Here is a 1153433-nt window from a genome sequence, read left to right on the forward strand (position 1 = left end):
GAGTTGAAACAGAAAAGCAGAGGATTGTCACATTGGTGTAAATGTTAGAGTGCATATAAGATTGGCGTTAGTACTGAGAGAACAAGACTCTTCTCTATAAGAACTCCCCACTGTGAAGTGGAGCATTGCTGATTTTTTTTGTAATAGCCCTGCAGAGGCAAAATGTTAATCAATTAGAGGAGCCAAACTAATTAAAAAGCATGCATTATACATCTCAGAAAACATATTCTTCATTACCATGGAGTCTTCCATTATAAATTCACGTCCCACTGCATCACGAAGGGCGGATTTAAAATAACAAGCTTTCTTCCTCTTCCTCTCATCTTCATTGCACTGACCTTAATCCTTGACCAAGCTCTCCACTGGAACTTAGAATATTAGAATTAGAATATTATCTAATACATTCAAAAGGAAGTGATGATCTGGAACAGTGGTGGGATTCAAATAATTTAACAATCAGGTCTCTGTCTAATGACCAGCTGAGTAGGCATGGTTCAGTGGTCATGTGACTGGGTGGGCATGGCCAACTCAACATCACTCAAGCCAATGAGCGCTTTGCCTTAGTTGTTACAATGTAATAAGGGTTAACCAGAGAGGCAGTTTCTCTAAGCAGGGCAATAAAGATTAAACACACCAGAATGTTTCCTTCCTGCCTTCCTTACAGGATTAGCCCTGTAAAGGGAAAAAAACACCAAAATGAGATTTATTCCAACAGCCAGTTCTCCAAACTGCTTAGAAAGTTAACAACTGGTTCTCCCAAATAGGTGTGAACTGGCTGAATCCCACCACTGGTCTAGAAGATAAAGTTAAAGTGTAGTTGACTTATTACAGGTATTTTGTTCCTTCAAAATTCAGAAAATCATGGCTGACTTTCCAGGAAATCCTGAAGATGGGGGTTAGGAAGGAAAGGTCAGAAAAAGTAAAATTGGCATTGTGATGGATGATACCTTTAATCATGCAGCTTCACACATTTGACTGTTTTGACAGTGCCCTCGGCCAAGAACTCCCCTAGCTGTTCTCCCCAACTCTTCTCCTATTATCATCTGCATTCCCATGAAAGGTTGTGATGATACAATGGCTGGGCTTAAATGCGACACACCAGTGGTAGGTTTTCAATTCTTTTACTACTGGTTTGCTTGTGCATGCACAGAAGTGTTGGGGTAGGTGGGCAGAGCCTCCTGCCGCTGCTACTACAGATTCACCCAATCTGGGCCAAACTGGGAGCAACCCACCTCTGCCACACACCCTCTACAATTCACTTAACTAGATACACTCAGTTAATCCAATGTTCTGGGTCTGTGCAACACAGTGAGCTAAAATCTGGTTGGCTAGTATGTGGTTTAGTGTGTCTTGTAAATTCAGCCTGTCCCGAGATTTGCAAGTTCCAGGAATAGAGTTATCAAGGTAACTGTGCCAAAATATGTCTAGCAATTTCCTGAAAGTTACCTTATCCCTTGGAAAAAAATTCACAATCTTTAGGTGTTCTTTAAAAAAAACTTTTGGGGAAAAATTGTGTCAAATGCTAATGTTCTAGATTGTTTCCATCTTCATATTCCATCCTAGTTCAATCCTCCAATCAATTTGCAACCCCCCAAATGCCAAACTTTTGAAAAAGACTCATGGAAAGTATTCTCTCAAAAATTTCTTCACCTGAGTTTTCTTTTCTTTCTTTTTACAGGAATGAAGGGAAATGGTAAGCTTTCTGCTTGCTGGAGAGATGATACCATAATGAAAGATGGGATGATGTGTGCACATACCTCTCTGATGCCTAATCGGGAAAGAAAGCGCAAGAACCTTATGAGAATTTTCTCTTCATTTTCTTCACTGTTGGGAAAACAATCTGCAGCCAATTTCTTTTCCATCAACTTCAACATGAGCGTTCAGAACACTGGGGGGGGGGGGAACCACCTGTCCGGCACAGCTGAAGTTAAAACTGTTCTTTCAAATAATGAAGTCTGATAAGTATAGGAAGGTAAAGTGGAAGGATCGCAAGGGGGCAGGATGCAGGATCAATGGGAGGGACAGACCAATTGCTGTGGTGGTACTGCTATTAAGGAGAAGGCACAGTGGTACAGTTGTTGATTATATGCAGGCTGTGTAATTATTATGTAAGGATTTACAATTATGCAAATACTGGGCCTGATCCTTATGGCCCCGCCCTCTTGCCCTGATTGGACAGGCTAAATACTTATATCTGTAAGAGAGTTTCAAATACAAATGCAGTTGTTGTTTTTAGATATCAAGTGGCCAAAATAGCGGATTTCCCACCCACCCTGGTTTTGTTTCCTTGCAGCTTCTGTTAGCGCAACTCCTCCTTGCTCCCCCTACTGCACTGAACTTAAGTATCCAGGAAACTATGAAATATGAGAAAGATCAAAATACTAGGAGAATTTTGAACAGACTGAGTTTTCAAATGCTAGAAGTAATATTTGGTGGGGTTCTTCCAGTAGTGGGTTCCGGCCGGTACAGCCCAGTACAGAAGTACTGGTAGTAGCCAGGAGCAGCTGATAGCATACCAGTATGGTGGCTTGTTTCACCCACCTGCCCGCCCATGTTCTATACCGGTTTTTAAAGCAACCGGCCATTTGTGCACGTGAGCACAGTGTGTGGCACCTGTGCGAGCTCCAACAAGCAGCTGGGTGTCGCAGGGGTGGTGGAGTATGCATGTGTGTGCAGCACATGTGCACAAAAGGACACACAGCCCCCTGAGCACTGTACCGGTAGTGATGGGGAGAGGAACCCACCACTGGGTTCTTCCATGCATGGTGCCCAGAGGTGGGCTGCACTTACCTTAACAACTGGTTCACTGGTTGTGAGTGTGCGCAGCCCACCACTGATGGTGCCTAGACAAGAAGTCCATCCACAGGGGAATTGGAGAAAGCCATTGTGGTGGTTGAAACTATGTGATTGAAGATTCACCCCTTTTCAATAAACAGTACATGGACAACTCATGTAAGAGAGAGAGAGGGAGAGAGGGGCGGGAGGGAGGGAGGGAGGGAGGAAGAGAGAGAGAGGTGGAGCTTTGATTGGGTGATTCTCTTTGGATGGATGTTCATTCAACCCACCTCCTTCCCTTGCCATTCAGCCCAACATGGTAGAGAAGCTGATGGGGCAAAGCTTGCATAGATGAGTACCTAGCAAACAGTGCTAGCCATTTTGGCCCAGAGAAATTCAGAGGAATATGCATTGCTTAGGCTTTCTATGCAGGAGGCAGCAAAAGAGAGACAGGCAAGATCATCCATGATCAACATTTAGTGGCTAAAAACCATGCTTACAATTGGGCCAGCTGCAAATCCACAGCCAATTCGGTTTGCACCTCAATCTCAGTAAGTCTAACTACCTAGCCTGAGGACCTCTGCCACCCAGGTCAGTAGCAAAGATCTAGTAAAATAAAATCTCTCCCCATTTAATAGAATCCCATTTGCAAAGTGACAGCAGCATTAATGGGGTAGTGCATACAAGAGTGAATACAATAAGACTGCCGTGGAAGGAGTTCACTGGAGCGGCCTGCGATAGGAATTAGGGGAATTCACCTAAAATCAAAAGTGTACAAAATGATGGTCCAGCCACTTTCACCATATGGCCAACCACCAAACGTTCTCAGCCTTTTACAGATGCACGTGTTCCATTGGGCATTAGGCATTTGATTTCTTGACCACATCAGCAATGTGGCAGCACAAAGGCTTTGCCAATGCAGGAAAAACATTTATAGAGGTATGGATATGTTTTTTGAGTAGCACCATTGCTTGTACTGCCTACTATTTTAACACTGATGACCAACACTGCATGGAAGACCAAAGCAAAGATGGCAGGACACAACTAACACAGACAATCATCAAAGTTACAAATGCATTGAAAAAAAGTAGCTTATGACTGTTTTTTACAGTTACGGACTTTGTAGCATTCCCATAATCATGTGAACAAAATTCAGCTGCTTAGCAAGGGGTTCGTATTTTGACCGTTTCTGTGTTGCAAGTTCATGTGGTCATCTTTTACGACTTTCTGACAAGCAAAGTCAAAGGGGAAACCAGATTCACTTTACAACTGTGTTGCTAAGTTGACTGCAGTCATAAATTGGGGCACACAACTCACTTTACAACATAAATTTTGGACTCCATTGTGGTCGTAAGTTGAGGACTACCTGTATAGGTGTGTGTGTTTAGGAGGGGAGGAGAGCTCCCTTGGTTTAAACAGCAAAAATAAGCTTACAGCACCATTTTTATTTCTTTTCTGTTTCCAAATGCCAGAAAACTGTTTTCAGCAGCAGGTAGAATTAGAAGTGGCTTCATGGGCTGCAGTAAGAAAACTCGGGGATGGGAGTACAAGTATCCCTGAAGCTTCAGGCTGTCATATCTGACCAATACACTAGAAGATAGTCACAAAAATTCAGTTGCAAGAAGTTTCTACACAGGAGTAGGTTTCCCACTCACCCAATGAAGTATGACTCTGAGGTAAAATGGTCACTTGAAATTCTAAGATTCTTGTGAAAGCTTGCTTTGCAGAGAGGAATGCTGACTGAGATCTGTAGCAATGGTGGGTTAAAAAAAACTATTAAAAAAATTAACTAACGTTGAGGAAAATACAACGAGGGCCATCTTTAAGTCGAGACAAGAGAAATGCAGATTTTGAATCTTCTCCAAAATCTCTTACTGCCTGTAAATGAGATAGACGGGATATAAATGAAAACAGCAAAAAATTACAGCGTGGAAGATTCATTGCTCTCAGTGGGACTTATCTCTGTCTAGCTATGCACAGGATTGCACTGTTGAAAGAGGAAACGAGAGAAGGGGGGAAAATAATATTTTGTAAAATGAGAGCAAGAAATAACACTGCTATTACTACCTGTTTATGTTTGTAAGTAGTGCCTACAAAGGAGGATTCTCTTTCATTTCCCCCTTACCATTCTTACCTGATGAAAGAAAAGTTGTTTTTAATGTTTTTTTCCCCAACAAAAAGAATATGGATAAATGAAGCATGATTTTCTTGTGTTTGTGGTCTTCTTCTATCAACACTTGGGTTGAGACTGAACATCCATTTGTCCATCCAGGTTTAGGGTTTCCTGCTTGAGGAGGGGGTTGGACTAGAAGACCTCCAAGGTCGCTTCCCAATTCTGTTTCTCTGTATATAAATACCAGGGAAAGGTAGCATGAAGGGTTTATTTCACTGGACTTTTTCAGACTGGGAAGTATAAACCACCAAGGAGGTTTCATAATAATGGACAGAAGTTTGTGAGAAAGCAATCCGATTAACAGCAGCAGCACCCTCTGTATATTCTCCCTCCTACACTAAAGTAAACTTCAAAGAAATTCTAAACAAAAAAAGCAGTAAAAAGATGACTCTTGTTGAACAGCAAAACTTCTGAGAAATTGTGAGGCAGCTACTGGGGTATAATTATTTACAAATAAGGAACACAATCTGCTTTCTTCCAGTTTGGGGTATCGGGAGATTTCTCCCACAGGACTATGCAAATTACTAAGGTGCCATTAATGTGCTTGGGTGCTTAAAATAATAAACAACAAAATAAGAGGACTGAAACCACCCCAACTTTATAATCCTTAATTTGACAAGGAGGAGAGAGACACAATGTGGGAATTCCATGATGTCCAGAGATAGTGGTTGTAATCTTTCTCTTGGAAGTTCAACAGGAATACTAACCTTACTATAATCCAGTGGTGGGTTCTGGATCCCGTTGCAACCAGTACGGTGCAACGGGGCCCAGCATCCACCACATGAATGTGCACAGCACGCATGCACACAAACCTTACCTCCTGTGACGCTCTGCGACACCTTGGCGACGCTCCAGCTGCTTGGTGGAGCGTCATGCAGGCGCCGTAGGCTCTGTGTGCATGCGCGGAAGTGCCACAGAGCTTAAATACAGGTAAGGAGGGTGTGCATGCGGGTGGGCCCTCCGGAACACTGTACTGGAACGGTACCCGGTGCTTCCGGCAGGCACCAGTACACCTGTACCCAGGGGTACCTCCTACAACCCACCACTCCTATAATCCTAGAAAATAACCAAAGGTGAAAAACATGGATTGTCACAACTTTTTCTGCAATTAATCGAGTGGTTTAGATAAGGGTTTTCCAAACTATATTTCAGGGAATCCTAGAGTTACATAGAACCTGATGGAGCAAGTGAAGAAAACATTTACACAAAAGCAGCCAATATATCATGACTAGAGTTTTATTTCTTGATAAAAGTTTTCAAGTATTTTTTTTTTAAAAAAACAGTTCTACGGACTGAAAAAAAATGGAAAACCCTTGATTTAAATTATGTGAAACTCCATCAACTATAAAAGTGAAAAGTGCTCTTTTTCATTTTATTTTGTTAGCATGGAATAAATGATTATAAAGATAGCGGTTCCACCACAAAACCGCGGAGTACAAAATCACGCTCGACGAAAGCATTCATTTGACATCATCACAGCGCGATGAAAATATCGCGCTGTGATCGAAAAATGTAAAAATAAAGCGAAAACCTTACCCTAACCCCCCCAAACCTAACCCTAAACCTAACCCTTAACCTAACCCTAAATCTAACCCTAAACCTAACCGTTAACGTAATGGTAAACCTAACGCTAACCCTTAACCTAACGCTAAACGTAACGCTAACGCTCTAACCCTAACCCTTAATCTAACCCTAACCCTAACCCTAACCCTTACCTTTATGTGAATCGGCTTGCTTTAATTTTAATTTTATTTCAATGTTTAATTTTTTCGTCGCGCTGTGATGATGTCACATGCGCGCTTTCGGTGATCGCGATTTTGTCCTCCGCGGTTTTGACGGGTCACGAAGATAGCAAGTCAGAAGTGGGTTCCTACCAGTTCGAACCAGTTCAGCCGAGTAGGTAATAACTCAGCCTGCCATGCCCCCAAACTGGTTCTATCGGTGGCGCAATAGGCGCCACCATCTTGTTTTTTGCTTCTGCGCATTTGCAGAAGCATTTTTACTACTGCGCATGCGCATGTAGTGTGTGTCCAAAGCGCATTCCTGAGCGAACCGGCAGTAGCAGAAGCCGGAACCCATCCCTGGTGTATATACTTTTATTGCTACCTTTATCTGGGGAAACTATTGTAGCTCTTTGTTGAAAGGACACTTGTGGAATATAAAAGGTAAAGTTGCCTTTGAGTTGAACTTGAACCCCACCTGGATACACAATGTAGTTTTCTGGGAAGTTGTATGGAAATGGCTTTTCACTTTCTTCATTGTTTGAGTTTACATAATGTTCAGATGCCCCATCTCTGTCAAGATTATCATCCTCTTTTCTCTCTTCACCAGTATTTCTTTGGAAGCTTTAAGATATGTGGACTTCAAACCCAGAATCCCCCAGCCAGCAGTCAATTCTGGGAATTGAAGTCCATACACCTTAAAGCACACTGACTGGAAAATTTCTGGGAGCTAGTCCATGCATCTTAAAGTTGCCAAACTAAAAGATATTGTTGATGTAGGAGGAAATAGGGACCGTCCAAGGCAAATTCAACCTAATGTATTTACCACATGAGACAGAAGAAAAAGTGACAGTTTTTCTCTCCAAGGGTAGCCACACATTTTTGCTCCCTGAAGTAAATTACTTCACAAGTCACTTTTTCCTCCTAAGGAAGAAACACAATGGCTTTAAAGGGCCTCAAAATAATGCTTCTGAGTGGGAATGTATACAAGACACCTATTTGTTAAAGCAGCCTGAACTTCTTTTTTTCCTGGACATATCTGAGATCTTGGAAAAAGCCACATTACATAGAACAGTTTCCTAGTCCCTTCAACACATTCTGAATCTTGTCTTTGAAAGAATTTATTTGTACTCTATGACTATGATTAAGTGTTGTACCTTATGATCCTTGACAAATGTATCTTTTCATCTCTTTTTATGTACGCTGAGAGCTTATGCACCAAAGACATGTTCCCCGTGGGTCCAATCACACTTGGCCAATAAAAAAATCCATTCTATTCTATTCTATTCTATTCTACTTTGGTTGTCTGTAAGAGTATTTTACTTTAGGACCTCTGTTTGGTTTAAGATTTTTATCTGTTTTTATGGCTTTTTTTCTAGTTTTGTATATTGTTCAGAGTTCATTGGAGTTGGGTGGTTTATCAACTCAACTCAACTCAACCTAACCCAATTCAACCCAACCCAACCCAACCCAATCAATCTTACAGCCCTAATAAACATAACAAAATCACTAGATAATTTTGTAAGAATTTGCTAGTTATTTTAAGGCACCGAATATCTGTCACTGAGACAGTCCTCTTACTTTGCCTTATAGGAGAGCAAAGCCCTTATGCTATATTCTTATTTTTATTATTATTTTTATTATTGTGGTTACTCTTGTGGCAAAATAGGAGGAGGAAGGTATGTTGGATATGTTTACTGCCTTGGGTTATTTGTAGAAATAATAAAGGTGGGATACAAATATACTAATTCCATATGTCTGATGTCTTAATGATTCTTATTCAATTAGCTAGAGTGGTAGGGAATGCTACATCCCTAAATGTGTCATGATTTTCTCAGGAAAAGAAAAACTAATTTTCCAAATCCAGAGTCTAGTGTGAGATCTACTGAGCTGTGTAACATCTATTCAGTTGCGTGCCTATCTGCAGATTTGAGTGTCAGGCCCTTTGATCTGGAACAAAACCAGGACTGCTGAAGACTTGCTTTATGGAACAGGGCACAGCAGCTTGGCTATCATCAAGCGGGACAGTTAAAACAGAGAGATTGCATTAATAATGCATGCTGCATGGTAAAGATAACAAAACAACACTGGGGGGGGGAGATGAACCTTGTCAGTATTTACCATGCAGATGTTTAATTGGAAATCTAAATAATGCATTAGGTTCTCGGCTTTAGAATTTGAAGCTGCTGCTCGGCTGATCGCTTTTTGGATCAGCGAAGGGTGAGATGAATTTCCAGAAACAAAACTGCAAAATTGCTTTGCTTTAACAGGAAGGCAGCCATTGTTAATATTGTGCTTGTTTGTTAGAACAACTGCAACACTGGCCCTCACTCTCGAGGGATGGGGGTGTCTGAATGTGATCATGTTCCAAGACAAGCTAAAATAAAGAAAGAATACAAAGACAGACATATTAGATACTTTGCCCTTTTGATCACACATTAAAAGATTTCCCAGGGAAACAAGATGTTAAGAGTCTGATGCTCCGATGGGATTTATATCATAGCAAAGAAAGAAAAGTGGAAGAGAAGAACAGGAGGGAAGAGGCAGAGATGTTTGCATGTAAGCTAATAAACAAAACAAATAAACAAACAAACAATCAAGGTAATGTTTCAAACAGAACAAAACCTTTTTACATGCGCTGAAAAAAGGTTTCATTGCATATTGACATTTTTTTGACCTTTCCTAGAGATATCCTAGGAGGGAGGGATGTGAGAGAAGGGTGTGTGTGTGTGTGTGTGAGAGAGAGAGAGAGAGAGAAATACTGCAGCATCCCTGAGGTCAGTCGTACGGATGAATGGCTGCATGGGAGCTACAGCCATCCTTACTTTGAAACAGGGTCATATGTAATTTTAGAGTTGTCTCTTGTAGCTTGGAACATTCATGAAATGACCTGTATCTAAAGTGCAGGTGAGCTGCACTTCCACATTCCCTAGTTCTGATATGTGATGTGTGTCCGAATATTTTCAAGAATATTTCATTACAACTGCCGTAAATATGGGTCAGTTGCTCTGTGTGTGTGTGTGTGCATTTGTATCTGTCTGTGTGTGTGTGTCTGTGTGTATACACACATACATATCAGGGGGGGGTTGCTGCCGGCATTACTGCTGGTTCGGTGTGCGCACATTTTTGCCCATAAATATGTCTGCGCATGTGCAGAACATTTACAAATGAAAAAAAAACCTGCTACACAGACCAGGGAACCGGTTTGGAGATGTGGCAGGCCTGGGTCGCTGCCTGTTCTAGAGACCCAGGCCAGAAAATCACTACCAGTGCAGCCGAAAAAGTCCGAACCATTAAGAACCCACCTTTGACACATACTGGTATGTATGTATGTATGTATGTATGTATGTATGTATGTATGTATGTATGTATGTACGTATCAGTGGTGGGTTGCAGGCAGTACGCCCCAATACAGGCATACTGAAGCCTGCTCGGAGCACCGGATACTGTTCCGGTATGGTGCTCCGGAGGGCCCACCCGCCCGCCAAGGTCCTTACTGATCTTTTAAGTCTTTGGCTCTTCCACGCACGGTGCATAGTGCCTGCGCAATGCTCCACTAAGCAGCTGGAGCATCACGGAGGCTCATAAAGGCGCTAAGACACATGTGCGCACTACACACGTCCTTGTGGATACCGCCGGACCCGTTCCAACCGGAACAGGATCCGGAACCCACCACTGGTATGTATGTGTATATGTAGCAAAGGAGAGGGAGGGCGACCCAGGCTGGCAAATCACTACTAGTTTGGCTGAACCAGTCCTAACTGGTAGGAACCCACCTCTGGTCTCCAACCTTGGCAACTTTAAGACTTGTGGATGTCAATTCCCAACGAAGATGACTGAGGAACTCTGGGAGTTGAAGTCCACAAGTCTTAAAGTTGCCAAGATTGGAGACCCCTTCTTTAGAGGCATGTATACCTCTCAGACTCCTCCGCAGTGGCCTTGCTGTAGGGAATTGTGGAAACCCCAAAACATATGGAGATTACCCTGATTGGGTTAGGCTGTAAGGAAGCAACTACACAAGCAATTTTATTTTATTTTATTTTGCTTTTCAAAAAATTGGCACACCGACACATAAGAAAAATGATGTCATTTTTATTAATCTTTATTTTTGTAGCAAAGGTTTTTTTTAAATTTTTGCATTTCAACTGATGAAATTCATAACCTTGTTTTCTGGTAAGACAATTCAAACATACAAATAAATAACAACAATGTGCTTTTCAGCTTTTTTTGTTTTTGTCATTTAAATAACCAACAGTTTTTGAAGGACATAGACAAAAGGGCTTTAAGCAGAACGATGGTACAATTAAAACAGTTTTTAGTGAAAAGCAAATGCCAATGGCTGAAGGTGAAGATGATGAAAGATTTCAGATTTTAGAAGGGCTGAGTATATTTTAAAAAAATTGGCAAAGACTGGATTTAAAAAAGGAACATTATGAATGTCAGAAATATTAATAATGATAATTCTTTCCCAGAGGAATTGAGAAAAAATATTTTTTACACTGAAAAAGGATAATTAGTGAAACAAATGGAGAGAGTGAGAGAGAGAGAGAGTGAGAGAGAGAGAGAGAGAGAGGGAGGGAGGAGAAAGAAGAACCCCTCACTAACGAAAACCAATCAATGTATCCATGCTAACTTTTTTACATACTGTAAGAAAAAATGTGCTTTATATCCCTTCCTTCCAATGACTAATTTGGTATCATATAAACATATGCTATGCTGATGCTTTATTCCAGAGGTGGTATTCAACTGGTTCTCTCCAGTTTGGGCAAACTGGTAGCAGCGGCTGTGGGAGGCTCTGCCCACCCGCCCTGATGTAATGTGCGAGAACTGTATATGCGAAGGTGGTACGCATGAGCTCACATTTGCGAACTGGTAGGGAAGGTAAGCGAATCCCACTGCTGGTTTATTCCTTAGCTAGTTTTCATCTAAATATTTTCCCCTTAGACAATAAAAGTATGTTTCATAACATTTGAAATGTTTCAGTACACCATGACTCTACTGATTTATTTTTTTAATTTTTCACCTTCCAACTGTCAGCAGTAACGGGGAAATCATTTAGCCAAACTATTCCTTAAAATGTCCTCCTAGAGTCCACACAGCAGTGGGTCCTTCCCTATGAAGTTCCTCCTTTCTTTGCCATGCCTCCTTTGAAGTTGAGGATTGGCCAGTTGTGCGAGTTCTAGAATGCCTCAGAATTGCAGACTGAACACAGAATTTGGACATCAGAATTTGAGCATCATCTTCAAAATGTACTGAAACCTGGTATCAAATTACAGTACTCTTTGTCTCTTTCTTTTGCTAATATTCTTGTACACATCCATGTACCTAAGGATGCAAAGCTATGTATTGTGAAGCAAAAGCAGTGCATTAATCAAGTTTTGCCCCTGAATTATGGAGAGGCTGGTATAGGGAAATTACTATAGTTTCATAGTGTGGTAAATTACTTTTAAAGTTATAAATTATGGGAGTCAAAGTCCACACATCTTAACATTATCAAGGTTAAGAAACAGAGGCATATCTGAACCAACTGAATGTACTACTTCATGTATGTAGGTACATACATACAGTAGATGTTAAGATATGTGGACTTCCTAACTCCCATAATTCTCTAGCCAGCAAGTTGAAGTCCACAAGTTTTTAAGTTGCTAAGGATAATAAACCCTGAAACAGATGAATGGGCTTCAAGACTGTACCGCTTCAGAACACACATGTCCGAGCATTAATTTAAAATAAGTTATTTTTAGCAACTGTTTACAACTGCCGGTACCCTTCCCAGTAACCTCAATCATGCCTTTTCTGATTATCTCCTAAAACTCATTATCTAGGCTGCAACAATTTGGAGAGCTTGTAGATGTCAGCAAAATGTTAGAACTCTCTGCATGGCTTTGCTAGCATCTAATGGAAAGTCCAGAATTTAGCAGCCCCAAAATAGTAGTCCTATTTCTCCAGGCTGGAATACTGCAATGTGCTCTACATGGGGCTGCCCTTGAAGAGCATCCGGCGACTTCAGCTAGTCCAGAATGCGGCCGCGCGAGTGATCGTGGGCGCACCACGGTTCGCCCACATAACACCGATCCTCCGTGAGCTGCGCTGGCTACCTGTTGATCTCCGGGTGCGCTTCAAGGTGCTACTCACCATTCATAAAGCCCTCCATGGTAGTGGATCTGACTATTTGAGAGACCGCCTTCTGCCAATTACCTCCCTTCGTCCCATCAGATCGCATAGAGTAGGCCTCCTCCGAATTCCATCCGCCAGTCAGTGCCGACTGGCGACTATGCGGAGGAGAGCCTTCTCAGTTGCAGCTCCGACGCTTTGGAACGATCTCCCCGTGGAGATTCGCACCCTCACCACCGTCCAGACCTTCCGCACAGCCCTCAAGATCTGGCTATCCCGTCAGGCCTGGGGATAAGACCCTAACCTTGCCCCACCCGAATGCTGAATGAATGTTGTGTTTTACTGGTTTATTTTTTTTTCATTCACACGTTTTTTTTCTTGTGTTTTGTCTTGCACCCCCTTCCTATTTATTGTAAGCCGCCCTGAGTCCCCTCAGGGAAAAGGGCGGCCTATAAATGTCATTAAAATGAAAAAAAAAAATGAAAATGAAAATTTTATCAAACATCACCTGAAAAATCCATAAGGGATTTACATTGTCTGTCATATTTTATTACCTGTGATATTAATAATTTACATTGTTGTTATAATTATAATTATCTTTGGTGCAACACCTTCGGAAAAATAGTTCTTGGAACCGGGACAGAAACATCCAAACTGGTGAGTATCTTCCAATTTAAGAAAAGAGCGCTTATAAACAAAAACCAGCATATCAGGGAAATGGCCCTGGTATAACTTTTTCCAAAGGCATGAATTCTTTTTTATGTGCATATAGTTTTTATGATTCGCTTTGAAACATTGAATTCCCCACCCACAACACTGCATTACAATTTTATCACCCTATTTCTTTTTCAGTTGAACTGGGATATAGATATTTTCATCAAGATTGTACAAGCTTCAGTTGGCCATCTAAATTAAATTAGTTTTATGGGTTCTTTCCCCCTAACTTTAGGTGTGGCAATTTGAACAGGCATCCTTTTTGAAGGAGAACTCTGTTAGATACCTACCTGATGAAGTAGGAGAACTCTGTTTCCCTGTTTTTTCATTTAAGGCAGAGGTAGGAAAGCTTTACATAGCCAAGGACTTTTCCAGAGAGGACAAAGGCCACAGTGAGTAGAGCAGGGATATCAAGTGGATCTAAGATGCACATCTGGGTCAACCCAGGATTTTTAATTTGTTTCCTACCCCCGCCCACTAGATTTTGAAAGGGAGTTTTTTTTTAAAAAAGTATTTAAATAGTTCTTTGGTTTTCTAAATAATACTTGAAGATGAAAGGTCTTGTGGATTTTCTAACTCAAAATGGCAGGATATCACTCCATCAGCTTTGGGCAATTGAAGGGTTGTGCAAAATACAAACAAAAGGAATAAGAGGTAAAGGCAGGTAAATGTGTATTCCCTGCAGCATCCTGGCAATTGTTGGAGAACTCTCCACTTCCCTCAGCACTTGCCTTTGATAGTTCTTGCTATTTTCACCACCTCGTTGAGAACTCTCAATTTCTATGCCTCTGTGGATTGGCATCCCAAAGGGGAAGCAATTTGAACAAGATGGAGCATGACCAGACTAGAACAGTAAATGGATCTACCTGAACAATCAGGAAATAAGTACATGTATTAGCCCTTCTGTCTTTTTTTCAATTTGCACTGGTCCCTCTAGTACACAGGTCTCCAAATGTGGCACCTTTAAGATTTATGGACTTCAAACTCCAGAATTTCTCAGCCAGCATAGCATAGCTGGCTGGGGAATACCTGGGAGTTGAAGTCCACAAGTCTTAAAGGTGCCAAGTTTGGAGGCTTCTGGTCTAGTACAATCTTTTCACTGAATAATAGTAGCTCTGCCAGAGTTCAGATGAGAATCATTTCCCTGAGCTGGTCTGCAGATACCAGGGTATCTGCAAAATCCAGTTTCCATCCCTACTAAGTATCATTCAAATGTACATGGGTGAGGGAAAAACAACAACCAATAATATCTCAAATTTCAAAAGGTTCTTTATCAGGTCTAGATTTTGAATGGCTCTTTAGAAATCTGGAATTTCAATCTGAGGTATTATTATCATGGTAATTGGGCTTTAATTAATTAGTTTTCTGGATTTCTATCCTTCCTTTCAGTCAAGAGCTCAAGATGGTATAGACTACTTCTTCCTCCTATTTTTCCCCCCACAGCAATTCCTGCAGGGGGGAACTATGGCTCTTTTATGACATGTGGACTACAACTCCGAGAATTCCTGAGCCAGCATAGCTGGTTTCAGGAATTCTGCGAGTTGAAGTCCATATGTCATAAAAGGGCCACAGTTTTCCCACCCCTGCCTTAAATGTTAAAGGTAAAGGTTCCCCTCACACATATGTGCTAGTCATTCCCAACTCTAGGGGGCAGTGCTCATTTATGTTTCAAAGTGGAAGAGCCAGCGCTGTCCGAAGACATCTCCATGGTCATGTGGCCGGCATGATTAAACACTGAGGGCTGTTATCTTCCCACCAAAAGTGGTTCCTATTTTTCTACTTGCATTTTTACATGCTTTCGATCTGTTAGGTTGGTAGAAACTGTGACAAGTAATGGGAGGTCACTCTGTTATGCGGTGCTAGGGATCCAAACTGCCAAACTGCTGAACCTTCTGATCAACAAGCTCAGTGTCTTAGCCACTGAGCTTCCATGTTCCCTTGAATGTTAGCTTGAGCTTAAAGAGATTTCTGGGCTCAAAGTTCTCCAATGAGCTTCCATGGCTGACAGTGGATTTGAATCTAGGCCTCCTCATCTTATTCCAAGATCTTCATACCTACACCACATATGTTCCATATAGTACATGAAACAACTAACATGCCATGTACATCGGTTCTAATTAAAGTACTTTCAAACCAGGGGACATGAAAAATTAGGATCTTCCTAAAATCACACTGGCATTATACTTTTGGCACTATAAACTGGCAGTCCTCAGAAAAATGTCAATTGCATTCAGCAGAAGATTTGTGTGGAAAAGGACCATTGTGTGTGGAACTATTAAATATAAGGGAAACAGAATTTGTTTCTAATGCAAATTAGAACTCTTAATTTCTAGTTTACCAATAATCATCCCATATAGTCCAGAAATAAATTGGTATAGCCATAAATATATTAAGATCAAGCCAAAAAATACAAAATGCTGTTTTTGTTTTATGGCAGTTAGTCAAAGTTGACTTTAAGCAAAATTTCAAAGTAAATCAGCAGTTAAAAAAAATAGTAGTGTGAACGAGGCTTCCTACCTTTGACTGTTTTCTGAGATTTTTAATAATGCTTGCATTTTACTAACATTTTGTGAAAACAATACAAACTCCAGAGTAGTGAGTTACTGTTGAAATGCATTATAAAAAGACACTGCATTTGAATGTAGGGGAAAATTAGGTTTGAATTTTTGATAAAGTAAACTGATCAAGAAACAAATGTATAAAAAATAGGGAAAAGTAAGTACAAGTGAAGCAATGCAACTCTATAAGCATTGAGTGAGATTTCCTGAGAGAAGTAAGATGTTTGCGAGGCTGGTATTTATTTTTTAAAGCAGTCACACAGCCATTTCGAATTTCACCATTTAATAGCAAAATCCAAGCCCTTTAATCCAGCCTTGTAAATAAACCTACCAAAATGATTAGCCTGCAAACTAAAATTCACAAGATTGGCAAGAATCCATGGAGCCAAATAGAAGATAAATCTACACTCTTTAAGCCAGCAAGTTGCTAGTTTAGGAAGGTAATAGATTAAATATAGTATTTCTTTTAAATGAGTGGGACAAAGGATCAATAACTCACCTATTCATTCTCCAAGGAAATCACCAGGGAAATTTAGCAGCAAGCAGAATATAAATGAAATATCCCATTCTTTTCTCTATTAGCCTGGTCATTCACCTATATGGAATTCTGGGTCATTTTGGGAATTAGGAAAATGATTAAACAGAAGATTTGGCTTAATTGCAAGCAGTGAACATTTGTCCATTGAGAAAAAAACATGAGCAGCATCTGTCAATGATGGAGGAACAGTTTCACCACCAGAAGCTCAGGAGGAACATGAAAACAATTGCAAGTGTCTCTGACAGCTGGATGGGATTTGCCAACTTGGGTGTCATAAACCATAGTTAGGATGGTAAACTCCACTGGGGGAAAAACCTGAATGTCATTTTTCTTACATTCCTAATCACCAGATGAAATGATAGAGAGAAGCCATCCCATAGAAGGGGTAATTATGGTGCCATATATGTTGAAAGGATTTGCAATGGACATGATAGAATCTTTATGGTAGATATTTGAAACAGGAGATTCGGGCTTATTCAAAAGAAGGAGCAAGACTCCCTATCATTTTGAATTAAATGAATCTTACTATGTTAAGAAGGGAACTCTTATGGAATTGATAAGTTTATAATTACTGAGTTGTACCATGGAGATGAAATGCTAGTGGAATGGAAGGAATCGCTTCCTTTCCTTGTCCTAGGACAAAAGCAAATTAGCTGATCTGAGATATTTTATGAGATCCATTTTGCAGATGGGGGAGACTTGTGGGGTTTTTTTGGAAGGGGGGAGATGGGCAAGAGGCGTTTTAGAATAGACAGTGTCTTGTGAAGTACAAATTCCCCAGTTTAAAACTGTGTTTTGTTCCCAAATCTATCAAATGTGTATGTAAGCCAGAACAGTATTATTGCATAATACTGCATAAGTAGTATTGTGCAATATGCATTCAATTGGCATCATTGCCTATTTAACTCAAAGTTTATTAGTGGGCTTTGTTCTTAATTATGGATCGTCATTAAACAGGGGGGTTCTTATGGGGTGTACAGCATGTGGGACTTGCTGTAACTGCATCATCACTGCTCAAAATAATGCATTCATAACCACATTTAATCTTTGAATTGCAACCTAGATAACTTCTAAAGTCCCTATGGAAATACAATCGCTTATCATTTCTTGTTTATTGCTTTGTAGTTTAGTCTGAGCTCATCACATCTAGCTTCATCTAGAAATTGATAATTGGTTTTGTTGATATTTCTACAAAGCATGCAACCTCCAGTAGCAGATCCCTGGCAGAAAGATGTGCCAATGATATATATCTGCCATGGGCTTCATTTCTCTTCCCAGCATGGTAGCCATTAGATTTCACATCCCATTATACTTCATATAGACAAAGTGTAGAGTTTAGGGTTTAAAATAGATAATACGACAGCACTCCCAGGGAGTCCTAGTGGACAATCATGAGGATAAATATGAGCCAGCAGTGTGCTGCAGCTGCCAAAAAAGCCAATACAGTTCTAGGCTGCATAAATGGAGGGATAGAATCAAGATCATGTGAAGTGTTAATACCACTTTATAATGCCTTGATAAGGCCACACTTGGAATGCTGCATTCAGTTTTGGTTGCCACAATGTAAAAAAGATGTTGAGACTTGAGTACAGCAAAGAGCAACAAAGATGATTAGGGGACTGGAGGCTAAAACATATGAAGAACAGTTGCAGGAACTGGGTATGTCTAGTTTAATGAAAAGAAGGACTAGGGGAGACATGATAGCAGTGTTCCAATATCTCAGGGGTTGCCACAAAGAAGAGGGAGTCAAACTATTCTCCAAAGCACCTGGGGGCAGGACAAGAAGCAGTGGGTGGAAACTAATCAAGGAGAGAACTAAGGAGAAATTTCCTGATAGTTAGAACAATAAATCAGTGGAACAACTTGCCTCCAGAAGTTGTGAATGCTCCAATACTGGAAGTTTTTAAGAAGATGTTGGATAACCATTTGTCTGAAGTGGTGTAGGGTTTCCTGCCTAAGCAGGGGGTTGGACTAGAAGACCTCCAAGGTTCCTTCCAACTCTGTTATTCTATTCTAGTTCTAAACCAGCCTTAATTCTTCCCCAACATCCTTGTTCTCTTCTTCCTCTTTTGTGAATTCTATTTACATTTAAACTGTGCATTTTAGGAAGCAAACCAGATTGGTATGCAGAACGTAGGATTATTACTAGATGGCAGCAGGGGACTAACATTCTGGCCCCCTAGAGTTTGCTTGAATTTTTGCAACCCAGATATATCACTCTAAAGATTAATGGCATTACTTCACATCGGATAGGATCCCTAGCCTTCTGAAATTGCCATGTTTTCATGGATGTTATACAGTCTTCTAAAACAAGAATAGATAAGAATTTGTGCAACAGAAGTATTTGGGAGTTTGGCTTCTCTTCTTGCAGCTTTGTGGTTAATGGTAAATGTTATTTCCAAATGAAATTCTTCAGAGGCTCTTTCAAATGTACAGCCATTTCTTACAAAGTCAAAGCAATCACTAAAATTGCATTAAGCAATTGGTTCTTGTAAATCAAAAGGCTATTTCCTTTTTCTCAAATTCTTCTAGATGACACAGCTTGCTCTTCTACTCAAAGAAAAGAATTCTCCAGGAAACATAAAAGGAGATACATTGAATATCTACAAAACAGGACAGTCTTTTTTTAAGGAGGAAAAGAATATTCGTTTCTTAGTGACAACCAGACTTTGCATAATGGGAGCAACCTATTAGTCAGTCAGCTAATAGCCTCAGTGCACAGCTAGCGCTCAAGTCTTGCAATATTATCATATTTATCTATTTTAAGACACAACTTATGCAATCCTCTGTGCTTCTGGAATAAAATAAAACCATAAATTTGGGAAAAGAGCATCAAAGAGTAAATGTTCCCTTTCAAAGCAATGAGGTAAATAAGCATTTCCAGCTTGTGATTAAAATTCCAACTAGCTAAATGAATCCCTCAGGTATCAATTACCAAACCAACTCCTGCAATTAAAATACGGACCCCCATATACTCAGGCGAGATCCTACCCAATTTGGCAGAAGATTTATGTTCGCTTTTTCATTGATAGGGGGACACAGGCTGGCAGTATCTGGTTATTCTATCATACTTTCATAATTACTGAGACAAAAACCCCTCACTGCCAAAATGCTCTGCTAGTCCTACAGGGAAGGAAGAAAGATCCTGCATTTTCTAGCAACTGAGGTAGCTCCTTTCACATATTTGAAGAACCAGGAAATGTGTTCATACACAAGAGGCCCACATCTTTGTGTTCTCTACCAAGTTCCTACTAGGTATGGAAGAATGCAGCAGTGCCCATACTCAGTAGTTGGATGTGATATTGACACATTAGACCTCTGTTAAAGAAGCTACACTAGTTACCAGTGGTTTCCAAATAGATTCAAGGTCATGGTTACTACCTAAAGGTAAAGGTAAAGGCTCCCCTTGCACGTAAGTGCTAGTTGTTTCTGACTGTAGGGGGCAGTGCTCATCTCCATTTCAAAGCTGAAGAGCCAGTGCTGTCTGAAGATGTCTCTGTGGTCATATGGCTGGCATGACTAAATGCCAAAGGCGTACGGAACACTGTTACCTTCCCACCAAAGGTGGTTCCTATTTTTCTACTTGCATTTTAACATGCTTTCGAACTGCTAGGTTGGCATAAGCTGGGACAAGTAACGGGAGCTTACTCCGTTACATGGTGCTAGGGATTCGAACTGCCGACCTTTCTGATTGACAAGCTCAGAGTCTTAGCCACTGAGCCACCGTGTCCTCTTTGACTTATAATTCAAAAAATATACTACAATTAAAGCAATAAAACAATTTTAAAACAATAAAAAACTATTTAAAAACATCCAAAATAAATATACACAGCAGCCAAGATACATGGCCAGTTAACAATAAAGCCCTTAGCACATTCAGTTCCCCAGGGTTAAAAACACAGCCAGGTTTTTCAAATTTTAGGAAAGGCTAATAAAGTAAATAAACTCATCTTAATCTTTGAGGTGAGGCTATTTCACAGAGCAGAGTGACTGCAGAAAAGGCTTGTCTTCTCGTCCTTACGAGTCGACACTCATGGCCAATCTTCTAGATCAAAATGGACAGGTAGAAACTCTTGGGAGGAAAAAGATAACCCGGTTCCAAGCCATGAAGGGCATTAAAGATGACAATCAGCAACCTGAATTGCACCTAGAAACATATATAGGTCACCAATGCAGCTCACGTAGTTGTGGTCTTACATGTGCCATGTATCTGGCACCCTTTACTACCCGTGCAGCTACATTCTGCATCAGCTGATATAAAATGGAAAGCGCATCCTTTGTATGAGAGGCATGAATTTTCTCTTTACCATTTTGCATATTATGCAATCAGCATGTTTTGGCAGTTGATTCTGTTAAGGACTTTTCTTTTCTATGAGCTAGCTCCCAACCCTGAAAGATTCCTGTTATATGTTATACAAGTATCTGCTTGTATTACATATGAAAAAAAGTGTGTGTGGGAGAACCCAAACCTTCTATCTGCAATGTAAGGTGCCAAACAATTAGGCATGGAGGCCTCAGCAGTGATCTTGTTCAGGGTAGCTGTGAAAGGTACAGAAAATTCTTCTCTCATTCAGAGAACTTCTCGAAGCCAATCACATACATAACATTTTGAAGGTAATGCATTTACAGACTAGTGTGGTTTTTCTCTCTCTCAAAAATGGCCACAATCTCAGTAAGTACTGTTGCTAAATAAAAAAAATCAGGGCAGTAAAACATCACGATACTAATTGAGTATGTACTTCCAAATCTACAATTCAGACCTGAGATGTATAAAGTTTCTTATTTTGTTCTAGGAAAGGAGAAATTACAATGCAAATGCTTGGTGATTTTTCAACACTTGCTTAAAGTTTCCTCTTCCACAAAAGAGACCAGGAAGTCCATATGTATAAAAGTATATAGGTATGTAAATCAATATGTATAAATGTGTATCAGGTACATGTACTAGAGTGATGTATGTAACAAGAGCATTAATCTGTACCAAAGTTTCCTATATCTTGCTGCAACAACTATACAATGAACAGAATAAAAATAAATAAATCCATTCTATCCAGTAGTGGATTTCATATTTTGTTACCACTGGTTTGCCACATGCACATGTGCTCGCTCCACGCATGTGCCTGGCTTTCCACGCATGTACCTTGCTTGTGAGTGCACCTTATGCACATACACCCGGCCTCAAAAATGTGCCTAAATAGGATGGCTTATCACCTCTGATGCTATCCTTTTCACACTATTGTTTGAACTCATGAAATCTGGGAAAGGATATAAAGGTTCTGTACAGTACAGTACAGCTCTTTACATCACCCACGTTTGTACAGAATGCAGAAATACCCTCCACTGAGACAACGAGTCCTAGAACAGACCATGACCTAGTGATGTAAAACATGTCCAGACCTTGGCATCTCTTAGCAATTTTGGAGAGCCTGGAGGAATTCTCAATCTTGGCAACTTTGAGATGTGTGGACTTCAAGCAATATTGGCTGGGAAATTCTAGGAATTGAAGTCAATTCATCTTAAAGTTGCAAAAGTTGAGAAACGCTGCCTTGGAGAGTTAATGCTTGTTAGTACAGTAAGACTGAGATGGATGGAACAAGGGAAGTTCATTTAAAGAAGGAAATTACCTGTTTTGTTTAAACCCTTGGTCCTAAGCAACTCAAGAGAAGTGGTCTCATGATGAATTAGCTTCTAGAAGTAACTAGTAGCGGCTGCTATGTCCAAAACCCATTTATTATTAAAGTTTAACAGACCCCAATTTAGCATAATTAAATGTAATGTACAAAAATGTGTACATAAAGTAGTCTGGATAATTTATGCAAATTGCACCATTTGCGGAACACATTTGTTTCATTATATGGCTATGTACTGTATATAATGTCATTTTTGTCAATTATCTCATTAGATAAGGCCACTAATGACCTATACTGACATGAAATTAATGCAAATAATGATAAACCATATTTAACAGATATTTGGATGTAACAGACATCCCCTCTTCTCAAATAGATCATCAAATCACTTCCCCCCCCCCTGTAAATTTCTAATAACAGAATTAGGAAAAGTTATCATAAAATACTGCTTTGCATACACTATATACTCTCCAATATAGTGATAAACCAGCTAGCATCCAAGCAAAGATTACTTAACAGTTACAAACGTGACAACGTTATACTGTTTTGTTAAGTTTTGATTCTGCCTTTCTCAGATTTTGAAACAGGCACTGGAAGCTATGGGTAAAAAAAATGCTTAGGTTGGCTAAAGTGTCAGGAAAGATGTATCGGCACATGAGAAAACTTTTAAACTAGTTAAAAACACAACCACTCGGAGCCATTGCCTGAGATGGGTGGCTATAGAAATTGAAATAAATAAATCAATAATATCATCTGAATTAACACTGAGTCATCCAGCCTGTAAGCAAAATAATCCCTACTGCTTTGTTATCAAAGGACTTGATGATTTCTTTTCTTTCTAAAGATTGGTTGCCTGTTTCTTGAGCATTTTCTCTATCATTAAGTGATTCTCATTTTGGTTCCCATCAATCAGTGTTCCTTTTGTAATCTATCACCTGCATTACCAAAATGAAAGGCAAAATATTTAACAAAATATTTTGCAGTTGATTTTCATTTTCATCTAGAAAACTACCGTATGCAATGGGCTGCAGTGATGCAAACCAGACCAGATACATAGTGGAATATAAGCCAGTATAAGCCAATGATGGTGAATCTATAACAGGTGTGTCCTCTTTCATACACCATAATGGTTTGGGTGACACCAACATGTAACAACTATTTTTTTTGAAAGCATGCCTCCTTCTGGCACAATTTTCATAGGCTGCGTGAGAATGGGGTGTGCTCTTGCCTGACCTCTGAAAATCGCGTGAGAACAGGGTGCACATTTGTGTGGTTTTCAGAGGCTGCAGAGGTTGTGAAAGCGCATCATCCAAAGCCGTTTGAAGAACAAAGGCCTTGTGCAATCTGGAACACGTCCAGGTGTGCCACTGATGTTAACAAAAAACAAATACCATTTGTGGGTGAGCAGTGCCCAGCAGATCCTGGGGAATGCTGGGTGGGCATGGATAGCCATGCTGTTCCCCAAACGCCACACACCTTGGGGAAAGTCTTATTCAGTGGCAGTGGTGGTGTAAGGTAGCGGTGAAATCCTCTGAAGTCTGCTACCAGTTCAGTGAGTCTATGAGTCTACTACCCAATGCATGAGGTATGCCCATGCAGCGCTAAAAAAGGAACATTTTGAAGCCTTCCGAATCTGCAAAGGTAAGTAGAACCGGGGGGGGGGGGGAGAATCTGCTGTGCCATGCAATTTAGATTAGCTAGAAAGTAGGAAATCTGACAATTCTAGCTAATATAAATCGTGCATCACAGCTGATTGTCGGAAATACCGGTTCACCCGAATCAGCAGCATTTTTTTTTACTACTGGTTCATGCGAACCAGTCCAAACTTTACCCCTGGTGTAAGGGGTAAAGAGTGGCCCGGGACGTGTGTGCTTGAGAGACATACCAGCAGGGCCAAATTAAGGGTTTTCCAAATTTTTGACATTGAGTTTCAAAGTTCACCATCACTGATTTTTTATTTTTTTTTAGTATTTTATTGGAATTTATAGGCCGCCCTTTTCCCTGAGGGGACTCAGGGCGGCTTACAATCAAAAAAGGGGGGGGTGCAAATACAAAAACAAAAACAATAGGTGAATAAAATAAGACAATAAAAACACAACTTGTATTCAACATTCAACACTCGGGTGGGGCGAATTAGGAACTTATCCCCAGGCCTGACGGGATAGCCAGATCTTAAGGGCTGTGCGGAAGGTCTGTACGGTGGTGAGGGTGCGAATCTCGACGGGGAGGTCGTTCCACAGGGTCGGAGCTGCTACAGAAAAGGCTCTCCTCCGCGTAGTCGCCAGTCGGCATTGACTGGCGGATGGAATTCGGAGGAGGCCCAATCTGTGCGATCTAATTGGTCTGAGGGAGGTAATCGGCAGGAGGCGGTCTCTCAAGTACTCAGATCCACTACCATGGAGAGCTTTATAGGTGGTCATTAGTACCCTGAAGCGCACCTGGAGGTCAACAGGTAGCCAGTGCAGCTCGCGGAGGATGGGTGTTATGTGGGCGAACCGCGGTACGCCCACTATCACTCGCGCAGCTGCATTCTGAACTAACTGCAGTCGCCGGATGCACTTCAAGGGCAGCCCCATGTAGAGCACATTGCAGTATTCCAGCCTAGAGATCACAAGGGCTCGAGTGACTGTTGCGAGGGCCTCCCGGTTCAGGTAGGGTCGTAACTGACGGACCAGGCGAACCTGGGCAAATGCCCCCCTGGTCACAGCTGACAAATGATGGTCAAAAGTCAGCTGTGGGTCCAGGAGGACTCCTAAGTTACGAACCCTATCTGAGGGGTGTAAAATTTGACCCCCCAGCCTGAGCGGTGGAACACTGGCCAAATTGTTGGGAGGAAAACACAACAGCCACTCGGTCTTGTCTGGGTTGAGTACCAGTTTGTTAACACTCATCCAGTTCTTAACGGCCTCAAGGCCCCGGTTCATCACGTCCACCGCTTCATTGAGTTGGCACGGGGCGGACAGATACAATTGAGTATCGTCCGCATATTGGTGGTATCTTATCCCGTGCCTCCAAATGATCTCGCCCAGCGGTTTCATGTATATGTTGAATAGTAGGGGGGATAAGACCGAACCCTGTGGCACCCCATATGTTAGGGGCCTCAGGGACGATCTCTGCCCCCCGACCAACACTGACTGCGACCTGTCCGAGAGGTAGGAGGAGAACCACTGCAAAACAGTGCCGCCCACCCCCACCTCCCGCAGTCGTCGCAGAAGGATACCATGGTCGATGGTATCGAAAGCTGCCGAGAGGTCAAGGAGAACCAGGATGGACACATGGCCTCCATCTCTGGCTCTCCAGAGATCATCGGTCAATGCGACCAAAGCGGTTTCTGTGCTGTAACCAGGTCTGAAGCCGGACTGGAAGGGGTCAAGGTAACTAGCTTCCTCCAAGGACCGTTGGAGCTGGAAGGCCACCACCTTCTCAACAACCTTCCCAACAAAGGGGAGGTTGGGGACAGGACGATAATTGTTTAAAACGGCTGGATCCAAGGATGGTTTCTTCAGGAGGGGTCTCACCACCGCCGTTTTAAGTACGGCGGGGAAGTGCCCCTCCCAAAGGGAGGCGGTCACAACCGCCTGGATCCAGCCGAGTGTCACCTCACTGCTGTTGGCAACCAGCCAGGAGGGACACGGGTCCAGTATACAGGTGGAGGCGCTCACAGCTCGTATGGCCTTGTCCACATCCCCAGAGGTAACATCCTGAAACTCAACCCAGAGATGGTCTGCCAAGCTATCACCCTGTGTCTCGGCTGGATCTGCAGAGGTGGAGTCCAAGTCCGACCGAAACTGAGCAACTTTGTCCGCTAAGAACTGGGCATAGTCCTCAGCCTTACCCTGTAGGGGGTCCCTCACATCCCTCCTATTTAGGAGGGAGCGGGTAATCCTAAACAGGGCGGCTGGGCGGGACTCAGCGGACGCAACCAAGGTAGTGATGTGTGTTCTTTTGGCTGCCCTCAATGCTCTGATGTAATCCTTGGTGCATGTTGTCAGAAGTGCTCAGTTCGATTCGGACTTATCGGACCTCCACAAGTGCTCTAGGCGTCTCCTCCGGCGCTTCTTCTCCCGGAGCTCCTCGGTGAACCAAGGAGGTCTCCGGGATCCGCCGACCTGGAGGGGCCGTAGTGGCGCAATCCGGTCGAGAGACTCCGATGCCGCCGAGTACCAGGCAGCAACCAGAGTCTCCGCCGAACTGTGGGCGAGAGTATCAGGAATAACCCCAAGCTCCGTCTGGAACCTCAGAGGGTCCATAAGTCGCCTGGGGCGGAACCACCTGGTCGGCTCCTCCTCCCTACAGTGAGGGTTTGGCCTCCGGAAGTCAAGCCTCAGTAGGCAGTGGTCTGACCACGACAGGGGTACGATCTCATTACCCCTCAGACCAAGATCACAAGTCCACTGCTCCGAGAGGAATACGAGGTCGAGCATGTGACACGCTGAATGGGTTGGGCCCCGAATTACCTGGGTCAAGCCCATGGCTGTCATGGAAGCCATGAACTCCTGCGCTCCATCAGAGTGTTCACCGAGCGAAAGCAAATTAAAGTCCCCCAGAACCATGAGCCTGGGGAACTCAATTGCTAGCTCGGCGACTGACTCGAGGAGCGAGGGGAGGGCTGCTGCGACGCAGTTGGGAGGCAGGTACATTAGCAGCAAACCCACTTGACCCTTGAGGTCCAACTTTACCAGCAGGGACTCACACCCGACAAGCTCCGGAGCAGGGATCCTACGAGGTGCTAAAGACTCCCGAATAACAATAGCCACCCCCCCCACCCCTTCCCTGAACTCTCGGCTGATGAAGCACCTGAAATCCTTCTGGGCACATCTCTACGAGGGGGACTCCTCCCTCCGGGCCCAGCCAGGTTTCAGTAATACATGCCAGGTCTGCCCCCTCGTCTAAAATTAAGTCCCGGACGAGGGGAGCCTTGTGAACTACAGACCTGGCATTTAGCGACAACAGCCGGAGACCAGGGTCCTGATTACTCGTGCCATCTGGCCTTGGAGTGGGACTCATAGGGCTGGAAGGAGGGATCTCTGTAATGTAGCGAGCCCTCCTTCCCCAATGATGGCTAGCCCTCCCGTGTCCGTGGTCCCCCCAACCACCCCCATAGCTCCCGCAACCCCCGACAGGTCCTCTGAGTCAAACATACTCATTTATCCACTCAAGCAATCCCCACGTAATCCCCAACTCTTTTCCTCCAGATAATGTAGCTCGGCATAAACATATCTATAGATTTGTATATCTAAATAAAATGTTTGCGAGGGGAAGGAGAATTGTGAAGCAAAGGAACAGTCAATCTCAACAGTGATGGAAAGCATCTTTTGTAACTAGTAAATTCAAACAGGGGGGAAAGAAAAGAAAGAAAAGAAGCAAGAGACAGCCATTGCTATTTCCCGCTGCTAAATTACATGAATGGCTTATTGTTATTAAAATTAATGGTTAGAAGACTTCCAAATTGTCAAGGCGACTTTGAAATACCCTCTTATCATCTTTAGCAACCAGTTGTATAATTAATCCTTCTATCATTAAAGTAATGGTAGAACATTCTCAACAGTATTTATCTGGTCTTTAACCCTGTGTACAATCAATCACGCCTGCTACAATTACTGTCTTGCAATATTTCCAGCCCCAAAAGGCTTTGATGAAGTCTGTGATAATGAATGTGTAATTAGGGAGGATCCAATGCCAGCCTGGGGGGGAGGGGTTTGAGGGGAGGAGTATCAAAAGGGAACAAGTTGCGACTATCACAACTTCAAAGTACTCTTCAGATTCAAATACTTGTGCCTAAAGGTCCAATGTGACATTCAGCTTCTGACAGAATGTGACCGTTTGCTGCTCTCCAAAAAGTTACAGGCTCCAAAAATTCTACTAGAATGGGCACTTAGGCACCAAAAAAAGGAACCTCTTTCTTTACACAATTTTGTCTATTCCAACTACATGCCAAGCAGCCAATAGTGTGCAGAACTCTACTCTTAGTTAAATATTTCACATGGAAAGCTCTAGACACACATGGTTTACAGTACACAGTAGAGCAGGGGTCACCAACCTTTTGGATCTCAGGGACCACTAAATTCATAATTTTAAATCCCGCAGACCACTAATATGATTTTTTAAAAAGATAAATAGTATTTAGTGCAATATAAAAAAATGCAAATAATTTTTCTGCGGATCACCAAAATTGTCTTGCAGATCCATGGACCACCAGTTGGTGACCGCTGCAGCAGAGAATACAGTAGACACCTGTAGGTTAGTGAGTTATTTTTATTTTAACTAGGGAAATATTTCTCAGCCTAATTGGGGCTACGGCAGAAGACACTTAGCTTACCAGTCAGCCTGGAGGCTGCTAGGTTGAAATAATGGTTGTCTACAAAGACTTTCTAAATCACGCTCCCTTCCTGAGGAAGCTTATCTAAAAATGAATTAGGTTAGGTTTCTTGGAGTAGAAAAGAAGAGGATGACCAGCATTAAGGTGGGTAGACTCAGTAGTAATGGATGAGTACACCATTCAAAGAGTAGAAGAATCAGATTAGAGACAGACCATCATGCAGAACCTTGATCTATGCAGTGGCGCAGTGGTTAGAATGCAGTATTGCAGGCTAACTCTGCCGACTGCCAGCAGTTTGATCCTGACCAGCTCAAGATTGACTTAACTTTCCATCCTTCTGAGGTTGGTAAAATGAGGACCCAGAGTGTTGGTGGCAAGATGGTGACTCTGTAAATCGGTTAGAGAACAGTGTGAATCACTATGAAGTGGTGTGTAAATCTAAGAGCTATTGCTATCATTTGATCTGTCAGGGTCTTTGAAGGAACACAAAAAGTGTGCCTTCAGAAGGGTTATATTAGTCCAGCAGCCTGAAACTCAGGCCTTCCATAATGGCTTTTTTAATTTGCCTTCCTTTCTCTCCCCATTTTCCCCATCCCTTCTGCACTGCTTCCTGAAAATCTTGCCAATTCTTCCCATTATCTTTTAGCCTTCTCTCCTTACCAATCTCATTTGGAAGGAGGAGTTTCACCTGCCACAGCTTCTAGAAGAGAGTTTGAGATTGATAACTTTCTCTACTAATAACAACAAACATTGCACTGTATTCTGAAAAAAGAAAGAACACGAGAGAGCAGAAAGTTTAGGATTTCTAGGTGAAAGCCCTCCTTTTTCTCCTGTGTTGTTTCTCCTATATCCATTTTTCACCTCCTTTCACTTCCTCTTTTTGCAATCTGCCACTGAAACCAGATTTTCATTGGACTGAGAAACGTAACACTGACTGCAGTATTTTTTTGTTGGGTTTTGATGCAGATGTCAGGGAGAGAACATGGTGTTATGTGAGAGACAGTACTACAAATGCATGTGAGAGGTTGTGTGTCTTTGTAAGTGCAGATGCACATGTGTGTTTGTGTATATGTACCAGTGATAGCGAACCTTTTCAGCACCAAGTGCCCAAACTAAAATGCCGGAAACCTGAAGACCAGCTGGCTAGCGCACGCATTCCTGTTTTTTGGCCGTTTTTCAGGCCATTTTTGTTCCGGCCTAAAACGACCCTGAAAATAATCTGAAAATGGCCTGAAAAATTGCATGTTTTTTGGCCATTTTCTGGGCCATTTCAGACCATTTTCTTGCACTCCAGCACCCACTAAGACCAGCTGGCCAATGCACATGTGCGTGCCGGAAACCAAAAGACCAGCTGGCGACAACGTGCTGCCCACAGAGAGGGTCCTAGTACACGTCTGGCACGTGTGCCATAGGTTCGCCATTACGGGTATATAACTTTACTTATCACCTAGGTTTACTCTGTTTCAGCTGTTCAACTTTGGTGTATTGACTGGTGTACAAAGAACAAGACTCAACTGGTTGGCTTAACAGGTACTATAAAATAAAGCAAACAATTGTTCACAGATGTATTTTATAGCTTGCTTTAAAAAACAAACACATGGGTATAGTTTCTTAACTAAACTGAACATTTCTTGAATCAACAGAAAATACATAATACAGAAATAGATTCTTGCGAAAGAAGGGGAAAAAAAGATTGGAAATAGGCCCACTTCCTTATTTCTCATGGATGTTTACGAAAATAAATTGGAAACAAACAGGGAAACATCTGATATTTCAACCATCATTGTAATATGTTTTAATCCATTTTAATTTTCAGTAGAAATTCTCATGCCACAGAAGCTTCATCTCGTCTGGTTTAGCAATTACCCATTAACCCCAGATGCAACACTGGTTATTACTGACAGAATTCTAACAGTCTATGAACCTGTGTGAGTTTTCCATTTAAAAAGTGAAGAAAAACTTATCTGCTATTTGGAATTAAGTTTGCCCCGACAATAATTTCAGCAGAAATAAACTCCTGCTACCTAAAAGGATTAGGTTAGCAATAGAAAAAAGTGTCATTAAAAAAGAGTAAGAAAAAAAGAATTATTCATAATTCAGTTGCTAATAGATCATGATAATTTCAAGGAAGAAATCAATGCAAATGTCTTCAATGGGCTATTCAATGCTATTTCCACTCTTTTGTTTATTACTCCCATATACATGGAAGTAGAAGGGATTTACACAACTTATATCATTCTTGAAAGGCATATCTGATCTGCTTTGGAGTTAATGAAATTCTGCAGTTTTTATAAAGACTAGAAATATATAGCTACTAGGGAGAAAAAGTAAGTGAGTTTCCTGAATCCTCTACTTTCTTTTCTGATGTTATTGATATTGGGATGAATATAGTGTATTAAAAATCTCATCAGGCTTTGAAGTAATCCAGGATCGTGACCGTTCTGTTTCATCAATCATTTGTTTCTGAATGGGACTTCACTGAAAAGCTAAGCCTTGGTAGAGCAATATTGAAAGCAGTTACAGATTTTTCTGGAGAAATAGGAAGACATGCTAATATCTGTATCTCAAGTGTTTTGGATTTACTTTTATTGCCAAATTCTTATAAATTTCTTTGTAGGCATATGCTGATATTGCCTTAAGCTCCGGAGTTCAGAAATGCTTGTTCCATTTTGGACCTCACAGAAGGAGCACAGCAATATAAAGTGTGAGATATATAATTATCCTGTCTTTTGCAATTCTGTAGTGTCCAAGGTTGCTCAAAAACTAGTAAATGCTCACTCATCCAACAACTTGAATTCCTGGCGCTGTTATGAGACAGGATGTGGCAGGTGTTTCAGGCAGCTAAGGTTAGTTAGTTACTTTGGGCACAGTAGGTGAGATGTTTCTCTGTTTTTTTTTCTGCTGTATGTGCCAAAATAATTTGCTGTCTTTGGAAATATACCTTGACTTGAGTGGAGCTGTTTTAAGATGTCCTCATTCATTTTTATATAATTTCTTTCTGAACTGCTCTAAATGTTTTAGATCTATTCTTTTCAAACCTGGCAACTTTAAGATGAATAGGCCTCAACTTCCAGAATATCTCAGCTAATGTGCTTGCTGGGGAATTCTGGGAGTTGAAGTCCACATTTTTTAAAACTGCCAAGTATGGAAAAACACTGTTTTAGATAGAGAAACAAGTGGCTTTTGATACTTTTCCTGCTTCCTTCCCTGCTGAGTGATCTGCTGTACATTAACAATGAAATTGGGGCTAAACCTGCAATTCTAATAGCTAGATGGTGATGTGCAGATATGTTTAATGACATGATTTGAAGTATTTAGGTATAATGACCATGGCCATATCAAATGGGTTAATTGTATTATTAAGTCTGTATTCAAACTGTTCCTATGGCACACCATAATCTAAAACCCTCTCCATAAAAAAGTTATGCTACAACAAATAACAGGACACTTTGGGTATCTCTGAAAAGGGAAAGATGTGCCAGTACTTCTGCAAAGGTAAACATATCAGATGTAACACCATCATGATAGCAAAAATCTATTCACTGATTTGAAAATATACATCAAGCATTGCTGATTTGTCTTCCACTGATAAGGTAACCAATTGTCCAAATGCTGCTGAACTGATTTGAAAACAAATAGTGCAACCTATAATTTGATTTTATTACATTCTAAATCCAATGGATTTAATTAAAACACATATGAAATTGAGTGGAAATGCACTGCAATTGTTTCAGAATCTCAACTGTAGGCAATATATTAAGCTATTTACATTCCTGGAAAAATCAGAGCTAACATTTAGATACATATTTTTATAGATGTGTTTTAAATCCTACTCATGGCTTTTAAAGATCTCATCGGCTCCTCGTGTGTTGTAGTTCACCACAGAAGCATACTATTTTAAATATTAAATATTTTAACATTGGAATAAAGGGCGGAATAAAGATTTGAAAAACATGAATGTATGAGAACAGCCTTCTCTAGCCAATGTCTCATAAACCTGTTGGGACCACAACTCCCAGAACCCCCCCAAATCATTATAGTGACTGTAGGAATTCAGGGAGTTGTATTTCAACAAGCAACAGAACACAACACCTCAATTTTGTCATACCACTATTAACCCATAGTGCTTCTTTATTATCTTGAGAGAGAGAACACAGAAATCAAAACAAACAGCTAACACATAAATAAAAATAAACAGCTCAAGAAAATTTGCCTTGTACATATTATTCCCAGGTTCCAATCTATTCCTGCCCGTATGGACTTCCACACTGGGGGGAGGGGGAAGGCAAGTAAATGTAAGTAGGCAATTGGCAACATGAACAATTAAAGAGTGATGACTTTCTAACAATAATTAACACAAATTCAAGGAATGAAGCCTTTGCCTTTCTAAAGCTAATTCACACAGTAGTTTTCCCCCCGCTTTGCTTGATTGCCCTTGAACCTGTGGCAGGAGGAGAAAATATCGTAAACCTGTACCACACATGGCAGTTTCCCGAAGGAATATTTAGTGGCACTGAGGACTTGGCCCCTTCTGCATAGTCTAATTTCTGAACCACCAGCTTACCCTGAATGTTTCTTTTCTTCAGCAATGGCAGCCATGTTCTTCAACAATTCTTTTCAGCAATGGCAACCATGATGTTCGACAATATCAAGTAGCAGACATGATTATTCTTTGGGGAAAAATGTCTCTTTCTCTGTCTCTCTCCATACACACAATAAAACCCATTATAAATTCCCATTCCATTGAATGGTGTATATAATTGGAGGGGCACCTTTGTTCTTTCTGCCTTTGGACTACTTCCATCAATTAGTGTGTCCCCCCTGAAAGGAATTGTGGGAGTTACCTTGCAGGCAAATGCTTCCCTACCTCTGCTTTGAATTTTAATACCAAAGGCATACATCATTTTCCTTAGCAGGTGCTTATTCACACTGGGTGTATGACTCTCGTATATGTATTGCAAGGGATTAAGTATTAAAAAAAAAAAAAAAAAGCAAAATGCTCTTAAAATTCATTCGGTTGTGTTTTACATAACCCAAAAGAGACTTGATTCCCCACTCTCAATTCTTTGCTTTACTATATTGAAAACAGAAACAGTACCTTTCTGGTTTGTTTTTTCTTACAGGGTCAAGTAGCCAGGACATCTTTGCATGAAGAAGACACAGCAGGAGGACTCTGTTGTTCAGCCTTCACCACCAATAAATACAAAACTGACATTATAGTTTGGCAATAATGTGGCCTGAACAAAAGTGAATGGCATCTCCTGTTCTTATACCAAATTTAGTTTCTTGGCATCAGGGAGGGCCTATTTCTATCCCCCCAAATTTTTGTACATTTTTTTTTCATTTGCTTCCATAAATGCAACACTGACAGGTTTTTTTCCTAAGGAAGTGAAAATACACTGCCCTGGTTCATTTTCCTAGGACATGTTCACCTTTTCTAAACGATAGATCAGAAATTGAAACAGATGTGGCAATGGTGGTGGATGAAGGTGTGTTTGGCAGGGCATGATAAAAAATAAATAGAAGGGTTTGTCCTTCAGGTGTGATCTGCCAGATTTTATGCCTCCAAAAGTGGTCAAGGTTAGATCTCCACCTTTTTACAGTGAACTGTTCTAGTGTGATCCCACGTCTGTATTTTTAAAATCCATTTTGTATTAAAATTAAGTGTGTGCCTTGTCTTTACATGAAGAGAACCACAATAGTGTTCAACAAATTCGTCTGATTTGGTTATTTCCTTCATGTCTTGGATGTAAATTCAAATCTCAGACACTATTGTCTCTAATTGTTTCAGAAGTCAAATTTTGAAATTTGGCTAGAAATTTGGGATGAGGGATGTCACACTTGGATCAGTCACTGTGGATGGAACAAAATTTCTCACCTGTATTGCTTTAAACTATACATAGTGTGTGTGTATTACTGTACTACATACACACATATATGTTATGTTACAGTAATACATTGATTTTTGCAGTGTTGAACCAACTAGAAGGTAAAGATGCAAGGATTTAGCAAATGAGCTATAGATGCAAATTTTTACTGCAGAGTAGGTTGTAAACAAATCCATCTCTCTCTTTCTTTCTCACATTTAAAATATGAAATCCTATACTGTAGGGATTCTTTTTTGTTTGTTTGCTTTATAGTGATAAAAATGTTTCCAATAAGTGTCCAGGAGCCAACCGTTTGTTACTGAAATCCCCAGAACGCCATAAAATTTGCAATGCAAACAATTAGTGCTGTATGCCAAACTCTGCAAAAAATAAAAAGGAAAAAAAGGAAAAAAGCCCTCCCACTCACACTGCCTCGAAACATGAGGCTCTGCTGTACAATCTGAGATAGTCTCTTTGATTTCCATCTACTGCTTGACACGGCGGTGGCCAAGCGGAGCCTGCCTCCAGCCTGGCCTCCTTACTTGCCAAGCGTGTTGAATTGGTTCGAATGCCACAGAAGAAGGAAAGGGGCAAAATTAATAACGCTAGAGCACAACCATCAAATCATTTTCATATTGAACCTGCGTGGTCCTGAAACTTCCCCTTCCACCACTGCACCATTGTTTTTACGGGGCACGTACTCGAGGTCGATGGTGGTTTTATGCTTGCCTTTCCCACGGCTCCAGACAAAAAGTAGTAAGAAACAAAATAAAACCACCCCAAGGAAGGTGAAACAGCCCATGGCTGTCGACACCAGTATTGTCTTAAGGTCCAGAGCAAATGTATTCACATTGGTTCCATTGGAACTGGTGTCATTGGAATCTGTCATGTACATAGGAGTCCTGTTGGCATAAAGAAAACGATCTGAGGCAAACCCCTTGACGGTGAGGGTGGCTGAGGAGGTGTCATTTCCAGCAGCATTGCTGGCCACACAAACATAAATCCCACTATCTTGATCTTGAGCAAACCGGATCTCAAGTGTACCATCTGTGAGCACCGTTGCTCTCCCGCTGGATTTTGCAGTGACCAGTCTCCGTCGTGGTGTCAACCAGGCGATGGTCGGCTGAGGATCTCCCTCGGCATGACACGAGAACTGCACCGTCTGCCCTTCTTCAACCACCAAGTACTGCAGCTTCTTTTCATATATCCTGGGCTTCTTGCAAGTGAAGTAGAAAGAAAGGGCAGTGCTGTGGAAGTCTTTAAATGGCCTCTCTTTGACGCTGTCTGGACCAGCACACATGGGTTGCCGGCCACCAAACTGCAGCATGGGTTGCCTTTGTAAGATCCAGAGCAAGCGGCAGTCGCAAGCCAGGGGATTGTTGCTTATGCAGAGAACTTCCAGGGATTTGACAGAATGGAAAACATTCTCTTCCAGAGTTTCCAACAGGTTTTGGGACACATTTAACACGCGGAGGAATCGAAGGCCTTGGAAAGCATGAGGTTCAATGGCGTGCAGCTGGGCTCCTACTATGTGCAACTCTTGCAGGCGCAACACATCTGCAAGCATGCCAGATTCGATTGTGCTGATGGGGTTGTAGGAAAGATTCAGGTGGGTCAGGTAAACCAGGTGCTTCAGAGCGACATAAGGGATTGTGGACAAATTGGTATTGGTAACGGAGAGAGAAGTGAGGTTCAGGCCGTAAAGACTGTTGGCAGGGATCGTGTCGAGCATAGGCCAATAATCTATTTCTAGGTTTTTCAGGTGGAACAATCTCTTAAAGGCATACGCAGGCAACAGGTTGATGTTGAGATGTCTCAGGTGCAGGCTGATGAGGTTGTGAAGGTAGGAAAGGGCTTCTGTTGGTACAGCAGTTAGGTTGCATTTTTCCAGAGTGAGGTGCTCCAGACTGAGCAATCCATTAAAGGCCCTGTGGGAGATGTAAACCAGATCGTTATCCCCAACCTCAAGGGATTTGAGGTTGTGCAGGTCCTGGAACATGTAATCCAGCAGGATGACAATCTTGTTCTCGCTAATATCCAGCTTTGTTAAGTTTGACAAGCCGGTGAAGACTCCTAAAGGGACCAGCTTCAGACGATTCCCTTTCAGCCGCAGAGAACGCAAATTAAATAGGCTGTTAAAGGCCCCGGGCTCAACATTGCCCACGATGTTATCGCTCAGATCTATCTCTTCAAGCAAAGGGAAAGCGGTGAACTCCTCCGGATTGACACTCTTTAGCCTGTTTTTGCTAAGATCCAAGATTTTGGTCTCTATGGGGATGCCCTCAGGGATGGCAATCAGGCGTCTCCGGTGACAACTGACAGACTTATTCTGTGCTGAGCATTCACAGCGAGCTGGGCAACCTAGGGTGGAGCCTATGAAAAGTAGCAGCACAGCCAGACTTAGAAATGGCTGCCAGCAAGATATGGCTGTGTGAAGCATGACTCCACTAATGTTGTCTAATCCTCCGTCACAGGCCTGCCAAGGAGAGAAATAGAGAGAGGGGGGGGAGGGAGGGACGGAGGGAGAGAGAGAGAGAGAAATGACTATTAGTTAGGAAAACTGACAGGTCATGTTCATTTTCAGTGAAAAGCTACTGCAGCTAAATGAAACTTGAACTAATATTGAGGGATTGCATTGAAATCAAAAACAAAAAACCTGTGACCGTCCAGATGTTGTGGAACTACATGTCCTTGGAGCTGTTCTAGTGTGGTTAAGCAGCATCAGAAGAGTTGCAGATTCCCCAATCCTGACCCCCAATATGGGTTTTATGCTGATTCTCCCTCTTCAACAAAACATAATAATGCTTAAAACCCAGGCATTCTTTCAACAGAAGAGAACTACTATCAATTGATTTTCATGGTTAATATGTCAGTTATGCATTTTCTATTTCAATTCTTAAGGGGATCCTATCAATTGCTACAGTCAGTTGCTAGGAAAAGTTGTATAATTACTAGCACCATTCTGTAGTTGTTGGGGCAGTTCCTCGAACTGATTTTTGTAGCACTAGCAAACATATAAAAGGCTGTGATACACTCCTCCAGCAATGCCTCCCACACCCCTCCCGCAATCATAACTGCCTTGTTCCCTCTTTGAAAACAGGGGAATATCCTCTGGCTGAAGCTTGAATGGCATATAATTTAACTTTCAGCTCCCTAATTTTAATAGTTCTCAAATAGGTACATGAGTAGCTGTAGTTGTGGCCCACCAGGGGCCAGTGGATCTGGCAGCAGATTCTTACAGTGAGAAAGTTGGGGAGGAACAAGGACCAGTCTGGAATCTGGGGAAGGCTCTGACAAGTGCTTTCCATCGGAGGAAGAGATTGAGCCAGAGCCATCTGACAGTTATCAGCTGCCTTTGAAGTTGGACAGCAGTGGGGCAGAAGAACAGCTGGATCCTGTTCCCAGTGTGACCATGCACAGAGCTGCCAGGAGAAGGGAACAGCTAAGGAACAAGGGTCAACTTGAGAGTAAAGCCACAGGTGGATGGTGAATGGCCCCTCCCATAGGGAAAAAAGAGGAGCGAAAGGGGAGGGGAGTTTGCAGGAGACAATTAGTTCAATTCATTAGAGTGAAGACCTGTTCCTGACTTCTTTCCAAGTATTGTCTGCTACAGAGTGGCGTTTGAAAGATATCGGCCTGGCAGCTCTTCAAGACTGATAAAGGTCTGCAGTTGTGAAATCCCTTGAAAGACTGCTGGCTGGGACTTTGCTGGAGAGGAATTCAACTAATCAAAATGTGTTTTTTCAGGATGAGGAACCGGCTTGTGCTTTTGGAAAGCCTAGGTCAGAACAACTGTATTATGAAGTGCCAAACCCTTCCCTTGAGATTCTTTTATACCAGCTCCCCCAAACACGACATTCAATCCAAATTATGTTCAATTACAACCCAAACCAGCTTGAAAAGACCTTTTGTCCAACATACTTGGAAGGCACCAATTTGCGCAAGGCTGCTATTTGCTACCAATGTTTTTACTGTGTTGGTTTTGATAGACGATGGTGGGCTAAATACATGACTGGTTACTCTTTCATATAGGTACAAAATTTTTCTCATATGCACAAGCCTCTAGTCTTCTCTGCCACTGAATTCATATATGCTGGTTTTGAATTTAATGGCATTAGGTAATAAGGAATAGCTCTAGGTGGAAGCCTATTTGGGTCCACTTCAGGTAGTCCTCAACCACAGTTGAGCTCAAAATTTGTGTTGCTCAGCGAGACAGTTAAGCATGTTTTGCCATTTTAGGACCTTCCTTGCCACAGTTGTTAAGTGAATCTGCAATTGTTAAATTAGTAACATAGATGTTCAGTGAATCTGGTTTCCCCATTGACTTTGCTTGTCAAAAGGTCACAAAAGGTGATCACATGACCCTGGGACAGTTCAGCTGTCATAAATATGAGTCAGTTGCCAAGTGTCTGAATTTTGACCTTGTGACTCTGGGGATGCTGCAATGGTCATAAGTGTGAAAAACAGTCATGTCTCTTTTTTCAATGCTCTTGTAACTGAATGGTCACTAAACAAATAGTTGTAAGTTGAAAACTACTTGTATACAGGCAGTCCTTGACCATAATTGGGGCCAGAATTTCTATTGATAAGGTCATAAAGCACAATGTCCTGTGAGTACCCCACTTAGTGACAGCAATCCAGGGGCTATTAAGTGAATCATTAGCCAAGGAGACACTCAAGCTAAGTCAGTGTGGGCTTGGTCCCTCCGACCTGAGCCTTGATATGGTAAGGATTCCACAAACAATTCCATCAACAGACACTTTTGACCTACAACCAGCCTACGGACCCCCCAGAATCCAAATCAACCACACAGCCAGTCAGAGACAGCACCAAACCTTAACCAATTCCCACTGCCCAGCAGTTCACCTCCCAATAACTCTGACCCGTTAATCTCCTTATCACAAGACCCATCACAAAACTCCCTGATGCTGACCCATCACAAGACCCTCCCTTGACACACCCATACCCGAAGCCCTTATAAACAGAACACAGACACTCACATCCCCTAAACTCCACTGAAGATGTTACATAGCCTGGTAACGAAATGTTCGGAAACCAACCCACAAGCTCGGAGACTGAACCTTAACCCTCACCCTACTCCTGAGCTACAGATATTCGCCACTATTGTAATGGTAAGGGATTGCCTCCAACTCTCTCCACTGTGCTGCAGCTGACAAGCATCCTGAAGAACAACTGGTTCTGGAAATGCTTGCCTTGCTGTGGCTCTTGGTGCAGTGTGGTTCAGGGGCTGCAAAGAGTTCCTAGCCACAGAGAAAAACCTCTGCCACTTTTAGGAGCCTCAGCCCCCTCAGTGCAGTTTAGCAGCATGGCACCATGCCCAGGGAAGCCCCAACAATGTGGCATCAGGTTGCAGTATCATGAGAAAGCCCAGACCAAGCCCGCTTGGAGCAAGAAGCTGCCAGGATCAAGAAGAGAGAACAGAATCACACAGTTGGAAGGGATCTTGGAGGTCTTCTAGCCCAACCCCAGTTCAAGCAGGAAACCCAAAGGTGCTTTTTCAAGAGGTAACTGGACTTTCTGGTTTCTTGCTTCTCATCCGAGAGCTTCTTCAGCTCTGATTGGATGGAAGCTTCTTGGATGAGAAGCAAAACGTCTTCAAAGAAAAACCAGAAAGTCCAGTTGCCTCTTGAAAAAGCATATTTGGGACAATTGAGAATCTCCATCGACATTCAAACAGGAAAACCTATACAGGTAGTCCATGACTTACGACCACAGTTGAGCCCAAAATTTCTGTTGCTAAGTGAGATTTTGTTAATTGAGTTTTGACCCATTTTACCTTTCTTCCCACGGTTGTTAAGTGAGTTGTTAAGTTACTGACATGGTTGTTAAGTGAATCTGGTTTCCCCACAGACTTTGCTTGTCAGGTCGCAAACAGTGATCACATGATCCTGGGACACTGCAACTGTCATAAATATGAATCAGTTGACAGGTGTCTGAACTTTGGTCTGGTCATTAGTTACTTTTGTCAGTGCCATTGTAACTTCGAATGTTCAATAAATGAAGTGTTGTAAATTGAGGACTAACTGTACCATTTCAGACAAATGGTTGTCCAATCTCTTCTTAAGTGTCCAATCTCCAGTGTTTGAGAACCCACAGCTTCTGGAGGCAAATTGTTCCACCGATTAATTATTCACACTGTCAGGAAACTTATCTTTATTTCTAGGTTGCTTCTCTCCTTAATGAGTTTCCACCCATTGTTTCCTGTCCTGCCTTTGGTGCTTGTGGCAGCCCCTCAAATATTGGACCACTTCTATCATGTCACTAGGCCAGGGGTCGGCAACCTTAAACACTCAAAGAGCCACAAAGGTCCTAACTGGAAGCCCCCCATTCAATTCTGGAGCCGATTGGAAGTCCGGTACCCCCACCATAGAGTCTCCCCCCCCCTGCGTGGCATCCTTTTTCCTCTACCTGTGCTAACCGAAAGTCCTATCAATTGTGGAGATGACCTGAAAAACCCGCCCCTTGCCATAGTCTCTCTTCCTGGCGCACCGTGCTCCCCCCAACCAGAAGTTCCTCTCAAAATTGTGGCACTGACCGGTGACAGGGAGCCACAGCAGAGGGATGAAAGAGCCACATGCAGCTCCAGAGCTGCAGGTTGCCGACCCCTGCACTAGGCAAAGTGAAAAGAAGGACTTTCACAGAGAAGGTTAGCTACAGAAGTAGGAGCTACTGGGGCCCAAAAGGCATAGATGGAGGAGAGATAGGTGGTAGGGGAAAGGTGAAGTAACCCTATGGTGTTAAGTGCGTCTATCAGTCTGCCAAGTGCCCAAATTTTGATCATGGGGGGTGAGTGGGAGCTGCAATGGCTATTTCTTTTGGGTCTTGTCATAAGTTTCTTCCGTCATCACTGCGTAGCATCGAGCAGTTGCTGCATAATGATCATACATTGAAGATTACTTAAAACTAATTTTCTCCAAGCTCTCATTCTGATTTTTGGGCATTCAGTGGATGTTTTTCAACCACTTTCTTTCTCTCAAAAAGAATGAGAAAAGGGAAGAAGCAAGATAAATTAGATTGATTTCTCTACTTTTATCCCCAGCATGAATGCTGATTATGATCTGCATTCTTGTTCGTCGAAGGAAATGGTATTGTTAAGATCTAGAAACATCTAAAGAACTGCTGACACATTTTCTTTATGAGTACCAGTTATTTTTATAATTACAAGTCACTGTGGAGAAACAGCTGGGATTGGAGTGCAGAATTTAATAAAGACACTGAGCATTACATTTGGAGTACTGCAGGTCTCTGTCATTCTTTTTTATTCTCTACTGAATACTAAAATAAAAACACAAGAATAAAAGCCATCATTCAAGCCTTTTCTTCCATTCCTGTGTGGTTTCAAACTATGGCAACTGTACTAAACCAAAAATGGTTTATTTATTCATTCGCATACTTCAAGCATTAGACTAAGCTAAAATCCTATTATCTACCTACCTACCTAATCCATGGGTGTTAAACTCACTATGTCACATCCCTGTCATGTGACGTATCACGTTTTTTCCGTTCATGGAGGTGGGGTGGGCGTGGCCTGTGTGTGATGCATCTGACCTGAGGGCTGCCAGTTTGACACCCCTGATCTAACCTATCTGTCTGATCTTTATTTATCTATTTGTTTCCTACCTTTATTATTTTACAAATTACTCAAGGCAGTGAACATATTCAACACACCTTCCTCCAGAAGTGGTATTTAGCCAGTTCGGGTGAACTGGCAGCGGCGGCTGTGGGAGGCTCCACCCATATTTGCAAACTGGGAGGGAAGGTAAGTGAATCCCACCATTGCTTTCCTCAACAACTTTGTGAGATGAGTTGGGCTGAGAGAGAGTGTGACTGGCCTAAAGTCACCATATTATGTTTTTCGGGCCAATGCTTGGATGGAACAACGCCTCTTGGCTGACATGACAAAGGTTTTGAACTGAATTCCACACTGGAAGGTTAGACTGGGAAGAATAGAAAAAAAAGTCTATTCAGAGGCATAGGGACATTACTTCCATCTGTTGCCTAGAAAGTTATGAAGTCAAATATGGTTGAGCATACAATGAAAATGTCTTTCCTTTTTTAAATCAATTACAAATATAAACTTGGTTTGTTGTATGAATGTTTCCTGGCTTGTTCCAGATTTCTTTTCAGTTCTATATCAGTTTCTAAGCATTCCGCAAATTAACAAGACATGCTTGGTGAAAAACTTGTTATTATCCCCCCCCTCACTATGTTCCTGATTCAATTTGAGGGAAGGGGTGTTCAAATATCTTTCAAGGGAGAAGAAAATTTTAGTGAAATTCTCATCAGTATATATGATATTCTTATACTTTTGCAGAAAAAGATCCATTTGACTTGCATTAAACGATGATCTCTCTGGGGATCTACGACTTTCTGTGCTTCTCTTAGTTTCTTTTGGAGTTTCTCAGATTGTGAGATGGGGCAGCCCAGCCAGTATACATCAGAGGGATTTAAATATCTAAAAGAAAACCAAATAGCACCCCTCCTCCCCAAATCAATCTCAACATGGAAGTAAAGTCAAAAGCACTACCATGAAAAACCCTAAATAAATTCTCAAGCATTTAAATTAGGTTGAAAAACAACCCCCCTCTCTCACCCTCCCTCCCTCCTTCCCTCCCTCCCCCCCTCTCTCTATCTGTGTGTGTGTGTGTGTGTAATAACCTATGATAAACCACAGGGTATTATTCAGGCATTAATGAAAAAGAAACTCAATGCTGTCAAATATAGTTACATTGGTGGAGATGGTGTGACAATATTGAATCAGCAAAAAAATATGAGGCTGCTATCAGCGAACAGGGCCAAGACATTTTGCAATCTCCACTAAAACTGTTCTACCTCCTTCCTGTATGGGATTTCTGATAAAGACACACATCGACACACAAAGAAACATCACAAACACTTCTTTGTCCTTTCTGGGTTATAAAAGCCCAACAATAACAAATTAAATAACTTACACATTGGATTGTTTATCGTCATAAAAACCCTCCTGTTTAATAGATCCTCAGGGAGATAGATACTTTTGGCAACATTACAAACTACTAGGACTTTATTACTTAAAGTTTATAGATGTGATTTAGAAAAAGGAAAGGCTGAGATCGAACACAGAGGTCAATTTATAGGGTAAAAGAAGTTGGGGAAATTAAAAGTAATAAATTATTTCTAATGCTAAGACAGGCCTTTTGGAACTTATGCAAAACAGTCCACTCACAAACATGTAGTGTAACTATTCTAAGCAAACAATGGTACGGAGGAAAATAATAAAATAATAAACTGAACTAATTTAAGCTAAACTAATAATAAACCTATTCACAGCTGAATATAGTTGGAGAAATTAAGAAGCCATATGAAATTGCTCTAGATTCATTTTCTATATATCGCTCTAGTATTCTGATTGATGGCTGTTACTGTTCCTATTGTTGTTTCTCCCACATGAATACAAGATCCATTTGTTTTGTGCTGTGCATACCTAGTTCTTAAAGTGAAGCTCTCAGTGCATGATCTGACAAGTTTTGTTTAATCAGTCAGCTTTTCACAAAGGCTGATTCTGGGTAGAGCTCAGAAGGAACAACTAGCCTAAGATTATGCAGCTGTCTTCAGTGCCTAAAGGGGGAAGGGGGAGACTACAACCTGTGTCTCCCTGCCAGTAGTCCACCATCTTCACCACAATACCGCATTGGTTCTCCTGACTAAAAGCTCCTCTTGAGTCTTGTTTTTCACACCACCATGAATCTTTTCAAGAAAAGAAAGAAATCTGATAGGGAAGGACATTCTTCCAGATTTGAAGAAGAAATGGTGACCATTTGTTGGCAAACAGGCCGTACCATTTACTTCTCATCGACCCTACAACTCTGGTATTCCCTTGGTGGATCTTGTAACCACATGGAAGATAAACAAATACTACAACCCTGGAACGGAAGTGGTAGTTTGGAAAGCCAGATGGCTGGTTCAAAATTCTCATCTGAATAGACGTATAGGGCAGTGATGGCTAACCTTTTTTGTTGTCGCGTGCCAAGAGTGTGCATCCCCGTGTGACAGTGCTTGTGCATTCCCACACCCATAATGCAATGAGTGTGCGACCCACACCCTAAGACCTGCTGCACATGTGCATGTGACTCCCCTGCAATCCCCCCCCCCCGTGAATGTGTATGCAATCCCCCCTGTTTTGGGACTAGAAGGCCTCCCTGCAGCCTCCTGGAGCAAAAACAGGCCACGGAGCCCCCCATGCTGCCCACATGCCCACGCATGCATGTATGCCCCCTTTTGCATCCGCATGCATCTCCCACATGCACCCCATGCCTGCGCGGCAGAGACCTGAAAATCAGCTGGCTGGTGGGAGGCATGCGCAATGGAGAGGAGCTGGGGCGACAGCTTGCGTACCTGCAGAGAGGGCTCTGCGTGCCACAGGCTCGCCATCATGGGTATAGGGCAGCCAATTGCTCAGATGCTTCATTTTGGGGAATCTATATACAAAAACTTTGGGTGGGAAAATGTCTGTTTCTAAAGTGACCAACCTCTGTGGCCCCACCTGAGAAGCCCCAAAGCCAATGGAGGCACTTGGCTATCTGGCACAGTTGCCTGTTGAAATCTAGCTTTGATAACAATGGAAGAATATGTGGAATAAAGATTTAAAAAGTACATTAAATTATAATTTAAAAGAAAATTTCTTTTGATGTACGATGATGTATCGTTGCCATTTAACTCCAGATTAATTGTCAAGCATGCATAAAGGTATTTCAAATGAATGTTGGAAATGTAAATGTAAATGAAGGGACTTTTTATCATTTATGACGGATGTGTGATTAAGGCAAAGAAATATTGAAGTGGAATTCATATCCTAGTACAGAAAATTCTTATAGTGAATATAGAAAGAAAACCAGAGACTTTTCTTTTGGGTTTCATAGAAAAAGTCTTGGGAAAAAATGTTGGAACTTCAATGTTATATATGTTGACATCAGCACGACTATTTTATACACACAAATGGAAGGTCACCTCGATCCCCATAATGGATGAATGGCTGCAAAAACTGATGGAGTTAGCAGAGATGGCTACATTGGCTGCTTTGATCAAAGAAAAAAATACAAATACCTTTATTTCTACTTGGAAACTACTTCTAGGCTTTGTGCTTCAGGTGGAAAAAAAATGAAACTTTGATTTTGGGTTTTACAGATTAGATTAGATATATCTGTTGTTATAGAAATGGCTAGTTATACTATTATGTAAAAGTAAAAAGTTGAGGTTGGATGTTAATTTCTTATTCTACTACACTGAAGGAGTCAGAAGTCATTGCCTTTTTCTTCTTTTTTCCTTACTTCCCCTCACTATCCATTTCCCTTCCCGAATTTCCCTACTATTTACTTTTGTATTCTCTTTGTAGGCTATGTTATAAACTAATAAAAATTGTATAATAATAATAATAATAATAATAATAATAATAATAATAATAATAATAAATAAATCTAGCTTTGATTACAAAAAGGCATTTGACTCACTGCCACATAGTTGGATCATAAAATGCTTAGAAACAACTGGCATTAGCAAAAATATTACATCCTTTACTGAAAAGGCAATGAAACAATGGAGAACTGAGTTGGCAGTAGGGAATGAGAGCTACGGAATGGTTAATATCAAGCGAGGAATTTTCCAGGGTGATTCACTTTCACCTCTTCTCTTCATCATCGCAATGATCCCACTATCAGTAATCTTAAAAAAAATGAAATTAGGCTACCAAACAGCCAAAAAAGCTGAAAAAATTTCGCATTTACTATATATGGATGATTTGAAACTCTATGGAAAGTCAGAAATAGAAATCCAATCATTGACAAATACAGTCCGAGTATTCAGCACCGATATTTCAATGCAGTTTGGCATGGAAAAATGCGCCACTGTATCCATAAAAAGGGGCAAAATCACTGCATCTGAGGGAGTTGAAATGCCCAATGGCCAACTAATTAAATGCAAAGAAAATGAAGCCTACAAATACTTAGGCATTCTGCAGTTGGATAACATCAAGCATGGAGAAGTAAAAACTATTGTCAGGCGAGAGTACACCAACAGAGTTAGGAAAATTTTGAAATCTAAATTGAATGGTGGAAATACAATCAAAGCCATAAATACCTGGGCAATACCAGTTATAAGATACACAGCTGGCATAGTTAACTGGACACAAGCTGATTTGGACCTTTTGGACCGAAAAACCAGGAAGCTAATGACAATGCACTACAGTTTACATCCACGTGGTGATACTGATAGACTATATCTGCCCCGAAAATCAGGTGGCAGAGGATTATTACAAGTGAAGCAAACAGTTGAAGAAGAAAAACATGCACTGGCTGATTATTTAAAAGAAAGTCAAGAACATCTATTAATCGAAGTAAAGAACAAAAATGTACTGAAGGCCCAACAGACAAAACAAGAATACAGAAAAGATGTGATAAAATCAAGAATGGAGAGTTGGCAGAACAAAGCACTGCATGGTCAATTTCTGGAAAAAATAAAAGATAAAGTGGACAGTGAACAAACTTGGTTATGGTTAAAAACAGGTACATTAAAGAAAGAAACAGAGTCACTAATCCTGGCTGCGCAAGAACAAGCTATCCGCACAAATGCCATTAAGGCCAAAATCGAAAAATCCTCTGATGATACCAAATGCAGACTTTGCAAAGAAGCTGACGAAACTGTTGATCACATACTCAGCTGCTGTAAAAAAATCGCGCAGACTGATTATAAATTGCGGCACAATTCAGTAGCACAAATGATCCATTGGAATTTGTGCAAAAATTATAATATTAAAACAGCAACAAACTGGTGGGAACATCAGCCTGAAAAAGTCACCGAAAATCAGATGGTCAAGATCTTGTGGGATTTCCGTATACAAACCGACAAAATACTGGCGCATAATACACCAGACATCACACTGGTTGAGAAAAATAAGGTCACAATCATAGACATTGTAATACCAGGTGATAGCAGGGTCGCCGAGAAGGAACATGAAAAAATCGCAAGATACCAGGACTTAAAAATCGAAATTCAACGACTATGGCACAAACCAGCAGTGGTAATTCCAGTGGTAATTGGCACACTGGGTGCTATTCCAAAAGCACTGGAATTACATTTAAAACAGTTAAAAATTGACAAAATCACCATCAGTCAAATGCAAAAAGCCGCACTGCTTGGATCTGCACGCATATTACGAAAATACATTACGACGTCCTAGGCCCCTGGGTGGGGCCCGACTAGTAACCAATGCCAAGTCCGGCGAAACAACTGGCCGCTGTGATACAATTGTATAATAATAATAATAATAATAATAATAAATAAATCTAGCTTTGAGAATCCTCAATGTTGTGAAGCAATTCTTGAAAACTGCACAGACCTCAATGCCCCAAGGAGTTTTAGAGAACAAAGCAGCAACACACACAACTTTAGGAAGTGCAGGTCGCCCTCTCAGGGTCTTTAGAAAAAGGCATTATGGGAAACCAGTGACAATGGCCATTTGGATTGTAGTGACATCACTCTCACGTAACAGAAAAAGGAAGGCAATAATAGAAAAAAGGCATGAAGTTACGGAGTGAGTTTCTCTTGTGTACTGCTGCTAAGGTCCTTCAGAAATTGCACAAATAACTCAACTGACATACATAAAGGTATTTTCGAATTCTCTGTTGACACTTGGAAGCTGAGGAAGCAATGTATCAGCTTGCTTATCCTCAATACACCTTCATGTAGTTATGACATGTTTCTTACGCTGTCATCATTTCTCAAAATTATCCCTTTGCACCAACAGCACTTCAAGAGGCTAGCAATACACATGGACAGCAATAATTGACTTAGAACCTCAATTAAAAATAATATATAAATCATCATGAAGAGCAGAACAAAGAAAGCCACAAGAACAAGCTGTACCTATCCCTAGCAGTTTAGCAGTCAATACTTCACTTATGCCTCAAAGGCCTGCCTAAATTATTATTTTTACTAAGCAAAGCAACAGAGGGAGCTAATCTGACCTCATTTGCTATATACAAATGAAGCCAGTCAATCTTTATGTCTTTTTATATTGGAAAGTGTGTCCCTTACTTAGGGGGGAAAAAACCCCAAATCCCACTCTTTCATTTTTTCTTTTTCTAAAATGCTCAGTAATGTATTTGTTTGTTTTCTTTATGACTAACCTAAATTACCTGGCATAATAATTGCTAAATATCCATAGGGTAGAGATATTGCTGAGGTACACATTTTAAAGAACAGCAGGTACGTTGCAATGTACTCCTTTGGACACACATATTATCAATCATCTATCACCTCTCTCATCTCATGTCCAATCTACGCATAATCTACAAGGATTATTTAATTATCAGCTCAGTATGCTGGAACATTTCTGAATAGCATGGGTCTTCCAGCTCCCTCTTTTTCTCTGTTAATCATTTTATCAGAGTGTTTCTTGCAGTATGGCAGGGTTTGGCACTTCAAAAGTCCTCATGTAACAGCCACAGAATCCTAGTGACATTTCTCATGAGTGTGGCAACTTCAATAAAGCAAAGTCACAATCAGAATAATTATCAGTAAAGTAACTACTTCTATACTGAAAGATGAATTGGGTCAATTGTAATGTCCCCTGACTGATTTTGGCAGCGTGGAAAAAGAGTGAGAATAGCAAAGCTCATATGTTACAGAGACAAAAGCTCTCTCTAGTCTATTTATTTATTAATTTAGAAAATTTATTTCCTGCCCATCTTACATCCAACGACTCTGGGCAATATATAGCAATGAGGCCAAGGGATTAGAGTGTCTATGGAACACTGCTTACTACAATTTGCCCATTATAGTTTATTCAGTAAATATACTACAGGTAAATATGTGTCCTATTCATATTTTACAGTATAATCTACAAGTAGTCCTCTACTTACAACAATTTGTTTATTGACTATTCAAAGTTACAACGGCCCTGAAAAAAATACCTGTTTTCACACTTACAATCGTTGTAGCATTTCCAGAGTCCTGTGACCAAAATTCAGAAGCCTAACAACTGACTCATATTTATGACGGTTGCAGTGTCCTGGGGTCATGTAATCATCTTTTGAAACCTTCTGACAAGCAAAGTCAATGGGGAAGCCAGATTTACTTAACAACCATGTTGCTAACAGCTGCAGTGATGCATTTAACAACTATGGAAAAAAAGGTTGTAAAATGGGACAAAACTCCCTTAACAACTGTCTCGCTTAGTAACAAAAATTTTGGGCTCAACTGTGGTCATAAATTGAGGATTATCTGAATTATGTATATGGATCCAGTTTATTCCAATTCAAGAATGTGATACCATATTGTGTGAAATCATAACTAAGAAACAAGTTGATTATAAAAATAGAGGAATGCCATCATTTGCTCATTCAGACAACCATTTTATGCTCTATACCCATGATGGCAAACTTAAGAGCCGAGGTGGCGCAGTGGTTAAATGCAGCACTGCAGGCTACTTCAGCCTCTCTGATGGCACGTCACCCCAGTTCAGCTCTGTTGAGCATGCGTGCACACCTCCCCTGGCCCACTGGTGTTTGGGTCTCTGCCATGCACTCATGCGTGGGGCAGGGGGCATCCAAGGGGGCCCTGCGCACATGTGTGGGGGAGGGCGCGTGCAAGGGGACTGCATGTGCATTGCATTTTTGGAGTCCAGACGCACATGCTTTGGGCACTCAGCCTAGAAAAGGTTAGCCATCACTGCTCTATACCGATACGTTTCAGGTTGATTCCAGAAATCAACATAATCTTGAACAAAGCAGTTTCAAATTGGTTGGAATCATTATATTGATTGTGATCAATATAAGGAGGAGAACATAGATGTATTTTCCCCCCACACAGTGATGACTTACTGAAATGAAGTTTTTGGGAAGATAGGCAAGGTGGATGTACTTGGTTACAGAGGCCATGGATGCATGATTGAAAGAGTCAAAAGTTCCATTGAGGGGTGGTTCATCGTGGAGGTAGCTAAGAGCTGACATTTGGCACATAAGCAAGCAAGCAAGCAAGCAAGCAAGCAAGCAAGCAAGCAAGCAAGCAAGCAAGCAAGCAAGCAATTGATCAATGGCTAGAGGGCAAAACGTAAGAAGATGACTGAAGGAGTCAACACAATTCCAAGTAGTTTATACTGCTTTGAAATCTCTCTTAACTTCTTATTCTGAACCACTCAGATTGTTTCTGAGTAGTTTTTAAATTGCTTGTCCAAGATGATAAAAAATTGGCTAGCTGCCTGTTTATATCTGTTCTGCCAGCTGTGGCCCTGTGAAGAAAACATTTTAAGTTATTTTAGAGAAAATTTTAGGAACTAATTTCTGGACTTGATATTCTCCATTCATTACATAGATTCTATATCCAAATTTTGTCCTGTATAATCCAACTAGTAAGAACAATTATATAAACCCGAATGCTTATTTACTACCAGGGATAAACATAATGAATAGGCACAGGAATCAATGGAAATTTATTTTAATATAGTGAGGATTATAATATATTTAATATAATGATGATTATAATTTATGGTAATTGATATTTTTCCCTGGGGCTGGGTTGTTGTTTAGATCTAAAGTGTTTTTTTTTCATTTTTCTAAACAATGCAGCTTTGGTCAGAAAACATACATTGTGAATCAAGCCCAGTTTTCATCAATGTATTGAAATTTTCTGCAAATAATGTACAATAAGTTGTATCGGCTAGAACATTACTTAGAGCAGTGGTTCTCAATCTTTTCTTCACCATGAATCACCTTTAAATACTTTTTGTGGTTATGGACCCCAAGACGTAACTCAAGATTTAAATCATAACATTTCTTCATGCCTTCGTGGACCCACTATGACATTGCAGGCCGGGGTGGGTTCCAGCAGTCACTACTGCTGGTTTGCTCGTGGATGCATCGTGCATGCGTGTGCTTGATGCATGCATGCCCAGTGCAATAAAATTGCTCTGCTCATGTGAAGAAACAAAAAACAAGATGGGAGTGCTCCCGCTGCCCAGAGAACCAGTTCGGGGGCGTGGCAGTCTTGGGTCACTGCTGGTTCCAGCGACCCAGGCCACCAAACTACTACTGGTTCAGCTGAACCAGTTTGAACCGGTAGGAATCCACCACTGTTGCAACTGTCTATGGAACAGAGGCTGAGAACCACTGACTTAGCAGATTGATAATATTATGTTCATAGAAAACATATGCAGTCATTTTCGAACCATCAACATAACCCAACACTATGCACATTTGCTAGCTAGACCAAAGCAGTGGTAGGTTCCAAATCCTGGTGCAACCGGCACGGTGCAACGGGGACCGACGGCCACCACATGAATGCTTGCAGAGTACCTCCTGCGATGTTCCGTGACACTTCAGCTGCTCGGCAGAGCGTTGTGCAGGCGCAACGTTGCGGAATGAAAGTGCCGAAGAGCTCAAATACAGGTAAGGACGGTGGGCGGGCAGAGCACCGGAATGGAATGGCACTCAGGGCTCCCAGCAGGCACCAGTACGCCCGTACCGGGGTGTACTGCCTGCAACCCACCACTGGTCCAAAGTCTATGGTTTCCTTCAAGTATTTATATTTCAAAGGCTTACAGTCAGAATGAATTATCCATGAGACTGATGCCAGTCCAGTAGCACAGCATCTGATTGGAAGTGACTATAATACCAGTGTCTTCATGGGGAATGAGAAATAATAAATTGATGCTTTTCAACTGATGCTGGAATCAGTTGAATGATCTTTGAATGATGGCAGGTTGTATTCTACCACACATTTCTTGGGATACACACAAGTGGCCTGTGTGATTTAAGACACACCAAGTTATACAGTTACCATAAGATAAGAAAGTGTTAGGTTGGCGACAAATAAAGAAACTAGAAAATCAAGAGAGAAAATACCATCTGAAAAGAGCAATATTTTTTCTTCCTTTCTTTAATGCTGAACCAAGAGTAGATTTTATTGTTCTGTTGCCTTTGAATATCATCAGTGAACAAAGCCGCCCTCTGTAACTTTACTTAATAAATTGATATTTTCTCTTTCTTGTAGATAAATAGAAGTGGGACAGTTGATCTATTTTTTGATCTATTTATTTTTATGAGAAGTCATACATCTTATTGCAGAGGGAGTAAAGAATAGTTGGGGTGGAGTATGCCCAAATATATACGTAGTTGCTCACAATACTTACATTTGCCATTCCATTTGAAGAATTAAAAAAAAAATCCTATCTCTGCTAGATCACTCCATCTTAGTCCAACATTTTGTTTGTTGCTGTAGCTAAGCAGATGCTTCTGGAATGCTTGCAAACAGAAGAATGAAGCATGTCCTAACTTGCTATTGTTCTCTAAAGGTAAAAGTTCCCCTTGCACATATGTGCTAGTTGTTCCCTACTTTAGGGGGTGGTGCTCATCTCTGTTTCAAAGCTGAAGAGCCAGCACTATCCGAAGATGTTTCCGTGGTCATGTGGCCAACATGACTAAATGCTGAAAGTGCATGGAACACTGTTACCTTCCCACCAAAGGTGGTTCGTATTTTTCTACTTGCATTTTTACATGCTTTTTAAATGCTAGGTTGGCAGAAGCTGGGACAAGTAATGGGAGCTCACTCCATTACGCAGTGTTAGGGGTTCGAACCGCCAAACTGCTGATCTTTCTGATCAACAAGCTCAGTGTCTTAGCCACTGAGCCACCACATCTCTAATATTTGGAATTTGGATGCAAGTTTTCCATAACCTGGAGATAACATCAGCTAACAGCTCACTATAGACTGTCCTTCATAGCAATAAGAAGCAACACCTATAGGGGTTATATTGTCATTTAGAAGACATCATTGAAGTAGTTAGATCAGGGTTGGCAAACTTGTGGCTTGCAGGCTGGATCCGTCACAAGCTGGCCACGCCCATGCCCAGTTTAGTAAAGGGGAAAAAAGTCCTGATATATCACATGATGCCACTGTGACGACGTGAGTTTGACACCCCTGGTGTCTGGTGTCTTAGATGATCTCTATCCTCTGAGACTTCTGAATTTTATCTTCTAGAAATCTCATATAGGATGGTAAAAGAAAATAGGTATCAGGAACTATAGTTGAGAACATCTGGAGGAGCTGTAGCTCAGATATATGTGATTTTAGCTTAGCAAATTTCCCTTAGATTCAACAATCAATTATTTTTAATGCATTGACAAGAGTGTTGCTTTCCCCCTCCTCCTCTTTTTCCCTCTTTTGTCCATAAAATGTGCCTTCAATAGAAAATCTGATAGCAGAGGAAAGGAAAAGAGTTTTAAAAAAAATGAGCAGTAAAATAAAACTAATCTCATTACCGAAAGCAGCTGGTGAAGGGGGAAAAAAAAAGAAGAATAAGAATGAGAATCAAACACCTGAAGGACTATCAAGATACAGTTTCCTACTAATTATCACTAAATGAAAAGATTCCAGGTGTAGAATAAAATGTCGCTGGCCAGCATATTTTTCCTTTCTTTAAAAAAGAGATCAGAGAACTATGCTGAATTACATAGCTGAATTACTTTGCCAGCCACTAAGTGTTCAGCTGAAGCTTTATACATAGTTCCAACTGAGTGTGTGATAAGAGTCCCCCATCTGAAGTTTTATTTTTGAAAAAAATAAGCAAGCAAAAATACCATTGTTTTATTCTTGTTCTGGTGGGGACTTTTAGGATAGCAATAGCACTTAAACTTATATACTGCTTTACAGTGCTTTACAGCCCTCTTTAAGCGGTTTACAGGGTCAGCCTCCAACAATCTGGGTCCTCATTTTACCCAACTGGGAAGAACCTTGAGCTGGTGAGATTTGAACTGCCAAATTGGAGGCAGCAGGCAGTCAGCAGAAGTAGCTTGTAGTACTGCACTGTAATGACTGCACCATTGTGGCACACAACATAAGTAAATTATTTAGGGGGCAAAGAAATCAGAAATAGTTCTTTTCTGAAAGCCATCAAATGCATTATAAAGTGGGACTTGTTAAGTACAATAATAATATTTACTCAGGAAAAGGACAAAAGCCATCTCAGATTGCAAGTTGTTAAAAATCAATTTATGCACTGGGGTCTTGAGTGACAGCTTGATATACTGTCATTAGAAGCTGCTGAAAATGCTCTTCATGTAAAAATGCTTCCATGTTGCAATCTTATACCACAGATCAGGCTATTTATTTATGCTTGTTAATGGTTTCTCAATGTCAATACTAGATAAATTCTGCTTCAAATAACACTTTACTCCTCTTATCTTTCTTCTATCCAATGGGATGTTTCTCTCACTGTGCCTGTACTTTCAGCAAACAAATACAGCGAAAATTCCCTCAAGATGAACTTGGTAATCTTATTAACATGTCCATTTAAAATAATTGGCAAAAAAAAAAATTGTCCAATGCCACCTTTCAGAATAAATTTTTCACTTTCCATTCTATTTTATAGCTGTGATGTTTCTTGGTGGTGGCTTTTTCAATGACTAACTTTGCTTAGTTATGTTAATGATTAGTTTATTAATGTTTTAATTAGTCAGCTACACAATGCCAGCTGTTATGACAAGCAAACCAGAGTTGGTATTCAGCAGGTTCTGACCAGTTCTGGGGAACCGGTAGTAGAAATTTTGAGTAATTCAGAGAATCGGTAAATACCACCTCTGACTGGCCCCACCCCCATCTATTCTTTGCCTCCCGAGTTTCAGCTGATCTGGAGGAAATGGGGATTTTGCAATATCCTTTCCCTGAAGAGGGGAGGGAATGGAGATTTTACAGTATCCTTCCCCTGGAATGGGGTGGGAATGGAAGTTTTACAGTATCCTTCCCCTACCATGCCCACCAAGCCAGGCCACACCCACAGAACTGGTAATACATTTTTTTAATCCCACCACTGAAGCGCTGATTGATGGTCTCTGGAGAGCCAGGGATAGGGGCCATGCCTCTATCCTAGTGCTCCTTGACCTCTCAGCGGTCTTCGATACCATCGACCATGGTATCCTTCTGCGACGGTTACAGGAGGTGGGAGTGGGAGGCACCGTTCACCGGTGGTTCTCCTCCTACCTCTCGGACAGGTCGCAGTCGGTGTTGGTCGGAGGGCAGAGATCAACCCCTAGGCCCCTCAAGTATGGGGTGCCGCAGGGTTCGGTCCTGTCCCCCCTCCTATTTAACATCTACATGAAGCCGCTGGGTGAGATCATACATCGGCACGGGATTAAATACCACAAATACGCGGATGATACACAGTTGTATCTGTCCGCCCCGTGCCAACTCAGTGAAGCGGTCGAAGTGATGTGCCAGTGCCTGGAGGCTGTCAGGGTCTGGATGGGAACGAACAAGCTTGTACTCAATCTCGACAAGACCGAGTGGCTATTGATGCTCCTTCCCAAAGAGGAGAGAGCATTACTCCATCTCTCAGGCTGGGGGGTGAAATTATATGCCCCTCAGGCAGGGTTCGCAATTTGGGAGTCCTCCTGGACCCACAGCTGACTTTAGAACACCATTTGTCGGCTGTGACCAGGGGGACTTTTGCCCAGGTTCGCCTGGTGCACCAATTGCGACCCTACCTGGACCAGGAGGCCCTCTGAACAGTCACTCACGCCCTCGTGACCTCAAGACTGGACTACTGTAACACGCTCTACCTGGGGCTGCCCTTGAAGAGTATTCGGAGACTTCAGCTTGTCCAGAATGCAGCCGTGGGAGCAATTGTGGGTGCACCCCAGTTCACCCACGTCACACCTATCCTCCGCGAGCTGCACTGGCTGCCCGTTGGTCTCCGGACGCGCTTCAAGGTGCTAGTGGTTACTTTTAAAGCCCTACATGGTATTGGAGAGGTACTTGAGAGACCGCCTCCTGCCAACTACCTCCCATAGACCTATTAGATCCCACAGGCTAGGCCTCCTCTGAATTCCATCTGCCGGCCAATGTCGACTGGCAACTCCCCGGGGGAGGGCCTTCTCTGTGGCTGCTCCGGCCTTCTGGAACGATCTCCCCATTGAGATCTGGACCCTCACCTCCCTTCCGGCTTTCTGCAAAGCAGTTAAGATCTGGCTGTTCCGGCAGGCCTGGGGCTGCTAAATCTTTCAGCCCCATTCGAAGGGTATGACTGTTGCTGCTTTTAAAATGTGTTTGTCTTTTTATTTTTTATTTTCATTTTGTACCCCCCTTCCCTTTTTGATTGTTAGCCGCCCTGAGTCTCTCGGGAATAGGGCGGCATACAAACCGAATAAATCAAACTAATAATTTTAGGTGGAGGCCCTGCATGCTGCTTCCTTTAGAACAGGGGTCTCCATCCTTGGCAACTTTCAGATTTGTGAACTTCAATACCCAGAAGTCCCCAGCCAGCTATTTTGGGAGTTGAAGTCCACAAGTCTTAAAATGCAAGTTTGGAGACTGCTTCAGAATAATAATCTCCAGAATTCCAGCAAATGCATTGAGACTAACAACTCTCAGAATTCTTAATTGTAGCCAAAACACATGCAAAAGCCAAACACTCTAAAGAAAAAGAACCAGAGGTGATATTCAGCAGGTTCTGACCAGTTTTGGAGAACCAATAGTGGAAATTTTGAGTAGTTTGGAGAACCAGTAAATACCATCTTTGACTGGCCCCGTCTCCATCTATTCTCTGCCTGCTGAGTCCCAGCTGATTGGGAGGGAATGGGGATTTTGCAGTAACCTTCCCCTGGAGTGTGGTGGGATTGAGATTTTACAGTATCTTTCCCCCGCCACGCCCACCAAACCACACCCACCAAGCTCACACCCACAGAACAGGTGGTAAAAATCTTTGAATACCATTATTGAAAAGAACCATAATTTGAAGACATACTCTCAAGACAACTGATCAATATTTACATTGCTCTTTAGTGAAACAGCTGCATATTTTTTCAGAAAATCAGTATATGTTTGTGCACGTAATAAAAGGCCACAGATTGGATGATTTCATAGCTCAAAATATAAAATATGAACATATTCAAAAATCTATCTACCTTTATGGCAGATTTTTTGTCATTTCTAGTTAAAAGCCTGACCCAATTAGCCATTTTTCAATATGTTTCATAATTTTTGAATTCTCTAATTGCAAGGAACTCTATTGATGGCGAGTTAAACAGTGAGGAACTCCAGTAAATCTGTCATCCTCCTTCACAGCAAAGAACTTTAGGACATGTTTGGTTAAACACAACCAGGAAATCAATGGTAAACAGTAACTCATCTAAATTATGAATCGAGTTAAGTTTGGTATCAGGAGAATTCTCTGCCACCGCTGATGTTCACACTGAAAATGTTCCTTAAACTTTAAAACAGTCTCATAATTAATTATGTGGAATGTCACTTGAAAACTGTGTGGGTTAAGTCCCATTGGTTAGTGTTCTTCATGATGTTATTGATACTGTGATGATAAATCATTACCAAAGTCTGCAGGTGTGTTCATAACATCTGGCAATTGTCAATCAAGGATTTAGTATATCAATATTTTTCACTTTTCTGAATTGTAAAATTGTGAAATATATGAGGAAGAAATTAAATTTTTATATATAATATCTTTCTAAAGATTACACCAAAATCAAGTTGTCAGTTTAGCTGCAGCTGAACTGTCCATGAAATAATAGATACCATTAAATCTTTGAAAACAAGAAGGGCTCCCATTGGAGTTTCTTTGAACCAGTGGTTTTCTAGCTTCCTTTAGAGAAGCCAAATAAATTTAGTTTTAACGCCTGGTAAAAATCTCACTGACAGTGCAAGTTATGGCCCCATTTCCTTGTTAAATATTGATATTAAACATTGGCAATACCCCTGGCATAGATTTTAAAAGATACATCTGATTATTCATCCTGCACAAATATGATGCATTAGATGATTGATATTTTATATATATTTAATATATAATATTACATCTATAGTGAACCATTGGTTAATGAATGCAGCATCTGCTTAACAGCCACAGTGGCCTTTTTAGTTGAAGCCTGGTATTCAATAAATGGGTCGATCAACAAGTGTTTTGATTTGGAACCAGCCTACAAGCCTGTAAGAGTCAGATTAATCAAGCAATCAACCAACTATGGTATCGTCTACCCCTTCACTAGGTGATATTCACATTCATAGGTACCTTGATCTATATACTCAATAAATGACCCATTGGGATCACCATGTCAAAACAACTTACCTTATGTGTGGTCAGAACCACAAAATAACATTTAACACAGTACAGTACTTAAACTTTCATTTTAGACTGTATTTTATTCCAATTCCATCTTAACTTTCAACTTTAATAAGATTTGTATGCCACCCACTCCCTTGGGACTCTGGGCGGCTCACAACAAAAGTAAAAACATAAAAAAATTAAAAATACAATTATTAAAATTAATCTATCATCCATTCAATCAGGTGGGGCTGGATATTAATCAACAGCCCCAGGCCTGCCGGAACAGCCAGGTCTTGGTAGCTTTACGGAAGGCTGGGAGAGTGGTAAGGGTCCGGATCTCTGCGGGTAGCTTGTTCTATAAGGCCGGTGCAGCTACAGAGAAGGCCCTCCCTCGGGGAGCTGCCAGCTGGCATTGTATTTTATTCCAATTCCATTTTAAATTGTATTTTATCAAATTTCATTTTAAATTGCTTTTATCAAATTTTAGTAATAATTTGTTTCTGGAACTTTACACTTTGATCTGGCCTAAGGTCTAATCAATAAAGACTCAATGTCAGTGTCAATTTGGAACCAGCCTACGAGCCCGTAAGGATCAGATTAATCAAGCAATCAATCAACTATGGCATCGACCCCCTCTTCACTAGGTGACATTCGCATAACGTGAACAGTCGACTTTGTGACCAACTAACCATGAGACCAATAACAGCAGAGGAGAACTGAAACAAGACGCTTCTTCAACCAAAATTCTCCTGCTGATGTTATCTATCTTGGTGACGAAACTTTCGGAAGCTAAAGAGCAAGCTTGGAGAACAAACCTCCATCAACTACAAATATTTTCTATCATCTCAAATTAATTTAACTGCCACAAAAATGTCATAAAATTGAGTCAGTCACATGACAATTCACTTTACAACCCTCACAAGTTACAATGTGAAGGGCAGACTCTATTACAGTTGTAACTCAAGGACTACCTATAGATGGTAGATACATAAAACTTTGTATCCCAGAATCCTCCTGCCTTCACATCCCAGCCTAGTGGTGTCAAGGAGCTACTGAAATTGTTCCATTTTTCAAACACTGAAAATGCATCTTTTTAGTTGCATGCTGTGATCAATCGATCCATATATGCTGATAAATTCCAAAATGTTGATATATAATTCTAAAGTATATTCACATCATTTACACTATATTGATCTTTGTAACATTATATTTAGACATATTTGGTTTGATAGATCTGTCAATGATATGTGTACATTTTCTACCCATGAATTAGGTATCAATCAGCACAGTGGAAAGTGGATCAATATTATCCCAGGTGATCACAGTTCAATACGTTTAAACATTGGTTAAAATGTATTTAAAAACTGACTAAACAGGACTTCTGGTGGGCGGATGTCCAGCTGCTGTTTAGCAGTTTGTTTACCTCTCCTTCAGATTTAGAAGGAGGAGGTGAGAAACTATGCTTGGGCAGCGCCCCAACTAATCCTCCCAGTCTAAAAATCTGGGAGGAGGGGGGGGCACCTGGCAGCATAGCACCTCCACGTCAAGATTTATTCTGCCTTTTGCTGCAGAACAAAGGTCTTTGCTCATCCTCAGTACAAAGACTGATTTACTGCTGACTTCAAAACGAGCTGAACCAATACTTGTGAACTTCTAATTGTATGTATAAATCCTTAGCTCCATTTGTAAAGAATTCCTCCTGACAATTATTTGCTGAAAATACAAAAAGGCGCCAAGCAGCTATGTAGGAGGGGTTAGACTCTGATAGCATTCTTACGGAGCCCAGAAGTGATTTATTATCAAACTAAACAGCAACTGCTGTATAATTGGTTTGCCTGGACTTATTAATTGACTAAAGAAGATTAAACTTGATAGACAAAAGCAACTACCAAGAGATATTGTGGTGTATTTTGCTACTAGAGATATGAGGAATACGATACTACAGGAGTCTTACAAAACTAAGCTTCAAATTGGGGGTCAGGAGCACTGTTCCCTCTAAGGTGCGCGGCCGCGCACGTGGAAAGTAAACACTGTGCAGCAGTTTCTGACTGCCGCCCAGTGTCGTTTGCCGGACACGGACTGCAGTCTGCAGAGCGGCCGCACTGTTGTGTATTGAAGAAAGTCCTCGCTGTTACGAATGACAGCTCGGAAGCAGCCAGGTGCGTCTTAGCCAATCAGACGTGCCTGTCAGTTGCCGAGCTGTCATCAGCGCGAGCTGTAACACGAGCCAGGTGCTTGCAGTTTAAAAGGCAAGCCGTTTAAACAGTTAACTGTCTTGTTAGAGCAACAACCTTGCTGATTGCTCTATTGTTTTCAGCTGTTCCTGCAGCCGCCCAGCCGGCTTCGTTTAATACATTGTTGCGAGTTTTGTTACACTACTTCAGCTACTGAATAAAAGGTTACAGTGTTTTAAAGGACCTGCCTGGTTTTTTTTCAGTTATAATACTGGCGATGAAGACTGGGGACCTGTAACCTGAAGAAAATCAACTGCAATTTTCTTCTCTCAGTTGTTTAGAGTTCTCCTCACCGTCATGGCTGGTATGCCTACTTTTGCACCTTTTGGAGTCGGAGGTGAGACTTGGGAAGCATTCCTGGAAAGGTTTGAGTGCTTCCTGATCGCAAATAACCGCCAGGGTTATTCTCAAGCACGAAAGTGCGGATTTTTTCTTACAGCTTGTGGTCCGGAAATGTTTGCCACCGCAAGGTCTTTTGCAGCCCCAAGAGCGGTTTATGACCTCTCGTGGCAAGAGCTCACAGATGGGCTTCAGGCTTACTATGCCCCTACCCCCTCCCAAATAGCAAGACGTTTTGCTTACCGCAGGCGCGTCCAAAAGCCTGCAGAGAATGTCAATCAGTTTTTGCAAGCTTTAAGAGTTGCTGCAGCACAGTGCGATTTCCCTGACTTAGAGGCTAATCTTGCAGAACAATTTGTCTGTGGATTAAAAGACATTTTCCTCAGACGCCGGCTTTTGGGCAAGCCTAAAGTCACGTTAGTTTATGCCATAGATGAGGCTCGTGCTGCGGAGTTGGCAGATTCGTCATCCAGCGAGATAGAACGTTACCTCGCGCAGATGACAGTTGCTGGCAGTTTACCAACGGGTCAAGCCTCAACTGCCTTGGTTCCTCCTCCACTACAACAGCCAACGTACATCACCAATTTAATTGATGAGCTTGCCCCTCTTCCAGACTATTTACTTAATTTACAGGTGGACAGGATTGGGGCACAGCCCCGCAGACAGCAACCGCGTCAGCAGCAGTCTATCAGCCGTCCACTTTCTAATTCAAATGCCTGTTTTAGCTGCGGTGGTCCGCATGCCAGGGCTTCCTGCCCCTTTAAGGCTGCAGAGTGCCGCCGTTGTGGGAAAAAAGGACATTTGGCCAAAGTTTGTAGAGCTGCTCAGCCTGCTACAGCTGCATCGTCTGCTCCTCCACCTCCTTATGGGACAGCTGCTTCAAACAGAAGTCCTCAGCCCCGCGCGTCTGCTCAGCGACAGGATAATTGCTTCAACGTCAAGCAAGCTGGCCTGCCGTTTCCTGATGTCTCCATCAATTCTTCCTCAGAGGGTACGAACAAGATAATTGTCACTCCATTGATCGAAGGTCAACCTTGCAACATGGAAGTAGACTCTGGAGCTTCCAAATCCTTGTTATCGTGGGACAAATTTTCTCTTTTGTGCCCCCATGTTAAACGCTGTCACCTTTCTCCTCCTGACTCTATCTTAAAGGACTATCAGGGGTCTAGCATTTCTATTGTTGGTTCCTATAATGTCAGAGTTTCTTATGGGCAGCATTGTACAACTTTGCCTGTTTTAATTGTGCTTAAGCCCTTGCCATCCATTCTAGGTTTGGATTGGTTCAGCCCACTGGGTCTCTCAATACATGGAATTCATTCCATGACAGACACTTCTGCTGATGTGGCATTAGTTTTGTCAGATTACGCTGACATTTTTGATGGCCAGCTGGGCCGGTACAAGGGTAACCCTATCTCTCTCAACTTGGATCCCCAGGTTGCTCCCATCAGACTGAAGGCCCGCAGGGTGCCTTTTGCTTTAAGGCCCAAGGTTGAAGCCGAGCTCGACAAGCTCGTGGCACAGGGCATACTGGAGCCAGTCGACCATTCACCGTGGGAGACCCCAATTGTCATTCCAGTGAAGCCCGACGGCTCCATTAGGGTCTGTGCCGACTACAAATCCACCATCAACCTCGCCTTGCAAGCAAACCCATATCCAGTCCCTGTTGTACAACATCTGCTCCATTCCCTGGGGCAGGGTTGTATTTTTGCCAAACTGGATATGGCGCAAGCCTACCAGCAGCTTCCTGTGGATGACGATGCGGCGGCTGCCCAAACCATCGTCACCCACCGGGGGGCTTTCCGTTGTCGCCGCCTACAATTTGGCGTATCCGTTGCCCCGGGGATTTTCCAGAGTCTCATGGAGCGGTTGCTCCATGGGCTTCCAGGAGTGGTACCATATTTTGATGACGTCCTGATCGCTGCAAACAGCCGATCAGACCTCATCAAAGTTCTAAGGAAAGTCCTCGACCGTTTCAGGGGCGCGGGACTTAAATTGAAACGCAGCAAGTGTTTCTTTGCTGTTCCCCAAGTGGAATTTCTGGGCTTCACAATTGACGCCCAGGGAATTCACCCTACCCCTTCAAAATTGGCAGCTATCAGGGACGCACCTGCTCCAACTTCCAAGGCGCAGTTACAATCGTTCCTGGGGCTTTTAAATTTTTATGCACCTTTCATTCCACACAAGGCATCACTGGCCGAGCCCCTGCATCGGTTGCTGGACCGATCAGCGCCTTGGCAATGGGGCAGCCGCGAAGCACAAGCGTTCGCAGCTGTCAAATCCCTGCTGACGTCAGATGCAGTCTTAGTCCAATACAGTGACAAGATGCCTCTGACTCTAGCATGTGATGCCTCGCCCGTGGGTTTGGGAGCCGTTCTGAGCCATGTCCTGCCCAATGGTTCAGAAGCTCCCATAGCTTTTTACTCCCGGACACTGACATCAGCAGAAAGGAATTACAGCCAAATTGACAAGGAGGCTCTAGCTGCAGTGTCAGGAATTAAAAAATTCCACGATTACTTATACGGGCGGCATTTCACCTTGTTTACAGACCATAAGCCACTCCTTGGGCTTTTGGCAGGTGATAAGCCGACCCCTCCTATTCTATCCCCAAGAATGACACGATGGACGGAATTCTTAGCGGCGTACTCCTACGCCTTACGATACCGTCCAGGCAAGCAGATAGGGCATGCAGATGCCCTGAGTCGCTGCCCACTTCCATTGAAGGAAGTTAAACCAGTTCCTTGCCTTTCAGTTTTGGCAATTGCAGAGCTAGAATTGCCTTTGTCTGCTACAGACATAGCAGCCCACTCTCGGTCTGACCCTACTTTGGCAAAACTTCTTAATTGGGTCCTGAGAGGTTGGCCTTCTGGTACATTACCACCTCAATTCAAACATTTTAAAAACAGACAAGCAGAGCTTTCAATTCATTCCGGCTGCCTGTTGTGGGGCGACCGTGTGGTCATCCCAACGGTCCTGCAACAACAGATTTTGCAACGCCTTCATGAAAGTCATCCTGGGGTCAGTAGAATGAAAGCTCTTGCTCGCAGTTTTGTTTGGTGGCCAGGGTTAGATGCCGACATTGAAGCCTGGGTTGCCAAATGTGAGACATGCCAACAGTCCCGGCCTTCTCCTCCTTCCTCTCCCTCCCGGGAATGGGAGATGCCTCGAGGGCCTTGGTCTAGGTTACATATTGATTTCGCTGGTCCATTCCATGGGCAGGTTTTCCTTATAGTTGTGGATGCGTACTCTCGATGGGTGGAAGTATTGCTAATGCACTCCACCACATCTGACAGCACGGTGCGAGCTTTGCGACGGTTGTTCGCAACCCATGGGTTGCCAGACACAGTGGTGTCTGACAACGGCCCGCAATTTACAGCCACAACTTTTCAAACTTTCCTGGCTGAACTAGGGATACGACATGCGCTGGTTGCCCCTTACCACCCGGCAAGCAATGGCCGAGCGGAAAGGGCGGTTAGATCGGCCAAGGAGGCTTTGGGCCGGCTAAACCGTGGTGACTGGCAGGCTAGGGTGGATGCTTACTTATTGGCACAGCATTCCACACCTTGCCCTCTGACACAGAAGAGCCCCGCGGAGATGTTGATGGGCAGGCGCCTGCGGACCACCCTGGATAGATTGCATCCCGTCTATTCAGGAATTCAGTCTGGCAACCTGGGGCCTCCAACCCCATCCCGTTCTTTCCAACTGGGGGATCTAGTTTGGGCTAGAAATTATGGAGGGGACTTGAGATGGGTTCCAGCAGTTATATCACAAATAACAGGACCCGTTTCCTATAGGGTTGACTTATCCGATGGATCCTCATGGCGAAGACACCTGGATCAATTGAGGAAACGGAAGACAGCAGCCGTAGCTTCTCAAGCGGATGTTCAAGGGTTTCAACTGCAAGTTCAACAAAATCTAGCCGGTGTAAATGCTCCTCCCATTCCAAGGGTTCCAGATCCTTATATACATAGCCCAAACCCCTCAGAGGCAGACTACCAGCCTCATGCCCCTCCAGCATCATCTGCCACCATGTCTCATCCACACACTTCACCTTTTAGTTATGCAATTCCTCCACAAGTACCACAAGGACATCGTTGCCAGGATCCGCCTGCAATAGAATTAAGGCGGTCTGAGCGAATCCGTCGTTCCCCTGCTTATTTAAAAGACTACGCGTGCTTGCGCACAGCTGGGGGGGAAGAAGTGTTGTGTATTGAAGAAAGTCCTCGCTGTTACGAATGACAGCTCGGAAGCAGCCAGGTGCGTCTTAGCCAATCAGACGTGCCTGTCAGTTGCCGAGCTGTCATCAGCGCGAGCTGTAACACGAGCCAGGTGCTTGCAGTTTAAAAGGCAAGCCGTTTAAACAGTTAACTGTCTTGTTAGAGCAACAACCTTGCTGATTGCTCTATTGTTTTCAGCTGTTCCTGCAGCCGCCCAGCCGGCTTCGTTTAATACATTGTTGCGAGTTTTGTTACACTACTTCAGCTACTGAATAAAAGGTTACAGTGTTTTAAAGGACCTGCCTGGTTTTTTTTCAGTTATAATACGCACAATCGTGATTGAAACTCCCTCCAGCTAAACAGGAGTCTTGAGGTGCAGCAGGGCAGCAGAGTGACTAGGTTGAGGGCTTGTGGTGGCTCAGGCTTCCTGGAACTATTTAGAGGGAACATTGCCCACAGCTGCCTACGCACAAGTTTAAGAGGGCTAAATTTGTCTCGTTGGGTGGTGGGGGGAGGGAGTGATTGGCCGAAACTCGCTGAAGAACGTTCCATGTCTTTCTGACCGCGTGATTAATTCAGCCTCTGAGATAAACGTATTGTGTGAAATCAGCTGGCTTCCCTTCCTCTCCATTATCCGTGCCTCGATTAACACATAAAAGCCCACAAGGGGTGGGGATGGGGGCTGGTCGTGAACTAAGAACGAGCTAACTAATCCGAGCGTGGGTTGCTCTGCAACGAGGTAGAAAGTGAAGGCAGGAGGCTCACTGCCGCCGTTTCTCTCGAGGCTACCCACCTGAGGCTCGCATTGGCAAATCCAGGGCGGTGCAGCAGCGATCCTAAATTCCCACCTAAAGTGACTGTGCCACAGAATCCAAATGCAAGAAGCAGGGTCTGTTTCCTCGCTCATCTCTCTCTTTCAGAGAAAGCCTTCCTTGTTCTACCTCTCCTGGCTGCAATCTCAGCTATCTTTGAGTCTCCCGCCGGCCAAGTGACATCACATGATATTTGATAACTCATTGAGATTTTCAAAGTCATTGAGAATAGTTTTGCTTTTAAGCTAATTAAACTTCCTATCTGTAGGTTTATCTGTGCAATTTTGTTGGATATTTTGGGTCACTAGTTACTATCACTAGTTATATGCAGAATTGTCTCCCAGAGTTCAGTAGTAGTAGGTTACTGAAACCACTTGTATAGAGAGGAACAAATTGCCACAATTTTTTAAACAATCAGCAAGCATTGTTGAACAGACAGGCAATAAATCCTTGAGTTTACAAATTAATGATGGAAGAAAACTGTTAGATGTGAATGAGACTTTATGCAATGGGATTTTAATCATTTTACTCATTTAAAATAGCAAATTGCATATAATACATTAAAATGAAGCATATCAAGTGAAATTCATTAAAATGAAGTATATCAAACATTTACTATTTTAATATTACCAGTATTGTGCCATTTATATATTCATTTCAAAGCTCTTTTTTATTTAATCCAAAATGAATTTGAAAAGATAATTGTAGTAAGTTTGCTTTTGAACAAATATTTCTAAATTTATTTGTTTACAATTTTATTCGTTTTAAAATTTTATTAGTTTGATTTGATATAACACCTATTTCATTGTTGTCTTGGGTGACATCTGTGAAAAAAATTCAGGTGCTCAGTTATGAAACACTATACTTTTCCACCCACACTGAAAAAAAATTAGAGGGAACATTGGTCAGGAGGTGACTGTATTGAAAGAGATACCACCTAAAATATTGAGATCTAGGAAAGACTGTTTTTTTAGTCAAAGAGCTTAAAAATCGCCAGATACAGTTTAGATGGGATGCGCCAGTCGGCCTTGCACTCACTTATCTTGGACAAAGATACAGTCTTAATTCAGTATGGAAGGCCCAAGATTTCTACAGTAACATATTGAAGGCTGGACATCCCCCCCTCCTAGACCCAGAGAAAGAGAACAAGGAGGACATGATAGACAGCAAATCACTCAAGCATCAACAAGGGCGGATCAACTTCCTCTCTCAGAGGTACAAGAAGCTAAGGAACAAAGACAAACCCGCGTGATTACCAGGCGAATGGAACAGGAACTAAAGAAGCAACAAACACATGCCACCGTTCAAGAACCTACAGGTGTTACTCTAGAAGCAGTGGGAGGAGCCAGGCCAAAGATTAAATTCCAAGATGTTCAGATGGCTCTTAGAAAGCTTCAGGGAATTAAAGATGGCAACTAAGTTCCTAACTTGGAATGTCAATGGCTTAAATTCCCCATAGAAAAGGAAGAAAATAAACCATTATCTTAAACAATTCAAGAATGATATAATTTGCTTGCAAGAAACTCATATTAGATCAACTGATCAAAAATACCTGATTAATACAAGACTTGGACAACATTTTATAGCTTCTGCCCCAGAGAAGAAAAATAGTATAGTTATTTACTTAAGGAAGGATTTGAAAGCTGAATTAATTGAAGCAGATTCCCATGGAAGATATATTGCAATAGATTTGGTATTAGAAGGGAAAAAGACACTGCTATTGGGAATATATGCTCCCAATCAACAACAAGACAAATTTTATAAAATGCTTCACGCTAAGTTAGTACATTGGGACTATAGATCCTGCATATTACTGGGTGATTGGAATGGCGTTATGGATACCAAGAAAGATAAGAAGGCTCTCCGCCAAAATACCCAAACGCGAGCAAAACTACCTAAGTCCTTCTTTGATATGATAGAGAATTTTGAATTGAGAGATATCTGGCGAGAAAGGAATGCAGAAGAATATGACTTTACCTTTTTTTCTGATAGACATCAATCCTTTTCCAGGATTGACTTCATATTAACAACCAATGATTTGCTTTCTAGGGTAAAGAAGACGAAGATATGCTCCAGAGCCTTATCAGATCATAATCCGGTTTGGATGGAGTTGGGAGTTGGGATTCAAGTAAGAAGGTCTTGGAGACTGAATGAAAACTTACTTAGATATGAGAAAAACATTAATGAATGTAAAAAGTTGTTAAAAGAATATTTTGTTTTTAACATGAATAAGGGCACATCTATGGAAATGGTATGGGATGCAAGTAAAGCGTATATGAGAGGAGTTATGATAAATATGAATAAATTACATAGACGCAAACAGGGGGAAAAGAGAATTGAACTTGAAAATGAAATTAGGAAGAGAGAACAGGAGCTAACCTTAAAACCAGGAGACAAAAAGATCAAAGATTTGGATTTGGATTTGGATTTGATTAGTATTTATAGGCCGCCCTTTTCCCTGAGGGGACTCAGGGCGGCTTACATAAAATAAGGAAGGGAGGGTACAGACAATAGACGCAAACAATACATAAAAGTAAAATAGTAAGCAACATTCATTCATCATTCGGGTGGGGGCATATTATCTTTATCCCCAGGCCTGACGGGCTAGCCAGGTCTTAAGGGCTGCGCGGAAGGTCTGGACGGTGGTGAGGGTACGAATCTCCACGGGGAGATCGTTCCAAAGGGTCGGAGCAACTACAGAAAAGAAACAATCACATTATTGAAAGAGCAATTTAACATGTTGATGGCAGACCAGGTGGCTACCAATTTGCTATATGCAAAACACAACACTTTCTGTAATGCAAACAAATCTGGTAGATGGCTAGCATATTTGATTAGGAAAAAACAGAAGTCTCGTAATATATCGAAATTACATTTTAAAGGGAAGGAAGTGTATCAACAGGAGGAGATTCAAAGGGTTTTTCATGAATTCTTTATAGGATTGTACATGAATGATAAAATCCAAAGCTTAGATATAGATAGATACCTGGATAAAGAAAAAATACCCATAGTTAAAGAGGAGCAGAGGGAAAGACTGAATCAACCAATAACTTCGGGGGAAATTCTCCAGGAAATTAAACAGCTAAAAACAGGGAAAGCACCAGGTACAGATGGCTTGACGGCGGCTTACTACAAAAATTTGCAATTAGAAATGGTAGAACTGCTTAAGGAATTATTTAATAAGATCCAAGTGGAAGGGAAGGTACCCCCATCTTGGAAGACAGCCTTTATATCCTTGATACCCAAAGAAGATCAAGATCTTACTCAACCAAAAAATTATAGACCCATATCATTACTCAATATAGATTATAAAATTTTCACTAAAATACTAGCGAATAGGTTAATGTTGGCTATTCAGCAAGTGATTCATAATGATCAAACAGGTTTTATTCAAGGGAGACAAATGAGAACTAATGTAAGACTAATTCTCAATACATTAGAATACCTGGGAAAGAACAACCAAATTCCTGCTGCGCTTATATTTTTAGATGCTGAAAAAGCCTTTGATCGAGTGAATTGGCAATTCCTGCTGAAAATATTGCAAAAAATGCAAATAGGAGACCACTTTTTACAATCAATTAAAGCAATATATCAGGAACAAACAGCTCAAATTATAATTAATGGGAGTCTAACAGATTCATTTAAAATTGAGAAAGGTACAAGGCAGGGTTGTCCCTTATCCCCATTATTGTTTATTATAACTTTGGAACTATTGTTGAATAAAATATGGGGTTCAGGGGACTTACAGGGAATTAGGATTAGGCAGCAAGAATATAGAGTACGTGCTTTTGTGGATGATTTGGTTATAACATTAACCCAACCACAGGAATTTAGTAAGGTTTTAATGAATATGATTAATCAATATGGTCAAGTGTCAGGATTTAAAATAAATTTAGGGAAATCAAAGATACTAGCTATAAATATGAATACTAAACAAAGGGAAGAACTAGAAGGAATGACAGGATGTGAAATAGTTAAAAAGGTCAAATATTTAGGAGTTTATATCTCAATCTCAAACGGGAAGTTATATAAGTATAATTATGAACCACTATGGCATAGTATACAGACAGAGATGAAAAAATGGGAGAAATTACAGTTATCTTTGCTGGGAAGAATAGCAGCAGTGAAAATGAAGCCAAGAGTAAAACTAAAAATAATGCAAGATGTGAGTGAAAGAGGAGGTTTGAAATGACCCAATTTAAAACTATATTATGATGCAGTAGTTTTATCTGTAATTAGTGACTGGATTAACTTAACAGATGATAGAATACTTAATATTGAAGGGCATGATTTGGTATATGGTTGGCATGCTTATCTGCTATACAACAAAAAGGTGGATAGGATTTTCAAAAATCATATTTTAAGGTATGCTCTACTGCGGGTTTGGAAAAAATATCAATACAAACTAAACAATAAGATACCCATGTGGGCTATTCCCAGACACGCAATAGAAAATATGAACATAGTACAAAACCAGGATGTAACTACTTACAGACAGCTTCTTATCGCAGAAAGAGGTGTACTACAACTGAAACCCTTGGATGTATTAAAAGAGGAAAAGGTAATTCAAACATGGTTTCAGTACAGGCAGCTACAGGCTAGATGGAAAATAGATAAAAAAATTGGCTTTATGCAAGTCGAGGATAATTTACTTAAACAAATTAGAGATCAAAGTCCAATGCATATAAAGAGATTATATAATGCATTAATAGAAATTGACTCAGAAACAGAACTAGTTAAAGACTGTATGATAAAATGGGCTCAAAATGTTGAAGAGCCAATAATGTTGGATACATGGGACAAGATTTGGGTGAGAAATGTAAAATTTACACAAGCCCAAAACTTGAGAGAAAATTTTTATAAGATGTTTTATAGATGGCATTTAGATCCTAAAAAAATGGCTTCTATGTATTTGAACTTACAACCTAAATGCTGGAGATGTGATTGTGTGGACGCTACATATTTTCATATATGGTGGACTTGCAAAAAGGTTAAAGCATTTTGGATAAAAATATGGTGGATTATGCAAAATGTTCTTAAAAAAAGGATAAAGTTTACCCCTCAGTTATTTTTGTTAGGCATAATTACTGATTGTACAGTTGTAGAGACTAATCTGATATTGCATTTAATAACTGCAGCTAGATTGTTGGTGGCGCAATACTGGAAGAAGGAAGATTTGCCTACTATTCAAGAATGGACATTGAAAGTAACAAACCTAGCCGAGATGGCCAAAATATCTGCATATCTTAAGGACCATTCAAACAAGAGATATAAACTGGAGTGGAAAAGATGGATTGACTATACTCAAAATAAATATGGGACTAAGAAATTCCAGATAGCTTATGATTAGAGATCAGGAATTATAAATTATCTAGAATTAGTCCAGCAAGGAGGAGCTAGAGTTCAATGGAAATATGTTATTAACTATCTTTTTTTTTCCTAACTGTACCTTAGATTCTCTTTGTTAAATATTTATATCCTGTATTGGTTCTGGGAAGTCGGGGGGAGGGGGATGGTTGGGGGGGGGAGGGTGGGGGTGGGAACTAAACATTTGTAAAAGTTTATTTTTTAAAAAAATGTTCAATAAAGAATTTGTTCGGAAAAAAACCTGACTAAACAAAAGCAGTTAAATGTGGTGTCTGAAAAGAAAATAGCACAATAGTACAATGTCGTACAGCCCATAATCTGGCTGAGTGACACAAAGACAAGGAGGTAGAGACCTCCTGGACTTGAAGACATTCACAATTGCGCAGTGCTACATGTTCTAAAAGAGAATCCTTTGTCTCCTTGTTTAAATTCCTTTCAAACGTTTATCAAAAATTAACTTGGAAGGGGAAAATGACACTTATTTTGTCCTCTTTTTGTCCTCAAGTTGACAGGAAAAGACTGCTGGCAGAGCAGGATAAAGAAATTTCATGGGATTTGCAGCTTTTCAGCGGGGAGGGCTAGAAATAGGAGATATATTCTGTTCTCCCTTATTTTTGTGTGCTCATTTAATGAACTCCTGAAGTCAAACTGTTCACATGATTGGTCAAAAATGCCAAGGGAGCACTTGAGACATCATAAACCAAGCTTCTGGGTGGAGAAGTGGACAATGTAGCAAACATAAAAATATGAGTGTCAAACATTTTTTTTTTTTTTTTGCTATCGATTCTTTGAGCTTGGTGGCTGTGGCAGGCGTGCGTGGCGTGCTTGGCAGTGGAAGGATACTGCAAAATCCCCCACTCCTGGGGGAAGGATACTGTAAAATCTCCATTTCCACCCCACTCCAGGCCAAAGATACTATAAAAACTCAAGTCCACTCCAGGGCAAGGATACTGTAAAATCCCCATTCCCTCCCCACCCTATTACCTGCTTTCCAGTTGCGTTTTCCTGTGCAGGGCAACAGAAGAAGACCCAGCTCATCAGCTGGGACTCGGGAGGCAGTGAATAGATGGGGGCAGGGCCAGCCAGAGGTGGTTCTTTCCGGTTCTCTGAACTACTCAAAATTTCCACTACCGGTTCACCAGAACCTGTCAGAACTGGCGGAATACCACCTCTGATGTCAAAGTGTGTTCAGGATTCTCCTTTGCTAAGGGAGGCGGTCTTTATTCAGCTGAATAAATGCTTAAAAGGCTTATCTAGGTAAATACCTACACTCTGTTTTCTCTATACCACACCACACTCCTGAAACTGTCAAAACAGTTTCCATCACATCATCACGGATACCATTTTGTCTGTTTTGACCATATCCTGAGGACACCCCTGAGTCCCGCAGCAAGTTTCCAAATTCATACTCTGCATAATCATCTGTCCCAATTTTGGAACTCCAGCTCTTTCTTGGTGATTTTGTTTTATAAGGACATCAGCCATTTCTCATTTTTCAGAGCAGGCATTTAATGGTTGTTTCAAAATTAGTTCTATATACTCCTGGAAAGTTACAAGACTGAATATAATAATGAGGAAAGGCAGCAAATGCCAAGATAAAAATTGCAGGCAGAATTCTAAGTCAAATCCTTCTCAGAAATGAGTTCTTGAACATTAATTTGGTTGAGTGGCATGCTTGGGGACTTGCATGTAACTCCAATAGAAGAACACATGGACAGGTGATCAAGGGCAGTTTCAACAGACGGGCCTCTTATTCACTTCCAGCTGCCTCTTTTCGGTCTCTTCAAACAATTTGGCTCTGGTAATGGAAAAGACTTCTGATTTGCATACAGGGTAGCCTTGGAATAGCTTCCCCGCAATCTTTCTGCTTCACAGATTCTGCATCTCGTTTAATAATCTCAGCAATCTCCTTCCCTTGTTTACGACTCTTAATTTCTTTTGATGTATTATCCTTCTCTCGAATGTGCTGAAAAGTGGGTGGGGGGAGGGAGGAGGGAGGAGGAAAGCCGTATGGAAGCCAGTGGGAAAAAAAGAGAAGAGGAAGAAAAAGAGGTGTCACTGTTTTAGACTGTGGACCAATGCAAACTACCACTTCTCTTCACATTGTAGTTGCTTCTGAGAATTGCATCTATATCAGCGGTGAAATCCTCCCAGTTCGGCCCAGTTCGGCCAAACCTGTAGGGATGATTGTCCTGGGTTCTGCGAACCAGTAGTAAAAATATAGCTTCCAACAATCACATGGCTCACGGCTGAGCTGTGCGATTGTCGGAAACTATTTTAAAAAGCTTTTAAAAGCATTTTTTTTTCCTGACAGTTCACCCGAACCGGCAGGGAAAAAATGCTTTAAAAAGCTTTTAAAAAAGCTGAAAGTGAAAAAAAAGTTGGCCATGCCCACTTTTAGATTTCACCACTGATCTGGTGGCAAGAAGTGCGCACACATGTATGGTGGAGCTGAGTGGGGTGATGGCTTCCATGCTCATAGAGAGGGCTCTGCACGCCACCTGTGGCATGCGTGCCATAGGTTCAACATCACGGACCTAGGTTTTGACACAAGTTCCCCATAATAAATGTTTATGTATATTCCTTAAGATAGATTTCTCTTTGACGTTGTTCCCCAAGAATCTCCTTGAGGTTATTTTGTATCACATACATTTTCCCAATGCATAGTTTTTAATATCCAGGATTTGACAGTATAAGCTTTTTTAAGGTATAAGTTCCACATGTTGTGTGTAAGATTTGGAAACATTATGATGCAACTCTGGATTTTGGATTGGATTGGAGAAAGAGATTATATTGCAAATGATGACAATGTCATAGTCCAATCCATTTTGACATGTTCAGCAAAAACTGTTTCCCATAGAAATCAGCAATAGCTCTCTTTTATGTTCCTCATTGCAGGAGATAATATATCTAATATAGTCTCTTAGTTCAATCAGTCTTTGTAAAAATCCTCACCAGCTTCTTTTCTGTATTCTTCCAAATAACTCAACTATGTCTGTTTACCTGACATATTACATGACTCAATCAGAGCCTTGCAGAATTCAAACAACAGGTAAATTATATGAATAAACAAATAACACATTAAACACATTCACTTGACATATTGGTTTGTCCAAGGCTAAACTCAAGATAGGGTATCTGTATGTGGACTCTGCAAATAGGTCATGCTCAGTGATGCAATTTTTGATACTGAGAGAAACTTAAGGTTTTTAAGTAGTGAAGAGTATGCTGTTACCTTTGACGATATAAGGTTTAATCAATGAAATTAACTAGAAGCATATACCCTAAACCTCAAGAGCCACCTTTGCAAGCAGTCAACTATCCAGAGTTGGGATGGTAAGCGCTTTGTTCCGGCGTTTGCTGTAACTCTTTAAAAGGCAGAAGTAGTCCCTTTTCTCATGCCCCAGATTTTTAAATTATAGCTGTGTGCTATAATGAAATGTGCAGCTAGTTTTCCTAGGCAATTACCTCACTGAAGTGGAGAGTCTTTAATTGAGAATGAGGTTCTAATTACATTTTCAATTGGGGTCAACATTTTATAGGTCTGCATTCTATGCACCTTCCGCAAGTTAGATTTTGCTAGACTGCGAGAGAACAGGATATATCCTCCCCTTATACATTTGTGGATTGTGTCTGCATTAAATGTACATTTTAAAAAAAGGAAAGAAACAAAGGTTAGAAGGAAGAGAAGATTGAGTTGGTTGATTAGTGGCAGCAAAACATTCAGATATTTGATATGACTTTTCCTGTGCTCGCTGATTATTAGTCTTCCTTCCTTCCTCGATTCAATCTTGCTCTTCTGCCTATACAACACTGTCCCTTTGGCTGAAAAATTCAGATTTTTATAGACCACTCTCATTTCTTACTTTTCCCACTGAAACAGGTTTATTAGTTTGGCTGTACATACGGATTGATCAATTGGAACTATCTGAGTCTTAGTGGCAACTTACTAAGGATGAAATTGTGTTTTCCTCTCTTATATTTTTCAGTCATGGCCCTTGATACATTTCTTGGAGCCATGAGGGAGTAATGAAATCCGTGCACTATTCAACCAAGGGAAGATGGGCATCCAGAGAGGGGGAACAAGGAAGGGAAAATGCTGAAACATCAATTGTGATGTTACAGTGCAAGGTCTATCATTTTTGTACGCATTATTATGGTTCGTTGCACAGTCAGACAGATGTAGAGACTGGATTTGGCATTTTTGTCTACCTATCAAGCCCTTTCCAAGGACCTGTGATAAACAGATCTGGGTGTTTGATGGATGTTACATATATCGTTGCAGGGTATTATATACTATTGTTTTATGTAGGCTATTTCATATTATTAAAAGGGATGGTGCCTCCATTGTAGGTCACTATGTACATTTTGCGTGGTGATTAAAATATAGTATTTCACGCTGACTCTGCCCTTGTCAGGAGTTCAGTCCTGACTGGCTCAAGATTGACTTGGTCTTCCATCCTTCCAAGGTCGGTAAAATGAGGACTCAGATTGTTGGAAGCAATATGATGACTCAGTAAACCGCTTAATGAGGCTGTAAAGGACTGTGGAGTGGTATATAAGTCTAAGTGCTATTGCTATTTTAACTTAATTTTTTTGAATTTTTAGATGTTATTGTAACTATCTCGATCCATTCCAGTCTGGCTTCAGGCCTGGCTACAGCACAGAAACCGCTTTGGTCGCATTGACCGATGATCTCTGGCGAGCCAGGGATGGAGGTCATGCCTCCATCCTGGTACTCCTTGACCTCTCAGCGGCTTTCGATACCATCGATGATGGTATCCTTCTGCGACGACTGCGGGAGGTGGGGGTGGGAGGCACTGTTTTACAGTGGTTCTCCTCTTACCTCTCGGACAGGTCGCAGTCGGTGTTAGTCGGAGGGCAGAGATCGACCCCTAGGCCCCTAACATATGGGGTGCCGCAGGGTTCGGTCCTGTCCCCCCTACTTTTTAATATCTACATGAAACCGCTGGGCGAGATCATTCGGCAGCACGGGATAAAATACCACCAGTATGCGGACGATACACAGTTGTATCTGTCCGCCCCGTGCCAACTCAATGAAGCGGTGGACGTGATGAGCCAGGGCCTTGAGGCTGTTAGAGACTGGATGAGGGCTAACAAGCTTGTGCTCAACCCAGATAAGACCGAGTGGCTGTTGTGCTTCCCTCCCACTAATTTGCCATGTGTTCCATCTCTCAGGCTGGGGGGGTCAAACACTACGCCCCTCAGACAGGGTCCGCAACTTGGGAGTCCTCCTGGACCCACAGCTGACTTTAGAACACCATTTGTCAGACCAGGGGGACATTTGCCCAGGTTCGCCTGGTACACCAGTTGCGCCCCTACCTGAACCGGGAGGCTCTCACAACAGTCACTCGTGCCCTTGTAACCTCTAGGCTGGAGTACTGCAATGTGCTCTACATGGGGCTGCCCTTGAAGAGTATTCGGCGACTTCAGCTAGTTCAGAATGCGGCCGCGCGAGCGATCGTGGGTGCACCTCGCTTCACCCACGTAACACCTATCCTCCGCGAGCTGCACTGGCTACCTGTCGATCTCTGGGTGCGCTTCAAGGTGCTACTTGTCACCTACAAAGCCCTTCATGGTAGCGGATCTGGGTACTTGAGAGACCGCCTTCTGCCAATTACCTCCTCTCGACCTATTAGATCCCATAGATTAGGCCTCCTCCGAGTTCCATCAGCCAGTCAGTGTCGACTGGCAACCACGCGGAGGAGAGCCTTCTCGGTGGCAGCTCCGACCCTATGGAACGATCTCCCCATGGAGATTTGTACCCTCACCACCCTCCAGACCTTCCGCACAGCCCTCAAAACCTGGCTATCCCGACAGGCCTGGGACTAAGGACCTCAACCCACCCGAATTGTATGAATGTTGTGTTTTTAACGATGTACTGTCTTATGTGTTAATTTGTATGTCCTCCCTTCCTTGAATTGTAAGCCGCCCTGAGTCCCCCCAGGGAAAAAGGGCGGCATATAAATAAAACTACCATACCATACCATACCATACCATACCATTGTAAGGATGTCATAAGCGAGGACAGCTTTGGCTACCAGCCATCTTAGTTGTCATTATGAAACCCAGTTAAGTGCCTGTACATCTGGCAGTTTATTTATTTAACAAATTTATAAGGCTACTTATCTACCCAAGGAATTTACAGTTCCTCATCCCCACACGCTTTCCCCTGCACTTCCTCCCTAAACAAATAATTCTGGGCAGTTAATATCAATGCATAAAAAATAGTAAAAACCACTACAAATAAAAAAGTGTAATTAAAAACATAATCTTAATACAATAACTAAGGCACTGCATAATTAATAACCAACAACACTAAAATATGCATATTGAGTTGTACTAACTTGTTTTCCATTCTTTTCCCTAGGGGAAAAAAATAGATCTTCAGAGCCTTCTAGAAGGCCAAAAAGGCAAGGTTATCTAAACCAAATGAAATTATTTTAAAATTCCAAGCACATATTGTTTCTAGAGATAAACTTCCATATTTAGAATGTTGTAATCTCAAAAAGGATTGTCCCATATCCATAATTAGCAATTACATGCCACATTGCATGCGCCAAAGACAAATTCCTTGTGTGTCCAATCACACTTGGCCAATAAAGATTTATATTCTATTCTATTCTATTCTATTCTATTCTATTCTATTCTATTCTATTCTATTCTATTCTATTCTATTCTGTTCTGTTAAATGTAGTATGTCATTTGGCTTTACTTTTCACTTTTTGAGAAATCGCAATAGTATGTATGTATGTGTGTATGTATGTATATATATATATATATATTTGGAGGCACGGGATAAAATACCATCAATACGCGGACGATACACAGTTGTATCTGTCCGCCCCGTGCCAACTCAATGAAGCGGTGGACGTGATGAACCGGGGTCTTGAGGCCGTTAAGGACTGGATGAGAGCTAACAAACTGGTACTCAACCCAGACAAGACCGAGTGGCTGTTGTGTTTTCCTCCCAACAATTTGGCCAACGTTCCATCACTCAGGCTGGGGGGGTCAAAATTTATACCCCTCAGACAGGGTCCGCAACTTGGGAGTCCTCCTGGACCCACAGCTGACTTTTGACCATCATTTGTCAGCTGTGACCAGGGGGGCATTTGCCCAGGTTCGCCTGGTACGCCAGTTGCGGCCCTACCTGAATCGGGAGGCCCTCACAACAGTCACTCGAGCCCTTGTGATCTCCAGGCTGGAATACTGCAATGTGCTCTACATGGGGCTGCCCTCGAAGAGCATCCGGCGACTTCAGCTAGTCCAGAATGCGGCCGCGCGAGTGATCGTGGGCGCACCACGGTGCGCCCACATAACACCGATCCTCCGTGAGCTGCGCTGGCTACCTGTTGATCTCCGGGTGCGCTTCAAGGTGCTACTCACCATTCATAAAGCCCTCCATGGTAGTGGATCTGACTATTTGAGAGACCGCCTTCTGCCAATTACCTCCCTTCGTCCCATCAGATCACATAGAGTAGGCCTCCTCCGAATTCCATCCGCCAGTCAGTGCCGACTGGCGACTACGCGGAGGAGAGCCTTCTCAGTTGCAGCTCCGACGCTTTGGAACGATCTCCCCGTGGAGATTCGCACCCTCACCACCGTCCAGACCTTCCGCACAGCCCTCAAGATCTGGCTATCCCGTCAGGCCTGGGGATAAGACCTTAACCTCGCCCCACCCGAATGCTGAATGAATGTTGTGTTTTACTGGTTTATTTTTTTTATTCACACATTTTTTTTTCTTGTGTTTTGTCTTGCACCCCCTTCCTATTTATTGTAAGCCGCCCTGAGTCCCCTCAGGGAAAAGGGCGGCCTATAAATGTCATTAAAATGAAAATGAAATGAAATATATATGTATGTATGTATGTATGTATGTATATATATATATATATATATATATGTATGTATGTATGTATGTATGTATGTATGTATGTATGTATGTATGTATGTATGTATACACACATATATGTGTATGTATTATTTTATAAAATAATTGATGTATGACAGAAAGTACATATAACACTAGACTTTTTATTTCTCTTTATCATATATGTAGGAACGAAGTCATTACTTAAGAAGAAATGACTGTAATATACCTTGAAATGTATACTTCTTACATGTCTCAGAGTTATGAATGAAAAGTAAAATTATTGAGATACAGATATTATGTGATCTCCAAATGCAATTGATACACAGATAGTTCAAATTGCCATTCCAATTCTTTGAGACAGAAGCCATAGACTCTTTAAAAAAATCTTTAGTATATTTTTTTAGTATATGCAATATTGATCTAATTAGACTTCAATTTATAAGACATTTTCTGTTTTCACCACCAGCAGAAATCTTGTTAGCTTTTGCAAAATGTGTTCTTCATTTCTTTTCAACTATTAATGGGAAATACTTTTTTTTCCAAAAGGAAATACAGTTATGGTAAAAATCTCATGCTAGCTAAGAAGTAACTGAAGGGGATGTGTGAGTATCTTGTTTTCATGGTACAATCTCTCTTGATAAATCTATAATAGTCTTCCTGGTTTCCCACATTTTTCAGGAATTTCAAAGGAAGATATCATGAAGGATTTCCTATAATAGATCTTTTCCAAATCATGAAAGTGGTGTAGCCAGAAAAACCAGAAATGGGGGACCCAAAGGTGCTTTTTCCAAAAGCCAACTGGACTTTTGTTGCTTTTCCTTGAAGAAGTTTTGTTTCTTCTGAAAAAGTTTCTTGGATGAGAAGTCCAGTTGTGTTTTGGAAAAAGTACCTTTGGGACAACCATGATCTGGATGACTGAGAATCTCCACGGACATTCAGAAATGCATGACTGAAAACCAGTAGTGGGTTTCAAAAATTTTAAGAACCTCTTCTGTAGGTGTGGCCTTTGTGGGAGTGGCTTGCCAGCCATGTGTCTGGGTGGGCGTGGTCAACTTGTAAAATGTGGTGAAACTCACTTAACAACGCTCTTGCTTAGCAACCAAAATGTTTGCTCAGGCATTGAGGGGTGCAAGTCTTAAAGCTTTCAAGTTACAAGACCCTTGTACCCCCAACCCTTTAGAAAAAAACCCCAGGGGTGTTCAAACTTGACAGTTTTAAGACTTGTGGACTTCAACTCCCAGAATTCCTCCTCTCGCTCTTCATCTTGATGATGTGTGGACGGGCAGGGGGAGGGAGTTGGAACTGGTTCTAAACGGCACTGTAGATTTGTGAAATCTCTTCTATAGAAGAGGTTAGAACTGCCAGGAACTCACCCCTGCTGAAAACAACAGCATCATTTCCTTTTTTTGCAATATGATGTGAAGTTAAAAAATTAAATGAATCATCCTAAGATGAGTAGCATTTAAATACTACTTTTATAGAAGAGGACCCCCCCCCCGCCCAAATGTGGCAGATTTTGATGCAGGATCATGTTCATGTTTTCTTATTATTTTTAAGATTTATGACATGAATAGCAATATATGTAAACAATTTCAACTCCTTATTAATTCCAAGAGTGAACTGAATGTTTGTTGATTACCTGGTATATTAATTGTACCTTAAAATATTTTTGCAGCTTTTTATATAATCCATCCTTTTAATTTAAATTATTTTTCTTAAATATGTTTTGTTAAATATATTGAGGTGCTTTATTTTCTAACTTACAAGGATAGTTTTGAAAGCCATCAGAAATATCAGGACATCAGAAATAATTATCTCTTGTTGTTATGCTCAGTATGGCGTCTATCTAAATATAACACCGATGCCATATTAACACTACAGTTTTTATCAACACACTTGGATCTTTTTATAATATAGTGATGTGCTTTGAATTTCGTTTTGTGGTATCTAGTTAGGATGATGGAAGAAGCTTGCAGGCACTTAGTATATCACACATGACACAATAGGTATATATTAGAGCATTCTACTAAAGCCAGATCTCCATATAGCTCCATGCTCAGCAACTTTCGAAACCGGGAGCAATCTAAAATTTTAAGTGCCTTTCTCTTCTTCACATTTGCTGTGTGCTAATAGCCTTCTGCTTACTCACACTTTTCAAAAGAAAAATAATTTGAATACAGAAAGTATTCTTTGTACTCACAGTACTTGGCTGTATGAATCGCATTGGGAGACTATGGCATATTTTCTGGCAATATGATGTTCTCTGCTTAATCTAACACTTGTTCTACTACTGATTGATAAAACAGAAATGTTTATTATTTGTGCATTGCATGTAATTGCTTAATATGTTGGGAGCTCAAGCGTTTCTTTCTCAATTCCATTGATATCAGCAGGTTGAAGAATTTTTTTCTCCAATCCCTAAGCCTCTTAGACCGGGAGGAATAAGAAAGCAGTTAAACTGTCAAGAATCAATCAAGCTGGTTTTGCTTGATCATTGCACTCAAAAGTTTATTAGAAGGATGAAAACACACCTCCTGAATATCAAGATGAGCACTAAAGGGGACATGCTAAAGAAACATTATGGAGTGGTACATATTACATGAAACCAGTGGGTAGGAACCAAAAGGTCAGTGATGCATTTAATTAGTGTAACTAAAGAGCAAACTCTGCCTGTTGTTTTCTCAGAAAATCACTCTTCTTCTTGGCTGAAAAATCAGCAAGAGGGCACTCTTTACTTCTGCGCACAAAGAGCATTTTAAAAATTTCACCTTTGCTAGCAATTTACAGACCCCTTGCATCCTGGACATAGATTATTTCAACTCCTATCCTCAAAACAATGCACACCAAGACAACAGTTTTTTCCTGAATGCCATCACTCTGCTAAACCAATAATTCCATCACCACTGTCAAACCATTCATTAAGGCTACATTACTATTAGTCTTCTTATCATTCCGATCATCCATCTCCTCCCACTTATGATTGCATGACTGTAACTTTGTTACTTGTATCCTTACAATTTATATTGATATTGATTGTTTCCTGGTTGCTTATGTGTACCCTATGAGCTGTGATGCTTATGATTCATGACCAGTGTATCTTTTCATGTCTTTTTATGTACACTGAGAGCATATGCACCAAAGACAAATTCCTTGTGTGTCCAATCATACTTGGCCAATAAAGAATTCTATTCTATTCTATTCTATTCTATTCTATTCTATTCTATTCTATTCTATTCTATTCTAGAAAATATCAACCATGGTCCTCATCTGTGAATAACCGGCTAATGCACCCAGTCCATCATCTGCAATTTGAGATTAACCAAAAAGTCTGAAATGTATTCTTCTCCCTTCCTCTCTCCCCTTCTTTATTCTCTACCATCTGTAACATCTAGTCAGGGAAAAGTTCTGTTGAATGAAAAAGCTTGACCATTCTTTCTGGTGCTATTTGCTGGATCCCAAGAAAGATATTATTCAACTACTATCCAAGCATTTCTTCAGAAACCATCATAGCTATGTTTGCTTTTCAACTGGATTTTGTATCCCCTCTCTTTTGTTGGCATTTTTATTTCCATTGATGGAACATATTCTCCAGCGGATACGCTCGTTCTCAATTCATTCCTTGAAATGGTTGACAAATACGCAGTTGCCTATGCTCCCTTTGGTGCCATGTAGCACAAGGTTTTGTTTATTTACATAAAGGAGTTGGGAGAGCTGTCTAGTGGTGTCTTATCTTTGCGCTTTTGATCCTGCCTGAGAGCAAAGGCTTCTCTGTGGCTAGAAGCTTCTTTTTAGAAAACGAATACACCACTGATCCATGTTTTATTTATTTCATTTCATTTCTGGTCTTGGTTGAGTGCATTCCTTTCTCTTGTTCCTTCTTGAACTGCCACGAAAGCAACATGGCTCCAAACACAGGACAACCCCTATGTCTTCCTGACTGAAGGGCTTTACCAGCAAGCTACACTAGAGGGCGCTACACATATTTCACCAGATTATTACAAATGGATTTATTGAACCAAATTGCTTTACTTAAGGACGGTTAGGTCTCTGGAAGTGGTGGCGGAGGCAACAGCAGCATCATAAGGAGGCTTCTGCATGTGATGATAAGCAATTATTGTCAGAGCAAAGAAAGTCTAGATAAGGCTCCAGACTATCAGAGGACAAAAAGGATTTACAATTTATTTTTTTGTATTATCACTATTTCATTACCGACAGCTTCTGAGAAATGTGCTTTTGGAGCTTGGAAAGTATTTATCAAAACAAAAACCTGAATGCCAATTGAAAAGTTTACATGAGGAAAAGAGCTCTGGCTGGCCTCCACAGACCCACAAGGAGCTGGGTGTCATTTTCAAACAGGGCAGAAACAAATCTTTCCTTTGCTTGATTTTTTTTAAAAAAAGATGGACATTGATATTCCTTGGAACAGAAGCCGAAATACAAACACAGAGACATGAAAGAGGAAAGGCAAGAAGCTCACTAGACTACTGAGAATCCTTTTAGCAATGATTTCAGATTCATATTCTTTATGCAAACCATTACTCTGACAACAGCTACAAGCAGAGGCTTTTATAGGCCTGGTTTTTTAAAAAAACCATTTGCATTCTATCAAAGTGGTGTCAGTTGGTTTGGGGACCTCAGCACAGTGTTTTTGTGATTAAAAAAAACTGGCTGTAGAAGAAAATGCATTTTGTTTTTTTACAGTGGAGAATACTGTATACGTACCTGCTTAAAACAACGACTTGCTTTAAATGGGGGCTATCAAGTGGCTTTGTGGGGAATTTTTTTTTCTTTTGCCAATAAGGTGGTGTGGGATTAAAATACTGTAAGCATATACGTATTACCTTGGCTTTTGCCTCTGAGTGCAGAATCCTGTTCCAGGATAAATTATGGTACGTTTTGGCTTTGCCATTTGTTGTGTTGCTTTTGTGACCTATTGGCTGCTAGCCCCTCCAGCAGCAGAATCAGAGGAGGAGGCGGCATCGGAGGCATCGGAATCAGGGTCAGCATCAAGGCAACCCCGAAAACTCAGAGGGGAAAGAGGGAATGGAGCTTGGAGAGAGAGGGAGGGAGGGAGGGAGAGACAGAAGTGGGGCGTGAGCCATCCGTCAGCCCTCATATGGAGAGTCAACAGCCCCCAGGTCTGGAGGTGGCTGATGAGGAAGAGGAGGAACAACTGGGTCCAGTACCTGACGCGTGGATGCACAGAAGGCAGAGGAGAGGAGAGCAATGGAAATCTGTGGGCCGAACCTTGGGTCGGAAGACCCCCCCGCTGCTAGCTTCCCCAGGGAGCATTGATGAACAAATGTGGTAGACAACTATTCATCTCCCAGCCAGATGGACTTGTTAGCCTGCGGTGAGAGAGGAACTTTTTTGCCGGGGCTGCTGGCGCTCCTAATAAAGGGATCTTTGCATTAACTTCAGAGAGTTTGTTGTGTTTGGAGAGCTAGGTTAGAAGAGTTGCATAGTTTCTTCTGACTGTCATAATATTCCATCAGTTGGGATCAAGAAAACAAGCGGCACATTGTATTTCGGATCAAGGCTTTTTTATAGCAACAGATGGTGGGCACCTGACTTGGCATGTCTGCTTTTCCAACATTTTAGTTGAAAATGCTGGGGGCTGAGCATGGAGCCCTGACAAATACTAGCATAATTTTTCTTGTCCTTTCCATGATCACTGATGCAAAGGTTAATAGTTAATGTCAGCTAGACCAAACTGGAGGCTTCTGCTCCAGTTGTATAGTAATTCTCCATGTTAGATTTCATACCTAACTTTTTTTTGGTAATAAAGCTGGTGTATTTCAGATTAATTCAGATTGCCATATGCCTCTTCCTCAGGCATATTAATAGTTCTCTCTGTGAAGCTAGTAATTCTGCCTTTCCCAACAAATTAGCTTCCCTTTCTGCTGGCCAGTCTTGTGTGTTTAATTCCATGTCAAGACAGGGGCTCTTATATTTTCATTTGTTTTGAATAAAAAGTATAAATGAAGACTTACACTTATTTTGGTAGTGGATTGCGAAGATTGTTTTTAAAAAATCATCTAATTTAAAACTTTAAATTAGATTTTATTTCTCTTTAAATACACATTTGTTTACCCATCTGTTTTCCTTTATGTTATTTCTTTGAAGAAGAACAAATTGGTGTTGTAGAATTGGACCTCTTTAGCAAAGAAATATGAATTAATTAGGGCATCTGTCGGAACCTTGACAATAACTTGTTGATGTATACCAGGTTTGGCTAATCTTTTTTTCTTCTCTAAATCCTGGATTCCACTTTTGGTTTGGATCTTGCCTTAGATTCATAAAGAAGTGACTGATGAGATGATATCATTAAAAGGGATGGGGTTGAAATTTTCAGACCCAGAAAAATATTGTTTGTTTATTTATTTATCAAAATTGGAACTGCAATACCTGCAAAGGCTTAATCCATTCATTAAGGACATTTTAATAACAACAACAACAACCTGGACTTAACAGTTGTCAATAAGAAAGACAAAAAAGTCTGGATAGTGGATATGGCAGTGCCTGGAGACAGCAGAATACAAGAGAAAGAACTGGAGAAGATAACAAAATACAAAGACCTACAAATAGAAATAGAACGACTATGGCAAAGGCAAGTAAGGGTAGTATCAATTTGGGTGCAGTCCCAAAACAACTGGATCACCACTTGAACACCAAAGGCATTGACAAATTTGCCATCAGTCAATTGCAGAAAACAGCTTTACTTGGAACTGCTTCCCTCCTGTGACGATATCTGTAACACCATCAAACATCCAGATTTGCCTATCCCGGGTCCTTGGTAAGGACTCCATAGGTAGACAAAAATGCCAAACCCAATCTGAACATCTGGCTGACTCTGCGATGATTAATAATAATAAATGTCTCTAATAACAAAGATTGTTGCTCTGGCTGTCATACTACTAAAGATTCTACTGTATTCTGTCTTTGTTGGCTACATTTTTGTTAAACTCTGCAGCAACGTGTCATCACAGATTTAAGAGCCAAACAAAGGTGATTGACAAAATGGTATTGTTTGACTCCAACAATATAATTCACAAAACAATGTCATGCAGCAGCTGCAGGTATAAAAAAAAACAGGCTGTGCACTGACTGTTACTTTTCTGTTTAAGCACAGGCATTAATATGCATGTGTATTAGAGTAAGTTATGTTGGCAGATTGAAGCTCCCAATGACTTGAATATTGATCATAGCTCCAGCATTATTTAGAAGACATCCCAAATGAGGGATGATGCAGGGGCAATATTTTACCAACAGAATCTTTGAAAGGGAAACTGTCCATAATAAAAAGATAGGTAGTGTTCATATATTCATCTTTTTTATCTCTTCATCATAGCTAATTTCCTCTGACGTTTTGCTTTCTGCTCAGCGTAAGTCCTGAAAGTTTTACCGTCATCCTTTGCACAGAATTAAAACAGAAGGATTCTCAGGCATAAATATATTCTGAAAAAAAAAATATCTATTCAGAAAGAATGGGAGTTGCAACATCCTGTACAGTTACCAAGGACGGCCCTAATTTTTTTTTTCTGAAAAGAAAACAAGCTGTAAAATATTCTTGCTAAGTAGATAGAAGGCGCAACTGAAGAAAATATGGCTGATTTTTTTCCCCAATAGGGCTCTAATGACAAGTTCAATTGCAACCAACACCTAGACCTCAGCCAAATGAACAGATTCAGCTCAAATGGAATTGAAAAGCTGGCTTTCCCTGGGAGCTTAATCAGCACTGAGTGAGGTGATCATTCTGCCCAAGGAAGCAGTGAAGATTTAAACACAGCACACAGTATCTACACAATCATTTTTCCAGATACGGTATGCTGATGCAGCACTGAGGACATTATTGCCTTCTGACTGGCCCCTGGTTTGTTGTTATCGTTAGATATCAAAGCTGAATTAAGTTAATGGGCATTTATTAAGTGTCCAAATCTCAGAACACGGTTATGTTTGCTAACTATAATGACACAGAGGCGGCAAACAATGTTCCACAATTCAGAGTAATATGCCACCATAGCATTGGGTCCAGCCAAAGGAACAGAACAGCCTTTGCTTAATGCGATCTAAAAGCTTTTATTTGTAGCGTCTGAACAAGAAACAGGCTCTGTAGGTAAAATGGAAGAGAGAATACAAGTGATTACAGAGCTCAATACAGAAAACCAAAGAAAAGAGTATCTACTGGTGCTCTTTTCACAATGCAACGTGGAAGCTTTTATATTAGCTATAAGTAATACCAATAAAGGAGACTATATGTAGCTTAGTTGGCACAGTGGCTAAGATGCTGAACTTATCAATCAGAAAGGTCGGTAGTTTGGTGGTTTGAATCCCTAGCGCTGCATAACGGAGTGAGCTCACAATACTTGTCCCAGCTTCTGCCAACCTAGCAGTTCAAAAGCATGTAAAAATGCAAGTAGAAAAATAGGAAATTTGGTGGGAAGGTAACAGTTTTCTGTGCGCCTTCGGCATTTAGTCATGCTGGCAACATGACCACGGAGAACATCTTTGGACAGTGCTGGCTCTTCAGCTTTGAAATGGAGATGAGCACCGTCCCCTAGAGTCAGGAATGATTAGCATGTATGTGCAAGGGGAACCTTTACCTTTATATGTAGCTTAGGGTTGAAATGAGAAGTCCTTGATGCTCTCTGAGCTTGGTTCTTTTCTTGAAGACATTTCATTACCAAAACAAGATAAGTTAGTTAATATTTCCTAGTCTGGGTAATGAAATGTCTGCAAGAAAGCAATTAAGCTCAGAGAGCATCAAGAAACCCTCATAACTACAAGTGAATATGATAGCTAGAATGGGATAGTACCTTCATGAAAATGTCCTATCTTTTGTATCTTCATGAGATAATAATAAAAAATTCCGTCAATTGCTTATCAAACATCTAGTCCAGATCTGACTTTCTTCAGATGTGAGGGACTACAATTACCAGGCTGACTAGGAATTCTGGGAGTTGCAGTTCTGGCATACCTGAAAGGATCAAATTTGGAGAAATTTAATACTCATTAGTCAGTTGTCAGGACAACTGGTTGGCAAATCTAAGGCCCAGATTAATGAGCTTGTAGAACCACTTCAAATTGAATTTAGTTGTTTATTGACTACCTTTTAAATATATAGTGTACTTTTGTGTTGGAGCAAAAGAAGGACGTGAGCCATAATGTTAGCAACTGAAGGAAAGAAGAAAAATATCTCAAAATGATGGGTCTGATGAAATTAAATGAAATTATTTTTTGAGCTAGTTTAGTGCAGTGTTTAAAATTACAAGAAACCAAGAGACTATGAATACTGCTTGTGCCTTAAAGCATGAAGCCAGCTGAGTGAACTTGGGCCAATCACTCATTCTCAGCCCTAGAAAAAATACAAGGGCAAGCCATTTCTAAAAATGTTGTCAAAAATGGTAGGGATTTGTCAAGACTGACATGAAGGTACATACAACCCTTGCCCATTATTACTGAGTAAAGGTGATAATTCATAAAAAATTCACTGTTAATAATTTCTTGAATAAAAGTATAATGTAATAATGTAAACTGGCTTCACACACATAACTTAATTGCCCCCAGAAATCTTTCTTAGCTAGGCCCATTTCATATATTTTGCTCCATTGAAAACTGCTTTTAAGTTCTTCTGTTTTTTTCTCAATTGAAACTCTTGGTATTCAAGTAGTACTACACTAGCACTTAAAACTTATATGCCACTTCATAGTGCTTTTACACCCTGTCTAAGCGGCTTACAGAGTCAGCATCTTTCCCCCAACAATCTGGCTCCTCATTTTACTGACCTTGGAAGGATGGAAGGATGAGTCAACCTTGAGCCAGTTAGGATCGAACTGCTGGCAGTCAGCATATACTGCATTCTAGCCTCTGTGTCACCATGGCTCCTTAAACCACAGGTGGTTTAACAACTTTCTTTACTAAGAATGTCAAAAACTGGCCAGTGTTAAAATATAAATTTAAATATAGGCCGCAAACATCTTTTTAGTACCTTGTTTTGTGACCACCAGTTTTTATTTTGGCCATAGCTGCTGAAAATTGATGGCATCAAGTCTCATTATTCAGAGGCAATTTTAGTATCCAGTCATGACAAGATTAGGATTGTTAAAAATGCTGGGATGGGAATCAGCAGTATTTCCTTTGTACTGGCTATAAAGCCACTGTCTTATGAATAAAAACACAATACAACTGTTCTCATGCCTATAGCAACACAGTTATGACAAGCTGACTGGATTACATGACAGAAACAAATGGCGAAGTTTACAGGGCTCTTTGACAGCTTGGCTAGCTTGGTTTGTTAGGCTGCATTCGGGCAGGTGCAGCGTCTCATGCTTTGGCCATGTCAGCATCATCTTATAAAGCGAGTCCACAAAGTGGAAAAAATGATTTTGACGTATAACTTCAATTAAATACCAAGGGCAGGGTAGAAGGTTAAATAAAATGAAAGACATTACTAAGTTACTGGGCACGGACTGCGACATTGGATGATGAATTTCAACTACATTCACATTAGCAATTGCAGTGAAGGTCCTGTGGGTGTTTTAGGACTTCTTCTGGCAATTGTAGCCTCTCGCCGGTCTTCTACAACTATCAACTGTAACTATACAACTATATTCTATTCCCTTCCTGCATTTTATTTGCTGCATGTATGTGAAACTGTGTAGTTCAGGGGCGGGCTTCACAATTTTTAGCAAGGGGTTCTCTGCCCAGCTGCTGGATGGGTTTGGCCATGGCAACTGTGGCTTAGTCGGCCTCATGCACCACACCTGGTGGGGGGAGTGTTTGCCCTTCTCGGGCTCCAGGGGATTTCCTCAAGCCTCTGGGAGGGCAAAAATGGCCTCCCCAGGTTCCTGAGGCTTTTTTTGCCCTCCCGAGCCTCCTGGCGAGCCCTGCACTTACCTGCATCCAAACCAGCTTGCGTGGGGACTCCTGGGAGAGGCGGGGTCAGCCAGGAGTGGGATTTGGGGGTTCTCCGAACTGCACAGAATTCTAGCTAGATTCCTGAAACCATGCGCATCCCCAGCAGCCCACCCCTGCTGTAGTTGTAAAAGAATGTTTATGGAGATTCTCAGTCACCCAAAAGGTGCTTTTTCAAGAGGCAACTGGACTTTCTGGTTTTTCTTAGAAGATGTTTCACTTGTCATCCAAGAAGCTCCTTCAAAGAAAAACCAGAAAGTCCAGTTGCCTCTTGAAAAAGCACCTTTGGGACAACTATGACCTGGATGACTGAGATTCTCCATAGACATTCTTCTGCAACCACACAGTTTCACATACATGCAGCAAATAACATGCAGGAAGGGGATATTTTGTAAAGGCAGCTTTTACACTGAGCTGGATCAACTTTTGTAAAGCCTTTAGAAACAGTCCTCCTACCATGCAACAAATTCCTGTTGCTTTCCCCCAAGTTTTCACAGAACAAAGCTATCTCTTTTATATTTATTTTTTTAATCCCACTGTTAGTTCTGTCAATAAAGGAGAACGTTTGTAGCTTAGGCTTGAAATGAGGGGTCCTTGGAAACAAGCAAGCTCAGAGAGCACCTAGGACCCCTTATCATTTTTATAAATTATAAATAGACAGTCAGCAACATACCTAATACTCCTTATTATTATTATTTTCCCCCACAACAACTCTGTGTTGAGTTGAGAGAGAGTTATTGGGCCATTTGAATTTGGCGGTTCGAATCCCAAGCGCTGCATAACAGAGTGAGCTCCCGGTACTTGTCCCAGCTTCTACCAACCTAGCAGTTTGAAAGCATGCAAAAAATGCAAGTAGAAAAAATAGGCACCACTTTGGTAGGAAGGCAACAATGCTCCGCATCCCTTTCGGGTTTGAGTCATTCCGGCCACATAAACACGGAGACGTCTTCAGCTCTTTGGCCTTGAAACAAAGATGAGCACTGCCCACTAACTAGCACATTTGTGCGATGGGAGCCAACCATTGGGCCAAAGTTACCCAGTCAGTTTTCCAGTCTGAAGTAGGACTAGAACTCTCAGGCTCCTGGTTTCTAGCCTGGTGCCTTAACCACCAAACCAAATTTGTTTCATTCTTAGCTTAATATAATGGTAGGAATTACAGAGACAACAGCATTTTCCCTTCCTCCTAGCTTTACCCGAAAGTGTTTTTTCAAAAGGTAACCACACTTTCTTCTCTTTTTTCCCTTTGAAAAGCTTCTTGGATGAGAAGAGAAATATTTTCAAAGACAAAACCCCCCAAGAAAGTCCAAGTGTCTTTTGGAAAAACACCTTTGGGACAACCATGACCTGGATGATTGAAGAAGCTCCATCATCTCCTAGCTTTACAGTCTTTTCTTAGCTTCATCATATTTCATTTCAGTTTTTCCTGAAATGATGTGATTACATGGAAGGCATTCTGCAATTTATGACATTCATGACATTTGATAAAGGGAATGTATTGTGTGATGTTTTAATTTTTGAAGGTTACGCAAATGGTAGGTTTCTTTTAAAAATGCACGAGTTATTAAAATCAAATCCATGTTCTAGTAAAATCAACATTGGCTCCATAACCATTTGTGAAATGAAAGCGCATCAGCAGTTTGCTAAAGAATTATTCACCGGCCTTTCTTGCCGAATACCCATCCATTCTCATTTCATCCAGCTGTTCCCACTGTTTCTGGTATCCATACCGTGAGCTTTGCAGCTCATAATTAAACTCATAATTTTGCTTACCCAGCTGTTCTTAAACCATCACCAATAGTGCAAGCTTCACATTGCTGAGGTCAGCCATTTGGAGAAGGGAAGTAGGGACAAGCTGTGCTAGTATCATAACTGAAAGATATGCAGATTGGTCATTTTCCTCTCCATCCTTTTTAAATGTTTGCAACTCTTTCAACATATCTTAAGGTCTTCTTGCCTACAGTTTATTCCTCATCAACCAATTTAAAACTCTACAACTCATTTATAAACTTAATAACAGGTTTCCACTTCCAATACGAAGAACTCTATGGTAACCCATTATTTTGTTTTCACTACACCAAATAAGACATATATTTTATTAATTGGTCAAGCAATATGGCAAGATCTGATTGACACACTGCAAACATGCAAACACAGTCAAATTATCCAAAGGAAATATATGGTTTACTAAGTTTAATGAGCTTTTCATTAGCCAAACTTCTGACTTACCAAAGTGCAGAGAAGGGGGGGGGAACAAAAAGAGAATCTCTCCCTTTTGATATGGGGTGTTTGAATTATAATTGCTTATATAGTTTCAGACAAGTACTACTTTTTTTTGCTAATGCTTGTTCTTGATTGATTAGATGCCCCATTTTTCAAACTAGGCAAAGGTGCCCATAGACAAGTAAAGTATTTTATAATTGTGCAGCAAGAGCAGAAGATGTCATCATTTGCCAACCACTTATTATATGAACACCTATATCAAATGATAAAAGCACTAATTAGAAGGGCTACTCTACTATTGTGTAGTGCTTTTAGAAAGTGAGCCACAAGTTGCAAAAGATAAAAAAGAACCATAAACTTACTCCACTACAAAAATGTGTGTTCTTGATTTTTGCCTGGACTTTTGAAAGCTTCAATTGCTGCAGAAATCAGAGGTGATATTCAGCAGGTTCTGACCAGTTCTGGAGAACCGGTAGTGGAAATTTTGAGTAGTTCGGAAAACCAATAAATACCACCTCTGACTGGCCCCAACCCATCTATTCTCTGCCTCCCGAGTCCCAGCTAATCGGGAGGGAATGGGGATTTTGCAGTATCTTTCCCCTGCCATTCCCACCAAGCCACATCTTTCCCCTGCCATGCCCACCAAGCCACATCTTTCCCCTACCATGCCCACCAAGCCATGCTACACCCACAGAACCATTACTAAAAAAATTTGAATCCAACCACTGCTGCAGATGGCAAAAGTCTGAAAATAGTAGAGAATGACAGAACATTTAAAAAAGTCCCACTGGATCCAAACTAGGTTCATCAGACAGTGGCCCACAAGATGCATCTAGGAAGCTCACAAATAGGATATCCTTGTCCAATTATCTCTCCCTTACATCTTGGCAAGCAATCGTGAACCTGTGACACGCCTCAAAAGTGACCCAGCACACCATTTTGGGTGCACACCAGCATTTGCTTACACTCAATAATTATTCTCAAAAGCACTATCCATTCCCACGTGTTTTTCAGAGGCTGTGGAGGCCCTCAAGAGAGTTGTGCTCTTGCACAGCCCCCGGAGCCTCTGAAAATTGTCCAAGTGCTTTCATGTGATTTTCGGGGGCTGCAGAGGCTGTGAAAGAGATTTCTCCAAAACTGCTTCAAGAACAAAGGCCTCGCGCGACCTGGAGCAGCTTTGGGCATGTCAACAAAAAGTGAACAACGCCTGAAGATTAACAGCATGCAGAAGATCATGGGATGTACTTGGCCAGTGGGATAATCGTACCACTCATAAAAGCTGGTGTTTTTTGGGGAATGGCACCAGGCAGTCTTTTTGAGTGGCAGCGGTGGTGCTAGGGCTGAAGATGAAGGCTAGGCCAGCCTCAGTATTGCTTCTGAGCGCTACTCTTCAGGGTGACCTACATGGAGAGGAAGGGAAGATAAAGAATTCCTTATCTTTTATTTTGGAAGGGAAGAGTTGAGACACCAGCAGAATCAAGTTAGGCATTTGCTGAATTTCTGACACACAGAGGGCAGAAGGCTTGCCATCACTGTTTTTTGGGGTAGAAGTGGACTTCCCTTATGCCTGGAAGCAACATTTAATTGCCTAGGCTATTGATGAGAATCTGTCTACTCCCTTTCTGAAACCATACAAACATTTCATGCATGATTGCACGATTCATGAAGAAATATTTCCTCTCATCATGTTTAAATGTTCTGTTAATTTCATTTGATGGCCTTGAGTACTGGTACAGTAATATGGGAAACAGGAAAACATTTCTTGTTAGCCCTTGCTTTCTCATAAATACTTTAATTCAACTCAGTCACATCTCCTCAAAGGAACCTTTTCTCTTAAAAATCCCAACCATTGCAGGTTGTCTTCATTCACATTTTAGTTGCTCTTTTCTGCATCTCCTGAAGAAACACTGTTTCCTTACTGATTGATTGATTGATATATATGGGCACTCATTTAGGCAAATCAGACAAAACACTGGTCTGCTGGAAAGTTGACAGCCCACATTCGAGACCCCAATATTGTGCAATGAGTTGAACTCCTGTTCCTGCCCCAGTTCCTGCCCACCTAGCAGTTTGAAAACATGCAAACGCGAGTAGATAAATAGATACCAGTTTGGTGGGAAGATAACAGTGATCCAAATGCCTTTGGCATATAGTCGTGCTGGCCCTATGACCACAGAAATGGATAACACTGGTTCCCTTGTCTAAGAAACAGAGATGAGCACTGCCCCCTAGAGCCAGATACAACTGGACAGGGGAAATCTTTACCTTTATCTCCTTCCCAAAATTATATGCAAGCATTGCACAGAAGGAGGCACCCATGTTTTCAGAGCAGCGGAGAGGTGTTTAAGGCACCTGCCCCATTCTATACCACATTTATTTATTTATTTTACTAATCAATGATCTGCTATATGTAGATTTTAGATAGCAATTTTTTACTATCAGTGATCTGCCATGCTTATGCGTTACAAAATAAATCAAGAAAAAGAGGTCAAAGGGGAGCATATATTTGCATAACATTTGGATTTAATTTTTTGTACATATCAGCGCACTTATTCTCATTATTTCTTTTCTCTTATTTTTATTCTCTTTCTAAAGAGAAATTAAATTCATCTCGCTGTAATGGAGAAAATTATAACCAGTTACCGTTGATAGTTCTTTGGTTTATTGTTAAGGAGCTAATTATGGATGGCAGTTCTGAGATGCTGGCTGTCAGTTCTTAGTTATTTTCTACTTGGATTTGGAACAAGCAGCCTATCAGAGAGGTTGCCTTGAATCAGAAACTATTTTGTGACAGCTCTTTGGAAAGCACTCCATTCTCAGTAAAGATGGATACAGGGGATGTCAAGCCCCCCCTCCCCAATAACAGAGAACAAGTTCCTTCTTTATATCAAGAATGTATTTGCCTATCTTTCTTGCTATGTTTCAACACGACCACAACGAGGTGTTGGACATGAACCTTGGGTGTATTATGACTTGACAGCCATGGGGCCCAACAAACATGAACATTGTCTTGAAACACTGAGAGCAATATTTCCCAGCTTGTCTACAGAGTACAAGGTTGACAGAAGAGAGATATTTTTTGGCAGACAAATAAATGTGGAGAGTATTTCACACAACGCCGAAGGAAGGGAAACGTCTGATCAGTTGTTGCAGTGCATATTTAAAATGCCATGTCTGTGACCAGGTATCCTGATGGATGACAGCACTGCGACAGCCATTTAATCTTTACCAAAAAGTCAACAAGTACAACATCCAAATGTCTGTGCAATAAGGAAGACGTCATGACCATTATGCCTTGCTCCCCCTTCTCACATCTTCACTCCTCAACAGCTGATCCCATGATTAGATTATTTACCAGGAGGCCAGTAAATACTTCCTAATGGACCTGAATCTGTCCATTAAAGTAGGCCGCTCTCATTTCTTCTTCTGCTTGTAAGAACGTCATTATTTATCACTGCTTAAAGACAGTAATCAAATTCCATAGTAGACGGGACATGATTTTTTTTCAACTTTCTCTCATGCTTTAGGTTGCTGATAATATATAATCATGCAACAATTACTTGCACCCCATAGATAATGCTCAGAGCAAAGATTGTTTTAATTACAGGTAGTCCTTGACTTACAACAGTTCATTTAATGACCGTTTGAAGTTACAATGGCACTAAAAAAAGGGACTTATGACCATTTTTCCTGCTTATGATTCTTGCAGCATCCCTATGGTCATGTGATTTTCATTTGGATGTTTGACAATTGACTCACAGTGTCCCAGAATCAGGTGATTCCCCTTTTGAGACTTTCTGACAAGCAAAGTCAATGGGGAAAACCAGACAACCACTTGACAACCATGTTACTAATTTAACAACTGCAGTGATTCATTTAACAAATGTGGCAAGAAAAGTTTTAAAACAGGGCAAAATTCACTTAACAGATTTCTTATTTAACAACATAAATTTTGCGCTCAATTGTAGTTGTAAGCTAAGGACTACCTGTATCATTATTTCTATTCACTGACCTTTCTTTCTTTCTTGTAGATGTTTCATTACCCTAACTAGGGTAATGCTGCATCAGTGCACTGATTATGTTTTGTAGTTGGGGTAATGAAACGTCTGCAAGAAAACGAGCAAGCTTAGAGAGCACCAACTACCCTTTATTTTAACCCTGAGTTGCAAATATTGCCCTTTATTGGTATTTCTGACTTTGAGAAGGCGAGAATGAGTGTCGGTGTATTTAATACAAAGGGAAGAAACTCCAGCACATTAATCGGTAGTCATTTTCCTTTCCACAAACCAGAGTGGAAGTAAATCACACATGAAACTTACAGCACTCTCATAAAACTAGGAAGAATCAAATTTATCAAAGCATAAATCAGACATGAAGATCCTTCTGTGAACATATACATGAGGACACTACTGCGTCAAATAAGCCATTCTACATTTGAATTCCAGATACTGCAGAGCTGCCAACATTCTGACTCCTTTCTCCTATGAATTTACCAGCATTCTGAGCTGTAGAAACCTATGAAATGTAACGGTATGTGGGAATGACCTTGGGACACAGGCGGAAGAGCTGCAAACTGGACAAACATTGTGTAAAAGCTATCTCAACTCACAGAAGGAAGGAAAGTTTGAGAAGTGTTTCAGAAGGGAACCTCCCTAGTTTTCTGGAGAATACAAGGAAAGGAGAGAAGACATGAATCTTGCAAGGTTCTGTTAATGTAACCTTATAATAAAGATATATGTAGTTACTCTTGGTTGTGCTTTTTGTCTGGAGTATTACTTAGAGCTAAGGGATATGGTGGCTCAGTAGCTAACACGCTGAACTTGTCAATCAGAAAGGTCGGCAGTTCAGCAGTTTGAATCCCTAGCACTGTGTAACGGAGTGAACTCCCGTTAATTGTCCCAGCTTCTGCCAACTTAGCAAGTTCGAAAGCTTGTAAAAATGCAAGTAGAAAAATAGAAACCACCTTTGGTGGTAAGCAGTGGTGGGTTCCGGATCCCATTGCAACCAGTACAGTGCAATGGGGCCAGGTGTCCACCACATGCACAATGCTCTAGTTGCCGTACACTCCGTGCGTGAAAGCCGTGATTGACTCAAATACAGGTAAGGAGGGCGGGCGGGCAGGTAGGCCCTCCAGAGAACCCTACCGGAATGATACCTGTGATATCCCACTATTGGTGGGAAGGTAACAGCATTCCGTGCGCCTCCGGCATTTAGTCATGCTGGCCACATGACCATGGAGACGTCTTCAGACAGTGTTGGCTCTTCAGCTTAGAAACAGAGATGAGCACCGCCCCCTAGAGTTGGGAATGTACGAGGGAAACCTTGAACAGAGTTCACTTCATTTTGGGATGGGAGGAAATATTCAGTAAGGTAGCGTCCATGGTAGAGAAGGAATCACTGCCGGGAACTTACCAGTTATAGTTTCCTAACAGACAGAACCTTCTCTGCCAGATATGTTGGGATGGGCAGATATAATCAGTTTGGAAAATTCAAGCCATATTTAAGTGCTATTATTCCATAGCAAAAATAACTCTTCAATTAGTGATTATGAATTCCAGCTCTTACCATTTTTTCTCTTCTTATCCATCCCCATCTTTCCTTTCATTTTGGATAATTGAACAATTTGATTCACATAGTGAAAAAAAACAAAAACTTTTTCATAGAATTTCTAGCCAGGACAAATTAAATTAAAATCAAGCAATGTAAAAATGGCTTTTCAAAAATACATTTTAATTAGAAACAGGTACGTGAAAGTATTTAAATGACAGGAGGTTGCTTTTGGGGGAAGAAAGAAACCTTCAGCTGTTTTCAAATAAGGATATTTGGTTAGTTCATACATGTGGCCCAAAGGTTAGAGTAGCAGACTTGAGAGATTCAGGTGTAATTCCCAAAGATTTTCTAACTTGTGTTATCATTCTGGGCCAGGTATTCATGTTATATGTGGGTTTACACCATCTAGTCAGTCTTGATTTTTGATGAGGGCATACAATTATCTTGGCAGCAGATAATCATAGAGCCAAGGTGGTGCAGTGGTTAAATGCAGCACTGCAGGCTACTGCTAGATCAGCAGGTCAGCGGTTCAAATCTCACCGGCTCAGGGTTGACTCAGCCTTCCATCCTTCCGAGGTGGGTAAAATGAGGACCCAGATTGTTGGGGGCAATATGCTGACTCTCTGTAAACCGCTTAGAGAGGCCTGAAAGGCCTATGAAGCGGTATATAAGTCTACTGCTATTGCTATTGCTATTGCTATTGCTATAACTTTCAGAAGTGGTTTGCCGTTGTTTCCATCCTAGTGCTAGGAAAGAGTGACTGGCCCAAGATCACCTTGCTGGCTCTATGCCTCAGGCAGAAATAGAATTCTCTTGGTTTCTAACCCATCATCACTTCACCAAATGTCTTACCCTAATTTATAAAGCTGCTATCAGATCTGCCATCTTGACTTTTTCGCTTTGTTGGCATCCTGCCATAAACTGCAAGTGGGGAGGAGGGGGCAATGGAATGTAGAGTAGTGGAGGTGAGAATAGGGAAGGTAAACAATTGGTGGTAGGGAGAGGATTACAGCCTTGATGGAGACCAGAGGTGCCACGAGCGGAATACACTGGAATCTTCAAGGACACCTAGCCTGAGAACAGAATGCGAAACTACATTGAATGGCACCAAATATTCAAATGTTCCCAAAACAGCTAAACAGCGTGCCATTGATTAATGGTAGACTGGTCAAGGGGAGAAGGCCAGGGAAGGGGAAAAGGTGTAACCTTTGCGCTGAGATTTTCAGATCTAGCTATTCTTTGGCTGCAACCAGTAGACTTTAATAATAGAACCTATCAGTTCAACCAAATGGAGACAAGGGTCTTTCTTTCCTAAAGATCTGAGCTTGGGCAGGCTTGACAGTTGTAAAGATAAAATGGAATAAGCCAGTGTGCTGCTTCAAGCTTCGGAAGACTAGGCAAGACATGAATGAATGAATGAATGAATGAATGAATGAATGAATGAATGAATGAATGAATGAGGTGGTTGTAGGGGGAAAAAACAAGTTTTGAGAGCTAAACCCATCTGTCAGATCGTCATGCATGGAAGAGTTGAAGCTGTCTAGTAGAGTGCTAAGGCTCCTTTACTGGGCAGGAGGGAGGTAGTAGGATTCTGGATCCTGCCCTTCTTCTATTGTCCCATCTTCTTGGATTGGGCATTGCTAGCCATTTGTGGAATTGTAAATTGTAATTGTAAAGCAATAGAAGAGAAGCTGTTCAACTTTACTGGGAAGCACCCACAGACCATGCCAATGTTATCTGATTATCTCCCTTTTTTCCTTCTTCTGTTAAATATTTGGTAAGTGGGGGTAGCACTTTTAGAGAAGCCTGAACAAGGACTGGATGGGTTAAATAGAAAAGGGGTCCCCAACCCCCGGGCCACAGCCACTATTGAGCTGTGGTGCATTTGGAACCAGGCTGAGCAAGTGGTGGGTGTGCATGCGCAGTTTCATTTGCATGAGTGGTGGGCGCTTGCAGAAGTGATGGACAATTGCACAAGCATGTTAAGATCTATTGCACGCCCGCCACTTGCACAAATGGAAATGTGCATGAGAGCACGTGCACCTGCCACTCCCAACAGAACCATCTCCTGTCCTCCCACCAGTCGGTCCGCCAAGCTGGAAAGGTTGGGGACCACTGATATAGTGAACCAAGAACAGTTCACTATATCAGTTGTGGACCGCTGATATTGTGAACCTGCTTCACTGTGCTCTTATCACGGTCTACTGTAGAATCAGTTTCCTATCCCAAAGTCTGAAAGGCAAGATAAATGATAGGAGAGGACAGTCATGAAGAAAGTCATGTGGTTATTGGGAGTTGAGAATGGCTGCATAACACATAATTAGTAATTCGGATTTTTGAGACTTGGTGACACAGTGGTTAGACTGCAGTACTGCAGGTCATTTCTGCTGACTATTGGCTGCCAGCATTTTGGCAGATCGAATCCCACCAGGCTCAAGATTGACTCAGCCTTCCATCCTTCTGAGGTGGGTAAAATGAGGACCCAGATTGTTGGGGCTAATATGCTGACTCTGGGGAAAAAAAACTGCTTAGAGGGCTGCAAAGCACTGTGAAGCAACATATAACTCTAAGTGCTATTGCTATTTTGGATTACTTGATGTGGGCACAGTAGAGTTCTCTAAGTTTTGGAGTCTTTAAATAACAGCACTGACTTTGTGAACTTTCAACACTGTGTATGGGAATTACAGATGGCCAGAGAATTTTATTTTTATTTAATCACCCTTCTGAAGTTAAGAGTGTGTATTTAGTAGATGCATCATCTTGTGGCTCACAAAATTTGTTTTTTATATTTAGGTTTTCGGAAATGGTGACAGAGAAACAGCTGCTGCTCATAAGAGAATGCTGCTTTCCTCATTACATTGGTGCATCCATCAGGGGAACCAAGCATTCTTCTTTGCTAATGAATCCATCTGTACCTTGCTCGATTAAAAAAAGAAACAACAAAACAAGACTTAACACCTCCCAAACCATCCCCTTCCCAATTCAGTACAAACAAAAAAGCCCATTTCCTCCAGCAAACCCAACCTGAAATGTTTGTAGCAGAATTTTAAGCAATGGCTGCCTTGCTCCTTATCTTCTTGATTAAAAAAAAACCTTTCAAAGCAGCACAAAGATTTCAGCACATCAATGAAGTTTTCTTTCAGAAAAAAGGGGGGAAATGCCACTATAGTGCTTAAGAAGGGAAACTATGAGTCATAGGTTGTTGTTTTTTTCAAATCCAGTGGCAATCTGATCTGAAATGTATTAGAGAAATAATCTACAAGAAATGTTTAGGATAAGCAGCTAGTTCATTTATACAACTCTAGGCAAACAACAGACTTAGGAGAAGATATACCGTATTTTTCGGACTATAAGATGCACTGGACTATAAGACACACCTAAATTTACAGGAGGAAAACAAGGAAAAATAGTTTTTGGCCTCCGTGCATCACATTTTCGCCTTCCCTAGCACCCAGTACTGTGCAGCGTTCCGCATGTCCTGTTTCGCCAAAAACAGGCTTGTTTTGGGGCTCTCAAGCACTCTGTGTGTCATGTTTTTGCTCTCCCAGGCCCCCAGAAACACTCTGCAGTGCTTCTCATGGGAGCCTGAGCAGGCAAAAATGTGACGCGTGTAGAGCTTGGGAGCCCCCAAACAGGCCAATTTTTGGCAAAAATGGGCCTTATGAGCACTATAGGATGCTTCTGGGGGCTGGGGAAGGCGAAAACGTAATATGTAGAGGTTTCCGGAGGCCAAAAATACCTGTATTCGGTCTATAAGATGCACTTAAATTTTCACCCACTTTTAGGGGGTAAAAAGGTGCATCTTATACTTCAAAAAATATGGTAGTAGCTTGTGTAGGGGAAATTCCCTTTTGTTTCCAAACTAAACAACAACAACAAATGATAGTTTAGGGATATTTCAATTATATCTCCTGCCTCTCGGTGAACTTTGACTTGTTCTAAATCAGACCCTTTCAAGATTTTGGACAGTGCAAAATGTATTCTGCATCTTTATCATCTTGCACTGTAAATAATACCCCGCCTCCCCCACCCCAAGTACCAGTAATTACACGGAGTATCATTTTGAATAAAATTGTGAAGATAGTGTTAATTAAAGAAATATTGCTGGCTGTCATCTGAACAGAGACGGGTGAGTTAATTATATGGTTCAGTAGCAAGAGGGGAGGGGAAGAGAAACTACATTAGAAAGCTTTCTTTTTTCTTTTTACAAAAATTCCTATCAACTAAAGATTCAGTAATGAATATATGGTCCTATGTTTTCTCCAGCAACTCACAGTTTTAATTTAAAGCTTCCAGAGCACTGTTAATGCAAAGTTTTGCTTCTACACCCAGCAAGGTTTTGTTATGTAATGTAACAAAAGGGTCTGTTCTGTTTTATCTATCCTTTAGGCCTTTTGGAGCTACCAAAAGAATGTCCAGCATCTGTTTTCTACAATGCCAATAACAAGTCTATGAGAAACCTTCATGTGAAACTGGAGCATGGTAAACACTCAGTTATAATGGGCCGATGTAGGAAATGATCAGGCTGGGCCCGAGGGAGGGGTCAAATGCATCATAACTCATGAGTCCCTGCATGCCCTCAAGAGATCTTAATCCATCCCACCTTGAATGCCTTATTATCTCCCACTCATTTCCCTTGACCACTAGTTGGTCAGATTCTTGCAGAGAGCTTAAGCTTGCAATAAATCTTTACACTCATTTGAACTGCTGGAATCACCTGATTTCCCGGGCGCTTGACAGCCTCAAGCCTTATTTCTGTTGAGGAGTGCCGGACATGTGAGTGCATTGGATGATCCCATCACACTCCACTGCTGCTACTGCTGAATGTCTGTAGTAGAAAAGTGTTGTGCCTCAACAGTTGCACATCCTTTGGCCTCAATCTGAGCCGATGCACCAGTGCTGCTGGATACATTTGTGCTGAATTCAAAGACATTGCGTGAGTCATGTTGGCTAGAACAGCATCACCTTGCTGTTGAAGGCTAAGATATGCAGATAAAGAATGTGTGAATGGAACACCTATGCTGTCAGTATTTGAGCCAGTCTTTCTATCAAGCATCTTAATGTGACATTTCATCTTTCAAAGAACATTCTGTGTCTGAAGCAGGCAATGATCAGCCCAACTTGAGCCACGTCTATTGTAGTCTAAAATTCTAATCAACACATCACACTGATTTTGTGGGTAAATATAAATATCAGCATCTTCAAGTGAAGTCTAATATTCAGTAATCTGTTCAGCAGTGAAGAAAGTGCTTTTTTATATTGGCAATCAAATTAGAAGAAAATGTTATCTTTTGGATTTAATAATTTTGTATGATGAAAGCAGCTTGGGGGAGAGGGGGAGACAAAAAACACACAAAGAGGAAAAAATAATCTTCGGTCACCAATATAGAGGAAAGTTTTTTTTTACGAATTTCCCCTCCTCCCCCAACTGATTGTGCATCAAATGGGCGATCTAAAGCATCTTTGGCATTAACACAAAATATGAGTTTGTTAACATGGTACATGCGTTTCCTAAACTTGTTGAAATTATACTGTCCTTGAATTTCTAGAGTAGGCATGTACAACCCGAGGCCCGTGGGCTGCATGTGGCCCTGGACAATTAGTAATGTGGCCCAGTACAAGGACAATTCTTCTTCACTCAATGCAGCCCAGGTAAGCCAAAATGGTTGAACACGGCTGACCTAGAGGCTGTTTCGATGATCTGGTTCTACTTGGGAAGGAAATAGATTGCATAATATTAAGTAGAATGAAGCTGATAATAGCATACCAAATCAAATTCGGACTTTACAGGTAACTGGAATTTTGTTGAGCTAGGTTGAAACAGTGGTTAAGATGCTGAGCTAAAAAGCAAACGACTGGGAATTCTAGACCTGTCTTAGACATGAAAGCCAGCTGGGTGACTTTGGGACAATCACTTTCTCACAGAACAACCCAGGGTTGTTGTTGTGGGAAAAATAGAGGTGGAAAGAGTGTTAGGTCTGTTTTCTGGCATTTTAAAAAAGTGACAGATATAAATCTAGTAATACTAATAAGGTAAAAGTTCCCTTCGCACCTATGTGCTAGTCGTTCCCAACTTTAGGGGGCGGTGCTCATTTCCGTTTCAAAGCCAAAGAGCCAGCACTGTCTGAAGATGTCTCCATGGTCATGTGGCCAGCATGACTAAATGCTGAAGGCGCATGGAACGCTGTTGCCTTCCCACCAAAGGTGATTCCTATTTTTCTACTTGCATTTTTACATGCTTTCGAGCTGCTAAGTTGGCAGAAGCTGGGACAAGTAACGTGAGCTCACTCCATTATGCGGCACTAGGGATTCAAACCGCTGAATTGCCGACCTTCTGATCGACAAGCTCAGCATCTTAGCCACTGAGCCACTGTGTTCCTGTAATACTAATAATGAATATCAAATACATTAAATATCAAATAAATAATAATAATTGTGAATATTTTATATTATATTATACGTTGATCTACTAGCCTCTGTTCTATCATTTCTCAATCTGCATGTTGTTCTTTCAGAGCATTATTTTCAGATATTCTCTTCTTGTTGGACTTGATTTTTATAACATTACAAAAATATTATTTGTTTTTGGTCTTTGTATATTTGCAACAGATAAGCAATTTTTCTTCAGTAGACTTAGTCTTTTTGTCATTGCACCGATTCCCTCTGTCAACAATACTGAATAAGTCAAGCCATGGCTATTAAACATAAAAAATATCTGCCAGACAATTCCACTTCCTTTTCAGGAATGATTAGAAGCATCATATGAAATAGAATTGCTGCTCAAAACTATCTGTAGTTACAGCCAAGATATTGCAATGGAGTTTGAATTGGACAATTTGTGCCACACTCATTCTGAACAGGGAAAAAAATAGTGAAAATTGCCCTATGGAAACAACATCAAAAAAGTCTGGATGATGACGATCACTACAAATACCCAGACATCCTTCAAGCCGACAAGTAGAAGGCACACTGAAGTTAAGAAAAGTTTAGAGGTGAATACAGCAAGAGAGTGAAGAAGAACTTAAAGATCAAACTCAATGGAAAAAATAACATCAGGACAACACCTGGGCAATTACAGATGTTAGATACACAGCTGGAATAGTGGACTGAATTCTATTTAACCATGTTTTCTAAGCTGCACGCATGTGTGCAAGTTGCACACATGACCAAAGCACATGTGTGGAAGGCCATACGCATGCACAGAAGGCGCACACACGCTCACATTTTTGGTGCATGGCGAACCGGTGGTAAAAATATGTGAAACCCACCTCTGTATAACATGATCCGGCGATAACTAAGAACAGTAAGTTTGAAGAAAGAGTCATTAGGGTTAATTCTAGCTGCCCAAGACGAAGCCTTAAGAACAAATACATACAGAATTGAGAAGACAGCAACAAACCACAAGTGCCGCCTGAGCAAAGAAGCTGAAGTAATGGTGGATCACCTGGCTAGCTACTGCAACAAAATTGCATAGACTGACTACATACAATGCCATGACAAAGTAGCAACAATTATACATGGAAAGTTCTGCAATAAATTCTTGCAAGCAAGAAGTAGTGGAACCACAAAATAAACAAAGTAATAGAAAGTGAAAGAGCCAAAGTCTTTTGAGACTTTAAAATGGAAATAAATAACAGCCCACATGTAATAATTGTCAATAATGAACAAAAAACAGTCTGGATAGTGTGTGACTGATCATACTAATCAGCTGAAGCTGTACTTTTAGTAGTCCACTAAAAGTACCATGCTGGCATTGTGATTTCACATTGTTATGTACATAATAAGAATTTGAGATATCTATTTAACGTACAACAGCAATCACTAACCTAACTCAATTCTCATTTTTGATGTACAAAACTTGGTACTATATATTGAGAATCACAGTCCTTATATTTTGAGGGACGAAAATCGGGTGAAGGCTATCCTAGAGCAACTCTCTTAACAAACCAACACATTAATTAGGATTTAATCAGGCTACCTTTGAATCATAAACTTGATATTATAAATCAAGTTTATAATATGAGTCTCTTGGAGAATTCAGTCTGTCCTATTAGGCACATTCACTGTGATATGATGGCTTCCGTGAATTTATGATAAGTCTTTTATGACTCTATCCTGTTTCATGCATTACTGTGGCGGTAGGAGGAATAAGGAAAGAATAATTAAAGCAAAGAGGAATCTAAAAGGTAACTCATCCCTGTCACTGCTGCCTTGTAGCACTATACATTGATACAGTGTTCTTAAAAATTAAATGGGTAATACTTGAGGGTTGGGGAGCTGCAACATGGCTTCCTCATATCTTCATTTCCCAACTTTAAACCTCCCCACAGTTTGAAAAAGTCTAAGATTAGGACTCAGAGCAACAACATTCAATTTTGTGGGGGGATAGAGGTAGGCGAGTATTTAATTTTGGAGAAAAAAATGAATTTCATTGACATTTGGCCACTTATTCAATTTTTGTGACGTGCTGAGGGCAGCCAATGAGGTCTTCTTATATTCATTTACCCAATTCCTCCTAGGCTTGTTTGGAAATATCTGTTTAAACTTGTTGTCATAAAGATAGGTTAGCAATTAGCCCCGGAACAATCAGTATTGATGCCTCTTGGTCATTACAATGGACAAATTATGTACATTAGGTTGATTGGCAATGTTTTGGAAGTGATTTGTCTTTGCCCTTTACTTCCTAATGCTGACAAACAATGATTGACCAAGGTTACCCAGCTGGTTTTCCATGCCTAAGGTAAGACTCAGTCTCCTGGTTTTGTAGCCTAATTCTTAAGCACAATGTCAAAGTGGCTTTTGAAAGCTACATTTGTTACTGTTAATTTCCCACCATACTTATCACTTTGAGACCATGCAGTACGTACATGAGAGGTAAGTCAAATTATGTTCCCTGCAAGAGCAGAACAGCACAATTGTTACATGCAGTAACTTTGAGCTCTAATATGTAGGCTAATTGAAGACTCTGACACGTAATCCCTTAGGTTTTAAGTACGAAAAGTACAGAGGAAAAATGTAGCGCACAAGGAACATGTTATTTCTTCAAGATAAAATCAAGGACATTGCTTTTCTGAGCTCCGTTTTTCTTTGTCAGCTTTAATCTACTGTGATTTTCTTGTTTGTTCCTTTGAGGGTTATGCTGCTTTGTACAAATGAATTTACACCAAACCTTAAAGTTATTATGTGTATCTTTTACACATCCTTTATAAAGAGGAGCATGGCTTTTCCTGGAGAGATGAACTAACATTTCAATTTAATCTTGATCTGAGTAAAGCAAAATTCCAATACCATAGTACCTCCCTTTGGGAAATATATATTTTAATTAAGAAAAGTTCCCAGTAGATCAGTGGTTCTCAACCTTCCCAATGCCGTGACCCTTTAATACAGTTCCTCATGTTGTGGTGACCCCCCAACCATAAAATTGGTGTGTCGGTTCCTAAGACCATCGAAAATACGTGTTTTCTGATGGACATAGGCGACCCCTGTGAAAGGGTCGTTTCACCCCCAAAGGGTCCTGACCCACAGGTTGAGAACCACTGCAGTAGATGTTCCTTAAGTCTTGCAGGATTACTGTTTTTTTTTAAACAGAAAAGTATATTTTCAATCAGATTTGGGAAGCCTTTTATCATCTAAAACCATATACCTGGTTTTAGATGGGTGGTTTTGAGTCAGGCACTCTCATTCACTTCAACTCAACTCAACTCAACTTACAGTTCTGAACTGAAGAAGCTTTTTGGATGAGAAGCGAAATGTCTTCAAGAAAAAACAAAGAAAATCCAGTTGACCAGCCTTTTGGTCAAAAGCACCTTTGGGACAACCAGGACCTGGATTACTGAGAATCTGCATAGATACTAGAAGTCCAGTATTAACTCTGGAACCTGGGATCTACAAACCCGAAGACAGTGTGTACAGCTGAGCAAAGCCTTCGTAGTTATTTTATGTGAATTAGGAAGAATATGTGGCCAAAACAGAGCAACCAAAAGAGTATAATATAAAAACAGCAACAGCAACCTAAACTTTGCAGAAATGACTTTAACCCCCTCCCCCCCCAAAGCAGAAATGAAACCTATAAAACAGCTGATGTTCAGTAGCATCATGGAACAGTGTTCGCGAGTTGGGAAGAAAATGCAATTGGGTATCAAGAAATTATTAATTGAAGAGAAGCAATTTACACTGCGATGTTTTTTCACCTGAGTTTTGCTTTTTTTCTGTGCTAAATCAAATGATATTCTGGCTTTTAAATAACAACATTTCCATGGGAGAAACATTATAGGAGGAAAGCTGTGATAGTTCATGAGGTCAAAAAAATCAGGAACTTGATAGCACCATTTCTGACCAGTAAGTTTTATTAAAAGGCATAAAAGGTTATGCTTCTAATAAAATTTGTTAGCTGGAAAAGATGCTACTTCCACTCCTGATTTAAAGTCATGGGATAATGTTTTGTCTGTGTCTATGTGCTCAGATTTATAATGATTGTGAGAGGAAATAGTTAAAGCATGGATGGAGAATCTGAATCCCTAATATTACTGTTCCAATAGTCTCCATTAACAGACATTTTGAAGGGGGAGGTTTGTAAAACTTTAGAATTTACCGGTTGAAGACCCAGCATTGCTCGAATATTTATTTATCCTAATCCTGTATTAGACAGGAAAATTCGGTGACAATTAAATTAGTTACAAATGTTTTCCCTTTGCCCCCAGATGCATCAAGAAAAGTGATACCACCTTCATTTCTAACACTGGATTTTCCCCTTACCAGAGGGAGCCCCCTTGTGGAGTACTGTGAAGCTGTTATCATGGTGATTCCACTGTGCTGCATAGTAGAAGCCACTTTACGGCAGTACCATAGAAGCCATTGTAAGGCACAACAGGCTGTATCTTAGCAGAAGGCACACCTCTAGAGGTGTTAGGGGTGTCTTAACCCCACAGTATTTGTTTCCAGAGGGTAAGTAAACTGTGTACTAAGTTTGATAGAAATTGCTTGAGGTGTTCCAGAGTTATGCTGGAACACAAACACACATATATACATATACATACATACATGTGTGTATGTGTGTATATTTGTATATACACCCACATATACATATACATACATACATGTGTGTGTGTATGCATATATGTATGTACACACACACACACACACACACACACACACACACACACCTGGAGTGCTAGTTTTCCTTGCCCTGCATTAGTTTTTTTTTTCCTTCGGAGCTCTTTCCTGCTCTCTCATTCTGGCAGTTGCAATCCTCCCATTACTGGAGGGCACCTGGTTGGGGAAAACTGCAGCAGAGATGCACTTGTACAGAAATATGCATAGACTGGATGCATAAATCTGAGATTATAGAATATTTAAATATAGAATAACAGAGTTGAAAGGGACCTTGGAGGTCTTCTTGTCCAACCCCTTGCTTAGGTAGGATACCCTACACTCCTTCAGACAAATACTTCAGGCAAATATCCAATCACTTCTTGAAAACTTCCAGGGTTGGAGCATTTACAACTTCTGAAGGCAAGTTGTTCTACTGATTAATTGTTCTAACTGTCAAGAAATTTCTCCTTAGTTCTAAGTTCCTTCTCTCCTTGATTAGTTTCCACCCATTGCTTCTTTTCCTGCCCTCAGGTGCTTTGGAGAATTGCTTGACTCCCTCTTCTTTGTGGCAGCTCCTGAGATCTTAGAACACTGCTATCATGTCACCCCAAGTCCTTCTTTTCATCAGACTTGACATACCCAGTTCCAGCAACCGTTCTTTATATGTTTTAGCCCCCAGTCCCCTAATCATCTTTGTTGGTCTTCTCTGCACTCTTTTTAGAATCTCAATATCTTTTTTACATTGTGGCGACCAAATTTGGATGCAGTATTTCAAGTATGGCATTACCAGGGCATTATAACATGGTATTAATACTTCATTAGGATACTAAGTTTGAAATAGCATTTGTAAAAATATTGGGCTATGGATTAAAATATTCCTGACTGCTGCAACTGAATTAACCTGGAAGATTATTCATAGCTTCTACAGTAGGAAGTACAGAAGGGTGGGAAGGAGTTTTTTTTTTTAGAAAATTGATCCATTTGTAATTAAACATTCTACGACATTGATTTCCATGGGGAAGATTAGAAAGTGGAGTTATATTCAGCAATCTACATTACAATATTACTACAGATCTCCAGAACTGCTTAATCCAGATTACATTTTTACTGCTGAGTTGGTATTGCCTGATTTTTGCTTATTAAAGCAGATGGTGCCCCACTAATTGTTAGGTGAAAGACATTTAAACCATGCATTTGTATAGGTTTTCTGATAAAAGCTGTAAGCATTTTTTGTCTAAGAACAGATCTCCTGAGAGATTCCTGTCTGTTTCCATATGCCCCGCTGTAAAGTGATCTATTATTAACAGATAAAAAAGATTGCTGACAGAGCTTATGTTATAATGGCTGTAGGTTTTCTCTCTCTCTCTCTGAATCTCTATTAATAGGCTTATATTTGTTTTATATTTATCATGAACAGCCCAGGTGCAATGCATTGATATAGGTGCTTTTTCAAGAAACCCTTATAAGCATCTTTTAGCCATTTTACTGTAAATCCAAAAACTGGATGTAATCAGTCATCTCTCTTAAAATCTGTAATCCTCCCCACGTTTTTAAGCTACACTTAAACCCCAGGAGAAAGGATCATGAAGTCACAGTTTCCATGGGAGTTTTTCAGACCAGGAAATTCAGACACCTGGGAAAGATACAACATAATGGAGACATTTTAACAGAAAAATAAATAAATAAAGCCTCCTTAGCCAGTACCTGAAAAACAAAACAAATGCAAAAGAAATTATCAAGCATCGTGAAACAAAGATATGAAATTGTTACTTGGCAGGTAGCAAAATTTGTCAGAAAATCGAAGGATAATGAAAATGTGACATAAATGTGATATTTTCTAAATAATAATATTAATAATATGGTAATTCAATGAAAGCAACCAGATAGCTCATATATGAGTCAGTTGCTGCAGAAATGAATGCCATATCAATAAAGTGTTAGAGTTGAAGGGAAAGTCTTGATAATGTAAACAGTGGATGGGAATGAGAAACAAAACACATTCCATATCTCATAAGACCTATTACAGAAAACAAAGAAGAAAACAAATGTGGACCTCTGCTGGTTCTTAGACCTAGAAACTCAATGTATCTGAGAAGGTTACTGAATAGGTAATTGCTTCTCTTTAACAATTGTCCTACCCTTTTTGGTAGATCCTACCAAGAAGGTCAAAATGATGGCAAAACTGCACAGTGAAAACTCTTCTCCAGGTTAAAAAAAAAAGGGGGGCAGGGCTTAAATTTAGCACCCCCAGCTGGTATTTTGATCCCAACCAACAGTAGCCCTTGGGAGGCTGCTTTTATTTAAAATAAGGGTCTATGTGTGTTGCCCTGATAATCAGATTTTGGACATTACCTCATCTGTTTAATTAATCACTGGAGGTCTAAGTGATGTGGCTTTTCTGATGAGGTAATAGCTCCATAAGGTGCAATTAGTGCCCAGGTGAAGCAATGAACTCGGTATGTAATATAAACAGTTTCTAGTTCTGAATGGGGACTCCCTTTCTAATTAACCATTAGAAGACGGAACAAGTAGATGGTGCGGTATTTTTTTTAAAAAAATCCCTCTTTGCTGTTATAGCCATACATGTCAATCAACATTAGTGTTTATCAGAGAGAGTCCTTAAAAGCTCTGGAGGAATATCCCACTACACTGGGACTGTATCATTCCTACAGATACCATGGGACCATGATGTAATCTGCCTGAGCATTCGCCGTAACTCAGAATTCCAGAAATAATTTCTAGAGGGGAAGTTGTGTTTCCTGGAAATGTTGCAGTCATTTCATCACCAATGATGCATTATTTGCTTGGGGGCAGAAAGTATCAAGGGGAAAAAGTCCCCAGACTACTATAGGTAGTCCTCAACTTATGACCGTTCGTTTAATGATGGTCTGAAATTTTGATGGTGTTGGAAAGGGTGGTCTGTAAAACATTACTGGCTATTGCCAAAAGTTGCACCACCACTCCTGCAGTCACATGAACTCAATCTGGGTGCTTGGCAACGTGTTCACATTTAAGAGGGTTGCCAAGCACCCTGTGACCATGTGAAAGTTGCCATCTGCAACTTTCTCTGCCACAGGCTTCCACAGAAAGTCAATGGGGAAGCTGGCAGGCAGGTTCTGTCATCTGCTGAGAGGACTGTCTGGTTGAAAGAGCTGCTTAGTGAAGGTTGCTGAATTTCTTTGGTGCAGAAATGGTGCAATTGCTCTTCTGTGTAGGGAGGGGAGCTGAACTTCAGTAGGCAGATCTTTTAGCCAGACTCCGGAGATAAGATAGAGACAAAATCTAAGCAGAGATTAGAGACACAATAGAGTCAGGTAAAGAGTGCAGGGTGCCACAGACAGGGATGGGAGACCCTGGTAGAGAGGGCTATAAAGCACTATGAAGCAGTATATAAGTCGAAATGCTATTTCTATATTTGAAAGAATGATTATGCTTGACTAATAGTGCTTACATTGATATGTCAGAATTAAAAACACATGCCTTAAGCTTAATTTAGTGGGAAAGATTTTTTAAATTATTCTTTTATTGCTTTTAAAATAATGAGAAAAAAATGGGAAGGGACTCCCAAAGATAGAAATATGTGGATTGTCAAAGAAAAAAAAAGCAAGTAAAAATACAGCAAAAGAAAAAGGAAAAAGATATATCATTTTAGCTGTAAATACTTAAAACTCTTCACATAGCTTCTTAATAGAAATATTATTCAAGTGCATTAATATATTTATATAACTATCATATTTTAACCGATTGTATTTTGTTTAAATGAGTCCCTTATTTCATTGTCCATACAAAGTTTATATCAATAAGCAATCCACTCATAGGTGGCAAATGCAAACAATCTTCAATCCATTGGTAAAGGGGGCAATACATTTACCTTTCCAATATTGTAAAGTGCAGAAAATCAATTTACATTGTCTAGTCGTCAAATTCTAAGTACTAGGAATGTGGTTGAAAAGAGTATTACCATCTGAAAATTTTGGCTTTTGTTGCACACAAACAAAAGTATTTTAAAGTATTGTAATCCAATACTTTCTCCCCAATGTTGAATATATTAAAAAACATGTGTTTTAAAGAAGCATTCTCCCTATCAGATCGCCAACAAAATGCTTTTCGCATCTTTTTCTATAACCATAATAAAGTCCAAACAAATTCCAAATATCTTTTTTTATATCAGTTGTAATTTGAAGTTCATTGACAATCTCGCTTTAGAAGTTAAAACACTCTCCAATTGTCTAGGCAATATAGGAACCTCTAATTTTTATTTCATTCATTTACTAACATCTCCATATCAAATTGATTAATAGATAACAAATATGTATAGAAACTAATATGTTTTTTTTAATTTTAAATGATTTAGCAAGTTACTCTAGTATCTCAATGTCTATGAAGATTCTCAGTCATCCAGATCATGGTTGTCCCAAAGGTACTTTTTGTTAAACAAATAAATGAGTGAGTGAGTGAGTGAGTGAGTAAGTAAGTAAATAAATAAATTTATTAAATAAATGGCTGAATTGTGGGGAATGGAAGGATGTATACCCTTTACAGACAGTTGGTCATTTACATTTTTTTAGAGAGGCATTGAGGCCACCTGGAGGTTTATCTGTATTGTCAAAGTCATCTGAGTAGTGCAAATGGATGTGTAGCTTTCTTGGAACTGTTGAAGACTGTGTTACAGACTGGACATAAATGATGCCATATCCCCCGCCCCTCTGTTGAGAGAGAACTGTTCAATTTGGACATAGATGGTCTTTTTGACTCCTCTTTTAAACCAGCAGTCTTCTCTGTCCAAAATGTAAACTTTGCTGTCTTCAAAAGAGTGCCCTTTGTCTTGCCAAAAATGAACAGTCCTCTCTCAACAGAGAGGGGGAGGGATACAACATCATCTATTCCAATCTACAACACAGCCCTTTCAACAATTTCAAGAAGGCTTCATACCCATTTGCACTACTCAGGTGACCCTGATGACACAGACACAGGTTGTCTCAACGCCTCTCTAAAAGAATGCAAATGACCAGATATCTGCAAGGAATATAAATCTTTCCATTTCCCACCATCCATCCAGAGCTGAAGAAGCTTCTTAGATGAGAAGCAAAACGTCGTCAAAGATAAACCAGAAAGTCCAGTTGCCTCTTCAAAAAGCCCCTTTGGGACATTCTAGTATCTCAGAATCTGAAAATACTGCTGGTCCAAACAATGTTGTTAAAAAATGTTGTAATTGTAAATATTGTCATTGGGTTACATCTAGTAGATAATATTTAATATTCAGGTATGTTAAAAAACACTCTTTACTTCATATATCTATCAATATGTCTGAAGTCAATATACCCATTTTCATCCAATTTCTCCATATTATCTTTTCCACAATTTTCATATATTTGAATAAAATACACATGTACTCACATCTCTAGATTTCACTGGTATAAAATATAGATGGCATTTTAGCATATATTTATTTAATCAGTCTATTCTATGCCTTTCTCTCTGCGTGTGGTGGCTGATGGCAGTGTATTTATTTCCTTCTTACACTTCTTACAATTACACACATTTCCCCTTTTGTTCAGGAGGAAAAGAAAATAAAGGAAAAGAAAAGCATACCCAACTAGTTGCACCAATCCTATTCACTATACCTCCCTAGAATTTTCCATCTTTGCAAACCATCCTTGTTTCTACCATGTTCATGTATTAAATTGCCGCCTAAACGATGCTTTCTCAAAGTACTTCTTATTGATTTCAACAGGAATTCCTTCTAATCAAGTATGAGATCACAATTTAAAATAGTCATTATTTTTCTTGAACTTTCTCAAGCAAGAGAAGGTTGGTCCTGTCTGTTCTTATTTTCAATTTGTTGCTTTTTAGTGAAAAATTCTATCTTACTTTTCTAATGCACATGAAATTCGGTCAACTATGTCTTGAGTTTTTATATGACTCTCCTCTATTATTGTTTAGGTCTTTAAAAACATTCTGCAGGAATCATAGCTATCTCTTCCAAGTTAGTAATCCAGGAATAGTATGGAAAATATAGTATTGCACTTAGATTAAAAAAGTTGTCCATGTGCTTGCTGATTTTGATATTTTGACATATTGGACAAATTCCCTCTCATGGCACATTCATTGTTTAGTTCTATGAAAACTTTTCATGGTTTAAAATCTGGATTGTCAAGTAGAAGTATCTACTGTATGTTAGCAGATTTCAGCAATTTAAGGTGTCTAGGAGGTGTATTTCATACTGGGGAGCTGAGGGCTACTAAGTAGGTGAAGCCATACTATTTATTGGGATGGTAATACAGGCAGTCCTTGACTTACAACCACAATTGAGCCCAAAATTTATCTTGTTAAGTAAGACATTTGTTAAATTTTACCCCATTTTACAACTTTGCTTGGCACAGTTGTTAAGTGAATCACTGCAGTTGTTAAATTAGTAATATGGTTGTTAAGTAAATCTCACTTTGTTTGCCAGAAGGTTGCAAAAGGGGATCACATGACCTTGGGACACTGCAATCATCATAAATATGAGTGAGATGCCAAGCATCTGAATTTCGATCGTATGAATACTTTAACAGTTGTGTGTGAAAACAGTCAGTGATGTTGTGACTTCAAACGGTCGCTAAATGAACTCTTGTAAGTCCAGGACTACCTGTAGTGAAGTTGTGTAAGTCTTCTCTACCCTTTTAATAGTTATAAGGTGATATAGTTGTAATGTACATTATTTCCCATCTAAAAACCACCATTTACTGCACTGTCAACTTTCAGCTTTTATTGGACAAAAAAAAAAAAAAAACCCTGCCTGAATGCTATAATGAAGATGTGTAGCCAAACTCAGCATGGTTAGTTATTTAGAGAAATGAAATAGGTTTTAAGAATCTGCTTTTCCTACCAAAGATTTAATATCTGTTTTATAAGATTAGCCATAAAAGATTGAGAATGTGTGTTACGATTAGTGAAAGCTGATTTCCGATGGCTGCTGAGATATTACACTTCCATTGGAATTTGGCCTCAGTTGGATATAGAATGCTAGATTAGTTGAACCCTTGATCTGACCTGGCAAATAATTATTTCTTTCTAAATTCAATACCTTTTTAAAAAGTATTAAAATGTTATTTTGGTGCTCTGTTTGTCTATCAGTCTTTCAGTGGTGCTTTTTTTTCATCCTCAGCATAGTTCCGAAAGAGTATATCTTTCATGTTAGGTCTCTGGGGAGTAGGCCATCCAGTGGAGTTAATCTGGGTAATGTCATAGATCAATAAGGGAATACTTATCTCTGTAGGCCTTTCTTAAAGCAGTGTTCTTTCTTCACAGCTGCACAACTGGCCATAAAAAAAAACCTCTGCAATGTAAATCTCTGAGTGGGATCATTGCAGCAGCCTTACTTTGATTTATTCAACTTGGTATGAATTCATCATTGGGTTATAAATGCAATATTCATCTGTTATGCAAATACAGTTAAGCCAGGATAGTTCTTAATTATCTATAGTTTCCCAGTTTATCAAAGACAGAGAAATTATGTTCTTGTTTTGTTTTTTGAACAAGCCCTGACATTAATCCAATTAGAAACCCATTCTAAACTATCCTAGCTTATTTCAAAGCAGGCGATCAAGTTTCCCCACTGAGATAAAAAAGACAAATTATGGCCAATTAAATATTTTCTGGCATAATTGCAACTCCAGCAAGCAAAGAAGCTGTACAGATGAGCAAAAGGTGTAATTACGCTTTGGCTTATTAAGCTGACACTTGATTGTCTGAACTTGGTATTTTCAGTGGTATGTTCTAGGTATACTTATTCAAATTCTAATTTTCAAATCAAAAAAATAAAATATGGAAGGAATATTACATTCCACATTTAAAACATGATTCAGCCACTAATGCAAAGCTCTTTATTTTTCCAGTGTCTTATAACAGAAGGAAACTATTCAGCTCCTCAAGTTATATGTCTCCAATATCATCCCATGATTGTACTGTTGATTTCCAGCAAGCAATAATGTATTATTCATATTTTTTTCCCAGAGTTCATCAATGTCTCAGCTTATTATTCTTACCATTCCCCAGAATAATAGAGCATAGCAAGGCAATTTATCTTCAACCAGAGCCATGTATGTGGGTAATGTAGACTATTCAAGAATATTAGGAAGATGAAGAAAAAAATACAATTGTATTTAATCACCATCATTTCCTGAGAGATTTGGGACACCAGACAGCTCTCTGCAGCTCTCCTCACTTGCCAGCTTTAAAATATAAGTTATGAGTAGAAATCTTTGGAATCCAAAGGCTTCAGAAAATGTAAATTTAAAATTAGAATTGTCGGTAACTTTGAGGAAGTCACTATAATATAGCCTTGGCTTCTTAAATAAAAAGATGATGTTGAATAAAATATTAACAAGGATGGTTTAAGTCCTGAAGTTGAGAAAGGTCATCTTACCACATCATGGCTTTGTGACTCTGTCCAATCTCTGGCTCTCAAGTTTTTATATCATGATTCTTTCCCAACATAAAGGACCTGGCTGACTGACACCATTGAAAAAACAAAAATGTTACAATCTGAGAAGTATGAGAAGAAAATGGTGGGTTCCCCCCCCCCTTTCCCCTCCCACTTCAGGCCTTTTTATGTCTTTTTTAAACAGTCTTGTTTTGATCAATTCTCATAAAAAATAAACCGAAAATCTCTCTAGTCTACACCAGACAGATGTAGGTTGCTGTCGGTTCGCCCTGTATCAGATGAACTGGTAGTGGCGGCGGCAGGAAGCTCCGCCCATCCACCCAGACTCTTCTGTGCATGCGCAGACGCTTCATGCAATCACGTGATCATGCACGCGGACCAGGGGTGGGTTTCTCGCCCCGTTCCAACCAGATTGGTTGGAACGAGGCCGGCGGCGTCCTCACGCGTGCACGCACACGGCGCGCGCATGCACGCACGCGGCATCCTTGCGCACGCACGCGGCATGTGCGTGCACGCGCGCGGTGCGCGCATGCGTACTAGCGTCTGCGCGATGCTCCAGCTGCTCCTGGAGGATCGCGCAGGCGTTCTGCGCATGCATGGAAAGCGCGAAATTCGAAAAAACCGGGTAAGGAGCGGGCGCGGGTGTGCGGTCGCGCGCAGTCACGGGGGGGGGGGCTTCGCCGTTCCGGAAGTTACTTACTTCCGGGTTCGGTGACCAACCGGATCGCAGGGACCGGTGCGAACCGGTCGAAACCCAGCCCTGACGCGGACACAAGCGATTTGATAGTAAAATAAATTGCAACCCACCACTGACACCAGACCATTTCAATAGCCACAACTGTTTTTATTCAGAAAGATACTATGTTAGACTTTTCTCCGAGTAGCTAATAAAGAGGGGAATGGGACTTTTAGACCTACATATCTGGCAGCTATGCCCTTACTCTGGGGTCAGACAAATCACACAAGTGTATTTTTTATTCTCATCCTATTTGTTAAGAACTATGCAAATCTTCGTAGATTTTACCTCAAAATCAATCCAATAATTCCTTGATGAATACAGATGTCAGTAGAGGTACCATTATAGATTTAGGAGATAGAACAAACTTTCACTGGGAAATGGAGAAACAGAAGATTGCTATCACAGTACAAGGCTCAATTCTGGATAGATTTCAAATTAAATGGTTAATAATGATTACAATGCTGTTGCGTTTCTTTGATACACTTTGTAATTACCACAAAAATATTTGTCAACATGCTATTTAAAATTATTGCTTAAGCTCCTTCAGTGTTTGAATGAGGTTAACTATTTTTGCTAAATGCATATGAATATTAATAAAATTAAATCTCTTCACATGGTATGTGCTGGAATTTCTTCCTGTGAGAAATATTAGTGATAAAGAGATCAATTATTTATTCATAAGATTATTCCACATTGATCTGTATTAAAAAGATGAAAATGACATTTTAAACTAAATTCATAAGTATGTTTCCGCTCATATTTCTATGATATTACTTTTTAAAAATTCTAATCTGATGGTAAATTTCTAAAGTGCAGTTCACAGACTGCACAAAATCTTCACATAATCCAAAGTAATATTATTCTGTAAATAACTTCACAAAAGTTTTTAATGCTACCTGCCTGTTTTTTTAAAGCAGCTCATAGTTCTTTGGTTAAAAGAGAAGAAAGAACATTTCTCTTTGACTGTTTCAGAATAGTTGTATGATAAGCAATGCTGGTTAACGCTCCAGGATTGTTAGAAGTGTAAACTCAAGATACAAGAAGAACAGTTACTGCTCTTGGATTCTGTTGTGATTAAGACTCATTGTGCAGCATCTCCCAAGAATGCCTGTTGTAGTACAGCAGATGTTGAACTGATGCCCTTTTCCGCTATAGCAGTTACGGTATGGCATTGGCTGAAGAGGGAGGAAACTTACTTTCATGGCTTAAAAAGAAAAAAGATGCAGGCAGAACAAAGCCGGTTATAATAGGAAATTATACAGTTCTGCCACAAATTTTCTTTTCCTGTTCTTCTGAAATACACCATTGTTTCCGCAATTCTAAAATGCAGATAATATGAGGAGCACTTTGAAAGGATTTTTCCCCCAAGACATGTGTGAAGCATGACAGGTCAACTGTTAAAAAACAACTACAGGAAGGTGGCTTTTCTTTGTACAATGCACAACCCTCCCGCTTCCCCTTTTAAGGCTACCCTTTCTCTGGGTGCGACATGAAGCATTAACAGCATAAGTATAGACTGACTGAATGGATTGCATTGCATTAGCTCAGGTTGCATTTCGGCATTTACCTTCTGCTTCTGCTTGAGACAACAGACAATCCAAGATAGAGGCAGGGATTGCTGAGGACCCCACATTTGACAGCTTTTTCCAACCATTCATCTCACGACTCTCAGTGACAGGTTTTCTTGCTTTAATCAAGAAAACAGAAACCAAGCTGCATCGCTTGTGCCTGAAATGGTAATCTCTAGAAAGCCTCCACACATCCTTATTATAGACAGAGAAGAGAAGGACGTACTTCTCTATACATAACAGTATTTAACAATCGGATGAAATCAGCTGTACCTATGAGATCATTCCTCCTGAGAGAATGTGCTAAATGAGGCAGGCGCCAAGCCTTCGAAGAGATATTTCTTGGAGAACTAATGCATAAACAAAAAAAATCATATAAATACAGTCACATTTATTCTCTTCGAAGCATTATCCTATCATGTAAGCTCATTGATTTATACAGGTTTGTTCCTGTAATGAGAACGATTCATCTAGAACTCCTGCTAGGGTCTGCTACATTACAGTAAAGAATTTCCTCTGATTTGGATACCTGTAAAATGGCTTATTCCAACATAGATGTTTCAAATATTGGACGTAAAATCCTTGCGATGCAGTCAGGTATTTAGCAAGTGTAGCCTTTCAAAGCATTTGTTTATGACTCCTTTTAAGGTTAAGATACAGAGTTGGTTCCTGAAATGGGTGAAATCAGACTTGGAAGGGTGGCACCAACCTCAATGTTACTTTGCATGCAATGCAATTCTTCTCGCCCATAATTTGATAGTGGAAGAAGAAGCAGACTAAGTGTGTATACCTCAGACCTGGAAGGGCCAAGATGGGGGGAGATTTTCCTTTGTCTACCTGGGTTTCATCTTTGGCATCAGGTGTGAGCCTAAGATAGGTTGGAGTAGGGTGTCAGTTGCTATTTGTAGAGAGTAAGGAAGATGATATTGTGGAGATATGCAACTCAATGACTACTCAAGTCAACTTAACACTGATGATGTTACCTAGTTTGGGTAATGAAACGTCTGAAAGAGAAAAACCAAGCTCAGAGAGTTCCAAGGACCTCACACTTCAACCCTGAGCTTCAAATATTCTCCTTTACTGATATGCAACTCTGTTACCAGGATGACAAGCGGTAAAACCATGATAGACAGGTAATATTTGGAAGAAGCCAGACAGATATCTTCCTAATTCATCAAATTATAATTAGGAGGAGAAAATATAGAATAATCAGACTTGCAAGATGGTTGTCAGACCCAGTACCTAGAACAGATCAAGAAATCAAGTCAATAGGAAATCTAAAACTATGTTTATTAAGATTGGCTACAATAAAAGAAACTTGCTGAGAAGGGATGGCTATCAGGAGTAATATTCTAGCTAACTCTGTTAGCTTTTCAGGTTTTTAGGTTTCATTCACTGTATTTGGATTCTGTCTCAACTGTATTATTCCAGATAGCCTTCTCTCCAAAATTACTCCAATTTTTGTTTCAACCATAACTTGTAGAACAAAATATCTAAAATGTTAATATGTTAAATTATTTTTTCCCTAAACTGTCCTTCATGCTTAAAGATACCAGGGTAGGAAGAACACAATCCCAGCTCTATGAAGAACACAATAGTTATACAAAATAAAATAAAATAAGCAGTGGTGATTAAAATTAAGTCATACAGAAGAAATGTATAACAAAAGAAATGCAACATAGGAAGTTGCCTTGGCCAGAGTCAGAATAGTCCAGTAAATTAACACCAGAACCATGGCTTAATATGATCTCATCTAGCTATATACCGTAACTGCAAATTCAAGGTTCAGGATAATCCTATCTATTATAATATTCCATATGGGATGCTATTGAGGTACAAATTCATTGGCTAAGATAACCGAGATATCCCTGTCCACATGATCAATGACAATGATGACTAGTATTGTAAAGTGCTCTCAAGATACCAATTCTTCTTATTGAATATAAATAATCCAGAACAATCTTGAGGCGTACAAATTTTCCTGGATATAAGAAGCCCTTGTCCATAATTATTCGATTCATTTATTTGCCTACACCTAGTTCATGACCAAACCCCAATTTCAGTTAGCATCTGAACACATTGACCTGTTTCCGTTATTGATGGGCCCTTAAAAAAATCTTATTCAGGAAGGAAATGTCAGTGTTGGGGGTAAGCGTTATTACAAGCTTCTACCTCTCAAGAGGGTTCCACAAAACTCCAAAATATTTTTACCCGGAGTCTGGCTATAATAAGGCATTCATAATAGGAAAGGTTCTGATAGGTAGATATCTGCACATCTGAGGATGCATTGGTTGTGAAGTAATTTAATGACCCAAGTTCAACACAAAAACATGTTCTTGCTTGTATTGGTCATGGTTACTTTGAAATTTGCAGTAACTGCATCCTATAGTCTGTATCTCCACTAAATTAATTTGGCTTTGTGGAACTGGAAAGGATGATTAGGAAGAATTATGTTGGGAAAGTTCCAGTAGTGGGCTGTTGTGTGGTTGCGCGGATTCAGGTGAACCTTTAGCTTTGATTGTTGGCTGGGGTCGCCCACCTGCCATTGTGCTAAGCTATCTATTTATAACTGACTTTCTGGCTTGTTCCCTCCGTCCTCGCTGCCCAGCTGAGTTTCGTGCCACCCTTTTACTCCACTCCTTTACTCATTGGAGCTGCCTGAGTTGATTACCTGCTTCTTTGAAGCTCTGTTTCACTCCCAAAGGGGGGCATGCGAGCGCACCAAAACTAGTGAACCGCTTGTGAATGTAAGTGCAGCCCACCTCTGGAAAGTTCTAGACTGTATTCCATAGTTAGACACGAGTTTGGTAGTTCAATGGCCACGTGTATTAGTTCTTGTAGGAGAAGGAGTAGGGGCAGAGGCAAAAGAGAAATCAGCCTGGAGTCATTACGTTCCCACAAGAGATCTAAGTTCAACCTCTATTAAATTCTACTAACCCTTATCTAGCACCTAATTAATGCATAGCCAATTAGATCCTCATGCATTGGCATGAGCAATAAATTAGCTTAATTGGAACTTAAAATGTGGTTTTGATCTTTTGTGCCATATCACAATTTACCTTCTATCCAACTCTCATTGTCAATCCATGATTTACAATTGTTCCTACATTCCTGAAAAAAAATAGCAATCCTGATTAATCATTATCATCTGAGCAGGTGCTGCGTCACACTGTAATGTCATTTTAATCATAACACTTTCATCAAAATAGAATTTGCTTCTGCTGCTCCATTAACATCTTTAATTAGGAAAAACAAAATGTTCTAATAGCAATGGATAACATCTTTTAAATGCTAAAAATAATAAAGTGAAAATTACTACCATATATATATCCCTAAGTAATTGTTGCCCACTTCAAACTGTTGAAGCAACATGATACCATTTCTAGGGGGTATTGCTTCTTCTTGTACTGAGGTTGATAAACCTATTTATCATTAGCCTCATTTGGGGATCTTCTGAGCTTCAGGGCTCTTGATTTTGAACCCAAAATCCAGCCTTTTAAGAGTTACAAAACTTGCATCCTAAGGTTTTAAGTCACCCTGGGCTGGATGAGAAATGGGCAGAAGGATGGTAGAACAGCAATAGACTCTCTCTCTTTAACCTCTAGCCCAGCATTAAGCATGTAATAGAAGCTCAAAAATTGATGGGTTTTTTTGCTGAAGGAAATAGATTTCTTAAAGATGATAATAAGATATGGCACCTGGATGATAGCAATTACCTTTTGCTCTCCAGATTAAATAGTCTGCACTGTACACCCAGAGACATGTACCCTAGCAGCAGGAGAGGTACAGAGACATATAGCGGTAGAAGATAAAAACCAATGGGAAAACCCACGTACAATCTAGACTAGGACAGCTGCAAAAGCAGGCATATTTTATTGTTGCTTAATACTTATTCAAAGTCTAAGATCCCTCCCCTTTTCAGCATTTTCTGGACATCCTCGAAGAAGTAAGGTCTACAGTGGCTTCAACAATATCCCAATCTGGAAGTGTTGCGACAGCAAAAGGTTGTGTGAGATTCTTTTCTACAATATTGTTAAGCTTCGACATCCCTTCGAGGAAAAGTTATAGGGTGACTAGATGAGAGTGATATCACATTCTTTCAAAGATATGCTGATAAGGCTACTCTTGAAGAAGACTAAGCCAGAGAGAGAAGTTGAAAGTAGTTATAGGCCAGTTGTTAACAATCTGTTCCCCAATGAATGGCTTCAACTGATCTGCTTTAAACACTAAAACTGGGTTTCTTGATCTATATCAGGTCTTAGTTTGAAACAAATCTGTCTCAGCTGTCTGCAGGATGCCTCACTTTAGGGAAAGTGCAACCCTGTTGATTCTCTTGGGAATCTGTGAGACTCTCCAAATGACTTTCAATGACATCAACTAAGCTATCCTCAGGTCTTTTGAGCTGGGATATGCAAGCACTATCTTAAAATAGTTCTCTTCCTCCTCCTTGCATGATTCATTTGAAAGAATGCTGCTGGGAGGGTTTTGCTCTGTTCCATAGCAATTAAGCTATAGACTTCTCCAGGACTCTGTTTTACCCCATATGCTTTTAAACATCTTATTTAGAGTCCTGAAAGAAGTTAACCACTGACATGTTGTTCACATGACCTGGTGTGATATGATGTCACAAAATGGGGCTGGTCTTCAGCATTACCTCTTCTTTCCACCTACAGTATTTTTCAGACTATAAGATGCACCGGAGTATAAGATGCATCATGATTTTGAAGAGGTAAATTAAAAAAAAAGTTTTTGCACTCTGCAGGCCTCTCAAACTTGTTGCATGCCTCGTTTTTTTGCAAAAATGGGGAGGGGGTATGTAGAGCTTTGGGAGGCTGTTAGAGTGTTCCTGGGGGCTGGGAGGGCCAAAAATGAGCAAAAAATGGGCCATGTTTTTCAGAAACAGGTCATTTTTTTTTTGCAAAAGAAAGGCTTTGGGAGGCTTGTAGAGTGCTCCTGGGGGCCGGGGGGGGGGGAACAAGCAAAAACAGCCCATTGTTTGCTATTTTTGCCCTCCCCATCCCCCAGGAACATTTTGCAAGCCTCCCAAACCCTCTGTACATCCATTTTTGCAAAGGGGGTAAGGTTTCGGTAGGCCAAAAATGCTGTATTTGGTGTATAAGATGCACCCAGATTTCCCCCTCTTTTGGGGGGGGGGAAGGTGATCTTATATTCCAAAAAATATGGTAATATGGCTGCTGCATTAAATGAGAATTTGTGCACATAAATGGATTTGACCAGGCCAATAAATGATCCAGTCAAGATGAAACATAGTATTTTCAAATAGATAATCTGCTGTGTTAGAGTATGGTTACCAGATTTTTAAAAAAACCATTTGTGTGTGGTTTTGCATGACATTGAATAAGATGCATATTGATTTTCATATATTTTTCATCACTTGGCTCCTACTACCTCAGCCTGTTGTTTTGATGGGGTTTTCTATGACTTATTTTCCATAACACATAATACAGGTAGTCCTTGACTAATGACTATAATTGAGCCCAACATTTCTGTTGCAAAGCAAGGTAGTTGTTAAGTGAGTTTCGCCCCATTTTATGACATCTCTTGCCACAGTTGTTAAGTTAGTAACAGGGTTGTAAAAGTGAATTTGGCTTCCCCATGGACCTGGCTTGTCAGAATGTCACCAAAGGTGATCACGTGACCCGGGACATTGCAACTATCTGAACTTTGATCATGTGATCATGAGGATGTTGCAGCAGTCATATATGTGAAAAACGGTCATAAGTTCACTTTCCATATGAAGTGAAATATTCTTTACATGTATTTCCATTGGTGGGAGACACTCTAGCTTGCACAGAATGTAGCATGTTTGAGGTAAAATTTAACTTTGGTTGTTCAGTTGTTTCTTATAGGCCAAACTGTGCCTATACTAACCAATATTGCCCTTATGTCAGTAAAAACGTATCACATTGAATGTTAAATTTATGTTTTACCGAGAAATAAATAAAGGGAGACTAGTATAGATATATTTCAAGCTATTTAGCTCTCATTAATAGATTTATACTAGTCTGCCTTTATTTCTTTAAAACATAAATTTAATACAGAAATGGTTTGTTGTGAAAGCGACTGCTTGCGAAGGCACCTGGATTGGGGCTGAAAGGCAAAAATGAAAGCAGTACACTCCACCCCATAATTGGGTAGACCAGATTACCCTGATAGACTGGTCCCATTGGAGAAAAAAAAAACACTTCATCACATTACATGGTTAAAACTAAGACGAAGCATCCAATATATTATGTTTCTCAAAAATATGTGAAATTCACCACTTTACTCAAACCATGTTGTGGGAAAGAAGTTAATAGTTATGGAGTCATCTCTTGACAATGCTGTAGGCCACACAGAATATTGTGATTTGTCACATGATAGGAGTAGGTAGGAAAGACTGTGCATTTATTTTTATTCAAAAAAGCACAACAAAGAATGTTCTTTCTGCACCAACTCAGGAAGCTCAAGCTGTGCAAGGAGCTGCTGATCCAGTTCTACAGAGGAATTATTGAGTCTGTCATCTGCACCTCCATAACTGTCCGGTTTGGCTCTGCAACCCAACAAGACAGACACAGACTTCAGAGGATAATCAGAACTGCGGAAAAAACAATTACTGACAACCTACCTTCCATTGAGGACCTGTACACTGCACAAGTCAAAAAGAGGACTGTGAAAATATTTACAGACCCCTGGACATAAATTGTTTCAACTCCTACCCTCAAAATGATGCTATAGATCACTGCACATCAAGACAACTAGACACAAGAACAAAGGCAGAACTTCACGTCGCGGTTATACGACAACTTTTGCAGCTTCTCCGGATAGCCATCAAATTCGGATCGCCTGGACAGTCCAATCCGGACCTAAACCATCCTGAAGAGACAGTGAAAGGTAGGGGGAGATCCTGTGGTCCCATAGACACCCGCAAAGTCTCTGGTGACCCGGGAAAAGCCCCTTTTGCCAACGATCGTGAGTCAGCCTCAGGCTGCTGAAATTGCTGACAGCTCCTATATGCAAATGCAGGAGAGAAGCATGTCCTTTTGGTGAGAGTTTTTAAATCTTTTTTTCTGTTGGAGAGAGAACACTCTAAATTTGGAAATCTAATTTAAAATAAAGGCTGACTAAAGAGAAAGCGATGGATTTAAGATGGCCAATTGAAGCTTTTCTTTTTTCTCTTTTTATTTTTGGAAGCCAGGTTGGACTTCAATCACAATTCAATGTTGATTGGCTTATTGCGCTTTTCTATACTTTTACTTTTGGACTTTGTGGGGACACTGAATATATTTAAACTCTAATTGTTTTGAAGATTCTTTTTTCCCTTTTTTTGGCTTTCCTTTTCGTATTTTCTATTTTCTGTTTTTTTTTTAAAACTTAAAAATAGAGCAGGAAAAAATAAGCATTGACAGTTGATACAATTAACACTGCCACCTAGTGAACTTGAAACATTGTTACTAAGTTTTACTATCTGAATTGTTTAGAGAGAAGCTGTTCTCTTGAAGGCTATTTGGTTAAGAACTGATAGGGGCAGGAACACTGTTGTTTATACAGCTGTTTCCTGTGGAAACTTTCAGTATCTGGAAACCTACTTTGGAACAAACAGAAGCTCTAAGGGAAAGCTCAGAGTGACCTTGGAAAGACTTTCACCTTAAAAAAAATTGAATCTTTTTTTTTCTAGCTTTGGTGGCAGTGCTTATACCATCTTGCTGGGGAGGTGGTGATTTTTTTTTCCTTGTCTCCTTGATTCCTTTTTTTCTTTGAAGTTTTGAAGTATTGATTCCTGTTTTTTCTTTGCTCTCTTTTCCTTTCGAAGATATTGGAGACATATGGATGGCTTGTTTTAAAAATTTGAGTGAATTGGACTGAATTTTTTTCTCTTTCTTTTTTTAAAGTAAGAGAGCTTTTCTTTTTCCCCTCTCTTCTCTTTTTTTCATTTTATCCATAATTCTGTATTTTTATAGCTGATGTTTAATTTTTTGTGATACTCCAGTGGTTATTTGGGACATTTACATTACTTGATATTAATTGGACTAGAATACAAAAAGAAAAAATTTAGAAGATGGGTAGAAAGATAACACCTGTTGGCTCTACAACAACAACCCCTGCCTCCTCACCTGCAGGAGGACAAAGCTCAATACAGTCAATGCTTCAACAAGAAAAAGAGAAGGGAATAACCCTAGAGGAAATTATGCAAGCGATACAGAAATTGTAAGCAGGAGCTGATAGCAATAATGAAAAGTTAGACACCATTGTAAAGAGGACTGAGACTATAGAAAAAAGAATTGAGACAATAGAGCAATGAACTGAAAGCATAGAACAAAAAACAGCTAAAACAGAAGGAAAAATAGAAGATATGCAACAATGGATCATGAAATACAAGGACAGATTCCAAAAAATTGAAGAAAAGGTTCAACAAGAAGAGAAGGCTGAGGAGTTTGACAGCAGACTGAGCAACGCGGAAAGGGAGAGCAGAGGAATATTAGGATGGGAGATGGATAGGTCTGAAGTTTCCTTAAGATTTCAAAACATAGAACAAGAAAGAGGAGAGAACCTTGTACAAATTATATTTGAAATCTTGACAAACATATTAGAGATATCCAAAGAGAGGATGATGGATGGCATAGATGAAGCATTCTGAGTACACACAAGATATGCAATGAGAAATGCCCTCCCAAGGGAAGTCCACATAAGATTTACTAAGAAAGCAACCAAGCTACAAATATTACAGAAAACAAGAGATAGAAAAATAGAATATAAAGGCAAGGAGATTGTAGTTCTGAAACAAATTCTGAGAAGAGTGAGAGAGAAGAGACTATCAATTTTTGACTAAAATTCTGATTTAAAAAGGTGTTAATTATCGATGGCTCATACCGGAAGGTCTATTATTTGCATGGCAAGGACAAAGATACAGAGTAGATACAATCAATAAGGCAGAAGCCTTCTACGCAGAACATTTCAGAGGAATGACTGAGAAAACTGGAAAAGAAGAACTATTGGTACAACTACTGGAGACATCCATAATTGAGTTTGAAAAAATAGAAGGTGCTGTAGGCGGAATTGATAAAGAAGAAGGCGCGGTGGGTGGCATAAATCCCAGAGAACAACAAGAACCTAGATCAACTAGAGCCATAAATCTTGAATATAAAGTATAAACATGGAGGGGAAAAATGGTTACAATCAATATAAACGGACTTAACTCAGCAATTAAAAGAAGGAAAATATTTCACAAATTAGAAAAGCTAAAACTTGACATAATCTGCTTACAAGAAGTGCATATTCAAAAGAGACATGAATATCTACTAGTACAACCAAAGCTTGGAAAAATGTTTACTACATTGACAAATTGTAAGAAAAGAGGAGTGATCTTCTATATTAAAGATAATATTCCAGCGAAACTAATCTATGCAGATGAAGAGGGAAGAATCTTGGTGGAAATTATGGATAATATTAAAAAAAATACTCTTAATCGCAATTTATGCACCCAATGAAAAACAAGATGAATTTTACAAAAAACTCCACAAAAAAATTTCTGACTTGGACTATGTTGATATTTGTATGATGGGAGATTTTAATGGCATTGTAAACCAGAACATGGACTACAAAACACACAAAACAACAAAGTTAAATAGAAAATTGCTTCCGAAATCCTTTTTCAGGATGATAGATGAAACAAATCTAAAAAATATTTGGAGAGAAAGAAATCCTACAAAAGAACAATATACTTTTTATTCAAATAAGAACAATTTTTCCCCAAACACCATCATTCTGCTAAACAAATATTTCCCTCACCACTGTCAAACCATTCACTAAGGCTGCATTACTATTACTATTAGTCTTCTCATCATTCCTATCACCATCTCCTCCCATTTATGACTTCAGGACTGTAACTTTGTTGCTTGTATCTTTACGATTTATATTGATATTGTTTTCTGATTGCTTATTTGTACCCTATGACTATCATTGTGCTGTACCTTAAGATTCTTGAAGGTAACTTGTCTTTTTATGTACACTGAGAGCATATGCACCAAAGAAAAATCCCTTGTGTGACCAATCACACTTGGCCAATAAAGAATTCTATTCTATTCTATTCTATTCTATTCTATTTATGAATGAAATGAAATGAAACGAAACAAAAATAGTTGTGAAAAAATTGTGAAACTAAGTGGAAGGGGAAGGAGGAAAAAGTTCTGAATAAATATTGTCTGAACGTATGGAGTTGATTAAGGGAAGAAAAGATGTTGGTTTAATAGTGAATTGGCTGGCTAAAATATGTGTCAGAAAGTTTGAACTGGTGTAATTTGATGGTAATGGCGGTGCAACAAAATAGGAATTCAGAGAATGGCAATATTTACATGTTTTGCTCCTGTTAATGATAATAAAAGCAGATATGAATTTGAGGAAGATCAATTAGGGATTTTAGGAAACATTTTGGGAGGAGAGTATGTTTTGTTAAGATATGCCAAGAGAGGGATGGGAATGAGACGAAAGAGGGCGTAAACAGTGACTGGGCCATTCAGAGTCCCAAGAATGGTGACTAGTGAATATTTGCTTAGAAAAAAGCTTGTTGCCTTAAATAAATCATTTAAGTGGTAATCTATTAATGGGTTTACTTAGAAAATATGTGATTGAAAAAAAGCATGATTGATTTGTTTATGAGGAAAATTTCAGAGAATTAGAAAAGGATATTCTTTTCTCTCATGCCTTCACTTTCCTTTAAAAAAACCTAGTTCTTGCTTCTTTATTATGCTTTGCACAAAATTGCTTGGCACACACTGTACATTCATAGATGTACAGTAATTAATCTGCCATGTAAGTTTTGAGTTTATAACTCTACCATTTAAGAGATGATAGTTAAAATATAAATGTTCATACTGAATATTGGGATTTGAGTAAGTGGTTAATAAAACATTCATTATAAAAATCACGATACATAGTACTTTGCTCTTTTTATTTGCCTTTTTCTTAAAAGCACAAAAACAATTCCTGTTCCTTTTGTTGTCGTTTTTTATTATGTCAAAATAGTCCTAGCTTTAATTTTCTTCCTCTGTACATTTAACATAATGTAATGTATTTCTATATAAATACACTATTGTTAAAAAGGCATAGATGGCTTCGGAAATTTATGTAGAGATGATGGAAACAGAATTCTCTTTACAACTTTTGGATAATTTTATTGCAAGCATATTTGTTTTAAAATGAATAGCACATCTTAGAGAGGTTACAGTAATTCTTTTTATTCAAACCACGAAATGTATAGAGCTTAAAATAATGGGTAATTTTATGCAAAAAGCAGCATAAGAGTGTGTTTAAATTTCTTTCAATTGTGCAATTTTGTGTGATGCTCTGATCCCCAAATAAAACAAAATTGCCCAAAGCACACAAATTGGCAAAACTCATGAATTTTCAACATTATTACCTTCAAATTTTTTGAGATCAAGGTTGGCCTTCATTCAGATATTCTAGAACTCTTATGTAAGATGTCATGAGATTCTACAATTTTCACTGGATTTTTAAGAATAATAAACTGTCTTGAAGTTTGCAATTGCATAAATTACCACTGTTATCAATTTCAATTTAATTTGTGAGATTATGGATATCGAGATAAGGTGAATGAAAAAACCATTGATTAATTAAAATAGTCATAATCCATCAAAGATGAAAACATCTTAAAATGTGTAACATACATTGTAAACAATAACAACATACGGAAATAATAAACTACAACCTATTGAGGCTTGACTTTCGGAGGCCAAACCCCCACTGTAGGGAGGAGGAACCGATTAGGTGGTTCCACCCCAGGCACCTTATGGACCCTTTGGGCTTTCAGACGGTGCTTGGCGTTGTTCCTGATACCCTCACCCGCAGTCCGGCGGAAATCCTGGTTGCTGCTTGGAACTCAGCAGCGTCAGAGGCTCTCAACTGGATTGCGCCTTTACGGCCGATCCAAGGCAGTGGATCCAGGAGGGCTCCTTGGTTTACTGAGGAACTCCGGGAGATGAAGCGCCGAAAGAGACGCCTAGAGCACCGCTGGAGATCCAGTAAGTCCGAGTCAGACCGAGCACTATTAAAATCCTGCATCAGAGTTTACCTTCGGGCAATTAGGACGTCAAAAAGAACTCATATTGCCACTCTGATAGCTTCCGCTGAGTCGCGCCCAGCCGCCTTGTTTAGGATAACCCGTTCCCTCCTGAATAGGAGGGATACGAGTGATCCTTTGCGAGGTAGAGCTAAGGAATACGTCCAATTCCTCGCGGATAAAGTTGCTCGGCTTCGGGCGGACCTGGACTCCAATTGCGCAGAGCCAGCCGAGGCACCAGGGGAGAATCTGGAGCGACATCTCTGGATTGATTTTCAACTCGTTACCCGTGAGGAAGTGGACAAGGCCATGGGAGCTGTGAGTGCCTCCACATGTGTGCTGGACCCGCGCCCCTCCTGGCTGGTTGCGAATAGCAGGGAGGTGACACGGGGCTGGATCCAGGCGGTAATTATCGCCTCCCTTCGGGAGGGGTTCTTTCCCCCCGCTTTAAAGGCGGAGGTGGTGAGACCCTCCTGAAGAAACCATCTTTGGATCCAGCCGTCTTAAATAACTATCGTCCTGTCTCCAACCTCCCCTTTGTGGGGAAGGTTGTTGAGAAAGTGGTGGCCTCTCAGCTCCGGCGGTCCTTGGATGAAACCGATTATCTAGATCCCTTTCAGTCGGGATTTAGGCCTGGCTACAGCACGGAAGCCACTTTGGTCGCACTGACCGATGATCTCTGGAGAGCCAGGGACGGGGGTCATGCTTCCGTCCTAGTGCTCCTTGACCTCTCAGCAGCCTTCGATACCATCGACCATGGTATCCTTCTGCGACGACTGCGGGAGGTGGGGGTGGGAGGCACCATCCTTCAGTGGTTCTCCTCTTACCTCTCGGACAGGTCGCAGTCGGTGTTGGTTGGAGGGCAGAGATCGACCCCTAGGCCCCTGAATTATGGGGTGCCGCAGGGTTCGGTCCTGTCCCCCCTCCTGTTTAACATCTACATGAAGCCGCTGGGTGAGATCATTCGACAGCACGGGATAAAATACCACCAGTATGCGGACGATACGCAGTTGTATCTGTCCGCCCCGTGCCAACTCAGTGAAGCAGTCGACGTGATGTGTCAGTGCCTCGAGGCTGTTAGGGTCTGGATGGGGGGTAACAAGCTTGCACTCAATCTGGATAAGACCGAGTGGCTGGTGTGTTTCCCTCCTACCAATTGGCCAAGTTTTCCATCTCTCAGGCTGGGGGATCAAACAGTACGCCCCTCAGACAGGGTCCACAATTTGGGAGTCCTCCTGGATCCACAGCTGACCTTTGAACACCATTTGTCGGCTGTGACCAGGGGGGCATTTGCCCAGGTTCGCCTGGTGCACCAATTGCGTCCCTACCTGAACCGGGAGGCCCTCGCAACAGTCACTCGTGCCCTTGTGACCTCAAGTCTGGACTACTGCAACGTGCTCTACATGGGGCAGCCCTTGAAGAGCATTCGGAGACTTCAGCTTGTCCAGAATGCAGCCGCGCGAGCGATCGTGGGTGCACCTCGATACACCCACGTTACACCTTTCCTCCGCGAGCTGCACTGGCTGCCTATTGGTCTTCGGATACGCTTCAAAGTGCTAGTCGTCACTTATAAAGCCCTTCATGGTATTGGACCTGGGTACTTGAGAGACCGCCTGCTGCCAATTACCTCCAACAGACCGATTAGATCCCACAGATTAGGCCCCCTCCGAATTCCATCCACTGGCCAATGCCGATTGGCTACCACCCGGAGGAGGGCCTTCTCTGTGGCTGCTCTGGCCCTCTGGAACGAGCTCCCCATGGAGATTCGGACCCTCACCACCCTCCAGGCTTTCCACAAAGCCTTAAAAATCTGGCTGTTCCGACAGGCCTGGGGCTGATGTCCCCGCCCGAATGGTGTGGCTGTTGATTGTTTTTTAAAATAGTGGTGTTATGTTGTCCGTTGTCTTTCTTTTTTCTTTTTTCTTTTCGTTTGTAAACCCCCCCCCCCCCCCCGATTTGGTTGTGAGCCGCCCTGAGTCCCTCTGGGAAAAGGGCGGCATAGAAATACAATAAAATCGAAAAAAATCGAAATACAATTATATCAATCCAGATGAAAACTAATCAGTTGCTATTGTAGGAACTGTTGTTTCAAAATAGGATCAGGGCTTTATGCAAAACGTGACTTGGGGGAAGGAGCTGTAATTGTTAAAAGGCTTACCTTGGTAAATGTCAGTGGCTACAGAAGGCAAAAGTAAATAAAATATTTTAGTTTCTGAGTACCAGTTGTGGGGAAGAAACAATAAGAGAGTGCACTCAGTCTTCATGTCCTACCTGATTAAGATGCCAGATAAAACAGATAACTGTCATAATCTAAAAGGCTTTTATATCTGTATATTTGCAATATTTTATATTTGCATGTTTGCAATATGGAACCCCTCCCATACTACCACCTCTTACAATACTAGACAATACTAGACAGTATCAACAGTAGAGATCTTCAAATTTCTAGGTTCTATTATATTCCAAGACCTAAAATGGACACCTAACATCAAAAATGTCATTAAAAAAGCACAACAAAGGATGTTCTTTCTGCGCCAAATCAGAAAGCTCAGACTGCCCAAGGAGCTGCTGATCCAGTTCTACAGAGTTATTATTGAGTCTGTCATCTGCACCTCTATAACTGTCTGGTTTGGTTCTGCAACCCAACAAGACAGACACAGACTTCAGAGGATAATTAGAACCCCTATCCTCAAAATGGCACCATAGAGAGACTTCCGGTGACGTCATTGGCTATGGCGGCAGGCTTGGAGATTGCTCTGAAGCCTAGCTGACAAACCAGGGGCCTGGCGGCATAAAGAGCGGCCGTTTTCTGGTCTCGGAGGACTCGGTGAAGCCGGGGGTGCTTCTCTGCAGGTGGGGAGAGGTGCGATCTCCTCGGCAAAGCAGAGGCTTAGTCCTTATCCCAGACGTCTGAAGAGGGACGCACGGCAGCCCCAAAGCCATGACACAGCACTTTTGTTGGCGTAGGATTTTTGATGTGAATCTGGATGCCCTAAATTTTCTTGAAGAGTAAGTTGGATTTACTATTTGGTTACTGCATCTCTGGCAGTTTCCCCCCCCCCTCTTTTATGGGACTTTTAGCGGCAGTGGTAAGCAAGAGCGATTACAACAAACAGGAGCAAATAAATTAACAATTGAAGAAGGATTAACATCATAAAGAGTTGTCAAAGGCGGCCCAGGTGGTGGAAACAGAAAGGAAGGAGAGTGAAGTTTTACCCTGAGGCACAGCTGGTAGATATCTGCGGACTTGTCCTGCCTGCTCCCAAGATTTTTGGAGAACTTTTGTGCTGCTATAGGAGACTTAAGACTCCATTTGAGACAGTCAATATTATATCCACTGTGCGCATTGTTTTCTTTTTTCTTTTTTCTTTTTTGGAGCCGGAGTTGGACACTTGAAAGGGGAATATTTCGAGCTGAACTTCCCTTTGTTTTTCTTCTCTTCTCTTTGAGGTTTGATTCCTTTTTTTGTGTTGGTGTATTTGTCCCTCCCCCCTTCTTTCCTTTTTTTCTGATATGAGCCCCCTCTTGTATTTTTTCTAGATCTCTGTATGGAACTATATTCATATATATTTTTCCTTATAGATAGCAGCAAAATAAGTTGGAACATTGCTTAAACTGGTAGCAGATAGCTTATGAAACAGTGGGATAAGCTTCTTAACCTAATTGATATGAGCTGGGCAAAGGGGGGGGGGAAACCTCGACACTACCTACTCAGTCGTCCCCACAACCCCTCCAACACTACACAGAATTTTAGACAATATGGCTGGGGTAGAGAAAGCACCCAAATTGCAAAATATACAGACAACTTTGCTATTGATACAAAATAATATAGCTAGGAATCAGGAGGTCACCGAAAAATCCCTGGCCGACATTAAAAATGAAATGGGAGACATGAGGGGAGAAATGAAACAGCTGTATTCACAGCAAAAGGAGATCTGGGCAAAAATGGAGAAACAGGAGGATCAAATTCAAGATTTAGGAGTAAAAATGAAGGAAAGTGAAGGGAATATGGCGAGGTGGGAAATGAGGCAGCTTCATATCAATAGAAGGTTGGAAGATGAGATTGCTATGTTGGAATTAGAAAGGTCAGCCTTCTTTCTCAGATTTCAAAATATTCCAGAGGAAAGAGAGGAGGAACTGAAGGAAATTATGGTTGAAATGATCGCAGGGATTGTCCAGAAGGATAAGCTGATGATACAGAGTGATATTGATGACGTCTATATGGTCTATACTTCCTATACTAGGAGACAGAAACTGCCACGTGAAGTGCACGTGAGGTTTAGCAAACGATCTCTGAGAGAAGAAATTTACCAGAAGGCACGTGACCAGAATACCATATACACAAGGGAGATGGTGACAGTACTAAAACAGATACCAAGAAGAGTGAGGGAAAGGAGGCAGAAATATCAGGACCTAACAACACAACTGAGGAAACTTCAGGTGATGTATAGGTGGCTTTTCCCAGAAGGGTTGTCCTTCCTCTGGCAAGGCCAGAGGTTTTGGATTGAATCATTGCAAGATGCACAAGACTTTATGGAAAGTCAGTTGAAGAGGGGAACTCACTTTAACTTTAACTTTTAATAAATTTATATGCCGCCCAATCCCGTAGAACTCCGGGCAGCTTACAGAAACAAGTTAAAACAAGGAGTTAAAATAAAAGAAACAATTTAAAAAGAAACAATTTAAAAACAACGCACTATGCACTCAATCTGGGTGGGCTGAACCTCATTCATGAAGTCAACAGCCCCAGGCCTGCCGGAATAGCCAGGTTTTAGTTGCTTTTCGGAAGGCCGAGAGAGTGGGAAGGGTCCGGATCTCTACAGGTAGGTCATTCCACAGGGTCGGAGCAGCTACAGAGAAGGCCCTCCTCCGAGGAGCCGCCAGCCGGCATTGTCCGGTCGATGGCACCCATAGAAGGCCCAGTCTGTGAGTTCAGAGTAACAATGGAGAATTGGATAACAAGAGCCGAGGAGAGGAGCGAAAGAATAGTGCCCCGGGAGACGAGAAAGGGGGAAATGAGAATCAAAACAGAGATGAGAGACCACAGACGAGGCAGACAACAAAATCCAAAGCCTTACACAAATAAACATGGCGGATGAACTCCCTTAATTTCTTTAAACATAAATGGTTTGAACTCACTAAGAAAGAGAAATAAAATACTGAATGCTTTACAGAAAAAGAATTGTGATCTGACATGCCTGTAAGAAGTACATATAGTGAACCACCAGCAAAATGTGTTGTGTTACCCCCGGCTGGGTATAATACATACAAGTTTAGCAGATGAAAAGAAAATGGGCATTGTGCTGTATGTTAAAGATCATATCGATTCTAAATTGGTGTATACTGATGGGGAAGGGAGACTTTTAATGGTTGAATTGAAATTTGGTCGATATAAAATTTTGCTGGTGGTCATATACGCGCCGAACGATAATCAAAGCACCCTTTTTAGAAAGTTGCATCAAAAAATTGCAGAGTTAGGCTATGACCGCATATGTTTGGTAGGTGATTATAACACTGTGGCAGATAGGATAATGGACTATAACCCAGGAAACATTCAAAAGGGAGGGAAATTAAGAGAAAGGAGGAGAGCTCTCCCCAAAACTTTTGAAGACATGAGGGAGGAATATGAATTAAAGGATGTATGGTGTGAACTCCACCCACAGAAACAACAATTTACTTTCTTTTCACATAGAAATCAATCCTGTTCTAGGATCGACATGGCTTGGTTGACACCAGAAATTGGGGATCTGATTAAGGAAGCAGCAATCGAGGTTAATACCTGGGCCGATCATAATCCAATCTTATTGGTGTGGAAAGGTGTAAGGCAGGGGAGGAAGCGAAGGTGGATGATGAATACAGAGATAGTGAAAGAACAAGAATTTCAACAAATGTTTAAAAGGGAAATGAGGTGGGTTTTTTTTTGAAGAAAATAGGAAGGGAGTAACCCCACAAATACTTTGGGATATGGCCAAATGGGAGCTATTAAATATACAATAGGCACACAGAGGAAAAAATTAGAAAAGAGGGCAAAATGGGTAGCCAAATTGGAGGTGGTGGAAAAAGCCTTGCAACAGGACCCACTAGATGATAAGAAAAAAGAAGAAATGGCTAGAATTAAGCATGGGATATCTCTTCTAGACCAGGAGGATGTTGCTTAGAAACTTAGGGGGATTAAGCAAAACTTTTTTGAGCATGCTAACAAACCATTGGCTCTCTTATAGACTTCGGAAAGAAAGAGAGAGCAGACGAATAGCTCAACTGCAGAATAGTAAAGGGGAATTAGTAGAAACCAAGGGGGAGAAACAGGAAATTATTCAAGGTTTTTTTCAGCAACTATATAGTAGAGAGGAAATTTCTGAGGACCAAATTAAGGAATTTTTAGATAATGCAAATCTGCCTAAGATCTCAAATGAAGCGAAAGGGGTACTAAACCAAAAGATAACAATAGATGAATTAGAAAAGGCAGTCAAAAAAAATGGAAAACAACGAAAATGGAAAACAACAAAGCTCCTGGCATGGATGGTTTGCCAGTTGAAATCTATAAAATGTTTTTGGAAATCTTAGGAGAATATTTAATGCTGTCTTGACGGATTCTATTGCACTGAAATTGTGGGCTGAGGTCTATATAACCCTTTTGCCTAAAGCTGGAGCTGACCGTACTCAAATTAAAAACTATAGGCCCATTTCACTTTTGAATGTGGATTATAAAATCTTTGCAGCTATACTGGCAGATAGACTTAAATTCTTCCTTAGCAAATTTATATACCCTGATCAGAATGGCTTCCTGCCGTCAAGGCATTTGAAAGATAATGTTAGAATTATTTTGGATGCCTTAGAATATTATGAAGCCCATCCGGACAAACAAGTGGCCTTTATGTTTCTCGACGCACAAAAGGCTTTTGATCAGGTAAATTGGAAGTTTATGTTGTCACAATTAGAAAATATGAAGTTTGGAGAAAACTTCTTAAACGCAGTTTGGGCAATTTATGTACGACAAACTGTGACATTATTGGTAAATGGAGAAGAGGCGGGTGATATTGAGATTGGTAAAGGCACAAGACAAGGATGCCCGTTATCCCCCCTACTGTTTATCCTTACATTAGAACCCCTTCTTAGAATAGTGAGGAGTGATATACAAATTAAAGGGTTACGAGCTAAAGCTCGGGAATTTAAGGTCTAGGCTTTTGCCGATGACCTTGTTTTTATTCTGGAGGATCCTATGGCTTCTGGGATACAACTTTTACGTAAAATAGAGGAGTACGGTATGATAGCGGGGTTATGTATAAATAAAGAGAAGACAAAACTGTTAATTAGGAATATGACTTTGAACCAGAAAAGGGAAGTACGAAGCCTGTAAGGGATTAACATGGCCCATAAAATACAATACTTGTGAATTTGGCTCACAGAGAGATGTTCCTCTATCAAGGTAGATAATTATATGAAATGACTACAACAGGTATCTAAGGATATGACTAATTGGAGTGGTAAACAACTGTCTTTGATGGGCAGGATTGCGACAGTTAAGACACATGTACTACCAAAATGTTTGTTTTTGTTTCAAATGGCACCGACTAAATTGGACAATTTTTTTTTTAAATCCTTGGAGACAATAGTGGCTCGATTTACATGGCAAGACAAGAAAGCATGAATTAAAGCCCAAACGTTGCAAAAACGTAAAGAACTGGGAGGCTTCGGAGTACCCAACTGGGAAGCATATTATAATGCAGCAATTATGACATGGGTGAAGGATTGGGTGACGTTGAGTAGAAGGCGCCTATTGGCTATAGACGGACATGACCTCCCTCAGGGATGGCATGCCTCCCTCTGGCAAGAAAGAGACACCCCCCATAGGCACTTCATGGGACATTATATTCGGAAGATTTTGATGGGGGTGTGGGAAAAGATGAGGAAAAAGTACTATCTTAGGGTTCCGTGCTGGTTGGCACCGTTGGAGGCCTTAAAGCATCCCAGTGTATTTAATTGGACAAGAAACATAACATATAAAGACATTATGACAGAAGATGGCAACATGAAAACAAAGATGGAATTAGAGCAGCAGGGCAGGAATCTGGAATGGTGGGAATATTTACAGATTAGAAATAAGTTTAAAAGCGATAAGGTATGGTTTGGGATCTACTCAAACCGTCAGGGGCTAGATAAGATTTTGTTTGGTGGAGATAAGAAAATGTTATCGAAGATTTATCAATTTTTGACCTGTCAAAATGCTAAAGAAGAGATGGATAAAAGCCTTCTAATAACACGGGAGAGAAACTTTGGCTATGAGATTGAAATGGGCAAATGGTGGGATCTATGGAGTAAGACTATTAAACTTACAATATCTACAGCGTTAAAAGAAAACATATACAAGGTGGTTTATAGATGGCACTTCCCCCCAACGAGGTTAGCCAAAATGTTTCCTGGGTTATCTCCATAATGTGGAAGAAGGGATGGCACACTCTACCATATTTGGTGGTCTTGTACTGAGGCCACGAAATACTGGAGAAGGATTCAAAACTGGCTAAAAGAGGTTACCGGGGCAAGCATGGAATGGAAACCCGAGAATTTTTTACTAAGCATAAAACCAGAAAACATGAGTAAATCTGTATGGCATTTGAGCCGACATATAATTGTGGCCGCAAGAATAACTTATGCACAATTTTGGAAATCCACTACCATACCATTGGAAGATGCCATAATTAAAAAGATTTATGAATGTGCAGAAATGGACAGAATGACGGGTTGGCTGAGGGACAAAGGAGAAACGGAACATTATCTTAGCTGGAACCTATGGTATATGTGGGCGACAAGGAGAACAGCAAGGACTTAAAATGGGGAAAGTTAAATAGCAGTTGTTAACAATGAGAACTAAAAGTGAACATGGGTATTGTAATAGATCCCTGAACTTTATAACGAGAAGATGCTGCTTAGAAACTAAACAATGAGGAAGGAAAAAAAAAAGTTGGGCTGTGAATGACTGTCACCGCGGGGGTGGTGGTTGTATGTTTAAAGTTGTATTTGTATTTGTATGTCTTATTCTTAAAAAAAATGTATAACCAATAAAGATTATTTTTTTAAAATGGCACCATAGAGCACTGCACCCCAGAACAATTAGACACAAGAAGTTTTCCCCCGAACACCATCACTTTGCTAAACAAATAATTCCCTTAACACTGTTAAACTATTTACTAAGTCTGCACTACTATTAATCTTCTCATCGTTCCTATCACCCATCTCCTCCCACTTATGACTGTGTGACTGTAACTTTGTTGCCTGTATCCTTACAATTTAAATTGATTATTTTCTAATGTGATTTGATTGCTTATTTGTACCCTATGACTATCATTAAATGTTCTACCTTATGATTCTTGACGAATGTATCTTTTCTTTTATGTACACTCAGAGCATATGCACCAAAGACAAATCCCTTGTGTGTCCAATCACACTTGGCCAATAAAGAATTGTATTGTATTGTATTGTATTGTATTCTGTTCTATTCTATTCTATTCCTGCAGCCATTAGTCCCAAAATGATGTGCCTTTTATTTTACATTCTGCTGGGATCCTTAGCTGTTGAACATGTGGGAAGCCCCCCACCCCACGCTACAGAATGAAATATTTTGGGGGATATTAAAAGAGGCAGAATATTATACTATATTTCCACAAAGGAGAAATGGAGAAATATGCTCTTAAAGGCAGAAAGCAACCCCACTCTTCCCGCTAAAAGAAAACTCAAGCTGTCTCAAGCAGAACCCTGAAGTCTTTAGAGATGTATCTTTTGTGCCATCAAGAAATCCAGGCCAGCCTATTCATAAACAAAATTCCTTCAGCCTAGGTCCCCCAGGGTGGAGCTGATGGGATTAAGACTTTACAATCCGCCACCCAAATTCTAAGGACAGGACATGACCTTTAGGACATAATAGGATTAACCCGCCACTATTAACCTGAAATAGTAAAAGACACAAGGCTACATTGCACAACCCCCTGAAGCAGGGGTGTCAAACACAAAGCCCACAGGCCGGATCTGGCCCACAATGTAATCAAATCCGGTCTGTGGGACTGTCCTGGAAAATATAAGGGGCTGGCCTGTGTCACTTCAGTCGGGTCTACCCAATGTGAAGAGGAAACATCGGGCCAGCATGAATTCGGCTTGGTCTACCTAGTGTGAAGAGAAAACATGCCAGCAGTTTGGGAAGTGGCATCAAACTGGCCACGCCCACCCAGTCGGCCATGCCCAGTAAGTGGCGTCAGGCTGGTCACACCCACCCAGTTGACCACGTCCTGCTGCCCCCCGAGGCCAACCACTACCCTGATGTGGCCCACAATGAAATTGAGTTTGACACCCCTGCCCTGGAACATCTCAATCACCAAACCCTAGAATTCTATAAAAATCCATCCATTCATTCAGCCATTTTGTCAGCCATCCGAGAAACATGCTGTTGTCACTCATGTTTCTGGAAACCAAATAAACAGAGACCTTCTTTCCTTGTAGCCAACCTCCATTTTATTTCCAGTGATTTTCTCCCGACACTGAGCCATTGGATTTTTCTTCTCGCAAACATTTCAGCAAAAAGTTGGCTTTAAGAATGGTTTCCCTTGTTCATCAAAATTAGCTTAGATTTTATTTTCTGTGTTAGCAATAGACATGGCACTTCCAATGTTTGTTTTTATCTTATTCTCCTATATTTTCATAAATATGGCATCCTTTGTATCAAGTTCCAATCAAGTCATACCTGTGTCTATGGCACATGGACCTATACATGTATTGCATTTATCGCAAGTCAGTTTGTCAGCTATGCATTTTGGAAGCAAATTTTCTACCATAAGGCAACTGTGAAAATTATGTCTTGAACCAATCCCTTTTTGTGCATCCTATCTCTTCAAATGGATAATTCTATGTATGGGGATTAATGTTTAAATAACAACAAAAGTAGGACAATTATCATTCCACTGGCAATGACCTTGGTCCACTTGACCAAGAGTGGTTCACAAACACCACTCTATGTTTGATTGTTTTAGTTTTACTTCATGAAATTCATCAGTCCTTCTTTTGAAGAAAAAGATTGAGTACTTTTTCTTCCCTGCATGCACTTAGTTTAGTCAGAGTATGTAATTGGAAACAGCACAGAGACTATCAAGCTATTCCTAAATGGGACTAAAGAATAAGAGATTAACATAGGATTTACTAATAAAATAGAAATAATATATTGAATTACAACTCCCTGCTGTCTCAGTCAGCACTGCACAGAGATATTGGTGTTGTACTACACCTGGACATTAACAGATGGACATAAATTTCATTAATCAGACTTCATTTCCCAACAAAATAATATTTGAGGAACCTCTTTTGATACAATTATTTGCCTGTGAAGAAATAGCAATAGCATTTACCATAGCTTTAGATTTATATATCACTCCATAGTGCTTTACAGCACTCTCTGAGTGATTTACAAATGTCAGCATATTGCCTCCAACAATCTGGGCTCTCATTTTACCAACTTTGGAAGGATGGCAGGGTGAGTCAACCTTGAGCCAGACAGGATCAAACTCCTGGTAGTGGGAATGTAGAGTTAGCCTGCAATATTGCATTCTAATCACTCTGCCACCATGTCTCCTAAACCAATTCAAAGGTTTTTTTTACTACAGGTTGTGTGGGCATGGCTTGGTGGCATGGCATGGCTTGGTGGACGTGGCAGTGGAAGGATGCTTTAAAATCTCCATTCCCTCCCCACTCCAGGGGAAGGTTATTGAAAAATCCCCATTCCCTCCCGATCAGCTGGAACTCGGGAGGCAGAGAATAGATGGGGGCGGGGCCAGTCACAGGTGGTAGTTAAGGTTCTCCGAACTACTCAAAATTTCCGCTACTGGTTCTCTAGAACTAGTCAGAACCTGCTAAATACCACCTTTGTCCTCAATCCCATTAGGAAATTGTGGAACATGTTCTAAAGACCATGATTTGTTCTTCCAGATTTCTGGTCTATAGTTCCTGGTCGCTGTCTGATATGAAATGAATGTGCTCTATAGCAGTGTCCACATAGTGCTGTAGCCCTGTGCATTGCAAAGAAATGTGAAAATAGTGAAGAAGAGGTCTTTCCAAGAAGACTGCCTAACTGAAGTGCTTACATTTAGAAGTCAGTGATAAACTCCACGGATTGTAAAAAGTAGTGAATCACTAATGTTAACAAGTTAAATCTTCTTCTTAGTCTGGCCTCAGAGATTTCACAAACCAATTGGTGAGTGAGCGAGGAACACATACAAACATCAAAATGTTTCTTACTGAATGAATAAGGGGGGGCAGAGTATCTGCAGAGTGTGATAAAAATGTCACAATAGCGAACAAAGCTACGCAGTACTCATAAAAAAAATATGGGAAACTTTTATCACACCATTACAGTCACCATTTTGACTTTTTTTAACCAGTTCTCTACAGATAGCCCTGTAGAATTAGCATGCTAATATTAAACATATGCAGTACTGATTAAAAATACTTCATTTTTATTTTTAGCTGCAAATACTGTAGCAATAGATCCCACGTGACTGCAAATGTTCAGACTGGTGATAGCGATTCCTACAGTATATTAAGGCAGAAGGCATAATGCTTACTAAGATGTTTCAAACTACACCATCCAATATGTATTTCATTTTCTTGCTGCTATACACATTCAAACTAACAGACAAAAAGATTATTTATAACACTCCCGAGGCACTATCCAATCACAATCAAAATGAAGAAGTACAAGCTAACAACAGTTAAAATCACACAAAAGCAATAAAATTGATAAACACCATGATAGATTTACAGTCACACTAAAAAGAGCATTTACTCCACAATAAATTCTAAGCCTATAAACCTGATACCCCTATCACCTAACTTTACTAAAAATTTATAACAAAACCATCCTAACCTTTTAATGTTCTTGCCATTCTGATTCCACTTGCAAATACTTCTACCGACAGTATTCTTTATTACACAAAGTGAATTTTCAAAATTCATTCTGTTTTCTGTTTTGAGCACGAGAGGACCAGATTGAATGCGCACAAGAGTTTTTCCTTTGCTTTTTTACATTTGTGTCTTGATCAAATCAAAATAAGTCACTGATATCATCTGCATGTTAATAGTGGGAGTTATACATTGTTGATGTCTTACTTTGTTTAAGCTAGCACTAAACTATTATTTACTCAGAAATGATATGCATGAATATGTATAAATAAGCCCTGTCTTCTGAAATGATTATGGCTACTTCAAAAAATCAGAAATCTTGCACTCATTTAATTTACTTCTCAGTAATAGGATACAAGATCCAGCATTTTATTATTTGCAGGAAATAAGACCCCACTGAGTACACACCAATGAACGGAGCTACCCCAACTTGAGAATTATTAATTCCATGGGTAGGTTTATATTTCATTATAGTATTTCTTCTCCATACTACATATCAAAGTTTATAGTCTTCTGTTCCAAGTTTGATTTTTTACCCCAATTCCTCACTTGTTCCATTTCTTTAAAAAACATTATAAATGCATTCTTATGACTACTCTCACTAAAGAGTTCTGAAGAGAAACATTTATACAACTAGGGAAAGAGTGAAATCTGTTTCTTAGACTACAGCGGGAGCCTTCAAAGCTGATCATCTGAGAATAAAGTCATGTTTAACCTTGGTGTGTGAGGCCACAAGAAGAGTTTTCTAAGCTCTTAAGGATACTAGTTATCTTCCCTGTGGCAGTGGAAAACAGCAGGAGAAAAGGAGGATTAAAGAGGTGCTTGCCATTGTGGAGAATGAAGAGCCACAGCAAATCACTGGTGAAGGCAGCAAGGCCTCCAAGAACTCCACTACTACTGTAGTAGTAATAGTAATGAGTTAATAATAATAAATTATAATTAGTAATAGTTAGTTAGAAGTAATAATAGTAAGTTATAGTAGCAATAGTAAGTTATAAGTAGTAAGTCCCTTCTTCCCCTTCTCTTAGGTTACCATTGCTGCTGATGTTACCAGTGCTAGTAGCTCTTCCTTTTCTGTTCTTGTCTGATTTCCAAGGCCTCACTTCTGTCACTGGTAGTAAGTTACTGGTGGTTACTGGTGGTGATAGGTTATTGGTTCATGTACCAAAAGGATAACAAGTTAACTTGATTGGTTGTCCACTGATTGGAATAATGCTGGCATAAGGAGCCTTGAAGGACTTGGCCAAATGAAATGTTGTACAGAAACATATTATAGGACAGTGATGGCTAACCTTTCTGTCGTCACGTGCCCATAATGCAATGTGCATGCGACCCCTATGCATGCACATATGACTCCTCCCTCACACCCCATGCATGCTCATGCATCTCCCACATGCCCCCCCCAGGCATGCGTGGTAGAGACCCAAAAACCAACTGGCCCAGTGGGAGGGGCGCACGCATGCACGATGGAGTTGAGCTGGGGTGACAGCTCCCGTGCCTGTAGAGGGCTCTGCGTGCCACAGGTTCGCCATCACAGTTATACGATATGCTCATTTGTAATAGTAGTCAAAAGAGATATAGTTTTGGGTAGTGGTTAAAGCATCATGCTAGAAACCAGGTGACTGTAAATTCTAGTCTTACCACAGGCACAAAGGCAGTTAGATGACCTTGGTCTAGTTCCTCCCAAGTTTGGGAAGAAGACAACTGCAAACCACTTCTGGAAAACCTTGCCAAGAAAACTCCAGGAACTTGTCAAGTTTGTCTACAACAGTAGTTCAAACTTGATTTTATTGAGGGCCACATTAGGGCTGTGTTTGACCTCAGGAGGCTGGAGTGGGCGTGGCCAGGGTAGGCATGACCAGCTCGACATCACTCATGTCGGCGCCTATGGTGGCCCGAGTGCTCTGCCAGCGAAAAAGGTCTCCTAAGTTCCATTTCCAGCTGTTAGAAATGGCTTCCTGCAGTCCTTTGCCAACAAAAACAGAGCTGGCCCACTGTGGACTGGTCCTTCACTGTTTCCAGGGCAGCTCCACGGGCCACATTTAAGCACCCCGCAGGCCAGATGTGGCCCCCAGACCTTGAGTTTGACACCCCTGGTCTACAAGAATCAGACATAATTAAATAGAAAAGAAAAAAAAGTAATAATAACAGTGTCATCAATCTATAATCAGAATTGTTGATTTGAATGCTCATTTTGTTTTCAATAATTGCTAGCCCTTAAGAGTTATGTACAAGTTGTCCTTGACTTTCAACCACAATTGAGCCCAACATTTCGGTTGCTAAGTGAGACATTTATTAAGTGAATTTTATCCCATGTTACAACCTTTTCTGGCCACAGTTGCTAAGTGAATCACTGTAGTTGTTAAGTTAGTGACATGGTTGTTAAATAAATCTGGCTTCCCCATTCACTTTACCTGTCAGGAGGAGGCAAAAAGTGATCACATGACCAATCACATGACCATGACATAAATATGAGTCAGTTGCCAAGCATCTGAATTTTGATCATGTGACCCTGGGGATGTATCAACAATCATAAGTGTGAAAAAGAGTCATAATTCATTTTTTCCAGTGCCATTGTGATGTTGAACTGTTGTTAGATAAACTGTTTAAGTCGAGGACTATCTGTATTGACTTTGAGATGGGCAATGAATGAATGTATTCCTCCTTCCAACATTGTAGTTTGAATCTGGGCTTTGGCCTAGATAATAATTGTACATTTTTCTGAGCGAGTGAGAGGGGTTGTTCATTTTTTATCTACAACCTTTTATTCTTTGTGCCAAAAATCCTGAAGCTGCGGGAGATAAGGAACACCTAATGCTAAGAACTTGGGGCATATAAACAAATCATTAATAAGGGAAGGCAAGAGGTATTCCTGTTTTGGCTGTCAGGTAATAAGAGTGACTCTTCTGAACAAACCCTAATGGTTTGAAAGTTGGATGGCTGTTCTGGAGCTCAAAACTTGAAAGAGAACTTAGGCAGGAAAAAAAAAATTCCAGAGGCTGGAAGGAGAAACCTCTGCAAAGCAGTGTGGACTTTTGAGAGGAAAATAATCTGAGGAAAAATTTGCCAGGAGGAGAGAAAGAACAATTCTGACACATGGCTTGCCTCCCACACCTCAAGCTTTTCCAACAACAGACTCTTGTGTTCAACCTCAACGCTCACTTTGCTCTTCTTATGCCTTATATTAGTAACAGTCCTTGCTTTATTGTTCATTCTGAATTAAGAACAATCAGGCTCTATGGTTGTCAGAGTGATGATTTATCTACCTATATGGCTTTTAAATGCAAATAAACAAAAAAGTAATTGTTACAAGGAATTATGTCTTACTGCAGGCACTTGAATGAGCTGCAAGCATACAATGCAATTGGGATAAACTAAAAATAATATGCCTGATTATGGGCTTAATAATCATGTGAAGTGGATCTACAAGGATAAAAATATTAATCATTTTGACAACTCTCGGTCTGTGTTTGGAAAATAACATAACAAGAAATAATATTATTAATAAAGGAGAGGATCATACACCTACTCCATTTATTTTTGCAGAACATAATGGACATGACCTTTGCTGAAAATATGTTTTTCAATCCTAGTGAAGTGAATTGTTTAGAGACAGGAAACAAAAACTGAGGTAAAAAAAGGTAATGGAAACAAATGAATGGTGAATAATCATAAATATCAGAGAAGACTAATGCATAAGTGTTGTGCTTTTTTTTTTATTTAAATCAAGACTTACTCCTCGTGCTGGGTAGCCTAAATGAGGCATTTTTCTGTTTCCCCTTGTTAGGAAAGAATGCTATTTATAGCTGATAACCTAGCTGATAACTAGCTGATAACCTGGCGTTGCCTGGGTATTTATTTATAGGGAGGAAATGTCCAGACCAAACGTAATTTCTAATGCTGTATTTTCTCCCTTACCAATAGCAATAGCAATAGCAATAGCAGTAGACTTATATACCGCTTCATAGGCCTTTCAGGCCTCTCTAAGCGGTTTACAGAGAGTCAGCATATTGCCCCCAACAATCTGGGTCCTCATTTTACCCACCTCGGAAGGATGGAAGGCTGAGTCAACCCTGAGCCGGTGAGATTTGAACCGCTGACCTGCTGATCTAGCAGTAGCCTGCAGTGCTGCATTTAACCACTGCGCCACCTTGGCTCTTGGTAGAAATGAACTACCAGAAGGAACCCCCTTGTGGAGTACTGAGAAGCCGTTACTATGGCAACCCCACTGTGCTGTACAGTAGAAGCCGTTTATGGCAGTACAGTAGAAGCCGTTTGAAGGCACAACAGGCTGTATCATAACAGAACACTCCCTCCAAGGCGTGTTAGGGGTGTCTTACCCCCACAGTATTTGTTTCCAGAGAGTAAATCATCTGTGTAACAAGTTTGGTTGAAATTGCTCAAGGTGTTCCAGAGTTATGCTGGAACATGCACACAGACTAGAGGTGGGTTGTTGCCAGTTCGGCCCAGATCAGGCGAACCGACAGTATTGGCCAAAAACAAGCTGGACAAAACCTCAACGTTAGAATAGAGGAGAAGAATGAAGTTATCAATATTACATTCTTAAGAAATGAACTTATTTGAACTACTGAGTTGAACCTTTTGGTATTGCCAACTTTTGACTACTAGTAGAACAATGAGCACATATACTTGCTATCCAAAAGCACATAATTGTGAAATTTAATCACCAAGGTTTATGCAATGCTTATGATATTGGCCTGATCTTGCATGAATAAACCGAATCTTTTGGAAAATGAGTGGGGGAAAGATAGAATGCAATGCAGCGGAAGGAAACAATATTGAAACAAATTGGAAAGCTGAACTAGAATTCTAAAGTATTATTCCTTTAATCATGCTGTGAGTTCCTACTCTTTCATAATGAGGTGGGGGGAAATAAAGATGCCAATAAAACAAATAAACTGAAACCGTTTTTATTGGGTAAGGTCAGCTGCATCTTAAAGAGGGGAAAAAAGATAATAAAATATATTAGTTACGATTCTTTCATGCTGTGAAACAAAATGAAATAATTATGAGGTTACCTAAACTGAAACGTTTGCTGAGTGGATGATTATAAACCATGTAAGCTTTTGAGGAGAAATTTAAAGAGCCAGAGGAAGCCATGTGAAATCATTAGACGAGAGATCACACCATACATCAATCTATGAAAGGATGTGAAATAAGAACAGTCTCCCCAAAAAAGTGTTCACTATATGTAGGTACTTTGATTCAGTAAGACATTAGATTATTTCACTTGGATCCTGAGTTTCCTTCCATCAGGGCAAAAGCGTCTGTTGTTCATAAAAGTCTTGCAATCAAGTAGACTAAAAGGATGGATGTATGGAGGAGTGAGGGACAATGGCTAATTTCGTCTTCATGTTGGAAAAGTTCTCCCCATTTACCAGAACAGCATTTGTTGGAGAGCAAGGGTTTAAAAACAGTGGAAGGATATATCTTCTAGGCCATCCCATGAGTAAAATACTGATAATGGCATGCCCTCACTACAGAAGACATGACCCAAATCATCACAGACTCCCATAGAAAGGATCACCCTTAAACCTAGGACCGTGATGGCGAACCTATGGCATGTGTGTCACAGGTGGCACTCGGAGCCCTCTCTGCAGATAGGCAAGCTGTCATCCAGCTCAGCTCAACCGCGCATGCTTGTGAGCCTCCTGCTGGCCAGCTGCTTTTCAGGTCTCAGCTGCGCATGTGGGAGATGTGCATGCATGGGGGGGGGCAGGGAGTCACACACACATACACAGGGGGTGGGGAGGGTCATGCGCGCATGCACAGGGGGCAGGACACATTGCATTATGGGTGTGGGCACACACATGTGCGCTGTCACGCATGCACACAATTTTGGCACGTAAGGAGAAAAAGGTTAGGCAGAGGTGGGTTTCTCCTGGTTCGGCCTGTATCGGGCGAACCACTAGCAGCAGCGGGTGGCTCCACCTACCTAGGCGGACGCTTCTGCGAACGTGCCCGAATTGGTAGTAAAAAAATTGGCAACCCACCACTGAGGTTAGGCATCACTGACCTAGGAGAATGCATTACACAAAGCACATTCATTAAAAAGCATACTTAAAAAGCACTTTTTAGATAGACAAAGGAAGATGTTTGGTTTCTCAGGCTAATTGCATAAAAATAGAGGAATGATTTCACAAGATCTGAAGTTGCTATTTGTCATCTTCTCTTTGCAGCAGTAGTTCTCAACCTGTAATCCACAGACCTCTGAGAAGCCACAACGTCCACACAGGGGGTCTCCAAAGGCCTACAGAAATGTTATGATTTAAATAATAAGTCTTGAGGGTCCATGACCTGAAAAGGTGTTTAAAAGGGGAACATGGTGAAGAAACGATTGAGAACCATTACTTTACAGTGTTTTTAAGGTTTTGCAGTGGCATATGAGCAATATTTCTGCAGGAAAATGACACAGGATGAAAAGATTCAACCTCCTCCTCTCCAATGCTATAATCTTTAGCACAATCAAGGCCCACACTTCATTTCAAAGGAAATGAAGAATGTGAATCAGGACTTTTTTTTTTTACAAAAATCCATTGTGTATAGTTTGATCCTTAAATGGACTATTTTCAAACATAATCCTCTCTTTTTTGATCAGAAGCATGACTGATGAGAGTATGAGAATCTTGATTTCTTGGTTAGTCTTAGGAGTTTGGATATAATTTTGAAAACTGTGTGTGGATTTTGACACCACCACCATCACCCCTTTTAGGACCATGTTAGTCTGGGTCCTCTTTGAAGATTTTGAATTTTTCCTAATTAGCCCTTGATTTAAAAGAAAATTGGCACCCTGTTATACAATCAGAATATTTATCTGTTCTTATTCTGCAAGCATCTATTTGATTCCCAGGCTCAAAGAATGCCCTGCACAAATATGTAAAGGGTACTGGAGGGTTGTGAAACACATTTTGTCACTTGCCACACTACTTTGGGACCTCTTGGTGAAATGTACTGCTTGCTGCTCTGCCATGGGAAGGGATCCCTCTGACATATGATTTCCCTTTTATTATTTTCCTTTTATTGCAGCCTATAAATTAAAGAAAACCATCTATCTGTTGGAAAGGCAGTTTCCCTTTCTGTTCCTGTATGAAAAAATCCCCACCCCTCAAATGATACACAACAAAGAGACTTAAGCCTAGAAACCATGATGGACTCTATGGGGCTGAATGACCAAAGCAACTTTTGTTGTACACTGTTTGTGGTTCTCTTTCAGCCTTAAAATTTTAAGGAAAATCAGAGCAGAGGCTTGTCAAACTGATCCCTCCCCAATTTTATAAAGTTAATGCAGTGCTTTTATCTCTTCTTAAGAAATGGAGGCCAGCAAGGTTGCTGAGTATGCTACTTTTCACCCATACTAACTGCTAGTAAAAACAACATGAGGTAGATTGCAAAAGTAACTATTCAAGTCTAAGTGTTTGCATGGCAGGACATTGAAATTATTATTTTCCTACTATTCTGTTTTATACTTTCTATTCTTAAAATTGCCCTTGCAGCATATTTTGTAAGAGACACAGTTTATAACCAAAGGTAAGCTACTGTACGTGGTGCTTGCGGGCATCAATTAGTTCATTAATGTCTCAACTGGCACCAATCTCACCACCTCATCTAATTTTATTATTTTAATTTTAAAACAATTAAATGAGAAGAATTGGGAACGCTATCTCTGATCTGCAAAAATCTAGGTGAGTATTACGTAGCAACAAAAGGATATAAACTACTGTGCCCCTTCTTGTGGTCATCTAGCTTTTTTAACCTAGTTATAGTGCCTATTACCTTTGGCATTCTCAAAAATTAAGGTGGCAGATGGCAACTGGTTTTTAGAAAGGGGTGGGGTTTTGTTTCAGAAGTGACCAGTTAACCTGATCAGAAAAAAGAGTAACCATGGAAGCCAAAATGGTAAATAGGCAGAGAATTCCTCCTGTCAGCCATTTTGGATAGCAATAGCAATAGCACTTAGACTTATATACCGCTTCATAGTACTCTCTAAGCGGTTTACAGAGTTAGCATATTGCTCCCAACAATCTGGGTCCTCATTTGACCCAACTCAGAAGGATGGAAGGTGAGTCAACCTTGAGCCGGTGAGATTTGAACTGCCGAACTGCAGCTAGTAGTCAGCTGAAGTAGCCTGCAGTACTGCACTCTAACCACTGCACCACATTGGTGCAGAATGGATAGCACCCATACTCATAATTTTGGGATTAAGAGAGCTGCAATTACCTATGCCCCAGAGGTGGGTTCCTACCAGTTCGCACCTATTCGGTAGAAACGGTTCATCAAATCTACCGAACCGGTTAGAAGAGGTTCCACCAGTGGACCCAGAAAGCAGGCCACACCTACAGAAGAGGTTCTAAAAAATTTTGAAACCCACCACTGGCAAGCATCTTGTAACTTGACAGCTTTAAGACTTGCATGCTTCAATGCCAGAGTTTCTGAATAGCTACTTGGACCGACCTAAGTACTAATTCATAATTTCATATCTGGTCACATGGACGGCAAGCCACTCCCACAAAGGAGGCCACACCCACAGAGTAGGTTCCAACAATTTTTGAAACCCACCACTGCTATGCCCACTAGATAGCAGCCAAAAGTTAGAATTTTATATATCACTTTCCTGCCACAATTCTGCCAGCAATCCTTTGGATTGCTATAACTCAAATCTATTAGCCCAGATCTATGTCTTTGAGCTGAAAAAAAAAGACAGTTTGCCCGTTATGTAAATTATCTCTTAAAAAGAAGATACCTTGATACCTCAATTGCTTTCTAAATTGAGCAATATCAGACAAAGAAAGGTAATTCTTTTGCTGCTCCAAAAAAAGGATTGTCCTGGCTCTTGCAGGAGCTGTGTGCTGGACTTGAGAAACCAAACTTCTCATAGAGACTGAAGATGCCTAAGTGACCACTTCCAATAGTTGTGCTCTTACTAATGATTACAAATTAAAAGAACAAGCAACTCCCTCCTGCACAGTCCTGTTTAATTCATTGCATGAATTCATAGAATTCGTTTAATTCATTGCATGAATTAAACGTCTCGATTTACAACCATTCATTTAATGACCATTTCAATTTACAACAGCACTAAAAAAATAAGACGTATGACCGTTGCAGCACCCTCATGGTCATGTGATCTAAATTCGGATGCTTGTTATCTGGCTCATACTTATGATGGTTGCTATATCCCAGGGTCATGTGATCACCTTTTGGGATTTTCTCACAAGCAAAGTCAACATGGAAACCCGATTTACTTAACAAATTTGCTACCAACTAAAACAAGTACATGTTAAGTGATTCACTTAACAATTGTGGCAAGAAAGTTTGTAAAATGGGGCAAAACTCACTTAATTGTCTCGCTTAGCAACAGAAATTTGGGGCTCAATTGTAGTCGTTAAGTCAAGGCTACATGTAGATGCATCTTGAACCTATAAAGTATAGCTGTTCAAATCTTTCGTAATAGATGTTATGGAGTATGTGCAAGCAAAGTGAGTGACATCTACGACATCTTTGAGATTTTTATTACCACCTAGAATAAGAGGACAGGCCTGGAAGAATGTTGTCCATGGGATCGCGATGGGTCGGACACGACTTCACAACTAACAACAACAACAGAGTAAGAGAGCGATAGTGACCTTGGAGAAGATCACAACCTTTCTCTGTCATATTTTTTGTCTTCCATTCAATCATGTCCGATTCTTAGAGACTACGTGGACAAATTCCTGGAGCTTTCTTGGCAAGGTTTTTCAGAAGTGATTAGCCCCTGCCTGCTTCTTAGGGTTGAGAGAGACTGGCTCCATGCCTAAGATGGAACGAATATCCCCAGTCTCCTGGTTTGTGACGTAATGCCTTAACTGCTACATCAAATCGGCTCTCTCATGAATATCAGAGAGAGAGAGCGCCCCTTTTTATTGCCAGTATCTGTGAGTTTTTAGGATTTCTAGGAGATGAAGTGACACATATCTAGAGCGCTGTGTTTGGAAGATAAAAAGCAAATCTGATCAAAAATGAGTGAGAACCTTTGCACTAAAGAACATCTTCACAAGATGATTAGATAAATCTAGTATGTCAAAAGAGAGCGACAAAATCTCTTTCAATATGAGGCTAGTTTTTATTTTATTTGCAGGAAGTGTTCTTTTTCCATGACACAGAAAATCTTTCTTCATTCTTAAGTGCAGTAATACCTCAAGACCAGGGATGAAACGCTACTGGTTCGGACTGGTTTGCCCGAACCAGTAGTAAACAATGCGACTGGTTTGCCCGAACCAGTAGTAAACAAAATGCCTGAACTGGTAGCTCCGATGATCAGCTGTGTGATGATCAGCTGTGCTGCATAATTAGAAATCACGCAACACAACTGATTGTCGCACAGCTGATCATCGGAGCTACAGGTTTGCCAGAACCGGTAGCACTTTTTACGTTCTGACGATCAGCTGTGTCGCACAATTTATATTCCCTAGAAAGCAGGAAATCCTGCTTCCTAGCGAATCTAAATTGTGCGGCACTGCTGTTTCTCCCCCTCACTGTTCTACTTACCTTTGCCAGCTCAGAAAAGGCTTCTTAATCCTCCTTTTTCAGCACTGTGCGGTAGCACCTGCGGTACCCATGTACGTGAAGTGAACCAATAGCGATGCGAAGCGCTAGGAGGCTTCAGAGCACTTCACCCCTGCTTGAGACTCATTTTTCTGACCCGGAGTTCTGTCTTCTCAGAACTTCAGCCTGTTGTACTTGGTAACCCCAATTATGAAAATTACTGTTCCAGCTGAGAAGCTACAGGTGGGCACTAAAAGTCTGTTGGTTTTTGCAAGCAAAATAATGTGGATTTTTTTGGGGGGGAGGAGAGTTTATTGGCCATGGAAAATCTCAAAAGGGACACTGTCTCTGAAGTTAGGGTTTAATTCTCTAGTCCAGCTAAATTATTGTGTGGAATGGAATGATTTTATTGCAATGCAACATACTATGTTTCATTACTACCAGCGCTTTCAGACTGTGCACTATTCCCCAGGAGCATGTTTTGTATTCTGCAGATTTGGGCAGTAAATTACTGGCAGTAAATTACTGAAGCATCCTGTGGTGTCCTAGTTACTGCTTCAATCAAATATAATATGATGAGTGGAGATGAAGTCTAGGTCTGTGCAAGCAAAAATAATAAAAAAACGCTATGGAACAATTATTTTTCTGTGAAAGGAATAGATTACTTTTATTTATTAAATTACTTCTTCATGAATATCTGACCTGATCTTGTCTCCTCTTTCCAATCTTACGTTACAGCTGTTGATGTCATCCTATCTTTTTGTTAATCTTCCTTATGTTTTTTTGTTCTTACTTCATGTAGGGCCCGGAGTGAAAATTCCCAAAGTAATGGCAAGAACCGATTTAAGAAAATTAATTCTAGCAACCCAGCTGAGAAAAAGGCAGTCCAAATGTAATATCTTAAAGCACATCACATAGGAGACTGGGTCAGTGTACTCTTTCATTTTCTATGAGTTATATTTAATACTTTTTCTTGGTAGAACAGAATAACATTTATGTAAAATGGCAGAGTTAAGTGAGGTTGGGAGCCTATAGCCTTCCAGATTTGCTGAAAAGTCATCATATAAAATGTTGAGTGATTCTAGGAGCTGTAGTATAGCAGCTAAGGTAAAGGTTCCCCTCGCACATATGTGCTAGTCGTTCCCGACTCTAGGGGGTGGTGCTCATCTCTGTTTCAAAGCCAAAGAGCCCACGTTGTCCAAAGATGTCTCCGTGGTCATGTGGCCGGCATGACTAAACACCGAAGGTGAAAGGTGGTCCCAATTTTTCTAGTATTTTTACATGCTTTGAACTGCTAGGTTGGCAAAAGCTGGGACAAGTAATGGGAACTCACTCTGTTACCTGGCACTAGGGATTCGAACTGCCAAACTGCTGACCTTTCTGATCGATAAATTCAGCATCTTAGCCACTATGTCCCCAGCATAGCCGCTACCGTGTGGCTAAAAACATGCACACATTCACAAGGATGGGAATTGTTTACAATGGAAATTTGAGGATACAAATAACGTATAGCCCTCTTTCTTTCTTTTCAATAACAATGAAATGCACTTCATGACAGCCATATGAATGTAAAGAATGGAATTGCAACATTCCGAAGTGGGTCATAGAAAGAATCCAAATAAAAGATAAACCTTTTGCGGCTGGGAGCTGCAACTGTGAACTTAAGGCCTCTTATGGTTCCAGGGTGTATACTGGAAACATTGCGACTTGTTTCTTTCTGCCCTTTGGGGAAAATATGGTGGATATCTGGTTTTACTTTTTTAATAAGTATGCCTTCTTGCATTATTTTAATATATTCTTTGACTAAAAAAGGTCAGGGATTATGTTGTATATATACAGCGGTACTTTGATACTCAACTGCTTTGAAACTCATCAATTTTGGTATGTGATGAGTTTTGATGTGAAAATTTTGTCCCGATATTCATTGGTACTCAACACACAAGCTAGAATATATCAGTATTCAAAGAAAAACAAGTCCTATAGATTTTTGAAAAAGCACCTATGGGACAACCATGATCTGGATGACTGAGAATCTCCATAGACATTTGGTACTCATTGTTTTTGGTACTCATCATACCTCCCAGAACCAATTAACAATGAGTACTGAGGTATTACTGTACTAAAAAAGTAAGAGGGCTGCCTTTCCCTCTGATACAGCTGCTGGACTGTCATTTGACATAAAGAACTAGCAGTGTAGAATGTATGAGACAAAAAACAGAATGCCACCTTTAGAGTAAAAGTTCTTAACAAGTGGCCACAGATAATTTATGAGTCTGTGAATAGATTTCAGAGTTTCTATGAACTTGGATCAGAAAAATATATATATTTTCTCTGAATTCTAATTGAAATGTAGCTTCTCATTCAACAATGGACCTCAACAACAAAGTAATTTATAATAACTAAAAGTTAACTTCGATATATCCCACTGTCTAAAATTATTAGACCCTTCGAAAGATTATTGAGTTGTTACTGACTTAATAGATTAATAAAGAAGGGCATTCATCATTTGTTATTCTTAATAACAGGTCCCTCGATTCTGCACAGAAGCACAGGGGATTCATTGGAAACACGTGATTAATCCACCATAGCCATTTTATGCAACTAATGTAGCAAAACTCTTTTGCATGATTACTCTTTTGCATTTTAGTATTTTATGACTGGACCTCACAGTTTAAGGATTAAATTATAATATAGCATGTGGATGTGTAACTGACAGATGGGATGCCAACTTCTGATTTTAATGTAGATTTTATCTGTTATTTATTATTTTATTCTAGAATTTTTAACTGGATATTCCTTGAGTGTTTTTATTTGTTCTCATCTCTGGCCTCTGACTGTAATAAATTTGATTTGATTTGATATTCTGATAAGTGCATTTGAGGCAATGCAGGGATGAAATGCTACTGGTTTGGATCGGTTCACCTGAACCGGTAGTAAAAAACAGCTACCGGTTTGCCCAAACTGGTAGTAAAAAAATGCTACCGGTTCAGGTGAACCGGTATTTCTGATGATCAGCTGTGACACACAATTTATATTAGTTAGAAAGCAGGATTTCCTGCTTTCCTGCAGGATTTCCTGCTTTTTAGCTAATCTAAATCACCTGGCACAGCGGATTTCCTCACCTTGATGTTCTACTTACCTTTCAGGCGCACTCGGTTGCAGGCTCCACCGACTTGCCCGGAAATTATCATGTCTGTTTTTGAAGCTCTGCGCATAAACCGGTAGCAAAGGAAAGTAGATTTCACCTAATGATTTTCCTTTGTAACACAGTTAATATCTATGTATTTTATTACATGCATTTAAATGCATTTTTTCTGAGAAAGAGCAGTTTTAGGCCCATGATACACAAAAGAGAACCCCTGATCAGAAGAATATTTATTTTGCAAGAATAGAAATGATGCTTTGCACAATTTGCTAAATGTATCTGCACACCATCATCTGGAATCTGGCATACACTTTGGACTCAGTATAGGACAGCGATGGCGAACCTTTTTTGGCTTGCATGCTATAAGGCGGGGAGCACACGTAGGTGTGCCACACCCATAATGCAAAGCGCAACCCCCCCCGGTGCGCATGTGCACATGAGAGTCCCCCATTTTTCCATGCTTTTTTCACCCTCCCCATGCTTCAGAGGCTTTATAGGAGCCTGGGGAGGGCGAAAACAGCCTCCCCTGCCCCCCGGAAGCCCTCTGGAGGCTTCAGGGACCTTCAGGAGGCTTCCCTGAAGCTCCGGAGGACTAAAAAGGACCCTATGAGCAAACCCAAATGACTTTCGGTTTGCTCATCAGATGGTTTTTAGTCTTCCAGAGGCTTCAGGAAAGCCACCCGAAGGTCCCTGAAGCCTCCGGAGGGCTTAAACTGACCCTCCGAGCAAAAAAGAAGCCGCTTCTGGTTTGCTTGTAGTGTCCTTTTTAGTCCTTCAGAGGCTTCAGGGAAGCCTCCTGAAGGTCCTTGAATCCTCCGGAGGGTTTAAACCGACCCTACGAGCAAACCAGAAGTCCATTCCTGAACTTCCTGCTTGCCCATAGGGCTGGGTTTTTGCCATCCGGAGGCTTCAGGAAAGCTCCTGAAGCCTTGGCGGGCCTTCGGGGGGGGGGGGGAGCAGTAGGCAAGGGAGCTCTTTTTGCCCTCCCCAGGCTCCTATAAAGCCTCTGGAGCTTGGGGAGGGCTAAAAATGGCTTTAAACACAGCTGAACTCAGCGGCCCAGCGCAGGACAACACCTAGCATGCCTTGACAAATTGCTTCGCATGACACCTCTGGCACATGTGCCATAGGTTCGTCATCCCGGATATAGGACAATATCTACTATACATAGCAGACGGTATCCATTATAGCAAAGTAGGGCATGTATCATAATACTCTACCAGATATCAGTGTTTCTGAAGAGAAGAGAAAATATGTAAGATTATTTTGTCACTTTTTAAAAATTCTAGCGTTCATAAAATAAAGTCTTGTGTTTAGATTAAAGGTGCTGATCTTTGGGTGCAAAGAATAAGATGTGGGTGGAGTCAAAATAACTACTTATATTTTGCTCAGAAAGAAGGCTACGTCCTGCAGTGTAAGATGTGGCTTCATGGCTCAGTGGAATAAATCAGCAACAGATCGACATATACACCATGCCAACCTTCCCTCTTTTGCTGGAAACAAGAGGGAGTTCCTAATTTGCAAATATTGGCTTTGTCATGTTCTGAATAAGCATCATCCTTGAGGGAAAAAAAACTGTGCTTCAGCAGCCCACATTCTATCAGAGTTAAAAATTAAAACAAATGAATAAATTAAAAGGTTCTCAACAAAGTTAAGGTCATTTTTAAGAGCCTAATTCTAAAAAGCGATCAACAGGTCAGAAAATGTGTGTGTGTGTGTGTGTGTGTTTTAATCCAGTCTTGTTTGGAGAACTTAGCTCAAGAATTCTACATCAAATGTCAAAGGATCCATTGATTCTGAGTCCACAGAAGCTCTTTCAGTTGAGATTGTCTTGCTGATTTTGGTGAGCAAAGGGCTCTTTGGGGCAGCCCTTGAAGATTGTTCGGAGACTTCAGCTTGTCCAGAATGCAGCCGCACGAGCGATTGTGGGAGCGCCTCGGTACACCCACGTTACACCTATCCTCCGCAAGCTGCACTGGCTGCCTATTGGTCTCCGGATACGCTTCAAGGTGCTAGTCGTCACTTATAAAGCCCTACATGGTATTGGACCTGGGTACTTGAAAGACCGCCTCCTGCTGATTACCTCCCAAAGACCCATTAGATCTCACAGACTAGGCCTCCTCCGAATTCCATCTACCGGCCAATGCCGACTGTCAACCACCCGGAGGAGGGCCTTCTCTGTGGCTGCTCCGGCCCTCTGGAACGATCTCCCCATGGAGATTCGGACCCTCACCACCCTTCAGGCTTTCCGTAAAGCCGTTAAGACCTGGCTGTTCCAGCAGGCCTGGGGCTCCTGAGTTCCATCCCCACTCGAATTGGTGTGCTTGTTGAGACCTTTTAAACTTGCTCTGTACTGTTGTTTGTCTTTGTGGTTTTTTTCCCTTTTGTATTGTGTCCCTTCCCTCCCAGTTTGTTAGCCGCCCTGAGTCCCTCGGGAATAGGGCGGCATACAAGTTGAATAAACCTCTAAACCTCTTTAGCTAAGGCAGTTCATACCATTCATGATTGGCCAGAGTAAAAAAAAAATACAAAGGACCAAGCAGTAGAAGAAGGTGACAGAGTGAATAAAACAAAGGGAAGGAGGAAAAAGCCACATCTCTCTCCATCCCTTGCACTCTTCTTGGCTCACACTACATACCCTCTTTCATTTGAGACCGCTCAGCCTGGATGCCCCATAGAGCATAAATCAGGTGTACTATATTTATCAGCAGTGCCGTTAGGAGCAAAAGAAAATCCTTAAAAGAAGATTGCATGGCGCTGCATATTATTCACATGTCAGTTACTACAGATGAACCTTCAGAAAGCAAAAGGTGGTCAATAGGAGCCAATATCCCATTTTCTTGACAGATATTAGCTGGTTGACTGGCCAGCTTCCTACTGATCAAAATATCACAACTCTCTGTCGGAAAGATTTGTAATTTCCTATAGTACAAATTCCAATTTTAGGTTAGAGAAGACATAGAAAAGCTGAGATAATTTCTGTGTGTGTGTGTGTGTGTGTGTGAGAGAGAGAGAGAGAGGGAGGGAGGGAGGGAGGGAGGGAGGGAGGGAGAATGAAAGTGAAAAAACATTATTTGATATTACTTGGTTACAAATAATCTCTTACGTATATTCTAATACATTATACATAGGGCTATCTTTGAACAGAATTTGGAAAATGCAGTTGGTACAGAATGTAGCTGCCCCTATTTGGGTGGGTGGCAGCTATCAAAGTCATGTGATAATTTTTGCAATGGTGCCTTGACCATCAACTGATTTCTGAGTGCTGGTTTTAACCTACCACATGTTTGGTTCCAAGGTGCATTATGGACTATTTCTCCTGAACTCAATCAGCCCATCCAAGGACAACAATCTGTTGTGGCCTGCCAGTGGCCAGCAGAGCTGGTGACAGACTTAGACAGTGAGGCGGTTGAGGAGGAACATGGGCCAGTCATGGTGTTTGGGGAAGGCTCTGACGAGGGCTTTGCATTGGAGGCAGAGATGGGACCAGAGCCGTCCAACAGTTATCAGCTGCCTTTGGAGTCAGATATAAGCGGGGCATAAGAATAGCTGAAGCCTGTTCCTGATGTGCGCATACGCAGAGCTGCCAGGAGAAGGGAACAGGGCCGACTCGGGAGTAAAGGCAAAGATGGATGGTGAATGGCTCCTCCCAGAGGGAATAAAGAGGAGTGAAAAGGGAGGGGAGTTTGCAGGAAACAATTAGTTCAATTCATTAGAGAGAAAATCTGCTCCTGACTTCTTGCCAAGTAATTGCTGCTACAACCTGGTGAGCAAAAGGTATTGGCCTGGCAACTCTCCAAGCCTGATAAAGGTCTGTAGTTGTGAAATCTCATGGAAGACTGTTGGCCAGGACTTTGCTGGAGAGGAATTCCCTTTAACCTAAATAAAAGAGCTTTTATCAGGACGAGGAGTTTGCTTCACGCTCTTGGAAAGGCTAGGTCAGAACACAATCCAGGTGGGGTAGTTTCAGGCCCCTTCTACTTGTGAGACTTTTGGGGAGAAGCTGAGACAAAATGTTCTTGTTGTTTCCAATACAAGTAGTGCTCACTCAGTGTTCACTCCATTGCTTAGTGACAGTCGCTAAGCAAAACATCACATGACTTTGACAGATGTATAGCTTCACTTCCTGTTTCGCTGTTAAATCAAAGATCAAGGGTCCATAACTTGCACTTTTATTGTCAACATCTCCATTGACTTTGCTTGTCGGAAGCTGGCTATCAAGTGCACACATCTCAAACATGTGATCACGGGATACCGCAAAGGTCATAAATATACATCAGTTGCAAAACACCTGAATCTCACTCATGTGATCATGAGGATGTTGCTATGGTCGTAAATACAAAGATCAATCATAAAGTTACTTTTCCAGTAACTTTATATACTTCTGTAACTTCAGTCGCTAAATGCAGTCATTAAATAAAGCCAACCTATACTCCTACCTATGTTCCCCCCCCCCCCCAATATCTAGTTGGCTGCTTATTATTGTTAGACAAATTAACAAATCTATTTCCTAGAGATTATAAAGCCATTGTTGGGAAAAGTAGGATTCAGATGTTCCTTAACTATCTGATTTCTTATTGCTTCTTATGATTTTACAATAGTATGCTTTTATTGTTTTAATGGATGTAAACTGCTGAAAGTTGTTTCAGAGTTGGTAGTACACAAATCGTATAATTAAAAGTGCAGTTTTTTAATCCTGCTTTTATTATAGATAAGTCAAGATGGTGAACATCCCTAATGCTTCTTCTTCCTTCTATTTTCCCCAAAACAATAACCCAGTGAGGAGAGCTGGTCCTGAAAGAGAGTGACTTTTTGTTCAATTAGCTTGGTGTCTTAACCGCTAGACCAAATTGACACTTTCATAATTGTTCAATCAGCATTAATGGCAGTTGGAAGTTATTCAACAAGAAGACTTGATTGCACAAAGTAGATTTTTAAAAAAGGAAACCCACAGGGTGGAAAGAAGTGTCACTTTAGACCCACACCTTTGCTTATCAAGACTGAAGCGAAAAGCACAACTGTTTCTTGAAAGGTACATAATGCCTACATTTTCACACGCCTCATTAGAAGAGCAAAACAGAGAGGCAACTTTTCAAAGCATCCTTGATTTTTAAAAAAGCTTGACTTTGACATTCTTGATTAACAACGCCGCCAGTGGAAGGAGAGTTGTCAGAAAAGGCGATGGAGGCTTTTTCCTCTCAGTAAACAAATAGCTCATTTACAGATTGCACTTCGTTAGGCTGATTCAAATTAATCCAATTGTTGATGGCAAAATGTAACTAATGCTGCATAATTTGGATGGCAGTACCAGTAAAACTTAATTTTCCTTAAAATCATATCTTCTCAAATGAGGATTCTTCCATTTTCTCCCCTGTTCTACAAAAAGAAAAGAAAAGAAACCACCCTAAAAACAAACATTTTAAACTATCTCTAGGCATGAGAGACAAATGGTGATACAGAAGATTATAAACTCCTCTAGAAACAATCTGATTTTATATTTGGTATTATTTTTCACCAAAAGGCACCCAACATATTGTGCTGAAATTCTTGGACATAAATTGTTAATGCTAAATTAGTTTTCTGACACCAAGCTAAATCTAAAGAGACAGAACTTCATGATCGGTTTTAACAGCTGGGACAACAAGAATTTCTGAAGTGAACAAAAATGGGACATATCCTCAACAGTGATGTAATTTTCAAATTTTATCTCTGAGCCATGCAGAGATCAGCAGACTGAACAGAATTCTGAAAAAGCTGAACTGTTATTCTGCCAACTTCACTGAGAGATTTTGTATGCAGTAATAATATAACAGAGCAGAAGGCGGAAACCACATTCAAAACTGCATTCAGTCCTCAAATTCCCTCTTTATACCCCCAGCAGTTTCTTCCAGCCGCAAATGCTAAAAAATCGGGGTGGTATGTTGTCTAAGATAGAGGGAAAAAATCATAAGCCCTAAAATGTACTTAATATCAGCCCATCAACAAACCAAGAAACCAGCAGGAATTATTGGAATACTATTGTTAAATGGTATAATAACATAGTATTGATATTTGGCAGAGATGATCTAATCCTTACCTGACCCCACCCAATATAAGAGGTGGTTGTATATTGATTGTTGAATTTATTCTTCCTACCCTTCTCCTATATACCATCCTATCTAAATTTTAAACTGAACGTGGCTGACCAAATTATTTTCTTTAAACCATGGAGCTGAGCCAACCCATGGAAAATATGAATTCTCAAAGAATTTTTAATGAATTCTCCCCTGAGTTAGATAGGGGGATGTTGAAATTTTCCATCAACTTCACATCATACGAATAAGATGCGGGGTATATGCATGGAAGCAAGGATAAATGTGGGCTGAAACAATGTATATCAGTGTTGCTAAAAACAACAAAGTACATGGTTTTGGTCTTTATCTCTTCATCTGTCAAGAACAGCTAGCCATATTGAGTTATGAAGAGTCCTTAATCCTCTCTTAGTTTGTTTGTTTTCTTACAGGCATTTCATTACCCAAACTAGATAACATCATCAGTGCCAGTTTGATGCATATTGAGTTAGCCAGGCTACTCAGTATTTACCAACCCTGAGAGAAGTCGGAGGGCTGCTAGCTGAAACCTCTTCTCAGTGATGTAACCTAAGGATCTTCTGCATGCTGGGCATGTCAGCTTCTGGTGAGCTATGCCCCCTTCAGACTGAACCTACCAGATCTTCACCTACTGGAATGCTCAAGCTTTGGCAAACAGACATAATGCTTTGTTCTTGAACTGGACTCTTCTAACATGAGCTTTATTAAAAGCAGAAAGATGTGTTCTTGCTAGATTTTTATCCAAACCATCTCTGAGCCTATTACAGAGAAAGGCAGATAATGACTCTAATAGCAAGGAAGTTTCAGAGGTAGGGTGAGAAATTATTGGTTTCGCTCATTCAATGAATCTGATATGACAGAAGGTTATTACTACAATTTGCACCAGAAGCTGATATGGTTATCACCCCATTCTCACATTACTTCTGTGGCTTTACAGAAATATACATAGGTATAATTTGCATTCTATAATGGTGGGAAGCTACATCCTGTACTCTCCAAGCAGTTATTTCTCATAATATTTGCATTGAATTACCAGGTTGGTGCAGAACACTGCATCTAAGTATTACCATATCCCAGTGAAATTATTGTACCTTATGTTTTATGTTTGTAAAAGGTTAGAAACATGATTCTCTTGTTACCCACATTCGTTTTGCACAGAAGGAGCCAAACTCCCCCTTTTTTTCAATCATCCTTGAAAGTATCCTTAAGCAGCCTTAAGGCATTTCATGACATAAGCTTTAAATATCTCTTGGATGTCTTTAATTTGTATCCCTCCCTAAAAATGCCCTCTAATAATTCTAAAAGTTTGCCAAACAAAGTTAAAAGATGTCTTATTTATGCCTCTATAGCATCCTCGCTTTAGAGGCCTTTGAAAAAGAATTCTCAATGCTTTCTGAGAAAGAAAGGATTGAGGCCTTTCAACTGTGGTGCTGGAGAAGACTTCTGTGAGTCCCTTGGATTGCAAGGCGATCAAACTGTTCAGTCCTAGAGGAAATCAACCCTGACTGCTCTTTAGAAGGCCAGAACCTAAAGATGAAATTCAAATGAGAGTTTGAGTTCTACCTAATGAGCCACCTAATGAGAAGGAAGGACTCACTGGAGAAGAGCCTAATGCTGGGAAAGATTGAGGGCAAAAGAAGAAGGGGACAACAGAGAATGAGGTGGCTGGATGGAGTCACAGAAGCAGTAGGCGTGAACTTAAATGGACTCCAGAGGATGGTAGATGACAGGAAGGCCTGGAGAAACATTGTCCATGGGGTCGCAATGGGTCGGACACGATTTTGCAACTAACAACAATAACAAGCATCCTCGCAGTCCAAGAGAGACTTCAAACAATTTTGCAGGCCATACTACCCATGTGGAAACATGGGCTATTGTATTGCAGCTGTTCTAAAGATATGGATAGCAAATTCTAAAACCAGATGTTCACATGCATTTCTGGTACATGCTTTTGCCAATAAATGCATTTCAAAATCTATAAATGCAGGAAAACCCTACTTAAGAACTGCTCTATTTAACAACCATTCAAAATTACAGCAGCACCAAAAAAGTAACTTTATGACCAGTCCAGGCATTTATGACAGTCACAATGCCCCCATAGTCACATGATTAACATTTCAGTGCTTCACAACTAGCAGGCATTCATAAATTTTGCAGTGCCTTATGGTTATGTGATCACCATTTGTCTGCTTTGCAACTAGCTTCCAACAAGCAGAATCAATGGAAAAGCCAGCAGTAAAACCATAAATCACAGACACATGATGTTTTGCTTAATAATGTACCATAACTCACTTAACAAGTAGGAATGGGAAGTTATAAGCAGTGCAATGTTTTGCTTAGGAACCATGTCCCTTAGCGATGGAGTTGCCAGTCTCAGTTGTGGTCTCTAAGCGAGGACTGCCTGTATTTCCTGAGAATTAATTCTATCTCTTCTGGTAATGGGGAGACTGTTTTTCCTTGTACTTTAAGATTTTTCAATGTCTTTGAATGCTTTTTATTTTTAGTTGTCCCTGCCAAATCTGTGACACATCAGTATGGCTTTTGATAGACATTATTTAATCAGTAGAAATTTAGGGTAGAATTTGTGAAGTCGTCAAAATAAGTTGTTTACAAATTGGCCACATATTTGTTTTCAAGCAAAATAGTGTGATCAGTCAAAATGGAATCAGCTACAGCACAGATGGACATATAGTTTACAGATTAAGCTAGTGCCCGTTTCAAAATATTTTACTTCTTAAAGGTTGTGTGCAAAGTTGCACATATTTCAACAAGCTGGAGATAAAAAGTGTACGTGTAACTAGAAAAAGGCATAATTTTGAATAGGTTGCACAGAAAAATAATACAAATGCCTAGTATTTTTGCCCTAAATTTCTTTTCCCTTACCTTCTTTTAATTAAAAGAGAGAAGAATGGAATGTAACACATTGTGTAAGGATCAAGTTTATCAGGATAGCAATAACACTTAGACTTATATACTGCTTCAAAGTGCTTTACAGCCCTCTCTAAGAGGTTTGCAGAGTCAGCATAATGACCCCCCAAAATCTGGGTCCTCATTTTACTGACTTCGGAAGGATGGCAGGCTGAGTCAACCTTGAGCCAGCGAGGCTCGAACTGCCGAACTGCTGGCAGCAGAAATAGCCTGCAGTACTGCATTCTAACCACTGCGCCATCACAACTCAGGATGCTTTTGTTCCCCTGTAAACCCAAGATAGATGGATGGGTGGGTGGATGGACAAATGGATGGATGAATGTATACACATTTTACATACCACATTTATTTAAATAATATCAAAGTGGGATTGTCAGATTATTTGCATGTTTTCTCAGGAAATGGCTGTATCTTGTTGACTGTAATATTGTGTCATAAATTGGATAGCTCATGTTTTAATATTCCTGAAATTCTTTCCAATTTTTCATCTCTTATTCATGCCTATATTTATGAATATTTGTTTTGGTTGTATTCATTGTGTGTTATGATACCATGTGGATTTATGAGCATAAGCTACCTCATATCATTAATTAAGATGATCAATTAATCTGATTAGAACAGAACAGAATAACGGAGTTGGAAGGGACCTTGGAGGTCTTCTAGTCCAACCCCTGCTTAGGCAAGAAACCCTACACCACTTCAGACAAATGGTTATCCAATATCTTCTTAAAAACGTCCAGTGTTAGAAGTTATTTCACTGATTTATTGTTCTAACTGTCAGGAAATTTCTCCTCAGTTCTAGGTTGCTTTAATGCATCTGAATTTTTTAATTTGTATTATGCAAAATAATAACAAAGTACAAATACATACAAAACTATTAAGGGAACAACATAGCTATAACATTGATAAGTGTAGTAATAAAAGATGGGAAAACAAAAAGAAAATGTCCTGGAAGTTAGGTAATCAATATAATAAGTCTTAAACTTTGACCAAAATTGTTAAGAAACATTGTTTGTCTATGAGAGAGAGGGGAGTGAGGGAGGGAGAGAGGGGGGGGGGGGAGAGGGAAACAATCTACCACTACAAACCAAGGGATATTGCTAAAAACAACACAGGAATTCTTATTACACAGCAATAGATTCTGAGCTTATGATGGTTTATTGACAGCCCCAAATGCAAGAGTATTATGATAGGACAAGACCAAATCATGCGGATTAATGTTCCTAATCCAGAGTTACATTTCTAGTAACAAGGTGATTGTAACCAACCCATTATTAAACATTTTATGAGGCACGGTATAATAGAAAACTAATTGCATGAGATTTAATGTAATCTTCCATTGATTTAACAGAACAATAACATTACGGTTATAGAATGCTTTCTTGGTGGAAGTGTGTTTGGCTTTCTTTATCCCAGTATTCAAGAAAATGGTAGAATACCTCTCTCTGTCTCTCTCCTCCAGATTTTTAACCAATAATTGGTTTTTATTGTAAAAGTATTGATATCACTACCACATTTTACAGCTAGCAATCCTTGGTGCTCTATGTCTTCCTGAATGCTTTTATAAAAAGAGTATGAACATCAGTGATGATTATAATGGTGCCCTTTTTAATGTATGAATTTCATCAATTTTAAGCAAATAAAACTACACACACAAAATATAGCTTTATAGAATTCTGCTTATAATGTGTGTGTGAGAGAGAGAGGGAGGGAGAGAGGGAGGGAGGGGGAGGGAAAGAGAGAGGCAGACCCATATCCAACCTGTTATTATTTTTATATGCTGCTACTGTGCCTTTAAATCTGAAATGTTATTGTTTTAGCTTGGAATTAAATATGATTGTAGCTCCAGACTTGTTTCTGCTATTTTGATCAGAACTATAATTCTCAGTATCCTTTATTAACTCAGAAAGCAGGGGAGGGGGAAAATCTATCTTCCAATGAGAGACCTAGGTGTAGGGTGACAGGATGAGCATTAGATTACGATTTTGAAAAAATTAAATTTTTGGTAACATTTATATTGCTCTTGTGAACTGGATCTTATCTGCTTTGGCACCTTTTAGAAATAGCCCAGAACTGGAGAGAAGAATGTTGTGGTCCACTGGTGGCTTGTGGAGCTGGCAGCAGAGTCGGACAGCAAAGAGATTGGGAGCAGCATGGCCCAGTCCTGGAGTCTGGGGAAGGCTCGGATGAGAGCTCTGCATCGGAGACAGAGAGAGGACCAGGGCCATCTGGGAGTTATGTGCTGCCTCTGGAGCTTCCAAAGTCAGGCAGCAGAGAGGCAGAGGAACAGGCTCCCCACGTTCCCAGTGTGCACATGCACAGAGCTGCCAAAAGGCAAGAAAAGTAAAAACAGAAGGGATGACTTGGGAGTAAGGCTTGGAGGTAATTGGCCCCTCCCATAGGACATAAAGGAGGACCAAAGGCACATGAGCCTTTGCAGGAAGCAACTTGGTTCATGCTGGTCAGTTTACTTTCTGAAGCCCTGTTTTGACTCTTTGCTCCTGTGGCCTTGCCAAGCTAATTGCCAATTAATTCTTGGCAGCTTTTCAAGGAAGATAAAGGTGGGTGCTTATCAGTCTTATCCCGAGAAAGATTTTGGCAACCTACTGTAGGACTCTTTACAACTATTTGTGACCTATTACGGGCTGTGAATGAACATAATTCACAGTCTTTGAAATACAAAGAGGCTTTTGGGGACCAAGTGTCTGCTTTTTACTATATCAGGAAGCCTAGGTCAGAACAAAGAGGACAAAGGGACAGATCACTTCAGGCAAGGAAAGGAAGGACGATCTCTTGTTTACTTAGATAAACCATGGCTGCTATCAGACAACAAGCTGCAGAGGAGATGTCATTGAGATAAAGAGAATAGAGAGACAGATTTGCCATCCAAGCGACTTCCTGAGAGAACAAAGCGAAATCACCACTAGGTATCTCATATACTGTGAGCAATAAACTGTTAGCTACATGTAAGACAGTCCCGTTTGGGGAAAATCCTGTAATTATTAAGATATAATGGAAAAGACTAAATACTCTAGTTAATATTTTAAGGGACAGATGCCACTTAGCAAATTTGAAATCAAGCTTATTGTCTATACCCACAAGTAATTTAGTAACATATTTGGGGTATAATTAACAAACTGTAGTTGTCAACACCGTGTACAGGTAATCCTTGACTTACGATCACAATTCAGTCCAAAATGTATGTTGGTAACAGAGAAATTTGTTTTGTGGGTTTTACCCTATTTTACGACTTTTCTTGTCACGTTTGTTAAGTGAATCATTGCAGTGGTTAAATTAGTAACACAGTAGTTAAGTGAATCTGGTTTGCCACGTGAGCATGGGTGTTAGGAATATAATCTAACGGTTGGGTTGGCAATATATAAATCATGTAACAATGCTGTACCTGTTTCTTTAAATCATGTTGTAAATGTGATTGGTTGCTGTTTCCTCAATCGGCCATAAGATGGAGCCAGAATCACTGTTAGATGCTGATCTGATCTGAGTGTTTGGAAGCTGGCTGTTAGAAGTGCTGTATAGTGATCAGCGTGAGCTATTGTAAGTTTTGCAACTGCTAGCAAACTTTGTGTACCGGACTGTTTGTATGATTATGGACTATGTTATTTGGATTATCCCTTAACTGAAAGACGTTGATGACTGACTGTCTTAACCGTGTATGACTTGGACTGTTTGATGGACTCTGATACCTCTATTTCCACAAAAGTAAAAGCCCATTGAAACTGCAGTGTCTCTGTATGTTGGTTTGTATGTTCTCCAACACTACTCTCACAATGCTTCTCTGAATGCACTCGCTCTCCCAACGGGGAGCTTACCTAACAATGGGCATACTGCAATGGTCATACATGTGAAAAATGATCATAAGTCACTTTTTGCAGTGCCATTGTAACTTTGAACAGTCACTAAATGAACTGCTCTAAAATACCTGTAGTATTTTATGGGCTCCGCTGCTGGCAATTGTATTTACAAGAGTGCTGAGAAATGACTGATCTGATCTACAAGTATTTATGCCTGTATAATAAATATAATTGTTGTTTTGAATATCAGGAGCTGAGACAATGGTGTCATCCAGTGGTGGGATTCAAATTATTTTTATATTTCTGGTTCTGTGGGCATGGATTTGTGGGCATGGCAGGGGAAGGTTACTGTAAAATCTCCATTTCCTCTCAATCAGCTGGGACTTGGGAGGCCGAGAATAGATGAGGTCGGGGCCAGTCAGAGGTGGTATTTACCAGTTCCCCGAACTACTCAAAATTTCTGCTACCGGTTCTCCAATAGCAATAGCAATAGCAGTAGACTTATATACCGCTTCATAGGCCTTACAGGCCTCTCTAAGCGGTTTACAGAGAGTCAGCATATTGCCCCCAACAATCTGGGTCCTCATTTTACCCACCTCGGAAGGATGGAAGGCTGAGTCAACCCTGAGCCGGTGAGATTTGAACCGCTGACCTGCTGATCTAGCAGTAGCCTGCAGTGCTGCATTTAACCACTGCGCCACCTTGGCTCAGAGCTGGTCAGAACCTGCTGAATACCACCTCTGGTGTCACCACAGCACACAGTACTAAGATGTATTGTCCATGTATGTATAACTATTTAATATGGATTAAATCAAGTAAACAGAATCTGCTATGAGATTCTTTCATTTGGTTTTGCATATCCTAATGCCAATTGTTGCACAGTTAATTGTAACATATTCCGAACTTCTTTTCACTTATTTTTTGGGTTGAGGTGTTACTGATTATCTGTGGATGCTCATTAAATCAGAGGGGACAAAACTCTGTTGATTGACATAAAGGAGGATGTCACCACACAAAAGAGATGACAACTAATTCTGAATGACATTGTGTAAATTGAGAACTAGCAAAAGGAGGCTTCACATACTTTTATCAATCTTTCTTTTTAGACTTCACCTTTAGGAAATATACGAGCAAAGTTATACATGGATTTCTAATGATCCAATAACTGCACAATTAGTTTGTCAAGTTTTGGACATTTTTGGAAATGTGCATCCCAATATTTGGCATAAATCAGATATATAGAGTTAGTAGTACATGGAGCTTTGATCAAATGTAGACACCTGCCTTCCAGAATAATCATATCCAACAATGAAGAACTTTCATTGGGAATTATCTGTGTAGTTTGTGTCAATACTATAAGCCATGATAGCCTCAGGCATAGTATTCAAATCTGCATAAACAAATGTACAATAGGGACGGCTTAATTAATATGCCTTTATTGTACACACAAAAGATCTCCATGAAATATGGAATTCCTATCACACATAGTTTCCAATTGTTCTTTCTTGCTAACTCACATCACTCTGCAGTAACTAATGTTAGGATGTAGGATTAATGGATTGAAAACAAAATTATTCATGGATCTCAATATGGGTATAAATTTTGGAAGGAGCTAATAGGAATTTGGTGTTGTACGTTCCCTTTCCTCAGTATCTGAGCTGAGTTGCATTTATGTTTGTTTCTAATTTTATGATGGCACATGTCATTCACACATTTGCTTAGACTGAATATTATCAATTATAATTTTAGCAAACTCAGTTTTTTACTGCTTTAATTTGAAGCATTAACATGGTTTTGAGAGTCACTCAATGTGATCTTTTTCACGTTCTCATTTTTAAGTCATTACGGATAACAATACACAAATAGTCCTTGACTTATGATAGTTCAGTTAGTGACTGTTCAAAGTTACAACAGCACTGAAAAATGTGACTTATGACCATTTTTCACACTTGCAACCATTGCAACATCCCCATAGTGACATGATCAAAATTAAAATACTTGGCAATTGACTCACATTTATGATGGTTGCAGTGTCCCGGGGTCATGTGATCACCTTGGGTGACATTCTGACAAGCAAAATCAATGGGGAAGCCAGATTCACTTAACAACCAAATTACTAACTTACAAATGCAATGATTCACTTAACAACCGAGGCACGAAAGGTCATAAAATGGGGAAAACCTCATGTAATAACTGTTGTGGCCCAGCAGGAGCCGTTGGAGCTGCAAACAGACTCTGACAGCAAGGGGCCTTATCAGTCGGCTCTGGAAGAGGTGGAGGACCCTGGACAGGGTTCCGACTCCGAGCAGGGCGCAGAGAGGCTGGTTGGCCACCAGGAGGCGCTTGAGGCATGGAGCAGCGGTGAGAGCCGAAGGGAGTGTGCTCATGACGTCTGGCCTCGGAGTAGTGACGAGGAGACAAGGAAGGTGGTCCTGGATGCCAGGCAATGCCGGGCAGATCAACGGAGAAAACAGCTATGCAATTACAAAAGATAATTGGACTCAGCTGGTTGTAATTAGGCTCCTCTCAAGATTGTATTTAAGGAGGGACTCAGGGAGGAGTCTGATTTGCAGGATTCAACTTCATTCATAACACTAGAGAAGCTGTTATCTGTCTATGTCGAAGTCTGAGTTGCTACCAAGGTTCTTATCTGTTTGTTTATGCTTGGGTTTTAAGCCACCGAAGTTTATGTTTCCTGTTAATTAAAGTGCTGTGAAATTCCAGTTAAGCTTGTCTTGGCATTTGTTACTGGACGGAGGAGAGGGTCAGAACAAATAACTATCTTGCTTAGCAAAATAAATTTTGGGCTCAACTGTGGTCGTAGGTTGAGGACTATCTGTATAAAGAAGCCATGATGAGCTTCCAAATTGTGTTGGAAGTGACATCTTCCTCACTTCTTTATAACCTCCCTTTACACAATTTTCCACAGCATGATAGTTCCACATCTATCCTCTTATTCTCAGATGTGTATTTTGAAATATGTCATACTTGAAAGTTTTAAGAACTTCTAAGGAAGTTTTGATCCTTAAAACAGATTGATAAAGTTACTGCATTGACAATAAGTGTACACCAAAGAGATTTGCTTTATCCATTCTTTTAAAATGCATAGTGGAGTGAGAAGTTTGGTTAGAGGAGGATTCGAAACTTGACTAAAGAAAGCATAATCAAATAAACAATGCTCTGTTTCTTTTTTTGTAAACACATTAAACAAAATACTCTCTGAATCTTATCTGAACTTTGTTTATCTGCCAGGCTGAGAAAATGAAATTGTGTTTGGATAGTATTACTGTAGGGTGATGATGGGAAACTGACTAACTACTTGTAGAAAATTAACTTTAGGAAAACCGTTTTCAGCTTGGCCCTTGTCATCACTATTTTATTCTTTTGAATTCTTCATGTTTGAGGAAAGAAATGGTAAACTGTTCTCTGCTTAGCAATATCCTAAATTGATAAAGTTCCTAAATCTCTTTCCCCAAAATGGGTTTATCTTGGTGTCCATATTAATTTCCCTCATTGCAATGGAGCGGAGTTAGGCAATCTTTTGAATCACTTGGCATATTTAGAACTTTGAGAGCATGTTGTGGCAATCTTATAACACAGTATTATGGACGTGAACTCTCAACCATTCACATAAAATTGCTACCATAGCTGGTTGGCCAATCACAGTCCACTTATTTAGCAGAAGTCAAGTAGGTTCAATTGCTCTAGTCCAAAGCTCATTTCAACTACTTCACCTTAATCTTACCTTTTTCTCTCCTCCAGATGAGTGGGCATGCTTCCAAACAAAGCGTAGGATTGCAGTAAAGCAATATTTTTATTTCCTGAAAATGCCTTGGAAGCATTTGTGAAGAGGCATTTTTTTTTTTGTTAAGACAAGAAAATGCTGAAGACTGGCACTTCGCAACAAGCCATTTACCAATATAATTAAATTTATTTCAAATAGTATAAAGGGAGTTAAACAAATTAAGTTCCATTGAGGCAGGAAGTCTGATAGACCCCCAGAGAAAATACTGTATTTACAGGAATTGAGTTGCCTCTTTTTACCTAGAGTTAAGACATAGCTGTTGTGGTCTGCCGGCGTCCTGCAGAGCTGGCAGCAGAGTCAGACAGTGAGGAGGTTGGGAAGGAGTGTGGGCCAGTCCTGGAGTCTGGGGAAGCCTTGGATGAGGGCTCTGCATTGGAGGCAGAGAGGAGACCAGGGCCATCTGGGAGTTATGTGCTGCCTCCAGAGTTAGACATCAGTGAGACAGAGGAACAGGGGGAGTCTGTTCCCAGTGTGCGCATGCGCAGAGCTGCCAGAAGGCAAGAACAGTTAAGACAAAAGGGATGACTTGGGAGTAAGGCTTGGAGATGATTGCCCTCTCCCATAAGACATAAAAGAGGAGCAAAGGCCTTTGCAGGAAGCAACTTCGTTCGTTCTGGTTGGTTTAAATTCTGAAGCTCCGTTTTGACTGTGCTCCATGTGGCCTTGCCAAGCTAATTGCCAATTAAGTCTTTGACAGCGTTTCAAGGAAGATAAAGGTGGGTGCTTATCAGCCTTACCCCGAAGGACTGTGGCAGACTTCTGTTGGACTCTTTACAAACTATTTGTGACTCAATACGGGCAGTGAATGAACATAATTCACAGCCTTTGAAATAAAAAGAGGATTTTTGGAACTAAGAGTGCTTTTTACTGTATCAGGAAACCTAGGTCAGAACAATAACTATACAGCACAGGTTGTAATTGTTAAATATGTAGTCTTTAGAAAAAAATTGAATTTAAATACTTAAATGATATAATTAGGTGAGCAATAGACAGGTAATCCTTGTTTAAACCATTTAAAGTTACAATGGAACTGAAAAAAGTGACTTATGATCATTCTTCACACTTATGACCCTTATAGCATCCCCATGCTTCAAAATTCAGATGTCTGGCAACTGACTCATATTTATGACAATTGCAGTATCCTGGGGTCATGTAATTATCTTTTGCCATCTTCTCACAAGCAAAGTCAATGGAAAAGCCAGATTCACTTAACAACCGTGATACTTTAACAACTGCAGGGATTCACTTAAGAACTGTGGCAAGACAGGTTGTAAAATGGGACAAAATTGGCTTAACCAATGTCCCACTTACCAATAGAAATTTTGCGCTCATCTGAGGTTGTAAAGTCAAGGACTTACCTATATTTGGTGAGCTATGTATTAGGCAAAAGTGCAGTGCCCTTGTTCTGATACAGGCTTGCCCAGTAGCACAAATCCAAGTCCTCGTCCTGATAAACCCCTTTTATTTAATTTACAGTGAATTCTTCTCCAGCAAAGTCTTTCCTCTCCCACCGTCTTTCAACATAGTTCACAATTATTGACCTTTATCAGGCTTGGAGATATCGGCCATAGTGATGTAATACTTGGCAAAAATGAAGGAATGAACTAATTATCTCCTGCAAACACCCTTCCCCTTACAATCCTCTTTTATTCCCTATGGAATGGGCCCTGTCCACTTGTGGCCTTACTCTCAAGTTGACCCTTGTTCCTTAACTTTCCCTTCGCCTGGCAACTCTGCCCATGTGCACACTGGGAACAGGCTCCAGCTGATGTCTGATTCCGAAGGTAGCTAATAACTATCAGATGGTCCTGACCCCATCTCTGCCTCTGACACAGAGCCTTCATCAGAGCCTTGTTCCTCCCCAATCTCATCACTGTTCAAATCTGCTGCCAGCTCTGCTGGTGGGCCATAGCAGCCCTTTATAGAAAATAGAAGTCTATAGTTGTTCAAAGCATTCAATGGAGGAAAATGTGTTGGCATCTGGGGAACAGCATCTTCCAAAACACAACTGCTTGGAGATCATGTCCATTGGATTGCTGCAAAGCTGACTGACTGACATGGCTGTCTCCTCAGACATTGATGACTTTGTTCCCTGCCCCTTTAGAGACCTTCAAAAAGACTCAAATGTCACTGACCTATGGTTGGGGCAATGCTACATGTTATATAGCAGTCATGAGTCCTATCTTTGGAATGCAATTTAAATCATGACTATTTTTGAATGTACCTTAAATCTCACATTGTTCTAAAATGTCATCAGAATTAATTCTATAAGCTCTTACTGTGTAAGGAGGTATTTATTTTGAAGCAGATTATGCCCTAGTAATTGGGGCTTAGGTGCCAGCATTATCCAAAGCAGTGGAAATGAAGCAACAAAAACTACTTCAATTCCCAAACAGATAAAACCAACTATTTCCAATACTATCCAAATCCAAGCTCCCAGAATCAAGGAAAGAAATCTCCTAAGGATTGTGCATTTTCAGCCTGAAATGACTGATCAAGAAAACAATGTTATGGACTTCTAGATATGAAATTAAACCAAGTAGCACAGCCGGCAATGTTCTCAATACATATGCATGTTTCAAACAATGTCAGTTTGGGAGAGGCATATATATTCATAATGTTTTTATCAATGACATTGTTGTCAGCAAGTAGGGTAGAGAAACTTGTTGAATGAATTTTCATTACACGAACTAGTTTTTAATTTAAGACAACAGGGGCGGGGACTCTTCTACTTTCCATTTTTTTCCCTTGAGGACACAAGCCCACCTTTTCCTCCAAATGAACCCCATCCAATTAGGAATAGCAAAATGACTGTTATCTAGATTCTAGAGCAGTGATGGCAAACCTATGGCAGGCGTGCCACAGGTGGCACGTGGAGCCATTTGTCAGGGCAGCTGAGTTCACCCTTTTTTAAAGCCATTTTTCACCCTCGCCAGGCTCCAGAGGCTTTATAGGAGCCTGGGGAGGGCGAAAAGAGCCTCCCACGCCCTCCAGAGGCCCTCCGGAGGCTTCATGAGCTTCCCTGAAGCCTCGGGAGCGCAAAAACAGGCCCTACGGGCAAACTGGAAGTTCAGGAATGGACTTCCTGTTTGCTCGGAGGGTCATTTTGACTGCTCCCGAGACTTCAGGGAAGCCTCCTGAAGGTCCCTGAAGCCTTCGGAGAGCTTAAAATGATCCTCCGAGCAAATCGGAAGTGAGAGCAACGTGCCTCCAGAAGTTGTGAATGCTCCAACACTGGAAGTTTTTAAGAAGATATTGGACAACCATTGTCCAAATGAAATGATATAAGGTTTCCTGCTTCAGCAGGGGGTTGGACTAGAAGATCTCCAAGGTCCCTTCCAACTGTTATTTTGTTCTGTTCTGTTCTGTTGTCTAGGTGACCTAGTTCACTGTGCATTGCTAAATGAGATTAAGAGCCAGGTATCTTTTTACTTGAAATATTAGTCAACAATGAATTCAAAATGAAAAAGACATTGTAAATATAAAGGCACTGATCATGAATGATGAGAAGCAGGTGCAATTTACTCTAAGTGACAGATTTAAAACCTATTCGGTTATGCTCCCAGCTTGATTCCATGCTGTCTGTTAGATAACAAATATATTTTTTCACACTGTCCCTTGGCTTATGGATACTTTAGTGATTCCTGGTAGATAATAATAATTTCTCAACTGTGTGCCAGGGCATTTTATTGTAACATGGATAAATTATTATGTCACAAAATATAGCAGTGAAACCATTAGGCCAAAAAGTCAATTTGCAAGGGATTTGGGCTGTTGAAAATAAAATGGCCCAGTGTTACAACAAAATATGCAATAGCTTATGGTAGAATGTAGCATGTTGCACTATTTCCTTTTCTTCATGAAGGACTCCTACCTGGAAAAAGTTAAGAAGGAAATCAAAGTAATCATAACACACACACACACACACACGCACACACACACCGAGAGAGAAAGAGAGAGAGGGCGCTTGTGTTTCACAGTAGCATTTAAATAGATTGGTGCTATTACCAGAATAGAACAGTATTGTAAGGAATTGTCCATTTGCTCGAATAATCTCTTTCATATAAAGGTTAGTTAACTGGGACCTTTTTAAAGGTGACTATCTAAACACTTGGAGAGATACAGTGATTTAGATATTTTTCAATTCAGGAAAAATGTTCTAAATATAAAGTACTTAAAAAAAAACCTACTAAATCAGCAATTTTTAATCTATCCCTGTCCCGGAAGATACAAATATGCCTCAAATGTAGGATGTAAGCAATGTATCTAAATTGGTCTCCTTTCAGTTATTATGAACTACAAGTCTGTCAATCCAGTTAATATGACCAAGAATTACAGATCAAGATAATTTTAGTTTAAGAAAATTAGGCTAGATAGCACCATACTGAATAGGTGCACCTCTTTACTGAAGACCAAAACTTTCCTGAAGGTGCTAGGAATTAAACCTGGAATTTATGCAAAGTTACACACTTCTTGTATCTCTATGTCTCTAATAAGAGTATATGCTTCTCCCCTCTTTAATTTCTGTTCTTACCATGCATCATCATCTAGAATCATCAATAAGATCTAGAAAATTTACATCTTATAGAAAGACTCTTGGTAGCTAACAACAATCAACAGAAATTAATATAGTAACATGCCTATAAATGGAAAACACAATCAAATAACCATAATATAACCGATGTAACACCCAATTCACAACATAAACTGCACCTATATTGGGCTTATGTAGCATCTTATCCCAGCATCTGGGAGGAAAAAAAACCCAAGACTTCAGAGCCTTCCAGAAGGTCAAGAAGGTCAGGCACCTCTGGATTTCACATAGGCACTTCTAAGAAGGCACAACCCTTACTGCTGTAAAATGCATCTATCTATCTGGTCAACACAGGTGGGACAGGTAGAGGCCATTGAAGATAGGCACATAACCTAGCCCTCTGCTATGTAGCATCCTGAATTGCACCTGGGAACATACTGGGAGCTAGTGCAGTAGCACAAACCAGGTGAACTTCAGTGTACTCAAAAGTATGCATGTTGTTGTTTTCTGGATCAATAGGAACTGCAAGGGTAACTCTGTGCACAGGTCATTGCAGTGATCCAACTGGGAAGTGACTAAGGCATGAACCCAGTGAACAGCACATTCCAGTCCTGGAACAGGTGCAACACCAAGACAGATTAATGCAGATGCCCCCCCCCCCTTCTCCTAGTATCTACGAATCCAGAAAGAAGCGATCTCAATAAATACTTGAAGTACTGCCAATGAGTCACAATCAATTACAAGCTTAGTGTAGGCAGTGGGGTACCACAATGTTCCGTCTTAAGTCCAGTACTCTTCAATATCTTCGTAAATGACTTAGATGAGGGAATAGAAGGGAAACTCATCAAATTTGCAGATGACATTAAGCTGGAAGGAATAGCCAGCACCCCAGAGGACAAGCTCAGGACTCAAAAAGATCTTGACAGATGAACAATGGGCCCTACCCAACAAAATGAAATTTAATGTGGAAAAAAGCAAGGTTTTATACCCAGGCAGGAAAAACCAAAGGTACAAGTACAGATTAAGCGAAACCTGTCTCAAAAACAGTAACTGTGAAAAGGACCTTGGAATCCTAGTGAATGATCACTTAAATGTGAGCCAGCAGCCAAAAAAAAGCCAATACAATTCTTGGCTGTATAAACCGAGGCATAGAATCAAAATCATGTGAAGCATTAGTACCGCTTTATGAAGCCTTAGTAAGGCTACACCTGGAATACTGCATCCAGCTTTGGTCACCACATTACAAAAAAGATGTTGAGACTTTGGAAAAAGTGCAGAGAGAGCAGCTAAGATGATTAAAGGCCTCGAGACAAAAACATATGAAAAATGGTTGCAGGAATTGGGTATGGTTAGTCTAGACCAGTGGTTCCCAAACTTTTTTTTTTGGCCATGCCCCACCTAACCCTCTCTAAAATCCTGATAACCCCACCCCACACATATAATTCTTACTTTACTCAAAAAGTGAACTCTACTTACGTGGAGGAAGCGTAAAAGGCCATTAACTTGGTTTAAACAAGGTTCAAATTTACCCCATTAAAAATCAAATTGCCCTCCTGTGGGGCATGGTACTCACGGTGGGAACCACTGGTTTAGAGAAAGGAACTGGAGGTGACATGATAGCAGTATTCCAATATTTCAGGGGCTGACACAAAGAAGAGGAGGGGGTCAACTTATTTTCCAAAGCATAGGCAAGGCAAGAAACAATGTATGGAACCTAATCAAGGAGAGAAGCAACCTGGAATTAAGAAGAAACTGCCTAATAATGAGAACAATTGACCAGTAGAAGAACTTGCCTCCAGAAGTTGTAGGTGCTTCATCACTGGAGGTATTTTGTAAAAAGATTGAACAGCCACTTGTCTGAAATGGTATAGGAATAAGGTCTCCTGCTTGAGCAAGGGGATTGGATTAGAAGACCTCCAAGGTCCCTTCCAGCTCTATTCTGATTGATCGAATTACTTCATGGGTTCTGCTTTCACCCAAAATTGTACTTGTTCTCCTTCAGAACTCTATCATGTGCCTGCTATAAAGGGACACAGAAATAGGAGAAATGTTATAAATGAAGAAAAATGGTTCCTTTGTGATTGTTCCTTTTTATAGATTTTCAGACAAGCCTCTTCTCTAGACCGAAAACAATGGTCCGGGGTGTATCTTTAAGACTGATAAGGACAGGCCTGAAGACCACTCTCCCTTAGACTCTTTCTCTATAAACTTTGATCCCTGCTTAAATATCTTATTGGGATGAAATTGGCTTTTAGAAAAATAAAAAGGGTGAAATATATTTATGCTGGTGACCTGCTCTTCAACTCTATCTAGCCACCTCACCTTGCAAATAGCTTCTTTTGCCTTAAGCATTGATGGAGCAAAAAATGATTGATTTTTCCAGGCAAGCTTGACAATTTTTATGCTCTGACCTGTTTTCTGAGTGAGTTTCTTAAACAATAAAAAAAAAAACATGTTGTGGCAAAACTCAAGGTGATGACTTCATCCTCTCATTCTGAATTTTCTTGTCATCAAAAGTGAGAAAAGATGTTCCAAAGACTTATGAACAATTCTAAACTAGGTAAAGAGTCAGCATGCTTCTAAATTTCAAAAGAATTCTGACTCCATCTGTGTCTTTGGATGAATACGAGACCGGAACATTGTTTTGTATTTTCTTTCATATTTATGAAGCAATCTGATGCAATTCTTGGCAGCTTAAGCATATGTTTATTTCATGTATCAGTATATGAATATTTGAAGACAAAAGTGTGTTCCTAAAATTACATGCTTAACTATGCATTCAGAAGAGATAGTTTTCAGCTAGACAACCTGTGACTCATTCGATGTTTATTTCAGAAATATTTCCTTACTTAAACTTAAAAACAAAATCACCATGGATGGGTAAAAAAGCAGTGGGAGTGGACTTTCCCTGTAAATTTTCCCTATGGGAAACTGGCAGGGACTATGGAAATGAGTATCACATGACCATGGCTGACTGTGGATACACAGAAAGCACAGTAGCTGTCATAACTCTGCCAAATTTCAATCCCACAGGAATCATGGCCCCCAAATTTAAGGTGCATTCTTTAAGTTAGCCCATTTGAGGTACGTTGATTCAAAAATTGTTGCTCCTGTTTATGGAGATTCTCAGTCATCAACACAGGAGAACAAACCCATCAGGACAAGATTTAGCAGTCCATCTGCATTTAAAAGACAAAGTCCACTCTTTTGAAGACAACAACACATTTTGGAGAAAAAGGTTTGAAAAAGCTGATTTGAAAGAGGGGTCAAAGAGGCCACCTATGTCAAAATTGAACAGCTTTCTCTCAACAGAGGGAGATGGATATGTTAGCATCTATCTTCAGTCTACAACACAGTCCTTTCAGTTTCCACACTGATTTGCACTACTCAAGTGACTCTGATGACACAGATATACCTCCACGTGGACCCAACGACCCTCTAAAAGGAGAGTCTGCAAGGAGTATAAATCCTTTCATTCCTCACCATCCAGTCAGAGCTGAAGAAGCTTCTTGGATGAGAAGTGATATGTCTTTAAAGAAAAAAAAACGGGAAAGCACTTTTGGGATAATATGAGGCACCGTTTTGCCCAACTGAAGGTTACAAACTGACAAACAAGAGTCTTTAAGAAGAATATTGATATAACTGCAGTTTTATGAGGAAATATTGGAAAACAGGAGTAACAGCAATAACAGAAAAATATTGACCCCTTCCCAACAATCCATTCAATGAATTTCTGCCATGTTTTTCCAGCAAATAATGGGACTTCAGAGTTTTTGTCAGCCATTTATATGGCACAATTCCCATCGAAAGTATCATTTTTTAAAACTGAAAGCATAATTTAATCCACATTTGAGATTATTTTTGTTATTATACGGTAATAACTAGAGATGCAGGTGTGGCTTTTGAATAACGTCAAGCTGTTCAAGAAGTAAAATTGCCCCCATGTCTAATTCATTCAGTTTTTCCATTGCTTTCTCCACCCATCTCTTAGATAGCTTGAGTCATGTACAGGATTTCCCCCCCCCCCCTATTCATTTGTTTGGGCCATTGTGACTTATAAAGGAGAAATGTCTTATGTCAACTTTCTTGCAGAGCGAAAGCTTGGAGAGAAAGCTGAAGAATAAGTGCTGGCCATGATCCCAAATATCTCCTCCACCAGCAGGATGAATTACAGAACTATGTGGAGGAGTAAGTTTACTTTTCCCCTATAAAGGCACAGGAACTGAGGATTCTAATTCTGAATTGTGCTATTGTAATGACTTTTGATCAATTCTAATGACCCTTGTTTTCTCTAAACAAGATTGCATATATCACTTCTTTCACAAGGTCACTGACTAAGAAGGCCTGATTATACCCAGTTGCTGCTATAGCAGAATGTATTACCCCATTGTTGAGCATTTGACATAACTGTTTGGGGTGGGAGCCCCAGACACAAGCTTTTCATCATCATAAGAACTTCTCAGCTATTCAAGATTACTCATCACTAGGGACAATATTGTGTTCAGACATTATATGGCCATCCTCATTCACATATCGCTGCTGGTGGAGGATATATTTGGGATGATGGCCAGCAGTTATTCTCCAGCTTTCTCTACAAGTTTACACTCTGCAAGAAAGTTGACATAAGACATTTCTCCTTTATAAGTCACAATTTTCATTGTATCTTCTGGCTGATAGTTGGCATTCATGGATGCATTCTACTAATCCTCTGCTTGTTTGTCCTACACAGTGACTATTGCATTGCATGTTGTGGATGACTTTTGTTTTTTCTTCTGGGCTGCTGGGTCTTTTGGTTTACTTACTTATCTAAGTAAATCACAAGATCTGGCAGCCCCAGAGGAAAACAAACAAAAAAACTCAGGAGTCATTTACACACAGAGATAACAACAACAACAACAACAACAACAACAACAACAACAACAACACGGCTATGGATGAAGAATGTAACAGTGATACCCATTGTCATTGGGGCACTTGGCACCACGTCCAAGAATTTTGCAAGATACATTTGAATTTGAATTTGAATTTGAATTTGTTTATTTATAGGCCGCCCTTTTCCCTGAGGGGACTCAGGGCGGCTTACAATCACAAAGGGAAAGGAAGTGTGGGACAATAACAAAAAAGAAATGTGCACAAAGTAAAAATTAGATAATAAAACTCAACATTCACTCAGCATTCGGGGGGGGCAAAATCAGATTATCCCCAGGCCTGACGGGCTAGCCAGTTCTTGAGGGCTTTGCGGAAGGCCTGGACGGTGGTGAGGGTACGAATCTCCACGGGGAGATTGTTCCATAGTGTCGGAGCTGCAACAGAGAAGGCTCTCCTCCGAGTAGTCGCCAGTCGGCACTGACTGGCGGATGGGATACGGAGGAGGCCAACTCTATGCGATCTGATGGGACGCAGGGAGGTAATCGGCAGAAGGCGGTCTCTCAAATAGCCAGATCCACTACCATGGAGCGCTTTATAGGTGGTGAGTAAGACCTTGAAGTGCACCCGGAGACCAACAGGTAGCCAGTGCAGCTCACGGAGGATCGGTGTTATATGGGCGAACCGTGGTGCGCCCACGATCACTCGCGCGGCCGCGTTCTGGACTAGCTGTAGTCTTCGGATGCTCTTCAAGGGCAGCCCCATGTAGAGCACATTACAGTATTCCAGCCTAGAGATCACAAGGGCTCGAGTGACTGTTGTGAGGGCCTCCCGATTCAGGTAGGGCCGCAACTGGTGCACCAGGCGAACCTGGGCAAATGCCCCCCTGGTCACAGCTGAAAGATGGTGGTCAAAAGTTAGCTGTGAATCCAGGAGGACTCCCAAGTTGCGGGCCCTTTCTGAGGGGTTTAAATTTTGTCCCCCCAGCCTGAGTGATGGTATGGTGGTCAAATTTTTGGGAGGGAAACACAACAGCCACTCGGTCTTGTCTGGGTTGAGTATCAGCTTGTTTGCTCTCATCCAGTCTTTAACGGCATCCAGTCCCCGGCTCATCACGTCCACCGCTTCATTGAGTTGAGTTACATCAATAAACTGCACTACTCGGAATATCTTATATTTTAAGAAGGTACTTGGTTGATACCTAGGACGCTGGCAGTAAACCGTATCAACCATTAGCACCAGTCACTGGTATCTGTAATGCATTTTTGAATGTTCAGTTGGCTGAGTTTCATGTTTAATGAATAAAGTATATTATAATAATAATAATAATAATAATAATAATAATAATAACAACAACAACAACAACAACAACAACAACAACAACTCCGCCGTTGCCGGCCCCAAGCCCGGATGAGAAAGAAGGAAGGTTGGGATCAGGTTGGCATCTGGTCCCGTAAAAAAAACCCCGCCAACCCATACAATATGGTGAAAAAAACGAATAAGAATTCCATACCGCATCGGTCGTCGCGCGGGTTAACAAGGGCCGCGGCGGATGTTGGGGTCCCTGGACATCCGTCGACAAGTGGGCTACAAGTGGACCAGCCAACAAAACGACAAAAATATAGTGCAGATGAAAACCGTGCCATAATGGCCTGTTACTACAACTCAGAGCCAGAAAAAAGAGGATATTTAAAGCGAATGTATGAATTATGGAAACAACAATATCCAGATTCAAATGTTAGCGAACAACGACTAGCAGATCAAAGGCGATTTATTATACGGAATAAAGTGTTTAGTGAAGTTGAACATGAGGAAATTCAGGCAAATTGCAAAACCCAAAAAACAATATCACAAGCGGAAATAACTGATATTCAAGACACAACTAAAGACACTATAGTAGAACTCCCAGAAGAAGCTCTCGGGGAGGAAATAACATCACCACCACTAGAACCAGTTATCACTGAACCAACTGATGAACTAACTCAAAAACAAAAAGAATTGAAGGATAAGATCATGGAGCATTTTCTGCTTAATGAGGAAAGGCAACGTTTACCATCACTAAAAACTGTGCCTAAGAAAATTTTGGCCCCTATCATGAAAATGGTTAATGCAGTGTTTTCAACAATTGAACCGGGATCCATCTTGGAAACAAACCAGTTAATGTACAGCGCAGCTGTAATAGTCACTAATGAACTAGGCATTAAAATTAAAGTACCTAGTCACACAACAGAAAAAGCATCAAAGCCAAAGTGGAAAATCCGTCTAGAACAAAAAATCAAAAAATTAAGGGCAGATGCTAGTAACTTAAAGAACATGCATGAGCAACGGCTTAAAAACAACAAAATCATAGATCGGCTAATCAGAAGATATAGATTGGATACAAGAAACATCAATGAAGCTGTAGAGATTGTAAAACAGCAGATAACAGCAACAGCTAGAAAAATTGAAAGATATGAGGCACGAATCATCCAATATAAACAAAATCAGCAATTTCGATCAGACCAACGGCGTTTTTATCAAAGTCTTAATGTGAATGGTGACACCAAAAGTGAAAAACCAGAAAAGCAGGCCACAGTTGAATTCTGGAAAGAATTGTGGGAAAATGCAAAGGACTACAACAAGGAAGCAAAGTGGATACATGACTTTGAGAAAAGCATTGGCAACAAACAAATGCAAGTATTAGAAATAACAACTGAGATGACCAAAAATCGAGTTAAAAAGGTAAAGAATTGGACATCACCTGGAAAGGACCAATTACATGGTTTCTGGCTCAAATATCTGACCAGTTTACATGCAATATTGGTCAGGCAACTGAATGAAATTTTACAAAAGGGCCAAATTGATGAATGGTTGACAACTGGAAAAACATACTTGATTCAGAAAGATCCAACTAAAGGAACAACACCTGAAAACTATAGACCAATAACATGCTTACCAACAACCTTCAAATTACTCACAGGCATTATTGCAGATAACACGATGGATTATTTGGAAACAAACAACATCTTGCCAGTAGAGCAAAAAGGCAACAAAAGAAGGAGCAGGGGCACAAAAGATCAGCTTCTAATTGATAAAATGATATTAGAAAATTGTAAGAACAGAAAAACGAACTTGAATATGGTCTGGATTGATTACAAAAAGGCATTTGACTCACTGCCACATAGTTGGATCATAAAATGCTTAGAAACAACTGGCATTAGCAAAAATATTACATCCTTTACTGAAAAGGCAATGAAACAATGGAGAACTGAGTTGGCAGTAGGGAATGAGAGCTACGGAATGGTTAATATCAAGCGTGGAATTTTCCAGGGTGATTCACTTTCACCTCTTCTCTTCATCATCGCAATGATCCCACTATCAGTAATCTTAAAAAAAATGAAATTAGGCTACCAAACAGCCAAAAAAGCTGAAAAAATTTCGCATTTACTATATATGGATGATTTGAAACTCTATGGAAAGTCAGAAATAGAAATCCAATCATTGACAAATACAGTCCGAGTATTCAGCACCGATATTTCAATGCAGTTTGGCATGGAAAAATGCGCCACTGTATCCATAAAAAGGGGCAAAATCACTGCATCTGAGGGAATTGAAATGCCCAATGGCCAACTAATTAAATGCAAAGAAAATGAAGCCTACAAATACTTAGGCATTCTGCAGTTGGATAACATCAAGCATGGAGAAGTAAAAACTATTGTCAGGCGAGAGTACACCAACAGAGTTAGGAAAATTTTGAAATCTAAATTGAATGGTGGAAATACAATCAAGGCCATAAATACCTGGGCAGTACCAGTTATAAGATACACAGCTGGCATAGTTAACTGGACACAAGCTGATTTGGACCTTTTGGACCGAAAAACCAGGAAACTAATGACAATGCACTACAGTTTACATCCACGTGGTGATACTGATAGACTATATCTGCCCCGAAAATCAGGTGGCAGGGGATTATTACAAGTGAAGCAAACAGTTGAAGAAGAAAAACATGCACTGGCTGATTATTTAAAAGACACTCAAGAACATCTATTAATCGAAGTAAAGAACAAAAATCTACTGAAGGCCCAACAGACAAAACAAGAATACAGAAAAGATGTGATAAAATCAAGAATGGAGAGTTGGCAGAACAAAGCACTGCATGGTCAATTTCTGGAAAAAATAAAAGATAAAGTGGACAGTGAACAAACTTGGTTATGGTTAAAAACAGGTACATTAAAGAAAGAAACAGAGTCACTAATCCTGGCTGCGCAAGAACAAGCTATCCGCACAAATGCCATTAAGGCCAAAATCGAAAAATCCTCTGATGATGCCAAATGCAGACTTTGCAAAGAAGCTGATGAAACTGTTGATCACATACTCAGCTGCTGTAAAAAAATCGCGCAGACTGATTATAAATTGCGGCACAATTCAGTAGCACAAATGATCCATTGGAATTTGTGCAAAAATTATAATATTAAAACAGCAACAAACTGGTGGGAACATCAGCCTGAAAAAGTCACCGAAAATCAGATGGTCAAGATCTTGTGGGATTTCCGTATACAAACCGACAAAATACTGGCGCATAATACACCAGACATCACACTGGTTGAGAAAAATAAGGTCACAATCATAGACATCGCAATACCAGGTGATAGCAGGGTCGCCGAGAAGGAACATGAAAAAATCGCAAGATACCAGGACTTAAAAATCGAAATTCAACGACTATGGCACAAACCAGCAGTGGTAATTCCAGTGGTAATTGGCACACTGGGTGCTATTCCAAAAGCACTGGAATTACATTTAAAACAGTTAAAAATTGACAAAATCACCATCAGTCAAATGCAAAAAGCCGCACTGCTTGGATCTGCACGCATATTACGAAAATACGTTACGACGTCCTAGGCCCCTGGGTGGGGCCCGACTAGTAACCAATGCCAAATCCGGCGAAACAACTGGCCGCTGTGATACAATTGTACAACAACAACAATGATAATAATAATAATAATAATAATGATAATGATAATAATAATAATAATAATAATAATAATAATAATAATAATAGATATTCATTTTAAAATCTGTCCAATCATGAATTGGTATTTCTAATAATAGTTTTCATAATACTATGCCATGTATTTATCTAGGTGGATGCATAATGTACAATCAGCCAGAAATTCCACTTGCATGGTACAACATGAGTTTTAGTACACATAGGTAATATGTGTTTTGGGAAATTCTGAAAGCATTCTACTCCAAAAAGAGAAAAAGAAGAAACATGACAACTTCCAAACATCCATTACTGGAAGTTTTCAAAAGTAGACTTGTCAACCATTTCACTAGGATGCTATAAAGCTTCTGCCTTGAGCAGTGAGTTGGATTAAAAGACCTCCAAGGTCCTTTCTAGCTCTATGATTCTATATGACAATTAAAATGTTTGAATTGATAACTGTATCAATTTGCAAAACAAAGTGCTGAAAACAGAGATACTTACTGAGATACAGATAATCCATTCCATTCTATTAATCTAGAATAATTTGTGATTAGAAAAAAAATGTCCAATATAATTTAGGAATGTTTAATAGACATTTTTAAACCCAAAAGAACATATCTAGTACACAATGCTAGTATATTTAATAATATGGGTTTGTTTACTATTGTTTTGTTTGTTTATACTGGCTACATGCTATACACATAGCACAATATATTGTAAAATATTAAACCACATTATAAATGCCTAAACTTTATTAAATTCCCTTTATGATTTAAACAATTAATAATCAGCTACAATAAGGTATGTTTAATAGCTTAGCAATAAAGCTAAGCCTTCTTTAATTAAAATTTTAAATTAAAACTGAAAGGCATAATCATCAAACTTTTGTGAAGCTGGATTTAGAGACCCTTTCCAATGAAATTTATAAACTGATATTGGAGTGAAATTTCTCATATATGGTCAGGGTTCAAAATCTATAGCAATGCTTTTAGAAATCAACCGTAAAACAGAGCAAAACTAAGAAATGGTCCACAGAGTGACTCCACTTTATTACTTGTAATTCCCTAGAAAACAATTTTCTCATTAAAAAAATTTTTTTTTGCACAATAATTGTACAATGAGCCATCGTGGGGAATGTGAAATTATAGAAAGCAGAAGATATATTCTGAATCCTATTTCTTTGGGGAAATGCTGACGTCTAATACAAATTAAAGCGAACATGGTCCATCATTGTCTGTGGCTATAAGATACACAGCAGTCTAAATCAGAGGTCCCTAACTCCTGGTGGGAAGCCTGGTGTCGGGCTGCAGCCCATTCAGAACTGGGCCACGGAAGTGGTAGGTGAGCATGTACACGAAGTTATATTTGTGAAACCAAAGCTGCATTTGTGAAACCATCCCCTCTTTCTTCCAACCACTGCTTCCACGGGTCCACTAAGCCAGAAAGGTTGGAGACAGCTGGTCTAAAATGAAATTACAATTGTTAAAAGTAATAAAGAACAAATCTATCCAGATTTTTTGTATCTTTTAGTTTGAAACGAGCTATCCTAAGGATTAAGAACTAGATCAAAAGCACTTGCAAAAATCAATATTTCTCAACCTCAACAACTTTAAGGTTTGTGCAATATAATTAGAATAGAATTCTGTGAATTGAAGTCTGTGCATCTTGAAGTTGCTTATATATATATTTTTATGTAGTGTATGGCATTTACAAAGGTTATGAAATTACTTATGTAAACACTAATAAAACATATTATACATACAAACACAAACATGAATTTAAGTAAAGCATATATCTTTTTGTATACAGTGGGACCTCAGGTCACGACCACAATTTGTTCCACAATCTTGGTTGCAACCGATTTGGTCATGACCCGAATTTAATTTTCCGATTGGATTGCATGTAAATACTATCAATCTGTTCCAGACCCTTATGAACTATATATAAATAAAAAAAGATTCTTAAGCACAAAAAATAGTTAATTATGCCTTAGAACTCAGAATGTAATAGTAAAATGTAAAATTCTTTAATAACACTGATAGCTACTCCTGCCTTCCTCTTGGCTGTCTTAGGGGCCTGGCTCTCCCACAACCTGGGCAGGAGGGCAGGAGGGCTTGGGCTGGGCTGGCTGGTTTCTGCAGTGCTCCTCCTGCCTTCCTTTCTGCAATGAAAGGAAGAGAAGTGGCCAAACACACACCCTCCTTCCATGCTCCAAAGCCAAGCACCAGGCCTTTCTGTCGCTGGCCTGCTGAGGCTCTCTGCAGATCCTGGAGGACTGAGAGGATGGGATGCATGTCATGGGGGAGGAGCCTGGCTTCCAAGCTGCCGGAATTCCCAACTGTAGAGCTAGTTCCCATCCCTTGCCATGCGCGCAAAACAACAGTAACAAAAAAGCTGTGATCAAGGCTTCTGCGGCGTCACGTGGGTCTCCCAGGAGGTAGGAGAGGGAGAGAGAGGCTGCCTGGCTGGGGAGAAAGTTACTTACAAAGCAAGCTAGAAGCCAGTGAGAACGAGATTAAAGGATAACTTTAACATATGGAATGGCAGACAAGTTTGTTGGGCGAGATCATTCGGCAGCATGGGATAAGATACCATCAATATGCGGACGATACCCAGTTGTATCTGTCCGCCCCGTGCCAACTCAATGAAGCGGTGGACGTGATGAACCGGGGCCTTGAAGCTGTTAGGGACTGGATGAGGGCTAACAAGCTTGTGCTCAACCCAGAAAAGACCGAGTGGCTGTTGTGTTTCCCTCCCACTAATTTGGCAAGTGTTCCATCTCTCAGGCTGGGGGGTCAAACACTACACCCCTCAGACAGGGTTCGCAACTTGGGAGTCCTCCTGGACCCACAGCTGACCTTTGACCACCATTTGTCAGCTGTGACCAGGGGGGCATTTGCCCAGGTCTGCCTGGTGCACCAGTTGCGACCCTACCTGAACCGGGAGGCCCTCACAACAGTCACTCTTGTGACCTCTAGGCTGGAGTACTGCAACGTGCTCTACATGGGGCTGCCCTTGAAGAGCATCCGGCGACTTCAGCTAGTCCAGAATGCGGCCGCGCGAGCGACTGTGGGTGCACCTCGGTTCACCCACATAACACCTATCCTCCGCGAGCTGCGCTGGCTACCTGTCGATCTCCGGGTGCGCTTCAAGGTGCTACTTGCCACCCATAAAGCCCTTCATGGTAGTGGATCTGGATACTTGAGAGACCGCCTCCTGCCAATTACCTCCTCGCGACCAATTAGATCACATAGATTAGGCCTCCTCCGAGTTCCATCTGCCAGTCAGTGTCGACTGGCAACCACGCGGAGGAGAGCCTTCTCCGTAGTAGCTCCGACCCTGTGGAACGATCTCCCCGTGGAGATTCGTATCCTCACCACCCTCCAGACCTTCCGCACAGCCCTTAAAATCTGGCTATCCCGTCAGGCCTAGGGCTAAAGTTTGTAATCCACCCCCACCCAAATGGTATGAATGTTGTGTTCTTTTTAATTATGTATTGTTCTTATGTGTCATGGTTTGTATCCCCTTCCCCCATGAGTTGTAAGCCGCCCTGAGTCCCCCCAGAGAAAAGGGCGGCCTATAAATAAACTTTCAATTTCAATTCAATTCAATTGTTCAGCAGATCAGGACTTTCTCTATGGCAGGAAAGGGCAAATCAGCTGCAGCCGTGTTTGATTGCCACCCGAGTGTGTGTTCACCACAAAAGTAAAAAAATTGCAAATTTTTTGGTCGGAACCCAATTTGGTCGTGGTCTGAGCTGTTCATGACCCGAGGTCCCACTGTGTGTGTGTGTGTGTGTGTGTGTGTATACGTATGCGTATGCGTATGCGTATAGGTATAGGTATAGGTATAGGTATAGGTATAGGTATAGGTATAGGTATAGGTATAGGTATAGGTATACATATACATATACATATACATATACATATACATATACATATACATATACATATACATATACATATACATATACATATACATATACATATACATATACATATACATATACATATATATATATATATATATATATATATATATATATATATATATATATACAGGGACGTGCAGTCACTAGAGGCAAGGGAGGCGGGGCCTCACCAGTCTCCTCAGGGAAAGGAAAGGATTTTAAATAATTTTCTTAAAATAATTAAAGCCAGGGTAGTTGCTATCAGATTTCAAGTCACAGTGGCTTGGTGTCTGCTCTCAGTATTAACTAGGAGGAGGCCAGAGAACTAGGGGCCTCTTTTGCATAAGGATTTTTTCGCCTTTTAAGAGTTAAGCAAGGGTTAAAAAGGGAAGAATTTCTTATGCAAATGAGGCACGTATTCTCTCGCCTCCTGTAGAGGGCATTTTTGGAGGCTTTTTAGAGTTTTCTAGGAGCGACTAGCTCAGTCTGACTTCAGAGCTCTGGCTTTTCAAGAGGGCAGGGTAGGGCAGGGAGAAGCAGAGTTGAAATCGTCTCTGAAACAGCTGGAAAAGGTCCGTGTGTGGGGAGGGGGGAGGAATTCAAAAAGTTTGATCGGAAGGCAGCAGGGAAAGGGGGTGGTATGGCAGAGGAGCTGCTTTCAAGCCTTTGGAAAATATATCCAATCCAACTTCTGTGTTTGTGTTTGAGAGTGAGTGAATGAGAGCAGGATCGAAGTTCTCTGTCTGCGTGTGTCTGTTTGAGAGAGGGGGAGGGAAAGAGAGAGGGAGAAAGGAGGGGGAGGGAGAAGAAAAAGAATGGGAAAACTTATTTTGCAAGAGGGAAAAATGCTGTCGCTTTAAATCGGAACTTAGCATGGCTGGCTGTGGAATTCTGGGAGTTGAAGTCCACAAGTCTAAAAACAGCCTCACCGGGGCTAAAGCTGACCGCACGTCATTGTATATATATATATTCTCTAGGCGGTTTATAGAGTCAGCATATTGCCAATCGGGAACAATATGGTTCCTCATTTTACCAACCTTGGAAGGATGGAAGGCTCAGTCAACCTTGAGCTTTTTCAGGATCAAACTCTGGACAATGGGCAGAGTTAGCCTGCAATACTGAATTCTAACCATTGTGCCACCTTATATTTGAGATAAAATATTAAATAAAATAAAGCCATGATAAAAATCACCATAATATGGTGCCATAGTCACAATAGGATAGATGTTATAATTCAGTATTGCTCGAGTTGGTGAGGTTGAGAAACATAGAAAGTTGAACGTGGCAAGGCAGGAGGAATTTGACAACATCTGATGTACATTTGCTGATGGTAATAAAAGCCCAAGAGCCCCTGAAAAAGCCTAGGAACAGAGGAAGAAAGCAACAGATTCTTCTTTCAAAGAAATTTCATTTCTTAGGTGTTTGTGTTTTTCCCACCTACTGCCCCCTGGTGGCAGCTTCTCACTACGATATCTACAGTTGAGTATTTAGGCCACGAAAAAGATAGTTGTCTATAGAAATGAAACATGCCTGCCTAAAATACTCAACCTTTTGAATAGAGAAACTCAACCAGATAATTGGTTTATATGCTCCTAACCGCCGCCTCTCACCCAGCCTTTTAATCTGTAATGATTCAGAGAAATTCATAGAAATATATATTGATATCATTTCCTTGCCAGAGTTAATTCTGCCCTAATGATATTGCAACACCCACTGGCACAGAGACTTTTATATTCAGTAATGAAGGAATTATGTGGGGTTGCCTATGAGGTTTTTTTTATTTAAATTCAAAGTTCAAAAATTGCCATTGAAGAGGTTTATGTCTCACTGGAAACTTCACAATTAAAAGCAATTCATGGGGGATTTATTCAGGGTTGATAGGAAAAACAAAGAAGGGGCATTTTTTACATGCTCAAAGACATATTTCTGTGATGCTCCCCCATGCTAAGATTACATTCCAAAGTTACAAACTCAGCAAGCCACTTAACTATCCATCGTGGGACTATTCCTGCATCATATTAAAAATCATACTACTCCATTCAGCTTGCTGCTTTATTTAAAGTTGGGTAATAAACATTTAGCTTCCTGGCATCCATCAAACACAGCAGCACAATATCCTTGCCCCATCAGCTCATGTCCTATTTTGTGTTTTGTAGGTGAGGTGCCAAACAATTAATGTCTGTGGGCCTCTGCTAGAGTGCGATAAAAGAATATGTATTTTGAAAGCCTATTTTACAAAGTTGCGCCATACAGAAAAATTATCCTGCAATTTTATTACTGGTTCTCATCCCATTTAATGAAAGCAAATTTGTTTTCAGAATTGTTTGAAGGCAAAGAGAGCGAGAGGGAGAAAAAAGAACCAGCAATGTTTCCAAAAGTGGAATGCAGGGCCAGCAAGATGGTGCTATGATGAAAAAGAAGGATTAGGGATAACATGATAAGCAGTGTTCCAATATCTAAAGGGCTGCCACAAAGAATAGGGGGGCAACCTATTCTCCAAGGCAAGACAAGAATCAATGGTTGGAAATTAACCAACGAGAGGAGCAACTTAGAATTAAGGGGGAAAAAATCCTCACAGAACAATTAATACAGATAGTCCTCAACATACAACTACAATTGGGACAAAAATTTCCACTGCTAAGCAAGGTGATAGTTAAATGTCACACTTGGTGACTTTTTTGCAATGGTTGTTAAGTGAATCATGTGGTCGTCAAGTAAATCAGCTAGCCCCAACCACTTTGCTTGTTGGAAGCAGCTGAGAAGATCGCAAATAGCGATCATGCAATCCTAGGACATTGCAACTATTGTAAAAAAAAAAAAAACTTGTCAAGCCCCCGAATAATTACGTGATTGTGGGAATGCTGCAATGGTCATAAGTATGAGGAAGTTACTCTTTCAGTGCTGTGGTAACTTCAAACAGTCTCTAAACAAATGACTGAAAATTGAGAACTACCAATAATTGAGGCTTGCAAGATTCTGTTGCATATTTCAAGCTATATGTATATTTTTTCATGCTATAAGCTTTGTGTACACTAGGCTGAACATGTCCATACGGAACATATGATATTTTAACTTTGTTTACGAATAATCTTCCAAAAATTCTCTAACTGCCCATGGTATTTCCTTAAAGCATTTCCTTTGCAGACTACAAAATATTGTACAAAAATAGTTCCACTGAAAATAAATGTAAATAAAGCTGACAAGCATTCTTAAAAAAAAACCCAAAGCTTAAATTGCATAAAAATAAATTGAAATTATATTGAATCTATTCACAGACAAAATGATGATATCTGATAAACAGTGTCAATCCAGGTGAAGAAACTCAAAACAAAAGAAAATAAAACGAAATTCAATCATTCATTCCTGGGCTCCAGATTGTATCATTTAATTTTATTTATTCCATTGAGATATGTTTATGCTCCAGTCAGTAAGAAACCCAAATATTGAATTTATATTTAGAAATTTTTGGAAGCATCAGATTTTATATCAGGTTATATATACTATTTGTCCATCTAGCTTAGCACTGACTAGAAGTAGGTCAGTGGACACTGCTCTTCAGCCAAACTCTTTCTGCTCTTTCTGCTCTTTCTACTAACAACAAAGAATAATGAGTCATAACCCTTCAATACCACAACAGATCTTAATTAAATATTACAGTTTTAAAGGGATGGACCCTGGAAAAATCATCTAACCTGTGGGGTTAGTATTATTTTTTGCAGTACATTTGATAGTCAAGGCAGAATTTCAATCTAGAATGCAAAGCAATTTTTCGGAACTAATTATACTGCTAGAAGTTGTTAAGACTACTGGCTAACTGAAAATTGGCCAGTGGGAATCATGGCCCTTGTGGCCTGAAGGATTTTTTTTCCAGTTTTTTTAAAATAAGAACAATTATAATAACTTTGCATAGTTTGTGGTTAAATTGGACAAAGCTCTTTATCTTGAAATATGTTGGACCACAGAATTTTGTTTCATAAGTTATGGTTTATTTAAATAACGGGGTGAACAAAATTAGGTTGTCCAATGGAGCATATTTCAAGATTAAGAGCTTTGTCCTAATTAATCACAAGCTATGAAGAATTCAGGGATGGAATAATAACAACTTTCTTCTACAAATAGGGCAATCATTTGGAATGGGACTCCATTTTTTTTTCATCAAATGCTTTTTCAAATATCCAGTTTTCTAAATCTGGTTGACCAACTTGGCATCTTCCAGATGTATTAGAAAAATTTCCATAACTCACAGCCTCATGGCCAGTATTGGCTAACAATACTGAGATATGAGATTGCCCATATAGAGGAAACTAGTATTAACAAAGAGTGAGCAATATGGGAGAATACAATACAGTACTGGGCTCAGATTTTCTATAAACTAAAAGATACCATATTCCACTTCAAATGAAAATTAAAATAAGATATGCAAATATTTGTTTGAGACAAAATATCACCCAGAAGCTAAATATCTTTTGAATTTTAGCATAAAACAAATCTAATTTTAGCATAAAACTAATCTAAGTAATGTGAACAAATGTATCTCTAAAAACGCAACTAAGGAGTTTTGAAGAAACTAAAATATGCTAAAAGCAACCCTTTGTCAGGTATTTAGCATTGCCACTGTTGGAGATATTTTGATCTGTTTGCTCAATTATCAATTTCACTAATATGTGGTCCCATTTAAATGAGAGCAAAATGGGGGAAAGGCTCAAAATCTGGGGGAATTATTCAGCACCAATTTCCATATTATTCACATCTTGGAAGCCAGGAGCCATAGGAATTTAATAAATACTTTTTAATATCACCTTCCTCTTTTGACAGATAATAGGATCAACTTCCCTGGAAAAGTTTTTCAGAGGATAGAAAAGGCTGTGGTGTGTCTATGTGTATGTAAGTGCAGGCGTGAAACAAGTGTGTGAGCTTGTCCATATTGGAAACATCATTGCCTTCATTTACATGTTCATTTATCCTGCCATCCCAAGATCACCAAGACGAATAAACTGGATATACTAGACAATGAATAAAGGAAGGACTTATAATACTACATATGTGCCAGGGAATTGGGCAGCAGGTGTCCAAATGGAGTCAGAGACGCCGACACAAATTTGTAGTTTTATATAAATAAATATATTTTATACATCTATAGAAAGAGAGAGAGCGCAAAAAAGATAGTCAGCACACAGGAGCATCATGAGGTAAAATCACAGAAAATATAGGACACTGAAGAAAAAGGCGGGGGGAAAAGTGAAACTCCCCCTCCAGACCCATAGCAACAAATCACAGCACAGATTGCCTCATGCAGAAACCAGCACTCCTGCATAGTTAACCAATCAACTATAACTGTGTGTTCTGTGTGTTTTACAATCCCACTGCTCCAGCTACTTAATTTAAAATATCTCAATGCTGTAACCCAGGGGTGTCAATTTCATTGAGGGCTGCATCAGGATTATGTTTGACCATGGGGGGCTGGGGTGGGTATGGCCAGCTCGACATTGCTCATCACACTCTGCCAGTGAAAGTGGGCTCCAAAGCTCCGTTTTCTGTTGTGATGGCCTCCTGCAACTCTCTGCCAGTGAAAATGGAGCTCGGGGGAGCTGCACATGGCCCTTGCGAGCTCTGTTTTCGGCTGCAACAGCCTCCTGCAACCCTCTGCTAGCAAAAATGGAGCTTGGGAGGGCCACACATTTCTGCTGGCAGAGGCACTGTGGGCCAGTCCTTTGCTGTTTCCAGAGTGGCCCCATGGGCCAGTTCTAAGCACCCTGCAGGCCGGATCCGGGCCCCGGGCCTTGAGTTTGACATCCCTGCTGTAGCCTAATACTGTAGCCTAACTGACCACTGCATTGCTACAAACAGTATGAAACATTTAGCATTGTATTGCAACAGTATGCAAGCTTTAATTATGCTATCCTATCTCAGGATCTTACATAAAACTAGGAATCGGGGAGCAACAGGCTTTGCAGTGTTTTAAACTTATTACACTGGCTTGCAATTCCAGCACAATGAGCAATATCTACATAATCAGTGATGATTAACAAATAAAGCAATTATAGTGAATGCTTTCAGCCTCAGAGATAATTGGCAGGAGAGAAAAGGGTTGTATAGCAGCCATTATTTTGATTATTTGGTTCTCCTCAATCTTTCCTAATGCAACACTATAAAATTAAAATAAGAAGCTTGGAACTTGATACTTTTGAAGCGTATCAAAAGCAAATCTCCCTATGTTCACAGAAAGTCAATGTAAAGTCAATGTAAAAAGGATAGAACTTTGAATTGTCCTAAACCAGTTAACCACTAGTTTTTATTAAATGCAGTTATTCATACATTATCCTAGGCTTTAAGTTCAAAATATAGCAGTGAACAGAATCTGACATAATATATCTTTGCTTCAGTCCCTTGGAACTGCTGCCTTTGAGACAAAGAGGGGTGCACTCTCTCTCTCTCTCTCTCTCTAGCTTAGCTGCAAACATTACAAAGAAAGTCAAAAGGACTTCCAACATGTGCTACATACGTCTAAGGATTTAAAAGAATCTCTTTGCAATCTCATTCTCGATAGTTGTCTCCCCATTTTATTCATATATTCATAGTATGGTTGCCAAATCTGTCAAAAGAACACTCCTTAATTACAGTTCATGGGTACACATTAATTGAAGCTTTTTTTTTTTTTAGAATATTGCAAATGAGCTCTGAAAAATTCTTAACATTTCAGCTGGTTCAAAACGCTGCAATCAACTTGATGAATGGCACCAGCATCACTGACAACTGTATACTTTGGTAGCTAGCTATGCTGAGATCAAACAGTGGGTTTCCTCTTCCCAATGTGACAGCTGCACTACTTCCCCATTTTGGCCCTGGCTCCTCACAAGCATAGATAAAAGGAAAGCGATTCTAGATACATAGGATGCCAGATTGCACCATAGATCTAATGAGATTAAACCATGTGAGTCTCTGAGGGCTACTCAGCTGATACACCATGAAAACAAAATATTTGGATTCACATATCACATTGTGCCACTGGTTTGTTTGCAGTAGACTTAGCATGTGTCAGACCTCCTCTGTCACAGCATGTTGTATGAACACTGTGAATTATAGATGATAGTTATGGGTGAACCTAGCCAATTATGCCTGAGTCAACAGAACAAACCACAGTTGAAAAATAAATCTGACTGAAATCTTATTCTTCTCCAGTGCCAGCTTCAGATCTGAAGAATCATGCACATAATGGCCATTTGGGAGAACTGTCTTACCTTAATGGACCTTGCTGGTTTTATTTATCCACTTAATACCCTGCCAGCTTCAACTGACTCATGTCAGTTGACAGTAATAAATTAACACAACACATAGTAAAACAATAATGACATAATTAAATTATAAAAAGTGCAACACAGTAAAACAAAAAGAAAAACCCACACTTCCTAACAACATGTATCTTCTAGGCACCAAATGTCTTGTAAGATAGCTTTCTTTTCTAATAGGGCAATTATTCAGTGATGCCAGATGCTGTCATGGACCTGGTCTTCTATAAAAGATTGTCAAATGTGTGTATGTATATGTATATGTATATGTATATGCATATGCATATGCATATGTGTACACACACACACACACATTCCACCCGGATTCATACACATATCTCTAATATGTATACTGCCCTAAGCCATGTTTCTTCAGGGACTTAAACCCAATCAATTGTGGTACAGTCAATAAACCCTAATTATTATTATAGTCAATAAAACTATGTTTCAGCACAAAAGCTGAAGCCAGCTATTTTTTCCTGTTTTTTGAAAAAAAACTTTTTTAGTATTACTGACTGAACTATAACCTAATCTAACTTATAGATGCTTACTTACAATTTTCTTTCTATTCCTGTTTTGTTCACTTTTGAAGTACACACTTCTCTTTTTCTGTGTAAAATAATTATAGATTTAGACTGTTAACAAATACCCTGTTTTCCCGAAAATAATACCTCCCTCGATAATAGGGTCAATCATACTTTTGAGTGCATGCGCTAAAATAAGCCCTCCCCCAGAAATAAGTTATCTCTGAGAATATTTAAATACATGCGTAGCCTGTCCCCTGCCATTTCCTCTGATTGCTTGCCATGCAAACAACACGAGGGGAGGAGGCAAGGGTAGAGGGGAGGAAAAGGGAAGGCGGAACATGCCCCATGCACCCCACACGGCCTTACCTAACGGCTGCTCCCACAACCCTAGCCACCGTGCCCCTCCTGTCATGCTAATGGCTTCCGTAAAAAGAACAGCAGGTCCAGCAACGTGCAACACAGCAGCAGCCATGAGTTGACCACACCCGCCGTTTCCTGCACCTCAAAACTAATAAGACCTCCCCAAAACTAAGGCCAAGCGCTTATTTCAGGGGTCAAAAGAAAATAAGACCCTGTCTTATTTTCGGGGAACCACGATAATATCATTATTTTTTCTACCAAGGCATGCAAAAGAAAGATATGAAGGATTGCAAAATTCTTGAGAGAAGAAATCTAGTATTAACTCTCAACGTAAGACAAATGAGTATAAACCAATATTGCAGAATTTTGGACTTTATTACTTTAGATTCAAAATGGAAGCTTGCATATGAACTTCCAGAAGAGACAGAAAGGTTTAGCATTGTCTTCAATGCCATCTTATTTCATTTCTTGTTTTATTTTATTTCCATAAATGCAAATATTAAGTTATGACATTCATTTCTTACTGATTCACATGGTAAAGTTACGAATTCTACCATTTCACTTTGCAAAAACATGTCCGCACTTGCGCTTTAGGGACACCAAATATCTCTTAGGGGTGATAAGTATAGATGTGCTGTGAAAGGACCTTTGCAAAATGTTTACTCTTCATAATAATTCCAACACTAGATTGTTTCAATGTTCTAAACTTTATTATGTCTGCCTCAAAGCTACGTGAATATAGTCATCCCAACAAAATATTTTCAAACACAAGAACAACTTGTAAGAGCATGTGGCACCATTACTGTAACACAGAGAGCCGTTCTCGGCATTATGTACTATGGTTTGTCCTTGTACGTTTTCATTTGCTTAATGGTATTGTGGATTTCAAACTAATGTTTCAAGGTCCTTGACCAGATTTTTCAAGGCTAGATAATTAACTGTGGCATACATATAAATAGATATTTAAAAGATTTTTAAAAGAAGATAAAAATTAATTAATATAGAGTAGAAAAAAAGAGAAACAGGAGCTAAATGTGCAAAATGAAGGAGAAAAGATACATAGTAGTAGTTTTTGATCTCCTTTATGGTAGTTATAAGTACAATTATAAATTTACCTCTTGATATATAGCTACAACATAACTATATTTTTCTAATCATCAAAACCATAAATCAAAAATTCATTTTTTCTCTTTCATGCAAAAGTTCTATTAGGGGCTTCCAGTCTGTAATAAACATAGATGCTAACTTTTCTTTGATCAAAGAAGTCAATTTGGCCATCTTAGCAAATTCCATTATCTTCACCATCCATTCCTCCAACGTGTGTAGTATTGAATCTCTCCACCTTTGTGCTTACAGTAATTTGTTGCAGTTACCACAAAGTTTTATGGTTCCACCACAAAATCGCGCTCGACGAAAGCGCGCATTTGACGTCATCACAGCGCGACGAAAACATCGCGCTGTGATCGAAAAATGTAAAAATAAAGCTAAAACCTTCCCCTAACCCCCCCAAACCTAACCCTAAACCTAACCCTAAACCTAACCCTAAATCTAACCCTAAACCTAACCGTTAACATAACGAAAAACCTAACGCTAACCCTTAACCTAACGCTAAACCTAACGCTAACGCTCTAAACCTGACCCTAACCCTTAACCTAACCCTAACCCTAACCCTAACCCTAACCCTTAACCTAACCCTTACCTTTATGTGAATCGGCTTGCTTTAATTTTAATTTTATTTCAATTTTTAATTTTTTTCGTCGCGCTGTGATGACATCACATGCGCGCTTTCGTCGAGCACGATTTTGTCCTCCGCGCTTTTGACGGGTCACGAGTTTTATGACTCTCTCCCCACTTTTCTCCATCAGCCCCCCCCTTTCTTTCTTATCTACTGCTCATTTCCCTTGACCGCTAGTTGGTCAGATTCTTGTAGAGAGCTTAAGCTTGAAATACATCTTTATACACATTTGAACTGCCCGAATCTCCTGATTTCCCTGGTGCTTGACACAGGGCTTGGAGAACAATATTATGTATAGAAACTGAAACACAGATAAGAAAGCTGGAAGTCAGGATCAGGGTAAATGGTTCTAAAACAAATTTGTTTATTTTAGTTTCTGAACATGATAGAGAATTGGAAAGCCTATAAACAGTGAGATCTCTGTGGGTGCTTGATGGGATTTAGATGCCATTTTCTCAATAGAATTGAAGAATTAGCCAGCTATACTTCATCCCGAAACCACAGGATTACTATGAAAGGAAGTTTCATATGTCAGCATGGTTCTATTTACACAATTAGAGAAAACAGAAGCATCGTATTCAGCTCAGTAAGTGGTGATAGTGGCAGTCACCATGGAGTGAGAAAGATTCAAGTCCAGTATAATTTTTATGCTGGCATATAGCTTTTTGTAGTGAGTTCAACATCCCCACAAATGCAAGTAAGTATTTCTTATATATTTCGATGCATATTTAGATCATAGAACATTTTACTACTATTTTTAATCATGGCGTGCATGTTATAGTTCCAACAGAAGGTGATGTAATTACTGTAAGTAAAGTATCTTCAGATTTCAAAGAGCTATTTTCCTTTACAATTAACAAATAGATAGGAACTTTTTCTAACAGTGGCATTTTTGTGAGTGTTGTTCTTACAATGATCCAGGTACATGTGAAACCAATTTCAGGGACACCCCTCTAGGAGGAAAGACAGAGCAATTGGGAGACTTATAGATTCCATAGACTTTGGACAATCCTGTATTCTTAGAAATCTTACTATACCTTACAATTTCTACTTTTCCTTAATAAAAGCATTCCTGGTGCAAGATGACCAAGAGAAAAATCTGGACAGGTTGACAATGAGAGAGCTATGGTGAGTTTTCTCCTTGTAGATGGCAATGAAGGAAATAAAATAAGAAGGAAATGAGGAAAATGCCATCCCTATAAAAAAGATGAGTTGTTTTCCCAAATGTTGGTATGGCTCATCCTGTTTTGGAGATAAATGTATTCTCTTTCTACCATAGTAATTCTAGCAATATTGTAACTAATGCTACAATGTGCTCAATGGTTACATTTGTGTCACCTTCATATCTTATTGTTCTAAATGCTCCAAAATGGATAGTAATAAAGTAGTAACAATAAAACAAAATGCCTTCCTGTGGGAGAGATTAAGAATCATTATGGGCAGCCTAATATACTTATTAATCTAAAGATTGCCTTAAAACAAAGTCTTGTTTTTAATTACTATGCAGTTATTATGCAATATTATGGCAAAAGAAGAAAAGGATGGCAGAGGATGAGATGGATAGACAGTGTCATTGACATGAAATTAGGCAAAATCCAGGAGAGAGTGGAAAACAGGGAAGCCTGGCATGATTGGTCCGTGGTGTTGTGAAGAGTTGGGAGATGACTTAGCGACTGAACAACAGCAACAAATGGAATATTGTGGCTTGTTTCTTTGAGCACTGGAAAGACACCATTATAAACAGTACCTCATTGTTGTCTTTTTTCAATTTTCGAACAGACTTCCTCCTGAAAAGGTTTTTTTTTTAAAAAAAACTGCAATTACAACTAGAAACAAAATCTGGGAAATCTGTTTTTATACAACAGATTTAGAATTAAAATAATGAGGGAAAGACAAAAGTAAAAATACCAACTTTTTAAAAAGAAAATATCTTACATATATAGCTGGACCCATAACATTTTACACACACACACACACACACACACACAGAGCAATCATGATTTGTGATTTTTTGGGGGGGGCAGGGAGAGTGGAAACTAGCTTTTACTTCTGGTATCTGATAAAACACACCCATATTGGTTATTTGTTTAACATTCACAGTGTTCGCTTAACAGCTGATGCAAAAAAGGTCATAAGATAAAGCACCCTGCTTAAGAACGTATATGATATATGACTATAATTTAACACAGTTACCGTTCTAAGCTGAGGACTCTCTGCAATACAAAATACCACTGTTGTGGCCCGCCAGCGGCCAGCAGAGCTGGCAGAGATTCAGACAGTGAGGAGGTTGGGGAGGAACATGGGCCAGTCCTGGAGTCTGGGGAAGACTCTAATGAGGGCTCTGTGTCGGAGGCAGAGAGGGGGCCAGAGCCGTATGCCAATTATCAGCTGCCTTCAGAGTCAGACATCAGTGAGGCAGATGAACAGCTGGAGTCTGTTCCCAATGTGTGCATGTACAGACTTGCCAGACGAAGGGAACAGCTAAAGAACAGAGGGCGACTTGGGAGTAAGGCCACAGGTGAACGGTGAATTCCCCCTCCCAGAGGAAATGAAAGAATGAAAGGGGAGTGGAGATTGCAGGAGACAATTAGTTCGCTTAATTGGTTCGTGACTCCCCAAGACTCCTTGCCAAGTTTTGCAGATATCGGCTTGTCAGCTCTCCAAGCCAGATAAGATCTGTGACTATAAATCCTCCCATGAAAGACTTTGTTGGATGTGAATGAGAAGAATTCACAGTAAATTAATAAAAGGGTTTTTTGTCGGGACAAGGAATTTGCTTCATGCTCTTGGGAAGCCTCGGTCAGAACAATCACTTCATGGTGCCTTAGTAACAGGCCTTCCATTTTCTGGGCTCCATTCTCACTCTAGCCCAACATTTAGGGAAAGAATAAGTTCTTCATAGCCTGGCAGAAAAGAGGAATCTTACAAGGGAGGAGGCTCTTCCACAGGTCATGAACATCTGTGTACAAGGCATACCTCCTAGCTTCTACCAGATGCCAACATTTAAGGGAAGAGACATGTCAGTTTTCTTACAGTAGCTGAACTGAATTTAATGCATTTTAACAGCATCGACAACAGGGTTTTAGAGAGGGATATGCCCCCCCCCCCCCAAAAAAGGCTCAATGAGGAACAGGCACCCAAACCATTTTCAGCAGCCAGTCAAAAACATCACTTTGATGTGAAGGATTTCTTTTCCTCCACTTTATATTCAAGACAGATGAATTCAAAAGGAAGGTAAGCTTGAGAAATAATAAAGCACCAATGGACTGAGGTTTCTTCTGCATCTACCTCACAGATAATTGACAGCTGCTCTGGTGTTAGAAGCATCTGTTTTCAATTACCACTGATTAAAAAAGAACAGAAAAAGTCCAAGTAAACTAAAAAATTAGTGCCAATTTCAGGTATACCTCCCTGTAAAATTATACAATTGGAGAAGCAAACTTGAAAAAAAAACTTTTGAACAAAATGCACTCATTGAAATATCTGTCTCAAAACCTCCATTTTTTCTTTGCTGCTGCCACTGTTCTTCATTCACCACCACCACCTTTAAACCCAATACACATAAACTTTCCAAGAAGTTTACAGAGAGCGTGGGAGCTGCTGCTGCTTTTGCTTGCTAATTGCAGTTTATGAATTAACTGCATTTGTATTATGAAGGATGGCAAGTAAATAGACAAAATCAGAACGAAAAGGTTGCAGCCAAACTAAGGATTCAAGAGTTAGAACAGAACAGAATAACAGAGTGGGAAGGGACCTTGGAGGTCTTCTAGTCCTATCCCCTGCTAGAGCAGTAAATCCTACACCACTTCAGACAAATGGATATCCAACATCTTCTTAAAAATGTCCAGTGTTGGAGCATTCATAATCAATGGAACAACTTGCCTCCAGAAGTTGTGAGTCTTATACACTTCCAGTGTCAGAACTGAAGACGTTTCTTGGATGAGAAGCAAAATGTCTTCAAGAAAAAACAAGGACGTCCAGTTGCCTTTTGAAAAATCACCATCTATCTATATCTATATCTATATCTATATCTATATCTATATCTATATCTATATCTATATCTATATCTATATCTATATCTATATCTATATCTATATCTATATCTATATCTATATCTAATCTATATCTATATCTATATCTATATCATCTATATCTATATCTATATCTATATCTATATCTATATCTATATCTATATCTATATCTATATCTATATCTATATCTATATCTATATCTATATCTATATCTATATCATCTATATCTATATCTATATCTCTGTCTGTCTGTCTGTCTGTCCGTCCGTCCGTCCATCCATGATTTTATATGTGTGTGTGTGTATGTGTGTGTGTGTGTCTGTGTGTGTGTTTGTGTTCATGTGTATGTGTATGTATATGTATGTGTGTGTGTGTATATATATATATACACACACACATACATACACACACACACACACACACACACACACACACATATATATATATATATATATATACATATATATATATATATATATATATATATATATATATATATACACATACATACATACATACATACATACATACATACATACATACATACATACATACATACATACATACATACATATATATATATATATATATATATATATATATATATATATATATATATATATATCAAAAGATTACCCGCCACTATTTCAGCAAGGCTGAGCGTGTCTAAGCTTGGAACCTAAGCAGCATCAGTCCTGGTTAGTACTTGGATGAGATAATATTAGGAAACACCAGAATATGCAAAATAGACTGGAAGGCAATAGCAAACTATTTTTGCACACTTGTTAAGAAAACTAAATGGATGTATTCATACAAGTAGCCCTTGACTTATGATTACAATTGAAATCAGTATGGCCATTACTAAGTGAGGCAGCCATTAAATGTAATCATTTTACTATCTTTTTGTCCTTGATCATTTAATTCAGGGGTGTTAAACTGGTGGCCCGCGAGCCAGATGCACTACACGGAGGCCACACCCACCCCAGATCTGCGAAGGGGGAAAATATTGCAAAATGTCGCGTGATGGCAACGTGACATGGTGAGTTTAATACCCATGATTTAATACATCCTCATGGTCATTAAATGAATCATATGCTTGTTAAGCAAATCTTATTATAATAGTTTCCTCTGTTGACTTTGCTTGTAGGAAGCCGGCTGGGAAATAGCAATCATGTGACCCCTGCATGATCTAGACATATGTGGAAGTTTTTTTAAAACATATTCAAACGAGCACTGGGAGAATATGAGTTCTGACTCTTAAGTAGTTACATACATGGTAATATCAGAATTTAAGAAAAGAGAAAATACAAAGAACTGTAGCAAAAGTATAAGGGCCAGGATATTATTTTCTCTGTTTTGTACAATCTGAATAACTAGAGACAATATATTGAGCAGGCTGTAAAACTGCCATGTTGGTTGGATGTATAAACATCAACATTATTTTAAAGTGATTGATTCCATCTAAAGCAGCTAAAATAAATAACTATGGACTTGGAGGCTACAATTTACTGATTTAATGAATTCAGGTCTTGCAAAGTCTAATAGGCCTTGACCTTAGTGAATAGAATGCCTTTCTGTTGTTGGAGCCAGTTAAAAATAATTGATCAGTTTCTTAATAAAATATTAACAGCTCTGTTGTATGAATGTAAAGGTTTAGCATGGAGAAGAGTACAGGCAGAAAAACGATAACATTTATTCCATATTTTTTAGAAGCAACTCCCAACTTACTCAAATGAGCTTCATATTTTGCTCCCTTCAAAAAAGTATTTCTCACTTTTATGCACAAACATGCCCGTCCCTGTATGTATGCTCTATGGTGAATTGCATCCCATTTGAAATTTAAAAAAACAAACCAGCAAGCTAATCTCAAACAGTGAGCTGAAGCCTAAAAGTTCACATAAAACTGATCCCAGCTTTGATATAGCCCATCTCTGCTACTGACTGAAAATGCGACTCAGAGGTAACTGAATTCTGTAGTGAGCTTATTTAAATGGATTAACATACAGAATGGAGCATCCTGCATTAAGGTTATAGTTGTTGAATATCACCTCTGATGGGAGATAATGGGCATGTTTTCAGGATATTCCCAATTTCACCCCCAATTTGTCTTTCTCACACATTTTTCTAAATTGATATTTTTTTACTTGTAGCTGAAATACAGTTCTTAGAAATAAGAGCACGGTGGCTTGAGTGGTTGGAACACTGAGCAAGATGTTAGCAAGCCTATGTTTGAGACCCCAAACCTGCCCTGGGATGGGGTTGAGCTGTTGTTGTTCACTTCTGCTACGGCATGAAAGGAGTCCCCAACTGGGCATTCCCAGGACAGCGGTGATGTCACTGGCTAATCCTTTCAGCCTGGAAGTGCTTCAGTGTTTCTGACACAAGTGCAGCAGCAGTTCTTGGAAATATAAACACTTTCATACTGATTTATAAACATTGAGTTGGACTAATTGTGTATTGGTCATCTTTGACAACTTGTTAACAAATATATAGGTGGACATTTTTGCCTGTGTTTCACATCAGCTTTCAATCATTAATCCATTTTTGCATATCAGCTGTCAAAATATATGGAGACTCAATGGCTAAGATGCTAAAATGAGCTGATAACAGCTGAGTGGATAGGTAGGGTTGAACAAATCCTTGCAAAGTGAGTGCTGGAATATGTGGGGAGGTGGGGCTCAGGCCCATATGATATGGCTCATTAATGAGGGGAGGCTTTAGCAGATTACTTGGAGGGTCTCTATGGACTACCGATGGCCTACAGACCACACTCTGAGAAATGTAATTTGATTTCAGTTAAGGCTTAAATCCAACCATCATCATATATAAAATATAACTTATGGCTTAATGTGATGTGTGAACCCAACCAAGTGGGGCTTTATAAACAAGCTGTGGTTCAACAATCATGGCTTAGAACAATCTCCAGACTTTTAAATATATTTAATGGATTCAAATAATGCTCAGCTGGAGGAACTCTGATTCCTGTTTGCATAACATATTCTATTCCGAAATATGCAAAGGGATGGAGAAAGGCTGTTGACTTATGTCTTAGTTCTGCAGTTGTGAGAATTATTCTGAAGAATTATTAATCTTAAAAAACACTTTCAATAAATATCTTTCTATCTCAGTGTATGATATCATCAAGAATTGAAATGGAAATGGGCCCGTCACATAGCAAGAAAAACTGATGGTAGGTAGACCAAGGCAGTCATAGAATGGATCCCACTTGATAAAAAGCATCCATAAAAGAGACTTAAAACTCTGTTAATCTGTTAAAGATGGATTGATGACATCAGCAAGTATTTCAGGCCCAATTGGCAAAAGAAAGCTCAGGACCGTATAGGTTGGAAACACATGGAAGAGGCCTTCATCCTGCAGTAGCTAGACAATAGCTAGAATGATGATGATGATCTCAGTGTATAAAAGAATCTTTTGCTAAAACCAGGAACAATTAGAGGTTATTTTCTCACCACAATTAAAGCACAATTCAATGCCTTATTTTAGGAAGGTATTATAGATTTTGTGGCTCTGCAGAGTCTCTCCTCCCTTCCTTTTCTAAGGTCACATAAATGTCTGTCACCTGAACAATGCCTTATATGTCTTATATGTGTAGTCAAAGTTCAAAAATGCTAAACTGCCTCTAGCATCTGTGAAGGAAGTGTGTACATTGGTTCACACTGCTTGCGCTCATTGCTGACCCCTTAAAACAAACATCTACTAAGTGGGGGAAATATTCCTGGCGAAAATCAAGAGTCTGAGGCTTTAAATAGCTCCTGCGTGTACGAGGACAGAGAGCAACTCAGGGGAGAAATCAGTGGATCAATGTTTGCTTTGATATTAAGCAGGGAGGATTGATTTCTGCCCACCAAGCTCGGTGGATAGTCTAGTTTGCTTAATTTTCTTTTCTTGTTTTTCCAAAGATTCCCGCACAAATCAAGAACAGCTTGATATATTCATATTTCATTATGGCTGAGAGCCATTGACAGAAGCAGGCTACTTAGATGTTTTACTGCCCTTTGATTTCGTGGTTGAATATTTGCCTTAGTGCACATGAAACATGTTGATTGGAATCTACCCGCCACCCCCAAAAAAGGACCCGAGATGTGTTTGTTGTGCAGAAACGCAACTTACTGGTTTTCTATGCTGTTTCTGGATACTTAACAAACCACTGGTTTCAGTCTACACTGGACTTAGGGAAGGCGGGAAAATTCACTTAGAGAAAATTACTTTTGTGGGGTGAGAAATTATAATATCGACAGGATGAAAAGCTATTCTCCCCTTACATTTATCCATTGAAAAAAACAGACAAAACATACGCAATAAATCCCCTTCATGGATTACTGCCTTGTCATGGCATTGGGTAGTTCAGTGTAGCTATGAGCTATGCCATGCAGGGCCACCCAAGAAAGACAGGTCATAGCAGAGACCTCTGACAAAATGTGATCCACTGGAGAAGGAAATGGCAACCCACTCCAGTATCTTTGCCATAAAAACCCCATTGAAAGTACCAAAAGGCAAAAAGGCCTGGAGTTGTCCATGGGGTTGCGATGAGTCAGACACGACTTTGCAACTAACAACAACACACAATAAATGTCACTGCTTCCGTCTCTGCGCAAAATCTTTAAATTTTATCTGCACAACTTCAGACTATATTTCCCATACATAAATAAAGGTGAGAATATGTTTCCTATTACAATTGTGGTTATCCTCCAATGCTGAAATTTCTAAGGATAAAGCATCATTTTTTTATAATTATATTAACAATAATATGTATATTCTTGATATTCATTATCAGGTTGTTCAACATTTGACACTGCCTAAATCGTGTGAACTGAAATTGGAAAAGTACTGAGGCTGAGGTGATAAACACAATACGGAAGTGGTGATAAAATGAGATTTCTACCTGTGATAACTGACCTATGATAGCTCATTTACACATCCCATATTTTGTAAATGAGGAGCACACACATGTGAATCTTCCTAGTCCAGTTTCATAAATCTATCACAGTTGGGGGACTGTGGCTGTTAAAGCTGTTTTGATCATCACTAGTGCTGTATTCCAGTCTTAAGTTTTAAAATAAATTAGATGCATTCAAGTTTCTGAATAACGCTGGGAGATGTTACACCATCATGTTGGCTTTTGCTGCCAGCATGTACCTGTTAGTTGCACATTACAGATACTCCGCAACTTACAGCTTTCATTTAGTGACTGTTCAAAGTAACAATGGCACCGAAAAAAAGTGATATGACCACTTTTCACACTTATGATTGTTGCAGCATCTCCACCGTCCCATGATCAAAATTTGGATGCTTGGCAACTGGCAGGTATATATGACGGTTGCAGTGTCCCGAGTCCACCTTTTGAGACCTTCTGATAAGCAAAGTCAATGGGAAAGCCAGATTCACTTAACAGCCATGTTACTAACTTAACAAGAATCATAATGTTTCTAAAGGAAGTTTATAAAATGGGGCAAAACAGCAACTGTCTTGTTTAGCAACAGAAGTTTTGTGCTCAACTGTGGTCATAAATTGAGGATTATTTGTACTGATGTAGAAGAAGGTAAGGAGAGGGGATCCTGCTTACAAGGGCCAGTGTTGCATACAACAGTGCTGCTTTTTGATATACAGGTAGTCCTCGACTTACAACTGGCCACTTAGGTTAGAGGTTATGATGGACAGTATAGCTTCTGGGTGGTTTTCAAGGGCAGCCCCATCTAAAACACATTGCAATAACCAAGCATGATTTGATTTAAATCTAAGCATGAGGTGACTAGAGCACGTATGACTGTCTGATGAGTCTTCTAAATATAGATTTATAAAGAGATTATCTAAACCCAAAGGTGCTTTTTCAAGAGGCAACTGTTTTTATTTTGAAGACGTTTCACTTTTCATCCAAGAAGCTTCTGAAGGGACCTGAATAAGCTTCTTGGAGGAGAAGCAGGGGTGAAATTCAGCTGGTTCTGACAAGTTCTGGAGAACCAGTAGCGGAAATTTTGAGTAGTTTGGAGAACTGGCAAATGCCACCTCTGGCTGATCCCAGAGTGGGTGGGAATGCAGATTTTGCAGTATTCTTCTGCTGGAAGTGGGGAGGGAATGAGGAATTTGCAGCATTCTTCCCCTGTCACACCCACCGAGCCCCACCCACAGAACCGGTAGTAAAAAAATTTGAATTTCACCACTGATGAGAAGCAAAATGTCTTCAAAGAAAAAAACAGAAGTCCAATTGCCTCTTGAAAAAGCACCTTTGGGACAACCGTGACCCGGATGACTGAGAATCTCCATAGACATATTAACTAAACGCACACATTTCTGTATATACAGTATGTAACCCCGAAATATGCACACATCATGCACTTTGGTGCAGTTTTTAGAACTGTAGCACCAGATTCATGGGGAAAGATAGCCATATTAGAGTTCACAGATTATTCCTCAGCTATTTTATTTAACAAAAATAAAAACTTAAGTAATCCACCTCAAAAACAAAGACAAACTAGTGAAATAGTGATTAATGCGATTGATGTGACCAAGTCTCTCTTTGCCTTAAAAAGTGAATTCATGGTTAGGAAATCAGTAATTCTTGTATTCAGACAAGAGTTTTAGTTATATTTCGATTAGGTCATGGCTTTCACATACTGCAAATCTGCAGTTATTTAAAACCATAAAAACAAATAGGAAAGACTCTTATAAGACGGTAAATCTTTGTTTTCTGCAGAGCATGCTACATTGCAGCTTATATATGATGTGTAGGAAACTAATTTTCCTAAAGGTGAGATCTCAGTGTTACAAAAATCTTGTCATATTGAATGATGTCATTATGAACAATAAGGCCAATTTTTAGTAACTCTGTAACTCAGACAGGCATTCAAATAAACAAACAGTTACGATCACTACTATTGCCTTTTTCAGCAAGTATTATTCCAGTTAAAATTAAATGCCAGCATGAATAACCTTTCTATCAAACCACAGTTCATATTTGAGGACAACTGTTCAATGTAAGTCTTAGATTCCACTGATCTCTGTCGAGTACTCAGAATAGATTTCGATCGATTGTCAAACATACCCAGTTCATCATTCCTGCTATGGATTAATTTTTTCTGCTATTGTCTGCAAGCACCTTTCTTTATACCTTATCCATATAAAGCTGGGTTAAAAGAAGATATGTATCAAGCAAGAGATGACAAATTCTATTTATTTTTTCTTTATTTATTCAATCCAATTTATATCCCGTCTTTGTTCTAAGCAGTTAACATGGCTTCCATGGAGGTCTTCTTTCATTTTACCCAGCAATCTTGTAAAATAGGTTGGATTGAAAAGGAAAGCAACCAGAATTTCCATGAGTATGGAAATGTTTGTGGGAGAAGCTGGGTCCAGAACAGGAGGAAGCAAACGCAGCATGGTGTTTCTGCTTCCAAAACAGGGGCTGTGCACAAAAGGTGAAAGGTCAATGCATGGAAATGGAAGAGAAAGCCAGTTGGGCACGGATTTGGGACGGCCAAAAAAGTTAGGTGGATGATATTCAGGTGGGAGAGTTGAAGCACCCCTGTGATTCTGCGAATAGGCTGCCAAGCATCTAATTTTGATCATCTGATTGTGGGGACACTCCAACAGCTGGGCATGGATCATAAGTCTAGTTTTCAGGACCATTGTAATTTCAATTGGTCGCTGAATGGTCATATGTTTAAGACTAATTGTATATTAGATCCAAGAATATGCTGGGAGATAACATTTAGGCAGTTGTGAATTCTTCCTTGAGAGAGGAAGTGGTCCTCCCAGTTAAGGGAGGAAATCCACCTTCTTGAGAAGGTTTGATGTTCCCCCAAGAAGCCATTACTGGATTGGCATCAATTTTTGTCTGGCTGACAACCTTCTTTTTAGGAGATATTTATGAGAAAGTCATGAAGCTGTGGCTTCAGAGAACTTTGAAGGAATATAATAGACAGAAGGGTTAACCCTTAGGAAAAAGAGAAACAGCTGCACCAGGACAACAGTCAAATATAAGAAATTTGAATCTGGGGCAGGAATGTAATTTGAGAAAGCGTGTCAGACTTGACCTGCCCTAATTTTCATGAAGGTGAAAAGGGAGAGAGGGGGAAAGCTTATTCATACTTACAAGATTTTACTACTATAACATAGTATTAGCATTCATAATTTTGGCTTCCGAGTCCAGGAGCCGGATGTACTAACAGTTGATGGACTAACAATGAAACAGATTACTTGAACCCTTTCCAGTCAGGCTCCAGACCCAGGAATTTAGCTTGAGAAAGGGAGGAGGAAGATATCAAGGTTAAAACTAAACATTCCTCTCTCAACAGAGGGGGAGGGATAGAACACCACCTATCTCCTGCCTACAACACAGTCTTTTCAGCAGTCCCAAGAATGTTCCACACCCATCTTCATTTTGATTCAGGTGACCTTGAGGGTACAGAGTGGCTTCAACAATTCTGAGAGAGCAAATGACCAACCTTCAGAATGCTAACCACCAGATGACTGCAAAGAATATAAATCCTTCCATTCTCTGACAGTCGGTCAGAACTGAAGACACTTCTTGGATAATAAGTGAAACATTTTCAAGGGGGAGTAGCTCTTTGAAAAGCATTGTTAGGACAACCATGACCTGGCTTACGGAGAATCTCCATAGACAATATCAGTTTTCTGCACAGATAGCCCATTATGACCACAATGGAGATCAGAATTTCCTTTGCTAAGCTAAGTTAATTGAGTTGTGCCCCACTGCACCACATTTTTACTGCAGCTCTGAAGTGAAACATATGGACATGAAGTGAATTCAGCTTCTCCCACTGACTTTGCTTTTTGGAAGCCAGATGGAAGGTCGCAAGTGGCGATCATGGGAACCCGGATGCTGCAACTGTCCTAAACGCATGCTGGTTGCCAAGTGTCCAAATTTTACCATGTGGTTACATGGGAATAAGTGCGAGGACTGGAAATGATTGACTTTTTACAGTGTTATTGTAAATTCAAATGGTTGCTAAACAAATGATTGTAAATCAATGACTACTTGTATTTCTTGTTAGCATCTGTAGAGGGACCATCCAGATTTTTGCAGGCCAGTTCTAGTAGCTCTGTTACAACATAGAAATAGCAACAGCATTAGCACTCAGACTTATATGCCGCTTCACAGTGCTTTACAACCCTCTCTACAGAGTCAGCATATTGCCCCCAATAATCTGGGTCCTCATTTTACTGAGCTCAGAAGGATGGAAGACTGAGTCAACCTTGGCCCAGTCAGAATCAAACTCCTGGCAATGAACTGCATTCTAACAACTGCGGCACCATTGCTCCATCAGGAGTCCCTCATTTCCTTTTTTACTAGTAATAAGGAGTAATAAAGGGAGAAGAATGTTCACCAATCTCTATATCAGCCAAAATCTTTGGCTGATTGTCCATCCCTCAACATGAAGACTAATTCTTAACTTTACTCAGAGGTGAGTGTTCATTGTTATTTTCCAATGATTCTTTGAATTCCTATCCTCCCCCGCCTCCCCCCCCCAAAAGGAACAGGTAAAATAACTCCAGCTTGCATATACATCCTCTTCCACACTTTCAAAGAAAGATTGATTGGTAAATTAAGAGTCCACCGAAACATACATTTTCTATAATCAGAAATGACAGACTACTGGATAATCTTCCAGTCTACCGACATTCACAGCAGTTCTTCTGCTTCTCTGAAGCTTTGTCAATAACACATCGTATCTCCAATCAGGCGTTTTTCTTATAGAGCTTTAAAAACTCTGTAGGAGCATGGAAACAACCTGTGGTTTTGCCTTCAATACAACAAAAACTATTGTGTATACAAGCAAAACGTAATAGCAGGGTCCAAACAAATGGCTTTATTGATCTACATGAAAAAAATCAAGAGTGCGGTTAAGTAAGTCACAGAGAAAGAAAGAAAGTAAAAAAGAAAGAAACCATTGTTGGCATCTCTGCTATTAAGTGACACAAATCTTTACAATCTACGTAATTTTTAGCCTCCCTGCTTAGCAGAATACTTTGTTGGAAAAGCAATGGCAGGGGATCACACTAAGGAGCCAATGAAGTATCAAGAGCACCACAAGATTGCTAAATATACACTAAAGGGATCACAAAGAGTGTAATTGATCATAGCAATACAGGAGGGGAAAGAGATCTCCAGAAGCCTAAATGTGGAGCTCCATGAAACTCAGAACGGTGGTATCTTCTATTCTCAGTTGCCTATGTTTCCTGGAAACCTGGACCTCATAGGAAATTTTACATAACAGTGCTTTCTACGTATGTGTCTATGCCCTCCCTCCCTCTATCATCCATCTATCTTTATTACATTTATAAATAACTCAAGGCTGCAACATATCTACAATGCTTCTTCCTCCTATTTCCCCTCTCCACAACAAATACTCTGTGAGCTGGATTGGGCTGAGAGAGTGACTGGTCCAAAGTCTCCCAGCTGGTTTTCATGGTTAAGGTGGGACTAGAACTCACAGTCTCCCAGTCTCTAGCTTGGGGCTTTAATAGACTGAACTGGCTATACATGTTTTGAAAGTGTCAGCATATGTATGAATGTACAGGTAGTCCTCGACTTACAACTGATCACTTAGTGACCATTCAAAGTTACATCATCACTGAAAAAGTGACTTATGACTGTTTTTCATACTTTTTCACAACAATTGTAGCATCCACATGGTCATTCGGATGCATGATGACTGATTCACATTTATGACAGTTGCAATGTCCAGGAGTCATGTAAGCGCCTTTTGTGAGGGTCTGACAAGCAAAGTCAATGGGGAAACCAGATTCACTTAACAACCATATTATTAGTTTAACAATAAGTGTAATGATTCACTTAACAAATGTGGCAAGTAAAATGGGGTAAAACTCAATAAATTTCTCACTTAACATAAATTTTGGGCTCAATTGTGGTTGTGCATGTGCAGGTGGTGAGGATATTTTTTAAAAAATGAAATGGGGGACTCCTGAAGTATGGACTGGAGCCATGGTGGCACACTGGTTAGAAGGCAGTATCGCAGGCTAATTCTGCATTCCACTGCCAAGGGTTCGATCCTGAGTGGCTCAAGGTTGACCCATCCTTCCAAGGTCAGTAAGGGGGTGATATGCTAACTCTGTAAATCACTTAAAGAGGGCTGTAAAACACTGTAAAGCAGTATATAATTCTAAGTGCTATTGCTGTGGGAATCTTGGGTTCTTCACCCTAGAAGATTTAGGAATGCATCTGTAGTGGCCTGTCAGCTGCTGGCCCCTCCAGCAGCCGAGTCAGAGGAGGAGGGTGCGTGGGAATAAGGGTCAGCATCAAGACAACCTGAGAGCTCTGAGGGGAAGAAGGAATGGAGCTGGCAGAGAAAGAGAGAGCAGGCGGAGCCTGAGCCATTGGTCAGCCTTCAGATGGAGAGTCAACAGCTCCCAGGTCTGGAAGTGCTGGTGAGGAAGAGGAGGAACAGCTGGATCCCGTGCCAGATGTGCAGATGTGCAGAAGGCAGAAAAGAGCAGAGCATTGGAAATCTCTGAGCCAATCCTTGGAAAGGAAGAACCACTGCTGCTAGCGAAGCCCCACCCTAGCTCTGGGGATAAAAGGCAAGGGGCAGAGATGAATAGATGTGGCAGACAACTATTCATCTTTAGGCCAGATGGACTTGTTAGCCTGCGGTGAGAGAGAAACTTTTTGCCGGAGCTGCAGGCACTCTTAATTGAAGAATTTTTTGAGTTAATGTCAGAGGCTTGTCATGTTTGAGGAGCTGGGTCAGAACACCAACAGAATCTCTTACCCCTGGATTACCAGTAGGAAAAAGTTTCTTCTACCTGTAGATTTGCAGCATGCTCAATTCTTTGCACTTGTCTTTTGGTAGTTTTGTGCCCTTTTCATTGTGCAAATAAAAGTGGGGTTACTTGGATTGTTTTCCATAGACACATGCCTTGACATCGATGACTCAGAGAAATCACTATGGAAAAAAAAAACCCACTATTTCCAGAAATGTACAACTTGGATTATTATTTTGTACCACATACACCCTATTGTTTGTCTTGGTCTTGACGCATTTAAACATGATGCTCTGTGCAGTCTGATGTAAATATAAATCTCCGAGCATCCTATGAATTATAGGTTAGGCTGTGCAGTGCTTTACAACCCGAGCTGACAGATTTTTGTTTGGCTTTAAATGGGGAACTGATGATAACATTTTGTCACCATCTGTTGACAGCCTGTTCAATAGCCTGTGCAGGATATTTATCAGCAATGGTGGATATTCTTTTATCACTCCCGAAAAGAAAAATGTGGCTTTTGAAGTCGCTGATATCAAGTTCATCTTTAATACTATATCTGTAAGCAACTCTTATCCCCATTCATTCATTCATTCCTATCTATCTAGACTGCCCTTCCATAGCAGTTTACAAAACTATAATTTGATTGTTATCTTTATCTTCCACGAGCATGGTTTATTTGTGATATTTTTGTTTTGTTTTGTTTTGCAGAATGGGCTCTTTATCATTGTGTGTACAAATGGAGATTCTGAATGCTTATTTTCTTTTTTCCGTCCAAGCCCAACAGGCCTTCGACGTACATTGCAAGGACACCTCTTTTTATCTGCAACAAACGTACACATCAGCTGGAACATTATTATGTGTCACATAATATTTTCACCCTGACACATTTAAAGTAAGGTAAGTAGCAATACCATCACAGGCAAAAGCAAAGAAGCCTGTCCCACTCCTCAAAAAAAACACAAAAACCCAGCAATCAAAAACAGCACAAAAGCTAGATCTTTCTTTGCCAAAACCTTTGTCATGGTTTTTGTTCTTATTACGTGCCACGAGGTAACAATATAGATTTTTGAATGGAGCTTATAGGAAAACAAGAGAAGCTTTTATCCGTTATCCTTTTATTGTTCTGAAGGTGGAGCAGATATGATGAAAAGAAATGGAAAGCAGTAATTAACCCACACAATAATGTAGGGCAGACTTTCTCCATCTAGCTGACATGGCCTGTTTCAACTGGCGGCACCATTCCAGAGTTCCAAGCTTTGATTTCAGACCTTTGACACTATACACAGTCAGATCCCTTTATGGGTCTCCTTTCCCACATTCTGAAACATATTGGGAAGAAAGTTACTTGTTTCAGAACCTCATTGTGTGGAAGAGATATCAATGAAGCAAAAAAAAAAAGTGTTGACTGAAAAGACTCAAAATATTTTTTTCTTTCAGCTTTTTTTTTTTCAGCTTCACAGGAAGTGGATGGTTTCTGATCATCCATACCTATCAATACCTTAGTGATACATACTGTCAAATAAGTCCAGTTCTCTAAATATTTAGGGAGTGATTCTCGTCTTCTGAAAAATGAATGACTTAAATAATGAAAAATGGCATTCAAATCAGTTGTTTTCTTTCATATTTTCTAGGGTTATGCAAGAAGAATCTGTTTAATTCCATATCAGGTGTTTGCTGTTTTATATAGACAATAAACCAGTGGTGAAATTCAAAAGGATTTACTATCGGTTCTGTAGGCATGACTTTGTGGGCTTGGCAGGGCAAGGATACTGCAAAATCTCTATTCCCTCACCACTTCAGGGAAAGGTTACTGCAAAATCCTCATTCCCACCCCACTCTGGGGTCAGCTAGAGGTGGTATTTGCTGGTTCTCTGAACTACTCAAAATTTCCGCTACCATTTCTCCAGAACCTGTCAAAACCTGCTGAAATTCAGGTTCTAGAGAACCAGTAGCGGAACTTTTGCGATAAACCCACTCAGGTCCCCATGAACTCAGAGAGCAAAATGGATGTTGCCAATGAATTTGAAGCAAATCATTATGCTTAGGAGGGGGCTCAATTTTTGAGCCCACCTTTTCTATCTCTCCATGTTAAATACATGGGAAAATCCCATTGGTGGGTAAACCCACTTAGGGTTAGGTCACCATGAAGTCAGAGAGGATGTCGCTAATGAAATTGTAGTAGATCGGTATACTTAGGACGTGGCTGAGATCTTCAGCCCAGCTTTTCTGCCTCTCCAAGTAAAATACATGAGAAAATCCCATTGGTGGGAAAACCCACTTAGAGTTAGGATGCTATCACCAATGAATTCGCAGCGCATCGGTATGCTTAGGAAGGGGCTTAGTATTTCCTCCCATGTTTTCTACTTTCCATGTTAAATACATAGAGGGCAAACCCAGTTAAGAGTTATGGATAAAGTCAGAGAACAAAATGGATGTCACTAGTGAATTTGCAGCACATCCATATACTTAGAAGGGGGCTGAGATTTTCAGCCTAGCTGTTCTGACTACTCAAATTAAAAACATAGGAAAATCACACTGGATGGCAAGCCCACTTAGGGTTAGGTATCAAAGAACTCGGATAGCAAAATGGAGGTTGCCAATGAATTCATAGTCCATCGGTATGCTTAGGAGGGGGCTCAGTTTTTAGCCCAGCTTTTCTAACAGTCCATGTTAAATATATGGGAAAATCCAAGTAGAGAATCAGTTCAGATTTACAATAGAAAATCTCTGAGTAGGATTAGTTAAAAATATTATATTGCATTTCTGGGCCCTTTTTGCTTATCGGATGCTCCCTGAAAATGGAATGATTCTAGGTATTGCAGTAACTTTCAAAGGAAGGAAGGAAGGATGGAAGGAAGAAAGGGTGGGAGGAAGGGAGACACAGAGAGGATTTTGATGCACATAAAAGTGTTTAGTATCATTTTGCCCATTGTCTATCCCATACAGGATGAAGGCCTCTGCCACATGTTTCCAACCAATAAGGTCCTGTGCTTTCTTTTGCCAATTAGGCCCACACCCATACTTTCTGATGTCATCGATCCATCTTGTGTTAGTTGTTGTTTGTGGATGCTTTTTATCAAGCTCAGTATAGAGGAGAGAAATACTGCAGCATGAAAAAACTTATCACTATGGAGAATTATGCGGGCCTAATCTAGTTTATCAGTAACTACCCACTGATTCACTAATAGCTGAAAGAATACAAATAGTTGAATCTCTTTTTATTTCTACACTAGATTAAATTTTGCTACAGGATCACATTATTCCTTATATGCTACTAAACTTTTCTGTCAGATGTTTTAAACTAAACAATCGCTCTGCTCTATCCCATAATGTCAGTATAAGGAATCTCATCCAAATTATGTACAATTTTGGGTTATGTTGCAGTATTCTCATTACACATAGCAAACCTGCAGCATTTTGGTCATTAAAAATTATCTATTACTTCATTTTTTAATTATTTGGTAGAGTTGTTTGCCAATCCATGCTTTGGACTGGACAGCTCTGAGATAGGGTTATAGAGGGAAATGAAATTATCTAAGCGGAAATTTATTCCTATATCTTGGATATTACCTCAGATTAAATCGAAGGAATGTTTTAACAGAGATGTAGAATCATCCTCATAAACAATAATAATAATTGACACAATCTGATTGAAATGCAATGGACCATGCGAGATGCACAATAGTAAAATACTTACTTAAAACAAACAGAGCTTAATAGAGAATCATCATCTGAAGCGCAACAGTATTAAATATGCTGGACAAATTATACATTGAATATTTAATGAGATGAAAAACATAAATGTTTTAAATCTATTTTTCCTATTACGTTAGATAAAAACTATAATTATTTCCCTTGAACATATACACTTCTTTACTGATTATAAAATTAGCTTTTTAAAATGCTGCATTCCAAAACAAAAAATCAGCTTGTTACTACTCACAAAGAAAAGGACACAAACTTCTGTTGAAGCAGAATTTTAGCACGCCGCCTTCCAAATATTATTACAAAAACGGAAAAGCGATATAAGCTGTAGCTAATGATGCTGTCACCAACATCTTAATGCTGGCATGTAAACTAGGGAAGTATGTCTCTTTCTTGTGCCATTGAATAAGCAACATGTGATTCTCAATTTGCAGCACTTTTCATGTCCTGATATTCTGAAGGTTCATGTTTATATTAGAACTCCAACTTCAAGTCATCGGAATTCTATCATCATCTAGGTGGGATTAGGAAGAGTGAATCTGGTCCATTTTTCACAAAACATTAAGTAGGGGGTTCTTACTGTACTTCATTTTGGTAATCTCTCATGTTCATCATTACAGTGGTAATGGTGCAGTGGATAGAATACAGCATTGCAGGCTAATTCTGCCAACTGCCAGTTCGATTCTTACCGGCTCAAGGTTAACTCAGCCTTTCATCCTTCTGAGGTCAGTAAAACAAGGATCCAGACTGCTGGGGGCAATTTGCTGACTGTGTAAACCACTGAGAGAGTTCTTTAAAACACTGTGAAGCAGTATATAAGTTTAAGTGCTATTGCTATCCTATGCTACTTTTTGTCACATTTAATTTTTCCACTTTGATCTCCATATCAGTCTTTCAAACATCCCCAGCTTTTCTCCTCTATGTTCAATTAAGGCTTGTGGTCCAGGATATTGACAGAAAAGCTCCCACACGGGGATCAATTTGTTGCAGAATTTTCCTCTGTTTGGAAAGGCAAATCCCCCACCCACCCCCGCCTATAATTACACATTGTTTGATTTGGGTAAGTCAAACTTTACATAGTATCAAATACATTGTTGGAAGCTGCTCTTTTTCATGTCACTAAATATGGGAGCACCTATTAAAATCTTCTGGTAAGATTAAAAGAAGTAACAAGCAGAAAATTGCCACCACTATAGGAATTATTATGAGCAGTGGTGGGATTCAAATAATTTAACAACTGGTTCTCTGCCCTAATGACCAGTTGGGTAAGTGGGGCTCAGTGGTCATTTGACTGGGTGGGAGTGGCCAACTGAATGTCACTCACGTCGATGGGCGCATTGCCTTAGCTGTTACAATGTAATAAGGGTTAACCGGAAAGGCAATTTCTGTAAGCAGGGCAATAAAGATTAGGCTAGAAACAACACCAGAATGTTTCCTTCCTGCCTTCCTTACAGGATTAGCCTTGTAAAGTGGAAAAAAAAAAATGGGATTTCTTCCAACTAGTTCTCCGTACTGCTTAGAGAGTTAACAACCGGTTCTCCCGAATAGGTGCGAACTGGCTGAACCCCACTACTGATTATAAGCCAGATATCCAACTGGACAATGCTCTTCTAAATCAATTTACTAAATTCTTAATGGGGCAGATTACACAAGGAATGATAGATGTCAATGACTTTGATACATGCCAAGAAATTGACTCATCTAGGAGCGGAAGGTCCTACAGATTGCTGGTATTACTTGCTGAAAATTTCATTTTTTTCCAATGGTGGAAGCAAAACAGTGGGGTCAACTATCCTGGACCACTAGATGTTTGTGGATTGAAATAGAGAGGCATTTAGTGGTAATATCTTGTTAAACATGATAACTGCAGAAGAAAAAAAAAACTGTAAAAAAACCCAAATTCTTCAGATTTCAGAAATATGTTAAATGAATCCAAATGAAGAATTGATAGAATATTAGGGAAAGGCAATAAAAAGCGTAAACAAAAGACAAATGATCCTAAAACAGGGGTAGTGAAAGTACTGTTTTAAGAGTCTGGTATGGAATGACAAGAGGGACGTGGTGGCTCAGTGGCTAAGACGCTGAGCTTGTCAATCAGAAAGGTCAGCAGGTCAGACCTTATTTCGGGGGTCAAAAGAAAATAACACCCTGTCTTATTTTCAGGAAAACAAGTTAACTAACTATGTATCTTGCACAAACAAAGTCCAAAACATATATGGCAGTGGCTTCCAAATATCTAAAAGATTTCAGATAACAAAAATTATGCAGTCTTGTTCTCTGATGAAATAGAGACAAATTATATGGTGGGCAATTCAGGCTAAATATTAACAAGGATTTCCTGAGAATAAGAGTTGTCATGATGCACAGTAGAAGAATCTGTTTAAAACACTGGTTACCCTGTGGTACCACTGGGGTACCACTGGATACCCCTTCTTTGAGAGTTTTAAACAGGGATGGGGTGTTTATTTTCTATGCTTAAATGAAATAAAATGCTTAACAAATAGATTTGTGACAGAACAGAATGTTCCCACTTGTTCCAGGCATTAGAAGTTAGAGGCTAACTTTTGGAAATGTCAAGAGATTTTGGAAAAGATTACTTTGAGGGGCATTTTGCAAATAAAAGTTTGGAACCTACTATACGAATAAATGCGAATTCAAGACTGATATTTTTGTTTGAAGTTCAAATGGCTTTTCAAGGTAAATTAAATGAAAGGTGTTTCTTTTTTCTTGAAATTTAAAGATAATCTAGTGCAGTAAAACAGAATCCAAAGAGATTTTACTGTTTTCTTGAAGCTCAGTGGCTTTTTATCAGCTCCCCATCTGTTCTTCCACACATCTATATTCTATGTTCTTTGATGAAAGCAGCCAAAGATGAAAGAATGGAGTGATATGTGTTTATTTCACATCAGGCAAAGGAAATGCCATGGTAATTGACAATGGAAAAGGAAAGCTATTTTATATTTTGATTCAGCTGATACTTTCCAGACATACTTCAAAATCCTATGGGATGGCATGTATTGTTGCTATCACATTACCTTTAAATGGAAAATCTGGCTACAGAAGATGAAAGATAAGCAACTCCTCTCCTTTATCTTCTAAGTTGGAAGCCTGAACGGCCATCCTACTAAATGACAGAAGTGGTCTTAATGCTATCCTCGTATGCAACTGTTCTACAAAATGTGAAATAATTTCATATAAATCAAGGAACATGATTACTGGACAAGTTTCACTGGCATATTCATATAATGCAGAACAGTGGTGAAATTCAAAAAAAATTATTAACGGTTCTGTGGGTGTGGATTGGTGGTGTGGCTTGGTGGGCATGACAGGGGAAGGATACTGCAAAATCTCCATTCCCACCCCACTCTGGAGCCAGCCAGAGATGGCATTTGCCAGTTCTCCAAACTACTCAAAATTTCCACTATCAGTTCTCCAGAAGATGTTAGAACCTGCTGGATTTCACCCCTGATGCAGAGGTTCCACCTTTTATACATAAAAAAACATAAGCGTTCCAAGATATAAATATATAACCCCAAAAAACAATATATGTAAAGACACATCAGCAAGAACTGCTATAGACCCAAATTCAAAAGTTCAAAAAGTTTTCCTCAGAACTATTTTTAAAGCTCTTACACAGACCTATTTGATTAACCAATCAGTTGAGCAACTGCAGTTGAATTGAACCCCTGAAACTTTTAAAACATTAAAAATATCACTATGGCAGAGAGAGAAATTTGAACTTCTAGATCTTACTATTTTTCCTCTATGCATAAACAAAACTATTCTTTAGGAAACTGTTCCTCCTTCGTATTTATTTTCACTGACCCACAAACCAGAGGTGGGTTGCTCCCGGTTCAGCTGAACCAGTAGTGGCGGTGGCAGGAGGCTCCGCCCACCCACCTGGATGTTTCTGTGCATTTGTGCGCGAGCACGAGTGAACCGGTAGTAAACCAGTTAGCGACCCACCACTGCCACTAACCATATCCAGGCTTACACCATTAATATAAATATAAGTAGTCCTTGACTTATATGTTCATTTACTGACTGTTCAAAGTTATAACGGCACTGAAAAAAGTGACTTATGACTGTTTTTCACACTTACAGTATAACCATTGTAGCATCTCCACAGTCACATGATCAAAATTCAGATCCTCATTTATGATGATTGTAGTGTCCCAGGTCATGTGATCACCTTTTGTGACCTTCTGACAAGCAGTCAATGGGGAAGCCAGATTCACTTTTTGACGTTGGTACTAACCTAACAACTGCAGTGATTCATTTAACAAATTTGGCCAAGAGAGGTTTTAAAATGGGGCAAAATTCACAACAACTATTTCACCCAGTAGTATAAATTTTGCGCTCAATTGTAGTTGTGAGTCTAAGACTACTTATATTTAAAGTAATTAATTATTTTTATCACATATTTCTCCAAAAGGCTTGAGATAGGGAGAAGTTGTTTTATCCTTCAAATAAAGTGAGAAAAAAGTGTATATACACAAACAATTTGTTTTGAAAAAGAAAATGAAGCAGGTTTTGAGTTATTTCACTTCTTCCTTATTCTTCAAATTAATCTCTTCACCTTTCCAGCATTTGGACACATTGATTTATATTCAATTCAGTTTTACACCCATGTAAAATTCCAAGTAGACATAACAAGAGATAACAAGAACACCAACCTAAAATTAAATCTTCAAAGAAATGTTGCTGAAATGACTTTATTGAATATGTTTGTCACATGTTGACCGATAATAATTTCATGCTGTAAAAAGAAGTAACTATTGATATATGAAAGCACTATTCTGAGCCAAAGCATGTAATTATACCGATTATTTTCTACTCCTCTCTTCTGTCTCTCTCACTGCCAAAATATATACATTACAAGCTTCTCATGTCAAGAAACTGCCCCTTTCTATTAATCTGTAAAATACTAGGCACTTTGATATGCCAATGAAATGAATAGTACTATTTTTTTTTAAAAAGTGGCTATGCATCTAATCCAATCTATATCTATGCAGAAATCAGTTCTATTGAGATCAATGGGACTTACTCTCATGTAAATGCAGAGGAAATTGTAATCTAAGAAATACATGCACATTTCATGTTATCTAAAGTAAGTTAAACTTGGGGAAGATATATTTTAAAGAAAAAAATACAAGTTACTATTTAATTTACAACACCAATAACAAGACACAATTGACACTGCTTTTTATTAAGAATGCAACTACACACCCTCATGCTTCTAAATTATTTTAGCATTTTCATGAAAACAGTTTTTGTGCAACTTTACTGTTACCTAAGGGCTGTTATTTTTCTTTTTAGTTTAAAAGGGTGCTCTTGTTCAAAGTTGAATCAACCACATTCTCTAGCTATTATTCCACTGCTACTCTGGATGCAAGTGGTTTACTTTTGTGGCTAATAAGTAGGCTTAATGCTCACTAAGCTAGTTGTTGGCTTTAAAAAAATCAATTTATAGGCTGTTGAGAAGAAATGCAGCACTTGCTTAATACTGCCTTATGGATTCTTTTGCTGACTAACATCAAATTGTGGAAAATAGAGTTGTGGGGATGTATTCATAGTTTCAGTAGCCTTTTCATCTGGCAGATCCATTTTTTCCTTCGTTGTCTAACATGTGAAAGTGCATTAATCCAGCAGACAGTAAAATGAAACAGTTGAAATCCAATAAAAATCTAGAGTCCAAGAAGATGGAGTGGAATACAAAACAAAAAAGATAAGATAAAAGGCAAAATCAATTACCTTAACCATACCCTTTCTTTGTAATACCTTTCTACTGATAGTAATGTGCAATGACTTCAATATTTAACAAAGCCGCATGGCCACAAAACTATACAAGGTCCACAGAGAAGCTCTACTGTATAGGATAATTCCCATAGGTATCCATGGAGGCAGAGGCAAATGGAATACAATGTTTTTGGGAGATAATGAAGCCAACCCTGTGACTTCTAACACTCTTACAATACTAGACAACACAGTATCAACAGTAGAGATCTTCAAGTTTCGGGGTTCCATCACCTCCTAGGACTTGAAATGGATACCTAACAACAAAAATGTAATTAAAAAAGCAAAACAAAGAATCTTCTTCTAGCGCCAACTCAAAAAGCTCACACTGGCCAAGAACTGCTGATACAGTTCTACAGAGGAATTATTGAGTCTGTCATTTGTACTTCAATAAATTCTGGTTGGCACAGCAACCAAACAGGACAGACATAGATGGATAGATAGGATTGCTGAAAAATAACTGCAACCAGCCTGCCTTCCATTGAGGACCTGTATACACACAGGTCAGAAAGAGGGCTGAGAAAATATCTACAACCTCCTCACATTCTGGACATAAAATGTTTCAACTTCTTCCCTCAAGATGATGCAATAGGGCAGTGATGGTTAACCTTTTTCTAAAGGTATGCCAAAACTGTGTGCTCTCCCCACCTGCGCATGTGTGGGTGACCCCCAATGTGCATGTGTGGGTGACCCCCAATGTGCATGTGTGGGTGACCCCCATGCAGGAGGGGTGATTTTGGTCATCTCTGGGCTCCGGAGGCTTTCCTGAAGGCTCCCCAGGCTCCGGAGGTTTTCACTCTCCCTAGGCTTCAGGAACAAAGTTCTGGTTTGCCATTGAGCCATTTTTCACCCTCCCCGGGCTTCAGGAAAGCCTCTGGAGCCTGGGGAGGACAAAAAATAGGCCCAACGAGCCAACTGGAAGTTCGTTCCCAAACTTCTGGTTGGGTTGTGGGCCTGTTTTTTGTCCTCTCTAGGCTCCGGAGGCTTTCCTGAAGTCTGGGAAGGGTGAAAACAGCCACACCTGGCTCTCCAGAAGGCCGAAAATCATCTAGCCAGTGCATGCATGCACACCGGAGCTGAGGGGTGCTGAGGGCTGCCGTGCCAGCAAATATGGCTCCCTGTGCCACCTGTGGCACATGTGCCATAGGTTCGCCATCACGGCTATAGGGCATTGCACACCAAAACAACTAGAGACAAAGACAGTCCTCCCCACCATGCCATCATGATACTAAATAACTAATTCCCACAACATTGTCTTATGTCCTAGGATATCAAACCATGTAAGGCTGCATTACTATTATCCTTCTCATCTTTCCTATTAACTATTCATTTAGCATCTTATCACTATCACTTTGTTGTTTGTATCTTATGATTTATGCTGATTGTTTTTATTTAGTATCTTATGACTATCACTGAGTGTTGTATCTTTTGATTCATGAAGATTGTACTATGATTATGATCATGATTTATCACTTGCTGCTTGTGTGTACACTGAGAGCTTATGTGCCAAAGACAAATTCCTTGTGTGTCCAATCACACTTGGCCAATGAAGAATTCTGTTATGTGCCTGTGTCCAACATTTATGTATCTAAAACTGGAGGTTGATTTGTCATCACTGTTACTTGTCCCTATGGGCACAACCAAACTAAATAATAGCTCAAGTGAGAAACATCCCCAAAGATTCCTTTCTCAGTTTTTTTTTCCGGTTTGTCCTATGAACTCTTGTGTAATGCATGATTTGTATCTGTCACAAGATATGAAACCTTTGGATTCTAGGTTCAATGAGCTAAAAGGCACAATTATTTGGTCTCAGAGGCAGTCCCAATAGAAATTCTTTGCATGAAAAAGGGCCTGCAAGGGACCATACGGAGGCAGAACATTCAGACATAGCTACCCCAATGCTCTAAGCTATAGTCTTGGAAACATTCACTGCAATAAAATATTGTAAAAGTTATATACATGGAATTCTTAGCAAAATTACTACTCGCAGGATTCACAAGATTCAATTTATGAATGTCTGCATTTAATCTGAATACCCTTAGCAGCAGATTTAGTATTTTATGGTAGTATAATGAAGTTTTCTGTAAAATGTTTCATTATTAAAACTGCTTGATATCCAAATAAGCTAATTTAACAGGAATCCACCCCATTTTTTAGACATGCATTAGAGATTCTTTTGTGAATAGGAAATGTGGATTAGAGTTCACTCTTTCCTCTGTGTGATTTCCTTTCAGATAATTAAAGACTGCTATCGTATTCCCTCTTTTGGTAGGCCAGGAATAGGTAACTTGTTGAAGAGCTTATTCTCAATGAAATGCTTATCATTAGCATTCATGATGTAATAGAATTATTATTCCTCTTCATGGATTATTGTTGATCAAACCAGTCAGTTCTAGAGGAGATCAACCCTGACTGCTCTTTAGAAGGCCAGATCCTAAATATGAAACTCAAATACTTGGGCCACCTAATGAGAAGGAAGGACTCACTGGACAAGAGCCTAATGCTGTGAAAGACTGAGGGCAAAAGAAGAAAGGAATGACACAGAATGAGGTGGCTGGATGGAGTCACTGAAGCAGTCGGCATCAGTGTCAGCCTGGACATTCAGGCTGCCAACAGGAGGGTGGTGACTCAACCCCAGCTCAACTAACACACTAGGAGTATGGCCAGAAGCTAGTGGAGATGGCAGAGGCTGGAGTGGTCATGATTGATGGGAAGAACTAATGGGGGGAGGGTTTTCTAGGGACATTAGAAGGTTAGTTGCTTAGTAATTGGATGGAATAACTAATTGGTTGCTGGGGGAGGGGTTTAACACGAGGAGCCTGGATGGGGCCAGGGGAAAGGTTCATAAGATGGTGGGGAGCACGGAACTTTAGCTCCAACAATTTTTTCCATTGTAATCACAGTGAGTACCGGTTACATAACCAAGGATTAGATCCAGCATCAGTGTCCTGTTTTTATTTCCTGGAACCTGACAGTGAGCTTAAAAGGACTCCAGAGGATGATAGAGGCCAGGAAGGCCTGGAGGAACGTTGTACATGGGGTCGCAGTGGGTCAGACATGAGTTTGCAACTAACAACAACAAGAAGAAGAAACATCATTGAGATTTACTAAATTACTCATTGTATCTAAACCAGGAAACTCTTTTAATATTTAAACACCATGATAACCTGTTTTGGGTTTTATATTTTTTACCTTGAAATTATATCATCACTTCTCTGTATGGATTTAATAGGAAATTCAAGTTTAACAGGAAAGAGAATGAGAGAAGATAAGAGGAAATACAAAAGCATAACACTTAGTCTTCATTTAATAAAGAAAGGATTATTAGATGAAAATGATTTACTTGTGTAGATAACTATAAGCTGTGTTAGACATGAAACTATATCTTTAAAATATATTTTAAAAAATATAGTCATCCCTTTTGTGCAAAGAGTAATATTTTATAATGAAGAAGGATTCAGTGATATGAGCCAACAGCTAACAGTCCACATATTTCTTTATCATCTTCTCAAGAGTAAAGCTAAACCAATATATTTATTTATTAATTTAAATATTAATTTAAATATTTCTATCCTATTGTGTAGTCACAGAGTTCTTGACAAAGTACTATCAATAAAACAAAACAAATTATAAATAAATCTATAAAAATATAATAGATCATAAAAAATGTGTTATAGCTAGTAAGTAACTCTCCACACTGAATGAACAGGAAGCTTTAACACTACAGTAGGAGTAGAAGAGGCAGCATGTGGGGGTGTAGTCAAGAGCGAAATCAGTCTGGAGTCCTTATGTTCCCACAAATCCAGCCCCCTTTAATTTCATTAACCTTTATCTAGCACCAATTTAGTATGAACTGTTAACTGGAACCGAACACGTAGTCTTAATTCTTTTTGCCTAACAGGCTCTTAAATAAATATAAAATTGATACCATTTTTTTAAGCAAAAGATCTTTCTGTACTGGGGGTGTCACAGTCGAGAATGCGTTCCGTTCCATTTCTATAAGTTATACCATGATTAGAGCTTTTAAAGAAATACACACACACACACACACACACACACACACACACACACACACACGATTAATTGATTGCTATTTTTCAAGTAGAAAAAATTGATGCCTTGCCTCCCCCAACGCTATCTACTCTTCTTTTTATTAGGGCCATGCAAAGCTTCAATATAACATTTCCCTTAATTAATATTTTGAACAAAATATACTCATTCCAAGCTGCTTTAAAAAACACAGGCCTGCTCTAAATATCATATTCATAAAGCATTCCATAAAGTATATTATACAATTTTTTTTTAGTTTTGTTATCAAAGATTATAGGTTAAATTTAGGGATCACAAATCCGGATCCTTTGTTTTCTTTGTTTAAAAAGAGCTATAGAGATTAGAGCTAGTGAGAACAACGAGCCAGCAGAATATAATTTTATTTCATGTAAATCACCTTCTCCCCAAACTGCTGCTGGATGCCTTTTAGGTTATAGTATTAACTTTCCTGCTATCAAGGGCCTCAGTCCCAACAGGAGGTTTCCTAAATTTGTTTAAAATTGTACTTTAAAATTATATGAAGACTTGTACCTCGCTCATGTGTAAATTGCATGTATATGCATCAAAGGTGGGTTGCTCCCAGTTCGGTCTTTATCGAGTAAATTGGTAGTAGCAGCAGCAGGAGGCTCCGCCACCCGCCCGGACGCTTCTGTGCATGTGCAGAAGTGTTGTGCATGAAACTGCATGAACCGGTAGCAAAAAAAGTGGCAACCCACGACTGATGTGCATATATGTTGGTCAGGAATGAAAAAGAGTAAACATATGGCAATACAGTCCAGGATTCTGATTCCAGAAACAGAGGACCATCAGATATAAAAGGAGAGGATGGAAAGGATCAAGATCAGGAATTGCTTCTAACATTGACCTAATATTCTGCAAACTTTGGAAATTCTTTTAAGTATATGGATTTTTTCTTCGTTGTGTCAGCATTGCCATTTTCAGGGCATACAGATTCCTTGCTTGGAAGACACAATTGTTATTATTTTAGGTTGATGTGGGTTATTCTGCCTTATTCTGAACTAGACCAAAGGATTGGGTGGTTTACACTATAAGCATATTAAGCAAACATAAGAAAAGCTCACGTCTATCATAAGCAGGGAAGAAAGACATAATTCTCTCCCTCAGTTGTGCAATAGCAACTGGTTTGGAGGCTGAAATGAGACAACTCACACCTGGCCATACCAAGTCAGCTGCGTCAAGTAAATGTTGTGCTGGGTGTGCTGTGCAGGCCATGCTCATCCAGCCACACCCACCTAGTTGCACCAACCTGACTGTGACCATCCAGCCACACCCACCCAGCCACATCCAACTGGCTGCTGTGAGCCATCATAGACCCTTTGGAGCAGTGGTGGGTTCCTACCGGTTCAGCCGAACCGGTAGTAGTTTGGCGGCCTGGGTCATTGGAACCAGCAGTGACCCAGGCCTGCCACACCCCCGAACTGGTTCACCAGTTGTTTTTTTGCTTCTGCGCATAACGATTTTTATTGTACTGTGCATGCGCTCATGCGTGCAACACTCCCACTAGTGAACTGGCAGACTTTCTCCAAGACTCCTGCAGTAACCCACTCCTACTTTGGAGGCAGACTATCTCCAAGACTAGAGATGGCATGTTCAGTAGCCCTTGATAGATCTCTGTCCCATGGAAATTAACTAATCCTGTTTCAAACATGTAAGTGAAAAGTCATCATTAGATCCTTTGGCAATGAATCCAAGAAGTTACCCCTTTCTGGTATTAGGTTGTGTTTCCTTCGGAATGTTTTTTTTTTAAAAAAAATATTCTATTGTATATTTATCCAAGAGGGGCAACTTAAAATGTGCACAGTCTGTATGCAGATGTGACACAGACTTGGGTAAGGGAATTGCTTTCAACAGCCAGTGGTTGTTAAAATATATTATTAGCCTAGGAGCAAAGAGACCCAGGTCCCAATTCATCCTCAGCCAACTTAACTACAGGGCGCTCCGCAATAAAGTAAGATGAGAAAGTATCACATGTGTCTTCTTGAATTAAAGATGGGACATAAATCTCATACATAAATTACAATGCTACCATTTTTACTTTAAATCTGTTTCCTAATTATTCTTAGCATAATTCTGTACATTGCACTATCTAGTATGACAAGGTTTTTTTTCCTTGCTGAATTATATACCAATCAGACTCTATCAGTGTGCATTTGAAGTTAGGGGATTTGCCTCAATGTACACTATTGTTAGATTTAGTTCAAATAATTTGCACATGTCTAGATAAAAAAGATATTTCTGGAGCTTTTCACATTACTTTGGATTTATTTATTACCCTGAATAATTTTGTATTATCTGCAAACAGGGACATGAACCGCTTATCTCTCAGCCAAGGTGGCTTATGAACAACTTAAAAAAGCACTCGTAATATCTCAAGAAAGAAGAGTTGAGCAACTTAATGTCATTACTTTGTATTTTTGGTACAGCATTATATTTGAATCAGATCAATGTGTGGAATAATGGTTATAACACATTTTTTTAAAACTTCTGCTCAAATGTATTGTATTATTGGATACTAATGGATAAGTCCCTGAAATTTTCTTGGCAAAGTTTTTCCGAAGTGGCTTGTCATTGCCTCCTTCCTAGGGTTGAGTGAGTGATCTAGTTGGCTTCATGCCCAAGGCAAAGCTAGAACTTTCAGTCTCCCAGTTTCTAGCCTGATACCTTTACCACTACATCAAACTGGATTTTAATTTGTTAGATCCTAGATGGGTCATACTTCTATCCAATTAGAATTTTGCTTACTTATTTCACATCTTTGTGTTCTGTTTTTTAACCAGCTAGACAAGTCCTTTTATCCCATGAAAATTTAGTTCACTGAAGAGACTTTAGTGAGGATGTCAAATATCACCCATACGTAAAGAATCTGATAAATTTCAATGCATCTCAGTTTCCCTTTTCTTTTTCTTTACTTATAGCATTTGGACATCACCAATGTTCCTTTATATCTACTACAGGCAGAACTCACTTAATGACTGCCCTGCTTAATGACTGTCTGAAGTTACAACAGAGTGGGAAATTTTATGACCAGTTCTTACACTTCCGACCATCATATTGTCTCTGTGGTCACATGATTGATATTTGGGCAGCTCCCAACTGGTGGGTGTTTGTGATCACCATCTGCCCGTTTGTCAACTGCAGTGGTGTCAAACTCAAGGCCCGGGGACTGGATCCAGCTGGCAGAGTGCTTAGATCTGGCCCGAATCACTGTCCTGTAAACAGTGAAGGACCAGCCCACGATTCCTCTGCCAGCGAAGGGTTGCAGGTGGTCACAGCTGAAAACAGAGCTCAGGAGAGCTGTTTTCACTGGCACAGCATTTGGCTACCACAGGTGCCCCCAACACAAGTGACATTGAGTTGGCCAAGCCCACCCTGGCCTTGTCCACCTTGGCTCCTCGAGGTCAAATACACCCCTGATGCCGCTCTCTAATGAAATTGAGTTTGAAACCCTTAGTCAACTGGCATCCAACAAGCAGAGTCAATGGAGAAGCCAGAAGTAAAATTGCAAGTTGAAGTCATGGAATGTCTCGCTTAACAACCACAGAGTTGCTGGTCTTAATTGTGGTCACTAAGAGAAGTCTACCTGTATACTGAACCTCAGCATGCATATACTGTATCTGTACATAAGTATCGATGGAGGAGGAGGAGAGAGCAGGATTCTATCAATTCTTAATAAGTCTGCATTAGTACCTAAGTTTTTCTCTTAGCAGCCTATTTTAGTAGTATGTATTGTGCACAATTGTGAAAGAGATAATGAGCTGCAAGTGTTCACAGCTTGAAGGAATTAGGAATTAGACAAGAAGATCATATCCATTTATAGTCTGATAAGGACCAAGTCCTTAAAAAGCAGCTATTTTTGCCTCAGGGCAAAATAATTGCAATAGGAGACAAATAGTAAGGGCAGAATTGAAAAAAAACACATTAGATTGAGGTAGAAAAGAAATACATTCTGATTTATACTTGGATCATCTGGGGACATTACTTACAAAATAGTTTCTGGTTGCCCAAGCTGTTTAAACATGCTTTTTTTAGGGGGGGGGCATCCTCCAGAGGAACATCTGCACCTATTTAACATGTTGGTATAATGTTGCTTGCTTGCTGTAGGTGTAGCATAGAGGTTTCCAAACTCTCAGCTTTCGACTGTGTGAGAGTTGGCGGGAATATTATTTTTTTAATTTGTTTAATAAAGAACTAAAGTAAGAGATTACAGGGGATACTCACATAGGTTCATAAACACATTGATAAATCCTGACCACTTGATACATATAACCAGGCATGTTATGTGATCCATGCTTGAATCCATCATTCCTCAGTTCAAATCCATCTCTCAAAAGCTCTTCAAAAATGTAAGTGTAGCATACATGGCTACCAAGATGCTCTTTTCTTTCAAATGTGGAGTTAGTTCTAAGTCAGCCATTTCTAGCACTTTAATCAATGAACAGCAATTACTCCTACTTTATGATTTCTACTATTTGGTGGTCTTTCAGATACAATGATTAACTGATGTTATATTTTCTGTGCACTTCAAATCCAGACTGCAATCTCTCCTTTCTAGCAATTTCACAGCTAGTTAAATATTGTTTACACAGTATTTAAAGGTTAAAATGCACTACAGTTGAACTTTTAACCTCTAAGCAGTTATGGCATTATTTTCCCTTTTCTAACCAGGCACAATATTTTAAACATCCCATCATCTTGAACACCTTTGGGAATTATAGCCATTTTGTTTTTCATTACTTCAGGGTAGGGTGAAGAAAAAATGGGCATTGCAATTTAATTGTTGGATGATCAACTCAAATATGGGTAAAAACTGAATACAGGCACTGTCTTTTCTAGTGTCTTCTTCCTCAATTCCTTAAAATTGCAAAGGAACAATCCTAGGTACCTATCATTGGGGGTATGGGACAGTGGTGGGTTTCCATTTTTTTTTACTACCGGTTCGCTTACGCATGCATGTGCAGAAGCTTCCGGGTGGGTGGGCGGAGCCTCCCACCGCCGCTACTACTGGTTCAGCCGGTCTAGGCCGAATCAGTAGCAACCCACCTCTGTTGTGGGGGAGATGGACATCAGACCTTGAATCCAAGTCATAAGCTTTTTAGGGTCTGTTGTAACTTCAAAAGATCGCTAAACAACTGGTTGTAAGTCGACGATTATCTGTATTTTGAAATCTTCAGAATTTACATTCTCATTACAATATATGTTTACATTTTTATTAAAGTCTATTAGTAAAGCATACCTCTGTTCTCAACAGTTGCTTAAAATGCAAGATGTCACACTTGAAATACATGTCATATCTAAGAATGCATTTTGCTTAAAGCAGCTCAAAACTGCATTTTCCCCCTTTGGTAGTTCCTCAAAGCTTGTAAGAAGAAAGATGATAATATCTTATCAACTTTGTTTGGTTTAATGTTGATTGCCAAAATAGAAAAACAGGATTTGTTAATATATGGATAATGCCATCTTCAGTGCTGCTTAGCTTTAAAATGACACATGTTAAATTATGAAGAAACCATTTTATTTAGTAATTATCACTCTCTAATTCCTTTCTCTTTAACAACATATATTACACTGATATAATTTATTACTTACATCTCAAGTTTTGAAGTCAAACTATATATCCCCAAAATAGAATATACTTGATCTTCAACACAAATATATCTAGATTATCTGTTAACAGTTAATTAATGGTAAAATGCCCTGAAGATATTTTATTTACTTCTGTGTACTTCAATTTGATATAATTGTTACTAACTCATAGGCCTCTTCCTCCACACTATTAACTGTTTAATTGCTGATGGGAGATTTAATATACTGCAAGACCCAGAATGAGCCAACGGAATAAGTCAATGGCCGCTAAGAATTTTAAAATTAATTTCTCCAGCCAATTTTGCCTTATCTGGTTAGATCTAACAGAGACAAACTGCTGCAAATGTACCCAACTTTAGGGAAAGCATATAGTCATATTGGTCACATGGCCACAGAAAGGATCTTTGGACAAGACTGGCTTTCTAAGCTAAGAAACTGAGATGAGCACTGCCCCTAGAGTCGATCATGACTGGATGGGGCAACCTTTACCTTTACTAATAATATGTACTGCATTAGTGACTTTTAGAACAACCCATGCTGCCAAATCACTACCAGTTCTCCCGTACGGTCTGAACCGGTAGGAACCCACCACTGATACACGCAATGCTCACATGCACAAGTGTGTGCACACTCCAGCCAGTCATTTGTGTGGCCCAATTCTAGTTAGGCCATGGCCCGATAGTAGGCTGCAGCCCAGGGATTGGGGATCCCTGTTCTTGAGGACTTAAGAAGCTCCTTCTCATTTGCTCAGAGTATTTGATCTTTTTTTTTCTCACGACAAATTGAAGAACCACATACCAAATTATCAAGGATGCTTACAACATTTCACTTTACTTGCTAACAGAGAATTCTGTTTATTAGCTGAAGTCCCTATTTACAAAGTCAAGCATCAATCAGAGGATGAACCACTCCATTTCTACCCTTTGTAGACATGCAACAAAGCACCTCCACAGATTGAAGCACCTCATCAAAGCCCCTTGCAGCTAATCCACACAGGTCTCTAGCTATCTCAAAGGATTAGAATTGGGAACAAAAAAAATTATAAAAAACAAAATTGTATAAATGCAAGTGCTCTGAATTAATTTTGCAGTTAAAAGTTAGAAACATCAGAATTAATCTACTTATATTTTAAAATTATATGTTTTTCTTCTTTTCAAATGCCCTACTTGATGAATAAATAGGTTGTCTGGTTTTGTTTTGTTTTTTGTACTAAAAATATCATCAGGAAATTAATACGGGAGTAAGTGCATCTTCAAATACCTTGCTTTAAATCTTACATATTTAGGTGAAGGTTTTTACAATTCGTAAAATAATTTTAGAAAGGAATGCTAAATAATCTATTCCTATTTTAAAACAAGCAAGCAGTATATAATTAACTGAGGACAACTGCTTGGGGCTGAGAGCCATAGTGCTTAGAATTCTGTGAATTGCATTAAATAAATAGTTGTGGTTTGAAATAGAAAACGACTTTTGCAGAGCAGAAAAATATTTAAGGGACTGCAACAAAAAAGACAGGGTCCACTTATTTTCCAAAGCACCTGAAGGCAGTACAAGAAGCAATGGAGGGAAACTAGGAGAGAAGCAACCTAGAACTAAGGAGAAATTTCCTGACATTTAGAACAATTCATCAGTGGAACAACTTGCGTCCAAAAGTTGTGAATGCTCCACACTGGAAGTTTTTAAGGAGAGATTGGACAAACATTGAAGAATTTGTTCAATAGATCATAGCTGTTCATTTGGAAACTGCTATTATTTCAAATATATAGTTTGGGATTTCTTAAAAAGTATATTATTTGCTTGGCAGACCGTGAACTGTAGCACAAATAGAGATTTTTTTAAAATATTATTTTTTAAAAAAAATGTATTTTTAACTCATATGGAATGGCCTAATATACTTATTGTCCTAATATACTTATTTTCCTGTTTATAATGGTATGAGGAATGTCTTTATTATTAAGGCAATTCCATCCACAGGCATCTTCTTCATTATATTCTAAGCCCTCCATTTTTTGTGAAGCCAAGCTTCTATGTACTGGAGTAAATCTTACTGTATATCTCTGTCATTTGATGGAACTGCATTTCAAGTTAGAGAGAAAGAACACATCCTTCACCCTCTAAATCCCAACTAAAGGGTGGAAAATGTCCTTGATGATTAATCAAGATTCATCTAAGGCTCATCATGTGGTTGATAAGGAGAACTGTGTGTGACACTAAAGAATCATATTGTTTGCCCGCTCTGTAGCAATGCAGAGCTCCTAACAATCTTGATTCAGTTCAGACCACAAACTGGAAATGAATCTTTAAAGTCTTCATTAACATTGAGGTAACTTTTGTCCCTCTTCTCTAATCCTGATTTTGAGATCTTCTTGGATAATCTTCTATTACATTCTACTTTTGTTCAATTGGCCAAAGCAGGGAAGCCTGGAATTATGCTCTGCACTGCAAATAGGCAGTTTTAATTTTCTTAGGACCTGGAACTTAGGTCCACCAGTTATTTTAAATTATTTCTCATGTGAACCCTAGTTATTAGTTGTGCAATTTGGGGCTACTGTTCTGACCCAGGCTTCCATAAAAAGCATGAAGCAGAGTCTTGGTCCTGGCAAAACACCTTTTATTTACACAACTGTGGATTCCTTTCATTCACAGTCAGCAAGGCTTAGCAAACAGTCTTTCAGAGGAATGTTTATCAACACAAACCTTATCTTGTTTGTAGAGCTGCCAAATAACTAGTTTTCAAATGCAGGGCAAGGCAAAACTTGGCACAGAGTCTCTTATAGTCACAAACAGAACTTTCCACTCTTGCAAAAGCCCACTCCCCATTTGCTCCTCTTTTGTTTCCTATGGGAGGGGCCAATCACTTCCAAGTGTGGCTTTACTTCAGAGTTGACCCTGCTTTCTTAGTTGTTCTTGTCTTCTGGCAGCTCTGCGCATTCGCACACTGAGAACAGACGCCAGCTGTTCTTCTGCATCACTGCTGTCTAGCCCCCTCTCTGCCTCTGATGCAGAGCCCTCATCTGAGCTTTCCTCAGCCCCCAGGACTGGCCCATGTTCCTCCCCAACCTCCTCACTGTCTCACTGTTGCCAGCTCTGCTGGGTGCCGGGGGGCCACAACAACTATAAGAATGAACAGAGTTGTCCATTCCTGAGCTATGATATTACAGAAATAGGGACTTTCCAAGGATGGGTAATGTTATACCAACAGTGAATCAGTTGAAAAGCAATGGGACATAGAGAATCAGAAGATGTGGAGGAAATGGCAGGATGTAAAAGAAAGTAGTAATCTAACTAAGCAACAGTAGCCAGGAATTTTAAGAAAAATGACGTGCCTGATCATTAGAGATAGATCAAGGCAGGTTTTCTCAAGTTGTAGAAACTATATGGGAGCCAAATTGGCAGAAATATTGTGAGTTCTGCAGCTCCACCCAGTGGAGATCACCATTAGCCCAGAAGGCCAACAAATTAACCTATTCAACCAGGATTAAATGATGGAGACCATCCTTAGGAACCTTACTGGTGGGAATATTTTTTATGCTGCTTTCTAAACTGGTCTCAAAGAGAAATTATCTAAAAATGAGGACGTGTTATTCTCTATTTTCTTTCTCTCAGATGGAGTAGATGATATAATTATCTCCCGTGGCATCAGCAAAGCTCTATATCCCATCTTTTAATTATTTTTCATTAAATAAGGATCCAGCTTGCTGAAAAACACCAGCCTCAAGCATAACTTTCATTAGAAGAATGTCTTGGGGATACATATAAGCCCTAGATATTGCATGGCAGATTAAAAATGATGATGGCTTCAACCCAGTTCCTTGTTTGGAAATATGCCTACCTGCCCAGAAAAAAGTGCTCAGGTAAGCTGGCTTGATAAAGAATTAGAAGCTATGATGGGAAGAAACTTCAATTTGCCTTCTGATGAATAAGTAGCAAAATTCCCTCCCGTGGAAACTGTTTAATGAGTGAACCAAAAACGTACCCGTGAAATTCTAAATATATCTTTGGCATCAAGAGGGTGCCTGTTCCTGTTAGGAGAGAAAGCTGCAAAATACATTTCAAATAACATTAACTTGCATTAAAAACCTAAAAGTACAACTGTAACATGACAGGTCCTATATACTATCCTCCGAAACCCTTAGAAACCTAGCTAGAGAAAACTCACTTTTCTGCTGCTTAATTTTTCTTTTGTGCTCAGATACAGATTTTCAAGATGGCATTTTAAATGTTCCAACATGACACTGATTTAACCACTGGCATAGTGTTTGGAAACAATCAAAATAGTGGCACAAAGACTGAGCAAGGGAGGGGGAACCACTGGTGAAGACCAGGCCAACTCAAATCTTTTGAATTCTAGAACTAAAGTGAAGATTTTTCAAGCAAAACATTACCCATCCAGACTTAGTAATGGAACAGTGGTTGATTAGCAAGGCCAACAAATCTTCTACACAATGTTAACATGGTGCTTCAATTAATTTTATGGGACAATGCATCCAAATTCTAGAGATTCACTGAGTCTGAAGCAACTTTCCCCCTTGCCTGCCAAGCTTCTTTGAAAATTGTAATATAATGATTAATGAACATGATAAAACAATGAATAGACGCTATAAGATCTAAAAGAGAAAAATAATTCCAATAGAAAAATTAACTGGAGATCCTGCCCGCTTTTAATCGAAACGTATTTCAAGAATGAAATGAAATGAAATGAAATTTCATCCAAACATTTACTAAGGGAATTTTAAAGACAGATGGTTGATAGATTATTGACTGATATGGCCTACCGGACATACAGAGAGACAGACAAACAAACCCAACCACCTTCTTTTATAGGATCTTTGCAACACCAACAAAAAAGAAAGAAAATAAATTTGCAATCAGATTCTAAATTAATTCGCTTCTTATTTAGTTAGGTTTATTTCCAGATAACAAACTATTTTATCTTTTACAATCTAGTAATCTTTCCTCTTTTATAGCAACTTACCTGGATCAAATTATGCCTGTGTTTCTGAAAGCAAGAAGGCTTAAAATGTTTGGCACTGAAACAAAAGACTGTCTTGGCAAACCATATCACTTTTATGGATCCCTTTCATATTCCAGAAAAGAAATATGCTTCAGGACATGTGTGTATTTAGCATTTTCCCCCCATTACCCGGTATGTGGTATGTGGAAAGCAAGGCTGCTACTTTGAGAAAGCAATTTTAGATGCTACTTTTTATGTATTTAATGGAGCTTGAGAACCAAATTTGTAGTTGCAGGTAATGGCCAATTGATTTTGCTTCTTGCTTAAGATGGACAAATGTCTGCTCATTGAGTACAAGAGGGAAAAGTACAAGAAACACAGTAGATGCCTTAGGAACATCCCAGTGTTTGGATGACCTCAGTAGAAAGCTATCCTTAGTCCCATCTTTCCTGAACATTTGGTTAGTTGTAGACTTTTTGGAGTTCAAAGCTGCCATCTTTATTTTTTTCCATGCAATCTCTAAACTCCACTCAAAAGATATCACCAGAGAAAAAACATAAGAACTATTCATTGATATAAGCCATTGTTGGTGACCAGCCAACATTGTTGGCGACCAGCTTGAATGAGTTGACTAGGTTCTGCTTTCCTTCTCTCTGGACACACACAAAAAGACTATTCAGCAATATAAGGCTATCAAACCTCAGTTTTACATTGAGTTACTGGCAAAGTAAGGGATGTGGCCATTTTTGTGGGACATGAATGCATAGACGTGGAACCAAAAGAAGAAAGAGTCATGAACCATCTTAGGAAGAAAGTCAGCTTCTATTAATGTTTATAACAAGCTTGTTGAGTAGCTAGGTGATATTACTGTTCTGGGGCTTCCTCCTTTCACTATTTATGTATTATTCAATCCTATTCAAGCATAAAAATTATACAAGTAGTCCTTGACTTCCAACCACAACTGGGACCAGAACTTTCTGTTGCTAAACATTGAGGTTATTAAGTGAGATATGACCTTTTTTGCCATGGTTGTTGTTGAAGTTGTTAAGTTTGACTTCCCTGTCTTCATTGTCTTCACTTGTCAGAAGTTGACTGGAAGGTTACAAATGGTGATTACCTGATGCACAGATGTTGCAACCATCTCTATTACATATTGGTGGCTAAGCATCTAAATTGTAATTCTGGGAATACACTGTAATGGACAAAATTATGAGGAACTGGCCATAAGATAACTTTTTTTCAGCACTGTCCTGAGATTATTTTATTTACTTCTGTGTACTTCAACTTGATATAATTGTTACTAACCCATAGGCCTCTTCTGCCAAACTATTAACTATTTAATTGCTGGTGGGAGATTTAATATACTGCAAGACCCAGAACGAGCCAATGGAATAAATCAATGACTGCTAAGAATTTTAAAATCAAATTTCTCCAGCCAATTTTGCCTCATCTGGTTAAATCTAGCAGAGACGAATTGCTGCAAATGTACCCTGCTTTAGGGAAACTGTATAGTCATATTGGTCACATGGCCACAGAAAGGGTCTTCGGACAAGGCTGGCTTTCTCAGCTAAGAAACTGAGATGAGCACCGCCCCTACAGTCAGACATCACTGGATGGGGCAAACTTTACCTTTACCAATAATAAGATACTATTAGTGACTTTTAGAGCAGTGGCCCCCAATCTTTGAGGCTTGATTGTCCAGCTTGGGGGGGGGGACTGGGCTGCATGAGTGGCAGGCCAGCACACATGTGTGCAGCTCGACTTGTGCGAGCGGGGGCCATTGTGCATACACGCAATGTCCACAATTCCACAGCTTGTACATGTTGAACTGCATTGCAGTGTGTGCATGCTCCATGCAGCCATTAATGTGGCCCAATTTTAATTAGGCCATGGCACAATTGTAGGCTGCAGTCGGGGGATTGGGGACCCCTGTTCTTGAGGACTAAGGGAGCTCCTTCTCATTTTTCCCCAAGCTCCAAGTCCTGGCTTTTCCCTTTTGCTACTCCTTGCTAAATGGAGAATAACTTTGCTGCTCATCCAACAAATAGTTATTCTGAGACTTTGAACACGCTGTAATGGACATAATTGTGAGGAACTAGAGATAGGATACTTTTTTTTTCAGCACAGTTGTAACTTTGATTGGCCATTAAACAAATGGACATAAGTCAAGGACTACCTGTGCAAGACACCCTTTACAATTTGCAACTTTTCAAATAGGCTAGAATCGCAAATCCTAGAATTTACAGCAGTGGTGGGCTTCAAATTTTTAGAACCTATTCTGTAGGTATGGTCTATTTTGTGAGATGGCTTGGAGGTCATGTGACCGGGTGGGAGTGGCAAACTTGTAAAATGTGGTGAAACTCATTTAACAACGCTCTTGCTTAGCAACCAAAATTTGGGGCTCAATTGTGATCATAAGTTCTCTTTCTTTTTATTTCCTCCTTCCTTCCTTCTTTCTTTCTTATATCTCTCTCTCCCTCTTTCTTTCTTTCTTTCTTTCTTCCTTCCTTTCTCTTCCTTCCTTCTTTCTTTCTTGTCTCTCTCTCCCACACTTATTTTCTCTTTCCTTCTTTCTCTTTCTTTCTCTCTCTTTTTTCTCTCTTTCTATCCCTCTTCTATCCTTTTATTTTCTCTTACTCTTTCTCTCTCTCTCTCGCCCTCCCTCCCCCTCACACACACATCTATCTTCCAATTGGCGAAAAATTCTGTTTTGCCAGTTGGGAAGCTGGCAAAGAAGCCTTGTTTTCCCTGCCGCCTGCAGCTCTTGCAGAAAGGAGGCAGGGAAGCGAGCCCCGGCCTCATCTCTGCCTCCTTCCTCGAGAGCTGGTTTTGGGGGCAGCCAGCCTCTCCCGTCACTGCACCCTTCACTTGCCTTTCACCCAGAGACCCTGCTAGCAGGGCACCTGCCATTTCACCTCCCAAGAGAAGCTCGGGAGAGACACGCAAACGGCAGTAACTCGAGGCTCCCGAGGAGGTGGTGGCGGTGGTGCCCACTGCTGCTCCTTCTGCTGCTCCTAGTAATGCAGGCTTCTTAGAGAGCATTAAGTTGCAGGTGCAGTGGCGCACTGATTCCAGCAGCTGCATTTTCCCTTATAATTTGCTGTCCCGGCAACCCAAAGGGGACTCCCCCAGCAGAGTTGCAGGCGGTCCTACCCTTAGCCCGGAGGGAGTGAGGACAGCTGGGCGTAGTTTGGTGCCTCACAGCTCCCCTCAGAACATCAAGGGGCCTCACGTACCAGCTCGCTTGCATTCCCTGCATGCTTCCAATGGGAATGGGAACCGCGAGGATCTTAATGTAGTAGGGCGGAGGAGGCTGGAGCAGAAGGTTAAACAAACAAATTTGGCTTCACTTCCTTGAGCGGCAAGAGAGAAAGTTGCCTGAGACACCGGGGTTCCAAAAGGTATGCTAAATTTCACAAATGGGTTCTAGCATACCGATGAGAACCCGCTGAAACCCACCCCTGATTTACAACTAGCATGTTCAGAATTCTGGGAATAGCAGTTTAGAAACTTTTAGAGGGGGGAAGCTGAGACTGCAACTCTAAGAACTTTATATGGGATAAGAAAAGACGGGGAATCAATCTGCTTTTCATTTCCATATCTGCTTCTAATTGGCCAATCTACCTGCTGTCTACAATTCTTAGATATCCTACTTCTGGAATACCTGGAATGTCTGGAAGTCATTCCTGACTTCTAGACATGATATCTTGACACAAATGTCATTTATGTTTGACCCAGATTTTAGCAATGATAATAAATAATAAACTATTAATAAACTGCATAGTAAGAAAGCAGGAGTCTAATGCATCCTGAATTGTATCATCCTGCCTATTATACAAATTCTGGAAAGCATGATTTTCCATATTGCTTGAGTTATGGTAAAGAAAAAAAAGAGCTTTGAATATGATCAATTCTATTCATACATTCCATCTTTCATCCTCTATAGTAAAAAAATTATGCATTGTAGAAATTAGAATTTGCTCTGATTCTTGTTCAAAGGAACAGGATTCAGGGAGCCCCTGATGTACAGCGTAGGAAAAATTTGAAAGAAATTTAAGATAATTTTGAAAAATTATGGATGGGTTTTTTTTGAGCTATAACTGTTTATTAAAATGTTTAGATTTTTTTCCTGATATGGATTGCTGCAAAATAGACACAGTATCAGAGCTCAGACCAACAACCAACCCGAGCTACTAATATTCAAATACATTTCAGACACACCATTAGCAAACCCTGACATAATCCTTAAACTGAGGGAAATGCTGCAGATGGCACTGTCAGCCATCAGAGGGAAAACAAAATCCTACTCACTGTCCAACAGGTAGGCAAGATTGCTTTAAAAACAATTAAACTAGAGGAGCAGGTGGCTAGCCTTACCACCTCACATAAATCCCTGATCACAAAGAAGAACAAATGTATGAATTCTGCATTTACCAGCTTGATTGATTTGACCTTTTTTAAGCATTTGTGATGTAGAACAGGAGTCCTTAATCTGGTTCTTCTCCCAGATGGGCTGGGCTACAATCTTCATAATCCCTGAGCAATAATGGGAGTTGAAATTCAACATTTTCTCCAAGAACAAAAAATAGAGCATGCTATAAAGGAAAGTTAGAGAACTGGCAGTGTTTCTAAGTTTTGAACTACAGCCTCTGAAATTCACTGTTTTTGCCATGTTCACTACATCTGGTGTCAGCCAATGTTGAGTTGCCAGTTGAATGCCAAGCACTTAAATTTCACTGATGCTGATAAGTATTGATGATGTTACCTAGTTTGGTAATGAAATGTCTGCAAGAAAACCACCTTGGTTCAGAGAGCCCCAAGGACCCCATTTAAATTTCTCAGTAGATTTTTCTGATCAAAGGGAAATAGGTGTCAGAGTAGAATAGAATAGAATTCTTTATTGGCCAAGTGTGATTGGACACACAAGGAATTTGACTTCGGTGCATATGCTCTCAGTGTACATAAAAAGACAAGATACATTTGTCAAGAATTGTAATGTACAATGACAGTCATAGGGTACAAATAAGCAATCAGGAAACAATAAATATCAATATAAATTGTAAGGATATAAGCAACAAAGTTACAGTCCTGCAGTCATAAGTGGGAGGAGATGGGTGATAGGAATGATGAGAAGACTAATAATAATAGTAATGCAGCCTTAGTGGATAGTTTGACAGTGGTGAGGGAATTATTTGTACAGCAGAGTGTTTGTAAAGGTTTGTAAAGAATAAAAGAATGAAGACTTCAAGGTTTAATTTATATTTCAAGCAAAAACATGCAATTCTGGAGATCAGTGGCATTGGAATAATATGAGAGCCTTTAACATAAACCTGCAGAAATCCCACTATTTCTATTGTTATTATTAACTTCAAAGCAAAAGAAAATATAGAAATTCAAATTAAACAAAGATGTAAGAAGTTAATAAAGCAAGCAAAGAAAACCCAAAATAACATGTATTAATATAGTTACTGTGTGTAAAAATGACCACAACTCATTTTTTAAACAATAAATTGAAACTTGACCAGATGGAACCAGATTGTTTAGTCTTTCCTTACCCAGTTGAAGAGCCAAGTCAAAGACTCAAAGGTGGCATATTTCATCAAACCATTTTCTGGCATCAAGTATACAAGTATCTTTCTAGAACATGATTTTTTTTTTAAAAAAAATCACAATCCAGGCACATGAAATCCAAAATTCCTCATATGTAGATACATAGACCAAATTCAGATATGGCTCCTGTTCACAGAAGATTGTTCTTATATAGTCAAATACACATTCTCTAACATGTGAAACTAGCCTAATTCACCTCTACTGAGGGCCTTCCAGAGGTGGTATTCAGATGGTTTGGATCAGTTTGGGTGAACCGGTAGTGGCAACCTTCGGGTAGGCCTGTGTGGGCCTGCCCGGCCTACCCACCCCGGCTCTAGGTCGTCCAATTTAGCCACATTTTCTATGCCGCGTACATGCATGCAAGCCACACCTGCAAGCAAAGTGTCTGCGCGGAGGGCCATGCACATGCGTGGAAAGCGCGCATGTTCATGAAGTGAGCAGGTGTGCGTGGAGCGAGCCGGTGTTAAACTTATGTGAAAACCACCTCTGGGGGCTTGAAATTGGTTAATACTGACAATGATCAGAAGCTCATACAGTCCTTGGATGTTTGGAGAACTAAATGAAAACTGAACTGAATTTAATTCAGAGAATATGACATGAAGTTATTATAGCTTATCTTATATAAAGTTATTTCTTAAACCTTTTATAGCTTCAGTCAGAGGACTCTGGGTAGATTACAACATTAAAAAGTGAAACAAGACAAAACAATAAATAAATTCTAACACTCTCTCGCAAAATGGATACCTGAAACAATTAGTGTGGTAGGAACCTCTCTATGTAAAGAGGTGTGTAGGGCAAACAAGTAGTTTCATGTGCCAAAAGGAAAAATCTGGACAAACCAAAGGAAGAAGAAAAATAGATTAATTGTTCCCGCCTCTTTAAGGCCTCAGGAACAGAACTTTCAAACAAGTCGTCTTAAAGTTTCAGTCTGTCCTATGATTAAACCAAATTGCAATACCTTACTAAAGAAATAAGCCATCCTGGCAGGAGTAGTTTATGTCAAGCCTGGAATGCCAGTTCGAGCAATACAATGGAATATTTGTAAATAGTTGTTTTTCTGGACAGCTCTTGAGGCAATACTTCAGTTCTCTCTCAAGAAAATGAGGCCCCTCAAGGCTAGGCATCTTTGAAAGTTTGGGAGGATTTACAGATTTGATCAAAGAAGTCTAACAACAGGTCCTTCTCTTTTAGTGTATCCTCAATCTTTGTTTTTGGTTGATGTTTCTTTCCCCCCGCTTTTTTAATTTTTTTACTTTTCTACTCTTCCTTTCTCAGACCTCTCCCTCACAGGCTTGAAGCTCAAAGAGGTGGAAATATTCAGCTCTTGATGATGATTACGTTCCTCACTACAATCAACTAGGGTTAAAAGCTCTATGGAAGGGCTGCATTGTTATTTTTCAAATATCATATGGACCTCCGAGAATAGAGAAGGGGGATAGAGAATGGGGGCATAATAGAAAAGGCATGTTAGTCCATATCTTGTCCACTGACATAGATCCTTAGGGGGCCTTCTCAAAAGGTTCTAATTGGATGACAATGATTGCAGATTTTCTTCCAGGGCTGCCAAGTGAGGTGGTTTTTCGCCAGTAGGGGCTGTGGTTTTTTCATCCTCCATCTCACTTTTAGAAACTTCTCTTTTCCCCCAAACTCCGAGTACTTACTTTTCCCTTTTGCTCCTCCTTGCTAAACAGAGAATTGCTTTGCTGCCCATCCAACAGTGTATGGCTTGGCTTATTTATTCTCTTGCCACAGGAAGTTAATGGAGTGAAGGCAAGAGCCTCTGATTTTGGGCATTTCCGCATTGTTGGCTTGTGAGAGTCATAAACTGCTTTAATGGATACTTGAGTTGTAGTCCAAGAAGAAAAGTGTGATTGTATCCTTAGATACCATCACTTGAAAAAATAAGTGTAATTATTAGTAAAGTTAATAGTAAAAGAAAAATCACATCCAAAAGGACTGGGTTACTTTATTCAACCTTAAAAGGCCGTTTTCTAGGCAAGGTCTTTCATTGGATGCTTATTTGTAGCTGAGTACGGAGTAAGATCCTACAAGTAAAAGTCCTTGAAGAACTTTTCTTAACAAAGGTCCGGTCAAACAGTGCTTGCATACCAATATCTCCTTTTTCAAGAATATAAACTTGGGAAAAAGCATTTTGATGAATTGACAATAGGCAAAATGAGGAAATAAACACACCTGGACAATTTGAAATCTGGCCATAATTTTTAGACAGTATACTGTTCTGACCCCCCCCCCCCCATCTGTATGGTGAGGCATGTTGACACAAGATTACTGCTAGACAATTTATTCACAGTAAATTAACACACCGACAAGACTTTGGCAGCAACCCAGACTTCCACAGATAAGAAATACACACGAGAGCTTCTCCAGCTTTAGTATATTAGTTGTGTCCTGCAAACAGCCTCCTCCCAAAATCTCTTCTTATATACTCTCTTGGGAGGAGCCTAATCACAACCACCTGGCCCCAATTATCTTCTGTATCTCCGTAGTTGCTGTTGGTGCTTATCTGCCCGTCTTTGCCTGGTGTCTGGGACTAACTCCCTTAGCTCCTTTCCACTGCTCCAGGGCCTGACGTCAGGGACAAACCCCCTTTGGCTTTCACCGCTACTCCATGCCTCAGGCACCTCCTGGTGGCCAACCAGCCAGTCTGGTCCCTGCTCGGAGTCTGAACCCTGTCCAGGGTCCTCCACATCTTCCAGAGTTGACTCATAGGGTCCCTCGCTATCGGAGTCTGTTTGCAGCTCCAATGGCTCCTGCTGGGCCACAACAGTATACTATAGGTTTTTTTCTCTTCTTAATTTTGCTAGCATTAGAGGGAATACAAATCTAATTTTAGAAGATAATATACCTACTTAGAGAAGTGCTTTTTTATTGCAATCAAATAAAAAATGTTTCCGGGTCAATACTATACAAAGTAATGGATTATATGTTATTTTATATGTTCTACCCTATCTGAGAAAAGTTTATGACTATTCATGGATATAAAATGTCAGCCTTATTTAGAAAAACAAGTTCAACATATAACACAGTTCATAACTTCAAAACACTGAAAATCCTAGCCACTAACAGTGTAATACGGTAACCACTATGACAAAAGAAATTTTATTTATCTTGTTTTTTGACAAATTCTACTCTTATACACCTTCCATTACACTATGATTTTCCACCAATATAAAAGTAACTAATAGTCAAATGCATAGAGTCCAACCATATTTTTATAAGAGATAATTAAAATTGTGGCAAACTTTCATTCTGAGTCATTTTTGTGTGTGGATCATATCCTTAACATTGTAGAGAATATTAAGTTGGACTTTGCACTTTTGGCTCACATACATTATTTAATTTTTCAATTATTTTCAAAGAATCTTTAAAGTACTACAAAAATGGATTAGTAGATTTCCACAGCTGACCCCAAACTTTTATCAATAGAAGCATTTTTAAATACCATGCAGTGAATTCAATTTTTTTTAAAAATCAGCACTATAACCTAAAGTATTTACTAAGAAACAGAATATAGGTTACGGTTTCTCAAAATAGGTACAAGGGGACAATAACAAGACAGGCAGAAAGTAGAATATATACGCAGGTAAAATGAAATATAGGCTACTATAAAAACAAAGATATCCCTTTTAAAATAGTGAAGCAAGAAAGAACACATTTAAGTTCATAATGTAAAATGCAGCCCAGGTAGCTAAATCTGCAGAGATTTCAGATATATAATTCTGGCCCCCCAAAAAGGGAAAGAAATTGCATGATTTAATCCCCAGGAATATGACTATTTTTACACATTATGTTATGTAAATATAAGTTACCACCATAGGAACAAACTCATGGCTCAGCTAAGCATCTGCTGGATTCTGAACATTCTAAGAAACAGGATAAAAACCCTCCTACCTTGGAGAGGTAGTTCAAACTATAATGAGCTCTGAAACAAGATGTGTTGCAGAGGCGGGTTCCTACTGGTTCAGCCGAAACGGTAGTGGTATGCCGGACTGGGTCACAGAACCGGTAGCGGTCCAGGCTGGCCACAGCTCTGAACTGGTTCCCTGGTTGCTGCAATCATCACCACCATCTTGTTTTAAAGTTCTGCGCAATTTCTACTGAACTGCACATGCACACACAGCATACATCCAGCATATGCGAAGTGCGCCTATGAGCGAACCGGCAGTAATGCCGGCTAGAACCCACCCCTGATGTGTTGGAAATTTTTCAGGAGGGGCGAGTGGAGGAATAGTGTTAGATTCGTGTATCCTTGAATCAGAATATTGGAGTCCAGGTATGGTACAGCTGCAGTGATTGGATGAATGAGGAAGCAGAAACAGATTCTAGCAATTTTAACTAATGATCAGAGGGGGGGGGGGGATTTGTGACCATTTCTTGTTTTCCTGGTTGGGAGGGAAATCACTGTAAAATAAAAGGTTGTAGTTTTAGTTTTCTTATTTGCATAATTTGTGGTAGGAGGCACTGCCAGTTCTGACAATTAAAAAACAAGAAAGATACAGGCTGTCATCAATACAGAATTTCCTTTAAGGGACAGGGAAACAGTAGCTACCACCACAATTTGAGCTGTTGTTGGCTAAACAAATGGATTCTCTCACCCTCGCAGGAAAAGATGAAGGAGGAATAGCAAGCTGGTCCCACTCATTATGATACACTCAAAATGAAGTCAGTGAGCTGCAAAGATTTTTCTTCTCTCCTTGAACATATTTGAAATGCTCTCATCAAAACCCTCTCCCTGAGAATAGAGTGGGAGGGTTGGATCACTCTGTTTTCTATGTATCTCTGTTATTTCAACAGCGTCACATTATCTCAAAATAATGATAACCGATTATCTCCAAAAGACTGTGTAATATAATCTTGATACTCTCTGACTGTAATATGTAGAGCACTGGCAAAAAAAAAAAAGGGGGGGGGGGACAGCTCTTGATCTCCCTATTCCAGAGGTGGACTGCTACCAGTTCGTACTGGTTCATGAGAACCAGTAGTGGAAATTGGGACTGAGTTTCCGAACCGGTAGGGATGACAGGCTGACCACACCCCTGAACCAGTTCCCTGGTCGCTCATGCCATTGCTGGCATGTTTTTTTAGTCATTTTATAATGTTCTGCGCATGTGCAGAAAAATTTACTACTGCGCATGCACAAGCAACACATGGCATGAAGCGAACAAGCAGTAATGCCGGCAGCAACCCACCCCTGCCCTACTCCTGAGATATTTACCTATTTCAGGCATATATTCCTGGACTTTTAGAATCCCAGGTGTGGCCACAAGAAAAACACTTAGTACCGTATTTAGGATGCTATGGATAATGTCTGTATCTGAGCATCATCTCAGCACTTCTCCGACAATACTACATTGTTCAAACATAAATAAATATGATAATATAATGTTATTATCAGTGTTCGTATTAATTTATTTTATCATATTCCCCGAAATTTTACAAATGCTGTTAAATACTCCCGATGTGAAATCACAACTCATTCTCTATATTTCAAAAATAAACAAACAAACAAATCTTTTTTGTGAGGGTACAAATATTGCATGGTAAACTTGGAAAGAATATTTCAGAATCTCCTCTTAATGAATTATTTAAAATTCAAAGAAAGCAAAATAAGGGCGGATGAACTGAGAGAAGCACTAAAAAAAAGGAAACATAGAAGGCAGATAAGAACAGGAGTTCATAGTTTTCTAAAACTGATTATTTGATAATGGTATATTTGAACTGATTCTTTTTGGCTCTGGAATTTGGTATAACGGAGACTGACAATACAGAAGACATTATTTGGTATGCAAACTATCTAATCTGGCTAAAATACAACACAATAAATAAAATTAAATAGCCCAAATGAATATTTACTTTGTCATTGTATGAGACAGTAAACAGAGACAGTAAACAGAAGAATTGTCAATATGTCCCTGCTTACAATTTATTGTGATGTTGATGTTTTATGAGTATATCTATTGTAATTACAGATTTTATGTAATTAAACATTTCTGTATCCAAGGATTAGAAGATCCACTTAACAATTGCTTGTTTTAGATTTTACAGTTACAAATGCAAAACTTTTATTTTTTGCCAAATCAGATTTTTATATATTAAGAAATAAATAAATTTCTTTCTGAAGCCTTATAAAGTTGCCAGGAAGGGATTCCAGAGGCCTTACCTGTTACTCTTTCTTCAAAAGTCCAGTCCTTGCTGCCAACCATGCAAAACTTTTGGCCACTGGTTGAAAGCAAAATGGAGTGTTCGACCATGATAATCCCAACTTGTTATGGATGATAGATTCCTTCAGGGCAGCATATTCTAGCTTCTTGAAATATATCCTATAAAATATCAAGAAACCGTACCATATTAATATAAATACACAACCCCTTAGTCCAAGGAGATCTTTTGATATTTTTATGGACTTGATGTAACAAATTAATCAAAGACAGCCAAAACAGGCCCAAAACCTTCTCAACAATCTTCCTTCCAGAACTTTAACTGGACTGTCTACTTCCTCAGGTCAATAATGCTTCCTGTTAGGAATATAATCTAATGGTTGGGTTGGCAATATATAAACCATGTAACAATGTTGTACCTATTTCTTTAAATCATACTGTAAAGTGTGATTGGTTGCTGTTTTCCTCAATCAGCCATAAGAGGGAGCCAGAATGACTGTTTTGTTAGATGCTGGGCTGATCTGATCTAAGTGTTTTTGGAAGCTGCAAGTGCCGTGAGCTATTGTAAGTTTTGCAATGCTAGCAAACTTTGAGTACCGAACTGATTATATGATACTGGACTATGTTATTTGGATTATCCCTTACCTGAAAGACATTGATAACTGACTGTCCTATCCATGTATGACTTGGACTGTTTGATGGACTCTGATACCTCTATTTCCACAAAAGTAAAAGCCTACTTAAACTGCATTGTCTCTGTATGCTGGTTTGTGTGTTCTCCAACACAACTCTCGCAATGCTTCACTGAACGTACTTGCTCTCCCAACGGGGAGCTTACCTAACACTTCCCAGAAAACCTTGCCAGACCATACACCTCAGTCAATTCAATTGCAGCTGCATAGCTGAAGTCTAACTCAAAGTGAGCTCCCACAACTTTATTCAACCGATAGCTTAAGTAATCCTTGCATCAGCTTTTTACATAGTTTTCTGACCTATCTGTCCCTAAGACTGATTAGGTTACTTTAATAGAATAGCAGAGTCAGGAGGGACAGGCTAGTCCAACCGTCTGCTCAAGCAGGAAACACTATTTCATTTCTGATAAATGGTTGTCCAATCTCTTTTTAAAAATCTCCAGTGGTGGAGCACTCACAACTTTAAAAAAGACCACTAGATATAGCACTTTATTATTTTCAGAAGAACTACACTGCCTACAAATACCAATCCATTCTCCCCTCCCCCCAAACACTGGGGCTATAATTTTTGCATATCTTAATCGCAGTCAATAGAAAGAATACTTTAGTTTTATGAAATGAAATTTGAACCCATAGGGATAGTATAAGCTTTGAATTGATTCAAGCTAAATCATCCTAGTTTATCAATCAACTTAATTAGTTTCTATATTGTGGATGGAGCACAATATTATTATGAAGCCTGCATTCATTATAACCTTTTTATTAATTAACAAGACTTTAATTTCTAAAAAAAATTTAAATTAATTAAAAGCTTATCAGAATGTGTCTAATTTTTAATATGAGATGGGAAAAAGCAGCAGTTAGGGATGCAGCCATATAGAGCAGCAAATTTATATCCAAGTGAATTTTCTCTCACAAAATTTCAAAACCACGAAAACTGATGTGAAAAATCTATGGTTGACATAATTAAACCCAAATTTCTGAGGAATACCTTATAGAATAGAAGCAAAAGGTGACTTATTTAAAATGAAAATAAACACAATACAGGTACTCCTTGCTTGCCAGGTCCCTCATTTAGTGACCATCCATTCACTAAAGTTACCACAGTTGGCAATAAAAACCTCTATGGCCAATCCTTGCATTTACGGCCATTCCAATGTCCCTTGAGCATCTTGATTATTAGTTGTGAATTTCGTAATTGGCTTCAAACAAGAAGAATTAATAAAGAATGAAGAAGTGAAATTGCAGCTCCAACCTATGGTGTCTCATTTAATGACATGTGGGTTCACTTAATGCTAGAAGCAGAAGCGAGGTTTTAAGTCAGGCACAGTCAGATGTTTCACTTAATGACCTTATCACTTAGCAATGGGGCTGCCAGTCCTGATTGCAATCAATAAGAAGGGCTATTGTAAAATATTTACTTGCACAAAGAAGCAAATTGGATTAGCATATAGGATAAAACAAAAGAAGGGGCGATGAAATTCTCTATGGTTGTTTCAAAATTGCTCCCATATGAGCAAGACAGCTCATTCTGTGTCAGATTACCTTATTTCTTTTTCCTCTCCTGTTTTAGTTCTGGGATAATTTAGAAAGATCCTTCACCGAAAGGCAGCGTATTAAAAAGAGAACAATTTTTGTCCACGGAGCTTGGAGATTTCCGCATTAGCAGAAGCCTTTTATTAGGCTTAGGTGATTTAATGTAATCAGTTTCTTAACAAAGCCCTAAAGAGGCTCAGTTATAATAATGATTGAGAACAGCAGAGTAGAAATCCAGGCACGTATATCAGTAACGAAACTGCAGATACCAGATTGACTTGTAATATAACCATCAATACTGAAATGGAGCCAAGAAATGTAATACACATCTTTTCCTGATCGCCCACCCCTTTTTCAATTCTTTGTCTGAATACTGAATAAAAGCCAGCAGGAAACATTTACCTGGCTGGTCTAAAAGTTCACCCAGAAACCCAACAACCAACCATTTCTTTTTGTCAAAATAAAACACATGATATTCAGTTACAGTTTTGGCATTTCTTTTCTCCTGGAAATGTGGCCAAACGTATTATGGCGAACAAATGCTCACAAAGAAAACATTTCATTTTCTTTACTTATTTCCCAGTGATAATTTCCCCTTATAAAATACAACAAAAGGAAAAACTGTTATCACAATATATAACTGCAGATTTCCCCCTTCTTTAAAACTTTCTGTATTGTCTATTTTTCTGTTTGTTTTTGGCATTCAAGTAATAAAAAGCATATAAAATTAAAATGATTTAGTATATACTGATGGCAAAAACAGTCACAGAGTAATATTTGCTAAGAGACTAGGTAAGAATCAAGATCCAGTTTGTGTAGTTTATGTGTCATTCTCCCGGTGGTGAGATTCAAACAATTGAACAACCACTTCTCTGCCCTAATGACCACTGGGTGGGCGTTGCCAACTCAACGTCACTCATGTCAATGGGTGCTTCACCTTAACTGTTACTATGTAATAAGGGTTAACCGGAGAGGCAGTTTCTGTAAGCAGGGCAATAAAGATTAGGCTAGAAACAACACCAATGTTTCCTTCCTGCCTTCCTTACAGCAGCAGCCCTGTAAAGTGAACAAAACAAAATGAGATTTCTTCCAACAATTGGTTCTACAAACTGCTTAGAAAGTTAAGAACTGGTTCTCCCGAATAGGTGTGAACTGGCTGAATCCCACCACTGCAATCTCCCTTCCCTCTCCCTGGATTGAAGACCTATTGTTCTTTGACAAAAGAATGAGGAGGAAAATCATAAGCAATTTTCATATGGGGAATATGAAATTTCATAATTTGTCTCCACATCTCAGCATTCTAGATTACAGTCTCAAAGCTAATATCTCTTAGGAACTCATCAAGATGTGCCTTCAACCACGTCTGCAATTGAGAAGAAGTAATGGTGTCTACACATACTTCTGGATGTGGTGTTTTTGGCAGAAGTGAGCAAATTGGTTTCTTTTGCATTTTTTTTAGCAGCGCCCCCCCCCCCCCCAGCCTGACTGGTGAATCCCCAGGCAAGGATTGTGTCAACATATCATTTTGGAGGAATCATGCCACTAGTTTATAAAAGCAAATATTTGAGCATTGTAACATAAATCTCAGGTAGAAAGAAAAAAAACATGAAGTAGGAGAATTGGGAGAAGATATTCATACTTCTCTTCTTTAGCAGTAGTTCCATCTAAATTCCATTACTCAGATTACCTTCAATGGATGTATGCCAGGGGTAGTCAACCTTTTTACACCTACCGCCCAAGTTTGTATCTCTGTTAGTAGTAAAATTGTCTAACCGCCCACAGGTTCCACAGTAATGGTGATTTATAAAGTAGGGAAGTAACTTTACTTTATAAAATTTATAAAGCAGAGTTCCAGCAAACCCCTACCGCCCACCATGAAAGCTGGAACGTCCACTAGTGGGTGATAGGGACCAGGTTGACTACCACTGATGCATGCCATGTGAAAGAATAAAACTGGGGTTGCTATCTGCATTAGGGAAAATTTGCCGCAGCCAGATAGAAATTCTTCCCACCCACCTACTTTCCCAAGGATTGGCTCAGCTCTTCTCAATCCTTTCCCAAGGATTGGCTCAGCTATTCTCTTCTGTCTCCTCTCTTCTCTTCAGCAAAATCTGTTAGCTGATGATGTAAAATTATTTAACGCCACCGACTATGCTGCTGCCCAACAAAGAGACCTCAACCATGTGTCAGAATAATCACGCATTTGGCAACTCCAAAACTCAACTAACAAATGGTCTGTCATACACATTGGCAATAAAAATCAGAACACCAAATCGGGCAGAAACGACCTTGTAGACAACCCTCACTCTGTCAAGGACCTAGGAGTACTCATGTCAAACGATCTAAGCCCAGAGCTTACTGTAACAGCATTGCCAAAAATGCATTAAAAGTTATTAACCTAATTTTGTGAAGCTTCTTCTCGGGCAACATTGTACTGCTAACTAGGGCATACAAAACCTTTGCCAGACCTATTCTTAAATACAGCTTGTCTTCCTGGAATTCACACTGTATATCGGACCTTAATATGATCAAGCGAGTCCAGAGGTATTTCATGAGAAGTGTACTCCAGTCCTTTGCTCACAATAGAATCCCTTATACCACAATAGAATCCCTTATGCCAATTTTGGCCTTGGACAATCTGGAACTGTGCTTCCTGCGGTCGGACCTAAGCATAGTCCACAAAATTGTCTGCTACAACATCCTACCTGTCAACGACTACTTCAGCTTCAACCACAATAATACATGGGCAAACAATCGATACAAACTCAAGGTAAACCGCTCCAAACTCGATTGCAGAAAATGCAACTTCAGCAACAGAATGGTCTACGCCTGGAATGCTCTACCTAATTCCGTTGCTAATTCTCACAGCTTCAACCTTAAAATGTCTACCGTGGACCTCAACCCATTCCTAAGAGGTCCTCAAAGGGGGCATGCATAAGCACACCAGTGTGCCTACCACCCCTGCCCTACTGTCCCCATTTATTTGTATTCATTTCCTTTGTTTGTGTTTATGTTCATACTTATACCTGCTATCTTGTACATGTTTGAAAAACACATACATACGTACGTAAAGTTTACCACCCCAGAAACCAGGTGGAATTCTAAATTTTCAAGATCTTGTTTTTCTGTGAATTTTTATTTTTTACTTTTGCTTGCGGTGGTTAAAAGAGTAAAATAGGTACAGTTAGGCCTTTGACCTGATGCTAGAAAAAGTGCAGAGAAGAGCAACAAGATGAATAGGGGATTGAGGCCTAAAATATATGAAGAATGGTTGCAGCAGTTGGGTAGTCTGATTTAATGAAAAGAAGGACAAGGGCGACTTGATAGCAGTGTTCCAATATCTAAGTGGCTGCCACTAAGCTGGTGGTGGTGGTGCTGGTGATTGTCAATCTATTCTCCAAAGCACCTCAAGGCAAGACAAGAAACAAAGGATGAAAATTAATCAAGGAGACAACCAATCTAGAACTAAGGAGAAATTTCCTGTTAGAACAATTAATCAGTGGAACAACTTGCCTCCAGAAGTTGTGGGTGCCCCAACACCCAAGAAGAGATCTGACAATTAGTCGCAAACATTATAGAGTTTCCTGCTTGAGCCGGAGGTTGGTCTAAAGACCTCCAACTCTGTTATTCTGTTACTCAGATGATATCGCTTCCTCTTGCTTCAAAGTATAACATAAATAAAATCAAATATTAATTAAGGACACACCTATGGAGTGTAACTGCATGCCAACAAAAAACCCAGTGTGGCTTTTGAATTGGCAGGGACTGCGGACCTTATATGCTATGCCAATATGGAAGCAACTACTGGAGAAGTATTCCAGTTGTTAGCCAGCTGCCTCATGGAATTCCTGACCCCTTTCCAAAGCTTCAGATAATAGTTGTTTCAGGACTGCAGTGTTGTGATACTGTATGCCTGTCTTCGTCTGATAATTGCTGAATTCTACAGATCATTTCCTTCAAACAATTCGTGACTCAAATATTTCACCACTTCCAAAGTGAAAATAGAAAAATAAGGATGGTAGACAACTGCTCCTTTCAAGTGATGCCTATTTCATTTCTTACAAAAAACAAGAAAAAGAAAGAGAGACAGTGAATACATAACAACAAAGATACTTCAAACAGCTTTATGTTAACAATGTAAATATCTCCTTACCTTATAGCCTACAAGGGAAGTCTGTTATATGAAAGCCAACCAACCATAGTTTGACTCCTGGATTTGAACCCAGTAAAAAGAGACTGATGAGCTTCCCTTAACTCTTACAGTTATGGATGTGCATCAGATTGGTCACCGAGAGACTGCAGGTCGACTGTCTCCTAGAAAATAGGCTTCTTTGTACCATGGGAAAAACAAATACCTTGCAGCTTGCAAAGTTGTATTTCCAGTGATTCCACACAATATCATGTATCTGCTGTATTTAACTGCTGGAGCTGTTAAGTAAAATCTGCTGTTGCCAACATAGATGCTGATTTAATGGGTGACAGAAAAATGACTCACTGTCATTATTTGGGCTAAAACTCATATTGAGGGCATAGAAGGATATAAAATCTAGATTTCTGTAGATTACTCAGTGGTTGAATAATTTACACAATGACTGGACAAAACACTAGAGAATTTGCTCTCGGAAAAAGCCTTGATTTCATGAAAAGGATATGCGTTGTACAGGACTGCTTGTACATCAGCTTTCATTCCTTCTCCACCCCACACACAAAGACATTTTCTTGATTCTCAAGCTATAGTAAGGGAAGAAACAAATCTAATTGCTATGTTTAAATGCTAAAATTAATATGAAATGAAATCTGCTTAAGATCACTACCTGTCTTGCTTAGTTAGTTTGGTTCTATGCACTTTGCTATTCGGGTATGACAAGACAGGCGACCAACAATCTCTTGTAACATTTTAAAAAGCTGCAGTGAAGGTGAAGATTTATTTATTAACGATTTAGCCCAATTTTTCCTGAAGAGCATAACAAACTAAAGATAAATCTCCCTCCCTCCTATCTCCCCCTACAACAGCCAACCAAGAACTGTTTGGAAGTTAGCAATAGCAATAATAATAGCAGTTAGACTTATATACCGCTTCATAGGGCTTTCAGCCCTCTCTAAGCGGTTTACAGAGTCAGCATATTGCCCCCACAGTCTGGGTCCTCATTTTACCCACCTCGGAAGGATGGAAGGCTGAGTCAACCCTGAGCCGGTGAGATTTGAACAGCCGAATTGCAGAACTGCAATCAGCTGAAGTAGCCTGCAGTGCTGCATTTAACCACTGCGCCACCTCGGCTCAGTTAGGCTGATGGGTTGAACATCATCCAGAGAACTTCCGTGAGTGACTTAAGTAGGCCCCTTTAAATTGTACTTTGGAACGGTGGAGAATATTTTTGTGAGTCAGTATAGAATAGTGCAATGCTGTCCAAAATTAGCAACTTTTAATACTTGAGGACTTGAATTCCCAGAATACTCCAGTCATTCTCGGAATTCCACACCTCTTAAAATTGCCAAGATTGGACACTACCCAGGGGTAGTAATTAAGATGTTGGCTAGAAAGCAGGAGACTATAAGTTCTAGGCCTATCTTCAGTATGAAAGCCAGCTGGGTGAGCTTGGGCCAATCACACTGTCTAAGACCAAGACTTTTCAGGATTGTTGTTATGGAAGATACAGGAAGTAGAAGGAATATTAGGAAAGTTAATCATCTTCACCATATCTATATAATAGGCATATATACTTTTTTATTCTTATATACATATACATATATGGCAGAATGAAAATATACTAATAACCCTAGCAACAGCACTTAGAGTTAAATACCGCTTCACAGTGCTTTACAGCCCTCTATAAGCAGTTTACAGATTCAGCATATTGCTTCCAACAATTTGAGTCCTCATTTTACCCACTTCAGCAGGATGGAAGGCTGAGTCAACCTTAAGCCTGGTGAGATTTGAATTGCCAAATTGCAGTCAGTGGAAATATCCTGCAGTACTACATTCTAACCACTGCGCCACTGTAGCTAACAACAACAACAACACCACAAAAGAATTTAGCCAAGACATTGGTACGCAGTTTGGAATTGACAAATGTGCAACAATGGCAACCAAAGCAGGCAAGGTCATAGAAGATGATGGAATAGAACTTGAGAATAAAGAAATGATAAAGGCAGTAAAACCAGAAGAAGGCTACAAGTACTTGGGGATTTTAGAGGCCTCTGACTTAATGCATAATAAAGTCAAGAAATTAACTTCAGCCAAGTACATTCAATGAATTCGCAAGATATTAAAGTCCAAATTAAATGGAGGAAACATCATAAAAGCCGTAAACATCTGGGCTATATCTGTGATCAAATACTCTGCAGGAATAATTGATTGGACCCAGATGGAGTTGGACAATTTGGACACAAAAATAAGGAAGCTTATGACAATGAATCATGCTTTGCACCCTAAAAGTGATGTTGAGGGTGGTCGAGGACTCCTACTAGTAAAACAGACTGTGGAAGAAGAAAAACACAGTTTGAATGATTACATCCAGAAAAGTGAAGAACCAATGATTAAGGAAGTAAATAAAGGAGGCCTTTTAAAGACAACTAAGTCAAAAGCTGAATATAAGAAAGAAGTAATTGAGAAGCGAGCTGAAAATTGGAAAAACAAAGCTATGCATAGTCAATACTTGAAAAGTATTGAAGGCAAAGCTGACCAAAAGCTAACTTGGAACTGGTTACAATCAGGAGCACTGAAAAAAGAAACAGAAGGCTTTATTTTGGCAGCTCAAGAACAAGCCTTAGCCACAAACTACATTAAGGCAAAAATTCAACATGTTACCACCAACAGCAAATGTCACCTCTGTAATGAGAAAGACAAGACAGTCGACCACTTGATCAGTGGGTGCAGCAAAATTTCACAAACTGACAATGCCATGACCGCGTTGCTAAGATCATTCACTGGAAATTGTGCCAAAGGTTTGGATTTGAGAACAGCAAAAACCACTGGGACCATCAGGTTGAGAAGGTTTTAGAAAATGAGAAAGTCAAGATCTTGTGGGACTTCAGAATTCAGACTGACAGGCACTTGGCCCACAACACACCTGACATAACAATAGTTGAAAAGAAAAAAAGTATGGTTCATTGACATTGCAATACCTGGAGATGCACGAATTGAAGATAAACAGCAAGAAAAAATCACAAAGTACCGGGACTTGCAAATTGAAGTTGAGCAACTGTGGAAAAAGAAATTGTCTGTTGTCCCGGTTGTAATTGGAGCCCTTGGAGCAATACCTAAAGGGCCACCTCGCTATTTGGAAAATTTAAATTTATCACACTTGAATATTCTGATTCTACAGAAAAACCGCCCTACTTGGAACAGCTTACATCCTTCGACGTTACCTTAACAGTTCCTAGGTCCTTGGTTAGGACTCAAGCTATTGAGCTACCAACCAGCCCCAAAGGTTGTGAATCTCACCAAAGATTAACCACATAATAATAATAATACAGGACTGGGTGTCAACATTAGAAAACCAAAAGCGAAACCATTTGTAATCCCAAAGTGGAAGGTTAAATGCTAACATAAGATTTAAAAAAATTAGGATCAGAAGCAAGTAATTTAAAGAACCTGAAAGAGCAAAAATGGAAGAATGTAAGGATCAAGACAAACTGAATGCAATATTGGCTTAACACCATAAAAATTAAAAAAAGATTTGAAAATCAACAAATAAACCAACAAATAACAGCAACAGCTGAGACAATTGAATAGTATGAGACACAATTTAAGCAAAATGGATTATATCAATAAGACCAGAAGCAATCCTACCAATATATAAATGGCAATAGAAATTCTGAAAATGGAGAGAAAAAAAGTAGGAAAAGAAAAAGAAAGATCTAGGGAAACTAAAAAAGACTAATAAAAATGCTGGATGGATAAAAGAATATGAAGTTATTAAAAATCAAATGTAAGACTAAGAGCAACAGCAGAAATGTTTAAAAACCTAGTGAAAAGGACTTCACTAAAAATTACCCTGTTTCCCTGAAAATAAACCCTCCCCGGATAATAAGCCCAATCAGGCTTTTGAGTGCATGCACTAAAATAAGCCTTCCCCTGAAAATAAGCCCTCCCTGAAAATATTGTAACAAAGCAGCAGCCATGAGGTGACCACACTCGCTGCCTCCTGCACCTCAAAAATAATAAGACCTCCCCGAAAATAAAAGCCAGGCACTTATTTCGGAGGGTGGGGGTGGGGGGTCAAAAGAAAATAAGACTCGGTCTTATTTTCTGGAAAACATGGTAGGCATCTCTTACCAATGATCTATCAAATCAGAAATGTTTCTATCAATCCATCAATGGATCAGCCTACAGCTGATAAAAAAGAAATAGTACAGTTCTAGGCAGAGCTATGGGACAACTCAAAGAAATACAATAGGAATGCAGTTGGAATAAAGGAGGTAGAAAATGAGGGAGGGGGAGCTGAAATGAAAGAACTTGTAATGACCAGAGAAATGTTGGAGAAAAAGGCAAGGGGGATCAAGAATTGATCAGTGCCCACTCATTGCCTTTTCCAAATCCTTGGAAGGACTCAGTAGGTGATAACAATGCCAAATCCACTCTAAATGTCTGGCTGACTCTGTGACCAACTAGAATATATTTACCTAAGGTGTTTGGAACCAAAAGGAGTAAAGTAAGAAAAACAGAGAGGTGCCCCTCCCCCCAAAAATGGATGATTGAATTCAAATTTGGTCCAAATGTGCAGTTCAGAGATGAAATTTTTCTTTTTTAACGCTTGTCACTTTTATTCCTTCTCATTCCCCCTCTTTTTCATTACTCTACCTGTGGCACATAATGAATCTAAAAGCTGACACTGATCCTAGAGTGAGAGAAGAACACAGTAGGAGTTGCATTGATAGACCAGGCAAGAGATATGTTTGGTTCACTCTTTTCTATGAAGAAATTTGAGGTACTGAAGGGACATCTTAATTTGGCCAATGGAAGGTAATGATCGGTTAAACTTTCATCTATCAGAAATAACTATATTAATTTTCCTCCAGCCTTTCAGGTAGGCCAAAATAGATATTTCTGAGCCAAAGCATTCTGCAGAGCATTCAGTTAGTAAAAAGCTTCTCATTGACCCATCCTTGGTCTCCAGGGGGAATCCTTTATTGGTTATGTCTTTCTAAAGTCTTCCTCTCATACATTTTAGTCCCACTATTTATAATATGGAGTTAACATATAATACTGATTGAACTTTCAAGAAATAAAATCAATAGATAATCTTGAATATCTGAAAGCACTGTAGAAACGACCTCCTCCTCTTCCCCCTCCCCCTCCTCCTCATTCTTCTTCTTTATAAAACACTCACAAATCAGACCTAGACATGACAGCCCATGATAGAAGATCCAATTCTTATTACTGAATGGATGATTTTATTAGATTCTAAAGAACACAAAAACATTATTGATATATATTAAGTGTACCGAACTATTTTGTTACATTAACTGCACAACTTATAACATTCAAGTTATTCCTTTCATTTGCCTCTCATTAAACAAAAATCGCAGTAGGAAATTTTTTTAATCAATCAAATAAATCTCTCCAATGAATGTATTAGAAATTTTAAAATAAAAAAATACCCTATTTACTCTTTTGGCTTCAAGATAAACAGGGCAAGCTATTTAGCCACACACAGAAGGTATCTAAACTTTATTTGTTTTAGAAACACAGAGATAATTTTTTCCTTGTGCTTTTAGAATCAAACAAGCTCATCCCTCAAAAGGAAATACTGAAATAATCTTTGGTATTTCTTTCTGATTGGAAAATGCCATGTTTACAATACATATGTCCCAAACAGCAGTGAATTGGGGAATGATAATATCACAGGGAAAGAAGAAGCAATGATTGGATGTACATTTTCTGCAATTAAGCTAGTTATGATAGTGATAGGCAGCAGTAATTTAGATCTATACTATATTGTGCAGAGAAGTCATGCTTTTTAATGGGGGAAATAATGCACAATTTAAATAGATAATATGCTAATTCAACAAAAACAAACAGTGATAATAACACCAATTAAGGCAATTGTGGATAATTATATGTAACTGATGCACAATAACAATTTGAACCTAAACTGCAAACAGTCTATATCCATTTTTCTGGAAGAATGCCCACAGCATGCAATACCATAAAAATAATAATACTAAAGGACAGATTTAGGCAGACGTAGAGAATCTGAGAATTCTAGAGCTGAAAGTATCTTAAAAAAACTGGGTTTTACAACTTCCTGACTATAATTGACAAAAATTAATTCATTTTAAAACAGGATAGCACTAGCACTTAAGACTTATATACGATGTTATGGTGCTTTACAGCCTTCTCTAAGTGGTTTACAGAGTCAGCATATTGCCCCCAACAATCTGGGTCCTCATTTTACCCAACTTGGAAGGATGGAAGGCTGAATCAATCCTGAGCCGGTCAGGATCAAAATGCTAGCAGTCGGCAGAGTTAGCCTGCAATACTGCATTCTAACCACTGCGCCACCACAGTTCTTCTGGCTACAAACAAAACCCAGCATTATATGCCCTTAAGTACACTTACCATGATTATTGAAATAAAAATAATCCAAAGAAAATTCCACCAAGTTTATTTACTCATCCTACATGTAAAGCCATATTACTTGGTATCTAGTCTATTGTAGAGTTTATATTCGTGTATATTTTCTGCTTCAAAATGCTGGAAAAGAGTAGATGAAGAAGGACACCAGAACTAAAAGCAAAGATCAACAGGCTGTATATGACTTCAGGTCTCAAGTTGGTTTTTTGGGGGGAAATGTGCATTTTGAGTTAGAAATAGAATGCAAGAAAAACCAGAGGAACTCCAAATATTCATCCACGAAGCAAGCAACCTCAGCCATGTTTCTCAACGTCAGCAACTGCAAGATGTGCAGGTTTCAACATGTAGTATTCCTGATGCTGGCTGGAGAATTTTGGGAATTGAATTCCATGCCTCTTAAGGTTGCTGGGATTGAGAAACATCGAACTAGAAGCAATCTTTATGAACTTATTTTTCTGCTATGGGAGTTGGGGGAAAAAACACCAGGGTGGAGAGACTAAAGCTTGTGTTGCTCCCTTGAATTCACTTCATTGAAAAAATGTGAGACCAAATTAAAAAGTGAGCACTGTGAATATTTACCCTCCCGCTTCTTCTTTAATCATTGGGAAGGGCTAAAGGGAGACATTGACTTACTTCACAGTCAATGTCCCTTCAGACATCGACTGAAGGGAATTTTCTGTGTTGTTGCTTTAACCTGAAAACCCCTTGACCAACTAAAAACCCATGCTCTCACCATGATGAGGGTCTCACCATGAAATATCTATTGTTTATAGATCTTTCTAGGAATAATCACGGGATCACAGAACTTCCCACTGTCTTCTGATGAACTCCAGAAGAAAACAGTATCCTGCAGCCCTGTGAGTTGCAGCAGATAAAAGTAAAACAATGTTATGTGTATGCACTAAAATCAAGCAGAATTTGATTTTACAATTTTGGATCTCATCCTAACTCCCCAACCCCTTCTAGACATTGTGTGGCCATCTCTGAGCGTGAAAAGCAAACAGATAAAGCTTTATTTTTTTCCCCACCTAAAGATCTCCTTTGCCAAGTTCTCTTGGCCCCTCTTGTAATTTCTGAAAACATTCTACATATTCTGTGACAAGGATGGGAAATCCCCCTCTGCCCCCCCCCCACCGGCTAAAGGCGTTTCTATATCTTGGAAACAAGATTCTGCCCAGCATGATACGCTTTAAGAAAAAGAACATAATTATATATTCCAATCTTTCAATCTTAGCGCCTTTGAGAAATGTTCACATCCCAATAAAATCAGATAGCCCAGACAAAAGACACATCTGGAGGGACTTACGCTGGGAAAGGATGCTTTATAAAGCAGTGTTTTTCAAACTCGGCAACTTTAAGAGATGTGGACTTCCACTCCCAGAATTCCCCAGTTGTATGCTGGCTGGGGTGTTCTGGGAGTTGAAGTCAACATCTCTTAAAGTTGCCGGGTAAATGTAAATGTAAGAGGCTATATAGTTCACATTGCATTTTGGAGAAGGCAGGCTCAGTACATAATCTATATCCTTTCATGAATTCCCAAAATACATTATTTAGAAACAATATAGCATATTTGAATCTAATTATTTTACTGTAATTGTTTTACATATTCTACTGTGGTAAATCTGCTCTGTGAAAGAACAAACCACCCTTCTTGCATTCTCAAATAGCCCAGAAAATGGGTTGTGCTCCACTGAGCACGATGGAAAGATCACACTATATCAGAGTTAGTTGAACTATTTATTTTAAAAAATGAAATTCCCTGAAGTCCTCAAGTAAAAACAATTAGTGGTGTAATAATGAAGGCATACTCTTCACAATTATTATGGAATAATCATTATGCTTGTTTAGTGACTGATGAAGAAAGATGCTGAATGGAAATTTAATCACTGATTTCCTATCCTAGAGTGAGGTGCCTAATGAGATCACATAATTACAACCCAATGAATTTGTATCTTTAGTTGATACACAACTCTGATTACCTAAGAAAGGGGTTGCATAATCTTCCAAAGAATTAATGGGAAATGCTTTGAACATATACAGTGATCAGAATATGCTACCTGGGAAAGCTATAGAGCACAGGAAAAGAAAAACCGCCTATGTGCCGCTCATTTTAAAAGAATATAAAGATGATTCTCACTTAACCACTTTTAAGGCACAGTGTGGGCTTAGTGGTTAAGACTCTGTGCTTGTTGGCTGGAAAGCGCGCACATGCTCATAACCAGCAAACTAATGTGCTGAAGCTGACCAGGCTAAGGAGGCTAGCCAGATGAATATCTGGTAGGCAGAATTTTTTCTCTTTTCCTTTCCAAAAACTAAGGTGTATCTTATACTCCGGAGCGTCTTATGCTCCAAAAAATATGGTGACTTCACTTAACAATGCAGTTGCCGGTTTGTGAGGCAATGAAGGTGAGTTGATGTCTAGGCTGTGTAAAAGCAATCACAGCCAGGTAGAAACTCTATGTAATCACAATTTTGCTCACAACTAGCCAGTGTGTTCCTCCTTCTGATAGTAATTGAGCTACCCTCTGGGGTTTCCAAAGATGTGCTGATATCTAGAGGCAGCTTCACTCCATCCAGGCTCTTATTATGTCAGAAAAGTAAATGCTAAGTCAGAGTGAGTGCTGTGCATTGCAGAAAATGAAGTAAGAAAATGGCAAGCAATGTCTGGAAATGGACAGATCTTATAGATAAGCCGGAATCAGTCAACTGCTAGAACCGCAAACTACCTTGAGCCACATATCCTGCTGGGATTCTGGCTTGGAGCTTTGTAGCAATTAGGAAAAGATCAGATATCCTGAGGTAGCATCTCATCGCAACTGGTGCAATAACTTTGGAAAAAAAGACAAAAGCTGTATGCTACTTTATAGACTTTGAGACTTTTATTTGAACTGAGTATTAAATGACTGAGTATTAAAAATGTATTTATGTGGAAATACATCCTGGCCATCAAGAAATATGACCCTCTATTCCTCATGTCCATCCACGAAGACTCAAAAGGACACAAATTTGATATAACCGGGACCAAGTTGTAACCCAGAAGAAATCAAGGAGATAAAGGGGATTTCTGGAAGCCTGGTTTTCCACCAATAAATCAATAAACAGACACATTAACATCGACCCAATCTAACAACCACTTAGAACAAAACATCATCAACTAGGATCCCAAAGGCAGCATATAAAGACCAATGAACAATCACGCTGCAAACGAAGTTATAACTCAACAGATCACAAGAAATCTGACCACATCACAAACAGCTGATGAAACCGCCCCGAAACCAGACCATGACATCATCAGAAGACATCCAAACAACACCACTTGCACTAATTTACATAACACGGATGGTACTTAAAATCAAGGACAACTTGTTAGTTGTGAAGTTACGTCCGACCCATCGTGACCCCATGAACAATGTACCTCCATGGCTTCCTGTCCTTTACCATCCTCTGGAGTCCATTTAAGCTCATGCTGATTGCTTCGGTGACTCCATCCAGCCACCTCATTCTCTATCGTCCCTTTCTTATATTGTCCTCAATCTTTCCTAGCATTAGGCTCTTCTCCAGTGAGTCCTCCTTCTCATTAGGTGGCCAAAGCATTCGAGTTTCGTCTTCAGGATCTGGCCTTCTAATGATCAGCCAGGGTTGATCTCCTCTAGGACTGATCGGTTGGATCACCTTGTAGTCCAAGGGACTCGCAGGAGTCTTCTCTAGCACCAGAGTTCAAAGCCCCCAATTCTTTGGCGCTCAGCCTTTCTTATGATCCAATTTTCACAGTCCTACATTGCAATTGGGAAAACCATAGCTTTGACTATACACACTTTTGTTGGCAGGATGATGTCTCTGCTTTTTACTATGCTGTGTAGATTTGCCATAGCTTTCCACCACAGGAGCAAGAGTCTTTTAATTTCTTGGCTGCTGTCCCCATTTGTGGTGATCTAAAACCAAGGACTATTACAGCCAGCCAATCACACAACCCAAATCAGACCAGGACTCAGAAAGATATTTAAAGGCCAGTATTTCCCCAGACAAGTACACTGAAGATGTCTCTTTGAATGGGGATGAAATGTTTGCAACCAAATCGCCAAGCTCAGAGCTCAAACCAACAACTTAACTACCAACCCAAGCTATTAATATTCAAAGACATTTCAATTTACATGGAAACTTCACCTGGTAACTCAGAGCCATAGCCTCTTGCTGGGGAAGGTGGTTTTGTAGGGCAATAAAACATTGTGTACAGATTTTCTATGCTATGTTCCTCTGGGTCCTTGGAAAGCAAAGAACCCTCACAAGGTTCCAACTGTGCTGTGGTCACTAAATGAGGACCATCTGTATAATGTATTCAATTACACACATGAAATAATTGCGTGCTTACGTCAATCGTGGGTTAAGTCCTTTCTAAGAAACTAATTTGAGAAAATGCCTAGAGAGGCTTCTCCCCAATTCACATGAAGGTAAATTGAGGTGGGTAAGGAAGCACATTTGAGCTTGCAATATTCTGTTAGTAAAATTCTGTTCTAATAAAAGTAGTTTTAGACCTGTAGGGCATTGGTGTCTTAGTCTATAGGGTAGACAGTGTAAAACAAAATAAAACAAGTTGTTCCACTCTCTGAGAAACATCAATTCCAACCCTTAATAAACAAATGAATAAATAAAACCGTCACATTCATAAAGTTGCTTACAGCAGTGTAGTATGATACATTCAATCAATTACAAAAGCACAGGTTGTATCACACTGATCAATCTATCCTACTTTCGGTTATCATAAAAATATGGTTAAAACTACAACTTTTTCTAATAGAATTTATCAATAAATGCAGCCCCCTAGACTCATAGGACAGAGCTTGGCTGTATTATTAAATTGTGGTTTCAAATTGTTGTCTTTTGTGATCTTTTTAGCAATAACCAATAACTCATTTGGATTTTTAGCTCTAACAATGAAATTTCCACTACTGTAAATTGTTTAATTGCACACATTCATCACCCAGCTGGTACTGGTAATCAGTTTGTTGAGGAATTTAATTTCAAGGCTTCTGGCATTATCAGAGTCAGCTTCTCTCCTGGTGATTTAGGGAGATGTTAACATCCCAGACAAATCTTCCTTTTTTAGTACAGAAATATATTTATTGTTATCTTCTATATTGCTATCTTCTATATTAGTTCTCTTGAGAAATTCACCTTCTTTATGTTCCAATATACATCACTGTCTTTCAGTTTACTTCTACTTAAAAGTATTCTTTCTCATTTTAATTTTTTATCATGTAAATCGTTGTATTAGTTTATAATATAAAATACAAAAATACTAAAGCAAATAATAGGAAAAATAGGAGAGGGAAAATGGACGAGAAAAGTGTGGAGAAGAAGGGAAAAAGAAAGAAAAGGCATTGACTCTTGACTCCCTTTGGTGTAGTAGAATAAGAAGTAACCTCAACTTTTTACTTTTACATAATAGTATAAACTGGTTTATATAGTTTCTAATTTCTGTAACAACAGATCTATCTAATGAGTAAAACCCAACATCAAAGGTTTATTTTTCCCCCACCTCCAGCACAAAGTCCAGAATTGGTTTCCAACTAGAAATAAAAGTGCTTGTGTTTTTTACTTTTATCAAAGCAATCAATTTAGCCATCTCTGCTAAAAGTGTTCTTTTTCAATTGCTTCCTTATCTTACTGTCAAAACATAGGTTTCCATTTGAAGCTATCTTCCAAGTTAGCACTGGCTTATTTATTAATGTCTCACTGGCGGTGCAAAGAAAATAATTTAACTTCAGTGCCTTTCTTTTTTTTTCTTAATTGCATTTATTTTTATCATGCCTGTATAATTCTTACAAATAAATCATGGCGATGAACATACCTAATATTTTTCTTCCTTTTTTGCCCAATGCAAACACTGTGTGAGGTAAGTTGGGCTGAGAAAGAATAAAAACCAATCAGCCACATTTGATATTTTAGACCAATGAAAAACTATGTGCAACCCGAATTCCCAGCCATTGGCACTTTACACCAATGATTTCCACTACACAATCTTTCTGTACTTTTTCTGTTATGTATTTTTATCTTTAAACATGTTTCTTCATCATTAATGTTGCTAAGGGTTCAGTGCTGCATCATCTTTTTTTTTTTGTACCATCTTCCTTTAGTAATTCTTTTCACCTTTCTTCTTTTCATCCTAATTACCCCATTTGCACCAATGATGCCCAAGTATAGCCCTAAATCCTGGACTGGAGATGATTTGTCCAAATCACCCCATTCCTACCTCCTTTTTTGCCATTTGTGAACCAGATTATTAGGGGACTAAAACATATGAAGAACAGTTACAGGAGCCCTTGTGGTGCAGTAGTTAGAATGGAGTACTGCAGTATTATAGGTTGACTCTGCCCTCCTGACCGGCCAAAGGTTGACTCAGCCTTCCATCCTTTCAAGGTCAGTAAAATGAGGACCCAGATTTTTGGGGGCAATATGCTGACTCTGTAAACCATTTAGACAGAGCTATAAAGTGTTCTGAAGCAGTATATAAGTCTAAGTGCTATTGCTATTGTTACAGGAAGAATGGCTGCAGGAATTGGATATATCTAATTTACTGAAAAGGAGGGCTGGGGTGACATGATTCAATATCTAAAGGAGCTGCCACAAAGAAGAGGGGGTCAACCTATTTTCCAAAGCACCTGAAAGCATGAAGCAATGGATGGAGACTAATCAAGGAGAGAAACAAATAGAACTAAGAAAAAATTTCCTGACAATGCAGACAATTAACCAGTAGAATGGCTTGCCTTCAGAAGTTGTTGATGCTTCATCACTGGAGGTCTTTAAGAAGAGATTGGACCATTTGTCTGAAATGGTGCGGGATTTCCTGCCTGAGCAGGGAGTTGAACTAGAGGACCTCCAACATAGGGATAAGAAAGGGGGGAGTGCAAGATAAAGAAAGAAGGAAAGAGAAAAAAGGTGTTGACTTTCAATTGTTTCTAACACAGTAAATGCTAATACAATTAAGACTTCAACTTTTTATCTTACCTATAATTATTACAAGTCAGTTTTACAACTGCATAATTATTAAATCTTCAAACCAAATTCTAAATTTCATTTTTTTCTTTTTCATGCATTAAAAAAAACCAGAAGCAATATCCCAACGGAAATAAGACCAAATAAACTCTCTTGTGTCAGGCATAAGAACCCAAACTACAAACGTCCACAAAATTGACGGTAGATAAGAATCAACAGAATTCCAGAAGTTCTGGATTCCAAATCAATGTCACGTTTGACCCCTCCTTCATATTCAGATTGGTCATCTCCTACAGCTTTGTTTAAAATAGTTTATATTGCCATCTTAATCAAATGCATTTTTCTTTTTTTCACCTTCTTGTGGGAAATTATATATTTCTATTTACACTTATTAATATTTCTAAATATCATAATCTATATTAGCAAAAATCACTATATTCTTTCAAATTATTTAACCTTAAAGTGAAAATTCTCTGCAACTCTTCTTTTTCAACTGTACTGGAAATATATAATTAAACCATCTTTATAATAGATACTGTTGATGTCAGATTTATATTCCAAAATTACAATTAACTCCTTTGTATTATCAGATGCTTGTACAGTAGCCTCAGTGGATTCTGCACCTGGTTACCAGTACATCTCTGGCTTACTCAACTTTCTTACAATGATTTGAGTAATTTGTCTCTCTTGCTCCTCTTTTATGAAGTTTTTGGAACATAATTGATCAATAGAGTGAATTGTTTTGTTTAATAATTTCCAAAATATTTTTTTTCAATCTCTATTTGGTTTAGGTGCGTTTGATGTTGCTTCATCTTCTGTTCATTTGCTCCCTCTTGTGATCAAACAATACATCTTTTTTTAAAGGTTTTTATAGATCAGCTGGTTTCTCTTGGCCAGTCAGAATCCACTAAAATTGGAAAACTCCAGCCTCCCATAATAAACAATCCAAAATTACAAATTATAATTCCCAAGGTCAAATTAAGGTGACAAATTCATGGAAATGACAAAATAAAATCACAACCTTTTACCTCCTTATGTTTTTCTACCAAAATTAGAAAGAAAAAAGTATCCCACAGTTCTTTATTTTAGCTCATGCACGTGCGTGGCTTGTACAGCACCTGCGCGACGCTCCAACTCTCTGGCAACCCTCCTCCTCATTGTTCAACAATTACAATTTCCCAAAAGTGACACAGATCTTCAAAAGGGAGTAATTAAAAAGAGCCTCTTTTAGCTTAATAAAAATAATAATCAAATAAGTTGTTTAAGAAATGAAAAGCATGACTTTCTGCCCATTTGAAAACTAAATTCCAAAATGGCTGCTTTTTCAACAAAGAAGTCATTGCAGTCCCAACTCTCAACTTATGAACAACTCATTGGACCACTTCAGAATGCTGTTCCAGAGTGTTCTTGAACTGGTGCTGTATGAGGGATATTGTGGGATGATTCTGGGACTCTCCCTAACCCAGGAGAGTCGAGTTAGGGAAATCTGTTTGTAAATTGAAAAAGCTTTGATGAGGAAGAAAGTTTTGCAGACTGGCCAGATGTCCAGCTTCAGTGTCCTGGGCCTCATCAGTAATGAGGAACAGAAATATAGATTGATATGGAGTTTCTTGAAAGTTCTTAATTGAAGGCTTTTGGTTGACAAAAAATGGAGAATTAGAATCTCTGAAAGAGCAGAGACTCTGCAACAGCAATGACCAATGGACTGGTTGGAAGCTCAGTCTAATAGAACTCATATAGATAATGACAAGATTTCTTATTTGTATTCCAGAAAACTGCTCCTCATAAGGAAATAACAGGCTAATGATTATCTCATGGGTCTGAGCCAGTGGTGGGTTGCAGGCAGTTCGCCCCAATACGTGCGTACCGGAGCCTGCTCGGAGCTCCGGGTACTATTCTGGTATGGTGCTCTGGAGGACCCACCCACCCGCCCGAGCTCCTTACCTGTTCTTTAAAGCCTTCGGCACTTCCGCGCACGTGCTTGGCTTGTACAGCACCTGCGTAACGCTCCACCGAGCAGCTGGAGCATCACGGAAGCTTGCGGAGGCGTCGCTGACAGGTTTGATGCATGCGCACACTGTGTGTGCATGCATACTGCATGTTCATGTGGAGGACTCCGGGGCCCGTTGCAACCATACCGGCTGCAATAGGATCCGGAACCCACCACTGGTCTGAGTAATGGGTGATAAGGAAAGCTAACAAGTTGTCAACTGTGGTGGGGTCTTTAAGGACAATGGGTTCAACTACCTTATTTTCTAAACACCTTGGATTTACAATTATTTCAGTTAAACTGGTCTTCCAAATAAGTTAGTAAAACTAACTTGGTCAGTTTTATGCCAAAATGGAGGAATAGCTAACTAGCAGAATAGAAGAATATAAAACAAATTTAGCAAAATTTAGAAAAAAGCTAAATAAACATTTATTTTAAATATGTTTTTAAACAGTTTAAAACAGATGAATTTGGAATATTAAATCTTTTGCTAAGATTTTTTTTTAAATGAACAAATAAAACATTTCTATGGAAACACAGATTGTTTAGTCTATCAGGAAAGATATTATTGGCATGAGCGGAAAACAATGCAACTGAAACCTGATAATTCATGAACATAGAAATGGCCACCAGAGGTGGCTAAAGTTACAGACAAGGAAAATGACAGACCTTAAAGGTCTGTTCCTTGAGCCATTTCAAATGATTTTTTGAAGAATTGGGAGAGAAACTTATAATTAATTTAACAAAAAATTTTGCACCTGAAAAAAATATATAAAGAAGTGAACAATGTGGTAGAAAACAAAATGTAAGAATGTATAGACAGACAAGATGAAGAGAGAATAAAAATTCTAGCTGATGAAGAAACATAGGAAAATAAAGAAAATGAAAATTAGAGAGGACAGTCAGAATAGAATTACAAAGGACAAATCAAGAGATGCAAAATATTCTGAACCAGGGCTTATTTTTGGATTTACTAAAGAGGGTTTCTAAAACCATGAAGAAAATTTGAATTGAGTTTCAATCCTACAAAAGCAACATCATGAAATAAAGTCATCCATCCATCCATCCATCCATCCATCCATCCATCCATCCATCCATCCATCCATCCATCCATCCATGACAATGATTTTTGGATTTGTGACTGGATAAGAGGAAGGAGGGGAATATGAGAAGAAATGAACCATTTATGTTATTTCATAGGGGTGGGGAATTATTTATTTATCTGAACTTGCTGAAAGGAAGATCAGGAATTGCTTCTTTCTTTCTTTCTTTCTTTCTTTCTTTCTTTCTTTCTTTCTTTCTTTCTTTCTTTCTTTCTTTCTTTCTTTCTTTCTTCCTTCCTTCCTTCCTTCCTTCCTATCTATCATCATCTATTTCTTTTTTTCTTTACTTTATATTATTTCTTTTTCTTCCCTTCTCTTTTCTATATCCATTTGCATTATTTTTAGTATTGCAAAACCTTTAATAAAAATACATCTTTTTTAAAAAAAAGACATTTCCTCACTAAAAAAGCCAACAATATTTTATTTAAACAATACAATTCAAGGATTCCTCACTGCCAAACAAGCAAAATAGCTGATAAATTCCCTGATCAAAACATTAGAAGAGTATGCTTAGCAGATTACTTGATGCTTCTTCCTATTTAGTCCAGAACAGGACTGTTTGCTGCACCTCCCCCAAAGCAGCTGTTCTGGTTAGCTGTTCTCAGAAAGTACCTGTTTCAGCTACAACACTGACTCATCAAGCCTGAACATACCCAACTATCTGGAAAATATGCTTGTGGTTTATATGCTTGGGTAATTTTGTAATCTAATCAGAACAGACTGGTGTGAGATTTAAAAATTAGTTCTCATACAGATAAAAGTAGGCAGTCTCATAGTAGGTCAGTGAATATTTACAAAACAAGGTCCAGATGGAAATTGACCGAAACAGATTCACTTCCAGTCTTGTTCACAGAGTGGGTGAAAGAAAAAAGCACAAGAAATGTTGACCACTGACTCAACAGAGCTGGCATTTGACTCAAACAGTTCCTGGAATTACTTTGTAATGGCTTCTTCATAGATTCTCTACAACAAAACTACTTATCTATGCCTTAGGAGTTATCCATTTAAAATGTATTTAGAAGTTTCTCTTTAACGGGCCTTTATAAGTCATTGATATTTCATCTCTAATATTTTTATTCTTTAAATGTACTTGCTAATCACTATTTTAAATGCTAGGGGTCATTCAGTTTACTAATTTTATGTTTTAAGATGAGATCTTAACTTGGTATATAGTGTATTGTATATTATTATATACAATATATACACATACATACACATACAATATTCAATACAGTATAATGTACCAGCACATCTAGTTTGTATTTTATCCTTTTCTTCAGTTAATACTTACATGAAAATAAAACTACTACTGGAATGAAACTATTACTGGAATTACTGATACAACATTGACATGACACTACAAATAAGCAGAAACTTCCTGTATCACAAACAACAAATCAGTGGAAGAGATTTCTGCCTAAATTACTAGATGTTACTAGAAGATGTAAAACACTGCAATCTGATTTTAACCTTGCCATTAACAGAAAGAAATAGCAATAGCACTTAGATTTATATACCCCTTCATAGTGCTTTTACAGCCCTCTCTAAGTAGTTTATAGAGTCAGCATATTACCCCCAACAATCTGGGTCCTCATTTTACTGACCTCGGAAGGATGGAAGGCTAAGTCAACCTTGAAACAGTGAGGATTGAACTGCCAAACTGCAGGCAGCTGGTAGGCATGTAATCTGCAGTACTGTATTCTAACCACTGCACCACTGCAGCTCAGGTAGATGAGGTAGAAATTTCAGTGGCCATTAACATGAGTGATCCAAGTTCATCAAAACTTTCTTAGAACTCAAAAATATGTTTAAGAAGTACAATTTAATCACTGTTAAAGTCATTAGCTTATATGAAGCTCTAGTACGGATGCACTGGAATAACCTGGTTCATTTTAAATCTTGAGAAATCTCTAAAATATTACCAGAACGCAATTACCAGAATGCAATCTATGCACCATTATAACTTATTTATTTGTTTTTCATTCCCATTTGTATTATTTTTTAAAAATAACTCAAGGTGGCTAACATACTTAATATTTCTTCCTTCTTTTATTTTCTGCATGACAACAATTATGTGAGGAGAGCTGGGCTGGCTCAAGTCACTCAAGCCGGCTTTCATACCTAGGGCAGGACTAGAACTCACCATCCCCTGGTTTCTAGCCTGGTGCCTCAGATACTCAGATACAAGAACATCAGTAATAGCAATGCTATGTGTTTTTTCTGCCGCTACCTTAAGATCTGCTAGAGTAATTGTGCTTTCTGTTAACATTTGTCATGTCTTTCATTATGTTGCTGGAAAGTTTATGTTATGGAGTAAAAAAAATCCTAGAATAAAATGCTAGAGGAGGAAGAAGAAAAGAAGAACTTTATCCCTATCATTTGGAGCACTGTAAAATTGCCAAGACAAAGATATATGCAGAGATTACTACTAGTACCAACATGGTCCCGCTCCTCAGATAAAATATTGCCAACAAATAATTATTATCTTATATTTTCTCAAACTTTTTGTTTTCTATCCTCAGCCTTCGCAAGAACGGAAACCAGTAATTATAGGGTAGGTGATTACAGATACAGTATAACTTAGGAGAACTGTACAAAACAAACAGGTAGTTGAGTAAATAAATTCCAGCAAGGAATAGATGATAAAACTACTTTCATATATTAGCTGTGTCTATTAAAGTTCAAGTCAATTTCTGACACAGAAACATGGCTGGAAATGTAATCATTTTCAATATATTGGTTATGAAAGAAATCATTATTTGCTTCTAAAATTAATATCTGGATAACAAGTCATGGAAAATAATGAACATGAAGTGCTTTAACATTATATGTTAGAGGTCCAAAGATATATTAGACAATCATTTATGAATCTCTCTTTACATTTCAGAATCTGTGGTCCAAAAAAGTGAACATTAGCATATACAATTGAACTTTTCATTCTTTTCTCACTATTTCCCAACTTAGAACAGGATATGAGTTGAAATTTCTCTCCTTTACTAATTCCATTGTCTTTTATTTTTAGCACACTGTACCAGATTTTTCCCTCTCTTAAAAATTAGATGGTATGATTAAACTGAGCTTGCTATATTTAAAACTTTGTCTCGTCAAATGTGATTGCTTTGTAAGGCCTTAGAATACGGTGTCAAACTCGCAGTGTCACGTTTCCATCACGTGACTTTTGCAACATTTTCCCCTTTGCGGAACTGGCATGGCCGTGGCCTGCACATGACACATTCGGCCAGCGGGCCACCAGTTTGACATCCCTGCCTTAGAACATCATAAGGTAAGGTAAAAGCTAAAGATCTCCTCGCACATATGTGCTAGTCGTTCTCAACTCCAGGAGGAGCTGCTCATTTCCGTTTCAAAGCCGAAGACCCAGCGTTGTCTGAAGATGTCTCCGTGGTCATGTGGCTGGCATGACTAAATGCTAAAGGTGCACGGAATGCTGTTACCTTCCCATCAAAGGTGTTTCTTATTTTTCTACTTGCATTTTTACGTGCTTTTGAACTGCTAGGTTGGCAAAAGCTGGGACAAATAACAGGAGCTCACTCTGTTACATGACGCTAGGGATTCGAACCACTGAACTGCCGACCTTCTGATCAACAAGCTCAGCATCTTAGGACTGAGCCACCACATCCCTTTTAGAACATCACACTGTGGTCTAAATAAAAATGGTGCCATCTCTTGCTGATCCTGAATGAACACTGTCAATTTTTGTTCCAGTAACATGATTACAAGAGACCAGACAGTTACTTCAGCAGATTATGGTAGTAAGATCTCGGTTTTTATAATTAGTTTATTTTAGTATTGACAAATTGGTCTAGTTTAGTATCTGATTTTTGGGGTATCCATTTGTATTTGCTTATTTACGCTATAGTCTTGGAATGAAACTAAAATATTATCACTGCATTGTTGCAGATAATTAGTAATATTTGTAAGGTACAAGATTTTGAATTACATTGTATATACGTATGATATGTATTGTTTTGTACACTTGTACAGAAATGCACCGAAGCAGCACAGATGTCCCCTATGCAATTTAATCACCAAACAAAATCAATATCTTGTATAGAATCTGTGTGGATAATGATGATGTCATTACTTTCAGACAACCATTTCTGATCCATATGAATATCAAATGTATATATGTATGTATTTAAAAAAAACATAGATGGGTGATATGTGTCTTCCTCAATCTCACATCCTCTGCCAGAGACCTGGAAGTTTGAATATTCTGTATAGTATCTTAGCTATTTCTAATACTGCCCTCTTCTGTAAAGAGAGCTTTTAGCCTTATGGTATGGTAGATACCTGTTGTGATTTGAATGCCAGTCTCCTATCAAGGGTGATGCTGTAACCACTATGTTATTCAGCTGCTTCATAACAGAGGGGGGGGGAGGCATGTGTGTATGTGAATTATTCTGGGGATGATCAATCTCCCTTTTTTAATAGTTCTTTAAAATGCTTTTAAAAATAATTTGTGGCAAAATTGTGATACTATGCATTTGACAGTGACATTGGTAATCTTTAAACATGATTTCCCCTCTCTTTATTTATTTATTTATTAAAAAAAATAACATCACAGTCTCTGACTGACAAAGCAATAGCTAGAAGAGAAGCCCTTGTACAGCTGTCAGAATATGACACAGGATGCCTGACAGAGCAATTAATCACAAAGCTTTTCTATGAATAGCTCTCTTTGGGGACAGTCACTAATACACACAAATGTACACATGCTTATTTATATCACCCACATACAAAAAAAGACTGATACTATTGTTGGCTTGTAAAATTGAAAATCAACTGAGCATAGTATGAAGTGCATTTTCATTCCTGTAGGAATAATAAAATGAAACATGTTTAAAGGGACAGCAGCTTTTTGATACAGGTGAATAAAATCACCTTGGTACTACTAGCTCCATCTGTAATACGTTTTTGCTAGAAAACAGAACTCGTGCCGTTGGGCTCTAAAGATTGCTCAGCTGAGGAAAATTCTCTTCAAAGTGATATACCGTATATTCACAACTGGCTTGTGAGCATTTTGGTTGGTGAAGGCTGGAAACAGTGCAGGTTTAAATGGTGTTCGCCCATAGCTTGGAGAATAAGGTCTTTTAGATAAATAGCAATAGTAGTAGCAGTTATATACTGCTTCACAGTGCTTTACAGCCCTCTCTAAGGGGTTTACAGAGTCAGCATATATGCCCAACAATCTGGGTTCTCATTTTACTGACCTTGGAAGGATGGAAGGCTGAGTCAACCTTGGGCCTGGTGAGATTTGATCTGCCAAATTGCAGTCAGCTGGCAGTCAGCAGAAGTAGCCTGCGGTACTGCATTTTAACCACTTCATCATCATAAAGATGCTACACTGATAATTATTGCAATTTACAGTCGATGGAGGTAAATGGAGTCATGATACAGCTAGTCCTCATCTTACAACCATATGTTTAGTGACCAAAGTTACAATGGCATTGAAAAAAATGACTTACGACTATTTCTTACAAGTGTGACATCATTGCCAATGGTCATACAATCAAACTTAAGCTGCTTGGCAACAGTCATGTATTTATGACTGTTGCAGAATTCCTGATTGCCATTTGTGACCTTCTCAGCTGACTCCCAACAAGCAAAGTCAATCGGGATGCCAGATCCTCTTAACAACCATTGAATTTACTTAACAATTGCAGTGATTTGCTTACCAGTCTAATATCTTGGATGTTGCTTTCTGGACTGGTTACAGATGATAAGTAAGATTTTGTCTGAATGGCTCTGATATGCTCATAGAACTCTATACATGCAAAAGTCTCTATCTTACAGAATCATAAAGTCTGAAGGGACCATTCAACTTTTCCCCATTGCAGAAATTGAAATCAAAGCAGCTCTGAGAGATGCTTGCTTTCCTCTTCTTAAAGACATCCAGGGAACAAGTATCCATTAGAACTCAGTGTAATGGATTCCACTATCAAACTACTATTACTATTAACATTCTACATCTTCTCTTTTAAAAAAAGAGAAGCATGTGCAACATTACACCATAGTAATAGAAGTACTGTAATGGCTTCTCTCCTAACTTGAGAAAGTAAAGACTCTTGAAATGGATTATTTCAAAAGGAACCTTTAATCAATCAGGATGGAAACCATTAGAAGAAGCAAAGCAGCATCTGAAACCCTGTAGGCAATGCAAATGGGATTAAGCTGATAATGACCCCTCCCCTTTGTCTGAATGCAGATTCTAACCAATACACAAGTGTGAAGATGTTTCCTTAACTCTTCTGCCCTGAGAGTCAATAAAACACACGTTCCCGTGGCTCTCTCTAGTTAGACATTAAAGTAAGTTATCCCACATGACTGTCATAAACATCCCTCGAGAGATGCTGGGACCTTTAGTCTTCCGGTGACAGGAAGCCAGTTGTAAAGTTGTAAAACTCAGTTGTTACAGATATGCTAGTGATTTAACTCCAAGGCCCCCCTCCTCCCAACTGAATGGCAGTATCACTTTTAGGGATCTTACAAGTACAATAATCCACCATATGAAGAAATAAGTATGAAAAGCTCACAATGAGGAGGGAATTGATGTAGCTCTTGTCTCACAATCAGGAGGTTGTGAGTTCAATTCTAGGTAGAGGCAGATGTAGAGTCTCCTGCTAGGGCAGGGATTGGACTAGATGACCTGCAAGGTCCCTTCCAGCTTTGTTAATCTGTTACTTCTTTCTGACTTCCTTCAGAAAGAGGTCTGCAGGGGCGCTGAACTCGTAGTCTGGATGAATAGAGATGTCGTTGAGATTGGAGATCTTGAATTGCAGAGAGGTGTACCTGCATTGAAACTCATGAAAGCAGAGATCCCACACCTGAACCAAAGTGGGAGTAGGATTGTCACATTGTTGTATTTCCTTCTCACTTAAGACTACCCTGTGCAATTCCAAAGGGATGTCACATTTCTAAGAAGACCATAATCTGTTGTCTGTCATTCCAGGGAGGGGATACAAGTTATAGTGTGGTTCTTTGCAGTTCAAGAAGTTAACATAAACTTTCTGATAGTAAAACCAATTCAGCCAATTGCCTACTGAGTGGTACACTTCCCTTCACTGGATTTATTCAAAGCACAAATAGACCAGTATCTATTGGGGATTCTTTAACAAGATTTCTTGGACTGAACAAAAATGGCCCTTTCCTATTTTGTAATTTTATTATTCTCTACTCTGAACCTTAGACAGGCTCTAGAGGACCTTGTGTATATCTAATTTTAGACTACGACCAATCCATGCAATTGTAAGTAAATTTGCTTAAAGGAAATTAAAGTGGTTTCAAGAAAATTTAGTATTGCAGATGAAAGATGTAATCAAATTCTTAACAGTTTTCACCATCATCCTTTGAAAGTTATATTCCATAGTCATTTTCTATTCTGCTTGTGCTCATAATGATGTTATTTGAACATGTTCAAAGCTGAAAGCCCTATTCATCAATAGCTGTATTATTCTACATCTCCACAAAATTAGGAGAGAACAGAGAAGAAAATAAATTTGGATTAATTTGCAATACTAATTAGGTTGAACCACGGTTTAATTCAGTTTATGCCATTTACTTATTTATAAGGCTTTGAGATATCAAGATATATCTAAAAATGTCTTCTTTAAAAATTCAGAAATTTGTCTTGGAAACAGTGAAAGGGTTCTCACCTTATGGATTAAGGTGGAGTTTGCACTTTCCAGAAAAAATTACAAAGTATATGTTATATTAAAACAGATGGAATGAGGTTTATGATAATTTAGGGCATTATTTATAAATTGGGTTACTGTTCTCAAAGAGGCCTTTCACCCTATGGATTAAAATGGAGTTGCACTTTTTTTTTACCAGAAAAAAATACAAAGTATATGCTATATTAAAACATATGGAATGGGGTTTATGACAATTTATGTGGAGTAGGAAAATAATAATGCAGAAGACATAAAAAGGATGGCAGCTGTTACTAAAGTAATAATGACTATTTAAATAGGGGGAATGCAAGTTAATGTAGACTGATTAGATGAAACAGATTTATAAACCTCAGAGATTAGTGGAAGTAAATGTTTACTTCTATATTGCAACTCATCATGGTATTTCTAGACGAACAGATCCTGGGCAAATGAGGAGAAGCCATAAGGTAATTATTTTCAGTCTGATCTTATCCAGGGAAAATCTATTAGCCATAGCAAAAGGTATGGAGAAAAACTGGATGTCAGAGTTCTGTGTGATCATAAACATCTGTTTAAAATGTTTATTTATTTATATTTATTTATATTTCCATCTCTATTAACTCATGAAGGTAAACACCTACCCTGTTTCTTTGAAAAGGAGACCTCCCCGGATAATAAGCCCAACCGGGCTTTTGAGCGCATGCACTAAAATAAGCCCTCCCCTTAAAATAAGCCCTCCCTGAAAATATTGCAAAAGAGCAGCAGCCATGAGGTAACCATGCTCACCGCCTCCTGCACCTCAAAAATAATAAGTTCTCCCCGAAAATAAGGCCAAGCCCTATTTCAGGGGTCAAAAGAAAATAAGACCCTGTCTTATTTTTGAGGAAACAAGGTAATACCCCTTTTCTTTCCTATTTTCTTCAGAACAACAATCTTGGGATATGAATTGGACTGAGACAGAATGGCTGGCCCACGGTTATCCCACTGATTTTTACAGCTAAGGCAGGACTAGCATATATCTTATTTATCTGAAATGAATTTTCCAAGTATCTCGCAAATAAACCAACGATCAAAATTCAGTTTATCTGATAAATTAAAAAAACATTAGAACAGCAACCCTATACAACAAATTAAAATAACAATTTTCTGAAGCAGATAATAAAACAATAGTTGATTGTAGGCAATTTTGGTTTCCTTTTAGCTTAGTGTCTTAACTGCTAGTCCAAACTAAAAGTATGAACAACAAAGTTGATGACAAATGCACATGCTGCATGAATGGAAAAGCTGTACCTTATATACTTTAAAGGTGCCACTCATTTTCATAGAAAATAATTATGGTGTTCCTTTACTGTTTGCAATTCCTGCATTAAATAATTGTACTCCATCATTTTAATTTGGTATTGGAGAGTTCTCTCAACATTTTATCCGATTTCTTTCCTTGCCTGATGCACTCTGAATGTCATTGACTACAATTTCCAACAACATCTTCTTTCACTTCCTAGTTATGTTGGACCACAAATTTCATCAACTCCTTTTGCCTCCATTTTAGAATAGAATAAGAGTTGGAAGGGACCTTGGAGGTCTTCTAGTCCAACCCCCTGCCTAGGCAGTAAACCCTACACCATTTCAGACAAATGGTTATCCAACATCTTCTTAAAAACTTCCAGTGTTGGAGCATTCACAACTTCTGGAGGCAAGTTGTTCCACTGATTAATAGTTCTAACTGTCAGGAAATTTCTCCTTAGTTCTAAGTTGCTTCTCTCTTTGATTAATTTCCACCAACTGCTTCTTGTTCTACCCTCAGGTACTCTGGATAATAATTTGACTCCCTCTTCTTTGTGGCAACCCCTGAGATATTGGAACACTGCTATCATGTCTCCCCTAGTCCTTCTTTTCATTAAACTAGACATACCCAGTTCCTGCAACCGTTCTTCATATATGTCAGTGGATGAGATGAACCAAACTGCTTTGCTTATTAAATACTAAACTTTAGTGCTGTATTGTACACTTTTATATAATTGAAATTAACTTTTAAAAATAAAAAGCAGTATGTTGTTCACAACAACCAATTCACCAACAAACTGAAGATAGTATTCAGACTTGGAAGTTTGAAACAGATGCTGGATGTGGTCACATTGTGTGAACAAATTACAGAGAGAGGATATAAATGCTGATTTCTGTTTACAAATCATTTTGTAAATGATTTACAATCCTCTTATTAAAATGGATGCAACCTCCCTCTTTATCACTGCTAAAAGGGAAAGGGAACCAAAAGCCATTTCTAGCTCTCAGAACATCTTAATTAGATCATAATAAATGTATTTTTTTAGGATGATAATAGTTGCTGAGACCAGAGAAATGTGATTCTATGAGCTACATTTTCCTTTTCCTAGCTGCAAGATGTTTTTGTCCATTTTTGCATCAGTGTGTGAATCCCTCTTCTCTCTCCAAAAGTTCAGCAAGAAACTCCAGCTGCATTTTTTTTTGCACATTTCTTCTAATGTACACCATTTGTAATTCAGGTTACTGCAGTCCATTATTTCTAATACAGTGCATTTTTAATAAACATTCTTCTCAAATGCATATATTGTTGTCTGCACACAGAATCAATCCCTTTATTGTGCATTTTTCTCTGTTGGGAACTGCATTATAAGAACATTTTGAAAAATTTGGGTTTTGGTCTTAAAGTGTGTTTCAGTTTGCAAACAGCTGTGGAATCTGCAAATTAGTGGAGGGAGGCTAAATAAAAATCCAGAAAAAATGAACTTCTCTTCCATCTATATTTGAGAAAGTTAACACTGATGAAGTTATAATTCAAAAGCAAAATGGAGCAAGATTAGAGTTTGTACAGATGTAGCCATAGGTAGATCTGCAAAATCTCTTTTGCCTTGAACTTGACTACTGCTGACTGACTATTGTCCATGAAGTTTACTTGACAACAATATGGAACTTGTCTGCTGTCATGGCTGACTCGCTACACACCCATAGAACAGAAACAGGGAAGGGAGTGGGCAGGTTTGGAATGCAATGGAGGCTTGGGAGAGAATTGTGGAACACAAGAGAGTCGACTGTCACCTAGCAACATCCTAGTGCCTGGAGGTCAAATGATGGGGAAGCTCCAAGGCACACAGACCCCATCCCTAAACAATTTGACTGTAATTGACAATGAACAATGGGTGGCCCGGGGCGGGGGGGAGTGGATTTTACCTGTGCTTCTTCCCACGTGAAAACTTCAGAACTGGCTTTGCTTTTTCTGTGCCTAAGTGAAATTATCAGTAAAGTTACACTCTTGGCAAAACAATGTCCCAAGAATTTATTTTGCTGCACATGCCAGCAGGATATTTACATTTGCATTGTGTTATTGCAGATGCTTTCAAATTCTCAGTCCAGTCTGCCCTCTTGCCACTGTGCCACCTAATAATATTCCCTTATAGTATCTAAATAATAGTAGAATCTGATCCTGATGACCTTCTGAGCTCAGATAACATGCTATCAACTGCTATGAGTAGACAATACTTATTTACTGAAGAAATGTCGGTATTTGTTTAGTATTGGCCCTGCTAGTAGATGATTATAAAAACTGCAGTGTAAAAAACTACCAGGTTCCCTTTCCTGTTGTATTGGAAGACAGAACAAATTTGTAGTTGTCACTCTGTCATCATCAGTATTTATGGTATTACGTTACATAGAAACAACAGACATACTTTAATTCAGCCACTCTGATTTCTACAGTAATGTATTATTATCAAGAGCAGCAGAACTCATACTCAGTAAGGTTAGCAGAGTAATATTTTCTTATTAGTGTCTCTGATTATTTCAAAACTGCAGCAGAAACTCATGGATATCCATTAAACGTGCACTCTTCATTCATTATTGACACTATGCTCTTTTAACTACATTTGGACTTGACAGAGAGAGGAGGAACAGCAATGACCTTCACTCAAAGTGCTTGTCAGTTTTCAGGGTGAAAATAAGGACCTTTTCACAAAACATAAAAAGGAAGACAAGAAATAACCTATATGGAATCCTCAAAATTTGAGTTTCCATTGGAAGTTGCATAAACCATTGTACAGTTGTTTTATAGTTATCAGAACTTAACAAAATTTGTCATATTTGCAGAGCTGGAAATTAAATGTCCATTAAAATTCAGGTATCTGAATTCTGAAAGCTGAAACATAATGTTAACCACGAATATCACTATTGAAAATGTGTATTTTATGAAACTATCTTTGATAGAATAGTAGTTCAATCTTCTGTTTTCAAAGATGAGCTTGGAACTGGCCTTTCTATATATCCATCCATCCATCCATCCATCCATCCATCCATCCATCCATCCATCCATCCATCCATCCATCCATCCATTTTTTTTAATCCACCACAATCAAAACAGTTGATTTTTCAATCCAGATTTACTGATTCTATTTTGAAGACGAGGCAGACTTGAGATATTTTCTGCTCCATAACAAAGACAAATATTTTTCCCCTTTCTACATATAAAAGCTGACCGATTGGTGGTTCTTGATGACCGGACTCCATTTTCTATTGAATCTGAAATAAGATTAAGTTAGGGGATACTCAGCAGGATACATATCACATTATGTTTTCTGATGATTGATTAGTCCTGCTTGGAGGACAGTATAAGATTTTACTAAAGTTTACCCATTTGGAAAACTTTTCAGTACAAAACATATATTTCATCACATAAGACAGAATTTCTCAAAATGTGAGTTGTAACACTAGAGTGTCACAAGATACTAAATGAAGGTTTGTCCTAAAATACAAGCAGACTTATCAGTTTGATGCACAAAAAGGTGAATGCAAAGTCCTAATATTGTTCCAGAGTTCCAATGAAGCCAGAGTATTTTGGGGTTGTTGCTGTTGATAAGGGTCTAGGACAATTCACTGTGGGACAATTCAATGCTGTATTAATGTTTTTATCGGAATTATGTAACTCTATGTTTCGGGATTGACTTGTTAATTTTAATATTATTGATGTTTACATTGAAGTTAATTTAACTTTTGTATTTTGTTGAATTGTCCCACAGTGAGTTGTCCTGTGGGAGATGGGCCCATGTGGCGAGTTGTCTGTGGTGGTGGACGTGTTTAATAACAATGTGTTTTCTTGAAGAGGATTAAAATTAAGAGGAGAAAGAAGGGATTGCTGTGAGGAAGCAGAAAGGAAAAAAGAGGATAAGATTAGGGAGAAATTTACAGGCAGTGAACATTAGGGTAGAAGGGAAAGAAGATGGCAGGGTGGTTATCTCAGTGTGGCTTCCTGGGAGAGACTGACAAAAGCAACTTATAGCCTGCCAGCATGTTTCAAATGGCAGTATTTCAAAAGAAGTTTAAAATAAGATGATTTAAGGCACTGAAAACACCCCTTCCTTTTCTTTTGTTTCCTCACCTTTTTATCAATAAAAATGGCTGTTTTCAAATTGAAAGCCAGATTTGAGGAAGTATGCTCATCCTACTCATTAAAATGGGTTTAATTTTTTATTTGACATTTCTTTATTTCCAATGAAGCAGTTTCGTTTTAGAAAGTTGAAAAGTTCTGTTGTGGTTTTGCATCATATATTGATTAAGATTTAATTATTAAAGTGATGTGGTATACTCTGCATATTTGTTTTCCCAATCCTAACCCTTATAAAAATCACTCATTTTATTCATAGGCAAGGGAGCTGCACTAAGACATTTGACGTGGTGATGAGATCACAAGGTTATACAATGATAAAGCCAATATTGTTCAATTCTTGATCATGGATGGATATAATCGGTAAAAAAAATGCGAAGTTGGAAAACCCCAAATCCTAACAATTCAACTTTGACCTATGCATTTTTGGTTCAAGGTTGACTCAGCCTTCCATCCTTCTGAGGTGGGTAAAATGAGGAGCCAGATTGTTGGGGGCAACATGTTGACTTTGTAAACTGCTTCGAGAGGGCTGTAAAGCAATGTGAAACAGTATATAAGTCTAAGTGCTATTGCTATTGCTATTCTTCATCATCGCAGTCAAACCAATACACCAAATGTTTTCATTGCAAAAAGTTAGGAAAATCTATAGAATAGCCTAAATATCACTTTCAAAATTCACAATGTTCTCTTCAAAATATAATTTGATCCATTTGATGCTGAGTTTTCACAATGAAACAAACATTGGGGTGGAGAGAACTGTGCAGGTGGGGATAAATTGAAAAATATATTTACGATAAACTGCCACAAAATATAGAGCTGTATTTGTCATTTAGAAGGCGATCCCAAGGAAAATGACGGAGACCAGGATATATAGAGGAATATAGGGAGGGATCCATAAGGGATAAAAATCAAAAGATACCAGTATATGGAAGTACAAGTAAAAAGAATAAGAAGGAATAGCATAATTGATTAAAGTTCTTATGATAACCATTTGTATGTGGAGTAAATGTATTAGGACTCCATTACGGGTTCCTGTGATTGTAAGTGAAATCAATCCTTTCACAATTATAATACAGATGTACTAACATTCAATGTACAGAGTTAAAAAAAGAGGATGATGTCCTCAATAATTTATCAATTCATTTTCAGTATATCTATTATGTTGGAGCAAGAATGTCTCTTGCCTGCATTGAAGGAAAAAAAAGAGGATTCTTGAATATGACATGAAAAAAGGAATACTAGAAAAGGAGATCATGAATTATTACATTCCCTGTTGACTCAGATCCATTATTTTGGCTCTATTACTGGCCTGTAATAGAGCATACAACATCAAAGAGATGTTGCAAGAATGTAGCTCTCAACAGCTAATACTGAAAGCTGATGTACCTCTGATGTTAAAAAATAAAATCTTTGCTTAAGAAAACTTAAAATAGGCACTCAAAGAAATATAATTGTTGCTTTTGACTAAGTATAGAATATAGTTGTTTATTAGGGAAACAAGTTAGACTAGATAGTGAATGATCAGTTTCAATATGGCAATTATCAGACAAGAATTAGGAATTAGCAGAGAATAATTCCTTTAATGAGCATTCAAACTTTACAATGGCACTGAAAAAAGGGACATGTGTCTGTTTTTCACACTTATGTCCTTTGCAGCATCCCCATGGTCACATGATCATAATTTGGAAACCGCAATTGGGATATGTTTATGATGGATTGCAGTATCCTGGGGTCATGGGATCCCCTTTTGTGATCTTCTGACAAGTACAATCAACGGGGCAGCCTGAGTCCCTTAACAACTGTGTTACTAACTTAATAACTGCAGTGATTCACTAAACAACCATGGCAAAATAAATTGTAAAATTGGGCAAAACTAGATAGCAAGATAACTGCTATCTTGCTTAACAATGGACGTTTTTGGTGCAATTGTGATTATAAGTTGAAGACTACCTATACTGCTTATTTATAAGATTGCCTATGAATTGATTCCCATGCTATCCATATCCATCTTCTGTACTAGTCTCAAACTTTACTAATTCAGAAATACATCCTTAGTGAATAAAGTTGGGAAATGTTTTATTTCCTGCGTATTCATTAATAAATGTACATTTGAAATCTATCTATTTGTTTTCGACAGAAAGAGAAAAGCTGACGAGGTTAACTATCATTAGAGGGGTGATGAAAGAGCAACATAGATTATCCAAAAGGGATGGTATTACCAATCTTGCTGTGGTAAATTATGGGTTTTAGCATTCGGTGGAACTAATTTTAGCCTGAAGCGCATTTTCAATTGTGTTTTTTAGTTCATTACCTTAGCCATGTTGTTTAACTCTGACACTACCATTGAATTACATTTCGAGTTTTAAATTAGGAAATCATGGTTTCACTCATGCATGTTTCTGATTTAAGCTTAAAGTATGGATGACAGGCTGACCAGGAAATATGGATGATTGCCAGAGTGTCTTATATCGACTGTAATTCTATTCTGTTTCTGCATTAATTTGCTCTGTTCCAAATGCCAAAAATCCTCTTAGGTACACATTAGATCATATAGGCCATTCTATCATTTTTTCACCTTGTTTTTCAAAGTCCCACTCCATTTCACATCTACAATAATCTCTTGATGCGGACACTGTTCACCAAATATGAATGGGAGAAAGCATTAACAAACAGAAAGCAGAAAACATATGGAAATGTGGAACATTTAGAAAGCAAAGAATGAGCCTTGAACTGCTATGGTTTCCCCAAAGGTTAGATTTGTCTCACTTACTTTTTCAATAGTTCTGAGACTCAAGAAGCTAGAAATGAAAATCTGGTAGATAATGCATACAAAATATATAGATTTTATTCAAAACAACAACACAATCTTTGAAAAAAAAATCCCTCAGCAGAAATGCAAAATGCAGATTCAAATACATTAAAACAAAATGGTTGCAGGATGCAATCTGAGTCAGTCACCGGGACCAAAGATTTATTCTTCCAAACTTTCAGACTCATGCTGGAACCCATCTTCAGGGAACTATTATATACCATCACTATATGAAGGATTTTTATTTTTATTTCTGCAGATCGTCCTCCTCTTACGATCACAATTAGAACCAGAATTTCAGTTGCCAAACAAAGGGGTTGTCATGTGAATCGTGCCTAATTTTACCATCTTTTTCATAGTGGTTAAGCAAGTCACTGCCGTTGTTAAGTGACTCTGACAGTGATTAAGTTAATCCTATTTCTCCCATTAACTTTGCCTTGTCAAAAGCTGGCTGGGAAGGACCCCAAGAGCAAATGACATGACCCTATGATTCTGCAATCGGCCTAGATGCATACTTGGTTGCCAAGGACCTGCATTTTGACCTGCGGGGATGCTACAATGATCATAAGTGTGAGGATTGGTTGTAAGCCACTTATTTTCAGGCTGTTGTAACTTCAAACAGCCTCTAAATAAATGGATGTTAAGTTGAGGGCTACCTCAAGCAAAACTTGACTCAATTAATTGGATTAGAGTTCATGCAGGCATAACACATATTAAAGGTGTCTTCAAGAAATAGGTCAAAAAAATTCAACATGGTGGACCTACACAGCTGACTGAAGTTCTTTCCTTTTTTAAATGTGTCAGCAGTCAGCAAGCAATGAGACCGAACATTAGAAATAATTTTCTTACTGCATATCACTATTTGAGATGGAACAGATCAGTTTAGAACATAGCAGATTCTCCTTAGAGCCTGAGCAAAGGCTGTATGATCGTTTATTCAGATGCCGAAATTGTGTCCTGCTTGAAGCAGTAGGCACTAATAAGAGTTTCACAACAAGGTAATAATGAAGTTTAGAGATCAGATTTCTGATTAGTAAACCAGCTGGTTGTAGGGTTTTGTGGATCTAGCGGCTAGCAACAAGCGACACTGTGCCTCAGCCAATCAGGGCGCCACCTGGCTTGTTGCTAGCTGCCAGGTCGTAAGTCGAGGACTTTCCGAGTCCTCAACATAGGGCAACAAAAGATCAAAGCCAGATGGAAAAACCATATGCCATATCTGTTTATTAAAGCAATATTCTGCAGAAGCATGAACACTGCAATTTAAAGCAGGAGACTACCCATATCAGCAAAGAGATGTTGGTGACAGTGTGGTGTGTGCCTTTGTGTGTCTACATGTGTACTCTCTCCCTCCCTCCCACCTCTCTCTCCATGTATACATGCATACATAGATGCTTACATGAAATTAATAAATTAGGTTCCTACTTAATGTCAGGCCATTCATATTCCAGACTTTTCAAGGGAGGGTGAAAATGATGCTTTGATTTTCTCAAAGTGTCTCTGAGATGTTACTTTTATCTTCCTGCATTATCTCGGAACAGGTAGCCTGCCAAGCTCTCTCTACTTTGATGCAGCCACTTGTTCAGCTGTAGGCCTGAGATAAGGAACTGTTTCCAGCTGATTCTTCAATATTTTCAGTCAAACGATAAGCAGCTGACATTTGAGGTTCACATCTCAAGAGAATGGAGATCTCTCGAAAGAAGGCTGGGCCTAAAGATTCTTTTTGAGGCCCTTTCTAAATAGAAGATGCTCTGTCGAGAGGTATCAGATTAAATTAAAAGCCATTTAAAATTGTAATTGCTTTTCAGAAAACGGTGGCTGTGTTAGATTCTGTACAAGAAAAAAAATATATACAAGTGTTTCTTAGGATCTGCTGTTGTTCAAGCAGCTGGAGTTAGTTGCCATGGGGACAGAGTATGAACATGGTGTCATAGCAAGAATCTCTAGAAGATTGGTTTTCTGCAACAAAATCTTTCTGATAAGCAAAACAATATAGAAAGAGGCTTAATAATTTATTACATGATCCAGAATGCTAACACAACTGGCAGTTCATCGTCTAAGAGGAAGAAACCACAAAGCAGGGTTAATACTTCACTCGGAAAAAGAGAAAGAGATTTATTCTGCTTTTGCATTGGAGTTGAATGGATAGAAATAATGTATTGGTAGTATTTCCTAAACAAATTGAATATTTCTTTTTGTTGGTTCCTTGGTGCTCTCTGAGCTTGGTTATTTTCTTGCAGATATTTCATTACCAAACTAGGTAACATCATCAGTGGTATCAGTTATCTAGTTTGGTAATGAAATGTCTGCAGAAAAGCAACTAAGTTCAGAAAGCACCAAGGACCGATAGTTTAACTCCGAATACAAATATTCTCTATCAGCTTCCCCTTTTTAATTAAATTTATTCTTTAGATCCTTTGCAGGCCTCAATATAAATCTAGTTTTGGCATAGAATCTGTCTTGGGTGAACTGCATAGGGTGAACTGAATTCCTTGTCAACTTTCAATACTATTGATTACTACATTGTATCAGCCAGCTGGAATGGTTATATGTAGCCCTTCCCCTTGATGATTTCACTCCTATTGTGAAATGCAAATAGTGAGACACAGGAAGTTCCATTATACTGAATAATATGCTTTTGTCTTCTTAATAGGAGCGTCAAACTGGCGACCCGCAGGCCGGAAGCATCATGCGCAAGCCACACCCACCCCAGTTTTGCGAAAAACATCGTGAAACATCCTGTGACAGCAACATGATGCAGTGAGTTTTACACCTGTGTCTTAACAGGACTGTTAGTATATTGACTGTAAGATTTTAGACTGAGTCCTTTGATAAGGAATGATGTTGGCAAAACAATTCCCAGGCTACAAAGAACATTATATCAATAAAGGTTAGGTATCTCTCAAGGGTGGTAACATAATGGCTATGTATCTATTGAGTCAAAAAATTGGGAGGAAGCGGCCTAGAATATGGAGAGGGTAATTTGAAACATAGGTTTTGAGTCCAGCATACTGTAGTAGGTGGTTTTTTTTAAATGTATTCTTATCTGCAATAAAGAAACTAATCTAGACATATCATATTAGAGTGCTAGAAATTCAATTATTGAATATTGGAGTTAAGTGTCTGGAGAGTCATGATTTATACTGACATGTCTCTCTCACACACACCTCTACAACAACACACACTCTTCTCATTCCCACTAAAATATCATGGAACTTATAGAATAAACTTTTAGAGCTAGTTCAGTAACAGTTACTGGTTTGCAAAATGAGAATTAATTTGCATCAGAAAAAAGTGGAAGAAATTCTTACAATCTAGATGAATTTGTTTATATTTTCCTTGAAGAAACAAATAATGTGGTAGCATTCATTGATTCTTTCCAAAGTTTGACTGGCAGAAAGTGCAAGGAATTAACCTTTGCCGATCTCAAAAAAGCTGAGCAGGGTTGGATCTAGTTACTGATGCCACAAAAAAATAATCTAGGGCTGTTATAGTAATAATAATATAGTCAATATTACTTTGTTGTTTCCTACTCAGTTCTAAAGGCCGAGTGGCTATTGATGCTCCCTCCCAAAGATGGTCCAGCTATTCCATCTCTTAGCCTGGGGGGTGAAATCATATGCCCCTCAGAGAGGGTTCGCAATTTGGGAGTCCTTCTGGATCTGCAGCTGACGTTAGAACATCACTTGTCGGCTGTGACCAGGGGGGCCTTTGCCCAGGTTCGCCTGATACACCAATTGCGACCCTACCTGGACCGGGAGGCCCTTCGGATAGTCACTCACGCCCTCGTCACCTCAAGACTGGATTACTGTAACGCGCTCTACATGGGGCTGCCCTTGAAGAGTGTTCAAAGACTTCAGTTAGTCCAGAACGCAGCTGCGCGAGCGATTGTGGGTGCATCTAGGTACACCCACGTTACAGCTATCCTCCACGAGCTGCACTGGCTGCCCATTGGTCTCCGGACACGCTTCAAGGTGCTAGTCGTTACTTTTAAAGCCCTACATGGCATCGGACCTGGCTACCTGAGAGACCGCCTCCTGCCAATTAACTCCCAAAGACCGATTAGATCGCACAGACTAGGCCTTCTCCGGATTCCATCTGCCAGCCAATGTTGGCTGGCGACCCCCCAGGGGAGGGCCTTCTCTGTTGCAGCTCCGGCCCTCTGGAACGAGCTCCCCATTGAGATCCGGACCCTTACTACCCTTCCGGCCTTCCGCATAGCTATTAAGACCTGGCTGTTCCGGCAGGCTTGGGGCTGTTGAAATATCCACCCCCACTTTAAGTTATGAATGTTGCTGTACTTTTAAATTGTTGTATTGTCTTATATGTTCCCCCTCCCTTTTTTATTCTAAGCCACCCGGAGTCTTCCGAGAGTGGGCGGCATACAAAACTAATAAATTCAAATACAAATACAATACATGGAATTTCCTTGATGCTGTGCCGGCCCTCAGGTACTGCATTCCCACAAATATCTATTTGACTCCCACCAGGATGATCTGAAAGTCTCTGAAAACTTAGCTTTTCTCTCAGACCTGAAGGTAGGATAGTTGTTGAGGCCCATCAGTTTTTCTTTGGTGTGTTATGTTTGCATCTTCTGAACATGCATGCATTTTTAAAAATGGCTCTTTATTTCTAATGTAGGGATTGTTTGGGCAGCCCCAAAATGTAAATAAAGAAATCATAAATAGCTGAGTTCTCCTAAAGGTGCTTTTTGAAAAGACAACTGGATTTTCTTGCTTTTCTTTTGCTTCTCATCCAAGAAGTTTCTTCAGTTTGGATAAGAGCTGAAGAAGCTTCTTGGATGAGAAGCAAAACATCTTAAAAAAAAAACCAATAGCCACTTGAGGAAGCATCTTTGGGACAACCATGACCGGGATGACTGAAAATCTCCACAGACAAATAGTTGAGTTCAACTCAAAGAAGACTTTACCTTTGTTAACTGTATTTTTATCTAGAAGAAGGATACATAGTTTCAGTCAACCATGCTGTTATTTCCATACTGAATTATTGGTAGACACCCTCTCTGTAATTGTGGCTGAGGAAATATGGCCCAAAATATGGTTTATAGTTTTTATATCAAATTTACAGGCTTCTGTTTGATTCTGATCGAGACTGAAATGCATATTGCAGCCTTAAAAAGCTCTACACAGTTTAGCACCAGGTTCATTATGGACAATTGGCTTCTAAGCAGACCAGACTGGGAATTAAATTGATGCTTTTTATTGCCTTAGGAAATGCAGTTAAGTAAGCATGAGAGAAAGCATCTTGTCTGTGGTGATGCCATATTGTGGAGTTTTATTTCAAAATGTAATCTGCCAGCCTTCTTTGTGTGTATGTGTCTTTTGCCAGACTGATTCTTTTCTCTTTTCTTTTCTCTTTTCTTTTCTGTGCCTTATCTATTTTAATAGTTGTTCTTTTTAATTTGTTTTCTTTTGCTGCTAGGCTTATGTGTTGCTTCTTTAAAGGGATTGTTGCATTTTGTCATTGAATTGGCATTTTATTGACTATTCTAAGCTTATAATAATATTATAAATTTATAAGACATTTTAAAAAGAGAACAGGATATAATCATCTGTTTATATTACTACTATTACTATAATTAGATTCCTTAAGACCAGCAGGAGTTCTGCTCATGGTTTTCACTGGTGGGATGATAGACATCAGTGCTGTTATTTTGCTCTTAATTCTCAACGTTGTCTGGCATACTTTTCTTAAAAGCCTCTGAATATTTGGGAATAGAGTTCATGGGGCAGATACACAACTACATGGAAAAAGACAGAATTAGAAAGCATCATCTTCATCCTCATCAAACCATCTGCTTCTCAACACAGATTACAAACCAAAGTACTAATTATTATATTTGAAATAGCCTTTATTTTTAAGGCAAAATTTAGAATGAAAATCTGCATTTCCTCTGGCAGAATACAAAGATATATCTAATAAGCTTCTTATGTTCAGTTCTAATACAACAATAGGCATCATTAATAAATAATTTAAAAGTACAAATTTATTACATGTCTTCTTTTATGAAATATATGCATATATATATATATATATATATATATATATATATATATATATATATATATGTGTGTGTGTGTGTGTGTGTGTGTGTGTCTGTCTGTCTGTCTGTCTGTCTGTGTGTGTCTGTGTGTCTGTGTCTGTGTGTATATGTACAGTATCAAATACAGCATATAATAATAGTATTTAATAGATATTTTCTGCTACTTCAAACATTGTTTAAATATCAGCTATTGAACCATTGGATCAGTGGTAAAATTCATTTTTTTTTACTACCAGTTCTGTGGGCGTGGCTTAGTGGGCATGGCAGGGAAAGGATACTGCAAAATCTCCATTCTCTCCCCACTCTGGGGCCAGTCAGAGGTGAAATTTGCCAGTTCTCTGAACTACTCAAAATTTCCGCTACTGGTTCTCCAGAACAGAATCTGCTGGATTTCACCCCTGCATTGGATGTCAAATACAAGCAGGACAGATTTGCTGTACATTTGATCATTCAGACAGTATTGAACATCAACATGGGGCTTCTGGGGAAAAATAGTGGGCTGAAGATGGCTTTGTGAAAAGGAGAGGTGGAAACACTGGGGAAATGAAGAGCCAGAAAAAAAGGCTTTATGATAAGTCACACACAAGTGCTCAAGACAGCTGCTCCTTGCAAGGAGATTACAATATAGCAGTGTTCAGTGGGTTTAGTGGGATGAGGAAAACGCCATCTTGCTCAAAGCCTAGTCAGCAATTTTGGATACTTTCCTAATCACTGTCAGAAATCATTTGTTAACTGCTTTTTGGCTATGAGGAACCTTTGGATCAACAAGTTTGAAAGCACAAGGTGAGTTTCTTTCAATCCTTAGTGAAAAGCATTTAATACAAGTTTAAGATTTTTTTTTTAATGCGGAGGGGAGGCTAAACAGGCTGATTAAAACTTGATTTTAGAACATTGTAAATGGACTTAGGGTTCAGATAAATAAATAAATAAATGTTGGAATTAAAGATAAGGAATATTTCCTGTAGGAAAATGCTTTTGCTTTGAAACATAAGATTTTCAAAACTGAACACTAGACAAAGTTAGAGAGAACTGAAAATTACAATTAAGGTAGAAGAATACTTGATATACAATTACAAAAACAAAGTGCTTTAATATTAGATGTACTGAAAGATATTTTTGAACAATGGAGCAAAAATTTGCTTTGAACAGTGTCTGTCTCTTTAGACTAAAAGATGTTATGGAAGAGGAGCAAGTTCTATCTGGCAAGTGTGAAATTGAGTTGAAAGTGGATTCTTACAAGAATAACATAGAAAAAGTTGTTAACTAGGTATACAAAAGAAGCTAGCTGATGTCATAATAATTAAAAGGGATATCCAAACCCACAAACTAATAATGGCTTGGATAATTTTCCTATATTGGATTTACAGAAGACTGTTAAATTTTTGAAGACTTCTCTGAGAAGAGACAATAGAAAAAAAAATGAAAAGAAAGCAAGTTTAGTGACGATTTGAAAGGACTAAAGATGAAGATTGTTGGAAATAAAAGGAAGGAATATAAAGTTGGCTTATTTGATCAAGGTTAAAATAGATATGTTATTATCTCTGTTAACCCCTAAGGGAGTTCTGCTGGCATCAAGGCTAAAGGATGTTTATGAATTTGTTTACAGATAACAGATGTGATATAGAAAGAAGAGATCAGTTTTTGTACTTTAAGAGAAGGTTATAAGTTATTAAAATTGTTTATACTTGTGTTGAAGGTGTGAAGTCGCCTATTTATATATTTATTTTCTTTTCTTACATCATACTTTTTCTTTTCCATTTCTTTGTTTTTTTTCTTTTCTGAACATTCTATTTTCTTTTCATTCTATTTTTCCAGTTTGCTTTAGTTTTTACTATTGTAATTATAATCTTTAATAAAACTACTATTAAAAAGAATAAAACATAAAACCAATGTTTATAAAACCAATAATGGAGTGGGAACAGGGGTGGGGACAGCAACCATTTGTCTGCCTCTTAATATTTTTTAAAATTTTCATGTACCAGTTTATTTTCTAGAGCTGTTACTTTCAAACAAGCTTCTGAAGCTTCTTGAAGTCTCAAGTTTTCTTTGTTCTTTTGTTAATTTCTCCCAGTTTCTAGGTCTGGAGTTTTCTTTACCGTAGGGAAAAAAAATACAATTATGGTTAAAGCGAGGATGGGGGATCGAATGTAAACTTGTAATATGTGAAGATTTTCTTAAAATTAGATGGCAGATGCAGTCAGTTCAAACACACTGTTTTGCAGGTTTCTGCTATTACCTAACAGACCTGGCAGAATGCAGTTAAGGTTTCATCTTGCATGCCACAGCTATGATAAATGAATAGAATTACAGCATTTTAACTTCTTTCTCTGCGAAGAATCCCCCAAGTTGTAATTCTGTCTGTCTACATTAAGTCAGTCTCCAGCACAGGAGCAGGTTTAACCTGCCATTTGCAGGGAACTTAAACAGTGGCAAGAGGCTGCGTTCTCTGATTGCACTGCTGATGTAACGTCCCTGCTGTACTGGGAACATGCAGAGCATAAAGCTAATGCAGCAACATCTTCAGCCAGCTAATTAGGCTGCTCCCAGATGTGTTAGCATTCCCGATATGTTTCACAGGCAACACTCGCCTTGTATCTGTCTCCTGGTTGCTTTTATACACAGCATATCACATGGCAGGGATGTCTCCTCTTTTAACCTACATAAGGAGGAAATGTAATCTCCAAAGGAATTCAAACAGCGAGTCAAGCTGTTGAGCTAAAAGGCACTTTTGTAGCATGTTTAATTATTAAGCAGGGAAAAGGCCCTTTGTTTTTTAATTCCAGATGTGGCCTGAGGCACATCTGGAAGTATGGCTTGAGGAACTCTCTTTGAAAGTCACACTATGGGGATGGCAGTTGACCCTGGCATTTAGAAGGCAATTTTGACTTCAAAGCTGGAAGTGCCAGTTCAGCCCTCATTGCCAAAATTTATTCCTTTCTGAAATGGTTAAGGAAAACTAAAAAAAGAAAAAAGATTTTCTATGAAGGTTAGAAATCAGATGGGAGAATATTCTGCATTTGGATTTAAACTTTTGGGGTTCAGCCAAGAACGGTGCAACCGTAGTTTTAAAACACAGATGGACCTAGAAAATTTTGATACTAGTGCAACATTTGGAATTTGGAGAACACATTCTGGATGCTGTTACAACATGGTTTGTAATGTATGATGACCATATTTCTTGGGAAAAGATAAAGGACAAGACTGAAAAATGGCAAATCTGAAAGAGCTTCCAGAAGTACTAAAAAAAATATGTTTGTTAACTTTGCTTTGCAAATGAAAATTCAAAAGCAAAAGCAAGAAAAAACTGTACAAAAATGCACACTTCTATAAAAATAGCTAAAATCAACCAGTATATGTAAATTTACCTTAAAGACAATTCATTGTTCATGTTTTTCACATGAAGTGAAAGATTATGCATTAAATGGTACCATTTATAGGTAAACGTTAAATGACCAAAGCAAAAGGACAAAATGAGCTTTTGAAAAATAAATAAATGTAAGGGATAGCTTTGTGAAACTTAAGACTACCCTTTCTAATACAAGATGTATTTTCACTGTATTCTACTGGAGCTTAATCAGAGGTGGTATTCCGCCAGTTCGGACCTGTTGCCTGAACCGGTAGTGGAGATCTGCGGGTCGACCTGCCCACCCGACCCGGCTCCAAAAGTTCCTATGTAGCCTCGTTTTCAACGCCATGCGCATATGTGCACACCACAGACATGTGTGTATGCCCCACATGTGAGCAAAGCACATGCACAGAGGGCTGCATGCATGCACGGAAGGCACATGTGTGTGTGTGATATGAGCACAGGTACTCACATTTGCAAAACCATGACAAACTTATGTGAATCCCACAACTGGGGTTAATTTTGAGAATTATTACTGTATTTTTTGGAGTATAAGACACACGGGAGTATAAGACGCACCAAGGTTTTGAAGAGACAAATTTAAAAAAAGTGTTTTGCACTCTGAAAACCTCTCAAAATTTTTCATGAAAACGAGCTTATTTCCCCCCCAAAAAGGCATGAATAGCCTTTAGGGGGCTTGCAGAGTGCTCCTGGGGGGATGCCCCCAAAATGAGCAAGGAATGGCCCATTTTTTGTGAAAATGGGCCCGTTTTTTGTCAACAAATTGCATGCATAGTCTTTAGGAGGCTTATAGAGTACTCCTGGGGCTGGGGGGCAAAATTGAGCAGAAATGGGCTGTTTTTCACTCATTTCTGCCTTCCCCAGCCCCCAGGAACTCTCTGAAAGCCTTCTACAGGCTCTACACAGCCATTTTGGTGAAGGGAATGGGGTTTCGGGAGGAAAAAATGCTGTATTCAGTGTATTAGATGCACCCAGATTTTCAGTCTCTTTTTTGAGGGAAAAAGGTGCGTCTTATATGGTACTTAAATCTGCTTTTGCCTTAGAATTTAAGGGAACTTGAAACCAGCAGAATTTTTTAAAATCTATTTTTCTAGAAACCCCTATGAAAAGATGTATGAAAGGGGTACTGACTGACTGAATAATGAACAGGTTATATTCAGAGTTCCTGGCTGAACTTTTGAACTCAGCTGTTTATATCTTTGAACCAAGCCAATCATTTCAACTGCACCATTTATTCTCTTCTTCTTGTTTTAAACCTGCCGGTTCCTGCCTATTTGTCATTAAGCTTTACTGAATGATTCAAATGTCCTTATACTGTTCTATACGACCAAGAATCAGAGCTGACATTTTCTTATTCCACTGAGGAATTTTGAGAATTGAATTCTCAAAATTTAGGAGTTGAATCCAGCCAGTTTGGGCGAACCGGTAGTTCCGGTGAGCATTTGGCACCCCGCACCTGCTCCTGTGCTTTCCTGTCCTATATTTCCCTGTTTTTTAGTTCAGCTGATTCACGCGGCACAGCAGATTGCCACGCCAGAGGTTGTAGCAGCGACAGCCACCCAGATGTCATCAGGGATGCTCTGCTCATGCACACTTGCGCCGTGTGTGAGCTCCCAGTTCCGAACCAGGAGCGTAGGTAAGAGAAAACCATTACTGTGCCATGCACCAGGCACTGATATAGAAGGTAAGTTTTGAAGCTTAAAAAGGTTGTTTTTCGAATGCTGCACACGCACTCAAAGCACACACTCACCAAACCGGTTGTTAAACCAGCTGCATCCAACCACTGAATTGAAGACTACATATTTTCAAGCTGCCAACTTTGAAAAACACCCATCTAATAATCTATTGTAATATTTTCAGCCAAGCTTATTTTTCATTCTAGAGCAATGATGGCAAACCTATGGCACATGTGCTACAGATGGCATACAGAGCCATATCTGCTGGCACATGAGCTGTTAACTCCAGTGCGTGGGTGCACACTAGCCAACTGATTTTCGGCCTTCTGGAGGGCAGGGGGATGCTGTTTTTGCCCTGCCCAGGCTTCAGGAAAGCGTCTAGAGCCTAGGGAGAGCAAAAAACAGGCCCAACGGGTCAACCCGATGTTCAGAAATAATCTGTTTCCAGCTTCTGGAGGGCCTCAGGGAGGCCACGGAATGCCGTTTTTGCCCTCCCCAAGCTCCAGGAAAGCCTATGGAGCTTGGGGAGGGCGAAAAACAGACCCAATGGGCCTACCAGAAGTTGGTTTCCAAATGTCCGGTTGGCCCATTGGGCCCACTTATTACTCGCCAGGCTCCTGAGGCCTGAGGGGGGTAAAAATGGCCTCCCCCGCCCCCCTAGAGGAAATACCAAGCTCAGCTTGGAGGTGAGTAGTCCGGAATGCATGGGGGGAGCGTGGGGGGGGGGTTGTGCATGAATGGGCATGTGCAGGGGGCTTTCCATTATGGCTGCCAGCACATAAGTGCGCTATTGCATGTGCACTGTCACATTTTTGGCACCCAACAAGAAAAAGGTTAGCCATCACTGTTTTAGAGTAACAGGAAACAATGTATTATGCCAAATCCATTAGAAAAAGGGGGGGGGAAGAGAAGGAGGAAGAGTTAAATCTTTGAGTTTTAATACAGATTTACTTGGTATTCCCAAGCATGACACAGGGTCGTATTGACATTTGGTAACCATGGAGCTTCCACAACTGATTTTGTCCAAATTGCTATTCCTGAGCTGCCCTACGCTTATAAGATTAAAAACCCAAGCCTATGATAAGTTATATCTGGAAACGGGAGCTGTAACCTGGAATATTCAAACATTTCAGAATGAGACTGGAGAGAAGGAAAGAGTGGCAAGTACATAGAGTCACTTGAGAAAGTGTAACCCCCTTGATAACAGAGGATTTTGTATTTAATGAAACAACACAATTCAATACACATTTTACTGACAAGCATCATTAATAAAATACTGCTGCACTAGCCCTTCAGGGAACTCGGTCTGTTGATAGCATATAATTGCTTTGAAAAGAACCTTAGAGAAAGCAGAGGCTGAAGAGCTATTTCTGCTAAGGGAGAATTAAGGTTATAATCAGAACTAGAAAACAGTATGGCTACTTTCCCCCCTTCTAAGCATCTAAGAATCATCACTCAGGGAGGATAATGTACTTTATGTTATCTAGTGTAATCTTACTGCTATGTGGAACACAAGGAAGAACAGTTTTGGCTGGGTTTTTTTGAGCGTTTATTCTACAGAGTCTGCATGTTTTCCCCATTGCTTGTGTAATTCTTACAGTGAAGCCAAGAAATGCATGATGCAATGAAAGGTTTTGGTTTATCAGTCCGCCTGTTGTACCATTGCACGTCTGTATTGAAAGAGATAAAGCTCAATTTGTTTATATCTTAAATGCCCCAAAACCCATCAAAACTGATTTTAGAGCAACATAGATCAATGCAACTTTGTCATAATTATAAAATGAAAGCAAGATAATTTGATGAAAATGAATGCCATCATATATTTTGAAGTTTTTACAATGCCATGATAGTTTTATGTGGTGCAATGGATAGAATGCACTATTGAAGGCTAACTCTGCTCACTGCCAGAAGCTTGATCCTGACTGGTTCAAAGTTGACTCAGCCTTCCATCCTTCTGAGGTGGGTAAAATGAGGACCCAGATTGGTAGGGGCAATATGCCAACTCTGTAAACTGCTTAGAGAACTATAAATCACTGTGAAGAGATATATAAGTCTGAGTACTATTGCTGAGTTGCAGCAGATTAACTTTAGTACCCTCTCCTAAAAGCAATACAAATAAAATGGAATAGATACCCATATTTTGCACTCAATGATATCCAAAATCACCTCCATTCCCCGCATGAACATAAAGAAGCAAACCCAAAGGTGCTTTTTCAGGAGGGAAGTGGACTCCTGAAAAAGCACCTTTGGGACAACCATGACCTGGATGACTGAGGATGCAGACAACTGCACATCCATTCATTATCTCCAAAGATATGCAATTCTTAGAGTAGGATAAAATAGTACTATACAAATCATATTGAAATTAACAGTTGCACCAATGGCATTCTGCTTCATGATACAATATAATGAATTTTGCACCAACAGTACTCCTATGGTGGAACAAACTTACCATTTTCTGATAGAGAATTAAAGTAAATGTTCATAAAACAGATATGTATCCTTAATGAAATGTAGCTGTTTTTTAGACCATAGTCTAAGGAACTACCTAGCATGCTTTTATATAAGAATTCAGTTGTGAGGTCAGGTCAGCTTAATACTACAGGTTGTCAAACAATTGTCCAGGAGAAAAGATTGGGGCAACCCCTTACCATTTTTGTATATAAGACAGATGGTCTTCTCTTCATATCTATTGGATGGATTTTTGGCTATGATTATACTGCAAATGTTGAATATAGAAATGTATTGGAACACCCCTGGGAAAGAAAGGAATGGAACATGACAATGAAAAATAAGTTTGTAAATGTCACTATAAAGCAAATGTGAATGATCACTCCTTTAAGTCAAGCTTCAGTTGCATCATGGAGTTTTCTTGGCAACAATATGGAAGCAGCTTGTCTTTGTCATCTTCTGGCATTGTTGCTTTGACTTCTCACTCTAGCCTACAACTGTGTTATTCCATGGGGATTTCCTACTCAACTACTAATCAGACCTGATCCTGCTTAGTTTTGAAGCCAAGACAAGATTGGACTGGTGCTGCCACCTGCTGAAACTCTGCAATGCAAACAGTCTTCTAATGTTGGCAGTTGAATATGGGATGTAAAGATAGGCCTTCCCCCCCCCCCCCAATGGTTTTATAATACTTAAATCCCTCAAACAATACTGCTGGGTGACACTCAATGAGATTCCAGACTAAGGGAAGGAATCTTGTTTTGATTGATGTAAGGCTGTTCTAGCTTCCCAATATCCTTCAGTACATCTTCATTTAATATGTTTATCATAACATTAATATTTATGCTCCCGATTCTGTGTATTTCCACTCTGATTTTCTCTTGAGGAGATAAATAACATAATCTAAGAACTAAATCATGTTTAGCTTTATTATTGAAAGTTGCATGGATCTTTAAAAAAATGTGGAAAAAAACCAAACTCCCACTTTATTCACTAAATACATCAAGCTGAGACTGTTGTGCCAAAGTCTCAATTCGCAGGCAGTATGAATGCTTCATTACTGAATTAGTAGCACTCATTGTGCTAAAATCCCTTTGTTGTTTCAGCTTTCCTGTTTGACACAAGTCAAATGTCAGATCACTCATTATATTTGTTAAGTACATGCAAAGAGCTCAAGGTTTTGCAGGTAATAAGCTTAGCCTTTACTGAACCCACATCTATAAACCTTCCTTTTGCAATAAGACCGTATTAAAAATTTTAATGGGTCAACAAGAATGCTTGGCTAATCAACTTCCTTGTATTCTCCTGGAGCAAACTACTGCAAAATTGGAAACAGTAAATTACAAGAAAGCCAACGAATTAGGTTTTTTTTTCAATTGTTCAATAGCAGCAATGGAAACAAAAGGAACCATGCTTCGTATTTTCTAAAATGAAAAGCTGATTTTATGAAATTATGACAAATTCTAAAATGTTCTTTGGATCATACTTGCAAACAGAACTAGAGCCTCTATTGAACTCTTAAAATCACAGCCACTTCCATATATCCATAATAGTTTCCAGTGGGGCCACCCCATTTTTTACATGCTTTTTTCACCCTCCTCAGACTCCAGAGGCTTTATAGGAGTCTGGGGAGGGTGAAAACAGCCTCCTCCGCCCCTCCCCCCAAGTTTGGGAATGGACCTCCGGTTTGCTCGTAGGGCCATTTTTAGTCCTCCAGAGCCTTCAGAGAAGCCTCCTGAACACTCTGGAGGGCTAAAATTGGCCCTATAAGAAACCCGGAAGTGACTTCCGGTTTGCTCATAGGGTAGTTTTTTGCCCTCTGGAGCCTTCAGGGAAGCCCCCGGAAGGTCCCTGAAGGCTCCAGAGGACTTAAACCAGCCCTACGAGCAAACAGGAAGTCTGTTCCCGAACTTCCGGTTTGCCCGTACGGCCATTTTTTTGTGCTCAGGAGGCTTCGGGAAAGCTCCTGAAGCCTCCGGAGGGCCTCCGGTGGGGGGCAAGGGAGGCTGTTTTTGCCCTCCCCAGGCTCCTATAAAGCCTCTGAAGCCTGGGGAGGGCGAAAAATGGCTTTAAAAAAGGCTGATCTCAGCTTGCCAGAGTGCATATGTGTGCTGGCCAGCTGACAGGGCAACGCCTCACATGCCCTGACAAATGGCTCCATGTGCCATCTGTATCAGGTGTGTCATAGGTTCGCCATCCCGGGTCTAGTAGAATGACCCCATTTGATTCTGCTAGCTCTTAATCTACTGACCTGAATATAAAGGCAATTTGGCACCTTTCAAATGACTTATTCCTTCCTGCTTCAGAAGAGAACTATTCTTTCATATTAAAGCTCATGTCATCCTGTGTGAAATTTCTTAGTTGTGACTGCCATAGCAGATCTGGCTTTTAACGCCTCTTTGCCATAACAAGCTCTGTTATGATCTTATATGTCTCTTTTCTGCAAACTGGTAATATACAAGGGGTATCCAATGTCTTTCAGCCAGCGTTTTAGCTCATTCTGCCTGATCATTTTTTTCTAGATATCTAGCGGGTTATTTCAGCAAAAAAATATAACATTATTTGCATGTGTGGGCTTTAAGCAATCTGAATGTATAGTAGATATCCTTCAATAACAGGTGTTCAATTTTTAAATGTGAGTTAAATTGTACCATACAATTCATGCCTATGTAGCACTGGAAAACAGAATAATTATGATAGCGGTGGGATGAGTCCTCCCCTGAGGGAGTTTGCAAGCTTTTAGAAAATGTTTTCCTGACTTTCTTCTCAATTTTTCTGTATGCCTTTTAAAGGAAAGGAAAGTGATACAGGGTCACTCTTGGTCTACCATTTTCATGGTATTCAATTATGTTTCCTTTCAGTTACCACTCAGTTTCTGATTAGTGTCTTAACTGGGCAAAAAGAAGAGGGTTAGCTGAGCCTTATTATATTTTATGTAGCTTGACTGGCAACATAATTGGCGGTCTGTTCCACTAATGCTGTTGCTACTGTCTTTTTTTTCCCCCATTTGGTTTAAGTTGCCTTCACTGCATTGCTACGACTAGATCTTGAATCAAGAGGGGGCGGGGTTGGCTGACAAATCGTTAACCCTCTCAATGCCATATCACCAGATGCCCCTACACACCACTTATCCCCTTTCAAAACAAATCAGCGGAAAACACAGAAAGCTATGAATATCTTGTCCTCTTTGAGGTTGTCGGTCTTTCTGAGAAATTTATATATTTATTTAAAACATTTATGTGGCTACCTGTCTTAGGCAACACAATTTATTTACAGAGGAAAATAAAAAGAATGTGGTTTGTGAGGCCTAGAACATTTATGTTTTCTGCCCTAGGCCCTGTCCTATGGAATATTCTCCCTCTGGAGATTAAAGGTAAAGGTTCCCCTTGCACATATGTGCTAGTCGTTCCCGACTCTACGTGCAGTGCTCATATCCATTTCAAAGCCACTGTCCGAAAACATCTACGTGGTCATATAGCTGGTATGACTAAACGCCAAAGGGGCACTGAATGTTGCTACCTTCCCACCAAAGTGCTCCCTATTTTTCTACTTGCATTTTTTACATGCTTTCAAACTGCTAGGTTGGCAGAAGCTGGGACAAGTAACGGGAGCTCACTCTGTTATATAGCACTAGGGATTTGAACCGCCAAACTGCCGACCTTTCTGATTGACAAGCTTAATGTCTTAGCCACTGAGCCACCGTGGCCCTTCCGCATCCCCTCTGGAGATTAGGATGGCTTTAACCCTGCTGGCCTTTGTAAGGCTGCAAAGACCTGGACTCTGTGCCCAGGCCTGGGGCCCTGAGTGTGTGCAGGGGCCCATCGCCTGGCTATAGAATGATTGCTGTGCATTTCTTGGCTGCTATGGATTTTAATTTTTGTGTTATTGTCATTTTTATTTGATTTTTAATTTTGTTGGTTGCTCAGTGTCACTTGTTGAGACGGGTGGCCATACAAATGGAATAAAATCAATCAATAAAACCAACAGAAATCTACTAAAACCTCCATACTTCCACAAGAATATTACAGGGCTCCAGCTTGTATCTCAAAGACTACCCCAAAGTCTTTGGGGAAAGGTTTTCAAGGCTTTATGGAAGGCCAGGAGAGTAAGAGCATTTGGAAATAATAAGGGAAAAGTGTTCTAAAGGATGAAAAGATTTCAAGTGAGAAATTTACAGGAATTACAATTAAAAGCAGGGAAATATACCCAAGATACAGCATGGAGCCCTCCACTCCATTTCTGTTGGTGATCTGAGCGTCATCTACTTCTAGCAATGCAGAAGTAGAGACAAAATAGCAAAAGTGACATGCTGCTCTGCCCCCCCCCCCATCGCAAGAAGAAGTTTCTCATATTTCTTCTGCTGTTGTACAGATAGTCCTTGTTTAATGTTAATGGGGACTGGTCATAAAAAGTTAGTGATACTTAGTGACAGCAATCCTGGCAGTCGCCTTTGCCATCATTAAGCAAGAATTACAGGTCATTAAGCAAGAACTTTGTACGTTCCTGCCAGCTTCCAACAACCAAAGTCGGTGGGGAAACTAGCAGGAAGTTGCAAGTCCCAAGTGTTTCACAAAGAGGCCCACGGACAGGTAACTGGCATGGGTGAATGAATCTGTGTCAGGGAGCAACTACTGTTGGACGGGAGAGACTTAACCTTAGTGACTTGTGACTTTTGCTGTACAAAGCAAATGGTACTCATTTTGTGGGGCACTGCAACAGTTGTAAATGTGAGCCCATTGTTTAGTGATCAGGTGGCTATGGGGGAAATGCAACAACCAGAACTTCAAGGAAACTCATTTAGTACCACTGCCATTTCAAATGGTTGCTGAATGATAAGCAAGGCCAATCTGTAATAAGTTGTGAGTATAACCTTGGGGAACAGGAGGAAGAATTGCAGTCAAGATAACAGCCAGGTAAAATAAGTCTGAGTCCAAAGCAGGAATGTAATTTGAGAAGATGGCTTAGACGTGACTTTCATAGTTCTCTTTAGAACAAGAATAAAGAATAAAGTCAGGGGAGTTGAAGGCCCATTGAGACTTGTAAGATGGACATCAGCCCTTCAAAGCAGATCAGGGATGGATGTAAAACCTGTCAATACTAAAACTAGTTTTGTTACAGGGTTACCATAACAGAATCTTGCAAATCTGAATGTGAATGAATGTGCCTTCCCCTCCCCTGTATTTTTCAAATTACATTCCTGTTTTGGTGTAATGATATGGGGGAATGCAGGGGTAGGTTCTGGCAGGCACTATTGCTGGTTTGCTCATGGGCATGCTTTGCGCACATGTACAGTAGAATAAAAATTGTTTTGCACATGCATAGAACCGAAACCCAAGATGGTGGTGCCTATGGCACCACCTGGAGAACTTGTTCAGGGGCGTGGCAGGCCTGGGTTGCTGCCGGTTCCAGCGACCCATGCCGCCAAATCACTACTGGTTCAACCAAACCAATCCCAACTGGTAGGAACCCATCACTAGGGAATGGCTTCAAGAGACTGGAGGAAGAACCAGAGTCTCAACAATGGTCTGATAAAAAAAAAACCTGAGTCTGAATGAGAAGGGTGATGGAGAAAGCAACTCAGAAGGGACCCTCCCTAGTTTGCAAAAGAGTAAAGGAGGGGAACAGTACTTTGAGACTTGCAAGATTGATGTCAGCCCATTGATGCAGTATAGAAAAGAAGAAGCACCAACCCAGAATACTACTAAACCTTTACTGTAAGGTCACAATAATAGAATCTTGCCACCCTGAAACTACTGCTCCTTTTCTCCTTCTTCCTGCAGTAAAGTTCCAGTGAAATCTTCTTACCAAAGATCCAAATCAAACAACATTAGGAATCTTTATGACAAACTTGATTCCACAGCCCTGGTGAACCCTTTGTTGATTAAAAATGCTCCAATAAAGGCAAGAGACTCTTGTAGGAAGAGCAGTATCTAGAGCAGAACGATCAGATTTGAAATTCCAGCTTGGTCTCAAAGAAATATACTCATGTGCAAATTCATAATTTGCATATTCATAATTTCCAGCATTTAAGCTCAATTTTCCCCCAGTCCTTTGATAGAACTTTATTTATATCCTCTTCATCAGTCATATATTCACATAATTAAGCAACTTTCTCTTGATTGGGAAAGAAGAACCTAGCATTTACCATTTACTATGCTAAGTCTAATCTGCTTCCATACTTTGTTTTTTCAGGAATTTATGTATATGTAGCTCTGCAAAATTATCAACAACATGGCATTGAATTTCTTAGTATCACACAATTAACTTAGATGTTAAGACAGCAGGGAGAAAAACTCTCTTTCAAGACTTGCCTCTTGGTAAATTCATGGATAGATCCATAGGTGTTTTTATTTTGGTAGTAAAACAAAACCCACTGCCTTCTCTCAGTCTGCTGTTCCAGTTTCAAATTCTAGCCTAGGTCACTAGTGTTTCTTTGTAGTCACTCATCCAGTGGCGGGATTTAGCCAGTTTGCACCTATTCGGGAGAGGCAGTTGTTAACTTTCTAAGCAGTTCGGGGAACTGGTTGTTGGAAGAAATCTCATTTTGTTTTTTTCTACTTTACAGGGCTAATTCTGTAAGGAAGGCAGGATGGAAACATTCTGGTGCTGTTTCTAGCCTAATCTGTATTGCCCTGTTTACAGAAACTGCCTCTCCGATTAACCCTTATTATCTGTACATTGTAACAGCTAAGGCGAAGTGCCCATTGAGTGATATTGAGTTGGCCACGTCCACCCAGTCACATGACCACCAAGCCACGCCTATCCAGCTGGTCATTAGGGCAGAGAACCAGGCCAGACCCTGCTTAATTTCTGAGTGCAGAGAGCTCCAGAAGCTATCAAACACCTTTCTTAGAGAAACTGAAGAATTAGAATTTCCTTTCCAATCTCAAATTAATTTTTGTAAGACTATAGAGTTTTAAAATTTGTCTCCATGAAGAGACAAAGAGGGAAGGGGAAGGGATAAAGGAGACCAGAGGACATGGTAATGGGATTTTGTGAAAAAGTTGAGCCAACTGTGCTCTCTGACAGGAACAGCAAATAGGATTACTTGCCAACTGAACTGAAAGTGACATCATTTAATTAGAACACCAATTTACTATCTACTAAAATTAAAAGCGAGTTAAATAAAATCCAATACTCGGTAACACACTTCCAGTTTTATAAAAATAATATTTCTCCCCGCACACTCATTGGGGAACAAAGTTTAGCTGAAGAAGATTTATAGGACCTTTGTCTTGCATCATACAGATTCTAGGGTCACATTCATGCAACATTTATTGTCATCTTGTCATGTGTGTTGGCTAGCCTCACATCTGATTGTCCATCTGTAATTAGAATTATTCCTGTGGGGATCCAGGGGAGGGGCTTGCCGCCGACGGTAGCTTAACGAAGCTGCTCTCAGAGTTTTGGTTCGTATATCTATTTAAAATCTTAGATATCTCTTTTTCCAGGCAAGGAAAAAGCAGGGAGGGACCCCAGCTAGTTAGAGTCCTCTTTGATGTTCACAGTCTTTATTTTTTTTGGCTGTGAATGAAAGAGAGTGATTCAACGGAAAGCTGAGTCATTACTCCAGCCAAAGCTTCTCAGCTGTCTTTTTTCAGCTCAAGGCGAGTTACCCCCCCTCTCAGTACAAGATTTTGTAATTAACTTGTTAAAGATAAATCTGAGCAGCGACCATACCGGTGAACCTTTTTTTTCTATTTAAAATACCAGCTTCAATTTTACAAAAAACTCCTTTGTTTAATTGTTTTTCAAAATGACGATTTACAACCTTCGCAGTCGATATATGATATATTTAACCAACCCTGTTCTCCTGAAGATCTCTCTTTATTAACTGCCAAAATTTACTGAAAGTATTTTATTTCAAATCAAGGTGCGCAGAGGCTTTGTTTGTTCTCTTTTTTTCTCTTATCATGGCTCCCAAATCAAAGCAATCGAAACGTTTTTTTAACAATGCTTCCCAAGTAATCGCTATAAAGCCACAGTCTTTGTCTTCTACGCCCCCTACTGGAGATTTGTTAACGAAAGAATTTCTTTTTGAAACTCTCAGAGAATTTAAAGAGGAAATGATGCAATTTATTTCGGAATTATGTGACAAACTTGATGCCAAGATTGCTCAAACAAAGGAGGATACCATCGGGGTTATAAATGTGATGACAGATTATATTGCAGGAATGGAGGATAAACTGGAAGTTTTGGAAGAAGCCAACTCTAATCTGACATCTAAAATTGAAAAGTTGCAACAGGAATTTGACAAGGCAGAGAGACAACTTGTTATGACAAACTATAAAAAAACTGCATTTGCAATAAGAGTTAGGGGATTGCGTGAAAACGATCAGGAGAATTTGAAGCTGACCTTTTCTGAGGCTCTCAATCGTTTGATGGGAAGTCCGGGACTCAACTTTGATTGGCAGATCCAAAAAAATTACCGCCATAATTCGTGGACAGCAAAACAGAAACAGCTCCCGAGAGATGTAGTTATATACTTTGCTACAAAAGAATCCAGAAACGCGATACTACAAGAGCTTTACAATAATAGGCTGCGAATTGATGGACAGGACCTGATTGTCTTTAAAGAAATGCCCCAGATGTTAAGAGCCAGGAGAGACTATGTCTTTTTAACTAAAGAACTTAGAAATAATCAGATACAGTACAGATGGGAGGTGCCATTTGGTATTACAGTTACACTTGATGATCAAAAACATCACCTTAATTCACCTTGCGAAGCTCGAGACTTTTACAATAAGATCTTAAAGGCGGGACCTCTTGAATTACCCGGACTTGTACAAAGACAAGGAGAAGTAGAAGAGAGACAACCAACCACACAGCTACAAGGCGGGAGGTGTTGTTTCTCCCCTCCGGAGGGGCGGAGGAACAGAGAATAAGTACTTAGTTATGTTTCCAAAACATTTGCTTAATTTTAACTTGAATAACTTTGTGACTCTGTCTTGTATAAAATGGTATAGTGGTATACCAATGAAGAGACATTAAGGCTGAAAGAAACGATGCTGATCTCCTCGGAAATTATATTGTATGGGACTTAAAAAAAAAGATTTGATGGACAACTTTGAATTTTCATATAAACTGTTTATGTTTTATTCTCTAGGGTGAGGAAGGCGGAGATTGTGATGCTTTTGGATTGTGGTTTTGGTCGAATTGAGTTGGGAAGGGAGGCGTAGACGGGAGGGTAGTGAAGGTTTAATTAGAGTTTATTTTGAGCCAGAAAGCAAGTTGATCTTTATAGAAATTTTTATTTGAATATAATGTTTGGAAGGATATACTCAGGGGGTTTGAAGGAAGGTGGAGCAAATATGAGAGGAGTATGGATGATAATAAAATACATATATGGACACGGGTAGAGGCAGGATGAGAGGAGTTGGAACAGAAACCGAGAGAAATATTTGAGGTGTTTAAGTTGCTTTATAAGGGACAAATTAAAAGTTTGGACATTTAGATAAAGAGACAAGACCCCTAGTTAGAGAATTCCATTTGATTAACCTACTTGGTTTCAACATAGCTTGAAATCCTGCAAGTAATAAATGAAATGAAATTAGGAATGATGCACACTGTTTAAGTTTTAATAATGATGGGAAGCTGAGCTTAATGTAGAGAGTTTATTGATTTTTTCCTGTTTTCCTTTTTTTTGTTTTTTCCTTATTCTTTTTTTTCCCTTTATCTTTTATTTTTTATTTTTTAATCTATTTGGTTTTAATATACTCCAGACTGTGTTTGATAAAGAGTTATGCCAGGTATGGGACCTGGGAAGTCGGAAGGGGATTAGGGAGGGGGGTTTATGGGGGGGAGGGGGGGAGGGTGGAAATATAGTTTCAACTTATAGAATAAGAAGAATGCACTCGTATACTGTTGCTCTTTTTTCTTTTTTCTTTTTATTTCCCCCCCTTTTTTTTCTTTTTTTTAATTTTAGTGTAAGATATAAATTGAATAGATTAATGAATAGAGAAATACACCAAAGTGAGAAGTAGAGGGAAAGAAGAGGGAGAAGTAAAGAGGGAGAGAGAGGGGAATGTAAGGAGGGCGAGATGGAGGGAAGGGGAGAAAGGAATGTTTGAGGGGGAAGGGAAGTAGAAGAGGGGAATGTTGGAAGGGAGAAATGAAAGTTGGAGGGGGAGAAGAAAGGGTGTATGGAGGATGGAAGTGCTATGTTGGTTTTCCATGGTGGAAGATGAGTTGTGTTTACTGCTTTTTTTTTTTGCAAATGCACAGTATATAAGTGATTGTATAAAATGAAAATGAAAATGAATTATATATATATATATATATATATATATATATATATATATATATATATATATATATATATATATATATATATATATATATATATATATATATATATATATATATATATATATATATATATATATATATATATATAGAATTATTCCAAATGTACTTCAGATAGCAGGACATTTTGAAAGCGATACACCGGAACAGGGCTCAAATATATACGTAACTGTGGGTGATCAGGGCTGCATATTATAATCCCATAATTCAAAATATTTATCTAAGTCAAGTAAGGCCACAATACCAGATGAGATTCTGCAATGAGTAAACTATTAAACAGAAGCACAGTTTAAGCACTCTGGACATCCTTAACTGAAATTCTATCACATTGGACAAGCTGCCGCTACAAAAATGTTTCATTTTAAATTAATTTTCTTCAGTTATATATTCTATTTAACAGATTATAAGGACAACACCAAAAACATTGGTATATCATGATCTGCCAAAAGGGTGCAGCCTTAAGCATTCAAACTGAACAGAAAAGCAAAACATACATGAAGTAAATAAATATAATTGACACGGTCGGGCTTTCCCACAAGCAGTGAAGAAAGGAAACCTAGAAACTTCATAGAAAAGGGTATTTTGCAAATGACTTTGATGGGTTGCATTAAAGAACACTTCAGATGAGGTGAAAAGATGGGAAAGAATAGGATATGCAATCGACCTGATTTGTGATCCTCAGGTCCAGTCATGTTGGAGATAAATGAAATCAATCATATACATTTCTCCCAGTGGGGGAAAATCATTTCAAATTAGATGGTTCTTAGATGGTTCAAAATGGAGATGAGGAACCATGTATTATTTCTTCCTATCACTGCTTTTTATCATCTGAAGCTGCTCTAATGTACCAGAATAGAAAATGTAAACATTTAACTAATTCAATTTTAAAATTACGTAGCCCTCTAGAAAATAAGACTTGTCAGAAGTAACTACAGTGGTAATGAATTTCCAGCTAAGGCACCCTGGTTTAGTAGTATAGTCTTTATTGCCATTGTACAAAATAAATACAACGAAATTGGTTTAACCTGACTGGGCTCTACATTTCATTACTATTGAATTCTACGATGAACAAAGATATTTCTATCAAGTTTTAGAGAGAGGACAGAGCCACTGATATGAGCAAAGGGCATTATTCCAACAAAAGCTTGATAAATGGATATAGATTGATAAAGATTGGCTCCTGAATATAGCTGTTATATTCATCCTTTATACTGCTCTCTCATATATGCTTTTTTCTCCTGATATCATCCATAAAATTCCTCATTTATTTACAGATCATTATTTAAGGACCCTCTCTGCTTTCATTCCCTTTTTAGTAGCTATATGCATTTCCTAAACAGATGATAATGATAGCAATTATTGGTATTATCTCTGAGTCAATAGTAATAACACATTGTTATGAGTCGAGCCGAGGTGGCGCAGTGGTTAGGGTGCAGCACTGCAGGCCACTTCAGCTGACTGTTATCTGCAGTTCAGCGGTTCTAATCTCACCGGCTCAAGGTTAACTCAGCCTTCCATCCTTCTGAGGTGGGTGAAATGAGGACCCAGACTGTGGGGGCGATATGCTGACTCTGTAAATCGCTTAGAAAGGGCTGAAAGCCCTATGAAGCGGTATATAAGTCTAACTGCTATTGCTATTGGTCTCAACTGATAGCACTTGGTCTATGAAATGAGTGAGCTCCCAGCATAATCAGACTCCTTCCTAATCAAAATATGCTGTTCAAGATATTATTTGCTTGGAAAAGAGGACATATTCCCCAGGAGGGTAAATAACAATGGGAAGCTATATTGAGAATAAAAATGGCAAATTAGATTAAACGTGCCACTAATCTAGGGTGGGGGGTAGTATTGTAGCTATCAGTGATTGTATTTCTGTAACAAAAGTACTGGTGGCTGCATTTATACATTTACATAACCTTTGGTCTATGAGATTCTACATTTACTATTATAAAAGTTAACATAAAATAAAAAAGGAGTGTGTAGCTTTGTCTCACAGTAGAATATTTTCTCCAAGGAATTTCTAGAATCCTATATCATCACTGGGAGAAATATATGTTCTTTTGTAAAATTGTTCTTTCATATTGGATGCTTTAAATTCTGCTTAACCAATGTGGAATAGTACATAATTTATTTAATTGCAGATTGCATCAACTCTGTGCAACTATTCATTATTTTGACCATTAGGATAGAAGGCAAGAGTGAAAGATTAAAGGAAGCACCTTCACATACTTTCTCTGTGTTTGTTTCTCATCTGGCAAGGATTCTCTATTTAAGGGCTGAAGTTTAGGATAGAAATGAGTAGTCCCCCCCCCCATCCTCGTATTTTTAAAAAATACATCTACTATCTATATCAGTGAGACCTGGTGTCTTAGTGGCTACGATGCAGAGCTTTCTGATCGACTGCATAATGGATTGAGCTCCTGTTACTTGTCCCAGCTTCTGCCAACCTAAAGTTTGAATGCACGTAAAAATGCAAGTAGAAACATAGGAACCACATTTGATGGCAAGGTAACAGCGTTCCCTGCACCTTTGGCATTTAGCCATGCCGGCCACATGACCATGGAGACGTCTTTGGACAGTGCTGGCTCTTCGGCTTTGAGACAGAGATGAGCACTGCCCCTTAGAATCGGGAATGACTAACACATAGGTGCGAGGGGAACCTTTATCTTTTATTATCTACTTCAAAGACAGTAAATATCACCAACTGGCTATCAAACAGCATGACCCAAAGTCTCTGGTTGCCAGTCACATCGACAGCAAACAACACCGATTCAATTGGGATGAAGCAGAAGCTTCATTGAAGACTGGCATTCTACTAACAGATCCATCAATGAAGACAATGACTTAGAACCAGAGTGCAAACTAATAAGGAAGCGGGCCATCTGAACCATCAACCACCGACAGAACCGATCACCCCCTCATCAATTGAATTCCGTGCCTTACAGCAACCAGTCGGAAATCACAAGACCAAAATCAGTATTGTAATTCAATCAGCCTTGTGACTCCATGAGTCTCATGATTCAACCACTTGCAAGACCACCAACTGACCCACCCAGGGCCTACTGCATATAAACAAACAAGATACTTCACCCCAAAACCCCACTGAAAATGTTATCTAATTTGGTAATGAAACATCCAGGAGCTAAGCAGCAAGATTGGAGAACAGACTCCTACCAAAACCTATAACCCAAGCTATGAATATCCTCAACAATTTCTAATTTCTTCACATTTATTGACATCTTGGTTAAGCCCATCCACTGCATCCAAGACTCTTTTATGAACACTTTACTCTCTTAATGGGCATTTTGAAGTTTATGTATTCAGGTTTGGTTCAGCATTCTGTTTATACTCTGGAGCAAATCCTCTAACAAGACCTTTTCAGATGCACAACAGATAATTATTTATCATGCACACACTATGTCAAACGAATCATAAAATGATTATTAATTTATTTTCCTCCATATATCAATGCACCTTATTTACATATGAAAAAGCGAAGAAAACAGGAAGCACTATCAACACCGACATTTATAAAGCTTCCTGCCTAATCACCAATATCTATTGCTAGAGGAGATCAAATGGGCTGCTACTTGCCAATCTGCAATTACTTTTCCAAAAGATGTTACTGAGGATATTGCTGTGGCTGCTGGTTTTTTTTTTTTTTTTGTCTATGCGAAGGTGTTTTCAGAGTTTGCTGGTCACAGACAGTAAATAAATGGCAATGCAATGATACAACAGCTGAAGAGAATGAAAGATTTCATGATTATTTCTCCCTGCAAGTGGTGTGCAGTCAATCGTTCAAGCACACCGAAATTATGGATCAATGCAAGATGTATTACACAAACATCAAATATTACAGACAATGAAGGAGGGCTGTAGCTTTCAAATCTGTTCTTTCAAGACTCTTGAAAAATGTGCATTTGATATAGTTTATGAAAATCCAATTCTCTAATCCCCTTGATCAAATTCTTCTAGTTAGACTGACAGCCAAATCACATTTTGGCACTCTTGCAAGAAGTGGCATTTCCATTAGGCTATGTGAGAAAGCTTATATAAAAGAGTAATCATGAAAGGCAAAAACCTGCTCATTTTTGCTTTTATTATGTATTTTTACCATTATTTCTGTGTGTGTATATATGTATGTATGTATGTTTGTGTGTGTGTGTGTGTATATATATATATATCAAAAATGTTTTTTGCAACTCCCAAAAGTGAAAATTTCCATTGCACAGTTTACTCAGATGTAGGGCTTCTAGAAATTCACACTCATCTTCATGTCTAACCTCTCTTATGGATCTAGGACAAATATATCTTCTCATTGATTAAAAACAGGGCGTCTGGAGTTTTAGGAACAAATGATAACCATATGAAAGAACAAGTTGAAGAGATGTTCAATTTCTGCACAATATAATGAACAGAGGAGAAACAATGCACGGAGAAGTGCAATCTCATCTGCATTATGATGCAGTGATACACTGTGATGAAGTGTCCATTTCACAACCATTGGGGGCAATTATAGAAAGAACTAGATCAAAGAATAAATAAAGGCAAGATTTTAGGAGAAGCAGAGTAGCTGTCATTCCAACAAGGTAGACTAAGTGATCAGTACCATCTTGATGAGGTACTTTTATTGTAAAAGCTAAAGTAACATAATCTTGCAAGGCTGAATGTACTCCCCCGCTCCTTATATTCATGTGAATTAGAGAGAGGGGCTATCTGTTTAATTTATTGACCTCTGCTCAAGTCCCTTTTACATGCCCACTGCCTTGGTTGCAGCTCTTCTTTCTGTTTTTTGAGATTATTCCTTATTTCCCCTATAGTAGTCCAGAAAAACTCAAGCAAAAAAGACAGAGCTGTCAGTCAAATTCATTGGGAGCTATTGATCAGCCTGAGAACTAACTATCCCTGTTTTTACATACAAATTGGTTAGGGAAATTGGATGAAAACCATGCAGAGAAGATCCATACTCTTCACCTGAAAAGCATCTATTTTAAGGTAAGGCAGAGAAAAAAAATGAGCTGTTCCAGATAGTTCTTTTCCTAAGATGGTGCAGAAACTTACTGGTGACGAAGATGAACCTTCCAACTGTCCCTATTGATCTGGCACCCATGCAGACTTTTATCATAGCTCAAATAATTGTACTAGGAATTTCATGCCAACTATGAGTCCAGTGCAACAGAGGGTCAAAGACATCCTGATCTTAAGCCATAGGATTTCACATGGGCTCTCAGATGCAGCTCACTCAAAGGTGACTTTGTTTCCCTAATAATTCCTTCTTGGACTCCAGATGATTTCACAAACCAAGATATTGAGAGAAAGAAGAAAGCACTTAAGAGCAAAAGTGACAAGCACATGATCCATCTCTGTATTTCCTTTATTAGCCAGGACGTTTATAACATTACAAGACATAATGTGAGGAATTGCCAGTACATTCATTGAATCAAATGAATAATTGTAATTGGCTGTCTACCCCTCCAAACACTTACTCCAGCCATTGTTAATACTGAACAAGAAGCATCCTGACTATGATCATAGAGTTACATCTTCATTTTGTATCTTCTGCTTTGTATCCCTTTTATATGCAAATTTCAGGGAGGCCATGAGCAAACATGGATTTGGAGAAGCCAGGATTGTATGCACATCCTACCATTTGTACTATATATGGAGATTCTCAGTCATCCAGGTCATGATTGTCCCAACGGTTGCTTTTCCAAGAGGTGACTGGACTTTATGATTTTCTTCTAAGACATTTCACTTCTCATCCAAGAAGCTTCTTCAGCTGAAGAAGCTTCTTGGATGAGAAGTGAAATACCTTCAAAGAAAAGTAAGAAAGTCCAGGCGCTTCTTGAAAAAGTGCCTTTGAGATATCCTCTGTACTCTCTACCCATGTGTTGTGGCCTGCCGGCGGACTGCGAAACTGGCAGCAGAGTCTGACAGTGAGGAGGTTGGGGAGGAACATGGGCCAGTCCTGGGGGATGAGGGAAGCTCAGATGAGGGCTCTGCGTCAGAGGCAGAGAGGGAGCTAGATAGCAATGAGGCAGAGGAACAGCTGGAGCCTATTCCCAGCGTGCGCATGCGCAGAGCTGCCAGAAGACAAGAACAACTAAGAAAGCAGGGTTGACTTGGTAGTAAAGCCACACCTTGTAGATGATTGGCCTCTCCCAGAGGAAACAAAAGAGGAGTGAATGGGGTGTGGAGTTTTGTAAGAGTGGAAAGTTCTGTTTGTGACTATAAGAGACTCTGTGCAAAGTGTTGCCGTGCCCTGCGTTTGGAAACTAATTATCTGGCAGCTCTCCAAGTGAGATAAGGTTTGTGCTGATAAACATTCCTGTGAAAGACTGTTTGCCAAGCCTTGCTGACTGTGAATGAAAGAAATTCACAGTCATGTAAATAAAAGAGCTTTTGCCAGGACCAAGACTTTGCTTCATGATTTTTAAAGAAGCCTAGGTCAGAACACTGTGTAAGTAGACTCTGAACACTTGCCAAATGTTTAACCAGCAGATTAAACATTCTGCTTGCAAGGCAATCAGAATCAAACTAATAATGTAAGCCACACTTCAAACAATGTATTATTTAATTTTTGATTCTTCTTTTAATAGATATATAAATTATGATGTCATTTAGTCTGCATACTGGCTTTGGAACCTCATTCAGTTTTCCAGAGTTTAGCCTCCTGTTTGTCACCAATAAAAATCTCCAAAGAATCACAGAGCAAGCCTGTAATTTGGTTTGAAAAGAGCCATTTCAACTTTGCACAAATATTCAATAGAAGAATCTTGGAATGACTTTGTAGGTCAATGGATTCTTACCTCCAGCCTTATTTTGTCAGGCATCATACCTTCTCTCTCTGTATCTTCTCTCAGCTCAAATATTCCTTAATTCCACCAGAGAGATGTCAATAGAAGTCAGTACACTAAGATTTTATGACAGGAAAGAACCTGAATTATAATTTCATTGTCCAGCAGAGTAAAAACTGAGCCTCTGAAGAAAATTCAATAGAGACAACCAACAAGTAAATATGTAAAAAAATGTTTAAAAACCTTGAAACTCCATGGATATTGTTGAAATAGGAAAAGCTAATCTCATTTCTCAATTATTTCTCAGTTCAAAAATAAAAAGTGATTCCAGTAAATAATGTAGTTGCAGAGGTTTACTGAAGACTGAAAGAAGCAAAGCCCCAAAGTCTATTTTTCTGTGTATGTTTTTTTTTTTAAAAAACTAGGCATTTCTGGCATTTTTCTTTATTGTAGCCTACAACTCTGATTTTTTTTTTCTGGAGATATGCTGTGCAAGTACTGAAAAGGCCCAATCCTGCTTAGTTTCTGAGCTCAGATAGGAATGGCCAGATGTTTTGCCATATAAAAAGCAAGGGATACTAAATAGCAATAGCAACAGCAATAGCATTTAGACTTATATACCGCTACACAGTGTTTTTACAGCCCTCTCTAAGTGGTTTACAGAATCAGCATATTACCTATACCAATCTGGCTCCTCATTTTACTGACTTCAGAAAGACGGAAGGCTGAGACAACCTTGATCCTGGTGAAATTTGATCTGCCAAATTGCAGACAGCCGGCTGTCAGCAGAAGTAGCATGCAGTACTTGGATTCTAACCACTGTGCCACCATGGCTATTTCTCATGAAACACCATGCGATTTTGATTTGAGTAATAAATTTATGAGATTGTACTGCTTAGCTATAAGACTAAGAATATTTATTTGGAATCATGTCCCATTGCAAACCACAGACAGACCTCTCCTGAACTGCTTGGATCCAAGCTCATTCAGGATGCATAGATTACCGTAGTCTAAATCCAGATGGTGTTAATATAGGATTTTCTAAGTTAACCTTTTCTGCAAATTATGTTAAAGAGACTGTGTATATGCTGTATATCTTTTCCTAGTGAACACAACATGGTAGGTAGCTTTCCTTATGATGCTATTTTATCCCATTTATCTCAGATACATTATTTACTTATTTATTTATTTTAACACAAAAATGAGTCCTGGTTCATTCAAGTTAGCTGGCATTCTATTCTATTCTATTCTATTCTACTCTAGGGGTTCCTGTATCTATCACTGTGCATTTCCAACTCCTTTCCTATTATATTAATCACCAAATCTTTATGGTATCCATTTCCCAGATATCAGCCATTCCTCCCTCCCTCCCTGCTACTGGTAGTCGTTCATTTAGTCACCATTCAAAGTTACAACAGCACTGAAAAAAGGAACTTATGACCGATTTTTGCACTCACGATTCATTGCAGCATCTCCATGGTCATGGGGTCAACATCCACAACTGGCATGTATCTATGACAGTTGCATTGTCCTGGGGTCATGGGATCACCATTTGTAACCTTCCCAGCTGGCTTTTAACAAGCAAGGTCAGTGGAGGAGGGCCAGATCCGCTTAACCACTGCACAGGTCACTTAAAAACAACAGTGATGCTTGACAACTGTGGCAAAAAGGTCATAAAATGGGACTTAATTTTCTTGATTAACAACAGAAATATTGAGCTCCAATGTGATTGTAAGTTGAGGATTACCTGTACTTAATTTCTCTCTCTTGCCTAATTGGCTTCTCTTGCTGCATTCTGCTAATATCATTACAATTAAACAGAAATTGACCTCTAGGTTTATATTTATTTTCCCAGTTAGTGCTATAAGAACCAATAAATATTACCACTAAAAGGCAGCAGTTCTGTCCTATCAACAGAAAATTCTCTTGGTGTTAGGGTTGGTAAAATCACAACTTTATTTTATTTGTTTTTTCTTAAAATGATCATTATTGAACAAGTCATTAAACCATTGTGTTATTAGAAGTTTCTCTGGGCTACACATGTACAACAAAAGAGATTTTATTAGCCAGGCTCGCTAATAATAATGAAAAAAATGCTGGCTGTGGAGAGTGCCAGTTAGTGCAAGGTGAGAATGGAACGAGGTGAAAAATAATTATAATAATTATGCTGTGGATTCACTTGTTTTGTAAGATGGAAAGAGCAGTTGAGTAGAAAATTTACCAATGAAAAACACTCCAGTGCTAATCATTTCCAGTGAATGCTGAATGTGGGATTACTTGTCTCTATGCATTGTATTGCACGAATTCATCAATGGAACTTCATGACCAAAACATAGTATTTGACAAAGGCCCTATGATTAAAGAAAAGAATAAGAGGGGAGGGAGAGAGAGAATTAAAATGGCACAGTTACGATGGGACCAGTCAAAAGGTGACATTTTTGGATGTTTAACTGGTTGATCTTGGATTAGTCACTGAGTGGGTTTATTAATCATTCTGAGCATAAAGTTCTTTGGTTTGATTTCACACGATGTATGAATCCTGGCACTGTATAAAGGACAGTCTGTAGCTTAGTGGATATATGAACCTAGATTCTTGCGGCATAAGCAGCAATGATGGAATAGAATATGACTATCTGTATGCTTAAGTCATTCCATACAAGATCAATCAAATCCACAGGTATGCTCTGAGAATAAAATGTGAGCAAAGCTTCCTGGATGTTGTGGCCAGCCAGTGGCCAGTGGAGTTGGCAGCAGATTTAGACAGTGAGGAGGTTGGGGAGGAACATGGGCCAGTCCTAGAATCTGGGGAAGGCTCTGATGAGGGCTCTGTGTCGGAGTCAGAGAGGGGGCCAGGGCTGTATGCCAGTTATCAGTTACCTTCAGAGTTAGACATCAGTGAGGCAGATGAACAGCTGGAGCCTGTTCTCAGTGTGCGCATGTGCAGAGTTCTCAGACAAAGGGAACAGCTAAAGAACAGGGGTCGACTTGGGAGTAAGGCCACAGGTGGACAATGAATGGCCCCTCCCAGAGGAAATAAAAGAGCAGCAAAAGGGGACTGAGTTTGCAGGAGAAAATTAGTTTGCTTAATTGGTTCATGACTCTCCGGCCAAGTTTTGCAGATATTGGCCTGTCAGCTCTCCAAGCCAGATAAGATCTATGACTGTACATCCTCCCTTGAAAGACTTTGCTGGATGTGAATGAACAGAATTCACAGCAAATTAATAAAAGGTTTTTTTGGGGGACAAGGAGCTTGATTCAGGCTCTTTGGAAGCCGAGGTCAGAACACTGGAGAAGTGGGGGAGACAGAATATACAAGAATACAATAAATAGAAATAGGAAATAGAAATCACATCCCCATATAATTCTGGAGTGTTTGTTGGAAGTTAGCATGATATGCTAATTTCAAGCAAGTGTTCACGGAAAGAAAACTGAAACCAAACTTAGAAATCATAAATGTAATTACTCTTTGCCCCGACAAATGGCATCATGTGTTTCTGCATCTGATACATTGTTAATACTTGCCCAGCTACACATACCCAACCATGCCCCACTGTTGAATAGTTGGATTGCGAAAGCGTTGAAGAATGAGTTATTTTTTTTCTCCTGCTGTATAGTATTAATGGACTGTGGCAGTTCATTACAATTGCAATCATTTTTAATTTAACATCACTGCACTGTGCGCTATCCCTGCCCAATGACAACAGTGGGCTAGGTGATGCTGAAATTCGGCTTAGGGTTGTACAACTATCTATTCTATGTGCTATTACAAAAACAACTTAATCATTAAACACAATGCATTATCTTTTCTATGAAACACAGTAAAATTTGGATCTGGCAAAACAGATGTTGTATTAACTAATTCAACAGTGTCCATGGTTTGGGTGTATTAGAAACTCCTGAATGACATCTGACAATTCTCACTTTGGACTATGAAGTCTTGGGTTACTGCGAGTTGTATTTTAGTGTCATCGGGAGAACTACCTGTTGTGTACTCAGAGGCTCAAGTCCTATGAACCTTTCCCTTTCCTGCTTTTCACAATGGGTGTGTAGATACTTTAATAGCAAACTTTCTAAACAGAAGTTCAACAAAGTATATGACACTTTAAATGATATATTAAGGCCATTTTAAGATGTGAAATAAGGGGGACAGCAGATGAAGGGCAAGTGGAAAACTGAAACAGTGAAAGGTGGTGAATTTTTAAGGTGCATACAATAAAATGAAGCTACAAGCATGCTTTTATAGAAATGAACATTAGATGCAGGAAATGTCTGTTGCAATACCATTTATATAGGCATATCTAGAGAAAAACTTTTCTTTTTCCATCTTTCTTTCTTTCTTTCCTTTCTTTCTTTTCTTTCTTTCTTTCTGCTGCAGTAGTAACAGAGCTGCCTAATTTGGTGGAATTCAAGCATTTTTGAACTTTACTGGAACCAAGCATTTGCCTTAATTGTATGAATTGGCTGTGGTGCTGCTGACACTTGTAAATACATTCACTAGCATGTAACAGGTGATAGTGAAAGTGTAAATGTAGCTGCAGTATATCTGGGAAGGAGAACAAAAGAAAAGAGTTTTTCTATTTTAGGAAGATCAGTAGAACAATCCTCCAATACTCTATAAAAGTACTAGAACTTTTTGCAATTTATATTTTGACCACCTGTATTTTTTAATGTCCCCTTTTAAAGTATCCTATTGTCTTTTTGGGGGGAGAGGGGAGGATAACATTAATATTTGTTTGCAGGGCCTATATGTCATTCTAATCTGCCAACTCTTGTACCACTCTCCAAAATATAATTGGGATTACACGAGATACAAATAAGGTCAGAAAGACACATGTCAGGAAGTAAAGGCCGCACAGGTTAAAGAGAAATCGGAAAATTAATTATAATTATACTCTGAAAACAAGAATCATAAAGTCCCTTCAAGTATAAAAATAGGACTTGAAATGCTATTATGTGACACAACGTAACCTGGATAAAGACACACTGGAACATACCCTGAGTACAGTACTTAAATGTAATTTTTTACTGCCTACAACTTGGAACTATGCATATATATCCATAACCAATTTTTGAATGGTACATGAAGATGTCTGAACAGCTATAATTAAGTTCAAAGTTTTAAATATCCATCTGACATTAGTGTCTACTGGCAACCAGTATGAAATATTTCTTACAGACTAGTAAACCTTCCTATGTCAACATTCACTGGGGAGTTGAGTCAAAGTCTCATATTTGAACCAATTGCTATGATAGTGTAGAGAGTCAATAGTAATAGCAATAGCACTTATGACTTATATACCACTCCATACTGCTTCACAGACCTCGCTGGGTGGTTTACAGAGTCAGCATATTGCCCCCAACAATCTGGGTCCTCATTTTACTGAAAGATGGAAGTCAACCTTGAGTCCCGTCAGAATCAAATTTCAGGTTGTGGGCAAAGTTAGACTTCAATATACTGCATTTTAACCACTGTGCACCAGAGCCCCTAAAGATTTCCCATGAATCATAGATGGTTAATATTATTTGCTACTGTTACTGATTATGCAATTTTTATTTGTATTAGCATATCCCAGCTTTGTACACCATGAAGAAGGCTTGCCAACAATATATAAACACACACACACACACACACACACATACACACACACATTCTTTTAGCACCCAGTTGTTGGGGACTGCTGGCGGGAGTCGGAAAGTGAGGAGGTTGGGGAGGAACATGGGCCAGTCTGGGAGCTGAGGGAAGCTCAGACAAGCACTGCATTGGAGGCAGAGAGGGAGCAAGACAGCAGTGAGGCAGAGGAACAGCTGGAGCCTGTTCCCAGTGTGCGCATGTGCAGAGCTACCAGAAGACAAGAACAACTAAGAAAGCAAGGTCAACTTAAGAGTAAAGCCATACCTTGGAGGTGATTGGCTCCTCCCATAGGAAACAAAAGAGGAACAAACAGGGTGTGGGCTTTAGCTGGAAGCAATTAATTCATTTGGTTGTGTCAAGAGTGAAAAGTTCTGTTTTTGACTATAAGTGACTGTGCCAAGTTATGGTTTGCTCTGTGTTTGGACACTATTATCTGGCAGTGCTTCAAATGAGAGAAGGTCCATGTTGATAAACATTCCTCTGAAAGACTATTTGCTAAGCCTTGCTGACTGTGAATGAAAGAATTCACAGTCGTGTAAATAAAAGAGGTTTTGTCGGGATCAAGACTTTACTTCTTGCTTTCCAAAGAAGCCTAGGTCAGAACACAGCCAGGGTAGATCCTACATGTTAAATTTAATTGACCAGGATTGACTAGGGTTGTTAGGGTTGAATATATGTTTTTGTTTTGTTTCATTTTGCTTTTTCTCTTTTATAAAAAAAACAATATATAAACATTCATAGATACCTTTACCATGTAACATGGTAGTTGGTTGGGGGTTTTTTTGGTTGTTGTTTCTTTGTCTGACTGCTATCCTCTGCATATCTTGTTAAAATGAGGAACAACCCCAAAACATTACCTTTCTTTCTTGCTGATTTTCTTAGGGTGTTAGATTCATTTATGTCAATTTACAAGTTGAAACCTAGTTTATTTATATAGTGAACACTTCCAATTTTATTGGCTCTCCTGTCTCTGTTTACTGTTTTACTCTTTGGAAAAGACAGTGTTATTGAAATTCAATTCAGTTATATGTTTTTCAAGATATCTTGTGCCATGCTCCCAATAATTAAATTAAGCCATTTGAAAATATATCTACCTAACAAAGGTGGAGAAATATGGATGCCTAATAGAACTTGATACTCATCTAGTGTTAGAATATAAGCATGCTGGTTGTTAGCCTAATCATAGCTTATCATAGTCACATTCATCCCCAAAACTTCCATTCCTACAATAAAAATAAAAATAGTGATTTTCTCCTGGTGCTAACAAATAGAAAAGCACCTGTGTGAAGATAACTATAATGGCAGAATGATAATAGAATTAAGACAACATGGCATTTTCTGGAAAGCTAAACACTCGACCAGTTAAATGAAGGACAGAGAAAACAGGTCATAGAGATGGAGTGACCTGTAACATCTCTATTGCATGAGGAAAAATAACCAGGACTGATTTAGATGTATTAGCACTTAGAATATCCATATCATAATGGAATTATCATATATATCTATACATATATGCATATATAATGTTCTTGTTTGACTATCTGCTTTCTTTTGTATTTATTAATACCACTTGTTTCATTTTTATTTGTCAGGAGATGTGTTTAATCATTTAAGCCCCTTTTAACTTTGCTTTCAAATATTCTTTTTGATGGTTATAGCAAAGATAGTGGTTTCTTTCCATTTTCTGTCAAAGGATTCTAAATTGTTGAATCATTTCAGGGTATTTTTTTAGAAAAAACAAAGCAGACTGGAGGTTGCTATTCTCAAGGTTATATTTAGATGCAGTAATATTTTCAGTATTCTAAACCAAAATCAGTGAGAAATTCTTATTGTCTGGAAATATTCCGGGAAAGGAAAATAGCATCTGTTATGAACCCAATAACTAACATATAGTAAATGTATAAAGAAAGAGAGAAAAGCAGAGAGAGACATTCAGAATATATTGGTTAATATGAAAAAGGAAGGATTGTAAATAAATTGTTTCTGTTAGTTAGATTAAAAAGACTTAACGTAATTGTATATGTTCCCGTCAATGTCAATGGACAATGGGTTTTTTTAAAAGAAATGTTTTTGAAGAAAATGTTATGATAGAAAGAAATGAGTGCTTAACCTGAAAATGAAATATCATCTATTTCTCTATTATTATTTAATTTAGCTTTGGAAAAAGAATGTAAAGTATAACTTGGTTAACAAGAGAACTAAAGACATGGTATTTAAACAATGGTAGTACTGTCCTTCGCTAAATTGTCACAAAAATCGTGGAAAGTTATATGGTAGAGCAACTCAGCTTTCCACCTGAACTAAAAAAATATGCTTTCTTACAAATAATACAGCTAAATCCAGATGAACCATTTAATCCTGTTCTTCATACATTTCATCTTCATAAAGCAATCATGACAGATGCCCCCGGAGTAATTCAACATATCAAAAGCAATTTAGAAAGAAGGAATAAAATAAGCATGAACTGTGTCTGCCTGTTTTAAATCTAGAAGGGTGTGTGTGTTTGTGTTGTTATTGTTATTGTTTTTAAAGCTATTTGTATTGCTATCTTTAATGGCAGACATTTTACATTTTACGTAGGAATAACCCTGAACTTAAAAAAAGGGGGGGGGGGCTTTGAAGACATTAACACCAAATTGTACTCCCATTGAACTTGTTACTTAGCAGCAATTTCACTATGTTAAAAGAACACAGGAAAGAGAGAGGGGATGTGTGGAGGGGGGAGAGACACGTAACCTCACAAAATGGAATTCAATCAATTTTTTTGCCCCAACATGACCTAAAGAAAGCAGAAATGTGATTGACAAAACGCCACACCATCTTGTTATTTATAACTGCATTTCAAAAATATTTTGAGAATAACACTGCTTGTTATATTCCTGTCTCGGAAAGAAGGTTGCAGGAAATAAAAAAAGAAAAAGAAATTCTTTGTAAAATAAATGCCCACATCTAGCAAAGAAATTTTGACCTGCTGCTCGGAGTCTGAATGGTATATGGACATGCAGATCCTGCCCTAAAAAGGAAAAAAAAATAACAATGTGGCTTCTTTATTTTGGGCAATTCAGAGAATCTCTTTTTGTGAATTATTTTAAGAATTCAAAAGGCAAGTAAATTATGGTTGAAGTGCAAAATAAGATTGGGAGAAGATCAAAACGTGCCTTATCTGAAGATAGCACTTGCTTCTGAAGCTAATAATTTATTTACAGATAGTCCTTGGGTTATGATGGCAATTGGGATTATGAATTCCATCACTAAAGGAATGTAAGCATAAAACACAATCTATTATATAGATGACATCTCCATTGTATTAAAAAAGGGGTACAATTAGAAAAGACATATGAGACAATCCACAGGGTAGAAGAAAACAACAACACATTATCTTTCCGGGATACCCTCATCAAGCAGAGAAATGATGGCAAATTAGAAATGCAAGTCTACTGAAAAACATCCCACACTGGACTTCTGATGAAGATTCCTGTCAAATTACGCATATTTGAAGGAGTAGGGATGGCATTATGGTAGAGATTGGTATCCAGATGACAAATTCTGCATACCAAGAATCCAGCCAAGTATCTCCAGAAAAAGTAGAGATAATGTGATTACCCACATGCACCCCAGATAGTTGCCAATCATGAATAGATTGTAGGAACTGAGATTTTTGTGATCAATGTGTGAGTGAGGTTGCTAGGAGTTGGGGAATTTCAACCAAGCAGTCAAGGAATTTCAACCAATCACAGGCCAATAGCCCAAGAAGAAGAGAAAAAAAAGGAGTCATCTATAACACTCAGTATAAAGGCTGAAACGGTTACTATGTTGGAAAGGCAGACAAAAGATTAGCACAGCACATTCAGTAATCAGAAGGCATGATGAAAAAAATAATAATCTCATAACATAGGGACAGATTCAACTGGAAATTCCTGGAAGTTTGGCGCTTAGACAAATCAGCCATCAATAGACACATATAGATAAACCCTATTTAAATATCTTTCCAACAGACCATAAAAAAGCTAAGAAGTAAACAAAAACATGCACTCCAGCAGGCAAAACCCAGATTATCTGGGATGAACATCAGACAAACAATCACTTAAAAACCAATACCCTAATCAAGGAACTACCAAGAAGAAAAACACCACCATCAAAACTTGCAGGGAAAACTAACATATAGGGAGCAGAATCCACACTTTCGTATTGATGATTTTACCTACCGTGTTTCCCCGAAAATAAGACAAGGTCTTATTTTTTTTTGAACCCCCCCCCAAATAAGCACTTGGCTTTATTTTTGGGGAAGTCTTATTATTTTTGAGGTGCTGGAGGCAGCAATTGTGGTCACCTCAGGGCTGCTGCTGTGTTGCAATCTTTTTGGGGAGGGCTTATTTTCACGGGAGGGCTTATTTTAGCGGATGCGCTCAAAAGCCCGATTGAACTTATTATTCGGGGAGGTCTTATTTTGGGGAAAACATGGTAGTTGAGTTATGAAACATCATTAAGCAAACAACAAAACTCAGAGGACATCAAGGAATATAAAATGTTAAACTTAAACAATAGTTCTAAAATTGTCTGGTGAAAGAAATGTGTCTGTACAGATTTGTTTTTAAAATGCTGTCCTGAGAAAGTGGGAAAAACATTTTAAAATCTGGGAATGATACAGAAGGCTGTCTCTTGTGTGCCAGAAACCAGAGACTTAACACCTATAAAGATTTACAACAAAAGAGCTGTTTCCCTGGGTGGCTGGATACTAAACTGTTTAAGATTTTAATGCCAACAAAGCTTTTAAATGCCCATGTTGCACTAATGATGACTTTTAGATACTTTGCAAACGTAGCCTGCATAGAGTCAAGAAGGGCGGTAACCATGGCATGCATAACTGTTGTCAAATCAACTTGCCTTGTGAAGCATCACAGCTGGCATAGCAACTGTAATTATGCACATATGCAACTTAATTGTACAAATTAATTGAATACAGTCAACACGATTATTCCCCATGCCACTAATAATTTTCTTTCTCTATCACATTTTCAAAGTACAGTTCAACATTTTAAAAGTACAATTGAAAGGACTCGGGGGCTTGCATCGAAGATTTGAAGGCACTGAATCTGGCTTCAGGGACTTGGTGCCTTAGGCAACTTTGTCTTTTGCTGCAATACCCTTTAAGCTATCTGGTACAGAAGGATACAATCTCAAAGAAAGTGCTTGAGTTTCTCTTCAGCTTTCCTTGGCTGTTCGCTTAAATACAAGCAGCATGGGAAGTTCAGAAATACATCCATCTTATGCTTCTTCTCCCCCCCCCCATGTTTTATTTATATAACATTCAATTTCCCTCAAACAGTGTGTGATCTGGCTAGTTATTTTTAAACAATCATAAACCATATATTTGTTGTATTCATCACAATAATATTGATAATATAATAATATAATAACAATAATACTTAATACCTTCTTTGACAACTGTACACATTAATAGTTACTCTTTTTGTATCTCTTCCTTTCTGACTTCTGTTTCTATTGTCTAGTCATTGATAAAATACATCCCATATCAAAAAATATTCAGTTTTTTCTTTATCCTTAATAGTGAGTGTTAATCTACAGTGTTTGGCCTTATTTTTGGGGAGGTCTTATTATTTTTGAGGTGCAGGAGGCAGTGAGCATGGTCATCTCATGGCTGCTGCTGTTTTGCAATATTTTCGGGGAGGGCTTACTTTGGGGGAAGGCTTATCTTAGCGCATGCGCTCAAAAGCCCAATTGGGCTTATTACCCTGGAGGTCTTATTTTCAGGGAAACAAGGTATCAATTTCTGCACATTCTAATTTTTTCTTAATTACATTCTCATCTGACGGAATCTCATCATTTTTCCATTGCTTCGCAAATACAATTCTGGTTACGATTAGTATATGTAAAACCAGATATATAGTCTTTTTATCACATTTTTAGGTATAATGCCAAACAAAAATATATCTGGTTTCATCCATCTTGTCCTTCTGTTTCCTTTTACTTTTGCAGAGTCAAAATCAATTCCCCAGTTTTTATTAGTATTTAAAATCTAACAATGAAACTAGGTAGTTTTAGAAAGTCTAGTTCACAGTGATCTGGAAATTCAACTTTGACCTCAGCTTACTCCTGTGGTTGAGAAGGACATCAACCTAAAAATCAGAAAACTTTTCAGACTATCAAATTTTCATGTTTTATACTTGCTCTATAAAAACAAGAAACTTGTGGGGTGTGAGAATACCAACAGTTTCTAAGGAAAATGAAGAGCAACTTTGCTACTGCAAAAGAATGCTCTATTCCCCCCTCCCTTCTTACACTGCAGATTTAGTCTTGATTGATTTGATAACCAGTTGGAATGTGCAAACAATAAAACCATTCACGTATGTTAATGTGATTCCACTAAAGGGCAGCTTGAATGCTTTTAGAACTTTCATTTGTCTCATTTTCAACACATTTACAGTCACATTAATTATAGGTGCATAATAGAAAAATGCTGTTATGAAATACATTTTAAATGTATTAATAGAACTTTTGAATTGTAATCTTTATGGTGCTTATATTTAATTCAGATTAATTTGGTTTCATAAAAGAGCCCAAGTAACTGCAGCCTCCCAAGTACATTCCCCATTTATTTTATAAACTAAACATGCTTCTGATCAATCAGCTCTATTAATGTAAAAAGTGTACTTGGTGAACCTCATTTATAGCAAGACAATTAGTGTAGCAAATTGACAAAGCTGGGGAGTTTTAATCTTCTTCCATGGTTGTGATGGGCTTGACAGAACTGTTATGGAAATGTTCCTAAGTACCCAACATCCTTCTGACAATTATACATATGACATCATCCCTCAAATTTTAGAAAAAAACTACACAGTACTTCTCCCCACATACAAGGATATCATTCTACAAGGGAACATCATTATAAATCAGTAGATGTTTTATTTATTTTATTTAGTAAAGGAACTAGACCATTGAATCTTTACTTCAAACAAAATGCATAATATTGTAAAAATACAATATGGCACGGGTACTCGTCGGCAGGTGCCAATTTGTGTGTGTGTGTGTGTGTGTGTGTGTGTATGTATATATGTGTATATATATGTGTGTGTGTATACATACATACATACATACATACATACGGCAAATACCACTCAATCATCACAAAATCTCCAGGACTATGAAGCCTACAAACTTGTAATTTGGTACGTATGTTCCTCTTGGTTTCTAGGTGCTTGCTAAGAAAGGATTTGTTGAAATGACCATCAGATCCTTAGTATTTCTTATACAGTAATTAACACGCTTTGATGCTAAGGGGTTCTACTCCCTCTTCCCACCTGAAAAGAACTCCTTTCCAACTTCCAGTTGCCTCACATTCCGTTACATCAGTTCAAACTAGCAGGCGTTCTACTCATTCACTCAGGAGCAGTCTGGGGCTCCTTACAGTACTAAATGTCGGTACCTCACCAAGATATCTATGCCTTCCACCTATGGTGGGTTTGTCTTTTGCTGCAATACCCTTTAAGCTATCTGGTACAGAAGGATACAATCTCAAAGAAAGTGCTTGAGTTTCTCTTCAGCTTTCCTTGGCTGTTCGCTTAAATACAAGCAGCATGGGAAGTTCAGAAATACATCCATCTTATGCTTCTTCTCCCCCCCCCCCATGTTTTATTTATATAACATTCAATTTCCCTCAAACAGTGTGTGATCTGGCTAGTTATTTTTAAACAATCATAAACCATATATTGTTGTATTCATCACAATAATATTGATAATATAATAATATAATAACAATAATACTTAATACCTTCTTTGACAACTGTACACATTAATAGTTACTCTTTTTGTATCTCTTCCTTTCTGACTTCTGTTTCTATTGTCTAGTCATTGATAAAATACATCCCATATCAAAAAATATTCAGTTTTTTCTTTATCCTTAATAGTGAGTGTTAATCTACAATGTTTTCCCCCAAATAAGACAGGGGGAATTTATTTTCTTTTGACCCTCGAAATAAGTGTTTGGCCTTATTTTTGGGGAGGTCTTATTATTTTTGAGATGCAGGAGGCAGTGAGCATGGTCATCTCATGGCTGCTGCTGTTTTGCAATATTTTCGGGGAGGGCTTATTTTGGGGGGAAGGCTTATCTTAGCGCATGCGCTCAAAAGCCCAATTGGGCTTATTACCCTGGAGGTCTTATTTTCAGGGAAACAAGGTATCAATTTCTGCACATTCTATTTTTTTCTTAATTACATTCTCATCTGACCTCACCAAGATATCTATGCCTTCCACCTATGGTGGGTTTGGACACTCCGCAGCGCCTAGAGAATGACCATTCAGGTAAGCTGGTCTTTCTCCTAGGTGCTGCTTTGGGGTAGGAGATGGCGCCCTAGTGTCAGGGGCCTTAGGGCGTGAAACCTGGCTGGCAGTGGTTTTGGGCACCACAGAGGGCAACTTGGCCGCTAACTGCAACATGCCATCAGAAATACCCTTTGATATAGCTCGAGCCACAACCTCCTCCATGGCCCTAGATAAAATGGCCTCCTGACCCTGTGGGGGAGGAGGCTCCAATTTAGAGGGGGCCAAGGATTCCTCCTCAGCACTGGAATCTAGGTCTGCCAGGGAGTCCACAGCCATAGAATGAGCTGGTGACCCCAGAGACGCCCTAGGAGGATTGGGGGAAAACCCAAAGTCCTCACTGCCTGGGCCTAAGGGTGATTCCCCTTGCTGGAAGTCACTTCTGGGAGACCCACCCCCAGATTCACTAGGAGTGGGGCCCATGGGAGTCTTGCGCTGCACGGCCTGGGCCTTCTGGAATTGTTTCTCCAGGGCCTTCTGGTGGCGCATCGCCATTTTCTCCTCGGCCTTAGAGGCCATCCCAGCTTTAGGCTGATTCTCCCTGGGGAAAGAGCCCACCACAACACCCTTGGCCATTGGATTGGGCCTACTTCGCTTGCTGGGTGTGGGCCCGGTCTGGCTGCCTCCTTGCTTCCCTTCGTTGCTGCGCTGAGGGCTGATCTCCTTCTCCATGCTGCCAGCAATCCGAAGGAACAGGCCTGATGATGGATGGGCCTGGGCCTCGCATCGGGCCTGAGGTATTAGGCCTTGGATGACAGATGAGGCCTTAGTGGAGCTGGCTGCTGAATCAGCCAAGTGCCTGCAGATCCCTTGAGGCAGGTAGTAAGGCTGGCTAGGCCCAAGTTCCCTGCGGCCGCTGGTCCAAGATAGAGCAGGGCAAGAGTCTGTCTGGCCACCCAGTGCAAGACCCTAGGCTTAGGGCGGCCCTCCGTGGTGATCTGTGAGGTGGGACAGGCTGCGCGGCAAGGCAGGAGCCAAAAAGAACGGAACATGCCAAATTCAGCAATCCAAAATGGCGGCCATTCGCGCGCGTGTGAACTGAGTGGCAACGGGGCTTTGGGGAGCCTAGCGCTCCTCGTGAGGGGATCCCTGGCTGCCTAGCTTGCCCCTCAGGCTCAAGGGGCTGCTGCCCCGACCACCCCGACCTTACGTTCGCCCAGAATAGTGCGTGGGCTGTCAGCGTTGCAAATAGCCTGTCCCGGTGCTGTGGAGGCAATCAGAACGATTGGAGGCTTGATAAGTAACAGAAGAACTGCAAAGCTAAATTCTAAGCTAAAAATGAAGAAATAAAATAAAAGGAGCTACACTAACTCTAGGATCAGGGGTCCAGCTTGCTGTACAAGGACTGGAGCCCCAGAAATATGTCCTATAGGGCGACTGAGTTTTTTGAAACTGAGCCTCTGAGGCAACCAAGAGGCGGAGCTACAATCAATTTTAAAACTCAGTTCCTTGGGCAGCAAGCTGAAGTTAACCCGTGCTTGGACACTCCAAGCAGCGCCTAGGAGAAGCATGATATTGTTCACATTCCCTATGCAATCCCTGATTGAGTGCAATCATGCAGTGAAGAAACTTTCGGCATTTATTTTCAGAAGCTAGAAAGCTGCCAAAAAAAAATCAAGGAAGACATGCCTATAAAATGCACAAAGAATTTTTAAAAAATAGAGCCTAGGTTTTTCCCCTTCAATAGGGGCATTTTTGTTCTATTGACAAGGCACTTTTTGCTTCAAAAATTAATTTGAATTTAAAAATTGAAATTTATCAACAGCTGTGGTTCATATCAAATACAATTCTATTGTACCTGTTCAGTACAGGGTCTCTATGCTATCATGTTATGTTTAGACCTTAGACTTAGAAAGTCACGTTTTTAGATCATGTCATTAGTGCTCCTGGCTTACTGTCTAAAAAGAAATTCATAACATGATATTTGCATGCATCCACTTGCAAACATTTGAATACTGCCTTTTCTGTTCCATTCAAAGTATATACGGCATTACCGAGTACATTATCCTTTTCCTTAATTATACATTTTTAAAAATGTAAAATTTACAATTAAAATATATACTCATATTGCTTATTTAAACAAACTAATCCTTTCTTGGTTAATCTTGAAAAGCATAAACACTTAAAATTTTTGGCATGATAGTCCTATACTATTTAGATTTCACTTTGAAAACTTCTGCACCACCATTCTTCTAACCATTCCAATCCTTGGAAATAACGTTAATAGTAAGGGGTTGAGTTAGAATTGTTTGCTAAAACATCTGGCTAGATTTATATTCATTTAGATGTTTTATTAAACAAACAATACTAGCCACTCTGATAAATTGTAATATTGCTTTTTTCTGGTTATATCAGCACAGTTCTGTGATGCTCTGTTTTTGCTCCCCAAATCTCAGATTTAACTGGGTTCTCATTTTTGTAGAGTCCAAATGAAGGAAAGGAACAGATAGATGGTCATTTGTCAGAGATACCAATGAATCCTTCACTGAGCAGTGAGTTGGACTTGATGTAGCCTAAGATCACTTCCTATTCTTTGATTCTATTCAAAGTGACCACTGATACTGATGTTGAATCTGTTACATTGAGATAGGCGAGACTGTAGAACTGAAGAAATCAGCAGAAAAGACTTACTATCTTTGTTGGCGCTGAGTATGACACTACTATTATCACCTAATTTGATGCCATTGCAAACTCAATCCCAGCTCCATGTGCCTGTTTGAGGAGAGGAACGAGGAGGGAAAAATCAAAGTATCGCTGCATCAATGTATTTTATTGACAGATGTCATGTATTTTTCTTTTAAATTAATCAATCATCTTTTGCAGTTTGCTTCTCTGTTTATCTACGGCATTTACTTTTCTTTTTACTTTATCAAACAAAACACATTCCAACATGACATGTTGCTTCTGAACATCTTTGATTTTATATGCTTCCTTCATCATTACTAGAAAGCTTTTCTGATTATCTGATGTTTTCTTTATCATGCTCTTTAACAGATATTCATTTGATTGTCAACATCTTTTTACAGTTTTGGATGGGATCAATAAATAGCAATTTTTAAATTTTTAGACTTGACAATAAAATCAGTTGACCTTCCTTGCCCATATACTATCCTATTGTCTCTTCTTTTTCATAGATATAATAGCTAATTTTCTAGTTCTCTGAGGAAGAATTTTGGAAAAAGAAAAACACTCAATCACTAAAGAGTTTTCTTCCATTTATCTGTTTTTCTCTTTAGCTATTTAGCTCTATTAAATATTTACTGCAGTCTTTTACCTTTCCGTATGTGTCTGTGTGTGTGCTTGTACATATATGGGTATCAGAGGTTGGTTGCCAATATTTTTACTCCTGGTTCGGGTGTGCTTCCGCACATGCACAACAGTTTTGCGCATACATAGAAGTGTCTGGAGCATCCCACTGCTGTTACTACCAGTTTGGCCAATCCGGGCCGAACTGGCAGCAACCCACCTCTGATGTGTATGTATATGTACACACACATAAATACACACAAACGCACACACACACACACACACACATACTATTTAGAAACTTATTTAGCTTATTTCTTTCATTATCTTTCATTTGTGCCTTGAGGTCTTCTAAGTTTTATGATGCCATTGATTTTTTTTATTTATTTTTTAAATTTGCCTTGATTTGGAAAAGCCATTTTCTTTAAGTTAATTGGATTTCCTTGTAATGGGAACAACGTAACCTCTTGCCAGTTTTCTCCGTTCCTCCAAGTATCTCTAAAATCTGCAGCCAAATTCTATTTATGCTCTTTTTAAAATTCTCTTAAATGTCTAATTATTCCAATTGTATCCAACAGATTTCCATCAGAATACGGAAAATAGTTCTGCAAGGCATTTATAGAAAGAACGGGGCACGACTAAAAGGTTTTTAAATGCAACAGGAATTTAATTTAAATTTTTTATATACAGTATTGTGTATACAATAGACATCTATCCAAAACAAAGCAATCAATTATGATTGTCATTTTAAGCATAATTATTTAAGTATGCTGGGAATTGTTTCTAATACTAAAAGTTACTTACAAATGTTATGTCATATTGGGTGCTTATATCTATTTATACAGTTATCAAGATGCTGAGCATTTTATGTTAAAATTGCATTATTCTTCCACTGATTAAATTGTTCCATTTGTCCACCTCTTCTCTTAAATATTTCTCTGAATTATCTGTAGATATAATCCTTTCACATATTGGGAAAAATGTTGTTCGGGTGCAAAATTGAGTTTGATATGCAAATAATTTCCATTTTAATATTAAGCACCTTTACATACTCGTAGATATTTATGTAGATATTTTTAATTAGACTAAAAACCAACACTTTTTGGAAGATAAGCCCTCCTTTCTCATCTCTCAGGAAAAAAAAACACATTCAATCACAGTGTGGGCCAAAGGTAAAGAATATTACACAACTTGCAGATTGTATTTTCCCATGGGGAATGTTTTGAGAATTTTACAGACAACCCAGAAACTACATCCAGTGTAGAGAACATTGATCCTCTTTCCTCTTATGATATAAATCATTTATACGAAATCACTGGGGGAGCCATCTTTTGATTTGGAGTTATCTATCATGTTGAGACTCTAGAAAGAGTGCAGAGAAGAGCAATAAAGATGATTAGGGGACTGGAGGTTAAAATACATAAAGAATGGTTGCTAGAATTTAGTAGGTCTAGTTTAATGAAAAGAAGGATTGGGGTGAAATGATAGCAATCTATCAATATTTGAGGAGTTGCTCCAAAGAAGAGGGAGTCAACCTATTCTCTAAAGTGCCTGAAGACAGGACAAGAAGCAATGGATGAAAATTGTGGGAAAGGGAGGGGGAAGTAGAGATAGCTGGGGTGCTGTAGCCAAAATAAAATACTTTCTCTTGGGAACCAAGGAAATTCCCATAGGTATCCAGAAGGAGGGGATTGGAGTCATCTAGCAACTGGTCTGTATCCTGATTGTACTGTGTGACTGTTTAGAGAAAGTGAAAGAACTTTTACTTTTAATTAGGTGAAAGCCATGGGAACATTTAGAGTTGGTTTTCACCAGGTCATGCCAATATGATATATCCAAGAAATCTATTCTTTGAGGAACCCAACTGCCTTGGAGTTTTCATTGTTATGGGTGTGTCACTTGGAACCCTGACAGGTAGCTGCTACATTGTGTTACTCTGTGTCCGGACCCTAGAAATGATAGATGACATAGAATATGTCGTCTAAAAACAAGTATACTATAGGTATCTGAATACATTAGTCCAAAAACAAAAGCTTCCTGCAACATAATAGAATGGTGAATGATTTCCTCATAATATTCTTATTTTATTAATATTCTTTGTTCAGGGCTGTATAAAACTGATTAAGTACATTTATTACAATAATGTTTTACTGTCTTTTGATGCCATGGATAGGTACATATATAATTTTCACTGCACCTTTGTATCTCTGTAAATATATTTTAAAGACATTCAGAGTAACAAAAATGTGGGAGATGAGGCAATCTTAAATTCATTTACATTTCCCTTCCTGCTCTAAACTATTATTTCATGAAAAAGCAATTTCACAAGCAGCTGACAATATCTAATCCCAAAATTTGGGAGCACCATGCCAGAATTGTAATACTGTCTTTATAAGATATTTCTGCTCCAAATAATTGTGAGAAATTCACAATAGCAGAAAAAGAAAACAGTAAATCTGCTTGGGAGAAAAACTGAGAAACTCATGTATGCCACAATTAACATCATCTTTTAGGTCACAGTGTGATGAAATAATGCTGTATGGGTTCAATAAGGATGTGGTCACCATTTCACAGAACCAAACCCAATTTATTTCAGCACACAAAGCAAATTACTGATATGATAGTTGATCACTTTTTAGATGTTTCTAAACCAAGTCAATGACAGCCCACGCAAAATGTCTGGAGTGAATCAATCAAGCTCTTTCCTTGCATGTTAGACGTAAGTTCATTGTGACCTTCTGCAGTTGTTTTGTAAGCATGCGGGCTCTACACATGTGGAGGTTGATCAGGAAGAGGTGCCTCTATCTCCATCTTCTTCTCATTGCCTTTGTTCTCTTCTGCGCTTGTAGAGAAGAAAACCTTCCTCCATTCTCAGAGACTCTCCATGCAATCGAGAATCCAAATTTATCAACCACATACCAAACATCCAGAGGTAGAGAAGGCTCTCTGCTATTCACAGTCGATTCTCTATACTAAAGACAATACAGAACGCTGGAGGGAATAAGCATGCTTGTTCCTGCTTGGTCCTCCTTATACATAGAACTAGCATTTTTAAAACAACTGAAGAAAGCTTCAATCAAATCACATCAGACTCCTAGAACTTTGGCTCTTTTCTTGTAAAACATGTACCCAGCTGTTTCTTCATGTTTATATCCATAATATGAGAATCTAGAGCTTTCTTCACTACTTAAATTTTACAACATCTTTTAAATGCATGGCCAGATATCACCTCGGCCTACATCATAAGTAGAGCATGAAAACATTCTTGGTTAAGGGATTCCCTAAAGAATACAGGGATTTCTTTAGGGCAAAGGTTCATAATGCTTTTTAGTTGGAGAGGAAGAGAGTTTCTTTTCTCATCCTGTCTTGAAATCTAAAGTTGATATGGATTTTTGTTGGGAAGCAGAACATCCTTAACATCATCTGTCTGTATTGTTCAGGGAAGATGAGGCACAAAACTACAGTACCTCCAATTCTTTTTCTATTAGGAGCCATTTGACACAATTTTATTTCAAACCACTCCAAGCCATATACAGAAACAAAAGACAGCTGTAAAGTATTTATCATTGTCTATAAGCTGGGAGATTGCTTGTGAGAAGTCAGTCCTTCCATACCAAGGAGAAGAAAGCAAGGAAGTTGTAAAGAGTTCTGAAATCAGTGTAACTTTCTTTTCCTGGTATGATCTTCAATCGTGGTGGTGCAGTGGTTAGAATGGAGTATTGCAGGTTAACTCTGCCGACTGACAGGAGTTCGATCATGACCAACTCAAGGTTGACTTAGTCTTTCATTCTTCTCAGGTTGGACCCAGATTGAGACTGATATGAATCTTAGCTATCAGGAATTTGTCCAATACAGGTGAGGCTGTTTGCCTTATGAATCATGATCCTATAAAATCCCACATAATCATCTCATGACAAATCCATTAAGCAAAAATAGATCAGTTTAACCAACACCAAAGTCTTATGTACCCATCAATAGTGTTATCCTACTGGCTAATGAACCCTTATTAAATTATAATATATATTTAAATATTCAGCATGCACAACAACTGCTTTTTCACTTTTTAAAAAATTAGGAAAACATTTATGATTATTTGGGGAAATAAAACATTGAGGCTTGGTTGTACAACATGGAGAAGTTATGCTTCATGTGCCAGCTTTACAGGAAATACTTTTCTACCAGTCTTCTTGTTGATTCTGTTAATATTTTTCTCCTTCCTGGAAGAAACAGGCTGATAAATGCACATATTTTATTATTATTATTATTAAAGCATCAAATAGCTAAGCATTTATTTTGGGGAGAAAGTAGCAAAGTGCACTTTGCTGAGACTATTTTATAAGACAAATTACAAAGTGCCCTCTAATTACTATTCCCTTCTCACCTTTCTTTTTCTATTCTTCAACAGATAGAATATGTCTATAGAAAATACTATTCTAGGGAAAATATATGAACTGACAGATGAACAGAGTACCGTGAACACCTTCAGTCATGGTCTACAGCACATTCAAACTGCAAAAGTCAAACATTTCTCAAGTGTAAAAATTATAGGAGCTCAATTCAACAGTTCAACTTAGGTGAAATATTTGGAACTTGAGCTAAATTATATCTAGCATCTGAAACATGACAGTCAGTTTCATGAAATCAATAGCATAGCTTTCTTAAAATGAGCACCATACAGCAGTTTGAGACCATCTATTAAGTTCTATGCATGCAGGGATTTTTACTGTCATCCCCCCACCATAAAATGAAAATAATTGGAGCTTTCCATGGGAAATACATGAATGTGACAGGACGTTTTCATACATGGAATGTATGCACACACATTAGACAGACTAAGATATGACTATGAAATATTCACTCATTTTTATGTCCCTTGTCTGCAACCAGTTTTCAAAGAAAGTTATTTTAATGGGTACAGTACATAGGGGGCAGTGTGTCTCAACATTGGCCATTTTAAAAGGTGTGGATTTCAACTCCCAGAATTCCTATGCATGGCAAATTGTGCATAGAATCTTAAAAAAATTAATCAAATTTCTTTAAGAAGTTGTTCTACCTAGCCCAGTGCTATCTTCACTTGTTTGCAGCTAGTCCTTAAGATATGAAATAGAACTTTTACCAAAGATAACAAGGATTGAACTTGTGTCTTTTAATTTTGGGGTGGGGGTGGGGGGTGGGGACAGTATTGAGCTAGAAGCACTTGGATGTTTACATTCTGGAATACTGCTGGTTCAAAGTAGAACTACTTATGTTCTGACTTTACTCATTCTTTTTTCCCCAGTTGTGGAAAGTTTACCATTTGGAGAGATTTTCCACATACAAGAAGGTATGAAAGGTCCATTGTATGGTGGTTAAGGTGCTGGACAGGCACAAGAAGACTCATGTTTAGTTTAGTCTCCCAAATTCTTCTCTCCTTCAGGCTCCTTTTACTTTCGTGGCCCAACCGCTTGAGGATGGCTTTGGCATCACTAGTCCCCCTACAGCCTTCCCCACCCTGAAATGCCTCATGTGCACTTAACGAGCCACGCATTTGATTAGCAATGTGTGGGCGAAAGAAGGGAGTGATCACATTCAAGGTACGTGATTCACTCCCATGAATCTTCGGGTTACAAACAGAATGGGCAGGCTCCATTACATTCATAACTCGAGGACTACCTGTATTCCCAGCTTCCATTGTTCACTTTGACTTTAGAGATATTCATCTACCCAGCAGTATTTTGCATGGCTTGCTTCACTTGGGCAGCTATAGAAATCAAATAAATAAACAAACCTCTGCCTTTGTTCAAGACCCTTCCCCACACTCTCCATGACAGGTGTCATTGTTCAACTGCCTCTTTTGTCAAAGCATTAAGGTGACAGGTCAGAAAATGGTCTGTTGGTCAAAATCATACCATTGATTAGAACTACTTCCTCTTTTGACAGAATGATTTGTCAAAAGTGTGCAGAAACAACTCTGAGTCTAGTTAATGTTAGTGAAGGTTGACCAAGAATGATATATGACATACTAGATTGGAGAGAAATACAATATTTTAGGAATAGAACACAAGGATAGAAGATGTATATTAGGTTTCTAATCACTCAGCTGGCAATGTAGTGCCTCTGGGCTAAAGACAGCTTTTTGAGAGGTACAGCTTCACTTAGCAAACAGATTATTATCAAGTAGGGATATCAACTAAATCTTTCTAACATCTCTAGTTTTATTAAAACAAATAAATAAACTCCCAAGTTATTTTTTTACTCCATTGCAAGGTAACTTGAACTACATTTAAAGAAAGACATCGTTTTAAAATAAATTGGAAACACCGGAACAGAATCTCCTTTTAAAAAGGGATCAAACATGTTCCATATGTTTATTAATTCTTAAGACATATTTTCCATCGGTTCATGAAGTAAACTCTTACCTTTTCTCTGAAGTAAATATGAGGTAATCTCCTCTACCTCATTATTTAAAATATTTTAAACTATGAAGGAAGGAATGAAAGAAGGAAGGTTTGAGTGGGAAAAAATCCCTCCCATTTTCACATGTGATTTATTTATCTAGCTTTTTATGGAATTCAAAGGTATTATGGTAAGGAAAGAGCAAATTTTTACATTTTTGCAAGCACAGACCCTCAATGTACTCTATTAAACTAGTTTTTAGAAATATTTTTGTTTATCTTTGAAATTCTTCAGATGTCAGAGAAGCAGAATGCCCAATTTTTTATGCTAAGATAGATGATTTTTTAAGAATTTAAGTTTAAGAATGATAGACAGGAAAGAAAGGAAGCTTGGACACTTTATTACTGTTATAATGAAAAGGCCAACTGCTGGCAGTTTACGATATAAAATAAAATTCTAAAAACAATGAAAATAATAACAACTGTTGACACTAAAAAACAGAAGAATGTAAATACAATTCAAGCAATTATGATTATCAATTGAAAACTCATCAGATATTTAGAATGGAAAAAAAATGATGGAATTAAGCAGGTGTCAAATGTGTACTTTGAGAAAAAGAGAGATTTAAAGTTCATACTTTGGCTCCCACAATCTAATGTCATGAAGAAAAAGGGAATGGATTATTTTAGGGCAGGAATTTAATATCACATGGTATTTATGATCAGACCAACTTTCTGTTTGGCACTAACAATTTGAATTCAACAAAAGCATCCCACTGCAAGTTAATTTCTAGAAATAGGGCACGACTGAAGAGCTTTTAGCCTTCCAGATGTTCTTTCACAATGAATCACTATGTCTGAATCTATTCTGCGATATAAAGGAATACAGTTCTTTTACTAACTCGGCCCATCACATTATTACTGGAGTAGGATGGGAGTTACATTTCTGCTGCTGGATTGTTTATTTTAGGCAAAGAGGGATGAGGCATTCTGAAAGTCCTGGAAATAAGATGATATGCAGAAGCAACTCAGAAAAATGTCTCCTGATTTGACTGGTGTATAAGAGAGAGAGAGAGAGGATGTGCAGCACAATCAGATTCGCAAAACCATGCTATCTCAATGAAATGAGTTTTTAGCCTTCCGGTAGAGTTGGTTTTATTAGTCTAGTTTACCTAATAGGACTGACATATGTTTACAGAAACTTTGGATGCAATAATCAAAAAATGTGGTTTGGAAAGAAATTTGAAAATTTGAGGAAACAAGAAAACATTCCTTTTCCATTAAAAAATAAAGACTTCCTGAACTCACAAGTAGGTTTTTTTTGGCAGCAAGACAGAAGTAGTTTATCACTGTCTTTTTGTGAGTACTGTAACCTACAGTCCCAGTTTCTCATACAAGTACTAACCAGGTTTAACCGTGTTTGTTGTTAGTTGTGAAGTCATGTCCAACCCATCATGACCTCATGGACAATGTTCCTCCAGGCCTTCCTATCCTCTATCATCCTCTGGAGTCCATTTAAACTCACACCTAATGTTTTGGTGACTCCATCCAGCAACTTCATTCTCTGTTGTCCCATTCTTCTTTTGCCCTCTATCTTTCCCAGCATCAGGCTCTTCTCCAGTAAGTCTTTCCTTCTCATTAGGTGGCCAAAGTACTTGAGTTTCATCTTCAGGATCTGGCCTTCTAAAGAACAGTCAGGGTTGATGTCCTTTAGGACTGACCAGTTTGATTGCCTTGCAGTCCAAGGGACTCGCAGGAGTCTTCTCCAGCATCATAGTTCAAAGGCCTCAATTCTTTGGCACTCAGCCTTTCTTATGGTCCAATTTTCATAGTCATACATTGCAACTTAACCCTGTTAGTTTTCTTAAAATTAGTCCAGATCATCTTCTCTGGAACTTCCTTATAACTCACTCACACACAAGCATATATATCTCTCCTCTTTAGATTTATATTTAAACTTAAAGTAACAAACTTTTCAGCTTTGTACTGTCATTTTATTTAAATCACTGCTTTACAACACTGACAACAAAAAAGCAGTAAGTCATAAATCACAGTTATGTGCTCAAATGGATTTTTTTACGACATGATGGCTATTTTATGAATACCATCAGTCATTGGGTTATCATAAAGCATTATTCTTTCTCATTTTAATAATAGTAATAATAAAAGTAAGCAGTTGAGAGGACACTGAAGCATGCATCAAAGGCTATATTTTAAGTGGTCATTTGGAAAATGTTAAATAAACCGTATTATGAATCCACCTATAAAGCAACATTTTATTTTTGCTTTTATTATTTTTAGTTCTTGGTATATTAGGTAAATCACATAATTAGCCTGCTAAAGTGCCAAATGAAAGAATCACTGCTGTCAACTCATTTATAATGACACAAGCCTTCTTCCATGTCAAAATTAATAACTTTTATAAGGTATGGAATTAATGGTTATACCTTTCTGATTCTAAATTCTATGAAGTCTACAATGAATGCATGTATTTGTGCATTTTTATTCTTAGTTCTTTTTTGGGGAGATATTTGAAATGAAGCCAAAAAAAAAAAAAAAGAATCAGACGCCACACTAAACTGGAATATCTACATGAAGGAAAAATACCTGAGGGGGAAAAAAGTATTATATGTTTCTTGGACTTTGCCAATTAATATTAAATGAAGGTAGAGGAATTGCTCAGAATCTATTCTGCAAATGTTCAAAGGAATGAGATAAAGCCTATGCTTTTTTCAAAAAAGATATCCTCCCCTGATTCAGTCTGATACTGTTGTCAGATGAAAGGCTGCATTTGAACTAGGGGCATCTGTGGTTGGTGTGTGTGTGTGTGTGTGTGTGTGTGTGTGTGTGTGTGTGTGAATAACATCAAAATGAGGGGCACAACCAGGTGAGATTTTACATGGATGCAACAGTTGTACTATATATTAACTGGAGCAGGGCTTTGATACACATTGCAAATGCCCTTAATCTGTACTTTGAATGTGCTGCTAAAAGCATTAAGATCCCAGCAATTCATGTGATTTTTTTAAAAAAATCTGATTTGTTTCAAAATGCTGACATCAATTCTGAAAAGCCTGATAGAAATTCCCTTTTTCCCATGATTATATTGAAGAGAATCGAGGAAAGGCTAAATTAAGGTGACCAGATTTTAACATTGGTAAAGAGGGACACCATTGACGTGGGGGTGGGGGGTGGGGGGGGTGTTTGATTAAAATATTTTTTAAAAAATCGGGACTTTTTAAAAACGCTGCGGGACATGGGACAAATTGTAAAAATCGGGACTGTCCCACCAAAAGCGGGACGTCTGGTCACCTTACCTAATGGAGAAGCCCAGATTCACTTAACAGCCATGTTCCTGACTTAACAACCACCATGATTCACTTAACGTGGCAATAAAAGGTCGCAAAATGCGGCAAAATTCATTTAACAAACGTCTCCCTTAGCAACAGAAATTGGGGGATCAATCCTGGTCGTAAGTCAAGGATTACCGGTAGCCAATTGCAAAAGGCAACTTTACTTGGAACAGGTGAGATTGTGCCTGGATACCTTTCATGCCAACATCCCATCCTGTCCATGGGGAGAACTCCACAGGCGGACAAAAGCCCCCAATCCCCTCTCAACCTCCACCTGACTCTGCCATCTACCATAACCACACATGACATTTAGATGCCCCCTCAAAGGCAAAACTCAGGGGGCTGAATTCTACAGGGGGAGAAGTAAAGGTGGGGGGATTTGAGGGGCAGCCCAAAGCATCGTCTGTCTAAATTTGCATCAGGCAGGCAGTAACATTTTCATAGACCATGATCAGAGGAGCAGCTGATCCTATGGAGAGACTCCTCCTGCATTCAGTCCTAGGCCTACAAGTGGAAATACCCCTTCTTTCCTTCCTCTTTTCACCTTCCTTCCCTCCCTCCCTCCCTCTTTCTTCCTTCTAACCTTCCTCCCTTTCCATTCTTTCTTCTTCCTTCCTTCCTCTTGCCTATCTACCTTCTGTCTTTCTGCTCTTTAGATCTCTCTTCCTCCTTCCTTCCTCTTTCCATCCTTTCACCAAAAATCAGGATGTTTTATTAGCATCAGCATCATTCTGCTGAAAATGCCAGATTCTGTGGTACTTCTGGATGAAACTTAGAAAATTACAGAGGCATGAGGAACCATTATATAAATTCACTTGGCAAAACTCTGATTAAAATAATAGCAACAAAGTGTAAGGTTTTTTAATTTTAAAACTCTAGCAAAACATAGATTTATTTCCAGTTTAGTTAATTAATGTCATTATAAAAAGGAATGCATGCATTCTTAAAACTGATACCATGTAATTTTAAAAAGCAGGTGACTAAGTACACTAAAAAAACATGTTTAATTATTTGCTACTTGAGGCCAATAGCAATGATGAAGAAATTTCTACTAGACTGTCATCCTCAGTGACAATATTTTCAGGGCCCAAAAATAAAATTCTGTATATTGGATATGTTATCCATTTCTTAGCCTTCAATCAATCAATATAATTATTTCCTTCAAAGAAAGCTTAAAAGTAGTGATTAAACAATAGCACTATAAAGAAAAAATCATTTTAATGATTTTCTATGAATGTGTGCATAGCATTTTAGCATACCGTTATTAATAAGCTAAAAACACTTAAAACCTGAGCTAAGAATAACCTAAAATAAAAGATAAAATCATGGCATTGTTGAAAGACTATGTCCCTAATGAAAACCAAACAGGAATCTGAAAACATTCTCTGATATCATTTTTCAGTATTGTTGAGAATTATTGTTCATAATTCAGACTCATTGAGTATTATTGTTCACAATTCTCTGGTTTAGTAAAAGTTTACATTTAGAGCCTCAGGTAACACTACTTGTATCCCTTCAAATATTTGAGAATCTCTAACCTCCGTTAGCACTCCCATTAACTTTCTTTCATTCCAACCTACCCTGCAGGGTGGTTGCTGCAGGGAAAATTAGAAGGGAGTTCAAAGTTCATTGCTTTGAGCTTTTGAATGAAGGGAGGATTAAAGGTCAAAGATTAAGTTCATTTCCTCACTAATGAATTATAAGCCTTCAGGGTCATCCACCCAATTTTGAAGAAATATAAACTCCATACTCATTACTGATCTTTCAAATTTATTATGGGATGACTCTAGAAGACATTATAAACTACCAGTGGGAAATATACTTAGTTGCATAACTAAATAAAACAATTTTAAATTTAATGTCATGTATTCCAATTCACAGGCATATAATACTGCCGCGAACCTGCTGTTCATGCGATATGTTAAGACCACCTTACTATATTTGAGTTAAAAATGACCAGTAAGCACCAGCAATCTTTAAAAGAGTTTGCTGTATGCTGCCGCCTTGCCGACCTGGAATTTTCGCACCCTGCAAGTCTCCATCTTCATAATTTGCTAGAGTTCATCAGAGGATTTTATTTCCACAATTCAGAGTTTCATTCCAAATCTGGAGGCTCACTGCCGGTGTTTCTCTCGAGCGTGGGTTGCTCTCTGCGGAGCAACCCACGCTCGGCTTAGTTAGCTCGTTCTTGGTTCGCAACCACCAGCCCCCCATCCTCACCCCTTGTGGGCTTTTATGTGTTAATCGAGGCACGGATGATGGAGAGAAAGGGAAGCCAGCTGCTTTCACACAATACGTTTATCTCAGAGGCAGAATTAATCACACAGGTCAGAAAGACATGGAACTTACTTTCAGTGAGTTTCAGCCAATCACTCCCTCCCCCCCCCACCCAACGAGGCAAATTTAGCCCTCTTAAACTTGGGCGAAGGAAGGCAGCTGTGGGCAACGTAGGTGGGAGTTAGGATTGCTGCCGCACCGCCCTGGATTTGCCAATGCGAGCCTCCGATGGGTAGCCTCGAGAGAAACAGCAGCAGTGAGTCTCCTGCCTTCGCTTTCTACCTCGTTGCGGAGAGGTAGAAAGCGAAGGCAGGAGGCTCACTGCCGCCGTTTCTCTCAATCGTGGGTTGCTCTCTGCGGAGCAACCCATGCTTGGCTTAGTTAGCTCGTTCTTGGTTCGTGACCACCAGCCCCCACCCCCACCCCTTGTGGGTTTTTATGTGTTAATCGAGGCACGGATGATGGAGAAGAAGGGAAGCCAGCTGCTTTCACACAATACGTTTATCTCAGGGGCTGAATTAATCACACGGGTCAGAAAGGCATGGAACTTACTTTCAGTTAGTTTCAGCCAATCACTCCCCCCCCAACCCAACGAGGCAAATTTAGCCCTCTTAAACTTGTGCAAAGGCAGCTGTGGGCAATGTTCAGTCTAAATAGTTGCTTCAGGAAGCCCAAGCTACAACAAGCCCTCAAACTAGTCACTTTGCTGCCCTGCTGCACCTGTTTAGCTGGAGGGGGTTTCAATCGCGATTATGCGGCCGCTCTGCAGACTGCAGTCCGTGTCCGGCAAACAAAGGCAGTTGTAAATGCTGCACGGTGTTTACTTTCCACGTGCGCGGCGGCCTACGTCATCAATGCGCGATGGACACCAGGCTATGCGGTGATGCCTCCAAGTCCAGATAAAGGGGAAGGAATACGCCTAATAATATATTGTTAAAATCACAAGATGAGACAAAATATGGGCACTTAATGATGTATAAGTATATAACAGTATTATGATAGAGGGAAATTTGAATCCGTCTTGCACTGCGTCCAAAAAAGATGTTGTTACATTGGGGGGGGGGGAGAGAAAACTGTGGCACGACAAAACCGCGCTAGTCAAAAGAGCGCCGACAAATACGCGTCGACAAGTACGCGCCGTTATTAGCGCGCCCACTTTACCGCGTCAATATCAGCACGACGACGGCAGTGCGAAAAAGTGAATGCTTTGAATTAACGTTTGTTTTAAGCGCAGTAAAATGCAGCTTTTGAATGCTAGGAAAAGTTAACGTTTGTTTTAACCACAGTAAAAATTAACGTTTGTTTTAAATGTAAAATGCAGCTTTTGAATGTTTTTTTCAATGTTTGTTTTAAATGTAAAATGCAGCTTTTGAATGTTTTTTTAAATGTTTGTTTTATATGTAAAATGCAGCTTTTGAATTTTTTGAAACAGTGAAATGTAAATAAAAGTTTAGTTTGTTGCATCAAATCAATCAGTTTTGTTGACTAGTTTTATTATTATTTATTTATTATTTATTATTAAGTTTATTATGTCACTAAATAAGTTAGGTTTAGGGGTTTTGTTTAGGGTTTAGGACTAGTTTTATTATTATTTATTTATTTATTATTATTTATTATTAAGTTTATTATGTCACTAAATAAGTTAGGTTTAGGGGTTTTGTTTAGGGTTTAGGACTATTTTTATTATTATTTATTTATTTATTATTATTTATTATTAAGTTTATTATGTCACTAAATAAGTTAGGTTTAGGGGTTAGGTTTAGGGTTAGGTTTAGGGGTTAGGATTAGGTTTAGGGTTAGGTTTAGGGTTAGGTTTAGGATTAGGATTAGGTTTAGGGTTAGGTTTAGGTTTAGGATTAGGTTTAGGGTTAGGGTTAGGTTTAGGGTTAGGTTTAGGGGTTAGGATTAGGGTTAGGTTTAGGGGTTAGGTTTAGGGGTTAGGATTAGGTTTAGGGTTAGCGTCGCATTTTGTTGATAGATAGCTTGGAAAGGTGTGGATTTGCCCTCCGCCCTTATGTCAGGGCGGTAAGGTCGATTTCGCTTCAGCGATTCGGACGGCGCGGATTAGCCCTTTGCCCTTATGTCTCCGCGGAGAAGGGCTTCGCGATATTGTGGTGGAACCACAATATGTTTTCTCCAAATGGAATTCGTATAAAGGTATACCTTAAAAAGAAAAACTAACAATGTGGAAAATAATCTTTTTTTTTCCTTTGGGAATATAATTATTAATGCCACTGCTAATAAATAGGGTTTGCTAAAAGACAGAAATACACAATGTAAAATAGAGAATGGAAGGGAGATAAAGAGAGGGAAAGAGAGAGAAAGGAGACAGGAGAGAGAGAAGTAGAAGGGAGAGAGAAAATAGAAGAGAGGAAAGGTGTGGAAAGAGAGGAGAGGAGAGGGAGAGAGCAAGCAGAGGTAGTGAAGAGAGAGAGGGCAGAGAGAAGAAAGGAGGTAGGGAGGAGGAGAGAGGGAGAGGAGAAGAGTGGAAGATGAAATAGACTATAATATGGTGTATGGAAAGCAGAAGAGCAAATAAAAATTGAAGAGGCTTAATGGCAAGGGGAACTGATATATTATTGAATATTCAAAAAATGTTTGTTAAGATGTAATGGTTTATTTTGGATATTATATATATGTTAAAAAAAAACTTTTGGCAAAAAATATTAACTAGGGTAGTGATAAGTGTAGCTGATTGCAAAACCAGATTGGAAGAAGAAAACAGCATTGTTGTGGATCAGGGATCTCCAACCTTGGCAACTTTAAGACTTATGGACTTCAACTCCCAGCATGGCTGGCTGGGGGATTCTGGGAGTTGAAGTCCACAATCTTAAAGTTGCCAAGATTGGACAGCCTTACTGTAGATCTTCCTTACTTTCCTTTTCTGAATCCATTGCAATTTCCTTAAATCCTCCTTGAACTGTGCTGCATATAATATTCCATGTGGCATTTGTCCTATGTGGAACAGTGTTAAATTATTTCTTCCTGTAATCTGGAAGCTATAATTTTGTAGATGAAGTATAAAATTACCTTTGTTGCAGTTTTGTTGACATTTAGATGTAGATTATCATCTACAATTTCATTGTATGTAAAAGCCCATCCTAAACCTGAGATTTCTTTTTTCCTAAGTGAAGAAATTCATTTGTCTCTATGAAGTGGTCTTTTGTTATTTTTAGTTCATTTCTCCAATTTACCAACTTATCATATTGGATTTTATTAGGCATTAGCTCTCCCATCCAAATTTTATAATATGCAAATTTTATATGCTTCCTGTCTACTCATTTACCCATGTAATGAATAAAAATGATAAAGAGTATATTTTTGCCCAGACCAAATCTATCAGCACCCCACTTAGTACCTTCTTCCAGCTGATGACTGATGTGTACAGTCTGAGTAGTTTCGAGCCAGCAATGGATCTAATAATTATCATGCCATCCAAGCCACATTTAACTTGCTAATCATAATACGAATGTGTGTAGTTGAGAAACATATCAATGGAACCAATTTATTTGTCTTCATTCTTAAATACTGTTTCCAGATTTTAATGGACTTTAGAGCAGTTGCAAAATCTTAGTGCTATTGTTTATGTATGTTTTCATACATAAACAAAACAAAGTTTGCTTTGAAAGTTACATTGTTCTAATACAATTTAGGAGTAATTTCCCTCCTCTTTACATCTCTTTCTCTTTTATTATCTGCTCCACTATTAAATGTTGAATTGTAAGCTGCTCAGGGGCTTTATTTTACTTATTTTGCTATTACCAATTTACTCTAATGGATTCTCTATTAATAAACTTACCACTATTTTTTTAAACACCCTACCTAATCTTCTCTAAAAGATTAGGCATTTTTGAGTATATTTTTAAAGTTTCACTATTTATTTCTCCTGTGCATGTGATTGACAGTACTGGAGGAGCTGGTCAAAAGTTACCTAAAATAAATAAAGTAATAACTTTGCTGTTGAGCCTTATGTACCATGTAATGCTTCTCGTGTCATTGTACTCTGCTGTTGAATCCAGAGGTGAACTGCTATAACCATTAGGTTTAATACCAGGAGTTTGAAGGTAAAAAGACAATTTGGAGGGTGCAGGAGGTGCTAGAAGAGCTGTGCCTTTTCTCAGAATTAAGAGGCTGAAGCAGGTGTGCAATCCCAGGAAAAGACCTGTGAAGTTGAGGAAGTTATCTTTCCTCAGGAACCCAAAATGGTTTCTACCTTCAAAGCTCAAACTTTCTGCCATCAAAGCACAAGGCTCATGCAAAGAGGAAGTACAGGTAGTCCTTGCCTAACGTAATTCTCTATTGTTCCGGACCTGCTAATTTGTCAAGCAGGATATCTCTAGGGGTGAGCTGCTACGGGTTCGTGAGAACCTGTAGCTAACGTTATGGCGGGTTCAGAGAACCTCCAAATCCTTGGTTGGCCCCGCCCACCCTTCCCAGGAGGCTTCATGTGGCCAGTTTTGGATGTGAGGTAAGTGCAGGCCTCACACAGAGGCTCAGGGAGGGGGAAGAATGGGCCTCCCAGAAGCCTGGGTAAGGAAGTTTTCACCCTCCCAGAGGCTCGAGAAAAGCCTCCAGAGACTGGGGGAGGTGAAAATGGTCCCCCTGCCATGGTGCAGGAGGCCAACTAGGCCATGCCCACCATGACCATGCCCACCCAGCAACCGGAAGCCTATCTCTGGATATCTCTTGTCTATCTAATAACCTAGAGCAGATACTTGGATCTCCTCATCATGCCACTCTCTCACAACCTCTGTGAAAACAAGCCTTTTTTCACCACATTCTGTATGTCAACAGGATCACCAGCGTGAGAAATTTCAGCCTCACTCAGTTCTTTACTAGAATATGCATCCACCTCAAATAACAGTCTTTGACTGTTCCAACATTAACATCTGTGTGTCGTGATTTACTGCAACTGAAGCACATGATGACAGAAAAAACACCAGCGAAATTATATTATCAAAAAATGTAATTTCCTTTTCCCACTTAACACAGAATCTTGGTCTTTGCCATGAGATATAGGCAAGAAAGGGGTAATTAAATGTACATGCCTTGGATTAAAGCATCCTCATCTGCTTTCCACTTAATCTGTTGGGACTGTTTTGGCATCAAAGGACAACATTGCTTGGAATAACTTAGCTCTTGATATTGCCTGGAAGCAGATCATGGTGTTGCTAAGGGATGGGCCACAGTTTAGTGGAAAAATGCATGCTTTTAGGACTGACCTTAAGATATTATGCATCACCATTCTTTCCCTCTTGGTCTACAACAAGAATGCAAAGACATTATCTCCTCTAATGGTGTCAACCTTGAGAAGTAGGCCTGGCAGGAAGTATGCTCAGATGAACTAATTATACTTTATTTGAAGGCTACATTAACAGAACTCTGAAAAATCTGAAAGTACATTTCTCGCCTGTCACCTTTACAGACCACAAAACTACGGAGGGTTTCTTCGGCGATGTTTCCTATTCCCAGATCCCTTTTGCAGTTTAAACTATCTTTTATCTAACTGGGTCCCCAGGCTATGGCTCCTCCCGCTGTATAATTCCCACAAATCAGAGGTAGGTTCCTACCGGTTCGGACCGGTGCAGCTGAACCGGTAGTAACTTGGCAACCTAGGTCACTGGAACCGGTAGTGACCCATGCCACACCCCCAAACCGATTCTTCTACAGGGCCACCATCTTGTTTTTCGGTTCTGTGCATGTGCAGAACAATTTTCAGTGGAAAATCCCCCCCCATTTTTAAAGGTTTTGCGCATGCACAGACCTTTTTATTTGCAAATGTCCACACGTGTGTAGCACACGTGAGGCACTGAACTGGCAGCAATGCTGGCAGCAACCCACCCCTGCCACAAACCATTACAGATGGCATGTGATTTTGCAGGACCAGGGTGCATAACCAGTTACAGGAGCCCTGCTGTTATTTTGTGACAAATTTTTAAAAAATGATTTGATTTTTCCACCCTCTGGAAAAGAAGAGGGAATATTCTGACAGCTCAACCAGGATCATTGTACACCTTACCAACCATGTTTCTCATGGAAAAGAGACACTGAGGAGCAAGAACTAAAAAAAAAAAAAAACCACGATTGGCCTCAGCTAAAGCACTGCCATTTCTGCTACTTAGTAGTAATGCACCTTCAATCGAGTTTATTGCCTACTCATAAGGACAGTGGTTGGCTTTCAGGATATCTTCTCTCATGTCAAAGCCTGTTTCAAATGTGCCAGCTGGGACTTAAGATCTCACAGTTCATGATATTGCTGGCCTTAATGAAGCTTTGCAGGCACAAGCTTGGGATTCAATTGATTATTCATTACATTTATATCATGGTTTTTTTTCCTGGAGCTAACACTATCCTCATTTTTCCTAAAGTATACATTCGTGTGTGTTTGTGTCTTTAACCCTGCAAAGCAATTCAGGTGGCAACTACAACAGAGAAACGTTTGGTCCTCAGGATTTAAGAGAGACATAATGCAAGCCTGGAATAATCTGGTGCATGGCACCCTTACTTGTATCTGTTCTGATCTAGGCTTCCTGAGAAAGCATAAATCACAATCTTAGTCACGAAAACCCTCTTTTATTTATACAGCTGAAAATTATGGTCATTAACAGTCCGCAAGGCTTCACAAACAGTCTGTGAAGGTTCCGACAGATGTCTGCTCAAGTTGCCACAGTCTTTCAAGGGAATGTTGATAAACACCCACCTTATCTCCCTTGGAATGCTGCCAGAGACCTAATTGCCAAATGCAGAGCAAGGCCAAACGTAGCACAGAGTTAAACAGAACTTTTCAAAGCTTGAACCGACCAGATGAACTAATTGCTTCCTGCAAAAGCTCATGTCCTGTTTACTCCTTTTTTATGCCTTATGGGATGGGCCAATCATCTCCAAGCCTTACTCCCAAGTCAATCCTGTTTTCTTAATTGTTCTTGCCTTCTTGCAGCTCTGCGCATGCGCACACTGGCAACAGGCTCCCGTTGTTCTTCTGCCTCACTGATGTCAGACTCCAGAGGCAGCAAATAACTATCAGATGGTCTTGGCCCCCTCTCTGCCCTCGAAGTAGAGCTCTCATCTGAGCCTTTCCCAGACTCCAGGATTGGCCCATGTCCCCCCGCCGCCCCCGCAACTTCCTCACTGTCCAAATCTGCTGCCAACTCTGCCGACCACTAGTGGGCCACAACAGTATCCAATATTTGTGTAAATGCTGGTCTCCCCCCTCCACCCCATTATGTATGGTAAAAGCAGCAAGGAGCTACCTGACTTCCAAAGAGTCCTAAATTTTTATTAATGTAATATGCTATTGAGAAGTAACATATGGAGACTGTCTAACACCAATCTCATTACAACACAATCAGGGCAGCATTTCTGGCACAAAATAAGAACTGGTGCTTACATGACTTAGACAAGTTCCCATGTCCTGTGTTCCTAAGTAACACAGGTGACAACGCAGAGGGACACATCCCCAAGACAAGGAGGGAGATCAGTTTTAGTATCCTTAGCACAGAGCAAGATTCAGGCTATTATCTGAATATTTGGTTTATTGGAAAAGGTACTAATGACACTCGCAAGTCCTAAGCATTCTTAGGTCTTTACATAACTCCCAAGCATCCTAGGATCCTTTATTACCTGGAAAACTCAACACATGAGCATTGTTCTTGAGCCCATCTGCCCAAAAATCATTTTAATGGCATTATCTGCAATAAGTACTCCCCTGTTGAACATAACTGTCTACAGCAACAAAACCTCATGTCTACAGATGTATGCACCCTGATTTTCCTGGCAGCAGGACCCTGCTTTATTACAATCCTAACTCACATAGACTTTGGCATGATTTTCCTGCTGTAGGGCTTCCCAGTGATTATGCAAACAATGACAATTATTGGATTGGTATTGAGGAGGGTAAAGAGATATAGAACTAGGTTTGGAATATGATACATTGTGTTTTCTTAGTAAAAAGAATTTGGAGACTATTCCAGAATCAAACAACATGCTAAGTCATAGTATTTTTGTTAACTTAATACTGTGGTTCTCAACTACAGCCATTTTAAGATGGATGTTTCCAGGCGGGCTGGAAAACTCTGGGAATTAAAGTTGTTGAGGGTGGCAAACACAGCTTTAATCTATCACATCCACCCAACCAATATGGCTTCTAAACCATTGTATATGACTCAACATTTCTAGTTAGTAAGTCTAGTTAAACAAACTAGGGTTAAACAAAGAATGGCTTTGTACAATAGTACAATATAGGAGTCCAGATCAATATATGCAGCAAGCACAGAAGACTGCAGTGAGATTGTGAATAAGAAGGTTGTTTTGAACTTTTGAGCCTAGACCTTTAATTGAATATTTGGGAATATACCTACCTACCTGAGAACATTGCTAGGACACAGTAGTTATAGACCGAAAAACAATAATAAAGGGGATGGAGAGGATAGAAAGACACATTAAAACTGGAAAGAGGTGAGCATTAGAAATAATCTAACAAAAAAAATAATACAAGTGATGCTGTTCAGAATAGCACAAACGAGGAATTAAAACTGCCTAATGTAACAGCAGTTGTTTTTTTTCTCCCCCTTCCAATATTTGTCTAGCTGTAACTATTTCTACTCCAGCTGGTATTATAAGAACTGTAATTTTAATAACTGTGGCCTCCTTCCTCTACTCATCATTTCTCAGTTATTTTTTTTCCCTAATGTTCTGTCTTGCAATGTAGCTATTAAGGATGTGAAGTGTTTTTAAGAAAAGGTGGCAACCCCAATTTAGCACCACAAATAAGGCTAAATATATAGAGATTGGAACTTACATTTTTAAGAATGAAGTACTCAGCCTTAATTGGAAGGGCACATCTGTCTGCTTTGTGTCTCCCATTTTTTATTCTTTTTTCAATTTGATTAAAAGAAGCCCGTGCACTTCATAATATTTATGTGTAGGTTTATATACCTACGTATACCTAGGTAACTACTTCATAAAAACAAACAAACGCAAAGCAATCAAAATCCTCATCTGTCTGTAATGATTACAGGGTCGGTGTGTCTTTTTGGCCCATCCAAGAAGTAAGCCAATAAAGATGTGGAAAGATCTAGAACCATGAATCACTTACCAGTTCATGGGAAAACAACTATATGGTTCTGAAGTGAATGGGAATATTATCTCATTCAGAAGTAACTAAGGTAAATAAAGATTTTTTTAAAATGGACAGTACCAGCCTCTCTTCCAGACAGAGAGAAATGTTACTGCCACAACACTGGATTCAGTTGACAAAAGGGGAGGGAATCTTTCCAGACCTATCAAATTAGTTTCTAAAAATCTAATAGTAATACACAGAGAAGAAGTCCTAATAGCTAGATTGACTGGAGATAAGTATGAAAGAGAGAAAGAATACATAAGAAGTAAATTGTGAACCAGAATTTCTCAGCCCTAAGTGGCATGAACATCAACCATTAATAGCTTTAAGATTACCAAGTGCTGCACAAAACTCCTAATAATTTGTGGGAAGGGCAAGAAGAAAAAAGTTTTGAGCCACAGGGATATAAGCTATTGTTTTCTCTGGCTTTGTTCTTGTTTTTAGTAAATATGTTTATTAAGCCAGTTGTGTCTGTGAGACTGTGGCTGTTTTCTAGTCAGGAAACAAGTGTATCCATGTAAAGTCAGAAAGTTTGTGATTTACTGCCAAGTCCTGGTCAGGTAACTCAATAGAGCTCCAACAGTTCTTTCTCTAGTTGAGGCTTTATGAAGACACAACAACAATAGCCTGAGAAGATAACAGTCCTGATTTGTCACAGCAACATGACGAAAAAGAACCTATGATGCCTCTAACTCATCAAACTATTCTTGTCAGAGATTCACTGATGCAGGAGTTAAATTGTCCTCTCAAATTGTTGCGGTACATCCCTTCAAAAGAGGGGACATTCTTCAGGTAAACTACCCATTTTGTTGAGCTAATTCAAATAATTGACGTAGTAATCTAATTTTAGAAGTCACTACTGAAAGCTTTGGTATATGCATATGGCTCAGGAATGCTGTGAGTTCAGGTCCAGATAGTTTAAAGTACCCAGGGTTGACAAAAATTGGAGTAATTAAATGGTTAATTGTTCTCAATGTAAAACCATTTTGCCACTGGACAAGATTGGTATATTTCCAGCATTCAAGAGAAATCATATGTGATTGTGTCTATGCTACGAAGAAACTTTCATGTTCCCTGTTCTAAGTAGAGGAGAAACCATAACCTCAATATCTTATTTGAAGAGATACTTATTTAAGCTCTAAGCAATTTTAAGGAATGGCCACATCCTGTTTGCTCTTACAGGAAAGTAACAGTTCCTTTCTTTCCAAAGATACTTGAGGAATTCATTCTTTTTTCAGTTCATTATGAGTAATCTGATTCAAATCTCTGCACTAATGAACATGTCTCAAGAGGCACTTATCTACTGGATAATGCAATTCAGACATTAAAAGCCTATCAAAATGCACAGAAGGCTGCAACCTTTTAGAGTAAAACAAGAAATGTGAAATGTGGAAGTAAGTTTTAAAAATACAGATTGTTTTAAACATATATTCAATGTCTTTTAGAAAATATATTTGACTCTGAACACAGTTCTGTATGACACAGAAATGTAATAGCATTTCAACTATTTGCTATTAGATATATTTTAATCTACAAATCAATGCAGAACAAGGCTGGATTATTGCAACGCGCTCTACATGGGGCTACCCTTGAAAAGCATTCGGAGACTGCATTAGTCCAGAATGCGGCCGCGTGAGCGATATTGGGTGCACTGAGGTACACCCACGTTACACCTGTCCTCTGCGAGTTGCACTGGCTACCAATTGGTCTCCGGACGCAATTCAAGGTGTTGGTTATTACCCTTAAAGTCCTACATGACTTAAGGGCGTTTTTTTTTTCCGTTATGTGTTCGTTATGTGTCTTTTTTTCTCTTTTTTGTAAGCCGCCCAGAGTCCTTCGGGATTGGGCAGCATATAAATTTTATAAATATAAATATATATATATATATATATATAATATAAAATAAATATAATATGAATGGAACAGATTTATAAACACATGGGAAATATAGACCAGAAGCAAATTGTTCTGACCTAGGCTTCCCAAAAGCATGAAACCGACTCCTAGTCCCAATAAAACCCCATTTATTTAGTTTAAAGTGAATTCCACTCCAGCAAAATCCTGGCCAACAGTCTTTCAAGAGATTTCACAACTACAGACTGTTATCAGGCTTGGAAAGCTGACAGGCCGATATCTTCCAAACACCACTATGTAGCAGACAATACTTGGCAAGAAGTCAGGAACAGATCTTCACCCTAATGAATTGAACTTGTCTCTTGCAAACTCCACTCCCCTTTCTCTTTATTCCCTATGGAAGGAACCATTCACTGTCCACCTGTGGCTTTACTCCTGAGTCAACCCTTGTTAGCTGTTCCCTTCTCTTGGAAGCTCTGTGCATGCGCACACTGGGAACAGGCTCCAGATGTTCTTCTGCCCACTGATGTCCAACTCCAAAGGCAGTTGATAACTGTCAGACAGCCCTGGCCCCATCTCTGCCTCCAACGCAGAGCACTCGTCAGAGACTTCCCCAGACTTCAGGACTTACCAATGTTCCTCTCCAACCTCCTCACTGTCTGAATCTGCTGCCAGCTCCACTGGCCACTGGTCGGCCACAACACAGGAAATAATCTTGAATGTATATCAATAGAATTACATATACCACCTTTAATGTTCACTAGGCTCCTCGCCTTATTTTTTTCTGCCTTTTAATTAAAGGAAAACCTAATCCAATGTTTTCTCAACCTTGCCAGCTTTCAGATGTGTGGACTTCAATTTCCAGAATTCTTTGCCAAGGTTGCCAAGATTGAAAAACACTGACCTAGTCATTGTGAAAAGTTGGTACAGTATGAAATGTAGCACCAGATTTAGAATCAATCTTATTTCTAATATTATTCTAGATCTATTTAAAAAGAGAGAGATAAAGAGAAAGAGAAAGAAAGAGAGAGAGAGAGAGGGAGAGGGGGAGAGAGAGAGAGAGAGAGAGAGAGAGAGAGAGAGAGAGAGAGAGAGAGATCAAAGGTGAAAGAATAGAGGAGATGGCAAGCAATAATTTTATTAGCTCGTGTTTGAGAATATTGATGGTTTCTAAGGTTTATTTGGTATTTTGGATCTGCGTCCAAAGAAGTGTTTTGATATTAATTTATGCCCTGGTGTGTTAAATGTAGCACTTCTGTGCATATTCTCAAGATCTCACAGTCAAATGGAAACCACCATGCCACAGGTAGTGTCATTCTCGAAAAAGGCACAGCTGCTCTAATCAGTCTGCATTTGTATTCCAATGTATTTCTTAAATATTTTGTTAAAATTTACTGCAAAGCTTAGATTTGTGCCAGGTCAATCCCACTATGTCAACCTTTTTATGAATGTGCAAAATCTTAAGCAGTGATTTTATAAAAGGAAAATGTACACCCAGGCTTCCAACAATTAATTATCCTGGAATTAATTCCTACCTTCAAGTCTGTTTCTTCTGCAAGTTAGAAATAAGTAGTTGATGTTATACTAATTTCAAATTTATTGAAGTATCCTTAATTTTTTGCCTTTTGCAGAATAAAATAAAATTTACAGGTAAATAACACTGCTATGACAGAATCAAACCTGTCAGATTTCACAGAACTGGTAATAGACTTTTCAAGCTGCATTCCTTTAAATTTCTTTTTTAAAAGGTGTAGGTGACTTTTATTTGCTTTTGTTTTAGAACTGAATGTGGTAAAGTTTGAAGCTCCTATTGGGAGGAGTATGTGGCAAATTTCAGAGACAGTGATTAAGGAATTTTGAACAAAGCAAAGTATGTCAATAAGGAATAAAGTACTTTTTTGAATATGAAGCTGCCTAATTTTGCTTGAGAGTGGAAAGAAATATAACAGATTACCTCTTTTTCCCCCAGATAAAATAGCTCTCGAAATAGCAATAGCAATAGCAGTTAGACTTATATACCACTTCATAGGGCTTTCAGCCCTCTCTAAGCGGTTTACAGAGTCAGCATATTGCCCCCAACAACAATGCGGGTCCTCATTTTACCCACCTCGGAAGGATGGAAGGCTGAGTCAACCCTGAGCCGGTGAGATTTGAACAGCCGAACTGCAGTCAGCTGAAGTAGCCTGCAGTGCTGCATTTAACCACTGCGCCACCTCGAAACACTGCCATCAGAGGTGGGTTGCTCCCGGTTTGCCCGAACTGGTAGTAGAAGTCAGGCCTGAGTCGCAGATCCGGCAGAGACCCAGGCCTGCCACGCCCCTGAACCAGTTACCTCGCCGCTGCTGGGCTGCTGCCATTTTTGTTTTTAGTGACTGTGCGTGCACAGTTCACTGTAAATTGTTCTGCGCATGCGTGGAGAACAATTTACATTGAACAGCGCACGCACACACACTGGTAGTAAAACCGGCATCAACCCACTCCTGTCTGGCATAGAACCAGCAAAGATAGAGACAAAAAAGCAAAATAAGTCAAATTCAACCAAGAATCACATATCATCATTTTATACTAGTAAAGACTTTTATTTTCTAATCTCACTGCCCAATTCTTTAGTATAGAAGTTATTGTCACACCCAAGCTAACAAATAAAGACTGCAGCTTTATAGATTTTATTGAGTTACCACAATAACAGCCATTTGTCCTGCTTTTAATGCATTGATGTTCCGTGTGTGTGTGTGTGTGTTTGTGTGTGTGTGTGTTTATGAAAATCCAAATGTTCACAACTGTATGTCATCCACACACATACAAAAGGAGGAGGTCTGCAATTGTGCAATCACCATCTCATTTTTTTTTTTAAAAAAAAACTTATTTTGGCTTAGATAAATAAAATGTTGGCCTTAAATTTCCTTGCTTAATCTGGTTCTGGCTTCACTCAGAATTGGAGAAACAGTCCTACTGAATTTACTATAGCAACCAGAATGTGGAGGACCTGAATTATTAATGTGTACATTTGACCTAGAACTGTCCTATTTGGTCTAAAGTGAAGTCTTGATCCAATTTTGATACTCTTTCTTAAAATAAATAGACGTGTAAGGTCTGGTTAAAATTAAATTTTGAGTTGAACAAAGATGCTTGCTGTGAGTAAAATTAGAGATGAAGTAAGATATTTTACTAAGGCCACTTAACATTGCTGGAGTGGATTCTTTTCCACATTATGGCAGAATGATAAGTAAAAAAAAAAACATACAGAATTTCCCATATTTGATCAATGAGTACAATTAAAGTTGAGTATATCAAATAAACAGCTCTGATATATAATATTTCTATATCTGAATCAATATTCCGATATTCATTCTTGTGGGTAAGGTCTTTAGTTGTGTACAGGTAGTCCTCAGCTGGTGACATCATACAGCCCAGAATTTCCATTGTAAATCATGATGGTTGTAAGTTGAAACACCCACATAATGGTTCCGATTTTATGGCCTTTTTTGTTTTGTAATGATCATAAAGTGAACACTGTGGTTGAAAAGCAAATCCCATGATCATAAAGTGAATCCATTCGTTCCTTTTTGAGGTTTTTTTTTTGTATGTTGTTGTTGCTAGAAATCTGCTGGAAAGGCTGAAAACCAGCAAAAAAAAAACCCATCATAAATCAAGGTCAACAACACAACTGGCCATAAAAATGAGCTGGTTGCCAACTGCACCTAGAAATGCAGTTATGCGACCACAAAAGTGGGGAGGGATGCTACCATAAGAACTCTGGAACCAGACTGTAAGTAACTTTTTTGTGGGGGGAGTACTATCATAATTTCAAGAAACCATTTGTTAAGTGAGGATTACCTGCAGTTAAAATTACTGATGTGAGATTTCTGAATCATTTAACTCTACAAGTAATCAGTATTTAGCCCTCTATCTATCTATCTATCTATCTATCTATCTATCTATCTATCTATCTATCTATCTATCTATCTATCTATCTATCTATCTATCTATTTATCTATCCATCCATCCATCCATCCATCCATCCATCCATCCATCCATCCATCCATCCATCCATCCATCTATATATAAGATATATAGAACATGTAACTTTTTCATATATTTAATACCTTGCAGGAGAAAATTCCAATTATTTTCTGGGATATATTACAACTTTTAACCTTTCTGCACAATTACCAGCATCCAGATAGATAAAAATGAAGGTTTAATCCATAAACCAGATGAAATTTCTCTCTGCAAACACCATTGACAGTCCCATGAATCCTATTTATTCCTTAAGGAATAAATTAATTAATATTATTCACCGACTCTTATAAGGCCTGCTTCATACTTCCAGAAATACAGAAATCAAATTCATTAAATGCTTTAGCCTCTGAGCTCTGCATCAGTAACCATTTTCTTCTCCTTTTCTTCTTTTTCCTTCTCCCCCTAGGTAGTTCTAGAAGAAAACTTTCCAAAACACTTCCATATTTCAACAGGAAGGGAGATACTTATAAGTTTTTCCCCCTTAGCTGAAACATATCTAATTCTCTGTTAGGTCAGAACAGGTATATGAAAAATGGAAGAGGAGGTAGACACACAGAGGTGAGCACCAGATGTGGCAAAACCTTGTGTTCATTTTGAAATGGAACAAAGATTAAGTGCTTTGAGGCATTAACAATAAACAGGTGAGTGGTATGAAATTATTTGCTCTGCCTGTAGATTTTAGCTTATTTGTTTGTTAACTCTGAGTTCTGCTCTTCTTTGTAGAAACTCAGTTTGCCACTAAAAATAATTTAATTAACCAAAAATTCATACAGGCAACATGGATAATTTCTGAAGAAAGAAAAAAAAACTCAAACACAATTCATCTTTCTATCCAATATATTCACAACAAAATTAATGATGTCCATATGTACTTAGAAAAAACTTTTTTTCAGAAACAGTAAAAAGTGGTTGTATGAATCAGTTTTGAGAGTGAGATTCACACTCCTTAACCTATAACTCACTCAGTCTATTTCTCTCTCCGCATTTCCATACTATACTCCAAGCAAAGTTACTAAAATATTCATTGGCAAATAGATAGCCTTTAACTTAGAGAAGGTATCTCCATTTAGATTTATAAAATAAGAGATGACATAAATGATTTCTCACCCGTCTTCTTAGTATTCTTACATTATGCATAGGCATGGCGGTTGCCATATTTTAAACATTCTAATTATTTTTAAAATTATTCTTCTGTGAAAGCTCCCAAGACAATGTGCAATAAAAACACAATCAACATAATAGAAAGATTTCATAAAGGTGCTTTGGGGTAGGGAGGGAGGGAAGAAACAAAACTGCTAATTACATATTTGCTTCATGTCACTGCACATGTCATCATTTTGATATAATGTTAATTTGCAACAGATGCTTGTGACATCATAATAATAGATTCAATTAAAGCTGCTGCTCAATTTTTTTAAAGTGCCACATAGAAACAGGATTGAAGAAAGTTAGAAAGACCATAGAGTCTTATTCTACTTGTCATATTTTAGGATGTGAGGACACATGTGAGGAGGAGAAAAAGGAATCTCCTCAAAATTACAGGAAGAGTTTGTGGGATTATGTCACAAGTCTGAGCCACCTCAGAGCATGTTAGCTATTACTAGTTCCAAACCAGTGGTAGGATTCAATTTTTTTTCCTACCGGTTCTGTGGGTATGGATTGCTAGATGTGGTGTGGCTTGGTGGGCATGGTTTGGTGGGCGTAGTAGGGGAAGGATACTGCAAAATCTCCATTCCTCCCGATCATCTGGGACTCAGGAGGTAGAGAATAGATTTGGGGGGGGGGGCAGTCAGAAGTGGTATTTACCGGTACTCCAGAATTGGTCAGAACCTGCTGAATACCACCTCCATTCCAAACCAACCTGAAGATTTTTGAATGCTTTATGCTTGATCATTTATAAAATCAATAAAAGAGAAGAAAGTTACCTACTAATATAAAATGAATCAGTCATGCTGCTCGGATCCCTTCTCCTGTGTGTCAGTGAATGTTCGCTTTGGGGTCTCTCCTGATCAAAGACAAAATAATAACATACTGTTAGAACAAATAGACAAAATAGAGAGAATACCAGAAAAAATTCCAAAGCAAAACATCTTCCCAATGATAATTATGCTTGTATGGCCAGACATTCTGCTACTTCCTGAAGGGTCCTGAAGTTATTGACAAGTTTAGCCTGACCTTGTTATATAATGGATCTCTTTTATGTATCTTACCAAATAATAAAAGATATAATGCAAGACACTTTGGGGTCAAGTAGAAGCTAGCATTCAGGTCTTTAGTAGCACTGCCAGAAATGATCCATCTTGAACTTATACTAATTTCCCTTTTCAAACACTCCAAGACTGAAACATTATCTATATGACCATTCTTCAAAGAGAAGAGTAAGTTAGAATGACATTAGCAAACAGTAATGCATTGTGTTTCTCAAGTGATCACCGTAACGGAAAACACGAGGGAAGACCGGAGGGCGGTTTCCATTAACAGAGAGCCTGTCAAAACAATTATCTCCAGAATGCACAGTTGTAACAATAAGTTTGACACATCACACACGTGGCAAGCACACACACCTTGAGAGAAAAGGAGGGATTGTACTTATTAGACTGAATACTGAGGCATTCCCAGGATACTGAGTGTGCACCCGCCAGCAACCCACTTAACATGAGTAAACAAGAACTCTGCATAATGTAAATATAGAAAGCACTTTTCATCTCATCAGAAGCAAATGTTTAAGTATGGAGAGGATGGCTAGATTAGCAAAAGCTGCAAGAAATAAAAACTCTCCTGGCGATCTCATTAATTAACCAGGTGTATAATAGCAAAGGAGATATCTCCAGGCTTTTCAATCCTTGCAAGCCATTCCGCTCCTACTACAAACAATATGGCTCAGTGCACCGACTGTTGTATTTAAATATGACAGATAACAGATTCTGTGGAACATGGAGGAAGAAGCAAGACCTTTACATTAAGTGTAAGACCAGGACAACCTGGTCTATCTAATCATGGGATGGAGCATATGGCTTCTGTTTTTGCCTTTCAGCCCCAATCCAGGAACCTTCACAGGGAGTCACTTTTGCGAGAAATTATTTTTATGTTATTATCAAAGGTGGCATTCAGGCGGTTCAGGTGTACCAGTAACATTTTGAGTAGTTTGGAAAACCAGCAAATACCACCTCTGGCTGGCCCCACCCTCCGTCCCTGCCGGTCCCTGTCCTATATTCCCTTGTTTTTTTAGCTCAGTTGATTCACACAGCAGAGCGGATTGCCATGCCTCAGCTGAGCTAAAAAAACAGTTCAGCTCACCAGCGCTGAAACCATGGGTGATCTTTGCGCTTGCGTGCAAAGCCGCTTGCGAAGCACGTTCTCATAGAACCGGTAGGGAAAAATTTGGAATCCCACCACTGGTTTTTGTGTTTGGGGCTGATAGGCAAAAACTGAAGCAGTATGCTGTGTCCCATAATTGGGTAGACTAGGTTGTCCTGATAAAAAAAAAAAAAATCTTTCCCCTGGTATAGCCAACAAAGGGAGCAGAGCCTGTGGCTTAGAGGTTAATACATCTACTTAATATTCAAGTAGCCTGGGCTTGAATCCCAGAAGCCTCAACAGCTATGGCTAGCTGATGAGAGTGAAATAGCTTGAAATAGATCTATACTATTATCTCCCTTTATTTTTTTGTTGGTAAAACATAAAGTCAACACAAGCACTTTACAGGAGAGAATTGGATTGTTACAGAAAAGATTCCTTTATAGTCTAGGGAAGGGGAGAAACAACATTCAGAGTAACTCTGCTAAATTATGCTAGGTATAAATTGATCAACAGAATTTTTCTGATAAGCTCTCAAGAACATGTTGCAATTATCCTCATAATTGTATAATTATAATTTTTCTAGGAACCCAATTGTTCTGGTTTCTCAAATGTGTCTATTTTGAAGAGTTTGATAATAAATTTCTCGCCTATCTTTTTTTAAGGAGTTCACCAACTTCATCCAAACATAATTTCCCATTAAGAAGTCCATCACACCTCTTTGATCAATTATAGCCCATTCAAAGAAGATGCCCCATTTCTAACACCCAATCAGAAATCTGTGCAATATGTGACTCTCTGATCCATATATACTGTTTTCCCCAAAATAAGACCTCCCCAGATAATAAGCCCAATTGGGGGGGGGGGTATTGAGCATATGTGGTAAAATAAGTCTTCCCCGAAAATATTGCAACATAGCAGAAGCCATGAGATGGCCACACTCGCCGCCTCCTGCACCTCCCCGAAAATAAGGCCATGTGCTTATTTTGGGTGGGTCAAAAGAAAATAAGATCCTGTCTTATTTCTGGGGAAACGCGGCAGCTCCATCTGCAAATCCATTAATCTTCTATTTTTTTTTATCACCTGATTTTAACTGTAAGACAGAGAGGTGTGGAAAGAGAAATATTGTTGGGTGCTACAAATACCACAATGTATGATTGGAAGTATAGCATTAGTCTTGGGGAAGGATACATAGTGTGTAGCTAGTTTTAACACTTAGTAATAGCCTTATGGATAAAAATCGATGATTTTTTTAAAAGGTTTTTTTTAAATTTAAATTGGATTTTTTTATTTTTATCAAATTTATTTTAATAAAATGCTTTTGGAGTAAAAATCTATGTAAACTAGTTTTCTATTTAAGATACATTAATAATTTAGTTTATTCTGCATGAAATAGAGCTTACTATGATATAGCAGGAGGCTGTATATTCTGCAATATTGGGACTGTCAGTGAGTCAACAGCAGATCAGAAAAAGAGTCACTGCGAGACAGAGATGACATTTGTCCTTTAAAAATTATGATTTAAAACGAGTAGATTTAAATCAAATCCCTGCTTATGAACATCTTTCACTATAAAAAGTATGGAGGTGAAATACATGTATGTGTTTAGAAGAATAGCAGGCGCTATATAATTCTTGCAAACAATTAAGATACAGATCAGAAATAAATAATCCACCTATGTATGGTTAAATCCTCTCTCCATTAGTTATATTCCCATCTCCATGTGTTCCTGGTATTTCCTTTTATTGGCCTCATAACAATCAGATTATACAGTTCTTGTTTCACATATTTAAATAGCCATTCACTTTTACTTTCCCTCCTTATCCCGCCAAGGACAGCCTTCAGTTTTGAACAGTCACTGAGCTTAATGCCTCTTCAAGAAGTGGCAGCAGCACCCCTAATAAACTGTAACAGCAACATGGCAATTCACATGCAATGGTGTCATGCTCAGGCTGTCATTGCATATTTGCATCAAGTTGTGACATTTGCATGACAGTCGCCCATGTGTGACTTCGACTGCCACCCTCCTTCTATGCAAAGGCCTCTTGCAATGGCCTTCTCTGGAGGCTTTTTAAATAATGGTTGACCTGGCAATAGCATTCAAAGCACATAAGATAGCCAATGACCACAATTTTAATTTTCCACAATTTCACGGAATTACACTACATTGCATGTGTGCTATTTGTTGGGAATCTGGGTTAAAAGTTCAGCCTCTCCGCAAGACTGGTATTATTCAAGGATCTCTTCTCTGGTTTTGGCACCTAACCGAGATTTGTTAAGCCACCAGACCACAGGTGGGATTCACTTATCTTCCTGTGCAAGCAAAGTGAGTGCTTGCATGCTCAGTTTGCTCGCATGTGCCTCGTCTGCACATGCACACCACCTTGTGTGCATGTGCAGTGCTCGTGCATTATGTCAGGTGGGTGGGCAGAGCCTCCCACAGCCACCATTACCAGTTCACCCGAACCGAAGAGAACTGGCTGCACCAGACTAGAAATGGGAGACTGTGAATTCTAGTCCTGCTTTAAAGTAGGATGTAAAGTGAGATTTGGACATAAGAGTGAGATGGTTCAGGGTCAGATTAGATGATCTTTAGTCATTTTCTTTAAATGTTTTTATTTTATTTTAATTGAACAAAAACATAAAAAAGAATCATCTTTCATTACATCTTGTAGAAAGCGTGTCTATTGGTTACAGATAACTTTCGTGCATTTCTTTCACAGTCATTACTTATAGTTCATATTAGATTATTCACTTTGAATCAAAAATCTTTGTATATCTTACTATCAATGTACCCCAATTCTCATTTGACTACAATTATTTGAACATGCTTTTACCTCAAATCATTCATACTTAAAGACACAACCACATACTGGCATTCATTAGCTATTTCAAAAAATTCTCCAATAACATTATGCCATCTTTTAAGCAAAAGTCAATTAATAAAGTTTCTAAACCTTTCTCCCCACTTTTCCCCCCAATTTACTAACAAGAATTTATATCCAAGTTACTTTTGCCAATACCATAGCATGAATATATTGTTAAACAATGTCCATTGACATTTCCTTGTTATTATAATTGGCTAAAAATCATTTACTATTTATGTCCCATCTCCTCCCGTCAACCCCCCCCCCCAAAAAAAACCCCTTACACCTTTATAACAAGATCCAAATAAAAATTTGTTAATAAAATTTATAGGTCTTTTCCCAAGTCACAATTTGCAATTTATATCCAAATTTCTTTTACTAGATTGCCAGTACATGTATATATCATTAAGCTATATCCGTTATCATTTCATTATTGTTATTATAGTTAATTATTTATTAATAAATAATAAACATTTGATAACAATCTAAAACAATCTAAGAGTTACTAAATTCCTTTTTATTAACCACCAAAATCAACTAATTATTTATTATCAACTTTCATTGTCAACCTGTGTCTTTCCAGTAACAAAACAGTCTTATCTCTCTTGCCAATTATGGTGTCAATCTTTTTTTTAATCTCCTTAAGGTTTTTATAGACTTCTCTCCGCACTTTGTTGCTTGAAGGATCTCTGAGGTAATCTCGTTGCCCACCAGCTGCTACTAAAATTGTCTTTGGTTGTCAATCTTGCTTCTGAAAAAAAACTCTTCTTAAGTCCATCATCATTACTATTTTTTTTCTTTGTCTTCCTGATTGCCGTCTCTACGGGATGGTTTAGGACCATCCAGTGGCAAAAGTGGCAACGGCGGTCTCTGAGTATCGAGACCGCACATTGTGAGGTGGCTCCTCCTTCTCCGATCTTTAGTCATTTTTATCTTTGCGCTTTGTAAGGTACAAATAGCATCTTTGAGACAGAAAGCTTGAACTCAGGAAGTTTAAAATGTCAGACCACAGAGCTAGTTTTTCTCACCTAGCCAAACCACATAAGTCAATATTTCCTGCATGATAATCAGCTTCTGCCTAGCAATAAGGAACTTAGCCAATAGAAATGTTTTAAGATATTTCCGTGCTAACTGTTTTGAGGAAGGTATAAGAACATGCTTCTCCCTAAGTACCTTGTTCAGGCAAAGACGTGAGCCTTTTGGCCAAAATAAAGCTTTTCTTGATCTCGAAGTCTGGGTCCCTTGATTTTCTCCAACATTTTCAGCCACAAAAGCCAGCTGGGTGACTTTGGGCCCCAGTCACTCTCTCTTAGCCCTACTCACTTCACAGATTTGTTGTTGTGGGGAAAAGAGAAGGAGGAAGGTGTGTGGATGTTTGCCACCTTATTTGTAAAAATAAAGTAGGTGGGATACAAATAAACAAATAACAAATAATTTATTCCTGCCCTTTTTCTTTGTCTCACCAAACAAGTGCTGAAAGAGTTTGCTTCGTATTTAAGGTTTCCAACACAGATTTGCATACAAAACTATCTATGCAAACAGCTGAATGAGAAAAGGGAATTTCCCTGCTTTGGGACTCTGTCAAAAGTATATGGATTACTTGCCCACTATCAGATGCTGCCTCTTCTTTTTATGTCTTAGTATTGAGCCCTTTTGTTTTAAATAAATTTAAACTGTCTGCCTTCTGCCTGTAGAGACTTGATGTTTAGTAAAATGTTTGATATTTATTAGGGCAATGAAGAGTTTGATGTTTTTATATGAGTTTCTATTTTTAGTGGGATTGCTTTGGCTGACTTATAGACATAATCTAATAGAATGATTTCCAATTTGGTTCACAAATGAGTTTGCAGATGATTTTATTTTTATTTTCTCAGTAACATTAATTAGTGGCACTATAGATAATTCTCTTATAATTCAAGGAACATTTAAGAATAATGGGCTCTTGAAGAACAGTAACAGTTTTACTGATGAAATGGATTTTGCCAGTTTTGGCTATTTAGCAAATGCCCATTGGTTTTAATTATTAAACACATTTGTATACTTTTTCTCATCAAGCATTCGCTGAGCATTGTATCTATGGAGAAAATTATGTTTCAGTCCTTTAAATCTGAGGTTGCACTAAGGAACATAGTGATTCTCAAAAAATTACCTACAGCATTTTCTTTTTCCGCCATCTTCCATTTTTAATAGGATTACCTTAATTTAGAAAATAAGAAAGTTGATGATGTGTTAGATGTATTTAAAAGTCCACAGGAACCATTATCACTAATCCTCACCACCTTTGCTTAGAAGGTGCATCATAGTATTAAATGAAAAACAGACTTGTACAACTAGAAAACTCAAAGAAGGAATAATAGATTAATATCTAAATAAGATAAATTAAGTTTTTTTTCTATAGTAGCAAAGGCCTTCCGGGAAGCACCTTACTTACACCCACCCACCCACGCAACAAAGTTAGCAATTTAAAACAACATAGGTGTAGTCGTACTGCGGGTGGGAGGTAACTAGTCATTAACAACAATCCACACAGATTCAAATAATAAGCTTCTATGATGGCGTTTTGAAGAAATAACTCTTTTAAATAATGGCAAAGTTGATATAGATCCTTTTTCCAGAGAGTTGGTGCTAACACCAAAACATATTTCCTAGATCCCAGAAAAGGAGACTATTTAATCTATGGTGCTTTGTTCAGTCTTATCAGGTGGACAATTATAATTAGAAATATGGATCCTGTAAACAACCAGGCATCATGCCATGTACAGATTAATATGAATCTTGAATTGCAATCTAATTGTAATATACCAAGAAGTATAGGTAATCCTTGATTTACAAACAGTTCATTTAGTGACCATTCAAAGTTACAACAGCACTGAAAAATATTGAGTTTTTTAGCAGTTAGACTTATATACCGCTTCATAGGGCTTTCAGCCCTCTCTAAGCGGTTTACAGAGTCAGCCTATTGCCCCCAACAACAATATGGGTCCTCATTTTACCCACCTCGGAAGGATGGAAGGCTGAGTCAACCCTGAGCCAGTGAGATTTGAACAGCCGAACTACAGAACTGCAGTCAGCTGAAGTAGCCTACAGTGCTGCATTTAACCACTGCGCCACCTCGGCTCTGTTATGACCATTTTTCACATTTACAACCATTACAATATCCCTATGGTCATGTGATCAAAATTCAGATGCTTGGCAATTGAACTGGCTCATATTAATGATGATTGCAGGGTCCCACGGTCATGTGTAAGAGCCAAGGTGGCGCAGTGGTTAAATGCAGCACTGCAGGCTACTGCTAGATCAGCAGGTCAGCGGTTCAAATCTCACCGGCTCAGGGTTGACTCAGCCTTCCATCCTTCCGAGGTGGGTAAAATGAGGACCCAGATTGTTGGGGGCAATATGCTGACTCTCTGTAAACCGCTTAGAGAGGCCTGAAAGGCCTATGAAGCGGTATATAAGTCTACTGCTATTGCTATTGCTATGTGATCACCTTTTGTGACCTTCTGACAAGCAAAGCCAATGGGAAAGTTAGATTCACTTAACAATCGTGGTTATTAACTTAACAATTTCAGTGACGCACTGAACTGTGGCCAGAAAAGTTGTAAAATGGGGAAAAATTCATTTAACAATTATTTTGCTTAGCAACTAAAATTCTGGCCTCAATTGTGGTTGTAAATTGAGGACTACCTGAATTCATCAAAGCTCATGCTGCCACATGCTTGACCAGCAATTTACAAGAGTAGTTCCAAGTATTGAGGTAGTTTATATATGGGAATCTAATCCCTTAGAGTGAGGGAGGAAAAGTTTGTTCCAGGGCATATTTCATATTAAATAAAATATATTTCATTTCATTCTAACTGGCAATGCTATGCCTAAAAATGTTTGGTCAAACAGTACAAATATTTCATAGACTTCGATGCAGCAGAATCTTTTAACAGTGTACATTCATGGAAATTGAATATTAAGTTTATAAAATCTTTAAAGATTTTCTCAGAAGAAAATATGCCAAAATAGATATAAAAATATTGTTTCAAGGTACTATTTTCAATATGGAAAAATGTACCTTAATCTTAGACAGGTCCCTTTTGATTCTATTAGAGTTATTTCAAAATAGTGACTAAAAAGGACTTTGGAATTTAAAAGATTTTACATGCAGAATTTATATCTAAATCCCAAATGGGGTTTCTACAACAAAAACCCAATTAGAATATAATTTAGATTAGCTACCATGGGTATATCTGAATTCTTTTTTATTGCACCCTCATATAAAAATTCAAGTTCTTTAAAATATTAGCCTTTCTGAGCAAGTAATAAATGCTTCTTAAACAGGACCTAAAAATGGTATATCAGAATTAAATAGGTTGATACCTACTTCTGAAGAAGAGAATGAGGAAAACATTATGTGAAATGGGCTTAGGGAATGAAGCTGAGGAAAAAATGTCTATGTCTGTGTTTATTGCTTTAGTATAAAGAAAAGAAGAAATAAAAATGACAATTAACAACAAGCAGTTTGAAGAAGAAAAGTGAAAGGAGGGGAAAAAGGGGAAGACTTATTAAAATACACATAAAAACAGTGTTTAAACACAGAATTAAATATTAATCACAGTGAATAAATTAGATCACATTTCCATTACATCACTAAGGAGCCAGTCTATAAATCTGGAAAATGGTCTTCTTTGAAGAGTAATAAGTTTTGTAGTATCCCATGGTTCACTGAATCCATAGTTTTTAATATAACAATAAATTCTGGACGTTATAGATCACCTTATTCTTCCACACTTTGTATTAACAAACTTGCAAATAATAAACAAAATGCCATAACATACACGAGTGTTTTCCCCATTATTCATCTCTGCACCACAATGAAGCAGGCAATCAGGTAGATAATAAACTTTTTAAAAATAATATTTTGTTACAATATTCTCATTTCAATATTAATATTCTTTAAGACCACTGATTTGTTACTCTACATATAAAATATTATTATATTAAATATATAAATAAATATAAATATAATTAATGTTAATAATATTAACATTATTACACCATACAAACAGATCATAAATAACAACATATACAGTCACCAAAATTATCCACTGAAGCGTCTCCAAACATTATCATGTGCCACTAATGAAAACTAGTAAGAATTTACACAGTAGTTGAAAAAGTAGTCAGAAATTAGGAGCTTAAAATATTGTATGATTTCTGAATACAAACTGATAAAGGCTTGGCACAGAACATACCAGTTTTAATTATGGTTGAAAAGAAAAAAAAATGTAGGCAATTGATTTGCCAATATCTGGGGATAATAGAATAAAAGACAAAAAACTGGAGAAGATCACAAAGTACTGACCTTCGAAAGTCAACTTTGAAAGATTATAGCATAAACCAGCAGCAGTCTTCCCAATGGTTATCGTCAAACTGGGTGTCTCAGCAAAAAAATCATTCTTGGGAAGAACTTGATGGCATGAAGGCTAACATTAACTAAAGAAGCAACTGTGATTTTATGTATATATTTTGTGTATATAATAATAACAATAATAATAACAACCAAGACTTAATGTTTGTTGATAAGGCAAAAAAACTGGACAGTGGATGTTACAATACCCTACCTGAATAGGAAAGGAAGAATGGGAGAAAAATCACAAACCATAAAGACTTGGAAATAGAAGTACACTGACTACTGTGGTAAAGGAAAGAAAAAATGCTACAAATAGTAATAGGCAACTTGAGTAAAAAAATCCATATATTTTGAGCACCACTTGAGCACCATCAACCTATCCCAGGTTCCTGATATGAGGGATCCTTGATGCTCTCTGAACTTGCTTGTTGTCTTGCAGATATTTCATTACCCAAACTAGCATTGATGATGTTACCAATGAAATGTCTGAAAGAAAACAAGCAAGCTCTGAGAGCACCAAGGACCCCTCAGGTCAGCCCTGAGCTACAAATATTCTCCTTTCTAAGGACTTGATAGGTAGATAAAAATGTGAAATTCAGTCTAAACATCTGGTTGAATATGCAAGCAGCTATAATAATAAAAAAACTAATGAAGAAGGGGTTTTTTGAACATGGTGGGAGGCCCAAGAAGGTAAGGGAGTGAAAAATCAGTTGTACCAATAAGTTGGGTGTAATATTTGAATATATTTACTTTTTATAAAGCTTACTCAAATAACTGCACTTATTTTCTTTAATCATTATTTCATTTAAAATTATATGTGCTCACTTGAGTACTTAATTGTATTATATTATATTTTATATGCATATGCACCTACTTTCATAGACATTTCTCTTTGACCTCAAAAACATTAACAGCACCCGCATAAAAAGATCCCAAACTCAGAAACATCTGCATTAAAAGACACTATAGGAAGTTATCACCCAGCCTTTTCCCAGAAAAATGAAATATCCTAGGAAATATTGAAAAGGCAGAATATTTCTCTGGATGTGAAAAGAAAGAAACAGAATAGCTCCCTGTAGCTTCCTGCCCATCCCCACTTTGTCAATGGGCCGTTAAGAAGGCCAAGCTAGTCCACTTTACATAGTAAAGACTTCTCCACTTCAGCTACAGGAAAGCATGATAATATTGGCCCCAACTGACCGCATGGCATCTGAGAACTCAACCACACCTGGATTCAAAACATAGCCCAGAGAGTTGCCCCTGCATAGCCCCATGGGAGTCTGACAACCAATCAGAATACATTTCTTACACAGGAACAGGAAACAGAGAGGTGGGACTGAACAGGTTATAAAAAGCCTAGCAAGCCCCTCCCTCAGCCCTTCTCTTCTTCGTCACCAACATTGAAGCATGTGATCACCTTTTCTGTTCAGGGCTCAAGCCATGTGGCCCTGCCCAACAATAAACCATCTTTCCAAGCAGCCTCCATGTCTCCAGTGTCTTTTTCCCCACTTGGAGCCGAACCCAGAAGGACATTTCTTTCATCAACATTGAACTGTATCAAGGTGGTGTTTGAGATGTTTATTTTATCTTATCTTACTTTATTTAGCACATTTCTACACCATCTGTCTCATCTAAGTGATTCCTTATATGAGCAGTAACGTTTTTCAGGATAGTAATGTTGATTATGCCAACAACCAACAGTTGCCTGGGTACAAGGTCAAGATTAAAAAGGTATTAAATCATAGGAAAGGGAGGAGAAAAAAGAAATAATTGTAATTAAATGGGCACTTCATGGTCACTAAGGCAATTAACTGCTTAAAGTGGCATCATTCTCATATATAATACAAATTCTTACTTAGCTATGCTATGTAAAGTATCTGGAAAGTTTCTGCTAAGTTTGCAGCCAGCAGCTTGACAGGAAGACCTGTCTGAATTCTAGTAGCAGCTTATTGTCCTGTCTAAGCTCTGTCCCCAATGGAGACAAGGTAGAACCTTATGGGAATCTGACATGACAATTCCCAAGAGATCAAGCATATAACTGTATATCTTCTAATACTATTCTCTGTTTATACATGGAAAGATAAAACAAGAATTCCTTCAAAGTTTCAACTTTCCCAAGTGCTCAAAAACAACAGCGAGAAATTGCGGGAAAGCAGGGGACCAATCAGGAGAAAAGATATGTCAGAGGGAGCATCTACAGGCTGAACTGGGTAAAGTGATTCAAAGGGAATCTTCATTAATTAATTTCCTATAATAACGGAGGCTGGGGATTGCTAGACAGTTTCCAAGATTCTGCATTTATTCAAAGCTAGGACTAACCCTTTGGTGAAATTCAACTCACTATTGTGACATTGGTCTTGCTAGCTTTGTGGAGTTTGACGTCAACAGAATCCAAAGGTACTGAAAATATCGACAGGATTATATTTGTTTGCTACCATTACAGATCATCTACCATGTTTTCCCAAAAATAAGACCTCCCCGGATAATAAGCCCAATTGGGCTTTTGAGCGCATGAACTAAAATAAGCCCTCCTCCAAAAATAAGCCCTCCTAAAAATTTTGCAACATAGCAGCAGCAGGTGACCATGCTTGCTGCCTCCTGCACCTCAAAAATAATTAGACCTCCCCAAAAATAAGGCCAAGTGCTTATTTTGGGGGGGGGGTTTGTCAAAAGAAAATAAGACAGGGTCTTATTGACAGGGAAACATGGTATCCAGAGAAAGAAAGTCTAGATAATTATTCTTTTTATTTCTTGGAGCTCTCTTCTTTATTACTTTGGACAGCACCTTATAGCAGCTAAAAATGATCAGATCCAGAGTTACCAATGCTTCGTTTAAGGTTATTGGGAAGTTGTAGTGGTTGGTTCACAGACCAAATTTCAAGAGCCATTTTATAAACAGCCACCCACAAACTCTTCTACTACCAGGGAAGACCACCAAGATGTCACTGATCCACAGAATAGCTATTTACAAATCTCCACTTTAAGTTATTATGGGATAAATTGTTTACAAATTAGAAATAGTTCCATTGCTAGCATTCTTGTAACACTGTTCTTTATATCTGAATAAATCTTATTAAAGAAGATTATGAGAGAATCTTGTTTAGTTGTGGTAGCTGCCAAAGAAGTCTGCCATTTGTAGAGACTGATTAGACCTGACAAAATCTGATTCAGTGATATCTACTTCCTAACAAAACAAATAAAAAAAGGCTCAGAAAGATGCTAGTATTATAGACAATACTGTGGACACTACAATATAGAATTTCCTGCACCGGAGGTTTGAGACCAGATTAAGTTAATTTGATCTCAGAGGTTAATTGAATTGATTGGATTTCTACTCACAATGTAGTTTAGAAGACACAAATTAGTGTCAGTTAAAGCCCTGTAATTAATAAACAGTCCTGAAGTTTTTCACTGAGTTTGTGAATGCTGTCAAAACTAATGCGTACTGTATGATTAAATAAAATATTCTGTGAGATCAGACCAACCAAATCTGCCCCCCCATCTCTGAAGAGGCCAATTTGATACATCAGCACAAACTTTTCCAGTTAGCAAACTATCTATGGTAAAGGAAACATTTTTGAGGTGATGAATATTGATTAACCCTTCTAAGTTAAAAAAAAAAAATCCAGATTGAAAATACGTTCTTCCTCATAAGTAGGTTTCTCAACTATATGAATGCAGTAGTCCTACATTTACAACCTCAATGGAGACTAAAATTTTCATTGCTAAGCAAGACCGTTGTTAAATGAAGCATACGGCTGTTAAGTGAATTTCGCTTCTCCCATTGAGTTTACTTGTCGGAAAACAGCTGTGAAGGTTACAAATGATAATCACATGACCCGAGACCATGTAATTGTCAAAAATACATGCTGTATCAAACACCTGATTTTGATCACAGGATCCTGGGGATACTACAATGATCATAAATCTGAAAAGCAATCACAAGTCATTTATTTCAGTGCCATTGTAACTTCAAATGGTCATTAAATGAATGGCTGTAAGTCGAGGACTACCTATATTGCATTAGAAAGCAAGACTTGAATCAATGAACTATAAGATTAAAGTGCATGCATACATAACACACAATAACGGTGTCTGCATGTAAAATCTATGGGAGACGTACAGTTTATGAAATTCTAAGCACACACTCATAAACAACACAAGTCACTTAATTATATATTTTTTCAAAAATATAATATATATATATGTTCTATATAGGAGGACATTTATATTGTCTGTTGTATACCACAAGAAAATTGAAAACACAAGTCATTTAATTTATTGTATTTTTTTGAACTATAATACACACTCCCCCCACCCCCCCAAGTGGGTGGAAATGTCTGTGCGTCTTATAGAGCGAATACAGGCCTGTTTTGGGCCTTCCGAACCCTCTGCACATCTAGTTTTTGCCCTCCCTGGTGTCCAGAAGAATTCTGCAGGCCCAAGTGTTTCTGGAGGATGGGGATGGCAAAAACTACACACGTGGAGGATTTGGGAGGCCTAAAACAGGCCCCTTTTTGGCCTGCAGAGTGCTTATGGATGCCAGGAGGGCAAAAACTGGACGTGCAGAGGCAAAAAACTTTTTTTTCCTTGTTTTCCTCCTCTAAACCTAGGTGAGTCTTATAGTCCAAAAACTATGATATATTTTTTTCAAAAATCTAATCTATGTATGTGATCTCTGTAGGAGGATATTTATATTGTCTGTTGTAGACAAAAACGAATTGGAAACACAAGTCACTTAATTACATTTTCTTTCAAAAATCTAATCTATATATAAATTCTCTATAGGAGGATATTTATTTTCTCATTTTAGACAAAAGACTAATTGAAAATGCTTACTGGGACAAGTCTCCCAGTTCGGACCAGAGGAAACATATCCCAACTGATCTCAAAGGAATATTTATATGCCCATGAATAAATAATCCATAATACATACATCACCCCCTCAATAGTGCCTGCCCATAGAACAATAAATAGTAACGGTACAGCTGAATAACAACCCTTATCTTTCTGTTGCACATAATCATGATGTAGCAATGTCTGTGATCAAATTAAACTTAATATTGGATTTGATTAATCTTGAAGATATACGTGCGGTGCAATTCCCGTTTCTGATTAGCAGAGCCTGTTGTTTCAAAGCAGACAGTGAAAGTTTTTATCTCTCACCTAATTTAGGTGCTGCCACTATATTAAAGAACCAAAGGAAACAGAGAATGTTTGAAGCTTACAGAAAAAAAGGATGGATTTAAAAAGTAAGTGCAAACAAAGGAAAAGTAGGTCAGTTTCTCTCCAATCTAAAATGGAGATGGTGCTCTTTGGAAAATAAGAGAAGGCTTTGAGAATCTCTGAAATACATTAAAATAATGGATACACTCAAGCTGATTTACCTACTATATCTAGAAATATATTAGACTGATCTTTTGATTCATAAAAACTCTACATCAGTTTGGAGCAGGTCCCACTTTCTCTTCGTCTTTCCTAAAAAGACTCTAAAATACCACCATTGGGAGCCGAATTCCATTGTAAGTTGTTGTATTGTAAGTTGAGTAACCCGACTAATCACCGTGATAATGTTAAGTGACCAATGTGGCTGTATGTGAATCCAACTTTCCCAAAGGGGATTTTTTTGCCAGATACCAGCCAAAAAAAAAAAAAAAGTTGAACATCACAATTGTAATGCTGCAACCAGTTGTAAATGAAAGCTAAATTGTGATGAAGTGATCACATTTCTTGTGAATTGGGTAGGGTGATTGTTTATCCTTAAATGAATAATGATTTTGAGGATTATCTTGTATTTGTTGCTAAAACTTCAAAAAGGAGTGACAGTGATGTTTCCATGGGAATATAGCAGTGGTGGGATCCAGATCCTGTTTCAACTGGTATGGCTGGAACAGGCCTGGCATCATCCATATGGACTTGTGCTGTGCCCATATGCATGCGCACAGCACGCATGTGTCTTGCCGCCTCTGCGACGCTCCAGCTGCTCAGCGGAGTGTCGCGCAGGTGCTGTACGCGCCGTGCACATACACATAAGCACCGAACACTTAAAATTCCGGTAAGGAACTCGGGCAGGCGGGCGGGCACTCCGGAGCACCGTACTGAAACAGTATCCGGTGCTCCAGGCAGGCTCTGGTACGCCCGTACTGGGGCATACCGCCTGCAACCCACCACTGGAATATAGTCAAGTATCTATCCTTGTTTATTTCTTGGTTATTTTGGTTTCTTGGTTATTAGAAAGGGAAAGTATGAAGTTATTGTCATGTGAACATGTGTTTTATCCAGGGCCGGGTTTCAAAAATTTAGCAATGGGTTCTATGTCTGGTTACTGGGTGGGAGTGGCCATGGGGGGAGTGTCCTAGTCGGCCTCCTGCACAATAGCAGGAGGCCCATTTGTCACATACACCCCCAGGCTCCAGAGGCTTTCCTAGAGCCTATGAGAGGGCATAAATGCCTCACCCAGGCTCTGGATGCCTTCTGGAAAATGGGCCCGTTTCTGGCCTTCCACAACTTCCACAACTTTCCTCCTTCCTTGAGCCTCTGCGTAGGCCCTGCATTTACCTCACAATCAAAATGGGCCACCTGGAGACTCCGGGGGGGGGGGGGGGCTGAGCAGGTCCAGCCAGGAGTGGGATTTGGAAGTCTCCGAACCAGCCATAACTTTAGCTATGGATTCTTCCAAACCAGGATGAACCTGTAGCAGCCCACCCCTGGTTTTGTCCTAATGAGAGCTTCTGAAGTTTTTTTTTTTCTAAAAGTCCTACTACATTTAGAAAGAGCAAAGCAAACTATGCCGCAGAAGAGAGCTTTGAACAGATTGGTTTTATTACTGAATGAGACCTCTCTGTATCTAAATAGAAGGATGAATGGCAAATCCAATTCCCAAATTTCTTTCTCCAGCCAATCTTTCCAAAATACATGGATTTGTAAAAAAGTTTTTTAAAAAGGGGGTTATTCACTTGTACATCCAATTTAAGCACCATTCTTGTAGAGGTTTCTTTCCCGCCTCATTAATCTTTAACTTCCTTTAACTAGGACACCAAGTTTTTTCAGAGATATTTTTGATTCCTTCAGTGCGAAAAATCACTTAATCAGTGTAAAAGTTTTTTTTTTTAACTTTTACTCCTTAAACAGAATATTTTTAATATTCGTCTTTTCAGCAAACTAAGCAGGAAGTAAGGTGAGGAAGGCATTCAACATTACCAAGCACTGATTGCTGATAAGTGTGGGTAAATAGAAAATGTCTGGTTGATTTCCTTTTTGTTTTATTAAGACTGCTACAACCTAAGCATTTTATCTTCAGACTTGTTTTTCATAGGTAACTATGAAAGATAGGATAGCAATAGCAATATCACTTAGACTTATATCCACTTCATAGTGCTTTACAGCCCTCTCTAAGTGGTTTACAGAGTCAGCATATTTTCCCCAACAATCTGGGTCCTCATTTTACCCACCTTCGAGGAATGGAAGGCTGAGTCAACCTTGAGCCTGGTGAGATTCGAACTGCCAAATTACAGGCAGCTGGCAGGCAGCAGAAGTAGCCTGCAGTACTGCACTCTAGCCACTGTGCTACTGTGGCTCAAATAGTGAGGATAGTAAGGATTGTTGAATCCCTGGCTCAGTTGACTGTGCTTACCAATATCCTGATATGGATATGAAACAATATGTAACCAACTTTCAGTCTTTGAAATATTTTATGTGTTCATTGATCTTTATGATCCTGCACATCGCCGACTAATTGTCATCTGGAAAATTAATGCAAGTTTCCTTTCTTTTCCAATTGCCAATGTTTCTTTCTGAAAGGGTATTATCAGATACCACGTTCACCCAATACCAATAATTTTTGGAAAATGTGGTTATGAGTAGGTCTTGACTTGTGACCACAATGTCTGATGCTAAGCAAGGCAGCTTTTAAATGAATCGTGCCTAATTTTATGACCTTTTTGCCACAGTTCTTAAGCAAATCACTGTAGTTTTTAAGGGTCGTAAGTCACTTTTTTCAGTGCTAAGATAACTTCAAATGGTTGCTAAAGTCAACGACTGCCTATACCTCTGAAAACCTGCTTCTCTCAAAAGCTAACATACTGTAGCTAATACCCTCATTTGCTGTTTAGTGACTATCTTCCATTCCAACAGCTTTGTCATTAAACGGTCATTAAGTGAACACTAGTCACAGAGAGAGAGGGGGGAGAGAGTGGAGTAGAGGGAAAGAGATAGAGAAAGTGAGAGAGATGCTGCAAAGACTCTTGGTTGTTGCCATATCATTCAGTTAAAGTTTTCTCATACAGCTACACCAGTGATATTCTCACTCCATTATGCACTGTTGTCAAGTTCATGCAGTGTGGATGTAAATGCACACCTTGGTCACAAAATTATTTTTATTACTAATGATTACTGCTGTATTTGCAAATGGTTGCTAACCAAGGTAGCAGTTAAACAAGCAGTGGTGTGCTCTGACCAAATAAATGTTTTGCATAATTATGCATTCTCATCTACAAAACTAAGATTTTAATGTCCTGACTGCTGCCCCACTGATCTGACAAACCTGGGCAGTCATGTCTTGGGGGTGATGTTTATCTACTAGAGCAGGGGTGTCAAACTCAAGGCCCTGGGGGCAGATCCGGCTCGCACAGTGCTTAAATCTGACCCGCAGGGCCGCCCTGGAAACAATGAAGGATCTGCCTGCAGTGCCTCTGCCAGAGAAAATGGAACTCAGGGAGGCCACACACAGCCCACCTGGGCTCCGTTTTCAGCTGTGATGGCCTCCTTCAGCCAGTGAAAACAGAGGCCCGGGGAGGTCACACGGTCCATTTTCACTGGCAGAGGGCTGCAGGAGACAGCCACGGTCAAAAATGGAGCCTCAACAAATGAGGCCAAGCTGGCCACGCCCACCATGGCCATGCCTCCTGACCATGCCCCCCCCTGGTCCCCCAACATCAAACACAATGTGATGTGGCCCTCAATGAAATCAGGTTTGACATCCCTGTACTAGAGGGATTTTGGAAACAGTTTTCGGATCCAACTAAATGAGTTCCACTGTAAGTCAAGAAAAGCAGAGGAATTGCATCGATATTTCACATAGTTAGCTCTGCTGTGACCTTATTCTCCCTTGCTTCTCACAATTGATGTGGCATATTAAAGGCAGATTCTAATAACACAGCATCCATCATGAGGCACATACATTCAATTATATTTGTATTACATTTAAAGATGAGTTTTGACGGCAAATATTGGGAGACAAAATCAATCAATATTTTTTTTAAAAAAAGAAGGACCTTACTGCCAAATCCTGGGCACCAATACACTCCTTCCCTGATTATCTTACATAATCAATAATGGGATATGCTTCTCTCTCTCTCTCTCTCTCTCTCTCTCTCTCTCTCTCTCTCTCTCTCTCTCTCTCTCTCTCTCTCTCTCTCTCTCTCTCTCTCTCCCTCCCTCCCTCCCTCCCTCCCTCCCTCCCTCCCTCCCTCCCTCCCTCTCATGTGGTCCTTATCTCAGCACATTATTTCAGGACTGAATAACTGAAATCTTTCCTTTCCAAACACAACTTCCTCCTCCTGCTACTTGTGCAGTAATTCTAATAGAATCTGGGCTACTTGATATCTCTGCCTTCCATTTGTGAAACATCTGCATTATTTATACCCAGAGAGACAGCTTCTGCTACTTAGCTTAGGAATCCGAGGGGGGGGGGAGAGAACTGCCGAGGCAGCAAAACTTTATGGAATTGTTTCTGACATGGAAAAGTTTGCAAGGCTTAGTGGGGGTTGAAGTCATTCCCTTCTCTAAGCTTCGCCTCTGGGGAGCTGTACGGTGATTTCCTTTCAAACTCTGCACTGCCACAATGCATAATTACCATCAGCTCAGTGGGTAAGACAACTCCACTCGCTGCTTTTCCCAAGGATATTTTTGCATTGTCTTTCACCTTCCGCTGGTGTAACTGTCCTTGGCATTTCTGTAAGAAGCTTTCACATCGCAAACATCTCTCTACATATTTGGATAACAGATTCATCAAAATTGCTGGTGTATACCAAGGGAGTAAAAATTGTGAATCTTCCTCAAAAGGAGACTTTTATCAACTCCATTCCCAACCAACAGCAAACAAACAAAACTTGTTTTCTTGATCAGGTAATGCTAATGATTTGCAAATGAAAGCGACTGCAAGCAAGGCTATAATTTCATTGCAATACAGGTAGTCTTCAACTTATGACCCCAATTGAGCCCAAAATTTCTGTTGTTAAGTGAGACATTTGTGAAGTGTATTTTGACCCATGTTATGACTTTTCTTGTGACAGTTGTTGATTGTGAATTACAGTGGTTGATAAATGAATATGGCTTTCCCCATTGACTTTGCTTGTCAAAAGATTGTAAAAGATGATCACATGACCTTGGGACACAGCATTGGTCATAAATATGAACCAGTTGCCAAGCATCTGAATTTTGTTCACATGATCATGGGGATACTGGTAAAATTGTAACTGTGAAAATCAGTCATAAGTCACTTTTTCCAGCGCTGTTGTAACTATGAATGATCATTACATGAACTGTTGTAAACTAAGGACTGTCTGTAGTCATGGCTTTCTGACTGCAGAAGCAGACTTTTGAATTGCCATTTAATCTTTGCAGATACCATGTGATTTGACCTAGGCTTCACAAAACCATGAAGCAGACTCCTTGTCCCGACAAAACCCTTTTTTATTAAGCTAACATGAATTCCTCTCATTCACATCCAGCAAAGTCCCGGCAAACAGTCTTTCAAGGGTAAATTTACAAACACAGACCTTATCAGGCTTGGAGAGCTGCCAGGCCAATATGTTCCAAATGCAATGCTGTACAAGAAAATGGCAAGGAGTCTCTGAGAGTCAAGAACAAATCTTTACACTAATTAAGCGAACTAATTGTCTCCTGCAAACTCCACCCTCTTCTCACTCCTCTTTATTCCCTATGGGAGGGGCCATTCACTATCCTCCTGTGCCTTTAACCCTGAGTCAGTCCTTCTTCCTTAACTGTTCCCTTCTCCTGGCACCTCTGTGCATATGCACATCAGGAACAGGCTCCAGCTGTTCTTCTGCCCCACTGATCTCCAACTCCGAAGGCAGCTGAGAACTGTCAGACGGTCCTGGCCCCATCTCTGCCTCTGATGCAGAGCATTCATCAGAGCTTTCCCCGGACTCCAGGACTGGCTCATGTTCCTCCCCAACTTCCTCAAGGTCTGAGTCTGCCACCAGCTCCGCTGGCCACATGCTTTTGGAATATATATGCCAGACAAGCTGATGCTGCGCACTAAATTTCACCAACCAGTATCTGATGCATTAATTAAAGTTAACTAAGCACCTGGATATGATCTCTGCTAAGGCCATGATCTTCCTGTCACAGCCTTGTTAGTTACAGTGATTAAAGTAACAAGAACATTACTCTGGAATTAAAGAGCTCTCTCTTCTCCAAAGCTGTGAGACCCCCATGCAAACTTAAACTGTTGTTTTGAAAACTTCTCACGCCATCTGATGTATTGGTAGAAAGAAGAATTGATAATTCTTCTTTAGCTTGGAAGCCGTCTCCAATTCGTCATTCACACATTTGACACCTCCCTGAGCAGGTCCTCCACTCTTCAGGAGTTTCAAACTTCCTACCTTGCCTAAGGCAAACTTTTCGTATTCCCTCCATAGCTCTGCTTGTCTCATATGGCATTAGCTTTATTAAGGCTGCCAATCTTGATATGCCTACTGGCTTTGCTTCTCCAACAAAGGCCTCCTTACTGTGAACTAGTAAGACTAGAGTGACTTTGGATATAGTAGACAAAATCTGAGTATGTCTATAAGACCTGAGAGTGGCCCTACTCTCAATATGAAGGGATTGTATTCCCATCAGGTATCTTGCAAAATTTGGATTCTACGCAGGGTGAACTTTAAGAAATATTATAAATTCTAGCCTTGCTTCACCGTATTAGGATAACCCAAAGTAAAGCAGCATTTAATGATTTTTGCTAATACTTGCTGGCACCTTGATTGTTTTATGCCCTCAGCCAAAAATTATAGGAGCAAAACTAAAGGATGAAAAGTGTCTCTCTTCCATGCTGAGAAATGCTTAGGGTTGTTTATGCCCAATATTTGGTTTTCGTTGTAAAGATACCTGGATTTTGTGAGGCGGTTATCAATTTAAACTATGTCCCAGAATATACCATTTCCTGAAAATAAGACCTCCCCGGATAATAAGTCCAACCATGCTTTTGAGTGCATGCGCTAAAATAAGCCCTCCCCTGAAAATAAGCCTCCCCTGAAAATATTGCAACACAGCAACAGCCATGAGGTGACCACACTCACTGCCTCCTGCACTTCAAAAATAATAAGACTTCCCCAAAAATAAGGCCAAGCACTTATTTCAGGGGTCAAAAGAAAACAAGAACCTGTCTGATTTTGGGGGAAACATGTACTAAACAGGTCCCAGATAGTTTAGGAGTAGATGGGATAATTTTCAGATCAGTTACTTTTTAATCTAATGGAAACTCTACTCCAACCCCCTGCTGAAGCAAGAAACCGTGTACCATTTGAGACCAGTTGGTGGTCATCCGATCTCTTCTGCTCACATGTCCAAAATATATGATTTTGTATCACCCCAAAAAACAGACGGTAATTTTCATCTACTTAATTCTACTATCATTTAGAGTTTGAGACATTCTTCCTTTGGTTATACTGTATTCTATAGTAAAACTGCTCTATGATGAGTCACACCATTGTGTTTCAAAATGTAATCTACTCTTCAGTTATGATCCTTTTTGTGGGAGTAGATTTATGCAGTAGAATATGGATGCCAAGAGGGGAAAAATAATTCACAGATGGATTTCTGAAGAAATGTGTTTTTTTTAAAGAAATCTTTATTAGGAAAGTATCTTTAAGACTAAAGATCTAGCTACATTCTAAAATAAATAAATAATATGTATTATTTCTTAGAACATCATCCTAATTTGTAGAATATGTTGGGTGATATTAAAAAAGCATGGAATCATGTTTCATGGGAAATGGAAAAATTATAAAATTCATTCCTAATTAGGCATTTTAACTTTTTGAATAGCCCTTCCAATGATGTCACTGAGCTAGTCATCTTGCTTCCAAGATTATTATATAACTGGGCGTATTTAGCCTAAGGAAGAAGGGCTAAGGAGAGACATGATAGTAGACATCACCTGAAGGACTGTCACAGGGAACAGTTTGGGGATTTATGGATCATCAGTCCAAAGGGTAGATTAAAAATCAATGGGTGGAAGTTTTACAGAGGAACATCCAACCTCATGTAGAATGTACATTAACTGAATCACTTTGTATTTGCTTACAGTGAACGTAACCTCAGCAAACCTGACCACCAAATTGTTCACCAGAACCATATAAGAAAATGTAAAACTATTTTAATTTGGACTCTCCTATTTTTGAACGCCTCTCCAATGTGAAACTTATCTACTTATTCCTAATTCTGTGACCAGTTACCAATCCATTGTAGCCTGAGTCTTCTTATTTTACAGCTGCTGAATTCGCTAGGAAATATGTTTTTGTGTGTGTGTGTTTTTAAAAGTCCAAATATGCAGTGTTTAAGATTAAGGTTCAACTTGTTATACACTGGTTCCTATTCCAGAGTACCACTGTTCCTCTGGATTTTATAGATGGAGTAGAAACAGATTTTTATCGTTACACTAGCTGTTAAACTGGTGTTGCCTAGGTATTTGTTTATCCCAATCCTATATTAGACATTCACAAATGTCCAGACCAAACATAATAATGTTGGATTTTCCCCTTTTACCAGAGGGACCCCCCTTGTGGAGTACTGTGAAGCTCTTTCCATGGCAACTCTTTTGTGCTGTACAATGAAAGCCATTTTAAGGCAGTACAGCAGAAGCCATTTTAAGGCACAACAGGCTATATCTTAACAGAACACATAAGGGCAGTGGTGAAATTCACATTTTTTTACTATTGGTTCTGTGGGCGTAGCTTGGTGGACATGACAGGGGAAGGATACTACAAAATCCCCATTCCTTCCCCACTCCTGGGGGAAGGATATTGAGAAATCTCCATTGTCACTCCACTCCGGGGGCAGCCAGAGGAGGCATTTGCCGGTTCTCCAAACTACTCAAAGCATTTAAGCAATGCTTAAATGGATGGTGGTACAAACATCAACTCCATCAGGATGCAACTACACAGCCAATAAACCTGCTTACAGCAACAAAGCCAGCACACCACCACCACCACCCCCAAGATTCATAGAAAGACGACAGCTCCGACCACACCTTACTCACACAAGTACAAAGCCCAAAACCCAGCCTGAAGATGGTGAGTGGGACCTCGTCAAAATGTTGCCAAAACATTCTCAATCTTACATGGGAAAAGACCCGAATACAACAAGACCAACATACCTACACCCGTAAAAATCTACAAATATATGCTCCAGCTTTGTTCTCCAGATGTCCCATTAATGATTTTCTATCATGGGAGAAAAATAACCACCGGCTGTTCATAGACATTGTCCTGCTCAGAAAGATTGAACCCACCAGAATATTGTTCTTCCTAAACCAAACCTGGCTAGGTAATCCAAAAATATCACTTTGATGGTAAGGAATACTGCTAAAAAATCCAGAAGAACCAACTGGGTTATTATCTCCCAGCACAAGATTTCCATTAGGAATCTAAAGGGTATTTATCTCCCCAAATCAAAATCAAATTGAATGCAATGCTCTAATTTGTACCAAGGACTGAGAAAGTACCACCATCCATTTAAGCATTGCTATACATCCAAGAATACAAAGAAATAGCGTAATAAATTACCCTTGCTAGTGGATCTGCCTCACAAGGGCTTTCATTATTTCCTTGCTAAGGGTGTGTGTGTGTGTGTGTGTGTGTGTTGATGTTACTTCCTAACCCAGAAAGCCATTTATCATCCCTAGGATACTACCTTGAAAGATTTTAACACCAAGAAAGGCAAGAATACAAACCAGGTATCTACCAAGTCAGCAATTAACTTGTCCACAACACTAAACTGCACAAACTGGATCATTTATAACAAGATCAGACAGTATCTTAACTACATCTGTCTCTGTTTATGGTTACTTTCACAGGGACATTTTTTTCCAGTGTCCAAATTCTCAGAATTAGTTTGAAAGCACATTTGGCCTCACTCCATTGCCCTTAAAATGTTGAAGAGAACTGATTTCTACTCTCTCCAGGTACCCAACTGGAGAGGACATGAAATGTCATGCAGTTAATGCCCTGCAAAATCCATATAATTAATTTGGGTTCCATTTATTAAGTGCTGAGGAGGGAGCTAGAAAATGTATCCTCTGTTCAGTTAGAAAGAGTGATATAAGGATAGAAGAGTACCATATTAATCTCTACAGGATGAGAAAGAGTTCAGTTAGAAAGAGTGATATAAGGATAGAAGAGTACCATATTAATCTCTACAGGATGAGAAAATAATCCATGTGGTGAGGTGAGAGTTTTCACAAATGTAGAAATGCCTGATCTCAAGTTCCACTATTTCTTTACAACCACAACTCAGCTGGAAGTTAACCAGCTAGTTGCCCAAGACTAACTATGACCTGAGAATACAAAGCAGCACAAAATATTAATGCAGAAGTACTATTTGTCAAAACCATAGCTTCTATTTTAAATTAGCATGGATTTTAATAAACGTTGCCTATAAAACAGAAATTCTCACAGCAACGTTCAGGAGCTCTGTTACCTGTACATGGCACCCATATTGTGCAGACAACACCCACTAAATCCCTGCTACCAACTATATAGTGTGTCTGTGCAATTTCTTTGCATCTTCAGCAACTTAACTATAGGTTGGAATCGTATGGAGAATGGCTCTTTTGTTGTATTTTATTGGATCCTTCCTTCCTTCCTTCCTTCCTTCCTTCCTTCCTTCCTTCCTTCCTTCCTTCCTTCCTTCCAAATACCTATTAGTCAATATGGTTATATGATCTCATCACTGATATTCTCTAGAATGTTATCTGAGTCATCCAGGAAGTGGGAATAAAGGAAAACATGATGTTGTCATAAAGATACAATACAGTTTTATTCAAGTGCTCTTAAAGGCTTTGTATTTGACTTCTGTTGAAAAGAGTGAGCCTAAAGAGCCACGGAAGTTTAAAAACAATATTGTGACTAAATTATTAAGAATACACACACGAGCATACCTTGACATCCTGGATGAATGAAGTTAGCAGAAAAATGGACCCCCCTCCTCTCGATTGGTAATTTTTGTATATAAAAATAAAAGCAACCCCGACTCTCCTTTGGCACTGTTCTGACCCAGGATTCCTTAACAAGCAAGAAGAGGAGTCTTGGTCCGGCAAAATCCCTTTTACTTACACAACTGTGAATTCCTTTCATTCAGTCCACAAGGTTTAGCCAACAGTCTTTCAGAGGGTTGTTTATCAAATACATACCTTATCTCATTTGGCAAGCTGCCAAATAACTACTTCCAAATGGAGGGCAAGGCAAAACTTGGCAGAGAGTCGCTTATAGTTACAAACAGAACTTTTCCTCTCTTGACATGACGCAATGAACTTATTGTTTCCTGCAAAAGCCCACTCCCCATTTGCTCCTCTTTTGTTTCCTATGGGAGGAGCCAATCACCTCCAAGGTGTGGCTTTACTCCCAAGTCGACCCTGCTTTCTTAGCTGTTTTTGTCTTCTGGCAGCTCCACGCATGCACACTGGGCTCCAGCTGTTCCTCTGCCTCACTGCTGTCTAGTTCTCTCTCTGCCTCCGATGCAGAGCCCTCGTCTGAGCTTCTCTCAGCTTCCAAGATTGGCCCATGTTCCTCCTCAACCTCCTCACTGTCCAACTCTGCGGCCAGCTCCACAGGCCGCCGGCGGGCCACAACAGCACTGATGATGATACCTAGTTTGGTAATGAAACATCTGCAAAATAATCCCGAGAGCACCAAGGACCCCAGAGTTCAACCCTGAACCCTGAAAGTTGACTCGTGGCAACTGGACTGCTTTTGTTTTGAGTTTGAAACATTTCATTGCTTATCCAAGTAGCTTCTTCAGTCAGACCAAGTTGGTTTAGACCCCATACAGTATATGTCCCTCAAAGTGTTTCATTTGTTCATTTCCAATCTGAACAGGCTTGTTAGGTCAGTAGGCAGAGAGTCATTCTCTTTTATTGGTATTTCCCCCCCCCCCAATCAAGTGTTGTGTTGCATTTCAAGATCAAATTGCTCTCTCATTCAAAACACTTGTACATGACAAATTATAGTTGTAGGAGCCTCCTGCTTCAGTGATTCCACACTTGTTTCTGCGTCCCAAGGGGCCAGAAACTTGCTTGACTAGGAAATCTGGTGGACTAATTGGCTTGAACCTAGGGGACTGGAGTGTGAGCTTGGGGTCTCGCAGCTTAACATGACTTTGCCTCGAAATGGGTTGCTGTTGAATAAAATTCTCATTAACTACCAAGAGGCACAGAAACACCACAGAAGAGGCATCTTGCTTTTTGATTTGACGTCAAGATACTCTCCCCTTCAAAACGGAAGTGCTGGAGGTGAGAAAGGGAGAAGGGTTTTGAAATGGACAGTGAAACACCTATAGGTTGCTCCTGTTGTTATTTATCTGTAAATCTGCCTTTGGGTGAAAGTGACTGCCCTGCAGAAAGATTTATCTATAATCTATCTATCGTGTGTGTGTGTGTGTGCGCGCGCGTGTTTGTGTGTGTGTGTGTGTGTGTGTGTGTTCCAGCATAACTCTGGAATGCCTCGAGCAATTTCAAACAAACTTGGTACACAGATGACTTACTCTCTGGAAACAAATACTGTGGGGGTAAGACACCCCTAACATCCCTTGGAGGGTGTTCTGTTAAGATACAGCCTGTGGTGCCTTAAAATGGCTTCTACTGCAAAGCACAGTAGAGTTGCCATGGTAACGGCTTCACTGTCTTTCACAAGGGGACTTCACCTAGAAATGGTTAAAGAAATAGTTGTGCCTTTTTAATACTACACACTTTTATTGTACCTTACAGTGCAACAAGGTATTAAACACAAGAACAAGCAAATGTTGGTTACTTTGGGATGGTCCAACTACAGAACTTTTAGCACCATAAAAATGCATTTTCTAGATACTAGCACATTATGTTTAAGCGAAGCTCTTAATTAGATAGAGTGAGAAAATGACGCATGAAAGGGAGATATAAAAACCTTCTTAATAGTTCCTGTGCAGATAATGTAGGCCGAAGACAATCAGTACACATGCCTCATTTACTTTATATCTTGCAGCTCCTAGAGGCACAATGTTAGTGGGTTTTTTTGTACTATTGGGCATTTCAACCTCCCAACATTAATGAAGAAATGGATTTGCATAAAACAGTATAATCTAAGAGAAACGTCTGATCAAATGTAATCCAATAAAAACTTCTAGTCAAGCACAGGCTCTGACTGATGCTTAATAGGCAAGAGAATACTTCCTTAATTACTTCATGTTCATGTACTAGATAATAAAGAACTACAGTATCTCAATTGTTTGGTCAGGGTTGTCCAATCAGAGGTGGTATTCAGCCAGTTCTGACAGGTTCTGGAGAAATGGTAGCGGCAATTTGGAGTATTTTGGAGAACCAGCAAATAGGCTGGCCCACCTGCGCTACCTCCCAGCCTCCCTTCTTTTGTTGCCCTGAACAGGAGAACGGAGCTGGAAAGCAGTTTAGTGGGGTGGGGAGGGAATGGGGATTTTGCACTATCCTTTCCCTGCCACACCCACAAAGCCATGCCATGCCCACAAAGCCATGCCCACAGAACCAGTAGTAAAAAAAAATTGAACCCCACTACTACGTCCAACCTCGGCAACTTTACGACTTGTGAATGTGAACTCCCAGAATGCTTGCCTGGGGAATTCCGGGAGTTGAAGTCCACAAGTTGTACAGTTGCCAAAGTTGGACACTTTAAGTTTCAAATCTTGAAGAGTTTGTGTATGAGAGAGATAGAGAGGGAAAGACAAATCGCTCACCAGGCACATATCTCATTTAGAAAGAAGTATAAAGAAACAAAAACTTAATGCTGAAGAATTAAAATATGATGTGGATAGTTTGGTAAATGTACAGTTTGAATAAATTCAGTAGAGGAGGTAGGTATTAAAAGATCAAAATTAAAAGACAACGTAAAGTACTAGTACTGCTTTATAAAGCCTTATTAAGACCACACTTGGAATATTGCATCCAGTTTTGGTCAGCAAAACTATTGGTCAGTATAAAAATGTTGAGACTCTGGAAAGAGTGCAGAGCAGAGCAACAAGGATGATTAGGGGGCTGGAGAGTAAAACATATGAGGAATGATTGCAGGATATGGTTTGGTATGCCTAGTCTAATGAAAAGAAGAAACTAGAAGCAGTTTCCTGACAGTTAGAACAATTGACCAGTGGAACAACTTTCCTCCAGAAGTTGTGAATGCTCCAACACTGGAAGTTTTTAAAAAGAGACCAGAAAACCATTTGTCTTAAGTGGTGTTTCCTGGACTAGAAGACCTCCAGGGCCCCTTCCAACTCTATTATTCTATTTTAAGGACTAGAAATGACATGATAGCAGTGATCCAATATTTGAGAGGCTGTCACAAAGAAGAGGGGCTCAACCTATTTTCAAAGCACCAGAAGGCAGGACAAGAATGGATGGGAACTAAAAAAGGAGAGAAGCAATCTAGAACTAAGGAGGAATTTCCTGACAGTTAGAACAATTAATCAATGGAATGGCTTGCCTTCAGAAGCTGTGAGGGCTCCAACACTGAACGTTTTTTAAAGAAGAGACTGGACAGCCATTTGTCTGAAATGGTACAGGATCTCTTGCTTTAGCAGAAGACCTCCAAGGTCCCTTCCAACTCTATTATTCTGTTCGGTTCTGTCTTATCACTCTTTTGCTTGTTTTATACTGGTCTACGTTCTGATGACCAGGAAATTTGACTCACAATTATAATAGGTTTTTAATTTAATTGTGACAGCAATATATATAGTGCATCATTTTCAAGCCATATATAAATCTGTCTGTTTACTTCTGCAAACTGACATAGCCATTGCTAAATATAGTGCTAAAGAGATAGCAACTATTAATTCTGTTGAGTGAAGGGTAACATTTCCCAAGGGCAGCCTGGAACTATAGGTGACATTTTGTGATGCAGAATCAGGCTGCCTGTTTTCTAACTCCTGGACTTGTCTTCACAATGGGCTGTTCCTCACAACTATATTAATATGTATCCTTCTGGTCCTTAAATTGGCAGAAAATTATGAGCCGTAAATTAGATTTGGAATGAAAAAAAGAAGAAGAAAATCACCAGCAAATTGGATGGAATTCATTACAGTGGTAATGATTGCAGTGCTGGGAGACTGAGGATCAGGTTGGAGAAAATCCAACTACATGGTTGCTAAAAGTTGATACCAGCTTGATGCAAATCCATCCATCCATCAATCAATCAATCAACTGCTGATGGCCCAGCCCTACCTCCACAGTAACAGCATAAATATGGACAAATTAGAGGAAACAATTGGTAGAGTTTCCAAAGTGAGGTGTGGGAGGAGTAACACATGGGTATTAACCCAGCCCTTTTGCCCTGGAGACTGAGGTAATCTTTGAGGCCATACCTACGTTCCTCCTTCTGAGCTCCCAGATTAATCTCAGTCTACAGCCCAGAAGGAGTGTTTTCCTGACTCTCCCTCACTTAGGAAGACTAGGGTTTTTTTGTGTAAGTTTTTCCCTTCTAGCGTTTTTTCCTTTTTACCTCAAGAAGCATCGGATTGCTGCATCCCTCCTTGAGCGTGCTCTGCGCTGCTAGTGAAAGCTTGCTGCCTTGCTAGCATGCGCGCACTCCCCTGGCGGCCGGCCGGTCGCATAAGAGGGAAAGGAGCCTCCGGACCGATTGGAGTGTGTAGAGAAGCCCTTCGGCCTGCAGCTGCTCGACACAGGCCTCCGGAGAACCGGGGATCTGGCAGGGATCGCCCCAACACTCCCCAGCTTCAGGAGAAGCTCGAGCCGCAGGTCGGTGGTCGCCATCTTGATCTGCCATCTTGAGCACATGGGTGAGCGCGTGACTGGCTACCATCTACGGTAGCCGAAAGCGCTCAAGAGGCACAGAGGAGGCCGGAAGAGGCCAAGGGCGGCCCCCACTCTGCCGGTGATCTGGAGAGGGGTCTGGAATTCGGTGCAGGCCGGCGCTCGAGCCGTGGGTCGATAGCTGGACAAAGAAGCGTGAGCAGAGGACCATCACGCAAAACAGCTGAGCTGGCAGAGAGCGATGAGGGGTGATCGGTAGAATTGTAAGTGCATGGCGGAGGTGGCGAGGAGCGGTGGTGCTGGGCCTAGATCCCTAGGAGACCCAGATCCAGCCGAAAGGACTTCCAAGGGAGTTTCCCAGGCCACCAGAGGGAGGTCCCCCACCAGGAGAGGCACCCCCCAGGGCATGCAGGAAGGAGACCCATACTAAAGGGGGTAGAGCTACCAGGGCCTCCACTAGAAGATTTAGGGCGACCATCAGCCCATCCCCTTCCAGGTCACGCTCCCCCCGCAGGCCCCCTATGCTGGCAGAGGCCCAGGAGGCCCACCCTGACTCCCCCAGGAGCTCAGGCAAAGGGCACAGCTCCATTTCGCCCCCCCCCACTTTTCACCTGCTCACTCATCTGAGGCGAGGGGAGATCCCTTTGGTCGCAGGAGGCTCAGCCCTGCAGGGCACAGGCTGGCACCACAATCACCAGAGGCAAGGGACTGCTTACAGCCTCCAGAGCTCCGTCCCTCTCTCCCAGAGCTCCTGGATAGCTTTCAGGAGGTTTTAGCCAGGCCATAGCTCAAGGGATTGCCTCTGGGATGAAGCATCAGTCCCAGGGTCCCAAACATAGATCTTCCCGGGACCAGCCCAGGGATCATCAGAGCCTTTCCAGAGCCTCTGTTGCCAGAGAGCCCAGGTCTCCCTCCCCTTCCACTGCCAGTGAAGCCTCAGATTTAGAAGAAGGGGAACTGAAGGAGGTGGAGTTTTCAGAGGATGAGGATGCCCAGGCTCTGGAGGCCCCCAACATCACTGGTCTCTTTCCCCCCTCCTTGTTTAGTTCCTTACTCTGTCAGACCAGGGCCACAGCAGACCTGGATGCTGCCACGCCTAGCACCAGCAGGAGTAGCAAGAAGGGTCCCTTCCATAGACCCCAGGTAGAGAAGGAGGAGATTCCCACTCCAGAGATGTTCCTTCTTAAATCCCAGTGAGTTAAGCCAGGATCTTTTCCCAATCCGGGGGGAAATGAGTGGAGGTTCTATAACCTCAATCCCACCTTTGCCCAAGCATTCCAGCTCCCGGAGGTAGACAACCCAGTCGCCACCCTAGCCTCAGCCTCAACTGTGGTGACAGGAGACAATCCCAACTGCCTTAAAGCAGAGGATAAGAAGGCAGAGACCGTTTTGCGTAAAACATTCCATGCAATAACCTGGGCCATTAGGGCGGCCGCTTCTGCATCTTTTTTCAACAGATCTACTGTGCTGTGTGCTGGAACAGCTGAGAAACAGGACCCCAGCCACGAAGGTACAACTGCTGCAGGACATCTCGAAGGTGCTGGCAGCCACACAATTCTCAGCTGACACCACACTGGATGCAGTTAAGTATGCGTCCCGAGCCTTATCTTCCTCTGTAGAATCCTGATGCCTGCTGTGGTTGCACCACTGGGGTGGAGTCCCGAGCCAAATGGCACTTAGCAGAAGCAGACTACGCTGGGGACAAACTCTTTGGTGCCTCGCTGGATCCTCTTCTGGTGGAGGACAAAAACAAGCGGAAGGTTCTCACAGCCACGACCAGATGGTCGGATCACCGACACGCCCCCTACTCAAGGAGAACATCTTACCGCCCGCCTGAATCGGACACCCAGATTCAAGGTACCAGACCCCCAGGTTCCACAGACAAGGGGATAGACAGTTTTTTAGGGACAGGTTCAGGGACCAGCAGCAGAGCAGCCCTTTCGAGGAGGGGGCGGTCACCCATTCCACAGGTTCAAGTGACCCGTCCACGGATCACCTCGTAGGCGGCCGCCTCTCCCTTTTCGCGGATGCTTGGGAGCGCGTCACCTCAGATGAGGGGGTCCTCCAGACTGTTAAGCTCGGGATACAGCTGGAGTTCTGCTCGCAACCCCCTAACAGGTTCCGCACCTTCGCCTCCTCTGCTGATCCGGCCAAATCGGCCCTTAAGGCTAAGGCCATCAAACACCTATTAGACATCAGGGCCATAGAGAGGGTCCCAGAGGGGGAGAGAGGTTCCGGATTCTATTCAAACCTGTTTCTGGTTCCCAAAAGTTCAGGTGGGGTGGAGAGCCATCCTGGATCTTAAACTACTCAATTCCAGGGTGGTCTACCGTAGGTTCAAGATGGCTTCTCTGAAATCCATCTTAGAAGGCATCCGACAGGGCGATTTCCTGGCCTCCATCGATCTCACGGAGGCCTACCTTCACATCAGAATCACCCCGGTTTTCCCATGAGGGCAATCACTTTCAATATAGGGCCCTACCCTTCGGGCTGGCCTCAGCCCCCAAGACCTTTACCAAGGTAGTGGCTGCAGCCGCAGGTCACCTGCGCTCCTTACCCATCTGTCTGTTTTGTTACCTAGATGACATCCTCGTCCTAGCCAGGTCCCCAACCACGGCCATGCAGGACCTGGGGACCACCATCGACACTCTCAGGTCCCTGGGGTTCTCTATCCACTTAGAGAAGAGCCAGCTGGTCCCATCTACTAGGCTCCAGCACCTCGGATCTATTATAGATTCGGTGTTGGGGGAGGTTTTCCTTCCCCAGGAGCGAAAGGACAGCATTGTGCAGCTGATTCATGAGGTTCACAAATTACACTCTGTCCCTGTAGTTCTTTCCAGGCTCCTTGGGAAATTCAACTCTAGGGATCGTGCCTTGGGCTCGCCTACATGCCAGGGAGCTTCAGTGGTTCCTGCTTCAATACCAGAAGGCAGAGATGAGCAACGCCAGATTCAAGGTTTGAGTGTCGCCCCAGGTGTTGCTCTCGCTCCGTTGGTGGCTGACCCCAGTATTGGACAAAGGATCCCTCTTTAAGGAACCAGCAAGGAAGGTACTCTCGATGGACGTGAGCCTGTTCAGCTGGGGAGCACACCTGGAGGCTCAGATAGCCCAGGGCCACTGGACTCCAACAGATCTGCGCAACAACATCAACTGGTTGGAGCTCAGGGCCATCCACCTTCAAGACCACGGTGACCGGACATCATGTCCTGGTCCTGACAGACAATGTGGCAGCCAAGGCCCACATGAACAGGCAAGGCACCCACTCCAAGGCCCTCCGGTTAGGAAACTGGGCAGAGAGGCATATCCAGTCCATCAGAGCGGAACATATCTCCGGGACGGAGAACCAGCAAGCAGACTGGCTCAGCAGGGAGACGGTCGACAATGGAGAATGGCAGCTCCATCCCAGTGTCTTCCGGCAGATCTGTGAGAGGTTTGGGTGCCTGGCAGTAGATCTCTTCGCGACCCCAGCGAATGCTCAACTGCTGAACTTCGTATCGAGGTTCCCATCCAGAGGAGCCATGGACACTGACACCCTTCACTGCAGATGACCACCAGGTCTACTCTATGCCTTTCCCCCCCTTCCCCGGGGTTCTGAGGAGGCTGGTGTCAGAGGGAGCAGAGATGGTACTAGTGGCTCCCTTCTGGCCACGCTGCCCCTGGCTAGCAGACTTGGTGGAGCTGTCCTCAGCTCCCCACTAGAGGATCCCCCCAGGGGAGGCGTCCCTACACCAAGGGTCTCTGGAGCATCCGGATGTGGAGTGGCTCCATCTGACGGTCTGGCGATTGAGCGGGAACAGCTGAGAGGAGCCCATTTTTCCTCAAAGGTCATTAGGACCATCGAGGCGTCCAGGAGGCAGTCCACCACCCGCATCTACAACGCCTCCTGGGTGGCCTTTGCTGATTGGTGTAAGGCAAAGGACATAGTTCCTGCCTCGGCTTCTATACCCTAGGTTCAGGACTTCCCACAGGAAGATCTGTAGAAAGGTTTGGCCCCCAGCACCCTTAGAAAACAGGTCTTTACTCTCTCCACGGTCCTGGGGGGGGAGTGGATGCTCCACTCTTGTCCCAACATCTGGTCCTAAAGCGCTTCCTTAAGGGAGCGGCGAATCTGAAACCCCCAGTGGTCCATCGATTCCCTACCTGGGACTTACCCACGGTCCTCCAAGCATTGACGGAGGCACCATTCGAACCCCTGAGGGAAGTTTCCCTACAATTCCTGACCCTTAAGGTCATCTTCCTGGTTGCCATCACCTCGGCCAGGAGAGTATCTGAGATCAACGCTCTCTCCAGCAGAGTGGACTTCTGCACCTTCTTAGAGAACCGGGTCATCCTCAGAATTGACCTTGGGCGTTCATGCCCAAGGTCAATTCCCCCTTCCACAGGGCTCTAGAGATAGTTCTGCCAGACTTCTGTCCGCAGCCCTCCAGGGATAGGGAAAGATCTTGGGACAGGTTGGACGTCAGAAGAGCCTTGCGCATCTACCTGAAGTGCACAGCACCCTTTAGGCATTCAGAAGCCCTCTTCGTGTCATATCAACCGTCCACCAGAGGCACTAAGGTTTCCCCGGCCACCATTAGCAGGTGGATCAGGGTGACCATTTCACAGGCCTATGAGGCACAGGGAATTCAGGTTCCAGAGGGCATCACAGCGCACTCCACCAGAAGTGCGGCCACCTCAGCAGCCTGGGCCACCCAGGCCCCCATAGAGGAGATCTGCCAGGCCGCTGCCTAGTCGTCTCCTTTGCCGTTCATTAGGCATTACTGACTAGATGCTTACGCCTCCGTGGAAGCAGCCTTCGGTAGGAGGGTTCTGCAGGGAGTCTTAGACTCTCGAGGGGCTCAGGCCCATTGATCCCTCCCTAGGACATTTAGCTTTGGTATATCCCATGTGTTACTTCTCCTACACCTCACTTTGCAAACTGGCAGTTGGTCTTACCTGAACTGCATGTTTAAAAGAAGGTGTGGGAGGAGTCACTTTCCTCCCTTTGTTAGGGCGCCCCGCGCCAGGGGCCTGAGTTAGCTCAGTGGTCAGTCAGGGCCAGACAGGAAGGATGTGTGCTTGTGCTGTTTTTTGTTCCTTCCTTCCAGGTGCTCTGCTACAACCATCGGTTAATCTGGGAGGTCAGAAGGAGGAACGTAGGTGTGGCCTCAAAGATTACCTCAGTCTCCAGGGCAAAAGGGCTGGGTTAATACCCTCCCACACCTTCTTTTTAACATGCAGTTCAGGTAAGACCAACTGCCATTCCCTCCTCCTTTCTTATCTAGCAAGCAACAAGATCCACCAATCATTTTTTGCTATCATAGGATATAGATGAAGTTAGAGAAGGGATGTCAAACTCGATTTCATTGAGGACCACATCAGGGTTGTGTTTGACCTCGGGGGGCCAGGTACGCGTGGCTAGTGTGAGTGTGGCCAGCTCAACATTACTCATGTCAGGGGTGCCTGTGGTGCCTCCTGAGTTCTGTTTTTGCTGGTAGAAGGTTGCAGGAAGCCATCACAGCTGAAAATGGAGCTCAGGAAGATGTGCATGCCCTCCCAAGCTCCGTTTTTGCTGGCAGAGGCACCTCAGGCCAGTTCTTTGTTGATTCCAGGGCTGCCACATAGGCCAGATCTAAGTACCCCATGGGTTGGATCTGGCCCACGAGCCTTGAGCTTGATTCCCCTGGGTTAGAGAGACAGATTTTATCAATAATGCATTTAAAGAGATGCATTTAAAGAGAGACTATGAGTTGATACACTCTCTTTGGACCAGAATGTAGATCACCTCCTATGTTACATCCATGTACTAGATCTATGGGGATTTCTTGATGAAACAGAAAGGCTTCCTGTTTCAGTGTGTATCCCTGACTTGCTCATGGCCATGGATTTTTCTGTGCCAACACTGCTGGATTCCCACCAATAAGTTAGGAAGCTGGATGTCTACCTTGACATGAAAGCTCAAGAAGTACTTTAGAAAAGAAGCACTCTTTCCTCCCCAGAATATTTAAAAATGACTGTAGACTTCTAGAAATAGTGAACTGAAGACGGTTTTCCCCAAAAAGTAGAGCTGCCCAACGGGGAAGTATAAAGTAGACTGGTTCTTTCTCCAGACAAGGAGAAATCACCCACAATTACTCCAGACAGCTGCTCTTCATAAGGAGACTGTAAGACACCAGATTTAGAGTTCTGGGAGACAAGAGAATAGCCATTTTGCTCAAACCACGGTTGGTACTTAAAAAGGACATTGGTTTACATATTTCTTTTTCCAATCACTTCTAGAATATGCCTGTTAACTTCTTTTCAGCTATTAAAAAATTTCAATTCAATACATTTTATACATTTTATAGTACTGAATGAGTTTCTGCCCATCTTTAGTAAAAAAAAAAAGTGTTAAAAACAAGTTTAAAGACTTCATTTTTTTTCCTGGAATAAATAGCAGAAGTTGATTAAAGCTTTGATTTTTGAAATGAACTAAGGATCCAGATAAATATGAAATATAATTTTGGATTTGATTATGAAGAATCTCACCCATAAAAATGCCTTTGTTTTGAATTCTTAAAAAAGAATTTAAAAATTGGACACTACATAACAATTAAAAGTAAGAAAAATTATAATAAAAAGAGAGAAATACTAAAGCTTAGCTTACTAATACAGAATGAAAAAAATAGTTTATAACTAAACATATTGAAGGATATTTTTGAACAATAGGCCCAGAAGTTAATTTTAAAAATGTCTGATAGATACATTTAGTTTAAAAAATTGCTATGGAAGAGAAACAAGTATTTATGGATATGACTGAGACTGATTTGAATGTGGATTTACAAATGACAGGCTAAAAAATGATATCTAAAAAGATGTTATACTGAACGAAGAAACTCGCTGATGTCTTAATAATTAAATGGGATATATAAATAATCAGCAAGGAGAGTTATCTGGATAATTTTCCTGCATTGGATTTATAAAATAGGCTAATTAACCTTTGAAGAATTTTGTTAGAAGGGCAAAAAAGAAATAAAAATAATTCAATTTTTAGGACTTTATTTGAAAAGACTAATGATCAAGTTCTTTATAAGTAAAAAGAAATAATACCTGTGTTTCCTCGAAAATAAGACTGGGTCTTATATTAATTTTTGTTCCAAAAGACGCATTAGGTATTATTTTTCAGTTTGGTCTTATTTTCAGGGAAATACAGTACTAAATATGTCCACCTGGTTGACTATCTTAACTGGGCCTTATTTTGGGGGTAGGGATTAATTTATGAGCATCCTGAAAAATCATTATATATATATATATATATATATATATATATATATATATATATATATATATATATATATATATATATATATATATATATATATATATACATACATACATACATACATACATACATACATACATACATACATACACACACACACACACACACACACACACACACACACACACACATATATATATATATATATATATATATATATATATATATATACACACACACACACACATACATACATACATACATACATACACACACACACACGCACAAATTATTTATTTGATCAAGATTAATATAGAAATATTGTTATTTCAGGTAACTCTTAATGGATTTTTGGGTGACACCAAGGCTGAAATGATGAAGCTTTATGGATTTATTTATAGGTAAGAGATGGGATATGGGAAGAAGAATGTGTTGTTTAGGAAAAGGTGATAAGTTATGAAGTGGGAAGCCACTTGTTTATATATTTCTTTATTTTTCTTTACTATAGTTTAACTTTTATTTCTTTTCTATTTCTCTATTTCTAATCTTTTTTCCCTGCATCTTCCTTTTCTTTTTATTCTTCCACCTGTAAAATATTTTTACAAAAGTTTGTATTAAGTTTCTATAGTTGCAAATTGTCATGTTTAATAGAATTACTAAAAATGCCACAAGACAACTGTAAATGCTAGGTACCATTAAGACCAGGAATCTTAGTACCAAGCAACAAATCCAGGGGACAAAGCAAGACACGAGAAGGTAATATTCAGAGTCCTAGGTATGACACAGCAAGGTAAAGGTAACAAAGCCCAGCCTTGTAAAGCTCTCAGCATCTGTTCCCAGGGAGGGAGGCCAATAAATCCACTATGCTGAGCTTCCACTGGACAGCCATCTGCAGCAGTTTACATTTCAGCATTGGCTCCTATGTAAACTTTCTTTCTTTTTTTGACAGTCCTCTTTGATCTATAGAATTCTGCTCTCTACTGTTGAATTTTTACTACATATTTCTGCTTGGGACAGATGGTTGGACTTTAGAGTCTGAAAGGTTTCAGGCGGTGGTGGGCACAAGAAGTCACGAGGGCTTGCTGGAACATCAACTCCACCACCAACTTGAAATGTCCTTGCCAAGGCTGTTGTCCCTAGATGTCCCTGATCCCGCTTCCTTCCTATCAGAAGATGTGTCCCGTATTGCACCAGGAGAAGGGCTATCCAGTGAAGCATGGTAGAGGTTTAAGAGAAGCCTTCCTTCACCCTGGAGTAAATATACACATACATGCCATTCTCCACAACTTTTCTTTTTGCTGCCTGTTTACAACAGATACTGTTGATTTGTTTGCCTGCATGCTTGCTTGCTTTATTTTTCTTTTCCAAATCATAAATACTGTAGGTTTTGGAGCCAAGGAAGCCAATAGTTGAAAGCAAACTAAGACTAACAGAAAAATTCAGATGTGGAAGACAGATATTGCAACTGACAAAAACAGACTAATTAGAAAAGCAGTGAGTTGAACAAAAGTGAGAACCTGAGCTAGAAAACAAGACATGAAACAGAATGCTTTAAATTTGGAGACCCTTCCTAGTGCTCAGCCTTAGCTAGGTATCAAAACACCATTGTGGAGAGGAGAAAACAAGTTTTGGATTTATTCCTACTGTTGTGTCATGTGCGGAAGACTCAGTAGCAAAATAAGCTCACAAATATAATTTGGATTACAAAGACTTCAAAACGAAGCTTCAAAGTTCTAGAACCGTGATGGCGAACCTATGGCACGTGTGCCAGAGTGGCACACAGTGCCCTCTCTATGGGTCCACAAGCCACAGGTGGCATGCAGCACCCTATCTGTGGGTCCACAACCCGTAGCCCTAGTTCAGCTCCACCATGGATGCACCTGCACCTCCTGCCGGCGACCTGGTCATTGGGTCTGCACATGCACAGGGGTTGGGGCATGCGTGGGTATGCAGGGGGCATGTACACATGTGCAAGGGGCAGGACACATGTGCAGGGGCACACATTGCATTTGGGGGGGTTGGGCAGACACATTCACGCATGTGCGTACTTTGGGCACTCCATCCAGAAAAGGTTAGCCATCACTGTTCTAGAATAATATCCTTCAGCTGAAATTGCTGTACTGGTTAGTGCATGATATCTGGTTGAATTCCAGGTGCTCATGATGGGACATCCTTGTACAGCTTTGGCTGTTATAACTCATGGAATGGTCTATCTTGTTTGGTTTGCCCTTGACTCTTAAATCTTTGATGGGACATCACGAATATACTTCAAATCCATAAATGATTCTGCTTTTTGCCTAGACCTTAGAATCTATCAATTGTGGAAGGTGAAGCTGTCTCTTCTATTACTGTTTAAAAGAAATCATAAAATATGCCTCCCTTACTCAGTTCTTTTACAGTCTCTAGAATTTTAAATCTGGGTTTAATGATTAATCTGAATCTAATTTCATCATGTTTTTTTCTCAGTTACACATTTATGATAGTGCTGAAGTATGGATAAGCTTTTGCAAAGTAGGTGATGCGGAAGACTGCCAGATCACATTTCTGTTGATATTTAGTTTGGTTAATGCTTGGTTTGGAATACGAATGCATTAATACTCTAACTGCTTTTTAGTTTTACTGCAGAATCACACTGAGATCAAACAAAGGGTATTTTCTTTCCAACAGAGTTTGTAAATTGGGGATGAGTCTTGCTCTCTCTTTCTCCAAATTGTTTTAGTACGATTGCCAAAAAAACAGGTAAATTTGTTCCTCATTTGTTCCTCCAGTACGTCTACAGTGAGAAAGTATTGTTTGATGGCTGCTAACGTTTATTGACCAATATTGGTATGATGTCAAGACAAGGAAGCCACAAAACTCAAAATTTGCATTAACGTATTGGTACAGAAGGTATCCTTTCTCAGCAAAAATCATTGCAACACAAAGTGCATCAGAGTGCAAAAATAATAACTATCTATTTGCAACCAAATAACTTCTATTTGTCAAGATCTAATAAAGCCTATACAAGTTGTGTGAGATCCCAGTCTCCTTTTGTCTCAATTATTCCACTTTAGGACCTTTCTCAATACTGTCATTAAAAAGGAACTGCTAGATGGAAGGCAATGCAGCAAAATGCCTGCATGTTGTGGGAGAAATCCAAGGATTTTAAAGCTCTTTATTCTGAATAGATTTCTTATGTTTGTTAAGGAGGAAGCCAAAGAAAAAGAAAGCAGAAACATACTTCCCCCACTGTCCTCAGGTTCAAAACAATCATTCAAAACACATATAATTGCATTAAAAGAAAGATATAACAAATCTTTAGAAATAAAAAGCTTATGCACCACAACTGCAGAATCAGTTACAGAGTCAGTTTTATCTTAACTGCCCTGTGTTTTATAGAGTGGATTTTCTTCCTTTTTTGAAAGCATGGAGTGGTAAACTTTCTTGCATGGGGTTCACTTTTAATGTTATTATTATGGTTAGTTGGCAGAGTCAGCCAGATGTTTAGATTGGATTTGACGTTTCTGTCCACCTATCGAGTTCTTCCCAGGGAAGAAATAGGTGGGTGCTTTCAATAATATTATTTAATAATATTATTTAATAATATTATTTAATAATATTATTATTAATATTATTAAATAATATTATTAAATAATATTATTTAATAATAATATTTAATAATATTATTTAATAATATTATTTAATAATATTATTTAATAATATTATTTAATAATATTAATAATAATATTAAGGGACACAGTGGCTTATTGGCTAAGATGCTGAGCTTGTCAATCAGAAAGTCGGCAGTTCAGCGGTTCGAATCCCTAATGCCGTGTAACAGAGTGAGCTCCCATTATCTGTCCTAGCTTCTGCCAACCTAGCAGCTTGAAAGTATGTAAAAATGGACCCAGTAAGGTTCCAGACGGAGCTTGGGGTTATTCCAGATGCTCTCGCCCACAGTTCGGCGGAGACTCTTGCTGCGGCCTGGCACTCGGCAGCATCAGAGTCTCTGGACCGGATTGCGCCACTACGGCCCCTCCGGGTCAGCGGCCCACGGAGGCCTCCTTGGTCCACCGAGGAGCTCCGTGAGATAAAGCGCCGGAGGAGACGCCTAGAGCACCTGTGGAGGTCCGATAGGTCCGAGTCGAGCCGGGCACTGTTGACAGCTTGCACCAAGGAGTATATTCGGGCTCTAAGAACAGCCAAAAGATCACACATTGCCTCCTTGGTAGCATCCGCCGAGTCCCGCCCAGCCGCCCTGTTTAGGATAACCCGCTCCCTCCTAAATAGGAGGGAGACGGAGAACCCCTTACAGGGTAAGGCTGAGGAGTATGTACAGTTCTTGGCGGACAAAGTTGCTCGGTTTCGATCGGACCTGGACTCCACTCCTGCAGATCCAGCCGAGACACAAGGGAATGATTTGGCAGACCATCTCTGGGTTGAGTTTCAGGATGTTGCCTCCGGGGATGTGGACAAGGCTATGCGAGCTGTGAGCGCCTCCACCTGTATACTGGACCCGTGTCCCTCCTGGCTGGTTGCCAACAGCAGTGAGGTGACACGAGGCTGGATCCAGGCGGTTGTTACCACCTCTCTTCGGGAGGGGCATCTCCCCACCGCGCTGAAGGCGGCGGTGGTGAGACCCCTCCTGTAGAAACCGTCCTTGGATCCAGCAGTTCCTAACAACTACCGTCCAGTCTCCAACCTCCCCTTTGTGGGGAAGGTTGTTGAGAAGGTGGTGGCCTTCCAGCTTCAGCGTACCTTGGAGGAAGCTAACTATCTTGACCCCTTCCAGTCTGGCTTCAGGCCCGGTTACAGCACAGAAACCGCTTTGGTCGCATTGACCGATGATCTCTGGAGAGCCAGAGATGGAGGCCATGCGTCCATCCTGGTTCTCCTTGACCTCTCAGCGGCTTTCGATACCATCGACCATGGTATCCTTCTGTGACGACTGCGGGAGGTGGGGGTGGGCGGCACTGTTTTGCAGTGGTTCTCCTCCTACCTCTCGGACAGGTCGCAGTCGGTGTTGGTGGGGGGGCAGAGATCGTCCCCGAGGCCCCTTACTTGTGGGGTGCCGCAGGGCTCGGTCTTATCCCCCCTACTATTTAACATATACATGAAACCGCTGGGCGAGATCATTCGGAGGCACGGGATAAAATACCATCAGTATGCGGACGATACACAGTTGTATCTGTCCGCCCCGTGCCAACTCAATGAAGCGGTGGAAGTGATGAACCAGGGCGTTGAGGCTGTCAAAGACTGGATGAGAGCTAACAAACTGGTGCTCAACCCGGAAAAGACCGAGTGGCTGTTGTGTTTTCCTCCCAATAATTTGGCTAATGTTCCATCAATCAGGCTGGGGGGACAAAATTTATACCCCTCAGACAGGGTCCGCAACTTGGGAGTCCTCCTGGATCCACAGCTGAGTTTTGACCATCATTTGTCAGCTGTGACCAGGGGGGCATTTGCTCAGGTTCGCCTGATGCGCCAGTTGCGGCCCTACCTGAACCGGGAGGCCCTCACAACAGTCACTCGAGCCCTTGTGATCTCCAGGCTGGAATACTGCAACGTGCTCTACATGGGGCTGCCCTTGAAGAGCATCCGGCGACTTCAGCTAGTCCAGAATGCGGCCGCGCGAGTGATCGTGGGCGCACCACGGTTCGCCCACATAACACCGATCCTCCGTGAGCTGCGCTGGCTACCTGTTGATCTCCGGGTGCACTTCAAGGTCCTACTTACCACTCACAAAGCGCTCCATGGTAGTGGATCTGGCTATTTGAGAGACCGCCTTCTGCCAATTACCTCCCTGCGTCCCATCAGATCGCACAGGGTAGGCCTCCTCCGAATTCCATCCGCCAGTCAGTGCCGACTGGCGACTACGCGGAGGAGAGCCTTCTCAGTTGCAGCTCCGACGCTATGGAACAATCTCCCCGTGGAGATCCGCACCCTCACCACCGCCCAGGCCTTCCGCACGGCCCTTAAGATCTGGCTATCCCGTCAGGCCTGGGGATAAAAAATCTTAGTTCGTCCCCTCCCGAATGATGAATGAATGTTGTGCTCTATTTTTAATATTATGTATTGTCTTATGTTTTTGTCTTTGTACCCCCTTCCCCGTGTTTTGTAAGCCGCCCTGAGTCCCCTCAGGGAAAAGGGCGGCCTATAAATTATAATAAACATTCCAAACATTCCAAGTAGAAAAATAGGAATCATCTTTGGTGGGAAGGTAACAGCGTTCTGTGCAGGTTCACTATTTAGTCATGCCGGCCACATGACTACGGAGACGTCTTCGGACAGCGCTGGCTCTTTGGCTTTGAAATGGAGATGAGCACCGCCTGCTAGATTTGGGAACAACTAGCACATATATGCAAGGGGAACCTTTACCTTTTATTTTTATTAAAGGTATCATCATATTAGCGGTCCGTGTTTACCTGGGCGACAACAGATCCAATATATAGGATTCTTTTTTCTGTTTTTTTTCTCCTTATTAAATGGCTGATGGATATGATTAGTCTGGCACATCTGGCTGATGTGGGTGACTCTTCTGATAGAATACACTACAATGAGTGTAGCTCTCAACCTCATCAGAACCTCAACTGTCCTTCCCCCCACAAGTAGGGATAGCTACAGAGGGATTGTTATGGTTTGTCACACACTTAGATATATGTTTAAACTGGATTTGGCATTTTTATCCATCTAGTAAGTCCTCCTCAAGAACCTGGCATAGCCATATGTTGATGTTTGATGATGTTAGTGGTATCATCGTAGAATGTAAGCTGTTCTGAATAAAGCTGTCTTTTGCAATTTATGGATGGTGAGCTTGTCAGTGCTGATGATGTTCAAATGTTGTTTCTGTTGTTTCCGAACTGCACCCAAGTGGCCTATTACTACTGGTACTAACTTTGCTTCCTTTTGCACAGTTGTTCTATTTCTATTATTATTATCATCATAGTTGGTTGTATAATCAATAGCAATAGCAGTTAGACTTATATACCACTTCATAGGGCTTTCAGCCCTCTCTAAGCGGTTTACAGAGTCAGCATATTGCCCCCAACAACAATCCGGGTCCTCATTTTACCCACCTCGGAAGGATGGAAAGCTGAGTCAACCCTGAGCCGGTGAGATTTGAACAGCCGAACTGCAGTCAGCTGAAGTAGCCTGCAGTGCTGCATTTAACCACTGCGCCACCTCGGCTCTTACCAGATGTTTAGACTGGATTTGGCGTTTTTATCTGCCCAATGAGTCCTTCCTAAGGACCTAGGATAGGCAGATGCTGTTGTTTAACAATATTAAAGGTATCATTGCAGGATGTAAGCTATTCTAAGTAAAGCTTCTGCAATTGACTGGTTGCAATTCTGTCAATGCCGATGGTGTTCAAATGTTTTGGGATTGCATCTCAGGTGCCTATCGCTATAGATATTATCTTTGCTTTCTTCTTCAGAGAAAGTAAAGACCATGTTGTTTTGCCTAGGTTGGGACTAGAACTCAAGATCTCCCAACTTTTAGACGAATGCCTTAACTACTATGCCAAATTGGCTCTTTGGAAGCTCTAGTACAGGGGTGTCAAACTCAATTTCATTGAGGGCTGTGTTTGACCTTGGAAGGGTGGGGTGGGCAAAGGCAGGTGGGCATGGCCAGCTTGATGTCACTCATGTCAGGGGTGTCTGTGGTGGCCCGAGCACTCTGAAAGTGAAAATGGGCTCACAAGCTCTATTTTTGGCCGCAACAGCTTCCTACAACCTTCTGCCAGCAAAAACGGAGCTCCGGAGGACAGCCCGCAGCCTTCCGGAGCTCCGTTTTTGCTGGCAGAGGCGCCACAGGCTGGTACATCACTATTACCTGGCTGGCCCCGTAGGCCAGATCTAAGCACCCCATAAGCTGGATCTGACCCATGGACCTTCAATTTTACTCCCCTGCCCTAGAATATTACAATTAATACAGCCAGCAAGGTCTCATCTAAAAGTTATGGAAATTCTCAGTCATCCAGGTCATGGTTGTCCCAAAGATGCTTATTCAAGAGGCAAGGGGAGACATCATCTATCTCCAGTCTACAACATAGTCCTCTCAACATTTCCAAGAAGGCTCCATACCTATTTGCATCACTCAGGCGATGACACAGATAAACCTCCTGGTGGCCTTAACAACTCGCTAAAAGAATGCAAATGACCAGCTGTCTGCAAGGAGTATAAATCCATTCCCCACCTTCAAGTCAGAGCTGAAGAAGCTTCTTGGATGAGAAACGAAACTTCTTCAAAGAAAAACCAGAAAGTCCAGTTGCCTCTTGAAAAAGCACCTTTTGTCTCATCTAAAAGTTGCTAAGTCAACATGTTATTCCATCTAAAAGAGTAAAAGAGTGTTACAAACTTCATGTCCTTGCATGTCTATTTAAATCAAAGGAAACATGCTTTTGTTTGTTTGGTTTGTTTGTTTGGTGCAGTTGCTGTTTCTGAAAGTGGTTATGGTAGCAAAAGCAAGATGCAAAAGATGCAAAAAAAGATGCAAAGTAGCAAAAGCAAGAGATGATGGGAATTTCTGGGGGGGTGGCGAAGGAAACTTTTAGGAACATAGTTGTTAACCTTCTATATTACAATTCTTCCTCTTGACTAACAAATGTAACAAACCAATGGCTTTCGACAAACAAATTGGAAAACCACTTTGGTCTAGTAATTAAGACATCAGGCTAGAAACCAGGAGGCTGTGTGCTCCCGTCCCACCTTAGGCAGGAAAGCTGGATGGGTTACTTTGGGGTAATCATTCTCTCTGAGCCCTACTCACTTCACAAGGTTGTTGTGGGATAAGGAGGAAAAAGGAGGAGTATTAGGTATATTCGCTAGCCTGAATTACTCATAAAAACAATAGAGGGATTTTGAAAAGAAAAAAAAACAAACAATGAGAAAGTACATTGCATTTCTTCCTCAAAATACAGTATAACTCTCAACAGTACTTATCTCCTTAACTCAAAATATTAGCTGACTAATAGGTGGCCACAGATGAATAGAACGGAATTGCATTTTTAAAGTTTTTTGCTGCCTTTGCAAATAACCGTCCTAGAAGAGATGATCATGCAACAAAACTGGCAATAGCATTTTTAAAATCATGGGCCAGATACAAATGTTGCATGGTTGGGTGAAGGAATCAGACTGAAGACATTGTCTCTCATGTGCATATTCTATAAATGCCAACATTTTGAAAATTAAAACTCAGGTCTGCAGAAGCCCGGATCATCTGTAGCAAATGAATGCATCTAGATCAGTGGTGGGTTCCAGAAACCATCACAATCGGTACGCTGCAACGGGGCTGGGTGTCCATCACGGGCATGCACGCTGCGGACACATGCGCACTTACCGCCTGCGACACTCCAGCTACTCGGCGGAGGTTGCACAGGCGTCGTATGCTGTGCACGCATGCACAAATGGTCCGGTTAGCTCAAATAAAGGTAAGGAATGAGGGCGGGCAGGTGGGCCCTGCAAAGCACCATTCCGGTACGGTGGCCGCTGCTCGCAGCAGCCACCTAGATACCCCCGACTGATTATTTACTGAAAATTGTAGTAGTCACATAAACAGATGCAAACACTAAACATAGTAAGGGGAAAGGAGAAGAAAATAGACAGATGGCCCAATCAGAAAGATAACATTTGATGACAGCATGTCCCGTGTGTCGTCCTCTGCAAATATACTTTGATGTCCTGTGTTACTACTTGTTTATTGTTGTCACTGAAGATGATGGACTTGAACAAAAGGATGAAGTGATGCTAATTGTTCTACATTAAGCCATGACAATGCTGTCAGTCAGAGACCCCATAGCATTTTTCTCCTACCTCCCAATGGCCTGACACTTCTCATTTTATTAATTTATGTCTGAATTTTCAGGTCATATGCTTTGTCTCTGAACATCTCTCAGACAATCAGGGTGCCACAAAGATTTCAAGGAGGGAAGCAAAATGTGCTTCCCTTTCCCTTCTCTCTTCTCCTGCCAAATACTTAAAACACTTGGAGTGACATTAGTACAAGCAAATGATCAGCTAGTTTACAAGTGCGGATATAACTGGAATGCAAAAAGGGAAAAAAGAACCAGCATTTACAAGACTGTAAATGCAATGTTGCTTCCAAGTTCTTGCTGTGGGGTGATAAACACTGTCTTAGTTAACACTACTGTACTAAAATAAGTTAGAGGACAGTGTGCCAATTCACAATTACAAGTTATCACTTCTATGAAAATCCGTTAGAGGTGCTGAATTCAAGCAACTATTTGCACCATGGCCTTTATACATTCTAGGCATATTTTAATTCGTTGTTGCAGCATGCAAGTTATTTGTCTGTCTGTGTGCGCGCGCGCAATTGCTGACTTTTAACATTTTAAACCACAAATCTAAATGTTGAAGGGAGAAAGATTATAATGAATATCAAAGGCTGGCAAAGAAATGAACTAGTGTCCCAGGGAAGGTAAGAGTGAGAAAAATTAATAAAATGAGATTAGATGGAAGTTCCTCATTTTCAGAGGCTGTCTACAATAGCCATGTGGTTGAAATGGTGAATGAATGCATGTCTAAATTAGATCTAAAGATTGCATTTCAGGTGGCAGAAGTGAACTTTATTATACAAATTCCTTACAAGTAGCATTTTGCAAATCGAAATTAGGTATAACTCAGTGGTGGGTTTCAATTTTTTCTAGAACTTCTTCTGTAGGTGTGGCCTGCTTTGTGGGAGTGGCTTGCTGGCCATGTGACCATGTGGGAGTGAATTGCAGACTATGTGACCTGATGGGAGTGGCTTGCCAGCCATGTGACTTGGTGGGCTTGGCCAACTTGTAAAATGTGGTGAAACTCACTTAACAACGCTCTTGCTTAGCAACCAAAATGTTGGCTTAGAAACTCTGGCATTTGAAGCATGCAAGTCTTAAAGCTGCCAAGTTACAAGACCCTTGCACCCCTAACCCTTTAAAAAAATTCAGGGGTGCTCAAACTTGACAGCTTTAAGACTTGTGGACTTCAACTCCCAGAATTCCTCCTCCAGTCATGTTAGCCCAGGAACTCTGGCATTGACGTGTGCAAGTCTTAAAGCTGTCAAGTTACAAGACCCTTGCACCCCTAATCCTTTAGAAAAAAACTCCAGGGGTGTTCAAACTTGATAACTTTAAGACTTGTGGACTTCAACTCCCAGAATTTCTCCTCTCGCTCTTCATCTTGATTATGTGCGGACGGGAGGGGGGAGGGAGCTGGAACCGGTTCTAAATGGCACTATAGATTTGTGGAAACTCTTCTATAGAAGAGGTTAGAACTGGCAGGAACCCACCCCTGGTATAACTCCACCACAGTAATGTAGTCAAATTCAACGAAGATTCATTTTTGCCCTAAAATCAAAATATATACTTAGGGTTTAGAAATCTTCCATCAGTTGACATATAGCTAATTCCTGCTCTTTTGAAATAGAGCTATTTACTTAATTTATTTACTTAATCCTATTCTTATTCTGCTTTACTCCCCCCCCCAAAAAAAAAGCCAGCCTGTGATCATTTACACAGAGGCTCTTGAGAACAACAACTTAGCACTTATGGAAGTGTTAATAAAAAAAGATAGAAAAATCAATGTAAGGAAGTTTGGTATTTTGCCAAAATCTATATTTTTTTGTAGCTTGATCAGTCCATGTAGATCAGGTCCATTTGCCATGATGGCTCCTGAACTGGAAAGTAAGTTATAGTATTTCCTAAAGGGTTTCAATGAAGTCCAAAAACTGGTTTGACAATAAATAAAAGTGTTTTGTTCCAAAGAATACTCTATGGGCTTGATGAGCTCCATGGGTAAAGGAGTCCAACAATCAAACCTGAGAAGGGAGGAAATGCATCTGGAGGATAACACTTTAGCCTTCACACAGAACATTTCTCTTTTACTTTGGTTTATTTCACAGCTGAGCAAACAAAATCTCAGGGTAATGAAATAAGAAAAAGCCATTGGGTTTCTCTGTCTTCTTTCCAAAAGGCAGGAACAGCCATCAAGCAAACTGCAAGCTCTGTACCCAAATACAGAGAAGACTGGATATGTTTCAGAACAAAAGACTGTGGGACAGAAACTGCCCAAGAAAAAACAAATAATTGGTCAAACAGGTATCAAATCCATCTTGTTTGCTTGCTTCCAGTTCCCTGTGTTATTGTGCAAAGCCAATTGCTGTGGTATACAAAACATGGATTTCTCTTTTCATAAGTTGGGTAATCAATAAGCCATGGTGAGCTGTCACCCTTGTTCACCTCCATTGCGCATGCACATGTGTCTCCTGCCAGCCAGCTGGTCTTTGGGTCTCTGCTGCACATGTGCAGGGACGGCTATGGGGGCCATGCATGCATATGCAGGGGCATGTGGGGCAAACATGCATGTGCACATGTGCAGGGCCTCACGTTCATGCACAGGAGCAGGTCACTTGTGGAGTGGGGTTCGCATGCATTGCATTTTGGGAATTTGGGGACACATGTGTGAGCTTTGGACACTCAGTCCAGAAAAGGTTAGCCATCACTGGCTTACAACAATGTGTGTATCCAGTCATGTTCATCAGAATGTAGACTAATGTGGACCACCTGGGACTTGTATTACTGAAACCTGGCTGGGCCATGAGGGAGGAGTCCCCCTCTCAGAAATGTGCCCAAAAGGGTTTCAGGTGCTCCACCAACCACGACACCAGAAGAAGGGGTGGGGGAGTGGCAATTATTATCCAAGGATCATTACTTCCTCGCAGGATCCCTGCTCCGGAGACTGTAGGGTGTGAGTCCCTTCTCTTGAAGTTGGACCTACGGGTTCAAGTGGGCTTGCTTTTGACGTACCTACCTCCCAGCTGCGTCACAACAGCCCTGCCTGCGCTCCTGGAGTCAGTAGCCGGGTTGGCAGTTGAGTTCCCCAGACTGATAGTACTGGGGGATTTCAACCTGCCATCCTTAGGCGAATGCTCTGATGGGGCCCAGGAGTTCATGGCTTCCATGACAACCATGGACTTGACCCAGGTAATTCAGGGTCTGACTCATAGAGCGGGACACACGCTCGACCTAGTGTGGAGATGTGATCTTGAGTTAAGGGGTATACAGATCTCGCCCTTGTCATGGTCAGATCACTTCCTGTTGAGGTTGATTTTCGGAAGTTACTCCCCCACTGCAGGGAGGTGGAACCGATTAAGTGGTTCCACCCCAGACACCTGATGGACCCGTTGGGATTTCAGAAGGAGCTTGGGGAGATACCTGACTCTCTTGCCCACAATCCGACGGAGTCCTTGGTCGCTGCCTGGAATACAGCGGCGATTGAGGCACTAGACCGGATTGCACCTTTGCAGCCTCTCCGTGGCAGTGGATCCAGGAGGGCACCTTGGTTCACCGAGGAACTCCGGGAGATGAAGCGCCAAAAGAGACGCCTAGAGTGATGCTGGAGGGCTAGCAACTCCGAATCCGAACGAACACTACTAAGAGCCTTCACCAGGACTTATTTAGTGGCGATACGGGTGGCAAAATGTGTACATTTTCCCACTCTTATTGCATCCGCAGAATCTCGCCCAGCCGCCCTATTTAGGATAACCTGTTCCCTCCTGAAAGGGGGGGAAGCGGGGGATGCCTTACAGGGACGGGCTGAGGAGTTTGCCCAGTTTCTGTCGGACAAAATCTCTCAGATTCGGACAGACCTGGACTCCATTTGGACAGAACCAGCAGAAATGCCGGGGGGAGGGTCTTGCTCAGATTTCCTGAAGTGAGTTCCAGCTTGTCACCCCTGATGAAGTGGACAAGGACATGGGAGCGATGAGTGCCTCTACCTGTTTACTGGATCTGTGTCCCTCCTGGCTGGTTTCGACCAGCAGGGAGGTAATGCGAGGCTGGCTTCAGAGAATTACGAACGCTTCATTGCGGGAGGGTTCTTTTCCACAACCTCTGAAGGAGGCGGTGGTGAGACCCCTCCTCAAAAAGCCTTCTCTGGATCCAGCTATTCTTAAAAACTATTGTCCAGTCTCCAACCTCCCTTTCTTAGGGAAGGTTTTTGAGAAGGTAGTGGCCCTCCAACTCCGACGGACCTTGGATGAAGCAGATTATCTAGACGCTTTTCAGTCTGGTTTCAGGCCTGGTTACTCCACCGAAACTGCTTTGGTTGTACTGACCTATGATCTCTGGTGGGCCAGGGATAGAGGACATTCCTCTATCCTAGTGCTCCTTGACCTCTCAGCGGCCTTCAATACCATCGACCATGGTATCCTTCTGTGACGGCTGGAAGAGGTGGGAGTGGGAGGCACTGTTTTATGGTGGTTCTCCTCCTACCTCTCCGACAGGTCGCAGTCGGTGTTGGTTGGAGGGCAGAGGTCAACTCCTAGGCCCCTTAATTATGGGGTGCCACAGGGGTCGGTCCTCTCCCCCCTCCTATTTAATATCTACATGAAGCCACTGGGTGAGATCATTCGCCGGCACGGGATCAAATACCACCAGTATGCAGACGATACACAGTTGTATTTGTCCGCCCCGTGCCAACTCAGCGTAGCGGTGGAAGTGATGTGCCAATGCCTGGAAGCTGTTAGGGTCTGGATGGGAGTGAACAAGCTCGCACTCAATCCTGACAAGACCGAGTAGCTGTGGATGTTGCCTTCTAAGGACAGCCCAGCTAGTCCATCCCTAAGCCTGGGAGAAGAAAATTTGCTCCCCTCAGAGAGGGTCTGCAACTTGGGGGTCCTCCTGGATCTGCAGCTGACATTGGAACATCATCTGTCGGCTGTGACCAGGGGAGCCTTTGCCCAGGTTCGCCTGGTGCACCACCCGGATACCTACGAGACCGTTTTCCGCTACACACCTCCCTAAGACCGATAAGATCGCACAGGATGGGCCTTCTCCAGGTGCCATCAGCTGGACAATGCCGACTGGCGACGCCTCGGAGTAGGGCCTTCTCTGTTGCTGCTCCGGCCCTATGGAATGAGCTACCCCCACAGATCCGGACCCTACCCACTCTCATGGCCTTCCGAAAAGCTATTAAAACCTGGCTATTCCGGCAGGCCTGGGGCTGTTGACCTCTGGATTGAGGTCCAGCCCCGCTTAGATTGGGTGCATGTTGTGTCTTTTTTAAACTTATCGTGTTTTATCTGTTTTTAATCTTTTTTAATTTTTGTTTCTGTAAGCCGCCCGGAGTCCTCCAGGATTGGGCGGCCTATAAATTTAATAAACAGTTAAACAGTTAAACTTAGGCTCATGTGAGTATATAAATTGGCCTTTACATATGTACATTGAAATATTAAATATTCATATGGAAGATGGAAAATTACAGAATGCTCACATGAAATACCATTAATTGGGAATAAATATAAAACAACCTGTTCAGGGGACAAATGACAACGCAGAGAATCAATACAGGTAGTATTTGACTTACAACAGTTTGTTTATTGATCGTTTAAAGTTGCAATGATACTGAAAATTGACTTATGATCATTTTCCATTGGACGCTTGGCAACTGACTCATATTTATGACGGTTGCAGTGTTCCGGGGTCATGTGACCCCCTTTTGGGACCTTCTGAGAAGCAAAGTCAATGGGGCAGCCAGATTCACTTAACAGCCATGTTATTAAGTTAACAACTGCAGTTGACAAGTAAAATCATAAAATTGAGCATAACCCACTTAACAAATGTCTCACTTAGCAACATACATTTTGGGTTCAATTGTGGTTGTAAATCAAGAACTACCTCTATTTGGCCCTTACCTGCAGCTTGTGTTTTAATACAGATAGTTTTCATTTACCAACTACAATTGGTAAGGAACCGGCAAGTCCATGGTTAAGCAAGTAGTTATTAAGAAACATTGTAATGTGACCATAATTTGCAACTTGCATCTTCCTAATGGCTTCTCATTAACTTTAAAGACCATAAGCTGCAATCACATGACTGAAGGATGCTGCAACTGTCTAAATGCACACCAGCTGCCAAACATCCAACTGTCATCACAAAATCTCAATTTTCAGCAGTATCATAAATTTGAACCTTCGATGTCTGACTAGGTGGTAAGTGAGGACTATCTGTAATAGACTTTAGGAAATTGATCTAATAAAATGTGGCTTTGGAAATACTATTGCTTTCTTATTCAGATAGTTTGGACCAAATCCACATAGTATCTTGATTGTATCATTCATTACAGAACCAAAGTTTTGTAGCTTATCAAACAATATCCCTAGGTCTACCATTATCTGACTTTATGTACTCATTAGTGTGTTGTGAATTTGTGATTTCAGGGAAGTCTGCTGTAATGCTATCAATGAATTAATGTTCAATAAGCAAAACTCAGGGTTGTGAATTATCCCCTTCCCTCTAATTTAGCTTTCACTGTGTCTGTTTAGAAATTGGAAATGTTTATGAATTAACCACTGTATATTGATATGAGTCTGTATCCTTCAATGAGAACAAAGCATCTAGATTTTGATTATGGTTTATATTTCTAATATTTATACTAAACAAGGGTGGTATTGTGTATACAGTTGGTCTAAGCCATAATACTTGGTTTTGGCTCATTGATTTGCATAAGTCAAGCCATGCGGTTTTTATAGCTTTGAGTTATACGTGCAAAGGCAATTGTTGTTTATTCAGCAAATTATACAGTTTACTTTAGGAAGTCCATTTTCTGATTTGGAGAAGCAGGCCACAGTTAGTTGAAATGGAAGCAAAATATTTAATCACCTTCTGGTGTCAAAGCAGAAGAAGAGAAGCCCTATAGGCTTTATATTCATTTAATTCATCATAGTTTAATATTATGTGCCAACATACTTAAAGTCTTTTAATAGTTAAAGTCTAATTAATCTGTGTTAAGGAATCCTAAAATATTAAATTGTTTAACATGCTAATTGCCTCATCCTCAACTAAGATTAAACTCCACCTCTTCCAAATTCATTGCAAGAATTCCAGTAACTCAAAGGGCCAAGTCAGAGATGTACCTTTAGCTACCAGGGACTGAAGTGATGAAGGTAGGCAAAGTTTGAAGAAAAGCAAAATGTGGCGACCTTGAAATGAGGGAAATGTCATTAATACGGTTCTTCTTCACGTCTACAATAATTTGTCCTTGGTGCCAGAAAAAAAGCTACATTTCAGCAGCCATTTTTAATTCAATTAGTTAACCCAATTTATAACAGCATTTAAAGGTTATGGGGCTCTAGAAACCATATTTGGAGTTTATGAACATGAAGTTCTGTCATTTGATGGATTGGTTCAAGGTCCACCAGAATTCCAAAAGAGACTGCCTTCTGCCCAAGCTCATTACACATTTGCTTGAGGCCCAAATACATGTTTTTGTTATATGCTTTCCTGTCACAGACTGTACCCAAAGTTCTCCTACGCTGATACATTAGTAAAGAAAGTGTTGATTGACTTAATACAGTACATTTTTCAACCTGACATAAAGCATGTTTTAGAGTTCTGATTCAAGCCACATACACTCACTGAGGAGGCCAAACACAGGTTAGTCCTTGACATACAACCTTTTGTTTAGTGAGTGTCTGAAGTTACAACAGCACTTAAAGCAGTGACTTATGACCAGCCTTTACACTTATGACCATTACAACAATCCCTCTTCATATGAACAAAATTTTTGATACTTGGCAGCCGGCATACAGTATATTTATGATGGTTCCAGTGTCCCAGGGTCATATAATCACCATTTGCAACTTTCCCAGATGACTTCTGATAAGGAAAGCCAATGAGGAAAGTGGGATTCACTTAACAACCATATGATTCACTTAATAACTGCAGTGATTTGTCTAACCATGGCAAACAAGGTCATAAAATCAGGCATGGATCATTTAACAACACTTGCTTAGCAATGGGGATTCCACTCCCCATTGGGATTGTAAATCAGGGATTACTGTATAAAATTTTAGTTCAGGAAAGATTTATTCTCCATTTCCTATTTGACTTATTTTAGAACTGAAACATATTAATTAGAGCATATAATTGGGATTGTTTGTCTAGAAAGGCTCAGTCTAAACTTGATGATTCCTAGCCAGCTGAATATCATAATATTTGATGACTTAGCCACTATTTTAGTAGGACAAGATAATCCTGTCCATTTCTATATCAGGGTCACAATTTTCATAAGAGTTAGTTGGATTCCAGTGTAATTCTTCAGAGGACTATGCCCATCATAGTGAATCAGAGCTGCATGTTTCTACAATGTGTCACTCTAGCCAAAGGTACATGCATTTCTGTTCCCTTGGCTCTCTAGATCAGGGGTTCCAATTTTGGCAACTTTAAGATTTGTGGACTTCAACTCCCAGAATTACATGCTGGCTAAGGAATTCTGGGAGTTGAAGTCCACAAGTCTTAAAGTTACCAAAGTTGGAGACACCTGCTCTAGAAGCTACATGCCTACCCCTATCAGGGAACTTGCCTTTTTCTCTACGTCAGGGGTGTCAAACACACGGTGTCATGACAGCATCATGTGACATATCGTGACTTCCCCCCCCCCCTTCACTAAAGCAGGCATGGGCATGGCCAGCATGTAATACTTGCCCTGAGTTTGACAATCCTGCACTACATAAATGGGTCCACCCAAACTTTCAAGGCAGGTTTATCCAAGGTGCTTTAAACAAGCTACCTTTAGATGGGCTCAGATAACCTACTCAGCTGTAAAGTTTGCTTTACAGATCACAATGGTTGGGCTAACAGAAAAAGGTGAGCTAAAACCAAACCAAAGATGTATAATTTGTCAACCCAACCAAATAGAGAAAGAGAAAATGGAAAAACTTTCCATAACGTACTGAACCACCTTAACCCAGTGAAGATCAGATGGAACAAACTGGGGAAAAAACCTACATGGATTCTATTAAGTTTATTTGTGTGTTCCTCCTCTGAATAAATCCAATTGGAAACATCCATGGTTGGTGGTGAGCATGTTATGAAACCAAGGCCAAGACAGAAAATCATTTTTAATCCCCAAAATTTAAAAGAGATTAATTCAATGCTGGGTCAGCTACAGGATTTTGCTCCTTTCATCAAAATGACAAATTGGTATGAGTCCATTGTATTGCAAACTCTATCCTTTCTGTGTGGGCTTGCAGTGTCATGACACATATAGAAAATGGATGGGGCTTTGTATCATGAATGTCTATGGATTGCACACACACACATTCATGCTCCAGGCCAACTTTCTTATGAGTCAATACTCCTTCACAGGAAAAATGTCCTTGCCTTTGCCAGTAGGAAAAAGAAAAAGGGATAAATAAGATGAATATAATTTAAATAACTATCAACAGTAAATTGTCAATTTAGAATATCCTTCTCAGCAGGATCTGAATTACTGCATGTCAGAAGTGTTCACAGTTCAACTTTTTGATAAGAGCACTTTAGATAAATGCCTGTTTTACGACTTAATACCAGAAAGTACTGATAAAATAGGGCTTAGTGATTTTTTACTGCTTGAAAGATACCCATAATCTTATCTTCATAATGTAAGAATAATATGGAAATAGAATGAAGATACTGATGTTAAGTTGCTGTTAGTTTATCAGCCTCCCGTGTTTTCTACTGCATGTTAACTGTTTTGCTTAAATGGTACAACTGGCATTTCTGTTAACTCCCAGTGACCTATTTTTCTGATCCCTTTCCTCCCCCCCCCAGTTATTTATTGTTTTTTAGATCTGAGCATATACAATTATTCTTAAACTGAAAAAAAAATCCAAGCATGGTATAAATTTGCTTATATAAAAAGCTCAGTTCATATCTTAACTTCTGTGATGGATAAATAGAATCAGATAAATAATTTGCCACTAATCCTGAAAAGTGGAATTTTTTAAAACTAAGGAGGCATTTTTAAAAAAGGCATCAATGTGACAGACAAACAGACGGAAATGTCCCCATCTCTGTTAAATAAAATAGATGGGAATCTACTGAAGAACTGAAGTCAGCTTTTTTTTTTTTTCATACTGAATTCACACTTTGCTTCAGAATGGTCCCTTTGACTTTGGTCTAGGTCAGAGGTCCCCAAACTTAACAACTTTAAGATTTGTGGACTTCAATTCCCAGTATTCTCCAGCCAGCATGTCTCAACAAGTCTTAAAGTTGCCAAGTTTGGGGACTACTGGTCTAGGTGACTCCAGACCTTATAATAAACACACACACACACACACACACACACACACAGTATTGTATACATTTCAAGAGCTGTACTTGGCCTTTAAATAGCTTTGTCGTGGATTATCAGGATCAGAACTAAATTTGACTGTTCTAGTTATATTTAAATAGGATTAAAAAGTAGCCAATATGATTGTTCTCCAGGAAGGATGTTCAGCTATTTGTATAGAAGAACAGTGTGTGAATCCAACATGGTGTTATATTGAACCTATCAACATCTCCCTAAGGAAACTGTGCCTTTTCCTGATCTCTCATAGTAGCCATGAATTCCCATGGAAAGGATATAATTTTTTAAGGAGAAATTGATAGACACACTGACCTGCTACCTTCCAAATATCTTTCTCACTTCAGATCTTTTTCACTTCAGATCCAAAGAGTACACATCCTTATTTCAGTCTCACATTTCACATTTCCCTTTCTATTATTTACATATATCTATCTCTCTCACACACAGACAACTTTTGGAGATCCCTTTTAATTGTTCAACTCAGATTTCTCTGTGCCCTGACCTTCCTTGTCAAAATTTCAGCAGAAGTCATAAACTTTCATTCCACTCCTGACTTAAGTGTAGACTCATCCATACAACATATCTACTTTCTAGATGCCGCTGGGAACCAATATAATGAACATTATCATTACCTTACATTAAAACTGTGCATTTCTATATGCAACTGTCCAGGACATAACCCAATACCTGTTCTTTGGAATGTGATGAGTAAGATCCCTTTTTACCATATGGAACTTTGGATCACAAGATGCAACAAAGACTGAAGTGAGCAAGATCATTATTGTCTGTGATGCACTGAAAACAAATTTGTGTGAAGGAAACTGGAATTGCTTAGACAACAGCTGGAAAGAGCTTTGCCTATCTCTATATCTATCTATCTATCTATCTATCTATCTATCTATCTATCTATCTATCTATCTATCTATCTATCTATCTATCTATCTATGATTGTAGTTGAATGTGTATTATTAACAAATAATGAAAGGAATATTTTTGCTGTGCTCACATGTATTCTGATGGTATAATCAATGTTTCTAAATTATTAATGTATTTTCAACAGAAGAATCTCTCTCAAATTCTCTTGTGGAACTCCACAAGATGGCAGCATAGAATCCCATTCATGCTTTTTCTTAAATATCATCACCATTCTGTAAAATCCTGACTAGAAATCTGACAAAAGTTCTTTTATTCTTTAGACAAACAAATTTGGCAATAAAGTTAGTAAATGTGTTGAAATGAAACATTCTTCCGTCATTAGTGCCTTAAAACAAAGATATTACATTAAGAGCTTTCATTACCATATTTGAAATGTGCCATTGATTTTAGTAAGAAAATATAACAATCTGGTTAACAGGACTTAATAAATACAGTTTTCTGCTGCAGGCTATTTTGCGACAGAACACGCTGAAATCCTTAAAAAAAAGGATGAGGTAATCTGGGGCAATATTTCCAGGTTAGTTTCGGAGATATTGATAAAGTTAAAGAACAGCAATTTTTTTACACTCCTTATAGTAATGTATTCACTACTCGTTTATGCCACTTAAAAACTGTAACAATAGATGACATATTTTCAGTGTTCATATATTACCAATGGAGACCTAAGCTGAGCATGAAAGGGGAATCTTCAATTCATTTTTTTTTAATATAGTCCCAATCCAAACTGGAGGCAGACATACCTGCAATGTATACTATATAACAGTGTTGGCGAACCTTTTTGGCACTGAGTGCCGAAAAGGGAGCACTTCGCACATGTGTGGTGCGCCTTGGGGGCCGCAACCAGGAAGAGTTGAACTTCTGGTTTATGATGCGCACATATGCACCAGCCAGCAAGTCATCCAGTTATTGTTACACATGCACATGTGCTGATCAGCTGGCCAGCGCACATGCTCACGACAGAAAATAGAAGACCAGCTCTTCTAGTTTCCAGCACTGTTGCACGGACCAAGGTCAGCTGATTGTCGTGGGCGCATGTGTGCCAGAAACCCAGAAGAGGAACAGGCAACGCCGCATGTGCCAGGTGCCACTTCGGGCACGCCTGCCATAGGTTCTCCATCATGGCTGTATACTGTTAAAGAAATAAAGCTGGGAGGGGTGATTTGGAAGACTGTTACTCAGGGGAGTAAATTCTAACATTAGAATCCTGACCCAAACTGGGTCTTCTGCACTCAGTTTTATATTTAAAGGTGTGGGAGATGCATAATAACTGTCTCATCAAAATACAGTGTTAGTTGACCATTATCCATGTGTGAATGCATGCATAAGTATGTATGGATTTGACTTCTTCCAAGTGCCCAAGATAGCTTAATATGGGGACCTTCCTCCATTTTATTCTCCTAATAGGAAGCCTATGAAGTACGTCATGTCAATTTGAGTGGCTTTAAATCACTCAGTAAGCCACCATGGCTTAGTATGGCCTTGAATATGGGTGCTCCCAATGCCAGTTCAACACCGTAACCACTGTGTTGATGAAGATGCTCAATCATCCACTACCTTAACCATTACTCCACATAAACTACTTTAAGGATATTAATTAAACTTCAGGATATTTAATTAAAATTAATTAAAAACATTAAACAGTTAATGTTTCTATGTTGCCCTCCTGGTGGTAATGATCCTTTATTAGGATTTTAACACTGTCAGATGGCAAGGGATTCTATCTCACTCCTGTCATCTTATGATTTAAATGACTTTTGGGAAACCAAGGAGAATTTGGGATGCATAGTCTTTGGTCACCACTGTGATGCAGAAAACACAGCACTATCTCTGTATGATTTCCCCAATCCCACATCTCCAGCTTGTTTCCATGACTTGAGCTACCCTTCTAGCATGTACTACCTTGACAGGTAAAGGGAAAATAAAGGAGACAATTTGCATCATGGTACACCTGTCCTCTTTATGGAAGTAACCAGAGCTAGCAAAGCATGCAGCAACAGGCGTCTGTTCCCCACATTCAAGGGATTGACAGACCAAGCCATTGTATGCCTGATATATGTATATTACATCGCATTCTCTCAAACCCATTCTCTAGAATTAAGATGATTTAAATCTTAATATTAACATCAATCTAGTTTTAACTGCAGGTAATCCTTGACTTACAAACACAATTGAGCCCAAAATTCTGTTATTAAGTGAGACAGTTGTTAAGTGAGTTTTGTCCCATTTTATGATCTTTCTTGCCACAGTTGTTGAGCGAATCACTACAGTTGTTAAATTGGGAACACGGATGTTAAGTAAAACTGGTATCCCCATTGATTTTGCTTATTAAAGCCTGGGACCCTGCAACCGTCATAAATATGGATCAGTTGCCAAGCATCTGACTTTTGATCATATGACCATGGAGATAAGTGATGTGAAAAATGGTCATGTCACATTTTTCTCTTGTAACTTTGAAAGGCCACTAAATGAACTGTTGTAAGTCGACGGATACCTGTATTCTTGGCCTTGCTTGTATATTATTATTTTAAAAAGTCAGCTAGCAAAAGGGATGAGTAGCAAGATGTTCTGAAATATCCACAAAGTCATTCAGGTCTATGTTAAGCAGCTGACATTTTATCACATCTCAGCTTCACTTTTCTGGGTATACTCATATTAAACAATTCATGTAAAGGGGAAAGGCTTGCTAAACCTGATCTTAATGACTACTTTCATAGCCAGGGGCAAAATTTTACAGTTCAGCAATGAAGGAAGTAATGTAATGTAAAGGCTCACAGCTTTCTACGCAGAGTTCAGTGAAGGTCAAAGCTAGAAGGTGAAATGAAGACTAAAAACATGATCAAAAATAGATGTGGAGCTCAGGATGGAGTGGAAGATGAAACGACAAGGAGCTATTGAAATTCAGCTTGATTTTTTTTCTTCTTAACTTTTTGAAAAATATTCTAAACAAAGTATACCATAGTTCTGCTGAGGGGCCAGAAGACTGCCTGACCAATGAAAACTGAAGTATTCTTTTTATTTTAACTGAACCTAAGAAGAGAGTATTTTTTATTTTTATTTTTTTTTAAAAAAAAACTTCAGAAAATACCTGGTTTGGTGCATAACAATGGTCCCTTTCTCAAGTAAATTAATTTACAGTTTAGTAAATGTAAGTTAATTCCACTCAAGTACACCTACATACCATATTTTTCGGAGTATAAGACGCACCTCCCCCCCAAAAAAGAGGTTGAAAATCTGGGTGCATCTTATACACTGAATACAACGTTTGTAGCCTCCCAAAACCCTTCCCCTTTGCAAAAATGGCCATGCGTAGCCTTTAGGAGGCTTCTAGAGTGCTCCTGGGGGCTGGGAGGGCAAAAATGAGCGAAAAATGGGCCATTTTATGCTTGTTTTTGCCCCTCCCCCAACCTCCAGAAACACTCTATGAGCCTCCTAAAAACTATGCGTGCACTTTTTTTTGGCAAAAAACGGGCCGTTTTGGGGAGGTCTGCAGAGTGCAAAAACTTTTTTTTAAAAAATTGCCTCTTCAAAATTTTGGTGCATCTTATATTCCGGTATGTCTTATACTCCGAAAAATACCATGCATACAATATAAAGGTTCCGGTTAAACAAAAAAGGAGAAAGAGATGAAGAGAGAGGAGGGGAGAGAAAACACACACAAACACACAGACCAGCTTTATGCAAAACGACTGCTTTCATAAGAGATCATAGTTAGCTTGATTGGTTTGGTTCACATATCGAGTGAAGATATAAGTCATGATTTACAAATTATAATAGCTGGATATTGTAAATTAAAACCAATCATGATACTTTGTACAGTGTAATTACAGCCATAATGTCAGAAGCTACCTGGACTACAGTCTACATTACAGCTATGGATAAAAAAAAATGACCTGTGACGGTGGTGTTGGTTTAAAGCTGGGAGAAAATGAGATATCTGGGTTTGTTTGAGGGTCTAGTTTCCAAGTTAGCATTATTGTTCTTATAAAAATGACATAGTGTAGAGCATAGGTGTCCAATGTTTTGATTTGACTGGGCTACATTGATTCAAAAGAAATTATATTGGGATGAATACTAAATATATATTTAATGTGTATAAGTCAAATAATAATGTTAAAAGTTTATGAAAGTTTACTGGCTGTCCAGGGCTGCACGTGGCCTGTGGGCCATGGGTTGGACATGCCTGGTGTAAACATGGCTGTAGATGAATGATTTGGTGATATGCTCTGGATAGACGCTGGAAGCATTAGATATACATGGCAGACTGTAGATGTTTTTTTTTTTTAATGTGATGTTTATCTATCAATTGTGTAGTTTTACTGTGATATCAAAAAGTGGACTTATCCTGTAGATAGGTCAAGGCTGAAGTCTATGCTGGGGCTGAAGTTGTTGGGGTCACAGTGGAATTAACTTTCCCCCAAAAAACTAAAAATATGAAAATATTATCAATGAATCTTAAGTAAAGGAGCGGTTTCAGAGAATGAGAGTTGTGTAAGCATCATTCTAGGCGGTCATGAAGAGGATGGTATATTGTGGAGACATGCATGGGTCCATGGCTATGTAGCAGTTATGGGTGAGTATGAAGTTATATAGTCTGATTGCAAGATATTGGCATCAGTGATGACATTCTTGATGGCTTGAAGACCATATTTGTAAAGGATGCTTATATATAGTACCACAACATCCAGGGCAACTAAAATGTTGATGGATTTCAATCTTAATCTGAAGTCTTTTATGTCTCCTGTGTAGCTGGGAATGCTGGTAGCTTCCAGCTATGGTGGTTCTGAGTCTTGAGACAATGGGAAAGGCCAGATGGCCAGGTGTGTATATTTTGTGAAGTAGGTCAGAGGACTGGTCAGGACTCTTAGGGTGTCTCCCTATAGATACATCTTATATATCCTTGGGAAATTGAGATAGTGTAGGGTTTTTTGCTGCATTGCCATGGGATCTAAAGAAGTTGGCAGAGTTGTTTTCAGCTTCTTTGATATAGTATCAATGAGAACTGCCCCTCTTTTGTCAATTTATTTATTATGGTATCATTGCTGTTTCTGAGGCCTTGAATGGTGCTCATTCTGACCCACTGAGATTGTTGCATAACAGGAGCTTTTTTTAATTGATGATTGTAGCTTGAGCATGTTGGTAAAAGCTTTCAATGTAAAATGCAATTTGGTGTTATATCCATCTAGGGGCATACCTGTGGTTTATTAATTATGCATTTGGATTGATGCGGTAGCTTTAGTTGCATGTTATTTCAGGATGTGTTGAGTGGACAATGGCTGTATATTTGTGCCATGTTTCCTGTTTGAAAACATTCCTTAAATCTCAGTGAAAAAAACCCAGTTCAAACTCCCAGAGCCTGGGTGGATTAGCTGGGGCAAAAGGATAAGCTCTGCACATGAACTGACTTTTCAGCTTAGCTGAGTATACAGCTAGATAGGTGCACAATATCAGGGGGGGGAGGTGTCTCTGTGGAGCCCTCCCATTATAATGAATGAATCTTGTAGACCCTTGGCCGGTCTGTTTTATTTCTTTTTCTTTAAAAATGTCATTTCTGTACTTTGGTTTTGTTGTCTTGATGAAAACCTAATATAGTTGGGAATCCAGAGTAGATAAAACTTGGGTGTTTAATTTCATCTTGTTGTAAAGGATTCTGAATTGATAGTTTAGGGATTTCTGTAGCATATTCACTGTGGCACAATGATGCTAACATTAGCTCATTTGCCTCACCCTAGCTCACTCGCCTGGTCTCTCCACGCCATACCACCCCTCACCTTGGCTGGCCTCACAGAAGCAATCACAGTGGCGGGGGAAGGGTAGGCAAATTGTAGTGGCAGCGTGCAGAAGTGATCACAGGGAGGATAGTGCTGAGCAAGCAGCAGAGGCTTTTGAGCAATAACTAAAGTTGGAAGCTTTAGATTCAGCTCTGCCCTTGTCTTCTGGAGATAAAACTGTGTTAGGAGAACTCTCCTATCATTAAAAATGGGCAAGCCATTGCTGCCACATTTGGGATCCATATGGAGCCTGTGCTGTTCAGAGCAAAGCCGCAGGCAGGCAGGGCAGGTTTTAGCCTAATTTTCTACCTAGAAACAATTCAGGGGCTTCATTTAGACACCCACACCCACATCACTTGCTCACATTGCCAGAATCAACTGTCACACTGCCAGAATCATATCACAGGCTGGCACCTCACTGTTTCCAGGGTCGCTGCGGGGGCCAGATCTAAGCACATCGTGGGCTGGATTTTGGCCCAAGGACCTTGAGTTTGACATGTCTACTCTAGATTCTATGTTAGCTAAAGAGGTCAAAAGAATTAATGGGCACAACTTTGACATCAGGACTCAAAACAAGGCCAAAGTAATACTAACTGTCCAGAATTTCAGGGTTGCTGTTTTAAAACAGTACAATTACACTAGGATGAATAATAGACTTCTGAACTCACATATTTCAAAAGGTTTCAGGCTATTTCAGAAGATCTTAACAAACACACTGGTTTTTTTAGCACATTAAAATTGCTAATTGATGAGGTATTTGCAACCTTGCCATGTGCAATCTACATCTGCTTAAATTATCCTTTTTCTCCTCTTTACCTCCTCCCCTTTTAAAAGCCTACATCAGTTTAACCACTCTATACATCTGATGAAGTGAGTTGTAGTGCATGAAAGTATATCTCTTTTCATAATTTTTTTTTGTTGGCTAATATGCTTTCAGAAGCCTGATTTTTGGCCTTCATACCTTAATGTGCCTTTTTTTCTACAATTTTCATCTCAATGGCTTTTAACTAAGACAATTAAGTAAGAGTCAGATAGGTGAATAGGTGTAAAAAAGTGACTTGTGATTGTTTTTCACACTTACAACCTTTGCAGCATTCCCATGGCCACATGATCAAAATTTGAATGTTTGGCAACTGGCATGTATTTATGACAGGCCCAGTGTCTGGGGTCATGTGGTCACTTTTTGAAATCTTCCGTCAAGAAAAATCAATCGGGAACCCAGATTCATTCAACAACTGTGTTAACTAGATTAACAACTGCAGTGATTCTTTTAACAACTCTGGCCAGGAAGGTTTTAAAATGAGGCAAAACACACTTAACCAAAGACGAGGACTAGGTGTATGTCTATGCTAGAAAAGGCTTTTAAGTCCAAAAAATATTATTATCTTCAAAGAATGTAGGTGACAATAATAATGAAATAATAAAACCTATGTGTGGGTTATTAGCAATCTATTGGAAGACTCTACTATAAAGAATTAAGCAATAAAAATGTAAACCACATAGGGGAAGGTCATTCTCTTTTCAAGAGGACAAGAAACATCAGACAGTTGATGACTCTTGTCTACTGGCAGTGTTTCAAGGAATATCTTTTGCAAAATGATCAGCTTTATATTTGTATAAAAAGCCAAACTACTACATAACCTAAACTTAACAGTTGAGAAGCTGCATATAATTATGAACAAGCATACATGCATTCCTCTTTACACAGTTCAATGTGCAATCCTAAAACATGATTTGTAACTACTGGCATCCAGAGGCAAGTGAATCCATGATGTCATTGTAAGCATGATGTGTGTTACCTAATTTATAACACTTGCTTGCTAACCTAAAAATGATGTTTATAACTAGTTACTGTATCCAATGTGAAGCACAGAGGTATTAATGCGCCGGCATGGAATTCCTTTGATACTCACCAAGCTCTCTCACCTCCTTGATTTAATAAAAAAAATGAACAAAATTATTTTAATGTAAACAACAACAACAAAATGCCCCAAGTGACGAACAAGGCATGCTGCAGAGAAGGCATGCTCCATTATCACCTTTATTTCCAAGAATCCTCTTGGTCCTGCATGGAAACCATAGGCATTCTTAGAGAATAAAAACAGCAGGTAACTGCACTCCAGGGTTTTGTATAAAAGTATGCCCTACTTGCTCTGAAAGACAGATAAATGTTGTAAAGAAGCATCTTGGAGGACTGGAAAACATGATTGCAGCAATGCTCAGTATATTTTATGACTGACTGTGCCCAACACAATTCTCTTGTGAATGGCATCTGCCCTATGCCCCCATGGCAGCCATTCGAAGAAAGTACATTTTACTTGCTCTCAAAGTTCTAAGAATGCCTGCCACAAAAGGATTTGGAATGTTTTTTTTTCCTTTCAATGTTGTGTTCAATTAAACACCAGGGCTGGTGTGGATTCTCTCCCATCATACCACAGCCAACCTCTCCTTCTGCCCCCCCCCTACATTTCCTTCTTCTCAGTTGGCACCAGAGAAACCAGAGACTTCTATTTTCAAACTCATCAAGTCCCCCTGTTTTATCTGAATGTGTGGAATTCAGGTTAATATAAGAAGAATTACTGCCACAGAACTCTCCAAGGAGTCTGTTAGAAAAGTGGCATGAAAATATCCGGGGGTGGGGGAAATTCATGTGTACGTAACACAGTTTGATTCTGGCCCACCTGAACTAACTACTATTGAAATTTTTCTCTGAGTTTTAATATAAAGAAGGAATGTCAACATTATATGCTTTTGGCTTTCTCTTCTGCCATGTGTCAGGATTTTTATCTTGTTGAGATCTATGGGGGAATTTGGATTTTTTTTTAAAAATGTCTTGCACAAGATAAGTAAATGGTTGTACTAGGTGACACAACTATCTAAAAATCAGTGGCAGCATTTTTTGTACTCTGAATGTTACTCTTTGTTTTTTACTCGTGTACAGAAAAAAGAAAAAGTGAAATCCACAGTGAAAGGGGCCAATTCTGAATCTAATTCAGCTTTCCCCAAATGGTTACCTTTCAAATATTTTCCTCAAGTGAACACTTTTCAAATGTTTCAAACTACAGTGGTCATAGCCAAAACAGTCACTGCTGAGAGATGTTGGGGATTGTATACCAAAACATCTGGATAGTTTGAGCTTGCCTAACTGTAGATCAGGGGGATTTGATTTAAATCAAGTTGATTTAAATAGCTAGTAAAAAGGCTTGATTTAAATCATAATTTTTAAAGAGCAATTGTCATCTCTGTCCTGCAGCGGCTCCTCCTCTGACCCACTGTTGACTCGCCAACAGTCCCTTTCACTTTAATGGGATGGCTGATGCGGTAATGACACAACAAGATGAGGGACGTGGCAGGCAGCAGGTGAGTGGATGCCCGCTAACAGGTGTAGCCATTATGGATCTGAAATGACAGGTGCTCTTTAATATTATATTTATAAGCTGCTGAGAAGGTTTCGCTTTCATTTTTACTGCTTGCCCTTCCTCCTCACACTTAGAGCCTGGTGGTACAATTGCATTTTGCTTCAAACAATCATACAATTTGTAGTGTACATGGATTTGCAAAACAATGGGATAAAGGAATATTCCTAAACTTTGTTTTATCATTTATCTTATGGTTACTGTGAAATTGTGTGAATGCACCAGTGCAGAGCATTTTATGTCAGCTTACAGAGCATTGAATGAGTTTACCAAAAATGTAAATACTGCAGAATATATAGCCCCATGCTATATAACTAACTTCCATTTCATGCTGAATAAACTAAAGTATTAATGTATTTTAAACAGAAAACTATTTTTAGATATATTTTTACTCCAAAAGCATTTTATTACAATACATTTGATTAAAAAAAAATCTAATTTAAATTTTAAAAATCCGATTTTTATTTGTTATGTCCAACACCAACGATGTCTCTCCAATGGAGAAAATGAGTCATGATACACACACACACACACACACGCACACACACACACACACCCACAGAGCGCTAAGCCAAAAATAAATTGGCTTGGGTTGTTAACATTTCTGACAGAGGTAGATCTGGTCTAATTTAAATGGAATTGAATATATGAGATGCAAAGAGAATGCAATTCAGTTGGAATTTGGAACTAGAAATTTTGAATAACTTCAAGATTTGACTTTTTTTTTTTTAAAGTATGCCATGGGGAAGCAGCAGGAATTGAATGATTTTTTTGCTTGCGGTTCTTGGCTTTCATGAGGTGCCTAGAGAATACCCAGCTGGCTGACAAGTATGGCTGCTAAAAAGAAGCCCCCCACAGTTGGCAAAATGTATGTAAGTATTTATACAACCTGCTTAACAAGTCATTAACCAATTTGTAGCCAGCCAAATACAAAATAGAAACCAAATAAGTAGCATTTAAAACAGGGATATCAAACTCAAGGCCTGCGGGCGGAATCTGGTCTGTGGGGTTGCTAGATCTGGCCCACAGGACCACCCTGGAAACAGCAAAGGACCAGCCTGTGGTGCCATTGCCAATGCAAACAAAACTTGGGAAGGTCGTGTGCAGCCCTTCTGAGCTCTGTTTCTGCTGGCAGAGCACTCGGACCACCACAGGCACCTCCAACATGAGTTATACCGAGCTGTCCATGCCCACCCTAGCCATGCCCACCCTTCTTCTCCCCCAAAGTCAAATACAATCCTGATGAGGCCCTCAATGAAATCAAGTTTGACACGCTGGTAGAGGGAGATTCCATACCACCCAAAGAGGCAGGACTCAGAGAAAAAAAGCTGGCGCAGCAAAACTGGCATTCCTAGCTTATTCTTAAAAAGAAAAGAAGTTTAGGTGAGTCCTTTCAAAACTTACCCCAGTATTTCTTCATCTTTTGTTGAGAGATGTGCCCAAAACAAGCAGAATTAAAAAGTAAATCCAAGTATGCCAGGTTTAGACTTTTTTCAGAATACAGAAAACAGTTGAATTCTCAACTGGGACCAATAGAGATGTGTAATACAGGTGATAACCTTGACTTATGACCACAATTAAGACCAGAATCTCTGTTGTTAAATAAAAAGTTAGTTAAGTTGAGTCTCACTCAATTTTATGAAGGTTTTTTTTTCCACATGGGTGTTAAGCAAATCACTGCTGTTGTTAAGCAAATTATCTACTTAGTGTATCTGGCTTGCCCATTGACTTCGCTTGTCGGAAGCCAGCTGGGAATGGCTGCAACCATCATAAATATGTGCTGATCGCCAACAGGGGTGAAATCTACTTACCTTCGCTACTGGTTCACAAATGTGAGGATGCACAGGATCTTCCACGTATGCGCATGGGCATATGGCAGAGCATCAAAAACGGACGTGATGACATCCAGGCGGGTGGACAGAGCCTGTTACTGAGCGTGCCTGCAAAGGTAGGTAGAACAGTGCGAGGGGGGGGGGGATCCGCTGTGCCAAATGATTTAGATTTGCTAGAAAGCAGAACATTTAAAATAAATCATGCATCATAGCAGATCATCAGAAATACCGGTTCGCCTGAACCTGTAGCATCTTTTTTTACCACCAGTTCGGGTGAACAGGTAGCTTTTTTTACTACCGGTTCAGGTGAACCGGTAGCATTTTACCCCTGGCTGCCAAGTACCTGAATGTTGATCAGGTGACATTGAGGGATGTTGCAACCATTATAAATACGAGGATAGATTGTACGTCTTTTTTCCCCCCAGGTCTGTTGTAATTTCTAACAGGTGCAAGTGAATGGTTGTAAATTGAGGATTATCTGTATTTCATTCACACAAGAGAGGAAAATTATGCCTTGGCAAAGTAGATGAAAGCTATTCTATCTCTAAAAAAACCCACAACTCTATGGAAGGTTCAATGAGATGCTAAACCTCATTGGCCAGCTACTCACATCAGAGTCAGAGATCTATCTTATCATTCACTGAGTCAAACTATTCACTAAGTCTGCATTACTATTAATCTTCTCATCGTTCCTATCATCTGTCTCCTCCCACTTGTCTGTATGGCTATACATTTGTTGCTTGTATCCTTATCGTTTATATTGCTTGTTTCCTAGTATGATTTGATTGCTTATGAATATCATTGTTGTACCTTATATGATTCATGACAAATGTATCTTTTCTTTTATTTACACTGAGAGTATATGCACCAAAGACAAAGTCCTTGTGTGTCCAATCACACTTGGCCAATAAAGAATTCTATTCTGTTCTGTTCTGTTCTATTACCCCCCTTAACATTCTATACAAGACTGGAGATTTTTTGATAACAGCCCCGGGAGCAGTAGAAAAGGGCTCACATCTGCAAGACACTTCAAGATCATAACTAGAGCTCTGAAGCCAGTTGATTTGAGTGGCCTCATTGAAGACAGTCTTTACTTTGATTTAGGAATGTGCTTCCATGGATGATTTGCTGCTCAAATCAAAGCTCTGCATGGCCCTAGTCTGGAGATGTTTCCAAACCAGCATAGACTCATGGTAAATGTCGTCAGTATCTTAAGAACAGAGACAGAAATTTCTATTGAAATTTCCAGAAAGGCTTCACACATCTTTGTGAAGGTCAGGATTAGGAAACTGTTAATTTAATAGCTAACAGAAACACGAAGGAGAAAATGTGTTTCACAATAGGGCAGAAAATTAATACAGAAGCAGCAATTTGAGGAGGAACCTTTTATAAGGGCATTAAAATAAAACGGCTCTGCCATCTCCCAAGGATCCTCCCAACTTGCATGATTTTAATGAAAGCAAAAAGCATGAAAAAGGGGGTTGTCTTGTTTAGCTAAGCCTTTAATGCAAGAAGGACGAGGTGATCTTCAAATTCTGTTTGCAATATGATTATGTTACTGTCTCTTTCGTATTCCACAGGAGCAGCATCTGGTGAGCATGCATTCTGAATTACAAATTCATTGTGGACATAAAATTAGCACAAGTTCAGGAGAGATGGCAAGAGCAACAGGGAAACAGCAATAGAGCTAAGTAGATTTATTGGCATATTTGCAGCTCACAGAGACCACCCAGCTCAGCAGCATCTTCCTCTGTGCCATGTAATTTCATGCTGTCAACATCTGAGTGATTCTAATAATAATAATCATTAAACAATGTAGGGACTAGTGTATGGAAAGGAAGTTAGCATGCATGGCTTTCTCTTGAAAAGTGTCCTCTCCTTTCTAAGTTCTACCGATGATCTCTGCTTATCCTGAAATTTTCAGGCAAGGAGTTGGGTCTACCCCAGGGGTGTTAAACTCATGTCATCACAGCAGTGTCACATGATGTACTGGGACTTTGTTCCCCTAAACCAGGTGTGGGCGTGGTCAGCATATGATGCATCCAGCCCATGGGTTTGGCAGCCCTGATCTATCCTATTAGTAGGAAGAGGGAGACCGATACTGCCTCCCTCTATATATTTGTTTTTCTATAATGACATTTAGGATGTCTCTTCTAGTGTGAAAGTAATACCAGTGCATTTAGATAATTTTGGATTCAATCATCAATAGACAATATCCAGCTTTACATCATCATTCTTTGAAAGTGATAATTTTAATGTTTACTCAATAAACTAAACAAAAATATACATTTTAATCAATTAGTCTAGAGTCCTAAAGATTTGTTTGTTATATATTTTTGTCATGACAATGTAGAAAATCAGTTTACTTAAACCCTGGTTTAATTAACCAGAGATAAGCAAGTCTCATGAACAGTGTCATAAAAGTACTCATTTCAAAACGGACTCTTCCAGTTCTGCTCTGTTTAGGATACTATGGGGTATGTCCTGCTTGATAGCACCAATAAAGCCACCTTCATAAGATGGCTATAGGATCCAAAGGCTGGACATGGTTTCTTCCTCCTCAAGGAGCATATCTTGGTATGAGTCGGGGAAAAAAGGACAATCTCCTTTCCTAAATAGTCTTAAATCTAGAACAGGTGAGAAAACTTCAACCCAATTTTAACAGGCCTGGTCGAACAATCTCCTCTGATCACTTGCTTAAATCCTATGTTCTTCACCTGGAAGGCTACCCAACATAAAGGGGAAAAGAGTAAGAGAAAATAGAAGCAAAAAACAGAGCAAAATGATGGTTTCATCCATCATTATTATGGCATCTCTGGTTTATCTTCACAGAAATGCAGTGCTTGACAGAAGAGGGGGGGGGAATCACCATTCCTATTTTAAGAGACATGGGTTTTCTTGAGTGGATTTAGAACTGACAAAATAATGAAACGGGGTACACTGCCCATTGTCTAGAGTGGAAGAACACTCAAGAGCTGCTGGGGATTGAAGTTCAGTAACATCAGCAGATCTGCAGTTTCTTCACCTCTGAGGTCAACATTCCAGATGTTTAATGATACAAGAAGAGGAGTGGTGGTAGTCCCAATCACACAATAGAGTAATAATTTTTCTTTTCTCATACAATTGCCCAGTGTTTCTCAGCCTTAACAACTTTAAGATGTGTGGACTTCAACTCCCAAAATTCCTCAGCCAGCATGACTAGCTTGGGAATTTTGGGAGTTGAAGTTCACACATCTTAATGTTGCTAAGGTTGAGAAACACTGTAATAGAAATATATAAAGAGTGTGACAATCCCTTTCCTCGAGCTTATTATCTAAAATAGGGGTCCCCAATCTCTGGGCCGCTATTCGTAACCACACCATGGAAATGGTGGGTGAGCGAGTGTGTGCATCCCCAATTGCACGAGCAGTGGACAATAAAGGCTTGGTTTGAAGAGCCAAGTTAAAGAGCACAAAATCTCAGCAAATATTGTTGCTTGTGAATTAAGTCTTTTTCTAAATAAATCTGATTACATTAATGTTGGTTTGGAACGCAGACCCAGTACCAGGTCTGAAAGAGCAAAATGTAATCAAAATGTTAAGAAGGAGAAAATTCAAGAGAATTCTTGCATTTAGCTCAGGAAAAGGCATGGCTTGACGAGAAACTTTGGACATGTATTATTTTATTTTCTGATAAATAAGACAATGGAATAGCTATAGTTATTATAATTAGTCTTGGATTTATGTGGGTGGATAACCTGCAGCCCTTTAGATATTCGCTGAATGGTTCTTAGCTATTTTTGCCAATAAAGCTAGATTCTTGGAGATGTGAATCAGCAATTATGAGATTTATCTCATATGAGTGTGATTTGGAAAGAAAAAAAAAACATCCACCCATCACTCACAAATACACCTATGGTTGCTCTTTCAAAGACATAAAGGCTGCATTCACAAACCACACTTAGCCAGATACCTTTTACAGGTCTAGTACAGGGGTGACCAACCTTAGCAACTTTTAAGACCAGGCAGCATGGGGAATTCTTGGACTTGAAATTAACAAGATTGGACACCTCTGATCTAATATGCAGCATACAGAGAAACTGCAAGTTAACAGACTCACTTGAGGGGTGGGGGAAGGGTATCCACTGATTCCCAATTATCAATTTAACTGAAGAGTACGACATGGTGACTTAACATCAAACTGCAAATTGTTTCCTATGCCTCATTTGCATCGTGTCACTATATCAATGTTGCAAATTGACACAAATGGCATTAGCCATCCCATTTACACAAAACCAGCGTACATGGTTGCAGAATTTGATCTTCCGCATGCAAAGTCTACTGTACTGTAGTTCATGAGTTGTGGTTTCACTGTGTTAAGATGGGTTATTTTTTTGCAACTCAGTGTTGTTGTGCCAACCAAATCATTTGATTAGTTTATGGTTCAAGGTACTCTGTGATCTTTCCACGTAGGTAAATTTAGTAACTGTTGAATGTGTCATAGAAATGTAATAACTAAGAGGCCAGCCTTAGTTATTTTGGGGAAAAAAGAAGAGAGAAACAATCCTGAAAATTTGTTTCTGTACTCTCACACAATTCTGGTCATAATTCAATTTATATGTGATGGAACTGAACTATTCAATTCCCCTTTTTAAACAGTAAGTCTGGTGGTTTCCTTCTGATGCCCTCTCCATTTCCTCATCCTTGTATTTTCTCCATCCCAGTTCTTTTTATGTATCATGCCTTATGTTAGGGGTCCCCAACCTGTGGGCCAGAGATAGGTTGCTGCCGGTTCGTCCTGGTTCGGACAAACTGGTAGCGGAATTCAGGCCTGAGTCACAGAACTGGCAGCGACCCAGGCCTGCCATGCCCCCATACTGGTTCCCTCCCTACAACTTGGCCACCGCCATTTTGGATTTTAGTGACTGCACATGCACAGTTCACTGTAAATTGTTCTGCGCATGCGTGAAGAACAATTTACATTGAACAGTGCACATGCACGCAGTGCATGTCTGGCATGTGTGCATTGAGAACTGTCAGTACCGCTGGCAGCAACCCACCCCTGCTGTGGGCAATAGCCTATTGGCCATGGGGCCACATGAGTAGCTGGCTGGTGTGAGCATGCAGTCCCACTCATGCAAGCATCACAGATGCTCACAGCCCCATTTGCATGGGAGCTCGCAGCCCCACTTGTGCGAGCATGTATGCACTTGCCCCTCCCACAAAAACATCCGCTCTTTGCCTATCTCCCCGCTCTGGGCCACTAACCCAGAAAGGTTGTGGAACTCTGAGTTATCTAGCTGCAAAATCCAAGGAAGCAAGAGTCACAGAGTTTTTAGGTAGGCGTCTTTAGGTACCCCAGGTAGGTGTTCAAGAGTAAATATGTAATCTTAAAAACTATAGTTGAGTTTCCTAGTCTTAGTTATTCTGAATTAAATAAAACAAAATTTATTTGGATAACTTTTTGCCAGACCACTTAGCACCTGAACAGAGTTTCTTTTTCTCATATGGACATCCAAGTAACTCACTCCTAACCCTCCCACCCATTCTCGCCTTATGCTCTAATTCAGACTGATGGAAAGAGCTCTCTGGCTGAGAAATTACCAGCCAGTCTGAAGCCTGATTATGTACCATTCGGCGCTATTATCTCCACACTGATATCTCTGAATGTTCTCCACTTCCCTGCTCACCCTATTGGATTTTAGTCAGAGCCTCTCTGTTTATTCTGGACTCTTTTCTTTCTCTCTCTCTCTCCCTATTATTTCTCTTTACTCTCTTGGCAAGGCAGCTTAGGTGAAAAGCAAAATAGGCATGAACTGAAAGTGCACGAGCAGTAGAAACAGTGCAGCATACAAGAACCTTCTACATTTTTTCTCCACAAAGAGAGTACTTTACAAACAAAGAAATAAAACTAAACTCAATTGGAATACCAGTAGTTAAAAGTACCATGTTAGATTTTAGCCCATCTTAGACATGGGGTCAACTGGTGACTTTGGGCTAGTCACTTTGTCTAAGAAATTCCCAACTTTTTTTTCTCTTTTCAAGTCACTTTTTAAAAATCTCTTGTTGAATATCTGGGCTCGTCCCTGTAGTTTCCTTGGCAACATTTTTTAAAAGTAGTTTGCCATTGCTTCCTTCCTGAGGCTGAAAATGTGTGGCCTAAGGTCACCCAGTTGGCTTCATGCCCAAGGAAGTATTAGAACTCACGCTCTCCTAGTTTCTAGTCTGATGCCTTAACCACTGCACCAAACTGGCTTTAAAATGACAAATTCAGGGGTATCAAACTGGCACCCCTTGGGCTGGATGTGTTACACATGGGCCACACCCACCCCAGCTCCACGAAGGGGGAAAAATGTTGTGATACATCATGTGACAGCAACACAGTGGTGGGTTCCAGATCCCGTTGCAACCAGTATGGTGCAATAGGGCCCGGCGTCCACTACATGAATGCACACAACACGTGCAGACACATGTGCATGTACCCTTACTTCCTGTGACGCCTCTGCGACGCTCCAGCTGCTTGGCAGAGTGTTGCACAGGCACCGTACGATCCATGCACAGAAGCACCAAAGAGCTCAAATACAGGTAAGAAGGGTGGACGGGCAGGCGGGTGGGCCCTCCAGAGCACCAGAACGGAATGGTACCTGGTGCTCCCGCCAGGCACCGGTACGCCCGTACCGGGGCATACCACCTGCAACCCACCACTGTGGCAACATGACACTGCAAGTTTGATATCCGTGGGATAGATTCAGCAATTGCAACAAGTTTTAAAAAGCAGCACATGAATGGAAATTGAAATATCTGTCATTTTTCTAGACATTCAAGAATAATAAGTGGTGTTATATGAGATAAATAAACTGTGTTACAGAATGCCTATGTATGAAAGGTTGTATTTAAACTGTATGAGTTCTGTTTAGCAAAGCTGATGATCAGCCTGAAGGAGATATTTGACTGAGCCAATATATCCTAACCATTAATTACAGGGCAATACTGTTATAACATAGCATTACACATTCTTTTTTGTGGAACTATAGTCCCTTCTGAATGCACAACTAAATAAACAGGTCCAGGTTCAACCTTCCTCCAGCCATTTTGGAGAACAGTGAGAGGAACAGATGGGGAAATAAGGGCTCCATCTTTTCATGTGCAAAACTCTGCTTTTTCCTGTACGGGGATCTCTGGCACTAAGCCAAGCATTAAAAAAACACAGAAAGTTTGAAAGTGAACCATTCCTAAAAACAATTCCAGTTAACTCTAAACAATATGAACACAACAATTCAATAATATTTTAAAATTGAACGTAATGTGAATATGAAACAACATGAACACAGCAATTCAATAATATTTTAAAATTATTTTCCTTTTTATTTATGTGTTGGTTGTGTTTTTTTCTATAATCTTGTCTTTCAATATTCAGGGGTTCAATTAGTTGCCTTTAAAATTTAAAGTTTCTTTTTTTTTTTAAATGAGACACAAAACATTGCAAGGAAAGAATATTTTTCTTAAATGAAATGAAAAAAAAATGTCTCACTTTCAGCGGGAGTGAAATAGAATGCAAACTTTGCCATTGAATCATTTCCTTTTGCTTTATATTTTTATTACACTCTTCCTTTCCCTGATGCTTTGCACTTGTTCTAATCAAAACTGCAAACACATATAACTAGACTTGGATTCTGGAGAGAGCAGGACACTGTGAAATGTTCCAAAACATCCTCGGCCACAGGTTTTTGAAAGAAGCCAGTCCATAACCAAAAATAGCCATGGTGAATGACATTGCCAATCAATATAGCTCTTTTTCTCACATCTTGCTCCAAGGATCTTTCTAAGGAAGTACTTTGGACTTCAGTGGGACCTTGTATAGTAACTCCAGTTCTGATGTTTCAATCTAAGGATTCCTAAAAGCAAGACTCTGGTAGCCACCCAAAGAGACTATAGGAGCAGATATCCTATAGTGTTATCAGTGCTGCACTGATACTTTGTGGTTACTTTTTCATCTTGGCTCCCTTTCACTTGCAATCTTTTTAGGAATGGAGGTACCGCTGGAATTTTAAGATCATTGTGGTGCCCTTCCAGAATGGCTGACTCAGGGACCATGGCCTGGTAAAAGGCTGAGGCTCCAGGGTGCTTTTTGTTACTCCGGTTCAACCTTGAAGGTGCACAATTAATTGCAATTTTAGAAGTTGAAACATTGATTTCCCCATCAGATCATTTTTTTTATCCAATATCTTTTATTAAACTAATCTTTAAAAAAGAAAACCCCAGATTAGAAAAAGAGCCTGATTCACATGAGGGAAAGATATAAGAGCAGAATGATATATATTGGTATTGAGATGTTATCTAATGTAAGCAATTCAACTCATGTATTCTCCAATACGTATAACTATTTATTAGTTGGTGCTAGCTAATTGACATCAAACATGTTTTTTTTCAAAATTTATGGTGATAATTTCTATGGAAAAAATATGGAATCAGGTAAGGTAACTTTCTATGAATGTAGCCTTCAAACACCACTGACAACAGATAAATTATTGAAGACATCATCAAATTTCATTGAAAGATGGACATACCATTTTAGTGTTTAAAGTCATGAAGCCACTGATTTCTTTTATTAAATTTTGAGGAGTCCTACAAACTTGAAGTATTTGTTCAAAAGGGCAAGACCTGTAACAAATGCTAACTATGCTTTTCTTACAATGTTGGAAACCAGAGTCATTTCTTGATTAAAAAAACAGTATGCAAATTTCAGGCATAGAGAGGAAGAATTAGATTCCGCCACAGCTTCCTTCTACCTATCAATCATCCAGATAATGTAATGCAGGAAGCATTGCCCTTACTATGTTTGCTTTGATTGCACACAATCAAAACCTGGCTAGCTTTTCTGATGGTATTACACTCACAGTGTGCTCTTTAATTTGCTATGATGATACCACAAGCTGAACAAGAAACAGCTATGAAATAATTGTCAAGAAGGGGAAATGCAAAATCAAGTTGTTGGTTTCAGGAGACTTAAGCCCCAAAACACCATTGTCATGAATAAAACAATTTGCCTGCAAATTGTCCCATACAGTTCTTGTCAAGATGGTTTTCATACATTAGAAGGGGTTGCATTCTCTAAATATGCTTGCTCCAACACCAAACATTTTCTTCTCATTTTCTGTAAAAGGTGATATGCTTGGACCTCTTTATATTGTATGCCACACAGACTAATTACACACTGTTTGAAATTAGCACTAGAAGTACTTGAAGCTATGAGCTGCTTAAAGCATGCTTGGTTTGCATAATCTATTCTGCTTCTTCTAATTATGAGAAGAGGCAAAGATAAGACAACTCACTAGAGTCCTATTCTTGATCATCACTTAGTTCCACTTATCTTCTGCTTCTCCAAATAATGTCAAATTTGTCTCTTTGAATTAAAAACTGAGATACAATGTTCTGTTTCCTACTTCACACATTTCTATCATTGATGTAACTGTAGTAAAACAAATAGAAGTTATCTAATGTATGTAAAATAAACTGAATTATCAGGATTAGTTGTTCTAAAATGGACTGTTGATGATAGAAATAAACTAAGGATACATTTACAAGTGTAACTAACAAGCAAACCACTACATTAGTAAGATACCCAGGTTGAAGTCACATATTGCACCAACAATATATGGTGATTGATTTTGTTTTAGATATTATGGATTTGAAGTGATTGCTGCTGGCTTACTGCTATGTATAGTGCAGTCTATAATGGCTTATTCTACAAAATATGATTGTAAAAGAACAGCTTAATGCAATAAGCAAACCCAACCAATTTGTACTAGGAAATGAGTAAAAGAATGGCAGTAGATCTAGCAGTTATCCAAAATAAGCACTTGGACATTCTTGAAAATATTAATGCTAATTTCAACATGCTTGAAGAAAAGACTGAAGGGGAGAAAAAAGAAAAGAAAAGCTCTACTAAGCACAACTCCTCAGATGCAGCATGAATGAAGAAATATGCCATATTAAAATTGTCAGGGGAAAAAAAAAACTTTGCCTCCAAATTCAAGTACAGCTCTCTAACTGGCAAGCCCATTTATTATTTTAAAATCATTTTGCTGTGTCTGCAGCTCTAGAAATCCTGGAAGAAAATCACATCCTGTTTGAATGACTTGAAATTACAGCTTAAAAGGACTTATGAAAACTGCTGATGTTCCTGTTTCCCTCTTTTTCTTTCTCACACGTACACATTTTTTTCAGAGAATGAGAAACTATACAATCTCTTCTATAATCTTATGGAGGGCTGTGTTACTAAGTAATAAAAAAAGTTCTTTCTCAGGGATATGTTCTCTTTTCTTCCTGCTTTCCTCTTTTAAGTAAAAAATAAAAGAGATGGAAATAAAGTAGCCTTGCACATTGTCTGAATAAAGTGAAAAGCAATTATCTTTTTTCCCAGTCTTTCTCTTATGGTTGTATCCTGCCTTGCCATTAATGAATCTGAGATGGGCGACAGGAGGCTGTCTCTCATTTTAACCTCACGAAGCTTCATAGCCTATGAGGAAGGCTATGCTGAGAGAAAATCAGTTCAGGATTGTGTAGAGCCATGAACTGATTTTCTCTCAGTTCTGCCTTCCTCACAGGTACCCAGACTTTGTATCTGACATGCCAGCCACACTGTCTGCCTGCCTGTCTGTCTACCTATCATAAGAACTAGCCATCTCCCTTACAGAGGGATTCTGGGCTGAGTACAATGAAATATTAAAAGCATAAAAATGATATATATATATAAGTTAAAAGATGCATGGAATGTTAAAATTCATTAAAAGGCACATTAAAAGGGAGACCTTTCAGGGCTCTAATTAGCACAACCGGGTGTACCTCTCTGCGCATCAAGCAAGGCTGAAGTGCTATGTTTTTACCCTTTCTAGAAGGCCAGAAGAATGGGGGGGTCCATCTCACTTCCATGGGGAGAGTGTTTCAGAAGATGGGGTCAATGGTAGAGAAGGCTCTCTTCTTGCACCCTGCCAGTCAGAATATTTTGGACGACAAGGTCCACAATATAACTTCCTTTCCTGACCAGATATTGTACCACTATAGTACAACTGAGTTTAACTGAGCTGCTCAGTTAAGAGTGTGATTGCAGCAGAGCATCGAGAACATATGATATGGAATGAAAGAACTTCATGGAAGTGCCTCTAAGGCAGGAGTGTCAAACTCAAGGCCTGGGGGCCGGATATGGCCCACGGGGTGCTACGATCTGGCGCATGGGGCCACCCTGGAAACAGTGAAAGACTAGCCCATGGTGCCTCTGCCAATGAAAACGGAGCTCTGGAGGGCCCAACCCAGCTCCATTTTCTCTGGCAGAGGGTTACAAGAGGCCATCGTAGTCGAAACCGAGCTTGGGAGCCTGTTTTCGCTGGCAGAGCACTCAGGCCACCATAGGTGCCACCGTCATGAGTGATGTTGAGATGGCCACGCCATGCTCACCTTGGCCCTGCAAGGTCAAATTTAACCCTGATGAAATAGAGTTTGACACCCAAGCTCTAAGGGCTAGCCGGCTAGCCTTGTGTCTGCAAAATTAATACACCTACGTATTTATATACATTTCCAGCTTTAACATATGTTGCTGCAAAGTTAGCTCTAATACTCTCACTTTGAGAGGTAAATGCTGCATTTGCTTTTCTATTGATTTCACTTTAAAAATGTGCCTCCAGGATATATATTTTTGTAGAACACAATATTACATATCTATTATTAAAAAGGGCAACTACAGCTCAATCATATTAGCCATAGTAACATACAGGTTTTGGTTACTATTGCTGCAAGACATTTTCCATTGGACAATCATACAAGCAAACAGCTAAAGTTATGGTGACAAAAAATTACAACTGAGTGAAGTTTAGAGCAGACTAGGGAGTATATATGTATCACTGAGGAAAAAAGACAAAGGTAAGTTATTTCATCTCTAACTCCCACACCTGAGGAGGCTTTCCTGAAGAGTTCAGGGCCAACCTGAAGGACCAGTTAGAACTGCTAGGTAGGCTTATCTGGAGAACAGATAAGAGAGTCATAATAGTTGTCTTCAAGTTTAAATGGACTCTCGTGGGCAATATTTTATTTTATTTTATTTGTTTTGTCAAGCATGTATAAGATAATAGATATAAGTATATACAAGATTATGAGTACATGAAATGGATATGACTAAATGGGGTTGTTAGGACAGGGATGGTATGCATGCCTCTTATAGACCTCTTAGGAATGGGGTGAAGTCAACAGTAGACAGTCTAAGGTTAAAGTTGTGGGAATTTGGGGAAAAAACTACTAAGTCAGATAACGTATTCCAGGCATTAACCACTCTGTTGCTGAAGTCATAATTTCTGCAATCGAGTTTGGTATGGTTTACCCTAAGTTTGTATCTATTGTGTGCCTGTGTATTGTTGTGGTTGAAGCTGAAGTAATCATTGACAGGTAGAACGTTGTAGTAGATAATTTTATGTACTACGTTTAGGTCAGACCGAAGGCAGCATAGTTCTAAATTGTCTAATCCCAACATTTCAAGTCTGGTGGCCTAAGGTATTCTGTTGCGAGCAGAGGAGTGGAGGACTCTTTCCATGTAATATCTCTGGACTCGCTCCATTGTGTTAATGTCTGATATGCAGCTTCTGATAACATTAGAAGCACTTGTGGATGAGACACAGTCATTCATGAGTGCATGCACACACACAATGTTGTTGTTGTTTTTTGCATCAACCGTCTATAAAGTAATGTAGCTTCAAACTTTGGTATATATTCAAAATGAAATAAAAAGATTAGAAGCAAAATACTAAGCAATAACAAAGAAAAATATGAATTATACAGCTTCATCTTTCGTTCAGTCTTTTCAAAACTAAAACTGTGTTCCACCAGGAAATTGTAAAGAGCAAGATGAAGATCAGATGCTTGAAAACTATAGAAATATGAACAGGGGATACTTATTTGTTATGAATCCTTTTAAATTCCAGGGACAGAAGAATTGTATTCATGGAAAGAGTTAGTCAACGGCTTGGTTGAACCTCTTCTGTTGTCTTGGGAAATCCTGAAGAATGATGATGCATCACATGATTGGATATCTTATAGAATTCTATTCTTTTCAAGAAATGAAAAAAAAATCACCCAGGAAACAACAAATCAGTCAGTTTGACATCAATATCTTGGATGTTTCTAGAACAAATTGAAAAGAGATTGATCTGATACTTAGCAAACAAGCACTACTTGCAAAAATCAGCATGCGTTTTCTAGATTTTTTTTTGCCAATTTATCTTTAATTTACTTTTTGACTGGATAAATACTTTCATAGATTGCAGGAATGCTGCATACAAAATATATATTTATTTCAGTCAAATATCTGACATGCTATTTCCATGATATTCCAATTAGTAAGCTAGTTGTGCTGGATGTCATGTCAATTGTGATATGTCTATGGTCTTAGTAATTGGTTCTCAATAAACAGGAGATAAATTAAGCAATGATTTTTTTTCTTGGGTTCTGAACTGTTCATTGTTTTACAAAGGACTTGAATGAAACATGGAATAAAGATTTAATCTGATCTGAGTGAGATAACTAATACATAAGACAGGAGGAAAAAAATTGAAATATGAACTGATGAATTAGAAAAATGAGGATAAAGTAACAACATGAAATTTAACAGATATCAAACTTATTCTCTTAGAAAACAGACATTAATGCACATGTAAATATCGTAAGGTACTTAGGAAAAATATCTCAATATAATCATTGATTATAAACTGAATTTTAACCAGAAATAATGATGTGGATACAATAAAAGGTAAAAACAAACATGATATGTATTAACATAAAAACAGTTCCAAAAACCCAGGAAAAAAAGAAATAATCAACTTCTTTCCCTTCAATGGTCATTTCTTATTTCAAGTATATGTCAAATTCTGAACACCATATTTTGAAATGAAAATGAAATAGGTGGAAAGATGGGGAAGAAGTATATACAATGAACTAAAATTAAGCTCTCTGAATATAAACTGAAGAAATTTCAGTTTAGTCTAAAAATATGTTTAATCTTGAGAACAGATTAGGTGGAAGTTATAATACATACTCTTAAAATACGTGAAAGGAAATCACACAGAAGACTACTAAGATCTATATTTAGCAGAACAAAGAGGAATGGATTTAATTTACAGGCAGGCAGATTCCAATGGACTGTTAGTAAAAAAAACTCCTATCAGAGAAGTTTCATATCGGAACTAATGATCCATTAAAGTAGTGTGCTCTCCTTCAATGGATGTTTCCAGAAGGAAGCTAAGCAGCCATCATTTTGGGATTTCTGTAGTGAGGAATGGTAGTACATACTATAATGAGCACACAATGTCCTGTAGCATATACAAAGTCCCATAGTCCTGTAGCGACTGTGGCTTGTTTTAAACTTGTTGAAAAACTTTTGAACATATGTTTGGTTGCACATGTTGAATGCTCAAAGTGTTTCAAGATCATAAATTCTAAACACTCAAAATGTTTCAAAGTCAAAACTGGTGGCACCCCACTGAATTGTAAAGCTGAACATGTGAAGAAGATTCACATGCGAAGAAGATTGGATATGCTCTTACTCCTTCTTTCCCCTGGACAAGGCATGGAGAAGATGAAGAAATGTGTAAAATTTGTTCAAATGTTAGATTTGCCCCTTTCCTCTTTAATATAGTCAAATTCCAACAATAAAAAAGAAAATGTAAGCTTATAGTCTATACATCAAACCCAAGCTGAATTATTCAGCTGTTGTTCTTTTTTTATTACATACACATATGATCACTCAACCCTTCCCCCACAACATTTGAGAGATCCTACAGCTTTCAATCACTTGGTTATGTTTCTTAAATTTGTCAGAGAGATAATAATCTTCAGCCAACTCACATGTAAAAGTAATAAGCTGACATTCTTAAATTTCACTACTTCAGAGAAATTAATGGCTCAGTGACATTATGTGTGCCTAAAATATTAAATCCCACCTGAATACAAATATGTTTGCCTATTTTCTTTTGTGATCTAGTGTTAATTCTGATGGGGAGAATGAGCTAGCAAACACATTTTCATTACATAATTAATAATTCTGACCAGTGGCAGATTAAGGCTCACTGGTGCCCTAAGCACTGACAACTCTTGGTACCCTCCCTCCTTTGTACATATTATACAAATCTTCATTGGTTTTTTCTTTCTTTCTCAACTTTGTGGTGCCCCCTTTGGGCCTGGTGCCCTAATCACATGCTTGGTCTGCATAATGGTTAATAAACCACTGATTCTGGCACATACAGGAAAGAATTCTGGGGTGATTCTTGCAGTAGCTTTAGACAGTAAAACACATAATAACACACACACACACACACACATGTGTGTGTGTATGTATGTGTGTGTGTATGTATAACCTGGACCTTTCTCTGCTGCACAAAGTATGTATTTTATATAAGAACGGCCCTCTTTAAAAGCCACATAAGGATGGGCTGTGTCAATATGAGTCTGATTTTTTAAATCTTTTCTTTTAAGCTGCAGAAGGAAAAGACAAGAGATGGCAACAACAACAAAAACCCTCCAGAAATTAAAAAAAAAACCTCTTTTGAGAATCCAGTTTAATGTGTTCCTCAGAGCTGTGTAACTGATCAAATTGTGCTGTGTTATTGCAAGTGGATTTGTCATTTCAAAAAGAGAAATAACACCAGCTCATGGTATTCTGATCGTTTATCTCTTATTACTTCTTATAGCCTTGCTAGTGAATTTGACTTCTCTAAAGGAATCATGTTCAGTTACTCCAAAGCTCATTGTCAAATAATACTGCTGGGACCATTCATTATGTAGCCTAAAACATCCACAATATATTCTGTGGATGGGGTGTTACAGAGAAGTCCTGGTGCATTCACAACCTTCCTTTCATTCAGGAGCTCTGAGTGGTATACCTTGCCCTCCTTTTATTTCTCCATAACAATAACTCTCTAGGTAAATTGTGTAGAAAGAAATGATTAATCCAAAGTCATCTGCTGAGCTTTTGAAGCTCTGGGTAGACTACAACCTGGGTTTCCCCAGCATTAATCTTATACAGTGTTTCTCAACCTTGGCAACTTCAGTTAATTTAGTTACTCTGGGTGGAATCTATGGCGGAGGGTTATGTCCTCATTATAGATACTTGTGTACATTTTCATTCACATGAAAATTCATAGCCATTTTTCTCATGCATTTTTACTTCAATGAAAGGTGTAATCTGATCAAAGGTGCTGTACTACCAAGAAAGTACAAAGTAAAATCCTCATAATTGATTCCGGGATGAAAAAGACTGTATATATTACGTGCTATGTACAAGTTGTTACCTTGTACTAGAAAAACAGTGTTAAAAAAGAGGCAGTAACCCTTATTCTGTGCCACAGCCACAGATGAATGAACAAGCATTTGAATCTAAACATTTAGAAAAGCCATCAATGTAGATGAGTTTGTCAGTTTTGATTTCCCTCACATTCTATTTGTTAATGTCAAATTGTTTCCATCACTCTCATTAAAAAAAAAAAAAAAGATAAAAAATATTGGTTTGTTAAAATATAAGCATAAAAAATTCTCATTCATTTGTAATTCCCACCTGTTAGTCTTTGTTTCCTTAGCAAACTATTCCATCTTCTTTGGCATATGTATTATGCATAGAAAGAAAGAAAACCTAACGGTACATTACTTTCAGAGATGGAGGTTCTGCATGGCCAATATGCTTCTTTCAATCTAAATCTTAATTTTCAGTCACTCATAAAATTCACTCAACCCAGTAGAGCTCAGACTCAAATGTCTCATACTGGGAAGCTAAATCAGAGTCCAGGTATTCTGGGAAGTCTTTAGAAAATGTTTTCATCGCTTAGCATCAATTGACATTGTAGATACTTGGTCCCCAAACAGAAGACTCCCCCCCCAGCTTTGTTGAAAAATATTTTTATGTTGTTTTCTGCTTTGATAGTTGATGGGGTTTTTTTCAGTATCTAACTGAGAGTTTTTGTCCACAGATTAATGGAGGGTAGGGATGTGAAGGAAAATTGTCCACTCAATTACGAGAGGTGCTATATTACATAGCAGACCACAATCTCATTGTGAAAAACATCTTAGACTTAACCTTTGTCATCATCTAAAAAAGCTGGGAACATCCTATTTTTTTTAAAAAAAATTCTTTACTAAGTATTTTCACATAACTAAAATGTAATCATGAAACTATATAGAGTGAAATTAAGAAAAACAAGAAAGTTGAAAAGTTGAAAAACAAAGAAAAATGAATATTTTTAAAAAAATAACTTCCCATCTTTATTGCAGTTACAAACAAATTAATTATCACTCCTCTGCTTTTAAAGATACAGCATAGTTCTGTCCTTCCCATATTAATAATAATAACAGAGTTGGAAGGGACCTTGGAGGTCTTCTAGTCCGACCCCCGGCTTAGGTAAGAAACCCTACACCATTTTAGACAAATGGTTGTCCAAACTGTTCTTAAAAACTTCCAGTGTTGGGGCACTCACAACTTCTGGAGGCAAGTTGTTCCACTGATTAATAGTTCTAACTGTCAGGAAATTACTTCTTAGTTCTAGGTTGCTTCTCCACTTGATTAGTTTCCATCCATTGTTTCTTGTCCTATCCTCAGGTACTTTGGAGAATAGCTTGATTCGCTCCTCTTTGTGGTAGCCCCTCAGATATTGGAACTGAGATATTCAACCCTTTTTAATCAGGAACTTCATCAATTACTTTTTTTTTCATTTTCAGCAAAATTGGAAATCTCTTATTAGTAAATATGAACTAAATGACATTAAATGGTCCAATAGTCTGGTTTCATATAAAACTACTTCCTATGCACCTAGCAACAGCACCTGTTAGCTGCATGCTTTCATGGAAGAAATTCTAGTCCAAACTCAGTTTATTATCAAAGAACTTTCAAACTGAAAACAGGTGTCAGCAGGGAAGTCTCTCAATTTGATCATGCTCCCAATTTTCAACAAAGTCATTCCGATATTTATATTGCATTAGATAAACCATTTGCAGGGTTCAGCATACCTTGAAGATTATTTTATTATCATATGCCCTTCTTTATCAAGTCAATTTCAAGTTCTTGCCCTTGACCTTGTAACTTGCTAACTTTATCATGTGTCCACATTACTGCACACACAAACACACACAAACTAACACACACAGAGACTTGAGATTCTCACAAAAATCATTTAAGGGACATGGGAACAACCAGTCCAAAACCTGCAGTTATCTCCCCCTCCCCAACCGAGGAAAGACAAAGAAAAGAGGCAAGAATGAGAAATTGTGTTGGGACATAATTTGTCATTCAGTTTTGAGGGAAGATCCTCACTCCAAAGTTTTATAGTCTTGGAGAATTCTGCCAAACCTACAAACAACAAGGAAACAAGTTCCTCATTAACGAATACATCAATGCTTTAAATCAAGATGCTCAGATTTACTATTTTAGTGACAGTGCTAAGCTATAAATAATGCCTCCCGGCTTCAGAAATCAAGTCCCATGGAAAGGAACTTGAGACAAAATCCTCTATTGATGGTTCCAGCAAACAATGACACAGGGAGGCAAGATTTCAGATTCTCATCATGGAAAAAAGGAAGATAATATATGATAATATACTTTATTTCCAATAAACTCTGCTCTGAAAGAGGCTACCATCCATTCTAAATTTCAGAGTTTAAGTATGTTCATAAACTTCATCTGAAGTACGTTCATCAAAGATTAGGCTGTGCTGATGAATAATAACAGAATATGAATGGGTCTCCTCCTTGCCTGAAATGCTGCTTTTGGACAAAGACACAACTTGCTTTTCATGTCTCCAAGTTAACAACTGGAGGGAGAAAATTGGTAATAAGATGTGAGGATAAAAGTGACAGGTACAGCTCAACACATCAGAGGTGTTCTGGTTTCTTTTTTGGATGTCAGGCTGGAAGTGTGAAACAAAGCTAATGACATACCTGCCGATACATCTTCTATGCAATATCCTATAAATAGGATAGACCATGTTCAAAGTGGATTAAAATGATCTCCTAATTTGATTTCAAATCCCAGAAAACCAATATGTTCTTCAGATCATTTCTAAAACCAATAGTCACATGTTGTCATATTTCTGTATCTTGGGAATTCTAAGAATTCTCAGACCACTCAAGCATTTTGTATTTTGGGTGAATTCTGGGGATTATAGCCCCAATATATTCACAGCAAGATTGGTAATACTAGCATAAACTATAGTGAACTAGATTGATCAATGCCACCAATTCACATTTTAAAAAAAAGTATAATTTCATGCCATGGACAAATTTGTAAGACACAGAGTCTACAACTCATAAAAAATGCAAGCATTTTCTCTAAAGACAACTGGGGAAAGGTCATTTACGTTTACTAGCCTGAGGACTTGGGTTGATCCTCTTCCCTCCTAACCAGAGGGAAAAGGAGCAGACACAGTTCAGGGCACCAGCTTCACAAAATGCATATGAGTGAAATAAATATTTGAGGAAATCCATTTTAGCTTTAAAGCTTTTATCAAGACAACTCTCCAGATGAAATCACGTTGGGATTGACAGAAACATATGAATTGGTACATTACTATTCTGAACAAAACCTTATTTTTCCACTAGAGTCTGAAATAAACATCACAATGAATTTAGCAACATACATAACTATATGAAGTTCATTCTCACAATGGTAACCCATTTGAAGACTTTTTCCCCCTCCAGAATAAACTTTACTCAGAAAAGCTGCATCATTAATATTTTACTGCCAAGCCCTTCATTCTAAACACCTGGAAAGTTTATGGGTATCTCTATGGCAGTAAGTATCATAGCAAAAATATTTTGGGCAAGAATAACAGAAACAACCAAATTGTTTTGGACTGGGTTTGCCATACGAAGTGAGATATGTCCTTGCAATTTTTATCTAAGAAATGTGAGGCTTCAAGAGCAGTAGCTTATAGAAATAAAAGAGGTGGGATATTTCCTTAGTACATCATTACCAAATTCATCAGACTGCTCACCAGCAATATCGCTTATGCTAACAGTAATGAACAAGACAAAACAGCAATTACATTTAAGAGAATTTATTTTAAACCATCAATTATTACTTCCAACCCCAAAGTGAGTAGGCATCTCATATTATGTTGTGGCACGCCAGCGGCCAGCAGAGCTGGCAGCAGAATCAGACAGTGAGGAGGTTGGGGAGGAGCATGGGCCAGTCCTGGAGGCTGGGGAAGGCTCGGACGAGGATTCTGCATCTGAGGCAGAGATGGGGCTGAGGCTGTCTGGCAGTGATAAGGTGCCTTCGGAGCTAGACAGCAATGAGGCAGAGGAACAGCTAGAGCCTGTTCCCAGTGTGTGCATGTGCAGAGCTGCCAGAAGAAAATAACAACTCAGAAATCAGGGTCGACTTTGGAGTAAAGTCACAGGTGGAAGGCGATTGGCCCCTCCCATAGGAAAAAAAAGAGGAACAAAAGGGGAGTGGACTTTTGCAGGAAACAATTTGTTCATTTGGTCATTAGATTCGTTTCAGGAGTATGAAGATCTGTCGGTGAATCTCAGAGACTCTCTGCCCAATCTTTCCTTGCACAGCACCTCATTTGGAAAATTTTTACACCGCAGCTTTCCAAGATAGATAAGGTCTATAGTCATAAATATTCCTTTGAAAGACTGTTTGCCAGCCTTGCTGATTTTGAATGAGAGGAATTCACATTTGTTTAAGAAAAGGGGTTTTGTCAGGACCAGGACTCTGCCTCCTGCTTTTTGGGGAACCCTAGGTCAGAATAGACTATGTGTTGATAAAAATAGCCATCAAACATATCAAGAAAATATAATAAATCTTAAGAAGAGTTCCAGTCAGCATAAATCTACTCTTAAGTACAATATTGAACAAATTAGTAAGGCAAAGTTCTGTTTCTTTTTGAAGAATTATTTTTGAAGCCGTATAATTCATATCTTGACTTTGAAGAGCAGGATAGGAAAAGAATTGAGGTTTACTATGAACAGGCAAGAAGACAGACTAATGGATTATCAAACAAATCTGCTCAGAGTTCTTATTGGAGGCATAAATGGCCAGGCTCAAAGAAATTCTACTTTAGACATGTTATGTGAAGGCTGAGCTTTTGAGACGACGCTCTAATGCTAGGAAAGATAGAAAGAAAGATAAGAAAATGGTGATCAATTGGATTACAGGGATAATGTATACACAGATGGCATATCTGCAAGACCAGGTTGGGAATAGGTCATCAGGGAGAAAATCTATATATGTAATTGCTATTAGTTGAAAACTACTTGGTGGCACATCAATAATTCACCTCAATTTCTCATTTTCAACTTTCCTAACATATGACGTGTTTATATACAACTTTGGTTGATGTATGTCTGTATTTACATGATAAATTTAACCAGGTCATTTGAGACATTTTTTCTGATGCCCACCCAGGCTTTTCTTGTAAATTTGATGAAAATTATTTTTTTCTACTCCAACTGTTACTATTTAAAATAGTCCCTAACTTTCAAAATGTCTTATTTTAATAGATAATCATTTCGTACCAAGTCCATCATGACTTCAGCAACTTCTACCTCATTATCAAGTTTAGGACTTAAAGCAAGGACAAAGTCATACTTCATTCTGAACATACAATTACACATTTCCTGGTTGCTGTTTCAGACAAAAAAACTACAACAGCATTATAGAATAAGAGACTTCTGAACTTACATATGGCAAAAATTTTCCAGCTATTTTGGAAGGTCTTAACAGATACAATGATTTTGACACATTACAATTGTTAACTGATGAGGTAGCTGTAATCTATCTTAAATGTAACCTGCATAACTACCATTTCCCACAATCTCACCTCATCTCTATTTAAAGACATCAGTTTCACCACTCCATGCCTCTGAAGTGATGGTTTCAGGCTGTAATACTTTCCAGATGTTGTTCTTCTAGTTGTTAATTGGTATTTGGTATTGGTATTTATTCGATTTGTAAGCCGCCCTATTCCCCGAAGGGACTCAGGGCGGCTGAACAAAAACCAGGGGAAGGGGAAAAACAAATACAAAAAGTAAAACAACAGGACAGTGATACAACAGTTTAAAAAAGCACAGCAAGCACAGCAAATTTGAGTAGGGGGGGGGAACTCAACCCAAGGCTTGCTGGGACAGCCAGGCCTTAACGGCTGTCTGGAAGGCCTGAAGGGTGGCGAGGGTCCGAATCTCCACGGGGAGCTCGTTCCAAAGGACATAATGGACATAACTGATTAAAAAAACTGCAATTTAATTTACTAAGGAATAATCCAGTGGTCATTCAAAAATGAACAGAACCCAATTTTCAGAAAAATCACATTCTTTTACAAATATATTCATTTTTTCCAGTGCATATTTTTCACTGGGGAAAGAGGAACACCAAAGGAGTCCATGGGATGTGTTTTGACAGATTTTGCAAATCAGCTTCCCTAGCAAACCCATGGAAGATTTCCTTTACATCTCTAGTTGTCAGCATTAAGAGACAGCAGTGATCTACAAAGAATGCACTAGAGGAATGGGGCCAACGTTATGGGTGATCTACGGAAAAAGGCTTTTAAAATGCCAGAAGGCACAGCTGAAAGCCTCTGTCTTCTAAATATTAGATGCTGGCAGGCACATTACAAGTAGATTTTGAGCATTTCAAAACTATTCCATTTTCGGTCTGTCAAACAAAATGCATGTCCATTCACAGATTTTCTTTTTTACTTTCTTCCCCCCTTTCTTTTTTTAATACCGCAAAAGCTTCATCCTGCAATATTTTGCTGGCTCACCAGCTCATTCATCCCCTGCCTCCTTGTAAGCACCATGTCTTATGTTCCTTTTTGAGGGGGGAACTTCAAAGTAGCTCAGCTGCCCATGAAGCTAGAAAGGCGGCAGGCGGATGCTGGTGGGAAGCAACCACGAGGGAGAGAAAAAAAGCAGCTTTTTCCATTTGAAGTCCCTAGAAAGTTCCTCTTAGCATACCATGGGGGAAAAAAAGAGGAAAGGATCACATCTTTTTCTCCCAGAATACAGGCAACTTTTCTGTGCTCTTCATATGCACCAATGTGTTTAGTAGTAACCTAGTATGCAGTACAAAACAAGACAAGCAACGTTACTTGTCTGTTTGAAAGAAAGTCTGGGAATTATAAAGGAAACTTGCTGCTCTTTGGATCTTCAGGAAAAAAAAAAGAAGTATATAAAAGCCCTCTTTAACTCCTCACTTTTCCGCTTTCTCACCAAATAGAATTACACACAGGCCACATTCCTTTCCTGCTCAAAGCGAGCTCTCAAGCTCACATCCTAAGCAGGATTTCAGTTTACAAGAGAAGCCTGTGACTGGTACCCAGTGAGTGTGCTTTGAAAGACCATCCACTATTTTGGACAAGTTTACTCATTGAAGAGTCTGGCAAAGACCCAAACCTTCTTAACCCCCCCCCCCAAAAAAAAAGTCTGAAAAATGCTGTGAAAACCTAGGGTGAAGGATGATCCTCCTGCAAACCTCATTTCCAAAACTGACATAAGGAAATGGTAAGAGAACAGGAGGGAAATTGTCAAAAAGTAGCATTGTTTTTTTCAGGGAATGGGGAAGCAGCTGAAATCTAAAAAGATAAAGAGGGGTGTTTTCAGCAGCTATCTGTTACAGAATCTCTAAAAAGTCATCCCTAAAAACTGCCACCTGTTGTAATGGAAGAAGTTTTCTTTTAAAGGGCCAACCAGTCAAAACCTGAAAGAATCGTGATGGTGCATTGGTTAGAATGGAGTATTGCAGGTTGATTCTGCCCACTAGCAGCAGTTCGATCCTGATTGGTTCTAGGTTGACTCAGCCTTCCATCCTTCTGAGATCAGTAAAATGAGGATGCAGATTGTTGGGGAAAAGTGGTGACTTTATAAACTGCTTAAAGAGGGCTATAAAGCATTGTGAAGTGGTATATTAGTCTAAGTGCTATTGCTATTTTAAGAAAGGAGTACGTAATCATCTGGAAAGCAGAGTCGTCAGTCTGTTGGTAACAGCGTTTCCCCCACATTGTGATGCAAACATTTCTATTTGAATTGTTTTTCCTTATGTAGCTATGGATATCTGCAGACAATATGAACATCTGCACCTTTTGCTGTCTTACGCAAATTCATGTTCTTGATTTCTATTTGGTGGCTCATTTCTCATTTTACATAATCATCCAAGTCTGATGGCATCTTCAAAAATAAGCAAAGGCAGATCACACTACCTCTCTTTTACACGGCTAAAACTGTAGGATCTTTATTTATGTATTTAATATATTTGTAAATTGCTTCCCATTATTGTGAAACTTGAAGCAGTTTATAATAAAACAATTAAAGCACAATGATACAACAGTGAGTTAAAATAGTATAAGAGTAGCACATTCAATTTAAAAGGTGGAAGTGGAAAACAAAAAACCATTATAAAATAGAAACCATTCATGCAACATTTATGTAAAAATGTCCAGGTGATGAGGTAAATCTCTACAAGTGCTTAAAAGAGATTATATTAGAGATTATGAACTTCAGAATATTCTGCAGTTAAGCAGTCATCACCCTTGAATAACCACAGGATAATTTTCTGTGGGGCATCACCCAAGCGGAAGGAAACTTTCTTAATTATTTTTCCAAATAGTGGTCAGATTTGCAACCATAAGGATTACCTTTCAGATATTCTGTTCCAGATGTATGGTTTTGAGATAATATGTAGTATTGTATTATTTATCAAGAGATCCAGTTTGGTATAGCAGTTAAAGCAGCAGGATAAAAACTGTGAGAGCATGGGTTGTAGCCTTTATTTTGGGTAATCTTGGGCCAGTCACTCTCAACTCTAGGAAGCAGGCAATGGCAAACAGTTTCTGAAATCTTGCCAACAGAACTGAAACAACTTGTCCAGGCAGTTGGCGGGAGTCAATACTGACTTGAAAACACAAATGCATGTAAATGGACACACACACACACACACACACACACACACTCACAGGAGTCTTGAACTTGCTTAGTTACTAACTGTCATTGGTACAGTTGCTTCAAGGGTGTAACAAATCAGTAGCTGGCTAAGCAACCTGAGTTTCATTTTTGCTGGGATAAGCACCATGGGCCAGTCCTTTGCTGTTTCCAGGGTGGCCTCATAGGCTAGATCTAAGCACCCCATGGGCCGGATTCAGCCCACAGGCTTTGAGTTTGACACCCCTGATAGAGTGCTTTCCTTCTCCTGCAGAAAGAGTATACAGCACGGGTGTCAAACTTTCAGCGTCACGTGGCTGTTATGTAACATATCACAACTTTTTCCCTTTGCAGAGCTGGATTGGGCGTGTCCTGTGGGCCACATCAAGAACAAAAGCAGAGTCTTGAGATAGGGCAGATCCATTGCAACAGCAATGAAAAGATACTTAATGCTCCAGACAAAGAGGAAAGACCAATACAGTCTCTTCAGATGCTACTGAAGGACCAAGAGACATCACATTCTAGCCTTTAGAGGGTTATATACAAAATTCCATAGTTTGCAATTACTGGTTTTCTTCTCTAATTACAGTTTTATTTTCTAATATCTTAAATCAAACTAGTCTATCAATAACTACATCTGTGAATTTATGCCTTAGTTTTGTTCTGAACAAAGCCTGACAAAAACAGCTACATATGACAATATTAAAATAAAAGAACACAACCAGGCAAGAATTATTAAGTAAGCAAGTATTAACTATCAACAATTCACTAATCTGACTTCTTCATGTTCAGTGTGATACTTTGTTATCACAATGGAAAGTTTCTTAAGATGGGATATGTGAAATGACCACAAGATCTGAAAGAGAACAAAAGATTTTAGGTCAACTTATGAAAGATAAAAGATGAATATAGGCAGAAATGTTTGTTCTGTTAACTAAAAACATAACTGCCTTATTACTCTGAAACATGGTAGCAGTGGTGCTGGAAAAGAGCACACAACTGAAATAATTTTTGGAAACAACCAGGTGCTGAAATTTCCTGAGATCCTTAAAAAAGAAAAACCTAGCCTGGTACAGGAAGGGATCTACTAGAAACAGAAGCCCTAAATAGATCTTTCCATGCCTGATGAGGATCAAAGTAGGAAAATGAACTTCCTTTTAATATCATTGGAAAAAGTCAGAAAGATTTGTATTAGATGAAAGCTCCTCACGACATCCACGGTGTCTTCTCTGCTGGCAGCATTAGAGGCCTACTATTGCCCAGGGCACAATGAGACAGTGGAAAGCTATAAATTGTTTACAAAAAATCAGCAGACAGGAGAAAGATTGAGAACTTTAGCAAGCAGATGAGATTGTGGAGCTTGAAGATTCATTGATAAGGATGGAATTATTTGTGACATGCTGGAGTCCCAGGTGGAAAAAACATCTGACATAGCCAAACACTTGGATACTGCATACAACACAGACAAGCTAAAACATCTCAATGATCAAACAATTTTTCCATGGTAGCAAGAACCAAAAGAGTTTTTGTAGCAGTATAAAACTCCTTATAAAGAGTTTTTCTTTCTCATTGGCTCAAGGTTGACTCAGCCTTCCATCCTTCCTAGGTTAGTAAAATGAGGACCCAGATTGTTTGGGACAATATGAGGACTCTGTAAACCACTTAGAAAGGGCTGTAAAGCACTGTGAAGTGGTATATAAGTCTAAGTGCTATTGCTATAAAGGTAGCAATAAGGATTATCATTACTATAAATGAAACTAACATAAGCAGAACTCTCATAGAAAAGAAGACTTCAGGCAGATTAAAGACCTGCATAGGACCTAACCCCGTAATGGCAAACCTATGGCATATGTGCCAGAAGTGGCACACAGAGCCATCTCTTCAGGTACACCAGCCATCACCCGTTGCTCTTCCGGGTTCCAGTGCACACATGCACGCTGGCCAGCTGGTTTTCACACATGCTTGCACACACACAGGAAAACCAGGTGAGTGGTGCACATGTGCATGCCAGAAACTGGAAGCTGAGCTTCATGGTGCATGCATGCACCCCGGGGAACTGCTCTTCCAGTTTCTGGCGCTCCCCGTGCACGCTCTCCCGTCTCAGTGCCAAAAAGGTTCACCAACCTGACCTAGCCCATTGAGCCCGCCACTCAAACAATGTCATTTTCCTGTGTCTACGGTTGTTGATATCCTACATAATATTTCCTAAGGATGAATATTTACAGGCGGCAACATCATCAGTGGTTTCTGGCCTATAAAATTTACTCACACCAACTCACATTTTGCATTCTTACTCCAAGACTAGAGAGATAAGCCTTCTGTTATCTCTTTCCCTGGCATACAAACAAGTTCAAAGGAAATTAAACCAAATACCCAAAGACAATACCTTGATTTTTGCAAAAGGGGCAAATGATTTAAAGGCAGAAAAGGACTCACAACTGCAAGGTAAGGTTCTTTCTCGGTGTTGCAAAGAGAAGAACATATACTGGAACCAGAGAAAATGAAACTTGGTAGTCAGACCCAAGAGACATTCACAAGGCATGTATTGTCAGCAAAAGAACTACACCTCAAGGGAACCCAGTGGGGGTGAAATGCTATCAGTTTGGGCTGGTTTGCTGGAACCAGTAGTAAAAAAATGTGACTGCTTTGGGTGAATCGGTATTTCCGACGATCAGCTGTGACACATAATTTATATTAGCTAGAATTATTAGATTTCCGGCTTTCTAGCCAATATAAATTGTGTGGCATAGTGGATTCCACCTCCCCACCCCTTGGTGTTCTAGTTACTTTTACAGACTCAGAAGGCTTCAAAAGGTTCCTTTTTTAATGCTGTGCAGTCGTGCCTCATGTGCACATGCACGCTTGGTAGCAGACTTTGGAGGATTTCACCTCTGGAACCCATGCAATTCAAAATATGTCATCATCAAAAGAGGTGGCTTGAATATTGTGCTTCAGGAAATGATAAAGTTCTTGGGGGGGGGGAATCTGTCTACATTTGCAACTATAACAGGACTACTAACTGTCCTGTAAAACAGACAGTAGAATAGGAACAATCAGATTCACAGTAAAATGTGTTCAAAAGATTAAAACAGCTATTCATTAAATGCCTGTCCTAAAAAGCTACCAGGCGAGAAAGACTGTAAATGGTGTGATGGATCTTAAAAAGTACTGGATGGGGTGGTCTTTTCTAGGAGCCACCAGCTGAATATATAAGCAGAAGCCTGTCAGCATTGAACAGAAGAAAAAAAATGCTGCTGTTATAATGTTTGAAATAGAGCAATTTACCAGGTACATTTATGAGCAGTCAGAAACCCTGTTTTCAGATCACAAGCAACTAGGAGCAATTATGACTAAACTCTACCTTAAAACACCGAGGGATTCCAGTGCATGCTGATGCATTTACCAAAATATCATACTGAGAACAGATACTGTCCAGGAGAGTCTCAATTACGTTGGCAGGCTCTCCGAGTTGAGCCTTCCTACTCAATACTGGAGAAGCTTTACAGGAACATTCAGCCAATAAAATTTCCCAAGGAAAACAACCCAGCTACAAGAAATTAAAGAGGCCACAGAGTAGAATGCACAACTTCAAGTGCTCAACTCATAATTTTGGAAAGATGAACTGGATATAAAAGCCAAGTGTCCATAGAAGCAGAAGTGCATTTTCCTTTTAAGAACTTAGTAGATCCTCCTACCAGTGGTGGGTTTCAAATTTTTTACTACCGGTTCTCTGGGCATGGCAGGGGAAGGTTACTGCAAAGTCCCCATTTCCTCCCAATCAGCTGGTACGCGGGAGGCAGAGAATAGATGGGGATGGGGCCAGAGGTGGTATTTACCGGTTCTCCAAACTACTCAAAATGTCTGCTACTGGTTCTCCAGAACTGGTCAGAACCCTCTGGCTCCTACGTATCATCTGAGACACTTGCCATTCCAGCCTCATTGTGCTCTGCAGGAAATAAAGTACATATTACACTAATACCATGGGAGCTGAGAGCTGTTTTTATTGAGTTCAAGAATGTGATATGGATCTGAGATGGACACATCGCTAAATGTGGCATATATGAAGAAGTTGTAAAACCTGCCATTCTTGAGAGAAATATTAACTGAACAAAACCTTAAAATGACATGGAATTCAAAGTAGGCCAGATAAGATTAGCACAGAGTTATTTATCAAGTCATATTATACACCTGAAGATTATTGTGCCAATTTCTGGTACAATTGATTGTCTGTAAGATCCGATAGCCAGAGAGATGTGATCCAAAAAGTAAAGACACACTGTTCAGATAATGACATTCCTTACCCATTTTTCAATGACAACTGCCCCCACTCCACAATTGATGATTCAAGCTTTTTTTTTTTTTTTTTTGGCAGCAGTGGAAATCTGACTCCCAGTGAAAAATAGCACTGGGCAGCACAGTGAAGGCTGTATACGTGCCACTCTGAGTCCCATTACCTGCTGGAAAAGAGATTTAGAAAGGAATGGTCAGCAACATTCTGAGCAGATGGCCGCTTCTTTTTCCCACGGGGGCGCACCGGGGAATATTTTTTTTCCTGAAATATTTTTTTTCCTTTACAACCTTTGGTCTGTTTTGTTCAGCTTCTCCCCTCAGACCAAATTTATTATCTTTCTCTTCAGTGTTTCCCTTCTGATGGAGAGACAGGCAGAGTCTGGAGCCTCTTCCTTAATATTGTTGTTGGATTGAAAAGAATGATGAAAAAAATAAGCCTATCATGTATGTACGTGGACAGGTATATTAACTTGAAGATTCCAGAAACTTATTGGATAGGAAGCTTTCAACTGTGGGAGATCTAAAGCAGAAGTAAATAAAATCCTTTATAAGTAAAATCTTACAAGTATTTTATCATAAGAAAAAAAACCTATTTATTTGTTTGTTTGTTTATTTTTATCTCACCTTTTTATAAATAACTCAAGGTGGTAAACATACCTAATACTCTTTCCTCCTCCCATTTGCCCCCAAAACCAATCATGTGAAGTGGTTTGAGAGTAACCAAAGGTGGGACTTGAACTCACAATCTCCCAGTTTCTTACCTGGTGCTTTAACTGACTGATTGTAATCATCAAATTAAATTGAGAAGACATGGGGCCAATTCTAAACAAGGTATCCCAATTCAACAATCTTATGTTGTGCTCTTGAAATATATTTTGCTTCAGTACAGCATCCCAGAGATCAGACATGGGTATCATTTTCATTTGTCACTCTTGTTCTTATCAAGAACAATTTGTCTCTACAAATCAAAGAAGAATTCAGATTGTTGCTAGTCATGGTATAGATTAAGAGTAAATTAAGGCTTCATCAGAGATCAGTTGATTAGATTAAGCAACTAAGGGATCCAAGAACAATGAGGAACATGTGTGTGTGTGTTTTGCAGACTTCATGTCAGTCATTCTGATCTGACGGTCATATAAGCAAATAAATAAACAAGTAACAAATAAGCAAGAAATCTAGATCGTTTTTTCTGATGTCACATTGCAGTGATGCCTTACTGAACCATGATAATACCATCAGTGATATTTTTACATAATCTTAACTCTTATTTTATTTTTATTTATTTATTATTTGTCAACAAGTATAAGGAAACAAGTATGAAAACAAATGAAAAAAATGGCACAAATAAATGGATATAAATAAGCAAAACATAGCCATAAACACATAATCTGATTGGCATCACAGCGAAGAGACTTGCAGAAACCTATACTGGCATAATCTACAAATGACAATGGCTGAACAGCGCTGTTAGAGAACCTGCATGCACTATTCAGTTGTCAATTCAAGAAATGCACGAAGACATTCTCTATTGTAATCAGGGGTGAGATCCTACCGGTTTAACAACCAGTTCGCTGAGTGCGTACTTTGCACACTGAGCACCCATGTACTGTTTACAGATAAATCACCTTCCGCATTACTGCTGGGGAGGAAAACAGCTGAGGCAAAAATCTATTCTGCAGCAGCTGTCAGCTGGGCTTCAGAAAAGGGAATACAGAAGAGTATAGTGCAGGGGCAAGCGGACGGGCCCAGCTGAAAGTCAGAGCGAACCGGTTCACTGCCAGCTGATAGTCGGAGCTACCGGTTCACCCAAACTGGTCCGAATCGGTAGAATCCCACCCCTGATTGTGATGTATTGAGATTCAGATTGCTAACCTTCCCGGAGGCTTTCATAAACCATGGATTTTCCCTCCAACTTGGGACCAGGAAGTTGGGTAAATGTAAATGGTTTGGATTGTTGAACATGTTGGATCTGGCCTGTTTTATGTTGCTTTATGTTTTGCTTTTTCAGTTTTTAAGTTCATGCTTAACTTTTTCATATTCTTAATACTATGTTGGCTGCCCAGCATTGTGAGATGAGTAACCATATAAAGTGCAAAAACAAAACAGGAAAAAAAACCCACAAAAATGTTAACAACAAATACAGGAAGTCCTTGACTTACAACACTTCACTTAGGGACTGTTCAAAGTTACAACAGCACTGAAAAAGTGACTTATGACCGTTATTCATACTTACAACTATTGCAGCATCCCCATGGTCATGTGATCAAAATTCAGTTGCTTGGGACTCACATTTATGACAGTTGCAGTGCTCTGGGGTCATGATCCCCCCCCCCCCGACAAGCAACGTCAATGGGAAAGCCAGATTCACTTAACAATCGTGTTACTAACTGCAGTGATTCGCTTAACAACTGTGGCAAGAAAAGTCATAAATGGGGCAAAATTCACTTAAGAAATGTCTCGTTTAGCAACAAATATTTTGGGCTCAATTGTGGTTGCAAGTCAAAAACTACCTGTATTTGCAGATATCTTTATATATTTATTGCAGTTCCATAGAAGCATAAAAGCTTGGAATCATCTCGCTATGGACTTCTCACCGGTATAACAATTAATTGCAGTAAATATCAAGAATTAAGAGGTTTAAATAAAATATGCAAATTTCAGCATTTATCATTAGAGCAATTTCTGGATAACCATTGCTGGGGAAAAAAAGATAGTGTTCCCTACTTCCAAGCTCCAGTTGTTTTATGATGACTGGTCTTGTCTCTTTGACAATGAATTACAAAGAAATAATTTGGTATGGAAGGAGCGAGTATCCCCTCACTTCCTTTCTGCAAGCCAGATACTTAAAGGGTAAGCTGCGGTATATTTAGTTATGGGTTTGCAGCAACTATCTGAGGACCAAAATTTTGTTTCAGGTGAGAAAAAGTGAGAAACGGAGGCTAATGAGGCAAGGTAAGTGACAGACCATACATATAATGTATAACCTAAAATAGTAACAACGGCAAAAACAACAGCAGCATAAGTGAGCAAATAAGTAACTTGAAAAAAAGAAGTGTTAACTCGCAGGACCACTTATTACACTACTACATTCAGGTGATGGCACGATACACACAGATGTTTTAATTCAAGACTAAACAGGCCTAAGATACTTTCACAAAAGTGTAGATGAAGTCTCCTGTGGAGGAAAAAAAAAGGAAATATCCTAATGCCATTCATAAAACCTGCCCCAAATATTCTATCACTGCCTGTTTGCTGAGGCCCTTGCCTTCCAAATCATTCTGCTTGTCTATCTATCCAACCAATTTGTTTTGGAAATCAGAAATAGTACTTAAAGTAAAATATGAAGACTTAAGGATTAATTGCTAAAAATTAAAGAACAGAAATTTAAAGAATTTGATGAGGCAAAGAGATAAAAATCTTTAGCCTTTGTGGGTTACAGTGTTAAGGTGATCCAGTCAGAATTCAGAAGTAGTGTAATATACTTACCTTCTAGGTTTTAATTCAAAACATATCTGTCTTCTAACCTTTAATGGGGTCCATTATTCTAATTAGTCCTCGAGGTACGAAACACCTGAATTTTGATCATATATTTGGGGATGCTGCAAAAGTCATAAGAGTGAGGATGGGTCACCTTTTTCAGTGGTGGTTCAACTTTGAACGATCATTAAAGGAAATTTAGAACTACTGACATTTTCATAGTTGCTCCACATCCATGAACATGGAGGATCTCCCATGAACTCCTTCCCTTTATGTACTTAAGTTTCATAAGAGGAACCCTACAATTACAGACTTCACCATCACTGGAATTTTGTCTAGATCAGGGGGGTCAGCAAACTTAAAGACTCGAAAGACCAACAAAGGTTTCTAAATGGAAGCCCCCTCCTCCATCCAATTCTGGAGCCAACTGGAAGTCCAATTCCACCAGTCTCCTCCTAGCACGGTGTCCTTTTTCCTCTCTGACCCCACCAAAGAGTCCTTCCTGGTTCCCCCACCATAGAGTCCCTCCTAGCATGGCATCCTTTTTTCTTCTACCTGTCCTAACTGAAAGCCCCATCAATTGTGGTGCCGATCGGTGACAGGGAGCCACAGCAGAGGGATGAAAGAGCCACATGCAGCTCCAGAGCCATGGGTTGCTGGCCCCTGGCCTAGATCACCCAGAATCTTTGGTGATCCCTTTGTATGTGGTACCCTTTTGCATATATATATATATATATATATATATATATATATATATATATATATATATATATATATATATATATATATATATATATATATATATATATATATATATATATATATATATATATATATATATATATATATATATATATATATATATATATATATATATGAAAGATCACTGAAAGGCTGCTTCATGGCCTGTTGAAGTGCCTCAAGAAAGCAAATCTGTTCTCTGATTCTCTTCAGCAAAGTGGTCTCTTTGCTTCATTGGATCACTACAACATCCATTTGTGTACATCGTGTCCAATGAGATACATTCAAACAAAGCAAAGGTCCTTGTTGGAGTGACTCACTGAAAGTGTGTCTATGTGAAAAAACTGCTGGGTTCTGCACTACTCCAAATAGCTGGGGGGAGGGGAACTGTACCCAGAATGAAACAGTCCATTTTCTAAAGATGAAAAGCCAGAAATAAAACATGAAACCTAGTGTTTTGCTCTTAGCACAGCTATGTGGAATACAGTGCATCCTAACCTCAGAAGGGAACAAATAATAAGGCATTTACATAGTGCTTTTTATCACCATGGCAGCCATAAAGGAAAATAACACAATTTCTGAAAACAATCTGAATTCACATTAAATATTTTTGCTACCAACCACTATTTTAAAATGCTCTTAATGATACCTCAAATACAGGTTGTCAGCTACACACAGAATGTCAAAAGGTTTTGTATACATGAGGCATGGGTTTGGGAAACGTAGGAGTTACTTAATGCAAGCTAAGTGCAAGCTAGGTGTTTTAAGACTCTGTCCATAGGCGAGCTATTGTCCTCCAGGTATTTAGATTGTTATAACTTCCAGTGTCCTGTCCTGACCAAACTGGCTGGACCTGAAGAAGTTGTAGACCAAATTATCTGGTTTGGACTATCAAACAAACTAACTTAGTTGCAGGTCACTTTGTGATAACAGCACTTCATGGTCAGACTCTACAATATTTAATCTCGAGCCATTCTGTTACTAGTTTGAGGGAACTACCTTCAACCCAATTTTTCCCTAGCCAATTTTAAAAACAAGAACTTAGACATTTCTGTTGCCTAGAAAATGTTTCTGGAATATTTGTTCACATTGACAAACTTTAGGCATTTTAACCTAAGGCGGTGGGAAGAGGAAATGTTTGTTAAATTGTATTATCTTGTAGAAGCTACGCGGGTATGTCTTTCCTTTCCCCCCTTGTATATTCTTATTGTAGCACAGGTGTCAAACTGGTGGCCCGTGGGCCGGATGTATCACATGCAAGCCATGCCCACCCCAGCTCTGTGAAGGGGAAAAATGACACGAAATGTTACATGACAGCAACGTGACACAGTGAGTTTGATACCTGTGTTCTAGAGAGTCATGTGATTTGTACTGGTCTGGGCCTCCTGCTAGAGCAGGGGTCCCCATCCTGCTCTGATTGCCACCATGGTGTGTGAGTGGCTGGCTGGCACATGTATCTCCGAGCATGCATGACCCCACTCACATGAGCCTTGTTGCAGGTGCTAATGGCCCCACTTGCAGAAGCTCTGTTGTGGGTGCTTGTGGCCACACTTACACAAGCATCACTGTGTGGGTGCAGACACGCATGCATACCTGCCTTTCCCACAAAAGCACCCCTCTTTCTGAGCTATTATAAGCCTAGTATTTTTCAATGTCTTCATAAATGACTTAGATGAGGGAATAGAAGAGGAACTCATCAAATTTGCAGATGACACTAAGCTGGTAGAATAGCCAACACCCCAGAAGACAAGCTCAGGGCCCAAAAAGATCTTGACAGACTTGAATAATGGGCCCTATACAACAACATGAAATTTAATGTGGAGAAAAGCAAGCTTTTACACCTAGGCAGGAAAAACCAAAGGTACAAGTACAGATTAGGAGAAAGTTAGCTCAAAAACAGTAACTGTGAGAGGGACCTTGGAGTCCTAGACCTAGTGGACTCCACTTAACAGCAGAAAAAAAAAGCTAATATAGATCTTGGTTGGGTAAACAGACACATAGAATCCAAATCACATGAAGTATTTCTAAATCCTTAGTAAGACCACACGTGGAATCCAACATCTAGTTTTGGTCACAAAAAAGATGTTGACACTTTGGAAAAAGTGCAAAAAGGAGCAACTAAGGTGATTAAAGGCCTTGAGACTAAAACATATGAAGAACTGTTGCAGGAATCAGGTATGTCCAGTCTAGAGAAAAGAAGGACTAGAGGTGACATGATAGCAGTATTACAGTATTTCAGGGGCTGCGGGGTTCAATCTACAGTATTTTCCGAAGCACCAAAGTCAAGACAAGAAACAATGGATGGAAACTAATCAAGGAGAGGAGCAACCTGATATTAAGGAGAAACTTCCTAACGGTGTCATAATTACGTAACCAACAGAACAGCTTGCCTTCAGAAGTTGTAGAAAAGAAAAGTAGAAAAAAGTGGACAGCCACCTGTCTGAAATGGTACAGAGTCTCCTGCTTGAGTAGGGGGTTGGACTAGAAGACCTCCAGGTTTATTCTGATTGATATTGGTATTTCATTTGTTGTACTGTTTCAGATTGTTACCTTAAAGGAGCTCATCCTTTATTCCACCACAAAGATAGCCACCAATAGCTATTACTGAGGACATAAACACTTGCCATCATACCTAACATCACCCCTGGACTATATGAAGGCACCCTCCACCAATCTTTCTTTGTTCTGCTGCAGAGATTCCACTTCTGCCAATACAAGCCACATTAAGCAGCAAATATTTCCAAAGTAAAACTAGAGGAAAAGAGCCTGCCCTGTTCTGACTTGTCACCTGAGGCTATTACAGACACACCGTTCTCTGGCCCTGAACCACTGATGTTTCAAAACTACTGACTCTCAGCCAATTGTCTTTTGGCAGAGGAAAACCCTTCCTCCCTGACACTTTTTTTCACTTCCTATTTTTCTCTCCAATACATAGATAGCAAGAGAACTGGTGAAGTGATGGGAAAAGGAAAAGGGTATTGTGGTGTTAGTTCTTCAGCTCCAAAAGGTCCACCGTACCATAGGTTGGATGCCGGTTAAGGCAAAGTGTCAACTCACAAAGCATCCCTGGCCTGCTCTCGAGTTGCCATAGGAAAGGGGTGATGCAAAACTGATGAAATGGCATGGCAGCAAAACACAGATGCACATTCCAGACTTATCTCTCTCAAGGCTATATCCCAGGGTTACTTACAGCAGCCGTAGGGGAGTGGTCTCTACAACCCGCAAAACTGCCCCGTTGGTGAATGTGGAGGATGGGAGGGGAAAACAGGGTAATGATTGGGCCGTAAATTATGTGGGGTCAGAGCTGGCTTCACTTGGGTACGTGCCAACATGAAGCTCCTAATAAATGACTGGATTTCTTTTGAAGCTTGGCTCGAGGCTTATGATTTAATTTAGGCATCTGTCGGAACTCTGACACAGAGTATAGTTGGCCACCATTAGCCAGTTTACATATGCCTAGTGGATTGAAAGGTTCTGACATGCATCAAGCTCCAGGGATGTTTTTGGCTTTTTTTATTTTATTTTCCCTATGAGACGACAAATAGAGGAAACCAACTTATTTCCCTGCATTCTTTCTTTCACCTTTCTTCCTCCATCCCTTATTTCTTCCTCCGCATTTTGCTGTTGGTCCTCTGATACCATGGAATGATTAATTCTGTGATACTGAAGAACTAAGAGCAGAAAAATCACAGCACTGTCCACGTACTCAGCAGAACTCATTCCCTGCGTGATGTCAAGGCAAAGTAGGAACTGGAAGTGCAATCTGCATTTCTTTTAAGCCAGTGTAGTTTTCTGCAGCAGACCAGCACTTTAATATTGCTTAGTTTATCAGCACCTTTTGCCTTCCATTTAAATCACTGTATTCTGGAGACTATAAGAATGGATTTTCTATTCACAAGTATACAAGTAGTCCTCCACGCACAATTACAATTGAGCTCCAAATTTATATTGCTAAGCAAGACAGTTATTTAGAGAGTTTTGCCTCTGTTATGACCTTTTTGGCCACAATGGTTAAGTAAATCATTGCAGTTGTTAAGTTAGTAAACAGTTATTAGGTGGATCTGATTTCCCCATTGACTTTGCTTGTCGTCAGTTTGCAAGAGGTGGTCACATGACCCTGGGACACTGCAACCATCCTAAGTATGAGGCCAGTTGCCAAATGTCTGAATTTGGGGTGATGTGTGAAATATGGTCATAAGTGACTTTTTTCAGTGCCTTTGTAAGTTCGAAGAATAACTAAATAAATGGTTGTAAGTAAAGGACTATCAATATGCAAGTTTCCCTTTGTATAATTGGACCCCAGGATGCGAAAATCTTTTTCACATATTTTGCATAGATTTATTCACTAAGCTCTGACCAGTGGGGATTGGCTCTTTCTGATGAGAATGTTCTGCGTTACCAGTTTAACCACAAACAGTCACCTTCTGATAATGACCCCAAAGTATTTATTGCTGTCAAAAATCTTTTACCAAAGTAACACAAAAGCACACTGCAAACTCAAACGTTTTCTGTGTAGAAAACAGGCACGGGAGCTTAGAGCTGCAAAAGCGGTCCCCGGAGACAAATCTGGAGTTCAGGAAGATACAAGGACAGTCACTTCCCAGCACAAAATTTGAGGTATTCCAACAGCAGTGTACAGCGAGATACACAGAGAGCCACTCATCAAAGCCATTTCTTTTATACAATCCTGACGATTAACTAAAGTGATTGGCTGAATCACGCCTCTTTCTTTCAAATGCATGGCTTGACTTCCTGTACTCTTCCTCTCATGATTTGCTCTTCCTTTCATGATTTGTGACAGGGTTGCTGGGCTTGGGATTCTACCTAGCTCAGTCCTAGGTCAGCTAACTCAAGTGGTGTCTCTTCAGGTAGATCTGGGTTGCTGCTCCGTGGAAGGTCCTCTCCTAGAAGATTAGAATAGTCCCAACCCTTTTAGTCTTTTTTAAGGCTTTAAAAACCTGGTTGCGTTCCCCAGCCCAGGGCCTGAATGTATTAAGGGCCCCATCTCTTGGGTTTACTATTAACTGGCTAATGGTCTACACTGCTACGTATATTTATTTTGGGTGGTTTTTTTTTCTTGTTCTTAAAATACTTTTTATTCTTTGCTTTTATAGCAATAGCAATAGCACTTAGACTTATATACTGCTTCATAGTGCTTTCACAGCCCTCTCTAAGCGGTTTACAGAGTCAGCCTACTGCCCCCAACAATCTGGGTCCTCATTTGACCCACTGCGGAAGGATGGAAGGCTGAGTCAACCTTGAGCCAGTGAGATTTGAACTACCGAACTGCAGCTAGCAGAAAGCTAAAGTAGCCTGTAGTACTGCACTCTAACCACTGCACCACCTTGGCTCTTTTATACTTTTTGAATTGTAAGCCGCCCATATTGAGAATTGGAATTGAGATGGGAAGCTAGAGAAATTGAATGAATGAATGAGCAAGTGAGAGAGTGAGTGAGTGAATGAATGAATCTTACGGTGAAGGACTGGGCTGGAGCTAAGGCTGGACAACCTGTTCAGCTTCTGAATCTGAACACTCAGATTGATCTCTAGTAGGGAACAATTATATCAAAATATTAAGTCCAAAATAGACCTTATTAATCAATCAGACATACTCATACTACAAAAGAGAAAAGTAGCTTAAGTCAGTGCATGCATAATATCCTAATACAGAGATAGAAAAAGATTTGGGGGTCTAGATGAAAGGAGTCCCAACTGTTGAACGGTGGTGTACTTTAAGGTTTTAATTGCTTTTTAATATATTGTGCTGCTTTTTTTGATTTGTATTTCCACCCAGAGTCATTTTGCTGAGTTAGGCAGTCATATAAATATCCCAGCAATAAATATGAGACATCAATTGGGAAAATGACTGTTTGCCAAGCTAAGAATAAAAAGAAGTACACTGGAAATGGAGGCCAGAAATTTCTGCGCAACAAAAACAGCGATGAAAATAGTGAACCCTGGGAAGAAATGAGTAGAGTTAAAGAGGGAATGGAGAAGAAATAGAGGATAAGTGGTTACAGTTGGTTATACTATTTCAGTATAAGAGGAAGTCTTCAATTCTGGAATGTGCGTATATTGTTAAAAATACAATGGCACACATATCTCACTTGAGACACTCATCTCTCGGTGGTGAATTGAAAGAAGTCTAATCCTCTTTGCAACATATGAGAATGCTGCTAGATGGTGCTATCTCCTGAATGATATCCCTCCAGACAGTTTTGACATAACAAGTTCCTACAGCAGAGATAGAGACTGAAAAGAGACTAACTATTATTAGGGACCCTGGAGTAACAGCAATTTTGCAGCAAATTGTATTTAAAGGGTTGCCAAATGGCTGAGCTTGGCTTGAGATCTTTTGGAAGCAGCTTCCCCAAATTGCTAAATTCCCTGTTCGATCAACATAATTGCTGGCTTGAAAAAACTAGCAATGCATGGATAATATGGTCCCTTGCAAGACATCATGGTAAGAATAAAAAGCTAGCAGTTTCTGCTGCATAATAGACAGAACCAAAATTGGAGTGCAAGGTGAGCTTGACAAGGGATGCCTCTTTTCTGTCTTGGAACGCAAATTGTCTGTCTAGAAAAACATGATATGAAGGGAGTTAAAGAAAAGAAAGAGGATTACTTCTGGCCTGGAAGGATGGATTAGATCAGGGGTGTCAATGTCGTGATATGTCATGTGCTGGCCACGCCCACACCCGGTTTAGCGAAGGGGAAAAAAGTTGTGATACGTTACGTGATGCTGCTGTGACAATATGAGTTTGACACCCCTGGATTAGATGATGATGATGATGATGATGATGATGATGATGATGATGATGATGATGATGATGATATCTTTATCCTGCTTTTAAAAAATATCATTCAGTTCAGGTTGGTGAATCTGTCACTCCTGCCTCCTATGTTCCCCAGAAGAGCAACCCTGTAAGGTGGGTTGGACTGAGAGAGAGAGCGACTGCATAAAGTCACCCAGCCAGTTTTCATGCCTGATGTGGAACTAGAACTCACCATCTCCTGCTTTGTGGGCCAGTGCCTTCACTATTGCACCAAACTCATTTAGATGCTAAACTATGTCAAAAATACTAGAAAACAATCAAAGGGAATCAACTATGACCGTGATGGCGAACCTATGGTACACATGCCAAAGGTGGCATGCAGAGCCCTCTCTGTAGCCACAAACACCAGGGGTTCCGTTGCATACATGCACTGGTTGAGCTGGTCGGCTCACACGCACGGACGAGAACCCAGAAGAGCAGCTGGTGATGGTGCGTGTATGCACACTGGCCAGCTGCTCTCTTCCAGGTTCCAGTGTTCTGGCACATGTGGTCCAGTTTAGACACTCGGTGCCAAAAAGGTTACCCGTCACTGAACCAGGAGATCAAGCAAATCCTATTATCATCCTTAAGCTAAAAAGGTAAATGTTGGGAGCCAAGGAAGTACAAAATAGAAAAAAAGGACAAATTATATCTAAATTTATAAACTATCCAAGAATTCAATAGTTTTCATTTTGAGCATGAGCTCAGGATGAAGAATGAGGAAGGAAGTAATAATTCCACTTTATGGCTTGAAAGAACAGTTTTTATCTACCTGACTAATTAGATTTGACTGACAAAAAGCATGTAACAAAGAATAAGGAAGTTGCCATGAATAATGGCCAATCCCTTGTCTAATCAGCTAATTGGTTTTAGAAAATTTGGACTGTTTCACGATTGAGCTATTTTTCGGATGGTTGATAAACAACAAGGACCTTGTGTGGATCTACTGGTTGAGAAATGACTTAGCATCATGTGTGTAGCACATCTGCAAAAGTAAAAGAAGGCAAATAACAGATGTTTAGATAACTAGCAACTTGAGTTACCAAATTGCAGTTTATCCAGTGGTTTGAATGCTATCTTTCAATGGGCAGTTCTTTGCCTAGATTATATTTAAATAGGTAGGTACAAAACTTACAATTCTTTTTCCAGACTACATTACAAGTACAGGTAGTCCTTCACTTACAATGACAATTGAGCCCAACATTTTTGTTGCTAAGTGAGACATTTATTAAGTGGATTTTGCCCCATTTTATGACCACAGTAGTTAAGTGAATCACTGCAGTCGTTAATTTCCATGGACTTTGCTTGTCAAAAAGTTGCAAAAGGTGATCACATGACCTCACAGCACTGCAACCATCATAAGTACATGCCAGTTACCACGCAGTCTGAATTTTGATTGTAAGGCCATAGGGATGCTGCAACAGTCTTAAGTGTGAAAAACAGTCAAAGGTCACTTTTTTCACTGCTGCTGTAACACAATAATTGGGAGTTTATTTTCCATCCTAAGCAGTGCAGTCATAAAGCACAATGTCATGTGACTACATCACTTAGTAACAACAATCCTGACAATTCCTGTTCCCTCATTAAATGAGGACCTTTAGTGCAACTTCCTGGCAGCTTCCAACGAGCAAAGTCAATGGAGAAACAGGCAGGAATTTGCAACCGCCAGGCAGCTGGTTGGTGGCAGGTAAGTAAATGCTGTGGGTGTGGGAGGTTACAGGAGGGTCCATGAGGGGCAGTTACAGCACGAAGTGGCTGCTGCAGGATATTCACGGGCTGATGCTGCATGGCACCAGTGGAGTGGGACATGTGGAGGTGGCTGCGGAGGGTGTTGTTCTGACTAGGGTTTCCCAAAAAGCACGAAGCAGAGTCCTGGTCCCGACAAAACCCCTTTTATTACACAGATGTTAATTCCTATCATTCACATTCAGCAAGGCCCGGCAAACAGTCTTTCAAAGGAATACTTATGACTACAGACTTTATCTACCTTGGAAAGCTGCAATGTTTTCCAAATGAGGTACTGTGCAAAGAAAGACTGGGCACAGAGTCTCTGAGATTGACGGACAGATTTTCACACTCCTGAAACAAATCTAATGACTGAACGAATGAAGTGTTTCTTGCAAAAGCCCACTCCCCTTTCACTCCTCTTTTATTTCCTATGAGAGGGGGCAATCACCTTCTACCTGTGACTTTACTCCCAAGTCAACCGATTTCTGAGTTGTTCTTTTCTTCTGGCAGCTCTGCGCATGCACACACTGGGAACAGGTTCTAGCTGTTCATCTCGCCTCACTGCTGTCTAGTTCCATAGACACCTGATCACTGCCAGACCGCTTCGGCCCTGTCTCTGTCTCCAATGCAGAGTTCTCATCTGAGCCTTCCCAGCCTCCAGGACTGGCCCATGCTCCTCCCCAACCTCCTCACTATCTGACTTTGCTGACAGCTGTGCTGGAGGGCTACAACAGGTGTGGGAGAATGCACAAGGGGCCAGCAAGATATGGCACAAGTGCAGCAGGACTTGGAATGGTTGCTGGAGGATGGTAGAGACTTACCTGGGTGTCTTACAAAATTCCCTGCTAGTTGCCAAATGCCAAGATCATGGTCACATGACTGCAGATATCTTGGGATGGCTGGAACTTTGAGCTATGGCAAGAACCAGTCATAAGAAACTCATTCAGCACTGTCAAAACTTGGAATGGTTAATGAACGAGTGGTTATTGACCAAGGTCTACCTGTAATATGGCTGCCAAAGTATACTATGAACTGTCATCCTCCATTAAAAATTAATATTCTGGCACAATCAGAGTTCCATAGCCTCAGTATTGAATATAGGGACATTCCGTTCCATCTCCGCATCAATTGTCAAATGTCTTTTAACAGACCCATATATCGTTATGCATTTCAAAAAGTTTTGCTAAAGCAATTTCCAACTGTAATTTGATAAACTTTTGCCCAAAGAGCTATCATGAAGGCCAAAATGGATGGTAGCTAATATTTGCATTAACTTGAAAAACAAGAAGTATTCCTCTTGTTAAAATTAACTATACATCATTACACAGATGATGTTTAGTTGTTTTTAAAATAATAACAGTGATATTACTACTTTTCGGATATAGTCTTTGCCATTTTCCTTATTTGGAAGAAAGGCAGGTTGGTGTAGCAGTTGAGGTGCTGGCCTAGAAAACTAGGTAACTGAATTCTAGTCCAGCCTTACGCATGAAAACCATCTGGGTTAGTTTGGGCCTCTCTTGGTTTCTCTCTCTCCCTCTCTCTTTCTCTGTTTCTCTCTGTGTGTTCTCTCTCTCTCTCTCTCTCTCTCTCTCTCTCTCTCTCTCTCTCTCTCTCTCTCTCTCTCTCTCTCTCTCTCTCTCCTCCCTCCCTCCCTCCCTCCCTCTCTCCCCTCTCTCTCCCAAACTACCTAATAGGTTTGTTATTGTAGGGAAAATAAGAAGATATAGTAAGAATATTATATGAGTTCATCACCTTGAATTATTTATATTTTTAAAAAAAGAATAAAGGTGAAATGAAAACTTTAAAAAAAAACAGTTTTGAACGGTTGCTGAACTGAAAGAGGGACATATTTAAATTTCAGTAAGTGAATACAAGTGCACAAAAGAACATTTATCCCTTCTGACTTGGGAGCTGACTACTTTTTTGTCATCAGAATACGGAGCTTCCTAACATCAAGACACTTTGAGGCAGATCAATATCTTCTGTCAGCTCTCGGCTTTGGATTTACTTTCCCATTGCTATGCTGAAATCCTTGCTTTTTCTGGGCATTGGACTTTAATGAAATTAAAGCATGGAAAATAACAGGTGCACTTTCTTTTTATGGTCTCAGCTTTCAACTTGTTAGGATTTTACATTAAAATAATTATAACCCCATGAATATTGCTGGCCTGCTGGCATGTATTGCTCATAATTTGGGGCCCTCAAATGGGTCTGGGTAATTTTGCTTCTATTTCAGAAGTATCTTTAGGCACACAATAACAATTGATTGCCAAACATTTCTCCAGATATTCCATAAAATGGCTTGTATATAGAAAACAGAGCCCGTGGGACATATTAATTTACAAGCCTTTGTCATATGCCTATTGATTACAGAAAAGCCAATTAGAGGAAAACCCACTCCATCAATGTAGGTGTACTTTTCATGAGAGTTTTGTCAATAAAGAGCTGCTTTTGGGGAGGGAAGTGGTGCCAATGGCTATCCCAGTCCTGTGGATAGAACATGTTGCATTAAGTAGTCACCCACACAGAACCGGTTTGTGGGTCAAAAAAAAAACATTCTTGAAATTCAATAGTGCCTATTTTATGTTCTTATTATTTGGTTATATAGGTGATGTTCGTCCATCATGTTCGAAGAAGACCTTGACATCTAACAGGTTGTGGGATGTCCACGATGTGTCCGCAAGTGGCTGGTAAGGCCTATATAGGTACAAAATGTTCTGCCACATGTCGGGCAGACATGGGTGGGTGTTGTGGCCCAGCAGGAGCCGTTGGAGCTGCCACCAGACTCCGATAGCAAGGGGCCCTATGAGTCGGCCCTGGAGGATGTGGAGGACCCTGGACAGGGTTCCGACTCCGAGCAGGGCACAGAGAGACTGGTTGGCCACCAGGTGGTGCCTGAGCCTTGGATCAGTGGGGAGGAGACAAGGGAGAGTGATCCAGAAACCAACAGTGAGTTGTTCCGGGATGCACGCCGTCGAAGAGCTACTCGGCGTCAAGAACAACTACGTAATTACAGGAGGTAATTACGCTCAGCTGATGGTCATTAGGCTCCTCTCCAGACTATAAAAAAGACTGCTTGTGCCACACCCTTCTTGCAGAAGTCAATGCTTTGACTAAAGAGAAGCAAACTTGGCAGGCTGGATTGCTACCACACTTTGTCTGAATTGCTGCCAAGGTTTGTCGGACTTGCTGCCAAGGTCCTTATCTGTTTGTTTACTTGGCTTTCAGCCACCGAGATTCTGGTCTTGTTATTAAAGAACATTCCATTTAAGCTTGTCTCGGCTTTCGTTACTAGACGGAGGAGGGGGTCAGAACAGGTGGGGCACCAGTGTTGCAGAATTTGCAGCTCTGGCTTGGTGGAGTGCTCGCTTCTCTTGTGCTATGGTTGTCTATGGATATATATGTATGTGTGTGCACATATACATCAGGAGTGGGTTGCTGCTGGCATTACTGCCAGTTCGGCACGCAAAAAAATTTGCAATGAAGATTGTTCTGCACATGTGCAGAACCGAAAATCAAGATGGCGGCCCCGATGAGAGAACCGTTTCGGGGCATGGCAGGCCAAGTTACCTACTTGGATGAACCAAACTGGTAGGAACTCACCTCTGATATACATATATGCATACATAGAGGCATGCATGCATATTCTCACTCCTGACAACTGTCTGGACCAGTTGTTGCAGTTTTCTTCCCATTTTCCAGGAGTGGTTTGCCATTGCCTCCTAAGGCTGAGAGAGAGGGACTGGCCTAAAGTCACCCAGTTGGCTTCATGCCTAAGGAAAAGCTAGCACATACTCTACCTAGCGCCTTTATCACTATAGAAAGTAGAATCTCGTGCATTTCTATATGTGTGCATGGGTATACCGTACATATATGTGTATATGCATGTGTGTATATGCACACACACATATACAAACAGATACAGTACATAGACCGAGAAACAAATAAGTTCTCCACATCTAGCTTTAAAAAAAAACTATTGTTACATGGGTAAGATACATGTAACACAAAAAGAGTCACTCAGGAAAGATGGGTAACCTGGCAATCTGATAAATAAATAAAATTGCAAAAGTAATAGTAGTAAATAAGAAGCATTGTAAGTTAGGTTTTCTTTTTAACTGTACAAGAGCTCTTTTGTCTCCATTGTCACCCAGGTGTTTCATTTGCTCTCCAGTTTTTGAGTTATTTCAATCTCTGCTTAAATTGTTTGACATCATATTGATTTATCTGTTAAAATTCTATGAATTCTTACTTCGTGTCAAAAGTGAAACTCCACTAACACCATTCATACTTTGCCAAAGGGTTTTAGTAGTTTCAAAAAAGAAGAAAGAAAGAAAGAAAGAAAGAAAGAAAGAAAGAAAGAAAGAAAGAAAGAAAGAAAGAAAGAAAGAAGAAAGAAAGTGTCAGGCGTGCCTCATTCAGTATTCAAGAAAGAAAATCCCCAACTCCATTTTAGTAGCGATAAAGGTACCTTTACTGGACATGAAATGAAAACAGCTAAAGTGAAGCAAGATCTGAAGCAAAAAGGTGCAAACTTGTACATATCAAACATTTGCCCAAAACTCCCCCCCCCCAGTTACCTCAACCCAATGTCCAATCTCCAGCTCCCAAAGGTGTCATGTGGAGTGCATCTTCAGGAGGCCTCATTCAGTTGGTATGCAGAGACAGTTGACCTTGGCCAAGTCCAAACACGAGTCATCAGCATGCAGAGAAGATGGTGAGAACAAAACTCCCTAACGATATCTCCTCCAGTACCTAGTAATTCCCTTCCTAAATACCATTAGCCACCATCCTCCCTGTAACTATGGCAGTCAATAGCAAGCAAGTAAGGTAGAGGCTGACAGGGAGGGTGAGGGAGGGAGGCAGAGAGAGAGAGGGAGGGAGGGAGGGAGAGGGAGGGAGGGAGGGACTGAGACTTTTGGGGTTGAATCCTTACACATCTTTGTACCATCATAGAAAGAATGTCAACTTTCACAGAAGATTTTTCTGTGAGGCATATCAAGCATACTTTTTTTGTGGTTGATTTAATTTTTGGTATATCTTATTAGTGTTTTTAAAAGATTGTATCAGTGTGTACTTATGTCGGTGGATATGCATATTGTATATGACAGAGTAAAGGAAGTGTGATTTGGATAAGGGTAAATGGAAATTTTACAAAACCATTGTAATGAAGTTAGTAATATTTATGGGAACACATTAAAATCTGAATGTTTGTTTCAAGAGATAAATGTAAAAAGAAAACACATTTATTTTGTTTTCTTTTTTTAATTATCCCCACCTCTTTGCTTAAGATCTCCACTCAAGGTCTTAAAAACTTAGTAAACATGAAATTAAAACAGAGGTCAAAAATGAACAAGAGCACAATAAAAAGCTATTGGGATGAACAGGTTTTCACCCCGTGGTAGAAAGAGAGTGTTTTTGAAAGGTGATTCCAAAATCTGGGGTTGGGCATGAACCATAAAATCCTTGTAAGGCTATTAAGTCTATATGTAATATTTCATACAGATGCAGAAATAAATATAAATAAATATCAGGATGAACACTCCAGTTTAGAAAATAAACAAACCAGAAAGCTTGAACTTATTCAGATTGAAGATCTAATAACTAAGCATGTTCAGCAAAAGAGGTCACAGATATTCAAACTGACTGGGGCTTCCTGTGTTGCAAAGTTATTTACACAACGACTGCTGCTGTTGCTCTATTGGCTTCTTTTTTAATCTTTTAAATCTTGTCAGGGTGTCTTTTTTTCCCCATAACAAAATAGTTTAAATCTCAGAACTAACCTACATACTCAACACTTCTACTTCAGCCATGTCCTTCATTTTTAATGCAGCCTATTAAATATGGAAGATAAATCTCACCAAGCAGCATAGAATATTCTACATGCACATTGCGCTCAGCTTTCAGTAAGTGTCTGCAGAGACCATCCATGTGCATATTCTCATTGATGCCCAACTACTAGGAGACAACATTCATTTACATCAATGGCACCGAGACTGGGTTTGAACATCTCAGCAGCTGTTGAAAATGAAACCATGCAGACTCTATTCCACTCGGGAAAGGATCTGTATGAAATAATTTGCCCGGCGAACACCCCTGGATTAGATCAAAAAATCCATCCGCTCCAGAATAATTTTCCGCCTGAGGCAATGTTTTTAAGAAACTCACAAGAATAAGCACTTAAAGAATAAACTGGCCCAAACTTCACCTGGTTGCAATGTTTCCTACTGCAGAAATATATTGCATTTCTGTTTAAATTAAAAATTTTAAACCACTGTCAAATGCAATGGAAGAGGGTTTTTTTTGGGAGAAACCAGATTAAGAACAAGTTAAGACCCTACGGGAACGTCTATGGAGATTCTCAGCCATTCAGTCATGGTTGCCCCAAAGGTATTTTTTTCAATGAAATTGAAAGACAAAGGCCACTCTTTTGAAGACAACAAAGTCCACATTTTGGACAGAGAGGACCACTGGTTTGAAAGAGGGGTCAAAGAGGCCATCTATGCCAAAATTGAACAGCCTTCTCTCAATGGGGTGGGGTGGGTGGTATAAGACGTCATCTATCTCCAGTCTACAACACAGTCTTTTCTTCTTCTTTTTTTTGTAAATATTTTTTATTTCCATTTTCATTTTTATAACACACACTCACATGTATACTATACATAGCCCGTATCATATAGTATTAAATAATAATTACATCAGTTCCTCTTGTCAAAAATGCCCAGAAAAATAGAAACGCATTATAGCTCTTCTGCTCTCTATACACCTCTTTCTTCTACCACCCTCCAACTTTCTATCTTCCCTCCATCATCCTTTCCTACTCTACTTCCCTTTCCTTTCTACTGCTCCTCTCTCTACAATCCACTCCTCCTTATCCTTCTCATCTTCCCCCCTTCCCCTCTCTCCTATCCTTCTCTTCCCATCTTTCTTCTCTCTTCTGTTTCCCACTCCTCCTTTCATTTGTGTATTTCTGCTACATGTCAATATGCTTAACATATCCTAGTTTTAAAGAAAGAATAGTAATAATAATAGTAATGAAAATATAAGAAAAAACAGTATACATGTGGAGTCAAATTACATTAAAATCTAACATGTCTCGTCAAACCTGATATATTTTTTGATCTGTTTTCCACCTGGCCTGTAGCTGTCCATACTGGAACCATGTTTGAATTACCTTTTCCTCTTTTAATACATCTAAGGATTTTAGTTCTAATACACCCCTTTCTAGGGTAAGAAGCTGTCTGTAAGTAATTATATCCTGTTTTTGTGCTATATTCATATTTTCTATTGCGTGTCTAGGAATTGCCCACATGGGTATCTTGTCATTTAATTTGTATTGATATTTTTTCCAAACCCGCAGTAAAGCATTCCTTAAAATATGACTTTTAAAATTTTTGTCCACTTTTTTGTTGTATAACAGGTAAGCATGCCAACCATATACCAGATCATACCCCTCGATATTAAGTATCCTATCATTAGTTAAGTCAATCCAATCACTAATTACAGATAATGCTACTGCATCATAATATAATTTTAGGTTGGGTAATTTCAAACCTCCCCTCTCACGCACATCTTGCATTATTTTTAGCTTTACTCTCAGCTTCTTTCCTGCCCATACAAATTTATTAATACCCTTCTGCTATTCTAGCAGTTTCGCATCTTTTTTAAGTATAGGTAGCATTTGGAAAAGAAATAAAAATTTAGGTAAAATATTCATTTTCACTGCTGCTATTCTTCCCAACAAAGATAACTGCAACTTGTCCCATTTTTTCATCTCTGTCTGTATACTATGCCAAAGTGGTTCATAATTATACTTATATAATTTCCCATTTGAGGTTGAAATATTAACTCCCAGGTATTTGACCTTCTTAACTGTTTCACATCCTATCATTCCTCCTAGTTCTTCCTTTTGTTTAGTATTCATATTTATAGCTAGTATTTTTGTTTTCCCTAGATTTATTTTAAAGCCTGACACTTGACCATATTGGTTAATCGTATTCATTAAGATCATACTAGATTCCTGCGGTTGGTCTAATATTATAACCAAGTCATCCGCAAAAGCACGCACTCTATATTCTTGCTGCCTAATCTTAATTCCCTTTAGACCCTCCAAGCCCCGTATTTTGTTCAGCAGTATTTCCAAAATTATAATAAACAGTAATGGAGACAAGGGACAACCCTGTCTTGTACCTTTTCCAATTTGAAAAGAGTCTGTTAAACTTCCATTGACTATAATTTGAGCCGTTTGCTGTTGATATATTGCTTTGATTAATTGTAAGAAACTTTCTCCTATTTGTATTTTTTGCAGTGTTTTCAACAGGAATCGCCAATTAACTCGATCACAGGCTTTCTCAGCATCCAGAAATATGAACGCGTCAGAAATTTGATTGTTCTTTCCCAAGTATTCTAGTGCATTAACAATTAATCTTACGTTACTTCTCATTTGTCTCCCTTGAATAAAACCTGTTTGATCACTGTGAATCAATTGTTGAATAACCAACATTAACCTATTTGCTAGTATTTTAGTAAAGATTTTATAATCTACATTAAGTAATGAGATAGGTCTATAGTTTTTTGGTTGAGTAATATCTTGGTCTTCTTTAGGTATCAGGGATATAAAAGCTTCCAAGATGGGGGTACCTTACCTTCCGTTTGAATCTTATTAAATAATTCCTTAAGAGGTTCTACCATTTCTAATTGTAGATTTTTATAGTAAGCCGCTGTCAAGCCATCTGTACCAGGTGCCTTCCCTGCCTTTAACTGCTTAATTACCTGCAGAATTTCCCCCGAAGTTATTGGTTGATTCAATCTTTGCCTCTGCTCTTCTTTAACTATGGATACTTTTTCTTTGACCAAGTATCTCTCTATATCTAGGCCGTTAATTTTGTCACCCTTATACAGCTCTGTAAAAAATTCCCAGAAGGCCTTTTGAATCTCACCCTGTTGGAACACTTCCTTCCCTCTATAGAGCAATTTAGTTATGTTTCGAGAATTTTGTTTTTTCCTAATCTGATATGCTAACCATCTGCCAGATTTATTTGCATTACAAAAAGTATTATGTTTTGCGTATAACAGACTAGTGGCTACCTGGTCTGAGATCAACATGTTAAATTGGTCCTTTAATATGGTAATTGCTTCTTTAATCTTTATATCTCCTGGTTTTAAAGTTAATTCTTGCTCTTTCTTTCTGATTTCATCTGTTCTGTTCATTTTACCCCTTGTTTATGTCTATGTAATCTATTTATATTTATCAAAACTCCTCTCATATATGCTTTACTTGCATCCCATACAATTTCCATAGGTGTGCCCTTATTCATATTAAAAACAAAGTATTCTGTTAGCAATTTTTTACATTCATTAATGTATTTTTCATATCTGAATAAATTTTCATTCAATCTCCAAGACCTTCTTGCTTGTGTCACCCCTCCCAACTCCATCCAAACTGGATTGTGATCTGATAAAACTCTAGCTGAAATCTTTGTCTTCTTCACCCTGGAAAGCAAGTCATTAGTAATTAATATAAAATCGATCCTAGAAAAGGATTGATGTCTATCAGAGAAAAATGTAAAGTCATGTTCTTCTGCATTTCTTTCTCGCCAAATATCTCTCAATTTGAAGTCATCCATCATATTGAAAAAGGACTTAGGTAGTTTTGCTCGCATTTGAGTATTTGGGCAGGAAACTTTCTTATCTTTCTTAGTGTCCATAACACCGTTCCAGTCACCCAGTAGTATGCAAGACCTATAATCCCACTGTACTAATTTGGCATGAAGTTTTCTATAAAACCCATCTTGTTGTTGATTGGGAGCATATATTCCCAGTAGCAATGTCCTTTTCCCTTCTAATACCAGATCTATTGCAATATATCTTCCATGGGGATCTGCTTCGATTAATTCAGCTTTCATGTCTTTCCTTAAGTATATAACTATACCATTTTTCTTCTCCGTAGCAGAAGCTATAAAGTGTTGACCAAATCTTGTATTAATATTTTTGATCAGTTGATCTAATATGAGTTTCTTGCAAGCAAATTATATCATTCTTGAACTGTTTAAGATAGTGGAATATTTTCTTTCTCTTCTGTGGAGAATTCAATCCGTTGACGTTCCATGTTAGAAGCTTAGTTGTCATCTTTGGTTTCCTGAAGCTTTTTTAGAGCCACCTGGATATCCTGGAGTTTAACCTTTGGCCTGGCTCCTCCCTCTGCTTCTAAGCTGGTAACTGTAGCATCTTGACCGATGGCAGGTGATTGTTGGGATTGTTGCTTTTTTAATTGTTGATCCATTCATCTGGTAATCACACGGTTTGGTCTTTGTTCCATGGCTCCTTGTGCTTCTAAGAGAGAAAGATGATCCATCCTTGTTGATAATTGTGTAGTTTGCTGTCTATCTTGTCCTTCTTGTTCTCTTTCTCTAGATCCAGATGGTGCGGGATGTCCAGCCTTCAAAATATTATGGTAAAAATCTTGAGCTTTCCATACTGAATTAAGACGATATCTTTGCCCCTCGAAAGTGAGTGCTAGGCCAAATGGTGCGTCCCATCTGAACTGTAGCTGACGATTTCTAAGCTCTTCAACTAAAAAGGCATAGTCTTTCCTGGATCTTAGCATTTGAGGTGGTATCTCTTTCAGAACAGTCAATTCCTGACCCCCAATTTGAAGCTTGGTTTTATAAGACTCTTGCAATATCATATTCCTCATGTCTCTTGTAGTAAAATATATCACAATGTCCTGTGGGAGCTGCTTCTGCTTCGCCAACCAAGAATTAGCATGGTAAACCTTATCAATTTGCCAATCAAAGTTACCCCCTGGTCTTCCCATCAGACTATCAAAAGCTTCTGAAAGAATCTGTTTCAAGTTTTCCTGATTGTTTTTCACGCAAACCCCTTACTCTTAGTGCAAGTTCCATTTGTCTATACTGTATCATAATAATGTCTTTTTCAGCATTTTCAACTTTTTGTTGCACTACCTCTGTTTTCGATACCAAATCAATGTTGGCATCATTAAGATCTTCTAGCCTGTCTTCAATTCTGGAAACATGTTCTGTCAATAAACTAACAATCCCCAGCATATCATCTCTGATCTTTTGAACCCGGGTCTCAAGTTTATCAGACAGATCCTTATATGCAACGGATATCTCTTCTTTGAGTCCTTCTTTGAGTTTTGTTTCCATCGTAATTGCCTGAGTTTTAAAAGCCTCAGCCAGCTCCTTCAGAAAAAAATCTTTCGTTAATGACTCACCTATAGGGGGAGTAGGAAGCAGTGACTGCAGTTTTGTGCCAGGTGCGGGCGAGGTGCCAGAGCCTTTAGGAGCCAGGCCGGGGGGGGGGGGTCTTTTGAGTAGGGTTTTGCTTAGAAGCCATTCCAAGTTTCTTCTTCAACCAATTAATAAAACTCTGCTGGCCAATTATACAGCTGTAAAGTAAAGTGATAAATCACTCCTTTCCTTTGAAGTTTTAAAACTCCGTAGAAATTCAAAACATAAACAGTGTTACGAAGCAGCTCGGCGCCATTTTAACTGTCTCTTTAGTAGTTAAGTTATCGGAAGGAGTTCTTGTAAAAATGAAGCTAAGATTTAATACAAACAATTAAGGGTTCACTTGTACCGGTCCGCTCGCCTTGGACTCAGTTAATCAAATTTTGTTCTGAGGAAGAGAGAGCTGGAATTCGCAGCTGGAATTCCTGGCATGGAGACAATTCTGCCCTCAGCTGGCCAAACTGCGAGGGTTGGATGGCACGTTGCTCAGCAGAACGGCTCACCTTATCTTCTTGCCCGAAGAAAAAGGTAAACAAACTGTCGTCTGATGGATTTGTCATCCGACAGATAACGCGACCAGGGATTCAGGAGCTGTAATGAGCAGCTCCCATCAGCAAGCCCCTCCCAGCGGAAGTTCCTACAACACAGTCTTTTCAACAGTTCCAAGAAGGCTCCACACCCATTTGCACCACTCAGTGATCCTGATGATACAGATAAACTTTGAGGTGGCCTTAATGACTCGCCAAACAAATGCAAAAGACCAACTCTCTACAAGGAGTATAAAACCTTCCATTCACTACCATCCATCAGAACTGAAGAAGCTTCTTAGATGAGAAGTGAAATGTCTTCAAAGAAAAATCTAGTTGCCTCTTGAAAAAGCACCTTTGGGATCCCATGGGAAGACTTGCTCCATAACAATGAATGTGCCTCATGACAAGGTTTCTGCATTGCCTAGCACTTTCTTCACCAGGAAGCCAAAGAAAGAAATCCAGAATGGCAGGAGAGTTCTGTAAGCATCGTGGTCTCCTTCTAGAACAGTGTTTCTCAACCTCAGGAACTTTTAGACGCGTGGACTTCCACTCCCAGAGTTCCCTAGGCAGCATCTTAAAGTTGCTGAGGTTGAGAAATATATATACAGGATGACCTTAATGGAGAGAGGAAAGATCCATTAGCAAGGCAATGAGTAGCTAAGCACTGAGGAGGACCAGCGGGAGGGTTATAAAACTGTCTCAGGCAAGCATCACCCTAATTTACGACATAAAAGAGAGTAGAGGGGAAGCAATATTTGCAAGATTAGGTTACTATGATCAATCCTAATAAATACAGGTACTCCTCAATTTACAACGGTTCATTTAATGACCATTTGAAGTTACAATGGCACTGAAAAAAGTGACTTACAATGATTTTTCAGAGTTAGGAAACTGAAAAAAGTTGCAGCATCCCCATGCTCATATGATCAAAATTCAGATGCTTGGCAACTGGTTCATATTTATGACCATTGCTATGTCCCAAGGTCATGTGATCACCTTTTGCAACCTTCTGCCAAGCAAATTCTATGGGGAAGAAGAGGCACTCAACAACTTACTAACTTATGACCTGCAGCATTTCACTGAACAACTGCAAGAAAGATCGCAAAATGGGGCAAAACTTGCTTAACAAATGTCTCCCTTAAAAACAAAATTTTGGGGGTCAATTGTGTTTGTAAGTTGAGAACTACCTGTAAAGTAGTTCTAAGCCTACGCTCCTTCTGCTTCTTCATCAGGTCTACTTTGTAGGGGTGATCCTCCTCCTTTGTAGGTAATATTGTCTGTCTCTTTCTCAGCTTGTACTCTAGCATGAGGCATCTTAAGACAATTTAGGACGATACCAATATTGACAAATGGTCGTCTCTCTGTCTCTGTCTGTCTCTGTCTCTCTCTCTCTTAGCTTTTCCTTGTGTGTCCAATCATACTGGGCCAATAACGAATTCAGTTCAATTCTATTCTATTCTATTCTTTTTATATTTCAAAGACTAGAACAGAACAAGCTAAAAGAAGAAGAATGTCCTATATGTATTTTGGCCTTCCTGACTAATCAAGCATACCAAGATCCAACTAGTCTTATTGTTAAGAACACTAAGCAATGATATCTCACCTCAATTTTTCCAGGGGAGTCTGCAGTGAAGAAATTGGCCAAATAATGCAGGATTTCCCCTTTTGTACGTGTAGACAATGCCAATGCATGAAATGGATGCCTGAAATGCCACTTGTCTGAAATGCTATAGGGTCTCCTGCTTGAGCAGGGCGTTGGACTTGTCTAGAAGACCTTCAAGATCCCTTCCAGCTCTATTCTGATTGAATGATTGATTGATGTGACAAAGGGCTGGGACTTCAATTATGCTGTTATGACTGCCTTTTGGCTTTTTAAAAAAAATCGCCATCCCAAAGATACCACTTACCCCTACAGTCTTTTTGACTCCTTTTTAAAGAAGGGAGTTATAACATCTGTAAATGAAGAAGCTTGCAGTATTGTTTTCAAAAGTACGCTCTGTGTTCTTATGGATGAGTATGTTTTTGATTGTTTCATTTAAAAGTAAGTAAACATTTACTTTGAGGCATTTTACCCCATATTTAAACATATAAATCATTTACTAGGTTTTTTTTTTTTTTGCGGCTTAAGTGTTTCCTTCCAAAATTGCAGGTATTTAACGTAATTGTTCTTACCTGTTACATAAACTCTGTGCATCTGAGGAGGAGAAAGACGTAACTAATTTCCCTCTTTCAATGACTCTATTTGTGAAAATAAATGAATGCTATTTTCTCTTGAAAGCAATAATGTACTGCATCGCTGCACTTGGGTGACAACTGAATTGCAAACTCGGATGCATTCTTAGTTACTTACTGAGCCCTACTGAGAGTGTTTGCAAGAAAGCCTATTTTAAATACTTTAATTTGATATTGATGTTTGATGTTTGTTCTATCTCTTTACGTTATTTTAAAGCTCTATTAAATAACATACTCGTCGGTTTTGTTTTCTTTGGGTTTAATGATGCTTCAAATAATCAGAATAATTTTTCAAAGCTCCAATGGCTTTAAAGAGCAAAGCTAGTAACTGACCTCCTGCTAATCAATGGAGAAGTCTGATAAATTAGACACATTCAACTTAAAAAGGATTTAACCATTAAACTTCTAATATACATTTTATCCATTGAAACTGTGGTCTAAGTACCAATTAAATAATGCAGATATTATTTTGGATTAGTAAATGGTGTCCATGGATCCCAAGGAGTGAATGAATGCATTCTATGAGCCTGGATATTATGTATGAGACAGTGATGGGATTCAAACATTTTTACTAGTGTTCAGGGTTCATGGCTTGGTGGGTATAGCATGGCTTGGTGGGTGTGGCAGGGGAAGGATACTGTAAAATCTTCATTCCCACCCCATTCCAGGGGAAGGTTACTGCAAAATCCCCATTTTCTCCCAATTAGCTGGGACTTGGGAGGCAGAGAATAATGGGGGCGGGGCCAGTCAGAGGCTGTATTTACCAGTTCTCCGAACTAGATTTGTAGATTTGTAGATTTATTTATTTATAGGCCGCCCTTTTCCCTGAGGGGACTCAGGGCGGCTTACAATCAGAAAGGAAGGGGAGTGTAGGACAATACGAAAAAAGAAATGTGCACGAAGTAAATTAAACAATAAAACTCAACATTCACTCAGCATTCGGGAGGGGCGAAAATAAGATTATCCCCAGGCCTGACGGGTTAGCCAGTTCTTGAGGGCTGTGCGGAAGGCCTGGACGGTGGTGAGGGTACGAATCTCCACGGGGAGATTGTTCCATAGTGTTGGAGCCGCAACAGAGAAGGCTCTCCTCCGAGTAGTCGCCAGTCGGCACTGACTGGCGGATGGAATACGGAGGAGGCCAACTCTATGCGATCTGATGGGACGCAGGGAAGTAATTGGCAGAAGGCAGTCTCTCAAATAGCCAGATCCACTACCATGGAACTACTCAAAATTTCCTCTACCGGTTCTCCAGAACTGGTCAGAACCCACTGAATGCCACATATGATATGAGAGGAAGAGGATGAAGACAACCACTCCTCCCTAACAGTTCAAAGAATATATTGTAGATGCAAATAGTACAATCTTGAGTCTGCCAAGGTTTTGCCTATAGGTGTGAAACAATAAAGAACTCAGCTTAGAAAAGAATTACCTTGTGTTATTGTTTCTTTTAAGACCTGACAGATCTGAATAGAATCACGTCAGGATTCACTTAGTTTCAAAAAATCTTTTGATTTTAGTTTGCGACATTTCGTATGTAAGCAATTTGATTTATTTAATTAATAATAAGCTAGCCATTCCTCTTAGACTGTGATTTAATTTTGCAACTTGCTCTGACTATGCCATAATGTCTGCAGCTATGCGTAAGCTTAGTGTTTTGCTCCTGGTATGATGAAGTATCAACTATATTTGTTGAAGTTTGGATTCATGAATAATAAAGAGGAGAATGAAAGGTTAATTGGGTATTTGAGGCAATGAGTCCCATATATTTCTGCCCTTCACCAGATGGGCAAACCATTCCTAAAGAGAAACTATCCTCAACCAATTTCACCTTTAAAAAGCTGTTTGACTACAGCTTTCTGGAGCTTAGTGTGACGCAGGGGCCTAACAATAGATAGTCCTCATAACAGAATGCAGAAATTAAGAGTAACATGTAAGTAGGAATGTCTAGCTGAGTGGCAGGAGGACCTAAATAGACCTTGATTCTCTGGAGCAGAAGAGGATTCAGAATTAATAGTGACCTTTAGCATGGCATCTTTGGTTCGCAGCTGGCTGTAGAGATTAAAGATGAAAGTAGTGAATATAAGCCAGATCTGGTCCCAGAGCAACAAGGCAGGAAACTGGACTCTAGCCAAAACAATCTGAAGAGAAGAGGAAACTATTTAGACAGATACAAAAGAGTATCAGGATCACTAGGACTTTGGAGTCCCAGACAGCGATTAAATATGATCCAGTAATGTGTGGCAGCAGCCAAAAAATCTACTACAATCCTTAATAGTATTGAGAATCAAAATCATGTGAAGTATTAGTACTGCTTTATAAAGCCTTAATAAGACCACACCTGGAATGCTGCATCCGGTTTTGGTCATGTTACAAAAAATATATATTGAGACTTGGGAAAAACTACAAAGAATAGTAACTAAGACAATTAAAAGCCCTGGAGACTAAAACATATAAAAAACGGTTGCAGGGTTTGGGTTTGGCTAGTCTAGAGATAAGAAGGACTATGGGTGGCATGATAGCAGTACTCCAGTATTTGAGCAGCTGTCACAAAGAAGAAGGGGTCAACTTATTTTCCAAAGCATCAAAGGGCAATACAAGAAACAATGGAGGGAAACTAATCAAGAAGAGAAACAATATGGAATTAAAGAGAAACTTTCTAACAGTCAGAACAATTAACCAGTGGAACAGCTTGCCTTCAGAAATGGTGGGTGTCCATCACTGGAGAGGGGGGGGGGCGGAGCTGCAGCCGGTGCAGCTGGAGCGTGTTTGCAGTAGTGCCTCCCGGTTTTATTTTATTTTATCAATTTTTAGTACTCCTACTCGATTCTTTTTTTATTTAATTAACATTTTTGGTGGAGATAACAGCGTAGAACATAATACAAACAAAAACTTTTGTTGCTGCCGAAGAATTAAATAAGCATGGGAAAAAGAAAGAAACGCCATGGCACCAGCCCAGGATCTCTCCCTCCAGTGAAGACAGCAAAACAACCACAAATTGAGGAGCTCTTTGTTGGCAAGAGATCTGTAAGTAAAACTAACCCCCCCATCTCCAACAATCTGGAGAGATTAGAACAGGACCAGCAAAAAGATATGGCAAATCAGCATTTACTAGACTTCTCCGATCTGGTGGAGGGGGAATAAAATGATTGCCAGCTCTTATCACAAACAACTAGTCCAATAACTTCCTTTATGGAGTCTAAGTTAAAGACTAATAAGGCAAAGAACAACCAGATAATTCAGAGTATGGAAAGTTTACCCTGGGAAAATTCAACCGAGTTTATGGCAAAGCAATGCCTTCTCACAGCGCAAACGGTGGTTTCAATATTTGAATTGAATTGAATTGAATAGGTTTATTTATAGGCCGCCCTTTTCCCTGAGGGGACTCAGGGCGGCTAACAACTTATAGGGAGGGGGGTACAGACAGTAACATATAACATAACACGTAATTAAAAGTAAACAACATTCATCCAACATTCGGGTGGGGGCGGATCAAATCTTTACCCCCAGGCCTGGCAGGATAGCCAGTTCTTGAGGGCTGCGCGGAGGGCTGAAGGGTGGTGAGGGTACAAATCTCCACGGGGAGCTCGTTCCAGAGGGTCGGAGCTGCCACTGAAAAGGCCCTCCTCCGCGTAGTAGCCAGCCGGCACTGGCTGGCAGATGGCACTCGGAGGAGGCCTAATCTATGAGATCTAATCGGTCTCGAGGAGGTAATCGGCAGGAGGCGGTCTCCCAAGTACCCAGATCCACTACCATGGAGGGCTTTATAGGTGGTAAGAAGCACCTTGAAGCGCACACGAAGATCAACAGGTAGCCAGCGCAGCTCGCGGAGGATAGGTGTTATGTGGGTGAACCGAGGTGCACCCACAATCACTCTCGCGGCCGCATTCTGGACTAGCTGAAGTCGCCGGATGCTCTTCAAGGGCAGCCCCATGTAGAGCACGTTGCAGTATTCCAGCCTAGAGGTCACGAGGGCGTGAGTGACTGTTGTGAGTGCCTCCCGATTCAGGTAGGGTTGCAACTGGCGCACCAGGCGAACCTGGGCGAATGCCCCCCTGGTCACAGCTGACAGGTGGTGATCAAAGGTCAGCTGTGAGTCCAGGAGGACTCCCAAGTTGCGAACCCTGTCTGAGGGGTGTAAAATTTGGCCCCCCAGCCTGAGAGATGGAACGCTAGCCAAATTGTTGGGAGGGAAACACAACAGCCACTCGGTCTTTTCCGGGTTGAGTACAAGCTTGTTAGCCCGCATCCAGTCTCTAACGGCCTCAAGACCCTGGTTCATCACGTCCACCGCTTCATTGAGTTGGCACGGGGCGGACAGATACAGCTGTGTATCGTCCGCATATTGATGGTATCTTATCCCGTGCCTCCGAATGATCTCGCCCAGCGGTTTCATGTAGATGTTAAATAGTACGGGGGACAGGACCGACCCCTGCGGCACCCCATATGTTAGGGGCCTCGTGGTCGATCTCTGTCCCCTGACCAACACCGACTGCGACCTGTCCGAGAGGTAGGAGGAGAACCACTGCAAAACAGTGCCTCCCACCCCCACCTCCCGCAGTCGTCGCAGAAGGATACCATGGTCGATGGTATCGAAAGCCGCCGAGAGGTCAAGAAGAACCAGGATGGAGGGATGGCCTCCATCCCTGGCTCTCCAGAGATCATCGGTCAATGCGACCAAAGCGGTTTCTGTGCTGTAACCAGGTCTGAAGCCGGACTGGAAGGGGTCCAGGTAGTCGAATTTGAACAATTAATAGCCATCCAACATGATGTAGAGTCATTGAAAAAAGATTTAGCTGTTTTTCTTCAAATGCAATATCGGGCCCCAAGAACTCCCACTAAAGTTCTGGCAGAAGATTTGATTAACTCCCATTCGCAGGATAAGGAAAAGGAAATAGAACAAAGAGCCAGAGAAACAGTTAAAGAGACAGATAAAAGGAGACAGTCCTCTCAAAAAAACAGTCCCCCCCCCCCAGACAAGGCATAGAGAGGAAAAGGTATCAATAAAGAAGAAATCAGGAAAGAATCCCCCTCTCAATTACAACAATCAGATCGCTTGCTACAAACACAAAGGATAGCTTTTAGAATCCATTTGAACGGACTTAATTATGGACGTTGGGATTCCAGAAGTGCAATATTAAATTCCCTAAGCCAGCTTCTTCACTGTCACAGGGGCATGATTGATCTCCGTGCTGTGGAGTGGTTACCTGAGGCCCCAAATTGGAAGCGTATCCTTCTGTCTTTCAAACAGCCCACCATACCACAGATGTTATTCAAGATGAAGGCATTTTTAGCCTCCTTCCAAATCTTTCCCATCAGAGTATTTGGTGAGGAAAGGGTTATCCCATTAATAACTAACATGCGAGCCTCCAAGGTGAATGATACCACCTCATTTTAAACCTTGGAAAAGAAAGAGAATGATAGTGGGAGTCAACCACTCTTGCCTGGAGAAGAGATACTTAACAGCACAGAAGCTGGCCTCATTAACGCTTTTGGTGCTCTCCCAAAGAAAGAACAAGACAATATATTATTCAAGCTAGAAAATTTAAAGAAATCCTTATTGGTCACAATGGACACAGCAGAGCCACTTATAGACCTGGTTTCCCCAATAATTGAGCCTCTCACTTCCCCCCCAGAGGACAAGAGATTGCATGAATTCAAGATCATAGAAAATAGAACCCAAGACCCAAAGGGGGTATTAGAGACCCCAGTAGAGATGGAGATGTTTTCATCCCTGTGTGAAAATTCCATGACACCTTCATCACCGCCAGCTCCAAACCAAGATACTGAGAGTCGACTCACGAAAGAGCCACCATTGCAAAGAATGAAAGATGACCTAATAACGCCTTGCCCTACAACCAGAGAAGGGGCTTCGGAATGGCAAGCTCTGCTAGCTGGTGCTAAAACCTCTTACCCTGAACAAGTTTCTCAAGAGTCTACACATGACCTAGACGGGTCGTCCCTATTTTTAAAGAAGACCAATTCAGTGTGCAATGACACCTCAATCCATGGTAACAACCAGACAACTTCCCTTTGTATAAATCAAGTTTCCCGATGAGCTCCAAAAGTTGACCCACTCTCCCTTATAACCTGGAATATAGCAGGTTGGTCCGTCCCATCAAAAGACCAACTCTTTTTTGACTATATATCACAATTTGACATCCTCTTCTTGCAGGAAACCTGGGCCTCCGCAGAGATTCAGTTAGATGGCTAGATGTCAACTCAATTCCGGCTGTCCCAAGCAAGGTGTGGGGGAGAGTTAAAGGGGGTATTGTGACATTAGTTAATACATCCTTGCATTTTAAATGTGTACCACTGCCACCTTTCCAGTCATGGGTTGTAACTACATTACTCTTATTTAAACAGGTGGAGATTTTGCTTTTCAATATCTATATTCCTCCACTTAATACGAATAATGTGATTAACAAGATTTGGGACAGCATAGAAGATTTTATTCTTGGCTGTTCAGCCAAATTCCCCAAAGCTGCAATAATTATAGGGGGGGACTTAAATGCTAGGATGGGTCCAAATGATCAAGCATTATATAAGCAGTTTAAGATTCACTATGATGAAAATGTAACAGATGAATCTTTGCATGCCAGACAATTTAAAGACCCTAAAGCTAATCGGGCAGGCTTATGTGTAAGACAAATGACTGAACGTTTGGATCTGTGTATCCTTAATGGGTCCCCATGGGGCGATTTCCCAGCAGAATATACTTACTGGGGAGCAGGAAGAAAATCCACAGTTGACTACTGGATAATATCATATGACCTCCTGAAGTTCTTACAGAAGATAGAGGTAGACTCGCGATTGGAAAGTGATCATAATACAATACTCCTTAGTCTCACATTGCACCAGAATTCTCTAAGGGCAGGCACAGCCTACCTACCCAGGTTAGAAACTCAAAATACCCAGGTAAAAATTAAATGGAATGAGAAAAACGCTAAGGAAGTTACCAAATGGATGTTAGCCCCTGAAACCATAGAGTTATGTACATCTCTACCGTGACCCGTCAAAAGCGCGGACGACAAAAGCGCGATCGACAAAATCGCGCCTTTGACGTCATCACAGCGCGACGAAAAAGATCGAAAAATTCAAATAAAAATTAATAAAAATTAAATTAAAGCAAGCCGATTCACATAAAGGTAAGGGTTAGGGTTAGGGTTAGGGTTAGGGTAAGGGTAAGGGTTAGGGTTAGCTTTAGAGCGTTAGCGTTAGCGTTAGGGTTAGGATAAGGGTTACCGTTCCGTTTTTCGTTACTTTAACGGTTAGGTTTAGGGTTAGGTTTAGGGTTAGGTTAAGAGTTAGGGTTAGGGTTAGGTTTAGGGTTAGGTTTGGGGGGGTTAGGGGAAGGTTTTAGCTTTATTTTTACATTTTTTCGATCTTTTTCGTCGCGCTGTGATGACGTCACAGCGCGCTTTTGTCGAGCGCGATTTTGTCCTACGCGCTTTTGTGGTCGAACCCATCTCTACTAAGAAATAACTGTGGGGGATCTTACCTAGAGGGGTTTGAATCCTTAATTGTAAACTTGAATTCGGTTCTCAGTAACAGATCACTAGTTCACCCCAAAATGCTAGTTTCAAAAAACAAAAAATGGTTTGATAGAGATTGCGTTCAACTAAAAAAGATATATAATGAAGAATATAAGAAAAGTAAAGGTGCCCCCTCCGAGGAGCACACTTACTACTTAAAGCAGCTGAAAACACAATATAAGAACCTTCTAAAAGAAAAGAAAAGTGCGGCCCTGAAGGAGTCTTGGCATAGACTAATTACGGCAGTCAGGACAAAAAATACATCCCTTTTTTGGTACATCACCAGGGGACTGGAAAAACCTCCCCTACCCCCTACAAATCAGGTTCCAATTCATGCCTGGGAAGCGTACTTTAGGGAGCTTTATACAGATCCTGACTATGTAACCAAGGAGAGCCAAGCTAGTTCGGACCACACTCCTCACTGGGCCCCTGTTACACCAGAAGAGATATCCCGGTTGATTGGAGCACTAAAGGCTAATAAGGCACCCGGAGCTGATAATGTCCTGCCAGAAATAATTAAAAAGAACGCCAGTTGGTGGGCTCCACTTTTAGCATCACTGTTTACATTTATCGACAACACAGGCCATATGCCTAGAGATTGGGGAGTAGCAATTATCATACCAATTTATAAAAAAGGGAATAGAAATGACCCAGGTAACTACAGACCCATTAGTCTTCTAAGCATTATTAGTAAACTGTATGCCAAACACCTAAATTATAAACTTCAAGATTGGCTAATTTCAGGGGGGATAATCAAAGACGAACAAGCCGGTTTTAGAGAAGGAAGATCGACAGTGGATCATATCTTGGTATTCCACCATTTAGTACAAAAATACACACATAAAAAAATACTCTCTTTTTGTGGCCTTCCTGGATTTTAAACAGGCCTTCGATTCAATATCCAGGATCATCCTCTGGGAGAAGTTAAAATGCAGCACTATCGATAAACGCCTCCTCTTCCTCATACAAAAATTGTATAATTCCACCCTGAAAGTGAGGTGCAATCCCCAAGGAAGTTTAACCGGCTCAGTAAGGGTACAAAAAGGGGTACAGCAGGGTTGCATCCTGTCCCCCCCTCTTCAACTTCTATATTAATCCCCTGATTGAGCTTTTACAGAACCCGGATTTCCATCCTCCTAACCTAGCACAACGCAAAGTGCCAATTCTCTTATATGCTGATGACGCCGCTATCATTTCACAAACCCCCATATGACTGAAGAGAGCAATTAGGCAACACTTGGCTATTGCAGGCAAAACAAGCTGGTCCTTAACTTCGATAAATCAAAAATTTTAGTTTTTGTGAATGGCCACGCCAATACTCCTGGCATATAGAAGGATATAGTTTGGAACAGGTTAGAACATTTAGATACCTTGGTGTGGTTTTCCACTCACTAGGGACATGGAAGGCACACCTGGATCACACATTGCAAGTAGCCATTAGGTCCTCAAATGCAATCAAACATTTCTTTTATACAGGTGGAGGTCAGTTAGTACCTGCTGCCTTAAAACTTTTTGAGGCCAAAACATTGGCACAAATTCTTTACAGGGCACAAACAGGAATCCTTGCAAAGAGAGACTTGCTAGAAACCATTCAAACAAAATTCCTGTGAGCCATCTTAGCTGCTCCCAATGGAACTCCAAATGCCCAGTTAAGAATTGAGACAGGCATGCTTCAAATTCAAGTAAGAGCCTGGAAGATGATGGTCATTTATTGGCTTAAAATGCATTTCTTTCCAGAGGGACTGTCCCCACTAGTGTTGACTGACAATTTCCCTTCCCCCTGGAAATAAGCAATTGATCACAAACTAGGCTCTTATGGGCTTTCACCATTATTCTTAATGTCCCTAGGCTTTGAGAAAGCAAAGCAAGTAGTAATCAATAGAATGAGGGACATGGAGTTCCAAGAAGAACTAAATAGGTTGCCTTTCCACAGTAGGGACAGAATCAAACAGGGTGTGTGGGAATCGGCAAGATATCTAAATAACCTGATCTCTCCAAAACAAAGAATAGCTTTCTTCAGAGCCAGATTTAACATTCTTCCTTCAGCACTCCTCCAGGGCAGGTATAAGAGAATACCTATAGCAGAATGCGTTTGTATATGTGGTAAAGGAGAAGTGGAAGATAATTCACTTGTTCTATTACACTGCGAGCTATACAGAGCTTGTAGGTCTGCACATATTTTCCCCTTATTAGAGAGATTGCCAGGGAGGGCAGACCATTTTTATCTAGGCTTTCTCCTCCAGGACACTAACCCGGTTACCGCATATGCAGTGGCAAAGTTCTGTGCTGCTGCAATGTCCATAAGAAAAAAATTGGCTACAGTATAGTGCCATCTTGTACCAATTATCTGGACATACCTTTAACAATCTTTGGACCATAATGTTATTATCCACTTTTAATGTAAATACTTTTAATTATATTTTAATGTTAGTATTTTTAATATAGTGTAAAGACAAATGTATATCGCTGGTCTTTGACTATAATAAAGATCTTACTTACCTCACTGGAGATTTTTAGGAAGAGACAGGAGAGCTAGTTGGCTGAATGGTGTAGGGTCTCCTATACCATGAGCAGGGGGTTGGACTAGAAGACCTCCAAGGTCCCTTCCAATTCTATTCTGACTAAAGGGTATGAGGAGTAAAATATGATCAAACTTACAAATTTATGTTACATTATATCATTAAATAGTTTTAGATTTCCCTAGGTAGACCCTGTTTCATGGTCTGATCTATACGATGGGCCTAACATTGGCACTGAGATTGTACCAAGAAACGTTTCAATTCTAAATGCAGAACTTTCTTCCTATTTATAGGAAGACTTCATATTTGAACCTACCTCAGTCTGAAGTCTTTGGATGGTGGACAACAATGTGAACAGTGAAAGAGCATTACACCCTCTTACAATTCCAATAAATGGGTAACTAGGCCAGTGTTTCTCAACCTCAGCAACTATAAGAGGTGCGGACTGGCTGGAGAACTCTGGGAATTGTTAAACTTGTTAAACTTCCTGAAATTGAGAAACACTGGTCCTGTTAGTCAAATTGGATTAAATACATGGCAGAATAAAACTTCTTTTGCATTATTACAAACTGGCAGGATGAAGTCCATGGCATGGATATTTGGAAAAAAATAAGTTCCACAACATAGGGAGCACTAGAGCAAGGTCTGCCATTTTGAAACCTTGTGAACTTCATATATGGGAGGGACTTTTAGCAGGATTTCATGAGATGTTTATAATTCTATTGTCCTCTAATATAAATAAAAACATAGGCCAATTAATAACCTTGTACATTTCATGTCTGCTGCCTCTGCATTTGGCAAGTTGCAAGATCATGAATCTTTTTCTCAACCCAAGGAAATAACCACAAATGCTTTACAAGGTAATCAGATCCGAGATACATTTTATTCCCAAAGTCTTGAAGAAGATTTTGGAAATAAAATATATTTATGATCCAATTTCATTTTAAACTCTTTGTGTTTTTGTCTGTTTGGCTTGAGTCAGAAAGATTTGTTTTTCTCTGTGTGTGTGTATGCGCACACATAATGTCATTCATTATGTCTCTTAATGATATAGCATTCAATTTACCTTCACATTTTTGATTTACAGAGTAAGCAAGCAAAGTAATGATACTGATTAGGATTAATGTACAAAATCTACAAAGTATTAATCCTCAAATGCTTCTTTTTGGATCTTTCTCACAATATTTTGTTTTTCAAAGGAAGGTTAACAGAATCTATTGGCACAAATACATTTTAATTTTTTTAAAAAAAAATTGTGCATGAAGTTTGTTCATGGAGGAGATTTCCCAAGAAAAAAAATGTGACTTGTAGTTTGATGTCTGTCTTTCTCAATTCATACATGGTATTCCTAATCCAAAATCCTAAATGTTTATAATTAGGCTACTTAGTGAGGTGTCATCAAATCAAAATTGACTCCTAGTGACGCTATTTTTCACAATAATTTGTTGCTCTTTCAAGGGACATTTCAGTAATTGATTTAATGTCTTTTTACTGAATGACTTCCCCTTCTTTCCCCCCCCCCCTCAATCCTGCCAAGTTTAATCATTTTTTCTAGTATCTAGTATCAAACGCTTAACTTGAACATCTTCTCAAGGGAACAGTCAGCCTTTATATGGTGCAGGACAGACTAATTAGTCTTTTTAGCACTCTGTGGTACTTTTAATAACCACCTCCAAATATATCACTCAAAGAAGTCTATCTAATTTCTCTTGCACTTTTTCGGAATACAACTTTCCCAGTTGTAGGTCACCAGCGGAAAGACAAACACTTGACTTACTCTGAACTTTGTTTTAGCTGAAATGTCCTTATCCTTCATAATAATCTTTTCCAAGTTTGTCATTGTGTTGCTCTCTAGAATTAATCTCTTTATATCTCCAGCGCACTGTCTACCTTATCTTTTCTTGAGTCAAAGGAAACAAGACTATCCATCACCTTCACTTCTTCCGGGCCAACTATAAATTCACCAAGCATGTGAGCTGACATTACTTTTGTCTCCTGAGCATTTGATAATTTTGAAAAGTAAAAAAAGGGAGGTGGGGTGGTGGAAAGGACCACTTATATTCTTGTTTGCAATTTGCAAACAATAGTAAATGGTGAGCTGCATGCCTCAAAACTAGCCAGGTGCATTTGAGTGGGACCCTCAGGTTGGATGTGACTTCAAATTATCCACCGACATGAGCTGAATAATAACAAGCAGGAGAAACTCTCTCACTAGAGTGCAAGGCCCATTTTCCTCAGTAGGGATCATGTTTGAGGTAAACAAGGGGAAACCTTTCATTAAATTTGTACATTTATTTATTTATTTTATTTAGTTTGTCAAACATGTAAAAGATATAAGTATAAACATAAATATGAACACAGGAAATGGGTATGAATAAATGGAGACAGTAGGACAGGGACAGTAGGCATGCTGGTGCACTTATACACGCCCTTTACAGACCTCTTAGGAATGGGATGAGGTTAACAGTACACAGTCTTAGGTTAAAATTATGGAGGTTTGGGGATGTAACAATAGTCAGGTAGTGCATTCGAGGCATTGACCACTCTGTTGCTGAAGTCCTATTTTTCTGCAATCGAGTTTGCAGAAAATACAAAATAGAAAGAACGTAGGTCCTTACCTGAATGTGTCTTTTCTGTAGAATTAAGGGAGGGGCTACGCGTGGGTATTCTCAAAGCCTGATTGGTCCAAAGACTGAGGGAAATTTCTTTAATGTTCACCATTCCCTGTTGGCTCCCAGTTTCCTCGAAATTGAATGAAGAAATCTGCAAATCACAAACAGACCACAGGACCACCCGACTTTCCACCTGACTAGCTACCTTAGCATAACTAGGCAGAGATGTACCCCTCCCTCAATTCTATAGAAAAGACACATTCAGGTAAGGACCAACGTTCTTTTTCCAGTAGAATTGAGGGAGGGACTACACATGGGATGTACCCAAACTCAGTCCGAGGGAGGGGTACTTAAGACCCAGGGGGAGGAGTGGTCGCTACCTGCTGGAGACCCCTGCGCCCAAAGGATGCCTCCGCACCTGGAAAACATCCAGGTGATAGTGACAGATAAAGGGAATGACCAAGTGGCCGCCTACCAAATGTCCTCTAATGGTGGCCAACACTGCCATAGTAGCGGCGCTCCACATAGAATGGGCCGTGACCCATGAGGGAGGAGCCTGACCTGATGCCTCATAAGCTTCGATGATGGCCTGTCTTAACCACCTGCCAATTGTGACAAAAGAGACTCAAATGTGTGAACCCCCGATGTGTGCCTGAGATAAATGCGCAGAGCGCGGCAGATGTCCAGGAGGTTTCAAAGGTATTCCCTCTCGTGGGAGGGAGAAGGGAAAAAATTAGGTAGAACGATCTCCTGTGCTCTGTGGAAGGGAGAATTAACCTTCGGGAGGAAGGTTGGGTCCAGGCAAAGGACCACCCTATCCTGGTGAAATTGGCATAGATCGTCTTTAGAAGTTCGTAAATGCGCTGAGAAGACGTCACGGTAACTAGGAATGCCACGTTCAGGGATATAAACCTGAGGTGGACCATCCGCAATGGTTCAAAGGGAGCCCCTGTCAAAGCCCTGAGAACTAGGGGCAGGTTCCATATGGGGAACCTATGCACCAGGGAGGCCTGTGGTTTACAGCCCCCTTTAGGAACCTTTTTATCAGAGAGAAGTGAGAGAGGGGAGAATGGCCCTCCCCGCTGAGGACTGAGGACAGAGCCGACACCTGGTGTTGCAGGGTGTTGTGGGATAGGCCTCCATCAAACCTCTTTTGTAGGAACTCGAGTATCTGAGCAACCGAGGCCTCGGTTGGACACATATTGAGGGGCCCGCACCATTTGACAAATGCCGATCACGTGGAATTGTAGATCCAGGTGGTTGATGGTTGTCTGGAAGCTTCAATGGTTGCAATGGTCCAAGAGGACAGGTTTGTGTTCCTCAGGAGGCTCCGCTCAAGTGCCAGGTGGTCAAGTGGAGCCACTGGGGCTCTGGGTGGATTAGGACCCCCTGGCACAAGGAGATCTCCTCCTGAGGAATCCTCCACAGGAGATAGATGGATAACTGGACAAGGTCTACAAATGAGAGCTGTCTGGGCCAATGAGGAGCTATCAGGATTATGTCTGCCTTCTCTACAAATACCTTTCTCAGGGTCCCTGTAATGAGTGGGAGAGGGGGAAAGGTGTAAAGTAGGCCTGGCGGCCATCTGTTCCTGAGGGCATCCGTGCCTTCCACTGCCCGGGCCAGGAAGCGCGAGAAGAGTCTTGGAAGTTGTGTGTTCGCTGGAGTGCAAACAAGTCCACCAGTGGAGTGCTGAATCGGTGACAAATCTTTTGGAATAGTTCGGGCTGGAGCTGCCACTTGCCATGGTCGACTGTCATGCGGCTTAGCCAGTCAGCCTGGTGGTTAGCTGTGCCCGAGATGTGCTCCAACACCACTGATGCTATGTGTCTGAGTGCACAGATCTGAGATCATCCATCAACCCTGTGCTTACTTGGAGTCCATCAGGGCCCCCCAACTGAACAAGTTCATGTGTGTAGTGATTGTAACTTGGTCCAGCTTCCAGAACTCGGATCCCCATTGCAGGGCCAGAGATAGCCACCACCGAAGGGGCAGCCATACTTCCGCTGGCAGGGAATTGCTCATGCATTTCCGCTGGTACAGAATGAGTGTCCACTGGAGTGTTTGGGAGTGGAGTCGGGCCCAGGGCACTAGTCCTATGCACAATACCATCTTGCAGAGTAACTGGGCCAAGATAAGGATGGAAGCTGGTCGACTTGTGCGTACCTGGCGTGTCAGCATCTGGAGGCTGACAAGATGTTTTGGAGAGTGACGAACCAACCCTGCAACTGACTCTATCACCGCCCCTAGATGAAGGATCCACATTGAGGAGAAGAGGTGACTTTGGGGGAAGTTGATGGAGAACCCCAGGGATTATAGAGTCTGGATGGTCAAATGGAGGTCGAGGACTGCCTGAGCATGTGATTGGGCTGAATGAGCACATCATTGAGTTAACATTGGAGTCTCAATGGGGAGGAGTGTATACGAGCCACCAATGTTGCCAGGACCTTCGTGAAGGTGTGTGGGCTGAGGTTAGGCTGAAGGGAAGGGCCCGGTACTGGTAGTGGTGCCCCTTGCGGGAGAATCTCAGATATCTGTGATGAGATGGCAGAATCGGGATGTGAAGATAGGCCTCCGTTAGGTCCACAGAGGCCAGATAGTCGTCCCCCCCCCCGCCTGATCAGCATAGATCTGAGGGAGGACATCTTGAAGCGCCTGTAAACCAGGTACAAATTGAGGAGCTTGAGGTCCAGACAACAAACAGGTTAGAGTAGTGGCCCAACCTGTGTCCCGCCTTTGGAACCAGCTCCACCGCCCGAATGTCCAGCAGATGCTGAATGACTAGATCCATTAGGCTTCGACAGGCTGGATCCCGAGATTTTGGAAAGGTCCTGAAGATTAATTTGAATTTAAGCCAGTTAGACGAATTAAGAATTTTATTTATTTATTTTGAACAATTTCCTCCAACGGAGCCAAAGCAGTGCTTGGACCAAAGACTGAGAGGAAACTGGGAGCCAACAGGGAATGATGGAACATTAAAGAAATTTCCCTCAGTCTTTGGACCAATCAGGCTTTGAGAATATCCACGCATAGCCCCTCCCTCAATTCTACTGGAAAAAACCGCTGTCTTTACCACCCATCTCCACATAATTCAAGCTTATTTTTGCTAGTTGCAGGAAAAATAGCAAAAAAGAAGAAAGGAAAACTAGTAGTAAACAAACAAACAAAAAGCTAAAGATGCAGAGAAGCCCTGTTTTATCTCAGAAAGCTCTGGGTCACACTCAGTATAGTTTTAGATAGATTTTCTTTGTCCTTTGGGGAAAAAAATCCTAAAGAATCCTTTGATTCATAAATGCTGATATCCAAAGAATAGAAACTCAAAGAGGGGATTCAGAAGAGGAGATAATTAAAGATCCTATCTTCTAGTTTTAGTTCCTTACCAAGACATTTTTTATTGAATTATTAGCAGTTTCTGGATTATCCTAAACAATAACCTTTCTGATATAGAACATACTGGGTGCTGGCTTTTAATTATGGAACCGTGTACCACAGAACAGTTCTATTAAAACTGGAAGAGAATAGTCAGTGGCTACTGATCTTTTATGATTATGACTTTCTTCTAATCTTTCTTTCTTCTTCTTCTTCTTCAAGATAAATGTTCACATTATTAATAGTACATTCAACCCCCTTTATCTGGCTATGTCAGCTTTGCAGAACAACTGCAGGACCAATATTCAAACCGTCTGAAATCAGGAAACATATCTCTTCCTGTGATTTTGTGGCTTGCAATAATAGGAAAATATCACCAAAGGGTAATTGAGTATCTTCTAGTTGTGTTTGGAATAATTGAAAATAAAGTTTACAGTTTGTTTTGTCCCAATTCAACTTGACTTCACATCTACACCCACATTTTTAAGTGATACAAAAAGTGAATCAAGCAAGTGCTTATTAACCTCTTAAATTTTAAGCCCCTTCTATCAGTCTACTGCATCAAAGAACCAGAATCCCACCAAAAATCCATGTTTTCAAACCACACACAACACACACACACACACACACAAGCACAGATGTGTTATTATATTTAACAGTTCCTTAAAGTGTACAGTCTATTGACAGTACTTTAACATTTTTATTTTAAATTGCTCAGAGACCTTCTTTGAGGGAGATGGGAAGTCCAGAAATGTAAAAAATAAATCAATAAAAAATTTCTTTACTGATACAAAAATATGAGTGAGATCTAATCGAACTTTAAGCAGTAGCTGGAATTGAAGCATATTTTGGCCATGCTACGAACTAAGCAACATATATATAAAGTGTGGCCCAAAGAAACAGCTAAGAGTATAATATGTTTTATTTTGGAAGTGGCTCTAAACAGAAACTTTAAGAGATCTCATAAAAAGTTCAGTTCCTTTACACTATAGCACGTGCAGGAATCTAGCAGCTCTAAAATCCTTCTGTGCTTTCAATTCCCCCAGGCACCCACTGCTCTGTTTAAGGACCCACAGGATTGTTTAACAATTGCAACTGGGAGAGTCGGGATTGCAATCATTAACCAAAGTAGGCACGTGGGCATCTTGCTTCACAACTGTTTTCTTCAGCAACTCAGATTCTGGCCCCTATCACAGTTGTAAGTCAAGAACTACTTCTATGCTAGCCCCTAGACAAATGAATACTGGAAGTCTTCCAACACTGGAAGTCTTTAAGAAGATGTTGGATAGCCATTTGTCTGAAATGGTATAGGGTTTTCTGCCTATGCAGGGGGTTGGACTATAAGACCTCAAAAGTCTCTTCCAACTCTGCTATTGTATTCTTCTTGAATAAGCAAAAAGAAGATACTTCTGTAATGGCCTGCAATCATACTACAGCAATTTTTCTCAGTGGCATCAAAATCATGTATGCTAATATCTGAACCAGAAGGTTCATAGGAGGAGATTCAAGAATACAGCTCTTGATAAGATACTTTTCTTACAAACTCAATAATACATCTTGACATCTAAAATTCTTGAATTCTAATGTAGCCTGCTCTGAAATAACATCTGCATAGAAAGATGGTTGGGATTTTTTTCTTTACTGCAGATTTGGGTTAAACAAAATGCAATGACCCTTCTGTGCATCTCCGCATTGATGTCTTTGTTTTATTTTATTTTTCTTATATGGTAACATTCTTTGTTAACTTTTATGAAGTCTGAGTACTTTTTAATGTTCTATCTCCTGAGTGGGATATGTTGGAGAAGGGAGAAAGAAAGTTAAGAGGATCGTCAAGGTGAATCCTTTCTCTCTCTCCCCTCCCCACTCACAACTCTAAAATCTTAATCATAAAAGAGCTGTAGAGCATAGCTGATTCATCCACTCAGAGTCCCAAAAGACAGTAAAAGGAACAATAATGGCAACCTGAGGATCTGATTCACAGGCATTTACCCCTGAGATATTTCCACTGGGCTGAACAATAATTTACATGGTTACATTTTTTAGTTAATCCACCTGTTGTTAAAATCAGCATTTCATATGGCTCACTTTCAAACTCAATTTCCCCTTCATTCAAACCTGAAATGTGCAAACAGGGATAGGAGGAATATTGAAATGAACATCTGAATCTAGTCTGTGACTCTTAACCATTAAATAGTGTTTAGATTCTGAGTTTATGCATGCTTACTATGCAGCAAGCATGCCTGGAGTAAGTGGAAACTACTTCAAAGTAATGGCACTTGAAGATATGCTATAACATTGTATTTTCTTTCCACTTAATAATTTTAGAGAGTTAGTACTTTTTCTTGGTGTCAACTGCAGTCTATAATCCACATGAATCATACAACACTTTTTTTTGTTGTTCCAAGTTTACTTTGCTCTCCCTTTTTATGTTTTGTGACATTTAGAGATTAAAGCAAGAGTGTCAAACTTGATTTCATTGTGGGCTGCATCGGGGTTGTGTTTGACCTTGGGGGAGCAGAGTGGGCATGGCCAGCTTGACATCACTCGAGTTGGGGGTGCCTGTGGTGGCCTGAGGGCTCTGCCAGCGAAAACGGACTCCCAAGCTCCATTTCTGGCTGTGACAGCTTCCTGCAACTCTCTGCCAGCAAAAACAGAGCCCAGGAGGGCCGCATGCAGTCCTTGCAAGCTCCGTTTTCAATTTCAATTGCCTCAATTTTTCCTGGCAGAGGCATCACAGGGTGGTCCTTCACTGTTTCCGGGGCAGCCCGGTGGGCCAGAATTAAGCTCCCTGTGGGCCAGATCTGGGCCCCGGGCCTTGAGTTTGACACCCCTGGATTAAGGCATCTCTTAAAAACTCTCAGTTTACCCAGCAACTGGACCATGGTTTTGTTTTGTTTCCCCCATTGGGTGAAGTAAAGGGGGGAAAACGAATGCCTTAACCTTCTAGGCAAATAGTTTGACTGAAGCCTATTTTGGTTATATCATAATTGGGGTGAGAAGGTGGGTATATGATTGTCATTGCTATTGGTATCCCAAACTCCCAAAAGTGATATAGTTATCTCACCTTCTTCTTAGACTCCACTTTCTCAAGGACACCAAATGAGAAGTTGGATTTTTCAGACATACCCATTTGCGATGTCATCACATAGTCCATGAGACCTCTGGAGGCCAAAGTGACTTTGTAAATCCCAGCTACAATACCCAATTTGGTCTAGTGAGTAAGGCACCTGGCTAGAAACCAAGAGACTGTGAGTTCTAGTCTCACCTTAGGCAAAAACGTTGGCCGGGAGATATTGATCAGTCCCTCTCTCTCTCAGTTCCATCCACCTCACAGGGTTGTTGGAAAAATTGGAGAAGTATAAGGTGTGTTCATAGCCTTGAGTTAATAATAAAAGTGGGATATACATAAATAAATACATTAAAATTAAGTCTACCATACCACATACTTGCTAAAATGGCTATCTTATGTTTCAACAATCTAATTACAATCATAGATTCATTTCAGATTCTTGATTCAACCTTCTTCCCCCTTTTTTTTAATTTTCTGAATTGATCTGGAGGGGGGAAAAGACCTTTGTTCACTTTTAAAATTTGTGCATGCAGTTAAAACTGTCAAATAAATTTGCAGGCGTATCATTTGGAAAGTTGATTTAATTTAGAATTGAATCACTAAGTTGAAACTTCTTGTAGTTCTAATATATGTAGCAAAACAGAGAGGAAAAAACCGTGATATTTTACATTACACTGTCACCTAGTCATAAAAATTTCTTATGAATTATCAGGAACTCTGTCCACCAATTCTCACCTTTATCAAAACAGAGGAAAAAAACAAACATCAGATCCCATCACATTTGTTATAAGTGAGCTTTGGCCAGGTTTCAAACAGTGTTCTTGCCATAGAGGCACCACTTTTCTTCTCAAACATTGTCGAAGAAATCCCACTGCAGTGTGAATTACTTTATTGAAATGTTTCCTTTTTTTATTTATAAAGCACCATCAATAACATTTCACGAATCAACGGCCATTTGTTAGTGCTGCTGAATATTTCATAAATGGTTTTTCCCCAAACAGATCCATCCCTTGGACCAGAGATGGTATTCAGCAGGTTCTGACCGGTTCTGGAGAACCGGTAGCAGAAATTTTGAGTAGTTCAGAGAATCGGTAAATACCACCTCTGACTGGCCCCACCCCCATCTATTCTCTGCGTACCAAGTCCCAGCTGATCAGGAGGGAATGGGAATTTCACAATATCCTTCCCCTGGGTGGGGAGGGAATGGAGATATTATAGTATCCTTCCCCTGCCACGCCCACCAAGCCATGCCCACCAAGCCACACCCACGGAACCAGTAGTAAAAAAATTTGAATCCCACCACTGCCTTGGATTGCCAAATGGCCCTCGCTGTTCTTTAAATATCTTAGCAATACACAACAAACTGGAACCCAAGATTCTGTTTTAACTTCACCAAGATCTTGGAGCATAGAGTGTGATTGCCTGATAAAGTTCATCTGTTCAATTGAATTTATACAAAATTGAATTGTTTCCTAAGTCATCATTCTTCTTAATGGTTTCCTAATCCAATTGGGTAACAATATTGGTGAATGTTTTACAGTGCTTTTCTAGTCATTCTTGCTATAAGAAGCCTAAACTACTTAATATAACTAAATAAATGTAGCCTTACTAGAGCCATCCAAATCCAGGAAATTGTAAAGGGAAAACTTTTTTTAAAGAGAGAGAAACACACAGAGAAAGAGAGAACTTCAAAACATTATTTTCTGCCCCTCTGAAGCAAAATTCTGAAAGCTCAGCAAGTGTGTGTTTTGACATTAGGAGACAGTCATTTGTTATTGAAAGTGCACAGGTTTTTTTTCCTATCCCCATCCATCTTCCAAGAAAGGGATTTTTTTAAACATCTCATTAGGATTACACTCAAGTGGACTGTACCTAGTGATCCAGAAAGTATGTTCATGGGACACAGTTATCCTGTTATCCATCTACCTGGCTGTTGTTCTCAGAGGTGTATTTTGCTGACTGCAGCAATGACAAATATTCCATCACATTTTACTTGTGCACAATGCAATCCATCTCGGTGAAATTAGCTTTCATAATTAAGTCTTTGAACAAAGCTGAAGTATAGCGAAATGCAGGGAAACAATGCTGAAATTTCATCAAGGAGAATCTTTTAAAGAAAAAAAAAATCCATGTATAAAAATAAGTGAGCATGAAGAAGTCCTTCTTATAGTATAGCCTTTATTGTCATTGTATATCATGTATAGAATGAAATTGGTTTGATGGCTCTTCCCATCAGAAAGGCTGAACGTAATTAATTGAAAGTAACATCTACAGCTGAACAACAACCCCTCCAAAAAAATCCCTCCAGTTCTGCAGAATTGACCTATTAATTAACAACCATCAATATTTCTTTCAACTGCTAGACAAAGAAAGAGAAAAAGAGAGCAATTGCTACTTCTTCTAAGCAATGAATATAGCTATGGTTCTGTCCTTTCAAAATTTCAAAATATTATTATTCCAAACATAATAGATACAGGATTGTGGTCTCCAGTAATTTTAATGATTGGGAGGCTTGAAAAATGCAGTTATTGTGAATATGTAACAAATGTAAAACAATCCTGTACAAACCAATGAGCAATTTATGAACCAGCTCTGATTCTACCCAGGTGATTTTTAAAAAGAAAGTAGTACTAGTAACTAGCAGAGGAATCTAAAACTCATAAAACAGCCACACTAGCCTCTTCCCGCAACTTTTGGGAATAGAGGCAATCATCACTTACTGACCACCCATTCAGTAACCTTTCAAAGTTATGAGTGAATGTGGAGATTTATGACTGTATTCAGTCATCATAGTATCCTTGCATTCATGTGAGCACAATTTAGGTTCTTGGTAACCAGCATGTGATTATGACAGTCTCAGCATCCCTTCTCACAAACAAAGTCAATGGGGAGGACATCAGGAAATTGCAAGTCACAGTCATGCGACATTGAGCTTAACAACCATGTGTGATTCACTTAGCAACTGCAACCACAATTGTCAGAACTGCGATCATATATATCAGGGGTGTCAAACTCAAGGCCTAGATCTGGCCCACAGGACTGCCCTGGAAACAGCAAAGGACCAGCCCATGGTGCCTCTGCCAGTGAAAATGGGCTCCTGAGCGCTATTTTTGGCTGTGATGGCAGCCCTCCTGAGCACGTTTTTTGCTGTCAGGGGGTTTCAAGAGGCTGTCGCAGCTAAAAATGGGAGGTCAGGAGCCCATTTTCGCTGGCAGACTGCTCGGGCCGCCATAGGGCCACAAGTGACAAGGCGCCCCCAACACAAGTCGCCATGCCCGCCCAGCCACACACCTGTGCCCCTCCGAGGTCAAACACAACCCTGAAGAGGTCTTCAATCAAATCGAGTTTGACACCCCTGATATATTCATGTGATATTTTTTTTTCACCTTATGGTCATGTTGCTTATTGAAAGAGTTGCTGGTCCCAATTATCATCTTTAACTGAGAACTGCTTTAAAGGAATGCCTTTGATGATGAAGAGGTAACCATGGGAAATCAAGAAAATCTTCTTGATCAATGGGTTTTGGAGCTCAGAAGGCTTTATAGCTACTTCCTTAACTTCATTTAGTGGAAAAGGATGGACACAGACAACCATTGGTCTGGAGTAGAACAGTGGTTTTCATTAAGGAACATCTCACTAGTTATACAACATTTATACTAGTTGTACAAGAAGTCCCAGTCAAAGGGAGAATGATTTTAAATAAACTGATATAGCTCTAGGACAGGGGGGAAAACATCGGCAATCTTATAACTGTGTGCCAGTGTGCAGTGTGTATTGCCACATTGGGGTATGAGTGAAGCATGAAGAAATTTCAAAGAGGCTTCATTGTTTTACAAGCCACATGATGAAATGACTCCCACTATCTGTGATTTATGGAAATGATCTGACAATGTTCCCCAAAGGAGAAGGCAGAATCTGAAAGCTGAATTTGTATCTAGTGCAGGGGTGGTTGGGTGGGGTAAGCATTAAAATAAGGTTCTCTGTGTAGCTGAATAATGGATGTAAAGCACACTATCCTGCCTCATTTGAAATTTAAATCCAAGAAATGACAAAGCAATGCCAATTATGTTGGTATAATAGTGATCTACAGAGCAAAGTCAGAATGGAGAGATGTAGGGCCTCTGCACTGAAGGACTTTCATTGATTCATTCAACATAAATTTGATTACTCTGTTAGGTAAATTAATGTCATTTATCACAATCTATCTAATTTAGAGAACAGAGGACATTTCTCAAACAATGATTATACAAACTGCCTTTATTATGTAAGGTTACAATTTTTAAACAGAGCTCTGTGGGGAAAAGGCAATATATACAAATTAGAAAGGTTTTCAGATAATCAGGGCTTGAATATGTGGGAAGAGTGCCATTTTTATGAATTGGAAGAGCTCTGAGTGTATATGTGTAATCAATTTGTATCAACTTTTACAATAAAGATTCCCATCTTTGGAAGAGTGAGGAAGGTCAAAAACTGGGAATCATAACAATAATATATTAATATCACACATTTCAAGCATCCAGAATTTTTCATACATATTATCTCACTAGGCAGACCATTTACGATGTTTCTATTGCTATTTTCTGCCAAGTTTATTTCCAGTATCTCATTAATTTTGAGAGTTTTAAATCAAGACATAGTTGAATTTGTCAAGGTTAAGCTCACTCGATTCCTGCTGTTTCTAATTTAAGTTTATTCATCTCATTTCCACATGGGTACATGGGTTTTTTTTTAAGTCCACATGACTTAAATGCACTTTCTACATTTCTATAAATTATAAAGTACAATACAGAGCAATTAAAATATACCCACAACTGCAAAAGCATAAAATTGCATTATGTCAGAAATATATAGATCCAACTGAACAATTGCATCTAAATTAATGTTTAAGTTCAGGAGATACAAATTATTAAATCAGAATTAAAATTTGGTATTGAACAAATTTCTGACCAAATCTATTCAAAGGCTTGCTCAAATTATTTGGCCTAAAACAAGGTTTTTTGGTCAGGTAAACGGAGGTTAGGTTTTCAAGGCAACAAGCACAATCAATGCTTTCCATAGGAAAGCAGATGAGCTGAGTAAAACACCAAAGAAACAATTACTAGGTTTTCATCTAGTATTTTCAAATCACATCCTTGATGTGCCTTGACTATTGTAGACTGAGAAGACTTTCAACTGTGAGTTTAAACATAAAAGCCTTATCAGTATATCTCAAAGAGAGAAGCTCCTAGCTTATCTTATTGCTGAAAGGTATTGATGCTAGCTTTAATCTGTTATAAAAGGACAATAAACTGTGGGGGTTTTTGTAGCTACATTCTTATTTATTTAATGTTAGGCTACTTTATCTATTGTCTTTCCATTTCATGACCTTTGGTGCTAATGTGTTAATAATCATACAAAGAACAAAGTGAAAATATTATACATACATACATACATACATACATACATACATACATACATACATGAATGGGAATGTATATCACACTAACAATGAAGGAATAACAGTAAGGTCAGCATGTGTGCTATTGATAAAAGTTCAGTCGACCATTGTCACCTTTATCAGAGTGTAGATGATAATAAAGAAGTGGTTATCCATAGGTAAGACTTTTTGTCCATAGATATATAGTCCATAAATAAGTATAATATGCAACAGATCCTGTTTCAAATATTCTAGTATTAGCAAGGCTCTTAATGATTACGTACCAATTTCAGATCAAGCTGGTTTGAAAAGTTGCTCTTTCCAATACCCTAACTACAAGTCATTTCAGGTTTCTGAAGCGAGGGGAATCAATATTTTGCTTTGTGTTCAAAAACAAAGTACAAACAAGTGTGGTAGTGACAAAATTGGTGCTAAGCAATCCTTAAAAACACAGAGAAGGCAACCATCTGACCACTGCATTTTACATGTTAGTGTCCAGACATCTGTAGGATGGTGTTAACATCATCTCAAAGTGGTCACAAATTTAATGGGGGGAAAAACAACCCATCTTCTTGAATGAGATATATGGGTGACCTTTCAATTGAAATGAAATAAAAACATTCTTGGCCATTGCTGTCACCTTTTTATACTTACTGTTTACTTCTGATGTTTTGTCAAGAAAGGAAATCATTGTTGGTTTTATCTGTGAATTTGTATAGACTCTATATTGGAAGGTAGTGGTAAAATGTATATATGATTACAGTGTAGGGCAGGGGTGTCAAACTTGTGACAAGACATTGTCATTGCAAGATATATCACAATTCCCCCCCCCTTTGCTAAACCCGGGGTAGGCGTGGCCAGCAATTGGCGTGTCCGGCCCGTGGGCCATGAGTTTGACACCCCTGGTGAAGGACAATCTACCTTTTCCAAATAATAGTAGTGTACATGTTGAAATATTGTTCTGGGCTCACACATGTAGCTTGTCCATTCTTTCTTGTAGATATGATTTATACCTCAGATGTAAAGCTCCAGATATAAAGGCAAAATACCTTAGATGTAAAGAGGAAGAGGACTACTCTTGTCTCAAAGTGTGAAAAAACAGTCAAGCCAAAACCCTTTCTCAAAAGATTCCTGTTAGCTATGTATTAAAATAATTCCCAAAAGGTAATGTGATATGAAGAAAGGGAAAAAGAAATCACAATCTATGTTTCCTGGGTTTCCCCAAAAGGCCTACAGAAAATCCTTGAGGGGAATTTTATATTATTGATAGAGTTAATCACAGAAGTGGGAACGAAGGAAAATGACATAGGTTTTAAGTCCAGTGCAGGCCTGCATCTTATAGTGGTTTGAATGGTCTGTTCATTAAAATAAAGGAAAGGAGCATCAAAACTAATTTCTCATCATGGAAAAACAGAAAAAATGCAAATACAACCATTCATTACCCATGGTAATGTTTCCTAAAAAGTCAAGAAATTAAAAAATTTCCCCATTGCATTAGGAGTAACAGAAAATGAAAACTTAAACCCCCAGCCATTAGTAGACATATAGAGATAAACTGTATACACAATGAGAGCTCTTTGTATTCCAAGGACTGGATATACCACAGCATAGAAGTTAATTATACAAAGTACTTTATTGCAGCACATACTTTTCCTGTTGCCCTGGGTTTAAGGCCACTGTTCTAGGCTATGAAAGTTGATGTAGCCGTGAAAAAAAAGACTCTGAAGAGTAGTGCTTATAACAAGTAAAGAGCATACCTCTGCCTCCCTCCAAGAGTTCTTACACTTGTTATTGATTAGGTGTTGTTCAATGTGGTTGCTCTTCAAAAACTGGTAGGGCAAGCTACTATGTCTTAAACAGACAGCAAACCCCAAACTCACTCACACTGACAATGTTACCTACCTGGGTAATGAAATGTCTGCAGGGAAACAATCAAGCTCAGAGAGCACCAAAGACTCCATCTCAAAGTAATCCCATCAGGGAGTCCATTTCCAACAGTCTTAAAATAGAAGTTGCATGTTGATGTCAGTGGGTACTGATTCAGAAAGAATATTCATAAATTCACAAGCTCCAGTTCCCCCTGCTCTTTTCTAAGTTTTCCCATTCATAAACATCTCCCTGAGTTGCTGGAGGCATTGTCATTCAGTGAAGAATGTGACTTCCTTTCTTGATAAGAAACGTAAGGACATGGTGACGGTGTCTATGGGTTTTGATATTGTGAAATTTTAATATTAATATGTCGCCCAAGGTCACCGTGTATGAGTTAGGCAGCAATATAAATTTGTTGCATAATAATATATAAGAAAGTTGTAGCCTATGTCCTATAGCCTGTAGAACAAAAACTGATTTGGCCTGTTGAAAATCACCTAGAGATTTTCTTCCCCACTGGGAAAGCCAATACCTTTTGCCAACTGCATTTATTAATGATTGTACTGTACTTGAAAGTCCCTTTTCACTTAGCACCATTTCAGATTTTCTTTTTTTTTTTTTTTGGGGGGGGGGGTCAGTAGGCAGAAGAAGACTGGTTCTCCTACAAGGAATTCATTTAACCTATGATGCCTGAAGAAGTCATGCAGGTCTGTTTATTGATCACTCTTTTTTAATGGACTCTAAAAGCTAAAACCACAAGGAATGAATTAATTGCAAATAAAAATACGGTCAATAAAACAACAACATCAAAAGTAGGTATAGATAAGTAATCCATTGTTGTAGGTTCCAAATACTGACTAGTGAATTTTTCAGCTTCAGTTGCTCATTCTGCTAATCTTACAATTCTGCATTATTATTTTTTAAAACTGGGATGAAAATTCCTGTTTATTCTAATACACATATTGCTGCGGTCTGCTTTCTTAACACGGCTATATTCATTATACGATTTTTTTTCGAATTGGAGAAACATATCACCAAATGTGGAGTAAAGAGAATGGAAGATATGAGATTTTTTGATTACGTATTAGTTTAAGAATAAGATTAGGTAGGTTCGCATTAAAATGGAAACCAAACAAGTTTCTCTCCTAATTGCCTAATAATATAAATTATTATTAGGGAGAAACTTTTCCCTGATAATTGCTTCCTGAACAATTAACATCAGTGATGGATGTCTTAAATAGTCACAAGTAAAATTGAACTGTGAAAGACTGGGGACTCTGGAAATGGAAGTAAATCAATATAGGGCAGGAGTGTCAAAATCACAGCCTGCAGGCTGGATGCATCACAAACGGGCCACACCCCCGCCCGGCTTAGTGAAGGGTGGGGAAAGTCTCAATACATCATGTGATGCTGTCATGATGACATGAGTTTGACACCCCTGATTCATGCCACACCCCCTGGCATAAAAGGGATGCTTTCTTCGTCATTCAAACAAGATCTCTCATCTGACAAATAAACTGCCTTAACAGATCTACTGTGGGACTGCCATGCCCATCCAATTCCTGGGCTCTGTACCGTGGCCAACTCGCAACAGACAACTTGAGTGGGACAAGAGTTACACTAATATCAAAGAAATGGTGGAATAGAAACATTAAAGAAAGGATGCAAAAGAAGAGACAGAATGAAATGTGAATGACAAAAATTAAACCAGGATAGGCCCAGGATACCTGCGAGACCACCTACTGCCACCGGTAGCCTCCCACCATCCAGTGCGATCCCACAGATTTGGCCTCCTCAGGGTGCCGTCGGCCAGACAGTGTCAGCTAGCGACCCCCAGGGGGAGAGCCTTCTCTGTGGGAGCGCCTGAATGAGCTGCCCCCGGAGCTTCGTATAATCCCTGACCTCCAGTCCTTCCAACGCGCCCTAAAAAGTTGGCTTTTCCAGCAAGCCGGCCTGGCCTGAACAAAATAAAATAAATGATTGATTATTGTTAATTTTAATCTATTTTTTTAAATGTTATTGTTAATCTTAATTGGGTTTGTTTTTGGATACTCTATCTAATTTTTTAAAACTTTTGTAATATGTGTTTTTTTTTTTATGTTGTACGCCGCCCTGAGTCCTTTGGGAGAAGGGTGGCATATAAATCCAATAAACAAACCAACAAACCAGGTTTTTTTATTTACTTTAAATAATTGAAATTAAATTGGTGAGTTGTTCTGTGATAAGTTGGCTGCAGATTGGTTCTTTGCTTTCATAACCTATTCTTTTTTTTGGGGGGGGGGTGAATGGGGAAAGGGTGAAGCTCAGAAATGTTAACATTACATTCATAGTCGACTGAAGATGTGATTTCCAGAAAGCTGATATTCCCATTGACAAGCAAACATAAAACCAAAAAGGTATTTTCTTTGCGAAAGGGGTTGCGTGGCTGTCTTCTAAATATAGTGTTCAAATTGCAATTGCTACAGGAATAAAAAGTAAGGTTTCCTTTACAAATGCCACCCCTGAAAGGAGACCTTTGATTTTTCTGAGTACACCAATCCAGTATTAATTTAGCCACAGCCCATTCAAAATGGGAGGCAATCAGTAGCTCTTGTTGGAACTCTACAAATGATTTGATTTGAAAATGCCACAGGTTCTTTCACCACTCCCAAAGTGGCACTTAAAAGAGCCTTTTGTATTATATAGCTTGTGCCATTCTCTATTAGTTAGTAAAGGCAAGGACCTCGTTAACAAGGAGCTTTCCCTGGGGGATGCTTGTTAAGCTGACGTTTCCTTCTTGAGTTGGAAAACTTTCTATTATGGAGACTTAAACTGCTCACTGCTTCTTCCTGGTCTTTGGGGTTCCTTGTTCCCCTCAGCGATTTTGGAAATCATATTTTCTAACTCTATCATGCTGAAGCAATGCTGCCAGGGACCTGGACCCAGCAGCCCAAAATAATGAAAAATCACCTACATTTCTCTTTTTCTTTTCAAAATGATGGAAGAATTCCCAGGATCTTTCCCGAGACAAATGTATTCTCCAAAAGAGGAATATTACCTCTGGATCCTCCAGGACTTAAAGAAGATCAAGACACTGGGATCCTCAGGACAACAGACATTTATAGAATTATGTATACAGAACACCCAAATATACCCTATTGTACATATTTTCTCCAACAGATGACTTGGGGTCAGAGGGAATCAGACTGCAGAGACCCCACTAATCATTTCCTGAACATAATTTGCATAAATTGTTTAGCTTCCTTTCTGAAGTGTAGTAAAGTAGGTTCTTATATTGGCATGTTTTCCCCCTACCTCAAGGATGCAATGACCAAGATAACATGGTTATGAGGAAGAATCCTATATTAGGTTGACTGGGGATCCTTTCACTTTTACCTATGTTGCTTGTGAATGAATTATCCTATTTTAATTGTTTGATATATACAGCTCTATGCTGGACACATTTACCATATTTTTCAGAGTATAAGATGCACTTTCCCCCCCTAAAAGAGGGTAAAAGTTTGAGTGTGTCTTATACACCGAATGTAGCCCTACTCACCCACTGGCCCCCACCCTTAGGCCTCTGCCTCCCAGCAATTTACCTCCTTGCAGTAAATGGGGAAAATGGGGCTTGTGGAAGTGGTAATAAGCTATGGCAATCCCTGCAGCCTGAAACAGCTGATCATGGGGAGGCCGGTGCTGAAACTGAAATTGAACATGAAATGGACTGTTTGCTGCAAGGAGACAAATTGATGGGAGACAGAGGCAGACTTTTTATTCTTGTGCTAATCAGGCTAAACTGAAGCAGGCTGTTTGTTGCAAGGTGGTAAGTCAATAACTATAAATGCCTATAGAATGTTCAAATTATTAGACTTATTTTTTTAAAGATTGCTTTATTATTGTTCTAGACAACTTACCAAAATGAAAAAGCTTTTTAAAATAAATGCTTTATCTGAAGGGGTCCAGTGCTATTGTATCTTCTTTTAAATAGCAAAGAATAATGTATACTTCCATAAAGCCACATCAATTTTAACAGCATCTGTACAAGTATAGTCTGAAATGTAACACCACAAACAGTATATATGCCTGTACTGTTTGCTGTTTGCTGCAAGGAGGCAAATTGCTGGGAGGCAGAGGCAGATTCCCCACCCCTTGTTTTCCTCCCCAAAAGCTAGGTGTGTCTTATACTCTGAAAAATACGGTAAACATTGTTAACTACCATTGTTACAGTAAATGCTATGTTTAAATGGCCATTCTGACAGACGCAGATATTGAAAAATGCACCCTAATTTATATAACACAAATACTGAAATAGGGGGAAAAAATAGATCAAATATCTTACTTTGAAGATTTGGAATCCATTGAGACGGGGACAAAAGGCGAACTTCTAACTAGAACTTCCTGGTCCAGTTATTGCTTACTGAAAGAAACAAGAACAGAAATGATTCAGAAAGCTTGAAATCTTAATTTTCACAGAGACTTGGACTGGAAATGTTTTCATCACACTGTATTTCTACAATTAGCAACTGACATAGAATGAGAAAGCCCTATCAAATCCAAACAATACATCCCGTGAATGTAATAAAACTTTTAAAACAATATATCATCTGTCTGTGCTAAGTACTAAAGTTCCATATACCAAACAAACTTTCTAAAGAGGTCAATCTACATACACTATGTCAGTTTCAAGTTGTATAGTTGAATTACAGCTCTCTAAAACCATTGAAAGTCCTGCAAAATATCTTCATTAATGTTGTAAGTGGAACACTCCAGATCTCACCACTGTGTAAGTGGAACAAGTGAGATCCTAAGGAGAATTATAAGCTTTCCAAACTTGCATATCTAGTAGTTATATCCGAATTATATTTGCCTATCAGGAAAAGAAAACCATGCTATCATGAAGCAACTGTTCAAGAATTTTTGACCAACTTTTGACCAATTAGAATCACAGATGTCTAAAATACACTTTATGGTGGCTGTGATAAACAAAACATTCATAGTTGCTTTTCCCTAATGTGGTGGATACTGAATTCAGGAAATGCCATTTTCATTACATATATACCCCATATCTCTGTGAAGTCTTCTCTACCTTCCCAATGGAAGTTCTGGATACAACTTAATAAAGAATTGAATGCTGAGATGATGCTATGGAAAAAAATAACTAAAAACCTAAACCAGACAGGTAGTATGGTCATGTTCACAAATCTAATTCAATATCTTTGTATGTTTGATTCCCTTAGAGCAGGGGTGTCAAATATGATTTCATTGAGGGCCGCATCAAGGTTGTGTTTGACTTCAGGGAGCCGGGGTGGGTGTCACCAGGTTGGGTGTGGCCACCACCATGTCCCTCATGTCAGGGGTATGCCTGTGGGGGCCCAAGCATTCTGCCAGTGAAAAAGGCCTCCTGAGCTCAATTTTAGGCTGTGACAGCCTCCTGCCACTCTCTGCCAGCAAAAACGGACCTCAGGGAGGGCCACACGCAGCCCTCGCAACCTCAGTTTTTGGCTGGGATGGCCTCCTGCAACCCTCTGCCAGGGAAAATGGAGATCAGGAGGGCTGTGCACGGCCCTCACGAGCTCCGTTTTTGCTGACAGAAGCACTGGAGGGCAGTCCTTCACCGTTTCCAGGGTGGCCCTCTAAGCACCCCGCGAGCCATATCCGCCCCCCGGGTCTTGAGTTTGACACCCCTGCCTTAGAAAATTCTGAAGATTTATTACAAAAAAAAAAAAACCCAAACAAAAATAGATATTATTAGAGCAGATTTGTTTACACATTTTCTGCAATGAGTAATGTGAGTCAGGCACCGCCCACAAGAATTTTGTAAGCACAAGTCAGACAATCAAATGTACAACTTCTTTCAGGTCTTTGTGTTCAAGCAGAGGCCATTTGTGAACTTTACATCGCTGGAAGCTCCTAACTAATTTCTCATGTCCCTCAATTAATTTTAATTAATTCAAGCCTCTGGCAGGAGAAGTCTATCATAGTCTGCTATGGGCAGAAGGAGGACAGAAGAGGAAAAATGTTAGAAAAAGTGAAGAGAAAATTGACATGTCAAAGAAAATGGATGGCTAAACCCATGTCTATCTTTTCCCCCCGTTTCTCCTTGCTTCTGTTCCAGACACAACGAGCATGCAACCATTTTACAGAAATCTCTTAAATGAATGAGGAAAAAGCAGCTCACCTCGATACTAAACATGGGAAGCCCTATAAAGTACATGTGAATTCAGGGGTGTTGGGAATTGGGATTGTGAACAGATGCACATACCTTTCTAGTTTTGGCTTATATTTGATTATGCTTCTCTATCAATCTGCAACTCTTTCTGACTACCCCTGAATCCTATTCTTTAAAGGACCATTGAAAGGAGGAGAAATTTTCTCCTGATTTCTAATCTTGGGTTTGATAGAAGTGTAAAGTAATAGGAAGGTGGAAAACAAGTTGGGAGATCTTTATACATTGGAAAACAGGATACTTTTGTGCAATCTCATCTGCTCTGGCACTCAAGTATCATGAGATAGATTGGTATTATGATTCCCCCAAATTCCAGGACATAAAACCTGACCTGAATTAGCACATTCCTAAAATATCCTGTATAACCTATTAGTACAGTGGTCATTTCAGTGTTTTTAATCTAACTTTTACATTCTGTTTTCTGATAATTCTTCTGTGCAGGTCACATATATAAAGACTTTTCTCAAGGTAATGGAACAGCTTGGGCTACAGCTTGAGAAGCAAAAGGGAGAACAAATCCCTGGGAACATTTCCCAAGATGTTATAAGGCTATATAAATCCATAGAGAACAGTCTGACTGAAGAATGTTAAGTGACCATTCCTTCAATATCTCTCTGTGACAAGACAGAAATAAACCCCTGTCCTTAATAGTGAACTTGTCACGCAATGGACAGCTTGCACTTGTTTCATCGAGCTCATTTGGGAACATTAAATGTATTTCTTTGAAATGTTTCTTTATCCCTTATTCCTAGATACAGTCCTTTTAACTATGTAATTCCTTGTTAATGATGCTCATAGATCTTCTTCTCTTGCTTTTATCTGTTATCTTATCCTCCAGTCCTTGGTGGGCAATCAAAAGTGATAAATCACAAGGGAATACAATAAATCAGTATGTTTCCTAGTTTAGCTAGAACCAAAAGTACATACTGGTGAACTAAGAGGCTGTAGAGATAACTCACCTTGAGTGAGAGTTCAAACCAACCTCTCAGTTCTTATGGGGAGAAAGTACAGGTAGTCCTCAATTTATGACCACAATTGAGCCACAAATATGTTGTTAAGTGAGGCATTTTAAAAGAATTTTGCTCCATTTTGCGACCTTTCTTGTCACAGGTTATTAAGTGAAACATTGCCATTGATAAGTTAGTAACCTGGTTGTTACGTGAATCTGGCTTCCCCATTGACTTTGCTTGTCAGGTCATAAAAGGGGATCCCATGACCTTGGGACACAGCAATGGTCATAAGTATGAACCATCTGCCAAGCATCTGAATTTTGATCACGGGATCATGGGGATGTCACAAAGGTCGTAACTTAAAAAAACAGTCATAAGTCACATTTTTCACTACCGTTGTAACTTTGAACAGTCACAAAACTGTTGCAAGTCAAGAACTGCCTGTAATATGGGGTAAGGAAAGGAAGGAAGAAAGCAGAGGTGGTGTGGTTTGTTGTCAGTGTCAGACAAAAGTGTACTAATACTACTGCCTAGAAGTATAGTGAATGCACTATAATGCATTTGACAAATGCATCATTCTCTTGTTCGTGGTGTTTGGACACAGACAAAGTGCATTCCTGCATAAAAGACAGCATGACCCTATTTACGGTAAATGGGTCCTCAAAACTTAACTGTTTCCTCAGGCTTTTTGTTACAATAGACACTAAACCTCTTGTGTGGTGTTTTGGCTTTTTAACTGCGGATCTTTTTCTGGACTCTTCTGTTTGGGTTTTGAACTATTGTGTGTTCTAGCGTTTCTGTAAGTTGACAAGAAACTTGGCAGTGTGAAGTGGCCAAATACCCACAGTTCTTCTAACAGCCCATACTATGAGTCTTAGTTTTCAAAAGCCGCGGTGGCACAGTGGTTAGAGTGCAATACTGCAGGCTACCTCTGCTGATAACCAGCTGCCAGCAGTTTGGCAGATCAAATTTCACTAGGCTCAACGTTGAATCAGCCTTCCATCCTTTAACACAGTGGTGGGTTCCGGATGGTACGCCCCGGTATGGGTGTACCGGTGGCAGCTGGGAGCAGCAGCCACCGTACCAAGAATGGTGTTTTGGAGGGACCACCCACCTGCCCACGTTCCTTACCTGTATTTAAGCCAACTGGGCCATTTGTGCACATGCGTGCAGCATATGGCACCTGCGCGGCCTCCGCTGGAGCATCGCAGGGCGGTGGGTACGCATGGGTGCACATGCGTGTACAGCCTGCATGCCCGAGGTCAATGCACGGTCCCGTCGCAGCATACTGGTTGTGATGGGATCCGGAACCCACCACTGCTTCCGAGGTGGGTAAAATGAGGATCCAGATTGTTGGGGGCAATATGCTAATTCTGTAAACCGCTTAGAGAGGGCTGTAAAAGCACTGTGAAGCGGTATATAAGTCTAAGTGCTATTGCTATTAAAGGAGATGAATAGACGCATTAGTTCTCCATTCAAACCACCTTAAACAGGGCATAGAGAATACCAAAGGAAGACTGAACATGATAGTTTAGCTAACATTGACAATAACATTGGACCATGCCTGGGAGTCTCCTGTCATGTCAAGTCATGTCATGTCAATAACATGCCTGGGAATGTCCTGTCATGTCAAGTCAAGAAGTTTCACATTACTGTGAAATGTCAGTAAATAGGTAACTTCTAGCAAAATCACTGATAGATAAAAAAAAAAAAAACGTTGCTGATGCTTTGCTTCAGCATCAGAACTAAATTATTCTCCAGATGGTCAGTCAAATGATGAACCAGATGAGCCAATAGGTGGGACAAAGTCTACCACAATTGATGGAACCCTTTCCAGTTCTGTTCCAAGCTCTTTCATGTTGAACTAAGAATGACATCCGAGAAGTCTGGTGATTTACTGTTGAGCCAAGATGTAAATTCTAACAAATACACTCAGTAGTGTAAGTACTTCGTTCTCTGTCCCAGGATTTCTAGTATTATGAAGCAGCTTTTACTGTGCTTGAATCAATCGTTTGACAAAGTGGCTGCACATGAAAATAGCAGGGTATCTTTGCATTAAAAAGAATCAAAATCAATATGTGGTAGTTGACTGACTTTTGAAAAGTGAGGAAAAGCTAGCCTCTGAATAATGTAATTGCCAATACATTTTAAATTCAGATGTCTGGGACAAAGAATATTGATTCTAAACAATACATGCACATCTTATATTTTCCTAGGACAACTGATTGGTCTTACTGGCTCTCTGGATTAAAAATGGCTGTCTTAAGAATTTAATTATATTTTCTTGTCTCTGGAGCAGATATAGAATCAACAAAACAAAAGGGAAACCAATTAGCAACTCTGTTGATTTATCCTCCTGAGCACCAGAGGCTTACTTGAGGAGATGTGATATTTGTTACATAGATTTAGCCAAATATGACTGGAAATTCTCTTTATAGTCCATTGTAAAAATGAGTGTCCAAAGCAAAAGTTAAATATAGCAAAATATTGTGAAGAAAGTAATGTGATTTTTATCTGTCATTTCCTATCTTCCCCTTTTAACCCTTCATGTATTATTCAAGGTGGTAATTAAAGTGCTAGATAAGGGGAGATTCAAGTTCAAATCCCAATCTGCTGCTGTTGTTCAGCCACTTCCAAGTGTTCTTGACAGACCAGTAACTGCTTCTTTCAGTTGTTGTAAGTTTATGCTTGCATCATTTAGCCACATAGTCTTCAGGGCTCCTATAACTACCATGAGATAACAGTTACCAAGAAAGGACAGAGAAGAAAAACAGAAAACTCTAGCTCTTTGTGGTTGTGTGGATTTGACCAGCCCAGATTTTGTAATCTTACCACTAAGTCATGAAGTTTAATATAAATTAGATCAAGTTAATTAGATATGTGTTTATTGTTAAGTAAGTTAGATGTGTGTTTATTGTCCCGTACTGTAAACTAGGTGGTTAATTCTGAAAAAAAAAAACTATGAGAGGATGCTATATGTCCCAACTTGAAATGCGAGTAGTAGGCTACATACATGCAACATACTAATTTGTTAACTGCTGATGACTAAGTTAGCATTGAATGGTTCCAATAATTTCTAAAAAGATATGTTTCATACTGGGGAAAATGTCCTCATCATGGATAGAGGATGAGGAGAATAAATATACACAAACCACACAGAGATCAAACGCAAAGTCCTACTAACCTCCATTTATTTACTGTAATCTTTCTACTTGATCTTATAACTATACCATAGGTATACCTGTGTTTAGAAATGCATACATTGGCTTGGCTCATACATTGGCAGCACAATCATGTGCTTCTCCCCCTTAAAAGCAAGTCTTGAGTTCAGGAAATGTAGTTTGCATATTTTGTAACCTAAGAAAACACAATTATATGCAGGATTTGAGTTCAAAAAAGTTTCAAAATCTAACAGAAGGGAAACAATCAGGAAAACAGAAATCCTAAATGATAATTTTTTCCAGAATGCTGCAATGGCTATTCAAACCATACTAAAAGAATACTAGTTAGAATATATTTCAAATATCAGAATATATTTTGTATCAACAAATCCTTGCTCAAGAATGTACTTGCTTAGGAAGAGTGAAGTTCCCCGTTCAAGGAAATTGTAGCTTTTATGAGCAACAGAAGTGGCAGAATTCCAACTTCTATGCAAAAGGGCATGATTGTATGGAAACAGACATGAAAAAAGCAAAGAATTATACATCACATTACATTCCCCTCTATCCCAGAAGAGAATGACACAGTGTAGAGGAAAATGTGATCCCTAACAGAAATGATGAACTGCCATCTGCCACTGATCTGTGACCCAAGCAAGGCCATAAATGCTACACCATACGAATAATGGCATGGAAGGAAGCCCAGCCTAGGACTCATTCAAGTGTTCGATTCTAAGGTTTATGCACCAAGAGAAGGGAAGAGAAGGGAAGAGAATCACAGATGCAAGAAAAGAGTGAAGAGTGAACATTCACAGTTCTGCAAGGGATGAAGGATTGGAGTTCTCTCAGCCCAAACTCTTAAGAGCACAGCATCACTTATTTGGAGGAAAGGAAAAATGGAAAACATCAGACCTTGTTTCCCCTCTCCTGATAAGCAACAAGTTATGGGCTTTATCCCTCACCCAGAATTCAGTAGCAAGCTGGAGCCAGAGACTGAGATACTACAGTCTAGATAATCAGAAAGAATTATGCCCCACCCCAGCCAAAAAAAAAACACCTTTATCAAGAGGGAACAGATAAAAGAGACTTCTCATAGGGTGACATTGAGAGAAAGTCAGCTGCTGCATCTATGAAACAGAGAAAAACAAGGAAAGAGCACTCCAAAAGAATTATATTCCTTTCATCCATTGAAACAGAGGCTGTATTTGTAGCACAAGAATGCCAGCAGATATTTAAATGGACTTTAACACAGAGGAGCCAAAATCAACAGCTGTAGATGCTAAGACATTCTATGCAAGTTGCTTTAAAAAACAGACATCCCTAATCCTCATTTCAGGTTTGATTTTATCTAGGCAGGAACATAATCAAATGGCTTCCCATGACCCTTTGCACCTCCCTCCCTCTCTCTCATTCTATGTCTCTGTCTCTGTCTCTGTCTCTTGTGTGTGTGTGTGTGCATAGATCTGTAAATGTAATTCTCAACACACAACCATGTGAAAGTTAATAGGAAAATTCTGAGCATAACTAGAGAATTATAAAAATGGGTCTTCTCTTTTATTTTTAATGCTATATATGAGTAATAGGGGACACAATGGCTCAGTGGCTAAAACACTGAGCTTCTTGATTAGCATGGTCGGCAGTTTGGCAGTTCAAATCCCTAGCACCACGTATCGGAGTGAGCTCCTGTTACTTGTTCTAGCTTCTGCCAACCTAGCAGTTCGAAAACATGTAAAAATGCAAGTAGAAAAATAGGGATCACTTGGGTGGGAAGGTGACAGTGTCCTTGCACCTTCGCCATTTAGTCATGCCCATGGAGACATCTTCGGACAGCCCTGGATCTTCAGCTTTGAAATGGAGATGAGCACTGCCCCCTAGAGTCAGGAACGACTAGCACATATATGCAAGGAGAACCTTTACCTTTATCTTTATGAGTAATAAATTAATTTGATACCTGCAGGAAGTGGGTTACATTTTGGACAATCCCTTTCAATTGCCTGTTTTTAAGCAAACTAAGGTTCTGCAAGAACTAGGCTTCCTTACTGATAAATCTTCCATACCCACAATGCACTATTTGTGTTTAAAAAATGGAAGAGCAGGATCCATTTAACCTCTCTTTGCTCGATACTGGCTGCATAAAGAGTGAGATCCTTACCACATTATATGCAATTTCTAATTTAACTCACAATTGCCTCACAGTGGGAAAACAGTTTATCCAATAAGTGAATGTCATTGGCACATTTTTTTTCAACTGGGGTCTCTGCAATTTGGCAGCATTTTCTACTCAAAAAGGCATTTGGGGGATTTCCAGATGCTGTGATTGAATTCTAGCACATTTCCAATTTTATTGATAAATGCTTCAGAAATGCCAACTGACTTTAACTTATCCTTACTGCAAACACCTGGCGTGGTTGTCTTTCTCCCTCTAAGTTATTTCTCAACACTAATTTGATCTCTTGAAAATAGTGAAGATACAGTCGTATAGAAAATATCCAAAGACAAAGACTCATTTTTCAGAGAACACTTCTATTAAAAATACTGAAGCATTTAAACCTAAAAAAAACCCTCACAAAAACATTTATTACTAAAGAAATAATTCTTGCATTTTAATTATTTTATTTGTTTTGAAAAGTTTTTAAGAACTGCCCCAATTGAAAAAACAAAAAATCACAACAGAAGACAAAAACAAAATAGACCCCCCCCCCCAAAAAAAAAGAATGAGGGAAGAATTACAAACTTAATATATCACATCTACATCAAAAATAAAATATTTTTAAAAGTCTTGATTAAAGAGAATCAGTTATAGTACATTACTATTGCACAGAGTATAAATGTAATTCTTACTAATTTGCTGCACAAAAATGCTAATATTTCATCACCAGTCTGCATTGATGTTGTAAGATTTTAGGGTTTATATGATGATATGATTGTGTTGAATGTATGTTGATAGCATTTATTAGAGCTGTGATTTGATTTATTGGATAATTTTTGAATTATTATAATGTCATATATAAATATACATACATACATACATACATACATACATACACATACATACATACATACATATATATCGCTGCTTAGAATCAAATGATGAACAAAAACATTTGTAATGATTACATAAATTTAAAGTTAGAATAGTGATGATATACTAATCATGCAAGTGTACTTCATATAAGTGTACATAAGAGTACTGATGGAATAAGTATTTATTACATAAGTATACAAAGCCATTATGGCACTATTCACCCATAACATTAAAGAATATTCCATGGTGTACAAATAATTAGGGTAACTGTTCGATTGGGTAATGGATAGGCACATACAGCTTAACGGTAACAACAGCTCTTTATTGAGTACAACAAATGAGAACAATCCAGCGAAGGTTGAATCTGACAGCAGCCCTTTTATAGGGAGCTGTCAGACCCTTCGACCAATAGGATTAAACCTCCGTTCCCGCTGGAAAAGAGGACCTTGGTGGAAACTATTGTAGTTAGAGTAAATATCTAACAGTAAGCTCAATAGCTGGCTTCATTTATCACACTAGGCCTTAAAAAACATTATAAATTGATACAAAGCATGTGTCTGGTTCTCCCGCATGTGCACACCAATATCTAATTTCACTTGAGACAGAGAGACAGATAGATAACAGATAAATAGATAAATTAGATAGCTTACAAAGATTAGATAGACTTTTAGCTAAGTAATATCTAGCTGTCTGCCTGAACAACCAGACCCCTCAGTAAACAAGCTACTTTATTGCTCAATGACTATTTCACAGGAATCTTCCCAGAGCGCCATTTCTCCAGGCAAGACTAGATAAAGTTCAATGGCAATCAGATGGGGGGGGGGGGAGACATTACACAGTGCCTTTTGTGCCTACATAACGATTCCAGACTAATTTCCTGCTTGACTCCTCCTCTCTTGGCTCCTGGCCAGTCTCCTTCCAACAGGTTCCTTCCCACAGAAAGTGTCCAAATTGTTTTAAAATAGCCCAAACTACTGTATAAATAATCTGCTTGGGTTAAAGCATCAGCTAGAAATAAATAGATTGAGATTGAATCCCGCCTTAGGCACAAAGTCAGCTGGGGGCCCCTGGGCCTGTCACTTCTCTCAGCCCTAAGCAGTGGCAATCCACTTATCAAAAAGCCTTGCCTCAGCCAGTCTCTGAGAGGCTGTCATGATTGAATGCAAGAATACACACAAACACACACACACACACACACAAGAAGCTAGAAGTATTTTTAAACACATCCTAAACCAGGGGTCAGCAAACTTAAACACTCAAAGAACCACCTGGACCCGTTTTCCACAGAAAAGAAAACACAGGGAGCCACAAAGGCCCTAACTGGAAGCTCCCTGGAGTTAACCGGAAGTTCTGTTTCCCCACCATTGAGTCTCCTCCTAGAGCAATGTACTTTTTCCTCTTCCTGTCATAAGCAAAAACCCTTGTGGAGACAACTGGAAAACACTCCCCTTGCCATAGAGTCTTCCCCATGACGCACTGTGCTTTCCCCCCCCACCCCCCAGAAGCTCCTCTCAAAATTGTGGTGCCGACCAGTGACGTAGCTGTAGCAGAGGGGGGAAAGAGCCACAAGCAGCTCCAGAGCTGCAGATTGCTGACCCCTGTCCTAAACTATGGATGCTTTTTATGTTCTTATATGTTTTGCATTGATGGCTGCATTTGCTTATTTTTTGTGCCATTGCAGACATATCCAGAAAGAAGCAGGAAAACATATTTGGAAGGATATGAAGCGATTGGAAGTTGAAAATTAATAAGCTCCTTGGAGAAAACCAGTCAATAGTTGTAAACAATCAAGCTTTTATAATCAACTGCTGTTTCCTTGTTCTCAGTGCAAAGAGCTATTTTCTCTAAGAGGGATAATTTAATAAGTAGCCCCATCAAAAAGCACATTGAAACTGGGACAACAGAGAAATGATCAGCACTAGCTATTGCAGAACGGCTGCTGCTAACAATCTCAGGCAGGAAAGCAGTATTATAGCTGATATGAACAACTCCCTATTTGAGGAAATCTGAGTAGGTCTATTTATTAAACACAATTTAAATTACACTTTTTGTCTGAACCTCAAATATTTCTCTCTTTCTCTTTTAAAATATAAAGAGGGTTTCGCAAAGTTTAAAATGTGTAATCCACACATATATGGATAGAAAGACAGATAGACAGCCACCCCTAAAGATGAAAGTCATTCTGTTCCACTGAAAGGATTTCTGATTGAAGACCAGAAATCTCAAGTTAATTGCTTGGTGTAATTATGCTATTATATAAATGACCATAACGGTAGATCAGTGCAATATGCCTTCATTATTTTAAAATGGTCTCTGAAGAATAATTGTAGATTGAGTAATCAAAGTTTATGAACTCCCTGACCCCCACATTTATAATATAAAACAGACTCTATGATTATTCAGATGAAACGTTTGCTTTTCTGGGAAATCAAGGATCATAAAACCAAGTTTGATATAATAATAGATAAGGAAAATGAAAACAAAGAGGGAACAAGCCTATTCTTATCCCAAATTGGTGCATATGAATTAGGAATGACACTCTTGTTGGGAATCTGGGAGCTGCAGTCCCAAAACAATCAAAGATTGTCAGAGAGTTTGCAAAGGAACAACGAATGAAACAAGAATCATGAGTTCACAGCAAAAAATCAGCTGTTTTTGTGGCCTCATTGTAATGTTATATGCTAATAAAGAAGGAGTATCACAATGCACATTTTTTATCATTTTAGCTTGAGACAATATATATTGCCACTATAGTCTTTATTCTCAAGAATTCCAATTCTTTTTATTTATATATTTTCTTCCTAGTTTTCTTGTTTGGTCCTGAAGAATGAAACCTTGTTGTTGTTTATGAACACAGGAAACTACAGATTGTGGTCTGAATTTAGGAAAGGCAAAGGATAATTTTGGAATATTCTTCAGTCCATCGGCCTGCCCCAAAATGTAAGGAACATTTGCAAACAGTAATGTTTTGATTTCTAATACTGCATTTAAACCCGAGAGTGTAGTTTTTGCAATAATTATAGATACAGATATTCCGAACATAATGAGGGGATTAATATTCTTTAACAAGCTTTGAGATTTATAGCTGATTAGGCTTTTCAGCATGTTTGTTTTTCCTGAGAACATCTGTTTTGTGTGTCTGTGCATGTACACACACACGTGCGTGCACACGCACACACACACACAAACATACACTAGAGTGCTTTATAGCAAGCCTCTCTTCACTAATAATTCTTGTAAGGATCAACTCTATAGTTAAAATTATTTTTCCTCAGAAATAATATAGTAATAGAGTCTGCAGATATATGTCTAGAATTGGAAAAGGACCTGGCAGGATAATCTACACTAGCAGTAGCTGATTAACTGATTAAGGCTTTAATCTTCAAATGTTAGGATAGTCCCCTAGGGGTTATATAATATGTCAGTTTCTCTGCTTCAAGGGAGAGATAGGGAAGAAAGTCTAATATACCTGCCTCCCTGTGATTTCTGCTGGTAAAAATTACAGAAGCTCAAGGGCAGGCTTACATTCCCTGAAACATGTAATATAAAAGGGAAAGAATAAACATACACAAATATATTTCCATGCTTATATCTATCCTCTCTAGGTGTTGCTAGGAAAGTGTTCAAAACACTGAGAATTATTTGATATTGGAGCATAGTCCCTGACCCAAGATTAATATTACTCGGAGATAAGAACCCAAGACGTTGTGGATTGCTGCCTCTTCATCAAACGTCGGATAGAACTGTTATCTGACACACCTGACAAAGTATATCTGCGGATTGCAATTCTAAATTCTGCAGGAGAGTCTAATGAGTGGCCTATCACTTAATTCCTGGTACTCCATCTTAAGAGGGAAGAGGAAGATCCTTAAGCTCACAAAATAAAATGATGAAGCCTCTGCAGATAGCGGCTTTATAAGCTTAGGCCCCAACCACTCACCCATTCGAGGCACCTACTAAGATCACAGCTGAAACTGCCCAACAGATTTTCAGATACTTGCCAAGGCAGTCCCTTACCAAGAATTAAACGGATATGTCAGTAGAACCAGTCCAATTTAGATATGAACCACAGGATAATTTCCTTCCTATTCCAAATGCAAGAACTGGTGATACTGGCTATTGAACTGTACTGCTCCACTCCCCTGTGATAGCAAATGAGTTTTGTATATCTTAACTGTCAGCGTTCCAGAAGAACCGAACTCCAATTAAAAACTCTGTGACAGGCATTTTCTCTTCAAAAGTACAGGTAGTTCTCAACTTATGACCACAATTGAGCCCAAAATTGCTAAGTGAGAAATTTGTTAAGTGTGATTTGCCCCATTTTATGATTTTTCTCAACGCATTTGTTAAGTGAATCACTGCGGTTGTTCAGTTAGTAACCCGGTTGTTAAGTGAATCTGGTTTCCTCACTGACTTTACTTGTCAGAAGGCTGCAAAAAGATGATCACATGATCCCAAGACACTGCAACCATCATAAATGTGAGTCAGTTGTCAAGCATCCTAATGTAAATTACGTGACCATGGGGATACTGCAACATTTGTAAGTGTGAAAAATCGTCATAAGTCATTTTGAATGGTCACTAAGCAAACTGTTGTAAGTCAAGGACTATCTGTACAGCTTCTGAGCTGAAGAAATCCAAAGGACTCCTCTTGATTGAAAAATCCAAATGCTGCCATCTAGTGTTTGTTCAGGTTTTGCAGTCTAGATAGCCATATATTAATTACTACCCACATAGCTAATAATACTTCAGGCCATTATTTCATTACAGATAACAATCTCTGGTGGTATCACTCAATGGGAGTTTCATGAAATGTTTGGGGATCAGGCTTAAAAATATATATCTATACACACGCACACAAACACACACACAGGGAGAAAGGGAGGAAGGGAGGGAGGGAGAGAGAGAAAAGAAAGAAAGAGAGAGACAGGGAGGGAGAGAGAGAGATAGAGAAAGAGAGAGAGAGAAAGAGAAAGAGAGAGAGAGATTCTCCAGAATGTGAATGCAAGTATTAGGTAACTTCTGCAACCTCTCAATAGCCCCTACATTTCAGCCTTCAAACCATTTTAGAAAGATTACATCCCATTGATTTCATAAGTGAGTAAAATAAAGCATAGTCAAGCACAGTTAGCTGAGATCAGGCTATCAGCACCTTGAGGCTTTTTCAAAAACATAAATTGGCATGCCTATTAGTTGTAGAGCACTACAGTTCAAAAATGACTAGCCACCCATGTGATTCATTCATTCTTTATTATGATTTTGGGACATAGGCAAGGTCAGGTTTAAAACTGTCTGCTCACATTTTATCATCTGTCAAGGGGAAGAACATAAGAAAGCCTTCCAAATGTTTGGGGATTATTTCTTCCAGAACTGACAGGTTAGCTGGGATTTTAGGAGTTGTCATTCTAATATATTTGAAAAGCTGGCAATGAAATGTCAATGAGATGGCATTAATGAGCTGGCTTTGGCAGAGATTTTGACTTTATCTAAACAGGAGCAATCACACTGAATGATATGAAACACCCTTATGCGAGACCCCTTTCCTACTCCTGAATGATACATCCACATCTCCTTATTGCTTTTGGAATAATGAAATATTCCTTACCAATTGTAAGTATGTCAAAATAGAGAGCTTCTTACTAAGATTCTCTTTCCTTTACCTGAAATTCCATCTATAGTAATTCTACCTGATTGAGTCAGGAGTGACATGGTTGATTGAGCCCAGCCCTCCTAGCTCAATATTCAAGCAGCTGCCAATATCTGGTTCCTTCGCCACTTGGATTGTTCATCATTCCAGATGATCATTTTCAAGAATTACTACTTAGCTGACTAAGTGGACCTCCTTCCTTCATATCCTTCCCTATTTCTTTTTTTTTCCCATGTCCTTTAAACAAGAGGCAGAGACCGTCTTATTTTTATTCTGTAAAGAATCTTCACTATCTTTAAAATATTTTAACAATTTTAATTAAGAAGTAGCAATGAATAAATTCTCCTTTTTGTTATAGGATTCATTCCGATACCTCAGAATGTTACAGTTGCTAAGTAAACAGAATGACCATTTATGTTCCATTGCATTTGAAACAGAAGTCCATAGGTACCTCTAAGCTTAAAACTGTTGTGGCCCACTGGCAGCCAGCAGACTGGCAGCAGAGTCGAACAGTGAGGAGCTTGGGGATGAATATGTGCCAGTCCTGGGGGTTGAGGAAAGCTCAGATGAGGGCTCTGCATTGGAGGCAGGAAGAGAACTAGACAGCAGTGAGGCAGAGGAATAGCTGGAACCTGTTCCCAATGTGTGCATGTGCAGAGCTGCCAGAAAACAAAAGCAACTAAGAAAGCAGGGTCGACTTGGGAGTAAAGCCACACCCTTAGGTGATTGGCCCTCCCATAGGAAACAAAAGAGGAGCGAACGGGCAGTGGGCTTTTGCAGGAAATAATTTGTTCATTCAGTTGTTTCAAGAGTGAAAAGTTCTATTTGTGACTATAAGATTCTGTGCCAGGTTTTGCCTTGACCTATGTTTGGAAACTAGTTATTTGGCAGCTCTCCAAATGAGATAAGATTTGTTTTGATAAACATTCCTATGAAAGACTGTGAATGGAAGGAATTCACAGTCGTGTAAATAAAAGGGGTTTTTCTGGGACCAAGACTTTACTTCTTGCTTTTTAAGGAAGCCTCAGTCAGAACAAAAACCCTGAAAATGTGGATGGAGATGAAAACTCAGTTTATTAATTACAACGTATCTGAATGACCTTTGAACTTTGTGACTCTGCAGCATAGGCAGGTGAAGGGAAATGTGTAGTCCTCATTTACCAACTGCTTTGTTTAGCAACCATTCAAAGTTGCGACAATGTTAAAAAAAAACCACAACCATAACAGCTTTGTGACCAATCCTCACATTTATGTCCATTGCAGGATCCCTATCACGTGAGTGCCATTTGAGTACTTCATAACTCCTGCACGTTTATGGTCACATGATCAACATTTGGGTCCTTCCCAACTAGTTTGTGTCAATCAGGAAGTTAGGGAGAATGCAATAGTAAAATTATACATTGTGATCCTCTAGTGAAGAGAAGGAAACATGATAGCAGTGATTGAATAGTTGAGGGACTGCCACAGAGAGGAGGGGGTCAAACTATTTTCCAAGGCACCTGAAGGCCAGACAAGGAATAATGGATGGAAACTGATCAAGGAGAGATTCAACCTAGAACTAAGGAGGAACTTTCCTGACACTGAGAACAATTAACCAATGGAACAGCTTCCCCTCAGGAGTTGTGGGAGCTTTATCACTGGAAGCTTTCAAGAAGAGAATTGATTGCCATCTGTCAGAAATGGTGTAGAGTCTGCTTGGGGTGAGTGGGGGGTGGACTAGATATTCTACAAGGTTCCTTCTCTTAATCTGTATCTGTATCTATTAATGTGCCCATTGCAGTCATGTGATTTTCTGCTTAGGGATTGTGACATTTAACAATAGCAATAGCAATAGCAGTTAGACTTATATACCGCTTCATAGGGCTTTCAGCCCTCTCTAAGCGGTTCACAGAGTCAACATATTGCCCCGACAGTCTGGGTCCTCAATTTACCCACCTCGGAGGGATGGAAGGCTGAGTCAATCCTGAGCCGGTGAGATTTGAACCGCCAAACTGCAGCTAACAGTCAGCTGAAGTGGCTGCAGTACTGCACTCTAACCACTGCGCCACCTCGGGTCTTATAATGGAGTTGCTGGTCCCAATTGAGGTCACTAAATAAAGACTACTGTAAATCAGCCTAGCAAAAACATAATCCAGTAATCAGAAAAATATGGGTTCCATGAGTTTGAACAATTGAAAATTTATATGCTGGAAGCAATGAATATATGGATGATATTTAAGCTATTTCAGCATTTCAGTGGCTCTGGGAATATTGATCACAAGGTCTTAGGTTTCTGCTAAAGAAACAAGGATATCTTTCTTCCATTGTGAATATATGTGTGTGTCTGTGTGTGTGTGTATAGATAGATAGATAGATAGATAGATAGATAGATAGATAGATAGATAGATAGATAGATAGATAGATAGATAGATAGAGATAATACATATACACATACATACATACAAAATACATATGCACACACACACATACACACAAACACATACACACATACACAGTTACTTGCAAGAAATTTCTGATGCTAAGTGAGGCCTTTGTTAAGTGAATTTTCCTCCATTTACAAAATTTCTTGCCACAATTGTTAAGTGAATCATTGTAGTTCTTAAGTTAGTGACATGGTTGTTAAGTGAATATGGCTCTCTCGTTGGCTTTGCTTGTCAAAAGGAAGCAAAAGGCGATCACATGACCCTGGGACACTGCAACCATCATAAATATGAGTCAGTTGGCTAACATCTGAATTTTGATCACGTGGCCATGGGGAGGCTATAATGGTTGTAAGTTTGAAAAAGTTATAAGTCACTTTTTTCAGTGTCTTTTTTCACTGTTGTAAGTAGAGGACTATCTGTACTTATGTATGTGAATTGAAAACTGCAGCAAAACCGGTATGTTTAACCTCAAGATGATTGTGACTATTATTAGAAAAAATCCAGATGGAAAAGTTTACTACACAGGTGACCACTCACCCACTCCCAGGGTCACATGGTCAAAACTCAGACTCTTGGCAATTGATTCATATTTATGACAGTTGCAGTATCCTGGGGTCATGCGATCCCCTTTTGTGACTTTCCAAAAAGCAAAGTCAATGAGGAAGCCAGATTCACTTAACCAACATGTCACTAATTTAACAACTGCAATGTTTTACTTAATAGCTGTGGCAGGAAAGGTTGTAAAATGGGGCAAAATTCACTTAACACTCAATTAGCAACAAAAAAATTGGGGATCTATCATGATTATAAGTTGAGGACTATCTGTACTTGTCAGAAATGCAAACTTGGATTTATTTAGTAAAACCTATTGCACAAATATTTGAAATTGATGATGATGGCCAGAGAAATTCTTCCTAACTTATGATTCAAATTTCTCAAGTACAGACCATTACATTCCTCTTTATAATTGCAAATACAAATGACAAAAAGTTACATGTAAGAGATTAAAGATTTAGATATTAAACGCTTAAGTCTCTACACAACACTTTATTTCCCAAGTTGGCTATTCAATTAACTCAGTTCTTGATTGCTTATACATAAATTCACTTAGCAAAAGCCAGTAACACTATTAAACCAGTAAAACAAAAGTGCCTAATATTGTTACCAAGATTATGCAAAATCTTTTTCCATTTCAACTTTGGGCTTTGGGGATAGTGAGAGTGCATATATCTTTCATGAAACATAACTAATGGTTAAGAGAGCCATATGTTTGCTGAAGGCCATTGCTTCCATCTGCATGTGAATCCATTCTTTCCCTCTTTCCATTTGGGATAATATTAAACTAGTATCCCTCCACTAAGAGAAGAGATCTGTTTTGAATGGCATGCAACTATTGTTTATTCTATGTCTCTTTTGATAGCCAATTTGTCTGAATCCAGGACCTATCTTAGATCTCATTTTCACCTAACACTCTGGCCTGACCACTATCAAAAGGCCCTAATACAATCTGGTTACAGGTACTACCAATCCCTGATAAGTGGATAATACTCCACAACAAGTATATTCTGAAGGCCTGGCACAAGTAAAGCATCCCGGTGATGCTGGTGATGCAGTGGTTTGAGTGCAGTATTTCAGGCTAACTCTATTCACAGACTGAAGTTCGATCCTGGCAGGCTCAAGGTTGACTCAGCTTTCCATCCTTCCAAGGTTGGTAAAATGAGGACCCAGATTATTGGGTGCAATATGTTGACTCTGTAAATCACCTAGAGAGTGCTGTAAAACACTATGAAGCAGGATATGAGTTAAAGTGCTCTTATTATCCAATTTGAGTGACATTGTCTGACAGATGCTAAACAAATTCTTCTTCATGCCCTGCAAGCAGTTCTACCCAAGACAGCATGTATCTCCTGAAATAGGTCCATCAGATAGCTCTCTGCAAATGCAATAAGGATGGAGAAGTACTGATACTCCCCTGGTCCTTACGAGCACACGGTAGGCCTTAATAGCAGTTCTAACCCATCTTTGGTTGAGTCCATTCCCGGTAGAACGCCACATCTCTTTCATGCCCCTTAACTCCACTCTGATGCAGGGTGGGACAGGATTCACAAGAGGGAAGAGATTGCATAGGTGTGATCTGATCCTAAACCTCAGCTGCTGAAAGGGAATCTCCCAATTCTGGCAAGATTTTTCTAAATAGGTTGGCAACAATAAAGAAGCAGCTTTGATCAGCTCACGGTTTTTTTCTGGCTCCTTTTGCTTGATATGAATCTCAACAGGCTCAGTACCTTCTCTTGATAAAGACAAAGGCTTCAGAAATTTCTGGTTGGGTGTGTTAGTGGCCTCCATCACTTCCTTCCCTGCAAAGATTCCAAGCTTGCCAGTCTTTTCACTCCTGTTCCTAGTCCAGCTGGAGATTCCACCACATCTGCCAAGTTATTCCAAGTGGTAACAAAGGCATCGGATGGACCATTCAGCAAATCAGCAGGAACGATCCCCAGTTTTCTCTGAAAACTATCTAGGCCCATCTAGTCAAGAGGGGAATGTCTAAGCTAATGAATCCAGCCCCACTATACTACAGAAGAATCTCATGGTAATCAAGGTATGATCTAATCAAGACAAGGGGGGCACCAAAGGATTCCCCGATTTCAGATCAGATAGCCACTGCTCTGTCAGGAATGCCAAATCTGATGTGTGACACAATGCATATAGATATACATATACATACACACACACAAATATATATACTCTCCGCATGGAAAGTTTCAATAGCCAGTATACTCTCTGAAATGTTATCTGCTCCTTCACTAAGCTGATGAGATATTGCAGCATAAGCAAAAGATATTATCAGTGTAATGATTCAGCAAATAAATCCTAGACAGTTAACTGATTAGCCAATTAACTCCAATCAATTGGTTGCCATGCTCAGAATATATCATGCACTTATAATTATTATCTTTTAAAAATAGGACTGCTATCCAGCCTGTATTATTAAATCATCTTCCAGTCCTTCTCCGATTTTCCATTCTGCATGCCATCTATGTTCCATATTTACATGAAACTATTTCCACAAATAGCTGGTAATTGATTTCAGATTTTACAAGGGCACATTTGCCTTCAAAGTAATTGCCATCCCACTGTTCATGACAAGATTTCTTCTTGTTACCATATTTATTTTTTAATTTACGGAGCATCACTTTCTTACTCTCTCACACAGTTGTCACTTTTCAGAAATGGGAAATGTGGGATAACTTTTCATCTTATCACTCTGGTATCACAGGCCTTAATTATTGATTTCCAATTTGAATGCTATGAAGCTTATTGTTGAGGAAATCACACTGGCTAAATCTGGTACTTCAAGACTATTTTATATGCTTTATTCCAGTGGTGGGATTCAATTTTTTTTACAACCGGTTCTGTGGGTGTGGCTTGGTGGGCATGGCAGGGGAAGAATACTGCAAAATCTCCATTTCCTCCCAATCAGCTGAGACTCCGGAGGCAGAGAATAGATGGGGGCAGGGCCAGTCTGAGGTGGTATTTACCGGTTCTCCAAACTACTCAAATTTTCCGCTACCGGTTCTCCAGAACTGCTCAGAACCTGCTGAATACCACCTCCACTTTGTTCTGATGCTAAAGGGATGGCATGGTTTAAATCTGAATGGGGGCGTGGGGGTTGGAGGGGCAACTAAATAGCACGATGTGTTATTGAAGTTTTTGTGATAAATTTTAAACTCTACAATGAAACTAAATTTTTAAAGTTACATTGCAGTTGCCAAAGTATTTGGCTCAGCCAAAATATTTATACTGATTTGGACTCAAGGAAGGGAAAATACCCCATAGCAGTCCTGACAGGAGAGTTGGGCTGAGAGAGAGAGACTAACTGATCCACGGTCATCCAGCTGGCTTTTTATTTTATTACATGTATCTGTCCACAAAATATATAATGATGGCAAAAAAAATTGATTATGTTAAATAAGAGAGAACCTTGAAAGCCTGCTAGAATTTCCTTTCTCTCCACTTAAACCAAATCAAATAGAACAATTAATCAATGGAACAACTTGCCTCCAGAAGTTGTAAATGCTCCAACACTTTAAGTTTTTAAGAATATGCTGAAATCAAGACTGTGTCATGTTGATTCTGTTGAAATCAAGACTGTGTCATGTTTGATTGTAAGCCGCCCTGAGTCCCCTCAGGGAAAAGGGCGGCCTATAAATAAATAAATCTAATCTAATCTAATCTAATCTTAAGTTCTTTGTCATTCCATCTTTTTTTTCCAGGATTGAGTTATCATTTTTCCTTTCTTAATATCCCTTCACTCCTTCAGCGAGGTTATCTCTACATGTCACAATAGGAAATGTAAGCTTTTAATGCTTATTTTCTCCGGTGTGCCCTGACAGAATATGGAACCAAAATGGCAATTTTGTGGATATTCTACTATAGACTCACAGCACCTTTGAAATTCTTCAATGGATTATTTATTGTGCTGCTATGAACCCTCAGTTTCTGTGGCTCTAAGAGACACCGCACCCTTAAACATGTGGTATTTAATATTTTCCCCCTCAATGTCCTTTTTAGGGAGCTAAAAAAACATCACTGAATTCACAAAATAATAGAAAGTGGGAGCCCAGAACAATTACCATAGGAAGAATCTTCATCTCTTTCATAAGGAACATTTGTTTTTTAAGAAATTAGTACTGTTATTTCTTTTCTTTTTTTAAAAAAGCAAACTTTTAATGTTTTTTCTAACTTCTTCCACAAAAACTTTAGACCAATTTCTGGCAAGTTCTCTTACATCAGGGTGCTGAATCCAGATCTATGATTTGAAAAATGCCATCTTAGATAATTGGCCCAACCTGTCCAAAACTTGCCTTCTTTCAGAGGCTTTGGAATTTTAGCTAGAGCTTCACCTTTGAAGGCTGAAGAGTGGCCGGTTGTTAGCAGAAAAGCAAGCTAGGATGAAGTGTTCCACTTGTCCGACATCTGGATGCAGACATCTGAAACCTTTGGTGAGGATCAGAGGTGGTATTCTGCCGGTTCTGACAGGTTTGTCGGAACCAGTAACGGAAATGGTGGATGGCCCTGCCCACCTGTCCCAGCTCTACCGCATCCCATTTAGGCCCTTTTTTTAAGGTAAAGCGCATGCGTGGAAGGCGAAGTGCATGTATGGATGTGGCGCATGCGGTCACATTTGTGAACTGGTAAGGAAGGTAAGTAAATTCCACCTTGGTGAGGATCTTTGGCTAACCCACATTTCTTGCTTATCACATACAAATCTCTCACGCTGCTTTCATCCCCTCCTTCTGATGTGAGGCTACAGTACATTTCTGAACTGGGAACCTAGAAATGTTTTAACATCACAGAGCATTGTCAGTTACCATAGAGAGGTTGCACATAGTGGTCATTACACCATTTGGGGCATTTGTATATTTGTTTCTCCCAGCAGGGTCCAACCTATTAACACCAAGAATCTAGAATAAAAGTACAGCTTGCGGACTCTCTGCAGTCAGAAGACATATTAAAATAAGTGTGAAGGGGGGGGGGGATGGTAAACAAATGTGTTGAAAATGCATTATCTTAAAAATAAGGAAGAGGTAAAAAGCAACTCGGTGTGCAATTATGTGTCCACCAAGCAATAAAAACAATACCCTGCATTTTAAAGGCTGTTAGCTGCAGTCCAGCTAAGAAAAGATAATGCAGGAGAGTCAGCGGTATTTTTGCCTTTTTAAAGTGGACTCACAGCGAAATGAAGATTTAAAAAAAAAAAAACAGCCATTCATTTTCAAACCCTTGGTAGTCCTTCCAGTGAGTGGGGGGGGGGGAGGCTTTCTTGCAGGTACTGCATGGACACTGTATCTATTGGTTGAACTAACAGCAGAAAATGAAGAATAATATGTATGAGAAGGGTCCCCAATCCCTGGGGTCCACTCCCAGGTCATGGCCTGTTTGGAACTGGTGGGCTGGCACACATATACACGCACAGTTTCACTTGCACAAGTGGTGGGCTGGCACGCATGCATGTGAAGCTAGATTTGCATGTGCGCCCCAGGCCACCGCTCATGGAAGTGAAGCTGCCTGCATGCCTGCCACCAGTTTCCCTTCCCCCCCCCCAAGGCTGAGCCACCAAGTCACAAAGGTTGGGAATCGCTGATGTATGTACCCTTCTTCTCCCCTTAAAATGAAAATCTTTTCAATGAAAATGTTCTCTAGTAAAGGTAAAGTTTCCCCTTGCACATATGTGCTAATCGTTCCTGACTCTAGGGTGTGGTGCTCATCTCCGTTTCTAAGCCGAAAAGCCAGCACTGTCCAAAGACGTCTCCGTGTCATGTGGCCAGCATGACTAAACGCCAAAGGCACACGGAATGTTGTTACCTTCCCACCAAAGGTGGTTCCTATTTTTTCTACTTGCATTTTTATGTGCTTTTGAACTGCTAGGTTGGCAGAAGCTGGGACAAGTAATGGGAGCTCACTCTGTTACACAGCACTAGAGATTAGAACCGCCGCACTGCCAACTTTTCTGATCGACAAGCTCAGTGTCTTAGCCACTGAGCCACTGTGTCCCAAAAATGTACCCTGAAGTAACCCAAAAGGTCAAGGGGGGGGGGGGAGAGAGAGAGAGAGAGAGAGAGAGAGAGAGAGAGAGAGAGAGAGAGAGAGAGAGAGAGAGAGAGAGAGAGAGAGAGAGAGAGAGAGGGGCTATTTTAATCTATAAACATAAAAACACAAGAACTCTCTTTCTTTGAGAAGACCTGAGGGTGACAGATCTGACAAATATTAGGAACAAAATATGTTAGAGTCAGTTGACAGAAATATTATTTAATCCATTTAGCCAACCCAGTGTCCTTCCCTAGGGTGCTGAAATCAGAGATGGGCAACCTGAGGCCACAGAGGTACATGAGGATTTCCAATAGACTCTGCCATTTGAGTTACTAAAAATGGATAGCTTCCTGTGATTTTCATCATTTTTTGACATAAAACCAGCAGCGTAATTCTAAAACAGTTTAAGCAAGTCGGGGAAAAGAAAACACTGCACTCAACTCTTGGCATCAATGGATAATCTTGTCTGCATCTTACTTACCTGCAATACAGGTAAGTCCTTCACTTACAACAGTTCATTTAGGGATCATTCAAAGTTACAACAATGCTGAAAAATGTGACTTATGACTGTTTTTCACACTTATGACCTTTGTAGCATCCCCATGGACATACAATCAAAATTCAAATGATTGGCCACTGGTTCAGTGTTATTTGCAACCTTCTGATGAGCAAAGTCAATGGGAGGCAGATTCACTTAAAAGCTGGGTTACTAACTTATCAACTACAGTGATTTACTGAACAACTGTGGCAAGAAAAGTCATAAAATGGGGCAAAACTCACTGAAGAAATGTTTTGCTGAACAGCAAAAATTTTGGGCTTAATTGTGGCAGTAGGTTGAAGATTACCTGTAGTTAATATCTCCAAAATATTTCATGTCCAATGTCTCCCTAGTAAAGAGCTCACCGACCTAAAGGTAATTAGTTTTACAATCCTAATTACTTAGATGTAAGTCATTTTTCAATCAACAACATAAGCAGGAAATCATATGGGCATCATCCCACAGGTTCTGTACTTGTACCCTGAAACCTGATGCAATCAGATCTCACATAAGAAAGTCATAGCATTTGTGTGTAATGTCATCATATATATGTTTATTGCCCCCCCCCTTGCTATGGACCCTCATAACTTGAAAATAATTTATAGCATTGTGTTACACAGAGAATCATACAAATATGTTCACACGTTTTAGTTTTTCTAGTTTCTGCTAATATACTTTAATGTATATCAATAGGTTTAGATCTTCTAAATACACTGGAGTATCTTAAATAACCATGCCAACATGTGTATTTTTCAAGACCTTGAGGCACAATTTGCTACCCACAAACAACAAAAACCTGCACGCAGCTGTTCATTTTAAGCTACAAATGTGCTAACCTTGGAGAAAACTGCATTATATTTTCAGCAAAAACACTTTGAAAAACCAGGCACATTATGAAAACTTCATGAAGACAAAAATGCATGCCACAATATTGAAATGCATTTACATATTCCTGGAAACTTTGAGGGCCCTATATGGACTGATGCAAAAACAAAACTATAGCCCACATGATAATATCAGCATATGGAGGACATTCAAGTCATATCTAGGGCTACTTTTACTTCATTTGAAGTAAAAGAACTCTATCTGTTCTTTCTTTCAGTAACAGCCAGATTTGCCATCATAGAGTTTTCTGTTGATGGGTTGAGATTTAACTAGTCCAGCCCTTTGGTCTTTCAGGTTGTTAAAAACATTCTAGATCTCATCCTCTAGACATGGGAAAGGTTGGTTTCAGTTCTTCATCCCTAGCCTAGAAGATCATCTTGCCTTGATGTTCAGTGAACTACACTGGAATTAAAACTGGTGAAAATGGCATTTGAAAAAGAGCATTATCCAGTGGCATTACCATTCATGCAGGTTAATATGGGAGTAGGAGATCAGAGGCTGTTTAGTATCAACCAGTGGTGAAATCTAAAAAAAATTCCTACCAGTTCTGTGGGCGTGACTTGGGGGGGGGGTGTCAGGTGAATGGGTAGGCGTGGCTATGTAGTCATGTGACTGGGGGGGTTTCAAAAGACAGAAACTCATTTTAACAAAGTCTTGTTAGAGCAGGAGGTTGGACTAGATGACATCCAGGTCCCTTCTAACCCTGGATTTCCCTCCCTCCCTCCACCCCTCCCTCTTTCTTTCTTTCTTTCTTTCTTTCTTTCTTTCTTTCTTCCTTCCTTCCTTCCTTCCTTCCTTCCTTCCTTCCTTCCTTCCTTCCTTCCTTCTTTCGCAGCCCTGCAACCCATGTTTTTCGCCTAGCAGGACTCAGGGAAGCCTCCTGAAAGTAAAAAAGCTAAAATGCTAAAAAATAAAGTTTTAAAAAAGTTCCTACCATCGCACAGCACAGCTGATCGCCAGAACTTTTTTTTACTTTGTTAAACATTTTTTTTACTACCCGTTCAGGCAAACTGGCCCAAACCGGTAGCATTTCACCTCTGGTATCAACCCTTTTAACTATCTGCAAAATATTATTTAACACAGTATGTGTGTTTGTGTTTAAATGGTGAGATACAATTTTCTGCCAACTATACAATTTCTGCAAAATTCAGGTGCTTGTATTCCGCACTAACAGAAGATTTTGAACAGGTCTCAGGTGTAAAGCATTGTGCTAGTCCTAAAATCAATGTGCCAGGGCATCGTTAATTTAGATCAGTCTAGTATAAAGCATTTTATGTCTATGCCTAAAGTTTCAATGTTTATTTATCACAGTTAGACGTGATCTATAAATGCAAAGCCTTTATTCAGTCACCAAATAAAGCAAGAATAAAGCAAGCAAATGTCAGCAATGACTAGGAGAACACCTTTGTTCAGAGTTGAGTTCAAGATCATTATGGTCTTGGTGACTAGTGTGGTGGTTAAGGTCTTGCAGAAATTTAAATACACAAGACTTGTGTGCAAGAAACACCGCACACAGAAACATTTTGTATTCTAGTCACGATACCCCTAGTTGCTATTTAGGTAATATATTCTTGTAAATCCTCCCTCTTGCTCTTGACACTGATGGTGAGAAAATGGTCTCTTAAGCCACAGTCAATTGATTTAGGCAATTTTCTTTCCTTATGTGCCCATCACCCTCTCCCGAAATTTATCTTGTATACACAATTGATTCAAAAAGAGTAGAATTGCATAGAAAATGACAGAATAAAACCCTCTGCAGGCATTAGCAATAAGGATAGAGACCAGAAATATAAAATAAAAAAGAAGGAAAGAATTCTTTTTAAACATGTCTTTTATTGAAGCACACAACTGTTCCTTCTTCTTTTTCAAGGGGCCAGTAACTTCTGTTTTCTGGTCTTCTGGCTTCCTTTAGCCTCAGCTGCTGAGGGCACAATGCAGCATTTGACAAGGTTAAGGACTTTCAACTTTTCAGCTTATCCCCGAAGCAATGCCTATGATACGATTTCGAATTAGTTTCCCCCAAAGGAAGCTGAATTGGAGAGGTTCAGCTCTTGATGAAATATATTCCATATCTAGGCTTGCAAAGTTCAGAAGAGAAAATGGAATAGTGAAATAATAGAACTAGCATCTTAGTGTGAGCTACAATGGGGGAGGGCAGGGAAGGGAAAGAAACCATTCATTCACCTTTCTCCAAATACTTTTAAATTCACAGCAATTCTACAATGTAATATAATGTTCATGTCCTATAATGGGCAACTCATCCAATTGTGCATGAAAAATCACTTTGCCTGTTGTCCATAGAGGAAGGGATAAAATAATGGCTGATAAATATCAGGAAACTACAAGTAGTTGCCATTTAGAGCCTACAACTGGAACTGGTAATGCTGACATTAAGTGAAGCACTTGCTAAATGAAGCCACAACCATGCTTACAATCTTACTTCAGCTTTCCTTTGCTTTACAGACTATGTAGGTTGTAAATGTGAGGATTGGTCGTAAAGTTATTTTTCAGCATTTTTGTAACTGCAAATGGTCACTAAACAAAGCAGTTGCCAAACAAGGACTACTTGAATGTTAATGAATGTAAGATTATTATTTTTTTTACACTTTGTTTTGTGATACCTTGATTCATGGGAAAATTGCTCATAGCAGAATTTACTTTGTGTTAAACAATGGAATCTCTTCTTAAGCTCCATAGGCAATTTTTAAATTTTGCCCAGCATTTTGTACTGTTTACTTCATCATTTTAAGGAATATAATAATCTGCCACTTTGGTTGAATGGAAAAGAGAAGTGAGGTTACTGAGTTCAGCTTAATGGGAAAAAATAGAGCTACAGTATTTCAGAAATGGCTGCCCAATGTGCCCCCCCCCCCAATCTTTTCAGAGAAACCAATCATTGGTTGTACATTGTATTGGTAACTAGGGAATACAAAACCTTTGCCAGACCAATTCTCGAATACAACTCATCTGCCTGGAATCCACACTGTATATTGGACATTAGTATGACTGAGTGAGTCCAAAGGTCCTTCACAAGAAGAGTACTCCACTCCTGTACTCACAATAAAATTCCCTATGCCATCAGGCTGAAAATTGTGGGCTTGGACAATCTGGAACTGTACCTCCTGTGGTATGATCTAAGCACAGTACACAAAATGGTCTGTTACAATGTCTTACCTGTCAACGACTTCTTCAGTTTCAACCTCAATAATACATGAGCAAACAATCGATACAAACTCATAGTAAACCGTTCCAAACTCGATTGCAGAAAATACGACTTCAGCAACAGAGTGGTCAACTCCTGGAATGCTCTACCTGACTGCGTTGTAACATCCTCTAACCCTCAGCTTCAACCTTAAACTGTCTACCATGGAACCTCACCCCATTCCTAAGAGGTCCGTAAAGGGGCCATGCATAAGCACACTAGCATGCCTACTGTCCCTGTGCTACTGTGCCCATTTATTTGTATTCATTTCTTTCATTCATTTCTTTCATTCATGTCTATGTTTATATTTATACCTGCTATTCTGTACATGTTTGACAAACTAATAAATACAAATATTTAACAAACAATAAGCACACAGGTACAAGATACAACAGAACAGCCTGTTCTTTCAATCTGGGAAGAGCAGCAGCTGAAAAATGGGTGTGAAATCTCCAACTAGCACTGGCTGCAGTGTATGGAGCAATTTATATATCGTGCAAGAGAAAGTTAATGGCCAATGGCTTTCAAGTCTAGATTAAATCAAGCATTAATATTTGCATTGGAATTAAGTGCGTGATCGTGCAAAATTTAAGGAGTTATATGTAACACCAAAGAATGCTGGAAAACGTACAAGTGAACAGCACAATCCTTAAGCTATTTACTTCCATGCATCGGATGAACTCTTGCAGATAATGGACATTTGTTTGTGAAATGAGCATGTGCATTCAAGGTCATGAGCAATTTTACCTCTGAGTTTTCCCTAGTGCTTGGTAGCGTGTCCAGGATTTCTTCTTCTTCTCGAAACACATTACAGCTATCACGAATGTCAGGTTTTGAAAGGCACCATGAGACTACTTCTCTTTAGTCTACAGTCCACCTGGACACATCTGATATGATTGACTGTGGCATAGAAACATTTTCCAAGCAAAAATTAATTGCCTCCGTTTCTGCCTATTATGGGATGGCTGAATGTGACTGCTCCATTGGGCCAGTAATGAATACATAGACCATATTCGTGCATTCTGGTTATAGGTGGCTGTCCTTCCTCGGTCTTTTGAAGGGTTCTGATGGCTGAAAGGGATGGACAGTCTTAGTGAAATAAAAATAGGTGGCATTTAAATGCAACTTACAGAATCCTAGAGCTGGAGAAGGCCACTTAGACCATCAGATCAGCCCTTGTTTACTGCAGGACTCTAATCCAATAAACAGGAGTCCACCATCCATCAAGGGAAGTGGTTCCACTGCTTCCTGAAAGTCCAGTTGGTCTTATATCTTTTTTTCTAACATTCAGTCCCTTCCTTTCTGCTTTACATTGCTTATTTGGTGTCCTAAAATCAAAATGATGGAGAACAACTCTTGATCTTCCTCGAGACTCCCTTTTCACTATCTGACAAGTGCTATCACAATCTCTCAATGTGTTTTTTTCTTCTCAGAACTAAATGTATCCAGCTGTTCTTTCTTCTTCACAGACATCTTTTCTAGTCCCCTGACATCAGTAGTAAAATTTATTTTTTACTACCTGTTCTGTGGGCATGGCTTGGTGGGCATGGCAGGGGAAGGAAACTGCAAAATCTCCATTCCCACCTCACTCCAGGGAAAGGAAACTGCAAAATCTCCATTCCCACCCCACTTCAGGGGAAGGAAACTACAAAATCTCCATTCCCACCCCACTCTAGGGGAAGGAGATTGCAAAATCCCCATTCCCTCCCCGCTCCTGGGGAAAGGATATTGCAAAATCTCCATTCCCACCTACCTCTGGGTCCAGCCAGAGGTGGTATTTGCCGGTTCTCCAAACTACTCAAAATTTCCACTACCAGTTTTCCAGAACCTGCTGAATTTCACCCCTGCCTGACGTCCTTCTGTGAATCTGTTTCCGTTTGTCTAAACCCTTTCTAAAATATGGCATCCAAAGGTGAACACAGTACTTGAATCACTTATGACCAAGGCAGAATAAAGTGGAATAGTTACTTACCATCATTTGAAAATTACACTTCTGCTTATGTAGCCTAAAATTGCATGTCCCTTATTTTGCTATTACATCATACTATGGGCTCAAAATTATTCTGCAATCAAATATTGCTCCAAGCACTTTCTTACAAGTGCTATCACTAAGTCAAGTGTTTTCCCATTCTATATCTCTGCCTTTGATCAATTTTAATTTGATTTAAATTTTAGAAGTGAATACATTTGCACTTGATTCTGCTATATTTCAGTCTGTTACCTTTAGTCAATTCGTCTAACCCATCAACATCCTTTTGATATTTTTCTCCATGTCAGGGCCAGGTTTAACTGTGAGAAGTCTGAGATCACTTCAGAAGATCACATAGAATAGCAGGCTTTCTCAGAGAGAAGGGAGGGAGACATCTGGAACTGATTTGGCTTTCAGAACATGGCAAGCAGATAGAAACAGTAGGGGATGAAGGACCTCCTGCTATCCCTAGCATATATAGTATCAAGCAAGGAAGGACATTCCCACTAGTTATTGCCTGGACCTGGGGGCTCTGTTTGAAAACTATTGCTAGCTTGAATAGCAAGCAATATTTAAGCAATTTCTCATGGGGGGGAACCCTCCATTTATCAAAAACTCAAAAATCAATCATGTCTGTGGTATTCTGAATGCCTGCTGATGGAAACACCATTCTTTAGGCTCAAATTGGCTGACGTCCTACCAACAATGCTACTTACAACCTCTGGCTGGTGGCCTGATGATCCTTGGGCTTGATCCTTGGAAATCTGCTTATTGGGAACTTGCCTGTAAGGGATTTGGTACTGTGTGAGACTGTGCATGCATCTACATATACAGTATATATCCAGCTTCACCTGCTGTAATTGTTCAAACAGAGTAAAGTCTTTTGAACTAGACTCATTTGTGTGTGTGGACAAAAGTGTGTCTAGCCATCCTGTCTTCTAGGATATGATTTGCCTGATCCAATGTTGTGTTATCTGGAAGTCATTTAAGCATTCCTGCTATTTCAAGTCACCAATAACAACAATGAAAAGAAGGATCCGGGATTTATCTTTGTAGCCTCATACTTGATTTGTCTCCTGTATTTGATACCAACCCACTGATGAGCAGCCTCGGAGCTTGCTTTTTACAGCAACAATGTTCTTTGTTCTTTGTTCTCATGCCACCTAATGCATATGTAACTAGAATGTTATTCAAAATATCATAAGATATTTTGTCTGATATTTTGCTGTAATACTATGTCTCTATCATTTCTTGACCCCCATCGAGGAAGTTTTCCAATCAGAGAGTAAAAGAAAACATGTTGGCAAAATTAATTTTTGACAAATTTATGCTTATACTCTTCTGCCAACCTAGCAGTTTGAAAGAATGTAAAAATGCAAGAAGAAAAATTGGGACCATCTTTGGCAGGAAGGTAATAGCGTTCCATGCACCTTCGATATTTAGTCATGCCAGCCACATGACCACAGAGATGTCTTCAGACAATGCTGGATTTTCGGCTTTGAAACGGAGATGAGCACTGCCCCCTAGAGTTGGGAAGTACTAGCACATATGCAAGGAACCATTACCTTTATCTTTTATGCTAATACTGCCAATTACTTTCTTACTTTAAAAAGTGCATGTTGTTTGTTTGCTTTATGAACTGATCTAGAATTTCCCTTGGTATCAATGTCAGACTAGTCTTTTGCTCGCTGGAGCCTTATATATACATATATATCTTTCTCCTTTTGAAAGTACACATAACATCACAAATTCATTCACATTAAACACGTATCCCCTGACTATATGTTTAATAATTTCAAACTTCAATCTGGTCTCCCCATCTTTTCATAATTGCCTGGTGGGAAAAAAAACCAAACCAAAATAGTTCAATAACTCTGCATTTTTGTTTGTTTCTTGTTAGCATTTTGCCATCTTCACTGAGAAACTGGTATATCAATTTTTTTCTTTTATTTTTGATATATCTAAAGAAACTCTTAATATTCTTAGCATGTTTTGCCTAGAATCCATGTTTACAGTTCAGAGCTACCCATCAGTATTCTTTTTAGTAGCTGGCTCATTAAGCTGTTGTGCAAGCTACGTTGGTTTCTTCTGCTATCTTCCATTTTTTTCTCATTGGAATTATTTGCAATTTTGTTTGTAGTATCTTTTTCTTTACGAACTCCAACCTCACCATAAACTTTTCCCCCCCATCAGTTCTCCTCCCATAGTCTCCTACTTTTTTTCTGAATTTGTTAAAACTACTTTAAAAAATGAATACATTGTTTTATCTTTTTTTAAAAAAGAAAGGAATGAAGTTCAACAATACATGAACACTTTTGTCAAATTTTCTTGCAAATCCCTTTTCCTCAGCAAACCCTTCCATGTTAGTTAGTCAAGGATTGCACAGAAATTTAGGGGTGACTTTGGGGAAGGTACAGTATTCAATATCCATGAACAGAGGAAAGAGAGCATGAGCCTTGAAGAAAAGATTACACTGTCGATTGGAAGAAGTATGAGAAAGGAAGTCAAAATAACCTGCTGTATGTCAGGTGCAAAGGATCAAAACCATACATTAAGCTGCTTTAATGCTCAAGTCAATATGCATGAATCTAGTCAACTAAAGTACAACACTAAATTGGTGCCAAATAAGGTTCAGTAGAATTCAAGACAATTCATGGCAATGCAATGACTTTAAGCTCCCCCCCCTACCCCCACCCCCACCCCCACCCTCTCTGCCTATTCTTCTATACCTTAATTTTGTTTAGTATAAGACGGGACAAAGAGAAATTTGGACGGGCTTTTAAAATTCAGTTTGCTTAAAACAGTTGTATATTTGCCCATCTTAAAACCAAGGTCTGGATACCTTACAATTCAGCAACAAAACAATACATTGAACTATGAAAACAAAACAAAATCCATAAAATCAAAACAGAAAAATCTGGTGCCACGGCCACATTTAACTGATGGAATCCACCATACTGTCATCTTGTTCTGACCTCATCCCCATCCCCAGGTCTTGAGTACTCTCCAAAAGGTTGAAAGGATCTATCAGATCTCAAGGGAAAGGGTGTTCCATAGGACACAATGGGAAAGGGACAATGTTTAAGGGATGACAATGTTTAAGGGACCTATACTATGTTTTCTTTATCCAGTCTGGAAGGACAGGCAAATACTCTCAGGGAATAGGTGGTTCCACAGATAATCTTGTGTTATCTCTACAAGAATAAAGTAGCATCTTTGGAACCCCCACAGTGTCTATTTCTTGACCCGGCCTGGCGTGAAAGAGCTAAAAATAAGAGTTGATTTCTTGTGTCTTTCATGGCCTCTAAAGGGGGAAAAATAGTATCACCAAGTGAAGTCAGGAAGTTCAAGAATGGCAGTATCCAAACCTTCCTTCGCTTACTGACTCTCAGAAAGCTTTCAAGTAGATTTTTCTTAGTATGAGCTACTTCAGATAGAGCTGCAGAGGTATTGAGACAAAAGCCTAAGAACTGATCTACATACTTCCTGGTTTATCAGATATTTATTTGCCAATAATATGCAAAAAATACCCATAGAGTTGAACCAGGAGCCGGGGGTGGGGAGGGGAGAAAATGGAACATTTTACAACAGCCTTCTTTTCAGTACTGTAGACAGCCAGACACATTATGTGTTCTTTATTATCCTGTATTAACTCGAAATTGAGAGACATATTATTTATGAACAGAGAGACAAGTGTAGTAATTTATTTATTTAGTAGATTTTCTTATGATTGCCCATCTTAGATCAGATAAGAGCATAACAACTACAAAAAAAACTTAAAACCATAAAAGATACAAGATGATAAAATACTATAAAAGTATATGAGATGATAAATAGTAAATATTGAAAATGTTTTCTCTATGAATCTGCCTAATGTTTCTTCCAATATGTGGGCTAGTTGCCAATATTTTAACAGGAAGTTCTACAATAAAGTAAAATTTAAGTAAAGTTTAGTTTTAGTACTAGCTTTAAGTAAAGAAGTACTTTACTTAAAGATTTTGGATTTCCCATCAGTCAAATTATTTGAATGATCGTGTGTGTGTGTGTGTGTGTGTGTGCGCGCGCGTGTGCAGAAATATCTAAAGTCTACTTTTTATTTATTTTCTCCATATCATGAATGTTTCCACATATTCATGATTTTAAAAAACTAAAAAAAAGTTTTGTGTTACAGCTGTATCTACAATCTTTGATTATTTCAATTCCTTTTTTCTGTACATTTTCCAATTGGTATTATTTGGAGATTTAAAAAAGACCACCATAATTCACACTATATCAAGAATGTATCATAGATTTGTATTATCAGATTTGTATTTTAACAACGCCTCATTTTCTTAATTAGGATGTATAGAATACCAACAGGAAGATGGATCATATAAAGTTTCCACGTGAAGTAGACACGTCATGGAAGTAAATCAACAGATTCTCCCATTGCACCAATCAATGATCCAGTTTCAACTGAATTGCCTGTTCAAGATAATTGCCATCCTTTAAGATACATGCTTCACAAGATGCTATTCATTTATATATGACACTTAAGAAAGGTTCATACTATTGATTCATACTAAGATGGAATTCCCAGAATTATGCTAATGGATGTTTTCAAGGGAGAAGCGTATCCCATTGGGACTTTGTACAAAACTCAATATCCTTCCTATGAGTTACAGTCAGTTTCCTGACAAGGAACAAACCCCATGGCGATCTATTCCATCGGTCCTTTAAAGTGGAATAAATCTCTGGCTAATCCCATTATTATCTGCCACCAATGAACATGACTATAAGTTCCATAGAGTGCCTAAATGTTCAGAACTGGACTTCATAGGCCTGCAATCTCAAGAACTTGGGAACCTGGAATAAGTGGTAATGTAAGGAACCTAATGTAGGGTAGAATACACTTTCCATGCTTCAGGATGATTAAGTACTTCCAGATGGCTTTGGAGAAGGGATTAAAAGAAGAGGTGGCTGGAGGGAAGGAATCTGACAAGCCATTACAATACGTCCAGCTAATGTGACTCAACAGAACATGTTACATCCTCAAATCCTCACAGCTTCAACCTTAAACTGTCTACCGTGGACCTCGTCCCACTTCTAAGAAGTCCGTAAAGGGGGTGTGCCTAAGTGCACCAGTATGCCTACCCTCCCTGTCCTACTGTCCCCATTTATTTGTATTCATTTTCTTCGTTCATGTTCATGTTCATACTTATACCAGCTATCTTGTACATGTTTGACAAACTAAATACATAAAATAAAATAAAAATAAAATAAAAGGTACACCAGTATACACTCTTATTCTCTGATTATCAGCTATAAGTCTTTCATTCACCTTGAGCAATCCTACTTACACATACAAACATACACATACACTTGCCCTCACCCTCATCCACCCATCACACTATTTCCTTTTGGAGTAAGCAATATTATGAAAAGGGCAGGAAAAGTGCTAGAAATGGTGTGCATACAAATTTAAAGACAGGAAATACAGAGTAAAGGAAATGTAGCTTAATCTAATGTATATTCATGCAGTTCCCTGCATCATTTCAGATCTTCGCATCTGCACGCACCGTCCTTGCTTTCACTGTAGCCTTACACAAATGCACGCTACCTATTCTTTAAACTTCTCACATCCTCTTTTGGATGTTCTCATCAGCTCCATGGCAACCATGGCTTTCTTGATCTCCCCCTTTTCTCAGCAGATACATACTTTTGTTTGCTTTGTATCAGGTCTTCATTCATTCCAAATCTCCCACAACCAGTTTTGGTACAGCCATGGTTTTTATTTTTATTTTTGCATTCGGTTCACATCTCCATTAATTACTTCTTCTTGACCACACATGCTTCTTAAGCACTCCATTTAACTGACATTTTTTTCCCCTAACCTCCCCAGTTCTCACTTTAAAAATTTGACCACTTTTAAATATCACACTATGGACTTCCTGCCCAGTTATTTTAGCTCAATTGTGGGATCCTACCGGTTTAACAACCGGATCGGTGATGGCACGCTGTGCGCACATGGGCAGTTTTGATAAAACTTACCTTCCGCATTACTGCTGGGGAGGAAAACAGTTGAGGTGTGGCAATCGGCTCTGCAGTGCGACTCAGCTAAGAAAATAAAGGACAGTAAAGTTCAGGGACTGGTGGGCGAGCCCATTTGATTGTCTTAGCGAACTGGTTCACTCCCAGCTGATCATCAGAGCTGCCCGTTTTAGCTTCTTGCAAGAAACGTTCATATTGCACAACACACCACACACCCTTATATACAGTATATATGAGGTACATGGGCCCAACACCAGATTTGTGGTTGAAACTTTATCATGGTTTATGTTGATATATATTTTTATGGAGAGGTTATTGTATTAGTTCTCATTACTATTAATATAAAATAAAGGAAAACAAGGAAGGAAAAAAATAGAGAAATAAATAAAAGAAAAAGCTAAAAGTGCCTTCCCTCCAAAAAAAATTAATAGGAAGGCAAAGAAAAAAGGAAAGAGGTAAAGTAGAAAAAACAAGAGATAAAAAGGGATATAAGGAGGTAGATTTTTCTTCACAGCAGTTGTAAGTACAAGTACCTCTTAAGGTTATATCATGATTCTGTTCTTTTTATAGTCTTTCCTGTATAGTAATCAAAATTGTAAGTGAGAAATTCATTTGTTTTCTTTTTCTGCAAAAGGTCCATAAGGCGTTTCCAGTCATAGATAAATGTAGGTATCATTTTATCTTTAATCAAACATGTCATTTTAGCCATTTCAGCAAGTTCTGTCATCTTCCCCAACCATTTCTCCATTGTCCGTATTTCCAGATCTTTCCATCTTTATGTATAAAATAATTTTGTTGCAGTTATCATATTTTAAAACAGTGGTCCATGGCACTTTTCTAACACTTTATCCATCATTCTCCAATGGAAAAGTTCTGGTTTCAAGGGCATATTAATCTTTAAAATTATCTGACTCACTGTATGTATCTGACTCCACAATTCTCTAGCTTTTTTACACGTTCACCAAAAATAAAATGATCCTTCTTCTTCCCCCCCAATTTGCAACATATATTTCAAGTACCTTTAACACATTCCACATAATTCTTCTGGTGCCAAATATCAATCATTTTATAAAAAATCTTTTTAAAATGGATGACAAAATGTATATTTTACTGCCATCAACCACATTTCCCCATTGTTACTGCCTCTTTCTACCAGCAGTTGCATGTTTTAAATTTTGCTTAATGGATGTTTCATCCATTTTCACAGCTTTGATAAATAGTCTGTTGTCAGAGGAGAAAGATCAGGTCCACATATGAAGGTCAATTAAACTAAATTACTTCTAATCATGCCTATGCACAAGAATCTTTTCTACTATGAGTTAACACCTCCTTGTGGTTAGAGATCTCAACTTATGGAACATAATTTCCCTGGAGATCAGATTAACCATGACTCTGCTGACCTTTCATAAGACCTTGAAAATCTTAGTTCTGTCATCAAGCAGGAAGCCCCAGATCTTTAGTTGAGCACTTATCATGGTTGTGTTGATTGTTATTATTCGTTGGTTTTTCTTGATTGCAATATATTTCTTTTATAATTTTCAGTATGCTTTTTATCTCATTTTAAGTACCTTTAGCTGCTCAGAATCACGAATAGGAGAAGGGCAATCATACAAAGTGAATAAAGAAATCTTGTCTGTGCACTTTGCCCGGTAAAAAATCACTCTGCACTTCCTACATTTTACTCATTGTCACCACCTCTCTCCCAGTGGTGGGTTCTGGATCCCGTTGCAACTGGTATGGTGCAATGGGGCTGGGCGTCCACCACATGAATGCGCGCAGCGCAGGTGCACAGGCATGCAGCGTACGCATGAGTACTTACCCGTGATGCTCTGTGACGCCTCCATGATGCTCCAGCTGCTCGGTGGAGCATCGCAGAGGCACTGTACGCTCCATGTGCGGAAGCCCTGAAAACCTAAATTACAGGTAAGGAATGCGAGTGGGGGGGTGTGGGCCCTCCAGAGAACAGAGAACTGTACCGGAACGGTACCTGGTGCTCCCGACAGGCACTGGTACGCCTGTACTGGGGTGTACCAGTCGTAACCCACCACTGCTCTCCCCCTTCCATTAGAATTCTGCCAAATGTTTAACCAATTCCCTACAGCCGTGATGTTGAACTTATGGCATGTGTGCCACAGGTGGCACGTGCAGCCATATTTGCCAGCACCGCAGCCCTCAGCAGCCCTCGGCTCCGGCGTGCATGTGCATGCTAGCCAGCTGATTTTCGGTTGATCACATGGCCAATGGGGATGCCGCAATGGTTTTGTGAAAAAAATGGTCGTAAGTCACTTTTTTCAGCGCCACTGTAATTTCAAATGGTCACTAAAAAAAACATTGCAAGTCGTGGATTATCTATATTTGCATTCACTCTTGTCACCATTTTCCAGTAAAAATCCAGAGTCTAAATACAAGGGATCCACACTCAGAGTTATGGGAACAACAACCAAAAAACCCCACCATGCACGAACAACACATTCAAAAGTAAATGTTTTATACTGTATTTATCAAAGATAGCTAGGCTCACTACCACATCTCAGTAAACAGTTCTGCTTCTAGCCACTGATCAAGCAAATCATAAACTCCTTAAGGCCTGGATGCAAAGACAACAGTCAGCCTTAAACTGCAGATGGGAAGTAATTGACTGTGTTTGTTCACTTACCATTATCATGTTGAGTTTGCCCTTAATTGACTGTGAAAAGGCTGCACTTCTACCACCAGGAGGAAAATAAATCCTCCATTGTAAAATGGGCATCAAATTAGCATGCTCTAAAATTTAAAGACAAATAAATGTTTTGGAAGAACAGCAGGGAACTATCCAAAGTTTACAGATTTGTGAAGTGTGGCCGTCTTTGGGAATGATAGTGGATACAAGAAGTGAAATCAAAAAGTAAAGAACAAAAAGCTGAGAAGGCTACATAAAAACCTACAGAGAATAAAGAAGATGACCTTGACAGATTTGGGACAGATCTGTTACTAAAGTTATGAAAGGAAAAAAATAGCTTAAGTCCCAAACAAGAAGAAAAGGGGGAGGTAAACTTTTCTCTGTCAGGGCCGTATCGAACTATAGTAGGTGATGCTTATCCACATTTCTTAGCCGAAGGAGCCAGCGTTGTCCAAAAACACTTCTGTGGTCATATCGTCAGCATGACTATACACCAAGGTACAACATTACCTTCTGACTGAAGTGGTGCCTATTTATCTACTCGCATTTGCATGCTTTTGAACAGCCTAGGTTTGCAGGAGCTGGGGCAAGGAGCTCACCTTGTCACGTGGCACTCAGGTCGCAAACCTGAACTGTCAGCTTTTCCAGCTGACAGGGCAGCATCAAAGGCACGGGTGTCAAACTTGATTGTGTCACGTGATGTATCATGGTGGTTTTTGCCTTTGCAGAGCTTGGGGGAGGGGTTTAGATGCATCTGGCCCGCGGGCCACCAGTTTGACACCCTGATCTAAGGCATGCAGAAAAATCTTAGGTAGACACCCTCCTAACTCACACCAGGTGTAAAAGAACCCCTGAGGATTTTACTCTGCTAGTCATTGCCAACTTTAGGGGGGGGGCAGTGCTCATCTCCATTTCACTTTCATATAAAAGGGGGGGGGAATAAAGCATGGCCAGATTAGCACAATTATGTTACTATTAATATTAAGGGGGGGGGGAGAATGGCTTTTGTGTAGAATTGATTTCTTGGTTTGGTCTATATAGTGGGGCTGAAAAAAAACCCAAAAGAATGGAAGAAGCAGGATGTCCAAAAACCTCCAGAGAGAAGAAACTGCAGGATGCGCCAGTGTATGTATGCACATAAGCTCTACAGGGTGACTTCAACATTTTGCAATAGTTGTAGAGAGGAGAACAGAACATTGTTGACAAATAGAGAAGAGTTCCAAGAAGGAACAGAGCCAGGAGGGGGGAAAAAAGGTTGATCTTCTCCTCCACTTTAAAATGCCAAGAAGTTGCTGCTGAGAAACATTGCGGGGGAGACAGGGGACAACTTTCTAGGGATTTTAGAAGGTTAGCTTGATCCTACTCCCATCCAGTCATTCAGCACCAATGGTTAGTCATGCCAACAAATGCCAGTCATACCAGTAGCTCTCCCACCCAACGAGAGAACCACAGAGATTACAAAGGCCATGCCAGATTTTGGAGGAGTCAGAGTGAATCAAATGCAGTGTGTTTTGAATAAATGTATTTATTTATTTAGTTTGTCAAACATGTACAAGATAACAGGTATAAGTATAAATATGGACATGAACACAGGAAATGGGAAAAAAATAAATGGGAACAATAGGACAGGGACGCTAAGCATGCTGGTGTGCTTATGCACGCCCCTTACAGACCTCTTAGGAAAGAGGCAAGATGACAGTGAATCCCATCTTAGCCAGCTGACAAATCAGACCAATTTTAGTAGTAAAGATAGCCAAGGGAAAGATGACTGGTGATAATTGGAACTGGAATTAAATTAGATACAGTTAACATAGGGTTAAAAAATTAATAACAGGATATAGATTATTAGAATATTAGGTCTAAAAATATCAGAGCTCTCTAGGCAGAAGGTAAGAGAAGACAGATAATTAGAAGTTAGATAAGGCTACAGGATAAGACATGAAATAGAAGATAAAATACAATTAAATAAAAAAAAATAGAATGAAGTTTAGAAGATTGAAGTAGCCTCTAGAAATATCAGATACCACACAAGATAAACAAGCAATAGTTAGCTTTTCTTTTGTAATAAAAGCAATGTATTTTTATAACAAAACCACTTTTCTGAAGGAAATTGATGCATGGGCATTCTGCCTGGATTCCCCACTTCGATCCTTGAACCCACAACACTAATTTATTTGTTCACATGTGCTTTATAAACTCAATGTAATAGTAGTATTCAACCATCAAAGCATTCCTACATAGTGTCCAAATAGAAGACATTGTACTTGTGGCAAGGACAAGTAAGAACGTATACATTGCACAAATATTAAGCATTATATTATGTTTGCTGTTTGGGAAAATGATTGAAGATTGCAACTGGGAATATCAGCGGTGGGTACAAAAGATTCCCTGACCAAGGATGAGAAAAGAATGGCAGCAATTGCCTCTTTGTAGAATTCCAAAAGCCAACAATTTTAATTGCTGCGTTTCCATACCAAACATCACTCCCAAAACTCTCAGCTCACAAAATTACTGCAACAGCTTACATGTAATTAATTCCCTGATTGTCATGAGCAGAGGCCATATTGCTAGCCAGGGAATTGCCCAAAAAAGATTAATGAAGGCAAATAAAATAAATGGAACTTTAATAAGGGAGGACAAGCTAAGCACAAACTGCCAGAACTAGCAGACTGCAGCTCATCTTCCTGAGCCATGACAGTAAACATTTATCAAATGAAAAGAAAATCATATGCCAAGAGCAAAATGAATTCTTCTTTTAGCATTCAAGGACAGGCGTTCCAACTAGTCTCTTATAATTAACTGGAGTTAACAATAGAGAGTGGTTGTATCAACAGCAAATTTGTCTCCACTACTTCTTCAAAATCTAGAAATGCCATTAAGCTGTCAGGGCGCATCAATACTTACATGAATAAACAGATGGACAGATAATAAACTACACTTAGAAATGACATGATATGACATAATGGTCCTGGAAGTCCACCTTAATGATAGACCTTCAACATAAAGGGAGGCAGTAAATCAAAACCCTAATTAAATTAGCCAGCTTTGCCCCTGATTTTTCTGCCAAGTGAGAGAATATCACATTCAAAAACAGGAACTCCATGAGACATTTTGGGAAAGTTAATGATATTCGCTGTGGAAAGACAGGAGGTAAAAAGCTGTAGATAATATTGCTGTCAAAATGTTACAGGCAAGACGATATGTAGAAACTTAGAAAACTGTACTTTTGTATTCCAAAGACAATTCTGAGATTGAGGGAAATCGGGAGAATTTTATATGTGTAAGGAAAGGACACAGGTTTATAAAGTTAAAGCCAAGCTGAACTGCATCAGGTTTAGGACTCATGATAAGACTATCAGGGTTCCAAATAGTAAATCAAAAGTAAATCAGAGTCCAAGGCAAAGTATTGCTCAAAGTTCCAATTTATTAAGAGAGCCATGTTGGCACATCTGGGAAAACCTGAATCTGAAAGCTTCCCGGTTTTCCCCACGCAGATAAAAGTTTAAGATCTTGGCCCCACACCCACAAGTTCATCACATGGTCCAATCTTCCACTGCCATGCTGGCAGTTCCACCCATCTAGTCCTGGTCATGTGCAGAGGTGCAAAGTCAAAGGATGACCTTGGCTTTTTAGAAAGAATTTTGTTATGGCTACATAGCATCTAACTCTATACAATCCCCCTCCCATTTTCCCACAATAGAAAATGCATAATAGAATAATAGAAAGTGTGGCAGGCCAAAGATCCAACAAAAAAGATGGCTACAGGCCTGACAAAGATGTGATATTTTATTATACTTTCTATTGCCAGGCAAACTTATCAGTACAAGAACTACAAACAAACAAACAAACAAAAACTCAGCAGTATTATTATTATTATTATTATTATTATTATTATTATTATTATTATTATTATTATTATTGATGCTGTTTAAGTATTTCATACAAGCCACCATCACAAACTGCTATTGTTGTTTTTTTTTTAAAGGCTGTTGGGAATTGTGCAGTCTTTCTGCTCCACAATGCAATTGTATGTCCCTTCTTCCTAGGGCTGAGAGAGTGTGTTTGGCCCAAAGTTACCCAGGTGCCTTCATGTCTTAACAGAACACTAGAACTCACATTCTCCCAGTTTCTAGCCTGGTTCCTTAGCTACTATACCAAACTGACTCTTACATTTCTCTGTGGCACTTTTTCCCAATCTGGGCTGTGCCTAAAAGACTGAGGCATATTTAAAAAATTACCAACTTCAAAAACATTTCTGGTGCCGCACAACACCATTATTAAGATAGTTCCTAAACTCTATGACCACATAATCTTTTGAAATTATGAGTGGATTTGTGAAACCCTTCCTTCAATGAAGAAAACAAAACAAAAACAAACATACAACTGCTGTGAGGACCCATCACTTAGAACAGGGGTATCAAACTCACGTCGTCACAGCGGCATCACTTGATGTATCGGGCCTTTCCACCCCTTCACTAAACTGGATGTGGGCATGGCCAGAGCATGAAACATCCAGCCCATGAGCTGGAAGTTTGACAGCCCTGACTTAGAACCTTCCAGGTGGTTTGTTCTTTCCTTGCTAGGAAAAGTGGTAAGAGGGCTTTGACAGCTCTCCAGTTTTGCCTGATCAATCTTTTTTAAAAATAAATCCACTCTTCCTGGTTGCTTGAGATCTCTTGAGGTCATAAGTCATAGTTAGAGAATTGATGCGTTAACACATAAGCTTTAGCTTTATAGCACTGATAGGTATCTTTTTTTTAAATTACTGTATTATGGGCTAACACAATAAATCAATGAGATTAGCTACAACTGTAATAATATATTAATGAGTAGAAAGATTATACCAACAACAAACTTAAAAGCACTTCAACACTTGTTATAACAATCCTTAGATGTTTAGAATAGCAATTAATAATATGGTTTCATATTTTGTTTCATCAGCATATAAATCATTTTCATTAAATAAAAAGGACCTCAAGGATGACATTAAATCCTTTTGAGGTCTCCTTGATGCAGTTACATCATAGGAATAAAATGACAAACTAAATTGTTTCATGCTGTCTTAATGTCTAAAGGCAGAATCCCTTTAAACCTGTCTTTGGACACAACTGCTTGTCAAAAGAAATCAAAACACAAGCAAAATCCATTAGCACCTCCAGCAAAACATTAAGCTAGATTTTTTTCTACCTGACATCACATGTTCTATTTTCAAGGTAATGATATGATTTTTTTAAGATGGGGAGGAAAATTTCATCATTTGAATCTCCTCTGGTTTGAAGTGGTAGAGGTCAAACAGAGTGCAAAATAGTACTGTATAAGTGAAAAAGAAAAAGTAAATTCAGAGGATAAAAAGGCCTACTGTATATTATAGCATTTTTTACTAACTATGCAGTTATTAACAGTTAATAATTTATTAAATATATGCCACCCAACTCCCTGTAACCTATTGTAAATGTTCTCAAAATTTCTGAAGATAATCAATATCTTCAAAAATGCTGAAATGTGAAAAATATTCTTTAATAGCTTATTAGTAGTGACTAATAAATTTTAAAAAATTGCAATTATCTTAAAATTGCTATACAATAATTCGTTCTTCAGAAATTATTAAAGATCTACAAAGATTTACAACTTAGCCTGTCACAAATGGCCTCCATTACACTGTAGCACCATTTTAAAATAGTCATGTTTTTAGTAGAGAGATTGAGCCCTGGTTGCTCCCATCAACTCTAGGATAAATCTTACAATACAATCTGCCAATTCCTTTCCCTCCATCCAGCACCCCTAAAACAAAGATGGTTGAAGACATTCTCATATTGCAAACAAACTCAGTTTCTGTTTTCGTTACTTCTCTCTGGGTGTTTTCTTTCTTCCCCACACAGCAGGTGTGGGTTCCTGCCAGTTCTAACCTCTTCTATAGAAGAGGTTCCACAAATCTACCGAGCCATTTAGAACCGGTTCCAGCTCCCTCACCCCGCCCACCGCTCACTGATTGGCTGGCTCACCAATCGCCCCACCCGCCTCTAAGAGTCCTATCTAAACCTTAAAGTCTTAAAGCTGTCAAGTTTGAACACCCCTGGGTTCTTTTTCTAAAGGGTTAGGGGTGCAAGGGTCTTGTAACTTGACAGCTTTAAGACTTGCACACTTCAATGCCAGAGTTCCTGAGCCAACGTGACTGGAGGAGGAATTCTGGGAGTTGAAGTCCACAAGTCTTAAAGCTGTCAAGTTTGAACACCCCTGTTTTTTTTTCTAAAGGGTTAGGGGTGCAAGGGTCTTGTAACTTGTCAGCTTTAAGACTTGCGTGCTTCAAATGCCAGATTTTCTGAGCCAACATTTTGGTTGCTAAGCAAGAGCGTTAAGTTAGTTTCACCACATTTTACAAGTTGGCCACACCCACCCTTGATATAACTATGAAGCCACTCCTACTCGGTCACATGGTTGGCAAGCCACTCCCACAAAGCAGGCCACACCTACAAAGGAGGTTCTAAAAAAATACGAAACCCACCACTGACACACAGGTACACCTTTTGAGGTCCTTTTGTCATCTTTTGAAGTCCCTGTGTATGTAGGACTCAGGATGCATTTAGGGCAACTCCAGACAGCCAGTTAAATATACTTTCCTCTTGTAGATGAGATGACACAAAATGCATATCAGAATAATTTGCCGTATCAGCTGACTCTATCAGTAATGTGGTTAGGAAGTGGTGCTCTTCTTAAGACTTAAGAAGAACATTGGGTAGATTTCCTATCTTGAGGTAGGACATGGATCTGCAACCTTAAACACTCAAAGAGGCATTTGGACCTGTTTCCCACAGAAAAGAAAACATGAGGAGCCACAATACCTGGGTGGGCTTGCCAACTCAACGTCTACTCATGACACACACACACACCAGCAATGTGTATCTAGGTTTTGTGTTTTCTGTGGGAAATGGGTCTTCTCTCTCTCTCTTTCCTTCTCTCTTCCTCCCTCCCTCTCATTTATGTTTTTCTTTTTCCTCTCCCCGTCTATTTCCTTCCTTCCTTCCTTCTTTCTTTCTTTCCTTTCTTTCTTTCTCTCCCTTCCCTCTCTGTTTCTCTCTCTTTTCCCTCTCTCTCTCCCTCCAGCTCTCTCATTTCTCTCTCCCTCTGTCTCTTCCCCTTCTCTCTCATTTGTTTCCCTCTCTCATTCTCTCTCTCCATCAATTTCTCATTTCTCTCTTTCTCCTCATCTGTTTTTCTATGTCTCTTTCCCCCTCTCCCTATATCCACCTCCCTCTGTATCTCTTTCCTCCCTCTCCCTATCTTCCTCTACCTCCCTCTTCTTGCGACCCCCTGGCTGGCTCTGGCAGGGCCAGGAGGGCGCACATGAGCAGAGAGACCCTGCTCAAGGGAGAGGCACCTGCCCCAAGGGCGCCTTTGTTGTGCTTTGGCTGAGCCTGGGCACTCACTTAAGGAGGTTCTCCGCACTCAGGAGCACCATCTTGGCCCCGCCACAGCTGGCCAGGGGGTCGCAAGAGGAGAAGGAGGGTCACCCGAAGGGAAGCCTCCAATGCGGCTCATGCTCGTTCCTCAGCCAGCCCGGATTTCCAAAAAGTTGCCAAGAAGGAAGAAAAGGAGTAGCAAAAAGCCACAAGGAGAGCTCACCAGCTTAGCCCAATCTCGGCTTTCCGAAAGAATGAGAGAAAAGAGACACAGAGACAGACAAAGGTAGAGAGATATATACAGAGATACACACAGGGAGAGACATATACATACATACATACATACATACATACATACATACATACATACGTACGTACGTACATACATACTACATACGAAGACAGACAGACAGACAGACAGAGGGGGAGACAGACAGATGGGGAGACCGGCTGATGGGAGAGAGTCTTTGGTGAGGGCACTGCAGCTTTCTCCGAAACCTGTTGTTTACTGTTTATTAAATTTATAGGCCGCCCAATCCCGGAGGACTCCAGGGGGCTTACAGAAATAAAAATATAAAGAAGAAAAAACAAATAAAACACAACAAATTTAAAAGAAACACAACAGGCACCCAGTCTAAGCGGGGCTGGGCCTCAATCCAGAGGTCAACAGCCCCAGGCCTGCCGGAATAGCCAGGTTTTGATAGCTTTTCGGAAGGCCATAAGAGTGGGTAGGGTCCGGATCTCTGGGGGTAGCTCATTCCATAGGGCCGGAGCGGCAACAGAGAAGGCCCTACTCCGAGGCGTCGCCAGCCGGCATTGTCCAGCTGATGGCACCTGGAGAAGGCCCATCCTGTGCGATCTTATCGGTCTTAGGGAGGTGTGCGGCAGAAGACGGTCTCGTAGATATCCGGGTCCTAGGCCATGTAAGGCTTTAAAGGTGATAACCAGCACCTTGAATCGTGCTCGGAGACCAATAGGAAGCCAGTGCAGCTCGCGGAGGATAGGTGTAGTGTGGGTGTACCTAGTATCGCTCGCGGGGCTGCATTCTGGACTAATTGTAGTCTCCGAACACTTTTCAGGGGCAGCCCCATGTAGAGCACATTACAGTAATCCAGTCTTGAGGTGACGAGGGTGCGAGTGACTGTTTGCAGTACCTCCCAGTCCAGATAGGGCCACAACTGGTGCACCAGGCGAACCTGGGCAAAGGCCCCCCTGGTCACAGCCGACAGATGATGTTCCAACATCAGCTGCGGATCCAGGAGGACCCCCAAGTTGCGGACCCTCTCTGAGGGGAGCAAATTTTCTCCTCCCAGGCTTAAGGACAGACTAGCTGGACTTTCCTTAGGAGGCAACATCCACAGCCACTCGGTCTTGTCAGGATTGAGTGCAAGTTTGTTCACTCCCATCCAGACCCTAACAGCTTCCAGGCACTGGCATATCACTTCCACGCTATGCTGAGTTGGCACGGGGCGGACAAATACAACTGTGTATCGTCCGCATACTGGTGGTATTTAATCCCATTCCGGCGAATGATCTCACCCAGTGGCTTCATGTAGATATTAAATAGGAGGGGGGACAAGACCGACCCCTGTGGCACCCCATAATTAAGGCTAGCCCTGTAGCTCCCGTCATACCTGCCCCTCCCCATCATGGCCGGAATCTTGCGGCCCGCCCCCATCCCCGTAGGCCCCCTCCCCTCTCCCATGGCCCCCGCTTTTACCGGCAGGCCATATCTTTCATTCATTCTAGGCTGAGAGATAGGCCTGGGCCCCCTACCACTTCTGCTTATGCACTCAGTGGAGGAGACACCAGGCTGCGCCCTCAGTCCTCTCATGTATACCCGCAGTCACTCTCTCATACATACCCCACTATGGTCAATTAAAAGCGAACAAAATACAGTAGGTTAATAATATAAAATTAGTTAAAATTAAGTGGGTTTGTTCATCAACAATCACACCATACACACTCCTGACCCCTGGGTGGGTGTGAGACATTCTGCAAGGCCAGCCCCCTTTTCCCGTTGCCCTAAGCTTTACTCCTCCAGCAGAACGTTTTAATTGAAAAGCATCCTGGGGGAGAGTGAGTTCCCTCTGCAAGTTTTAAAGTTGTGGCTGGGCGCTGTGGGCCCATCCCTCTTTCCATTGTCCCACCCTACCAGATCCCATTCCCATCCCTCCATCCCTCATGTTAGCAAGGCCTGCATCAGTCGCAGCCGGGTTGGGCCAGTGTCTCAGGGCAAAGACCAAGTTGCGCATCTCCGAGGCACGCCCAGCACCAAGCAAGGGCTGCAAGAAACTCCAACATGAGTGAGGCACTGGAAAATCAGTCCCAGACGCTTCTCCATCCCCCACCATCGCCGTTACCTTCTCAGGCTAGGCGAGGAGTGAATGGGAGGGGAGGGCAAGGGGCAGAACCAGCCTGTGCTGGGATCATCTGACAAGGAGCTACAGCAGAGGGCCCAAAGAGCCACATGTGGCTCTGGAGCCATGAGTTGCCAACACCCAAGGCGTGGCACGACAAAACCACGCTAGTCAAAATAGCGGTGATAAAACCGCATCGCTAAAGCCGCAACGTCATCATTGCGTGTCCTCACCGCCGCGACAACAGCGCGGCGACAGAAGGGCGCTTTAAAACAGTGCGGCGGCAGAAAGCCGATTTAAATTAAGGTAAGGGTTAGGATTAGGTTTAGGGGTTTGCTTTAGTTTAGGGTTAGGGTTAGGTTTAGGGTTAGGTTTAGGGTTAGGTTTAGGGTTAGGTTTAGGGTGCTGAGTGCTTCGGAAGGCGCGGATTTGCCCTCCGCGATTATGTCATCGCGGTAGGGTCGCGTTGTTCCTTAGCGCTTCGAACGGCGCGGATTTGCCCTCCGCACTTATGTCGGCGCAGATAAGGGCTTCGCGGTTTTGTGGTGGAACCCACCCAAGGTAGGATGAGGCTGGGCTTGGGGAAGAAAATAGTTTTGGTAGACATCTAGTCTCGTAGCTTTAGCCATCTGGTAGTCCTAGATCCAAAGTTGTGAGTATGTGTCCCAGATCCAAAGCTCTGTGTGTGTGTGTGTGTGTGTGTGTGTGTGTGTGTGTGTGTGTTTCTTTTTTAAAGAGAGATTAGCAGGAATATAATAAAAAGGGGCCTACCTAGTTAAAAAAACCAGCAATGGGATATTCTGAGGCTTTGAATTGATTAATATCCTTCATGATGGCCATTTTTGTAAATGGACACACTCCCTGGTAGATATATTGTGACAGCATCCACAATACATTCTTAAATTCCACCCTGCTTTCTAGTCCCAAAGGCGGTGGATCCCTTATTTTGTGGTTGAAAAAGTGGTTTACTGTTTCCATTCTCTTTATGTTTTCTGATATTGACCTGATTAGTGTCCCATTATAACCTGACATTTAGTTAAGCACTGGCTCAATTAAAACAAAGTCTAATTGAATTTACTTATCTTTCACCCTTTTCCTCTCTTATTGAATAACTGTAGATGTACCATAATTGGAAGAACAAGACCCACAGAGAGATGTGAAGTTTCATTAAATGACCTGGTATGGCGCCCATTTTCCTCTGAGATGATTCTGAAAGCTCTTATTAGGTTTACAGAGAAGAAGCACCTCTCAGCAGGTCATTTAACCATTAACAATGTCCAGGTCCAGACTACTTATATAAGTGAAAGATGAAAATACACATGTTCCTAATAACTGAGAAAAAAATCCAAGCCCTGTTACACTAATCAGATGTGAAGGGTTACATAAGTAGCAAGCAATTGGCCTTCTCAGAACTACAAGATTAATGTTTGGCAATAGGCCTCAGGTCAGTTTCCCAAATATTGGTAATATTGGTTTTCCTACTTCTTGCCAAATATTGTAATTTAGGAATTAGCAGGCACAATTCTGACATATTTTGGCTTTCATTGCAGGAACACACACACACACACACACACACACACACACACACACACACACACAAACACACTCATTTTCCCTTAAGAACTGCCCCTCTGGAAATGCACAATTTGTTTGACTGGCTCCTTTGCATTTAAAAGAGGGCTTATGGATTATGGATATGAACCAGCGCTGCTAAAAAGAAAATGAATACTGCTGCTACAGAATGCTCTTTTCTCTTAAATTTCTCCTTGATTAGCCTTCATGCCAAACACCAAAAACGACTTGTAAAATTGTGCTTTGAAAAGCAGAAACAAAGTCCAATGATGTACAAGGGGGGGGAAAACAGATGTGTAACTCAAAAACAGATAATCACAGTTTAGGTGCATAGAATTCAGCCCGCTAACCCAGACTTCATCCATTTGCTTCTCCGTTGATTTCCAGGTTTGATTTGAGCTACTTTCGTTTTAAGTGAATCCCATAATGTTGGGAATAAAAGGTTCATGGCAAGTCTCCCATTTTCCTGCTCCTTTTAAATATTGCTTCTCAGATGAATTATTAATTTATTAGATATCATTCCACAGTCATTATTCAACTGACACAAATGGAAAAGCCAGAAGGACCTCTTAAGTCTCTGCACATATGTTCATGCACAACAGTATAAAGCAGAATCTCATTTTCTCCCCTATTCCCAAATGAATGCAAGCCTTCATGCACTCATGCAGGCATACCATATGCCCTATACCAAACTATAAAGAGAGATGACTCTTAAAAGCAATTTGTCCTATGGGATGAGAGATGCTGTTGAAGGGGAGGGGGAGAGAGGAAAATCATTTCACTGGGCTTGCTTATATATTCTGACCTAGCCTTATCTTTTAGATTCAGGTTTATTTATAAACATTTTGTTAGCTGAAGTCAAAAACTTTCCATGGGAGCCTTTTAATGGATTTTTCTTCTTTTATTTATAAGTATAATTGAATATTCTAATTTTGTTATTCTAAGTCATAATCTCGGAGCAGATAATTCTATGGTCTTAGTTTGCAAGCAGTGGTGGGATTCAAATTTTTTTTACTACTGGTTCTGTGGGCGTGGCTTTGTGGGCGTGGCAGGGGAAGGATACTGCAAAATCCCCATTCCGTCCTCACCCCACTAACCTGCTTTCCAGCTCCACTCTCCTATTCAGGACAACAAAAGAAGATCAGCTGGGAGGAAGCAGGGGCAGGGCCAGCCTATTTGCCGGTTCTCCAAACTACTCAAAATTTCTGCTACTGGTTCTCTAGAACCTGTCAGAACTGGCTGAATACCAATTCTGGTTGCAAGTCACTTTCTTTGTAGCCTCATATGCCTACAAGGATATGCCCTTGAAATCTGGTGATTGGTTGGTGACTAATGAAGGCCAGATTTTCTGAGGTTTGGAAACAAAGAAATAGTAAGGTAGCTGTGTTAAAGCTCTGATAAGGTTAACATGGCTATTTTTCTTTAAAAAAATATTCCACCTAGTTTCTTGTAGTGCCATGATGGCGAACCTATGGCATGAGTGCCACAGGTGGCACACAGAGATCTGCCAGCACGTGAGCCGTCAGCTCCAGCACAAATATGTGCACCAACCAGCTGATTTTCAGCCCTCCAGAGGGCCAGAGGAGGGAAAAACCAGCAGTTTTTGCCCTCCCCAGGCTTCAGGAAAGACTCTGGAGCCTGGGCAGGGAGAAAACTCCCCCTGTGTGTGGGGGGGGGGTGTCGTGCATGCATGCATGGAGGGTGGCACTCACATGCACAGGTGGGAGGAAACCCATTGCATTGTGGTGTGGGCACGCACATGAATGCACTATCATTCAAACAGAGACAATTTTGGCATGTCTTTACAAAAAGGTTCACTATCACTGTTCTAGTGGTTGCATAAGTTCCTTTATACCATCTCTGTCCTTGGTTTAGTCAAGACAGCACTAAAAAAAAAAAGTATGGCCTGCCCGTGGCTATTTTCTTTTTTCTTTTTAACTGCATTTATTTATAGTTTCAGACCAGTAAAACACAAATGTTGAATTTAAAAGACCGAAATAACAAGAAAGCACACATTTAAAGCATGGGACAAAAGTGAAAATTTAATAAAAGTGAAGGAATTAATAATGAGAAGAAGATATTTCCTGGTACTTACACGTCATAGTTATTGCAAGAAACTTGGTGACATGTGGAGTGGTGGTTTAAGTTAGGCCTTGCAGAATGACAGTTAAAATTTCTTGACCAGGAAAGATCACAAATCTTCATGATAATTTGGTTTATGAGTGCCAGACATCATAGGTGGTACAATGGCTGGCGTAGCAATACATGGGTTTACTGATTCTATTGATTTGAGCAGAAACATATGTGATTATTATATATGGTATATTTGCCTATCATTTCTACAATAGGTTGTCAAGCCCCAAGTAACATGTTCCAAAAAATAAAGTCCAAAACATCCATCTTCCTTTTCAAATCCATTTATTAGGAATACATTAAATTGGCAAGGACTTGCTGTAATTCCGACTCTGAATCAGATCAGGGATTACATCCAATAAAAGCAAAAGTTTGAAACTTCCACCCGAGTCACAATCTCCACCAACAGCCTGGTGATTCCAAACTCCACCTTCGGCTAGCTGCAGGCATCTTCTCTCTTCCCATGGGAAAGAATGCTACTTAGATACTACTTTCTCCCTTTATCTTTAACCCCCCCCCCCCACCTTTCAACAGTTATTATGTGGCAAGCCTGAAATATTTTTTTTTAATTCAGTTACTACAAACCTAGAAGCTAATAGAAAGAAATTACAAAGGCTACAACAAAATATGGCTACACATATGTCATCTTCAGGGTCGACATAGGTAGTGTGCCAATTCAAGCCTACTTTAGATTTTGCCACCCCAGGTTTTGACGGAAACAAATCATAAATTCTTAGGGGCAAATCTCTGGTCCATCTTATTCTACTGGATAGGTTTTCCTCATACCTGAGGAGAAAAATTGCTTTCAGTCTAAAGTATTATTGGCATCTCACTCCAGGGAATAATGTCTCTTGGTCCAAGCAAAGCTTTAACTGAATTCAAACAGTTTAGAATTTATATTTACAAAATGGTAGGGCCAAAATCAACCATCCATATTGTGATGCAATTGTAGGTTGTCCCATGGACAATTGCCAGCTACGCCTATAACATCCTGAACAACTCACAGAGGAGACAGTTTTCTTAACTATTAATTAAACTGTCTAGTCTCCACCAGGGAGGAGTACAATTTATCTCATGGGTAAATGATTGGGGGGGGGGGGAATACTATAACGGTTTTAAATAAAACTAAATCAAAATATATAAGAGAATGAGGTAGCTGGATGGAGTCACTGAAGCAGTAGGCATGAGCTTAAATGGACTCCAGAGGATGGTAGAGGACAGGAAGGCCTTGAGGAACGTTGTCCATGGGGTCACAATGGGTTGGACATGACTTTGCAACTAACAACAACATATAAGTGACAACCACAACTGTAATATTGGCTATTATTTCAGTGTTTGGGAGTGTGCCCTTGGATAAGACACTGCTTTCTTTCGATCCTCCTAGCTTCTGATACTTTTTATGTGTTGTTTTTTTTCAGTTTCTCTCTGTTAGACCTTTAAAATAAAACCTGTCACAATTGTGCTTTCAAAACTTATTTTGCTTTCCACAAAATGAACAATTTTTCTGACACTTCAATGAGCCGTGAGGTATGTGATAGTTAGGTTACACTAATACATATGCATATTTTGGAAATTCACTATGACATGCTACTGTGTCCCGTCAAATGAAATATGAAAAAGTGAGGATCACATATCATCTGCAAACCTTTATTTCTGTTTTGTTCCTCTGTGGAGAATACAGGAGAAAATGTGTTTACTGACAACAAATTATGGCAAAAATATATCCATAACTATATAAAATGTAGGCCGCTTCTTCGTCAAAGTGACCTTGGGAAATTGTAGCTTGCAGAGCCACTTTGAAGAATGTAAAACACATGCTGGTGTAGTTTCATGTAAATGTTTCCGAGGTCAAATTGCATATTTCAATACATCCCTAAGTTAAAAAAAAAAAATAACGACACATCATCTACGTGGTACAATCTTAAATGGTTGGCAAGGTGTTATTTTCTTCAAATGTTTCATCCATTGTTCTCCAAATGTGTCTTGGGTGGTTTTGGCTAAAGTTTGGCAAGGTGTTATTTTCTTCATATGTGTCACCCACTGTTCAACAAATATGTTTTTGGTGGTTATGACTGGAGTTTATTTTTTTCTTTAATCCACAAAGTACTTTGTTCCAAAATGCTTTCATTCTTATCAAGAATCCCTTTTGTATATTTTAGAAGATTACAGTACTTTTGTGATGAAATGAAAGATAACGTTTGATAACTACATCGTATAGATGTTAAGGTAAAGGTAAAGGTTCCCCTCGCACATATGTGCTAGTCGTTCCTGACTCTACGGTGTAGTGCTCATCTCCATTACAAAAGCCAAAGAGCCAGCATTGTCCGAAGACATCACCGTGGCCAGCATGACTAAATGGTGAAGGAACACGGAACTCTCTTACCTTTCCACCAAAGGTGGTCCCTATTTTTCTACTTGCATTTTTACATGCTTTCGAACTGCTAGGTTGGCAGAAGCTGGGACAAGTAACGGAAGCTCACTGTTGCGTGGCACTAGGGATTCAAACTGCTGAACCTTTATGATTGACAAACTCAGTATCTTAGCCACTGAGCCACTGTGTATACACAATTATCCAATATCAGTTAACCTACGTGTTCTGTTTATAGAACCAACCAGTTTTGGGGGAAATTTAGCAAAGACTTTTATTTGTATTGAAAGCAATATCTCATGATGAGAAAGAGGGAGGGAGGGAGAGAGAATAAGGCACTAGGCTAGAAAGCTGGAGACTCTAAGATCAAGTCCTACCTTAGTCATAAAAGCCACCTGGGTGATCTTGGATCAGTCACTCTATCTCTCTGCCAAACCTACCTCAAAGGATTGTTGTTGTGGGGAAAATAGGAGGAGGAAGATGTGTTGGATAAGTTTGCTAACTTGGGTTGTTCATAAAATTAATAAAGGCGGGATTCAAATTAATGTTGAAAAGAGGTTGAGTTCAAAGTAACAATCCAAAATATACCTCCAAACCAACCATTAAGTACTTTCAGAAGGATAACGTTTTGGAATGGCCTTCACACCCCTTTAATTGCTAACGTATTGAAAATCTGATGGGAAATCGCCAGCACGAGGAGTATGTAAGAAATCTAAAAAAAATATTTCTGAGCTAGGAGAGTCCTGCAAGGAAAAGTGGAAAGAGGAAAAATCCAAAATCCAGAACTGAAGTATTCTTCACTGGCTATCAAAAATTTTGGAACCTGTTATTTTTCTCAAAGAAAGTATTGCAAAATACTGGGGTGTGTGTGTGTGCGCGCGGGGGGGCCTGTGTGTGTGTCTCAATATAAGAAGTGTGTGTGTGTGTGTGTGTGTGTGTGTGTGTGTGTGTGTGTATGCACCTGTGTGTGTGTCTCAATATAAGAAAAGAAATAAAATTGCAATAATGAAACAGTATTTCATTACTTTGTAATAATATACAGATCAGGCAATAAAGAAAAAAGCATAGAGGGAAATATTTTAGAAATGCAGTACTCTTCCTAATAAATTCTGTGTACCTTAGAAGAAATCAAAAAAGGCATAAGAATATTAAATTAATCAAACTAATCCTAAAATAATGAAATACAAGATACAAGAGAAATGAACAACATCAGTCTTGATGGAAAAGCAAAGAGTGGGGTCATAAAAGATAACAGTCTTGCCCTTTATTAGTAAGGTTTTAAAACATGCCTTTTCAAGTGGTTTTGAAATTGAGCAGCACAGAGAGAATCAAAATCCAGTTTTTCAAAACTTTGTCTTTTTCAACCTTGTGACAGAAGATTCTAATGACTGGAAAGAATCTCTGTCTCTCCAATCTTGCAGAAATTGGAGATTGAATAATCAAGTAAATTCATGCAGAGCATCTATTCTAGGTATGGATTATGCTTTGGATTTGAAGCTGAAATAGGCCTGGAATTTATGACTACTTAAACAAGTAGTGACTTCTTCTGGACTTGCAAAATAGTTCTACTTTTTCCGAAAAATATGTTAAGAAAAGTCTACAGGGTATGACAAGATAGTAGACCAGTGGTGACCAACCTTGGCAACTTTAAGACCTGTGGACTTCAACTCCCAGGATTCTCTAGGTACCCATGCTACCTGTGGAATTCTAGGTGTTGAAGTCCTTAAGTCTTCAATTTGCTAAAGTAGGACACCCCTGGTGTAGATTCTGTGGTCTGGTGCACCTAAAGGCTATGAATCCTGATACCAGAGTATAGCTGTAAGTCCCTTCCTCATTGTGTAAATGTCAATAGTTAAAACAGAAAAAACAGATATTCTGAAATAAAGTTCCCTGTGACTCTTTAGCACTTTATTTAGGTCAAAGAATGCATTTGTGCAGAATGTTTGTAATATAGTCAGGTTGGATCCGAATATTCTTATCAAGCCCTATGATGCAACCATTCTTGGACTGAATCAAAAATCAAGAAACTACAAAATATTTATGCTGGGGTAGAGAGAGAAACAGTTCATTCCATTCCAATTTTTCCCCAAGATGGGAAATTACAACCAGGATAAATACTAGCAAGAATATTCAACAGCATCAACAAAAGAAAATGCCAACAAGCATGTGCTTGTCAAGCTTGGGCAATGCTTAGAATAACAATAATCCTGACAAATGATCAATGAGATTGATTATTCCAGGAAAGATTTCTGTGGCACAACTAGTACAAACCTAATAATTAAATGTTATGAAATAATTAAATTAAAAGGTTTCACATCAACATGTTAAGAAATATCTATATCTACAGTACTGTACCTTTAGAAATCATTCAGTGTTGCATGTTTTCCCTTCGATAACCTAATACATAATAAGAAAAAGCAAAAACAGTTTTATTTCAATGCTTTTAATGCATCATAAGGACATCAAAAAGAAAGAAGATGCTAGAAGAGATTCATGCTGGAGGAAACAATAATTTAAGATTGGATAGGAGAAACACAAAAAAATCCCTCAGTCTAATCAATACTATGCAGAACAAAATTCACTTGAAAAGAGAATGTCAACGCATCAATCAAAGCACAGAGAAAGCAAACACAAGTCCTCAACAGTCCAGCAATTAAGTCCAGCATTTTCACTGCTAAGCAAGGTAATTGCTAAATGAGTTTTGCCTCCTTTTACCACCTTTTTTTGCCACAATTGTTAAATAAATCGCTGCAATTGTTAAAGTGAATTAGGACATTGTTAAGCAAAGCTAGCTTCCCCCATTGACTTTGCTTGTCAGAAGCCAGCTAGGAAGGTTACAACTGGTGATCACATGCCCCAGAGACAAATGTCATAAATATATGTGCGAAAGTGCCCAAATTTTGATCATGTGATGCTGCAATGATCCTAAGTGTGAAAAAATAACTTACGTTTTTCAATGCTATTGCAACTTCAAATGGTCACTAAGGGAATGGTTGTAAGTTAAGGACTACCTGTATTGATGGGTTGAGGAGAAATAGTTTTATGCTACTGAAAACATTCTGTACAACACACACAAACACATGTATGTATTACATGTGTATGTTGTATAAATGAGCAATGTTTATAAATAAACAGCAAGCTTCCTATTTAACAGGTTACATGTAATGTGTCCCAATGTATTTGATTTCACTCAAGCTGAACAGGAGTGCATCTACACTTCTGCAGGACTTCAAATATCCATAGGCATAAATACAGACAAACAAAAATTCCTTAAAGCACATTTCTGTTTCTCTGCTTCCATGGGTAAACCGAGTCAAGACAATTCAGGCTGAAGTAACATTTTGGAACTACGACAGCAATTTTGCTTCTAAAAAGGATTTTCCACTTTCCGGATCAATCAGTGCTCGAAACTGCTCATGTAATCATCTCCTGATTAGATGAGCAATTTCTAGCACTGATTGATCCAGATTTGCAAAGCAAATGAAATGCAATAAGATTCAGACAATTCCGCCTCCAGCTTCAAACTGACACCGAGTGAAGCATTTTTAAAGTAATAAGAATGCAACTTGTATATCAAACAGAATGTCTTTTGGCTTTAAAAATCTCTTAGTCTAAATTTGTCACTAGACAAGGAATATTGTTGTTTCAAATTATGAAACAAATAATAATCCATACAAGAGGGAAAAAAACATTCATTCACCATTCAGAGAAAGCTAGGTAAATTAGCAGGCAGCTCAAATAGGATATAGTGCAATGATGGCGAACCTATGGCACTCGTGCCACAAGTGGCACATGGAGCCATTTGTTAGGGCATGCGAGGCATTGCGCGTGCTGGCCATTGCGTGACTTTGGCCTTCTTTTGAGGCCGTTTTTCATCCTCCACAGTCTCCAGGAGCCTTCCCTGAAGGCTCCGGAGGACAAAAAATGGCCCTACAAGCAAACTGGAAGTCTGTTCCTAAACTTCTGGTTTCCCATAGGGCACGTTTTTCACATTCTGGAGACTTCAGCGAAGCTCCTGAAGCTTTTGGAGGCCCTCCAGGGGGGGAGGCTGTTTTCATTCTCCCCAGGCTCCTAGAAAGCCTCTGGAGCTTGGGAAAGGCACACCCGTGCATGAGCCCCCTGCGTTCCCCCCGCTTTTGGCACGCGAGACAAAAAAGGTTAGCCATCACTGATATAGTACATTACAATAATTCAGATAGTTCTCACTTAGCAACAATTTTTGGGCCTGGCAAACATGGTCATTAAGTGAAGCAGTTATTAAGCAAAATCATGACTATGTTAACAATTTTACTTCACATTTTCTTTGCTTTTTTAGGTCTGAATGTTTCAATCCAAAACACTGTGAACTTAAAACATAAGCATCCAAAGTAGCAAAGCGTTGTTTTGAATGCAAAGGGAACAATTAGAGTCATTTAAGTAGTGTCTCAAGCTGGGGAAAAACTCTCATTTTATTGCCCTAAAACATTTAGCCGTTTTCCAGAAATAATCAAAACAGCCTATTTCACCTTAGACACTGGTCACTGTCTGACTATATTAAGTTTGTTCTGTTCATTACAAACAAAGATTTTGCACACTCAATCACAATTTTGTGAGATCTTCAGAATTCTTCTGGAAGCAGGATGAGAAACAAATGTAAAACAGGAAAAGTCCCAAATGCTCTAATACCTGGGAGAATCCATTGTTCTCCACATGTGCCTCTAATTCTTTTCTGAATCCTCAAGAACTCTGCAAAATCAGCAGAAAGGTAGAAATTGGCTGTGTGAATTCCTGCCAGAATTAGAAAGAGGTTTTATAGCCTTGAAACAGTAGGAACCTCCCCTCCAGAGATGACAGCAAGGAGGTAAGAGGGCAAATAGAATAGAACAAAAAAGAATAACAGAGTTGGAAGGGACCTTGGAGGTCTTCTTGTCCAACTCCCTGCTAAGGCAGGTAAACCTATACCACTTCATCTTCTTAAAAACTTCCAGTGTTGGAGCATTCACAATTTCTGGAGGCAAGCTGTTCCACTGATTAATTGTTCTAACTGTCAGGAAATTTCCCCTCAGTTCTATGTTGCTTCTCTGATGGATGCAGAAATATACCATCACTTTGTAAGATTCATATGTGCATCCTGGTATCACAGGCACATATGAAAGGGGAGGAGCTTGTCTCATGACAATACGGTATCCTTTTTTTTTCATTTTGATGAAAACCTTCAAACCTCTGCTCACTGCCAAAATAGCCCCCATATCAAGAACTTCCAAATTACTTCTATCTGCTTGTGGGACATCACGGTATCACCGCTCTCCCTCAGTCCCCCTCCCAAAGCTTAAAAATCTACATAAAGCCCCCCCCCAAAAAAAAATTTCCCAGGCTTTTATGAATGTTTCAGATGACCTGTGCCAATAGACAGATTAATGACTCTGAGAAGCTGAAATGGTTTAAGTCTGCATCTACCAGTCTCAAAAACTTTGATTATAAAAAGGAAAAAAGAACCACGATGGGAATTCTCCCCTTTCTGAAATCCAAATGCCACTTAGAACTGAATCAGTCTGCTTTCAACTGTATCCATCCAAAAAATAAGACTATTGAACTAGTATAATCAGTGTTTAGAGTGAACGTTGGTTTTCATCAGAACAGGAGTATATTCTATAGCAGATCCAAAGATTAATGGATCAATTCATTCGAGCTGATTTTTATGTTTCTGAGCATGTATTTGCTCTTTGGTTTCTATAACTGGGTTAATTCTACTTGCCTATAAAGAAACTCAAAGTTGATTGAGTAGGCTCATTATATAGAATATATTAGGAATCTCCAAAATCCACTTAACTGGTACTCCACTGCTTCAGTGCTATTTTTCTTTCTCTATTGAACTTTTTCCATGGATTTTGTTTTTCCTCTGACTTCAAGGCAGAGATGAAAGCCCTAAAGATGAACTAGTTTCTAAATAAAGATGGGCTGAGCATACAAAATGACAAAGATAAAACACTACTGCATTTCTAATATCTCATTAAAAAGCTTAGCAAGCAAATGGCTGACTTTATGTTCTGTACATAGAATTTTTGCAAGCTATCACTTGGCTTAATTGTTTTTATATAATTTAAGTTTGGTATGTTTTGAACTTAATAATTAATTCTTAGTCATCCATCAACATAAAGCTCTATCTATTCTTAAATGGGAAAGATCACAATTTTACACCTGTGTTCAGTTCCTACTCTTTTTAAAGTCATGTTTGTTTCAGTTTGTTTCATTAATAGCTTGCATTTTCTTTAATTCATATGGACTTAGCACTTCTCTCATTATGTAGCATTTTCTACAAATGTTTCTGTAATATATTCATTGCAGGGCACACATTTCTTGCAAACAACTCCCCTCTAACATAGTATATTTTTGTGTGCACACTTTTCTAATATATTCTTTTATTTACACATTAAAAAAAATCCTGCTCGTTCCAGAAATAATAGACTTAAAAGAATAACTGCATACTGCTTTGCATTCAAATTTATAAAATGCAAATAAGATATCACCACATTAAAACAGAAACTACATATATTTCTTTTCTCTCCTTACTTTGGTAGATCTTGCCCTTTAAGCACTGATTTATGAGGCAGGATGAAAGTTGTCTTAATAAATAAATATTACTAAAGATGTAATCGTCCACAAACAGACTGCATTTTTAAAATAAGATCCTTTTGGAATATCTGAATGGGCTCTATTGCATCTTATAAATAGGAAAACATCCATGATCACAGCTGTCACTTCTGATATTGAAGGGCTATCTCTTTCTTTTTTTCATAAAGGTGGTTAAAAATGCCAATTAGAGAGAAGAGAAATTCTAGCAAGTAGTCCAAATCAATCCTCAAGGTTGAGAGTCATAAGTATAAAAAGTAGCTGTATGGAACACAGACTGCGCTGTCCAACTGAAGATAATATGAAGAAGATTGCAATGTTAACTTATCCACAATATGCAGTGATTCAAACTTGGTCTTGACACATCCAAACAAGCCCCAGTCTTCCTTTCTTCAAACAAGCTGCAGGTGATTTAAATTAGGTAATACTCTGGATCACAGGTGACAAACTCGCAGCATCACATTGCCATTACGTGACGTATCGCAACATTTTCCCTTCACGGAGCTGGGGTGGGCGTGGCCTGCATGTGATGCATCCGCCCCATGGGCCACCAGTTTGACACCCCTGTGTCTGGACTATCACATCACGTTTATTATAAAATATAACTAGCTTTGAGTCAAGACAATTGGTCTGTCTTGCCCAATAATATTCATGTTAAACGGGATTTGCATTGTTATCACAGAAAACTGAAGATGGAATAAGGAAAGTGTGGATGCAACTAGATCTTCTCCAGAAGAACGTACCCAGCCATCTCATCTGAACTCAGAGATTAAGAAATTGCTCTCCCTTTAGATTACTTATTTCTTTAAAAGGAGTTTATGACCATATCTTTACTTGATATAAATATGCTTAAAGAGCACAAAACTAAAGCCACACATGGAATCTGGATCAGGCATCAAATATTCCAGGTATGAATAAAAATATTACTAGCTGTAATCACATATTTATTCTGAACATTGCTAAAGGAAATACTGTATTATTTCCTTGTTTACACTGCATTTAACTTGAAGAATATCCCCCCCCCCCAAATCATGATATTCTGCAATTTATATTTAACAGGTGTTCGGAGGCAATTCTTCCAAGAGAGAGTGATTTAATATTTGTAAGGAAATCATAATACAATCAAGACTCATGTGCATGCCAAATAGGTGTTGGTTTCCTTCGTGAACAAAATTAATAATCATATTGTCCAAAATAATAATTTTCGCTAAAGTATTGCAGTTGATAAAAGCAAATACCACAAAGGAATAAATGGAAGGATGTGAAAACTGCTGGCTTAACAGAGATAACCAATGAGATGTTGTAACAGGTTTTGGGTTTTTCCTCAATGTGATTTGTAAAGCTATTAACCACTCACAGTGCTCATGAATTTATTATACTCTCTGGCAACTTTCTCTGGCAATTTGTCTTTTGATGCATTTAAAAAAAAGTAGAAAGTTGGGTTGTAATCTGACAGAATCACAAAGCGTATTCTAGATGAAAGACTAAGCGATGTAAGTGGGGAACACACAGCAACTGTAGGATTCGGAAAAATGGTGTTCTGGGAATGCAGCTGTAAAATCACGCCAGGAAACTGAATCCACAACAGTCCACTTGAATACAATAGCAGAAGCACTGAGTAGGAAAAGGATAACACCCGCTATAAAAACAGACAAATGGTGCAAAGACTGGAAAAAGTGCAAAACAGGAGCAATTAAAATGATGCAGAGGCTACGGTATTTACTGTGTGAAGAAAGGAAATGCTTGAGCGTAAAGCAAAAGTGAAGTAGGAAAGCCACGATAGAGGAAATATACCCATGACCCACGACTGAGAATCTCCATAGACCTTTAGCTAGGCACTTTGGGATGAACATCCTTCGAATAGTGTGGGAGTATGAGTGCATTTCCAGAAAAATTGCAGACTACAGGAACCATTAGCACTATTCAGGTGACTCTGAGGACACAGATAAAACGCCAGGTGCCTCAACAAACCCTCTAAAAGGATGCAAAGGACCTGCTATCTGCAAGGAATATAAATTCTTCCATTCCCCACCATCCTGTCAGAACTAAAGAAACTTCTTGGATAAGAAGAAAAACGTCTTCAAAGAAAAAAAAAACAAGAAAGTCCAGTTGCCTTCTGAATAAGCATCTTTGGGGCAACCATGACCTGGAGAATCTTACAGTGTCAGGGTTCCCACAAATGCCTTAATTAAATGATGAGCATCAAGCCAAGCATCGAAAGAAATCCAATTATTTATTAGGAGCATTAGAACATGTCGGCTTTTTCCCAAGTGAAGCCACATCTGACCCCACATAATTTATGGCCCCAATCATGACCCTGTTTCCCTCCTCCCCTTTCCTATGGCAACTTGAGTTGATACACAGACTTTTAGCTTCCCCATTAACTTTGCTTGTCAGAAGGTCACAAAAGATGATCACAAAACCCAGTAATACTACAACCGTCACAAATACATGGTCATTGCCAAATGTCTAAATTTTGATCACATGACAATAGGGATACTGGAATGGTCAAGTGTGAAAAACAGTCATAGTACCTTTTTTCCATGGTAACTTCAAGCAGTCACTAAACAAACTTATTGTAACTCAAAGACTACCTACACACAGGGAAGCTCAATGTAGACATTACAGGACTCACTGTAATGTCTAAGTTGAGCCTCCCTGTGTTTTACAACACCTTCCACCCTTGGAGAAGGGTGTGAAACTAGTATAATTGACTAATTTAACATGAGCCAAATAAGATGTGCTTTTTTGCCTGTCACATCCATGAATTTAAATTTGCAGTGGAAGTTAGGGTGGATGGGTTTCCAGATACACAATGGGACACTTCCCAACCCAGTCAACTACTAGACTGATGAGTGAGACCTCCTAATTAGCTGTTGCAGCAGGACATTGCTGTCGTTTCTCTTCCAATAAATTATGCAAGACTCCATTAAATGCCATCCACAATTCCTCTTCACATAGGTAAAGGTAAAGGTTCCCCTCGCACATATGTACTAGTCGTTCCTGACTCTAGGCAGCAGTACTCAATTCCGTTTGAAACCAAAGAGCCAGCGCTGTCCAAAGACATCTCAGTGGTAATGTGGTCAGCATGACTAAACGACAAAGGCACACGGAATGCTGTTACCTTCCCACCAAAGGTGGTCCGTATTTTTCTACTTATTTTTCTAGGTTGGCAGAAGCTGGGACAAGTAATGGGAGCTCACTCCGTTACACAGCACTAGGGATTCGAACCGGAGAACTGCCAACCCTTTCTGATCAACAGGCTCAGTGTCCCTTCACATACCTACACCTAAATCAGTCATGTATCTGTACAATCTGACAATCTGTATGAAGGGAGAGCAACCAAACATAGTTGTTATTGAAGGAACATAGGAATTTTCTCAACAATTTGTTGGTGGCTTTGGAGTAAAAAAAAATCATATGTTACAGCACAGAAACCGCTTTGGTCGCATTGACCGATGATCTCTGGAGAGCCAGGGATGGAGGCCATGCCTCCATCTTGGTTCTCTTTGACCTCTCACCGGCTTTCGATACCATCGACCATGGTAACCTTCTGCAACGACTGCGGGAGGTGGGGGTGGGAGGCACTGTCTTGCAGTGGTTCTCCTCCTACCTCTCGGACAGGTCGCAGTCGGTGTTGGTTGGGGGACAGAGATCGACCACGAGGCCCCTAACATATGGGGTGCCGCAGGGGTCGGTCCTGTCCCCCATACTATTTAACATCTACATGAAACCGCTGGGCGAGATCATTCGGAGGCACGGGATAAGATACCATCAATATGCGGACGATACGCAGCTGTATCTGTCCGCCACGTGCCAACTCAATGAAGCGGTGGACGTGATGAGCCAGGGTCTTGAGGCCGTTAGGGACTGGATGAGGGCTAACAAACTTGTACTCAACCCGGAAAAGACCGAGTGGCTGTTGTGTTTCCCTCCCAAAAATTTGGCTAGTGTTCCATCGCTCAGGCAGGGGGGGGCAAATTTTACACCCCTCAGACAGGGTTCGCAACTTGGGAGTCCTTCTGGACCCACAGCTGACCTTTGATTACCACCTGTCGGCTGTGACCAGGGGGGCATTTGCCCAGGTTCGCCTGGTGCGCCAGTTGCGACCCTACCTGAACCGGGAGGCTCTCACAACAGTCACTCGTGCCCTTGTGACCTCTAGGCTGGAATACTGCAACGTGCTCTACATGAGGCTGCCCTTGAAGAGCATCCGGCGGCTTCAGCTAGTCCAGAATGCGGCCGCGCGAGTGATTGTGGGTGCACCTCGGTTCGCCCACATAACACCTATCCTCCGCGAGCTGCGCTGGCTACCTGTTGATCTCCGTGTGCACTTCAAGGTGCTTCTTACCACCCACAAAGCCCTTCATGGTAGTGGATCTGGGTACTTGAGAGACCGCCTCCTGCCAATTACCTCCTCGAGACCCATTCGATCTCATAGATTAGGCCTCCTCCGAGTGCCATCTGCCAGCCAGTGCCGGCTGGCAACTACGCGGAGGAGAGCCTTTTCAGTAGCAGCTCCGACCCTTTGGAACGATCTCCCCGTGGAGATTCGTACCCTCACCACCCTCCAGACCTTCCGCACAGCCCTCAAAATCTGGCTATCCCATCAGGCCTGGGGGTAAAGATTATAATTCGCCCCCACCCGAATGCTGAATGAATATTGCTTATTTTTAATTACATGTTATGCTATATGTCATTGTATGTACCCCCTCCCATATAAGTTGTTAGCCGCCCTGAGTCCCCTCAGGGAAAAGGGCGGCCTATAAATAAAATAAAAGAAAGAAAGAAGAAAGATATGTGCAATTCAAGTTGTAATTAAACATGCCCTGAGGAAATTAAAACATGGATAGAGGGCTGTGGTCTGTAGATACAATGGATGAAATAGCATAGGAGTCGTAGTGGTGCCGTGGTTAGAATGCTGTATTGCAAGCTAATGCTGTCCATTGCCAGGAGTTTGATTCTCACTGGCTCAAGATTGATTCAGCCCTCCATCCAAGATCAGTAAAATGAGGATCCAAATTGTTGATGTCAATATGCTGACTCCATAAAACAGCTGGGGGAGGGCTGAATTCAGAACTTTCAGAACTGTTTATATCAAACTACACGTTATGTGATCTACAGTATCCTGCGGACACTATGATGAAACTCTCATTTTTTCAGAGGCAATGCTAATTAAGTTAACAGCAAGAATCTTGTAGCATGAAAGAATTTCTCAGAGTCTTGGAATGGCCACAAGCAATAAACATAACTTGAACTAGTGAGTGTAATTAATGTGGAAGCAGCTTCTGTACTTCTTCACTTTCCTTCCCTCCTCCCATAAAACTCATGGAATTGTGCCCTGCTAGAATGGAAAAGCCATTCAAACCGAGCATTATTTTCAGCTCATTCTCTCATAGTTGCTGAACTGTTCCTTTGTTTATCTAACTCACCTACTCAATCATCTTTTATCCTGCAGTATCAGCTCTTGGTCTCTCTCTTGCACCTTCTTCCTGTGTCTCAGTTTACAGAGAATGAAGAATATGGATGGACTCCAAAGAATTTGGACTAAAAGGGGCAAAACTCTGACTACAAGCCAAGCTGTTGCAAGAGCAACAATTATATGCGCCTGCATGAAAGTACAAGTGAAACTCGAAAAATTAGAATATCGTGCAAAAGTTCATTTATTTCAGTAATGCAACTTAAAAGGTGAAACTAATATATGAGATAGACTCATTACATGCAAAGCAAGATAGTTTAAGCCGAGATTTGTCATAATTGTGATGATTATGGTTTACAGCTCATGAAAACCCCAAATCCACCATTTCAGATAATATTCATCTTAGAATATTACATGCAATCAATAAAACAAGGATTGTACATAGAACAATATCAGACCTCTGAAAAGTATAAGCATGCATATGTACTCAGTACTTGATTTGGGCCCCTTTTGCAGCAATTACTGCCTCAATGCGGCGTGGCATTGAAGCTATCAGTCTGTGGCACTGCTGAGGTGATATGGAAGACCAGGATGCTTCAATAGTGGCCTTCAGCTCTTCTGCATTGTTCGGTCTCATGTGTCTCATGTTTCTCTTGGCAATTCCCCATATATTCTCTATGGGGTTCAGGTCAGGCGAGTTTGCTGGCCAATCAAGCACAGTAATCCCACGGTCAATGAACCAGGTTTTGGTGCTTTTGGCAGTGTGGGCAGGTGCCAAGTCCTGCTGGAAAATGAAGTTAGCATCCCATAAAGCTCGTCTGTGGAAGGAAACATGAAGTGCTCCAAAATCTCCTGGTGGACAGCTGTGTTGACCCTGGACTTAATGAAGCACAGTGGACCAACACCCACAAATGACATGGCTCCCCAAATCAACACAGATTGTGGAAACTACACATTGAACTTCAAGCATCTTGCAGTTTGTGCCTCTCCATTCTTCCTCCATACTCTGGGTCCTTGGTTTCCAAATGAGATGCAAAAGTTGCTCTCATCAGAAAAGAGGACTTTGGACCACTGAGCAACAGACCAGGTCTGTTTTTCTTTAGCCCAGGTAAGATGCTTTTGATGTTGTTTGTTGTTCAGGAGCGGCTTGACAAGAGGAATACAACATTTGAAGCCCATGTCCAGGATCCACCTGTTTGTGGTGGCTCTTGATGCACTGACTCCAGCCTCAGTCCACTCCTTGTGAAAGTCTCCAACACTTTTGAATGGCCTTTTCCTGACAATCCTCTCCAGGCTGCGGTCATCCCTGCTGCTTGTGCACCTTTTTCTTCCACACTTTTCCCTTCCACATAACTTTCTATTAATGTGCTTTGATACAGGACAAGAAAACTTCCAAGGTCTCTTCCAACTTTGTTATTCTATTCTATTTTACCCTGATTATGGAATATTCTCATGCATAAAATGTTAGCTTTCTGATCCTAGGAGAGAAGATTTTAGCCAAGCCTTTTCAATAAATGTGGTTCTAATTGTCAGGAAATTTCTCCTTAGTTCTAAGTTGCTCCTCTCCTTGATAAGTTTCCACCCACTGCTTCTTATCCTACCCTCAAGTGCTTTGGAGAATAGCTTGACTCCCTCTTCTTTGTGGCAGCCCCTGAGATATTGGAACACTGCTATCATGTCTCCCATAGTCCTTCTTTTCATTAAAGTAGACATACCCAGTTCCTGCATGTTCCCCATGTATTTTGCTGCCATATTTTGCACTAATTAAAAGTTCTGAATGGATGGCCTACACAGGACACATTGCAGTGGTCAGGTAAAAATATGTGTAAGCCATGGTCAATTGCTGGTGGGTATGACTATTTAGCCTAACTGTAAGGAAGATTTGTAAGGAACTAACTGAAAGACTAACTGTAAGGAAGATTTCTAAGGAAGAAATGTAAGGAAGATTTGGTGGTTCAAATTCCTAGTGCCGTGTAACCGAGTGAGCTACCGTTACTTGTCCTAGATTCTTCCAACCTAGCAGTTCAAAAGCACCACCTTTGGTGGGAAAGTAACAGCGTTATGTGCGCCTTAAGCATTTAGTCATGCCGGCCACACAACCACGGAGACATCTTCAGACAGGCTTTGAAACAGAGATGAGCACTACCCTCTAGAGTCAGGAACAACTAGCACATATGTCTGAGGGGAACCTTTATCTTTTTTAAGGGAAGATTACAAAATTAAACATGGTTTAATATAAGCATCAATAAAGGAGATCAAATTCTTCCTTGGAATTAGAGGCCAACAAGCCAAACAACTGTATGATAGAGGCTTATTGATGACTCCAAAGACATCATCAGATGTTCTTTACCCAGCAAGGAAAATCGTTTGATCATGAAGAAGTGAATGTGTTAGAGCAGGAATATCTAGAGATGCACCTAGGTATTTCTCTTTCATGAAAGCATGCTGTGAAAAGTATAAAAATGATTAATGGGTTCACATTTGCTCTACTATATGAGTAGGTCAGAGGTATACGTAAGCAATATCAAATAAAACAGGCTCATTCAGATTTTATCAAAAAATAAATCACTATGAACCATATATCATTATTTATTAAGAAAATAATAGGGTAATGTTAAAGAGAATGAAAAAAAGAACAGAAGAAACATTCATAGATATGATTTAAATATGAGATAAAATATATTATAAATTAATTTGAAAAGATATTCCAGGATTAATATTTCCAACTCTAAAAGTTTGGCTTCTCTTCTTAAAAAATTAGGTCTGGATCTCCCCTAGATTTCAAAATAAGTCCTAAATCTCTTACCATATTCAGATACAAATTGAGGGGTCCTTGGTGCTCTTTAATCTTGGTTGTTTTCTTGCAGACTTTTCATTACCCAAATTAGGTAACATCATCAGTACTAGCACCAGTATGCCCAAGTTCAGAGAGTACTGACGACTCCCTCATTTCCACCCTGGGCTACAAATATTCTCCTTTATTGCTATCAAATAAAAATTATACATTTCAGGCCAGTAAAAAAAACTAAAACTACTGCACTCATTGTCAGCCGTGGAGGCCATCTTTTTCTTGGATCTTCAGGGCTGCCACACTTAATGCCGTGGGAAACTGGGAGGGGGAGATTGCATGGAACTGCGGGGATATCTAGCCATAATAACATTTCTTTCTCGGAGAGACAATGACATTCGGCCTGTACCTGAAGTGGCATAACTGGGAGGCATCTCCAGTTGGGATGGTGCATTGATTGGACCGACTGATGGACATGTGGTTGCTGGGCAGGGACTTGGGCTTTCTTTTGGGTGGGGAAATCCTGGAAGCTTTAATAAAATCTCTAATAAAATGGAATTTTAAGGAACTTCTAGCCTTGGAGTCTTCCTGTGTTGGGAGTGTTACTTGGAACCCTGACACCCAGCTGAGTCAAATCCAAATAACAAAATAAAATGATTGGAGAAGAAAGAATATGGTATATGATGGAAGTAATGGTGCCAAAACACTATGGCAAAATTTGTGTTCCTTCTACTTCTTTTAAAAAGAGATGAATCTTAGCTCAAGCAATTGAGATCAATAGGTGGCAGATAGTCGGACAGCTTATGGATATGCATTTGTTATGCAATGTAAATGGGATATATTCCAATTAATAAGCCCACAAGTCAGTGTCAGAAGGATGTGGTGAACTATGGGGGAGAACACAGAAATTCAAAGATGACTTTGTATGAGGTTGAATATGGCTCACCTTAGAAATCTGGCTACAGGCTGTCATTGAGTCGGTACTGATATAAGCCAAAATGAAAGGCAGAAGAGGGGCTTATGACCAGACAGCCAAAGGCAGGATGGGAACCATATCTACTGGCTGAAGTATTGTGAGGAAGGAAGCAATAGCAAGTTACTTTTATATACCAAGAAAATTCATGAAAGAAGCTCAACTAGAAAAAATATTATGAGTCTGCCTGGTCTAGAGGTAACTATTTTAATACTGGGGGTAACCAAAGAATTAGATATGTTTGGATCAAAGCCTTTAAGAAGATCAGCTGATGATATAGCCAGAATAAGAGAAACTTATTGAAAATCTATCCACAGTAAACCAAAGAAAGGTTGATATTTTAACCCAGAAATGGTACAGAACAGCATTGAAATTCTAAATAAGCTAAAATGAACTGAGAAATTGATATTTGTAATAAAAAAGCAATTCAAAAATTGCTTTTAGAAATAAAAGTCACTAAAAAAGCAGCTATTATTGCCCCCAAATATCACTGCATATATAATGGGAAATACCGTAACCAAATCAGTTATTTTTTTAAAATTAAAGTTTTACATCAGGATTCAAGGACAACCACCTAATTTTATGATGATATAGAATAGGTACCAACAATGGAAACTGAAGGGGATGATTAATTCAATGGAAGACTACAAAGTTATATTCTGAGAAATAAACAAATTACAAAAATATTCCTATTTTGCATCAATGTCATAAGCATTGAAAAGAGTAAAGGAATGAATATAATGGGGAGAGGGGGAGATAGAAGGAATAGCTATACAAGAAGACCAAAACATGTGTATTAAAATATTGAATAACTAGCTGAATACCTGTGCTTTCCAACAAAACTATGTGATCGGGCTATGCAGGAGAAATTTAGTTCACAATCTGTTGGCTCCGTGATGTCGGTGACTGAAACACATAAGGGAATATCCCTCCTGCCACCTTGAGTCTGGAAGCAGTTCCATAGGTGGAAGGCATAGACATTTTGGTGAGGTACCGACATTTAGTAATGTAAGGAGCCCCAGACCACTCCTGACTGAAGGAGCTCCATTCTGCCAATCTGCCAGTTTGAAATGAGGTAATGGAATGTGAGGCAACTGGCAGTTGAAACAGAGTTCTTTTCAGATGGGGAGGGGGAGTAGAATGTCTAACTCCTTAGCATCCCAGCATGTTAATATACAATATACAATATGCAATATGCAATATGCAATATGCAATATGCAATATGCAATATGCAATATGCAATATGCAATATACAATATACAATATACAATATACAATATACAATATACATACACTGTATAAGAAATACTACTGATCTGATGATCATTTTGAAAAATCCTTTCTTAGTGACCACCTAGAAGCCAAGAGGAACATACGCGCCAAATTTCAAGTTTGTAGGCTTTACAGTTCTGAAGATTCCGTGATGATACATGAGTGGTATTTCACTTTTATATATATAGATTAAATGATGAAGGATTCTATACAGGGTGGAGCAAATACCAACTTGTCAACAACTTTAATTTTAATATTTAGAATAATTATTAGAATTATGTGTGTATGATTAATGTAACTGATATTATCAATATTATTATTATCATTGTGTATCAAAACTAAAAATACCCAGATGCCACATTGTTCATATATTCAATACTTATGTACATTTTAAAAGGGAAGAAGAAAAAGATCAAAACAGACCAGGAGAGAAAATTGTGAAGAGGAACCAATAGTGACTGAGGAAGAAGTCAGATGGGGTATAAATTAACTGGCAAATAGTAAAGGCTCAGGGATGGATGAAATCCCCCTAGAGCTCTTGAAGGAGGTCAGTGTGAAAATAATAAATATTATGAGAGCCTTGTGACAATACATATGGGGGCCGGGGGGGGGGGAGAACAGAATGACCCAAATACTAGAAAAGGCCTCCTTATATCCCAATCCCGTAAAGATTGGTCATACCTCTTCAGTCTGTATAGTGAGCACATCATAATGGCCACAAGTCTGGAAGTACTTAAAGCTGCTGTCAAAAGCAGCAGAAAGGATATTGTTATCTGATAAGTAGATGACACTACTCTGGTTGCAAAAGCTGAAGAATGTGTGCAGCAGCAGCCAAAAAAGCCAATGCAATGCAACAGCAAAGTTGCATTTACAGAAGTATACAATCAAGATCAAGTGAGGTACTAATACCATTCTATAAAACCCTAGTAAGACCACACCTAGATTACTGCATCTAGTTTTGGTCACCACACTATAAAAAAGATGTTGAGACTCTAGAAAAAGTGCAGAGAAGAACAACCAAGATGATTAGGGGAGTGGAGACTAAAGCATATGAAGAACGGTTACAGGAACTGGACATGGCTAGTCTAGTGAAGAGAAGGACCAGGGGAGACATGATAGCAGTGTTCCAATATTTGAGAGGAAGGGGTCAAGCTATTTTCCAAAGCACCTGAAGGCCAGACAAGGAATAATGGATGGAAACTGAATAAGGAGAGATTCAACCTAGAAATAAGGAGGAACTTTCTGACAGTGAGAACAATCAACCAATGGAACAGCTTGCCTCTGGAAGTTGTGGGAGCTTCATCACTGGAGTCTTTCAAGAAGAGATTGGGCGGCCATTTGTCAGAAATGGTGTAGGGTCTCCTGCTTGAGCGGTGGGTTGGACTAGATGACCTATAAGGTCCCTTCCAACTCCGTTAATCTGTTAAGAATGACCATTTTAAAAAGTTAGAAAAGCAAAAAAAAAGATTATGTCAAATGGAAAACTGAATGAATGTAAGGTAAATAATGAAACAGTAGAGTCAGTTGGCAGATATAACATCCTGAGCTCCAGAATTAACAAAGTTGATTGGTATGCTGAAGTATTTCACAGACAACTGGGAGGAAAACCCACTGTGGCTTAGATAAACTCATGAAAGTTAACTCAGTGTTATTCCCTTCTACGATGTACAGAAAAGAGAGCTAGATTCTGCACAAAAGCAGGTGGAAAAATATTGACTCCTTTGAACTATGATGCTGGAGAAAGTTGATTTGCATTCCTCTGATAGCAAAGACAACCAACCATTCAATAATATAGGAACTCAAGCTAGAGTATTCATTGGAAAGAAGGATTTTAAAAAAATGATCAAAAGCTATCACACTTTGGATACATCATGTTATCTATGAAAAAGATAATATTCGGCAAGTTGAATGTAAGGAAAAGAGCACATAACACAGGTGGTTGATGGATGGACTATTGTTAGCTACCAGAATGCACCTGTCTGAATAGAGTAATGAAACAAGAGACAAGAGAGCATTTATCCATAGAGTCACTAGGAGTCAGCCACAACTTGACGGAACAATGGAGCAAACTTTCTGTCTTTAGTGTCAGTTTTGCTTTTTATGTAAGTGCAACTTTCATGAGTTACACATCAGCTATGCTTGTGACCATAAAAGAAGTGCAATTGTAGTAGGCTACGCTTGGAAGGTTTTGATATATTTTCAACCCATTCTTACAAAAATGAAATATAATAAAATCCAGTAATATACATCTACATCTGTGAGCCTGAAGTTACTAAGTTTTCTCCTTTGATTAGTGTGTCTTCTTTTCTTCATCCTTGTCAACCACCAAAATGCCAAGGTGTCACAATGTCAGTTTGACTCAGTTCCAGGCAAACTCGCACAAAGCTATTCTAGCTTTTGCATCACATCAGTGGGTATTCGGGCTTAACAAATGTAAAAGAGAAAATCCTGGAATAAAAGTAAATCTCTTCAATAGGAAGCCTCCCTTTCCTCTTGCCATATGGTGATGCCACAGAAAGACCTTTAACTGTAGCCTTTGGTTTGCTAGTTAAGCCTTCCCTAAGGATTCTGGGAACTGAAATCTCAACAAATCCAAATGACACCAAGGCAATGGTAATAAATTGCCCTCAGCATATGCCAAGCATTAATGTCTAATCAGAACAGAAATGCAGTGATCTTAAACCCCATAAATTCACAGAGGAAGGACAATGAAGTAGATCAAGGCAGCAGAAAGTCCTTTACCATTTACAGATTCTACAGGATTTACTAACAGCCAAACTATCTCTGTAAAGAATCTTAAGAAATACTCATTCATAGAATGGGACACATGTCAGAGACTCTTCTCTGATCTACGTCAATAAACAGAAGCTCATCTATTACTTACTTAGCTCAGTGTGATGAGCAAAGTAACTGAGAGATACTGTATGGTATATGGCAGTGATGGCGAACCTTTTTGGCACCGAGTGCCAAAAAGATCGTGCAGAAACATCGGTGCATGCACACACTTGTCGAGGCTGCACTATAGCAGTTAGCAGTTAGACTTATATAGCGCTTCATAGGGCTTTCAGCCCTCTCTAAGCGGTTTACAGAGTCAGCATATTGCCTCCAACAACAATCCGGGTCCTCATTTTACCCACCTTGGAAGGATGGAAAGGCTGAGTCAACCCTGAGCCGGTGAGATTTGAACAGCCGAACTGCAGAACTGCAGTCAGCTGAAGTAGTCTGCAGTGCTGTATTTAACCACTGTGCCACCTCGGCTCCAGCACTAAGGCAAAGCCGAACTACTGAGTTCTAGTGCGCATGCACGCTGCCGGCACACATGTGCAGGTTTTCGGCATTGCCATGCACACAAAGAGATTGCGCTTCAGAAAAGCTGAACTTCTGGATTCTGGTGCGCAAGCACACCTGACAATCAGCTGCCCAGCATGCATGTGCACCAGAAACCCAGAAATCAAGCAGGCAAGGCCATGCATGCCGAGTGACCTGGGTTCATGTGCCACTTTGGGCACTTGTGCCATAGGATCACCATCACATGTATATGGAAAAAAACAAGTTCATGTCCATCCCCAACCAAGAATGCTCATTTATGACTCTGGGACAAATAAAATGTCTCAACAATTCCTTGGGGAATTTGGAGTTTTTAATCAAAATCTATAATAGGTTGTAATTCTACAATCAGGTCATATTTTTGTAATACATTTTTCCCTCTATGAAAATATTCCTTATATACACGTCTGCACAATTTTTCTTCCATTTTGCAAAAGCAATTCTATTGTATGCAAGTTGTACAAATACATGCTAAGGCTAAGATAATTTTTCTAGGGAAGATTGATAATTCATAGTGGAGTAAACTCATTGTTATGTCACAGCAGAGTCGATTTTTACAGACTAAGCATTTCAGTGTAATAGAAACGGGATAGATTTCTTTCCAGTCCCTAAACCTTGTAGACTTGCTTTGAATAGTTCAAACTTATTTCTAACTAGATTACCTCCACCAGTTTTTATGTATAATGTCCACTATCAGTGACCATTATACATGGCACCTAGATGTGATTAATATTTTGGTTTATAACTAAGGTCTGTGAAGTGAGTTATAATCGGTAATTCATTTTAACATTACACAAACGGCAAACTCAGTAGCTTCACAATGCACGATATTACTTACTCCAGTTCATCAACTGCAAAAGATAAGAGATTTTAGTTTTTAATGCAATTATCATTGAAAGAAATCTTTAGAATAGCAAAGGCTTCCACTTCCTCTGGGGTTAAATTAGGTCAATAATAAGTACTATATTCTGCATTAAATTAATTCATATTATACCTGCTGAAAATTAATTATCACTTGAATCAATTTAATATATAGTAATTATGAATTCTTCTTTTTGTTTCCTGCAATTCTACCTTTGGTTTAAAAAGGGAGAGGGATAAAATTAATTATGACCAATAGTTTTAATTCAAAGGGGAATAATTATAAGGCAATGCTGGGTGTAGATGATGGTCCTATTTTCTAGTTAACTGAAGCATTTAAAGATTTGCTATCCTTCTTTGAGCCTAATTAAACCTTCCTAGTAAAATGCCCATGAAAACCACAATTTTTCCATCCAATGATCAAGAGCCTGATGGCGTTTAAGAGTCCAAACTTGCAATCAACATTAATTAGTGGAAACATTTCAGGATGTTAAAGGGAGGTATGATGATTATGACAATTAGCATCCACGTGTCATCAGGATTCGATCAGATATCTTGATTACCCCAATGCTTATTATACTGAGTCTGCATTATGGAGTTTTATGGAGTATGTTAATATTCAATCATACAAGAGTAATGAAATACCAAGGTTGAATAATCTAATACTGTTTGCTCCTTATAAGAGATATAGATAAGATTCTGTTTTCCATGTTTTGCCCAATTGTCTCACAATGTTATTATTCTCTGCACAGTTCTTTATGCAATGTGTTTCTAAAATACTGGGCCTAGGGATAGCTGAGCACACATTACTCACGCGTAAGATGTACTATATGACAATGGCCCAATAAACATCACTCAACCTTACTGATTTCACAGGCCACCTATGTAGATAACATTTAGAAATATAGGTCTCTTCATTCATTACGGGTTAAAAAAACCTTGCACTTTTGCCTTTTTTTTTCTTTTGAGGAAAGAAAGGGAAAAGAAAAGCACGAGCCGTGGTGGCACAGTGGCTAGAATGCAGTATTGCAGGCTAATTCTGCTGACTGCCAGGAGTTCAATACTGACTGGCTCAAGGTTGACTCAGCCTTCCATTTTTTCAAGATCAGTAAAATGAGAACTCAGATGGTTGCGGGCAATATGGTGACTCTGTAAACTGCTTAGTGTAAAGCACTATGAAGCAGTATATAAGTCTAAGTGCTATTGCTATAAAACTCTCTGAAGATGGCTGGTTCTTTTCATTTTGGAAGAGGGAGGGGGAAAATGAACCAGCCTTATTCTTTATAGCCCAAATCATAATGTTGACTGCTTGTTTCAAGCTTCATCATGGTGCTTTTCTACTCTATGTAACAGAATCTAGCTTGTTTCCATTATGAATCCTTGCAAATGGGAATAAGAATAATACCAGGATATTACAACATGCTATAAATATTTTTTTTTAAAAAAAAAAAAACCTTTTTTGGGCAACTTAATCATATAGTACTGTGATGGCAAACCTATGGCACGGGTGCCAGAGGTGGTACGCAGAGCCCTTTCTGTTGGCATGCGTGCCATAGCCAGCTTGTCAGATCCCTAAAAGTGATACTGCCATTCAATTGGGAGGAGGGGGGCCTCGGAGTTAAATCACTAGCTGTACCTGTAACAACTGAGTTTTACAACTTTACAACTGGTTTTCTGTCACCAGAAAATTGAAGGTCCCAGCACCTCTGAAGGGATGTTTATGATGACCATGTGGGATATCTTACTTTAATGTCTAACTAGAGATAGCCATGGGAACTTGTGTTTTATTTGACTCTCAGGGCAGAAGAGTTAAGGAAACATCTTCACACTTGTGTATTGGTCGGAATCTGCATTCGGACAAAGGGGAGGGGTCATTATCAGTTTAAACCCACTTGCATTGCCTAAAGGGCTTCAGATGCTGCTTTGCCTCTAATGGTTTCCATCCTGCTTGATTAAAGGTTCCTTTTGAAATAATCCATTTCAAGAGTCTTTACTTTCTTAAGTTAGGATAGGAGCCATTACACAGCTTCTCTTTTGGTTTCTGGTGTGGGCATGTGAGCTGCCCAGCTGGTCTTTGAGCACACTGAAATGCTGGAAACCCGAAGACCAGCTGGCCAGTGTGCATGCACATGCCAGCCAGCTCGTCTTCGGGTTTCCAGCACTCCGGCACATGCACTTGGTGGCAAAAAGGTTTGCCATCACTGATATAGTAACTTTGTTTTATGTCCAGCCTAAAGTAGGTCACCTATTTTGGAAGAGTCACTAGGTGGACATATAAGCATTCATTTTTGCAGTGGATTAAGTCTTACCTGAACAATCTTGGACGGATTCATATTTCCAGGCCTATTAAAGACAATCACATTTAGTTAACACTCCCTATGAAATGAACAAATATGACTGCAATCTTTTTAAATAGTTTCAGTAAATAGTTGCCTAGGAAAAATCATATTAAGACAATTCTAACAAATATGTTCAGAAAAGTTCTGTTTATCTATTATCTCAGGCCTGTGGATGGTTTAGATCACTGGGACTGGATTTGACAGCAGAAGGAATTTTAACCACATAGGAAGTTTTATATTGATTTAATTGTCAAAACAAGAGTTGAATCAAGAGTTTCTTCACACATGACCCTCACTCATTACTTGTACATTTATTTTTTAAAATTATTTTCTCTGCTACTTCTTAAATCAACACGAGCTCCATGTTAATTTATACTGGTTTCTTAATCAGTCTTCTTCTCACTTCCCAACAAAGATAGTTTCTCCCCATCTCATTCAATTCCTAAGTCTCCTTTTAATCTAGACGAGTGATTTTTATGGATTCTTCACACACGTTCAGAGTGAGTGACATTTTAAACCACATAATCTTTTCATTTCATTTCATGGAATGAGTTTCATATTTTTGACACGACTTGTCACATCAAGCTTGTACCAAATATTTATATGGGTCAATTTAATTCTCTTTAAAATTATAACAAATTATCAAATCTTATTAAAATCACTCATGGCTGACTGCTGTAACCATATATCAAAGCCAAAACAAACAGCATGAGTAAGTCTTGTGGAAGCCAGAATCCCTGGGCTGCCATCTCTGTCCAATGGAACCTGTAATATTGATACCCTACTCTGAAATTCTGTATTAGTACAACAGTAATTTGATATTTGAAAATATCAAATTATTACTAAATGTATGTGCCCAGAACAATTTGATTATGTGTACTGGTAGTCCTTGACTTACCAGTCAATTGTAAAGAATGATGAGGACTAAAACCATGACCAAACTATGAGCAATAGCTATGAAAAATGCAATTTTTGTGTGCTATAGACTGTTAGAAAAAGAACACAAAAAGTCATATTGCCAGTACTTTGAAGATGTTACATAAATTTCTTATTTGTTCCCATCCTCTTGAAAAGTACTCAGTTCAAAAAGGCAAAACTCATGAACATACACACACACACACAGTGGGAGAGAAGGAGGGAGGGAGAGAACTCATCTTTGAATTTTCCTCCAAGAATTTGTTAAACAATGAGTACTATTATGATTGCAAACACAGATATTAGATTTACAGGCAATGTCCCAGATAGGCTTTACAGTAGCCAAATGCTGATACAATTGCAATGAATGATAAATGTTGAAGTTGTTTTCCATAGTGGAGTTCATGCTTCCTGCTTTTTATGCTGCCAACTGCTTACAAACCAAGATTGTCTTCCTGAATCTGACTAGGTTCTCCCAGAGTCAGGATATCATCTATAATACCAAAACTGTCCTAGAAAAAACTGGATGTCCATTTCCTATCTAATTCTAACCAGGACATCACTGCTTAGCTTTCTAAATCAGCCAAGATTGTGCCACTTTCGTTCCTGAGGTGTCCTTAGTGCTCTCATCTTGGTGCTAACATGTTATTGTTTCCAATGTCAAAATTATGGTTAACATTTAATAACATCACCATCAATTTAAAGAGAAGTCTTCACAGTACCATTAAATCCATTCCAACGTTACCTGCCAGTATCACATTATTGACTGTTAATGGTTCATGCTTTACTATTGGGTATTCAGGAGGGCCACATGACAGATAGGATGCTACTTTAGATGGGCTACTGTGCAAGAACGCACTTTTTATATTCCTACATCACATTATCTTGATATCATTTTTATACCAAGCAAAACAGATCCATACCAATATTTAAGGATATGGATTTTGCACCTCTTAGCATTGAGAAGATGTACTGAAAGCTGCATAAATTACTACAAATACTACTGCCTATATGACAATGCCTTGACACAAGGTACACAAAATCTATTTTGATTAATTACTAAAATTACAGCATGGTGGAAAGCCAATCAGTACTTTAAAACCTTTCTTTTATAATGAAGTCACACCAGCAACTGTTTAAAATTGAGAAAGATTAATTCTCACAGTAAGAATGTCCTATCTGGACCAAAACTTGGTTAATAGTCACTCACATCTTAGTCACTTTCTGGCTGGATTACTGTAATGTGCTCTGATCATAACGGCACTTATAGAACACTGAAAATTGACAGCTGGTTCATAATGTGGGGGCATACATGGTGTTGGGTACCTCTTGATTTTCTTTGCACTTCACCACTGTTATGTAAGCACGTTCTCACTCTTTTTCTAGGTGCAATTCAAAGTCCTGAAAGAAACACAATTAAAGCCCCACATAGCATGAGGCCAGATCAGAGGTGGTATTCAGCAGGTTCTGACCAGTTCTGGAGAACTGCTAGCGGAAATTTTGAGTAGTTCCATCTATTCTCTGCCTCCCGAGTCCCAGTTGATCAGGAGGAAATGCGGATTTTGCAGTATCCTACCCCTAGAGTGGGGAGGGAATGGATATTGTATAGTATCTTTCCCATGGAGTGGAGTGGGAATGGAGATTTTACGGTCTCCTTCCCTTGCCATGCCCACCAAGCCACACCCACCAAGTCAAGCCACTCCCACTAAGCCACGCCCACAGAACCGGTAGTAAAAAAAATTTGAATCCTACCAGTGGGCCAGATTAGATAAAGTAGAGGGAAGAGGGAATAACCTTGAGGGACAGAAGATGCTACCAAGGCAAAATGAACTGAGCCTGGGCCAAGAAAATAATGTGAATAAATATCTCAGATAAGCCCGTCCCTAGTTCCCAAAAAGTTAGAGAGGGAAGGGAAAAGTGCATTCAGATGTGCAAGATCAATATTTACTGATGCAGTAAAAGTACTAATTTGCATAGCATTCATTTCTTGCTCTAGTCTTCCATGAAGGACTGACAATAGAGTGAACAGGTTTGAAGTGTCTTCCCTTAAATATTGCCATCAAATGGTACCTAGGAACCGTGACTTTTCTAAGGGTGGGGGCATATGAAATGCACCCACCCCACCCCCAAGATCCAACAGGCTTCTACTTCTTAGTCTTCCTGATGGCTATAAGGAGTTGGATTTTCCACAAGTGCTGGGACAGGTGAGGTTGGAATTGAAATGGCTGTGTTGAATGCATCAGAATATGTTGATTGAAGTGACAGGTTATTGTTTAATTTTTATTGTTTTTATTGAGTTTTAATTTTCATTGCTGGTGTGAACTGCCCAGAGTTATGGTTTTAAAGATGGATGACCCTATAAGTTTCATAAATGAATAAACAAACAAGGCTCGTTCATTTAATGTCATTATCTATTCTCAAGCACATTTTTTTCAAAAGAATTGAAATGTTTGTGATGATCTTTTGTTAGTTCTGCTATATGTCCCGAAGCTGATCAGCAGGGCAGATAAGAAAAGACTTCATGGGGGGGCGAGATATATATATATATAACATAAATATATTAAATATCTGCATGCATTTAGCAGAACATTGCATTTGGTGCTAATGATTCATAATAGGAGACAGAGACTTAAATGTCAAGTTGTTAATATATGCAGCAATAATAGAGATAGATGGCAAAATCCACCTGTCGGCTGCCCTATTGTTAGATCAGTGGTGGACAACTTGCAGCCTTTGATCTAATTTGAATAATTCTATGGAGGAGATGAACAGAAGCTAGCTATCTCTGCTTGTTAGGGAACAGAAAAGATAGTCTTAGAAAAAAGGAGACGGTGGTGGCATCAAATCTACTCTACTGCTAGTCTCAGATTTATCATACAATCACACACACACTACAGTTTTCTCCTTAGGATCATAAAACTGAACTGCAAAATCCTGTATTGGCTGGTAACAAGGATGTTTCATATGGCATGGCAGCAACTGCGGAAAGATGAACAGCATTCAATGTTAAAAAGATAACAGCATCCACTACCTGACCTTGCTGTCTACTGAAGTTCACCAGTACTGAAATAAAACTCTAATTGGGTTATGTATATGAAGTGAAGACTGATATGGAAGGGATATTTGCCTTTATTCCAGAAGAAAAATACCACTGGCCACCCCTAGTTACTGCAATTAATGTAGCCAGATCCTCCACTCCCTTTAAAATTCATAGGATAGAGCCGTGATGGCAACCTATGACACAGTTGGCACACAGAGCCCTCTCTGCGGGAATGCCAGCTGTCGCCCCAGCCCAGGCCACCACACATACGCCCACACCTCCCACCAGCCAGTTGTCTTCGGGTCTCTATTGCGCATGTGCAGGGACAGGGACTTCCCTGATCTCCACAGTTCCCCACCCCACCCACAGCGTGCCCTAGCTTTCTCCTGCATTTCTGCTGCCCATGCCTTCTCCAATCTCCGCAAGATGCCTCTCCATGGCAGGAATGGAGGAGGAAGGTAGGATGCGCTGGGGAGAGAAACAGCAAAGGTTGGGGAAGGCACAGGAGGCAGGAATGGAGGAGAAAGCTAGTGCACACTGCAGGGAGAAACTGGAGATCGTGAGCCCCCCCCCCCCTCCTCGCCCCATTTTGTGCCTGGAAAGCCTCCTTCACCTGAAAGCCAAAATGTGGGCTGGGGGCCAGGGCAATATGCAGGGAACCTGTGCGCAGGAGCGGGGCGCATGTAGAGAGGGCATTTGTATTGCATTTTGGGGATTGGGGCAGACACACTTTGAGCACCCGGCACCAAAAAGGTTAATCATCGCTGGAATAGAGAATGAGTCTAAGAATGAGGTATTATTCTCAGTAAACTGAGCATGAAGAAAGTCAACAGAGGTGTTGTTTTTTAATCAAGCAGAGGAAACTTTCATCCCTGTATATTATGAGGGACTGATCTTTCATTATATACAATAAAAAAATGTGGGCAGGCTGGGAGGCTGGGCATGATTGGAGCCAAACTCCCACCTGACCTAAGCCATTTCCTTTTGCCAAAGATACACACACTGGCTCATCACCCCTATCGGAGGGGTCCTGAGTGGTACATTATGGCGTACTTGTGAAGTCTGTTGGAGAGCAGACTTCCTCACCCAGAGGAAGGATTATCTTGGCTGCCTCAGGAGATAGCACTCTGCTGAACTAACTGCAGGAAAGGGATCAGCAAAACAAGTTCAGATTTTAGGGAGTCAAAATTGGCTTTATTTGAAAGCTTACCAAAATGCTGCTGATGGATAGTAATGTCATTTCAGTATGCAGTCTCTGATAGTATTATAAAAATAACCCCAACTATTTCTTTTTCCGGAAAAGCTGTGGGATCTCCTAATCCTCATCCCCACCCCCACAAAAAATGGACCGGGGCTATTTGGTAGATAATCTATCATTTCTCTGCATATTTTTGAAGACAGCCTAGAGTCATCTAAGTGTCCTTGACAGCCTACTTGGAGACTGGAGGGAGATTTGAATTTTGAATTTGAATTGAATTTTTGAATTTGAATTTTGAGATTACCATCGATATGGTCAGAAATAGCAGGACAAAAAGATGGGTGTGATTTGCCCAGCATTTCTTAATGGTATTTAGGATTCACAGGAAATGGCATTTCCAAAGCAAAGAACCCACATGTCCAAAAAGCTAAAAGATACTGTAATATACAAGCTAAAAGGCAGAGTGCAGAATTAAACTATAACATATCCTTTTACTGCTAATAATAAAAACCATATTATCCCGACACATCCGCAGAAGAGCAAAAAATGCCCATCTAGAGAGAAGTTATTTTTACACTTACTTGCCCTGCCCTGCAAGTAAGTCTGCCTCATAAAATCAAGAAACTGGAAACTAAGGCTGACATCTTAACAGCTGTGTGTCACAATTAAGAATAGATTTGTACTATGTTACAAAGTGTGCTTGCTCACCAATTGCTCCCCATGAAGCCACACATACTTCCAAGCAGAACCATATTTAGACATAAGTGAAACGAGTTGCAGCCTTGATGTCTGAGGGGGCCTCGCAAAATTTAAGGATTTTGTTTTTCATTTGTTATTTTGCATTTTAATTTGCTACAGATAGACCAGGGGTGTCAAATTGGAGGCCTGCAGGCCAGATGCATCCCACTCAAGCCACACCCACTCCGGTTCTGCAAAGGCAAAAAAAAACCAAACCATCACAATGTGCTGGGCAACTGACGTCATGGGTTTGACACCCGTGCGGTAGACTGAGCCAAAAATTTCCATTACTAAGCAAGGCAATTTATAAAATGAGTAATGCCCCATTTTACGACTTTTCATGCCATAATTGTTAAACAAGTCACTGTGTTGCTAATGGTTGTTATCAACATGGTCGTTAAGCAAATCTGGCTTCCTCCATTGGCTTTGCTTGTTGAAAGCCAGCTGGAAAGATTACAGATGGTGATCACATGACCATGGAATATAGTCCAACTGATATAAATACATGTTAGTTGTCAAGAACCTGGATTTTGATAATGTGACCATTGCGATGCCGCAACAATTGTAATTGTGAAAAAAGTCCATACATAGCTTTACTGACATATATCGTTGCAATTTTGAACCATGAAATGAATGGTTAAGTCAAGGACTGTCTGTATCATCATCTTTTAACGACCCTATAATCTCTTGTGGGGTGAAGTCTGGGCAACTGAATGGAGCTAGCATGGTGTTTATTGGCCGGATGCCCTTCCTGTCACCAATGCAGAATTTTGTTCAGCAGATATATTCTCATTGTGCCCAGAGAGAGAAATATCTTCCTCTACCTAGGATCGAACTCACAACTTCCTGATTGTGAGGCGAGAACGCCACCTCTAGGCCACCATATCACTATCTAGGACTGCGTGTATATCAAAAGTAAATTAAGCTCTCCTGCTTGCTTGCATGACCCTTACCAACTGATAAAGATATGCTTTTATTCTACATCTAGTCATACCTTCTATTCAAACCCCATCATGGGTTTGTGATGTATTTTGGCAGCATTGTTGTAACACTGTCACCTTCTCTGTTAGTATTTATCAAATAGAACCCCCTACGGTTTTCCATAAATTGAGTCCTCATCATATCTAATTCCAGCCCAACATCCAGGCCTCACACCCAAAGGGGACAAAATGATATACCTACCACATGCCTTCACAGTTTGTGAATGGAAAGATCAACGTGGAACACAAGTCCCTAAACACAGGATAAATGGCATTCAGTTGAGTCAATAGACAGAGTGTAGTTTAATTTCAGATTAAAACAAAAACCTAGGGATAGTCAAGTGGCATTCTGTGAGGTGAAAAATCACTGGAACGGATCCAAAAGATACAAATTTGGATTATATGCATCACAGTCAGTCTGTGTTTCATGAAGATGCTTTAATCTGCCTCTTTGCAATATGTCAGCTACAATGCCTCAGCGAAGTGCCAATAGTTTTCACTAACTGGCCATTTTGTTCTGAAGTTCCTGACATGATTTCTCCTATGGATTGCTCATCTATAGAGGCCATTTTTGCCAAGTGCCATGAGCAGTGGTTTGTTGCTGTGGTTTGTTGTTGTTAGTCACGAAGTTGTGTCCGACCCATTGCGACTCCATGGACAATATTACTCCAAGCCTTCCTGTCCTCTACCATCCCCCAGAGTCAAGCTCACGCCGACTGCTTCAGTGACTCCATCCAGCCACCTCATTCTCAGTCGTCCCCTTCTTTTGCTCTCAATCTTTCTCAGCATTAGGCTCTTCTCCAGTAAGTCCTTTCTTCTCATTAGGTGGCCAAAGTATTTGAGTTTCATCTTTAGGATCTGGCTTTCTAAAGAGCAGTCAGGATTGATCTCCTCTAGGAACTGATCGGTTGGATCGCCTTGCAGTCCAAGGGACTCGCAGGAGTCTTCTCCAGCACCATAGTTCAAAGGCCTCAATTCTTTGGCACTCAACCTTTCTTATGGTTCAACTTTCACAGCCACACATTGCATCTGGGAAAACCATAACCTTGACTATGCATAGGGTGTTGGCAGGGTGATGTCTCTGCTTAGAAATGGCCAATTTCACTGGACTGCTTAATGAAAACTTCAAAGTTCCCTATCAAAGATATAACCACAAAGCAGTGGTTTCCCAGTTTTCTTTATCCCTCTTGGATAGCAATAGCAATAGCAGTTAGACTTATATACCGCTTCATAGGGCTTTCAGCCCTCTCTAAGCGGTTTACAGAGTCAGCATATTGCCCCCACAGTCTGGGTCCTCATTTTACCCACCTCGGAAGGATGGAAGGCTGAGTCAACCCTGAGCCGGTGAGATTTGAACCGCTGAACTGCTGAACTAGCAGTCAGCTGAAGTGGCTTGCAGTACTGCACTCTACCCACTGCGCCACCTCGGCTCTCCAGCAGTTTCCAATCAATAGTCTCCACATAAAACCAGAGTTAAAACAGATAGACTTTTAAACATAGCTGACAGTGATATGCATATGATTTTCACTGGATGGCAACAAACAAGAGTGTGGGGGGAAATTGTAAAGGTAACATGATTCAAAAGTTGGCGTATGGAAGGACATAAGACACCAATTAAAAAAAAGAACAAATTGCAACTTCCCTCAGACTGTCAGAATCTAAGAATATGAAAACAGCATATGGACAAAGGTGCTCTTTTTAAATTTAGTTTCACAGCAATCACAACAACAATGCTATGAAGCCACGAAATGCACATATTAGAATACTTGTTATTCTGAATTGTCTAAAATAAACAATGCCAAGATTTGACAAGCTGCATTTGCTATGCAAGATTTCCTTTTTCTGAAGCTTAAGACACTTATCATTCAGCTATCATTTGATTTTTCTTGGGAGGGAGGGGAAAAAAGCTGTAGGCTCGATGCACTGAAAATATATGCTTGTTTATCTGGGATTTGCACATAGCCTGAAAAATCCATTTATTCTTTTGATGGCTTATTTTTCGTGTCCCTTTTACATCGTGGCCAGGTTCAGCCCGGAAAGGAGTTTAGGATCAATAGAAAAGAAAAAAATACAACCCTTTAATGTTTTCAAAAAGCAATGTTGCACTCAAATTCTATGCACCACAGCAGAATGGATTGCTGCTAGGCACTCAGCATCCATCAAGTAAATGCACTCTTCAGAACAGGAAACCTGACCAAGATGTGTAGAATATTGATGCGCTGGTCTTATACGGCAAATTGAACAACAAACACACAGAGGAAATAATGATATCGATAATAGGCATGCCACAGGGAATATTTGCAGTTTGGATGTGTAGATCAGGATAAACCTTGACCGAGGAAGACTCCCTTGTGTTTATACTTTTCTCTGGTCCATCCCATTCTTGGCTTTTCAGACAGAAAATATATCTAGGGCTGCTATAGCTAGCTTATCATTAAAAATATGGTTTTATTCGTAATTGTACCCTAATGTCTATTTTTAAGGCAGCATCTCCTAAAATACACTTTGCACACTTCTTTGGCAAATATATGCTGCTTTGTATGAAAGTTCTGAGCTGTGAATGACGGATCTTAGCAGATGCCATTGCACTGCTGCCATCTGTGCTGCAAAGGAATCTGTACTGTCAGCCACGCCACAGAATTGTAAAAGAAATCCATGCTGGAGTACTTTTGGATTTCTATTTGCAATGCGAGTTATGGAGGAATGACCCGACATTCCTCACTTTCTTTGAAAGGTACACTTTATTTGAAACTAGCTGATAACCCTGAGTTGCCTGGCTATTGATTTATAAGGGGAAAATGTCCAGACCAAACTTAATTTCTAATGTTGGAATTTCCCCCTTACTAGAGGGAGCCCCCTTGTGGAGTACTGTGAAGCCATTACCATGGCAACTCGGCTGTGCTGTACAGCAGAAGCCATTTTACAGCAGTATAGTAGAAGCTGTTTTAAGGCACAACAGGCTATATCTTAACAGAACACATATCCCGAGGGATGTTAGGGGTGTCTTACCCTCACAGTATTTTTTTCCAGAGAGTAAGTCATTTGTGTACCAAGTTTGGTTAAAATTGCTCGAGCATTCCAGAGTTATGCTGGTGTACACACACACACACACACACACACACAATGCAAAAGAAGAAATCCAGATTTGCGTATAAATATAACATGGAAATGCATTCTATCTTGCTTCCAATTTCTAATTTACTTTACAAAAAACACACACACAGCCCTTTTTATGTATATATAGACAAGTGGCTTGCTAAGCCTTCTCCTGACTATGGTCATAGGTATGCTCCCTACTACACATCAGTCCCACATTTTCCAAGACCGAGTAACTGGTCTTCATTACCCACAGACATTATTGATACTGCAACTATTTTCTTTTTACTATTATCTCCATGGTTAAACAGCTAACAAAATAGCCTGTTCACATTCCAGTTCACTGCATACTTTACACAATGCAAAAGAAGAAATCTAGATTTGTGTATCAATATAACATGGAAATGCATTCTATCTTGGTTCCCAATTTCTAATTTACTTTACAAAATATACTGAGCACCTTTTTTATTTATTATTTTTACAAATAGCTCAAGGCCGTGAATGTTTCCAACATACATACACCTTCCTCTCCACAGTAAGAACCCTGGAAGGTGAGCAGAAATGAGAGACAGTAACTGGCCCAAGGCCACCCAGCTGGCTTTCATGGCTAAGGTGGGACTAGAAGTCAGGTCTGCTTTCTAGCCTAATACTATTAATAACCCAGGAGTGGTATTCACTTACCTTCCATAGCAGTTCGCTTGCACGTGCAACCTCCACACATGTGTACAGCCTTTTGCGCATGTGCTTTTGGTGAAAAAAAGAGCCTAAATGGGAAGCCATAGAGCTGGGGTGGGTGGGTGGAGCAACCCAGAATTTTCGCTACCAGTTCGGGCGAACTGGTCTGAACTGGCAGAATACCACCACTGTAGTAACCACTAAACCAAACCAGCTCTTTTTCTCTGAACTTTTTATAGTTTACTATAACATAATTCTATATAATTTAAACTTTTAAGTTCTAATGTAATTCAAATCTTTTCTCCAAAGCAGCTTTGATATACGTATCTGTTGTGACTCAGCAGAAATCTCCTGTGAGTTGTTTCGGAATGCTCACAGGAGAGGATAACAGGCAGCTGTGGCTCGTTAAGGATCTCCTCCTCAGGATAAAAGACTGATGGTGCCACGCCTTAGTTGCAGAAGTCAACGTTGTTCTTCTTTCGTGTGTAACCATTGAGAGAAGCCTTTAGCTAAGTGTCTGGATTCACGTAACTCTGTTTGGTATTTAGTTTGAGAGAAGACTTTTTGTAAGAGCCGTTTATCTATGTTTATTTTGGGCTTGCAGCCAGCTTGAGCCGGGACTGATAAAGAGATTCCTTTACAAGCTTTGTGTGGCTGTAGTTTCTGAACGAGCAAAGAGGGGGGTCAGAACAGTTTGACTTCTGCCACGACAAACCTCCATTCATAAAAATAAGGAACAGCTTTACGCTGAAAACGCCAGACTGACCCAGCAAATTGCAGTATTGGCTGACCAGATTTCTCAGCTGCAGAGAGCTGCAAAAAAAACCCAGCCAAGGAGGAAGTGCCCAGTAGCCATGCTGGATAAATTTGATGGGAATCAGGCCATGTTTGCTGCCTTTCTGGGACAATGCCAGCTGTTCCTGAGTTTGAGAGTGGAAGACTTTCCCTCTGACCGGATGAAGGTGGGATTTATTAATAGTTTGCTCTCAGACACAGCTGCCCGTTGGGCTACCTCCTTGTTAACTCAGCCGAGCCCTTTGTTGGATGACATCCAGGGTTTTTGCCAATACTTCAAGCGTACGTTTGAGGATTCCATTAAGGGGGAAACATCAACCAGACGTCTGAAGTCACTGCATCAGGGGAGTGGTTCATTGCAAGACTATGTAAGTGAATTCAGGCTATGTAGCCAGGATTCAGCGTGGAATGAACCAGCTCTGATGGACACTTTCCAAGAGGGATTGTCTGATGCCTTGCAAGATGAACTGGCGAGGGCGGACAGGCCACCGACGTTCGACGCGTTGGTCCACTTGTGCCTCCGGATAGACGCCTGGCTGCAGAGGCGAAGGCCTCGCCATGCATTCCAGGAGACCACTATCGTGCCGGTTCATCAAGAGACTGCAGTGGACTGGGAGGAGCCCATGGAGTTGGGTGCTGTCAGACCTCGAGTGTCACGTACAGAGATGGACAGACGACGTGCTGAGGGGTTGTGTTTCTACTGTGGGGATCTTGGACACCTGGCGGGGAGTTGCCCCAAGAAGAATAGAAGGGTTGCGCGGACTGCAGCCATCCCTCAGCAACGAACTATCGTGTCAGACAACCGGCACGTTTGTGCGGCTGTGATACCCCATTGGCACAACGTAGCATGCATTTGTGGGGTGTGGAATCCTAGGGCGGATGCCCTGCCTAGGAAATCGGAGACCCTGCGGACTCGCTTCCCCCTCGGACTGTTCTACCCGTTGCATCCTGTGCTGCAGTTTATCATCCCTTCAGCATACAGTCTCTGATACGGGATGCGCAGCGGGGTGACAAATGGGTGGAGCGACAAAAGGCAGAAGTAGGGCCGGCTTCCCCGTGGACTTTGGAAGGGGATCTTTTGAAATATCGGGGCCAGCTCTAAGTTCCCGCAGGGCACATCCGTAGATGGGTGCTCTTTCAGGTTCATGGTGCTTCTGCAGTGAGACATTAGGGGGTTTTCCGGACATTGTGCCTGGCATCCCGTCAGTTTTGGTGGCCCCATTTAAGAAATGACATGCGGAGGTGCGTGGAGTCGTGTGTCCAGTGCTAATGGGCCAGGTCTGCGAGGAGGGCTTCACCAAGATTCCTGCCCTTGCCGACTCCGGTCCCCGCAGCACAGGACTTCGTTCCTAGGATCCCAGCGGGATCCCAGTGTCTGGGACTGTGTTCCGTGGAGGCCGTCACCAACCCTTCCGGGCCGCACCCCGAGCGTCGGAACCGGGGGAAGGGCCCTGCAGTGGGGGATAGTGTGGTGGCCCAGCAAGTCAGTGGAGCTGCCGCCAGACTCCGACGGTGAGGGGTCTTATGAGTTGGCCTTGGAGGAGATGGAGGACCCTGGACAGGGTGTTGTGGCCAGGTCGGAGCTGCTAGAGCTGCCACCATAATCCGACAGCACGGGGGCTGGTGGGTCAGCCTTGGAGAGGGTGGAGGACCCTGGACGGGGTGTCAACGCCGCGCAGGGTGGGAAGAGACGTGGTGGCCACCAGATACCTGGGGAGCATTGGATCAAGGGGAATGTTCCTGCAGGTATTTGGGAATTACGAAGGAGGAAACATAGGAGATGAGTGCGGGCCATCTTATGGATAATCCATTCCGACCGCATCCGGACTGTCAGACCCGGGGGAAGGGCCCTGCGGTGAGGGATAGTGTTGCGACTCAGCAGAAATCTCCTGTGAGTTGTTTCGGAATGCTCACAGGAGAGGATAACAGGCAGCTGTGGCTCGTTAAGGATCTCCTCCTGAGGATAAAAGACTGATGGTCCCACGCCTTAGTTGCAGAAGTCAACATTGTTCTTCGTTCGTGTGTAACCATTGAGAGAAGCCTTTAGCTAAGTGTCTGGATTCACGTAACTCTGTTTGGTATTTAGTTTGAGAGAAGACTTTTTGTAAGAGCCGTTTATCTATGTTTATTTTGGGCTTGCAGCCAGCTTGAACCGGGACTGATAAAGACATTCCTTTACAAGCTTTGTGTGGCTGTAGTTTCTGAACGAGCAAAGAGGGGGGTATCTAAATATTCCTGGCAGCAAACTCAGAGGAAGATTATGATTTAGCCATACTAGAGCCAATGAACAGTAAAAATATCACCTGTGCAGATGTGTGAAAAATCATTACACCTTACATCAATTCTGGCAATGAAAAAATAGTCCCAACATACACAGAAACAGTGTTCTTTTTTATGATTTGTGAACTAGTAGATTTCTAGTCCATTCCTAGTTATCCTTCCCCTTTACTTTCATTTTGTAAACGTTCCCTTTTTCAGGTCTTTTTCCCCATCTCTATCCTGCTTTTGCGGCTTCTACATGTAACAGTGGAGAATAGTTGATATATACAGCCGAGGAAATCAATTTTATGATTTTTTAAAAAAAGAATGAAGTATCTTATCTTACAGGCAGTTCATTTTAATTAGTTGTTAATTAACTTAGATTTATTTTCTCTTCTTCCTGCCCTTTTCTTTTTTGGAATGAGGCCTCCAGGAAGAATTGCCATTACTGTGTATTCACTAGTACCCTAAACGGATACACTACCACTGTAAATCAATGACGTGCGGTGAAGCTTATGGCTGGTGAGGCACGGTGCTGGGCCGGCTGCAGGCCGGGGCAGCAGGCGGGCGGCAGCATTGGCGTCGTCGTGAATGTCGGCCTCGGCGGCGGTGTGGCACTTTGCATCGCGGGAGCCACCAAGTGCCTTTGCTGCAGACCTGGGCCAGCCCAGCACCATACCCGGGTCTGCAGCAAAGGCGCTTGGCGGCTCCCGCAATGCAAAGTGCCCTGCCGAGGCTGACATTCACGCTGCCGCCGATGCCGCCGCCCGCCCGCAGCATCGGTGGCGTGAATGTCAGCTTCGGCGGCGGTGGGGCACTTTACATCGCGGGAGCCGCCAAGCGCCTTTGCTGCAGACCCGGGTCTTGGCGGCTCACGCAATGCAAAGTGACCTGCCGGACAATTATTTGGAATACATTCTAACATCTTATCATTTTCCATAGCCATAGCTGTATGAATACTTTGAGAATCATTCTCTGCAAATATTAATTTAAACTAAAATAGATATTGATATATAAAAAAACTTGTAAAACAAATATTTCAGTACAAATTTAAATGTATAGTAAATGTTAGCTAGTTAAAGATATTGCAGGTTAATCGGGAAATAAGAGACCTCTAAGTCTTCTGATGGTTCTGCTCTTGGCGGCTCCCACGATGCAAAGTGGAGAGTTGAACTTGCTCACACAGGCGCGTTTTACAAGCAAGGCTCCTACTGCTAAATTGCGCAGTCGCTCAAGTGCAAGGCATGATTCGCTGCTCCCAGATCAGGAGGCGGGAGAATCAGTGCCTCCTTTGCATACGAAATGTTTCGCTTTTTAACTTTTAAAAGGCGAAAAATTCCTTATGCAAAAGAAGCCCCTAGTTCTCTCGCCTCCTCCTATATTTAACACTAAGCAGACTCCAAGCCACTGTGACTTGGAGTCTGGTAGCAACTACCTTGGCTTTAATTATTTTTAAAAAAATTCTTTAAAATTCTTTCCTTTTCCTGAGGAGACTGGTGAGGCTCCGCCTCCCCTGCCTCTAGTGACTGCACGTCCCTGCTGTAAATCATGCACAAACATCTACGGGCCAGGAGTAGAGTTAATAATCTAGGAAGTCTAGCCCACTGCATAGAACCCTTGCCGATGCTAACCATGTCTACTCTACTACTTTTCTTTTGGTATAAGTCAGAGAGTGAGAAGTTGGGGAGGGGGAGAGAAGGAAGGAATCATTTTATACATAGTGTTGTCTTTGTAGTTATATGCAACTTTCTGCTGAATGTCCCATTTGCTCCTAATTAAATCAGTGAAAAATAAATCATTCTTGGAAACCGATGGGCATCATCAAAATTTATTAGGTAATCAGAAAGAGCAACAAGAAATTACAACAATTTTAGATGCCTGAGTAACCTTTGATCTGTGTGTCTAAAGACTACTACTGATATTAATCAGGCAGCCCTCATGGAGACATATTGATTCTAGAGTCACAAAGCAATAACCAAAAAGGAACCGTAAGGTAGCTAACTCAATGTAAGCGCTGCTACATCCTCTGGTGAATCAGCACTACTTAACTTCTCCACGCACACATGCATGCGCGCGGGCACACACACACTAAATTACTGACGCACTAAATTACTCCTAGCTCTCAGGAGAAAGTAATTACTCATCCAGGGAAGAGGTTATCAGAATACCCTGGGAACTCTGTTTTAGGTCTGAGAAGAACTTCTTTTTCAGTGAATTTAATGGATACACAAAGTACAAGTATAGAATTTGCATAATGCTGCTCTACTTTCCTTCTTAATTTCTTTAATTGTAAAAGCACGTGGCCCAATCCTAGTCATCACCAGTGTTCATGGGATAGGAAAATCATTTCTTTCCACCAGAGGTGGGTTCCTACTTGTTCGGACTGGTTCAGCCAAGTAGGTAGTAATTTAGTCTGCCACGCCCCCTAACAGTTCTATCGGCGGCAGCACCATCTTGATTTTAGGTTCTGCGCATTCGCAGAACAATCTTCATTGCAAAAATGACATTTTTTCCCTTTTCTAATGTTGTGCCCATGTGCAGACCTTTGTAGGTGCAAATGCGCCCGTGCACTGAACCAGTAGTAATACCAGCAGCAACCCACCCCTGCTTTCCACCAGTCCCTTGGTATACTTTGTAAAGGTGTGCCCTACGTGGGAATGTTTCATAAAATATCCTTCAATGCCACAAGTGGGTTGCATTGGGTGGGGGTTCAATACATGATACAATTGGGTTAAAAAGACAAAGGTTCCCTTACTTCATGTGCAGCTGCTGTGATCTGACATGATCCACTTTTCCTTTTCCTTTAAAGACCTGACATCCACAGGTAGGCAGGCAGAATGTGAATTCTACCTATTGATTAGTTTGCCCCTTAGTGATTTACCTCGACAAGATTTTCTCCAACACAATTAAGACATTTTCACATCATGCCCTCTCTAAGGGCCTAAACAGAATGCTCCCCTCTCGTAGAGCTTGTCTGTTTGAAGGTAGTCTACCTACCTAAATTACTATAAGACCTAGACAACTAGGTTCTTAAGCTCTTCCGCCTCAGAAAAATTGTAATTTGTCTCTCTGCCTCTTCCCTTATAGTTAAAATAAAGTGCAATTGATCCATCTTTATAAAACGTTGCTTTGTGAATTTAAAATTGATCCCGGAGGACTGTTGGAATAACATGTCCCATATTCGTGTACTGCAATTGACATAAATAAGAAGCTCACATACTGAGTTTCATTGAACATCCAAAATTAGTTTCTCAGAAAATAGAAATATCAGTTAGCCCTGGATTGCCAGACAGCCCAGAGCTGCCATTCGGGTGGGGGAGAAGTAGATGCATGTGCACCGGTGGCAGCAACCCATACTGATGGGGAGGAGACACCACCAGGACTCACACCTATGGCCGTGTCATTCCTCTCCTTCGTTCCACCTATGGCCACACCACTCTGGTCCAGGGCTGCCACCCAGCTAGCGACACCCAGACTGTACCTGGCTGCACACTCCAGCATCCATGGGACAGCTGCCTGGCTAGCAGGAGCCAAGCTGAGTGCAAGACAGCTGATCATCGGCTTGTAGAAACAGCTGATCGTCAGAGCATGGGCGAGCGCAGCAGAAGCGGGATTGGCCAAGATGGGTGACTAGGGGCGTGGCCGAACTAAGGCCAGCGTATCAGGAGCAGTCAGTCAGTTGGAGAGGGGTTTACACACAAGGAGGGTGGAACGCAATATAAGGGTCAGGTAAATTAACCACAGTAGCAAAAACTTTGATTCCCTTTTGGATGGTCACTTCATGCTGGGTCTGCCTTTTCAGTAAACAGTCAATCATCAGATCTGTGTTGCTGGGTTTTTCCTTCCACAGGACACCGGAACGTGACGATATCCTTAAGAGCTGTGCTTCATATTTTGAACAATTCCTACAGTACTCGGCTTCAGAACTTACATTTAATGTCAAACATCTCAGAATACCTTGTGTGTTAATGTATCACAGCTTGTGTAATATGTGAAAATGCTTAATAAACAGTTATAAAAAGTAATAGCTGATGTGAAGGTGGATGTGCAAATTGACAATGATGAATCACTTCCATAAAGTGATCTTTATTCTTGCCAATGACGCTATGATAGCAGCTGTTCTACAGATCATACTCCAACTGAGAGTTTGAAATCTATTATGAAGTTGGATACTAAATTTACCTTGCTCCAAAGAGTCACCATCTCCTAGTAGCTCTTGGTACAACTTCCAGAGAAAGACAACCTGATATTTCAGCTGGATTTAGAATTTCTGACCTTTTGAATAACTGTTGATGTTCCAGGAGAGGCATTAGAAGGGAGGCATAAATCTAAACTTTGCTTTCAATGTTTGGGAAAGTTCTTTTCATCCACATAAGTCTGATGGAGTGATGGGATAAAATGCAACTTTTGGAAGAAAAGAGATTAGGGTTATAATATATATTTAATGCAAAAATCCGGAGAATCACCAGATGGCAATAAAGAGACACTTAAAACTATTTTTGCTGCCTTTCTACGGGTCACCAACCTTTCAGACCTCAGGGATCACTAAATTGATCATTTTAAATCCCCCAGACCACTAATATGATTTTTTAAAAAGATAAATAGTATTTAGTGCAATATAAAAATGCAAATATTTTTTCTGCAGACCACCAAATTTTTCCCAGGGATCACCAGTTGGTGACCACTGATCTAGACTTTGAAAAAACAGATGTGGTAGCTTAGAAGAAATCATTTGTTGTTATTGTTGATTCTTTACTTTCCTATAATACACCTCTTGAAAATTTGCTCTGGATAGTTATGCCATTCTCAAGAAAAATATAGGAGGAGAGGAAGGAGAAAAGAGTAAATGCAAAAAACAATCACTCAACTCCTTTGTCCCACCTTCATTCTATTGATAACATATTTTTAAAGCATAACTCAAGATAAAAACTGTGATGATTGGCAGAAAAAGTCCAATCATTTCAGAAACTTCTCATGACAGAGGTGGGATATATGTTATGCTTAGTTTCCATGAGTTCAATTAATAAATGCATTTTCTCTGAGAACTCTTCTTTACTCCATTTAAGATACTATGTGCTACCCAGGGATGTTTTCATGTGACAGCATGCTTATAAGAATTGTAGTCTGAATGAGACAAAAATCAGTAAATTGTGACAAGGGATTGGAGCATAAGAAGTATGACAAGGATATTATAAAAAACTAGAGTACTGAAAATCAGAGGAATGGAAATGTTTAGGAATATTTCTATTTCTTTTTCTTTTTCCTCCTTGAGCCCCAATATTTGTCTATAATGCAGTGTGATGAGAACTGTCAAAAGAGGAAATCTGAAACATATATAATTTGCTCTCAACATGACACATTTCTTATTTTATATCATTATCCACCATAGCCTTTTAAGAAAATACATGTGCTTGAGTGGGAGAAAGCTTCTATTATGAAAGTTATAGAAATATCACAATTCTTGCACCAGATGTTCACACCACTGCTTAGAATATTATTATTGTTGTCGTCAATATTACTGACATTGAAACTTCATGAATCATCAATCTAAAAAAATTACTTAAAAACCCAAACAATTCATTAAAATTAATAAACCTTATTGCCATGTTAAAAAGAAAATTTCAGTTTTTTAAGTGCTGGTTCAGATTAGCAACATCTTACAGTAGTTACAAACTTCAAGATTGTTTAAATAGAATTCTTTAAGATAGGCAAACAAATTGGATTTTGGTCATTAAGAAAAAGAGACAAACAATGTATGGTACTGGCAGTGCCGGATTTAGATGAAAAGAGGCCCTAGGCTATTCCACTTATGAGGCCCTTTCACCTCCCATTTTTAAGTTTGTAAATTACATGAGACACAATAAAATACATCATTACTGTGATATATATCAATATATATATATCAATATATATAGCTGGCCTCCCGACGGAGGGCGGCTCTGCTCTGCGGCAAAGGCAGCGAGGCGAGCCACCTCCCCTGCTGCACTCAGCAGCCTGGCTCAGCCCCCTCGCCCTCACCTGCCTGGCCGCTGGTGGGCTCTGCGTCGACAGGGCGGCTACTGGGAGCGGCCGCGCCTCTCGCCCAACCGCCGGTGCCGGGAACGTGGGCGGGCTCCCCAACTGCTGCGGCGCTGGAACGATCTTAACCAATACATTTTTATGTTTGTTTATTAGTCATATGCGTAGTATTTCTCCTTATTTTCGGTTCAGTGTTTTAGTGTTCACTGTTTTTAGAATAGTGTAATTTTAATTTTGCTAACAATTTGAATGTAGGCCCCTCTTGATCTTGAGGCCCTAGGCTGAAGCCTAGTTAGCCTATAGGAAAATCCGGCCCTGGGTACTGGAATCTGGGATCAGCCTACCAAAATCTCACATGCAGAGAGATGAAAATCCTTAACTTGTATTTATACTAATTAGGTTAGATTTAATATCAATGATGCAATTAATAGCTCTACATCTTAGAGTTTAAAGTTTTACAAGAACTAGGTTCTACGTGGTTCTTCATATATTATCCATTTTTGTGGGTTAGTAAAACAAAAATAAAAATAAAACATAAACAGGACTAATCTGAAAAATGTTTCAAAAGCTTTCATCTAAAATCCTGTTAGTAATTTTTTTTTTTCAAAAAAACTAGTGGTAGAAAAAATTATATAACAAAGAATAACACCAAGAGAACTTGCATTAATTATCAAGGAACTCAACAATGTACATTTGCAGAAAATGTGCACTGGAATTCTAAGTGGTAAGGGGTATTTTTTCCAGTGGTTGACCTTGGACCAGCCATTCTCTCTCAGCCCAACTCACAGAGTTATTGTTGTGGGCAAAATAGGAGGAAAATATGTTGGATATGTTTGTTGCCTTGAGTTAGTTGTAAATTATTTTAGTTGTAAAATAATAAAGTCAGGACACAGACAAACAAAGAAATCAAATTTTTAAATAGTTCAGGCCATTATTTTCAAAGACAGCTCTATTCTGTCTTACGCTTTCAAGAAAGTTTTCATTGTACTTCAGATATATTTAAACGCTCACTTAAGCCTATTTTAATCCCCAGAGTTAGGTATTGAAGTGACACAAACCTCAACTCCCTCACTTAATCTGCATTGGATGGTTAATAAAGGCTACTTCAGCAAGGATAGTGGAGAATTGGAGCACTCTGTGGTGCTCTCTGACTTCTTCAAACAAACCACACAAGAAGGTAAAGTATTAACACAGATATTATAAACAGTAATTCCGAGTTGCCGATAAGCCCCATTACAAGTATCTTTAAAGTTCCATAATCTTCTTTGAAGCCTATACATGTTAATTGGATGGTGCACAAATTCATCAAGAGCCTGGTTTCAAAGAGAGAAAGGTAGGAAAGCTGAAAACAACAATAAAAACAAAAGTGGAGTTCACTGGCCTACTTTAGTTTGTGGAGAGAGGAAAAGAGCCCTGTTCTCTCAGAAGGATTCTGCTAATAACAACCATTTGAAAGAAGTAATCTCTTCCAAGGGTGTACTTGATCTTTAACTCCAAAAGGGATCACATTGCATTCACAGTTCATGTACTGGGCTCTCTTTTCATTCCCTCCTTTCAGGATCACTGACTGCCTAAAGGGATTTTTGCAAAGGTAAAGTCAAGCTTAAGACTTTTTTTCTTGGAGCATTCAGGATGATGAACTCTTTTTAAAAATGGTGCTCTAAAGGAAGGATTCTGAAAGCATCAGGCCTGGAATGGGGTTCGCTGTGATATCCTTTGAGTTGTTGCTGTTGCTGCTGCTGCTGTTATTTTTATAGGTAATCTAATTTGATTCACAGACAATGATGGGTGGAAACTTAATATTTCAAGTCCTAATCAAGGACCTAAGAATTAGTAATGTAGTATCTGAGGATATAGACACTTCCAATCAGGAATTGGGTTATTTGACTGTCACTCTGCTTGATCTCAGAGGTGGGTTTCACATAATTTTACCAGTGGCTCGCTGCGCACCGAAACTGTGAGCGCTTGCACGCATGTGCATGGCTTAGAAAACATGGCTAAATAGGACTGCATAGAGCCGGGGCGGTGGGTGGACCAGGGCAGGTGGGCAGGCCCATACCCACAGGTCGCCATTACCAGTTCACCCAAACCGATCCGAACCAGCTGAATACCACCGCTTGATCTCTGCAATAACTACAGCTCTTTGTTTCTATTGTTCTACAATCTCTGCAATTCTTTCATTTTCCTGGTTGTACTTCACACACGGGGTAATTTTGCTTTTCTTATTCTTCCAATCCCCTTACCTCAAATTCTTCAAATAGCTCAAATCCATGTGGATTTTCTTTACCTTCAATTCAAAGTAATTTTTCCATTTAAATTTTCTCTTCTTAATGGCTTCCTTCCTCTGCATTTTAAGTCCCAGTTCTTTAATAGTTACAGCAAATATCAGCTTGTTTGTTTGGATCAATGTTTCAGTTGTAATAATTTTGACAGCTTTGTTAGTATTCATTACCGTTTTAGTCAAAATCTTCTTGTTAACTTGATTCAGTTTTAGAAAACATACTCTTAATTTCTTAATCATTTGGTCTTTGATTTTTTCTCCCAACCAGTTCTTCATTAACTGATAGTGCTTGCATTTTTTAGCAACTTTAGTTTTTTCTCCTTGTTATTTTTCATTAATATCAATAGTCTCTTACTTTCTATGTTCATTGTTCACTTTGCAAATTAGCATTATTATTGGTAGTTCTAAATCAGGGGTATCAAACTCGATTTCATTGAAGGTTGTCTTTGACCTCGGAGGGCTTGGTTGTGTGGCTGGGGGGGGAGGGAGGCATGACCAGCTCAACTATTTCCAGGGCAGCCAGATCTAAGCACCCCATGGGCCGGATCCAGCCCGCAGGTCTTGAGTTTGACACCCCTGTTCTAAATAAACCTGAAATTTCACTTGTTTTTCAACTGCTTCCAATTCAGCATTGGTAAAGAATGTGTGTTTCAAAATCAGATGACATCACTCTATAAGTCTATACTCATTGATTTCTGAATCAAGATGTCTTTATTTCCAAAGCCGCTCATTCACTTTTGAAATCCACATTTTGATTAGTAGAAACATACCACAAGGGAGTAATTTTCTTGCTTTTACCAAATTCTTAATTTTCATTGCCTTCCAGTAGCCTGCCAGCTCCACGTCCCAAGCAGTACATTTCTCAATGGATGCCCAGGTGCCATAGCATCTGATGTAACTCTTGTTAACCTGGGTGACGCTTGATCCAGCATGAAATTTGAATTGCATATTCTCATATTGAATGGGATTATTGTGGTTGGTCACAGAGTCAACCAGATGTTTAGACTGTAGTAGAATTAGTAGAATTAGTATTTCAATTTAGAGGCTGCCTTACAGAGCAACTCTGGACAGCTTACAATAACAGGGAACGTGGGAGTAATAAAGGGAACCGATATTATGGTCAGGTCTTTTTGAGGAGAAAGAGGAAATTGAGGTGGGACGTATAGAGATAATAGTCCTGCAATTCCAGCAGTGCTGATATCAATTATTATGGATTATGGGTGAGACTTAAGCTCCCAGGACTTCCTGCCTGCACCTACTGACAGTGTCTCAAATCTAAAACTCAGTCACCCAATCCAAGCAGAAGTACATAAAGAAGCAGGGGACTAATCTCCACAGATCAGATAGATTGCCCCAAAATTAGGACAGTACCCTCTACTGTGTATGATACCTCAGTTGTGCATTCAACCTGCATATTTATTGGCCTCCTGCTCTGAAAGAAACAGCTTTTCAAAGCTTCAATTCTGCTGTGTTTACCTTGCCATGCTTTGAATTCCAGATTCCACCTCACCGTAACTCCAATCCCCCCCTTGAATTGTTGCTTATTTCTTGGGAGTCCTGGTCCCAGCCCGGACCAAGCCTTTCACTACATTTGTAGTTGCCATCTTAAGACATTGCTAAAATATAAATATAAAATAAAATAGCACGCGATGGCTCAGTGGCTAAGACACTGAGCTTGTCGATCAGAAAGGTCAGCAGTTCGAATCCCTAGCATTGTGTAACAGAGTGATCTCCCATTACTTGTCCCAGCTTCTGCCAACCTAGCAGTTCGAAAATATGTAAAAATGCATGTGTCTGTGCATCTTTGGCATTTAGTCATGCTGGCCACATAACCACGGAGACATCTTCGGACAGCACTGGCTTTTTGGCTTTGAAACGGAGATGAGCACCGCCACCTAGAGTCGGGAATGACTAGCAGATATATGTGAGGGGAACTTTTACCTTTACCTTAAAATAGTCTCTTTTATTCTAAAAGTGTTGCCTAAGCTTGTGCTTCACTGGGATGTGCAGGCAAGCAGCTAGCTATCTTGTTGGCTGACAGCCAGGAGTCCTAGTGGTGCCATAGGGCAAGTGCTACCACAGTGAAAGTATGCCTCTGGGGTCTGTAAGATGATATTCAATCAACAGGACTTAAAGCATGCTCAGTCTGCTTGATTTCACTGGACAAGCAATAAGATTTGGAAACAGGCAATCTCTCAAATAGGCTTTGATGAGGTTTAGAAGGTTTAGAAGGTTTTATTCGACTTGTATGCCGCCCTATTCCTGAGGGACTCAGGGCGGCTAACAAAACCATGGGGGGGGGAGGACAATACAAAAAGGAAAACCACACACAAAAAAAATACAAAACAGTCTAAAAGGTCTCAACACACATATCCATTCGAGTAGGGGATGGGACTCAGCAGCCCCAGGCCTGATGGAACAGCCAAGTCTTGACGGCTTTACGGAAAGCCTGAAGGGTGGTGAGGGTCCGAATCTCCACGTGGAGATCGTTCCAAAGGGCCAGAGCAGCCACAGAGAAGGCCCTCCTCCGGGTGGTTGCTAGCCGACATTGGCCGGCCGATGGAATTCGGAGGAGGCCTAATCTGTGAGATCTAATGGGTCGGCAGGAGGCGGTCTCTCAAGTGCCCAGGTACAATACCATGTAGGGCATGTCATGAAGGGCTTTATATGTGATAACCTTGATTTGCACCCAGATAGCAATTGTGAAGAGGTGAAGTCACATCAGTATATCATGATATGCTCATACCAAGTCTTCTGGACCAGCTATCTGATGATCTTCAATGGCAACCCCATTGAAACCCAAATTATAGTAGTTCCTGAAGCAAGTTCAAAAGAGTACTGTGAGCAATGATATCAAAAGCCACTGAGAGATCAAAGACAATTCTGATAGATACCATCTCACCACAGGTCATCAGCACATGCAATCAATACTGCCTCTGAACCCTGGCTTGAATCCTGACTGATAATCTGTTTCCTTCAGGATCCTCCAGAGCTAAAGCCTGAACACCCTCTCCATCAACCTCTGGTTGAAGACTGGACAAATACTGTCCATAGTAGTTGGGTCCAGAGAAGGTGCACCATAGCTTTCTTCATGGCTGAGGGAGATCCCTCCCCTCTTAAGGAAAAGGACTTCATTCCACAGGGTCAATGAATATTGCAGGAGATACCTGTCTCCAACAAATAGGGGGCTGAACTCACAAGCTGAACAAAATCCCAGCATCTACTTCTTGATCAGTAAGACAAATTTCAACTTTGAACTTTTCAGTCTGAAAGTTTATGGAGATTCTCAGTCATCCAGATGATGGTTGTTCCAAAGGTGCTTTTTCAAATGGCAATTGGACTTTTTGGTTTTTCTTGGAAGACATTTCACTTCTCATCCAAGAAGCTTCAGAGCTGAAGAAAATTCTTGGGTGAGAAGCGAAACATCTTCAAAGGGGGGGGGGGAAGTCAATTTGCCTCTTGAAAAAGGGATTTTCAGTCTGAAGGCCGTTCTTTTTCTCCATAGGTCACCTTGGCATCTATGCTGGTGGGACTAAGTTTGAGAAGCAGTTTAGAGCTTTTCTTCCTTCCTCAAATTGTTCTACGCCTGTTTTAGGGCTGAAATTATAATTTTCATACGTTCCCTATCTCAAAGCAGCAGGAAATTCTCTTCAGTTTTCAGAAGTTATAATTAGAAAAAGCACTGGGGACCCATATAAAGAGTACTCTTGAGATGCAGATTGCTCATCCTTGTCATAAGCAATGTGAATATGGAGGGTAAGCAATCCTCCTCCCAGCAGCTCATTCTCAAAATATCCTCCATGGTGATCATCTGTGGCTATTTGAAACAAAGGTACTCCTCACATATAAATTATAAATGGCATAAATTCTACAATAAGGTCACAGTAGTAGCAAGCCTAATGGACGATACATTAAGAATAAGAACGTTAATAGCATTCTAACAGTTTTTTGTAATCTCTTTCAGAAAAGAAGAACTTGCTAAGATCCACCCACCACCCGTTTAGCAGATTTATTTCTGGATTTGCTGTCCTGCATGCCAATTCAGGAGAACCTCTTTGGAATACCAAGAAGCTCCAAGAGATGAAGCAGCAGAAGAGATATATGGAATTCAACAAAGAGCAAATATAGCTGAACATTGCTAAGAGCCTGGATGTAAGCCTACTCCATTGCAGTAATTACAGCTAGCATCAGAGTTTCTCTATCCTTATTACTTAATAACTGTGATGGTGCAGTGGTTAAAATGCAGAACTGCATTTTCTGCTGTCAGTTCAATTCTCACCAGTTCAAGGCTGACTCTGCCTTCCATCTTTCCAAGGTCAGTAAAATGAAGACCCAGATTGTTGGGGTAAATTGCTTAGAGAGGGATGTAAAGCACCGTGAAGCGGTATATAAGTCTAAGTGCTATTGCTATAACATTTTAAATTATAGTTCAGCAACCTTAGTCAGAGGTTACTTAGCAGTCTGAGCAGTCTCAGACCTTATTAGGGAAAGCAGCAGGATGGTGACAGAAGTCTCGCTGTGGGTGGAGATTAATACAACTTTGAGTGAGGAAGTTATGCCATATAACTTGAAGGAGGCAATGGTACATCCCATCCTTATGAACCTATCAAATGAGCTATATATTTTAGACAGCAAGCTTCTTCGTAGAGAAGATAATGGAAAAGGTGATAATGTTGCAATCCCGGAGAGGCCTGGATGAGATGTTTATTCAGTCTTCAGTTGAGACACAGGTCTAGTATGGGATTGACTTTTTTATTACTCTTGCTGATGACCCATGAAAGATTGGGCTGGGGAAAAAATGTGCTTCTGGACCTCTCAGTGGTGTTCAACTGATCATGGTATCTTTTTGGACTACTAGCAGAGGTCCGGAGTAGAGAATTGTATTTAGTGAAGCTTGTCCTGAGTGAGTAGTCCAGGCAGCAGTGCATATATAAGAGACTCTCTGCAGACTCTGTGTTATTATTTAACATCTACATTAAGCTACTGGGAGAGGTCATCTGTTGACACAGGTTGAGATATGATCAATATGCATATGAAATTCAACTGTCTTATCTTCATCCTAGGCCAAACAGGAGATGCTGAGGAGGTTCTTTCCCATTGCCTAGAGTTTGCTAAAGTATAGATGGAAGAAACAGGTTTAGACTTAATCCTAGATGAAGTAACCATGGATTTTGAAGCTGTCATATTTGAGGAATAGTCTAGGTGGGCACTTCCTCATTTCTTTGTAAAGCAGCTTTGAGACGGAGAGCTTTGTTAAAGCAGCACGTCTCTTTAAAGCTTTGCACAGGGCTGGCGCACATATCTGGGATGTACTAGATATTAACTTTTCAAGAACTAGCACACATTAAAGTCTGCACTTTGGCCCATTTTTCTTTTCTGCTGCTCTTAAAAAAAACAAAACAAGACAAAACAAAACACAAGCGAGCTATTTTAGGCAAGCAAAGATATTTCCACAAGATAACAGGAAGACACCTGGAGGTAAGCTATGGAAACTGCTGAATTGGCACTTCTAGATAGGCTATCAGCTTTGAAAGAGAAGAAAACAGCTGCAAAATGGTTATGTGACGGAGAAGAAAAGGTGGCTGAAAAGCTGAAGTTGTGAGTAGGCGGCAGTAGCAACAATAATAGGAGCAGCAACAATAAGAAAAGAACGGTGTTAGAACAGGCACCAAATCATTCCTGAATGCAAGGAATCTGGGGCATGCTATTCTAGAAAAAAAAAGATAGTTGAGGGGAAAGTCTTTGAGGATAGCCAGTTCTAATACAACTGCAGGAACTCTTTACTTGACTTTGAAGTTCAAAAGTTGAAGACAGAACAGGCAAACATGCCAGAAATTCTTCTTTACTTAGCCCTGGGGTCTGGAGAAGATACTGTGAGAGACTCCCAGCTGAGAGATTAAATATTTATAGGAGGGAATAGTCTGCCAGGAAATAAAAACATGTTCTTTAATTTTTTATCATGCAACTAACAACATTACATGTTTCATAACGCCCACTGCTTCATGGGGGGAAAAGTCTGATCCAAATGTGAGCTTATAGCAATGAATGCCTTTACATTGACCAAAGAGGCCAATGAAGGCTATTTACTGTTCATGTAAAGCAGGGGTCCTCAAACAATGGCCTGGTGGCAAGATACAGCCCGCCTGCATGGGACCACAAGGTACCCACACACACACTGACCCACCTACCCATTGGCCTCCACCTATTTTCCTGAGGCTGGGGAGGCCAAAAACTGGATGCACTGAGGCTTTGGGAGGCCAAAAATGGCCCTGTTTTGGGGCAGCAGAGTGGTTCTGGAGGCCCGTTTTTGGTTTCCACAGCCTCCAGAAAAGGGGAGAGGAAGAGAGTGAGAAGGGGGAGGGAGGGAGTGATAGGGGGAGGGAGGGAGGGAGGCACACAAACACAAACACACACATACACACACACAAACAGAAATCCCTCAAACACACCCCAAGGTAGCCACATCCCTTCACTAACCTGCTTTCCACCACCAGTAGCATAACAAATTACAGTTTAATTTGTGTGTATAGTTTAATGGACTGCTAAAGTGGCTATGGCCACCCAGTCACATGGCCATCTAGCCACACCCACCCAGCCGGTCCAGCTCCCCAACAGTTTGTGGAACCATGAATTGGTTCCCTGTTTAAAAAGTTTGAGGACCCTTGATGTAAAGCATAGTTCATTAAGAAGAAACTACCAAATTCAGTAGGGTGTACTTTTTATCCCCCCCCCCAAAAAAAAACCCGCACAGACATTAATCTACAGGCATATCTGATCACTTCACAGAGCTTTAGTGGCTCTTCAAAATGGGGAAAATATTTTCTTAAAGTAAACGTAGAAAAACTGCTGAATTAGTGATGGTCTGTCTAATCTACCTTTTTCCATGAAATGTCCAGCAAGGCACTTTAAGGAAACCCATTAACATAAAGGATCCTTTCTCTTGGAACTCCAATCAAAATTCATGGCAAAAATTAAAAGTAAGGTTTTCTCTAGGAAGAACACATTCCCTTCAATTCATATCAACTTTTCCTATCCACTAATTTCATTGTTTATTTTGCTCACTTATTTCCAAAATCAGAGTAAAGACTGAACCAGTCAAATCCATTTCAGCTGCAACTTGATTTTCCCATGACTCTCGTATTTTTTAAGGCTGAAATGAATTCCTTCCAAGTTCACCACAGAATCAATTAATATGCAGACTAATTACTTACAGGTGGTCCATTGATTATTATTGCTACAGATTTTTTTTTTGTAATAAGGCAGGAAGAGGGAATTACCTGGAATGGAAGTGGCTGCTCATTTATTCAACTCACTGTTCAAATACATTTTCATAATACACATTTCACCTCTTATAAACTGCACCCCTTTTTAATAAAATTCCTTAAACAACATTAGGATTCCCTGTAAGAGTTAGCAGTTCTGCCATTGTTCAATGTGATAAGACTGAAGTTTGCATTTTGAATGAGGGTAATTTGATCGTGGACCTTCATGTTGCCATGTAGACCCTAAATACGCCAATACTGAAAGGAAATTGAAACTTGAATTGATGTCTTGTTCTTCCTTTACTTGGCTTCCAAAGAGTTATTAACTCCTTGAAGGTAAATGATTTTCTGGGCATCTCTTGTGACTTAACGTTGTTGTTTCTTTGGTCAACAACACCAATTCCTGAATTTAGGCTCAAGGAAGGGAATGAAATGAAATGCATGCTGAAGTAAAATCCAACCCAGACAAAGGAAAGAATTAAACCAGATATAATCCTATACCAGATGATTGCAAAACACAGCAAAAATCCTAGGTTTTAATTGCCCCTAAATGTGCTTTTTACATAGAAGACATAAAAAGCACAGGAGGTACTTTAGAACAGTGGCCTCTAACCTTTTGGGCACCAGTTCCGGGACCAGTTCCGTGGAGAGAGGTTTTTCCGTGGACCAGAGGGGTCCTGCATTGTGTGCTGCCTGCATCCCCTGCATGGGGGCTTCGCTTGTTTGGGTGGACTGGTTGCTAGCATGATGGGGACCGGTGCCAGTCCACAGACCAGGGATTGGAGACCCCTGCTTTACAAGTTACTTCTTGTAAAGATGTTAGCAGACCTAAACAATAGTAGCCTACTGAAACCAACCCAAGAAGGATTCCCCAGAATACAGCTGAACTATCATACCCAGCCTTCCTTTTACCACTAAGTCTGCTGGCAGGATTTGTTGGAATATGCAGTTTTGAAGCATCTGGAAGTTCTCCAGAAAGTCAAGGGAATAAAACCCCAACATTTCAATGGTTGAAGGGAAAAGCATAGTATTTAAAGCAACTAATAAAGGGGCATTTCTTCCTACAAATGAAATTGCCCAACACTTTTGTATCAAATATTTTTTAATCACAACTGACGATATTTGTTCTACATTCATTAAGATAGCCCTTTGCTGAAATATTTTTTAGAAATACATTAATGCTAATTTGACAACCAAGTTTGTCTTGTAGGCACGTTTTCTCTCCTTTGCTTTTTAAAAAGAAATCTGATTATGCAGCTTTGCCCAGACTTTTCCCATGCTACATAGCTAAGACTTAACTCATTCCCTTGCTAAGCCAGGTTTGTTTATTTATATAATATTTGTTTGATTAATTAGAAATGTTGGGATATATATCAGTCAATAAAATAAATGATCTTTTTAGTACCCAAAAAATATATCCAGCTACTACATATTCTCAATGCATTTTAAAAACTATTTTTGTTGCAAAAAATTCTACATTATTAAAACCCAGCTTCCAATAGAATATTTTAAGCTATTTATAAAATGGAATATAGTGGAAAATAACTGCAAAGTGAATGAAATCATTTTTTTTTTAAAAAAAAGAGGGGGATGAGGATCTTTGCAGTCAATTATAATCTGGTTAGTTTGGGTAAATACCTTAAAATTTATTAAATACATAATTATTAAATATACAGGTTTCTTTTTTTTCTTTTTAGGGTTTAATATTTTTATTGAGTTATAAAATAAAATAAGATACAAAATACAAAAGTAAATAGGAAAACGGTGGGGAGGAAGAGGAGAAAGAGAAGTGAGGAAGGATAAGGAAAAAAGAAAAAGAAACATTGACTTCCGACTCTCTGTTCCAGTAAAATAAGACATTACCATCAAATCACAACTTTTGGTTTTTTTTTTCATAATAATAAGAACAAGCCAGTTCTATAAATACCTATCAATCTAATCAGGAAAACCCAAAATCAAAATTTCATTCTTTTCCACTTCAAGCAGAAAGTCCAGAAACATGCAGGTTTCTTAAAGAAGAATCAGTATAACCTCTGCAAGTCAACTTAAGTTGGGCCGCATACAACTTAATTATTAATGTGTTATTTTAATATTAATCAATTAATTAATAGCTTTGGGGAGATATTTTAGAATCCCAGCAACCCATGAGTATGGATAAATGAATGAAATAGTTCATTACATACTATTGTGCAACACTGTGGGCATAGCAGGTTTATATGAGTACTGTGACAGTGGGAAAAGAACAGCTGCTTAGAGGAGGGCTTGTGAAATTTGTCAACGAAAATAGATTTTTTTAGATTTTTTAGATTTTATTGAACATTTATATGCCGCCCTTTTCCCTGAGGGGACTCAGGGCGGCTTACAACAATGGGGGGAAGGGAGTGCAAGACAAGACTTAAAAGAAAAAGAAACGTGAATAAAAGAAATTAACCATAAAAACACAACATTCACTCAACATTCGGGCGGGGTGAGAATAATCCTATCCCCAGGCCTGACGGGATAGCCAGATCTTGAGGGCTGTGCGGAAGGCCTGGACTGTGGTGAGGGTACGGATCTCCACGGGGAGGTTGTTCCATAGTGTCGGAGCTGCAACTGAGAAGGCTCTCCTCCGCGTAGTCGCCAGTCGGCACTGACTGGCGGATGGAATTCGGAGGAGGCCTACTCTGTGCGATCTGATGGGACGCAGGGAGGTAATTGGCAGGAGGCGGTCTCTCAGATAGCCAGATCCACTACCATGGAGCGCTTTATAGGTGGTAAGTAAGACCTTGAAGTGCACCCGACGATCAACAGGTAGCCAGCGCAGCTCACGGAGGATCGGAGTTATATGGGCGAACCGTGGTGCGCCCATGATCACTCGCGCGGCCGCGTTCTGAACTAGCTGAAGTCGCCGGATGCTCTTCAAGGGCAGCCCCATGTAGAGCACATTGTAGTATTCCAGCCTAGAGATCACAAGGGCTCGAGTGACTGTTGTGAGAGCCTCCCGGTTCAGGTAGGGCCGCAACTGGCGCACCAGGCGAACCTGGGCAAATATCCCCCTGGTCACAGCCGACAAATAGTGGTCAAAACTCAGCTGTGGATCCAGGAGGACTCCCAAGTTGCGGACCCTGTCTGAGGGGTATAAATTTTGCCCCCCCAGCCTGATTGATGGAACGTTAGCCAAATTTTTGGGAGGAAAACACAACAGCCACTCGGTCTTTTCCGGGTTGAGCACCAGTTTGTTAGCTCTCATCCAGTCTTTAACAGCCTCAAGGCCCCGGTTCATCACGTCCACCGCTTCATTGAGTTGGCACGGGGCGGACAGATACAACTGCGTATCGTCCGCATATTGGTGGTACTTAATCCCGTGCCTCCGAATGATCTCGCCCAGCGGTTTCATGTATATGTTAAATAGCAGGGGGGACAGAACCGAGCCCTGCGGCACCCCATAGGTTAGGGGCCTCGGGGACGATCTCTCCCTCCCCACCAACACCGACTGCGACCTGTCCAAGAGGTAGGAGGAGAACCACTGTAAAACAGTGCCGCCCACCCCCACCTCCCGCAGTCGTCGCAGAAGGATACCATGGTCGATGGTATCGAAAGCCGCTGAGAGGTCAAGGAGAACCAGGATGGACCAAAGCGGTTTCAGTGCTGTAACCGGGCCTGAAGCCAGACTGGAAGGGGTCAAGATAGTTAGCTTCCTCCAAGGTACGCTGAAGCTGTAAGGCCACCACCTTCTCAACAACCTTCCCCACAAAGGGGAGGTTGGAGACTGGACGATAGTTATTAAGAACTGCTGGATCCAAGGACGGTTTCTTCAGGAGGGGCCTCACCACCGCCGCCTTAAGCGCGGTGGGGAGGTGTCCCTCCCGAAGAGAGGCGGTAACAACCGCCTGGATCCAGCCTCATGTCACCTCTCTGCTGTTGGTAGTCAGCCAAGAGGGACACGGGTCCAGTATGCAGGTGGAGGAACTCACAGCTCGCATAGCCTTGTCCACATCCCCGGAGGCAACAAATAAAGTATAAGCTCACTTAACTAGCTTCCTAATCATGATTAAACAGACAAGAAAGTTGTAAGGGACCTTGAATAGTAATAGCACTTAGACTTATATACTGCTTCATAGTGCTTTACTTTACACAGGCTATCTCCAAATGGTTTACAGAGTCAGCATGTTGCCCGCAACAGTATGAGTCCTTATTTTACCGTCCTCGGAAGGATGGAAGGCTGAGTCAACCTTAAGCCAGTCAGGATCGAACTCCTTGCAGTTGGCAGTGAGTTAGCCTGCAATATTTCATTCTAACCACTGGGTCACCATGGTTCTTATCCTGGATGTTAACATCCTGATGTAAATAGGGCACAATGGCTAAGTTATAACGTGTCCACATACTTGAGATATGCAAGCTGCATTTGATGTAGCATAATACATAGACCCAGTCTCCAGTTGTGGTAGTACTATAAAACTATCAGTAGTGCTAGTAGCATTATTATATTACTAGTAGCATTAATATAGTATTATCACTCATAGAAATCTCATTCATTCTAAATGTATTAGTTTTCAAGTTGTTATTAGTAAAGATAAAGACTCTCCTTGTGCATATGTGCTAGTCATTCCCGACTCTAGGGGGCAGTGCTCATCTCCATTACAAAGCCAAAGAACTTGTCCGAAGAAGTCTCCGTGGTCATGTGCCCAGCATGACTAAACACCGAAGGTGCATGTAATGCTGATACCTTCCCACCAAAGGTGGTTACTATTTTTCTACTTGCATTTTACATGCTTTCGAACTGCTAGATTGGCAGAAGCTGGGACAAGTAATGGTAGCTCACTTGGTTACGTGGCACTAGGATTCAAACAGCCGAACTGCCAATCTTTCTGATCGACAACCTCAGTGTCTTAGCCACTGAGCCACCATGACCCTTTTAAATTGTTATTAAATTGTTTAAATACAGACAAGAGTAAGTCCTGAAATATTTATCATTTCTAGTGAGAAATATGGGTTTTTAAAAATGTACTTTACAACTGTTTTAATTTGTTCATAATGATTGAGAGTCAGGAGTGAACTGTGAGTTTACTGTTGACAGATTATTTAGAGAGGGAAGGGAGACAAAAAGAGGCGGCAATCTCAAAAAGATCTCTGCAAACTGGTGAGACAAGTGTTAAAATGTGAAAATAATTCTGTATAATCAAGGACTGCATGAACTGATACAAATTATGAACAAAAAGCCTAACTTCACATATATTTGAGATCATCTGAAGCAACGCCAATCGACCAGAAAAAAATGATCCTGGGGCGTGGAGGTTGGTGCAATGAGAATGTCAGCTTAGCATATAGTTATTGAGAAAATAGCAAACTCCACACTGGGAATGACTTTGAAATACTTCAAATATAAATTGCCAGTAAAAAATTCCTTCTCCCCACCTCCTGTTTTACAAATCTGTTTCGCAATCAGTACAATTTCACAATACCTCAAACAAGAATATCATAGTTTGAAAAGCTATAAAACAAGCCAAGGGAAATAATGAAAGAGATGGAGCGGGCGGTGAAGAACACTGTAAAAGCAACAACTGCTTCCTCCATCTCATTATTTCTCTTGGCTTTATTATCCTGCTCCTTGCCTGTTATCTTTCTCTACCTGCTACTGAGATTGGAAACAAGACCTAGAACTAGCATTCTGCTAAAACCATTCAGTAGGAGATTTCATCAGCTCTCCAAGTATAATATATTTACCTGGAGAAATGAGATCATTGCCAAAGGGCCAATTCCAAAGATTTTGGGAGGCCCATTAGTGTGATTCTTAATGGGGGAATATATCTCTATATCAGGGGTTCCCAAGTAGTGGGCTGCGGACTGTTTGAAATCAGGCTGCATGAGCAATGGGCAGTTCCACTCTCACAAGGGGTGGGATATTGTGCTCACGTACGAAGCTTCAGTGGAATGGAGTTTCACAAGGTGTGGTTGGAGCAGTGCATTCACGCGTTTGTCACTCAAATGCTCCCTCCCCTCGTGCAATGTGAGGCTGCCACAGTAGAAAGGTTGAGAACCGCTGCTCTATATAGTTAGGATATCGAAAAGGAGCCAAGTTTTGGTAGAAGTCCTTTACATCTTCTAGTCTTACAATTATTTGGGGTTGCAAAACATGTCAAGAAAATGGGGACACTCAGAAATGAAACTTATCTTGGGGACAAATACTGAGTTAATAACAGGCAAGTTGTCATCTTAGTTGCCAGTATTAAATCATAAAAAGCTGAATTGACCCAGCTTTCTGGACAATGATGATATCCCAGCTGGATTTCATACAACTCAAAAATCATTTATAATACACCTGTCTCCTTTTTTCCTCACAACAACTTGTACAGTGACTTGGTCTGGGAGACAGTAACTGGCCCAAGTCACTAGCTAGTTTTCATGCCTAAGGGAGAACTAGAATTCACAGTCTCCCAGTTTTTGGTTCAGCATCTTAACCACTTCACCAAACTAGTTTAGCCTGATGTCCTGGTATGCCTCATTATCCAATGCTAACCTGATTAGTTTTCAAACCCAGACAAGGTTGTACAGAATTCAATTTAAAAATAGCATATTTTATTTGTTTATAAATTCAAAAAGAAGACAAAGGTGGTAACACTAGCACAGTCATTAAAGTATAGACTTTCAACTCTGCTATTCCCAAATGTGCAGATCCCAAAAGATTTATAGACCAACTGTAAATCTATACATGCTACTTTCTTTTATATTAAGCTTCTTTTCTTGAAAATATTGTGCTAATTCACTCTTAATAATGAAAACCAGATTTTCATTAATAACCATATTTTTAGACACTTTTCCCCAATGTGTGCATTTCTGTTCCCTTTGTTCAGCCAATTAAACAATAGGAAGTCAGTGAAGTTATTTCAGCTAAGCCATCAAAGGATCCCTGTCCCTTGGATTAATTAGCAGGATTCAACTAATAAATATGGTTATTAATGAAAACGTTGCAACAAATGAAAATTCTGGAGGTTTATTTTTTTCCACAGTAGTTCTGTATAGAGAGTATTCAAATAGTCAAATGTTAATTCGAAATCTTCTTGGAGAACATCAAAGGCACCAAGTTTCACATATTGGCAACACAAGAACATTTGCATTTCAGTGAAAACTGAATGAATTCTTCACCATCTTAAATTCGTATGATGTAAAAATGAAGAATGGCATTATGATCGAACTAAGAAACACACGCCTTTCTGTTTAATCGCAGATTAATTTTTTAAAGGTTTAGGCTACAATCAAAGCTAAGAATATGTTGCATGTTGATTTTACAAAACACCATGTGTTCAAAAGCATAAAGTAATTACATTTTAAAATATACCAATAGTGGGTTTTAATAAAAATCAGAAGATAGCAATAGAGCAACCCACAGTTCTTAATTTGCAGTTTCTTTTTAGATACCAATAGACAACTTGCACTGTCTCACTGCTGTTTTAGCTACGTATTTTGTTGCTTGACTAGCATTTCTCTGCTTCTGCACAGCAAGCTGCATTCTTTCTTTCCAGTATTATAAATTACTAGCCATGAGAGCTTCACTTCTCAAGGAACAAAAATGTAGGCCTCGTAATAGAGCACGGCACGTACTTCATTAACAACAAGGGTTGTTATTTCATGTGGCATGCTTTATACAAAGCAACCATTTAAAAATAACGGTGGCAAGAAATATATCAGCAAAAAGACTTTCTGTATTAAAAAGAAATTTTCACTTTATGTACCAAGCCACCTGCAACAGACTAGATCCTGTGTATTTTTGCTTGAAAGTACATGGAAGTGGGTGACATACAGTTGATAGGCGGATAAAAAAGCACTCCATTCTCCATCCTACAGGTACTTGTTGTTGTTGTTAGTTGCAAAGTCGTGTTCCCCCCCCCCCGCCATGGACAGCATTCCTCCAGGCCTTCCTGTACTCTACCATCGCCCGGAATCCATTTAAGCTCACACCTACTGCTTTGGTACCTCCATCCAGCCACCTCATTCTCTGTCATCCCCTTCTAAGTGCTTGGCCTTATTTTCGGGGAGTTCTTATTATTTTTGAGGCGAGTGTGGACAGCACATGGCTGCTGTTGTGTTGCGCTGCTGTGGCAGTGAGGCACAAGACACATCACTGGGCCTGCCACTCTTTTTGTGGCAGCCATTAGCATGACAGAAGGAGTGTGGTGGCTAGAGTTGCAGGAGTGGTCGTTAGGTAAGGGCATGTGGAGTGCATGAGTAAGGTTCCCCCCTCCCTTTTCCCCCCTCTCCAGCCTCACCTCCTTACCTATTAAGCAACCAGAGGAAATGGCGGAAACCGCCTGCGCATGCATTTAAATATTTTTGGGGAGGGCTTATTTTCAGGGGAGGGCTTATTTTAGTGCATGCACTCAAAAGCCCAACTGGGCTTATTATACGGGGAGGTCTTATTTTGGGGAAAACAGGGTACAGAGTATTTGTTTCTTTAAGTTAATAATGGCATTCTATAGGATAGATTGAACATGAGCCTTAATCCTGGGCAACAATAATAAGCCTGTGGGATAATATGTAAAAATGTGGAAAATTACCATGGAAATCATATGTTGCAGCCAACAGTACAACTCATATTTCTACTGGAATAACTACCATAAGGAAAATGCACAAACAGCATGGGATTAAATTTGAAATTATAAAAGCCAAATATGATGTTTATAATAAATTCACTATGTTTCTCAGCACAATTATAAAAATCCACTATATAATTAAATCAATTGTGCTGAAATTCTGAAGGTAGACAAGAAATATACAATATGTCATAATAGTGGTAAATAACAATTAGTATTGTAATATTTTTTTCAGCTAGACCTGTGGAGTTGGATAAATAATTATTTTATTTGTTTGCAGTAGATTTAAATTTTTAATATTCTATATTTTATACTTTTCTAGACTGTTAGCTGACCCAAATACTTTATGAAACCATAAAGTACAATTTGCTGATTTCTACTTTACAATATATATACCATGTTTCCCCGAAAATATGACCTGTCCCGAAACTAACCCCTTGCCACATTTTTCGCGTGGGCAAAAATATAAGCCCACTCCTGAAAATAAACCCTCTGGACAACCTGCCCTCTCTGGCCAGGCAGAGCACCACTCACCGACCTAGCGGTATCCCGAAGGCACCAAACCGCAGGAGCCGGGAGGGAGGCACTCACGTTGCTTGCCGCCTTTGGGATACCGCTAGGTTGGAGAGTAGCGTTCTGCCTGGCCAGAGGGGGGAGTTGCCGGGCAGCTGCCCCCTTACGAGCAGACTCCGCTCGCCACCGCCACACTCTGAGCATAACTTCCAAACTCCAAGCATCAGCTGCTCTAGGAGTGCTCTCTATGGTGGACCGGCTCTTGGAAGACTGTCCGGAAGACTCTCTGTCCGGAAGACTCTCTGTCCAGCAGCCGGCCCACCATAGAGAGCACTCCTAGAGAGGCCAATGCTGGAAGACTCGGCAGCTGATTTTTGGAGTTTGGAAGTTACGCTCGGAGCGTGGCGGAGGCGAGTGGCGGCAGTGCCCTGGGAGAACTGCACAAGGGCTTGGTGAAGCTGGGGGCAGAACAGGTGCTTACGTGATCCCCTCTCCAGCTGGGAAGAGCTCCTTACACTGACCTAGGGAGTATCCCAAATGTGCCAAGCTGGGGGAGCTGGGGAGCAGGCAGAGAGCCATGTGGCTTGGTGCCTTAGTGATACCCCCCTAGGTCAGTGAATGGCGCTCTGCTCGGCTGGAGAGGGGATTTGCTGCTCGTGAGCATGGTTACCTCATGGCTGCTTCGCCCCTGAGGCTGTGCCCAGCTCTTCGGGAGCTCGCTTGCAAGGGAGCAGCCGCCTAGAAACCCCAAAACAATTAGCCCTCCCTGATAATAAGCCCAAGGCCATATTTCATGGGGCAAAAGAAAATAAGACCCTGTCGTATTTTCTGGGAAACACGGTAGATTGTCTTTAATATTAAAAGAACACTACTTTCTCTTATTCAGGTCATGTTGATGTGGAGATATAGAAGTTGTTAACCAACCCATTTGAAGAGTACTAAGCTGGGGAACACGGTGGCGCAGTGACTAAGATGTTGAGGTTGTCGATCAGAATGGTCAGCAGTTGGGCGGTTTGAATCTCTAGAGCCATGTAACAGAGTAAGCTCCCGTTACTTGTCCCAGCTTCTGCCAACCTAGCAGTTCGAAAGCACATAAAAATACAAGTAAAAAAATAGGAACCACCTTTGGTGGGAAGGTAACAGCATTCTATATGCTTTCGGCATTTAAACATGCTGGCCACATGACCATGGTGACATTACTTTGGACAGCGCTGGCTTCATCTTTGAAACATAGTTGAGCGCTGACCCCTCGAGTAGGGAATGATAAAGGGGAACCTTTATCTTTACCTTAAGCTGGGGAAAATGAGTTAGTTCACCCTTGGGATGAACAGGGATGAACAATGGGAAAGCAAAGATGTTTATAGAAGTTGAGAGCTACAAGGTGGGAAATCCTAGGAATCTCATTGGCTTGAGATTTGGGGAAGGCTAGGCAGGTCACTGTCAGTGCACCTGAGGTGAGTTCTCTGGTTAGGCAAAATGTGCTTTACAGGAGGGCAGAAGGACTGGGGATGTCCATTGTTAAAGGAAGATGGAATGTTGAGGTCATCAGCTGATACAGGATGGAAGGTTGGAGTTGCTCTATCTTCAGTTTCCTTCTTAGGACTCTCCTAAGGAGGCTTCTCTTCTTTGGTTTAGATGAGATTGCCAGGGGTGGCTAGGTGGATGGGTGTTCTGGGGAAGGGAGGGTCAATGTCAATCTTTTAGGCAAAAAGATAAACAGAATTTGACAGAGAGGAAAGGGTGCAACCTCAATTTTGTTTGCTTGGTTCAGAGTTTATACATAAGAAATTATGTCTACATTAACATGTAGTATCATAAACATAATGCAGCACAAGGAGGAACTTAAAACTGCAACCAAAGGGATGAAAAGTTCACATATACACACCTCTACTTGCTTTTATCGCTTACTGACTGGCATCATTTAAAGAGAGTTAGGAAATCAAACCTGGATCCTATATGAGCACTTAACCAAACTGGGAAAGCTCCCAATGAAATGATTGACATTCATAGATGGATACGAGAAAAACTCAACATGTTAAGTCCAATGCCTCTGATACTCAGTGCAAAACTATTCATAGGCGTTTCCTTAGCAGCAGATTTACCCCATTTAAATGGCAGCTTAGGGGTCCTGCTGTTTGCCTAGACTTCTCTGAATACATACTGCCAGTTACATTGTCTGCATTTTCAGAACTTTGACAGGTTCACAAGGGAGTTTGGAAATTAATTTTATTATTCTCTTAAAAATCCTCACGGATTTTTCCTTCTTCTGTTGCTTTGAGCAGCCCCTTCCTCCCCCCCCCCATCTCTCTCTCTGAGCTGGCAGGCTGCCTCCGAAGCTGTCCAAGCTTAGCCCCTGCCCCTCCCCGGGCTGCTGCTTCACCTCGGCTTCTAAATTTGCATTGTGTGTTGTTTGGGGAGGAGATTACTGGAAGGAAAAGTCCAGAGAGAACTATGAGACTGAGAAAGTGGTAATTGCATAGAGAGAGAGGACCGTTCACAAAAAAATGGGTGTGTCATAGAAACACAGCGTATGTCTCACGTGGCTGATAACCTGGTCTCTATTGAATCCGAAAAAGTGTTAAGTCTCCTAATTAATTCTGTAGGGAAGTCTGTATTCGTGACCTCTTTGTTCTAGGATTGGCATCTTGAGATGCATTAGGGAGCTGAACTGATTTTGGGATATTGCATTTCCCAGGTTTTTAAAAAAAGTTTTTGAAAGAGAAAGGCAGAGAGGACATTGACAGAAGAGCAGGTGCATGAAGCATGCAGTTACTGGGTCTTGTACTAGATTTTTTAGAGTAGCAAATAAGATGAAATTAGTATTGGAATCTGCTGCAATCGTGTTGCATCTGTAAGACTGGGAGACAGTATTGGTAACTGTTAGGTCTGCTACTGCAGTTTTCATTGCTTCTACTGCAGAAGTGTACAGTTGATTTCCATTGAATTAAGCCAAAGGCTGCCCTGTACTTGCTTTCCTGAAGTGCATATTTCTCATAGACTCCCTTTCACAGCAGATCCACTCTCTTTATGTTGCAAACTAAGTCAGCTTTGTCTTCTTTAGTTTTGCAGTTAGCCAGAGCCCTTGAATCATACTCTGTTGGCTCTTGTGCCTTTGAAGGCAGCACTTGTGGCTATGAAACGGACATCACCACTCTTCCGTGGATTTTGAATGAGAAAGGTAAGAAAAAGGTTTTTCTAGCATGTGTCTTACTTTGTGAGAAACTAATAATTGTTCGACTTGATTGAAATCCGGACTGATTATAAAGCTGCTCTGCTTCTTAATGTGAGGTTCTGAGGTATTTTTCCACCCATATTAATAGAACCGTTTCACCTAGTATCTTTTTTCCCCTACTGGCTTACTCTTCCTGATACCTGGGTAATTCCAAACAAAGCAAATAATACTGTAAAATTACTTTTATGACTAGCGTGGTTTTGAAATAGTTAAAATCTCTTGCTGCTCTGGAGTTTTATGGGGAATATTCCATTATTGCATATATTAGATTGTTAAGAAGAGAGGGGGGAACCATCAGCAGTTTCTGATCTTCTTTACAGCAATTAAAAGTCCAGCTGTGGAGGCTATGAGAAAGTAACCTGCAATAAGAAAGTGGATTTGATATGGAATGGGATATTTGTTTTGCATATCTTAAACCCTACTAGTATTATTCTTCATCCAATTCATTTTTCCATTTCAGACTAAGAATCAAAAGAAGGAGCGAGCATCTGCCCAGCATTGATCTCAGGAGGAATATGGCTCTGTGCCTCACTCCTCTGTGTTTCATCGAGGTCGCATTGGTAAGAATATACAGCAACTCATCCAAGATGTTCGGGGAGTGATGGAGCCTTTTTCTGCTACCAGCCTCAAGGTGAAATTATTAAATGCCATTCATGTGGTTCATGGAAATAATTGCTTTGCAGGTAGTGTTTGCTTAATAATCACAATTGGGACTGGAATGTCGATCATTGATATTGGGGTCATTTTCTAAATTCTATTTTAACAGTTGAAAATAATCTTTCCAAAAGCAAATATTAATTATGTAGATTTACATGTTTATGGAAACAATCATGTTATACAAAACATTTTTACGCTTTATTCAAGTTATGATTGCATTTTATTATCAAAGCAGACTATAAAATGAGGTGGGGACAGCACTTAAAAGTGTGAGCGACTGTAATAGAAGAAGGAAAACAACTTGGCTAAATATTGTAACATCACAAAGGCAACTAGGCAAACCAATCTATTGTTCAGTCCATTTTTGCAATGCTATTTGCTTCTATTAATGAAGTAAAATTTAAATATGTTTTATCCTAGATTTTGTCCCCAAAGCACGCCAGGCAGTGGAATGGCCCTAGTCACAGTTGTGTCTTTTTTAGGTGCGGAAGAAGAATTCTTTGAAAGATTTTGTGACAAAATCTCTGGGTATGACTCATTTCCTGGTCTTCACAAAAAATCCCACCAGCATCAACCTTGTAAGTGACATATGTTTTGTTTTAAGAACCTATGACCCTGGTTGTCTGTACTAACTGGTCTAATTGGGCCTCTGTTCAATTATATATATTGGAGAGGATTTGGAGCGTCCCGTGGCGTTTTTAAAAAGTCCCGATTTTTAAAAAAAATTTTAATCAAGACCCCCCCCTCCCCCGGTCAATGGTGTCCCTCTTTACCAATGTTAAAATCTGGTCACCTTACCTATATGGCCTTCTTTTCTCCCCACTTCAAGCCCTCTTAACCTGTTCTCCACTGTTGACAAACAGTCTCTGAATATACTTTGAGAAAAATGCTAAAAAAAGGAGTGCCTTAGGAGGGGGAACACTGCTGGAAGTATCAGAAAACATCAATCTAAACAAAAACAAAACAAAACACCCTGCATGACTTAGTCTCAGAAGAGTGTCTTCATTCTCTAATATTTACAAAACTTTATTAGCTGCACCTGGCATTGAACTACCTGCTAATAGGGGCACTGTGGAATACCAGACTGGACAGTGGTTAAATCCATTAAGAATCCATATCAAGCTTTTTCATTCTGAAATCATCATAAAATGCTTGTTGAAAACTTAACTGATTTAGGATAAGAATGTAGGTAATCATGTGTTTTAACACCCTCACAGACAATATTTTAACTGTCATATTTGTGTCCTGACAGAGAGGAAATCATGTTATTAGTGCAGCCTACTAATGATGTTTCTGCTATGGTTCTTTTTTTAAAAAAACTTTCCAAACCAAAATAAAGCAATGATTATCTAACTTACTGTAGAAAAAGAGGGATAAATAATTTTTTAAAGAATATTTTCCCAAGTATAGATTTACAATTTACAAACCCACTATTATGAAAAGAAATACTTGATGCTATGTGCAAAAAAGAGCCTTTTAGATAAGGGAGTCAGATTTTTTTTAAAACTCCTAAATTCTTTGTTAGATGAGACAACTATGATATATTTACAGCAGTACATCACGCAAATTCTGAAATGAAAGTGTCTTTCTCCCCTATTCCAAGGTCAAACAAAATGGAAGTTCTACCAGATTTATGAAAAATAAAAAAGAATCATGTGAAATTTTTATTGATTTTGTATCCAAGCCAACAAGGGTGTTAGTTGTCACTCTTATTTATTTGCTTATCACAATATAGATTTAGACACCCATCTCAGCTCTAGGTGTTGTACTAATCCAAAAAACACAAATAATTGTTTGTAAAAGCAGATAACTTCAGGAAAAAACTGTTTAAACCTATTATAGATAAAGCTGTTATATAAAGGCTGCTACAAGATTTTTCCTAGGGCAGTTATTTTTGCCCAATTACCTTCTTGTGTTGTTTGTTAAATACTGATTCAAAATTCCTGACTCTAAAGATCGCATGAACTTACCCTAAAGCAACATCGTTTTCATCCTCCTCCTTCAAGCAGGGAAACATTTTGAGAGACACTCAAGAAGCACAGTTCTTAATTTGGCAGTATATTTTCTGCAAGGAAATAAAAAATAACAGAATCTTAAGAATTCATACTACACCATATAAACATAACTTCACGTTGATTTGACTCAAGCCACGCAAACAAGAAATTAATTTCTCTCTGCCCTCCAAACTTAGTTTGGCAACTTTTTAGGTATTGGATGCTCTATGCTCCACTCTAAAAAAAAATCATACAAACATTTGCAAAATCATCACATCCTGTTAAATGTCAATGATTTTGCTTGAAATTTCATTAGATGTAATGATGTAAGAATGTTGCCTTTTTAAAAGGTATAGATAGATTCTGTTTCTATGTATGTAAAAACTGCAGGAACTAGTCCAGGAAGTCTCCAGAAATTAATAGGGACTTGAACCAGTGGTGGGTTCCGGATCCCATTGCAACCGGTATGCAGCACATGTGTAGCATGCGCATAGCATGCACATGCATATTTACCACCCATGATGCTCCAGCTGCTCGCCGGAGCATGGCGCTGGCACCGTACGCTCCGTGAGCAAAAGCCCTGATTGGCTGAAATACAGGTAAGGAAGGCAGGTGGGCGGGTATGCCCTCCAGAGCACTGTACCAGAACGGTACCCGGTGCTCCCAACAGGTATCCCACACTGACTTGAACACGTCATTTGTAGTTCAAAACTGTCTGGTCTGGTCAATGACACATTTGTTAGCAGGAACAGTTATTCCCTGGGTGAAATATTATTGCTGCTCTTCAAATGCTAATCCTTTACCAAAGATTCAAGGCAATTAATCATCACAATTGAAAATAATATATAGAAATGTAGTATGCAATAAATAGAATTAGTCTTGAAATCTCAGAAACTTAAAAAACTCAAAGCAACCACTTTAAAATACATTGAGAAATCAATTGTCTATAATTATACGGTTCTTCGGCAGAACCCCTCCTTCCCCTTCACAGCTCCAATGTGGCAATACTGAAGCTCCAAGATGGCTTCAGTCAAGTCAGCTTCAGGGTTGACACTTGCTCTCTTACACTTACATATAAAGCAAAAAGTAACTGTAACGGTGTGTGTATCTATGCAGACACAGAGGATATACAATAGTTTTAAAAGAACCTCACACTAAACCAGGCTATTTTGGAAAACCCGTTTTATTTTGAGGTATTGAAACAGGATTTCTCTCCAACTGCAAAGCTGAATTGGTATCTTCACTAACCTTTTATGTGATGTCTATTATATAGACAGAAAAGCACACAGGCAGGAAAGTTTACATCACTCCTGAGTTGCAATCAGATTTATTTGTATCAGCAAAAGTGACTCATAACTAGAAAATTTGTAAATAGAAAATTCCATGAAGTCTATATCAGGAGCTTTTCTTGAGAGAAAAATATCATGGAGGAGTGAAATCTGATTGGAGAAGGTAACTTAAGAGATATCTAAGTGCCAAGCCATAAAAGCCTCTAATAGGTTAAAATCCACATTTTGAATTGAAAAGAAAATGATTTGATCAATGATCAGAACAATTAAGAGAATTAAACTACAAAATTATACAACAGTAATAAGAGCATAATAAGGTTACGTAGATTAAAAAAAACACTCTGGTTTCTCTTGAAATCATATAAATGTAAAAACTATAACCGAACATGTAACAAAATTTAGAACAGGGACAAAACAATTTCATAAAATAGTAGTTTATAAAAAGGGAAGATTTATGCATTTGTAAAAGCTTTATAACAATTACTTTCATGCAATTGCTGCTAAAAATGGGTAATCAGACCTACTACACAATGATGCTTTTTTCCATTATCTCTGCTCACATTTTCTTGCCAAACAAATCTTTATTTTTAAAAAATCTTCCAAAAACTGTTGAAAACATTATTTTTTAGTTCACTTTTTAATGCGTAATTCCATAGTGGTCTCTTTCTCCAAAACAAATGGTTGTTTTATTATTTTAAATATTGTTTATCATTGCAAGAGTGGCTCTTCACTATTTTATTGCTTTATGTTCTTACAGTTGCTAAGGGCACCTTAGAAATATACCGAGCAATGGGTGGGACTTTTTAATGTACACTATACATTAGTAAAGTATTTCAATCACTATTCATTGAAGCATATCTTGAAAGAAGATGCAAAAGGTGGTGCCTTTTAAGAGCCGAGGTGGCGCAGTGGTTAGGGTGCAGTACTGCAGGCCACTTCAGCCGACTGTTATCTGCAGTTCAGTGGTTCTAATCTCACCGGCTCAAGGTTGATTCAGCCTTCCATCCTTCCAATGGGTGAAATGAGGACCCAGATTGTGGGGGCGATATGCTGACTCTGTAAACCGCTTAGAGAGGGCTGAAAGCCTTATGAAGCAGTATATAAGTCTAACTGCTATTGCTATTGCCTTAGTAGCAAGCATTGTAAAAATGTCTGGGTGTGATGCACCAAAGAGATCTGGGGTAAGATTATAGACACTTTAATATAAGTAAAGGCATTACAGAGACAGGAAGAAAATTAAAAAGAGAGACTTGGATGTTGCAGAGGTACAAAGTCAGAGAGACATACAGTTAATATTTTAACAGAGATCTATAAGGTGTTGAATAGCTGAGGAAGGAAACTCACATAGAAACAAATAGAAAACATTAACTCCCTTCACACAATGCAGTGCAGTAGTATGTAGAGAGAGACAGTTTTGATAGATTGCAAAAATACAGATTTTTTTTTCTAGCCTTGCCTAGTGTTTGGAGAGATGCCAAGCTTCTGAAGGGTCATCCCTGTACAACAGCTTCATAACTGCTCTAGAAAAAAAAAACAGGAAAACTTGCCAGCTGCTAACTCACAGAGAAACAGAAGGATGGCTGAGAGCCAGACTGCTAAATTGCTGAGTGACTGATGGTGCTGGAATGTGGAAATGTGATGGAGGTGTCTAGAACATTTGAATCTAGAACAAATTCAATTTCATTGAGTTCCGCATAAGGGTTGTGTTTGACCTCAGGGGGCCGGGGTGGGCATGGCCAGCTTGACATCACTCATGTAGGAGGTGCCTGTGGTGGTCCGAGCTCTCTGCCAGCGAAAACAGGCTCCTGAGTTCCATTTTTGGCTGTGAAAGCCTCCTGCAACGCTCTGCCAGCGAAAAGGGCTGCACGCTGCTCCTTTGCTGTTTCCAGGCTGACCCCATGGGCCTGTTGTAAGCACCCCGCAAACCAGATCCGGTCGCAAGCCTTTAGTTTGACCCCTCTGATCTAGAAGACAGAAGTAGTCCTTGACTTACAACCATTTATTTAGCAACCCTTCAAAGTTACAACAGCACTGAAAAAAAGTGACTTACAACCAGTCTGCACATTTACAACCTTCGCCGCATCCCAATGGTGACGTGATCAAATTTGGGTGCTTGGAACACGTATTTACAATGGTTCGCGTCAGAGGTGGGCTGCTGCCGGTTCGGATTGGTTCAGGTGAACCAGTAGTTCTGACCACTGGCTGGGCCCGCCTACCTGCCCCAGTACTAGCCTGTCCTATTTATCTCACTCTCTGGCTTTGTTTCCCACCCACGAATCCTAGCTGATTGCCGCGCCTCACCTGCTCTATTCAACATGGCTGCCTGATAATATCTGTTGTGTGTTTGAAGCCGCACAAAAGCAAGCATGCTCACATGTATGTGCAGCACACCTCTGGCTCTAGTGTCCTGGAGTGATCACCATCACTGGAGGTTTATGACTGGGAGGCTATAAGGCTCCTACCTTAAGCAGGGGGTTGGACTAGATGACCTCTGAGGTCACTTCCAGTCCTATGAGTCTATGATTTGCAACTCTCTCAGTCGACATCCGACAAGCAAAGTCAGCGGGGGAAGCCAGTTTTGCTTAAAGATGGCATGATTCACATAACAATTGCAGTCATTCGCTTAACAATCACAGCACAAAACGTTGTAAAATCAGGCAGGACTCAATGAATGACTGCCTTGCTTAGCAATGGAAATTCTGATCCCAGTTGTGGTCGCAACTCAAGGACTACCTGTAACAGCCTCTTAAAATATTGTGTGGGACAGCCTGGAAGGTAACTCAGTCATCATGGGACAGACAGAAAGCAGAAGAATTCAACTCTCAGCTGAAAGCTATATGCAACAAAGGAAAAATGGTGTACTGTCAGTCATAAGAGGTGACATTTACATCTAAGGAACTCGTCCTTCTGAAATCTCCAGAGAGGGAAAGCGAACTCCTATAGTAGGCTAACAAAATATTGAAGACACAGACCATGCAAGTGACAGCAGTTTAACATTTAAATAAGAGGGGAGTCAAACCAAAACTTGGATGTTACTTGAAGTTGATTCACCAAGCTTAGAAAATGTTCTATGTAAATTGACAGGTTTATAGAGAAACATCTGGGATATATGTTAAGCTTTAAGGCTTAAGGCTTTTTATATGAAAATATAGATGCTACCTGTCTGTCTATGAATAAATTCAACCTTTCAACACTGTGCCTATCCTATCTATGCCTTGAACTATAGACTTTTGAAATCAGGCATAACAAAAGTTTATTTGGTAATGGATTAGCTGTTCCTAAACCAAAATCGAACTCTGAAGGTATTTAATCCTTAGTTTGCTCTATTTGCTTTTTATTTCTAATACAGATTCCGAAACCAGACTTGAAATGGTATCTTCTATCTCTTGCATTGCTAATTGAAACAACGCTTCTGAATATGCTTGCCTCTACTCCAATTAATAGCTATCTATATACTACTAAAGCTCTTGTGTCTGTCTGCTTTTAACCTTCAATTGAGCAAAACTGGATGGTTCAGGGCAAGAATTATTGAACCAGTGTAATCCAGATCACTCTTACATAATTCTGAGACAATGACATTTGTGAAAGTTGTTGCTGCTTCAGCTCCACTGCACTGCTACTGTTTAACACAGCTGCCACACTGACAAGCTCAATTTGCAGTCACATGATCCTCATTTTCGAAATTCCCTGATGGTTTCCCACAAATTGATAGGAAAGCCAGAAGGAACTGATATGATTGCCCATGCTCCTTCGCTCCTTGCCACCTTCCGCACTTGACAAAATCTTCTCACTCCCTCATAATCCAATTAATTTATAATAAATATGATGATCAGGAGAGTACACTTAACACTTGTCTTTCTGATATATGCCAGGAAATTTGAATTATATACTTGCTTTTTTTTCTTTCAGTTCATTGCTGTTAGCCATTTTAACAAGTAGGCCGTTGCTGAACACATCTTGCATTGCATATAAAATGTTCTTGGTTTTAACTAGAGATGTGTAGAACCTCCTGAGGAATGCTGGCAGCCTTAGCAAAACTTGGTTTGAGTGTTTGACATTCCTCTGATATTTCATCCAAGCAGCAGTCTCCCATTTGTTTTGAAATTTTGCCATCCGTGAAATTTTGCATGAAAGATAAAGTACTGGTTAATACTAATTGATATCATCATTCTTTTAAAAAATATTGAAGGTGATATAACTACAACAAAGCATCAGACAAAAAAAAAATTCTGAGAGAGACAAAAACCTAGTAGTTGCTGTACATCCCTTAAGTCAAGGATTTATACAGGAAGAATGTCATCACATAGAGAAACATATTAATCTAAAACTGAACTAGGTTCAGTTCAAATTATTTTTTTCTATTAGTGATCTCCTGGAGTATACTCCAGCATGCAATAGATTAAACACATAGCATGCTGACAACCTTTGTTCATTATTAAATTAAGAGGGAGTTTAAGTATTTCCTCCTAAGGTACTAAAATAATTTGATTCTCCTATACACATTTTTTTAAAAAAAAAAAACACACACACCTCATTTTGCCATTGAATTTTTTTTTTTAATTCTGCTCTGGGAAATTCTGATCGTTCCTTTTTCATATCAAAAAGCTGGAATGAAAGTCAAAACATGGTATTTGTAGAAATTTCAGTCAAAATGGTTTCTTTTTTGCATGTTTTTCCAATGATCTTTCTTGCTGTCTTTTTCTCTCAAGAAAAAAAAATCATAATCTAGGACAGTGATGGCTAACCTTTTTGTTATTGGGTGCCAAAAATGTGAGTGCAAAGTGCGCCCCACATGTGCATGTGTGCACAACCCCCCCCCCTGCTCCCCCCCCGCATGCCACACTGTTCATCTCGAAGCTGAGCTTGGTATTTCCTCGGGGTAGGCTGTTTTCGCCTTCCCCAAGCTCAGGAAAGCCTCCGGAGCCCGAGGAGGCCAAAAATGGCCTCTCCAGAAGGCCGAAAATCAGCTGACTGGTGTGCGCATGCTCGCTGGAGCTGACAGCTCATCTGTCGGCAGTTATAGCTCCATGTGCCACAGGCGGCACATGTGCCATAGGTTTGCCATCATGGATCTAGGTTTTGTCAAAACTAGGGAAGCCAGTACATAACCTTCTCTGGAATGTTTGGATGCATCTCCCATAATCCCTAATTAAAAGTTGTGGCAATAGAAATTGGGAAACCCATATTTTTGGAAGGTATTTATGAAATAGTCAAGAAAAGGGCAAGCTCCTCCTTTCCAAATGTTTTGCATAATTCCTATTAGCACTTGCAATAAAAAAGATTTATGAATTGTGGTCCAAGAGAAACTGGAAGACATAGATTACATCTGAAACAAAGTGTTCCTAGCATTCTGAAAAAATATATGGACATAGTCACTAAAATTTGCAAAGCTTTTAGTAAAAAAAAAGGGAGGGGATTCAAAGGAAAGTACTACAGTAAACAGTATCTGTATAATGTCATCCCTATCTAATTTCTCCTCATGCAGCTTCTTATTGGCTATATTCGCATTTGACGTAATCTGCTGATATCTTCAACATTTTCTTCAGTCACATGCTCTACCCTTTTCTCACACTTAGAAATCTTTTACATCTGTGTTTGTAGTGTGAAAAATTCAGGTATTTCATTACCATCTATATACTACAAAGCTATATCCATTTTTTTTTTCATCTTGTGAGCCTCTGATTCTTTTTTGCTTTCACATACCCTTTCTAGGATGTTCTCTTATTATTCCTCTTCTGTCAGTCAGCTTATATGGTGAGCCCGGAGGTAAGAAATTATCTTTCTTTTTAGAAAAGTATTCTGGAGTGCTAGTAATTTTAAGCTCTTCAAAAATAAAACATGATGTTCTGATGTTTAATGCATAATTTTATAAAACAGCTATAGTGTAGCTTGCCAGATATATGTTATTTGACGCAGTTTGATATGGATATGCCACATGTCATTTCTATAACTTTATTCACATTAATGATTTTTTTTATAAGGAGTTTGCCAATTAACTGAAAAACAAGTTCCACAGGTCAGGGTAGATTTCATGATTTATATAAAAGTAACTTCATTAGTTACTCCCATCCAGTCAAAAGGTTGACTTTTCCAACTTCATAGAATTCTGCTAATTAGTTATAACTGATTAATGAGAGTCAGTACCCAAAACATTCTAGTTTTAATTACTCAAGCTCTGAAATATAGTAAAGAAATATAGTAAATATAATAACACCATTACATCCAACTCTGATACACAAGAATTGTTTACATTCCTTTGCAATTGAGTGAAAAGATCAGATCTTAGTTTATGAAACTCACTGGATAAGTTTGAGCCAGATATTTCTCAGCCCAACCTATCTCACAGTCATATTTGGAGAAAATTAAGAGGGAGTATTATGCATGCTGCCATAAAGTATAAAATATTTGAAATGCCTCGAATGTGAAAGCTACTCAATGTTCCATATCTTTTCACTCTCAGCTGATTTCTTTCTTCACATCCAAATCAGACGTTTGTTTATATGATTTATGTAGTCACTCAGCTCAACTTTTGCAATGTATTAATGATAAAGTGCTTAGCGTATAAAACTACCTTGCCACCTTATGTCTTAAATTCTCCCGAAAACGAATCCTGTTATTTTTGTGAGTATTTATATTTGGATGAAGGGCATCAGTTATGTTGTAATTTCCCTCACTTGTAAAAAACAAAGAATTGAGCATACAATATGGGGTATTTTGATTTATTTATTTATTTATTTATTAGTAAAATTTATATGCCGCCCAATCCCAAAGGACTCCGGGCGGCTTACAAAGGAAAAATAGAGAGAGAAAAGAATAAGACAAAAAGGCAGTATAAAACCACAAAAACCACATGCATTCATTCTACCGGGGCTGGACCTCAACAATGAGGTCAACAGCCCCAGGCCTGCTGGAACAGCCAGGTTTTTACAGCTTTCCTGAAGGCCATGAGGGTGGGTATGGTCCGGATCTCTGGGGGCAGCTGATTCCAGAGGGTCGGAGCAACCACAGAGAAGGCTCTCCTCCGGGGGCCCGCCAGCCAACACTGTCTGGCTGACGGCATCTGAAGGAGGCCCAATCTGTGGGATCTTACTGGCCGCTGGGAGGTATGTGGCAGTAGGCGGTCTTGAAGGTACGCTGGCCCTAAGCCATGTGGGGCTTTAAAGGTAATAACCACTGCCTTGAATTGTATCCGGAGACCAATTGGTAGCCAGTGCAGCTTGCGGAGGACAGGTGTAATGTGATTTATTTCAGTAAAGTGTTTTGAATCCATTTGATATCCTAGAATTAGACCGAATCTCATTAAGCTCATTCGGATGTAAAATGTATCTTATACTATTTGCATAAAAGGTTCATTGCAACAAAGAATAAAAACATGGAGTGTTACATTCAAATTATCTGTATGCATGCATGTATGCATATTTCCTGCATTAGCTTTCCCTGCATTAGCTTTCAAAACTTGTTTCTACCCAGAGGTTCTGGTAATACATGTTCCAGAGTAACTACTCAATTATGTAATTAGCTTGCTGCCTGGGATTTCCAGGAAATGTAGCCTTTACACACCTGGACAACAACAAATCGAAATGGCTTTTCTAGCAGATCCCATATTTCTACAACAAATCCCATTGCAGACTGTATATTTGCAAAGGCATGATTTTGGGTTGCACAGTTGGTGCTCCTATTAGATATTCTGGCGTTTATGAGTAATGTCCCATACAAAGTGCCAGTTTTTACCATGAAATTCATACTGGAAGGGAAAGGAAGAAGAGTGGAATCAACTAACTTTCAAATCTTCCATATATCTACCGTAGTGGCTTTTGTTCCTGAGCAATCAGTGGCAAACATAAAACCAAAAATCGCTCTTGCATGCTGCAAACAAATTTAATAAAGAATAAAGCATTTTCCTCTGCAGTAGCAAATGCTAACATTGTATTATTAATGTCAAAGAAGTGGGGCTACAGGCATTCACTTATTAATCCATTGATGCTGCTTCTATTTTTAATTGTAATTAAGCATAGTTTCTGTAAATGCCTCTTGGAGTCTTATGCATACAGCACTGTAAAAGAGACTCATTAGACGCTGCTCTCCCTAAAGCATTACACTCTTCCGACCCAATTGCATGAAAGCCAATTAGCAAAGATGTTGTTCCTCATGTTCAGGGGACTAAAACTATGATCTGAAAAGCAGGCATATAAATATTAATACCGTCAACTTGCTAGTCTGACATTTTCATAAATATGAAACAATAGATCTGACATCTTAGACCAGGCAAACCTCTTTCATGCTCTTAAGATTGGTTGATAGATTGAGTTTAGGTCAAAATCCAACTAATAATGGCTATTAAGATTCTTGCTTTCAATTAACTTTAATGTTTAAAGAAATCTAGACATGCCGCGAATGAAGTTTGCCTGTAGTATAATTTACAAAATAAAACAAATATTCCCACCCACTATTGTGAAGCTATCACAATAATCTTTCAGTTATTAGACATTCTTGCCTTTTCCTCCTAAGGTGAAAAATCTAGCTGACATATTTGTTGTACGAGCACATTTGTGACTGCCTCATTTAATGACTGTTCACAGTTATTATAAAAAGTAACTTTATGTCTAATCCTCGGATATATAGTATGATCTCTGAAGGCCTGTAAAGCAAAACAAAGCTAAAGATAGATCATAAGGCACAGTCTGGTTTCACTTAGCAACTGCTTTGCTTAACAACAAGAGTTGTGGTTACTAAGTGAGGACAACCTGTAAAGACAAAATTATTACTATGATAGTAAGCTATTACATCAATCTGTTTCTGAACTAAGATGAGCTAAAATGGTCAGCAGAAATCAAGAAATGCAAAGGACACATCATCTGCAAAGTTGACTAAGATCATTTATTTCTTCCTCATTCACTTCTACCTCACATGGCTGCTTGGAGCTTGTTCGTAAACCAGAAACCATCTTTAGCATAAACCAACACCCTGACTTTCTTGTACAGGTAATCCAAAAGCAAATCCAATTTGCTGAAGTGAATGCTGAAATCATGGGGGGATCTGGAATCAAGCTGTTGAGAGGGTTCAATAAACTCTTCTCCCAAAAGATTAGAAGTTGTCATCCGCTAGATGTCACTGGATGTTGGTAAATGTGATTCTATGTTAAATACTGCTTTATCTTACAAAGAATATTAAAATATATGTATTCTTTAAAAATATAATGAAGAATAGTCTCTTGCTGAGACATCTTCTCTACATTTTCTCCTTTCAGGGAACATGGAAGCCAATAATGATCAGATTCTTCAGATATTATCAGATTCCTTACCCACACTAAAGGAACGCTGGAAGAGGACAGAAAGCTTTCTCCACAATGAAGCAGGATCAAAATTGGGACACCTGTAATTTTTTTTGTATTACAGCTGCCTTCATCCACTTCCATTTTTCCATTCCCATATTGTCATTTCTATAGCAATTTCAGGCACCAAGGAAAGCTTTTTGGTGTGCCAAAGGAATATTATTTCAGCACCGCATTCTCTAATAAGAGCATGCTTTTAGTGTGGGCTTCAAAGAATTCTACCTGCTCCTGCTACAAGCACCAACTGGCTAATTTACAGAAATTGTCCTATAGGAAGAAAAAGAATTTTTAAAAAGCCCTAGATGGGATGGGAATGATTGTCTCCTGTGGTACTTTAAAAAAAAATAGTGCTGTTCAGTTCTCCAGAAAGTAGAGCTTAGAAACATAAGATCACTGTGCAACTAGGACTTTAATATTTGCTTGTTTGTAAAAGCTGTTAGTTAAAAGAGCTGTAGGCCAAAACCCATCAAATTGAAATAATTAGTGTTTCACTGAGAGCAAAACTCATTACCCAATGTCTGAAGCCTATTTGAAAGAGAAGAGGGAGATTGTCTGTATAAATCTAGAATGAATGTTTCCATTTCCCACTGAGGGAGGAAAAATAAATGCTTTTCCAGCACTTTTTTGGAACTTCCATAGAATTACAGCTGAGAACTAAATCACAACCAAATAGTGAACTACCTCTAGTGGAATGGGTACATTGAACAGATCAAATCTCCCTTAATCCTATAGCTACTTCTTTTCTCAAGGATGAGTCGATGACTGAGCAGACTGAAGGGTGTCCTGGGTGCTGTGGAAAAGACAGTTGGGTGAGTGTACGCATATCATTGAATGTAATTCTTTCTCAGTCTTGCTTTTCATTTTGCTTATTGCCTGCCTGTCAATAGAATCAAAGTTCAATCAAGATGACTGATCTAGAAGACTATTATAGGAATCATATCAATATTGCTCCTATGGATGAGCACAATGAGACAAAAAAAAATCTCAGCCCATTCATGATTGGTTGGCGCTAATTGATTGCAGATATGAGAATGCCCAGCTTTCTCCAGCTTTTATGATTCTGGCCCACAAACAAATTAATTTTTTCCATATACAAAAACATGCTCCTACAATTTACCAATCTCAGAGAAACTCCCTAGACAAATTAAATAGGAAAACTAAGGTCTATCCTGGGTACCAATTAAAGAGGCATAAAAGAAATGATTTAGAAGGATGAATTAAGCCAAGGTGTCAGCGGACTCAAGTTTTATATCAACTCTATTTATACAGGCAGGATTGTTACATGCTAAATTCCTGACAGAAAAATCACAGGCACAGAAGCCAGATTGTTGAAATAAACACCCATTTTCAAAGGAAACATGAGTATTTTCAGACACACAATTAAAAAAAAAACTTAGTTTCTATTAGAAAAGCAACAAAATACAAGTAACCTGTTTAGAAATATATGGGCCCATGAACACATGTTCTTTAATACTGAATTGTTATAGCCAATTATATTCATTTAAAATAATCCTTTAAAACTACTGGCCACCTGGCAATTCTCTTTGCAAAAAATGATTTGGGATTATCAAAGCATTTATGAGATACCAAAAGATTGCATAAGAAAATACTTGTTTCATTTCATGGCTCTATTCACTTTTAATATCCCATGAACTGTCAATCAGTCACTTTTTTATTTTTATTTTTGAATTGCATAGACTGTATTTGTGGGTGATACACACCCTGACATTTGTGGATGTTGTGTTGTCTATCGAGAAAGAGCAGGTGGGGGGGGGGAAGCATCAGGGAAGAAGTGATTCTATTGAATCTCAAAGAAACCCTTCCATTTGCAGAAGGAGCACTATCAAACTAAACTGTTTCATACAGTGGTGAAATTCAAAAAATGTTACTACTGGTTCTGTGGGCGTGGCTTGGTGGGCGTCGCAGGGGAAGGATGCTGCAAAATCCACATTCCCTCCTCAATCCTGGGGGAAGGATATTGCAAAATCTCCATTCCCACCCCACTCTGGGGCTAGCCAGAGGTGGTATTTGCCAGTTCTCCAAACTACTTAAAATTTCCATTACCGGTTCTCCAGAGCCTGCTGAATTTCACCCCTAGTTTCATATCTATACATGTTACTATTAAATCAAAGTCAAATCAAACTACAATAACTTTCTGAGGAAAAGAGTGGGGGTTTTTTGGGGGTGGGGGGAGAGAAGAAGTATCTGAGCATATGCCAGACAAGCAGCTGTCTTTGAGCAGCTACTTTGTTGCATACTAACCTCACTTGTACAGAATCTAATTTTACATTCCAATGTGGAGAAGATTGTTGGGGGGGAAATGGCACAGAATTTGTTATACAGTCAGTCATTCCAAGTTGGGCTAATTTGTATTCCAAACCAAGTAAGATGAAATCTCAAACCATCAATAATGAAGGGTATAATGTAAACTGTGCATAAAAAGTAGCCTATAAGACAAAAAGACATATTAGAACTCAACTCTCTGCTACATTTTTCAGAAGAGGGAAAACAATCCCCCCCCCAGAAGAAATATTGGAGAGACACCTGCATCTTTCTAGGGAGGTTGGACAAATGATGAACCAAGCAAAGCTTTATAAATTGTGTCTACCAATGCTTTTTTTTTTTAAAGTGTATAAAGCAAGTATCCAAAAGCGTGGCCACAGCAGCTATATTGGCTGCCCAAAGAAAGTCACATATAACACCTGTTCTGACCCCCCTCCGTACAGTGAAGCACGCTGACTCAAGATTACTGATAGACAGTTTATTCACAGTAAATTAACACACCGACAAGACTTTGGCAGTAACCCAAACTTCCAAGATAAGAAATACACACGAGAGCTTCTCCAGCATTAGTATATTAGTTGAATCCTGCAAACAGCCTCCTCCCAAAGTCTCTCCTTATATACTCTCTTGGGAGGAGCCTAATCACAATTCAATTATCCAATTATCTCCTTAATTGCTGCTGCCATTTATCCGCCCGCCTCTGCGGGGTATACGATACAAATTCCCTCTGAACCTCATCACTGCTCAAAGGCCTGACGTCTTCACCACTGCTCCAGGGCCTGATGTCATGGGCACACTCCCTTTGGCTTTCACTGCTGCTCCATGCCTCAGGCACCTCCTGGTGACCAACCAGCCTCTTTGGTCCCTGCTCGGAGTCTGAACCCTGTCTAGGATCCTCCACATCTTCCAGAGCCGACTCATAGGGCCCCTCGCTATTGGAGTCTGTTTGCAGCTCCAACGGCTCCTGCTGGGCCACAACAAACACCTATGCTCTGCAAACTGCATATGGTGTTAGTTTGCTTCCAGATGTAATCCAAGAGGTTAGTTGTGATTTATAAAGTCCTACATAGCATAAGGTCAGACTGCCTGCACAACTGGCATTGACCCATTACATTGGCCTATTGTACCGAAACAGACAGGGAAGGTATGTTGCAGATACTGTCAAGTAAAGAACTCCAACTGACGGGGTCTAGGAATAGAGCTTTCTCTGCCATAGTCCCCACTGGAATATTCTTACTCCCAGAAGTTAATTTCCAAAAAAAGGGGTTAAAACTGGGTTCTATGGCCCAGAGGAGCACACAGCTGTGAGGCTTGCTGGTGCCCTGAGAGATCTCCCTTTGCCTTTTTATGTTTATTCTTGCTACTTTCTAAAAAATAATTTTGAAATTTTAATGTTAACATTTTATTTTTTATATACATGCCTTTTTATATTTTGACATTTTATTGCACACCTCTTTGAGGAAGATGGGCAAGTCAGAAATGTGAAAAATGAAATGAAATGGGGGAGGGAGGGAGGGAGAGAGAGAGAGAGAGAAAGAAAGAAAGAAAGAAAGAAAGAAAGAAAGAAAGAAAGAAAGAAAGAAAGAAAGAAAGAAAGAAAGAAAGATTACATGAAATCAACTCTGTGAACTTTTAAAGCTTGTTGAAAAACACAATCTCTCAGCTAAATCTGAGGAATTCTAATTTAAGGACAGAAAAGGTGGAACCCATTATTTATTGTTCGTGTAATTTAGTCCCCAAACTTGTTCATTCATTGCTATTACAGACTTCTCCCTAATATTCTTGTGCTTTCCAATGAATAGTTGAAACAAATAAAAATAAATAAATGAATAAATAAATAAATAATTTCAGAAAGTCTTTCCTCTGAATTAGGTAATCAGTGTTTATACACAATTTGCATACTTTATTAGAATATATTGCAGTTCTGCTTTTTTGTCATTATCCCATACCTATGGGTTCATAATTTAAGCAACACATTAAGCATTCATATTTATATACTGTCACTTGCCTAGCTATCAATGCTAAGGGTATATCATTTTTCTGTCTGTTTGAAAGTAGGTGTCAGTATGAATTTCCATTATCAGTGACAATAAATTCCCCATTTGCGATTCCTAAGATTAAACCTTCAAAATCTTTTTCTATTGATGGATATAACTTCTGATCTGACTTTTTCTAGCTTTTTACATCCTCCCACTTCATCAAACAATTATTTAGTTCAAGTATTAATGAAATCACAAAAATCAACAAAAGTTTTTTTTTTAATGTGCGGGAACTCTTGCTAATGTACCCTATCATATAGGCATCCAGAATCATCAGAATGCATGATATCCAATTATGCACCCTGACCTAGGCTGTCAGGTGATGCTCCCACTGCTTGGAAGCTGTTCAGTTCTAGATGAAGATGACAATCCTGACAAGACTAAGTGGCTGTGGATATTTGGGCATCCTACATCTGGGGACTCTTATCTTTAAGCTTGGATGGAGTAGCATTTCATCATTCAAGCCAGGTAAGGGTCAGCTTGCACTCACAGCTCTTGCTTGACAAGCAGAAGGAACCTTTGAACAGATCCATCTGCTGTGACAATTGCATCCGCTTCTAGATGGTCACTCTTGGTCTAGTCACTTAACTGAATGGAATATTGCAGGCTGTCTATGTAGAGTGACCTCTATCACTGCCCATAAGCTACAGCTGATCCAGCATATGGAAATGATAGGAAAACCACAGTATGCCCATGGATATGCCAGTTGGTGGTTATTACCTATAAAAACCTTCAGGGCATAAAGTCTGGTTATTTAAAGCTTCACCTACCTCTAATAGTTTCTTTCTTCCATTCATGGCCCTTGGTTAAAGTCTGTTGCCTTTCAGGACCAAGGAAGCATAACTGTCTCTTGCATGGTGTTTTTGACCCACAAAACTCCCAACCAATAACATTCTGTAATCTGGGGCAAATTACTCTGAAAATCTAGTGTTTTTATGCCACTATCTGGCAAGGATCCCCAAGGTTATTTTTTTTACCTGATTTTTGACAGCATTAAACTCATTACATACAGTAGAGTGAAGAAGCAACCCACAGAATGAATACTCAGCAGGATATTGAAGGGGGTTCAAAGTTCTGAAGAGTGATAGGACATTCCATTTCAAAGATAATTGCCTAACTACTCCTTTGCCTTCTAGCTCAAGGATGACAGTCCTGCTCTGTAGTTTTAGTAACACCCTAAAGAGTCCTTTGTCTATACCCAATTATGTAGCTAATGACACCTTCAGAAACAGTCTGCTGGGGCCATTTTAATCTAGTTGCTTGCCCCTGCATTATAGCTAGTCCTCAATTTATGACAAATGAGCCCAACGTTTCTGTTGTTAAGTGTGACATTTACTGAGTGACTCTTGCCCCATTTTCTTGCCACGGTTGTTAAGTGAATCAGTTGATACAGTTGATTAGTAACCCAGTTGTTAAATGAATCTGGTTTCCCCATTGACTTTGCTTGTGAGAAGGTTGCAAAAAGGTGACCACGTGACCTTGGGACACTGCAACTATCATAAATATGAGTCAGTTGCCAAGTGTCTGAATGTTGAACACATGATCATGGGATGCTGCAAAGGTAGTAACTGTGAAAAATAGTCATAAGTCACATTTTTCAGTGCTGTTGTAACTTTGAATGGTCACCAAATGAACTGTTGTAAGTCATTGACTACCTGTATATCCACGCACAACCTGGGCAAGTGAAGAGGCATCACAACTATCTAGGGGAACAAACTGGTTCTTTTCAAGGCTTGAATGCCTTCAGGGGTCATAGCCACTATCCTGGCCCCATCGGAGCCTGAATTCATGGGAGAGGATGAGCCAGAGCTGTGGCCAATGGAGACTGAGGGGATGGCTTGGTTGGCTTTGGAGGAACCGAAGGAGGAGCAGGATGAGTCAGCCCTGGGCCCCTCAGGCTTGGGATGGCTTGCCAGCAGGGAGGAACAGGGGCAGGACAACCAAGAGAGGGAAGGCAGTGGAAATAAAGAGCAACGGAGCTCAGGTGATGAGCCTCCTCCTGATGCCCGAGCATGAAGAGTGGAGAGGAGGCAGGAACAGTGCGGGCCGACCCAATGATTCAGGAAGAGACTGCCCCGCCCCTCTTTACAAGGCATACCTGGGGACTGAGATTTAAGGAAACACAGTGGGGGAGGGGCATTTGGAACAACCGCTGAATTTGTGGAGTTTTCTGTGCCATTGCTGATGCTTGGAGTTTCCTGGACTTCTTGCCTTCTTCCTTGCTTCCTGGACTAATTGCTTTGATCCTTTGATTCCTGAACCCATTGCCTTTTCCCTTTGCATCCTGGACTTATTGACTTATTCCTTTGCCCTGCTGGATTTCTTGCTTTGAAGCTGTTGTGCTAACAGCGTTTTGCTGGACTATTACAGCCAGAGGCTGCTGGAGATCTGTGTGTGAGAGAGGGGACGGAGCACTTTGCTCTGGGATTTGCCATAAATGTGGGAGCATTTGGGGGAAAGTTGGAGTAATAAAGGGGTGTTTTGAACTATCAGCTGACTGTGTTGCCTCCATGCCTTGCCTCAGGTCATTACATGTACCCAGCAACATAAGAAAGAAGAAAGTTTCAATACTTAGAGATTATTTTAATCAATATCAAAGATATTATGAGTTAACACAAGTCAGTTTCTGTAAATACAGCAATAGCAAGCTTTGATGAAGAACGAAAATTAAAATCTGATATAAAAACTAACACCTCTTACCCATAGTTATATATTAGAAATGGAATGTCAGTTCAGTTCTAGCAGAAAAATGTCCTTTATGTATGCAGGAATGTGTTTACTAAATTCTTGAATAAACGCTACTAACTTACATGGATTTGTACAGCTTTAAATTACACTGTGCTGATGAAAAGCTTAAAGATGCTGAATTATTATGCAGCGTCCAAGTTTTAACTTCTCCATGAACCTCCTGCTGAATGGCTTAGTATAAAATAAGAACTTCTATTCTTTGATTATCAAAAGAGACTAAGTCAGATGCATCCATTATCTAGTCACTAGCTACTATTGAAAAGACGTTGCTTTTCTGCAAAATCCATGCAATGTTTAACTGTTACACCGTTTCTAAGGAAGGTTTTTTGAGCAGCATGTATTTTAAGAAATGGAATATCCACTTTTTAGAAACAAATCATGGAATATCAGCTCCTACCACCTTTCTTAAAAACTCAGTTGTCTACAGGCACAGTTATTGCTAATGAGAGTATGCTCCATAAGCTTAATTTTGCACTAGACAAAGTTTTAAAAATGTCTTAAATGAAGCCTAGATTGACAAAGCTCCTTATGAGTATTTAAGCTACATACTGTATCTGCTCCCACTGATCTCTCAATAAGCCAGCAGTGCAGGCTGATGAATCTATCTAATTATGCTTATCTTATTAGAACATTACTCTCCATTCTCAAATGATGCCTATGGTTCTGCGCACAAGGTTCTATAATCCCTACTGTCTCCCCATCTGTTGAGAGTAAACCTCTGGATCAGTTTTTGTTTCCCTAAAGGGATGCTGCATAGTTTGGAATTCTGTATATGTGAATTCAAAACGTTTCTTATCCTTCTTTGCATGAGAAGCTATAAGCTGAACATATCTAGGAACGCACTAAACAGGAAACATCACAACACACATAAACATAAAACAGCCATCCGATAATATTTCAGGCAAGATGACTTACATCAAAAATATTCAGGATCTGTGATTACATGATAATTCCAAGATAAGCACCATATTTACTACAAATGTACTAAATACCATAAGTTTAATCCGCTCCCAGTTCTTTACTTCATATATATCTGTGGTGCCTATTTCCACAAACCAGTTCAACACAATAATGCTGCAATTTTGTTAAGAGAATAAAAAGTATGCAAAATATTATGGTGAAGCTATATTTTAAAAGGAAAAATTGTATAGAGCAGGAGAGATTTAAAAAAACCTTAAATTTCAAGTTGATTCAGAAGCTTGATGGTCATAAATAAATTTGTTTATTTATAAATTTGTTTATTGATAAACAAATACATGTAAAATTGACTCAGATGTATTTATTACATACGAGACCAAAGTTCATATATTGTTCACCACCTGTACACAAATGCATGGGGTGAAATCCTGGTCCCATTTCCCACATCTTATATAAGTACATACCAAATATAAATACCACTAGTTCGACAACTTCTACTAATATTTTATTTCTTACTGAGGAACATAAAAGTGTTCCTTTCTAATCCACACAGATAGAAATCTATAAGCATGGTCTAGGAGTGTGCAAGTTTATCATTTATTTAAGAGCACTAGAATCATGGAGCAAGATTTGAAGAAACAAAAACACAGCAATCTTGATTACACTCTTTCTGCACCCAGTTAAGTAGGCTAAGTAGATATCTGCACAAAAGCTAGAAACATTAGGGAAGATGAAGAATGCAAAATTTCATAACCATTCGTGCAGAGATTTTGAACTGCATTCATTAAAATACTTTTTGTGAAATGTTTGTAACTGGGCAAAGAATAGGAAGGATTATACACAGCAACTTCTATGACAGACAATATCCACATAGATTAAACAAGATACTTTAGGTAAGTGACTGGATTAAAGGAAGAAGTAATCTTAAGGAACAACGATGCCATTGTCTGAAAGATAGTAGAGCTGATTATTGTAGGATGAGATAGAAAAGTGAACTTATTTTCTTTTACGTTAAAAAAAATTGCTAGGCTAAGTCAAGCTTGCTAATGAACTCACAAAATGTCACACGAGAGATTGGGCAACAGTGAGATGGGACTAATGATAAAACTAAAGATCTTATCAGTCCTCCATGACTTTTTCTAATCTCTATTTTTTGGGGAGCACAGAATTATTATTCTTTTTTTTTCTTCTGCATCTAGAAACTCACTTTTGTGCTGTGGAAATTCTGCTACTTCTACACATAACTCATGAGAATGGAAAAGTTGTATGCAAGTATTCACATTCGTGGAAATGTAAGCCAACATACACTATATAAATAAGGCTATATTAACATACTTTAAATTGCTTCTGGGATAGAAACCCCAATCCTTTACACAGTTCCTTTTGAGCATTTGAGATATCTCGAAGCAATGGTAATATTTTTAAATAATTTTAAAGCTTAATTTTCACAGCGTTAAGGACAATATTCTTACCTTTTCCAAAGTGGAACAAAAGTTATTTAGTATAATATACTCTGCTCCAAATATCGTATTTCCATATGTGGGTGGACCTACTTCAGATTCTCCACAATCAAATATCCTTTCTTTAATGTGGCCTGGACGAAGGATCATTGCCATTTCTCCTGTTAGGTGAAACTGACAATGCGGTGCCAGCAACACTAGATGGCGCCCAGTGACCTCCAAGATATAGAGATAGCTAAATGCCTGAGATCTTCTGAGATCTCTGATAAGAGATTGGCCATTAAATTCTTTTAACATTTTTTACCTTTTGGCACCTGTGACATTGTGTAAAATCACCAATTACCAATGCCCACTCACGGCCTGAAAAAAATGTCACATCTCTTTTCTGATCAGTCATGGAACTCCCTGCATCAAGCCAATCCTCTTCTTTTTCAGTCTTTCTTTCCATCTGGAAGACTAGGAATCAATACATGGGCATTATCACAAGAACCAACCAGGTAAATTCTCATCTCAGAAACACTACTCCTGATAGGTGAATGCTACATATTGATAAAATTAAAGCAACAGTTATTTAGCTGCTAATAATTCATCATCAGTTGTTGTTTTCTAGGCAGCAGTGGCAATGCTTCTCACATATTTTACCTCTTAAAAGACAAACCTCCAATATGAAGGGCAAAAACATTCCCTTTATTTTGATCTAGCTTCATACAAGGTAACAACATAACCCAAAAAAAGAGAACATAAACCAGAAAATAGGTCATGGAATTTGTTTACAAAACTGTGTTCCCAGGAGCCAAAAAAATATAGTCACCACCACTATATAGGCCATGGCATATGTGTGAACTGAACAATTCTGTGTGCTTCCCTCCCTTAATCACCCGCTTTGATTTCAGCAAAGTCAATACTGTTTTAGACCAGTTTCAGAAGCAGTGCCTGGTTTCAAGGAAATAAACATGTGAAGTATGAAAAACTGAGAAGCAAGATCAATAATTCAGTAATCCCACTAAATCTCAAGGTTGAGAGGTGGTTTTAGGATTGTATGAATGTATGCATGCATGCACAGATGCAAACTCCTCTAAGTATGTATACACATACATGCAGAGAGATCTCTCATTAAGACAAACCTGAGCAATTTTGAATATATACCCAGGGCAGATTATTATATCATAAATAAGAGAACAGGGAACAAGATGGAAGTCCGACCTCTCTTCTTTCATTCTAGTGATGGGATTAAAAGTCTAGGGTTCCCCAGCCACAGCAATCTTGAACAGGACCATTAGAGGATACTTATCTTGAGTCCTTTACTTAAAGGACTCAAGATAAAAGTTTTAAGTCCTTTACTTAAATTTTTTATCTTCCTTCCATCACCTCTTCTTGGGCTTACTAAGTGTTCCTTACCATCTGGTTTTGAACTTTATCCCAGAATCTTGTCTCAGATCACTGAATTCCTGCTTCCTGAAAAGATGTCTTAATGCATTGTCTTCTAAAGTGTAACAGTACTTCCCGGAAGCTCATTAACTAGCTAATTGCTGGGCAGTTCAAGATTGGCATGCGGTTGTGAAGAGCTCAATCCTAATTGACACAGGATATTAACCATGTACCCAAATATAAAACAAAGTACCTAAATTTTGTATCTTGATTTTCCTAATCAAACTATTCACTCAATCACTACTATCATTATCAATTCCTAATTTCCATTAATTAAGAGATGGAGCAATATGGACTTGTTTAGTCTATTTTCAACCACGGTCGTCATAGTGAATTTTCTACTGGCATTTTAACAATCATCCACCCTCACATTAATCTGAAATCAAGAGAGTACCTACACCTGGGTGGACAAAGTGATCAAGCTAATTGGTAAGTAGATAAAAACCCAGCCAGCAGAAATCGGACATAAGTCTTCATTTCTATTACTTTCTTCAATAAAATATGAAACAATCAATATAAATGAAAGTGGTAGGCTTGCTTCCTTTTTCAATCAGCATGACAATAAGTACTCACTCAGAATAAATTCTTATTTATTATTCTATTAGAGTAGAAACCAGTCTATGGGATTTAGAAGGAGCAAGGAAATTGCAATAGAGAGGGCAAGTAGCTTTTGTTCCATTGCCTGATATATACATGAAACACATGGGGGGGGGGGGGATTGACAGAGGCTTCCTTTACATTTCAATTACTATTCCTTTTGCATCCAGGTAATAATACAGGCAAAATATGCTAAGGCTTATCTAATGTCAGAGTTAGTGGACTGCCCCTTCCATTTCTAATTGCTTATTTCAATGTGGATGATGACTAGCATCAATTATTTTTGGAAACTGGAGGAAATTGTTTGCAAAAGTCCCACTTGAGAGGCATGGAGCTGAGCAAAACAATTGCGGGTCCTTTAATCTCCTGAGATAATGCCCAGCTTTACGAGGCTGGCAAGCTCAAAAACAGGAACTACTCTTAGTTCTGGAAAAAGAATTATTGCTAATTGGGCAGTGTAACAGAATGTTGAAGGCATACCAAAGCAATTCTTCCATACAACTTGTACTTAGCATAATTTCTCATTCCTTGTCCACCCCTGGAAAAAAGGATCTCTTGTAATGCCTCCATTGCTTCCTTAACTGCCTCCTCAGTGTTTCCAAAATTGGCTACACATTCCGTCACAGATAACAAGCAAAGTATTTATGGAAGGAGGAGGACATTTGGGATAAATGACATACAAATTTCAATTTACAATGCAATAATAGCTTGCTATCCCTCATACCACTAATGGGAAATGAGGGGATAGAAAGACAACCCAATCATTTTCCTAGAGTTCCCAAAATAGTCAATCTGGAAGTGGTCCAGTCTGATCCAATGCCAAAATCAGTAATAACATTCTAGGGGGAAAAGAAGGGGGAGGAATCCACAAATGTTTTTAAATTCAATTAGATGAAATACAGAGAAAGATTCAAACTTTAGATGACAGTGGAAAACTCAACATTTGATTTAAAAAATGGTTAAAAATGTAATGACATTTCCAAGAATAGTGGTTGCTATAATGGGGAACATTCATGTGTCATTTCAGATCGAAACACTGAAGGAGCCTAAAAGATGTACTGTCATAGAGTGAAGGTGCTCCTTGAACATAACAGAGTTGATTGTCAGAAACTGATGCAAAAATGTATGGGATGAACAAACTACACTATATTGCCAAAAGTATTCGCTCACCTGCCTTTACTCGCATATGAACTTACTGTAAGTGACATCCCATTCCTAATCCATAGAGTTCAATATGATGTCGGTCCACCCTTTGCAGCTATAATAGCGCCAACTCTTCTGGAAAGGCTGTCCACAAGGTTCAGGAGTGTGTTTATGGGAATTTTTGACCATTCTTCCAGAAGCGCATTTGTGAGGTCACACACTGCTGTTGGACAAGTTTACGTGGACTACCACTTCGTGGCTGAGTTGCTGTCATTCCCAAACACTTCCACGTTTTTATAATACAGCTGACAGTTGACTGTGGAATATTTAGGAGCGAGGAAATTTCATGACTGGATTTGTTGCACAGGTGGCATCCTATCACAGTTCCACGCTGGAATTCACTGAGCTCCTGAGAGCGACCCATTCTTTCACAAATGTTTTTAAAAACAGTCTGCATGCCTAGGTACTTGATTTTATACACCTGTGGCCATGGAAGTGATTGGAACACCTGATTCTGATTATTTAGATGGGTGAGCGAATACTTTTGGCAATAGAGTGTATTTTATTCTAATGAATTCAAGTTAAGAGACCTTTAAAAAAATTAAATGGATGAAAAGAAAATATGAAATAAAAGACCATCTCAATAAATTAAAATCAAATAATACATTCAATGGAAAATTAAATACATCAACAGTAAGACTCTCACAAGTCTTTTCTATAATTAAGTCAACCACTAAGGCAGATCAGCTAGTCAAGGCAACCATCCCTCCCCCTTAATAGATTGTCTCACTTGATGGGGAAACATATTGAAATAAACTTGATTCTGTCAGTAGCCAAGTCTATAATAGCTTCCTTTGTTTTTGTGACAGCCACATCCAAATGGGATAAGCAAAGGCTGTTCCAGCAATATTTGTTCTTCAATGTCTTGTACAATACTCCATCAGTCTGTCTACTAGCTCAGCAAGGCTGCCAAGAGACTGGAGATGAAATACTGCTAGCTACTTCTAATTACTTATAGGGAAGATGAACACAAACCAAAACCATGCTAAACTAAAAATGAAGCTCATAGCCTCCTTTTCATTCTGGTGGAAAATTCTGTTCATGATACTGATTGTGTATTCTGAGAATTGCAATGTCAACATATTGGAAGCTCACTACGTTGTACATTCCTAGCTTCATTGAAACTGAACTGAAATAGATAGGTTGGACAGTGAAGCTTGGCATAGGATACAGCAGCTGCAAACTTAATGGACATAAGCTAGACAGGAAAGCTTGACTGGCAAATAGAACAACTGAGCACAGAAGCTGAGAAATTCAATCTCAATTTATCATAGGCCTGAATAGATGCCCAACATGTCAATTAATTATGATTTTTTTTTTACTTTATACAACTGAACACAGAAACAGAGAAATTCAATCTGAGTAAATGCCCAAAATGTCAATTAATTATGCTGATTTTCTTGGTCTACCTATCACCTTTTGTTACCTAAATATTCCGGTCTGCCATTTAAAAGCAATACATTAAGCCCTTTCCTTCATGAATTTGTATGAACTCAAACAGAAGTAAATCAATATTCCCATTTACTGTTACTGCACCATGCTGCATACCAAAGATATCCATTAGAGGCTATCTATAGGGAAGAATAATTTGTGAATGGATGCATTAAAAAAAAAACCTAATGAAACCCAAATTTAAACCACCATTCAGAATTATCTTCCCAGCGGAGAGGAAAAACTTATTTAATGGGCAGAAATTACATCATGCTTCTTTTTTTAAAGGATACTTAGTAATGCTAAAGGTTCTCCATTACTGCCACCTGCAAATAGAAACATTTTTGCAAATTCTGTTTGCAAAAATATTAATTTAATACCAAGACTATTTAAATACAACCTTTCATCAAAACAAATATTTTGTTAACATCTAGAAAATATGGATGGGTGTATACATCACTTCAGGTCACCCAATTCTGATACTGTGACATTTACTTGCCATCAATGGAGATGATATCTGTGGTTTCATGAAACTTGGTCAAAGGAACACTTTAGTCTTATTTATTATCAGATAGGCATTACATAATCCATTTGACCAAAAGTTCTGTTGTCTTTCTTTCTCTCACTCACTTAAGTATTCTAGTTCTTACCCTTCAAGTTTACTACAGTGCTCACAGAAAAATTAAGTTTCATAAAACAGTCCAACGCAGGATCAAAAGCATTATATCAAAAGAAAATGGAAAGCCACATAAAAGGCTTAAGAAGGCTAGCAGTTTGATCAAGTGGTTAAGGCACCAGGTTCAAAAGCGGGTGTTCCATGAGTTCTGATCCCACTTTAGCCACGAGTGCAGTTCAAGATGTTGGTTATGATCGCTAAAGCCCTTAATGACATAAGTCCATGCTACTTGATGAACTAAATTGCCCTGTTAAAACTTGCCTGTCCTACTCAGACCAACAGAGAAGGCCTATTGAAGATCCCATCAGTCAAAGAACTCCAACTGTCAGGATCCAGAAGGATCTTCTCTGCCTTAGCACTTGTCCTTTGGAACATCTTTTCCCCAACCTCCTATCATTTCATAAGAGCGTTCAGACCTGGCTCTGTAAATTGGCCTGGAGACCCAATGGGGGAGTTCAACTTTGGAGGTGGCTGCTAGATTGATAGCAGACACCACCTCTCCCCATTCACCCTGGGATTCTGCTCCCCACTTGCCCATCTTTTGTTTACTAATCATATCAAAGTATTTTACTTCTTTTATTTTCCTTTGTTTTTATTTTCCTCTAGTTATTTTATTGTTCTATTTTACCTTTGCTTTGTTTAATCTTCTTTTAACCCTTAATCTTTAATCTTCCAGAGAAAAACAATAGAAAAACAAAATAATAGATGTTTCCTAAATTTGGTGAAAACAAATTACAATGAAGAGCTGAGGTGGCACAGTGGTTAGAGTGCAGTACTACAGGCTACTTCTGCTATCTGCCAGCTGCCTGCAATTTGGCAGATCGAATATTACCAGGCTCAAGGTTGACTCAGCTTCCATCCTTCCGAGGTGGGTAAAATGAGGACCTAGATTGTTAGGGGAAATATGCTGACTCGGTAAATCTTTACAGAGGGGTATAAATGCTCTGTGAAGCGGTATATAAGTCTAAGTGCTATTGCTATTGCTATCTCAGACTATTACCAAGCACAATGAGAAATTCAGATTCATTCAGGAAATTCCATTTGCACAAGAGATCTCTGCTACAAGAAGAAAATCCTTGCAATTGATACTATGATGTGACATTATCAATGCTTTGGTAGGAAGCAGTAACCACTTACTGCAAGACTATGAAGCCATGTTTACTAGCATGGTTAGTCTAGTGGCTCTCAAACCTTAAATCATATCTTAAAGTTTTTCACAGTTTCAATGCCCTTGCTACAGTACTGTACTGGTAAGGCTAATTAATAATGCTCTCTTATAGCATTTTTATACCTTGTTCCATTTTATATTTATAATTAAAGTAGCTTTACAGATCTTGACATAACTGTCATTACTTTGCCTATTTCTCTCAAAGATGCTTCTTCACATTGCAAAATTTCTTCCTCTAGTTTGAGGCTTGAATATTAGAAAACACATTCAGCTGGTGAAAAATGACCCATAAGTACATTAGGAATTTTGGTGGAGGACTTACATAAAATGGCTGTCTATGAGTATGATCAGTTATAAAACACACATTTGCTAAAAGGCAAAAAACTTGGATGACCATTCTTCCTCTTGCAGTTCCCTAGACGAGTAGTTCTCACTCTTGCAAACTTTAAGTAGTCTGGACTTTAATTCCTATAATTCCTTCACCAGTGTGTCCTAATTCCCCAGCCAGCAAGGAAGCATCCCAGAATCTGGGAATTGAAGTTCAGATTTCTTAAAGTTGACAAGGTTGAAAAAGGTTTAGGTTAAGTTTAGGTTTATTGGACTTATATGCCGCCCTTCTCCCAAAGGACTCAGAGCGGCGTACAACATAAAAACACATATTACAAAAGTTAAAAGAAAGATTAAATAGAATATCCAAAAATACCCAATAGACATTTACAATGACATTTAGAAATTAAATTAAAATTAATAATTAAAATTAATAATTTATTTTATTCAGGCCAGGCTGGCTTGCTGGAAAAGCCCACGTTTTAGGGCACGCCGGAAGGACCAGAGGTCGGGAATTATGCGAAGCTCCGGGGGCAGCTCATTCCAAAAGGAAGACGCTCCAACGGAGAAGGCTCTCCCCCTGGGGGTCGCCAGCTGACACTGCCTGGCCGACAGCAGCCTGAGGAGGCCAACTCTGTGGGATCATACTGGATGGTGGGAGGCTACCGGTACCAGTAGGTGGTCTCACAAGTACCCTGGGCCTAAGCCATGGAGCACTTTAAAGATCATAATTAACACCTTGAATCTCATCGGAAGACAACCAGCAACCAGTGCAGGCCGCCTAAAAGTGGTGTAACATGGGAGCACCTAGGTACCCTCATGACAACCCACGTGGCTACATTCTGGACCAGCTGAAGCCTCCGGGTGCTCTTCAAGGGCAGCCCCATGTAGAGAGCATTACAGTAGTCCAGGTGAGAAAGGATGAGGGCGTGAGTGACTGTGCACAAGGCATTCCGATCCAGGAAGGGGTGCAACTGGCGAACCTGGTAAAAGCTTCCCCCCCCCCCCCTGGTCACAGTCGTCAGATGTTATCTGGACAGTTATCTGCGGACGTGATAAGAGCAGAAAAATGTTGCCGTTTTGCCACTTTTATTGCCACTAAGTAGGATTTAATATGAATTCTTACTAGTGTTCGGTCGGATTCGGACCGGCTGGCCCTCCAATCACTTTCTAGGCAAAATATCCCCTAAATCTAGATCATTCACCCTCTGTCCAGAGACAAAAATCAGGTCGAGTGTGTGTCCCCTGTTATGAGTGGGGTCTTGAATTAATTGAGTTAGGTCCATAGACATCATGGAAGCCATGAACTTCTGAGCTGACTTAGATGTCTCGTCAATGGAAGGCACATTTAAATCCCCCAGGACCATAAACCTGGGGAAATCAACCATCAATCCAGCTAACACATCCAGTAGCTCTGGCAGAGCCGATGAAACGTAGCAGGGAGACAGGTACGTAACAAAAAGGCCCAACTGGACTCCAAGGCCCCACTTCACAAAAAGGGACTCACACCTGCCTATCTGAGGCACAGTGACCTCCTGAGGTCCAAGACTTTCCCTAATAACCACCGCCACCCCCACCCCCCGGTCCCTGAGAGCCCTGGGCTCTCAGCTGGTGAAATGCCCAGAAGCCTGGTGGGCATAATTCAATGAGGGGAACACCCCCCTCATGGCCCAACCAGGTCTCCATAATGAACATCAGGTCCGCTCTCCCCTCTTGTATGAGGTTGTAAATGCGGGGAGCCTTATGTACCATGGACCTGGCATTAAGTGATACCAGCCTCATACCCAGGTCCTATAATCCCGAGCACTCAGGGGTGCGAGAGGGGCAATGAGGGTCGGAGCACATGATTGCTCTTAAACAGCAAACCTGCATCCCTCAGACATAATTTGCATCAAGGAGTACATCAGGGCAATTAAGACGGCAAAAAGATCTTACATTGCCACCTTGATTGCGTCCGCTGAGTCCCATCCAGCCGCCCAGTTTAGGATAACCTGCTCCCTCCTAAATAGGAGGGAGACGGGGGACCCCTTGCAGGGTAGGGCTGAGGAATACGTCCAGTTCTTAGCGGACAAAGTTGCTCGGTTTCGATCGGACTTGGACTCCGACTTTGCAGATCCAGCCGAGGCACAGGGGGATAATCTGGAACACCATCGCTGGGTTGAGTTTCAGGATGTTACCCCTGGGGATGTGGACAAGGCCATGAGAGCTGTGAGTGCCTCCACCTGTGTACTGGACCCGTGCCCCTCCTGGCTGGTTGCTAACAGCAGGGAGGTGACACGGGGCTGGATCCAGGCGGTTGTTACCGCCTCCCTTCGGGAGGGGGTCTTTCCCTCCGCACTTAAAGCGGCGGTGGTGAGACCCCTCCTGAAGAAACCATCTCTGGATCCAGCCGTTCTTAACAATTACCGTCCAGTCTCCAACCTCTCCTTTGTGGGGAAGGTTGTTGAGAAGGTGGTGGCCTACCAGCTCCAGCGGTCCTTGGAGGAAGCTAGTTATCTCGACCCCTTCCAGTCCGGCTTCAGGCCTGGTTACAGCACAGAAACCGCTTTGGTCGCATTGACCGATGATCTCTGGAGAGCCAGAGATGGAGGCCACGCCTCCATCCTGGTTCTCCTTGACCTCTCAGCGGCTTTCGATACCATCGACCATGGTATCCTTCTGCGACGACTGCGGGAGGTGGGGGTGGGAGGCAGTGTTTTGCAGTGGTTCTCCTCCTACCTCTCGGACAGGTCGCAGTCGGTGTTAGTTGGAGGGCAGAGATCGACCCCTAGGCCCCTAACATATGGGGTGCCGCAGGGTTCGGTCTTATCCCCCTACTTTTCAACATCTACATGAAACCGCTGGGCGAGATCATTCGGCGGCACGGGATAAGATGCCATCAATATGCGGACGATACCCAGCTGTATCTGTCCGCCCCGTACCAACTCAATGAAGCGGTGGACGTGATGAGCCGGGGCCTTGAAGCTGTTAGGGACTGGATGAGGGCTAACAAGCTTGTGCTCAACCCGGATAAGACCGAGTGGCTGTTGTGTTTCCCTCCCACTAATTTGGCTAGTGTTCCATCTCTCAGGCTGGGGGGTCAAACATTACACCCCTCAGACAGGGTTCGCAACCTGGGAGTCCTCCTGGACCCACAGCTGACCTTCGACCACCATTTATCAGCTGTGACCAGGGGGGCATTTGCACAGGTTCGCCTGGTGCACCAGTTGCGACCCTACCTGAACCGGGAGGCTCTCACAACAGTCACTCGTGCCCTTGTGACCTCTAGGCTGGAATACTGCAACGTGCTCTACATGGGGCTGCCCTTGAGGAGCATCCGGCGACTTCAGCTAGTCCAGAATGCGGCCGCGCGAGTGATTGTGGGTGCACCTCGGTACACCCACATAACACCTATCCTCCGCGAGCTGCTACCTGTCGATCTCCGGGTGCGCTTCAAGGTGCTACTTACCACCCATAAAGCCCTTCATGGTAGTGGATCTGGATACTTGAGAGACCGCCTCCTGCCAATTACCTCCTCGCGACCCATTAGATCACATAGATTAGGCCTCCTCCGAGTTCCATCTGCCAGTCAGTGTCGACTGGCAACTACGCGGAGGAGAGCCTTCTCGGTAGTAGCTCCGATCCTTTGGAACGATCTCCCCATGGAGATTCGTACCCTCACCACCCTCCAGACCTTCCGCACAGCCCTTATAATCTGGCTATCCCGTCAGGCCTGGGGTTAAAGAATGTAACTCACCCCCACCCGAATGGTATGAATGTTGTGTTCTATTTTTAATTATGTATTGCTCTTATGTGTTATTGTTTGTATTCCCCTCCCCATGAGTTGTAAGCTGCCCTGAGTCCCCCCAGGGAAAAGGGCGGCCTATAAATAAATTTTCAAATACTCAAATACTCAAATAATTTGGCCCTAGGCCCCCACTGTATCTGCCCCTCCCACATACAGTAGAGATGGCAAACCCCCCACCGGAATGGTTTACTGTCTCCCCCGGAATCCCAACTTTATCCCATTACTTTTTATTCTTCCTTTTTTTACAAGCGCAAATATATTCACTTTTAAATAAACTCTATCTTTCCATGAAAGTTGCAGTTCTTGTTACTATTACTATTTTAATGTATTACAGCCACTCACTCTTAGAGACTCCTGTATGTTGGATCCAGAGATGTTTTCATAATAATAATTTTAAAATGAGTCTAGCATTTTTCAGTAAGCCACCATCCCATTATTTAAAAAAATAAAATCAGTTGTGGAAAAAAGTCTGATGGGGATCATATTGAGTTGACAGAATTACATGATAAGCAACCTTTGCCAAGTATGAATTGTGCCACCCATAACTGTCCTTGTCATATCTAAACAACACCAGTGTCATGTTGCAATCTTCTCAAGTGAGACTCCCATGAGGGAAAGGGTCACTCTGCAAATGAAGGGAGAAAACATTCTTAAAAAGTAAAATAATATAAAACATTTACCAAGCTTTTCTTTTGTTATCATCAATGTAAGCCAAATTCTCACTGGATATAATAGTCCCAATTTCTATCATTTTTCCCTTCTGGATTTTGTATCGTCACATAAAACAAAAGCAGGAAACCTATCATGGAAGCTAACTACCTCAACAGAAACAGAGATTTCACAACACAGAGAAAGCTTCAGAGTAAAAGTTACAATTCTGCCACCATACAGTTTGAGATACCGGTCACAAAAGGAATGATGGTTTCTGCAAACCACTTTATCATTACCTAAAAAGGGGTCTTTCTTAGGATTATAGGCCTTCCAAAAGGCTGGAATGACTTGCTTTTTTGAATAGCTGCAAGGCACGGTTCCAAAAGTGACTGCCACTTTGTCCTACTCACAAAATGGCAGTCACACTCGGGTCGCCGCCATATAGCCTAGGGACAAACCGCTTTATTTTGCTGCCTTAGCAAATTTGAACAGTATTACATTAGTTTTCTGCAACATTCAAAGCATGTGTAGTACTGCGGAGATTTCCCTGAGGTAACAGAATGAAGCAGCTTGATTGGCAGCTGCCATTTTGTCTTTGACATGCAACTATAATGGCAGACTCCAATACAATCATATCTCAAAAGTATCTTGAGGACTTCCTGTATTTATGGGGCAAATGAGTGGGGACAAAATGGTGGTTGCATTTGGATCGCTGCTGCACAGCCCTGGGACAAACTGCTTCATTTTGCTACCTTACCCAGGTTTGCAGTGCTTCAGAAGCTTTCTGGAATGGCAAAAAAAAGCAGTTTCTCTGGTGGCTGCCATTTTGCCCCTCCTCACAAACAGTCAGGACAAACGGAATCTTGAAGTCCTAATGCACAACCATTTAAATATGAGCCAGCAGTGTGCAGCAGCTGCCAAAAAAGCCAACACAGTTCTAGGCTGCATAAACAGCGGGATAGAATCAAGATCACGTGAAGTGTAATACCACTTTATAATGCCTTGGTAAGGCCACACTTGGAATGCTGCATTCAGTTTTGGTCACCATGATGTAGAAAAGATGTGGAGACTCTAGAAAGAGTCCAGAAAAGAGCAACAAAGATTAAGGGACTGGAGGCTAAAAAAAATATGAAGAATGGTTGCAGGAACTGGGTATGTCTAGTTTAATGAAAAGAAGGACTAGGGGAGACATGATAGCAGTGTTCCAATATCTCAGGGGTTGCCACAAAGAAGAGGGAGTCAAACTATTTTCCAAAGCACCTGAGGGCAGAACAAGAAGCAATGGATGGAAACTAATTAAGGAGAGAAGCAACTTAGAACTGAGGAGAAATTTCCTGACAGTTGGAACAATTAATCAGTGCAACAACTTGCCTCCAGAAGTTGTGAATGCCCCAACACTGGAAGTCTTTAAGAAGATGTTGAATAGCCATTTGTCTGAAATGGTATAGAGTTTCCTGCCTAGGCAGGGAGTTGGATTAGAACACCTCCAAGGTTCCTTCCAATTCTGCTATTGTATTGTATTGTAAAATGGCACCAACATTTGGATTGCCGCTGCATGGCCCAGGAACACATGGTCTGCCCTTCTTCCACAACATCTGCTCAGGAAAGCTTCTGGAGGTAAATGTGGGGTAGTAACGGGCATGTAGAGAAGAAGCGCAAGTGTTACAGGGTTCTAGCGAGGGTGGGGGAATAGAAACAGGAGAATGCTGCAGTGATGCTGTGGTAGGTCATAAGGATAAAGTGGAGAAGAGGTGGGGAACGATGGCCCCTTTATGACTTGTGGACTTTAACTCCCAAAATTCCTGAACTGGCATGGCTGGCTCAGGGATTCTGGGAATTGAAGTCTGTAAGAAATAAAAGGGCCATAGTTCCAAGCCCCTGCCATATGGAGCCATATGTAGATTGGGGGAGGAGGGCCCCTAATATAATTTCGAACATTCATTAAATGATCTCTGTATCTTGAGGATTACCTGTAAGGGCTTTCTGGAATTCAGCAGCAGCATCTCCTTCCAATTCGCATTTCTCTTCTTGAGTTGATGTTCCTTCAAAATAACTCTCGGGCTTGTGCACTTCTTTTTTTCAAGTAGATCTTTTTTTTTCAAAGGAGGAAAGTTTGCTTTGTAAATTCAGTAATTAAAAGCCTGCAGTTCTCTCATCCTAGATTTATGTGTGGAAGAAAAGAGAAAATTGCTTCTTAACTTTCCTTCAATATAATTTTCAATTCAGATATTTGCTGGGTTCTGCTAGCCCTTGCTAGGAAAATTTAGGAAATGTTTAATATTCAGAAAGAGAATATTAGTTAGTACGCACTAGAAAGGCAAGCAGGCAGATTGTAGCTCTTTTCTTGCAACAGTTCCCACTAGGGAGCATTAAAGTGTGTACATCAAAAGAAATGTTTTTTTAAGTTATTAACAGGCTGCTTTTATGCTATTGTACAGGACCCAAATCCTCCCAAAATTCACTGGTTTGCACTCATGACAATCCTTGGTTGTAAAAATAGAATCAAAATCATGTGAAATATTAGTACCGCTTTACAAAGTCTTAGTAAGGCCATGCCTGGAATACTGCATCCAGTTTTGGTCACCAAATTACAAAAAAGATGTTGAGACTTTGGAAAAAGTGCAAAGAACAACAACTAAGATGATTAAAGGCCTGGAGACGAAAACATATGAAAAATGGTTGCATGATTTGGGTTTGTCTAGCCTAGAGTAAAAAAGGACTAGGCGGAACATAATAGTATTCCATTATTGGAGAGGCTGCCACAAAGAAGAGAGGGGTCAATTTATTTTCCAAAGCATCAGAGGGTAGGTCAAGAAACAATGAATGGAAACTAATCAAGGAGAGAAGCAGCCTAGAAACTTCCTAAAAGTGAGGGCAATTAACCAGTGGAACAGCTTGCCTTCAGAATTTGTGGGTGCATCATCACTGGATGTTTTTAAGAAGAGACTGGACAGCTATTTAGCTGAAATGGTATAGGGTCTCCTGCTTGACCTGCTCTAGAAGACTGCCAAGGTCCCTTCCACTTCTATTCTTATTGATGACACTCTGTTTAATATTCATGTCTTAGTTTACTTTTCTGTCCAATCACTTACACTGCAGCAAAGCAATGTAAGTTTGAAATCACTGGTGTCCCCCCACCCTCTGTTGTGCCTAGAAGCCAAGCAGAGGGACCACCAGCACTGCACTTGTTCAACTGTTCATAAACGTCTCCATCACATTTATGAAATTGCTGAACCACATATTTTAATGACTGACCACCGTACTCCTCGACTTTAGCAAATGGGCTACATTGGTTGGGCTGCATTCAATACCTCAGGAATCCATCACCTGAATGTTTTGCATTTTAAAAGCAAAACCTGGTAATGCCTAGAAATGAACTTGTCCTTTGTAAGAAGAGGACAAAAATAGCAAAGTAAACAAATAAAATATTAAAAATTGTTGACAGAGTAAAAGCTAGGCAAAAAAAAAATATTCAAGGAAATTCTACTACTTAGTATGCATGCATGCGTAAGGTACACAAGGTGAAAAATTAGTGTCTCCTAATGCTCACTGATAGCTGAATCCTCTAGATAAAGTTGTACAACATTTTGTGTATCAATGTATGTTTTTCACTTCCTTGTAAAAACTCCCACAGTTATTAATCTTCTTGGGCTACAAAGACTCACTCTTGGTTTATGTCTGGATAAACATTAAACCAGAGTTTTTCCATTTCTAGGCATATACATACACCTTGGAGCAAGTATCACAATTTTTAGCAGAGCTGCTTCCTTTTCGGTTGGTACAAACAATAGTATAACAATTAACTTGTGCTAAAGAAACAAAGGCAGTTTTATGCTAACAGAAGAATTTTAAAATATATATTGTTTAAAATAGCATACTAGAATCCATTTTTATCATTACAAAACATTCTTTGTGTATGTCTTTTTTTTAAAAAGAGATATATTATAAAATACTGTGCCCCCAAGACAATTGAAAGAAATAAGACATCCTAAAGACTGTTTATTTTGAATAATTCCATTATATTTGACACAATAAGTTTCTTTTTCATGTTTTCTTGTCTTCTTAGACTGAGCTCATGTTTTTCCAATAGTCTCCATGTACTTTCTCCAATAGCAGAACTGCCTTTTTCTGCATAGCTTTGTTATGGAATGGGGCAAGAAAGTATTTTAAATACTTATTTCTTCTTGTAAATGTTAAATGTTACAGGTACTTATTAACGCCATGCGCTGAAAAACATGACTATGGCTTTTCAATATTCTCAGCTAAACGCTTCATGCAGTATATCCAAAAGTTTTCAGAGAAGATGGATTTTTGTTTATATTTTATGCAGTTCTCAGAGTGAAAGTATATCAGAATGCCTTATGGACCAGTTTGGGAATTATAGTCTTAATAGATTAGCTGTTTACTTTACTCAGTACATCCCAATTTTAAATACACTTCACAACTCTTCTGAACAAATTAAACAGATTGCTTTTGATTACTTTGCTAAATTGGTACAAACAGGGACTACGAGTTTTTCAGTTTTATTCCTTCCTTGGTCCAGTCAACACTAAGACAATGTCTGGGGGCGGGGGAGGGCAAGATTAATTCACCAGGACATTTTTGTAAAATAAATCTAATATGCACTTTAATTCAATTAATCTGGAGGATCCTTAATTAATATGCTTCATCAATTTATGCTGCTGCTAGCAAATTATGCTAATGAGATTGTTTCTGAAAACAACCTCATACAAAGGTAAAAATATCTTTCTACTGCCTTCATTTAGCCTACTGTTGGTCACATCTATTTTTGTAGCACATACTTTATTGAGTTACATATTAAATGAAGCTGTTTCTATTTAGCTTTGGTTGCTATTGAGAATTTGCCTTGGAGCTGATTTTATGATTTAATCCCCATTGGGCTGGTCCTTTTACTTGATGAGAGATGTAATGGAAGAGGAAGGAGTGACAGACTCCCTAATTGTTCACTACTGTTTAGCACCCAAGACAAACATACAGTTGCAAGAAAAAGTATGTGAACCCCTTGGGATTACATGGAGTTTTGCATGAATTGGTCATAAAATGTGCTCTGAACTTCATCTAAGTCACAACAATAGACAAACACAGTCTGCTGAAAATAATACTACACAAACATTAGATGTTGCCATGGTTTAATTGCACATAACATGTAAACATTAACAGTGCAGGGAGGAAAAAGTATGTGAGCTCCTAGCCTAATGATGTCTCCAAGAGCTAATTGGAGCCAGGAGTGAGCCAATCCTGACTCCAATCAGTGTGATGATATTGAATGTGTTGCTGACAGCTGTTCTGCCCTTTAAAAACACACGCCTGTTGTGGGTTTACTGGTTTCAAGAAGCACTGTCTGATGTGAACCATGCCTCGCAGAAAAGAGCTCTCAGAAGACCTACGATCAAGAATTGTTGACTTGCATGAAGCTGGAAAGGGTTACAAAAGTATCTCCAAAAGCCTTGATGTTCATGTGTCCACGGTAAGACAGACTGTCTACAAATGGAGAAAGTTTAGCACTCTTGCTACTCTCCCTAGGTGTGGTCGTCCTGTAAAAATGACTGCAAGAGCACAGTGCAGAACGTTTCATGAGGTAAAGAAGAATCCTAGAGTGTCAGCTAAAGACCTACAGAAATCTCTAGCACATGCTAACATTTTTGTTGACACATCTACAATAGGGAAAACATTAAACAAGAATGGAGTACATTGGAGGGCACCACGGAGGAAGCCATTGCTGTCCAAAAAAAAAATATTGCAGCACGTTTGAAGTTTGCAAAAGAGCACCTGGATGTTCCACAGCACTACTGGCAAAATATACTGTGGACAGATGAAACCAAAATTGAGTTGTTTGGGAAAAACACACAATACTATGTGTGGAGAAAAAAAGGCACAGCATACCAACATCAAAACCTCATCCCCACTGTAAAACATGGCAGAAGGAGCATCATGGTTTGGGGCTGCTTTGCTGCCTCAGGGCCTGGACGGATTGTTGTCATTGATGGGAAAATGAATTCCAGAGTTTATCAAGACATTTTGCAGGAAAACTTACGACCATCTGTCTGCCAACTGAAGCTCCACAGGGGATGGGTGATGCAACAGGACAATGACCCAAAGCATACAAGTAAGTCAACACAAAAATGGCTTCAACAGCACAGAATACGCCCTCTGGAATGGCCCAGTCAGAGTCCTGACCTCAATCCGATTGAAATGCTGTGGCATGACCTTAAGAGAGCGATTCACACCAGACATCCCAAGAATATTGCTACATTGAAGCCGTTTTGTAAAGAGGAATGGTCCACAATTACTCCAGATCGTTGTGCAGGTCTGATCTGCAACTACAAGAAACGTTTGGTTGAGGTTATTGCTGCCAAAGGAGGGTCAACCAGTTATTAAGACCAAGGGTTCACATACTTTTTCCTCCCTGCACTGTGAATGTTTACATGTTATGTGCAATTAAACCATGGCAACATCTAATGTTTGTGTAGTATTATTTTCAGCAGACTGTGTTTTTCTATTGTTGTGACTTAGATGAAGTTCAGAGCACATTTTATGACCAATTCATGAAAAACTCCACATAATCCCAAGGGGTTCACATACTTTTTCTTGCAACTGTAGATCCTGGGTTAGCAAGAGTGTTTCACTGCCTTATCAGCTACCAATCCATCCATTAAGGACAGAGCGAATGAAAAAGTTGCTGTCCCGATGTACAAGGAAGCAGTTAGTGAGTCCAGAAGTAGATGTTCCAGCTACAATTACAAATATCTTTGTGTTGCTCAGCTGCTCACTTCAAGCTTGCTGGTGCCACAGTGCCTGCCTGGCAGCTTTAGGTCAAATAAGCGGCAAGCAAATGCTCACCAGGGGGATGAGCAGCTGGGAGCAGTATTTTGCATTCCACATAATTTCCCTTCATTATCTAGTGGCATATTTTTCAAATTGTTTTGAGAATGATTATGGCAGATATGTGTGTGCGTTTAGGTGTTTACATGGGAGAGGGGAAACAAAAATGATTAGGGTTTGTTTGTTTTTTTTTTTTGTTTTTTTTACTAACAATGAATATGTGTTGTTTTAGTGATAGTGTGGGTACATATTTTTATCCCATTTACCAAGGGATGTAGAGTCTGGATGCATCAGGCTATAATCAATGATAGCACATTATTTGCAATTGTACACTGAACTGCTACATTTCTTCATTTCTCTCTTTAAGTTGCAAAACTACGTCCAGTGCTCAAATATTTGGCATTCCTGCCTAGACATAGCCTTTATCTCTTCTACTTATTTGGGATCTAAGCAGATTTAGTTCCCACAACAAAGCTTTACTAACCAAATATGATTTACAGAATGCAATATGCAGGGACAAGATTTACGTTTAACGTTTGGTGCACTGAGAACTATACAAAGTGAATGGAGAAAGGATAAATATATTTTGGAACAGATGGTTTCAAACTCAGCAAAAACCAAATGAAAAATACCTTTTCCTAACGTCTACTTTTCCCAACCCCCGCTTCCCCCACCCCATTTGAAACTTTGTCCCCAAACTTCAGGGATAAAGTCCACAGATAGGATAGGTACCAAGGACTACATGAAGGTACTGAGGTAAGCACATCTGGCACATTTTCTACTTCATAGTATGGAATTTATATACACAAATTTTGACTAACAGTGTAATCCTAAATCTGAGAAGCAAGCATTATCTTTTTAATCTTCCAAACACTGGCTTCAGTTACTTCCACATTTCCATTATGATATTTTGCAATCTTCATTTTATATAAGTATGACCAAGATATTCTAAAATCCCAGCAAAATCTTATTTTTCATAATTAAACTAGTAACATGAATTACATAACAACAACAATAATAATAATGGAGATTAATAAATATTATTTTTTCTTATTAGTGTTTGCTTTACTTGCTTTTTTTAAATCACCTATGACATCAAAAAATTGTAATTTCTCAGAGAAATTATTTGTTATCTTTAACAAATAGGACATATTCTATAATGAGATATAAATTACAGATCACATCTTCATAGCCACCAATACTACACATTCTAAACGAGTTCCAGCTTTTATAATTCTAGTTTGATTGTACTGTTTCTGGCAACTGGCTGTTACTCCAACTGAGCAAACTGGGAACAATTAGAGCTGTATGGCTATGCAATGCTTCAAGGCTTTAATTTATTAAAGTTTTGACTAAAGAGATTCCCAGAATCTCATTGAAGGAGATTCTGTTGCAAAGGAATGGGCTGGAATTTGTTTAAAGAGAAATCCAAGTAACGTTTCTGCCTGCTCTTTGGCTGACTGAATCACATCAAACTTGCCTTGACACTTCTTAATACAATGCCATGTTCTCATCAAGGTGAACTGACCCACTGTGGTGGATTGCTGCCAATCCACACATCTACCATAGTTAAACTATGCTTTAATCAGCTGTGAATAAGACATGTATGGACTTCCTCTCTTCTTCTCATCTTTGGAAAAAAGATCTTGTTATCTAAAACCTTTTAAGTTCAGACTAGGAACCTATGTCTGGAAAGCTTCTGACAAAAAGTTTCTCATCAAATAAACTTTATTTGATGAGAAACTTTTGGCAGAAGCTCTCCAGACATACGCTCTTAGTCTGAACATAAAAGTTTTAGACAGTAAGAACTTTCTTGCAAAGATGAGAAGATCCAAACAGAATCTGGTCACAAGAAAAAAGGAACCGATGTCACAACGATATGGACGTGCAATCTCGGAGCTCCAAGAGCGCAGCCGATAATTTTACTGCTGGGTGGTCCATCTGGACCTAAACCATCCCGAAGAGATGATGACAGGAAAGAGTATGTCTTGCTGATCACAGGGACATCTCAAAGTCCCTGATTGATCCAAGAGAATCTCTTCTAGCCAAGCTGCTGAGGTCGGGACAGTTCCCCAACCGGAGGAAAGCGGAAAGAGAAAGTGTGTCCATCTGGTGAGGAAATTTTATTTTTGCAAAAGAGACTGCCCAAAAAAGATTAAAACCAAATTAAACTTGTAAAGAAAAGAAGAGAAAATAAGCAGCGAATTTAAGCTATTTTGGACAGTGTGTTATCCTTTTTTTAAAAACCGTCTTCTATGGATGGAAATTTTGCAAACACTTCCTACTTTTTAAAATGAAAGTATTGGCTTTTCTTCTACTACTTTTTTTTTTAACCTATGGATTAAATCTTTTTTTTTAACTTTCACAATATTGGCTTGGATGGGGGTTTTTTCTTTTTATTTTGTTCCATTTAAGAATCTTATTTCTTTTAAGCTTGAAATATAAAGAGGATATAAAAGGAATATAAAGAGAGCAGTAATATCAGAAGGAAAAGAAGTTACACTGCCACTTGGAGGTTGGAGGCTGAGTTCTGGAAATATTTTTCTCTCTCTTTTCTTTTATCATTTTGACCTTGCACTTCAAAGGTTTTAGCTTGCAAAGATATAAGATGGGTTGTTTATGCAGGTGCCCTTTGGATGTCTCTTTGGCGGTGAGAGAGAAGTGAAAAACAAAGCTTTGTTTTCCAACTAGAGTGGCAGTGTTTATAAATTGGACAATGACACAATACCAAGAAGAAACCATAACATTACAACAGATTACGTTTGAAATTCAAAAATTATTAGAAACATCAGAGAGAATTGAGAAGAAATTGGAAATTATAGATGGTAATATAGCAAAAATTGATGAAATTGAAGATAGCCAGCTAATGGAAAAAGTGGAGGTTAGAATCTCAAAAACCCAAGGGAAAAATGAAAAAGAGGCAAGATAACTGTGGATATTGACAGTGATTTGAGCGTGGTTGGAAATGGAAAGAATGGAACATGGAAAGGGAAGAGAGATGGAATGGAGCTCTATCCCAGATTTCAAGGTATAGAAGGAGAAAAAAGAGAAGAATTGATGGATTTAAGGAGAGGAACTTTGACAAAAGCACTACTGATAACCAAAGATAAGCTGATTAAAGAAACTGATGGAGGGTTTCGAGAATTTATAAGACATGCAACAAGCAACAAGGTGCGAAGAGAAGTCCACACAAAGTTGATTAAGGAAATAACCAGAAGATTAATCCCACATAAGGCAAAAGAAATAAGATTGTACTACTACTGGAAAGACACAGGTTGAGATATGAAAACTATTAACAAAATACTAGTTAAATAGATAAAATTTGAGCATTATGTTAAAAATGAAGTGATAATGGATATAGCTAGCTAGCTAGCTAGCTAGCTAGCTAGCTAGGTAGATAGAGATAGATAGATGATAGATAGATAGATAGATAGATAGATAGATAGATAGATAGATAGATAGATAGATAGATAGATAGTAAGTAAGTATTGGTTTGACAAGAGAAAATTTGGTATAAATTTTTAAATGGTGACCATGAAAGGAAGTTTTGAAACTTAATTATGTATGAAAGCCTATAATATTGAAATTGGATATAAATTGTAAACAGTGACTAAGAAAGGAGGTTTAGAAACTTTGTTATCAAACATAATTAATTTTTATTTAGAATGTTTCATAAAGATAGAAGATAGTTGTTGGATGATATTGAAAATAGACAATGGAATGTCACTATGTGGTTTTGCTTTGAATTTTGGAATATTTGTTATAAAGAGATGTTAAAACAACTATAGTCATATGAAGAATAAGGCATGATGATAGTAATATATATAAAAATATTTGATGTAAAATATATAATTTGATATGGATTATAGGTGATGACTGTGGAAGGGATGCACGAAAGTTCTTTGTAACCAATTGACACACTTTTTATAATTTGTAATGGAATATGTTTTATGGTGTTTGTTGTGTCCTGTTTGTGTTTATTCAAAAAAAAAAGAATATGTGGCAGGGTAAAGTGCCTGGCGGGAAGAAAATGGTCAGGTTTGTGCCAAAGAAAAGCATTGTTTTCATTTATTTATTTATTTTAGAGAAAGCAGATGCCAAACCAAGAACATGTAGCCAGAAAAATGGATAGTGCTAGAATGTGCCTACAAATATAGCTAATATAAAAAAAATGATAGGAAAGCAGGGAAGCATGGGTGTTATATTTCAGATGCTGCAGGATATATTGCTGGAGAGGACATCGCCTGGTTAACATGGAGTAAAGTAGAGGAATGATCCAGCCTGCCCAAGTTCAGAGATTCTTGCTTTGGGACATGAAGGAAGACTGGGAAGAACAGCCTGGAGAAGTTTGTGAATGTGGAAAGTTTAGGAATATGGACTGTGTTGCATATGCAGAGATTCAGAGGCTGGACAGTGGAATTCTGTGAGTAAAAGGCTTTGCTGAGCAGTGAGACAGCCAGGAGAACACTCAGATATTCCAGTATCACTGATTGAGATAAGGACAACCACCAAAACACAGAGAGAACATATATAAAGAACAGATATGCACCTGTTCTTTGTTCCTCAAACGTACAAGTAACAGATGCAACTCTCCTAATTAGAGCCTCACTGACAGGGTGACCCACAAAGAAAACTTGTAGACCTTCACAGAATTCATATAACCTGGAGAGAAAGTGTGTCTGCTTACCTTGTTTATTTTCTTTCTCTCTGGCTTCGTAAATCATAATATTTTGTTCCCAAGTATTTGTTTTGAACTTAGCTATGCTCCCTGAAATTCTGGCATTAAAGTTTTCTGAGTACTCTACCTAATTTCTATACTAATATTCTGCAGCACCTTTTTTTTTTTTTTTTTTTTTTTGCTATTAAAGCTGATAGCATTTTCAGTTCAAAGGCAAAAAAATAATCTGTCTGCAGTTCTTAAACCGAACATAGGACCATACTACAACTATGGAGAGCAGCCCAAGTTCCTTTCAGATAGTCCTCTACTTACAACCACAATTGGGACAAGAGCTTCTAAGGAAGATAGTTATTGAGTTGAGCTGATTTAACAACTTTTTTGCCAAACAAATCTCTGTTGTTGTTAGGTGAATTATCTACTCATTAAGTGAATCCAGCTTCCCTCATTGACTTTGTTTGTTAGAAGCTGAGAAGATTGCAGATTGAGATCACATGGCCAGAGACGCTGGAACCATCATAAATGCATGTCAGTTGCCAGGTACACATATTTTGATCACATGACCATGGGGATGCTGCAGTGGTCAGAAGTAAGAGGACCTGTTGTGAGACATTTTTCTCAGTAACCTTGTAACCTCAAATGGTTGCTAAATAAACTTTGTAAATAAACTTCTCACAAATGCACTGCATTCACTAAACAGAACAAAAAGGGCTGCAGAGAAGTTGCAAGTGTCCTTTAAGGGCCTGTCCAACCCTTGACTAAGCACCAACAGAAGAGAAAAACAGAGCTTTGTCTGACTCCATTTTATACCAAACTTTTGGTGGCCAACATTTAGTATACTTAGAGAACCTAGTGGTAATAATGGATATAGAGGTGGTACAAAATGAACGGATCACATTCATGAATGAAACATTTTACTAAAAGGGTTGTTGAAGGTGTTTATGTTGTGTCCCGCCAGCGGAGTTGGCAGCAGATTCACACAATGAGGAAGTTGGGGACGAACATGGACCACTCCTGGAGTCTGGGGAGGGCTCTGATGATGGCTCTGTGTCAGAGGCAGAGAGGGGGCCAGGGCCATATGCCAGTTATCAGCTGCCTTCAGAATAGGACAGTGAGGCAGATGAACAACTGGAGCCTGTTCCCAGTGTGTGCATGCACAGAGTTGCCAGATGAAGGGAACAGCTAAAAAACAAGGGTCAGCTTGGGAGTAAGGCCACCAGTGAACAATGAATGGCCCCTCCCAGAGGAAATAAAAGAGGAGCAAAAGAGGAGTGAAGTTTGCAGAAGACAATTAGTTTGCTTAATTGGTTTGTGACTCTTTGAGACTCTTTGCCAAGTTTTGCAGCTATTGGCCTGGCAGCTCTTCAAGCCAGATAAGGTCTGTGACTATAAATCCTCCCTTGAAAGATTTCATTGGATGTGAATGAAAAGAATTCACAGTAAATTAATAAAAGGGTTTTTTTTGTTGGGACAAGAAGTTTGCTTCATGCTCTTGGGAAGCAGTTTATTAAAGCTCAGCTAAGCAAAGGTCTTAGAAAAATTCAGGGGTGTCAAACAGGCCACACCCATCCCAGTTCCACAAAAGCAAAAAACATCATGATATGTCACGTGATGTGATTGAGTTTGAGACCTGTGTCTTAAATTAAGTTTGTTCAACTTCCCTCACCTAGATATGGTTTTCCACATTGCAATTTTAGAAGCTGAAGTCAAAGGAAGCTCTGTGGGTTGAAAAGTGGGCTTGAGGATTGCACAGAGCTGTAGGGTGCAGCTACAGGCTTCCTTTTCCTGTGCTGCCCAAGTTCCCATGCATGCTTATTCCCAGCGGAATCAGGCCCATTACCTTTTGCATATGAAAGGTTTCCAAAACTGCAGTTTTGAATGAACAGGCATAATGGAATTGCTCGTTCCATTTGGAATCAACAAAGGACGTTAATGTCATACAGCCAAGTATTACTCTGATAGCAGGAGAAGGGTTTACCTTAGGGTCCAATCACCTAGGAGAACAGACGGTTTAACACAAGGCTCTGCCTGATTTGACTGCACCAAGAAAACCACTGATTAAAACAAGAAAAGTCTGCAGGGCTTTGATAACATTTAGCTCTTTGTTGCAAATTGCAACATATATCATAAGCTGGGTGTAGCTGCCTTTTCCTTCTCAGTTTTTCTGATCCTGACAAGCATTGCAAAACCAAACCAACCCCTTGGTTGTTTGTTTTTTTAACTCTACATGGTTCACAGTAGTTGCCCAGAATTTTAGTATGAATACCTTTTAAATCAGAAGCAGAAAACCTTCAAATTTTTAGGCCCTATTTTGCTTTTGTTTTAAATATTGTGCAAAAAAAAAAAATCTTTCATCCCCTCCTCCAAATTCTCATTATATTTTCTGGGGGGTGTAAGCAGCCTGTCATTTATTGTACAATTGCCTCTCCATGGTCTGCAGCTATTTTGACTTCCATGCTTCAATTAAATCCCTAGATATATAATTGATACGGAAGCTAATTTTATTGTTGGAGTGTGATGGGGAATGCTGATATTATTTCAAGGTGATGGAAAATGTTTGCTGTTCCTTCTATCACCATGCAATAATATTAGCATCCTCCACTACCCTGCAACAATAAAGGTTTACCACCAGAAGACATTCTAAAGCATCCTTAAAATATCAGAAAAGAGAAATTTATTTTGCAAGGGATTAAACTTTTAAGAAACTGGTTGACTGATGCAAACTACAGGGGATACACAAAGGTGATCCAAACTTAACCAGAGTTTAGTACCAAGAAATATGTGTCAAATGCATACAAATCACATTATGCAGACTGTTTACAAACTGTGCATTGCTATACTTTGTTGTTGATATTCAATTGTTTATTTAATCATTTGTCCATTCCACCTTAGCCAATACAACACCATGGACTGTTATTGCTTATATTGGGTGCAGAGTACTCAAGCCAAACAGTAGTAATTTAGTAGCAAACCCAGGCCTGAAGACCAATTATAGGCTCTATTTTGTTGTTGGAAAGAAAGGATAAGGGTTATTTTTTTGCAAGTGGCCAACTGTGAATGGACTGTTCCTCCATCTTTCTGGGGCCTGATGAAGCTGCATAGCCTACAACCTCCTTAAACTAGCCTGTAAAGTGGTGAGGAGGATATCTAACCACTATCAACTTATAGATACTGTACAGTTGTGTGACAACTCAGTATACCACATCCAAAGCCAATTGTTCATTCTCCTGATATGTTATGCTACAGTGCTACAGTCACTGGCTCACATAACCCAAGTCTTGAATGCCACATATAAAATCAGCCACTTCATAGAAGTAATGTACTCTGGGAGCTCTATAAACATTGTACTGCTCTATCCATTGTATATCCTAGATGCCCCCTACACACATACACACACACACATACATACACAGACACAGACACAGACACACAAACACACAGTATCATCTAGGTGAAGGTGGATTCAGCCATCACCTTCTAGCTCTGTATTTTCAGATGGACTTCAATGGCTCGCCAGTCTTCACACTAGTCCAGTGATTTCATTGCTCGAGTGAGTAACCTCAGAAGCATGCTGATGTAGTGGTTAAAGTCTTGGACTAGAAACTAGAAGACTGTGAGTTCTAGTTCCACCATTGGAATGAAAGTCAGTTGGGCCAGATATATTTTCTGCCAAACCCACTCATGGCCTGGTTGGTCTCGAGAAAATAGGTGAGAGCGTTTTGTATGCCACCTTATGTTATATAAATAAAGGCAGGTTATATAGCTAAATTGTATAATAATAACAACAGCAACAGCAACAGCAACAGCAACAGCAGCAGTAACAAGTGGCTGGGACAAAGAAGGTTTCCAGTTGTGAGCATACATAGCAATTTTGGCATTATCAATTAGGAGCAACTATACTGAAAGCAGACATCAGCTTAGATAAGAGAAAAGTATCAGTCATAGATTCATTTCTGCCTATCAAATTACTGCTTGGCTTTAAAGTACTATTTTCAATTGGAAAGTTAGATAAAATTAATTTTTGTTACAGCCTTATAACCAGAAAACACAATATACATCAAATATGTATATAATACATAGACCTAAAATCTATAGATATAATAAAAGGTAAGCATAAAATATAATAAAAAATAGAGAAGAGAGAGAGAGAGAGAGAGATTGACAGGCAAAATAAATAGTGGTGATCACCAAGATTAATACTCTTTTTCAATCACAAGGAAGGCAAATAGAAGCATAAAATTGATCAATATGGGAGGATACATCAGAAATGAAAGCTAGACAGAAGAAATGACAAATAAGCCAGTATACGTTCAGCCAAGATATTCTTCAGAATGAGATAAATATCAGGAGACATTGCCTGTTAAGGTAGCACAGAGGACTATATACGGCTGAAGGACTCCATGGGAGTCCTTCATCTATACAGCAAAGATGGGTTGCTACCGGTTCGCACCAGTTCAGGCGAACCGGTAGTGGAAATTAGGATTGTGTCACCAAACCGGTAGGGATGGCAGGCTGACGACGCCCCCAAACCGGTTCCCTGGTCACCATTGCCATTGCCAGGAGGTTTTTTTTTTAAGTCATTTTATAATATTCTGAGCATGCGCGGAAGACTTTACAAGCAACTGCACACGTGTAATCAACGCATGGTGGGCGCGTGCAAGAAGCAAACCGGCAGTAACACTGGCAGCTCACAGACACACACACACCACTATACATGCATATGGATAAAGATTTTTGACTCTATGGGGCAGTGCTCATATCCTTTTCTTAGCCGAGGAGCCAGCGTTTTCCAAAGACAGGAATTAAAATAAAACACAAACATTGTCAAAGTTAAAATATATGAGAAATAGCAGCCTGAATCACTAACATAGCCAAGAAGTAGGTCTGGGCACACAGCCAGGTCTTTAAGACTTTATTAAAGGTCAGCAGAGTAGGTAGTACAGCAGAAAAGGTACATCTATGCCTTGCCAAAGATACATCTAGGCCCTGTGAACCAATATTCTTTGTATTTTGTTCTAATCTCCGGGGGGGGGGGGGGACTACCAAAACAATTGTGCACTGGTGAACCAATGATGCAGAAGACAATTCAGAGATAAGAACAAATTATCTTATATGCACCATGAGCTGCATTGCGATTCCCTGCAGATGAGATCTAACATAAAATTTCTAAACAACAGCTACAAAATGACTGGGTTTTAAGAAACCCAGCTAGTGGTTAAGGCACCAGGCTAGAAACCAGGAAACCGTGAGTTCAAGTCCCGCCTTAGCCACGAAAGCCAGCTGGGTGACTTTGGACCAGTGGTTCTCCCTCAGCCCAATTCACTTCACATAACTGCTGTGGTGGGAAAAATAGGAGGAAGAATAGTTGGATATGAGTTGGATAGTTGCACATATGTGCATTGCTTTGAGTTATTTGTAAAAATATGAAAGGCAGGGTATAAAGAAAAGAAACCAAAAAACAAAAACAAATTAATACTCCTATGAGATTTTGGATATGTACTAGCCCAAAAAAGGTCATGGTAAAAATTGTTTTAGTTACAGTTTAAAGGAATAAATAGTAACTTAGCATCAGCATTTTGAAGTCCTATTATTTCACTGTTAGATATTTGTGTTTGAGGATAATGTGCATATGGGTCAGCCAAATTAGTAGGCATAAAGTATTGCTATATTTTTGTTACCAATATGCTACTACTATAATCAATCCCCTTTTGATCTATACAAATCAGCTGGATATCTGGTTAGACTTTCTGCCTGGACTTGATTTAAGGGACTTGTGCAAAAAATTTAACAGCCAACTCTTGAACCTTGAATAATACATTTTCCCCCACATCATCCATTTCAAAGTTTGAAGATGGGTAGCAATCTCCAATAAAACAAAACCCTTCTAAAGTACAATATAACTTGTCATAAATTACAATAATCGATTCCAGCCCCTACAAGTCACCAGCAGATATGAAGGATTTGCACCCCATTATTGGAAAATATGCATAACCAACTAATATTTCTTCAGACTTCTCAAAAAATTACCTTTATGTCTGAACCATTCTTCTGACAGTGAATCAAACAGATGAAAATCAATTGGCTGATGTGCAATCTATTCATGTCTGCTCAAAAGTACCCATCAAGTTCAATGGAATTTAGTTCTGCGTAAGGATGCTCAAACTGCAGCCACACACTTGATTTCCAGACTTGTTCTCGAAATTCAATTAGCTATTACTTTGTCCCAAAACACATAACAGGTTGAAATGCAGGAAGTCATTTCTGTGCTGTGTTCTGCAGGCTACCCACATCTATAGTCCCAATACAATTACAATCTTCTTTTGAAACTTTAAAAGCCAAGTGCCATTTTCAAGAGGACTGGTGAGATACACACTCAAAGGATTTTTTTAAAGAAGTGGCTTAATATATGAAGTTCCCTACAGATCTGAAAACATGTCATTATTCTGTCTTCCTTGTCCCTCACACCCAGAGTCCTATAAAAAAAATTAAACATGCTGGCACAGCAGTCATAAGTAGCTGTTGAATAAAGTAGATCAATTGTACCTAATATAGACAGGGAAACAGAACAGTTGTCATGTTGGACGCAAGCTCACAATTTATCACAAGCAACAGGAAAATAGATGTTAGCTAAAAAGGTGCTGTGGGAGATCATTATTCCACCCAGATGATAAGAAATCACTTGCCAGAGTAATTATAATGAAAGGCACCACTTGCTTTGGTACTCAATGTCCATACTGGGGATTCTGGGAGCAGTAGTCCTAATATATCTGGAGGCCATGAAGTAGAGAAAATATGCCTAAAATTAACAGGAATAATGACAAAATAAATTAAGGCTGGACATGTTTATTTGATCTTCCCTTGGATATGCAACTGGGATATCTAATAGGCCTCGTTAAATTCCAAAACTTTTGTAATGAATTGCTAACAGAGGCAACATGAGTACTCACTCATACTCCAAAATTGCCTTTTCTCTTTCCAAACTGAAGCACTGCTTGCCTAATAAGCATGTATTAAATTGCAGTCACATGATAAGTGTTCTTTTTTTTAAAAAAATAAAAACTTACTTTTTTTTTTAAATATTCCTAGTGCAGATTTAAAATCAACATTTTTGTGGGCAAAACCAATTACGTTCTGAAGGTATAAACAAGGAATAATGATAATGCTGCATGATATATGAGATTATATAAATGTTGTATATTTGCATGCCTTGAGAGAGAAATGCATTATCAGTAACAGTGAAATAAGCAGCTGAAAGTACAGAGCAAAGAAATTTCCGATGTTCATCAATTTACATAAAACCTAAGTTATATAACCTAATCGGATTATTTCTATGTTGATAAATGTCTATAATATTGTTACATTATCATCTGGGACTGGATTTCATAACTGCCATAGAGCAATTTGTGGCTGGCTCTAATCCCAGCCATAAGATGCAGCCCTTGGTTCCACAAAAAGCACATCAAAAGTACAAATAAATGGATGAAATGATGAATTGAATGAAGCACTTCAAAGTGAATAGTGTAATGGTGACAACACTGAAGTGTCAAAAGACAAAGGTACCCTTGAGCTCAAACAGACCTTACAAATTAAGTGATCCACAAATAGACCAATTGTTAGACTTAGTATGGTGTGGTTTTTGGTCTCTGAGATATGGATCCAACAGAAAAGAATTAACTTTACTTCTACCTAGACATAAGGGATGCGGTGGGTCAGTGGCTAAGACTCTGAGCTTGTTGATCATAAAGGTCAGCAGTTTAGCCGTTCGAATCCCTAGCACCACATAATAGAGTGAGCTTTCGTTAGTTGTCCCAGCTTCTGCCAACCTATCAGTTCGAAAGCATGTAAAAAACGCAAGTAGAAAAATATGAACCACCTTTGGCGGGAAGGTAACAGCATTCCGCGTGCCTTCGGGATTTAGTCATGCTGGCCACATGACCAGGGAGATGTCTTCGGACAGCGCTGACTCTTCAGTTTTGTAACGGAGATGAGTCAGGAACGACTAGCACATATGTGCAAGGGGAACCTTTACATTTACCTTTTATCTAGACATCAGGGAATACATTTTTTTCCCAATTGTGTGAAAGAACACTTTTTTTTACTTAAAACCAAAGTCTTAAGGAATAATAAATGTATTATCTAATTTAGATCAAAGATATACCCTATAACCAGAGACTACACTATACAATCCAAGACTAAGATACTGATGAAAAATTCTGGAGCCATGTGTGGAAGACAACTTTATAAAAGAGAGAATACCATATTTAAATTCCTGCTTCTGGATATTTCTTTGTTTTCAAATGGCAGGTGTTTTGCTAGTAAACCCTTGTCTATCCTTAATCATTCTTTCAAAAAGGTATTTCATTAAACAGTTGTCCAGAAATATCAACATATAAACACAGATCACCAACACATCATTTTAGCCATTTGAACAAATTTAGTAATGGGCATCCAGTTATGTGATATCCAGCAAAATGAGTGATTTCAGCTGAGGACATTTCAAGATTGTTCTTATTGAATAAATAAAATCACTCTATATCACTGTAAATAAATACATCTCTGTAACAAGGAAAAAACCTTACTACCAACCACAACGCCCAGGGAAAGAGATGAACAATATATTACTACAAAGACAGATAATTAAGTGACCATTTGATCTTTGGCTATTTCAACTCTCTCTGAATGAATTTCCTTCTTCTAAGGTGTGTGTCAAAAATTGCTTTTGCAAATACGGTAGTTTGTTTGCACATTATCACCAGAACCTCAAACAGAATTTTACTCTGGTTAGCTGATAAATATAAGCAGAAAGTAAGAGGTAGTTTTGAACTAGTATAGTTTCAAGTTTCAAGTTTATTAGAATTTGTATGCTGCCCACTCCCATAGGGACTCTGGGCGGCTCACAACAGACAATAAACTTTTAAAATTTAAAAATAGAAATAAAAAATAAAAAATACAGTATTAAAATTCACATCACCCATTCCATCTAAGCTGGGCTGGATATCAATCAGCAGCCCCAGGCCTGCCGGAACAGCCAGGTCTTGACGGCTTTACGGAAGGCCAAGAGAATGGTAATGGTCCGGATCTCTGCAGGTAGATCGTTCCACAGGGCCGGCGCAGCAACAGAGAAGGCCCTTCCCCGGGGAGTCGCCAGCCGGCATTGTCCGGTTGACGGCACCCGGAGGAGGCCCAACCTGTGCGATCTTGTTGGTTGTTGGGAGGTAAGTGGCAGGAGGCGGTCTCTCAGGTAGCCAGGTCCTAAACCATGAAGGGCTTTAAAAGTAACGACTAGCACCTTGAAGCGCGTCCGGAGACCAAGAGGAAGCCAGTGCAGCTCACGGAGGATAGGTGTAATATGGGTGTATCTAGATACACCCCATATCGCTCGCGCGGCTGCATTCTGGACCAGCTGTAGTCTTCGAACACTCTTCAGGGGCAGCCCCATGTAGACCGTGTTACAGTAATCCAGTCTTGAGGTGACGAGGGCATGAGTGACTATTCGAAGTGCTTCCCGGTCCAGGTAGGGTCGCAACTGGTGCACCAGGCGAACCTGGGCGAAAGCCCCCCTGGTCACAGCCGACAGATGGTGCTCTAACGTCAGCTGTGGGTCCAGGAGGACACCCAAATTGCCCTCTCTGAGGGGTGTATATTTTCACCCCCCAGGCTAAGAGGTGGAATGTCTGGACTAACCTTGGGAGGCAGCATCAATAGCCACTTGGTCTTGTCTGGATTGAGTGCAAGCTTGTTCGCTCCCATCCAGACCCTGACAGCCTCCAGGCACTGGCACATCACTTCTACTGCTTCGCTGAGTTGGCACGGGGCGGACAGATACAGTTGAGTATCGTCCGCATATTGATAATATTAGATCCCGTGCCGCCGGATGATCTCACCCAGTGGCTTCATGTAGATGTTAAATAGGAGGGGGGACAGGACCGAACCCTGCGGCACCCCATATTTGAGGGGCCTAGGGGTCAACCTCTGTCCTCCAACCAACACCGACTGCGACCTGTCCGAGAGGTAGGAGGAGAACCACCTTAGAACGGTGCCTCCCACTCCCACCTCCCGTAACCGTCGCAGAAGGATACCATGGTCAATGGTATCAAAGGCCGCTGAGAGGTCAAGGAGCACTAGGATAGAGGAATATCCTCTATCCCTGGCACGCCAGAGATCATCGATCAGCGCAACCAAAGCAGTTTCTGTGCCGTAACCAGGCCTGAAACCCGACTGAAAAGGATCCAGATAATCTGCTTCATCCAAGGTCCGTCGGAGTTGAAAGGCTACCACCTTCTCAACAACCTTCCCTACGAACAGGAGGTTGGAGACTGGGCGATAGTTGTTTAAAATGGCTGGATCCAGGGATGGTTTCTTGAGGAGGGGTCTCACCACCGCATCCTTTAGAGGATGTGGGAAGGATCCCTCCAGAAGAGAGGTGTTAACAATCCTCTGGAGCCAGCCACCTGTCACCTCCCTGCTGGTCGAGACCAGCCAGGAAGGACATGGGTCCAGTAAACAGGTGGAGGCACTCACCGCTCCCATGGCCTTGTCCACTTCCTCAGGAGCGACAAGTTGAAACTCGCTCCATAAAATCCGATCAGGACCTTCCCCCGGCGCCTCGGCTGGTACAGTCCAAGTGGAGTCCAGGTTCATCCGGATCTGAGCGATTTTATCCGACAGAAACTGAACAAATTTCTCAGCTCTACCGTGTAAGGGTTCATCCGCATACCTCCCTTTCAAGAGGGAGCGGGCTATCCTAAACAGGGCGGCTGGGCGAGATTCTGCGGATGCGATAAGAGCGGAAAAATGTGCACATTTTGCCGCCCATATCGCCACTAGATAAGTCCTAATAAAGGTTCTTAATTGTGTTTGGTCGGATTTGGAGTTACTAGCCCTCCAACATCGCTCCAGGCATCTCTTTTGGCGCTTCATCTCCCGGAGTTCCTCGGTAAACCAAGGAGCCCTCCTGGATCCGCTGCCACGGAGAGGCCGTAAAGGCGCAATCCAGTTTAAAGCCTCCACCGTCGCTATATTCCAAGCAGCGACTAAGGACTCCGCCGGACTGTGGGCCAGAGAGTCAGGTATCTCCCCAAGTGCCGTCTGAAATCCCATAGGGTTCATCAGGTGCCTGGGGCGGAACCACCTAATCGGTTCCCCCTCCCTACAGTGGGGGATTGGTTTCCGAAAGTCGCGCCTCAGTAGGAAGTGATGTGACCATGACAAGGGCAAGATCTTAATGCCCTTCACATCCAGATCACGTCTCCACTGCTCCGAGAGAAATACGAGGTCGAGCGTGTGCCCCGCTGAATGAGTCGGACCCTGAATTACCTGGGTCAAGTCCATGGCTGTCATGGAAGCCATGAACTCCTGTGCTCCATCAGAACGTTCACCGAGCGACGGCAGGTTGAAATCCCCCAGCACTACAAGCCTGGGGAACTCAACCGCCAGCTCGGCTACTGATTCGAGGAGCACAGGCAAGGCTGTTGCAACGCTGTTGGGAGGTAGGTATGTTAGCAACAAACCCATTTGACCCCCAAGGTCCAACTTCACCAGAAGGGACTCACACCCGACAATCTCCGGAGCAGGGATCCTACGAGGAACTAGGGACTCTCGGATGATGACTGCCACTCCCCCACCCCTTCTGTGGTGTCGAGGCTGATGTAGCACCTGAAACCCTTCTGGGCCTTAAATAGTGGTTAAGGCACCAGGCTAGAACCCAGCAGATAGAGTTGCAGTCCAAACTTATGTAAAAGGCAGCTGGGTGACCTTGGGCCAGTCCCTTTCTCTCAGTCCCAAAAAGATGTTGGCAAACCACTTCTGATAACTTACCAAGAAAACTGCAACAGAAGGCAAAACTCACTCGAAGGCACATACAAAAACGAGGTACAGGTAGTCCTCGACTTACAATAGTTAATTTAGTGACTGTTCAAAGTTATAAAGGCACTGACAAAAGTGACTTATGACTATTTTTCACACTTATTACCATGGTAGCATCCTCATGGCCATGTGACCAAAATTCAGATGCTTGGCACATTTATGATGATTGCCGTGTCCCAGAGTCATGTGATTGTGACCTTTTGACAAGCAAAGTCAATGGAGAAGCCAGATTCACTTAACAATCATGTTACAAACTTAAGAACTGCATTGATTCACTTAACAACTCTGGCAAGGAAAGCCATAAAATGGGACAAAACTCACTCAATAAATGTCTTGCTTGGCAACAGAAATTTTGGGCTCATAGTCGTCGTATGTCGAGGATTACCTGTAATTTAGTTGCTCTTAGAAGAAAGTAGACATGGCAACTCAGCTATCACAGATGGAATCTTAGACAGGAGATTAATGTCAAAAGGTTGTTTTTGGAATGAGAAATGAGCATGACTCTTGAGATGGATTGGAAACTGTATCGCTGGATGATTCCCACGCAGGGGCAGGTTCCTCCCGGTTCGCCCCGGTTCACGTGTACCGGTTGGTCGGTGAACCCAGAAGTAATTAACTTCCGGGAACGCCGGTATAGGTCCTGGCCCGTCGCTGCAAAGCGCCCTTTTGCCGGCACCTCGCAGCTTGCTCGCTCGCTCCCATGCCCGTCCGCACTAAGCCCAGCCTGCCGCTCACTGATTGGCTGGAGTCCAGCCAATCAGTGAGCAGGCTGGAGGCGAAGCGTTTCGCACTTCACCTCGCCTTCACTTCACCTTCCCTTCCCCTTCAAGGAGCTTGCTGCTTCCTGTGACAGGTAAGCAACTAAGCACTGGCAGTGGAACTCGGGATGCTAGCGGCGGGACTTCGGGTGGCAACAGTAATGGTGGTAGCGGCGGTAGGAAGCTGCGTGGGGGCGGTAGCGGCGGTAGGAAGCCAGGCAGTGGCGGTGGCGGTGGCAGCGGCGGTAGCGGCATAGGTTTCGTGAGGAAAGGCCTGGCGGCCTTCCCTCGCGAAAGCCGTGGCCTTGCATACGACACACATCTGCCTTCAGGTGGGGGGGGGGGCGGCAGCAGCCTAGCTTTTGCAAGGGAAGGCCTCCAGGCCTTCCATTGCAAAAGCCGTGGCCTCATGTACGACACACGGCCACCTTCGGGTGGGGGGGGGGGGCGCGGCGGCCTAGCTTTCACAAGGGAACCCCCCCACCTCCCTCTCTAGTCTCACCTGGCTGGCTAAGCCTGCCAGGTGACCTAAGTGACCCTAGCCTTGTCCCTCCAGTCCAGTATCTTACCTGTTCCTGCTGCCTGCCTGCTCCCTGTTACTTCCATCCATCGCAACGAGGATCCATCCATCGCATCAGACTGCTGCTGATTTTGCCTGCTGGTAAGTGACCCCCTTTTTTATTTTTTTAATGTATTTTAAAATAATATTTTATTTAATGCATAGAATTTTTTATAATAGTTTTATTGTAATTTATTGTGTATGGAATATTATTAATGGTTTCATTTTAAGTTATTGTGTGTGGAATAGTTTGAAATGGTTACAGTATAAATTATTGCTGGTGGATTGGACTAATAGTTACAGTATACTATGGCTGGTACAATACCTTAAAATAGTTACAGTATAAATTATTGCTGGTATAATACTTAACAATAGTTTTTAAGTATTTCTTTTATTTATAGAATATTTTTTAATTATTTTTGGGGGAATTTTATTTTTTAATTGTTTATAAAATATATTTACCACAAGAAATGTTGTTCCTTTTTGCAAATGTTTTCTTTGTAATGCAATATGTTGCTTTTAAGTGTTCAGACCAGGTTTATGTGTCTCAATGTGGCTGCTTTTCTATGGGCTTTTCTCAGGTTGGTGCAAGGCAGCTTTGCCAGATTTAGTGTGTTTCACCCTCATTGTTTAGGTAATTCTGAGGTGGTTGATGGTTCTGTGAGTGCCTGTCCTTTATAATTTCCCACAATGTCTTGATGGTTTTTATTCCAGTGTCTTTGTCTTTCCTGTGCTTAGGCTTAGGAAAAAAAACTGGTTTCATTTGCAGTCTTTGGGGGGGTGGGATTCTTATTTTTGGGTGTTTTCCATCATAGTTTTTTTTGTGTGTGTGTTTGTGTGTGTAAGTAATGTCCCGTAATTATCTACGCATTAGCTAGTAATACTTCCTTATACATTTTAGGGACCTTTCCTTACATAATTGGTGTTTTCTTTCATACTTTTGGCTTTCTAATTCCTGTTTCCATTAGTTGGCAATAGCTAAAACCAATCACATGTGAAAAAGTATTCAAAGCCTTCTTGATTTTAATTGTCAATTTATTTATTCCTGCACATTGTAATATTTATTCATTTACATATATCTGTTTTTCCACTGTCGTGCAAACACAATTCCAGCAGCTGCTAACATGTGTAAAATTAAATATATACTATACTCCCTTTCAAATAGCCAACAAAATATTTCTGGTTTTAATTCCATTTCTTCCTTTACGATTGCTTCTAACCACTAACTTCTGAATAGCTTCTTGGACCAACCTAAGTACTAATTCATAATTTCATATGAATTCATATATTCCTGTCTTTTGGAACTGAGAACTAAATTTCAGAAAAAGGAAATCTGTATTGCTCTGGGAATATGACATTCATTCTTGAACTATTTTCTTGGATGATACGGTGGTGTGCAGAAGACTGGCAAGCCAGCGATGCTTCCCCTGTAAATACCTGTCTTTATTGCTGGGTGTGGTGTGGTCTGTGTTGTGTTCCTCCTTGAGATAGTGAAGTGCCAGCAATTAAAGTGTTGCTTTCTGTGTCTTTCCTTTGTGCAGGTTTTCTGAGCAAAGTAAAGCCAATCAACCTCAACCTAAATGTAATACGGTGGTGTGCAGAAGACCGGCAAGCCAGCGATGCTTCCCCTGTAAGTATCTGTCTTTATTGCTGGGTGTGATGTGCTCTGTGTTGTGTTCCTCCTTGAGATAGTGAAGTGCCAGCAATTAAAGTCTTGCTTTCTGTGTCTCTCCTTTATGCAGGTTTTTGGAGCAAGGTGGTGAGGCGGTAGTGCAGAAGACGCAAAAAAGGAGAGTAATTTTCCTTTTCTATTATTTTTTGTGCTGTTTTCATCCCAATGCAGTGCATGCAATTAAAGTCTTGCTTTCTGTGTCTCTTCTTTGTGCAGCCCATTCATTGGAGTCTGTGATACTGAAGACTGGCAAGAACAGGCATCTTCCATCTGTAAGTAGCTCTTTTATTGTTTTTGTACTTATTTTAATCTTATTGTAGCTTATCAATTGGGGCAAAGAATTCAGTGACATCGTCTTGGCCACTCCCATCCGGTCACATGGGCGGCAAGTCACTCCCATCCGGTCACATAGGCGGCAAGGCACTCCCATCCGGTCACATGGGCAGCAAGCCACTCCCACAAAGGAGGCCACGCCCACAGAGTAGGTTCGAACAATTTTTGAAATCCACCCGTTCCCATGGGTGTACAAAAGTAGGTCATCAAAATGAAAACATTTTTTTTTACTGAAAAGCTCTTATCTGGCCATCAGTATGGAGTTCTAGTTAGGTGATGACATACCCATTAGGAATACTATGCCAAATACTGTTATCTCTGGGGTTTCTATGAAACAATAAGCAAATGTTATGTGGGTGTTTTAGATTTATTAACTGCATGTTGATAGAAAACCCAAAAAATATGACTGAGAAAAACACGTAGCAGGATACTCCTTGTTGGCTGGTGTTTATTATTAAATGTGATGACAGTTATTAAATAATGAATCTTGTTTTAAAGAATTATTTTAATCTTAATTCAAGAGAACAGAATTCAAAGACTTTTATTTTGGATTGCCACTTATTATAGCTAGAAGCCAATTCTTTGTTTCCCAAACTAATAAGTGTGCCGTTTTTTGTTGTGAAATCAAATTTTCAGACAAGAATGCCCATTTCAGAAGCATCTTATCTATTGCTATTGCAGTGACAGTAAACAAGGAATTTTATTAAGTTGATTGCATTAAGACAATACTGTATGCATACCAAATTGCATTACAACCAGACTGAGTTTTTTTTTCCCGAAGCAGAGGGATGATTACATAAATGCTAATATAGATAAACAAGTAAGTAAAATGTTTACCTAGATGCAAACCTCTGTCAAACTGTTCTAGAATCAAATGATAGAGGTTACGTGCTGCAATAAAATACCCTTTTGAGAAGTAATCTGTATGCAAAGATAACTGCTTTACTTGCTACATTATGAAGGAAAGGCACTTCCAAGTTAACAGCAAGAGATCTGAGGCCAATTTGCATTGCATAGTTGGATACTACAAAACCCCATGGATTTGCAAATGATATGAAAGAAGAATAAATCAGGCACCCTAGTAAATTAATACATTTTAAGCCAATGCAAGGGACTCAGATTCCTCCATCTGCAAGTTCTGACTCAGTGCAAACATTTTTTTTAAATACCTATTTAGAAAGAAAGTAGCTTGGGAAAGAGCAACTCTTGTTTTTCATTATTTTTAGTGCCATCTTGTATACTGGACAAATGAGACGGTTGTTCCCAAAGGTGAAGGCAGCAAACCATCAATATATCCTAATCCCTGAGAAAATAATGTTTTCACAGGATACTTTTCATTTAGTGAAGCGGGGGGGGGGGGGGGCAACCCCTCAATATACTGTGGGGAAGGTGAATGTAACATTGATGCTACTGGACCATAACTGAAATGAAATACATATATACAAATATGAATTGTTAGAGCTGCGGTGGCGCAGTGGTTAGAATACAATACTGCAGGCTACTTCTGCTGCCTGCCAGCTGCCTGCAATTTGGCAGTTCGAATCTCTGCAGGCTCAAGATTGATTCAGCTTTCCATCCTCCTGAAGTCGGTAAAATGAGGACCCAGATTGTTGGGGGAAAGATGCTGTGTCTGTAAACCGCTGTAAAAGCACTGTGAAGCGGTATATAAATCTAAGTACTATTGCTATTGGTATTAGGCATTCAAATGTCTCTCCCTCCCATGTTTACTACAGAAGGATTTCACCATTAAGTAGATTCTCCATAATCAACAAGAGGTGGGACAAGCCCACCTTTTCATAGAATTGTATTGTTTTTCCAGCACCATAGCTTCAGAAAACAAGGAGCTTCATTTTCATATTGGCTTCATTATCAGTGTACAACATGCACTTTTGTCCAACAATTCTGATTATTGTATTTCAAAGATTTTGAATGTGATTTTATAATATTATAACTTAAAAATAATCTTAAAACTAGTTTTAATATTTTAATGTCAATTTCATATGTTCTTTATATATGGATTATATTAAACACCACCCAAAGGGCCTCTCTGAGATGAGTGATTTAAAAATAGGAAATCTAGATAAATAAAGATTATAAATACAAATATTGAATTCATGAAAGAAACTGACTACTGGGCTATACTAGAATCAGACCAAAATCCAAATTATGAGATAAAATACCATCAAATTTGCCCTGCATACTTAAGGGCAGCTTGTCCATAGATACTATTTAAGAAGACACTTTTTAAAGAATAGAAACAAAAACTAAAACTGAAACAAAAAACTAACTAATTCCATGCTCAAGTGAAGGATTATAATGTGAATACTAATATATAACATCCCCGACAAATATCCAAGGGTATTTTGGTTGTCTTCTAAAAATACAATTTGAAATAAAATGTATGTATGTACGTATGCATGCATGCATGCATGTATGTATATGTATGTAAGTATGTATTTAACAGTTTATTTTAAAAAAATATTTAAAAATAAAAAGCATGGATTCCAGAGCATTATTTTAACAGTGTTTTCCCTTAAGGCATTTCTGACTTAATAACAGTAAATTATTTACATTTAGCAGATATTTACAATTATGGCCATTTATAGCAGCTGCAGTTGAACATTTTTGGTTTACAGCTATTAGCTCTAGGATAGTTTTCATCTCAAAAATATCTGTAATTCCCTTCTCCAAACCCCCAACTGTGTCTGAATTACTAAAGAGATTTTAATAATATTTTTACTTGTTTAGAGTCAAGATTGTCATGAAAATAGTCATTAATTAATCAACTAATTGTCATTCATTAATTAAATTGTCATTAAATTGCAAAGATAAAGTTCAGTTTTATCTTTCATAGACAGAAGAGCACCAGTGATTCCACAATTTTACTACCTTTAAATTAAAAGTTTCATTGGGGAGAATTCATTTTTTCAAACCAATAATTACTAATTAACAATTCTAGTGCATGGCTGTTATAAAATGTTCTTCTGAAAATTCTATAGTGTGCAGATATTATACGGGTGCTAATTAATTAGATTTGCTATCTCAAACTGCATAAGAACAAATATCAAATGGAGAACACATTTCCATCTAATATTTTTTCTCTCTACATAACTACAGGGACAACGGAGAATATGAAGATGAATACGGCCAGGTGACCATTGATCTGTAGGTTAATAATCCAATGTAATAATCTTGTGCTTCACCATAGCATAATACTGCAAAGAAAGTTTTATATAAATAAATAAAAATGTAATTGTGAGATGTATAATTTGAAAATATGTGGGTGAAACATTTGTATATATGTCTCTAAAAGTGGTGGGATCTTTTAAAAATGACCCCAAAAATAGAAAATATGTCAATAGATGCAGGTCAGGTGCATCTTAACAGAAATGTGTGCAAATTTCTAAGGAAGATTTAATACTGATGGCTCTGATGTCTTTGTCTCACACTTAGTGGAATTTACAATGCTGAAAGTTAATTATCAGCAATTTGTGGCCTTCTCAGAGCAGTTACCTTTGATACGTTCCTGTGTGCCCTAAGATCAAGAGTTGATGGGTTTTCATCATAAATGAAATTGGGGTCAAACAAGACTGTTCCAAAGCTGAGGGATATGGATGATTCACTGTAACAGATTTAGACAGAGAGTATCTTACAAATATTTAACACATTAGGTAGACTCTGCAGAAGAGCTGTGGTCAGCTTCTCTGAACAAAGAATGGTAGCAGATAAAAAATCAATACACAATAGAAACACAAATATTTAATTGGGGCTTTAATTGTTCTCTAACAGAGTTTCCCAAACTTGGCAACTTTAAGATGTGGTGGACTTTGAATGCCAGAATGCCGCAGCTAGGAGGGGAAAAAAGCATCTTATAAAATACCGTTAAGTGGAAGCTATTGGGGGGGGGGGACGGACGGACCCAGCCCCAATTCAGATGCTTCCATTTCTCCAAGCAGGCTTACTTTGAGGGAAAAAAAATTGCAGTATTCAGCCTCTAGCTATCATACGCTACCTGACTGTGTATTAAACTACATTACCTGAGAGGTGTTATATGAACAATTAACCCCGAGTCTCAAAAGCATTCATACTTAATGAAGTTTTAACATTAAAGTAACTATATCCTTATGAAAATTAGAATTGTGGTTGGGTCATGTTCTTTATGACATTTTCATTATTATAATGACTCAGCAAGGGCATTTTCCAGCACAGTTCATTAAAATTATTGATTTTATGGTCATCCAATGGCATATAGTTGGAAGTTAATCCAAATAGGCATTTAAATAAATGAAAAGCATTTCAGGAGAGACAGGCCACACACAGCTAATAATAAAAGTTTCGGTCAATTGGCTATATTTTCAAGAGGGCTCTATTATTTCAGTATCATACGGTTGTGTCTTTAAAAGGTAATTTATGGAAACTTGTTTGCTCCTGGTTCTAAATGATCTACTCCTAGTCCTCTAGGAAGGGTGGGGATGAAACCTCATTCTCTATATTTGGGTGAATCATCTGAGATCGCAAACCGTGTGAATGCCCAAAGCCTTGGAAGTAGCTTCCAGAACATTTCAAGGTGTCATTATCCTGCAATTTTAATAGGATAAAGATAGAAAATCACCTAATGCACAGAAAACAATCACATTGACTGTGCTATTTAATTTAAAATTCCAATTAAATTAATGTCCATATTTGTCCTAACCATTTGCACTTTTCCAATCTTGACTGAAACTACTTTTCAGAATCGGGCCTCAGTGTATCTTTCAAAGGCTGAATTAGGTTTACAACCCAATAAAGCAGCTCTTCCCAACTGTCTCCTTAAGTTAGACCATGCAAGATTTTTGGGGGGGATATCAAGAAGTAAGTACATGCATGCATTTATATGCAATTTGTATGCATATAAAAAACATTCAGGCATTTGTTTGTTCAGAGTTACAAAGGCTCCCTGTGAGTTCATTTTATATAATGACCTTACACTTAAAATAAACAGGAGGAAGCTAATGGAAGAGATTTTCTCCTCCTTCCCATTGTTGCCTCCTATGACTTTCAGAAGCAATAGCTGTGGTAAAAAAATGTAGATTGAATCACTGGAAATTGTCTAAAACTCAGGCAGATGTCCAGATTTTGAGCAATGTCCTTAGAAGCACAGATTCAAAATGCCTACAGCAGCCTCCATAGGATTATCAGAACGAAGGGGCAGTTACATTGCAGGAATACAGACGGTAACCATCTTCATTTTAATTCTTCTCCCTTTCTATACAAAACCAGCCAAATAATAACTATTTCTTTTTAAGTGGAGGGTTTGAAGCCAATAATAGTTTGCAAAACCAGAATGCTTCTCCTCTGTGTGACATTTCACACCCTGAGAGCAACATGTTTGACCCTGATATTGTGATAAGAAGCACCTTTCCTTTCTTGAGAAATGAAACTTTTATTAAAATGAAATGTGCCCCTTCCTGGCATTTATAGGCTTCCAGCATACACGCAATAACTCATTTCTTTTCTTTTAGACCAAGCACCTAATGTAGCTTTCCAACACATGTGGGTTTCTATAGTTTATGACTCTCATTTTCATGAATTCATTCATTCATCATATGGCAATAAACTTTCATGGCCCCATCAGAGCTTGGGTCCAAGGAGGCGGACGAGACGGAGCTAGGGATGATGGAGGAATGACCAGAGGAGCAGGACAAAGCAGTCCGAGGTCCCTCGGGCCTGGGAAGGATCGCCAGTGAAGGAGAAAGGGTACAAGGCTCACCTGGGGAATGAAATTTAAAGAGATGCTGTTGGGAGGGGTACAACGAGAACAAGTGTTGCCTTTTTCCAGTTTCACGTGCTGTTACCGACATCTGGATACTTTGCTTGCCTTGTCCTGTTTGTCTTGCCCTGCTTGCCTGGCTATGTGTGTACAACTGGGTTGTACTTGCTGGGGTAACCATTTTCTGAACATGCTAAATGTCTGTGAAATTAACATTTCACATTTGAGTTGCATGAAATTTACTGCACATAAAGCTGGGGATTCGGAGCATCAGGGATCAAACTCGATGCAAAATGCTTCAGTATGAAACAGACGCTTAAAGATGCAATCTATGATACAGAAAATTAAAAAGCTGCTCATATATCATTTGCTGGCCACTTTTGAGGCAGTAATGATGGGTTTCCAGAATCTGGTTTTATTTGAAGTTGAATGAGCAATAGAAGAAACAAAAGGCTCTAACAGAAAGAAAATATTGTCATCCCAAGCTAGAATCTACAGAACTAACTCTCCAATCTTAAGTTTGACATATAGAAAATGGCTACGAACCAATAATAAATTCTGACATTAATCTTTGATGGAGGGTAGGGTTGATATCCATTTCAGACTGACTCCAATGAATATCCAGGCAGGATTGTGTATTATAATTTCAAAGATCCTGGATATATATTTATTCAACTTCAGATTCAAACTTTATCCGATGTTATCAGAGTTGCTTGATAGTAGTAACATGGGTGGCATATACATGTAATAAATAAGTAATAAACACATGGAAAGTATTCTTAAACAAATGTAAGATTTCAATTAGCCCTTATTACTACAGCTGTAATGAAAGACATCAAGAACAAATACTCATATAATGACCATAAATGGTGTAGTGGAAAATCTACTGGATACTGACTGAGAAGCAGTTAGTGAGTTCTTCTTATAATAGTTTGGAAACAAAAACAAAAACCCATCCAGTTGCACAAGATACACTAGGTGAAATACAAGCCTGCCAATAGACTGGAAATATAGAAGGATACATAGAAGTTGACAAGGATGTTCTTTGACAGAGCTTCTACCACATTCTTGGGCTCTCCCTAAAACGGAAAGTTGCGACCTTTTTAAAGTACAACACTCTCAAGAGTCTTTTTAGCAAAATTTGGTCAAAAGGCCCCTGCCTTTTGGGTTACAAAAATATCATATTTCCCCATTTTCTGTGAACAAGCAAATAGTTGGTTTCTTCTCTTGTGATTAAAAAAAAACAACTTGCAGTTGGCTGTTTATTAAATTGTCCCCTTTTATTTAATATAATAAAATACAGTATTAATTTGGTTGTTAAATTTTAATTTAATTTGTAAAATTTTATTGTAAATATCAATTGGGTTTTTTGGATACTTTATTTAATATCCCTTTTAATTTTTGTAATATGTGTTTTCTTTTATGTTGTATGCCGCCCTGAATCCTTGGCAGAAGGGCGACATATAAATCCAATAAACCTCAACCTTATCAGATTCAGAATAAGTCATTACATGATCCAATAGAACTTCATTAACAAGATATCACAGATCCAGGCTCAGAATCAAAGTGATTTCTGAATGAATGTGATGACAGACATGGAATTTCTATTTACCTGTTTCTACCTTGTTTCAAGTAGCTCCTCATTTGAGACCCCAAAGAAAAGCATTCTGTCCGGGGCCAAGAACATATTTTGGTTATCACAGGATGATGAAAATGATGATCAACCTGAAAGGCTACATCCCCATTTCTCTATTTTACTGGATTTATGGGCCCCACTCTTATTTCTGGATCAGTTGTCTGGGTTGTTTTCCTTCCTCTGGATCAGCGGTCACCAACCGGTGGTCCATGAGAAATTTTTGGCGGTCCACAGAAAAATTATTTGCAGTTTTATATTGCACTAAATACTATTTATCTTTTTTTAAAAAAAATCATATTAGTGGTCCACAGGATTTAAATGTTTGAATTTAGTGGTCCTGGAGGTCCGAAAGGTTTGTGACCCCTGCTCTGGATGGCAGTTTTAGGCTGTAGGACCTAAGCCAGAAGGGTTAAGGCCAATTCCAAGTTAGAAGCTTATTTCAGGAACTGCCATCTTTTTTCCAGCTGATAAAAGGATAACATCTACATTCCATAAAAATGGCCTTGCTTTGAGAAGACTGGTTTGGAATCCCAAAACATAAGGTTCCACTGCAGACACATTCAGGATATTGTCTTATTGTGTTGTCCAACCGATGCTGGTCCCCAAAGATGTAACATTTAAAATAATTCAGTGATATATTCAAGCCTACATCATTACTCTAGAGCAGGGGTGTCAAACTTGCAGCCCACGGGGTGGATGCATCGCACGCTGGCCACATTCACCCCTGGTTTAGCAAGGAGGGGAGTTGCAATACGTCATGTGAGGCCATGAGTTTGACACCCCTGCTCTAGAGAGAAATTGATAATTTTTGAGTTTCCCAGTATGCCTGAAAATGTAAATCACGCTTGCAAAGAGATAAAAATGCACCCTGCCATGCACACAGGAAACTAAATTCAACTGAATCAAGAAAATGATTTCCATTATAAAGGCACAGATGTGAACTTTGAAAGAAGGAAATTGGGGTCTGCCTGGCTTACATCCAATCCATTATATCCTCCAAATCACACTTAGGATATTCTCTCATTCTCTATTCTGGACAAGTCTGCTACCTATGTGTAGCCCCCACGAGGGTCAGCTAGCCATTCAGAACTCCCCTATATTTTCCCAACATTTAGAACACTCATTGGTACAGAGAATAACAAGTGATTCACCAAAGATAATCAATCTATATCTGTTTTGATTTTCAATTTATATGTGTTTTGATATATTTTTTCCATATGTTCATGTCAGATTATGGGACAAAACATCCTGCAGAATTAAGTCAGGAGTTCAGGCCCCTCACTGAAGAAGTAGAAACTCAGAATGTATATCATATTCCTTCATCACCTTTAAGAAGCACCTAGGGGATTCTCCATATAGAACTACAATGATTCTTACTTATAACTGAGTCTTTTTTTGTATTTATAAGTAAAGGCAGTGAAAAAGACCAACCAAACAATAATAGAGGGAATTTCTAAGAGTTGTGTTTAGAAGTTACATGTTACAGGTTAATAAAATGTTTGATGGCTCTAGAAACCTATGACAAACTAAGCCAGATGACAAGAAGTGCATTTTTCTTTAGTTGACTCTCTGGACAGCTTTGATTTCAATGAGTTTTAATGCTATCAATTGGATTCGGAATGGAAGGCACAGAGATGCTCTCCATGAATCTTCTCCTAAAAACTATGCAGAAACCTCAGCTGGCCCAGATTTAAATTATTTATTTATCTATTTAAATTTAGTTGTGATCTAACTTCAACTGACTCTAAAACAAAATGGGATCTAGTCATTCTATACCAGGGGTGTCAAACTCAAGGCCCACAGGCCAGATCTGGCCCACAGGGTGGTTAGATCTGCCCAGGGGGCCAGCCTGGAAACAGCAAAAGACCAGCCCACAGTGCTTCTACCAGGGAAAATTAAGCTTGGGAGAGACTCCATTTTTGGCCACGACAGCCTCCTGCAGGGCTGGAGTGAAAAAAAGTGCCCCCTCCCTCCAAACTCCTTTTTCACTGGCAGAAGGCTGCAGGAGGCCATTGCAGCTAGAAATGGAGCTCAGGAGCTCGTTTTCACTGGCAGAGCACTCGGGCCACCATAGGGCTCCTAACACAAGCGATTTCTAGCTGCCATGCCCACCCTGGTGACACCTACCCCAGCCCCCACTCCCCGAAGTACAAATACAATCCTGATGCGGCCCTCAATTTGACACCCCTGCTCTATACAGACATAAACATAACAGAGATAAACCAAACAAAGGGCCCCATTGTTCAATCCAAGGCAACAGAGAGCAACCAGGTCTTCGGATCCTTACAAATCACCTGCAAGGTGAGAACCCATACAAATCACCTGCAAGGTGAGAACCCCCCCTGAAATCTCATTCCAAAATGCAGGCAACATGACAGCAATGAGACGACAATGCTTCATTATTCCCATGCAACTCCACTATTTTGCAAGCTGCAATGACTGCCAATATTTTTTGAAGCAGCCTTATATAATGGGACCTGGGACCCTTCTCTGTTGCTACACCTACCATGGCAATTAATTCTCTCCCTACAACATTTGGATGAGCCTGATCTTATTAGCTGAAAGATTTGGTTCTTCTCCTGTTCAGAGGTAGAGATGATAGATGAACACATTGTGATACATATGCATGTTTTTTTTATTTTATTCCCAGCCTTAATTTAGGTTAGGTTTAGGTTTTTTATTTTGTTGTGCTGTTGGAGGTTTCTATTATTTGTATTCTTACCTTTCTTTCTAAGCTGCCCAGCATTACAAATTGTAAAGGAAATGGCTTTATAAATCTTTTAAACAAATAATTAAATGAAATAATTATGTCTTGTGGGCCAGGTTCTGTAGGGGGCTCCCTTGATGAGAGGAATTTTTTAAGTATCAAAAAGACAGAGGGAGCAACCAAGGTCAATGGCTTAGAGAAAAGGAGGGAAAGGCGTCCTGTCTTCTGCGGCTGATTTGGGAACTGCCATTTTTTTAAAATTCCTCTAGCTTTAATTTGTTTCGTGAAGCTAAATTACTCAAGAAAGAGAGACTATATTCAGTGACTGTTACTCAAAGTAGGAACTATTCTTTCTCCAAAACAATAGTTTTTACTAATTAAAATTAATTGTCTACAAAATAAGGTAACCTGTGTAGAAAGTTAGCACCCACCCCTCTCCTAGGAAAATGAGGTATTTTAGGAAATATTAAAAGGGTAGAATATTTCCCCTAAAAGGGAGGCAGAAACTCAGCTCCTCCTCCCCCACCATTGTCAATGGGCCATTGAAGCCTGGGCCAGCCTATTCTACATAACAAAGATCTACCACCTTCAGGCAGAGCCATAATAGGAATCCAAAAGCCCTTTCATTACATCATCACCCAGCAAGAGTCAACTCAGGACAGCCTACAGAGTTGCCCCTACATGGCCCCATGGGACTCTGACAACCAATCACAATACAAGCTCAAATTCAAAAGCCCAGAGAGGGCATAAAACCCAGGCACTCTCAGCATCTCTTCCATTTTTTTGCCCAAGCCAAGAAGGTTCATCAATAAACCTTCTTTCCAAGCAACTTTCATGAATCCAGTGTCTTTTTCCCCAATTGGAACTGAACCCAGATGGACATTTCTTCCAACACCTGTTTAGAAAATTGTTTCCTTATATGCATGGCTCCTTTGCTTCACTCATGCAAATTACTCTAATACACAGAAACATGCACAAAGAAAGCCTTTTCAGTAGTAATATCTGCAGTAATCTGCCCCATAACTAATTCATTTCCATTATTTCTATTCGACTTAGGGGGAGACACTGTGACATTTCAATAGCTACCTTGAAAACCTGGATGTTCTTACAGACATGGGAGTCAGAAGCGTAACTGAGCTCAAAATGCTGGTGTCCGGCACATCATGTTCAACAGCTTCACGTTTACTTGGTTGAGAAATGTATTTTTAACATATTGCATTTACATTATATCAGCCACCCAAAGTCACACTGTGAGTTGGGCAACCATGTAAATTGCTTTAAATAAAATAAATACATACTTCTATTCTTATTTATCGTGTGGGAGGAAGACTCTTGGAACTGTGTTTGATAGAGGGGATGGAAGTAAATTAAATTAATTTCTGTTCTCTTTAATTTCATATTGTTGATCAGTCATATCATTCATCAGTTAACATACGGTTGGCACAGACTGAACTTTATGCCATATGCATACTTTTGGCATTGTACGTTTGCTCCTAGAACAGAAGTTGTGCCTTATTGCAACAATAACAGTAACAACCATAATGAACTTTAATAGGATTAGAGAGCCTCTTTAACATGCAGTACTGTTGACTGAGATGCCTGTTAATTTGATTTATTTATTTATCACATTTATATAGCTGCCCAGATAAACCTTAATTGCAACAAATTACCGGTAATACACTTGCTCTATTCCTTCAAGGGGATGTGTCATAGCGATGCGGTGGCTCAGTGGCTAAGATGCTGAGCTTGTTGATCAGAAAGGTTGGCAGTTCAGCGGTTTGAATCCCTAGCGCCACGTAATGGAGTGAGCTCCCTTTACTTCTTCCAGCTTCTGCCAACATAGAAAGCATGTAAAAATGCAAGTAGAAAACTAGGAACCACCTTTGGTTGGAAGGTAACAGTGTTCCATGTGCCTTTGGCATTTATTCATGCCGGACACATGACCACAGAGACATCTTCGGACAATGCTGGCCCTTCGGCTTTGAAACGGAGATGCCCTAGAATCCCCACCCCCTAGAATCGGGAATGACTAGCACATATGTGCAAGAGGAACCTTTACCTTTACCTTATTCCTTCAAGGGGGTAAACCTGTAAGAGATGACCAGGCTGAGCACAAGGGCGGAGTCAAATACATAATCTGTTTGGAGTCTGTATACCCCCATAAGAAACCTAAGTCCAGCCCACCTTGAAGTTTTTTGACTCTTTATCTGCTGACAATTCATCTTGATCATTAATAGTTCAGATACCATTACTAGTTCAAATATATGGGTATATAGGTTTGTTCATAACATGAAACGAACTCGTAGTACTTTTGAACTCTTTCTTGGCTCCTGACATCTTGCTCCTGACAAAAGCTGAGCTGGAGATAGCTTCTACTCATGACTGAAATTGTCTTTCTAGAGAAGTTGTTTACATCCTACAATAGTCTTTGAAGTCAATCATGGAATAATTGTTTTTTTTTTAAATCTTAATTCAGATGCAGGTCAAGAAATTGCTAATTTCCTGAAGTGATATTATAGAGGCAGAATAGTAAAGGCAGAATAAAAATAAAATCATCAACATTTTTCCTTTTCCCCACCTCCAAACCTGCAATGCTGTTTGGTTTAGCTTGCATCCTAATCCGATGCACTGCTTTCTAGATATAATCAACAATTTTCTTTACATCTTCTGAATACAATTCTGAAAGATAATGAAGACATATTGTAAAAGGAAAGGAAAAGCATATTTGCATTGTAAACAAATACATCGGGAATCCCTATAGCAGCGATGGTGAACCTTTTTTGGTTCTTATGCCTGAAGGGGGGAAGTGCAGGGAGGTCATGCACAGGAATGCCGCACCCATAATGCAACGCGTGACACACACACTCGAGTGCGCATGCATGCATGAGAGGCGCTCCGCCCCCATTTTTTGCATGCTTTTTTCACCCTCCCCAGGCTCCAGAGGCTTTATAGAAGCCTGGGGAGGGCAAAAACAGCCTCCCCTGTCCCCCAGAGGCCCTCCGGAGGCTTCAGGGACCTTAAGGAGGCTTCTCTGAAGCCTCCAGAGGACTAAAAACAACTCTACGGTTTTCTCGTTTACTCGTAGGGCTGTTTTTAGTCCTCCAGAGACTTCAGGGAAGCCGAACTTCCAGTTTGCCCATAGAACCAGTTTTTTTGCACTCTAGAGGCTTCAGGGAAGCTCCTGAAGCCTCCAGAGGGACTCCGGGATGGGTGGGGGAGGCTCTTTTTGCCCTTCCCAGGCTCCCATAAAGCCTCTGGAGCCTGGGGAGGCCGAAAAATGGCTTTAAAAAAAGTTGGACTCATCTGGCCAGCCCATGCATGCGCGCTGGCCAGCTGACAGGGCAGCACCTCGCGTGCCATGACAAATGGTTCTGCATGCCACCTGTTGCACGTGTGCCATAGGTTCACCATCCCGACCCTATAGTTTCTAATGAATTCCATTGCTGTTAGACCAAACCTCAATCCCCATATGCATAGACATTATCTTAAAAATAAGAAGAATTCAAAAAGATTCTGATAGACTCTGCCTATTCTTTGATCCTATAACATCATTATCTGGAAGAATTGGGGAAGTTACTATGGAAAATTTGCTTTAAAAAGCCAATGTCCTGCTTTTTAAAAAGCATCAATAATGACATCATACCTCATCTTTAATTTTCAGGATACCATTTTCAACATTTTGAAACTTTTTGAAAAATCTTATATTTTCAAAAGACCAACGTAGAAATATGATCAATTCCCATCTTATGATCAGGAATAGCACTGTGTCCAATTATAGCTACCTACTTTTTTTAATGAGACAGCAATCATTTCCTATCAAAGATTAAAATAAAAAGATCATCCTCTCAATAATTATTGTCAATAATTGCTAATACTATTTATGGAGACTTTCAGTCATCCAGGTGATGGTTGTCCCAAAGGTATTCAAAGCTGAAGAAGCTTTCTGGATGAGAAGTAAAACATCTTCAAAGAAAAACCAGAAAGTCAACTTGCCTCCTGAAAAAACAACTTTGAGACAGTTGCCAACACTGTTGATTTATTGGCTCAAATGTGAAAAAGAGAGAATAGGACTAGTTATGAATGTGGCACTTCATATAGATTCTAGATCAGAAATGGCGGACACCGAGTGCCCAAACTGCACACATGTGCATGTTCAAACTGAAAGGCGCATGCGTACTCCACAGGTGGGTTCTGGCAGGCACTACTGCTGGTTCGCTCGTGGGCACACATGTGTGATTGATGAGCTCTGTGCGCACATACGCAGTGCAATAAAAATTGTTCTGTGCATGCGCAGAAGCAAAAAACAAGATGGCTGTACCTATGCGCCTCCCGGAGTACTGGTTCGGGAGCATGGCGGGCCTGGGGCACTGCCAGTTCCAGCAAACCAGGCTGCCAAACTACTACCGATTTGCCCTGGTAGGAGCTCACCACTGCTGTGCATCCAAATACACACATGCACAAATGTGTGAGTGCATGCACACGCATGCATGAATGTGCGCATGCCTGTTCAGCATTATTATAACTTTGAACAGTTGCTGAATAATGGATGTAACCTTAGGATTATCTGTAACATTGGAAGAGCAGGTTCTTCCTGATTCATGGGATATAAAAGGAAGGGGAGAAAAAACTCAGACTTGTAAGAGTCTGAAAATAACTGATCTCAGTAAAGTATAACTCTAATCTTCTTGTATAATCTGTGCCCTGAACTGGACAACTTTGGAGGTAACTAAACACTTGCATTCCTTATGAGATTCCATGATTCTAACTTGATTATTTAAGCATCATAGAAAAGGCCTATTGATATGTTCCATTCAAGATAACATGCAGTCATGAGATATCTTCAAGCTACAGTAAATAAACAAAATGATTAATAAAGTCCAACACTGCAAAGAATCTCTCAGAATAAGCTTTGTTTATTCACCTAGTAAAACACTTCTACTAAAAATCTACTTTTCAGGGTCTCGGTCAGGGCACTCCTATGAGATATTAAGCAATTAGGGAGAAACAGGCAAATTAGGTAACTAATTAAATTTAATACTCTGCCCTTTTTGCATCTACAAGTCAGACAAGTTAACTGGGAAAGAAATACTGTAAAACTACAATTTGCATTCTCTCGTTTGGCGGAAGCTGAACATATGCTTGAATCTTATTTAGATGCACATATTATTACCCCAAACTAGTGAGCTGGTGACCCATGATAAACCTGAGCAAATTTATTTGCACTATATTCCTAAATTACATTAAAATTGGCAATAAAAAGTATGTAATGTCCAATAATAGCATCACACATTTAGTTTATGGTTAAATTGTGTTTCCAATTTTGTGTCTCAAAAAACCTGGAAAATGTGGGCAGACTCTTGATTGTGGATGGATTATAGACCTGTTAAATAGCTGTCCAAACAATTAGGACAGTAAAATTGGTTTTCAGAAAGCCCTAAGCCTTCTTGAAATATTTCAGGAATACATTCTGCAGGAGCTGAACCTGTTGATGTCTGCCTAATGGAATCTTTCACTAGCTCCAAAATAACCTATGGATGCAAATTCTGTGGCTTGCAAATTCATCACTTCATAGCATGAAAAGGTTTTACAGCTTATATGATATGCATTGTAAAATACACGTTAGGTTCCAATAGACAGATATGTGGATTAAAGTGATAGTTAATAACTCTCTGCAGGAAGAGGAAGTAGTAGCTGCCTTCTAAGAGGCAGTAGCCCACCTTTCTCTCAAGGAGTTTACCTTGGCTCTAACGCTGAAGCACAATATTTGTCTTATTTCTAACCCTGTCTCTTGTGGAACACTTACAAACAATTCAGGATGAAGTGGATTATGAGGACCTATCATCATTTCCTTGATGAAATAAAACATGGCATGGATGGAAGATTCATGACCATATTTAGGTTAACTCAGCCTTCCAGCCTTCCGAGGTCGGTAAAATGAGGACCCATATTGTTGGAGGCAATATACTGATTCTGTAAACCGCTTAGAAGCTGTACATAAGTCTAAGTGCTATACCTATTTATCCAACCAAACCAGTTGTGGGTTGCTAGCCAGTTTACTACCTGTTTGCTTGTGTGCATGCTTGTGCTCGCACAATGCTTCAGTGCATGTGCAGAAGCATCAGAGTGGGTGGATGGAGCCTCCTGCCACCATCACTACCAGTTTGGGCAAACTAGGCCAAACCGGGAGCAACCCACCACTGTAATAAACCCTTGAAGCCATTCACTATTGTTGATCACTGCATCCTTCTAGACAACCTGTGAGGGTTAGGGGTAAGGAAGGGTGGGGGATTTTTTTGTATACCTACATTTTGGACTATTCCCTCCCCCAACCAGGAATTCAACTTTCTCTATGCTAATGGATTTCCATAAACTACTCAAAATGGAGCTTTTTCCAGAAAGATAAGTATTGACACCATCACTGTCACCTTGTACAGCATGGTGCATGTTAGGATTAATTTATTATGTTCTTTTTCTGATTATTTTTACCAGGAGGATTTTTTTACTACTTTGAATTGATGGATGCTGTAGAACAGGAGTTATCAAGTATTTCAGACCATGTTTTTTTAAAAAAAAAATCCTCAAAATTCTGATTAAGAGGCAAAGCTGTAACGATAGAAAATTGGCTTTGTTTGAGTCATCTTTTCTTTTTTCTTTTCTTTTTTTTTTTTGCTCTTACTCTCTCATGAAACCCCATCAATTTCTTGAAGAACCCCAGGGTTTTATGAGAAAGTTTGAAAAGCCACTAAGAGTCTCTTCAATTACATTTCAGATCAGTCAATCCATCCATAGATACTTTGAGTGGAAGAAAATGCAGCAGCCCGAGTGCTCACTGGAGAATCTTGATATTGCTCTAACAGCAGCTACACTGGCAGGGGTGAAATCCAGCAGGTTCTGGAGAACCAGTAGTGGAAATTTTGAGTAGTTCGGAGAACTAGCAAATGCCACTTCTGGCTGGCCCCAGAGTGGGGTGGGAATGGAGATTTTGCAGTATCCTTTCCCTGGAATGGAGTGGAATGGAGATTTTGTAATATCCTCCCCCTGCCATACCCACCAAGCCACACCACGCCGATCAAGCCACGCCCACAGAACTGGTAGTAAAAAAAAATGAATTTCACCACTGTACACTGGTCTCTTGCTTCCAACTGTAGTTCACAGTGATACCATATTTGCCAGACAGACATATTCCCCCAATCCAGATGAATTCCTGCGCAGAGTTTCCACACATCCAGATAAATAATAAAATGAAAGCCAGCTAGGTGACCTTGGGCCTAGCTATCATTTTCTCACAGTCCAATTCACCTCACAGGGTTGCTGTTCTGTAGAAAATAGGGGGGAGGTGGTGTGTTGGATATGTTCACTACCTTGAGGTTTTTGTAAAAATAATTAAGGTGGGGTAGAAATAAAATATAAATAAATAAATAAGGAGGCTAGAGGTGGGCATTCTCCATTGGGCCTCTACTGTTCTGGAATAGCTTGTTTCCCTCCCCTCTGCCCAAATTGTATGGCTTCCACCATCATGGTGTTCCAGACACTTGATAAAACTTGGAAATAGTTAAGTCAACAAAAACAGAATGGGTGTTATGTAGTGATGTTACGAACCAATCACTACTAAATATTCTGTCAATCTTTTGTTTCTTTATTAAATTTTATGTCGCCTCCCTTTTATCAATAAAATGATTCTAGGTGGCTTAGTAAATAATACATCTTGTTACTGTGTATTGTTTTAGAATTTTATTGAATAAAATAGAGATAGATGATAGATGATAGGTAGGTAGGTAGGTAGGCACTTAAAAACAACCCTGACAGGGGAAGAGATATCCCAGAAAAATAATTTTTCTGTGACAGGTTATTTTTTCTATCAAAACAATTGTAGAAATCTAGCCTTCTCATAAAGCTATTTAACAAGGGAAAGAAAATGAGCAATCATTTTCTACTTAAATTATTCCAAAAACAAGATGTCTGTGTAAGGTTAAGAACCTTAATCACACAAATGAAGTTGTATCTTAACTGTCACCAAAACTCTCAATTTTCTATTAATCTATGAAACCTGGTTTCCAGTGTCTGACTTACACATCACTTACAGCAGTCTAAACTCCTCCACCAAATAATTTATGACTTCCTATTTCTTGCTGCCATTGGCATAAAAATGACCACTTAATTCTCATCAGGTAGACTACCCAGACAGTTATCTAAAGAAGTTGCTCATTAAAGAAATAATGAACATAATTGAAGTAAAATTAAAATCAAAATCGTCTGGATTTAGCAAATCAGTTTTGTGTTTCAAAAAAAAATTGTCAATCAAGCCAAGACAAATGTAGTATGAATAAGAGGTTTGCCAACAGAAATTCCAAACATGTCCTTTACTTCTCAACATTTGAAATAAGTATCTAAATTTTCTCAAACTTCTTTGCAATAACAAATTATAAGGACCAAATGCCACTCCTACCAAATGGAACAGTAGGACATTAAAGAGGAATCTTATAAAATACTTGGTGGCTGCCAGAAGCTCTCCAAAAGCTACTTATGACCTGGTTTAATGGCCACCCCCTCCCACAGTCATATGACTGCATTTCGGCTGTTTAGCAACCAGCCCACATTTACAATTATTTGTAATGCATCATGTTTACATGGCTGCAATTTACAACTTTTTTGCCAAAAACTAAAGTTTACCTCCAGTTTTCAGTAAGGATGTCCCATAGCAAACAATGAGGATGCCAAATGACCACAGTGTTCATTTAATAACTGTACCCCCAAAAGGTAATAAAATTAGATCAGTCTATAATCGATCTACTTTACGACTGTCATGAGTGACAACCATATGCTCCATTATAGACATAAGTTGAGGAACACCTGTTTAGGCAACTCACCAAGCTGGGGCTTTCTTAAAATATAATACACAGATGTGAAAGGAACAAAATCATTTGCGCCAGTCAGAATAAGAGAGTTGAAAGAGACTTTGAAGTCTTTTAGTCCAACCCCCTGCTCAGGCAGGAAACACTATACCATTTCAGACAAATCACTGTCAAGTCTCTTCTTAAAAACTTCTAGTGTTATAGCACCCACAACTTCTGGAAGCAAGTCCTTCCACTGATTAATTGTTCTGTCAGGAAATTTCTTAATTCTAGAGGTTGCTTCTCTCCTTGTTTAATTTCCATCCATTGCTTTTTGTCCTGCTTTCTGGTCCTTTGGGGAATAGGTTGACGCCCTCTACTTTATTGCAACTCTGCTATCATGTCACCTCTAGTCCTTCTTTTCATTAAGCTAGTTATAACCAATTCCAGCAACCGTTCTTTATGTTTTAGCCTCCAGTCCCCTAATTATCTTTTGTTGCTCTTCTCTATACTCTTTCTAGAATCCTATAGCCAAAATCTGTAAAAGGTATCATCTACCTTTGATCCCTCAGTCCATGTCCTAAGAGGGAATATCTAAACGATATGCTTCCAATTGCTGAAACAGAAATAGACTTTCTCCTGGCCTCATCAAAAAGTAGATAAGGCCAGGGCAAACTTGATTTAATTTTACTTCTAATTAAAATCACATGAAATTAATTTAATCCTTTAACTTCTCTGTTTTTAAATAACTTCAGCATCAAAAATGACAGCATAATGGAAATCTTTTTCAGGGGCATTCGGGGAGAGGGAGGTGCAATTCAGTTATTTTGGAAGCACATGTAATCTTCAGCCTCAGGCGATGCCTGTTTGTCATAGATGTTCCCATGTCAAGCAAGTTAGTAAAGGTGGAATCATCCAATTATAGCATATACCCCAAATGAAGCATCACTGTAAAAACTAGCAGATTTATTTTGGCATAAGCTTTCATTAACTAGAACTCACTTTGTCAGATGCAAGATGAAGATCAGTGTTAACAGTTACAAACTGCAGAACCACAAATTACAAACTGATGCCACAAATTAAGTTAAACATTCAAATTAGATTACGGAGTCAGAGAAAACAAATATTCACATTTGATTCATCAGTTGGTAAATGTGCAATTCATTTCCTTCTGAGCTGCAATGTACCAACCCTAATAAGATTATTTAAAGCCTATAATCATTGATCACAGTTTTCTTATTGAAACCAAAACTTTGAGTGTCACACCAAAATAAGCTTACAGAGCAAAATCTAGCAGCTGGCTTGTCAGTAAGGAACAGATTTCCAATTGACTGAGTAAGATTATACCATCTTCCATCACTTTCTTTCTTTCAACCATACAGAATTTTTCAGTTTTTAAACATGTTGAATGCACTGCTATTTTACCATGAACTCTTGTCTCTCTAAAATCTTTTGTTAAAAATATGAGACTGGACCAAAATCCAACTTTCTTTTTTTAAAAAAAAATAATCAAACTTTTGGCAGCTGCTAAAAGGGTAATTTTGGCAAGTGAACAATTAGTGATATTGCTGGATATAAACATTCATTTTGTTTTTGTAGAAAACAATGCCCTTAGTGTAGATTTGATTTATATATCTGTAATAATACCATTGTGTCATTATATCCCATCATCCGCACTAATACCTGATGGTTTATATCACACAATAAAGAAGTAAGTTAAAGAAGAAACTAAAAATCAATAAATGGTTTGCTACTTTATTTGATTTCTATCTGCAGGCTCTTACAAATAAAACTCTTTTAAGACTCTTGGTGACTTACAAATAAAAGATGTTAAAAATAAAACCATTACAATAGAACCAAAAACCATAAACTAATATACTTAACTAGATAATATGATCCCAAGCAACCTAATGTCACATCCAAAATGTGATCAGGGCAATGTGGCCTTCTACTTCTTCCGGAAAATAATGAAGGTAGGGACTAATATGATTTCATAAAGGATGTCATTCTGGAAGGCTACTGAAATCATCACCTTTACCTCCGAGAAATGGGGGAAAAGTAGCTGCTTATTGCAACATAACCAGTGGTAACCTAAAATGTAGAAAAAAACTACAATACAGTGTAGAACATAATTTAAGTATTAACAGAAAGAACCAATTAAAATTACAGGATTAATTTTTTCCCAAATATTTTTATTTATTTATTTTTGTTTATTTATATGTGCCTTTCTTATTTTTACAAATAACTCAAGGCAACGAATCGATCCAAATCCTATTCTCCTCACCAAAACAGCCATGTAAGGTAGGCTGGGCTGAGAGTGGTCAAAGGTCACCCAACTGGCTTTCATGGTTAAGGCAGGACTAGAACTTACAATCTCCCTCTTTCTAGTCTGGTGCCTTAACCACTACACCAAACAATATGTTTTGAAGGTAGTCCTATGGAAAATACATTCTAATAATTGAGACATGGGTCACTTGAACTAAATCTGCCTTTTCCTGTCATATATGTAAGCATCAAAACAGCAACATCATTTTGGGTACTTAGGATCCAGTTCAGTCAAGCCCCCAAACTACAATCTCACAAGGAGAATGCTAAGACAAATTGATCACGCTAGCTCTACTGTTCTGAGACACCTATAGTATAGGTAAAGGTTGCCCTCGCACATATGTGCTGGTCATTTCCGGCTCTAGGATGGTGCTTATCTCAGTTTCAAAGCCGAAGAGCCAGCGCTGTCCGAAGACATCTCCGTGGTCATGTGGCCGGCATAACTAAACACCGAAGGCACATGGGACACTGTTATCTTCCCATCAAAGATGATCCCTGTTTTTCTATTTGCATTTTAGATGCTTTCGAACTGCTAGGTTGGCAGAAGCTGGGACAAGTAACGGGCGCTCACTCCATTACGCAGTGCTAGGGATTCAAACCGCCAAACTGCCAATCTTTCTGATCACAAATATGACACCTATATCTTAGTTTAGTTTAGTTTAGTTTAATAACATTTATATGGCGCCCGATCCCATAGGACTCTGGGCGGCTCACAATACAAAAAAATAATAAAAAAAGAAATAAAATAAGATACAGGGAAGAAAGATAGATATAAAATACAACACATCATGCACTCCATTCTGAATGGGGCTGGACTGTATTTTGGGGTCAACAGCCCCAGGCCTGCTGGAACAGCCAGGTTTTAATGGCTTTCTGGAAGGCTGAGAGAGTGGGAAGGGTCCGGATCTCTGCGGGTAGATCATTCCACAGGGCCGGGGCAGCTACAGAGAAAGACCTCCCCCGAGTAGTCGCCAACCGGCATTGTCCGGTCGACGGTACCCGGAGGAGGCCCAGCCTGTGGGATCTTATGGGTCGTTGGGAGGTATGTGGCAGGAGGCGGTCCCGCAGATATCCAGGTCCCAAGCCATGTAGGGCTTTAAAGGTAACGACCAGCACCTTGAAGCGCATTCGGAGACGATCTTGTCCAAATACAATTTCAATTATTAACTCTATCAAGTCTATTTCCACTTCCAAGCTGCTCAGTGCATCTACAGTCAATGAAGAGAGGAACTTGTTTATGTATTCATAAAATTTATGGATGGGACATCCATTTCCTGCCCAGCCTCCTTACGTTGACAGAGAAGGAAGGCAGGATGTAATCATATTTGGTGAAACACAGATATAATCCTCCATTGGAGCACAAACCTTAATTCCATCAGTTCATATTCCCAAAGGTTATAATTACATCCAGCAAAATGCAGTTACAGTCTCTCTACCGACTTTTTTTGTCAATACAGAAAGGTTGAAGTGACAAAGTTGCAAATTTGACTTCATTGTCGGCCTCGCTTTCCTTTTTCCATGCACAAAGACAGCTACACCATTATACACACTGGTGACACTGAATCCCAAATCCAATATGACCTTCTATAACAATTTAATGTCATCTTAAATATCACATAGGAAGTGAGAAATCCCTGGAGAAAGTTGGTAAATGGCCAAATTATCCTTTATCCTTCTGACCTTCTAAGAATGACTTACTACCATGTCGACATGGTATTTGACATTTGTTCATAGTTGGGAAGGAAGGAAGGAAAGAAGGCAGGCTGGCAGGCAGGCAGGCTTGGTTGTCTATTAGGAAGATTTTCATAATTGTCAGAGCATTAAACAATAGAATAGATTGCTGTGGGAAGCGGTGCACTTTCCTTCACTGGAGATGTTTCAACTATGACTTGGACAGCTATATGTGCCCAAGCCAACTGGGCACTATAACTATCTATGAAATAATAGCTCGAGACAAGAAGTTCCTCAAATCACCAATTTATTAGAAGAGCCATGTTGGCACATCTGGAAAAACCCAAATCTGAAAACTTCCAGGTTTTCCCCACCCAGCTGAAAGTTCAAGACCCTGCCCCAACGCCCACAAGTCCATCAAATGGTCCAATCAGTCACTGCTGTGAATGAAGATTCCTCCCATCCACATCCGTCCAGGTGCAATTCCACATCCATCCAGGTGCAACTCCCCTCCCAGTTTCCCATAGTAACTATGTTTGAATATGTGGCATGCTTGAGGCCCTATCCCCAACTGTCCAAGTTATAGTAGTAGGTTCCTACACTTAGTGGAGGGTTAGGCTTGTTGATTTCCAAGATCTCTTCCAGTACTCAGTTTCTCTGCTCTTCTCCAACTCCCTCCAAGAATTATAAAGGAAATGAAGCACAAGCCATCAATCTGTGATTCACAGTATAGGTGATATGAGGAATAGAAAGGATAGCTGAAAAAAAACTGTAGCTACCTTATCTAGCACTAAAGTATTTTAAGAAGCCACTTCTAATTTCTAGTCAAATTAATTTCCAAGGAACTTAAGTGAGCCATTGTCTGCCTGGGTGGAAATTCTGGAATCACATCAGCAAGCAATCAAGACCAACAACCAAGCAGCAAAGCATATCCCAATCAAGGAACTGCCAACTCTGGAAAACAATCAAACAGTAAACCGCAGCCTAATCAAAAAAACTACCAAGAGCACTCTGACCAACACTGAAGGGCAGGCCACTTGCAAGAGAACACCTCACTGATGAAGTTACCTAGTTGGGTTCATCCATCATGTTCGAAGAAGACCTTGACATCTAACAGGTTGTGGGCTGGCCACGATGTGTCCGCAAGTGGCTGGTAAGGCCTATACAGGCACGAAACATTCTGCCACATGTTGGGCAGACATGGGTGGGGCACCATTGTTGCAGCATTTTCAGCTTTGCAGAGTTCTCGTTTCTTTTCTGCTACGGTTGTTCTTCTGTCCTCAGAAGACTGGCAGCCTTGGTGGATCAGCGTGCGCCATGTCGATCGATCTTGTGTAGGGTTTCCCAGAGGTGGTGTCAACATCCAGGGACTTAAAAGAGGCTAGTAGTTGGGTAATTAATGTCTTGCAAGAAAACAACCAAGCTCAGAGAGCTCAGAAGGACCCCATAGTTCAACCCCTACAAATATTCTCATCTATAGGTAATTTGCAAATCCCAACTTTTGTGTGTGTGGGGGGGGGGGGAATAGAACTGAACCAAAGAAGTGCTGGGTGGTTAGGGCTCCGCTCAGACTCTTTTGAAATTCAATAAAGCTATTTGACAGTGCTTACAATGCTGACAATTCCCACTTGAACTTTAGTTTTTTGCAGTGCGATCTAGCTCATGGCCAAATTGAGTGCTAATCCTATGTATTAGCACAGCCTACTCGTAAATAACGGATACGCTTTGCAGTAAACGTTTCGTAAGATGACAAACCCATCTCAATCTGAGTTTCTGCTCCTATCAAGAATCTGTCTGCACCATTTGTATGCCAGGGCTACAGGCTTTATTTTCACTTCCAGATTGCAATCTGGACAGGTGCTGTTCACATTTTTCTGTCTCTGTGCTTCCCATGCAGTCTCTACATTACAATTTCCCCATAGGCTGACATCAACGAAGAGTTTTGAATTAAAACAATACTTCCTTACAGAAATTTTGATTCAACTTGAAGTATGTTTTTTTTCTTTTCTTTTCAGCACTACCTGGCATTTCTACCAAAGCATGACAGTTACTGGATATGACTTGAGACAGCCAATTAAACTGTCAATCTTGTAACAATAAGCACATGTATCTCAGTGCATGTCTCTCATATAATGGCAAATTTATATTTGTTCTATGATCTAGCATACTACCGTACATTCAGGTAAATGCCACGAAAGAGAGATTCAAGAGATGTCAGTTTATCAAAGTATTTTTCCTTCAAAGCTCGTATATTGAGACAGATGGGAGGAAAGTTACTGAATTAACTGAACTGGAGAAAAGGGGGGGGGGGACTTTTGGATCAGTTTGCAGAATGGACCTCAATGGTTTGTTCCAAAGCTTTGGAGTTCTATACACAATGATGAAAGTGATAAATTTTATGTATCAATGGGATATGTTCCACAAAGATCAAAGCCAAAATAGTGCCCAAGAAAGAAGAGAGGATCATTAGCACATTTATGGACACAAAAAAAAATCAAAGTGGAAGCCATGTCTGTATGACTGAAGAAGACACAATTTTTTTTAAAGTGCCAAGGTTTTATTAATGGTTGCTCCGTTATGTAATTTCCTCCATATGGAAAGCGAGATTACCCAAATGTTCAGTTGGCTAAGAGAGGCAATGGAACCATTCCTATACTAGTTGACCAGAGGTGGTATTCAGCAGGTTCTGACCAGTTCTGTAGAACTGTTAGCAGAAATTTTGAGTAGTTCGGAGAACCGGTAAATACCACCTTTGACTGGCCCCATCTATTCTCTGCCTCCCGACTCCCAGCTGATCAGGAGGGAATAGGGATTTTGCAGTAACCTTCCCCTGAAGCGGAAAGGGAATGGAGATTTTACAGCATCCTTCCCCTGCCACACCCACCAAGCCAAACCATGACCACCAAGCCCCCAGACAGAAAACCAGTAGTAAAAACTTTTGAATTCCACCACTGTAGTTGACTATAAAGTTATTTTCAATCCAGAAGTAACTGTTTATAATTCCACGCCTTTCATTTTAAAGTCTCATTAAAAAAAAAAAAAGTAGTTTCATTACAAAAATTAAATTGGCATGTACTCTTTGCAATTGAAGCTTTTTAGAGTTAGCATCATTTTCAGTACATTTAAAATTATACCATATTTTCCCACATATAAGATGACTTTTTAGGCTATAAAAATCATTCCAAAAATCAGGGGTTGTCTTATATGCCAAGATTACGGCGAGCTGAAACCGTCCTTCAGCCAAATGGTGGTCCCCGTTTGTTTTCCGGGACTTTCCTGTGCCTCTTTTCCTCCTTTCCCCACCCCACATCTTTGGCACATGTCCCGGGGTAGAAAGAGCTAAGCTACCCAGTAAGTCATCTAGAAAGACTATCCTTCCTGTCCCCCAGCCCCAGTTCTGTCTTGTCGCCTAGGGTCAGACCCGATGCAAAGCACACGTAGCCTCGGCGCCCCAAGTCCAGGTTGCTGTAACGCTGTCCAGACACTCTCCAGGTGAGCAGTGAACAGTGTGGCTTTTGTAGTGGGCCTGAGCTGGGATGCTATTAAGATAGTAACGCATAGCACTTCTCTAACATTTTAACTCTAGGACTTTTTTAAAAAATCTGATTGTGAATAGATTTGGAAAGGATGTTGTGATAAATAGCCCCCTCCACACAAACAGTATATCTCTGAAAACAAGACAGTAGGAACAATCCTAATTGTTCTTTAATGGAGTTTTAGAAACATTTGCCTACAGGATTCTGAACAAAATGATCTTTTGATCTTATCTAGTGGGGTTCTTGTTTGGATAGTTTAAAGAAATTATTCTATCAGGGGAACAAATAAACTAAATGACATACATATCATATATGTGTTTTTCTTTCTTACTCTATGACATCAACCTGTGATGTGAAACGGCATTCTAACCAAAAGAAAGTTCAGTTCCTACGTGTCAAAATTATTTAATTTTAAGGAAAGTGTGGTTGATCAGGGCGATTGCATTATTAAGTCATTTATCTTAAACAGTGAGATTAGTGAAGAAAAAAATTGCAAAGGGATTGGGGTTGGGGTTAATACTCCCTGGCTATTGCTCATCTGCTTCTTTCCATTTGGGAGAACTGCCAGCTGAATCCACATAATGAATAAACTACTTCTGTAGAAGTGCAGGGTAAAAGGGGGGAAAAGAAAGACATGGTGAATGAGCTATCTCTATTGTTTCTCATCTTCCCCCTATCATCATCAGTTCCAGTTTGGTTGACAGCTTAGAAAACAAACAGCATGGCACCCCCCTGGGTTTATCATCTTATCCTTCCTTTCAGCTTTAGAGTGAATTAGAAAAAGTTTAATCCACTTGCAATGCTTTATATTACATGTTTCATTACAAACATCCTTATGTTTATAAGTGAGTTTTCCTGATAAATACCTGCATGTCATAACCATTTGAATTAAAATTACCATATTGAAATTAAATCTGATGTTTTTTAATTTTTATTTGGTGTGCCTCAGAGGAGTGGTAGTCTTATACAGTGAGTATAGCCCAAAGCCTATATTTTAACAGGAAAAGTAGGGGGTCGTCTTCTACACCCAGACACCTTATATGCCAAAAAATATGGTACATAGAAATATGTTTGCAAAATCAGTATTCCAGAAACTAGAGCGAAATGAAAATATCTGTCTAACAGCAGACCTGAGGAGTAAATCATGAAGCATATATCTCCAAGAATAAGTCCCCAGTGTAGTATTAGATATAGGCAAGTCCTTGAACGTTAGCGGGATTTCAGGTAGGTGATTTACGGAAATGTTTACAATCCTGAAGAAAAATAGGAACAACTGTTGCTGGAACACTTTTTTTTTCTTTTTTCAAAAGGTAACTTAAATGAAAGGAGGTAAATATAGATGATCAAATAACAGACAATTAATGCAAAACAAAATGCAATTTTCCTGACAGTCTGTAATTCATGACTTCACAGAAAATAGATTATCTCAAATGATTAATTGCTGCAATAACTGTAAGATCAAAAGTTTATCTAATAGAACTAATACCATTGGGAAACATGAATCCAGCATTGCAGGAAGAATGTATAGATTCTGCTACCAATGAAAATTTATGGAAATAGTCAACCAGATATTTCTGGAGAGTTCATACGCAGGATATAGACATGCCCCCTCTAGAGGTAATGTATAAATTATGCTAGGAGTTAGGAGTTTCCCACAGAAAAAAAATGCTGATCACATCAACAATCCACCTAGCGCTAAGTCCAAGAAACACAAAATAAGGTACCTGTAAGCCATAGGAGAGATGTTCCTGATTTAAAGTAGCAATAGCAATAGCAGTTAGACTTATATACCGCTTCATAGGGCTTTCAGCCCTCTCTAAGCGGTTTACAGAGTCAGCATATTGTCCCCAACAACAATCCGGGTCCTCATTTTACCCACCTCGGAAGGATGGAAGGCTGAGTCAACCCTGAGCCAGTGAGATTTGAACAGCCGAACTGCAGAACTGCAGTCAGCTGAAGTAGCCTGCAGTGCTGCATTTAACCACTGCGCCATCTCGGCTCAGTACAATGGGTATAAGAGAAAATTGCATTTCAGTATTGTCAGAAGACAATCAACTGTTTAATGTGACTTCTTTCTGCAATGCAATAAAGGTTTTGTTAAAGTTGCACCATATTAAGTGTCTGAGAAATTTTTGCTGTGATTGAGCTTGGGAATCAGAGAAATAAATATAAAGCTTTTGATAGGCTTATTGTCTATGAATTTATCCAGTTCCATGTATTTATTTATTTAACTGCCTTTAAGGATTCTGAAAAAAATAAGAATTATTTCTGATTCTATTTTCTGTGATTGTTCATGACCTGAAACTTCCTTTTATACACTGATCATGGCTAACATGTTTCTATTCAACCTAACCCGGGTGCCATTTTCGGCCACGATGGTCTCTTGCAGCCTTCATTTCACAGAAGTGATGTCACAAGTGATATTGAGCTGGCAACAAGTGACGTTGATATGAGCCTTCATTTCAAACGAGTGACGCCGAGCTGGCCATGCCCACTCTGGCCATACCTACCCCAGCCATGCCCACACCAGCCCAAGACCAAACACAACCCTGATGCAGCCCTCAATGAAATTGAGTTTGACACCCCTGCTCTAAATCTTCTGCACTTATGTCTAACATGTTTTCCCAGTTGTACATACTTTTTTTACTCCTACTTTTTTTTTCTCTTCAAGACCATACATACCTACATACATCATCAGGATTAAGTATTTCTAAATACAATCCTTTCTCTATTTCATTAATGCCATTTCTACTCATTCACTCATGTTTTCCCTCTGCTTCCTATCTTAAAATTAGGTGTTTACAGTTAGATTACTTCCATCTAATAAAAGTAGGAAAAATTGCCCAAATAATTTCTCATTAGTAAAATAAATTATTACATCCCGGTGTTCTTTTATTTGTGTATGTGTAGGAAAAACATATTTTAACACAAGTTTCAATGAATTTTCTATTGCTCTGAATATAAGTGCTTTTTTTAAAAAAAATTAACAGTTCACTATCATTTAAAAATTATCATGTGAATTTGAGCTCCTTCCTGGTAACTATTCAAATAATAAACCCAAAGTTGTAAAAGCTTATTGAATGCCTGGCACTTCTCCATTAAAAAAACTTTTTAGACCAATTTCAGTTTATGAGCCAGTGTGTGTGCATGAAATGCACAGGTGAGTTTGACTGCCAACGTGTGTTTCCATACAAATTGTTTAGGAACAAAATTTGATTTTGCTATCATTGACTCCAATCATAAAAGTGATGATTTATTCCTCCTCCAATAAACATAAATAATTTTATTTTGCTTGAACAAAAATCGGAGAAAAGAGCGGCGCTATAAAGATACTGATGTGCTTGTACAAATAATCACAAAGTGTGTAACACATTTTGTGCTTCACTCATTTTCTTTAGAGTTAGCAAAAGCTTATGATACAAAAAAGAGGTGGAGGCAGGGAACCAATTTCTTCAGGGCCAATGTATCTAAAAGATGAGGTGACAGAAACACTGAATGTGAGGGAAGCTTTGTGGTTGTGTCAAGTTCTGAAGATAATTATCAGCAAGAGACTTTACATTGATTAGTAGCTGTGTGAACAGAATCCTTTTCATTTTCTCTTCCCTCTGGTTGTCTCACTAGAAGCTATCAATCCTTCTAAAGAAAGCTTGATTTAATGGTACCAAAATTAGCAAAAACTAGAATGTTTGTAATGCTTTACATACCCTGAGGATATACAGTAACACTTTTAACTGAAAAGGCTTGTGGTTTCTCCAGTGTGTGATTTCATTCCCAAAAGTTTTCCTTGCTCAGACTGAAATTCACACATATATAAAGAAATGACTCCAAATTAAGCAGTAAAGAATACAATTAATTAAATAAATAGAACCACAACAGAATGTGAAATGAGTTTTTGTGTCATACTATTTCTTCAAGACTAATATACCTCTACATTAGCTTCTTATTATAACAGTTCCCATTCTACAAAAAGGTAGGTAAAGAGATAGACCAGGTGTCTTCAGCAACTTTCAGAAAGAGTGCTAACAACAAAATGATGCAAGGAATATAATAAATCCTTCCATTCCTCACCATTCAGAACTGAAGAAGGAATATTGGTATATATATGAATTGAATATATAGATTTATAACAAAGTAATTGATCATTGGTATATATATGAATGGAATATTTAGAATATTTTGTTTAAAATGAAGAAACAATAATTGTAGTTGAATATATGAGATACAATAATAAAGATGTATTTATATATATTGTATAGATATTTTATGATTTTACATTTAACGGAAAGTAATGATACACAAATATAAAATGTTGGTGAACCTTTTTTTATATACTGCAAGAAATACCAGAATAAGATAGATGATACCATAAAGATATGTTATTATTAAATAGATTTATAATGATGAAACAGATAGCTAGCATACATATGAATACAATCTTTAGAATATATGTTTAAAAAGAAGAAATTATAAGAGTAAACTGAATATATGATTTATAATGATAATCAATGTATTAATGTATATTGGGTTGATAACTGTTGATTTTATACCCAACTGAAATTGGTGATGCACAAATGTTTGTGACCAAATGACATGCTAAATAGATATGTAATTGATATTTTTTAATGTTATATGTATGTTTTTCTTTGTTTTAAAATAAAATTACTTTTTTTAAAAAAAAAAAGTTCCTTGGGTGAGAAATGAAACGTCTTCAGGGAAAATCAATATCCAGTTGCCTTTTGAAAAAGTACCATTGGGACAACCATGACCTGGATGACCGAGAACTTCCAGAGACGTTTATGAGTGTTCTAACAATCATTTGCTTTGTTACTCCATGCAGCTTCACAGCTAAAACTTATATCTGCTTCTACTTGCTTAGGGTTGTACACAATCCAACATTTTTAGCTAGGGATGAGACTAAAATAGGGTGAGTATCCTGATACTTGTACTTTCCTCCTCTTAGAAAGAGCTTCCTTAGGGAGAGGGTTAATTTCTTAACAAAGAAAAGTGAGCTGGAAGTAAGACGGAACACACTGGAACAACATTGCCTGAGGTAATTAAGTTGTAATTGTTAACTTAATTTCAACAGTCAATATACCAAGGAATTTTTCTCATGGCTCTTATTTCTGTTAAAACCCAAATGTGGTTTAGCTCCAGATTTAGCAAGGTTAATGTGATCCGACTGTAGGATTATTCCCAATTCATCAGTATTTTTCTTCATATTTTAAACCAATCACTACATTGTTGCATCCTGGGGAGTATTACCAATTTCAATTACTGGTTGTATCTCTGCACCATATCTAAAGGAACACCCAATAATTCAAATAACAAATCTATTTCATGTTCCTATGCACTTGGCTTAATTGTGCAATCACAATTAGGTTGGTTCCCCCCCCCCCTTATACTGAAATGATCATTTTGCATTGTAGAGCCTTTCCCCCCATCTAGATCTAAACTTTAGAAATGACTTTCCTTTGAATTACATTTGATATGATACAGAGGAATATTATGGACATGTTGATTTTCAGCAATGCTATATACTGATTATTTTACTGTTCTGTGGTTGATATTGTTTTACATATTATTTACCCGTATTATGCTTAGCTATAAAAACACTGAATTAAAAAATATTATTGTGACCTATTTTTTCCTCTGCCCCAGTTAGAGAATATTATATTAAAATAGTCTATTGATGTTAGTGAATTTGACACTTCAGTGATACCGACATATGTAACCAAAAATAATTCTCTACTTTTGCTGGAATAAATGCAATGAGAGGTGTACATCGCTTCATTTTTTGTTACACGTGCCTGATGATTAGAACTTTGAGGAATTTATAGAAGTAGTCAAAATCATTTCACATTTATTGACACTGAATATTCAGGATATTGAATTAGCTCCATAATTAGCATTGCTAAAATATTCAAATAAAATAATACAAAAATAAATCTACAGACTTTCAGGTTGGTGGTTCAGAAAAATGGAAACTAAAATTGAAAGTTTGGGATTTTATTTTTAGATGAATGGTAGCCACAGTATCAACTGTCACTTTATGCTTGCTTCTGCTTTGCTGCTATTATGGCGACAAACTGCCATGAACTGTGGGGAGGGGTAATGAAAGGGAAAATACTTGGGAAATCAGAAATAGATGCTGTACCTTCTCAAGAAACTGCTTCAAGGTCACCAGCTGGAAGAAGGGAGAAGGAGCTGCCTTCCAAAGCTCATTTGGATTGACTATTATGAAAACCATTTGCGCAATCTGGAGTGAGGTGGGCAATAAAAGAGTTAAGGAAGGGAAAGTAAATGTAGGGATTTTGACCGCAGGATTCTCAATTCTGGCTATGTATTACTGTCATACACTTGATGAAACTATACCTTTCTCAACCAATGGAGCCAAGGATCATTTCTTCTTAGAGGTTTAAATTGTGGAAGGTTTTGCACACAGTGAAGAAGTTAACTCACTTGCTACATTTTCAAGCACAACAAACTAAACCATATTAAATTGGAGGATAAGGAAGCTATGGTAAAGAATTGCTTGCTTGCTATATTCAGTTATGAAAAAATATGCATTATTTATGGCATGGCCTATTTACACTGAGATAGATAACTTTGAAGATGGAAATCAGGATGGGGCCATCTGTGTGAGTATTTGGTATCAGGCACGTATTGTGTGATACCTACTGCCATGACTATGAGCGAGCTGTGGATGTCTAAATGGATTTTCAGGTTCTTGATTACAAAAAGAACCTAGAAGTATTAAGTTATTTTCTGCATATATTACAAATTTCAACATCCATATATAATGGAACAGAACATCTGGCCAAACTCTGAAATAATAAAAGCAGGGAGAGATGTGATGAGAAGGAACATTTGACTATATAGTAGGGTAATTAATAAAGTCTCCCATTCTCTTAGGCTGCAGTCTAACCAAAAAATTTAATGCCAAAGTCCATGTATCTCTGAACCAAAAAGTCCTGCTCTTCAGTGCTAGGTCAGTTGCTGGTAAAACATGTCATATTAGAGATTAAACTATTGATTTGGCATTTATCCTGAACATCTAGCTAAGAGAAAGAGGAAAAAATCCCTCTACACTGCCGATTGATGGCCTAATGCAGCAAGATAGGATTAGTTGCTGGTGAAGAAGATTGGCTGTAGTTCATCCTCCGACAATATATTTGATAATCTTCAATCAGATCATCCTATGGCATTTTGGTGGCCAGAGTAAGGGAGGGGGCTGTACACAGAATGTTCATGTTCTCTAATTTTAGAAGGTGTATTGCTTACTTTCCATTTCTGCATATTATGCTTTTGTTTTATGCTTTTACTATGGATGTTTTAGTCTTTTCTTACATTAGGCACTTAATTTTGTTTGCTTGTGACTTCATCTTTTAACAGAAATTTAGGAAATATACATTACAGTCTTCAATTATACTTTAATAAGTTTAATAATATAATATAATATAGTATAATACCAATATAAAATACCATATTTCCCCCTCCCAAAAAAAAAGGGTGAAAATTTGGGTGCATCTTATACACTGAATATAGCACCCGCCCACCCACCAGCCCCCAGCTTTGGCTTCTGCCTCCCAGCAATTTGCCTCCTTGCAGCAAATAGCAAACAGTCTGTTTCAGTTTCAGCTTCTGCACAGCCTGATTAGCACAAGCATCTGATTGTTGGTTGGATCATTGTTGTTTCAGACTGCAGGGATTGCGATTGCCTATTGCCACCTCTGTGCACCCCATTTTCCACCTATTCTGATCCCCGCACCTGGAATGGGCCGAAAACAGGACAAGCAGAGGCTGAAAATGGGAAGTGGAGGCCAAAAATTGGGCACACAGAGGCGGCAATAGGCAATCCCTGCAGCCTGAAACAGCTGATGGTTGGGAGGCTGGATCATCAGCTGCTTGTACTAATCAGGCTGTGCTGAAACTGAAACTGTAACAGGTTGTTTGCTACAAGAAGGCAAATTGCTGGGAGGCAGAGGCAGATTTTTTTTCCTCCCAAAAGCTAGGTGCGTCTTATACTTCAGACCATCTTATACTCTGAAAAATACATGTAATATAATAATATAATATAATATAATATAATAATATAATAAATATAATAATATAATATAATATAATATAATATAATAAATATAATATAATAAATATAATATAATATAATATAATATAATATAATATAATATAATATAATATAATATAATATAATATAATATAATACAATACAATACAGTAATGTAATGTAATATAAATATAATATAATATAATTAATATAATATAATATAATATAATATAATATAATATAATATAATATAATATAATATAATATAATATAATATAATATAATATAATATAATATAATTAATATAATATAATATAATATAATATAATATAATATAATATAATATAATATAATTAATAATACAATACAATACAATACAATACAATACAAAATAATGTAATGTAATGTAATGTAATGTAATGTCATATCATATCATATCATATAATAATTTCTGCCTTTTTAATATTTACCAAAATATTTCATTCTTCTAGGAGGGCAGGGCTTCCCACAGAAAGAAAATGGGGAAAAGAAAAAAGGCACTGATTTCCAACTCCCTCTGTTGCAATAGAATAAGGCATTAACATCAAACCTCAAGTTTTTAGTATAAACTAGCCATTTCTATAATAACAAATCTATCTAATCGGTAAAACCCAAAATCAAAGTTTCATTTTTTCCCACCTCAAGCACAAAGTCCAAAAGCAGTTTCTTAATATTTGGTTGATCCATTTTCAATAGAAAACAAACGAAAGTACGAGTCTTATAGAGTAAAAAATACAAATAAAAATGTTTTCAGCCCATTGTTTAGAAATCCCCTCAGCAACTCGTTTTGCAGTATGAGAAATCTTATGCGCAAAAGAAAATGTGAAATTTACATTAAGCTCAGAAACCCATGAAACTAAAAGATATCCTTGAAGCCTCATGAACCATCAATTTCCTTGTAACGAACACCTGAGAGTTTCTTAATTGTAAAGAGACATTTATTCCCTAAAAAAAGAGGCCAATTACTAGTGGAAATGTTATACTCTGGATTTAAATGTGGCCATAAATGACAAGAAAAATACCACAATTACATGGCAAGGTATGCACTTCATAAGCTATTTGCCTTGATTTACTTCATGCATCTGCAACTGAGCTCTATAAAAATAAATGATTAATGATGAACCAGATGACTTTATGGCTTTTGTAAAGGACATTATAACCTTTTAAAAAATCTACAGAAATAGCAGCACAGCTAAACGAACTGCATGCCAGGTTCAGAACAAAATAAATTAACTCGGAATAATACACCTAAGTTGAAATTCACTGTACGCTGCTTAGATTTTCAACGTTATGTGCAGTAGAAATGTCGTAGCCTTAACAATATGCAAGATGGTGATAAAGGTGTTGATATTATGGCTCAATGTTTAAAATAACGTTTAAAGTTCTGACTTGAATTTTTAACATCCAAAATTTTTGAATTGACAGTAAATAAGTGATTTTTACTGACAGCTAGCAATATGATTCTAGTTTATGTGCACAGGACATATGCTACATCAGCAAGGAGCAATGTTGGAGGGGTCAGGACAATTCAAATGATTGTAGCAAGCCATTTAATGACCTCAATATATTCACTGTAGAGGAATTTAGCTGTGGCCTTCAGAAGAGAATGGAAGAGGAGAAATGGTTAGTCATAACCATGGAAAAATAGAAAGCATGCAAGATTCAGAACAGTCTTGCCTTGAACTTGAGGAGCCCCGATGGTGCAGTGGTTAAAGTGTCCACAGCATGGAGTTCAATCCTGATAGGGCTTAAGGTTGACCCGGCCTTTTTTTCTTCCAAGGTTGGTAAAATGAGGACCCAGAATGTTGGGGAAAATATGTAAATAATGCTCCTACATTGTAAAGCATCCAGAGATTGCTGTAAAGCACTATGGGGTGGTATATAAGTCTACAGGTGAAACTCGAAAAATTAGAATATTGTGCAAAAGTTCATTTATTTCAGTAATGCAACTTAAAAGGTGAAACTAATATATGAGATAAATGATTAATGATGAACCAGATGACTTTATGGCTTTTGTAAAGGACATTATAACCTTTTAAAAAATCTACAGAAATAGCAGCACAGCTAAACGAACTGCATGCCAGATTCAGAACAAAATAAATTAACTCGGAATAATACACCTAAGTTGAAATTCACTGTACGCTGCTTAGATTTTCAATGTTATGTGCAGTAGAAATGTTGTAGCCTTAACAATATGCAAGATCTCATATAAGGTCCGATATTGTTCTATGTACAATCCTTGTTTTATTGATTGCATGTAATATTCTAATTTTCTGAGATGGTGGATTTGGGGTTTTCATGAGCTGTACGCCATAATCATCACAATTATGACAAATCACAGCTTGAACTATCTTGCTTTGCATGTAATGAGTCTTATCGCATATATTAGTTTCACCCTTTAAGTGGTATTACTGAAATAAATGAACTTTTGCACGATATTCTAATTTTTTGAATTTCACCTGCAAATGCTATTGCTATTGCTATTGACCCTGAAGGTTTGGGGCAGGCTTACAAGATTCTGTCAATTTCCTGAAGTTCTAATGGTGTTCTTTTGTGGCTTAACTCAAATCACCAGAACTAGCAAGGCTGACCAACATTCAGTCTTCTTGTTCGTAATTAATAATAAAGATGGAAGGCATCAGTTTCCATCCATTAGTCCAAAGTAGCAATGAGTTGTAGGTTATTTGTGAGCTTTTCCCACTTATCTACAAAGTTTGAAAAGAGGAGCAAGGATCTTCCAATAAAGATCCTTCATTTTGAACATAAAGCAAATAATTATTCAGCTGATACACAGTCTTTTAGGGGTACAAATAGGAGGCAGGAATGAAACATGTTGACTATTTGGTGCCCATTTCTTTCTACAAAATGTGGCAGAAATATTTTCCTTTGTGCCTATTTTATTTAGATCTTCACTCCAATCCTCACAATTGGTAACATGAATACAGAAGAAATGGCATTGGAGTATGCAAGAGCATCAATACTTTGTAAGATGTCTTCATGTCATTCAATATTTCAGTGCAGTTAATGAACTATGATCCTGGACCTTATACTAGGAAATGTTAAATTAAATTCTTTATATGTTGAACACTAAACTAAAACTTCTTTTTGAACTGAATGAAAATTTATCTTGTGAAAGAAAGATGCGTTTGGACCACTTACCATCATTGATTGAATGAGAAATCACATCATATATGTCTACAGTACATACATACATGTAGTTTAAGGCACGGCTGTAATTTATAGAGATGGACAAAATGTTTCAGATGAAGATTTTCACTGTCTCTTTGAAGTCACTGTATTTTTTTCATTTGGAACCAGACTAGCTGCTGTGATGTAATAATAACTTCAGATTAAAAAGTGGTATTTATTTCATAGATTGACATAGCTGCCCATATCAAATACCTTTATGTGATTTTAGGTTGCTTACATTAAAATAGTAATGGAAATGTTCCAATAAGATCCCTGTTAAGAATATCATATTGGATATTGTATGGCATTCTCCACTTTTACTGTGATGTTTACAACTTCACACAATTAGAACCCATATAGTAGAGAAGCTTTAGAAAATGTGCCCACGCAAAGTTCGAACTATCAGATTATTTCAAAGGTTTGGTTTTTTAAAATGAATGTTTCCAAACGAAAGTTTATCTTTCACCGTTCACTTATTTTTCAATGAACTTTTCATTTAGGTTAAGGTATTTTAAAGGGGACATATCAACAAAGAAAGAAAGAAAGCTATAGAACAATTCTGTTATGGATTTTCTTAGGTTAAAGGCAGACTAGGGTAAAAAGGTAGAATTCAATAAAGAGGAACAATCTTCTTTGAAGAGGCATTTCAGTTTTCTCCTCCATCATAACCATTGAGTCGTCTTTCATATTCTCTACAAGGCATAATTTACTAGATATTGTCAGATTGGATAGAGATCGGGTAAAAATCTTAAAAAATAAAAAGCTTGAGATTCCATCTGAGGATCACGTAATATACAGTAAGATGTTTTGTCCTACCAGATTTTATGAATAAATCTCCTATAAAGTAGCAAGGGTTGACTTTCTTATTAAAAAATATTCTGCATGATTAAGAGCTTGTTCTTCCATCAATTCCACTGTGAAGTTATGCAACTACTCTAATGTTTCAAATATTTACTTCAGGTGTTTTTAAACTAGGCCATTCTATAAAACATCTATGTATATTTTAGATAGGATTAAAGAGATGCCTCCATAAACAAGCAACACACAAACAAATAAGGACCACACAAATTCCAAGGGTGAAGAAAGAAAGAAAGAAAGAAAGAAAGAAAGAAAGAAAGAAAGAAAGAGGGAGGGAGGGAGGGAGGGAGGGAGGGAGGGAGGGTGGGTGGATGGAGTTATTTCTAGAAACTAAAAGATAAAGAAAAAGAGAAAGGGGAGGGTGGGGTGGGGGAAAATTAGAATAATTTATCCATGGAACAATTTGCCTCCAGAAATTGTGGGTGCCCCAACACTGGAAATTTTTAAAAAGAGATTCGACAACAATTTGCTTGTCTAATTGGTATAGGGAAGTTGTCTCAACCTGTGGTCCACAGACTCCTTGGGGGTCCCCAGTGTCGTCACAGGGGGTCCAAAGGAGTTATGATTTAAACCTTGATTTAATTCTTGGGGGTCCATGACCATGGTCTTTGGTCATAAAAGGATTTTAAAAGGGGGCTATGGTGAAGAAAAGGTTGAGAATCACTGATATAGGGTTTCCTGCCTAAGCAGGGGGTTGGAGCAGAAGACCTCCAAGGTCCCTTTCAATTCTGTTATTCAGTTATTCCGTTAAAGAGAGTCAACCGATATGAAAGAGAGAAAAAAATTACACTATTGTAATTGTTACAAAATCATCTGTTTTAAGTAAATGCTGTGGGTTAATTACTCTTCTCATGGCTTGTTATAGGCTGAATGTGACCAAATGCTTCTGATATTCTGAATGCAGTATTTTTGTTCTAATCATCCCCTACAGAAGCAGTATTTGTGAAAAACAGCTCAGAAACGTGCCTCAGCCATCGTCTTATTCATGTGGAATCTTAGCAGCCAAGAGCTGATATTCATTAGAGATTCACAATTTTACTCAGATGTTGTTATCATCCATCATAACTTGACTTCATATCCCCAAGGGGACTACTAACACAGTTTTCAGAGACCAAATATACTTTACAGAAAATGAAAAACGCTTGTGCTACCACATTTCATTTTAAAACATATCTGATTCTTGCCAGAATAACAACCAGCATCTTGTACACCATGTTAAATCTAAAAACTCTTTACTCAGGACCAGTGTGTAAAATTTTCCCCAGTGGGGGGGAAAAAAGTGGAATGCCAAATATTGGTTCAATTTTTCTCCAAGCTATTCTTATGCAGGTTCATCGGGAAAATGCTTTCCATTCAGTGTCTGAAGGAGAAGAAAATGTCAGTGAACTTTTTGTGGTTTGAATTTTTCATTCTTATACAGGTAGTCCTCAACTTATGACCATGATTGAACCCAAAATTTCTACTGCTAAGAGACATTTGTTAAGATAGTTTTGCCCCTTTTACCACCTTTCTTGCTACAGTTGTTAAGTGAATCATAGCAGTTGCTAAATTAATAACCCAGTTGTTAAGTGAATCTGGCTTTCCAATTGACTTTGTTTGTCAGAAGGCTGCAAATGGTGATCACATGACCCAAAGGACATTGCAACCATCGTAAATATGAGTCAATTACCAAGCATCTGAATTTTTATCACATGACCATGGAGATGCTGTAATGGTTTTAAGTGTAAAAAAATGGTCATAAGTCACTTTTTTCAGTGCTGTTGTAACTTAAGACTGTCATTAAATGAACTGTTGTAAGACAAGGACATACCTTAGTTATTAATTAGCCAATGGCCATGTGAGAACCATTCATACAACCATAGTAGGAGTCTGCATCATGTTTTACCCTTATTGTGAAAAATAGCATGGAAAGATTTTGAAGATCTTCCCTTAAGATTTGGCTGGGGAATGGAAGCCTGGTGAATAGTTGCACATTAAATGCTAAGACATAGGTACATGGTCATTTGCACATACTTTACTCCTTATAATAAAGATCCACATGAAACTACATTTGATGTATGACATTTAAAAAAATGAAATATTTAGAAATATTTTAGATCTGTGGTGGCACAGTGGTTAGAATACAGTATTGCAGGCTAATTCTACCCACTGGCAGAAGTTTGACCTTGATCAGCTTCAAGGTTGATTCAGCCTTCCACCCTTCCTGGGTTAAATGAGGACCCAGATTGTTTGAGGAAATATGCTGACTCTGGAAAAAACACTTAGAGAGGGCTGTAAAGCACTGTGAATATAAGACTAAATGCTATTGCTATTTCTCTTTTTTTTTAAAAAAAAACAATTCTTTTTGAAATAGCAAACTTTGCTTCAAGCTTAAGTTTCATCATACACTCTTATGCCAGTGTTAATTATGTGAATAAACATCCCAAGAGTGTTTGACAAAATTATCCAATAGTCCACATCCTGCCATAAACATGTTTTCTCTGCTGAAAATTAATTAATTTTTCCGCTCCCAGGATTATTTATCTGACTGATAACTGATAAAATACTTGTGATACAAAATACTTGTGAAACAAAAACCCCTGACAAGTTCAAACTGCTTTCGACTGTTACTTAGAAACTCATTTCAACTTAGTAGAGTATTAGTATTTTTTAAATAAGCACTTTCTCACTGAAGTATCTGCTGATTGATTGAAAGGGAGCTAGCAAGGTGACAGTTGTGAATATACAAATGGATATTGATTAAGCAAAAGGGATGTGATGCTGTCTACAAAAACTAGCTAGTCCAAGAACTAAAGTTCTATTACATGATCCCTTTAATTAAAATTGGTTGAAATGAAATAACATTTCATTTCGGAGAGTTCACAATAACTTATCTTGTAGCCTCTGCTTTATAACATTGGAATAAAATGTATCTGCTCTACAGCTGAACATTCGGGCAGTTTACAACCTTGTATTTGCAGCATGATGACATAAACTATAATTAAACACTGCATAATTACAGAAGCCATGAACTGTAGCTGCATTGTATTTCATTGAAGAATCTGGCATCAGAGTAGAGTCTGAAGCACTTCTACAGCCCATTCATGCTTGCTCTCTCCTTCCTATCCAATCAGAGAATTAAAGAAAGATGCTCTCATAAGGTTTTCATGGAGAACTGGATAGGAGTGTCTCTTTCCAAACTGTCACTGCAAATATTTCAGTATTGGTCATATAGAGCCAAGGTGGCGCAGTTAGAGTGCAGTACTGCAAGCTACTTCAGCTGACTGCTAGCTGCAGTTCAAATCTCACCAGCTCAAGGTTGACTCAGCTTTCCATCCTTAAAATGGGTAAAATGAGATTGTTGGGGGAAATACAGTATGCTGACTCTGTAAACCACTTAAAGAGGGCTGTAAAGTGGTATATAAATCTAAGTGCTATTGCTAGTGCTGTCATGGTCAAAAATACAGGTAGTCTTTGACTTACAACCAAAATTGAGCCCAAAACATATGTTTTTAAATGAGACATTTGTTAAATGAGTTTTTCCCTTTTTTGACAGTGTTAATGAATCTTTGCAGCTATTAAGTTACTGACATGGTTGTTCAATGTATCTGGCTTCCTCATTGACTTTGCTTGTCAGAAGGTTGCAAAATGTGATGACATGAACCCAGGACACCGCAACCAGGGATGGGATTCAGCCGTTTCAGAGCAGTTTGGGACAACCAGTAGTTGTGGTGAGCAGTTGGTCCCGCGCACCCACCCCTGCCTTTTCCTGTCCTATATTTCCCTATTTTTAACTCATTTGCAGGGCAGAGTGGATTGCTGTGTGTCAGCTGTTTTGCTCACCAGCATTGACATAGAAGGTAAGTTTTTAAGCTTAAAATGGATGGTTTTTAAACACTGTGTGCGCGTGCAAAACACCCATATGTGCGCTCATCAAACCACTTGTTAAACCGTTTGCATGCCACCACTGACCACACCAATCATAAATATGAACCAGTTGCCAATTGTCTGAATTCTGATCATGTAGATGCCACAATGGTCATAAGTGTTAAAAATGGTCATGTCACTTTTCTCAGCGCGGTTGTAACTTTGAATGGTCACTAAACAAACTGTTTTAAGTCAAGGACTACCTATAATAGTAGCGTGGAGAGAAAATGTTAATTTACTCGGTTTAAATGTATGCTTTTCAAAATCATAATATGCACCAAAACCAAAACCCAGTGCATGTTGTTTATTTATTTATTTATCCAATCGATATGGCCTCCCATCTACCTTAGAAATTGGGGGGAGTGAACAAAAATTGTTACTGCTTATTGTAAAGGTTTTGTGGGAATATTCTGCTGTGTGGACAAACATCAAGATAATGCTTTCTAATTGGAATTAATGAAGAAAGAGTTGAACTATCTCTGAAGAAAAACATATTTCATCTCACCTGAGTTAAACTGTCCAACCAGAGGTGAACTGGGAATGTCATGTCGCACAAACAACTGCCCCTAAGTGAGAATTATAACCAGCAATTTCTCTGAAAGACTCTATGAATGAATGAAATTTCAGTTTTTCTGGAATACCATGGTCCTTGTTAAATCATAACTCCAAGCTTTCTCCCACAGCTGTCCATCCTGGGAGTTAAACATAATCTGGAACCCATTGGTTGCCTACTACTTTAGGGGTACTTATTTGGGCCACAAAAATTTAGACGATCACTGCATGGATGAAAAAAAATGCAGTGCAACAGTGGATGTGAGCTGCAACTATCAACGAATGCCGCTCACATCCTCTGGACTTCCCTGATTGAGTTGAGGAGAAGGGCGAACAAAATTAGGGTTGGCCTCGACTGCTATTTGAAATTTCTCTATGAACAGTGACTGATCTAAATTTAAAGCCTCACTCTTTTGACTATTAAAGCAATACATTCCCAAGTACAATCCTGGGCATCTCCAGAGAGAACCCCAAAATCTTGTTGAAATCTCTGTGGATTTTTGGGCTTCTTGATCCTAATGAGTTGTTCCAAATGAGCACCAGAAGCACTGGATGAACCACAATAAAGACTAGGCTGAACCCATATTTGTTATATTTTTCTTTGTCAGTAGAGGTAGAGTTTGGAAACTTGATGATATCTATATGTCAAGAGAAAGACAGTTGTTAGAGTACAGTACTTAGGGAGAAGGTCTGAAGCTTAGTTACAAAGTAATGTATTTTTCAGACTATAAGACGCACCTTTTTGTCACCCAAAAGGGGGCGAAAATTTCTGTGCATCTTAGAGACCAAATATTGCTGAAGCCTTGGCCACCCGCCGGCCATTTTTTGGCCTCTATACACCCTGTTTTCAGGCTTTTTTGGTCCTTTTTTGAGCCTTTGTTTTTTAAAAAAATGGCCCCAAAAAGCCCCAAAACAGCCTGAAAAAAACCTCAAAAATGGGCCAAAAAGCCTCAAAAAAGGGTAGAAAAAAGGCTGGAAAAGGCCCCCAAAAGGTCCCAAAAAGGGCTAAAAATGTGGCACGCAGAAGCCAAAACCCTTTTATTTGTTGTTTTCATCCTTCTAAATTTAGGTGTGTTTTTTTAGTCAGGTGCATTTTATAATCTGAAAAATACGGATGATAAAAAATTCTTTTTTAAATCCACTTAGAAGTAAAAGCTCCATCTAACAAGGAACACTATGCCCTTTTCTACTGCCAACCCCCCTTCCCAAACTATACCTTATCACATTGCATCTTAATGACATTCTGGCCTCACACTGAAAGCATTTGGTTGTGCTTCCTAGCTGCCTAAGTAGCTTTTACTGTATTTTTTTTAGGGGAGTGGGGCATAGATTTGGGCTATTACTCTAAACTTGAAGGACTATTCCTGTATTTTCTATTTCCACCTATCAGAAAAGAAGAATGCAGAATGAATTTAAAGAGATATGGAAGACACAGGACATCACAAATAAGGAATGGGATTTTTTTTAAAAAAGACATTTGACTAATTGTTTTAGAAAATATAATTGCTAAACATGATTTGCTTCAAATTCTTTGTGCCTTGAAACGTACTTCACGTGAATTAAGTCTCCTGTCTTCAGATACCTATGAGTGGTTTCAATGAAATAATTGGGTTTACTCTTCTTACTCACAACCTGGGGCCTTCACCAGTCATTAAGAGTCATAATTTTACAGCTACGCACTTCACTTTTCTTTTTTTATCCACTTTTAAATAGGGCATTAAAGTACTAATAATTTCAAAATCGTGCCATAGGTGTTTCATTGCTGTTGCCCATAGCCATTTCTTAATCAAAATCATAGATAAATATAATTTATGAAATTCAGCGAAACAAAATAAAACGCTCCTGCCCATATAATTTTTCTTGCTACGTAACATTTATTTACATCTGTACAAAAAGAGGAGGAGGAGGAGGAGGAGGAGGAGGAGGAGGAGGAGATTAGCATGTACTAACAGCAAGAAATTGTAGTAAAAACACTGAAATTATTTTTCTTTTGGTGTTAGATTTCCATGCCATACAATTTGGGGGCAGACAAAAGTCAAAGACTGCCAGTAAGTTTGGTATTGACTTGTTCAATGGAAGGAGGCAAAGAGAAATATTGCTGTGTTCATATAAATGTTGGGAAGAACATCTTGAGGAGTTCTCCCCAAGTACATAATAAGATATAAAACTTATAAATGTCCTGGAAGGAAAGATGAAGTGTCAATCAAGATCCCATTATTATGGGAAAAATTCTCACTATAAATAAGGAACCCAAGCAAAGCATTTGGTGATAGATGCAACAAAGTATATTTTATTGACATGCATGTCCTGTTTCAGGTTTCAAACACTCACAGTTGCTAGGTGATGATAAGCAACTCACTCAAGGCTGAGTAGACACAAAAAAGAACATAAATCAGTCTCTGAAGATAAAGATGAGTGCTTTGACTTTCTATAGGACATGCAGAACAATGGTCAAGATTCAGTCCAGAGTTCAGAAATCCAAGAAAGTTTCATCAGACAGTCAAGGATCAAAGCTTCAGGTTTCTTATAGGAGCAGAAGAGGCAAGAATGACAGAACAGAAAAACAGATAGTTGTTTCCAGCAAGAAAACATGGGTCAGGGCTGTCTCTTAAATCAGACTGCAGTCAGACGTCTTTAATTAGGGAATGGCATGCCGTTGCTTGGCAAGGAACCTCACTGAATATGTTTGCTCTGTTCTCTGCTCTATCCACTAAGTCTTATTATTTGACTGATTCACCTATTCCGATGTAGCAGCTTCTTCAAACTTAGAGTTAGCTGAATTCTGGCCCATGACAATCCACAACTACAGTGATTATTGGGATTTATTTATTTATTTAGTCAAACATGTACGACATAACAGGTATAAGTATAAACATGGACATGAACCCAGGAAATGGGTACAAATAAATGGGGGCAATAGGACAGAGACGGTAGGCCCACTGGTGCGGTCATGCATGCCCCCTGCAGACCTCTTAGGAAAGGGGTGAGGTCCACACTAGACAGTTTAAGGTTAAAGTTATGGGGGTTTGAGGAAGTAACAACAGGGTCGGGTAGTGCAATCCAGGCATTGACCACTCTGTTGCTGAAGTCATATTTTCTGCAATCGGGTTTGGAGCAGTTTACCTTTAGTTTGTATCTATTGTTTGCCCATGTATTATTGCAGTTGAAGCTGAAGTAGTCGTTGACATGTAGGACGTTGTAGCAGACACTTTTGTGTACTATGCTTAGGTCAGACCTTAGTCGGTGTAGTTCTAGGTTGTCCAGGCCCAAAATTTCAAGTCTGGTGGCATAAGGGATACTATTGGTCTGGCAAAAGTTTTGTATGCCCTAGTTTTCAGTACAATGTTACCGGAGAAGAAGCTTCACAAAATTAGGTTAACAACTCTTAATGCCTTTTTGCAATGCTGTTACAGTGAGCTCTGAGGCTCAGATCATTTGAGATGAGTACTCCTAGGTCCTTGACAGAGTGAGAGTCGTCTACAAGGTCAAATCCGCCCATCTTGTATTTGGTTTTCTGATTTTTTCTGCCAATGTATATGAGAGAACATTTGTTGGTTGAGATTTGGAGATGCCAATTGTTCGACCATACTGACACATAGGTCATACTTTGTACGACAGAAGTATTATCGGTGGTGTTAAATAGTTTTACGTCATCAACAAAGATTTTGGCTTCTGGCCTAAAGGATGCAAACAAGTCCTTAACTAAGCGAGATTATGTGCTACATACTCCTAAGAATTGCTACAGAGGACTGATAAAGAAAGCAATGCAAATCATGAGTTTTATAGTCAGTATTGGGGTCTTGGAAAAGTGGGTGGGATAGTTCTATGTCTACAGAGATCAGAACTGTGCAGGGAATAGGTTCCCTTGCCACACTCTCTAGAAATGAAGACTGTACTTTGAAGAAGCAAGATAGAAAGATTATTGACTCGTTTGGTGTTGAAGAAGACATTATTGAGAATATAATGGAGAACAATGAAAACCAACAACTGGTTCATCAAACAATTCAATCCAGATTTTTCACTTGAGGCACAAATGACCAGGTTTATATTATAATATTTTGGACACATTATGTGAAAACCTAGTTCTCTGCAACAAAAACCTGTAATGCTGGAAAAGATGGAAGGAAAGGGCAGAAAAGGGTGACCATTAACAGGGTGGATACATTTTACTACAATGGTAACGGGTATACGGATTGGCTCAATGGCTAAGACACTGAGCTTGTCGATCAGGAAGGTCGGCAGTTCAGCAGTTCGAATCCCTAGAACTGCATAACAGAGTGAGCTCCCGTTATTTGTCCCAGCTTCTGCTAACTTAGCAGTTTGAAAGCATGTAAAAATGCAAATAGAAAAATAGGGACCACCTTTGGTGGAAAGGTAACAGCATTCCATGCACCTTCAGTGTTTAGTCATGCCGGCCACATGACCACGAAGATGTCTTCGGACAGCGCTGGCTCTTCAGCTTTGAAACGGAGATGAGCACCGCCCCCTAGAGTCGGGACTGACTAACATATGTGTGAGGGGAACCTTTACCTTTACTCCACTGGAAGACTTGAAGGAGCAGTCTGAGGACAGATCATTCTGAAGATCTGTCTATGTGGTTACTAAGAGTTGATACTGTCATAATGGCACATAACCAATCAATCACCATCAATCTATAATCTAGTAGTATCTAAAAAGACCCCAAGGAGGCTTTTAAATATATATAAGATATTTTTATATCTCTTCTTTTCAATGAGCCAGTTTGCCAAAAAAAAGTCTCTTTCCTCTCAGTCACCATGTATTACTCCTGGAAAAGATTTGCAGCCATTAAAATTAATAATGAAAGACTGTCCATGTAATAAGCTTTTATTTCCTTGGGATATCCACGTAAGTCATAAAATTGAGGAATGAGACAATCATTCTCCTTTTGTAGGCCATTTCACAGTGTCTCAGGATTACAGAAATCCATTCTTTTCCATTTATAGTCATCACTGATAGTGCCAAATCAATAAAACTATAGTTGCATCCATGGTAAGGGACAGAAATTCAAAGTAAACCCACAGATTTAGAAGTGAAGTTTGTCTGTTAAGTGCTGGAATAGTATACTCATTGATATGAATCTTGGTATTCCAAATATAACCCAAGACCTTAATACTGATCAAGTTTAAAAGTATTGATGTAATCTCACTCCTCTTAAGGTCAGGGAACACAAATTGCCTAATTAATTGCAAAGTATCTGCTCAATTCTTTGTAACCAGAAATCAAGAAAAATTAAAAGGTCTTGAAAAATTATCAGTGATAAGATCAATAAATATGATGAGCTTCTCTTAAGGACACTAAACTATTGCTGCAATCTAGAAGGCCTGATCCATATTCTACATGAAGAAGTATCTTCCCAAGGACAAGGATCAAGACTTTTTTCAGTGCATAAATTTTCTATGAATTTGGATTTCAATGATAAAGAGGCCACTGTACAAAATATTTTACAAAGACAGAATCTTTGAAGACTGCTTTGCTACAAAATGACAATATCTCACAAAATCCTTATTAAAAGAGTTGCTGTTTGAGAAAAACTCACAATTCAGCTTTGTTCCAAAATCCATTAATCACCTTAAACCAGCAGCTATATAAAGGATTTTGACAGGGTATCATTTTAAGTAATATTTATTTGCATGCTGATGTTATCAAAAGTTATTCACACTGGGAAGGTCTGCATGTATTAATTTTCCCATCTCATTTTCTTCAGATGTAAGTTACTGTGCCATAAGGCAAAAAGAACCTGAAATTAGCCACTTTTTTGTGGCTACTCATCCATGGCATAGGGAGAAAGCTGAAATAAAGTCTGTCTTCATGAGTCAACTTTGGGGGTAAAGGTACAAATAATAATTTACAGTTTGATAACCTCAAGCATGGATAAATTAAAACCCTGATTAGTAAAGAATATGTTTGGTGAGTAAGAAAATTGCTAACAACAAAAATAAACAACCGAAACACCATCAAAGGCACACCTGTGATATGATACTCTGTTGGAATTATTAACTGGAGGCAAGCTGAAATGCAGTGTTTGGACTGAAAAATGAGAACATCATGACTACTCCCTATGCATTACATCCCTGAAATGATATATTGTAACTGCCCCATAGAAATGGAGATAGAGGTTTACTTCAAATCAAACAAGCTATGCAAGAAGAAAAGTGTGGCTGTGTAAAAGACAACCAAGAGTAAGGACTAATGCAAGTTAAAAATTGAGATTACAGTACAGTAAATAAATTATGAATTTTGAGGTAATTTAATAAATACCCGAACAGTAATCTGGCAAAGAAAAGCATCACATGGTCAATTTCTACTAAAAAAGTGAGGGAAAAGTGGATAAAGATAAAATCAGCTTATAATTAGAACATTAAAAAAAGAAACTGAAGGTGTGATTTTGGCTGTGCAAGAGCAAGCTCTTTGAACCAATGAAATCAAGGACAGAACTAAAAAAAAAAAAAAAAAAAGACCAGGTGAAGCAAGCAGTGGGCACATGCGCGAAACCATCTCCTCCCTCCCTCACTGCTGCTGCCGGTCCACAGAGTCACAACGGTTGGAAACCAGTGCCCAGGATGACAGAACCTGTCCCTTTAAAGGTTAGGAACAACATCTTGAATTGGACCCACAAGCAAACTGACAACCAATGCACGTTGTACAGAATAAGTATAACATGAGCTCAACTGGAAATACACATAACTGCTCACAGAGCTGCATTTTGTATCAGCTGAAATTTCTAGGAGCAGCCCCTTGTAGAGCACATTACAGTAGCCCCAATTGGGGTGTGGCCAGAGCATGTATGACCATGACCAGAGCCCCGTTCTCCTGGAACTATGAAGAATGCAAAGTTGCACACAAGCCTCCTAACCAAAATTGCTATCTCCTCCTCAACCTGAAGCTTTGAGTCCAGGATTCCCAAATTGAGCAAAGGGTCCATTCTGGTAGGTACCAAGATATGAAAATAATAATTTACCTCTGCTGCCCTACCAATTATGGCATACCAGAATGAAAAAAGTGGCTGCTATTTTGCTTTGGAATCGTGTACTACCATATTTTATTTACTTACTAGTTGATAAACTGGCATTGCCCAAGTATTTATTTATAGGGGGAAAATGTCTGGACCAAACTTAATTTCTAATGTTGGATTTTCCCCCCTTACCAGAGGGAGACCCCTTGTGGAGTAATGTGAAGCTATTACCATGGCAACTCCACTGCGCTGTAGAAGCCATTTTATGGCAGCACAGTAGAAGCCATTTTAAGGCACAACAGGATGTATCTTAACAGAACACAGGGTGTTAGGGGTGTCTTACCTGCACAGTATTTGTTTCCAGAGAGTAAGTCATCTGTGCACAAAATTTGGTTGAAATTGCTCAAGGCATTCCAGAGTTATGCTGAACACACACACACACACACACACACAGCCATTTGTGTGTGTGTGTGTGTGTGTGTGTGTGTGTTATTTACTTATTTATTTATTTTATTTACCATATTATACTTCATTTAAGTTATAAAAAACATTATTGGCAACATAAATTACTTTCTATGTCCAAAAGGTTAAAAAAAATCAAATGGGATAATTTGACCAGTGATGCTTCTGAAATCTCAGTGTATTGAAGTTAATGCTTACCCCTCTTTAACCAATAAAGATAAAGATATATTTTCCTTCCTCTTTCCATTACTGAAATCTTAATACTCCCACATAAACCAATAGAACGAAGTCAGCATTCAGTTGCGCTTCTGTATGCTATATACTTCACCATCTGGATCGCTTGAGAGTATGTTTATTCTAAAAGCAACAAGAGAGAAAAAGGATCATGTAACTCCCAAAGCTTTTGTTTTCTTGTCAGTCTGGCTGATTTGTAAAATGTTCCATCATTTCAATTATACTGTCAAATAATGTACATGAGGAAAAGATGAAGTCCTAACAGCTGTTGCTCAGAGCAATAAATCATTTTAAGAAGCCCTTATGTGTAATTATAACTTCATATTGTTTTAATGCTATTCGTCTCTTAGTCACAGATTCCTATTGTTCCAGTCAGATATTGTTGAGACCCAGGTGCTAAGCTGCAAGCCCATCTGGACAATTATCTTCCAAATCTCTGTTATCAGCCACTCATTTCCTTTACTCTTCTTCTTCTTCTCCTTCTTCCAAATAAATAAATCTGGAAAGAAATCTTTTAAAGTTGAAATCTTTTGAAGTTGACAGAAGTTACAGTTTTTGTAACTGTACATAGGTGTGCATTTGTGTTTGTGTATGTACCTAAGCAGTGGCTCAGTGGCTAAGACGCTTAGTTTATCAATCAGAAAGGTTGGCAGTCAGTGGTTCGAATCCTTAGCACCGCGTAACAGAGTGAGCTCCCGTTACTTGTCCCAGCTTCTGCCAACCTAGCAGTTCGAAAGCATGTAAAAATGCAAATAGAAAAATAAGAACCACCTTTGGTGGGAAGCTAAAAATGTTCTATGCGCCTTCGGCATTTAGTCATGCCAGCCACACGACCACAGAGACGTCTTGAGACAGCACTGGCTCTTCAGCTTTGAAACGGGATGAGCACCACCCCCTAGAGTCAGGGACGACTAGCACATACGTGCGAGGGTATCCTCTATCTTTATGTACCTAAGCACAGATTTCATTCTTCCACACAAAGTATTAGCATACCTGGGTATAAATGTATGACTGTTTGCACTGGTTATCTCATTAATTGGTCTACTTAAATAAACCAGGTTTTAAATAATAATTATTATTATATTATTCTATAATAAGCTCTACCAACTTCTACATAGAATAAGAAAAAAATCTTAATTTTGCCTCTGCTCACCAACTTTCCAGTGTAATGTTGCAAGGGTATATGTTAATAATCATGCCCTGTTATTTTAAACTTACAGTGAAATAAACATTCCTTTACACATAATATTAATGCAAATGTATTCTTGTTGGCTAAAATGCAGAAGGACTTATCCCAGGTAGCTTGCCTTGCTTAACAGTGACATCTTATCACATTGCATTAGTGGCCAATAAATTGATGCAGAGAAAAAATGAAAAAAAAAAAGGAATTTAACTTTTTCTAAAGCAATCCTCTCTCTCTCTGACCCTGTCCAGGTATATTAAAATTGTAAGACTCAGAACTTCTAGATACATACACATACACTCTTTTTTTTCTTTCAGGAGTATTTCACGGGTAGGCTCAATAAATATTAATGATTTCTGTTTTCTCAGTTTGCTGCTGTAGAGGGTGAAAATACATATTCATAGTTTCTTGGATTTAAAAATAAAGCTATAGTGCATCCACAAACACAGTGGCTCATTGATTGTAAAAATGATCTAGAAATTGCAGCCTGTTCAAAACTTGAAGATTTGGCTGCTAATGCAAGTTAAGCTACTGAGCAGAGTAACACCTGTGCTATGGATGCTGCACCAGTTTCCAGTTGGTTTGGAGGTCTAATTCAGAGTACTGGGAAAGTCATACATGGCTTGGCACCTTTATACCTGCAATCTCATCCAGTTAGATTCTGGTACCCGGAGCAATCATCTAGAAAATAAGTGATTAGAGGCTCCCATAAAAATATAGGAAAAGCTGAGGGATAGTAATACATTTTCAGTGGTGGCTTTAATAGCTATTCACTCTCATGGCCCAGGAACTGGTTTCAGATTCTGAGTCCAAGTCTGAAGCTGAAGAAGTTGCTTCAGCTGAACCTGTGAAATGTCAACCTTAGGAAGGACAAAGCCAGACATTACAGGAGGCTAATCAATCACAGGCATCACTCCAGCAGCTGGACCTGCCATGCAGAGGTGGGTTCCTACCAGTTCGCACCTAGTCGGTAGAACTGGTTCGTCAAATCTACCGAACCGGTTAGAAGAGGTTCCACTAGTGGACCCGGAAAGCAGGCCACACCTACAGAAGAGGTTCCAAAATTGTTTGAAACCCACCACTGGTCCTTGGATATGATTATTTTACACTATCATGCCCATATTTATAAAACTCAGTGCCTCTGTGAAAGGTAAGGATGACTACTGCGTTTGTGGTGCAATCAGAACATTGCGTGTGTTGAAGTTGTTTTAACGCAAACCAAAGATGCCTTTTAAAAAACAAGTTTACATCATATTCTTATGCATGCCACTGCTGTGTGTGAGGTAATTTAAGGTGGTTCAGACAAGTGTCGTCGGCATCTTCATATCCGGTCACATGGGCGGCAAGACACTCCCATCCAGTCACATGGGCGGCAGGACACTCCCACAAAGGAGGCCACACCCTCAGAGTAGGTTCGAACAATTTTTGAAACCCACCACTGCTGCCATGTGAGGATGATATAAGGCAGGGGTGTCAAATTCAAGGATCTGGATGCAGCCCGTGGGCTGCTTACATCTGGCCCTTGGGACCGTCCTGGAGGGACTAGTCCACAGTGCCTCTGCCAGAGAAAATGGATCTCAGGAGGGCTGCGGGCAGCCCTCGCAAGCTTCATTTTCGCTGGCAGAGGGTTGCAGGAGGCCATCCCAGCCCAAAACGGAGATATGCTAACTGCAACAACAGACCTTATCAGTCTCTTGTGATAATTGCAAGGCCATGAGCTCCCAGCTGAAAAGCTACAAATTAAGTTCTGGTAAGCAGTCTTTGTGGCATGAAACACAATGAGCAAAATCTTCAGAAATACAAACTGTTGTTCTTATGACAACCACTCCCCTTTCCTTCTATTTATTCCCCAGCCCGGGAGGGGCCATTCAGAGTCCACATGCTTTACTTCCCGAGTTGACTCCTTGTCCTCCGTGGTTGACCTCTCCTAACTGCTCTGAGCATGCATGCATGCGTCTGGAACAGGCTCCAGCTGTTCTTTCTCCTCAATCATATCAGCTTCCAAAGACAGCTGCCTCTGCGGTGGCTGGGAAATGTCGGACAGCCCTGGCTCTACCACTGTGTCCAACACAGATTATCCATCAGAGCCTTCCCCAGACTCCAGAACTTGCCCAAGTTCCTTCCCAACCTCCTCATCGTCCAAGTTTGCCGCCATCTGTGCTGGCAGCTGGGGGGCCACAACAGACCCAGTTATCATCATCATCATCTTTTAACGACCCATAATCCCTTGGAATCTGGGCATCTGAATGGAGCTAGCAGAGTGTTTAATGGTTGGATGCCCTTCCTGTCTCCAATGTGGAGTTTGTTCAGCAGATACAGTATATTCTCAGTGTGTCCAGAGAGAGAAATATATGCCTCTAACTAGGATCTGATTGTGAGCTGTGAGCTCCACCTCTAGGCCACCACATCACTCCAGTAAAAGACCCAACTATGAAACCCATAAAACATAAAATCATAAAATATGAACAAAATCTGGCCCTTTGGTTATCACCTTGGGATGTTCCAGCAAGCAACTGAAATTGGATGAAATTTGGGTCAATTTGTATATTCTATTTTACATTTGTTTTATGGCATGTATTTTCATACCACAAGCCTAGAAAAAGACATAGCTGCTTACAGTCTTCCTGACAGATGCTTATATGTGTGTCATGTGTGCTCCAAATCACATAGTCTTATTCATTATATGTCAGAATAATTAACAAGTAGATTTTCAATTTTGCATCCTACTCACAAAGCTGCTCCATTGTGTATATCACACATTCCTGTTCTATTTCCACATGTTTGTTCTTAATAAAGACATCAATCTTGCACTGATTTCAGGCAAAATGAAAAATATAGAGTGAATGGATTTCATTTAAGTCTATAATCTTATATGCTTTTCTTAACCATGAAAACAGCAGGTATAAAAGGTTATTTTTTTTTCAAAAGAGTGTGTTTTATAGCATTGGTTGGGATACAAATAGTAGCTAAAATAGCCAGTTGTGCAATTCCTTCCCAACATGGTACCTTCTAAGATATAAAAAATAATAAAATTCCTAGCTGTCATCCCAAACAGTGGGGCCAATGATCAACAACTATAAATCTATCATCCAAAATGGCCACCATAATGGTGTCCTGCCTCTAAAACCCCAAGAAGTAACTTTTAAATCCCTTACCCGTGGCCGGGAGCGAGCCACACCAAGGGGAGGCTTCCAGGTATCAGATGGAGGCAAGGGGAAGAAGGCAGGGAGAAGGAATTTGCAGGATGGCACTGGATTGTTTTTGGAAGAATCAGGAACCAAAAGCAACCTTTCTTTCTTCGGCAAGACAGAGTTGAAACTGGGAACCAGAAGCAAGGAGCACAGAGGCGTGGCTTCAAATTAACTCTGTCTCGCGGCCAATTGGACATCACAATACCCAATCCTGGCTAATCCTACAAAATTCCTCCGGAAAACCATCAGGCTTGGTTCCTGCATGAAAGAAAACTTGTCCACATGTTCATCCAATCCCCTAAAACCTGTCTGGGAAATTGGAAGATATTCCTCAATGGTGTAGGATGGGGCATAGTTGGCAATAAATGAACAGGAAGTCTCCCCAAATTATCACTGTTTTATAGATTACCAGACTCCTTATGGTTTACACTGCAAGAAGTCAAATAACAAGACATAACACACAATTCATAAAACATCCACACACCCCAGCACCCATTAAGTAGCAGCAAGGTTAAGATTAAAATTATAGAATAAAAGTTCTGTGGGACAGTTTTTTTATTATACCTTACAAAATGATCCCAGGAAGTGGGTCATCTGGATATTTGGGTGACAGGTATTTCATGGGGGTGAAACTAAAGAGGAAAATGTTGTTTTTCCTAAAATAAATACAACTAATACATGTTTCACCTTGTTGTAAGTTGAGGGCTACCTATATTTTAAACCCTTTGCTATTCATTTATTAAATTTATCTGAATTTATTTGAATTATTACCTGAAAAAATGATGATTGACCCTTTGAATGAGATATCTCATTCAAAGGCTCAATCATCATTTTTTTCACACAAATGAAAAACTTCATTTTTCATATATTTTCAGATTTGAATTAATAGCACCCAGTATGTAATCTTCCCATTTGAAATAACTGATAGTAAAATTTATTTAATGGAAACCTATCCCCATCAGCTACCCTGAAGTTGATATATAATGAATAGACTTCAATAACAGACTTTGATGCAATGAATGCAATTTCCATTGCAAGGTATATAATTTGCCAGCAACACAATTCTATACAAATCCATTTGTCCATAATTCTTGCCTATAATGCCTATAATGCCACATCAACTATGTATCTTGAGGTATAAATGAAATAGGCCTCAAGGTGGAAAAGGTATGTAATCCCTAAAGGTAGTCTGAACTCAGACCACAAAGAAAATCAGCAACAGTTTGAATTGTAACAAGAAATAAAATGGTAGTCTTTGCAGGACAGGTTAACTTGGGGGGGGGGGGAGTTTGCAGAGGTGGGTTCCTACCAGTTCGGACTGGTTCAGCCTAATAGGTAGTAACTCAGCCTGACATGTGACCAAACCGGTTCTATCCTCGGCGGCATCATCTTAATTTTCTGTTCTGTACATGCGCAGAACAATCTTCATTGAAAACATGTAATTCCCCCCCCCTTTTTAACGTGTGCATGTGCAGACCTTTTAAAGTGCAAATGTGCCCACGCACGCAAAATTTTCCAGGTGCCGAACCAGTAGTAATGCTGGCAGGAAGCCACCCCTGGGGGCGTTGTGTGTGTAAACAGCAGAGGTTTACATATCACAGGTTTTAGGACTGTTTCATCTATAGATTCCATATTTCTATATGAAAAATTACTGTGTTACCAACTTTGAAAACATCTCAGTTCATCAACCTAAATTATATTCCAGTAAGAAATACCACCTTCCTTGCTTTGTGGGCTTAAACCATGAAATAGCAATAGGAGTAATTTATAACAGAAACCTTCACAGGCCCTTAAATTATGATATCTTGAACAGGAATCCTATAATAAAACAGAATGATTAAATCAGGCAGGTTCAGGTGAGATGCAGTTAATTATCAGGAAGGCTGTTCAATTTTCATATTTGTATGTAATTAGATTTCATGTCTCCTGCTTTTTTATTGAAGCACTTACAGCCGCGTATTATGCTTGAGATCCAATATGTCAAGAAATACCAAGACATAAAGTAATCAGGAAGTGAGTTATTAAATCTAAATCCTATCCGTGTCAGCAAATTCTATTGAATTCATTGAAGTCCGGTATTATGACAAGCTTTTTTGGGGGGGAAGGGGGATCTGTAATATGGAAGATTTAAGTCCAGTGCCAATAAATCAGTCATTTTACCAGGATGCTGGGATCCAGCCGTCACATATCAACCAGTATGTAATGCTTTTTCTTTGGACAGGCATGTCAAACCAGTGGCATCTTGGCAGTGTCACGTGACGAATCACAACTTTTCCCCCCTTTGCGTTTTTCCCCAAGCATAGGCATGGCCAGCGCATGATGCAGCGCATGAGATATTGTTAAATATGGCAGAAAATCACCAAAGACTTGTAGGATTTGACACAACACCACTGATTTCAGAGTGGCATCTCAAGCAATTACAATGTTATTTAGGGCCTGGACACATTGCTAACTCCTGCTTTCACCACGTTTCTCATTTTCAATAGCTCAGGGACAATCCTAAAATTCTAATCTGGTGTTCCTATCACAAGAAGAAATAAGAATATATGTCAGTTGATAACTGTTCCTCAAGATATAGTACATTTTTTGTGGGCTACATGTCAGTTACGAATGGGTTGAAGCAAGTGGATTGAAAGAGGCATCAAAGGGGCGTTCTAAATTACAACCCAACAGTCCTCTCTCACAGAGGGGGAGGGATATGACACAACCTATCTTCTGTCTACAACACAGTCCTTGAAGCAGTTCCAAGGAGGTTCCACACCCATTTGCACTATTCAGGTGACCCTGAGGGCACAGATAAACGTCCAATGACTGTCAGAAAGAGTGCTAACAACCAGATGATTGCAAGGAATATAAATCCTTCCATTGTCCATCATTCATTCAGAACTGAAGAAACTTCTTGGATAATAAGCGAAAGGTCTTCATTGGATCATTCATTCCATGTGTGTTCAATCTTTCTCTTTTAAAGTATAGGCTGTGGAAGGACATGCTACTTTTCCCAAAGTCCTGAAATAAAGGTTTTAAGTTGTTTTTACAACCAGATGAAAGTTAAATTAAGGGTTGCATGTGATCCTAAACTATAGGTAAACCAACCCAATAATAATAATAATAATAATAATAATAATAATATAATAATAATAATAATAATAATAATAACAACAACGACAACAACAACTCCGCCATTGCCAGTCCCAAGCCCAGATGAGAAAGGAGGAGGGTTGGGGTCAGGTTGGCATCTGGTCCCGTAAAAAAAAAACCCGCCAACCCATACAATATGGTGAAAAAAACAAATAAGAATTCCATATCGCATCGGTCGTCGCGCGGGTTAACAAGGGCCGCGGAGGATGTTGGGGTCCCTGGACATCCGTCGACAAGTGGGCTACAAGTGGACCAGCCAACAAAATGACAAAAATATAGTGCAGATGAAAATCGTGCCATAATGGCCTGTTACTACAACTCAGAGCCAGAAAAAAGAGGCTATTTAAAGCGAATGCATGAATTATGGAAACAACAATATCCAGATTCAAATGTTAGTGAACAACGACTAGCAGATCAAAGGCGATATATTATACGGAATAAAGTGTTTAGTGAAGTTGAACATGAGGAAATTCAGGCAAATTGCAAAACCCAAAAAACAATATCACAAGCGGAAATAACTGATATTCAAGACACAACTAAAGACATTATAGTAGAACTCCCAGAAGAAGCTCTCGGGGAGGAAATAACATCACCACCACTAGAACCAGTTATCACTGAACCAACTGATGAACTAACTCAAAAACAAAAAGAATTGAAGGATAAGATCATGGAGCATTTTCTGCTTAATGAGGAAAGGCAACGTTTACCATCACTAAAAACTGTGCCTAAGAAAATTTTGGCCCCTATCATGAAAATGGTTGATGCAGTGTTTTCAACAATTGAATCGGGATCCATCTTGGAAACAAACCAGTTAATGTACAGCGCAGCTGTAATAGTCACTAATGAACTAGGCATTAAAATCAAAGTACCTAGTCACACAACAGAAAAAGCATCAAAGCCAAAGTGGAAAATCCGATTAGAACAAAAAGTCAAAAAATTAAGGGCAGATGCTAGTAACTTAAACAACATGCATGAGCAATGGCTCAAAAACAAAAAAATCATAGATCGGCTAATCAGAAGATATAGATTGGATACAAGAAACATCAATGAAGCTGTAGAGATTGTAAAACAGCAGATAACAGCAACAGCTAGAAAAATTGAAAGATATGAGGCACGAATCATCCAATATAAACAAAATCAGCAATTTCGATCAGACCAACGCCGTTTTTATCAAAGTCTTAATGTGAATGGTGACACCAAAAGTGAAAAACCAGAAAAGCAGGCCACAGTTGAATTCTGGAAAGAATTGTGGGAAAATGCAAAGGACTCCAATAAGGAAGCAAAGTGGATACATGACTTTGAGAAAAGCATTGGCAACAAACAAATGCAAGTATTAGAAATAACAACTGAGATGGTCAAAAATCGAGTTAAAAAGGTAAAGAATTGGACATCACCTGGAAAGGACCAATTACAAGGTTTCTGGCTCAAATATCTGACCAGTTTACATGCAATATTGGCCAGGCAACTGAATGAAATTTTACAAAAGGGCCAAATTGATGAATGGTTGACAACTGGAAAAACATACTTGATTCAGAAAGATGCAACTAAAGGAACAACACCTGAAAACTACAGACCAATAACATGCTTGCCAACAACCTTGAAATTACTCACAGGCATTATTGCAGATAACATGATGGATTATTTGGAAACAAACAACATCTTGCCAATAGAGCAAAAAGGCAACAAAAGAAGGAGCAGGGGCACAAAAGATCAGCTCCTAATTGATAAAATGATATTAGAAAATTGTAAGAACAGAAAAACGAACTTGAATATGGTCTGGATTGATTACAAAAAGGCATTTGACTCACTGCCACATAGTTGGATCATAAAATGCTTAGAAACAACTGGCATTAGCAAAAATATTACATCCTTTACTGAAAAGGCGATGAAACAATGGAGAACTGAGTTGGCAGTAGGGAATGAGATCTACGGAATGGTTAATATCAAGCGAGGAATTTTCCAGGGTGATTCACTTTCACCTCTTCTCTTCATCATCGCAATGATCCCACTATCAGTAATCTTAAAAAAAATGAAATTAGGCTACCAAACAGCCAAAGAAGCTGAAAAAAATTCGCATTTACTATATATGGATGATTTGAAACTCTATGGAAAGTCAGAAATAGAAATCCAATCATTGACAAACACAGTCCGAGTATTCAGCACCGATATTTCAATGCAGTTTGGCATGGAAAAATGCGCCACTGTATCCATAAAAAGGGGCAAAATCACTGCATGTGAGGGAATTGAAATGCCCAATGGCCAATTAATTAAATGCAAAGAAAATGAAGCCTACAAATACTTAGGCATTCTGCAGTTGGATAACATCAAGCATGGAGAAGTAAAAACTATTGTCAGGCGAGAGTACACCAACAATAGCAATAGCAATAGCAGTAGACTTATATACCGCTTCATAGGCCTATCAGGCCTCTCTAAGCGGTTTACAGAGAGTCAGCATATTGCCCCCAACAATCTGGGTCCTCATTTTACCCACCTCGGAAGGATGGAAGGCTGAGTCAACCCTGAGCCGGTGAGATTTGAACCGCTGACCTGCTGATCTAGCAGTAGCCTGCAGTGCTGCTTTTTAACCACTGCGCCACCTTGGCTCTTCCTAACAGAGTTAGGAAAATTTTGAAATTTAAATTGAATGGTGGAAATACAATCAAGGCCATAAATACCTGGGCAATACCAGTTATAAGATACACAGCTGGTATAGTTAACTGGACACAAGCTGATTTGGACTTTTTGGACCGAAAAACCAGGAAACTAATGACAATGCACTACAGTTTACATCCACGTGGTGATACTGATAGACTGTACCTGCCCCGAAAATCAGGTGGCTGAGGATTATTACAAGTGAAGCAAACAGTTGAAGAAGAAAAACATGCACTGGCTGATTATTTAAAAGAAAGTCAAGAACATCTATTAATCGAAGTAAAGAACAAAAATCTACTGAAGGCCCAACAGACGAAACAAGAATACAGAAAAGATGTGATAAAATCAAGAATGAAGAGTTGGCAGAACAAAGCACTGCATGGCCAATTTCTGGAAAAAATAAAAGATAAAGTGGACAGTGAACAAACTTGGTTATGGTTAACAACAGGTACATTAAAGAAAGAAACAGAGTCACTAATCCTGGCTGCGCAAGAACAAGCTATCCGCACAAATGCCATTAAGGCCAAAATCGAAAAATCCTCTGATGATGCCAAATGCAGACTTTGCAAAGAAGCTGATGAAACTGTTGATCACATACTCAGCTGCTGTAAAAAAAATCATGCAGACTGATTATAAATTGTGGCACAATTCAGTAGCGCAAATGATCCATTGGAATTTGTGCAAAAATTATAATATTAAAACAGCAACAAACTGGTGGGAACATCAGCCTGAAAAAGTCACCGAAAATCAGATGGTCAAGATCTTGTGGGATTTCCGTATACAAACCGACAAAATACTGACGCATAATACACCAGACATCACACTGGTTGAGAAAAATAAGGTCACAATCATAGACATCGCAATACCAGGTGATAGCAGAGTCGCCAAGAAGGAACATGAAAAAATCGCAAGATACCAGGACTTAAAAATCGAAATTCAACGACTATGGCACAAACCAGCAGTGATAATTCCAGTGGTAATTGGCACACTGGGTGCTATTCCAAAAGCACTGGAATTACATTTAAAACAGTTAAAAATTGACAAAATCACCATCAGTCAAATGCAAAAAGCCGCACTGCTTGGAACTGCACGCATATTACGAAAATACATTACGACGTCCTAGGCCCCTGGGTGGGGCCCAACTAGTAACCAATGCCAAATCCGGCGAAACAACTGGCCGCTGTGATACAATTGTATAATAATAATAATAATAATAATAATAATAATAATAATAATCATCATCATCATCATCATCATCATCATCATCATCATCATCATCTTGTGGGATTTCCGTATACAAACGGACAAAATACTGGCGCATAATACACCAGATATCACACTGGTTGAGAAAAACAAGGTCACAATCATAGACATCGCAATACCAGGTGATAGCAGGGTCGCCGAGAAGGAACATGAAAAAATCGCAAGATACCAGGACTTAAAAATCGAAATTCAACGACTATGGCACAAACCAGCAGTAGTAATTCCAGTGGTAATTGGCACACTGGGTGCTATTCCAAAAGCACTGGAATTACATTTAAAACAGTTAAAAATTGACAAAATCACCATCAGTCAAATGCAAAAAGCCCCACTGCTTGGATCTGCACGCATATTACGAAAATACGTTACGACGTCCTAGGCCCCTGGGTGGGGCCCGACTAGTAACCAATGCCAAATCCAGCGAAACAACTGGCTGCTGTGATACAATTGTATAATAATAATAATAGATTGGCAGCCCAACTGAACCACATCTTAAAAACACCTGAAAATGATGAATGGATGACAATTGGAAGGACATTTTTGATCCAAAAAGATAAAGAAATAGGAAAGGATCCTGCAAGCCCTTTACTGGCATCATTGCAAACCAAATTTATGGATACTTGGAAAGAAATAACTTGGTTCCTGTAGAACAGAAAGGATGCTACAAAAATTCAAGAGGAACAAAGGACCAACTGCTGATTGACAAACTAATCCTAAAGAATTCAAAGAAAAGACGAACCAACTTGTTCATAGCTTGGATAGACTATAAGGAAGTATTTGATTTGATTCAGTTCCCCATAGCTGGATCAAGAAATGCCTGAAAATCTTTGGCAACAGCAGCAACCTACAAAAATTCATGGAAACCTCAATGAACCTCTGGAAAAAGAAGCTTATAGCTAATGAAGAAATACTGGGTGAAGTTGAAATTAAACGAGGCATTTTCCAGGGCGATTCCCTTTCACCCCTACTTTTTATACTCTCAATGCTACCACTGACAATCATTTTGAATAAAATGAACTATGGATATGAACTTGCAAAGAAGGGACTGAAAATTTCATACTTTGGTATACATGGGTGATTTGAAGCTGTTTGGTAAAACAAAAGCTGAACTGCATTTATTAATTGAAAGCATAAAAGAATTTAGCCAAGACATTGGTATGCAGTTTGGAATTGACAAGTGTGCAACAATGGCAACCAAAGTCATAGAAGATGATGGAATAGAACTTGAGAATGAAGAAATGATAAAGGCAGTAAAACCAGAAGAAGGCTACAAGTACTTGGGGATTTTAGAGGCCTCTGACTTAATGCATAATAAAGTCAAGGAATTAACTTCAGCCAAGTACATTCGACGAATTCGAAAGATATTAAAGTCCAAATTGAATGGAGGAAACATCATAAAAGCCATAAATACCTGGGTTATACCTGTAATTCGATACTCTGCAGGAATAATTGACTGGATCCAGATGGAGTTGGACAATTTGGGCAGAAAAATAAGGAAGCTTATGACAATGAATCATGCATTGCACCCTAAAAGTGATGTTGACCGATTATATCTACCAAGAGCAGAGGATGGCCGAGGACTCCTACAAGTAAAACAGACTGTGGATGAAGAAAAACATAGCTTGAATAATTATATCCAGAAAAGTGAAGAACCAATGATTAAGGAAGTAAATAAAGGAGGCCTTTTAAAGACAACTAAGTCAAAAGCTGAATATAAGAAAGAAGTAATTGAGAAGTGAGCTGAAAATTGGAAAAACAAAGCTATGCATAGCCAATACTTGAAAAGTATTGATGGCAAAGCTGACCAAAAGCTAACTTGGAATTGGTTAAGATCAGGAGCACTGAAAAAAGAAACAGAAGGCTTTATTTTGGCAGCTCAAGAACAAGCCTTAGCCACAAACTGCATGAAGGCAAAAATTCAACATGTTACCACCAACAGCAAATGTCGCCTCTCTAATGAGAAAGACGAGACAGTCGGCCACTTGATCAGTGGGTGCAGCAAAATTTCACAAACTGACTACCTACAACGCCATGACCGCGTTGCTAAGATCATTCAATGGAAATTGTGCCAAAAGTTTGGATTTGAGTACAGCAAAAACCACTGGGACCATCAGGTTGAGAAGGTTTTAAGAGAATGAGAAAGTCAAGATCTTGTGGGACTTCAGAATCCAGACTGACAGGCACTTGGCCCACAACACACCTGACATAACAATAGTTGAAAAGAAAAAAGTATGGTTCATTGACATTGCAATACCTGGAGATGCACGAATTGAAGATAAACAGCAAGAAAAAATCACAAAGTACCGGGACTTGAAGTTGAGCGACTGTGGAAAAAGAAATTGTATGTTGTCCCGATTGTAATTGGAGCCCTTGGAGCAATAACTAAAGGGCTACCTCACTATTTGGAAATTTTAAATTTATCAGACTTGAACATTCTAATTCTACAAAAAACCAGCCTACTTGAAACAGCTTATACCCTCCAACGTTACCTTAACAGTTCCTAGGTCCTTGGTTAGTACTCGAGCTGTTGAACTACCAACCAGCCCCAAAGGCTGTGAATCTCACCAAAGATTATCCACATAATAATAATAGGCAAAACTACTGAGAATTTGAAGAATCTGATTTCTAATGAGGCAGGAGTAGAATAACTATCTGAATGAAAATGCTCTAAGTTCAAGTGAAAAGAAGCAAAATAAAATGCCAACATCAGTGGATGTCCGAATAAATTAAGCATGTTTGCACTGACAGCTGAAGCCTCCTTAGATATGTTGCCATCAGGAGTATCCTAAACTCATAATACAGCAATCAGTAACATTTGCATCAGGCAAAATATAGAAGCTTTTCATATATTTTTAAATATTGCAATTGTCTTTTCAAATCATTACAAAAAACTTAAGCATATTCTATTAAACCTTAATTATGATGTTACAATGCTGCAGTATGATTGTCTATGTAGGTACCTTGACAAATAACTTATGGTAACTGTGGCACAACATAGGTGGAGGATGTTAGCTTAAAACAACTTCTATATTATTCTAGGCAATAGCGGGTTTGGAGTAGTAGTTAAGGAATCAGGCTAGAAATTGGAAGACTGAATTTTAGTCCCATCTTAGGCACAAAGCCAGCTAGGTGACCATGAGCCAGTCATTCTCTCTCTCAGCCCTAGGAAGCAAGCAAGGGCAAAGAAAGAAAAGTACAGTGACTTGACAAGGCAAGATGACTTGAAGAAATCCATATGAAACAGAATTAACTAGTTTCTGTTTTGACCTTGAAACTTTAAAAGCATTACTGTGTTTTCTTTTGACCCTCGAAATAAGTGCTTGGCCTTATTTTTAGAGAGTTCTTATTATTTTTGAGGTGCAGGAGGCGGCAAGCGTGGTCACCTCATGGCTGCTGCTGTGTTGCAATATTTTCAGGGAGGGCTTATTTTTGGGGAGGGCTTATTTTAATGCATGCGTTCAAAAGCCCAATTGGGCTTATTATCCGGGGAGGTCTTATTTTCAGGGAAACAGGGTACCAAACTTAGAGAGACTACAGTGGTACTCAAAAAACTGACAAAAAAACAAGCTTTATGAAGTACTGAATGCCACAAAAAAAATCAACTCGATATCTGATAGGACCTGATTTACTAGTTTGAAATCGAGTACCCATCTTACTGAAAACTGTAGCTGATGCAGACATGACCTGAGCATAAGACATTTACTCCTCCTTTCTTTGTTTTCCGTTTTTATCTAAACAAAGAAATAAAAGTTGCCTAATGAAGAATGTTAAAAACTGAAAGTTTATGCAGGTGGTTCTTGACTTATAGGACCACAATTGAAGTCCAAAATTGCTATTGCTAAGCAAGATGGTTGTTAAGCAAGGTGCCCATTTGCAACCTTTTCGCCACCCTTGTTAGGTAAATCGCTGCAGTTACTAAGTGAATCATGCAGTTGTTAAGTGAATCTGGTTTCCCCGTTGACTTTGTTTGTCGGAAGCCAGCAGGGAGGTTTATAAATGGTGATCACATGACCCTGGGATAGTGCAACTGTCATAAATGCATGCCAGTTGCCAAGCACCCGAATTCCGATCATGTGACCATGGAGCTGCTACAACAGTCAAATAAGTGTATAAACTGGTCATGTCACTTTTTTCAATGGCATTGTAACTTGGAACGGTTACTAAATGAATGTTGTAAGTGGAGGACTACCTATACCCGTGATGGCGAACCTATGGCACGCGTGCCAGAGGTCGCACGCAGCACCGTCTCTATAGGCATGCGAGCTGTTGCATCAGTTCAGCTCCACCACGCATCTTTGTGTGCCTCCCGCCGGCCAGCTGGTCTTCGGGTCCCTGATCCGCATGCGTAAGGGGCCATCTGTGGGGGCACATGTGCATATGCAGGGGGATGTGTGCATGCACAAGGGGCAGGCGTGTGGGGGGGAGGGACACGTGTGGGTGGCTGCATGCATGGGGGGCACACATTGCACTTTGGGTGTTCGGGTATGCATGTGTGCATTCGCGCATGCTTTGGGCACTCGGTCCGTTAAGGTTTAGCCATCACTGATCTATACATTATTTGGCAACCCTAAATTGGCCTATTAGGTTTCTTTTCTTCCCTTCCCACCATGACAGCTTTTGCATCTTTTTCAGTATTCATCCATGAATCCGTGTTGCTCCCACTTGTGGGCTTATTTATCTATTTAGAAATAATCCCTACACTGGATGAGATGGCCATGTCAGCCAGAGAAGACCCATACTTCTGTTGAGGCAATCCCAATGGCCATCTTATGGGGTCACATTATCCCTACTTCGTTAACAGATTTGGAAGGCAAACAGCCATTCTCTTTGCACAAGCACATTTGGTTATGTATTACTTATTTACCTAGTTGTTTTGAGTACAAGCTTTAGGAAAATATCATGGCTCTATTTTGAGACTGGATCTCAGAGGAATTCATGAAGCCTGAAGTAATCAGATCTGTGAATATTTTTAGGTCTTCTAAATCGCAGTCTACAAGACCCAACTGAGACAATAAAATGGGGCCACTGCTCATAACCTTTTGTATTATTACCAAGAACCAAAAGTTGATATTTGACCTGCTATTATATGATGTCAGAAAATGCTCTGCTTATCTGTCTTTATTTATTTTCTATATTGCAGCCCTCTTTGGTAGGAAAACAGTTAGGAGTCAAGAATTCTCTTTCTGTGGACAAGATCTGGGTGATAGTAATACAGGTAGTCCTTGACTTACAACAGTTCATTTAGTAACCATTCAAGTAAATTACAACATCACTGAAAAAAGTGACGTAAGACCATTTTTCACACTCAGAACCATTATAGCATCTCCCCATGGTCACATGATTTACATTCAGATGCTTGACAATTTACTCAGATTTGTTACCTTTATGTTGCAGTGTCCAGGAGTCATGCAGTGTCCAAAGTCAATGGGGGAAACCAGATTCACTTAATTACCATGTTATTAATTTTTAATAACTGCAGTGATTCACTTAACAAATGTGGCAAGAAAATGGGTCAAAAGTCACTTAACAACATAAATTTGGGGCTTGATTGTGGCCATAAGTCAAGGACTATCTGTAGTTAAGGGAGACAGGGGTGCACGGAGAATGTTGATCCAGTGAGTGGCCCAAGGTCCTTAACAGAGTGCCAAAAGGGTTGCATGGAAATGTCACATGCGTGCACTCTCTCGTCGGGGCCGCACACTGGAAATGTCAAACTTCCGGGTTCTAGTGCACATGAACAGCCAACAATCAGCTGGACGGCACGCATGCACAGGCCGGGTTTCAGCACTGCCACTTGCACAAAGGGATTATACTCCGAAAAAGCCGAATTTTTGGCGGACATGCGCACCCGAGAATCAGTTGACCGGCATGCATGGCAACACCGGTTTTCGGTATTGCCACACCTGCGAAGGACAGCTGATCATCATCCGTGCATGCGCACCAGAAACCCAGAAGACAAGCAGGCAAGGCTGCAGGTGCCGGGAGACATGGCTTCGCATGCCACTTTGCCATAGGTTTGCCATCACGGTTCATATGTTGATTTCTAAGAACCATCTTCCCCATGTTGAGGTTCCAGCAAGGAGGAGGTTTGATTAACTATGTTATAAGTGGGAACAATGATGAGATTACCATAAGATCAATGCAGCAATAATCACAGAGGAAGAACACAGAGAATGAATGAAACTATTGGGAAGGATTAATCGCAGGCTTGAAATCAATAGTCATCATTATGCTGTTCATACTAAATTATATTTCTTCTCTGTGAACTTGAGCTTGAGTACTTTCCCTGTGTATCTCTGGAAGATCAAAGCTGGAAATAGGAGAACAAATTGAAAGCCAATCCTGACAAGAGTTTTTGGAGAATTCTCTATTCTAGTGGAGCAGCAGTCATCCAAAAGGATGTATTTATTGTCTTGGCATGCCTCTGGATCCAATACTGATTCTGGCTAACCATTGAATACCGGTCAAATGAGAAATTGAGTCTCAATCTGGATGAAAGACCTAGCTTAGTAATTTGCATTCTGGTCCAGAAAAATTGTCCAGAAACAACACAGAATAACAGAATAACAGAGTCAGAAGGGACCCTGGGGGTCTTCTAGTCCAACCCTGCTCTATTCCATTTTAGACAAATGGTTGTCCAATCTCTTCAAGTGTTGCAGCCTCCACAACTTCTGGAGACAAGTCATTCCACTGATTAATTGTTCTAACTGTCAGGAAATTTCTTCTTAGTTCTAGAAGACTCGAAGGCAACTGTGGGCTCAGTTCCCTGCCACTGGCCTGCATATATTCCTGGGATGCACCCAACCTCAACTTTGGACTGGCTAGATGGAAGTGAGGGATAGGCTGGGAAGGGGGCGGTGATGTATTCCTGCTACCTGACTGGCTGTCCCCTCTGTTTTCTTGATAACAAAAACCACTGTCATGGAAGCTGGCCTCCACAAACCACTCCCTCAGACAATCCATCGTCTAGCTACCCAAGGCAGTAGAGTAGCCTCTTCATCTTCAGTCACCCTCCTTTCTCTCCACTGAATGAGGTGATCCCCCCTGGGGAGAAGGCACAGGTAGTTCTGAGCTGGTTGTTAACCACGTATACTTCCACCACTCATTCACTGGCACCACTGGTTGAGATATAGGAATAGCCCCAGTGGCAGAGGCCTGGTCTACCATGGGCCTTACAGGTTGAGATATAGGAATAGCCCCAGTGGCAGAGGCCTGGTCTACCATGGGCCTTACAGGTTGAGATATAGGAATAGCCCCAGTGGCAGAGGCCTGGTCTACCATGGGCCTTACAGGTTGAGATATAGGAATAGCCCCAGTGGCAGAGGCCTGGTCTACCATGGGCCTTACAGCTACTTCTGTTTCCTCCTCCTGTGTTGGAACAACCAAAGGAGTGGCCTCAGGTAGGACCACTGCTGCTGCCTTGGCTACTTCAGACATCATTCAGACCGAACAGGAACTATGCTAAGTGAAGTATTGATGGTAGAGAACTGACTTATGAGTGATGGTGTTAACTTGGTTAGAACTGACTTGGGTTTGCTTATCTTTGCATCTTAGTGCTGGTTATCACGTAATATTTTTCAACAAACAAACTGACTCTCTGTTTGTATTCAACATGAACACCAGAACATAACAATTGCTTCTCTCCTTGATTAGTTTCCACCCATTGTTTCTTCTCCTGCTTTCAGTTGCTTCAGAGAATAAGCAGACCCCCCGATCCTTATGACTGCCATATGGCAACACCTTAGATATTGGAACACTGCTATCATGTCACTTCTAATCCTTCTTTTCATTACACTAGACATACCCAATTCCAGCAACTGTTTTTATATGTTTTAAGTCTCCAGTCCCCTAATCAACTTTATTACTCTTCTCTGGACTCTTTCTAGAGTTTCAACATCTTATTTACATCATGGTGACCAAAACTGGATGCAGGATTCCAAATGTGGTCTTACCAAGGCATTATAAAGTGGTATTAATATTTCACATGATCTTGATTCTAGATGTAGGAGCATGAGTAGCAAATGATAGGTGACTGGAGCAAATGGTAGGGGACTGGAGGCTAAAACATACGAAGAACGGTTGCGGGAACTGGGTATGTCTAGTTTAATGAAAAGAAGGACTAGGGGCGACATGATAGCAGTGTTCCAATATCTCAGGGGTTGCCATAAAGAAGAGGGAGTCAAACTATTCTCCAAGGCACCTGAGGGTAGAACAAGAAGCAATGGGTGGAAATTAATCAAGGAGAGAAGCAACTTAGAACTGAGGAGAAATTTCCTGACAGTTAGAACAATTAATCCGTGGAACAGCTTGCCTCTAGAAGTTCTGAATGTCCCAACACTGGAAGTCTTTAAGAAAATGTTGGATAGCCATTTGTCTGGAATGGTATAGGGTTTCCTGCCTAGGGAGAGGATTGGACTAAAAGACTTCCAAGGTTCCTTCCAACTCCGCTATTGTATTGTATTGTATTGATGCCTCCTAATGGTCCTGGATAGGCCTCATGTGAAATAACTTCGCTGGCTACAGGTTTCTTTCTGAACCTTATTAAAAGTGTTTACAGTGCTACATAATACTCTACACAGCTGAGGATTAAGCTATTAAAGAAACGGCCCATCCCCCCCAACCTATTTTGCTTTGTGCAGAAGCCATAATATAGAGAAAACTAACAACAGAGTTAAAGCTTATCACAATTTAGAAATATACAATTGTGTTTCCCCAAAAATAAGACTATATCTTATATTAATTTTTGCTCCAAAAGATTCATTAAGGCTTATTTTCTGGGAAATACGGTACTAAATGCATTTGTCTGGCTGACAATCTTAGCTTATTTTGGGGGTAGGGCTTTATATTACAAGCATCCTGAAAAATCATGCTAGGGCTAATTTTGCGGTTGAGTCTTATTTTCAGGGAAACACAGGAGTTTCTACAGACCTTTTAATTTTAAACATTTCATTGTTTAAAAATATGCAATTTTAATAATATTTTAAAAAATTGTTTTAATTAAGTTTATTGTTTGAAACATATCAAAGTCTTCCTGGGGCTGTTAAGGGAATGGGCAGCATAAACATTCTCTAAATAAATATTTAGTAGCTGCTATTTTCCAAATTTTCACACATACTTCATAATATGTAACGAGAAGTCTAGAAAACAAAAACTGTTTAGGAGAACACAAACACCAAGATCTCCATTATAAGCATTTCAATCCTTTTATACATAACAATCTCTCTCCCACGTAATGTGGAAAAACAGTGCGGCTCCTTCTATGGAGAAAGGAAGCCAGAATGTAAGCAAAGTTTCATTTTATTCATATTTTAAAAGCAGTAATGAGAGTATAAAAATACAAATAGAGAAATAAGCAAACTTCAACAGCTCTTTCTCGCCAGCCTAACACACAATTCATAAAATCACTTCACTAAGACCATCTCATTAAAAGGGGTTTCTCTGGAGATTTTACATGGGAAGCACTGGGGAAATAAAGTACTTTAAAAAAAACTGCAGCTCTCTGAAATAGTCATAAATGCAATCTGCCTCTTTAACTATTTGTTTACATACACACACACTTTCCCCTTCAAGAGTCACTAGGCAACTATTTTTAACAAACAGTTCTTAGTTGTTTCGAACATTCTATTTAAAATGGCTTTTCTTGTGTGCCAAGTATTTTTCTGGATTTTGCAGGAGATTTTCCTCAAGCACCATGCAGTGTATGTAGGTGTAATAGCAAAGGGAACTAACCCTCCACTAAGAGGTACATTCTCAAAAAATAAAAAAGAAAGGAGGAAGGGAAGCACTGCCTTTTGCAAATGTTCAATAATAGAAATGAGGCAGATGAAATGCAAGATATTTGGAGACCTGGAAATTTGAAGAGACCATCCCTAATGATAAATAATCCACTAAAATCAGGGATAAGGGGTGGAGGGAATTACCCAGATTTCTGTGGCATTCCATGGCAGAAAAAGCATTCATTAGTTTTAAACTGCCAACTGGACATGAGGAAAACCAGCTCCATTTTCAAATTGTACTTTTTTTGAAACTCAACATTAAGAAAACTACGATCATGGCATCCAGCCCTCTCAATTCCTGGCAAATAGATGGGACAGAAATGGAAGTAGTGACAGATTTTATTTTCCTGGGCTCCAAGAATACTGCATATGGGGACTGCAACCAAGAAATTAAAAGATGCTTGCTCCTGGGGAGGAAAGCTATGGCAAATCTAGACAGCAAGTGTGTATAGTCAAGGCTATGGTTTTCCCAGTTGCAATGCATGGCTGTGAAAGTTGGACCCTAAGAAAGGCTGAGCACCAAAGAATTGAGGCCTTTGAACTCTGGTGCTGGAGAAGACTCCTGCGAGTCCCTAGGACTGCAAGGCGATCAAACCGATCAGTCCTAGAGATCAATCCTGACTGCTCTTTAGAAGGCCAGATCCTGAAGATGAAACTCAAATACTTTGGCCACCTAATGAGAAGGAAGGACTCACTGGAGAAGAGCCTAGTGCTGTGAAAGACTGAAAGCAAAAGAAAAAGTGCAGAGAATGAGGTGGCTGGATGGAGTCACTGAAGCAGTGACCTTAAATTGACTCCAGAGGATGGTAGATGACAGGAAGGCCTGGTGAAATGTTGTCCTTGGGGTCCTGATGGGTCGGACACGACTTTGCAACTAACATTTTTTTTATACCCTCATTGTTAAGCATGGTTACACTGATAATCTAAACACACAAACAGGAAGTCAATAATTAAATTTCAATCCTTCCATTCTATGAGCAACATTAAGAACACTTCATTCCAATTTGACTTTGTTATCAATAGCTGCTCATAAGACTACAAAAGCAGAAGAAAAATAACTCACTACCAAAGCATCCACATTTCTGTCCTTAACACTGCCTATAAAATATATAGAGATATAAATATTAATTGTGAATGCTAGATGCAAGCCACTCTTAACTCTGTTTGTACCCTGCAGTTGTCTTGTTTGAAATTAAATTTATCACCATCTGGGACATGAAACCCTTCTTGCAAGACAGGCGTGCGCAGATTTGATTTCTAAAAGTACTATCACTAAAGAAAAATATGGTATTTGCTCTGCAACAGTCTGCTGTGAATAATTTAGATGACACATAAAATATGAAGCATTCACTATTCAAATATAATAAATCAAGATGAAGCATGAGGTGAATCAAGAGTAAAAATGTAGGTTTGATCGCAGGGTAACACTCATTAGAGGAATGGTTCTCATGAAAGGCCCACTGATTTTAATTTAAGGCAGGGGGTGGTCAAACTCGATTTCATTGAGCATCACATCAGGGTTGTGTTTGACCTTGGGGAGGGGCAGTGGGTATGGCTGGGGTGGCCATGACCAGGGTCACCAGGGCATGGCCAGCTTGATGTCCTGCAACCATCTGCCAAGGAAAATTGAGTGTGTCAAGGCCATACATGGCCCTCCCTGGCTTTGTTTTCATTGGCAGAGGCCTGGAGGCTGTTGCAGCCGAAAATGGAGCCTGTGAGGGCTAAGGCAGCCCTCCTGAGCTCCATTTTCACTGGCACAGCAACCGCTGGTCTTTTTTCAGAGCACCCCTGCGGGCCAGATCTAAGCCCCATGTGGGCCACATCCGGCCCGCGGGCCTTGAGTTTAACACCCCTGGTTTAAGGTAAGCAAGAGTTATAATAATATGCCTTATACCAGTGATGGCGAGCCTTTTAGACATCTTTTAGACACCTTTCAGACACCCAAAATTTGTGCCCGTGCATGCTCAAACAACCTGCACAGCAGAGCCCTGAAGATCACCTGCCCGACAGGAGGCAGGGCATCCCAACTTGGCAGTGCAGCAAGAAATAAGATATTTTTATTTCATGAACTTCTGTTTCGTCGTTTGGAGATCTGACAGCCAGCAGAAAGGGCTCTGCATGCCACCTCTGGCACACGTGCCATAGGTTTGCCATCACAGTCTTATATTATCTTGAACTATATAGCCATCCACCTAATATTAAAGATACACTAAGGAAAACAGTTCTACATGATCTCAAACAAACAGATTTCAAAATGACTTAGGGTGACAAGACGAAGAGATGCTATGTAGGGAATGGTCAGATAAGAGAAAGCAGAGCCCACAGCTTCAGAATGGATAGAGGAAGAGACTTAGGAGGGACCCTAAGTTATTGGGCTGTAAAGGTGATGACAGACATTTGGGTAGTCCCCAACTTACAACCACAATTGAGCCGAAGAATTATGTTGCTAAGCAAGAGAGTTGTTAAGTGAGTTTTGCCCCATTTTATGACCTTTCACACCACTGTTGTTAACTCAATCACTACAGTTGTAAAATTAGTAACATGGTTGTTAAATAAATCTGGCTTCCCCACTGATTTTGTCAGAAAGTTGCAAAAGGTGACCACATGACCCTGGGACACTGCAATGGTCATAAATGTGAGTCAGTTGCCAAGACTCTGATTTTTGACTTTGTGACCATGGGGATGCTGCAATGGTTGTGTGAAAAATGGTCATATGTTACTTTTTTCAGTGCTGTTTTAACTTCAAATGGCCACTAAGCAAATTGTTGTAAGTTGAGATACTACCTGCATTATACTTTCAAACTTGCAAGATTCTGTTTAAAGTAGAATTATGGAGTCCTTGGTTCTCTCTGAGATTCATTGTTTGCTTGCAGACATTTGATTGCCTAAGTGTGGGGTAGTAGATATATAAACAGTGTCGCTTGCCCTGCCAGTGTTGATGGAGGTATCGTTTTCTCCTTGGTAAGGTATTATTTTCTGCTTGACTGGCTGCTTAGCTGGGTTTTGACTGTTGGAGAGGATCTCTTCCCCTCTTAGTTTTCTAACTGTCACTTTGGAATAGTGTGTAAATGTGTTTATCTCCATGTATCCATTGATGACTAAGTAGAATAGCAGAGAAAAGGAACAATGTCCAGTGCACTTCTACAATCCCACTGGTTTTTAATTCACTGCAATGAGGAAAAACAAGCAACCATGACACATGACGATACCAATTTTTCTTTTACTTACTTTTTCAACAAGGTTTTTGTTTCCAGTCTTCTCTGACATGTTTTAAGAGTTGTCTGTCAAGACTGTTTTTAGTTTGTCAAATCAGTCTTGACAAATTAGTCTTGGCTGAACCAGTCCTTGCAAATTTCTTAGTAAACTTTTTAAAAGTAGTTTGCCCTTCCTTCCTTCCTAGGGATGACTGGCCAAGATAGCTTTGTGCCAAAGGCAAGACTAGAACTCAAGAGTTTCCCATTTCTAGCCTAGACCTCAGCTACTACATTAACTGGCTCTTTTTCAAGGCCTATTAGGGAAAAAATCATGTAAAGTTTGAGAGGTAAGGTCTTTTAAAAATATTGGGGCAATATTTACATGAGGCAAATATAGAGATATAATAACTTTTACACATTACAATAAAAATTCCCTTGCTGTTTAGTCTGACATTATAAATATTTATTCCACAACTCTTCAGGAATGACCACTTTATGATAAATTCTCAATTTTAGTGTCATAATTCTTTCCCTAGAAAATGTATAACCTGAAATACAATTACTTCCCTTTGTGAGCAAACTAGCCTATGAAAAGGAAGTTAAATCAGCCCACTGTTGTCTGTGATGTTTTCCCAAAAACATTTTCCATTCCTGACCTTTTAGGTAATTTATTTTTATCTTACACATTTATCACCCTAAAACTCATCTTTATAGTAATAAATGCTTCAATAATAACATGGGTTGGTATTTTTTGGCTCAACTCATAACATACAATATTTCAAAAATATTTTTTCAGGGATAAAAGTAAAAAGATTTACCTGAGTTGAGAAACAATTTATTTATCTGATTTTGTTTAAACATACATTATTCAATAAAGCTTTGAAAATATGTTTAACAAAAGGAAACAAATAACTATGCACAAGAAAAAATAATAATACATTAATTCAGTCTTATACATATATTTCATGTTAAGTATGTTTCATATTTCTATCAAGAAAGAAATGTGTATAAAGATAATTAGGCCACTCTATGCAGAGATAAATAAAAAATGGAAACCAAATGTTAATATTTTAAATTATTCTACTTTTCATTTTAAACAAAGCTCTTTCACACATTTTTCTATTCTTTTTATAAATAGAATATACTGTAAATCAAATAGGAAATAAAAGAGTCAGTTTGTGCCTTGTGATTTTAGGCCAGCATAACTCACAAGACTATTGTTCTCAGGAAAATAGGAGGAATATTATGTATGTATGCCACCTTGAGCTGATGTGTGTAAGTGTGTTTTAAATGTAACCTTCTATATCCGTGATGGTGAACCTAGAGCATATGTGCCAGAGGTGGCACACAGCGATTGCCCCAGTTCACCCTCTTTGATGGCACACAAGCCATTGCCCCAATTCAGCTCCATTGTGCATGCGCATGTGCCTCCCGCCAACCAGCTGGTCTTCAGGTCTCTGCTGCGCATTCACCGAAGACGGGGCACATGCAGAGGGCCTGTGCATGCATGCGCAGGGGCGAGGTACATGCGCTGTTGCTGCACACACATTGAATTTTGGGTGTTCAGGTGCATGCATGCTTTGGGCACTCAGTCCGGAAAAAGGTTAGCCATCGCTGTTCTATACAGTAACCCACACACAAACACACACACAAAGAATGCATGATTTTCTTATAGTGTACCAGTAAATTCAAAATAATGTTTTTTCATATTTTAAAACCATCATCTACTTTTGAGAATGTTATTCCTTAGTTTAAACCATTTAATATAGGCTACATTACAGTTGTTTTGGCTTTCTTTAGTATTGCTATTCCTTTTGAATACCTTTTTTGGGAGTATAAGATGCTCTGGAGTATAAGACGCACCTTAGTTTTTTGGGAGGAAAATAAGAAGAAAAAAACCTCTTCCTCTGCCTACCAGCATCCATTGTATTCAGCTGACAAATGGTAACAAGGTCAGCCAATGAATAGGCATAGCAACTAAGTCAGCCAATGAGGGCTATTTGGACTCTGGAATTTCCTGTGTGAACAAGGAGACAGGAAGGACCCTAGCTTAGCAAAAAACTGAAAGTGAAACTGCTTGTGTTTTGCTTGTATTTACTGTGACCTTGGGAAACCTGCTTTTGGTAATGTATTGTATATTATTATTATTTCGAATCCTGCTGAATCAGTTACTGTGCTTTCTGAATGTGATTGCTGCTACAAATTCTGACCAGCCAGGTCAGCTTTAGCACTCATTGTAGCCTGATTCAGCACAGCTGATTGGCGATGGATCGGACTGCTGGAATCCCCCCAACCAGCTGTTCCAAGCTGGAGAGATTGCCACAGACCATCGCTGCTGCCATGCCTCACGTTTTTGGCCTCTGGTGGTGATGGGGGAGCTACATTCGATGTATAAGATGCACCCAAATGTTCACCCTCTTTTGGGGGGGGGGTGGAAAGATGTGTCTTATACTCTGAAAAATATAGTATGCAAAAATTAATATTTTGTCTATTTAAACATTAAAATTTAAACACCAAAATGTATAAATATTAAAAGGTTGATTAAAAACATGGATTTCCACACTGGGTTCTGCTTTAATTTCTTAACAAATCACAACATGACTTAGTGCAATGTGTGACTCCTGCTTTCTTTATAGCAATAGCAGTTAGACTTATATACCGCTTCATAGGGCTTTCAGCCCTCTCTAAGCGGTTTACAGAGTCAGCATATTGCCCCCCACAGTCTGGGTCCTCATTTTACCCACCTCGGAAGGATGGAAGGCTGAGTCAACCTTGAGCCGGTGAGATTTGAACCGCCGAACTGCAGCTAAGCAGTCAGCTGAAGTGGCTGCAATACTGCACTCTAACCACTGCGCCACCTCGGCTCCTCCTTTCAGTGCAGCCAAGAAAGAAATATGACCCCATAGGTTTATATACCTTGTGCAATTCAACATGTTTTTAGGCCACCACCCAAGGGCAAGTAGTTATTATAGGGTTAGTTCACGGTGTTAGTTTCAACAGGGTGTATATTCAATACCATTTTCAGCTGAAAGGGGAAAAGAAATTCTGGACACTATCTTTATTCGAAAAAGATTAATAGCAGTACATTGAGCATCTTAGAGCAATATAAATACCACCATCTCAATTCATAACATAAATAATCCTCAACTTACAATCACAACTGGCACTTGAACTTCCATCATTAAGCAATGTAGTTTTTAAGAGAGTCATGTCCAATTTTGCAACCTCTTTTGCCAGGGTCATTAAGTAACTCCCTTGGTTGTTAAGCAAATTCAGCTTACCCCATTGACATTTCTTTTTGGAAGCCCCGTAAAAAAGTTGCAAATGGTGATCATATGAGCCCAAGATGCTGCAACCATCATAAATGCATGCCAATTACCAAGTGAATTTTGATCACACGAATCCAGGGTCAATTTTGTCAGTGCCATCATAACTTTGAATGGTCATTAAACGATTGGTTGTAAGTTGAAGACTACCTATACTTTCCTGGAGTTTTCCACATTTATAGCAATTGGTGTTCTGATGCAAAGAAAATTAAGCAGTATAGGAAGAAAAACAGAATCCTTAAGCAGATAACTGTTTTGGGTTCAATAAAGATAACATGATAAAAAGGGACTTTGAAGTGTCCCTTTGAAGTGTTGGACATTAGAGGAAACCAGATAAAATTAAAACTTATTTAAAGGAGAAAAACATTCAGATTAGACATGCTAATACATTATAACAGTGGAAGCTTTTATGGACATTTGAGTCTCATGGACTGAGAAATTAATTTTAAGAATACCTAACATCACAGACAGATGGTGGACAAACACTATTACAGAAGCTACATCAAATAAAACTGGATGTACAAGTGAAAATGATTAATGTCTTCACATCTGAAAAGGACATACAAGTATTAATTCAGAAGAATGACATATATATTTTTAACTAGATTTAATAAACATCTCTGTTACAACTTTGAAGGATTTGCCAAGAGATGACAAGGAGAAGATAAAAACAATCAGGATCGAGGACATTATTTTTAAAAAGAAAAAATTACCTCTAAGATCATTCAAAGTACAGTAAAGGAATTCAGATTGGGCTTGTTTGATCAAGTTTAAAATAGTCGTGCAGTTATCTTTAGTAGCATTTAATGGATTTTTGTTAACTAGGAATGAATGTTAAGACTTTAAGGCTTTGTTAATAGTTGAGAGATGAGAAATGGGAAGAAGGGTTCCACCACAAAATTGCGGAGGACAAAATCGCGCTCGACGAAAGCGCGCATTTGACGTCATCACAGCGCGACGAAAACATCGCGCTGTGATCAAAAAATGTAAAAATAAAGCTAAAACCTTCCCCTAACCCCCCCAAACCTAACCCTAAACCTAACCCTAAACCTAACCCTTAACCTAACCCTAAATCTAACCCTAAACCTAACCGTTAACGTAATGAAAAACCTAACGCTAACCCTTAACCTAACGCTAAACCTAACGCTAACGCTCTAAACCTGACCCTAACCCTTAACCTAACCCTTAACCTAACCCTTACCTTTATGTGAATCGGCTTGCTTTAATTTTAATTTAATTTAATTTTTTAATTTTTTTCGTCGCGCTGTGATGACGTCACATGCGCGCTTTCGTCGAGCGCGATTTTGTCCTCCGCGCTTTTGACGGGTCACGGGGAAGAAGTGCATTTGTTCTCTCTTCAGAGATAACGATAATTTAGTAGACTTGTTTGATTAGTTTTTACTTTTTCAATTGTAATCTTAATACACACATTTGGGGGGGGGGGAATTGAAATGTTCTCTGAAGGCAGCCTCACCAAGACTCTGCAAATGTTACACTTTTTTAAGTAAGCATTGGGAAGGAGGGGAATCTTGAGAACAAACAAACTGATGGGAGCCATTTTGCATGTTGTCATCACCTATTTTAACTGTGAATGCAGCACACAGGTGTTTGTAAACATGTGTGTAAAAAATATATATACTAATTAGAAATCTGAAGCTCCCAAGAGAATGTACACTTACAAAAACCTACTTTTTGTTGACTTCCTATTCAATAAACTCCCCCAAAATGGGGAAGTGATATGGAATAAAGTTAACATTGTTAACTTTAACACCGAAGAAAATTAGGCATCCAGCTTCCAAGCAGAGAAGCATTTATCACTTGGTACAACAGCAGTTTGAGATTGAAGCCATTTACTTGATGTTCTCTGGAAGTCTATATTATTGTCCTTGAGGAATTAGTGAGCAAAGTGAATTATGCAGGTTTTGGCTTATTGGAGCTATATGGTAATTTAAAGTCTAAAATTGCCCAAATGAAGGCGAATACGTTTGTAGCCGTGTCTGCCCTGTCGGATTATACCGCTGAAATAGAGAATAAATTGGAAAGTTTGGAGGAGGCTAATTCTAATTTGACCACTAATATTCAAACTTTACAACAAAAAATTAGAGATACTCAAGAACAGCTCGTTATGATAAACTTTAACAAGAAGGCATTTGCAATAAGAGTCAGAGGATTCCGCGAAAAGGAGCGAGAGAATCTGAAACAGACCTTTGTTGAAGCCTTCAGCCATGCGGTGGGAAGCCCGGGACTTAATTTTGATTGGCAGATTCGGAAAATCTATCGCCAGAATTCGTTGGTAGCGGAACAGCGACAGCTCCCAAGGGACATAATTATATATTTCTCCACAAAAGAATCCAGAAATGCGATCATGCAAAAGTTTCACAATAATAGTTTGCGAGTTGATGGCCAGGATGTGATTGTCTTCAAAGAGATACCATCCCAAATGTTAAAAGCAAGAAGAGACTATACTTTCTTAACTAAAGAGCTTAGGAATCATCAGATTCAATATAAATGGGAGGCCCCAGCCGGCATTACGGTCACATTTGAGAATCAAAGACTTCGTCTCAATTCTGTTTCGGAGGCTCGAGATTTCTATTACAAGACTTTGAAGGCGGGACTTCCTGACTCACTTGGAAAAGAGGAAAGACAAGCTGAAGGAGAAGGCAAGCAACAGACCACATGGCTGCAAGATGGAGGGGGTAGCTCTCCCTCCCTCGGAGAAGTAGAAAAGCGGAGAGCGAGGATTTAGACATTCTAAAATATTTGTCAAAGTTGTGGATTGAATGGGGGTTTGCGACCTCTCTCCGGTAGAAAAAGCGGAATTGGATATTGGTGGGGTGATGCTGAATGTATATATGTAAAATGCATGCAGAATGATTTACGCTGTTTAAATTCTGTTAGAAGGGAAAGTTTGATGAGATCATCTTAAAATAGAAGGTAAACTGATTCTTGCTGAAAGTATTATTTGAATATGTGGAAGGATCCATGCTACTTAATTTTTATTAGAAGGGAAAGCTTGGTGAAATTATTTTGAGTTAGATTTTAAACTAATGTCTGCATAAATTTGATAGTGGTAAATATCAGAGAAGCAAGGGATGAAGGTAAAATGCATGCGGAATGATTTACGTTGTTTAAATCCTATTAGAAGGGAAAGCTGGATGGGATCATTTTAAGATAGAATGCAAACTGACTTTTGTGAAAAGTAATATTTGATCCACGCTGTTTAAATTTTACTAGAAGGGAAAGTTTGGTCAGACTATTTTGAGCTAGATTGTAAATTGATGTCTGCACAAATTTGTATAAATTTTGACTCTTGTGTGAATTACTGTTTGAAAATAAGGTTAAGAAAGATTATTTGGAGGGATTATGGGAAATAGTGGTAAATATTAGAGAAGCAAGGGACGAGGGTAAAATGCACGCGGAATGATTTACGCTGTTTAAATCCTATTAGAAGGGAAAGTTTGATGAGATTATTTTTCTGAAAATTAATATTTGAATGTGTGGAATGATCCACGCTGCTTAAATTTTACTAGAAGGGAAAGTTTGGTGAGATTATTTTGAGCTAGATGGTATATTGATGTCTATACAAATTTGTATAAATGTTTATCTGAATATAAGGTTAAGGAAGAAGAACTGGAGAGTTTACAGGAGGTTGGGGTAAATAACAAAGAAGCATGAGACGAGAATAAAAAACATATAGAATGACTTACACTATTTAAACATAAATAAAGATGGGGGGCTGAGCTTAATACAAAGAGTTCTTTTCTTCTTTTTTTCTTTTCTTTTGTTTTTTTTCCTTTTTTTTTCTTTTTTCCTTTAGATAATTTGTATTTTCTTTCTATCTATTTTTTTTTAATATATTACTTTTATTTTTAATCTATACGATCATAAGATACTTTAGACAAAGGGCAGTGCCAGGTGTGGGCCCTGGGAAGTCGGGAGGATTAGGGATGGGGATTTATGGGGGTGGGTGGGTGGGTGTTAATATAGTCTCAATAAGAAAAAGAATGCACTTGTATACGGTTGTTCTTTTTTTCTTCTTCTTCTTTCTTTTCTTTCTTTATATTCTTTTTTTCTTGGTTTATTTTATTTTTTATCATATTATATTAATAAACAACAGTTGAATAAAGGAATACACCAAGGAGGGAGGTAGAGGGAAAGAAGAGGGAGGAGTAAGGAAGGAGTAAGAGGAATGTAAGGAGGGTGTGCTGGGAGTAAGGGGAGAAGGAAGGTTTGAGGGAAAAGGGAAGTAGGAGGGGAGTGTTAGAGGGAGGAAAGGAAAGTTGGAGGGGGAAGATGGGGTGTATGGAGGATGGAAGTGTCAGGTGGGGTTGTGAATGATGAGTTGTGGTTTTTTTTTTATTTCTGTTCTTATAGCAAATATCCAGTATATAAGTGACTGTAAAATGGAATGTGAAAATGAATAAAATATATTTGAAAAAAAAAAAAAAGATACCGCTAGGTCGGTGAGCGGGGCTCTGCCTGGCTGGAGGGGGGTTGTCCAAGGGGTTTATTTTCAGGGGTGGGCTTATATTTTGCCCACGCAAAAAATGTGGCAAGGCGTTAATTTCGGGACAGGTCGTATTTTCGGGAAAACAGTATTTCTAATCACCATTGCAATGTACAATTAACTCAAAACTTCATTGATTGATTGATTGATTGATTGATTCATTCATTCATTCATTCATTCAATTTGTACAGCCACTTGCAAAAAAAAAAGGTGATGTGAAATATTGCAAATAGAAATAAATAGAGATATTGCACATAACAGACTATGGGGAAGAATAAGAAACAAAATTGGGATCAAGATTTCTAAAATTATGGCTTACACCCCATTTTTTTTTAATCATAGAAACCAGACTTGTTGCTTTGAGAATACTGCATTTTGGAAGAATTTAAATTAGGCTACTATAACGATTCCTCCACAGCTATACTAGGGAGAAGAACAAACTAAAATAATTTATTCTGGAATTGTTCAATTTTGTCTCCGTTTAGAACATTCAAATAATTAGGTCTGAAATGCTCGTTTTCCTAGGAATAAGCTCCATTAAGCTCAAGGGAAGCCCTGACAGGCTTCAAATTGGTTCTAGTAAACATTTAATGTGCAGAGTTCTAGAATGTGTAATTAGGGGGAAACAAGGAAAAGGCTCTTTGGCTCAAGTTGAATTGTGGGCTTGTTACTTTTGATGTGTTTAAGTGCTCTGCAGTGCATTCTTTGGTTCTTTTCCACCAGCTCTCATTGGTCTTGCTTTCTAGGTCTTGAATGTAATGCTGAACTAAGCTTTACTTTGAAGAAAGAGTTGCCCTAAACTTCACTGAGAAGAAAAAGAAAAATATTTAACTACCGTAAATCCATTTCATCTGAAGTGGATTTTTTTTTTTGGGGGGGGGGGGGTAGGATTTTCCTGGGCCTAGCTTACTAGCAGATATACTATTATGCACTGAATTAAACTAACAACTATGATTATTACACTTTTCTCAAATGGACTAAACAACAAAAAAAATATTGTTATAATTTTATCTTTTATCTTTCATCAGATAAGATGAAAGTAATTCTTATCATCACAGTAATTAGTGGTAGTTCTGATATGTCTTGTTGATGGCACTCCCCTTCAAAACAAATTCTGATTTTAATCTTTTCTAATTGAGATGTTGTTTAAAATTGTGCTTTTCAAAGTACATACAAAAAACCATTTTAGGAGTGAATAAGGGAAGTAAGCTAGAAACATATAAGCAGTACACAGAAAAACTGCCAAGATTGAAATCTTGGCTCTTCAAAAATCAAGCAAAGGAAAATGACAATATTAGGAAGCAATCTATTTATTTGTTTGTTTGTTTGTTTACCAATCATGTACAAGATAACAAGTATAGGTTCTATGAGTTCTATTGTTCTAGGACAATACATTCCATTCTTAGTGGAGTACAGGTAGTCCTCGAATTATGACCATTCATTATGACCTGCTGAAGTTATGACACTGCTGGAAAAAGTGACTTTTAACCAGTCCTTGCACTTACAACCACTGTAGCATTCTTTTTTTTTTTTTTTAAACAGAACTTTTTTATTTTTCTTTAAAAAAAACACAAATATGTCATTTGTCAATCATTAAAACATTGAAGTACAATTTTTTTTTTGTTGTGTGTACCCCAACCACTGTAGCATTCTTGTGGTCACAGGATCACAATTCAAGGGATTGGCCACCAGCATATATTACACAAAGGCTGCACTATCCCAGGGTCATGTGATCATCATCTGCAAACTTCTGACAAGCAGGGAAAAGCTGCTTGTTAAGGACTACCTGTAGCCATGAAGATCTTGGAAAAGATATTCAGATGTCACAAATGATCCATATCTACAAAAATCAGAATTTATGCAGGCTGTTTTTCTCTGTTATACTAGATGGAAAAACTAGTAGAACTAAGGTTCTACATTTAGGCAAGAAAAATGAAATGCACAGGTACAGTATAGGTGGTACCTTCCTCAATAGTAGTAACTGTGAGAAGGATCTCGGAGTCCTAGTGGACAACCATTTAAATATGAGCCAACAGTGTGCAGCAGCTGCCAAAAAAGTCAACCCAGTTCTAGGCTGCATAAACAGAGGGATAGAATCAAGATCACATGAAGTATTAATACTACTTTATAATGCCCTGGTAAGGCCACACTTGGAATACTGCATTCAGTTTTGGTTGCCACAATGTAAAAAAATGTTGAGAGACTCTAGAAAGAGTGCAGAGAAGAGCAACAAAGTTGATTAGGGGACTGGAGGCTAAAACATATGAAGAACGGTTGCAGGAACTGGGTATGTCTAGTTTAATGAAAAGAAGGACTATGGGAGACATGATAGCAGTGTTCCAATATCTCAAGGGTTGCCACAAAGAAGACGGAGTCAAACTATTCTCCAGGGCACCTGAGGGTAGAACAAGAAGCAATGGGTGGAAACTAATCAAGGAGAGAAGCAACTTAGAACTGAGGAGAAATTTCCTGACAGTTAGAGCAATTAATCAGTGGAACAGCTTGCCTCCAGAAATTGTGAATGTCCCAACACTGGAAGTCTTTAAGAAGATGTTGGATAGCCATTTGTCTGAAGTGGTGTAGGGTTTCCTGCCCAGGCAGGGGGTTGAACTAGAAGACCTCCAAGGTCCCTTCCAACTCTGCTATTGTATTGTATAGTTGGACTCTGAAGAAGCAGGATAGAATATTGCAGTTTGGAATCAACCCAGATCGTCAGTCAGGATCTAAATGACTAGGAGAAAATTATCATACTATAGACACATTATGCAAAAACCTGGCTCTCTGGAGAAGTCTATAATTCTGGGAAAAGGAAGAAGACAAAGACAAGCAGCAATGTGAACTGACTTGATTACAGTATGATGGTATTTTCCCAGCTAGAATGAATTTGTGTACAAAATTGCATTTGTGGAGTTAGAAGGCCTTCCCTTTAAGCTATCCATGGTGGTGCAGTGGTTAGAATGCAGTACTTCAGGCTACTTCTGCTGATTGCCTGCTGCCTGCAATTTGGCAGTTCAAATCTTCCCAGGCTCAAGGTTGACTCAGACTTCCATCCTTCCGAGGTTGGTAAAATGAGGAGCCAGATTGTTGGGGCAATATACTGACTCTGTAAACCACTTAGAGGGCTGTAAAGCACTGAGAAGCAGTAGATAAGTGTAAGTGTTATTGCTATTGCTATCCATCCTTTTGGATAGTGCACAAAGATTAAAATCAACAGTTGCAAATAATAACTCCTGTTGCCTAACAAAGAAGCACACCAACAGCAGACCCCACCTAACCTCCCAGCCCAAATCTCCTGGAAAACAGCCAGGCCTTACAAAATTGAGTCCATCCAAATCTTAGGGGGGCAGGGGGGGAAGAGCTATTACACAAAGCAGATGCTGCCAGTGTTTTCCACAGACAAAAAAACTATCTTGGTGGGATTAGGACAGAGGAATTTAGGAAAGAGACCAACATAAAAAATTAGAGAAATGCCTTATTTTTTGGAAACTGGTCTATGAGAGATAATAAAGCACCAGTGGAGATTAAGAAAATGACTTACATAAATACTTTTTATTAAGTGGAAGATATGTCCTTGGTACACATTAGTCCTTGAATTACAATTTATTTAGTGACCATTCACAGTTGCAATGGCACTGAAAATTTGACTTATAACAATTTTTCACACTTATGACCATTGCAGCATCCCCATGGTCACATGGTTTACATTCAGATGCTTGACAACTGCTTCATATTTATGACAGTTGCAGTGTCCTGATCATCTTTTGCGACGTTCTGACAAGCAAAGTCAATGGGAAAGCCAGATTCACTTAACAACCATATTTCTAATTTAACAACTGCAGTGATTCACTTAACCAAATGTGGCAAGAAAAGACGTAAAACAAATTTCTCACTTAGCAACATGAATTCTGGGCTCAATTGTGTACTGTTGTTAGCCAAAGTGACTATGGGAAAGCCTTTGGATCTAAAATGTAAAGCCTATTACATTTTAGATTTATTTATTTTTGTGCCTAGAATGTCTGACTGTGGATCCTCTATCAGAGATGACGTTTTCAATACCTAGAAACATTTATTTCAATTGCTAAATGCTCACATTATCACCATGGCCATGTAAATATCCATCGTATTTCCATTCTTGCTGAAATAAATCGAATTCCTGCAATTCCTGTCTGAAGCAATATTGTGTAGCACTTAATAGAGAAAATACAAACCTAATTCATTTATTATCAGAAAGCTATTTGTTGCTTTAGAAAGAGACTGTATAGTTCAAGTCACCAATAATTCAGTGAATTTCCAAGAATCAAACCAATAGACTAAAGTATTTGTAAGCTTGCACAGTACTCTCTACCATATCCAAGATTACATTGTCACAATACAGGTAGTCTTCAACTTACAATCATTCATTTAGTGACTGTTCAAATTTACAACAGCACTGCAAACAGTGATTTGTGAACATTTTTTAGACCGTTATAACATCCCTATCGTCATTTGATCAAAATTTGGCAACTGACTCATATTTATGATGGTTGCAATGTCCTGTGGTCAATCACCTTTTGCAAACTTCTGATAAGCAAAGTCAATGGGGAAACCATATTTACTTCTAAGTCTCTGATTAAAAACATGCAGAAGACTCGGGAGATGGGTTTTTCCAGCATGCAAAGTCACAAACCCATCACCCTATAATGGATAAATATTTGGAACAACAAAACCTAGAATAGAAGAAAAAAATAAGCAGAAAAATTACTTTAAATATAGCTGGTATTATATATAACCAGTATATTTTTATTTATTTCACAAAACTGATCTTGCTTAAACTACCATACTGAACTACCACCTTTTTGGCTTTATCGTTGGCCAGAAACAAATCACTTTCAGTACATTCTCCTGGTAATAATCAACAGATTAACAAATGGGAGGGATTCTGCATCTTTCCACATTCACATACTGTTGTTCTTCTCCCCCGAATTTCCAACCAGTATATGAAATGTGTGGAAAATAGCAAATGCTTTCTGAACTAATTCAGAGTAGAGCTGTTAATCAGAAAAGGGGTCTTTGTGCAATCACTGAATTTCTATTAAAATAGATAATTTAAAAAACATAAAACATTTTTGTGACGTTCAAAGGTTGTGAAAGGATGCAAATACTACTATATACCTCAGTGTTATGATCCAAAGTGAAACATTTAATGAAGATGCCATAGAAAATCATTTCTAGGTAAAAAGTACTTTTGTTGGTTATAAGATAATGGACAGCAATGCAATGAAGATAACATTGTGCTAACATAAAAGAAATAAAAAGTGCTGTTTATGAGCATCCCTGTTGCTCAAAGAATAACATTTGATTTTTTTGTCAATATTCACAGGCTTATACTTACATTTTAACAACATAATTGCTTAGCAGCATAATAAAGCATACATTATTAATAACAAATCCAATGGCATTAAAATGTTGATTTCAGAGACATTGTGTTGTTTCTTCACTTTTTTAAAAAATTAGCAACTCATTTGATCAAAAAATGGAATTATATCTGAAGACAGGTAATATTTTGACATTTCTGAACAAAAGAGAGGCATTGAGTAGATTTCTAAAGGATGCTTCTTCAAAAATACCTATTGATTCAACAAGTGATTACAAACTTGGATTCACCCAGATATTCCCCCACCTGGAATTCAACAGAGTGAAAAATATGATAATTCAAAAGCTAAAACTACTGAATTACACAGATCAGTGCTCTTCCATTATTACTGAAATCATAATGAAAGTGCTAAATCTGGAGGTTCACCAGCTATTGCTGAAAAAAGAGATGAAGAGGAGATACTGAAACTTGGAAATTTGAGAGATATTGAAGGAATGCTGTGAAATGTGATTCTTTTCAGCAACACTCTTGACTCAAGACATATGCTAGCTATAGGTAGTCCTTGACATACGACAGTTCATTTAGTGACTGCTCAGAATTACAACAGCCCTGAAAAAGTCACTTATGACCATTTTCCATTTATGACCATTGCAGCGTCCCCATGGTCACATGACCAAAAATCAAACATTTGTCAACTGACTCATATTTATGACAGTTGCGGGATCCCAAGGTCATGTGATCAGCTTTTGTGACCTTCTGATAAGCAAAATCAACAGGGAAGCTGTTTCCTAGGGCTAAGAGAAAACAACTGGCCAAGGTCACCTAAGTTAATTTGTGCCTAAGGTAGAATACGAACTCATGGTTTACCAGCTTCTAGCTTTCACCACTACACTAAATAGACTCTAAATAAACATACATACATTTCTGACACATCATAATGGTGATAGTCATACAAATTTATGTATTTGTTTTACCAGAAAACAGCATGCACATTACTCCTCTAAGTTATAGTGTAAAGATGGAAGTTATTCCCATGCAGCATAAATTTTACAAGAAACAGTCTAATGAAATAGCCAGCAGCGCATCAATAAAAAGAAAGAAATTTCTTTGCAAAGCAGACAGGATTCAGCTTCAGGATTCAAAGGGAATTCAAGATTAGTTTCTCATCAGAAGCACTTCTCTGATCAGTGTGATTGCAAATATTATTTCAAACGTTGGTTTCTGGGGAAGAAGGAAAGGAACATAAACAAAACAAAATGGCTGGCATTCTGGTGACAAGAATACAGGGTTACTAAAATGTCATTCAAACATGCCAAGAACAATTTTGCGCATGAGGCAGAAAAATCAAAACAGAACTAAGCTAGTAATCAGATGAATAACAGTGCAGGCCATCTCCACACAAAGTATTAGCCAGAGGGCCACAGATCACAAACAATACAAAAATAGGTGCAGTATTAGTATCTAGACCACAATAAGACCAGGGCCCACTGGGGCTAGACCAGTGGTTCCAAACGTGGGACCCATGCCCCATAGGGGGGCAATTTTTAATGGGAGCAACGTGAACCTTGTTTAAACCAAGTTAATGGCCTTTTAGGCTTCCTCCACATGAGTAAAGTTCACTTTTTGAGTAAAGTAAAAATTATAAGTCTGGGGGGGGGGATCAGGATTTTAGAGATGCTTAGGTGGGGTAAGGTCAAAAAAAGGTTGGGAACCACTGAGTTACACAGTTCAGTAAAAGATCATCGCTTGCTTAAAAAAAAGTATTTTATCCATTTTATTTTTGAAGCTATGTAAATGCTGGACAATTTATAAATAGGAAAAAAAATGTAAACCAGAAAAAAATGCAAAGCACATTAAAAAAGAGAACAAACCCAGAGAAGAACAAAGAAAAAGAATAAAGGGGTATAAATTGTTATTATTAAAGGTCTGGTGAAAAGCCAGGTCTTTGAAGGCCTTCAAAATTCCAAAAGGGTGAAGGCTGTTTGAACCTTGGAAGAAACTCATTCCTGAGTGCAGACATTACTATGGAGAAGCCATGCTTCTGGGGTCCTGATAAGTGGTAGTGTTGAACTGATGGAACCTGGACAAACTGGCCTGGCAGATACAATAGCCAGACCAATACAATGGGAGACAAGTGGTCCCTCAAATAACCAGGTCCTATGCCAATTAGGGCTTCATAGGTAGCAACCATCACCTTGAATCACACTCGGAAGCAAACTAGCAACTAAATATGAAAACAGCAGCTCAAGCAGTTTATAGGTTGCACATTTATTGTTATGTGAATTGGTGAGAAATTCTAGATGGAATACAGCACATGAAGAAAACCATTATACATTTTGTATATTTACATAATATTATAAATATTATATATTAATATTTTTTAGTGATTGGCTTACTGGCAAGTTCTTGTTATGAGAAAAAACTGAGTGTTATTCCTTGAGCATTGTTTCCAGAAAGTATATGTATTTTTAAAACAAAAGTAAATGATAAACTACAATGATAGAATATTGTTTTCTCTAAAAACTAGAATTGGTTAAAATATATGAACTTAATGGTTCAATTAATTACAAGTTTCCTCTCCCAGTTTGGAGTAACAGTTGTCTTCAAAAACCGGAAACCAAAAGTTTTGGGGGGAAAAAATCCATAATCCTTAGTCAACATGGCCAAAGTTACAGCTCGAATGATATATAAATTGATGGCTATCACAAAGTTAAAAAAGAAATTTCTGGGGGCCCCTCCAAAAAAAATCCCTCTCAAAAATCAATCTTTATCATTCATGAAGAATAATATATTAGGAATAAATGAGCTCTACAGTATAAACATGTAACAAAAGAAGTTATCTGTTAAGCTTGTTGAGAAACAAACTAGGCTCTATTAATATACATGTCCCAAGCAACAGTTTCACTTTACAAAAAAAAAATCCCACTTTGTAAATATCACAATAGAAGAGAAAACAAATGACTAATGTATGTAATGTGCAAAATGGTAGATAAAGGTTCAATTTACAACTTCATTGTAAGAAATTACTGATAAATTCCCATGTTAAAGATAAAAACCTTACCCTATGCAACTAGGAACCTGCCATTTATAATGCAGAAAATATGAATATGTGTTCAGATAAAATTAAGTACATAGAAAGATCAAATTCAAATAACATATTTTATCATAACTATTCTTTCAATAAATGTAATGCCATATGACTATTTCCACACTTTTCTCACAAATCAATATGATCAATCAAAATTACTTCAGATTCATACACAATCTCATTTAAGCTAATAAAAACATTTCAGCATGGTAGACTCCAGTTTTATACAAATACATTTTTGTGCTAGGTAGTTTTTATAAACACAATGCCCACTATTTGACTCTATTTCCTGAACTCATTTATAAAATTAAAAATCCTCCATAACTGATCTGTGTTTGCCACCAAAACTGTTACAAAAGCACGTTTCTGGCTTACTTTATTTCGATCAAAGCAAGGGGACTCAGATGTAAATAAATTATATTTTAAAAAATCTAAATTGTTTTATCTGAAGAAACCAAACATATAACCAACTTCAATGTACAAACACTATGCTTTATATATTTGAATTATTCATATTTATAGCACAGTGGAAAATGTATGACTACTAGCTGATAACCCGGTGTTGCTTGGGTATTTATTTATCCCAATCCTGCATTAAACAGGAATGATGATGTCAAGTGGCAACATAAGTCTGGAATAGGCTGTCTTCCCTTCTTCCATGAACGTTGCTGCAATTCCTGAAGAGGCGACGGCAAGAGCGATTTCTCCCTGAGCCCTGATTTCGGTAACAATTAAATTAAATTAGTTAAACATATTTTCCCTGTGTCTCCAAAATCGTAATTTCTAATGTTATATTTTCCCCCTTACCAGAGGTAGCCCCCTTATGGAGTACTGTAAAGCCGTTGGGGTTAGGGTTACCTACACTGTGCTGTACAATAGAAGGCATTTTAAGGCACAACAGGCTGTATCTTAACAGAACACACACCCTGAGGGGTATTGGGGGTGTCTTATCCCCACAGTATTTGTTTCCAGGGAGTAAGTCATCTGTGTACCAAGTTTGGTTGAAATTGCTCAAGGCATTCCAGTTATGCTGGAACACACACACACACACACACACACACACACACACACACACACACACACACACGTTTATATATATATATATAGATTATATGTTCAGAAGAATAACCACTACTGTTTCAAAGTTTTTCCAAGTTAGAGAAAGCTACTGCACACCAGTAGCTTTCAAACTCTTTGATGCTAAGCTATTAGCACTAATTCTTTACAAGCTCAGTGAGGCCCTCTGATTTTTGCCCCTCTAGATGTCATTCTGTCCTCCAGTTTTTTTAAAGAGCTGTTTTTCAGATAACTCCCTGTCTCTCAAATGTTGGGCTGTGACCGTAGGCAGTCCTGGTGAAAGTCAAGATATAGTCATCCATACTTAATTTGTTTAAGACTATATCTTTTTTCAACAGACCTAGATATGGAAACATGCTATTTGCTACTTGGCTTTTCTCCTTCACATATTTTTGGAGGATGATGAGTAGGCAAGAACTCTCCTGAGACAGCATATAATGGATATAGAACAATAATTTGATCTTGCATGTGTGCCAAATCTTCCTTTTAGTGAAAGTTGAAGATATTCAGTGGTACTTGGAAGTTTATCACACGTACATAGATAAATGTTCCAAGGCACCCCCAGGTCTCCTGAAATTGTTGAAAAAAAATGTTTCATAGAATTTTCCTACCTTGTGATTAGAGGACAAATTGAAAGAAGCACCTCTGTCTGCCTTCGCTGTATATCTTTTAGAAGTACTTCTGACCCATCATTCCCAAGGTTATTAGCCTGTAAACATCAACTTTTTTTTTTTGCTGGCCCATTACTTCTAGATATCACCTCTTCCACAATTCATAAAGTAGCCAAATTTGGTGCAGAGCATATAATATTGGATGGAATTTTAATAACAGTCTATGTTAACTGACCCAGAAATGGTCTATATTTATATTCTCTATTTTCATCTTAGCTGTTTTATTTTAGCTTTGTGATGTCTTAGTTTTACATTGCCTTGGATAATAATGATCATTTAAAATTAACACATAATTACTAATTAAGCATTATTTTAATTAGTTCAATTCTATAGTGTTTTACAGATTTGAATCATTCTATAATATGTGTGTGGGGCATGTTTGTGTGTATATACATATATAGTCTTGAAAAGATTTCACATGATAGCTGGTAAATTTGTGTAGCTTTTGTTGTACAATATAATGATAAAGGACTAAAATATTGAAATAGTACATAGAATAGTAGAATAGAATTGGAAGGGACCTTCTAGACCAACTCCCTGCTCGAGCAGGAGACCCTATACCATTTCAGACAAATAGTTGTCCAGTCTCTTTTTGAAAGCCTCCAGTGATGCAGCATTCACAACTTATGAAGGCAAACTATTCCATTGGTTGATAGATTTCTGGAATTGCATTTAAGTGAGAATCAGTATATTTATAGAACCAGCTGTGCATTTTTTAAAAAATCATCAACTTTGGTCTATAAATAAATGTTAATTTGGCGCCATGCAATCTTCTAATGCAGCTTTGGTGTCCTCTAAATGCCATAAATTCTCCCAGGATAGTCAAACAGCTCAACTTGCATATCTGGAAGATACCCAGTTTAATAAAGATTCAACTCACTTTGAGTTGTCCCCATTTATTTGTACTCATTTCCCTTGTTCATGTCCATGTTTATACTTATACCTGTTATCTTGCACATGTTTGACAAACTAAATAAAATAAAAATAAATACTTTTGGGTGGATAATCACTTTTTTGACAGATAGGAAGCAACAGATGAAGTTACAGAAAACTACATCTAGAACCTGGGCAATGAGCACCGGTGCCCCTCAGGAATGTATACCGGTACTCTCTCTGTTGCTCTTTTCTCTCTATATCAATGACTGCACCTCAAGGGAACTCTGTAAATTCTGGAGTTTGCAGATGGTGATGAGTGTGCCCATAGGCAGAAGGTTGAACAACTGGCCCTGTGGTGCAGCTTTAACAAATTGGAGCTGAATATGCTTAAAACTGTACAAATGAAAGTGAATTTTAGGAGCAGCCCTTCTATTTTACCATCTCTTACTATGTTTGAAAGCATAGTATCAGCAGTAGTGTCCTTCAAATTTTGAGGTTCTATAACATCCCAGGACTTGAAATGAATATTTAAGATTAGAAACAGCATTAAAAAGGAACAACAAAGAATGTTCTTCCTGTGTCAACTCAGGAACTTCTGACTGCCTCATAAATTGTTGAAACCGTTTTACAGAGGAGTTATTGAGTCTGGCATTTGTATTTCTGTAACTGTCTTGTTTGATACAGCAACCAAACAGGACTGGTACAGATTCCAGTAGATAGTTAAGACTTCAGAAAAACAACTGCAACCAGCCTGCCTTCTATAGGTGATCTGTATAATATGCAGATCAGAAGGAGGACTCAGAAGATATCTGCAGAACCCTCACATCCGGGACATAAACTGTTATCTACTCTTCCCCTTGGGATGGTGTTACAGAGCACTACAGGTCAAAACAACTAGACACATGGACAGTTTTTCCACTTGGCCATCACTGTGCTGAACACCTAATTCTCACAGTGCTATCTAACAGCTATGTGTATTTACCACGTAGAAGAGATGTAGCCTTATTTTTCATCCTTATCTATTATTCCCTCTTCTCTTTCTTATTCCCCGCTCTTATTGGGATGATGATGATGACCATTATTCTGTTGCTTTGCACCTGAGACTGCACCGGAGACAAATTCCTTGTGTATATAATCAAACCTGGTCAAATAAAGTATAGTATTCAATTCAATTGTATACTGTGTGCCGATCCACTTTTGGGCAATAACATGAAGGTGCATTCTTGCAGCAAAGAGACCAACTTTCTTCACCCATCAAGATTATGCAAGAAAACCCCTACTAGTGATCAGAGAATGGCTGCTATCCGCAAGTGGAAAGAAATCTTATACCATCCTCATATGGTATACATCACAAAACATAGCCTTGGGTTAGCCTGCTGTGCTCAGTACCATAAAACATACTAATTATGGTGAGAAATAGTGGCCAGTCTGATTGGTTCCAGCACACAACTTGTGCACTCCATTTTGCCTCTCCTTTCAGGCAACAAAATGTCTTAGGAGAGCCTTAAGACCACATCCATTATAGTTTACAACTTAACAATGTTGTCCTGGAATGTTCAGTTTAATTCACTGGTACCTGTTAAATGGATTATAGGGCTTAGAGATAGCTTAGATGTCATAGAAGAACATCTCTTGTAGTTTGTATTTCCTCTGTTTTTTCTACACAGGAAAACATTTCCACCTAGAGACCTTTCATAGAATGTCTAGACACAAAATAAATGCAGCAAGATGTATCATTTTACTGAAGCAACACAGACATATTGCATCTTACTCATTTACCTAAACAGCAAAATAAAGAATAAATTGGAGGAATCTGACTAATTTAAAAGCAATTGCATGATCTTAGCCAACATCAGAGCATATGACAGACGCTTTTAAAAAAAATCATAGATAAATGAAGTTCCTTTTCTTCTTAGAAAACAAAGACTGCCAAGTAAAATAATTAATAGCCAACTCATAACACTGGGAAATACATATGCCTCCATTTTTCCCATTTGCTATGCCAAAAGGCCATTTTTCTTATTGTGCTCTCTGTAATGGGTGTCGCCTTAGCACAGCACTGGCAATTGATAGTGAAGACACATCCTGATTTTTTTTCTAGAAAGATTGCTCTCTTTCCCTCAAGCTGCAACTATAAGAATACTTCTGATAAGTAATTCTCACTGAAATGCAATTAAATAAATATGCACAGGAAAGTGACTCTGTATTTTCTTACTCCTTTCCTTCCTTCTAAAACTGGCATTCTACCTAACTTGTGCTTTACCAGAGGTATTCTCTAGTTATCCACTCATACAATAGGGAACCAATTATGCAGCTTTGAGGTCTAATTCATGTGGTTTTCTTTTTTCCCCCTGAAACCACTCCAGAAGCCCATTTAATTTTTCTTTGTTAACAATAATACTTTATTTTAGTTTATAGTTATCTCCATATGATGAATTTCACACTTAAGACACTAAAAATGTATCAAAATGAAAACAGCCTTTTCTGCCCACTCACCCCTATCTCTCCAAGTTTTGTGGCAAGACAAAGTTTCACTATATTTGTATAAAAATGATCCAGTAAAATTTCAAATAAAATTGAGCTTTAAAAAAAGAGAGGGGGAAACCCCTCTTAAGTTCTGACACAAATATTTTAAGAAAGCAAGTCACAAAATTACTTCAGCTCATCTGTTGCTGTCTTTAAGCCTTTTATCATAAAACAGCAGACAGCTTTCTGATAAAGGCAATCAATAATGTGATTATTATACAGCATACAAAATTATACGTCACAAGGATCTCTGAAAATTAAAAGCTTTTCAAGCCTGACTGATTGAAACTACTGGTTGAAACTACTGGCTTAAGATTAAGCTGGCCTGGTCACAATGTACATCACATATATCAAAGACAGTATTAGTCTTTATTAATACCTTCTCCATATTAAGATATGCTATGAAGATGTGCTATAGTTATACAAGTTAATATCAATTAAACCTTTAACTCAGAAAAAAGGTCAGTTTTTATAGAGTATATTAGCCTCCCTTATATGTTAGATGAATGAGCTTTAAGCATGCATGGTATTTCATACAACACATGTGAATCAGATTAGATACTACAAACATATCTTAAAGCAATCATCCCAACCATTATTAGTATAGTAATATGACAGTCCTACATATCTGCATTCATCGGTCAAGTCTACTAAATTCAATGAGGCTTGTTCACATGTTGAATCTCCAAGAGTATAATCTTCAGGCTCTGTAACCTATCAAGCACGTTTAGTTATAATAAAGCAAATTTCTGGTCTCGGTATAAGTGAAAATAAGGCTTTTAGCAATGCTTCATAACACAGTATATATGTGCATGTGTGGGTGTGCATCTGTACATATAGACAACTTTTAGAACTGGATTAATAAATCAGTTTGTTTTTCCCAACTTAATCACTCCTGGATCATTTCAGTTGACCCTATCACCTGTCTAGACACAAGGAAGCTGAGCCCTTTGGAGAAAACCTATTTTTTTCTTGCCATCTCTATCCAGTGATTTTCATTTGGGGTTTCCTGGCAATCCTAAAGTATTTATTAAATGTTGGTACAATGATTTTCTTGCAGAGAAACGAAAACCACAGAGTGACATAATACTGGACATTGGAACCCACATTTTCTTATTTGGGGGCAAAGCAAAAGAAAAGTGCCAACAGCTTTTGGGCACCAGAGCTTCATGCCGAATAACCAGAAGAAATAAAAGATTTCAATGGCTGATGACAATATGCCAGCATTTGGTTACAAGCTGAAGATTCTTCAGAATTTTCTTAACTCACACTCTTCCCCATGAGTGCTACCACTAGTTTAGGGCACAAGACTTTCCTTTATAGTATGCTTGATTCCATATTCAATTTCATTCTTGGATGCTATTCAGCCAACATTGGGAAAGCATTTGTGGGCTTCTGAGAATGAAGAAATCAGAAAGGGTTTAATCAAACTCCCTATGTGTGGATTGCATAAACATCATAGCAATGTGGCAGAAAAGGAGCAAGGGGCTGGGCCAGTAGATCAAGATCACAGAAGGAATATTCTAATCAAATAAAAATGTGCAGAGGATTTTAAAAAAAGCATTCACCAAACTGCCCATCTGTTCCAATCTATGGGATGGATGCATACAGATTTGTTTTCTCTCTGCAAAGAGACAGCTAGGGAGTAAAACCAAACTCTCTCCTTCTCTCCTCCTCACCTTTCCTCCTGGTACTCCCAAGTATATTCTACCATGTTAAAAAAAAATAGGTCACCCTAAAATGCTCTTTGAGAAAAATTAACAAATATCACACCTAAAGTTAAGCCATTATTTCTAAAACATTAAGCTGCCCCTCTGGTCAGAACCTGAGAGAAATGCCGACTACGGATGGGGTTTACCTCCGACGCCCCCCCCCCCAAATATGAAAACAGCGAGCTTTCCAGAGTAAATCACAGAAGTGAAAGCACAAAGCTCGCTGTCTACGCACACACACACACACACACACACAAACGTACGTATGTACGTACGTCTCCCTCAGCCCCAGTTCAGAAATGAGAAAGGGGGGAGAGGAATAGAGAAAGCCTTAGAGACCCCACATTGTGGGCGCCGTTCTCCCCGAGGTGAGGCTGAAACGAACCCTATTTCCCGGGGGGGGGGGGAATTTCTCCCTCCGCGTTCTCAATCCCGCGCTCCCGGGGAACCTCTAGCGGACGAAAAAGGATGCGCCACGATCCCCAGCCGATTCCGGAGTGCAATCCCAACACAGACAGCCGCGTTTTGACTTAGGAGCCGCTGGAACCTGGGCCACGGTGCCTTCCTTCCCGCCCTCCTCACCCACCCACGCTTGCTCCTAAAACATGCAAAGGCTGGGTTGCCCATGCTTCCCCTCTCTGCAACTGGGGTACAGAAGGCGCCAAGGGAAAACGCGCCAAACATTCACAAGCCGAAATTCAACAACCCCCAAGTACATTTTTCTTTAAAAAGGTGGGGTGTGGGGTCCCTTCTCCTCCCCTTCTGTCTCCATTCAGCCGTTTTCGCTTCCCTTCCAATAGGCGAATTCGGGTCCACCTTGACGGAGCCAGTAACTTTCCCCTCTACTCGGATCCAAAACGGGGCTGGTGGTGAAGAAATGGAAAGAAGGCGCCCAGAGATGGACTTTTGAAGGAGAAGGCAGGAATCCAATGCAAGGTGCCTTTTAAAGCGAGGGGGGAAAAAAGGGGGGGGGGGAGAGGGAAATCCAAGGGAAAAGGCATCTTTCTTTCCCTTACCTGCACGCCGCCTGAATTCTTCTCGGCGCCGTTTGAAACAGAACCAGCCGGGTGTCACGCAGACACACACGCGAGATCGGTGATCGGCTTCTTTCTAATTCCACAGTGCCTTTGGATATTGGTCGCGGAGGGGAAAAATCAAGGCAAACCCAGAGAGCGATCCTTAACACTGGAAACCCACGGACAACGTTGGAGCGGATGGGAGAGAGCGAGGAAGGCGGGGGTCTCCCCCCCGCTTTCCAAGTTGGCTTGGTTCTCTTAGTTGGTTATTCTCCACAAATAAATCCCCCGAGATGAATGGTCACTAAAAAAAAAGCAAAGGGGCGGCGGTGGTGGTGGTGGCAGAGAATGAAATAAAAGGCTTCCCGCGATCGAGAGCCGTTTCCCCTTTTCCTCGTTATCCGACAATCCTTCAAGAAAGGGGGGTGGGGTGGAAAAAATAAAAGGGGAGAACGGGGATTTGTCTCTTCTACTCCAGCGTCTCCTCTTCCTCTTTTTGGGAACGGATCTTTGTTAAGCCGAAATTCGGACGCGCCCCGAGAAAAACGCTTCTCGCCAGAGGTTTTGTAGCGCTATCCACTTGCACAGATGCTGCTTCAGGCGGAGGAAACTTTCGGGTGCGGAAGGAAACAGCAGCGCCAGCAATTGCATCTAAGCAAGCCGAGCAAGCAACCCTGGATCTAGGTGAGGATGGGCGGGCGCGCGTGTGCACGAGCGGCTCCTTCCAGGGCTTGAACACGCGCCGCGAAAGTCCCGCAGAAGGGGATGGGAGGGTTCAGAGGAGAGCGCGGGGGGGGGGGGAATGAAGCAAAAAAAAAAAAAAACCGGCAAACAGTATGCATGCAATATTGCATGCAATATAGCAGATCAACGAGTCTTCTGGAGTTGGGGCATCGCAACCAGTCTTCTCTTCCTTTTTCTCCCGAGTCAGCCAGCAATTTCACCGCTGATCCCCTCACCGGAGGAAAGGCAAAGAGCCGGCGCTTAACTCGTTCCTAGCCGCCGCCTCCTCCTCGACGAAAGCAAGAAGCCGTTGCCGCCAAATCGCGTTGAAGGCTCAAGGGAGGCTCGCCTTTCTCGGAGTAAGCATAGCCCAGCAGTAGCAGCTGCCCCCTCTTATCCTGGGGTGACCTGATTAGCAACGGTAGGGAAAGGGGCGCGGGAAACCGCCTCGGCGATAGGCACGAGCGCGAGAGTCCTGGATACGTGCGTCCTCTTCTCGGCCGCTTTCACTTTTTGCCAGCCGCCGCTATTCGGGAATGGGTGGGAGCAGGTGGGATGCTCAGCCGGCGTAGGGAAAGGCAAAACCCAGCATTTGGGAAGCAGCCATGTCCAGGGCCGTGCAGTTGCCACCCGGCCATAGGCAGAAACATATTCGAGATGCGGTATAGGATCGGAGTGCGTAAGACTGAAGCTTTTTTGCTTTGCGAAACGACAGGATGTCGGAAAATCCGAATCGGGTTTTTGGTTTTGGTTTTTTTTTTTTTAATTCCCGCAGATAAAAGGAAACCGACGCACCAGCGGATTGGTTTCTCAGTGTTGGAGAAAGTCTGGCTACAACCCTCTTGCCTGATCCGAAGTCGATCCTGAAAGCCGCCCGGGTGGGGCTAATCAAAGAATTTGTTACTCATCCTTTGAGTCCAGCTGTTCACGGGAACGCAGAATGTTCTCCCAGATGTGCTTTCACTTGCGTCTTTTCCAGCTCTAAGAAGTCTTCCCTGAAGCCTTTAGCTAAGTGCACTTACTTGAGAGTAAATTCAGTTCACTTTACCAATTATAGTTCTTCTTCAGAGTAAATCTGAGTAGGTGAACTGAGGTAGCAAAAGTAAAGGTCCTGATTAACCTTCGATCCCCTAGCGGTGAGATCCCTGCCTTGGACTGCTACTTGGACACCATTAGTTTTCTGAGTAAAGGAGAAAAAATGCTCCAGGTTTGGATTTTTTTTAAAAAAAATTTTTTTTTTCTGAAAATGATAATTGGAGGGAAGTGCTGCAATCAGTAAATGTACTTTCCAGATGCTTTAATCGTTTGCATCTGGGTTGGTCATGCTGATTGCAGCTGATGACGATTATGATAAACCATTAGAAAAGGAAAAAAACCTAGAGAATAGAGGTTCTTCTGGACCTTCAAATACTGCTGATTTATAAGTGCCAGCAATCTTCATTATTGGACACATTAGCTTGGTCTTGGGGGAGTTATAATTCAGTGATATCTGGAAGGGCACAAGCTTCCAATTTATGCCTTACTTAGGCAGGAAACTTTTTGGTGTCTTGGTTCAATGGATGTGAGATACGTTTATTGATAGATTTTGGTACACAATCGTGTACCACAAAGGTGTGGACTCTTAGCACCACATAACTTGGATAATACTAAGCAAGGAGAGAAGCAACCTAGAACTAAGGAGACATTTCCTAATGGTGAGAACAATCAACCAGTGGAATAGCTTGCCTCCATCACTGGAGGTTTTCAAAAAGAGACAGAATAAACATTTGTCTGAAATGGTATAGGGTCTCCTACTCAAGCAGAGGGACCTCCAAGGTCCCTTCCAACTCTATTATTCTATGTTTGTCTCCAATCTTATCCTTCAGTTCTTCCAAAAGTCACACATTGTAGCTATCATCCAACCTACTGCAGCTCTTATTTTCCTTCTACTTTTCCCAACATTATAAACTTTTTTTAAGAGTGCTAGGGCTTTCACATGTGCAAATATGACAATATGATGTCAGGCCTGGAAGCCCTCTTGGGCATTGAATCTTCAGGCCTGCCACATTTAGTGCTGTGGAAAACTGGGAGGGAGGATTGCATGACGCTGAGGAGATATATAGTCAACATTCCTTTCTCTGAGAGCCAAGGCCACTCTGCCCTACACCATGAGGGGTGTGACTGGGGAGTATCTCCAGTTAGGACAGTGCATTGATTGGATCATATGATTGACCTGTGGGTGCTGGGGCAGGGACTTAGACCTTCTTTTGGGTGGGGAAAACCTGGAAGCTTTCAGATTCGGGTTTTCCCAGATGTGCCAATATGACATCTTTAATAAAGTAGAACTTTGAGGAATGCTTAGACTCAGAGTCTTTTTTGTTGGTGGTGTTTCTTGGAACCCTGACACTGACCCTGGTTTTACATGAGAACTCTGAACTAATTTGTTCTATGAGCCCGTTGTTTCTAAGTTGTATGTGGCATTATCTCTAATCCTGGAGTTCAAAGGCGCATGAATATTCTGTTTCTTCAAAGCCCATCTTTCACTTCCGTAGAGTAAAGAACAAGTAAAGAAAGCCCTTCCCTATACACTTCTGATCTTTGTAGGGATAGACACATTATAACATTTCAATAGCTTTTCCAAGACCTTTATTCCTACTCTGTTGTGTGCTAGTTGTGGCATATTTCCTGGCCATGAGGTCGTTTAATGTTGATAGTGAATCCTAAAAGACAGAAGTTACCCACCTCCTTAATATTTTCATTGTCAACACAATATGCTTACTCATGCTTAGTTTAAGCACGATTTATTTAATGATATGGGTGTGCATGACTCACTGAATCATAAATTAACTGTAGGGGTTGAGTTTACACAATATGTTCAACTAAAACATGGCTGTTAGTTATGGTTCGGTGTGTCATGCAATCAATACCTTCAGACTAACCTCCCCTTGTCCTCCCTCCTCCTCACTTTATTTCTCAAACCATCCTCCTAGCAACTAGCTGCTAGATCCACAGCTGTAAATACAATACAACACAACTGGAATTCTAAGATATAAAATTGTTGGGTATTTTTTGTTTATAAAACTATATTTTACATCCAGCGGTGGGATTCCAAATATTTTCCTACCAGTTCTATGTGAGCACACTTGTGCATTCACACAGCATTCAAAGACTGTCCTCGGCGTCAGAGCTGGTGGTCTGAGCTGTTGTTTAGCTCAGCTGAGGGGCGGCAATCTGCTCTGCCCTGCAAAGCAGCTGAGCTAAAAACCAAGGGAATATAGGACAGGGAACGGCGGGGGTGGGAGGTGGGTCCAACCAGAGGTGGTATTTGCTGGTTCTCCAATCTACTCAAACTACCCCTACCGATTCACCAGAACTGGTCTAAACCAGCTGAATACCACCTCTGTTCACATCCCGGCATAAACAATGACTTTGAGCATATGCAAAGCTGTTTGTCTTTAAAGTTGAGTAGTACATTAGCAAACAGTAAATGAAAAGTGTTGGCTTAATTTAATTTGAGAGATTAGAAGCATGTGTAATCCTTCTGAGACTCTGATATCCTGGCAGCTTCCATTTTAAACCCAATATTTGTGGAATAGAGCTGTGTCTCTCTATTATGGTGAAGAAACAATCCCAAGTAGTGCTCGTCTTATTTACTGACAGTTCAAAGTTACAATAGCACTGAAAAAAAGTGACTTATGACTGTTTTTCACTCTTATGACCATTGCAGCATCCCCATGATCAAAGTTCATGGGGACTCAACTGACTCAACTGAAGATTGCAGTGTTCCAACATCATGTAACCACTTTCATGACTTTCTGACAAGCAAAGTCAATGGGGAAATCAAATTCACATAGCACCTGTGTTACACTCAGACTTATATATCGTTCACAGTGCTTTTACTTGGTGATATATGCATACAAACATGTTTCAAGCGTATACAATTCAAGCCTGCTTTTTCCTCCAGAATCCCCTTACTTTCTGAGAATTCTGGAATTCATAATTCCAGCATCTAAGGGACCTGCAGTTGGAGAAGGTACTACAGGGTGTGTACGCATCTACTAAAATACAAAAGTTGTATGCACCACAGATTGCCTTTCCAAGTTTACAATTATCTCCTAGTGGTTGTAGAGTGCATTCAGACCCCCTTCAATTTTGTTAAGTCATTTCTAAAATTCTGTTTTCACTTTGTCAGTATGGGGTACTGAGTGTTGATTAATGAGAGAGAGAAAAAGAATTTAAACAACTAGAATCATGCTGCAGCATAACAAATTTGAGAAAAGTGAAGGGAGTCTCAATATTTTCTGAATGCATTGTATTTACCTGTGCATAGTATGTAAGGTAAAGGTTCCCCTCGCATATGTTGTTCCTGACTCTAGGGGGTGGTGCTCATCTCTGTTTCAAAGCCGAAGAGCCAGCGCTGTGCTAAGACATCTCCATGGTCATGTGGCCAGCATGACTAAAGGCCAAAGGTACACACAACGCTGTTACTTTCCCACCAAAGGTGGTCCCTATTTTCTTACTTGCATTTTTACATGCTTTCAAACTGCTAGGTTGGCAGAAGTTGACAAGTAATGGGAGCTTACTCTGTTACGCGGCGCTAGGGATTCAAATCATTGAACTGCTGACCTTTCTGATTGACAAGTTTGAGGAATAGAAATTCATATATAAAATGTTTATCCTGATTTTAAGGTCAAAGTCTGTGACTTAGGGAAAAAAATTATTTGCCTAACTTTCTTATGTTCGCTTTCTCTAGGTACTTCTCTTTAAATCCCATTCACTTCTGCTGTATGAAATACCATGGAGGAAAAAAAGCTAAAGTGCAGAGTATTTCAGATACATTTGGCTATAATTCTCATCACCACAAGCAATTGATTATGCTTGTTTGGCGTGGTCACAATTATAATTAAAGTAACTGGTTTTTAAACAGGTTTAAAAAGTCTACCTAGTTTCAGTAACTATTATCCTTCATTCTCTTTGGATCATAAGTTAGAGTACCCTAAGTCCAATTTTATATAAAATATAGAACAAGAAACAAACAGAATTGATTGTTGTTTTGCTTGTAGTTTTGTTAGAATGAAAAAATATATAACAGCATTTGAAAGTTTACAGTATTTATTTTTATCTTCAGTAGTGCCTGTAAATTTGAGATGAAGGGCAATATAAAATTGTTTTAAATAAATGGAGACCAAGAGATGAACTCATTTTATTTACTGAAAACAACAATTTCTCTGCTGAATGAAATATGTCTGATGAAGTACCACAGTGCCTGAATTGAAAAACGAAGTGATAATTTAATGTTAATTCCCAACATACCCCAAATGATCTCATAATCAGTAGGTGTAGGATAGAAAAAGACTCATTTCAAATCACTAAATGCATTTCCTCAACATCTTTGAGCTCATAAATCAATTTAAACACACACCCTGAAACAACCTAATACAGTTTTTCATCTCTTCAGCTCACTGTGGAAGCCAAACAGATTAAGAATATGTAACCTGAATTCCCCATATTGATGAGTGTCCTGTAACTAAAGCTGTTCACCATTTTGGTGCACACTTTAAAATACCAACTGCAAATCATTCAGAATACTTTGATTGTTTCTCATGCAATTGCAAACAAAGCAGAGATTATGTGACCTCCCCCAAAAATATTGCTCCTATGATACAAATAAACAGTTGTGTCAATCTAAATCAAACAAACAAAAATACATTTGATCTAAAATAAAAATCACATGCTTTAAGCTGTTTTTCTCCTCTTTGAAGAAGAATGTATATTCTTCAAAAATGACTCCAATTCTTGTCCAAGAACACCCACTGGTTGAAGCAATATCACTTTTTTTAAAAAATGAATCTTAAGTAATCAGGGCAGGGATTAATTTCCAAAGTCTGCCCATTTCCCAGTTACAATTCCAATAAAAAGTATCATCCCTAGAATAAGCAAGAGATAAAAATTAATATTATTGGAACTGTTTTCTAAATGTAGCATGGAGAAATACATTTTCTGAAGTTAATAGTAATAGAATAATCTAAGTTTCCTATGCTAAAAATAATGACGCTAGGCCCTTTTTCTGGGTATAGTATTAATTGGTTTAAATCAGAATTAGTGTTTTGGGGCTGTATTAAATTGTCAAAACTGGTTGTTTTGGTCAATTTCAATAATGTCTGAAAGTGATAACTTACTGTTCTTTGGTTTGAAAAAAACTAGTATATCTTGAATGATTGTATTGAATTTAAATACATGTATTTAATGTATTTATTTATTTATGCATGTAAATGTATTTATCAAAAACAGCAATAGATTTGGATAGATGAGCTGAACTTAAATTGTGTATTTGGAATCAGAATGAAATGAATGTTTTGATTTGTGTTACTTTTGTCATAAATTTTATACACACACATACACATCAATTAAACAGAAGTTTTATAAAATTATCTGTTTCATTTTTCACTCAGAAAATCCAATTGCCAGTTAAAGAAATTATTTTAATTTTCCAGATTTAAGTTTATAACAAGCAGCGTAACTTTTAGAGCAGGTTGATGAATGGTAAGTTTGTCCATTGGGAACTTATTTTAATAGGATATCTTAAAATCAAAACCTCTTATAAATCAGAGTCCAATTGATTTGGAAAATATGAAATCCCTCCTTTTATATTAGTCACTAGAGAGGTATGCAATAGAATGCCAATTCTGTTTTCATCCTTAAGATCATGCTACATATTTACATAGAAGTGAAATTGATTTTCAAAAAGCAAAGCAATTTTGTTTATAGCAAACATGGTTAAATTCTTTATCTGCCTGTTCTAGAAGGTTTGAATAACTAATTTTATCCATATCTGAACACACAATCCATCACTGGTTGTCTCAACATAGACATTTGGTTTGCCTGTTTTACTCTATGTTTGTCCATGAGTTTGCCTCTCCTTTGAAGTTAGGTAAATTAACTTAAATGTGAACAAATGAATTGTGTTTTCTATATTTGTCATTTTATTTATAGTACTTGTAACTGTGAATTCCAAAGGGCTGTCAGTGGTAACTCCATCAAATAAAAACTAAACAAAATATCTAAATGAAAATAATGTAAAAAACAAAAATCAACCTTGCTCAGGCAAAAAACTAAATTATCCCAAGATAATGCTATGCTGCTAACTAAGGCATACAAAACCTTTGCCAGACCTATACTGCTCACCTGCCTGGAACCCACACTGCATTTCAAAACGTTAGAGAGGGTCCAGAGGTATTTTACAAGAAGAATACTCAACTCCCCTGCTCGTAATAAAATTCCATATACCACCAGGCTTAAAATGTTAGGCCTGGATAGCATTGAACTACACCGTCTACATTCTGACCTGAGCTTAGCGCACAAGATAATCTGCCATAACACCCTACCTATTAATGATGACTTTTACTTCAACTGCAATAACCCAAGGGCTATCAATAGATATAAACTAAATGTAATCCGTTCTAATCTTGATTGCAGGAAAAATGATTTCAGCAATAGAATAGTAAATGTATGGAACTCCCTAACTGATCCTGTTGTTAGTTCCTCTAACCCCATACCTTTTACCTTAAGCTGTCTACCATGGACCTTACGCGTTTCTTAAGAGGTCCCTAAGGGAGTGTGCATAAGTTCACCAGCATGCCTAATGTCCCTGTCCTACTGTTCCCATTTATATGTATTCTTTTTGTGTTTATGGCTATGTTTTGCTTATTTATATCCATTTATTTGTGCCATTTTTTCCATGTGTTTTCATACTTGTTTCCTAGTATTTGTTGACAAATAAAATAAACAAATAAATAAGATAAAGTCTAGTATAAATATCTGTAGTGAGTCAGCTGGGACCAAACACACATTGAAATAAAACAAATGCAACTTGATTGCAGAATTAAAGTAAGCAGGGGCTACACAAACTATGACTGAGAACATATGTCACTCTTATCCACATTCTGCAAATCTCATGAAATATATATTTCATATTTAATAATTGCCCATGTCCCTCAGAGTGGTATATATGTATAGAGGAGGACTTTAAGGAGACTGAATACTACAATTCTTAACAAGGCTATTGGAGCAAATAAATTCAATTCAAATCGGTTACACTGTAAGTTTTATGTTCAGAGGAACTGATTTGAAAATGATCATTTTAGTGAGAGGCTATCATCTTTACCTAAATGGGGGAGAGTGAGTAAGAGCCAGGAAAAATTCATGATATTTGTAAATGACATAACATCTTACAAATTACATGGTATTATAATTTAAATTTATAATTTATCTGTGATGGACAATTACACTTAGAGAATATGCCCTATAGATGATTAGACATCATAATACCAATCTGGACATCATATAACTAACACGACATGGTCACATTTGCTACCTTTAATAATATGTAATGTATTAGAAGGCTCTTTTCTGGGTAGATATTGGTAAGAAATTTGTCCAGTTCACATATCAGTGTATTAAGTGTATTACATTCAAACTTCTCATATGCAAACTAAATACTGCATACAGATAGAACAATATCACATTTCAAAGTGAAGTTTGGAACTAAAAAAAAGGGAAGCATAAAAATACATCTATTAGGGAAAGTAGGCATAAAGCTGTATTATATGAGGAAATTCACCTGGAAGAAAGTGGTATTGGTTAAAAGATGTGTTTACAGGTATAAATATTTCATGCAGACTTTTTTAAATGGTAAAGAAAAGCAGTAATAAGCTTAGACTGGGAAAATGAGGAAGTGAAGAAAACTAAATTGACGACTATTAGCTTGTGCTAAAATAACTAAAATTGCTGGTTTATTGTTTAGTTCAACCAATTTTGACAGACATTGTCATGCATTTATAGTTCATTTTGAAGCCATTTCCCAATCTGTCCTGGAAGGAAAGATATATTAATATCGTTTAACCTCAAGTTCACCAATGCAGTATCTTTCTTTTAAAAATAAAGAGCTTCACAGCATCAATCATTTTGTCCATTTATTTATTTATTTAATAAATATATAATTTGGCTTCTAAAAGAAAACTAGTACAAAAACTAGTACAAGAAAACTAGTGGAGTTTCTATGAGCCTCAGCAGGCAGTAGTGCCCAGCTGACTTGTCTGAGCTCAGATTTTGATTAGAATCCGACTTCATTGATAATTTGACAGATAATTTCAGAGTTCCTAGACATCATAGAAAAGGATAGAAGGTCTTATTTCTCTCCTTATCTCCTGCTTTTTTTCCTCCTCTCCTCTTAATTCTGTGTTGATGTTCTTGCTTTTCTTATTCATTCTTTTCCTGATCTGGGGGTACCCTAAATGTTGGGTGGAGTCCTTTATTTACTCAAAGGACCAGTTAGCTAGGAATAATATTGAACAGAGTAGGAACCACACTAACAGGACAGAAGTTCAAAAATAATGTTAACAAGTATTACTTCATAGAAAGAGTAGTGGGAGCTTGGAACTAACTTTTAGCAGAGGTAGTGGGACAATCATCAGTAACTGAATTTAAACAATCTTCTGATAAACACATCTATCACCCAACATACATACATACATACATACATACATACATACATACATACATACATACATACAGGGTGGGGCATAACCTTTTCCTAGGGGGTCACAGCAACACTTGTAATAACAACACAAATAATTCATACACCATTCGAAAGCCCATCAAAAACTGAGTTTATTGACACGATTTAATAGTCAGTATGACCACCATTAGCCCTTCAAACAGCATTCAAACGAGGTGGATAAGAACACAACAAATCTTCAAACAGTTCCGTTCGATTTTCCAGATTTTTCAACACAGTTTCCAAATTCATTCTCAAAGTTTCAACCGAATATCGACACCTCATTTTAAAGCCCATAAAAAACTGAATTGAATGAGCTATTAAATGTTAAATTTGTTTCGGTTGAAACTTTGAGAATGAATTTGGAAACTGTGTTGAAAAATCTGGAAAATCGAACGGAACTGTTTGAAGATTTGTTGTGTTCTTATCCACCTCGTTTGAATGCTGTTTGAAGGGCTAATGGTGGTCATACTGACTATTAAATCGTGTCAATAAACTCAGTTTTTGATGGGCTTTCGAATGGTGTATGAATTATTTGTGTTGTTATCACAAGTGTTGCTGTGACCCCCTAGGAAAAGGTTATGCCCCGCCCTGTACATACATACATACATACAATGAAATAATAATAATTACAAAATAATAAATAAAAAAACTCAAAAGGGCAGACTCAATGGACCAGTGGGTCTTTCTCTGCCATCAATTTTTATGTTTCTAATAAAAAGTTTTACTGAAAAAATCTTATGAATAATGAGCACATGATACCTGTAATTTGTCCTTAAAGAGGTACCTCAACAAATTCCTCCTTCTTTGATTGCAGAATGATTTATTTCATCTTAAGGGTTACCAGTGTCTTCCTTTCCTTTTCCTTTATATAGATTATATCTTCTTTCTCCTGTTTTTATTCTTTCCAACCCAGCAGACTCTGCTAAAGAAATTATTTAAAGGAGCACAGGGCTCTCTCTCTCTCTCTTTCTCAACAGAATAATTCTCCAGAACTAGAAAAGAATTGCCCCAAATTTCTGGTGGTGGTGAACAGGAAATGAAAGTTTGAAAATGGCCGACCTCAGATCAGGGGCTGCAGAAACCAATTCAAGAAAGAAAGAAAGAAAGAAAAAAAGAAAGAAAGAAAGAAAAAGAAAGAAAGAGAGGGGGGGAGGGAGGGAAAGGGGGAGGGTGGGAGGGAGAGAAAGAAAAAAAAATCTCCAATAAATCTTATTGGAGAAGTGGACTTGGAATGTTGCCAACTGCTCCATTTGGAATGGAGCAGGCTCCTTTCCCTTGATGTGAAGCGATGCCACTTTTAGTTGCTTTTAGTGAGAAGCTCTGCTTGTATGTAACTCTTTTCAGCACAAAACAATTACTTCAAAGAGGGTTGAACTCAAGTTTGTCTGTGAGTTAACTCTCCAAAAATAGGGCAGGACCAACTTTGGCATGTGTGGGGACTCAGAAGCTGGCAAAAGATCAGGGCAAAACAATAAACTGAATCAAGCAGGAAGCTGTAGATTATTCTAGAAATAAGTATTTCTAGAAACAAATTCCTTGACACATCTCTATGGTAAAGAAGGTCAAAGACTGGTTCAGAATGCTTCCAATTGCTCCATTCTAAGAAGACTCCCCCCTCCATCTTTTTTTCCCTTCTTGGTCGAAGAGCAAAGCATATTATAGGAAGCCAGCCAGCCCCTCTCCCAGAGAATGAAATATTTTGGAGAATATTAAAAGAGGAAGAATATTATATTTCTCCAAAGGAGATATGGAGAAAAATCTTAACAAAGGCGGAGAGCAGCCCCAAATCTTCCTGTTATAGAAAAACAACCTCAAGCAGAAGAGACTGGAAGGGAGATTTTGTATCCATTCAGAAAAATTGGTTCGATCTATTCATAAACAAAATGCCTTCAGCCAAAAGCTCCCACAGAAGGTTGGAGCTGATGGGATTAAGAATTGACATTCCCCCACCCAAATTCTAAGGACAGGACATAATAGGATTAACCCACCACCATTGAAATAGTAAAAGACACAAGGCTACATTGCACAACCTCCCTGGAGCATCTCAGTCACCAAACCCCAGAACCTTATAAAAATCCATCCACTCACTCAGCCATTTTGTCAGCCACCTGAGAAACATGCTACTGTCACTGAAGATTCTGGAAAACCAAATAACTAGAGACCTTATTTCCTTGTAGCCGGCCTCCATTTTATTTCCAGCGTTTTCAGGCTTGGAACCAGACTGGATTTTTCTTTCTATAATATCCTATACCAAGGGCAAACGTATTCGCAAATGCAACACCATCCTACCTCAGATATAATACAACGGTCCCCTCTGGCCATAGCTGCTGGAGGGGGGGGGAAATCAAAAGCCATATGCTGCATTCTTTCCCCTAACTTGTCTATTTCCTTCAACTCTCGTCTGCTTCCCATTTCTCTTCCTCCTTTTCCTCTGTAAAGTTCACAGCTTCCCAGCTGCTTTCTTTAGTAAGACGTCTTCTGTGAACACTTTTACTTACATTTTTATGAGAGCAACAAACTACATTTCATCAAAGGGGCCTCACTGGGATTTTATGTTCATCAGAAATACTTGAAAGACAGTCAACATATTAAAAAATGGTTTGAATTGACCACATATATTTTGTTTAGTCCCAAAGAAAATTGGGTATTTGGAACTAAATGTATCTCCCTTTCCCAGAATCAAATGATATGAGTTAGACCAATCTGAGTCAGTTTTGTACAACATTTCTTCCTCCTGGGATCCATTTTAGCAAGCAAAACAGGAGTATTTTGTCCTAAAGATTCCTGAGGGTGGTGGTAGGCCAGTGATGACTAAGCTTTTCCAGATCGAGTGCCCAAAGCCCCAAAGTGCAATGCATGTTTGTGTCCCCGTGCATGCTCCTCACCCCCACATGCGTGTGCACCCACACATGCACCCCACACACCCACGCCTGCATGACAGAGAACGGAAGACCAGCTGGCCAGCTGGAGGCATGCACGCAGGCATGGTGGAGCTGAACTGGGACAACAGCATGCGTGCCCACAGAGAGGGCGCTGCGTACCACCTGCGTGTCATAGGTTCGCCATCACAGTGTTAGGCAGAAGAATTCATATCTGAGCAAGAGGATATAGAGCGGACACATATAATCAAGCTCCTCCTCAAGATTCTCCAACTATTACAAGGGAATGTTAACATGCAGAACAGGAATATTACTTTTTAATTTTTCAAGAAAATCTGTTCATAATATTTAACCAACTAAATGCAAAATGGTGGAACCTCAGCATGCAGTTAAAAGAGGAAATTTGGCCACAAAAATGTATATTCCTGATCCAGAACAATAGATATTACTACACTGTAGTAATTTACTGCACGTGCAACACATTTTAGATAGTCAGTTAAGTCAACTGCTGAAAACCAGTACTTGGAAATGCCAGATCTGATGTTACTTTCCTATTCTGCAGCATTAAGATAATCAGACTGTTCAACGCATGGTGATTCTGAAAATCTAAATCCATTTGCATTTACAATTACTTTGCTTCACCTGTCTCCAAGAAAAATATCCCTGAAATGGCACCTTTTAAGAGATATGCAGATTTATCTTGCTCGTATATTTCTTGGGAGTCAAGAGAATAATTTGTCTTGATAACAGTTGTACATATTCAGAAAAATCACACCAAATTACAAATGTTCATGTATTCATATAGAACCATACAGTAATTTAATCTGGAAACATGGATAGTATCTGTTTATTATGCAGTTTATTGCACTTTTTTAAAAAAAGGCTATAAAATGAGCAAAGATTTTTTGAAAAGGCTATAAAATGAGCAAAGATTTTTTGAAAAAAAATTGTTGACTTGGATCTTAGTTTCAAATAAATTGTAGTTAATTTAGGTAAACAAAAGTCAAGCATGTCCACAAAATACTGCAAGTAAAAATGAAAAAGACTTCAGTTAAAAAAAGTAATGAATGCCACATCAAAGATACGTATTTCATGCTGCAAGCTATAAAGCAAACAACACTGCTTAACTTGAAACCCAAATTCTATTACAAGTAGTTCTTGACTTACAACCATTCATTTAGTGACCAGAGTTACAATGGCACTGAAAAAAGTGACATGACTATTTTTCATACTTATGACTAATGCTTCATTCCAATAGCCCCGTGATCAAAATTTGGAGGCTTTGCAATTGGCATGTATTTATGACTGTTGCAGCATGTAGACCTTTTGTGACCTTCCGACAACCAAAGTCAATGGAGTAGCCAGAATCGTTGTAATATGGGGTAAAACTCAGTTAATAACTGTCTTGCTTAGCAATGGAAATTTGGGGCTCAAATGTGAACCATAAGTTGAGAACAAATCAAGAAAAGACTGGACTGCCATCTATCAGAAATGGTGTAGGGTTTCCTGCTGGGTGGGTGGGGGCTGGACTAGATGACCTACAAGGTCCCTTCCAACTCTGTTATTCTTTTATTCTGTTAAACTACCTGTTGGGGTGTATGGGGTGTTCAGAGAGGGGTAGTACCTCTGGTGTAGGGGCATGTTGAGTCCTTTTAGGGAAGCTCATTTTAGAGCAGCTTTTGGGGCAGCTTCTTACACTTTTGGTCCCCACCTGTCACTCAGCTCTCACCTGTGGCTCCTCGTAGCTGTAGCATGTGCAGCAGCCACACTCCAGGCAACAGCTTCAACAGGCTGTCCAAACCAGGTTGAGATAGCTGTTGGGTCACTGACCTTCAGTGAGATAGAGACTTGTTTATCCTGAGCATGTGAAGACAGATTCTGGCAGATTGAGAGGATGAAACCTACTAGAATAGGACAATGGTCATGAAGGCAGTCTCTGCAAGCAATGTGGCATGATAAGAGCATGGCAAGACACAAAAGATGCCCTGGTCAACCACTGCACCCAGCCCATCTCCAACTGTCTTGACTCTTGTCCTGGAGAAAGATGAAATCTGGAAAGAGAGAGTGAGGCTGAGAGGGCATATCTCCTTCACTTTAATCCAATTCACGTGCAAGTCTCGTCATCCCAGATGACAAGGTCCTATTCGAATACGACGGACGAACATCATAAACTACCTGTTGAATACTCCAAATGAAAACAGTCATGAAAAGTGTGATATATTTTCTACAATATACCAGACAGTTATAGATCAAGAGGAAATGGAGTCTTATCTGATAGTGGTTATATTGCTGGAAGAAGGTGGAAACTGTGGCTTAGGATAGACAAGGGGAAGGAACTTAACTAATTTAAATGAATCCAAGCCTCCAGGGCCAGATGGGTTGCATCCCAGGGAACCATAGGAATTAGCGAATCACAGGACCATTCACAGTAATCTTTGAGAACTCCTGCAGGACAAGTAAAGTTCCAGAAGACTGGAGAAGAGACAATTCCATTGCCATTGTCAATCTCCACAAAATCTGCTCCCCTCCAGCCTTTAGGAACCCAACTTTAGTAGTGGGGTAAAGTACCATATTTTTCCAAGTATAAGGCGCTCCGGACTATAAAACTCACCTTAGTTTTTGGGGAGGAAAATAATAAGAAAAAAAATTCTGCCTCTGTCTACCAGCATCCATGGTATTCAGCTAGCAAATGGTAACAAGATCAGTCAGTGAATGGGCATAGCAATTAAGTCAGCCAATGAGGCAGGGGTGGGTTTCTCGCCCCGTTCCAACCGGTTCGGTTGGAACGGGGCCGGCGGCGTCCTCGTGCACGCGCGCGGTGAACGCATGCGTACTAGTGTCTGCGCAACGCTCCAGCTGCTCCTGGACGATTGCGCAGGCGCTGTATGCGTCCTGCGCATGCGTGGAAGCACAGAACTCGTCAAAACCGGGTAAGGACCGTGGGCGGGCGGGCGCGCCCTTTGCCGTTCCCGGAAGTTACTTACTTCCGGGTTCGGCGACCAACCGGTTCGCAGGGACCGCCACGAACCGGTTGAAACCTACCCCTGCAATGAGGGCTATTTGGACTCTGAAATTTGCAATGTGAGCAACAAAGAGACAGGAAGGAGTCTAGCTTAGCTGAGAACTGAAAGTGAAACTGCTTGTGTTTTGCTTGTATTTACTTGGAAAACCTGCTTTTGGTAATGTATATTATTATTATTTTGAATCCTGCTGAATCAGTTACTGCACTTTCTGAATGTGATTGCTGTTGCAAACTCTGACCAGCCAGGTCAGCTTCAGTACTTATTGCAGCCTGAATCAGCACAGCTGATTGGTGGGTGGATCAGACTGCCGGAATACCCCCAATCAGCTATTCCAGGCTGCAGGGATTGCCACACACCATCGCTGCCTCAATGCCTCACGTTTTTGGCCTCTGGTGGGGGTGGGGGTGGGGCTACATTCGGTGTATAAGACGTACCCAAATTCTCGTCCTCTTTTTGGGGGGATAAAGGTGCATCTTAAGACTCCAAAAAATATGGTAAGGTGTTCTTAAGGCCAGTTCGGGGTACATACAGAACCCAGAATGTGTAATAAGAATGTCCCAATATCATTGACAGAGGGTTCATTAAGACAACATCTCTTTGAATACTTTGAAATGCTTTCTCCCAGATTTCTCTGCAGCAAAGCTGAGTTGTTATAAAATAAGCGGACAACTGGCTCGCCTGCTATTTCTTGTCTTTCTTCTCCAAGCCTCCCCACAGTCTCTCACAATCATCTTTTAAAAGGAATAGAAGAAGTACCCAGGAAACTACAAACTGTCAGCCTGATGTCTAGACTGGGCAGCATTTCAAAGAAATAATCAAGCAGGATATTTGTGAGCATTACCAGCACACTATAAACAAATTGTGCCAGATTAACCTTCTTTCCCCAGCTGATAGCTTTATTAGTTTAATAGATCTGGATAATGCTGATGTAAGTGTTCCTGGACCTCTGCAAAGAATGCCTTACGATATTTCCCTTCATAAAATGGATTAAGTGATACTATCACTTGATGGACTTACAGTTGATTGAATGACCAAACTCAAAGAATATTCATTAATGGCCCCACTTCATTTTTTTTTAAATGCATCCATTCAACATGGACAGAGGCAGGAGTGGGATTCTACTGGTTCAGACGAACCAGTAACTCAGATGATCAGATGGGCCCACCTGCCTGCCCACACTATTTTCCTACCTTTATCTCCTCCACTAATTCACACAGCAGAGCAGATTGCCAAGTGAATCAGCTGTGTTACTTCTCTGAAGAAACCTGGAAGTGAAAATTTCTTCAAACTGTGCACGCAAAACATGCACATGTGGGTTCAAATTGTGCGATCACAAAACTGGTTGTTAAACCGGGAGGATCCCATCATTGGACAGAGGTATCAACAAGCACCACAGGCTGCAGATGTCACAAAGCAGAGTAAACTGGCTTTAGGTGAAAGAAACAAGCTTCAAAAAGATCTGTATGGATGACAGGATAGCAGAGTTCAAGTACCTGAATGCAACTAGGTATTTTGCATCCAGACAGAAATTCTTTATTTCTCCAGAGGGCAGAACCAAAACCAGGATTAAAAACTATAAGGGAACAAATTCAAGTTAAACATCAGGAGGAACTTCCTTATTGTATGAGCTGTCAAACTGCCTCATGATGTGGTAAGTTTTCCTTCCAGGAGTAGAGTTGGAGTATGGTCCATGGTCACTTCCAACTTATTAGTCTATAAGTCCATGATCATTACAAAAGGAATCAGGTTGCCTATATATTGATCTCCCACAAGAAGAGATCAATCTCCAATCCCCATAGCAGATATGTTTTTCTCTATATGAATTCAACTTTGGCATAAAGTCAAATACAACCAAAATTAGAGTCATGACAATGAGCTATCATATATAACATGTATAAATGCTGTGGTTCAAATATTGTGATATTGGTTTACGTTTTAGATTTTGCTAAACCCTGCAAATAAGACTTAGTTGTGTGGTTCATACATTAAGTTACACCTTAACAATCATTTTTAAACAAGGCTGCATTGTACAACTTACATTTTTAAATGTGTATTACAGTGGTAGGATTCAAATTTTTTTACTACCGGTTCTGTGAGCATGGCTTGATGGGTATGGTGTGGCTTGGTGTAGGGGAAGGTTACTGTAAAATCCCCATTCTCTCCCGATCAGCTAGGACTCCAGAGACAGAGAATAGATGGGGGCGGGGCAGTGGTGGGATTCAGCCAGTTCGTACCTATTCGGGAGAACTGGTTGGTAACGTTTTAAGCATGTAATGTATAAACCAAAGATTGCTCCCATCTTCTATGATAAACCGTAGATTCTCTCTCTTTCTCTCTCTCTCTTTCTCTCTCTCTCCCTCCCTCCCTCCCCCCAAACAGTGAGAACCCCCCAAGCAGGTCAGAGAACCGATTGTTGGAAGAAACCTCCTTCCCCCCCCCCCCACTTTACAGGGCTAATCCTGTAAGGAAGGCAGGAAGGAAATATTCTAGTATTGTTTCTAGCCTAATCTTTATTGACCTGCTTACAGAAACTGCCTCTCTGGTTAACTCTTATTACATTGTAACTGCTAAGGCGAAGCGCCCATTGACCTGAGTGACCTTGAGTTGGCCAAGCCCACCCAGTCACATGACCACCGAGCCCCACCTACCCAGATAGTCATTAGGGCAAAGAACCGGTTGTTAAAATTATTTGAATCCCATCACTGGGAGGGGGGCAGTCAGAGGTGGTATTTAACAGTTCTCTGAACTTCTCAAAATTTCAGCTACTGGTTCTCCAGAAATTACATTATTAAATTATTATTAAATGTAGGTCATATGTATCATTCAATCTTCTGATAACTAGAAAATATTCACAAAATGCATTAAACTTCGCAGTTTGTTTGGGGGGAGGGAGGGAGGGAGAGAGAGAGAAAGAGAGAGAGAGAAAGAGAGAGAATCTACGGTTTATCATAGAAGATGGGAGCAATCTTTGGTTTATACATTACAGCAAATGGCAGCAACGTGGCTGATTTTGAAAAAAAAAATAGAGAACCTGGCCTGGTTAAATAATTATGACCAGAAACCATAGACAAAACTGAAAAGTTGAAGAATGTCCCAGAAGAAGAAAAAGCAAACTATTTTCATAATATTACTAGAAAAATTACATGAGTTTATATAGTTCCTAATAAAGGAGAACTTATTTATCTCTTATTGGTTTGTTCAATTTATCTGTCAATATAGAATTTTTAAAAAGATGAATTAAGGAGGTGTCTCATATTTAAAATAGGATTTTCAGATGTGTAAGTGCTCTTTGAATTGCCTTTTTGACCTTTACAGGTTTTTTTTTAATGGTACTACTTGTTCTGAAACATATAAAAGATAGTTAATTTTTTGCAATTATTTCTTCTTGCGCAGGTTTTTTAAAATGTGGAATAGGTCAAGATATTAAGTGCAGTACAACAACATAAGTACATTGGAGGCGTACTCGTACTCATAAGATTGAAATAAATATTAAATTATTTGAATATATTTTATGATATACAGTAGATGAGATACAACAAACCTTGGTTTCAGGAATCACTTTTTCCTATTTTCAGCCCTTGTAGAATGAGTTTGGAAGTTTCACTTATGGGCAACAGTTCCTTGATTGGCAGATTAAAACAGTGAGTAACCTTAACTATGGCTTATTTTAAAGCAAGTCAAAATAAGATGGTTTCTGAAGTTATCTGGTTGCTCCTTGTCTCTAAATTATTGTTCCAGATGTGAACAACAGCAAACTGTTTCTACTCCCACTACCCTTTAAAATAGGAAAATGTGCCCCCTGGCTTATCATAATAGATTTGACTTACCATCATGAACCGGGATACATAAATATTTATTTTTCATAGCAAGCTAGATGATGAAATAATATGGAGAGAAATGAATACCACATCTGCTCTGAATGTCTTTCTTTAAAAATATTCTTTAGATCAATCACAGTTTCCAGGCTATCTGAAAAGGTAGAAGCAGGCAAAGGATTTTACAGTAATCTGACCTGGACATTTTTTTGCCGAACTTTTGGACTCATCCCTGCAATTTTCTTGGCAAGTTTTTTTAAAGAAGTAGTTTGCACTTGCCTGCTTCCTAAAGCTGAGAATGAGTGACTGGCTCAAAGGTACCCATCTGGCTTTGTGCCTATGAACTGGAAGTCACATTCACCAGTTTTTAGCCTGATACCTTAACCCCAAACTGGTTGGTTCTCTAATGGATATTAACATTCTCTCCTAACTTTACCAGTGAATTTCTAAATATATAGCTTTCCGCTGATAGCCGATATAGGCTGTAGCTATAGAGTATCATTAAGAAGTGGAAAAATTTGGCAGCTGATTAAGCCAAGAAAATCTAAGTAAACCACCGTTTTATTCCATCTGATTTCTAATGTAAATTTCACATTGCTCATACCATAGTGCAGCACAGCATGCAATCCCACACTTCAGTTGCTCAAAAACAGAAACTGAGATAAAAACCATTATTTATAGATCATTTTGGAACAACTGTATCCAGGCAACTTGTATTATGTTAAGCAAAATATCAATAGCAGGTAGGCCATGTGTTGTCTGTAACTGAAGGGACTCTTGATATACTGTTACCAACACCTCCCAGTGGCTTGGTTGGAATAGCTCAGGAATAGAAGACCACCTGGGAATTAGAAGAGTAGGGGGGAACAATCTCCCCAGTCCTCATCCTGCTAAATGGGTCTGTTGCAAGCTGTGTGTCTACTTGGGTTGCCGTCTAGTGATTAAGCAAGGTATCCCATAGCAGCCATTTTGTGAGATCGCTTATAACATGCTCCTCAAGTTCCCAATGTATCATTGGTCAAATAATTATCTACTCATCAGACCAAAGAATGGGAGAAGGAATCTATTTGATATTCTGCATTTTAATTCTAAAATTCGAAAATCCATCCCCTCATACAATTACTTTCTTACACTTTACATTCAAATCCACCTGATTGATTTATGTGCTACATATTTCCTTGCTGTGTGTTTTATTCCTAAATCCAAGGATTGGTAATGACTACCTCCTTTTAGCCATATATATCCCCATATAACAATTGATTTCATAGGATTAGTCTGTCTAGCCTGGAGAAGACTATGGGGGGATACGACATCAGTGGTGGTATTCAGCCGGTTTGGACTGGTTCAGGCAAACTGGTAGTGGCGACCTGTGGGTGGCCTCCCACCCGCCCTGGCTGTATACCACCTATTTAGACACATTTTCTAAGCCATGCACATGCGTGCAAGACATGCTCACGAACAAAGCACATGGACAGAAGGCTGTGCACATGTGCAGAAGGTGCACACATTCACAGTTTCAGTGTGTGGGGAACTGGTGGTAAAATTATGTGAAACCAACCTCTGTACAACAGCTATCTTCAAGTATTTGAATTAGACAGGATAAACTAGAGTTGCTCCAGAATATCAGACAAGAAACCATTGATTTAAATCACAAGGAAGTCTATTTTGACTGGATTAAAAAAAACACGTTTCTTTCAACCCTAGATAGATTTTCTTGGGAAGTGATCATTCTTCTCTAGTGGACTATATGTTGGGCAGATTGTAGTAGTGGATTCTAGCACTTGGTGAGAGGTTGAATTAGATGCTCTCTAAGACACCATCCATCCTTTCTGTGGTATGATTAGTTATTTCCTTTTTGTACATACTGTAGCTATATGCATATGGAAGCAAGGAATATTCAGATACAAAGGCTTTGTTTCTGATTGCCAAGCTCTAGGAGTACAATTTATTTCCACTCTGTATGTATTTGGGGCATAAATTATTGTCCAACTAATATCACTCCTGCAAACAGCCTCAGTTCAGATTCTATACCCAGCTAAAATATTGGATGAGATTGTTGCATTCATGACTAGATTCTGAAAAATTGCTATTTTCTTCTACCAAGAGTTGCCATATGGTGATGCTGAGAAAATAGTGTTTTGTTGTAGTTTCCTTCCTGGAAGCCAGATGATGTTGCTAAGGCTGCTGAATGATAAATAAGATGGTTCCTTGCTCCTATGGTGCCTTCAACATTCCCTGATCCTGTCCCTCAGAAATCTTTTATTTTTTGAAGCTGATACAAAATGAATTCAGATTTTTAAATCCATGTACTCTCATGAATGTCTCTAAATCCTCTAAAGAAAACTGTGCAAGGTTTAAAGCTGGAGAATGTCAATCACATTATGCCAGAATTGGGGGGAAAATGTTCTGTGTAATTTCCCACAGCTGAAAGACACAAGTGGCTGACCTGTGTTCTACTAGCCACATCCAACCTTAACTGTGGCCCACCACTCTGTGAATCAGTAATGTGAGATTACTTTTACAGCAGTGGTTCTCAACCTGTGGGTCGCGACCCCTTTGGGTGTCAAATGACCCTTTCACAGGGGTCACCTAAGCAATAGCAATAGCAGTTAGACTTATATACCGCTTCATAGGGCTTTCAGCCCTCTCTAAGCGGTTTACAGAGTCAGCATATTGCCCCCAACAACAATCCGGGTCCTCATTTTACCCACCTCGGAAGGATGGAAGGCTGAGTCAACCCTGAGCCGGTGAGATTTGAACTGCTGAACTGCTGATCTAGCAGTCAGCTGAAGTGGCCTGCAGTGCTGCACTCTACCCACTGCGCCACCTCGGCTCTTCTAAGACCATCGGAGAACACATATTATTGAAAAAAATATGGAAAACATAAAATAATTTTATAGTTGGGGGTCACCACAACATAAGGAACTGTATTAAAGGGTCACGGCATTAGGAAGGTTGAGACCCACTGTTTTACAGGAATTGTCTGATGACTTGAATGGTGACTTTAATGGTGTGCAGGATTATCATGTGAAAGTGGTGCCTGGGAGTGACTGTTGCATGGGCATTCTTCCAAAATCTAGCAAATGTTTGGATAGGAATGTGATTGATGGGGAGAGAAGATAAGTCAGACCATTGCTGTAAGCTGCTTCTCATAAATCATTACTTGCAAAATTCCAAAAACAGATACCATCGGTAGGTAGGTGGGTGGGTAGGTAGGTAGGTAGAGATAGGAAAATACGTAGGTAGGGATGGATGATAGATAGATAGATAGATAGATAGATAGATAGATAGATAGATAGATAGATAGATAGATAGACAGACAGACAGACAGACAGACAGACAGACAGACAGACAGAGATAGATGGTAGATGGTAGATGGTAGATGATAGCAGGTAGACAGACAGACAGACAGACAGACAGACAGACAGACAGAGATGGTAGATGGTAGATGGTAGATGGTAGATGGTAGATGGTAGATAATGGTAGGTAGGTAGGTAGGTAGGTAGGTAGGTAGGTAGGTAGGTAGGTAGATAGATAGATAGATAGATAGATAGATAGATAGATAGATAGATAGATAGATAGATAGATAGATAGATGATAGAGAATATGCAACTGGCTATGGTGATACCACAGTATTGAAACATGGTGTGCTGTTACAACAGAAAACCCTTTCATATTTGCTTTTCAAAGTTTCCTCCCATAGATGCCAATAGTCACCTGAACTTTTGGAAAGTAATAAGGTTGTTCACCCTGCTGTAAATTGGAATGTTGAACATCATAACATTCTAGAAGCTGGTAAAGAATATTGTAAAATGATCTTAATTGTGCCTGTACTAGTGACATTTATTTATACTTACCATGATTATCCAATGACAAATGTGCAAGACTCCCTAGCATTTTCCAACAACTTCTACCAACATGGTAAAGAGGATAGGGATTATGGACTAGCTGGCTACCCTTGTAATTTTATGATTTGTTGTGTTGCGGGAATATTTTGGGTTGGCACTTACTAAGATGGAGATTGGAGTTGATTTTTGGACTGTTCAGGCTGTTTCCTAGAGGAGCGAGCTGGAGGATGGAAAGCAGTTGCGCAACAGTTCCATAGGATCTTAGATGAAGTCCTTTTCATAAAGAACCTTAGGTATTGGATGGAAATGTCAGTGGTCATGTTTTTGACTGATCTCTTGTGAGGAGGAATGGGGATTACACATCTATCCTTGCCTTACTTGACCTTATTGTGGCTTTCAGTGCCATTGACTATGGTATCCTTCTGAACAAGCCCAGAGGAAATGGAAGCATTTTGTTGTGCTGGCTTGCCTTTTTTCTTCAGGGTCAATCTCAGTGGTGATTGGAGGGGGGTGCCCCTATTTTGGGGGGTTCCACATGGTTCAGTGCTCCCTCTGCTCCTATTCAACATCTACAGGAGACTGCTGGGTGAGCTCATCCATTGCCATTGAGTGGGGTCGTGCATCTCCACCCCAGTGAATCAAACAATGTTGTGACCATCTTTTCCTGGTGTCTGGATGGGGAACAACTGTGATCAGCTGAACCCTGGCAAGACTGAGTTACTTTGTGTTTGGGGGCTTGCTAGTTCTAATACCATCTTTGATGTTGCATGGAACTGCAGCTCCCAGACAGTGTGGAACCTGGGCGGGTCATCCTGGGCTTATGACTGCTCAAAGCTGCATGACAGGGTGCTATTTTAGCTAAGTGAACCTTGGCACAGTTTGATATTGTGCTCCAGTTGTGCCCATTCTTAACTGGGAGGCTCTGCTTACAATCACTCCAGAGGTGGTATTCAGCCAGTTCTCTCTGGTTTGGGTGAAATGGTAGCGGAGGCTGCAAGAGGCTCCGCCCACCCTCCCATACATGAGTAACTGAGGAGACACAATGTGATTGCAGCAAAGCTGAATAATGGTATGCGGGTGAGAGAGACTTACCCAACCAACTTGATACCTTCCCTGCCAGCTTCCCTGCTGACTTAATTTGTAGGAAGCCGGCAGGGAAGGGTTCAAATCATGATGCCCAGATTGCAATCCCATGTCCTTTGGAATGCTAGGATAGGGAGAACTTTAAGACTGATCATAACTACCATCTTGTTCAATGCCATCTTAGTTACATAGCTATCTTTTCCCAGAATCTTCCAGGAGTTTGATTTGACCGATGTGACCAAATGCTCTCTTCTTGGAGATCTATAATTTATTCACTAATACTCTCATTGAGATTAAGCCATGTGATGATGATTTCTCTGTTTGATCCCAAATAAATTTTCAATCAATAGATGTGAGAAAAATATTCCAGATATAATTTCTACATACCAAAGAAGCGGTCAAGGAGGCTATGGTCAACAGAAATCAGCTATTTTATTACACCTGCGCAGGTGGATTCCCAAGCAAATGAGAATACATACAAGGTGCATAGGCGCACCTTAAATACACAAGATGACGTATTATATGCATCATAACTTGGGTACAAAAAATACAATTGCAAAAAATATAAGTGCAAAGTACATGGAAATTCCCCAAATGTTCCGGAACTAAACAATAAGGTAATTACCAGCTTCCTGAAAAACATGTCCTGTTACTCCATGTTACAAAGGGGAGGGATCAGACTATTTCTGATCAGGTCACTGTAACTTTCTGATTATGCTCCAACCTGTGATTTTCCAGAAAAGCTTACTTGCTAGTAAGATATTCAAGATGGAGTCCATCAGGTTCCTCAAATAACCTCGTTTAATTTACCCAAATATTTCAGGGTTCTAGCCTTATTCTCTCAATAGAATATTAATAAAAATTATCACTCTGAGTTGCTGGAAGTCAGGCAGCATATAAATTTAATTTAAATTGTTATAGTATCAATTATTTACAAACTGTAATAAAGTCTATTGCCATCTATTATTAAATGCCAGCAATAACAGGGCACATTTGGGGGGAATCTTTCTTTTATATGTTAATATAGTATTTTGCATATAATTCACTTGCCAGAAGAAATTTCTGAGTAATCAAGTTCATTATACTGTTAAAAAAAACCTGAAACCTGATGCCTTTTCATAGCTGATTCATATTCCCAAATAATTAAGGATAGGATTCTTTCTAAGATCCTACAAGTTTGTTTCATTTTTATTTTCCAGTTTTTCCTCCTAATTATTATATGTCATGTCCTTATGATTCTAAGGATTGATTTGATTTGATTTATTTGATTCTATTTCCACTGCTGCTGTTGCTTTCTCAATTGCCAGGAACCAGAACTTAACAGGAGAGCAAACCATTAATTGTCTCACAGATCTGATTTTTCATTCTGCCAGGCACTCTTATCAAATATCATTCTACTCAAATTGAATTTCCTAACTGGCTTGTAAATGCATCACTCTACTGACTCAGTCGGCAGACTATTTGTGCCAGACTTCTAGAGTTTAGATCCATTGCTTGTGACTTAAGTGAGATAAAACTGGCTTAAAGTCAATTGTTCCCATTCAAATGGCTTTTGGTTTCTTATTTCCTGATATAATCACACATCAATAAGCTAAATTCCCTTTTCTCTACAACCCAGAAACACACTGAACATTTTTTTACAGAGAAATAGCTGGTCAGTCCAGCTCTGTACCATTTTCAAAATTGTGCATCATATGTCTGTCTGCAAAAGGTGAAAACAAGGTGAGCATTTCAAGAGATGACACGGTGAGATTGGATCTATGATTTTTATTATTATTCAATAATGTATAAGTTCCTGCACTGGTTTAGAAGCATATACTGTACATGCTATGAATTTGTATCTCTGAGAAATATGTATTCAAAGCTTAAGCAGTCCTGAAAGAGAATCTTTGTTATTAGATTCATGACTTGAGACATGGTGGAATGTTTAGCTGTTGGAAGAGATTTTTTTTTTGTCTTCTTAACCTTGAAACTTTCCCATGCTATACTAAATGGATCAGATGAAGAAGAGCCTTACCAGAGATCCCAAAGAAACTTACTTGTAGAAGAAATAAAATTGGGATAATGGTTGGACAGTTACATTGTTCTCTTATACATTCGTTTCCATTTCAAGGTGCTGGTTGTCACCTTCAAAGCTCTATGTGGCTTGGAACTAGGTTATTTGAAGGACCGTCTTATCCTGATCATATCCACCCAAACCACCAGAGCAGGGAGGCAGGGAATGCTACGGGTGTCCTCTGCTAACAATGTCCATATGGTTGGACCAAGAAGTACCTTCTCCACAGTGGTTCCCTCCCACAGAGATTACAGTGGCCCCCACTTTGACATTCTTTTGCAAGTCCCCAAAGACCTGGTTTTTCCAAGAGGCCTAGGGACCCTAGAGTAGAATAGAGCCCATAAAGTGGCTCTTTTTATTGTTGTCACCAGGGGGATGGGGTTTTGTTATTGTTTTTATATTGGGTTTTTATTTTTGTAAGGCAACCAGAATCGAGAGTAAGTTGGGCAGTCATATAAATTTTAACGAATAAATAAATAAAATTAGACTAATGGTAGCCTCCAAGCTTTTCCCTGAAGAACATCTATAGGGCAACCTTCTCCATCCTGATACTTTCCAGGTGGTTTGATTTCCTATTCATCATCCATAGCCAGAAGGGTATCATGCATGAATCTTCCAAAAGTCTTGTGGATATCGCAAGCTGCAAAGAGTTAACCAGGCAGGCTCCAGTGAAATATACACAGTATTTTATCCAAGTTGATAATGTATGTAAGATATTCAACCACTCAAGTTTGATATTTGCACAATGTTGTAAAAACTCAGAAAACCCTGAAGATGATATTATAATCAAAAAAATTCTGGAATGTGCAGAAATTGATAGGTTAACCCTAAAAATGAAAGGAAAAGACGATTCAGACTATTTCATAACATAGAAACTGGTGGTGCTCATCTCCATTTCTTAGCTGAATGTTGTCCAAAGATCTTTCCATGACTATACATCGAAGCACACAGAATGCTGTTATCTTCCCATTGAAGTGGTATCTATTGATTTACTTGCATTTGCATGTTTTCGTATTGCTCGGTGGGCAGGACCTGGGGAAAGTAACAGGAACTCAACCCATCCCACAGCGCTCGGGTCTCGAACTGGGCTGTCCATCTAACAAGCTCAGGGTCTTTAACCATGAACCATCCTTCCCTGTTAACATTGCAAAGCATGATTTATTTAACAAGCCAAATGCATCTGCATAATACTCTATGTCATCATCCATAGCTTACTAAACATGCTGGCTGGGTTCCCATAATATAGTACACTATGCTATGGCTTATGAGAGCATGTAAAACCATAGAGGGAATAAGTTTCAAAGAGAGAATAGGACTTCATGAGAAATCACCAACATTGTCAGAAGAGCGAAGCTGAGGCAGCGGTACTTAACTAAACTGAATTTGAAGCAGCTGCATTGTAAAAGGTGGCTTTTAAATGTCAAAAAGTGGCTTTTAAATATAAATTTTTCTACATAATTGGAACAATGCTTAAGGCTTGAATATTACATTCAGTCAAATTTAATCTGCTAGGTTTTTTTGGTTGTTGTTGCAGGATTACTTTAAGGTTTCCAAAAGTTGCATAGAAAAGCTTTTGGAATCACTGTAAGAAAAATGCAATTGTTTTTAATTATCCACATTTTAGCAATAATTGGGGAAGCTAGGAATAAAAAGTAAAGTGTAAGGCTTCAAACAGCTGCAATTCAAGCTGTCTAGAATGAGTAATTTTCAGAAATATCTTGACTTTGCTGTTTCCTGTAGCTGTAGATGTGGCAGATTTAACAAGCCTACTTTCCCCATCAACAATACGTAACTCATATCTCTGTAAAATGTAGTGGAAGTTATTGGTACATTTATTCTAAAGCAGTGAAACTTTATTGTGACATTTGATGTTGTGGCAATATCTACAGATATATTTGCAGGGGGAGGTAACAGAAAGATCAGAGCTTCCTTTTGATGTATGTCATGTGTATCAGACATGGCTTTGATTGTATTATTATTTTTTCATCCCCCTGAAGACTCCCCTGACTATTCAATACAAGGACTATATACATATGTAAAGCATTAAGCTTCCTGCTTATCTGTACTATTTCCTATGCAGTACTAAAATACTACAATTACCTGATCAAATAAATAAAATGGATGAAATGAAATAATGAAATAAATGGTAAAATAATAAATGAAATAGAAAGAGAGCGAGAGATAAAAAAAGAAAAAGAAAAAAAGAAAGAAAAAGAAAAAAGAAAGAAAAAGAAAAGGAAAGAGAGAGAAATAAATAAATAAATTGTGATTTGAATGACAGCCATTTTAGACAGGCATGGTTTTATTTATTTATTTAAAACATTTGTGTAGTTTGTCCGCCATATCAAATTCTAGGCAGCTCTCAATCTGGCAGCTTGCTATAATGCATTTTAAGTGTATCTGGTACTGATTTTATATATATATATATATATATATATATATATATATATATATATATATATATATATATATATATATATATATATATATATATATATATATATATATATATATATATATATATATATATATGTGTGTGTGTTATGTGCAAGATTTTTATGTTATCTTTACCTTGGATTGTCACATTTGAACTACTGACATTTGAGCTTAACTGCTGAACTGTCAAGATAAATTCATTAACCATAACTATTATACTTGCTTTTAAATCCATTTGTCCTGTAGAAATAGTAAATATTATAGGTTTTGTGTTTTGTTTGTTTCAGAAAAAAACTTATGTTTTTATAGGACAAAGTTGGCAAACCATGGTCCATAATATCAAAAGGGCAACTGGATTACTGTGCTCTTAGATTTCGCTTAAGCTTCACTCGAAGCACTTAGATTTCAAATGAAAATAAAATACTCTGAAATAATACTTTATCTTGAGAGAATATGTGACAATAAAACTATAGGCATTAATACTATGGAACACTGAATGGTAAAAATGATCAGACATACTTTGAATCCACTGACATGGTGCAATATCCCAGAAATTACAGTGTCTGTGTGGGAGGGAAGGGGGGTGGTATGGGTGTTCGCGCAGATACATATCTCAATGTATATAACTCAGTTAGAAGTTTGCTTGTATATCTCAATTAGAAGTATGCATATTAAAAGCATATTTTAAAAAGAAAAGTTTAAAGTCAGAGAAGTTTTAACTTCTACATATTTTTTAAAAAGTCATTATCTTCAAATGCCAAACAGCTGTGTACCTCCTCTCCCAGGTAAGACATGGGCAGGCCAACTTGCAAATATACTTATTTTATACTAAGACTGAATTTACAGAATTAAGTGACGAGAATATGAGTCTCTTCCACTGACAAATGAAGACTAATTGGATTCATACATGAATTAATAGATCACATTTACTCAGATTTGAGGCATTAGCGTTTACAATATTCTCCATTAGTTCTCAGAAGTTTTCTTGCCTTATGAAGGAGGTTGCTCTTTTTCAGTCTTGTTCTTGAGTGCTTTAAATATTTTTCAATTTTGCCTTTGTGTGAAACTTTTGAATATTAACAGTTTTGCATAATGGTAGCAGATGCTGATCATTTATTTTCATATATATATATGAAATATATATATATATATATATATATATATATATATATATATATATATATTCAGTATACACACACACACACACACATATACATATGCATATATACATATACATATACATACATACATACATACATACATACATACATACATACATATATATATATATATATATATATATATATATATATATATATATACATACACACATGGGTACAGGTATGCAGGTCTTGGCGTATTCGGATCTTTTCCCTTGTAAGATTGAGAATATCTTGGCGACATTTCGACAAGGTCCCACTCGCCATCTTCAGGCTGGTGTACCAACTGCTGCATCCCCCTCCAACCCCCACAGAAAGCAAACTGACACACGCCATGAACACATGGTCAGACCGCAAACTCGGAGCCAAACCAAAGCCCAGGATGTTACATCACAGCCATCTGCTCAGGACATTACATCACAGAACTTAGGAGGTTACAACACAAAGGCTCAGGATGTTACAATGCAGCCAACCTACCAGGATGTTGCAGCACAGGACTCAGGATATCACTACACTAGAGCTCAGGATGTCATCACACAGCCCATTACCCAGGTCGTTACAATACAAAAGACTAATGGGCATACAACTATTGCCTCAGCCACATAGGATGTTATGAAACAGCTGACTAATCTGCATACATCAACTCAATCAACTAATCAAGATGTAACAACACAGCCAACCAACCCACTTACAGCAACAAAGCCAGCACTCCACATACCTCCAACAATATTTATAGAAAGAAGGCAGCTCCGATCACGCTTTGCTTACACAAGCACGAAGCCGAAGGCACCTGCCTGAGGATGGCGAGTGGGATCTCGTTGAAACGTCGCCAAGATACTCTCAATCTTACACGGGAAAAGCCCGAATGTGCCAAGACGTACGTGTGTGTGTGTGTGTGTGTGATGTGTATGTGTATTCCAGAATAACTCTGGAATGCCTTGAGCAATTTCAACCAAATTTGATACACAGATGACTCACCCTCTGGAGAAAAATACTGTGGGGGTAAAACATCCCTAAAACCTCTTGTGTTGTGTGTTCTGTTAAGATGCAGCCTGTTGTGCCTTAAAATGGCTTCTACTGTACTGCTGTAAAATGGATTGTACTGTACAGCGTAGTGAAGTTGCCATGGTAACAGCTTCACAGTACTCCACTAGGGGGCTCCCTCTGATAAGGGAGAAAATCCAACATTAGAAGTTACATTTGGTCCAGTCATTTCCCCACTATAAATAAATACCCAGGCAATGCCAGGTTATCGGCTAGTGGTCAGGTAAGAAAAAGCATAGCCCACAGCTACATAGTTGGCAGAGCAAGAGGCTCAAGAGAGACCCTCCCTAAATTATCAGGCTATAAACATGAGAACTGTACTTTTGAGAATTAAAATATTCTGTTAATGTGGCTTTACAATAAAGTAGTATTAACTTATCCAGCCATGTTTCTCATCTGGTCTATTTGGTAGGGTTGACATACATCACTTTGCAGCCATTCTGATTACGCATGTTTCCAGATTTAGAAAACTCACGAGAAAGAATTCCCCAGCTTGTCTTCTGGGACTGAACTGAAGTGTGGGTGCTGACTGTGATTAACATTCAGCAAAGATAAGGTATATTGTTTTTCATCAAACTGAATGAGACTGTTTGGAACAGCTATAGAATCTATTTCTGATAATGCGCTGCTTAGAGTACGTGGTTGATAGCTTGGCCTTAGAATTCTAACATCAAATTATGATTCTGATTTCTTAAATTTATATGTTATCTGTGAGTGTCATAAATGCACACTAGTTGTCAAATGCCCGGATAACGTTCAGGTAATTGTGGAGAGTCTGTGATGGTCCCAAGTTCAAAGACTGTTTGTAAATCTTCCTTTTCAGTATCCTTGTCGATGTGAACAGCCATTGAAGAAGCAGTCAGTAAGTGAAGACTACCTGTCTTGATTTTAGAAGACAATTTTTGCTGTTTCTGGTTCTCTGATTCATGACTAGGATAAAGCTTCAAAATGGGGAAAATGGAAGCAGTTCTGTCTGGGAAAATATATAGAGAATTTATCTGGCATTCATCAATTCAATTGCTCTTTCTCCTCTGATATCAGTTTGCCAGCTTCACTTAGAAGTCATCCCTGGGTAGAGGGTGCAGCTGCCTATAGGAAGGAAGAAGGAAATGAAAGATTTATCAGCTATAAATCTATAGCTATGTATCTCTTGGCTTGTTTCCTTCATTTTATGCTTTATAACTCTGTTTCCTTTATCTTTTATCAATCAAGGGGTGGGGTGGTACTGAATAGTCATTCTGCAAGCATCATTGGCTCTTTACAGCCATATAATCCCTATTTTATATCCAACGAAGTGTGCTGCACTCTATAAAAATGTAACCCCATACATCTGTTAATCTTAATGGTCCAGCAAGAATTGAAATATGGTCAAATTAAGCCATTGATCCAGTTAGTTCAGTATTATCTTTACTGACCACTAGTAGCAGGTTAGTCTTTGCCAACCCTAGGTAAAGCTGCCAAAGTTTCACGCTTAGCTTTGTATGCAATTGTGTTGGCCTTGACCCAATATTTTTAAAAAAATCATACATCTAGATAAGCTATGTGTAGTTAAAAGGGTTTCTCTTTCATAATTAAAGTGTAGTAACCTTGATACTGCTTCCTAGGAAGACAGGGAAAGAGAGGACAATGGCTCAATAAATATTAGAGCATCTTAAGGTTACGCATTTCATGAGCCATATATAAAAGAATGCATTTGTGTGTCTTAGTAATGGTGTAATGATTGACCAAACCATACATTAAATGCTATTTTCTTCCAGAGAAAATGTAGACATAAATTAGCAGAAGGAAAGAAATAGCATACAAATAAATGTTTAATTTTCAAAGGAATCACAAAACCTGTGTAGTTTCTGGAATTGTATGAGGTAGAAATCAGAACTGAATCTCTTAAACCAAGGAAACTTATAATTTAGATGGATCCTTTTATTGTGGTATTCACAAAAAAAAGTTCTTCTATGACTCCTCCAAGATATTTGTCTTGATTCTTCTGCTTATGCCCAGTGCTTTGTGCACTTCAGTAATGTTCAGAAATCCTTCCAAGTAAAGATATAGCCATCTTTTATGCCAAACAGCTAATTCATCATCATCAGATTCAGTCAGGCGATGATGGAGTAGCCCAGGGAGAAGGGGAAGATAAAAAAACCAGAAGTTTACTAATCATCTTAAATCCAAGAAAGCATAAAAGGTCAGCACAACTGAAAAAAAAAAGCCCCAAGGCCTGTTATTTATAAGTTCATTTGTCCTCCTGGTATACTGGTTTTCTTCTGGTCAGAGTAAACCATGTAGAAGCAGTGCACAACATTAAAGAAAATCAAAATCATTTGGATGTAGTTCAAATAATAGTCAGTGAGCCAATCAATCTGCAAAGCAGTCACAATACTGAGGAAATAGATCAACCAAATACTATTGAAAACAAGAGAAATCAACTGTTCCTGACCTCTCTGGGGAAAGCATACTACAGTTTGCTGTCTATTCATTCCTACACTCTTCTGTTTATTTATAGCTTATATTTTTGAGATCTGTCAATAATTGGCATTATAAAGATACATTGGAGCAAGACATCACAGGTTGTTTACTGGTAATTTATTTATTTATTTTTATACTATGGTTAGATTAATTTTCATTATGCTCTCATAGAAAGCCCCTTTAGAACTTTAAATTTGACCTGCCAGTAAAACTGGAAAACAAGGTTGCAAAAAGTAAGTAAAACAAATACTGTGTTGCAAGACTAATCACCGCAGCTAAAAGGACCGGCAGTGCTAGAACCAATCCAATCAAGTCAGAAACAGATTAACAAAAGAAATCCCAAAGGAACTCCATTCCATCTTCAGAGCCAGTCTATACTGAGCAAAATTTGTTTCCAGAAAAGGAATCTGCACATCTCTTTGAAAGAAATTCTGAATGGTTCAAATGCTTTCTTAGTGGGCTGCTATATATATGCGTCAGTGGTGGGTTCCGGATCCCATTGCAACCAGTACAGTGCAACAGGGCCTGGCATCCACCACATGAACCTGCACACATGCACACACATGCACACACATGCGCAGCGTGCACATGTATACTTACCATCTGCGATGCTCTGTGACGCCTCTGCAATACCTCCGCAACACTCCAGCTGATTGGCAGAGCATCACGCAGGCACCGTACGCTCCGTGCATGGAAGCCCCGAAGAGCTCAAATACAGGTAAGGACGGCTGGCGGGCGGTTGGGCCCTCCGGAGTGTCCAGTGCTCCCGGCAGGCACCGATATGCCCGTACCGAGGCGTACCGGTTGTAACCCAACACTGATATGTGTTTTCTTGTTTTGGTAAGAAATGAGAATGTTTAATATGAATAGTAAAATTCTATGCTAACTCCAAGATCAAGATAATTTTGTGAATGAGAGGTAGCTACAATCAATTTAACTGATGTCCTCTTCTATCCTGTTAAATCATTGCTTCTATAGGTAAAGTTTCACCCGCACATACGTTCTTGTCGTTTCCAGCTCTAGGGGCGGTGCTCATCTCTATTTAAAAGCCGAAGAGACAGCGCTGTCTGAAGACGTCTATGTGATCATGTGGCCAGCATGAGTAAACGCTAAAGGCGCATGGAGCGCTGTTACCTTCCCCCCAAAGTGGTCCCTATTTTTCTACTTGCATTTTTATATGTTTCGAACTGCTAGCTGGGCAGAAGTTGGGACAAGTAATGGGAGCTCACTCAGTTATGTGGTGCTAGGGATTCGAACTGCTGAATTGCAGACCTTCTGATCGACAAGCTCATCATCTTAGCCACTGAGCCACTGCATCCCTATGGCTCTATACCTGCTCATTATAAAGTATTCTGGAGGCCAAGATTATCTTCTGATTGACCATGTTTCACTCTTTTTCAGAGCCCTGGATTTGGTAAAAATTGAAGCAAGTGGCTGGCATGTTATATTAATTGATGATCAATCAATGACGTGCAGTCAGGTGAGGCAGGGGAGGCACAGCCTCACCACTCCCATCATGAAAAGAAAAAAAATGTAAAAGGAAAAAGGCAAGAGCTGAGGTCAGGCTGAGCTAGTTGCTGCCTCACCGTGATGACTCTGCTTAACTGTTTAAAAAAGCCTCTAAAAAAGCACCCTCTACTATGAGGCAGGAGAATTGTGTGCCTCATCTATTCTGACTTTAGGTGTTTTATGATCACTCGAGTGGAGTTAAGCAAGGGTTAAAAGCCTAAACATTCCTGACATAGGTGAGGCACACAGTTGTCCTGCCTCATTGTTTGGGCGGGGCTTCTTCAGAGGACCCGAGGCAAGAGCACAATTGAAATCCTCTCTGAAACAGCTGGAAAAGGTACATGTGGGTAGGAGGGAGGGGGAGGAATTCAAACTTCATCTTCCTGGTGTGGGGCTTTGGGCAAAGGCTGGAGGGAAGGACCCTGGCTCGCTTATGCTCTCCCTCCTCAAGTGTAGTTTGATTGCCGGCAGAGCCACGTTGCCTTTTCAAACCTGTAATCAGTGAAGCTGGGCTGGATCTTTCCGGGGCTGGGGGAAAGTATGTGTGCTCCAGTATGGCTCTTTGAGTGGCTCCCTGCCTCTTCCTGTGGTCTCTTCGCTGGTGCTCTCCATCCAATCCAACTTTGTGTGTGTGTGTGTGTGTGTGTGTGTGTGTATGTGTGTTTGTTTGAGAGAGAGAGAGTGTGAGAGAGGGAAGGGGGTAGGAGAGAGCAAGTCCAATTCAACTTCTGCCTGTGTGTGTGTGTGTGCGTGTATGTGTGTTTGAGAGAGGGGGGAGGGAGGGAGAAAGGGAGGAAGGAGGGGAAGGGAGAAGAAAAAGAAAAAGAAAGAAGGAAACTTCTTTCGCAAAGGAGAAAAACAAATGCTGTCGCTTTAAATTGGAACTGAGCATGCCTGGCTGTGGAATTCTGGGAGTTGAAGTCCACAAGTCTAAAAAAAATTGAAACCCACCACTGTGTCAGTGCCTCACCAGCCATAAACCTCACCGCACGTCACTGAACCTCACTGAATTTGATAGAGTTCATCATAGCTAATTTTATCTCTCATCAGACTTCCCTGAAACAAGATAATGCCCTCTATTTGCATATTTGCTTCCTATGTTAGAAGAAATGTTTATGTGGGTTCAGTTCTAAGTGGGGAGAAAGACACAATAAATCTGGAAGCTGTTTGGAAAGATGGTTTAATGGTGGACAGGACCACATGGTTTGAGGTCCTGGGTAATCGAGCACATGAGTTTAGTTTATTGTTTGGTTTAGTTTACTGAATTGCCATTGCACTTGGTACAATGAAATTAAATGCCATCTTCAGTGTATATTACAATTATAAAAATGAAAACACAAACATACATTCTTTGCATTCTATATAATTGAAATTGAAAACCCGATATTGCACAATACTGTAGAATTCAGTGTGTGTATATGTGTGAGAGAGATACTCCCTCTCTTGGAGCTTCCTGTTCCCATGTAAGGAATGTATTCTCATTGGTTGTAAGACTCCCATGGGGCCATGCAGGGGTAATTTTGTAGGTTGTCTTGATTGGTTGAATCTTGCTGGGTGATGTAATGAAGGGGCTTTGGGCAATTCCTATTATGGTTTAATAGCTATGACCTGTTTTGGATCTTGAGTGAGGATAATCTTATCACCTTGGAGCTGAAGGTCTTTTGTAGATAAGATGGCCCAGTCTTTTGTCTTGTAGATAGGTTGGCACCAGTCTTTCTGGGGCTATTAACAAGGGTGGGGGCTGCTTTCCAAGAGCATGTTTCTCCTTTTCTCATCCATGCATCTTTCACATTTCTTAGAATATTTCATTCTTCTAGGAGAGGGGTGGGTGCTAACTTCCTACACTCCTACACTCCGAAAGTAAGATATAGGAAAGGCTAATTGTTTAAGGGTTAATAGAGAACAAATATAATAAAAATAACTTTGTAGAACAGAGGTTAAAAGATCTGAAGGAAAGCTCTATCATATGATTTCATACATGAGTGCATACACACAAACATACATTCAGTCACCAAGTTTGGTACAAATATGCCATCTCCAATATCATTCACTTAAAATAACTGGATTAAAAATAAATATTGTTAAGGAGTTCAGTGCTTAAATGGAAATATGGAAAAGGGTGAGAAGTAACAGGACAACGTAAGGTAGTTCCTTCTGAATGCAGACATATAGAGCTAAAATAAAAGTCTAATAACATACACATATACTTGTAGATCCACAGAAGAAGAGAAGCAAAAACTCCACTAAAATTACTTGTTCCTATCTTCTCCAGAATAAATTTCCTGAGAAAATTGACAGAATGGTGCCAGAAACTTTTCTAGTTGTTGAAAGAAGAGGCCTGAAATATCTTCAAAACTTTGCTGTTTTTCTCTTAGGACTATAGAGTCCTAAGAGAAAAACAGCAAAGTTTTGAAGATATTACTAGCAGAAGAAAGAAACTGGTATAGGAAGGCAGCATAAATAAATCTAATATTCAAATATTTATCTTTCTCCATTTCATACTGTAACTTGTCACCTCTCTTTTATGATATTCATTTTACAATATTTATTGCTTTCATAATTTTATTTCAGATTCACCTGAAACTCCCCCCTCCCAGCAGAGCAAGTCTTGTTTCCTTTTTTTGCTTTAGAAATTCTACTGACAAGAAAGTGGTTTAGAATAGCTCTGGCTTAACAAAAGCACCTATTTGATGCCCAATTTGCTCTTTCTTCCTATCAAATGCCAACACATTAATTGCTCTCTGTTTTGATTAATTAAATCAATATTTGTGTGGGTGAGGACAACTTGTCTGCAGTCATTGTCCAGATTTTTAAAATGTCTTTCAATGAAGTAGCATTTAAAATAACTTGTGCAATTAGTCCCAGGAAACAGTTTTGGTTGATAAGCAGTTCTTACTTCACTCTTTTAAAGACAAATTTATTTAATCAATATACTTTTCTACAGGAGTAAAATTCAGCAGGTTTTGACGGGTTCTGGAGAACCGGTAGTGGAAATTTTGAGTAGTTCGGAGAACCAGCAAATACCACCTCTGGCTGGCCCCAGAGTGGGTTGGGAATGGGGATTTTCCAGTATCCTTCCCCCAGGAGTGGGCTGGGAATGGAAATTTTGCAGTATCCTTTCCCTGCTATACCCACCAAGCCATGGCCACAGAACCAGTAGTAAAAAAAAAAATGAATTTCACCACTGCTTTTCTAGCTTACCTTTGTGTTAAAGACACTTTAACACCAATCTGCCCCCTTTACGTATATTTCTTATACTATGTCAATTTTTGTCCCCTTGTATACAATCTAGTGATGCCAAATTTTATAGTAGAGAATGATGAAGTAAGACTGGTGCTACTGAATTGTCACCCTTTAGTCTTACAGAAATCCCAGTTTATAAACTCAGTTATACACTTAAAATGAATTTCCCCTTCTCGTTTTTCCAACCTTCTGCAAGGTTTCTGTGAAGGAAGAACTTTTCAGACATGACTGACAAATTAAGATGTTAGCCAAGCAACATATAAATTATAGTGCAGTATTTCCAAAGTAGAGAAATGGTCTTTTCATTAATGTTAATATGGGAATTGTTAATTGCACTTAAATTGATCTCAATCCTCACCCCTTGAAATGTCCAACCACGGCATTCTCATACAGTTGTCTTGAAAGCCTCATATTGCTTGCATCAATAACACTTCCACCAGGGTTCTCAATGGTTTTGCATAATTCCAATGCAAATAAGGTAGGTTCTACATACATACAACATAAAGAGATATTATGATTAATTGCTAACTGTCTAGAACTGTGGTTCCCAAACATTTTCATCTCGGGGCTTCCTTTTTATTCTCAAAAATGATTGAGGATCTCAAAGAGCTTTGGTTTATGTGGATTATATTTATCAATGCCTATGATGTTAAAATGAAATCTAAGAATGTGAGTGTGTGTGTGTGTGTGTGTGTGTGTGTGTGTGTGTGTGTGTGTATGTATATGTATTTGACTTAAGGAACTCCAGACCACTCTTTGAGAACTGCCGGTATAGTAGGTGGCAGAAACTGGATGACATTTTTGGATTTATAAGTTAAGCAGGCTCTGGGTGAGATAAAGCTTGGACTGAATACAAGATTCTAGGCTTCATCAAAAGGTAAAAATATTTTGAAAGAAAGGAATAGCAAATTACTTTTGAATTGTTACCTAAGAAAACTGCTTGGATATATCAATGCGGTCACAAGGAGTCAAACCTTTACAGGAAGTCCTCGCTTAAGGACTAGGATTATCTGAAGTTATGATATCACTGAAAAAGTAACTTTACAACTGATCCTTGCATTTATTTATGACTCTCACAGCATCTACATGGTCTCATGATCGAATTCAGGCACTTCACAACCACAGGAGATTTAAAATCAATGCAGTGTCTAGTGATCACATGATCACCGTTTGTGTGATTCTCAGCCAGCTTCTGACAAGCAGAATCAGGAGAGAAGCCAGTAGTAAAATCACAAGTAGTTATAATGTGAAACCTTGCTTAATGACGGTGTAGCTTAGCAGCAGAGTTGCCGGTCCCACTTATAGTCATTAAACAAAGACTACTTGTATTCAAAGAAGATTTTACTGTGCAAGTTCTCCTGAGCTGAGTCATCACACTAGCGATAAATGCCTGTGGGAGTTTTAATCCAAAATAGCTGGTTGTGCTGCCTATCTCAACAATGGACATATGGGACTGCATCTTTTTAATCTATCTTTTTGTCTCTGAAAGCCAGTGCTTGAAAGGTGCAAAAGCTTAACACTTTCCTGGTTAGGATTTATTGGACAATAAAAATGAAGGTTATTACACAAGATAAATTTCCTATTTCAAATGGCACCATTGGAGACAAAATTTTTCAGGACTGGCAAAGAACAGTTAACCTATTTATATGGAGTGGGGGGGGGGGAAACAAGAGTCAAACTCAAAATTTTGCAAAACTCAAAAGAGAAGGGTGGATTAGCTTTTTAAAGCCTTAGACCTGGGTGGGTTGCTGCCGGTTTTACTACCGGTTTCAACCCATGCAAATGCACTGTTCAATGTAAATTGTTATTCTTGCATGCGTAGAACAATTTACAGTGAACTGCACATGTGCAGTTACTGAAAACCAAAATGGCGGCCGCCTAGCAGGAGCGAGGGAACCAATTCGGGGGCATGGCAGGCTTGGGTCGCTGCCGGTTCTGTGACCCAGACCTGAATTCCACTACCGGTTCAGCCAAACCAGGCCAAACTGGGCCAAACTGGGAGCAACCAACCTCTGCCTTAGACTATATTATACAGCAAGCTGTTATGGATAACAGAATGGGTAAAAAAATTCCTTAAAACTAGAATTTCAACTGTACAAGGAGCAGGCTTAGCCAAGAGATTTCATAGATTATCTGTAGTATAAGGGAACAAAAGAAGACAAGAATCTGAAGGAACACACTGTAAGAGAATGTTGAAAATTTGGAATCTCTTGAAAGCAAGTATAAATCCAATTATTTCATCATTAGCATCACCTTCAAATGTTTTTTTTAGTTCAAAGTTCACAATAGGAAGAATCTGATCACATACTGTCAGTCCTTTGAAACCGATCAGACTAGGAAACAAAAGTTATGAATGATAACACTACTTTAATCATAAGATTACAGTAACATAATATTGCAAATTGGAATATATCTGCTCTTCTTTTCTGTTATCTTAAAAAAACCAAAAACAAATAGGGATGATCCTATCTGAGATGCTCTCTCAAATTACATCTTGGTCTCAAATTCTTTCTCTTTTTTTTTGGTCTTGGTTGCAGTTATTTCTGTTGTTTCTCAAGGTTACCCTTACACATAAGCCAATAGTATATATTAAGACTCAATAAAAGACTATAGACACAAGTCAGTGACTGGACAAAAAGAAATAAAGGTGGAAAATAATAATAAAAAAGAGAGGAATTACTTAAATTACTTTTTTCTAAAATCTCCTTTTGTTATTTTTATGTATTTATTCATTTTTATTCATTTTTGAAATTTTTAATGACTATATCAAATTTGTTCTTATGCGTTTTACTTCAACCGTTACCTCAGTGCAAAGCTCACACAACATATTTATATTTTAAAAATCCACAAAGAAATAAAGATAAATGACACCATATGTGAGGCAGGGATTAAATTACAATGTCATGTATGTATTTTATGTATAGATATGTATTCATTCCTTTTTGGTTTTTTTCATTTCTTGTTGTTTTGCCCCTTGCATATTTCTTCTTTACAAAATATGCGAGAATAGAAAAAAACCCACCCCAGATGTAATACCTAATATCCAAAAAATGGCATAGCCACTACATGAGGTAAATGTGCTTAAATGCACCACTGATATTAAAACTGCAGCAAATATCAGGACTATAATCATCGTGTGAAATGAACCATTTTTTTTAAACAGCAAGTCTCTGGTATATCTCTTTGTGTCTCTTGAAAATGGTTGATTTTGCCTCTCATCCAATTCTGCTATATAATAAGTCTTTATTTTCCCTTAAAATAATAGCAGTGGTACAGGTAGTCCTCGAACTACGACCACGATTGAGCCCAAAATTTATGTTGCTAAGTGAAACATTTGTCAAGTGAGTTTTATCCCATTTTATGACCTTTCTTGCCACAGTTGTTAAGTGAATCATTGCATTTGTTACATTAATAATATTTCGCTGCTGATAAGCAATTTTAATAAGGGAACAAATGAAAACTGGTATATATATGCAGCGACGTCTTGTTGAAAAATGAAGGAATAAGATCTCTGTTTGAAGGTATGAAATGCAAGGACAATAATGAATATAAGTATACTTTCTGGGAAAAATAATGCTAATGTTAACTGAATATATATTGTAGAATGAAAATGAGGCTTTTAGTTATACTAGATGAAACATGTGAGACGATAAATATTATTCGAAGATGTAAATGTTAAAACACCTGTAACCAAACGACATGCTGCATGTGATGATGGGTTTTTTTTCTTTTTGTGCTTTTTTTTAAAAATTCTATTTTATTGTTGGGTCTATTAAATATATAACAGAGAGATACGGGGTGTGTGTGTGGGGGGGAAACGTAGTAGGGATGGATTGCCACAGGTAGGGGAATAAGAAAAGATACTAAATTATAATCTATTAAATGAAACAATGAATGTATAAGAATGATAAAGGTTAAAACACCTGTAATCAAATGACATACTGCATGTGATGATGGACTTTTTTTTTCTTTTTTCTTTTCTGCCTTTCTTTTTCTATTGTTGTATGATTATGTTGTCTATGTAACAAAAATAAAAAAAACTTCTATAAAAAATAATAATAATACGGTTTTTAAGTGAATCTGGATTCCCCACTGACTTTGCTTGTCAGGAGGTTGCAAAAGTGGCTGTGGGACAGTGCAAATGTCATAAATATGAGCCACTTGCCAAGCATCTGAATTTTGATCACATGACCATGGGGATGCTATAAGTGTGGAAGACAGTCGTAAGTTACTTTTTTCAGTGCTGTTGTAACTTTGAAAAGTCACTAAATGAACTGTTGTAAGTCGAGGACTATCTGTATAGCAATTGTAGAATGAAGGTTAAACTAACAGATGCAATCTATGAAACCAGCCTTTTGCCTTCATGTTTTCTTCTTTGGAACAAAATTATCTTCTTGTTGATCCTTTGATCAAGGTTTACTCATATGCTTGATATTATTCATATAACATATACTGTGGAGCATTTGTATCAGTGGCGGGTTCCAATCCCGTTGCAACCAGTATGGTGCAACGGGGCCGGGCATCCACCATATGCATGCACACAGCGCAAGCATTCATACTTACCACCCGCAACGCTCCGCAACATTCCAGCTATTCGGCAGAGTGTTGCTCAGGAGCCGTACGCTCCGATCGGCTCAAATACAGGTAAGGACGTGGGCAGGTAAGTGGGCCCTCTGGAGCACTGTACTAAAAAAGGTACCTGATGCTCCCAGCAGGAACTGGTATGCCCTTACTGGGGCGTACCGGTCATATCCCACCACTGATTTGTATCATATAGTATCTGTTTCTTTGATGCCAAATGCTGAATTCAAATTTATTATTTGATGATGGAGCAATACAGCTTCCTGCATCTCCAGGAATGGAATGAAATCAGAGGTGGTATTAAACAGGTTCCAACCAGTTCTGGAAAACTGGTAGCGGAAATTTTAAGTAATTCAAAGAACTGGTAAATACTACCTCTGACTGGCCTTGCCCCCATCTATTCTCTACCTCCTGAGTCCCAGCTGATCTGGAGGAAATGGGGAATTTGTAGTATCCTTCCCCTGCCCACATCCACTAAGCCATGCCCACCAAGCCATGCCATGTCACGCCCATCAAGCCACGCCCACAGAACTGGTAGTAAAAAAAAATGAATCCCATCACTGAGTGGAATGGAATGGAATAGAGCAGAAGACACTAGAGTAGAGTGGAGTGGAGTGGAGTAGAGTAGCCTAGAGTAGCCTAGAGTAGACTAGACTAGACTAGACTAGACTAGACTAGAATAGACTAGAATAGACTAGAATAGACTAGAATAGACTAGAATAGACTAGAATAGAATAGAATAGAATAGAATAGAGTAGAATACCTACAATGTTGATTTTTTCCCCCTGTTTTCAACGTTAATTTTTTTTGGTTTTGTTTTCCTACTTATATTGAACAGGTAGAAATGAAGAGTTCCCACTTGCCTATTTTTGGGACACATGCTGATTGACTTCACAAATTACATGCTCATTTTGTCACAACAAAATGTTTTGGCAGTTATACCATTCTGCTTGAAAAACACCTGGTTACAGATTTTCTCCAATTTGTATAAAATGTACTTCAATAAAAAGTGAGTGATAGAAGACGTATTTGAGCATGGTTTCTATGAAATGCATGCAAGTTAATTGCTCATATGTCATTGGCTCATATGGATATATATATATATATATATATATATATATATATATATATATATATATATATATATATATATATATATATGTGTGTGTGTGTGTGTGTGTGTGTGTGTGTGTGTGTGTGTGTGTGTGTGTGTGTGTGTGTGTGTGTGTGTGTGTGTCAGTCAGTTTGGTGCTGCTGGTGGGGGAAGAGAAACTGAAGTAATTTCAGTGGAGCATCTCAGTTTTGATTTTGAAGGGGGATTTTTAAAATTCCTTTGAATAGTATGTTTATATCATGCCTTTTCTCAAGGATCTCAAGGCTCTGCCTATAGGGGCTGTCCTCTCATGGAATTCCCACACTAACAATAAATGAAGTCATTTAGTTGAAAGACTTCTTGGTTAAATGAACTTTGCACTCTTGGTCCAATACCTTAACCTCTACAACGAAGTGGAAAAGACTTTTTTAAAAAAAGTGCCCATGATGGGTTCTCCTACTTGAGAAGACAGATATAGATGGTGGAAAGTATGAGCCCTGGTGGCACAGTGACTAAAGTGTAATATTGCCGGCAAAAACTCTGCCCACAGCCTGGAGTTCGATCCAGAAATAGGTTCCTACCGGTTTTGACTGGTTCGGCCGAGTAGGTAGTAATTCGGCCTGCCATGCCCCCGAACCGGTTTTCTTGGTGGCACGGTAGGCGCTGCCATCTTGTTTCTTTAGTACTGAACATGTGCACGTAGCAAGTTCCTGAGTGAACCGGCAGTAGCAGGAGCCGGAATCCATCTCTGGTTCAAGGTTCAAGGTTGAGGTTCAAGGTTGACTCAAGCTTGAGGTTCAAGGTTCAAGGTTGACTCAAGCTTTCCATCCTTCCAAGGTAAGTAAAATGAGGACCCAGATTGTTGGGGGAAATATGAAAATAATGCTTACATATTAAATTGCCCAGATTAAACTGCTGTAAAATGCTATGGGGCAGTTTATAAGCCTAAATACTATTGCTATTTTCCATTGCCATGCCAGGTAAGGGTTGAAGCTAATCAAAAGTAAAGATTCTTAAATCAGACAGGGCTACTATCAAAACACAGTGCAGCCTTAGTGTCTAAGGCCAAAAAATAGTGGCAAGAAGTCCATTATTGTTTAATGGTCCATTACTGTTTAATGGCAGAAGGTTTATGTATGGTTTAAACCCTGGTGGCTGATATATCAGAGGGGGCTTAATTGCTTGATTCTACTATAGCTAATCTTATTTAAGGCTTATTGTATCTTCAATAAAAGCGATTAATCTATCCAAATCTCATCCACGACTCTTCCCTTATTGGCTCTGAAGACTGTTGAAGCTTCTCCAGAAAGGTTTCTCGTCATTATTGACCCTCTTGTAAATCCCTTGACCGTATGTAATGCCATCTTGCACCAAGTATCAGAGTTCTGATGCTAGGCAGGTGACCTACTCCAGGCAATAAATTATCTATCCTAGTAAGTATGACAGAATATCTCCCCTGCTTCGCCTACTTAAGATGCTGCAGCAGTAGCATCACCACCACCAACAGGAGCTTTCTATTAGAGTGCCATACATTTGCCTTCCTGCCTGACAAATACAATAAGAATCATAACAACTGTACAGCCTTCCTTATCAACTTGATATATACACCTATGTATGTATATATCTAGATATGTACTAGAACAGCGATGGCAAACCTTTTTTGGCTCGTGTGCCATAAGCGGGGGAAGCGCAGGGGGGTTGTGTGTGGGCATGCCACACCCATAATGCAATGTGCAACCCCCCAGTGCGTAGGCATGCATGACAGGTACTCCCCACATTTTTTGCATGCTTTTTTCACCCTCTCCAGGCTCCAGAGGCTTTATAGGAGTCTGAGGAGAGCAAAAACAGTCTCCCCCTCTGAAGCCTCCGGAGTGCAAACAAATGGCCCTATGGACAAACTGGAAGTTTGGGAATGGACTTCCAGTTTGCTCATAGGGCTGGTTTAAGCCCTCCGGACCCTTCAGTGGCCTTCTGGAGGCTTCCCTGAAGGCTCCAGAGGATGAAAAACAGCCCTACGAGCAAACCGCAAATGACTTCCGGTTTGTCTGTTGGGTCATTTTTTATCCTCCAGAGCCTTCAGGGAAGCCTCTGTAATGTCCCTGAAGGCTCCGGAGGTCTTAAACTGGCCTTATGAGCAAACCGGAAGTCCATTCCCGAACTTCCGGTTTGCCCGTAGGGCCAGTTCTTTGCGCTCCGGAGGCTTCTGGGAAGCTCCTGAAGCCTCCAGAGGGCAAAAACTGGCTCTAAAGAAGCTCCTTAAGCCTCCGGAGGGCCTCGGGGAGGGGAAGGGGGTGGGGGAGGCTGTTTTCTCTCTCCCCAGGATCCTATAAAGCCTCTGGAGCCTGAGGAGGGTGGAAAATGGCTTTAAAAAAGGCTGAACTCAGCAGACCAGCGGTGCATGCGCACTGGCCAGCTGACAGGACAACATTTCGTGTGCCCTGACAAATGGCTCCACGTGCCACCTGTGGCACATGTGCCATGTGTTCGCCATCCCGGTACTAGAACATTGAATCTAGATAGATTGTGCTAACTAGAAAATTATCAATTAAGTTTACAATTTTTGATGGATTGAAGAAATGTCCATAGATACTGCTCAATAGTAATTTTTTGCAATAATAGACAACTAGTTTTCAACCAGGGGTGAAATCCTCCCAGTTCAGCCCGGTTTGGCAGAACTGGTAGGGATGATTGCCCCTGGTTCTGAGAACCGGTAGTAAAAAAAAAGCTTTGGAAGATCATGCAGCTCAGTTGTGAGCCGTGTGATCATCGGAAGCTCCTCCTCCCTGGCTTTTTAAAGAATTTGTTTCCTGTCTATTTGCCCGAACCGGCAAGAAAAAAATGTTTTAACGAGTGAAAAAAAGTTGGCTATGCAAAAAAAGAAGTTCTGATGATTGTGCGGATCAGCCGTGAGCCGCACAATCATCAGAAGCTTCCCCCCACCGCCTTTTTAAAGCATTTCTTTTCTGCCAGTTCAGGTGAATAGTCAGAAAAAATGCTTTAAAAAGTGAAAAAAGAGCTCAGCTATGAGCTGTGCGATCATCAGAAGCTTTTTTTCACTTGTTAAAGCATTTTTTCCTTGCCTATTCCCCCAAACCAGCAGAAAAAAATGCTTTAAAAAGTGAAAAAAAGTTGACTACACCCATGCAGTCACATGACCCCCCACCACCAAGCCATGTTCACAGAACTGGTGGGCCAAAAATTTAGATTTCACCACTGTCTTCAACCTACTACTACAATTAGAATTAGAAATTCCATGGTTAAGCAAAGAGGTTTTCGAGTGAGCTGTGCCTGATTTTAGAACCTTTTTTCCCCATGGTTTTTAAGCAAATCACATGGTTGTTAAGCAAAACCAACTCCCCCCCCCCCCTTGACTTTGTTTCTTGGAAGCTGGCTGGGAAGGTCATGAATGGTGATCATATGACCCCAGGATCAATGGTGGGATTCACATTTTTTTACTACCAGTTATGTGGGTGTGGCTTTGTGGGTGTGGCAGGGGAAGGATACAGAAAACTCCCCATTCCCTCCCCACTCTCAAAATTTCCGCTACCAGTTCTCCAGAACCTGTCAGAACTGGCTGAATACCACCTCTGTCCAGGATGCAATCATAAAGACATGCCAATTGCCAAGCATCTGAATTTTGATCACGTAACCATGGGGATGTTGTCATGTTTGTTAAGTGTGAGTTACAACTCACTTTTCAAAGTGCCTGTTGTATATCTGAAAAGTCACTAAACTAATGGTTGTAAGTCAAGGATTATCTATAATAGAAGTAACAATAGAGAAGATAAGAAACAAAGAAAAAGGAAAACTTGTTCAGTAAGAAATTGGACACTTGCACAACAAGAGATCAATAGTTTCAATAGTTTATAATGGCTTCAGAAAGCACACATTTCACCAGGTTGGATCTCAGAGGGAATTACAGTCTAATTCTTTTAATGGGCATCATGAATATATGACAATTTTAACATCATTATAAGAATTTGTGAATTGTCTGGATTTTCTTTGGTCTTCATGAGAATTATGAATAATATTTTTCACAACATGTTGTCAATATTTTTTATTGTTTATTTGAATGATCTCCTCTGAAGACCTTGCAAATTCTTCGCTGGCTTTGCAAACATAACCTTTAAGCAACATGAGAAATCTACATGTGATTTGCCTGTTGGGGACTCTTTGGGTTACTGAATTTCCTTGAAAAGAATCCAGATGGATCTTACTAATGCCTGGTAATAATTATAAAAAGGTTATTTACAGTCATAAACAAAATAATATATAGGAAGACACAATGTCATCCAATAATAAAGATTAGATAAAAATAATTAAAAAGAGACATGTTTAATGTAAAATATAAAATGCTAGCAAACATTTAGAGGCAGGGGTGGGTTTTTGCCAGCATTACTGCTGGTTCAGTTTGTGTGCAATTTTGCCGCATGCACAATTGTCTATAAATAGGTCTGCGCTTGCGCACAATACTTAAAAAGGTCCAAAAAGGATGTTGTGGTGACCGGAATCCCTACCGGTTCAGAGACCCAGTTGCCATTTCGACTACCAGTTCCACTGAATCGGTGCATACCGATAGGAACCCACTTCTGTTTAGAGGAGAATTAGAGTGACTAAATTGGGAGAGAACATTTGAATATTAAGAATTCCTAATACAGAAAATTGCTTTATCTCATTTTCAAAATCAAATGTAAACCTTTAGAAGTTTATTTAAGGGGCTGCCACAAAAAATGGGGATCAACTTATTTTCTAAAGCACCAGAGGTCAGGACAAGAAACAATGGATGAAAACTAATCAAGGCTAGAAGCAACCTGGAATTAAGGAGAAACTTCCCAACAGAGAGAACAATTAACCAGTGGAACATCTTGCCTTCAGGAATGGTGGGTGCTTCATCACTGGAGATTTTAAAGAAGAGACTGGACAGCCACTTGTCTGCAATGGTATAGGGTCTCCTGCTTGAGCAGTGGGTTGGACTAGAAGACTTCCAAGATCCCTTCCAACTCTATTCTGAATTGAATTGAGAATATAATCATACATGGGAGAGAAATGAAATCAAAAAGTTGTTTGGAAGTACAGAAACATCTATAACAGACACCCTATTACAAACGTAATGAGCTAGATTTTCTGGCTTTAGAATGCCTTTAGGGTGAAAATCCTAGCTCATTATGTTTGTAATGTAATTCACAGTCAAGTACTGTATTATCAGAGATTGGGCTGATAGACTAGAGTAAATCCAATCAAAGTCTTTACCATTTTTTCTGGAGGAAACAATCTTATTGCTAAGGATCAAATAATCCAAAGATACCACAACCCCTAAATAGTTTTAATAGTGTTTCGGTGAACTCAATTCTTATTGATGCAAAGCAGAATCCCATGTAAAGAAATGGATTTTCATATGGAGACTGGAATGTGAAAATTATTTGTTGAAAAGTTAGACTGAACTGTTCCTAATGCTCATCAATTTTATAGATATAGGACTTCCTGGGAGGAGCCTGCTGGTGGTGGCAGCAAAAAATCAGCTGCCTCCGAATTCCTGGCTACGTACCTGTTTAGAGGATCTTCCATCTGACGTCTTATCAGGTTTTCTTATCCTTCAGGCAAGAAGGAAAGAAGAAATTGTTTTGCTGGCAAATGCTCTTCGATTTTTGCAGCTTTTGTGCTTGCAGGGAAAGGGGGGCTAGCCCAAGGCAGAACGGCTGTCCGTGCTGGGAACTTCAAACTGCCTTGTGCAGGACAAAGTAGGTCTCCCCCACTCTGTTCAAAGTTTTGTTTGATTTAATCTTATCACGAGCTGAATCCGTTTGCGTGGACAATAATTGTTTATCAACATTTTAGCTTCTTTTCTTTTTCTCCTCCGAAAAATTATTTACTTAGAGGCTTTTAAAATGGCGCCGAGCAGGCTGGTTTCCTAGACACGCAATTGAAAATATGAATACAGCACAAAAACAGGACAGAATTACTTACAGACAGCTTCTTACCTCGGAAAGGGGGGTATTACAATTAAAATCTTTAGAGGTATTAAAAGAGGAGAAGGTAGTTCAAACATGGTTCCAGTATGGGCAATTACAGGCTAGGTGGAAAATAGATCAAAAAATTGGTTTTATCCAAGTTGAGGATAATCTGTTTAAACAAATAAGAGATCAAAGCTTAATGCATATAAAGAGGATATATAATGTATTAATACAGATGGATTCGGAAACAGAATTAGTTAAAGATTGTATGATAAAATGGGCTCAAAATATTGAGGAACCAATAATGTTGGATACATGGGAAAGAATTTGGGTAAGAAATGTGAAATTTACACAAGCTCAAAATCTGAGAGAAAATTTTTACAAGATGTTCTATAGATGGCATTTAGATCCTAAAAAGTTGGCTTCTATGTATCCGAATGTACAGCCTAAATGTTGGAGGTGTGGTTCTCTCGATGCTACATATTATCATATATGGTGGACCTGCCAAAAGGTTAAGGCATTTTGGATAAAAATATGGTGGGTCATGCAAAATATTTTTAAAAGAAGGATAAAGTTTATTCCTCAGTTATTTTTACTAGGTATATGTACTGACTTTACAGTGGTAGAGACTAATTTGATTCTGCACCTGATAACTGCAGCAAGACTGTTGGTGGCGCAATATTGGAAGAAGGAAGACTTGCCTACAATCCAAGAATGGACATTGAAAGTGACAAACTTAGCCGAGATGGCTAAAATATCGGCATATCTTAAAGATCATTCAAATGAGAGATATAAACAAGACTGGAAAAAATGGATTGACTATATACAAAATAAATACGGGACCAAGAAATTCCAGTTAGCCTATGCTTAAGATCAGAAATGATTTAAACTGTTAAAAGTTAGTTCAGTAAGAAGAAGCTAAGGTCAATGTAGAATGTCATTAATTTCTTTATTTCTTTTTTCTCAATAGATTTTAGACTGTGTTAGTTAAAAATCCATACCGTGTACGGGTTCTGGGAAGTCGGGGGGGGGGGAAAGGAGGAGGGGGGTTGGGGGGTGGAGGGAGGGAGGGGCACACACAAAAAAATTGTACTTCAATGTCTTAATGATTGACAAATGATGAAATATTTGTGTTTTTTTTAAAGAAATAAAATAAAATCTTGGTGCGTCTTAATTTTATAGATATAGAACAACTCCATCTAGCAAAAGGCTCTGAAACACCTGACTGCTACAGGGTCAAAGTTATTATCACACTGTAGTTTCCAAATCTATGTAAAGAGAGGTGGGGAACTATGGCCCCTTTATGACCTGTGGATTTCAACTCCCAGAGTTCCTGGGCCAGCATGGAACTCTTGGGATACAAATGATGTTGTATTTTGTTTGTGTCTCAGAAGAAGTGGATGTTTAGGGAGGAAATATACTGAATATTTAAAATCTTTCATCTGATCAGTCTATCTTGAAAACTCTCAGGAACATTCAACGGGCATTAGTTTTATTTGCTCATTTGTTTGTATCCCACCTTTATTATTTTTTACAAATTCCTCAAGGCAGTGAACATATCTTCCTCCTTGGGAAGAGCCGAGGTGGCGCAGTGGTTAAATGCAGCACTGCAGGCTACTGCTAGATCAGCAGTTCAGCGGTTCAAATCTCACCGGCTCAGGGTTGACTCAGCCTTCCATCCTTCCGAGGTGGGTAAAATGAGGACCCGGATTGTTGGGGGCAATATGCTGACTCTCTGTAAAACCGCTTAGAGAGGGCTGAAAGCCCTATGAAGCGGTATATAAGTCTACTGCTATTGCTATTGCTCCTCCTATTTTTCCCACAACAATAACATCGTGAGGTGGGGTGGGCTGAGAGAGAGTGACTGACCCAAGGTCAGCTGGTGGGACATGAACTTACAGTCTCCTGCTTTCTAGCCCGATGCCTTAACCACTAGTCCAGAGGTGGTATTCAGCCGGTTCTGACCAGTTCTGGTGAACCAGTAGTGGAAATTTTGAGCAGTTTGGAGAACTGACAAATACCAACTCTGCCTGGTCCTGTACCCATCTATTTTCTGCCTCCCAAATCCCAGCTAATCGGCTGGGTGTTCTTTTGTTGCCTGCACAGGAGAATGGAATTGGAAAGCAGGTTAGTGGGGTAGGGAGAGAATGGAGATTTTGCAGTATTATTCCCCCAGGAATGGGGAGAGAATGGGGATTTTGCAGTGTCCTTCCCCTGCCACACCCACCAAGCCATGCGACACCCACAAAGCATGCCACACCCACCAAGCCACGCCCACAGAACCAGCAGTGAAAGTTTTTGAATCCCACCACTGTACTAGACCAAATGTCATAATTTTACTGCACCCATCACCATTCACCTTTCTTACAAAGAAAGTGTTAATTGAAGTACTCTTCAGCACCTCAAATGCTACATACTGACCACAAACGGATAGAAGATTGTAGATAGAAATGTATTTTCTGTCTCTTCTTTGTCTGCTCTTTGCTCTTTGTCAAAGAGCTTGCTAATCTGAAATCACTTCCTTCCTTTTTCCTTTAGAAAATAAGTGCCTTCGTGTCCAATAATTTTTGGAAGAATCAGTATAAATGTTAAAGATTGAATAAATTTAATGATGTCAGTATAAACATTCAGTTGACTCCAAAAGTGATTTGTTATTGGACTTAATGGTCATTTTATTTTTTGTTAGTATTATATTGTACACTTAATAAAATGCAAATAAAAATAGGCATTTAAGCATTTGGAAACAATGGAAGAAATAGCAATCATGGTTTGAATTCAATAAATTTGAACTGCTACTGTGACAGAGCTCAGTAGCTATTTAAACAAACCAAGCAGTATGCATCGAAAAATCCAAGGTAGGATGCAATTAGGAAAACATGAAACTGGCAAACAGATCAAAAACCCACTAAAGCTAATATGTGGTGATGTTGTTTTACCTTGTGTATCATATAGTTCAATCAAATTAATCCGACCTGCACTTCTAGAACCCCCCAAATGTCAGAAACAACGACAACAACACTTAATGGGATAAGTGCTAATACAGATATGACATATAAAATTAGAAACAAGTTTTAACTAATGCTTTAATTGGTCTGTTATTTTGCCTACTCAAAGGCATAATTCCAAATAATTAGTGGCTTATTTCAAGACGTACAGTACTTATGAACAAGTTCACAATATGTAATGGTTACTTTGTAATATTTCTCCTATAGAGGAATATAATAGATACATTTGTATATAAACATAGGTTACAAAACATATATTCTATGCAGTGGTTTCCAGCACTGGCAGTGATGTGGCTTTAAAGGTTGAATTATGTATCAAATGTAAGTGAACAAAAAACTCCTAGAGACATAGATACAGATACAATCAGGAGAAAATCTGGAATATTTTGTTAACTTCATATTTGCCATACTTTTCGGAGTATATGACACATCTTTTTTCCTCCTAAAAGAGGCTGAAAATCTGGGTGCATCTTATACACTGAATACAGCATTTTTTTGCCTACTGAAACCCCGCCCCTTCTCCAAAGTGGCTGTGCATAGCTTGTAGGAAGCTTTCAGAGAGCTTCTGGGGGCTGGGGAGGCCAGAAATGAGCAAAAAATGGGCCGTTTTTTGCACAATTTTGCCTTCCCAGCCCCCAGGAGCACTCTATAAGCTTCCTAATGCCTCCTTTTTTTGCTCATTTTTGCCCCCCCTGGAGCATTCTACAGCCTCCTAAGGGCTATTTATGCCCCTTTTTGGGGAAAAAAGGGCCTATTTTTTAAAAAAATGGGCTGTTTTTGGGAGGTTTGCAGAGTGCAAAAACTTTTTTTTTAATTTGCCTCTTCAAAACCTTGGTGCGTCTTATATTCCAGTGTGTCTTATACTCTGAAAAATACGGTATATATCATTTTTAAACATAGTGCTATCAAGTTTTTTAAAAAATATTTATTTTTGAAATGCTCAGGCATATTAAAAAATCTGTGTCTTGTGATTAAGAGCATGATCTTAATCTTAGATTGATAATCTTAGACCTGGGGTGTCAAACTTGATTTCATTGAGGGCAGCATCAGGATTGTATTTGACCTCAGGGGACCGGGGTGGGCGTGGCACAGTAATTGTGGCCAGCTTGATGTCACTCATGTCGGGGCATCTGTGGCTCCTGAGTTCTGTTTTGGCTGCAACAGTCTCCTGTAACCCTCTGCCAGGAAAAACAGAGCTCGGGAGGGCCCTCCTGAGTTCTGTTTTTGCTGGCAGAGGCATGATGGGCCAGTCGTCCACTGTTAGGGCAGCCCTGTGAGCCAGATCTAAGCACCCCAGCTGGACCAGCCTGTGGGCCTTGAGTTTCATACCCTTGTCCTAAACCATTCTGACTGGAATATGTTAGCATCTACCCTGAAGGCCTATTCATATAGCTTGATGATAAAGTGTTTCAGATATTGTAGGATGACTTTCACTTAACTGTATCCTGTTCCCTTTCCTACAAAAAACTTTGATGGGACTTCATATTTATATCAATCTTGAAATCACTAGAAAGGTGAAAAAGTAGAATCACTCCCCAATACATTTTGATATCTAGATGTTGCACTGCCTACAGATAATCTCCATTGGACCAACCCAGGATTTCTTTGTTAATGACAACCCAGATATATTTCTTTCGAGAGGGTATTCCACAGATGGTTTGGAATATTAACATTGAATAATAATTTAGGAAAGCTCTTTTGAAACTGTGATAGGCTCTCTTTAGGTTTCACAGATAGCCCACCAAGCGCAGCAACACAAAAGTATTCTGCTACAATTCTAGCATCCTAAGTTTATTACAGTACATCAGTGTTCTTAGACATGGGGTTACAGGTAAGACACCAATGAAAGACACTAATTGAATTCTGCAATACCATTATTCCCTCTTCCTATGACCAAGCAAGTATGTCTCCACAAGTATATTCTCCAGCATTTTATTAAAGACAAAACACAGTTATGCTCAGACTGCATCTATAATACAATACAATAGCATAGTTGGAAGGGACTTTGGAGGTCTTCTAGCCCAACCCCCTGCCTAGGCAGGAAACCCTATACCGTTCCAGACAAATGGCTATCCAACATCATCTTAAAGACTTCCAGTGTTGGGGCATTCACAACTTCTGGAGGCAAGCTGTTCCACTGATTAATTGTTCTAATTGTCAGGAAATTTCTCTTCAGTTCTAAGTTGCTTCTCTCCTTGATTAGTTTCCACCCATTGCTTCTTGTTCTACCCTCAGGTGCCTTGAAGAATAGTTTGACTCCCTTTTCTTTGTGGCAGCCCCTGACATATTAGAACACTGCTATCAAGTCTTCCCTAGTCCTTCTTTTCATTAAACTAGACATACCCAGTTCCTGCAACCGTTCTTCATATGTTATAACCTTCAGGATTCACTGGAAATATTACATAATAAATTGTTTCCATAAATTACAACCATAAATAAGCTTAAGGCCACACTTTCTTTACATTTTATTGGCTTCAATCAGCAGCCTTGTTTCCCCCCATTAGTTCTGCTTCTGTTGAACATTTCAAGCACTTTTTTCTGATTTCTGATGCACAATCCAATGATCCACTGTTGCCACAATTACTTAAAAGTATTTGAACTCTGAATAGACCATATGCACAATTAATGTATAGTCAGAAAGATCTTGATGCAGTCCTGGAAGACTCTAAGACAGCTTTCATTTTGATTCATTGAACCCTATTTATATTTTTTCCTTGTTGTACCCAGAATAACATTTTTCAGATACGTAACAGAGCTGAAATTGGGGGAAAAAGCTTTGTAAGAGCAACCTCAGCTTTTACCAATGCATGATTGTGAGAATGTACGCAGTGAGCCACTGTGATGGAATGTGCACCTGCAGAAGGAGTGGTGGTGGTGGTGGAATCCAGGAACACTGCAGTTTCCCAGGGAAGAGGGAGTAAGTTCCAGTAACCCAAATTAAGAGACTATACTGTCCTGTGCTGGATGAAATGGGAGAGAGGAAGAAGTTCAAGGTAATCACATTCTTTCAACCAGAATCTTTCAGGATATATCTATTTGCATAGAAGGCTATGGTTTTAGTCTGGCAAGATTCTGTTTCTTAGGTGTCAAGTAAATAAGCAATTCGCTTTCACTGTGTCTCCTCTGGGCATGGACCTGATTAATCACTCCATGCAGAAGGGTATAGGTGGGACTTTCTGTGTATACCCTAGCAAGTATGTAAATTGAGATAGAACTCGGCACCAATGGCTTCTTTCAAGACTAGTCGTTAGGCAGAAGACAGTAAATTTCCAGTTGATTCATCATGGAGAATTTGATAGCCCTATAATACTACAGCTAAAACACTAGATTCCATTAATTGGAATTTTTGTCTCCTCCCACCTTCAGTCTCCTTGACTTTCCCACTTTTCTGGTGGAGTTAAGGTGTAATGATGCCTCAGGTACCATTCTCATCTATCTATGTATGGAAGTATCTTTGAAAAAGCATTGAGTGAAAGATGAAAAAAAGTGAATGTAACTCTTACTGAGGTCAAATTCCTTACATAGGGAAGAAGAAGATAACACAGTGGATGGAATCAAGAGCCAATCAGACAGTGCAAGATGAATGCCCCACCTTCATTTAAGCTCCATCCTCTGTCATTGATTAGCATGACCAACTCTGTATCCATAATGAATCCTAGCCTGAAAAGGTTCAAGATAATCTACTCTTTCCAGGGGTCTCTGAAGCTGCAGTCTCACTACCTTCTCAAACCCTTCCCTAAAAGGGAAGTAATGGGATGGCAGTTACTCAAGATCACTGAGCTCAAGGATAGTGATTTACTAAAATGTGAATGCAGGGCCTGGTCATAACTGTTTCAACTGAGAATTACAAAAACGGAGGGAAACCCATCATAGAAAATTACTAGCAGCTACCAAAGCTTCATAATGGTCATCTTTTGTTCTAAATTGTTCCCCGTCACTACATGCCTGCCAAGTCACTTGAATCGCTTTTAATGTAGTCAAATATAAAAATAAACTGAAAAGCAAAGGGACCTATGTCTGTATACTTAATAGTCTTTCCTCACATTGTTTTCCACATGACTTATGGACTTTTGTGCTGCAGATAAACTCAATTAACTCAACACTATCAGAGCAAAATTGTCAAATAAAGTTATTAGAGGTGAGACCTCTGCATCCTTGTCAGCTAAGTCAAACTGTTAAATATTCTTTTATCTTTGCTATGACTGTATAATAACATGGATTTTTTTGTGACATACTGAAGAAAATCGGGGCTATGAGTCTCCTTCTCTATGAATATTATCAGTCTGGTTCAGGTACAAAATGGTTTCCATGAAATTATCTTAGAAAATTGCTCATTGCCAGAATGTGTTTATGACCTGTTTAGCTAATGTGGAGACAAAATTTGTGTTAACAGTGTTTCAATTAGCATTAAAACCTTCACTTCCTATTATTTTCCTAATGATGTTGTAATTATTATTCTTTTTTATTTCTTACTATTCCTTCTCTCAAAGTTGCTTTGAGTGCTACATGGAATAAGAACAATTAAACAACATAGAGGAACGTTATCTTCAATGAAATAATCTACAATAAAAACAAAAGCAATCAGGGCCCAATATACGTTATTATTAATTATTCAGTATGCAAGGTCAGAATTTGGATATTGGATAGCAGTACTTGTGAAGGTAAAATCACACCTGGTACTTGAAAATGAGGAAAATAATAGTTTGGCAACTATTGTTATGAATATATTTCTTAAACACAACTTTTCCTCAGTTGATGCATGGCAAAGAATAAAATATAGTGCCTGCTGGGATTAATTCGCTCTCTCCCTCCCTCCCTCCCTCTCCCCCTCCCCCTCCCACCCCCCCTCTCTCTCTCTCACACACACACACGTCAGATTCACAAAAACATACTATAATCAGTTTCAAACATTTTAATAAAGGTACAGATAAATGAGAAGTAATAATTTAGATGTTACCCAAGAACCTGGGTGCATCCAGCCATGGAAGCTCAGCAGTCTTAACTTACTTCACGAGGGTCTTATTGTGCATAAAAATGGGAGAAGAGCATATTATGTACCTTGTAAATAAATAATGGACAATACCCAGATGTAGCCAATGAAGATGAGCTGGAAAGCACTCCTGCTGAATGAGCTTTACGCATTTTAGATAGGAGGAAAGAAAATGTCTAAATATGACTGATGCCTATTGGAGGGCTGAAGACTGGGCCTGATCTCCAATGCGGACATGTAATTTGGAGGTGGTTAACAAGCTAAGATAAGACCTCACCTCCTTCCCATGTCCATCTTGCTGCCTTCCTTTCCATCTTAACTTTAAATAAACAATATTATTGTTTTAATGTTCTTTGTGGTTTTTAATGATTATAAGCTGCCTAGATTGTAAGGCTTCCAGGAGAGATGGATGGCACGTAAATTAAGTAAATAAAACTATAGTTTATTATCAAACAGCATATACTTGAAAGAGGGCTGAACAACTTGGGAGATACTGAACCTTGTTTGTCTCAGAAACATTTTTTTTTCTGTAGCCCTGCAAAGAACGGACAAAACTCTGCAATCATTATTGCCAAAAATGGTTAATGAAGTTTCTTTCACATAAAAACACACAAAAACCTTAAGTGTAAGCCTTAAAGTACAAGAAGCATTACAATAAGCTTGTACTGGATGGAAACTCCTCAGAGGAAGATTGACCTTGGAAATAAAAGAATTTCTTGACAGTAAGAACTATTAATCAATGGAACAATTTTTAAGTTTGTAAGTTTAATATTATTTATAGGCCGTCCAATCCCGAAGGACTCCAGGCGGCTTACAGAATGGAAGAGAAAGAAAATAAAAGAAAGTAAAAATAAAATAAGACAAGTTAAAATGACACAGATACATTCATTTCAGTCGGGGCTGGACCTCAACAATGAGGTCAACAGCCCCAGGCCTGCCGGAAAAGCTAGGTCTTGACAGCTTTTCTGAAGGCCATGAGAGTGGGTGAGGTCCGGATTTCTGGGGGTAGTTCATTGCAAAGGGTCAGGGCAGCCACAGAGAAGGCTCTCCTCCGGGGAGCCGCTAGCCGACATTGTCTGGCTGATGGCATCCGAAGGAGGCCAACCCTGTGGGATCTTACCGGACGCTGGGAGGAATGTGGCAGTAGGCGGTCTCGCAGGTATACTGGTCCTAAGCCATGTAGGCTTCAAAGGTAATAACCAACACCTTGAATTGCGTCCGGAGACCAATGGGTAGCCAGTGCAGCTCGCGGAGGATAGGTGTAACATGGGTGTGCCTATGTACACCCAATATTGCTTGCGCGGCTGCATTCTGGACTAGTTGCAGTCTCTGAACACTTTTCAAGGGTAGCCCCATGTAGAGCGCGTTGCAGTAATCCAGCCTTGAGGTGACTAGGGCATGAGTGACAGTTTGGAGTGCCTCACGATCCAAGTAGGGCTGCAATTGGTGCACCAGGCGAACCTGGGCAAAGGCTCCCCTGGTCACAGCCGACAGATGATGTTCCAGTGTCAGCTGTGAATCCAGGAGGACCCCCAAATTGCGTGCCCTCTCTGAGGGGTGTAAGTTTTTGCCCCCCCCAGGATCAAGGATGGACTATCTGGGCTGTCCTTCGGGGGGAACATCCATAGCCACTCAGTCTTGTCGGGATTGAGCATGAGTTTGTTTACCCCCATCCAGATCCTAACAACCTCCAGGCACCGGAAAATCACGTCCGCCGCTACACTGAACTGGCACGGGGCAGAGACATATAATTGTGTATCATCAGTGTACTGATGATACTTAACCCCATGCTGTTGAATGAACTCACCCAGCGGCTTCATGTAGATGTTAAATAGGAGGGGGGACAAGACCGAACCCTGCGGCACCCCACATTTAAGGGGTGACCTTTGTCACCCGACCAACACCAACTGCGACCTGTCGGAGAGGTAAGAGGAGAACCACCGTAGAATGGTGCCTCCCACCCCCACCTCCTCTAACCGTCACAGAAGGATACCATGGTTGATGGTATCGAAAGCCGCAGAGAGGTCAAGAAGCACCAGGATAGAGGAATGCCCTCTATCCCTGGCCCGCCTGAGATCATCGGTCAGTGCGACCAAAGTGGTTTCTGTGCTGTATCCAGGCCTGAAGCCAGACTGAAAGGAGTCTAGATAATCTGCTTCATTCAAGGTCAGCTGGAGTTGAAGCACCACCACCTTCTCAACAATCTTTCCCAAAAAAGGAAGGTTGGAGACAGGACGATGGTTCTTAAGAATAGCTGGGTCCAGAGAAGGCTTCTTAAGGAGGGGCCTTACCACCACTTCCTTAAGTGGCTGCGGGAAAGACCCCTCCTGTAAAGGGATCCTGTGAGGAGCTAATGACCCTCGGATAATAACTGCCACTCCCCCACACTTTCCTCTGGTGTTGCAGCTGGTGTAGCACCTGGAACCCTTCTGGGCACATTTCCGAGAGGGGGACTCCTCCCTCATGGCTCAGCCAGGTTTCAGTTATACATGCCAGGTCTGCCTCCTCGTCTAAAATTAAGTCCCGGACGAGGAGAGCTTTATTTACTACAGACCTGGCATTTAGCAACAGCAACCTGAGACCAGGGCCCTGCTCTCCTCTGCCACCAGGCCCTTGAGTTGAGCCAGTAGGGCTGGAACAAGGAATCGCTGTAAGGTAGCGAATCCTTCTTCCGCCGACCGTATTGGCCAGCCCTACAGCTCCCATCATATCTGCCCCTCCGAGTCATGACCGAAATGCCCTGACCCTCCTCTGTCGCCGTAGACCCCCGCCCACCTCCCATGGCCCCCATTCTTCCCGACAGGCCGCATTCATCATTCATATTAAGACGGGGGGCAGATCTGGGCCCCCATCCATTTCTGCATCTGCACTCAGTGGAGGGGGCCACAGGTCGCCCACCCGATCCCCTCATGCACAACACACAGCCACTCTCCTCATACACCCCCCACAACAATAGTTAAAATACAGAGTAATAATATAAAATTAAGCAAATTTAAAAATTAAAAGTGGGGACACACTCTCACCCATTCATACAAACATTCCCTCAACACACAAAATAAGCGCATTTTTTTGCACCGCAAATCAGTTGGCACAAGTTTAAAAAAAGGTGAAGTTGGTAAAAAGTTTAAATTTAAGAGGGGGGGGGGGCTCCATGCTATTAGTCTTCTCCCCTGCGGAGTCCAGAAAGTATATGCAGTCTTAGAGTCTAAAATGGCTGAATAGGTCGATGCCAGTTGGGGAGGGGGGAGCTGGCTTTCTCCGGAAATTAGTTCCTCGTAGGATCCCTGCTCCGGAGCTTGTCGGGTGTGAGTCCTTGTTGGTGAAGTTGGACTTTGAGGGACAAGTGGGTCTGTTGCTAATGTACCTTCCTCCCAACAGCGTTGCAACAGCCCTCCCCTCGCTCCTCGAATCAGTAGCCGAGCTGGCGGTAGAGTTCCCCAGGCTTATGGTGCTGGGGGATTTCAACCTGCCTTTGCTCGGTGGACACTCTGATGGGGCGCAGGAGTTCATGGCTTCCATGACAGCCATGGACTTGACCCAAGTAATCCAGGGCCCGACTCACTCAGCAGGGCACACACTTGACCTCGTATTCCTCTCGGAGCAGTGGAGACGTGATCTAGAATTGAGGGGCATTAAGATTTTGCCCTTGTCATGGTCTCATCACTTCCTACTGAGGCTTGACTTTCGGAGACCAATCCCCCACTGTAGGGAGGAGGAACCGATTAGGTGGTTCCACCCCAGGCACCTGATGGACCCTATGGGATTTCAGACGGCACTTGGAAAAATATCTGACACTCTCGTCCACAATCCAGTGGAGTCCTTAGTCGCTGCCTGGAATACAGCGGCGACGGGGGCCCTTAACCGGATTGTGCCTTTACGGCCTCTCCAGCACCGCTGGAGGGCCAGTAATTCTGAGTCAGACCGAGCACTGATAAGAGCCTTTATCAGGACCTATCTCGTGGCAATATGGGCGGCGAAATGTGCGCATTTTGCCGCTCTTATTGCATCCGCTGAATCGCGCCCAGCCGCCTTGTTTAGAATAGCCTGCTCCCTCTTGAAAGGGAGGGATGCGGACGACCCTTTAAAAGGTAGAGCTGAGGAATTTGTTCAGTTTCTAATGGATAAAGTCGCTCGGATTCGGACAGATCTGGACTCCAATTGCACGGTACCAGCCGAGGTACCGGGGGAAGGTCTTGAGTGAATTTTATGGAGCGAGTTTCAACTTGTCGCTCCTGAGGAAGTGGACAAGGCCATGGGAGCAGTGAGTGCCTCCACCTGTATACTGGACCCGTGTCCCTTCTGGTTGGTCTCGAGCAGCAGGGAGGTGACACGTGGCTGGATCCAGACGATAGTTAACACCTCCCTTTGGGAGGGGTCCTTCCCACACCTCTTAAAGGATGCGGTGGTAAGACCCCTCCTGAAGAAACCTTCTCTGGATCCAGCCATTTTGGGTAACTATCGTCCAGTCTCCAACCTCCCCTTTGTAGGGAAGGTTGTTGAGAAAGTGGTGGCCTTTCAACTCCGGCGGTCCTTGGATGAAACCGATTATCTGGATTCCTTTCAGTCCGGTTTCAGGCCTGGTTACAGCACGGAAACTGCTTTGGTCGCGCTGATCGATGATCTCTGGCGAGGCAGGGATAGGGGTCATTCCTCTATCCTTGTGCTTCTTGACCTCTCAGCGGCCTTCGATACCATCGACCATGGTATCCTTCTGCGACGGTTGCGGGAGGTGGGAGTGGGAGGCACCGTTCTTCGGTGGTTCTCCTCCTACCTCTCGGACAGTTCACAGTTGGTATTGGTCGGAGGGCAGAGGTCGACCCCTAGGCCCCTCAATTATGGGGTGCCGCATGGTTCGGTCCTGTCCCCCCTCCTATTTAACATCTACATGAAGCCGCTGGTTGAGATCATGCGCCGGAACGGGATTAAGTATCATCAATATGTGGATGATACACAGCTGTATTTGTCTGCCCCGTGCCAACTCAGTGAAGCGGTAGAAGTGATGTGGCAGTGCCTGGAGGCTGTTAGGGTCTGGATGGGAACGAACAAGCTTGCGCTCAATCCCGACAAGACCAAGTGGCTATTGGTGCTCCCTCCCAAAGACGGTCCAGCTATTCCATCTCTCAGCCTGGGGGGTGAAATTATACGCCCCTCAGAGAGGATTCGCAATTTGGGAGTCCTCCTGGATCTGCAGCTGACTTTAGAACATCATTTTTCGGCTGTGACCAGGGGGGCCTTTGCCCAGGTTCGCCTGGTGCACCAATTGCGACCCTATATGGACTGGGAGGCCCTTCGGATAGTCACTCACGCCCTCATCACCTCAAGACTGGACTACTGTAATGCGCTCTACATGGGGCTGCCCTTGAAGAGTGTTCGAAGACTTCAGCTTGTCCAGAACACAGCCGCGCAAGTGATTGTGGGTGCACCCCAGTACACCCATGTCACACCTATCCTCCGCGAGCTGCACTGGCTGCCCATTGGTCTCCGGACATGCTTCAAGGTGTTAGTCGTTACTTTTAAAGCCCTACATGGTATCGGACCTGGGTACTTGAGAGACCACCTCCTGCCAATTACCTCCCTAAGACCTATTAGATCCCACAGACTAGGCCTCCTCCGAATTCCATCTGCCTGCCTGGGGGAGAGCCTTCTCTGTGGCTGCTCTGGCCCTCTGGAACGATCTCCCCGTTGAGATCTGGACCCTTACCACCCTTCCAGCCTTCCGCAATGCAACTAAGACCTGGATGTTCCGGCAGGCCTGGGGCTGAATTTTCCAGCCCCATCCGAGGTTACGACTGTTGTTCTATTTTAAATTGTTTGTCTTTTTATTTTTATTTTGTACCCCCCTCCCCTCCAGATTGTTAGCCACCCTGAGTCTCTCTGGAATAGGGCGGCATACAAATTAAATAAAACCTCAAACCTCAAACCTTTCTGACCACGTTCTCCTCGTCTCCCCGTCCACTCCTTCTATGAGGCTGTACAGCATGGGATCTAACACAAAACTGTCAGCGTGGCCAGAGGTCTCCATGGCCGCAGCAACAGTTAGTTAAGATGATAAGTTAGGATGATAAGAAGAAAAATCCTTGAGGACGAGGGCGGGGCAGCCAGAGGGTGAAGGTGACAGGAGAAACGCGCTACCAAAAGGCAAGCCCACATCACCCCAAAAAAGCAGGCCCAAGAAGATAGCGGGTGGCAGTGGCAGATAATAGCGGAAAGGCAGCTTGATGTTTTAAGAAGCCAGATCACAGCAGCCGGAGTATGGACAAAGCAAAAGTCTGCAGTGGTGGTGGTAAAGAGGCAGAGGGCCGCGATGGAGAAAGAGGGGGGGGACGTCAGCGGCAGCCATAAAGAGACCAGCCGCCCAGTCTCAACTCACCAACCCCTCCGAGGATATGGAACTCAGTGGGTGAAAACCACGTCCCAATGCAGCTCAGCAGCGCCCCGTATTAATGAGCCGAGGCCGCGGTGGTTTGAAATCAGCGCTGGAGTTGTCGTCAGCTGGAATGCTGCCTGCAAGAAACTGCGTCACCTGAAGGCCCTTCTAAGCCGATCGGAGCCTCTCGAAGCTGTTTGGAGCAGCGTTCTTTTAAGTAAGCGGCTTTTTGGGACCCTCTTGGCTCTCTCTCCCACAGCCTTCATTTTTAGTGAGTCTGGTGTTGGCAGAGGATTCAAATTTTGTTTGTTTCTTCCCTCTCTGAGCCTGAGTGGCGAGCTCAGGCAGCCATCTTCCCCAGCGCCTGTACAGTTCAAATTTGCCTCCCAGAGTTATGGTGCTGCATCACTGAAGGTTTTCAAGAAAAAAAATTGGACCACCATTTGTCTAGGATGGTATAAAGACTCATGCCTTGGTCATAGGGTTGGACTAGAAAACCTCCAAGGCCCCTTCCAGCCCTATGATTCTCTTATTTTAAGTAGTCATAAAGTAAAGTGACCAGACATCCTGCTTTTAGCGGGACAGTCCCGATTTTTCACAATTTGTCCTGTGTCTTGCAGCATTTTTAAAAAGTCCCAATTTTGGCTTCATGTTGAAAGCACAGTGGATTTGCTTAAGAAATCCTAACCGGGGCAAGACAAAAGACACTGTCTAATTGTAATGGTAATGTTTTTTTCTGGGTTAGGCTGTTAAGCCCCGGGGCTGGGATCCAAGGCGCGCTTAACTAGGTGAGGAACTTGTGCGGACCCGCCGGTATGTGAGAACTGAGGAAAAGAATTGAGGGGAGGGGGGATGTGCAGAGAAGAAGAAGCGTGCTGAGCTGTCATCAGGGCTGCTGAAGCTTGCGAGGGAGATCTTGAAGCGGAGGATCCCAGGGCTGCAGACGCGGGGCTTTGATCTGGTGATTCTAGGATCAGCAGCCATGAGGGTTTGGCAAGGATGACCGGCGGTCAGTGGCCTTTTACGACGACGACGATGGTAGTAAGAAAAACAAATCCACCCCTCTCCCCCTCAGCCCCTATCCGGCTCTCCCCTTTCTCCCTCACCACCTCAAGTCATTGACGCCGCCACCTCCTTCTTCTTCTCCAACTCACAGGGCTGGGCCGGGCCGGGCCTGGCTGGGGGAGAATGGGGGAAGAGGAGAAGAGCGGTTCCCTCAGGTGGCCACTGACCGCCAGTCATCTGCACCAATCCCTCATGGGCACTGATCCCAGAATCACCAGATCAAAGCCCTGTGTCCGCAGCCCTGGGATCCTCCACTTCAAGATCTCCCTCGCAAGCTTCAGCAGCCCTGATGACAGCTCGGCATGCTTCTTCTTCTCTGCACGCCACCCTCCCCTCCATTCTTTTCCTCAGTTCCCATGCCCCGGCGGGTCCTCACAAGTTCCTCACCTAGTTAAGCGTGCCTTGGATCCCAGCCCCGGGGCACCATTCCATGGTTGGCGAAGCTCCTGCTTTCCCCGCAAAAGGCAGCCTTTGCCCACTGTTGGTTAAGAACAAAGCCCATGGGTGGGGAAGCTGCTTGTTTGTCTGTCTGGGATTCTTTGGTGTGTGTGTGTGTGTGTGTGTGTGGCGGACATACCGCCACAGCGGCCAAAAAACTCTTTCTTGAAAGCGCTGTCAAGAAAGAGGCCTTTGGACCAAATTTTTAATCAAGAACCCCCCCCCCCGGGTCAATGGTGTCCCGCTTTACCAATGTTAAAATCTGGTCACCTTATCATAAAGGTAAAGGTTCCCCTTGCACATATGTGCTAGTCAATCCCAACTCTAGGGGGCAGTGGTCATCTCCCTTTCAAAGCTGAAGAGTTGTCCAAAGACGTTTCCACAGTCACGTGGCCTGCATGACTAAATGCCGAAGGTGCACAGAACACTGTTACCTTCCCACCAAAGTATTTTTCTGCTTGCATTTTTACATGCTTTCGAACTGCTATGTTGGCAGAAGCTGGGACAAGTAACAGAGCTCACTCCGTTACAAGCGCTAGGCATTCGAACCGCCGAACTGCCGACCTTTCTGGTCGACAAGCTTAGCCACTGATCCACTGCATCCCTGAGTAGTCATAGTTTAGTGTAAAAACAACAAAATTTCCCCAAATGTTTCCAAAATATTTTTTTTTAAATCTGAAATTCCTACCTTACCCACATTTCTAACCACTTAGCTCAATTTGTGACCTTGTGACTGTTCACTCAAGTTCCCTTCCTCCTCTTCCATTTTAAATACCTCCCCCTAAGGTTTTCCATCTTTGCTTTCAAATCAGCGACCCCTGTAATATTTTTAAATTTTGAAATGGCTGCTGTGTGCTGCTCAAGGATGACAGCTCAGCATTAAGATATGCACTTGCTCTTTAAAATGTTGAAATCAGAATTTCCTTGTTTATACAATACTCTTCAATACAGTACTTATGTTAGTCCCAAGCAGTGAACCATTTGTGCTAATTTTTTGTAACTAGACACTAGAGAACCCCAAGAGGAATTTTTGATACAAAAATGTAATGTTTGATACGAACATTAAATGCACAATGAAATTGTGCATCACAATCCAAACCCATTCATGAAAAATTCTCTTTACATCTTTGCTTCTCCAGATTGAAAACATCATCATGTATTATCAGTGAAACATCATAAAGGGATACCCCAAGTGAAAAATGATTGCTTGGGGGAAAAATAACATGCAGAGTGGGAAAAGGTTTCCCATTTTCCATGTTAGTCTTGCAATACCAGGTAGTCCTTACAACTGACTTGCAACAGTTCATTTAGTGAACGGTTTCATTTACAGTTATAATGGCACTAAAAAAGTGATGTAACACCATTTCCCCACTTACGACCATTGAAGCATCTCCATGGTGATGTGATCAAAAGCCAAATGTTTGGCTACTGACTCATACTTATGACAATTGTAGTGTCCCAGAGTCATGCAACCTTCTGAGAAACAAAGTCAATGGGGGAGCCAGATTCATTTAACAGTCATGTTACCATCTTAACAACTACAGTGATTCACTTAACAATGGTGGCAATAAAGAGTATAAAATGGAGTTAAATTCACTTAACATCTGCCTCACTTAGCAACAGAAATTTGGGGCCCAATTGTGGTCATAGGTTGAGGGCTACCTGTATTAGGGAAGTTGTTGGTATATGACCTTAATCATTACATAAAAGCCATAAAAGTCTCTTGTTTAACAGGTGCCCATTTGCACATGTAAACATACTCAGTAAGAACCACGGCAGTGGTGGGACTCAAGATTTTTTACTACTGGTTCTGTGGGCGTGGCTTTGTGGGCGTGGCAGGGGAAGGATACTGCAAAATCCCAATTCCCTCCCCACTCCTGGGGGAAGATTACTGCAAAATCCCCATTCCTTCCCCACCCCACTAACTTGTTTTCTAGTGTTGTTACCCTGTTCAGGGCAACAAAAGAAGAACAGCTGGGAGGCTGGGAGGCAGCGGGGGCAGGGCCAGCCTATTTGCCAGTTCTCCAAACTACTCAAAATTTCCGCTACCGGTTCTCCAGAATCTGTCAGAACTGGCTGAATACCACTTCTGCACTACGGCTAAACCTGTATGCTGATTTGCTCATATTTAGGCAGTTCCATTGATGTGCACTGATATACATTTAACTTCCCCTTCCCCCCAAATTGAAAAAAGAGCTCTGATCTCCAGTATTTAATAACCCAACTATCTCATTGCTATGCATGTAACATAAGCTTGTCAGTGTAGGCTTTCCCATCCTAAGTGAAAGATTCATACATTTTTAAAAACCATTTCTGCATCTTTAATCCCTTTTGCCTCTGTGCTGTGTCCTACAATGTACTTATGACAACCTAACCCTCTTCACCTATTGATTCAGTAGTTTTATTTTACAGGGAATTTTAAACATCATTTTCACATTGAGAAAGTGCTGATTTATTTCAGGGAATGCCTTGATGGGTGGGTGTACAGTTCCCCCCCCCTTTTTTTGATCTTCACAGGTTTTTAGTACTTTCCAGTACTTAGTTCCTCAAAGCAGCTGAAAGTTCAGCAGCTAACCGGAATCTTCTGAGTCTGTGAAATTGGAGTTTGTGCGAAGGCTTTCCTTGCTGTAGCTGCCATAGCTCTTCAAGCAGAAACTGTGAAACCATGAAGATCTCAACTTATGTACCACAGAGCCTAACATTTCTCTTATTCTGCTCAATATCTATAGTACATGAGGCCTCTGATTGACACAATCCATCAGGTAGTAACCTGGGTTTGCCAGGATATGCCATCAAATTCTTGTCCCAGAGGCAAGAGGTTATAAGTGTCTGAATGAAGAGGAACATGCTTAGCTTAACCTGTGAGCAAGTTGCCACCAGATCAGAGGTGGTATTCAGCAGGTTCTGACCAGTTCCGGAGAACCAGTAGCTGAAATTTTGAGTAGTTCGGAGAACCGGTAAATACCACCTCTGACTGGCCCCACCCCCATCTATTCTCTGCTTCCCGAGTCCCAGCTGATTGGGAGGAAATGGGGATTTTGCAGGAAACGCCCACCGAAGTGGGGTGGGAATGGAGATTTTACAGTATCCTTCCCCTGCCACACCCACCAAGCCACACCCACCAAGCCACATCACACCACCAAGCAATGCCCACAGAACCGGGAGTAAACATTTTTGAATCCCACCACTGCCCCAGGTACCATCCTCTGCCTGTCACAAACTGATGTCAGCATCTGCTTTAACTCCCCTAGCTTTCCTGTCTGTGGAGATTCTCAGTCCTGCCAAAACCTATGAAGCTTCTTGGATAATAAGCGAAATGTCTTTTTCTTCTTCCTCAGGGGAAAAAACCCAGTCCAGTTATCTTTTGAAAAAGCACCTTTGAGTCCCTCAACTTTCCTTTCTTTTCCTTTCTTTTTTTTTAAAAGCTCTTAAATCATCAAAATCATAACTACATTAATGAATATAATAGATAGTCTTAATATGATATGCATGTTTTCAAATTCATTTACAGATCAAACATTTTTCCATCTTACACTGCACGTCTGTTGCACTTGTTAGCTGACTGAAAATCTTTGGTTCCATGCAGTGGTGAAATTCAATTTTTTTTACTACCAGTTCTGGGGGTGTGGCTTGGTGGGTGTGGCAGAGGAAGGATATTGGAAAATCTCAATTCCCACCGCACTCTGGGGCCGGTCAGAGGTGGTATTTGCGAGTTCTCTGAACTACTCAAAATTTCCACTACCGGTTCTCCAGAACCTGACAGAACCTGCTGAATTTCACCCCTGGTTCCATGTCTTACAATTCCTCAGGGCAGAGACTCAACTACCAATAGTGAATTGCCTGTCGCATAATCTTCCTAAAGCCTACCCTTCATTGTTCCTCTGGCTCATACTCTCTGACTCAGAGTTGTTGATTCCTTTGGTAGATTTTTGGTCACCTATCAAGTTAGTGCTGCCCCCCAGGTTGTTTGAGTCCAATGAAAGCTGTGTCCTTCAAACCAAGTAACCTAGTAACTGGGCCATGAGAAACGAACAACTCCAATGTCTGAAAAGTTAGTCTAACTCACACAAACTTTAGCTACTGGCTGTGAAGCTGGAGCTTCTAGATGACAGTAATTAAATAAACTCCCATTTTTGGTGCTACAAGTGCACGGATAAGCCCCAGTCTCACATTGTTTGCATTCTGCACATGAAGAACTAGAAACATGGTGAAATCTTGGAGCAAATGCAAACCATTTGATGGTGTGAGATTTGCAAAGCAATCAATCAGTCTCAGGAATCTCTGAAGCACAACCTGTAAATTCCTCTCTTTTTTCTGGTCTTGCAAGTAGCAGGCAGGAGGCAGGCAAAGTTTGCAGAGTGTCTGTGTGGGGAGGAAATGGAGGAAGTTTATGCTTGGCTGAAGTAGCAGCAGTCAATGGGGCAAGAGTAAAGAACAAGGAGAATAGACAGAAACTCCTCCACTATTTTGCATGTTTTCAGGGGAGGGGAAAACAGGTGGATCATGTGGTAAAAGATACCCCCTCCACTCATGTGAACTTCATTCACTACCTTAATGCATGAGATGCCCCCACTCCCATATACATGAAATGCTCATACAGCGGGTCACATGCTCGACCTCGTATTCCTCTCGGAGCAGTGGATGCGTGATCTTGGTCTGAGGGGTAATAAGATCATACCCCTGTCGTGGTCAGACCACTGCCTACTGAGGCTTGACTTCCGGAGGCCAAACCCCCACTGTAGGGAGGAGGAACCGACCAGGTGGTTCCGCCCCAGGCGACTTATGGACCCTTTGAGGTTCCAGACGGAGCTTGGGGTAATTCCCGACACTCTCGCCCACAGTTTGGCGGAGACTCTGGTTGCCGCCTGGCATTCGGCGGCATCGGAGTCTCTTGACCAGATTGCACCACTACGGCCCCTCCGGGTCAGCGGATCCCGGAGACCTCCTTGGTTCACCGAGGAGCTCCGGGAGAAGAAGCGCCGGAGGAGACGCCTAGAGCACCTGTGGAGGTCCGATAAGTCCGAGGCGAACCGAGCACTTTTGACTACCTGCACCAAGGATTACATCCGGGCACTAAGAGTTGCCAAAAGAACGCATATCTCCGCCTTGGTAGCGTCCGCCGAGTCACGCCCAGCCGCCCTGTTTAGGATCACCCGCTCCCTCCTCAATAGGAGGGATGTGGGAGACCCCTTGCAGGGTAGGGCTGAGGATTATGCCCAGTTCTTGGCGGACAAAGTTGCTCGGTTTCGGTCGGACTTGGACTCCACCGCCGTAGATCCAGCCGAGACACAGGGGGATTACTTGGCAAACCATCTCTGGGTTGAGTTCCAGGATGTTGCCTCTGGGGATGTGGACAAGGCCATTCGAGCTGTAAGTGCCTCCACCTGTATTCTGGACCCGTGTCCCTCCTGGCTGATTGCCAACAGCAGGGAGGTGACACATGGCTGGATCCAGACGGTTGTGACCGCCTCCCTTCGGGAGGGGCACTTCCCCGCCACACTTAAGACGGCGGTGGTGAGACCCCTCCTGAAGAAACCATCCTTGGATCCAGCCATTTTAAACAACTATCGTCCTGTCTCCAACCTCCCCTTTATTGGGAAGGTTGTTGAGAAGGTGGTGGCCTTCCAGCTTCAACGGGCCTTGGAGGAAGCTAGTTATCTTGACCCCTTCCAGTCCGGCTTCAGACCTGGTCACAGCACTGAAACCGCTTTGGTCGCATTGACCGATGATCTCTGGAGGGCCAGAGATGGAGGCCATGCGTCCATCCTGGTTCTCCTTGACCTCTCAGCGGCTTTCGATACCATCGACCATGGTATCCTTCTGCGACGACTGCGGGAGGTGGGGGTGGGAGGCACTGTTTTGCAGTGGTTCTCCTCATACCTCTCGGACAGGTCGCAGTCGGTGTTGGTCGGGGGGCAGAGATCATCCCTGAGGCCCCTAACATATGGAGTGCCGCAGGGTTCGGTCTTATCCCCCCTACTATTTAACATATACATGAAACCGCTGGGCGAGATCATCCGGAGGCACGGGATAAAATACCATCAATATGCGGACGATACACAACTGTATCTGTCCACCCCGTGCCAACTCAATGAAGCGGTGGACGTGATGAACCAGGGTCTTGAGGCCATTAAGAACTGGATGAGCGCTAACAAACTGGTACTCAACCCGGACAAGACCGAGTGGCTGTTGTGTTTCCCTCCCAACAATTTGGCTGATATTCCAACACTCAGGCTGGGGGGTCAAATTTTATACCCCTCAGATAGGGTCCGTAATCTGGGAGTCCTCCTGGATCCACAGCTGACTTTTGACCATCAGTTGTTGGCTGTGACCAGGGGGGCATTTGCCCAGGTTCGCCTGGTCCGTCAGTTACGGCCCTACCTGAACCGGGAGGCTCTTGCAACAGTCACTCGAGCCCTTGTGATCTCTAGGCTGGAATACTGCAATGGGCTCTACATGGGGTTGCCCTTGAGGTGCATCCGGCGACTGCAGTTAGTCCAGAATGCAGCCGCGCGAGTGATAGTGGGCGCACCGCGGTTCGCCCACATTACACCCATCCTCCGCGAGCTGCACTGGCTACCTGTCGATCTCCGGGTGCGCTTCAGGGTATTGATGACCACCTTTAAAGCACTCCATGGTAGTGGATCTGGGTACTTGAGAGACCGCCTTCTGCCGATTACCTCCCTTCGACCGATTAGATCGCACAGATTGGGCCTCCTCCGGATTCCATCTGCCAGTCAATGTCGACTGGCGACTACACGGAGGAGAGCCTTTTCTGTTGCAGCTCTGACCCTGTGGAACGATCTCCCCGTTGAGATCCGTACCCTCACCACCATCCAGACCTTCCGCACGGCCCTTAAGACCTGGCTCTCCCAGCAGGCCTGGGGATAAGTTCTTAAATTACCCGCCCGAGTGTTGACTGTTGAATGCAAGTTGTGTTTTATTATTTTATTTTGTTCACTCACTGTTTGTCTTTTATTATTGCACCCCCTTCCCTGTGATTGTAAGCCGCCCTGAGTCCCCTCAGGGAGAAGGGCGGCCTATAAATCTTAATAAAATGAAAAAATGAAATGAATGCTTAAAGCACTCTTGTAAGAAATCATTTATGGCAAGCTGAATTGACAGGAGGAATCGGACAGGAACCAAACCAAATCAGTTTTATTCTCTGGCCATCCTCCCTGATAGTATAGTTAGCATATTGATCTGGTAGGAAGAGATAAATAATAATAATAAGGCCATCCAGAAGTGTTTATCTAAAAACAAATTCCAAGATCATGGTGTAATTCAGACTGTTTCTGCCTTTTTCTTTGGTTGCATTTGAAATGTAGTAAAACAAAGGTATATAAACTGAGATTCTGCTTTTGCTCAGTGCGGCCAACAAGCTACCAATACTGTGCTGGTATACACTATTGTTGTTTATCTGGTTTAAAGTGGTTTAGTTGTTTTAGGGAGCCAGATTTTGGCCCCTCCTACAACACATTTTTCCAGTCTATATCTGATTTACCTTTATGCAGCCTGCAAGTGATTGAATGAACACTGGGCTTCACCTGGATTGCTAATTTATCAAATATTTTCCTTACCTGTGGAAGGTGATTTTCAGCCACTGTGTCAGTGTATTTAGAATTCTTTTGGTTATGTTCTTGAATTGTTGTTACAACTGTTGCAAGTGTGAGCAGTTGTGTGTGTGTGTGTGTGTTTTAAAAAAGATATTGCTTCATCTACTTACTGTATGGCTGCTGCCAAACCCATCCTTATGATGTTTTGCTTTGGAGACTATACATTACCTGAAATACAGGTGCTCAATAAAAGACGACATGCTTACACAATCCCTTGCCTTGTTTTTAAATGATCTGCATCAGGGGTGAAATTCACTTACCTTTGCTACTGGTCCGGTAGCAATATGAGCGCACTCAGGACCTTCCACACATGCACAGAGCATCAAAATGATGTCCGGGCAGGTGAGCGAAGCCTGCTACTGAGTGCGCCTGCAAAGGTAAGTGAACAGCGAGGATGGGGGGAATTTGCGATTTAGATTAGCTAGAAAGCAGGAAATCCTGCTTTCTAGCTAATGTAAATTGGGAGGCACAGCTGATCTTCGGAAAAATTGATAGCATTTTTTTTTACTACCAGCTGGCATCTTTACTACTGTTTTGGATGAACCCGTGCAAATTGGTAGCATTTCACCTCTGATCTGCATCCACAAAAGTTTACCCACAGCCCACCTATGTGACCATTTTCTCCTTGGGGATGGGAATATAATTTATTTACTTTCCTGTCTTGCATTAGGAAAAGTCTGAAAAAAAATTAAGCTTCTGGTTCCAAAACCTGGAGCAAGGAAAACCCACCTCTGCTTAAAAAATGACAGGGGTTTGGGAACAAGGTGTGTTGAGAGTTTTATAAGCATGTGTGGCTTTAGCAGTGGGGAAAAATCATGACTCTAATACTATGCACAGGAGTATCACATAAGGGCGCACACACATATCAAAAGACTTAGCAAATTGCCAACAAAAGACTTTAAAAAACAAAAAACAAATGCCAGACCTCAAAGACTTTTCTTGCATAGGGGTTCCAGAAACTTTTCCTAGTGTTTGACAGGCTCTTTGCCCTCTGACTTTTTTTACATTAAAAACATTGTTTTGATTTTGTTTTGAAGTGGTTTTGGAGTGAGGGGGGTGGAGGGATGTTAGCAGGTTACAAAACAAAATGCCAAGCTTCAGCATTCTCTTGATTTCTCAGAATGCCTCTGGGCTCCAGATGGCTACTCAGGTTTCTTTGAAAATATAAAATGATGGCTGGCAGCTAGCCGGTGCTTTCTTTCAAAAATCTCATCGTTGGGCTAGGAGAAATGAGGGATGGCAGGTCACATTCTGGTTAATCAATGTTTTGTCACTGATTATGAACTTCATAGTTACAGCAGGTAGTCTCTTGAGCTGACCTTGTTTGCTGATCTTGAAAAAAAATAGCTAAGTCCTCAGATGGGACACCTGGAGAAAAAAGATGAATGCCGGGAAACTTGGACTATATGAGAAGGGAAAAAAATAATAGTTGAGCTGGAACCAAGCCTCAGTTGACTAAAATATACTAGGCTAATTGCCATGCAGCTTGCTTTGATTTATAGTAATTTTGATTGCATTTTATGTGAACCAACTCACTATAATTATTTTTTAAATAATGTTTTATTAAAAGTTTTACAATGAACATAAAAACTAACAGACAGTAATAAAAAGAAAAAAGCAGAAAAGAAAGAAAAACGACAAATGTAGAAAGTAAGTAAGGGAAAAAAACAGAAAGAAACCTCTTCTATCCTTATTTGGAAATATAAATACAATTACAAAATTATCTCTTTATCTATGGTTACTCATTTTTTTTCTAATCATCAAAACCACCAATCATAATTAACCCCCCCCCCAAATCTCTAAGGTGTTTCCAGTCAGCCATAATGTAGATATTGTTTTGTCTCTAAGCAGAAAATTTAGTCAAAACCAGCTAATTTTACTCCATTGGAGTGAGACTTATTATTTGTTAAGTTTATATGCTGTCCATCTAATTGTCAAGCGGATATTTGCTTTCTCCCAACAACAAGATTGAGATTTTTAAAAAAATTCCTGAACTTTGCTAGAATTAAGGTTTGCCTTCGAGGGCATTTTATGAAAGAATGTTCTTTTAGCCTTAAGAGTATAAAATCAAGGTGCATGCAAAGACATTCACTAAATGCAGGCTTGGTCACTTGAGCTATGGACATTCACCTACTGGAGCTGTTCTACCATGAACAGACACATCTCTGGTGACTATCCTGGCGCAGGGACTCTCACAATAGCTAGCAGACACACAAATCTTTCCTCCATATATCTTTTTCATTTCTTTCTGTGAGTCAATCAATATTGTTTACTTCCCACATTGTGTAGGACTCTTTCCAGTTTCAGAATCTAAACTGTAGGATTGGACTGGGAAAATGAAAAAAAAAATTCTTGGAAGAAGGCAGCAGCAAAACCACTTCTGTGTTGTTTCCAAGAAAACAACATGATCTGCCCATGTAGCCAGCAAGAGTTGAATTCAATTCAAAAGAAATATTAATTTTATATTGTCCACAGCATATTATTCTTTGTGTGGAGCCCAGCAGTTCTCAACACTTCAGATAGGCCCACCTGTCCGAAAAAGCCACTAACTTTTTCATGGAAGCCATATTTTTAGAATATTTTACAAGAATTTTAAAAGACATTTTAGATTTTTTTTTAAGAAGAAAACCTCCTATACTACCACCTATTACAAAACTAGACAACACAGTATCAACGATAGAGACCTTCAAGTCTCTAGGTTCTATCATATCTCAAGACTTAAAATGGATATCTAACATCAAAAACGTCATCAAAAAAGCACAACAAAGAATGTTCTTTCTGCGCCAACTCAGAAAGCTCAAACTGCCCAAGGAGCTGCTGATTCAGTTCTACAGAGGAATATATTCCTACAGAGGAATTCTTGAATCTGTCATCTGAACCTCCATAACTATCTGGTTTGGCTCTGCAACCAAACAAGACAGACACAGACTTCAATGGATAATTAGATCCACAGAAAAAAAACAATTGCCATTGAAAACCTGTATACTGTATGAGTCAAAAAGACGGCTGTGAAAATATCTACAGACCCTTCACATCAGGGACATAAATTGTTTAAACTCTGCTCTCAAAAAGAGGATATAGGTCACTGCACATCAGAACATCTAGACACAAGGACAGTTTTTCCTCGAATGCCATCACTCTGCTTAACAACTAATTTCCCCAATACTGTCAAATAATTTGCTAAAATTGTATTACTATTCTTCTTCTCTTCCTTCCTAGTATCTATCTCTTCCCACTTATGACTATAAACATGTTGCTTGTATCTTTTCATTTACTTCCTCTCTTTAGCAGAAGTGTTTATAGGAGTCAACTTATGATTAATTTAATTTAAATTAATTTAAATTCTCAAATGCAAGCCCTATTCGGATATTCATATAAACACATTGATTGATTGATGATTATGTGCCATTATATTGCTGCTGACCCTTAGTGACCACTTTCCATGACAATCTTTTCCTAATCTGGTCTTTCACATCTTCTAATAGTGCATCCATAACCACCGTAACTAAGTCTCTCCATCTTGTTGCTAGGTATCCTCTTTTCTTTGCTTTCCCATTTCACAGCATCATAGACTTCTCCAGAGAGTTCTGTCTTTACATGAAGTATCTAAAGTGTAATAATTTCAGCTTGCTTCAAATTCTGGGTTGATTTGTTCAATTATCCATTTGTTTCCTTTAGTGACTATCCATACTCAGAAACTACCTCCAACACTCAATTTTTAAAGTGTCAACATACTTTCTAACCTGCTTCTGTGAAGTCAAATTTTTGCCTCCATAGAATGGCATAGTGAAAAATATTTCTTGCATGATACTGATTGCTATATGTATAGATCAGTGGTTGGTTGCAAATATTTTTACTACCAGTTTGGATGCGCTCCCACGCATGCATGTGCTCACTCAACGCTCCTGCACATGTGCAGAAGTGTCCAGGCAGGTGGGCAGGACCTCTTGCTGCTGTTACTACCATTTCCGCCAAATCAGGCCAAATCGGGAGCAACCCACCACTGGAATAGATTTATCACAGGATCTGATGTTCATTCTTACACTACCAGGTGTTCATCTGTAATATATTTGTTGACTCCTGGTTCCTTTACTGCTCATAGTCAATCTTCAATATCTTCTCTCTCAAATCTTAAGATGGATGTTGTAGTTGTAGTCATTAGTTTGATCTTGTTTCTCTTTTAAGCTTAATCATATTTTTTCATTATTTTTCACTGTACTCCTTGACTTCCATTACAATAGCTTGCAAATTATTTCAGTTATTAGAGTACTATCAACATAGTCCAGTTTATTGATGTTTCTTCCTCCAGTTTTAAAACCACACCCATCTTCTTTCAATACAGTTCCCTTAAATGTATAGTCTGCATATAAATTGAATAAATAAGGGAAGAGTGTAGTCTTGTCTTACCCCTTTATCAAACCAAAGCCAATCTGTTTAGCTATGTTCTGTTTGTACTGTGGCTTTCTAACCTGTATGTCGCTTTTGCATGAGGACAATGAGATGTTCTGGAATTCCCATTTTCCTGAACACATTTCACAGCTTGACTTGAGGTCTTTTTATAATCAATGAAACACACGCTGTCCTCTTTTTGGTATGTTTCTGTTTTCTCAGTTATTCAGAGTACATCAACAATTAAGTCTTGTGTTTCTCAACCTTGCTTAAAAAGTAATTTGAAACACTGCCTTTCCATGTAGAGCTGTAATCTGCATCCTAAATTTTATATTGCTAGCATGTGAAAATCAGAATATTTTACTATGGTGTGCAAAGTTTGTTAAATTGCCTTTGGTACTTGTATTTAGGTTGACTTTTTCCAATCTATTGGTCACTGGGTCCAGAAAACTATTCTGATGCATTTTTTTCTTTTGTAAGAGACACAAAAAATGTTTGTGTGTAAAAATGGCTGTGTGTGTGTGTGTGTGTGTGTGTGTGTGCATGTCAATAGTTTTGAAGGACTTGTACAGTTTAAACAATCAATTTCATCCAATATTTCTAAGGAAGAAAAATACAGCATGCAATTTTATTAAAAACAAAAGAGAAAAGAAACAGGTAGCTAATGCCTGGTAATTTAGAGACCACTGCAGGTATTGTTTAAAATCTGACCATCTTCACCCACTTTGAAAGAGCAATTCCTCTGCATTTCATTTACCCTCCAAATTCCACCTGGTGAATTAACATTATTTTTCAGCCACCCAACTGGATGTTAGTTGTACTTAAATTTATTCCCCTTTTTATTATAACTAGTAGCATGGATTTTTCAAGCAAACATCTAATCGTTTAAATGTTTATGGTTTGGTGACTTCATAGATTTGTGGACTGGAAGTAATGTTCCAGAACTGAAGTTGAAATGAATATCCACTAAGCATTCAGTTCTCTCATCCAACAATGGGTAGAGTCAATGCTCAGTTTGAGATGAATGCCTAAGTAGGGAGTGGTGTTGGGTTCTTTCTCCCATGTTTAATTCTCAACTAACCTGACAAGATTATTGCAAGAATCTAATCATAGAAGACCTTGCCAACAATGTTGCATGAAGGTCCTAAATGACATCCATGGGAGGTTATCAATGCAATGATAAACATAGGCCAAAAAAGTGACAGGCATTTTTCTATGAAAGTGATGATTTTTAATGGAAACAATCCATGACCCATTGGGTCATCCTTTCAGATATATTTCTTTAGCCAAAGAACTTGCAATCTCCTCTGCAAGGTTCCCCATGGACTTCCAGGGAGGAAGTTGCAAGTCCAAACCCTCCACCACACTCTTGCTTTCATCCATGGTCACATGATCCCCATTGACTTTCTCCATTGACTTGTTAGAAGGTGTCAGGGAATGTAATAAATGAAGATCATGTGAATGCAGCAGCACAGTGGCAGCACTGAACAGCAGCAACACGACAATGGCAAGAACTTCCCAAAGTTTCATTCCCGTGGGACAATGGGTCCTGACAGCCTATAAATTAACCCATTTGACTCAAGGTTGAAAAAGTTTTGCCTCATGGTTCATCTGTTTTGCCTAGTTTTATTTATTTGTTTGTTTGTACCCTGCCTTTATTATTTTTATAAATATTTCAAGGTTTCAGACATTTATCATCAGCTATAGGTATCCCTGCAGGGACGCGGTGGCTCAGTGGCAAAGATGCTGAGGTTGTTGATCAGAAAGGTCGGCAGTTTGGCAGTTCGAATGCAAGCAGAAAACTAGGAACCACCTTTGGTGGGAAGGTAATAGGGTTCCGTGCGCCTTTGCTGTTGAGTCATGCCGGCCACATGACCATGGAGACGTCTTCAGACAGAGCTGGCTCTTTGGCTTTGAAACTGAGATGAGCACCACTCCCTAGAGTCGGGAACCACTGGCACATATGTGCAAGGGGAACCTTTACTTTTACCTATAGGTATCCCTGCTTGTTAAACATCCAGAGAATCAAAATGGAACCTTCAACAATTTCTCCATTCTCCTGGGCCATTTATAAGGCAAATACAATAATAAATATGAGAGGGAAGAAAAGAGTTTTTCTTAAAGTAAGAATCTGAATACCCCATTTTGACCCCTTTTGTTAATATTTTGTATGTCTGAGGCAGTAAGCAAACAAGTTATTCTGCTATCTTGCAAATTAGCTTGGATACTTGAACAAACTCTGAATGTCATTAGTTATTAAATCTCTCTCTGTCACTGAGCAGAATGGGAATGGCATCTTTTCTGACTTGGATTCTGTCCTATAACTTTTGTTCAAAAGAAGCACAGCAAGGATCAGAAACAGGTTATCAGGATGCACTCTTAGAATAGCATAACAAACACATCCTGATGTGAATTATTTGATGGTTCCATCCTAAGACTAGCCCGTCATTGTACAAGTGCCACAAGTATTATCATGCACGACATTATCCCAAATATTTTGGGTGAACGTGTAGGCTGTCTGCATTGAAGTATGTCAGGTTGAGCTGATGGATAAATTCACTTGGGCTAATTTGATCAAATTACTATTACTTGCTCCTGTCCAATTGCTGAGTAGAACTGTGAAATCACTCTTACGGAGTCACTATTATTTAGCTCCTTATCAACAGAACTTGAATCAGATAATGTTCTAGTTTTGCTACAGGTTTAATGTGTTTCCAAAAGTAACATTAAAAATCTGGAAAAGCAGACCAGTTTCTATTTCAACTAATAGCTATAACGTTCAAAAGTGTGGGCCTCTTAATAACACTTGTTAGGCAGAAAAGGTACTACCAGGCCTCTGCTAATATCTTGCTCTCATAGCTGTCTTCCTACAGTGTCTGCAAAGTACTATTTATTGAGCATCCAGATCAGGGACGTGCAGTCACTAGAGGCAAGGGAGGCGGAGCCTCACCAGTCTCCTCAGGAAAAGGAAGGAAATTTAAATATTTTTTTAAAAAATAATTAAAGCCAAGATAGTTGCTACCAGATTCCAGGTCACAGTGGCTTGGTGTCTGCTTAGTGTTAACCAAAGCAGGAGGTGAGAGAACTCAGGGCCTCCTTTGCATAAGGAATTTTTCGCCTTCTAAAAGTTAAGAAAGAGTTAAAAGGCAAAAAAGTTCAGATGCAAAAGAGGCACTAATTCCCCCGCCTCCTGATCTGGGAGCAGGGAATCATGTCTTCTTGAGCACGCTTACGTTGGGCGGGTTATTTCGGAGGGCGCACTTCAGAGGAGAGAGGAGTGGGGGAGAAGGAGGAGGCTTGCTCTTCATCCCTCCCCAACCTTCCCAGGGTCCAGATTCCCTCCGCTGCAAGCCTTGCCGTCTCTTGCATCCCAAAGGTGAGTGGGTGTGGGAGCTTTGGTGGCCCCAATTCTTCTCTGGGGGGGGGGTGTCTCCTGGGGCTGCTGGCTAGATAGATTCCCGAGGAGTGACCCCTTCCCTCCTAGTCCCCCTGTGGGTGGCTGGAAATGTCCGGGCATTTCAGCCAGCCATAAAATGCTTAGCCGGGGGTTTCCTTACAAGAGCCAGGCGGGAGAAGCCCTCACTTTCTTGTGGAGACGGGCACTTTGCATCGCGGGAGCTGCCAAGCGCCTTTGCTGCAGACCTGGGCGCTTGGCAGCTCCTGCGATGCAAAGTGCCCCACCGCCCCCAATGCTGCTGCCCTCCTGCTGCCCCGGCCTGTGGCCGCTGCTTCTCCAGGCTCCGCCGCTGGAAGTCCCGGATCGCCTCTGGGGAAAGGCTGAGTGAGAAGCGGAGCGAAGCTTCTCCACGGCCTCCTGGTGCTGCGCAGAGGCTCTCGCAGGAGTGCGTGCCGGTGGCCCAGAGCGGCCCCGGCTGCGAGACAAGGCAGCGCTTAAAGCAGCCGCTGCCGCCACCACTGCCCCTCCTTCACCCGGCGGGGCGTTCCTGCCACCTTGGGCCGCTTTGCCGCGCGGCAGCTGCTTCTGCAAAGAGGTGCTGGGCCAGGAACTGGAGAAGCCGGCGGATCGCTCAGAAGCCACGCTGTAGGCCTCCTTGGAAAGGGCGTGGCGTGGCTTCCGAGTGATCCGCCAGCTTCTCCAGTTCCTGGCCCAGCGCCTCCTTGCAGAAGCAGCTGCCGCGCGGCAAAGCCCAAGGCAGCAGGAACACCCCGCCAGGCGAAGGAGGGGCGGTGGCGGCGGCAGCGGCTGCTTTAAGCGCTGCCTTAATATTATCTATTTGAACAAATGGACATTTTCCTAGAAACACACAAAGGCAGGTAGCTTGACATGAATGGGCATAGAGCTATACAACAGATTTGGGCATATACGTAGCTACACAACAGATTTGGATCAAAATTATTGGTTTTACTGTGTATTAAATCAATTCCTCTGTTTTTTTAAAAAATAAATAAATTACCCCACTGTTCCACAAATATTCTGATTGTTTTTCTATTTGGTCCGAGTATTGTATGTTTTGGAAGCCTGGCTAAAATGAATTTTATTATCCCAAATAGCATTTTTCCAAAATAGGCCGAGGAGAGTAGCTTAAGGCACTGATTGCTCTTGGAGCCAAGTTGTAGGTCACTGTAAGATTCCAAATTTAAATATCCAATATTCTTTTTTACATGACCTCTGTTTAACATTGCATAATTGCAAATTCTATAGTAGAACTCTTCAGGTGACTGCACTTTTAATGGTAGCATGAATAAAGGCACTTCAAATAGATTCAAATAGTAATAGGTTTCTACCTTGGACAAGGTAGGTAAAAAAACAATCTGCTGGAAAAAAAACTGAATTATATACATGGATTTAATGGATATGACTAAATGTGACATTGTTTTCCCTTCCAAAATTCAGTACAGATTTTAGTGTTGTCTTCTTTTACTTGAAATAAACCAGAGGTGTCAAACTGATTGTCCACAGGCCCGGATGTGTCATGCGTAGGCCATGCCCACCCCAGCTCCATGAATGAGGAAACATTGTGAAAAGTCACATGACACCAATGTGATGCACCAAGTTTGACATCCGTAAAATATATCATTGCTTTTCTGGATTTCTGGAATTATCTATGAAACTTTATCAGAAATAATAACCACCATAAAGTTAAGATGAAATTAGAGCCGCTACCAAATGTATTTATTTCAGTTTGGACACTATCTCCAACCAACTCAATGCAGTTTACAAATATGCACATTTAAAAAGACAGGAAGGGATCCAAATACATTATACAGTCAGAAAACAAAAATAGCAAACACATCCATTCATCTCACTCCAAACTGGGAGAACAATTCTTATTTGATTCATGTCATCAGATTAGTGAAAGCCTTTTCTACGAGGATTTATACCTCTAGTTCAGTAATTCAGTTAAAAATTGTCTAGGAACAGTATTGTGTTGATATGAAGGTTTATTGTTTTAGTGAGGGAGGCAGCCTGTCCTTCTGTCCTGCTTCCTGTCAATTGCCTGGGGCATGTATGTTATTTGCATGAGCAACTGGTAAAAATACAAGTCAGCATCTTTAACAAAACAATAAAAAAACACTTACATATTTTAGACATATCACACTCTCAATATCCTCTCTTATGCACATAAAGAATTGGCTTTCACACTTATTTTGGCTGTTCTGAGATTTCCCATTTTCAGCAAATTTCTTCATCTAATTCAGCAATTCCCTTATTTAACCTAAGCCTGTGTCTCTCTTGTCTAACAAGCATGGGTGATTCAGCTGTACAGATTTATTTATTTATTTATTTATTTATTTATTTATTTATTTATTTATTTATTTATTTATTTATTTATTTATTTATTTATTTATTTATTTATTTATTTATTATTAATAAAATTTATAGGCCGCCCAATCCCGAAGGACTTCGGGCGGCTTACAAAAAGAAGAGGAAAAAAGAAATAATGAAAAATAAAAAAGACAGATTTAAAAACACAACACATGCACTCGTTCTGATTGGGGCTGGACCTCAACAGTGAGGTCAACAGCCCCAGGCCTGCCGGAATAGCCAGGTTTTAACAGCTTTTCTGAAGGCCATGAGAGTGGGTGAGGTCCGGATCTCTGGGGATAGCTCGTTCCAAAGAGTCGGAGCAGCCACATAGAAGGCTCTCCTCCGGGGAGCCACCAGCCGACATTGTCTGGCTGAGGGCATCTGAAGGAGGCCCACCCTGTGGGATCTCACCGGCCGCTGGGAGGTATGTGGCAGTAGGCAGTCTCACAAGTACGCTGGCCCTAAGCCATGTAGGGCTTTAAAGGTAATAACCAACACCTTGAATTGCATCCGGAGACCAATAGGTAGCCAGTGCAGCTCGCGGAGGATAGGTGTAATGTGGGTGTACCTCAGTACACCCAATATTGCTCACATGGCTGCATTCTGAACTAGTTGCAGTCTCCGAACACTTTTCAAGGGTAGCCCCATGTAGAGCACGTTGCAGTAATCCAGCCTTGAGGTGACAAAGGCGTGAGTAACCGTTTGAAGTGCCTCCCGATCCATTTAGGTCTCAAACCCATTACAGGATTTTATTAGAAAACATATCTTGGCCCAGCCTGAATGGGAGCACAAAATGGTCTGGAAAAATAATATATTTGTATGCATAAATAAGGATACAAAAATGCTTAATTATGCTATATTTTATCTTTTCTTGGAATAGTTACTCATGCACAGGGTTGCAATTTAAAGCTGATACCTGTTTTAAAAGAACCCTGGGGCTGTGTTTCTTGGTGCCTCTCATCTTTCTGCCCCTCCAGGTGGCCTCATGGAGGACTTTATTAGCTTGGTGTAGGCATGATTTTAAGGGATGTGGTGGCTCAGTGGCTAAGATGCTGAGATTGTCTATCAGAAAGGTCGGCAGTTTGGCAATTTGAATCCTTAGAGCTGCCTAATGGAGTGAGCTCTCGTTACTTGTCCCAACCTAACAGTTTGAAAGCATGTAAAAATGCAAGTAGAAAAAATAAGAACCACTTTGGTAGGAAGGTAACAGAGTTCAGTGCGCCTTCGGCATTTAGTCATGCCGGCCACATGACCACGGAGACGTCTTCGGACAGCGGTGGCTCCTTAGCTTTGAAACGGAGCACTGTCCCCTAGAATCAGGAATGACTAGCACATATGTGAGAGGGGAACCTTTACCTTTAAACCTGATTTTATTAGCTTTGGAACAATACTGCATGAAAGGGGATTGGGAGGAATTAAAATGAGGAAAAGGAGATATTGCAATTCATGCTTTATTTATTTATTTATTAAATTTACATACCACCCATCTCATCAATAGACCGACTCTGTTGATACCAGGCTTAAGGACAAATAAAGAGAAGGAAAAATATCTTGAATGTTAACACACACTGATATACAATGGGGAACTAAACTAGTTTTAATGCAAAGATAAGACTCAGCCAGCACATTCTATTTGCATCTTAATTCTGAATTTAGTCTAGAACTGTAAGAGCAATCTAAGAAGTCAGTGCAGAATAATCACCATTCTTGTCAGACTCCAGATTTTACCAGTGAGTCCCTACACAATCAAGTAGTTACTCCCATTGTATATCTGTTGTGTGTATGTGCATATGTGTAGAGGATACAAAGAGTCAGAAGGAGGTCATAAAGAATGATGACGTTGCCACAAAAAGTCTGAAATTACCAAATACTACATTAATATGTCCAGAGAAATGGGAATCTCAGCATCTACTTCAGTCTACTTCCAAACATAATGTACAGTAGCAATGAAGTGTTTGCGTGAAGCTCTGCCGACATGGCACTGAAATCAGTGCATATACAGGTAGTCCTTAACTTACGACCACAATCGAGCCTAAAATTTATGTTGCCAAGTGAGAAGTTTGTTATGTGAGTTTTCCCCCATTTTACAACTTTTCTTGCCACATTAGTTAAGTGAATCACTGCAGTTGTTAAATTAATAACATGGTTGTTAAGTGGTTTTCCCATGGATTTTGCTTGTCAGAAAGTTGCAAAGCTGATCACATGACACCAGGACATTGCAACCATCATAAATGTGAGCTAGTTGTCAAGCATCCAAATGTAAATCACATGACCATGGGGATGCTGCAATGGTTGTAAGTGTGAAAAATGTCCATAAGTCATTTTTTCAGTGCCATTGTAAATTTGAACTTCAAGCAAACGGTTGTAAATCGAGCACTAAATCTAACTTGTAATGGGGTTAGAAATATCCATACATTCATGTTCCCTTTTGCTCATGGCATTAACTGCACTGAAACCTCACACCTAAGTCTCATCTGGTCTTACCAGTGCTTTTCTGTGAATGAATTAAAATGCCCTTTCTCCATGGGCTTTTAAGTCATATTTTAATCAGAATGTAGGAAAATGTCACATAAGAGAGAGAATGTTGCTGAAATCAAATCTCTTCACTGGGGGCATCCTCTGACATTTTGCTCATGATGGTCATAGAAGCCTTTATTACTCTTTTATTGTTTGCATTTTGTTTTATAGTAACAGATGGCTTTAAACATTCATCAAAGGGCAGTATCTAAATGCAAGAGCTCATCATTACCACCATCATCTAGCATGGTAACATTTACACTGGTTAAAAGAAGCTCTCTAGTGCTTTAGAAAACCTGATTTCCAAAGGACTGAACAAGACTTTCTAAGTATGCTTTCCTAGTGAATTGGAACCCATCTTTATAAATGATACTCACTGCACCTGTGGCTGGTGTTTGTAGTGCCACGACTACATGGTACTGAAAGGATGCTTTTAAACAACTGGCTAATACCGAATGAACAATTCACATGTTGAACTGTACAGAGCTTCCTTCCTTCCTTCCTTCCTTCCTTCCTTCCTTCCTTCCTTCCTTCCTTCCTTCCTTCCTTCCCTTCCCTTCCCTTCCCTTCCCTTCCCTTCCCTTCCCTTCCTTTTCTTTTTGTTATAACACTTAGGATCCTGTTTTTATTTTTTGTTTTAATTCCTATTGTCATTGTCAGCTTGTTAGCTTTACAAAGGGACTTTCTGTTTGTTTGTCTGTTTGTTTTTAAAGGATGAAGAAATAAGAGAGGAATGCTTTAGCTTTAGTATCTTTCGTTTTTAATTGTCAGGATTGAAGGAATGTGTTGAGGGAAGGCAGGATCTCTATTGTGTAACGTGCAAGATGCATGAAGAATGAGTTGTTTAATGCATAGTAGATAATTGAAAAAATTATCAAAATTTCATGGAAGCATAAACTAGCACAAGAGTTATCTAGCCAGAGTGTCTTTATACAAAATATAATTAAATTAGAGTGGAAAACAAATTGTTATAGGCTTTTGTTGTTGTTGTTAAGGCAGAAGTCAAAATGAGCAAAAGGATTGATCCATGTGTGGGATTCTTCCTGCAGTTTGGTACTCCAAAGCTGCTTTAAATCCATCAGATGATATTAAATAGAACAGATATCATTATACACTGTCCTCTCCACTATTTGAAGTAGAATTGTGGTGCTGGTGGTAGAGATGACAGAAGACTCAGGAATAAAGTAAAAGCTTCGGGTGACAATTATTTAAATGTCACTGATACAATTTCCCTTTTTTAAAAACCTATTTTCCAAACAGTGGCAAAGGATGGATGAGGAATAACATGATTCATTGAAAAAGAAAGTCCACTTTGAAACAGGAAATCTTACCTTCATTAATTTTAAGTTGTGAGTGGCCAGAGAAGGAACAAATCCATATTATGAAATCACTAAAGAGGGGAAGTGAGCAGCTTCCCTATGTTTAGAGATTTTTAGTTTAAAATAAAGTGTAGAAAATTAAGGAAAATGACCTTGACAGATATAGGCCAGCTCTGTTACCAAAGCGACAAGTAGAGAAACATGGCTGAAATCCCAAGCAAGCAGAAAGTATACAAAAGTGGCCATATATCTCCCTAATTCACATGAGCATAAGAAGAGGAGGAGGAGGAGGCACAACACAAGCAGACTGTCAAGATTTTGTTATTATAGCCATTTTCCATAAAAATAGAAAAACTTCCAGTACAGTTGATTCTTGGTCTGGTCTACCTGGTGGAACTGACAGGAAAGGAGTATAGTTATAGAAACATAATTCTTCTTATGTGACATGGCAAATGCTCTATCACAAGAGACAATGATGACTGCCAACTTCAATGGATATTAGACGAATCATGAAGGATGTTTATGGATATTATAATGGCTATATATTACTTCCAACAGTTGCAGAGATAAATTTCTCTATGTTAGTTACAGTTGTAACCATACCATATTTGTGGGCTTCTCTAAGGCATCTGGTCAAAAACTGTGAGAGCATGGACTCAATAAATGTCTGATCCAGCTTGGGTCTTATTATATTATTCAGTAAAGTGAGATCTTGGGTGTTTTGCAACACATTGTGATGACATAAGGAAAGAAGTAAAACAAAGCCATAAATCAGTGAGATTAAAAATGGCAATCTGGAGAAGAAAATTACATGAGAAGAGGAAATGGAAATTGAAGGTTTAGAAGCCTGGAAAGGTATTTGCAGATCAGGGAATAAAATAGGAAAAGGCAAAAACCTCATTTAATCATTCCAATTTCATACAATCTACATGACTTGCAAATGCTATTTAACATCTCAAGCATAGGTGTTTGTAGTGGGATCAGAGAATTGCTAGTGGTATCATATATCATGATACATTCACAAAAAAAGATGCAGATTATATAATTGTGATGATTTCATGATTTATAATGCAATTTGAGACTTTTTACAAATGCCATGACAGGGGCTGGTTTTGATAGTTTCCTGCAGCATTACAACTTTAGCAGAGTAAGAGACTACAGTGGTAATAAGTATTTGTAGCAAGCAATAATGACATGAAAATGATAGTTGTACAGTGATGTAATAATGCAGATGGTGCAATGATGTGATGATATTGTGACTTGTTATTATAGATAGTCCTTGACGTATGACCATAATGGTATTTGGAATTTCTATTGTAAATCCTGATGGCTGTTAATCAATGACTAACTCAATTTTATGACCATTTCTGTGGTGGTTAAATGAGCAATGTGGTCGTTAGGCAAATCCACTCAATCCTATGAGCGGTTTTTGCTAGAAACCAGCTGAAAAGGCCAGGAACTGGAGGAAAAAAACATTATAAATTTCAATCACCTGACCGCAAAATGCTGCAACCAGCTGTAAAGGTTAGCTGGTTGCCAAGCTCCCAAAATATGACCACTTAAACTCGGGGTAGGGGTTGCCACCATCAAAACTCTGGAACTGGGTCATAAGTAGTTTTGGGGTGGGTCTATTGTAACTTCCAGTTGTTAGCTGAGGAAATCATGTAAATCATGACATAAATATGTAAGTATATATCCTATCCCACAGGAATCCATAAGCCAATCCTTTCCTCCACTATCCATCTGTATATCTTCAAACAACCAGCTACTATTTCTCATATTGATTTTTTTCAGTATTCATTTTTAATATTTTGTATTTACCTGCATTTTTGGCAGCATAAAAAGCACCTTTTTCCACCAAAAAAGAGGGTGAAAATCTGGGTGCATCTTATACACTGAATACAGCATTTTTAGCCTCCTAAAACACCACCCCCTTTGCAAAATGGACGCGCAGAAGATTTGGGAGGCCTGCAAATTGCTCCTGGGAGCTGGGAGGGCAAAAACAGATAGCAATAGCAATAGCAGTTAGACTTATATACCACTTCATAGGGCTTTCAGCCCTCTCTAAGCGGTTTATAGAGTCAGCATATTGCCCCCAACAACAATCCGGGTCCTCATTTTACCCACCTGAAAGGCTGAGTCAACCCTGAGCCGGTGAGATTTGAACAGCCGAACTGCAGAACTGCAGTCAGCTGAAGTAGCCTGCAGTGCTGCATTTAACCACTGTGCCACCTCGCAGCAAAATACCATTTCTTGCTTGTTTTTGAGGGGCACCCCCAGGAGCACTCTACATGTTGCAGAAAATGACAGGCGTTAGACTTCTCAGGATACAGGAAAAGTTTATTTAGCAGCCAGGTTCAGAAAGCTAGCCCATGGCTAGCATTGCAAGTTCTGAACAACCTTAATTATCAAAGCACACATTCTTATACATTCTCAAAAGCATTGCAACACGGAAATTCTTAACACATTTCTTAGTGGTTACCTTGAGGAGAAAACCTTATAAGGAGATGAAGGTCTTACTTCTCCTTTTGTTTCAGGTATGGCTTACATGTTATTAATGAACTTTAATTGATCTTTGTGGTTTGGACTTTTAACACAAGTTGTGACATAGGGACGTTGGCTAGAACATCCTGTGGTTAGTGAATGGGGACACTTCCTTTAAGCAACTTCTAACTGTCCCTGTTATTCTATGTGACTTTTAATATAGAAGTAAAGGGGTTCTAAGAGGCTGTCCAGCCTGACCCAGTAGGTTTCACATTTAATGTCCAAATCTCACTTTACGGCTGCTTTATACAAGCTTCCTAAAGGCTATGCATGGCCTTTTGGGGGATTGTTTTTTGCTCATTTTTGCACACACACACACACACACACACACACACACACACACACACACACACAGCACTTGCAGGCCTCTCAAACTGTCTGCATGCCAGCTCCACCATGTCTCAGGTATGGGAAATATTAAGACTGAGAGTTCAGTTGATATGAATTTGTTTTCCCACACTGCATTAGGAGAAAATTTAGAAACGTTAAGAAAAAATCCCGACTGCTTAGAATAGGCCAGTGGCTTCCACAGTGGTAATTGCAACATTTTAATGAAAACCCATCCATGTACAAAGGGGCTTGGACTTTGGTGACAATGCTATGATCACCATGTTGAGAACACACCCACACACATCCAATACAGTGGTGAGTTGCCAATTTTGTTACTACTGGTTCGGATGCGCTCCCGCGTGCATGTGCAAAAGCATCCGGGCAGATGGGTGGAGCCTTCTGCCACTGCTACTACCACTTCGGCCGATCCATGCCGGACCGATAGCAACCCATCTATTGGAATAGATAGAACAGGCAGAATTTTCTCAATTTTGCCCTGGTTGTCTGTCACAAGTGGCTAAAGATACAACATGTAAACATTCTGAGTAATGGGAGTGCTCAAAAACACGATTGTTACTTCATTCAAAATGACAGCAAAATCAGCCATTTCCTGAGAAAACATTTGTGTTGTTCAGATGTTTTTTTAACTCTTCAATCAAAGATACTGACCCTCCATTTCACAGCTGAGATACTTGCTTTTCACTAGAAGGTACAAAGGTATATCCTCTCTGCTGAAATACCATATAACAACTGGTACTGTTTTTTCAATAAAGACTTAGTCTTGTTCAGCTAATCAGCAAATTATCATCCAAAACCTAATGCATTGATTCTGAACAGGCCAAATCGTTCTTCAAGCAACATGCCAGAGATATTGACCTACAAAATATTTTCAGCCAAGCTTATGTCACCCTACTGAGACCAGATAGAAGTGTTGCTCCTGCCCATAGCTTGTTCGATACTGCATCCAAAAATATCAGAAGAGGTCTTCTATTGGCTCATTGTAACGCCCTTCCATCTGCTCTTTTGGAAGGAATGGTTTGCAATTTTTCTAAAAAGCAACATCCCTGCTCATGTGGTGAGGAGGAAATAAAAAATGTGGTTCACAGTTGTTGTACTGCCTTTCTTAGAGAGACAATTTGGATTGCTTCCTTCCTTCCTAGATTTTAATACAGCATCCATCTCAACCTTGTGATTCTGAAATAATAAACCATTACCAAAGATGATGCCTACCTCAAATTGTGAGTGACCTACCACAACCTTTTACTAGCTGATCAAAAGTGAAAATTTCAGATAGCAGAGGCACATTTTATGCACTGACCATGATGGAATGCAAATGACTACTTCAAGAAAGGTGAACCTAATTATTTTATTCATGTTAAAATTATGTATATTTTGGTGTTCTATTTTACGCAGATCCTGCTTGATTCCTGATCTATCATTTTTATTATTATCTGACTTCTTAAATTATTCTGGCCTGTGACTCTAATAAACCAAACTAAATCAAACTACAGTAAACTAAACATCAAAAGCTTTAGAAAGCAGTTCTATGAATTATTTTGTTATTTTTCAGCTACAGAAAAAAATCTTTCTATTAAAAAAGTAAATGTGTGTTTTCCCAAGATCAGTTAAACTATTCGGCTAAAAAAATAGTTTCTATTAAGAGCAGTTAAAATTTTCTAAAATTATATTTTCATGTAGAAACCATTTATAGCATGCAAAATTGTTTCCAGGAGGATCTGCCACATTTAGAAGGTTTTAACAACAGAGAAAGGATCAAACTAATGCATAATTAGCAAATGAATGAAAATAATTATTTTAGATAATCATCATTTTCTTCAAGCCAACCATCTCATTCATAAAAAATCAACTTTATTTGGACTGAAGGTTGAATTATGTACAGTAGATCTTAGCCAAGGCGTGTATTTTTTTTGTGATGCTCAATGGTTTTAGGAGAACCTTTGGTTAAAGCTAAGTTATTTATTTTTATCTTTATACTATAAAAATATGAAAACAATTTTGTACCAGCTTTATCAACCATAAGTAATCAAAATGGAATGGTTTTCCTCTGGCTTTTTCATGGCCTTAATTTCTGGAAGATTGGCTGCAGGTTGGTTGCAAAGCATGATAACTCCGTCTATCTGATGTTCTGCTTGAGACAAAGATTATTAAATCACGGACCTGTCTGCCTGCTCAGAGGGAACAATCTGTAGCTCTACAGAAGGCATAACATTTAACAGCACTATTGGGAAGGCTACATTTACCTGCCTTTTTTCCAACTGTCAGGTTTACAAGCTTCATTTTTTTCCAAGGAGGTGCTCTGAGCTGCTGATAGAAAGCAGAACAAAAATTAGCCAGATGCTCCTGTCATTCTGAAAAGGTTCAATATAATATTCAGTTGTGACAGGTTTCGCATCATCCACCATGCAAACCCATCTTTTGTGGAGAGAGAAAAACGGCTGATATGTAGATTCTGACCAGCATCAGTACACTGGTTTCCTTGTGGATTCTGTTGCTATTAGTCATGTACAGTAGTGAGACTATACTTGGAAGAGAATTATAAACTTTGATCAAATTACCACTTAACTTCAAGTGTCTTAACATAAACATTTATTTTGCAATTCAAGGTGCTGGTTATGTTTGAAGCCCTTTATGGCATGGGTCCAAGATTCTGATCTAAACAAACAAACAAACAAGCAAGCAAAACATAGCCATAAACACATTAAAAATATACATGTAAATGGGACAGTAGGACAGGGACAGTAGGCATGCTGGTGCACTTATGCATGCCCCCTTAGGAACCTCTTAAGAAATGTGAAAGGTCTGTGGTAGACAGCTTAAGGTAAAAGGTATGGGGGTTAGAGGAACTAACAACAAGATCAGGTAAAGTGTTCCACAAATTTACTACTCTATTGCTGAAATAGTTTTTCCTCCAATCAAGATTAGAACAAATTACATTTAGTTTGTATCTATTGATAGCCCTTGTGTTATTTCAGTTGACGTAAAAAATATTCATTAACAGGTAGGACGTTATGGCAGATTATCTTGTGACAGCCTAGTTCAAGGTTATCCAGGCCTAACATTTCAAGTCTGGTGGTATACAGTATTTTATTACAAACAGAGAAGTTGAGTACTATTTTTTTAAAATACCTCTGGACTCTCTCTAATGTTTTAATGTCTGAAATGCAGTGTGGGTTCCAGGCAGGTGAGCAGTATCTGTATAACTGTCTTTCCTCAATAGAATTGGACCTTCCCACTTATGCTGGCAAGAAGGACCTGCTACAGATTTTGTCTGGTTGGATCCAGAAGAAGAACCTTTTCAGCCATGGCTCCTGCCCTTTGGAACATGTTGCCACGGGAAGTAAGATCTGTTTGTTCCCTCTCTTTTAGCTTCAGGAAAAGGCTTAAAACCTGGCTATGCCAGATGGCATGGAGTCCTGAAGGAGAAGTTGTTGGCAGTAGGTGGTTAGTTACAGAGAAGGCATCCCCACTTCTCCCTCCAAACCCTTCTTCTTTAGTTTGTTTTAATTTTGTAATTTTAATGTTTCTGTATTCATAATTATCAGATGCGTGTGTGTTTTATCCTGCTGTAAGTCACTTAGAGTTGTCTTAAACACAAGATGGGTGGCAAATAAATGTAATAAACAAATATTTTGGCATGATTAACTAACATTTAGACTTATATAATACTTCTTAGTGCTTTACAGCCCTCTCTAAGCAGTTTTCAGAGTCAGCATATTGCCCTCTACAATCTAGGTCCTCGTTTTACTGACCTCAGAAGGATGGAAGGCTGAGTCAACCTTGAGCTGGTCAGAACTGAACTCCTGGCAGTGGGCTGACTCTGCAGTGGGCAGAGTCATCCTGCAATACTGCATTCTAACCACTGTGCCGCCAAGCTCTTACAACAGTCATTCATTCATTCTCATTCCCAATTCAAAGACCCACATGGTCTGAGCCCTAAACATTTAAACAAATGTGTTCTGTAGGGAGAACCAGGTGGGTAAGAACTGAGGCAGCCCAGGTGGTAAAACAACAACCATTTATTTAACCACAGAATAGCTAACAGTAAGGCAACTCCAGAAACCGGCAACTCAGAATTCTCCATCTGACAGTTCTTTATATAGTAGCTGTCAGACGGGACAACCAAAAAGAATGCTGCAATCTCCCACCTGGAGGCTAAAAGGCTCCCGTCTGGAAGCTAAGAGGCTAGCACGTCTTAGCCAATCAGCACAGCCTCCAGGCCAGCTGGCTTTGACAGGTGTTGTAACTGTGAGGACTTAGCAAAATATCTCCCATTATTTAGTTCTTCCTATAATCTTTCAACACATTCCTTCTATCATTTTGTCTTGTACAGAATATCATCCCAGGTTTTTCCCCCAGTATTGAGGTCTACAAAAGCAACTTTGTCCAGCTTCAAGAAAAACCCTGTAGTTTCCTGGCAATATGATCCTTGAAAACTACAGAAGAAAAACACAACTCAATATTGTACTTCTCATGCTGGTGACAAACAGGTCTCTTTCTCTCTGACATGAACATCTGCAGCAGATATTGCGAATACTGGTTTCAGCAGAAGCCTGAATGCTGTATTTCAATTGGGTAAGCAAAGATGCTAAGTGTACAGGTACCCATGCTCTATGTATGAAACAACATTAGCAATGCTATGTGTGAAATATTAGGTCAGGATTATTCTATCCAGTTTTTGCAATGAATTTCCTTTTTGAAGGTAGTGACTAAATAAAAGCTATGATACTGTCACCATTATTTATATGATGGAGTAACAAACCCAATTCAGAGGTAAGAAAATATTTGTTGCCCTTACTGGACGAAAAGTTCCCAACTGTTTTGCTATTGGCCCATCACCAACTTGAAATATTTTCAAACTTGTGAAAGGTTTTGGTTAAAAAGCAACATTCATTTATTTCATCTTGACCCTGAACCTGTTCCTTTGGGGATTTCTTTGCCTTTATCTAGCTAAAATCATTACAAGTAACAGAGGTGGGTTGCTGCCAGTTTGCACTGGTTCGGGCAAACCTGAACTGACTGGCCCTGCCCCTGCCCCTGCTCATTTTTGGGGAGCCTGTTTTGCGGGCCGTTTTCTGGCCTGTTTTCAAGCCATTTTTGGACCATTGTCAGACTGTTTTTCAGGCAATTTTTGGCCTGAAAAACAGCCAAAAAATGCCCAAAAAACAGACTGTAAATTGGGCAGGGGTGGGGCCAGCCAGTGGTGGCATTAGCCCCAACTGACTGAATCCTACCTCTGCCTTAGAGGCAAGTGGTCAGGAGATGGCCCTGGGTGTTATGAGTGACATCACCCACCTAGTCACATGACCAACTGGCCATGCCTACCCAACCAGAGAACCGGTTTGTAAGTTAGTCAAGTTCTACCTCTGCATATAAATCTACCAAAGGAACATTTTATGAGTAAGGTAGAAAAGTTTGTGCATTCTAGTCATGTGGTCCATTAATATAAGCAGGCTTGATTATTTTACCAATATATGCTTAAAAAAACATTTTAAACATAAACTATTGGCCTTCTCACTTCATGATTTGTTGAACTTCCTTTGTTGGGAAGTAAATGGATTTAGTTAGATTTCTACCATCTTGATGTGTGTATATAAGTAGTCTGAGTCTTAAAACCATTCATTTAGTGACAATTTGAAGTTACAATAGGAAAAGGACTTATGACCATTTTTCACACTTACATTGAAGCATTCCCATGGTCACATGATCAAAATACATACACTTGACATATATTTATGAAGGCTGAGTGTCCTAAGGCCATGTGATTATCTTTTGTGATCTTCTGACAAGCAAAGTCAATGGGGAAGCCAGATTCACTCAACAATTGTATTACTAACTTAATAACTGCAGTGATTCATTGGACAACTGTGACCAGATAGATTGTAAAATGGTGCAAAAGTCATTTAACAACTGTCTTATTTAGCAATGGAATTTTGTTTATATATTATCCTTTTAATTAGTTTATAATGTAAAACACAAAAATACAAAAGCAATAATAGGAAAAATAGTGGAGGGAAAAGGTAAAGAAAGAGTGTAGAAAAGAAGGAAAAAAGAAAGACAAGTTATTGACTTTTGACCCCCTTTCATGCAGTAGAATAAGATAGCAACATCAAACCTCAACTTTTTACTTTTATATGATAGTATACCGTAAACTAGTATAATCTAATCTAATGAATGTATCTAAAACCCAAAGTCAAAGTTTCATTTTTTTCCATCTCAAGTACAAAGTCCAGAAGTGGTTTCCAAGTAGAAACAAAAGTTTTTTTTCCTTTTATCCAAGCGTTAAATCTAGCCATCTCTGCTAACTCCATCAATGTTTGCAGTCATTGTGGAAATTGAAATGTCCTTCCATTTTTGTGCATAAAGTAGTCTTGCTGCCGTCAACATATATAACATCGAAGTTTCAATTTTTTCCCAAGTCTTTTTCCATTAAACCCAAAAGAAAGGTTTCTGGTTTATCTTTATATTCACTTAGAATCTTCCATATTAGAATATGAATCCTACTCGAATATTTCCTTGCTTAATCACATGTCCACCATAAATGATAAAAAGTCCCTTCTTTACATTTGCATTTCAAACATTCATTTGAAATACCTATTTAAATTGTCATTTAAAAAAAAATAAACCTTTTGTTCACATATTCTTCCATTGTTCAAGCATTACATTATACCAAAGTTCCTTGCCCACAGAATCATACAGTGCTTTACATATTCACTTTCCAAATTCAAATTCAATAACATTTTATAGACCTTAGCAATAGTATGTTAATCACTACCACACAGTAGGATTTCCAATTCATTTTTAACAAAGTCAAACACATAACTCTTTTTGTCTAATTTAAATCTTTCTTTCAATTGTAAATATGTAAACTAATGGCAGACATATCCTGCTTAACAATGGAATTTTGGAATTCAGTTGTGGTTGTGAGTTGATAACTATATGTATAAATAAATAGAGATTGAACAGAATAGCAATGGTAATAGCACTTAGACTTATATACCACTTTACACTCTCTAAGCAGTTTACAGAGTCAGCTTATTGCTCCCAACAATCTGGCTCCCCATTTTACCCATCTCAGAAAGATGGAAGGCTGAGTCAACCTTGAGTCAGTGAGAATTGAACTGCCGAACTGCAGCTAGCAGTCAGCTAAAGTAGCCTGCAGTACTGCACTCTATCCACTGCGCCACCTCGGCTCAGGAATAAGCTATGTTCAGCTGCTACAGACTAACTTCTGAATAGTCTCCTAGAAAAGGAGGGAGAACTATAGTGAAGAATGTTTGTAGAAAATTACACATTCAATCCAAGTCATATCCAGTTACTAACAGGAAAGATTGTACTACCACCTTCTAATGGATACAAAGGTATCAAGGTAACTCTGGATGGCTTACAATCATACTTCTATATATCGATATACATTAAAACATAAATAAGTTAAAACCAATGATTAAAATCTAATTACACATGGGGAGAGTGGGGGTAGAGTGGGTGGAGGTGGGATCTGTTGGTACTCAATCAACCACCTCCACTGTGCTCTTCCACTATTGAGACTCCAAGCCAACTGGCACAGCCAGGTCTTTGGGCCCTTATGAAAGAATAGGAGGGTTGCAGCCAATCTCACACCAGGGAGGCAAGATGTTCCAGAGGGCAAGTGCCAAGTATAGGTGCTAATTATATTGATGATTCTTTTCTGCACATTTCCTAGTTTTACAATATCCTTTTGAAGCATAGTGTTCAGTGAAGAGTTTACTGTCAGAGCACTGATAAACACTGATAACTATGAGAATGATCAGAGATTAATTAAAATGGATTAAAATAAAGAAGGGGTTGAGAACTGACATAGGCTGAACCTGCACATTAAAAGAACTGTCAAAGCAATGTTGCAATGTAAAGAAGACATTTCTGTGACAAATTCACTCTCTGAACTATTTATAATTCAATCTGCATGTTAATCTGCCTATGTAAGTTATTTGCTTTGTTCCAGAATTATTAAAAATGTTCATTCAGTATAATTTGGATTTAATTACTACCCTCCCACCTTGTCAATTATGACTGAAATTGGACTAATCAGCCAGACAGCTCGAATTATGTATTTATTTAGTCATAAGCTCTCACATTCCATAATTAGATAGATGGATGGATGGTTGGGAAAATCTTAGGAAAAGTTATTTACAACAAACAATGAGTGGCCCAAAATCAGGTTTGTGATGGAGAATAAGTATGAAACATTACAATGCCTTTCAGTTGAAATCCAAGGCCCTTTCTCCTGCAGTATAAAATGAAGAGTACATTATAAAAATTATCCTTGACATAGCTCAACTCACTTTCCCAGTCCTGTTACATTGCCGCATCATGGCGGAAAAGATGCTTCAGAGAAGAATGAGCAAAGAACACTATGTATGTACACTAAGACTATTCATTTCTAGCAGGCTCATCTAAGGCATGAGAGTCATCTCACCTGCCCAGCTAAATCAAGCAGGTACCTATATTTTTGTAGAAGAAACATAGGAGGATGCTAGAGGCAGATGATCATTTCAGTGACAATGACAAAGGCACAGTTTCATTTCATGCTGTGCAAGTGATTGCAATAGATAATTACTTCTGTATTTTATAAAGAACACAATATTGCATGGATAGTTAATATAATGTGATTGATAATATAATATGGGATGAGGAGCTTCTCAGATCAGATGCAGAGGTGGTATTCTGCCGGTTCAGACTGGTTCACCCACACTGGTAGTGGAAATTGTGGGTGCCCCCTCATCCCAGTTCTATGACATCCCATTTAGGCACCTTTTTTAGCTAAATCACAGAAGGCTGAGCGCATGCACATAAGGTTGAGTGCATGCACGGAAGGCTGAGCACATGCGTGGATGCATGTGTGCTCACATTTGCAAACCAGTAGGGAAGATAAATGAATACTACCCCTGGCTAGATGGCATTCAATGTGCTACTGAGAAATAACCGAGGATCTTTCAGGGGTACTAATAAGGTTATGGTATTTATTGTATGGTTAGATTCAGAGGTGGGTTGCTCCTGGTTTGGCCTGGATCAGGCAAACTGATAGTAGCAGCGGCGGGAGGCTCTGCCCACCTGCCCAGATGCTTCTGTGCATGTGCACTGTGCACGACCGGAAACACACATGAGCGCACCCAAAACAATAGTAAAAAAATTGGCAACACACCACTGGTTAGATTGTAAAGCCCTTTGGGATGACACAAACAGACAGAATATTGTAAAACAGAATGATGCCAGGTCAGCAAAGAAACGACAGAAGATACATACTTCTTATGTATTCAGGCTATATGCTGAATATATTGTGAGAGGTGCTCAATTGGAAAAAGTTGAGTGTGGATTTAAAACTGAAGACAAAAACATGATCATACTGATGAAAATGTAAATAAGAACCAGTTTGGTCTAAGGTTACGGCACCAGGCTAGAAACCAGGAGACCTGGGGTTCTAGTTCTGCCTTAAACATGAAAGCTAACTGGGTGACTTTAGACCCCTTTCAGCCCAACCACCTCATAGGGTTGTTGTGAGGAAGATAGGAGGAGAAAGGAGCATTAGGTAGATTTGCCACCTTGATTTATTTGTAAAGATAACAAAGACATAATAAGAATGAGCGAATGAATGAATGACCAAATGAATATGCAATATCTAATAATAAATGACAAGGAACAGATTGAAAAAAATAGGATCAGAATTAAATATAAGGAAAACCAAATTAAAAACTACAGTATGAATTCCATCCTTAGAACTGAAAATGAAGAAATTGACGTGATGCATAATATCCGCCTTTTAGGATTGATTATCAACAATAAAGCAACCAGAAGTCAAGGAACAAGCAAGAAAACAATAAAAGCAGAGTAAAAGTGTTTTAGATTTTGTGACATACCTATCTTTACAAAGATCAAAAGCCTGAAGGCATGGTTTTGCCTGCGACTTCATATGGAAGTGAAAGTTGGATTTTGAAGATGCACAGTAGAAAGAGTGTTGATGCTTTCGAACATTGTTGTTAGAAAAGACTCTTGGGAATATCATGAACATCCAAGAAACAAACAAATGGATCATCGAACAAATCAATCCAAAACTCTTACTCAAAGCACAAATTACCAGGATTAAATTTTCTTGTAGAGAACACATTAAATGGAGATCCAGCTCCTCTGAGGAATCTATAAAGCTGAGAAAGGAAATACAAGTCAATGACAAGTCATCAGGAGCAACTTGGATGGATTCCATTAGAATGGTAATGGGTGTACCAGTGGAAGACCTGAAGGCACATGCTAGGGTTACATCATCCTGGAGAAAATATGTGTGGTTCTAAAAGTTGATAATGACATGATGACACACAATCAATCAACAGGTGCATAATTGTAAACTTCAGTACGAGGTTTGACTTTATGGTTAAAATTAAATTAAATCTGGTCTTCCGTACTCATTCCCACACTTAAACATTTCATAAACTTCGTAGATATAAAGGTAAAGGTCCAGTTATCTTCTACACTAGGGGTGGTGCGCATCTCCGTTTCTTATATAATTTGGTTTTAAACTGAAGTTTAAAGTTGCCATTGTATTTCTGTTGGAGCAGTGGAGATGTGACCTAGAGTTGAAGGGCATTAAAACCTTGCCCTTGTCATGGTCTGATCACTTCCTGCTGAGGCTTGACTTTCGGAGGCCAATCCCCCACTGTAGGGAGGAGGAACCGATTAGGTGGTTCCGCCCCAGGCGCCTGATGGACCCAATGGGGTTTCAGACGGCGCTTGGAGAAATACCTGACACTATCGTCCACAATCCGGTGGAGTCCTTAGTCGCTGCTTGGAATACAGCGGCGGCGGGGGCTCTAAACCGGATTGCGCCTTTGCGACCTCTCCGAGGCGGCGGATCCAGGAGGGCTCCTTGGTTCACCGAGGAACTCCGGGAGATGAAACGCCAAAAGAGACGCCTAGAGCACCGCTGGAGGGCCAGTAAATCTGAGTCAGACCGAGCACTGATGAGAGCTTTTATTAGAGCCTATCTTGTGGCAATACGGGCGGCGAAATGTTCGCATTTTGCCACCCTTATTGCATCCGCTGAATCGCGCCCAGCCGCCTTGTTTAGAATAACCCGCTCCCTCCTGAAAGGGAGGGATGTGGGTGACCCTCTACAGGGTAGAACTGAGGAATTTGTTCAGTATTTGACGGATAAAGTCGCTCGGATTCGGACAGAGCTGGACTCCAATTGCACGATACCAGCCGAGGTACCGGGGCAGGGTCTTGAGCATGCTTTATGGATTGAGTTTCAACGGGCTTCTCCTGATGAAGTGGACAAGGCCATGGGAGCGGTGAGTGCCTCCACTTGTATACTGGACCCGTGTCCCTCCTGGCTGGTCTCGACCAGCAGGGAGGTGACACGCAGCTGGATCCGGACGGTAGTTAACACCTCTCTCCAGGAGGGAATCTTCCCACCCCTCCTAAAGGATGCGGTGGTGAGACCCCTCCTGAAGAAATCGTCTTTGGACCCAGCCATTTTGAGCAACTATCGTCCAGTCTCCAATCTTCCCTTTGTAGGGAAGGTTGTTGAGAAAGTGGTGGCTTCGCAACTCCGACGGTCCTTGGATGAAGCCGATTATCTAGACTCTTTTCAGTTGGGTTTCAGGCCTGGTTATAGCACGGAAACTGCTTTGGTCGCGCTGATCGATGATCTCTGGCGGGCCAGGGATAGGGGTCACCCCTCTATCCTTGTGCTTCTTGACCTCTCAGCGGCCTTCGATACCATCGACCATGGTATCCTTCTGCGACGGTTGCAAGAGGTGGGGGTGGGAGGCACCGTTTTGCGGTGGTTCTCCTCCTACCTCTCGGACAGGTCGCAGTCGGTGTTGGTCGGAGGGCAGAGATCGACCCCAAGGCCCCTCAAGTATGGGGTGCCGCAGGGTTCGGTCCTGTCCCCCCTCCTATTTAACATCTACATGAAGCCGCTGGGTGAGATCATACGCTGGCACGGGATTAAGTATCACCAATATGCAGATGATACGCAGCTGTATCTGTCTGCCCCGTGCCAACTCAGCGAAGCAGTAGAAGTGATGTGCCAGTGCCTGGAGGCTGTTAGGGTCTGGATGGGAGCAAACAAGTTGGCACTCAATCCAGACAAGACCGAGTGGCTTCTGATGTTCCCTCCCAAAGATTGTCCAACTGTTCCATCTCTCAGGCTGGGGGGCGAAATTATACACCCCTCAGAGAGGGTTTGCAATTTGGGAGTCCTCCTGGACCCACAGCTGACTCTAGAACACCATCTGTCGGCTGTGACCAGGGGGACCTTTGCCCAGGTTTGCCTGGTGCACCAATTGCGACCCTACCTGGATCGGGAGGCCCTTCAGACAGTCACTCACACCCTTGTGACCTGAAGACTGGATTATTGTAATGCGCTCTACATGGGGCTGCCCTTGAAGAGTGTTCGAAGACTCCAATTAGTCCAGAATGCAGCTGCGCGAGCGATTATGGGTGCACCAAGGTACACCCACATTACACCTATCCTCCGCGAGCTGCACTGGCTACCTATCAGTCTCCGAATCCGCTTCAAGGTGCTGGTCGCTACCTATAAAGCCCTACATGGCATCGGACCTGGGTACCTGAGAGACCGCCTCCTGCCGATTACCTCCCATAGACCAATTAGATCGCACAGGTTGGGTCTCCTCCGGATTCCATCTGCCAGCCAATGTCAACTGGCGACTCCCCGGGGGAGGGCCTTCTCTGTTGCAGCTCCGGCCCTCTGGAACGAGCTCCCTGTTGAGATCCGGATCCTTACTACCTTCCCGGCCTTCCGCAAAGCCACGAAGTCCTGGCTGTTCCAGCAGGCTGGGGGGAGCTGAGAAGCATCTACCTCCACAGAAATTGTGAATGTTGGTTCTGTTTTTAATATGTTGTCTTTGTCTCATTCCCCCCTTTCCCTTGTCTTTTGTGAGCCGCCCAGAGTCCTCCGGGAGTGGGCGGCATACAAGACAACATAATAATAATAATAATAATAATAATAATAATAATAATAATAATAATAATAATAATAATAATAATAATAATAATAATTGTCTTTTAAAAAAGAGGAACCACTATGCTTATCAAAGTTGAATGGCTAAGAATACATAATCTTTTCAGTCTTAACTACTGATTAACATATTTTGACTGTAACAAGCCATTTTAACAGGAATAGTTGATAGGCATATTGAAAATGCCAAGGCACCCACTAATATGAAAAAATATATATTGTTCTCTACCAGATCTTTGAAGTTGTTTTTCCTTGGTGATAGGCTTGATTTAGTAAAGTAGACTTAAAGAAAGAAAACATTCTTTCAGCAATGTTTTCTGGTCCTTCTGATCCAAATTTCTATGTAGAAATCTGGATTACTGTCCTTTCTTTTCCAAACTGATATGTTTGGAAACTATTAGAAAATTCAAAAACTACTAAAAATAGAAATGCAAACATGCAACCACAATTCTGCCTTGAATCAAAAAGTTTATTTTTTCATGGTTAGTTCAAACAAGAAAAATGCCAGAGATTTATACCACTACTTCAGTAATACTGTGCTTACTTATAAGTATTGCAATATGGTCAGAAATAGCAGCTACCTGATCTCAACCCATCATTTTTATACCTTTTTGTCATCTCCCTTGTTCCTAATTGGAATATTACTAGAATTAACTTCCTCATTTTACAAGGTCCTCCCCTTACCACACTTTAATGTGTCTAGCTAAGATTTCCTGTCCCTGTATTTTCACTTCCTCATTCACTTGATGTTCCATACAGTCTATTTTTGAATTATTTCAAAACTGATTATACAGCACTTTATAAAACTTTTAGAAAAAAGATTACATTTTTATATGCAAGCTACAATATGCCAATTTATAAATCTTCTAAGAAAGACACAGGCCTACAAGAGCATAAGTGCAAATTCAAGCAATATAGATACAGGAGGACTCTTTCTTCTCACACTGTCCATAAGTAAAGGGTAAAGGTTCCCTCGCACATATATGCTAGTCATTCCTGACTCTAGGGGGCGGTGCTCATCTCCGTTTCAAAGCCGAAGAGCCAGTGCTGTCCAAAGACATCTCCGTGGTCATGTGGCCAGCATGACTAAATGCCAAAGGCGGATGGAATGCTGATACCTTCCCACCAAAGCTGATTCCTATTTTCCTACTTGCATGTTTACATATTTTCGAATTGCTAGGTTGGCAGAAGCTGGGACAAGTAATGGGAGCTCACTCCCAGCACTAGGAATTAAAACAGCCGAATTGCCGACCTTTCTGATTGACAAGCTCAGTGTCTTAGCCACTGAGCCACCATGTCCCTTATACTGGCCATACAGACTAGCATATAGATTGCTTCTGGATGGTAGATGTCCAAACTGATAGGCTGGTATTTTCTTCATCTGAAATTAGGAGGAAAGGTCTTGTTGGTTCCATCATACTGTAGCTACATTGACTGCAGAAGGGCATGTTTAAAATGCTTCGATTCCTGAAGCAAAGAAGCAAAAGATACCCCTAGCCTCAAGTACTGCATTTTAAAATATGAAATTGCTAAATAAAATCTTCAGAGTATTAAGAATATAAAAGCCAAACAACCTCACCCATTCAAGCTTATGCATTACCAGATGCATAAAATGAATGTGTATGTATGTGTGTCTATGTATATGAAATATATTATCTCTCCATAAAAATGAGAAGTATGCAACCAACAAGAGTATAACTTTTTTGTTTGTTACAGCAAAAACTTGATTAGATTTGCTAAGGTCATTTTCAAAGCTAATGAAAACTGTTAGACTGAGTGCATTAGACTAGTTTCAGAGGACCAGATTAACAAGAGCAGAGCCCCAGGGCTCATTTTTTAAATATATGATAATGAAAGTAATAAATAAATAAATAAATAAACAAATAAATAAATAAATAAATAAATAAGTAACTAAGTACTTGACTTAGAATAATCAACTCATGTATTTTCTCCGAAAAGAATATGGAAGTGAAATTGAAAGCTCAAAGGAGGTATAACTTTTGCCTGGCCCAATATAATATACAGAAATTAAATGAAACAAGCTTTCCTGAAAACGTGAGACATAATCGCTACAAATTCTAAATTATAATAACATTAACAAAATCACTATCAGCCAATTGCAAAGGCAGCGTTACTTGGAACAGCTTACATTTTGCAACAATGCCATCAAAACAACATCTGCCTATCTCAGGTCCTTGGAAGATCTTGATAAGTGGATAAAAATGACAAATCCATCTAAACATTTGGCTGATTGTGCAACCAATACTAATATAATTTATTAAGTTTCTATGCTGCCCAACTCTCAATGACGCTGGGTGGCTCATAACTATGGAAGAAATTGCAATCAAATCAATGATAAAAGATTCAAGTAAAAAAATATAATACATAAGAATAGACTTAAAAAACAAAAGATAAACATGGAATTTCTGTTGTTAAGTAAATGTTGCACCATTTTACAATCTTTCTTGCCACAATTGTTAAGTGAATCACTGCAGTTGTTAAGTTAGTAACACAGTTGTTAAGTGAATCAGGCTTCCTCATTGACTTTGCTTGTCAGAAGGTCATAAAAGGTGATCACATGACCCTGGGACACTGTAACCATCATAAATATGAGTCAGTTGACAAGTGTCTTAATTTTGATCATGTGAAATGCTACTATGGTCGTTAAGTGTGATGAATCATCACAACTTACTTTTTCAGAGTTGAAATGAACTGTTGCAAGTGCTTTTCCAAAAGGCAATTGTAGTTTCTTTGTTCTCCCTTTCTTTTGCTTCTCATCCAAAAACCTTCATCGGTTCTGGCTGGTGGGGAGGAGAAAGCAAAGAAAGGATTGGGGGAGGGGGAGGGAGTCCAGTTGCTTTTTGAAAAAGCATCTTTGAGACAATCATGATCTGGATGACTGAGAATTTCCATAGGCAGTTCAGTTGTTTCTTACAAACATGGCTTTCAGAGACAATCCACTGGCCTCTTCCAAAGAGAATGAATGTCGTTTTTCAATACTTTTCTTTCTTTCTTATGGGGCAGGAATTTGACACCTGGAAACTTTAAATATTAAAATAATTAGAATACTTTGAATTAAGCAAAGTGGATATTCTCTCCGATCTCCCCCCCCCTAATTCCATAAGTGTCCCCTGAGCACTTTCCTTCCAACTGCCTTGTCAAATTTTGATTATCCCCCATTTTGAGGTGCTGACTATGCAGAAATTACAATTTAATCCTGAATACAGGCAAATTTATTACAGGAATAAAAGAGACTGCAAAGTTTCAGGATTGCGCTTCTAAGATACAAGGCAAGAAGCAAAAGGGGGAAAGCATTTCAATAGAGTGTGTCATATTTATATGCACCTCTGCACTTGCAATCCAGTACGTGTTCAGCTGCTCTTAAAGGAAAATTTAATATTGGTTGCAAATGTTGGCAGGTGGCTTTCCGGGGGAGAGGCTGCCTGTAAGACCAATTTTAGTATTTTTCAGCAAGACATGAAAGAACACTCTCTTCATACTTTATATGTTTTCATTTGCTATGGTGCAATGTCTGTTTGGAACAATGCTCCTTCTGCAATTGCATTCTGGCAGAAAAAGGCCATTAAGAAATGTCATTGTCACTTTTCTCTTTTCCTCAAAAAACTCCCTTTGAATAGTGGGGCCAATGTAACCTAGTCATTCCAAGAACTCATGGGTGAACTTCCACTTGTTTTTTCTGGATTGACTTAGAAAAAAAAAGACATAAGAAGAAGGATCCAAAAAATGAAGATTCCCCTCCAAGAGATATGGAGGCCTGGGGAATGAAGAAAAATTGAAAGATTGGGGCAGGTTCACATTTTTCTGAGTTCTTTCCATATTTTTCACTTTATTTTATTTTTTAACTTAAAAAAAAGGTTTTGTGTTCGTGGCCTGTACTGCTACAACTGTCCACCAACTCTTTTTTTTTTTTTTAAATATATTTTATTCATTTTTCACATTCCATTTGCAATCACTTATATACAGGGTATTTACTATAAGAAAAGAAAAAAAAGAAAAAGGGAATAAAACGAACAAATAAAAAGGAAACACAACTCATCATTCACAACCCCACCTAACCCTTCCATCCTCCATACACCCCATCTACCCCCTCCAACTTTCCTTTCTCCCTCTAACACTCCCCTCCTACTTCCCTTTCCCCTCAAACCTTCCTTCTCCCCTTACTCCCCGGACACCCTCCTTACATTCCCCTTACTCCTTCCTTACTCCTCCCTCTTCTTTCCCTCTACCTCCCTCCTTGGTGTATGCCTTTATTCGAGTGTTGTTTGATCTGATAAAAGTAAAATGAACCAAGGAAAAAAAAATAAAAGAAAAAAAAAGAACCACCGTATATAAATACATTCTTGTTCTTATTAAGACTATGTTAACACCCCCCCACCCCACCCCCCACAAATCCCCATCCCTAATCCTCCCGACTTCCCAGGGCCCACACCTGGCACTACCTTCTGTCTAAAATATCTTGTATACATATGGATTAAAAAATAAAAGTAATATATCAAAAGAAAAAAAAACCAGAGAAAAAAAAAGAGAGAAAAGAAAAGAGAAAAGAAAAAAAGAAAAAAAAAGAAAAAAAGAAACCACTCTTTGTGTTGATCTCAGCCCCCATCTTTATCTATGCTTAAATAGTATAAATCATTCTATCTATATTTTATTCTCGTCTCTTACTTCTTTGCTATTTACCCCAACCTTCTGTATATTCTCCCGTTCCTCTTCCTAAACCTCATGATCCCTTCCGATAAAATTTAAGCAACGTGGTTCATGCCATATATTCAAATATAACTTTACAGACAAGTAATCAAACTTTCCCTTCTAGTAAAATTTAAACAGCGTAAATGATCTTTCTTAACCCCCTTTTCAAACAGTAATTCAAAATAATCTAGCCAAACTTCCCCTTCTTAGTAAAATTAAGCAGCGTAGATCAAATATTACTTTACACAGGAATCAATTTCTATCTTAAGATAATTCCAACCGACTTCCTCTTCTAATAGGATTTAAATAACGTAGTTCATTCCACATGCATTTTACCCTCATCCCTTACTTGTCTGATATTTACCACTATCAAATTTATACTAGCATTTGTTTAAAATGTAACTCAGAGCGATTTCAACCAACTTTCCCTTCAAATAAAAGTTAAATAGCATGGATCATTCCACATATTCAAATAATACTTTCAGCAAGAGTCAGTTAACCTTCTATTTTAAAGTAGTCCCTTCTAACAAAGTTTAAACAACATAATCATTCCGCATTCTTTTTACACTTATCTTAAGATAATCCCAACCGGCTTTCTGTTCTAATAAACTTTAAACAACGTAAATTTTACCCTCATCCCTTGCTTGTCTGATGTTTACCACTATCAAATTTATGCTAACATTAATTTAGAATCTAGCTCAAAGTAGTTTCACCCAGCTTTCCCTTCTGATAAAAATTAGTCCGCTTTTTCTACCGGAGAGAGGTCTCAAACCCCCATTCAGTCCTCAACTTTAGCAAGCATTTTGAAATGTCTAAATTCTCTGTCCACCAACTCTTAAAGCACACTCCTCTATTTAGGAGGTTGGAGGGAAGTGTGTATTTTTCTTTTCCTCTTTCTCTATTATCCTAACACACTCTGCAGGAGCGATTCCATGCTTTTCTAATGTCTGAATAGTACACGATCTCCAACTGGCAGATTTTACATCTCAAGAAGCAGCAGCATAGCTTTCAAAGAAGGAAAAAGTCAACCGAAGCAGTTCCTGATGGGGCAGCAAAGAGTATCAAGAGAAGTGAAGTAAGATAAGAAATTTCAGAACACCATAGTTCTTTTAAAATATCCCATTCAACATAGATCTGTTCAAAATGTTCCAGTCTCCACTTTAACTGGCATGCAAGTCTCTCTCTCTCTCCCCTTGTCTTATCAGCTAGCTTCAGTAATATTTTTCCCTCTTGACTCAAAGAGGCAACATATGCCCTGCTATGTCAGAAAATAAAAGGGGTATCCTTGTACTTAACAAGACTGATACACTTACTGAGAGGAGAAGTAAGGCAATGAAGATAAAAATAGAGGGAGCTTTCAGAGTTCATTTATGCTCCTGCTTAGAATACATGCATTTAATATAAGAAGAAGGGGGAAAATCCCTGCCACATAGGATTGCTTGACTCAAGGCTGTGAGAGAGTTAACTAATATAGACGGATTTCAGGTAATCCAAGATATGTGCCAGTTCTAATTGAGGAATGTTGTGTTTTGCTTTCTGACAAAGTTCCAAAGAAAGCTTTGGAAAAGGCAGAGAGTGGTTAAAAGATTTTATGATGCCACGAGTTCCCTATTAAGGCATTTTTAATTTTCTAATTATAGAGGAATCATAGAGAATTCATAGGCGCTTCTAGCAGGGTGGAGAAATATCATGACATATCATTTAGATATCATTGTGACTTTTTGCTGATGCCTATGATAGGGATTGGGGATGCAGTGGCTCAGTGGCTAAGACGCTGAGCTTGTCAATCAGAAAGGTCGGCAGTTTGGCGGTTCAAATCCCTAGCACCGCGTAACAGGGTGAGCTCCTGTTACTTGTCCCAGCTTCTGCCAATCTAGCAGTTCGAAAGCATGTAAAAATGCAAGTAGAAAAAATGGGCACCACCTTTGGTGGGAAAGTAACAGCATTCTGTGTGCCTTTAGCGTTTAGTCATGCTGGCCACATGACCATGGAGACGTCTTGGGACAGCGCTGGCTTTTCAACTTTGAAACAGAGATAAGCACCACCCCCTAGAGTTGGGAACAACTAACACATATGTGTGAGGAACCTTTACCTTTACCTATGATAGGGATATGCCGGTCAGCCATTTTCAGCCCTTCTTGAATGTGGTTACATCAATCCACATGAATTGGACTTCTGAATTTGTATGAGGGTTCTGATTCCACAGAGCCCCCTATGTACAAACGTCTCTAGTGGCAAAATCAGACTTCACAAATAAGGCCCAATTTTTTTTCTTACTTGATCTAAGCTTAAAGAACTAACCTAGTGTCAGTGATGATTTGGAATCTCAGTCAAGATGAAATTGATTGGAATCAGAACCAGAATCTAGAAAGTCGATTTCCAGCAGAATATAAACTTCAGTTCCCATCTGGGGATGCGTAATCAAATCCATGATGAATAGAAACTATTATGTACTGCCTGGTAACCTAGGCAAGTGAGAAATTCAAGCTGTTTGGGGCTTGCTCAGTTCAAAGCTTTACACCAAATGCCAATTGCATTTTGAGTCCACTCTCAGCCATAAGATCATAAAATTCCTATTGTGAAGATAAAGTAAAGAGAAATCCCCATGTAAGTCATTTGGATGTCTCTACTTTAGCCCATTTTCAGTGAAAAGAGATAATTGGAAAGTTGAGCATGCATGGTTCAAGCTAGTTCACCAAACTAAGTTCAGATATGAATTTATACCCAATCCATATCTGCCTTGCATATATAGAATAGAGGAGAGAAGTAGAGTAGAATTCTTTATTGGTCAATTGTGATTGGACACACAAGATATTTGTTTTTGGTGCAAATGCTCTCAGTGTACATAAAAGGACATGAAAAAATACATTTATCAAGAATCATAAGGTACAACACTTAATGATGGTCATAGGGTGCAAATAAGCAATCAGGAAACAATCAATATCAATATAAATTGTAAGGATAGAAGCAACAAAATTACAGTCATAGAATCATAAGTGGGAGGAGATGGATGATAGGAATGATGAGAAGATTAATAATAATATAATGCAGCCTTGGTGAATGGTTTGACAGTGGTGAGGGAATTATTTGTTTAGCAGAGTGATGGCTTTCAGGAAAAAAAACTGTTCTTGTGTCTAGTTGTCTTGGTGTGCAGTGCTCTCTAGCATCATTTTGAGGGTAGGAGTTGAAACAATATCCAGTGATCAGTTTGTTTTCTTGAAGTTCTGACGCATCCTGTGTATTTTTTAAAATGCTCAGAGAAACGTACTCATTCTTTGCGTACCTGGATGCAACTCTGTGAAAAATGCACATTTTTAATCCAACTTTTCCAAGGCAGAATTATTATTCTGACCAATTTTTGAACAAGAAACAGTTTATGATGGATGTTAGTCAATTGCATATGCATTTCATGCCTGGTCCAACTCTTTTGAAATAGACAAAGGAGTTGAATAAAAAAATACGTATGGAGACGCATAGTAGTGGACTCTATGAATGGATTATGGATTATGCTGGTGGATCACTCTATTTGGCTTTAAAGAAATAGTTAGGAATTTATCTGACATCCTTGAATCACTGAAATCCTGGCATCGCTCGCACATGAGAAATGATGTGTAATGTCAGATGTTCCCTATTCAAAGTGAGACAACTAATCTGTTGTCTTGAATACAAAGACAGGGTAGAAATAAATAGGCTTTCCTGAAAGATCACACCAGCCAATATCTGTTGGATGTTTTATGCCCATACAGTCTTAAAAACTAGTTCAAAAACTTTATTCAATTTGTTTTACTGATACACTACTTTCTATTGCCATTGATTGCTATTGTTACTGTTTGGCTGAGGGGAATTCTGTTTTGAGTCAGGATCATTGCTGCTTATAAAGTTGCTTGGTTTTTTTTCTTGGGCAATGTCAATCCTCCATTCAAAGTAGCATGGGAATACCCACCAATTTATTTAGATACTTGCAAATCCAGCTGCCATTTTCTGTTCTGATGGCCCTCAATGACCACTTCCCATTTATATTTCAAGACTCAGTGTGTTTGTCATGTTGGAGGCTGAACTTGAGTGAAAAATGAATTTGGAATCAACTCTTGCTATAATATATTTTCAAATCAGGCAGTTGAGAAGCTATTAAATTAATACTTCTGGGGGCATAATACAAACCAATTCAAGGAAAACCTTGAATGTTTAGAAGCATCTAACAGCAATTTTACAAAACAATACTTATTCTATCAGGCTAAGCTCTCTATTGCTTAGATATAATCACTTCATCAAAGCACTAGCTTATATCTAGGATGATTAATAAAGTATTAAGAGGACTTTGCAGAAAACTTTTTTTTGCATCTTTCAGGATTATTTGAAGTATACCCACTCATAGTTTAGGTCTCACTATGCAGCATTACCGATGCAAAGGCAAATAACAGGGATGGAGAATGGCAGTTGGTCTTACCTGAACTGTATGTTTCAGAGAAGGTGTGGGAGGAGTAACACATGGGTGTTAACCCAGCCCTTTTGCCCTGGAGTCTGAGGTAAATCTTGAGGCCACACCTCCGATCCTCCTTCTGCTCTCCCAGATGGTCGTATCAGAGCACCTGGAAGGAAGGGACAAAGAGCAAAGCAAGCACACGTCCTTCCTATTTGGCCCTGACTGACCACTGAGCTAACTCAGGCCCCTGGCATGGGGCGCCCTAAATGAGGGGGGGGGGGAAGTGACTCCTCCCACACCTTCTCTGAAACATACAGTTCAGGTAAGACCAACTGCCAGTTTCCAGAGTGAGGTGTGGGCACGGGACATACCAAAGCTAGATGTCCTAGGGAGGGATCAATGGGCCTGAGCCCCTCGAGAGTCTAAGACTCCTTGCAGAACCCTCCTACCAAAGGCCGCCTCTGCGGAGGCGTAAGCATCTAGGGGGTAATGCCTAATGAACGGTGAAGGAGACGACCAGGCGGCGGCCCGGCAGATCTCCTCTATGGGGGCCTGGGTGGCCCAGGCTGCTGAGGTGGCCGCACTTCTGGTGGAGTGCACTGTGATGCCCTCTGGAACCTGAATTCCCCGTGCCTCGTAGGCCTGTGAAATGGCCGCGCTGATCCACCTGCTGATGGTGGCCAGGGAAACCTTAGCGCCTCTGGTGGACGGTTGATATGACATGAAGAGGGCTTCTGAACACCTAAAGGGTGCCATGCGCTTCAGGTAGATGCGCAAGGCTCTTCTGACATCCAACCTGTGCCAAGATCTTTCCCTATCCCTGGAGGGCTGCGGACAGAAGTCCAGAAGAACTATCTCTAGAGCCCTGTGGAAGGGGGAATTGACCTTGGGCATGAATGCGGCGTCCAATCTGAGGATGACCCAGTTCTCTAGGAAGGTGCAGAGGTCTGCTCTGCTGGAGAGGGCGTTGATCTCAGATACTCTCCTGGCCGAGGTGATGGCAACCAGGAAGATGATCTTAAGGGTCAGGAATTGTAGGGAAACTTCCCTCAGGGGTTCGAATGGTGCCTCCATCATTGCCTGGAGGACCGTGGGTAGGTCCCAGGTAGGGAATTGATGGACCACTGGGGTTTCAGATTCACCGCTCCCTTAAGGAAGCACTTAAGGACCGGATGTTGGGACAAAGGAGGAGCATCCCCCCCCCCAGGACCATGGAGAGAGCAGAGACCTGTCTTCTAAGAGTGCTGGGGGCCAAATCCTTCTCCAGACCTTCCTGTAGGAAGTCCAGAACCTGGGGTACCGAGGCTGAGGCAGGAGCGATGTTCTTTGCCTTACACCAATCAGTAAAGGCCACCCATGAGGCGTTGTGGTGGACTGCCTCCTGGATGCCTCAGTGGTCCTAATGACTTTTGAGGAGAAATTGGCCCCTCTCAGCTGTTCCCGCTCAATCACCAGATGGTCAGATGGAGCCACTCCGGATCCGGGTGCTCCAGTGACCCTGGTGTAGGGACACCTCCCCCGGGGGGATCCTCCAGTGGGGGGGCTGAGACAGCTCCACCAAGTCTGCTAGCCAGGGGCGGCATGGCCAGAAGGGAGCACTAGTATCATCTCTGCTCCCTCTGACAGCCTCCTCAGAACCCCAGGGATGAGGGGAAGAGGGGGAAAGGCATAGAGTAGACCTGGTGGCCATCTGCAGCACAAGGCATCCATGTCCATGGCTCCTCTGGACAGGAACCTTGATATGAAGTTCGGCAGCTGGGCATTCGCTGGGGTCGCGAAGAGATCCACTTCCAGGCGCCCGAACCTCTTGCAGATCTGCCAGAAGATGCTGGGATGGAGCTGCCATTCTACATTGTCAACCGTCTCCCTGCCGAGCCAGTCCGCTTGCTGGTTCTCTGTCCCGGAGATGTGTTCCACTCTGATGGACTGGAGATGCCTCTCTGCCCAGTTTCCTAACCGGAGGGCCTCGTCACGAAGGGCCTTGGAGTGGGTGCCCCCTTGCCTGTTCACATAGGACTTGGCTGCCATGTTGTCAGTCAGGACCAGGACATAATGACCGGTCACCATGGCCTTGAAGTGTCGTAGGGCCAGATGGATGGCCCTGAGCTCCAACCAGTTTATGTTGTTGCGTAGATCTGTTGGAGTCCAGCGGCCCTGGGCTATCTGGGTCTCCAGGTGTGCTCCAAAGCCGAACAGGCTCGCGTCCGTCATGAGAACCTTTTTTGCTGGTTCCTTGAAGAGGCATCCTCTGTCCAGTGCTGGGGTCAGCCACCAACGGAGGGAGAGCAACACCTGGGGTGACACTCGAACCTTGAACTTGGCGTCGCTTGTCCCTGCCTTCTGGTATGGAAGCAGGAACCACTGAAGCTCCCTGGCATGTAGGCAAGCCCAAGGCACGATCCCTATACAAGAGATGAATTTCTCAAGGAGCCTGGAAATAAGAACTACAGGGACAGAGCGTAATTTGTGAACCTCATGGATCAGCTGCACAATGCTATCTTTTTGCTCCTGGGGAAGGAAAACCTCCCCCGACACCGAATCTATAATAGATCCGAGGTGCTGGAGTCTGGTAGATGGGACCAGCTGACTCTTCTCTAGATTGATAGAGAACCCCAGGGACCTGAGAGTGTCAATGGTGATCCCCAGGTCCTGCCTGGCAGTGTCTGGGGACCTGGCTAGGACAAGGATGTCATCTAGGTTACAAAACAGTCAGACTGGGAAGGAGTGCAGGTGACCTGCGGCTGCAGCCAGCACCTTGGTAAAGGTCCTGGGGGCTGAGGCCAGCCCGAAGGGTAGGGCCCTATGCCCTCATGGGAGAACCTAAGGAACCTGCGATGTTCCGGGGCGATTCTGATGTGAAGGTAGGCCTCCGTGAGAGGCCAGGAAGTCACCCTGTCAGATGCCATCTAAGATGGATTTCAGAGAAGCCATCTTGAACCTACGGTAGACCACCCTGGAATTGAGTAGTTTAAGATCCAGGATGGCTCTCCACGACCCTGAACTCTTGGGGACCAGAAACAGGTTTGAATAGAATCCAGAACCTCTCTCCCCCTCTGGGACCTTCTCTATAGCCCTGATATCTAGTAGGTGTTTGATGGCCTTAGCCTTAAGGGCCCGTTTGGCCCTTAAGAGAAGGCGAAGGTGCGGAACCTGTCAGGGGGTTGTGAGCGGAACTCCAGCTGTAACCTGAGCTTAACAGTATGGAGGACCCACTCATCTGAGGTGATGCGCTCCCAAGCATCCTCGAAAAGGGAGAGGCGGCCGCCAATGGGGTGATCCGTGGACAGGTCACTTGAACCTGTGGAATGGGCAACTGCCCCCTCCTCGAAAGGGCTGCTTGCTCTGCTGTTGGCACCTGAATCTGTCCCTAGAGAAGTGTCTATCCCCTTGTCTGTGGAATCTGGGGGTCTGGTACCTGTGACTCTGGACGTCCGATTCAGGCTGGTGGTAGAATGTTCTCCTGGGATAGGGAGCATGTCAGTGATCCGACCATCTGGTCTTTTTGTTTTTGTCCTCTACCAGAAGCAGGTCCAGCGAGGCACCAAATAGCTTGTCCCTGGCGTAGTCTGCTCCTGCTAGGTGCCATTTGCCTCGGGACTCCGCCTGCCAGTGGCACAACCACAGCAAGCGCCTGGACGCTACGGAGGAGGATAAGGCTCGGGACGCATACTTAACTGCATCCAGGGTGGCGTCAGCAGAGAATTGCGTGGCTGCCAGCACCTTCGAGATGTCCTGCAGCAGTCGCACCTCCGTAGCCGGTGTTCTGTCTTTCAGCTGTTCCAGCCACAGCACAGTGGATCTGTTAAAAAAGGATGCAGAAGCGGCTGCCCTAATGGCCCAGGTTATTGCATGAAATGTTTTACGCAACACAGTTGCCGCCTTCTTATCCTCTGCTTTAAGGCAGTTTGCAATGTCTCCCGTCACCATGGTTGAGGCTGAGGCTAGAGTGGTGATCAGGTTGTCCATCTCCGGTAGCTGGAGTGCCTGGGCAAAGGTAGGGTTGAGGTTATAGAACCTCTGCTCATTGCCCCCGGATTGGGAAAGGATCCTGGTTTAACCCAGTGAGATTTTAGGACCTCCATGAACATCTCTGGAGTTGGAATCTCCTCCTTCTCTACCGGGGGTCTATGGAAGGGACCCTTCTTACTACTCTTGCTGGTGCTAGGCGTGGCAGTGGCCGGCCTGGGGTCTGGTGGGGGATCCAGGTCTGCACTGGCCCTGGCCTTCCGGAGTAGGGAACTAAATAAGGAGGGGGGGAAAGGCCAGTGGTGTTGGGGGCCTCTGTAGACTGAGCATCCTCATCCTCAGAAAACCCCAACTCCTCCAGCTCCCCTTCCTCTAGATCTGAGGCTTCACTGGCAGTGGAAGGGGATCTGGGCTCTCTGGCAGCAGAGGCTCTGGAAAGGGTCTGATGGTCTCTGGGCTGGTCCCGGGAAGATCTATGCTGGGGCCCCTGGGGCTGATGCTGCATACCAGAAGCCATCACTTGAGCTAAGGCCCTGGCTAAAACCTCCTGAAAGCTCTCAGGTAGCTCTGGAAGGGCAGGGAGGAGCTCTGGGGGTTGCAAGTGGTCCCTTGCCTCTGGCGAGTCTGTGCCTTGCTGGGCTGGGGACCCTGCGACCAAAGGGATCCCCCCTCATCTCAGATGAGTGTGTAGGTGAAAGAGGGGGTGAAATGGAGCTGTGCCTTCTGCCTGAGCTCCTGGGGGAGCCAGGGGAGGTCGCCTGGATCTCTACCAATGTGGGCAGCCTGCAGGGGGAATGTGATCTGGAAGGCGATGGGCTAATAGTGGCCCTGAACCTTCTTGGGGAGGCCCTGGTGACTTGACCTCCCTGGGAATGGGGCTCCTTACTGGATGCCCTGGAGTTTCCTCTTTTGCTGGGGGATCTCCCTCTGGGGCCCTGGGAAGCTCCCTTAGAAGGCCCCTCACCTGGATCAGAGTCCCCTGGTCTCGGGCCCGCACCCCCGCACTTCGCTGTCTCCGCCATAACACTCACAGTTCTGTTGCTCACTCCCTCCTCATTCTCTGCCGGCTGATCTGCTCTGCGTGATGCTCGTGTCTCCTTTCCCAGCTGCCGATCCACGGCTCAAGCGCCGGCCTGCACCGAGGCTTCTAGGCCTTCTGTGGATCCACTGGCAGAATAGGGCCACTCTAGGCCTCTTCCGGCCTCCTCAATGCCTTCTGAGCGCTTTTGGCATCCACAGGAAGAATGCGCTCGACCACGTGCTCACGCACTCAACCACATGCTCCTTTCAAGATGGCAGAGGACCAAGATGGCGGCCGCTAGTCTGTGGTCCAATTCCCTGCAGCTTGGGAGCGTTGGGGGAAGATCCGTCAGCTCCCCAGTCCTCAGCTGGGCTCCTGGGTGCGAAGAGGCCTCCAAACGACCCGCGCCGCTCCCTTTGCCCTGTTATGTGACCATCCGGTCGCTGGGGATCGCGCTAGCCGGCAGCGTGGCTGGCTAGCAGCTCAGACCACAGCAAGAGGGGTGAGTAATCCACAGAAGTCTTCCTTAAAGAAAAAACGCTGTAAAGGAAAAATCTAAAAGGTGTAAAAAAGGCTCTAAAAATCCTAGGGAAAGGTGCTGAAGCCTGTAGAATCCTGCAGGATTCGTAGAGGTTGCTAATCCTTAGGAAAAGCCTGAAAGGAAAAAACCTAAAGCTTCCAAGTGAGGGAGAGTCAGGAAAACACTCCTTCTGGGCTGGAGTCTGAGGTTAATCTGGGAGAGCAGAAGGAGCTGTGGCCTCAAGATTTATCTCAGACTCCAGGGCAAAAGGGCTGGGTTAATACCCATGTGTTACTCCTCCCACACCTCACTCTGGAAACAAACAGGCTTCAACTTAACTTTTGTGAGGCTGACTCTGGTTTTGGGGCTACCTGGTTCTGGGGACTTACCATCTGATATTCTGGATAAAGTTGTACTACTCCAACAGAACTTGTATGAAATTTGGGAAAGAACACGTAGAACCATTCAAGTTTGTTTTGTGCATCAGTTGAGTCCATTCTTATACTGGGAGGTTCCTCTCATTGTCATTCAAGCCTTGTTTATCTCCTGAATGGACTACTGCAATGTGCTTTATGCAGGGCTACCCTTGAAGTACACCTGACAGCTACAATTAGTGCAGAATTCAGTTGCATGGGAATTATGGCCATTCCCTTGAGGGACACACATTATACCCCTGCTCCATGAATTGCATTAGTTGTCAATATGCTGCTGAGCTCAATTCAAGGTGCTGGTGATGACCTATAAAGCCCTCTATGACATGGATCAGAGTACCTCAAGGACCACATTCCTGGCTGTGTCTATTTTATTCCATTAGGTTCAGTAGGAGGGGCATGCTTCTAGATCTATCTGCTAGAAAATATCATATGTTGGGACCTAGGAAGAAATCTTTTTTGTGGTAATATCCATCTTGTGGAACATCATCTACCTAGAGATTGGATTAACCCCAACCCTACTGGACCTTTTAAAGGCTTTAAAGACATGGCTTTAAGAAAAGGAGTTGCAGATTCCATTTTCCATACAGCATTCCAGCCCTTCAGCTTACCCTTCATCCCTTTTTCTGGGCAAGCACCCTTCCAAACCTATCCAAGTGACTATCCAAGATTTTTATCCTCTGAGAATGTCTATAAGGTTTCAATAGAGCTCTAAGATATTATCCAAAATGAGGATGACACATTGTTATGCAGCATGTAGGGCAGAATGTAACATCTGGCATTGGAAGAATAATACAAACAATCTCATAAGAAAAGGACCTTAGTAGGAATCCAGGTAGATGTTCTGGGAACAGGAACCAGAAATGGATCTCTAAATTTTCATATGGTACCCTTTTTTCCAGGATGCTGGATATCTGTAAAATGTGTTTCCCTCCCGCTAAGATATAGCTGTTTCTTAGATAAGCTGTACATTCAAGTAACTATGTGAGACAATGGCAACTGAATTAGAAAAGATACAAATCACAGTTTTATGTCCCCGAGATAATTGAAAGTTGGCCACAGTAGAAAGGAACCATCTTTAGTTATTTTGGAGTCATGGGGGCACGTGGTTAGAATGTAGTACTGCAGGCTACCACTGCTGACTGCCAGCTGCCAGCAATTCAATAGTTCAGATTAACAGCTCAAGGTTGACTCAGCCTTTCATCCTTCCGAGAGGTCGGTAAAATGAGGACACAGATTGTTGGGGGCAATATGCTGACTCTGTAAACTGCTTAGAGAGTGCTGTAAAGCACCATGGAGTGGTGTATAAGTCTAAGCACTATTGCTATTTATCTATAAACATCCAGCTTCTGAGCTGAGCAACGAGTTTTGAGCAGATAATTTGAAGAATGAAATATTTGCTCCAGACAGATTTATTTTCAGTAACAGAATAACATAACGTACATTTGGTAAAAAAATATTCTGATTTATTTATTTTTCATTAAAATCAAAGGACCCGACCCTAAATTCATATTGGTAATCCAGGTCTAGGTGAAATAATCATGCTTTTCCGAAAGCTTCAATTGATCCTTCAACATGGCAGAGGTTTTGGGAGGGCCTCTTGAACTCTGCAACATTTTCTGCTGAATGCTGCTAATTCTCCCCTTGTGCCTAATTGCAGAGCGGTGTGAAAACAGCAAAGGTTGCTGAAGGGAGGATGGCGCATTGTGCAAATGGTTGGGATTTAGACACCATGCTATGCCAAACATTTCACTCCCTGAAAGCTGTGAAGAAGGATTAGAGAATTTCAAGCACCTTCTCCTTGTTGAGTATAAATGTGATTAATCTTTCTCGAGTACACATTTCCTTTGCAATCATTGTCAGATTAATACAATGGCTAGTTTTCCATCCCTTCCCTTTTTCTTTCCTTTTTTTTTAAAAAAAAGAAGTTGTGTACAGACAATCTACATGACTTGGGTCCCGCTGAGCGAACAATTTAGTTAGAAAAATCTTAGGGCTGCTGCAAGTAATCCCCCTATATTTAATTGAGAGCACTGCGTTTTACAGACAATTTGCCACTGAGACTGTTATTGCAGAAGCTCTCTTCATTTCTGTTCCATGGCCCTGCTGCATTGAAATGGCACAGTAATGGGCCTACAGATTACATGTCACAGTTATCTCGGGAAAAGATGACCTATTTTATCCAAAAATCTCAGTTACCCTTCCCTCACTCTGTTGCAAACCAGTTCAGACAGTCTCATGTAGTCTTTCTCCAAGATGCTGAAGACATGGGGACAAATGTATTTCATTCTCCCAATATTGTTGTTATTCAGTCACTAAGTCGTGACCAACTCTTCATGATGCCATGGCAGGGATGAGCTTCAAAAATTTTAGCAAGGGGTTTACCCACCATGGCCACACCCATCCTGGTTGCTGGGTGAGTGTGGCCATTGTGGGTGTGGCCTACTCAACCTCTGGCACCATGTGGGGGGGTTGTTTTTGCCCTCCCCAGGCTCTGGAGCCTGTCCTTGGAGGCTGTCCTTCCCAATCTTCCAGTAGGCCCATTTTTCACCACCCCCCCGCACCCTGCACTTACCTTTATCCAAAACAGACTGTGTGGGGACTCCTGGGAGGGGCAGGGCAGGAGTGGGATTTGGCGGTTCACCAAACTGCACAGAATCTTAGCTAGAGATTCTCCCAAATCCCTGCAAACCCCCAGACCATAGCACCCTAGGCCCCCTTGTCTTCCAATGTCTCCCTAAGATTTCCCAAATTCACATGCATTGCATTGATGACACTATCTAACCATCTCATCCTCTGCGGTCCCCTTCTCCTTTTGCCTTCAATCTTTCCTGACATCAGGGTCCTTCTTAATGAATCCTCTCTTCTCATTAGATGGCCAAAGTATTTGAGCTTCAGCTTCAGTATCTCTCCTTCTAAAGAACAGTCAGTATTATTTCCTTTAGGATTGACTGATTTGACCTCTTTTCAGCCCAATGGACTTTCAAGGATCTTCTCCAGTGCCACAATTTGAAAGTATCAATTTTTCAGTGCTCAGCCTTCCTTATGGTTCAATTCTCATTCTCCCAATAGCTTTGGAGGAACATTTTAGGCTAAGTCAGCAAGTCAGATTTGCTAAAAAATCATCTCACACTTATGTCTGAGCAGGAATTTGAACCCAGCTTTCCTTGACCTTTGGATTAATGACCCAGCAGCAATTTTTATAAGTAGTGTTGAGCAGAAATGGTATTCAGCCAGTTCTGATTGCTTCTGGTGAACCAGTAGTGGAAACTTTGAGTAGTTTGGAGAACAGGCAAATACCACCTCTGGCTGGCTCTACCCCCATCTATTCACTGTTTCCTGAGCCCCAGCTGATCGGCTGGGTCTTTTTCTGTTGCCCTGCACAGGAGAACAAAGCTGGAAAGCAGGTTAGTGGGATGGGAGGTATGGGGATTTTACAGTATCCTTGCCCTAGAGTGGGGTGGAAATGGAGATTTTTATCCTTCCCCTGCTATGCCCACCAAGCCACGCCCACCAAGCCACACCACGTCCACAGAACCGGTAGTAAAAATGTTTGAATCCTACCTCTGGCATTGAGTAACTGCTATTCTAATTTCTCACAGAGGCAGATGAGAGGAAAACAAAATGGGCCAGTAGGAGGGTGTGGCATCCTAACGCCAGCCCATCCCTCTGGTACATGCACAAGTACAAAAGAGGAGAGGGGCTGATAATGCAACATCACTCCCACTATTCGGACCATTCCTCTCAATACCTCCAGGTCAATGCAAAGTGCCTCTGAAAAAAGGTGCTGTGCAGGCATCACATAAAGATTCTTCCATCTGAGCCATCCTCATTCCAGAATATGAAAATTTATGCCCTGGTTAGCATTTTCTTGTCGTGTAAAGACTTGACATGCTTTAGTTCTAATGTTTGTTTACTCGTGGAATGTATAGGACTGCACAACTCATTGCCACTTTCAGTGGCTTAAAAATAAAAAAGAGAAGGCCCAACAATTCCATTAAAATAGAGACAAAAGCTTAATTGTGATCAGGAACTTGCAATTATTACTCTCCTCCAGATGGTAACTCCCATCATCCCAGTTCCAACCCTGAGAAAGAACATATAAAGTCTATTAGGCCAAGCAAACCTATTAGGAAGTCCTAATGAATTGTCAAGGAAGTCTGCTTCTGCATGAACTAGAAACCCAACACAGAGATTGAGTTCACAGCTTATACTTAGTTATATCATGCTTTATTAAATAAGACAAGCTTGACTTATTTAACATAATGCAATAAACCAAAGCCATAGTTTACTAAATGCTACTAAATAATCACTTGATGCTGTCCAAAAGTAAACAAAACATATTATAGATTAATGCAAGTAGATCAAGGATCCCTATAATTTTCAACTGGTTAAAGTAGTTGCAGAGTTTTTGCTTACGTTTGCTTTAACACACACCTTAGCTGCAGCATTGAGCACTCTATGTATAGCTTCAATAAACCTGAATCGTAATTATGGCAAGTTTAGATTAGCACATAGGTGTTGTCAAAGGTTTAATACTTAACAAGAGACAATAGCAACTACATCATGATTCTTCTTTAGTACATGAATTATTTCACCTTCAGTTTAACGATGCATAAAACTGACTTGCAGCCATTTTGAAGCTGTATTTTATATTGTAGCTCCACACATGCCTTTTATCACAGCAAGTCAAGATTCATTATCTTTCAGTGAGATCTTGAGATGTTTGGAGGGAAAAAAATAAAATATGTTGGTGTTCATAATTGCTTTCTTGGATATTTATATTAAACAGTAATGGTTCTGATGCATTAAACTAAAAGAGCCTTGTGGATATTTGAGTTAGAGTAATACATTCATCTCATCCTGTAAAGACATCAAGACAGCTCTTCCTCCTTTGGTGTGCCTTTTATTTACCTTATGAAAGCATACAGATTTTGATTAATTGAACTTTATCACTATACCTAAAGAGAGAAGGTGGGAAAAGGTATCCTTTCAAGAGCCCAGCATTGTTAGAGTGCCTGTTTTGTTTGAATATCTTATTTTGCAAGGCACTGTAATGGAGCCATTGCAGGAGATGACCAAGTTGACCAAGAGGCAGGGGTCATCAGTCATGAGTCCCATTGCGCCCACGGGAGATTGAAGTCCAGTCCACCTTGAATTCCTTTCTTTTCTTAACTCCCACTAATCACACTAATTGCTCACACAAACGTTAGTAGTTCAGATTCTTGTAGAAAGCTTAAGCTTTCAATACATCATTATTCACATTTGAACTGCCTGGATCGTCTGATTCCCTGACGCTTGACAGTCAACTTAGCGGTTTCACTGATCCTCAGGTAGATGATACAGCCAGATCTTGAGGGATCCCTGAAACATTAACAGTGATGGAGCTGACTTCGCTTCAAGGGAAAGAATGTTCCATATGGCGGGCACCACAGTGGAGAAAATCTATCTCTTGGGACTTGTCAGGTTAATTCTGTAGCTAGTGCGACCCCTATCATACTTCTCCTGCCAGATCTGATAGGATGGAAAGTTATAATCTGGGACAGATGATCACTCAGGTAATCCAGCTCCTATCATTGAAAGATATTGAAGGTTAAACCAGTATTTTGAATTGCACCCTGTAGCAAACTTGCAAACAATGTAGCTTGTGGACCAGAGGAATAATATATGCTATTCTAGAAGCAAACATTAACTGCCTGTACCACTGCATTCTGTGCCAGCTGAAGTGTCCAGATATTCTTCAAGGGCAGTCCCATGAAGAATGCATTACTGTAGTCTAATCGGGATGTGGCTAGGACATGAATGATTGTAAGAAGAACACCCTTCCCCCCAATCTAAAAATGGGTGCAAATGAAGCACAACTTGAAGCTGTGCAAAGGCTCTCCTAGCACAGTGGTTAGAGGCTACCTCTGCTGATTGCCAGCTGCCAGCAGTTCATCAGTTCGGTCCTGACCGGCTCAAGGTTGACTCAGCCTTCCATTCTTCTGAGGTCAGTAAAATGAGGACCCAATATGCTGACTCTGTAAACCACTTAAAGAGGTTGGTAAAGCACTGTGAATTGGTATATAAGTCTAAGTGCTATTGCTATCACTGCTGTTAAGTCCTCGGGGCTACAACACTATTGTAAGACATTGCCGGCTCCTGATTGGCTAAGACGCGAGCAGCCAGCCAGCGGGAAAATGCAGCCTTCCTATTTGTTCAGCCATCTGACAGCTCCTATATGCAATGCAATGCAATGCAATGCAATGCAATGCAATGCAATGCAATGCAATGCAATGCAATGCAATGCAATGCAATGCAATGCAATGCAATGCAATGCAATACAATACAATACAATACAATACAATAGCAGAGTTGGAAGGGACCTTGGAGGTCTTATAGTCCAACCCCCTGCCTAGGCAGGAAATCCTATACCATTTCAGACAAATGGCTATCCAACATCTTCTTAAAGACTTCCAGTGTTGGGGCATTCACAACTTCTGGAGGCAAGCTGTTCCACTGATTAATTGTTCTAACTGTCAGGAAATTTCTCCTCAGTTCTAAGTTGCTTCTCTCCTTGATTAGTTTCCACCCCTTGCTTCTTGTTCTACCCTCAGGTGCCTTGGAGAATAATTTGACTCCCTCTTCTTTGTGGCAATCCCTGAGATATCGGAATACTGCTATCATGTCTCCCCTAATCCTTCTTTTCATTAAACTAGACATACCCAGTTCCTGCAACCATTCTTCATATGTTTTAGTCTCCAGTCCCCTAATCATCTTTGTTGCTCTTCTCTGCACTCTTTCTAGAGTCTCCACATCTTTCCTACATCGTGGCTACCAAAACTGAATGCAGTATTCCAAGTGTGGCCTTACCAAGGTATTATAAAATGGTGTTAACACTTCATGTGATCTTGATTCTATCCTTCTGTTTATGCAGCCTAGAACTGTGTTGGCTTTTTTGGCAGCTGCTGCACACTGCTGGCTCATATTTAAATGGTTGTCCACTAGGATTCCAAGGTCGCTCTTACAGTTACTACTATTGAGCACGGTACCACCTATACTGTACCTGTGCATTTCGTTTTTCTTGCCTAAATGTAGAACCTTACTCTTTTCACCATTGAATTTCATTTTAATAGATAGTACCCAGTGTTCAAGTTTGTCAAGATCCTTCTGTGTCTTAAGCCTATCTTCTGGAGTGTTGGCTATTCCTGCCAGCTTAGTGTCAACTGCAAATGTGATGAGTTCCCCATTTATTCCCTCATCCAAATCATCGATGAAGATGTTGAAGAGTACCAGACCTAAAACAGAGCCTTGGGGTACTCCATTGCATACTTCCCTCCATGTAGATGCAGTTCCATTGAGGACTACATGTTGAGTGCAGTTGGTCAGCCAGTTACGAATCCATCTGGTAGTGATGCTGTCTAACTCACATTCTTCTACTTTATCTAGTAGTAGGTTATTGTCTACCTTATCAAATGCCTTACTGAAGTCCAAGTAAACTATATCGACGGCATTCCTCTGGTCCACTATTTTTGTCACTTTATTAAAGAATGCAATAAGATTAGTCTGGCATGATCTGTTTTTGACAAACCCATGTTGGCTTTTGGCTATTACTTTGTTTGCTTCTAGGTATTTGCTAATTCATTGCTTGATTATCTTTTTCAGAATCTTTCCTGGTATTGAACCACATCAGCTCTTTTCCAGTCCTCTAGCAGTTCCCCAGTGCTCCAGAATCTCTGAAAGATATAGTTCAGTGGTTCTGAGATCTCGTCTGCCAGTTCCTTCAGAACCCTGGGGTGCGATCCATCCGGTCCTGGTGATTTGAACTCATCTAGGGTAGACAGGTGCTCACTTACTATTTTCTTCCCTATTTCAACTTGTGTTCCTAATCTGATTTTTGTGGTACTATTTTTGATAGGTTGGACTGTTTTATCCCTTTGTGTAAAGGCAGATGCAAAAAAAATGAGTTAAATAGTTCTGCTTTCTCCCTGTTGCTTGTCACCTTCTTGCCACTTTCTCCCAGCAATGGACCAATTGTTTCCTTAACTTTTTTCTTGTTTTTAACATGTTGGAAGAAGCTTTTTTTGATATTTTTTTTACTTTTGTGGCAAGCCTTTCTAAAGAGCTGTCAGATGGCAAATGTTGCTGTTTGCCTGTTCGGAGTTTGCCTTGCGTTTTGCCCTGTTAATTGTTAGAATAAAGGTTGTCTGTTAATTTTCAACCTGCCTTGCCTCAGTTCCTGCCTGCCTAGTTCTCCATATAGAATAACTGCCACCTGCTCTTTGAGCAGGAGTTATGAGTCTGGGAAGAAACCTAGGTTATGCATTGGGTCTGCCTGGTGCAGTGCGACCTGATCCAACCCCAAAGATAGTACAGTCCTAGAACTGACAGGCCCCCAAACCCAAACCCACTCAGTCTTGCCAGGTTTCAACTAAACCCTATCATTCCCCATTCAAATTGTGTGCAAATTGAGCCTGTTTCTATTTTTCAGAAATGTGGAAGTAAAAATGTCCAAGTAGCTGCATGTGTTTAAATATACAGAAAAATATAGAAAATAATTGCTACTTGTTTCCGTTCTGTTGTTCTCATGAGCCCCTTATGTCTCACTTTTTGTCCCAATTTAGCAACTTACCACAGTAACTATTCCACCTAACACTTTCAGAACAACAGCTATTTAATGGGGCAGATCAGCTCTCCAGAGTATCTATGGGTACATTGAAATAAACAGCTATGTGCTGCCAGGTTGTGAGAAAGTTGAACAAAACATTCAGGAAAATATTATATTGAGCACTAAATAACTCTATGCTATTTTTAACTATGCAGGTTAGCAGCCCATTGCTGACCTCAGTGTGGCAAACTTATCCAGGAATCTTATCTTGATGAATTTAGTGCAGCTTATTGTCATGTCAATGGAAATAGAAGCTGTGTAATCCTGAATAGGCATGCAGCTGTAATCTGTCATGGATATCTACGGGAAAGAATTTGTAATATCCATTGCAACTGACCTGTCGTGGCATCAACAATATTACTAAGTAGAATTCACCAGTATCCATCTTTTTTTGGTCAAAGGTTAGGACACCCACAAAAATAACTGTGGGGAAAAAATGAATCCAGAGAAGAATGTCACAATTGCGTGCAAAAGATCGAGGTTGCATTTATAATATAGGAAAAAAGATTACTCAGTGGGAACTATCATTTAAGAGTCTGTCAGAAAAATCTACATAACAAGGAGTGGCCATAAAGACATTTATGTTAAAATGTGTTAACTATACTCATTAAAGGAAACTGCAACAAGAAGAGCTGCAGAATTGAATTGTCACAATGGTGCTGGCACTTCTTTGGATTGTGCATACTTTAGACATTACTGCTCCCCCCTGCTACTCCATGTGCCTCTGACATGGACATCCATGAGAGAGGCAAGAGGCAAATGATAGCAGGCACATGATAAAATCATCATGCAAATAACAGAATATCAGAGTTTGAAGGAACCTTTGAGGTTATCTAGTCCAACCCTCCCTGATTCTGCAGGCGACCCTATACTAGTGATGGCTAACCTTTTCCAGTGTGAGTTCCACAAATGGGTACGTGCGTGAATGCGGGGGGGGGCATGCACAGGGATGATGGGGCGCATGTGTGGGGCTGCCCATGCATTGCATTTTGAAGGTTTGGGCATGCACACATGCATTTGTGCATGCATTTCCGTGCATAGCACCCTGCACGTACCCCGGCCCCCATGCATGCGCAGCAGAGACCTGACTGGCAGGAGGCATGCTGGCAGGAGGCATGCGTGCATGTGCAGTAGAGCTGAACTAGAGTGATGACTCATGTGCCCACAGAGATGGCGCTGTGTGCCACCTGTGGCAAAAGTGCCATAGTTTCGCCATCATGAATGTAAGGTTTGTAAGTTACATTTCTTTTGCCATTATTAAGGACTGAACCATATAATGTTCTTGGTTCTTTTATGCTAACAGACTTCAATTTTATGTTGCTAATTAAGAAATTGTAAAATATATTATTTAAAGGTATTTAATAATGCGCAGAGGATTATTACACACACACATACAGTTGGAATATAGTATTAACTTTCATTACAAGCTAGATTGCTGCTTCTATTAACTAGGCTTTAATCTCTGTAATTGCGTCTATGTTTCTATGAAGTAAAAGTATACAATTTCATATGTGCTGATTAAAAAATATCATAAGGTGCTTGATAACCCAGATAAGATTCTAAGAAAGATGTATATTTTATTTTGTGCTTTTGGCTTGCTATGCTTGCTACTTTTTGCAACTGTAAATAGTATACCATTTTTTTTTCAGTTATCTTTTTCTATTTTCCCCCCTCTTTATTTCTTATGATGTGGAACCTTCAAATCTTGACATATCTTAGAATCTCAGGATATCTTAAACTAGCCTTGAGGCAGTGGTGGTATTTAGAAGGTTCTGACCAGTTCTGGAGAACCAGTAGCGGAAATTTTTAGTAGTTCAGAGAACCGGTAAATACAACTGGTTGGTGAGGAAGTAAAGATGACGGACCTAGTAGACAGAGCATGTGTGAACTGCATTTGGTAGCCATGGCTGCCTCTGCCCTTGATTTTCTCAGCCCTTGTCGTGTAAAAGGAAATTATAAATAAGGTTGGGTGGGGGGGGAAGATGAAAGGACAAACTTCAGACAGATGCAGGGGTGACAATTTATTCTAACATGGAGAGAACCTTCTGTTAGCCTTCTTTTCTCCTTTTCTTTCTCGTTTGTTTTTCTGTACAATTCACCGACTTCTGGTTCACTTAGCTCTGACATATGACTGAACCAGACTGCCAAGGGCACATAGCTGATAGATGACACAAATGATGAGAGACTTATTTTCATTTCCATTCTAAATTCTTATAAATAGGACATTTTTCTTCTTAATGTTCCTTGCTCTCAATTGCATGCTTTTAAAGGAGGAAAGCATTAACTTTCTGTCACCAAGGCAGGAAGGTTGGCGGGGGGGGGGGGGACACTTTATTTTGCATTTATTCCAAATTTAATTTGAATGTAGTGAAAATGCCAAAAGAAAATACCGGTAAGTTATAAAAACTCTGGTTCTATGCATGTTTATTTATTTGTTTAATACACAGGTTGCTTGCCTCTCTTACAACTCTGAGCATCTTATAGCAGCAGCAATAGCACTTAGGACCAATATACTGCTTTACAGCCTTCTCTAAGTGGTTTACAGAGTCTGCATATTGTGCCCCAACAATCCTCATTTTGCCCACCCCAAAAGAATGAAAGACTGAGTCAACTTTGAGCCTGGTGAGATTTGATCTGCCAAATTGCAGTCGGCTAGCAGTTAGCAGAAGTAGCCTGCATTTTAACCATCATGGCTCTTGATGATGGTTACCTCATTTTAAAATTGCTTTTAATTTGATAAAATTAATGGTCTATTTTGGAACACACATGAAGAGAGTCTTTCCCTAAGAAACTGGGATCAGCACAGATAAGGAAGTGATTCAGCCAGTGCTGTCCCATTCCTGATTTTGTCCCCTAGAAGAGCAAGATTGACTCTCATGCATGGGGGGAGGGGGCCTGTAGGATACCTTGAAGATGGGAAATTCAGGAATCTTCTTGAAATTTCCTGGGATCAGCAATCAGTGTCAGGAATGTAGCTATCCAGAAATCAATTAATGTTCCTGTAAGTCCCCAGTGTTTTTAAAAAAACTTGACAGCTTTAATATGGACTGCTGGCTGAGGAATTCTGGGAGTTGAAGTCAACACAGCTATTTTATTTTATTCTATTTCATTAAATGTATATGTCACTCATCTCACTGTTGAAGTGACTCTGGGCAGCTTAAAGTTGCCAACTTGCCATGTTGGAAAAATATTGCCCTAAATCAAACATTGCATCTGGGGGATGTAGTTATCAAAAGCAGCTGTCAGCATTATAAGGATTCTTGCTTCTGATGGCTAGAGTTTGTGGCAGATACCAAATTTACCCTTATCTTCCCATAAGACCCTGCAACAGAGCTTCTTTACCTTTTAATAAATATATTAAAGAAGAACAACAACAGTAATACAAAAACCATTTGACCTCCGTGTCCACATCCTTCTATTTGCCAGGTGGCTAATAGAATTGTAATAAAATCATGCCACTCCCGTAATAACTAAATTCCTCTAAACAAATATTTAGTAGAGGGAGCCACACAACAAAAGGAGGATGTCACCAGAATTAATACATGAATAAATAAAAATACAGTTTGTTAGAGATAGTATGGATTGCATTCTGTTCCTTTTTGTTGTGCCCAACATAAGAACAATTTTCTTCATAAACAGAACTAAATCGTTTGAGGTCTGGTGTATTTTTCCCCCCTCCCAGGGGAAGGAAAGCAAAATGATCAGATTGGTTCATCCAAACAGGATTTTTGAGAGTTTAAACCTTTAAAAAGGGGTTTTTTTCTTTTTAATTCAGCAATATTTCTAATTCTGGATAACTTTTTCCTAAAAATACAAGTCTATATCAGGAGGTTGACACCATCTTATTCCCGTCTATATGAAATGACTGTTAGTGGTCTGGAACTTTGGATGCTAAAACTGGGATATCCAACTCTTTTGCTTCTCACCATCTAGTTTCTAGGAAACAATTAGTGCCCTTGAATGTTGCCTAAATTTGATAATGAGGTAAATGAGGGAAAAGAAGCCGAAATTAATCCCGTTAACAAAAACATGCTGTTGCTAAGGAGAAAAAATGCATTTGAGAATTGAAGTGGAAAATGTTTGGCATAGTTCTGCAATCCCACAGAAAAAGAATGTTTACATTCTGGAAGTACTCCTTGACCCTCAAGTGTCACCTAATTTGCAGGATAAACTGGTGAGACATTGCTTCTCATAGTTATGTCTAGTGTTATTGGCTTCATCACTTTCTAAGCAAATTGGATTTAATAGCTGCCCATGCTTTTCTTTGGTTGAATCCTATCTTGATAAATGTGATGGGCTGTATATGAGAGCATCAGAGGAGCATCATTCAGCCAGTTCTGACCCGTTCTGGAGAACTGGTAGTGGAAATTTTGAGTAGTTCAGAGAACCGGCATATACCACCTCTGGCTGGCTCCGCCCCCATCTATTTGCTGCCTCCCGAGTCCCAGCTAGGTGGCTGGGTCTTTTTCTGTTGCCCTGCACAGGAGAACAGAGCTGGAAAGCAGGTTAGTGGGGTGAGGAGGGAATTACAGTATCATGCCCTGGAGTGGGGTGGAAATGGAGATTTTACAGTAGAAGATGTAGGAAATCTATAAACCCTTTTCTATAAACCTTTCTCTAAAAAGGCAGGTCATAACTCAAATTTCCAGATACATACATTCATTGCAGCAACAGAGGTGCATAAAACACACAAGACACACATAGCAATAGCAGTAGCAGTAGACTTATATACCGCTTCATAGGCCTTTCAGGCCTCTCTAAGCGGTTTACAGAGAGTCAGCATATTGCCCCCAACAATCTGGGTCCTCATAAAAAAAAACCTTACAAATTTTCTCAGGTAACCTCACCCTTTCCAATGCCAAATGTATAAAGTGTCCAAAGGACTCCCTACTGCAATAAAGTGACTGAAATATTGTAATAACGTGACTGAAATCCCTATCCAGTATAAGGGATGTAAAAGTTGGGATAGGATGACTTTCCTCTGGCTGTCTAAAGATTTTATTGCCAGAAGATTTTTTTTTTAAAGAGAGGCAAAGGATCTACTTTATAGGGCGCCCTACTTCAGAGTGAAACAAACTAGCTTGCAGGCCATCAATTCCCATTTTGCAGACCAAAGAAAGTTCCTAGATTTGGCCACCAAAATTTGGTGGTAAAAGCATGCATTTTTGGCAGTCTTTTGTTTGGAGCCTCATCAGCTGCAACATGATAGGGAAAATCTTGGAATATTTTGTACTCTATATTTGGTGGCTGCCTGCATTTGCCACCGCCATGGCCCTTCCGGACGCCCCTCCCCCCCGCTGTTTGATTCAGCCTTTACACCAACGCTGCCACCTTTTCCTTTTCCTTCCGTTTTTTGCTTGACTGGACCTCTTCCCTGGGTGAGTTTCTCCTTCAGCCCATCATCGCTGCTGTGGAGCCTTTTTCTACCCCCCCTGCTTGCCATCTGGATCCTTTCCATCTGGGCTTCAGAACATTCAGTCTCCTTTAACTGTAATTCCAGGGCCTCTGAACTTGCTGCTTCAGCCTCAGTCGCTCTGACTATCATTATTCGCGACTGCCTCTGGAATATTGTTTCGGACAGCACTTGTTTAATTCCATTCATTGCAGTGCTTTGGACCCTGGACGAGTGGGGGTGCTCACAGTGTGTAAGAAGGCCCTCTGCTCTCCTCAACTGCCCCGGACTCTTTGGACCTTCCCAGACTTACGGGAGAGGGGGATACGAGATATTCCCTTGTACGCCTCCTTTGGACCATTGCTGGGTTTCAGTCACTTTAACCATCTTGAACGTTAAGAGCCATTTGCACTACTTGAACTTGCACCTTTTTTAATAGCTGCACAATCTTCCTTCCCCCCCCTCTTTTTCTTTCTCTCTCTTTCTTTCTCTCTTTTGTATGGGATATGCATGGGATATGCATGTGATTGAGTGAATGATCCCACTTTTATTAACCTATTATTATTGTATTCTGTGATTTTTAATTACTACGTGGGGACTGCTTGGGTGAATGAATGAGTGTGTTTGATTCGGAGGACCTGCCGAGGAACGCGGGGGTCATTGGGGTGGCTGGGGGAATTACGGACACGGGAGTGGGCCGGAGCATTACGGTCATAACAGGGAGGGGCAGATATGGCGGGGACTTTAGGGCTGGCCATTACCGGGGAAGGAGGGCTCGCTACGTTACAGAGATCCCTCCTTCCGGCCCTATGAGTCCCACTCCAAGGCCAGATGGCGCGAGTAATCAGGACCCTGGTCTCAGGCTGTTGTCGCTAAATGCCAGGTCTGTAGTTCATAAGGCTCCTCTCGTCGGGGACTTAATTTTAGACGAGAGGGCAGACCTGGCATTTATTACTGAAATCTGGCTGGGCCCAGAGGGAGGAGTCCCCCTCGTAGAGATGTGCCCAGAGGGTTTTCAGGTGCTCCATCAGCCGAGAGCCCAGAGAAGGGGTGGGGGTGTGGCCATTGTTATCCGAGAGTCTCTAGTACCTCGTAGGATCCCTGCTCCGGAGCTTGTCGGGTGTGAGTCCCTGCTGGTGAAGTTGGACCTCAAGGGTCAAGTGGGCTTGCTGTTAACGTACCTGCCTCCCAACAGCATTGCAGCAGCCCTCCCCTCGCTCCTCGAGTCGGTAGCCGAGCTGGCAACTGAGTTCCCCAGGCTCATGGTTCTGGGGGATTTCAATTTGCCTTCGCTCGGTGAACACTGTGATGGAGCGCAGGAGTTCATGGCTTCCATGACAGCCATGGGCTTGACCCAAGTAATTCGGGGCCCAACCCACTCGGCGGGTCACATGCTCGACCTCGTATTTCTCTTGGAGCAGTGGACTTGTGATCTTGGTCTGAGGGGTAGTGAGATCGTACCCCTGTCGTGGTCAGACCACTACCTACTGAGGCTTGACTTTTGGAGACCAAACCCCCACTGTAGGGAGGAGGAACCGACCAGGTGGTTCCGCCCCCGGGCGACTTATGGACCCGTCGGGTTTTCAGACGGAGCTTGGGGTCATTCCTGATACTCTCGCCCGCAGTCTGGCGGAGACTCTGGTTGCTGCTTGGAATTCAGCAGCGACAGGGGCTCTTGACCGGATTGCCGCTCCGAGGCAGTGGATCCAGGAAGGCTCCTTGGTTTACTGAGGAACTCCGGGAGATGAAGTGCCGAAAGAGACGCCTAGAGCACCGATGGAGATCCAGAAAATCCGAGTCGGACCGAGCACTTTTAACATCTAGAGCTTACATCCGGACAATTAGGACGTCAAAAAGAACATATATTGCCTCTCTGATTGCTTCCGCTGAGTCGCGCCCAGCCGCCTTGTTCAGGATAACCCGTTCCCTCTTAAACAAGAGGGATACGAGCGATCCTTTGCAGGGCAGAGCTGAGGACTACGTCCAATTCCTCGCGGATAAAGTTGCTCGGTTTCGGACGGACCTGGACTCCAATCCCGCAGTACCAGCTGAGGCACCAAGGGATAATCTGGTAGAACATCACTGGATTGATTTTCAAGCTGTTACCCCTGAGGATGTGGACAAGGCCATGAGAGCTGTAAGTGCCTCCACATGTGTACTGGACCCGTGCCCCTCCTGGCTAGTTGTTAACAGCAGGGAGGTGACACGGGGCTGGATCCAGGTGGTTGTTACCGCCTCCCTTCGGGAGGGGGTCTTTCCCCCCGCATTAAAGGTAGCGGTGGTGAGACCCCTCCTGAAGAAACCATCTTTGGATCCAGCCGTCCTAAACAACTATCGTCCAGTCTCCAACCTCCCCTTTGTGGGAAAGGTTGTTGAGAAGGTGGTGGCCTTTCAGCTCCAGCGGTCCTTGGAGGAAACCAGTTATCTAGATCCCTTCCAGTCTGGCTTCAGGCCTGGCTACAGCACGGAAACCGCTTTGGTCGCGTTGACCGATGATCTCTGGAGAGCCAGGGAGGTCATGCCTCCATCCTAGTACTCCTTGACCTCTCTGCGGCTTTCGATACCATCGACCATGGTATCCTTCTGCGACGACTGCGGGAGGTGGGGGTGGGAGGCACTGTCTTACGGTGGTTCTCCTCTTACCTCTCGGACAGGTCGCAGTCGGTGTTAGTTGGAGGGCAGAGATCGACCCCTAGGCCCCTAACGTATGGGGTGCCACAGGGTTCGGTCCTGTCCCCCCTCCTCTTTAATATCTACATGAAACCGCTGGGTGAGATCATTCGACGGCAGGGGATAAAATACCACCAGTATGCGGACGATACACAGTTGTATCTGTCCGCCCCGTGCCAACTCAATGAAGCGATGGACGTGATGAGCCAGGGCCTGGAGGCTGTTAGGGACTGGATGGGGGTTAACAAGCTTGTTCTCAATCCAGATAAGACCGAGTGGCTGCTGTGCTTCCCTCCCACTAATTGGCCAAGTGTTCCATCTCTCAGGCTGGGGGGTCAAATTGTACGCCCCTCAGATAGGGTCCGCAACTTGGGAGTCCTCCTGGACCCACAGCTGACTTTTGAACACCATTTGTCAGCTGTGACCAGGGGGGCATTTGCCCAGGTTCGCCTGGTTCACCAGTTGCGCCCCTACCTGAACCGGGAGGCTCTCACAACAGTCACTCGTGCCCTTGTGACCTCTAGGCTGGAGTACTGCAACGTGCTCTACATGGGGCTGCCCTTGAAGAGTATTCGGTGACTTCAGCTTGTCCAGAATGCGGCCGCGCGAGCGATCATGGGTGCGCCTCGTTTCACCCATGTAACACCTATCCTCCGCGAGCTGCACTAGCTGCCTGTTGATCTCCGGATTCGCTTCAAGGTGCTAGTTGTCACCTACAAAGCCCTTCATGGTATTGGATCTGGATACTTGAGAGACCGCCTGCTGCCAATTACCTCCACTAGACCAATAAGATCCCACAGACTAGGCCTCCTCCGAATTCCATCAGCTGCCCAGTGCCGACTGGCGACTACCCGGAGGAGGGCCTTCTCTGTGGCTGCTCCGACCCTGTGGAACGAACTCCCCGTGGAGATTCGTACCCTCACCACCCTCCAGGCCTTCCGCACAGCCCTTAAAACCTGGCTGTTCCGACAGGCTTGGGGCTAAAGACTTCCAGCCCCACCCCGAATGGTATGATTGTTGTGTTTTTAGTAGTGTATGGTCTTTTTGTTCTGTAATTTGTTTGTTTTCCCCCTCCCTTGAATTGTGAGCCGCCCTGAGTCCCCTCAGGGAAAAGGGCGGCATACAAATAAAGCAAATTCCAAATTCCAATTCCAAATTCCTATATACTACCAGCAACTCAAACAGCAAAAAGGCAGAGCTAAAGCAAAACATCAGAAGTCCATTTTATTTCTTTGTCTCTTCAGTAACATCATCATTATATCAGGATGCTGCTTGAAAAATTTAAAAATTGGAACAAAATGAAATAATAACTTTAAAAAATGAAACAAAGATTGTTGGAAGAAATGTCCATCTGGGTTCAGTTCCAAGTGGGAAAAAAGACACTGGAAACATGGAGGCTGTTTGGAAAGATGGTTTAATGGTAGACATGATCACATGCCTTGGAACTCCTGGGTGAAAAGGGAAGAGATGCTGAGAGTCCCTGGGTTTTATGTCCTCTCTGGGCTTTGTACTTCCTGGGGCACAGGAAGAATATCCTGATTGGTTGCAGTCAGAGGTCACAGCTAGCTTTGTTGGTTGTCTGTGCTAAGTTTGGTTGAAACCTGGTGGGTTTCAATGTAATGGCTCTGCCTGAAGAGGATAGATGTTTGTTATGTAGAATAGACTAGCTTAGGCCTTAATGGACCATGACAATGGGGGGAGCAGGAAGCTGAAGGGAGCTGCTTTGTTTTTAAAAACATTTTTCTCTTGTTCACATCCAGGGAAATATAATATTCTGCATTTTTAATATTTCCTAAATTATTTCATTCTTCTAGGAGAGGGGTGGGTGCTAATGTCCTTCAAGATAATCCATTGGCTGTGTAAAATTCATGTTAGAAGTTGTTTTGGGTCTGCCAAGGAATGACAAGGCTTGAATTGAGGATGTTTTACACATTAAAGCATGTCCTCAACCACTAAACTTGCAGCTCAATTAATTTGAGATAAAGTTTACAATAAAGTTACATCACCTGAAGTCTATTGTGAGCTCACAATTGTGGCCCATTTGGAAATAATCCAATCTGAAATGGTCTGTTCCGTGTCATCATTAATGGCCAATTCAATAACACTCTCCTCTGAAAAAGACATTTGGACAATCTCTTTCACCAGGCAGGGATATGAAGTTTTTTTTTAATGACAAGTTGGAAATTCCAGTCTATCACTTTTGTCTGTCCATCTTATCATTTTTACAGCAGCCTTTGCTATTGCTCAGGGTTTCAGAATGACAAGCTTCAGCCTTTGGGGAAATCTGTTATAGTTTTTTGAAACCAACCGAAGCAATCAGTTCCTACAGTTTGGCCACCTGCTATCATGGTAAACCCCTCCTTAAATTTCATTTTTGCAAAAGAACAAGATGCTACCCATCTGGGGTTTAACAAATAGTTTGAATGGAGCTTGAATAGAGAGATATTTGAATATGTCATGGAGGTCACTGTAATTAAGTTTTTTACTCAAATAATTAGAAACTTGCAGGAGAGCATTTAAAATAAAACCAATCCAACTGCAGTCGTATAAATCTACACATCCTTTGTTTTCTTCTGTCCAGTCTGCTCCAGGTCTATAGTTTTGCTCTGTGCTATTCCTTTTGGCTTAACGTTTTGTTTCTTGAATTCTGTATTACCTCTGCACGATGTCCACCAATACCTGTTTTTCAGCCCACGGTTGTTTGAGAATATTTAGGGACAAGTCAGTGAAACGCCAGTTTGGTGTAGTGGCTAAAGTAACAGCAAGAAACCAGGAGATCACGAGTTTTAGTTCTGATTTAAGCATAAAGCCAGCCAGCCACTGTGTTTCAGCCCATGGAAAAAGGCAAGGGCAAATCACTTCCAAAGTCTTGCTAAGAGATCTTCAGGGACTTGTCAAGGCAGTTTAAGAGGAGTCGACAATGACTTAGAGGCATTAAAATAAATAAATAAAAGAGAAGCTACACACACCCTGAAACATTTCCATCTTTAATATTCTTTCTATACTCTAAGTCCATGATGGCGAACCTATGGCACATGTGCCAGAGGTGGCACACAGACCCCTCTCTGTGGACACATGCGCAGTCGCCAGCTGGTTTTCAGGTTTCCAGCACATGCATGCACCCCGGCCAGCTGTTCTTTGTGTGCGCCGGAGTGCTGGAAACCTAAAGACCAGCTGGCCAGCGCGCATGCACGTGCTGAATCCCAAAGACTAGCTGGCTGGCGCATGCATGGACACTGGCTAGCTGGTCTTCGGTTTCTGGCGCTCTGGCACTCTGGCGTACGTGTGTATGCACAAGCATTCCAGTTAGGGCACTCAGTGCCAAAAAGGGTCACCATCACTTCTCTAAGTTATATCTCCAGATGCAGATAGTCCTTGACTCACAACAGTTCACTTAGTGACCATTTGAAGTTACAACAGCACTGGAAAAAGTGACTTGTGACCATTTTTTACACTTAGAATTGTTGCAGCATCCCCATGGTGCAGTGGTGGGTTGCAGACAGTACGCCCCGGAGCACTGGGTACTGTTCTGGTACGGTGCTCCGGAGGGCCCACCCACCTGCCCAAGCTCCTTACCATGTTTTAAAGCTTTCGGTGCTTCCGTGCATGTGCATGGCGCATACAGCACCTGTGCGACACTCCACTGAGCAGCTGGAGCCTTGCGGAGGCTTGCGGAAGCATCGCTTGCAGCTACAACTCATGCGCATACCGTGTCTGTGGGTGTGTGCACACCGCGCGCGTCCATGTGGGTGACACCAGGGCTGTTCCAACTGTATCGGTTAGAATGGAATCCAGAACCCACCACTGCCACGGTTACTTGATCAAAATTCAGAAATCTGGCACCTGACTTATATTTATGATGGTTGCAGTGTCCCAGTAGTGTGATCACTTTTGCAATTTTCTGACTAGCAAGGTCAATGGGAAGCCAAATTCATTTAACAACTGTTCCTAACTTAACAACTGTAGCAATACACTTTCTGGCAAGAAAGGTCCAAACGTAGGGCAAAACTCACTATCTCACTTAGCAATGGAAATTTTGGGTTTAATTATGGTCGTAACTCGAGGACTACCTGTATATGTTTCCACGCTCTGCCTCTTTATATCATTATTTTTGTTATGTTGACATAAATAGGATTGCAACCTGCTTCCCTATCCAGTAACTTGCTGGATTTAGACACATGTATGAATGCATGCCCTTATGCAACTTGCCCAGATTTAAATTTGCTCTCTAATTTAGCAATCTCTCAAATTCTTCTGTTTTAACTATAAAAACTTTTGTACAGAATTTGCTCCTGTAGTAGTGGCAGAGGTCAGAGTAACATTTGTCTCATTTCTGCATTTCAAGGACGAGTGGCAGTTGAGTAGGGGGAAAAAGCTCCTTGCAGCTGCTAATTCATTGGAAGCCTTCAAGCAGAGAATGGACATCTATCTCTTGGAGACGCTTGAGCTTGGATGTCCTAGATCAAATAGGGTGTTGAACTTACCAATGTCCTTCCATATCTATCATCTCAGTTTTATGACAAGCCAGACAGCCATTCTCCTGGCATTTGTCGTACAAAGGACAAGATTGTAACCTTCTGGTTCCTAGCTCTTCATTTTTTTTCTTTTTTTAAAAAAGGTAAGGTGCTTTAGAAGTTATAGGATCTCTCATTCTTTTGTGCTCGTGGGTTATCAGCAAAATAATCTGGAAATGAATATAGGGTTCATTTGCTGGGGAAAAGGCTGCTAAAAAAGTTCACTATAGAACTTTCATCTATGAAAAATCTAGAGGTTTTCTGATACCTGGGACAACTTTTGAGCGACCAAATTTATCCTTGGCTTGGATGCATATATGCCATACATATTATTTACCTGAAAATATTGATGCCAAGCAAATTGCTGAGGTTTAAGTCTGAAAAAACATATACCCTTCCCCTATTCTACCTTTCCCTATTCTACCATTCCCTACCCTACTCTTCCTTACTCTACTCTACTCTACTCTACTCTACTCTACTCTACTCTACTCTACTCTACTCTACTCTACTCTACCCTACCCTACCCTACCCTACCCTACCCTACCCTACCCTACCCTACCCTACCCTACCCTACCCTACAGTACCAGTCTGGCATAGTGGTTGAGGCATCAGGTTAGAAACCAGGAGACCATGGGTTCTAGTCCTGCTTTAGGCAGAAACTGAGCTGGGTGACCTTGGGTCAGTCACTCCCTCTCAGCTCTAGGAAGTAGAAAAGGGCAATCTGCTTCTGAAATCTTACCAAGAAAACTGGAGGGACTAGTCTAGGCCAGGGTCCTCAACCCCCTATCCATGAACCGGCACCAATCCATGGCATGCCACAACCAGGTCATGCAAACAAGCAAAGTCCCATCTGCGGGATGCAGGCAGCACAGAAAACCAAGCCCTTTCCAGTCCACGGAAAACCTTTTCTCCATGGAACTGGTCCCTGGTACCAGGGGCCACCTGATCTAGACAATATTTGCCAGGAGCCAAGACTGATTTGTAGGAGCCCTTTTATCATTCAGACTAGACTAAACTTAAGGAAATGTTCTATACGGGAACCCCCAAAATAGCCTTCCATATGCTCCTCAAAAGTTAGCCCCTGATAATATCTGCCACTGGATAGGAAAGGGTAAGACTTAATTAGAAATACTCTACAGGAACATAAAGCAGAGGAATATACATAGAAGGTTTTATCCATGGTAGGTAAAACAAATCTTCTAGAATGTAGTTAGGTGTTTATTTAATTTGATGTTCCTTGCTTTGGTTTCATGGGCTATGAAATCATTTAAAGTTAGATCTGCTATACTTATTAGCTCAATGGTGTTGCAGCTGCTGCACCTGCCATTATGTGACTTGGGAAATGAAAGCTTGTTTCAAAAGTGGTGAAATCTTTTTTTTTTTTGTAAAAAAAAAAAGTTTATGAACATATGCTTCATTTTCTCAGAGGCCTGTTTTACCTCATCCTCCATTGGTGGAGCATTTTAATTGGATTTGCATACTCAAGGGATAAACTGTTAAATTTGGTAAGCATTTGCTATTCTGGAAGAAATTGATTTTGAAAATGTAGAAAAGAAACGAAGAGGTTCCTTGCACCTTGCTTCCTTTAAAAAAAAATCAATTGTGATTTTTCTTAACCTAATATTAATGCTCCATAGGTTTTGGGAATCATGGATAGTAAATGGGCTCTTTTTATGTATATCTTCATGACATCTTTTTAATTTCCTTGAGTTTCTTGCAATAGGTCTTTCAGGGTTGGTAGATTTAAGGCAATATGGTTGTCTCCATTTATTTCTTTGCATTGATAATCAAAGTGTTTATAGATCTATTGTATAAAGATCACATGAATGATGTATAATGTATATAATTAAGGCAATGTATGACGTAGGCAGTTGGGTTAGCTAACCTAAGAATCTTGCCCACTTCCTTACGAGTTCAAGCCAGGGGTGGGCTGCTCCAGGTTTGCCTGGGTTCAGGAGGACCCTAGCTAACATTATGGCCAGTCCAGAGAACCTTCAAATCCCACCCCTGGCTGGCCCTGCTCACCCCACCCGTCCCCTCCCTTCCCACCCTGCCACTCCCAGTCCACATGGCTCATTTTGGATGCAAGATAGGTTCAGGGCCCCCACAGAGGCTCGGGGAGGAGGGAAAATGGACCTCCCAGAAGTGCCAGAAGGCCTCCCGAACCCAGGGGATGCAGTTTGTGCCTTCCCAGAGGCTTGAGGAAAGCCTCTGGAGCCTGGGGAAGGTGAAAATGGCCCCCTCCCCCATCGTGGTGCAGGAGGCCGACTAGGCCATGCCCACAGGGCCAAGCCCATACAGCAACCGAGCAGAGAATTAGTTGCTGAAATTTGTGAAGCCCAATCCTGGTTCAAGCTCAAACTTATATCAGCTAATAAAACAAGTCATTGTTTCCCTCACCTTCATAGGACTAGCACTAGCACTGTTTAATTTTGAGTGCATCCAATAACTTAATTTGCTAAATGCTTGAAATATTTATCATGTCTCATAGCAGGTGATCTTATGAATCATCCTGGCAGGGTGCAGGTCACTTTAAAAAGGGCTGCTAGAAAGCAACCTGCAAATGGGACAAAAATTGAAAAACAACTTTGTTTTGCCACGTTTATCAATGCAACATAATCACTTTTTGAGGACTACAATATATGGCATAATACTTTTTGTGTTTAGTATGTCTGCAGGTTGATTCAGTCAATCCATATTTTCCTCTGTAGCCTGACAACATTTACAAACCATCCAATGATGGGAGTCTGTCAAAGGAATGTATAAGAAAAGATCTAGAAATGACAAGCAAGAATATATAGATATTTCACTGTTGCCTGCGGAATTTTGCTAACACCAAGATCCAAACTGCACATTAATTTAAAAACTCGGCTAACAGCTGTCTTTCTTTTTTAAAAAATCCTGAAAAATAAATGGATGAGCACCAATTGAGACTAAGATGCTATCATGTATACAGGAATGTAGGATGTATTTAACCTTCTACCCCAAGTAGTCTCAATCTGATTTAGGGGTCTGCCTATAATTTATGTTATTCAAAGGCAGACCATTTATTTTAATGAGTCAATTTTTCTCCCCACAGATTTCTAGGGTGAAAAAAAGAATTAAAATTGCTCTTCATGCCAGAATCTGTTTGGGTATCCAGTAGTTTACAAAGCACATATGCTGAATCCCCCTGTTTTTGTGGCCTAAAGTTAAATACAGTTGTTACTTTGATAATTCTGTGACAAAATTACTCATTTGTCATGGTTGGGTGGGAAAATAAAAATATTAAGCATCTCTAAAGCATCCAGACAATCCTGAAAGCCTTCCCAAAGTATAAACCATCAGTATATTCATAGACTAGAATAGGCAACAAGGTCAGCCAATGAATAGACATGGTGACTGCGTCAGCCAATGGGAGCTGTTTGGAAACTGAAACAGTATTTGTTGGAGATAGATAAGAGTCTGGGCACAGCTTAGTTCTGTACTGTGCAAAAACTGAAAACTAGTCTGAAGTGAAACTGAAAACTGATCTCTCCTCTCTACCACATTGGAAGAACCACTCTTGGTATTGTATATATGTCTCATGTGTTATATTGTATATAAAGAGAAGTTAATGAATCCTGCTAAATCAATTACCCGTGTGCACTTTCTGGATTTCATTTCTGCAACAAACTCTGACATAAATGGAGTCCTATCTGGGATGACATTACTGTATATTGAGATACACTTTTAATTCTGAGCATTGTAGAAAAAAATGAAAACTAAAAAAAATATATATCCCATAATGCGAAAACTGTGGCTTGCCTCCTGTTTTATGTTTTTCTTTTGCAGGAAAAGGTTTCTTTCTATTGAAAAGCATCATCAATGTCAGTCTGAAGGAAGGCACCTGAATCATTTTGCATCTTATGGTATTTGTAAACATCACGGTTATATGTTAGTGCTATTCAGGTTGAAAAGGCTGGCTTGTGGCATTCATGTTTGAAAAGATTCTATTGAGAATCATTAGTAAAAAAAAAAATCCAGACTAGTTTGTGAATTGGTCCCGAAGGAGATAAGAGATGTCGTCCACTTTTGCAAGAAAATACAACAGATTTCACCTCAACAAGTATTAAAACAACTTCAAGTGGTCTCATCCAGGAATCTTAAGAGCTTCTTCAAGACCTGGAAACATCACACAGAGGGCAGTTCCAATTTATGCAGATTATCAGGAAAGAGAAAGGCAACATGTCTCTCTAAAGAACATCTTAATCTTCTATCAGAAGAGGAACACTTTACTCCTGCTGGAGCTTCTTTAATTTATCCACTACTGAGGCCTGACTGAGAAATTTAAATGGTTATTCAGGTAGTCCTTGATTTACAATCTCAATTGAGCCCGACATCTATGTTGCTTAGCGAGACAGTTGTTAAGTGAGTTTTGTCCCATTTTACGATTTATTTTTGGCCACAGTTGTGAAGACAATCTCTGCAGTTGTTAAGTTAGTTGTTGCTGAGGGGAGCTGGCTTTCCCATTGACTTTGCTTGTCAAAATGTACAAAAGGTAAATCACATGATCCCAGGACATGGCAACTGTCATAAATACAAATCATTTGCCAAGCATCTGAATTTTGATTACGTGACTCTGGGGAAGCTGCCATAGTCATGTGCAAAATGGTCATAAGTCACTTTTTTCAGTCCCTTTGTCATTTCAAACGGTCATTAAACCAAACTGTTGTAAGTTGAGGACTGGCTATATGGACAGTTTCTTTTCTTGATCTGCTTTCCCTCCCTTAAACACTTTACCTGAGGAGATACATTCTTGCTATTAATTTGAATAAAGTTGTAATGCTTGCTATAGTTATGACCAGTGGTGTGATTCAAAATGTTTCACTATTGGTTCTGTGGGTGTGGCTTGGTGGGTGTGGCATGGCTTGGTGGGTGTAGCTTGGTGGGCCTGGCAGGGGAAGGTTACTGCAAAATCCCCATTTTCTCCTGATCAGCTGGGAGGCAGAGAATAGTTGGGGGTGGAGCTAGTCAGAGGTGGTATTTACTGGTTCTTGAACTACTCAAAATTTCCGCTACTGGTTCTCCAGAACTGGTCAGAACCTGCTGAATACCACCTCTGGTCATGACTCCAAGTCAAGAGGACCATCCAAACAGATGGTTATCCAAATGCCGAGTTACATGTCATGCATACTTTAGTCTGAAGGCCCTATTTTTCCTTGAAAAATATCAGCCCAATGAGAAGCATAATGGACAAAGGAGATGGGCTTTTTTCTGTGTCGCAACCTGAAGAAAAATGAGATTTCTCTTTTACATTTGGCCTGGAGAGAAAGTTACAGCAAATATTATTGTAGCCAGCAGTTGATTGTCATTCTTAGAGGTTATTGAAGAAGATTAACCTAAACTAAGTAGCATGCTTATGTCTTCTTCCTTCTCTGGAAAGAAATCTTCTTTTATTCACTCTTTCTTCCCCAAAAGAAGAGAAGATTGTAATTAGGTAAAGTTGTCATAAAAAATAATTCAGGTTTTTTTTTTTTAAAAAAACACAAAAAGTTAGATGTACATTCCAGTTGCTGCAGCATGTATTTTATATTCTGGTGGAACTAAATTAATTTGGGCAAGTGACAAAAGATATTATTTCAATTCAGGCACAATAGAATATCCTCTGTGACCTACACAAAAGAGAAGGAAATAGTATCATCAAGCCAAATAGTCCATTTCTATTAGAATTGTATGTGAGGAAGTCATTCCTTGATCAGTCCCTGGATTTGGTGGAGTATATTCCCACTTTCTGATCTATGCTCTCTGGATGTAATGGATGCTGTGTGTACTTAGTACTTAGTATTTAGTAAAACAAAGCTTCCGAGGATCACATGGCTCAGCTGTGAGCGGCGTGATTGTCAGAAGCTTCCCCCCTCTCACTTTTTAAAGAATTTTTTTACTACCTATTCGCCTGAACCAATAGTAAAAAATGCTTTAAAAAGTGTGAGAGAAAAAGGGTTCCCATGATTGCATGACACAGCTGAACCTTTTTTTTCACTTCTTAAAGAATTTTTTTACTACTGGTTCAGGTGAATAGGTAGTAAAAAGGCTTTAAAATTTTTAAAAAGTTGGTCACAACCACCCAATCACATGACCCCCCACCAAGCCATGCCCACCAAGCCACGCCCAGAGAACCGGTGGCAACAATTTTTACATTTCACCACTCTTACAGTCATTAATTGCCTCTTCTTGATAAAACTGGGTGGGTCAAATGAGATACATTTTTGTACTGTAGAGTTGAAGTGCAGAATGTAAGTTACTTGGGTAGGATAAATGTCAGTCCACCATTCATACTTGCCAAGGAGAAAACCTCCAGATACAACATCCAAATACTGGAAGCACCATGGACTCCCAATGTGGTAGCATGTTCCTGCAGAGTAGGCTGTTCAGCAGCCTGGTGTCAAGCCTGGCTCAGACTTGGATGGTGAAAAGGATAATCTTGAATTAATATTAATTCACACCTCCCTAGTCTTGAGTGGCTCTTTGTTGGGGAAGTGAAAGAAATCACCTTGTCCTCTTTGCACATAGATCACCAAGAGCTATGGTGGTGCAGTGGTTAGAATGCAGTACTGCAGGCTACTTCTACTGACTGCTGGCTGCCCAGAGTTCAGCAATTCAAATCTCACCAGCTCAAGGTTGATTCAGCCTTTCATCTTTCCATGATCGATAAAATAAGGACCCAGATTGTTGGGGGCAATATACCAACTCTGTAAAGCCACTTAGAGAGGACTATCAAGCACTGTGAAGTGATATATAAGTCTAAGTGCTATTGCTATCATCAGCCTTAGGCAATTTAGCTGAAAGGTTGCCTAACAACCAACCAAGAGAGGCAGCTATTGCTGGCCTCAGAAGACAAAGAGCCAGAGCTAACACCTCTGCCCAATGCCAGAATCTGGTGCAACAAGAGAGATGAACAAAGATGCTTAACAATACTGTTGGCCAGAAACAACCTCTCCCCATCAGAGAAACAAATCCAGGTTATATCAACCCTATATAAGAGGAGCTGTATATCTCACATATCTGTTGGTGAAAACTTTCCATTTCCTCACCATTGTGGTCTTGAACTCCTTGGCTGCCTTGTTCTTTGTTCAAACTTTTTGCCATTGAAAACCTTTTTATTAAAAAGACCCCTCCCCTTTTTTTAAAGAAAAGAAAAGATGGATATCGTGATTTTCATGGACAGGACACATATAAGCCCACAGATCTGTCTCTGGTGGGTAGTCACCTGTCTTCTCCTATGTAGAATCTTGTCTTATTGCTTGATGTTGGAAATTCTGGTGGAAAGTAGGGAATTATGAGACCTTCAGATTATACATTTCATCCACCATGAGGTTGTTTATTTATTCCGGAATAAGTTATCCTTTACCACAAAGTACCATAGCCAAGATATTAAGGGTTTCGCTTCTGAGTTTTTTCTGTGTCAAAAGGGATACCTCTAGTTTGATGGAGCTGTGGCATTCTACATGCTATAGATGAGAGCAGATTCACTTGGTGGCATCCTTATGTGGATTACAAAACATGCTCAGGTCCTCAGCAGGATATAAAAACAAACAAACAAGAATGTACCATAAGCTATTGTGGAAATCAATTGTGCAAGTTGTTCAAACAAGTGTTTGTCCATTATTTCAATAATAGAGCTGAAAGGCTAAGGCCCCCACTTCTCTGATCAATTCCCACACAAAATATTTTTTAATTGTAATGGACTCATCTGAAAAAGGTGCTATTGCCCTTGTTCATGTTCAGCCTCATACTGTTGTGGCCCACCAGTGGCCAGCAGAGCTGGTAGCAGATTCAGACAGTGTGGAGGTTGGAAAGGAACATGGGTCAGTCCTGGAGTCTGTGGAAGGCTCTGATGAGGACTCTGTGTCAGAGGCAGAGAGGGGGCCAGGGCCCTATGCCAGTTATCAGTTGCCTTCAGAGTCAGACATCAGTGAGGCAGACGAACAGTTGGAGCCTGTTTCCAGTGTGCACATGCGCAGAGTTGCCAGATGAAGGGAACTGCTAAAGAACAGGATTGACTTAGGAGTATGGCCACAGGTGGATGATGAATGGCCCTCCCAGAGGAGGAGCAAAAGGGGAGTGGAGTTTTCAAGAGACAATTAGTTCGCTTAATTGGTTCATGACTCTCTGAGACTCCTTGCCAAGTTTTGCAGATATCGGCTTGGCAGCTCTCCAAACCAGATAAGATCTGTGACTGTACATCCTCCATTGAAAGACTTGAATGAGAAGAATTTGCAGTAAATTAATAAAAGGGTTTTTTGCCGGGACAAGGAGTTTGCTTCATGCTCTTGAGAAGCCTAGGTCAGAACATATACACTGCAACTCTCTTATGTGGTAGTAGATATGTGATGTTTGAGTTCTCCTACATACCCTTTGGAACTCTTGGCCTCTTTTCCACCGAACCACCAACACATCTGTTTGGCCTCAAATCACCCAACTACCCTATGTGATCAGCTTCCATTATCAATTCAGCCTTTTTCCATATCTCCCTTTTGTCTTGTCTTTTTGTTCTTTCTACCTAGTTCTCCTGTGCTTTGTGCTTTAGTTTCTCCACCGTTTCTTGTTGTCTGTCAGCTCTGCTCTCACTTCCCTTAATGTGCCCTTTCTCGCAACAGCTCAAGGATATCAGCAAAAGTTGTGAATGAAAACCAATGTGATTTTGCAAATGCAGTTTGAAAAGAACAATTTAAAATAGCTTGATAGACTAAATTGAATAATGCTCCATCAACTTAGACAATAAAATCCAGTGCATTAATATTGATTCACACCTCCCTAGCTTTGAGTGTCTCTTTCTGGGGAAATGGAAGAAATCACCTTCTCCTCTTGGCAAACAGATTCTACTGTACACTGAAAGATTTTATTCTGTTAGATGTCACTTTGGTTTGGAAAGATAGGTCATCTGTTATAATATTTTCAATAGAATTAATGCATCTGGATTGATCTCCACACATAGGTCTAAGTTTATAAAAGCCTATCTATTGCTGTACAGCTTTTATGGACCTTACAGGAAGTATTGCACTTTGCCTGTTCCCTTCAGCTACCTTCTCTTCAGAAAACTATGCAACAATTCATTTCTGACCTGTCATTTTTTTTTTTTGGCATCAGAATTCGTAGGCCTATCTTTTTAGACTGACTCTGCAGATCTAGGCAGGCACTTAAGTAACAACTTCACACAAAATATTGTAGTTCTCTCTCTCTCTCTCTCTCTCTCTCTCTCTCTCTCTCTCTCTCTCTCTCTCTCTCTCTCTCTCTCTCTCTCTCTTTCTCTCTCTCTCTCTCTCACACACACACATCTATTGCAGTATACAGTATTAAGCTCCCCTCTCTGCATGCCTACCTTAATGTCCAATTCCAACCAAAAACAATAACATAAAGAAGCACATTATATGCATCCAGTGTATTTGCTGGTAGGCTATCAACTAGTTTATGATTTTATAAATATTCTATTTCAGTGGTTCTCATTCTGTGGTCCACAAACCCCTGGGAAGGGGGTGCAATATCATCAAAGAGGGTCTGTGAAGGCTTGAAGAAATGTTAAGACTTAAATGTTTAAGTCTTGGGGGTCCGTATTCATGGTCTGTGGCAAAAAAAGGTATTTAAGGAGGTTTGAAGTGAAGAAAAGGTTGATATTCACCATATCTATCTCATGATATTGTGTATATTGTTATGGAAGCATACATAACTAGCATTTGCTTTTATAGATTTTTTTTAAGTCCCTCAAATGTTGGTTGTCTTTAAATGGTTGTTAATGTTGTTTACTCAAGAATTATTTTTAACAATTCAGATTGTTCTGATTTTGTTTATTGACAGGTAAATATTTCCAGTTCAGGATTATTTAGCATTCATTTCCCCAATGCAAACTCCTTTTTAATAACAATCTAAAAAATAAATAAAATAATTATTCCTGTTTGATCACTACTTTCAGAAATGTAATATTTTTTTTTTACTGATCCAGTCCATGGATTATAATTCAGAATAAAATCACTGGTGTTTGCAACTTCATCTGTTGCCAACATTGATGTTGCTGAGAATTTTTTTCCCCCTACTGCCAGAGGCCAAGATATTTTTATTCAGTTTTTAGATATTTAAGCAGAAAAGCATGATTTTATTTGGTACTTTAAATAATTTTATAATTCTATCATTGTTATTGCAACAGTGGTCTTAAGCACTTTATTTAGTGAAAGCCTGATATTCTTTCTTTTTTCAAAGTTTTTATTGGTGGTGGAATTCAAACAGTGGTGGGATTCAAATTATTTAACAACCGGTTCTCTGCCCTAATGACCAGCTGGGTAGGCATGGCTCAGTGATCATGTGACTGGGTGGGCATGGCGAACTCAATGTCACTCATGTCGATGGGCACTTTGTTTTAGCTGCTATAATATAATAAAGGTTAACCAGAGAGGTAGTTTCTGTAAGCAGGGCAATAAAGATGGGGCTAGAAACAACACCAGAATGTTTCCTTCCTGCCTTCCTTGCAGGATTAGTCCTGTAAAGTGGGAATAAACAAAAGGAGATTTCTTCCAACAACCGGTTCTCTGAACTGCTTAGAAAGTTAACAACCGGTTCTCCCGAATAGGTGCAAACTGACTGAATCCCACCACTGGATTCAAATTTCTTTTACTACTGGTTCTGTGGGCATGGCTTGGTGGGCATGACAGGGGAAGGATACTGTAAAACCTCCATATCCCCCCCACTTCAGGGGAAGATTACTGCAAAATCCCCATTCCCTCCCGATCAGCTGGGACTCGGGAGGCAGAGAATAGATGGAGGTGGGGCCAGTCAGAGGTGGTATTTACCGGTTCTCCAAACTATTCAAAATTTCCACTCCTGGTTCTCCAGAACTGGTCAGAACCTGCTGAAAACCACCTCTGATTTTTATGTATTAATGAAAAGAGCTTCTCTTTCTCCTTTACCCTCAGGTATTTAAATGTAGTTAAGCTCTTTTAATAGTGTAACAGCTTTTACCCTAAATGTTGTGGGCTTTCTGAGAGCTGTGATTTCTTTATCTTCTATAGCTCCATCTGATGCCAAATTCCTGGCTACCAACACTTCCTGATGATGATGATGTGCGCATGTGCGAGGAACATGTCTGCCAAGCTTACCGCTCCGGCTCCGTAAAAGGAAAATCAGCCAGTAAGAGGAGTAATTGAGCTCAGAAAATTGAGCTGGGGAGAGGCCAAGGATGAGCGATTCTTAGGGGACCTGATGCTGGCAGTGAATTGGAGAGATACTACTCTCCAAGGCTGCCGTCTGTGAAAGACGCCGATGCCGCTCGGAAGACACTGCGGCCCAGCTGGTCTGAGAGAGCCTTGACCCTCCCGTGACTGCTGCTCTGTCTGTCGCTCTGACTGCCGCAACCCCCGTTGTGCTGCTTGCTGGCGCGAATGGCTTGCTGGCTTGCTGATGCCGCTTTGAGAACGTCACGGCTCAGTGGCTGAGCGCCCCTCCCTCCACCGTGGACACAGCTCCTTTTCAGCTTCAACTTTGGATTCGGACTGCCAGGGGGGTTGGTACGATTACTGCTGTGACAGACTGCTGCAATTCCGGCCTTTGACCATCATGACTGGCCTTTTGGCTCTCGTTGCTGTTGCCGCTATTATCTATGCATACTTTGCCTTCCGACCATCCCCGCCCCTGCCTTTGTCCTCCGGACCATCATTTTGGAGTGAGCTGGGATTCCGCACCTCCCCCCAACCGACATTAATCTTCCAATTACTTCAGACTTTTGGATTGTGCCTTCTTTGCTGGACTCCGCAGAGGAGAAGATTAAGAACATTAAGACTTCCTCTTTCATATCAGTACAAGCCTTGTACGAATTTTGCACAGCTGCACAATTTTTAACTCGTATGGTGCGTGCATGTGATATGGGTGTGATAGAGTGAATGATCCCACTTTTTATTAACCTATTATCATTGTATTCTGTGTTTTTAACTGCTATGTGGGGATTGCTTGGGTGAATGATGTGTATGTTTGAAAGAACTGGGATTACAGCCTGGTGCCTCATACACTGAGTGCTATTGCAGAAGTGTTAGAGAGCCCAGGCCTACCCCCAGCCCTAGAATGTTTGATTTAAATGGCCTGCTGGAGAGAGCCTGGTCTCAGGCTGTTGTTGCTAAATGCCAGGTCTGTGGTTCATAAGGCTCCCCTCGTCCGGGACTTAATATTAGACGAGGGGGCAGACCTGGCATGTATTACTGAAACTTGGCTGGGCCCAGAGGGAGGAGTCCCTCTCACTGAAATGTGCCCAGAAGGATTTCAGGTGCTTCATTAACCGCGACCCCAGAGGAAGGGGTGGGGGAGTGGCTATCATCATCCGAGGGTCATTAGTTCCTCGTAGGATCCCTCCTCCGGAGCTTGTCGGGTGTGAGTCCTTGCTGGTGAAGTTGGATCTTGTGGGTCAAGTGGGTCTGTTGTTAACATAACTTCCTCCCAACAGCATTGCAACAGCCCTCCCCTCGCTCCTCGAAGCAGTAGCTGAGCTGGCGGTCGAGTTCCCCAGGCTTATGGTGCTGGGGGATTTCAACCTGCCTTCACTCGGTGAACGCTCTGATGGGGCGCAGGAGTTCATGGCGTCCATGACAGCCATGGACTTGACCCAAATAATCCGGGGTTCGACTCACTCAGCAGGTCACACACTTGACCTTGTATTCCTCTCAGAGCAGTGGAGGCGTGATCTAGATTTGAGGGGTATTAAGATCTTGCCCTTGTCATGGTCTGATCACTTCCTACTGAGGCTTGACTTTCGGAAACCAATCCCCCACTGTAGGGAGGAGGAACCGATTAGGTGGTTCCACCCCAGGCGCCTGATGGACCCGATGGGATTTCAGACGGCGCTTGGAGAAATACCTGACACTCTCATCCACAGTCCGGTGGAGTCCTTAGTCGCTGCTTGGAATACAGCGGCGGCGAGGGCTCTAAACCGGATTGCGCCTTTACGGCCTCTCCGAGGTAGCGGATCGAGGAGGGCTCCTTGGTTCACCGAGAAACTCCGGGAGATGAAGCGCCAAAAGAGACGCCTAGAGTGCCGCTGGAGGGCCAGTAACTCTGAGTCAGACCGAGCACTGATGAGAGCCTATATCAGAGCCTATCTTGTGGCAATACGGGCAGCGAAATGTGTTCATTTTGCCGCCCTTATTGCATCCGCTGAATCCCGCCCAGCCACCTTGTTTAGAATAACCCGCTCCCTCTTGAAAGGGAGGGACGCAGATGACCCTTTACAAGGTAGAAATTTGTTCAGTTTCTAACGGATAAAGTCACTCGGATTCGGACAGACCTGGACTCCAATTGCATGGTACCAGCCGAGGTACCGGGGGAAGGTCTTGAGCGGAGCTTATGGAGCGAGTTTCAACTTGTCGCTCCTGAGGAAGTGGACAAGGCCATGGGAGCGGTGAGTGCCTCCACTTGTATACTGGACCCATGCCCCTCCTGGCTGGTTTCGACCAGCAGGGAGGTGACACGCGGCTGGATCCAGACGATAGTTAACACCTCTCTCTGGGAGGGATCCTTTCCACTCCTCTTAAAGGATGCGGTGGTGAGACCCCTCCTGAAGAAACCTTCTCTGGATCCAGCCATTTTGGGTAACTATCGTCCAGTCTCCAACCTCCCCTTTGTAGGGAAGGTTGTTGAGAAAGTGGTGGCCTTTCAACTCCGGCGGTCCTTGGATGAAACCGATTATCTGGATTCCTTTCAGTCGGGATTCAGGCCTGGCTACAGCATGGAAACTGCTTTGGTCGCGCTGATCGATGATCTCTGGAGAGCCAGGGATAGGGGTCATTCCTCTATCCTAGTGCTCCTTGGTATCCTTCTGCGACGGTTGCGGGAGGTGGGAGTGGGAGGCACCGTTCTTCGGTGGTTCTCCTCTTACCTCTTGGACAGGTCACAGTCGGTGTTGGTCGGAGGGCAGAGGTCGACCCCTAGGCCCCTCAACTATGAGGTGCCGCAGGGTTCGGTCCTGTCCCTCCTCCTATTTAACATCTACATGAAGCCACTGGGTGAGATCATGCGCCGGCACGGGATTAAGTATCACCAATATGCGGACGATACACAGTTGTATCTGTCCGCCCCGTGCCAACTCAGTGAAGCAGTAGAAGTGATGTGCCAGTGCCTGGAGGCTGTTAGGGTCTGGATGGGAATGAACAAGCTTGCACTCAATCCTGACAAGACCAAGTGGCTATTGATCTCCCTCCCAAAGATGGTCCAGCTATTCCATCGCTCAGCCTGGGGGGCAAAATCATATGCCCCTCAGAGAGGGTTCACAATTTGGGAGTCCTCCTGGACCTGCAGCTGACTTTAGAACACCATTTGTCGGCTGTGACCAGGGGGGCCTTTGCCCAGGTTCGCCTGGTGCACCAATTGCGACCCTACCTGGACCAGGAGGCCCTTCGGATAGTCACTCACGCCCTCGTGACCTCAAGACTGGATTACTGTAACACGCTCTACATGGGGCTGCCCTTGAAGAGTGTTCGAAGACCAGCTTGTCCAGAATGCAGCCGTGCGAGTGATTGTGGGTGCACCTCGGTACACCCACGTCACACCTATCCTCCGTGAGCTGCACTGGCTGCCCATTGGTCTCCGGACACGCTTCAAGGTGCTAGTCGTTACTTTTAAAGCCCTACATGGTATCGGACCTGGGTACTTGAGAGACTGCCTCCTGTCAATTACCTCCCAAAGACCGGTTAGATCCCACAGACTAGGTCTCCTCTGAATTCCATCTGCCGGCCAATGCCGGCTGGCAACTCCCCGGGGGAGGGCCTTCTCTGTGGCTGCTCCGGCCCTCTGGAACAATCTCCCCATCTAGATCTGGACCCTTACCATCCTTCCGGCTTTCCGCAAAACTACTAAGACCTGGTTGTTCCGGCAGGCCTGGGGCTGTTGAATCTTCCAGCCCCATCCGAGGTATGAATGTTGCTGGTTTTTTTAATTGTCTGTCTTTTTACTTTTATTTTGTACCCCTCCCCCCAGATTGTTAGCCGCCCTGAGTCTCTCGGGAATAGGGCGGCATACAAATTGAATAAACCTTAACCTTAATCTTAACCTTAACCGGATCTGAAGTCCCCTAAGCTTTAATGCCATTGGTAACATTAAGATGTGTAGACAATGTTTGCTAGGGAATTCTGGGAATTGAAGACCATACATCTTAAAGTTGTCAAGGTTGAGAAAGTCTACATGGCTATTGGCCAGGAAATTATTTTTTATTCGGTGAAAGACTACTCGTACGTAGTTATTGATCATTTTGTCACTATGTACAGGAATCCTGCTCTCCAGCTACAGGGATTTCATCAAATCTGTCAAAATCAATTTCTGATTTATTTAACTGAATAGTTAAAACCATAAATTCATGTTTGGCACAGCATTATATGATAGTTTTGGGCTACCTTTAATGGGTTAACATAATTTTAAATATAAATTGATCATCATATAAAAGAAGGAATTTAATCAGTACACATACAGGATACTAAACAGGTACTAATATTTGAGTCTGGGGATCTATTGCTAATCTTCAGTACCAGTTTCTGATGGAAGTATGAATGCTCCTGGCGTGCCCAGAATTTATCTGTCCTACTGTGTGTTTTATTCTCCTATGATCTTCAGGCCCCAGTAGGGTACATATTTTGTAACTTTTCAAAATTAATCTGCATTGCAAGTAGACAGTAAGTAGAATCATTCTTTAGGCAGAGCACCATAAAATCTATGTTTAAGTTTGAAACCCTAAGGTCTTGTCACTTCAGTCTCCAGGAATTCTTTGATTTGTTTAATGCCTGCCAGTACAAAGAGTGTTGTCAAAAAGCAGGGCCACCCAACAGATACAAAAATAAACAAAGTATAACATCAGTGGTTTTCCATTAAAATCTTTGCCTTTTTTCAAGTGCCATTAAATGGAAAGACCACTTGTCAGGCTTTTGACAGATTAAAAGAATGTTAAATCAATTAATGAGAAGAGCATGCATTAGTTGACCAAATTTCCATATATTTGCTAAAAAAGCAACCTAGAATATTTGAATGTGAAAATACTTTGGTTATTTTTTCTCTGTCGCGGTGGGTGCCTTCAACTGCTTGTTGACTCCTGGCAACTGCCTTAATTAATGCCTGCAGGATTGTTTTTGGTGTGTGTGTGTGTGTGTGTGTGTGTGTGTGTAAGATTTCAGAAGTAGCTTGCCATTACCATTTTTCCTAGGGTTGAGAGGATATGGCTGGTTCCAAGTCACTCAGTTGGGTTTTGTGCCTAACGGAGGACTAGAATTCATGGTCTCCTGGTTTCTAGCCCAGTGCCTTAACCACTACACCAAATTGACTCTTGAATCATTGGAATAGGCACTAAGAATATGTACTACCCGGGGAGGAGCCAATGTCACAATGTCACAACGTGCGGCCTCGATACTCTGTGACCACCATTGATACTTTTGCTGCTGGACATCCATTGAGACCTAAACCGTCCCGTAGAGACAGTGATCAGGAAGACGAAGCCTTGCTGGTCTCAGGAACATCGCAAAGTCCCTGATAGACCCAAGGAAAGTGCTTCAAGCTGGCGGTAAACAGGCAGCCCCCAGGCTGATGAAGTCGGGATGGCTCCGGAAGGAAGGAAGTGAAAAGAGAAAGTGAGTCCATTTGGTGAGGTATTTTTTCTTTTTTGCGAAAGACTGCCCAAAGAAATTTTTCTTTAAAGCCAAATTAGATCCTTAAGCAAAGAAAGCAAGCGGTGAAATTAACTTATATTGGATTGTTTTGGAAAGCTTTTTTTTCTTTTTAACTATACTTTGTGGATTGAAGTGCTTGCAACATTTCTCCTTTCTCCTCTTAAAGTGAACAGATTGATTTTTCTTCTTCTGCTTTTTGTTGCTTTATTTTTTGGCTTCTGTTTTAAAACCTTCCTTTTTATTTTAACAATTCTTCCTATTACTTGTTATTAAATTTCATTAAAAGAAATCTAAAGAGCTTTGTTTCCTATAAGCCAGAGATAAATATTAGAAAGTGAAAAGTAGCAACATTGCCACTCGGAGGTCAGAGGCTGGAGTTTTTGAAACAACGTATCTCTTCTCTTTCCTTCTTTGATTTCACTGACTTTGTAGCTGAAGGCTTTGCAATTTGTTTACAGAAACTGATAAAGAGCCAAGGGCATGAATTGTTTTCACAGGTGCCTTTGAGAACTATTTTGTCAGGGGAAGAAAGGGGAAAAACACAGAACCCTTCTCCTTTGAAGAGCATAAAAGAAATTGTGTTCAAGTCAACCTAAAATTAAAAAATAAAAGAGGCCTGGAAGGCTAGACTGGTAGTGGCTATTAATTTTTTTATTTCTTTCTTCTTTTTTGGAAACATGAATCAATATTCAGATGAGGAAACCTTAAAATTCCAAAATATCTTGGCTGGAATTCAAAATCTATTGGAAGGATATGGGAGAATTGAGAAGAAGTTGGAAAGACTAGTCTTCCTCACAGCAAAAGATGAAGGGGTTGGAGCCCCCAAAATTAAAGGGGAGAATGAAGACATAGACGATAAAGACAAGACAATAGATGAATTTATTAACAGAGCAAATGTGGGTGAAAGTGGAAAGAAGGGAATATGGAAAAGGGAATTCGATGAATTGGAGCTCTACCTCAGATCCAAGATACAGAAGGAAAAAAAAATGGTAATGATGATGGACTTAAGAAGAGAAATTTTTTCAGAAGCAAGACTGACAACCAAAGACAAGCTAATTTTAGTAACAGCTGGAGGGCAACGAGATTACCTGAGAGATCCTTCAAGCAACAAAGTGTGGAGAGAAGTCTATAAAAACTTTATAAAGGAGATAAAAAGAAGACTGACACCACAATTCACAAGAGAGATAAGACAGTTTTGTTACTGGAAACATACAGGTTGACAATGAAAGTTGGTAATAAAAAATTAGTTGATCTTTGGTGATTAATAAGTAGGAATTTAGTAACTCCTAGATTGTTTTAGATTGTTCTTAAATGTTTATTTGTTAACAAATAACTATAATAATAATAATGAAATGATAATGATACAGCTTAATGATATATACATGTATTGGCAAACTAGTAAAAGAAATTTGGATATAAATTGAAAATTGCGACCTGGGAAAAAGACCTATAAATCTTATTAAAATTTTTTATTTAGATCTTGTCATAAAGGTGTAAGGTTTTTTTGGGGGGGTGGGGTCTAATGAGAGGAGGTGGGACATAAATAGTAAATGATTTTTAGCCAATTATAATAACGACAAGGAAATGTCAATGGACATTGTTTAACAATATATGCATGCTATGGTATTCGCAAAAGTAACTTGGATATAAATTCTAAACAGTGAGTTGGGGAGAAAAGCGGGGGGAGGTTTAGAAACTTTATTAATTGATTTTTACTTAAAAGATGTCATAAAGGTGTTAGAATTTTTTTTGAAATAGCTAATGAATGCCATTATGTGGTTGTGTCTTTAAGTATGAATGATTTGAGGTAAAAGAATGTTCAAATAATTGTTGTCAAATGAGAATTGTGGTACATTGGTAGTAAGATATACAAAGATTTTTGATTTAAAGTGTATAATCTAATATGAACTATAAGTAATGACTGTGGAAGAAATGCATGAACCTTATCTGTAACCAATCAACATGCTTTCTACAAGATGTAATGAAGGATGATTCCTTTTTTGTGTTTTTGTTCAATTAAAATAAAATAAAAAATTTTCAAAAAAATAATATGTACTACCCTTTCAGCTGTAAAGGAAAGGGGAATGAGCGCTGTAGTCCAGGGTTTATAAATTGCTTTAAAAACTCAAGTTATCGGACTTCCTGGGCGGGACCTTGCTGATGGTGGCAGCTTAATAGAGCTGCTCCCGAGTTCCTGGTCGCGTTATCTGCCTAGACATCTGACAGATACCTCACCCTTCAGGCAAAAAGGGGAGGAGAGAGATCCAGCTGGCAAGTGCTTTCTTTTGATCTTTGCAGCTTTTTTGTCTGCGAAGAGAGTGGGGGCCAGCTGAGGCTGAATCATCTCTGTGCCGGAAATCTACAGCTGTTTTTTTTCAGCTCAAAGTAAGATCCTCCCACTTAGAACAATATTTGAACTATCTATCTGATTTTAATACAAGCAGAGTCTGTATCTGAGAACCTCATCTGCTTATTTAAATCCTAGCTTCATTTTTTACAAGAGCTTCCTTCGTTAATTTGGTTATCTAAAAAAAAAAAGGCTCCTAAAATGGCGATTGTGTATTCTCCGTAACAACGCCACCTCCCTAATCTTTTTGCAAAGAACAGCGATAAAACTTCAAAGGGAAGGAACAGCCGGCCAGCAGCTTCTTATTAATTAGTTTCATTTCTCTGAAGATTCTACAAGACTTTCCTCTTATCAACTTTGCTAATATATATTTCTGATATAGAGAAGTCTAAAATGGCGCTGAATATGCTGAGCTGCTTCGTTACAATGCTTTTTTCCCCCTGAAACCTTCTGAAAAGTCCTAAGGAGCTAACAAAGCGGTGATTTAATACCTTTTTTCGTAAGCTGCAAGCAGGCCAGTAGAGTTTGATTAATTGCTTGAAGATAAGACTTATAATGGCCTCAAAATTAAATCCTGGGCTGAAACCTCCTCCTAGAAGTACATCTCCAATACCTGGCAAAAAGTTGCAGCCTCCACCCTCTATGCCCCCTACTGGAGATTTGCTAACGAAAGAACTTTTTTTTGGAAACTTTTAGAGAATTTAGAGAGGAGAATTTAGAAACTTTTAGAGAATTCAGAGAGGAGATAAAGGAGGAGATAAAAGAGCTTAAGGCGGACTTATATGATAAACTTGATACTAGGATTGCTAAAATAAAAGATGATATGCTGGGACTTGTAACTGTACTGACAGAACATGTTTCTGGAATTGAAGATAACCTAGAGGATCTTAATGAAGCTAATACCAATTTGACATCTAAAACTGAGGTGGTGCAACAAAAAGTTGAAAACGCTGAAAAACAAATTATTATGATACAGTACAGGCAGATGGAGCTGGCATTAAGAGTCAGGGGGTTGCGTGAGGATAAACAGGAGAACTTGAAACAGATTTTTTCAGAAGCTTTTGATTGTCTGGTGGGAAGACTGGGGTCCAACTTTGACTGGCAGATCGATAAAGCTTATCGCGTTAATTCTTGGGTGGCAAAACAGAAGCAATTTCCCCGAGATGTAGTTATATACTTCACCACAAGAGAGCTCAGAAACATGATACTACAAGAGTCCTATAACATTAGGCTTCAAATTGGGGGCTAGGATTTGATTGTTTTGAAAGAAATACCACCTCAAATGCTAAGAGCCAGGAGAGACTATGCTTTTTTAGTGGAAGAACTCAGAAACCGTCAGATACAGTACAGATGGGATGCACCATTTGGTATTATATTTACATTTGACAGGCAAAGATATCGTCTCAACTCCGTATGGAAAGCTCGAGATTTTTATCACAATATTCTGAAGGTGGGACACTCTGCAACATCTGGATCTGGAGAAAGACCACAAGAAGGACAAGATAGACAGCAAACCACACAACTACCAGACAAGATGTACCATCTCCCCTCCCCGGAAGGGCAAGGTGTTATGGAACAAAGACCTAGCCATATGACTACCAGACGAATGGAAAAACAAGCTAAAAGGCAACAACCTCAACAATTATCGGCCATCGATCAAGGAGTTACAGCAACAAGCTCAGAAGCCGTGGGAGGAGCTAGGCCAAAGGTTAAACAGGCCATGCAAGAGGCTCTAAAAAAGCTTCAGGTAACCAAAGATGACAACTAAGATTCTAACATGGAATGTCAATGGACTGAATTCTCCACAGAAGAGAAAGAAAATATTTCACTATCTTAAACAGTTTAAGAATGTTATAATTTGTTTGCAAGAAACTCATATCAAATCAACTGATCAAAAATATTTGCTTAACCCCAAACTTGGTCAACACTTTGTAACTTCTGCTATGGAAAAGAAAAATGGTATAGTCGTATACTTAAGAAAAGACATCAAAGCTGAACTAATTGAAGCAGATCCCTTTGGAAGATATATCGCGCTAGATCTAATCTTAGAAGGGAAAAAGACATTACTTTTGGGAATTTATGCTCCTAATCAACAGCAAGACGGATTCTATAGAAATCTTCATGCTAAATTAGTACAGTGGGAGTATAGGTCTTGTATACTATTGGGTGACTGGAACGGTGTGATAGACACTAAAAGAGATAAGAAGACCTCTCGCCCAAATACTAAAATGTGAGCTAAGCTACTCAAACCTTTTTTTGACATGATGGATGACTTTGAATTGAGAGATATTTGGTGAGAAAGAAACACAGAGGAATATGATTTCACTTTCTTTTCTGATAGACATCAATCCCTTTCAAGGATTGATTTTATACTAATCACTAATGATTTACTTTCTAGGGTGAAGAGGACAAAGATTGCAGCTAGGGTCCTTTCGGATCATAACCCAGTTTGGATGGAATTGGGAAGGGCAGTGCAGGCAAGAAGGTCTTGGAGACTGAATGAAAACTTATTCAGATATGAAAAGTACATTAATGATTGTAAAAAATTGTTATCTGAATACTTTGTTTTGAATATGAATAAGGGTACACCTATGGAATTCGTATGGGATGCAAGCAAAGCGTATATGAGAGGAGTGCTGATGAATATAAATAAAATACATAGACATAAACAAGGGCTAAAACGAACAGAATTGGAAGAGGAAATTAAGAGGAAAGAGTTGGAGTTAACAATGAATTCAGGCAATACAAAGGTTAAGGAAGCAATTACCATATTAAAATCTCAATTTGACATGTTGATCTCTGACCAGGTAGCCACTAGTTTATTATATGCAAAACACAATACTTTTTGTAACACAAACAAACTTGGCAGATGATTAGCTTATCAGATTAGGAAAAAAAGGAAAACTCGAAATATAACTAAACTGATTTATAGAGGGAAGGAGGTGTTTCAACAGGAGGAGATTCAAAAGGCATTTCGGGATTTTTTTACAGAATTGTATAAAGGGGATAAAATTAAGTGTTTAGATATAGACAAATACTTAGATAAAGAGAAAATACCCTCAGTTAGAGAAGAACACAGGCAAAAATTGAATCAACCAATAACCTCGAAGGACATTTTGCAGGTAATTAAGCAACTAAAGTTAGAGAAAGCACCAGGTACAGATGGTTTGACAGTGGTTTACTATAAAAATTTACAGTTAGAAATGGTAGAACCTCTTAGAGAATTATTTAATAAGATTCAAACGGAAGGTAAGGCCTTCATCTTGGAAGACAGCATTTATATCTTTGATACCCAAAGAAGATCAAAGTACTACCCAACCAAAAAATTATAGACCTATCTCATTACTTAATGTAGATTATAAAATTTTTACTAAAATACTAGCAAATAGGTTAATGCTGGTTATTCAACAATTGATACACACCGACCAAACAGGTTTTATACAGGGGAGACAGATGAAAAGTAATGTTAGATTAATTCTTAATGCATTAGAATATTTGGGAAAGAACAACCAAATTCCTGCTGCATTCATATTTTTGGATGCTGAGAAGGCCTTTGATCGAGTTAACTGGCAATTTCTGTTGATGATATTACAAAAAATGCAGATAGGAGATAGCTTTTTACAGTCAATTAAAGCAATATACCAACAGCAAACACCACAAATCATAGTCAACGGAAGTTTAACAGACCCTTTTCAAATTGGAAAAGGTACAAGACAGGGCTGTCCTTTGTCCCCACTATTGTTTATTATAACTTTGGAAGTATTGTTGAATAAAATACGGGGCTTGGATGGTCTAAAAGGGATCAAGATTAGGCAGCAAGAATACAGAGTCCGTGCCTTTGCGGATGATTTGGTCATAATATTGGAACAACCGCAGGAATCTAGTATGGTTTTAATGAATACGATTAATCGATATTGTCAAGTGTCTGGTTTTAAAATAAATTTAGGAAAAACAAAAATATTAGGTATAAATATGAATACTAAACAAAAGGAAGAACTAGGAGGGATGCTAGGATGTGAGGTAGTCAAAAAAGTCAAATATCTTGGGGTTAATATTTTAACCTCAAACAGGAAATTATATAAGCATAATTATGAACCACTTTGGCATAGTATATAGCTAGAGATGAAAAAATGGGAGAAATTGCACTTATCTTTGCTGGATAGGATAGCGGCAGTGAAAATGAACATCTTACCAAAATTTTTATTTCTATTCCAAATGTTACCTATACTTAAAAAAGATGTGAATCTTTTAGAATGGCAGAAGGGTATCAACAAATTTGTATGGGCAGGAAAGAAGCCGAGGGGAAAGATGAAAATAATGCAAGATGTATGCGAGAGAGGAGGCTTGAAATTACCTAATCTAAAATTATATTATGATGCAGTGGCGCTATCTGTAATTAGTGATTGGACTCATTTAACTAATGATAGAATACTGAATATCGAGGGACACGATCTGGTATATGGTTGGCATGCTTACCTGTTATTCAACAAAAAATTGGATAAGAATTTTAAAAGTCATATTTTAAGAAATGCTTTACTGCGGGTCTGGAAAAAATACCAATATAAATTAAATGACAAGATACCCATGTGGGCAATTCCTAGACATGCAATTGAAAATATGAATATAGCACAAAAACAGGATAGAACTACCTACAGACAGCTTCTCATTTTGGAAAGGCGGGGGGGGTACTACAACTAAAATCTTTAGAGGTATTAAAAGAGGAGAAGGTAGTTCAAACATGGTTCCAGTATGGGCAATTACAGGCCAGGTGCAAAATAGATTAAAAAATTGGTTTTATCCAAGTTGAGGATAATTTGTTTAAACAAATAAGAGATCAAAGTTTAATGCATATAAAGAGGATATATAATGTACTAATACAGATGGATTCGGAAACAGAATTAGTTAAAGATTGTATGATAAAGTGGGCTCAAAATATTGAAGAACCAATAATGTTGGATACATGGGAAAGAATCTGGGTAAGAAATGTGAAATTTACACAAGCTCAAAACCTGAGAGAAAGTTTTTATAAGATGTTCTATAGATGGCATTTAGATCCTAAAAAGCTGGCTTCTGTGTATCCGAATGTACAGCCTAAATGTTGGAGGTGTGGTTCTCTCGATGCTACATATTTTCATATATGGTGGACCTGTCAAAAGGTTAAGGCATTTTGGATAAAAATATGGTGGATTATGCAAAATATCTTTAAAAGAAGGATAGAGTTTACTCCTCAGTTATTTTTACTAGGTATATGTATTGACTTTACAGTGGTAGAGACTAACTTGGTTCTGCACCTAATAACGGCGGCAAGACTGTTGGTGGCACAATACTGGAAGAAGGAAGACTTGCCTACAACTCAAGAATGGACATTGAAAGTTACAAACTTAGCTGAGATGGCTAAAATATCGGCATATCTTAAAGATCATTCAAATGAGAGATATAAACGAGACTGGAAAAAATGGATTGACTATATACAAAACAAATATGGGACTAAGAAATTCCAGATAGCCTATGCTTAAGATCAGGAATAATTTAAACTGTTCAAAGTTAGTGTAACAGGAAGAAGCTAAGATCAATGTAGAGATGTTATTAACTTCTTTTTTTTATTTCTTTTGTCTCAATATATTTTAGACTGTGTTTGTTAAAAATCTATACCGTGTACGGGTCTGGGAAGTCGGGGGGGGAGGGAGGTGGGGTGTTAGGGGGGAGGGTGGGGGAAGGGGGGATATATACTATGTGTTAGATTTCAATGTAATGCGATTTCACATGTATACTGTTTCTCTTTAATTTCTCTGTAAAAATAGGACAAGCTGAATACATTGACATACAGTAGAAATACACCAAGGGGAGGAGCAGTGGGATAGAAGAAAGAGGGGTAGAGAGGGCGGGAGAGAGGATGGGAGGGAGGGTGAGAAGGAAGGGAGGGAGTGGACTGGGAGAGAGGAGTGGTAGAGGGGGAGGGGAAGTAGGGTAGAGGGGAATGATGGAGGGAAGATAGAAAGTTGGAGGGGGGTGGAAGAAAGAGGTGTATGGAGAGTGGAAGAGGTATATTGGGTTTCTATTTTGGGGGGTATTGTTGACAAGAGGAATTGCTGTGATTATTGTTTAATGTTGTATGGCCCCGGCTATGCACAGTATATATGTGACTGTATGAAAATGAAAAATGGAAAATAAAAACATTTTAACTCAAAAAAAAAATTTCGATCACACGACCACGGGGGTGCTGCAATGGTCGTAAGTGTGAAAAAAGATAGTTGAGTCCCTTTTTTCAGTTCCGTTGTAACGTTGAACAATCACTAAATGAATCGTTGTAAGTCGGGAAAAAAAAACCCTCAAGTTATCCAGCATAATCCTTCACATGCTGCTTTAGAGATAAATTCCAGTATATTTAAAATAGTAAGAATGTAAAACTCATAGAATTAAGCTTGACTCTTGATGACTTGTCAATAATATGAAACAGCTTGCTGGTGTCTTCAGGTTTTTTTCCCCTCTTCCTATACATTTTCTCATTTCCAATTCCAAGATTTATCAACGTATATCAATCAATGTTGGATAAATTCTGATCTAAGTCCATTTTAAATTTTCAAGTTACTGAAGCTGATCTACATTTTCTTTTAAATCACTTGTTAAGCTGGTAATATAGAATACAATACAACATTTGTGCTGATATTTTGCTAATATTTTGGGAAGGAAGGCATTATATTCAATAGTTCACTCAAATGAACTTATGTGGTGCTCAGTCTTCATATAAAAGAAAATGGTTATACAATGAATGCAAATAAAATTTAATTTTTTTTCCTCAGCTTCTGATTAAATAAGTTATTGCCATCTTACAATAAAAAAAAGCTTTGCGGAGCAATGTATAGAACAGGGTTGTCAAACTTGTGGCCTGTGGGCCGGATGCATCATGCGCTGGCCATTCCCATGCCCGGTTCAGTGAAGGGGGGGGAGTCATGATACATCATGTGATGCCACTGTGATGATGCGAGTTTGACATCCCTAGTATAGAAAGAAGAGAGGCATGCAGACAAAAGAATAAGTAAAAACAGGTATAGGCAGATTTCTTTTGCATTTCTCAAGAGTAAAATATAATACAGGTATACTTTATAAAACTATCACTTTACAGCTTTCGTCTGCTTTGTCCCTATATAAAAATCATCACTGTTGGAGGGTTGGTGTTTTTTTCTTCTTATTCTGCAACCACACTGTTAATCCCTGGGTTGCTGAAATGAGGTGTGTTAAGTAGACGTTACTTCACTCAGAGAAAGTGATGTGGTATAATGGTTAGAGTATCAGGCTTGAATTTGGGAGGTACAAAATTCAATTTCCTCTGAACCGTGAAGTGACATGTTCATTATCTTTCAACCTAACCTATCCCATTAGATTAAATTTGGATAGATGATAACTATTACTCATAGGGAAAAGAAGGGACTCTATTTAGTTCTTCAAAACAATCAACAAAGGAACAACAATATCCATCACTGTCTGTTAGGAAATAATCAAATGGAAAAAGGTCCATCATTCCAAATCTATTAGCACTTATTCATTCATATAGTAAAATAAATGCAAAGGACCTCGGGGTTTTATAAATGTTCACTATTAATCTCTTACTGTATAGTCTTTTCCAGTTCTTTTGCATGATAGAACTTGCAAGTATGAAGGTTTTTTAAGTCACCTGGATTTGGTTTGGAAAATTAAAAAAAAAGTGGTACTATTGCAGCCTCTAGGTTCCACATAAATGGAAAAACTTTTGATGTGTCTACTTAAGGACCAAATATATTATTGTTATTAAAATATATACATTCAGCCGAGAAGCTGCTGAAAAACATACCACCCTATTATGAAAAATCCCTTTCAAATCACTACCATATCGAGTCTCACTCTTGCCACCCAGCCATTAAAGCAATTCTAACCTTTTGAGGTATATATCAAAATATGCTTCTCATATCTATTAATTTGCTGAACAGCAATAACGTTCAAAAGGAAATGCATTATATGCCCCATTATCTTCTTATTGATTAGGTAATACAAGGAAAATCAAGTATTTTATAGGGTCCCTGTGTTTATTTGAACACCTATTTCATGTTTCCAGTTTATTGTCTGGAACTGGATTTAGAATCTTTCAGATTTCTTTTCTTAATTTTGCTATGTCTGAATTAAGCCAAGAAGATGAAGAAATTCAAAGTGTCCTATCTCAAAAAGTGCCAGGGCGATTCTTAATATATCTCTTAAATAATGAAGTGGAGATTTTGATTGGAGAAAAGGTAGGGGGGAAAAAGAAATAATACATTGCCATAAATTAAAGTCTTCTGTATGACACATGTGTTCAGTGGCATTGGCTTCATCTCTCCTACAGTATTTCTAAGATGAAACTGAGAAATCCAAAATGCCAGAATGGGTGATGATTCCTCCAGCTGCTCTGAGGCACCTTTCTCCCCCCCCCCCAAAAAAATTCATTTATCGAAGTGTGAAAACTGGCTTTCATTCCTGGTGTTTTTGGATACTTACATCTGCTTGGAAGTGGCTGCAATATTTTGTGAAGCTCTAATAGCTTGCAATACTGGATGCTCCTTTAAAAAATAATAATTCATTTCTTGTGGTCCAAATAAGGATAATTTTTTGCTCTGCTTTTAGAAGAATAATGGCAGTGTAGATTCCTTACAAGGTTCTGGACTGAGAAGTAAATCTTTGGACCACTGAGAAGAAAGATGTAGCCTGAATTTTCTTAAAAATCAAAGATGATTCTTCCATAAGACTTTAATGAAGATGGACTGTACTCAGGCTTTGATTTCCCATGTCAATCACATTTGTCCAAGGGAAAAGCAACTTCTGTAAATCATTTTAGTGTTCTGCTGAGACCTCCAGTGGGATATATCTTTCTAGGATGTCATCATGTATAACGTATCAAAAATATTTTTTTAAGTGAATAGGCAAGTGGACTGTAGAGGTTGTTTGATAATCAGTGAGATATTTAAACAATACCAATTAAATATGATTTTGGAATTAGAGCCTCAAGCTCTAGTGTAGGATGTGTGTGCAATATTTGTTTGTTTGTTTGATTAATGTGCCCCACCATATCACTATCAAATGACTCGGAGCAGCATATATACATAGTGTCAAGTCCTTAGGAGGAGTAGTGGGTTCCTACCAGGTTTGGTTTCGGCCGAACCGGTAGTGGTTTGGCAGCTTGAGTCACTGGAACTGGCAGTGACCCAGGCCTGCCATGCCCCGGAACCAGTTCCCCAGGCTGTGCCGTAAGTGCCGCGATCTTGTTCTTCAGTTCTGCGCATGCACAGAACAATTTTAATTGCATTGTGCATGTGCACACAGCATGCATCAAGCATGCGAGTGAGCAAAGCGTGCACATGAGCGAACTAGCAGTGGTGCCTGCCAGAACCCACCCCTGCTTAGGCACTTATAAAACAAGAAGGTAAGATTCTCGGTATCTTCCTTAACTAGATTCCTTGAAAAGGAAAAGGAAATTAGGTGTACAGGAGAACAGACATAACCTCAGCAAAAGTATGCAAGAATTGGTAGCCGAAAAAAACAACAATAAACCTCTCCACCTCTCAAAAAGAGAGACTATAAAATATAAAATTGACATAACCTTATCTTGATTCTGTACTGTACGATGTAAAAGGGGACAGAGGGAAACTATGTAGAATTTCAAGATTCTGTTATTATATCCTACTACAATAAAATAAAGTTCCAGAAATCCTTGCAATATCTGTTTCTTGTCTTGACCTATTTCAGAGATCAGGGCAACCAAATATCAGGTTATAGAAATGTTGTGATAGTGGAGCTTTATTGATACTCTTGCTAGCTACCTCCTCATGCTTTGCGGAGGTGACTTCTCTGCTTCATGTTGTGAGATGTTTTATATCCAAATATATTTTATTCTTTATACTGTTTCCATCTTCTCTTAAAATATTAACAAAATCCACAATGGTCTGAGAATCAGGACCCACATTAGATAATTAACACTCAAGCTAAAACTAAGATTACACTTAGCCAACTTCTTCAAACCCCCAAATAAGTTACCTAGACCTATTCCATATACCAAAGGATAAGGTGCACAAACACAAATAGAATTAATTAAATTACCAGAGAAACTGCACATTTATAAGAATAAGCATACCTACAAATACACATACACAGACATGTCCCTCAAGTGTCATCTTAGAATCAGCACACTTCCACACACTGGACAAGTTCTCCCTATAAAAATCTGCTACTGTACCCCATTTCTCTACAGTCTGCACCTAAAGGGAAAGGTTTTGCTTTTAGGAATTAATGTTTCCTCACAGCTGTCTGGATCCCATTTTTATTTATTCTTCTGCAGCCCCAGCTGGAGTTGGTATCCCTAATTATTCTTCTGACAGTGTTAAAATGGCAATGTGCAGATCTTATGTGGTTGTACTATTTTGTAAACCACAATCTATTTTCACAGGCTCTAAAAAGCCTATTTCATTGAAAGTGCTGGACTAGTCCAAGTGTTGGAGTACATTGGCATGTTTATTTCTTGATGGCTGACATTAAGTTTAAATAGGCCATGACAGATTTAAAACTGCAAACTGAATATAATACAATATGCATGTTAGTTGGCCCAAAGACGTATGCAATGGTCATCTGTCTTCGATTAAACGTACAAATAAATATCCATTATTTGTACAACCAGTTAGTCAATTTGTTGCCAATTTGATACTGTTTTCTTCTTATAAGCTTTACTAAATGATAATGCACACCACAAAACCACTGACCCTTGCTAAGACTGGCTCAAACATTCTGTTGATTTAAAGAAACTACAACAGGGTGTAGTTTGGGTGTTTGGCTGACAGAAACAGATTGTACAAATACTGAATAACTTTGTATGTATAATTAATATCAATTAATTGGTTAGTGCTCTCGTAATCAAGTTTTGTATAGTTGAGTAAAAGCTTCAATCAAGGTCTGCCTGGTCCCATTCTGAAACTTTAATCACTGCTCCAGAGATGATGCTGAATTACCACTTCCAATATCCTTCACCAATGGTTGTACTGAGTAGGACTTCAGAAAATGTAGCTCAACATCTGGAAATTTGTAGGTTCTTCAATCCTATATTATCCATCTACTGCTGAAAAGAATAAGTATTCTTCTGGTTTCCATCTTAGTCATGCCTAGCAGAATTCACCTTGTGTTGGGCTGGCTTTTTCTAACCCTGATCCAATTAAGCTATTCTTGGCAGGAAGTAGGGAAAGAAAAGAACATCATAACATTGCTTTGTGAAACAAATACTTTGAGATGTTACAGAAGGAAGGTGGATAAATATGTATTGTAATATAGCATTCCTACAAAGTATTTAGCAGCCAAGAAATATGATCACATCTGTTCTGCGCTATTATTATCATCTCTTTTCTCCCTGCAGAACCAATGTCTCCCTGATCTCTAAAGGTTTTGTGGCAATTCTGAAAATACCACCATGAATACTGTGAAATGTAACCCCACTAGAAGGAAATAATGTACATTAATCTCATTTTTTTGTGTATATAACAGATGGTGTGTAGAACTATGTAGTGGGGAAAGGGGGGGGATTCAAATGTAAGGATTTTGAGTTACAAAAAATCTACCAAGTTGTTATAGTTCTTCAGCTGACTGAGTTATGCCTATTATTTGCCCTTAGTATGGTATGTTATCATTAATTCACTCTTGAAAATGAAGGAGTTGGAACTGTTTTGAAGATAGAAAGGCAATTCTGTCCTATCAACATGAAATATGGAGACTGAAAAGAAACAAAGGTGGCAAGAAAGTCATCTTCTGACCTTCGCTGGCAAGATTTGGCTGTTTGTCTATGTCTATGTCTATGTGTGTGCTTGTATGTGATGAGCCGTGGTGGTGCAGTGGTTAGAATGCAGTACTGCAGGCTATGTCTGCTGACTGCCGACTGCCAACAATTTGGCAGTTCAAATCTCACCAGGTTCAAGGTTGACTCAGCCTTTCATCCTTCTGAAGTTGGTAAAATGAGGGCCCAGAATGTTGGGGGCAATATGCTGACTCTGTAAACCGCTTAGAGAGGGCTGTAAAGCACTGTGAAGCAGTATGTAAGTCTAAGTGCTATTTCTGTTTCTGTGTTTATGTATGTATATGTTCAAAGTGTGTTGAACTTGAATGCTTTGCTTTCTTGCTCTTTTGTAAATTTAATAAAAGAAAAAATATACAAAGTTTTCCCAGAAGTGGTTAACTAATGAACTCCATGGAGCTAAATCCCATGTAAGTAGATGTACAAATGTATGCACGCCTTTCTCTTTTTCCATGAGAAGGATTTTTTTGTAGACAATCCCCTTTCTAAGAAAAGAAGCAGTTATCCCTACAACACAAAGAATAAAGATGATGTAGCATAGGGCTCTCTGTTGTAGCAGTGGCCCAGAACAAAACTTGAAATGCTTAATGGACTGGAAAATATATCCTAAGGGATTTGAAACATGAGCTACTTTCCTGCATGAAATGTTAACTGTTCTTTGTTTCCTTCAAAGCAGAAATCTTGCTGTGATTTTGACAGTAAAGTAAGCATAATCATAGTCACGCTTTGTCCAAGCACATTCTTCCTGACATACAGTATACAAAAGGTTTGAGAAACAATAGTACTGTTCCTAAGATCCAGAAGCAGGAATGATGGACGGAAGAATGAAAAATAATAATGTGAGCCTGAAAAAAAATAATGTGAGGCTGAAAAAAACTTGGAGATTGACAGCATAGAACCTAGTTGTGGCAAAGCATCTTGTTTTTGATAAAGGTTTACCCACAGACTTTCTGTAACCTTAATGTAAAGAAAATAAAATAATAAATACATACATGGCTTCAAATAAATACTCACATGGCAAAATTTTCCAAACCTTCTGAGCTTTTGGTGTTTTCACACAACCACTTGAGGAGAATTTAACTGGTGGGAGAGGACAATTTTGTGAGATTGCAAGTGATTTTATGGGGAGGGACATCCTGTAAGTTGCATGATTGATACCTGGGAATTGAAAAGGTTGCTGACGCCTAGTTTAATGCACATTCTTGGTTTTATAAACAATGTCAAAACTATCTACTATTCTATTATTCATTGGTTCTTTTTACTTATCCAGTGAATTTGTAATATTGTAACCTGAGTCTATGATGTGAAATAAGATAAGGATTTGTGATATTTTCTTCCTTATTAGAATGAATTAGGCCTGGAGGAAAGATATACCTACCTACCTCCAAATCGAATATATAATATCAATACATCAATTTTTATTACAGTCACAGACCAGCACTTCTATAATAACTTTATAAACCAAGTTAACTTAATTTAATAATTTAATTTAATATAATCAGTTTGGACACTGCCCAATGCCAAGCCATCCTCGGTGGTTCACAATGTAACCATGATAAAATATAATATGAAGGAGAAGGTTAGAGAGATAAGGAAAACTGAATTTGTACTTATTTCGTAAATGAAGTGTAAAATTATCACATACCACGGCTAAACACTAGGTATGGATAAATTTGTAAATGTACTTTGGTATATTTTCCGAAGTTGATATGAGATACAGAAGTGGGAGAAAAGCAAAGGTAATCATGTGAAGTGTGAATTTGCTAGTAAGCCACTGAAGGTAGTTATATCAGCGTAAAGATTGTGCAAAACATTTTAAAATAAAAATGTTTCAAACCGAAAAGTTTCTGTTTCAGATTTACTATGCAACAGCTATTTTGACCTTAAGCTTAAAAAGAGTCCTGATGTTGTGATGAAGGTTAGAATTCACTTTATATATTTCTTTCACCTTTTAATTGCATTCATACTTTTCTTTCTTTTCTTTCTTTTCCATTTTGTATAATTTTTCTTCTTCTTTGCACCCCTCACTCTTTCTTTTTTCCTTTAGTCGTCCTTTTAGTTTGTATTAAATTTTATTATTGTAATTAAATTCCTTCATAAAATTAGATATATATTTAAAAAGTGGCCTGATGCTGTTTCTGATTATTCCTGGAGATTTCCAGGCTCAAAAAAAAAAAAGCTTTCAGTTTAGAATCTTTTTCAATTTTGAGACTTTTCTGCAATGGTTTGAACAGCATCAAAATCACATCTGAAACTAGAAGTGTTTTGAGTACAGGTAGTCCACAATGGAGCCCAAATTTTCTGTTCTTAAGTGAGACATTTGTTAAGTGAGTCTTGCTCCATTTTATGACCTTTCTTGCCACAGTTGTTAAGTGAATCACTGCAGTTGAAAAGTTAGTAAGCCAGTTGTTAAGTGAATCTAACTTCCCCATTGAGTTTGCTTGTCAGAAGGTCGCAAAAGGTGATTGCATGACCTTGGGACACAGCAACTGTCATAAATATGTACCAGTTGCCCAGCATCTGAATTTTGACCACATGATCAGGGAGATGCTGCAAACGTTGTAACTATGAAAAATGATCATAAGTCACATTTTTAGTGCCTTTGTAACTTTGAATGGTCACTAAATGAACTGTTGTAAGTCAAGGACTACCTGTATGAACGGTGTTGAATTCATTGTTTATTGCAATTGTCTAAATATGTACAATGTGGTAGGTATTAGGTTCATATTATGCATTTTCTTCTATATGTGTAATTTTCAAGCAAATTTGAATGTAATGGGACTTCATGTGTTACTTTCAAAATATATTCGTGTCTGAGTGCATATTTAGCAAAATATACACATTTCAAGCATTTAATTCATGGGTGTTAAACTCACTGCGTCACATTGATGTCACATAATGTATCACAATCAGTGGTGGGATTCAATTTTTTTTACTACTGGTTCTGTGGGCGTGGTGTGGTGCGCATGGCAGGGGAAGGATACTGCTAAACTTCATTCCCTCCCCACTCCCAGGGAAGGTTTCTGCAAAATTCCCTCCCGATCGCTAGGACTCGGGAAGCAGAGAATATATAGGGGCAGGACCAGTCAGAGGTGGTATTTACCGGTTCTCCAAACTATTCAAAATTTCCACTACCGGTTCTCCTGAACTGGTCAGAACCTGCTGAATACCACCTCTGGTCACAATGGTTTTTGCCTTTGCGGAGCTCGGGTGGGCATAGCTTGTGCATTACACATCTGGCCTGTGGTCCACCCATTTGACACCCCTGATATCTTGAGGCATTAAATACTGGTGACAGCTCAAGAGAATTGTCTGTGTTGCTCCTGCTGTGATTTAATGAGCATCATTTCAATTTCTTTTTGTTATTGCTGTCCAGTTGCTTCCAACTCTTTGTCACCTACTGGACATTATTTCACTAGGATGAGCAGTAACTGCTTTTATTATTATAAAGTATTTATTTTAGTTAATATTTAAAAGTATCTCCAATCAAGAGGAAAAGCTGGAAAAAAATAACATAGTATAAATGAGATTTACAGGCTGTATTAAATTGAATAAAAAGGCCAGGATAATATTTGATTTGTGTTGCATATTAATGCATCTCTTATTAATTTAAGACTTCAGGGCCATTTTAAGGCAGTCAATATTTAGTAATTAACAAAAATGATCAGCATGATACAAATCATAAATCAGGATGAGAGATAATTAATGAAAATTTCTATCTAGTTTTAAAATTATAGCCTTATTCAATGAATGAAGCAAAAGTTAATATGTTGTGGTTGTTACTAAAAATCAAAATTTGAAATGGTGTACATACTCATGTGTACAAATATAATTCACAATTGGATTCCAATTTAAATTAAAGCCTGCATCAGATCTACCTTTTCCAATGTTATTTTTGACATTAAAGCATATTCCCACAACCTAACCTGTCATTCTTCTAGAGAGGGAATTTTATATGATTTCCAATAAAAGTCATGAAGTTTCTTGGCAGCAATTGTTATATCCGAAACGAATTCAGTATATACCGGTGCTTTGTAGGGGTATTAGATCAGGTGATGTTTAACAGAACAATGCTGGCAAGAGTGAGAATTCATTCTCCAAGTTCTTATAAGCTCAAGCCTTGCCATCAGTGATGATATGTATTCACTTTTTCTTCTGTTGGCCAATATCAAGGTCTTCTCCAATGACTTTTGTCTTTGCATGGCAAGTGTCCCAAAATGCTTTTGTTAGGCTTCCATTGAGTAATCTCACTTGGTTCTTAATTGATCAAGTGGCTTTCTTATACCATCCCATGCAGAGGTGAAATGCTACCAGTTCAGGCGAACCAATATTTCTGACAATCAGCTGTGATGCATGATTTATATTAGCTAGACTTGTCAGATTTCCTGCTTTCTAGCTAATGTAAATTGCGTGGCACAGTGAATCCCCCCCCCGATATTCTGCTTACCTTTGCAGGCGCCTCGGAAGCAGGCTCCGCCCACCTGCCCAGACATCATCACATCCCTTTTTTACGCTCTGCGCATGCTTGTTTGTTTGTTTGTTTATTGTATTTATATGCCACCCTTCTCCCAAAGGATTCAGGGCGGCATACAACATTTTAAAAAAAACACATATTACAAAAGTTAAAAAGGAAATTAAATAAAGTATCCAAAAACAAACCCAATTAATATTAACAATAACATTTTAAAAATTAGATTAAAATTAACAATTAAATTAATCATTTATTTTATTCTGTTCAGGCCAGGCCGGCTTGCTGGAAAAGCCAACTTCCAGTTGCACAGAAAGTCCTGCGTATGCACAGAGATGGCACGTGCGAGAAAAGTGTGCACGTGCGCACTTTCACATTTGCAAACCGGTAGCGAAGGTAAGTTGATTTCACCCCTGATCCCATGGCATATAGGCAAGGCAATGTGTATGTTCTGAGAAATACATGCTCATCTCTTGTCATTGTATATGACAGGAGAAGTATGTACTTGCAAGGGGTAGGAAGAAATGCTTAGCTCTTCACTTGTCCATTAAATTTCTCCTCTTAGTGTAGTACCATGCAGGGGTGTTTGAAATGCTTCTTCCATTGGTGAAGGTTCCATATAGAAATAGCCATGTCTCCAACACAATAATTCTTCCTAGACAATTCCCCCCTCCCATTCTCATGTCAATATTCGTTTAGCAATTGTGTGGATCTTCCTGAGGTAATATATTTTTATTTCATGCACAGATAAGCTTCTTCCTTTCTCATAATTCATTTTCTCCCTTCTTTACCTACAAAAGCTTTTTATGCTTAAGCAAAAGACTTCTTCCTAACTAAACAACCTTATGTAATTTATTTCAACTATTCCTGTTTTATGATAGGCCAAACTTTGCTTTTCCTTAATAGGTCCATGACAGCTGAGGGTCAAGCCCAACCTTAGTTTCAGTGTTTAAATAAGTGGTTTTGGCGGAAATATCTTAAATAAATAAAATTACTCTTGGCAAGGGTAATTTGTTGGGTACGCCTATACGCATTAGCCTGTCAGTGACCCAATGATGCTGAAAGCTTGGTGGATAATTAGGCTCAGGAAGAGTCCTAAATTGATTTAATTGGATAGCAAAATATTCTATACTGCAGATTCAAGATCTTTGTTACATAAGCAAACTCACTTGCAGGACAATAAAACCACCAATATACAAGATAATGGACAATAGAGGAAAGGATGGAAGATTAAAAAAAATACAGAAATATAGTCCTACCCTTGAACTCATGAACTGATGAGACCCAATTATAGGATTTCAGCAGGAGTGGGCTTCAAAATTTTTAGCAAGGGGTTCTGGGTGGGCGTGGTCATGGTGGGTAACTGGTAAATACCACCTCTCACTGGCCCTGCTCCATCTATTCTCTGCCTCCCGAGTCCTAGCTGATCAGGAAAGAAAGGAGATTTTACAGTATCCTTCCCTTGGAGTGGGATGGGAATGGAGATTGGAATTGGAATTGGAATTGGAAAGTTTATTTATAGGCCGCCCTTTTCCCTGGGAGGACTCAGGGCGGCTTACAATTCATGGGGAGAGGAATACAAACAGTGAGACATAAAACAATACATAATTAAAAATAGAACACAACATTCATCATTCGGGTGGGGACGGATTACAATCTAACCCCAGGCCTGACGGGATAGCCAGATCTTAAGGGCTGTGCGGAAGGTCTGGAGGGTGGTGAGGGTACGGATCTCCACGGGGAGATCGTTCCAAAGGATCGGAGCTACTACCGAGAAGGCTCTCCTCCGCGTAGTCGCCAGTCGACACTGACTGGCAGATGGGATTCGGAGGAGGCCTAATCTGTGTGATCTAATTGGTCGCGAGGAGGTGATTGGCAGTATCCTTCCCCTGCCACACCCACCAAGCCACACCATGCCCATCAAGCCATGCCCACAGAACTAGTAGTAAATTATTTTGAATCCCACCACTGCACCCCACCCCCAGATTCCCAAACATCTCCAGAATAAGGTCTATATCTACAGTATATCTTCCAAGTTTAGGAGAGACTTTCTAAGTTAGGAGTACAACCTATGCAATGACATTTCTGGAAATCTAAATGCCCACCAAGCTTTAAGGGCAGCATAAAGAGATGTTCTTTTCTGCATGCTTTAGAACTAAGTTTAGATTTATGGTATTGCACTGATGGATTACCCTTGTTTTACGGCTAGTGTTCCTGTGCTTTTATCTTTTGAAATATGTTTATATTAGAAGCTTATTATTGATTGCAGGCATGCCTGAGAGTTTAAAATTGGAGGGAAGCCTAAAGTTATATAAAAGTTTTCAAAGCTGAGTATATTGTGAAGCACCAGAGGAAAGCCTATGTCTTTTATAATAAACACATCCACACAAAAATAGATACCTTGAAATTTAAATCACTTAATAGCCAAACTGTACAGTATTTGATAGGTTGTCATTTTAGGGAAATCTGTATAATTTGGGGATGATACAGTTAGATTAAATTCTTTCATTCAGTTCATGGGACTGAAAAATAGCCTCATCAGTTGAAATCCACACATCTTAAACTTGCCAAGCTTGAAAAATACTGATTTAGAGCTAAAGTACAACAGAAGAAGGGACAATAGCTTTGAAGTACCAACACAACACCTGAACAAGCAAACTGAGCAGATAAATAGGTCAAGCAATTACACTTTTCCCCACTATGTGGATCATTCCTTAATTTGCACCTAAATTAGCATATACAAATATAAATATCTACCTTGTTTGGGAGGATTATTTTCTCCTAATTTTGAAGAAAACAGATGTTTATTTATTATTAACAAATTTCTACACCCCCCCACCTCCTCTAAATGATTCGGTTTAAAGAATTATTGGGATTCCTTTTTCACAGTTAATACCAGGCCTTTTAACTGGTATAGAAAGTCAGCCCCTCTGCCTCCTAGAAGAATGAAATATTTTGAGAAATATTAAAAATACAGAATATTATATTTCCCTAAATGAGAAATGGAGAAACATGTTTTTTTAGAGGCAGGAAGTCTTTCTTAATAGCTCCCTGCAGATATTTTGTGCCCATTAAGAAAGATTGGGCCAGCCTATTCAGAAACCAGCCCCAGTCTCCCTGCCCCCAAGCAGAAACTGAGGAGGCAGCTTTTAGAAATGCAGATTTGGTAATCCATTCAAGACAGGGTATTTTGAAACTCCCTGCAGCTAAATCTGAACAAAAGCAGAATGATAGGATTAACCCACACTCAAGTTCCAAAACAGGACGAAAGCCATTAAGTCACAATATGAATTGCCCAACACCCTTTCAGAACACAAGCCCCTTCATTGAGTCATCCCAGAGCAGTCCAAACTTCAACCAAACCTGGGAACTCAGACAAAAAACTAGAATTTGCATTTCCTCTTTTGCCTATAGAGCCAGCTATGACCCCTACATAATCCCTACATGACCCCATAGGAATCTGACAACAGCCAATAGAATACATGTTCTTGCACAGGAACAGGAAGCGCAAGTGCAAAGCTCAAAGAAGGTATTTAAAAAAAACCACTCTCTTTGTCAGCTGGCCAGAATCACATGTGCTTGGTGATTCTGCTTCATCAATTAATGGTCCCTCTTTCCAATCAGCCTCCAGCCTCCATTTTATTTCCAGCGCTTTCCTCCCAGTTTGGAACTGAACCAGATGGATATTTCTTCCCACACTGGCATCTTCAAAGAATTTGGACATGAAAACTCCCAGAATTCATTTCCACTGGAGATGCTGGCTGGGAATTGGGAGAGTCATAATTTCCTAATTGAGTTGGAAGAGATAGGAGTATGCATGCATTCTTCTTTCTATTTAAAAAACCATTGCTATTGATTATAACATTTTAACAATGGTAGAGATTTAGCAATCCTGCTAACCAGCTTTGTGACATAAAGAATGAGGAATCCAATGTTATCTCATTTTAAAAGAGTTAAAGGTCATTTCTCCCCTGCAAACATTGGCCTAATTAGATAATGTATGGCAATGATTTTTGCTCTTTAGCACATTTTTTATCCCACACAAATTCACATGCACACACAGACACAGACATACAAATATAAAGAAAACTGGCACTCTCTTAAGGGAAGGATAAAACGGCTTCCGGGGAGTGGCCTGTCGCCGGTCGGCAGCTTAACAGAGCTGCCCCCAGAATTCAGGATCGTTATCTACTCAATATCAAGAAGATAACTCTTTTTTTCAGACAAGAAAAAAGCAGTGAGGAATCTCAGCTGGTAAGAATCTTCTTTGAAGTTCACAGTTTGTTTCTTTGTGAGCTGTGGACGGAGGGGGAGAATCAACCCAAAGCTGAGTCATTCAACTCCGACCTGAACTTCGCGGCTGTTATTCACAGCACGAGACAGGATCCCCTCCCCCTCAGGACAATCTTTAGAAAAGAGACTATTAAAAGTCAATACGAGCAAAGACCAACTTGTGAACTTTAAAATCTTTTCTCTATCTGAAATACCAGCTTCAATGTTATAAAAACCTCTTTTGCTTAATTGTCTTCAAAATGGCGTTTACAGCTTCTGCATCTGTTATCTCCGGCTTCCTGCTACAGAGGTAAAGAAATAATCTCTTATAATTTAATTAGAGCTACTCCCTTAAAGCTTTCAAGATTCTTTGTTGACTCAGACACATTCCAAACATTCTAAACGGACTTTCTCTTTTGAAATCCTCCGTAAAACCCCTTGGAAGAAAAAAAAAAAAAAAGAAGGGAAAAAAGGGGGGGGAGGAATTTCTTTTTCTCCACATAGCACAGTGGATTAGTAATTTAGAATAAATAATTAAAACCAAAATATAATGGCATCCAAATCAACCTCTGTTAAATTACCTCCGAAAACGTCTCCCATACCTGGCACAAAGTTGCAGCCCCCACCATCTATGCCCCCTAGTGGAGATGTACTAACAAAAGAATTTTTTCTGGAAATGTTCAAAGAATCCAGAGAACAGAACTTTGAAATGTTTAAAGAATTCAGAGAACAGAATCTAGAAATGATTAAAGATTTCAAAGATGAAATAAGGAATGAGATGGAAGTTCTATATGACAAATTCGATACCAGGGTCACTAAAATGAATGATAATATGATGGGAATTGTAAATGTGATAACAGAATATATTTCTGGAATGGAAGATAATTTAGAAACTCTCAATGAAGCTAAAACTAACCTGATATCTAAAACTGAAGTGGTGGAACAAAAAATTGATAATGCTGAAAAACAAATTATTATGATACAGTACAAGCAGATGGAGCTTGCATTAAGAGTGAGGGGGCTGCGTGAAGAAAAGCAGGAGAACTTAAAGCAAATGTTTTCTGAAGCTTTTGACCGTCTGGTGGGAAAACCGGGATCCAATTTTGATTGGCAGATTGACAGGATTTTTCGTGTTAACTCATGGGCGGCAAAACAAAGGCAACTTCCCCGAGATGTGGTAATATACTTTGTTACAAGAGAATCTAGAAATATGATACTACAAGAGTCCTACAATACTAAGCTTCAAATTGGTGGACAGGACCTGATTGTTCTGAAAGAAATACCGCCTCAGATGCTAAGAGCCAGAAGAGATTATGCTTTTCTGGTGGAAGAGCTCAGAAGGCGCCAGATACAGTACAGATGGGATGCCCCATTCGGTATTATAGTTACAATGGACAAACAAAGATATCGTCTCAGCTCTGTATGGAAAGCTCGTGATTTCTATCATAAGATTCTGAAGATGGGATATCCTGAACCTTCGGGATATGGTGAAAAACCACGAGACGAACAAGATAAACAGCAAACCACACAACCATCAGATAAAATGTATCATCTCCCTCTTCCGGAAGGGCAAGGAGTCAAGGAAAAAAGATCCAACCGCAAGACCACCAGACAAACGGATAAACAAGCTACTATGCAACAATCTCAACAATCATTGGCCACTGACCAAGGAGCTACTGCAACAAGCTCAGAAGCTGTGGGAGGAGCCAAACCAAAGGTGAGACAGGCCTTGCGGGAGGCTCTAAAAAAGCTTCAGGCAACCAAAAATGACAACTAAGATTTTGACATGGAATGTTAACGGATTGAACTCTCCACAGAAAAGAAAGAAAATATTTCATTATCTTAAACAGTTTAAGAATGACATAATTTGCTTGCAAGAAACTCATATCAAATCAACCGATCAAAAATATTTGTTTAACCCCAAACTGGGCCAACATTTTGCGACCTCAGCCATGGAAAAGAAAAATGGCATAGTAGTATATTTAAGAAAAGACATTAAAGCTGAGCTAATTGAAGCAGATCCCTTTGGAAGATATATTGCATTAGATTTAATCTTAGAAGGGAAAAAGACGTTACTTTTGGGAATTTATGCTCCTAATCAACAACAAGATGGATTTTATAGAAATCTCCATGCTAAATTAGTACAGTGGGATTTTGAGTCTTGTATAATAATGGGTGACTGGAATGGCGTGATCGACACCAAAAGAGATAAGAAGACAGCTCGCCCGAACACCAAATTTCGAGCTAAGTTACCCAAACCCTTTTTTGACATGCTGGACGACTTTGAATTGCGAGACGCTTGGCGCGAGAGGCACGCAGAAGAATATGACTTTACCTTTTTTTCCAATAGACATCAATCTCTTTCAAGGATTGATTTTATACTAATTACAAATGATTTACTTTGTAGGGTGAAGAAGACAAAGATTATGGCGAGAGTTCTTTCAGACCATAATCCAGTCTGGATGGAATTGGGAAGGGTAGCCCAGGCAAGAAGGTCCTGGAGGTTGAATGAAAACTTATTTAGATATGAAAAGTATGTTAATGATTGTAAAAAATTGCTATCGGAATATTTTGTCTTCAATATGAACAAGGGTACATCTTTGGAATATGTATGGGATGCAAGCAAAGCGTATATGAGAGGAGTATTAATGAATATAAATAAAATACATAGATACAAACAAGGGCAAAAACGAAAAGAATTGGAAGAGGAAATTAAAGGGAAAGAGTCAGAATTAACATTGAATCCAGGAGATACAAAGATTAGGGAAACAATTGCTATATTAAAATCTCAGTTTGATATGCTGATCTCTGACCAGGTAGCTACTAGTTTATTATATGCTAAACATAATACTTTCTGCAATGCAAATAAACCCGGTAGGTGGTTGGCTTATCAGATTAGAAAAAAAAGGAAAGCTCGAAATGTAACCAAATTGTGTCACAGAGGGAAGGAAGTGTTTCAACAGGAAGAGATTCAAAAGGTATTTCGGGAATTTTTTACAGAGTTGTATAAAGGGGATAAAATTAAGGACGGAGATATAGACAAATACCTAGATAAAGAGAAAATCCCCCTACTCAGAGAAGAACATAGGCATAAGCTGAACCAACCTATAACCTCTGGGGAAATTTTGCAGGCAATTAAACAATTAAAGTTAGGGAAAGCACCAGGCACAGATGGTTTAACAGCTGTTTATTATAAATATCTACAGTTAGAAATGGTAGAACCCCTCAGAGAACTATTCAATAAAATTCAATCGGGAGGGAAAGTGCCTCCCTCGTGGAAGACTGCGTTCATATCGTTGATACCCAAAGAAGATCAAGACCTCACCCAACCAAAAAATTACAGACCTATTTCATTACTTAATGTAGATTATAAAATTTTTACTAAAATATTAGCAAATAGGCTAATGGGGGTAACTCAGCAACTGATACATACCGATCAAACTGGTTTTATACAGGGCAGACAGATGAAGGATAACGTTAGATTAATTATCAACGCTTTAGAATACCTGGGAAAGAACAATCAAATCCCGGCCGCATTCATATTTTTGGATGCGGAGAAAGCCTTTGATCGAGTTAATTGGCAATTCCTGCTGAAGACATTGCAAAAAATGCAGATAGGAGATGGCTTTTTACGGTCAATTGGTGCAATATATCAGCAGCAAACAGCCCAGATCATTGTCAATGGAAGTCTGACAGACTCCTTTCAAATTGAAAAAGGTACAAGACAGGGCTGTCCTCTGTCCCCATTATTGTTTATTATAACTTTGGAAATACTGTTGAATAAGATACGGGGCCTGGGCGGTCTAAAAGGGATCAAAATTAGACAGCAAGAATATAAAATTCGTGCATTTGCGGATGATCTGGTTATAATATTGGAACAACCGCAGGAATCTAGTAGGGTATTATTGAATACGATCAATCAATATGGTCAAGTCTCGGGATTTAAAATAAATCTAGGAAAAACCAAAATAATAGCTATAAATATGACTATCAAACAGAAGGAAGAACTGGGGGCGACGCTAAGATGTGAGGTAGTTAAAAAAGTTAAATATCTTGGAGTTAATATCTCAATCTCAAATGGGAAATTATACAAGTATAATTATGAATCACTTTGGCATAGTACACAGTTGGAGTTGAAAAGGTGGGAAAAACTGCATTTGTCCTTGCTGGGTAGAATAGCGGCAGTAAAAATGAACATTTTACCAAAATTTTTATTTCTTTTTCAAATGTTACCAATACTTAAAAGAGATGCGAATCTTTTAGAATGGCAGAAGGGTATCAACAAATTTGTGTGGGCAGGAAAGAAGCCGAGGGTAAAGATGAAAATAATGCAAGATGCACGTGAAAGAGGAGGATTGAAATTACCTAACTTAAAATTATACTATGACGCAGTGGCATTATCTGCAATTAGTGATTGGATTCATCTAACTAATGACAGAATTTTGAATATCGAGGGATATGATTTGTTATATGGTTGGCATGCTTACCTGTTATTTAACAAAAAAACGGATAAGAAATTTAAAAATCACATCTTAAGAAATGCTTTATTGCGGGTTTGGAAAAAATATCAACATAAACTAAATGATAAAGTGCCCATGTGGGCAATTCCTAGACATGCAATTGAAAATATGAATGTAGAACAAAAACACGATAGAACCACCTATAGACAACTTCTTATCTCAGAAAGAGGGGTGATGGAACTAAAATCTTTAGAGGTACTTAAAGAAGAGAAGGTAGTTCAAACGTGGTTTCAGTATGGTCAACTACAAGCTAGGTGGAAAACAGATCAAAAAACTGGCTTTGTAAAAGTTGAGGATAATTTGTTTAAACAAATAAAAGATCAAAGCTCAATGCATATAAAGAGGATATATAATGTATTAGTACAGATGGATTCTGAAACGGAACTGATTAAGGATTGTATGATAAAATGGGCTCAGAATGTCGAGGAACCAATAATGCTTGAAACATGGGAAAGAATCTGGGTAAGGAATGTGAAATTTACACAAGCACAAAACTTGAGAGAAAATTTTTATAAGATGTTTTATAGATGGCACCTAGATCCTAAAAAGCTTGCCTCTATGTATCCAAATGTTCAACCTAAATGTTGGAGATGTGGTTCTTGTGATGCTACATATTTTCATATATGGTGGACATGTCGTAATGTTAAGGCATTTTGGATAAAAATATGGTGGATCCTGCAAAACATCTTTAAAAGAAGGATAAAATTTACCCCCCAGCTGTTTTTACTGGGTATATGCATTGATTTTACAGTAGCAGAGACTAATTTGATCCTGTATTTAATAACGGCAGCAAGACTCTTGGTGGCGCAGTATTGGAAGAAGAAAGATTTACCCACAATTCAAGAATGGACTTTGAAAGTTATGAACTTAGCCGAAATGGCCAAAATTTCAGCATATCTCAAAGAACATTCAAACGAGAGATACAAAAGAGACTGGAAAAAGTGGATTGATTACATAAAAAGTAAATATGGGACTAAAAAACTCCAGTTAGCTTATGCTTAGTATCGGTAATAACTTAAATTGTTTAAAATCTGGGTAACAGTAAGAAGCTGAGTTCAATGTAGAGATATTTTAGACTGTGATTGTTCAAAAATTATACCACGTATGGTCTTTGGGAAGTCGGGGGGAGGGAAGGGAGGTGGGGATTTAGGGGGAGGGGGGAGGGGGGAAATACAATATGTGTTAAATTCCATGATTGTATTTGTATACTGTGGCTTTTCAATGTTAGTGCGAAAATAGTACAAACCGAATATACTGGAAGGTAATAGATACCGAAGGAAAGAGTCGAGTGAAAGAAGAAGGAGGGTGGAGAGGGTGAGAGAGAGGAGGAGGAGAAGGGAGGGAGGGAATGGAGAGGGAGTGATAGGGTTAGAAAGAAGGGGAGGGGAAGTAGGCGTAGAGGGGTGTGTGAGAAGGAAGAATGAAAGTTGGAGGGGGTTGAAAGAGGGTGTATGGCAGGCCAAGGTGGTATACTGGGTTTGTATTGTAGAGGGCATTTTCTATATAAATGAGGGCCGTGTTTATTATTCAATGTTATATGCCCAGATCAAGCACAGTGAATATGTGATTGTATAGAATGAAAACATAATAAAATATACATTTAAAAAAAAAAAAAAAAAAAAGGGAAGGATAAAACATAAAGCAAAATTCCAGACAATTTTTCTTGGCAGAAGAATTTAGGAGACAAAAGCAATTCCTATATGCTTTTTTCTGAAGAAGAAATTATTACTAGAAAACTACTGAACAGACCTTGGAAGCTCTTCTTCATTCATAATTAAATTGCATGAAGGAGGAGTGGCTTTATATCATTAAAGAGTTGTGTTGTTCAAGGGACTGGCAAAATATAGTCTTAGATGACAAAAGATTAATCTGTGTTGATAATCTGAGGGCCCTAAACATGCAGTTTAAACATGCAGTGCTGAAACAACTGCAGATTCTATCCTAAACAAAATGAATGTATTGAAAAGGTAAACAGGTTTTCTAAGTGCTAATGTAATATTTCTCTGTACTGTGTGCTAAAGTGATATTTATTAGTATCTGTCTGTCTGTCTGTCTGTCTGTCTGTCTGTCTGTCTGTCTGTCTGTCTGTCTGTCTGTCTGTCTATCTATCTATCTATCTATCTATCTATCTATCTATCTATCTATCTATCTATCTATCTATCTCGTCTATCGTCTATCGTCTATCGTCTATCGTCTATCTATCTATCTATCTATCTATCTATCTATCTATCTATCTATCTATCTATCTCTATCTATCTATCTATCTATCTATCTATCTATCTATCTATCTATCTATCTATCTATCTATCTCTTGTCTATCATCTATCTATCGTCTATCATGACTGCATATCATCTGTCTCTCCCAGTGACGTGCGGTGAGATTTATGGCTGGTGAGGCACTGACGTCATCACAATCTTTTTATTAAAATGCCTTTGTAATACAGGGGGTTTTAATAAAAGGATCCACACCATTTTTTCCTGTCTTTGCGCATTTCGAAGGGGTGGTGGGCAAGAGCGTATCACCGAGGACCATATGCAGTGACCACCAGTGGCCAACAACAACAACAAAAGAGATTTTGGAGAAAGGGAGCAAGGAGCCGAGGACTTCCTTTTTTAAAAAATATACTTTTTTATTTTCCATTTTCATAACATACAATCACATGTATACTATTACATAGCCAGTATCCTATTATATTCAGTAGCAATTACATCAGTTCCTCTTGTCATCAACACCCAAAAAGATAAAAACCCATTATTAGCTCTTCTGCTCTCCATACACCTCTTTCTTCTACCTCTCTCCTACCTCCTTTCTTCCCTCCAGCATCCTTTCCTACTCTACTTCCCCTTCCTTTCTCCTTCTCCTCTCTCTACATTCCACTCCTCCTTATCCTCCTCATCTTCCCCCCCTTACCCTCTCCTATCCCTCTCTTCCCATCTTTCTTCTCCCTTCTGTTTCCCACTCTTCCTCTCATTGGTGTATTTCCGCTTCTGAGCAAACTCCAATCTATGTTGATGGTATTTATACTTCCATAACAATATACTTAACATATCCTAGTTTTAAAGAAAAAATAAGAGAAGACAGTATACATGTGCAATCATATTACATTAAAATCTAACACCTCTCGTCAAGCCTCCCTCCCTCCCCCCTCCCCCCAACCCCCCCAGCCTTCCCTCCCCCGACTTCCCAGAATCCATACACGGTATAAATCTTTAACAAAAACAGTCTAAAATATATTGGAAAAAAGAATAGAAAATTGATAACATCTTTACATTGAGCTTAGCTCCTCCTTGCTTTTTTTGCCATCTCTGTTATTTTCTTTTTAAAAAAATCAGACTTGCTTCCAATTTGTGCCTTCTGGCAAACTACAGTTTTCTTGGCAAGAGATCTAGCTTGCCATTGCTTTCATCATAGGTCTGAGAAAGTTTCTTTCTTTCTTTTCTTTCTTTCTTTCATTCTTTCTTTCTTTCTTTCTTTCTTTCTTTCTTTCTTTCTCTCTCTCTCTCTCTCTCTCTTTCTTTCTTACTTTCCTTTCTCTTCCTTTCTTTCCCCTTGATTTGTTTCCCTCTCTTTTCTCTGTTGCTTTAAATCGGAACTGAGCATGCCTGGCTGTGGAACTCTGGGAGTTGAAGTCCACAAGTCTTAATGTTGCAAACTTTAAATTGAAACCTGCTTTAAATTGAAAAAGGAAGTTTGCAAAGTGACATTCATCAATTTGTTTTTGAGTCAACGGAACAACAAACTGGATAAAAAGTAGGATTCTTATATGGTTCTATGTTTTTGAAGTTTTGGGGTTTGTACATTAGGGGTTTCTAAAAAGGTTTGGATCATTCCCTGCTTGTGAATGGAGGTAAACTTTCTATAGGCTCATTATCTCATTATCTATCTGGCAGGCATGTGGAATAAGCCTTTCTGGGAGTAATATTTTATTTGGGGGTGGGGGTGGTTGCTTTCCACAGAGGGAAGGAAGGAAGAAAGAAAGAAAGAAAGAAAAAGAAAGAAAGAAAGAAAGAAAGAAAGAAAGAAAGAAAAGCAACACAGCAATTTAGTGCTAGAAGGCTACTCGTCCAACCCCCTGCTGCAGCAGGAAACCTTACATTGTCTGGATTATTTTGGTGCCTCTAACAGAGAGGAAAATTGCCAGAAAGGAGAAGGAGTTTACTAGGACAAGGCTGACATGCAGAGGAAGGCAGAGGTAGTCCTTGACTTATGACTACCATTGAGCCCAAAATTTTGGTTGCTAAGCAAGAGCATTGTTAAGGGAACTTCACCACATTTTATCCAATCCATGACATCTCCTGGTGAGTGGCATCAAGTTGGTCATGCCCACCTAGTCATAAGACTGCTAAGCCACGGCCACAAAATAGGCCACACCCACAGAATAGGTAGTAAAAAAATTGGAAACCCACCACTGGTTATACATTGAGGACTGCCTCTACATGCTGATCACTGTTACTCCGAGTGCAATCTAAATGGCATAATGTAACCAGCCTGGACATCAGCAGTTCTTGCTGGAGACCAGCTGATGTTTTGCCCAGCCGAGCAGTTTTGGTACCCAAGAAGCTCACTACATCTATCTCCTTCGATCTTATATATAAAATCTGCCACTGAAGCAGAAATTTCTTTCCTTGACCACACACTTGATTTATAGCACTAATAAAATCAAAGTCACTCAGGGACAGGTCCTTCCAAAAAGAGATGAAACCCAAGTACCTTCAGGTCAGCTGGAAATCTAATTCACAACATAAATAAAGAGATCAAAATATGATTAATCCTCTTTAACCAGATAGCCTCTAACCTACATATGAACAGCACCTTGTTTGCAGGCTCCCATTGTTGTTCTTTATTTATTATATTTCATGCTTGATAGGAAAGGTACATCCCCTAAGTGAATCCTTAATACATTAATAAGTCCTTGAGAGGCCTCACGTCAGATGTAGCAGTGCAGTTAATTTAGCACACACACACATGTCTGACTTCAAAACAAGTATGAGCTATGGAGCTTGTCTTCAGATCTGAAATGTAGGATGCTGACCTGAATGTGCTGCTTTTATGCTTGTGATTATGAAGGTACAAGACATCCAGCCAATCCAATTTGTTTCTACTAGCTGTAGACTAGTGGTGTCAAACTCAATTTCATTGAGAGCCACATTAGGGTTGTGTTTGACCTCGGGTGAGGGGACAGGGGGGCATGGCCAGCTCAATGTTACTTGTGTTAGGGGCACCTATAGTTATAGTTTAGTTTATAGTTGCGTTTATTTATAGGCCGCCCTTTTCCCTGAGGGGACTCAGGGCGGCTAACAACTTATGGGAGGGGAAGACGTACAATAACATAAAAATACAATATGTAGTTAAGATCAAACAACATTCATTCAACATTCGGGCGGGGGCAAACTATGATCTTTACCCCCAGGCCTGGCGGGATAGCCAGATCTTGAGGGCTGTGCGGAAGGTCTGAAGGGTGGTGAGGGTACGAATCTCCACGGGGAGATCGTTCCAGAGGGTCGGAGCTGCTACAGAAAAGGCTCTCCTCCGCGTAGTTGCCAGCCGGCACTGGCTGGCAGATGGCACTCGGAGGAGGCCTAATCTGTGGGATCTTATGGGTCGAGAAGAGGTAATTGGCAGAAGGCAGTCTCCCAAGTACGCAGATCCACTACCATGAAGGGCTTTATAGGTAGTAAGAAGCACCTTGAAGCGCACACGGAGGTCAACAGGTAGCCAGTGCAGCTCGCGGAGGATAGGTGTTATGTGGGCGAACCGAGGTGCACCCACGATCACTCGCGCGGCCGCATTCTGGACTAGCTGAAGCTGCCGGATGCTCTTCAAGGGCAGCCCCATGTAGAGCACGTTGCAGTATTCCAGCCTAGAGGTCACGAGGGCGCGAGTGACTGTTGTGAGAGCCTCCCGATTCAGGTAGGGTCGCAACTGGCGCACCAGGCGAACCTGGGCAAATGCCCCCCTGGCCACAGCCGACAGGTGGTGATCAAAGGTCAGCTGTGGATCCAGGAGGACTCCCAAGTTGCGAACCCTGTCTGAGGGGTGTAAATTTTGACCCCCCAGCCTGAGCGTTGGAACACTAACCAAATTTTTGGGAGGGAAACACAACAGCCACTCGGTCTTTTCTGGGTTGAGTACAAGCTTGTTAGCCCGCATCCAGTCCCTAACGGCTTCAAGACCCCGGTTCATCACGTCCACCGCTTCATTGAGTTGGCACGGGGCGGACAGATACAGCTGCGTATCGTCCGCATATTGATGGTATCTTATCCCGTGCTTCCGAATGATCTCGCCCAGCGGTTTCATGTAGATGTTAAATAGTACGGGGGACAGGACCGACCCCTGCGGTACCCCATATGACAGGGGCCTCGTGGTCGATCTCTGACCCCCGACCAACACCGACTGCGACCTGTCCGAGAGGTAGGAGGAGAACCACCGTAAAACAGTGCCTCCCACCCCCACCTCCCGCAGTCGTCGCAGAAGGATACCATGGTCGATGGTATCGAAAGCCGCCGAGAGGTCGAGGAGAACCAAGATGGAGGCATAGCCTCCATCCCTGGCTCTCCAGAGATCATCGGTCAATGCGACCAAAGAGGTTTCTGTGCTGTAACCAGGTCTGAAGCCGGACTGGAAGGGGTCCAGGTAACCTGTGGTGGCCCAAATACTGTGCCAGTGAAAATGGTCTCCCAAGCTCCATTTTAGGTTGTGATGGCCTCCTGCAACCCTCTGCCAGTGAAAATGGAGCTTGGGGGAGCTGTATGTAGTCCTCCTGAGTTCCATTTTTGCTGGCAGAGGGTTGCAGGAGGCCATCGCAGTCGAAAATGGTGCTCAGGAACAGCGGTGGGATTCAAAAAAATTTTCTACCAGTTCTGTGGGTGTGGCTTTGTGGGCATGGCATGGTTTTGTGGGTGTGGCAGGGGAAGGATACTGCAAAATCTCCATTCCTCACCCCACTAACCTGCTTTCCGACTTCGTTCTCGTGTTCACGGCAACAAAAGAAGATCAGCTGGGAGGCTGGGTGGCAGTGGGGCCGGGGCCAGCCTATTTTCCAGTTCTCCAAACTACTCAAAATTTTCGCTACCAGTTCTCCAGAACCTGTCACAACTGGCTGAATGCCATTTCTGCCCAGGAGGGCTGCACGCTCTGTTTTCGCTGGCAGAGGCACTGTGGGCCAGTCCTTCGTTGTTTGCAGGACAGCCCTTGGGCCAAATCGAAGCACTCTGTGGGCCAGATCTGGCAGGCGGGCCTTGAGTTTGACATCCCTGCTGTAGACCATGCTAAATGATTTGAGTGGGTCCAAGAACTTTAGTGGGTGGTTCTATGACTCAAAGTGGGTGGGACAGGCCAGCACTTTCCAACTGTCCTGGTTTGCAGAGATCATATTTATTTTTTCTGGAGAGAGCAATTAGCAGCGTTAAGCCTAGTTAAGTAATTTATGACTCAAAACAGCAAAGACCTGCCTTGCTAATTTTCAATTTTTGGCAATTTCAGAGGCCCAAGATGCTTCACCTCGTCAGAAGCGGCTATGGCGAGGTTAAGAGAAAAAATAAATATGGTAGGCACAGCTATGCAACCCAAGCTCTGTCTCTTTAAGTGGCCCATATTCACAAATAAGTAAAGTGAAATAGGACAGTATTAAATGTTGTTTAATGCAGACACAATTAAAACATATGGAATTGTATTATGGCTTTCATGCTGCTGCCTACTATTTCAGCATTTTCAGCTATTTTATTGTTCATAGCTGAGTTTTTTATATTGGTTTTCAAGTCTTGAATATAAAATCATAAACATAAAATAAGACAGAGGGGGGGTAATAAAGCTTAAATTAAACAAAAAGGCTGGATTGCTGTGGAAAATTCAAAATGCTTCCAATTCTCAATTTGATGATCGTGCCCTGTAGGGCCACTGCAAGTCCAAACTCTTAATTCCACATCAGTAAATCTTGTCTACATCATTGCACATGGATTGTTTGGTGAATGGGATAATACCAGATTTGATCTGTTACAGTGCCAGCTGCTACATCTGGTTCTGTCTGAACACAAGCAGCTAAAGGAAAAAGGTAAAGTCTATGTGCAGCTTCCCTTGAAGTTTCTCAATGCACTTTAAATGGAATGTAACAATGATGGAATTTTTGCTCATATTTCTGAAACTTTGTTAATTCATTTTGGTTTTATATTAGAGGTTTGGTCCAGGACAATGGTGGGTTTTATCTGGTTCACTCGTGGGCATGTTTTGTGCATGCTTTGTGCATGCTTTGTGCATGCTTTGTGTGTGCTTTGTGCACACTGGATGGATGCTGGAAGCATGCTGCACGAACATGTGTGATGCACATGCATGTGCAGTTCAATAGAAATTGTTCTGCACATGCACAGAACTCAAAAACAAGATGGCGGCGGTGACTGTGGCGACCGGGGAACCGGTTTGGAGGCGTGGCCAGTCTGGGTCGCTGCGACCCAGACTGGCATACCACTACCGGTTTGGCCAAACTGGGCCAACCAGGCCAAACCGGTAGGAACCCACCTCTGGTCCAGGCACAGAATTTTCAGCTGTGTTGGTTTTCCTTTGAATGTTATTCAGTAGGAAGCTGGAAACACTAATATGTGCAATTCTCAACAGTAACCAGATAACAGACAATCATTACTGAACAATAATCTATTCTAAACAACTGTTCATATTTATTACATAAGAAACTGTCTTGTTAAAAATACTTCCAATATATAATTATGGCCTTCCAAGTTGTTTAGTACATTTAAGTCTTATTTATTTGCTGCTTTTGCATCCAAGCAGAAAGCTCAAAGCAGATTACTTTTAATTGCCATGTGCAGAAATAGACTCAGAACCAATGAGTCAACATCATTTACTTAGTATTGAGAGAGACAGTTACATAAATGCTAAATCTTACTGACTGCAATATGCATTGAGGGTGGCAGTTACATAATATTTAATAATGGCTATAGGTTTCAGCTGGCCTTGTACTTCATCCCATTCAGAAATTTATTCAAAACATTCATACCTTGCCATTCTTCCATTTTTGCATTTCTAAGAAGTATATGATTTCTCTCACTTCAATATAATAATACAGCACCATTTCATTTGAAAGAAACTTTTTAAAATGTACAATAGGTCAATGCGAAGGCAGTTGGGATGCCATAAATATCCTCTTCTTTTGGAGAGTAGGGGTTGCATAACTAATCTCTGGCAAAAATGGAGGGCTTTAGTGAAGGACTTTATCTATAAAGGATTGAGATAGGGAAATGTTCCTGTGTGGGCTCCAAGTGGTTTTAGGCAGTGGTGGGTTCCTACAGGTTTGGTCTGGTTCAGCTGAACCGGTAGTGGTTTGGTGGCCTGGGTTGCTGGAACTGGCAGCGACCCAGGCCTGCCACACCCCTGAACCGGTTCTCCATTGGCGTAGGTGCCACCATCTTGTTTTTCACATCTGCGCATGCACAGAACAATTTTTATTGCATTGTGCATGCACACCCAGCACGCACCTGAGCGGACCGGTAGTAGTAGGACTTTATTTTATAATTAATATTCAAAGAAAACGAATGTATGATGTATTGTAGTAAGTTAGCTGAGGGGCTGATAGAACATCGATGATATGGCCAAGGGGATAGGTCAAAGGCAATCAATGTTACCTAGGCTATTAATAGAATTGGATCAAAGAGTACTTATTGATTGTGAACTTCTGTTTCAGAAAGAGACCAGCCATTTCAAAAACAGGATAAACATCAATCCTCCAGATTCATAAGCTATGTGCCAAGAATATTTCCAACTTGCTGGGATTCTATTTATGGGCCAACATTAAAGTTATAACCAGATTCAAATTCCTGTTCTATAGTTATTAGGATCATGTGACTCAGATGATTGAGGAGAAACAGAATGCACCTCATCAACACAACAATGGCACTTCGCTTGAAATCTCCAGGTGATTTATTCAGCTGCTTAACAGAACTGCTGAATAACATGGTGGTAAGTTAGAACTTTGTGGAATCCCAGTATACAATTGTCTCAAGGTCAAGCAGACATAAATTCTATATTATGGAATCCTCGTGTCAGGTAACAAAGAACAATCGTATTGCCAAGTTCCTGAATTCAAATCCAGAAATTGATCTAAAATAATCAGTGGACCCAAAATTTGCAATGACATCAGGGAAAATGATAGTTCACATTACATATATTTGAGGTAATCCATGAGGATAATGAATCCCTTTTCCAAAGAAAACCAGACTCAAATCAATATTCAAAACCAGAATAGGAGATTCTTCAGACAGTCCCTAATGCATATTATCCTTCAAGTAAAAGGTGTAATTTGCCAGTATGAGCACATTTCATGGGACTTAATTCATCACTGTCTAGAGAAATTTAATTCTTTACAAATACAACATTTTACTAAAGGATTGCCAATAATGCATGTCACACTTCTGAGTAGCTACACATTGTAAGGAAATCAAATAATTGCCATTGAGTCCTTAATATTCCAAACAAGTCACAAGGTAAAAAAAAAACCTCAAGGAAAATATAGAGCTAGTTTAAAGACAGGCAAGTTGATTTATTTTTATACCTACAAAATGATCCACTATGTATTTTTATTTATTCATTTTGACATGCTGACACTGACAAAGTGGAATTGGTGCTCACTAGCATGTGTTCTACCATCTGTGATTTAGATCCATATTCTTACTGGCTCCTTTGGTGCTAGAAATGGGGTGATGAGTAACAATATCCAGGAAGTTAGTAACTTTTGGGGGAAAGAATTGTGCCAGATCTGTTCAAAGTGGCACGGGGCACCCCTTTCCTTGGATATGGCTACTTAAAACAATGATCATTCTGTCTCTTACTTTCCTTTCTTACAAAGGACATGGAGAAGGCGATATAAGTTCAGGTACAGAGTGTCCTAAGAGAAATTGATTATCTATATCCCTTTCACTCATGATTCAGTTCTGTCAAAGATCAATGATTGCTCCGATGATGAATTTTTGGGATCTAGATAAGTTGAGTGAGATTCTCTTGGTCTTTGATCTCCAATGTTCAGTATCATCATCCATGGAATTCTTCTGGATTGCTGGTGAAAGAATAGTAGGTACACTGTTTTGTAGGTATACTGATTTCTCATCAACGAAGCCAGTTGACATGAGAGAAGAGGAGAAGTCGATTCAATGGAAAATATTTCTCAGGCTTTACCTCAAAAGGAAGCGAAAAGGCACCTTTTAAGTGGAGCAAAAGTGGGCAATGTAAGGCTTAGAACAGTGACAGAGCAAGCCTGCGTATATTTGCTTCAATGTCTGGTGAACATTTATGAACGACATTCACCTTTTGCCACTCTCATTGGTTTGCAGCAATTAAATACAAAGAATAATAAAACCAGGGGCACAATGGCTCAGCAGTTAAAGACGCCGAGCTTGTTGGATGGAAAGTGGACAGCCCAGGTTCGAGACCGAAGCGCCATACAATGGGGTAAGCTCCCATTACTTGCCCCAGCTCCTGCCCACCTAGCAGTTTAAAAGCATGCAAATGCACATAGATAAATAGGTACCATTTCGGTGGGAAGGTAATACCATTCCATGCGCCTCGGCATATAGTCATGCTGATCACATGACCACAGAAAAAGTCCTTGGACAATACTGGCTTCCTTAGCTAAGAAACAGAGATGAGCACTTTCCCCTGTATAGTTGGACATGATTGGACAGGAAATATCTTTACAATAGAACCAGAAGAAGCAATATTCAAAATAGGTACAAATAAAACAATAATTGTTTTAATCGCCACATATACCTAGCCAACACTGGGTAACAGCAGCCTTGCAGAACAGTTCAAGAATCATGTTTCAAGTGCACAAATGGGTCATACTCTTGGAATGACTGTTCTACCAGGTGAGCACCATCATCAAAAAATATAACTTCTGGGCCTCACTAATCTCACTTATTTTCGTGAACACCCACTATTTTCAGCTGTGATGAATGTAGCGGACAATTTTATTTTGTGTTCCGTAGCTATTTAATTTTCAAAATGAATAAATCCCACTTGGCTTCATAATAGCTAGTATTTACTCACACAGGCTTTAAAGGAAGTGGGTGGGCAGGTGTGAAAAAGCCGGGAGAAGAATACAGATATAGATGGAATAAAATAAACAAAGAGCTCAATGCCTGGTGCTTACTGGCTGGTAGGAGTACAACATCTCTACCAATGTGCTCTTGTATCCATTTCTCAGGTTGTGTGCATGTCAAAGATGGGATAAAACCTAAGCAGGTGAAGTAACCATTTCTACAAAGTGAGAATTTTATTGCAGACTGATAGGGTGATCCTACCCAAGCTGACTTTTTAAAGGTTTAGTTCTATGCTAATTACTAAGCCTATCATAAACTGTATATTCCTGACATAAGCACCAACGTCCTAGGGCAGTGATGGTTAACCACTTTGGTGCTGAGTCCACAAAGCACACATGCAACCCCAAAATGCAATGTGAGTGCCCCCCTCGCGCATGCACCCCTGCGCATCCACTCACCCATTTTTGGCTTTCAGGTTTGTGCAGGAGGTTTTCAAGGCCCAAAATAGGCTGCGAAGGGCTCTCATGTGGCACCTCTGTGCGCAGCCCCCCCCACCCCGTTTTGGGCCTGGAAGGCCTCCTGCACCAACCTGGAAGCCAAAACAGTACATGGGGGCCCTGTATGAGTCCCCAAAATGCAATGCGAGTGCCCCTCCATGCATATGCCCCCATCCTGTGCACACACATGTCCCCTGCATGTGTCCCATCCCCCCACATGCATGGCAGAAACACGACCAGCTGGCTAGTGGAAGGCGCGCATGCATGCATGGTTCAGCTGCACATGTGGCATGTGTGTCATAGGTTCGCCATCACGGTCCTAGGGTTTATACCTGGCCTACTATCACCCAATGAATGCAGTGGTGGGTTTCAATTTTTTTTTAGAATCTCTTCTGTAGGTGTGGCCTGCTTTGTGGGAGTGGCTTGCTGGCCATGTGACCTGGTGGGAGTGGTTTACTGGCTACGTGACCAGGTGGGAGTGGCTTGGCAGTCATGTGACTGGGTGGGAGTGGCTTGGCAGTCATGTGACTGGGTGGGCATGGCCAACTTATAAATTGTGGTGAAACTCACTTAACAACGCTCTTGGTTAGCAACCAAAATGTTGGCTCAGAAACTCTGGCATTTGAAGCACACAAGTCTTAAAGCTGTCAAGTTACAAGACCCTTGTACCCCTAACCCTTTAGAAAAAAAACCACCAGGGGTGTTCACAGCTTTAAGACCTGTAGACTTCAACTCCCAGAGTTCCTCCTCTCACTCTTCATCTTGATGATGTGCAGACGGGGAAGGGAGAGGGAGCTGGAACTAGTTCTAAACGGCACTATAGATTTGTGAAACCTCTTCTATAGAAGAGGTTAGAACTGGCAGGAACCCACCCCTGAATGAATGGCACACCAAGGGTGGAGATAAGAACAACTTTATTCTGTCTAGAATAGGTCGCTTGGGATACAAGTGGGATACAAAGCAAGTGACCCTGAACAAAGGGCTCTAGCAGATTTTATACTTCTGGTCTCAAGCAAGCCTCATGTGGTCTTGGAGGTTATTGAAGCAAGCAGATGTTTTCCTAATAGGCATTTCTTATCAGTAAAAGCATTTCTCAGATCTGTATCTGTATCTATAGATCTCACTTAGTGGGGGGGGGGAGCAAACTTAAATCAGTCAGGTATTTTAGTCTGTTGTTTTTCACTCCCTGCTTGTTATCACAACTGGGTAACAGGCAGGGTTAATTTATCCCTTTAACTGCATAGATGGTTTACAATGTGGCTGCTTGTGTCTATAAGTAGGCATGCTTTTCTCAGAAAAGGTAGGGAAGGCAAAATATTAAAACTGATGAAAAGTTTCAAATGGCCAACTATGGCTCATCCACTAAGAGTTGTGTATTTGTTTGTTTTTATTTCTCAATTCTGAACTGCCCTCAGAGAGACACTCTGGGCAGTGTACAATAAAACTTAGAAATATGGTCGGGGCAGGGCCATGGCAGAGAAGGTTCTCATCTTAGACCTTGCCAATCTCTTTAACTGATGGGTTCTGCAACATAGTGTCAGGGTTCCTAATAACATCCAAAATTAAATCAGAGTCCAAGGCAAAGTATTGGTCAAAGTTCCAATTTATTAAGAGAGCCATGTTGGCACATCTGGGAAAACCCAAATCTGAGCTTCCTGGGTTTTCCCTACCCAGTTGAGAGTTCACGATCTTGCCCCCACACCCACAAGCCCATCACATGGTCCAATCTTCCACTGCCATGCTGGCAGCTCCAGCAATCCAGTTCTGGTCAGGTACAAAGGATGACTTTGGCAATCTAGAAAGGTATTGAGCCGAGGTGGCGCAGTGGTTAAATGCAGCACTGCAGACTACTTCAGCTGACTGCAGTTCTGCAGTTCGGCTGTTCAAATCTCACCGGCTCAGGGTTGACTCAGCCTTTCATCCTTCCGAGGTGGGTAAAATGAGGACCCGCATTGTTGTTGGGGGCAATATGCTGACTCTGTAAAGCACTTAGAGAGGGCTGAAAGCCCTATGAAGCAGTATATAAGTCTAACTGCTATTGCTATTGCTATTTTATTTTGGCTACATAACATTCTACTCCTTATTATTCCCCTTCCCAATTCCCCACTAATGAAACAGCATAATAGAATAGGATATTAGTGTGGCAGGGCAACGATCCCAAAAGGAACTAGCTGCAGGCCTGACACATAGCTTCTCTGACTGACCAAGTAGGACGGGCCAATATGATGGGATGAAGCTAGTTCTGTATCTGAGCTTATAGTTCCTGGTGAAGATTTCTCTCCTACTGCTCCTACTGCTATAATCAGTTTGAACCTTTTTTGCAGCTAGCACCCCCTCTTTGCATCCTTTATCTGCCTCATAACCTATTCAGTGGGTCAACACCACAGTGTCTGTGGGTTGACCCTTTACTGCTAAGCCTTTTTGCTTTCTTGTCAAATCTGAAATTGTTTATATCAGCTGGTGCACTTTAAGCATTTTCGCCACCTCAGTTCTGGGTTTCTCCCTACCATTGGTCCTGACCTTATTCCATCATTTCAGTATGGCAGCTTCCAGCCAATTCAGCTGGGCTGTTATTTTCTTCTGGCTCTTTCAAGTCTCAACTTTTCAGCTGAAAGCTAAAATGTTTGGTTCATTTCAGGCTTCCTTAGAATTTTGCTCAATTCAGCTCCAGCTGCCAGCAAAACTTCTCTCTGCTGGACTGAAATTCATCCTTTTACAATACCTTGACTATGCGGTCAGCATCTGCAGGTGGGACCATTAAATGTTTTTTTTTATTTCCACTCATGCAGACCTTTCCTGCAATGCTAATGCCAATTCAACTTATCTGTACTGGACTAACAACTACTGAAGTCAACAATACCATGGATCAATAGAGACAAATAGTGAGAAACCAGTGCTGGTAGGCTAGGATTCTCATCATAAGTTGAGAAAATAACTCTCAAAGTATCTTTGCTAGTGAGATGCTGATGAGTCCATAGTGTGGTCACATTCAATGACTGAGCAGTAGTACCACTATAATAGACTAAGGACGATCGGCCCAAACGTTTTGCTCTATGATGCGCATCATTCAGAACTGGGGGCAGAGAGGAGAAACTGTATGGCTAAAGAAAATCCAAAAATTAATCAGATCCCAAATTTAGCTTCAGCATGAGCTTAAATGGCCAAATTCTGACTCCCCAATTTCATCAAATTCAGTACAAAACCAGGAGCACATGTGAGCCTTTTTTTGTTTTTTTAAATAGCAAACTGACTAGGACCCAGAAAGGTGATGTGATCAGTAGAGCAATCTTCAATTGTATTAATAGATGCTTCCTGCCTAGTTCTAGAACAGCCATGTCAAATGTAAGGCCTGGGGACTGAATGCGGCCCATGGGGGGCTTCAATCTGGCCTGCAGGGCTGCCCTGGAAACAGCAAAGGATCAGCCCGTGGTGCCTCTGCCGGTAAAAACAGAGCTTGTGAGGTCTGCAAGCTACCCTCCCGAGCTCCATTTTGGCTGGCAGAGGATTGCAGGAGGCTGTCACAGCCTAAAACGGAGCTCAGGAGCCTATTTTTGCTGGCAGAGCACTTGGGCCATCACAGCCCCCCCCCAACCCAAGTGATACTGAGCTGGCCACACACATCTCCCCCCCCCCCTGAGGTCAAACACAACCCTGATGCGGCCCTCAATGAAATCAAGTTTGACACCCCCTGTTCTAGAACATAAACATTCCAATCTAGTCTTTTTTATGTAAACTCTGGTTTTTGAAAAGAATGGGCATACAAACTGGATTAGTATTGAGAATTATTAGGGAAACTGGGACAGTGAGACAACTCCAATAAAGCAAGGCCTATTAGGATGATTATAAGGAAGATTAAATGTATTGAATTGATTTAACATAGAGAGGAGAAGGTTATGAGGCTACATCATCCCACACTGAAATAAAGATTCTTTTGTACTGACTTCTGCTGTCTTTGTGGGTGTATCCATTAGGGTTTTGCAAAGGCAAAATGTGGTTTAGAGCAAATATACTGTAGTTCCTGTCTATCACTCCTTAAAGCACCAGCATCATTCTCTAGGATTGCCTTGGTCATGTAAAGCCCAGGTAGTTTTCTCGGCAACCGTGCAGAAATGCTCTGCTGTTGGCTTTATTCTAAGATATTTTTCGAATATGTGACTATATTTCTCTTCCTGACCATGCAACTTTAAACACTGCCTTTATCCTGCTGATGTATTACAGGCTGTCTTCAATCACTAGCTGTGGTATCTTTCAGTCTAGACATTTGTATTTTAAATTCTGCTCTTCTCCATAGCCCTCTGTTCACTCATCTTGTAGTCATCGCCATTGCTGCTTTTATTTTCTGTTTTTTCAAGCTGACATTGCAAATATTGTATTGGTTTAACATGTCATCTGCAAGAGAGGATTTCTTCAAGCAGTTTGATTCAGTTTTCTTTTGGGTTTGGGCTTTTTTTTTTTGCTATTCATTATTTTTTTCTTGGAAACTTTAAGAATAATCTAATGATGTGTCTACCTAGTCCATCTTTCAAGATGCTCTGAGATGCATGCACATTGGAGTAAATCTATATTATTTTTAAAACAATCCTGTAGAATAGGTTAGCAAGAGTTATCATTTTCTTAGAATAGCTATGTGGCACTGGGACATTATCAGGCAATAATAATAACCACAGATTATTAAATTGGTGGAGCATTTGATTCATGCTGTGAATGGATCAGTGCAGAATTTGAGCTTTTTTTTTACTCACATACACATCTTGTAGACACTCCTTGGGAAGTTCTCAGCTTTTCAACAGAGTTGATGCACACAATCTTTTGCAAAACGTCAACCAAACATAATTGAGAGATAAAAGATATTAACTTACTTAGATGCATGTGTTGTTGAGCAAAATCCACTACAAAATTTGTTTCATGGATCATTTAGGAATCTTAGTGGAATTAGAACAACGCAAAATATGACTGCTAACTGGAACATTCAGCATTATGGAAACTCACTTACACATAGAGTGATATGGATGCATTTTACTGTATTATTATTGAAGTTCAAAAGGTTAAGGCTGAAGACAGTTTCTATTAACTAGTTCTACCACCTTGTCCAGTTCCGCATGGAAACTCATTCCACCCTGCTGGCATAGTTTCCCCTTAGATTGAAAATTTGTTCCCAAAGCTCGAGAATATCTCACATCTTGCATTACCATGGTTTCACATTTCCAAAGTTGGTCTCACCAATTACTTTCTGTTCAGAAATCAAGTAGATCTTGTGCACACATTTCTGATTGGATTTTCTTTGCGGGTAGTGATAAGAGAAAGAAAACAGGGAAAAATAAATAGCAGTTTGGTAGAATTTGCCAATGGGGCAGGAAAAGGATGTTAACTTGCTATCACCTGTGCAGAAATAATTTGAATATTTTCAGATGCCAGGGACTGAGATTGTTTGCATGCAAAGCCGATCTCTACTCCTGGGTGAAGCTATTCTTTCTTTTCCTTCCGCACATTCTTGCTATCTTTGCAAGAGATACGTTTGCTCAAATTGTATGAGTGATTAGTTGTAGGCTTTGATGATATGGGTCTTCACAAAATCTCATAACTGTATTGGAAGACATATCCATCTGGGTTCAGTTCCAAGTGTGGAGAAAGACACTGAAAACATGGTGGGTGTTTGGAAAGATGTTTTAATGGTGGACAGGATCACATGTCTTGAAGATGTTGGGTGAAGGGGAAAAAGGGGAAGAGATGCTGAGAGTCCCTGAGTTTCATACCCTCTCTGGGCTTTTGAATTTGAGCTTGTATTCTGATTGGTTGTCAGACTCCCATGGGGCCATGCAGGGGCAACTCTGTAGGCTGTCCTGAGTCCCAGGCTTGATTGAGCCTTGCTGAATGATGTAATCTTCCCAGGTGCCATGTGGTGAGAATGGGTAGAGGGCTAATCCTACATTTGTTGGATCTTAGTTGGGGGCATTTGCCTATGAATAGACCTAGCTATTTCTTTATCTCTTAAGTGCAGACATCTGCTGTGGACTATTGAAGATGGTGGGTTAAGAGTGAGTCTGTTTCTTGCCTAAAACATGTTTCTCCATTTCTCTTCCAGGGAAATATAATATTCTGCCTTTTTAATATTTCCTAGAATATTTCATTTTTTCTAGGAGAGGGGTGGTTGCTAACTTCCTACAACTGCATGGTGTGGTCTAATGATGACCAGACATCCCGATTTTAGTGGGACAGTCATGATTTATAACAATTTGTCCCATGACCCGAGGTGTTTTAAAAAAGTCCCGCTTTTCTGGCTTCATGTTGAAAGCCCAGTGGATTTGCTTAAGAAATCCTAACTGAGGCAAGACAAAAGACACTCTGTCCTAACTTCTCTCTCTGTCTCAGTACTTTCATTGAAGATATTAAAACTTTAAAGCAAGAAAACGGACCCCCCCTGCACCCCTTTTACCTCATTTTATAAGAAAAAATGACCAAGTACCATAGAGCTCCAGGAAATACTTGGCTAGAGAAGCTGCGAGTGTTCCTTCCTGGATTTTCCGGAGGGGAGGGACACGGAGGTTGGAGGGCTGCTCGTGAAGGAAAAATGGTGGCAAAGTTTCTTTGAAAAATATTTCCCTGACTACTTTCACAATTTAATTTGCTCAGTTCTTTGTATTAACATCTACATCATTCTGGATTGACTTGGAGTGCTCACTTGTGCCTGCTGGTAAGTGAGCTGGGTTTTTTTCTTTTATTTTTTAATGTATTTTAAAATAATATTTTATTTATTGTGCATAGGATTTTTTAAACTAGTTTTATTGTGTGTGGATTCTTTTTTTAAATTGTCTTAGACTATTTAAAAAAGATTCTATCCAAAATAAATTGAAGTGAAACCATTTTTAAAAATTCTATGCACAATACTTTGAAATGTTTTACTTCAATTTATTCTGTGTGGATTCTTTTTTTAAATTGTCTTAGACTATTTAAAAAAAGATTCTATCCAAAATACAAAATACCAGCTGCAGTTATTCACTTAAGAACTGTGGCAAGAAAAGTTGATATAATGGGCTTAGTGACCAAAGTTACAATGGCATTGAAAAAAGTGACTGATGACCATTTTTCACACTTAGCGACCATTTTCACACTTAGTGACCGTTGCAGCATCCTCATAGTCACACGATCAAAATTTTGATGTTTGGCAACAGATTCGTATTTATGATGGTTTCAGTGTCCTGGGGTCATGTAGTTGCTTTTTGTGATTTTTTGACAAAGTCAAATGAGGAAACCAGATTCACTTATGTTACTAACTTATCAGCTGCAGTTATTCACTTAAAAACTGTGGCAAGAAAGGTGGTATAGTGACCAAAGTTACAATGGCATTGAAAAAAGTGACTGATGACCATTTTTCACACTTAGTGACCATTTTCACACTTAGCGACCGTTGCAGCATCCTCATGGTCACGTGATCAAAATTTTGATGTTTGGCAACAGTTACAATTTATATTTGTAAATTGTAGTTATGTTGAAATTAAAAAATTTTTACAACACTATTTTTGCGTTGTATGAAAATTTTTGTTGCTCCCTATAAAATTGTTAATCAAGCCTCCTCCCCCCCCCCCGGTCAAAGGTGTCCCTCTTTACCAATCTGAAAATCTGGTCACCTTATCTAATGATCATTTGCTCGGAAGCTTTAGAGGATGAACTACTTAAATTAGGAGATGGTTTGTAATAATGGCTTATTAAATGACTACTTCAATTTTTGAAAGGATAGTTTGCGTGCATTTGTAAGGATAACTAATGCTGACCCTTGGTGCTACCTACATTCTTGTGTTTCAAACAAAGAAACACCACCTGGAGTGTACTTTAGCTTCTTTGAATTACTCAGAAAGTCTGCATTCAGGAATTAGAATTATCAAGAAAGCAAACTTAGAAGACCATTTCCAGTGATTAGATCAAAGGAAGGTCCACAGGTCACAACACAAAGGATCAACAAGAGCATGAAATACCAAATTAAGATCTACAACCAGAAACAAGAAATTGCTTTTGCAAGCAGAAGCTTGGAATGGAAGGTTGTTAAGCCTAAATCCTTAGAACCTTACACAAGATGCAGTCAAAAGCCCTCTGAGAATCCTGTGAGAAATTTCTATTCATGGGGAGAGCCTCATTCATGAGACTAGTCCCTTGTATGAGCACTTATGTGTCTGGTGATGGATGATACCTAGAGAAGGGCAGGGATTCAGCTTCCCTATCAACCTCTTTCTTTTGAGATCAGAGATTGGAAGTCTCTATTAACAACTTGAACAACTAGTCTGAGAGCATCCCTGACAGTCAAGAATTCTAGGTATTACAATGAAGAGAAATTTGGCAGTGTGGGACACATCTCTCTTCTCTTGAGCCTTTAGAAAAAACAAAGGCACCTAAACCTAACAATTCTAGAAAACATATTCTTTATTAATTTCCTTAATTCAGTTTTGAGGCTTCTTGACTCAATAGCAACTTTGGGTGGCATACAATTAAAAATGAAGCCAACCAGAAGACTAACCCAAGATCAATTAAAACAAACTTATAGGCCTTCTACAATCACCCTATCCCAAGACTTGGGAGAACAACCAAGTTTTAATGGTTTTTTTTTAATGCCATTAAAACAGAAGCTGTATGGATCTTTGGGGAGATGTCATTCTAAGAGGCAGGCAATGTAATTGAGAAGGCATACCTCCTGGGTCCCATATGATGATCCTGCTTAATCTGCAGAACAATCAGCAGAACCCTGGGTGCTATCTAACAAAATGAAGTTCAAGAGTGAGGAAAGTAAGGCTTTTAGGCAAGAAAAAGAAAAGTAAGGCACTTAGGCAAGAAAAACTAAATGGAAAACTATGGAATAGGTGGTACCTGCACCAACAGTAGTAACTGTGAGGGTGATTTTGTAGTCCTAGTGGACAATCACATAAAAATTTACCAGCAGGGTACTTCAGGTGTCAAAAAAAGCCAACATAGTCCTACTCTGCATTTACAGATGGATAGAATCAAGATCACATGAGGTGTTAATACCACTTTATAATGTCTTGATAAGGCCACACTTGGAATATTGTATCCAGTTTTGGTCAGAAGTATTTGTATATTTTCCTTTTCTTCCTATTTTCTCCTCATATCTTTAATCCATATTGCTTTTAGATGTAGTAGCTATACACTTTCAAAGTTAAAATTAAATGAAATGGTATCTATATAATGCTTTCGAAAATAAAACAAATAGTTTAACATGGGCAGAGATGAGCATGTGAGTACAGCACTCCTGGTTTTTAAATTGTTTAGTCGACTGTTCCAGAGATAATTACTCTGGCCTTATTTGACTGGCCCACTCTATGAATGAAATGTTGTGACTGAACAGGCTCATCAATATTTCAGATATTTTAAAAGTTTCTTAATGGGCTCTCCCCTGTAGTGTGAGGATGAAATCAGGCACAATCATTTATCATGATAAATTAATTATTAAAGCTCCTCGGCATCTTTGCTAATGTTACAAGTTCTTGTGAGGAATGGGAGATGATCTTTCTGTTTCTCCCCCAGAATGTTCTTAAATATCTGTAAGGAACAGCGGACATCTTCTTTTAGGCCCTCAATGAACAAAATAAAGGTCAGGAGTAATATATCTAAATTGGGTTGCCATAGAAATAAACACGTTCCGGGTTGCAAATACATCTGCTAGTATTCTGGATCTTGCTTGTGTCCAGTCCCCCATGGAGAGGGATTAGTAAGAAATGGGTATACTTAACAGGCTAACTGGTAGCTCCTAGGCCAGCTTACTTTCCACTTTTAGCAGTAGTGTTTTTCTGGAAGAATTTGTGGCTTGCAGGTATGTGCCACCAGCGACTCCAATTTTCAGAATAAAGGCAGGCTTACTGCCTGCATTCTGATTGGCTCAACCGTGACAAGACTCCATGTTGATTTGTTATTTCAGGACAAAATCAAAGTGTCTTTCCTGCCCTTTGGGTAGCTGACGTGTGAAATGTTTGTCCCTTGCCTACTTCTTTTTGTCTGCTGCTACTCTTGAGGTGTTGACTCACAAAACTTCACGAGGGTCCACTGCCACCACACCCCGCTCCACAGTTCTTAGTTGACTTTTGGGTGCAATTTATTTATTGATTTGTTTGTTTGCCAAACATGTAGAAGATAACAAGTATAGGTATGAACATAAACATGAACAAAGGAAGTAAATACAAATAAATGGGGACAGTAAGACAGGGATGGTAGGCACGCCGGTGCGCTTATGCACACCCCCAAACGGTAGACAGTTTGAGATTGAAGCTGTGTTGGTTTGAAGCTGTAACAATGGAGTCGGGTCGAGCATTCCAGTCGTTGACCACTCTCTTGCTGAAGTCGTATTTTCTGCAATCGAGTTTGAAGTGGTTTACTTTGAGTTTGTATTGATTGTTTGACCATGTATTATTGTGGTTGAAGCTGAAGAAGTCAAAATGTTTGTTATCATCTATAAAATCAAGCCATGGAGCCTGCTTGAGGGTTCACTTGTCTTTGGTTGTTTGATGAGATCAAGCGGAGTGGGCACTGTCTAACTCCCATTGCTTAAGCAGTATCCTTTTATCTGATACATGGAAATGTGTCATCTAGGTTGTACTATTGGGCATCTGAAATATTATGCCCTTAACAAATATGGATGATTTCCATCTGAATGATGCTTAGAAAGCTTTAAAGACATACTTATTTTCTCAGGCTCTGGAAATTGAGTAACTGCAAGATTCTTTCCTTCTTTGTTTTATTTATTTGTATCTTATCTTTATTACTTTTACAAATAACTCAAGGCAGCTAACATATCTGAAACACCCTCCTATTTTCTCCATAACAACAACCCTGTGAGGTGAATTGGACTGAGACAGAGTGAGTGGCCCAAAGTTACCCAGGTGGCTAAGGCAGAATTTGAACTCACAAACTTCTGCTTTCTAATCCAGTCTTTTCACCAGTAGATCAAATTGCCTCTCCCTACTTCCTGGGTTGTTGGAAATAGGGAGGCCTATAAATTGTATCAAATATAATAAATAAATAAATAAATAAATAAATAAATAAATAAATAAATAAATAAATAAATAAATAAATAAATAAATAAATAAATAAATAAATAAATAAATAAATAAATAAATAAATGATATAAATAATAAATAAGTATAAATAAAACAAACATATATGTGTTAGAATTCTCTAGGTCATAGTGTGCAAATTGCAGCTCACCATTTTTCCCTCTCTCAACTTGCCACCAAATAGGAGGCTTCTTTTTAATGTAATCAATGGGGGGGGGGGAATTAAGTACACCAGAAAGAAGATATTTACTATTCTCAATTAATTTAGCTATTAACAAATATTTATTACACTCATCAGTGAAAAATGTAAAATGTCTGAAAATGAAAATATATAAGGCTAAAAAAGAAAATTGAAAATACATATTTTCAGACCTGTAGAGCATAGAGAGATGCAGAAGTGGGGAATCAGGAAAGATATCCTAAATTATAATCAGACTGGAGAAATAAGAGATAGAATTCAACAATGGATGGAAACTAATCAAGGAGAGAAACAACCTGGAATTAAGGAGACACTTCCTAACAGTCAGAATAATTAACCAGTGGAACAGCTTGATTTCAGAAGTGGTGGGTGTTTCATCACTGGATGTTTTTAAGAAGAGACTAGACAGCCATTTCTCTGTAATGGTATAGGGTCTCCTGCTTGAACAGAGGCTGATTTAGAAGACCTCCAAGGTCCCTTCCAGTTTTATTCTGATTTATTGATTGAAAATCATATTCTCTCCCAGGATTTTTTTTCCAGGATAGGTTGAATAAAAATTATTTGGATTCACTACAGATAAAATTGTGGAAGACCTCCCCATAGGGACATACTGTAGGTGTTGAAAGAAAATACATTTATAGTATCCCAACGGCGAGTCAACATTGCCAAACTTGAAGGTCCAATAGAATTTTCGGACTACAATAGGTGAGGGATAGCAAGCTAGCATATATCTGCTCAACTTACAACTGATTGCTTAACTACCAAAGGTATAAGTAACTAAAAAGAAGTTACTTACAACCCATCTTCAAACTTACAAATGGTGCCCTACCTCCATGGTCACATGATTGCAATTTGTGTGCTTGCAACCAGCAGGCATTTATGACCAGTTACAAAGTCTCTCAGTCAAGTGATTGCATTTTGCAATGTTTTTGCCATTTTTGGCAAAAAACAAACAAACAAACCCAATGGCCATTGAATAAGCTGGGTTTGGACATGACCACATGCTTCACTTAATTGTCATTTGATTCACTTAATGACTTCAGTGACTTGCTTAACAACCATTGTAAAACTGATCATAAAATTAAAATGTGGTCAAGGTAGTGATTCAATTTATGACCGCAACAACGTGTGGTCAAAATTCCAGGCATAATTGTAGTCATAAGTTGAAAGCAACCTATTTATCCTTTGGAAAAGATCCCAGATCCTATGAGCTGGAGATCAGGCAGATTGATTTGATGATCAATGTCTACAATGTCTGTGTTATCAAAATCTAATAGGCAAAGGCTATCCAGAGAGAGATTGCTAGGAAGTGAAGCTTGCCAAGTGCTTTTTTTTCAAAATCAGGTTGATCGCAATGGTCTCTGGGGCCAGTGGTAGGATTCAAACTTTTTCTACTCCCGGTTCTATGGGCATGGCATGGCATGGCATGGCATGGCATGGCTTGGTGGGCATGACAGGAGAAGGATACTGCAAAATCCCCATTCTCCACCTCAGTAACTTGCTTTCCAGCTCCGTTCTCCTGTGCAGGGTAATAGAAGAAGACTCAGCCAATCAGCTGGTACTCCAATCAGCTGGTACTCCAATCAGCTGGGACTCAGGAGGCAGTGAATAGATGGGGGTAGAGCCAATCAGAGGTGGTATTTGCCGATTCTCTGAACTACTCAAAATTTCCACTATCAGTTTGCCAGAAATGGTGAGAACTGGCTGAATGCCATCTCTGTCTGGGACCTAGCGGGACCAGTCCTACCAAAAGAAAAGACAACTTTGTTTAAATATTTTTCAAAAAACGATTCCAAGTTGTAGCATGAACAGAGACTAAGCCCACCTTTTGCAGTATTTTAAATACATTTGGGGACTGCAATCTAGGCAGAATAGCTTTAAGAATCTGAAGATTTTTTTTTAAAAAAATACAGTTCTGGACTGCATAAAGAAGCTGGGAGATGATCTTATCTACAAAGAACTTGCAAAGTACAGGGATAAAATAGACTCCTTTCAAACAGAATAAAAACAATCTCTTCAGAATAGTGACGCCTGGAATAGCACTCCAGTGCTGTAAGTGGGCAGCAATTCAATAGCATCCTCTTAATTTGCTAAAGATGAATGTTATAATTATTTTGTATAAATAGATCTTTACTTGTCTGATAACACATTACGAGCATTTTCTTTGAGCACAAAGAAAGCTGAAGTCATCTGTCTTTCTTTTCCCCCACCTCAGATATGGACATGTGATCACAGTGTCACTTATGCATAATGTAAATTAGATCAACATTTAGGGTTGTCCTGAAAAGCAGATATTTCATATTGTTCTGAAACCAACTCATTAAGAAACAGATTCCAGATACTTTGGGGGTTTGTTCCCACAATATAGCATTCAAAGGCTAATTTTAATATTTTGGGGACATTGCAAATCTAATCTTTGCTGTTCTTGGCTTAATGAAAAAACAAAGGAATAGATTCAATTTCACTGCTATTAAGATTGTTGGCCGAGCTGGTACAAAGAGAGCTAGGGAAATGACTGAAGTGTGGGAAACAGGCCCCTTGTCAGTCAACAGGAATGCTGATTTACCACCTTATCAGATGCAGGTAGTCCTCGACTTATGGCCATAATTGAACTCAAAATTTCTGTTGTTAGACAAGACATTTGTTAAGTGAGTTTAGCCCCATTTTACAACCTTTCTCGCCACAACTGTTAAGTGAATCAGGCTTCCCCATCAACTTGGCTTGTGGGAAGGTTACAAAAGGTGATCGCATGACCTTGGGACACAGCAATGGTCATAAATATGAATCAGTTGTCAAGCATTTGAATTTTGATCACATGAGCATGGGGATGCTGCAAAGGTCCTAACTGTGAAAAATGGCCATAAGTCCCATTTTTCACTGTAATTCTAACTTTGAACGGTCACTAAACAAACTGTTGTAAGTCAAGGACTACCTGTACTTAGGAGCCAAGGACTTGGCAACAGAAGAAAACAACAGACAATGACTTAATAGCCGGCTATCAACACACCAATCAACCAATGGAAAAGCCACGTTCAACCAGACACCACATAAATACGATGCATAGAATAGCCCAAAGCACACATTCCGGTAGAGAGATGTTCCCTGAGGATCAGAGGTGGTATTCAGCAGGTTCTGGCCAGTTCTGGAGAACCGGTAGCAGAAATTTTGAGTAGTTCGGAGAAACAGTAAATACCACTGATCAGTCCCAGCTGATTGGGAGGGAATGGAGATTTTACAGTATCCTTCCCCTGCCATGTCCACACCCACCAAGCCATGCCACACACACCGAGCCACACCCACAGAACCGGTAGTAAAAAAAATTGAATCCCACCACTGCTGAGGATGAGCTGCAACACAAGTCTGAAAGCTTGGAAGACTAAATCTCTGGTCTCAGTGACCGACCCAGATTGAATCCTGCAACATTATCCTGGGACATGGATATTTTGCCTTCATTCATCAAAGCAAAAGAGCTACATGTGAAATAGATTGCATAGTTTGGTGCTAAATTACAGTTTGTGCTAGTTCTGTAGCTTTCTGTCTCTAATCCCTGATTTTTCCATTTTATCGGCTCTTCTGCAGATGAAGCTTTTATTCCAGACAATCTGACAATTACTCTTTTTTTATTTCTTTCAAAAAAAACTGGAAAGCAGATATTCCAGCTCAACCAAACGGTAACATTAGATTTCACCATCCCTATGTTGCAAAAAAGTAGTTGCAGGAGATTAAACGGCAAGTGAAAGCATCATGTATTTCTTCAGAAGTTGAAGTATTTCACATGTTGCAATCACCTTTTAAGACAGAATAGGGTTGTTGTCGCCCCCCTCCCCAAATCAGTACATACGTTGCAGAGGTGTCACTTGACTTGAAGGATTTTGGATTCACACCTTCATCTCTTCGCCATTGAAGTCCTTCAGAAATGTATTTCTTGCATCTTTGTTAGAATCATTGTACTTATTGGTGGCAATGCACTCTACTGTACTAATATAGAAATCTGAGTGCTTGGAAAGCTATAGTATGTGACATTCAGATCATCTGTCTGATCTGTGGTTTTTGACAACAGATACGCTTAATCTGTCAATCAGATGCAGAGTTCATAAACAGCAAAACATTTGGCTCCAGCTCCCTCTTCAGACAGACTCTCAAGTGCCAATTTGCTGAAATATGAAAGAATTTGGCCAGCACTAAAGTCATCTGGTTCTAATAAATCTTGCCTTCCAGCTGCTGTAGTACAATTATGGGTTTTCATGAGCTTAATATTAGACAAGAAAGGATCTTGGTTAGAGGAATCATTTTTCCATAGCAATAATGGAACAATGGTTCATTCAATAATTCCAAGGTAAAATATTTGTGGCTGATATCTTAAATACCTTTACACAGCTTTCATTTCTACAATTTCAGAATAAAATTTCAGAATTTTTTTTTACTTTGCACAAACATGGTTAGGATTAAGAATTACTGACTTATTAAGTCAGTAACCATCTGAACAGCCATGGAAGTGGAGCCTATTAAGAGCATTGAGTCCAGCCGGTTCCATCTTCATTCTACGAAGATTGTTTCAAAAAAGAATAGAATAGAATAGAATTGGACACACAAGGAATTTGTCTTTGGTGCATATGCTCTCGGTGTACATAAGGAGAATAAAATACATTCATCAAGAATAAAAAAATACAACACTTTGTGATAGTCAAGGTTACCATTAAGCTATCAAATCATACTAGGAAACAAATAAAAACAATATAAATTGAAAGATAGAAGCAACATGGTTATAATCATAAGTGGGGAGAAATAGATACTAGGAAGGAAGAGAAGAATAATAGTAATACATTATTAGTAAATTATTGACAGTGTTGTGAGAATTAGTTGTTAAGCAGAGTGATGGCATTAGGGAAAAACCTGTCCTTGTGTCTAGTTGTTCTGGTAATCAGTGCCCTATAGCGTCTTTTTGAGGGCAGAAGTTGAAACAATTTATGTTCAGGCTATCAGGGGTCTGTAGATATTTTCATAGCTCTCTTTTTGAGTAGTATATACAGGTCCTCAATGGAAAGCAGATTGGTAGTAATTGTTTTTTCTGCAGTTCTAATTATCCGTTGAAGTCTATGTTTGTCCTGTTTGGTTGCAGAGCCAAACCAGACAGTTATGGAGGTGCAGATGACAGACTCAATAATTCCTCTGTAGAACTGAATCAGCAGCTCCTTGGCCAGTTTGAACTTTCTGAATTGGTGCAGAAAGAACATTCTTTGTTGTGCTTTTTTGATGATGTTTTTGATGTTAGGTGTCCATTTTAAGTCTTGAGCTATGATAGAACCTAGAAATTTGAAGGTCTCTACTGTTGATACTGTGTTGTCTAGTATTGTAAGAGAAATGATTATTTGTTCCAAAAATATTTCATCTGGTCCATACATTACATTAAGCCATAGTTTGATTAACAAACCATAATTACTTGTGATCACACAGTGAGATAAGCCATAAATTATGGTTTACGAATCACTGTGCTGAGCCTCTCCAGCATGCAAACCGAATGATATTTTACATAATGTGCAAGCTTTACCACTGCTCAGTCCTAGAGGGGAATATATTAACCCAAAAAATGGCAGGCAGGGACTCTCCAAACCTGTGAGAGTCAATTATGCCTAGAGCTTTGGTGACTCATAAAAAGCGAATCTGAACGACTTGCTCATCACATCATGGATCTGCCAGCCACAGCCCAAATTTTATCTGAAGCAAAATGGGAAGCAACCTGAGGTGAAAAGATAGGAAATAAATCTTTCTTTGGCAAAACATTAGAAACAAAGAACTTTAAAGAAGAACAAACCTCTCTCCCGCCCCCTCCCGCCTCTCACACACATTCTCTCTCTGTGTGTCATATCTATCAATCTCTCTCTGTCATATCTATCAATGTGTATCATAGCCATCAATCTCTCTCATATCTGCCTGCCTGCCTGCCTGCCTGCCTGCCTGCCTGCCTGCCTGCCTGCCTGCCTGCCTGCCTGCCTGCCTGCCTATCTATCTATCTATCTATCTATCTATCTATCTATCTATCTATCTATCTATCTATCTATCTATCTATCTATCAATCGATCAATCATCTATCTATCTGTCATCCAGTGACGTGCGGTGAACTTTATGGCTGGTGAGGCAAAGCCCTGGCGTGGCTTTCCAAAAGCCCCACTGAAGCCCCGCTGCTGTGTCCGCCATACAGGCAGGATGTGTCCCGCTCTATAGCGGACACAATGCTGGGGCTTCAGCGTGGCTTTTGGAAAGGGCAGCACTCCGAACGTAGTCCTGTGGGTCACTTCTGGGCTTTTCACAATGGATGATTTTGAGAGGGCGGTTTCCATCGAGGGTGATTCTAGAGAGGTTGCTCTGGGCTGCCAGCTGCCGTTTCTTCAGCAGCAATTTCTTCTCTGCCCAGCATTTTCTACTGGGCGGCTTGGCGCCTTTGCTGCAGATCTTGGCGGCTCCTGCGATGCAAAGCCCCACCCAATCAGGTAAGAGAATTCTTTCACTTTAAAGGAATAAAATAGAAAGGATTGGGATCTCATTTGAACTGCCTACCCCAAAAGCTATTTTGCATGCAAAATCAAAGCAGCCGAGTCAAATATGCAGATTCTAAACAAATGATGATTAGTATAATATGCTTTGCCACTGTATTAGAGTCCTAATGAGGCGTAGAAGCAAGACAGAAAATTTAAAAGCTGCTTTATACTTAATCAGGTTACAAGTACATCTAGCTGTGTCTTACTGGTAGAAGGTGTTGGTCTTTTTAGCGCTCTTAGTACAGGTAGTCCTTGACTTATAACAGTTCATTTAGTGACCGTTTGAAGTTACAACGGCACTGAAAAAGTGTCTTATGACTGTTTTTCATACTTATGACTATTGCAGCATCCCCATGATCATGTGATCAAAATTCAGAGGCTTGGCAACTGACTCATATTTATGACTGTTGCAGTGTCCCGCGGTCATGTGATCCCTTTTAAAGTCAATGGGAAAGCCAGATTCACTGAATAATTGTGTTACTGTCTTAACTGCAGTGATTCACTTAACAATTGTGGCAAGAAGACTCATAAAACGGGGCAATATTCACTTAACAACTCCCTTGCTTAACAATAGAAATGTTGGGCTCAGTTCTGGTTGTAAAGATGAGGACTACCTTTACCATCTTAGGGCACAGGAGAAAGATGACTTAACATTGTTTCAAAGTTTTGGGATGAGTAGGGACGCTCTATGTTGGGTGTTATCTTGAATCAAATACAAGCTTGTGCAAAATTTGGAGGATACACATGGCCAGTAGGATTCTGTCACCATTGGGTAAAATATTATGAGATTTATTAAAATTTATATGGCCACTATCTTATACAACATAAGCAGTAAAAATAGAAAAATAGCACTCAATTATGCACCCATCATTAAAAAACAGGTTCCCAACATAGTTCTGTAAATATCTTCTCAATTCTACATTTAGAGTTTTTGATGCTCTCTGCTTGTTTGCTTGCAGATATTTCATTCCCCAACTATGTAACCCAACTGGGTAATGAAACATCTGCAAGCAAACAGTCAGGTTCAGACAGAGGTGGGTTCCTGCCGGTTCTAACCGGTTCAGTAGAAGAGGTTCGTCAAATCTACCGTATCGGTTAGAAGCGGTTCCACTGGTGGACCTGGAAGTAAGTTCTGGAACGCCTGTCCCAGCCCTGTCGCTCGCTCACCCTGCCCGTTCCATTGCAGCTCGCTCGCTCCTCCCCAGTCCGCACTAAACTAGCCCAGTCTGCCTCTCACTGATTGGCTGGAGTCCAGCCAATCAGTGAGTGGGCTGAAGTTGAACCGCCCACCTCTAACACCCATTTAAAAGCACGGTGCCAACGGCCAACATTCCTATTTTGAAAAGAGTCTTTCTCTTTTGAAAAGAGTCTTTCTCATTCCCGAGAAGATGTCGCATCACGCTTGCTGATTGTGTCCTCCCTTCACTTCGCCTTCCAGAAGCTTGCTGCTTCCCTCAGGTAAGCAACTAAGCGTGAGGGGGAGTGGCGGCGGTGGCGGGAGGTTAGCATACGCCAGCTCACGGCTTTCAAAAGCCACGGGTTGGTGTACGCTGCGTGGCCAAAAGGTGGGCAGCAGTGGCGGCAGGAAGCTAGCGTATGCCAGCTCATGGCCGAAAGGGGGTGGGCAGCGGCGGCAGCGGGAGACTAGTGTACTCCAGCTTGCAGCTTTCGCGAGGGAAAGCCTTCAGGCCTTCTCTCGCAAAAGCCACAAGTTGGCGTATGCCGTGTGGCTGAATGGGGGTGGACGGCAGCGGCAGGAGGCTATCAAAAGCCGCGAGCTGGCATACGCCGCGTGGTTGAAAGTGGGTGGGTGAGAGTGGCGGTGGGAGCCTTGCAAAAGCCACGAGCTGGTGTACACCATGTGGCCAAAAGAGGGTGGCCGGCGGCGGGAGGCTAGCATACGCCAACTCGCGGCTTTTGCGAGGGAAGGCTTTCAGGCAGGAGGCTAGCGAAAGCCATGAGATGGCATACGCCACGTGGCAGAAAAGGGTGTAGCAGCAGGAAACTAGCGTATGCCAGCCTGCAGCTGAAAGGGGCTGGGTGGCGACAGTGGAGGGAGGCTGACATACGCCGCATGGCCGAATGGGGGTGGGTGGCGGTGGCGGTGGGAGGCTAGTGTACGCCAGCTCATGGCTTTCGTGAGGGAAGGCCTGAAGGGGGTTTCCTGCTACCCTAAGTCCCCAACCTTGCCTGGCTGGCTAAGCATGCCAGGTGGTGGGCCTGGCTGACCCGGTTGTTCCTTGTCCCTTCAGTCCAGCTTACCTGCTTCCTCATTGCCTGTCTACTCCCTGCTGCATCCATCGCATCGGAGAGCTGCTGATTCTGCCTGCTGGGAAGTGACCCAGGTTTTTTTATGCTTTTACTGTTTTTTTAAAGAATATTTTATTTATTGTTGATAGAATTTTTAAAAATCATTTTATTTAAAAGTATTGATTATAGATTTATTGAAAATTGATTATTTTAATTTATTGTTGATATAATCTTTTTAAAAATTGTCTTAGACTATTTTTAAAAAGGTTCTAAGAACAATAAATAAACATAAAGCATTTTAAAAAATTCTATACTCAATATTTTTAAATGTATTGTGTATAGAATTTTTATAAATAGTTTTATTTAAAAGTGTTGAGTATATAATTTTTTAAAATGGTTTATTTTAATTTATTGTGTGTATAATACTTTAAAATGGTTTTATTTTAAATTATTGTGTGTGGAATACTTTAAAATTGTTTTATTTTAAATTATTGTTGGTAGAATCTTTTTTTAAATTGTCTTAGACTATTTTTTTTAAATTCTATCAACAATAAATTAAAATAAACCATTTAAAAATATTCTATACTCAATACTTTTAAATAAAACAATTTAAACATATTCTATCCACAATACATTTAAAGTATTAAAAGTATTGTGGATAGAATATTTTTAAATGGTTTATTTTAATTTATTGTGTATAGAATATTTTTAATGGTTTTTAAGGATTTTTATTATTATTTATATAATATCTTTTTCTAAAAATTATTTTTAGGGAAATTTTATTTATTTATTATTTATAGAATATGTTTATTACAAGAAATGTTATTCCTTTTTGCAAATGTTTTATTTGTGATGCAATATGTTGCTTTTAAGTATGCGGGTTGGTGCATGGTTTATGTGTCTCAAAGTGGCTGCTTTTCTATGGGCAGGCCAGGTTGGTGCAAGGCAGCTTTGCCAGATTTTGTGTGTTTCTGTGTGATACTTGGTTGTTGGGTAATTGTGAGGTGGTTGCTGGTTCTGTAAGCTTCCTGGCACTGTCCTTTAAAATTTCCCACAATGCCTTGATGTTTTTTATTCCAGTGGCTTTGTCTTTCCTGTCCTTAGGGTTAGGGAAAAAAACTGGTTTCGTCTGCAGTCTTTTTTTGGGGGGGGGGGAATTGTTATTTTTTGGTGTTTTCCTGGCACTGTCATTGGTTGTGTGTATGGGTGTGTAATGTCTTGCAGTTATCTACACATTAATAATGATCAAGTACTAATAATATTTCCTTATACATTTTAGTGACCTTTCCTTACATAATTGGTGTTTTCTTTCATACTTTTAGATTTCTAATGTCTGTTTCTGTTAGTTAGCAATTGATAAAACAAATCTCACGTGAAAAAGTATTCGAAGCCTTCTTGATTTTAATTGTCAATTTATTCATTCCTGAACATTCTCATATTTATTCATTTTCATATCTTTGTTTTTCCACTGTTGTGCAAACACAATTCCAGCAGCTTTTAACATGTGTAAAATTAAATATGTATTGTATTCCCTTAGAAGTGCCCAACCAAATATTACTTTTATGGTTTTAAATCCATCTCTTGCTTTACCATTGCTTCTAACCATGAAACCACTAACTCTTGAATAGCTACTTGGTTTGTCCTAATTACTGAACCTAATTAATATATTCCTGTTTTTTGAACTGAGGAATAAATTTCAGGAAAAAAAAATCTGTATTGCTCTGTGAATCTACCTATGACATTCATTCTTGATCTAACTTCTTACATGAAAAACTATATCTTTCCTGTTTGTTGGGGGACATCCTTCCTGAAAAGACTGTACATTGTTGGGTGAAAACAGAGGTCCCTTCTGTTACCTGTAGTGTAGTCCTCGGCTTACAACCACAATCGAGTCCAATATTGTTTTATTTCTTCTGCAGTTCATATTATTTAACAGAATGAAGAAGCAACAGAGTATGACCGCTAGGACAGTCATCTTTCCTATGTAAGTAGCTGTTTTATTGCTTTGTGTGCTTGTTCCATCCTTAAAATAGTAGTGTAAACAATTAAAGTCTTCCTTTCTGTATCTCTTTATACAGGCCATTCATTGGAGCAAGGTGTCAATGGGTGACTTTAAAACACAAAAGGATAGTAATCTTCCTTTTCTATTATTTTGTGTGCTGGTTTCATCCTAATGCAGTGCATGCAATGAAAGAGTTCATTTCTGTGTCTCTTCTTTGTGCATGCCATGCATTGGAGTCAATGATATTGAAGACTGGCAAAGACAGTCATCTTCCTTCTGTAAGTAGCTCTTTTATTGTTTTGGGTACTTATTTAATCTTATTTAAGTAGTAAGTACACAAAATAATAAATTTCCTTTTTTATATCTTTTTGTAGATCATCCATTGGGGCAAAGAATTCAGTGGCATCGTCTTGGCCACTCCCACCCAGTCACATGACTGCCAAGCCACTCCCATCTGACCACATGATGGCCAAGCCACTCCCACCCAGTCACATGGCCAGAAAGCCACTCCCACCCAGTCACATAGCTGGCAAGCCACTCCCACAAAGCAGGCCACACCTACAGAAGAGGTTCCAAAAAAATTTGAAACCCACCACTGGGTTCAGAAGATACCAATAGCTCTAGCGGAGACATGATAGCAGTGTTCCGATATCTGAGGGGCTGGCACAAAGAAGAGGGAATCAAGCTATTATCCAAAGCACCTGAGGACAAGAAGCAATGGATGGAAACTAATCAAAGAGAGAAACAACTTAGAACTGAGGAGAAATTTCCTGACAGTTAGAGCAATTAATCAGTGGAAGGACTTGCCTCCAGAAGCTGTGAATGCTCCAATACTGGAAGTTTTTAAGAAGAAATTGGACAACCATTTATATGAAATGGTATAAGGTTTCCTGCTTCAGCAGGGGGTTGGACTAGAAGACCTCCAAGGTCCTTTCCAACTTTGTAATTCTATTCCAGGGATGTCAAACTCACACTGTCATGGCATCGTCACATGACATAGGAGGATTTTTTTTACTAAACTGGGCATGGTTGTGGCCAGCCTGTGATGCATCTGGCCCATGGGCCACAAGTTTCACAGCCTTGTTTTATTCTATTCTATTCCACAGTAGCTCTAATTCAGATCAGCAGATGTTGTCTTACTTTAGAATTCCACATTTACTGGATTCCCTTCCTAGTTCAGGGCCCGAAGGAATGACTAGGCTTTCACAGACTTCTAGAAGGCGAGAAATGAAGAGGTCCTGATCTTCTTGATCTCCAGGTTGAGGCTCTTTCAAAGGGCCAGAGCTTCTCTCCTTGATTAGTTTCCACCCATTGCTTCTTGTTCTACCCTCAGGTGCCTTGGAAAATAGTTTGACACTCTTTTAATTGTGCCAACCCATGAAATATTGGAACACTGCTATCATGTCTTCATGTCTCCCCTACTCCTTCTTTCTATTAAACTAGACATACCCAGTTCCTGCAACCATTCTTCATATATTTTAGTCTCCAGTACCCTAATCATCTTTGTTGCTCTTCTCTGCACTCTTTCTAGAGTCTCCACATCTTTTCTACATTGTGGTGACCAAAATTAAATGCAGTATTCCAAGTGTGGTCTTACCAAGGTATTATAAAGTGATATTAACACTTCACGTGATCTTGATTCTATCCCCCTGTTTATGCAGCCTAGAACTGTGTTGGCTTTTTTGGCAGCTGCTGCACACTGCTGGCTCATATTTAAATGGTTGTCCACTAGGACTCCAAGATCCCTTTCACAAGTATTACTGTTGAGCAAGGTACCGCCTATATCGTACCTGTGCATTTCGTTTTTCTTGCCTAAATGTAGAACCTTACTCTTTTCAACATTGAATTTCATTTTATTAGATAGTGCCCAATGTTCAAGTTTGTCAAGATAGTTCTGTATCTTGAGCCTATCTTCTGGAGTGTTGGCTATTCCTGCCAGCTTGGTGTCATCTGCAAATTTGATGAGTTCCCCATTTATTCCCTCATCCAAATTATTGATGAAGATGTTGAAGAGTCCTGGGCCTAATGCAGAGCCTTGGGGTAGTCCACTGCATACTTCCCTCCATGTAGATGCAGTTCCATTGAGGACTACATGTTGAGTACAGTTGGTCAGCCAGTTACAAATCCATCTGGTGGTGATGCTATCTAACCTACATTCTACTATTTTATCTAGTAGTAGGTTATGGTCTACCTTATCAAATGCCTTACTGAAGTCCAAGTAAACTATATCAACGCATTCATCTGGTCCACTATTTTTGTCACATTATCAAAGAATGCAATAAGATTAGTCTGGCATGATCTGTTTTTGACAAACCCATGTTAGCTTTTGGCTATTACTTTGTTTGCTTCTAGATGTTCACTACTTCGTTGCGTGATTATCTTTTCCAGAATCTTTCCTGGTATTGAGGTCAGGCTGATAGGTCTGTAGTTTCCTGGATCTGTTTTCCCCCCTTTTTTTGAAGATGGGAACCACATCAGCTCTTTTCCAGTCCTCTGGCAGTTCCCTGGTGCTTCAGGATCTCTGAAAGATATAGTTCACTGGTTCTGAGATCTCATCTGCCAGTTCCTTCAGAGCCCTAGGGTGCGATCCATCCGGTCCTGGTGATTTGAACTCGTCTAGGGTAGACAGGTGCTCACTTACCATTTTCTTCCCTATTTTAATTTGTGTTCCTAATCTGATTTTTGTGGTGCTGTTTTTGATAGGTTGGGCTGTTTTATCCCTTTGTGTAAAGACAGATGCAAAACATGAATTAAATAGTTCTGCTTTCTCCCTGTTGCTTGTCACCTTCTTGCCCCTTTCTCCCAGCAATGGACCAATTGTTTCCTTAACCCTTTTCTTGTTTTTAACTTGTTGGAAGAAGCTTTTTTATTTTTTTACTTTTGTGGCAAGCCTTTCTTCATTGTGGGCTATTTGCTGATATTCTGCCTTAGTTATGTCCCCCCCCCCCTTTCCATTTTTTATACTTATCTTTTTTGTCTTTCAATTTATCAGAGAGTTCTTTATGCAGCCATGCTGATTTCTTTTGGGAGCTGTAACTTTTCTTCTTCATTGGTATTATGATAGACTGGGCTTTTGTAATCTCATTTTTCAAAATTTCCCAAGCTTCTTGAATTGTTTTCCCCTTGAGGATTCTCATCCATGGAATTTTTCCCAAGCTCTCTTTAAGTTTATTGAAATTAGCTCTCTTAAAGTCCAAGAGTTTAGTTTTACTTTGTTCTACTACTTGTGTTTGCATAATGTTGAATTCCAATATTGCATGGTCACTTGCCCCCAGGGTTCCTGTGGCTTCAACACCTTCTATCATTTCTTCTCTGTTAGTGAGAATTAAGTCCAATGTGGCTGATCCCCTTGTTCCCTTCTCTACTTTGAGGGAAACAAAGTTGTCTGCTAGGTTTGTTAGGAACCTGTTGGATCTTCCACTTAGTGCAGAGTTTGTTTCCCAGTTGATGTCAGGGTAGTTAAAATCCTGCACTACTATTGTGGTATGCTTCCTACATACCTTAGTTAGCTGACTAGCAAAAAGTTCATCTACTTTCTCTGCTTGGTTGGGTGGCCTATCGTATAGACCTATGGCAATGTCATCCCCCCCCCCCAATCTTTAATATTGACCCAAATGCATTCAAGATAATTCTCATCATTGTTGTGCTCTATTTCTGTAGAGAGGTAATTATTTCTTATATATAGTGCAACTCCACCTCTTCTTTTATTTGGTCTATTTCTTTTAAATAATTTAAATCCTTCTAGCTGTATCTTCCATTTGTTGGTTTCCTCCCACCAAGTTTCTGTAATGGCAACAATATCGTATCTGCCCTCTTTTACTTGAATTTCTAATTCGCCCTGTTTATTCCTCATACTCTGTGCATTGGTGTATAGACATTTGAGTCCATTTTTTTTAATTGAAAATTTTAAAAAAGCTTTTACAAATATTTACCTCTCCTCCCCCACCCTACCCACCCAAACCCACCCCCCCTCCAACCTCCCCCCCCCGACTTCCCAGAGCAAATACAGGGTATAAATCTTTAACAATCGTATTCTAAAAAAACTAAAAGAAAGTTAGTATCATTTTCATTTGTGCTTCAACTCCTCTTTTGTTAGGCTAACTCTAAACCGATTATATCATTCCTCGCTTTTTCAGTCATAAACTATCTGGAATTTCTTATTCCCGTATTTATTTTGAATATAGTCAATCCATCTTCTCCACTCCAGTTTATATTTCTCATCTGAGTGATCCTTAAGATATGCTGATATTTTAGCCATCTCTGCTAAGTTTGTTACTTTTAATGTCCATTCTTGAATAGTAAGCAAACCTTCCTTCTTCCAGTATTGCGTCACCAACAGTCTTGCTGCCATTGTTAGGTACAAAATCAAGTTAGTCTCTATAACAGTACAATCAGTAGTTATACCTAACAAGAATAACTGAGAGGTAAACTTTATCCTCTTTAAAAAAATATTTTGTATAATCCACCATATTTTTATCCAGAATGCTTTAACCTTTTTACAAGTCCACCATATATGGTAATATGTAGCATCAACACAATCACATCTCCAGCATTTAGGTTGTAAATTCGGATACATACAGGCCAGTTTTAAAGGATCTAAATGTGATCTATAAAACATCTTATAAAAGTTCTCTCTCAGATTTTGGGCTTCCGTGAATTTTACATTGCTTACCCATATCTTTTCCCATGTATCCAGCATTATTGGTTCTTCAAAATTTTGTGCCCACTTTATCATACAGTCTTTAACTAATTCTGTTTCAGAATCCATTTCTATTAATACATTATATAACCTTTTTATATGCATTTGACTTTGATCCCTAATTTGTTTTAGTAGATTGTCCTCATTTTGCATAATACCAATTTTCTGATCTTTTTTCCATCTGGCCTGTAACTGTCCATACTGAAACCATGTTTGGGTTACCTTTTCCTCTTTTAGTAAATTTAAGGGTTTTAGCTGTAATACACCTCTTTCTATAGTAAGGAGCTGTCTATATGTAGTTACATCCTGTTTTTGTGCTATACTTATGTTCTCTATTGCATGTCTGGGAATTGCCCACATAGGTATCTTATCATTTAGTTTATGTTGATATTTAAAAGTCTTATCCACCTTCTTGTCATATATCAGATAAGCATGCCAACCATATACCAAATCATGCCCTTCGATGTTAAGTATTCTATCCTCTGTTGAATTGATCCAGTCACTGATTATTGATAAAACTACTGCTTCGTAGTATAGTTTTAAATTTGGCATTTTCAAGCCTCCTCTCTCATGTACACCTTGCATTATTTTAAGTTTTATTCTCAGCATTTTCCCTGCCCATACAAATTTGTTAATACCCTTCTGCCATTCAAGCAAATTTGAGTCTTTTTAAAGTATTGGCATCATTTGAAAAAGAAATAGGAACTTAGGCAAGACATTCATTTTCACTGCTGCTATTCTTCCCAACAAAGATAATTGTAGTTTTTCCCAATTTTTCATCTCTGTATACTATGCCATAGTGGCTCATAATTATATTTATATAGTTTCCTGTTTGAGGTTGAGATGTAAACTCCTAGATATTTAACCTTTTTAACTATTTCACATCCTGTTATTGTTTCTAAGTCTTCCCTTTGATTAGTGTTCATATTTTTAACTAGCATCTTTGTTTTTCCTAGATTTATTTTAAACCCAGATACTTGGCCATATTGATTAATCATATTCATTAAAACCTTGATAGATTTCTCTGGTTGGATTAAAGTTATAACCAAGTCGTCCGCAAATACACGTAGTCTATATTCTTGATACCTAATCTTGATTCCCTGTAAATCATCTGATCCCTGTATTTTATTCAACAATAATTCCAGGGTTATAATAAACAATAATGACGATAGGGGGCAACCCTACCTTGTACCTTTCTCGATTTTAAATGGTTCTGTTAAGCTTCCATTGACTATAATTTGTGCTGTTTGTTCCTGATATATTGCTTGTAGAAAATACTCTCCAATTTGCATCTTCTGCATTGTTTTCATTAAAAATTGCCAATTCACTTGATCAAAGGCTTTCTTGGAACATTTGAGTCCATTTTGATTGACCCTGTGTATATTATCTACATAACCTGTGTTATGCCTGACTGCCCCTATTTTCTTGCCACTTGTATGATTCATGCACATGGTATGGCACTCACTATTAAATGCTTGGTTTTGCTTGACAGCGGGTGTGATAATCTTACCTGCACAAACATCTGTGTTACATGCACTGATAACCGTATGAATTTTAGATTGCTGGGGACAGAAATGTTCTGTATCAATTAATTCTCTGTCCCCGCTGTTCAATTTAAATGTTTATCCAGAAAATCTGTGAATTTAATGCCAAGTAACTCAGTCCCTTTCTTGGATGGGTGCAAACCATCTCTTTTGTACAGTTTTTCATTGGACCAGCTGTAGACATCATGACTAATAAAACCAAAGCCTTCCCTTTTACACTACTCCTTTAGCCATACATTAAACTCTGCTACACACTGGCCCTTCCCTTTTTGTTCCTTATATACTGGTAAAACCTCTGAAAAGATAAGCCTACAACCTATACTAAGTTCATATCCCAAGCTCTGGAAATCATTCTTCACAGAAAGTACATCTTTTTGGGACAGATCATTTGTGCCAAGATGTATTAACATTAACATCACAGTCCTTACTTGCATTCTTGACTATCTTAAGAATACAACTTTTGTCTCTGCTGGCAGTAGCACCTGGCAGACACCTGACCTCTTTTAAAACCTCCATATCCTTTCCTAAATTTACATCCCTTATGATTGAATCACCAACCAGAAGGTGACTTCTCTTTTTGCATACCTTGCTCTTCTTGTGTAACTGATGTGTGATACCTGGTTCCCCATTTTGCCTTTCCAAAGTAAATTCTTCATTTTGGACCACGATCCCCTGCTTATTTGAGTCATCATTATCACAACTACCTTGACTTGTCCCTTTAGTATAATATAATATAAAAAATATATAACATAATATATAGCATAATGTAACATAACATAATATGAAACATATATATCACATCCAGAAGTGGTATTCTGCCTGTTTGTCCCCGTTCGGGCAAACAGGTAGTGGTGGCAGCAGAAGGCTATGCCCAACTGCCCACACATCATCAAAGATGCTCTGCATAAGCGCAGAAATTTCTGTGCATGCCCAAAAACGCCACATACATGCCCCTGGTTCCGAACCAGTAGCGACAATTGGAGCATTTCATACCTGATCACATCAGATATTAATGTAACATAACATAACAGTGTAATAATAGTATAGTATCATATCTATCATACCATACTGTACCGTACTGTACCACATCACACCATATTATACCATACCATACCATACCATACCATACCATACCATACCATACCATACCATACCATACCATACCATACCATACCATACCATACCATACCATACCATACCATACCATACCATACCATGCAGATCATGTAATAGCAGTATAAAGCATAGGGTTCCCAAAAATGTATGCACTGCTGAGTTTTGGACCTGTTATAAATTTCGGATGTTCCTTAAGGAAAGCCCTGTTTATATTATATTACAATAATCCACCCAGGATGTGACTAAGATATGAGTGGCAGTAAGCAAGACCTCCTCGACCAAAGATAATTGCATCCCCTTTTGTGATCCCACTGAATGACAAAGAACTTATAAATACTGTAGAGCACAACCAGTTGCAAAAGATTAAAGCAACAGCAGTATTCTGCCCCATGAAACTGTTGCTAGGACATTTTGTTCATCTCATGCTGTCAGTGTAATAAAAATCAGGGAAAGGAGTTCGAGAAATCAGCCAGATAGTAATTGGTCTTTAAAGTTCCGAAAACAGATTTGCTATCTGTTTTTCTTTTAGTTATTAAAGTCAGATGTCCCTATTTCTCTGCTTGGCAACTTTAGCATATGAGGACTTCAACTCCCACTTGGCTTGGTTGGGGAATTCAGGAAAGTGAAGTCTACCATATCTTAAAGTTGCCAAGGTGGAGAAACACTACCTTAAGGTACTACGAAGAGGGTTTTGGAGGGGCCCTGAATCTTTCTTCAGACACAGGCATCGAATAATAGGGCTGGAAGGGGCCTTGGAGAACTTCCAACCCTCTGCTTATACCATCCCATTCAAATGATTCTCCAATCTATTTTTGAAAACCTCCAGTGATGGAGCACCCAAAACCCCACGAACAGGCTATTTTTAGATAGACATCTAAAGATATCTTTAGGGTATTTTTAGACATCTTTAGATATCTTGACACTTTCTCTTGCATTTGTAGTTACATGGCTACCTTGAAGTAAATTGTGGATATTGATGCCAATTGGGTTGTTCCTTGGCTGTTATTTATTTATTTGATTTATAGCCCAGCTTTCTACCCCAGTGAGTACTCAAGATGGTTAAACTGCAAAAGGAGGTCAGTGAATATGAGCTAAGCTGAAAACAAAGTAGAACAGAGAAACAAACTGCATGCAGCTAATTAAATTTATATATTAAAAAAAATCAAAGCCAGCCTAGTGAAGCTAAGAGATATGACCTTTACAAAGAAATTACCCATATTTTTCTCCTTGTGGATGGAAAAGCAGCCAGGGTTATGTGGTGTTTTAGTACAGAAAAATAGCCAGAGGCAGGAAAATTAAGTGTTCCCTCCCGTCTTTCGCTTATTCTTTCATTTAAATTGGTAGCTTCTCATGATACTTAAAACAAATGAAAGAGAAGATAGGTATAACAGCATATCATGTACCCTCAAGGGACTGGAGAAAGAATTTGTTCAGTTCCCATTTTAATTCAAACCTCTAATTCATTCTTCTCAAATTAATGCTCAAACAAAATCACAGTCTCCATCTCTTCTCTTCTGAATTTGCAATGGAAAATAGACACCAAAATGTGTATATTAATAAAAATATTAAAGTGAAAGAATTGGGAAAAATGCGCACACACACATACACGTATGTATGTATGTATGTATACATACACACACATATACATACATACACAAAATAATGGCTACTGGAGAAAAAGTGAAAAGAAATCTATACAGATAATCTTGCAGATTTTTTTTACAAATATTACAAATCAGATAGAATGATTTTAATACCAGGAAAAAATAGAATGAAAGAAGCCTAAACAAATATACACAGTCATCCCAAATCCCTCTTTATATATGTACCTTTTACTATGAAATCGAATTATAATGGATATACAGCCAGACCAAATATGTGTGCTGTTTGTTTCTAATTCTTCTTGAAATATATTCTACAGTTGTATAACTATTATAATTGTCATACAAAACCTGAAAAGCTGATTCTTCAGCATGGTCGATGGTATTGAAGGCCGCTGAGAGGTCAAGGAGCACTAGGATAGAGGAATGTCCACTTCGTCAGGGATGACAAGCTGGAACTCATCCCAGGAAATCTGAACAAGACCCTCCCTTGGCATCTCCACTGGTTCTGTCCAAATGGAGTCAAGGTCTGTCCGAATCTGAGAGATTTTGTCCGACAGAAACTGAGCAAACTCCTCAGCCCGGCTACTGCCTCTAGGAGCACGGGCAGGGTTGTTGTGACGCAGTTGGGAGGTAGGTATGTCAGAAACAAGCCCAATTGAATCCCTAGGTCCAACTTCAGGAGGAGAGACTCACACCCCATAATCTCTGGGGCAGGGATCCTGCGAGGAGCTAACGACCTTCGGAGAATAACTGCCACTCCCCCACCCCTTCACTGATGTCATGGTTGGTGGAGCACCTGGAACCCATCTGGGCACATTTCTGAGAGGGGGACTCCTCCCTCTTGGCCCAGCCAGGTTTCTGTTATAAATGCCAGGTCTGCCTCCCCGTCTAATATTAAGTCCCGGACAAGGAGAGCTTTGTTTACTACAGACCTGGCATTTAGCAGCAGCAACCTGAGACCAGGGCCTTGATCTCCCCTGCCACCAGGCCTTTGAGTTGTGTCAGCAGGGCCAAAACAAGGAATCGCTGTGATGTAGCGAGTCCTTCTTCCCTGGTAATAGCCAGCCCTACAGCTCCCGTCATATCTGCCCCTCCCTGTCATGACCGGAATGCTCTGGCCCGCCCCCATCCCCTAGACCCCCTTCCCTCTCCCGTGGCTCCCGCTTTTCCCGGCAGGCCGCATCTGTCATTCATTCTAGGATGAGAGGTAGGCCAGGGCCCCCATCCACTTCTGCTTATGCACTCAGTGGAGGAGGCACCCAGCTGCGCCTTCGGTCCCCTCATGTATGCCCACAGTCACTCTCTCATACATACCCCACTGTGGTCAATTTTAAAAACATACAAAATGCAATAGGACAATAGTATAAAAATTAGTTAAAATTAAGTGGGCTCATTCATTATCATTCACACCATACACACTCAGTCCACAGAAAAATTGTGCAGGTCTTAAAATTCCGCTCAAGCGGGTTCATGCAGATTCGAAGGTCGGAACTGATGATGGTGAAGGAGGGAGAGTTCCTCAATCCCTCTTCCCTCTTGTAAGTCCGGAAAGTGCAAGAGGGGCCCAAGGGCCCAGAGTCTAAGATAGCAGAAGTGGTTGCAGGGGGGGGGGTAGGCACCAGTCTGAAACAGGTGGTAAATTCATGTTGCCAAATAAAGTGTTTAAGCAAAGATTGAAAGACTTTCTGAATTGAATATTTGGTCTTAGATGTTATGATCAAGCAAGGATTGATTATAAAAGATCAGTCAGCCAGCTTTTAATGGGTGGGAAAAACACCCTTCTATCTGAAAAGAAACTTGTTATCCTTGGAGTCATTCTGGATAAGTGGTGTGTTGCTTTTTAGATGAGAAGGGCAGGTTCTATCGTGTTTCCCAACTGAGCCACACCATTTGCCATATGAAGTTGGCTGCTTCTCTCTCTCTCTCTCTCTTTCTTCCCCATTCTTCAGTAGCCACCTGCTGAGATAAATGCTGGCTTGGCTTCAATTCAAAGTGATCCGAGTGCCTACAAGTGTTGGATAGCAGAAGGAAGTGTCCAGCAGTTGCAGTAATACATGGTGGAATGAAGTGGCATATGTGGTGGGCAGAAATCCAAGGCAAGGTGACCTGTTCTTAGCTGCCCAAATAAGTTCTGGAAAGGCTCTGAAGAGTCTGGAGCAAATAAAGTTGTCAGCCAGGAAAAAAAAAACATCTTTGTGGAAATGGTGCAAAATCAAAGTTATACTTATTTAAAACCAACAAAACCCCTCATTTAAAACTCCCTTTTTTACTACCTTGTAATCCCTTAATTTGGGGTAGAGTCAGAGGACTGGATGGAGCTGAGCGTTTACTGGCCAGATGCCCTTCCTGATGCTACACAGAGTTCACAGCAGATATTTTTTTCTTTCAGCCCTAGAAAAGAAACATCAGTTGCTACCTAGGGTTGAACTCTCAGTCTTCTGAATAGGAGGCAAGTGTCTTCACCACTAGGCCATCATGCTGCCCGAAAACCGTTCATGGTTTACACAGTGGTGGTATTGTAGCCAATGAGGTTTATATGAGACATGATTATTGCAAATTGAAAACTCATTAATTTTTTTTAGAAAAGCTTTATTTTTGCTACAACTCAAATATTTGTTTCCTCATTGTTTTGATTTCCTATGATTAATGCTATAGGATAGATGACCCTTGCTGTTGAATATTAGTGTGTATGGTCTGCAATATTTTAGTAACCCATCTCTGCTGTTACGGTTTTTGTTGCTTATAATTATGTAATGATTTCTGGTAATAATCAGGAAGTATTTGCAGGACTGTTAATTTTTGATTATATTATTTAGTAATATTTCATACCTGAAGTGAAGTATTGAATATTATTTGCTTGAATAACAAATGATACAGTTAGTCATAATTTATTTTTGTTGGACTAAATTGCTATCCGATGTGACTTTTATTTCTTATTGAACTTTTATATAATTTAGCTTTAGCATACCAATATATGCATTAGTGTGTTTGTGTGTGTGTGTGTATACACACACACACACACACAGAGTATGTGTATGTGTGTATATATACATGCACACTGTATAGGCCCATGATGGCAAATCTGTGGCATGCATGCCAGAGGTGGCACGCAAAGCCTTCTCTGTGGGCATGTGCGCCATCACCAGCTGCTCATCTGGATAATCTTCACACAGTATTGGAAAGATGAAGAAACACTGCAAGATGAAGAGATGATTAAGAAGATACTAGACTAGTGATGGCACGTGCGCTGGAGCCCCAGAAACTCGAAGACCAGCTGGCCGGTGCGCATGCGTGCTCCAGAAACAGACCATGCAAATTCCGGTTTGGGCACTCGGTGCCGAAAAGGTTCGCCATCACTGGTAGAGGCAGTATATACATGTTTGGAAAAAATATGAAAAATAAAAATATCGGAGATTTGGCATATAATCCTGTATCTGACAGCTTTTCTATTTCATTACCAGACAACTTCATTTCAAAGTATATCAAGTATTTTACAGCATCCATAAGTTTGGAACTTTGGTCAAAGTGATGCAAACAGCATTATAGCAGTGGTGGGATTCAAAATGTTTTGCTACTGGTTCTGTGGGTGTGGCTTGGTGGGCGTGGCAGGGGAAGGATACTGTAAAATCTCTATTCATACCCCACTTCAGGAGAAGGATACTGTAAAATCTCCATTCTCTCCCCACTCTAGGGAAAGATTACTGTCCAAGTCAGGAATCAAGGTACCACTAGCCCCCGCCACAAGTTTGTATAACATGAATGAGAGTTGATTGACTCATTTGGCAGCCGCTACTTTGAACATGTACCAAGCCAGTATACAAATTTCAAGTTTCAAGATCTATCAAGCAGGGAATATGCATTTGGTAGTCACTGGAGAGGGTATGCTTCTCTGGATCCCTTGCCATGATTTATGAGCAAGTCATAACCATTAAAGCTTAGGTAGAACATCAAGGAAGTAAAGATTTGCATGATAGGCTGACAAATTCATTAAGCAATGAGCATGCTCAGAAAAGCATCCTGAAAAGTTTGGAAGAATCATTGCTAGTAATTTCTGCCCTAAGAGAGAAAGTGAGTTACTGGCTAATAATTGGCCAGGAAATCTTTCCAAAAGCATGTCTTTTTGGGAGAATGCATCTAAATATATCTAGGTCATCTTTCTCCATCCTTCACTGAGTCATTAAAGATCTTTATTTAATGTGAAACTAGTCATGCATCATGCTATAATTTCAGGTGTAAATTATTAAGTAATTGCTGTAAACTCCAGATATTTGTAAGACACCTAGAGCTCTGAAATGAGTGAAAATACACACTTTAAAAAATAAATCCAGCTTTAGAAAAAAAGAAACAGGGGTAAGCTAAGTCACCCACAAAAATGTATGTTCTTACATTTCCAAGTTTGAAAATAGGTCTAGCTACTTTCATGGGACTAGAAGAAAAGGGATGGGTTCCAATTTCCATTAAAAAAAATAAAAGCAATAGGATCACCACCTGGGCAGAAGGCTCTGACATTCTTTTCTTTTGCTTCAAGATGAAAGGGGGGGAAATGGGGGGTGCCTTACAGGGTCGAGCTGAGGAGTTTGCTCAGTTTCTGTCGGACAAAATCGCTCAGATTCGGACAGACCTGAACTCCATTTGGACAGAACCAGCAGAGATGCCAAGGGAGGGTCTTGTTCAGACTTTTTGGAATGAGTTCCAGCTTGTCACTCCTGATGAAGTGGACAAGGCCATGGGAGCGATGAGTGCCTCCACCTGTTTACTGGATCCGTGCCCCTCCTGGCTGGTTTAGACCAGCAGGGAGGTAACACGAGGCTGGCTCCAGAGAATTACAAACACCTCCTTGTGGGAGGGATCTTTTCCACAATCTCTGAAGGAGGCAGTGGTGAGACCCCTCCTCAAGAAGCCTTCTCTGGACCCAGCTATTTTTAAAAACTATCATCCAGTCTCCAACCTCCCTTTTTTAGGGAAGGTTGTTGAGAAGGTGGTGGCCCTCCAACTCTGACGGACCTTGGATGAAGCAGATTATCTAGACCCTTTTCAGTCTGGTTTCAGGCCTGGTTACTCCACCGAAACCGCTTTGGTCACACTGACCGATGATCTCTGGTGGGCCAGGGACAGAGGGCATTCCTCTGTCCTTGTGCTTCTTGACCTCTCAGCGGCCTTCGATACCATCGACCATGGTGTCCTTCTGTGACGGCTGGAGGAGGTGGGAGTGGGAGGCACCGTTTTACGGTGGTTCTGCTCCTACCTCTCCGACAGGTCGCAGTCGGTGTTGGTCGTAGGACAGAGGTCGACTCCTAGGCCCCTCAATTATGGGGTGCCGCAGGGGTCGGTCCTGTCCCCCCTCCTATTTAACATCTACATGAAGCCACTGGGTGAGATCATTCGCCGGCACGGGATTAAATATCACCAGTACACGGACGACACTCAGTTGTATCTGTCCACCCTGTGCCAACTCAGTGTAGCGGTGGAAGTGATGTGCCAGTGCCTGGAAGCTGTTAGGGTCTGGATGGGAGCGAACAAACTCACGCTCAATCCTGACAAGACCGAATGGCTGTGGATGCTGCCCCCTAAGGACAGTCCATGTAGTCCGTCCTTAAGCCTGGGAGGAGAGAATTTGTTCCCCTCAGAGATGGTCCGCAACTTGGGGGTCCTCCTGGAGCTGCAGCTGACTCTGGAACATCACTTGTCGGCTGTGACCAGGGGGGCCTTTGCCCAGGTTCGCCTGGTGCACCAGTTGCAGCCCTATTTGGACCGGGAGGCACTTCAGACAGTCACTCACGCCCTCGTCATCTCAAGACTGGATTACTGTAATGCGCTCTACTTGGGGCTGCCCCTGAAAAGTGTTCGGAGACTACAATTAGTCCAGAATGCAGCCGCACAAGCGATATTGGGTGTACCAAGGTACACCCATACTACACCTATCCTCCGCGAGCTGCACTGGCTTCCCATTGGTCTCTGAGCACGATTCAAGGTGCTGGTTATCACCTTTAACGCCCTACATGGCCTAGGACCTGGATACCTGCGAGAACGTCTTCTGCCACATACCTCCCTTAGACCAATAAGATCGCACAGGATGGGCCTTCTCCAGGTGCCTTCAGCGGGACAATGCCGGCTGGCGACACCTAGGAGTAGGGCCTTCTCTGTTGCTGCTCCGGCCCTATGGAATGTGCTGCCCCCAGAGATCCGGGCCCTACCTATTCTCATGGCCTTCCGCAAAGCTATTAAAACCTGGCTTTTCCGGCAGGCCTGGGGCCATTGACCTCTTGATTGAGGTCCAGCCCCTCTGTGATTGGGTGTATGTTGTGCTTTTCTTAACTTTGTTGTGTCTCATTGTTTTAATTCTTTTTTCATAATTTTCATTTCTGTTAGCCGCCCAGAATCCTTCGGGATTGGGCGGCCTAGAAATTCAATAAATGAAATGAAATGAATGAAATGAAGTTCCTATTTTTCTATTTGCATTTTTACATGTTTTCGAATTGCTAGGTTGGCAGAAATTGGGACAAGTAACGGGAGCTCACTCTGTTATGCAGCACTAGGGATTCGAACTATTATTCATACTACTATTCATATATATATTTTAAATATACACAGAAATATTATTATATTCCAGTCATAAAATGCATCAGTTCAATTCCAAGCATTCTGACTTAAACCTTAGCTCCCCCAATGTTTGGAGCCTTTAACCCAGCTTCCTTTTCTGAATCCTAACTACTATATCCCAAATCAGCCATTTCGAGAAAGGAAACTGTAATCTTAACACTGGCTTAAAATATGTTATACCAAAATCCCAAGCAAGAAACAAATGCAAAATTCTGGCCACTACTATGTTTGAAGCCAGATAGCTCATCTGACATCAGATGATGATGATGAAGTTCAAACATTACTATGGAAAAATTCCAGTTTAGTTTGCATCCAGCACACTTCCAGTCAGCCCCATATCCATGTCTGTGCAAGCAAACAATATATTCATTTCAGCTAGCAAAAAAGTTAATGATTGATGTTTAATTATTAAGCATCAGCAAACAAACAAACAAAAATAATAATTGGCAAAGGAAAACAAGAGGGTAGTGAGAGATCAAGAGACAATCATTTATATTACATCAAAAAATATAGAATTTTCCAGACCCACTAGAAATAATCCTGTGGGAAATTAGTATGAACAGTCTCCATGGGACAGACCTTTGATTGATCCAGCTTTAACCCTTTTTTGTACCTAACAATGTGGATGCAAAGTAGAAAAGTAGGTGAACCCTTGTCTGTTCTGCACATTTTTTAAAAAAATGGATGAATGAGGGTAATATATCCAACACATTCCATGCATAACAGTCTTAAAATAATCAAGATAATGGCAACCACTGTGAGTTCAAGCTGCACTCTTTTATATATATGTGTGTGTGTGTGTGTGTGTTGGTTGGTTGGTTGGTTGGTTGGTTGGTTGGTTGGTTGGTTGGTTGGTTGGTTGGTTGTATTTGTGCTGATAAATATTTGGGCATACCAGGGGTTGTGACACTAAATACATACATACACACACACACACACACACACACACACACACACACACACACACACAGACACTTCTGATGGACTACAACAGGGCAGCTTTTTGATTGTATGGTTGTAGCTGCCCTCTTACTATTTTATCCTTCTGGACATCCCTGCAAATGGAACTGACATTGTAAGTTGGTGTGGCCATATCACATTGCATTTTAGGACTGTGCTGCTTCCCTCCAAACATACAACAAAATCTCCCGTTTTTTTCAAACAAACTATAAATTTAAAAACATACTTGCCCATTAATAAGTTGCATATTGACTTTTTTGTTGATACAGTGGTTGATGTGAGGATTATGCCCTTTGCAATACAAAAGTATAATCTTTATTGTCATTGTACTTAAATACAACAAAATTGGTTTTCTTTGCAATCTTTGCAATAGAAAAGTTTATCTAACAAAATGCAATACAATGTACAGAAAAGCAAAGTTCTACACTTAGGAAAGAAAAACCAAACGTAATAGGTGAAACCTGGCTTAATACAAGTAACTGTGAGAGAGATCTTGGGGTCTTAGTGGACAATCACTTAAATATAAGTCAGTGGTGTGTGGCGGCAGCCAAAGAAGCTAGGGCAATCCTAGGCTGCATTAACAAAGGAATACAATCGAGATCAGATGAAGTGTTAGTATGGCTTTATAAGGCCTTGGTACGGCCACACTTGGAATACTGCATCTAGTTTTGTTCACCATGATATAAAAAAGATATTGAGGCTCTGGAAAGAGTGCAGAGAAGAGCAATTAAAAATGATAATGGGGCTGGAAGCTAAAACATATGAAAAATGATTGCAGAAATTGAAAGTGAAAAGAAGCACTAGGGGTGACATAACAGCAGTGTTACAATATTTGAGGGGCTGCCACAAAGAAGACGGAGTCAACTTATTTTCCAAAGCATCTGAAGCAGTGGTGGGTTGCAGGAGGTACGCCCCGGTATGGGCGTACCAGATCCTGCCCAGAGCACCAAATACGGCGTTCTGGAGGGCCCACCCACCTGCCCGCGCTCCTTACTGGTGCTGTATGCTGTTGGCGCTTCCGTCCACGTGCATGGCACATACGGTGCCTGCGCGACGCTCTGTGGAGCAGCTGGAGCATCGTAGAGGCTTGCAGAAGCATCATTTGATGCATTCGCGTGCATGTGGGTAACTCCAGGGCCATTCCAACCATACCGGTTGGAACGGAATCTGGAACCCACCACTGATCTGAAGGCAGGAGAAGAAACAATGGATGAAAAATAACCAAGGAGAGAAGCAACCTAGAACTGAGGAGAAATTTCCTGACAGTTAGAACAATTAACCAGGGGAGTTGCTTGCCTCCTGAAGTTGTGGGTGCTCCATCACTGGAGACTTTTAAGAAGAGACTGTACAACCACTTGCTTCAGCAGGGTGTTGGACTAGAATAGTGATAGCTAACCTTTTTTTTCCTCGGGTGCCAAAAGCACATGCACATGCGCTGTTGCGCTCTCTCGCGTACCCACACCCATAATGCAATGCCCCTCCCACATACCCCTCCCACCCTGCACATTCATATGTGACACCCCGCACTTCCCTCACCCCATGTGCATGCGCGCATGACCCCCCCAGCTTGCCCCGCAGATGCGCATGCAACATCCCTCCCCCTTTTGGCCAAAACAGCGCTGTGGGGAGGGAAAGCCTCCCTTAAAAATAGCGCTGAGAGGGGGGAAAGGTATGCACGTGCCTCTCCCACCTGCAGAGTAAACCCAAAAATCAGCTGGCCAACGGGTGGCGCGTGTGCTGGGCAAGGCTTGTGTGCCCGCAGAGAGGGCTCCGTGTGCCACAAGTGGCACACATTCCATAGGTTCACCATCACTGGATTAGAAGATCTCCAAGGTCCCTTCTACCTCTTGTGATGATGATGGTGATGATGAAGCAGTAAGACTATTGAAAAATGCATCATGAATTTTCTTTTTCTTTTTCTTTTTTTATATTTTATTATGTTTTTCATTCTATACAATCACATATTTACTGTGCTTAATCAGGGCATATAACATTGAATAATAAACACGGCCCTCACTTATATAGAAAATGCCCTCTACAATACAAACCCAATATACCACCTTGGCCCACCATACACCCTCTTTCAACCCCCTCCAACTTTCATTCTTCCTTCTCACACACCCCTCTACGCCTACTTCCCCTCCCCTTCTTTCTAACCCTAACCCTATCACTCCCTCTAATCCATTCCCTCTCTCCCTTCTCCTCCTCCTCTCTCACCCTCTCCACCCTCCTTCTTCTTTCACTCGACTCTTTCCTTCGGTATATTTCTATTACCTTCCAGTATATTCGGTTTGTTCTGTTTTCGCACTAACATTAAAAAGCCACAGTATACAAATGCAATCATGGAATTTAACACATATTGTATTTCCCCCCTCCCCCCTCCCCCTAAATCCCCACCTCCCTTCCCTCCCCCCGACTTCCCAAAGACCATACATGGTATAACTTTTGGACAATCACAGTCTAAAATATCTCTACATTGAGCTCAGCTTCTTACTGTTACCCAAATTTTAAACAATTTAAATTGTTACTGATACTAAGCATAAGCTATCTGGAGTTTCTTAGTCCCATATTTACTTTTTATGTAATCAATCCATTTTTTCCAGTCTCGTTTATATCTCTCGTTTGAATGTTCTTTGAGATATGCTGAAATTTTGGCCATTTCGGCTAAGTTCATAACTTTCAAAGTCCATTCTTGAATTGTAGGTAAATCTTTCTTCTTCCAATACTGCGCCACCAAGAGTCTTGCTGCCGTTATTAAGTACAGAACCAAATTAGTCTCTAGTGCTGTAAAGTCAATACATATACCCAGTAAAAACAACTGGGGGGTGAATTTTATCCTTCTTTTGAAGATGTTTTGCAGGATCCACCATATTTTTATCCAAAATGCCTTGACATTACGACATGTCCACCATATATGAAAATATGTAGCATCAAAAGAACCACATCTCCAACATTTAGGTTGAACATTTGGATACATAGAGGCAAGCTTTTTAGGATCTAGGTGCCATCTATAAAACATCTTATAAAAATTTTCTCTCAAGTTTTGTGCTTGTGTAAATTTCACATTTCTTACCCAGATTCTTTCCCATGTTTCAAGCATTATTGGTTCCTCAATATTCTGAGCCCATTTTATCATACAATCCTTAATCAGTTCCGTTTCAGAATCCATCTGTATTAGTACATTATATATCCTCTTTATATGCATTGAGCTTTGATCTCTTATTTGTTTAAACAAATTATCCTCAACTTTTACAAAGCCAATTTTTTGATCTGTTTTCCACCTAGCCTGTAGTTGACCATACTGAAACCACGTTTGAACTACCTTCTCTTCTTTAAGTACCTCTAAAGATTTTAGTTGCAACACCCCTCTTTCTGAAATAAGAAGTTGTCTATAGGTGGTTCTATCGTGTTTTTGTTCTACGTTCATATTTTCAATTGCATGTCTAGGAATTGCCCACATGGGCAATTTATCATTTAATTTATGTTGATATTTTTTCCAAACCCGCAATAAAGCATTTCTTAAGATATGATTTTTAAATTTCTTATCCATTTTTTTGTTAAATAACAGGTAAGCATGCCAACCATATAACAAGTCATATCCCTCGATATTCAAAATTCTGTCATTAGTTAGATGAGTCCAGTCACTAATTGCAGATAATGCCACTGCATCGTAGTATAATTTTAAGTTAGGTAGTTTCAGTCCTCCTCTTTCACGTGCATCTTGCATTATTTTCATCTTTACCCTCGGGTAAAGATGAATTTTCTTTTTCTTTTTAAGGGAAGTGGTCAGAGCTGCCAAAAAGAAATCTGTTATTGTACCAACAAGTGACTTAATTCACAAAAACAACAAAATGCTTTTCTTTGAGGAAGTTACATACAGATATGTTATATTTGGGGATTTTTTTAACATACTATATACAATGTTTGTGTAGGTGGAACTGTTTAGTAATGGATATACTGTATAAATGATCAGATGTATACCAATTGTTGGGCTATGCTTGTAATCAGCTACACATATATACTGTATTTATTATATGGTTTAATATATGGCCACACAATCAGGTCAGCTAACAATAAAATACATGCAATAATTAAAAATAATTTAAAGCTCTTCATGCTCTTCAGAACAAAATCTAGAAAATAGGAAAAACATTTTATTTCTTCTTATTCAGTCCTTCTGATTCTATGGAAAACTGTGTTATCCAGAGTTGGTGAGGTTGGAAGATTAACCCTTTATGGCAACCCTGCCTTCCTTAAAGTGCTTTGGATAGTCACATTTTTCGGAATATTTGCACTGGAAAATAACATATTGCTGAAATCCCATTTTCAGGTAGTTCCACTTCCACTGTCTATGTTTGCTGCATTCTGTATTCCAATCAGGCCTGCATGTCCCTTACAATAAAAACAGAACTGTACAGTATACATCTCAAGCTCCATGAAGCTGGACATCATTGCAACTAACAAATTGCCAGGAAAAATGGATCCACCTGAATTCTAATAGCCTTGTTTTTTTTAAAACACATTGCAAGGAAAAATAAAGAAATGAATATGAATCAGCAAAAGACAATACAGGGAAGGCAAGAGCTCTGTCTTTAGATTTGTAACAGATGGGGACAACCAGTTCGTGCAGTTTTAAATGTCACACAGTACCCAAGTCCAACGGGTTGAGTTTATTCATAGCACTGGAGGACTTCCATCTTCCTATTTAAAATCAAATTGCTTATCTAAGTATTCATGGGAAGAACAGCACACATTGGGGAAAGAGATCTCCAGCTCTCTAGAGGACACGAAGTCAACAATTATGAACTAAGCAAGAAGCTACAAGCTCAGAATGTTCATTTTATCTCTAGATAGTATTGCTTGCTGCTTGCAGAATTTGTTTCTGAAAACATTCCACAATACAGATAGTTCCTGATTTATGACCAGAATTGAGCCCAACATTTCTGTTGCTAAGCAAGACAGTTGTTAAGTGAATTTTGTTCCGTTTTACAGACTTTCTTGTCACAGTTGTTAAGTGAATCACTGCAGTTGTTCAGTGAGTGACACGGTTGTTAAATGAATCTAGCTTCCTCATTGTCTTTGTTTGTCAGAAGATCACAAAAGGGGATCACGTGAATCTGGGACATAGCAATTGTCATAAATGTGAGTCAGTTGCCAAGCATCTGAATTTTGATCACATGAAGATGCTGCAACGGTCATAAGTGTGAAAAACAGTCATAAACCACCACATGAGCCATAAGTGCTGTTATAACTTTGAATAGTCACTAAACAAATTCAAGGGGTACCTGTATAAAATGTCAGTCATTTCTACCTTGTCTAAGGCCTATGACACAAGATGTGAATCAAAAATTTCCTTGTTCACAATAAAAGTTCTTTGCTTTATGTTATACCAGTTTTGATTTACTTGTTTTGTTAGTTGTCAAGGTGAGCATAAAAATTGGATAGTTTACAAACATAATCCAGAAAATTTGGAGATTGCTTCACTGACATATTGGAATAAGCAGCATTTTGTTTTAAGTGTGACTTCTAAAACCCCTCAGAGTCAACTCTTACATAATGCTAACCCATGTACCATGATTAATAAACCACAATAATTAAACTTTACACAAACCAAACCAAACAAGCAATTCTTATTCTGTATATAAACACAGGTATTAAATCTCCTATATAGTTTCTTTGGAGCTGCATTACTCATGTGGGAATTAACCAAGAATTGTAAGTCTCTTTGGTACTCTTTATCTTGGATGAAAGCAATGATGGCAGGTGTATCCAGCTAATTATATGCACGTTGATAAAGAATCAGACATAATTTTATATTTGAGGAAAAATAGGCCCATGACGTTGGAACCATACACTCTCAAAATTGCTAAAAAGAAGAGGCAAATAAATTATTTTTAGTCAAGAGATTTACCACATTCTGGAATGATTAGATGACTGGAGCCTGTAGAAAGAGCAGATCTGTCTTAGAAGATACTGCCTAAAGGGATACAAGGAAAAAGTTCCATTCTTCAGAGAGGACTGATTGGCATCTTGCATACTATCTCAAGAAACTTCATATTCTTTCATGGCTTCCTCCTCTGTTGAGAATGAGCCTAAGGTAATTGCCTTTTTTTGCCAAAGGAAATAAAATATATGGGTTGGGTTTTTTTTGTTTTTTGTTTTGGAAATGGGACACATTTCCTCCCCTCTTTTTTGAGGGTCTACAATCAACATGCTTGAGTTATTTAAACTGGTATGCTCATTTGGAAGACCGAAGCCTTTGCATAATTTCTTTTGCATTACAATCTTTCAACATATGTTGAACTTTTCTTCCTCCTTTCTTTTATTCTTTTCCCCTTTAGCTCCGTCTCCTTTAATTCTCTTATTCCATATCCCTAGGCCAGTCCATCCCTCCTCCAGGTTGCACTCAACTTTGTTTCATTGGTCTGCTGTAAATCTTACAGTGATTGGTCAATGTTCATGTAGTCTTCAGGTCCATTGACATCAATATATCTTGGTGCCCTGTAGCTATTCCATAATCTGATCCATTAAAATAGAATGTCAGTCCTTCAAAGTAGACCAAACTAGGAAACCAATGCCATGTAGGACAATACTACTTTTAGTGTAAAACTATAGTAATAAAATAATGTAAGTCTGAATGTGCTTTCCCCTCCTTTTAATCTTCATGTGAACTAGGGAGCTATTAGTCTAAAAAGTTTATTCACATTATTTTCTTGGACCCGACTTAGGATCTTTTTATCTGACTATTGCTTTGGTAGCAGCTCTTCATCCTGTCCTTCAAGGGTATTCCCTCTTCCCTCTACATCTACAGATAGCTCTCATTGAAATAGCTTTCATTAGGATCCATTCTACAAGTTCTCATCAATAAAATCCTGCAGCATCCAATGCACTCAACTTTGTGGGCTAATTCTGGAACTGGCTACTTTGTAATAGCCTGAGATTTTACTAATGGGTCATTAAACTCTAATGTTGGAGCAAGGGGTAAGAGGAAGCAGGAGTTCCAACATTTATAATTTCTACAGGAAGTTAAAAATTGCTTCGATCAGCTTTGGAGTTGCACTTAGGGCCAGGCTTAGAATTTTCAAAAGAGATATCTATAATCTCCAGGAAATGAGTACACCTCTTAGCGATAATGGGAATACAATGTGAGCTTATTGATTGTGGTGTATAGATTCCATTAAAATATTGATTGAGATAGAAAGAGCTAAATCTTCCAGAAGGGAACAAGGTAATTGAGCATGGAGGACAGCAGCAGCAAGGGCAACTATCCCCATTGTAATGTTTTCTCAACCAACAGTGACACCAAACCCTCACTGTACCTAGGGATGCAGGTGAGGTTATGAAATGACCACAAGGAATGTAAGCTTTTGTGGTGATACATCATCATCTCCAACAAATTATTGAATATGATTTGCATTTGGCCAAATTACATTCTCCCTTCCCTGGAAAGTCTCTCATTTGGGGATGAAAATCTATTAAGCTATGTAGGAAGTTAGCACCTGCCTCTCCCCTAGAAAATGAAATATTTTAGGAAATATTAAAAGGTAGAATATTTCCTCCTAAAAGGGAGGCCGAAACTCCTCGCCCCCACCTTTGTCAATGAGACATTAAGGCCTGAGCCAGAGAAACATGTTTCAGGCAGAAAACAGGCTCACTCTTAATAGCTCCTCCCCCACCTTTATCAATGAGCTATTAAGGCCTGAGCCAGCTTATTCTACATAACCAAGATCTACCCCATCTCATTGGCCTTCATTGTCCCACCCACCAAGTTTCAACCAAACTTAGCACACAACCTACAAAGCTAGTAGCTATGACCTCTGACAGCAACCAATCATGATACTCTTCCTGTGCCCCAGGAAGTTCAAAGCATGAAACCAGGTACTCTCAGCATCTCCGCCTTTTCTGCTCAGGAACTCAAGCCATGTGATCCTGTCCACCATTAAAACCATCTTTCCAAACAGCCTCCATGTTTCCAGTGTCTTTTTCCCCACTTGGAACTGAACCCAGATGGACATTTCTTCCAACAGCTATAAACATATTTTGGCAAAGTCTTACACTATTTCCTTCAAAATTTTGAAAACAATAACAGTCTTCCCATTTCTTTGTTTGTTTCTTAAAAAGAATTGATTTTGTAAAGAGGACCTAATAGAGTAATTTATTCAGACCAAAAGCAGACAATGCAATTATTTCTCAGATAGAAATTTGATTTCTCTATCTGAGTACAAGTCATGAAGAAAAACCCCCAGCTCCAATAAATTTTGTAGGCCTCATCTGTTAGTCTCACAATATTATGACATGCCAAATCTGCTTAGACCATTTCAACTTTTACTTTACTTTCTAAATACTTCTGGGAACTTTCATAGAGCAAAAATATACCTTAAGGGTGCTTGAGGATGAATATATTTCTGCTGGCTGCCTATTACAAAGATGGTATCAATAAAATAAATCGTTCTCTTGTATTAATGAAGCTGGCTGCAAATAGCGTCTCCTCTTAACTGCTGATGCTGCTTATATTATGGTAGGAAATGAATGCAAGGTTTATGGAGCCTTTTGTATCTTACAATCCAGGGGTGCTGTGGTAGACACAATTGCTTCCACACCTCCCCTCTTCCAGGCCAGTATTGACTTTCCTTTTCAATAAACCATATTTCAGTGTAATGTTCAAAGTCAGAAGAGGAGAAGAGAGTAAGATTGGTCTTAACACTGTTTTATTGAAAACTTGCCAACTTGAAACCTTGATTTACGACACTTGCCTTCATAACAATAACCAAGTTTGCATCGTATATATTTTGTTTTTATTTTTAGTTTCTAGGAAGGCCTAACAACTTAGTTAAAATAAAAGATGCAAGGCCTCCCAGAGCTCATAATTCCTTGGCTAATAATATGAAATGCTAGCAGGAAAACAAACAGGCTAACAAACCTTGGCATAAAATATGCTCTGCTTCAAAAAATGTCTTTTAATAATCATTTGTCTTCAGCAGGCAAATGCAAGTCAAAATCAAGATGAATTGAACTGAAAAGTAAGAAAACTCCATAATAGATTCTGCTAGGTGAATCCATAACAGGAGAAATGCTATTAAGAATAAAGTTCAGGCAGCATTCATTTTCCCCCTACTTAATAAGTAGTGAAGTAAATAAATGCAAGCAAATGAATAAGCTAATAAATGAATAAGCAAATAAATAAATAATCAAATAATAAATAAATAATCAAATAATAAATAAATAATCAAATAATAAATAAATAAATAAATAAATCCTCTTCGGGACATAGATTGACATATCTAAGCATTCTGGCCTAATTGTAGGAAAAATACAGAGAGAATAATGCTTACCCAATACGAAGCACACAGTACAAAGGAAACAGATAGTAAATAGAGGAGAAAAAATAAAAGTACTAGAGGATCAGTGGCTTATATGTCTCAGCAAAACTGAGGTCACACTTCTGTTCTGGGTGGTTGATGTCAAATTAAACCATATATTGTGCATAGGTTACCCTCTAGAAAATCTGTGGGTGGATCTAAATTAAACTGAGGTCAAATGCTTCAGGGTGTCTAGAAGTATCTTATTTAGAAAGAGCCAAGGGAGGAAAGAAAACCATTTTTCTCTAAGACTGTAGGTCTAGTCAATGGAAAAGGCTGTGTTGGCAGCATGGGGCCAAGGTTTGCCCTGTATTCTTGGGTCCTCTTGGTTATAAAACAGGTAACCAGTTTAATCACTGGCTCGGTTGCTATGTGAAAGTAACATCAAAAAGCTGGTTTTACAGTGTTCTGAAACAATGAATTGTAGTTTTCCATTGGCATTCCTTACCAGTTCTGTAGGCATGGCTTGATGGGGGTCATGTGACTGGATGGGCATGGCCAAATTTCTCCCTTCTTTTAGCATTTTTTAACTACTGGTTCTCCATAACTTATAGTTAAAAATGCTTTTTAAAAAGTTTTTTAAAAAAGTTCTGATGATCTCGCTGCACAGCTGATTGTCGCACAGCTGATCGTTGGAACCTTTTATAACTTTTTAAAGTATTTAATACTGGTAGCATTTTATTACTGCCAGTTCAGGCAAACTGGCCCAAACCGGTAGTATTTCACACCTGCCTGAAGCCATGTTGTGTGACCATTGTTTTATGTAATTTCTGGTACTCTGATGGGGGCGTTTTGCCATTTATATTCTATTGGCTGTTTATACTATATTTATATTTATCAATAAAGGAGAATATTTGAGGCTCAGGATTGAAATAAGATGTCCTTGGTGCTCTCTGAGCTTGCTTGCTTTCTAGCTTGTTGCACTAGCACTGATGATGTTACCTAGTTAGGTGATGAAACGTCTGCAAGAAAACAAGCAAGCTCAGAGAGCACCAAGGACCCCTCATATTTATATTTACACACTTTTTTTTACCTTGAAGGGCAAATATGGGGAGAGAAACATAGGAATGGGGCTTCTACCTAGCTCCCCAATTGAATATGAGAACATGTCAAAGAGAGAGCTCATATAATAGAGACAGTGGTGAGAAAATTCACGTGATAGCACTGAAATATTGCAGAGGATTTGGGCAGGGCCAGTAGCTGTGTGAGATAGCCCTAAGTCATCTTTAGAGATTCTAGAATGCACCAGTTTGGTCCAACTAGATTGAAAACTAGCTAATAAGAATCTCGAGTGATTTGAGATCTTAGATAGCAATCTTCCATAGTTTCTTGCTCAATCTCAAACCACATATGAAAAACATGGCCTTCTGTCTCTGTTACAGTGTGTGATTTTAAAGGACATAAAGTATCCCCAAATCAAATAGATCCTTCAGGATTCATGACAAGGGGATCATATGGGACAAGGAATTGAATGGCTTTGAATGGAGGTGGCCTCCTAAATCAAGACTAAGAGGAGCATTTTGGAGAGAGAATTAAACCTGGGTTCGTTTCTTCATCCCACTCAGTGTGCAATTTTAGATTAATAACAAACAAAACTTAGAGCAGTGTCAGAGTTTCAGGATAGTTTCAGAAAAAGATGGAAAATAATTTATCAATTCTAGGAATTTGCTCAGGACAAGAAAACAAGGAACTCTTAAACTATTAAAAATATACCCCAGAGTGCTTTGGTGATTTCTCTCAGAAGATGGAGGCTAATAAAAACAATTATGTGTCTGTTAATGCAAGAAGAGTATTCTGATCATTTGGACATGTAAATTTTAGGACTAGGTCATTTCTCACTGGGGTTCTGGATTGATTTGGTGTGGTTTTCATACGGCTAGCAGTTTTCAGGTACTATTATCTCTCTGGAAAATTCCACTCAGTATAATGCGTGGGAGGAGACATACATCTCTCCTTCATTCAGTGAGTAATCAAAGTACATGAACAGTCATAGCTGTTCACTTCCCTGGCAAACCCACCAAGATCCATCTGGGTGCCTTTTTTCAAACTAAAATAGAAACTTTGGGCCAAGGTTTCTGGTTAACATCTAAATAATATAAGAGGCATTTAAATATATGGAGAGAACCAGCATATCTGAATAACAATGTTAGCGTGTTTAATAAAGATTATGTGATCTGTCTTATTAGGCTTTTTTTTTGCACAATTCACTGTTTAAAACTAAACTATTTTTGTTTTGTTTTGTGCGAAGTTAATGCTTACATCTTACTTGAAAATAGAAGCAGGTTTGCTTTGCTTTGCTTTGTTTTGTTTTTATCTCCCGGTCCAGATGATTCATTATCAGCTGAAATTTCAGAACCCACAACCATCTGTGTCCCTGCATAATGAAAAAGAAAAAGGTGAAGTTTCCCTTCTTTGTTTGAATTTTGGTAGCTTCTAACATGGAGCTTGAAGAAACAGTCTGCTCTGCAGTAAAGCAGAGGCGGGGTAACCGTGGCCCTTTTATGACTTGTGGACATCATCTGCATTCCTGCTGGCTCAGGAATTCTGGGAATTGAAGTCTGTAAGGCATAAAAGGGCAACGGTTCCCCACCGTGGCAAAAGAAGAAGTTTCCCCATCCCAAATCTGAATAGACAAGATAGGGAAAGATCAGGGAAAAAAAGTCAAAGTAGGTGGCCTGTGTAAGGAAGAAGAAAAAAATGGAATAAAAATTAATTTCCTTCAAATTCTAATCTGATTTGGTGATTTCATGGGGTAGAGTCATCTAATATTATATAGTAAAGTCTTGGCTAAAGATGAAATTAGATATTACCCATTGCATTAAGCTATGATGTTCTTAATTATGGATTACTGAGTAAATACAGGCAGCAGAAATTGGACCAAATGTTTAGCCAATGTTTCTTACCTCCCCCCCCCCCAGGAGCTTTTGTTTGTATGTTTTCTATATTAAAATTAAAACAGGTGCATCCATTTCCACTACTACTTCTCATGTTTGTTTGAAGGGATTTTAATATTGTATTATGTTCAACATAGGCAGGCAAATAATTTTGATTCAGAGAACCCTTGACATGGTCTTGGGGCAACCCCCAAAGTCATAGGAGTAAGAATAAGAAACACAGGGCTAAACCAAACCTCGAAACATCACGTTACTGTAGACGTTGAACCTCAACATATGACAAATATTCTGTACCATCAGGAATTCTAATGCTAAGAGGGGAAATTATGAAAGGGGAGAATTCCGAGCCAAACTGGAGATGGTTAGTCTTTCTTAACTTCTGCTTCTTCCATGCAACAATACTAACATGTTTAATTAATGTTATCTATGCTGTGTCTCAGGGATGCATGACTCAGTAGCTAAGACGCTGAGCTTGTCGATCAGAAATGTCGGTAGTTCGGCAGTTCGAATCCCTAGTATCGTGTAACGGGGTGAGCTCCAGCTACTTGTCCCAGCTTCTGCCAATTTAGCAGTTTGAAAGCATGTAAAAATGCAAGTAGAAAAATAGGAACCATCTTTGGTGGGAAGGTAACAGCGTTCTGTGTGCCTTTGGTGTTTAGTCATGCTGCCAACATGACAATGGAGATGTCTTCGGACAGCGCTGGCTCTTTGGCTTTGAAATGGAGATGAGCACCTCCCCCTAGAGTCAGGAACAACTAGCACATATATGCAAGGGGAACCTTTACCTATGCTATACCTCTATGCTATCTTAATGCTATTTCTCCTATAAGAATCAAAGTTGATTCTCCTTACTTGTTAAGGAGAAAAAAAAGTAAAATCCATGGAAGAGGTCTTGGAAAATGGAAAAATGTTGAACTTGGAAGGTTTTAATATCTCAACTCCTCTGCTTCCCTTGTTTGGGAGATCAATATATTCAAATATTTATTAGCCTCACTTTCCCCAAAGTTTTGTGATTCAAAATATGCATTCCAAGCAGTTGCCAAATAAAGGATTTTTCTCATCATCATTGATGAGTAAAGTATCACCAGGTAATTTATTAGTTTTCCTGCCAAAGGGAGAAATGTAAAAGACATTATGCAGTTTGAAATGAATTTTCTTTTGGTTAGAAATACTTAAATGATAGTAGTTACAAAGAATGGAAAGATATACAATATAGTTTCAGGAAATTAAGTTGCACAAGGGTAGATTAAGGGAACTGGGCACCTTAGTCTTGAGGAAAAAATGCAGGAGGATTCAGAAACCCAAGCAACACGCAGAAGGCTGAGTCATACACACTGTGGCTCCAGATTGTAGGATACGGAATTATGAATTTAAAGGACAGGAAGGCAGAATCTGATTTACTGTTAGAAAAGCTTATGCTTAACAGTGGTTTCCCAGGGACACGGTGGCTCAGTGGCTAAGACGCTGAGCTTGTCGATCAGAAAGGTCGGCAGTTCGGTGGTTTGAATCCCTAATGCTCTGTAATGGAGTGAGCTCCCATTACTTGTCCCAGCTTCTGCCAAGCTAGCATTTCAATAGCATGTAAAAATGGAAGTAGAAAAAAAGGTACCACCTTTGCTGGGAAGGTAACAGCGTTCCGTGCATTCTTGGTGTTTAGTCATGCCAGCCACATGACCATGGAGACGTCTTCGGACACTGCTGGCTCTTTGGCTTTGAAACGGAGATGAGCACTGCCCCCTAGAGTTTGGAACGACTAGCACATATGTGCGAGGGGAACCTTTACCTTTAACAGCAGTTTGTTTAGAGGACAACAGTGATGACTTGGAGACAATATGAAATGTCTATATTAAAACATGATTTTAGTCCAGGAAACAAGAAAGTATGAGAAAGAAACTCAATGAGAAAGAAACCTTGATTCTCTTTGATAAGAGTGGGGAGGGGGAGGGGGAAGGAAACATTGTCAGGCACTGAAGATACTGTTATGATAACCCATGTCAATTACCCAACATGGCCTGTTTTGAAGGGAGATTCCCCTTACTGCATCTCATCAAATGGGATTGGCACTTTATCAAGTGGGTTGATAACAATTTCCTCTTCCAAAGGTGCTTTTTCAAAAGGCAAATGGATTTGTTTTCCCTTGAAGACATTTCTCTTCTCATCCGAGAGCTTCTTCAGTTCAGAACTGAGAAGTGAAATCTTTCTTTTAAGAACACAGAGAATCTCAAGGAAACAATTAGCAGGATTGCAATCAGGAAAATAAATTCTCAATCCATGCCACATTTATTTGAATTTATTGCTCATATGCTATCACAAATGAACCTCAACTTAGTGTAGTGGTTAAAATTCTGGCCTAGAAACCAGAAGACTGTGAGTTTTAGTTCCTCCTTATGCATGAAAGTTGGCTGGGTGACTTTGGGCTAGTTAGTCCTTCTCAGCCTAACCCACCTCACAGGGTTGTTGTGGGAAAATAGTAATTCAGGGGTGATCTTATCCATGGAGGGGCTTGCATGCAATTTTATGAAAAATATGTATTGAAAAGAGCGTTACCTTATATTTACAAATTCTTTTTTGCAAAAATCAAACCCCCTTTTTTAATTTACAAAAGTTAAGATAGCACATGTCCAATTGTTCTATTTTGTTGTTAGAAATTCTTGATCTTATGAATGGACTTTTAATGAATTATCAAAATATAAGTATTTGTAGTGAGTGGTTTCTTTTCTGAATAGTTACCCATCAAATATATTTGAAATCAGTTTCTTTCCATGGGAATAGTAGCTGAAATAAAGGTGGGGAAATAAGCCCATTAGCCTGTTATAACAGAAAGTAAGGCTAGTGTTAATGCAAACAAGTTTTTAGTCAAAGCTTCACTGAAATGTCTGGGGATACTATTTAATCTTTGAAGTTTAATCTATGCATAATCCTTTTATAAGAATTAGGCTATAAGATAATGGTTACCTTAGCCTTAGTATCTGTGGTACAGTGCTGTGGCAGAAAACTATGCAACACAGAACCAGATGCGCAGGTGAAAGGAACAAATCAAATGATAAGTTACCTAAGACTTAGCCAGCTGTTTGACCAAGCTCCCAATTGGTGGCTCCCTAGCTCAGAATTAACACCCTTAATTACAATATCTCTGTTATTATATAGCATTTTGCTTAAATTCCATGCCTGCCCCTTTTCTCTTCCTGTGATTTACCATCTAATCCTTGAAGTCTTCCTTCTTACGTGTTCTTCAGCGTAGTTTGAAAAGGAACGGACTTGGTGGTTTTTAAAAAAAATATAAATAGCTGAAGTTTCTCTTTATTAAAACAGCATTTAATCATGAAGGTAGCAACCTGCCATCTGAGCATAACTAAGCATGCCAGCAAATGGCACTTCAAAGAAAAATAACATCAAGAATAAACTGTTACTCCTCCAGCAGATCCTTTGAAGGAAAGAAAGTAAAAGCCGAAAGCAGTAGGGAGACCAGCAAAGAGACCACTTAGCATAGCAAGAGGGAAACAAAAGGCAGGCAGGGCACAAAAAAAGGTGCCATGGGGAAAAAAAACCATCTGGGAGACAATTTAAAAAAAAAGAACTAGTGGAATTGCATGAAGGAACAATAAAGGCATCTTTTAAAGCCCAACACAAGTGTACCTACAGCTAAAAAGATATATCTTCTGGCTTTTCTTTTCTATAACGTTAAAAAAAATCCATTAGATGCTATTTTTTCCATGGGACAATTCAGACCCATCCATCCATCCATAAGGCAAAAGTAAAAGTTCCCCTTGCACATATGTGCGAGTTGTTCCTGACTCTAGGGGGCGGTGCTGATCTCTGTTTCAAAGACGAACAGCCAGCGCTGTCCGAAGATATCTCCGTGGTCATGTGGCCTGTGCTGAAGGTGCACAGAACGCTGGTACCTTCCCACCAAAGGTTGTTCCTATTTTTCTACTTGCATTTTATATGCTTTCAAACTGCTAGATTGGCAGAAGCTGGGACAAGTAACAGGAGCTCACTGCATTACATGGCACTAGGGATTTGAACCACCAACCTTTCGATCGACAAGCTCAGTGTCTTAGCCACTCAGCCATCCATCCATCCATCGACACAATTATTGGATTGGTTATAGTTGACTTTAATATCTTAAGTCATTAGGATACGTTAATTATGAGAACCCTGGTATATAAAGATTACATTTATCGTACTAAGCACTTGGTTTACTTTGTTCATTCTAAGATCAATGCATTTTTTCCAGTACAGTATTCTAATCTCCTACCTTCCTATCTGATACCCTTCACTTTTCCCGTGGGCAATTTAAATAAAAGAAAAACCTATTTTCAATAAAACATCGATTGGACATCATGTATACAAGCCACTGATTCTGATAATCTTCTTAGCACTGTAATTCATTCATACAGTAATTTAATTTTTGTTTTGAGCTTCTAGCAGCAAAACATCTGGCAATATTTTGTTTTGTTTTGAAATTAGGTATGAATTGTAAGACGCAAAGGCTTTTTGAACACTAAAAATAATTGTGATTATTATATTTTTTTATCAAGAAATGTTGGGCAGATGTCCACTTGCTAGATTAAAAAAATAAATTTCTTCTTCCTCTTCCTCCTCATCTTCCCCTCTTCCTTCTCCTCCTTTTTAAAAAAAATATTAAATCTTCAGGAGCTCACAAATACGTGATCAAAATAAGAAGAAATGAAAGAAGCCAACTTGCAATAGCTTCTCTTATTAAAAGAAAATAGGGGGAAAAACAGCAAAATTAAACAGAAAACAAACTGTTTCTCGATTCTGCCTTAGTTTACCGATCTCTACTTGAGCCCCTGTTGACTCCTTCTATATACCAGATATTGCACTTAAGAATCCCCGAAGTGCGAGCTTAAATGGCTCTAAAAAGGCACAAACTATATTTTTCTCTAATTTTGTGCCTGACAGACAGGGCACAAAATATTGTTTAATCAGTTCCCATCAGGGACGTGCAGTCACTAGAGGCAAGGGAGGCGGAGCCTCACCAGTCTCCTCAGGAAAAAGAAAGAAATTTAAATATTTTTTTTAAATAATTAAAGCCAAGATAGTTGCTACCAGATTCCAGGTCAGAGTGGCTTGGTGTCTGCTTAGTGTTAACCAAAGCAGGAGGCGAGAGAACTCGGGGCCTCTTTTCCATAAGGAATTTTTTGCCTTCTAAAAGTTAATAAAGAGTTAAAAGGCAAAGAAGTTCAGATGGAAAAGAGGCACTAATTCTCCCGCCTCCTGATTTGGAAGCAGCCAATCGTGTCTTTTTGAGCACGCTTACGTTGGGCGGGGCATGCTTCAGAGGAGAGAGGAGTGGGCGAGAAGGAGGAGGCTGCCTCTTTGCTGCAGACCTGGGCGCTTGGCGGCTCCCGCGATGCAAAGTAAGTGCCCCACCATCCCCGATGCTGCCGCCCGCTGCCCCGGCCTGCTTCTCCAGGGTCCGCCGCTGGAAGTCCCGGATCGCCTCTGGGGGAAGGCTGGGTGAGAAGCAGAGCGAAGCTTCTCTGCGGCCTCCCGGCGCTGCCCAGAGGCTCTTGCAGGAGCACGTGTCAGCGGCTGGTGGCCTGGAGCGGCTCCGGTTGTGAGACAAGGGAGCACTTAAAGCAGCCGCTGCTGCCGCCGCCACCACCCCTCCTTCGCCCGGCGGGGCGGTGGTGGCGGCAGCGGCAGCGGCTGCTTTAAGTGCTCCCTTGTCTCACAACCGGGGCCGCTCCAGGCCGCTGGCCACTGACACGTGCTCCTGCAAGAGCCTCTGGGCAGCGCCGGGAGGCCGCAGAGAAGCTTCGCTCTGTTTTTCACTCAGCCTTCCCCCAGAGGCGATCCGGGACTTCCAGCGGCGGAGCTTGGAGAAGCAGCGGACGCAGGCTGGGACAGCGGGGGGGCAGCGGAGCACTTTGCATCGTGGGAGCCACCAAGCGCCTTTGCTGCAGACCCGGGCGCTTGGTTGCTCCCGCGATGCAAATTCCCCCCCGCCGAGGCCGACCGCTGCCCTGCTGAGCCTCACCAGGTATCAACCTCACCGCACGTCACTGGTTCCCATAACCAAACATTTATTCATTTGGTTTCAACTGAGCTAGTCCACTCAGTGCAGAGTTTATTCCATTCACCCCACTTCAACAGACAGACTGCACGGTGAGTCAGAAATAGCTCTCCGTACAACCTTAGCCAATAAATTATGCAGTGATATATGCATTAGGAGAGGCAGTGTTTGCTATTACAACTACCTGGGTGAGCTAAATCTTCATACTGCTTTTTGGTTTGTTTTTTTTAGCATTCTGCACTACAGCAGTGACAATATGGGAACTAATTCAGATGGTTTTCTACTATTAGCTTTCCATTGAGAGACAAGGGATTGGCAAGCTTTCAATAAGGGCAAATCACTTCCCACACAGCCTACAATAAGCCTATTGTAGGCTCCAATTGCTTCAAAGGAAACAGGGAGGCCTCAATAGACTTACATCTCCACCTGATCCTCAGAGGTCAACTGGGAATGTTCTCACAGGATTAAGCAATTTTGGTGCAACCTAATTTGTACATCAAGAGTGCATCAGAAAATGCTGCTGGAAAGGCCTTCTTGCCTTCTTGCCTTTGAGAAGGAGGTGATGGGTTCCATGAAGGTATTCCCAGAAGAAGGAACATCTGCCTATGAAGAAAAGGGCTCATTAGATTCAGCCAACAGATTTCCTATGAATATGCATTTTTAGGGCTCTGCTTTCTCCCCCTCATCTCTGAATATTTTTTACAATTTCAATACTGTACCCTCTTGTGTTGTGAGCAGGATTGCATTCTTGAAAAATAAAAACCCCAACTAAACAAAATCCTATTCACAAGCCAGAGTCACAGTGAAATCTCAGCACAGAAAGGATTGTATTCTTTCCTACCTATTAAAGGTGAAAAAAACTCTAAGGGGGGAAATGGATGGCGACCCTAGTTTAGTATCACAAAGATGGTTGAATAGCTAAGGGTTTAATTCTGATTTTAAAAATGCAATGTTCAAAGCCTTTGGCCTGACTGGATAATTGTCAGTGTTAACACTATCACACCCCCCCCACAATACTATTGTTTTGTCTGTCAAGTTCTTTTTATTTAGAAGGAATGTACAATTCTTTATTCTTGCTATAGTGACAATGGGGGCACCTTTGGAAGACATGAAGGACTACCTCAGCATTGCGTATTTCTATCAGGCTATAAATCAATATTCTTTATTGAAAATAGGAAATAAGAAATGACTTGGAAATAGGGTTCTATCTTTCCTGGGTTTTCATATAAACCTTCACAAATTCTCTTATTGGCAAAGCTTCGTTTAAACTGATTTTCCTCAAATAGTGTTACAGGACCCAAATACCTTACACAGTGGGTATAAAATGAGAACTGGCCTCTAAATGCTTATGCTTGTCTATCTGTATGTCTGCATGTCTGTCCGTCTATCTATCTATCTATCTATCTATCTATCTATCTATCTATCTATCTATCTATCTATCTATCTATCTATCATCTATCTATCATCTATCAGTCATCTGTTTATCATCTATTGCAGGGGTGTCAAACTCAAGGCCCGGAGGCTGGATCGGGCCTGTGGGGTGCTTAGATCTGACCCACAGGGCCACCCTGGAAAAAGCCCATTTTCTCTGGGTGAGCTCTTGGGCCACCACAGGCACCCCTGACACAAGTGACGTACAGCTGGCTACCCCACCCCGCCTCCCGAGGTCAAACACAACACTGATGCGGCCCTCAATGAAATTGAGTTTGACACCCCTGATCTATTGTGTCTAGAATATTTTTGGGATTCTCATAGCTGAGTGTTTTTTAAACTTGACAACTTTAAGATGTGAGGACTTGAATTCCCCTACTGCCTGGCAAATTCTGGAAGGTGAAGTCCATATACATTATTTTAAAGATGCCAAACACTATCCCTAGCTAAACTGTTGGTAAGAGCTGTGGTGACGCAGTGGTTAGAGTACAGTACTGCAGGCTACTTCTCCTGATCACTGGCTGCCAGCAGTTTGGCAGATTGAATCTCACCAGGCTCAAGGTTGACTCGGCCTTCCATCTTTCTGAGGTGGGTAAAATGAGGACCCCGATTGTTGGGGTAAAGAGTCTGACTCTGTAAACCTCTTAGAGAGGGCTGTAAAGCACTGTAAAGTGGTATATAAGTCTAAGTGCTATTGCTATTGCTAAGCTGGAAGTTCTTCTATAGTATCTGTTGTATCTATGGAATACACTTAACCCGAGCTGAGTTTTGTTTCTAAAGTGGTTTCCCTGAAAGGAAGGAAAGGAAAACAAATGTATCCAGCTGTATTTAATTTTTTTTTTTTTGAAACAGTGGATCCATTACCCCATGGAATGGAGCATCTGTTCATCAATGGAAATAATTTTAGTTGGTTGCTCTATTGTGAAACCATCTCTCTTGCTAAAAACAACAAATGTCTCAACCCCAAAAGAATGAAACAAAACCACAGAGAACAGGATGAGAAGAAAGGGGAGAAGACTTAGCATACCTGTGCAATTATATACAAGACTTTATTGGTGTTCTGTTATAGCAGTAATTCCCCAAGATCATGCTTCTCAAGCATATATTCAGTAAAGCCTATGTCTATGCTTTAATTAGGCAAACATTCTAAGTACTCATGTTAACCACTAACTGAGCTAAAGTATTTTTGTTTGGTTCTCAGCATTATAGCACCTGTGCTGTCACTGCAAATAATAAAGGGCCTCCAACCTTCTGTCTGGTGATTCATAATTATTTCTTGGATGTACAGTACTGAAAACTCTGGACAACACTTGATTTTTTACAATTATATGTTCATATTCTCTAGCTATTTCTGTCAAAGACATCAATATCAAAAAGTATAAAAATACTGTACAAAGACAGTTACTCTTCAAGTATGTGCTCTTTGCAACTGAACCAGTTGTGGGTTCCGAATCCCGTTGCAACTGGTATGGTGCAACGGGGCTGGGCGTCCACACATGAATGTGCACAATGCCCACGACGCTCTGTGATACTTCAGCTGCTCAACGGAGCATCATGCAGGCACGTGTGAGGAAGCCCTGAAAATCTCAAATACCAGTAAGGAGTAGGGAGCGGGTGGGCCCACCGGAGCACTGTACCGGAACGAGAGCACCGTATTGGGGTGTACTGGTCGTAACCCACCACTGAACTGAACCTTCAATCCACAATTGCTGCATTAAAAATCAAACATTCAACCTTAAAATTCAGTTTACACCCAGTTTTAAAATAGATTTAAACATCAGCACCTTACACTAGAATTTCAACTCCGAGAATTCCCCAGCCAGCATCGGGAGGCTTACCATATATCAGTTCTGGGGAACTTTTTTGATACTGAGTGTCCAAACTGGAACACTGCATGTGCCCGCGTGCTGGAGCACCGGAACACCGGAGCACTGGAAACCCAAAGACCAGCTGGCTGGTGCATATGTGCACACTGGCCAGCTGGTCTTCGGGTTTCTGGCACTCCATTGCATGCAAAGACCAACTGGAGGCTGTGTATGTGCGTGCTGGAAATAAAAAAAACAGCTGGTAACAGCACAAGTGCACATAGAGAGGGCTTTGCATGCCACCTCTGGCACGCGTGGCATAGGTTCATCATGATGGCCATATATCCTACTTTGAAGGAAATGTTTCAGTTGGACATTCTGGGCAGTTTACAAACCTTCCAGAAAGAAGTCCTGCAATAGACCTTAAAGGGGAAATATAGATTTAGCTAGAGTACAACTTGTTTCCCTTTTGTGGAATTAGATGATAATTTATTATTTACTGGTTCTTTGGTCCAGCCTCATGCCTGTTTGCTAGCTGTGAGCCTGCTAGTATGTTTGGGTGCTAAGTTTACAGCTGCTTCATCTCCTCCTGGACTGAAGATATATCTGATGTGATCAAGGAACTTCTGTTCAATTATTAGCATCCCAATTCCTTACATGTCTTGGAGCATGTAATGTGAGATTACTTTCATTTTTCACTCATGGAGGCTTTCCTTGATTTGACTTTTCTGCAGCACTAAACAGAGGGTCACATAAATGTTGCTGATGCACAATTTATGGAAGTTATTGATTATACCAGGCCCTCTTAAGGCTGAGAGAGAGGGACTCGCCCAAGGTCACCCAGCTGGCTTTGTGCCTAAGGAGGACTAGAATTCCCAGTCTCCCTGTTTATGGCCTGATGCCTTAATCACTGCACCAAATTAGAATATGGAGATCATAATATTGCTGCAGGATATTGTTATATCTACATATGTTTGATTACATGAATAAATACTCATACACATTTATTTTAATTATAACGAATTTATGCTGATTTACAAACAAGTATCTCTTTTACAAAATAGCAGAAACCATCTTCTACTGGTGATGTGAATTTGAAGCAGGGGTGAAAATCAGCAGTTTCTGACAGGTTCTGGAGAACTGGTAGTGGAAATTTTGAGTAGTTTGGAGAACTGACAAATACCATCTCTGGCTGGCCCAAGAGTGGGGAGGGAATGGGGATTTTGCAGTATCTTTTCCCTGCCAAGCCCACCATGCCATGCCCACAGGTAGTAAAGAAATTTGAATTTCACCACTGATTTGAAGTTTTCAAACTTGCAAACTTGAATTGACCCTTTGAGTTGCAGCCAACACATGCTTATTCTATGGATAAAAACTCTCCAATAAAACTGGTGACTGCAATTAGTTCGGCTTTGGGGATGATGTTATTACCATCCTTTACTCTGAAACATCATTTTTCTCCTGACACAAATGGATAACATGCTGGAGGTTCTCCCATTGGCAACATGGTAGAGGAACCACCCATTTTTTCATTCAATTTTCTGATAGTCTTCCTCTGTATGGTTCAGGAAAATAAGATTTGTGGAAATCTGCTACTTGAAGATACCTAGGCTATTACTACAGACAGTAAATCATGCAGAAACTTTGATTAAATGTCAGATCACATTGCTATTTGCACAGATACAGAGATACTTTTCTGATTTCTTTACCTCACAGCACATCAAGAACTAATAGTGCTTTTCTGACTAATAAAGCTTATTGTTTCCAGACCATGAGATAAATAGTCTCTTCCATCTTTTCATTGGCATGAACAGAAGCCAAATATATTTTAGCTGCAGGTGATACGAATGCTTTATTCTCAGTGATCCTTGTATGATCCCAAAGCATGATTGATTAGTAACTATCTGCCTATGCTTCATTCTTAATATAGTGTGAGAGAAATGGCAGACTATGTGTCATAAAATATTTTTGTTTGCATCATCTGCATATACCTGTGGATTTCTAAAAGTTAGTTGGGCTGAAGAATAATTCAAAGTCTCTTGAATAACTACTAAGAGAATATATTCCCAACAGAATATGAAATATATAAGTTTGCAAGTACAACACTGTGGTCTGGACAGGGATGAATAACAGAATAATAGAGTTGGAAGTGACCTTGGAGGTCTTCTATTCCAACTCCCTGCTCAAGCAGGAAACCCTATGCCATTTCAGACAAATGGTTGGCCACTCTCTTCTTACAAACCTCCAGTGTTGGAGCATCCACCACTTCTTCTTTCATATACATATACATATACATATACATATACATATACATATACATATACATATACATATACATATACATATACATATACATATACATATACATATACATATACATATACATATACATATACATATACATATACATATACATATACATATACATATACATATACATATACATATACATATACATACATACATACCGTATATACTCAAGTATAAGCCGAGTTTTTCAGCCCACTTTTTGGGCTGAAAAAAGCCACCTCGGCTTATACTCGAGTCAGTGAAAAATTTGCCCGAAATGGAGGAGAAAAAGGGGCGGGGCCATGCCGCTGGGTGACGCTTGTGAATGGCCCGGCGCCCCTGTGAGTTTCCCCTCCCCTCTGTGTCAGTTTGCCGCGCAGCGCGCACCGCACCATCCCCCCTCCTCACGTTCTAATGTAATGCAGGGCTGTCTTACGATTCCCCTTCCTCCCCCTCCTGCCGCTCTGCAACGATGTCCCACCTCCTCCTTGTTATGGCAAGCAGCCACATAGCGATGTCCCACCTCCTCTGGTACAGTGATCCAATGATAGGAATCACTGTGCCGTGTGTCATAGGAGGCGGGACATCGCTCCCGCGGCTGCACGGGACATCATCATCACAGCGGGACATCAGCATCATGAGGTGAGTGAAGTATTTCATTGAATACACTGGTATTGTGTGATAATAATTTGTTATCCAGAGCAAATTTTTACAATGGCTACTGTATATTTAATGGGCACAGGCAGGCTGTATATGTTATTCAATGGGCAATGGCATTATTGGTATCTATTTTTATTTTTGAAATTTACCGGTAGCTGCTGCATTTCCCACCCTAGGCTTATACTCGAGTCAATAACTTTTCCAGTTTTTTGTGGTAAAATTAGGTGCCTCGGCTTATATTCGGGTCGGCCTATACTCGAGTATATACGGTACATACATACAAACAAGCACCTTAAAATCATCTTCCATTACAAATTGTAGAAAGTCTGTCAATTGGTTACAAAGAATTTTCACAGTCATCAAATATGATTCATATCAAGTTATATATTTTACATCACATATATTTATATATATTGCTATCATCATACTCTCCTTCTTATGACTATAGTTGTTTTATTTTATTTTATTTTTTAGTCTGGATGTTCCCCGTTCCTGAAACATCATCTTTATTAATCTTTGTAAAAGCTATCTCTTTATCTCTCTCCCCATATTCATGAGATAGAAACTTGGACAACCAGAAGATAATATAACAACAGGAGAAAAAAAAAGACACACAGTATGCTGAAGACAAATAAAAAATATAAAGGGTTTTTTCCCTCTAACTTCAGCTAGAGATTCTTGCAGTGGTTTTGACCTCAGCAAGGTCCTTAGTATCCTCCATTCTATCAGCCACAGCTTCACACTGCTTAGGGCTCAAAAACCATTGAAAGCAGCCTTTGTCTCAAACAACTTCGGCCCTGAGTGGTCCACATGGAAAGAGCTGAGCAAGACAAAAGGTGCAACAAGATAGGAGTCTTTAGCTATTATCGTGTCGGGCACAGGACTGTCCTCGGAGAGCTTGTAAAATCAGGATTTCTACTCTCCATCCGGTTTGTTTGCTTGCTTTTGACCAGATCAATGCTTGGCCATGTCAAGTCTGTAGGGAAAGTCCTTGAAGGAGAAAATCTGGGGGAATCCTGACCGCAGAAAAAGTCGAGTTGTTGGAAGAAGGTCTGCACAAGTGGTTTTTTTCCCCAAAATTTCAACCTTGCCAATAACTCAAACATATGGATTTGGAACAGCGTGTCGGAATTATTATTTCAGATGAGAAGAATTCACACAAGAGAGCAAAGGAGGAGAGTCTTCACGCAACGCCGCTCATCCCTACAAGCGTCACCTGTTGTTTTTTTTACATCCAAAAAAGACTGAAGAAAAAAACTACTTTGGAAGATGCCAAAAGCGGGTTTAAAAAAAACAGGAGTCCAGCTTGCCTTGGTCCCTTTCAAGGACAGATGGATCACACAAGACAGAGAGAAAAAGAGGCTCACCTTGCACTTCAAAAGCTTCAGCTTGTTTATAGAGAAGAGCATGGGTTGTTTATGCAGGTGCTCTATGGATGCTTGTTGGTAGCTGTAAAGAAGTGAAAACAAAGATTTGTTTTTAAACTAGAGTGGCAGTGTTTACTAATTGGAAGGCTGACACAACTTCAAAAAGAAACCATAACATTACAACAGATTATGTTAGGAATTCAAAATTTATTAGAAACAACAGAGATAATTGAGAAGAGATGGGAAAATATAGAAAATATAAATTTTAATGTGGTAAAACCTGATGGAAAAATGGAAGATATTCGGCAAATGGAAAAAGTGGAGGCTAGAGCCCTAAAAACCCAAGAAAAAAATGAACAGAGAGGCAAGTTAACTGTCCATATTGTCAGTGAACTGAGTCTGGTTGGAGATGGAAAGAGTGGAATAAGGAAAGGGAAGATAGATGGAAAGGGAAAAAGAAAAGGCAATGTTTCCAGGTCTCAACCTCCAACCTCCAAGTGGCAGTGTAACTTCTTTCCCCTCTAAGATTACTACCCTCTTTATATTCCTTTTATATCTTCTTTATGTTTCAGGCTTAAGAACAAAGTTCTTAAATGAAACAAAATAAAAAGAAAGAATCCATCCCAACCAGTATTGTAGAAATAAAGGAAAAGATTTAATCAATGGGTAAAAAAAAGAAATAGAAGAAGGAAATCTGATACTTTCACTTTAAAAAGTAAAAAATGTTCACAAAACTTCCATTGATAGAAAAAAATAAAATAAAAAAGATAACACACTGTCCAATAATGCTTAATTTCGCAGCTTATTTCCTTTTCTTTACCAGTTTAATTTAACTTCAATCTTTTTTTGGGCAATCTTTTATAAAAATAAGATTTCCTCACCAAATGGGACACACTTTCTCTTTCCACTTTCCTCCCATTGCAGAGCTGTCCCGACTTCAGCAGCTTGAGGCTGTGCTTTTTGTTGCCGGCAAGAAGATATTCTCTTGGATCAATCAGGGACTTTGTAATGTCCCTGAGATCAGCAAGACATACTCTTCCCTGTCACCATCTCTTCAGGATGGTTTAGGTCCAAATGGACTGTCCAGCGGCAAAAGTGTCAATTGTGATCTCGGAGCTTCGAGGTCGCACATTGTACCGTTGCAACATCAGCTTCTTTCTCGAGCATCCATCACTTCTTGAGGCAAGTCATTCCACTGATCAATTGTTCTAACTGCCAGGAAAATTCTCCTGGCAGGATGAAATGTGGATAACTGATCTCTTGGCTATGGATTTGAAGATTAGCAGGAGGAACAGATAAAATTAGCTTGCAGGCCAAATGTTTGCTCTTGGCCTAAACAGAGGAATAATGTGCTCATATAGGAGGGCAGTTTGAAACGAGTTGTTCTTGGACACAGTCTAATAATTCTGAATGAATGATTCATTGTTTGACTGTTCACGTGCCATTAGATCAATGGTGGGTTCTGGATCCCATTCCAACTGGTGCGGTACTGCCTGCGACGCCTCCGCAAGCCTCCGCAATGCTCCAACTGCTCAGTGGAACATCACGAAGGCGCATATGCGCCATGTGCATACATGGAAGCACCAAAGGCTTAAAGGACAGGTAAAGAGCTCGGGTGGGCGGGTGGGCCCTCCAGAGCACCGTACTGTAATTGTACCCAGTGCTCTGGGCAGGTTCCGGTATGCCCATATCGGGGCATATCTCCTGCAACCCACCATTGCATCAGACTGTTTTTTTTACTCCCAGCAATTACATATTGCTGGGAGTATTACAAATAGATTTACTCCATGATGATCAATCCTAACCTGTTCTTTCAAGTCTTCCAATGGAGTACTCAGCACCACAGTAATCTCATCCACAGGTCCCCATCCCTCCCCAAACCGGGCCATGCGAGTGGCAGGTGTGAGTTCACACAGCTCCACTTGTGCAAGTAGCACATGAGCACACGTGCTTGCATGTGCACAGCTGTAATTGCATGAGAAGCATGTGTGCCCACCGCTCACACAAATGGAGCTGCATGTGTGTGCACGAACATACCTGCTGCTTACACAGAACCCTCCCCTCTCTTCTCCTGCCAGTCCACCTAGCTGGAAATGTTGGGGACCACTGATCTAGTCCATCAACCTTGCTGCTAGTGATCCTCTTTACTTTTGTTCCCTCTTTCCCAACATTAGAACCTTTTCAAGAAATATAGGATTTTATGTATTGTGTCTGAAGTAGAATAAATTATTATGGTCATTTGTGCCTCGACTAAGAATGCTGGGTTAATTTGTTTGATGAAACTTTTGTTTGTTTTTTTGGTTGTCCACAATATTCTCAGGAGTCTTCTCCAACATAAAAGTTCAAACACATCTATACATTTTCTGTCCTGTTTCTTTAAAGCTTTCACATTCTTGAGTGTCATAGGAAACATTGTGGCTTGCATTAGGTTGAAATGTAACAGTGTAGACAGATCATAGCATCTGGATATTTTTTTCCAAGGTTTTCATGACGGCTGTATCAAGTGCTCCTTGACTGCATGCTCCTTTTCTGTTGGAGGTTGATTCTAAAAGGCAGACGGTAACCACTACTTCCATATCTTCATTGTGAATTTTAAGACTAGATGTTGTACCTGTTGTCATCAGTTTGATCTTCTTTAAATTTGGTTTTAATACCACTTTTTCCAATGAGTCCAATAATCAATGAAAGATATATGAAACTTTTCTCCTTGGGAGAAAGTACTCTAGAACATTCTGGAGAAAAGTCCCAGAATGGGAAGAGGTGGCTGAATATATGCTTCCGCTCCATCACAAGAATTGAACAGTAAATATTTCATCCATTGGAAATGGTTTTGGATCACCTACATGTTATGTTGGATCAGAGACTAAATGTATGAGTCTCCTATCCATAGCAGTTATAATTGGAAATCCCACTGAAATCAATTAGGCTTCTGCCTGCTTTGCAAGCCTTATCATGTTTTTTTGATATTGGTCATATTTATTTATTCTTAAAATCAACTATTTATTTACTTACTTGTTAAAAGTTTTTAAAACTACTCTTTACCAACAATCCCAAAGTAACAAACATAAATAGCTACCACACAGATCTAGCAGAAGCAGAAAAAATAAGTCTACAACTGTGACAGAAATGCTATTTTGGGAAATATCAAGGCATTTACTAATGTAAATGCTTGTGGTGATTTAACTTATCTACAGCTTAAAGTCATGGCCAGCCCTATTATTACACAACACGGAGAAAACACTTTGTACAGCAGATGTAAGAGAACCAGCCATGAGTGTTGGAGGTCTAGGCAGTGGATGCTACACTGTGTGTACACTGTACACTGTACACTGTGTATGAGGAGAGTGCCTGCTTGTTGTGCATGGTAGGACTGGGTGTGCGACCTGGAGCCCCCATCCACTGAGTGGATGGGTGCCCAGATTCACCCCCCGTCCTGAGATGAATGATGTGCGCAGCCTGCCGGGAAGAATGGGCGCCATGGGAGGGGGGTGGGGGTCTACAGGAATGGGGGAGGATTGGAGCATACCGGTTATGACCGGGAGGGGCAGATATGACAGGAGCTGTAGGGCTGGCCATTGCCGGGGAAAAAGGACTCACTACATCACAGCGATTCCTTGTTCCGGCCCTGCTGGCTCAACTCAAAGGCCTGGTGACAGGGGAGATCAAGGCCCTGGTCTCAGGTTGCTGCTGCTAAATGCCAGGTCTGTAGTAAACAAAGCTCTCCTCGTCTGGGACGTAATATTAGATGGGGAGGCAGACCTGGCATGTATAATGGAAACCTGGCTGGGCCAAGAGGGAGGAGTCCCCCTCTCAGAAATGTGCCCAGATGGGTTCCAGGTGCTCCACCAACCACAACACCATATGAAGGGGTGGGGGAGTGGCAGTTATTATCCGTTAGCTCCTTGCAGGATCCCTGCCCAAGAGATTGTGGGGTGTGAGTCTCTCCTCCTGAAGTTGGACCTAGGGGTTCAATTGGGCTTGTTTCTGATGTACCTACCTCCCAGCTGTGTCACAACAGCCCTGCCGGCGCTCCTAGAGGAGGCAGGCTAATGGTGCTGGAGGACTTTAACTTGCCATCCCTAGGTGAACACTCTGATGGGGCACAGGAGTTCATGGCTTCCATGACAACCATGGACTTGACCCACATAGTTCAGGGTCCAACTCATAGAGCGGGACACACACTCGATCTTGTATTTCTCTTGGGGCAGTGGAGACGTGATCTTGAATTCATGGGAATAGAGATCTCGCCCTTGTCATGGTCAGATCACTTCCTGCTGAGGCTCGACTTTGGGATGCTACTCCCCCATTGCAGGGAGTTGGAGCCGACTAAGTGGTTCCGCCCCAGGCACCTGATGGACCCGAAAGGATTTCAAAAGGAGCTTGGAGGGATACCTGACTCCCTTGCCCACAATCCGACAGAGTCCTTGGTTGCAGCCTGGAATGCTGCGGCAGCTGAGGCGCTAGATCGGATTGCGCCTTTGCGGCCTCTCCGCGGCAGTGGATCCAGGAGGGCACCTTGGTTTACCAAGGAACTCCGGGAGATGAAGTGCCAAAAGAGATGCCTAGAGCGACGCTGGAGGACTAGTAACTCCAAATCTGACCGAACACTATTAAGAGCCTTTATTAGGACTTATTTATTAGGACTTATTTAGTGGTGATACGGGCGGCAAAATGTGCACATTTTCCGCTCTTATTGCATCCGCAGAATCTCGCCCAGCCGCCCTGTTTAGGGTGACCCACTCCTTTCTGAAAGGTGAGGAAGTGGGGGAGCCCTTGCAGGGAAGAGCTGAGGAGTTTGTTCAGTTTCTGTCGGATAAAATCACTCAGATTCGGGCAGATCTGGACTCTACTTGGGCAGCACCAGCTGAGATGCCGAGGCAGAGTCTTAGTCAGATTTGCTGGGATGAGTTCGAGTTTGTTACCCCTGAGGAAGTGGACAAGGCCATGGGAGCAATGAGTACCTCCACCTGTTTACTGGACCCGTGCCCCTACTGGCTGGTCTCGACCAGCAGGGAGGTAACACGAGGCTGGCTCCAGAGGATTACGAACGCATCTTTCCCGCAGCCGTTAAAGGAAGCGGTGGTAAGGCCCCTTCTTAAGAAACCTTCTCTGGACCCAGCTATTCTTAAGAACTATCGTCCTGTCTCCAACCTTCCTTTTTTGGGAAAGATTGTTGAGAAGGTGGTGGCGCTTCAACTCCGACGGACCTTGAATGAAGCAGATTATCTAGACTCCTTTCAGTCTGGTTTCTGGCCTCGGTACAGCACAGAAACCGCTTTGGTCGTACTGACCGATGATCTCTGGCGAGCCAGGGATAGAGGACATTCCTCTATCCTGGTGCTTCTTGACCTCTCAGTGGCCTTCGATACCATTGACCATGGTATCCTTCTGTGACGGTTGGAGGAGGTGGGATTGAGAGGCACCGTTTTACGGTGGTTCTCCTCTTACCTCTCTGACAGGTCGCAGTCGGTGTTGGTCGGGGGACATAGGTCGACCCCTAGGCTCCTTAAATGTGGTGTGCTGCAGGGCTCGGTCTTGTCCCCCCTCCTATTTAACATCTACATGAAGCCGCTAGGCGAGATCATTCGACAGCACGGGGTTAAGTATCATCAGTATGCTGATGATACACAATTGTACCTCTCTGCCCCTTGCCAGCTCAGTGTAGCGGTGGATGTGATGTGCCGATGCCTGGAAGCTGTCAGGATCTGGATGAGGGTAAACAAACTCGTACTCAATCCCGACAAGACTGAGTGGCTGTGGATGATGCCCCCGAAGGATAGTCCAGACAGTCAATCCTTGATCCTGGGGGGTGAAAACTTACACCCCTCAGAGAGGGCCCGCAATTTGGGAGTCCTCCTGGATTCACAGCTGACACTGGAACATGATTTGTCGGCTGTGACCAGGGGGGCCTTTGCCCAGGTTCGCCTGGTGCATCAATTGCGGCCCTACTTGGATCAGGAGGCACTCCAAATGCCCTATTCACCTCAAGTCTGGATTACTGCAACACGCTCTACATGGGGCTACCCTTGAAAAGTGTTCAGAGACTGCAACTAGTCCAGAATGCAGCCGCGCGAGCGATTTTAAATAAATAAATAAATAAATAAATAAATAAATAAATAAATATATAAATAAATAACATCACACCGATCCTCCGCGAACTGCACTGGCTACCTATTGGTCTCCAAATGCAATTCAAGGTGTTGGTTATTACCTTTAAAGCCCTACATGGCTTAGGGCCAGCATACCTCCGAGACCGCCTACTGCCACATTCCTCTCAACGGCTGGTGAGATCCACAGGGTGGGCCTCCTTCAGATGCCATCAGCCAGACAATGCTGGCTGGCGGCTCCCTGGAGGAGAGCCTTCTCTGTGGCTGCTCCAACCCTTTGGAATGAGCTACCCCCAGAAATCCGGACCTTGCCCACTCTCATGGCCTTCAGAAAAGCTGTGAAAACCTGGCTATTCCGGCAGGCCTGGGGCTGTGACCTCATTGTTGAGGTACAGCCTCGATCGTAACGAATGTATGTGTGTTGTTTTTAACATGTTTTTATTGTCATTTTTTAAATTATTCTTCTTTCTTCGATGTAAGCCGCCCGGAGTCCTCCAGGTTTGGGCGGCCTATAAATCGATTCAATAAATAAATAAATAATAATAAATAAATAAATAAATAAATAAATAAATAAATAAATAAATAAATAAATAAATAAATACACAGTCTGCTTCACATTCCCCAAATTTATTGTGTTGTCTTTGGATAGATCAGAAAATATTGTCCCGTCCTACTGCCAGAAATGAAGATTCAGTTACTGCTATGGATGATTTCTGAATGTGGAATGATTTTGATTGGATCATTTGCTATTTTTCCATTTGACCCAAGCAGCAAATGTATCAAGCTATTCCACTATTCAACTTTGAAGAATATTAGGAATGGCACCTTTTTTTCCTTTTTTTCTTTTTTGCCAGATGTCCATGTTATTGATCTGCATAGTCGCCTTTTGGAGGCTATCTGATGGGAGGGTATTTGCATTCTGGCTACATTGAGAGCCAGATCTCATTAGCTGCTTGTAAATCCAAAAATGGTGAAAACATTGAGATTTTGGAACTGGAGTATATAATCATTGGATCTTCTGGGCACCAAATCAAAACATTTTACAGTGTGAAAATATGTGTTATAAAGTCTTGTTTGAACTGCTAGAATCTATGCCTCTGCATAGAGAGAATTTTAGGCTAGAAACTACAAATAGAAGATGAACTGCAGCATCCACTAACTATTGTGGCCTCTTTCTTCTCTGAGGATGGCCTCACCCCCTTAATCTAGAGTCTAAAAATAAAATTGATTGTGCTATGTAATTTTCCCAGCAAGATCTCTATGATCTTCAACAGTACTAATTCAAAATATATTGGACTCCCAACTTTCCATTCAGAGCAGAAGTTCGTGATCCAGATTTTGTCAAAGCCACCTCTTATTTCTGTGTACTGGATGGGGAAGATAAGTATAAATTGAAAATATATAAATATCATGGTTCTCTTTTTTCAGTAGATGCTGTCATGACTTCTTCGGTACAAACATCTGAATATAGTGATCTTTCCTCCATTTTTCTCCACCGAACATCCCCATATGCAGTGAGATTAAGGAATCTCACAGCCTACTCAAGCTCTGTGAAATGTAAGATAAATTACTGTGTGTTTCTATTTTGACACTCTTAAAAAAAGAGTCCATAGGCATATTCCCTCAACTGTTGCTGCTGAAATGTTACTATTATTAACTAATATTAATTTTAAAATGTAAACTTCCCAATAGGCAGATATCTCTGGGTGGTTTACAATAAAACATACTAGAAATGCAATTTAAATAAAGACACACTTTTCTTCTTCACTTCATCTTTTACTGCTTCAGATGTTGAGGGAGATTCAAAATTCTAGTTCTTGCTCTTCTGGTGACCCTCAGCCATTGTTAATTTATGCTGTTGTGATGTGTTTGATGTGGAATTTGATGATGTCTCTCCATCTTATTCTGGGTCTGCCTCGTGTTCTTTGACCTTCGACCTCATGTTCTTTGACATATACCTTGCACAGTATGGAATCTCAAGACATTCTCGTCAGGTGAGCAAATTACTTTATTTGCTGTTTTTGTAAATAGTTTAATATTGATATTAATATCGATTCTACGACAATTCTTTCTCATTTATGATTTTATCTCTTCTGGCCACTCAAGCATCTTAGTTCCACAGTGATTAACTTTCATGGTACTGGCAACATAAGGTGTTTGAGATGCTTCTTTGTGCTTATCGGCACTGCCCTAAGTTGTAGGAATGGAGCTAGCTGTCCCAATACTTCGTTTGCCTTGCTGCATTGTAATTTTAATCCCCCTTGTCCATTTTAGCATCTTCAATGAATGTTGTTCATATATATTTGAACTTGGATACTTGTTTTACGCTTGTTCCTCCTATTACTATGTTTAAGGTAAAGGTTTCCCTCGCACATATGCACTAGTTGTTCCCAACTCTAGGGGGCGGTGCTCATCTCCATTTCAAAGCCTAAGAGCCAGCACTGTCTGGTCATGTGGTCACGTGGCCGACATGACTAAATGCTAAAGGTGCATGGAATGCTGTTACATTCTTATCAAAAGTGGCTCCTATTTTTCTACTTGCATTTTTACATGCTTTTGAACTGATAAGTTGGCAGAAGCTAGGACAAGTAATGGGAGCTCACTCCATTACGCGGTGCTAGGGATTTGAATAGCCAAACTGCTGACCTTTCTGATCAACAAGCTCAGTGCTTAGTCAAGCTTAGTCACTGAGCCACCGCATCCCATGTTTAGGATGTGCTTTTTTCTTCCAATTGCCATTACTTCTGTTTGCTGTTTGCTGATTCTTGTATTATTTGTCTTGCCTTCTTGGTTCATGGCCATAAGATTGCAATTCTTTGGCTGTACTTATCTCTCAGCGCCCAATCTTGCATCCACATTGTGAGAGATTGGTAACAGGACAAATAAGGGATTGTTAGGAATGGGTGAAGTATGGTGTGGCCATGTGCCACAGGATTGTTATGGCAGCCCTGAAATGGCCTGACTGAAGGGGCTCTGATGAAGTGTCAATAAACCCAGCAAGATATCAATGGATAATACATTGCTATAGAAAGAGCACAGTGGCTTGTGTTGTTAGGATCCTGGATTGGAGATTAGCAAGCCTGCATTTGAGACCTGAGTGCTGCAGTGGGGCAGGGTGAGTTCCTGTCCTTTGCTCCAGCTTCTGGAGCTGGAGTGGGACATAAGGGAACCCCCTAGTGGGTATTCTCCAGGCAACAGTGATGACACCATCTAATCGTTTCAACCCTTGTTGCTTCTGACATGAGTGCGATGTGATTGTTACAGAAATTATAACGAGCAACAATAATATACACAAGTCTCTTTTCTTTTGTCAGTCTTGCAAAGCCTTTTTTTCCTTGTCTTGCATATGTACAAATATGTGATTGGTCTCATTCGAGTCAACAATGAAACCACATACAGATGGGAGGTTGAACAACTAGCCTTGTGGTGCGACTGAAACAATCTGGAACTGAACACACTCAAAAATGTAGAAATGGTGGTGAATTTTAGGACAAACCCTCCCATACTACCACCTCTTACAATACTAGACAACACAGTATCAACAATAGAGACCTTCATATTTCTAGGTTCTATCACATCTCAAGACCTAAAATGGACCCCTAACTTCAAAAACATCATCAAAAAGCACAACAAAGAATGTTCTTCCTGTACCAACCCAGGAAGCTCAAACTGCCCAAGGAGCTGCTGATCCAGTTCTACAGAGGAATTATTGAGTCTGTCATCTGCACCTCTATAATTGTCTGGTTTGGTTCTGCAACCCAACAAGACAGACACAAACTTCAGAGGATAATCAAAACTGCAAAAAAAAAAAAAAAAAAAAACCCACAAAAAACAATTACTGCCAACCTGCCTTCCATTGAGGACCTGTACACTGCACGAATCAAAAAAAGGGCCATCCTGGACATAAATTGTTTCAACGCCTACCCTCAAAGCGACGCTATAGAGCACTGCACACCAAGACAACTAGACACAAGAACAGTTTTTCCCAAACACCATCACTCTGCTAAACAAATAATTCCCTCACCACTGTCAAAACTATTCACTAAGGCTGCTTTACTATTTCTTTAAATCTTCTCATCGTTCCTATCACCATCTTCTTCCACTTATGACTGCAAGACTGTAACTTTGTTACTTGCATCCTTACAATTTATATTGATATTGATTATTTCAATATCATAGTAAGAGCCGAGGTGGCGCAGTGGTTAAATGCAGCACTGCAGGCTACTGCTAGATCAGCAGTTCAGCGGTTCAAATCTCACCGGCTCAGGGTTGACTCAGCCTTCCATCCTTCCGAGGTGGGTAAAATGAGGACCCAGATTGTTGGGGGCAATATGCTGACTCTCTGTAAACCGCTTAGAGAGGGCTGAAAGCCCTATGAAGCAGTATATAAGTCTACTGCTATTGCTATTGCTATTTCCTGATTGCTTATTTGCACCCTATGACCATCATTAAGTGTTGTACCTTATGATTCTTGATGAATGTATCTTGTCTTTTATTTTTTTTTAAATATATATTTTATTATGTTTTCATTCTATACAATCACATATTCACTGTGCTTGATCAGGGCATATAACATTGAATAATAAACACGGCCCTCACTTATATAGAAAATGCCCTCTACAATACAAACCCAGTATACCACCTTGGCCTGCCATACACCCTCTTTCAACCCCCTCCAACTTTCATTCTTCCTTCTCACACACCCCTCTACGCCTACTTCCCCTCCCCTTCTTTCTAACCTTAACCCTATCACTCCCTCTCCATTCCCTCCCTCCCTTCTCCCCCTCCTCTCTCTCACCCTCTCCACCCTCCTTCTTCTTTCACTCGACTCTTTCCTTCGGTATCTATTACCTTCCAGTATATTCGGTTTGTACTATTTTCGCACTAACATTGAAAAGCCACAGTATACAAATACAATCATGGAATTTAACACATATTGTATTTCCCCCCTCCCCCCTCCCCCTAAATCCCCACCTCCCTTCCCTCCCCCCGACTTCCCAAAGACCATACGTGGTATAATTTTTGAACAATCACAGTCTGAAATATCTCTACATTGAACTCAGCTTCTTACTGTTACCCAAATTTTAAACAATTTAAATTATTACTGATACTAAGCATAAGCTATCTGGAGTTTCTTAGTCCCATATTTACTTTTTATGTAATCAATCCACTTTTTCCAGTCTCTTTTGTATCTCTCGTTTGAATGTTCTTTGAGATATGCTGAGATTTTGGCCATTTCGGCTAAGTTCATAACTTTCAAAGTCCATTCTTGAATTGTAGGTAAATCTTTCTTCTTCCAATACTGCGCCACCAAGAGTCTTGCTGCCGTTATTAAATACAGGATCAAATTAGTCTCTGCTACTGTAAAATCAATACATATACCCAGTAAAAACAACTGGGGGGTAAATTTTATCCTTCTTTTAAAGATGTTTTGCAGGATCCACCATATTTTTATCCAAAATGCCTTAACATTACGACATGTCCACCATATATGAAAATATGTAGCATCACAAGAACCACATCTCCAACATTTAGGTTGAACATTTGGATACATAGAGGCAAGCTTTTTAGGATCTAGGTGCCATCTATAAAACATCTTATAAAAATTTTCTCTCAAGTTTTGTGCTTGTGTAAATTTCACATTTCTTACCCAGATTCTTTCCCATGTTTCAAGCATTATTGGTTCCTCGACATTCTGAGCCCATTTTATCATACAATCCTTAATCAGTTCCGTTTCAGAATCCATCTGTACTAATACATTATATATCCTCTTTATATGCATTGAGCTTTGATCTCTTATTTGTTTAAACAAATTATCCTCAACTTTTACAAAGCCAGTTTTTTGATCTGTTTTCCACCTAGCTTGTAGTTGACCATACTGAAACCACGTTTGAACTACCTTCTCTTCTTTAAGTACCTCTAAAGATTTTAGTTCCATCACCCCTCTTTCTGAGATAAGAAGTTGTCTATAGGTGGTTCTATCGTGTTTTTGTTCTACATTCATATTTTCAATTGCATGTCTAGGAATTGCCCACATGGGCACTTTATCATTTAGTTTATGTTGATATTTTTTCCAAACCCGCAATAAAGCATTTCTTAAGATGTGATTTTTAAATTTCTTATCCGTTTTTTTGTTAAATAACAGGTAAGCATGCCAACCATATAACAAATCATATCCCTCGATATTCAAAATTCTGTCATTAGTTAGATGAATCCAATCACTAATTGCAGATAATGCCACTGCGTCATAGTATAATTTTAAGTTAGGTAATTTCAATCCTCCTCTTTCACGTGCATCTTGCATTATTTTCATCTTTCCCCTCGGCTTCTTTCCTGCCCACACAAATTTGTTGATACCCTTCTGCCATTCTAAAAGATTCGCATCTCTTTTAAGTATTGGTAACATTTGAAAAAGAAATAAAATTTTTGGTAAAATGTTCATTTTTACTGCCGCTATTCTACCCAGCAAGGACAAATGCAGTTTTTCCCACCTTTTCAACTCCAACTGTGTACTATGCCAAAGTGATTCATAATTATACTTGTATAATTTCCCATTTGAGATTGAGATATTAACTCCAAGATATTTAACTTTTTTAACTACCTCACATCTTAGCATCGCCCCCAGTTCTTCCTTCTGTTTGATAGTCATATTTATAGCTATTATTTTGGTTTTTCCTAGATTTATTTTAAATCCCGAGACTTGACCATATTGATTGATCGTATTCAATAATACCCTACTAGTTTCCTGCGGTTGTTCCAATATTATAACCAGATCATCCGCAAATGCACGAACTCTATATTCTTGCTGTCTAATTTTGATCCCTTTTAGACCGCCCAGGCCCCGTATCTTATTCAACAGTATTTCCAAAGTTATAATAAACAATAATGGGGACAGAGGACAGCCCTGTCTTGTACCTTTTTCAATTTGAAAGGAGTCTGTCAGACTTCCATTGACAATGATCTGGGCTGTTTGCTGCTGATATATTGCACCAATTGACCGTAAAAAGCCATCTCCTATCTGCATTTTTTGCAATGTCTTCAGCAGGAATTGCCAATTAACTCAATCAAAGGCTTTCTCCGCATCCAAAAATATGAATGCGGCCGGGATTTGATTGTTCTTTCCCAGGTATTCTAAAGCGTTGATAATTAATCTAACGTTATCCTTCATCTGTCTGCCCTGTATAAAACCAGTTTGATCGGTATGTATCAGTTGCTGAGTTACCCCCATTAGCCTATTTGCTAATATTTTAGTAAAAATTTTATAATCTACATTAAGTAATGAAATAGGTCTGTAATTTTTTGGTTGGGTAAGGTCTTGATCTTCTTTGGGTATCAACGATATGAACGCAGTCTTCCACGGGGGAGGCACTTTCCCTCCCGATTGAATTTTATTGAATAGTTCTCTGAGGGGTTCTACCATTTCTAACTGTAGATATTTATAATAAACAGCTGTTAAACCATCTGTGCCTGGTGCTTTCCCTAACTTTAATTGTTTAATTGCCTGCAAAATTTCCCCAGAGGTTATAGGTTGGTTCAGCTTATGCCTATGTTCTTCTCTGACTAGGGGGATTTTCTCTTTATCTAGGTATTTGTCTATATCTCCGTCCTTAATTTTATCCCCTTTATACAACTCTGTAAAAAATTCCCGAAATACCTTTTGAATCTCTTCCTGTTGAAACACTTCCTTCCCTCTGTAACACAATTTGGATACATTTCGAGCTTTCCTTTTTTTTCTAATCTGATAAGCCAACCACCTACCGGGTTTATTTGCATTGCAGAAAGTATTATGTTTAGCATATAATAAACTAGTAGCTACCTGGTCAGAGATCAGCATATCAAACTGAGATTTTAATATAGCAATTGTTTCCCTAATCTTTGTATCTCCTGGATTCAATGTTAATTCTGACTCTTTCCCTTTAATTTCCTCTTCCAATTCTTTTCGTTTTTGCCCTTGTTTGTATCTATGTATTTTATTTATATTCATTAATACTCCTCTCATATACGCTTTGCTTGCATCCCATACATATTCCAAAGATGTACCCTTGTTCATATTGAAGACAAAATATTCCGATAGCAATTTTTTACAATCATTAACATACTTTTCATATCTAAATAAGTTTTCATTCAACCTCCAGGACCTTCTTGCCTGGGCTATCCTTCCCAATTCCATCCAGACTGGATTATGGTCTGAAAGAACTCTCGCCATAATCTTTGTCTTCTTCACCCTACAAAGTAAATCATTTGTAATTAGTATAAAATCAATCCTTGAAAGAGATTGATGTCTATTGGAAAAAAAGGTAAAGTCATATTCTTCTGCATGCCTCTCGCGCCAAGCGTCTCGCAATTCAAAGTCGTCCAGCATGTCAAAAAAGGGTTTGGGTAACTTAGCTCGAAATTTGGTGTTCGGGCGAGCTGTCTTCTTATCTCTTTTGGTGTCGATCACGCCATTCCAGTCACCCATTAATATACAAGACTCAAAATCCCACTGTACTAATTTAGCATGGAGATTTCTATAAAATCCATCTTGTTGTTGATTAGGAGCATAAATTCCCAAAAGTAACGTCTTTTTCCCTTCTAAGATTAAATCTAATGCAATATATCTTCCAAAGGGATCTGCTTCAATTAGCTCAGCTTTAATGTCTTTTCTTAAATATACTACTATGCCATTTTTCTTTTCCATGGCTGAGGTCGCAAAATGTTGGCCCAGTTTGGGGTTAAACAAATATTTTTGATCGGTTGATTTGATATGAGTTTCTTGCAAGCAAATTATGTCATTCTTAAACTGTTTAAGATAATGAAATATTTTCTTTCTTTTCTGTGGAGAGTTCAGTCCGTTAACATTCCATGTCAAAATCTTAGTTGTCATTTTTGGTTGCCTGAAGCTTTTTTAGAGCCTCCCGCAAGGCCTGTCTCACCTTTGGTTTGGCTCCTCCCACAGCTTCTGAGCTTGTTGCAGTAGCTCCTTGGTCAGTGGCCAATGATTGTTGAGATTGTTGCATAGTAGCTTGTTTATCCGTTTGTCTGGTGGTCTTGCGGTTGGATCTTTTTTCCTTGACTCCTTGCCCTTCCGGAAGAGGGAGATGATACATTTTATCTAATGGTTGTGTGGTTTGCTGTTTATCTTGTTCGTCTCGTGGTTTTTCACCATATCCCGAAGGTTCAGGGTATCCCATCTTCAGAATCTTATGATAGAAATCACGAGCTTTCCATACAGAGCTGAGACGATATTTTTGTTTGTCCATTGTAACTATAATACCGAATGGGGCATCCCATCTGTACTGTATCTGACGCCTTCTGAGCTCTTCCACCAGAAAAGCATAATCTCTTCTGGCTCTTAGCATCTGAGGCGGTATTTCTTTCAAAACAATCAGGTCCTGTCCTCCAATTTGAAGCTTAGTATTGTAGGACTCTTGTAGTATCATATTTCTAGATTCTCTTGTAACAAAGTATATTACCACGTCTCGGGGAAGTTGCCTTTGTTTTGCCGCCCATGAGTTAACACGAAAAATCCTGTCAATCTGCCAATCAAAATTGGATCCCGGTTTTCCCACCAGACGGTCAAAAGCTTCAGAAAACATTTGCTTTAAGTTCTCCTGCTTTTCTTCACGCAGCCCCCTCACTCTTAATGCAAGCTCCATCTGCTTATACTGTATCATAATAATTTGTTTTTCAGCATTATCAATTTTTTGTTCCACCACTTCAGTTTTGGATATCAGGTTAGTTTTAGCTTCATTGAGAGTTTCTAAATTATCTTCCATTCCAGAAATATATTCTGTTATCACATTTACAATTCCCATCATATTATCATTCATTTTAGTGACCCTGGTATTGAATTTGTCATATAGAACTTCCATCTCATTCCTTATTTCATCTTTGAAATCTTTAATCATTTCTAGATTCTGTTCTCTGAATTCTTTAAACATTTCTAAGTTCTATTCTCTGGATTCTTTGAACATTTCCAGAAAAAATTCTTTTGTTAGTACATCTCCACTAGGGGGCATAGATGGTGGGGGCTGCAACTTTGTGCCAGGTATGGGAGACGTTTTCGGAGGTAATTTAACAGAGGTTGATTTGGATGCCATTATATTTTGGTTTTAATTATTTATTCTAAATTACTAATCCACTGTGCTATGTGGAGAAAAAGAAATTCCTCCCCCCCCCTTTTTCCCTTCTTTTTTTTTTTTTCAAGGGGTTTTACGGAGGATTTCAAAAGAGAAAGTCCGTTTGGAATGTTTGGAATGTCTCTGAATCAACAAGAGTCTTGAAAGCTTTAAGGGAGTAGCTCTAATTAAATTATAAGAGATTATTTCTTTAATTCTGTAGCAGGAAGCCGGAGATAACAAATGCAGAAGCTGTAAACGCCATTTTGAAGACAATTAAACAAAAGAGGTTTTTATAACATTGAAGCTGGTATTTCAGATAGAGAAAGGTTTTGAAGTTCACAAGTTGGTCTTTGCTCGTATTGATTTTTAATAGTCTCTTTTCTAAAGATTGTCCTGTGGGGGAGGGGATCCTGTCTAGTGCTGTGAATAACAGCTGCGAAGTTCAGGTCGGAGTTGAATGACTCAGCTTTGGGTTGATCCTCCCCCTCCGTCCACAGCTCACAAAGAAACAAACTGTGAACTTCAAAGAAGATTCTTACCAGCTGAGATTCCTCACTGCTTTTTTCTTGTCTGAAAAAAGAGTTATCTTCTTGATATTGAGTAGATAACGATCCTGAATTCTGGGGGCAGCTCTATTAAGCTGCCGACCGGCGACAGGCCACTCCCCGGAAGCCGTATCTTGTCTTTTTATGTACACTGAGAGCTTATGCACCAAAGGCAAATTCCTTGTGTGTCCAATCACACTTGGCCAATAAAGAATTCTATTCTGTTCTGTTCTAAATATGTGAAATTCTACCTGCAGAGTATTCCTTCAATGGAATAGTCAACCTCTATTTGTCAAGGATGGATTGACTGATGCTTCTTAAGATTCATGGCACTCTATACATCTCCAAATGCATAACTGAAAGTGTCTCTCTTCTTTTCTCACTCTTTCTCCTTTTTCATAACTATTTATTACCTGGGAATAAGTGAGAAGCTTACATGTAGAATGCGTACATCCTAATCCTTTAAAATAGACAGGTGGCTTATACTTCTTTATAAGCTACATCCTAACCAGCATGACTAACAATGAAGAGTATTAGCAGTTGCAATTCAACAACATCTGATGTACTATAGGTTACCTTTCTCTAATACTGTCCCTACTTTGAGACAGCAATGATGTAAAAAAATGCTTAGCTTCCTTTAAAAATGACCTGATTATACTTGCATTTTTAAAAGGCATAGTAAATCAAATATGAATTAGTAGTGAATATTACAGCGAGTTTGCCTGGAAATGTCTACCTTCTAAGACTCACAAAATTCCTCTGCAGCATGATTAAGCATTTCTCACTCAAGAATCACATTTGCTTTTTTTCATTATTTGATAGTTCTGTATTGCAAGAAATCACTTTGTGATGTACACCTTGAGTGATGAGTGATGAGCATAACTGAGCCCAGATCATCATTCCCAATTGCTAACATTCTCCTCAATTGCTTCATTCTCGTAAAACTTTCTAGGAAACAGTGCATTTTGTTCTTACATTTCTGAATGTATCTTGGCTTATGAAGCATTGTGTTATACTTCATGCTATGGTGCACATCAGGGGAAATAAAAGAAAATGTATAGTACTTAGTGTGAATTTTAACCATGTTTCCTGAAATCTTCTAAAAACCACCCATCCTATTAACACTGTATTTTAACCCAATTTTGCAAATAACATTTCATCATGTGAAAGGAAGCGTTATCAATAAAGCTCAAGATGAATCTCAATTAGATAAAATATGAAAATAATTTCAGTGGAAATTAAGAAAGCTTCAAAAATTTTTTAGTCCGAATGTTTTCCTTGTGTATCAGTAGCTTAAAAAAAAGTTGTCCAAGATTTCTATGGGTGCAAATTTAGCTGAACCATGAAAATAAATAATAGTAGTACTGTAGCAGTGAGCATATTTGCAACCCAAATTCCTGCTGAAACACATTAATTGCAAATTATACAAATAAAGAAGAGTGTATATTTTCAATTGTTTAGAAAACTATAAAGGTAGTCCTTGACTTAAAGCCATTTGTTTAATAATTGATTGAAGTTATAATGGCACTAGCTTTCAAACTTACAACCAATGCAGCATTCCCATGGTCACATGATAAAAATTTAGGCATTTGACAATTAGCATATATTTATGACAGTTGCATTGTCCTGGGGTAATGTGATCACCTTTTGTGACTTTCCCAGCTGGTTTCCAACAAGCAAAGGCAATGGGGGAAGCCAGATTTGCTTAACGACTGCACAATTCATTTAACAACTGCAGTGATTTGTTTAATAACTGTGTCAGAAAAGGTCATAAAATGGGACAAAGCTAACTTAACTGTGTTGCTTAGCAATATAAATTTTGGACTCAATTGTGGTTGTAAACTGAGGACTATATATGTTTGGTTGCAATTTTTTTTAAAAAATACAAGTTGTTATGATTCTTGCATGCTTTAATTAAGTGCAAAAAAAATAAAATTATTTAAGCCTTGTAAAAGAAGGTGGAGAAAAAAATCTTTGGCAGGAATTTATCATTTCCATGAGGCATTTCCGCACAGCCCTCAAGAACTGGCTAGCCCGTCAGGCCTGGGGATAAGGATAGCCGCCCCTCCCGAATGATGAATGTATGTTGCTTATTACTTTTATTATATGTGTCTACGTCAGTGTTTTTCAACCACTGTGCCGCGGCACACTAGTGTGCCGTGACATAGTGTAAGGTGTGCCGTGGGAAAATTACTTTATATATAGTCAATATAGGCACAGAGTTAATTTTTTTTAACATTTTCTAATGGTGGTGTGCCTCGTGATTTTTTTCATGAAAAAAGTGTGCCTTTGCACAAAAAAGGTTGAAAAACACTGGTCTACGTCATTGTTTGTATTCCCCCTCCCTGATTTTATGTGAGCCGCCCTGAGTCCCCTCAGGGAAAAGGGCGGCATACAAATGTTAATAAACATCTAAACATCTAAACAAAACCTACCATGTATTCTTGCCATAGCTAATAAAATATCCATAACTAATCATGTAATTCATTGTGGCATCAGTGTACAACTGTTCTGTAAAGATGATTTCAAAAAACTGTAAAACAGTTGCTGTGATCCTAGATAGCCTGCTCCTATATGCCTCAGTAGAGTGCATTACCCTGTTCTTGGTATTTTTGGTCACCTTTACTTTGCTTTTTATTACCTGAATGGAAGCAGATGATAACCTGTGTTATGTTTCATACTACTAAAACACATTTTCATTCATTCATTCATTCATTCATTCATTCATTCATTCATTCATTCATTCATTCATTCTGTTCTGACCCAGCCTTAGCAGAAGGAAGAAACAGACTCCTTGTAACGAAAAACCCCTCTTTATTTACCTCTTGTGAATTAATTGTATTCACCCACCAAAAAGTCCAGGCAATAGTCCTTCAAGGAGTTAACTGCAGTAACAGGCCTTATCAGTTATTTGACATAATTGCCAGGCCGGGAGCTCCCAGCCGAAAGGCTGCAAATTAAGTTCTGGCAAGCAGTCTTTGTGGCACAAAACACAGTGAGCAAAATCTTCAGAAATACGAAATGTTGTCTCCTATGACAAACACTCCCCTTTCCTTCTATTTATTCCCTAGCTAGAGAGGGGCCATTCAGCAGCCATATGTGCTTTGCTTCCCGAGTCAACTCTCCTAACAGCTCTCCTAACAGCTCTGCGCATATGCGCATCTGGAATACACCCCAGCTTTTCTTCCTTCTCACTCGTATCAGCCTCCATTCAGGCAGCCTGCAGCTGCCTCTCCAGTAGCTGGGAAATGTCAGACGACCCTGGCACTATCTCTGCATCTGATGCAGAGCATCCATTAGAACCTTCTCCAAACTCCAGAAATGGCCCAAGTTCCTACCCAAGCTCCACATCGTCCAAGTCTTCTGCTAGCTCTGCTGGCAGCTGGCAGGCCACAACACATGCACTGTTAAGAGGCATTCTTCAAAGGCAAGAATAGTTTATTTCAATCTACATTAAACACATTTAGATGACCACCTGTTATGATCAATGTAACTCTGGGTGGAAAACCTGTAGCTTTTCAAGGCTTTCTAGAAGGCCAGCAGAGTTGGTGTCACTAAAATCTGTTTACTTTTCAGGGTTGAAAATCCATCAAACCATAACATTATTCAAATCCATTGACATTCTACAACAACCTTCCACAGCCACTGCACTCCAGAGATTTTAAGGTTCAGTTAAACATCAAAGTTGAGTAACTTTGTTGAGGAATTGTGCAGCAGCTATCCAGATAAAGTCAATGTGTATATTTAACGTTCAACATCATCCAGAAAAAAAAAACACAAGCTATTCAGGAACACAGGAACATCATGAGATAAATGTATACAGAACACGCAGAAGAAAAAGGTGGGAGTGGGGAAAGGGACACTCTCCTTTTATACTTATAGCAACCAATCATAGCATAGATTGCCTCATGTATGAGTCAGCACTCTCTAACTAATCAATTACAACTGTGTTCTGACCTATTGTACATTTTACTGTTCCAACTACTAAATTCAATATCCTAACAAACTGCAGGCTATAGGTTGTTTCTTTTTTTCTACACTTTGGCACATTAAAAAAGAAAAAGAAGAAGTTAAATTACCTTGGTTGAAATATCAAAACAAATTAAGAATACATTTCTGCAAGGGCTGAATTTGCCAACTATTAATGTAAAAAGAAAAATAGCACATGGGTTTCAGGAAATCACCTACAATTTCTCAAATGTTGTCCTGTTAAATTCAGCAAATTTCTCATGAGAGCATGTTCTGATTACTTTCGTCTAAATGCTAGCTTGTGTTTCTCCGCGTATAATGAAATGAATCCGTGAACAGATGAGCATGATTGCCAATTACCACTCGTTTTCTGCCTAATCCATGGGGGGAAAAACCCCAAATACAATTCAAATGTTCATGACAACAATCACTTATCAGACACAGATAATTCATATGAAAACTATACTTTGATACACCATGGGAAGATTAAATTATTCATTCCCAGGCTATTTGGAGCTTGGCGCTGCTGTAGCTTTCATACAACTCTTAGCTTAATCTAAATCATTGTGTTTCATTCAAGCTTTTCCTGCTTTGGTTAAAACAGATTTTAACTCTGCTGAAACAGTCTGATTGAAGAACAGTGCACTCCAGTCAGGTGAAGGCAAAAGGCACCAAAAGGAAACAAGGATTTGATTTTGTAGATATTTTCTTTTCATGTAAAATTTTCTCTTTACGCCTGCTTCTGTAATGTTGCTTCCCCAAAAATGTTCAAAAGATCAAAAGGATGAAGAAATGCAGTAAATATCAGGACAGAGGGGAAAACATTCAAATGTAATATTGCCAAAATTTGGCTTGTTTTGAGCAAACCAGTAATCCAAAACAATGACCTGTAACGAAGAAATAAAAACACGTTGGTTGTAAACCAATGCAGTCCAGGAGTTTGAATGAAGCAGCATTTCTCAGTGTGATCCTGGGAAAACACATGACTGCTTCTAGGCAAGAATCCCTTCCATGCTCCCATGTCTGAAAGCGCTTTTTGGCTATCAGCTATACAGCACAATACTTACAAATTCAAATACTAACAACATCTTATCCTGATTAATGTTTCAGCCCAGAAAAGGGTGATCTGAAATGTTGCTGCTGAAATGTTGATCATAACAAATAGTAAGAAGTAAGATCTGGATCTATGTGAATGGATTTTCTGCTCTTACTTTATGACCTCCTTGGCTAGAGTTATCTTAATCTGACTCTTCTTTATATACTGTTTGAAGTATTGAAGTGTGATTTTTTGTCAACAACCCCAAAGAAAATCACATCTGTGCACAGAGACATTCCAATGACCAGGAAGCTTTGAAAGTAGCGCACACATACAATATAGATAAATTAGATAATAGATAGATGATAGATAGATGATAGATAGATAGATAGATAGATAGATAGATAGATAGATAGATAGATAGATAGATAGATGACAGACAGACAGACAAACAGATGATAGAAGTTTAGCGGTGATAATCCAACATTCAGTTTTGTGGGAAATTTATCAAATGGTGTAGTCTTAAGAAGTCTCTAAGAGTTTATGGCATACAGAAAAGAGTTAGGATTTGTTTCAACGTGTTGGACATCAAGACAAGTTACAAGTAGGAAAGCTTCCCAATGAATGTTCTAAGGGTAAGATCACTTTGATAGGATACCTAATTTCCTAGAGAGATGTTCAGTTTCTTTTTGCTGATGGGCTCAAGCAGAATCTACCTCCCAACGGTTGGGGATATTTCATTTGGAATCCAACACTGAGTAGGCAGATGGTCTCACTGATGTGGAAAGCTCATTTCAACACTATACTGTGCCCCAGTCTGAATTTCCAACAAAAACTCTCAAACTCATTTGAATTCAATAGGTTTTACAAGTACATAAAGTGCAAAGTATTGCTTTGCTTGCCCTAATGGAAATACATCACTGGCACCAATGGTTGAGTTCTGCTGAACATAGTTTGCTATCCAAAGAGGTAATTGATGCTGTAGAAATGTTTGTTGACTGAACATTCTTACAGTGGGCTGAATTGTTTGCCAAGAGAACACTGAGCAGATTCAGCAGGAAGATGGGTGGTTAAGAATTATAAATTATAAATAATAACAAAAAAACAAACAAACCTAATATTTTATAAGATATGTGAGGTCCTTTCGAGTGGTGAAATCTAATTTTTTTGCCCACTGGTTCTGTGGGTGTGGCTTGGTGTGTGTGTGGCGGGGTGTCATGTGACTGGGTGGGCATGGCCAGCTTTTTTCACTTTTTAAAACATTTTGTTCCTGCCAGTTTGGGCAAATAGGCAAAAAAGATGCTTAAAAACTGTGTGTGTGTGTGGAAGCTTCCGATGATTGCGTGGCTCAGTTGTAAGCCACACGATTGTTGGAAGCTTTCCCCCCCCACTTTTTAAAGTATTTTTTCCTGCCTGTTCACCCAAACTGGCAGGAAAAAATTCTTTAAAAAGTGTGTGTGGGGGGGGTGGGGTGGAAGCTTCCAACGATCGTACAGATCAACTGTGAGCCATGTGATTATCAGAAGTGGTTATTTATTACTGGTTCACAGAACCAGGGACAACCGGGAGGATTTCACCCCTGGTCCTTTCCCAATTACTAAGTTACAGGGCTTTCCAAACATTCTTGGTTTAGTAAAAATGATATGTGGTATTACATTTGATGCTCTATTGACAGTCCCTATTTTGCCTCAATTGAATACCACTGTTGTCCCAAAGTGCTTCAAGAAAACAACCATCGTCCCCGTGCCGAAGAAACCATCAGGGTCCTGCCTCAACGTCTACTGTCCTGTTGCACTTACTCCCATCATCATGAAGTGCTTCGAGAGGCTTGTTGTGAGGCACATAAAGACTTTGGTGCCCATAAAATTGGATCCACTGCAGTTTGCATACCGCTCGAATTGCTCCACCGATGAGGCCATCTCTACGACACTACATTTACACCTCACTCACCTAGAAAACAAAGACTCATACGTACGAATGCTGTTCATAAACTTTAGTTCAGCATACAACACTATCATTCCCCAACATCTGATGGGGAAGCTGACCCTGTTGGGCCTGAACACCTCCCTCTGTAACTGGATCCTGGACTTTTTGACTGGAAGACCTCAGACAGTCCTGGATTGTGAACAACACTTCTAACACCATCATACTGAGCACTGGAGCCCCTCAGGGAGAGGAGGAGCCAATGTCGCGATGATATGGATGTGCGATCTCGATGGTCTGAGACCGCAGCCAATACTTTTGCTGCTGGGTGGTCCAATTGGACCTAAACCATCCCGAAGAGACGGTGAACAGGAAGAATATGTCTTGCTGACCTCAGGGACATCATAAAGTCCCTGATCGATGCAAGAAAAGTTCTTCAAGCTGGCGACAAAAATCCAGCCAAGGCTGACAAAGTTGAGGCGGCTCCAAAATGGAAGGATACGGAAAGAGAAAGTGTTTCCAGCTGGTGAGGAACATTTACTGTTTTAAAAAGAGACTGCCTATAAAAAACTTAATATTAATCTAAATTGGAGAACAGAAGAATCAAGCAGCGGAATTTAATTTGGAATGGTTTTGGACAGTGGTTATCTTACTTTTTAAATGCTATCTTCATGGATGGAATTTATGTAAGCCTTTTGAAATGGATGGATTAAGTTTTCTTCTTCTATTTTTTCTTTTATTGTTCTCTGTAACCTATGGACTAAAGTTTTCCTCTTTCATTGCTGTGGGTGTTTTTCTAACTCATTTAAAGATTGGACTCTTTTTTCTAACTTGAAATACAAAAAAGATACAAAAGAAGTAAGATTTGCAACGGTATCACTGCTGCTTGGCTGGGAGGTTTGTGGATTGGAGTTTGTGTATTTTTTCTCCACTGATTGTTTTGACTTGGCACTACAAGGTTTCACTCCTTGGCTACAGAGAGTGATAAGAAAGGAAGCACACAGATGTCCCTTTGAAGTATATCTTTAAGCAGAGAAAAGTGAAAACAAATGTTTTTGTGAATCTATGTTTTAATTTAACTAACCTTCCAAGCTAGAGCATTTGTGTTTGTTAGCTGAGAGAATAGCACAATTTCAAAAGCAAACAGAAATTCCAAGCTTGCAAAAGATACTTTCAGAAATACAGAAATTATCAAATACATATGAAAGGATAGAGAAGAAACTGGAAGACGTAGAGCATATAACAGCAAAATATGATGAAGAAATTGAGGATGTCTATCAAATTCAAAATGTGGTGGTTAAAACTCAAAAAATCAAAGTGGAAAATGAATATAAAGAGATTAAACCTGCTGATATTTATGGTGATTGGTTTGTCTCTGAAAATGGAAAGAATGGAATACTGAAAGAGGAATTAAATGGAGAGGAAATTTATCCCAGAGGGCAAGATACAGAAGAAGAAAAAACCAAAGAATCTATGGATTTAAAGAGAGAAATTCTATTAGCAAAAGCATTGATAACACTGCTGACAATCAAAGATAAGCTGAATAAGGAAACTTTTTTTCACTTTTTAAAGAATTTTTTTCCTGCCAGTTTGGGCAAATAGGCAGGAAAAAGATGCTTTAAAAAGTGTGTGTGTGCGTGTGTGTGTGTGTGAAACCTCTGATGATTGTGTCGCTCAGTTGTAAGCCGTGCGATTGTTGGAAGCTTTCCCCCCCACTTTTTAAAGTATGTTTTCCTGCATATTCATCCGAACTGGCAGGAAAAAATGCTTTAAAAAGTGTGTGTGTGTGTGTGTAAGCTTCCAATGATTGTACAGATCAGCTGTGACAGGGCTTTCCAAACTTTCTTGGTTTAGTAAAAATGATACGTGGTATTGCATTTGATGCTCTATTGACTGTCCCTATTTTGTCTCAATTGAGTACCACTGTTGTCCCAAGTGCTTCAAGACAATGACCATCGTCCCCGTGCTGAAGAAACCAACAGTGTCCTGCCACAATGAATACCGTCCCGTTGCACTTACTCCCATCATCATGAAGTGCTTCGAGAGGCTTGTCTTGAGGCATATAAAGACTCTGCTGCCTGTGTTAGATATTCACCCTATCTACAGTGGTTTCCCCCAAGGTCCTCTGTTCCGGTGGGAACAGAGGTATAATCATATTGGTCGAAGGGTCTGGCAGCTCCCTATAAAAGGGCTGCTGTCAGACTCAATCTTTGCTGGATTGTTCTCACTTGTTGTATTCAATAAAGAGCTGTTGTTACCATTAAGCTTGTGTGTGCCTATCCATTACCCAATCTAACACTGGAGATGAAGGTGGGATTGGAAGGCAACTAGGCGAACCAAAAGAGCATAACAATCCAGCAAGTACATCCAGCCTGGAGCTCAGCATGGCATCGAGCACTCATTTTTGAGCAGCAAACTCAAATCACCCTCTGTATGCAAAATGGCTATGCACGCCCCACCGACTCCGTATGACCCAATCACCGAGCACTGGGAATCGTACATGCTATGATTTGATTGCTTCCTCGACGCAAATGACCTCATGGGAATTCCCGAAGGCCGCAAGAAGAACATGTTCCTCAGATACTGTGGCCAGGAAGTGTTCGATATGGCAAAAAATCTTTCTGAGCTGACACTGCTTCAAGCAGTTCCCTGGTCCGCACTGCAGCAGACGCTAAAGACCCACTATGCGCCCAAGCCATCCAAGCCCATTCGCCAGCATGAGTTTAACATCAGAAACCAGAAGGAGGGTGAGTCGATTAATGAGTACGTGGTGGCGCTTTGCAAGGCTGCAGTGTACTGCAAATTCTGAGATCTGGATGAGCTGATTCTGGACCGCATAATTTGCGGTGTGCGGGACATTACCCTGCAGAGGAGGTTACTTGCTAAATCTTACCTCACTCTGCAGATTGCATTGGACGAGGCCAGGGTGTCCGAATCAGCCGCTAAATCGACTGAGACTCTGCAGCGCCAAAGCATAAAAAAGAAGTGTTGAAAAGTACACGCATACATCACGAGGCAGCAGAGCCTGAGATCTCAGAAGGCGAGGAAGATGACAACTGCCGCATGCATAGTAGCTGCGCCAGGCCAGTGTGCAAATTCAAATCGCGTCTCCCACACTGCGCTAGCTGCAGAGGAGACTATGCCTGATTGGTTTGCTATTTCCAATGCAACCTATCAGCGTTGCAAGTGAAAGGGGCACATTGCCAAGGTGTGCTGGACCGAATTCCCTGCCACCACCTGGCAGCCTAAAAGTGCACCAAGCCACTAACAGAGGCCCAACCCAGGGCCTGGCAGAAGCCACCACGGTGCTCAGAGGGCAACAATAGATTCAACTACCATATGTCAATCGGCCAAGTCCGCACCAGGCAGCCAAAAAAGCTGAAGGTCATAGTCCTCATTGAGGACTCTCCATGTGAGATGGAGATCGACACTGAGTCATCACTGAACATCATACTGTGGTCGACCCTAAAGCAGGCTATCCCTAGCCTACAGAAGCAGCACACCCCCTGGCATCCACCTATGTGATTACCAGGGAAACCAGGTCCCAATCGTGAGCCAAGGCACCTTCCGGGTGAAAATCAAGGAATTCAATGGGAAACTCCTAGTGACAGTGGTCAGCGGCAACCTGCAGAGCCTCCTAGGGCTAGATTGGTTCCAAGCCCTGGGCCTAGAAGTGACCGGTATCAATGCCTTGAAAGACGATTGTGAACAACACTTCTAACACCATCATACTGAGCACTGGAGCCCCTCAGAGCTGTGTGCTCAGTCCCATGCTGTTCACCCTGCTGACACACGACTGTGTAGCAATGCACACTTCAAATCACATCATAAAGTTCACTGATGCTATGACCATGGTGAGTCTTATCAGCAAGAATGACGAGACAGCATACAGAGAGAAGGTGGAGAAGTTAACGAACTGGTGTAAAGCCAACAACCTGTCTCTCAATGTAGACAAAACAAAAGAGATGGTTGTTGACTTCAGGAGGATACAACACAACCCCTCCCTGATAAAGATCAATGGCTCCTCCATGGAGATAATAGAGAGCACCAAATTCCTTGGTGTTCACCTGGCGGAGAATCTCACCTGGTCCCTCAACACCGGTTCCATAACAAGGAAGGTCCAGCAGCATCTTTATTTTCTTAGGAAACTGAGGAAGGCACAGCTTCCACCACACATCCTCACAACCTTCTACAGAGGGACCATCGAGAGCACCCTGAGCAGCTGCATCTCCACCTGGTTTGGGAATTGCACCATTTCGGATCGCAAGACCCTACTACGAATAGTGAGGACGGCAGAGAAGATCATCGGGGTTGCTCTTCCCTCTGTCATGGACATATGCATTGCACTGCATTCGTAAAGCCAGAAACATTGTGGCTGACCACACACACCCCTCATACATGCTCTTTACTCTCCTGCCATCTGGAAAAAAGTACAGAAGCATTCAGGCCCACACAAACAGACTGTGTAACAGTTTCTTTTCACAAGCCATCAGACTCCTCAACTGTCTCTAAGTTCTTAGATTATAGAGCTATATGTAGTTCTGTGTTCTGCTCTTTTTCTTTTTATCTATGTTATCTGATGTAGCACCTTGGTCCTGGGGAGACGTTGTTTCGTCTCACTGTGTACTGTACTGTATATTGTTGAAATGACAATAAAACCTACTTGATTTGACTTGACTTGACTTGAATTGCTTGTATTGCTTGCCTTATGATAAAAAAATAATGAAGGCAGAGGTTTTGCTGGAGGGCTTTTGAGACCGATGATCTGTGGTGCAGGTTTTAATTGTCTCAAGTTCTTACGTTGTTATTGTATATTCCTATCGTATGAGCTTCTGAGAATCTTCTGATTGAAAAGGGGTACAGATTTGACTAATGAATGAATAAAATATTCCCAGCCACTGCCGGGTACATGATTTCTCTCCAAGATGAGAAAAATTAATAGTTTTTACCCCCTTTGAAATTGTTCTTGGATAGTGCCAGCTTAAGTTGAGAAACACTACTGCAACAGCAGGGCAAAACATAGACAAAATGATGTTGTTAGTGTGTTTTTGTGCTGTGATTATATGGAAATATAGCCCCTTTTTCTATTTTTAAACATTAATCCACAGAGATAAATACATCAAATCAAATCACATTCAAATCTATTCACTACTAAAACTCTTGTGTCATAATTTGCATTTAATCACATTTTGATTGGCAATAGATAACTATAGGCAGTTGTAAAACAACGTGGATTTGTGTGTTCAAAAATCCTAAAGTATAAAGATGTGCAAAGAGGAATCTGCCATAGTATATTTTTTAAAAATGTCTACAAAAAAGTTGAATTTGGTCTGAAGTGGTGAACTATTAACATGAGAATCAGTCAGTATACACCATGATCTCTGAAAGAGTATTGCTATTATTTACAGTTACATCCAAACCACCTGAAGTATGAATCACGGCTAGCAAAAACTATTATGACATGTTCAGATCCTCTGTAGCCTTGGCTTGGGATTAAAAAAAAAAGATATCGAGTCATTCTCCAAATATGATTTTAAAAAAACCTGCAGAATTACAGAAGGCCCCAGAAGGTGCACAACCTGTGTTTGTCATTAAATGCAGCTATAACTTTTTCAGCTTCACTGGCTGCTAAGCCTAATTTAATCAGTGCAGATGCAATTATATGACTGCATGGGCAATGGAAACAGAGGTGAGGAGCCAGGGTCACAGACATATGTGTTAGCTTACAGTTTCCCCTTGCCGACTGGGAAAGGATACAAAATTCAATGACATTAGTGAGATGATTTGCCAACAGACTAGAAATTTAACCTGAACCATTTACATTTCTGGCAGCAAACAGATACGCACATATTTACACAGAGAGCCATGTGCACAGGTGCACTTGACATTTTAAAATAATACAATACCACCCAGACCACAAAGCTTTCAAATGTGATCTGTTCTTCTCCTAGCAGAGAAAACCAGCCACATACATAGTCAATAGGACTCTCAGAGAGACAATCAACATGTTACCTCACCATTTTTGCTTAGAAATGTCACTTAGAATGTTGAACAAGATTTTGACTAGCTCTTAAAGAACAATCAATAGAGGTAGTCCTCAACTTACGGCCACAACTGATCCCAGAATTTATGTTGCTGAGTGAGACATTTGTTAAGTGAGTTTAGCCCCATTTTACAACTTTTCTTGCCATATTTGTTAAGTGAATGGCTGCTGTTGTTAAATTAGTAACATGGTTGTTAAGGGAATCTGGCTTCCCCATAGATTTTGCTTGTCAGAATGTCACAAAAGATGAGGGCATAACCCCGGACACTGCAACCGTCATAAATATGAACCAATTGTCAAGCATCCAAATGTCAATCGGGTGACCATGCAGATGCTATAACAGTCATAAGTGTGAAAAATGATCATAAGTCACGTTTTTTTCAGTGTTGTTGTAACTTTGAACAGTTCCTAAATGAATTGGTGTAAGTCATGGACTATCTATATGACTCTCCAATATGACTTTTGCACTTCTTTAGAAAAGTTAAATTAAGGTCTCTAGAATACACACACCCATTTGTCTTGTCAGCATTTCTTCTTTCAGTAATCAGGAAAGAAAACGACTGGACTCCATTTGTTGAAATCAAGTGTACTTTTACTAATTATAAATGAACAGTTGCAAAGCTAAGCTAAGTCTGGTTAATTAGGCGCAAAAGCGAATAATATATTGTATAATTCATTCCCCTCCCCTTGGCATCCCCGTGCACAGTCCAATCATAATTCTCCCAAATGTCAGGTGTGAGATAACTTCGAAAGGCATCACAGGATGGAATGCTGGACCGTTGGCCTTGGTGGGAAACACTTTTCCACGACATGCTCAGTAAGGTGGTCAGTTCAGTGTCTAGAAACTTCCTCCAGCACAACAATGATTCCCCTCCCAAATACCATGCCCCCCCTTCCCCGTTTCAATGGCAGCCAAAGCAGTAGCAAAGCAGAGGCTGACACTTTTGGGTAGCAAAAAAGATTTTTCAGCACCACTGTTCAAGGAAACCTGGTTGGTAGTTGCTATGTGAGCATTTGTGTAATAAATAATAGACTTTTCTACTATGCCTCTTCTGCACACACACAAATCCATTCCTATTGAAGAAACAACTATGCACTCCAAAAATGGTTTCAAAATACTTTAGAACCTGTATAGCATGCCTACAGAATACCATTGCTAAGGTGATTCTTAGCAAACTCATTTAGACTACAGAGTTTGTGTATATGTACATGGAAAGAGACAAGGGGGGGGGGGGAGGAAGCTATGCATAAACACAGTGTGAGCTTGTTAGCTTCTTTTTTGCTTAATTTTGTTTTGTTTTGTTTTACTCTGGAAAATTACTTTGTGTTCCATTAAAAAAATAGTTTTGCTTAAGTGGAGAGAATCTATCCTTTCATGAAGGATTTTGAATATTTACATTCTGGTCCCTATTTTGTGGCTATGCACGCTGACCCAGAGACAGTAAACAAAATTTAGCTGTTTATGCAGTTGCTGCCTTGACATTCTTTCTCTTTTCATTATGAAAAATTGAGTTTAAAATTGAGGCTCCATCCATTCTTGAATTTATTTAAAAGCTTTTTTCCTCCCTCCCCTTGCAAATGTATTCCAATGCATTCTATTAGCTATCATCAGTAGTTTTCAGCCCATTTCAGCAGATACACATGAGTCAAACACATTATCCCCTCAAAATAGGCACAATATATTTATTTTATCTAGTAAAAATATTTTACAAGAAGTTTCATTTTGCATTGCTTTCCAAAGCCAGTTATCTCTTTCAGAAATCCCCAGATGAGGTTGCTAAGTGACAACGGTATAATTACCTAGCCAGTTATTTACAAAACACAAACACTTAAAAGCAAGGAAAGAATATTAAGGGCACATTGCACCATCTGTTTTAGAAACAAAAATCAAATCACTGGAAAAATTGCTGCGGACAAAACCCCTGATGTTATAGCAATGGGCCAATTTTCTGCACCAGGTTCATTCAAAAGATTTTTTGAATATTTCATTTAATTTTTTTAAAAGTTTATGTGTGGGTTAACTAAAAGATAAAAAAAGCATTAATATGTACACACACAGTCTAGGTTAACCTTAGTTTTTGATTAGCATAGCACAGTTCCTGTATTTGCATAACCTGCTGTGCTGAAACATATGATAGATTACTGTGAAAACCCCATTCACACACCATGATACAATGACAGCTGGATTCCCACAATGAGTTGATGTGAAAATAACCATTTTCACCCAGCCTTGTATATTGCACAAATCAGACCACATGGAGGCAGGCATGCCGTAGATGATCACAAAATCAAAATGTCCACTTTCTCATCAAATGCTCCTCTGGCATCTTCTTTTATCTAACCGTGATTGTTACCAAAAAATTGAAACTTCTGTCCCCTTATACATATGTAATTTATTGCTTTGTTTTTTTAAAAAAAGTTTAATATACAATTGGAAAGTAGAATAAAAACAGATAATAGAAACAAATATAAGGAAGATATGAAAAAGAAAAGAGCATAAAATAAGATATATATTGTATATAAGATAACTCAGTTTTTAAGCAGGAAATTAAAGCTTGACTATACAGAAAAGTACTGGCTAGTCCATTTAAGAGCTTTAAGCAAGCTCTTAAATAGAAAGTAAATAAAATTTATTAATCCAAAATTTAAATTTAGGAGTAATAAAGAGTATCTTCAAAGTATAACTTCTTCTTTAGCTTCAATCCATTCATGATAAATCTGGAATTCTTCATATGTTGTTACACTCCAAATTTTAGCTGAACATTATATTATGTAGCTGAACATTACATTAATATATTTGAACCTAATTTCTTGTCCCAGTACTAATTAACTGGCTCATTATTATTAAACCACAACAGGGCAGCTACAAGGCAGGTCCAAAGTATCAAGTCTTGGTATTCCTTCCACTATTTTATATTCCAATATACTGAAATTGACATCTTATAAAACATCATCTGGCATGTCTAATACACCTATACTAACACAACAACATTATTAAAGGCACCATAGTATCAAAAGACCTTCATTTGTTTTTGTTTTTTAAAAGTACATTTATGTTAACAGATGTTATTCCAATTCCTCATGCTATTATTGTTACAGAGTACCAGTATGCATTGTCATAATAGTTTTCATTTTATCACAACTTGGGTTTAGAATCCTCCAAATCTTTTTTCAACAACAATATAGAAATTTTGAATGCTACAAAAACTTCAGGTCCATATTGTATAATTGTATACATTGCTGTTTAGCATTGATTGTTGAAATTTCTATTAGGGCCCTAATATTGGATTTTTAAAAATCCAATAAAAAATAAGCAGATCTATTGTATTGATACTTTTTTGTGCAATGCATTTTTTCAAAAAAAAGTTTTACCTGTGGTTGTCAAACTAAGATTAAAACCCAAGAAAAATTCTTCATAAAGCTACTACCAATCTTAAAAGAAACCCTTGTATATCAAACATTTAGTGATATTTATTTTAACATTCTTCCCCAGAGACTCAGAAACATTTAAGAACATATCTTAATATCAATATTTAACTGAGATAAACTATTAAAAATGTTTATTGCTACATGCATGGAGATCTTTCTAGGAATAATTATTGCAAGATATTTAAAGAGATTCAAATAATATGTTGGAGCCCAAATGTATAGATTTCCATTGACACGTAAATCCTATAAGAAACAAATTAGACTTATACCCATAAATTGAAAAACCCTAAACCTTTCCTAATTTGGTAGAGGACACTGATAATCATCAATAAAACATAAAACACTATCAGCATAATAAAAGGTTGGGTACAGTACCAGTTACTATAATATATAAAAACATACTTTGATTATCAGATCAAATAAATCAAAGGATCCAAAATCAAATTAAATATAAGAAGAAGTAATGACTATATTTGATACAATCTATGAAACAATTTGATGGGTAAAAAATTAATACCATTTATAATAATCCTGGCTGATGAATTCAATTTTATTAAGACTTTTCATCATGTATTTAATATAGCCTCTATTCACTATTGCTTGAATGCATTGTGATCAACTGTTTTGTGCTTCAAAACTTGCAATTCATTTTGAACAATAATAGTATGTATTATTAAAGAAAGAAAAGAGATATCAATAAAATAAGAACATTGGAAGTTTCATAGCACTTGATGATAGATATTATAGATATATAAGCACTGCTTGGCTTTATAAATGGTATTAAATTTGGTTTTCCAACAGGCCTTGGGGATTAACTAGTCATCAGACTTGCTCCTTATAGTTGGGTTTTTATCTATAAGGAGTTCTTGAATTGTTCCTCAGCAGGGAAATATAATTTAATGTGTGTTGCATGTATATTTTTAACCTTGTTTACAGAATGGGATAGGTAAGCCACTCAGGGCTGACATGATTGGAAGAGTATATAAGCTCAATAAATGAACAAATTCCTTCGGGTAATATAAAATAATCACTGAGTTTCTGACATACATTATAAAGTGATACATTTCAAAGAGAAGGAGAGGAGAAAACCCTGCAATTCCTATAAACTGCAATACAATGAAACCAGTGAAGAGTGCATGAAAATGCATTGATATGAAGCGATGTGTTTAATAAGTATACTTTATTCAACGCACACAATTTTCTGAAAGTATGACATGCATAATTTGTGAATGATTCCCCTCTGGGTTTCCTTAGCTGGAAGATTTGTAGAGTTTAGATGTGTAGGAAATCAAAAAAATACACACAACTCAGATTTTATCCTGATAGAGAAAGCTGTCCCTTGTTTTAGTTACGTAGAATATTTTGATTTATTTTTCATTTTTTCTTCAGGCATGAATTCTGCATTTGGATGCTGTCTTTTTTCTCGAGAAGAGAAGCCATGCTTTTGGATAAACAAATGAGGAAAGATCATCGGAGACACTTGTTTGAAGTGATAAAATAATTATGCTACTTTCCTATTATGGTTTCTTGCAAGCCTGTAGATGACTTCAGAAACATCTGCCCATTTAAGGGACACCCCGCAGATAGGCTTCCATCTGCTCACATTGGTTTCTTTCTCAGCTGCCAAGCAAACTTCCAACAAACGTTCCATCAATGTTGCTGTGCAGAAAGACACTGCAGTGTATATCATGATTGTCATGTACTTTATTCCAGGAGAACATGCCAAGATAGTGTTTGTTCTGTTTTTCAGCTTTTAGACCTTAAGCTTATTCCATCTATTTCTCTCATCTGTTTATGAAGTCGCTTTCCTGCACAATCATTCATATCCATATTGTGCCTTTTTCTCTTCTTGCAAAAGCGAAAAGAAAAGAAAATAATGGCTCTGTTTACATTGGAATTAGAAAAATATCTTTTACTTCATGAAAATGTTGCTTCTCTGAAACTCAGGAACCCAAATTCCAAATGCAATCTTTCTATGTTTAAGATTTTTTTTCATCTGAAATCTGTCAATTTATGTATATAGCTAAGCAATAGCAGTAGCAATAGCAAGTATATACCATTTCATAGTGCTTTTACAGCCCTCTCTAAGTGGTTTACAGAGTCAGCATGTAGCCCCCAACAATCTGGGTCCTAAGGATATGTATCTAATACTGGAATGATGGTTTCCACAAATTATTGCAGAAATAACATGAGGCTGAAAGAAAAGTCAACATGCAACCCTAAATTTTAGGTTATTTCCTTCCTGCTTTCTGTCCCCTTGATAAACTGATGGATCATTTAGGACCAAAACAGAGAATTCTAATCTATCACTAGTAAGTGCGACTGATGCCATATGTGTCATATCTGTGATTTTAGATTAAACAGATGCAACACCACTGAGCTCATCAGTATAAACAGAAGGAGGTGAGGACAGAGGTGAGCAAATAACTCACAGATAGTGCATGTTCTCACCATATTATTCTGCACATAATGTGATCCTCCGGAGCTACCATGTTTCTCCAAAAATAAGACAGGGTCTTATATTCTTTTGATTTCCAAAATAAGCACTTGGCCTTATTTTCGGGGAAGTCTTATTATTTTTGAGGTGCAGGAGGCAGCAAGAGCAGTCATCTCATGGCTGCTGCTGTGTTGCAATATTTTTGGGGAGGTCTTATTTTCAGGGAGGGCTTATTTTTACGCATGTAAAATATTGGGCTTATTATCAGTGGAGGTCTTATTTTCAGGGAAGCAGGGTAGCTCTGTATTTCTGCCTGACACATGACCAGATTCAGTCAATGAAAGGAGAAATAGATGATAATACAGGTAGTCCTTGGTTTATGACAGATCGTTTAGTGACCGTTCAAATTGACAACAGCACTGAAAAAAGGTGAGTTATGACTATTTTTCAAAGTTACGGCCTTTGCAGCATCCCCCTTGATCATGTGGTCAAAATTGAGATGCTTGGCAACTGGTTCATATTTATGACTTTGCTGTGTCCCAGGGTCATGTGATCTCCTTTTGCAGCCTTCTGACGTACAAAGCCAATGGGGAAGCCAGATTCATTTAACAACAAGGTTATTGACATAACCAACTGCAGTGATTCACTTAACAACTGTGACAAGAAAAGTTGTAAAATGGGGCCAAACTCACTTAACCAATGTCTCATTTAAACAACAGAAATTTTGGGCTCAGTTGTGGTCATAGGTCAAGGACTACCTGTAGATATTTCCCACTCATGTAGAGAAAAGAAGGGTCCTTCAAGCAAGAGATCCTCATGTTCACGGGGAATTTTACTTGGATTATTTGTGAATTATCCCATTCTGAAGGCATCCCAAACCAGATGCCAAGGATGTTGACAGCTGAGGAATTAAATGCAGTAGAAATGCAACTGTTCAGTTAAATGGGGGATTCAGAGAAAGTCCCTTTTCACATAGTGTGGTGGTCTTATCATGCAAGAACTTGTGTTCATGCTTTTTCTGTGATGGCTAGCTCTGACTTGAGGCCCATGCAATGGTGAAATCTTCCTGGTTTAGCCTGGTTCAGCCTAACTGGTAGGGACGACTGTCCTTGGTTCTGCGAACCAATACTAAGAAAAAAAACTTCCGAGGATTGCATGGCTTAACTGTGAGCCGCATGATCATCGGAAACTTTCTCCCCCAGCTTTTTAAAACATTTTTTTCCTGCCAGTTCAGGTGAGTAGGCAGGAAAAAAAATGCTTTAAAAAGTAAAAAAATGTTGGCCACGCCCACCCAGTCACATGACCACCCACCCACCAAGCCACACCCACAGAACCGGTGGGGGAAAATAGATTTCACCACTGGGTCCATGGGCTAAGACACAGAGGTTGGGGAGAGTAGAGGAAAAATAACTTATTTCACGAACAAACAAATATGTTCTTTTTGCATAAGCACCTACTTGGGATCCTCCCGTTGTCTTTGATGGAGGCATTGGGATTTGCTGCATTGATAACAAGCCAGATACTAAATCTCTGCTGAAACAAGGATTTAATTAATATCTGGGTCAGCTCTAGCTGATGCACAAAATAATAAAAGCAACAGAAAAACGTTTCCATAATTAGAAGGGCAAAGAAAATATGTGCACTCAGAGATGAAAGATAACCCATTCTAACAGAAGAAAATTACTATATAATGCATCTATGTAATTTAACAGAAAGGCTCTTGAAATATTCCTTTTTGGAGATAGTATTCTCTGCTGGCACCCTCACGCTTATTCTTATTCTTATTTTTTTTAAAGATACCTTTTGTTGCTTTTTAATTAATAACAAAAAAAGAGCAAAACACAGAAATAGTAATGATAGAGGCACATACATTGTCAAAGAGAAGATAACACATCAAAATTGTTTTTTAAAAAGTGTAAAAAATACAACAAAGAAAGAACATAGTGTGATATGTCATTATAACAGTAAACAGTTACAGATCTATAGATACTTATCTATACTTATACTTATCTACAGATATTATTCAAGTACGTATATGTTTTCTAATTTATTTGTATTACATTTTCTATATAAATGGCCTCCATATTTCATTATACTTGTTTATACAAAGTCAATGTCTATAGGAAAACTGCTCATAATTGGCAAGTACAATCAGGTCTTCAGTCCATGCATTTATCTTTCCAGTGCTGCAATATCAGACTTCTGGCCATAGAAAGAGAATGGAGAATCCATTCATGTTGTCTGGTTGTCAAATTCATGTATAGGTATAAACATTAATATAGGTATATAGTTCAAAAGAATGCTATCCCTGAAAATATTAGGTTTTGTCACACAATCATATTTACTTACACAATCCATTACTTGCTCCTAAACTTGATAAATATTATAGGATAGGGGTGCTTAGATCTGGCCCATGGGGTCACCCTGAAAACAGCAAAGGACCCCCCCCCAGTGCCTCTGCCAGTGAAAAGGAAGCTTGGAGGGCCACAGGTGCCCCCACAGGTGCCTCTGACATGAATGACCTTGATCTGGCCACGCCTATCCTGGCCACTCCCTCGTGGCCCCCCGAGGTCAAACACAGTCCTGATGCATCTGTTGATGAAATCGAGTTTGACACCCCTTATAGAAATATAGTTAGTCCTCAACTTAAAACCAAAACTGAACCCAAAATTTCTGTTCTTCATTTGTTAAATGAGCTTTGCCCCATTCTACAACCTTTCTTGCCGCAGTTGCTAAGTTAATCAATGCAGTTGATAAGTCAGTACCATGGTTGTTGAATGAATCTGGCTTCCCCCTTGACTTTGCTTGTCAGAAGGGTGCAAAGTGGCATCACATGACTCCGGGACACTGCAATAGTCATAAATATGAATCAGTTGCCAAGCATCTGACTTTTGATCACGTGAACTTGGGGATACTGCAAGGATTATAATTGTGAAAATTGTCATAAGTCACAGTTTCAGTGCTGCTGTAACTTTGAACGGTCACTAAACAAACTGTTTTAAGTCAAGGACTGCCTCTATGTGTTTTATCAATAAAGGAAAATATTTGCAGCTCAGTGTTGAAACGAAGGATCTTTGGTTCTTTCTGACCTTGATTATTTTCTTGCACGTTTCAGAGTTTAAATAATGAAAACAGCCAAGCTCAGAAAACACCAAGGACCCCTCATATATGTTTCGAAGTAGCATTATCCCTATTTACTACAAGATATATAGTTTTTATAGTTCTTTTCTATACAAACATATGAGAAGCGAATGAACTCTAAATACTACTTTTTGTTGTACAAGTCATAGTTTGAGGTTCATTGTCACTCTCACTATAGTAGAGACTCTACCACTGTCTAGACACTATAAGAAACTTTAATTCTTTATTCCATGCATATTTAACCCTTGTGCTTATTTTGATTACTAGGGGAAATGTATAGGATGTTGTTTAGAAAAAAATGTAGGGCTTTTAAATTTTCTTTTCAAAATCTAGCTTTGACTTCCAATATAATGAATGTCAGGGAGACGGTGGCTCAGTGGCTAAGACACTAAGCTTATTGATCAGAAAGGTTGGCAGTTTGGTGGTTCGAATCACTAGCACTGTGTAATGGAGTGAGCACCTGTTACTTGTCCAAGCTTCTACCAACCTAGCAGTTTGAAAGCATGCAAGCAGAAAAATAGGGACCACCTTTGGTGGGAAGGTAACAGCGTTCCGTGCACCTTTGGTGTTTAGTCATGCTGGCCACATGATCACAGAGATGTCTTTGGACAGCGATGGCACTTTGACTTTGAAACGGAGATGAGCACCGCCCCCCGGAGTCAGGAATGACTAGCACATATGTGCAGGGGGAACCTTTACCTTTACTATAATGAATGTCTATTAAAATTCATTGATACTGTGTTAAGTCCATCTTCAGCATCCAGAAAAAAATAATTTTCATCTGCATCCCACTTTTTTAGTGGGACAATCTGGTGCTTAATTACTCAGTCTTCTTTCAGTTTATGTTCAAAGACAAATCTACAAGAAGGGAACCTGAAGAATTCAAACCTGTACCCATACCATAAATTCAGTTTTAAAACAAAACCAAAAAGGAAAGAACACTTTTGGGTGTTTGGGTATGACTTGGACATGTTTACATTATGGTCTTAAAATACAGCGTATTCCAAACACAAGTTACAAACTGGCATGCCTAAGTCTAGACAGACTTAACTGGGATCAACAACAGTACATATTAAGTAGTTAGGGACTGAGGGAAAATATTACTTGTATGCTTCAAAGCCTTGATGTCAACTGGCAAAGCCTGCTCTCCATTGAAGGATGTGATTTATGACACACCCTGGGAGGGAGGGGGGAAAACAGGGTCATAATTGGGCCATAAATTATGTGGGGTCAGAGCTGGCTTCACTTGGGTACATGCAGACATGTTGCTCCTAATAAATAACTGGATTTCTTTTGAAGCTTGACTCGAGGCTCATGATTTAATTATTGTGTTCTTGTTTCAGATTCAAAATAAGAACAAGGTTGTTACAAAGCAGGGCTCTGGGAAATGGAATTCAACTCCCAGAATTCCTGAGACAGCCATGCTGGCTTTAACTCCTAGGAGTCCTTAGCCAGCATGGCTGCCTCAGGAATTCTGGGAGTTGAAGTCCTCAAGTCATAAAAGGGCCATCATTCCCCACCTTTGTTATAAAGGAGAAAATAAATAAGTAAGCAGGTCCTTGCTAAGGCAGATCCTAACTGCAGTTGAAAACAGTATGTATATTGTATCCATTTCTCAAGCTCCTCCTCTTCCTTCATAGACAGATTCAAGTAGGTCCTATGGCTTTTTCAGACAGCAATACAATAGCCTATGGTAGTCTTTTGTTATATGGTTGATTGACAGATCAATTGATTTCAATTTTAGGCAATATTTTCCATCAAAAATGTATCTGACTCTTTGGGATTGACCCTGTCAAGGGTTTTTCCCCAAAACGTTTGATAATTTGGTGACAGTGCTAGGATCTATTAGTATTATTTAATAGACAGATTGTTTGGTGGCAATGCCACCTTTGCTTTTTAATCCCCACCCAAATTTGTGGATATGAACCAATCTTCTGTCTCCCCCAAACAGATGGTGGTAGTCATGGTGGGAAAAGAGGAATTTAATATTTTTTAAAATGAGATCCCCAAATTCCTAACATTTATTGGTAAACATCAAGGTACGTATTTACTGATTTAGTTTAATTAATGATTCCTAAGGTAGCTTACATAACAATGAAAATCCATATACAGACTCAATAGTCTCTGATGATAATGTGCCATCAAGATGGTATCAACCACAGAGCCACATTTTCTTCAGGATGACATGTCCCCAACCCTATTAGGTCTTTCAATAGTGCACCCATCCTTTTTATAACGGAGTCCATCTATCTTGCTGCTAGTTGCCTTCTGTTTGTCTTCCTTTCCATATTTCTCAGCATTATAGACTTTTAAAGAAAATTACATCTTTAGTAATGTGTTCGTAACAGAGTTGAGTTTAGTCATTTGCACGTCATGTGAAAAAACAGGATTGATTTGTTCTATTTGGTTATTTTCTTGGGTATTCATAGGGGCTATCTCTAACAAGTTCAAAAGTATCAATATTCTCTAGCCTGACTCTTCAAAGTCTAATCTGAGTTTCCATAGAGAGCCATATAGCTTGCATAATTCAGATCTTTGTAAATCTACACACGTCATGGCATCTGAGTATCTTTACCAACGCTTTCACAACTAATCAACCAACTGCTAGTCTGCTAGCATGGAATGGGACAACTTGACATGGCCAACTAGCCTCAGTCAACTCACTACCGGACAATTTGCCATGGCCAACTCACCATGGGAAAACTCGCTGTTGGATAATTCAACAATTTGTTTCAAATATTTAAAATAATTGTAACAATATTTTAATTTTTGACATTCACATTTCATTATGTCCCTCCTTTTGTACCTTTTCTTTAATTATTCTATTCCACCATTCCTTTGATATTAGTGTGATTCTTGTCCTGTGGTGCGGTGTCCCATGGAAAATGGGTTGCAGCGAGTTGGCTGCACTGAATTCTCCTAGACCATGGTGGCAAACCTATGGCATGTGTGCCAGAAGTGGCACTCAGAGCCCTTTCTGTGGGCACACATGTCATCGCCCCAGCCCAGCTCTATTGTGTTTCTCCCACAGGGGGGAGAGAGGGAGGAAGGGAGGGGGGGGAGAGAGGAAGGGGAAGAGAGAGAGAGAGAAAGAGAGAAAGAGGGAGAGGGAGGGAAAGAGAGACAGAAAGAGAGAAGGGAGAGGGAGGGAGGAAAAGAGAGAGAGAGAAAGAAAGGGAGGAAAAGAGAAAGGCAGGGAAAGAGTGGGGGGAAGAGAGAAATGATATTACAGTTTTTCTTTTTTATTGTTGCTAATATACATAATATTTCAAAAGCAGAAAAAAATGAAGGGGTGATAAAAGTGCATTTATCACATTTTTCTTAGAACAAATGCCTGAACTCTGCCTTGTTTTCATTATTTTAGGTAGTAAAACCTCATTATTCAGGTTAAATCACTGTATTGGCACTTTGTGATAAATAAGTGGGTTTTGGGTTGCAGTTTGGGCACACGGTCTCTAAAAGGTTCCCCATCACTGTCTGTTGAATAGCCTCGTAAGTCCTCACACTTACAAATGACAGCTCGGCAGCAGCCAGGCGCATCTTAGCCAATCAGACGCGCCTGCCGGTTGCCGGGCTGTCATACGCGAGGCGATTGGTTAAACAGTTTGACAGCCGAGTATAAAAGGCTGCACAACTTCGGAGACTCCCCGGTCTACTTACTGTTACTGTTGCAAACCGTTCTTGCTTGAATAAATGGTTACTGTTACCTCAGACGTCTCCGTTCCTTCCTACAACCATTCTAACACTGGCGACGAGGACTGGGGAACCAGTTCTGAGCACAATCTGTAACCGAGAGCAAGAAACAACTTAAAAGGCGTTTTAACCGGACGTTTCACCGCACCTTCCTTACTAAGCTGCATCCAGAATCGCCTCAGACACTCCCTGATGGCCGGCATGCCAGCTTTTGCTCCTTTCGGAGTCGGCGGAGAATCTTGGGAAGCCTTTTTAGAAAGGTTTGAGTGCTTCCTAATTGCTAATAACAGACAAGGCTATTCGCAAGCCAGAAAATGCGGATTTTTCCTCACCGCTTGCGGCTCTGAGATGTTTGCTACTGCCAGGTCATTTGCTGCCCCAAGGGCCGTTTACGATTTGACATGGCAAGAACTAACAGACGAGCTACAAGCCTATTATGCGCCAACACCCTCACAAATTGCTCATCGCTTCGCATACCGCAGGCGGGTGCAGAAGCCTTCAGAAACTGTCAACCAATTTCTACAGGCTCTGCGAGTCACCGCAGCTCAATGTGATTTTCCAGACCTCGAAGATAACCTTGCAGAACAATTTGTGTGTGGCCTTAAAGATATCTTTCTAAGGCGCCGTCTTTTAGGCAAACCAAAAGTTACCCTAGTCTACGCTATTGATGAAGCTCGAGCCGCTGAACTAGCTGACCTTTCCTCTTCTGAAATTGACCGTTACCTAGCTCAAATAACCGTTACCGGCAGTTTACCAGCCTCACAGATTTCTCCTGCCTTGCCTTCACTAACAGCTCCTGAGCCACCGCAGCCACAACAAACAATATACATCACTAATTTAATTGATGAGTTAGCTCCACTTCCAGAGCACCTCAGACACGCTCAAGTGGACCGCTTAAGGGCTTCCCCTCGACGTCAGCTTCCTCAGCAAGCTCAGGCGCTTATTAGATCTCCTGCTGCTTCATCTGCTTGCCTAGGCTGTAGTGGCGCGCATCCCCGGTCTACCTGCCCTTTCAAAGCTGCTGTATGCCGCCGTTGCGGGAAAAAGGGCCATTTAGCTCAAGTCTGCAGAGCCTCCCTGCCGCCTCTGTCTTCCAACGATCCTGCTACGACCTACGGACCACCTCCACCTCCTAAGAACCCACAAGCCCGCAGACCAATTCAGCACCAAGATGACTGCTACAATCTCTCAGAGGCCACCCCTATGCTTCCTGAAGTAGCTGTCAACCTGGCTTCTGAGGGTACGACAAAGATAAACATAACTATTTCTATTGAGGGACGACCTTGCCTAATGGAGGTCGACACCGGATCCTCCTGATCCCTTCTTTCTTGGGCCATTTTTTCTAAGCTTTGCCCTAACATTAAACAGTCCCAACTGTCACCGCCGGACGCCATTTTAAGAGACTATCAGGGGTCTCAAATCCCCACCCTCAGCTCTTATGCACTACGGGTTTCCTATGGGACTCACTCTGCTATCCTGTCAGCACTAATCGTCCTCAAACCCCTGCCATCCATTTTAGGCTTAGATTGGTTCTCTTCCCTAGGACTATCCCTTAACGGAGTGCATAGTACAGCGGACACGCCCCCTTCTGATGTAGCAGCAGTCCTATCGGACTACGCTGACATCTTTGATGGGCAACTAGGCCAATACAAGGGCACTCCTATTTCCCTTAGCTTGGACCCCCAGGTTGCTCCAATCAGGCTGAAGGCCCGCAGGGTGCCTTTTGCCTTGAGACCAAAGGTGGACGCTGAACTTGATAAGCTGGTGGTGCAGGGCGTACTGGAGCCCGTCGACCATTCACGTTGGGAAACCCCCTTAGTGATTCCAGTGAAGGCCGACGGCTCCATTCGAATCTGCGCTGACTACAAGTCGACGATCAACCTTGGCCTCCAGGCAAACCCCTATCCAGTCCCTGTAGTGCAGCACCTGTTCCACTCTCTGGGGCAGGGCTGCATTTTCTCCAAACTGGATATGGTGCAGGCCTACCAGCAGCTTCCTGTGGATGACGATGCAGCGGCTGCCCAAACCATCGTCACCCACCGGGGGGCTTTCTGTTGTCGCCGCCTCCAATTCGGCATTTCCGTTGCCCCGGGGATCTTCCAGAGCCTCATGGAGCGTTTGCTCCATGGGCTCCCTGGCGTGGTTCCCTACTTTGATGATGTCCTGATCGCTGCAAGCAGCCGTTCAGACCTCATCAAAGTTCTCCGGAAGGTCCTCGACCGTTTCAGGGACGCGGGTTTAAAATTGAAGCGCAGCAAATGTTTCTTTGCTGTGCCACAAGTGGAGTTCCTGGGCTTCTTAATAGATGCCCAGGGAATTCACCCCACCCCTTCAAAAGTAGCTGCCATCAGGAACGCTCCCACTCCAACCTCAAAGGCGCAACTGCAAGCGTTCCTGGGCCTTTTAAATTTCTACGCGCCATTCATTCCCCACAAGGCATCACTAGTTGAGCCGCTACATCGGTTACTCGACCGATCTGCGGCCTGGCAATGGGGCAGCCACGAAGCGCATGCGTTTGCGCCTGTCAAATCCCTGCTGACGTCAGAGGCAGTCTTAGTACAATATAGTGACAAGATGCCTCTGACTTTGGCTTGTGATGCCTCCCCCATGGGCTTGGGGGCAGTTCTGAGCCATGTCCTTCCCAATGGCTCAGAAGCTTCCATAGCTTTTTATTCCTGGACACTTTCCTCCACTGAGAGGAATTACAGCCAGATAGACAAGGAGGCTCTGGCTGCAGTGTCCGGGGTTAAAAAGTTCCATGATTACATATATGGGCGGCATTTTACACTATACACCGACCACAAGCCACTCCTTGGGCTTCTGGCTGGTGATAGGCCGACCCCTCCTATTCTGTCCCCTAGGATGACCCGATGGATGGAGTTCTTGGCGGCGTACTCCTACGCCCTTTGCTACCGTCCAGGCAAGCACCTAGGGCATGCAGATGCCCTTAGTCGCTGCCCCCTTCCTGGCGAGGACATCCAGTCGGTTCCTTATATAGCAATAGCAGTAGACTTATATACCGCTTCATAGGCCTTTCAGGCCTCTCTAAGCGGTTTACAGAGAGTCAGCATATTGCCCCCAACAATCTGGGTCCTCATTTTACCCACCTCGGAAGGATGGAAGGCTGAGTCAACCCTGAGCCGGTGAGATTTGAACCGCTGACCTGCTGATCTAGCAGTAGCCTGCAGTGCTGCATTTAACCACTGCGCCACCTTGGCTCTTAACGGTTCCTTGCCGTTCTGTCTTATCCATAGCTCAATTGGAATTACCCCTGTCTTCTACCGATGTCGCATCCCACTCTAGGTCTGACCCAGTACTATCTCAGATAATGACTTGGGTCCTTAGAGGCTGGCCAACTGAGGCCACGCCTCCAGAATGCAGGCGTGTGCGGGCCTTGCGACGTTTGTTCGCAACCCATGGGTTGCCGGACACAGTAGTGTCCGACAACGGCCCACAATTTTCATCTACATCCTTCCAAACATTCCTGGCTGAGCAAGGGGTCCGCCATGTGCTGGTTGCCCCTTACCATCCGGCCAGCAATGGCCGGGCGGAGAGGGCGGTTCGATCGGCCAAGGAGGCTTTGGGACGATTGAACCGTGGAGACTGGCAGGCAAGGGTGGATGCGTACTTAATGGCACAGCACTCTACTCCTTGCACCTTGACTCGGAAAAGCCCCGCGGAGCTGCTGATGGGCAGGCGCCTGCGGACCACCCTGGTTAGAATGCATCCACTCTATTCAGGGGTTCAGCCTGGCAACCTGGGGCCTCCTTCTCCCTCCCGTTCTTTCCTTCCTGGGGATTTAGTCTGGGCTAGGAACTATGGGGGGGACAATCGATGGGTGCCTGCCACCATCATCGAAGTAACAGGACCCATCTCCTACAGGGCAAGAATTCCTGATGGTTCCATCTGGAGGAGGCACCTGGATCAATTGAGGGGCCGTCACGACTGCGAAACAACAACTCAAGCCGACACACAGGGGCCAGCTATAGACGCCTTACAGCCAGCCCCGGTTCTGCAACTTCGCTCAAATGTTCCAACTTTTCTGGCCTTTCCAAATGCAGGCCAGCCTAACACATCTTTAGGGCATACTCCCTCTATTGTCACTTCAGCACAATCTCAAGCCGATTCCGCAATACGCCAGCAATATTTAGTAGGCCACCCTGGGCCTAGCCCTCCCCTCTTACAGGCCGCCTACCGGCCTACTTCCAATCCCCCGCCATCCTCGGCCGCGCCCCCATCGCCCAGCCTACCTTCTCCATTCCGTTCACCAGTTGCAGAAGGAGGGTCTTCTGACGTCACCTGGAGCTCTACTCCCCGAAGGGAGGAGCTCTTACAACTGCAGCGGTCGGGGCGTGTCCGCCGTTCACCAGCGTATCTCAACGATTACGTGTGCGCAAGTCTAACGCATGCGCACAGCTGGGGGGGAAGAAGTGTTGAATAGCCTCGTAAGTCCTCACACTTACGAATGGCAGCTCGGCAGCAGCCAGGCGCGTCTTAGCCAATCAGACGCGCCTGCCGGTTGCTGGGCTGTCATACGCGAGGTGATTGGTTAAACAGTTTGACAGCCGAGTATAAAAGGCTGCACAACTTCGGAGACTCCCCGGTCTATTTACTGTTACTGTTGCAAACCGTTCTTGCTTGAATAAATGGTTACTGTTACCTCAGACGTCTCCGTTCCTTCCTACAACCGTTCTAACACTGTCCTAGACTCTCTGCAGCATATTTCTCAACTGCTGGTTCATTTATTGCTGCTGGTTAATCCTAAAAAACAGAAGCTACCCACCATTTTGATATCTTCATTAACTGCAGTCTCTGAGTAGCAAGGTATCTGGGCAATGATTTTTCCCCCCCTTCATATGCAGAACTGCCAAGAATGTCTATTAATTTGCTAGTAGAGTAATGCATATTAATCCTGAACTGTATACACACGAGTATCATTTCTCTGGAAAGCCTACTAGGGAAGTAATTTCATTGCATCTCAGGCATTTAGCGGTCTCTTGCCTTGGATTTTGTTGAGAGAAATTGTTCCAGTTTGCTGCAGGAAAAGATGCTGTGCACGCTGCTGAGTGGTGAAACTGCCAACCAAACAAGCATAAGGAAAAAATTGAGATAAACTGTAGTACAATATTTAGTACAGCATATATGTGTCAGAAGAAACAATTCTTCTTATTACTGTTTTATTATTTTATTGATAAACACACATACACACACAATCTCTCTCTCTCTCTCCCTCTCTCTCTCTCTCTCTCCCTCCCTCCCTCCCTCCCTCCCTCCGTCTCTCTCTCTCTCCCTCTCTCTCTCTTTCTCTCTCTCTCTCTCTCTCTCTCCTCTCTCACACACACACACACACACACTTTATTTATTTATTTTGATGTTGTATGCAGCCCTGGATCGCCTTACAGAAAGATACACCTATTAAGGCTATGAGCAGAATATATAAGGGTATTTATGTTTAACATAAAAAGATAAAGAAAACGTATAAAGAAAATGACCTGATACGACAGAAGGCCTACCTCTCTGAGTTTTTGGTGCTTGACATGGGGATAAAGGACGTGAGGAAGTACTTCTCTAGCAGGAGGCAGACCCCTAGAAGTCAGCACAATAAAAGATGAAAGGAATCAATGCTTGGAGTTGATTTGTGTGGGATGTATAATTCTTTTTCTTAAATTAGAACAAAAATGTTTTCCCCTGCTCAATAGAACCTTTGCTAACATCTTTTAAGGGAAGTCTAATGGCTCAGTGGCTAAGATGCTAAGCTTGTCAATCAGAAAGGTTGGCAGTTCAGCGGTTCAAATCCCTAGCACCGCATAATGGAATAAACTCCCATTACTTGTCCCAGCTTCTGCCAACCTAGAAGTTCGAAAGCATGAAAAAATGCAAGTAGCAAAATAGAACCACCTTTGGTGGGAAGGCAATAGTGTTCCATGTGCCTTCAGCATTTAGTCATGCCGGCCACATGATCACAGAGACATCTTCGGACAGCACTGGCACTTCGACTTTGAAACGGAGATGAGCACTGCCCTGTAGAGTCAGGAACAAATAACACATATGTGCTAGGGGAACCTTTACCTTTACCTAATGGTTTGGGATGGTTTATAATCAAAGGCATCAGTGGTGGAATGCTGCTGGTTTAACAAATGGTTTGGTGAGTGTGCGCTTTGGATAGGCACGCACCTAAAGCATCTGCACACAGTGCTAAAAATTGAGCATTTAGAAGCTCAGCTGCTTACCTTCCAAGTCAGCAACGGTAGGTAGAACAGCAAGAGGGGTGGGCTGGGCTAGCTGATCATCAGAGCTACTGGTTCATGCAAACCAATCTGAACCGGCTGAATACCACTCCTGAAAAGCATCACTTAATAAAAAGCTATGCTATTAGATACACTATTCAGCAAAGTGGAATTGCTGGCTCAGACATCAGATGCTGAAGGGGGTGGGGAAACATGGTCAGGTGACAACGGCACGGATTGTGTGCATCCGAGAAATTGCTCTGTTCTGCAAGTATATGGAAATTCCATCCTGAATTCTGAAACCAAACACAATTAGCAGATTGATATAGAATGGAGGAAGGATACAACACCTCTTCCACACTGCACACCAAGATATATTGCACTGCCCCTGTGGAGGTCACTATATTATGCTACTAGATACATTATCTAGTACTTTAGAGACGCTTATAGTGCTTTTGCCAAGTAGTTGGGAATTTATATGACATCATGAGGAGGAGGAGGAGGAGGAGGAGGAGGAGGAGGAGGAGGAGGAGGAGGAGGAGGAGGAGGAAGAAGAAGCTTTAATTCAAATCATTCTGCCAATTCACTCATTTGGCACAAGTTTTAATCTAACCAGATGTATTGTTGCCAGTGATGCAGGTTATTGTGGAATATGAATACAGATTTACAAGTCTAGCTAGGGTTTATTTGCTAGGAGAATTTTGAATAAAGACATTCATGGAAGGTTTGAAGAAAAGCCAAATCAATCTCTAATTTCTTGGATGAAATGTGAAATGTGAAATTGATTGATAGTGGGGCTTTTTGTCTCCTTTCAGGCTGTTGTTGGTAGGTTTCCATTTAACATACCAAAATTTTATACAAGGCAGGTTCATTTCTTTCAAAGTTAGCTTAGCTTCTTTCAATGAAAGACAACCATAAACTTTATAGAATATATCAAACACAAAGAAAGGGGAGAACAAGAATTAGTCAAAACATACTGTTCTGGTCAAATGTCTGAGACTATCACAAACCAGAACTAAAGAGTTTATGGTACTGATCTAAATTTTTCTCTCTCCTGGCTTATCTCTCTTCTGATTTGGGCTTTATTCCATTGAGACTGCTGCTGTGAAAAGATATGAAAGTAGAGTCACCATTAAGTGGCGTCTATAAAAGTAAGTCTTGGCAAATAAACAAGTTTTAAATTAACCAGATGTATTGCTGTGTGGGAAGCCTCCCCTCCTAGAAAATGAAATATTTTGGGGAATATTAAAAGAGGCAGAATATTATATTTTCCCAAAGGAGAAATGGATAAAAATCTCAACAAAGGCAAAAAGCAACCCCAGCCTTCCTGCCATAGCTTAAAGCAGAAGCCTCAAGTATTTAGAGACAGATATTTTCTACCTATTAAGAAAGATTGGGCTGATCTATTCATAAACAAAGCATATTCAGACACAGTTCTCACAGAAGGCTGGAGCTGACGGGATTAAGAATTTATATTCCCCCACCCATATTCTAAGGACAGGGTATGACCTTTAGGACATAATAGGATTTACCCACCACATTAGAATAGCAAAAGACACAAGGTTCACTACATTGCACAACCCCCTGGAGCATCTCAATCACCAACCCGATAAAAATCCACCTACTCACTCAGCCATTTTGTCAGCCAACCCAGAAACATGCTGCTATTACTGAAATTTCTGAAAAACCAAATAAGCAGAGACTTCCTTTCCTTGAAGCCAGCCTCCATTTTATTTCCAGTGGGGGTTTTCTACTCCCGGATTGGAACCGGACTGGATTTTTCTTCCAACAGTTACCAATGATACAGGTTATTGTGGAATATGAATACAGATTTACAGGACTGGCTAGGGTTTATTTGCTTGGAGAATTGAACAACTCTTCTCAATCCTTCTTATTTCAAAGAAATGTTTGTAATACTTACTTAAACTATGCAGGTTTACTCAAAAAAAAAAATCCACGCATATTTCACTAAAAGGTGGGCCTTAAACATTATTTAAAATGCAAAAATGTTGGTGAGAACTGTAACCATGTATACCTTAACAACAGAGCCAAGGACATATATTAATCTATTAAATTAATTAATCTATTAAACAGATAGCAGTCACATCTTTTACATTTATTCTATAAAAAGGAGTTTCTGCCAAATCCTACTCCATGTGCTATCCCCTGCACCATACCAGTCTCCTGGAGTAGATTTAAAGACATTTACCAAGTTGTAGAAGGAACAGCAATGCAGGAGAGCCACACGCATGTCTTAACTTGTTACATTCCCCAAATTTAGCCCATGCTGTTAAGTTTAAAATATTCATATTTTAGTTAAAATTAGCCCATCCAATGTATGTTTTTTTAAAAAAAATCTCATCTACACTACAGCTTATATTTAACAGAAATATTAAATATCAAATAGCATATATCAATATGTTTTCAAAGATCTTACTTAACATCAATGTCTCAATTGTAAAATGAGCCACTTTGATGTATTGTTTTTAAGACATCAATATAAAAACTGTGAGTTCTAATCTGCCTTAGATATGAAGCCAGCTGGGTGACATGGGGCAGTCACTCTCTCCCAGCCCTAAGAGGAAAGCAATAATAAACCAGTTCTGAAATCTTGTCAAGAAAACTACAGGAAGTAATCCAGGCAGTTGACAGACTCACAGATATGGAAAAAGGTAGATTCATATTGCCAACTTATCTTCATTAGGAAATTAAATAAATATAAACCAATTCTGCATCATAGTATTATAAGTTCTGAAAACAATATGACATATATTTTCATTATATCATCATCATTCTAGCTATTGTCTATCCATTGCAGGATGAAGGCCTCTTCCACCTGTTTCCAACCAATATGACCTTGAGCTTTCTTTTGCCAATTGGGCCTGCAATACTTGCTGATGTCATCACTCCATGTAGCTTTAGCTTTTTTTTTTGTAGACACTTATCAAGTGGAACCATTCTACGACTGCCTTAGTCCACCTTCCATCAGTTCTTCTTGCTATGTGACCAGCCCATTTCCATTTCAATTCTTTTCCTCTTTTGACGGCATCGTATGTTTTCATTTGTTCTCTAATCCACATGCAGGTCTTTTTCCCTTGTCTTGTGATGCCAAGCATGTATTTTTCCATGGTTCTTCGAGCCACTTGTAACTTTTGTATTGATTATGAGGTTAGTGCCCATGTTTATGAAAAATTTAAGAAGAAAGATAAAGAGAACTGATATATAAAATGAAGATATGAGAAAAAAAAGTAAATAAGAAAAGAACAAAGCCAACAGTGCAAAAGAAAGAGAAGGCAGGAAGGCAGGAAGGCAGGAAGGCAGGAAGGCAGGAAGGCAGGAAGGCAGGAAGGCAGGAAGGCAGGAAGGAAGGAAGGAAGGAAGGAAGGAAGGAAGGAAGGAAGGAAGGAGAAAGAAGATATAATTTTATTTTATAGCAATTATAAATATAAAGTAATCTTTTACTCTATGGTTACAGAGTATTTACATTTTTTTCTATAATCTTTTTTTTTAATAATCAAAAACTTATATCATCATTTCATCTTTTTCTGTTTCACATAATAAGGGGTTTCCACTCAGCATTAAATTTAGACAATGTCCTGTCTCTCATTAAAGGTGTCAATTTGATCATCTCAGCAAATTCCATCATTTTCACCATCCATTCCTCTATTGTGGGTAAAGAGAACAATATGACAGGTCTGGAGAAAAAATGGCTTAATTCATGTAGAGCTGTTTTAAAGCAGTAGATAGACTTTCTTAAAATTAGCAGTAATTATTTCCATCATATTAGGCCTGTGTAATTCGACCTCATTTGTTATGAATCAGACATGGTTTAGTTTGAGTCTGTAATTCAAGAAACATCTCATTCAAAGTTAACTGCTTCAATATTCAGTTCAAAAAATATTTGTCCCTAGGCAATATAGGGAAATTTTTATAATGCCTAAAGCTATTCCACTTTCCCCCCTGAATTGAATAAAAATAGCAGGTACTGTAGACCGTTTAGAATACTTTAACCTTGCCATATTTCAGTTGCATGTCTTCAAAGGGTTTATCACAATTAATATTCAAAATATTTCCCCGGATTTCTTTTAGGACGGAGAAAACAGAGAGGAGGGAAATCAACTTCCAAATTATCTTGAAAAAGTCTACAAAGAAATTGGCTGAAGCAATAAAGAAGGAGCCTACTCTAAACTTATACTACAGATTTTTAAAAACTTTTTAAAATGCAAGAACACCTCACTTAACAATTACCCTATTTTGTGGCTGTTTGAAGTTATGACAGCATTGAAAAGTAACTTTAAAACCAGTCCTTGAGTTTATGAATGACACAACATTCCTGTGTTCATACAATTGAAATTCAGAGGTTTCACAATCAATGGGCATTTAGAGCCGTTGCAGCATCTTGCAGGCCTGTGATTGCCATTTCCATGCTTCACACCCGCCTTCCAACAAGCAGAAACAATGGAGAAAATGTAAAACCACAAGTCACAGTGTTGACTGGAGAGGCTGCCACAAAGAAGATGGGGGAGGGGGGTGTCAACATATTTTCCAAGCAGCAGAGGGAAGGACAAGAACCAATGTTTGGAATCTAATCAGGGAGAGAAGCAAGCATTGTTAGGAAAAGCTTCCTAACAGTGAGAACAATTAACAATTAACCAGTAGAGCAGCTTGCCTTCAGAAGTTGTGGGTACTTTATCACTAGGAATTTTAAGAAAAGACTGAACAGCCATTTCTCTACACACAAACACACACACACACACACACACACACACACACACACACACAAACACACACACACAATGTATGTATGTATGTATGTATGTATGTATGTATGTATGTATGTATGTATGTATGTATTTAGTGTCACAACCCCTGGTATGCCCAAATATGGGAGGACTGCTTCCTTTTCTCTGTCTATCGGCTCGTCACAAGAGACCATCACGACAGAAAGCCATTATTTTTACTGTTGCCTTTGTTACATTTGTGTTGCATTTGTGCTGATAAATAAATAAATAAATAAATAAATAAATAAATAAATAAATAAATAAATAAATGGAAACTAGTATAGATCTATTTCGAGCTGATGAGAGCTAAATAGCTTGAAATAGATCTATACTAGTCTCCCTTTATTTATTTATTTATCAGCACAAATGCAACATATATGTCTGTCTGTCTGTCTGTGTGTGTGTGTGTGTGTGTGTGTGTGTGTGTGTGTGTGTGTGTGTGTCTTGGGAGCTATAGTCCTGGTAATATATATATATATATATATATATATATGTGTGTGTGTGTGTGTGTGTGTGTGTGTGTGTGTGTGTGTGTGTGTGTGTGTGTGTAAGGATGTATGGATAGATAGATAGATAGATAGATAGATAGATAGATAGATAGATAGATAGATAGATAGATATTTGTTTTCGTAGATTTTCATGGGTGTAGGTATGCTGGTCTTGTTGTATTTGGGTCTTTTCCCATGTAAGATTGAGATTGTATTGGCAACGTTTCAGCGAGGTCTCACTTGCCATCTTCAAGCTGGGTTTGGGGCTTAAAGTGTGTGCCGCCTTTCTATAAATCTTGGTGTGTGTGGAGTGCTGCCTTTGTTTCAGTAAATGGAATGATTGGTTGTGTGGTTGTATCATGATTGGTAGATTAGTGCTGATTGGTGCTGGCTGTGTCCATTGTAATGGCCTGGGTGGTGGGTGGGGCTTGTTTGTTGACTAGGGCTGGTTTCCAGATGTTTGGTAGGTGGGATGTATTATCACATTTATTCATGTTGTGGGGGTGTTTCTCTATTTCGATAGCTTCCATAATTATTTTCTTGTTGAAGTGTTCTGAGAATAATTATGGAAGCTATCAAAATAGAAAAACACCCCCAGAACATGAATAAACATGATGATACCTCCCGCCTACCAGACATCTAGAAACCAGCCCTAGTCAACAAACGAGTCCCACATACAAGCCAGGCCGTTCCAACACAAAACAACAACGGACACCCAGCCAGCACCAATCAGCACCAATCTATCAATCATGATACAACCACACAACCAATCATTCCACTTACTGAAACAAAGCCAGCACTCCACCCCCCTCCAAGATTTATAGAAGACGGCAGCTCCGATCACACTTTAAGCCCAAAACCCAGCCTGAAGATGGCGAGTGAAACCTCGCCGAAACGTTGCAAAGACAATCTCAATCTTACATGGGAAAAGACCTGAATACAATAAGACCAGCATATATATATATATTGTATATATATATATATATATATATATAATTTCTCTCTATCTCCCCTTCTTCCCTTCCCACTTCTCTCTCTCAAAAAAAGCAGCAGCAGCAGCAGCAGCAGGAAGTTTGCACTAAGATATAATGTCCCAGAGAGAAGCTATCCACAGAGAAAGAAGCTGGCACAGAATGGCACCCCAGCTTTATTTTTTAAACCTGCAAAAGTTTGAGCCAGTACCTATGTAGGTTAGCACAGCACCCACTCATTCATTGTCAAGACACTTTAACTTGTTGAAGTATTGTGCTGATTTTGAAAGTCAGGTTTGACTCAAGGGTGTAGGTCAGCCTTGAGTTCCTATTCAGAGTGCTCAGAGCTTACTTGAACTCCCAGCTGTGTCAGCAGGACCCACAACGAAGTGTAATTTTCCATTAGCAGAAGAGAGAGCAAAGCCAAGACCTTTGTCTGCCTACATTAAAGAAGCAAGAAAGCTGAGGAAGCAAGTGGTGTTAGCCATGCCATGCCAAACAGCAATAACAGCAGACAGCTAAATGAGACACTAAACTGATTGGCTGGCTATTACCTTACTACGCGTATGCTTCATATTGAAAAAGGAACCAAAGCTTCAACACTAGACATTGTCGTTATATCTACCTACCTACCTACCTACCTACCTACCTACCTACCTACCTACCTACCTACCTACCTACCTACCTACTTATCTACCCCTGTTTTCTATACTTTATTTAAACTAAATTTATATATCAGTGATTGTATAACCTCTGTAAATGCCATGCACTAAATAAACAAATAGACCATCATAGAAACAGGTGGAAATCCAGTAACTCTGTAAACTTTTTTGAAAGGGACCAAGCATGTGAAAGCCACCTGAGCTGATTCACTACTTCAAAGGAGGGACTCTCTTTGAAAATCTGCTTCATTGGGGTACCTGGCACAAGCACTCCTTCATGCTTTGCACAATCATAACCCTGTATAAAATTACTGTATGCAATGTCCTATATTGAAGGAATCATCTGAAAGGAGGAATTAATATGTTCAGATTATCATATATTAAAAGAAAATAGTGGGTTATTGTAGTATCTATGGACTTCTTCCTTAAGGAGACCAGACATCCCACTTTCAGCGTGACAAGCACGCTTTTCTACAATTTTTCCCGGGTCCCGGGCAGTTTTCAAAAAGTCACGCTTTTATAGCTTGCTCGCTCCCCCTCCCATCTGCTGTCGCTCCTCCCCCGCCCATCCACACTAAGTCTAAGGCAGTCCAGCCTGCCGCTCACTGATTGGGCCTGGACTCCAGCCAATCAGTGAGCGGGCTGGGTGGAAAAGTTTAAGCACGCTGCTGACTGGAGTCTCCATTTCGCCTTCGCCTATGTCTCATGTGGCTGATAACCTGGTCTCTACAGAAGAGGTAATTTTAAAAACTTCAGAGCGAATCCAGAAAGAGGGGAGAAAGAGGCTGCAGGAGTGTTTGCACAGGAGGGGGAATTTTTAAAGGCCCAGTGAATCCAGAGGAGGAGTGTGTGTGTGTGTGTGTGTGTGTGTGTGTGTGTGTGTGTGTGTGTGAGAGAGAGAGAGAGAGAGAGAGAGACTATCACTAAGTGTTGTAGCTTCTGATTCTTGATGAATGTATTCCATTTTATTTTTCTTTATGTACACTGAGAGCATATGCACCAAAGACAAATTCCTTGTGTGACCAATCACACTTGGCTAATAAACTATTCTATTCTATTCTATTCTATTCTATTTTATTCTATTCTATTCTATTCTATTCTATTCTATTCTATTCTATTCTATTCTATTCTACTCTACTCTACTCTATTCATTTCTATTTCAATTCTAATAAGGAGTTTCTCTCTCTTGAAAATGTAAGCTAGCATAAGGCATTATAATGCAAGCTAGCTTTAGCTTTCAAACAGTTCACTTAGTGACCAAAGTTACTGATGACCATTTTTCACACTTAGCGACAATTTTTCACACTTAGCGACCATTTTTCACACTTAGCGACCATTGCAGCATCCTCATGGTCACGTGATCAAAATTTTGATGTTTGGCAACAGATTCGTATTTATGATGGTTTCAGTGTCCTGGGGTCATATAATCACCTTTTGACAAAGTCAAATGGGGAAACCAGATTCACTTATGTTACTAACTTATCAGCTGCAGTTATTCACTTAAGAACTGTAGCAAGAAAGGTGGTATAATGGGCTTAGTGACCAAAGTTACAATGGCATTAAAAAAAGTGACTGATGACCATTTTCACACTTAGCGACCATTTTCACACTTAGCGACCATTGCAGCATCCTCATGGTCACGCGATCAAAATTTTGATGTTTGGCAACAGATTCGTGTTTATGATGGTTTCAGTGTTCTGGGGTCATATAACCACCTTTTGACAAAGTCAAATGGGGAAACCAATGGCATTGAAAAAAAGTGACTGATGACCATTTTTCACACTTAGCGACCATTTTCACACTTAGCGACCGTTGCAGCATCCTCATGGTCACGCGATCAAAATTTTGATGTTTGGCAACAGTTACAATTTATATTTGTAAATTGTAATTATGTTGAAATAAAAAAAATATTACAATACAATTTTTGCGTTATATGAAAATTTTTGTTGCTCCGTATAAATTAAATAATCACGCCCCCCCCCCCCCGGTCAAAGGTGTCCCTCTTTACCAATCTGAAAATCTGGTCACCTTATTCTTCCTACAACCCCAATCTTTTTTTTGCTGAATGAAAGAATACCCATCTGAATGAGGTTATGAGCTTAATTATGAGCATATTAGATATATATGTACATATAGCTTTGTACCTGTGATGGAATGTGCACCTGCAGCAGCAGCAGGGGAAGGATTTGGACAACTCAGAGCATTTTCAGGAAGGGACTTAGATTAAGACACTGCACAGTCCTGGTTGGAAGTGGGAGAGGAAGAATTCAGGGTAGCCACACCCTAGACTCGCTCATGATGTACTGTATCTTGTAGCTTAGAAAGTTATAGCTTTAGTTTGGCAAGATTCTGTCCATTAGGTTCAAGGATATAAAGACCTGTACTTGATTGGATCTCATAGTCTCACTTTTGGGCCTGATAATATCCTTTCTGAATGGAAGCTGATTCATTAATATTTTATCATAAAATCAAAATTTTATTAAGGTCAGGCACCAGGAGGATGGAGTACAGTCAGGGCGTGGGGTACAGTCAACTAAAAAGCATAGAACAGCTAAAAAATATGAAAAGTTAAAGGATATAAAACAGGGCGTATGGGTTTGGATGTGAGAGAGATCCAATCAAGTACAATTCTTTATTTGCGTGCATAAATCTCTTTATGCACAAGTACAAACATAAAAAAACAATAATTAGTGATCTGTAGTGGCACTTGTTTTATAACTTAGTCCAAGATATTATATGATAGTTTAATGATAGTTTAAGATTAACAAAGGCTGCCTAAAATGAAGCAGTATTCTGGGACTTCTGTTTTTTGAAAACATGTTGAAGACATTAGTCAATTGTTGAGAGATCTTACCTAAAATCAAATAGTTCTTCTGCCAATATAGAGTCTTTCTGTTCCATCCAGTAAACATGAGTCTAAAACAATCTAAAGGGAGGGTAGCAGCATTAGATGGGTGTAGGTGATCATAAAGGTTAGCATGTGGATGACTTTCGTGCCTCTGCCAAATTACAGAACACTCTACTATGACAAAGTAGTTACTTATTAAATGTAGTTTATGCACACACGTCATCATCTGATGAATGTTAAGTGCTGCTGCATAAAACTTGGCAACATTTGATGTTATAGCAGGCTTGGTTTCTGAAAGCAATAGGATTATGTAGAATTATTCCTGAGTGTTTATACAATAACAACCTACCTTCCATTGAGGACCTGTATACTGCATGAAACAAAAAGAGGGCTGAGAAAATACTTACAGACCCCTCAAATCCTGGACATAAGTTGTTTCAACTTTTACCCTCAAAATGATGTTATAGAACATGGCACACAAGAACAACTAGACACAAAGACAGTTTCGCTTGTCTGCATGCGCTCACACACATGCACGTGTCCGGGCAGGTGGGTGGAGCCTCCCACTGCCATTACTACTGGTTTGCCCGATCCGAGCTGAACCGGAGCAACCCACATCTGATCACTCTGCTAAACAACTAATTTCCACAATGTTGAACTATTTACTAAGGCTGTATTACTATTATTCTTCTCATCCTTCCTATTACTTATCTCCTACTTATTACTATAACCTTGTTTCTTGTATCTTTATAATTTATATCATTTTATTTAGTTTCCTAGTATGATTTTGACTGCTTATTTAGTATCCTATGACTATCACTAAGTTTTCTATCTTATGATTCATGATGAATGTATTTTTTATGTACACTGAGAACTGATGCACTGAAGACATGATGCACTGAAGACATTGGACATGTGTGTCCAATTATACTTGGCCAATAAAGAATTATTCTACTCTACTCTACTCTACTCTATTGGTGAAATGAGTCTGGTATAAATATTTCTACATTACAACATTGAGAAAACACATGGTCTGTTGTCTGTATGTGTCCAGGGTCACAGGGCATTGTCTCTCCAGGTAAGGAATCTTCTTGGCCATCAAGGCCAGCTGAGAAAATGTGATGACATTGTGTCAGAATAATAGCATTCCAGTGCTTAGGTACTTCTAGTTTAATTTGCAGAGTACCTGTTGGATTCACTGGCCATAAAAGTTGGGGTCCTGGCTAGATCCAGTTGGCATTGTGCATCTTCTACACACTGTTTAATGGTACTTTGACCTAATCGTATCCCATGTTGAGTATAAGACCTGGAGCGAAGCCCAAAGATGAAATTTCACTTACCGCTGCTTGTTTCCAAATAAAATGAAAATCATCACTCATCCTTAATGGGTAAATACAAGAAGGGAAAAAAAGGAAGCATAAGCCAATACCTGAGTGTAGTCACCCACACCCTAGATTGTCTCACAAGACCTGTCTCTAGTTCTCAGGATGGCATTAGAGACACATTTTGGGACTTGAAGGGATGCACATTTGAAAACTTAGAAATGTGGTTCATACAAGCTCCAATGGTGCAAAATTGGAGAAGGAGCCCAGCTGGGCACCATAAAAAAGTACTATTGGCTTGACTTCAAATAATTTGAGTGCAGTGGATATATATTGGCCCCTTCTTGTCTTTAGGAATTTAAGGACGGCATAGGAACACCTCTGTGCATTTTCAGCAATGGATGAAACTTCATGGATGTTCTGCTGTTGACAAAGTGAAGGACTACCTCCAGGTAGCCAAAGCAAGAGATCTGCTTAATCTTGTCACCATCTATGTTCAAAGGACAGTAATTGGCCTTTTGACATGATGCCACGATTTTGGTTTTCTGATAATTGGATTCTAGCTGGTTTTCTTGCAGTAGCCTATCATATATAATCTGGTTCTCAGCTTCATAGAGTGAAAAAGGAGGAAGGGAGGGAGGGGAATGGAGAGGGAGGGGGGAAGGGAGGGGGGGAGTGTGAGCAATTTCTTTTAGAGACATTTTTGAAGCATAAAATTCCCTCTTTCTTTTTCTCTTTTCCCAATTTCATTAAAGGGTTATCAGTTCATGCAATCTTCTTTACTGGTTCTCAGGCCATTTCAAGGACCGTTTCTTCTTCAAATGAGATTTTTACATTTCTTTTAACAAGTAAGATTAGATAGCTACATAAGTATTCATTTTCAAAATATACTTAGGGACATAAATTTACTTCTTGCTATTATTTGTAAGAGTTTTTAATAATAAATGGACCAACTCCTTTGAAACAGAATAAGCAGACTTAATGATTTCACTATGGAGCATTAGGTTACAATATATATATATTTCTCCTTCTTGCTGTTGCTCTGGAGCAGATTTACTCATGTAAGAAGAGTTAGGAATCACAACTGAACACCATTGTTATAATTTGTATAGTGGGCCTGCACATGTTGTAATTTAACCTTGAATAATCTTTTCAGGAAATGTGTTCTGTGCATCTCCTAAATTGATGGTCTTATTTAGTGACACTGAGTTGCCAACTTATATACCACTTAGCACTTTACAATATTCTCTGGGGGGTTTACAGAGTCAGCATATTGCCCCTAATAACCTAGGTCCTCATTTTACCAACCTAGGAAGGATGGAGGCTGAGTCAACCTTGAATCCATCAGGACCAAACTCTAGTCTGTGAGCCGAGTTAGCTTGCAATTCTACACTTTAAACCCTACGCTACCAGGGCTTACCAATCAGTTGTGTACCAGTGTACCAAACAGTTACAAGCATATATTTCCCACAGTATCACTTCAGAGCATCGTGGAAAATGGATATAATGAAAGCTTACAAATCCAGTCACAGAGAAACCAAAGCAGGCATCACCAGGACCTTTCTTTGATATTTTGACTTCATCCCGCTACTGAATATTCATTTGGCTCTGGACTCAAGATTAAATGTGGAAAATGTTCATTTTTAAATAAACTTTTAGAACTAAAAAAGAAGAAGGATTCAATCATTAATATAGCTTCAGCTAAGAGGTAGATATTTTAGAACCACTTTTCTTTATGTATAGGACTGGGAGACAAATGTATTAGACCAAAAAATAACAATAATTTTCACTCTTCATTCAAAAACAATAGGAGAAAAAAAGTTTTGTTTAGAAACTTTTAAGTTTACTAAATGTTACCATCTAGCTTATTTTACCAGATGTTATAAAGTTTGCATTATGCTTGTGTGTGTGTGTGTGTGTGTATGTGTGCGTGTGTGTACGTATACAGTATCACTATACATGAATGCACATGTATATACCCATAAGCATATACAATTTCCCAAACAAATGTGAATATAAACACACACACACACACACACACACACACACACACACACACACACACACGGATGCATGACCGAACAGGTCTCAGTTTGGAGGTTAGGAAAATTAGTGTAGCAAAATATGTATCTCCTTCAAAACCCGTTTTAAAAATAATGTCAAAATGATGTGAAGAGAGGCTACACCAAATTTGATATTGGAACATTGAAAAATTAGAAGAATTTGAAAGTAACCATATTCATCTATCCCTGTTTATTAGCAGGTCTACCATTCACCTTAAACTGTTTCATAAGTTACTACAAGCTGGAAATTGTCCTGTTTGTAAAACTGTAATATTTGCTTTTCAGATTCTCCTGTTTTTTTCCCTTTGTAGAGCTTGAAATATATTGTACTTTCAAGCATTGTTTCCAATGGCTGCATCAACCTTGGCTAAAGGAAGTAATGTCTCAGATTACTCTCAGTACCTGTTGGAAGATATATAACATTTTTGTTGCTCCGTATAAAATTTTTAATCACCCCCCCCCCCCAGTCAAAGGTGTCCCTCTTTACTAATCTGAAAATTTGGTCATCTTATGCTAGGCATGCTTTAAACCCTGGCCATGCTCTCTATTTGCTTCTCTGCTGGGTAGCCCACTTCTAGCTTAGCATGCTAAGCTCCTTCATCTTTTCTTCAAAAGAGATATATTTCAGCTTTTTCTTGCCAGCTTTATCTACCCTTTTAAATATCCCTCAATATAACTCTTGAAATATGGCTCACTGAATTGAAGTCTAAGCTCAGTTCTTACTTATACTGAAATGCGTATTATACCACCCATCAATTTTTAGACTAATATTTTTGTTATATTTGTATACCACCTAGCTTGAGTATTTGCTGAGATATGAAAACAAAGTGTTTCTATCTGTCACCTTGCTTATTTTATAGCATAATCACACTTATAGATCAATGTATCTTAAATCAAACTCATTTATATTTATAGCAGGGAAATTCCAATAAGCAACATGCAGTCTTTTTTGTTTCTAACTAATTCTCTAGGAATTAATACCTGTGGGACACATATAGTAGAACAGCGCTATCTTATTAACATTTTGACAACTTCAAAGTATGTTTTCCTTTCCCTGAAATCTAGTATTTTTTTAGGATTGCACCAATCCTAAAATATTAGAAATAGACAGATAGTTTAACAGTGACAAAACAAGAACAATGAACATGCTTCAAAAATGTAATGGTAAATATTCACTAAGGCAGGAAGTTTTGGGAAAACTAAAAGCACATTCCACAATTGTGTTTAGGAATGCACTCCTATATTCTATCAGTTGAAACATATATATCCACCTAGGAGGGTTTCTAGCACATATAAAAGTGCATTTTTAATGCCTTAGAGTCAGGCTTTTTAAAATTTCTGACAAATGCCTGGACAGGTCCCTACAATTTCCTCAGCAAGATTTTTCAATAGTGATTTGTTCTTCCTTCCTTCCTAGGGCTGAAAAGGAAGTGACTGGCCCAAAGACATTCAACTGGCTCTGTTCCTAAAACTGGACTAGAAAATACAATCTCCTGTTTTCTAGCCTGATATGCCTTAACCACCACACCAAACTGGCTTTCCTTAAAAGGATTCAGTTGAACAGTATTCAGAAGAGGACCACTTTAATAATAGCATCCATCCAGTTAGGATATACCTTCCCAATCACTCTAGACCAGGGTTGTCAAACTCCCGGCCCGTGGGCCAGATGTGTCATGCATTAGCCACCCCAGTGATGGATTCCTACCGGCTTGGATCGGTTTGGCCGAACCCGTAGTGGTTTGGTAGCCTGGGTTGCTGGAATTGGCAGTGACCCAGGCCTGCCAAGCCCCCAAACTGGTTATCCCGGCAGCACCATGGACGCTATCATCTTGTTTTTTTCTTCTGAACATAACAATTTTTATTGTACTGTACATATGTGCACAATGCTGATGTGCATTGTTCACACATGTGCAGTACAATAAAAACTGTTATGTTCAGAAGAAAAAAGTGCATGTGCGTGGCATGCCCACAAACGAACCGGCAGTAATGGCTGCCAGAACCCACCCCTGGGGCCCGCCCCCACCTGGTTTAGCAAAGGGGGAAAAAGTCTTGATACGTTACATGACCCCAGTGTGATGACATCAGTTTGACACCCTTGCTCTAGACCTTTTAATAGAACTGAAATGTAAATTAGTCCCTTTCTTATTCTACTTTACTTTATGCTAACTGATTTGTACAATTGGACTTTTACTGTGAATAGCATTTTCTTTAAAAAAATGCTTCTTTGAAAGGTAGTGTTTCCTTCCTTCCTTCCTTCCTTCCTTCCTTCCTTCCTTCCTTCCTTCCTTCCTTCCTTCCTTCCTTCCTCCCCCCCTCCCTCCCTTCCTTTCTTTCTTGGCCCAGATACCTAGGAGGCAGAAAATAGCTACGTTGAAATTAAAGCAACAACAATAAACTTGTAGAGCAATCAGAATATGGCATAAATGGTCAGTTGATACATGCAATCAAAATCTTTGGATGATTCATTTTTACCTTAATAAATAATAAACAAATAACACACACAGGATGTGAGTCCTATATGTCTGTTTAGAAATAAACATTTCTAAATTTGATGGGCTTAATCCTTTGTAGACTTGCAACCACCTTCTGCCATTCCTGATGAAAAGAAATGTATTCTTCTCCCTTTTAAAGATTCACTTTGATCTGCCCCACAGTTTCTCAGAGACATTGCTGTTTCATACCTGATGTGTGTCACACAAAGAGAATTCTGAATTTAAATTACAGGGGTGTATCAGATTTGAGCAAACCCATAGAAGCTTCATATGGGTAACTGCTGACCTGTGGGGTGAAGAAGGTCTCTCTCTTCCAAACAACACCACATAAAGTGAGAAGGTTGTAATGCCTTTTCAGCATTACAATCTGGACTGACTGTATCACCACCACCACCACCACCACCACCACCACCACCACCACCACCACCTTGTAAAAACCTTGGTTAGCTGCCAGACAAGAGGAGCAAAGTAAAAACATGTGACGGGTATGCCATGGTAGTAAATGCTTTCTTGTCGCTTCAAGCTTTTCATTGGAAGTTCTTCAAGCACTTTGGGAGAGAGATGTTGAATTGCCCTTTGCAAATGAATGTGATCATAGGGATAAAGTATTTTTTGAATCGGCTGTAAATGTCAGCTCACAAGAGTTCAATCCCCTGCATTCTTAGAACAGTGTCTCACTGAATTCCACTAGAAATGTTCCTAAAAGTCCAGGAAAAATACAGGCAGAACTTCAAAATGCTTTACAGCATGAAAAGCTATACCGGCATTGGTATTTTCTTCTAGGGCCGTGATGGCGAACTTATGGCAGATGTGCCCAAAGTGGCATGCAAAACCATGTCAGCTGGCACACGCAGCCTTGCCTGTGTCACATTCTGGCATTCACGCTGAATACAAACAGAAAGTCAGTTTGTTTGGTGAAAAACTTTATCTAATATTACGTGATAACCAGCACTAAATGACAATGATACAAAGCTAAGCAAATCCAAGTCAGTTCTAACCAAATTAATACAATCACTCATACATATACCATTAACCCACCGAGCTCCACCCACAACTCCACCCAGATGACACCCAACCACCATTCCCAATCACCATGAGCCACAACCTCAGCCACACACCCCACTCAGTGTCATCATAGCCTCCTTCCTGGTTAGCTGCATCCGAGGAGAAGAGTTACTCTGCAGAGTAGTGAGGGAAATCTTGCAGAGCCACATGCAGCTACAGGCTCCGCTGACATCAGAGAGCCAACATTAACATGGCAGCATTGGTGGCATGTAAGCATGGCCGAGCGGGCTTCGTGATGGACGGGTTCCCCCCTTAATGGCAGCCCGAGGCCTGACAGCCTGTTTCTGTTCCATGTTTTTGGCGCGATGATCAGCTATCCTTCACGCATGTGGCAGTGCCGAAAACTAGCGTGCATATGCATGCCAGCCAGCTGATCGTCAGGTGTGCATGTGTGCCAGAACCCAGAAGTTCAGCTTTTCCAGAGCGCAATCTCTTCACATGTGCAGCAGTGCCAAAAACTGGCCTGTGCATGCATGCTGGCCATTCTGATCATCGGGCATGCTAGAACCTGGAAGTTTGGCTTTTCTGGAGAGTGGCCCTGACGAGCGAGCACCTGAATGCATGCTGTTTTCACACGACCTTTTCAGCATTCGGTGCCGAAAAAGTTTGCCATCACTGTTCTAGGGCCTATCCAAATTATGGAAGTTTTTTTAAAAAAAAGCATATAAGCTAATAAAGTGTGTCCCATCAAAGCTGTAGATCTTAAATAGGAAATTTCGTGGTTTTCGTTGTGCCTCCCTCTCCAATAGAAATATGCTATTTTTTTCATGCTATTTTTTTTTCATCTTAAGAGATAATTAGAAGACATGGCCTCTATGTGTAATTCTGGAGGCGGATAGGTGTACATGCTATCAATTACAGTGTTCAGCGAAGTGTTAAGAAGCCTTTTAAATTAAGATTTCAAATCATATAAATTTCAAAGGGCACAATACTTTAGTTAAGTGACTTAGAGATAGTTTATAATGGAAATGCCCTGAAGAAACTGTTGACTTGTTAATAATAATGCTTGATGAAGTTTTGTGTACTTTGATGCTATTCAACAATACTTTCTGGAGTTATTTGCCAACAATTTTATATACATATTTCTTTTACAGCAAACCAACATATATTTTTTTCTGTACACGCTCAGCATCACTGAGGAGCTGATGTGCAGACAAGGACCTGTGTTGGATCCATTTTTTTATTATTTTATTTTATACACATAAGTACATCAACAGAACACATAAACACATTAACAAAAATAACCACATAACTTAAAAACAACATAGGAACAATAAGTTCCATCGTATATCATACAGCAGTTCCGAATCGGTTTCTTTGCAGTTAGTATTTTCCTTTCTATACATTTCTATCTTGCGTTTGTAATCTCATTACTCATTATCCATTTTTATATACATTTATTTATTTATTTATACTTAGCTACTTATGATCAAGTATTATTTACCTATATTGTCCTTTATATTTTTACTGTCATCTATTCTCTTACATGCAGTTATAGGTATACATTCACATAGTTATTCTTTTTCTTTGCCATTCTTATATTATTATTATTCCATTTTAAAGGGTATAAGGTATAATTTGGAATGTATTATTTACCATCCTTCACATCTGCTATGACACCACCTTATTTTCTCTTTCTTTTCTTTTTGGTGGTCTTTATGCTAAGGTGACCAGACGTCCTGATTTTGGCGGGACAGTCATGATTTCAAACAATTTGTCCCGTGTCCCGGGGCATTTTTAAAAAGTCGCGATTTTCTGACTTCATGTTGAAAGCCCAGTGGATTTGCTTAAGAAATCCTAACTGGGGCAAGACAAAAGACACCCTGTCTAATAATCCCTCTCTATGTCTCAGTACTTTCATTGAAGATATTAAAAAGTTAAAGCAAGAAAACGGACCCCCCCACACCCCTTTTACCTCATTTTATAAGAAAAGATGACCCAGTACCATAGAGCTGCAGGAAATACTTGGGTAGAGAAGTAAGGACTGTTTCTTCCTGGATTTCCTGGAGGGGAGGAGCACGGAGGTTGGAGGTCGGCTCGTGTGGAAAAAATGGTGGCATAGTTTCTCTGAAAAATATTTCCCTGGGACTAATAATTTCACCATTTTAATTTGCTCAGTTCTTTGTATTAACATCTACATCATTCTGGATTGACTTGGAATGTCTGCCTGCTGGTAAGTGAGCCAGGTTTTTTTCTTTTATTTTTTAAATGTATTTTAAAATAATATTTTATTTATTGTGCATAGGATTTTTAAAAATAGTTTTATTCTGTGTGGATTCTTTTTTTAAATTGTCTTAGACTATTTTAAAAAAGATTCTATCCAAAATAAATTGAAGTGAAACCATTTTTAAAAATTCTATGCACAATACTGTGAAATATATTGTGCATAGAATTTTTAAAAATAATTTTACTTCAATTTATTCTGTGTGGAATAGTTTGAAATGTTTTACTTCAATTTATTCTGTGTGGATTCTTTTTTTAAATTGTCTTAGACTATTTAAAAAAAGATTCTATCCAAAATACAAAATACCAGCTGCAGTTATTCACTTAAGAACTGTGGCAAGAAAGGTGGTATAGTGACCAAAGTTACAATGGCATTGAAAAAAGTGACTGATGACCATTTTTCACACTTAGCGACCATTTTCACACTTGCAGCATCCTCATGGTCACGTGATCAAAATTTTGATGTTTGGCAACAGTTACAATTTATATTTGTAAATTGTAGTTATGTTGAAATAAAAAAAATATTACAATACTATTTTTGCGTTATATGAAAATTTTTGTTGCTCCGTATAACCTTACCTTACTCTATGCTGTGGCAAAATTTTTTGGATATAGGGAAAGTTAATAGCAATCCCTTGTCCTGATCAGGTCACTGTCTGATTGCTTTGGAGTCCTCCATACCATCTAGAAGTAGGACCTGTTTGATTGGCCCATTCATGCACTAAATCAGGGGTTAGCAACCCACAGCTCTGGATCTGCATGTGGCTCTTTCATCCCTCTGCTGCAGCTCCTTGTCACTGGTCAGCTCCACAGTTGATAGTGTTAGGGCTTTGGGTTAGGACAGGTAGAGGAAAAAGGACACTGTGCTAAGAGGAGACTATGGTGGGGGAACCGGACTTCTTGTCGGCAGAGGAAAAAGGATGCCATGCTAGGAGGAGACTCTATTGTGAGGGAGAACCAGACTTCCAGTCAGCTCCAGAATTGAATGGGAGGCTTTTGGTTAGGACCTTTGTGGCTCTTTGAGTGCTTAAGGTTGCCAACCTCTGCACTAAATCAATCTTACTGGATTCCAGACTTGAGGTTGTCCTCGAGGATTTGGCACAGTTTGATTGAGATGTTAGTCCCTACTTGGAATGAAAAGTTAAGAAAGGCCTTGGATTGTGTTACACTTGTGCATCTTTCCCTGCCCACGGATCAAAGGAACTACAGGAGATGGGGGGAAAAGAGACACCTAGATATTATTGGAAGAAAATGAAGAGGTAATCCAATCAAACATGTATATGAACCTTTACGTTTGGTCAACAAGAACATATCTGTTCCTGTGCTCTTATTGTGTCCACATATTGCCAGCCGGTGGAACTATTTAAAGCAACCCAGTATCTCTTGGTGAAAGGGGGAGCAGAGGAATACAGCAGAGGGTTGCTGTAAGGCATATTTGAGGCATCCGATAGGTAAACCTGGATCCAATCTGATCTAGACTCCAGCAGTGAAAATCTCATGGAGTTGAATGAAACATGGTTGTGTCTGGTTAGCTAGGTGGAAATGAACCTAGGTGGAAATGAATGTTGTGGAAGTAAAAAGTATAATCAGGTTATTAGTTTGATTCTCTGTGTTTTAGATCTATATCCCTGCTGGCTGGTTTAAAACATCCCAAAAGACGGCATGTGGCTGGCCAAGTGATGGTGAATTCCTCTTAAAGTACAATGATGGTACTGCTACTCCATGGCTTACATCCATTCATTCTGTGACAGTTCAAAATTATGGTGCCACTGGGGGGAAAAAAGGGATGTATGATCACTCCATAAAGTTTCCGCCTTCGAAGCATGTCCATGATTGCACATGATTGCAATTACTTTATAGGTAGCTGGAAATATACCTTCTCTCTCCCCCTTCCTTCTTTCCTTCCTTCCTCTCCCTCCCTCCCTCCCTCCCTCCCTATTTATTTATTTATTTATTTATTTATTTATTTATTTATTTATTTATATATTTATATAGCCACTCATCTCAGCAAATCACTCACAGTTCAAAAACATATATTACAATTAAAATCTTAAAAGCATTTTTAAACAATGAAAAACCTAAAAACCATTAAAAAAATAACAAATATTAAAACATTTAATTCAAGTACATACAAAGCAAGACATCTGGCCTATAGCCAGGATGCGGGTCCTCTTGTAAGCAACACTTACAGCCCAAGAAATTTGCAGCTGGAAAAGAGGATGATGGCCTGACAGCAGACATGCTGGTCCAATTGGAGCCCATATTCTCTCCGGTTTCCCAAGATTCCTTCTTTTTTCATTTTAGAAATCTTCATCTTACATTTCTTTTACTTTTAAAAAGTTTTAAAATACTATATCTTGTCTGATTCGTGATAACAAGGACAGAATTTGTCAGATAGGATAGAAACTCCTATTAATTCTTCATTTTGATTGATGAATCTTATCATATTAGCCATCTTTGCCAATTACTGAATATCGATTTGGTTTTTGACAATGGTTTTAAAGTGTCAGTCTGATATAAGATCATTTTTATATGCAGTGCTAACCTAAAGCTATTTTTGAAAACTCTTCATTTTGTGTAGCTTGTAAATCTGTTTTCTGTTTCTTTTCTGTTCCTTTGTTCTTTTCTGCGCAAACTTCACTGTGCTTTCAGATATTTGTAAAAAGAAATAATTACAGAAAGATTGTTGATCGTAAGTCACAATATGAAGGGAATCAATACTTTCATGTCAGAATGCTTTAGACCAGCCTTGCTTATAAGTGGGCTGGCAATGAGATGCAGATTACGTTTTTGTTGTTGTTGTTGTTGTTGTTGTTGTTGTTGTTGTTGTTGTTACTATTTAGATTTATTATGCCTAACCATTCCCAAAGACTCTGGAAAGCTTATAAAATATCAAAAATACAATTGTTAAAATATAACCACAAAGCAAAACAAAACAGCCGTACGAGTGAAAACTAAAATAAACATTAAACGGGTCCACTAACACATTAACCACAGATCTGGAACACAGCCAGGTCTTAAGGACATTGTCAATTCGTAAAGCATTCCTGGCCTGCTCTTGAGTTGCCACAGGTAGGAGGGAGGACACAACCAGAGGCACATTCCACACATACCTGTCTCCAGATTGTATCCCAGGTTACCAGAGCCAGCTGAAGCGGCATGTTTTCTACAGCCCGCAAAAATGCACCTTTAGAGAATATGATTTATAACCACCCTGGGAGGAGGGGAAAACAGGGTCATCGTTGGGCCGTAAATCACATGGAGCAGAGTTAACTCCACTCAGATATGTGCTGACATGTTGCTCCTAATAAGTAACTGGATTTCTTTTTAAACTTGACTTGAGGTTCATGAATTAACTAGGGCATCCACTGGAATCCTGACAGGCATACAGCCCCAGACAAAACTTGGATTGCAGAACTACATGGCAGCCCAGTTTATTTGTATGATTATTTATCTATATAAAAACAGGTAATCCTCAACTTACAACCACAACTGAGCCCAAAATGTATGCTGCTAAGTGAGACATTAAGTGAATTTTGTCCCATATTGCAACCTTTGTTACTATAGTTATTTTGCGAATCGCTGCAGTTGTTAAGTTAGTATCATGGTGGTTAAGTGAAGCCAGCTTCCCCCTTGATTTTGCTTGTCAGAAGGTTGCAAAAGGCGATCACATGACCCTGGGATGCTGCAACCATCATAAATATGAATCAGTTGCCAAGCATCTGGATTTTGATCATGGGGGTGCTACAATGATTGTAAGTGTGAAAAATGGTCATAAGTCCTTTTTTTCCAGTGTTGTCATAACTTTGAACAGTCCCTAAATGAACTGTTGTAAGTCAAGGACTACCTGTACTGTATAGTTAAGTGCGTAACTCTTGAGTGATAATATACATAGAAAGACAACTGAAACACCCCATAATAATACCCAAGAGATATTGGACTCACATAACATCCTAGATCTAGTGAAAAGTCATGTTTTAACAGCCTTCTGGAAGGCCAAGATTGATTCAGGTCAACTGAATCAATGGTGGTTTCATGCTGTAGGTGCCATGACAACAAAGGTAGCGGAAGGTGTTACTATTTGATAGAGTGGGCCTGAAGTGTGACTCCTCTGGTAAAATGGATAGATGCCCTCACAGATAATCTGGCAAGCAGTCTGCACCTGGGCCATGCAGAGCTTTAAAAGTAATCACCTTTAATTGAATTGCACCCAGAAGTATATAGGCAGCCAATGCAGCTGGCATAGCAATGGTATTATGGGGATCAACTTTGAAACGCCCAAGATTGTGTGTGCCATTGCATTCTATGCCAGGTGAAGCTTCCAAGTTTTACAATTACAACACAGGTAAGATGTGCTGCAGTAATCCAGCCAGGAAATAACTAAGGCAATGAATGACAGTGACCTGGACCACAAATAGGTACAGCTTGTACATAAGAGGAAGCTGTAGGAAACCCTTCTGGGTCTTATACTATGTTGTGTACCCATAGATTCCGTACCAAGTCTTTATGGGGGAATGCTAACCCATCCAGAGTTAAAGATAAGGAATCATTAGATCCAAGGGGCCAAACCCCAAAGCCAGAGTTGAGCTGCAACCTGATCTTCTCATCCAGGCTTTCAGAGTCTCCCCTTGGGTAAAAGCCTTGACATCTTAGATGCTAAATTAGGGATTTATTTTAAAACACAATGCTCACTGCCCCAACTTAGTTAGTATTCCTGCTCTCTCTGTTAGTATTTATTTTGTTGGTGCCTGCCCTTAAAACTATTTGCTCTTGTCTCATAAAACTGGCTTCCATGGGGAGTGGGGAGTGTGTGTTGGGGGTATCAATGGGTAGTTAATTCTTTTCTTCTGCTTTTTCCATCTTATGCTGTTGGGAGAAATGTCCTTCTGGGTTCAGCTCCAAGTGGGGAAAAAGACACTGGAGACATGGAGGCTGCTTGGAAATATGGTTTAATGGTGGACAGGACCATATGGCTTGAGTCCTGAATGGAGAAGATGATCATATGCTTCAATGTTGGGTGAAGAAGGGAAGAGAGAGAAGGGCAGAAAGTTCCTGGCTTTATGCTCTTTGTATGGCCTCACCTCTCTGTTTCCCGTTCCTATGTAAGAAATGTATTCTGATTGGTTGTCAGACTCCCATGGGGCCAAGTTTGAGTTTCCAGATGCCATGTGGTGAGTTTCTGTGGAAGGCTAATACTAACGTGCCTTAATCCCTGGCCGCCGAAGGGGAGAACTCTTTATTATGTAGAATGGACTGGCTTGGGCATTTTAATGGGCCATTAAGGAAAATGAGGGCTATTAAGAGTTAGTCTCTTTCCTGCCTAAAAACATTTTTCTCCATTTCTTATCTAGGGAAATGTAATATTCTGCCTTTTCAATATTTCCTTAGGATATTTCATTTTTCTAGGAGAGGTGTCGGTTTTAACTTCCTACAATGCTACACAGAAACAAACAGGAAATCTCCATTGATGTTATTTTAAATAGTAAAACGAACAGCACTGATTTGACTGAAACCAGGGGCTGGTATCAAGAGATCCCTTTCGTGCCACAAAAGTTGACATTTCCATGCCAAATTCAACAGATCTCAGTGGGAAACAAAATAATGTTTTTGTGTGGGCTTCCAATTTTGTCAGGATAAAGACAAGGATGGGCAAAATGCTGAATACAGCTTTGAATGACTTGCTGACCAAACAAAAATCACCTATTAATGGGCCCCAGTTTGAGACCAAGATAATTTCTTTTCAAAGTGGAATTGGTGCAAATGTTCCCTATTATTAATGGGAAATTGATATTGCCTCTTGCAGCGGAAGTATGATCTTTTGAGTTTCTTGGTTAGACCAAGAAATATGGACCATATTGTGCATTGCATTGTTGAATGAGGTCTAGATTTTTTCAACAAACCAGTCACCATCTTAAGTAAAGGAACCCTTCTAGATGCCACTAGTGTCCCTTTTATCTTACCTGATTGCCTTGGAAATGAACCACTGCACTTTGGATATAATTTATGTAAACATGTCTCTGAGGAAGTTGGATTTCATGGCAGCACTTATACATGTCTGTGTGGCATTCAGGGTGGGGGGAAAGCAGACCCAATGTACTGGAAATACCCAAAGGACTTGTACCTTATGGGTTTGATTGACATGAGGATATCTGCCTGCTGTCTGCATGCTTTGAGATCCTGCTGCTTTTGAAATCTGGGGTATCTTTTTAAAGGCAGTGAAGCTTTATCTTCAAAGTCACTCTGAAATTTTTACAAGCAAAAGCACAAAGGGGTATGCATGGAGTTAGACCAGAAAATAAAATACTACTCTCTCACCTCTACTGCTTACTGGTAATTTGCTGCACTCAGGTCTTGCTTCAGTTTAGTCAAATACTGGCTGTTCTGGAAATTTTCGTTTTGAGTACGTTGGAAAAAATGCGGTTGGATGGATTTGTTGACTCCAGCTTTCAATCCCGCACACCACATTCTATTGAACCTTTTTCTTTGTCCTTGGAAGCTTCAGAGTGTATTTAAAAAATGCAAGATTGCATGCATAGATTCCACAAAGTGGAGGGAGTCAACTTATTTTCCAAAGAACCAATGATTGGAAACTAACGAAGGAAGGAAGCAATCTGGAATTAAGGAGAAACTTCCTAACAGTGAGAACAATTAACCAGTGGAACACTTGCCTTCAGACTAGAAGATCTCCAAGATTCCTTCCAGCTTTATTCTGATTGATGTTATGGCTGCTAGGTTTAGGGACATGTATATGTATACTCTGTTCCAGGGGTGGGATTCTACTGGTTCGGACTGGTTCGGGTGAACCCGTAGCTCCTAATATCAGCTGGGATTGAACAGTTCTCTCAGACTTTGAGCTGGGCCCACCTAACCACCCCTGTGCTATACTCATCTATATTTCCTTTTCCGAAGCCCAGCCCAATCCACTCTGCTGTGCCTCAGCTGTTTCTCTCCCCAACATCAATGCGGAAGATGATTTCTTTGCAAACTGTGCGCGTGAAGCGTGTGCTCAGCGAACTGGTTGTTAAACCATTAGGATTCCACCCCTGCTCTGTGTGCTGCTGATGCAGTTTACAGTGCATTTTGATATGAGGTCGTTGGTTTTACCCATTTGTTGGAGTGTGTCTGAACTATAAATGCTTCAAGTTTACTTTTACTGAGCAGGAATGTGTGCATGATTACACTTTTATGTGTTAACGAAGACAAGGGTGGAAGGTCTGTGTTCCTCATTGCCTATAAGGTTAGGTTTAGGCATACACAACTTTGATTAAAATATGATTATCCGCCTCCTCTGAAGGAGGAAAATCTTCCCCGTCCTCAAATTTATCCACCCATACCTACCCATCTCCCTATACTGTCTTTCCCTTGCCTTCCTCAGTCAAGGAAACTCCTCAGCAATCGTTCTTTTCCCAGTTTTTCCACTGAATCACTTCTACTTAGAATAATTTGAAGTAACAAAATAATAGAAAAGCTTTAGAAGGAGTTCTTGGAGGTTGTTCTAGTCCAACCACTGCTCAGCAGGAAACCCTATACTATTTCAGAGAAGTGGTTGTCCAATATCTTCTTAAAAACATCCAGTGTTGGAGCATTTACAACTTCTGGAGGCAAGTTGTTCCACTGATTAATGGTTGTAATTATCAGGAAATTTCTCCTTAGTTCAGGTTGGTTCTCTCCTTGATTAGTTTCCACCACTGCTTCTTTTCCTGCCTTCAGGCCCTTTGGAAAAAAGGTTGATTCCCTCTTCTTTGTGTCAGTTCCCTAGATATTGGAACATAGCTATCATATCTCCCCTAATCCTTCTTTTTGTTAAACTAGACATACCCAATTCCAGCAACTGTTCTACATATATTTTAGCCTCCAGTTCAGAGGTGGTATTCAGCAGGTCCTGACCAGTTCTGGAGAACTGGTAGCAGAAATTTTGAGTTGTTTGGAGAACCAGTAAATACCACCTCTGGCTGGCCCCGCCCCATCTATTCTCTGTCTCCTGAGTCCCAACTGATAGGGAGGGAATGGAGATTTTACAGTACCGTATTTTCACGACTATAAGCCGCACTGAAAATCCTAAAATTTGATCCAAAACCGGCAGTGCGGCTTATAACCCGGTGCGCTTTATATGTGGAAAAAGATCTCCCAGCTGCTTTCGGGGCTTCCTGGAGCGCCAAGAACCTTCACGCTGTTCTCCGCTCCTCACGACTGCAATAGATGTCCAGAAGCGGCTTTTGGGGCTAATGGGGATTGGATTTCCAGCTCGATAGCCCCTGCCGCTTCTGGACGTCTATTGCAGTTGTGAGGAGCAGAGGAGAGTGCGGAGAACAGCGCGAAGGTTCTTGGCGCTCCAGGAAGCCCCGAAAGCAGCTGGGGGAGGCGCACGGCTTGGTTTCTCCTCCCTGGACGTCGCAGCAGCAGCCCCAAGCGCACCGATCTCTGTGTTTTTCGCATCGGGGCATGCACACCCCGATGCAAAAAACACAGAGATCGGTGCGCTTGGGGCTGCTGCTGCGACGTCCAGGGAGGAGAAACCAAGCCGTGCGCCTCCCCCAGCTGCTTTCGGGGCTTCCTGGAGCGCCAAGAACCTTTGCGCTGTTCTCCGCACTCTCCTCGGCTCCTCACAACTGCAATAGATGTCCAGAAGCGTCGGGAAACGTGCGGCTTATAACCCGGTGCGCTTTATATGTGGAAAAAGTTTGAAAAATTAACGTTAATTGATACTGTGGCTTATAATCCGGTGCGGCTTTTGGTCGTGAAAATACGGTATCCTTCCCCTGGAGTGGGGTGGGAATGGAGATTTTACAGTATCCTTCCACTTCCATGCCCACCAAGCCTTGCCCACCAAGCAAAGCCACACCCACCAAGCCACGCCCACAGAACCGATAGTAAAAAGATTTGAATCCCACCACTGCTCCAGTCCCCTGGATGGGGACAATACCTGGAACAAATACTGTTTCTATTTGGCTCTGGATGATCCCAGATAGGTATTTCTGACACTGAAGGTTTTGTGTGAGGAATATCCTACTTCTAAACAATTTCTAAATAAGGATCATGTCACTAAATGGTAACAGCTACTCTCACAGTTCCTGATTAAGTTCAAAAACATAAAAGTTTGGATCTGGTTGGTATATATACTGGGGAACAACTATGTAGCTTATATTGGGAAACTGGAAAATATTCTAGAAGAATGTAAGGAAAGATGATTTTTGTGTTATTGTGAGAAAAACCACATAGCTTTGTCCACAAAGTCAACAGGAGTTGACAACTATGAAAAAGATGGTCCCATGAATAAGGATCATCTAAAGTCAGTCCATGACAAAAGGAGGGAAGGCATTGCTTAAATATTTTGTATGGCATTCCGAAATGGAGAACAATAAATTATTAGCTGAATACAAACATCAATTGCTATTAATGCCCTAACATTGTGTGTATTATTGGATCATTTTATTTCACTCTAAAAGAGGTTCTTGTGTTGTAGTCCACAGACAGCCTACGGAACTGGCAGCAGAGTCGGACAGTGAGGAGGTTGGGGAGGAACATGGGCCAGTCCTGGAGTCGGACAAGGGCTCTGCGTCAGAGGCAGAGAGGGGGCCAAGGCCATCTGGGAGTTATGTGCTGCCCCCAGAGCCTCCAGAGTAGGACATCAGAGGAACAGGGGAGCCTGCTCCCAACATGCGCATGCGCAGAGCTGCCAGAAAGCAAGAACAATTAAGACAAAAGGGGTGACTCGGAATAAGGTTTGGAGATGATTGGCCCCTTCCATAAGACATAAAGGAGAAGCAAAGGCATGTGAGGCTTTGCAGGAAGCAACTTTGCTTGTTCTGTCAGTTTAAACTCTGAAGCATCATTTTGACTCTGTGCTCCATGTGGCCTTGCAAAACTAATTGGCCTTATCCCAAAAGAGCGTGTGCTTTTTACTGTCTCAGGAAGCCTAGATCAGAACACCTTGGTGACTTTCCTCTCTACCTCTACTTCTAAGTATCTAGCATTGCTTCTATTATTTCTTTTTTTGGGGGGGGGGGGGTAACTCAGCTGGTTAAAACTATTACTTATGCTTATTTATGAGCCACCTGACTCAAGAGGCTATACTCCATGTACAAATCAAACAATACAAAGAAGAACATAAAAATAGTGGAAAAACCCTTTTAGGCAATCAGAAATAATAATGGCAGAGATCATCTTCTAGATGCTTAATCTGTTTTAAAAATAATTGAGAAAGCATTAAAATGGGATCCATTTCTTCCTCGGAGGTTAAGTTGTTCCAAATAATCACCCAAAACACCTAAATTTATATCCTCTTCCATTGTATCTCCTGATAAGAGGAAACCTTCAGGAGAAATCTCCTATTTACCTGAGTTGTGAGACAATTTTACATACAGATAGTCCTCGACTAATGAACACAACTGACTCCAAATTTTTCATTGTTAAGCAAGACAATTGTTAGGTGAGTTTTGGCCCATTTTACAACCTTTTCGTTTGCCACCATTGTTAAGTAAATCACTGCAGTTGTTAAGTTAGTAACATGTTTGTTAAGTGAATCCATTGACTTTGCTTGTTGGAAGGTCACAAGAAGTGATCACAGGACCCTGGGACATTGCAACAATTATAAATACATGCCAGTTGCCAAGTGTCTAAATTTGAAGTGACCACAGGGATGGTGCCACACTATCATGTGTGGAAAAATGATCACCACTCACTTTTTTCAGTGCCATTGCAGCATTGCTAACCATGCCTTAATCCCATCACCCTGGAGCTGAAACGGAGAATTCTTTATTATGTAAAGGGACTGCCTTGGGGATCTTAATGGCCCATTGACAAGAGGGGTGGGCAGGAAGCTGCAGGGAACTACACTGTCTTTAAAAATGTTTCTCCCTTTTCACATCCAAGGAAATGTAATATTTTGCCTTTTCAATATTTGCTAGTGTAGGAAGTTATCACCCAGCCCTCTCCTAGGAAATATCTTAGGAAATATTGAAAAGGCAGAATATTTTTCTGGATGTGAAAAGGAAGAAACATGTTTTAAAAGACAGAATAGCTCCCTGTAGCTTCCTGCCCATCCCCACTTTGTCAATGGGCCGTTAAGAAGGCCAAGCTAGTCCACTTTACATAATAAAGAGTTCTCCCCTTCAGCTCCAGGGGGATGGATTAAGGCATGATAATATTAGCCCTTTACCCAACTCACCACATGGCATCTGAGAACTCAACCAAACCTGGATTCAAAACGCAGCCTAGAGAGTTGCCCCTGCATGACCCCATGGGAGTCTGACAACCAATCAGAATACAAGCTCAAGATCAAAGGCCAGAGGGGGATAAAACCAGGGACTCAACATCTCTTTTTCTCCACCAACATTGAAGCATGTGATCACCTTTTCTGTTCAGGACTCAAGCCATGTGGTCCTGTCCACCAAGAAACCATCTTTCCAAGCAGCCTCCATGTCTCCAGTGTCTTTTTCCACACTTGGAGCAGAACCCAGAAGGACATTTCTTTCATCACTAGGATATTTCATTTTCCTGGGAGAGGGCTGGGTGATAACTTTCTACAGTGTCCTGGATTTCTAGCCAAATGCCTTAAGCATTCAACTGACTCTCTTACCAACAACATTTTTCAATATTGACCATCCAGATATTCATCTGAAAGAAATTAAGCCTGTATATTTGAAGAAGCCCTAATCCTATGAGTTGAAGCACACACAGCTACATTATTACAAGAAGCAAGTTTGCCAAATATGGAATGGACATTGGAGAAATCTTTGTTGCACAATTATGTTGAATTTTAAACTGGCTATAAGTTTTAAGGGGTCATGAAAAGTTTCTGGGACACTGTTGTTTCATTTGTTTCAAGGCAAAACTTGAAAGTTTCATCAGTTCTGAATTTAATTTGAGGCTGTGTGGCAAAATTAGAATACAATCCCGAAAACACAAAGCACCTGCCATTAGGCATGAAAAAGCTAGTAAAAATACCTTCATTCCATTTTGTTTTACTTGCATATTTGCAGTTTGATGCAATGAGTGTTTTATAAGAAGCCAAAAAGTACAGGAAGAAAGTAGTTTTACAAAATAAGATTGTCATTCTTCAAGAAGCAAAAAAGATTTCAGTGGGTGATTAACGGAAAAGAACAAATTTATTTAGTACAATAGCTTTAGAGTGATGGACTGGTAGTTAGCGACTGCAAATACATTAGAGATTCACTTCACAAATAGAGCAGCTTGTTCTTTCTCTGAACATTATCTTGCTGAAAAAGGTTCACTGCACACATAGACAATTAGACGTAAGTAAAATAACACCTTGGCAAAACCTTTGCATTAAAGGTTTATATTGTGACTTCTGCAGCTTGATAATGTTGTTTTTCCAGGATCCTGCCTTGAAGCATTTTGAATGGGTCTTAATGGACTAACTCTATATAAACAAAAGGACACTTAAGTCAAAAGTTTTCCTTCCTGCCATGTTGTGATGAAGCCAGGAACTTCTGAGGGATCTGGGGAGGCCAGTTGTTTTTCAGCAGTAACGCAACCTGTTCCTATATTCTCTCACATCGTTTGCTCTGCCTTCGGCAAACAGGGTCAATATTTTACAACAGGCAAACTAACCCACATGCTTGTAAATCCCATCTTTAAAGTAGGATGAGTGGAAGAGAGCCAGGAGAATCATAAAAGATGGTGGAAGAATTTTGCAATCTTATGGTGCAATGAGGAAATCTGTGCTCTGGGACATCATGCTTGAAATTATTATCTATCAAGGAGAGTCATATGATGACATGGCATGTAGAACATTGTCCTCGCTTTTCCAGTGGAAGAATGAGCCAGTATCTGCAACTTTTAGTAAATTCATTTAGCAGATAAGGGTAGCCAAAAAATGGATACAAAAAGAAAGTAAGAAAGGAAAAAATCTCAGCAAAATTTAGAAAACAGTCTTATGTAGAAATGAAGTACTTCAACTTGCTAAAGTTCTTTGCAAGAAACAACCGAATTGAGACATAAATTAGATAGAGATTAGGACATTTCTTCAATTGCTTCTTTCTGCACCTTTAGCTTACAAATGAAAAGAAAATGGTATCTTGGGATATATGTGAATGAAAATGGGTGGGCCTTTAAAGAAGCATGTTTAATCTGACATCCAATTTTGCTGGTTATATCCTGACAGCTTATCTTTGCACATTATTTTGGAATTTGCTTCGCATTTGTTGATTTATCCCTGGAAATCTTATAGCTAATCAGAATAAAGCTTGTAAAACCAAATCATATTGTATGTGTAGGAAAAAGCTTTGGGTTATTAAGAGATTTCAAAGTATAATAAGATAAAAATGGCAGTAAAGATGTAGGAGGTATAACCAGGCTAAGCCTGAGGGAGGAGTCAAACGCATCATAAGTCACGAGTCTCTGTGTGCCAGCAAGAGATCTAAGTCCAGCCCACCTTGAATGCCTCTCTTATCTCCTGCACCTTACCCTTTACTAGTAGTTGGCCAGATTCTTGTAGAGAGCTTAAGCTTGCAGTAAATCTTTATACTCATTTGAAATGCTTGAATCTCCTGATTTCCCAGGCACTTGACAGATGATCATAACAAGAATTCCTTGTTGATTGGTTCAGGATTTTTATAAGATAATTACTGTACAGAAGAATTTTCTTCTGCTATTCCACAGCTCTTATCTGCTGTTGTACAATCTGTTTGGAAGTTTCTTGTAATTCTGGCTTACTTGCCATTAAATTTTTTTTCTACTGATAGCAATGAATGGGTTTCTTTATAATGCAGGAATGCATTCAACTCTGAAGGTAGCCAGATATGGCCTTTAGTGCCATTCCAGAAACATTCATGAAATAATTGAAGGAGTCTTCAGAACCCTTGGGCCCAACTTTCTATTCACTATAGGAAAGCCAGGACATTCCTAATCATCGGGAAGACTCCCAATCCCCATAGTTTTTTTAGTCTAGATTTATAGTCTTTATTATACTTTATTAGCCCCTCCTTTTTCATGGAGCAGTACAGGACTGCTTTCTTGGTTAATAATCACCATGCTGTGTGTGTGTGTCCATTTGTGCACTTTCAAGTTAGTGTTGACTCCTGGCAACTTCCTGGACTAAATCCTAGAGGTTTCTAGACAAGGTTTTTCAGAAGTGGTTTGCTCTTGTTTGCTTTGTAGGCCGGAGAGAAAATGACTTGTCCAAGGACACAACCAGCTGTTTTGTGCTTCTGTCAGGACTAGAATTCATATTCTCCTGGTTCCTCACCTGATGCCTTAACCACATTGGCTACATATGTATATACAATATTAAAATTTATTTTGCAGTAGTATGCATTGTGTTGAATCTGTCCAAAACATTCCAAGAAAAGTGTAGTCTGATCATTCAAAGTACAGGTAGTCCTCGACTTACAACAGTTTATTTAGTGACTGTTCAAATTACAACTGAAAAAAGTGACTTATAACCATTTTTCCTCACTTGCAACCTTTGTGACATCTCCATCATCATGTGATCAAAATTCAGCTGCTTGGCAACTTGTTCATACTTATATCGTCACTGTGTTTCAAGATCATGTAATCATCGGATTCGACAGGAAGTTCTCCAGCTGGACAGATGTGCGGGATAGGAGCTCTGAAGAGCCTCACATGAACCCTGTCTGACAAACCAACTCCGTCTCCGGGGATCCTTTTTTGGATCAACCCCCCCTGGAGGGGGGACAAAGAAGGGGCAGCATCTCATCAGACCCAGGGGGAGGCAACAGGTGCCTCGCTGGTCAGAGATTTGCCCTCTGAATCGGAGTGGGGGCAGCAGCAACATGGCTGCACAAGAAACTGACTTCCTGCCAAAGCATTGAACAGGAGGGTGAGATCGAGATGAAAGACTGGTAAGAAAATTCATTTAACCCACAGTCATAAATCAAAACTTGGAAAAGGCAAAGAATTGTGAGAGTACAAATATATTAATAGACAGATCTGGATTTTGGCAAAAGGAAGGAAAGAAAGGAAAATGGAGGGTTGAAAACACCCCCCCCCAAAAAAAAAGACATTTGTTTGAAACAATTCAGACAGAAAGGGTGAAAGCAGAGAAGTGGTAAACCCACTCAGATACAAATTCTAAACTTGGTTTTAGACTTTAAATAGAAACCAAACATTCTGAAGGAATTATTTTGTCCAAATGTCTGCCAACTAATATATCTTAAGCAACTCCAATTAATAAGAGGTGGAATGTAACAACAGAGAAAAATCAAGGAAAAAGCATTATTTTCTCACTGACAACTGATAACTAATCTTGCCTGTACGGGAAATTTTAATTAACCAACTGCCATAAATCAGAATTTGGAAAAGCAGGAGGCGAAAGAAACATACCTGGGTTTGGCTGTATGCAAGTGTGTTCCAATTGATATATTTTGAGCAACTGTGTCCAACGAGACGTGGAGAGTGGCAAGGGGAAAAATAATAACAACGTCAAGAGCTGGGAAAATACGGTTTTTTTCTTTTTTTCTGCAAAAGATCAAGATGGCTCCAGCTTCTCTTCCAGTTTCAAATTAGTTGAATGAGCTAAATTTAAGGTAGACCAGAACTTTGAAATAAGATCCACATAATTAACTGCAATTTTGGAACTGATTAAGGAAGAACAAAAGACCAAGATGGCTCCCGTTGTTCTTCTCCACAGCAGCTGAATTAGATAAATTTAAGGTGGACCAGAACTCTGAAATAAGAACTGTATAATTAACTGTAACTTTAGAACAAGACATTATGGAAAGGTGGGAATTTGAAGAACTATGTGAAATTATAAAAAATATGCATAAATCATTAAAATCAAGCCTAAATAGAATTCTGAATCCAGAAGGGAAGAAGAAGGGGTGGAGAGATAATGAAGGGTTAGAAACGTTTGGAAATAAAAAAGCAGACAAAAAACTCCATTGGGTTTGGCAGTGGTATAGGGAAAATTAGTAATGGGAAAATTGAAAAGGAGAGATGTGTCCCAACAAAAGGAAATAAAAAGCAAAAGCATAAAAATATGTTTTGGAGGTTGACAGTGGCATAAGGAAAATTGAAGGAGGAGGTTATGCCCCAACAAAGGGAAATATAAAAGACTTCTTTGATGGTGATTGGGGAAAATTGAAGAGGGTGGACATGTCAAAACAAAGAAAAGGGAGAAGGCAGGAATAGAGAAATGGGACAAAAGACTTACTAGGAAAAAAAATCAGACAACTAGAAATTGTTATATGGGAAAATATAAAGCTGAGATAAGAGGTTTATTCCTAAATATGACAATAACATTAAGTTGCTAACTGATTGATATGATAATTAAACTGATTTGCTAATTGATTGAATATGATGATAGAAGGACAATTAAGCATGGGTCAAAATATATGAAGCATGGACATATATAGAATTTCTAAGATGATGAACAAAGTGAGATGTGTATTGCTTGCTATTCTATATAATAGATTAAGGGAATTGTAATGAACATTGAACAGTAAAGATTGCCATTTATAGAGAATTAAGGGTAACCTAAACCAAGATATGGAAAAATGGAGAGGGAACATGAGATATACTTACAATGGGAAACTATTGAGATTTAAAGACAGAATCACAGGGTGGGGGCATGTAAGGATGCATAATTATATAAATATAATGATGAAAATAGCTGGGAATTTTAACCAGGTCTACATCTCAGCCAAAATGAGGCTGGGGAGGGGGCGTTTAAAAGAATAATGACTATATATGTATACTTTATTTTCTCTCTTTAAAAAAAGAAGGAAGAGGATATATGTTAAAATTAAATATGTATATTGAAAAGGAATTATAAATACCATCAATATAAAATTGAGCTTGCTCAGAAGCTGAAATACACCAAGTAAATGAGATGAAGAGAGTGAAGTAGAGGGGAGAAGTAAGGGAAGAAGAAAGGGATATGAGAGAGGGTGGGGGGGTGAGGAGAAAAAGAAGGAGTGGAAAGAGGAGAGAGGAGAAGGAGAGAGAAAGGGGAAGTAGAGAAGAGAAGGGCGACAGAGGGAAGAAAGGAAGTAGAGAGGTGGAGGAGAGAAGGAGAAGAAAGTGATGGATAAGGTACAAATATGGAGTATGGAGAGCAGAAGAGCCAATAATTGATTTTGGGAGTTGATGGCAAGACAAATTGATGTAAACATTTAATAATACAATACGATGTTGGCTATGTAATAGTATACATGTGGTTGTATGTTATGAAAGTGGAAAAATAAAACACTTTTAAAAAAAGATCTTGTCATCATCTTTTTGACAAGCAAAATCAATGTGGAAACCAGATTTGCTTAACTACTGTGTTATTAACTTATCAACTGCAGTGATTCACTTAAAAAGGGTAGTAAAATGGTTGTAAAATGGGGCAAAATTCACTTAACAGAAGTCTCACTTATCAACAGATACTTTGAGCTCAGTTGTGGTCATAAGTAGAGCTACCACAGTTTGTTGGCCTTCTTAATTCTCTCCCTTTCAAACGAGGATAGATACATTTTATTAGCATTTGATGGGAGAGTAAATGGTAAGTGGGATAGAATTCAGTCTCCTCTCATCAATATCTCTTCTGGAAATTTGACATTTC

The 1153433-nt window shown here is 39.9% G+C and overlaps 1 protein-coding gene, 1 long non-coding RNA gene and 1 pseudogene across 3 annotated transcripts; 2 read left to right on the top strand and 1 right to left on the bottom strand.

Moving 5' to 3' along the window:
* Positions 1-33861: 33861 nt before the first annotated feature.
* On the bottom strand, positions 33862-807722 carry LINGO2 (leucine rich repeat and Ig domain containing 2). 2 transcript variants are annotated; one of them, XM_087716140.1, is made up of 6 exons: positions 807201-807722; positions 649857-649951; positions 527280-527357; positions 370671-370746; positions 255091-255250; positions 33862-36882 (listed from the first exon to the last, which is right to left on the bottom strand). In XM_087716140.1, the coding sequence occupies exon 6, from the start codon at positions 36844-36846 to the stop codon at positions 35026-35028; it is 1821 nt and encodes a 606-aa protein (XP_087572266.1). In that variant the 5' UTR covers positions 36847-36882; positions 255091-255250; positions 370671-370746; positions 527280-527357; positions 649857-649951; positions 807201-807722; the 3' UTR covers positions 33862-35025. The 2 variants fall into 2 exon arrangements, with proteins under 2 accessions (XP_087572266.1, XP_087572267.1); XM_087716141.1 differs by lacking the exons at positions 527280-527357; positions 649857-649951; positions 807201-807722 and adding an exon at positions 522992-523085.
* Positions 807723-808142: 420 nt separating this feature from the next.
* On the top strand, positions 808143-810257 carry LOC148045450 (uncharacterized). The gene is made up of 2 exons (XR_015696582.1): positions 808143-808282; positions 808699-810257. It is a non-coding gene; the product is annotated as an uncharacterized LOC148045450 (long non-coding RNA).
* Positions 810258-1040390: 230133 nt separating this feature from the next.
* LOC148045451 (uncharacterized) lies at positions 1040391-1041189 on the top strand (annotated as a pseudogene).
* The last annotated feature ends 112244 nt before the right edge of the window (positions 1041190-1153433 follow it).

This window comes from Thamnophis sirtalis, unplaced genomic scaffold (genome assembly GCF_051295495.1).
Source record: "Thamnophis sirtalis isolate CommonGarterSnake01/CBP01778 unplaced genomic scaffold, rThaSir2_p1.2 scaffold_5, whole genome shotgun sequence".
Classification (NCBI taxonomy): Eukaryota; Metazoa; Chordata; class Lepidosauria; order Squamata; family Natricidae; genus Thamnophis; species Thamnophis sirtalis.

Coding starts and splice junctions, on each gene's coding strand:
- LINGO2 (XM_087716140.1), bottom strand. CDS start 36,846: ATGCTTCACACAGCCATATCTTGCTGGCAGCCATTTCTAAGTCTGGCT.